Below are 1,153,433 nucleotides of genomic sequence, written 5' to 3'. Positions count from 1 at the left end.
TTCTCATAACAGATGTGGCTAAAAGATCCCATTATAGAAAGCAATATAATTTTGGTGTAACAGTGACGTTAACCTTTGCTCCAAAGGCAACAAATTCTGCCTCAGGAAATGGTGATGCTGAATTTACCTAGGACCTAGCTGCTCAGTGATACAGATTCAACTAGGTATTAAATTAAAGCCTATTTTGTCTGTTAAAGCAACCTTAAGAGACATCCAGTTTATCTTATAAACTTTACTTGACTCAAAACTGCTTATTATATTTTAAATTAATTTTATCTTTCACTTCGTCTTTAAGCTGAATTTCACAAATCTATAAATTCCCAAGGGATTCACTAATTATTTCACTTGTATATTACACAAAAATGTATTGGAATCTATTTACTAAAGAATTTTTTTGGTGGCTCTTATTAATGCTCTTCTTTCCCCATACATTTAAAACTGTGTGTTAAATAAACCTTTTGATTCTCATCAATCTTCTTTTTTTAGCTGTATTTGCTAGACCTCAGGATGGTTTTCTCTGTCTTGATAGAGGGAAATAGATATAGACAGATATATATCGGTTTCATGAAACTGAAAGGTATTTAATTATAGATATGCACCAATCAACTTTACAGGTACCTACTTCTCATTCCAACTATAAATGGTAGCAAGTAGAAGATAATAGTAAACAGAGCACTAGACCCAGATGGGGAAACTAGAATTCAAGTTCAGAAATTTCCGTGATACTTTACTTGGTTGCCACAGAGAGAAGCTAAGCATGAGCAGAATGGAATAGAAATTAAAATGGGGCTTAGTAGAAAGTAAGAGGTAAAGGCAGTGAGGGGTGGTCAGAGAGCTAGGAAGACAAGCCATAAAGCCAAGGATCACAGTATTTTGAAGGAGGCTGAAGAAGAGGAAGACTGTTAAAAGACCACTGGACAGCTTCAAGCTCCTGGCCCTACTAGGACATTTCTGGTTGCCTTTGAGTTCATTTTCAATTGAGTGGAAACAACCAAATTCTGATTGAAAGGCTTTAAAGAGTAGTTGGGGTGATCAGGAAATGAGATCCGGTGAGTGTCGGTGGTGAGGGAAAAAGTTAGAGCATTGCTTTGAGGGGACAACCAAGTCAAAGTTTGTTTTTTGTTTTTGTTTTTGTTTTTGTTTTAGTTATGGGAAGATATCTAAGATTATTAGGGAAAGGGTCAGATGTAGAGACTGAGAGACCAAAGAGTAGAAAGAAAAGGAGGATTGGGGTGCCTGGGTGGCTCAGTCGGTTAAGCGTCCGACTTCCACTCAGGTCGTGATCTCGCGGTCCATGAGTTCGAGCCCCGTGCTGGGCTCTGTGCTGACCGCTCAGAGCCTGGAGCCTGTTTCAGATTCTGTGTCTCCCTCTCTCTCTCTTCCCCTCCCCCATTCATGCTCTGTCTCTCTCTGTCTCAAAAATAAATAAACGTTAAAAAAAAATTAAAAAAAAAAAAAAAGAAAAAGAAAAGGAGGATTGAGGCCAAGAAAAGGAGAAGGAGAAGTTTGGGGACTATGGAATCCAGAGTGAACATGTATACTTGAAGAGAGAAGAAACATCATTGTCAGAGAGGTGGGAAGAAGCAATGGGGAGCAAACGTGTATGGTTTAAAATGGGAGGGGACTGACTAATTTCACTTAGCATAATAGTGGAATTAGTCAGTCAGAGAAAGACAAAAATCATATGACTTCACTCATATGAGGATTTTAAGAGACAAAACAGATGAACATAAGGGAAGGGAAACAAAAATAATATCAAAACAGGGAGGAGGACCAAACAGAAGAGACTCATAAATATGGAGAACAAACTGAGGGTTGTTAGAGGGGTTGTGGGAGAGGGGGATGGGCTAAATGGGTAAGGGGCATTAAGGAATCTACTCCTGAAATCATTGTTGCACTAGATGCTAACTAATTTGGATGTAAATTTTAAAAAATAAAAAATAAAATTAAAAAAACCATAAAACCAAGAGAAGAACTAATAAAAAAAAATAAAATGGGAGGGGAAAGGAAAGGAATGTGTGAAATAAAAGGATTGTGTAAAGTTTAAATGGTCAAACATTAGTCATTAAGATAGTATTCTCACTAAAGGGTTGATGGTATTGGAAAACGCTTTGGCAGAAAAGAAACAAAATGTGTGCACAGCAGAATATGATCAGTATCAATTTGATCAATATCAATTTGATAGAAAGAAAGAAATACAGAGAGAAAGGGAGGAATAGAAGAAAGAAGGAAGAAGGGAAGGAGGGAGGAAAGGAAGAAAGGGAGGAAGGAGAGACCGAAGAGAGCTTGCACTTCATAGACAGAAGGCTGGAAGGAGAAAATGGGAAATGGAATGGAAGCATCTCAGCTACCAGGGACCCTTGTGAACACACCTGATTTAGAAGTGACAGTGACTGTAGAAACTCTTCAATTCTGTCAGAGATGTTTTGGGGGATGGTGAGTTCTTCTATTTCTGCTAGCTTAGGTTAAGGTAGGGTAGTATTCCTGTAGAACTGAGAAGAGTCCCAGGAGGTTAGTGTTTGTGGAAGATATGCCTTAAGGATTAGATGAATTAATAGTTTGATTTAACTCAAGACAAATGAAACAAAGATACAGAAAGGAGGTGGGGAAAGATGTATTTGTCTTCAAGAGATTGTTGCTCAAATTATCCAGTACCAAAAGCATAAACTAAAATATAGTATAGCAACTCTTCCTTCCTTCCTTCCTTCCTTCCTTTCTTTCTTCTTTCTTTCTTTCTTTCTTTCTTTCTTTCTTTCTTGTTTCTTTCTTTTATTCCTCTTTATTTCTTTCTTTCCTTCTTCCTTTCTTTTTTTCCTTCCTTCCTTCCTTCCTTCCTTTCTCTCTCCCTCCCTCCCTTCCTTTTTCTTTCTCTCTTTCTTTCTTTCTTCTCTCGTTCTTTCCCTTTCTTTCCTTCCTTCCTTCCTCCCTTCCTTCCTTCCTTCCTTCCTTCCTTCCTTCCTTCTTTTCCTTCCTTCCTTCCTTCCTTCCTCTTTCTCTCTCCCTCCCTCCCTTCCTTTTTCTTTCTTTCTTTCTTTCTTTCTTTCTTTCTTTCTTTCCTCTCTTAATTTCTTTCTTTCTCTTTCTTTCTTTCCTTCCTCCCTTCCTTCCTTCCTTCCATCTTTCCTTCCTTCCTTCCTTCTCTCTGTCCCTCCCTCTCTCCTTGCTTGCTTGCTTGCTTTCTAGCAGTTCACCCTTTATTACTGTTAGGCCTGGGTCGCTTGGAGCTGGTGTACTTGGTGACAGCCTTGGCACCCTCACATACGCATGCTTGGCCAGCTCCTCAGGCGGCAGCAGATGCACAGCCAGCTGGACTCCTGTGGTGTCAGTGTGGTTGGGCCTGAGTGCTAGGCCAGCCCGGCGGCCTCAGCAGCCAGCCACTCCATAGGGAGGAGGCTAAATTCAGAGGTAAGTGAATTTTCAAAGGGGTTGAAAACTCCTAACGTGAAAGTAGAAGCAACTTTATAAACTAAGCCTCACATCCCACAGGAATCTGAGACTCCTAAAAACCTGGGTGATTTTATTTCCACTTAGTGGAACTTGACGAACTCCAAGGAGATCTTCAGTCTTCAAATTCTCTCCTTCCTCATCGTTTGATTTTCAGATATTCAGAATTTTGACATTTAAAACAGATTTCCTGGGGACACCTAGGGGGCTTAGTTGGTTAAGCGTCTGACTCTTGGTTTTGGCTCATGTCATGACCTCACAGTTCATGAGTTCGAGCCTCGCATGGCGGCGGGAGGGGGGGGGTGCTCTGTGTTGACAGCCTGCTTGGGATTCTCTCTCTCCCTCTCTCTCTCTCTCTGTCGGAATAAATAAACCTAAAAAAATAAAACAGATTTCCCTTGTTTAGATATTTTCCATTAAAAATTAGCAGAACTTCTAGGTAACATTGGTGGATCCAATGGGCAGATATATTATTAACAGCTTTTGCCCATAGGAACAAAAAGACCAGAAGAGAAGGTGACAGAAACAAAATTCTAGAAGCTGGGAAGTAGATGGACACGTGGTCATCAACTCCGCAAGCCACAGAAAGCTCCAAGCTAAGCTGGCGGGGGCTAGAGCCCAGAAGCCAGTTCACTTGTGCTGCAAAAACCTCAGAAAGTGCAGGAATTGGATACATCTGGTCACTCTACACCTGAGGTTCATGTGAGGCTGGAACCAGAGGACTGTAGCTGTGTGCAGAAGAAAAACTGAGATTTCTGTCTCTGAGAGTCCAAGCAACGTATACAGAAAGGTTTAGGAATAAAGATAAGTCACCCAAGGAAGTTTCTGCATACTGGATTTCCAAATAGATTTGACTTTTGATAAAATTCAGAAAAACTGTTGTTTCAGATCTTTGGAAGTTTGCACGCATACCCATAACACACGCAAACCCAGCGCGGTCCCCACCCCTCCCCACCTTTATATATTGGCAGCTCTCATTATAAAACAGGAGCTAAAGTTTCTAGCTTGAGTCATCCCTCAAAATAGGCAGCTGCCCTCTTCTACCAGCTGATATTTCATATTAAATTGTCCCCCAGATATTTCATCAAAATGGCTTGCAGAATACACCCTACATTTACCTCATGTTCCTTTTGTGGCTCATTGTCAATCTGCACAATGGGGAAGTCTGGGCGGCAGCTGCAAATTTTCTGGTTTTCAATACACACAGCGTATTTGTCAGCAATTACATCTCAGTCTTTCTGCACTTGTATTCTCAGTTCAGAGTAGCGACGGCAAATTAATTATTACAATGATCAGGACTGTGCCCTCCCTTCCCTCTAAAGCGCACTGAAGCCCGTCCAGCTCACGGATGATTCTGTCTACCAAGAAGCAGAGATGGAGAAACTATAGCTTCCATGTTTTAAAATTCATTGCGACTTCTAAAATGTTTCCCTAAAGATAGAATTATTTTATCCTTAATTCCGAGATAAATTTGCTGCACATGCTTATTGGCCTTGAACAGTGCTTTTCCATTTTTTCAATAGGATACTTTTAGTGGTAGAGAAAAGATACTACTCATCCTTGGAAGGCTGGGGACAGAGCATAAGCTCATGGAAAGGGTGAGAAAAATTTTTGTTAATCCAAATTTGTAATTTAAAGATATACTGGGTTTTTTTAAAAAATATTTTTAATGTTTTATTTATTTGTGCGAGACAGAGAGAAAGAGAGAGAGAACAAACGGGGGAGGGGCAGAGAGAGAAGGAGACACAGAATCCGAAGCAGGCTCCAGGCTCTGAGCTGTCAGCACAGAGCCCGATGCGGGGCTTGAACTCACGAACCGTGAGATCAAGACCTGAGCTGAAGTTGGACGTTTAACCTACCGAACCACTCAGGAGCCACAAAGATATACTAGTTTTATGTTCCCATCAAAGAGATAATTTTTATATATCATCATAACACTGTCTAAGGAGGGGGAATCAGGTTGCAAAATCTTGTGTGAAGTTTACGTTGTGAATTTGAGAATACCCTGGCACATCCTCTCATATCCCTGTGCTCTGTGCTTTCCGGATTTGAAAAGCAAGAAAGATTCCTCACAAGGAACCATGACTCCAGTTGTCTCTAATCCCATTAAAGTTTCCCTTTTCCTTTTATCCTCTTGAGAAGTTAGGGTTTTTTTTTTCTGAATTTGGTAGATATTGAAGATTTTCTTAGAAATTCTTCTTGATGACTATGTGTCATTTTATATTCCAATGACCTTTTAAATTTCAGAATTCCAATTAACTATTTGAAGTATGTAAGTATATATTTACCATAGTTCTTAGGTATGTATGCTTGAAAGTCAGGTGATTTGGGTTTGAAACCTGGCTTCTTTATTTTTTTGACAAGTGAATTTGAGCTTCTTAACTGCGCTATTCCTTAGTTTACTCACCTATAAAATAGAGGTGAATGTAATAACTACCTTCTGGGGTTATTATAAAAATTACATGAAATACTATAAGTGAGATGCTTAGAATAGTACCTGGAAATAGCACAAATTATCAAGATTGTTAGCTGTCTTTTAGATAAGAAAATTGAGGCCAGAAGGGGAGAAGTTCTTTCAACAAAAAATTTTTTTAATGTTTGTTTATTTTTGAGAGGGAGACAGAGGGGTGGTGCAGAGAGAAAGGGAGACACAGAATCTGAAGCAGGCCCCAGGCTCTGAGCTGTCAGCACAGAGCCCGATGTGGGGCTTGAACCCACGGACCATGAGATCGTGACCTGAGCTGAAGTTAACCGACTAAGCCACCCAGGAGCCCCTAGAAGGGGAGAAGTTCTAATTACAATAAAGCTTTTAGTAATTTCCAAAAATTACAACCATACATATTTAGAACTCTCCCATTAAGATATAGTGACTATTAGAAGTGCCTGGGTGGCTCAGTCGGTTAAGCGTCTGACTTTGGCTCAAGTCATGATCTTGTGGTCTGTGAATTCGAACCCCAGGTTGGGTTTTGTGCTGACAGCTCAGAGCCTGGATCCTGCTTGGGATTCTGTGTCTCCTTCTCTCTCTGGCCCTCCCCTGCTCGTGGTCTGTCTCTGTCTCTCTCTGTCTCAAAACAACAACAACAACAACAACAACAACAACATTATGGCACGAAACAGACACTCAGATCAATGGAACAGAATAGAGAACCCAGAAATGGACCCACAAACGTATGGCCAACTTTGACAAAGCAGGAAAGAATATCCAATGGAATAAAGTCTCTTCAGCAAGTGGTGCTGGGAAAACTGGACAGCGACACGCAGAAGAATGAACCTGGACCACTTTCTTAAACCAGACACAAAAATAAACTCAAAATGGATGAAAGACCTAGATGTAAGACAGGAAGCCATCAAAATCTTCAAGGAGAAAAATAAACATTAAAAAAAAAGAGTGACTATTAAAAAAAAGGAGGGGGTCACCTGGGTGTCTCAGTTGGTTAAACGTCGGACTCTTGGTTTTGGCCAGGTCATGTTCTCATGGTTCATGAGTTCAAGCCCCACAACGGGCCCAGCACTGACAGAGCCTACTTGGGATTCTCTCTCTCCTCCTCTCTCTGCCCATCCCTCCCCCCTCAAATAAATAAATAAACTTACAAAAACCCCAAAGAAATAGTGACTATTTTTCTCCAGATGGCCACCAATTCTGCAAAATGTTGGCATATCTTTCTATGCACCGTTCTCAACAAAAAGCCAAAACAATAGGCTATTGTGGTCATCTTGATAATGAACTCTGAGAGAGAGAACACAACATATATAATACATATATTTATTCACTCAATTTCTCCTTCACTCATTCCACACACGTGCACTGAGTACCTGCAGTGGTTGTTCACATAAACTGAATGCCCCTGAAGGTTCACACCTGTGTCCATTTTACTACAAGCAACGTGGTAACCCCTAATCCCGAGTTCGGCTTTCTGTTTCTATATTTGGGTCCAGGTATAAGAGCTAAGGGTTCAAATTGCAACACTGTCCTGAATGGTTTGAGTCATGCTTTGCAGGCTTAGCTGGACCCTTTCTACTGCTGGAAAAGGTTTCTCTGGGAGTCTGTTGTATCGCCTATAGCAACTTCTCTAAACTTGCCTTTGTTTGTTTGTTTCCAAACCCCTCAATTCCACCACTATGCCTCTCACTTCTTGTCAGTCACCTACAGAGATGTTAAGAAATTCAAGGTTATTCACAGAAAACTGCCTCAGGTCTTTCCTGTCCTTCTCAAAACTCCTGTCTAGGAACACCTCCCCTCTTCCTTCTCTCAGAGAAGCAGATACCCGTCTTTGCAAGGCTCATCCTTTCCCCTAAGTTGTTGATCCTATTCAAGTTCTGTGCTTTATCAATTCCTGTTACTCTCTCCTTCTCACTTGTTCCTTTCTTGGCAGGATCTAAGCAGCACCTTCTTCCCATTTCCAGTGGATCACTAACCCCCATTGTCATCAGCATGTCGTGTCAGCACTTCTGTCTTCCAACCTAATCATGTGTTTTCCACCAAATGATCTAACATCTGCAAGTAAAAGGTATGAGAATTATTTTCAAAACAGAGTTAGCTCAGAATTTCACTGTACATTACAAGGAAATAATTTAACCTATTTACTCATAATTAGATTCAGCTGCATGTAGATTTAGTATATTACGAGTAAAATAAAATGGGCTGCAAAATAATCTCAGAAAATCACACATTTTAAAAAAATTTTGTAAAGTTTACTTGTTCTGAGGGGGAGGAGGGGCAGAGAGAGAGAGAGAGAGAGAGAGAGAATCCTGCACTGACAGTGCAGAGCATGATGTGGAACTCTAACTCACCAACCCGTGAGATCATGATCCAATGCTTAACCAACTGAGTCACCCACACCCCTCAGAAAATCACAGTGTTTTAACAACGTAGTCCACATGGAAAATAAGGACTAGCTTATAAAGTTTTCATGTTAATGTATTTACTGTGTACCTTTCTGGGATTTGCATGTACTGGACATTCATGTAAAGAAACCATCTCTGTCCTTTAAGAGTTGACCTTCAAAGGATGTTATCTGCTCCTCAACAGGCCAGTGAACCATCATGGAAAATGTACAAGAAATGAGGTTGTATTATGAGCTTATGTTATCATCTTCCAATACTTTTAGGCAGGAAGATAATAGGTATTAGATTCTCCAACACTTCAGCCTGGAAAAAAAAAAAAAAACCAAAACTGGTATACAGATGCTGAAGTTACCTGCTTTTAAATATTTATGTAACGAAATCTCAAGGGGATGCTAGATGACTCATTAAGATTTATTTGTTTCACTTAAGTTGTGATGATTAGATTTCTGAGTCTCTGACCAGCAACTACAGATCCATAGTTCTCTCTTTCTATTTCATTACTCACTGATAATTGTATTTTGTGCTGCTTTGGAATTCATCTCATAAAATGCTATATGTCCTCACATTGTGCTGTGTTCCTGTTGTCTGCTCCTTCATGATGTAGAAAAATAAAGGTTCATAGGAAAAAAAACCATCTGCTCTTTCTTTAGGACCATTTAAAATCAACTGACATTTGAGAATGAAGCAAAGAGAGAAAATGGTCATGTTTTAATAAAACTGTATCTAGAAAACTTTGCTCTTAAATGACAAAATCCTTTATAATATAAAGGTTTAGAAATAACTCTTGCTTTCTAAATAGTTTATTTACAATAAATAAATTTAGAAGTCAGCTAAAAGCAAGTTTTGAATTTGAGAAAACTTTTTTTTGTATGTATTTATTAAAAAAAAATACAACAGCTTTTTTCCATAACCAGACATGAAGAGGTCACCAAAGCCGACCTGGCTCTGGTCTGGGCAGCGTGGAGCGCCCGAACTGCCATTATCGACCTCTCCTGTTGACAGTCAAGCCACTGGAGACAGTAGCCTGTGTCTATAGTGCCTTCTCCATCACAGCCACGCACTCCTTAATCCACTGTAGTTTGGCTCCTGACCAAGAACATTTACAGAAGCTTTTCTCTAAGACCAAGAATTGCTTCCGTGTTGCCAAATCCAGCGAGCGCAGTTTTGTTATAATTTTATTTGACTCGCAGCATCATTGACACCCTTCTCTTCTTCTGTGTTTTGAAACTCACTCTCGGCTTTTGAGATTCCATCCTCCTGGTTTTTTTCTTTTGTTGTTGCTGCTCCTGCCAGTCACCTGCTTGGCTCCTTTCTTTGACTCGGTGCTCAGCATGTTGGGACTCTGGAACAAACTTTCTTGGATATGACTTGACTCCAGCTGTGAATAGAGGAATGAACAAGTGAACAAACAAATTAAACCATCCACTAATTGTTTTGATTTTGGACCACCAAGGGAGACCCTCTGTACCTACAAAATGACTCTCCCCCCAACCTACCAAACGACGCCTGAAATACACTGAGTGGGAAACAAAGTTTTGCAGGCTGATTTGACACATAAAAGGAACTTGGAGTCAGGAAGCTTGGGCAGGCACTGTGTAGAGTGTGACCTTGGTCAGTTCACTTAACCTCCTCAAGTTTTTTTATCACTATTGTTAATAATAATAACTGTAATAACTTACAGAGTTATGATAGGCATTTGCGATACAGGGTTGTATAAAAATCACGTTTAAGTCATAATGCCCAAAACTTGGGTGTAAGGGTATAATTGTTCCTGGGCAGGTAATAAATACACTGACCACAATTCACTCTAAAATACAAATAAAGTTTCTGTCTGTTAAGGTCCTGGACCTTAGAACAGTGCACGTTATCAGTCAATTGCCATCCAATACAGGTAACCTGTAGAACTACTCTGAGTCATTTTCTGGGTCTTCCCTGTCTGTTCCTGATTTGATTTCACTCTTTCTCCAACACAGAGAGAACTCTAGTGCCTGTGTTACTCAGTCCCACCACGTTCCCAGTCTATCTTGGCTTCATCGTGTACTCCTCTGAATCCCAGAACTGCCTTTGATGAGAATTCTTTGCCTTGTCCTTGGTTTCTCAGATGAGGAATAATTCTGACCATTTTTGTTCATGTCCATGCACTTCGACTCTGACAGCGATAGAACTGAAGCATTAAGGATGAGGCATTCAAACACCTGGAATGAAAGGGAAGCCCAAATGATATGGCGTGTGCCTGAAGCATAGAATTCACTATGTGCAGAGGAGTGAAGTGTGATGCTCTTGCTGAAATATGAAAAAGGTCAGGCTCACACTTCGCTTCAGGTTTACTTTTCGATTCTTCTTTTCTGTTTTCCTTTGGAGGAGTCCTATTCTTGTCTCTTGAATTCTGAAAGAGTAAAGGAAATTCTTGTAGATTCTGAAGTGTAGGGTCAGCTGAGAGTTTGGAAGAGAATTTGCCGGGTGGGAAGGAAGTCGCACAGAGCAGAAAGAGACGAAGCACTGAACATAAACTCCTTCCCTGAGAATTTATCTGAAGGTCAGCTCTACTTTAAAGACCTTCTTTAATCTCTCTGATACACCTGCACACACCTGGGCACTAAATTTTTTTTAACAGAAGTGAAATCTTAACTCTTTCAGATGGATGTCATCACATGGAAATGACTATAAGAAGGATATTTTGGTGCCCAGTTTGTGAGCTTAAAACTTCCATGAAACTTAAATAATTTCTTGACTAATTACATACTTATGATTATGCCCTCATCAAATATGGGGAATCCCTTCAGGTTATCCAGTACAATTATAAAAGTTCTATTTAATAAATGACTAATGGGAGATAACAGTATAATTTTTAATTATATCACTAGAAAGGATAGAAACTTTATCACTAGAAAGGATACTTGCTTAAAATCACTGCTTAACTGTACTAAGGAGATACAGCCTGAAAACCATGCTAGGGCAAAAAACTATGTGATTAATTCTTCCTTAGAACAATTTAAATTAAAAAAAAGTTACTCAACATCTAAGACATGCAAAAAAATGTGCAATCAATGGAATTTATACCCACAATTCAACAAACTTAGAAAATAAAATCTTTTATTTATATTTCTGAAGTCAGTGCTAATAATATAATATATATTATATATATAATATTTATTAATATTTCTGGGTAACAGTACATCACTCTGTCACCAAATATAACCACTGTCCTGAATTTGTTTTTCATTCCTTTGCATTTAATATTTAAATATGTATCATTACCAATATATGGTATTATTTCCCTGTTTTTAACTGTATATAAATGTTTTATACTGTGTGTATTTTTGGAAACTATTCTCTTACTCAACATTATGTTGGAGTCATTGATGCATACAGGCACACATAGCTCTAGTTAATTTATGAGAACATACATGTATACTGTAAACCCAATTGTACTGTATATGTGCATTTGTTCGATCATCAACAATTCATCGAAACATTGCACTGTTTGAGGTGCTGGGGATATAACACCTAGCTTTTATAAACTTTACATTCTATTTGGAAAAGTCAGTAACGAATAGAATAAACAAGGAAATACATGGTGTATTAGATGGAGGTAGCAATATGAAGAAAAAGCCGGAGGGGGAAAGAAATGGCAGAGAAGTGGACTGCCATTTTAAATAGGAATGCAAGGTCACTTAGATGGTGACGGTTGAGTAAAGATCCGAAAGAGGTGAGGAAACAAGTCATGTACATGTCTGTAGGAAGAATGTTATGGACAGAAGAAGCAGAAAGTATAAATATCCTGAGGCAAGGGCATAGCAGGTGTATTCCTGTAACAGTAAAAAGGTTTGGTGGCTGGAATAACATTGGGACAATTGGTAGCTAGTTCATTTATCTCTGCTTTAACCTTTATGATTTCCTTCCTCTGCTTACTTTGGGTTTAGTTTGCTCTGTTTTTAATTTCTTAAGATGCAAGTTTAGGTTGTCGATTTGAGATTTTTCTTCTTTTTGACATAGGTATTTACTTCTATAAATTTTCCTCTAGCACTGCACTTACTACATCCCAGAAGTTTTGGTATATTGTTTTTGTGTTTTCATTCAACTCAAAGTATTTACTAATTTCTTTTGTGATTTCAGTTTGACCCATTGTTATTCAGGAACCTGTTGCTTCATTTACATTTGTCTCTAAATTTCCTAGATTTCACTCGGTTACTGATTTCTTTGTGATTGCATTTCCTTATGAAAAGAAAATACATGCTGTTTGATTTCAATCTTTATAGATTTATTAAAACTTTTTAACTGGCCTGCCATATCATCTATCCTGGAAGATATTTCATGTGCTTTTATAGAATGTGTTTTCTGCTATGGGTGAGTGGAATTTTCTATGAACATCTGTTAGGTTTCGTTGGCTTATAGTCTCATTCAAGTCTGTACTTTGTGGTCGACCTTCTATCTAGATGTTCTACCCATTATTGAAAGTAGGATATCGAAATTTCCAACTATTTTGTTTTGTTACCTATTTCTTATTTCAGTTCTGCCAGTTTTGCTTCATACTATCTCTTCCTTTTGATAAGAGCCTTTGCTCCATTTAATTTAATTACTGATATGAGAATTTGTCTGTTATCTGGCTATTTTCTATATCTCTTAATTAGTAGCCTATTGCTGTTAAAACAAATGGCCACAAACTTTGGTGGCTTAAAATAATGCAAATTTATTATCCTGTGGTTTGTGGATCAGAAACATGAAATGGGTGTCACTGGGCTAAAATCAAGGGGTTGACAGACCTTCATTTGTTCTGGGGGCTCCAGAGAAGAATCCATTCCTTGCCTTTTTCCATCTTGTCTAGGTTTTTCATGTTTTTTGGCTCATGGCCTCAGTCTCTCTTCAAAGCCAGCAATGACCATCTGAGTCCTTGTCACATCAAATCACTCTGACTTCTGTTACTGTCGTCATATACACTTTCCTGATTCTTCTACTTCTTTCTTCCAACTTTCAAGGACCCTTGTGATTATATTTGGCTCACCGGATAGGATAATTTTCTTATTTAAAGGTCACCTGATTACCAACCTTAATTCCACTTGGAATCATAATTTCTCCATACCTTATGTTACAGAACATACTCAAAGACCGTGGGCCTTAAGACATGGACATCTTTAGGGGGACATTATTCTGCCTACCACAGTGTCTAAAACTTTTTTCTTCCTCTATTCCTTCATTATCTTATCTTTTGTATTTAATAGATAAGATATTCTCTAGTATATCATTTTACTCTCTGTATAATTCTTTTCATTATATTTTAAAGTTTATTTTCTTAGTGTTTGCCCTGGAGATCACAATGAACATTTTAATATATAGTAGTCTGGCTCAGATTAATACTAAATAAATTTCATTGTCTTCATGCTATTATTGTTGTACAAATTACACCTTATCCATTATAAGCATATCAACATACTTTTATGATCACTTTATGCACTCTTTTATTTTTATTTATTTATTTTTAATATAATTTATTATATTAAATAATGTAATATTATTTATAATATTTTAATGTATAATATAATATAATATAATATAATATAATATAATATAATAATATATATTGGGGGTAGATTACTGTGATTCATTGCTTGTAGACCATACCCAGTGCTCATCCCAACAAGTGCCCTCCTCAATGCCCGTCACCCATTTTCCGCTCTCCAACCACCCCCCACCCCCCATCAACCCTCAGTTTTTTCTCCAGATTTAAGAGTCTCTTATGATTTGGCTCCCTCCCTCTCTGTTTGTAACTATTATTTTTCCCTTCCCTTCCCTCATGGTCTTCTGTTAAGTTTCTCAAGTTCCACATGAGTGAAAACATATATCTGTCTTTGTCTGACTGACTTATTTCACTTAGCATAATACCCTCCAGTTCTATCCACGTTCCTGCAAATGGCAGGATTTCATTTTTCTCATTGCCAGGTAGTATTCCATTGCATATATAAACCACATATTCCTTATCTGATCATCAGTTGATGGACATTTCCATAATCTGGTTATTGTTGAAAGTGATGCTATAAACACTAGGGTACTTGTGCCCCTATGAATCAGCACTCCTGTATCCTTTGGATAAATTCCTAGCAGTGCTATTGCTGGGTCGTACAGTAGTTCTATTTTTAATTTTTTGAGAAACCTCCACACTGTTTTCCAGAGCAGCTGTACCAGTTTGCATTCCCATCAACAGTGCACTGTCTTTTAAAAACATTTTTTTAAACCTTTTTTTTTAACGTTTATTTACTTTTGACAGAGAGAGAGAGAGAGAGACAGAGCATGAGCAGGGGAGGGGCAGAGAGAGAGGGAGACACAGAATCTGAAACAGGCTCCAGGCTCTGAGCTCTCAGCACAGAGCCCAACGCGGGGCTCGAACTCACAAACCGTGAGATCATGACCTGAGCCGAAGTCGGTTGCTCAACCGACTGAGCCACCCAGGTGCCCCTAAAAATTTTTTTTAATGTTTATTTATTTTTGAGAGAGAGAGAGAGAGACAGAGTGTGAGTGGGGGAAGGGCAGAGAGAGAGAAAGGGAGACACAGAATCAGAAGCACGCTCCTGTGCTGACAGCTCAGAGCCTGATGTGGGGCTCAAACTCAAGAACCTTAAGATCATGACCTGACCTGAAGTCAGATGCTTAACTGACTGAGCCACCTAGGTGCCCCAGTGCACTGTCTTTTAAATTAGAAGAGATACAAAGAAAAACACATGCTTACTTTCATTTATATTTTCCTCTATGGTTACCTTTACCTTTATTACTTTATATGGATTTGATTTATTATCTCATGCCCTTTCATGTTACCTCAGTGATTCCCATTAGTATTTCTTGTAAGGCAGGTCTGCTGCTAACAAATTACCCACTTCTGTTTGTCTGTGTATGCCCAATTTCTCTTTCAGTATCGAAGTTATTTCACTGCCTGTGGCCTTCCTGTCTTCTGCTGAAAAATCAGCTGTTAATTTTTTTTTTTTTTTTACGTTTATTTATTTTGAGAGAGTGAGGGGTAGGGACAGAGAGCGAGAGAGAATCCCAAGCACTGACAATGTGAAGCCTGATGTGGGGCTTGAACCCACAAACTATGGGACAATGCCCTGAGCCGAGATCAAGAGTCAGATGCTTAACCGACTGAGCCACCCAGGCTTCCCAATCAGCTGTTAATCTTATTGAGGATCTCTTGTACATGACAAATGTTTAGATGTTTATCTCTGAGTTATTTGGAATTTGTTCAGCTTTTTACATGTGTAGATTAATCTTTTTTCATTGTATCTGGACAGCTTTGAGCCATTCTATCTTGAAATATGCTTTCTGCCCCTTCTTCCTTTTCCTCTGGTATTCTTATGTGCATGTTGCTCTATTTGCTTATGTTCCACAGATCTCTGATGCTTCGTTCATTTTTCCTCCTTTATTCTTCACATCACTACTGAATAATTTCGACTGACCTCTATTGAAGTTTGCTGATTTCTTCTGCCAGCTCAGATCTGCTGCTGAGAGCCTCTGGTGAATTTCTTATTTAAATACTTTTTAAATCCAAAATTTCTACCCTTTTTTTTTTTTTTTTTTTTTTTTTTTTTTTTTTTTTTTTTACCGTTTCTGTCTCTTTGTTGATATTCTCTGTTTGGTGAGACAGTAATTTCATACCTCCTTCAGTTATTTAGACATGGTTTACTTCACATCTTCGGACATATTTATAGTAGCTAATTAAAGACATTGCCTAGTAAATCCATTGTCTGGTCTTCATTAGGGACAGTTTCTAAAGACAGCTTTTCTTCTTTGTATATGGGCGATATGTTTCTGTTTCTCTGCATGTCTCTATCTTTTTTTTTTTTTTTTTGGTTAAAACTGGTTATTTAAAATAATATAATGTGGCAACTCCAAAAATCAGATTTCTTCCCTACCCAAGGTTTGTTTTTTGTTTTTTTTTTAATTTTTTTTTTAACGTTTATTTATTTTTGAGACAGAGACAGAGCATGAACGGGGGAGGGGCAGAGAGAGAGGGAGACACAGAACCGGAAGCTGGCTCCAGGCTCCGAGCTGTCAGCCCAGAGCCCGACGCAGGGCTCGAACTCACGAACCGTGAGATCGTGACAACAGCCGAAGTCTGACGCTTAACCGACTGAGCCACCCAGGTGCCCCCCCAAGGTTTGTTTTTGATGTCTGGTTAGTAACTTTTCTTTTTTTAAATTAATTTTGTTAATAGTTTTCTTTTTCTTTTTTTTCTTTTTTTTCTTTTCTTTTCTTTCTTTCTTATTTTTTTTTTTTTTTTTTTTGAGAGAGAGAGAGAGAGAGAGACAGAGCATGAGCAGGGGAGGGGCAGACAGAGGGAGACACAGAATCTGAAGCAGCTCCAGGTTCCAAGCTGTCAGCACAGAGCTCAACGCGGGGCTCAAACCCATAGACCGTGAGATCATGACCTGAGCCAAAGTCAGATGCTTAACCGACTGTGCCACCCAGGCGCCCCAGTTTAATAACTTTTCTAATGAATTCTGTAAAGTATGTATTCTTTGCCACTTGTGGTCACTGAAACCTCTGTTGACTTAACCTAGTGGTCAGTTAATGATTACACAGAGATTTCTTTAAATGCTAGAACCAGCAAGTCTCCCAGGATTTACCAAGGGGTTCTGTGTGTTTGTGCTGGGCATGTCTTTATTCCTAAGGCAGCTTACTCTACCCCAGCCTCCAATTCCTGCTTGGGGAGAGCCTCAAGGAGATGAATTTTTCTCTGAGTCTGTGCATAGCCTTGACATGCATGTGACTTATAAATTCCCAGAAATCTTTGAGGATTTTCAAAACACTCTATAAATATTCACTTCTTTCCAGTGTTTCCTTTTAAGTTATTTGGCCACCTTTTTTTTGTCCCAACTCTTGGGACCACCTCCGACTGTTGTAATATTAAGCAATTGCTACCGATTGTCTTGGAAAATGGGCAAAGTGGGAAAAACTGTTCACACTGGCTGAGCTCTGAATCAGGCCGAATAAAAACAAACCCTACAAGTAGGTGGTTCTTAAGAACTGCCAGACAGTCAAATATTGGTGATTCTCCAGGGACGGGCCCTGAAAAGAACTTCAAACCTGTTCTGTTTGTTCTAGTGGCTGCTAAGCTGTTCATTTTTACTGCAATTTTTAAAAAGAAATATGCTAATTTTAATTGTGACTTGTGACTATTGTATTTGTTTTGAAATGTTTAATAATACCACCCCATGTTTTACTTACAAAACTTCAGTCCACCTTTTGCTACAAACCTCATTGGAGACTATCAAGTATATATATGTTTTGTATGAGATTTACTGTTTATTCATATGAATCAATAAGGAAGCAAAGCCACCTTCCCCCTACCTATCTCCCACAGACACACCTTTCCAGTTTTAAAGTGTATTTTATAAAAGCTCTTTATATATTTTCTCCTGGAAAAGAGATCCATATCCAGTTAACCCACCAATAGGTTTTCAGGGCTATTGCAGAACTTGGGGGGGGGGGGGGGTGGGAAGGTATGAAACTGGATGAGAGCAAGTTAAAAAGCCCCAAAGTTCACTACTCTTACTAAGATTCAGCCACTTTTTGAATAAATACGCAGACTCTTGCAAGCCTTGGGTGAATTTTCAAAGTTCTGAAAGTGTTGATTTTTAACACTTTTGGCCAATGTTCTCATTGTTTTTATGGAGAAACAGATTTTCAGAGGTCCTTACCTTGCCATTCTGGAAGCCAAAACTTGGCCCATGTAAAAAAATTTTTGCTTTCTTGTTTTTGAGTTGTAAGTGGTCTTCCCATGTTCCAACACAAGCCCAGTGTCTGATATATGCATTTCATACATTTTGTCCCAGTCTGTATTTTGCTATTTTACTAATCATGTTCTTCCATGAGCAAAAATCTTAACATTGATGTAGTCCAAGTTATCTTTGGTTAATTTTCTGTTATGATTCTGGCTTTAGGGGGGTGGTGTTATCTAAGAAAACTTTTGCTACTCCAAGTTTGCCAGGATTTTCTCCTGTTTCTTTTTTGAATTTTTTTTTAGTTTTTTTTTTTTTATTTTTTTTATTTTACATTTAAGCTCATCATCCATTTCACGTTAATTTTTGTGCATTATGTTAAGGTAAGGATTTATGTTTTATTTCTTTCTGTATGGGTATCTCCTTTTTTGTTTTACAAAAAAATTGACCGTTAAGATACGTGCAGAATCACTACAAATGAGAACAAATTTCTGCTTCTTTCGTATCCTTAAAGGTATTAAATAGATTCCTTCCCCACCTAGTCACTTTTATTTCACCCTGAAGAGTGCCATATTCAATATGGCAAATGTCCTTTATCTCCCTGACCACACTGCAGTCTGTTACCTCTGCTGACATCACTGTCATTACTCTTCGGAGATTACAGGACTGCCCACATGTTCACATTTGTAGAACTTTATAATAAAATTCTGTGAGCCATGGTTATCATTCATAGCGCATAACTGTGATCTTACTGTCTTAATTTGCTTGTTTAGGACCTACTAGTATAAAAATACTTTTGGTTGTACCTGATGTCAGCCCGAATTTAGATGATTGCATTCATTATAAGTGCCCTCTGCTGCACAAAATGTGTAAATGTCAAAAGTGAAAAAAACATATATGGAAATGGATAGTAACTTTATTTCTCTCTACCTTCCACTCCCCCTTCCCAGCCCAAAGGAGAAAAAAAATCCATTCCACTCTTTCTGAATTTGTCAGGTCAACCTGAATTATATAGGACTAAAATGCCTATTTGTGAATGATGGTTGGCCACCCTCCCCAAGTTCATTAACATCTATCGTATTTAACAATGAACACTTCTTTGACTCTGGTCTCCCTTCCAGGCTATGCAAGATATTTCTAATTTCAAAAACATATTCTGACAAAGCATAAAATTAGAATTTTCTAAAATTAAAGTAATAAAATGTGAAAGAAACTCCGCGGGTCAGAATATATGAAGAGGGGCACCTGGGTGGCTCAGTCTAAGTGTCTGACTCTTGATCTTGGCTTAGATCATGATCTCACAGTTTGTGGGATGGAGTCCCGCATTGGGCTCTGTGCTGACAGAGCAGAGTCTGTTTGGGATTCTCTCTCCCTCTCTTTCTGCGCCCCTCCCCCGACTCATGCTCTCTCACTCTCTGTCTCTCCCTCAAAATAAATAAACATTTAAAAAAAAAGAACGTATGAAGAAAAACTTTGTTAGATATAATATGTTGGAGATAAAGTGACATGGCAAATAAAAAAAATATATGTGGTATAAACTTACAAACCAAATAATCAACCACTGAGTTGAAACACCTTTCTCAGCTTTTAAAATATTCCTTAATAGATAGAAGGGAATGAACAGATGAAAGCTAAGAAAAGTCAAGGCAGATGGAATATAGACTTGTAAAGACAGAACACTGAAGAATTTATACCATGGCAACGTTTGTCTTTTTTTTTTTTTTTTTTTTTTTACACAGAATAATCTGGAGGTAAAGAAGCATTAAAGCAAAAATATAATAGTGAATCGTAGAGAGAAACTTCAAGACTGACATAAGAGGGCTAAACCCAAGGCTCAGATGGATTCCTCAGGCAAGAATTGGAGCTGTCTGAAATAAAAGCAGAAGGGGTGAAGAGTTTTGCAGGAAAGGCTGAGAGTAGGCTGGCCAGTTTCCTTGATGTACTCTTGCCTCTGGTCAAAGAACAACTGGAAGGGAAAAACATTTTCTATATCTAAAAGTAAGGCGTTCTTATAATAGTCTACTTTCATTCTTCTACCCTGGGAAGTTCTTTCATTTGCCAAACACGGTATTTCTCCCTGTTGGGATCTTAACTGCCATTGGGATAACATGATAAAAATGTTCCTGCAGGCGATTCTTTTGAAGCAAAACAAAACCAAACTAAAGCAAAATAAGGGTCGTATATTTCCACGGGTACATGTTTACTTTGCTTTTACTTTTAGGTCCTGTATTATCCACGCCAGCTGTGTTTTAATAGCCAAGATCGCACTTACTTGTAATGCAACATATAACTTCACTGAGGGCGAAAGGTTGCTTTTACGTGTATCAGTCTGGGAAGAGAGACAGTGAGAGCTGTATTGACTCATGATGCTTCCTGAAGTTACTAGAACAGGGCAAGAAAGATTCACTTAGGAATCTGCAGCGCCATGTTTCTTCTGTAACTTACAAATAGAGGTGATTTATTATTTTTTTAACTGTTAAAAAAGAAAATTCAACTGAGAAAATTTTAAGATTTTATTGGTTTTATTTATTCAATGATTCATAAGTCAGGCAGTATCCCATCTAGCAGATAGAAAGGAGCTCCGGGAACTGCAGGAAATGAAAGACTTCTATAGGCAGAAGGGAGCAGGAAGACAGAAGTCATAGTAGGTAAAAATTGGTTATTGTAAGGTTACTGTCTGTTAGAGGATGGCAGGGGTACATTGGTAGTTAAGTGGATTACCTACCTAATCAGTGCTGATCACAGGATTCCTGATTGACTGATGTAAGGTTCCATTTCTGGGAGAGCAGAAAATCTGTCTTGGCTTGGTGATGTGGAGCTTAGAGTAAGCAACTCCATTTGGGGTCTGTTGTCTTGTTGTTTACAAATGCATAAGATTAGGTACACAGAGGAAATTTCTTTTGTAACCCAGAAATGAGCTGGAGCCCTCTTGTCTCTCTAATATCTTCAGATCTCCTTTGGGACTTCAAGGTATTATCCACAATAGCTAGAAGCTTACCCTCTCTTCTGTGCCAGACTCCTTGACTCATATATACTGGTTTGTTTTGTTAATAGCAGCCCAGACATAGGTCTTAGTCTCTTCACATTTTTCCATAAGAAATCAGCACATGGCCTTTTGTGAGACTGATATTCCTCACTGAAGGGAGGACAGGAATGGGTCATCTTTGAATGTATGACTTTCATTGTCTCATTGAGTCTCTCTCCCCTTTGGCCCTTTTGTGCCTGCTTCTCTCCCTCTCAGATTGGCCATTTCTCCTTCGGTGACCACAGATTTTTCCTTCTCCTTAGCCCTCTCCAGTTTCTACTCAAATTTGCACGGTCAGATCCATCAGCCATTTCTCTTCATAGAACCCACGCCACCTAAAAGACATTTGTGTTATTCATGGTGAAAGCATTCCAGCAAGACCCTTAGACACGAAAGCATATTCAATGGAATTCTGAAAATATGAGAATAGATAAATCTGGAAACCAGCCTCAGTCAGCACTATTGGCCTCAGCATTTTACCAGTTGTTGGATAAGTGGATATTTATAAGATCATCCGTATGTTTAAGCTACTATATTCCAATACTTTTTTAAATTGAGGTATAATCGAGATATAACATTATATTAGTTTCAGGTGTGCAACATAATGATTTGATATTTGTATTGCAAAAGGATCACCATATTAAGTTCAGTTAACATACGTCACCATACATAGTCACAAAGTTTTTTGTCTTGTGATGAAAATTTTTAAGATCTACTCTCTTAGCAACTCTCAAATATGCAATGCAGTATCATTAACTGTAGTCGCCATGGTGTACCTTATATCCCCATGACTTATTTCTTAGGTAAGTGTAAATTTGTACCTTTTGACTCCATTTTTCAGTTCACATCCCACCCCCTGCTTCTGGAAACCACCAGTCTGTTCTTTGTATCTATGAGCTTGGTTTGGTGTTTTTGTTGCTAATGTTTTATTTTGTTTTTTAGGTTTTATATATATATATATATATATATATACATATATATATATATATATATATATATATATATATATATATGAGATCATACTGTGTTTGTCATTCTCTGTCTGATTCATTTCACTTAGCATAATACCCTCAAGATCCATCCCTGTTGTCACAAATGGCAAGATTTCATTTTTTCCCATGATTGAATTAGCTAGTATATGTACCACAATTTCTTCTTCCATTCATCCACTGGTGGACACTTACACTACCTCCGTGTCTTGGCTACAGTGAATAATGCTGCAGTGAACATGTGGGTGATTATATCTGTTTGAATTAGTGTTTTCATTTTCTTTGGATAAATACCAGAAGTGGAATTGCTGGATCATATGGTATTTCCATTCTTAGTTTTTGAGAAGATGCCATGTTGTTTTCCATGCATCAATTTACATTCTCACCAACAGTGTACAAAGGTTCCCTTTTCTCCACATCCTCACCAACATCTGTTATTTCTTGTCTTTTGATAATAACCATTCTAACAGATATGAGGTGATATCTCATTGTGATTAGATTCACCTTTTCCTGATGATTTGTAGCGTTGAACATCTTTTCATGTACCGTGGCCATCTATATGACTTCTTTGGAAAATGTCTTTTCTGGTCCTCTGCCCACTTTTTAATTGGATTTTTGTTTTTTTACTATTGAGTTGTAAGAGTTCTTATATGTTTTAGATATTAGCCCCTTATCAAGATACATGATTTGTAAATATTTTCTCCCATTCGGTAGACTGCCTTTTCATTTTGTTGGCGGTTTCCTTTGTGCAGAAGCTTTCTAGTTGGATGTAGTCCCACTTGTTCACTTTTACTCCTGCCTCCAACACATTTTGGGGTAATTAAACAGCCTCTGTATCCTTCTCTAAGAATTCTACTCTCTCCTGCCCCAAGAAGAAGATTGTAACAGGCACCAGACGTAAGCCTTGAGTCAAAGTCAGGTTTATATGTCTTACCACTGATCTTCTAACACCAGGTACAATTCTATCCAAATGTCCACTATTTAATATGTCAGCTGAACAACAGTAGTGCAAACAAGGTAAGGATGTTCTGTTTGAAAACTTTTTTTCATAATTTATAGCATTGAACCAGAAAATCTTGTTCCTTCTGCTTGTCTCAAATACTTCATATTTATAATGTATGTCATGACTCGTAGGAAAGAATTCTCTTGAAATAAATGAACCTATATTAAAATGAGTAAGTGGGACCTACCTAAAACTTAGAGAAAAATCTTCATCTTACAATCGAGCAATTCAAGGCAAGTTTGTGTCAGATCACTTAGAAGTTGGATAAATCCTGCCTAGGTAACTCCAGTTGTCGTGGTCAAGAATGTACCTGAGGTTTACCATGCTAAATTTAGAAATGCAGACTCAAACTTTTCCAGAATTTCCAATAATCTTGTTTCTACTCCACAGTCATAGGTTTTTGCCTTTGAAATAGTCCCTTAATATAGGATGTGAAGACTATATCTTTCACAGTATCTACTCCCTTTTACAGATCTCATTTTTTTTTTTGTAACCAGGTGTTTTTTCTATCAAATTATTTTTAAATCTGTCTTCCTAGATACATGATTAAATTCTCAACCTCTTCTAGTAGAATAGATTTTAGACACTGAAGTATATAACTCAATTGTGCAACTCAGAATTGACCTCTGGGTTTTGTATGTCTCCAGTACAATTATTTAAACTACTTGACATTAAAATATGAAAGCATTCTGTCATTTTTGAGCAATTTCCTGAATAATTTCCAATTTCCAAGCCATTTGTACACAGGAAACTGCTGATTAACAAAGGTTGCACCCAATGAAGTCAGGAGCCTTTCATCTAATTATGAACATTTCTTATTATCATCAATTAAGTCTGCTGTGACCCTGGAACAACTTTTCGTATTTGAAAGCAAACTATGGAAAGACACTAATGGGGACCAAAAGCATCACCAACCTGCCCACTCAACTAATAGTCAAGATCCCTATCAAAATCTCTGCTGCAGAGATCTCTGGAGAGACATGTGTTTGAAGTATTACCCATCTAATAACATATATAAGACTATACTTTGAGATTAAATGATAAAAAGCATTATAAATACTAGTTATGGGATGAATAAGTTATGGGGAAGGGGTGTACAGCATAGGGAACATAGTTAATGGTATTGTAATAGTGTTGTATGGTGACAGATGGTAGCTACACTTGTGAACATAGCATCACTGTATTGCACACGCGAAACTAATGTAACCGTGTGTCAACTGTACTTGGATTAAAAAATTTAAACAAATATTAAGTCTTTAAAAAGTATCTACAAAACTTTTGACTCAAACAGATGAAAATGTGAGATTACAAGTCCTGAAGGTAACGAGTTAATAGATATATTTTCTCTCATAATGGAGTACCGTCCAATATCAGTGATACTGATTCAGGATAAAATATTAATTTCTTACGGATCATTTTAGGGAGGCTGACCCAGTTCCATTTCTCTATTTTAAATTTTATTCTGTATTTACTATATGAGCGATAACATCACTGTGGGACTTGTATAGAATTTCCACATTTAATTCCTTTGTATTCTTTTCTTTTTGAGCTCACTTAAACTCTCAAGTGTCTGGGTTTTGGGTATGTTACTGAGCATGTTATTTCCTTGACTTTTATCAATAGCTTTTCCTATGACGTGTCTTCCTCCAAGGTCACTTCTGAAGTTCGTTCAAATCTCTTGCTCTTTTGTTACTGTCTATTGCCAATGTAATCATCTTGCAAAATGGGGACACTGGGTTGCATTTGTTTTACATAGTTCTAAATTCCTCTCCTGGGTCACCCTGTCAATGTTTGAATGCAGTTTAGGGAGCGTTCCCTCTTTCTCATTGGCATCTTTAAGTATTCAGCCTCCTGGCCTTCCCTTTTGAATTTTGCCACATCCAACAAATATCTTCAGGCCGGAGCAGTGCTTCCAAGCCATATTGGAGCCCTAAGCAAAAGGAAAAAGATGTGTCCCTATCTACATTTAACAGAATAGCCTTATATTTGAACCAAATGGAAAAGTTAATAAATAATAGCTCTACAATTTAATAAAATTTGACTATATAAATTTCTGTGTTGCCTGATATTTTTTTTTTCTTTCACCATTGTCAACCCTCAGACTCCCTGGCCCTAGGTTGAGACACTTCCCACTGAGCAATAATGCTGTATGTAAAACAATCTGAACTTATTTAAAATTTCAATATCTTACTTATCAGATTTTTTCATTAATTTTAATTTTTTAAAAATACTACATTAGGGGCGCCTGGATGGCTCAGTCAGTTAAGCGTCCGACTCTTGATTTCAGCTCAGGTCATGATCTCACAGTTCGTGGGTTCGAGCCCCAAGTCAGGCTCTTCATTGACAGTGTGAAGCCTGCTTGAGATTCTCTCTCCCTCTTTCTCTGCCCCTCCCCTGCTCGTGCTGTCTCTTTCTCTCAAAATAAATAAACTTTAAAAAAAGGTTAAAAAAACACTGCATTAAAATATTATTTATCTTGATTAGTGAGATTTGTGGCACTCTCTTAAATGTTGTGCCCAGCTAAGTGTGTCGCTGACCATACCCTAATCTTTGTTCTAAGCTTGAAATTTTCTTCAAAATAATCTCTGAGCATTCAGCATGGTACATGCCTTTAATCTTTCCCTTTGAGGGAAGAAAACACATATTTCTTTCCCTGACATTTCAATGGGTTCAGCTCCTTGACCATCATTACTCTTTGGAGAAGTTGGAGGTGGGAAAGGAGGAAAAGGTATATCACCTGGTACATCAACCAAATTACTTATCTGTGGTCCCAACATTTTCCTCCCTTTCTGGCCTCTCTCCCTGAGTCTCCTTAGATACTCAACTGCATCTAACCTGGACAGTGAATGTTGAGTTCCAGGATTCCATTCCAGACCTCTTCTCCCTTCCCACTCCCCGCCCTTACTCTGACTCACTAGCCTTTTTACACCTTTGTCTCAGCTTTCTGGACCTCCTTTCTCCTCAGGACGTTATGTAGCCATCTGCTGTCCTCTCATTGCAGCCATGCCCTTTCAAGTTCTCATCCTTTGGGACTAGGAGAACAATACAACTTGGGGCACCTGGGTGGCTCAGTCGGTTGAGAGTCTGACTCTTGGTTTTAACTCAAGGTCATGATTTCATGGTTGGTGAGCTCAAGCCCCACATCAGGCTCACTGCTATCAATGCAGAGCCAGCTTCCAATCCTCTGTCCCTTTTTCTCTGCCCCTCCCCCACTTGTGCTCTCCCAAAAATAAATATTTTTTTAAAAAGAGAGCAATGAAACTTAACATTATCAATTTTTGTATACATTTAATCAGAATACTATCCTGCTTTCAGAGAGGTCCAGATCATGAGCTTACTTTCCTATTTTTTTAAAAAAAGCAGGGGGAGGGGCTGTTAGTATCAATTTTATAACTTGAAGTCAGAACTTGATTACCGAGTAAGAGCAGAGGACAATTTCTGAATGGCTGTTTCTAAACACTATTTTTTCCCCCTGAATCAAATGAGTCTCGAAAAACAGACTTTCCCCTGAGTCTATAAAGAGGTTTAGTACTCCTACACCAGACTAATCCTGTAGACTCTACACATTATTTATTGTAAATATATTTACACCCCTTCCATCATTTTAATACACATATGATGTGTTATTTGCTTCACATTTTTAATTTTGTATAATTTAAAAGCATTTTATTTTACAACATAATTGCTGAAGTGAATTATTATTACCCATAATTTTGAGTACATTGTGCAATTTAAAAATTATTCACAGCTCAGGATCGGATGTAAATAATTTTCACTACTGTTTTTTCTTCCAGTATATTAGCTGTGTTAATAATCAGCTGGACAAACCTGTTAAGTGACTGAAGTTTCTGGGTTTGTTTGGTTTTTGTTTTTGTTTTTGTTTTTGTTGTTTAGTTTCCCCACTACAACAATGAGGACATGATTAACATCCACCTCACGGGCTACTGAGGGATCCAGTGAGTCAACATGTGCCAAGTGCCCAGAACACTGCCTGTTACACAGAAGTGCCCAACCCAGCAAGTGTTAACCACCATCATTATCATTATTAATATGTATGGGGTTCTTTCGTGTCAAAGTTCGTTGGTCTTTTCTTGTCTAAATTGTTTCTCGTGTTGAATAAATTGTACTGTTTTGAATTCAAAACAGATCTCAATTATCGTATTAATCTTTCTGCCTTGTGAAATGAATTAATAAAAAGACATGTCATAACTTACCAAAAAATAGCGTTTCTCTTACTTTTTTATTGAAGACCAGGATTTTCTGGAGTACATAGAGTCCCAAATGTGATGAGTTTGTATTATTAGAGAATAGAGATAAGAAGTACAGGGTTTAGGGTGTTCTTTTTATTATAACGTCTTTTTTAGGTGGAATAGATAGGAACTACTGATTAACAGTCAAAATATGCATTTAGAAGGAGATAGGACACAAAATTCTAGAGTTCTGAGTATGTCTTTTCTGACTATGAAAAGCCATTTTATAGTCCTTGAAATTTGGAGGTTGGACAAGATAATTTTTGCTTTAGAAGTCTGGACAAGAATGAAACTTAACCTTGGAAAAACTACATTCAACAGAATTTCATTTACCTAATTATGGAAATTTAGAGCATGAAGGAATCTTAAAAATTGCTTGGTTTTACACCTACCTTGTGTTTGAGTGGCAGTGAGATCACACACAAGCATACAGTAGTTAAGGTAGATGTTGGTCGTAACAACTGTGAGCCTCAGCATATCTAACACTTCTTTTTTTTTTAATGTTTATTTTTGAGAGAAAGAGAGTATGAGTGAGTGAGGGGCAGAGAGAGAGAGAGGGAGACACAGAATCTGAAGCAGGCTTCAGGCTCTGAGCTATCAGCACAGAGCCTGAAGCAGGGCTTGAACTCACAAACGGTGAGATCATGACCTGAGCTGAAGTCGAACGCTTAACCGAGTGAGCCACCCAGTTGCCTCTGTAAAACTTGACTTCTATATCATCTGTGGGGTTGAAATTCTTAAATTCACCAACAGTGTAATTTTGTTTCTAATTTCCCATCTAAAAGTCTGTGTCTTCTGTTATATAATGCAAGTGCCTTAGTGGAACACATTATTTCAGTAAAATGTTGACATTCTGTATATTTATCTTATCTTAATATTTCCTTGGATGAAACGTTTATTGTTAAGAGAATGAGTTCTTAAGTTTAAAATGGAAGAATAACTTCCAACCTTTTTCACAAAGAAATGTCTACATTTGGAAGAATTATTATAAGGAATTCTCTCCATTATATCTACAAATCAAGGATAGAGGATATTTTAGTCACCACAATAACAAAGACAACTACTGTTTATTAAGAGCTTCTGGTATGCCCATGGCAGAAAAGAACAGCTTGCACGAGAGTGAGACCAGGTGTCTACGGAATCATAACGGGACCAGAGTTGCCTCCCTACCACCAATATGTGGTGAGATTAGATCAACTTGAAGATTCCTTAGCCTCCAACAAGAGCCAAACTGAAAAGCTCTAAGCCCTCTTGTTTATTGCTTCTACCATCTGAAGTTCAGACAAAAGCTACTACATTGACCAATCCTTGTTGATGTGACTATCTACCTTAGTTCCTTTTTGCTTCGGAAGACACCTGTTAGCCTCTTCTTGACTTCCTTATTTTTTACTGCCTGGACAACCTCTTATTATTTTTCCCATGGCCTTTTTGCTACTATGTTCTCTTCTCAGCCCAGACTTCTTTTCTTTATTTGAAGCCAGAATTAATCTACTTTTAGGGGGAGAGATTCTTGACATGGAATTAGCAATGAATTTTTGGATATGACACCAAAAGCACAGACAACAAAGAAAAACAGACAAGTGGGACTATATCAAACTAACAAGCTCTTGCACAGCAAAGGAAGTAATCAATAGAATGAAAAGGCAGCCCATGGAATGGGAGAAAACACTTGCAAGTAATATATCTGATAAGGGGTTAATTTCTAAAATATAACCACTCATTCTGAAACCCCACACGTACACACAAACACCACAGAAAAACCTAAAAAAAAACCAAAAAACGCACACACACACACACAAAAACTCTTGAGATTATAGTGATCAAAATATTCTCTTATATTTTCCTCATATAAACAACACTGTAGGTTAGGAGATCATATCTAAAATTAAATCAAAGTATTCTTACATCCAGAGATATATATTTAATTTATTAGAGAGCATTTTAAGCTGACGTCAAGCATTGTAATATAATTTTCTTGATGGGGGAAGTATAATATGACAAACAAAACACTTGAGAATGTTTAGGTATCCTCTCAAATATATTAACATGATAAGATAAAATTTTAGTCCTCAAACTGGAACAGAGCAGTTAAGGTAGCAGGCACTGGCTGATAATCAGCTAAGGCTTGCTAATTAAATTGTACTGCAGCAGATAACAAAGCAGCTGATGATGCCCAGCATATTCCATGATTGTCTCAAATTGCTGTTACTTTTGAAACAGAGCAGTAGCTTTCCACTTGAGTATTTTCCAGACCAAAAAGAACTGTTTGTATAGGCGCATACGCTTACAGGTGTTTGGTGGCTATTTCTAAGTATTTTTCAATCAAGGTTTTAATACACACAACAAGCTTTGATGGTTTCCCCCCTCCCCCCCCCCCCCGTGAATTGGCATTGTCAAGTACACAATCACAAGATTAAAGTCAGAAACCTGAAAAATCCTGTCTCCACCAGGAATACAGAGGTGTGCCTCACTTATTCACCTATTGTCACATACCTTGGGGTTTTAGAATATGGTGCTAATAGTGAGTTTTAACTCTCAAGAGGTAGCTGCACTGTAAACCAGTATCAAACAAACATGTTTTCCACTCTAAAGAACTCACTGAATACGGAATGTGCTGCCTTAAGAAGGCTCTTTTCAACACTAGAGGTATTCCACTATACTCTAGATAACAGTAGCATACTGTAGATAGAGGTATTCCGTCTATACGCTAGATGTAACTGTGATGTCGAATTGGAGTTTCAAGCCCTAGGTGATGGTGAAACATGTTTTGGCTGACTTATCAGTCCCATTGGTGAGAACCTAGTCACCGAACACAGAAACTGTAAGTCTAATCGATCTGTCTGGGCTATGCTGGCAATATTCAGTATAAACAATGACATCTCTGTTTTTCTCAAAACTCTTTCCAAGAAGGCAGAAAATCAGTCATATGAAGTCATTGATAAAGTGAAAAATGACCTCAGATTTGTATAACACTCCTATCTTCAATTCTAGATCACCTGAACAGTAGCAAACCAACTCATTAGGAAGAATTTATCTAACATGCACCATGTGGTAGATTATTTTGTGAAGCAGAAGATCCGGGTTTATTTTATACTTTGTTTTAGCTGATGGTGGAACTTATGGAATGATTGTCTCGCTTATTATATCCTTTTATGTCACCATAGACTTCACCTCAAGATGCTTATCACAATTACAAATCTCACATTTTAAGAAACTGTTTGATTCATGGCTGAATCCCTCAGCCAGACTGAAGTCCATGAGAACAGGAGCATTGCTAGGTATCACTGTGTGTTGTATACCCAGCATTTAGCACAGATCCAGGCACAGCTCAAATATTTGCTGAATACGTGACTGAATAAATTAAAGTTTTCCAGACCTCAGTTTCTCTGTATGTATAATAGAGAGAGAGTTGTGGACTTCTGTTTCATGGGATCTAGCCTTCAGAAACTTAACTATTTGGAAACAGAAGACACATGTATGAAACTAGAGAAGAAAGAACAGCCTTTCTCAAGTGTTCTCTTGTGGGTTATTGGGTTCAGAAAATAAATAAATATGTCTGCAACTTGGATAACAGAAAGGATTTAGGAAGACATTTCTAGGTTAATGGTAGAGAAATGACAAAAGCAAAGACACAGGCAAAAATGAAGACGGGATGCTCAGGAGAATGTGCAGATATTTTCCATATCTGCATGTTTGTATGATTAAGATCTCAACTTATCCTATTAATATTTGTTACACTATATAATTAAATGATGGAACAAATGTCATAGCCCAGATCTTTGTGGCTTGGCTTCATCAGAATTATTTAATTGTATTTGTTGGCTCCTGGAAGTTCAGATTACAAACATCACATCCCAAATCTTGGGGAGATCAAATGACAATGCAGTACTCCCTGAAGAAAATAATGGCCATCGCCATCATGCTGTGTGGAGGCAGGTTATAATAATAGAGATGTTTGCCTTCTTTCAAAGATAAAGGGGAAAACTTCAAGTGCTTTAAGCCTGAAAAGCAGGGAGATAGTAACAGTTTATAATAGTCTCTGAAATGACCAGAAAGAGAATTCCAATTGCCTGAATGATTGGAAGTGAGACTTGAAGTCAGAAAATTCAAAGGCTCTTTACAAAGCCATGCCCCTCACATTTATTTAAAGATGTATGTGATCAGAGGCACACAATTGTACAAGTCCAGCAGCCTTTTTGCTTATCCAAGAGAATATACAGCCGCCTGGCACAATGCTTTTGATTAATACCACTGAAATCAGAAAGGAGAAACCCAGGTGAGGATAAAGGCAACTAAATGCACACACAAGTACAAACAACTCCATGAAGAGTGTAGAATGAGGACTACTTCTTATTTTTAGGTAATTTTTTTAAAAAGAAAGTCAACAACAACAACAAATAAAAAATAAAAAAAAAATAGAAGAAAGCTAACAAAGTATTTTCAACAAGTAAAAGCCCATGTGTACGTTCCATAGTTTTGACTGGTGGTACAAGGCACATTGAAGAATAAAATTTAAACTAAGATTGATTAGCAGGAAAAGTACGTTTTAGTGAATCTTGGTTTATCTTTCACTGTTGGGTGTAAGGAACTAGTTTTCACATTGGACGAGACTTCAAGTTGTGAAAACCTCAAAACCTCTATTTCTAAATCTCCTGTATTACAATATTCCCCAAATCTATCTTTTTGTTTCTCATATATGCTTGAACACTAAGTTAAAATGTGTCTGCAAATCACCCCTTCAATATTAGTAGGATAAAGCAGAATAGCTCTTAGTGCTCTGGGTCTACAGAGAAGGGGAAGTTATGATTCCTAGCCGTGAGAGAATTCACAGAAAGCTGTGGGAACGACAGAAGGTAGCTAGTAGAGTAGAGCAGTGTTGCATTGATGAGTGTACGTTGAGGATTATAGCAGTTAGAGGAGAATGATCCCTGGGGTCCCTCCATGAGGCCCTCTGGTTTAATGTGGACTTTGTAGAATGACCAGAATTATTAGGGTTGCAGAAATGGGGGATGGAAAAGACAGCGTAAGAAAGGTGTGGATGTTCGTTTGGGTTACCAGAGAGTAGGACAGTCTGGTTAGAACCGGAGATGCATGGGGACGGGGAAGGGGAGGCAAGATTGATTTTTTAAAATTAAGATCATGAATAAAATGAAGGAGCAAACACCGTTATAATTTAAAGCCTTCTTCAATATTACAGATACCCTTTTTTCCTAAGTGTTAAGTTTCCCTATGATCTCTAACGTTGTGGGGACCAATGATTTACAGTCGTGGATCGCCTTAAATTCAATGATTTATCTGATTTTGGAAGATGCAGCCTAATCGTAGAGTCTTGCCTAGAGTTCAGAAGGGAATTCTGAGAACAGTGTTCTTAGTAGTAAGCCTTCATCTCCAGTGGGAAAATCGTGTTTGTATATAAGTATCATTTTTAGTATCTGCAAATGTCATGCAGACCTTTTGTTTTTACTTCTGTCACCTGCACATAGTGCATATTTAGTTAGAATCCCCTCCAACTTTGAAAGATTTATTTACCCTAGTGCAAAAATATCCTTAGTTGCGATATGGGTTGTATAGACTCATCAAATACATTCCTCTCGCCTAATGTTAAGATATGGTAAGGCAGTGGGTTAGCAATTCTTTACATGCTTTTAAGGCTGATGAAGAAATGAATGGATAAATAAAGCAATTACCCATAATTTCACATTAGGATATGCCTATTCCTCTTTCTGTTTATTCCCATTTTGATTTATCTACGTGCATCTATAATACACGTACAATTTGCCAGTTTGTTCTTTCACCATATGACACCATATGATAAATATTTTCCCATAATTCTATAGTTTTAAAAATAGCTATCATATTTTTAAGTGCTTCTTTTAAACTTCCTCAATAATTTTGAAGCACTGATTGTACTGTTTTCACTCATTTTTGCTTTCATAATGCTTAATTCAATTCCTAATATTTTTTCAATGCTACAATTACGTATTTATATTTTATTTTTTAGGTTACTTTCAATTCTCTTCTAAAGAAGATAAGGTGTGATCTCAAAGCTATATGTCTTCTCATAGTTTATTAATTAAATCCCAGAATCTGAAACCCCAATTATTTTATTCTTTCATTTAAATTATTAAAAATTTAAAAAAAATTTAAATTTGAGAGAGAGAGTGCATGAATATGATAGGAAGGTGGGTAGAGGCAGAGAGAGAGAGAGAGAGAGAGAGAGAGAATATATCTCAGGCTGAGCATGAAGCCCAACTCAGGACTCAATCCCATAGCCCTGGAAACATGATCTGAGATGAAATCAAGAGTCAGATGCTTAACCAACTGAGCCACCCAGGTGCCTCTGTTTTTATTCTTAAACAAGCTTTGGTTTATTTAGACTAATCACCAGCACCTCTTATCCTTGTAGGACCCTTATTTTATTAAGCAATAACCACGCACTTCAGTGACTTTGTTCTATAATGAGGACATGGTTCCAGTGGTCATCAAAGGTATTGGTTTTTCCCCCTGATCCATAATATAATTGGAGAGTTTACATATTATTTAGGTTTGGGGTTCTGGATTACACCAATCTGTGTATTTTAGAAAAAGAATTCTTGGGTGAGTAGTTGTCTGAGATCTTGCAGTTCGAGAATACCTACCTACTGCTTTCACATACAAATGACACATGGCTGAGTGTTTTAGTTAAGATCTGTTTCCTTTCAGATACCAGACCATGAACCAACATTGATATCTGTGATGAGGTTCAAAAGCGTCCTAATTTTAATGGTCTGGAAAGTACATTTTCTTTGCATAAAGATTTGAAGAATTTTTTAAAAATCTTTCAAGTGTGAACATTTCACCAGATTATGTATATGTGCTGACTTACAATTGATTTTGCTTGCAATGTCAGAAACACTTTGAATAGCCAACAATATTTTTTAGTTTGCATACTGACTATAAAATCTTTTTCATATTCTGTTTTCTTCCATGATAATTCCTACAATTTGCATGTTGGCTTTCTACATTTTATCTTCTACACCTGCCATTTTTTCTGTCTTGTTCTTTTCACCAATTATTTTTTTCCCTATTTGGTCTTAGCTTTTCTTTTTACCATTTTCTTTCTCTTTGGTGGAATTGATTCCTCTACATACCACTTCCAATGGAAATCTTACTTGCTCTTTTGCAAAATTAATTGCAATTTCTTTTCATAGCTGTTTTATTGTCCTGAAAATACATCATATTTTTGCTCTAAAATACTGCATCTTGTATATTGGACCTATTTCTAGAGTGAATATTAGCTCCAGGATTTTTCTTCCTTCTTTCTTTCCTTTTTCCCCAGAATTTTCACATTGATCCAGAACATTTATTCCTGCCTTATTCTTGTTTCATTTATAAATCTGCTTAATTCTTAGAGGAAAAGGCAACATGGGCCCTTGCTTCAAAAGTCTCTTTCTTCGACCAGTTAACAACAGAATGCACTTCCATCCCATCCTCTAGGTTCCTTGTTAGGCTCAGAGTTGTTAGTGACATTTTTAGAGTATGAATTAATGACACGATTGTAATGGAGAAAGAAGTTGAAAAACATATTTCTTGAATTCAAAATTGAGGAACACAGAGATTTACCTTCCATCATTATTATCACAAAGTGCTTCTCCAAGATCTTATATTGGAAAAGACTAAATGGGTGCTTGTGACCAGCTTAACCACGTAGGACTTCCAGATTCAGGAAGGAGATAACTTTGGATTCAAGAACTGTTTCTAATGAATTTAAAATTTTTTTATTATTTACACATGCTATAACTTTACATAACTGTGATTATACACATTCAGAGAAATGGCCATAAGCTTTTTCTTTTCTCCCTTTTTACTTGGCTTCCTCCACCTTGTCTCTTTTCTTATCCCACCAACTTCACACAGCTAAGTCATATTCACAACCTAGAACATATCAATTCATACTTTCTCCATGTTTTCTTTTTTAAATTGGGATGAATGGGGCATCTGAGTGGCTCAGTCAGTTGAGCGTCTGACTCTTGATTTCAGGTCAGATCATGATCTTAGGGTTGGAAGATCGAGCCCTGCTTTGGGCTCCATGCTAAGCCTGGAGCCTGCTTGAGATTCTCTCTCTCCTCTCTATACCTCTGCCTCCTCCCCCACTTTCTCTTTCTCTCTCTCTCAAAAAAAAATTAAATAAATAAAAGTGGGATGATATTTTACACATTTATCTGCATCATTACACACTCAGCAACTCCAATGGCAACCTATCTAAGTGGCATGATTTATGCTTTTTAATGGGTGCATAATATAAAGAGTATATAATGCTTCATGGCATGGGTATACCATCATTTACCCAGTTTTATTCCCTTATTGATGTGTTTTACCATCTGAGCATTTTTATGCTGGTATTTTGACTTCTGTGGGATAGATTTCCAAGTGGACTTTTGGATCAAAGGACAAAGTATTTTTTTTTTAATTTTTTTTAACGTTTATTTATTTTTGAGAGAGACAGAGACAGAATGCGAGTGGGTTGGGACAGAGAGAGAGGGAGACGAATCTGAAACAGGCTCCAGGCTCTGAGCTGTCAGCACAGAGCCCGACACGGGGCTCGAACTCACGAGCTGCGAGATCATTACCTGAGCTGAAGTTGGACACTCAACCGACTGAACCACCCAGGCGCCCCTAAGGGACAAAGTATTTTTAATTGAATAGATGATTGCATATTACTGTCTTAAAAGACATTATATATCATGTAACAGTAATGTATTAGAATACTCTTTCTCTGATCCCTGTCAGCCATAAGGTTCTTGTAAAGTTTTCTTAATTGTCTAACCAATAGAAAATATATCTTACTAATATTGCATTTCTGTGACTTTTAGTTCGAGTATTTCTTCAAGTTTATTAGACATTGGATTTGGTCTTTGAAGAATTGTCAGTTACCCTTTTCTCCACTGGGGTTTTTATTTGTTAATGCCTACATTATACTTTAGATAAAAATCTTCTGTCTTTTGAATTAAAAATTGTTTTAACAGTTAATTGTTAACTAGTTGTAGCTAGTTAATTATTTATCTAGTTGTAGCTAGATAAACACAGTTGTAGCAACTGTGACTCATAATTCATTTTCTGTCTGCACATCATCGCCTGTATTCTAATGGGGCTTATTAACAAGATGATCCTCAAACTTTTATTCATTCTAATCTCCTTCCAGAACACTCTGATTTTTTATCCTGTTAATTCTTTCCAATAATACACAGCCCTAATTTACTAAAAATGAATGGGGAATAGATAAAAAACAACTTAGTGATATTGAAAGAAATAATCCATTCCAACCTAAGTTCTGGATTGTATTTTCAAGAGCCACCACCTGGGTGGCTCAGTTGGTTAAGCATCTGACTCTTGATATCAGCTCAGGCTGTGATCTTGAGGCGGTGGGATCAAGCCCCACTTTGGGCTCCACACTGAGTATGGAGCCTGCTTGGGATTTGCTCTCTCTGTCTCTCTTTCTCTCTCTCTCCCCTCCCCTAAGCATGCATGTGCATGCATACTCTTCCTCTCTCAAAAATAAATTTTTTTTTAAAAAGAGTTCCTTTCTTTTTAAAAAAGAGATAATATTTTTGTTTAGCAAACATAAAATAATTTTGTTTTCTGGGGTGCCTGGGTGGCTCAGTAGGTTAAGCCTCTGACTCTTGATTTCTGCTCAAGTCATGATCTCATGGTTCATGGGATCAAGCCCGCGTCAGGCTCTGCACTGACAATGAGGAGTCTGCTTGGATTTCTTGCTCTTTCTCTCTCACTGCCTCTTTCCCACTTGTACTCTCTGTCTCTCTCTCTCTCTCAAAATAAATAAATGAGCATTTTTTAAAAATAGTTTTGTTTTCCATAAGGAAAAATCTGAATAACTTTTAAGTGTGAGCTCTATCTTGAAAATCATCTTAGATTCCATTGAGGTTGGGAAAATTAGTATTTGTTCAATCTTTTGACCTCGTAGCTGGTGTGGTGTTCTGTGCTTCTATACCATTTATCATTTGATCCTTACACCATCACCATGAAGGTGTTATTAACATGATTTCATGGTAGAGAAAATGGAGGCTCAGAATAACTTGCCAAGATTACACGGCTAATAAATATGTGAGCTGGGATTCTATCCAATTCTGTCCTCACCTCTGTAGCCTCCCTGTGTAAGTTTAACAGAACAAAGAGTTGAATCTCAGAATGGAGGACCAGAACTGAAAGAGCTACATACAAATAGTTCTGACAATTGCCCACCTACCTGCTCTGATGGTTTCAAACATAAAAAAGAAAATTAATGTACAGGGCCCCTTTTTTATTTCGTTGAAATCCATCAAACAAATAACAGATGAAATTTATAATAACAGAATATAGGGCCTATCTTTCATCTTATAATGAGAGAAGGTGAAGCCATCAGTTTGGTGGCCTGGATTTCCATGAATTTATTAAAACATTCCACTGAATGTGATAATGTTAAAGTATCCCCTCTAATGACTCATATCACTAGCAGGGAGAAGTCCCTGGAAAAGGGACTTGGTCCCATGCTGGTCCATGAACTGCTTTTTACACACTGACTGCAAGTTAATTACATGATATAACAGTACAGTTTTAGAAATTTTACAAAAATTTGAGAGGACACTCCTATATTTGTTGAATCTAATAAAAAATACGGGAGTGTATTTTGGATTTTTTTTTTAGTTTATCTTTAAGAGCACCTGGCTGGTTTGGTCAGTTGCGCGTCTGACTCTTGATTTCAGCTCAGGTTGTGATCTCACACTTTGTGAGATTGAGCCCTGTGTCGGGTTCTGCGCTGGCAGCATGGAGCCTGCTTGGGATTCCCTCTCTCCTTCTCCTTCTGCTCCTCCCCCGCTTGTGCACTCTCAATCTCTCTCTCTCAAAATAAATAAACATTTTTAAAAAATTATCTTTAGAAAAACACCTGGTCCATACCTGTTACATGGTAAATAATAATCGCATCTTTAGTATAATATTTATTAATATTTTATATTACAGAAGTATGGTGAGTGATAGATAAGGAAAAAAATATGTGGCCTTGTATTAGAAGAAGCTCTGGTTTAGAGCTTTGCCTACTGGTAAACTTCACTCCTGAAAGAGATCTTGGCTCTATCATTTCAACACAAGATCTCCTCCCCAGTTGCTAAGGCAAGAAAGAGAAAAAATTCCACCTTCCATGTGTTTTTATTTCATTAGATATTCTGTTTTATATATATACATATATTTATATTTACATATATTTATATTTATATATGTGTGTATATATATATATATATATATATATATATAGTGTTGTGTCATGGGGGTCTGAAAGATAGATAGGTATATTTGTTATAAATCTCATCTTTAGAATGTAATGTCTATGAGTAACTTGGTTATTTTGTTTACTGATTTGTCCCCAGACCCTAAAACAGTGTCTCACACATAGCACTCTGAATTTGTAAATTAATTATCTTTCTAATTTTACTTTTTACTTAGCCTTATGATTCTAAGATCTATTCATGTTATTATTTTTGTATTAGCTTATTAGTTCTGGCTGTATTGTTTTCATTGTACTCATATATCATATTTACTTCTCCATTCCCCTGGATACATAGATGACCACTAACTCCTTCATGCTGCGGGCATTGTGCCTACGAACACTCCCATGGGTTATATCTCTGTCTGAACCTTGGTTGTAAAGTGTATGAATACTTGATTTTATTCAAGTCTTCAGATTGTTATTCAAAGTGGTTGTACCAGTTCGCTCCTCATAAAAGCGCCTGACTGTTGTCAATTCCCAATGTCCTTGATAGCGTCTGACAGGTGTAAAATGTGAACTCAGTGTTATTTGAATTGTTCTTCAGCCACTTTCCCATGAAATATCCTGACATATTCTTGTTGACTCTTAGGAGCACTTTTTTATTCCTAGTATTATTTTCTCTTGATTTTACACATTGCAAAAATTTTCTATCTTTCTGTATCCTTGGCTTCTGTTTACTTTAAATTTCTGCTTGCCAATAACTTCTACTTACACATGGGTTTTTGTTTGTTTGTTTGTTTTCTTAATCATGACTTCTACTGTCACAGTATCTGGGTTTGTCCTTTCTCTGTGTCTTCAGCCAAAAAACCCCTCAATATCCAACTGGATTAGTCAATCATTGTCATTCTGTTGAGCAAAGCTCTCATGTTGCTTCACCTCAAAGGCTGTTGGTCTAGCTTATAATTGGGATTTGGATTATATAATATTTCATGGAAAATCAGTTATGAGACTAAGGTGGCAGGATTGGATTGTTCCAATATGGCATGTTATGTAGAAGAGAAATGGACGTGCACATCCTTTAGGAAGGGATGGTGAACATGACAGACATTCTGAAACTTGGGATTTCAGTACTAAGCCTCTTGCAGTTAATGAAAACTCTTAGCAAAATGGGTAACAATGTCCGGTTTGTGTTTTCTTTTAGTTGTTATTTTAAGTTTATGTGAATTGATTTACTATTTGTTTTATTTTTATATCGATTTTTTAATCTTTTTGGCAATTATTTTTCTGTACAGTATGAGGTAGGGATTGAAAAGTAATTTATTAAATACTCCACCTACTGATTTGAAGTGCCACCTCCATTACGTATTTAATTTGTGTATAGTTGGCTATTTGAACTCTGTTCAATCAGTCCTTCTCTTTTGTTATCAGTACCACACCATTTTAAGTCCTGCTGCCATGATATGTTTCCATTATTCTCTTGAAAAATTTTGGATATGTAAGAATTTTTACAAAAATAATAGTATTTTAAGATACCAGTTTTACTGTGTGTCGGAAAGCACCTTTATTTCATCTAGGAATCAGTTTGTAAAGCCATTGTGCAATTTACTTGTAAACAAGAGTCAAATATGGATATTTGTTTTTATTTTTGTTTTTATTTATTTTTTTAATTTTTTTATTTTTTTAATATGAAATTTATTGTCAAATTGGTTTCCATACAACACCCAGTGCTCATCCCAACAGGTGCCCTCCTCAATACCCATCACCCACCCTCCCCTCCCTCCCACCCTCATCAACCCTCAGTTTGTTCTCAGCTTTTAACAGTCTCTAATGCTTTGGCTCCCTCCCTCTCTAACCTTTTTTTTTTCCTTCCCTTCCCCCATGGTCTTCTGTAAGTGAAATAAGTCATAAAAAGACAGATACCGTATGTTTTCACTCTTATCCTGAGAAACTTAACAAATACGGATATTTGTTTTTAAAGTGAATCTAATATAAAAGTCAAATTTTAATTTAAAAGACTTTTATGGGATTCTGTGAAACTTTTCTTCATGAAGTGTTATTTAACAAGTAATCTATCCTTGCAATTAAATAGCAACAGAGAGAGATAATGAATCTAGACATGATTTGGGCGAACTATTGGTAATAATGGCATGAAAAGGCTGATACCATCCATCTCTTTGCTGAGAGATCTGCTTAGTGTCTATGCCTGGCTAGCATACAGCTCTCACCAATTAATGGCAGTGTTTCTTATCTGAGTTCATTTAAAAGCACTTTTAAGAGTCCAGACAATGAGAAGTCGATAGCCTTAGATGCTATCTCTGTGGTACATAGGCATGAGTCACACTGGATGATTTCACTCTAAAAAGGCAAGGACACCAGAGTGTAAGTGGCCTAGAACCCCAAATATTTGCCATTTTGATTCGTTCATAATAATGCAACTATTACTCATCTTTCTTCTGGGTACTTAGGGTACGTTGTTGGGTTTGAAGCGAATGCAGGATATACAAGTGGAAAGGTCAGGTAGGACATTAAATGTACGGACCCGAATCTCTACAGAAAGGTAAAGACCAAAGAACTACATTTGGAAATCCTGGAGTCGATGACATCAACCAGAGAGAGTATATAAAACTAAAATAGAAGAGTACAAGATGAAACTCTAAGGAAAACCAAAATTTAAGGGGTAGTTAGTAGGTAATAAAGTAAACTACGGAAGTTTTAAGGGAGAGAAAGGTATGAAATCAAGAGAAAGGAATGCCTATCTTCAAACACAAAGAGGTTTCATTGAAAAGAATCCATTGGATTTTAAAATTAGTTGGTCATCTGTGAACTTATTCCACAAGACATCTCAGTGTGGGGTTGTGAAGATAGCCAGCTTGAAGAGGGTAGAAGAGTGAATGGAAAAATGAGGAAATGAAGAAAATATTGCTTTGCATTGGGGTGGAGGGAGGTAAAGGATACAAAATATAGTTCGGTGTGAGGCGGATGTGGAGACAAGAAGTGTTTTTTAAGAGAAACAGTCTTGAAGAAGCTTACATAAACACAGTCAGATAGAGAACAGGGAGAACATGTGTTAATAATCCAAGGAATAACATACGGATGCTTCTGAGGAAATGGAAAGCAAGGTGAGCATCAGCACAGATAGATTTAACTATGAACAGGAAGAATGTCCTGCTGTGCGCGATTATTGTGGCATTAAACATCTTCAGTGGGAAGGGATGGAAGTTGAGGACATTTTCCTATGAAATATGAGGTAAAATTGCCTGCTGAGAAAACAAAAGTAGAGGTAAGATGAATGGCTTGCTGATGGTTATGTAGCTATGACTCGTCATTGAGGACTATGTGAAAGGGGCTGGAAAGTTATTCAGTTTGAGCCTACGGTTGGAAACCATGATATTGCATGTTCACAGTCTCAGTGTGCTGCCCCGTCATTTTCACCAGTGTGAGCGTGGAAGCAGGGCCAGGACAACAGGTCCAGAGATGGAGGTCTGTACCACAAAGTAAGAAGGAATTCAGGAACATGACTTTCTTGATCAGAGAATGTCTACGTGATTCAATACAGGTCCAGCTGAGGGGGAAAAGTACAGAATAGGAACAGGTTTGAAAACCACAGGGTAACAGAGAAAGTGATAGTGAATGTGTATGGAATTGGCGTCAAGGAGAAATGGAAGGATGAGAAGTTTGCACTAAGAACTCCAGAGCCTGGAGACTGCTTCGGATTCTGTGTCTCCCTCTCTCTCTGCCCCATCCCCTGCTCATGCTCTGTCTCTCACTGTCTCTCAAAAATAAATAATGTTAAAAAAAATTTTTTTTAAATAAATAAATTTTCAGAAGGTGTACAGACTTAGGTGATACCATGATAGGGCCTGTAAGAGACTAAGTTTATTGGACATATAAATGTTTGTAGTTGTCAAGAAACTTAAGTCCTATTTCTCTTTCTAACAGCTTAGTTATTCTACATATTTCATTAGCTCTGGCACTGAAAGAAATAAAGAAGAAAACTAAAATGACTGGCTAAAAATTTTTAAGATGTTTCAAGTACATTGAGGAGCTGAAAAAAAGAGACAGAAATCTTGAAAGGCCAAAACTTAAGTGAATTAGACAAGTCAGAGGGGTGAGTGGAACAGCTCTTAAATGGAAGAAAGCTCTTGCCTTGAGGACATTTGGGATCCTGGATTAACATGAACTTTGGATATGGTGGTTTTGGGGACAGAAAGGTCAGGAGATAAAGCCCAAAGACCACTAAAACTTGTGAAACTATGAGGATAATCAGAAAAATAAAAATAAATGATTGAACTCTGAATACTACATCTATTATGTAAAGATGAACAAGAAATAGACCCACTGTAGAGAAGGAATCTGAAGGAACACAAGTGGTTTCTCAATCCTGGGTGTGATAGGAAGTGATGTCAACTCTCATGGAGGCTTGCCACATGAAGCCACAGCATAGGGGGGATCCAAACATATAAAGTGGTCCCCACTGGGAGACCTGGGTGGCTCAGTCTATTAAGCATCTGACTCTTGATTTTGGCTCAGGTTATGATCTCATGGTTCTAGAGATCGAGCCCCACGTAGGGCTCTGCACTGATAGCACAGAGCCTGCTTGGGATTCTCTCTCTCCTTCTCTCTCTCTGCCCCTCCCCTGCTCACACATAACCCACCCTTACTGTCCCAATAAGTCAGCCAAAAGCAAATGCAAATGCCCTCAGAATGAACCCTAAATCATTCCAAGCTTAACTTTCTCACACATGAAATTCCAATAGATAAAATCTCAAAGAAAAAAACCAAAGGCAAATCACAAGGCAATATGAGTGAGAATCTGTAGAAATAAAAGACTGAAGAATAAGCTTTCAAATATTGTTTCTTCTGATCAAGAACATAATATAGAAAAGTTCAATATATTTTATATTTCTTTTTTAAAATGTTGATTTATTTATTTTTAAATGTTTATTGATTTCTGAAAGACAGAGAGACAGAGCAGGAGCAGAGGAGGGACACAGAAAGAGGGAGACACAAAATCTGAAACAGACTCTAGGCTCTGAGCTGTCAGCACAGAGCCAGACATGGGGCTCAAACTCATGAACTGGGAGATCATGACCTGAGCAGAAGTCAGAGGCTTAACTGACTGAGCCACCCAGGCACCCCTATTTATTTACTTTTGAGAGAGAGAGAGAAAAAAAAAATGGAGAGAGAAGACAGACAGAGCACGAGCATTTGAGCAAGGGAGGGACAGAGAGGGAGGGAGAGAGAGAATCCCAAGCAGGCTCCTCACTGTCAATGCAGAGCCCCATGTGGGTTCATGAACTGAGAGATCATGACCTGAACCAAAACCAAGAGTCAGACGCTTAACTGACTGAGCCACCCAGCACCCCTAATATATTTTTAAAAACAAAAGGAGAGAGGGGAGCAAGAGAGAAACAAAAAGATTCTACAAAGGCAAAGAATAGATTATCTTCAAAGGAATAACAACAAATCAATGGATGATTTCTTAACAGAACAGCACAAGCCAGATGACAGAGAAAGAAGTGCCAAACTCCAAAACTTTACTCAGTTAGTACTTCCAGGTTTCACACAATCTTTTAAGCTTTTGAAATGCTTAGAAAAATCTAGTGAAATGTATAATGTGTTGATTCAGTGTTCATGGTTATGATGTAAGCTTTTTATTAATAAAAAAGTTAAAACCAATCTTCAATATCATAAATCTAATTCAGTGGCAGCAGCTCTAAGAACAATGAGAAATTCAGTTTTTCTTGGCTGTAATGAAATTTTGAGTTTGTGCGACGAACCAATGTACGATGTTTTCCTCTAATGAATTAAAATTATGATTTTTCAGCTGTACTCTCTGCAAGAGCCAAGTTAGCCTCTACTTGAGCCTATTCTCCTTGTTGTTTTCTTATATTCATGATTGATTACCTAATTCAGGGATTCCTTTATTTTCCCTTTATTTTTTTCCAGAAACATATCAAACCGTGACCTCCTCTTTGATCTGGTTTTACCAAGTATGGCTTTGTTCTCAGGTTTCAAAAAAGCTAGATTATTCAAAGAAATAAGCAGCAAAGTATTCAGCACTCCTTTGTTTCAAACTTTTAGCTTTATACCCTGACAGTTCAGATTCATGGCAAACATTTCCGCTATAATAATGTGTCTGTTTCCAGGCTGTTAGAGTGGACCCATAATCCTTTCTCCAATTCCCACACCTGTCTAGTAGGTACTAGGAGCTCAACAGTAGAAGGGGTCTAGAATTATTTTTGCTCCCTGTGACTCAATCAGAAAGTACAGAAGGATAAGGATAGGTTCATTTATGATTACATAACTTGTGCAATTTTCATTGGGGAAATTATGCAACATAAGCATTAAAAAGTATTAAGACAGTGGTGAATACATGCATTCAGGAAAGATTCTCTAGATTCTGCTAGCAAGTTAAGATGCAATATTTTGTAAATTCTAAATTTAACAGTAATTTCCATTGCATGTATGTTCAATTTAACCTAAAGAGGTTAGAAAATAGTAGAAACTGATTTTTTAAAATTCCATTATGGCTTAAAAAATAATTTCAAATATTCTTAGTGAATGGAAAAAGTTAAAAGTGGTAATCTTTTAATGATTGGGCAATAAATGACTCTACTTACAAGTAAACAAGAAAAAATATTACTTGTCTTACTTCATGAGAATTAAATGTTATGTCATATTGAACTTCATAATTATCTTGCCTATCATCCATATTTTTAATTTTATAATTCTCTTAATATTATACCAGAGTTTTCCAAGTCACTGCAGTCTTTAATCTTGTGACTTTACATATTATTCAACCTAGTAAATCTATAGTATTTTGATTGTTACAGTTTATCATTGTAAATACTATGGATTTCTTTGTGAATTTGACATTTTACTCTTCTTGCTTCTTTAAAGTAAATTCCCAGGTGTGGTATTGCTGAGCCAAGGGGCATGGACAAAATTTCTTTTATTTCCAAATTGTGCTCAAGAATGTAACCACAGCAGAGTAGAAACACATGGGCTAGGGAAGGGTGAGGCTGGGTCCCAGGGAGGAGGAAGAAAAGTGTTCCTCAGGTTAGGATACACTGGGAAGGGGATAAGAAAGAAAGAAAGCCATGCACACGAAGTATAAAGAGAGACAGAACTCTTTGCCGTTTTGCATTGGGTTAGCTACAAACTTTCTTTCTCCAGGATATTAATTAGTTCATAACTAGCATTCATACCAGAAATAAAACTAGGATCACAGGACTTTTGGTAGAAAGAAATGATGAACTTTGAGTTGAAAGAACTGGGCAATGATCAAAGAAATTTACAAAGCTATGGGACATTCAGGAAGCAAAGTAGATGTATAATGCCTAAGCACTGACTGATAAATTCTTACTAAAATATATAGCAAAATAAAAACACATCAGGTAATAGGTTGTAATTAGGAAGAAGGAAAAAATAGGAAGTTTTATTGAAGGTGAGGCCATTCAATTGAAATCCCAAGCCCTAGGGAAACATTCTAAAAAAAGCAACATTTCTGTCCAGGGTGATGGAGCTGATAGGCGTGTGCTCTTAAGTTTTTCCTAAGGAGGCTAGGCTTGTCAGCTGATTATCAGCAGGAAGCATCAAGGTAAGGAGAGCCATCTAGTAGATTTAAAATAAAAAATTTGAGGCTTCTTCACACAATCAGAGCGCTTATGGAAATTGCCGTGTGGAATTTTCAAAGAGGATCATGAGGGAATTCGTTTGATTTAAGACCCAGGGAGTATGAAGTATGAGTACCAAAGATGCGTTGTCATTGTGCTTGAGATGAGATGTAGGCTCATGGAAGCTGGCGAGTCTCAGAGTAGAGAACATAAAGGGCTTACAAAACCTTTCCTCTGTGTTCACTCATCTTGAAAAGAGTAAAAGGTCTCTAGACAAAAGAAATGAACCAAAAGGAAGTTAGGGACTCAAAATCTGCATCAAGAAATCGTCAGCAATAGAACATGACAGAGGAGAGAGGACTCTCCATTTTTTACTAGATAATGATGATTTTAATAGCTACTACTTACTGAACACTTATCCCCGTGTTGCATGATCATAACCTCTCCTTCATTTAGGTCTGTGATTAAGCATCTTTTTTTTTTTTCAGAAACCAGGAAACCAAGATTCACAGGTATTGGTTAATATAAGATCACATAGTTATTAAGTGACAACAGAGGGATTTGAGCTCAGACCGTTTTGCTCTAACGAGTCCATTCACGACTCCTATGAAATAATGAAATTTCTAAGAAAAAAAATACATTCCATGCAGCATGTAGAGATTTATAATAATTATTAGAAAGTCAGGAACCCTTGATCATGGAAAGAGCAGATATCATCATCGTTTACCTACTTCTGACAGGATAATAAACGTAGCACGGCTTCAGAACGATGTTCTATTACAGATCAATTGGGAGCGAATTATTGCTTTAGGACATTTCAGAATAGATGACCTCTCCAGTCCCTTCGAATTAGAAGATTCTAGAATTCTAACATCTTTAAGACTTAAGACTCACTGGCTTAGGGACAAAATCGTTTTCTGATTCATTGCAACCCTTTCACTGTTTGGCAAATGTAGGCTCATATTGAAGAATATTCAAGGAAAATAAGGAAAAAGCATTTGGAGGAATAGTTTGAGAGACTTTATTTATGATGACATTATGAATTAGGGATTTTAGTGGTATATTTTTAGTATGTATATTTGTATGAATAAGGAGTGATTTAGGTGGTGTGGCCCCTTTAGGCTCCTTCTGTCCCCAGGCTTCCATGGGATTTTCAATAAAATAGCTGTGACTCTAACTCTATTACTTGTTAATAGCAAAGAAGCATTTAGCAAATAGTGTAAAGAACGGAATGCAGGATTTACAGGAAAGAGAACTCAATTCCTGCTCCAGTTCTGTTGTTAACTGACTCTGTGACCATGGACAAGTCTGAATTTTCATTGATCTCAGTCTCCATATCTCAAGAATGGGCTAAATAATGTTATTTTCCTTTTAGCGCTAATGTTAATCTATTATTTTATTTTATTTTATTTTATTTTATTTTATTTTATTTTATTTATACACGAGAGAATAGAGGGTGAGCAAGAGGGGCAGAGAGGCAGAGGGAGAGGGAGACGGAATCTTAAGTGGTCTCCATGGCCAGCGCTGAGCCCATCTTGGAGCTCCATCCCACAATCATGCTTGGAGCTTAGTCCCACAGTCATGCGGTCATGATCCGAACAGAGTCAGAGGGTTAACCAACTGAGCCACCTAGGCACCCTAGTTAATCCATTTTTAAAAAATCGATTCACGGGCCACCTGGGTGGCTCAGATGGTTGAGTGTCCCACTTCAGCTCAGGTCATGATCTCCCGGTTCATGAGTTCAAGCTCCACATCAGGCTCACTGATGTCAGCATGGAGCCCGCTTCAGATCCTCTGTTCCCCTCTTTCTGCCCCTCCCTTGCTGGTGCTTTCTCAAAAATAAACATTAAAACAATAATAATGAAAATTGACTCATTTTGCTAGACAGCGAACTAGATATAGTAGGGTGTGTTATGATTAATAAGATATTGTTTCTGCCTCAGCTTAAATTCAAGAACAAGGATGCCCAAAAGAGAGTAAGAACTAATAATTTTAGAAGCATGAAAAGGACATGGGATAATAGTGTGCTGGACCTAAGGAAGGAGGAGGTTTGAGAAAGTATTATTCAGTAACATTTACCAGAGAGTGGTCAAGTAGAGCAGGGATGGATTTTCAGTAATGGATTTAGATTAGATTTCACTTTCCGGCTGTCCCTGAACAGTTAGTCTATGCAAGGACTGTGCATAGGAGCAAAAGCAGTACTGAAAAGAGTCAAAGAAGAAATATGCTCAAAGGAAACAGGAGAGAAGGTAGAGATGATTCATCACAGGAAGTTAGTCATGGGAAGGAGAGAGGAGGATAAAATTGCTTTAAGGAGGAGTTTGGGTTTCTTAACTAATTTTATCATTTTACATAATATGTCAGTGGTCCTCTTCTCTTTTGAGATTGTTACTGATTTTTCCTAATGGCTTAATTAAAATCATTTCTGTTTTTAGCTAGAGTGTTACAGCTGATCCTTGAACAGCACAGGTTTGAACTGCTTGGGTCCATTTACACATGAATTTTTCCTGTGAATACAGTACACTATTGTAAGTGTATATTCTCTTTCTTATGATTTCCTTAGTAACTCTTTCTTTTATCTAGCTTACTTTATTGTGAGAATATAGTATTTAATACATGTAACATACAAAACAGGTGTTGATTGACTGTTTAGGTTATCAGTAAGGCTTCCAGTCAACAGAAGGAAGCTATGTATGCAGGATCAGAGCCCCTAACACCTGCATTGTTCAAGGAGCAACTACACAAACGCAGAGAATTGTAGCAATTTCCAAAATTACTTTTTAAAGAAAATGTCTGTTTATTTTTGAGAAAGAGAGAGTGAGTGTGAGTGGGGAATGGGCAGAGCAAGGGGGAGAAAAGATTCAAAGTGGGCTCTGTGCTGACAGCAGAGAGCCCAACTTGGAACTTGAACTCACAAACCACAAGATCATGACCTGAGCCAAAGTCTGCCACTCAACCGGCTGAGCCACCCAGGCACCTCCCAAATGACTTTTTAATGGAAATACGCTAATGAATAAGACAATATTGGGGGAACAGAGCCCTAGTAAAACTGCTCATGAGCCTGACACTACCCACAATTATTCATTCCCTTAACTTCCTTATTTGCATTTCTACATTTGAACCTGTTTCTCAAGTCACATATCAATATGTTAATAACTTTATATTGAGAATTTCCTCTGTGCTAAGGATTATACCAGCACGTGAGAGGCCAGGAAGCAAGTAGATGGAAGTATGGAAGTTCAAGCTGCTATTGTCTATCTTAAAAAACACACCAAAAGAAAGACTGCAGAACTTAGGAATTTAAAACATGTAGAACCACAGTGTTCTATAGAAAACATATTACTTGTCCATTAACAGATTTAATTAGCTACAAGAGTTCAGAAAGAAAATACCAAGAATTAAGTGACAACTTGGTCCTTGATAGGAAGGAGAGCAGGATAAGTGGACTTTCTCTGAGGATTAAACACATGTGGATCCAAAACAGAGTAATCCAAAGAAGAGCATTGTGCTTGCACGAATGACAATGGTGCCTTTTGGCATAGGGCATATGTGGTGCAGGCTACTGACTTGGCAGACCTTTCTCTTTAAATTCAAACATCACAGGTAGCACCTTCTGGGGAGAATGCTCCTCTTAGCTGAGGGTAGCGAATTTGTTTCTTTTCTCTCACTGAGCAGGGGAAATCCAGTGCGTTTCTTCTGCCCATTAGGGAGCATATTCCCAGCTGAGTGGGCAAAGGTAAACTCCTTAAAGATCATCATGTTTCTCAAAGTTATTTCACATTTCCTACCCTTAGATCCTTAAGAAAGAAAAACATATACCATGCATTCTTTAAACCAAATTTCTTAATGTAATTTACCAAGTTACATTAGCAAATAAGTGACATGTACCAAATTTGTTTGTGTTCTGTTCTGGGTTTTGACATTTAGATGTATAGGTCCAAGATGTTAGTCTTAGGTTGTTGCATAGGTGGGGTGACAGGTTAGTTTTGTGTCAGGCTTGAGGAATGTCATGTAGGAAGGCTAGCTTCCTAAGACCCTATAAGCCCAGAACGAATGATAAATATAAATGTTTATCCTTTTTGAATCCTCTAGAGAACTGAAGGAATACAAACAGAAGATTTGCTGTCATTTTTGAATCATCTAAGCTCAAAAGCCAAACAATGCCTCTTTATCTTGAGAATTCTTTTGAATATGGACCCATTTGGCACCCACAAAGTCACCATCTTGACTCATGCATCATACTTCCTAGACAAGGGAAAGAAATCTTAGTTTAGGAAAATATTTCTTTCTTGCCAGCTGGAACAATTTCTTGTGGGAAGGGACTAAATGTTGTGTTAGAAATCCCATCTGGATTCCCTCTTGATTAAACAAACACTACTCTCAAACAGGACCCAGGTTCAAAACTCTGAGAAAATCTCAGAGGTGAGATTCTCTGGGCCAGGGGATGGTAAACGGACTAAGAATTCAACATTTTCCACAAGGCAAGCTGTCTCCCACAATAACAAGGAGTTGCAAGACCACGGATACTATCAAAATGCAACAGACATGGGGCGCCTGGGTGGTGCAGTCGGTTAAGCGTCCGACTTCAGCCAGGTCACGATCTTGCGGTCCGTGAGTTCGAGCCCCGCGTCAGGCTCTGGGCTGATGGCTCGGAGCCTGGAGCCTGTTTCCGATTCTGTGTCTCCCTCTCTCTCTGCCTCTCCCCCGTTCATGCTCTGTCTCTCTCTGTCCCAAAAATAAATAAAAAACGTTGAAAAAAAAATAAAAAAAAAAAAAACAAAATGCAACAGACAATCTCAGAAAGTTATCAGGAAATATTGTGTGGCTCTCTGAATATGTCTAATTCTGAATGGAAATCTGAAAGAATTTGGGCCCTTTCAAAGCTAGCTGTTTGTGAAATGAGTCTGAGAGTCTTTACCTTGACCTCACTTCTTTACTAGTTCAACCTCCATGTCTAAAAAAAATCAAATGAAAAACAAAACTCAAAGCTCAGAAACTGTCCCCACACTCCACACTCATTTCCAGCTGCCATCCTGTGTCTTTGACCATGTCATTCACACCCAACCATTTTGAAAGATCAGTTTGCCCTCACAGTGCTTGGTTTGTGCTCATGGCATGAACACTTTCGAGCAAAACAGTGGCTTATTCCTCTCATCACCTAACTTTAGTCTACATTTTAAAACCTACTATGAATCCTTAAAAATATTTCTTCTTTGGGGCACGTGGGTGGTTCAGTCAGTTAGCATCCGATTCTTCATCTTGGCTCAGGTCATGGTCTCACTGTTTGGGAGATTGAGCCCTGCATTGGGGCTCTGCACTGGCAGTGTGGATTCTCTCTCTCTCTCTCAAAATAAATAAATAAGCTTACAATAATATTTCTCCCCTAGTGAGCAGTGTTATATGCCAAGTTGTATTCATAGGGAAGGCATGTTTAAGGTCAAAGATTAAATGATGATATGAGTTAAGACTTGTTTCTTTAAAACAACAAAAATTCCTCTATTTGGGGAATATTAATTTTTTTGCCTTTATTTTTTGCTATGAATCAGAAGAAGAGCCACACAAAGGGTCATGGTTATGGCCCTGTATTTCTGACTTAGATGGAGCCAGGAAATAGCATTCATCTGTGAAAGAAGTCCGTTACTGCCAAATTAGTTCACTGACATTTGAAACAAGGATGGAGAATTTAAAATGGTTAACCTAACACATTATAAACAGAATACTTGGAACTGAATAGCAGGAACTGTATTGTGTTGGCTCAGAAAAGTCTGAATTGGGAGAAGATTAAATTTTGAGGTCACAGAACATGGAATCATTTTTTCATGCAAGTTTCCAAATGTGATTGTGTCTGAAAGCCCCTCACTTTCAACCCAATGCGCTTTCCCACATTTCCGTAATTGATCATGAGAATCACAGCTTGGACTTATCTTTCTAACTTATCCATTCCAGAATACTTTACTAGAAAAATATATCTTCAGTGGGTTTCTTGGGGAAAAAGTATACAAATATATGATCTACATATATAATATTTATACACATAAAACGATTTACAGTTTTTTTGAACATTTAACTTACACAAATTCAATTTTACTTGTTCTCTCTTTTGGGCAATTAAAATACTATAGAATACATTCCACGTATGTACTCCATGTTTTGGTAAATATTGTACATTGATAAATCCATTTTTAGGCATAGGTGTGTATTATATGTAAATATAATGAATCATGTGTAAAGTACATTATGGGCATATTAAGGGATTTTTTTAAGAGGAATTTTGACGTAATCCTATTTTGAGCTTATTTTCTACCTTTAAGAAATAATCTTTAAGTCAGCTATAACCCTACTGCAAGTGTACCCTTGCAAATGGTTTATACAGTTTCTACTTCACAGCTACATTTATAAGAGAGTTTACTCTTTACTTCTGTGTATTCCATTTTCTATTCTACATATAAGTGAGAACACGCATTATTTTCTTTCTGTGTCTGACTTATCTCACTTAGCATAATGTCCTCCCGGCACATATCTGTTATCACAAAAGGCAAAATCTCCCTTTTTAAGGCTGAATAGTATTTCACTGTATATACGTACACCACAGTTTTCTTATTCATTTATCATAGACTTAGGTTGAAAGTCTTCCTTTAAGAAGTCAGCATCACTGGAAAAGAAATGCTCTTCATTTTACAGGAAGAGAATGTTAATGTTGAGAGTAGAGAGGGAGGTAGAGGGCTGTGGAATCTCTTATAAAGGATCCATTAGCGGAATATTAACATCAACTTTATTATATGTTTATTTTAGCCATTAGTCAATGACTGACAATGAGATAAACACGTGCAACACATTGACTAAATATTTGCGTTTATTATTCTTTTCTGCATAAACACCACTTACCCCATTTTATCCATCCTGAGTATTCCTGTGATGAAATTTCAATTGATGACTCTTTGATCTTTGAAATATAGAAAAGATTGCCTTGAATTCTACGGCACCCTAATGTATGCCTTTTAAAAGTCCAAAGTTCCCCCCCAAATTTCTGTGAATTCTTACTAGAGTGTGAGTTGATAATGGGTAGAATATACGTATACCTCTGGCTTCAAACATCTGCCCTAGTCAAATTAATTCAGGTTTAGATGTTTGGTTTCTATTTGAGCAACATGCTGAATCAAAAATGAAATTTATCATACAAATCCTATCTGTGATACCCCCCCAAACTTTTGCCCAGACATTTGGAAATAGAACAGACATAGTAATTTGGTAGAGGAGGACAGAGGAAGGCACAGGGTTACAGAACAACATGAGTGCTAGTCACTCGGTTCTCAAGTCCTTCAATTGTGCAGCTTGGATGTGCCTTCTGCTTGTTGTTCTCTAAGCAGTGCCCAAGTTCACGGCTCTTTGCTCTCTTTTCTATGGCTCTTTTCGTCGTTGTCATTTATTCCCTCTCTCAACGTATAAACAAAACAAAACAAAAGAAGAACAAAAACAAACCCTCCAAAATCTGAATCACTCAGTTACAAAACTGGCTATTATTTCTTATGTTGCCTTGACCCCTGATGGTACCTACATCCTGGAGGTCTGAACTTTTACCAAAGCTGTTTAAGGCATTCGTCTCTACAAAGAATGTCACTGCCCTGAAAAGAATCCGTATGCCAAATTAAGGTTGTAAAATTTTTGCCAGTAAATACTTCTCTCCCCTGCTCTGTCTTATATAGATCAACTCTGGATAACATGAGAGTTTTCCAAATTAAGATGGTTAACAGAATTTTCTCAGGTCTTTTAAAAAATTTTTTTTATGTTTTATTTATTTTTGAGAGCAAGAGAGACAGAGCACGAGCAGGAGAGGGGCTGAGAGAGAGGGAGACACAGAATCTGAAATCAGGTCCAGGTTCTGATCTGTCAACACAGAGCCTGACGCGGGGCTTGAACTCACAGACTGTGAGATCATGACCTGAGCCAAAGTCAGACGTTTAACCGACTGAGCTACCCAGGTGCCCCATCTCAGATCTTTTAGTTTGTAAATAAATGGATTGTTAATAAGAGTCAGTTCCAAATATTACCTTCAGATGTGTGACTGTTGTTTTCATTTGAATTTAACAATATATAGGGAATGGTAATCATATATGAAGAATTGGCTAAAAAGTAAAATATCTCACTTCACATCCCTCACAAATAGTATATTCACAGGATTTATTCAGTGTAGATGGTCAATATTTACCAAACCTATTTTCAGTTATGACTACCTCAAGGGCAGATACAGTTCCTTGTATTCATATTATTTTCTCATATTCCATGACTATTCTTTAAACTGGACTAGAGGATCCTGCTACATCACAGTTTGAAAGACAGCATTTGTACAGATAAACCTACAGGAAATTGCCTCATCCAGGTACACAAGAAATGATATTTTCATGTGCCTGTTTTATCATCATCGAGAAGCACTCAGATGTACCTGCTCATATTTTTCTGTTCAGGGACAACACAGAAGCTTTGCTGATGACTGAAGAGAAACCAAAGAGGGTGAGAGCAAACAATTAGAATGGATCAAGGCTATGGAGAGGAGCAATGAAAAGAGAGTGTGGCTATGAAAAATAAGACACGAAAGAAATGATTGAAAACACAGGCACAATTAAAAGAGTGTATAAATTTAAGAACATAAAAACATTTGCTGTATGAGTAGTGTTTAAAAGCACAATTTGGGGGGGAAGGTGGCTTCGATTTCCCTTCTGACCCCAGCAGTTATAAGCAGGGTGACTGGGGGCAGCTTAACTTACTTCTCAGTGGCTCAGTTTCTTCATCTGCAAAATGGAGGCAATAATAAGACCTCCCTTATAGATGAAATAAGCAATGCGAATGAAGTGTTAAGCAAGAATTGGGAACCAGGGAGAATTCAAAAATATTATTATTATTCTGGTTCCAATAACAAAAATATAGCCAGATTATATAATTATGCAAGTTATAAAGTATGGCTTTATTTTGTTTTGTGTTTATCCAGAAGAATACCATTAGCCACACAGGTAAACAGTGGTGTCACATAGGTCTCTCACAGACTATAAAACAGGCACCATTGTTGTGCGAATGAAGTAGCTCCTGATGCGAAACTTTTTTTAAGTCAGAAAGACACTATGATCCACAGAACATCACACCGAAAGGAACTTGCACAATCATAGCAGAGACGATGATAATTGCCTTGCCGGACCTAAATTCCCTCATAAGTTAGTCTGCTTCATTTACATCTTAGGAGAGAACTTTTCTCTGAAAATCTGCCTTCTAGCTCCTGCCAATATGTGAAGTGAGACTCGGTGGCTCTGTTAGTGTATGAACTCTTTCCTCCTTGTGTAGACCCCCCTGCCCCCCGACTTCCCAGTAGGGTCATGTGGATCCTTAACCTGGGTTTTCTCTCTGGTGGCCATGAGAAGTCAGGGCAGATCCAGAGTATGGCAAACATTGACTGCCTTGTGAAATGTCTCATTTGAGATTTCTGCATGGCTTTCAATGAAAGCTCCTTCGGAGGGGGGCGGTAATCAGGAGAGTCAAGGTCCTCAGGAACAACATTGTCGTAAGTCTCAGATCCCACTTTCCTGTCAGGGCAGGGCTTTGGCTTGGGAGAATTGTCTAGGTTCAGAATTCAGTCTTCTTTGAAAAATCTGTCATTCATCCAATTAGAACAAGTGTCTGGTCTCAGCTCTGTTGGCCTCCCATCTGCAGGACATCACTGTTTCTGTCCATGCAGCTAAGGAGGCTCCCAACCACTCATACTTTGTTTTAAATTGGGGGTCAGTATACCTGAGCCTGCCCTCTTCAACACATCAATGGCACTTTTTAGAGCCATTCAATTCTGTAGTCTTGAAATTCCCTTGAAATTCTCAAATGCTAAAGACTTTTTACCAGCTAGTGCACCTTCGCCCATCTCTGTCCTGCCAAAGTTCACCACAAGTGAAAGTATTAGCAATCCCTCTGCTGTAGTATGCTGGTGCTATCGAAAGCCTGCTTTCCACCAGGAATGGCGCCCTGATTGCCATCTGGCCAGTGATTGGTCGACATCTAGAATTCCATTCTTAGAGTCTGCTTCTCAGGTCCTCTTCTAATACCAACTCCCTTAGGTAGACATTCCTCAGATCAAATCCTGAGAGAAAGATTCTTGCATGAGTGATCTGTTGAGGAGTGCTCCAGAAGGGGAGTAAGGGAAGCAGAACAGTAAGAAAGTAAACAAGGCGGTCATCTTGGCTGGAAATGGGACTCAGGCTATCCATTCCAATGAGGAGCTATAAATCAGGAATGATACCCCAGAGTTGGTTCCCTCTTTTTTTTTTAATTAATTAATTAATTAATTTATTTATTTATTTTGAGAGGGAGAGAGAGAGAGAGGCAGAGAGAGAAGAAGCAAGAATCCCAAGCAGGCTCCACACTGTCAGCAAGGAGCCTGATGCAGGGCTTGAACTCATGAACCATGAGATCATGACCTGAGCCAAAGTCAAAAGTTGGACATTTAACCAACTGATCCACCCAGGCACCCAAGACTTGGTTCCCTCTTAACACAAAGGAGCTGATTTTTTGTCTTCTTGGATCAGTCAGTCATTAACCTCTAGCAGTTTTCTGAGAGTAGGGAGCAATGGCCTGGTAGAAGAGGAAGTGCCCATTCAGCAGTGGCGGGGTGGGGGATGGGGAGATGAGTAATTGTACTGGTGAAGGTGATCTGGGTGGACCCCAACAACATTGCATCGAACAGATTCCATGAGGTCAACCTGACACTATTCCACTCTTCACTGATGTCCCCCCTCATTCGTAACTCCTCTACCCTTAGAGTTCATTCTTCACAGGGAATTTAAATTTGTGCATTTTTTTATATGTACATCAATAATTATATATATGATAATTTGTCTCTCCAACTCTATTTCTTGGCATTTGAAGGATAAGAGTTGGGTAACAGGTTGGATTTTTCTCACAGTTTAAGTCACAGTGTTGAGCCCTTGGTTGAAACATAATGAACACTGGGTGATTAAGAGGAGTTGACAAAGAATCTATGGTATATAATTAACTATCGGGGCACCTGGGTGGCTCAGCCGGGTAAGCGTCCGACTTTGGCTCAGGTCATGATCTCACGGTTCGTGGTTCTAGCCCCGCGTCAGGCTCTGTGCTGACAGCTCAGAGCCTGGAGCCTGCTTGGGATTCTGTGTCTCCCTCTCTCTCTGCCCCTCCCCCTCTCATGCTCTGTCTCTCTGTCTCTCAAGAATGAATAAGCATTAAAAAAATAATATAATTAATGCTGTATTTCTTCTAAGCTTACAGTAAATACTATACTGATTAGAGACCACTGGATGAAGTAGAAATAAATTGTATCAAGCTGTCTATTTCTCACCAGCACCCCAGCAGATTCCCTTCGGCTTCTTAGGACGAGAGATACAAAAGAGCAATCTTCATATTTGTTCAACTTACTACAAACAATAAACTTTAAAATAAAGCATTTATTTTATTTTTTAAATTTATTTATTTTGAGAGAGAGAGAGTGTGTGTGAGCAGGGAAGGGGCAGAGAGAAAGGGAGAGAAAGAATCCCAAGTAGGCTCCACGCCATCAGCACAGAGGTCAACACAGGGCTCCATCCCATGAACCATGAAATCGTGAGCTGAGCCAAAATCAAGAGTTGGACACTTAACCAACTGAGCCACTCAGGTCCCTCTAAAACTTTTACTTTAATTAAAAATTTTATGCATTTTATAAATAAAATGAAACCTCATCAAAAATAAAAAAAGAAATTGAAAATTAAAAATCAACGGAAAATTTAAAAATTCAATGGAGAATCAATAAGAAAATATGAATGAATAATGGAAACTATATTGGTAAGGATCAATATTTTATACAGAAGTTAAAATATTTGAACAAGAGACACAGGAAACTATCTACTATGCTTCATTAGGCAAACTGTAAGAGAAAAAGAGTAAGAGATTTTATACTTTTAAAAATCTAAAAACATAGGGACACCTGGGTGGCTCAGTTGGTTAAGCATCTATCTGACTCTTGGTTTTGGCTCAGGCCGTGTGATCTCAAGGTTTGTGCGTTCAAGCCCCACATTGGGCTCCACAGCGTCAGTGTGGAGCCTGCTTGGGATTCTCTCTCTCCCTCTCTCTCTGCCCCTCCCCCACTCACCCTTTCTGTCTCTCAAAATAAAAAAATAAGCTTCAAAAATTTTTTTTAAATAAATAAAAAATAAAAATCTAAAAACATTGTGTGTTTTATAATTGCTTGTATTTGATTAAGACAACAGCCATAGATTTTCTTTCCAGTGGTGAACAAAAGATAAGAAAGTAATCAGAAGTAGTAACTATATTTTTAAACAAAGCAAATAGAAATTGGTGATGATCCAAATACATAAGGCAATTGAGAGAAAGAATAATAATGTTCCAGAAGACTCTTGTAATTGTCACACCTGTAAACTAGAAGGAAAGGGCGTTATTCAATTTCATAAAAGGGAAAAATTCTAAATACAATCAAGTAATTTGCAAGTGTTTCCCACCTGACCTTTTAAACAGTTAAATATTTTAGACATTGAGGCAAACCTTCAATGAGACGCAAATGCATTATTCAAGTGAGCAGGTGTTTATTTCTGCAGAGTTGTTTCAAAACCTCTCAGTGTAGAATAAAAGGAAACATGTTTAGCTCACAAAGAACAGTTTTAATCACCCTATCATGATGTCACCACGCAAATAAAGTTTTGTTCAGTTACTGTCTTTCCACGGTCCAGCTCCCATGGACTTCTGTCCATGGGTAACTGATAACTTCAGTTATCCAGACAAATTTATGGGAAAATAGGAAGCGCTATTCAATTTAAGCACCTGAGCCAGCACAACTCAAACCCACGTAGCAAAACTGCACTATCAGCGAAGAGTTTCATGCCATGTTGCCAAAGAACACAGCTTAGCTTCAGCATATGAAGATCCCAGGAGGTCAGAACCAGCTGGGACACATGAGGAGTGTAGCTGAACAGCCGAGGTCAGCTTCAGTGGCAGTGACCACACTTCAGTGTGCTCATCATGCCCCAAGGCACTATTATAAACTCGAGAAGACTGAATAAGGAGCACATCAGAAATATTTTTCAGGGTTTGCATGAAAATGTTGGTGGCAAGACTCTGCACATAATCCTGGGATACAAAGATTTCACAAATAGAGACTATATCAATTAGGAATTTTCTTTGGAAACTACAGAAAGCACCTCTGGTGATTCAACAGTAAAGAAACTTATTAGAGCAACGGCAATGGGGAGCAGGGTGCAGGGCGTGGGGAGGGGGATGGGCTCCTCACAGATTCAAAGGCAAAGTAGGAGAACTGGGCAGGATCCGGTATAGCTATGGGTACCTACAGACAGACTTGCCTACATGAACTTCAGCGCTACCTTCAGTCCCGTTTTCACTCTGTTAGTGGCATCAATTCCAGGAAGAACAACTGATTAGTCTAGTTTCCCTCACGTGCACAGTCTGGCTAGGAGAAAGCCAAGTACCTTGTTTGGCAGATTGTATTTAACAGGACATTAAATAGATGATTCAATGGGGCAAAGACACTTCTCCTGAAAGGAAATTGGGGTGTTGTTCTAGTATTAGACATTTCAGGGTGGAGGGAGGATGGTAGAACCACTGTTTATTTAACTGTTAGTACACTTAAATTTGCATGAGGGGGCGCTGGGGTGGCTCAGCCAGTTAAGCAACTGACTCTTGATTTCTGCTCAGGTCATGATCTCATGGTTCCTGAGTTCGAGCCCCATCCCTGGCTCTGTGCTGACAGCATGGAGCCTGCTTGAGATTCTCTCTCCCTCCCTCTCAGATTCTCCTGTGTGCTCTCTCTTTCTCAAAAATAAATAAATAACCTTTAAAAAATTGTCATGAAACACTAATGTAAAAGTACAAAGACTAGACCTCAAAATGACCAATGTGTTGGGAAATGAGGTCAGTGTCTGGGAAAGAGAGGTGAAGCTGGGAACAATAGGTTGTAGGTGGAGAGCAAAAAAACAGAACTAGAAACTAGTTTTGTTCAAGCTTGAAAATAAAAAAAAAGTGATATCTTTGAAGACAGGGACCATTTTTTATTCATATTTATTTTCACAGTTTAGTCTCTCCCAATTACGTAATAGATAGGTGTTCTACAAAGGTGTGCTGAATTAATGACTAAGTGGATAAATATATGAGCAAATGGGTGGGTGGTTGAAGAAGTTGAAAATAGATGGATAAATAATGCTAATTTGGTGAAATCTAACAATCTTCCAATAGAAATAGAGGATACTAATAGAAATATATGGGAACTAGGCTAGTTTGTCCCTGTTGGAGAAGAGATCCAATAATTAAGTGGGGCCATTAGATTAGGTACAAGGCATCTCATGATCCATATCTAAATTCTTAAGATGTCTTCTAAAAATTAAAGAGTCCAATTTTCTTTGGTTTTGTGTACTCAGAGAACAGTCAGTCAGCTTCACACAACTAGTGTTACTGAGGGATCATGACTACAATGAAATGGCTTTGGAAAATGACCCAAAACATGCCAAAATTATTTCATCTTCTAAAATCATCTACAGTAGATGCCTACCCATTTTGTTTGTTGTTTCCCCCCAGAAGGCTTTCTAGAGTGATAGCTAGAATAATACCATAAAAACATTCAAAGTACATCTGAGCTCTGACAGGAAATGGCAAACAATACATTGATCCAACTCATTCACTGACATCTTGGTGAAATTGTCACAGCTCAGCAAAGATCATTCTTATATTTTAAAAGTTGAACTCAGCTTAGGTCATCATCTCACAGTTCGTGGAATCGAGCTCCATGTTGGGCTCTGCACTGACAGTGAAATCTTCTTTGAAGATTGTCTATTTCAGGAAAGGAAAAGAGAAAGACTCTGATAATGTAATCCTATGTGATCAAAATCTTTGGCGTGAGATTATACCATTTTGAGTCTTATAGCAAAGTTTTGCTTGTTAAAACTTTCTAAAAACATGTAGGCACTTCTGCCTTCCCCTGAGCTTATGGCTTTTAATGTGACATTTTCAGACAGACCAACAAGAAGTTTGGTATGTTTTCCATTATAACACACAGAATAGTTTTTAGTATTTAGTTGTAAGTACATCTTTCATTGTTCTGCAGGAAATTGTCACATCTGACCACCAATAAGTCTAATGAGAATATCATGAGTATAGATGAAGAACATAATTAATAATAATGATAATAATTTAAAAAAACCCTGATATTATTGCATGCTCATTATAGGCCAGGAGCTGTGCCCTGAGACTCAACAAAGTCCTCGCATTTCTCAACAAAGAACCCTATTTCTTCCAAGGCATCAGTCTGCCATCTAGAAAAGGTGACCTTGAAAAATTCCTTGAAATATTTTTATTTCTTTGAACTATTGCACGCTCTGTTTTAGCACATGCTATGGGTCCCATGTATACCTTCTTAAGAACTTCACAGTGCTTTTGATGAATATAACTTGAAACTATCTTCCTCACCTAAAATAACTGGTTAGGCCTAACATGTTAGTGAGTATCCGTAGTCCGACTTGTAGGTTTTTCAGAAAGCCCAAGATTATGTAGATGCCACAGGACTGAGAAGGTGCCTCTGAGCCAAAGTGGAATGGGGAGATACAGGAGAATATCTGGTCGTTGCTCTTACGCAGAAGGGCCCCCCTCTGCGTGTGAACTTTGCAGTGTATGTGATCATGGTTCAGCCACTTAACACTGACATGACTCTCTATCTGGCTATAGGACGTGTGAGATCAAGACCCAAAACATCAGTGAGTTATCTTGGAGAGGTGGTGGAAGAGAAAAGTGAGTGGAATCATCTCCTGCTGCTCGAGAGTCAGAGAAGTTGGTTCTAGACAAGGACACTCCAGACTGTGCCAACGTGTGGGAGATAAAGCCACATGTTTACATGAGACAGTCTTCTCTGGCTCATGTGCTTACCTCTCTCTCTCTCTCTCTCTCTCTCTCTCTTTTTAAGTTTATTTATTTATTTATAAACTTTATAAATTTAAAAACTTTATATTTATAAATTGAGAGAGAGAGCATGTGCGTGTAAGCAGGGGAGGGGCAGAGACAGAGGGAGAGAGGGAGAGAATTCCCAAGCAGACTCCACACAGTCATTGCAGAGCCTGACATGGGGCTCGATCCCATGAACCAGAGGTCATGACCTGAGCTGAGATCGAGTCTGATGCTTAACAGACTGAGCCACCCAGGCACCCCCTGGCCTCTCTTTAACCATCTTAAGTGACAACCCTTAACAGGCTCTCAAGGCCTCTAGCTCACTTCCTCAGTGCTGTGATTCCTCTGGCAACGTCTGCTGCAGCCACTCTGGTCTTTTTCATTTTTCTCTATTTTCCATTCTTTTTCCACCCACATTCTCAGAGCCTTTCCACTGGCTCACAACTCACCTTACAAATTTCCCTCCTTTATTTACTTCCTATATGTCCTTCCAATCTCAGCTCAAATGCCACTTCCTGAAGGAATTCTTCCCCGCCACTCAAACTATGTCAGGTTACCCTGTTACAGATTCTCAGACCACGATAGGTCTTTAATAATGACACTTGCCTTATTTGTAATTTCTATTTATGTACTTGGTCATTTATCTTCTGTTTTCTCATTGTGTCACAAACCCACATTCTCCATTCTATTCCCAGGGCCCAATGCCTGGCATGGGGTAGGTACAGGAGGAAAATTTGTGGGGTACATGAATGATTCATTGTACATCTGTCAGAGAAGCAAAGAGAAATGAAGTTACATGGGAGCCTCATATGAACTCAGCCAGACTCAATTTTAGACATTTCCTCCTGACTAGATGCTCCTGAACTCCCTTTTTAACAGACTTCTTACCTAGAAATTTTGCCATTGGATTCTTTCTCTGCCCCTTTGAAATGCACACACATCTTTTCCCAGCCTCTTGCCGGATTTATAACCCGGGAATGTCTTTAACAAGGCCTGGAGAGCCATCCCTTGAAATCTAATCATGGAAGGAGATAGTGCCTCTGTCTACCAGTGTCAGTGGGAAAGTAGGAGCCTAAACACAGATGGCCTAATCACATTGATCAGTCTGTTCCTAATGTTCTAGTCTTTCTCCACTAGCTCACCTCAGCACTTAAAAACCTTCCTGCCTTTTGTTTCAGCAGAGTTCAGTCTCTCTTCCTTATTGCAATAGTCTTGAATAAAGTCTCCCTTGCCTGTTTAACTTCCTGGGCAATTTTTCTTTGACATGATGCAACTGAGAATTGTCTTGTCAATTCTTGTCAATATATGCCAGAGGGTAGTTGTTAGCTTTGCAGACCAAAAGTTGTGTGCTCCCTAACCTCTGTAGCCTTTCCATGACCAGAGCTGAGAAGTTGGCCAAATTACCTTCCAACTCCCTTAAACAAGACAGGTTTTCAACTTTTAGGATTCCGTAAGGGATAGCTCCACCTGTAGAAAGAAAAACAGAAGACTAATCCATTAAATTTATACCTACAATACGATTTTCTGCTGTTTTTTCATGTTCTCTTCCCTTAAATTCTCTTGGGTGTAGTTGCATCACACTACCTGTGGCATCTCGTTGTTGTCCAATGGCTTTACATTGTTTTGGAGTTTCAGCACTTATAACTAATTCCACTGAAAGGCTTAATTACATCAGCCGATCACGTAGTTCACGCCACTTAATTAAATGTTAAATTGCTGATCAGAAGTCTTCACTGGAGCACATTTTCAAAATGGCTTGGCAAGCAGGGCCGATCTGATGTTTGACTCATCCTTTGGAGGTATCTGGGTACTAAAAAAAAAAGGCCTTTTAAAAATAGGAAGCCAAGTCAGCCAAGGGAGAGGCAAGTGTGGTGGGTGATCTGCATAGAGAAATTTGCTAACATTTGTGTTTCTGTCCTCCCATTCTTTCTCTTCCTTTCTTCCTTCTTTTCTTTCACAAATATTTACTGAATGAATATGTACCAGACATTTTTCTACTCCTTGAAGATACAGTAGTGAACAAAACAGATTGGGGAAGGAAAAAAAAAAAAAACCTTATTTTTTTAATGTAATCATAGAGATTACATTCTAATGTAACATTTCCACTTCGTTTTCTTTCATTATTTCTAAAATCAGATTTCAGAGATACAATCAGGCTTTGGTGGAGCTGACAACTCAAAATCTTAGTTCCAGAGCGATTAAAAACAAATGGCTTCTGTATGTCGTTTCAGTGCTGGGCCTGAGGCATTCTATTAAATTTCCCCAGAGATAACGCATTCATCATCTCTTGTAAAGGCATGTGTCTCTGACTCTCACAGATGAATTCAGAGACCATTTTGAAGAACAAGAGAATGCTTAAAATCATGAGGCTTTTTTAGAGAGAGAGAGAGAGGGTGCAAGTGAGTCAGGGGCAGAGGGAGAGAGAGAGAATCCCAGAGAGAGAGAGAGAGAGAGACGCCAGACTCACCCAAAGTATGGCTCTTGCTCACCCAAAGCTGGGCACAAGCTTACCCAACACGTGGCTCAAACTCATGAACCGTGAGATCATGACCTGGGTCAAAGTCAGATGCTTAACTGACTGAGCCACCCAGGTTCCCCAAATCATGAGATTTTAATAATTCAAAACTTAGCTCTACTACACCTTGCTGTATGATGCAGGGGAGACAACTAACAGCATGCCCCTAGTAGGGTGGCCCTGGGCAGCCTGCAGGCTCTAGACACTAGGGCTGGGGGCTGAAAAACAGTAAAGCGGGGGAGCTAACATCACATTGTTTCATAATTTGAATTGTGGTCTCAGCTTGATATATGCTGTCCACTGAAAAGAAAGTGAGCCATCTCAAGAGCATTCTGTTTTCTTATCTTCTTAGGCTCTGTAGGATATCTTAATTGCACATGAATTACATTAAACCTTCCTCCATGCAAGTCAGCTAAAATCACCTACATTCCTGGCACTGAATTGTTGTGTTGAGAACATAGTAATTGTTCACTAACATAGAGAGCGCATTAGAAATTTTAGTGAGTTCGTTGCTAGTCATGAATATGATTAACCAATTCCATGAGCATTTGAGAGTATAATTAGCTATGATCTGCAATATTTATGTTCCTTTTAGGCATAATTATGTTTCCCTATGTGAGTAATTTTATATCCCATACATCTACAAAGAACCAAAGATATTCAAATATGTTTATACTTATTTTCATTCAAAATATCTATATTCATTCTTAAATTTGTTAAGATCCAAAGGAGGATTATAGGAAACTAGTCACAGAACAAAAATGTTAAGTATAATTCTTTAAAAATGACATTAGCTTTGGGGCGCCTGGATAGCTCAGCGGTTAAGCATCCAACTTCAGCTCAGGTCATGATCTCACAGTTTGTGAGTTCAAGCCCTGCATTGGGCTCTGTGCTGACAGCTCAGAGCCTGCAGCCTGCTTCGGATTCTGTGTCTCCCTCTCTCTCTCTCCCTCCCCTGCTCACACTCGATCTTTCTCAAAAGTAAACATTAAAAAAAAAAATCTTTAATGACATTAGCTTTAAATGTTACATGATCATTTTATAAACAATCACTCTAAAAATATACACATATGCGAGTTTACATAAAGTATGAAAATAATAACTTTACTATATCTAGTTATTACTGTTATTAATCCACTAATTTGCTAATTAGTTAAAAATACTTTAAACAATATATTAATTTAGCTACTAAGCACTGTGCATTCACATTCACAAAGAAACAATCTCTTTTCCACAAACATGGAAAAGATAACATAATGCATATGTAACCAGAAAAGTAGATTAAGCTATACAAAGATCCTAAGCAAGTTAAGTTAAAAAGTATATGCATTTTAGGTTTGTCTTTCCAATTTGAGAATATTACAAACAATGCTGCAAAAAACATTCTTATATATACGGGTGGACATGTAGAAGAGTTTCTTTTTTATGGTCTTTCTCTGACCAGGGGCTATAGTACAAAGTTGAATAGAAGCAATGGTTTTGAGCATCTCAGACATGTTCTTAATTTTAAAGAGGATGTTTCTAATGTTTTCCCACTGAATATCATGTATTGTAGGTTTTGAGTATACAGCTTTTACTCAGTTATATATTTTTATTGTGCTAATTTTTTTTTTACCAAAAATGGTATTGATTATGAGCATTTATTATCATACAGTTTTAGTGCTGAATGGCATTTTTTTTTGTTAATATTTAACACTGCTGCATTCTTGGGATAAATATGACATAATCTATTTGTTTTATCTTATTAAACACAGATGAATTTGTTATAGAGGCAGTTTGTTAGGTTCTGACGAGATGCCTGATGGCCAGTAAACAGGAAGTCAAGACCAGCTGTGAAGAAGTCAGAGACCTGTCATGGCAGTACTCAAAAACAAAGCCACCAGAAGCTAGATCAAACCAGATCGGTCCAAGATGGCGGATGCCATGACAGACTCTTGACCAAATAAAGAAGAAAAAGTTTGAAACCCTCCTTCCAAGACATCCTGCCTCAAGTAATGAATATTCCACCCCTTAGTTAACAACTCTCAACAAAAGATAGAAACCCAAACACCCAGGTACGCAGCTCTCTCTCTCTTGAGCTTGCCTGCTCTCACATCTCAAGAGTGTCCTTTGCTTTTATAAGCTTTCCTGTTGTGTTCCTTATCTGCTGTGTTGTGTCTGTCCTTTAATTCTTTCCTGTGATGAGACCAAGAGCCTTTGGCAACATCTTTGGGATGGGGTAAATCAAGGCCTCAGGACCCAGGTGTCCCCAATTCACCCAGCAACAAATTTGGCTTTCTAATATTTTGTTTGGGATTTTGCATCTATGTTCATGAGTGACATTGGCCTATACTGTTATTTTTTCCATGTGTTTTAATCTAGTTTTGTTATCAAAAGTTGTGACTTTATAGAATGAGTTGAATAGTGGATCTTTTTTGAATTCTCTGGAAATTGATTTAAGATTGGACTGAGGATTCTAGGGAAGATGGCGGCATAGGAGGATGCTGGGCTCACCGCGCTTCCTGCTGATCACTTAGATTCCACCTATACCTGCCTAAATAACCCAGAAAACTTCCAGAAGACTAGCAGACGGAGTCTCCAGAGCCAAGCGCAGACAAGAGGCCCACGGAAGAGGGTAGGAAGGGCGGAGAGGCGGTGCATGCTCCACAGACTGGCAGGAGGGAGACAGGGCAGAGGGGCGGCCCGCCGGCCAAGCAGAGCCCCCGAGTCTGGCTGGCAAAAGCGGAGGGGCCGGACGGAGTGTGTTCCGACAGCAAGAGGGACTTGACATCTGGAAGGTTATAAGCTAACAGCTCAGCTCCGAGAACGGGAGGGCTGGAGGAAAACGGGAGAGAGAGTTGTTGAGCCTCAGACAACAGACCTCAGCTTGGCGGGGAACAAAGGTGCTCGCCAGGGCCATCTCCCTCACCCATCCCCCAGCCAAAATCCCAAAGGGAACCGGTTCCTGCCAGGGAACTTGCTTGCACCGCACAAACACCCAACGCTACGCTTCTGCAGATCCATCCCTCTGGCAGGTCTGACTCCCTCCCGGTGCTGCAGGGCCCCTCCCAAAGCGGATCTCCGAAGGAAAAGCGAGCTGAGCCTGCCCCTCCCGCCCCTGTGCACTTTGCCGATCCATCCCAGCTAATATGCCAGATCCCCAGCACCACAAGCCTGGCAGTGTGCAAGTAGCCAGATGGGCCACGCCACCCCACAGCGAATCCCGTCCCTAGGAGAGGGGAAGAGAAGGTACACACCAGTCTGACCGTGGCCCCAGCAGTGGGCTGGGGGCAGACATCGGGTCTGACTGCGGCCCCGCCCACCAACTCCAGTTATTCAAGACAGCACAGGGGAAGTGCCCTGCAGGTCCGCACCACCCCAGGGACTATCCAAAATGACCAAACAGAAGAATTCCCCTCAATGGAATCTCCAGGAAATAACACAAGCTAATGAATTGATCAAAAAGGATTTAAACAACATAACAGAAAGTGAATTTAGAATAATAGTCATAAAATTAATCGCTGGGCTTGAAAACAGTATAGAGGACAGCAGAGAATCTATTGCTACAGAGTTCAAGGGACTAAGAAATAGTCAGGAGGAGTTAAAAAACGTTATAAATGAGATGCAAAATAAAATGGAAACGACCATGGCTCGGATGAAGAGGGAGAGGAGAGAATAGGTGAACTAGAAGATAAAGTTATGGAAAAAGAGGAAGCTGAGAAAAAGAGAGATAAAAAAATCCAGGAGTATGAGGGGAAAATTAGAGAACTAAGTGATGCACTAAAGAGAAATAATATACGCATAATTGGTATCCCCGAGGAGGAAGAGAGAGGGAAAGGTGCTGAAGGGGTACTTGAAGAAATAATAGCTGAGAACTTCCCTGAACTGGGAAAGAAAAAAGGCATTGAAATCCAAGAGGCACAGTGAACTCCCTTCAGACGTAACTTGAATCGATCTTCTGCATGACATATAGTGAAACTGGCAAAATACAAGGATAAAGAGAAAATTCTGAAAGCAGCGAGGGATAAATGTGCCCTAACATATAAGGGGAGACCTATAAGACTCGTGACTGATCTCTCTTCTGAAACTTGGCAGGCCAGAAAGGATTGGCAGGAGATCTTCAATGTGATGAACAGAAAAATACAGAACAGAACAGAACAGAAAAAAGCCGAGAATCCTTTATCCAGCAAGTCTGTCATTTAGAATAGAAGGACCGATAAAGGTCTTCCCAAACAAACAAACAAACACTGAAGGAATTTGTCACCACTAAACCAGCCCTACAAGAGATCCTAAGGGGGATCCTGTGAGACAAAGTACCAGAGGCATCGCTACAAGCATGAAACCTACGGACATCACAATGACTCTAAACCCATATCTTTCTATAATAACAATGAATGTAAGTGGATTAAATGCGCCAACCAAAAGACATAGGGTATCAGAATGGATAAAAAAAACAAGACCCATCTATTTGCTGTCTACAACAGACTCATTTTAGACCTGAGGACACCTTCAGATTGAGAGTGAGGGGATGGAGAACTATTTATCATGCTACTGGAAGTCAAAAGAAAGCTGGAGTAGCCATACTTATATCAGACAAACTAGACTTTAAATTAAAGGCTGTAACAAGAGATGAAGAAGGGCATTATATAATAATTACAGGGTCTATCCATCAGGAAGAGCTAACAATTATAAATGTCTATGCGCTGAATACAGGAACCCCCAAATATATAAAACAATTACTCATAAACATAAGCAACCTTATTGATAAGAATGTGGTAACTGCAGGGGACTTTAACACCCCACTTACAGAAATGGATAGATCATCTAGACACACGGTCAATAAAGAAACAAGGGCCCTGAATGATACATTGGATCAGATGGACTTGACAGATATATTTAGAACTCTGCATCCCAAAGCAACAGAATATACTTTCTTCTCGAGTGCGCATGGAACATTCTCCAAGATAAATCACATACTGGGTCACAAAACAGCCCTTCATAAGTATACAAGAATTGAAATCATACCATGCATACTTTCAGACCACAATGCTATGAAGCTTGAAATCAACCACAGGAAAAAGTCTGGAAAACCTCCAAAAGCATGGAGGTTAAAGAACACCCTACTAAAGAATGAGTGGGTCAACCAGGCAATTAGAGAAGAAATTAAAAAATATATGGAAACAAATGAAAATGAAACTACAAGAATCCAAACGCTTTGGGATGCAGCGAAGGCAGTCCTGAGAGGAAAATACATTGCAATCCAGGCCTATCTCAAGAAACAAGAAAATCCCAAATACAAAATCTAACAGCACACCTAAAGGAAATAGAAGCAGAACAGCAAAGGCAGCCTAAACCCAGCAGAAGAAGAGAAATAATAAAGATCAGAGCAGAAATAAACAATATAGAATCTAAAAAAACTGTAGAGCAGATCAACAAAACCAAGAGTTGGTTTTTTGAAAAAATAAACAAAATTGATAAACCTCTAGCCAGGCTTCTCAAAAAGAAAAGGGAGATGACCCAAATAGATAAAATCATGAATGAAAATGGAATTATTACAACCAATCCCTCAGAGATACAAACAATTATCAGGGAATACTATGAAAAATTATATGCCAACTAACTGGACAACCTGGAAGAAATGGACCAATTCCTAAACATCCACACGCTTCCAAAACTCAATCAGGAGGAAATAGAAAGCTTAAACAGACCCATAACCAGCGAAGAAATTGAATCAGTTATCAAAAATCTCCCAACAAATAAGAGTCCAGGACCAGATGGCTTCCCAGGGGAGTTCTACCAGACGTTTAAAGCAGAGATAATACCTATCCTTCTCAAGCTATTCCAAGAAATAGAAAGGGAAGGAAAACTTCCAGACTCATTCTATGAAGCCAGTATTACTTTGATTCCTAAACCAGACAGAGACCCAGTAAAAAAAGAGAACTACAGGCCAATATCCCTGATGAATATGGATGCAAAAATTCTCAATAAGATACTAGCAAATCGAATTCAACAGCATATAAAAAGAATTATTCACCATGATCAAGTGGGATTCATTCCTGGGATGCAGGGTTGGTTCAACATTCGCAAATCAATCAATGTGATACATCACATTAATGAAAGAAAAGATAAGAACCACATGATCCTGTCAATCGATGCAGAAAAGGCATTTCACAAAATTCAGCAACTTTCTTAATAAAAACCCTTGAGAAAGTCGGGATAGAAGGAACATACTTAAAGATCATAAAAGCCATTTATGAAAAGCCCACAGCTAACATCATCCTCAATGGGAAAAAACTGAGAGCTTTCCCCTGAGATCAGGAACACGACAGGGATGTCCACTCTCACCGCTGTTGTTTAACATAGTGTTGGAAGTTCTAGCATCAGCAATCAGACAACAAAGGGAAATCAAAGGCATCAAAATTGGCAAAGATGAAGTCAAGCGTTCACTTTTTGCAGATGACATGATACTCTACATGGAAAATCCTATAGACTCCACCAAAAGTCTGCTAGAACTGATACATGAATTCAGCAAAGTCGCAGGATACAAAATCAATGTACAGAAATCAGTTGCATTCTTATACACTAATAATGAAGCAACAGAAAGACAAATAAAGATTATGATCCCATTCACAATTGCACCAAGAAGCATAAAATACCTAGGAATAAATCTAACCAAAGATGTAAAAGATCTGTATGCTGAAAACTATAGAAAGCTTATGAAGGAAATTGAAGAAGACATAAAGAAATGGAAAAACATTCCGTGCTCATGGATTGGAAGAATAAATATTGTCAAAATGTCAATACTACCCAAAGCTATCTGCACATTCAATGCAATCCCAATCAAAATTGCACCAGCATTCTTCTCGAAACTAGAACAAGCAATCCTAAAATTCATATGGAACCACAAAAGGCCCCGAATAGCCTTTTGAAGAAGAAGACCAAAGCAGGAGGCATCACAATCCCAGACTTTAGCCTCTACTACAAAGCTGTCATCATCAAGACGGCATGGTATTGGCACAAAAACAGACACATAGACCAATGGAATAGAATAGAAACCCCAGAACTAGACCCACAAACGTATGGCCAACTAATCTTTGACAAAGCAGAAAAGAACATCCAATGGAAAAAAGACAGTCTCTTTAACAAATGGTGCTGGGAGAACTGGACAGCAACATGCAGAAGGTTGAAACTAGACCACTTTCTCACATCATTCACAAAAATAAACTCAAAATGGATAAAGGACCTGAATGTGAGACAGGAAACCATCAAAACCCTAGAGGAGAAAGCAGGAAAAGGCCTCTCTGACTTCAGCCGTAGTAATCTCTTACTCGACACATCCCCAAAGGCAAGGGAATTAAAAGCAAAAATGAACTACTGGGACCTTATGAAGATAAAAAGCTTCTGCACAGAAAAGGAAACAACCAACAAAACTAAAAGGCAACCAACGGAATGGGAAAAGATATTTGCAAATGACATATCGGACAAAGGGCTAGTATCCAAAATCTATAAAGAGCTCACCAAACTCCACACCCGAAAAACAAATAACCCAGTGAAGAAATGGGCAGAAAACATGAATAGACACTTCTCTAAAGAAGACATCCGGATGGCCAACAGGCACATGAAAAGATGCTCAACGTCGCTCCTCATCAGGGAAACACAAATCAAAACCACACTCAGATATCACCTCATGCCAGTCAGAGTGGCCAAAATGAAGAAATCAGGAGACTATAGATGCTGGAGAGGATGTGGAGAAACGGGAACCCTCTTGCACTGTTGGTGGGAATGCAAATTGGTGCAGCCGCTCTGGAAAACAGTGTGGAGGTTCCTCAAAAAATTAAAAATAGACCTACCCTATGACCCAGCAGTAGCACTGCTAGGAATTTACCCAAGGGATACAGGAGTACTGATGCATAGGGGCACTTGTACCCCAATGTTTCTAGCAGCACTCTCAACAATAGCCAAATTATGGAAAGAGCCTAAATGTCCATCAACTGATGAATGGATAAAGAAATTGTGGTTTATATACACAATGGAGTACTACATGGCAATGAGAAAGAATGAAATATGGCCCTTTGTAGCAACGTGGATGGAACTGGAGAGTGTTATGCTAAGTGAAATAAGCCATACAGAGAAGGACAGGTACCATATATTTTCACTCTTATGTGGATCCTGAGAAACTTAACAGAAACCCATGGGGGAGGGGAAGGAAAAAAAAAAAAAGAGGTTAGAGTGGAAGAGAGCCAAAGCATAAGAGACTCTTAAAAACTGAGAACAAACTGAGGGTTGATGGGGGTTGGGGAGGAGGGGAGGGTGGGTGATGGGTATTGAGGAGGGCACCTGTTGGGATGAGCACTGGGTGTTGTATGGAAACCAATTTGACAATAAATTTCATATATTATAAAAAAAAAGATTGGACTGAATGATAGAATGCAAATATCCAAGACACTGGGTCTGGAATTTTCTTTGTGAAATTATTTTTGTCTTAGTCATCTGGGGCTGCCATAGCAAATACCACAGAGTCGGTAGCATAAACAGCAGAAATTTATTTTCTCATAGTTCTGAAGTCTAGAAGAGCAAGATCAAGGTGCCAGCATGGTCAGATTCTGGTGAGTGCACTTTTCCCAGCTTGTACACAATCTTCTTGCTGTCCTTACGTGACAGGGAAAAAAAAGAGTAATCTCTTCTGTATCTTTTCTTATCAGGGCACTAATCTCATCATCATGGTCCCACCCTCATAACCTCATCTAACACTAATTACCTCCCAAAGGCTCCATCTCCAAATATTCTCACAATGGGGTATATTGCTTCAACATATGAATGGGGTGGGGCCAGGGAACATTCAGTCCACCACAATGTTAAAAATGATTTTAATTGCCTTAATAGATATAAGGTTATTTACTCTTTTATTCCTACTTGGATATATTTTGGTCAGTTATATTTTTTCCAGGAATTTGTCCATTGTGGGTATAATTTCAAATTTATTGGCATAGAAACTGCTCATATTTTCAATATATCTTAGCATATTTTTAATCACTTTCTTATGTGCAATTAGTTTCCCATTTGCATGCCTAATATCTTGTAATATGACTTGCACTCTATGTCTTCTTTTCTGGATTAGTATGGCCAGAGATTTAAAAAAATTTTCATGAATACTTTCAAATAACAAGAAGGGTTATACAGAGTTTTGTAGACCTTCTCTGTATATTTCTTTATTTTCTACTTCACTGATTTCTGCACTTGCCTTTATTTTTTTCTAATATCTAATATCTTTGTTCTAAAGGTATCTTTCAAATATTATGAATAAAAAATTAAAGATTTTTTTGAGATATTAATAAGTAAATATTTCCATCTTTTTTTTTTCTACTTTCAGACTAATTTAGAAGAGAATAAAAAGACAATGAATCTCTTCTGGGTATATACCTGTATCAGTTGTTAAGTTATTTCCTGTATCTCCAAAACCAGTGTTCATTGCTTTGCGTGAGATACTGGGTTAGTGGATACTGGAAGGAACACCACAGGCAGAAAGGATTTTTTCCGTGGGTGTGGTATGCCTTCTTTCCTTTTGCCCGCGCAGTGCTAGGCTAGCCTGTGGGACATCCAGTGGAGCTCACCCTTAGCTAGTTTCAGCAACACCCCCATGGGCATTTCCCAGCTTTCCCTATGGGTGACTTCCCAGCATTCCCTGTGGGAATTTCCCAGCATTCCCTGTGGGTGATTTTCCAGCATCCCCTGTGACTGACTTTTCAGTGGGTCTTGCAAGGATGCAGCCAACTTCCCAGAGAGTTCATTGTCCTCTCAGATTCTTAATACATTTCATAGGCACTCCAGCTCAGGTTTTTCTCCCTGTCAAAACCCCAGGAGGAGGCCTCTACCTTCCCAGTCCTGGTCCTCATTTCCCTGCCTGTCTGCTTCAGCCTGCAGATTATAAAGCAGCTCAGGTCAGGGGCAGCTCAGCTAACTTCTCCAGCATCCATTGAGTTGTAATCACATCCCCTTCCTAGGGCTCTGAATCTCCGTCTCAGGGCGGGGCCCTCTTCCAAGTTTATGCCTACCTTGAGCAGTCTCCTTCACCATTAAATATTTTTTTAGAGTTCTCTTATCCCCTCTTAGTAGATAATCTATAGTCTATATTTTTATAGTAAATATTGAAACTTTGTCTTAAATCTTTGTATCAAACTTTCCCTATTTAAATTACTGTGTTAGTTCTGTCTTCCAACTGGAACTTGACTGATTCAACACCTCCCTCACACAAACACACACACACACACACACACACACACACATACACACACATAAAATACATGCAAGACATATATAAGCCTTTATAGCATCACTAGACTATACTAGACAAAAAAAGGAAACTACTGAAATACTTATCAACAATAGAATGATAAGTTAACTGTAGTATATTTATACAGAATATATTAGTGTTTTGTTGCCGTGTAACAAATTACCACAAGCTCAGCCACTTAATACAATACACAGTTATGATTACATATTTTCTGTGGGTCAGGAGTCTGGGCACAGTGTAACTCAGTCCCTTTCCCATGGCCTCACAGACTGTAATCAAGCTTTGTCAAAACTGCCTTCTCATCTAGAGGCTCAATTAGGGATGAATCTGCTTCTAAGTATATTTGTTTGTTGACAGAATTCGTTTTCTTGGGGCTGTGTGACTGAGGCATCCGGCCTCTTACTGTCAGCCTGCAGCTCCTGCTACGTGGCCTCTCCATACGAGGTTCACAATGTGCCATTTACTTCTTCAAGGCAAGCAGGAGACTCTCACTCCAGTCAGCCAAGATGGCATCTTACACAAGCATGATTATGGAAGTGACGTTATACCACTTTGACATTCCCTTGTTTAAAAGCAAGTCACGGGTCTGCCCTCACTCAAGGGGAAGGGATTTTACAAAGGCATGACTCATCGTGGGTCTTTGGAGGGTGTGTCTGTTACACAGTGGAATGCTTTACGGCAACGGCAATTAGCAAACTACATCTACTGAAATAACATGGATGAACAAAAATAATACTGAATGAAAGAAACCAGATATGGAAGAGTATATACTGTGAAATTCCATTTGTATCAATTTCAGAAACTGGCAAAACTAATTTATGTTGTCAAGAATTAGCACAGGTTATCCTTGGGGCTACTGGGGTGCTGGTAACCTCCCGTTTCTCTATCTCAGTGCTGCTATTTGGGTGCATGCACTTGGTGAAAATGCAGAGGTTGTACAGTTATGACTTGTGTATTTCTCTATTTATATCTTACTTCAGTATGAAAGGCGGGAAAAAAATGGTATGTAACCTCCTTCCTCTGCCAGTCCGTTCAAAGTTGGTGTTGTCCAAAGTTAAATTGTCACATTTTCACTTTCACTGTCTGAGTCTTCCCGTGGTAGCTTGTGGGTTTTCATAGTGGGTTTCATGTCTCCTTCTTATAAATTGATGAATCCAAAATGTGTGTCTTTAGCCCAGTTACCTCTTCTGAGCTGCTACATATTTCTACATGAATATCCTGTACACTTCAAGTTCAACCTCTTTATCACTTGAATCACAATCTTTCCCTTCAAACCTTTCTCCTTATCCTATATTTGATGTACAAGCCTGACCTCACCACTGGTAGAAATCTGTAACTGATATGGCACAGCAGGCAAAAATAAGGGCTCTGGAGTTAACTGGGCTGCTTACAGATTCTCTTCCAAGTGATGTGCTCTTATGCCAGTTACGTAATCTCTGTAGGTCCCTATTTTTCTTTTTCATTTTCTGGGTTGGACATAATACGTACTTTTAAGGTTTTAACACTTACCTGAGAAAAGTGTATGTAGAGCACTTAGCAGCGTGCCTTGAACCTGGTAATGATTCAGCACATGATATTTATTATTAGACAACTTGTCCCTATTTCCTTCCTCCCCCTCTATGCGTTCTTAACCAAGTTATGTCAGTTCTGTCATTTTTTATATATTTAAAATTTACGTCTTACCTATTTCTACAGTAACTACCTTCACTCAGGTTTTTACCTTTTCTTATCTTTTTTTATTTTAACTTGTTTTATTTTTTATTTTTTTTAATTTACATCCAAATTACTTAGCATATAGTGCAACAATGATTTCAGGAGTAGATTTCTTAGTGCCCCTTGACCATTTAGCTCATCCCTCCTCCCCCAACCCCTCACATAACCCTCAGTTTGTTCTCCATATTTATGGGTCTCTTATGCTTTGTCCCCCTCCCTGTTTTTATATATATTTTTTCCCTTCCCTTATGTTCATCTGTTTTGTCTCCTCATATGAGTGAAGTCATATGATTTTTGTCTTTCTCTGACTAATTTCACTTAGCACAATACCCTCCAGTTCCATCCACGTAGTTGCAAATGGCAAGATTTCATTCTTTTGGATTGTCAAGTAATACTCCATTGCATATATGTACCATTTCTTCTTTATCCATTCATCCATTGATGGACATTTGGGCTCTTTCCATACTTTAGTTATTGTTGATAGTGCTGCTATAAACATAGGGATGCTTCTTATCTTTATTAAACTTGAATTTAATTATGAAAAATATCAAACCCAAATTGGGGGATATTCTATGAAAATGATTTTCCTCCTCTTAAAAATGTCAAGGTCAAGAAGGACAAAGAAAAATCAAGGAACTATTTCATGGTCCTAGGTTGAATCTTTGGCCTGGAGGTTGGTGAGAATACCTCTAAAGACCTTTACTGGGACAATTGACGACATTTTAAATATAGGTTATGGACGAAATAATAAGATTGCATAATACTTAGTTTTTTTTAATTTTGATAATTGTTCTATACTTATGTGAGAGAATATCCTTAATCCTGGGAAATATATGCTGACATATTTAATGGTAAAGAAGCATGCTTTCAAATAGCAAATAAGGCGAGTATAAATAGTGAATCTGAGTGGAGTATATATGGGAGTTTCTTGTACTATTCTTTTAACTTTCTATAATTTGGAAATCTATATAAGTTCTTGACTTAATATTGTTTCTTCCATGTGATCCCTTTCTATATTGAATTGTTTATTCCGATCCAATTTTCACTTGGAAAAAAGAAATTCCTTGAGTGGTTTTCTTAATGGCCCCATATAGATTTTGTGTATATTCATAGGTGAATATTTAGTTGGCTAAATGTGTGATTCTATTCTAACTCTTTTTTTCATTCCTAATTCTCTAGGTGTTGTTTTCCATGAATTGTTATGGGGAAGTCCGAGGCTAGTTTGAGCGTTTATGTATTTTGGGAGAGAGAACACACGCCCAAACACGTGAACAGGGGAGGGGCAGACAGAGGAGAGAGAGCATCCCAAGCAGGTTACGTGCCATCCGCACAGAGCCTAATACAAGACTCGATCTCACAAACTGTGAGATCATGACCTGAGCTGAAATCAAGAGTCAGATGCTTAACCGACTGAGCCACACAGACACTCCTTCATGTAATTCTATATTCATGAATAGCCTCAGAGAACAGGGACAGGTAGGAAGACTGTGTAGCAGCTGTGAAAATCCAGTTATCGCCACCCTTTCCCCAAATCCTTTTAATTTTTTTAATTTGTGCTCTTAGTGGATCACATGTTTTGTGTTTTTGTTGTTTTGTGGTATTTTTGAAGACCGTTAAGTGTCTGAGAAGATCGACAAAGACGCCGTTTTTACAGTAGTGGTATCAGCAGACGTGCAGTTCTAAACTCACATGATAACAAAGTTAATTAATTCCTACTTTATTTTATTTTAATAGGGAATTTGGAGGTTGGTAGGGCCCTGGTCCACTCTGTTGCTGGTGAGAACACTGGGTTTTGACTACAGGAAAGCGTCTGCATACTTTTAATGTCCTACTTATCACATGTGTCCCATAAAATTTCATTTTAACTTTGGCTGTGGTAACAATTTCTGAATTAAAATGAGCTCATTATAGTGAGATAGAGCAGGATTAACTCACATTGAATAATCCAAAATTCCCAAACAATTCTCTGTGCTCGGAATCGTGGTTAGAATTTGAGACTGGACTCCTTCTGATTTGAACTGAATTATATATTATTATGATAATTATAGTAATATGTGTTATTATTACATTTTATACATGAACTACTTTCACTGATAGATTCCTTTTCCCAAAATCCTATTCGGCGACTTCCTTGTCAGCATTTCTGGCATAACAAGTGAAGACAGCTAAAGAAATGTGGGAAACTAAGCATGGACCAGAGATCCATTTGGGTGAACTCTTGTAGCGATGTTTCAGGGAAAAATAAAGGCTGAGAGTCAATATTCTTTGTGTGTTAGTTAAACTGCAGCCTGGAAGAGCTATTTCTGTCTCTGAATTGATCTGCGGGTCGGAACAGTAAGCAACTGATCTTTGCAGCTTGGCGCTGAGCAGGAATGAATTGTTGACCAAGGTTGAGGCAGGCTCTTGAGGCCATTCAACCCCCTTCAGAGCGGAGGTGCTGGCCCTGCACTAGCGGATGGACCAGAGAAAGGTCACTGTGCCTAAGGAGACCAAATACAATCCCTGACTCCGGCAGCTCCGGGGCTGCCGAATGGCCCTGGGGAAGGAGCCCTGATGCAAACAGGCTCCCGATTTAATACTCTTAGTGTTTGATTCCTGGAAAAGTTAATCTCGCTTCTTGGCCTGCCTGTAGCGGTAGATGTACAGTCCAGTGCCTAAACATTAATTTCAATATCCTGAAGCTAAAGCTATTCTTGTGCATTCTGGGCAGTGAGACTTATGTCCTCACCACGCCTCATTCAGGGGGGAAAGCTGGCCTGCTTTTTCTTGTAGTAATCCAAAACTTTAAGGAGGCAAAAATAAATTAGGCACAAAAATGGCATCAACCACGGCTCCCGTGCTCAAATTATATGCGGGCACTTAGGTTGCTCTGATGTGAAGTTCATTGTGGTTCTGTAAGGGCTCTGCCTCTCAGTTCTATTCTGATATTTGATTTTAATAGTGCTGGACCCACACTTCATTGTCAAACTCAAGAATGAGTTCCTGGGTCCCAACGAGGATATATAGAGACATCAGAAGTTATAGAAAAGGGAAACCCCTAGGGCGTCCATCTTTACCTTCCCAAGCCATTTAATTTCATGGGCGAGCACTTTTTCAGCACCGAGAGACCTAAAGAACACTTGGATGTGTTACGTGTTAGTCACTGGTCTCTTTAGAGTCGTGTTTTCCTTCTCACAGCGTAGCCTGCAAGGAAGAGTCACCGGTTAGCCATTTTGCTTATTCCAAACACACAGCGACTAATGACACTGATTTTCTAGTTTATTCAAGCTAACATGTAGAAGGCATTGGTCACCTGGGTATTATCCCAGAAACAGTCTTTTCTATTTAGCCCCTGCTGTTAGTACCCCGCTGAGAGCCATCAGCACACAGAACAAATACACTATTTCTGCTTATTGTTTCTCCTAACACATCTTTTATCATAGATGCTTATGCATTCCTTCCCAAAAGAAAGTGTGAACCTTGGCAAAAACTCAAATTTACCTTTTCACCTAGAATTCCCTGAATTCAAATGATCTGTGTAATATTATTTCAATACAAATTAGTCATTAGTATTGAGTTTCCTAGTTGCAAATAACTTGGCAGTTATGTCCCATCGTTTAGTAAATGCAATTCAATTTGGGAAATGAAATACTCACCTATTTCATTTTAAAAATCATTATATACCTGTATCACAACGTTTTAAAATAACATTACTACACTAGCCTCTACGTTGAACTCGATGTTTGCTATCGCCTCCGATTTACCATGTGCCTTTGCTTTGCAAGTATATTTTCAGGCCAACACCTCTCTAAGCAGGTGCGTAAAAAGAGCTAAAACCTTAAAATGGGAATTTTCTCAGTTCCAGTCCATTAGTCTTATCTTTACTACCTGCACACAATTTTAAATTTACCCTTCCATGATAAATTCTCTTTTTCTGAAATATACCTGCTGCTCCAAACTTTTGTCTCATTAATCTCTACTCAAGCTTGCAAGAATATGGCTAAAGTTTCTTCACCTCTGTAAGTATCAAGGTGAGGAGAAAATTCCTTGGAGTAAACGTTAAAAGTAATGGCATACAAAAAAAAAGGCCTGTACAAAAAAACATGCTCTTCTTATTCATATTCTTTTACTTATATGTATATATATATATACATGTATAACATATTCTATACATTTTTGCATGTATGATACATTGTATAGTAAAAGGGAATTCAGTGGGAAAAAAAAAGAGAATGATGGCATTAAATTACTATGCCCTAGCAGTAAATTCCAATCTTACATGCAATGGCAACTTCCAACTCAAAGATTCTGGGTTTTTTTTTTAACCAAAAAGGTAAATAAAATTGTAAATTACAAAATCTATCTTTGAAAGAGTCACTTCGGGTACCTGGGTGGCTCAGCTGGTTAAGCATCTGACTTCGTCTCAGGTCATAATCTCATGGTTCATGAGTTCAAGTCCTGAATGGGGTGAGCTCGAGTGTTGCTTCGGGTGAGCCCTGCTTCTCTTTCTCACTCTCCCTCTCTCTTTCTCTCCCTCTCTCTCCCCACCCTCCCTCACTTGCACCCTCTTTCTCAAAAAAGTTAAAAAAATAAAAGTGTCACCTGTGGGCCTAAGGCCTAATCCAAAAATAATCTAAGAGACAAAGAGAAATCTTGGGAGACCTGTGTGCATTTTGGAACAAATGAGGTTAACATGGGGTGAGGCAAGGGGCTGAGCAAGATGCCCAAGTGAATGAACCCACAACTCTATAGAGAACAGAAGAGCAAGACGGAAAGAAACAAAATTATGAAACCAGGGCGAGTTTCCAAGGAAGAGAAAAGGAAAGAGCACAATTGTGAGGGGGGAAAAATGAGAAAAGTTAACGTGTGAAAGGAGATACATCTTGCAAGAAACTTGCAATTACATAAGGCAAAAGAGAAGGACCAAGGAAATGTGGTCCTTGTAATAGGGAGGAAAGCTGTTAACAGACGTTGTGAAAAAGCAGATGCTTTTAATGTGTCTTTCCCTCTCTCTTTCAAACAATTACAGCTGCTATCGGTTAACCAGAGAGGGTACCATCTGAGTTCGGAATACCAAGCAAGAATAGGCAGATAAATAATTAGAGTATGTTTTTCTCAAATCTAGATCTACTAAAACATGTCCCTGCAAGGGATTCTCAGGAATTCGTAGATATGATTATAGAATTCTTAGCCTCTGTCTTTGAGATATCCTGCCGAATAGAGTTCCTGTTTCAAAAACCCAGAAAGAGTGTGTATATGTGTTAGTATAACTATTAATATAGTTATATTAATTGTAATCTATAGAGATTTTTATATTAAAACTTACAGAAGAAAAGATGTAACTTTGCTTGCTAGATTGGATAGATTCACTTTAATTTGTATGGAGTTGTTAGGAAACAAAACATCTGGAATTTATCCACCCCCCCCCCTGCCCCCGGAAGTAGTAAATATAAACATGCTTAAGATGTCTAGAAACATGGTTAAGAGTTCTTTTGACGTATTCATAACTCATTATTGGGGGGAATTTGATGCTGTCACAAAAGCGTGTGGCCCTAAATTGACAAATTCAACAAACTAGACATTCTGGGATAGTTCATATGGTACACAGTGTGCATTCACCGATAAATCGATGAGGCTCGTAGTCAGATCTCACAATATACAAAAGGTAAGAAAGACTTTTCTGATATTTATTTGATTTTTCCCCCATCCCTTTCCTCCATTTTCTTTTCCTGAAATTCCCACTTATTAGATGCAAGACTTCACATATTGATTATCCATGACTAATTTTTTTCATTTTGAAATTTATCTCTAATATTTTAGGCACTTTTCTTGATTTTGACATACCACTCTTCTGTTAAATTTTGTTTTAATTCTTCTATCTCTTAGATTTTATCTTTTTTTCTCTGACATTTCTTCTTCATCTATCTATCTATCTATCTATGAACTTTGGTCTTTCCTTCTTCAAGTTTTCCTAGCTGTCTAGAGATCTTTGGTTTTTCACTCCTATTCAGCATTTGTAATAACACCTGCCACCATTAATTTAAGATCTACTTGAATAAATTATTAAAGATAGAAAGGGAGGAAACACAAGAGGAGAAGCTAGAAACTCTGACTGGGATCACTGTATGTGGATGATGTTAATTGAAGGCTGGCTTCTTTCGAGGTTGAGCAGGGAGGGAGCCCAATGTAACTCAGATGAGCTCAAATGAAAGAAAACTTAACTCGGGGGCATCAACTCCCACACGAGCCATCCTAGTTCTCCCCATGAAGGTTTTTTTTTTTTCTTCCATTTCTTTCAAGAATAACTCTCTAATTTTTATCCCTGGAGCTTCCAGAGACATCAGCATTCTCTACCAAGCATGGGAAGGCAACAATCCTGTATATAAACCTATTTATGTCCCTCTATTCAGCTCTTCCAGAATCTTGCCCTCAGTTGTAGTGTTGTCAAATTCCTGACAACTATTAATCTTTGGTATTCAGGAAAGATCAATCAGCACTGGCCGAGATTCTCAGGAATTTCTGAAATTATAGGTTGTTTTGTATTTTTCCTAACAATTATTTACATATTTCTGAAACAATGATGAATAATCATAATAAAGGTGGTGATTTTTCTGTGGTTAGATCATACCAAAAGTTTCAGAGATCTTCTATAACAAAAAATAACATAATAATGAATGCATAGTTTGTTATTATTTTATACTGGTACATTGTGACAAAATTATATATTTCAGTAACATGTAAAACATTTTTATTCCTGATATAAATATTTGGTAATGAGAATCACTCAGAGATGTGAACTCCATGTATTAGCATTTCCTGTTCTTGCTTTTGGCTTCACATCAGTGGTATCATGGGCTGAATTATGTCCTTCTAAAATTCACATATTGAAGTACTAACTCCCCAGTACCACAGAATGTGACCATATTTGGAGATAGGACCTTTAAGGAGGAAAATAAGTTAAAATGAGATCATTAGGGAGGGCCCTAATCTCATATGTCCTAATCCCATATGTGTCCTTATAAGAAGAGGAAATTTGGACACAGATGTGTGTGTATACAGAGGGAAGGCCACCTGAAGACATAGAGAGAAAATGGCCATCTACAAGCTAAGGAAAGAAGCCTCAAAAGGAACCACCCTGCTGAAACCTTGATCTTAGACAGTCTAGCCCTCAGAACTGTGAGACATTGAAGTTCTGTTGTTTAAACCAGCCAGTCTAGGGGCACCTAGGTGGCTCAGTCAGTTGAGCATCCAACTTCGGCTCAGGTCATGATCTCATAGCTCATGAGTTCGAGCCCCATGTCGGGCTCTGTGCTGACAGCTCAGAGCCTGGAGCCTGCTTTGGATTCTGTGTCTCCCTCTCTCTCTGCCCCTAACCCACTCGTATTCTGTCTCTGTCTCTCTCAAAAATAAATAAACATTAAAACCAGTCAGTCTATGCATTTTGTTATGGCAGCCCTAGCTAACTAACACAAGTGAATTCCTTCAAACAAGGAACATTTCTGTGTAGATTATTAAACTCTAATTCTCGCATTCCCAATTTTTCAACTAATTTTTCTTGAGATTCAGCATTTGCCGAAACATACAAGTTTTCCCAAAAATGCCAGGAAGAAATTTCAACATGAAAACAAAGGTTACTGTACTTGTCAAAACGCAAGGACATCTGAGCTCGTCTGTAGGGTAAATCATCAGCTGCAGACTGTCCACATCGGTTCAGTATTGAGGATCCCATAGTTTTTCCATGGATCCACTCTTAAATACACTGCCCATCTTCTCCCCAAAATATACAGCTATCTCTAGACCACTCATGGCTCCTTTTTACTTATCTTTGTTATATGAACTAATATTTCTTAACTCTTTCCATTAGGTGAATGGTATTTTGGGAGTAAGGAGAGACACATTCATGGGCTCAGTCTACCATTTTGGATCTGAAAAATTCTGGAAATACTATGTCATTTTTTTGGTAGATTTTGTACATGTCAACTGAAAGCAAAGGAAGAAATAAGTATTTTTTTCCAGGTCTATAAAGAATGATTTCTTAAAATAAATTTTTTTAATGTTTATTCATTTTTGAGAGACAGAGACAGAACACGAGCGGGAGAGGTTCAGAGAGAGATAGGGAGACACAGAATCCAAAGCAGGCTCCAGGTTCTGAGCTGTCAGCATGGAATCTGATGTGGGGCTCAAACTCACCAACCATGAGATCATGACCTGAGCCGAAGTCAGACGCTTACCCGACTGAGCCACCCAGGTGCCCCAAGAATGATTTCTAATATAATTTTAGGTGACATCAATCTTAACCTCATTATGAACTCAGGTGTACATGAATATGACTCTATTTTTTATAACTGAAATTAATTTGTATCAAGCAGTTATTATGTTTATTATTTTAAAATCGCAATTTGTTATCATCTGAGTCACTTCAAGATTACCTCAGCAAATTCAGGTTTTACACTGGCTTTTCCCTTGTGATGATACTATAAATCCAAAGAAAATTTTAATTTCAGTGGTTCTTATATCAACTTTCCCTAAAGCAATGGATGCCAGACTCAAGTTCTATTGTAATTGGAGGACGGTTGTATTCGTAACCTATTGCTGATGTAACAAGTTACCACAAGCCTCCTGGCTTATGATTTCATAGTTCTGGATCTCAAAAATCCAAAAATTGGCCTGATGGGGCTAATCTCAACATATTAGCAGGGCTGTATCTCTTCTAGAAGCTGTAGGCAAGAACTTTTTCCTTGCCTTTGCCAGCTTCCAGAAACCTCTTGCATTCTCTGATTCCTGATCTACTTCAAGTAGTGACATCTCTCCAATCTCTGCTTTATTATCATATCCCCTTCTCTGACTCTAACTGATTTCTACTTCATTCTTTTAGGGACCCTTGTGTTTACACTGGGATGCTTGAATAATCCAGGATAATCTTCCTACTTTAAAATCTTGAAATTAATCATATCGGCAAAGTCTCTTTTGCCATGTAAAGTAACATATTCGTAGGTTTCAGAGATTAAGAGATGGACATCTTCAGGGACAATTATTCTGCCTAGCACAATGAAGTGGCAAATTTAACCTGTGGTGTATAAAATACTAACAGCAGTTAATATTTCAAGAATTTATTCTACTACAGAGTAAACCAAAAATAACTTTCATATTGCAGGTGCCTTAAGATGTAATGCAATTGCAAAGGAATAATGTATTGCTAATTGTGCATTACATATTTAATTTGTAAATGTAAGCCAGGATAAAAATGAAAGTTTCTCTTTTTCCAAGTCAGTCACAAGCATCAAAGCCACAGAAAGGACCTCACTCAATGCCCAAAGCACTAAGATGAATGAATTAAAGCAAGTCCTCTTAATTTTTTTTTTAATGTTTACTTATTCTTGAGAGAGAGAGAGAACACAAGTGGGGAGGGGCAGAGAGAGAGGGAACACAGAATCTGAAGCAGACTCCAGGCTCCGAGCTGTCAGCACAGAGCCCAATGTGGGGCTCAAACTCACAAACCATGAGATCATGACATGATCCAAAGTCAGACACTTAACCTACTGAGGCACCCAGACAACCCAAAACAAGTCCTTTTGAATTCAAGTCATATGGAAATCAAGAGTCAACTTATTTAGACATTATCATTTTAGAGATTGTTGCTAAAAAAGCTATTTGTATTGTTTCAGGCCGAATAGGCTGATGTGTTAAATGGTAGGCATTTTTAATTATTTGAAACATCTCAAAACATAAACCCCTAAGAGATTTCTGGTCTACGGAACTCTCTAGTCTGCAATGACAAAGAATATGCAGGGAACAAAGAGAGAACAAGTTGGAGGGAGGGAACAAATGGGAAGTGAGAATATTACAAGGAGGAAATAGCACAGGCTACTGAGAAGGGGACCTGCAATCACAAAGTCTTTGTGACCCTTTGCAACTTCTGCCCAATTCTGGATCAGAGATGGAGTTCTGAAGAGACAGATGGGATGGAGGAGGGAAAGGAGGGGCAAGAGCAATGTTCATGGTCAAGGTCCATCTTAGACACCATGAAAGAGAATGTGATTAAGAACTCTATTCCCTTCTCTGCCACTAAATAATTATGCCACCTTGGGAAAATCACTTAGTCTTCGGGGACTTGGGGACTGCATGGAACTTTTCTACATGAGCTTCCAGGGTCCTGGCTTTTGCTATCTACTTTATATGTCTGCTTCCTCATCTGAAAAGTGGGTTGAAGAACAGTACATACCTCATGTATTTGATATGATTTAACGATATAAAGTGCCTAGGAAAGTACCTGCTCTGTAATAAGTTTTGGCTATTACTATAATTCCTTTCATTTCTCATTACCACTGAGGCAGTCTAAATCCTTACTGTCTCACCTTTGGATGACTTCAGCAGTGCACACACCATGCTCCCTATTTACAGGGTCTCCTCCACATGACTCCAACCAGCACGACTACCAACAGAGAAATTTGTTTTTAATAAAACTTCTTTTTTAACATTTATTTATTTTTGGAAGACAGAGCACAAGCAGGGGAGGGGCAGAAAGAAAGACACACACAGAATCTGAAGCAGGCTCCAGGCTCTGAGCTGTCAGCACAGAGCCCGACACGGGGCTCAAACCCATGAACTGTGAGATCATGACTTGAGCTGAAGTCAGACGCTCAACTGACTGAGCCACCCAGGCGCCCAAGCATAGCAATTCTTAAAGATCAATCAATGAACCCACTAAAATTCCAAGCACAAACAAGATTCAGGGACTGCTCTGAAAGCACAAAAATGAATATGTGCATATTTCTGGGGAAAGCCGCTTAGTTTTCATTAAAGTTTCACAATAATAAAAAAATAATCTCAGACTACTTAAATTGACCCATGTTTCTGAATCACCCCATTTATCACTGAGTTGTTCAGATTAGAAAAGAACTTTTCCTAGTTCGTTTACTTACCCACGCACCTACTACACTATTTCTTCCTTTTTTAACTTTTCTCACATCCCCAACATCTCCTGACTTATCTCTACTTTTAGCCATTTCCAGAGAAAACGGATGTAATCAAGATGCATTTCATCAGCTTCTACAGTAACAGCACCCCAACTGGTTGGTCTTAAGGGTTCACTTGCTTCAAATGTTTGCACTCACTGCTTGCTGACCTGAGTCCCTTGGTCGGTAGCAGAACTAACCTACTTTCCTTAAGACTTGCAGACCACAGACCTTGAGGAGTGAAGGACCAAACTTTCCCAGAAGATAAGACCTGACCCCATTTAAAAACAGCTGCCAATGCTGCCAGCAATTCTGTTCAGGGTCATGTCAACATACAAGTAACCGCCTGGACACCTGCTTCTCCTGCATGTAGCCCCCCTCCCTTTTCCTATACCTTCCCCTTTAAAACCTTTCAACTTTGCCTGGCCAGGGAAGATGGTCATTGGGACATTAGACCACCATCTGTCAGGGTGCTGACTTCCTGAATAAAGCAAACCTTCCTTTCTGCCCTCACTTGTCTCTCAAGTATTGATTTTTGAGTGGTGAGCAGCTGAACCTGAGTTTGGAACCGGTAACACTACCACCCATCCATCCATTCATCCACCTTTGACCCAAACACTCTGTCTGTTGAACAGTTCTGTGTCATGCAAATGTCAAGCCCACCGCTGGTATATCATTCATTTGCGCTTCTTCTTAAGGATATCACTCAAGCAAAAGCTTTACCTACAGCATCACCAGATTTCCCGTTCTTACATCTTTTCCTTCAGCATGCAAACACAGTTTTGATATTTCTCCCACATGAAAACAAATTACTTCATCTCTCTTTTCCCACCAGATCCCTTCCCTCTTCTTTGTTCTCTTATGCAGGAAAACACCTCAAAGAATCATCAGCATTCATAGTACAGGCGCTCCCTTCCTCATTCTCTTGGACCCATTCCAACCCAGCTTTTGTCCACATTGCTCCACCAATAATATTATTGTGATGGTTACTGATAACAGTCAATTCTGGTCATGGTTTCTCATCTGATTCAAAATAAAATCAGAATTTTGCTATGACCCGGGATGTCCTATGTGGCTTGGTTCCTCATAACTTCTCTGACTTCTCTCTTACATTATATCTTGGTCATTTTCACCATTTAAGCCAAATTAGCCTCTTCTCTGCCTAAAATGTTAGGTAAGTCCCACCTGAGGGCTTCTGCATCTCAAATTCCCTTTGTCTAGAATGTTCTTCCCATAGAGACTCATAGCTGATTTTGTTGTTTCTTTCAGGGCTCTTCCTCAAATTCACCTTCTTGTGAGGTCTCCTATAGAAACTTCATCTAAAATTTCAACCCTCTTTTCCAATACTTCCTATCCTCCTTCCCTGCATATTTTTTTTCCCCTTAGCACTTAGCACTTTCTACCACAATGTGTATTTTATTTAACTAGGTTGTTTATTATATGTTTTCCTCCATCGAATGTAAGTTCTATGTGGGCAGGAATTGGTGTCTGTTTTGTTCACTGTTATATCATCAGTAAATGAATGCTGTTTTATATAGCAGCACAAATAAAACTGTTAATGATGCCTTCTTCCTTGAAAGACTTTCTTTACTTGTTTTCCAGATTTTCTTTCCTATTTTTCTCCTCTTTTCCTAGCTTCTCCTTTCAGTTTTTATCCCCTTTGTTCCTCAACATCCCAACCCATTGATGTTGGAGTGCATCAGAGTTAGAGTTGAAAATTGTATGCTCCCCGCTCCTAAATTCATCTGTTGGAGTCCTAACCCCCAGTACTTCAGAGTGTGACCTTATTTGGAGACAGGGTTTTTACAGAGGTAACCAGGTTTAAATGAGGTCATTAACATGGGCTCTAATCCAATATGACCCATGTCCTTATAAAAAGGGGAACTTTGGAGATACAGACACACAGGGACAACACCACCTGAGGACAGAGATCTGGGCGATGCTTCTATAAACCAACGATTGCCAGCAAAACACCAGATGCCAGGGAGAGACATAGATCAGATTCTCCCTCACAGTGTTCAGAAGGAACCAACCACACTGACGCCTTGGATTCAGACTTTTGCCTCCAGAACTATGAGACAATAAATTTCTGTTGTTTATTCCCCAGTCAGTGGCACCTTGTTATGGCAGCCCAAGTAAATTGATACACCCAGGGGTTGTGTGTTGAGCTTCCTTTTTAGCTACATTTAGTCCCTTGGTGATCTCATGGCTTGTACCTTTAAATCTCATCTCTAGAGGTGCCTGGGTGCTTCGGTCCGTTGAGTGTCTGACTTGGGGTCAGGTCATAATCTCACAGTTTGGGAGTTTGAGCCCCATGTCAGGCTCTGTGCTGACAGTTCAGAACCTGGAGACCCGCTTTGAATTCTGTCTCCCTCTCTCTCTCTGCCCCTCCCCCACTTATGCTCTGTCTCTCTCTGTCTCTCAAAAATAAATAAAACGTTAAAAAAATTTTGATTCTCACCTCTACACTGAAGACTTCCAACTGTTGACCTGCAGCCCCAAATCTCCTCAGAACCTGTCACTTACTTAACTTGTCCAAAGCTAAACCCCTCCTCCCCTGGAACCGCCTCCCCCTCCCCAAGTCTTTTTCGACTTAGTTAATAGCCACATTCTTCTTCAAGTTGCTCAGGTGACTTACCTTAGAATTATTCTGGACTTTTCCATATCTTCAAACTATCCGCAAAAAATTTGACTCTACTTTTGAGACACATGCAGACTCCACTTCTCACCACCTGTACTGTGTGGACCTGGCCAGCACCATCATCATTCACTTGATTTATAGCTAGAGGCTCCTCGCTCCTCTCCCTGCTCCCACCTGCAGCACCCCCTCACCCTATTGCCAACACAGCAGCCAGAATCGTTATGTTGAAATGCAGTTCAGATACTGTCACACCACTGTCTGAAACTCTGCCACATCTCCCCAATTCACTGCTAAGTCCTTATGGTGGCCTGTGTTACCAAGGACTAGATAGCCTCCCTGACCTCATCTCCTGCTCTGCCTCATCCAGCTCACCTGCTCTGCCCACACTGGCTTCCTTGCTGTCCAAGTATGCCAGGATTTTCCCCTCACTTGCTCCTGCCCAAAACATTCATCCCTCAGATATCTAAATTGCACATCAGTGTCATTCAATAATTATTTTGTGAAGGAATAGGGACTACATTGCAAAGACTTACATTAATAAGGTAAAATTAAAACTCTGCAGATTCATATTCGAATTGCACTGCAATTACACCCCCATTTGATGTTGGTTTTTTAAAATTTGTTCTGAGAGAGAAGGAGAGAGACAGAGCATGAGCTGGGGAGGGGCAGAGAGAGAGGGAAACACAGAACCCGAAGCAGGCTCCAGGCTCTGAGCTGTCAGCACGGAGCCCAACGCGGGGTTCCAACTCATGAACCTCAAGATCATGACCTAGGCCTAAGTCAGACACTCAACCGACTGAGCCTCCCAGGAGTTCTTGATCTTTTTTTTTAATATCTATTTATTTTTAAGAGGGGGGAAGGGGCAGCGAGAGATGGGAACAGAGGATCTGAAGTGGGGTCTGTGGTGATAGCAGAGAGCCCAATGCTGGGCTTGAACTCATGAACCGTGAGATCATGACCTGATCCCAAGCTGGACACTCAACTGACTGAGCCACCCAGGTACCCCTATCCCCATTTGATCTTTATAAGCACCCCTACCCCCATTTGATCTTTATAAGCTTCTTATGTGCAAATAACATCTAGAAGTTTTCAGTTTTCATGGCAGTGCTTTGCATAGAACTTTGCATAGAAAATTCACTTAACAAATATTTGATGATTCATGAAATCAGGTATGAACAAAAGATATAGTTAGTCCAATTCACTTCAATTTGTGTAATTTCCTTTGCATTCACCAGTAGTTCTAGATTAGTTTCTCCTTATAGAGCCATTTGTTTTAATTGTAGTAAATGAACCTGAGCAAAATTTTGCCTTGTGATGATGGTTCCTCATTAATGGTTAGGGTCTATCAACTCTCACTTTCTTTATCATTTCTGTAAGTCTTTTTGATAAGAATTTAAGATCCACAGTTTGAGACTAAAAAAAAAAATCCCCACATAAGTCTATTCTTTCCTTGTTTTATATTACTAGAACCCCAGTTTTTAGTTGGGCACATGCCTATCCAGAAAAAAAATAAAACATTTTCTAACCTGTTTTCCAAATGACTCTGACCATAAAACTATGTTCTAGTCAATGGGATATTAGCACAAAATATCAGTTAAAAGAGAGCCTGCATGTGCTCTTTGCCCCTTCCCCTTTTTTTCTATGCTCTTTCTTCCATCCTACTACTTAATGCAGATATGATGGCTGGAACTCTAGCTGCAATTTTGGATCACGAGGAGAGATTTAGATTTCTGAGGGCTTCATGGAGCAGAACCATCTTACTAACCCTTGACATTTTACTTCTGGCCTTAAATGAGAAAGAAATTTCTCTCATATTTAAGTCACTGTTGTTTTAGAACTCACACAAAATCAAACATAGTCCTACCTCAAACATCACAAAACCTATCTAGCGCCTGGAACTTGAGAGCTAAAATGAGGTTACTGATGTATCATTTAACAAAATCAAAACAATAGAAAGTGTCTGCAATGATAATCAAAGTTCTTTATTTTCTCTATTAATTTCCTATATTTTGGAAAAATAGCTGTGTCTCCAAATGTACTTTCACTGAAGGAAGCTGATGACCAAAGCATTATTTGAGTAATTATGGGGAAAAAATTTATTACCGAAAAAACAAATGTTCCATTCAGTTTACATTTTACACATACTTAACACAAGCAGGAAGGAAAGGTCCAATGTCAGAAATAGAGACCATTCTCTTTCACTGAAACACCACTGCAGAAAAGAGCCTTCATCAATTAGAGATCTGAATTTGAGAGATTTTGAATCTCATTCAAAATAAACGTTGCCTAAAAATGCAAAAACGCATACCATTTTCTGAAAGTCTGTTTTGAAGAATGCCTTTTTATCTTTGTGGTTGGCTTTCTCTTAGACATTTTGCAGTTTATTTAACTCAGCATTCTAGCTGCTTAACATTCAAATTTAGACACACTGATTATGTGCTCCACGCTTCTGAATAGTTAAGTATGCTCTATAAATAAACACATCATTTGTGTTCTATTACTACACTCCCCCAAAGCTCCACATAATTGGAATTAACCTAGTATTTACTTATCACTAAATATATTTTTGTTAGAAAGGATACACAGCATATGAAATTACAGGATTTTCATGAATTAAAGACAAATTTTAGAACTCTCAAATAATATTTACAGTGTAAACATCACAGTTATTACATCAGGATGAAGCAAATCACAACATTCACGACACTATATATTTTATTTGGTTTTGATACTGAAGTTGTGTTCTTGAATTACTTATGTAGAACTCAAAATATAATCACTTCGCCTATCGTTTTCCTTCACGAGTTCTGAAAAAGAAAGAATTGGTGTTTTAAGCGTAAAAATATTTTTATTTACAGCTTCTTAGTTTCACTCACTCATCCACTCATTTGATAACATCTGTACCCCTGTGTCCCTTGAGAACAGCTTGTTATGACAGGAAATCATGGTCTGGGATATCAGGAAGGTATCTTCCAAAGGACTGATTGTCAGAAAGGGAATTAAAATGTGAAGAGGCACTTTAATTAGTCATTATAATTACCCATTTGTAATTTTCGCAAATGGTTGGCATGCAGGATTTCCCATTAAAAGGGTTTGTCCAAAGTTACCCATTCAGAAAAGTAAAGAAGGGAGGATGGAATCTCATATGTGATCTTACAAAAGACGGAAGGATTAATCCTCCTTTAGAGTTCAGTGCCCGTTGTATTTCTTGATTAAATGAAATAGCTTCTTCTTGTAAACTTTTTTTTTTTCAAGAAGCTCTATGTAATTTTTCTTCTTTGAGCAAAGGGACTTGTTTCTCTGATGTGATAAGGCACGGGCGTGTGCAAGACCCTCAGCATACGTCTCTCTTGTGGACAAAAAGTAACCAATGGGGCAGATGTCTTCAGAGACACTAGCCCCCCCTTGATCACTCTCACAAAAACCTGAGCCATGCTCCAGGAACTTCAGCAAGACCAAGGATTGCCCTCAGTCTGAGCGTGGGGCTAGTTGAGTCTCCTCGAGCCACTCAGTGGTTGTAGTCCAGCCTATCTTTAGGTTTCACAAATACAATGTTATAGTGAGACAGCAGCTCCCATTCATTTTACATGTTATCCTGGGGGTTCCATATTAACCCACAAAGCCAAACTATATTCACTCTGCAGCCCTTTAGGGAAAAAGTTTACCAACCTCTGATACACTGATGATATGAAATTCCTTTAAGCACTTGCCCAATATTTTTATGAGCGAATGTAAGCCTGAATGTAACTCAGGAAGGAATTACGTCTTGTATCCACATGTGCATAAAAGCAACTGGGATAACAAGCTTATCACTTAACAGCAAAGGGAAAAGCCTGCATATGTTTTCTCTTTTCAAAAACTATTTTACCATAAATACTATGAGATCAAAGCACCTACACTCACTCAATAGGTGCAAGAAGCTAAATTTAACCTTGCGGCATGAAGCTTGGTATGGTTCAAGAAATACAATTAGAACCAGAGTGCCTTGGTGTTTTCATAATAATGAACCATGCTGTCATTTGGTGGTATTTTTCTGCACCTAAATTAAATGCCGTGCTAACAATCGTGGGGCTAAACCTTAAATTAATAAAAGCAGTGTGGCTCAAGTCTCAAAAAGAAAGCCAGTTTTTCTCATTATGTGAGTCAGATTCCTCTGTTTGATATCTCAACAAGAAGGAGAGGAATAAGTCTGAGTAAACGAGGGGTACCATGCAGGTGGCAAACTGTTTGCCCATTGTGAGCTCTCTCCTTTTTTCTATCAGAGTACTGCATGAATCATTTTAAGTGTTTACTGGGCTGGGGTCCACTTCGGATAGAAGTGTCCTTTTCCATGAGGTCTCATTGTGAGAACTCTGAGATGTTTTTTACTAAGTGATTCTTCCCTATTCCAGTAATTAGATGTTTGCTATAAGAATAAAACAAGAATGGACAGAATATACCCACCACTGGGAAGCTGTCAACAGCTTTCTTCCAAGGGCTTTTCCATTATTTTTCTAGCTCTTCGGGAAAGTCAGGTGATTCTCCCTCACTGCTGCAGATAGAAAAAGAACATCGTATATGTTAAAGGCCTTAGATGAGCAAGCTTCCAAAGAAATGATGATGTGTGACTTACGCTGTTCTCTGTGCTCTGGAAAGTGCACTGAGGGCTAGCCAATTATCTTTGAGGTTCGTTATTACATATGAATTTTTCCTGAATCGTAAGGTATCTCAAATTATTTGTACAGAATTATAATAGTGGTGGGCAAAGGCATTCATCTTGTCTGATCTTGCCCAAGCAAGATTGCCCTTAATACTGACCATTGAAACAAAAATAATTAGAAAAAAAAAAAGAGAGCACCCCACTTCCTACTTATTATAATCCAATATTTGCACTCCATTAGAGAGACATAAGTCTTACAGAATCTTAGAATACAGCAGTACTCGTGGTTTGATTTGGTAAAATAAAGATACTGAGTATGTATATGAAGGGAGTCACATATGGTACCAAACTGCTAATTGCACTTTACATGTTTAAAAAGCTTAAACTTCTGATAAAGTTCCCAGATTTAGAGTAGATGTCTCTACAGTCATTACTTTTAACCCTGGACACACAGTAGAATCAAGTGGGGAGCTCCTAGAAACAAAAACAAACAAACAAACAAACAACAAAACAAACAAAAACAAAGCACCAATGCCTAGAGCCATGCCTCATACCTCTAGAGGCACTAATTACCTGACAATTGGTTTTGGGTAAGGCCCACACATCAGTATTTTAAAAATTCTCCAAGGTAGTCAAATGTCAGCCAAGGTTGAGAATTACTGTTTCACAGAGTATAGAGAGTGAGATAGAGAAATAAGTCTTCATATGTAGCTTCTATTTTTGAACTCATTTATAATTTCTCATTTTAGCAAGTTCTCTGTTTCTTTACCTCCTCTTCCCATTGAGAATGGAGTTCAAGTACTTCTTTACAGCCATTTGTTTTCGAAGGCGGGTATAGTTGTCGGTGAAGACTGCATCAGAGTGGCGCTTGATTGGCCCCTGGTCTTCTGTGATGCTATTGCTGAAGAATGCAGGGGAAAAGAAAGCAAGGGATTTTAACAAGAAATAATAAATGTGCCAAAGTTCCAAATTTCTTGGAATAATTTGGATAAAATTAGATAAAAAAGAATTCTAATGCCCAACTTCTTTTCTATCACAAAAAGACTAAGAGAAAAATACATCTAAGCCCAAGGATAGGATAGGGGAGCAAGGAATAATCCAACATATTTTGGCATTTACTGGGAGCCTTCATACACATTGTATATCGGCTGAGCAAATAATTAACATAAAAAGATGGAGGGATAGTTGATGTTGTGTTCTGCCATTGGGAGGAATATTTCTTTAAAAGTTAATTCTTTAGAAGCTTTGCCACCCTGAATAGTGCCATCTAAATATTCAACAATTGGCCATTTAAAGAAAGAAACTTCATATGCTTGGTTTGATCAGGAATTAAAAAAACAAATACTATAGTAAACATTAAAATTTGCTTCAGTGTATGTCTTATTTTTTTACTGTGTCTAGTTCAATTTGATTGCAGATTGATAAATGATTGCCACTTAAGAAAAATAAGTGTGTCTGTAGCCAATGAGTAGGATATCACTAAAAACCTATGTCCCTAATCCATGGGCATGGTATATTTTATATAAGAATATAATTTTGGGGGTGCCTGGGTGGCTCCGTCATTAAGCTTCCAACTCTTGATTTCGGCTCAGATCGTGATGTCATGGTTTGTGAGACTGAGCCTGCATTGAGCTCTGCACCGACAACACTGAGCCAGCTTGGGATTCTCTGTCTCCTCTCTCTGTCCCTCCCCCACTCAGGCTCACACACTCTCTCTCAAAACAAATAAATAAACATTAAACATAATATAGATTATTTTTCAACCAAATTGTACATCATCAGAGTTATCAATTTTGAGCGAAGTAAATAAATTGCTAACAGTGAAAAAATAACTTGCAGATTAAATAATTATAAGGTGTTTGATAAAGATAATAAATTCTCTTTACCCAACCCGTTTTCCAATAAGGGATTCAAGGTATTTTTTGGCAGAAAGTTGACCCAAGAGTCTACTAAAGTCACTGGTGAACACTCCATCAGCATGTCTGGCATTCCTAAAATAAAGAAGAACAGGCATTATTTTGTAAATGTTTTTCTAAGATATTATTTTGCCTCATTAAACAAGAAAGAAACTTCTCAGCTTCTTTGAAATCTTCTCATGCAAACTTCCAAAAGAAGGCTTCCTGACAACCTAATGAGGTATTTTCTTGTCACTTACATTAAGATATACTCCAAATTGTAGCTCACACTTTGAAAAATTAAAGAAATTAAATTTTTAGAAGTATATCTCAATATTAAGTAATGCTTCCTGGTAGAGTCTATAAAACTAATTCTTCTTCAACAAATATTGATGAGAAAAATAATATATTTAAGTTAGTTTCTGTGTATTTATGGTGCTTTGTTTCTTCTACCTTGAATAAAGATATATACAAGAGGAAACAATCTTGATTTTTAGCAAAAACTTTATTATACTTTTTGCTATTTCTTCTGTTAAAACATTTGGAAACAAAACAATCTCTTAAGATAAAGAGGCCCTTGGGGACTATCAATCATCTTTCCCATCCAAATCAGGAACTTTTATGTTTTGTCTTCAGTATAGAGCTACTCTGTCTATACTTGAATGCTCTTCTAGACAAAGGGTTCTGTGTAAGTGAATGATTTATTGGTCCTGGCTTTTTACAATTTCTCTATATGAAAATCATGTACAGTTGCTAGAACTGCAATAAATCAGGCTGCATGAAGCCACAGCACATGGAAACCTGTAGTGTGCTGTAGAAATAGCTTCATGGTGACACAAAATGTAAAGCATTTATATTTCAAATATATATATATATATTTTTTTCCAAAAACATATTTTCTAAAATAAAACTCAATAAACACAAACTCACCTGGACACGTCGTAATAGGGTGTGTCATTTTCAGCTAATGCATTTTGCAAGATGTCAGTGTCTACTTTTAAAGAAACCTGTTCAGGTTCATTTGCTCCTTCAAGTGGTATTCTGTCATCTAACCTATTAGGGAAAAATATGGTAGAAGTGTAATATATTCCTTTCACAGAATATCGTGCTTATGGTTTTATAATCATTGGGAATAAGATACTCAGTATTCTTGAGCAGTATTACCCATTCACAATATATGGATAGCATAGTTAGACTTACTGACTTCTATGGTTTAGAGTATAAATAGTGAAATTTTTGATTATCCCATAAAACAGATGCCATACAACTTTTACAAGCATAAGAGTTACTTAGTTCAATCGTGTTAGTGCATTAAGTAAAGTATACTTCATTAGGAATATCTTCACTTTGCAAAGTTATTCACAGGTGGAAAAATTTTGTACAAAATAGAAACTTCAAAAAATTTCAAATATTCAATATGAAAACTAGGAACAATTCATGTATTTATTGGTGTTTAGCATCATTTGTCAAACATTTTTCACTAGGTGAATATTAACTGCTTTTCCTTCTCTAGGTTTCTAAGATCTTTTTCAAAGATTCACCTTAGTGTGATAAATTTCTCTATATTAATCAAGTACAAAGAATCTCTCCATCTCTGAATAGTAACTCAAATTCAATACATTTTGTGAGGGCTTCTTATTTCTAGTATTATGTATTAATACAATTTTAGTGAGGAATGTACAATGCTTTACTGAATGACTAAGAATAATCATGCCTATACATGGACTGTGACTATATATTTTAATGCATGCACACTTTGAACACCTGCACACTATTAAAATTATAAATGTGTATTTTTTCATGGTTGGAGTAAACCTCCAAGGAGTATGTCAGCTCCTGGGGACTTATGTATCTTCTGGTGATGTAGTAGTTGGGGGAAGTAACAAGAAGTCTCCTTTGCATGAAACCTAGCAATCAATGCAAACTTCAGCATTCTTGTGATTGTGTGTTGTGATACATAACATAACAATTCAGATAGAATCATTCTATTTAGTTATCAGAGCAACATAAGATCTGGCTTTAAGCAGTTTTCACAAACACTAATAGCTAAGAGATAATTCACTCTATTGAGTATAATTCTACCTTGAAAAAAGAATAAGAAATGGGAAAATGAGCAAAGAAATGATGATTTTGCCTGTAGATATAGTGGTGCTTATAAAGTGGAAGGAAAAAATCAAACTAATGTAGTTTTTATTTAGTGTTTACTTCTTTAACATAAATTTATTTCAGATAAAGCTTTAAATAAGAGTTATGTTATAATTTATGAATTTGAAAAATGAAATATAACATAGAGAACAGTAAAACTAAGGATTTATGGTTGAAACAAGATACATTAAAATTCACTAACTGGTAGATTAGTTATTCCACAATTTATAATATTGATAAATTGAATCTGGCTAGATAGGTAGGTCTGTCCAGCATGATTGTTCACAGCAATATGTTTCACTAATTAGCTACTAACCTTAAGGTTATTTACTGATTGATCTTGAAAAGGAACTTCAATGAAGCAGGCAACTAAACATCTATTTTTTTCCATCAGAAACTGAACTGAGATGACAGAGGATAAAATCTTATTACTTATCTAAAACCAGTTTTGAATTGAAAGAAAGTCAAATCCTTCTTCCTCCTTGTTTGGAAAGGTGATCCACCCTAAGCTTAAAACTAGCCATTGACACTGTCTCTCATGCCCCGAGAGTGGATTCCAAGATGCAGAACAGTCATGTTGACCTGATGTTGAAAAAACTTGCTTAACACACCAACCAAAAGATTTAAACAAATGATACATAACCTAAAAAATTGAGTTGTCCAAAATAACATGTAGGAAATTCCCATACAGATGAAGAAGGAATGTTCAACTGCATGCATTGAAGGAATACTTACCTCAGAGAAGAGGGTGCTCCAAAAAGAGGCCACGCCAACATTTGTGAGAAGAGCATGCTGACCAGCATTAGCAGCACAAGGAGCTGGGACTTACTTCTGGTTTCCATCTTTGTACCTTGAAAGGGAGAGAATCACATCAGCTTTTCCAACCAAAGATATCTCAAAGTAATTCTGAGTGTCTAGCAGTAATTTATGAAGGCTCCTGCAGAGTTTGGAAAAAGTAATTTTTATCTGGTAAAAGGAGTTAAACTGCAATATAATAACTTTTTAAGTCAAAAAGATTTTGTTTTGGTGGCAGGTGTTTGAATAAAAATTGGAATCCTTTTCAACTGCTGCCTATCACTTACCAGGCACATAGTGGGGCTGAGTGTATGTGGAATGCCATACTTTTATAGTGCTGGAAGTATCCATACAGCAGAGTTGTAGCACCCATGTTTAGTATCTTTTCTAACTAAGGAAACAGTTTAAGTTTCTAATGTCTAATTAATATAACACTGGAGTATCATCTATTTAATAATGCCTGTGTCTATACATGTATGTATAGACATCTATATATACATCTATATATAATATCAGTGTAAATGTTATACATGAATTTCTTTTTCCTCTTGTAGATATTATTAAAAACTTATTTCCTTATGCCTGGGTTCGAACAACTTAAAAATTAATACCAAAAATTATTAAACCACATATTATCATTGAAATAATTTTTGCCATAAAAGGAAAAAGATACTAAAATTAAGGTTTGTGCTTTTATACAGCTAACCCACTTACATGTTTCATTTCTAAAGTTTCTAGATAGAAATTTAGGAATTTTGGCTTTGTTTGTCTTGTCTATAAAAATCGCAGAATTTAGACTTAAAGAGGAAAATAAATGCTTCCTTGATTCACATAACTAACATATGAAATAGAACAACACTAAAAAAAAAGAAGTTGAAAATCTAAAACAAATGTACCCACTGAACCCTTCAGTCAAAAATGTATATACAAGCAAAAAAATACTTTAATTCATTTTTAAAAAGACAGCATTGAGTAAAAGTATACAGTAATCCAGGCAAAATATCTTCCAACTAAAAGAATTTAAAAAATCCACTGATATATAAGAAGTTGAAGCGTTTCTATCTACACTTACCAGGTGACTTAAAAAACTTGTCTTTTGTTTTTTTAAAGGAGGAACACTATAAAATTCTTTTCAAGGGAAAGAAATATTCAATATACCCTGAGAAAAGTTTGAAAGCAGGAGGAGGGAAAAAAAGAAAAAGAAAGGTAAAGTTTTCACTCACCTTGCCAAGTAGTGTTCCTTGGGAGCTTTCTATAATCGAAGGAGATTCTTGGAGCTGTCTTAGGTGCTGAAGTCCTCCGAGGCCGAGAAAGTTTCCACCAGTTCTCTGCTCTCAGAGCTGAACCAGAACTTGGTACTGGTTGGCTATTATTGCAGGCAACTGCCTTTCACTCCACTCTGACCAGCATTTCAAAGCCCATCATTTTATAGGGCTTACACTTAGGGCTGAGCAATCACAAAGCTCTCTGAAAGACGTCACAGTAGTACTCCCACAGGATGAATAGGGCTTGTGTTCTTATTAAATTGTCATTACGTCTGATTTATATAAATTTATAGTGAGTAACTTCAAGATGTAAGATATAAAGAGGAAATTTACTTTTCTTTATGTGAACAACAAAAAAAGGTACCAAGCTTAATATGAAATGTTTTAATCTTTGATTAGTAGTAATGAAATAAGAAAAATGGTTAGTGTTATAGCCAGGGCCACTGGGGTTCCTTCAGAAAACAAGAGTTTCATGTGTAGAAACAAATGCAGAAAAAAAACAAATACTTATGTTAATTTTGTCTACAAATTCATAATTCCCCTTTATTATTAAATATCAGTTCTAAAGCCTTTAAAATTTTTTATGCTATTCACATAGATCCCGATTTAGTCTTTCTTGAGATCTATCCTAATTTTAAAAGCATCTAGAAATAATTTTCCATTTTTCTATTATTACATTTCCTTTGTGTTGAAACTAATCCCAAGATAAAAGTTTCTGAAAGACTCTAAAATAGTGCCATATGCACACTGTTGTCAAAAGTAGTCGTAGTACTGCTATTTTCCATTTGTACAAAATATCACAATTCCAATGCACTTTCACATACATGATCTCAAATAATCCAAAAAATAAGCTATCAGGCAGTATATATATATATCTCAATTTTCCTTCTTTCATAAAGGAAGACATTTTCATCATTTGTATAATAAGTCTTTGCACCATATAGAATTATTTTGTTTCTGCCCTTCATCCCTAAATACACAGCCACACCAGCTTTTTGAACATTTCCAACTTAGTCAACTGGCAGGTTTCAGAGAACTAGTTGGAAAGCATCTGTGGAGTACTTTGATAAATTCTTCATTTCTGTTTGCGGGGCTTTAATTCAAATTAGACTATCATACATTCAATCAGAGTTTCAGGTAAAAATACAGCCACATGAACAACTTCATGGACAACAAAGTAAAATACATCTTTCGCATAATTTTCTTTTAAATTTCCAGTGTGTGTATTCTTTTACATTTTTGTTCCTAAGTTCCTCAAGGGAGAAAGACTCTGAAGCCCCCTTTCTTTCTTCTGCTTTAAAAATTTAGTATCTACAGCTTAATTCAAAGCCAGACTGATCCAATAGAGAATATCCTGCTATGCTTAATCATATTTTCTAATCCAGTTACAAGAAAAATTAAATGAATTACATTTCAAAATGTCTGGAAATTTGTTTCCCAGTTGACAGCTCTGACTTAAGCCAGAGTTCCTGGGGCTTAATTCCAGGAAATCTTTTTTTACCTGATTATTACAAACTAGAGGTTGAAACGGTTCTCATGTGGAATGTTTTATCCTTAGCTCTTCGTCACTCAATTCTCAGTGAAGCAGCTTTATTTAAGAACAGAAACAGCAAAGTAAGTTGATTGAAAGTAACAGAAAAACTAATGCTGAACGATAAGCAGAAAAATTTAAATGAAAAAAGACATAAAAGTTGATTATTATTTGGTCTAGGGAAGCATTTAGCATTCACAAAGAGTAACTACATTAGCTTTTTCCAGTGGCAAAAACAGTTTCTCCCATTATGATAATAAAACACAAAAGTAAGAGAAATAATTCAATTTTATTACTTCTGGATAAAGATAAACCAAATCAAAGGACCACATTTTTTCCCTATGAATGTAAACTAGAAAGCATAACTGAATTTCATAATGGGATCATAGCACCATCTGCAGGTTTAAGGTCCTAATTCACAGGTTTTGGTTTTTTTGGTGTTTTTTAAAAAATGTGTTTCTTATCTTTTCTTTCAAGGAAATGAATGCAAATCAGAGGCCCTTTAATTAAATTATGGATGCTTACAGAAAAATAAACATAAAATAATACTGTAGCTGAATTTATCCTGAACATTTTACGAAAAAAACTCAGTAAATACAAAAATACAACAGGAATTTATTCTTTTAATCTGCTTTTTCCCTACTTTAACATATCTTTCCATAACTTTCCAACATATTTAATGAAACTTATTTCCTACCTTAAGGCTTTTCAATGAAGTGATGTTTATAAGAACTGTCATTCATTCATACAGTTAGAACAAATCTCCAAGATTCTCCCTTTACAAATAGGTAAACTGACATCACTCAGGTGGTTAATAACAAATATAGAATTGAAAGATAGCTCTTTGGATCTTGATAATAGCTTTCTTTCTGTTAAGAACTGGTGATTTTCTATAACGGTTGTTACCACCATTATCAATGCTAACGCATCATAGAAGGAAAATAAAAACATATAAAAATATTGGCATCCCTCTCTCCTTTTTTCATCAACAGGACCAAGAGTAGAGAAAGAAAACTGGCATCCCAAACTAAAATATACTAAACGTCGAGAAGTCAGATGGAAGGAATTTTCAAGCTCAGGAGATAGGCAGAAATCCAGATTCACTCTTTTTTCTGTAGTGCAAAGAGCTACTAGAGAGTCCTTATTGCTGCCGTGGATGATATGCCCATTGTGTCCCCTTTGGCCTCTTGGTGTGACAGCTTTGTTTTCCTAACTCACCCCAATCCACACCCAGCCTGAGACCTGGCCATCCTGCCTGGGTAATTCTAAGGGGTTATGTCAAGATGAGAAGTCTGTAAACCACTTGTTATGAGCCACATATGGCTTATCCCTATGATTTGTACATCTCTCAAACTAAAAATGATGTTTGCATGTTTAAAAGGCTGGAAAAATTTTTTTAAAAATATTTTGTGACAGGCGAAACATATTTGAAAAAAATATATGAAATTTAAATCTCAGTGTCCATAAATAAAGTTTTATTGGAACATAGAAATGCTCATCACATATGCATCATCAATGGCTGCTCTTGTGCTGCAATGGTCAAGTTGAATGGTTGTGACAAAATCAACATAGACCAAAACACCTAAAATGTTTACTAGTTGGCCCTTCACAGAAAAGCTTTGTCAATGTCAGGTCTGGAGTCTCCTGTCTGAGGAATTAAGAAGTCATGTTTGTTTTAATATCCTTAAGTCCTCTAGCTATCTTTTTAAAAAATTTTTTTTCTAGTATTTATTTAATTTTGAGAGACAGAGACAGAGCATGAGCAGGAGAGGGGCAGAGAGAAAGGGAGACACAGAATTTGGAAGCAGGCTCCAGGCTCCAAGCTGTCAGCAATGTGCCGGACGCAGGGCTCAAACTCACCAATTGCGAGATCATGACCTGAGCTGAAGTCAGATGCTTAACCGACCAAGCCACCCAGGTGCCCCAGTCCTCTAGCTTTCAACTGGGAAATACATACATATATACACTTTTAACATATACTATGTATAACATACATATAATATGTATATATTGTGTGTAATATATATTTATGCATGTTTAATATACATTATACACACCTGTATAATTTTCATATTAAAAGTATTTGTATACATACACCTGTATATAATATTTGTGTTATATATTAAAAGTATATAAGTACATATATACTTAAAAAATTTTTTTAATGTTTATTTATTTCTGAGACAGAGAGAGACAGAGCATGAGTGGGGGAGGGGCAGAGAGAGAGAGGGGGGCACAGAATCCGAAGCAGGCTCCAGGCTCTGAGCTGTCAGCATAGCTGAGACAGCTGGGGCTCGAACTGACAGACTGCGAGATCATGACCTGAGCCGAAGCCGGACGCTCAACCGACTGAGCCACCCAGGCGCCCCAGTACATATATACTTTAAATATTATATACAATTGTTTACAATTTTGTAATTTGTAAAATGTATTTTCTATATTCTTTCTAAGAATATATATACTTTAAAAAAATTTTTTTAATGTGTATTCATTTTTTGAGAGACAGAGAGAGACAGAGCACAAGCAGGGTAGGGTCAGAAAGAGGGAGACACAGAATCTAAAGCAGGCTCCAGGCTCTGAGCTGCCAGCACACAGCCCGACGCCAGGCTCAAACTCACGAACCGCAAGATCATGACCTAAGCCAAAGTCAGACGCTTAACCGACTGGGTCACCCAGGCACCCCAGAGTATATATACTTTTAATCCCTTTAACTTAGAAAATTTGGGTTTACTTCCATGGTTCTTATATTTTCATATCAATGATTTAATGGGGAAGAAAATTAAGATGGAAGTAAATTTTCCCTTTAAAGCTACTACTACAATTCATTCTGGAGTCAAAAAATGTGTTACTAAATATTAAGCAGTTGGACACTTAATTATTTAAATGATAAGCAGAGGACAACTTTTCTTTGAACTCTACAATGCCATCACCTATCCCACTTACTGATGCCAAGAATTTTATAGAAAATCATTCCTGTATTTCAGAATGTTCTTGTTTTAACCAAGACACGTGTAGTAAAAGTAATGTATTAAATGCTATGAGCCATTTATAGCTTACTTTAGGGTTGTGTTTATGAAATAATTTTTTGAAAGTAAATTTTGGAGGAAAGCTGTAGAAAAATCAAAAAAAACCCACAGTATTCTAAGTTAAGAATATTTACAAATAAAGTATTAAAGATTTAAGAACAAATCTATCTGCTTCCCATTGTCATATGTCCTGCATGTACTCCCCCATAGAACATTCCATGTAACCAACTCGCTGACGCTCTCAACTTGGGGATCAGAATATGTGAGGTCCACAAGGAGAGGGAGAAATTTACAGTGGAAGAAATGAAAAACAACAGTGTCCAGCTCCTGGCTCTTAAATAACAATGAAGTCTGGATGTTGGAATGAAAGAATCAACAAAAATATTTACTGAATGAGTTCTCATGTCCCCTTCATCACTATATCCATCCTCCCCAAAGAGGAAAAAGCCTCTGAGATGGGGAGAAGAGATTATTCAAGATGGAGAGGAAATTTTTGCCCGTAGGTTGGTGAGAGTTTATGGTAGATTTGAAGGAATGGGTAACAGAACCCTGTCCTATTAAAGACAGGGGACTAAATAGTAGAAACTAACTTGGCTTCTTTTCTTATCTGATTGCTACAGCAAACCATGGAGAAGCACTCTTTGCAATGGTATCAGAAGAAGCTGATAAACCTAGAGGACAAAAAAACCCCCACCATGCCCTGCTTGGTAAAACCCTAAATGCTGTCAAGGGGTAAAGAGTGGAAAGGCCCACCAGTCTACCAAGGCCAGATTATATCCAGGGATAAACAAACATCTGAGCAGATGACAGTATGGCACAGAGCATCTCCCAAGGGCCAAAAAGCAGCTTCCCAGATTTCATGTTGTTATATACACTCTCAGAAACTTAGATGCTACTCTGAGAAAAAAGAAAAGTAGAGCAAATCCTGAATTGGCAGAATTTTAAATCTTAGTAATTTCTTGGTAAATACAATAATTGTTTATACATTGTACATTGTCTGTGGAATGGGAGATCAAAATAGAGGAAATATTTTAAAACTAAATTTTTTTGTATGTCCTACTATGTGGTCTGTGAAAATCTATTCTTGCTATTGCTTTACAAATGACCTTGAGTTTTATATGATCATGATCTGCATAGGAGGAGCCTGTCCAGAACCTTGTATCCTACTTAGTATCAAAATCACTTTATAAAAGACTGTGAGACAGGCCATTGACCCATCTTAGAATAACAAGGCGTGCCCTTGAGTCTTCCCCCTACCCCCTTGTCCCCTTGGTCATTCAAGTTGATCTCCAGCTTCAACTCTGTTTCCCTCCTTAGGCTTCCCCATCTTATTCTTTGGCTTTCAAGCTCTCACCCTCTTTCTTTCATTTTGCCTCAATCCTTCTATGACCTTCTAGTACACCCGAGTTTTGACTTGCTGTCAGGACAGATCTGATCCCACGGGCTGCAAACCCAGATGCTCCTCTCTGTTGGATACTCTCCAATTGCCCCTTTGGATCTTCTATTTGTTCTTCTCCACACTGCTTTTCATTCCCTAGAGGCTGACCTCCAGATGCATCCATGCCATGGGGTCTCTGGTTAAGCCAAAAGAAGGCACTAGTAGGAAATTAAAAGGACAGAAGATTAAAGGAAAGAGAACTCTGAATATTTACTCCCCATAGACCACGGTTTGGTAGAGGCTACATTCCTCCACCAAGACCAACATTTTGTAGGTATTCCCTCAACTGCAACCCTACAGGTGCCAACAGCTTCCTGGTGAGGCTAGTCCATGAGTCCTTTGCCACTTCATTGGTTCTTAACATCTTTATTAAACTCACTTCCATTCACCTTTGGAGAGAGCCATTTGTGTCCTGTCCTGTGCACTCCTACTTCTGCACCAGAACCTCACACTTCTAAGAATAACTGGACACATTTCATTTCAGGATTCAATAGTTTTAGAAGTTCTGCTCATTTTTAAAGTTGTAGTATTTTTAATTCAAGTTGGGAGAACTCTTAGAATAATTAATGTGGAAGCTTAGAGGAATGTCACTGTCACCCTGAGCAGGTCTGTCAGATTGGTGAACAGTTGGTTTTTGAAGACTGTGGCTGAAACACAAATAAACTAGAAGCCCATTCAGACCCTTGATGCTACTCAAGCCCCTCGAAGAAAAGAGGCTGGATCCATTGTGAGTCCTTGTGGGGAGGAAAGGTCAATGTGCTGCCAGAAGCTAAACATCAAACCCTGATGGGGATCTTTTCCGGGAATAAGTAGCAGAATGGCCCTGGGGAAGGAGATCTGAAGCAAACATGGCCTGCCACCTCTCCAGGATCCTGGCGCCTCATCTTCAGGAAAGAAAACCTCACTGTCTAGGAAGCAGGAGCTCTGGCTATTTGATAAATTTGTTGCTGTTGTTTTGTTTTTTTCTTTCTTAATCATCACTCTAATATCCTGTATTTGTAGTGATTTCACTGTACTTTCCAGTCTAGGAAACTGATGTTCTATCTGACTCATGAAACCATAATTTTCAGTGACAAGAATTTAAGATAATTTAGTCCTGCTCCTTTGTTTTGAGAAATTGTAACAATTCTATGTCCCAAAGAGGCAAGTGACTTCAAATGCCTAGCAAAGCTGGGATTAGGACCCTTTCTTTTCTCTCTCCAAATTCACTGACTTTTCACTGGACTGTGAAGCCAGCAGATTAGCAACCCGTAGAATAGAGAATGGGTTGTTATGAGCCAAAGTGAGAGGGAAGAGAAGGGAAGACACCATGACTACCTTTGCTGCTGTGAATAATGTGGGTTTACCAGAGACACTTGACAGCATTGATGATATCAACAGATAGTTAACATCCAGTGATTTTCATTTGTTTGGAAAGAGTTCTCCCCCAAAATAATAACCAAAGGAAACTGTGTTGAGTGAAATCACAACAGGGAATGGCTTCCTGGGTCCACACTAGTCTCTTTGTGGCTCCAAGGTCTCTAGATTACCTCAAAGAAACACCAGGCACAGAAAGAGAAAGCCCATCCCTGCCAGTTTTTCTGTCAAAATAGTTCTGAGCTTAAATATTAGATAGAAAAAGCATGTAGTGTTTCTTATTCTTCTTCACAGTAAGAAGAGTTGTCCTAGGCATTTTTCTTGAAAAGGGAATAAGAATTAGACACTTTTAAAGTTTTCTGTGTTTCTAGGCACAGATCTCAAAGAACTGACAATTGTACTTATATGTATATATGTGGGAGCTCTCATCATTTGAGGAGGGGGGAAAAGTCCAATGTGAGAATCCAGGTTCTCTGGAAACAAAACTGAGGAACCGCTGAAGAAGGCTGGGTCTCCATTCTCCCTCTCCTATGCTACTGCCTTAGTCTCCAGTGTGGCCCTACTGCCTCCAGCCTTCCTTTTAAACCCTTCTTTACAAGGTTGCCAAAGTGATCTTTACAAAACATATCTCTGATCATATCTTTCCCCTGTCTAAGCTTTTCTATGGGTTTCCCATTGTTCTCAAAGTATTGACCCAGCAGAGGCATGCAAGCCTGGTACATGCTACTCTCAATGTCTTCTTGCTGAGCCCACCCAATCCGGCCATATTCTCAAGCCATGCTGAACAACCTTCAGTTCTTCAGAACTATCATATTCTCTGTTGCCTCTACTACTCACATGTACCATTTTCTCCCTCAGAAATATCCAATCCAATCTCCCCTCCTTCAGGTCTCAGTTTATAGGACACTTTTCCAGAAAGATCTCAAACCACTCTTCCATTAAATCTGGGCCAGGTGCTCTGCTTTGGGGTTCCCATTAATTCTGTATTTCCCCACAATATAACACTGAGTGCACTGTGTTATTGTAGAGTATTACATTTCATACACCCTGAGACAATTTTAACACATGCAAGCACAGAGCCTGACACATAATAAGTGCTCAGTCGCTATTTTAGATAAGTAGATGAGATTGAAGTTGTGTTCATTTCAACTTTATTTGGTTTGGATTTCAAATATCTTTATTTTTATTATTTTTTGGTTCTCTTGGCCCAATGTCCAATATTTCTTTCCCATCCTCAAATTCAACCTAGTCTTCAGTACAGGATGTTATTTTTTCCCTGATATTACCAATTTTATCTTTTTAAAAAATTCTCAGCCATATCTATTATTTCTCTGGGGCTAAGTCTCACTAAATAACAAATAGGTTGCATTTTAATCTTGAAAAGAAATACTAGGTTTTAGCAGGTTTATGACTAATCGTTGATTAGTATACTGGTGAGTATTTCAACTTGGATAAACATTGACCCAAGCCAGTAAAATTCTTATAAAAATAATATATTTTCATGGGGCACCTGAGTGGCTCAGTCAGTTAAGTGTCCGACTTCAGCTCAGGTCATGATCTTGTAGTTCATGAGTGTGAGCCCTGCATCAGGTTCTGTGCTGACAGCTCAGAGCCTGGAGCCTGCTTCAAATTCTGTGTCTCCCTCTCTCTCTGCCCCTCCCCTGTTCACACTCTGTTTCTCTCTCCCTTAAAATAAGTAAACATTAAAAAGAAGTTTTTTTAAGAATAACATATTTTCACAAAAGAAAAGGGAATGTTTTTCTAAAAAGTGAATGATTCATCATTCTTTTAGAGTGTCTTTCCTCACCCAGCTAGACTTGCTTTTGTAGCACCTAATCTGTATTTTTCTTTCATAGTATTTTCCACACTGCACTCAAATGGCTATTAATTTAACTATGTCTCTACTGAAACAGAGTTCTATGCATCATTATATCCCTAACACCTGATACATTATAAGTTTCCCCCAAATGCTTACTGATCAGAAAGAACTTAATAATTTAAATGGGAAAAATGGAAAGGTGTTTCTAATTTAAAAAATTTAATTACATCTGGCATTATTTAATCTTAATTTTGCATCTCTTCTGCTTCTAAGGCTGAAGAAAAACGAAAAAAAAAAAAACCCAGAAATTCTCTTCTATAAAAGAATTCCAATTATTGTTTTTAATTTATAAAACCTCTAGAGTTGCATTCATTGGATTTATAGAACAAGTTGTTTGCAGACTAGTGTTCCAAAGAACTAGCTCTTCAGCTATGTGGTTGTACTGAAACTACTTCAAGAGTTGGGAAACTATCACCCATGACCAAGTCCAGCCTGCCACCTGTTTTGTATGTCCTACAAGACAAGAATGGTCCAAACGCTTTAAATGGTTGACAAAGTCAAAAGACAAATAATATTTTGCGACACATGACAATGAAACGAAATTCAAGTTGTAGTGTCTGCACACAAAGTTTTATTGAAGCAGAGCCATACCCATTTGTTTAAATATTGTCTATGCCTGCTTTTGTGCTACAATGGCAGAGTGGAGTCATTATGGCAGAAATTGCGTGGCCCACAAAGGTGCAAATATTTACTACAGGCCATTTACAGAAAAAAAACTTGTCAGTCTTGGCTCTGTATCAACCAAAAGCTTTTTAACATCCATTAATTTTTCTTCTTCTTAGTGGAAATCTTGAAGTTAGTTACTCCTGTACTACATTTATGGAAATTGTCTCATGGACAACAACTGTGAAATACTCCTTTCTGGCTTTACTAAAATGTTCATGCACTCCATGTTTGAGGCATTCAAAGAAAGGCCAAGCTATCTTTTTCTAAAAGGTGAGCGAATAAATAAAATGAAAAGCATATTTATTGCTAGACAAACCTGATACAATAGTAGATAAACTGTTGCTTTTAGGGGCACCTGGGTGGCTCAGTCAGTTAAGCATCCAACTTTGGCTCAGGTCATGATCTTGCAGTTTGTGAGTTCAAGCCCCGAATCAGGCTCTGTGCTGACAGCTCAGAGCCTGGAGCCTGCTTCAGATTCTGTGTCCCAGTCTCTCTCTACCCCTCTCCTGCTCGTACTCTTTCTCTCTTTCTCTTCTCAAAAATGAATAAATTTCAAAAAATTTTTTAAAAAAGTAACCTGTTCCTTTTAACCATGGAAGAAAAGTAGTACTTTCATTTTCTATTTTATTTAAGAACATAAAGTTGAAAGCACCAAATACTCTCAGCTTTCAAGAAAAAGAAACTGAAAATACAGATATTGCATAAGTAATTATAAGGCGGATTGACCTAAGTGTATTATGAGAACTGGAACAAGTATTTCTGTGCAAGTTATAGTGACACTGAGATTTATTGAGACCGTAGAACACCTTAAAAAATAGTAAAAGAGGGAAATAGGGAAGAATATTCTAGGTTTAACAAAGAATATTTGAGAAGGCCTGGAGGTATGGCATAAATAAGAAATTGATAAATTTTCTTACGCTAAAAGAGAGAAAAGCCTGTAAGTAGAGATATGATATGAGTGGATATTTGTTTCTAAAAGATCAGTCTGGCCGCTGCATGGAGTACAGGTTAAATACAGACTGCATAAAGACCAACCAATCAGTCTGAGAAAGACTGGAATTCAAGTTTTAAAAAGAATATTAAAGCAGATTTGTTTCTCAGAATGAAGAGATCTTTCATAGATGCTTCAATTCACGGACTGTGAGAAAAATGTAAGCAAACTTAATGTTGCCTCACAGTACATAGTAGGAATAAAAGTGGAGACATTTTGGTCACAAAGAGAATTAAGTTCCAGGCTCTTTAGTTTTGGTAGAAAAGAAATAGTAATTGTGCAGTGTTGAGTGGGTGGGCATACTGTCAGTACCCATTGTTCCTCAGAAAATTGGGTCTCTTGTCTGGTAAACAGGACATTTTTTAGGATGCACAACAGAATCTGCATAGGCTTAGTGTGCCTTTTTAAAGGCCCAAATGGGTAAAGTCCTTACTCTTTTCTCAGGTAGAAGGACTTGCAGCAGTTGGGGAGTTAACTGATTTGAAGATGATTGGACATTAAGTCATTATACTGGCCAGATATTCAATGTCTGGAGTACCCTGTCCAAGAACAGCTCACCAGTTCTCTGAAGGCAGCAATCTAACATGTCAGTACATGCTTATAATTCATAGCCATGGTACTGGTGCCTAAATCTGAATTGTTCTTCAGTCAAACTATAGTAGCAGCCTTTATAGCTAATGGTTGTACGATCTGAGTATTCAATAATCATATAAAACAATGAAAGAATATTTCAAGACAACAGTTTTGGATGGTAATGAGAATGTGTAGATGAAAGTTGCTTAAAAGGGCATAGACCCCCAGGTGGGTTTTTCCCAGCAAAATCCTATTAAAGCAACTACTTAAGAGGTGGTGCAAGTGAAAATACAGTAGTGGTTTGGCTTAAACTAGTAGCAGTGGATGGGTTGCTTAGTGACTCTGGAAATGGGGGATGTGAGAGGGAAGACTAAGAGGTTTCTTAGATTTCTAGCTTGAAATAAGTAGGTGTTGATAGGCTTGATAGAAGAGGAAATAGGGAAGAAGACTCAACTAGTGATCGGTACAATTAGATGAGGATAATGATTATAAAGTAAGGCCCAGATGTTCAATTTAAGGAGCTATAAATCCCCTAATGAGGTGATGGAGGGGCATATAACTTAGGAATTCAAAAGAAATGTAGAAGTAAGAAATATGTCAGGTTCATCAACTTGACTAAGGTAAAAGAAACCAAAGGGCTAGGTTGGATTGCCTAAGGACAAAGTGTAGAAGAGAGACAAGAAAGATCAGAACATGCTTTACCACTAGGCATAGGACAAGTGAAAAGAAGGCTATTGGTGGCCCAGGATAAAGCCAAGAATAGGGGTTGTAAATGGAAGGACTGTTTTCAAGGTGATCAGCAGTAGTGAATCTTCCTGAGGGTAATTGAAGTTTTACATAAAACTGTTTACCATGGTGTCCTCAACAAAAGTGAACTTGGGGAGATGGGAAGAGACAAATCTTGGGATTTGTTGGGATGTCAGAAGAGAGTAAAAGAAGCCAGAAACTCTACTGAAAATTCTGGCTTTCAAAAGGGAGGAGGAGGACAGCATAGTAATTGAAAAGAAGAGGCTTTTCACCATGAAGGAGCTTCCATATATTTTAGTGATGATGGAAAGGAACCAGTGGAAAGCAGGATGTTGAAGATGTGAGACAGGGTAGGCTAATTGATAGCTCTGGGTTTCTGAGAAGTCATTACGGCCTATTTACTCCATGGAACCCGCAGAAAAGGAAAAAAGGTCTGATGTAGATGTGAGAATGTTTTGGTAGGAAGTTGAGCAAATTACATTTGGTGGCTCCTATGGAAAATAGAAGGTGAGATCTTAATCTGAGAACTGGCAGAGGTATAATATTTTTAATGATGAAAGATAATTTTGTGAGACAGAGGGTTGAAAATATGCATTAAAAATTTAAGATAATTAGAAATACACAGTGGAATATATAGGAAATGTTGAGAATCCCAATGATCAGGATTTTAATCATTTGTCCTTTGGTGGAAAATGAGAAATCCAGCAAGGGGAACAGATGTTAAAGGGATGATGATTCATTCATTCTGTGTTGGAGAGGTTGTATCAGCCATCTCAATGCAGATATTTAGAAAGCAGTAGCTCATAAGGGTCTATAGTCTAGGATAAGAATCTGGGCTGGAGATATGGATTTGAGAATCACCAGCAATGATATAATAGCTGAAATCAAGTGAGTAGCTGAGCTTTCCCAGGAAGAAAGAGCAGAGTGAGAACAGGTCTAGAATAGACTTTTCAAGGGAATAACAATGTTTAAGGCATAGACAGAAGAAAAATACCCAAATAAGATTGAGAAAGAATAGCACAAAAGTAGGAGAACAGCAGAATAGTCCTAAGGAAGCAAAGGGGAGAGATTAAGGTGGGGAGAATGGCCAATCAGATCTCTGGAGCATTGGAAAGGTAGGGCCTGAAGAGTTCCCTGGATCGGACAAACATGAAGTGTCGTTGGCAAGAGTCATTTCAGTGGGGCTGAAGGGGCAGAAGTCAGACTACAATAGCTTCTGGGTGATGAAATTGAAAGTGGAGAAATTGAAAAAAGAAGGCTTTCCAGAAGTTTGATTTTGTCATGAAGGAGACACATATGACATTACTTCAAGAGAAATTAAAATAAAGAGGTTTTTGTTTTTTTTTTTAAATAGAAGAAAACCTGAGCATTTTTAACAGCTATTTCTAAAGGGGGAAAGGAATGTCATTTTATTTCTATAAAATTTCAGTTAGCTCTCGGAGTTCTTATTTCTGCTGATAACAGAGTCCAAATTTGCTGTTGTAAGTTCACAGATACTTCTTAGATAAATAAAGACATTTTAGATCAAGATTTAGTCACCTCCAGGGTTCAGACCCTTCCACTGCCTGTTTCTCCCCTTTTTTTTCTGGAGGTGGTCTAAGCTCCTGGGGGTCACCAGGAAGGTGGGGAGTTGTGTGTCAGCTGTCCTCTGTCCACTGAAGGCAGCTAGTGCATCCCTCTTGGCAAGCCTGGAGGCTTCCTAGACCAAGGAGGAATACTGACCTAATGTGGTTAATGCACAGAGTCAGGTCCCCAGAAGAAATATTTATCTGTTATGACATCTAGTATGGTCTAAGCCAACTTAGAGGCACCTGGGTAGCTCAGTCGGTTAAGCACCTGACTCTTGATTTCGGCTCAGGTCATGATCTCACAGTTCGTGAGATCGAGCCCCAAATTGGGCTCTGCACAGTGCAAAGCCTGCTTGGGATTTTCTCTCTCGCTCTCTCTTTGCCCTTCCCCCACTCATGCTGTCTTCTCTCTCTCTCAAAACAAATAAACATAAAAAAAAAAGACAACTTGAAGAGAACTTATGACAAATTTGCCATAAAGAATTACAATTAGCCAATGAAAACAAAATTATAATTTGTTCTTGTATGATAGTAATTCTGCCAAAAATTATAAAGAATCAACTGTTTTTTCTATTACTTATTTCTACTCAATATGAGTTAGTGAAAAATACCAACCAATAAACAGTCTACATTTACATTAGTCCACATTAGTCTACAATAAGATATTAATGGATCTTATCTTAACATTTTTAATGCTATAAACCACTGAGAAGCACTATTTAAAGATTTTTGATTTGGGGGCCTCTGGGTGTCTCAGTTGGTTAAGCATCCAACTTCGGCTCACATCATGATCTCACAGTTGGTGGGTTTGAGCCCCACATCGGGCTCTGTGCTGAAAGATCAGAGCCTGGAACCTGCTTCAGATTCTGTCTCCTTCTCTCTCTGCCCCTCCTCTGCTCACGCTCTGTCTCTGTCTCTCTCTCTCTCTCTCTCAAAAATAAACGTAAAAAGATAATAAAAATAAATAAATAAAAATAAAGAATTTTGATTTCTAGTATAGCTGCTCATTAATAAGATATGTTAATTAAATTGGGGAAGATGTGGGAAAAATAGGAGAAAACTATATTGCAAAGATAGAACTAAAAAAAAAAGAAAACTAAATTAAAGCAAGAACAGAAGAAAATTAACAAAAACAGAAAATTGAATGAAACTAATAGCAAATAAGACTATGGAAGGGGTAGAAGTTTATATGAAATTGGCACAGATTCCAGATATATCTTTGCCTTTTCTGACAACTGGACCTCAGCCAGCTCTACTGTCCACGGATTTACAGACTGCTCAGTCTACCAAAACTGGATCCCGTGAGAATCAAGAGGTTCCTTTACAGCAATGGAGGTGCAACAATGGCACATATCTATGGGACACACTTCCACAATTACATGTTGCTCCTCCCAGAAGCTGCTGGCCAATAGATATAATACTTGAGCTCAGAAACTAAGGAATAAAAGTAAGAATAATCTTGCTCATCACCATCATCCATTATTCTCAGTGACCCACTTAAAGAATTTGTGGTTCCCATTTCTGCAAATCTGGGCTTATGAGTTTATTTTGGTATTGAGTACATAGAGGGAACAGGTTTCCACCTAGGAGCACGGCAAGAGTCCCATTCAGTTTTAGGTTATGCTATCTTTTAGTGCTCTTTTTCCATCATGTATATTAAATGGACAAATACAGGAGTCACAGCCTGAGGAGAGAATGGTGGCCAGAGACTCAGACATCTCACAGGTAAGAGTCTGTTTCATCCCGCCCCGTAGGTGTGCTGTCGAGTTGATCGATAGTCAAGAATGAGGGGAATCTAGAATGAGTAGTACAGTAGTCCTCCATTATACATGGTTTTGCCTTCCATGGTTTCAGTTACCTGCAATCAACAGCGGTCTGGAAGCAGATGATCCTTTTTCTGGCGTAGCGTCCGAAGGTCAATAGTAACCTAGTGCTATGTCACGGTGCCTACGTCATCTACCTCACTTCATTTCATCATGTCAGCATTGTATCATCTCACACCATCACAGGAAGAAGGGTGAGTGCAGTAGAATAAGATAAATTGAGAGACCGAGACCACATAACTTTCATTACAGTATGTTGTTATAATTGCTCTATTTTATTATTAGTTACTATTGTTAATCTCTTACTGTGCTTAATTTATAAATTAAACTTTATCATTAGTATGCATGTATAGGAATAAACACAGCATGTATAGGGTTTGGTACTAGGCACTGTTTCAGACATCCACTGGGGGTCTTGGAATGTATCTGTGTGAACAAGGGGGGACTCCTATAGTGGTGACTATGAATTTCAGTCTCAATTGTGAGTTACATACAGACCAGGTGCAACAGCAGGGGCTATGTTTTGTTCCATTATCCTTTTACAATTTTCCTGAGAAGAAAGAATTATCAGTAACATGCTCCCACACACAGATAATTATTATGATGATATTGATGTATACTTTTGAAGAGCTTCTTCCTGAATGTGTTATATAAAAAGCTCTTACAGGGTATACATCAATATCACAATGATAATCATCTGTGTGTGGGAGCATGTTACTGATAACTCTTTCTTTTCATCTACTTTTCTAAATTTTAATGCACCTGCATTTAATATGTACTATTTTTAGGGAGTACGTGAAATTGTAAAGAGGTACCCAAAAATAATTGAGTGGTACAAATACATTTCAAAGATAAATCTTTTGAGTGATGTTTCTATTCTTTCTTAAAACCAAAGGAGAAAAAAACAATTCTTGGGATATAGTGAGGAGAGATGCTCTTTCAAAGATTTTGATAGATGAAAAGTTAGAAATTGGAGGCTCTAATAAATTGTAGCTTCTTCCAAGAAATAGCAGATTTCAAATGTATTAGGATTACTGTGTCTTTACAAAAATCCCCAAGTGTCAATTCACCCATAAAGTATGATTTAAAGTGTAGAGAATCAAGATAATTCCAGAACTTAAAACCTTCCAAACTGGGGTTTTTTAAGCTGAAAGTTTTCTTTAGAACAAGCAGACATATTAGATATCAAAGTTTCTTGGTCACTTTGTCCTCTGAAACAGCTTGAAGTTAATGTACTAAACTAGGGACAAATTACTTAACTTGGGCTTCAGATTTGTTATACTAACTACACCCTTTTCCATTCCTATCCCCTATCCATTTTCACAGCGAGTAAAAAATGGCCAAGGTCTTTCTAAAACTTTCCTTTTAGCTTTGTTAACTTACGTGGCATCAGATAATAGCTGACAGACATGAAGAAGCCATATGCTTTATGAAGTCAAATGAGAAAAATATATCTTAGCTGTTCCTCAACAGTTTTAATTTTGAATATTTTCTCTCATTCTTAGAAACTATTTGAAGGACCTAGAAATAGCTTGAAAAATAGCTAATAAATGAAAGACAGGATATATAATTATAATAAATCAAATAAGATCGTCACTGAATATGGAAAATCATAAACTAGAGAAAAGTGAAATGTATTCACAAAAGCTACACCAATGGAGGCCACATTAAATAGTCTAAAACTGGTGCCTCTGAGTTGCAAGATAATCACCTGCTTGCTTGTGTCCTCTGAGGAAGGTGGGGGTGAAGGTGAAGGTGGACTTGTGACTAATCTGAATGGAAAGATCTAGAAAAGGGAAGACATTTTTTTGAAGTGCCCTTACAACCTTAACCTATAAAGACCTTTCAAAATTAACTTTTGCATCCCTAAAACCATTCTTCTTAAGAATGTGCTTATGATTAAAGGAAAAATAGATCTATAAATCAGATATGACTAAATAGACTTTCATTTTTATATAAAATATTAGCTTTTCGAACATAAAGAACATTTATCCTTTTGTTCTTACTTCCTCGTAAGATACCTCAATTCTAGAAAATTACTTCCTCTGAGAGAAGTCCTCTCAGAGGAGCAGAGTAATTTATTAATATAAAAACTAATTTGCACTTACTTCAAATTTTTACTTATTTTTAAGATTTACATCATTAAAAAAAGATTTACATCATTTTGTAAGTTAGAACTATTTTATTCCTTTGTGCTTACTTTTCAAGTTTAGGCATCTCTTTATGTATTCTGTCTACTTTTGAGTATTTTAGACTTTTTTGCCTGATTGCCTAGATTCCGTCTGGCTCAACAGTAAGAAAAGAAATAAATTTCCAAGCACTTATCAGAAAACATGTACATTCTGAAATTTTCTTCCAGTTATCAGTTATTCTGTTATCAGTTATCAGTTATCAGTTATTCCAGTCTTCCAGTTATTCTGAAAGTTATCATTTTTTTATAAAGGAAATAATAATTATAGCATTTCAGAATGTCTTTATTTCTTCAATTTTCTTTTTCTTTCCCTAAGGAAGGCATGAATTCTAAAAGGAAAAGAACTTGAAAGATGTAACATTTGAAGTGAAATAAAAATCGCAAAGGATGTCATATGCTCATTTGAATACACATGCATTTAAAACTTGTATCTGTTTAAAAATATCAAATTTAGGGGCATCTGGGTGGCTCAGTAGATCAAGCATCCTACTCCTGATTTTGGCTCAGGTCATGATCTCTTAAGCAGGAGCCTGCTTAAGATTCTTTTTCTCCTTCTCCCACTGCCCCTCCCCTGCATGTATGCTCCCTCTCCCTATCCCTCTACCCCCACAAAAAATCAAATTTAAAATGGAAAGACGCTGGAAAAATACTTGAAATATGGCCAAAAGCTAATAGTTTCCTAAACCAAAGCATTCATACAAAACGGTAATGAAATACAAAGTGCCTAAAAGAAAAGTAAGTAAACAATATGAATAGACAATTCACACATAGAAAAACTAAGATGGTTAATAAATACCGAAAAATATTCTACCCTGTATTTATGAAAAATGAAAGACTTTAATTGAAATAAGAGAAACTCATCTTTCAAAGAGTCTAGGTTTTTTGGGGTTTTTTTTTGTCTTATTCTTTATTCCCCATTTATTCTTTGCCTGCAATGAGGTACATCAATCTATATCAAAACTGTTAAAAATATTCATGATTCATTTCTACCTCTAGAAAACCATTCTAAGAAAGTAACGAAATAATCTTAAAAGCAAAAATTATTATTGCACAATAATTTTTATTTATGTTTTTATTTGTTTATTTTATGTTTTATTTTATGTTTTATTTTTAATAGTGAAAATCAGGGGCAGCTGGGTGTCTCAGTCGGTTGAGCGTCCGACTTCGGCTCAGGTCATGATCTCACGGTTTGTGAATTCAAGCCCCGCATCGGTCTCTGTGCTGACAGCTCAGAGCCTGAAGCTGCTTCGGATTCTGTGTCTCCCTCTGTCTCTGCTCCTCCCCTGCTCACACTGTCTCTCTCTCAAAAATAAATAAAGATTAAAAAACTTTTTTTTTAAATAGTGAAAACAAGTACACCATTATAAACTCTTTCAATAATTAACTATCCAATTAATGCAATATTATGTAGTCATTAGTATTCTGTTTAAGGAGTCTATCTAGCAACAAAGAAAGCCACTTCTAATGTTAGGTGGAAATTGCAAAGATAATTTTATTACCTTGTGAGAAATACCTTATGTGTAGGAAACAGCAATGCTGAAAGTGACTTCCTCCCCCCTACAAATGTTAAAAGGAGCTGTATTTTTGGAGGAAGCCATTGATAATGCTTTCTCTTTTTCTTGTTTTTCTCAATTTTTCAAATTTTTGTTAATGAATTTAAGTTGCTTTTAATTGAAATGTCTTTTTCCCCCAAAACATCAGAAAAAAATTAAATTGTGTCTGACATGTGATAGAATATGGTTTGTTTTCTATGGAGACAAGTTTAAAAACAAACTAAGTTTTGTTCTGACATCTGAATCTCATCTTTTTTCTCTCACCATTAAAATGGTAGTATTCCACACATTAGTGGGAAATCCTAAACACCTAATATAGTAGCTGAGTTTGTCAACCAACTTGGGTTTGTTCTTTTTTTTTTTAGGTTTTTTTTTTTTTTATGTTTACTCATTTTTGAAAGAGAGAGACAGCACAAGCAGGGGTGGGGCAGAGAGAGAGGGGGACACAGAATCTGAAGCAGGGTCCAGGGTCTGAGCTGTCAGCACAGAGCCTGACGCGGGGCTGGAACTCACGGACCTCAAGATCATGACCTGAGCTGAAGTCTGACCCTCAACCAACTGAGCCACCCAGGTGCCCGCTGGGTTTGTTCTTTTTAAGCACATACTATGTAGTAGCAAACAAAGTCTTAAGGCTTGATTTGCATAATTTCCGTTGACCTAAATAATCCTATGAGGTAATGTTTTCTCCATCTTCAGAAGCTGGAAAAGGCGGTATAGAGAAGTTAATTAATTGGCACAATATTATCCCACTAATGAGTAGAGGAGCCAGTATATGAAAGGTAGGAAGTTTATTAATAACTGGTGAAACTTTGAAGACTTCTAATGAAAACCTAGAAACCTGTCTAGGAATTTTCAAATGTTAATCGGAAAGAAAAAAAAATCACAATGTTAAGGAGAGAATAATAAAAAATGTATAATTCCATTACAATATGACTTCATTTTTTTCCCATTTCCTTTACCCGTTTATAATTTTTATTGTTAAAATTATAATAGATGTTAGATGTATATTTATAAATTAGTATTTGCTATCTTTTCTGGACACTTAGCCAAACGTTCTTCATGATTTTATAGAATCACTATGGTTCCTTATAATATTTTTAAAGTATTCCATTGTGTTGAGACAACTTTCTTTATCCCCCTTAATAGGAGACCTCTCGGGTTCCCTCACACTCTGATGTTTTCTTATATTTGATTATAAATAAAGACAGACTGAATTTCTCCATGAATATAGCTTTTTGCTTTCCCTAAGTAGTTTTATTGGGATGAATTCCTTGTAGTAGGAATTGCTGTGTTAACTTGTATAAGCAATCATGAAGCTGGCTAGAGAGATTTGAGAGGAGGATAAATCATTTAAGTGGACTCTCTTAATTATGTACAAATGCAGCCATCCTTCCAATGCTTAAACAGTAGCTGTGTAAGAGAAGACATCCGGATATTACATTAGCTGTTGTGAAACCCTAAACAAAATGTTCACTATACGAATGGTCTTGACAGAGCAGTTAACTTCCAGGAGAAAATAACAGGGATTTTTTTTTTTATGTTTCCTTGCTCTTTAATGACTGAATAGTATTTTGCGTGAAATAGATGCCTTGTTTCTTTATTAAATCCCTTTACAGACAGTGCAAAAGTAACATTCTTTTATTAGCAAATAATGTAATTGTACTATTGCGCATGGAGGGAGGCTAGCTTAGTGGCTAAGGCATACATTGTGGATGGATTGAATGCAAGCTCTACCATTTACATATGTATAAATTCACATACACACGTTTACGTACATATATATGCTTAATATATATTTTTTAATATATAATATATAGTTAGGAAATCTTAATTCATACGTAAATTCAATAACACAAAAGACATACACAAGATGTATAATAAATTTTTATATTACCTTTTATATTATCTACCTAAGACCTTAAGAAACTTAGGACCTGACTCCTTATTGCCAGAAAGAAAACTTTTAACTCATTTATAGCTAACAATCATATTCAGCAAGGTATCTTATTCAGTTACAGAGGAATACATTTTGCAAGCAATTTATATTAGTATGTTGTTCCAGGAAATTGTTTTGCTCAAAGCCAGACAGCCTAACGGTGATTTATTCAGCTTTTCTTTGGTAATGTTCAAAATAAGCCTTTGGTTACACCTGCTTTTAAAATACTCATGTTAAACTTATTAGCACACTATATGAAGTTATTTTTTTAATTTTGTTTGAAATACACCCCAAATGATTTTCCGTAAAAATCTTTATCTTACCTAAAGAATATACTCTGGGCTCATCTCTAAGCATACATGAAGTAGATTTCTCTATCAATTAGCCCTAAGTCAGTACCTCAACTATCATGACAAGAAGCCAAGTCTGCCCTGGAGAGCTGACTCAGAGCATACATTTTCTTTCTTTAGGGAACGTACAGAATATTTTTCATTCTGAGAAGTGGGTAGAGAGCATAATCTTAAAACTCATTATCATATATATTTTCAAAAAGCTCATTAAAAAAAAGATATTCATAACAGATGAGCAGTCTCTTTGTTTCTGTGAATCAGTGGTTCTCAATTTTTTCTGAAGCAAATAACCTTCTGATAAAAGATACAAACCCTGGGGCACCCGGGTGGCTCAGTCGGTTGAGCGTCCAACTTTGGCTCAGGTCATGGTCTTGGGGTTCTGGGCTCCAGCCCTGCAGCAGGCTCTGTGCGGACAGCTCAGAGTCTGGAGCCTGCTTCAGATTCTGTGTCTCCTTCTCCTTCTGCCCCTCCCCTGCTCGTGCTCTGTCTCTCTCAAAAATAAATAAACATTTAAAAAAAATTTTTAATGAAGAAATTAAAAAAAATACAAACCCTGTCAGAAAACTGCATCCATGTTCATAAATGCCCACTAATGTACACAATTTACAGGATTCCTAGATCTCTTCCTTCAAAGTTTATGTGTCAACTCCCTTTGGGTTCTAGAAACCGGTTAATAAGGTTTGTTCAAGGTATTTCCAAAATCTCTTCGCAGTACCATTGAAGTGCTGATTACCTTGAAGATACTGTGGCATGTACCCCAATACCCGAATTTTCACAGATTTTTTTTTTGGTCAATATGACAAATGCCTAAATTAAGACACATCTCCATAAACCTCCTTGCTTTAGCTATCCTAAGGCTGTTGTTTAGGGTTTTGCTCATTACATGATACAGGATCCTCTTTAGGATAAACTTCAAATGAATGATCATTAGGACTTAAAATTAGAAATTATTTTGCTTCGCTTGGATGAACGCTTTCTCTTTATTTTAAGAGCACTTCAAATAAGATCATTGTTCGTGTTCTTTTTTTTTTAATGTTTTTATTTGTTTTTGAGAGAGAGAGAGACATAGAGGCAGAGGCAGAGCACGAGCAGGGAAGGAGCAGAAAGAGAGGGAAACACAGAATCCAAGGCAGCTCCGGGGCTCTGAGTTGTCAGCACAGAGTACAACACGGAGCTGGAACTCACAAACCATGAGATTATGACCTGAGCCGAAGTCAGAGGCTTAACTGACTGAGCCACCCAAGTGCCCCTCATGTTCCTGTTTAAAAGTTTACAGCTACTGTGCTGACAGCATGGAGCCTGCCTGGGATTCTCTCTCTCCCTCTGTCTTCCCCTCCCCCACTTGCTCTTTTCTCTTTCAAAATAAATAAACTTAAAAAAAAAAAAAAAACAAAAAACCTTACAGCTAGAAAGTTAAGAGCCAATTCTGTGGCCCCCAGCCAAGCTAGGTTTGGAATGTAAGACTGTTTTTTTTTATTTTTTTAACACGAACCTAATTACTGGCTCTACTTTATTTCTCCTTAGCTTTATCATCTGTTTCTTTTTTTTATTTTTTATTTTTTTAGTCTTTATTTATTTTTGAGAGAGACAGAGCACAAGTGGGGGAGAGGCAGCTAGAGAGGGAGGCACAGAATCTGAAGCAGACTCCAGGTTCTGAACTGTCAGCACAGAGCCAGATGCCGGGCTTGAACTCACAAACCGCAAGATCGTGACCTGAGCTGAAGTTGGACACCCAACCAAATGAGCCACCCAGGCACCCCATCATCATTTCTTATTGACATTTTCTTGTTTAGAAGTCCTTTCATGAATGTTATGTAACAATGCAAAGAGGGAAGACATAAAAGATAGAAAAAAGAAGGAAAACAAAGGTTTTTTTACCTGTTATTTTTTTTATATTTCAGTTCTTTCAAAGCAAGCAATTAATTAAATATTTAATTCTGTTTATAGTTTAATGTTTTATAAGAAACTTTAGAAAATTTAGAAAAGGGGTACCTTGATGGCTCAGTGGGGTAAGCGTCCACCGTGGGCTAAGGTCATGATCTCACATGTAAGTTCGAGTTTGTGAGTTCGAGCCCCATGTCAGGCTCTGTGCTGACAGCTCAGAGCCTGGAGCCTGCTTTGGATTCTGCGTCTCCCTCTCTCTCTGCCCCTCCCCGACTCGTGCTCTCTCTCTCTCTCTCTCTCTCTCAAAAATAAATAAACATTAACAAATTTTAAAGAAAGAAAATTTAAAACAAAATAGAAACAAGTAATCATTCTTTTGACAATCGATATGTTCAGTGCTTGTTGCTAAATCTCAACGGCCAAAACTTTATTTTCTTTGTTTAACTGCAAAACATTTTAAACATCTTTATTATTAAAACTTCCAAGGGGCACCTGGGTGGCTCAGTTGGTTGAGCGTCCGACTTCGGCTCAGGTCATGATCTCACAGTTCGTGGGTTCGAGCCCCGCATCGGGCTCTGTGCTGACAGCTCAGAGCCTGGAGCCTGCTTCCGATTCTGTGCCTCCCTCTCTCTCTGCCCCTCCCCCACTCACACTCTGTCTTCTCTCCTTCAAAAATAAATAAACATAAAAAAAAAAAAAAAAAACTTCCAAACATACAGAGAGTTAAGAAAATGGTGTCATGAACATTCACATCACCCAGATTTCAAAATTGTTAATATTATGCTGTATCGCTTCTTTTCCTTTTTTTCTGCTAAAGTAGTTTAGAGTAGGTAACAATTACAATATCTCACCTCTATAGATGTTAATGTGTCTCTGAAAAGTGAGGACATGTCTCTACATAATCACATAGCACTCTTCCTACCTAACAAATGTCATAATAATCTCCCAATAGCACTGGATACCTAGTCTGCATTCAAATTTCCCAGTTCTCCTCCTCCCAAAAATATCTCTTACAACTGCCAAACTTCTTAGCCTCAGAAGGGGTGAAGTAAGCATACTCAAAGTTCCTCTTCCGCTGTGTTTAGCTATTTCCTTTACTTCTAAACACCAGTGCACGTGGATCCCACTAACTGGCTAGTAAAAATGTAATGATGGAACAATCTTGTTGTGATTCCATTCAGCAGCAAGAGTTTACTCTAGACTATTTCAGTCATTAATAAAAATTACTCTCTAGGAAAATTTCAACTTTCAATATTATTATAAAATAAGGTATCATTTAATATAAAATAATCAAAGATTCTGTTAATTAAAATCAATATGCATTGATTTTTAATATAAGCTCACCGTATTAAAAAGCTTATTTATTTACAATATATATCTTTGAAATATAAAAAGCTTTTCTTCCGATTCTTTCAGTAACGCTAAATATTGTCGCCCTGTTAACATTTGATTATACTCTCTGTCTCCCTTAAAAAAAAAAAAAAAACTGGATTCAATACTAATAATTTACACCAGTCCTTGTATATTCCACCATTGAACATAGTCTAGTTCTTTTATGTGCTTAAGAATTATTGGCATAAATTTCTTTTTAAAAATTTTCTTTTGGTAGCATTACCTCATCATAAGCATTGCCTAATTTTATAAAGCATCTGTAGATCAGGGATCTGGCATATGTTGTTTTATTTTTAAAAACAAACTTCCAGTAAATGTAGTTTTCAGTTTACACTTATGAAGTCAAAATGTCAAGATGACTCAAAAACAATACATTAAATTACAAATGAACTTTACAGATTTGATTTGGTAAAGATAGCACAAGACTCAATGAGACCCTGTGTCTAAGATATGCCTGAGTGAGCAATCAGAGATCATTCAGGAAGATAACGTCAAAGGCCAGGCCCACATCACTTATGCAAATACCTTAGGGCGAAATTAATCTAATAGAATGAAACATGTTCTTCAAAAAAAAAAAAAAAGTCAAAGCATGTGGGAAATGTTACTGAAGTGTCTCCTCTAATGAAAATTTCAGTGAGGAATAAACTGGGGAAATGCATGCCTTTTGGGATATGGCAGAGGACAAATCAGTCCCTACACAGGTCCCATTATTTATTTCTACCTAGAGAAAATACCACTGAAGACTGGATTTCTCTGTGGCCAGGTGAATGGAAGTGTCTAAACACAAAGATTAAAATTTCCTCAAGCAATATATTTTATCTTGACGTTTATCGCACATGAGCATCTCCTCATTCCAAGACCTTTCAGGAAGGTAAAGAACAATAAATTCTACACCATCCAGAAGACATAGATTTAATAAAGTTGCAGATTTATTCTGGAGCATTGGAGGACTGAAAGCCTTGCCTTATATGGTGCAGATTTTGAAATTGATACATTGACATGGCAGTCTATTGGTCATCAGTAGGCATCCTACATTTTGTTCCCATTTACAAGAGATTCATTGTTGAAGAAAGATATGCCAGTAAAATCTATCAACTCCTTAGAGAGGGTGGTCTTCGTTCCCACCTACTATTTTATATCGTAAGAAAAGCAAACCCAGGAGAAATCACTACAGTATTCTGGTGAAGGAGTGGTGGGATCGAGTTCTCATTTTTAGGACCTATGCACTTTATGTCAGTAGACTTTCCTAGCAAGATTGTCTAAATACCAACATGTCAGTAAGCAGAAACACTTCTGGAGTGATAAAGGCCTCTGAAATTTTACTCCTTCATAAAACCAATGAGAATTCAGGCAAAAAATGAGACTTTTCCAGTACTCTGGAAATTAACTAAAGGCTTGAAGCAACCCAAGGAGCAGCTGTTCAAGCAAAACAACTGAATCTCGGTACGAACGGTGGGCTAGGTGGCATTTTAACTTGCTTCTTCCCAGCCTGTTCTTTCCGGCTCCGTGGCGGTGTCGTCAGCAGCCCTGCAACCACAGTGTCTGTAAAAAACAACCTATCGGTCAGTGGGGAAGTCAAAACGGGTCTTGTCCCAGTAAAAAATAGAGCTGGACGGCAGAGTGGTAAATCCAGGCATTGGGAAACAGGCAGCGCGGTGAGTTTGATTCCTTAAAGAAGGAAAATAAAGGAGGATAGCCCTACAATCAAATCTGGGGAGAGGACACATTCCAGCATAGGGAGAGGGATCCCAACCAGAGCATACTGGTCTAGGGACTTGAGGAGAGTGCAGAGTTCAGGGGGCTGAGGTAGCTACAAGTTGCTACACAGTCATTGCACAGCAGGAAACAACCGGCTTAACAAACCCTTTCTGACTTCGGGGTGTATAAAAATCATAAAATGTATGTCAACTAACTTGGATTTAAATTAAAAAAAAAAAAAAGAAACATTACACACTGATAAAATTGATTTCATAAAAACTAAGACCTTGTGTTCTTCAAAATACACATTGAAAAAATGAAAAGGCAAGCCACAGTTGGGAGAAAACATTTGCCAACACATGCATCTGATACGGGACTTTTACCTAGATTACACGAAGACCACTAAAATCTCTATAATAAGAAGACAACACAGTTTTTTAAAAGTGGCAAAGTATTTGCGAAGATGCTTCGCAAAAGAAAGAACATAAATAGCTAATAAACACCATGAAAGCCGCTCAGAGTCTTTAGCCTCAGAAAAATGTAAATGAAAACTGTGACAACACCGTACATCTACTAGAATCAATGACATTTTTAAAAACACAGAAAATAGCAAGCATTCACGAGGATGTCGAATAAAGGACAGCCCAGACAGCTCAGAGCCTGAAGCCTGCTTCAGATTCTGTGTCTCCCTCTCTCTCTGCCTCTTCCCCGCTTGCGGTCTGTCTCTCTCTGTCTCTAAAAATAAATAAATGTTCAAATAATAAATAAATAAATAAATAAATAAATAAATAAATAAATAAATGAATGAAATGGTGCAGCCACTTTGGAAGGAATTTTGCGGTGTCTTAAACACAGGCTTACCGTGCAATCCAGCAATGCTCTTCCCCAGTATTTTCCCAAGGAAGCTCACGACATAGGTCTTGTAATAGTTTCCTATGGCTGCTGTAACGAGTGGCCCCAGGCACGGTGGCTTGCTACAACAGGAATGTACTCTCTCACAGAGAGGGGGCTGAAAATCCAGCATCTTTCTAGTAGGCTAAAAACCAGGTGCTGGCCCGGCTGCTCCTCTTTCAAAGCCCTAGGGAAGAATGTGTTCCTTGTGTCTTCCAGGTTCTGGGGGCTGCTACCATTCCTTGGCTTGTGGCAGTATTACTTCCGGTTTTAAGGCCAGCATCTTCACGACTCTCTCCTCTGTCTGCACATCACCTTCTCCTCCCTGTGTGTCAGAACTCCCTCCACCTCCCTTATAAGGGCACTCGTGATGGCATTTGAGAGCCCACTGAGATAATTCAGGATAATCTCCCCCCCCCCCTCAAAATCTTTAATTTAGTCACAGCTGAAAAAGCCCTGTCTCCAAATAAGGTAGCATTTATAGGTTCTAAGGATTAGGATACTTTGGGAGGCCAATGTTCAGATTACTACAGGTCCATACAAAAATTTGTACACAAACATTCATAGAAATCTTATACGTAATAATCGAAAACAGGGAATAAAATGCCCAAAAAGTTAACAAATAAATAAATTATAATATAGGCATTCAATGGGCTATTATTCAGCTATAAAAAGAAATGAATTAGGGAGCCTGGGTGGCTCAGTCGGTTAAGCGTCTGACTTCAGCTTAGGTCGTGATCTCACGCTTCATGAGTTCAAGCCCCGCGTCAGGCTCTGTGCTGTCAGCTCAGAGCCTGGAGCCTGTTTCAGATTCAGTGTCTCCCTCTCTCTCTGTCCCTTCCCTGCTTGCGCTCTGTCTCTCTCTGTCTCTCAAAATAAACAAAAACTTCAAAAAAATTTTTTTTAAATAAAAAAAATGAAATGAATTAGCGAAACATGCAACATCATGGATGAATCTCAAAGTACTTTTTTTGAGTGAAAGAAACCAGCCTCAAAATAGTACATAGTGTGGGATCCCATTTGCACAAAACTCCAGGACAAATAAAACTAATCTATAATGACAGGAAGCCCCATGTTTGCTTGGGGCTTGAGGTAGAAAATGGGAATTGATCACGAGGGAGTATCAGAGAGCATGTTGTGATGATGGAAGGATATATATACTGGTTATGGTGATGATACCATGGGTGTGTACATATGTCAAAACTGATCACACTTCAAATGCTATGCATCTTATTGTATAGGAATTAAATCTCAGTGAAGTTTATTTCAATTATGGACTTTAATAGGATTTGTTCATTTTAAAAATTAAACTTCTTCGGGTGCCTGGGTGGTTCAGCCTTGATTTCAGCTCAGGTCATGATCTCACAGTTCGTGATATCGAGGCTGGCTGGCGTTGGATTCTGCACTGGCAGTATGGAACCTGCTTGGAATTGTCTCTCTCCCCCTCTCCCTGTCCCTTCCTCACTCTCTCTCTTGCTCTCTCTCTCTCTCTTAAATAAACTTTAAAAAAAAGTTAAACAAAATTTTTAAAAACTTTAAAAAATATAAAAATTAAACTTCAGAATGGAAAACAAAATCCTATATGTTCCCATCCAAATTCGCTTAGAGAAGTTATTTTTTAATATGTGTTTCTTTCTTTCTTTTCTTAATGTTTATCTAATTATTAGAGAGACAGAGACAGAATGTGAGTGGGTTAGGGGCAGAGAGAGAGGGAGACACAGAATCCAAAGCAGGCTCCAGACTCCAAGCTATCAGCACATAGCCAGCCCTATGAGGGGCTCGAACTCATGAGCTGGGAGATCGTGACCTGAGCCGAAGTCGGATGCTCAACCGACTGAGCCACTCAGGTGCCCCATAGTATGTGTTTATTTCTTATTTCATGTTAATGTTTACATTTCTTAGCCATGTTTAATTTATTTTAATTTACTTTTTTAATCTTTTTAATGTTTATTTATTTTTGAGGGACAGAGCATGAGCAGGGAAGGGGCAGAGAGGGTGACACAGAATTAGAAGCAGGCTCCAGGTTCTGAGCTGTCGGCACAGAGCCTGACGCTGGACTCGAGCCCACAAACCATGAGATCATGAACTGAGCCCAAGTCAAAAGCTTAACTGACTGAGCCACCCAGGTGTCCGGAATTTATTTTTAGATGAATGAGAAAGATTTTTTCTTTGGCCATCCAGTTTCCCCCAAAACATTTATAAAATCATTTTTTTTTTCACTTATTAGAAATTCCACCCTATCACAAGTAATTTTTCACATAATACCTGGCTTCTACTTCTGTACTGTTATTCTGTTCAGTTGATCTGTACACAATTTTTCTTTGATTTTGTTTGCATGGTATTTTAATTATTATTTTAACCCCAAGAATGCTTTGATATCTGGTAGGCTAAGTCCTTTGTCACTATTCTCCTTTCCCAGAATTTTAATGACTTTGTTTCTTACCTTTTATTTCCACATGACTTTCTATTTTCATCTAAATTAAAAGACAAACACAAAAACAAAAACAACACAAAACATAAGTCACCAAGATGGGATTCTGACTAAAACAATGCTGAATGTAAAAATTAAGTTACATAGAAAACCTCTTAAAATATTGTGGCCTCTTATGCATACAGAAGGCATGTCCTGCACATAATATTCAAATATTCTTTTACATCGTCCACTATGCTTACAGTTTGTTTTTATAAAGACATTTCTGGTGCCTTGCTACCTAAGACAGAAAATGACTTATATCCTTATTGGGATTACGTTCCTTAATATTGTCAAGTAAGACGTTTTATCCTAGTCTCATGTTTCATCTTGAGTTTGACTTTTTCTCATACTGATAATAGCTATAGTCTAATATACATTTGCCTACCCTTTTACATTCAACTTTCCTGAAACACTTCATTTTGGGCAAGATTTACAACTGACAGTTGGATTTTTTGATCCAACTGAAGCCTGTTACTTTGTGTGTGTTTATCTCATTTGTATTTAGTTTTGTAAACAATGCAATTGATTTGATATTCTGACATCTTAATGCTTTCACTTTTTACTTTGAATTATTATTTCCTTTGTATTCTACCATTTTCTACATAATCTGTTCTTTCTCAACATGCCAATTTTCCTAAGCTAGATATTCCATACTTAATTTTACTAGCAGTTGCTGATATAATTTCTCATTTTATGCTTATACCCCGATTTCTCAATGTATGCTTCAAAAATAAAGCAGTATATATTAAATACTTATTTAGTTAGAATATTTTTGGCAAAATACTGTAATCTAAATCAATTTCTTTTGTATAAAAATGGGAATTTGCTGGAAAGTTTTTGTGGTACCTGGTGAAATTTTAGAAAGATTTAATTGCTCATGTCATAGGAAGGAGAGGGATCTATGCAACCAGGCTTCAGGAACTACCAGAACTGAGAATTTCAAAGCGATTGGCACTTTTATTTTATTCTGCTTCTCTCTGTGAATCAGTTGAATTTCTTCCTTACCATATGACAGAAGAGAGCTTTTATTTATTTATTTATTTATTTATTTATTTATTTATTTATTTTAAAGTTTATTCATTTATTTTGAGAAAGAGAGCACAAGCATGTATGTGCCCACAGGGAAGGGGAAGGGGGGGCGGTGCAGAGAGAGACATGGGGCTTGATCCAACCAACCGTGAGATCATGACCTGAGCTGAGATCAAGAGTCTGACACTTAGCAGACTGAACCACCCAGACGCCCCGACAGAAAAGAACTTTTGAATTTTACTTCTTACAGTTTTAGCCATCTGAGAGATATTGGCCCATCTCTCTCAGGATCCTCCCCCACAAAATCCTTTGGAAAGGGCCAGTGGATTTACTTGATCAGATACGTTCTCCTAGAGCAATCATTGAGGTGATATTTGATGCAGTGTTCCCGCCATAATCATGTGAGTAGATTAGTCAGAGAGAATGTGGTTTTCATATATATTCCATAGTCCAGCCATCCAGACATGGACTATAGTTATGTTTTTAATGTTTATTTATTTATTTTGAGAGAGACAGAGAGTGCGTGCGCATGAGCAGGACAGGAGCAGAGAGAGAGGGGAGAAAGAATCCCAAGCAGGCTCAGATCTCTGTCAGCACGGAGCCTGATATGGGGCTCGATCTCACGAACCAGGAGATCATGACCTGAGCGGAAATCAAGAGTCAGATGCTTAACCGACTGAGCCACTCAGGTGCCCTGAGAATGTCATTTTCAGAACAGTAGGGGTTTTGTTGGCAAAATGCTGTGTCCTATACATTCATGCTGTGAAAAGTAAGGAAAGTATCCCTCTTTTGCTCCCATCCCCCAGTAGCTAATTAATTTTGGAAATTTTTGGCTTTACTTTTTCCCCTAATGTGTGATTGACATTCTTTTTTACATTATTTATTTTTTTTTAATTTTTTTTTAACGTTTTTTTATTTTTTTATTTTTGAGACAGAGAGAGACAGAGCATGAACGGGGGAGGGGCAGAGAGAGAGGGAGACACTCACTACTTTTTCCCCTAATGTGTGATTGACATTCTTTTTTACATTATTTTTTTTTTTTAATTTTTTTTAACGTTTTTTTTTTTTTTTTTTTTTTTTTTGAGACAGAGAGAGACAGAGCATGAACGGGAGAGGGGCAGAGAGAATCGGAAACAGGCTCCAGGCTCTGAGCCATCTGCCCAGAGCCTGACGCGGGGCTCGAACTCACGGACCGTGAGATCATGACCTGAGCCGAAGTCGGACGCTTAACCGACTGAGCCACCCAGGCGCCCCTTTTTTACATTATTTAAAAAAAAAAAAAAAAGCTGCATAACTTGTAGAGACAAGCAAACATAAGAGAGGGAGGGAAAAACATTCTGGAAAACAGTATGGAGGTTCCTCAAAAAAGTTAAAAATAGAACTACCCTATGACCCAGCAATTGCACTACTAGGTATTTATCCAAAGGATACAAGAGTGCTAATTCTAAGGGATACATGCACCCCAATGTTTATAGCAGCACTATAGACAGTAGCCGAAGTATGGAAAGAGCCCAAATGTCCATCGATTGATGAATGGATAAAGAGGATGTGGTATATATGTACAATGGAATATTAAAATATTACTCGGCAATCAAAAAAAAATGAATGTTGCCGTTTGCAACAATGTGGATGGAACTAGAGTGTATTATGCTAAGTGAAATAAGTCAGTCAGAGAAACACAAATATGTGATTTCACTCATATGTGGAATTTAAGATACAAAACAGATGAATATAAGAGAAGGGAAGCAGAAATAATACAAAAACAGGGAGGGGGACAAACCGTGAGAGACTCTTAAATACAGAGAACAAACTGAGGGTTGCTGGCGGGGTGCTGGGCAGGGGGATGGGCTACATGGGCGAGGGGCATTAAGGAGGACACTTGGGATGATCACTGGGTGTTATGTGTAAATGATGAATAACTAAATTCTATCCCTGAAATCATTATCACACTATATATTAACTAACTTGGATTTAAATTTTTTAAAAATTTAATTAATTTTTTTTTAAAAAAGAGAAAGAGGGAAAGAGACCTGGTATTTGAATCCATGATTGCAGCTTGTTTCATTTGCCTCTAAAGCCTGGCTTCTTCCCTGTGGGGGCTTCCCTGAGATACTACTATAATCAACTCCTACAATCATATTTGATTGGCTGGCTCAAATGAATTATTGTTGAGAACTAATATAGGGAATGTTCTATCCAGATCTGCTATGTGCCCATAGTGTGGTGATAGAATCTCTTGTGTTCCTTACTTCTTTACTTGGGGCCCTTTGATCTTTTGCTGAGCACCCAAGATGGAGAACAGAATAGGTTCTGAATGAATATTTAACATGCCTTGTGGATAAAGCAGGGGGGAAGTCTGCAGTCTGAGATTTGACTCTACACTTTCTCCCTCATTTATAACATTTCCCTCAACTGTGGTCGTTTCTATCACATTGGGAGGATCTCCTGCCTTGTGTGGTAGAAATACCTTGGATTGAACTTAGTTCACTGCCTCATGTTTAGCCAGATGCTTTCGTGATAAGACATTCATATTGGAGGAAGATCCTTTAACTTCTTGAAACTTATCATATGTACATATGTGTGTGTACATTTTTGCTCTAAGACTATATGATGCATTCCTGAAAAATCCCAGGTTCTATAAAACTAAGCACTACAAATAATATTGCTTATAGACAAGATAAGTTTAGGGGCAAGCCACTCCAAAACCTAAAAGACCTGTGGAAGTTTGTAACTAGAGCGCTAGCAAAAGCAATAACAATCCTAATAATATTACTATGGCAGTTGAATGTCTAAACAGTATTTGTACCTAGCATCAGAGTAAGTCAATCTATCATAACTTGAAGCCTAAAGCAGAAGCTTCTTCATTCATAACATAGTCTTGGAGGACATTTAATTCTCTATTTTCATATACATTAAAGATCTGATCCAGGAGATAGTTGTCTTCATAAACCATTGTTTCAATATAGGAGAAACAGTTTTGCAACTTCTTCATCTATAATCACAGCATTATGGAACATAATGGAACATATGGAACATATGGAAAATCCAGTGCTTTGTGATGCCAATAAGTCAGCCACTACTTGCACTAAAATCAGACACTTCTGCAGATTTTTACTGTTTTTCTTGTGATTTTTAGATGTTGATAGAGGTCTTTTTTTTCTTAATTTAAGAATGTTTCTTCCTGATCGCTTCAAAACATGAATATGCTGGGGAAAATCCCAAATGATCTCATAAGACTTTCTACTGATATTATTCCACCTACCAATCGCATATGAGGTTCATCACATCAAAGTAGCAGAAGGAACTTTACAAATATATTTCTCTGCGGGTACAAAGAGTTTATCTTGAGACTTCAACAGTCTCTGATGGAAAACCTGCTTAGAGGAAGAAACAAACAAACAAATAAACAAACACCCCCCTGTTGGACAGAGTAATTATCTTGAGCTTTGTCAAATCAGTTGATTGGTTGCTGTTTGGAGCAAGGAGTGGTTAACTTTTCCCACCACACACTTACGGTCTCCAGCCTGTGTCTCTTCACATTGGGTATTCACATTGCCTGGTAGAGTTTCTTCCATTTACCTGATTCTCTAAATATCACATTGTATCCCTGAGCTGGAAAGTGCATGTTATTCTTGGTGTCCCTTGTCAATCTCATCAGAAGTTTATTGATTGTTGCTATTCTTTGTGGATTGTTTGGTTTCCTTTTTCATTTTATTTTTTTAATGTTTGTTTGTTTGTTTATGTATGTATGTATGTATGTATGTATGTATGTATGTATTGAGAGAGAAAGAGAGAGAGAGTGAATGGGGAAGGGGCAGAGAGAGAGAATTCCAAGCAGGCTCCAAGTTGTCAGCACAGAGGGGCTTGAACTCACAAAACGTGAGATCATGACCTGAGCTGAAACCAAGAGTCAATCACTTAACTGACTGAGCCATCCAGGCCCCCCTCCCACCCTTCTCACTCCCTGTTCTCTGTGGGTTCTTAAAAGGAGTTTTTAGTTTTCCTTACTTTCAGCATAAACGGAGTTTTGTTTTCTATTCAGGATTTTTTATTTTCATTTTCAGCTGTGAATTTCCTCATTTCCCACTGATCATATGAGTGCTTTACGTAAACATCATTAACTCATTGGCACGCATTTTATCAATATGGCCTCTCAATTTGCTCTTTACTTTGGAATAAACATCGAACTCTGAACACCTTTACCTTGGGATTCCCATGACCATTTGGCCGTTTGGCTTCTGGTTACTTACTAGCCACCAGCCCTAGCTTCTCCTCCCCTAACTGAAGCCAATAACACAAAATAAGTTTCAGCATTCCCACTGCCTACCATTTGCTCTGCTAAGGTTTATCGACAAGCCTGGCTTTTTTCCAGTAAAGACCCTCTTTAATCATGGAGTGTCTGGCATTCTGGAAATCCCACAATTCATGAACATACCCATTTCTGCAGCTGGTTTTGAGTAGTCTCAAAGTGAAGGCTATAAGCAGCAAGGCCTTCTGGCTGCCGTGGTGCATACTAGCCCTGGAGTTCTACCTCCTGGTCAGCTGTGTTGGCACTAGGATCTAGTTTTTCCACAACATACCTTGCAAGAGCCACCATGTATGACAGTGTACTTAAATGGCTGCTTTCTAAGAGAGATCAGACACCTGTTCTTCCTGCACCCCTTGGATTCACTCTAGAGCTATAAGACTCAAAGCTCTTCGGTAACTATAATGTCTGAACCACCAGAGTCAGAAATGGTAACCATTTATCACCTCAAAACTTGAACTATTTACTTTCCAAATCGGGTGAGGCAAATGTCTTATGTCTGTCTACATTATCTCAGCACACCTAGGGTATATGAGACTCTGGTTAATATTTTTTGTAGGGCCCTATTCTATTAAAAAAAATTGACTTAAAATGTTTTACAGGAACCCCCTCTACTTTTCCCCCTCTGCTCGCCCCATTCATGAATCACTTAATAAAGCCGATTAGAAAAATATGACAAATAAAATGTTTTACAAAATTCACGGGCGCATGTGAAGCATAGAGATCTTTCCATAAATATTTAATGTGTTCAGAAATAACACTTAAATAGTGTTATAAAATCAAATAATGTATAAAAATTCAAAGCACATAAAAATTCTTCATTCTGAGTTAGTTACCCCAAATTAGCATGTTAGTCCCATTCTGGTTATCTATCGAATTTTGATTCTACAACAGAAACAGGCCCCATTCAGCAAAAGTGGTGTGGTTGCCTAGACTGCCTCCTTGAACTGGGACCCAGCCATAACAAGGCAGAAAAACCCAAAGATAAAAGCTGTAAAACTCCCGGGACATCTGGTCAACCCCACACATAGTATAAAGGATCAAAGAGCACCCCAGAAAGAAGAAACAGGGGACAAGACCCACCTGGGTTCTGATCCAGGCTTAAGACACCTTATCCAAATAGCATTGCCAGTAATGGCCCATACAACACACTGACTTGTGACTTGGAAAATTTCAAGAAAGTAATCCAAAGTGTGGAGTCTTGTGAGACATACAGCCCCCGAGCAGTGATCCACCTGCCTGGGCCAGGGCAGAATTATCCCAGTAAAGACAGGCTAAGAGTCTATTTCTCATCACCGACTCCTTGAACTGGTTTGGGGGTTAATTTCTTTCAAGTATTGGAATCATAAATATAAATATGTAACCTTAAGTAATGGGGGTTTATTAAAAGGCTGCTGCTGTGTTTTTGCCCCAGGCCTTTGCTATTCATGTAGCTCCTTCCCCTTAGAGGTCGTGCTGCAGGGAATTCTCCCTCGCTCTCCCTTCATCTCAACCTTGTTAGCCAAAGCAGGAAAGATCTAATTTGGTCAGTTACCATCTGCTCTGAGATACTCTGGTTCAGTCGTGCATGGTCAGTATAACAAGACTGGTCTCCCTAAATGCCCCCTGCCATCTTTCTCAAAGGAAATTGTGTACCTAGCAGACACTATGAGATTTCATGATCTGTCCAGTGCAAGACTCTTGATACATTTTACCAGACTGTAGTCCCAATTTACCTTGCCACCAGAAATGTGTGAGAGCATTACTCTCTCAGCACATTTGTCAACAGTGAAGGGATTTCATTCTTTTATAAATGATCATCTAAGGTGGTAGACAAAAATGCTAGAATATTGTTAACATACAACAGAAGTCCACGAGGGAGGGGAAGAAATAAAAAAGGTTAGAGTGGGAGAGAGCCAAAGCATTAGAGACTCTTAAAAACTGAGAACAAACTGAGGGTTGATGGGGGGTGGGAGGGCGGGGAGGGTGGGTGATGGGTATTGAGCAGGGCACCTGTTGGGATGAGCCCTGGGTGTTGTATGGAAACCAATTTGACAATAAATTTCATATTTAAAAAAATAAAATAAAATAAAATAAAATAAAATAAAATAAAATCTGTACCTCTGGGTGGATACAGAAAAAAAACAAAAACAAAGCAAAAACAAAAACAAATGCAATTTCTTAGCTGTAATATTGTCTATTTCACCATATACTTGTTAATTAACTAAATTTTCTCTTTGATAAATAATCGCTTTTGGTCCTTTACTCCTTTATCAACTTAGAATGGAATGTTTTCCATGTCTATTTGTATGAACAAACCATAACCTAGAGATACTGGCCATCTGTTTGCTATGTTTATGGTGAGTCTCTACTCCTCCTCCTTGCTTTTAAATTTTGGCTAAGTTTATCTCTTGATGAACATAATTTCAGAATTTTTCAAATAATCAAACTTATTAATATTTTCCTTTGTAATTTATTCCACCCCTTTGGCTCTTAAAAAGTGTTCCTTTTCTGGTCATGGATTTGCTAAACATTTTAAGTTCCTCTCATTTTAATATTGATTTTATTTAAAATGTTTGTTTAAACTCATGCATACAGAGAACACTTTGGTGGTTGCCAGAAGTGGGGGTGGTGAAATGGGTGGTGGTCAAAAGATACAAACTTCCAGTCACAAAATACATAATTTCCAGGGATGTAATGTGCAGCATGGTGACTGTAGTTAATAATAATGAATTGTATATTTAAAAATTACAGGAGAGTAGATGTTGAAAACTTTCATCATAAGAAAAAGAATTTGTAACTATACGCGGTAATGGATGCTCACGGCACTTGTGGTGATCATTTTGCAATATATACTTATATTGAATCATTATGTTTTCACCTAATATAATGTTACATATCAACTATATCTCAGGAAAAAAAGCTTATTCTCTACAATTTTAATTAAGTAATTCTGGAATTATTTGTTTAGTGAAGTAAGAATCTAAATTAATATTTTTGGGGGGGCACCTGGGTGGCTTGGTCGGTTGAGCCACTGACTTTGGCTCAGGTCATGATCTCGTGGTTTGTGAGTTTGAGCCCTGTGTCGGGCTCTGTGCTGACAGCTCAGAGCCTGGACCCTGCTTCGGAATCTGTGTCTCCCTCTCTCTCTGCCCTCCCCTGCTCATGCTCTGTCTCTCTCTGTCTCAAAAATAAATAAAACGTTTAAAAAAATTTTTTAATTAATTTTTTTTAAAAAGTACTCATTTTACATCTGCGTTATTAATTAAAACACCTTGTTCCATCTTTTATGATGTAACCTTTTTTTGTTACCCATTTCTATATAAAATAAAGTTTGTTTCTCAAGAATAGATAAAGAATGGCCTAGACTGAATTAGAATACCAAAGTAAATGTGAGATAGTCACAGGTCACTCAATAAACAAACTGTGAACCAAAATTGACATCAGTTTAATTTTATTGCATAATCAACTAAACATTTCAAATTAAACAGATACAACTTAAAAAGTCTCTAGTTTTTGCTTAAATTTCACATTTCATAAATTGCACAATATTTATAAGATACTCATTTTGATTGTTTCATAATTGAGGAAAGAGGAGGCAACAATTCTGCCAGATGGTTAAATTCACCGCGGGATTTCTGCTCCCATTTTCCTAATTTGAAAGCTATAAAGCGATTTTTATCCCAGTATAAATTCTAGATAAAAGCCATACACTTTGTTTACTTCTCATGTGAAACATTAAGGATGACCTGGAAGTAAACGATAGCTTTGTTACTAAGTTAATGCTCTCCTGAAATCTTAACTGGCTACATGACAATTGCCAGATTTGTTAAAAACCAACTTATAACAAATTGGTTATCCTGTGAGAATTTTTTCTTAATACCTTTCTTCCTCTTCTCTTCCCTTCTTCCTAACTGCTTTTTTGCCTCCCTCCTTTCCTTGCCTTTCTTTTTCTTTCTTTCTTTTTCTTTCTTTCTTTCTTTCTTTCTTTCTTTCTTTCTTTCTTTCTTTCTTTCTTTCTTTCTTGTTGGTATATTACATTAGACAGCATCAATCTATAGACCTCATTAAGAATAACTGTCCTTGAGGAACAATGGAAAATAAATGCTAAACAAAAATAAAAAACAGAATGCCGTACAGAATCTCTTACTATGTAAAAATTATGATGTTCTCGAAACATACTCAGACACTATTAGCTGTGAGCACTGCACTGCAGAAGCTAAAATAAGAGTACATTTTTCTTCATGAAAAATCCCAGTGTTCAGAGAAACAAACAGCAACATAAGCTAAATAGTCACTATATCAGAAATGAACTATAGGCCTTTTGAATAATACTCCAGTGAACTTGTGTCCTTACATGAAGAGGGACAGCCGTAAGCATCTGGCCACTGAAGCTCTCTGGTGCCCATATGTGGGAATGTACCTTGTTTCAAGAGGGTGGCCCTCTGTGGAAGTGGACTCCTTAAATAAGTGTCTGCACCAAAGACCATGTGACATGGTTTAATCATTGTACAAAGACTCTTCATAGAATGTGAGGTTGAAATTCGTAGAAAATCAAACAAGGGATGATATCTGATGAGTCGATCCAGGAAGGAGCAATCTTCATGGTTGTCGCAATGATAGACTTCCTCCCTACTGACCCCCATTTGTCTGCGAACTCACAAGAGATGGTCCCTAGATAAAGTGCTTTCCCCAATGGCTAACTTTATATCTAAGAAATAAAATATATCCAAGGAAAAATGTAAGCTTGGTGTTATTAAAGTTTGTTTTTTAGGTCAAAGAATTGGGTTTGCTGGTATTGCTTGTCTAACAACATAACTATAACAGTGAAGGAGAGTTAGATGATCTTAGTAAACCCAAGGATTTTGCCTCAATGATGTAGGTAACTATTCTTGGGGAAGGCACCAAAAGAGGCTGGGGTGGGGGGAAAATAAGTGTCAAAATTGAAGTGTCCTATAACGCCCACAGAGTTTCTCTTCCTTTGCTTGGTTCCCACACTTGTCATAAATGAGTGCCATCAAGGAACTTTAAAATCTCTGTTCTGTCACTTTTGTGCTCATATAATCCATTAAAAATCCAAGACTATAAAATGATTCATGTCATTCTGAGGAAGGTAAAATTAAAATTCTTTAGGATAGATTTTTTTTTTAAAGTGACATAGTGATTTTTCCCCCTTTATAGTCACATTGGACAGTGAATGAGGATTGTAAACCACAAATATCTAAAGTTTTAATTTTAGTCTAAAATATTTATATACTGTATCACAGCCGAGTCTCAGATAAGAACCACTGTCTTTAATAACCTTCAGGTTGAGTTAAAAAAAAACAAACATAAATATATACCTTTTTGGAAAACATTACTATTCTGTGAGACAAAAGGAAAAAGTGTATTCAAAGAAAATGTGTTTTACATTTTCTGCCTTGAATTATAGTGCATGAACATAATTCAACTTGGAAACTCATCAGCTGTTTGGGCCATGCCCTCAAAATTCCATTTAGCCTGTCTGTAATTTTCTTTCGGGAAAAGCCAAGAAAGGGAAGAAACAAATTAAAAACAAAAGCACCCTCTTCAGGAATCTGGGAATGCTTTTATAATTGAGTCATAGGCAGGTGGGGGCGGTGTGGAAAAGCCCACTCGAAGACTGTTGTTGGACCAGTGGAAATCCGGGCGGCTCAGACTGTGCGAAGTGCTGACGGTGTGAACCGAGCTGGAGGAAGGGAGAGTCACCAGCTGACTGTCAGTTTCCACCGGAAGTGGTGGACTTTGCAGGAAGGGATGGAAAGTTGAAGCCCTGAAGCTTGATTTTCTTGGAAAGGAATTTGCCTGCTCCAGGGAAGCTTGTCGCTGGAAAGTGAGGCTGGCCAGGCTGAGGTTGCTTCGCCGTTCGCAGCCACTGTGGCGGTAAAATCCAGTTCTGTTGAGGCCATGGTTGTAAGACCTAGACCGCCGGCTTGAACTCCACTGCGAGATGGGGGCACTGGCTCTTCTTCGAGACAAACAGACACACAGAGCCCAAATAAACCCTCCGATTACGAGCACAATTGTAATGGACACTGAGAAGGACGTGATAACATCCTCTGAAACAAACAAACAAAATCAAATAGGTAATTTCATTTGCAAATGGGTGTTCAACTAAAACCACAGGACAGAGCACCAACAGTAACTATGGGTACATGATTAATTGAAAGCGATTTTGAATTAGGGAAATAAAAGACAGCACTAGGTCCATATATGAATGTCAGCTGATATGCTTCTATTTTTTAAAGCAAAAGGATCTAAAGCAACATTTTTAGCTGTAGCATTACACCTTGCTGATGCTCTTTTATCACCTGTAATAAATGAGAATAGTCTTTTTGTTTTTTTAAAGGTGATTCTTCAGTTCATAAATGTTTATAAGCTTGCAAATATAGTCCTAAGATTATTTCCTCTTGGGCTGCGGCAGTAATAACGTTCCAGAAATTGATAAAGGATTTTGTAGTCAAATTGACTTTGCCTTTTCCTGCCTCTGCTTTCATCAACCCCAGCGATGTCTCCCACCTGCAGGTTTCATGACATCGCACTTCCTGTGGTCATTTTGTAACAGGAAGTGCTGAGCTAGAGCCATCTGGTGGGCTGACTGATTTATGTTCTATTTCCTGAACTCCTGGATTGTAACCTGTATGTCTGACTCATTGATGACATGACCCATGCAGACTACTGTGCTCTTTCTTGGACCATCATTTCCAGTCCATGCTGCTGTCATGCCCTCACTGTGATAATGACAGTTTTGTCCCCTGGATCCATAGAATCTCTGCTATACACCAGTATCCTTCCATTCACAGAACTTGTATTTGTTCAGATTTCCTGTTCAGGGGGTAGGGGAGTTGGTTTTCCCCAAATGGAAATTCTATCTTAATGCTTTTTCTTGTGAACTAAAAACCCCTTTTATTTATTTATTTTTTTTTTAATTTTTTTTCAACGTTTTTTATTATTTATTTTTGGGACAGAGAGAGATAGAGCATGAACGGGGGAGGGGCAGAGAGAGAGGGAGACACAGAACCGGAAGCAGGCTTCAGGCTCTGAGCCATCAGTCCAGAGCCCGACGTGGGGCTCGAACTCACGGACCGTGAGATCGTGACCTGGCTGAAGTCGGACGCTTAACCGACTGCGCCACCCAGGCGCCCCTAAAAACCCCTTTTAGAAGAAAACTGGGGAGCAGAGCCCCTGCTTTGAATGTAAAGACATTCTGCACATCAGAAGACTTCCCATGTCTTATCACCAGCCTTGGAAGACCCCACCACATTTCCCCATGATCTAACCCACAAGTCATGCTGATTTTCTCACTATCCCAGAGTCTGTCTTTTTCTCTCAATCTCTGTGCTTTCCCACGTATTTTTCCTTATATCTGGACACAACTTTTAAATTTCTGCCTGAAAAACCTGTTCTTCAAGATCCATTTCAAGTATCACTTTTTGGTTTCATCAACAAACATTAGTTACTGTTTCATGAACAAAAATTAGTTACCGTGAAGTAAAGAGGTATCTTATCTCATTGCTTATCTAGGGATTCTGTACTGAGAGGGCCATGGACTGGAAATTAGCTCAGTGAGGTTTTGAGATTGTGAAAAAACAAAACAAACAAATAAACAGAGAGGCTGCATATGCTTTGAAGTTCCTCCCTTTGAGAGGTAGAATCTACTTCCCTGCCCTTGAAGCTGGGCTGGCTTCACAGCCTGCTTTTACCAATGGGATGCAATGGAGATCAAGTTGTGCAAAATGCAGCCTAAACTCCAAGAGGCCTTTCAGCTTCCACCCCAGCTGTTGTCAGAAGCCCTGTAATTGCCAGCGCCCGACAAACCCAGGCTTGCCTACTGGATGATGAGAGACACATTGGGCCAGTTACTCCATTGCTACGGCCAAGACACGGCTACCTCCAAACACATGAATGGGGTCTTCCTAGATCATTCAGGTGTTAGTCAGCCTAACAACTAAGTGTGACACATGAGAGAAGACCAGCAGAAAATCTATCTAGCTGACTGATCCCCATCCAAACTACTAACCCACAGAATTGTGAGCTGAATAGATGATATTTTTAAGCTGCTGTTGTAGCAGGATTCTCGCACAGAGAGTCGTGACACCGAGGCCTTTTAATTTCCAGAAAGCAACTTTATTCCTGTGGGCACCGCTCATTTGGGTTCGTACCCGAAAGAACTGAGCACTGAACGTCACGTGGCATAGCTTTTTTAATGCATTTTCTATTTCTTTGTCTCCCATATATGGTAACACACACAAACATGTAGTCTGATTAAGTGGTCTCAGTTTACGAGGTCATGAGGGATGTTGTCACACAGGTGCATAGCCAGGTTATCTTGAAGTTTTGTGGGTTGTTTTGTTCTGGGTCTCTCCTTTTCTCTCTCTCTCTCTCTCTCTCTCTCTCTCTCTTTTCCTCTTTAGGGAGGGGACCCTACCACACTATGTTTTGGGGTAGATTGTTATACAGCAAAAGCTAACTGATTCAAGATTCCCAACTCAGCTTTATCTTTAGCATATTGTATGATTTTTAGGAAATTTGTTTGGACTCATTTATTATGTTTTCTTTATTTTTTATTTTTTGACATTTATTTATTTATTTTTGAGAGACAGAGCGTGAGCAGGAGAGGGCCAGAGCGAGAGGGAGACACAGAATCTGAAGCAAGCTCTAGGCTCCAAGCTGTCAGCACAGAGCCCAGTGTGGGGCTCGAAATCATGAACCGTGAGATCATGACCTGAGCCGAAGTCAGACGCTTAACCGACTGAGCCACCCAGGCACCCCTCATTTTATTATGTTTTAAATGAAGAAGTTAGATTTTATGGTTATCAAGGTTCTTTTCAGGTTATTGTTGCAATCTATGATAATATATAGAAAATATATAATGCAGAAAGAGCAAAACAAACCAATGCTGATAAATACATAAGACTACTCGTTGTTCCTTAATCTTAAGATATAGAAGCAATTGGCGTCCTTCTACCTTATGTTCACATTTATCTCCTGTGTCAAGACTATGTATGTTTTGTTCTACTTTCACAGTTACCTCCACAAATGCTTAGATCAAAATCCTCCAAAACAGTCGCTTAAATCAAATCTAAACAATAAATTCTTTGTAATAGGAAGAGGACTCTAAATGAGAAGATGATTTAGAACAGCTCTGCTGGACCAAGTATTGTTCTCCCAAAATGTCTCATAAAAATAATATTGACTCATAGCCTTAAAATTCAATCTCTTGCGACAGAGATTTTAGAAAATTAGGCTTTATCTGGAAACAGCAAATAAATAATAAATACAGTCAGAAAATAAAATCAGACTCATTGGCTATCTAGTAAAATTCAAAATTCACTTGTAACTGTCAGTGCCCCCAAATATTGGGAACCTAAAAAAGAAGTTATAGGAATTCTGGGCTGCCAAGGCAATGATAGCTGTGTAAATCAGAATGTCCCAGAATTTCTTCCAAAAAAACAATAGAAAACAAGATGCACAAATAAAATGATACAAAACCCACGCCTTCAGCATAATTAGAAGACGAAGAACATCCAAACTTCAATTACCAAGAAAGTAAACTGATAAAACAGATATCAATACCTTCTCTCCCATGCTTCTATCTCAAGTCTTCATGGAGAAAAAGGACGGTTCCAGAAAAAGTGTAAAAATAATGAAAAGGTATTCTGTTTCATAAGCACACCCGACTATAGTAAAGGGATTTACAAGTGCATGCAAGAATGTGAAAAGGCAGGGGTGCCTGGGTGGCTCTGTCAGTTGAGGGTCCGACTTCAGCTCAGGTCATGATCTCGCAGTTTGTGAGTTCGAGCCCCGCATTAGGCTCTGTGCTGACAGCTCAGAGCCTGGAGCCTGCTTCGCATTCTGTGTCTCCCCCTCTCTCTGGCCCTTCGCTGCTCATGCTCAGTGTCTCTCTGTCTCTCAATAATAAATAAATATTAAAAAAAAAAAGAAAGAAAGAAAAAAAAAGAATGTGAAAAGACAGCCTTGGAAAGTAATCCTTCCCTTAGGAAGAAGAGGGTAAAGTGTGCAGTCAAAAGATCTCATCTTGTAAGATTCTATTTACAGGAAGTGTCCAGAAGAGGGGTAGGGAAACTATGGTGAGAACAAGCAGATAAGTGATTGCCTACTGCTGGTGGGTGGGGTGGGAGGGAACGGGAGGGAATACTAATGGCCATGGGTTTCTTTTTGAAGGCCAGAGTGTTCTCATATGAGATGGTGGCAATGGTCACACAACTCTGTGACTATAACAAAACCATTTATTGTACCCTTTAATGGGTGAATCCTATGGTATGTGAATTATCTCAATAAAGGTGTTAAAAAGAGAAATGACAGAGAAAGAGAGGTGCTTTTTGGAAACCACACAATGAAAAAGAAAAGAGGGAAGAGTGAGGGGAAAATTTTAGAGTCCTTCAAGACAAAAAATGAAATAAAATAAAAAACAAAGGACACATAATTCCTCCCCACCTCTGTCCTCTAAAAGTCAACCAGTAAAAACACCATACACCATACGTTGCTACACTGAGGAAAGGAGGAATTTACAATGACTCCCGGGATTCTGGCATGGGCAGGCAAGGGTAGATATTAGCATCATTCATCCAAACCAAGAAGAAATGTAAGATTGTGGAAGATGCTGAACTTGAGTGCTCCTGAGATACTCATTTGGAATCAGAGTTAAATAAATATGGAGCTTAAAGAGGAGCAGAATTAGGAATCTTTATAGTACAGGAGACTTGTAGCCATCATGGAAAGCACTTACACTAAAAGCAAGAGTGTGTTTAGAAGTGAGTTGAGAATAGATTTCCAGGAAAATCACAACTTAACAGGTGGCAGAAGTAAACAAAGAAACAAAGAAGGACTAATTTGGGAGGCCTGATCAGACAAAAAATATACTAGCACTGATTCTAAGTAACAATTTTAGATGGAAGTGATTACCAGCTACTTGCCCCAGAGACATTTATCTATTCATTTATTTAACATGTAAAACACCCACTAGATACCAAGCAGGGCTAAATTTATAGGCAAGAGTGAAGAAAACAAAATGTTAGCCCTGGTGGAGTTTACATGCTATAAGACTTCAATGAAGGTAAGAAAATGTCCTCTAAGCCTGCAATAAGGGAGCCGTTGGCCACTTTGCCTAGAGCAGATTGAGGTCAGATGATGAAGGATTATGAGGGCATCTCTAAAAAGTTCAATCTCTCTACTGTGGGCAGAGAGAGCCTTGAACAAAGTGACCTAATAGGAAGGATAGAATACAGAGCTAACCATGATAAATGAGACAGACCAAGGCCCAGAGAAGGGAAGATAGTTGAAACAGGTCTGAACATTCCTGCCATGATCCAGATACCCGATAATAATAATGACTTAATGTGGGAAGTAACCATAAGAATAGGAAAGAAAACACTTAGTCACAAGAGACCCAAAGTCAAAAGAACCTAAAAATTATTCCAAAGGATTACACCGTCTAAAACACTAGAAATAAGACATGGGGGGAGTGGGGCTACAAACTGAGGTTTAGAGGTTCTTGCTCCTAAGATCTCGATTATGATGTTATTTTCTAGCAGTGATTTAATAATTGGATTAAATCATAATGTTTTAGAAAAATTTCAGTATCTTCTTACTTCGTGAGATTTATATGCCTTTACTATTTTATGTAAGTTTACGAGACAATAGATTTGCTCAAATTTTTATTGTTTCATAATCATTAACACTAAAGTTCCTTTAAGTTTTGGCTGCATAAATTCTGTACCTCACTGAAAATGTGTTTTTTGCTGTTGTTGTTGGGTTTTATTTATTTATTTTTTTGGCTTGTTTGTTTGTTTAATTTTAGAGAGAGAGAGCAGGCACGAGTGGGGGAGAAGGGCAGAGGGAGAGAGAGAATTTCTACACTGTGCAGAGCCTGACACAGGGCTCAGTCTCACAACCCCGGGATCATGACCCAAGCAGAAATCAAAGAGTCTGACACTCAACTGACTGAGTGACCCAGGCACCCCTCACTGAAAATTTGCTCTAGAAAATAAAGAAAAATCACGAGCTACTCAAATACTCGATAGAACTAAGTCTTTTGCCTTCTTCTCAAATAAGTAGGTCTCTGAGTCCAGGCAGTTTACTCAGTTTGGTACTTTGGCTTAAAAAAAACCTAATTTTACCTATTTCAGTGAATTTTTGTCAATCTTGTTTTTTGTGAGATGTATTACATATAATTTGAATAATTCATTATTAAATGTTATTAAGTGATCAGTCATCCCTAGAAGAGTTTCTTTATAGAATAGTTTATACCCTGGAGAATCCATGAGTTAATTACGATGAGAAACACATTAATCAAAGAATCTGGACAAAATTACTCAGAAAGGCTATCTTCCTATTTAGAACAATGAATGAAAGATATACCAAGGTTCATCTAGATGTTGTACTTTTGAATAGGAGAATAAAGCATTAGGTAGAGATCTAGTAGGTAAACTATTAGCTCCTTGAAGTTCTATTATTCCACCCCAGAAAGTTTTCATTAAACCTTTAGGTAATTTTGGGGCACCTGGGTGGCTCAGTCGCTTGGTCATCTGACTCTTGATTTCGACTCAGGTCTTGATTCCATGGTTGTGAGATCGAGGCCAGCATCAGGCTCTGCACTGAGCATGGAACTTGCTTAAGATTCTCTCTCTTCTCCCCCTCTCTCTCTGCCCCTCCCCTGCTTATACTCTCTCTCTCTCTGTGTGTCAAAATAAATCAACATGAAAAAAAACTTGGGGAGCCTGGGTGGCTCAGTCAGTTAAGTATCCGACTTCGGCTCAGGTCATGATCTCACGGTCCGTGAGTTCGAGCCCCGTGTTGGGCTCTGTGCTGACAGCTCAGAGCCTGGAGCCTGTTTCAGATTCTGTGTCTCCCTCTCTCTCTGACCCTCCCCTGCTCATGCTTTGTCTCTCTCTGTCTCAAAAATAAACATTAAAAAAAATTTAAAAAATACTTTAGGTAATTTCGATATTTGGAGGAATATAATTTATAAAACAAGCAATCTTATTTTTATTTCATTATTTTGTTAAACACTATAGTATGTTTCTATGTAATTAATTTAATTTATAGGTCTCAGGCACTGTTTTGCATGTATCATACCACTTAATTCTCAAGCAAACCCATAAGGGGAATACTTTATTTCTTAGGTGTGTTGTAAGAAAATATTAATCTAAAACGTAAGTGAAGAACTTAAAATGCATAAAAAATGTACCAATTTAATACCAGATTTGATAGCCTGTTACAAAAAGAAATACTTGGGAAAATTGTGTTAAGGCAATATTATGCATTCTATAGATAACATTCTCCTGAATCAACAGTTTCTACTGGAGAATTTGAAATATTAACAACTTCAGGGGTACCTGGGTGGCTCAGTCGGTTAAGCATCCAATTTTGGCTCAGATCATGATCTTGTGGTTCACGAGTTCAAGCCCCACATCGGGCTCTGTGCTGATAGCTCAGAGCCTGGAGCCTGCCTGAGATTCTATGTCTCCCTCTCTCTCTGCCCCTCCCCTGCTTGTACTCTGTCTCTCTCTCTCAAAGCTAAGTAAAACATTAAAAAAATTTTTTAATTAAAAAAAAGAAATATTAACTTCAGATATAGAATTATAGATAAGGGGTTTCAGCTAAAACTAACTCTTAAAAATGCCTTGGTTCAGAATCCTCATTTTAATGATACTGAAACAGAGTCTAAGTTTTATGTGGTAGAACTAACACTTGATTTGTTTTGATGATTGAATACTGACAGCTAGCATTGGTCAGGGACTATTGCTTTCACTCATAAATGGAATAAAATGAGAAGACAAATATTCAAGTTTGCAGAGTATATGCCCCTGTTTTTCTGTAAACCAATGTTACCACTATGGTCTGATCGAGGATTCTAAATATCTCAGGCTATAAGCAGATATAATAGATGATATTAAAGAGATATATTCACTTCACTTCAACTAAATGGGGATAAAACTAGAATCTTTAAAGAGAAAATAGATTTAGTTACCCCATAAAGGCCTTTAAGGGTTATAGGAGTTCCTATAGATGGTCTCAGTGTTTGTATCCTTTGAGCCTCTCTATTGCTGTCTCTTATGACAAATAAAATGTTCTCAGTGGTTTATCTTTATTGAAAAACAGCATAAGGTTTGGGGCGCCTAAGTGGCTCAGCTGGGTAAGCATCAGACTTCGGCTCAGGTCATGATCTCACGGTTCATGAGTTTGAGCCCTGCATCAGGCTCTGTGATGACAGCTCTGAGTCTGGAGCCTGCTTCAGATTCTGTGTCTCCCTCTGTATCTCTGTCTCTCTCTCTCAAAAATAACTAAAAACATTTAAAAAAGAGAAAAATAGCATAAGGTTTAATTTCAAGAAAAAAGTTAGATACTTTTCAAATGTACAATCAAGGGAAAATAATGTCTTGTCTCTGAAATTGATGGAGAAAATTAGCAAAGGCAACCAAAATACGCAGAGTAAGAAATATATTTATGTGCCAGATGACTAATTTCCAAAATATACTATTCTGATATAAGAAAACAAGGGTAATATCCAAACTCTAGCAGACCAGTGTTATAGAATATATTCATTCATCAAAATTTTCTTAAATGAAAAATTTCAGTTTGTGAATAAAAGCATTTTTTGTGGCACTAAAACTAAATATTATAATATTTATGATGTTATAATATTAAATATCATATTTAACACTGTAGATGTACCATCTATGCCTGAAATTTAGGGAAATGGCAGGCAGTATAGGTAATAATAACTCAAAATATCTTATTACTATTATAAATAGAAGACTGTATAGGGTTATAGAGATATCTGAAAAGATTAAATGATAAATTTTAAATGTACATGAGAATCATGAGAATAATATATATACATTAGTAATAAACCAGTTACATTTTGAATGAATATAAATTAAGATAAGATGGAGCAGAAGTTATAAAAATGACAGAAAAAAATCATGCTGCTTTTATATGGATTTGCTTAATTTTTGTTGTTCACTTGAGTGCACATACCATGAAAATGGCTTCCTAACCCGTGAAGTTAGTCAAATATTCATATTAGAAATTACCGTGCTAATTCTTAGTACTTTTTTTTAACGTGTATTTATTATTGAGAGACAGAGAGAAACAAAGCATAAGCAGGGGAGGGGCAGAGAGAGAGAGAGGGAGACACAGAATCCAAAGCAGGCTCCAGGCTCTGAGCTGTCAGCACAGAGCCCCACCCGGGGCTCGAACTCACAAACCATGAGATCATGACCTGAGCCGAAAGCTTAACCGACTGAGCCACCCAGGGGCCCCAATCGTACTAATTCCTATGCTGCTACCATACTTGCAGAATTTTTTTAATAACTATGAACTATAATAATGACGTAAGAATGTCTAAGACTTGCTGAACTATATGGTAAAAAGCTTATCTATCTTCTTTTTTTTTAATTTTTTAGTGTTTATTTTTGAGAGAAAGAGAGTGAGAACAAGCAAGGGAGGGGCAGAGAGAGAGGGAGATGCAGAATCCGAAACAGGCTCCAGGCTCTGAGCTGTCAGCACAGAGCCCAATGTGGGGCTCAAACTCACAAACCACAAGATCATGACCTGAGCTGAAGTCGGACACAACTGACTGAGCCACCCAGGCTCCCCTTATCTATCTTCTTAAGCTCCCTTACATCCAAACTGCATAAACAGTGTAAAAATCCAGAAGAGCAATAAGAAAGAAATGTCAAGTCATATTTTTGAATTTTTTATTCAAGTTTAATTAACACACAATGTTCTATTAGTTTCAGGTGTACAAAATAATGATTCAACAATTCCAAACATTTCTCAGTCCTCATCAGGATCAATGTACTCTTAATCCCCTTTATCTGTTCAAGCCATAATTTTAGTATAGCCTGTTCCAGAATGGTCTTCCATAGGAATTTTTTTTTAATTCAACTGTAGTTAATGATTTTTCTGAACCAAACTGGAATACAGAAAACATATAATGAAAACAGCATCTCTTGGCCATGTAGCTTTAAATTTTCATATATGTAATTCCATTCTGGCAGATTTTTGATAACAAATTCTGGAAGTCTTTTTTTTTAAATGTACTATTAAAACAATATACCCAAAAAATACACACATATTGGCACAGATACTCCTTTTTGAAGGACAATTTACCTTCTTGTTTATCAATAATCTTAAGATCTCCCTTTGAAGGTAAAAGGTACACATTCTAACCTCAGTAAGGTAAAAATACAAATTAGATATCCTTATCCTGATTTTGTAATGTATATCTATACAACTAGCAAGGGGCTGGTATATAAGTCTTCAGTGAATAATAACTATTTCTACTAATGGTTGTATGACTTACTCAAGTCATTTGGTACTTGCTGACCTATAAATAATGGCCAGTATAGTATCTTTCAATTCTAAGATTCTAATATTGAATCTGGTTTTCAGTACATCAATGCTTCAGTCTGTCCGTTAGTATTAAAATTTAGTAGAGGTCACCATCTAGTGGCTTTGAGTTGAACTGTTCCAAATCTGAAAAGTGATTTTATCAGTGTCAACAGAAAGGAACATTGATCAATTCACAATACCCTTTGCAATTTTAAGAATCAGAAGCCCAGCTAATGCCAAATAAAGCTCTTCTGTTCTTGGTACCTTAGAGTATACAGGAGGATGGTTCATGCAATAAGAAGAATTTGACAAAAATATTTTGAGAGAATAATAGGGCACAGACAACTTGATTAATCATAATAAAATAAACAAAGTGTTGGTATTTTCTATGTGTAGCTTATCTTCCAGAAAATCCTATATGTTTTTTTCCCACAATATATGCAGAATTCAACTTCTATCTACTCTGTTGCCTCCCTAGTCCAACATGACCACCACCTCTGACCCTATCATTCCCACCATTCCCTAACCCTCTATTCCAATACAGTAGCCAAAGTGAACCTTTGAAAATAGAAGTCAAATCACACTATTCTGTTCTAAACCCTCCACTTCTCCCAGAGCAAAAGAAAACTCCTAAAAATGTTCTTAAAGTTCCAAATTGACCTGTTCCCAATTATCTTTGCTCATTTTTACCCTTCCTCTGTCTTAGCTCCATCCACACTACCCTCTTTGCTGTTCCTTCAACATACTGGATATGCTCCTGACTCAGAACCTTGCACTGGTTGTAACCTATTTCTGAAATTCTTTCCCCAGGTATCTCCATGGCTAACTTCAGGTCTTCATTCATATGTCACCTTCTTATATAGACTTAACCTGATTACCCTATTTAAAATTTCATCTTAATAATAAAATAAAATAAAATAAAATAAAATAAAATAAAATGAAAATAGATCTAACCCCAACTAATTCCAGAAGAAAAATTAATCCTTTCTAGAAAAAGGTAAACTTACTTAGAGTCTAAAATTGTTTCTACAATGCTTCAGCCATTACTAAGCATAAATAACAAATTACAAAGCATTCCAAGAGACAAGACCAAATGAACAAAAACCAAGAGAACGGCTATATCATAGAAAAATAACCATAAATTATCAAGATATTACAGTTATCAAACACAATTATTAAAATAACCATGAATTCATATGTTAAAGAAAACACATAACAAGTTGAACAATTTCAAGAAAGAATGGGACTTATAAAAATATTTGAATAAAAATATCTGATGAAAATTAGAAAATATTTTAAGAGTTATATTAAAAATATGAAATATCAAAACACATGATATGCACATAAAGCTGTGCTTAGAAGAAAATGTGTACCTTTGGAGGCATAAATTTAAAAAGTAGAAAGGCTGGGGTGCCTATATGGCTCAGTCGGTTAAGTATCTGATTCGATTGCTGCTCAGGTCATGAAATCATGGTTTTGTGAGTTTGAGCTCCATGTGGGGCTTTGCAGTGACTGTGCAAAGCCTGCTTGAGATTCTCTCTCTTTTTCTCTCTGCCCATTTCCCACTGGTGCTGTCTTTGTCTCTCTCAAAATAAATTTAAAAACTTAAAAAATTAAAAAAATAAAAAGAAGAAAGGCTGAAAAATCAATTATATAATCTTCCATATCAAAAAGCTAGCAAAAAAAAAAAACTAAATCAAACACAAGTAAAATGGAATAATACAGTAAATAATAAGAGAAATAAATAAGTAAGAGAAATAAATAAGAGAAAGCAGAATGTAAAGACATAGAAAAAAGAAAAGAAACAAAGAGGGAGAATTATCAAAGCCTAATAAAAAGTGGTTTCCATGAAAAAAAATCTAATAAAAAATTGATTAACTGCTGATAAGAATGACCAAATGGGAAGAAGGGAAGAAAGAAGAAAAAGAGAGAGAGAGAATTACCAATATCAGAAATTAACAAGATGGCATTAGAACAGATTATATAGCCAGGTTCATTTGGTTAAGCATCCGACTTAAGCTCAGGTCATGATCTCACAGTTTGTGGGTTTTAGCCCTGCATCAGGCTCTGTGCTGACAGCTCAGAGACTGGACTGCTTCGGATTCTGTGTCTCCCTTTCCCTCTGCTCCTCCCCCCGCCCTCTCTCTCTCTCTTTCTCTCTCTCTCTCCCAAAAATAAAGAAACATTAAAAAAAATTAAAAAGAAGGAAGCCTCAAATAGCAGGCAGTAGGTGAATTTCCTAGTTTGAAAAACTTCTAGCCCGAGGACAGTTTCCAGTCTGAATTATGTGGGCAGGTAAAACACCAACTGAACATCTGCAGTATTTCCAATCTGGAGAAATACAGGACAGAGGTTTTGGCAACCAGAGCTGTTTGAGTATGAGAGAGAAATTTTAGAAAAGAGAATACCAGAGAGAAGGGTCTCAAAATTTTATGGATAAACATATCCTGTAACTGTGCCCAACTCCAGAACCACACTGCATGTTTCATTTTGAATCACTAGAGAAAATAAAGAAATTAACTGAACCAAACTGAGCCTGAACTGCTTGTTAAAGGACAGGCTTTATAGGTTTTTGTGGTTTGAGTTCCTACTATGTTATTTTCCCATGAAAACAAATGAGAAAAAAAAGTAGTCTTCAGGGTAATATAGCCAAATCCAAAAGCCCATTCTAAATGTTAAAGATACAATATGAAATTACTTGACATATGAAGAAACAGGAAAATGTGACCCATTCTCAGGAGAAAAGGTAGTCAACAAAGGCATAGCCTGGAGGCATCACAATCCTGGACTTCAAACTATATTACGAAGGTGTAATCATCAAGACAGTATGGTACTGGCACAAGAACAGACACTCAGATCAATGGAACGGAATACAGCACCCAGAAATGGACCCACAAACGTATGGCCAGCTAATCTTTGACAACCAGGAATGAATATCCAATGGAATAAAGACAGTCTCTTCAGCAAGTGGTGCTGGGAAAACTGGACAGCAACATGCAGAAAAATGAACCTGGACCACTTTCTTACACCATCCACAAAAATAAACTCAAAATGGATGAAAGGCCTAAACATAAGACTGGAAACCATCAAAATCCTTGAGGAGAAAGTAGGCAAAAACCTCTTTGAACTTGACTGCAGCAACTTCTTACTCAACATGTCTCAGGAAACAAGGGAAACAAAAGCAAAATTGAATTATTGGGACCTCATCAAAATAAAAACTTCTGCACAGCAAAGGAAACAATCAACAAAACTAAAAGGCAGCTGATGGAATGGGAGAAAATGTTTGCAAATGACATATTAGATAAAGGGTTAGTATCCAAAATCTATAAAGAACTTCTCAAACTCAACACCCAAAAAACAAATAATCCAGTGAAGAAATGGGCAAAAGACATGATTAGACACTTCTCCAAAGAAGACACCCAGATGGCCAATCGACACATGAAAAAATGCTCAACATCACTCATCATCAGGGAAATACAAATCAAAACCACAATGAGATACCACCTCACACCTGTTAGAATGGCTAACATTAACAACTCAGGCAACGACAGATGTTGGTGAGGATGCGGAGAAAGAGGATCTCTTTTGCACTGCTGGTGGGAATGCAAGCTGGTGCAGCCACTCTGGAAAACAGTATGGAGGTTCCTCAAAAACTAAAAATAGAGCTACCCTATGACCCAGCAATTGCACTACTAGGCATTTATCCATGGGATTCAGATGTGCTGTTTTGAAGGGACACATGCACCCCCATGTTTATAGCAGCACTATCAACAATAGCCAAAGTATGGAAAGAGCCCAAATGTCCATCGATGGATGAATGGATAAAGATGTATATATATATACAATGGAGTATTACTAGGCAATCAAAAAGAATGAAATTTTGCCATTTGCAACTACATGGATGGAACTAGAGGGTATTATGCTAAGCAAAATTAGAAAAAGTCAGAGTGGCTAAAATGAACAAATCAGGAGACTATAGATGCTGGAGAGGATGTGGAAAAATGGGAACCCTCTTGCACTGTTGGAAATGCAAACTGGTGTAGCCACTCTGGAAAACAGTGTGGAGGTTCCTCAAAAAATTAAAAATAGATCTACCCTATGACCCAGCAATAGCACTGCTAGGAACTTACCCAAGTGATACAGAAGTGCTGATGCTTAGGGGCACTTGTACCCCAATGTTTATAGCAACACTTTCAACAATAGCCAAATTATGGAAAGAGCCTAAATGTCCAACAACTGATGAATGGATAAAGAAATTGTGGTTTATATACACAATGGAATACTACGTGGCAATGAGAAAGAATGAAATATAGCCTTTTGTAGCAACATGGATGGAATTGGAGAGTGTTATGCTAAGTGAAATAAGTCATACAGAGAAAGACAGATACCATATGGTTTCACTCTTATGTGGATCCTGAGAAACTTAACAGAAGACCATGGGGGAGGGGAAGGGGAAAAAAAAAAGTGAGAAAGAGAGGGAGCCAAACCATAAGAGACTTAAAAACTGAGAACAAACTGAGGGTTGATGGTGGGTGTGAGGGAGGGGAGGGTGGGTGATGGGCATTGAGGCACCTGTTGGGATGAGCACTGGGTGTTGCATGGAAACCAATTTGACAATAAATTTCATATTAAAAATAAATAAATAAATACTACAATATAAAAAAAAGAAAAAGACAAATATCATATGACTTCACTCATGTGAGGACTTTAAGGTACAATACAGATGAACATAAAGGAAGGGAAGCAAAAATAATATAAAAACAGGGAGGGAGACAAAACATAAGAGACTCTTAAATATAGACAACAAACTGAGGGCTGCTGGAGGGGATGGGGGTGAAGGGATGGCTAAATGGGAAAAGGGGTATTAAGGAAGACACTTGTTGGGATGAGCCCTGGATGTTATACGTAGGGGATGAATTACTGGATTCTACTCCTGAAATCATTATTGCACTATATGCTAACTAACTTGGGTATAAATTAAAAAATAAAAATAAATAATAATAAACAAACGACATAGCCTAAAATGCCCAGATGTTGGAATTAGCACACAAAAATTTTAAAGCAACTTGTATATTTATGTTCAATGATGTGAAGGACAGTGTTCATAAAGAATGAAAAGTCGGAGGAGTGCCTGAGTGGCCCAGACAGTTAAGCTGCTAATTTCGGCTCAGGTCACGATCTCACTGCCCATGAGTTTGAGCCCCCCATGGGGCTCTGTGCTGACAACTCAGAGCCTGGAGCCTGCTTCGGATTCTGTGTCTCCCTCTATCTCTGCCCCTCCCCTGCCCACTCTGCCTTTCTCTCTCTCTCTCAAAAATAAACATTAAAAAAACCTCTTTTTTAAAAAAAGAGTGAAAAGTGAGAAATATCAACAGAAAATACAAATTCTAAGAAAGAACCAAATGGAACTAAAAAGAACATCAAAACTAAAAAACAAAAAAATCACTCAATGAGTCTAACATTACACTTAAGATGACAATGAAAAGATTCAATAAACTTAGAAATAGGTTAATAGACGGGGCACCTGGGTGGCTCAGTTGGTTAAGCGGTCGACTTCGGCTCAGGTCATGATCTCACGGTTCATGGGTTCAAGCCCCGCATGGGCTCTGTGCTGACAGCTCAGAGCCTGGAGCCCGTTTCGGATTCTGTGTCTCCCTCTCTCTCTGCCCCTCCCCTGTTCACACTGTCTCTCTCTGTCTCTCAAAAATAAATAAATGTAAAAAAAAAAATTAAAAAAAAAAAGAAATAGGTTAATAGAAATTATCCATCTTGAAAAAGAGAAGAGCCTCAGGGAACTATGGAACAATTTACAAATATTTAATATAATGGAGCTAAAAACTAATTGAAGAAATAAGACTGAAAATTTTCAAACTTAATGAAAGAAATGAGTTTACAGATTCAAGAGTCTTGAAATATCAAGCAGGAAATATGTAAAGAACTGTACACAGGCACATCATAATCAAACAGCTGGAGATCAAAGGTAAACTGGCAGCAGCCAAATTAAAAATTAAAATGACATAATTACATTCAGAAAAACAATTATTTGAACAACTACTAATCCCCAATTGGATACCATCATATTTCAAAGCAACAAAAAAATCAATCAAACTATATTTTCTATATCTTGAAAATTATCTGTTAAGAATAATGGAGAAATAAATAATCTTCCAGGTTTAGAGAAAAACTCATGACTAGCAGAACTACATTAAAAGCTTTGCTAACATGGATGGAACTGGAGAGTGTTATGCTAAGTGAAATAAGCCATACAGAGAAAGACAGATACCATGTGGTTTCACTCCTATGTGGATCCTGAGAAACTTAACAGAAACCCATGGGGGAGGGGAAGGAAAAAAAAAAAAAAAGAGGTTAGAGTGGAAGAGAGCCAAAGCATAAGACTCTTAAAAACTGAGAACAGAGGGTTGATGGGGGGTGGGAGGGGAGGGAGGGTGGGTGATGGGTATTAAGGAGGGCACCTGTTGGGATGAGCCCTGGGTGTTGTATGGAAACCAATTTGACAATAAACTTCATATATTGAAAAAAAAAAAAAATCTCAAATGAAAAAAATAAAAATAAAAAAAATAAAAGCTTTGCTAAAGGAAACCCTTAGATTGAGGGGGAATGATATCAGCTAAAAGACTTAGAGCTTCAGGAAGAAATAAAGAACATCAGAAATAGTATCAGTATAAATATAAAAGACTATTTTCTTTTAATTTCTTTAAAATAAGCACAAACACAGTAGATAGGTGATACCTAGATACACAGATTAGACTTAAAAGTTTTTAAATCTGCTCAGCAAAAGACACTTTAGAAAATAAATAAGCAAGCCACAGACAGGTAGCAAACATTTACAAGCCACATTACAGGTAATAAACATTACCTGGATGGTGTGTTGGTTAAGCTTCGGATTCTTTTTTTTTTTTTTTATATTTCTGTATTTTGAGAGGCAGAGAGAGACAGAGCATGAGTGGGGGAGGGGGCAGAAAGAGAGGGAGACACAGAATCTGAAGCAGGCTCCAGGCTCTGAGCTGTCAGCACAGAGCCTGACGCAGGGCTTGAACTCACGAGCTGTGAGATCATGAGCTGTGAGATCATGAGCTGTGAGATCATGACCCGAGCCTAAGTCGGACACTTAACTGACTGAGCCACCCAGGTGCCCCAAGCTTTGGATTCTTGATTTCAGCTTCATCTTTCAAGCCCCACATAGGGCTCTATCTGCTTCAGATTTTCTCTCTCTTCCTCTTTCTCTGCCCCACCTCCCTCTCTCTCCAAAATAAATAAATAAACTTAAAAAAAAAAAAAAAAAACTTTGCAAATATATATCTGACAACTGACTGACACCAGAATATATAAAGGACTTTTATAATCAATAATAAAAAGACAGAAGAAGGGGAAGGGGAAGGGGAAGGGGAAGGGGAAGGAGAAGGAGAAGGAGAAGGAGAAGGAGAAGGAGGAGAAAGATAAAGAAAATAAAAATGCGCCAAAGAAATGAACAGATTCTTCTTCAAAATATATATTCAAATTCCCATAAGCACAAGAGAAGATGTTCAATGTCACAATCAGCAAATTTTTGTCTTTAAAGGCCCAGGGAGCAAATATTTTGGGCTTTTCAGGTCATAAGTTATTGAAACTACTCAACTCTATTATTGTAGCACAAAACATCATAAACACACAATTGTCCCAATAAAACTTTATTTATAAAAACAAGTCATGCATCATATTTAGCCAGTAAGCCATACTTTGTCAACCTCTGCTCACCATCATCAGGCATCAGGAAGATACAAACTAAAACCACAATAAGATAAAACTAAATACTGACCAGAAAGGCTACAATATAAAGGGTTGAAAATAAAAAAAGAGCTGTTGGAAAAGATCTGAAGCAACTGGAGCCCTCATATATTTTTGCAAAAAGTAAATTGCATAACCACTTTGGAAAAAGGCCTGACAATTTTTTTATAAAATCAAACCTACACTAAAGCTATGACCAGCTCTTCCACTTCTAGGAAGTTACGAAGAATAATGAAAACATGTATCAACAAAAGAGTCTTACAAGAATATCTGTTACAGCTCTATTCTTATAGCCAAAAGAGTAGATCCTATATTATTTCATTTATCAGAAGTTCTAGAACAGGCAAAGCTAATCTGTTCTAGAAAAGAAAATCAAAATAATGGTTTCTTCTGGGGATGTTGCAGACAGGAACTGACTGGGATGTGGAATTAGGGAACTTTTTAGGTTTGTGATAATATTTAATATCTATGATTGAAGACAGAGTGATTCAGATGTGTACATGTTTGTAAAAATTCAGCAAATGTTCAGTTTCAATCTGTGCACTTCATTATTATTTATTTTACACATTCCATTGTAGGTAAATTTGACTTTAAAGGAAAAAAACATAAAAAAATATTGAATTCTGATTAATGAGATACATGCTGAAGTAATTAGGAAGAAGTATACTGACATCTTCAGCCTACGTTGAAATGGAAGTGAATAGGGGCACCTGGGTGGCTCAGCTCGGTAAGTGGTCGACTTCAGCTCAGGTCATGATCTCGCAGTCTGTGAGTTCGAACCCCGCATCGGGCTCTGTGCTGGCAGCTCAGAGCCTGGAGACTACTTCAGATTCTATGTCTCCCTCTCTCTCTGCCCCTCCCCTGCTCACGCTCTGTCTCTGTCTCTCAAAAATAAGAAACATTAAAAACAAAAAAAAGAAAGAAATGCAAGTGAATAGGTAGGTGAATAAAATAACTATTGTAAGAACCTAAATGATAGGGGCACTAGGGTGGCTCAGTTGGTTGAGCATCTGACTTCAGCCAGGTCATGATGTCACCCTTTGTGAGTTCCAGCCCCGCGTCGGTCTCTGTGCTGACAGCTCAGAGCCTGGAGCCTGCTTCAGATTCTGTGTCTCCCTCTCTCTGCCCCTCCTGACTCATGCTCTGTCTCTCTCTCTCTCTCTCTCTCTCTCAAAAAATGAAAAAAACATTAAAAAAATAATTTAGAAAAAACGTAAATGATAGAACCTAAGGGGTATGTGTATGGGTATTCACTGTAAGCATCCTTTGATGTTTCTCTATATTTGAATATTTTTATAATAAAATGTTGGAAAAACATATGAGAGAGTATCCCAAACAACTTTAAGGCAATATATATGGAAATTTAATTTAAGTGGGAAAAGTTTTAGAAAACACAAACTTCCATAACTCATAGAAGAAAACGCTTCCTAACTTGTTTTATGAGACCAGCCTAACACTAGTACCAAAGCCCGACAAGACTATCGCAAGAAAAGACTATTATAGGCAAATTTCTCTCTTGAATGTAGATACAGGAGTTCTAAGGTCAGGGACCTATTAAACAGTGCAGCCTTCTAGGCTCATGCTTACTGAATCATAATCTCTGATCATGGAGCCCAGTGAGAGATGCATTTTCAAATTTATTTATATAATTCAGATGCAGCTGCTTTAAAGACAACAATTTGTAAACACTTGTTTTTCAAGATTTCTGGGTAACTGAGATAAGGGAAATAATTGGTAGGCCATTAATGTGCAATGATGCACACGTGTCCAATGATGGACACATGTTTAATTTGTTTTACAAATACAAATTAAAGACGCATTTGAAATATAATAACATTGGCTTGCTTTTTAGGAGGAGGGAATATAGAGGACATCATTGGGGTTTGTGTTCAATAAACTCTGTCTCCAGTTTCTCTGAGAACATCCTGCTCCTATCTACAGAGAGTAGACCTGTAACATTTAATTTAATGTATTAAATGTAGACATATTTCTACAGGAAATAGAACTTTCAGCTATTAACCAAGGTTTTCTCCCCTTGACACTTGACTACCCAATAAATCAGTTCACAACCCTTCATCTCTTCAATTACTTTGGAGAGGATTCGTACGGTTAGCAAGCATGCATAGAAAAAGAAAAAGTTGATCCTTGGAATTTCTAATTGGATTATCAAATATGTAGAATGGATGAAAACCAAATAGGTAAAAACCTTGAAAAACAGTTGCTTTACTGCAATCACTAGATATTTTGAGAGAGATAAGAGTGTTCTGTTTGTTTGCTGGAATTTCAAAATGCTAAGAGTCTAAAGGGCTCAAAAACATACCTTTTTACTCTAAGAACAGTATTGGGAAAAATGAACCATAGTCTACGAGTCATGTCCTTGTCAATGTGGGTTGCCATACAAAATACTATAGCCTGTATGGCTTAAACAACAGGCCTTTATTTCTTAGTTCTTTGAGCTAGAAAGTCCAAGATCAAGGTGTCAGCATGATCAGGGTCTGGTGAAAGCTTCATAGCTTGCAGGTGACCTATTTCTCGCTGTGACCTCACTTGACCTTTTCTCAGCGCATGCTCACAGAGAGTGAGAGAGAGAGCAATCTCTCTTCCTTTTCTTACCAGGCCATTAAACCTTCCATGTAGCCCCCACCCTCCTGACCTAGTATGTGACTAGTAAGGGACTAGAAGGGATCATCACTCCATCTCTGCTCATGATGAGTTATAGATTGATTTAGGGAATCCCAGAGAAACTGGTATCCATTCTCAGCTTCCTGGGGTCCAAATGCGGTCCAAATGGGGTTTTCCCTCTGAGAAACCCTGGGTGCCTGACAGGCACAGTAGAAATGGGGATGGTAGACATTGGTACATCTGGGCTTAGGGCACTTGATAAACAGCTTAACCGCAAGAGACTTTCACAACCCTCGGATTATGGGAGAGCATTCAATATTGTTCTATACCACTGAGATAGATGGAAAAGTCCCTGAATAAAAGGCAGCAGTAGACTAGAGGGGACATAAAAAAAAAGGAGAAACCATGCCATTAACAAAATTTGCATAGACCACATGAGCCGGATTCTACAGTAAGAGCCCTCAGCAGTGGAAGCAAGGGAGGAAAGGGCAATGCCCTAAAAACAGATGAGAAATAGTTATTGGTAGATATCAGCAGAGACCAGAACATGAGATCAAGAATCAAAGGCCCTCTCCTTCCAATACCCCTAATAGTCTCTAATGCCCCCACCTGAGGCCCTTTCCAACCTTAGGGAAAGGTCCTACGAAAGAGGAAAACAGGAAGATCTAAAGTCACAAGATTGAACATTATTATGTTAAATCAGGTCAAATTTTTACACTGAAAGTACACAAAACTTCAAAAATATCTGCCATGGGGCACCTGGGTGGCTCAGTCGGTTAAGCGTCCGACTTCGGCTCAGGTCATGATCTCGCAGCTCGTGAGTTCGAGCCCCGCGTCAGGCTCTATGCTGACAGCTCAGAGCCTGGGGCCTGTTTCAGATTCTGTGTCTCCCTCTCTCTCTCTGACCCTCCCCCATTCATCCTCTGTCTCTCTCTGTCTCAAAAGTAAATAAACGTTAAAAAAAAAAAATTAAAAAAAAATAAAAATAAAAATATCTGCTTCAAGACATTCACCTCTACAGATGTGGTTTGTGTGCTTTTGCTTCTGCATATATGTTGGTAGCATTTCTCCTGAACTCCCTGAAATTGTCCAACTACGCCTTGCTTATATCACTAACACCTAACCCATTGACTAATACATAATGGGTGGCCAGTCAATGCTTCCGAGTAAACTAATAAACTGATAGGTGAATGAATGAGTGAGTTAATAAGTTAATGTGGGGAAAATGATGATTAACATGTCCTTCCTAGGATTATCTCCTTCTGTGAATCTTCTCCGACTTATAGGAACGGATAAAGCATCATTTTTTTTTTTTTCTCTAAGAAAGATTTTGGGACCATTTTTGCCATTTAAAAAAATTGTATATGTTTACTTATTTACAAGACAGAGAGAGACAGAGAGAGCAAGTGGGAGAGGGGCAGAGAGAGAGGGAGAGAGAGAATCCCAAGTTTAAGGATACGTGTCTACTGTTTCATGGAGGCAGGATGCCGCAAATTTTACAGGTTCTGGTTCCTGCTGCTTTGGTGGGGAATGTTCCCAGAGAAGAAAAATGCATTAAAGAAAGCAAAAGAGAGAAATACAGGTGGCCTTCAGCTGTGTTGTTGGCCTCAAACCAATTTTTTTGCTTCCTCTTGCACTAATGACTGTAATGCTTGTACAACATTAATAAGTCCTAGTGGGTGATTACTATGAAAATGCAAGCTATTATTATTGGTAACAACCTGGTATCATTATCTTATTTTTCAGCATTCATTAAAGTAACCCCCCAAAAACTGATATTTGGAAAACAACTTTCCATACATCTTAACTGCGTTAAGTTCGAGAAATTTATGTAGTTCAATGCGCAAGTTTTCCTTTTCTCAGCAATTCCATCTTTATTCTCTAAACTCAAAATTGGACACAATAGAAAATGCATGGTAATGTACTTGATAAGATTTTCAAAATAATATTTTTGCGGAATCAGTGATCAAAATAGATACCAATTTAGATATAAAAAAGAAATAAAATTTAAAAGGTCTACATTTATATGTTAGGAAATTTCTACATTTACTATATTTATGTTTAGATTTTTACATTTTACACTTAGTATTTTTTACCCCAGAAGAAATAATGTGATCTTTCATATATTTCCCCCAAATCATCAAACACTATATCTGCTCAACATGGTTGCATTGGTTTTGGTAATGCTTATCAATGTAACACTCCCCTTCCTGGTTTTCATTATTTCCATCTATTTTCCATTGCATTCACCTACTAAGACAAAAAAAAAAAAAAAAAAAAAAAAACCTAGGAACTATCTTTGAAACAGTAAGTTTGAATTCCTTCTCAAGCACAAATAACACACAAAAAAATCAGTGTTTTTTGGATTGGTAAATAGACTTCAATTAAGCATTGTCTTATTAATTCAGGTTTATTTTATGATTATTACCCATGTTTTAGTCAGTGGCTAGTGATTCCTTTCACTTAAGTAAACCTGAAATTTAACTTCAAATGGTCTGAAAAAAAAAAATAGATCTGGCTTTCACAGATTAATTTTTGTAGTAAGAGCTACTTTACTTTTAATAATTTGTATAGTTAATTTTGTAATGATGAATTTGGTGTAAACAAATTCTAGCTATTTTTCAGTGTGTGTTTAATGCATTCACTTTTCTTATAAATGAAGACAGCAAGCAGTATTGTAACAAATATATATAATTAAGACTCCCACAGTTTTAAGGCTTATTGGCTGTTGGGTTTTCCAAGAATTACTTATTACCAAAGCCATTCTTAACAGTATGCAAACATAATTTACTTTCTTCTTATTTTTTAATGATTATGTTAGGGTGTTCACTAATAACCCTCCTTTCCAGGCCTGAAGCAAACATAAAGGGGTTGATGGTAAAAAAGAAAAAAAAAAAAAAAAAGAATTATTTCCCTTCATGCACATTTTTGTGATGCCGGACAGCTAGGTGCTAGGTGAGGTTGTTAGGGACAGTCAGTATTGCTGTTCCGTTTCACTGATAGCTCCCAAAGCATCCCCACAAATCACAAAAGAGAGTATGAAATAACTCTCTGAGGGAATTAAAAATCTGTTCTAGACAAAAAATAAGGCTATTGATCTCTTCATAAACTCCATTGATTCCTTTAAATTTTTCTTCTGAATTTAACTGAAATAGTCCCCCTTATTTTTAAAATATCCCTGAATCCAAGAATACTCGTCAATTTACATCTTAATCCATGTTCCTTAGCATTTTCCTTCTTTAGCCTTGAACAGCTGGTAATTTTGACCTCAGCTCTACTCCATTACTGATATTTAACCAGTAGCTGTGCCTGAACTCAGCCAAAAAGTACTTTTGTATTGTTTCTTTTTTCCTCTGTGATAGGCTTCCTTTTAATGTTATATGTAATGTTATTTCAAGTGAACTTTTTTTATTATAGTTTTTTCTTCCTTTAATTTCACAATAAGATTCCTTATTTTATCTATGACATCACAGTCCTTAAGTATAGATTTTGTTGTTTTGATTTCCTTTGGAAAATAAAGAGTATGACATTGACAATGAAAAAATAACCTCTTCAGCAATTCTTGATTTCATTAAATAAAACATATACTTTATAACCTTAAGACAAATAAAACTTATTTTTCCAACAAAATCCACATTATCGTATTCTAAACAGCAATTATTTCCATCTTTTCTTTTTTCACATTTTTATTCTCATTATTTTCTAATTATATTTTGTAACACCAAACAAAATCTATACTTGTTGCCCAGATTCTTCTTGAGTGTCTCCAAAACCCACCTTAAACACATTATATGAATATATTTATTATAATAAACTTATGAAAAGTTAAGTAACCAGTTTATGGTAAACAAACTAACTCAGAGATGTTCACTCAATAAATTATGCAGGACCTTTTCTGCATCCTAATTTTAAATTAAAAACAGTTAAAGAAAATATCTTACCCCAAAAGTTTTCTGGCCATGGACTCCCTAAACTTGTTGTGTTATTAGCCATAATATCCACAAGAAATAGAAGAGACAGAAAAAAAAAAAAGAAAAGCCAGTATGTTCGAAAGAAGCACTTTGATTCTATGTGGTTCAGCAAGAGAAAAATAATTTTCACACAACCCCTCATATACTTGGGTTTGCATAAAAGGAAACAAGTGTATCATGTTTCCTGCTTTTATACTCAAATTAGCAACTGTTTTTCTTATCTCGGAACTCCACATGGTTCCTGAGACACGAAACAATTTCCTTCTCGTCATTTCCTCAGCTAAATTACCAAGCTTCTTCCTCTCTGGCTGCTTTTGGGCTGAGAGGCTCCATTTCTTCTTTCTCCAGCTCCTACCAACATATATAGGAAGATTCCAAAATCTAAGCTGTAGCACTTTGGGTTAAATTTCTATAGGACAGAGAAAGAGACTACTTTCCAACATTTCACAATTAGATTTATTCAGCAAATTGGGGGAGGGGGGTTGTCCACCCCACCCTTTGGAAATTCATACTCCATTCAAGTACAATTAATTTTATAAATCTCATTTATTAAAATTCGTAACCTGTCTCTTTCTCCATTTGGCATATTAATTTTGAAAAGTTATCTGCTTCCTTTCATAAATAGCTACCTAAAATGTAACTTACATTTAATTTGTATTACTCTTGAATTGGTACTTACGTATGAATAGGATGATTTCCACACAGGAGGAGCCTGTTTAAAACCAAGCAAGAGAAACATACATGCAAACACGGAATTACAGCAGAAAGATAAGCGCTATAACGAAGAGTACAATGATCACAGTAGTTGTTTTCATGGAGACGTCTAAGAACTCTGTGGGAAAGTATGAACATAATTTTACCAAGAGGAGAGAGTAAGAAGGCAGAAAGGACGATATAAACAGAGAAGAATCATCACAATTCACACAGGGGATATCGTGGGTGTGACTATAGGAAAGAGTTATATGAAATTTTTCAGGAGATGTAGGTAAGTTAAAATTTTAAGAGTCTTTATTAGTTTTAGCTTTATTTGCTTATTATTATTTTAATTATTATTATTATTTTTGAGAGAGAGGGCGCAAGTGAGCGAGGGGGCAAAGAGAGGAGAAGCAGGGCTCCTGTTCACCCAATGTGGGGCTCCAGCTCATGAACCATGGGAGCCTACGCCCTATACTTAATGACTGAGCCACCCAAGCACCCTTAGCTTTATTAGTTTAGACTAGTTCCTCTAGCACTGGGGAACCTTTGGAAGTAAAAGTCAAAGTGCCAGAATGCACTTAACTGCCCTAAACCCCGTTCAGACCTGGTTTCCTCAATCTTTGATTAAATCAGCCATTAACTCTTGCATTCACCCTAATTGTCATTAGACTGTGATTCTTAATGGAGCAGTACTCATCTTTCCAAGGTTTGTCATAGATTTCTGAATAGTTCTAGGAACATCTGGGGAAAAAATAACATTAAGTTTACCCCATATTAATTTTTGTTGCTTCTGCTCATTTTCTTAATTTTGATAGATTTACATTAAGTATAAGTTTACTGGAAGTTAGAATATAGACACTCTAAAGGAGAATAATAGAATGTCATAGAAAATTTAGAGATTTCACTGAGCAAATGTGAAGACTCATCTCTATAATATTCTTGCTATGGTTTATTCCCATATAAGTTATTATTATTGAGTAAATAAAATAGCCATTTTTGCTGAAGAAAAGAGAAAGGACTCACATTTTAATAGTTACCTTTACTTTTCGATATTTTTTGGCAAAATTTAAAAATAGAAAATTAAAAGACCATCTGATATTGGAAAATCTATAATACAGTGAAAGTACACTGAAATACTTCTAAATTCTTATAAAAACCGAGTGGGATTTTTCCATTATTATATGTATTTTTAAATACACATTTTGTGTTAATATGGCCTGTCTGACTCAATAAATATTAATTTCAAAAATGGATAAATTTTTTTAAATTTTTTTTTTAAAAATGGATAAATTTTTATAGAGTCACATGGAGCACATGTGCCCTAAAACAACAAACCCAGTGAGTGGAACAGATGAGTTGGGGTTTGTTGAAACTGCCTTCTGTGTAAGACGCGGAGCTCGCTCCATTTCGGGGCAGGGATGTAGTCTGAGACTTCCTTTCATTGTTTCATGTTTAATCACCTAGATTTTTTCCTCCTAAGTTTTCACTTTTGCAGATGGTCAGAACCCGGTCAAAACTCTGAAGAAAACTTGATTTCTAGCAGTTTATGACCTAAGCGTATATATATATTTTTTTCTGTTAACAGCTTATTGGTAGCATGAGTTCTTATCTGTGCATGTAATTTGCTTGGTAAGGATTTGTACTTTTCCTTGGCAGAGTTCCATATAACTGAGTATCTATGTCTATGGGATTTTTGAGTCCCGTGGCTTGTAATGCCAAAACAGGCAGTTGATTTTTGTCTTTACAACAATGTTAGGTCTGCTTTTCTACTGTTCATTATTTCACAGGTTGGGTCTTTAGATCTATCTGCATTCTCCAGGAGTCATAGAATACACTGGAAGTTTGTTCTTCGGTAAGCTAGGCATGGGACTTACTTCCCCCATTCGGGTCTGCTCAGGTCACTTCCTTACCAGGCATTCATTAGCCACCTTGCTTCTTTTGCTTCAAACGTCCCCACTCTAACCACTGTCTCCTGCATCCTCATTTCCTTCAGAACACTTATCACTCCCTGATTATCTGCTATACATTCTTTTGCTTTTTTTTTTTTGGTCTCTTCCAGCAGAAGTTGAGTTCCATGGGAACAGGAACTTTATTGATTTGCTCATCTCTGTTTCTCCTGTGGCTAATAGAGTGTTCTTAATAAGAGTTATTGATGTTACTAAATAACACAACAAGCTCTTAATAATAGGCTCTTAATAAATATTTATCCAATAAAGGAAAGGATTCCAAGGAATCTGAAGATGAAAGTATTTTAGACATTCCAAGTCAGGTTAATAAAAAATGTCATTTGCACTTAAAAGCAAAAGTTAACAACCTCTATTAATAGGCATTTCAATATTTTAAAAATTTGACATGCAACTTGATACAGAATCAAATGACACAAAGGACATTGTCACACTTAAGAGAAGATATTGTATTTGACTTTAAACTTTCATTTTTAGCTTCATCTTTTAAAATTATGCTGTGTTTTGTCTTCCCTGTATTAAATTGATCCAAACAATTTTGTTAAATGGAGAAAAGTGTCAGAACATACAAGAACTACCCACAAAAAATGAATATTTAAATCTAGTTGAAAAACATATCCAGTTTTTAAAAAGTCACTTGGAGGGTAAGTTAAAATGTAAACATGCTATTTTAACATATCTATGCCTTTTTTATTTCTTGTTTACATGGAATAAAGTTGGTCTTCTTTCTCCTTTCTCCTTAAACTCATTTCCTCTTGGAGGGTGATGACAAAACAGAGAAAGACAAAGTAGTAGAGATCAGGTCAGGTGTGTGAACATCTCACTGCTGGGGCTTAGGGTTTTACAAACTGCAGGGTAAATAAAGATGATTTTCTGGGACTGGGGGAGGGGGGTATTTTTTTCTAAGTAGATATGTCTTCCTGAATGTCTGAGTGTTGCTATGGTTGGTGATAATGGGAGAGAGGTGGGGAGCTGACAGACATGAACAGTGAGAAGCTAGAGCCACAGGGTGGGAGCCTGGAGTTGATGTCCAGGTTAGGATGCTGTCAGCCCCTTGCTGATCAATACAATACAAACCAGAGAAGAAAAAGGAATTGTCCTGTAAAAGATTTGCTCACCTTGCCTCCACTCAGGGAAATGGGAGGAGGAAACTAGGCACCTCTGAGAATTCCTCATGAAAATCCTGTGCCGAGGATCAGAAAACATCACACTGGAAATTTACATTATTTAGGTGTATTAGCAATAACCTACATGCTTAGAGAAACAAACTTGCTAAAGGAACAGGCTTTAAACCAAGAATGCCCAGAGATAGTTGTAAGAAACAAGGGCTTACAAAACATAAGGAGACAAAGATCAAAAAGCCCATCTCCACAAAGATGCCCACACCCTGGTCCCTGATGGAATGTTACATCATGTGGCAATGTAAGTAAGGGAGATTATCTTGGATTAATTGAGTGGGCCCGATGCAGTCACATAAGATCTTAAAACCAACTTGTTCTGCCCGGAGTCGGAGAAATGTGGTGGAAGACACACAACATGAGAGATGCAACCAAGACTAAGTCAGAGAGACCCCAGTTTGAGCAAGATTAACATGCCTTTGTTGCCTCTGAGATGTGGGGACCATGTCCGAGGACCAGTGGAGGCTTCTAGAAGCCAAGGGTAGCCCTTGGCCAGCTGAAAGCCAGCAAGGAAATGGGGAACTCAGTCCTATGCAACTGCAAGGAACTGAATTTAGCAGCCAATGACCTGTACGAGCTCAGAGAGGGTTCTCCCCCAGAGCCTCAAACAAGGGAAGTAGCCCTGCTAAGGTTTTGGTTTCAGTTGGACGAGGTCTGGGACAGAGAAATTAGCTAAACCACACGGTGGCTGGACTTCCAGCCCACGGAAGTAGATTATTTCCAAAGGAATGAACTCCTCTGAAAGGTGACCTGTAATGGTAACAGTGGAAACCAGGAGAAATAATATCTTCAATGTGCTGAGATAAAAAAATCACCTGTCTACTTAGGCATCTGAGTATTAATGAACCTATCCTTTGTTCATTTATGTTTTTAAGTTTAATTATTTATTTTGAGAGGGAGAGCACGTGCACCAGAGAGTGTGTGCATGGGGGAAGGGCAGATAGAGAATTCCAAGCAGGCTCCACATTCTCAGTATGAACTCATGAACCATGAGACCATGACCTGAGCCGAGATCAGGAGTCAGACACTTAACTGACTGAGCCACCCAGGTGCCCCATTTAATGAGTCTATGTTTTAAAGATAAAAGTGAAATATGCTTTTAGGAAAATAAAAATTGAACGATTTTGTTATCCTAAATTAATTACTATAGAATTTTGTTCAGAAAGAAGGAAAATTATTCTTGATAGAAAATTTGATGAAACCCCCAAACCCTGATAAATATGCAAATAAATCCAAATGTTTATGAGAATTATAATAATAAATTCTAAATTGTTAGAGTAAAAAAAAATCAAAACAGGACTAAAAGCCTATAGGAGAATACAGATTATAAGTAAAAGGTTCAAAAGAGCAAAAGCATTCAAGTGTCTTAATTCTTCACTGATAGGATAAAGATATTGATGATGAATTATAGTCTGAAGAAAATAATGGAACTTCCTTAACCTGAAATATAGTATGCATTAAAAGCATTCAGCAGATATTGGGGCGCCTGGGTGGCTCAGTCGGTAAAGCGTCCAACTTCAGCACAGGTCAAGATCTCCCAGTCCGTGGGTTCGAGCCCCACGTCGGGCTCTGGGCTGATGGTTCAGTGCCTGGAGCCTGCTTCTGATTCTGTGTCTCCCTCTCTCTCTGCCCCTCCCCCGTTCATGCTCTGTCTCTCTCTGTCTCAAAAATAAACATTAAAAAAAATTTTTTAAAGCATTCAGCAGATATCATAATCATCAAAGAAATATTAAATATTCCCTTTGTAATTTTTTGTAAATATTTCCTCTAGAAACAAGACAAATTTGACCACCATGACTATTTCTAGTCAACATCAGACTGAACGATCTTGGTAGTACAATAATAAAAATAAATAAGTATACAATATAAAAGGATTAGAAAGATAAAAATAAAAGGATAATTTGTTGTAGATTATATGATTGTCTACATTACCACAAAATAAAATGTATAAAAGAAAGAAGTCATTATTAGCAACAAAATAAACAAACAAGAAAAATACAACAAAAATGTGTAAGATTTATATGGAAAATGATTATATTTTATTGAAGGACATGAAAGAAAACTTGTTTTTTAATATTTTTTTGTTTTGAGACAGAGGGAGAGAGCAAGCGAGCATGAACGGTGGAGGGGCAGAGAGAGAGAATTCTAAGCAGGCTCTGGCTCTGTGCTGTCAGTCCAGAGCCCGACGCAGGGCTTGATCCCATGAACCATGAGATCATGACCTGAGCCGAAATCAAGAGTCAGTTGGTCAACTGACTGAGCCACCAGGCGCCCCCATGAAAGAACACTTTGTATAATATGTTCATAGATGGGAACATTCAGCACTGAAAAGATATCAGTTCTCCTCAACCTACAAATTTCTTTTAATTCCTAAAAAAAAAAAAAAAAAAAAAAAATTACCATCTTAATTCAAGAAATTTGGCAAGTTGATTCTAAAATATATACAGAGGATCAAAGGGTCCAAAATGGCCAAGGCACTTAAGAAAGAAAGCTAGGTTAGGGGACTTATAGATATCGTGACTTATTATACTGCTATGGTATTCAGTACAGTGTGGTTTTGATTCAGGGGTAGAGGAGCAGATCAGAGATGCAGAACAGAGAATCCAGAAATGGATCCAGGATAAATGGAAGTTTGATACACACCAGACCAACAAGTGGTAGAACCTAAATCTGTGTAGAAAGATGATCTGTTCAAAAAACCACATGGTTGTACAACTGAGCATCCAAGGCGGGGGGTGAGGGGGGTGGGGGTGGGGGGGAAATGGATTCGTAATTTGTGCCATACAAAAATAAGAGTTCCAGATAGGTACCTTTAGAAATCAAAATAAGGAAGAAGCTGATAACAAAAACACACCAAAAACACAGACCTAAAAGAAAAGATTGAATAAGCTGATGATATTAGAATGAAGAACTGGTGTCCCTCAAGGAACTTCAGAAAGAAAAGTATAATACAAGCCACAAACTGGTATAGAAATTTAATTGACTTCGTATATTGATTTTACATCCAGCAAACTTTTGTCAGGCTCTTATTATTTCTAATAACTAGTCAATAGATTCTTCGGAATTTTGCATATAGACAATTACTCCATCTGCAAATAACTACAGTTTTATTTTGATGTTTCCAAAGACACTGTAGTATATAATGAAATGTCATATGTCAGGCGCAAGACGTGATAACTCACCCTTTAGTTTGGAAGCCATAGGTGACTGTGTGGGAGAATTGAGGCAATTCCTACCATAATAATTCCTACCCACTACGGCATTACATACAGGTTGCATCCTCAGAGGTCCTTGACTGTGCTTTACTTGATAGACTTTGGGCCTAAAACTAAGTCAAGTCTGGAAACTAGAGGAGGGATCATGATTTTTCAGTGACAGATATCAACCAAGAGCTTTTACTATTAAACTATAAGAAGCAATGAGAGCAGTAATTTTATAGAATGAAACACCAAACTACCAAAAATCAGCAGTTTCCTTATATGTCATAAATAACCAATGAAAATGTAGTAGAATGCAGTCATCTTCATGAAAAAAAAAAAACCTATAAAAGAACACACTAGGATATAATTGTACAATAGCTTATCTTAAAGAAATTATAAAACTGAGTTTGTTCATTGAAGAAAAAATAAATACTGGAAATAAACATCATGCTCTTGGAATAGGAAGACCATATAATATAAAGATATCAGTTATTTCTAATATTCTATGCAATACCGAAGATTGATGTACAATATCTATTTTGAAATATCTTATTAATAAGATTTATTTTATTGGATTTTATTAGCTGGTCCTAAAATTTTCGTGGAAGTGTAAACGTGCAAGAGGTATAAATGAATATATATTTAGACAAATAAGGACTCATTTCATAGATATATATCCATAGTTCACTGCAGCATAGGTCATGATCACAAAATGCAATATTTTTGTGGAAAAGCTTTGAATTAGCAAAAAAGTTGGTAACAGCCTAAAAGTCCTTAATAAGATCAATTAAACATTTTCATACTATGGAATACTATGCATTCACTTACCAAATTTAGATAAATGTATGTGAAATGAAATAAAACAATCTCTAAGAGATATAATTAGAGAAAAAAATCAAGCTGCAAAACAAGGGTAGTAATATTTCATTTTGGTTAACAAAACAGGACTAGATATAAATACGTATAATATATACGTAATTTACCTGAAATGCATAGAAGAAAGAATCACATGTTGGCAATGGTTAAGCTTTGGAGAGAAATGGATACAGAGCAGGACATAAAGAGGACTTTTACTTTGCTCTATATTTAACATTTTTACAAATAGATTTTAATGTGCGGATTGCATAATTATCTTCAAAGGGAAACTGTGATGTACTAGTTAAGAAGGTTTAATTGCTTGTTGTCTCTCCGATAAATATTCTCTTCTTACCTCAGAAAAAGAATTTTTAACTCTCACCTAGTGACCCCGCTAAATCCTACTAACCAGGGGTGTGCAGGCAATTAAGGGCTGACCAATTAGATGCGAACGGAAGTGAAAAGGGCCGCTTCCGGCCCCTGCCTTAGAGTCAGGTATAAATGTCATCTCTCTCTCTTTCTCTCCATTTTCCTTTCTTCTTGCTGGAAAGCAGATGATGTGCAAGTTGCTGGAGCAGCCACCTTGGATCAGGAGATGAAAACCACAATCAAGAATGGTAGAACCAGGGGCCGAGCCTCCAATTCAGCTCAGTTCATGATCTTGGGGTTTGTGAGTTCGAGCCCCACATGGGGCATGCTGCTGTCAGCTCCCAGCCCACTTTGGACCCTCTGTCTCCCTCTCCCTCTGCCCCTCTCCTGCTTGTGCTATCAAAAAAATAAATAAATAAACTTTTAAAAAATATTTTTAAAAAAGCTTGCCCTTTGTGACATGGATGCATCTTGAGGGCCTTATGCTAACTGAAATAAGTCAGACAGAGGAAGACAAATTCTGCATGATCTCAGTTATATGTGGAAAGAAGAAAAAGAAAGAAAGAAAGAAAGAAAGAAAGAAAGAAAGAAAGAAAGAGAGAGAAAGAAAGAAAGAAGGAAGGAAGGAAGGAAGAAAGAAAGAAAGAAAGAAAGAAAGAAAGAAAGAAAGAAACCAAGCTCTAGATACAGAGAACAGATTGGTGGTTAAAGTCATGGGGATATAATATATAGTATGGTGACTATAGCTAGTAATACCATATTGCTTATTTGAAAGTTGCTAAGAAAGATTTTAAAAGTTCGCATCACACACACACAAATTTGTAACTATGCATGGTGACAGATGTTAGCTAGACTTATTGTGGTGATCATTCTGCAATATGTACAAATACTGAATCATTATTTTGTACACTTGACACTAATATGAAGTTATGTGTCAATTATATCTCAATTAAAAAAAAAAAGAATGGTAGAGTCCCCAAAAAGGACCCGAGTCCCTGATAATTGTAGCTACCATAAATTGCCTACTAGCATTTTTCCTTTGCAACGTATTCAAATCTATTTATGCCTGTCACATTCAGAACCAACCCAAATGTGCCTGAACAATTCAGTACTTTGGAGAAGACGGTGACATTTTGCTGATTTTATGTCACTCATGAGAATAATTCCCTTTGGTTGATACAACCATAGTTTAGAGTAAGGGTCCTAAAACTTTAACATTTTAATAAGAAAATTAATTTAGCATGGCATGGCTTGTTATTATTGCAATAATCCAGGATCCTAAAATGATCAGTGTTAATTCTTGAGTATCTATCGCCCTGTCCCCGAACCTCTCGCCCACCAAATCGTTCATTCAAAAACCCATTCTAAAATCTATTAGGGTTTTTGGCAAATATTTATCATAAATTTTAGGAACCAATTTTGTTCCTTTTAAAATTAAAAGCCTTTCCTATTCTCCATGATTTTCTAAACCCACATTTGATAAATTAATATTCAAACTCCCATTACACTAGAATCCAAATTGCCCAAACCTGGAGATTTTACTTATTTAAAAGTATATGTTAATTTACAATCTTTTTAGTGACCAATGACTTCAATTCTTTCTTTGCAATTCTTGGTTCCTTCTTTCAATCTAAATATTGTCATCCCTAACTGAAAAGAAAGAAGTAATGTCATTTTTCATTTTGATCTTCGGGCTCTAATCATAATTTTAAAAACCATGTATATGGCTGATGGTAATACATTTGCAAATTTCATTTTGTGCTTTTTACATTCCTACAAATATATATTATGTTCCCATATAATCTTTTTTGTCTTGCACATTTCTCTTAAAATACATATTTCAGAGCCACTTGTACTACAAATGATTTTTCCTACCACTTTTTTCACATATTGCCTTTTTCTTGACTCAACTGCAGCTCTATAAAACCATTTCTCATCTATTTCTGAATTCCACTGCAATTTTAGTCAAGTGTAAAATTCTATAATTTATTATTTTCTAAATGCCTCCTGATATTTAGTTTTTTCCCTTTGATCATGATGCATGGTATTTACGTCCCTCATATTTTAAAATCTTATACCATCTCTGTGGACAAAACATAGGTACTTAATAACTATTATATTTACCTAGAATACTCAATGACCGATATATGACTTATTAATTAACTATTTATTCATTAGATGTCAGTTAACCTAGTAAAATCAATATTTGTATTTTACTATTATGCATTATCATAGACATAACAATATATTTCATGCATATTTAATAATGCATGATAAATGTTGGTGATTTTTTGTGTATTGATTATTTCCTTATTGACTATTTGAAGGCTTCTGAGCGAGATATTAAAGCAAACTGTGAAAATGTCTTGAATTGATAATAAACTCATCAAATATAATTTTATTTCATAATTTACTATATATGCTCATACTTCCATAAATGGAATCTATCAGCTAAGAATTGCTAATTTTTTTAAATTTTTTTATCTAAAAAAATTTCTTTAATGTTTATTTTTGAAAGAGAGACAGAGCATGAGTAGGGAGGAGCAGAGAGAGAGGGAGAACAGAATTCAAAGCAGGCTCCAGGCTCTGAGCTGTCAGCACAAAGCCTGATGTGGGACTCAAGCTCAGGGACCCCGAGATCATGACGTGAACCGATGTCAGACATTAAACTGACTGAGCCATCCAGGCGCCCTGAAGAATTGCTTATCTGACTTGTTTATATGACCTGTTTCTCTAGGTAATTGCACACTTGTCACAGGGTAAGAACCAATAAAATAATGGGTTGGCCTGATCATTCTAGGAATGTCCTTGTATTTTATTGCTTTTTGAGGGGGGAGGGGAAGGGGTGGAGTCCTTAGGTACAGAGGATTGTGTTGGCCATACTCTTCCATTTCAACACTGTTTCATCATCTGTCTGTGCCTCCTAACTTTTGTGTTTATTTGCACTTCTGTTATTTGTTATTTATTTTATTTATTTACTCCTGTCATATTCCTTCACCACTCTCCTATTTCCCTCCCCCCGATGACAACTGTTCCAGTGGGTTACCCAGCCATCATTTATTTAGACGTATCCTGGTAAAACACACAGTATTTAAATACATATATTTTTAACAAAAAGGGTTGCGCTGTAGACCTCATTCTATTTCTTTTGTTTTCGCATATAACACATTTTTTAAGTCCTATCCATTTTGCTGTGTGAACATCTGGTCTGTTGTCAGCAGTATATGCATTATAGTGCTCTGTGGGGAGTTACCCCTTTTTACTTATTCATAAGAAACACATTTTAAAGGTCTCTCTCATAGACACACACTAGGTCACATTTACAGTAATTTGTTTTTTGATTAGTATTATTATTATTGCTTTAATTAATTAATTAATTAATTATTTTGAAAGAGACAGAGACAACATGAGAGGGGGAGGGGCAGAGAGAGAGAGAGAGAGAGAGAGAGAGAGAGAGAGAATCCCAAGCAGGCTCCTCACTGTCAATGCAGAACCCGATGCGGGGCTTGAACCCACGAACCTCCAGATTATGACTTGAGCTGAAACAAAAAGTTGGACACTTACAACTGACTGAGCCACCCAGGTGCCCCTAATTACTTACTATTTTGAATTGAATTTTATTAAGTCCAAGTTCCTAGAACCTAAATGTGTTTCTGTTATTTTCTTAATTGGGTTGCACTCATAGTTGTTTATTTCCTCATGTATATGTTAATTTTGTGTGTGTGAGTTTATATTTGGCAGAAGATAATATATGGGAATCTTGAGAGGTAGGATTAAGGGTGCTTTCTTCTAGAACATATTTGGGATTTTTTTTGTTTGTTTTGGGAGTTTTGTTTGTTTGTTTTGCTGGTCAGTGGGGACACTTTCAGCCTGGGACCACTAGAATTATTATAGTGTGAGGTTTCCCTTGAGGTACTATACATTTCAATCCCATACATACATGAGGGCAGTCAGTGATTACAAATGCTCTGAAGAAACAATTATGTCTCTTGAAATGTGAGAGCTTTGGCAAGGCAGACATTTTTTCCTCTTAACTCTCTTTGCCCAAGGGCAGATTTCTTTTATATCTAATGCTTTCACTAAAATGTAATCCTTTTAAGAGTTGTAGTTTTAAGCAAAGGTTTCAGGCTTATCTCCTCCTGCAAAGTGGGCCTTAGGCCTAGTTTTCTAGAACTCCTCAGATTCCAAATCCCAAACTGGGAATTCCTGGTTTCAGCATCCGTTCCCAGACAACCCTAACTTTGAATTTTGCCTCCTTCTCCAGTCACAATTCCATGATGTTTGTCAAGTTTGTGGTTGCTGCTTGTTTTTGTTTTTGCCTTTGGACATGGCTCTTACTTTCCAGAGAGCTCGGAGACTCATTTAAAAATATTGATTTTATTTTTTTCCTAAGAGAAATGTCTATCGATTTGGAGAAGTAAGGGAGTGCAAACAGTGTGTGTGAGGAGAGATGAACATAATTTCACTTCAAAAAACTTCTTTGTAGAATGGAAAACAGATTGAGGGGGGAAGCTGAGAAAAATAGGTAAATTAAGAGGCTATCTCACCAATCTAGGAAGAGTATTATGGTAGCTTATTCTAAAGTACTGGAAATAGGGCTGTAAAAAGCACTAAATTCAAAAGCTGTTGGGAGATAAAAATGGAAAATTGGGTGGGGTTAAACAGGTTTCCTGGCACGTGTAAGTGACAGGGAAACAGGAATGAAGGTAGATTAGTGGGAAGGATCAGGGTTTAATTCTGGGTAAATTGACTTTGAGATGTCTCTGAGATATTCAAGTAGAGATTTCAGTTAGGCAACTGGGTACAGGGCCTGGGTTTCTGAAGAGAAGTTGGTGGCGGACATAATCATGTATGAGCCTTTTTCGTTTCGTGTTTCCGTTGGTCATTGAAGGGATGGATGTTGATGGGTTCATCTTTTGAAGCATACAGAGGGAAAAAAGATGAGATTAGGATCAAAATTTAAGAAGCTTTAGTATTTAACATCTAGGTAAATGAAGATGAGGCTAAAAGAGCGGATAAAATTGGTGGCAAAAGAGAGAAAACCAGAAGGGTATACTGTTCTGAAAGCTAAGAAGAAAGTGTATTTTCAAAAGAAAGGGATCACAGTATAGTAAGAGTGTTATTTCTGTCTAAATTGAGGGGTAAGTTTACCAAAGGTTTTTGGGAAACAACCTTTGGTTTGCTTGAGAGGGAGAGAAGGAGAGAGAGAAACAGAGCATGTGCATGCAAGCAGAGAAGAGGGCAGAGGAAGAGAGAGAATCTCAAGTAGCCTCCAAGCTCAGTATAGAGCCTGACATGGGGCTCATCCCACGACCCTGGGATCATGACCTGAGCCAAAACCAGGAGTCAGATGCCCAACCTGATGAGGTTCTTGAGCAAATACCTAAGAAAGAATTCTTGAGACATGTTTGGTGCAAAAAGGTGATTTTATTAAAGCACAGGGACAGAACCCGTGGACAGAAAGAGCTGAACTGGGGTTGTGAGGAGTGACTGATTATATATTTTTAAGTTTATGGAGGGAGGAGGATAGAGATAAAGTAAGTTTCTAAGGAATTTGGAAGCAAGGCTTTCAGGACCTTGAAGGACTAGCTGCTGCTAAGATAAGGTTACTTTAATCTTTAATAAAACAAAACATTAAGGCAGTAAGGCAGCCGTGAGTTCCTTGAGGAAGGTCATGCTCTGCATGTTTTAAATGTCTATCAGTGGACTGCAGGCTGTAAGGAGATTTAATTTCAGCTACATTTTTCTTGCCTTTGTTTCCTTCATCAAACTGTGCCACCGAGGCACCCATGAGCCTACATTTGTGACAAAATTGCAAAGAAATAAGCACACACACACACACACACCTGAATGCATGTAAAACTGGAGAAATCTACATAAGATCAATGGATGTATCAATGTCAGTATCCTGGTTGTGATGCTGTATTATAGTTTTGCCAGATGTTCCACTGGGAAATACCAGATAAAGTGTACAGGAGATTCGTCTAAGGGAATGAATAGGAAAGAAGACACAGAAGGAGGTCTCTAGGAATGGAGTCTCTCTGCCTCGACAAACTCCAGAGACTATTGGAACCTGAAAACGCCTAGTTTGCATAAACGTACAAGAGAAGTGGGAATAACAACACGGAGAGATTAATGATAAGTACGTACTTGTGCAGCACACTGCCCACTTTGCTCCGTAAGGGTTAAATTGTAGTGTAGGGCTAACCTGTAGCCTTAAGAAATATCAGCTAGGTTTTAACACTGTAGATTAAGAGATAACAGCCTTGTCCTATCAATCAAGGGAACAAAAGTTCAAGGAAAATCAACTGGATTAGTGTTTGATTGGATTGGGGCAAGGGCATGTCTGAACCGTTTCCACCCCCATCTGGGAACTATTTCTTTGTTCTGTTCCCAGGTGATGTGGTTGGCTCTAAAAACTCTGTACCCCGGCTGTTCGAGACCGCACTCTGGTCAAGAGTGTTGGTCGTGATCGGTTGGCCTTGCCTCTCGTTGCAATAAACTTTGCTGTGACTGTCACTGGTGCCCGTAGCATTCTGTTTCGGGAGTCGTGTGGATGCAAGATAACCACTTTCTGTTTGGTGCTGCCCCATTGGAATTGTTTTCTGCTCAAATAAACTCTTACAATTTTTAATTCTTTGTATTTTAGAGAAAGAGAGAGAAAATAAGTGTGAGCAGGAGGGAAAGGGGCAGAGGGAGAGAGAGAATTCCAAGCAGGCTCTACGCTGTCAGCACAGAGCCTACATGGGGCTCGATCCCATGATCCTGAGATCCTGACCTGAACTGAAATCAAGAGTCAGCCATTTAACCGACTGAGCTACCCAAGCACCCCTAAACTCTTATGCTTTAAAAAAAATTTTTTTTAATGTTTATTTTGGGGATACAGAGAGACAGAGTGGGGGAGGGGCAGAGAGAGGAGGAGACACAGAATCTGAGGCAGGCTCCAGGCTCTGAGCGGTGGCACAGAGCCTCACGTGGGGCCTGAACTCACAAAGCACAGGGTCATGACCTGGGCCGAAGTCAGACGCTCAACTGAGCCATCCACGCGCCCCAAACACTTGTACTTTTTGATATGCCTTAGTTTGTGTGTGTATGAGGGTTTTGTTTAGGGGTTTGTTGTTCTTAGCAAATTTAAGAAGGAAAGAGCAAATGGCGAGGAGGGCTGAAGATTGGGGGGGGTGGGGTGAGGTGTGGTGCATTAGTGATAAAGGCACTGCACACTGGAGACTTTTCTTCTCAGCAAATCACCTCCCTCTCTGTCTGCCCCTCCTGCCCTCATGCAGGTTTTCACCTGGCCGCAAAACACTCCATAGTCTCAGGTTCCACTGAGACGCAGTCAGAACATCACCTTCTGGTCTTGTCTGCCGTGACAGCAAGGCAATTGTTAACAATTAGAACCAGGAAGCTCTTTTCTGCTCTCAAATAATTGGAGCATTGAAAATGACTACAAAAGTCAGGAGGAAAGCATTCTTCTCTGATTTTCCCCTTCCAAAATCTCCTCCTCTCAGGCCCCAGGCCCTGGACCAGACTTTCTTATCAACATTCAGGCACTAAAAATGTCATTTTGTGACCTTGACCAACTCTTTTAACTACATTGATCTTTTTTCCTCGCCTTTATAATGCAGCTCAAGGACTTAACCTAAAGCCAGTGTACCATTTGCCTGCAAAGCTTATTTTACATGATAATCAGTTGTCCAGTGCTAAAAAGATCTTACAAGATAACACTCCTGTGGGAAACAGGAGAGCTTCATTTTTATCTTTCCAATCATTTCTAATTTGTTAGATAAGAAATGGTATTCCCTCTTAAATATAACAGTTTGGTTATAATTAGAATTTGCATTCTTTCCACAATATGTTTTCCAATAACCCATACTTTTTTTATTAATTTCCTGATTATATTCCTATCCCCCTTACTGAGCAAGTTCCTTCATGTTCCTCTGTGTGCCTTGCCCATCATGCACTGCGAGCATTCTACCCCCTTGGTTGCTTGCCCGTTGATTTCCTTCTTCCGTTCCTCCCACACCTTCCTATCTTTCTCTCTCTGAACTTACTTAGTATTTTTTTTAATGTAGTGAGAGGATAATACCCCACAGAGCTGAGAAGTTATTTTTTTAAGTTTATTTATTTGTTTTGAGAGAGAGAGAGAGAGGAACACAGAGAGAGAACCCCAAGCAGGAGCTGCAGTGTCAGCACAGAGCCCAGTGTGAGGCTCGAACTAATGAACAGAACTGTGAAATCAGGACCTGAGCCAAAAACAAAAGTCAGGTGCTTAACTGACTGAGCCACCCAGGTGCCCCAGTTGAGAAGTGATGTAATGAATGGACTCCTGTAAAGTATTTAGATCCTGAGATCAATATATGGTAACTATCATTATGCCTGACCTATTATTAATGTCTTATAAATAACAACTTGGACTAGAAAATCTCTAAGAGGTGTGCCAGCTATTATTTTAATCTAATTTAATGGTGATTATTTCATAATTTTAATGAGTTCTTACATTATAATGAGCTCTCATTTTTTTTTCCTTTTTTTTTTTTTTTTTTTTTTTTTGAGCACTGGGTGTTGTATGGAATCTCATTTTTTTTTTTTTTAATGGCAGGTTATTAACCTGAGAAGATAATGTAATAACGTTAAAATGATGCAGTGGTGGTGGCCTTCCACAAGGACGAAACTGGTTTTATTAAGTGCCCAAATACTCATTTTAGTAGAAACTGTGGTTATATAAAGTAACTCTAAAATTAAATGACTAAAAGAAACAGAAAAGACAAACAGCAAAACAAAGGTAGAAAATATTTTTCAGTGAATATTAAATCTTGGATATATTTATTGTCATTGTGACAGTGGCATGCTTTTATAATTTTGAATAATTTAAAATAAATTTTACCTTGAAGAAATATACCTAACCAATAAAAGGAGAAAGATAGTCTGTACTCTCCTATAGGTGGAAAAAAAAAAATCTTATCACACCTGCCGGTCTTGGTGGCGTTCATGAATCATGGCAGGCTATGGCTAAGCATTCAAATACATTGTCCAGATAGAAAATATTCTCAGTAGTATTCTCTACCCAATGTACTTGTTGGTTACAAATAAAATGTTGTCTAAGAATAAAAGAAAACAAAACAAACAAAAACAAAAACAAATAAAATGCTGTCTAAGATTGAGAATGGTGTTATTATATTAAGAGAAATATAATGTTGTAAATAACTAATTTTTTTCCTCCAACTTTTTCTTCCATCAGCCTCTTTCCCTGTCTCTTAAGGCCATTAAAAATTTGAAAACAAAAAGCAAGCTAGCACTGTAGTGGTTGTTTTTAAGTTTTATTAAAGGCTCATTTCCTCTTACTTGGTTCACACCCTAAGAGAAGAATTCCTTGGGAGGAGACAGCTGAGCAATGTCCTTGAAAATCTTTGTATAATCAGTAGAATTGTATTCCCCTAGGAGTGATTCTTTTCTTTTCTTTTTTTTTTTTTTTTTTTTTTATCATGCACAGTTTACTTTAGCGGATAACAAATGCCCATACAGCCAAAGTTATCAATGTCCAAATACTTTTATCTTGCAATTGAAATTGTTTTACACACTCTAAAGTACAAATGTTTGCTTCATACAACTGTTTTATTATTATCGTAACCTGAATTTGCCCTTATCAAAATTTTATTTTATCATACATAGGCAATAGATACACTCCTCAAAAGATAATTATAATATCTTTTTAATACAACATGTGAGTTCATGACTTAAAGAAACCTCTAGAGGAGTATTTTTGGTAAAGTCATGATTCATTTTATACTATAAAAAATCAAGCAATGAGTCGTATTTTAGAAACAAGGTAGATATCTATTATATGAGTTCATATTATATATTTACAAATTTTTAAGTTTTTATTTATTTTAAATCTATTTAACTGTATGTTTTAGCTTGTTAAACAAATATATTTTGTGAATAATACCTTTTTTAAAGCATACATGAGGGGTGCCTGTGTGGCTCAGTCAATTGAGCGTCCGACTTTGACTCAGGCCATGATTTCACAGCTCGTGGGTTCAAGACCACATCAGGCTCTGTGCTGACAGAGCCTGATTCTGTGTCTCCCTCTCTCTCTCTGCCCCTCCCCTGCTCATGCTCTGTCTCTCTCTGTCTGTCTCTCAAAAATAAATAAACATTAAAACATATTTTTAAAAAAGCATACATGAAAAGCAGCTTATCCCAAATTCATTTTGAGTTTTTAAAAATGTTTTGGTACGTAAATTATATGACACAGAGATGCTACCCTATAATGTAGAGGATATAGCTTCAGCTTTTTTGCACCATAATCACTGAATGCATGAGAATAGAGCATACATACAAGAAATGAAGTTGTGCCACGTTGAAAAGAAACTGTGAATTAGTGGTGTTAAAGGAAAACCTTTACATTACACATTAAAGTTAATTAAGTCCCAATTAAGAAGAAAAGTGTTAAGTTTTTAACATTCATTGAAAAGAAGCTAAGCAAGAGCAAAGATGTGTGATACCATAATGTTTTTATTAGAAAATAACATTTAAGAGTAGTATCCAGTAACACAGTTACCAAAATTATAATCAAGAATGCAAATTACTTTTTTTGCCTTTCTCACATGATTTCAAAGTGGCCAAACAGAACAGAGGATCTAAGAGTGGGCAAAGGATGCTGAAACACTGGTATAATAGGAAACAATTGCAAGAAAGTTTGTATATTCTATAGTCACTCTTTTCAAAACGGTAGCCAGTTTTGGCCATTTAAAATTAACTAAGGTAACATTACATTAGAGGTTGAATTTGTCAGTCACACCAGCCACATTTCATGTGTTCAATACCTGCATGGAGGCTGGGGGCTGCCATATTGGGCACCAAAGGTACAATTTCCATCACCATGGAAAGCTTTATTGGATAGTAGTGTCCTATAATTGCCAGATTTGGAAAAGGCATCCATGAAAATGTGGATTATTTTCAAATAGCCCCAGGGCTATTCAGATTTTATAAAGCAGTGATGACATAGTAGTGTTACGGAACTTGATCTGGAGCACCTGGCAGAAGAACCAAGTGGCACTTGGAGATCGTGGAAGGCAGAAGGTCTATTTCTGGCGGGCTCAGAGGAGATCACTCTCCAGAGGTGGAGCCAGATCTGCGCCACCAGAGCTTAGGCAGAGGGGACAATTTATAGTCTGTTACTTCCGCATTCCTAGTAATTTGGCACCTGAGGCAAGCGGGGTAGGAATGAGAACCTGGAAGGGGAGTCTTCGGGAGGGGACTGGAATTACCCTATCATGAATTTTTCCCTATCGGTAGAAATAAGCACCTATAGTATTAAAAGGTAATATAGTCTTATGAGAAGAACACAAAATTTGGCCTCAGATAATTCTGGATTCAAATATCACCTCTGGTAAATGACCTTAGACCCATTGCTTTTAGTTTCTAAGTCTTTATCTTTTTATTTCCAAAATAGGATAACATCATGCTTACATCATAAGAAGTTTATAAGTATTAGAAAATTATGTATGGAAAGTGCTTCCTATAGTGGCTGACACATAGTAGGTGTTCAACTATGGTAGTTATTATTTTTATTTAAAAATGTTAAAAGAACAATGCAGCTGATCGTACACAAAAATTATACTTTTTCAGTAAAATGTGAGTTTCTTTGCTAGGAAACGTTTTTTCATAAAGCCTCAGTTAATTTCAGAAGTTTTACACCAAAAAATATTTGTGATCACAGTAATCACAGGACAGGGAGGAAATGACCAAGCCAAGACAGGAAGATACATAACCTCAAAGAAATCAGTGAGTCTGGAGGAGGATAGTGAAAGAATAAACTGGTATGAAAGGAAAAGTAAGCGATGATAAAAGAAGGGTGCATATATCCAGGGGCTGAAAGGAGAAAGCTAATCTCACATGAAGTGTCTCCCAGAAATATACCAGGAATAAGTATGAAGCATAATGACATAATCAAATAAGGAAAGAAAAGTCACTTCTCACTTATAAGACTGTGAGGAAAGAGTTTTTCTATAAAACTATTTGTCCTGTGCCAGAGAAGCAAATGTGTCTCAACGATTCAACAGAAAAAAAGGTGGCAAAACTGCTAAAGAACATCTACTCCTGGGGTGCTTTATAACTTTAAACAAGTCGCTCAAAATTGCTGTGCCACTGTTTGTGATACACAGATTGCATAGGTTGGACCACATGATGCTTAATCCCTCCAGATTCAGTAAGCAAAATTTACAGTAGGTCATTTGGTTCTGAAACCAAAATTTGCATTCTCTGAGACCATTCATCAGAAAGAGGCATTCCAAAAAAAGGCATATGGCCCAATTTCTGGTGGCACATATGTTACAGATAACCCAAATGTCACTATGGCCAAACCATATTCTCCATAGTAGAGAATAAAGGAATCAAAAAGACAAAATTTCAGAGCTGGCAAGGGATCTCCGGTGTTGTCTGTATATTCCATGGAGAAAGCATCCAGTGTCTGAAATTAACGTGAACACTTGGAAAGACAGGATGTGTGGAAGAGGAAGAAACTCACCTCTGTCACAGAAGACTGGGGCTTTTTAATGCCCACTAGTAGTAGGAATATATTGAATGAAACGAGAAACAAGGTGAAGAACTTAGGAAACTGTTGAGGTGGCCCAGAGGCCTCAGAGTCAGGAATCAATTTCCATTTGATTCTGAAAAATGAAGTCAAGACTATATAAAGACAGTAACAAAACCTTTTATTAGTATTCAACATCTATACACTGACCACCCACGTGTGCCATGCATAAGTAGTGGTAGGTACTCGGAATGCCATGATGAACAAAACAATTACAATCCCAGCCCTTTGAAACTTAAAAACCATCCATGTCTAAAATTAGGGCATTTCATTTGTCACAATGTACACAGTCAGTTTAATAAACACATATATTTGTGCCGATAAAAGCATTAGTTTAGAAAAGTCAGCCTCCTTAAGGGTCTATTGTTAAACCTCATCCACCATGTGATGAAGCACTGGGAGGGGTTGATGAAACTGACCAGAAGAAGTTGATGAAACTGACCAGAAGATGGCAATACAGAACTCCTCTCTCTCTGCTGTCCAAACTACTGTGGCCAAAAAAACCACATTGCTTGTATCTAGCCTACAACACCCCCGTTACAAGTGCAAATCATACTTTTCATTTTAGTCATTTGCATTAGGCATGCTATGTGTATTTTGATCACCAGACAGTATAGGCATTGTCAGATTTATACTTTTTTATTGATAATCAGCTAGCTTAAAACTGCAATGTTATAGGGGTGCCTGGGTAGCTTGGGCGTATCTAACTTTGGCTCAGATCATGATCTCACATTTTGGGAGTTCAAGCCCCACATCGGACTCACTGTTATCAGCACAGAGCCCACTTCTAATCCTCTGTCCTCTTCTCTCTCTGCCCCTCCCCCACTCATACTGCCTCCCTCAAAAATAAACATTTTTTTTAAAAAGTGCAATGCCATAAAAATCTCAGTTCTCAAGGCCCATAGGAAGACATCTTTTGCAGTTACTTAACCTCTTCATCCTTTACCCATTTTCAAAAAGGTGCAGAGCAAGATTTATGAGCATAAGGTAGAATTCTCCTATCGAAATTAGTTGCTTATTTTTTGAATTAGAATTCTTGCCTTGAAATGCAGTTATTTGCTTGTTGTATTATACAAATTTTCCAGTATATTTTATGTTTCCTGAAAAAAGTTCTGGTTTTGGCCTTCATTAGTTATGCAAAATAAGTTTACCTCTCCAACTGAAATTCAACATAAAAATATTTCAAAGTTGCTTGCTCTACTTTTTTGAATGGGACCAGCTAAATATTCAGCTGCTCAATTTTTTAATCAGCTGGGTTTACTTGATAATAGATATAACACTGGTAATTTAAAATTATGAATTGGTCAGTCTCATTCATAAAAATGTGGGAGTATCTTGCTCTCTATCTAAGCAGCATAAGTACTACTCACTACTCTAGAAATCTAAAAGTAATTGGAAAATAAGGATTCATATTTAATTCCAGATGGTGCTATGGTTGCTTAAAGTTAAACCTCTGATAAAAAGAAAGACATAATAAAAACTGTAGATGTTTGCTTTTTGCAGAAGTGAAAAATACACTATAGCTCTTAGTATATAGGTCAAACAGGCTGTTTGTCAAAGATCAATGTGCTAATGATCAAGTTTAGGAAAAGGACCAAATAGTCAAGGAGAACCATTGTATTCTTTCTAAATTCATCACTAAAATATATAAAAAGACTAAAAAAGAAAATTTAAATTTCAGTAATACTGAAATTTAAGCAACTTCCAAAATCTAGGAGGAATTTTATTAGCTATAAAGGTGATAGAACTGGGTAGGAAATGGAATCAGTGATAAGCCATGTTCTGCTACACAAAGAATAGAAAGAAAATTTATTCTCCCCTCTACTAGCTGAAGCTCTCCTTTTGTGATGAATCCAGAAACCCAGACATGCATTGATAATGGGAGTAATAATAATAATGGCAAGAAAATTTTACAGGTTTGAAAAAAACTAGGTAGATCAAAAGTGCATATTTTTTACAATTGCAATCCAGAGGTCCTGATTTTTAATAATGTATATATATTTGGATCATTAAGACTAATATTCCATATCAGGGTGCCTGGGTGGCTCAGTCTGTTGAGCATCCAACTTAGGCTCAGGTTATGGTCTCATGGCTTATGAGTTCAAGCCCCACATCAGCTTTGTGCTGACAGCTCAGAACTTGGAGCCCACTTTGGATTCTGTATCTCTCTCTCTCTCTCTCTCTCTCTCTCTGCCCCTCCCCTTCTTGCATTCTGTCTCCCACTCTTAAAACTAAACATTAAAATTTTTTTTAAAAAAAGACTAATATTCCATATCTTTGAGGTCTGTCCACACCACCTCTAATCAGCAAAAATCCATGAATTTTATGGTTTTCCCTCCTAAAAATATTTCTAGAAATCCTTTAAAACATTTTCAATTATAGGGGCACCTGGCTGGCTCAGTCAGTTAAGCTTTGGCTCAGTTCATGATCTCATGGTTCATGGGTTCAAGCCCTACGCCGGGCTATGTGCTGACAGCTCAGAGCCTGGAGCCTCCTTCAGATTCTGTATGTCCCTCTCTCTCTGCCCATCTCCCACTCATACTCTGTCTTTCCCTCTCTCAAAAATAAAATAAACATTAAGAAAAAAACATTTTCAGTTATAATCTGAATTCATAAATCATGGTGACTTTGATGAGCAGTCTCTATCAATCTTTATATAGGAGCTAATAATTCAAGTAATATACATTTATAAAATATCTAAGCATAAACACTAAGAAAAAGAATACGATTAAATAATATTGATTTGAGTAGGAAAAGTAGGGGAAGAAAGAAAGAGGAAGAACAATAAATATGCATTGCTAATATTTAAGAGTCAGTAAATACCATCTAAATATATAGAACATGCAGAGACACTAAACTGAATTAGAAGCAGGTACTGGTATAAAGACAACCACTAAAATAAAAATATGAAGGTATCAAATTAGCAATTAATTACACATACATGAAAAATAAAAGAAAACCAAGCTGTATAATGAAATATATTAACACATACACAGAGAAACAAGGAGCATAACAAACTATGATGACAGAGTTAACACTAAACGTGTCTATCATATTGGGAAACACAAATGGACTAAACTCACCCATTAAGAAAAGACTTTCTGATTGTATCTCAAAGCAGACTCAACTCTCTGCTATGTACACGAAATACATCTATGGTACGATGACTCTTAAAGTTTGAAATATTTTTACTAAGATCTAAAAATACCAAACAACAAGCACAAAAATAATAGGTCACATTCTCAATATCAGATGGAGTATGTTAAAAGCAAAAAAAAAGAGAGAGAGAGAGAAAGCATTTATATTGTTTAATTTTTTTAAAAGAGAAAGCATTTAAAAAAGCATTAAACCACTTAAAAATTATAGAGAATAAGTGCACACTAATAACTGTGGATATTTATCAACTATCATAGCATACAAATTCATTTATCAACATGTGAACTATAGGACATCCATCCAAAATTTGTTTCCAATGTCAAGACTGATGATACCCTTCCCCCCAACGCCCCGCTGACATACCAAGAAGGTATGAAAGTTTTATCACTTAAAAAGTGAGCTTTTCTAGGTAGAGCAAAGTTTCCCAGGCGTGTCTAAAAAAAGTCAGAACAGACAGGACACAGGTTTGGGGGTTTCAGTGTGGCCAGAGATGGAGTGGAACCAAGGTGAGGGCTCCCTGGAGGCAGGAGTTGATGCGGTTTCAACTTCCCACCAGAACCAAAGGAGGGAGCACGGGCTTTCTTATCAGCTTGTCCAGATTCAAGCAGAAGGAGGAGAGGTAACACACACCAAAATGTATGCAGTCAGCCTCTTTAGTGTAGTATTAAAGAACTGAACAGCTAAACCGAGCATCAAGGAATTATAAAAATGGCAACTTCAGGAAACAGCTACCACTTCTGAAGCTGGAGAAACGAAAGCAAGAAGTTGGAATTATGAAACTTAGATGCTTCCAAGAAAGGGTCCGTGGAGGGGCCCTGGGGTGGCTCAGTCAGTTGGGCATCGGACTTCAGCTCAGGTCATGATCTCACGGCTCGTGGGTTTGAGCCCCATGTCGGGCTCTGTGCGCCTGCTTCGGAGTCTGTGTCTCCCTCTCTCTCTCTGCCCCTCCCCTGCTCACACTCTGTCTCTATCTCAAAAATAAATAAACATTAAAAAAGAAAGAAAGAAAAAAGAAGGGCTCCGTGGAGCTGAAACTCTGAGTAGGGGTGTCTGCTTGACTGGTGCTGCTATCTCTCACCTTGGAGAAAGGCCATAGGGATAGTACCAGGACCTCCAAAAGAGCCAGTAGGAATCGTTAGGTTTCGGCACCCTCGAATTTCTCTATTCTGGTCACACCTTCCGGAGAGGGACAGGGCTTACTATTGGGACAGCAAGAGGAAGTTGCAGCGGCTTCCACTTGATTCCTTCTACCATAATGTCCCTCCCTCCGCAGATCAGAGAGCTGGGTCCTGCCAGCTGTGCCACTTGCATATTCCAATTATGCATTCCATAAATGGGGAACTAGCCACAAGATGAATCAAGGCGCCACTGTGATTCAAACTTGGGACAAAGCTCCATCTCTCATCTGACCATGACCCTCACTCTGAAAGGTGGAACAAAACAGCATTTCGAATTCTTAGACACGAACATCAGTTTAGAGCTATGTGCCTGATAATTCTTGGAAAGCCAGAATATTTCCTTCTTTCCCTGTACATAGGCACTCTGGCGAATGACTCGGGGGGAATTTTACAATATAATCTTGTGTCAGTTGTGCAGAATCCTTCCTTAGAAGAAGAGTCTGATCTCCCCTCCGTAAGAGACTCTGAGCATTGCAATCGCCTCCTAGGAAACCAGATTTAGAAATACTTTTTTCTGCCATTTGGATCTAAAACATGTAAGTAGGCTGTCAATCTATTTTAGTCCGAAGGACACTGTGATCAAATAGCTTCCACCAAAGATCCCTTCAGGACAAAATGTGCTGAAACTTTGAAACCTGGTATCTATTAGGGTAAATGTGTCCACCTTGTCTTTGGTGATTAGGAGCTGCCCCAGCCTCTGCCCCTCCGCCGTCTCCAGTGAAATGAATGAGCCCACCTCTCACCATCATATTCAGTGGACAGAGAACAGCCGTCACAGAGCTTTTCAAGGTTGCTCCTGTTCCCCTCACCAAGGTGTTTCTCAATGCCTTAGTGAAGGTCCTCTTATATAACTGGGACATTCAGGCAGCTCAACCTCATTAAATGTAAGTCACCACTGAATCTAAATTTTTGTCGACCAACTAAATGTTTAGAGAAAAGTGGGTTACAGAGTTAATACCTTAATGTTTAAGAACCTTTCCAAAAACAATAACATGCTTTCTTTAAAACATCACCAGAAGGTCATCTAGATTGCTACCTGCAGCAAAATATTAAAAAAAATTTTTTTTAATGTTTCTTTATTTTTGACAGAGAGAGAGACAGAGCATTAGCAGGGGAAGGGCAGAGAGAGAGGGAGACACAGAATCCGAAACAGGCTCCAGGCTCTGAGCTGTCAGCACAGAGCCTGACGCGAGGCTCGAACTCATAGACCGTGAGATCATGACCTGAGCCGAAGTTGGACGCCCAACCAACTGAGCCACCCAGGCACCCCCACAGCAAAATATTTTAAAGATCTTATTTGTCCCCTTCTTTTTTTAATATGTTGAATTCAAAGAGTAAATATTATACTTTCCTCACACATAATTACCTTCAATAAACAACAACAAAAACACAGGCACTATCAGGGATACAGGCTCTTATGTTGCCTAAGAGGTCCCAGATTACAAATCTGAGAAGAGAATAGTACACCTGAAACTTAAATAGCTTATTAACTCGCAAGCCTATGTCAGTCCGTGACAGAGCAAGTGGAAAGAAATAATAAGGTATATTAGTCTTCTAGGGCTAATGTAACAAATTGCCACTAACTAGGTGGCTTGAAACACGAAGAATTACTTCATTCTCTCAAAGTTCTGGGGGCCAAAAGTCCAAAATCTAGCTATCAGCTGTGTTAGTTTCTTCTGAGATCTCTAGGGGAGAATCTATTTCATGCTTTTATCCCAGCTTCTGGTAGCTGCCAGCAATCTGGCGTTTTGGGCTTATAGACACATTACTTCAATCTCTGCCTCCATCTTGAATTCCCTTCTTCTCTGTATCTCTATAAGGATACTAGCCAGTGGACTTAGGGCCCATGGATAATCCAGGATGATCTCATCTTCACCTCCTAAACTGTTACATCTGCAAAAACTCTTTCTTTTTCCCCCAAAAAGGTCACATTCATAGGTATAAATGACATATTTTGGAGGGGGTTGAGGACCACCATTCAACCACTACATGAGAAAAGTAGAATTCTGTATTACGTGGCGGGGGGGGGGGGGGTAAGGAACCCAATCAGTTAAAATAAGCAGAAGTACAATGAGCAATATTCCTTTTTTAAAAAATGTAATCATGCTAGTTCCAGTTGTGTTTTGGGGATGTAATCTCACTGCAACCCATTTCTTCTGCTAATTATAACTAAAACTTTTGGTAAAATACCTGCCCGCCTCCAGCCAAAGCAACTACCTAAGGGCTATGAAAAATACTGACCAGAGAAGTACGAAACAGAGAGAAACAAATAGAAAACAACAAAATGGCAGACTTAAATCCAACTATATAACTACATTAAATGGTAAGGTTCTAAACAAACACTGCCAATCTATGTCATTCAGAATTTCCCAGCAGTCACAGTAAACAAATAAAAAGAAACCCTTATCATGAAATATTGTAATTTCAACATGCAATCAATAATATAATTTATATATAATATATAATAATATAAGTTATATATTATATAATATATAAATTATATATATTATACATAACATAATTTATATTTCTAATACACAAAATATTAATGACATATATCACATTCTTTTTTGGTACTATCTTTGAAATCTAGTATGTATTTTGCACTTAAAGTATGTATCAGGTCAGATGAGGCTTAATAGCTCAATAGCTATGCGTAGCCAGTAGCTACTGTATTGGACAACAGAGCTCTGAACATACCAACTAAAATTGACATCCACAGAGTAGATTAAAAAAAAAAAAAAAAGACCTTATCGGTCTTTAAAAATACTTGCACCAGAATAATCATGGCAGCTTTATTTGTAATTGCTCAAACTGGAAGCAACCCAAACGTCTATCAACTGGCAAATGGATAAACAAGTTGTGATGTGTTCATGCAGCTCAGCAATAAAAAGGAACAAACTATTGATATAAACAACAATGTGAATGAATCTCCAAATCACTATGCTGTGTGAAAGAAGCCAGGCAACAGATGATATGTATCATATGATTCAACTTCTATCAAATTCTAGAAAATGCAAACTAATTCTTAATGATTAAAAGTAGAACAGTGGTTGCCAAGAGAGGGAAGAGTGGATTACCAAGGGGCACAGGAGGAATTGTTTGGAAGTTATGGAACTATTTGTTTACCGTGATTGTTGTGAAGGTTTGACATATGGGTATGTCAAAGTAAACACTATAAATCCGTGAAATCTATCACATTTCATTTAGACTCTAATGAAGTTTTTGAAAAATTAATAAGTAAGAAATGAAACTAGAAATAAACAACACGCCAGACATCAAAATACCCGGCCACCTGGCAATTTTTATACTTTTATTTTTATTTTTATTTTTAAAAAAATTTTTTTTAACGTTTATTTATTTTTGAGACAGAGAGAGACAGAGCATGAACGGGGGAGGGGCAGAGAGAGAGGGACACACAGAATCGGAAGCAGGCTCCAGGCTCTGAGCCATCAGCCCAGAGCCCGACGCGGGGCTCGAACTCACGGACCGCGAGATCGTGACCCGGGCTGAAGTCGGACGCTCAATCGACTGAGCCACCCAGGCGCCCCAATTTTTATACTCTTTTAAACAATGATTCTGCCAAAAACAAATGTACAGGGCATTTGGAGAAACCTAAAGAACAATTAGATAATAATTATTACAATAATAACAATAATTCTTAAAAAAAATTTTTTTTTAATGTTTACTTCTTTTTGACAGAGGGAGAGAGAGACAGAGCATGAGCAGGAGAGGGGCAGGGAGAGAGGGAGAAACAGAATCCAAAGCAGGATCCTGGCTCTGAGCTGTCAGCACAGAGCCCGATGTGGGGCTCGAACTCACAGATTGCAAGATCATGACCTGAGCCAAAGTCAGATGCTCAACCGACTGAGCCACCCAGGCGCCCCAATATTAACAATAATTCTTATGGAAATGATGACTACTGCCGGATGCTGCATACTCTGAACATTGAAAACTAAGAGGAAAGAAAAATGTTTATCCTGTCTTTCATAAACAGACTATCTCTGGGTAACCCCAGCTGAGGAAGCAAAGCTGTTCTTACAGAATATTTCCAAGTACTCAACATAGAAGAAATGATAGAGTTTTTTTTTTTAATCACCATTTTGCAACACCTAATGAAATAGTTAAGCACAGGTTATCACTGAGTAGACTCGTGGAAACACAGGTTAAAAGGGAACATTACAATAAAGGTATTGGACTGTCATCACCAGAGCCCCCTAAGCAATTTTAGCATCGTGAAAAGAACAACCGAACACACGCCTCCTAGTATGAGCCAATGTCAAGCTCTCCATAGCGCTAAGCATTCCTAACAAGAAAGTGTGTCTGGGGCATCTGGGTGGCTCAGTCCAGTTAAGCATCTGACTCTGCTCAGGTGTTGATCTTTCCTGAGATTCAACCCAGCATCAGACTCTGCGCTGACAACACAGAGCCTGCTTGGGATTCTCTCTCCCTCTCTCTCTGCCTCTCCTCTGTTTTTGTCTCAAAAGAAAAAAGAAAAAAGAAAGCGTGCCTGGATTTAATAAAAAATGTTAGAATGAACTCCCATTTATATGAAGTATGACATCATGAAAAAACAAAGAGATAAATCTAGAATGTCAGATGTCATGTAAGACAATTGGCTCCATTTCAGTAAGAAATCAATGGCAGGAGAAATAAGGGGGGAGGGGGAGGACAATTGCTTTAGGTATAAATATGCTTAAGAGATTTAGCAATTAAAGGCCAAGTGTGGACCATGTTTGAATCCTGAGTTCAAAAGAAAGAAAGAAACAAAGAAACAAAGAAACAGAGAAAGAAAGAAGGAGAGGAAGAAAGAATACTGTAAGAAATAATTTGGGGTACAATTGTGAGCATTTAAGTATAGATGGATATATTGAATATTAGGTGCCTCAAAGTGCTATTATTGATTTTGTCACTGACAATGTACTACAGTTATGTAAGAAAATGTCATTTTTTTAAAAGACATGTATACTAAAGTATGTAATTATGAAATAACTTGGCATCTAAGATTTTCCATAAAATACTTCATCAAAAGAAAAATAATGTTTAAAATATTGGATAAAGCAAATATAGCAAAATCTTAAAAATTGATAAGATAGATGTGTATAAAACTAGGTGAAGCATTCTGTCTACTTCTGGATTTGTTTAAAGTTTTTTCCATGTGAAATGTAGAAAGTTGCAAATAATATCTTGTCAATATAACAGAAAAAAAGTATCTAGTTCAAGACAGCAAACAGCTCACTCATTTGTCTTCCATCCATCCACACTGACCCTGTATGAAATAAAAGAATAAAAAGAACAAAACAAGCACAAAAAAAGGATGACTGCAAAATGAGACAGATAATAGGAGAGAGTATCTTTAGTATAGGAGAGACTGTAACAGATTTCTGGAAGACCGAAGGATGTGTGTTAATGGATGAAACCAACAAAGAAAACCAGAGCAGAAATACCCTATGTGGTTTCTACAGAGCAAACGAGATACCCTATAGGGATTCCTGCCCCAAGTCAGGAAGGTAAGCAGAGTAGGGAAGAGAACTAGTGCTGGAAAGAGGAGGTTAATTGATGATCTATATGTACAACAAAGACACTTCTTTGCTTCTTTGCCATCTCACTGAGCTCATGTAGATAGCCCACTGAGGGTCATTGTCCCAGTTTGCCTAGGACTGGAGGGAGGAGCGGGGGAAGGGAGGAGAAACAAATGTTATGACTCTTCCTAAAGAATTTTAATGAGCCTTTCGGAGGAAGCTATGGTTTCTAGTGTCAATGTTGGTGCCCAAGAACAAAGTTCTCCTCAAACAGGTAATTGAGTAACCTGGAACTGGACAATCACTCGAAGTAATGGCTGTTCAGTGACACACAGCCCATGCTTCCTCACGGAGAGCTCTCAGTAAAAATTACCATTCAGGAAAAAGAGTAGCAAGAATAAAGACATTTATATTCAACGGAAAGGAAACCCACACCACGTCTTCGGTCTCTTTTCTTCAATGTAAAGAATTTCCAGCTGTTTGAGAATGAATTTCCAGCTATATGAGGATTGGCAGTTTAAAGTAGAAGAACCAACATAAGTACATAAATAAGCAAAAACTGTGCTCAGAGGTGACCAAGATAATTCAGAAGGCCAGATTAATATTTGGAGAGAGGTTTAAGAAGTTATTGTGTCTATAAATAAAACCAGAAGAGCATGAAAAGCAAAATGGAAGAAAGAACGCTTAAAGGTTAAAATTATGATTGCTGAAATAAAAAATTAAAGACCAAAAATAGCGTCAGATAATCTTGCAGAATGTCTGTTAAAGAGAATTTAAAAAAAGAAAAAGAAAAAGAGCAGAAGAGACACAGAAGCCAAGCAAGCAGAAGATCTAATATTCAATAAATATTCTCCCAGAAAAAGGGAACAAAGATAATGTAGATGTGTAAGTGTTCAGTAAAAAGGTAGAATAGAATGTCTCAGTAATAAGAAAGATGCAATTAATTAAAAAAAATAAAATGTATTAAATAAATACATTATCCTATTGAAATTCCAAAAGATTGAAGAAAAAAGAAAAGATTTTAAACGTTATTTGAAAGAGGAAACAACACCCACAAAGAACAGAGACTCAAACTAAGACTGGAGCTTTATTAGATTCCTCCTTTATGTTACCAAAATTTTTAAGACAATTTATTTCAAAATTTCATGGAAAAATTACATTAAGAGAAATGTTTTAGGTGTGTTGGGCAGAAACATAATGCAGTTGCCAAAGTGGGGATTCATAGCCTCTTAATTAGTTTTCAAATCTAAACCACTTTGTTAACTCTGAGTCTTTAGACTGAGAGTCTATAAAGGGTTTCTTTGAAGAAGGGCCTTATACGTATAGTTGGCCATAAGTAAAAACTGTGAATCATTCCCTGAAATTTCTCCAGAGAACCTGAGGCTATTTACTCCCCAGATTACTGGAGAAAGTTGAATAGCCAGTCCTTTCAGAAGAGATTTGATTCTGTCCTGAATCTGGGGACCCCAAAACACTTGATCCCATAGTCAGAGCAGGGACTTATGGAGTCAGTGACAGTCTTGTCTATGTCTATCTTCGAGGGCATGATAGATATACAGGAGTTTGCTCTACTTCTGTATATATTTATGAGCTTTCCTAATAACATATTTAAATATTATCCCAAAGTTCCAAAATGTCCAGTGGAAACAGATATAATTAGCATTTGGTAGAATCTCAAACTCATTCCCTGATACATGGAATGAAGTCCATTTTGGAAGAAAAGGAAGACTGGAAAGTGCTAGAATTGAATGGCTCCCACATCCTCACACTCTCCTCCAAGATAGTGAACAGTAGGAATGCCACGTACCTGGAGAATTGTCAAGATTAGTGCCACCATTAAAGACTTGCGAGGTGCAAGGCTAGTGATTCCTACCATATCCTCATCTAACAAATCTGATTTAGCTGAGCAAAAGCCAGATGGGTTACACAGAGTGGCAGTAGGTTATCACGACTTTAATCAAGTAGCAAAACTAATCACTGCTGCATTTCCAGATGTGGTATCTGCTGGAGCAAATAAAAACAGCCCTTGATATGAAGGTACTGGCTTGGCAATTTTTCCCATCTCATCAGTGAGGGAAGAGTAGAAGCAATTTGCATTTATATCGTACAGGCCAGAGTATACTTTTAATGGATCTTATCCATTCTTCTGCTATCATAATATGCAACTCAAGGGGACATTCGGAATACCACATTGATCCATTACATTGATGACATTATTCTAATTGGACCTGGTGAGAAGGAAGTAGCCAGCACCTTAAATTCCTTAGTAACACCTATTAATTAGCCTGAGATGGGAGATAAACGTTACTGTAAGCTCTGCGTCCTGCCTCACTGGTTAAGTTTCTATGGGTCCAGTGATATGAGGCACATCAGAATCTCTCTTCCAGAGTAAGAGACATGTTGCACAGCCCAATATGGAGCAAGGAGAGTAATATGTGCTGAGCCTTAGATTTTAGAGGTAATACACATCTCATTTGGTCAAGCTTCTCCAGCCCATTTACTTTATGTAACCTATAATGTTGCTTGTTTTGAGTAGGGCTCAGAGAAAAAGAAGATCTATGGCAAGTCCAGGCCATGACAGTTGCCCTGATCTGTGAGCTTTATGATGCAGTAGGTAGTAGAAGTATCCAGGGCTGACAGAGATGCTGTATGGAGTCTCTGAAAAGTCCCAGTAAGAGAATGATAGTGCAGACTCTTAGGGTTTGGGAGTAAGGTCATGCCTCCTTCTACCAACCACCATTCTTGATTGGAAAAGAATTTTCTTGGCTCTGATAGAAACTGAACATCACACCAGGGGACCAGATATATACAAGGTTGGATAGTGTCCCCCAAATCCGTGTCCTTCCTAGACTTCAGAATATGACTTTACTTGGAAATAGGGACATTGCAGATGTAATTAGTTAAGATGGGGTTATACTTGAGCATGGTGGATCTTTATCCAATATGACTGGTGCCCTTGTGAGTGGAGAAAAGACACAAAGACACACAGGGAGAAACACCATGTGACAGCAGAGGTAGAAGTTAGAATATGTGTTTACAAGCCAAGAAATGCCAAGGATTGTTGTCCACACCAGAAGCTAAGGAAAAGGCATAGAATAGATTCTTCCTTAGAGCTTTCAGAGAGAACATGGCCCTGCCAACACCTTGATTTGAAACTTCTTATCTCCAGACTCTGAGACAATACATTTCTGTTTTATTAGGCCACCTGGTTTGTGGGGGTTTTGTTACAGCAGCTCTAAGAAACTAATACTATAGACAAGCACACAATCTGTTACACACCTTGGATGCAACCATAAACCTGTGTGTGAATAGTAGCATGTCATGGTAAAATGGAAGTGTTATCTGTGAGATAGATCTGGCTCCAAGAGCTCTGGAGGGCACTATCAAATGCACGTGGCTCAGCGTCTCATTCCACCTGCTCCTATCGCTTTGCTGTCTTTTCCTTATCCCACACCTATGACGTCATGGGGAATTTTCTAACACGTTAAAGGAAAAACTTGGGCCTACTTCCAAGATCAATTGCTGATATGCCAGCACAGGTGAAAGGAGAAGCCACTGTACTTAAGCCCACTCAGGGGGGAAGGAAAATCCTCCCCGTCGGCAGACATTGGAGTGCTACATACATTTGCTTTGTGTGGAAGGAGAGATGGCCTGGGCTGTCGAACTACACTGATTTATGGACAAATGAATAGATTGGTCAGCTGGTGTGGAACTTGCAAAGAACCAAGTTAGACAACTGATGACTAGAGGGATGCCTGGGTGGCTCAGTTGATTAAGGGTCCAATTTCAGCTCAGGTCATGATCTCGCGGTCCATGAGTTTGAGCCCCATGTCGGGCTCTGTGTTGACAGCTCACATTCTCTGTGTGTGTATCTTTCTCTCTCAAAAAATAAATAAACATAAAAAAAAATGATGACAAGAAAATCTGGACAAGAGCCATGTAGATGAATTCTTTGGAAAACGAAGAAAGTGTGAAAGTATTTGTTTTCTACCAAATGCCTACCAGAGGGCATAGCTGGTGAAGGTTTTCAGTAGTCGAATAGACAAAATTGGTTTTCCTGTGGAGGTAGTGAGTCTCTTTCCCTTGCCTTGTGCTTGCTTAATGATCTATTCTATGTGCAAAGTGATCAGATGGCAGAAAAAGAGGCTATGCATGAAGGCAATAGCATGGGCTTCCCGCACTAAGGCCAGCCTGTTGACTACATCTGTTGAGTGCCCAATCTGCAAATGGCAACAGCCAACTCTGATATCTCTGATAAGTCTGACACGGCATCTGTGATTAGGGGGCACAATTTGTAGCAAAGAAAATTGATAATCACTTCATACCCATGAAATCCATTAACTTTCAATGTGCTTCATCACCCAAATGTAGCAGTCTTTTTTTTTTAATGTTTATTTATTTTTGAGAGAGAGAGAGAGAGAGAGTGTGTGTGTGTGAGCAGGGAAGGAGCAGAGAGGGAGGGAGACACAGAATCTGAAGCAGGCTCCAGGCTCTGAGCTGTCAGCAGAGAACCCAACGTGGCGCTCAAAGTCATGAACTGCGAAATCATGACCTGAGCCGGAGGCAGATGCTTTAACTGGCTGAGCCAGCCAGGCACCCCCCAGATGTAGTTGTCTTGATCAAACAGTGATATGAAATGCTAAAGTCCTAGTACCACATGAGCTGGGAGACAATATCCTGAGACTGAGGTATTGTCTTACAGAATGCAGTCTATGCCTTAAACCAGAGATCAACAGATGCTACATTCTCCCCTATAGCATAGCCATGGTGCACAGGTCTGGAAATTGAGGCAGCAATTCCCCTTACTATAATCTAATTTCCACTGAAAGAATTTCTGCTGAAAGTCTTTATAGCCTTAGATACTGTTGCTTTGAAACTCTTATGGCCTGGAAAAAGAAAGTGTCTACCAGGTTGTGATACAATGAACTGGAAACTGATTACTGGCCATTGTGGGCTCCTCATGCTTCTGTAAAAAAGGGGTGAAGAAAAGGGTTTCTCCAACTGAGCATTATAATTGTCCCAATTCCAGAGGGCATTTGGGTTTCTATTATTCAATGGGATGTGATGAGCTATAATTGGAACCTAGGAGGGGATTTACTGGAATCCTTTAATGCACACTCACCCAGTAGTCCTAAATTGAGTCCTTCAGCTGGACAAGACAAGCCCATCAAGTACTCAGATTCTTCAGGAATGAGGGTTTGGGTCACCTTCCCGAGAAAAACCCATCCAGCTAAGGTGCTGGCAGAGGAAAAGGACTTAGGTCTCATGGCTGTAGCAGCTATGTTACCAAAGTTTCTTCCCCTACTTTTGCCCCCCAGGTACTTTTTACGAAGAACACAAGTCTAGCTAACACGTAGGTTTCAGAAGAGTCTGACTGGATTGACATCACCTCACACTCAATATGGTAGCTGGTGGGATACCTGATTCATTTGTCCACATTGAGAGGAGATTTAGACTCTTGGGCAGGGAAATCTGGCTGTTGAGGCTGTGAAAGTCTCATAAAAAATAAACAAACAGGGGCACCTGGATGGCTCAGTCGGTTAAGCAGCCGACTTCGGCTCAGGTCATGATCTCGCGTTCCGTGAGTTCGAGCCCCGCGTCGGGCTCTGTGCTGACCGCTCAGAGCCTGGAGCCTGTTTCAGATTCTGTGTCTCCCTCTCTCTGACCCTCCCCCGTTCATGCTCTGTCTCTCTCTGTCTCAAAAATAAAATAAACATTAAAAAAAATTTAAAAAATAAAAAAATAAAAAAAAATAAACAAACAACAACAAAAAAACAAGCTAACAGGGGGCTCCTGGGTGGCTCAGTCAGTTAAGCCTCTGACTTAACTGCTCCAGCCCTGCATTGGGCTCTGTGCTGCCAGGTCAGATCCTGCCTCCCTCTCTCTGCCCCTCCCCCATTCATGCTCGCTCTCTCTCTCTCTCTCTCTCTCTCTCTGTCAAAAATAAATAAACATTAAAATTTTTTTTTAAAAAAAGCTAACAAAATATCAAGGAAATTGTTGATTCCTGAGAAACCAGGGAATTGTATGGGGAATGATGAGTAGTCACAGAGTAATCTATGACTCAACTGTATACTCCATTCATCTGGTCATAGTAATATAAATACTGGATATTTACCAAACTAGAATTCAGATTATACGCCATTACGAACATGGAAGACAGGAAGTGTATGTGAATATAAGAGAGGTGAAAACCTCTCTAAGATAGAGTTAAATGCTCACATTTTCCATGGTGAGAAGTCAACAGATAATGCCCCAGTATCCAAATCAGGAAGCATGTTATTTAAAGATATGAAGGTAAATACAAATCACACATACCTGTAAGTATTCCAATTTGATGCCTTTGGGGAGAGAGAATAACAGGAAGTAATACTTCTGAGGATTTGAGTTTTCTTTTCATTTTGCTTTAAAGGACACAGGACACTAAGCAGGAAATAAAGGTATCTTCAGACTGTAAGCTGATTTGGGTGATTCCCCTCACACTCAATCGAATCAAACATCCTGGAAAAAAAACACATGCAGTTGGAACAACAATGAGTTTCAAAGTAATCCTTTGGCTTTTACTCTTTACCAATGTTTGACCCAGCAAATTTTCAAGTTAGTCCAACTGTATTCATTTTCATGTTTCTTTCCTAATTTGCTAAGTGCTAATGGGCCTAGATTTTGGTATAACAATAGAAAAAGAAGTTAAAATTAATTGTAAGATTTATTATCAATGTTAATTTCTCATTGTAAACCCCTATCAAATAAACACACAGGTGGTTGGATTGGTTTAGATGTGAAGTTGGGACTTACTTACTAATTTTTATCTTTAGTTCCTGACGAACACTAGGTAAACAAATAAGTATTTTTGTATGTCTACTGTGATAAGGATTTTCAGGATATAATGAGAAAGTATTTTTACCAATGTCCAACAGGTTTTAAATTTATTGTGGTTTTGTTGTATTTGTTTGGAGGTCTGGATCTCATCTCTAACTCTATTGGCATGACATTTTCCCTTAAAATTACCTACAGATGTTCCCATTTCATCAAATTCAAATAGCAAAGTCAACAGAATATCTCATCTGTCCTTTTTTATTTAAAAGAAACTGTAATAGTTTATGGGGCGCCTGGCTGGGTCAGTCAGTTAAGCATCCGACTTCAGTTCAGGTCATGATCTCACGGTTCGTGAGTTCAAGTCCCTAGTCGGGCTCTGGCTGACAGCTCAGAGCCTGGAGCCCGCTTCGGATTCTGTGTCTCCCTCACTCTCTCTGTCCCTCCCCCGCTTGTGCTCTCTCTCTCTCTCTCTCTCAAAAGTAAATAAACATTAAAAAAATTTTTTTAATTTAAAAAAAATGTAAAAGAAACTACAATAGTTTCAAAACTTGTCTGATCCAAATCTGCATTGTCAGTGTTCAGCTCTTATGTGGGCCAAAGAAGGTATGGTTGTCCTCTTTAAAACTGGCTGGATGTCCTCATCACCTGAGTTTATTTAAAATACAAATGTCAATACCTTATCTAAGGCCTGAAGAATCAAAATGTAGGAGGTTGGGGGCCAAGAAAATGTATTTTTAGCAATAAATAAATTAAGATAGAAATTGTATTATTCGAGTGTATTTTTCTAAGTTTTGTGATTTACGTAATAGCAATGATTTTAAATACTATATACTCACTTTGGGGAACTGAATTCCAAAAACTATACGGTTTGTAAAGTAGTGCTTTTTTAAAATTTCTGTTATGTTTCCCTCCTTCAAAATAAATTGCCTTTAAAATAATCCCTTTATGGGGTGCCTGGGTGGCTCAGTAAGTTCAGCATCCAACCCTTGATTTTGGCTCAGGTCATGATCTCATGGTTCATGAGATTGAGCCACATGTTGGGCTCTGTGCACTGACCTGGAAGCCTGCTTGGGATTCTCTCTCTCCCCCTCTTTCTGCCCCTCCCCCACTTGCACTCTCTCTGTCTCTCAAAATAAAAATATATAGAGAAGTAAAAACAAAAGCTTTAAAATGATCTCTACACATGCACATCATCAAGTAATAACTCAGACATGGTGATTCTCGAGGGCAGTAATTAGACCCCATGAGAAAGGGCACCAGAAATGAGCGTGGAAGAAGTTAACCAAGAAAAACAGACAAACAGCAAACAAATGAAGTAATCAAAGCAAATCACTGCAATGCCTGAAAATATAGGAAGAGGGACAGAGCAGGGCACAGTGGAAGTGACACGAAAGATTTGTTTCCTGGAATTGTATTGCAAAAGATTAACCTAGTGGAGAATGTCAGACTTTCTGCTGCAGCTGCAAATTGGAGGAGACGGGAGGCAGAGAAAGAAACAGGAGTGGTGCTGGTATCCAGAGAAAATGAAGGAAGGACAAAGTGAAAGAAACAACCACATGTAGAAAAAGGCCTTCTTTTTGTTAAAGGACAATATTATTCTGCTTGTCACTCAGGTTCAAGACTTCTGATTTATTGATTCTTCTCTCTCAGCCTCTATATTCAATCAGTTGCTTAGTAATTGTGCCTTTTCTCTATGAAATGTCTTTTTTTTAAGTTTATTGATTTATTCTGAGAGAGAGAGAGAGAGCACACACGAGCAGGGGAAGGGCAGAGAGAGAGAGGGAAAGAGAGAATCCCAAGCAGGCTCCATATTGTCAGCATGGAGCCCAACACGGGGCTTGAGCCCACAAACCATGAGATCATGACCTGAGCTGAAGTCAAGAGTCAGACAATTAAGTGACTGAGCCACCCAGATTCCCCTGAAATGTCTCTCTTATCCATCTTTTCCTTGTCACTACCAGCACCTTAGTGCAGGTCTCAATTTCCTCCTACCTAGACTCTTAGAACAATATTCTTGCCTTTGATTTCATATCCCTCTGTTATGGGCTAAAATGTGCCTCCTCAAAACTCGTATGTTGAAGCCCTAACTCACATGACTCATGTCATTTTGGAAATAGGATGTTTCAAGAGTAAATTAATGTTATATGAGGTCATAGGGGGGTGGGTCCCTAATCCAGTATGATTGGTGGTGTCCTTATAAGAAGATGAGGAGATACCAGAGATGTGTGTGTGTGTGTGTGAAGACACAGTGAGAAGGTGGCTGTCTGAAAGCTGAGGAGAGAGGCCTCAGCAGAAACCAGTCTCGATCTGGAGACTTCCAGCCTCCAGAATTATGAGAAAATACATCTCTGTTGTTTAAACCACCCAGTCTGTGGTGTTCTGTTATGGCGGCCTTAGATGACTAATATGCCTTCACGGTGAAGGTGGCAAAAAACTTTTTAAAATGTGACACCTATGGTTACTCTCCTTCCTGCAAATTGTTAATCACTCCCTATAGAGATGTCTTACTCTGGTCTCTAGGGGCATTCTTCCCGGGTTTACCTTATGCCATTCCCGTGTTTCAAAAAGCAGGTCTCCTCACCATTTCTACACATCCCAAATAATGTCTCATTTCCATGTCTTGTACAGTCTGTGCTTCTCTATCTGGGAAGGCACACCTTTTCTCCAACCCCAGTAACAGTCAGGAACAGCAGGAATCTTGTCTGAAGAAGTCCTAGGGAGCAACCTCCAGTATAGTGACCAGACTCAACGCTTCATCAGAAAGTCATTGGAACAGCCCCTTAAGCTACAGAGGCTACAGAAGACCCAAGTAGATAAAAACACCTTCTATATTTTATTATTGACATTCAGGTCCTGTTAGCACTTGAGTCTTTGACAGAGATAGCCTCTGGGTGCATTATTTCAGGGTCTTAGCTTGCCTGGCTTCCAGTCATATGAACTGCTCTACTCCTCAGTTGAGTTTTGCCTCCATCTCTAAGACCAGCTCTGGCTTAAGAGACGTTATTCTGACTCTCCAGAATATCTTGGTGATGTGTTAGTGCCTTGACTCTCTCTAACTAGATCCCACTCTGAACCAATAAGTTGCTGCCTTCTTCCACAATGATCAAATTACTGCCCAATATGAAAGCCCATTAGAATCCATATTATGATCCATGCTCCTAGGTATCCCTGATGCCTCTCTGTCTAGATCTGTGCTGATCATCTGTCATAGATCTGCCAATCATTTTTTCTCAGTCACTCTGGCACCACCTTGATTCACTTCGGATCTCATTCTGAGTTGAGAAACATTATTCTATCCATCTTGATTGGCCCAGAATTTCACTTGCTACTTAGACCTGTTAGAACTGAAATGATGTTTTCATGGAATCCTTTGGAAACACTCTGCCAGTCTTAATGTGTCTATCTCTCATGTGTCAATAAATCCTATAATCTCTCACTTACAGATATATTCACAGCATCTGCTCTGTCATCACCATAGTCCAATCCACTCACAATCTTTTCTCACTGGTGTTACTACAATGGGCTCCTAATTAGTCTTCCTGCTTCTGCCTTTGATAATTCAGGCTACGATCAACGTATTAGCCAGGATTTTCTTAAAATTCAAGTTACATCGTACCATTCTTGTGCTCAGGACTCTCCAGTGGATTTCCACATCATCGAGATTAGCACCAAAGTCCCTGCAATGATCTCCCAAGACTAATGGATCTGTCTTTCACTACTAGCTGCTATTTCTCTGACCTCATCTTCTATGACTATCCCCATCACTCATTGAGCTCTAGCCATGACAACTTCCTTCCTATTCCTCAAATAGAACAGGGAGCTTTCAACCTCAGGGCCTTTTCATTTTCTCTTTTCTTTCCCCCACAATATTTTCTCCAGATATCCCTATTGCTTCCTCATTTACTTCCTTCGCTATTTTTCTCAAAAGTTACAGTCTCAGTGCTGTTTTCTCTGGCCACATTACTTAATATTTCAAACATTTACTGGACATATTTTTGTCTTTTCTCTGCTTTATTTTTTTCTCCTTAGCAGCTATCATTGTTCAATGTAGTATATATTTGTATGTGTATCATTTATTGTCTGCTTTCCTTTATAGAAGATAAACGTCATGTATGCAAGAACGTTTTCTGTTTTGTTCACAGCTCTAATTAATGCAAAGAATATTGCATGGCATGTACATAGTAGGTACCCAGTAAACATTGAATGAATGGATGAATGAATGAATGAATGAATGTTATGAGACTTAACTCTGCATATCTGCCTGGATTTTGAGTCCTGCCTTTTCTGTTCTAGCCTATCATTCCATACTTGTGTCCATGACATATGAAGGCTGGAGGGGAATCTGAGGACCTAAATGTGCAGTGCAATGCGTTGGTGATCTGAATCACTCTAAACTAGCTCTAGGTGGAAATGGAAAAATAGTTCACTGGCTCTACAACCAAAACAGCTGTCACTCTGGTAGTCACCCTCGGACACATTGCAGCTCTGTGACTGGAGAGGCAAAATCAATTTTTTATATCCATTCAAAGACTTGTTGGTTTTCAGGTTTATCTTAGAACATAGCGGAATCCCAAAACTGTGCTCAAAAACATTCGACAGGGAAAATACTTTGGAGTTTAACATATCCTAGTATCAAGAAATTCTCCTTCTAGTTAATCTAAATATTTTGCGCTAATATAGTAAAGCATAGTTATTTTATGCTCAAGAAAGAAAATAGGAGATCTCTGTCATCCACATGATAATCTTATATGTGAAAAATTGTTTTGTCTGGGAAGTATTCCTAGAAGTTAAACACTTTGTCCCACCAAATAGCTATTATTCATTCTGTCCGTAGTTCTTTTTTTTTTTTTTTAATTTTTTTTTTTTTAACGTTTATTCACTTTTTTGAGACAGAGAGAGACAGAGCATGAACAGGGGAGGGTCAGAGAGAGGGAGACACAGAATCTGAAACAGGCTCCAGGCTCTGAGCTGTCAGCACAGAGCCTGACACAGGGCTTGAACTCACGGACCGCGAGATCATGACCTGAGCCGAAGTCGGCTGCTTAACCGACTGAGCCACCCAGGCGCCCCTGTCTGTAGTTCTTAATACAGGTGATGACAATAAATATGGTTAATTAAGATAAATAGTTGGTTCATGCTACTAGTCTTAGGTAAGAAAACACTCATACACATATAGTGATATGTGTATGATAATGATATGATATGATATGATAAGTATTTTTCAGAGGCTTTGTCTGCCTTTGGAACACAAGTGGCTGCCTTAAATATCTTAAGAGTCCTTAGTAATATTAGTGAGCAAAATACTTCTGGTCTGTAGGAAACATTGACTGTCTGCTCAGGATTTATCACCCCTCCCCCACCTTCCTCACAGCACCGAAATTTTGATTCAGTTACTGTACAGAGTACATGTCATTTACCTTCCCAGCTCTGTTCTCTGCCCTCTGCCCTGGAAGGCTGACCAGCATGGACCACATCAACGGGGCTCTGGCATCTTCAGGTTTCTGGTTTGGTTGGAACAATGACGAGCTACAGTAAAAACAGCAGAAAACAAGAATATAAGATTCTTACTTTCACGAGCTCCCTCCCAACCTCCTATGAAATGATCTGTGTTCCTAAATGGGTCACATCTCTTTTTAACATGCTATCCTCCACAGGACTCCTCTTTCAGGTTCTAGTAATCTCTCTGTCCTCTTTTCCCTTTGGGTCTGAGATTGGTGGTCGTTCTGCTGTTGCTTTCTCCAAGTTCCTGTGATATGCCTTATAATTCGAGTATACCCCATCCACACCTTTGTAATTTGGCCCTTTGAGTAAAACAAAAACAATAGCAAATATATCTCACCTCAAAATATCCTAATTTAGTATGTATGATTTCTTTAAAAAATTTGTTTATGTTTTTATTTTATTTTTGAGAGAGAGAGAGAGAGGAGTGAGAGTGTGAGCAGGGGAGGGATAGAGAGAGAGGGAGACACAGAACTTGAAACAGGCTTCAGGCTGTGAGCTGTCAGCACAGAGCCCGATGTGGGGCTCAAACCCACGAACCGTGAGAACATGACCTGAGCTGAAGTTGGATGCTTAACTGACTGAGCAACCCAGGCACCCCTAGTATGTATGATTTCTGATTCCTTTGGAATGCTGACAAATACAGACATCTATAACTTGTTCATGTTAGCTCCTTGCTTTGGGAAAATATTGTGTCAAGTAAAATGCCAGGGATGGGTCCTGATTGGTTAAAACCAATGAGAACATTTAATTCCTCTTGGCTTGGTTGGAAGGACAGTATTAGGCACATAACCTAAGATGATTCAATTGGAATAAATATTATAAACTTTGCCTGGAACTTTTGGACACAAGTACTTTCTTTCCCAATGGGTAAGCCAAGAAGTATGTAGCCTATTATTTGTTAGCTGTCCTACAACTATAGGGCAATCAGCCTTACAATGAAGCCAACATGTGGGCAGGATAATAGAAAGTAGAAGATTGAAACCAAATCCTTGACTGAAACTTTCAGTGAATCCGGAAATCTATTTTTTCAGACTTTCATGAGCTAATAAATCTTCCGTATTGTTTTTGCCAATTTCAGCTGACTTTTCTGTAGCTTGCATCATAATAAGTCTATGAGTCTAAACTAACACATGTTCCCACAGAAACTTGATTCTGATGACTTCTCACAAATTTTCCAGCTGCAAATAGGTATGGGTAGTGAAATAAACCAGGAAGAAGAAATTGACAAGTAAGGATCTCTTTTCTTTTCTGGGGGCTCCTTGAAGTATTTCCAAGTAACCAATAAAACTGTGTGTACCAGTGAGTTTATTCAGCCACTCTGGGACACTCTTTGTAGGAATCCAATTAAGAAGTTCTTCAATCCACATATCCTTTCCCAAATGCAAACTCATCTACAACCTGATATCATTACTGGCACAATTATCTTGTAAACAAAAGCTCAGTTCAGAACAGTATTTAGGAAAATCATTACACACAAGTGAGGCAGAATGGTGGTGGCCAATGACATTAATTTTTAAAGTATCCAGAAACTGTTAAGGTCCTTTGAAAAAGATAGAAACAAGGACAGAGAAAAGGTAGAAGATATTAATATATGATGAAGAACAGACTCCAATATACCTAGACTGTGACACAAACTCAAAGGAAATATGAAAAGAGCACAAAATATCAGAAGTGAATTTATTAGGAGAGTTCAGAGATCAGAAGCCATTTCAGACCAAAAAAGATATATCTAAATAAAGCAAAAGTACAGTAACAGAAGAAATGCTTTAGAGTAGTTACAAATTTGTGAACCAGTAAGAAAAGATAGAATTAAGAGTTGAAAAGAAAGAAAAACATTGGTTTTTACCTCTTTCCATCATGAAACATAGAGATTATCCTGTGCTGGTGACCCATCGACGATCCAGCTGTTCTGGAGACTTGGGTAACCCATTTCCACTGGGTTTGATTATAACACATCAGGTATAATTGTTTAATTGATGATTTGTGGAAATCCATAAGGGATAGTAAGATTGGTACATTATCCATTTATCTACTCAACAAATACTTATTTAGTACCTTTTATGTATCTGTTTTAAACGCTGAGAATATAAGAGTTAAGAAACACAAAACTATCTGCCCTCATGAAGCTTTCATCCTAAGGGTAGACAGAAAATAAACTAGATAAGTAAGTAAATACATATACAATGTTGGTGCCCAGTGCTGGAGAAAGAAAAATGGAGAAGAAGTCTAGAAATGTCATTGCAGAGAGGAGGGTATTTAAGAATTTAATATAGGGCATCCAAGAAAGGCTTAGAAGAAAGTGACATTTGGTAAAAGACCTAAAAAAAAACTTAAGGGATAAGCCCTGTGAATAATTTTCAGAGTTGTATTTCTTGGCAGAAGGGATATTATATGCAAAGGTCCCAAAGCAGGTGCTGTCTGGTTCTTCAGGAGCACTGAGGAGCTCATGTGGCCTGCGGTACAGTGACTGAGCAAAGAGTGGTATTTGAGACTAGATAACTAATGGGGAAGTAGGAGCAAATCATGTAGCCCTCACAGATCATAAAATAACTTGAGTCTTCCCTCTAAGTTAAATGGAATACTATTGAAGGGTTTTGAGCAAAGGGCGACAGCACCTGATTTATGCTGTAATAAGATGCAATTGGCTGTCATATTAAGAATATACCGGTGGGTAGCTCAGTCAGTTAAGCATTGGACTGTTGATTATTGGCTCAGGTCATGAGCTCACAGTTTGTGAGATCGAGTCCCGAGACGGGCTCCACACTGACAGCGAGGAGGCTGCTTGGGATTCTATCTCTCCCTTTCTCTCTCTGTCCCTCCCCCACTCGTGCTTGCTCTCTCTCACTCTCACTCTCTCTCTCTTTCTCAAAAATAAATAAAAATAAACTTGAGAATGTGCTAAAAAAATTGTCAAGAGATGATTATTTATGGTGGCAGGTGTAGAGCTAATCAGTAATGGATTTTAGATATTTTTTTGGTAATCCAGGGAAAAATTTTAAGAATATTGCAGGGAGCCTGGGTGGCTCAGTCGGTTGAGCGTCGACTTCTGCTCAGGTCATGATCTCACGGTTCATGGGTTTGAGCCCCGCGCGGGGCTCTGTGCTAACAGCTCGGAGCCTGGAGCCTGCTTTGGATTCTGTGTCTCCCTCTCTCTGTGTTCCTCCCCTGCTCTCACTCTGTCTCTCTCTCTCAAAAATAAATAAAAATTTAAAAAATTAAAAAAAAAGAATATTGCATAGAACTCTCATATAATTGTTTGCATTTTGTCCCATTTACTTTCTCCAAATCTATCTTTCATCACATTATTTCTTTTTTTTTTAATGTTTATTTTTGAGAGAGAGAGAGAGAGAGAGAGAAAGAGAGAGAGGGAGTGCAAGCAGGGGAATGGCAGAGAAAGGAGACAAGGAATCTGAAGCAGACTCCAGGCTCTGAGCTGTCAGCATGGGGCCTGATGAGGGGCTCGAACACATGAACTGGGAGATGATGACCTGAGCCGAAGTTGGACACTTAACTGACTGAACCACCCAGGTGTCCCTCGTCACATTTTTTTCTGGATCACTTGACAGTATGTTGGGTACACCATGTCCTACTACTAGTAAATATTGCAGAGGTTGGTTCTGAAGAACCATGGATAGTTCTATAGATATATATGTTTAGGATGGAATCAACACGATTTCCTGATTGACCAAAGGTGAGAAATGGAAAAAAGAATTGTTAAGTGTGACACCAAAGCTTTAGCTTGAGCCACTGAGAGGATGGAGTTATCACTGACTAATGTGAGAAAGGAAGAATCAAGAGCAAGTCTGGAAAAGAAGATTACAAATTGTGGGCATATTTTATTTGGGATACCTTTTAAACTTCCCAGTGGAGATCCCGGGTAGATGATTGGATATTCAAGTCTGGAGTTCAGGAATGAGGTCCGGGCTAGAGACCTAAATTTAGGAACTCATAGTAGCTACGTGATACTTAACAGTATGAAATTGCTTAAGACCCCCTAGGAGCTGGGGTAGCTGGAAGACAGAAAAGTTCCAAAGATGGAGCTCTTGGTCCTTCAAAGTCCAGAGGTGGGGGTGGGGGGGATGACAAGGAAGTAGCAAAGGATCCCAAGAAGGAGTAGCCAGAAGAAGCAATAAGATGAAGGCAATGTGTGGTGGGTTTAGAAGGTAAGTGAGGAAAACATTTTAAGGAGTAGAGAGGAGACAACTCTTGTCAAATGGTTCTGATAGGCCAAGATAGGAACAGACCATTTAATTTAGCAAAGAAGAACTAGATAAGTGGGTGCTGTGAGTTCAAGAACAAGGGGACAAGAGAAATGCTAGCAGAATATAGACAACTCTTTCAGAGTTGACTTAAAATAGGGGTGGTATTTAGAGTTCAGGCCATGATCAAGGTGTTGTTGTTGTTGTTGTTGTTGTTGTTGTTTTGTAATATGAGATAAGTAGCAGCATATTTACATGTTTATGGTAATCAACTAAGAAGATAAAATAAATTAATGGTTCTGAGAAGAGAAAATATCAAGAGAGGAGTTCATTAGTAGCAATAAAAGACAAGTTTGCATATTATTCGCAGCACTGATGCAGATAGTGCAGACCGTGGTGGGAGCCTCTCAAAATTCTCTTTTGATTACTTAAAATGTTCAAGGGAAAGAGGAAGAAAAGTTAGCAGTTGAAAATTTAGATGCGGGGAAAGATGTTGGAAGTTTGAGGAAACAGGAAAAAGTATGAAATTTGCATAGGGAAGTGGAGAGGTGTACTGGTTAGAGAAACAGAGTATTCTGGGGCATTTGATTTAGTGATCGTGAATACAAAAGTCCAGTCAGGATGATGGAGTTTTTCTCCAGCCACGTTCAGCAGTGTGAGTGTAGGCGCTGAGTAGGCAGAGTTGAATTTAACAAGGTATGTGGTTTAGCCAAGTGAGTAGAGCAAAGTGAGAGGAAAAGTAGTTGAGGATAAATGCAAGGAGGTGAATACAAGGATTAAACATGGAATTTAGACCAGTTTAAGAGCAATAAACATAAAAGGGACGATGGGCAATGAAAAACAATGGTGGGATCCACATATAATATCGTTTATGCACTGTATATACCTTAGAGTACCCCTTTCAGGTGTGTGCCATTAATATCTGGAATTGTATATTTATTCTAATAATTTTCTGAAGACGGCACTCAAATGTCTTGTTTTATGAAAGCATGGTTTATTATAGCAGTTTCCAAAAGATTCATGTGAAATATCTTGAAGACTCACTAATTCTAAGACATCATAGGGGCTAGTAGTGGCCCCACCAGTGGATATGAGGTCCTGCTTGATTAAGGGATTATTGGAATTGGGGCACTGGAGGGTGTGGGCTGGAAACAAAAGAAGTGGTCAGAAAGTGGGGTGTTAACAGCTGAGATTATCATTACGGGATAGTTGTCATTATTGATAACGACAAGGTCAAAATTATGATCCTGGGAGTGGATGGCTAACGTAAGGGAAGCACAACAGTGATCTAAGAAGAACAGCTTCTGAAGGAACCATTGGGAGAAAGTGACAAGAAAATCACATTTGGGAATTAATGTTCTTATCTTAAAATGTATCAGTAAGCTAAAGGTTTTATATTTTTTAAAAAAATTGTCTTAAAATCCTAACTTTTAGAATTCTAGAACAATATTAAATATGAGTTAAAATAGATTCAATGTCTTAAGCAGCAATTTTTCTGAGTTTTGATCGAAATAAATGTTTGCATTCTCCTGTTTACTCCAAGTCTGTGGCTGTATTGAATACTGTTTTGTTGGCAAACAGCCTTCATTCACAATCTGTTCTATGTTCAGGGGCTGGAAGTTTGGGAATTACATTTCCCAGGATCCCTTTCCTTGGGGAGGATGGATGAAATTTGCATTCTGCCAGTGATCTCACGTGAGATCTGAAAGCAAAGGGGACACACAACAATTCCCCCTCCAACCTGGACGGCAATTAGTTCCACAGCGGCTGGTGGAATGCCAAGCTCCACCACCAGGAGGAGCCTCAGAGCAGGGGCATTGTGATACTGCTGGCCATTTGCGGCAGTATCTTGACCTCTAGGTGGCAGCAGCAAGTTGCTGAGTTCTGGGCTGCCCCTGCAGGGGTGTCATCTGACATTAGTCATGCTAATGGTGACTTCTCAAGCTTTACCAACAACTTCTGAGCCCCTAAATCCCTGTGTCAAATCCTCACGTTTTGATTTTTCTTTAACGAATCCTGATCGGCACAATATTTCACACCAAGACTGTTCCAGACCTACAAAGATGGGAATCTCATGTTGGTTAGTTGATCTGGTTGGGTTTGCATACAGTGATGATCTCTTTCCAATGTAAAATAGAATTCTGAGGAGACAGGGCATGCAGTGGCTAACTTACTTAAAGTATCACGTATTGATGCCTCAAGTTAAGGGCCTATTGAAGTCAAGAATTCAGGAACCCAAGTTGGCTACTGCTGTGCAATAGAAAAGAGAATAGAGGACTATGGAGTATGTCAGCTACTTTTTTTTTTTTTTCCAACGTTTTTTATTTATTTTTGGGACAGAGAGAGACAGAGCATGAACGGGGGAGGGGCAGAGAGAGAGGGAGACACAGAATCGGAAACAGGCTCCAGGCTCCGAGCCATCAGCCCAGAGCCTGACGCGGGGCTCGAACTCACAGACCGCGAGATCGTGACCTGGCTGAAGTCGGACGCTTAACCGACTGTGCCACCAGGCGCCCCTATGTCAGCTACTTTTGATTACAATCGAGACCATAGAGAAAGAAAATGACAAGCCCAAGAACTTCACAACCTTGGATCAAGGCATGGCCAGAGACCCATAAGGCTTCTAAAGGACCCTTATTCTTGTAGCCACATTGTTGGTACAACCAAAAATCAGACCTAAGGTTTGTTGTTGCAGGCTGCAACTTTATAATGCAAGATGAATTCGGAGCCTTGCTAGGTCTCTTACGTGAAAACCAGGGCTTTTATTGTGAAAAGTGGGCTATGTGAATTGGGAAAGAACCATTTTGGAGGATTTGGGTGAACTTAGTACTTCAAACCCCAAATCCTTCTGAGGCTTCCTTGCCAGCTGAAGTGAGCCCTTCCTCCCTGGTCTGTCCTTCATCCCTTGTTAGAAAACTCCACAAGCAGAAATTACCTAGTAAGGGCCTGCCAATCTCTTAAGACCCAACCAGACCATTACTGACTGCCTCGAGACCTTGACTGTAACAAGTCCCTTGACTTTTGAAAAGTAAGAAAGCTGTTTGGTTTAGAGTTTTCTCGTTTGTACACAGAAGTGTGTTTTAAAGAGACTTCAGACTAAGGGAGGGAGGTGGAAGGGAAAATCCAGTTTTGAGTTGCATATGTTCTCATACCATAAAGATACACTTCTTGTAAGGCCCTCTGCTGATCCTTTTGACAAATAAACGACATATTTTAATTATGGCAAGTATTAGCACACTTACATAAAAGAGAAATGATAGAAACGTAAATGATTATTTTCAGATTTCATATGGGTACCAGAACTCTAAATTTACAAATACACAGACACAGTGATGCAGCCACTGGGGTAAAGCTGAACTGAACCCAGTCTGTGAGTTTTTGCCATTCTCTGGCACATCCTACTAATGGAGAGAAGGGATATTGGGGGTCTAGCTGCCAAGCTGCATGAGAATGGGACTCCATGTAAACTGAAAGAGTATGAAAAGAAGACAGATGAGGAGGACAGGCCTTGGCCTTGGTGGAAGAGGAAATTGGAGATTGCTACCCTGGCAACTGTTTCTTGGCCTGTGATGGTCCTGTGATTATATTTTTCTGCCCTTAGGAACTGGTATCCTAAAGCAATCAGCCTGTTGCAAAGTGAAGTAGACACTGTTTTCCCTTTATTTGACAACCTCAGAAGCATCTGGAATAGTAGTAATAACTATAATAATGATGGATTGTAATTATATTGCATATCCTGACCACATGCCAGGCACTGAAGTGAGAAGTGCTTTCCAGGTATCAGCTCATTTAGTCCCTGCAATAGCCCTATGAATGAGATATACTGTTATAATCCCACTTGCGGGTTTGTAAAATCTGAACTTGAGAGAGGTTAAATTACTAGCTACACATCACATTGGTAGCTAATGATGGAGCTGGGATCCAAACCCAGGCCTTTCTTGCCCCCAAACCCAAGACTTTAACCCCTATTCTATTCTGATTTCCTTTGGCCACACATGGCCTTACGTCCCATATATTTTAGCTATTAAACTCCCCTCAAACCCACCACCATTCTTCTAATAATGAATGCCATGATCTTCCTAAAGGGTCACTGTAGCAGCTTTCTAACTCATCTACCTGTACTCATTTTGGCTCCAATGCCCAACCCGTTTTCATATTACAGCCAATGGGAAAATTTCAAAACATGAATCTGATCATGTTGCACCACCCTACTGAAAATGCTTTAATGGCTCCACGTAAAGACTCATCAATGCAGGCTGCTCTTTCAGGGCTGCACGGTGTGTCCATTCCTTTGGAACCTCCTGGGGCCCATTGTTCCCGAAGCTCCTCCCCCTGCCTTGCTGTCTCTTCTGCAGCTACACTGGTCTTCCTCAGTTCTCCAAATGCACTGTGTCCTTTTCTTCCACGGAGCCTTTCCAAGAGCTCTTTCCTTTGGCATGCGTTTGCACACCACACCCCACCCCTTTTTCGCCTAGTTAATACCCCTTCTTCTGCCCATCACTTCCTACCAGTCTTTCTGATCATTAAACTAAGTTAATTTAATCCCTTAATTAAACTATTCTCCGAAGGCTCTCGTAACACTTGCCTTTTCTTCAAGGTTGGGGTTTTATAGTTATTCGCGTGGTTCTTTGATGAATGTCTATATTCCTGATCATGTTGCCTCCATGAAGGCAGGAACCAGGAAGTAGCCACAGTACTTAGGACAACATTTGGCATTTGATAAGCAGTTAAGCCAAAGTTGTTGAATAATGGGGCTACAGCAAACCTCTACAGGGGGATACGAGAAAGACGAGACTTTCCAAAAGTCTATAATGTGCTTGGCCCTTGTGTGGAGGATGAAGATCAGCTGAGAGTGGAAGGTCAGCTCATCAGGCAACCAGTGCCGGCCAGATGGCCCCAGATTCTCACCGCCTGAGCCTAGGAAGAGAGTAGCTAGCTCTCATCAAGGAGTTTCAGTTGGTGGGAGCAATGTTTGTCTCACAACTTACTTCTCAATTGGGTCAACCTAAAGAGGCAACTGCTTAATCCCTAAGAGACTCTTAAAAGAGAACAAACGGAGGGTTGCTGGAGGGGAGGTGGGTTGGGGGATGGGTCGAATGAGTGATGGACATTAAGGAAGGCACTTGTTGAGATGAGCTCCGGGCGTTATATGGAAGTGATACATCACTAAATTCTACTCCTTAAGTCTTTATTACACTATATGCTAACTAACTTGGATTTAAATACAATTAAAAATAAAAAAAAAGGAAGCAATTGCTTAACACACTGAGCAGTGAGTATGTAAAATACCTTCTTATCCTGTCTTCAACAGGCTTCAGGGTGAATTGGTTCGATAAAGGTAGAGACTGAGAGGAGAACCGAGTCTGATCCTTTCCTCGTGAGTGGTAGGCCTGGAAGTTGGATCTAAGTCTGGTGACCACACAGGAAGAGGCTGTTATCTGGAATGACTGGGCTGTGATGGGTTATCTCCATGATGAGTTCTGGGACGATGGTCACCCTGAGGTAGAGGCAGGGTATACACTGAGAGTGATTCACCCAAACAGCACCCTCTCCAGACCCAACTTTCCTGGTGTAAGGAATTCCACCATTAGAAATTCTCTGGTCTCTAAAAAAATGTAAATACAAGGAAAAACAGCACATCAGATCAGATTCCTTTCAGATATTGTGGTTTTGATGGGGTCTGGAAGAAGAAGGAATTTCAAGAAAATACACAGCTAAATCGTGGAGTGTTGGTGGCAAGTGAGCAAAAGGTAGGAAGCAACGAGAAACTTCATCAACTTAGGACAGTCCCTGAATTTAGCAAATTTAGAGAATAGGAAACTGTTTTGTTTGGATTAAAAATCTGAGGGATAATTATTATTATTAAAAATTTTTTAATGTTTATTTATTTTCGAGAGAGAGAGAGAGAGCGCGTGAGCGAGCACGAGTGGGGGAGGGGCAGAGAGGGAGGGAGACACAGAATCTGAAGGCTCTGGGCTGTCAGCACAGAGCCCACATGGGGCTAAAACCCACAAACCTTGAGATCATGACCCGAGCCAAAGTGGAACACTTAACCAACTGAGCCACCCAGGCACCCCCGAGGGATAATTGTTATTTTTAAGATTCTTGCAACATAGTTTTCATTATTTGAGTTGCCATAATCCTGTTGGACTTGGGTTTTGTTGTCGGTGGAGGGAGACTGTGTTTGACTTTGCTTGGAGACCATAAAACCACAACAAAATAGATTCTCCTGGATGCTACCTAGGCAACACCAGGACCTCCTCTACACCGTGAGAGGGACTTGTGATGACAGACACACGGCTCCACAACGAACGGCATGGATACAGTGCGTCTGAAGAAACTGAAGGTGGTTCTTCAGAATCATCTTAATGAGTAACCAAGAATATAAGAATTTAAGGTGTCAAGTGCCTTCTCAGGAAATCCAAGCTTTATAAACAACAGCAAAAGCCTCTAGTCTGACCAGTCTCCCTAAAATTATTTGCTACTGTTCTGACAGCCAGAAAAGTCAGCTGTTATGATCTTTGTGAAAGTTGATTTAAAAGGAGCCTGCTAAATGTCCTCGTTGAACTGCATCACTTCCTTCCTGGGACCATCAGGGAACCTCCCCAGCCTTTCAAGACAGGTTCTGCTTAGAAAGGTCAACCGGGCAGTGGGAACCCTAGGCAAAAGTTAGCGGTTAGGGCAGCGCATCTCCTTTTCGGAGCTCTCGGCCATTCCTTCTCCTCCTCTCCCCCCCGGGAGGTGGACCCCGTGGAAAGATTCGCCGAGAGGGTGGGTCACAGCTCGGGTTTGCAGCTGCGGAGAAGCGCCGGAGGCCGTGCATCTCCGGGAGGTAGGGGAAGCCTGTGAGAGAGCCTCCAGGCCCCCGCCCCCGGCTCTTCCAGCCACCGGCTCTTCCAGGGACGCGGGGCGCGGGGCTGGGGAGGGGTGTGGCGGCGCCAGGGTAGCAAACGCAACGTGCCAGGGGCGCTGAACCCCCTCCCCCCCTACCCCCCCGCCCCCGGGCCGACCTTCCCCTCCGAAAGGAGCACTCGTACGGGGGGCGGGAAGGGGGGGGGAGTGGGGGGAGGCCTAAAACCCCAGGGTGCATCCGAGGGGAGGACCCGACTGCAGAGGGAGGGCAGAGTCGCCGAGCAGCTGGGCGCAGGAGTGAGCGCGCGTGCGAGCGGCCCGGGTGGGGGGGAGCGCGGCTGCGGATCTGCCGCGGGCGGGAGCCGGCCGGCGTGTTGTGCACTCTGTAACCCGGGCGGCCCGGCTCCCTGCAGCCCCGCCGCGGCGCCCGAGCTCCCGGGGCCCGCCGCTGGCCGCGCGCTCGCCTCGCTGCCGGGAACCTGGACGAGCCCGGGAGAGCGAAGGTAAAAGGAAAGAGGAGGAGAGATGGAGGGCAGGGGAGAGGGAGAGGGGAGAGAAAGCGAGCGGGCGAGCGAGCGAGCGAGCGCGCTGATGTGGGTGCTCGCCGAACAAATTGCAGAGGCAATTGTGAGCAAGTTTGTACTTGCATGCCGGGGTTGTGCGTGCTTCACGGGAGGGAGAGGGCGGCGATGGTGGCGGCGGTGCTGGTGTGCGTACGTGTGTGACACTCAGGGATGAGGAGATAAGGAGGTGGAGAGCGTCCTCCCTGCTTCTGGTACGTAGATATCCCTATTAATATCCCCCGCTCGCGTTGTCATTTCCGCTTGTGGCACTTCTCTTGGGCTCCAGTGATGCAGAAGCAAAAGGCAGCCACCCTCTTGTTGTGCCGGTCGGTACTGTTGCTACTATCAGATGGGAGATGCAGGGCGTTGGGCAAATTCTAGGAGCCTCCCTTCCTCCACCCTCGACTATTTTAGGAAGGGCTGAGGGGGGCGGGAGGGGGGGGGAGGGGAAATAGGTAGCCCCGGCCGAGGGCTGGAAGACCTCGCAGAGGCCGGGCTTCAGACAGTCACCTTGCAATTGCTTCCAGGCAGAGCCTACGCTAGAGGGCAAGATAACTTTCATCTCCTCCCCGGAAAGACACATTTCAGAAATTTTGCATTGCTGCCCGAGGAGTTCGGTGAAATGGTGGTTCACAGGGCGGCAGGTGCATGGCGAAAGGGCAGGAAAGTAGTGCAGAGTAAAGCAGCTGTCGGCCGCCAAGCAAAGAAAGCCCGGTGGGAACCGCGGTGAGGTGTGCCGCCTGGGGTGCCAAGAGCTTGGAGGCTGCAAGTTCAGGCCCAGCCCAGGGAGAAACACCGGCTGTGAAACCGCTGTTAGCATCCTGGAATGTTCTTTCTCAGCTTTGCAGCTTGGGGTGGGAAACCTGTCTGTATCTGAAATTCATCTGTGAACGTTAAGAAAGTTCTAAACGAATTATTTTTCTCTTTTTGAGTGTAGTTTTGTCTTCATCTGAGATCCGCTTTACGAAAGGAAGTATTTGTAGACAAAAGCCAGACTTATGCAAGAGACAAATGTAGTAATTTTCAGTTAAGCAACAGTTATTAATATGACCCACATCTGCATAAAATGCTGATTTAATTAGTCGTGAGGATTGTTTTTTAAGAGGCCTGCTGTTCCCCATGATGAAAAAGATTAATAGTATGGGTAAAAAGTTCCTAATATTGCCAGAACATTGTAATAAAACACATAGCTATTTTTTTTTTTCTTGTGTTTTTGAGTCTGTTCCTTACTTGGTGGCAAATTGAGAACAAAATGTACCAGATCAATGCTAATTTAATATGTTTCATGCTGAAGATAAAGGCACATCTTCAGACTGACTCAGATAATAATATTGCTAGCCTTTGAAAATATTTGCTCAGCTATTACATTATAGACTCATTGTTATCTTTCTTGACTAATGATTTTTCACAAACTGGTTTGTTTCTGTTCTCACTGTCCCCACATACAAATTCTTGTCCCTGGATTCTTTCTTGCAAGGGAGCTGAGGTTGGGAAAAGGTAGTTTACCATTCAGGATTTTTCAAGACTTGCTTGTCTTAAATGTGGAGGGCACCACACTGGGACCTGCTCTCTGAAAGTAGGCAGCACACATAGCTTCTTGGAAATGACAGGCGGTGTAAATTGAACAGGATGTAGGAAGCCCATGACTGGGCCAAGTTGCTGGCGTTTTCTCAGCTCTAGATACTGCAGCCACACCCCGTGGCCTGACCTTGAGAATCACACAGGGCCCAAGACTCCCCTGTGAGGGAATCGTGTTTCTCCCCCTCTCCACTGTCTTAGGCGTCCTTCCTTGTGATGTAATCCAACCAGAACCAGTGTTTGGCAAGAAGTGCAACATATACTCTAGCAAAGTATGGGAGGAAGGTAGTAGATATCTTTGGGCCTGATTTATACTGCAACCTTCCCCCAAAAAGTTGAATCATGACACGTCATATTTGTCATACTGATCCGCTCTGTACTTAGTCTTTTGGTTACCTGTTTCCATGTTTGTTCTTCCAGAGAAAGGACCGATTCTTATTTGTTACCCTGTACATTTCATAGTAGTGAATAATTAACAGTACTATTCACTGGTAGCCCATACACATACATTAGTAATATATCTGTATTAACTCCAGATGTCCCTTTTCTCCCTACTGCTTAGCCATCTTAGTGTTTATTAATTAGTACCATTGCTAAAGGATGAATAGAGAAAAACAATAATTAACTTTAAAATTAGACACTTACATGACTCACTCCAGCAAAGGACTTAGAAGGGGTGGATGTGTATTTATTAGCTTTTTTATTTTTGCTTAATAGTGAATTTTAGTAGGGGCTCTATTCTTATACATATTTAGATGTCTACTTCAGTAATATTTATATTTCATACGGCTGTGACCCTGTTTGTGTCTTATGGTCTCAGTGCATCTTTCTCAGTGAGAAATGAACCACATCATCTCTGGTGGTTGCAGGGTTTGGAATTTTCTGTTATCGTTTCCTAGTACCTAAAATTGTAGTTGCATTGCTTTAAGATGTGTTCTTAGGGCCTAGCAGTGTTCCTCCTAATGTTTTTCCTAACGCGTTTTTTTTTTAGGAGCACAAACAAAAAACTGCCTTAGCCGCGAGTTGTCCATTCTGCTTAGAGACTAGAGAAGTCCAGGTTTGATGATTCACTCCTGTGCTTTTTTCACGGGGGCTGGTGTTAGAAGAGTGTGGTTCAGATAGGAGAATCCCAAATAGCAGACGGTGTAAATTCCCACTGCATTCTGCACAATAATTGCAGCAGATGGTTATCGATTGGGTATTCAGTTTGCTCGAACAGTTCCCTGGATTTCTCCATGAGAGAACTCACCCTGCTTTGTTGTCATATTATCGATTTCATCTCCCCCTCTGATGCGGAAGCTCTACGAGGGGCTTATCTGTCTTGTTTACTGCTATTTACTCGGTACCATTGTCCTTTACAAATAGTTTCTCAATACCCTTTTGCTGTATGAAATGTACTGGGCTCTTACTTCTCTGCCTGGAGTGGTGGATGGCTTTAGCTACAGACGGATCTTCTCCTGGAAGGATTTGGAGACGGTGCCGGGACTGCTAATTCATACACAACCCATCAATGTCTACCTGATTCTCTCTTTCCATCCCAGTACTGGTCCCCCTCACTGCCCACGATATCCTGCACCTATTAAAAACTCTTAATTTCCCTGGGAATAGTGAGCTCGTTGGTGCTGCTGGACCTTCCTCTGCCCACAACCTCAACTGCCCACAATCGCTCAGTTCCAGGCGTGAATTTCAAGCTTTTGTGACCTCTGACCAGCTATTTTAGTGGTCACTTGTGCTGCCATTGGTTTTGGACCTGGGGAGCATGCTTGAGGGCACCTCTCCACTTCTCATATTGCAGGTAGAGAAACTGAGGCCAGGGGAAGGAAAATGGAAACCAGTTATTTGCTGGACCTCTGCTACATGCCAAACAGTCTGCTAAGCATATTACATATTTATCTTTTTAAATTTATGCAGGATAAAATTAAACCAATAATTTAGCATAAAATGACTTCATTTTACAGATGAAGCCACAAGTGCTCAGAAAAGTTTACTTTTCTTCAGGTCGCATGGATGGAGTTAAGACTCTGCCCCAGATCTTTCTTAGTCCATAGTGTGTGGATGTCGTGGTACCATACTCCCTGTGGTAGGTCGTTACTGGGGACTTCCAGCTCACACTCAGTCAGCTAGGTGGAACAAAGCTAAGCCTAGACTCATATCTTCTGACCCCCAGTTTCCTTTTATTTTCTTTTTATTTTATTTGTTTGATTAATTAGAAATTTCTTATATATTCCCCTGAAAGTATCAGTAAACAGCAAGACTATCAGAATTTCACAAAGGAGGAAATGCACATATGATGAAAACAAAATATTTTATCTTCTGTCTGAAAAAGGAAGGATATTGCATTTACTCCTTTTGCAGTGAGGAGGGAGGGGTTTTCTGTAAAACAAAAATGTCTGTTGAGGGCCTGGGATGTTCTCAGGGATCCATTTGGCATCGATGGTGAGATGTCAAAGTGAGAACAGTTATAGACTCTACCCTTGCAGAATGTTCACAGTCTACTTAGAGTGTGAGACTAACAGTGGTGGTGAATATAAGAGAAATTATACTTATAATAACATGGGTTGTTAGTGCTCAGTGTGTACAGGAACATTTAAGGATGGCTTCAAGCAGGGTGGGGGGCCTGGGCCAGGTATTTAGTGATCCTTGGGATCTGCTCAGCTAACAGTGCCCCACACAAGGGCGAAGTTGTTAGCGCAAGCATATGAGTGCATGAGGTGAAGATATTGGAAGTAAGATCTGCACAGCCCCTCTGGCTGCTGAGCTCAGTTGATGGTATCACGACCCACGCAGTCTCAAGGCAGAATCCTGAGAGTTATCCGAGACACTTTGACAACCCCATTGCCCATTTCCTATCTCCCCTCCCTACACATTTGCCTCCTAGAGATTTTTCAGATCTTACCCTGTACTCACTGTCTTATTTTAGTCTGTCATCATCTTGACTCCTGAGATACTTTCCTTAGGGATCTTTCTGAATCTTTCAGTCTTGTCTCCTTCAAATATACCCTTAAAAACTGTACCTAGAATAATCTCAATTATACTTGGGCACTTGTAGCTTAAAATCCAGTGGTTTCCTATTGCCTCCCACAGAGAATCAGGACGAAGCTTCTGAGCATAGCACACAGGGCCCTCAACCGTCTGGTGCTACCTCCTTCTCCAGCCTCAGCTCCAGAATGTCACCTGGGAGAGTCCTTCGTGATCGAACTCTTGGTGCTTCCCACATAGAATCATCTGTTTCTTGTGTCCATGACTTTGCTCAAGTTATTCACTCCACCTGGCATGTGTCTTTCATATTTTTTTCCTGATTAGCTCATTTACCAAGATTCAGTTCAGGGGTGAGCTCCCTCCCAGGACACTTTTCCAGAACCTTCCGATTGGCTTAGCGCCCACCCTTTGTATTTTCCATCTCTGTATTTGGACTTGCCCGTGGTATTGTTATATTGTTTTTTTTTTTTTTTTAATATGTTGTATCTCCCACTATGTTCTAAGCTCCTCAAAAAATAGAAACTATGTCATGTTCATCTTGGTACCCCCAGCCTTGACCTCTGAGACTCAGAATGGATTTGTTATACTATAGAAGTAAGACTGAATACGTAACCTGAATTTAGACATAAGTACAGAAATTCTGAGTTTAACATGGCCTTCAAAAGATAAATATATCATATATATATATGTATATATATATCTCAAGTATTTGTATCAAGTACATATATATACATTTATATACATTTATATGTATATATATGTACATATATATTTATATGTATAAAAGAGAGGGAGAGGAGAGTTGGAGATTAATCTATTATATAACATAAATGTGAACGAGAAGAGGGTAGAAACATGGTGATCTGTAATGCAGTGACTTACAGAAATCCTTTTTAATTCCGTAATTCTTGATTGATGGTGGGAGTCATGACTTTTATGAACTCCAGTGCTGATCAGAAGCTGCCTTGGGATAACTGAATTAACATGAATTTCTTCCTTCATCTCTACTTAGTATATATGTAGTTTTCTAGCCAGCTAGAGAAAGTTATATTCTTACATTTGGGGAAGTTCACTTTCTAACAGTTTAAAGGACCCATTTGTAATATCCTCAAGGCACTTCCCACTGCTTACTAGTCTTCAAACTATGGTAGCTTTTGCCTGTGGGCAAGTGGAATATTTTCCCCCAGGAGACGAGGGCTGCTAATAGGCACATAATTCCAGCAAGGCTAAAGGCCTTGATGCATGCCAGGCCAGCCATAAACAATTATTTCTCCTCTGAGGATCCCTTGGAAAGCCACACGTTGAAAGGTACCTCTCTAGCCCAGAAGCTGCCAAGTTTTGGGTCCTCCTTCTACTAAATACCCTTTCAAGTAGCCAAGAAAAGTCTGCCTGTGTCTTCTTACCAGTTAAGGCTACTTCACTGCACCATCTCACCCTAACTTGTTAAGTGACCAAGTACATTCTTCTCGCTCCATTATACCTTTCGGATGCTTTTTCCATAGGGCAGCAGCAATATGCAATGTTTTGCATCCTTTTTGAGATAGTGTTCTAAAACAGGTGTTATCAGCTTTGCATTCATGCATTCTAACCAGATACCCATGCATGCTAATATTAATAATGCCATCTTAAAATTAGTCGTAATTTATAATATACTCTATCACACAGCCCCTGTCTCATAAATCATACTGTTTGAATGACCACACATTCAGGTTATAATACAGTTGTTGATAGCACTCATCGATTCCTCTTGGTTTCTTTCTTTTTCCTTCTGGCAGGTGGCCCGTCCCACATGGATGTGCTTTCCCTACAGGTGTGTCTATACCATCCTTCCCTGCCCCCGGCCCGTTCTTTTTCTTCACCTTCCTCTTCATAATGCACAGGTGTGCATTAATGCCTTGGTGTGCGGCCCCTTGGTTAAGTTTCTGTCTCTGGGTGCATGTTCAACCTCCGCTCCTTTCTTCATTATTTATCCTACTTCTGGCGAAACCTTCTCTTCACCTAACCTTAGGGTTAGGAAATCCTTCTTCAAACTAAATGTCTCAATGTCAGGATTTCAACTACTCTCTTAACCTTTCTGTCTCCTTGCCCAGTCCAGGATGATGAATTAAACTTGACCAAAGCTGAGAATTCAGGATGGGGTTAGAAAGAAAATGGCCTTTCTGCTCAAGCCACCCCTAACCCTAGCCTTACAACCTGTTTTGGAGTCTTTCTGTATGGGAAAGAAAGAAGCTAAATCAAATCCGTGTTGACGTCTGAAAACAGAATATTTGAAACTCACATTTTTAGAATGAAATACTTTTCCATTTATACTGTTTTAACTTATCAAATAGTTATTAGAAGCTAAGATTTTTTTAAAGTTTTTATTTTTAAATTTTGATCCCAGTGTAGTTAACATACAGTGTTGTATGGGTTTCAGGTATAAAATACAGTTATTGAACAATTCTGTACATTACTTAGTGCCCATCTAGGAGCTAAGATTTAATCTCATTCCTGGAAATTGTACAAATGAAACAGCAAAATATATGCACAAAGCAGGCTGAAATAGCGTATATAAGAGAACTATGTCTGCATTAGTGTGATTAAGAAATAAGATTCAGTATTGGGCTTCATAGTACATTCACTTTCATAGATCAATGGAGAAAGATTATAGTTTAAAGGGAAAACATGGGATACGTGAACATTTCCTTTTTAGCAACCAACTTTATTATGTGTATCTCATGTATGTATTTATTTTGTCAAATATAAGAATTCCTAGCATTTGCATAGTGCTTTGTAAATATTTTACCTGGCAATGAATGATCTATTCGAATTGAATACAGATGGTTTTCTTTTTAGCACCAGGATGACGTATGTAGTTTTTGTTTTTTTTTTAATATGGTACCTTTTCTATTTGTTTTTCAGATTCCTGAGTTCATTTAAGAGAACAGTCTTAAAATAAAAGAAAGAAAAGAAGTGGTTCAGTCTTGGAAGTGGCATCTCCTTGCCAGCTGCTGCAAGCGCTAGGGATTCGTTTACGACCGAACACATCCAGAAAGCTCCGGTATGTTTTCGTGAGTGATATGGTGCTACATCGCCCTGGGACAAGAGTGTCTGCTGTTGGTTTCCTGCTGGGGGAGACAGCATGGCTGCCTCCAGGACCTCACGGTCTCCCCGGGACATCGCCAATGTGATGCAAAGGTTGCAAGGTAAGGGTCAGAAATGTCAGGGTTTGTTCTGTATTTTTTAAGTACACTTTAAATACCAACTTAACTCAGGATCTTTTCAATTTGCTTGCACTTTTATTCAATTTTATGAAACTACAGCAAGGGATCACAAAATGACGTCTCTCATGCTCGCGTTTTCAGACTAGTCATGCTGTTTGAAGATGCTATCTTTTTCACGTAGAAAAGAGACAAAGACCAACCTCTTTGTTTGGTTTTATGTCTGCATTAGTGTGATCTTTAGTGGTTATTCAGTGTCTAGCTGGGAATTCAGTTATCGCCAAACTGCCCTTCAGTCACCGATGACAATACAGTGCCGTGACAGTGCACGAGGGTATCATGACGACGGTGACAAAAAATTGTACGCTGTGGTCAGATAAGTCAACTAATAGTTTAAATATCCCAACTAGGAAGCCCTCAGAGATCTAGAAAGTCTTTTAGCAAAATGAGGGGCAAAGAGGTGCAGAGGGTTTAAGACGTGACGGGATTAATGGCGAGTGGCAGTGTGTGGACTAGAACCACCTTCCTCCCCACTGTTCTTTCTCTAATAGCCAACTTTTCTAGAAGACGATTCGCAGTGAAATGTTATAGCAGCTTATGGATTAATTTGTAATTGTGAATTACACATGCATTGAAACATGTGTATTCTTTAAAGCATAAAAATAATCATCTTAGAAGACTATGAAAATATTGCTTCCTTGTCACAGTCCTAATGCTACCTCTCCCCAACTTGAAACGGATATAAAAATATTCAAATTTTATAGGGTTTTTTTTTTCCTGGTATTTGTCAGGAGCGCCTAAAGTAATGTTACAGGTTGGCTTTTTGCTCTTTGAGTATCTCCAGCAAGCAAGCGATTGCTGTGGTTTTCCACCGCGACCATCGTAATAATCTCTTACAATCCCACCTTCCTCACTTATAGTGTATTTGATGTGCATAGCAGTCATTTCCAGGTGAGCCCTCTTGACTTTCAGATACAGGTGAAACTCTGGACATTCGTGGCCCAGGGCGTGCTCTCAGCTACAGAAAGGCACGAGCTTAGTGGAGCTGTGCGTTTCTCCATGTCAGACCGGAGGCCACCACTGTCCCTGACACCCCTGCAATCACAAGGCTCCCATGCGTGTTGATTGTCCTGGACTGGTTTTTGATGCTTCAGTGCCAGTGGCACTTATTTCAAGCTTATTGCTGGAAGATCTCATCGTCACACCAGAAAGAGCTTGGTTAAATAAAAGAACAGATCCTTGCTGAATATGTGGGCATAGACCTCCTCCATAGGCCAAAAACAAACAAACAAACAAACAAACCCTGATTATGTCTACACAATGCTAAGGATCTCCAGTTTAAATTGTACATCTTTTTTAGGGTAGATGGAATACTGAACTTAGAGTTCCATTTTTCTGTCTGTGTCTGTCTTTGTTGTTTCCTGGGCACAAATTCCTGAGCCATGTTGTGCCTCAGTGACCTCATTTACAAAAAGATGGAAAGGAAACCAGAGGTCCCTTACAAAAGATAAGGAAGATAATTAGGTAATAAAGCAGATTTTCCTTTGAGTTTATTAAATACGAAAATTCCCTGGATCATATATATATATATCTACATATGTATGTATGTGTATATATATATGTATATGTACATATATACACACATATATATATACATATATATGTACATATATATGTGTGTGTGTATATATATACACATATATGTATATACACACACACAGTAAAGGGAAATTGTACAGGGTAATTTGATAAAGATTAAGAATCAGATTATGATTGTACAAAGTGTTTACTTTTTATTCTTATTTTGCTTTGAAATTTTTTTAGTAAGGTAGTGGTTAGGTTAAGAGGGGAGGGAAGAGTACTGTGCCTCAGTCTCTTATTATTTCTGTAGTGTATAGATATATGGTTTTTCCTGAGAAGTGTGTGGAGTAGGGGAAGGACTGGAGCCCCTCGCTCCCACCCCACTCCTGGCTTGTCCCAGTGGCTGTCCCATTTTAACATCTGTGCATTTTGAGCCCGCCCCCCCGTAAAATGCGGACTGCTCACACTCTGGATTGTTTCAAGCTCAGCAAGATGATGACAAAAAGTGCTTTAAAAACTCTACTCTCATCTAATGAGCTGTTCAAATAGCCATGGAAGAAAATTGGATGAAGAGGCATAGGCTTGATAATTTGTTGCAAATTTTTCTAGCCATGCAGATTTGGGAAGGAATGTTAGTAGTTTTATATATCCTGTGCTGTATAAAACTAGTAATTTTATTACATAATAAAGTGACTATACTCACTGTATTAATTACTTTTTCCTTTCTAGTAAAAGGAAGAATTATAACATGTGATAAGGGTATCTGACAAACTCAGAACAATAAACCTTCTACCATTCGACAGTAGACAAAATTCCTGAGCACTAGATATTTATCATTAGTTTTTAGTATCAATTATATATATACATATATATATACATATAGTTTTTAGCATCAATTATATATATACATGTATACAGATATATATACATGTGTATACACGTATATATCTACACATCAATTATATATACATATATGCATCAATTATATATATACACGTGTATATATATATGCGTATTATATATGTATATATATATAATTGATGCTAAAAACTAATGATAAATATCTAATGCTCAGGAATTTTGTCTACTGTATATATACATACATATATATACACACACACATACACACACACACACACACACACACACACGTTATTAATGGCAGCAAAATGAAAGGTCTGTACTCCCACAAGGTGCAGTGGACCTAGCCTACAGCAGTGGAAACAGAATGTAACAGAAGGTGATAGGGTGGATATATCTGTTAGCATATTGATCTGCTGGGTTACTTGTGCTGAATTAGCTGGCAAGGTTTGTGTCTCCACTGCATCTCAGTTCTCATTGTGCATCCTGCTGATGCTTTGAGCCCAAACAAGAGTCAACCTCCCCAGACAGAGGAGAGCTATTTTCTGTCAAGGGTACTTAGTGTCTGTTCTTACCTGCTGGAACCTCCAAACCAGTGACCATGGTGCTAATTAACGGAGGGCTAGCATTATTGTCCAGATAATGAAGACAAATGAGAGAATATATTTGAGGAAAAATAAATCTGTTAACTTAAAATAGAACCAGAGTTGCTATTTTCAAAGTTCAAATCCATGAGGACATTTTTCTAGAATCCCCCTTTTTTTTTCTTAGATAATCCAAGGAACTGTGTTATTTTTCCCCCTCTTGAGTTTTATTGTCTTATTGGATCTGTGTATAACTAATAAAAATCATGTAGCTTTGCATAATGGCAACTTGGCTTTGCTCACTTGCTTATTTAGTTTATAACCATAATTGTTGACTGTTTTTCTGCTTTTAATTTTTATTTCTAGTGCTAGGAAATTGAAACACATACACAGATTGCTACATAATTTAGCTGCTACTGTAGTAGTTCAATATTTCACCTTTGCCAATATTTGTGCTTGTTTGAGCATAATGTTTTAGGCTGGGATCCTGAATTATGGATGAGCAGACAGACTGCAATGCAGACTTTCGTTTGCTCCTGAGAATAATGAAGGTTTCTGTAACTTCCATCAGTTTAAATATAACCTTAAAAGCAAATACAAGACAATAGTATGATACAAGAATATTAAAATTTTAAAAGCACATTGTTAATATAGATCTTTTCGGCTCTTTAACGGCTAAGGGGTTCCATTTCACAGGTGGCTTATGGAGTCATTTCAGTTGTTAGTCACATCTAAAAAAAGATACATGTCTGAACTCTTAAGATTATAAATTTCTTTGAGACAATGACAATATCTTTGTAAATGTCATCATGCTGCTACATAACATTAGCTTAAAAAAGATTTGTTGAACGGCTTTTATCAAATACATTTTTTTTTTCATTTGAAGATAGTCTATCAAAGTTTAAGGAGTTTTAAATGGACATATCAGTGTTTGTTACTGTAAGCCGGGGCAGCATCAGTGTAAACTTATAAAATGAGTGGTAAATGCCAGAGAAGATTCAAAATGTGCATGCGAAGGTGTTGTATGGAGATTACTTTGATAAAAAAGGAGGATTACTGATTGCAAGGTCGAGTTTTTATTTTTAAACCTGTGAATAAATTCAAGGCGAAAGAAATGAGAAAAGGGATAAATACGTATTCTTGGAGACGTACCTATGAAATTTGCTAACTGTTCAGTAAAACCTAATCATGCCTCCCTCTAAAATGGCTTTTATGGTTAAACTCTTTTTGGGTTAAATATGACATTCCCTGTAAATCTATTATACTGTAAAATAAAACCTCAGCTAACAAAAAAGTTAACTGAAAAGTAGAATCAGGGGCACCTGGGTGGCTCAGTCAGTTGGGTGTCTGACTTCAGCTCAGGTCATGATCTCACAGCTCATGAGTTCGAGCCCCACATTGGGCTCTGTGCTGACAGCTCAGAGCCTGGAGCCTGCTTCAGATTCTGTGTCTTCCTTGCTCTCTGCCCCTTCCGGACTTACACTCTTTCTCTCTCTGTCAAAAATAAATAATACATAAAATGAAATGAAATGAAATAATAAAATAAGATAGTAGAATCAACATTAATAAATAAATGGCATAATTTCCTTTAGTGTAACATTAAATAAACATCGGAGAAGGAAAGGTTTGTCATTTATGAGGATTCTCATTTTTTTACAGTGCCTTGAGAGATTAACTTCTAAATTTTATTACTCTGACTTAATGACTCTTCTTATATTGCCAAAAATCCATTTATTGTATTTAGGATGAAATTCTCTATTTGGTTTAATCTCTTTCTCCCTGCAACGAATGTTGTGTGCTACTATCTCAAATTTAAATACTAAGCAAAATGCAGCACAAAACAGTGATCATTTATTTATGTTTTGGAACATCATGGTTAAATAAATCTTTAATGAATAAATGGATAAATCACAATCCCTAAATTAACGAATTGAAGATGAAATTAGTCAAGACATAATGTAAAAGCAAAGGAAGAAACCAGTTAAATGGAATCCCACTGTATTTGCCCCCTTCAAAATATTTTTTTTATCTGAATTTTATTTTTAATCAAACTTGGGTTATGATCATAAAATCATGTTAAGGACACACATCCAGCCGAACCAGTGCCTATGCTCAGCTCTCAGATGCATGTGTTGTTTTTTTTTTTAACTTTCATGCTTTAAAGATATTTTTCCTTCCTAACGGTATATTACATGTTCATATTACTTTTAAATGCAATAAAGTGTATACATTATACATTCATATAATGAATGCCCTGTCCTCCAAACCTGTCTGTTTGCAGAGTTGTTTTACCTATCCTGGGTTATGGAGAAGGTACCTGAAGGCCTTCAGGATCTTCAAAGGCCTGCAAAAATATTGGCTCTCAAATAGAAAAAGAAAACTGCTAAATCAAAATTCACAGAGGTTTAATTCTCTCTCTGCCTCTCTGTCTCTCTCTCAAAAATAAATAAATAAACTTAAAAAAATTAATAGAGGTTTACAAATGTATAATCATTTCAACTAGTCAAATGTAAATCAAATCAATTCAAAAATTATATACGGGTTAATATATTTAAATATGCAGTTTGGGTACTCTATATTGCTGTTGATATAGTATGTGGCTGGCCTCTAGGCCTAAGAGCAATTGAGGCCTACAAATAAAACATAAAGCATTCCTACACATCGCTTTCAAATTAATTCCTTTTAATATACCACTTAATTTTGTCACTCCCGTGATGAAAATCTTCCTTGACCTCTTGACCTCCTTATTAAATCCCAACTTCTTGGCTTGGCTTCCTTATTCAAATTGCGTCTTAACTGCCCAGCATTTGTCTCCTCTTGCTCCCCTACCTAGCCCTAGATATCTACCAAATGCCACTATTTGCAATGCTTTCAAGATGCCCTGACTCTTCTGTGATCTTCTAGGGAGCTTTTGGGAATGAACTCTCTTGGCTCCTCCTAAAACCCGACTTATCTTCAAGGCTCAACTTAAATTCAGCCTCCTCCATGAAGTCTCTGTTGCTGATAAAATCAGAAATTCTGTCTAAAGCCCTTTAGCACTTTGTAGCACTATAATAGGAATTATCTAGTATTGCTTTGCGTTATGTTATGTGCGTGTGGCTAATCCAACCACTCAGAATATAAACACATTGAAGTCAAAAATTGGGTCAATTTCACATCAGTGCCCTACAGATTGACTAGGCAGTGCATTTCATAATGTGGATTCTTCATAAGTATTTGTTGAGTGAATACAATATAAATATGTAATATCATACTGATTTTCAGTGGTGGAAGCAGGGTGACCCAGAAGGAGGTAATTTGGGTAAATCACCAAGAGAGATTAGAGTAGCTTGGACTAGATGCTAAACAGTGGAGGGGGAGAAAAGTGGTAAAAATCTAGATTTATTTTGAAAGTAAAGCTGAAATAATTTTCTGATGGATTGAATGTGGTGTATGAGAGAGAGGAAAGAAAGTTGGCCCCCTCATTTTTCATTTTGAAATGAGATAAGACAAAAGACTATTGGGAACAGGGTTGAGGAAACTCAAGAGCTTTTTTTGGATGTGTTCCATTTTAGAAGGCTGGTGGATAGCCCAAAAAGTGGCTGAGTGTATATGACTGCAGACATCAAGGGAGAGGACACAGCTGGAGAAAGTATTTGGAGATCCTGAGCGCACAGACAGTATTTAAAACTGTGGGGTTGATTGACACCACCTGGAGAACAAGGACACATAGGGAACATAGGTTTGAAAAATCATCCACCATTGGTCGATGAGGTGGTGAAGGAATGAGGAGGGTCTCATATATGAGATTGAGAAGCTGCAGCCTATGGGGTATGAAAAAGAAGAAGGAAGATCTGGAAGCCAAGAGAAGAAAGAATTCAAGGAGGGAGTGATCAATTATGTTAATGCTGTTAACATTCTTTTTATGTTCATGCTTCCAAATGTTTATAGTATATAAAAAGATTATGTGTTTATATATGTAAATATCAGGCCTGAGTGAGCCAAGTACATGTGCATATAGTTTCAAATTCATTTCTGGAAGAATAAAAGAATAGCCCTGTGCATTCCCCATAAAGAGTTGCAAGATTCTTGGAAGTTAATTGGATAAGAGCAATTCCTTAAGAATTTATTAAGTGTAATTCTGTACTTCATGTAGAGCCCAGTCAAAAATGCATCTTAAGAATAAAATGCCTCTCACTCTGGCTCTAACAAGTCCTGCATTCTTATGGAGCCGATGGTCCTCATGAGAACAGTGCTCCCACTAATGCCCTTTTGTGTGTGACTGTCGCATCTCAGTGCCTTCCTTCCTTGTGCACCTCCTGCCCTCCAAAATCTCCGCTTGCACTCCTTGACATCATTTTTCTAGGTTCTTTCCACATAACAAAATTAATAGCATTCCTCTTGTGTTTTGGAGAAAATCTTCATGGAGTCAGTGTCATGTATTTTCATTGCTTTGGTCATTGTTTAATTAGTTCCTCTAGGGCGTAGTTTCTTGAAAAGAAAAGAGAAGGTATGACACTGTAAGTGTTTGGGTTATCCGAAAGATGGGGAGGACTCTGGGATTTCCTCCCAGAAATCTGGGAGGTACCCTTCCCAAGACTGGATGGTACCCTTCCCAAAAGGACTTGAATTTGGGAAAACTGCATTTGCATTGAGGAAAACTCACTGTGCTGGTGGCTATTTAACCCTGCTTGTGTTGGATCAGAATGGGTTCTTGGGGTAACCTCTTGCAGAAGGAGGAAGACCACACTGGTGCCCATGAACTTTAGTTCCATTAATGTGTAATTTAGGGTAATAGATACCTATAAAGGGGAAAAACATACCGGACTTTAAATTTCATGTGATAAATTTCTCCTGTATCTTTTAAAAATGTTTATTTATTTATTTTGAAAGAGAGAGAGAGAGCAGGGAAGGGTCAGAGAGAGAGAGAGAGAGAGAGAGAGAGAGAGAGAGAGAGAGAATCCTAAGTGCAGAGCCTGACTTGGGGCCCAATGCAGGATCAGTTTCAAGAACTGTAAGATCTTGACCTGATCCAAGACCTGATCCCAAACCAAGAGTCAGATGCTTAATTGACCAAGCCATCCATGTGCCCCTATCTCCTATATCTTAAGAGCCTTACAAAAATAGTTCATATTCTGAGCAGTTATTTTTCTCTTTTATTTTCTTTCTAATTGGGGCTGATGAGAATATTGACAGATTCTTTACATGGTATTCGCGCCTAAATACAAAGCTCCTGATCTTTGTATGACATCCTACAATTTAATCAAGCAGTCATTACTCAGGTGTTCAGGTAATCATGTACTCATTTGGACAGTTAAGAAGTTATGGTATAAGAATATATTCAGCTTTGTCATAATGTTGAGAATAGGCAAATCATAAGTTTTTTATTTGTCTGTAGTCAAATGAATGGAAATATCTGGAAAAAGGAGAAATTGGCAACTGCCTAAAATGGGGTCTGGGCCAAATGATTTATGTAAGATTTTAAATTCCTTATATTGAAGTTTGCTTCAGTATTTTTAAAATGGTTTCTATGGTAACTTGTGTTCTTTTTTTTTTTTTTTTCATTATTCACAATGACCTCTTGCATAAAAAAAAAAACAAAACAATTCCTTCCTCTACCGATATTAATCTTTCATGTTTAGTAAACACTGGTCTCCACCCATGTTTAAAACAAATTATTTACCTTGAATTACACAATAGTTCTCCATTCTTTCAGTTTCTTTCTCTTCAAGTGTCACCAACATTAGTCACATGGCATTTTGATCCCTTTTATCTGTTTATTCTTTATTATACTATTGACTTGTTTACTAATTTGGGAAGAAGTTTCAGATTTCCAGGACTTATCTTGTGTTTTTGTTGTTGCTGCTATTATTATTTTATGAGCCACAGTGTTCCTTTTGCTGAGAATTACGCTAGTTATATATTCATGGCCTACATTTCCAGGTCCTTTGCTTTTCTCAGACTTCTTGTAGATTGTATCGTTTTATTCAACTGTGGTTGATATGAGCATTCATTGCCTCAGTATTGAACAGGAAATGTAGACTTCTTAGCCAGAAGCCTGGGCATTAAACTAGACTGCACCCTTGACATTGTAACAAGAGAGATCTTTCTAATACAACTCTGATTGTGGCCTTTTCCCTGTTTAAAAGCCTACAATGACTCATCATAAACTTCCAAATAAATTCGTCACACAAAAAGGATCTTCATCCTCTGGCTCCTTTTCATCTTCCAATCTTTGTTTGGGATTATCTTCCACAGATTAAATTGTGGCGTTCAGTCCTCTGAAGCGCTTCTAGTTTTGTTCAGGCAAACTTCTCTCTCATTGCCATGTCTTTTCACGTCCTCCACTGCACCCCCTCTCCCTTTCCTTTCACTTACCTGGGCTTCTACTCGGGCTGCAAGACTTAGTTCAGACATTGTCTCCTCAGTGAAGCCCATCCCAATACCACCAGCCAAAATGAAAGGACTCCTTCTTTGGACTCTGAACATGCTTCCGTTCAAGTATCGATTACAGCAGTCTATGATGGTTTCTTTCTTTCTGTGTCCCATTTGAATATTAGAACCTTGAGGGGAGAGGCTTCTATCTTACGCAACTTTGGATATCCAGTACTGAGCACACTAACTTAACACTTAGTAGATACTCAGTTCTTTCAAGTGTACATTCCCGCATTTAACTAGTATGTTTTGAGCATTTACTGTGTCCAAGTCCTCTGACTACAGATGTGAACATGTACAGAGTTCCTGTCCTCCTGGGGCTGTAGTCTCCTGGAGTGACGTGATGATTAATGAAAATTCTATAAACTTGCGATAGGTATCATGATAGTAAGTACGTGTTTGATGAATAAATTTAATTTCCACAAAAACATGCAGTTGGAATTAAGTAAATTGACCGTGGTAGCACACTATTTAATGGTCTAAATTATTTTCATGTTATCTTTTACTCTGCCTGGGTTGAAAACCCTTAGTTTTTTGGTTTGTTTTTGTTTTTACGTATGTAGTGTCGTTATTTAGATAGGAAAGGGACTTATAGTTCATAATTTGATGTTCTTATTTTGTAAATGAAGTAACAGAATTCTAGAGCAGTGAAGTGATAAGCAAAGGTCCTAAGTAGGTATTTGAGGAACTCCCATCTCTGACAGAATTGAGGGATAACTCGATATTCATACGAGGTTATTCTTTTGCACAGTTGCTAATGATCACTGGATCGTGATGGGTAGGAGGCAAGACTGGCTATGTGATTTTGCTATTTGGCCCCGAGTAAAATAGAACTGTGGCCCCTTTGTTCAACGGTTATTAAGAACAACTAATATGCAGCAGGGCATTAAGCCATGTGTGGAGCCCATCTTAGTGCAGAGCCCTGTGTGATAGTCAAGTCCCACACCCATGAGGCTGGTATGGATGGAGGAGACTTTGGAACACGTGAGACCCTGAAGACTTTAGGGCCATCATGAACGAGAAATTAAGAAGTGGGAAAGGAGGCAAAACATCAGAGAGCCGTTAGCTATTTCAAAATAGTACCTGGGAACAATCGTGTCTAAAAGGCAGGAAAGAAGAGGAGGGCTCGCTCATCCTCAGCTCAGCGCAAGGCTAGTCCTCAGGCATTACTGGTATTCTTAGTCACCTGCTCTCTGGATTAACACACTGGGGCCCAGGAAGCCTTCCTGTCACTTGCAACCTTATCTTTCTAGGTTCACAGTAACTTCCCACCAAAATGAATCCATGGTCTTCTAGTGAATTGAATTTGCCCATACGTTTCATCAAAGGAAAGATCATTTTGAATACTAATTATTTTAATATCCAGTTTTCTACCAAAAACATTTAGGTCATACTAAATAGTTATGATAAGAAACTAGCAATTATTTTTCTTATTTCTGGGCATATACTCATGCCAATTATATCCCTTTAATTTCTCTGTCCTTATCATTAGTAACATGCAGTCATATTTGTAAGAAATGTGATATATGGCATACAAAAAGTTTTGTTGGAAATGTTTTGTTTTGATTGCATTTTATTCAGTGAAGTTGTGAAAAATCCTTAAAGAGTGCGTTGCTCTTGTGTTTACAAGTCAAAAGGTTGAAAATATTTAGTTTGTGAAAGCATTGCCAAGTTCATGGGTCTCATACAAGATATTAGAGTCTTAAAGAGTTAGATATTTTGAGATCATTTTCCATTTGAATGTTATGATACTTCTTTTTTTATCTATATTTATTTTTGAGAGAGAGACAGAGTAAGTGGAGTAGGGAAAGAGAGAGAGGGGGACAGAAGATCCAAAGCTGAGCTGTCAGCACAGAGCCTGATGCAGGGTCCAATGCAGGAGCCGTGAGATCATGACCTGAGCTGAAGTCAGATGCTTAATGGACTGAGCCACCCAGGCACCCATGACACTTCTCTATTTATATAATTTTGGTAGGTAGACACCTATGTATACTTAATGAATTTAATAAATGAATATAAAGTGCCTTTACATCTGACTAGAACATGTATATACAAATAGCACTCTTTAACACTTTCTGTTTGGTTTTACTGTATCTGTTTTCTGTGAAATACATGCATCTCATCTCTATGACAGATGGCTCCTTTTCAAAATAATATCTTTCACCAGCACAATAATAGATAAAGAAGGAGTGTTATTTCTGATATATTTTAAATCTTTTCATATTTTCATCTTTCAATACTTTATACTTTTAAAACGAATAGTTTTATGACAATATTGAGTCTTTTTCTTTTGAATTTTTAAAAAAATTTTTAATGTTATTTATTTTTGAGAGAGAGAGAGAGAGAGAGTGAGCAGGGCAGGGGCAGAGAGAGAGGGAGACACAGAATCCAAAGCAGGCTCCAGGCTCTGAGCTGTCAGCACAGAGCCTGACACGGCACTCGAACTCACAGACTGTGAGATCATGACCTGAGCTGAAATTGGATGCTTAACCGACTGAGCCGCCCAGGTGCCCCAACAATATTGAGTCTTAAAGATATTTTTATGAGTTTAATATAATGACAGCAGTGGTCACATGAAACTTCATTACTGTCTATAAATATTTGGACGATGGCTAGTTATAGTAAAAATCTAACAGTGGCTATTTAACTATTACCCATAAAAAGATCTGCATTTTTTAGGTTTCCTAAGCGATACGTAATAGTTGAAATCTAAGTGTTCTGGAAGACTTATAGAATCTCACAATGTTTGAGGGAAAAATCTTAAATGATCAAGTTGTCTAATTCTGATTTTAAAAATAAGTGTTTGAGATTCCTAAAGATTAAATGACTTAGGCAAAGTCATGCATTTAGTTGAGGCAAAATAGTACTAGAACCTAGGTTCTCTGATTCTCTCCAGAATTATGAAGTTTTGTGGCATTTTCCCCTCATGATAAAATTATATGGTTCATTACTAAGCATTGCCTTTTTAGCTTGGTTATGAGTTGAAAAGCAAGATTGGTATTTAGCGTATGCTTACTTTATATAACGTTATATGCTTTGTATTTACCTCTAATTAGAGCACTTAATTACGAATAATTGGAGCTGTTCAGAGCTGTAGCCAATATCTTTCAACTTGGCAAAACATGGTAAATATTCACTAAATATTTGTTGAATGGATGTCAGGTTAGTAAATTCAGAGGGTAAAAGAGAGAGATGAGGGGGGAGGAGGGAGAGAGGGAAAGAGAAAGAGAGAGAGGGATCTTTAGCTCATCACTTCATTTTTCAACTGTGCTTCAGTGGGTGTTGCAAAGATTTCTCTGTCGGTACAACTGACTTGCTATAGTCACTGAGCTGATAAATATCAATTACTAGACTATAAAATACAGTGCTGTTCTCAAGGATGCGGTTTCTTCTGAAAATATTGTCACATGCTCGGTTAATTTATTTGCATGTGTGTGACCCTTTGTCGTGCTCTGAATGCAGGAATGAGCGACAGTTCAGTAGATATTCCATTCCTACAGCAAATGTGAATTGAACACCTCCTGTGCTCCAGATACTGTGTTAAACATCAGAGATCTGACTCTGAAACTGACAGTGGTGTCCTGCCCCTTCAGGAACTTCAAAGCTAGCGACTAGGTTGTAGCCGAGTTTGAAGAGTTTTGCAATGAGTCACTCTTGCACAGGGGGCGGAGGACCCTCAGGGAATTGGTTGAGATCTTTCCTTCGCTAGCGTCAGGCGGTCCCAGGAGCCTCCCCAGCTACTGCTGTGCTTGTCCTCCGGCTTGGGCACTGGCCCTTCCTCATGTTAATTCGCATGCCAGGTTTTAGGAACTAGGCCACGTTCTGACAGAACTGCCAATGAGCTCCCCTTCTTGCCACACTCCAGATGGGCCGTTGGGTTATGGACAACAAACTGTGGCTCCTTCTCTCTAAGCACTGCCAGGCCACAGACTGTGAAGATGGTGGGTTAAAGGATGCTCACTTCCTTCCCCGTGGTGCATCCATAATGTTAACCTATTCTTCATTATACGACGGAGAGTTGGCTGTTGTTCCGGGTCCAAGAAATTTAGGAATAGTGATTATTAATTATTACTTTCCCGAGCTTCCTGTTCTAATTTTGGTTAGGGGAAGGTATGGACTAGTTGACTAGCACACTCTGCCCATTTCATTTAAAACCAAGCACTACTCTAATAAACACACATACACATAGTTCCAAGAATAATTAAAAAAAAAAAGAAAACAAACCTTTTTGAATTCGTAAAAGCCCCAAGACTTAATCGCAACTATAAAAATGTCTTCGAACATCTGCCTTTAGAAAAGTAAAATTGTTCTTACGTTCCAAACTATAAAGAGAGCCTTTCTGCCCAGAAAGCTCTGTATGGTTTCAACTCAGAATTGGTTCTAACTGGCTGAGTTACTGATGCCTCAAAAAATGGGGTTTTAAGAGAGAAATAAGGAATCAGACTTAAGTGCAGACCACTGGACTGAAGTGCTGTAATGCATTTCTTCTCGGCATACTTGCTTTACAACCAGCTACACATTAATGTGAGCTTTTATGTGTTTGATAAAGAAAACAATTTCCTGTTATCCAGAATAGCTTCTAATGTGGGTCAGATTATTGATGCAGAACGTTAGACACCCCCTTTTCGTTTCAAGGACAATCGGTGCTTTGAAGTACCAAGTGGCCTTTGTTTCTAGTTTGAGGAAGGAGACACGAGTCCAATTCTTCATTGCTAGTTAGCTGCTTAATAATTTAACATAGAAAATGTGATGCCTAGAAAATATTTTGTCATTCCTTTTTTTTAGCCACGTAGGCTAAAAGCAATGACTCCAAATGGAAAGCTAGTAAGATTTCTGTAGTTAAGCAAACATACATATTCTTCATACAGTATAGTGGTTGTTTTTAGCATTCTGTCAGTGAGATTAACTAAAAAATGTATTAGAGAGGTTTCTGAATTGTTTTCCAAAATTTAAATAGCTTGATTTTCCCAAATTATACAAATAACTGTTTATTAAAGTTCATCCAACATAGAAAAGTATAAAGAATGAAGTGATAGTCTTTCCAGTATCACTACATAGATAGATAGATAGATAGATAGATAGATAATAGAGAGAAAGAAAGGAAGAAAGAAAGAAGGGAGGGAGGAAGGAAAGAAGGACGGAAGGAAAGAAGGAAGAAGAAAGAGAGGGAGGGAGGGAGGGAGGGAGGGAGGAAGGAAGGAAGGAAGGGAAGAAGGAAGAAAGGATTTTGGTGGACATTTCCCCCCACCCCACTATCAATGTACTCACATTCAAATGAGGGGAAGGTCTTTTACTGTGAATGCTGTTTTATTCTCTATGGGGTTTTTAATGGGGCAATGTATTGCGCACATCTTCACACATCAGTAATCTACAGTGACATCGAATGGCTAAAGAATATTCTGTTTTAGATAAGCACTGCTGTTGGTTTAACCAATCTTCTGCTCTGTCTAGCTTTTCAGTATTTTAGGTAAGACTGCTAATCCTTTAAAACAGGATGCTTTTCCTTCTGCATTGAATTTTATTTTAAGAAACAGTGAATATGAGGTAGTTTATGACTTTTAAGAATCAGCTTATGGGGCGCCCGGGTGGCTCAGTTGGTTAAACGTCTGACTCTTGGTTTCGGCTCAGGTCATGATCTCATGGTTCATGAGTTCATGCCTCGGGCTCTGTGCTGTCAGCGTGGAGCCTGCTTGGGATTCTTTCTCCCTGTCTCTCTGCCCCTCCCCCACTTGCACTTTCCCTCTCTCCCAAAATAAATAACAAGCTTAAAAAAAAAATCAGGTTTATAATAATTTTAATGAACAAGTTCCCTCCCCACCCTGAAAATGAGATTGTGAAAGTCTAATAATCATTATCAGTGACTTAGAAGTTTGAATATAAGTTAGGATAAATTTTCGATTCCTTGTGGGGCATTTTTCCAATGAAGTCCCCACACTTTTTTCCCCAGAAACGGTCACACTACCTAACCTGAAAGCGTAGCTCTGGCGTCTGCACCCACTCAAAATGGGAACGTTTCTGTCAGGAGCTGACGCTTCCTTTCCTTTGATCAGACCGATTCCCATGGAGCTAAGGGCAGAGCCGTCAGCAGCATTTCATTTAAAAATGACACAAACACTGGTGCAAAATAACACCACCTGTGTTGTTCTGAAGCTGAATTTAGTCCTTCCGTGCAGAACGAACACTGAAATCAAGGATGCTGGCCCAAACAAGTCTCCAACTCCGATGTGATAGGCAGGTCAGCTAACTGTCTGAGCTCTCAGTTTCATGCTGGGAGTGGGAGTGAGAAGTTGTGGGAAGTCATGAAAATACTAGGCGCCAAGATGCTAAGGTTTTGCCTCATGTTCCTGGCAACAGTTGTTTCACCTGCAGAATAGTTGCTTTGGTCTGAAGTACACGGATCCTCTCCCCTCTGGCCCTGCTGTGGCCGCCCCTGCGTTCTGACCTCTCTCACGTTTACTTCTTTTTTGTCCCTTAGCTTATGATTAATGGTCACCAAGGAGGCGACTCTCCCTCCAAGTTAGCGCTCATAGTAGGACTCGGTCCTCCCTCCCTTCCGTCTCTCCAAATAGTAACTATTTAAAGCTCGACAGGTATGAACAAAAACAAACAAACAAACAAACAGCTCTGGGTCTGGTTTCAGATCATGAGGAATCTTTATTTATATCCAACTTGTTCCAGATAGGATTGAAAGATAACAAAAATGCATACAACCAGATGCAGTTTGTTTTTAAATGAGGAAGTGAGCAACTTGGGCCCGTGGAAAGTACTAATTAACATTGCCTTCATTCTTGGCTTAACACAGACGTGTCCAGATTTTTCTAAAGCTGAGAGTTGAGGTGGTGGAGGAATGGAAGGGGAAGAAGATCCACTCAGTATCTTATTTCCAAGTTCCTTACTGCTGACTTTGACATCAATCTAAGGCGCATAAGCACTGACCAGAAGGAGTGGGAATCGAGGGGTAAGACAACCCCAGACAAACTGAAAGTGGCCAGAGAGCCCTGGAGATGAATCTCCAAAGTACGAGTAGCTTTTTGCACACAGCATGTGACTGATTATAAAGGGGATGGTATGGCATGAGTAAGGAACAGATAACCCATCACGCATACATGCTCATTTTTGACACGTTCTCACATTGCCCAGTGCTTAGATTTCATTCTGTAAACCATTTCTGCCAGTGCTGTTTACATTCCATTCTTACTGGAACTATTGCTAAGTCTAGTGACTCTCAAATCACTCGAGGTCATGATCTGTAATCTTTTCTATGGGTGTCCAAGGTGCCCCTCTGCTCGTGGCTTGCATTTCATCTTTACTCCGTAGCAGTTCAGCAGGAAGGACTGTATCTCCAGGTTCTTTGTCCTTTGGGAAAGGAAAGCATTTACATCCTTCTCCTGCTGCGGTTTTCTGACCTAGTTGAGGCTGTTGTCTTTTATTTGCTTCTGTTGCCCCTACCAGAGATCTCAATGGCATTGGTTATCAAAATTCCACCTCAACCCATTGCTCCCTTTTCTGTGGTTTGTCTAAGATTAAGGATGATTAAGGATGGATACCCACTTAGGAGAACCTCAGTTTCTTCAATTAAGTTAACCCTGTGCCCAGCTAGGTCTACTGTTCTTGGTCGTGACAGCTGGCACAACAGTTATCCGTAAATTCTGTCTTGATAATCAGCACATGCTTGTCTTCCTTCTGTTTGAGACATTTAACTCCCTATTGAACTTCGTTCCTGTTTTTGGTATAAGTGAATGCTCCCTAGCTTGGTGTAAATCATTAGAAGATACCTTGTATGTTAAATGAACAGTTGAAGGAACAAGGCTTCCTCACCTTGGACAGTTTCAGATAACCTCAGGCCAATGATGACCCTCTTATTCACAATTTCTCTTTGGTGTCTTAGATTTGGGAGGTGAACATATCCTCCCCAATTATTTGATTTTCGGCTTGCAACTGTAAGGCCACATAAATACATGGGAAGATTCATAGTACAGTTTCTATTAAGAGGGAAACTATGTGTTCATACCTTCCCTGGGTGGTGCGTTCCTTAGTGAATTATCATTTTGATACTTTACCATGGCTATATTTAAGTAAGAGCTTTCAATGTCATGGTGTGTCAATTCATATTCAGAATTTCTGAACACTTTACAGATTACATTTTTTTTCCTTTTTGAAATAAAGAGCCATCTAGAGAGAAAAACTTTCCTCCATTGATTCCAACTCCTTCCCCTCTCAATTTCAAGGAGAAATTTAGACTGCTAGAAGGCAAAACCAAGAAGAGGGAAGCAATCGTAAGAGATAGAGCTAAAAGATTGTCATCAGTTCAAAGAAAAACACAGAGGCAAACTTTCAGCAGATTCATTTGCTGCTGCTGCTTCTTCTTCTTCTTCTTCTTCTTCTTCTTCTTTTTTGAACTATTTGTCAGCACTTTTCCCACAGAGGAGAAAAGACCAGAAAAGTTACCTGATCACGTCTGATTCGAAACTTCTGCATCCCATTCTCCATACAAGATAAAGGAGATGCTAAAAAGAGATTTTCGTTTGTTTTTGGTTTCTTATTAGGAAACATTTTTATTTTACCCAATTATTCCCATTTACTAGCCATTTAAATAAAAAATATTGCTTCGATGGTACATTTTGTATTCTTATGTCTTAAAGAAAGCTATGCAAAGGTGAGATTTGTTTGGACTATCAGTTCCTTCTCACATGGGTGGTAGCAGCTGTTCCTTGTTGCCTCTCGCCATCTGTTGTTTTGTTTTGTCACCTCTGCTAAGGTTGATAGGGAAAAATCTATTACAAGATGGCCGACAGGACTGATAGGGGATCTCCAGTCCCTGCCTGAAGACGCCCCTCCTGGGTTCTTCTTCCCACCCTGCTTGCCGCTGGCACCAAATTACTACTAATGAGGAATGGGGAAGTTAGAGACTATAAATTGTCCCCTCTGCTTATGCTTGAGGCTCAGGCCTCTGGAGAGCGATCTCCTCGGAGCCCACCAGTGTAAAATAAACCTCCTGCCTTCCGAGATCTCCGAATGTCGCCTGGTTCTTCCACGGGCTGATCCAGACCAGTTTCCACAACAAGGTTTTCACCACAACACGTCTATCCTCTTGCTGTTAAACTGTTCATCTTTGTTGCTATATGTGAAGTCTCAGGGCTTGTCAACTGCTGCTCCATTTAATATACTGGGCAGTCCTAGGTAATATTACTTGCCTGAGTTTGCCTTTGCTGCTACTAAAGGAGAGACATTTCAAATAAGTAACGGAATCTTCTCAAGCCCACATTATTTTGGGATTCAACCCAACTAATACTTTCCATTATCCTATTGGTTCTTATGTCTGTACTTACTTTATCTTCCACTTTTTACCTACTGGTTATTGTTCCGTGTATTTAGCACTCATCTGTTGACCTGTAATACCTTATTAGAGTGCCAAATACGCGACTGAATGCTTGCTGTTGCTTTCTGGGGATAAGCAGACAATAGAAGACATGGTGATAAATAAAAATAATAACCCTAGATACACTTACTTGACTCAAATGAACCTGACCAATGGATTTTAATTCTTACCGCAGACAAGCAGTAGAAATTCAGTTATGTAAATTATCAATATGGTGATCAATAGTTTGGAGATTGTCACCAAAGGAATTGACCAAGCCTCATGTAACTATTTGCACTTTATTCCTCCTTTCTGCAAATTCAGAGGAAAAACACTGATGTATCTGGTTGCCGTAAATGGTGTCCAGAGTACTAATGCCAAGATGCATGTCTGTCTGATGTTGAAAGATAAATTTACCTCCATATGCTTAAAGGGAAAACATCATGTTGTTCAAAACTCAAAAGTCTGTTGGTTTACTAAAATATCTAGAATCTTCCAGCACAGTGCATTTAAATGAGATCCACCATTTCACATTCAATTTAATAAAATTCCTTGTCTTACTCCTTTAGGAACCCAAGGTATTTTTAGTTCTTTGATCTGAAAGTGTCACCTGTGTAGAACTGCGCTGTATGTCAAGAGAGGGAAGTTCTGGAAAGCCTGTGGGTGTGTGATAACCTAAGGGCATCAGATAAGTAGATCCAAATAAGATTGCAAAAACAAAACAAAACCAAAAAAACCCAAATCCCCAAAAACCCATTCTTCCTCTGTATTCCAAGCACTTAGTACAGCAACCCACAGTGGTTTTCCTTGGCAGGCGTACAGAGCATTTATCAGTCTAAAATTTATGACCGTTCGAGAGACTCACAAGGGTGTGGACTTACAGCTTTAAATACATTCAGAATGATGTTTTTTGTCCCCTAGGAATTTTCATTATTGAAATTATCAAACAGTAAACTTTCCTAGATTGGGTCACTTATTTATTTATCTTCTATGAAGCTTGAAAATCAAACCCGTATGTTCTCTTTTTATTTTTTGAATATCGTGGAAGACTCAGAAGAGGCCTCTGATCTCTTACAAAAGACTATGACATCACTTGAAATAACTAATTATTCTGCTGCTCTCTGTGACACAGATGAACAGCAGCAAAACATGTGGGTTAACAGAGAACAGCTACATGAGCAATAGCACTGTTAATTATCTTGTAAAACCTCTTGTTGGTCAGTGTCTTACCTGTCAGATATGGATCAGTTATTGAATGTATACGTATATATTACTGCTGCTTGGTCTACCTGATTCTCTTTCTGTGTAAAGAGCAGATTTACCCAGAGTCTTAAAAACTGTCATTAGCTCTCAACAGTGGTGAGTCATTGATTGTCCCTTCCTCTTGTGCTCTACAAAGAGTAAGCTTTCTTTTAACCATACACATTCAGAGTATAACATGTCCGCACGATGCTGTTCTGAAAATGCTGAGCCAGAAACCATGTTTATTTTGGGGAGACACTGCTAAGAGACCATTGAGTTGGTGAAAAATTGACCACAGTGATTTAATTAACTAAGTTATTTAAAGAAGAATAATCTTAAAATTTCCATGTGTACATTCAGTTCCTGAATCTGAGCTCCAAGCCTGAGCTTCATCCTGGAAGGTGTGTGATAGCCTAAGGCTAGGAAATATTTTCTGTCTCTTGTTTTGTTTGATTATAATAAAAGGACAGTGCATTTGTTACCACTTCGTGAACCCAGTGCTTCTACTGAGTTGGAGCTCATGGATGAAGTCTCAGTCTCAGGAAAAGCAAGACAAAACAAAAAAACATGCATATAAAAGAATCATCTCCATATAAAGTGTAAATGATACTCAATACCATAGTTGCCATTGGCACTATGAAAGAAAAAGGAGAAAAACTTTCCATTTAACTGCAAATTATATTACATATTCCAGCATGTATTTTACGTTTTTTCCCTTCCGAATATATTCATAATAATTACAACAAAAGAAAGAATTCCTCGCATGTGGCTAGTTTCTCATTAGACACCAACTCTACGATTGGATAATAGTTGATGTGGCCCCTGGAGCTTATGCACACTTACTCTGACCACAACAGCTGTCTGAGCTGCTGAGTTAAATCTGGCTTAACAGGTATTTATCTTGAACTTGCTAAACCATATTAATTTATAAGATAGAAAATTTGAGGGAAGGGAGGAAGATACTTAGTTTAATTATTGTAGCATTCATGTCTGTGTATTTGATGTTTAAAGATAAATTTGCCTGCATATGCTTAATGGGAAAACATGCTGCTCAAAACTCAAATGTCTGTTTCTTCATTAAAATATATGGAACTCTCCAGAACAGTGCATGCAAATGAAATGCACCATTTTACATTCAATTTAAGAAAAAATCATCCAGGGGCACCTGGGTGGCTCTGTCGGTTAAGCATCCGCCTTCAGCTCAGGTCATGATCTCACCGTCTGTGAGATCGAGCCCCGCGTCGGGCTCTGTGCTGACAGCTCAGAGCCTGGAGCCTGCTTCCGATTCTGTGTCTCCCTCTCTCTGCTTCTCTCTCTCTCTCAAAAATAAATAAACATTAAAATTTTTTTTAAAATCATGCTTCTTGTACACTTTCCTTTTCAGCCTATATATAACACTTACCTTGAGTATAACTACACAGTTAATTCCAGGCACCATATGTAGTGGAAGGCTTAAAGAAATAATAGTGAGGGGCGCCTGGGTGGCTCAGTCGGTTAAGCGGGTCATGATCTCGAGGTCTGTGAGTTCTAGCCCTGCGTCAGGCTCTGTGCTGACCACTCAGAGCCTGGAGCCTGTTTCGGATTCTGTGTCTCCCTCTCTCTCTGACCCTCCCCCATTCATGCTCTCTCTCTCTCTCTGTCTCAAAAATAAATAAACGTTAAAAAAAAAATTAAACAAAAAAGAAATAATAATGAAGGAGAATCAAGTTAAAACTATATATAACATTTTTAAAATAAGAAAATAATCAAAAAATATCTCTTCATGCAAAATTGGCCTTTAGGTATATATCAACAATTATTTGTTTTTGTTTTTTACTGAAGTGTAATTGACATATGACATTATATCAGTTTCGGGTATACAACGTAAACGATTTGATATTTATATATATTGTGAAATGATCACCACAGTATGCCTAGTTAATATCTATCACTATACAGAGTTACAGAATTTTTTTCTTGTGATGAGAACTTTTAAGATCTACTCTTTTAGCAACTTTCAAATATACAATGCAGTATTATTAACTGTAGTCACCATGCAATACATTATATTCCCAGGACTTATTTATTTTATAATTGGCAGTGTACCTTTTGACTCCTGTTGGCTCACTGCCCAACCCTTGTCTCTGACAACCACCAGTCTGTTCTCTGTATCTGTGAGCTTGTTTTGGTTTTTGGGATTTTTAGATTTCACATGTAAGTGAAATCATGTGGTATTTGTCTTTCCTTCTCTGACCTATTTCACTTAGTGTAACGTGCTCAAGTTTCATCCATGCTGTTGCAAATGACAAGATGTCATTCTTTTTTATGGCTGCATAATATTCCATAATATTTATACCACATTTTCATTATCCATTCATCTGGTTTTGGTTTTGTTTTTTTTTAAATTTTTAATGTTTATTTATTTTTGAGAAACAGAGAGAGACAGCACATGAGTGGGGGAGGAGCAGAGAAAGAGGGAGACAGAATCCGAAGCAGGCTCCAGGCTCTGAGCTATCAGACTTGGGGCTTGAACTCACAAACCGTGAGATCATGACCTGAGCTGAAGTCGGATGCTTAACCGACTAAGCCACCCAGGAGCCCTCATTATCCATTCATCTGTTGATTGGTATTTCAGTTGTTTCTGTATCTTGGCTATTGTAAAAAAAAAAAAAAAAAAAAAAAAAAAATCAATAATAAATTCTTCTTTATGGAAGACCCAGATCAGAGGATTTTTTGTTTTGTTTTGTTTTTTTTGTTTTTGTTTTTGTTTTTTTAAGTCCTCCTTTTGCTCCAGGTGCACCCTTTTGGAAGAGAAGCCCAAGGAACACTGAAAAAGCCCGTTGGGCCCGCCTTAGCTCTTTACTTGTGTTGGCCATGATTAGGCCAGCCAGCTCAGCCCCTCATCTCATTGCAAGGTGCATATATATAAGCCAAACTCCCCAGTGAGTTGCTCAGGCTATAAAATCTTTAAAGCATAAAAGCCTAGAATTTCAGAACTGGATGGGACTGTCGAGATCACGGACCCAACAGCAGCATCTTACAGGTGAAACAAAGCTTAAGCTTTGTCAAAACCTAACCTTTGGGTGAGCTCCTGCTATTACACCCCCTTTGTAAAGTTTCCAAAGTTCCCACTGGGGGCAAATACAGAGCCAAGTACATTTTTCTGCAACAGCTCTGTTAACAGATTTCTGTTCTAGTGATTCCAGCTTCAGGAAAGAATATACAGTTTCTGGCAAGACAGTTTGGAATAGCTTGGGCAGCATTTTTAAGTATGATGATAAAAAGAGATCAGTGATTGCTCGTTTATTCACTCGATCAGTATTTAATAAATGTCTACAATGCTACTGGAGATGAGCTTGTCAGCGAAGGCTTGTGTAAGGGTTAACATTTGATCAGAGACTTGAATAAGAAGGATGGGTCCTTGAAATGCAGAACATTCCAGGCTACGTAAACAGCAAACATCAAGCTTTGTGGAACAAGTTTTGCCAGTATATTTGGAGGCATGGAGCTAAGTCTTGTGCTCTAGAAATGTTCATGTTGAGATGTTATGAGATATCCAGTGGCAACATTGAAAATGCTGTTTCATCAAACAGACTGCAGCTCAGGGGGGAATTCAAGACTGGGGATAGATGTTTGTGATTTAGGGGCATAAAGATGACATTTATCTGGAGGAGATCTCCTGAAGGAAAACTGCCAGCAGAGAAAGAAGGGATCATTGCTCATTTGGTCCTCCGCAGTATTTGTAGTTTAACGAAAGGACAGGAGATAAGAGTGGAAACAAGAAAGGAAGGCAAGAAAACACAACAAAACAGGAGAGACGACTTGGAATCCATGTCAATAGAATTTCAAGCATCAGAGTGTAACCAGCAATGCTAGTGTGCTGAGAGGTCATGTAATCTGCTATCTGTGAATTCAGCTTAGGGTTTGGTAGGTGTAGATGTGGCACTGGTAAGAATGTTTTCATGACACTACTGAGGACGAAAGTCTGACTGGAGTAGGCTCAAGAGAGACTGGGAAGTAAGGAAATCTGGGTTGGTGTATTAGAAATTCCTTGGAGCTTTTTCAGTGCAAGAGAGTAGGGAAATTTGGTAACTGGAAGGAGACATGACATCATGTCATGGGAGGTATTTACTTAATGAACGGATTTTAGTTATTTTTAGAATAGATTTATTGCACGATTCAAGAATTTAAAATAATGACTCTGGTTTGTATAACTGAGTCCCATGCATCACCAAACACAAGCTTCTCGAAGATGTCCTAGATATATTTATTGATATCAAGTTTAATATAAACCTTACAGACAGTATAGTCTGATCTCTTCTCAGATCAGCAACTCTGTCAGTAAGGCAACGCATTCCATCTTTGGATAGACTGAGCAGTCAAAACCAAGTTCTCCGTGTGTACCCAGCAGAAATGTCTTCTTATAACTTCATGTGGGTGCCCTGGTGATCCCAACAGGCCACACAAACCTTGTCTAGCTCTTACTGCATGCACATGAGGTCCTGGTCTTTTTGGTATTTCTTTTTTCCAGGTCGATGCTTCCATTCTCCCTGTCCACTCCTTGTATAATATTCACATCCCTTTTCCAATCTGACAGCAGTTCATTTCCAGTGGCCTCCGTCCCCCATAAAACACTATTAACAGCAGATTTCCTGTGTGGACTTCAGCTCCGGAAAATGACTCCCTTATTCAGCCCCTTATGCCTCTCCAGAATCCAAGTGAATAGCAGTTGAGCAGAATGCAAAAAAAAGAGCGTATTTTCCTGGTCCAAAATATTGCTAAAAGAAGTTAATGATAAGGAGAGTTTGGTGCATGGGAAGAGTCCCTGTTGTCTTCTGACCTGAGTGAGGAAAGAATACTTGTTTGTGGAGTCTCAATTTATGTATATGCTGAGAACACATCTAGGCACTCTGCTTAGTGGTGTCCTACATTTTCTCAGTGCTCTAAGCAGGTTTGTCTATCCCTGTTTAGTAAATGAGAAAATAAAGTCCCAGAGACTCTAAATAAATTGTCGAAAGCAACATTATTTGTAAGTGGCCCCTTTGACATTAAAACCAAAGTCTGTTTGACCTCAGAGGTTTCTTTTAGGCATGACCTGGGTACTTCTCAATGTACTCAGATCCCAGGAGCTCCTTGGAAGCTCCTTGAGCTCCTTGCTCTTTGAAGATGGTTCTTGAAGAAGTATCATTTCTTTTTTTTTTTTTTAATTTTTTTTTTTAACGTTTATTTATTTTTGAGACAGAGAGAGACAGAGCATGAACGGGGGAGGGGCAGAGAGAGAGGGAGACACAGAACCGGAAGCAGGCTCCAGGCTCTGAGCCATCAGCCCAGAGCCCGACGCGGGGCTCGAACCCACGGACTGCGAGATCTTGACCTGAGCCGAAGTCAGACGCCCAACCAACTGAGCCACCCAGGCGCCCCAAGAAGTGTCATTTCTTAATACATTTCACCATATGATACTTTCCATTATAGTGTGATTTTCATTGTACTATACTCTTCAGATGTTTTATTTTATAAAATATTTTATTATATTGTATTCTTCTATTGAGTATCTTCTCTGGTCTGGTACTATTCAAGGCTTGTTAGAAGATGCTAAGCTGGGAAAAACTCAATTCCTGTCCTTAAGAAGTTGATAGTTCTGTAGAAAAGATAATATAAATACACAAATAATTACCTAAGGTGAAATATGATGTGTGATCAGGCAGAGAGTCACTAATAAATTCTCTGGTCTCTGGATCTATGCATGGAATTGGGAGAACATGATCAACTGGAAGTTCTTGACATTCTTGACATGAGAAAGTTAAAATGTCAGATGAATGTGAAAGCATGAGTGAGTAAGATTGTTCACAGGAAGAAAAATTATGCATCTTGTGAACAGCTTAAACAACGGGGTGGAGGTAGGAAAGCCTAGGAAAACTCAGAGGACAGTTTGTGATTTAGTTCGGCCGGGGGAGAGGGTGCCTATGGGAGAGATCAATGGCAGACCAGTGAGGAAAGCCAGGAGCATATTGACCACGGTATGACTTTTCTTTTGCACCTGGCAACAAGGAAGCCATTCAGGATTTATTTTTTAAGAAAAGTAACAATTTTGCTACATGTAGGAGGCTAATTTGGGACGGGGGGGTTGGTTCTGTTTTGGTCGTTAAGAGAAATTATATTTGTAATTATTTTAAGAGTAATTGTTTTTGCCTGTTTGATACTGTGCAGAAACCATTTAACATGGAAGAACAGGTAATATGCTACAACCTATTCAAAGTAAGACATATTGGGAATTGATGGATTTTCCCCATGAATTACTTAATTTATAAGCTTTTTTCCCATATGAGACGTTGTTTTATATCTTCAGGTGATTAATTTATCAGATGAACACAATTAGCAAAGTTATTGGTAATAAGAAATAAGTGAAATGTGGGGCGCCTGGGTGGGTCAGTCGGTTAAGTGTCCGACTTCGGCTCAGGTCACGATCTCGCAGTATGTGAGTTCGAGCCCCGCGTCGGGCTCTGTGCTGACAGCTCAGAGCCTGGAGCCTGTTTCAGATTCTGTGTCTCCCTCTCTCTCTGACCCTCCCCCGTTCGTGCTCTGTCTCTCTCTGTCTCAAAAATAAATAAACGTTAAAAAAAAATAATAAATAAAAAAAAAGAAATAAGTGAAATTTTAGAGGAATTAGTTCTAATTCCCCTCTTAAGCAAAGTATGGTTTTTATATATCAAGACTATGAGTTTAAATAAACAAACAGACTGGTGAAATGTGAAAGACTGTGTATAAGAAAAAATAATCGATTCAACTAAGATTTGCTAAGTTATGATTTCATTTTGAGTTAATATTACAAGTGAATAAATGTAATTCATGTTTAGTTTACGAAGCTCACACTAGGTTCTACTGGTCCTTTGCTGTCCCCCTGATGTCCCTCAGGATTAATGATTCTTGCTTGACTCAAAGCTGTCAAATATTAATGCTGATATAAATTGATGGATAAAATGTGCACTGCGGACTGAGACAAAAAGTCCCCCTTCGGTTCTATTTTTGTACTTTTCAGATGGTAATTTATGCCTTGCACCTCTATCTATTTAGACCCATTTATTACCCAAACTCATTTTTTTGATTGATTTTCTGGTAAGAGGATGACATTTTTTTCACATTAATGGGTTTTTATTTAAAGCTCATGGAAACTAAATATTTAAAAGAAACTAGATTTATATTAAATTTCCTAGTACCGAATGGCTTTCTGAGATTACTAGTAGTCTTTCCTAGATAACCAGAACTATTAATAGAATATTTCTTTATCACATGTTTCTTCAATAATCCCATGCTAACAAATAGCTAACAAATCTTTTGTAAAAGGAAGGATTGAAATACAAGCATTTAAAATGCTGGGTTTTCCCCGTTTTGCTTTTGCAGTCTACTAGCTGAGTAACTCTCCTCCTGTGTAGCTGCAGAGGGGTGAGCCAGCTGTCTCAGAAAGTGCTGTTAAGTGCTGGGTGCCCTCCCAAGGACCTCGCAGGGTGAATCTTTCCAGGACAGTGGTCCCCGCAGGCCTATGTGGATGCAGAATAGGGAGGGGGAAAAAGTCAGCTAGGAAGCTTCTAAAAACCTGTGCATTATCTCCTCCTGTCCCCCGGAACTACCAGGGGAGGGAGGGTGGGCATGTGTGTTTCAAAAGAGCTTTGATAAGTCTGATATAACTAACCTACTTCTCCCTCCTCCCCAGTCACTAGCATCCATGATGTAGGTGTAGCCAGGCCTTCTGAGAGGATTCTTTTTCCTTCTCCAAGTTTAATCTTGGCCTTCTTGTCTTAAAACCAAGTCAGCCACTGGCAAGGGGTGTCACTGGCTTGCCAATTTGTATCTACTCAGGAGCTGAAACCATAAGAGAATCTGGAGAATAGTTCCTGCCTTTCTATAGGGTACCGTATCACTGATCGTTTCAATCTTAGAATATTTTACGTGCTGCAAATTGTCAACTGTATGTTAATGACCTATTTAACACAGGACAGTGTAAGACTCTTCTAGGCATAGATTATGTAATAAACTCTTTGCCCTTTTTGCCTAGCGCAGAGCCTCAACTTTGCAGTTTTTGAACAGTTTCTGTGGTTCTTGTTGTCGACATTGATCTTGTTTTAGTCCCTACTGTCTGCCTTAGCCCTCCATCTAATTTGAGGCATCTGTATCCGATGAGGTAGGTGGAGGGTCAGTGTTGGAAAATCTTGAAGGCCAGCTGCACTGTTTAAGTCTATAGGTTCTTTGAATAAAGGAAAAATGAAACATTTTAAAAATTTGTGGCCTCTATGTCTAAGAGAGGTGGCCAGTAAAATTTTGGCATCATTATTCCTAAACAGAACAGCATATACAAGCCCAAGGTAGGAGTTTGCCTCTTTTATTCAGAGTGCCTATCCACCTGACTTTATATTGATGTACTATTATCATAATTATAATTTATGATAGTTGAATTCCATATCATAAAAGGAATTCACTCCAGACAACAGGTCTGACCTAACACACATTACTAATGACAACCCGAGTATTTTAGCATTGAGTGAGAGAGGTGTTCTAACCCCCCGTAGCAGTATTGCCACAGAGATTTTGTATGAGAGGATGTGGGAAGGAAAAAGAGAAGACACTAAATAAGAGGAACTTGCTAAAGAGATGAAGTTCCCTTTTTACTCCTTTCTTCCTGAGCAGCCCTTAAAAGCAGCACACCTTTTTCATTATTCTATAGGCATCCTCTACTTTTCTGGTACTCATTATTTTGTGTGATTGAATTGGATTTGCTCCAATCCTGGTCTTTCTAAAATTTCTTCTTTTCAGCGATATTTATCACAGTGAACATTTGGAACAACTTGAATGCCTACAAGTAGGAGACTGTTCAGACAATTAATACAGCCATACCCTGGGACAATGGACAGCCTTTAGAGCAATGGTGTAGGGGTTCTGGTAGTAGATTGGGAGAAAGGGTGTTTTTATTTTATATGTCTCCCTGAGATTTATCAAAAACAATGAAAAAGAATGAAAAAATGGTGAGAAAAAAAGTGTTCTCTAGTGATGAAATTTGAAGTGGGGTTTGTGAGCGAACGGCTAAGAAGGAATTCTTGAGACGTTTTGGTGCGATGAGGTTTTATTATAGCACTTCTCCAAAGCTCAAAGAGAGCTCAAAGAGAACTCTATATTTAGTTTTTCCCCATGATTATGTTCATTTAGAAAAATATGCATCAGGTAATATACAGAAAAAAAATCTACAAAAGAGTTACAAGACAACATTGATTCTATCAGACATTGGGATATATTTAACAACCACAGTAATTTAGATAGATACGTCCTTGGAGCAGAATATGCAGTCTGAAATAAGCCCATAGACGTAGGAGATGAATATTCACAAAATCATTTGGAGACAATTGGATGACCGTGGGAACGGGCAGGGAAGCAGCTGACTTATTACCACATGTCCTCACGTCTCACACAGGCATAATTACACATATTCTTTCTCTCTCTCTCTCTCTCTCTCTCTCTCTCTCTCTCTCTCACACACACACACACACACACACACACACACACACACAGTTTCAACTGGACCAAGAATTAAATATGTTTGTTTGAAGTTGATATTTTGTAAGCTAACACCACTTGATTATTATTGATTTTACATGGTTTAAAGTGTATTTCATTTATTTATTTAATTTTGAAAAAGATTTATTTATTTTTGAGAGATAGAGAGAGACAGAGCATGGGGCGGGGTGGGCAGAGAGAGAATCCAAAGCAGGCTCCAGGCTCTGAGCTGTCAAGCACAGAGCCCCATGTGGAGCTCGAGTCCACGAACCCTGAGATCATGACCTGAGCCAAAGTCAGACACTTAACTGACTGAGAAACTCAGGCGCCCTGGTTTAAAGCATATTTTAAAACATAAAACCACAAAATTAAAGAAATTATAGAGGTTATTTTTTTCTCCTTTATAACCTGGTAGTGGGGAAATCCTTTGGGCTTGTCAAAAACCCAGAATTAAAAAGGGATTGAATTATACATTTGTAGATATGAAAACATCAATGAGACAAAATGTATATATAAAAACTAAATAAAAGACAAATGAAAAATTAGAGACAAATGGGTGTCACATATATGACACAAGCTATATCATTTTTTTAACGTTTATTTATTTATTTTTGAGACAGAGAGAGACAGAGCATGAATGGGGGAGGGTCAGAGAGAGGGAGACACAGAATCTGAAACAGGCTCCAGGCTCTGAGCAGTCAGCACAGAGCCCGACACGGGGCTCGAACTCACGGACCGCGAGATCATGACCTGAGCCGAAGTCGGACGCTTAACTGACTGAGCCACCCAGGTGCCCCAAGCTATATCATTTTGTAATAGACAAAGATCTTTATAAATCAGTAAGAAAGAAAATCAAACAGTAGAAAATGGGCAAAGGGTATAAGAAAACACGTGTATGTAGGCAGCATTCCTCGAAGTGAAGGTGCATGCAAATGTCCAGTCAGTTGTTTTTATCCCATGGATCTATTTGCACTTGTATGCAAAATTAGATTACAAAGTTATTGATTGCAGCCTTTTGGTAGACACATATATATGTTTTAAACCTAAAATCATCCTAAGCTTCCCTATAGGGAACACTTCACAGATAGTAAAATGCATCCATACGATGAAATACTATGCATCTATTTAAAAAAGTGAGGAAGCTTTATATGCAGTGCAATATGAAGATGTGAAGGATATATATACTTCATTCTTAAAGTAGTCTCTGCATATGTAAGAATGTGTGAGCATATATAAATATTAACTCATTACGTTAAACATTACAGTAAAAATGTAAGGATAACCAAGAGGCTCTTTTAACATTTAGATACATTTATCAAGCTAAATCAAGTAGAAAGAAGATAAAATATAATATGACCCTATTTGTGGTCTCAGTTTTCTTCTCTCTCTCTCACTTGCTCATCAAATTTATTAACACTGTGTCAGGCACTATTAAGTGCTTTACACGGATTCTCTTGTTCAAACCTCATGACAACCTTAAAGAAAGCTTTTGTTGTTATTGCTGTTGTTTGTTATCATTTGTCCCCATTTTAGCCAATGAGGATATTGAGGCATAGCGTTTCGGACTTTGCCAGAGATCACAGAGCTAGCGAATGCCACAGCCAGGAGTCGAAGCCAGGCAGTCTGGGCTTCAAGAGACCTTATGCTCATAACCTTTGGGCAGTGAGGTCGTCCTGTACATAAATGCATGGACATACGTCACACAGATTCACATGTAAAAAGTGTTTGGAAGAACGTAGCGTGATAGTCTCTGGATGGGATAGTGTAAGTAATTCTTTTAACTTCTCATTTTTCTATATATTTTGTTCCACAACACGTGCATCTTCAGCATGACATTTTCAGTAGGGTGGTTTGATTTAAACCATACTTCCGTGTGTAAAGTGTACCTCCTGTGGCCATTACGCAGTTTTACTGTGCTGCTAGAGTTTTGTCTTTTAAATCAGGCATTTCAAATCCCTCTATTGTATACTGTAAAAAACTGATGCAGCCGGGCCTTCCTTGTCCTCTAGCGGTGAATTCTAGTATGTTACCTGGCAGCTCGTTATGGTATTTTAGGTTTATACTTTACACGAAGAAAGTGATCAGATCAATGCCTTCTTATGTTGGCATTCCCACATGCCTTTTATCAGTCTCTGTTTTCTTGGGGAAAAACTGCACGAAACACAACTGTCTCCCTCTTAAGGGTGTCTGGGAATGTTTTTGTTGCTTGCTTCAGGCTGAGTTTTATCCTTACTAAGTGTTTAGACAGTCCATGCCAAGTGCAGTTTCCTTAATTTACATTTCTGCCTATACTTCGGCTTTTCTCGTTGCTCACCATTCCTGATTTTCTAAAAATACTAATTTTAACTTTGAGACTCAGTGGAATAGAAACATTTTGATTTGTTTCACGTTCATACTGCTTTCCAAGGCCTGATGATGGACCCATCTTGGTTCATCACTGTCAAAATTATGTTTATTGGCAGACATTTCTCTGTGTTGTGATTTTCTGTGATGATGTATAGAATGTTGTTAGAGGTGGCGAAATTTCATCATTTAGAAGTCTTATGCCCTGGGGCACCTGGGTGGCTCAGTCAGTTAAGCATCTGACTTTGGCTCAGGTCATGATCTCAGTTTGTGAGTTTGAGCCCTGCGTCGGGCTCTGTGCTGATGGCTCGGAGCCTGGAGCCTGCTTCGGATTTTATGTCTCCCTCTCTCTCTACCCCTCCCCTGCTTGTGCGTGCTCTCTCTCTCTCTCTCTCTCTCTCAAAAATAAAATAAACATTTAAAAAAAAAAGAACTTATATTTCCAAGTTTTCTGGACTGTTTTACAGATGAACTCCTTCCTGACTGTTTCCTGGGCATTACTCATAGCCAGGGTGCTCCTGGTTCTTGCTCATATAACTCGTATCCAGAGATCTTCAAAACTTCTAATCTTAGAGGAAGTATTGTAGGAATTCCGTAGCATGTGATTTTTTTTTTTTATTTTTCCAGTGGAATTATTATGTAGTTATTTTTAGATGAATTTTTGAACTTTAGATTGGCACGAAGATAGAAGCTGTGTTTTTGCTTGTCGTGGAATATGTAAAGCTACTTTTCACCTACTTCAAGCCACTTTGTATTCCAAAAGCTTATACTGATTCCGTAGCAGGCACCTAAAGGTATGCCTGTGTGGTTGTAGCTTGAGTCGTATATTTGGCTACACATCATGGGTAATACTAACTCAGTGTTTGAGACAAAATCATTTTGCGTCACAGGGCTACAACGAAGTGTTGTTTTATTTGTTTGTTTGTGTATTTGGTTGGTTGGTTGGTTGGTTGTGGGAATGAATAGCTGGCCAGAGCCATACGTCCGTACAAATGTCATGTGTTTATTTTTTTAAAGCTTTTATGAATTCTTATATAATTATATTACGTTTTTGTTTTATACCCCAGGAGGAACTAGAAGGGAATCATAAATAGTACCCCACTGGTTGACAAAAATATACAAATTTCCCCCTACCCACAGTTTTGCTTTCTGCACTTTCAGTTACCCGTGGTCAACCACGGTCCAGAAACAGATGGTCCACCTTCTGACAGGTGTCAGAGGCTCAGTAGCAGCCTAAAGCTTTATCACACTGCTTTTGTCATTCACTTGACCTCATCTCATCACGAAGGCATTTTATCATCTCACATTGTCCGAAGAAGAGTACAGACGGTACAGTAAGATATTGTCAGAGAGACACCACACTCCTGTAACTTTTACTACAATATATTGTGATTCTTGTTGTATTCTGTTATTATTATTATTAATCTTTTATGGAGCCTAACTTATAAATTAAGCTTTATCATGGGTATGTGTGTATAGGAAAAAACATAGTTAAATAAGGTTTTTTTTATATATAGTTTCAGACATCCACTGGGGGTCATGCAAGGTGGATAAGGGGGAAGTACTGTAGATGTTCTACTCCAGTCCCAAGGAAAAGTTTTAACTAAATACAAAATAACTAAATAGAGAGAAAACAGACAGTTTACTTAGGTAATTTGTATCAATCTTTGAAGATCAGTTTTTAGCAGGTGAGAGAAGCTTAAATAGGAAAATAAATAAGTAACATGGATCTTTATAAAATGCCAGTACATCATTATTATTTTGTTTCAGAAATTCCTGTATGTGTAAGCCATACTTCTATGCTTTTCCTCCTGCCTTTTCTGTCTCCCTAGTGTTAGAGGGGTACCACAGGGTCATGGTTAAGAATTCAGGCTTTGGGGCCACCCTACCAGAGTGTGATTCTGTCCTTTGCTACTTAGTTGCACAACTTTGGATGACTTAGCCAACCTCTCTTTACCTTTGTTTGGCCATGTAAGGCACGTGTGTTATGTTAAGGGTAGACTTCTTGATTTGTTATGAGGATTAAATGCTTATCCGTGTCAGGTACCCGGAACTCGTAAGCACTGTGTTCAATCAATGTTGGCTACTGCATTACACGGACACAAGTAAATTCAGCTGTATCCATTGAACACTCAATGGTTGGAAAAAAGAGGATGGAAATTTGTCCAGATGTTTCTGCATTTTCCCTTGGCCCTAGAGCATGTTAGAGAAGAATTGACAGGGGAGCCCAAAGCTGACTCTTCCCTCAGTTGGTCTTGACACCCACCTGCCTCCCAGGGCAGGCACCTCACCTCTCTAAGTATAGTTCTAGGCTTAAAGATCAGATTTTCACGTGAGGTGGCTAACACAGGCTAAGTGCATCAGTCTATGAAATTGCCTTCATGTGACCGTTTTGACCTACAAAATTGGCGGTTTCGTATGGTTCAACCTAATAAGTTATTGAGTGCTCGGCTGGAAAATTCTTGGGTTTTATTTGTCTTGCTTTAGAATTTAATTACTAAGAAAGATAAGATACTATGTATGTTTTTCCTCACTACTTCTCCCCCACCCACCCCCCCTGGCTGCCCAGGGAGTATGTTTTATGTTTTTCTCCTTTGTTGGGTGGTAATGTCTATTTTTGAGGCAATTCTGAGTGGTGGGAATGTGTTTTTGACAATCCCTACCTCTAATCCATCTCTCCTTTCTGCTCTGCCTCAGGGCTCATGCATTGCCTAACCCACCCACATCTGCTCTCGGGAAAACACCAAGTAAATTCAGTCATGCAGAAGAACAAATGGCAAATAAGGCTGGTGTCCTCCTGCAAAAGTTGTGTAGATCTCAGTAGCCATCATCCTCTTTAAGGAGGGCATGATTCACAAACTATGGACTGAAAGGCTCTACTGAGTCAGTAGAAGTTTTCATGGAGCTGGAGGCTGGCAGTGGGGATTTGTGCGGTACGAGACAGGAGAGTTCCTGAAACCTGTAAAATCATATATAGCCCATTTCCCAGTCCCAGTTTCTGGAGGTAGGGAGTTCCGTTTCTCCTCTTTTTTTTTTTGGGGGGGGGGGCATAAAAACTTTAAGACCACATGTTGGGATTGTTGTAATAAAATAGATACCATTTATAGATTTGTTATTGTCTTATACAATCCTCACAATATCCTTAGGCCGCTGGTAGACACTGTTACGATCACCATTTTAGGGTGAGGAAATGGAGATTTAGAGCAGTGAGGTAACCTACTCAAGGCCACTAAACTAGTAATGGAAATGTCACACTAAGTGCACAACTATGGATCGGGGGGTGGGGGGGTGGGGGGGTGAGAAAGAGAATGTTGACTGTGATGGTCTTTCAGGCCGCTTGCCTCTGAGAGTCCTTGATTTGGGGTTGTGACCCATGAGGCCAGTGTGTTCCAGAAGACCTGGCTTATGGTGGTTCTTTAATGAGGGTCATTATTTAGAATCTGAGTGGAGATAATTAATAATATATTTTAATGTATTCTCTTTTACTGAAAAATAACTTGTTTTAAATGTTTATTAAAAAAATTTTTTTTTAATGTTTATTTATTTTTGAGACAGAGAGAGACAGAGCATGAGCAGGGAAGGGGCAGAGAGAGAGGGAGACACAGAATCCGAGGCAGGCTCCAGGCTCTGAGCTGTCAGCACAGAGCCTGACATGGGGCTGGAACTCACGAACTGTGAGATCATGACCTGAACCGAAGTTGGACGCTTAACCGACTGAGCCACCCATGCGCCCCTAAATGTTTATTTTTGAGAGAGGGAGAGCATGTGCAAGCAGGGGAGGGGCAGAGAGAGGGGGACAGAGGACCTGAAGCGGACCCTGCACTGACAGCAATGAACCCAATGTGGGGCTTGAACTCATGAACTGTGACATCATGATCTGAGCGAAATCGGACGCTCAACCTACTGAGCCACCCAGGCGCCCCTGAAAAATAACTTTTAGTTTGGTAAATATATTACCAGGGAACAGCTTATTTATTGTTCTTTATCAATAATGATAAAATGTATGATAAGATTTGTAACACTTCAAAAGCCCTCGACTCTAATAAAAGTATTTATTTACTTATACTAGCACTCCGTGATTTTGTCCATGTTTATGACCAAATGCTGAATATAATAATTTGATAGAAAACAATTTAAAATACTGAATGATTGCAACCATCCACCAAGTACTTAGAAACTAAGAAACAAAACTTTATTGCAGAATTAGGAATATCAGCAAATGTTGAAAAGGCCATGGGATAAGTGGCCGGTAGTATTTGGAGTGCAAGAAGCTGATATAACACAGTTGTGCTAAAATGAAAAGTACAAACTTTGTGTTTGAGACTATTAATAAATAATAATGAGTCATTTATTTTGTCAAAAAAAGAAGTATATTGTCTAGAAATTAATAAATAAAAGCCAGTTTCTTAGCGTACTGCAACACTAAATTATATTTTGCGCTGTATTATTTGTGAATCGAGATAGCCATTTACATTTCAAAAGCCCTTTGAAACTAGACATTTATAGAATACATTATCACAAGGTGATAGAACATGATTTGTTTCTGAGTTTCCTGCTGAGATTACTTTATATTTACAGCTGTCCAGGACTGCCATAAATTATGTTTGATCTTTTTTTCAAGTTAACTCTGCGTGTGTGTGTGTGTGTCTGTGTGTGTGTGCGTGTGTAACACTTATCTGTAAGCACTTTTATGCAGCGAAAGGGGAAGAAAATTGTCATTATTACTGCAAGGAAAGGCGTCCTACTTAGTAGTACTCTGCATAGTACGAGAACTACTGTGGACGTGTTTAAGACAAGGTGCTACTGATTATGAGAGGAGAGAAGGCGAACTTCCGGGTATGACGATATCACGGGAGAGCTTGCTTCTGAACTAGGTGCTAAGGAGGAGAATTTTCCCAGAAGCAAAGAGGAGGTACCCAAGGTGGCAGGGCCAAGCTGCATAAAGATGGGACAGAGGCAGCTGGAGGGGGGAGGAACCGAGGCTGGGTGTATGAAGTGCGGAGAGGGTCGAGTCTGGCAGAAGCAAGCTGCGGTGCAGTACAAGTTGCTATGTGGGTTATTGGTGACATGACTAGAAAGTAGGTTGAGGCCAGATTGGAAAAAGTTTGGAGTCCTGGGATCTGGAATAAGAACCCTGCCAGGCAGTGGTAACCCATTTTAAGGTGGCAAGGGAATGATGTTATCAGAGTTACGCTCTGAAAAATCAGTCTAATGTTAGTGAGTAGTATGAATCAGGTAGCAGAGAGACTGGAGTCTGGGGAGGCCAGACAGACGTGTCAGAATCGAGTCTTCACAAAAATTCCAAGCCCAGGTCCCACCAGTAGTGATTCTGATTCAGTAAGTCTGGAGGGGCCCAGGGGTCTGCAATATGAACAGGGTCTCCAAGTGATTAGACCGGTGGGGTGCTGTGTACCCTTTAAGAAACATCAAGGAAGGGGCACGTGTGTGGCTCAGTAAGTTGACCACCAGCCTTCGTCTCAGGTCATGATCTCTTGGTTTGGTTTGTGAGTTCGAGCCCCATGTTAGAAACTATGCTGTTAGCACAGAGTCCGTTTCAGATCCTCTCTCCTCTCTTTGCCCCTCCCCAGCTTGCTGTCTCTCTCTAAAAAACAAATACACTTAAAAAAAAAGAAAGAAAGAAACATCAAGGAAGAGTTGAGAGGTACTTGAATTAAAACTGGAATGGGAGAAGCCTGAGGGTGGAAGGAATGACAAGGATCAGCAGTGACGGTGACTGTGATGTGAAGTTGAGAATTGGTGCAAGAGAGAGGCTTACCTCCGAAGACAACTGTATTTATGGGGTGATTGCCTACCCAGAAGTCCCTGCTAGACAAGGGCAAGTGACCCGAGAGAGCCAGGCAGAAGCCTTTTTGCCTTTGAGACCTAGCCTCAGAAGTCACACACCATCTCTCTGACCCATCCTACTTGACTCTCCTACGGTGCCCAAATCCCAACCAGTTTCAAGAGAAAGGAAGACAGTCTCTATCCCCTCATGGCGCAGGTAGCGGTGAGCTTCTGAAAGAGCATGTAGGACCAGAAATGGTGTTGTTGTCTTCTTCAGAAAATATGGTTTAAAAAAGCAAATCCCTTATGTTGCAAAACGTAAACCAATGGAGCCTACTTAGGGGAAAGCAGCTGGTTAAGTATTATCATACCCGTGGATTTACATTGCATGGTTATAGACATTATGAAATCCAGTCTGTTCGGAAACAAACTGGAATATTAAATTAATATCTGTTTCCAAAGACTTAATGGATTTTTAGGTGGATGACTTAGAAATAAGATGTGGCTCTCACTGTTAAAAAATGTTAATGAAAGGAACATAGAAGTGGCAATGATATAGAATATTATTAGATGAATTCATGGAAGAGATATATGCACAGTACTTAGAGACCAAAATTCTTAATTATGAAGGTTAGCAGGAAGGCAAGGTTGTCACTGTCACAGGGTTAACTAGCCTACAAGCACCCGAAGTCAGGAAACTTGGAATCAAAGTCAGGGCATTAGAATTAAAGAATATGAAATTTTTCATCTGATGAGTTTAACACAATAACAATAGTTTGCTATTGTTTGGGGGCTGAAGACAGGCAAGAAGTGTTTCTGCTATCTAGATTTGCATATTTAATAGAAAGAAGGACACTTTACAAATACACACACATACACAGACACACACATACACGCCCACACCCACACACTGTGTCACATTATAGTTTATACAGGGAAGGGAAATGCAGGAAGTAAAGATGTGGTTCTTGTCCCAAGCACTGTTTGTTTCTGGTGTTTACTTCCTAAGAGAGCCCTAGTAGATGCTAGAAGTCTTCTTGTAAGTAGGTAAAATTTCGTGTAATAAATAAGTAAATTATTTTATTGCCATATTGCTTGCAAAGCTAAAACCGAAACAAAACAAAACAAAACAAAACAAAACAAACACACACACACACAAACCTCCACGTAAGTCTGTAATAACGGGGAGATGTGAAACCAGTATTGTAGCTTTTCACTCTAAATCTGATCTGAACAATGACCATAATGATTAGAAACATTTCAGTGTTAGAAACGTTTTTGATTTCAAATACCACAACTATGTCAGTTGCAGATTCAGTTTGTTTTTATGGCTCTTAGCGAATTTTCTTTACGAACCGCAGGATACACAGCCTTTTGCAAAGCGTGTGGTGGTTTGTCCATATTTCTGCCTGCAAACAAGGCTCTTGCTCAGCTGGGTGACTTCTCTAACGCCCTACATTAATTTTAGGTCCTAAAAAAATTCTATTACTAAACCATTTGCAACTATTACTAAACTATAGGTAGAGAATAAAAAAATAAAAAAATAAACACTTAATAAGCCCCATCACTGTGAGTAGCTTGATTTAATTTGAAGAAAAGACAAGAACATCTCTTTTTAATGTATGAACAATTATTATTGTCTTACAATTAAAAGCTGGCATTTTATGTGTTCCTCCATTTTGTTTTTAAAAGCCTTGCGTAAAATGATCAGTGTGAAACAGTTTTGCTTTGGCTCACAATCTGTTTTCCATAGATCTTTTGTTAATGCTCATTCATTAAGTGAAATTGTATCTCCATTTCCTCTGCTTGCTTTGAGGGTTATTTACTCTTCTTTAATCTAATGGGACTACATGAGATTAGATTTGGGAAGCACAAAGGAAGAAACTGGATTTTTCCACTATTTTTTTGACAGCTAGATTTGGGAGAACGTCAAATAATCTCTGTACTTTCTCTAGCCGATTTTAATAGGAAGGTCAAAAATCTGGCTATCAATTCTTACACCTGCTGTGGCCCCAAGTCTCTTGCCAAGGTTTGCCAAGCCCTTTGGTCCATGTGTCACTGTCTCACTTGGAAATACCCGTGTCTTTTGGGGTGAGTCACCATTTCATAGTCATGCTTCTTTAGCTACGTCTGACAAATTTGAAATAACAATACCAAATACCTAATAATGTATACCTTTGAAGTTATTTTGATGGAAAAAGGACGAAGTTTAGAGACGGGAACACACCAAGTTGCAAATGATTAATCATAAAGAACCCTGAGTATAATGTACTCTCAGACACGGATTTATCAAAACAAAAAAATAGCACCATACAGGAGAGTGTTGTAGAGTTGGTATAGCAGGACTCAAAAATCAAGGCTAAATATGTCCTAGCATTTCTGCCTTAAATGCCTCCTAATCAGTTATTCCCAGTCTGTACTTGGGAGCTGTGGCACAGTAATATTTTGCTTGCTCTGGACCACTTGAGAATCTGCTTATGCATAACAATTGTTATTTCTTTTGGATATATCCTATCGCTACAGAATGGGAATACATACCAGTAACTGCCTGAAGCAAGCAGCTAATGCGGATTGGATTAGATTTACCATTTGTTAGCAAAGATGGGTTGGTACCTATTAAAAAAGAAAAGAAATCTCAATAGGAGCCATTTAATGGAAAGGCATGCACAGGCATGTTTGCTGGGTAGTCAAGGTCCACTCTGTCTTTGTTAGCAGATTATGCAACAGTTGTTTCCCAGAACGCTACTAATAATGCTGCAAGAATGACAAAAGAAACTTTGTTAACCTAAATATTTTTCAAGAGAGGTATGCACATCAAGTTGCTAAAAGGGAAGGTAACAATAATAATAATAATACGATGTAACACAGAGTAAGTGCCTATTATGTTCCAGGCCCAGTGCTGTATGTTTTATATATATGATGCTCTTTAACTCCCCAGCAGCCCTATGAGGTAGCTGTCAGTTTCTCCATTTTAGACGAAAGGAAACTGATGTTCAGATAGGTTAAGACACTTGCTCAATGTCATACAGCTTGTAAGGGGCAGCAAACTTAGGTCGTTCTGACTTCCAAGATCATGTTTATTCTCATGACAGCACACTCTTAAAACAGAAAAACATCTTAGATGATTACTGAGCTGTGTTGAGTGCAATATCACTGCTCTCTTGAATGTGGTCAGCAATTAACATAATTACAGTATCATACAGATATTCTATGGATCTGAAGCACTGGTTTTTAAACCTTAGTTTAGGTGCGCCTGGATGGCTCAAGTTGGTTGAGCATCCGACTTTTTGTTTTTAATCTATTCTTTAAAAAAAAAAAAAAAAGTTTGTCTTTGAGAAAGAGCGGGGGAGGGGCAGAGAGAGATACAGGATGCGAAGCAGGTTCCAGGCTCCAAGGTGTCAGCACAGAGCCCCGTGGCCCGATGTGGGGCCTGAACTCATGAACCACAAGATCATGACCTGAGATGAAGTCAGATGCTTAGCCAACTGAGCCACCCAGGTGTACTGAGCATCTGACCCTTGATTTAGGCTCAGGTTGTGATCCCAGCATCATGGGATCAAACATGGAGCCTGCTTGGGATTGGCTGTCTCTCCTTCTGCCCCTCTCTGCCGCTCACTGTCTTTCTGTAAAATAAAAAAATAAAATAAACCTTAGTTTGGGTACAATTACCATGAGGAGTGTGTCCAAAGAAGACTTCTAAGCCTTGTCTGAGATTCTCATTCAGAAGATCTGCTGCAGAACCCAGGAATCTATACCTCCAACAAGCACCACATTCTGATGCCATTGGTCCATGAATAGCATTTGTCGATAAAAACCTAAAGAAATGTAATTCAGCCCAAAGCATCACAAAAAAGCTTCTTTTAAAATTGTCCTGCTCATAAATAAATAAATAAATAAGTAAAATTGTTCTGCTCAACGTAGTATTGCATTAGGAAAAACCTTATCAAGTGGGTCTTCTTGAAATAGTCCTTCTTGAAATGTCCTTCTTGAGGACGTTTGTTGCGTTCCCAAAATGGGGCCAGAAATAACCCATCAACTGGTTATACCACCAAGTGTTTTCAGGGATATAATTTATTCCTCAGATAAATTAGGAACTCTTACATTTAAGATTTTGATATGCTCACTCATATTTTTCTTACAAGAGCATGATGCCAAGGATTATTCTCTTAGAATACTTCCATGGTGGCTTAAAAGCACCCAAAGCCACAGGGAAACAAAATAAAACAACAGAACAAACAAACAAAATCCAGCCCAAGCCCTGTCCTAGAAAGACTTGACAGGTGGATCCCAGAGTAGTGCACTGAATGGTGTCTGCTTGAAGGAACTGAAAGCATTCGTGTTCCTGATAAAACCAGAAGTTGGCCTATGCATCATTTTGATTACCCAAAATACCTTAAATAATTGCTTATGAATGTAGTTAAAGAGCACGCCTTCAGGTGATGGCCAGCATATCCACTCAAGAAGCGACTTTGTGGCTGTGAAACAACTCTAATGCGTATACTCTTCACCTGTCAGACTCACCCCCTTCTCTGCCCTCAAAGGTTCATTTAGTCCAATTAATGAGGGGAGATTTGGACTGGTGACCAGACTGTTCAAGATAAATCAACTAACCAAGACCTGAAGAAAGTCCAGAAGGCAGCGAGAGTGAGGGAGGAGGAGAGGCATCCCAACTCTTTCTGTCCAACCTAAGCAATTAGCAGTCAGAAAAGGAAGGACAGGTATAAAAACAAAGAGGAGGTGACAATGCAGAATTGAGACTTTGCTATACACGGGGATAGGCACATGTCTTAGACGACTCTTCAAGAGTCTCCTGCAAATATATGTGTGTATATATTTCCACATAGTAGGTCTTGTCTCTCCTCTTCATTCTTAACCCTGGTTTGAGGTTTAAATTGTAATTACAAAATGGTATCAGTGTCCATTTTCACAGGTTGGAATGAGGAAATTCTTGCATGCCTGGGTCTTGTCATTTGTTTTTGAGAATTATATCTGATAAAGAGATAACGCGGATCTTGGATGACTGTTGCTAATGTTTTTGTCTTTTTTTTTTTTTTAAGTTAAAATATATTCTGTGGTTCCAACAGGTGAAACAGGGCTTCAGTGATAGTCTGCTTTTGCAAATGAACCCATTCTCTTTCTTCATCATAGAAGTTTTCGTTCTGAGATAAATGTCATTTTAGGATAGGTCGATGCTATTATCACAATTTGTTTGATCATCAGATTTTTTTTAAAGAAATGATTGACCTCATTCTCGAACATCTATATTAGAGTGCCCAGGTCATGCACTTTTATATAGGGAAATTTTGAGCACATTCGTCCAGGGAAAGTTACGACTTATGAGAGTCCCAAGGTTACATGCTTAGCATTTCTTGAGGATGAGTTTTCTGAAAGCTCCTTGAACATCTATTTCCATATTCACAATTGGAGAATGACAATGTGGAGCCATCTAAGGGAAGGACAGTTGTGAGAAATGGAATTCAATCTACTTTTTAAACCTTTTCTCTCCAGCTTTTCTCTATAGGGATTTAAACCACCTCCAAGTGTCTCGCCCTTGGAAACATACTCCTTTTTCTTTCTTCACTTCTTAATTTTCACTGCCTGGGGCTATTCAGCAAGGCTACCTCTAATTAGAACAGCTGACAGTGAGATGTGAATGACAAAAGACTTAACCTTCCGGGTAGGTGTTTACAATCCTGAAATGGTTATTAGACCAAAGGCGACTCCCTGCCTCAGAATTTGTGGCTGAGATATATATTTTTTTATTCTGGTGTCCTTTCCCTGCCTACCCTAGTAAGCCAAATGACCAGGAAAATAGAACAACACACGTCAAAACACCAATGAACAAAATTCGTGGGATCTGTTTTATTTTATAGGTTTGGGGCTTTCCGTGACTTCATTTTCTTTACTTCTCTTCTGTCACCTTCTAAGAGACTCTTCATCCCCTAGCAGCAAGTGAGTCACCTTTAGGGAAAGAGGTTTTCTGTAGCTAATCTTTCCACCTATAGAGAAAAGAGCTTCTGGGTATCTGATGGTTAGAAGCATGATTTCTGACTTCTTGTTGCTAACTGCTTTTTTGACATGGGGCAGGTCACAGATTCCAACAATCCTACAGTTCCTAACCTGTAGAAAGTGCTCTGATTCTGGAATTCTGCTATCCTCTGAGTTCCTTTATTCTGTTTATTTGTTTTGAAGCCCTTCCGATCTGAATAATTTCTCCATGAGGCATATGAAGTGAACAGTTGGGCAAAAGCAAGACGTCTACAACTCAAGGCAGTTGTTCTAACAGCTAACTAGATTGTTACCCATTTTGAATGTGTATAATTCATGGACTTCACCTGTAACGCGAGCGACAACTGAACATTAATTCACGAAACTGGCAAAAATATGAAAATATTTTGTAGAAACTTCAGTTTACACAGATTGTAGTAAAAATTACCTCGGTTGTTATAGCCATGACAGTAAAATGCTAAGTATTATGTGATGATAATAGCAATATCACCCAGACATTAAAGAATGTCATGAAAGATCTAGACATCCTATTTTTAAAAATATCGATTTCTGCTCACCTTCTAAAATGCTTAAGGCAAAAGGCCAGTCCAGGATTGTGGCTTGGAAGCTGCCCTCCTCATCTGCCTCAGTCAGGAAGTGACTGGAAAGAATTTTGTCAGTGTACCTACAAATGTGGTAATCTCTTCTCAAGGGCATCGTGAACATTTGTGATGATGCACAAACTACCATTAAGTTTTTAAAAACCATTAAAAATAATAAGTTAGTTGCACACAGCAAGTAAGCAATTTAAAAGTTGAGCCACATGTTAGTCTTTAAATTATTTGAGAAAATAAAATGCTGATATTCTTTCTACCATAGAAAATGCCCCTTCAGTCATAGTAATTGGTCCAGTACAAATACAGCTATCATTAGACAGTCTTGTTTCTAAGACCAGTTTCCCTTCTTTCCTCCTCGTGGGCACTTTAGTCACAGATTTGCAAACAAGTTAAATGGCACTGTTTTCACGAAAAGGTAATATGCATGCTCCTTTTTTTTCTTTTTTGGTTAGGGTATATATATATATGTGTGTGTGTATATACGTATATACACACACACATATATATATGTGTATATACGTATACACACACACACACACATATATATGTGTGTGTATACATATATATGTATATGTGTGTGTGTGTATATATATGTGTGTGTATATACATTCTCCCCTTCATCCTGCAGCTATTATGAAATGCCTCTAAAGGACTGTTCTTATGTGATTCAGTGTGCAATGGGTTCATGTACACACATAAATGCTGCATTTTTTAAGGAATCTCTTGGATCTTTTTTGTTTCTACACATTATGTTTTTCTTTCTTCTCTTGATTTTCTTTCCTTGAATACTCAGATTCAACAGAAGTGCCAGTTCTCAGCTAGAGCTCATTGCCAAGGCTGTTGTTTAAAAAGCAAGTCTAGTCATGAGTACTTTGTTTGCTGTTCTTAAGCAATCTCAAGACAAAAACAAAAACAAAACAAAACAAAAATAGCCTTAACCTCTTGGGTTAAGAGGAGCCTCAGAACTGAACACATTATAAGGTAAAACTTATGGGTTAAATTCATTGAAACTAAGTCACTGAGAGAAATTGTATTCCTGCAGTTTACAGATTCCAAAATCTCTGTATTCCTACCTGGGTCAAAAAAGAACAGATTAAGGGGCACCTGGGTGACTCAGTGGGTTAAATGTCTGACATAGGCTCAGGCCATGATCTCACAGTTCATGAGTTCGAGCCCCTCATTGAGTTCTGTGCTGACAGCTCAGAGCCTGGAGCCTGCTTCAGATTCTGTGTCTCCCTCTCTCTCTGCCCCTTCCCCACTTGCATTCCCTCTCTCTTTCTCTCTCTCTCTCTCAAAAATAAATAAACATTAAAAAAAGAAGACCAGATTAACAATCAGATTAAAGAGGTGGTTTGATTTCTGAGTCAGTCCCTTCCTTCTAGTTTTTCAACCAAAGGCATGAATCACCCTGTTTCCATCTCTTCTTGAGACTGGGCACAGGGGTGCCACACAAATCCTTCCAGATTGGGCCTGGGGTTACGGCACAGTGTCCTGGGCAGATGCTCACCTACTGACAGTCTCCATTCTGCTGTGGGTATGAGTTTGGCTTTTTCCTTGTCAGTGATGTAGGTAACAAAGAAAAGCTTTCTTGGCGTGGTCCTAGGGTCTGAACCTTCCTAGATAGCACTTTGTGAATTTGTAGGAGGAAACGAATCTCATCATGTCAGTTGCCTCTGATGGTGGGAACAATTATTAGACAGGAAGTCTGACTTCATGGTGGTAGCAGGTGGAGGACCACCCATCCTATAATTGTTAAGGGAAAGGGCAGGAAGAACCCAGCACCATTTCTTGTGCTGTGAGGAGAGACTAAAGATTCAAGATGGCCTCAATGAGTCTTGCCCCTAATGATGACAAGGCTGGGCCTCACCAAAAAGTTTAAGTTGACCACTTTGCTCTTCAACAACCTCTGTTTTTTGTGGGCCTCAGTGACTTCCCCATCTGCCTGATCCTAAAGGCACAGGGAACTCCCTCGTTACTCTGTTCCCATGAAAGAAGCTGAATATTATACGCAGAGATGGGAGAGCACATATTTGGAATGCGATAGAAGAAACTTTGTATGGGAAGATATTCAAAAGAATATTTGGAAAGCACAACAAAAGGTATTACAATGTTTGGACAATCAGATATCTACACAACGTAGGGAAAGTGTTAAGAATTTAAATTTTATGTTATCTTACTTAGTCTTGAGCAAGAATGTTTAAAAGAAAATACAACATTGTGTTTTTCATTTATTTTGTTGTGACTTCGTGATGATTTAGTTATTATTAACAACGAAATAATTGAAGAATTTGGCGGAGCTGTCAGACAGGGTCTAGACAATACTGAAATAATTACTAGACTTGCGCTTTTTGTTCTTAAATGAAGTCGGCACTGCGTTGTAAATCAGGTGAGCGACCGATGATAGACCGAAACCACTGAGATCACATCTTAATGGTAGGCTAAGATCATATTTGGATCACTTGTAAATTAATAAAGGGTTATTTATTGTATCAAAGTATGGCCTCAAGCCACATTTCCACAGCTACTTTATTAGCATAGAAAATCAACCAAACACATCTTTGCCATCAAAGAGAGGAGTTTTATATTCCCAAATTGTTTCAGATAGCACAAGAATTCACACTCCCAGGGTTTTCTCCACAAAGATCCCTGAATTACTTACGTGTGTGGCCCTCCATCGTCAGAGTACTTGCAATGCCGACTGTGTATATTCTTTTTTCTTTCTCTATATTCATCTCGTTTGTAAAGCTGTTGGCTTCCCTAGTTTTCTGTTACAGATCGACAAACTGACTTGTCATTTTTAATCACGTAATTACTGATTATCGCGAAACAACTTTCAAATAGAAAATAATTTGTCTTTTATTTCCATTTACCAACAGAGCTAAACTACATACTGAGCACCCTCTTGTGTGCTTTCCAGATGTTAACTCCTGTTACCCTCCTAACAACCATATGTGGTGTGCGTCATTATCATCCCCACTTTACAGATGAGGCAACTGAAAGATGGAGCGTGTGGGTAATTTGCCCAAGAGGTGGAGCTGGAGCTTAAACCAGGCCCTTGGGATGCATGCCTTTAACCACAATGTTACAGAGTTTATACAGTGTGTGATCCACACGGGGATCCCCGTACTTGTCGATTGTGCCTGAGAGGCACCAGTCTGGTTAAAACAGATTAGTGATCTGATTCTGTATGTCTCGGCTGGGCCTGGGTAATAATCTACATTTGTTCCAAGTTCCCTGGTGATGCTGGTCCAGACACTTTGAGAATCACCTGAGCTGTCATAATATTGAGGTTATGGGAAATAAATAGCTAATTTATCCATGCTGTTTTGTTTTCATGGTAATAATTGAAAATAGGAGCTTTGCGGGGTGCGTGGGTGGCTCAGTTGGTTAAGCGTCTGACTTGGGCTCAGGTCACGATCTCGCGGTTTGTGAGTTCGAGCCCCGCGTTGGGCTCTGTGCGGACAGCGCAGAGCCTGGGGCCCGTTTTGGATTCTGTGTCTCCCTCTCTCTCTCTGCCCTCTCTCCCTTTCTCGTGCTCTGTCTCTCTCTCTCTCAAATGAATGAACATTAAAAAAAAAATTAAAAAGAAAAAAAGAAAATAGGAGCTATTTGTGGCTCAGACTCTCTCTTTTAATTACTCCTGGATTTTATGCCTGTCTCATTGTTTTAATATCCATTTTTTTACTGAAATAACTTCAAACCTTATTTTACGTATTTTAAAAGCCATTTTGTGAGTTGCCTGCTCATATCTTTGTTTAACAACGTAATATATCTTAAGGTTTTTCTCATTGATTTTATTTGAAATTCTAACTCTTTATTATATTTTTGCAAATATGTTAACCATATAGTCTTCATGTTTAATTATGTTTAAAATTTGTCAAGTGCGTAGTTTTTATTTTTATGCAATGAAATATAGTCCTCCTCTGTTATTTTTAGGCCTAAATTGTCTTCAGTAAACATAGATACTGACTTTATTTTCAAGTACTTGTTATAGTTACTTTATTTTAATTCCTTAAACCATTTGGAATTTATTTTGGTGTGCAGTGAGGCTCTAAATTGATTTTTCTTTCTTTTTTTAAAAGTTTATTTATTTATTTTGAGAAAGAGAGAGAGAAAGAGAGAGAACCAGTGGGGGAGGGGCAGAGAGAGATGGAGACAGAGGATTCAAAGCAGCACAGAGCCCAATGTGGGGCTTGAACTCATGAACTGTGAGATCACGACCTGAGCCAAAGTTGGATTCTTAACCAACTGAGACACCCAGGCGCCCCTAAGTTGATTTTTCTTTCTTAATTTGCCTACTAGTTTTGCCTAAGCCATTCACTAAATACTCTTTCTCATTTTTGTTCGGATAGACTGGGGTTTCTTTCTGGACTATGTTTTCCATTCCATTCTGCAGTTCTCTCCTTCTCTGTTATCAAACTGCCTCAACTCACTTAGTCTTGTGTTGTATTGGAATATTTGGTGGGTTGAGCCCTTTGCTCCCCCTATCATTATGTTTCTTTTATGTAATGAAGATTATCTTCATAAAGGAGTCAGAGCTCTCCTTTTTTAAAGAAAGCATATAAGAAACTGTTTTTGACAACTTAGTAAAGATCACTATTTTCTTGGATTTTTCAGAAAAATCTGTAAATTCAAAGTTACCCTTATAATGACTCTGGCATTGGGACGGCAGCCGAGTTTTAGACTAAAGACATCATGACGAAAGAAAAAACATTATTTTATTCTTCCCTGTTGCCTTGGCTTCAGAGAATGATAGAAGGAGTCAGTGTCTCCAAAGAATGGAGACAAAGAATTTAATAGAAGCATCAGAATAATCTATTATATATATACTTCACTATAGGCTTGCAGAACAATCCACGGAGAGAGACCTTTCTAAAGAAAATTTAAAGAAATTAAAAATTAAAGAAAAATATGAGTTACGGAGGTGAGGAAAACAAAAGGACATACAATTTTTATGTTGTTGTGAGAAAGGAAAATACGTTTCATTGTTCAAGTGTTGGGCGTGATTTGGTTCACGTTGAAAATAGTATGTAGGACACCAACGGATATTTTACAGGCCACAAAAGAACCTGAGTCTGTAGATTGGTTTTCTGCCCCCGCAATTATACCCTTAAATGATGAGAGTCAGTCTTACAACTGCTGTTGTTTGTGAGAGTAATACCTGAGTCAGGCCAAGCTCCCCGTGGAGTATTCCTGTGAAGACGCCTCGTTGGAAGCAAACCTGGGGTTTCTCTTCCTGCCTCATGTCCGTTTGGCGGCCTCATTCCTGATGATTCCACTAGGCCTTATCCTAGAGTACCATGCATTTGAGACTTACTGCCAAAAGTGCTATTTTAACCATGCTTTTAGTATAATTTGAAAGGTGGTGGATCAGACTAGAATTGCCTCTAAATATACAATGCACTGCTCTTGCGTCTATCTTCCTGTGTTCCCTTTGCACCTCCTTCCTATCACGCTTCTTTGCTGTTGCTATTTTCTAAGCCAGATTTTTTTTTTCCCTTTATGTTGGTATTGTCTCTTCCTGAAAGGAAACAATATTGCCCTTGACAAACCCAAAAATAAAAGAGAAGGTCGTGCTGGTTCCTCTAGCTTGAGAAGAGAGAGCATGTTATTTGTAAACAAGCCAGCATCTTCGTCCCGCCCAAAGTCCTGCCTTCTTCACCTTCGTCTCTTTATCTCAATGACATGAGATGCTTCGCTCTGGGTTCCCAAGGCACCAAACTTTGGGAGCAATATAATAAAAACGAGGCTACTGTATTTGCTTCTTCCCCTGAAACACACAGACTGATGTATTGCTGTAGGGGGAAAGTATTCCTGAGGGATGTGAAGAGACTACGTTTACAAAGAGGCTAGGTTTAGGCTCTGCGTCTTCCTTTTTTCTCCTTGTTCACCTGTACTCATCCCCTCCAAAATTATCAATATACCCAATCAGTACTTTGCACATATTTTGTGTGTAGTAAATATTAAAAAAAAATTTAATGTTTATTTTTGAGAGAGAGAGAGAGTGTGAGAGAGAGAGCACAAGTGGGGAAGGGCAGAGAGAGAGAGGGGGACACAGAATCCAAAGCAGACTCCAGGCTCTCTGAGCTGTGGGCACAGAGCCTGATGTGGGGCTCGAACCCACGGACCAACTGTGCCAAGTCAGTTGCTTGACGTACTCAGTTGACCTGAGCCAACGTCAGATGTCAGATGCTTAACCTACTGAGCCACCCAGGCATCCCTGTAGTAAATCATTTTTAAAAGCTAGTTAAGAAATTTGGTCCTCCTTGAAGACTACAAACCCTCTTTAACCTAACGTTTCATTCCCACATTTCCTTGCCCTTAGTGATTAATAGCTGCTTAGCAAATAGAAATAAGGCTTACATGAGAAATTCAAAAAAATAAGACAGCTTATTTGTAAATCCATGTAAATCATTTCTGTCTTACTTGTTTGCTTCTGTGTTTCTTAGAAATAATGCCCTTTTTTTAGAGGTGGTTTTTAAAATTTCTTTCAGTAAGGGAAGTATCCGAATAAGTGGAGATTCTAAAGTGATACAAAGTTGAGTAACCTTTGACTCTGGGTCTTGAGTGAATGCAAGTGAGAATTTCAAGAATAATAAGGGTGAAGACTCAATGTGGAATACATAGTCCTCACCCAATAAAGGATGAAAAAAAACCCAGTGCTGCGGTGCCTTGATGGCTCAGTTGGTTAAGCATCTGACTCTTGATTTCTGCTCAGGTCATGATCTTATGGGTTGTGAGTTCGAGCCCCGCCTTGGGCTCTGCACTGACAGCATGGGGAGCCTGCTTCGATTCTCTCTCCCTCTCTCTCTGCCCTTCCTTGCTCCCCTCTCTCTGTCTCTAAAAAAAAAAAAAATTAAAGAAAAATCTTAAAAAGAAAACCAAAACATGCCAGTAAACACAAATAAATACCGTTAAGTCCATACCTTGCACTGACTTTCCATTACAGCAAATGCCATACTGGAAGACAAACCCTTATGGGGGAGTGGTGAGCCCTGATCTCAAGGCTGTACGATTACTTTATTCCCAGTAATTAAATAACTTGGTCACTAGCCCCAACCATGTCAAGATAAATTAAATCTAATGGCTCAGATTTGTTCCGTAAATATATGCTGGAGTGTTTTAAACTTCACACCGAGCTCTGATTCTTAGTGTTTGGAACATGTAAATAGATAGCAAGTTTCTCCTGGCTTACAGAAATTTCTTAGTTTTCTTGCCTCTGTTAAATGCATATTGTAGTAAATAAAATCAAAGAAAGCAATGGTCGGTTCTTTTTGCTTAACACAAGCTGTTGCTATCATATTTAAATTAATGAGTAAAAATGAATAGGACAAAAACTAACATTTATTGATGAATAAATACTATGTGTTAAGCTTTGGACAAAACATTTAGGTAGAGTATCTCATTTAACCTTTACAGTGATTTGTGGTACTTGTATGTCTCCCTTTTACAAACGGGCCAACTGAGGCATAAAATGGCTGAGTCACCTTTTAAAAATCTTCTGGTAAACGCGAATGCTGGGGATTGCAAGTTAGGTCTGTTGTGCTCCCAGGGCCAAAAATGTACTCCTGATGGAATTAATTATTCCATCCTGCCTCTACTGAAGAGTAGTTTTATTGTTGTTTTCTGTAAATCATGGTAATAGCTATCATTCTTTATAAACACGCTTTGTAAACAAATTTGGTATTACAATGAACAGTCCTTACTCTAACTGGGATAGAAAAATGAAAAACATTTCATTACTAATATTGTTGTAGCATTGTTTTAACAGGCTTTACTATGGCTACAACTGATTTCTATTTTACCTTGAAATCCCAGGTCAAGAAATTATTGTATTCTAGCTTGGAGAGACCCACAAATCTGTAAACATTTCTTGCTTGGGAATCTAATCTTGAATTGTGTTAGGAAGCATAAAATGGAACTTTTAAAATACTCTTTATAGATTCTTGCACCTATATTTGTCTTCCATAACTGATATTGTATATGCTTAAATAATGTAAAAACTCTCTAATATTGTTTATAAATGTAAATATATATATGTAAATACATATACACAAACTATTTATATATATGATTATATATATATAAACACTCACACATAGAGCAGTGTGACTACCTTGGTAACTTGTTATAATGTATATTTCTAATGCGGTAGTTACAATTTTTAACTTGTGTGTCACAGTATTAGCTATTTGGATAGAATTCCAGCAGGTTCAAAGAGCAAACTAAAAATAAGTAAGATTATATCTTGTACGAAAACAAATATGAGAAATTAAATGTCATTGTAATATTTGTCTACAAAGGATTCATTTAGTTTCTTTCTCCCAAGTTCCAAAATTATAACTTTATATATATATCAAAGGTTATAATTTGGGACTTTTAATAATTTGAATGATTTATTTTCGACCAAAAAGAAAAAAACCCTTATAAGCTTTTGGGATTTTAACATAGTGAGAATGCCTGAATTCCTAAGTATAGACAAAGAAGGTGTTATTTTTTTCCCCTGAAAAAAAGCTTCTGAAGCACTTTTTATAAATCAATAGAAAAATTGTCTTTGTAGAAATGCTGGCATTGGAGAGTGGTGCATTTGGTCAGTAAGCAGGGGGTAAGGCTAAAGAATGAGAGAATAATATGCTTTTATAGAGGCGTTGCTATAGGGATATTTTAGGGAGAATGTTGCTAGCCGAGCTGGAAGTTCCCTTGGTGAAAGCTGTGTTTGATTTAGAAACTGATTGAATTAGAACAAATTCCAAAAGTAACTATAATTGGCGGGACATGATAAAACCAAACTTCAAGACTCCTGGTGCGATAAAAGGTACTTTTGTTATTATCTGTGTGTTTGTGTGTGTGTGTGTGTGTGTGTGTGTGTGTGTGTGTGTGTGTATACTTTTTCTTTTAATATAATTCCAGTTTGACTCCCTGGTACAAAAACTTTGAGATTGTATAAATAGACTTTAAAACAACTCTAAGTTTAAATTGTTTTCTTCCTATTTTATCTGAACTAAGCACTAATGAAAGTGGAATGAATAGTTCTGATTTATGTTCATGATTTCGGAAAACCTAAACAAATATTTACATTGTAAGCCTGAACAGTGAAAATTTATGAGGAATGCTAAGATACGATAAAAGCTGAATTTTAGCATAGAAATTTAGGTGATTGATATATAGGTATTTTAAAGAAATGGTTTCTAAAACTTAAGACATCAGTGCATCAGTGTCTACCATTTATAACAAAACTGAGTATCTTCCTCAGACTAATGAACAAAAATACTCTTGAAACCTGAATCTGGTCAAGAATTCATCACAGTCTGTTAGTGACTCAACTTTTTCTTTTTTTTTTTTTTTTACTTCCAGTATTGTTGCTTTTAAAATCTAATTTTTAAAGTACATTGACTTATTTCATATCTTGATCTGAATGTAATGAAATTATTTCATCTTCTCTTTTATTGTTTTCAGACTCCTATAAAATGTGATGATGACTCAGAATGTCACCACCTTACCACTGTGTTTAGCTAGAAGATGGTACCCAGATGCATTTTAGTTTGCTGCTGGGGTCACGCCAACTCTTTTTACATTTTTTTTCAGTGATTAGACCTCCAACCATAATTATGTAGCCGAGACATTTTTCTTACTAAGAAACAAAGGTAGATACACTAGGAAGTCTTACGCTCATGTTTGGGTACATGGAATATAGTGAGAGCAACAAGTTTGCTCTTGACATAGCTGATTGGTGTTTGGAATCTAGTATTTGGTTATATATAATAACACCAAAATCGTATATTTTGTGTACACTTATTAAACTGTGTTTCCTTGATTTAAATCTTTACATCATACAAGTAACTTTTAACTAATTCTGGTTGTTCCGAGTTTCGATGAAATAATTCAGTTGAAATAATGTATTTATACTAATTTAAAATACTTAGAGGTAGGGTGGATAAAGTGAACAGAAAACTTCTTCCGTTTTCCTCAAGGATAGAATTAAAACAGCCATATAGAAGCACCTGGGTGACTCGGTCGGTTATGCGTCAGACCCTTGATTTCAGCTCGGGTCATGATCTCACAGTTTGGTATGTGAGTCTGAGCCCTGTGTTGGGCTCTGTGCTGACAGTGTGGAGCCTGGTTGAGATTCTCCCTCTTCCTCGCTCTGTGCCCCTCCGCCGCTCTCTCTCTCTTTCGAAACAAATAAACTTAAAAAAAGCCCAGCCATATAACAACCATATAATATAATATATTGTAATTAATATAACTAATATAATATAATATATATATTAATGTCATCTATATTATAGTATACATTATTATGTTATATATTTATTTTTTAGTTTTTAATAATTTTTTGACTGTTTTTATTTATTTTTGAGAGAAAGAGAGAGTCAACACTAGCTGGTAAGGGGCAGAGAGTCGGAGACACAGAATTCAAAGCAGGCTCCAGGCTCTGAGCTGTCAGCACAGAGCCCAACGCGGGGCCCGAACTCACGAACCACAAGATCATGACCTGAGCTGAAGTCGGACGCTCAACCGACTGAGCCACCCAAGCACCCCTGTATTATATATTTATACTATATTATGTATTAAGCATGATATATAACTTATATCATATATAATGTTTTATATATTACAAATTCTTTCCTTAAGGATATAATTTAAATGATTGTATTAAAATTATAACAGCTTCTTTTTAAATTGGGAGAGTCTTTATTCTGCTTGTCACCTCTTCCTAAGATTTCTCATCACAACTGCTTTCTTACTTCACTTTCCACCTGTGCATATATGGAAGTCAAGTCTTTCTTTTTTCTAGATGTCTTAAAGTCAGGTACCTTCAGGTGATCTGAGAAGCAGCTGGTCTAAGAAAATGGAGAGTAATAGGTCTGTGGAAAACTAGGAAATGTTAAGTCTCACCCCGAAACACTCAAGTTGAAACATTTTCTTAGAACACTGCTGGTGAAAGAAAGCACATTTTGGGCCCACGTCCTGCCTACGGGCGGGCCAGTATCTGACGCTCCCTGTTTCTTATTTGCATAAGCTCCTGGCTGGGGCCCTTGAGGAGCTGCTGAGAACAGCATCAAGCATCACCTGCAGGGGAAAGAATCTGACAAGATGGATGGTAATATGGAGGCAGAACTAGACAGTGGTTGCTAGAGTTCTCTGGTTGGAGAAGCAGAAAGGGACCTCCTGGAGGAAAGCCCAGAGGGCAGAAAGGCAGAACCCAGCTTGGCTGGTTGGATTGAGATAGCATGTGAATTCGTGACAAAGCGTTCAGACTGGTGGGACTAAAGCATCTGGACGATTTGGAGACTGTGTGTAATTGACTATCTCATCGGAGGTGGGACCTCGCCGTTTCTTTGAATTATAGGCTCTTTGCGGTGGATGTAGCACAAGCTGTAGGGTGCAGCACAGGTCCTGCCCTTCTGTCTTAGGGCCCTCATTTCCCCAGCTACCCTGAGCGTTGCTTGCTGGAGGTTGACAGCTGAGCCCCTCCCCAGGATGTGTCCTCAGCCCAAGGGATCTGCCCCATCCAAGTTATGCTCCCTTCCCCAGGGAAGCCCATATCCAACGAGTGATCAATGCCTGGGTACAAAGTCCCGGCCCCTTACCTCAACTTAGGACTTCTCTGAAAGAGATCCCAGCTTCAGAGACCTAACTGCATCTCAGTTCAACATCTCCCTCTGCCCAATGCTGCTTCCTTCACACCCTTCAAAATGTTTCTGAAAGCACATGCCAAAAAACATCCTGCTGACAAGACTTCTTCTAGAGTGGGTTTCTCTGTTAGCCTGACCTGTGACACATGCTAATACCAAGGCAGATACAAATATAGAGATGGAGAATGAAGAGATGGAAACAGTTGGAGAACTGAAGACAGCAGGTCAAAGTGTCACTGGGGAGAAGTCCTTATAGCTTGTAGCTCAGGAAGATGGGGAAGCAAACAGAATTTAGCTCGTAGGTGCTCTATCTGTTGGTTAGATTCTAGCCAATTAGTTGCTCATACGGTGCAGGGGGATAAGGAGTCCCCCTGCACCATAGGAGTTGACAATTGAGTGTCAACTCATTTGCTGAGACAATTTATTTCTGAAAGTGGGTTGTTTAATCTGAGAGTTGGGGATAGTGTTGACGATCTCTAGGGTTTGGTAACAATCATATGGTATGAAATATTCTGGGAACCCCAATGGACAATGTGGATGTGAAAGTAGAGTGAAGGCACAGGCTTTGGATTGCTGCAGAACCATGCTTTTCCACTTGGTGTCTGTCTGTGTCACCGTAGGCAAGTTGATGAACCTTGATAACCCCGGGGTTTTGTTTTTGTTTTTAATTTAAGTTCAAGTTAGTTCACATAGCATGTAGTCTTGGTTTTGGGAATAAAACCCAATGATGCATCACTGACATATAACATCCAATGCTCATCCCACAAGTACCCTCCTTAATGCCCATCATCCATTTAACCCGACCCCCACCATTCTCCTCCCCTCTAGCAACCCTCAGTTTGTTCTCTGTCTCTCTTATGCTTTGCCTCCTTCTCTGTTTGTATCTTATTTTTCCTTCCTGTGTTCATCTGTTATGTTTCTCAAATCCACATGAGTGAAATCATTTGATATGTGTCTTTCTCTGACTGACTTATTTCACTTAGCTTATTACCCTCTAGCAGATGGCAAGATTTCATTCTTTTTTCATTGCCGAGTAGTTTTCCATTATTTACATACCACATCTTCTTTATCCATTCATCATCTGATGGACATTTGGGCTCTTTCCATAATTTGGCTATCGTTGATAGCGCTGCTTCTCTTCATAGAGATAGCCCTGGTTTTTTTACATATAAAATCCAAGTAGGGGGATATTTTCTCATAGGGTTGTTGCCAAGTTTAAGTTAGATAATATGGATCATGAAGGTACATAACATCATGCCTGCTGCATGATACCTTCTCAACAGATGATAGCTATCGTTACTATTTAAAAAATTAAAAAATGACACATTACTCTACAGATAAGCTTGAACACGTGAGGCAGTTCATTTGTGACACTGGCACTCAGCAGCTGTTGTCTCCCACGGAAGCCTCCGCAAATGGCCGAGTGGCCGCAGGTTCTATGCTCCAGTGACTTTTCATTTACGACGCAGGTCACTGCCGTCGCTCCAGTCCTGAAGCAGTCACAAATGGCACACCCTCTGGGGCTCTGTTTATGACTGGACACCAAATGCAGGTCTTCCGGGTGGCTCACTGAACGTGTCTACGATCCAGGGTTGGGTATGTTTGGGATTGGAATTTCCGGCGTCTCCTCCTCAAACTTTGTGATTCAGTCTTATGTTTCAGTTTTACTGTTTTCGGCTTTTCTTTTGATAATTCTGCCTCCATTTTAGATTCAGGAACTTCACTGTTAAGATTGTAGCCCTCTTTGCTTCTGACGGGGACATGCAGTATAAAATGGAAGATAAGTAAGATTGTGTCCAATTACTGTGTTGTTTGGATATTGATAAAAACAGTGAAGAGAGAGAAAAGGAAAATTTAGATCCCAAGGTGTGAATGAGAAATAATATTAGCAATGTTTTCAAATATAAAATCCCTAAATGTGGGATTGTAATCCTAAACCTGCTTAAGACAAAGGGCAGTATTTTGGTGAGAAAAAAACAAAAACAACTGAATTTTGAAGATCCTAGATAAGAAAAAGCCATATTTATTTGGAAACACTATATGTGTTTTAAAGCCTAGACTAAATATTGAATGTAAAATATGTGAACGCTGTAATCAACTACTCTCTCCCAGCCCCAAATAAAACACTGTATGTTGATTGGTTGAAATACTAGTGTTGAAGTCCAGTTTAATGTTAAAATAGAGTGGTTGTACGAAGAAGGTATTTTAAGACACTTTCCAGTACCTGCTTTCCTTCTGCTACTCTTGTGTTGCTAAGTACTTAAACCAGGAAAAGATTTCAAAGTTGTGGTAGTTTTCTTGCAAAGTCAGGAGTTGGGCCACTTTTTACAATTGGGAGCTACACGTGACAAGTTCGTCTAGGGTCAGCTTAAAACTTTTCCAAAGACTTCTATGCTAACTGGAAGTAATCCTTCATCAAGGGGATCAGCTGTCCTCTGACTTTTATTTCTTATGTGACTTTTATTTGTAATTTATTACAAAAAAAATTTAGATGTAGAAGCAGCATGTTCCCCTGAGCTCCAGTGCGAGCAAACAGTAGGGGTTGGCTTTCACTTTCTCTACGCTCAGGTTGCCTTTAATTTCATAACTGCGGTCTTTTTTTTTTTTTATCTGCTCACATCTTCCATGTCACTGTTTGTTGTTACTTTCTGCTGCACGTACAGAACCTGCAGCATCCTTCCTTCTGATTCCTGTTCTCCCTACTGCAGTAGGAGGGGCCACACCATACTCTCCGATGGCATCCAGAGCTGGTCAGAGCAGGACGCTAGCTCACAGGAGGGGCGCGATGGTATTCATTAAATGAATCAAACAATCAGCAAATAAATCTAGTGATAATTAGGTTAGACTAGGACACAGACTATCTAATTTCTGGCCATAGTTCTACAGATCTGTAGCCTTTATTCTAATTTATAGATTACTGGTATTTTTCTTAATTCTCACCATGCTTCATTTCCTTATTTACATCTCCGCTTAAAATACCTCCTGTGTCTACTAGGCCTGGTTCCTTGTGTGAATGGAATGAGAAGTAAACATAAAACATGAGTAAATCCAACTGTTTTAAGGATATAAGGTATTTTCATTAATTCACAGGTTATCATTTTCTTATCATTAAAAAAATTTTTTTTTAATGTCTGTTTTTGAGAGAGAGAGAGATAGAGTGCAAGCAGGAGAGGGGCAGAGAGAGAGAGGGAGACACAGAATCCAAAGCAGGCTCCAGGCTCTGAGCTGTCAGCACAGAACCCGCTGCAGGGCTCGAACTCATGAGAGGTGAGATCAGGACCTGAGGTAAAGTTGGGACGCTTAACCAACGGAGTCACCCAGGCACTCCTCTTATCAACGTTTATATCCACCAATCGTGGATATAAAAAAAAGTGCCAGAAAACAGTGGATATGGTGACAGAAAAAAACACAAAAGCTCTGTTGAAACTATTCAAATGTATTGTCTCTATTTAGAACTAGAAGATGTTGGAGGAGGCCCCTGGTATGCACTGCCATAGTGAACTCTCATTATATTTATCACTTTTCTTTATTATTGATTATAATCCTCTGCAGGACACATCTTTATCATTGTACTTTCGTATCATACACACAGCCCTTTATGCAAATGTCTAAGCTTTGTTTTCCTAGTCATAATCTTTTGAATTTGGGGAATATAATATGTTGGGAATACCACATGTTATGTATCACCTTCAATCAGAGCACCTTGGAGTCAGAGGCATTCATATTTCTGCAGAGAAAACTGTTAATTTTAACATTGGGTGGGATAAAGATTATAAATAGCCTCTTCTCAATTCAGGGGAGGTGTGTTTTTTTTCTCCCCACAAAATGATTTTATTAAAAATTTATGAAATTGAGGCCTAAAGGTTCAAGGCTGATATATCTGTTACATCCTCTCTCCCATATCTCCATCCACATGTGATTAAAATTCTTCCTGGAAAGAAAGCAGTTTCCCCGTTATTGTATTGGGAGAGACTGTGGATAACAGCCTGGCATATTAGCTGATCTATGTGTCCTTAGAAACCCAGCCATATTCAAGTACCCTGCCCCAAACAAATACATTAAAATTCTCTAAATTTTTAAATATTTTTTTTTTTATATTTGGCTGAGTGACATGCTATATACTTTTCCTGGTCTGACAGTGATAAAATGTTTATAATGAATGTTAAATGTTAAAATGTTATAATCTTATAAGTAAAAGGTTTAATGGTTAAAATTAAAATGCTATAATGAATGGTTCAGGCTATATTTTTAACTAACCAACTAAAGCCAATCAACTATTTTTGTTTTATTTTTTTAGAGTTCTGAAAAAAGTTTTTTTAAAGGGTTAGAATATAGTAAAATAAACCAAATACAATTTTAGGATATATATACCCTCTACCCACTCCCCCCCCCGACCCATTCTGCACCACATAAGACATGAATTTCCAGATTTGAATGACACTGTACTTTGCCACTTCTTAAATAGACGTATCTCAGTGTAAAGGATTTCGGCTTAAATATATATATAAACTGTGGGAATAACCCAATATGATAAGGACTTTTTGGAGTAGTTAATTGAACAATCATAATTCATTAAAATATATATATATATATGTGTACATATATATATATATATTCACTTAAAACACACACACACACACACACACACACACACACACACACATCTTCAAATATTCATACCAGTTTATTGCCATTGTCATCCATAGATGAAAAGGGCATAGTTTAGGTCACTGATTCTCAACTGAGGTGATTTTTCCCCCTTAAAATAATTGGCAATGTCTGGAGACGTTTTTAATTATCACAATTTGTTAGGGGGGAGTGGGGTGCCATAGGCATCTAATGGGTAGATGCCGGGGATCCTAACCATCCTATAATGTAGAGCACAGCCTCTCGTGGCAAAGTTTGATCTTGCTCAAAATGTCAGTAATGCTGAGGGATGAGAAACTCTCACTTAGGAGCTGAAATAATTATTTTTTTTCTCATCCTTTGTGCCTTAGATTCATAGTGAGATAGTACTAAATTTCATAGAAGTAACTTTAATGAAACAGGGCTTTCAGAATCTGGTCATTGGTTTTACATAAAAGAAATACAATTCCAATTCCAAAAATCTTAAGAGCAATATATCTTTCTTGACATTTGCTTTACAAAAATTGAAGCAATGATGAGAGCACTCAACAGAGGCAAAATGCCCTAAGAATCCTCTTTACTCCTCTTTTTCCTTAAGCCCACTCTTCTGGTAGCTGTTTTCCTTCTCCTCTCCTTTCCTTCTGTGTGTCCCTGGTTAATCTATGCTTAACCATGTGGAGAATAACTTTGCATGTCTTGTTCTTTGCCACTTTTTTCTCTTTTACTCATATGATAAGAACATCAAAGGCCTAGGAAGTGGACCCAACCAAGCAAGCCTAGACAGGTCTTCTACCTGTTGTAGAAGACAGAGTGACCCGGGGAGAAAAAGGAGGATTACTTGTGTGTCTATCATGCAAGTAAATGCCTTTGTTTTAGTTAGCTATTGCTGTGTAACAAATCACTCCAAACTTAAACTAATCATAATCCACTTTTCATAATCTGTGGGTTGTCACACTAGTTCACAGTTAAACATGGATGGTTTCCTAAGGATCATCTTACATATATCTAAGACAACGTGCCAGGCAGTGATTTAGTCTCTTGGGATATAATGATGGGGAAAGTACTTTCTTGACATGAAGAATGTCTGGGCGTGGGAGAGAGGAGGTGACAGATGCATCAACCTTGAATCTTCTGGTCTCAGTTTGCTGGCTTCATCTGGGATGAGTTCATCTGCAGGGTTGGCTGAACTAGCTCCAAGATGACCTCACCCATGTGTCTGGAAGTTGGTTCCGGCTATATCATAGGGCATCTCAGTTCTTCTACACATGGAATCTTGTCCTCCAATATAGACTTCTTTCCTTACATGGTGGTTTTAAGGCAGAAATCCAAGACAGCTAAAACAAACGGCAAGACTTCTTAGGCCTAGAATCAGATGAAGAAAGTCATTTTTGCTGTGTTATTGATCAAAGCAAAGTCAATACAAGATCAGATTCAAGGAGGGGGAAATCAATTCAACCCCTTGATGAGAGGAAAGACACAGTCACCTTGTAAAAGAGGATGCATATTGGAACCAGAGGATTTTATGTTCATAATTTAAAGTCTGTCCTCTGGTCACTATTATTTATATTCTTTCCACATTAGAATACATTCACCTCCTCTCAAGGCCTCGGAAATCTCATCCAATGATGTCAACAAACTTCAAATCCAGTGTCATGTGATCTGCATCTTGTCATTTGTCTGCATACAAATGAGGCTCAAGTATAATTCTTCAAGTATAATTCTTCTAAATCCCCAGGCCTATGAACTAAAAAGAGAAGCGACTGCACCCATTCATCCAAAATGCAATGATGAGAGAGGAGCCAGGGCCATTGCAGTAGATGCCTCTGTTCAAAGAAGGGAAGAAGGGAAAAGAGATAACAGTCATGGTCTGAAATAATTCTGAAATCCAGCCAGGCACGTGTGGCTAGTCCCTTTAATCCAGGGGCCAGTGACATTCCCTGTCTTTTTGATAAGAAGTGGTTCATGTTTATGGATGATTGCCTTCTTTTTAAAGAAAAAAATTTTTTAATTTAACTTTTTTTTTTTAGAGAGTAAGAGTATGAGTGGGGTAGAGGGGAGAGGAAGAGAGAGAGAATCTCAAGCAGGCTACATGCTTAGCGGGGAGCCTGAGGTGGGGCTCGATCCCATGACCCTGAGATCATGATTTGAGCCAAAATCAAGAGTCAGATGCTCATCTTACTGGGCCACCCAGGCGCCCCTGGCTGACTGTCTTCTTAGCCTTCTTCCTCATCATATTAAGTGTGGTTCCAAAGTCTTGTCTTCATTTTGAACTGTCCTGTCCCTTTAGTACAAGGTGGCGGTGTTTTTGCTTAGCAGATTTGTTGACTTCCTAAAAATCTGCTTGGAGTCATTCTGTGCCACCCAAACCCCAAATTTAAAAGTTTTTGGACCATAGGTAAAGGCTCTGTGGTCAGTGCCCTCAAGCTTCTTAGAAGCTGGTTTATCTAGTTGAGAAGGTCATGTAGGCACTACCTTAAATCTTTCTGGGTTCTTAACAATGCAGCTTCCGAGTGTCTGCCTCTTGATTTCAGCTCATGTCATGATCTCACTTTTCATGGGTTCGAGCCCCATGTAGGTGCGGAGGCTGCCTGGGATTCTCTCTCTCCCTCTCTGTCTCTGCCTCTCCCCAGCTGTGCATTCAAACTCTTTCTCTCTCAAAATAGATAAACGTCAAGAAAAACAAAAACAAACCAACAATGGGTCTTACAGTCACGCTCTTGACTTATTGTTATCCTAAAACCCTGTTTTACTTTGCAAATATTTTTCCAGGAAAGACTGGGAATGTCATACTTTCTAATCCAATGCAAATGAAAAAGGGCCTTCTTTACTTCATCTCTCTCTCTTCCAGTATCTCAGAAGAAGCCAGTTGATACTGTCAGCTTTCTGCAAGGAAATCTCTCTAGTCGAATGCACAAATTCAAGTTACTGCAGATGACAGAGTAGACAGTACATAAAATACACGTGGCTCTTCTGATCTCTGAGAGCAGAGTCTGCTGTCCTTTTCAGTGTCTGCTAATAGTTTCTTTCCAGCCTCCTCCCCACCTGGTCCCAAGGCCAACACCACATGTTTCAGATCTTTGTCAGAGCAGCACTAGATTCCCAGTAGCAGTTTCTGTTTCACTTAGTCTTTGCTAAACCACCACCAAAACTTAATGGCTTAAAGTAGTAACACATTATGGTTTCTCATGTTCCTGTGGGTGGGCTGGGTGTTTCCTGCGCTGACTATGCCTGAGCTCATTTGTAGAAATGCATTCCGCTGGAGCATTAGCAGGAATGGTAGGTCCACTGACTTGGATGGCTGCTAATGGTGCTAGCTTGCACTTGGGGTGCCTCGGTTCTCCTCAACATGACTTTTTCCCTCTAGGGTGCTACGGCAGCTTCCTTGTGTGGTGGTCTCAGGGCAGAGCTCTCTACGAGCCAAAATGGAGCCTTTTCAAGGCCCAGCCTCAGAAGTCCTATAAAATCATGTCAGCCATGTTATTTGGTCAAAGCAAGTCTCAAGGCCCATCTGGACTCAGGGGGTGTGGCATCCACTTTGTGTCCACAGGAGGAACAGCAAAATCACATTGCAAATGCTGTGATAATCCAAATGAGAGAAATTTGTGTAGATATTTTGTAATCAGCCATAGCCTGATTTTGTAAAATTTTTTTTTCATTTATCCGTTTAATTTACCAATGTAAACATTGGATAATTATAAACGTTATTTCATTATGTTGAAATAGTCAACATACCTTGGACCCTACCCCTGTATAACAACGTTAGTGATGATTTTAGCAACTGTAGATACACAACTGGGATCATATGATTCTGATCCCCAAACCAGTAATTTGGTTTCGACCATCTCATTGTGGCTGTTATTTAGTTAATAATGATTACATTGTTACTCTATGCTTTTGTTGTTTTTCTGTCTGTAGCCATGTCATCTGGTTGTGCAAAAAGTCCAATCTACTTTCTACTTTAAAATTTCTTTCCAACTTTTTACGGAGGTAAATTCTTCTGCAGAAGAATCCTTCTGCAGAAATAATGAAAAGCTTTATTAGGTATAATTAGGAAATTATAATTTAAAATTTTTGTTTTAAATTGGCATTTATATTTTCAGGTAATGAAAATCTGTAAGACGTTTATTTAAGTCATCATTGTCATTCATGCACCTAAAGAATAGAATGACAATCTGCAAAACACAAACAAGTTAATCATAGCCTATTGCAAGTTATCAATGTATCAATATATGATACATTAATATTTTTGTCAAAGATTGCAGTTTCAGACCTGACAACTTTATCTACTTATTTAAGCAGTTTTTCTTGTTGGTGTTTTCTTTTTTTTTTAATTTTTGTTTAACATTTATTTATTTTTGGGAGACAGAGCACAAGTGGGAGAGGGGCAGGGAGAGAGGGAGACACAGAATCTGAAGGAGGCTCCAGGCTCTGAGCTGTCAGCACAGAGCTGGATGTGAGGCTGAACCCACAAACTATGAGATCATGACCTCAGCCGAAATCGGGCACTTAACTGACTGAGCCACCCAGGCACCCCTTTTGTTGGTAATTTTATATTTAGATGATATTAAGGATAAATATACCCAGGAATTCACTATTTTGATCTTTATGATTGATCATGACTGATGAAAATAAACATCGTTATGTGAGTACCCATTTATGAAATGCTCTCTCTCTCAGAAATACGTTCTTATAGAAGATTTGTTACATACAAAGAACAAACTGAGGGTTGTTGGAGGGGAGGTAGGTGTGGGGGGGATGGGCTAAATGGGTGATGGTCGTTAAGGAGGGCACCTGATGGGATGAGCACTGGGTGCTACTCCTGAAACCAACACTACACTCTATGTTAACTAATTTGAATTTAAATAAATACATTAAAAAAATATTTGTTAAATACATTGAAATATGCCAATTTCAATTATGTTTAGTATTTTTATTTTTATTTTTTAAGTTTTAGTATTTTTAAAGTCACCATCTATTAGAAGGACATTGGCATATATTTAAACTTTTTAAAATTTAAGTAATGCTATTTAAAAGCTAATGACCATGGACCTCTGTCTCACAGTTTTACATATTATGTATGGTAAATTCATTATCTGTGGACTATATTTAATAAAAATACAACTAACATGTTTATAGGCAGCGACATTTTCATGATTGATTGCAAAGGCTCCACATAATCTAGGCTACTTTTTACTGTGGTCTCTTTGCTTGCACATACATGTGTAAGTCACTTCGGACAAACTACAGTTGTGCAAAATCAGCAAGTCACTGTTACTATGACTTACGACTCACCAGGAGGAAAACCGTTGACTATAGTCAGGTGTGATAGTTTGTTAATGGTCAGATTTAATCACTGTTGCCAAATAGGGCCTCATTTCTGCATGTGTCATGATCTTATCCTGAAATGGCAAAATACCTAAGAAATATATAACAGGACAAAGAAATCTAGAAATTGAATGTCAGATCCTGCTCCCTTTATCTTTCACTTGTTTCTAGAGAGCGAAAGTGCCTTGGAATGTCAGGATTATTTCTTATAACATCACCAGGGCCATGTTTGTATAATAGCCTTCCTACAGAGACCTCTCTTAAGACCTAGAAGCTTCCAACTCCTTAGGTCTCTCAGACCAACTGCCTTTGAAACAGAACCAGTGATGGAAACCTCCAAGGTGAAGCACTTAGTTTTCATACCTACTGGTTTGGTTTGTTTTTGTTTTTGTTTTTGTTTTTGTTTTCTTTTTACCTCACACAGTCTGGCCTTTAGGAAGGAATCAAGGTTCAAATTTAGAGAGGAGGAGAATTGGAGCTGCTTCTGCCCATACATGGATCAAAACTTGGCCTTAAATGGGAGGCTGTTACGGGTTCCTATCTGTGGGGCACCCACCTCCTACTCTTTCTGGCTTCTGAAGCCTCACCTCGCTTTTGAGCTGACACCACCGTCTTCTCTAGGCATTTCGTGATGCATTTGCAATGCACCAGAATCCTCATAATTCTCTCTCTGGAGCCTGCTACTTCTCTTCCCTTCCTTGGTGAGTGGCATCATTATCCAGTTGCTCATGATAAAAAAAAATATAGACAGCACCCTTAGCTCCTGTCCATTTCCAATTGTTGCCCTGCAGCCATCTCACTTACCTTGTTCATCCCTGTTAAAAGAATTCATCACTTTCAACATGCGTTCTGCTAGTATAATCCTAAATATCCTCCCTGCTCCCAGCCTCTTCTTCCTCCAAGTAAGCTTCTACACTGCCACTGGAGTATATATTTCTGTGTCTCAGGTCTCATACGATCATGTCTTTGTCCTGTCCAAAACCGTTCGTGGCTTCCCGTTGTTCAGAAGATGGAGACCAAACTCCGTGGCAAGTGATTCAAAGGCTTTAAGAACCTGATTGTTAGCTGTTTTCTAGGCTCACTTCCTTCTTTATCCTTCTCAAACCCTCTCTGCTTTATAATTCAGCCGTAACAGATTTTTACTGTCGCTTTAATACATCATGCCATGTTTTTAAGAGACTGCCGCTTTCTCCTAAAAAGCTCTCTACCTGCAAATTTCTACTTACCTGCTGATGTTCTATGTAACCTCCTTTTTTTAGCTTCTCTGACTCTTCCAGCCTGTGCCATTACCCTGTATGAGAACTAGTTACTCCTGTATTTATGTTCCCTCAACATTTTATATGTTCCTCCATTATAGTAGCTGACACATTGCTTTGAGCTATTATTTCCATATTTGTCTTTTCCATTTATTACTAGTTCCTTAGAATAGGGCATGTTTCTTAGTCTCTAGCACTTAACAAATGCATCCATTCATTTCTTTAGTAATTAAATCATCTACTATGCAATAATGAAGAAGACAGTGATGGATAAGTCAGATGTGGTCCATGCCATATAATCTGAAACTTAGATTCTAATGGTGGAAACAAATAGGTACCCAAAAGATGATGGTACCAATACTGATTTAGATGAGCACCAATACTGATAACAGCACCAATACTGATTTAGATGAGATATTCAGGAAATAAAATCCACAGCAGTTCCTTATGAGTTTGTTGGGTGGGGATGAGGGTAAGTAAAGACCCAAGGAGGACCTCACACTGACTGGTTTAAGAACTAGGTGGATTTTAGTTTGTATTAATAGATATTAAGGAATAAAACTCTAAAAAAAAATTTTTTTTTAGATTTATTTTTAAGAGAGAGAGACAGAGTGAAAGTAGGGGAGGGGCAGAGAGAGAGAGGGAGACACAATCTGAAGCAGGCTTCAGGCTCTGAACTCTCAGCACAGAGCCCAACGTGGGGCTTGAACCCACGAACCGTGAGATCATCACCTGAGCTGAAGTCAGCGGCTCAACCGACTGAGCCACCCAGGCGCCCCAGGGAATAGAACTTGTAAACAGGATTAACTTCTTGTTCTCTGTGATTCCTAGAACTGGAGAACTGAGTTTACACGTGTGACATAGAGTTCTCTGCATTTACAACTAGTATACATGTTCACCTAAATGTCTTAATGCATTACTCTTTTTACAGTTTTGTTGGAAATATTTAGCATGCATACATATGAACACTTGGTAAGACCCTATCATGTTGTTCTAAAAAGCAGAAGATAGAAAAGTCACTATAAGATTAACAATTAAATACATTTAAATAATAGTCTATTAAATATAACTACTTATACACAGGAAGAACTATAAACCAATGTTGTAGAGATTAGTTCAGTGCATCATCAACAGCTTTATAAAGAAGTGTTATTGTTCATAATGCTGTTTTAATGCAGTGTGGTAGACATTCACTTCATATTTCATAATACATCCACAATTTAAACATTTTATGCTGTTGTTATCAGATTTAACTACAAAATCCTGGACTAAATTATTTAGATTTTTATATCAAAAATGAGTATTTGCTGACATGATGAAGTTTTAGGAATTTTTCTTTATTTGGGGAATATCGTAAGTAAAATCAGAAAACATTTACTTAGAATTCAGTTGGCTGTGTCTGAAAATATAAAAAGTAGATTGCTAGAACCCAGTAAACTGCTTTTGCAGCTATAATATAAAAGGAAACATGTAAAGAATTTGACACTTACATATATACAATGAATGCTACAAAAAAAAAAAACAAACCAACAACCATAATTTGGGCTTTCTAAAAAAAGACCTTTTTTGCCAAAGTCTAAATATAAACTCAGAGATTTACCATCAGATGAAACTGGTACAATAGCAGTATTGTTCCGTTAAAGGTGAGAGTAGTAAAAATATAACAACTTAAAATCAGGAAGTAATGTCAATAGTTTATTACATAAATTTCTAACTCATACACTAACACTGTGCTCATTTAAGATTTTAAAACACTGACATCTTGTAACATTAATAGAATTGTGTATAATCTCAAATTGAGTTTAAAAATTTATATACACTGTAACTGTAGTCTATTTTAAACCTAGAATTGGATTTTATATATTATGGATAAAGTCCTGAATTCTGTCAAATCCGGTTTGATTAATTAAGATTATTCTGCTGCTGCATGACTTTATTCATAGAAGCTAAAGATTTTAAGGTCAAACTCAAATTGGTTTAACTATGAATTTATCATTTTAATCTGATGAATATTTGATATGACTAATATGGTAATTCCCATGCTATCCTTGGGCAGTAGTATGATGGTGTAAGAACCTGACTGTGGAGACTAAAGCTTGGCTCTGCCTCTGGGTGGCTTTGGTAAAAAGGCTTAACGTCTACGTGCCTTGGTTCTCTTGTAAAATGGCATTTGTAACAGTTCTTGCTTGAAGACTTGTTACAAGAAGTAAATGAGTTAATATGGACGTATTACATATGGTATGTAATAATTTATTATTAAATAATTAAAATATAATGGGATCATTAGAGAGAGAGGAAATATCAGTACCTGGGTACACATGACACTAATACAATACTGTATGTTAATTATACTGGAATTAAAATTAAAAAAAAAAAGAGAGAGAATACTTCTGAAGAATAAACAATACCGTGACTTTGCCAAGAATATTTCTTAGGGAAAGGAAATGTTAATAATTTTGATGAAAGGATGATTACATATATGTAGATTCATCCAGAGTATTTCCTTGCTGAGTCATTGCAAACCGACCAATTAATAATTACTTTGATTCACTGGGGAAATAACACTACTAGAAATAATTAAAAGCATTTGGAACCAGAAGATGAATTTGCATTATCACTTCCCATACTGCGTATAAGAAGATGTTAAGGGGGCGCCTGGGTGGCTCAGTTGGTTGAGCGTCCGACTTCGGCTCAGGTCACGATCTCGTGGTCCGTGAGTTTGAGCCCCACTTCGGGCTCTGGGCTGATGGCTCAGAGCCTGGAGCCTGCTTCTGATTCTGTGTCTCCCTCTCTCTCTGACCCTCCCCCATTCATGCTCTGTCTCTCTCTGTCTCAAAAATAAATAAACGTTAAAAAAAAATTAAGAAAAAAGATGTTAAGACATTATGACTTATATTATCTTAGAGCACAGAATTTATATATTTTAGGTGACAGCAAGCTGCTTTGGTGCTAATTGTTTCACTTAGCATTTGCCAAATCTATCACATTTTTGATAAAATAAATTATTTTTCATTTGTTTCCTTTATACCCTTCCTTGGTCAAAAGTAAATACATGTTGAAGTGATATTTTTAAAATTTGAACTAGAGCATGTCAGTTTAGTATTTTAAAACTTATTTTCTATAGTTTCCAGTAAATTCTGTTTTTTGCTCTACATTTAGTTGTCACCTAATCCTTAATATAATAGGCCATTCATATCATGAAAGGCCTAAAAATAAATATTTTTGTCAGAGTCAGATGTATCAGATACTCAAATGAAGACATGTAATACAAAAAATAATAAAGCAAATAAAATTATTAGAATTAAGCTTTCAGCAAAGTTTGACAGGACCTTGTCAGGGAGTGATACAGTTAATTCCATTACATTTTTCTTTTTCTGAGAACTCAGAGTGGCTGTATTTCCAGTTTGTTTTGTAGTTAAATTTGAGATTTTATCTGGGTTTTCCAAAAAGATATGGAAAGAAATATTTTTATTTTTTAATGTTTATTTATTTTTGAAAAAGAGACAGAGTGCAAGCGGGGGAGGGACAGAGAGAGAGGGAGACACAGAATCGGAAGCAGGCTCCAGGCTCCCAGCTGTCAGCACAGAGCCTGACGTGGGGCTTGAACTCACGAGCCATGAGATCATGACCTGCGCTAAAGTTGCATGCTTAACCCACTGAGCCACCTGGTGCCCCTGGACAGGAATTTCTCATCTTCTTTCAAATTCAGCCCTTTAAACATCCCATATAATTCTTAAGTTCTTTACAGAAAGAAAGAAAGAAAGAAAGAAAGAAAGAAAGAAAGAAAGAAAGAAAGAAAGAGAAAGAAAGAAAGAAAGAAAGAAAGAAAGAAAGAAAGAAAAAGAAAGAAAGGAGGGAGGGAGGGAGGGAGGGAGGGAGGAAGAAAATAAATATCAGTGCCTGGTACAGAAAAAGTATATGTATTATTATTTGTTTTTGTATGTACTTGAAAGTTTTAGAAGTGCATGCCTAAAGTACATTGAAGATAATGGTATTCTGCAAGTTCTTTGGATATATTCAAAATTTCTCCAAATTAAAATGTTACTAATTTTCTTCATTCCTTCATTGCACAGTATTTTTTTCTCATGTTTGTAGGCATTGGGAACAAAGTTACTGTCCTCATGGGGCTTATATTCACATGTTAGATGTTCTCACTTGAAGCCCAGAAGAGGTCAGCTCCAGCGATGTGGATCTGGGCACACCAGCCCTCAAAGGGCAAGGAATTGAAATGATGTCTTGTTCAACTGTGTTCCTCCCAACATCCGGTCTAGTGTTTTATAAACAGTTGACACTCGGTAGATGTTGTTGGAATGAATAGAATTCACCTTTTCTTAAAAAGGGGTTAAACTGGCCCCTCCCTCTCTGGCCTTCCTATCTTTATGCCTCTAATTAAAACCTTCTTGGACCCTACTTCTTTTTGCATCTGATGTGAATTTTCTCTTGGTTCATAAGAAATTACCACAAACTTAGCATTTTAAAACAGTTTTCTTTTATCATCCTCAAAATTGGTAAGTCAGGAGGCCATGCACAGCTTGGATGCGTTCTCTGCTCAGGGTCCCGCAAGTCGGCCAGCAAGCGGACAAGTCTGCCATGTCAGCTAGGTTGCATTTTTATCCAGAGGCTGAGATAGGGAAGAATGCACCTTTGAACTCATTCGGGTTGTTAGCAGAATTCATTTCCTTGTGGCTGTGTGACTGAGGTCCCAGCTGCTGGCTGACTTTTGGCTGGAGACCACCCTTCCCTAAAGGCGGCCTGCCCTTCCCTGTCACACGGCCCCCTCCATGGTCAGTTCACAACACGGCTATTTGCTTCCTCCAAGCCAAAAGGAGAATCACTCCAGTTGGCCAGGATGGAATCTAATACAGAGTCACGTGTCTATAGGTGTGACGGCCCGTTGCCTTTGCCATATTCTGTTGGTTAGAAACAAGTCACATGTACTGCCTGTAGTCTGCCTACACAAGGGTGTGAACCCCAAGGGGTGGGATCTTTGAGGGTCACCACAAGAGTGTTCACCACACTCCCCATCTGGTTAAGTCCCTGTAATGCCTCACATACACAGTTCTATCTTATGACATTACTGTAGAACCCTCGACTATGCACCTGCCCTCGCTTGCTGTTTCCACTTCTAGCTATTTCATGGCGGGGACAATGCCCTGTTGTTTTCTCTCTATCTCTTTGCACCTAACATAAAACTTGGCACTTGGTTGGTCTCAGTGAACTTTTTCAAACAGCTTTATTGGGGTATAATTGTATAGTGAACTGTCAATAAGTGAATGAAGGTTAACATCGGGCTAACATATTGAAAATTTTGAAGCATTTGCTAATAATGTTTAAAGGAATAGTCTAGGGGCGCTTGGGTGGCTTACTTGGTTGAGTGTTCGACTTCAGCTCAGGTCATGATCTCACGGTTGGTGAGTTTGAGCCCCATATTGGGCTCTGGGCTGACAGCTTAGAGGCTGGGGCCTACTTCGGTGTCTCCCTGCCTCTCTGCCCCTCCCCCACGTGTACTCTGTGTCTCTCCCTGGCAAAAATAAATAAAAATTTAAAAAAAAATTTTTTTACATAAATCGGAAATAGTCTACTTGGAGTTGTACTGTCCCTTCCTCCAAGACAACAATTGGCAAAATGGGTTAGAAAACAAAATAATATGATTATTTCTAGAGTTTGTAACTGAATGTTTTTTAGGATATGACTTCACGGTATACTGTGTTACCTAACTAGATTTATTTTTTTTCTTCTAGATGAGCAAGAGATAGTACAAAAACGTACTTTCACGAAATGGATCAACTCGCATCTGACCAAGGTAAAGGAAATTACCCAGAGTTCTATGTTTACTTGGTTGGAGCTGATAAATCACTGAATGCCAAGTGTAACAAAGGAATACTCTTGACGCTCTTGTCACTAATACTGATCAATGATATCGGCAGTTCTGTCAGCTTAACCGTTGCCTACATGTGGCATTTGCTGACGTTGCCTCTGAGAAGAAATGAATGGGCAGCTAGAGTCATGAGGTCAGTTCTTCATGTCAATGCTATGAATTCTGATGAAATGTTTTGTTCAGTTATTTCTTCTGTAATAATGTGTATGTCATATGAAAAGGAGAATTTGTGAGGTGCCTGGGTGGCTCAGTTGGGTAAGCGTCCGACTCTTGATTTCAGCTCATGTCGTGGTCTCACAGTTCGTGAGATTGAGCCCCATGTTTGAGTCTTTGCTGACAGCATGGAGCCTGCTTGGGATTCTCTCTCTCTCTCTCTCTCTCTCTCTCTCTCTCTCTCTCTGTCTCTCTGCACTCCCCCACTTGTGCTCTCTCCCTCTCTCCCTCAAATAAACATTTGAAAAAAAGGAGAATTTGTGCTGAATTTTGGTTTCTTTTTTTAATTAATTTATTTAAATTCAAGTTAGTTAGCATACACTGTAATATTGGTTTCAGGAGTATAACCCAGTGATTCATCGGTCGCATATAACACCCAGTGTTCATCCCAACAAGTTCCCTCCTTAATGCCCATCACCCATTCAGCCAATTTCTTTTGGAACAGAAAGAAGCAAGGAGTGGTCTGTCCTGAGCACAGAATTTAGTATGAGTAGATTATGACAGGATTTGGGTTCTCTTCTTAGGTGCCTTTAAAAAAAGGTTTTTTTTAATGTTTATTTATTTTTTTTAACTTTTCTTTTTTTTTTTTTTTTTTTTTTTTGAGACAGGGAGAGACAGAGCATGAACAGGGGAGGGTCAGAGAGAGGGAGACACAGAATCCGAAACAGGCTCCAGGCTCTGAGCTGTCAGCACAGAGCCCGATGGGGACTCGAACTCACAGACCGAGAGATCATGACCTGAGCTGAAGTCGGCTGCTTAACCGACTGAGCCACCCCGGAGCCCCAGTGTTTATTTATTTTTGAGAGAGAGGGGGTGGGTGGGCAGGGAGGAGCAGAGAGAGAAAGACACACACAGAGAATCAGAAGCAGGCTCGAGGCTCTAAGTTGTCAGCACAGAGCCCGATGCGGGGCTTAAACCCACAAACTGCGAGATCATGACCTAAGCTGAAACCGATGCTCAGCCTATTGAGCCACCCAGGCGCTCCTCTTCTTAGGTGCTTTGATAGCCAAGTAACCGTGGTGTCAGGACACTAAAAAGACTAATCACTCTGAGATTATCCATACCAACATGAGGTTGTATCAGATGACTATGTATTTGCACATTGTAATGACTTTGAACATAAATGCTACTATAAAACAAATTCCAATATGGCTATACTACAATAAAATTAGTCTCATAAATACGCAGTTGAAAAAAACATGTGAACCAAAAAAACATTGCATTTGTAAACGCAGACAATTGTCTGAATTCAGTTAATGGATCCTTTGCTGCGAGTGGTACCTCCCTACAGTGTTCCAGGCATAACCCCATGAGCAACTTTTGATCAGGGACTTCCCCAAAGCGTCTTTTACAGTTCAGAAGCAAACAAAGCATGGCGATTTATTGCGGTCCCATTGTACAAATTAACTGCTTACTGTGTGTCTAAGGTAGGCTTTGGAGAGAGGAAAACGTTGGTAAGACACTTACCCAGGCCTTGAGAGGTTCACAATCCGGTTATGACAGCAGACTAAACAATGTGTCTGGATTTGGTAAACTGGGATTGTATCTCCTTTCATTGCTTTCCAGAAGTCCCTTGATGAGAAGAGAATTCTCTGACATAGTGGTTGCCCCCGGAATCTGCCCTGTGAAAAGGCGGTAAATGCCTCCGGGGGCTCATTTTCTCTGGTCTTGGCTGGTGCCAGCCAGTCATTACTTTGCTACAGAATTGTCATCAATTGGGGAAGATTATTTTTTTTTTCCAAAATGAAAATAGAGTTATTGTTTTTCTTCACATTGTTAAGAAAGTTACATGCTAATTGTAATAGTAGTAACAACCCTCTTACACTGTAAAGAAAGTAGAAATCAGCTCAAATCTCACGATCTTCACCTTAAATCATCACCATCACGTTGATCACCGTTTTTCTACACCGTTTTTTTTTTTTTAGAGACAGGGAGAGACAGAGCATGAACAGGGGAGGGTCAGAGAGAGGGAGACACAGAATCCGAAACCGGCTCCAGGCTCTGAGCTGTCAGCACAGAGCCTAACGCGGGACTCGAACTCACAGACCGAGAGATGGACACTCACAATTTTACAAAAATGATTTGCAGGATACTGTTGTGTATGCCTCTGTTTCACTCAGCCCATATTTCCGTGTTAGTGGATACGGAGCTATGTAATAATTTTAATGGCTGAATAATATTTTATTAAAAATATAATTACTTATTATAAATCATAAATTAGCCTGTAGCCTATTGATGGTCATTTAAGTGGTTTTCGATTGTTTAATGTTATATACAGTACTACACTTAATGTCCTTGGGCATATGTCTTTGTACACATGTGTGATTTTTCTACTTAAGATACATTTTCAGAAGTGGGTCAATAGTCCTCAGGTATACATGTTTGCAGTTTTAATGTATACCAAGAGCATATACAAATGCCCATTTCCTTACACTATTAGCCTTCTTGGAGGTTAACAGTGTTTCCTAATCTAATTGGCAAAAATATTTATAAATGTTTATAATTATAAATTATAAGTTACAATTTATAATTAACTTTTTCAGATTTTTAAAAATAGGAGTTGAGGGACACTTGGGGGGCTCATTGATTAAGAGCCCGACTTTGGCTCAGGTCTTGATCTCACGGTTTGTGGGTTCGAGTCCCGCACTGGGCTCTGTGCTAACAGCTCAGAGTCTGGAACCTGCTTTGGATTCTGTGTCTCCCTCTCTCTCTGCCCCTCCCCGCTTGTCTCTCTCTCTCTCTCTCTCTCTCAAAATTAAATAAACATAAATTATTTTTGAATAGGAGTTGAATATCTTTGTGAAAGTTTTTCAAGTAGAATCCTTGGGATATACTCATCTATGTACTGAATACTTAAAAAGAGGGGAAATCCGAATGTATGCCATGGTGCACAGTATATGAAGGGCCTTTGTGAAGGGACTAAATGCCAAGAGCTTGTTTTCAAATATCATTGTTTTACCATTGCTCCAAGTTACTTTACATACTTACGTGATAACTGGTTATTGGACTAGGCTCTACCAATGTGCATTTTTTTTCCATTCTGTTTTCCAGCCCTGCTTTGTAAGCTCACCCCTGCAATTTCCCGTCTAAATATCTATAGCCCTACCTTTACTGGGTAGTGTCAGCCTTTCTCATTCATGAAGTCATTTCTGACCACAGGCGAAGCAGTGAGGCTGTCTGTCCCCTAGCAAACGCTCCAAGCGTGGTAGCCTTGCCCCTGCACCCCTCCTCCAGTGCCTCCCCCCTGCCTTCTCTGGTTTTCCTGCCTGTAGTGCAGAAGAGTGCAAAGTCTTAGCCCTTCTCCAGAACCTGTAGCATAGGTGGAGAAGTTTAGTATGTCTTAAAATTATTTTGAACTGTATACCTCGCCTTCCCAACACCGTGTAAAGTCTTTAAGGCATATGCTAATTCTCAGAATTTCTTTATAAATCTTAATAGCTCTAAGCACAGTGCTGCGTACCAGACAGAGGTGATTAATACACCAACAGCAAAGAGTCTATCTTTTCTTATTTTGTTAGAATCGTAAGGCTATCACCTGGGGAAAATGATTAATCTCTGGTATTGAGCCAAGTGTTTTACACAGGTTATTTTATTGCACACATCTTCATATACTTCGTAGTTGGTGCTGCTGAGATTTTAATCCAGACCTGAATCTAAAGTCCATGTGCTTTCCTGACTTTACACATTTTTACATCAATCGTATTGTTTTGAAAACCCCAGAAACTTATTACTTCCACAACTGCTCCATTATTATCTTATGTAATAGAGATTTTTTTGTTTGTTTTTTTCTCTTCTGAATTTTGATTTCTTTCTTTCCTGAGTCATCTTGAAAAAAGAAAACTGAAGTATAAGAAGGATACCTATACTTGCCATCCTGAATTTATTTATACCTCCATTGTAGTACCTTGCCAAACATAGCTAAAACACTCAAATTCATTTGAGAATATATTCCTTTCTGGACTCACTTATATTTGGAAAACATTTTGAAAATCAAATCTGACCCATGACCCTGCCTTGGCAGAGGTTTAGAGTATCTATGTATAGAGTCAATGTTTGTCTGCATTTGTCTTAGCAACTAACCACACGATTCCCAACTCATTCCTTTCTCTTTCCCATCCTTTGCCCACCTTTGTCCTTTTTTGAGTGTTCCACTTCCAGCCCTTTCTCATTCCCCCACCCACCTGTCTCCTGTCCCTGCACCATCTCTATCTTTCTGTCCTATCTCTTCCTCCGTTATACCTCCAAGCAGCCCCCTTACTGCCTCTATCTTAATTTCCCCATTCCTATCTTTATCCCCATTTCCATCTCTTTCTGTCTGGACCCTAAACCCTACAAAAACACATGCAACCTGCATATCTTGGGCTTCACAGTCTCTCTGAGGTCACCTTTACTTGTACACCCAAACTGAAATGGTAGCACACACTTCCCAATCCATTGCAATGGGCTCCCTTCTGAGAATGTTAATATCTCACTTGCAACAGAAAAGAAGGTCAACTTCATATCTTCGATCTGACCCCTGAATCAGGACATTGTGTCACTTTTCGAACTGCTGCATGGTAAGACTTGTTCCCCAAGCCATTCTGTGATGCCTGAGTGTGCTTGGTCCCATCACTCTAGCACCTTAGGGACGTGGAACCCAGGCACGCATGTGGACACACACGTACACGTACAACTGTGGTCAGCTAAGTTTTCGCAGAAGTTTTTGTTATGCTGAGAGTCTTATTATGTCTCTTGTGAAAGCAGCTTCTTGAGTTTTTGGTCCTTGGCTCCCCATCACCAATTAGCAACACCCAGGCTTTCAGTCACAGGGAAGGCCATACTCAGGCTACAAACATTTCTCACTAGAAAAAATAGCCCACAAATAAGCAACTTGACCTGTCTCAATGTCTTTTTTTTAATCCACCAGAGCTTTCTGAAGCACCCTTTCTCTCTTTCTTCTTGGTTATTAAATAATCAAGGTAGTGGCTTATACTACAACTAAGAGATAGTCTACTCCCAGCATGGAGACCTGAATTCTGTCGGCTTTCAAAGAACTGGGTCCCTTGTAGTTTGTTGGATCAGATTGAGTCTGGTTTGATGTGTTGTTTGTGTGTTTGCTTGTTTACTTTGTCCAACAAATACGCAACAAATGTAGACCCTGTGTTAGTCAGCTCGGGCTTTTATGACAAAATACTGTAGACTGGGGGGACTTAAAGAACAAACATTTATTCCTCATAGTTCTGAGCCTGAGAAGACCAAGATCATGTGCCAACAAGGTGAGAGTCCTCTTCCTGGCTGTGTCCTCAGCTGGCAGAGAGAGAGGGAACTCTGGTCTTTTTTCCTCTTCTCATAAGGACACTGGTCCCATCCTGGGGGCATCATCTCATGACCTCATACACATGTAATTCCTTCATAAAGGCCCCTCTTCCTCTACTATCACAGTAGAGGCTTCAACATGGATTTGGGGGACACTCAAACATTTAGTCCATAACAGGCCCCAAGTTCATTCTGAGGTCTGGCTTGAAGCACATGAGTATTTCTTCCAAATTTATAATAAAGGAATGGGAGCTCAGTCCTGGCATGATGACATGAACGAGCTTGTCTCCTCTTTCATTTCATTCATTTCAATCCCTGTAGTGCATAGCTCTGTGCTTTGGGTTCATTTCATATAATCGCAGAGCCAAACTACTTAAAAGAGTTAAAATGCATTTTATTCCTATGTTGTGTTTGTTCCCCCTACAATTTTCTGTTGAAATCTACCAATAAAGGTAAGAAAATGACCCAGGTTGAAAATACTTTTTGTGCTAGTAACCAAGATACTAGTCTTGTTTCACCTATTTATTATGGTACATAATGTGCCCAGTTATTTTATCTCTAAGAACAAGAAAGGAGAAAATTGCTAAGTTGGGAGGAAAAAAAAAGAGTTTCAACTTTTTCCTAGAATGCAAGTTGTAAATATCTTGCAGGATGTCAGTTGTCTGAGAGCATTTGCATAGTAGTCATGGGAATGTTTGTGGATTTGAACTGGAATGGTAGGGGCACCTGGGTGGCTCAGTCAGTTTAGCATCGGACTCTTGATTTCTGCTCTGGTAACGATCCTAAGGACCTGGAATTGAGCCCCACTTTGGGCTCTGTGCTGAATGTGGAGCTTGCTTAAGATTCTCTCTCTCTCTCTCTCTCTCTCTCTCTCCCCCCCCCCCATCTTCTGCCCCCTCCCCTCCTTGTGCTTTCTCTCTCGTTTTCAAAAATAAAAAATAGAAACAAACAAACAGGAACTGTAAACCATTTCATCCATTTGTAAAACAGGAACTGTAAACCATTTCCAATTTTTTGGAAATTGACCATTTCCAGAAATAGCTTTAATAATCAGTTGTGTCAGGTTTTAAGAGCTAGAATGTTGAATTGAGAAGTAGAAAAATCGATTCTTTTCTCCTAAGGTCATTCAATCTTTGGTGCATTAGGACATGTCCAAAAGATTTTTCATGGAGATGCATTTGGGGAAGGTTTTTAATGGGAGAATTTTAATTTTGTTCTTGGCTGCTTTGCCCAGTTGCAAATTAACAAACTATTTCCTTCTAATTAAATAAAATGATAAACTCGTTTACTGATGGCATTCCATTCTATTGTAACAGTTCTTTATAAATATTATGACAGCAGTGTGAAGAGAGAGGGTGCTTATAAGTCAGAGAGCAATCTGTTTTCAAATAAATACTTTTCTTTTTTGTTTTAATTTTTTTTTAAGTTTATTTATTTTTGACAGAGACAGAGTGCAAGCATGAGCTGGGGAGGTGCAGAGAGAGAGAGGGAGACACAGAATCTGAAGCAGGCTCCAGGCTCCAGGCTCCAAGCTGTCAGCACAGAGCCTGACGTGGGGCTTGAACTCACGAACTGTGAGATCATGACCTGGGCTGAAGTTGGACGCTTAACTGACTGAGCCACCCACGTGCCGCAAATAAATACTCTTCTTAAAACAAAAACCTTAGACAATAAATTTCATATATTGAAAAAAAAAAAAAAGAAAAACAAAAACTTTACTGAATCAGGGAAAAAAACCTCAAGAATCTTCTGTGTATGTGTGTTTTATGCCATTGTTAGTACACAGATGTAGATTATTCAAACTTGTGGATATAATTATCAGTTCATTTTTTTTTATGTTTGCTTTGTTTACAAATGGAAGTCTTTATGTTTCTACAATTATGCAAAACATTGCAAATCAGAAATTGTCAATATAATGTAATGTAACATTAACAAAAACTAGTGGGTTGCATTTATTTTATATCCCTGATAATTCCTTTTGAGAATGGGGTTTCATCAGACATGGACTTTATCATTTTCTTCCTTTTCAGAAAGATACCAGACTCTTTCTTTCTCCTTCCAAAGAAAGTATTTGTTTTTTACTTTTTAAATTAGCAATTAGCAATTACTCCATATTGATTTTGAGTAATGTTTTTTTTTAGTGTTTACTCATTTTTTGAGAAAGAGAGAGAGTGGGGGAGGGGCAGAGAGAGAGGGAGACACAAAATCCAAAACAGGCTCCAGGCTCTGAGCTGTCAGCACAGAGCCCAACGTGGGGCTTGAACTCACGATCTGCGAGATTGTCACCTGAGCCAAAGTCGGGCGCTTCACCGACTGAGCCACCTGGGCGCCCTGATTTTGAGCAATGTTTTTTTTTAAAGTTAAGTCCTGATTTAGTTCTAGCTTCTCATCACTCATTGCTAAAAATATTTCTAAGTTGCGGGCTACCATTTGTTGAACTTTTACCATGTGCCCGTCACTATGCCTTAGTGAATTTGTCTTTTATTTAGTCTTCACTACAAGAATCAAATATGAGTATTGTTTGCTACATCATACAGATTATGATGCCGAAGTTAAGAGTTAGTTAATAAATTCAAGGTCACATAAGTAGATGAAAAACCAGATTTTAACCACACACCTCTGAAGTTTGGGCATTAACCGTTGTGTTATATACTCTCATGCTTCAATTGTTTATTTAGCTCTTTATGCAGAAGATACTTTTTAAGCACCTGTCATACACCAGGGGTTGTGGGTAGAGTGGTGAACAGCCCAGTTGTACATGCCTTCCTGAAACTGATAGTGTCACAGAAGAAACAAACAATTACAGCAAAGCGTGTCTTGCTAAATGCTATGTGAGGGGAGGTGCCAGGGTATCAGGGAGCACCTGGCAAGCGTAAGCAGCGACACAGGAAACCTGAAGGAAGGCATCAAAGTAGGCTTTCAGAGACAGGAACATTTAAACTAGGGCCTGAGAAATGCCTTGGGATTGGATACGTGAAGGAACCAATGTTTTTAAAAGTTGAGAGGTGAGAAAGAGCACGGTCCAGTAAAGGAAATGGAAGAAGTTTAGAGTGCCTGAAAATATGGCTCCAGGAGTGGGTTGGCAACAGAGAAAACTAAGAATTGGTCAAAGGCCAGTCATTAGGAGAACTTGGACTGTGTTATGGGCAGTGGGAGACATTAAAGAATCTTAGCCAGGAAAATTAAATGATCGCTTTGTCTCTAAACACCTCGGTCTCTCTCTCTCTCTCTCTCGCTCTTTCTCTCTCTGTCATAAATTAGAGCAGGAGCAAGTGACATTAGAGGTGGAGTAGGAGAAACGTAGACACATTGAAAGGTATGTAGGAGTAGACTCAGTAATTAATCAGTATCTTGGAGAAGAAAGAGTCAAGAATGACATGTAGATTTCTGATACGAGCAAATGATTAAGATCATTCACATACATAGAGAATACAACGGGCTTGGGGGAAAGCTAGTAGTCCAGTTTTAGACAGAGAAATTACTCAGTAGAGATAAACCCATTGGATTTGGCAGTTAGGAAGTCATTGGCCACCATGGGGAGTAGCCATGCTGTAACAGAAATCAGACTGACAAATTGATGAGTAAATGAGAGGGAAGGATGTTAGGACACTGAATGTACATTACTTATTCGTGTGCTAGAGCATCAGCTAAAACAGAACATGGGGTTTGGTAAGAGCTGTCTTAATAAGGGGTAATTTTAAGGTGTGTCTACTAAGGGTATGATCAAGAACTAACAGGGAGGAAGAGGCTGCAAAAGAAGGGAAAGAAAGTCATTTCAGAGATACAGGATCTCAAGGAGGCAAGGTGGGAGAGAAAATCAAGAGCACAGGTGGAATCTGTAGGTTTGTACCAGAGGAGAGTCATCTCTCCTTCTCTGAAACCAGGGTGGAAATAGGAAGGGTGAGTGTGGATGTGCCTAAATTTGGTATCAACACGGAGAGGAAGACAGAGTTGAGGTAGACTTGAATTTGAGGAAATTCCTACCTAATGGCGGCCATGTTTTTTAGATCTAACAGGGTAGTCTCCATTTTCGAGCAAAGAATTTATGTTGGGATAAATGTTTTAAAAAGTGACCATTAAAAAGATGTTAGTTCTTTCTCATTTTAAAATTTATCTTGGGGCACCTGGGTGGCTCAGTCAGTTGAACGTCTGACTTTGGCTCAGGTCATGATGTCATGGTTCGTGAGTTTGAGCTAGCTACATTGGGCTCACTACTGTCAGCACAGAGCTTGCTTTGGATCCTCTGTCTCCTCTCTCTCTGCCCCTCTCCTGCTCTCTCTCTCTCTGTGTCTATCAAAAATAAATAAAACATTAAAACTAATTAAAAAATTTACTTATCATAGCAAATTCCTGAACTTTATGCAAGATCTATAGGCTGTGGTCATTATATAGTGCCACCTTGGCCCCCAAAGGAAACAACTTAAAGATGTGTTTTTCAGAAAACTTTTACAGGAAATTAGATTATTTGTTTTCATTTTTAAGCTTATTTTTTGACAGAGAGTGGGAGGAGGGGCAGAGAGGGAGAGAGAGAATCCTAGGCAGACCCTGTGCTGTCAGCACAGATACTGGGCCTCAAACCCACAAACTATGAGATCATGACCTGACCTGAAATCAAGAGTCAGACGCTTAACCAATTCAGCCACCCAAGTGTCCCAGGAAGTTAGGTTTTTAATTAGAAAAAGATAGTGTAAGTAATCTTGACATTACCACTGGTTTCAAAATTTTGTAGTTTCACGTTTTTTCTCATTTCATCAAATAGAATAGAATGCTCTATTTGTATTTCAATCTTCATGGTGTTTGTTGTAAATGAATATATGGTTTGGTACTAAATCCTTTGGGAAAAACAAATAGGTCTCAAATAGTTTAGTCTCATGGTTTAGTGTTCCTGTTTAGTGCATGTTCCAATATGCAAGGAACAGCCCTTTCTCCATCTGCCAGACCTATGGGGTTATTAAGAATAAGCACTAAGCATTTTATTTTGTTTATTTTTTTAAGTTTATTTATTTATTTTGAGAGAGAGAGAGAAAGAGAGCAGGGAAAGAGCAGACAGAGAGAGAGCGTGAATCAATCCCAAGCAGACTCTGAAAGCTGTCAGTGCAGACCCTGACATGGGACTTGATCCCAAGAACCATGAGATCATGACCTGAGCCAACATCAAGAGTTGGATATTTAACCGACCCAGGCACCCCAAGAATAGACACTAAACATTTTAACTACCGCCTTTTGGATGACCTCAGGCATGGTATGAGCATTTCCCCACTTTTTAGAAGAACTTAAAAAAGAGTATCATAAAACGTTATTTGGGTTCTGTATTCATTTGCTAAATTTACATAACAAAACGCCCCATACTGGGTGGCTTCAGATGGGGAATTTCCTGTCTCAGTGTTCTCAAGGTTAGACAGCCATGCTCCCTCTGACACCCTGGAGAGAATCCATCCTTGCATCTTCCTAGCTTCTGGTGGTGTCTGAAGTATCTGAGGGTCCTTGGCTTGCAGTTGCATCCGTCCAGACCCTGCCTCTGAGTCTGTCTGGGTCTGTGTCCAGATTTCCCCTTTATATAAGGATACTGGTCTTATTGGATAAGGTCCCATCCTGATGACTTTATTCTAAGCTGATTACCTCTCCAAAGACCCTGTTTCCAAAGAAGATCACATTCGGAAGTACTGAGGTTTATAACTTCCACGTATCTTGGCGAGAAAGGGTGCAATTCAACCCATAATACATTCCAGTAAGAGCACATTTTGTCTTAAAATATCACGTTAGATTCATAAACTCCTTGAAAAGGAACGCTTTTGACTTTCCATGTTTTCTTTTAATAGTCTATGCTAATGATGACTTTGACATCTTCAGAGTCCTAAAGTATCTCTTCTGTGGCTGCTAACTTCTTCAACCGTCTTTCCATCAACGGTGTTAAAAGATAATATAGAAACACTTTCATAATTGCATTTTATCTCCGTCTGTTTCCTTATACATCCTTTAGTGGGACCATTAATTGAACTAAGATTAGGACAAAAAGAAGCAAAGAGGAAAAGGAAAATGCAATAATTCCCCCTCTAAAATAATTCTTTAAATTTTTTAAATGTTTGTTTACTTTTGACAGAGAGAGAGAGAGAGAGAGAGAGAGAGAGAGAGAGAGAGAGAGAGCATGAGCGGGCGAGGGCAGAGAGAGAGGGAGACACAGAATCCGAAGCAGGCTCCAGGCTCCAGGCTCTGAGCTGTCAGCACAGAGCCCAATGTGGGGCTCGAACTCACAAACTGTGAGATCATGACTTAACCTGAAGTCAGACACTTAACCAACTGAGCCACTCAGGCTCCCCTAAAATAATTCTTTAGTTGTTTTCTAAAACTACTTTAATTTGATAATCCTAAGCATTTGTTATTTCCAAATATGTAACTAAAAGATTACAAAGGAAAACTGTCATTTCAAAATGAGTAGCCCTTTTAGAACTCCTGGGTGGCTCAGTGGGTTGAGCATGTGACTTCGGCTCAGGTCATGATCTCACAGTTGGTGAGTTCGAGCCCCGCATCGGGCTCTGTGCTGACAGCTCAGAGCCTGGAGCCTGCTTCGGATTCTGTGTCCCCCTTTCTCTCTGCCCCGCCCTTGCTTGTGCTCTGTCTCTCTCTTTCAAAAATGAATAAACATTAAAAAAAAAGAACATCCTTTGTTAATTCATTGGTAATAACATAGATATAGATCTAGCAACTTTTATGCAAGTGAATAAACATTTTGATAGTATTTGTCAAAGCTCCTTCTCTTAGGACTACACTCTATTTATTCATACATTTATTCATTAAATATTTTAACATGGTGTTTACCTACTCGGCAGTGTTCTAGGTACCAAGAATGTAGCAGTGAACAAAACTGAAGAAAAAAATCCTCGCATCATGGTGCTTATATCCTGATGCGGGAGATGGATAGTCAAGAAGACAAAGAGGCTGTTATGTTGAGAATAGAGTGAAGAGGGGCAAGGGTGCAAGGAAGGACGTACGTTAGGAGGCTGTCGAAGTTATCCAGGCAAGAGACTGGTGGCTTGGACCAAAGTAATCAGCAGCGAAGGTGGTGAGAAGTGGTTGGATTCTGGATGAGCTTTGAAAAGAAAGCCACCAAGATTTGTTGATGGAGCAGAGATGGTGTCTGAGCAAAGGAGAAGAGTAAACGATGACCCCAACTCTGCACCAAATAAAACATATAACTTGGGGAGCATGATTCTTTTATGCTGTGTAGTGGAAAGAATTTGATTACACATGTAAATTGTTAAGGGCAGAGTTTTCCAAGCAGATTTAAAGTTGGGCTGAGAAGTAGTCATTGCCTTTGGGATACGTATTTGGAAATAAATTAAGTAATTAAGGAAGTGGAAATGATTAGAACTATCTGTCAGAGGAAACAAAACAGAATGGGAGCTGTCTTCTCACCTTTGACAAGCAGAGGTGGAAAATAATCACAATAGTGTTTTTATGAAGGCGATGAAAGAGGAACAGATTACACACACAAGTTTTAAGTTACTTCACCTTGTTTCTGGAGATGTTGGAAACATCTAATTCGATTTTCCGAATAAGATGGTAAAACTTGTAGACATTGAATTAATTTGACGTGGCTACTGCCAGCAGTTATAATCACGGTTTGACTGCTCTGGTCCAAAGATACGGTGGCAGTTTTAGACATTTTAGTGTGGTTGGGCTCTTAGCCAATCTTTAGGGAGGTAACTCCCTCCACATCTGCCGGTCAACCCCTCTTCCCTTCCCACTCTCCTCTCTGTTCCTGTTGTTTAACTTGCTGCTCCCACCCATCAGATGACCATCAGAGAATGTGAACACTATAGACTGGTCCTGGGATGGGATTTTTCCCCATATACTGTCTTGCAGCCTGTGACATCGTTCCTTCCTGAAACGTATGTAAACCAGAGGTAGTGGTTTGTCTGGCTCTAGAAGTGACGGGTCATTCTCTATACAGAGATGTCAAGGGTGCACAGAGCACACCTTGCCAACCTCCCTTTGTCTTGAGACCTCTCTGCAGCCTGTGCAGAAGGCCATTTTCAGAGTATTTTAGGCCGTGATTATGTGTTCTTTTCAGCAAGCCTGACATAGCGCTCAGCAGTGTGTGTGTATCTCCATTGGAGTTGAGAGTAATCTGTGCCATGGGCTTTTACTTTAGGTCTTTTTTAGTTATTGGTATCGGTGGGTATCCAGCAATCACAAATTTTAATTTTTTTAAATGTTTATTTATTTGTGAGAGGGAGAGAGAGACCATATGAGTGGAGGAGGGGCAGAGAGAGAGAGAGAGGGAGGCATAGAATCTGAAAAAGGCTCCAGGCTGTAAGCTGTCAGCACAGAACCCGACTCAGGTCTCGAACTCATGAACCGGGAGATCATGACCTGAGCCAAAGTTGGACGCTTAACCAACTGAGCCACCCAGGTGCCCCTCAAATTTTAAACCTTAGGATGTGTATTAGTACTTTAAAATAAAATGCTAGAGCTTTTGTGTGTGTCATAAAATGTTTTGAGAGCTCTTTCCCCAAGAGGAAAAGCGTTCAAAGAATGCCCAGTTGTTGTGAGATTAAAAGTCATGATGGTAAATTAGGACACGGGTTGGTGCTGGCATGAAACAGGAGATTTTACCCTTTTATTTGCTCAAAGCTAAATCCTTCATGCCGTAAATCTCGTTGATCACTGTGTGATATTTGAGGCTAAGGCACTCTAAGATTCTAGCAGATTTGTAGATATCTGTTGATGAAATGATGATATGCTCGTAATGTTTTGAGGTAGATTTGTACTCTTCTCCATTTCTCAATGCAACCTAACACCCAATGCTGCTTTCACCTTATTTGACGTGCATATGATTGTACATATGATTGTGCATATGATTGCAAACTTAAAAGTGGTAAAAATATTTTTAGTGTGCTACCATTTTTGTTATTTTTGGATATAGGCATACAGTTGTCCATGTAAAGTGGCTCTATCTATCATCTATCTATCTATCTATCTATCTATCTATCTATCATCTGTCTATCATCTGTCTTTGTGTTTAATGGTTTATCAACAACATTCAGCTGTGTCTGCCTTCTTCATTTACCGATATCAATTGGTCAAAAGGTTACAAAACATTTTTTACATCAAATACAATTAGGTTCCCCTGAAAATGCACACTCTCAACAATAAAGCATAGATATATTTTCGGTCACTTATGTGGATCTTATCATGGAGTACAGTGGAAGGACACTGAACTGTAAATTGTTACAGTCAGAAAGTGTTTACAAAGTAATAGCAAAATAGACCCTCCTGTCAGTGTGCTTTATTTTGTTGCAAGTAAATGAACTTGATTTAAAATTATTTAACCAAGAAGTGAAATCGATTGAAAGGGTACATTCTGACCAGGCAGGAAAGGTTAGCTCAGGAGGCATGGGTTGTTCAAATTCTGTATATTCCAAATAAAGACCTGTCTTTGGGAATGGCCCTTGACCGGCTCTTGGGACATAAGCTCTGAGCATTTGGAATATTCTGCCGGAAGGGAGTGTTTTGTATGCCCAGAGTACACTTTGATGAGATCAATTTATCTTAACAATGTGTTTTATGGTGAACATGTACCTGGTTTTGCTGGGGAAACAGGGATAGGAGAAGGGCTGGATGGAATCTGAGTAGCTGAGGTCATTTATGAAAGCACTGTATGCCTAAGGGACAGGCGTCAAATAAAAACCTGAGCACTGGGGCTCGAGCATGCTTTTTTGTTTGGCAACACTTCACACATATCATCCCGTAGCATCCTGGGAAAAATTAGGCAACATCCCATAGCATCCTGGGAAAAATGAGGCCTGTTCCTATGTACTTACACTGTGAGAGAACAGGTCACTCATCTCTGGAAAGTCCTGTATCTTTTCTCCTGGACTCTGCTTCATGAGCCTTGTCCATTTGCTGATATTATTGTGTCCATTCACTGTAATAAATTGTGTCCATTCACTGTAATAAATTGTAACCATGAATATAATAGCTCTTTTGAGTCCTGTGGGCCCTTCTAGTGAGTCACAGAGCTGAGGATGGTCTTGAGGAACTTAACACACTGACTGACCCAATCTTTAGAAAGACAGAGGCAAGTGTTTCTTGGGCCTCAGCAGCAGGACCCGATAACAGTTGTATTTAGGTCATTGCCCGGTGACAACTTAACTCCAGCCATCTTCTGGATCCAAGCAGAGAAGGTGATGGGTGCAGCTCAGGTCAGTCATGTAACAAAAGACAGAGCATTAGCACAAACATGACCATTAAGGGATACGGTATGAATTAGGCCAACTTATTGTCTATGCCAATATGTGTTTATATACATAATGCTTCTGTTATTACTTTTTAGTCTTTCTTATATCCATTCACATTTAAAAGTGGTTTTCTGCCGACTTCGGCTCAGGTCATGATCTCACGGTCCGTGAGTTCGAGCCCCGCGTTGGGCTCTGTGCTGACAGCTCAGAGCCTGGAGCCCATTTCAGATTCTGTGTCTCCCTCTCTCTCTGCCCCTCCCCTGTTCATACTCTGTCTCTCTCTGTCTCAAAAATAAATAAACGTTAAAAAAAAGTTTTTTTAAAAGTAAATAAAAGTGGTTTTCTGTTAATATTTTGCTTCTAGTAGAGTGGCAGGCACTTTGCTAATTAGTTAATATTTTTCATACTGATATTAAATAAAAATCACATTTATAGGTTTATGTTTCATTCAGGAAATAGTTAAGTGAATACCTGCATTTTTATGGTGAACTTCCTATCTAACAGGTGGCTGAAATATAATCATGTACTAGGGGTGTGATCTAGGCCCATGGTTGAACCTCTCAGATTCAGATTCCTTCTTTGAAAGAGGAGGTGATTTCCCATAGGTGGTGGTGATGAATATTTCATGAGATAACATGTATAAGCCCTCAGCATAGTGCTTGACATATGGAGATGTTCAACAGTATATTATTCCTTCTTTCCTACCTTCTTTCCCCCCTTCATTCATATTTAAACACCTACTGAATTAGAATGTATAATCTCTAAGCCACAGAATCGTAATATCTAGTAAATATTCATGTATGTAATCTACAGTGTGACTACTTTGTCATACTTTGTGCATCAACATTTTTCATTTCATATATAATTTTTAAATGTGATTTAAAAGATTTCTTAAATTTTTATTTCATGCCAAATAGTTATATGATACCTTTTTTTCATTAAAATTATTCTCTTATTCCTTTTCCTCCAAGTAATATCATTGTTTCTAGGGTCATAAAATACACATGTGGTATAGCAAGCATGGTCATCCTTTCATGAATAAAAATATGAAAATAGATGGTAGATAGGGCTTAAAAATGTGTTGATGCTTATAGACTAGTAAAGTGACACAAGATATTCACACACACACACACACACACACACACACACACACACACACACACACAATGTTAGAGAATAGGATATTTTCCCCAGATAGAGAACTGGTCAGTAAAAATTATGTCAAGGAAACCTGTACTTTTACATTCCATAAAGATCAAGGATGAATTTGAATCTCATTACATGTCTTTAAAGGAGCTGCATAGCAAAATAAAGGAAGAGTAGAAGAAATAGAGAAAAAGTTCTGTGAAGTCTGTTTCAGTAATGAGTTAACTACCAAGGGTATTAGCCAGGCAGAGAGGCATGTGTATCTTCCCAGCGTTTCTAGGGACTTTTAGACCAGACAGTCCTCTTAGAGCTGGAAGTTAAGGTTTAAACCTAGTTTGAAGAGAGCTGATAGAAGGGAGAAACCACAGAAGTGAAGTACCTCTTTCTCGTTTTTGTTCTCTCCCATCTTTATCTTTCTCTCCCCTCGACACAGTTGGGAAGTTCCCTTCCTTGAACAACCTCAGATTCAGGATGAATATATTTTGGTTCCACTATAGAATATCTAAATGTGACGGACAAGGCCAAGGAGAATACAATTTTAAAAAATTCTGCCCCCCAATAAAAGCTTATTATGGTTTTACCTTAACCATAATTTAAAAATGATAATTGTGGTCTTGAAAAGTGCTTGATAGATTTCTGCCTGGTGCTTAAAACTGAAAATAAGTGGGCAATCAGAACAAAACTACATCATATCGATTTTTCATTAAGTCAGGCTCCAGTAAGTTACCTTCATTTCCAACTCTTTCTTTTGGCGGCCAGTACCGTGACCTGAATGCTGCCAGAGTAATCAGACTGGTGCTATAACTATTTATACATGTGACAGGAGAAACATTTTAGCTGAAAGGTTTTTTTGTATTATTATTAAAACACTGTCACAGAAAATAACTGTGATTTAGTGACAATGGTAAATGACTCCATTAGTTGGTCAGTTGCTATATGTAAATAATTCTTTGTGCAAAATAGGATACGAAAACTTGTCCAATAATTGCTAGAACATTTTTATTCTGGTGTAATTTTTGATAAGTGTTTTTGTTGATTGTGCACAATATTTACGTTATATGCAATTGGATAGAACTTGTAGAAGTATAAAGATCATTCTCTAGTATTATTTTGCCAGCTCTTTGCAGTAAGGCTGGCCAGAAGTTTATTTTTCTCCCTCTTTTACTAGTTGAGGCATTAAGTAAAAAATTGATTACATAATGCTTGGCCCTATAATCAGTGTGTTGAAAATATGATACCTGTGCATTACAAATTAAATTGATATAAAACATCTTTTTATTTTTTTAATTAAAACATTCTTAACATTGGGGCACCTGGGTGGCTCAGTCGGTTGAGCGTCCAACTTCGGCTCAGGTCATGATCTCATGGTTTGTGGGTTCGAGTCCCACATCAGGCTCTGTCCTGCCTGCTTGCTCAGAGCCTGGAGGCTGCTTCGGATTCTGTGTCTCCTTCTCTCTCTGCCCCTCCCCTGCTCATGCTCTGTCTCACTCTGTCTCTCAAAAATAAACAAATGTAAAAAAATTAAAAAAAAATTATTAACGTTTATTTTTGAGAGACACATTGAGAGAGACAGAGCATGAGCAGGGGAATGGAAGACAGAGAGGGAGGGAGACATAGAATGTGAAGCAGGGCCAGGCTCTGAGCTGTCAGCACAGAGTCTGAGTGGAGCTCAAACCCACAGAATGAGATCATGACCTGAGCCAAAGTCAGACGCTTAACCAACTGAGCCATCCAGGCGCCCCTGATATAAACATTTTTTAAACATTTTTATTTTAAGAAGAAATATTTTCTCCCAATTTCTATTTAGACTGTTAATAGCCACCAGACTACATCTCTTTATTTTGTGTAGGAAGACAATGGAGGAAAAATTTCCAGAACAACTCATATTTCCTATAAAAAGAGAAATTCTGCACTACGATCTTATTTATGGGTATCTCTAAGAATCCCAAAGATATTTGCAAACAAGCATCACATATCCCTGTTGAGTGTTACTCACTCACGATTTACATGTTTACTGCTGACTAGTGCTAAGCACTTTGCCTGGTATTAGGTATACAAAGATACATCCAGCTTCTTCCTTATCTTCAAGAAGACCCACTGTCTGAGTTCCTGGGGACACAGATTTGTAAATAACTAACTGTAATGCAACACGATCATCCTAACCTAAACAATGTACTTGGGGCCAAAGAAGTACTTAATTCCCGTCGGAAGACTGAAAAAGATTAAGTATAAGTAAGTATGAAAATTGAGCAGGAATTTGCTAAATGGAGAAAGAGGAAATTGACAATATTCTGAGTATCTACTCTTGAAATAAAAACCATCTACCATTCTTTATCATGCACAGACTGGAAACTTCATTCATTCCTTCAACAAATATTTAACACGTGCCTACAGTGAACAAAACATGGAGACACAAGATACTTCTGTGTCTCTGTTGTGTTGCAGTCTGATTGCCTAGAAAGCGAAGAATATTTTCTTTACCCATTATATATGTACCACATTTTAAGAGCCATTAATATGGGCATAGGACCCACAAAGATATTTTTTTAGAAAAGTACATTTATTCATTCATTCAGGCAGCCATTCAGCCAACGATACGAACATCGAGTGCCTGTCATGTACTCAACAGTGTTCAGAAGAGAACATTTACCTGGAAGGAAGGCTTCAAGAGTCCTATCTACCTGGACAAAATTTTGTAAAGAACAGAGGAGACAGGATTGAGCTTGGCGAGTGGCCACAGTCAGAAAGAAAGGCGGGAGAGAAGGAAAAGAGGCTTGTGCACCAGGCAGGCTGATCAAGGAGGTTTGGGGAAGAAAGATCAAGGAGAGTTTGGTACCAGCAGTCGACGCAGAGAGGCCGATGGGCTGAGTTGTTCAGTGGTCACTGCTTACCTGAAGATTACATCCAGGAGCATGTGTACGAGCAACCAGACGGGAGAGGAAGCATGAGGGACACCAGTGGAGATGCAAGAAGAGAAACATGAGAGGCAGAAGTGGGGTCAAGAAAAAATGTCCTTCAAAGTGGCAGAGACGAGTTTGTGTGTAAAGGTAGAATGGATGGATGGATGCGATTTTTTTGTATGTGTCAAATCTCTTGGAATTTTTATAATTTCAAGAAAATTCCCTGCTTTGTTTCATTTCCTTTATATATTTTCAGGATAACAATCTAAGAAAAACTTCATTTGCATTTGTTCACTGAATATATCACATATTTATTAACTTTCCCTCATTGTTACACTGTATTTACATGATTAGGATACAAATGCAGGTGCCTGCGTGGCTCAGTCAGTTAAGCATCCAACTTTGGCTCAGGTCATGATCTTGCGGTTCGTGGGTTCAAGCCCTGCGTCAAGCTCTATGCTGACAGCTCAGAGCCTGGAGCCTGCTTCAGATTCTGTGTCTCCCTCTCTCTGCCCCTCGCTCGTTCAAGCTCTCTCTATTAAAATTTTTTTTTTTTTAACGTTTATTTATTTTTGAGACAGAGAGAGACAGAGCATGAACGGGGGAGGGGCAGAGAGAGAGGGAGACACAGAATCGGAAACAGGCTCCAGGCTCTGAGCCGTCAGCCCAGAGCCCGACGCGGGGCTCGAACTCACGGACGGCGAGATCGTGACCTGAGCCGAAGTCGGACGCTTAACCGACTGAGCCACCCAGGCGCCCCTCTCTCTCTCTATTAAAAATAAATAAGCATTTAAAAAATTTTAAAAAGGATACAAATGGACATTATGAATGATAAATAGGTCTTATTTAATGATATACATATATATATATATATAGCTAATACAATAATTTTGATTCTTATCATACTGATTAGTTTTCAGTGTAGCTCACTCTATTCTGAATAATTTTATTTATATGCTTATAATATAAAATCATTATTACATTTTTCCTATATAAATTATAAGCAGTGTGAATAGTGGAATTTAAAGGAGAAAGCCTGAAAATGAAAACCTGTTATTTTTGAATGTGTATTTCACAGCATAAGAACAAAATGTTTTCAGCTGTTCATTTTATAAAGAGAGAAAATGCATTTAAAATTAGAATTGTGCCATTCAGAGACTGTAATTCATGCAGTCATAGGAGACATAGGAATGCTCCATATCAGTGGGTAAAGAAAAAAAGTCTCATTTCAATAAAATGTTTGGTGATTAAATATCTGTAAATAGAACTTTTTCTTTTTTAGAAAGAAAGACAATTGAAAGTCAGGAATATGGCATTAGGCTTTTCACATGGTTCAGTGAGAAGCAGAAAGCTGTAGAGCTTGAACCCAGGTGATAAATGGAAAATTCTTATTCTGTAGAATTCTGGGGACACCTGACCTCCACTAGCATCAGCGCTTCTCTGCTTTTGTCTGAGCCAAGATAGACCTTAATTAAAAGTTTGACTGGGGCCCCTGGGTGGCTCAGTCGGTTAAGCTTTCGGCTCAGGTCATGATCTCACGGCTTGTGGGTTTGAGCCCCGCGTCGGGCTCTGTGCTGACAGCTCGGAGCCTGGAGCCTGCTTCGGATTCTGTGTCTCCCTCTCTCTCTGCCCCTCCCCCACTCATGCTCTGTCTCTCTCTCTCTTTCAAAAATAAATAAACATTAAAAAAATTTTTTTTAAAGTTTGATGAACCCCAGTACATTGGGTATTTCAACGACCTTTATAAAAAATAAAAGACCCTCCATGAATTGAAAATGGGCTTTGACTTACTTTTCCAGCAGTGGTGGATCTGCACTGATCAGCCTATGATCTGTGCCCATGATCCTCTGGGTTCAGTGACGCATCGTGAGAGAAGCTGTGCTACATTTGTCAGGTGGAGACACAGAACATGGCCAGCTAACCCACTGGAGACTAAATCTGCAACCTTGCTTGTGCTCACGGTGCTCCAGCAGCTGGCCACTGACCTAAGGCTATTAGTGTGGCTAGAATGGGCCTCGGAAGTGTTGGGCTTGGGAAAGCCCGGGTTCCGTGCTCACCCACAGTGAAGTGTGGAGGTTGGTCCAGTGTCTCTGGCCATCTCCTCTTCCCTGCTTAGGCCCTGTGTTAATGTCTCGCTTATCTTTCATGTTGATAGTGACTTCTTTTCCTTTCCTTATTCCCTACCATTGGAGTCTTAAAAATTCCTTTCTAGAAAGAAGCTGGTAGGTATATGAAAGTCCAAGCATGAAGTCTCCTCAGGTTTTCAGGGCAGATGGGTGGCCCCATCCGTTAAGAGTGGGATTCTTCAGCTCAGGTCATGATCTCATGGCTGGTGAGATTGGTTGGTGAGATCGAGCTCCAAATGGGGCTCTGCTGCAAATGCGGAGCCTGCTTGGGATTCTCTCTCTCTCTCTCTCTCTCTGTCTCTGCCCTACCCCCTCCCCCGTCTTTTATTCCTCTCAAAGTAAATAAACATTCAAAAAAGTCTCCTGAGGTTTGAGTATGTTTATTTCCAAAAGGTTGTTTTTCTCCTCATAATTGGCCATTGCCACTCATATCCAAAACAAAGAATTTAGGGTATTTAGAAACTGTTCCTCCAGATTTCACCATAATGAGTAGCAAAGGTATGTCAGAGAGAGAAGATGCACTTTTTGCATTTATTCATTTTTTTATCTTCTAGCGGAAACCCCCACTGGTGGTAGATGATCTTTTTGAAGACATGAAAGATGGCGTTAAGCTGCTTGCTCTTCTGGAGGTCCTGTCCGGGCAGAAACTGGTAAGGATTTTTCCTGTGACCAGATTGTCAAACTGTTCCCTTTTGGGATTCGGAGGTTGTGGGGTTGGGAGTGTAAAAGGCGATGTCCTATAAAAGTGGGTAACACACTGGGAATACTAGTGTGTTAGTGTTCCACAACCCCCGAATATATCAGTCACTTCCGGGAGCAGGGAACACCTTTCCTTTCTAGTTCCCACACACATTTAGTGGATTTAAAACTCTATATGTAGTAGTAGCAACCTTAGAAGGAAGAGTAAAGAACTTCATCAGTAATCTATCATGCTTAACTACTGCATCTTATGCAATATCTATCCAGGAAAATTACTTTCAGATTAACATTGACCTCACTTCCAGAGTTTGCTTTCCATTTGGAAAGGAATGTTGGTCCATAACTGTGTATTATTTATATACTTGTTTGTTGAAAATTAAGTTTGAGATCAGCATGACATTTTTCATACACTTGTGGACAGCCTCCATCATCAGTCATTTGTCACAGGAACGGCACCTTCAGAATCATTTGCTTTTTTCTTGGGCAGTGGAACCAGCAAAGTGAAAAACACATTGATAGTGAGCTACAGAATATACTTTTCTATGTTACTTAATAATAAAGTATAGACAGTCCCCAACTTACAGTGGTTTGACTTAACGACTTTTTGACTTTACAATGTTGTGAAAGTAATAGGCATTCACTAAAAACCATACTTGGAATTTTGAATTTGGATCTTTTCCTGCGCTAACAATGCACAGGATGATCCTCTTGTGATGCCGGGCAGGGGCAAGGAGGCACCACTCCCAGTGAGCCATGCGGTCATGAGGGTAAAGAACTGGTACACTTAACAACCGTTCTATACCCACATAGCCATTCTATTTTTCACTTTCAGTACAGTACTGAATAAATTACATGAAATATTAAACACTCCATTATAAGATTGGCTTTGAGTTAGAGAATTTTGCCCAACTGCAGGCTAATGTCAGTGATCTGAGCACGTTTAAGGTGAGCTAGGCCAAGCTGTGATGTTCAGTAGTGTAGGTGTATTAAATGCAATTTTGATTTGCAGTTTTTCCAACTTATAATGAGTTTATCGGGATATAACCCCATTGTTAGTCGAGAAAGATCTGCATTTTTTTTTCCTGGCTTACGTTTTGTTATATGAGAGTAGTAGAGAGGTAAGTAGTGTGTGCAAAGATAAACTACTTATAAATGATGTTTATCATAATTACGAAAAGACACTCAGGAAATTACCTTCAAAATATCGTATGACGTGCTAGAACACAGTGGCCTAAATTGGGAGCACTTATTTGTTCTTTGTCTATTGCTTCTTGACAACAGCTACACAGCCATGAAACTTGGATAAGTGAGTTTTTAAATGTGTATTTGCCTAAACATAAATTTCCAGTTAATTTTGTGTGGAATGCTCAAAATAGGGTTGTTTGTTGAAAAACTACAAACTGATAATAATTTTGTGTAAATCATCTCTCTAACTTGATTCATATGGTAGCGGATGCTTCTGGTGCCCTTGTGCTATCTCAGCTCACCTCCAGCTTCAAATGACTTCACACAGTGGGGGACATTGCCTACACCCTCTAGTAGCATCTTGCCTCAAACACTGGTAGCTTGCCTCCAGGTCTCCACCCTCATAGCTTTGGTCAAAAGCACAAGTTGCTTAAAGCAGCCTTGAAGTGTAGAAGAGTTAATGGTCCCGAAGGTCCTTCAACCAATGGAGATGGGAGTCCATGAATAAATGCTGCAGTCTGGCATTGGGAAGGCAGACAATTCTGTGACATATTTACACATGTCTCATGGAGTGCTTGAGTCCCCAGTAGGATTGAGGCCCAGTTGCTCACAGTGGAAACCCTCAATAGCATTTTTCTTCTTCCCTGTCTCACACTCCATGCACCCCCCTCACTCTTGCTACCTGGGATCACCTCCACAGTAAACTACATCATCCAAGTCCTGTCTCAGGTTCTACTTTGGGGGAAATCAAACAAAACATATATGAAAAGCCAATTTGAAATATGCATGAGCTAAATAAACTAGATTAGCATTCAGATGTCAAGTCACATCATTGACTTGAGATATATACTCCCTTGATTGCCAGATATAATTGGGCATCTTTTTATTTCCTCCTGAATTAAGCTGTTTACTAAAAGGTTAAAGGAATCTTCATTCCAATTCAGTTGGGTATTCAGGAGGTATATCATTCTGTGTCAATATAATTTTGCCAGTATACTTGACCAACAGGGTACAGAAAGCTTGATGGGCATTTAATTGCCAAGCTAAATAACTCTAGAAAAAGTATATATTTTGACATAAGAGTCCTATTTCTGTTCAAGTACCCTACTCATTCAGACATAAATTATAAGACCTTGAAGCTAGAAGAGATTTCAAAAAGAATCTCAGCTTTCTCACTTAGCAGAGAAGAACTGAGACATACAAGGTAGTTTCCAGTTTAACCTTTATTATTTACTTGTATTGAGCCCTCCAAGATTCTGAATTATGTAAAATGAAATTGCTCTTAGATTATAAATAATCCTTGGAAATGGTTATTTAAATTTTGTATATGTATACATTATAATTCAGGACCATGTTAAAATGAAAAGCATGAATTAAAAAGGAATGAGTATCCCAGGAATTCTTGTAGAGCTTTCAAAGGGAGAAAGTGGGTAAGAGCATTTCCATCAAGAGTTCTAACACTATTCAGAAATCCTAAAATATCTCATAGGTAGAACTCTGTTAACAACAGTGTGCTTTATGTCAGAGTTCACATAGCCTGGGACTCTGACTCTGACCATGATCATCAGGGAAATGTGGCCAAATGGCTTAGTATCCCTGCCTTGTCTGCATCTCAGGGTGAGGGTGGAATCTCAGTATCTAGTCTCCTTGAATAACCTATTATGACTCCCTTGAGAAAACTATGATTTTATTTAAGGACTTAGAGTATCTTTAACTTTTAAATTACTATTCCTAGATTTCTCTACATTCTTTGATTATTTGTGGAACATTTTCTCTTTATTTATTTTTTTTTAATTTTTTTTTTTTAATGTTTATTTTTGAGACAGAGAGAGACAGAGCATGAACGGGGGTGGGGCAGAGAGAGAGGGGGACACAGAATCGGAAGCAGGCTCCAGGCTCTGAGCCATCAGCCCAGAGCCTGACGCGGGGCTCGAACTCACGAACCGTGAGATCGTGACCTGAGCTGAAGTCGGACGCTCAACCGACTGAGCCACCCAGGCACCCCTGAACATTTTCTCTTTAAATGTATCCGTGACTATGTATCTGTAATCACACATAAATATAGGGACACTAAATTTAATTTCACACTTAGGATTATTTTTAAGAATGTGAGGAATTGCAATTGAAAAATTGGAAATAATAGAAGCAACATAAAGAGTTTAAGGACTGCCAAGAAACTTATTTCTTATCCATTTTGTTAACTCTGTTTTTTTAAATTCCTTAATACTTTGCATTCAGGAGAAGCCTAATAATTCACTTAAAAGTGCACAATAATAGAAAACAAAACACTAAGTCAAAACACACGCAACCCCATGCTCATTGCAGCATGATTTACAATAGCCAATATATGGAAATTACTTGAGTGTCTATCAATGGATGAATGGATAAAGAAGATGTTATATATATATATATATATATATATATATATATATATACACACACATACACACACACACACACATACACACACACACACACATACACACACACACACACACACACACACACACATATGGAATGCTATGCAGCCATGAAAAATGAACTCTTGTCATTTGCAATGACATGGATAGACGTTAAGGATATTATACTAAATGAGATAAGACAGAAGAAGACAAATATTCTATGGTTTTATTTATTTGTAGATTCTAAAAGTAAAACAAATAACAAAACAAAACTCAGAGATACGAAGAACAGATTGGCAGTTGCCAGATGGGAGGGGAGTTGGAGTTGGCCAAATGGGTGAAGGGGATCAAGAGGTACAAACTTCTATTTATAGAATAAATAAGTCATGGAGGTGTACTGTACAGCATGGTGACTATAGTTGCTAATATTTTATTATATATTTAAAAGTTGCTAAGAGAGTAGATCTTGGAAGTTGTCATCATAAAAAAATTCAATGTATGGTAACTAGACTTATTGTGCTGGTCATTTTGCAAAGTATACAAATACTGAATCATTAATCTGTATACGTGAAGCTAATATAATGTCATATGTTATTATGCTTAAGTAAAGTATTTAAAAAGAAAATAGATCTGTAAAAAAAAAAAGTGTACAGTGGGCACTCTTAGGAAATCTGGAGCATCAAAGAGCCCTGAATGTTCACCAGGTGACTTTATTAGCCATAGATCATATATTTAGAATAGAACTCAAGTCTGCAACTGGGCTTGGCATTATCCACTGAATATCCATCCAGCTAACATTTCTGGAGTTCTGTTATGGATAAGACACTACCTTCTACCCTCTAAGGAAAACAAAGATGAATGAGACATGGCCAGTGCCTTTTATGAGTTCGAGGCCTACTATGATCATGATATTAGGGCAGATTAAATTGTGTAAAAATAGATGCCAACTGGAGAGGGACAATACAATAGATATTTATATCTTGCTCATTTTGCTAGGGGACATCCAACAAGAAAAGTAGACACATGGTGTTTTCTCCACCAGATATCAAGTCTTACAGTAAAGTTATATAACTTCAGATAGTGTGGTATTGATACAAGGATGGACATACTGACAAATGCAATAGAGTCCAGAAACAGACCAAGGCATTGCTGCATTGGATGATATTAAAATTAAAAATGTTTTAAAATAAAAACCTTTAAAGAAAGTGACAAAAGAAGTTAAAAATGGGTAGAATATATTCACAATACATGTAGTAAAAAGATTACGAAAGATTATGACAAGAATATATAAAGTACATCTTCAAAATAGAAACAGTACAAACTACAGGGAAACCTGAGTGAGAGATGTGAAAGGGCATTTTACAAAAGAAACATTGTCAAAGAACAGAGGAAGAGAAGTTCTATCATTGTTGATCAGGAGATGCAAATGAAGACCACAGTGAAAGACCATGTTACGTACATTTAACTGAAAGAATTTTTTTTTCAATATCTGTCAACATGAAGCGTTAGACAAGATATGCACCCATAGGATTATTCTTATTGTTGACAAGAATGGAAAGAAGCGCAAACGCTTTGGAAAAGTTTGGCCTTACTTCAGAAGTTCAAAGTCGCATGCCCTCTGACCCAGCAATTTCACTCTTAGGTTTACAACCAAGAAAAACTCTTTATACTTGTACCAAAGATAGGGTGTACAAAAATGATCTATCAGCACAGGTCACAATAGAAATAATCTGGAAATAACCAAGATTCACATCAAAAGGAGTGCAGAAAAGATGGCCAAGAGCTGTCAAAGTGAATGAAATACAGTGACAGCAGCAACATGGATGAGTCTTAGCAATATAATATTATGTGGGAAAGTGAGCCTCAAAAGATTAATATGATCCCTTTATATAAAGTTAAAAACTAAAATAGATAATTTTTTCATGAATGCATGCAAAGGAAATGAATCTATATAAGAAGGAAAACATTGAACTGGATTTTTTTTTTAAATTTTTTTTAATGTTTATTTATTTTTGAGACAGAGAGAGACAGAGCATGAACGGGGGAGGGTCAGAGAGAGAGGGAGACACAGAATCGGAAGCAGGCTCCAGGCTCTGAGATGTCAGCACAGAGCCCGACGCGGGGCTCGAACTCAACGAACCGTGAGATCATGACCTGAGCCGAAGTCGGAGGCTTAACCGACTAAGCCACCCAGGCACCCCTGAACTGGATTTTATGATAGTTGTCTTGGGTATAGGAAGGCAGGAGGATAGAATGGATGGTGGTCGTATTAGGGGAATGGCTTTCATACTTCATTTCCAGGCCCTGGCTTTGTCTTAGCTGGTAGGCTAATAGGTGCTTTTTGCATTATAGAAGATAACTCATTAAATGACCAAGTGGGCCATGCATGGACCATTATGCACGACAAGGGTTCCCAAATAAAGGATGAATAAAAAGTAAAAAAAAAAAAATTACATTTTCTATTTAAATATTTGTTTAAAATCATATCATAAAAACCATTACCGGGGCGCCTGGGTGGCTCAGTCGGTTGAGCATCCGACTTCGGCTCAGGTCATGACCTCGCGGTCTGTGAGTTTGAGCCCCGTGTCGGGCTCTGTGCTGATAGCTCAGAGCCTGGAGCCTGCTTTAGATTCTGTCTCTCTCTCTCTCTCTCTCTCTCTGCCTCTTCCCCACTCATGCTCTGTCTCTCTCTCTCTGTCAAAAATAAATAAAAATTAAAAAAAAATTTTTTTTAAAAACCATTACCTGATACACTATTAATTGGAATTTAAAAGATAGGCAGTTTAGCAATCCTAAAATTCATATGGAACCACAAAAGGCCCCAAATAGCCAAAGTAATTTTGAAGAAGAAGACCAAAGCAGGAGGCATCACAACCCCAGACTTTAGCCTCTACTACAAAGCTGTCATCATCAAGACAGCATGGTATTGGCACAAAAACAGACACATAGACCAATGGAATAGAATAGAAACCCCAGAACTAGACCCACAAACGTATGGTCAACTAATCTTTGACAAAGCAGAAAAGAACATCCAATGGAAAAAAGACAGTCTCTTTAACAAATGGTGCTGGGAGAACTGGACAGCAACATGCAGAAGGTTGAAACTAGACCACTTTCTCACACCATTCACAAAAATAAACTCAAAATGGATAAAGGACCTGAATGTGAGACAGGAAACCATCAAAACCCTAGAGGAGAAAGCAGGAAAAGACCTCTCTGACCTCAGCCGTAGCAATCTCTTACTCGACACATCCCCAAAGGCAAGGGAATTAAAAGCAAAAATGAATTACTGGGACCTTATGAAGATAAAAAGCTTCTGCACAGCAAAGGAAACAATCAACAAAACTAAAAGGCAACCAACGGAATGGGAAAAGATATTTGCAAATGACATATCGGACAAAGGGCTAGTATCCAAAATCTATAAAGAGCTCACCAAACTCCACACCCGAAAGACAAATAACCCAGTGAAGAAATGGGCAGAAAACATGAATAGACACTTCTCTAAAGAAGACATCCGGATGGCCAACAGGCACATGAAAAGATGCTCAACGTCGCTCCTTATCAGGGAAATACAAATCAAAAACCACACTCAGATATCACCTCACGCCAGTCAGAGTGGCCAAAATGAACAAATCAGGAGACTATAGATGCTGGAGAGGATGTGGAGAAACGGGAACCCTCTTGCACTGTTGGTAGGAATGCAAATTGGTGCAGCCACTCTGGAAAACAGTATGGAGGTTCCTCAGAAAATTAAAAATAGACCTACCCTATGACCCAGCAATAGCACTGCTAGGAATTTACCCAAGGGATACAGGAGTACTGATGCATAGGGGCACTTGTACCCCAATGTTTATAGCAGCACTCTCAACAATAGCCAAATTATGGAAAGAGCCTAAATGTCCACCAACTGATGAATGGATAAAGAAATTGTGGTTTATATACACAATGGAGTACTACATGGCAATGAGAAAGAACGAAATATGGCCCTTTGTAGCCACGTGGATGGAACTGGAGAGTGTGATGCTAAGTGAAATAAGCCATACAGAGAAAGACAGATACCATATGTTTTCACTCTTATGTGGATCCTGAGAAACTTAACAGAAACCCATGGGGGAGGGGAAGGAAAAAAAAAAAAAAAAAGAGGTTAGAGTGGGAGAGAGCCAAAGCCTAAGAGACTGTTAAAAACTGAGAACAAACTGAGGGTTGATGGGGGGTGGGAGGGAGGGGAGGGTGGGTGATGGGTATTGAGGAGGGCACCTTTTGGGATGAGCACTGGGTGTTGTATGGAAACCAATTTGACAATAAATTTCATATATTGAAAAAAAAAGACAAAAAAAAAAAAGATAGGCAGTTTTGAGTTTTAATGAGAAATTATGTAGAGTTTTGGTGTCATAGAGAAGGGACCAGGTTACCAGCTATGCAACCATGGAAAAATTACTTCACCACAGTTATCCATTTATTTCCTGCAAATGTAAAAGTCTAATTATATCTACTTAGTTGACATTACTTTGAGTTTTAAAATTAACATTGCGGCACATAGAAAGCACATAATGCATTTCGGTAGTGTAAACACAGGTAAGTTAGAGTATCCTTGTACCGGACATGCTAGCATGTGAATACCATTTTCATTGTTGCAATCCTACTTTTTAACCTTGGCCCATGCGTGCCATGTATTTTGGTCATTCAAACCAAGAAATGTTACTAATACTCTCAATAATCTCTCATGTTAGTATGACTGCAAAAGGAAATGGTGTGTGACCAAGAGCACTTTTTTTTTTAAGAGTTCTTTTTTTTAAGGAGTTTTGAGTTTACAACAAAATTGGAGGAAAGTACAGATTTCCCGTATATCTCCTGCTCCCACACAGGCACCAAGAGCACTTTTCATATAAATGTTTCCTAATTTATAGGAGTGATAGTCTCAATAGGCAACATGGGAGTCTTGTGAATTTCTGCTCTTGGCATACAGAGATGTGAAAGGGAAGTGTATGAACTACACTTCCAAGCACTCCAAGCACTGTGGGGTAATGCTCCTTTGTGTATCTATTAACCCTATAGAAATTGAATAATGTTGTTCTTGAATATTCTTCAAGTATACTTTTAATCCATTTACATAGATTTTATAATTACCTTTTTTAATGTGTGCATTTTTATTTATTCCTGTTCTTCCCTGTTTATAGCCTTGTGAACAAGGACGCCGTATGAAGCGAATCCATGCTGTGGCTAATATTGGCACAGCACTGAAGTTCCTTGAAGGAAGGAAGGTAAGAGAGAGACAAAACACTTAAAGAAGAGGTGTGGGCATACTGATGTTTTTCAACACTGGCTGTGCGGTAAAAGCATTACATGTAAATTATACAGCTAGAGATGCAATATTATTGTAACATAATTTTAGATTTACAACCAAGTGGCAAAAAATGGCACAGAGATTTCATGTCTGTACTTCAGCCAGCGTTCTCTACTGTGAAGAACTTTTATACATACTGCATGTATGTATATATAGGACAATTATTAAAAATAGAATTTTAAATTGGTGTGATACTACTAATTAAAGCATAAACATTAGGCTAATTTCATCAATTTCTTTTCCCACTGATGTCTTACTTCTATTCAGGATCCGATCCAGTGATACACTTAGCATGTAACTGCTGTGACTCTTGGTCTCTTCCACTCTATGACATTGTCTTTCCTTGTCCTTCATGATCTTAATAATAAGTCCTGGTCAGTTATTTTGTAGAAGGTCTGTCATTTTGGATTTGTTTGATGTTTTCTCAAGATTAGATTGAGGTTATGCATTTTTGGCAAGAATTCCAAGGATGTGATATTGTACTCTTCTCAGTTCATCATGTTAGTGGATATAGGATTCTGATAGGTCTTACGGCTGGTGATGTTACTCTCCTTCACTTGGGTAAGGCTGTTTGCTATGTTTTTTATGATAAAGTTACTATTCTTCCTTTGTAACTGAAAAATAATAGGGCAGATCATTGAGATTATGCTAATATTCTACTTCTCCTCAAACTTTGCTCACTGATTTTAGCATTGATTGCCTTCAGTAATTATTTCTTTGATGTTTGTCTAATTGTGATTAGACAATCCTTTCACATGTGTCAACTGGAATTGTTTTGTAAGAAAAGGATGTCCTTTCTCCCTGCCCCCTATTTATTTTATTCAGTTATTTACTTTGGCATGAGTTTGTTTTATTTAATAGGTACAATCCCGTGCTGTGATTATTATTAGTTATTATTTTGATTTTTGTTTTTTTATTTTTTTATAATTTATTTTTTTAAATTTACATCTAAGTTAGTTAACATATACTGCAACAATGATCTCAGGAGTAGATTCCTTAATGCCCCTTACCTGTTTAGCCCATCACCCCTCCCACAACTCCTCCAGCAACCCTCTGTTTGTTCTCTATATTTAAGAGTCTCTTATGTTTTGTCCCCCTCCCTGTTTTTATATTATTTTTGCTTCCCTCTCTTATGTTCATCTGATTTGTATCTTGAAGTCCTCATATGAGTGAAGTCATATGATATTTGTCTTTCTCTGACTAATTTCGCTTAGCATAATACCCTCTAGTTCCACATAGTTGCAAATGGCAAGATTTCATTCTTTCTGATTGCCGAGTAATACTCCATTGTATCTATATACCACATCTTCTTTATCCATTCATCCGTCGATGGACATTTGGGCTCTTTCTATACTTTGGTTATTGTCGATAGTGCTGCTAAAAACATTGGGGTGCGTGTGCATATAGGATATCATGTCATCTGCGAAGAGTAAAAGTTTGACCTCCTCCTGGCTGATTTGAATGCCCTTTTTTTTTTTTTTTTTTTGTGGATGCCTGCTATTCTTTCGGGTTGTCTGATTGCTGAGGCTAAGATTTCCAATACTATGTTGAATAACAGTGGCAAGAGTGGACATCCCTGTCTTATTCCTGACCTTAGGGGGGAAAGCTCTCATTTTTTTCCCATTGAGGATGATATTAGAGGTGGGTGTTTCATATATGGCTTTTATGATCTCTAGGTATGATCCTTCTATCCCTACTTTCTTGAGGGTTTTTATCAACAAAGGATGCTGTATTTTGTCAAATGCTTTCTCTGCATTTATTGAGATCATATGGTTCTTGTCCTTTCTTTTATTGATGTGATGAATCACATTGATTATTCTGCAGATATTGAACCAGCCTTGCATCCTAGGTATAAATCTCACTTGGTCGTAGTGAATAATTTTTTTAATGTATTGTTGGATCTAGTTGACTAGTATCTTGTTGAGGACTTTTTCGTCCATGTTCATCAGGGAAATTGGTCTGTCTCCTTTTTAGTAGGTCTTTGGTTTTGGAATCAAGGTAATGCTGGCTTCCTAGAAAGAGTTTGGAAGTTTTCCTTCCATTTCTATTTTTTGGAACAGCTATAAGAGAATAGGTGTTAACTCTTTTTTAAATGTTTGGTGGAATTCCCCTGGAAAACCATCTGGCCCTGGACTCTTGGTTTTTGGGAGATTTTTGATTACTAATTCGATTTCTTCACTGATTATGGGTCTGTTAAAATTTTCTATTTATTTCTGTTTCAGTTTTGGTAGTTTATATGTTTCTAGGAATTTGTCCATTTCTTCCAGATTGCCCATTTTATTGGTGTATAATTGCTCATAATATTCTCTTATTATTGTTTGTATTTCTGTTGTGTTGGTTGTGATCTCTCCTCTTTCACTCTCGATTTTCTTTATTTGGGTCCTTTCCTTTTTCTTCTTGATCAAACTGGCTAGGGGTTTGTCAATTTTGTTAATTCTTTCAAAGAACTAGCTCCTGGTTTCATTGATCTGTTCTACTGGTTTTTTTTTGTTTGTTTGTTTGTTTTTGTTTTTTTTGGTTTCAATAGCATTGATTTCTGATCTGGTCTTTATTATTTCCTGTTTTCTGCTGGTTTGGGGTTTTATTTGCTGTTCTTTTTCCAGCTCTTTAAGGTGTCAGTTTAGGTTGTGTATCTGAGACCTTTCTTCCTTCTTTAGGAAGGCCTGGATTGCTATTTACTTCCCTCTTATGAAAGCCTTTGCTGTGTCACAGAGGCTTTGGGCTGTGGTGTTATCATTTTCATTGGCTTCCATGTACTTTTTAATTTCCTCTTTAACTTCTTGGTTAGCCCATTCATTCTTCAGTAGTGTAGTCTTTGGTCTCCAAATATATGTTACCTTTCCACATTTTTTTCTTGTGGTTGATTTTTAGTTTCATAGCGTTGTGGTCTGAAAATATGCACGGTATGGTCTTGATCTTTTTGTACTTGTTGAGGGCTGGTTGTGTCCCAGAAGTGATCTATTCTGAAGAACGTTCCATGTACCCTGGAGAAGAATGTGTATTCCACTGGTTTAGTATCAAATATTCTGAATATATCTGTTAAATTCATCCAGTCCAGTGTGTCATTCAAAGCCATAGTTTCCTTGTTGATTTTCTGTTTAGATGATCTGTCCATTGTTGTAAGTGGGGTGTTGAAGTCCCCTACTATTATGGTATTATAATCAGTGAGTTTCTTTATGTTTGTGATTAATTGACTTATGTATTTGGATATTCTCATATTTGGAGCATCAATGTTTACAATTTTTAGGTCTTCTTGGTGGATAAACCCATTAATTATGATATAATGCCTTTCTTCATCTCTTGTTACAGTCTTTATTTTAAAGTCTAAATTGTCTGATAGAAGTATGGTTACTCTGGCTTTCTTTTGTCAGCCATTAGCATGATAGATGGTTCTCCATCCCCTTAGTTTCAATCTGCAAGTGTCTTTAGGTCTAAAGTGGGTCTCTTGTAAACAGCATATAGATAGATCTTATTTTCTTATCCATTCTGTTACTGTATCTATGTCTTTTGATTGCAGCGTTTAGTCCAATGACATTTAGAGTGAGTACTGAATGATATGAATTTATTGCCATTATGTTTCCTGTAGAGTTGGAGTTTCTGGTGATGTTCTCTGGTCCTTTATAGTCTTTGTTGCTTTTGGTCTTTTTTTTTTTTTCTCCCCTCAGAGTGTCTCCCTTAAAATGTCTAGCAGGGCTGGTTTAGTGGTCATGAACTCCTGTAATTTTTGTTTGTTTGGGAAACTTTTTATCTCTTCTTTTATTTTTGAATGACAGCATTGCTGGATAAAGAATTCTTGGCTGCATATTTTTTTGATTCAGCACATTGAATATATCCTGCCACTCTTTTCTGGCCTTCCAAGTTTCTGTGGATAGTTCTGCTGAGAACCTGATCTCTCTTCCCTGGTAGGATAAGGACTTTTTTCCCTTACTGCTTTCATGATTCTTTCCTTGACTGAGTATTTTGTGAATTTGACTATGATATGCCTTGTTAATGGTCTGTTTTTGTTGAATCTAAGAGGAATTTTCTGTGCTTCCTGGATTTTGATGTCTTTGTCTTTCCCCAGGTTAGGAAAGTTTTCCTCTATGATTTGCTCACATAAACCTTCTACCCCTTTTTCTGTCTCTTCATCTTTTGAGACCCCTATGATTCTGATATTTTTCCTTCTTAATGAGTAACTGAGTTCTCTAATTCTTAAATCGTGCTTTTTTGCTTTAATTTCCCTCCATTTTTCTGCTTCATTTTTCTCCATAAGTTTGTCCTCTATATTGCTGAGTGGCTTCTCTGCTTCATCCATCATTGCTGGAGTGGCAACCATTCGAGATTGCAGCTCATTTATAGTAGTTTTTATTTCATCCTGACTAGCTTTTACTTCCTTTATCTCTGCAGAAAGAGATTCTATTCTATTTTCAACCCCAGAGAGTTTTCTTATTTTTGCGATTCTAAATTCTGCTTCAGACATGTTGCTTATATCTGTGTTAAGTTTCTGGCTGTTATTTCTTCTTGTTCTTTATTTTAGGGTGAATTCCTTCATTTTTATCATTTTGAAGGAAGAAATTAATGAGTTAAGAAAATAAAATTAAAAAAATTAAAAACAACACAAAAAATAAAATAAAGGATGCTAGATCCTAGGTGTGTTTTGGTCTTGTTGAAAGGAGCTTGATGTATTATAGTAAAGTTGGAAAGATAAGAAAAGAAAAAAAAGGAGATAAAAAAGAAAGGAAAAAAAGAAGAAAATGCTTGAAAATTTGAAAAAAACGAATACAATAAAATAGAACAAAATGAAATGATGGAAGCAAAATAGAATTTGAAAAATTTACAAAAAAGTAAAAAAATAGAAAAAATTAAGGAAAAATATTTTTAATAAAAATAGAAAATAAAAATAATTTTTTCTCTTTCTGTATTCAAGAATAAGAAAAGAAAAGAAAAAAATTGGATAGATGTACCAGTGAACAGACTGAAATACGATTGAAATTACATTGGTTTCCCCTAGAAGTCAAACTATGAAGCACTTTATAGTCCATAAACTAAGCAGGTGGAGAGACTTTTGTTCCTGACGAGAGAAGTTGGCCCAGTTGGGTGGGGCTTAGTGTAATGACTCCGTTCTCCACTGGATGGTGCTGCTTAGCTTACTGGGGTGGATTGCTGTGGCACATGTAGTCATGTATGCCCATGCGTGGTAGGAGTGAAAATGGCTTCACCTGGCTAGCCAGTTTTTGGTATCAGAACTCTGTGCGCTCCCTTACTGGCAATCAAGCCCCCCTCCTTTGCCTTTGGCTTCTGTCCTCTCCCCTCTTTTATACTGTCTGTGACCAAGGTGTCAGGCTGCCAGGCGGCACCTCCCTCCTGAGTTTTATCTCAGATGTGGCTGTGTTTCCCAACCCCTCACTTCTGTGGGACTACAACTTTGACCTGTTCTGACCCCCTGGGGGGGGTCTCACTGAGCAATGGCTGGGTGCCTGCCCACCCCCTGGAATGTTCGCAGAACTATGCTGCTGCTGATGTCCAGAGACTGCGGCTGAGTTCCAGCCTGCCCCAGAAAAAGTTCACACGATCATGTACTGGCAGCGTTTTAGGGATTATGGAAAATACAACATACAACTAGCACCAGGCATCCCCCTTAACATCCTTGTTCCAACACCAGTGAATGTGGTTGTTCTCCAGGGTTCACTGGGACCTTTGCCTGTGGAGTGGCCACATATCCTCTACCAAATGTCCTCCCAGCAGGGGAACCGTGTCTCCCTGTGTGGCCCATGGACCCCTCGTACCTCTCTCTCTGCTCCTGGAGATTCACCCTTCCCATCAGAACACTGTCAGGTGTTGAGTTGTGGAGTTTCATACTCTGTGCTCCCCCTGTTTATAGAGTCTTAATGGAATTTAAATGCTTTACTTTCTCTTTTTTCCCCTTTTTGTTCAGTCCCTTGTGTACTCTTTGTTTTCTCTCCAGCTGCTTTCTGGGGGGAGGGGAATGCTTTCCCGTACTCTCCCCCTGTCTTCATCCTCTCTTCGCAAGCAAAAACACCTCTCTGCCCTTGCGTCAAGTTCACCTCCCCTGGTCCTACCCCCCCGTGCTGTGTACCTGCTGAGTTCTGTGGTTCGGGTTGTGCAGATTGTTGTGTTAATCCTCTAATCAGTTTTCTAGGTGTGCAAGACGGTTTCGTGTTGATCTGTGGTGTAGGCTGGTTTACCTCCCCACGCCGTGCACCTGGCGAGTTCTGTGCAGACTGTTGTGTTAATCCTCTAATCAGTTTTCTAGTTGTGCAAGATGGTTTTGTGTTGATCTCTGGTGTAGGCTGAATTATGTCACTCTGCCCAAATTCATATATTGTATTATTGTTATTATTATTATTCTCAAATTGTTCCAGCTTTGGCCTTTAAGAGTTCCTTCATGCTGCTGCCATACTCTTTTGATATGGCTTCATCCTTTTTTAAGCATTTCCTTATTTTCTGAAACTACAGAGTTTCCATATTTACCTTATATTTTCCCTGCCCCAGTTCTGGAAGCAACCACTTCCCTAAGCAGCCTTTTTTCCTTTTATTAGTGAGTGGCATTTGCATGCTAGGTGTGCACTGAAAGTTGCTACTGAAGTTTCATTGCCCTTAGGTTCTCTCAACAGGCAGATCTAGAAAATATCAATGTCTACTAACCCAGGTATACACATACATCTGTCTTTCTCTCTTTCTCTCTCTCTCTCTCTCTCTTTCTCCTGTGTGTGTGTGTAAACCATTAGTTTAAATGGATACTTCTGATTCCAGTCTAAAACCACAAGGTCAGTTACAGCCTTCGATGCTTATTTATTTCTGTTTTCTCTGAAAATAAGAAACCTGGTTTTCATCTACAATGCATTCACCTGTTTTTCAGTCCTAGTACAGACATGAAATAGTTTAATAATTGCTCACCACACCCCTGTGAGAAACGGATTTATTAACTGGAGAACAGTGTGGTGTAGAGTTCTTTTTGTCTTTAGTATTACAGCATTCAGTCAAAGGACTGTTTTCAAAATTCACTTAGGTTACTTCTGTTCTTCTTCATTCCCTTCAGTGTGATGATATTATGCATTTGTAATAAAGTTAGGTCATCAAATCATATTCGGTTTGAAATAACACTCCCTCCTGCCCTGTACACACATCCTAGTTGACTTTATTATTATTTTTTATCTGGGGAACTAGACATTACCATGATTCTAAGAGTAAAAGTTACACTTAGAGAAGGCACCCCCTCTTTATCTCTACTGTTACATTCTCATTCCTCTTCCTTCCATTCCCTATCTCCTCTTAGGTAACCAAGCTCTCTAGCTTCTGATTTATTCTGCCTACATTTCTTTTGCACCAATGGGCAGATGTATTTTCATACACCATCTTTTTTTTTTACGTGAAGGGTAACATCTTACAAAACACTCTTGCGCTCTGGTTTTTCATGTAACACTATATCCTGGAAATCATTCAAATCAGTTCATGGAGATTTTCCTCACTCATGTTCACAGCTGCATCGTATTCCAATAGCTGGAGGTGCCAGAGTTTATTCAACTACTCTCTTATGAATGGGAATTTGGGTTGTTTCTAGTATTTTGCAACCAAAACGATGCAATTAATGACTATGCATAGTACTTTCCTATTATTGGAAGTGTATTTTCAAGTGTGATTGCTGGGTCAAAAAGTAAGTGTATATGTAGCTTTCTTAGGTATTGCCATAGTTTCTTCCAAACGGGTTGCAAGAACCCTTTTAGATTTAGCCTTTTCCTAACTTGTGGGAATTCAGGTGTCTGTGTTTGGAAATACCAAAAACAGGTTTATAAATAGATATCCAGATACTCCTGGGAAATAGAATGATTCAACTATTTCCTTCTAAGTCTGTATGCACTAAATTAATTTATTTACTGCATGAATGCATATTTGAATACTTTCTGTATGACAGAAATATTCTGAAAAATACAAAAATACTTGATTCTATTCAGTGAATAATTTGTATTTTGGTCAGGTGGTAGTGAGATGAAACAATATAAAGTCTGGTCAGTTGTGCAAACTCCCATGCCGAAGAGAGATACTGGACGTTAAGATGGCAGAGAAAAACAATATTAGGTCTTTTTAATTTAATGTTTATTTATTTTTGAAAGAGAGAGAGAGTGACAAAGTGCAAGTAGGGAGGGGCAGAGAGAGAGAGGGAGACACAGAATCTGAAGCAGGCTCCAGGTTCTGAGCTGTCAGCACAGAGCCCGACACAGGGCTCAAACCCATGAACCGCAAGATCATGACCTGAGCTGAAATTGGATGCGTAACTGACTGAGCCACCCAGGTGCCCTAGCAATATTAGCTTCTTACAGAATATTACTCATTGTTTCCAGATCACTCTAATATCACTATTAATGGGGTGTTTCTCTTCCTTCAGCTTCCTCTATGACTTTTTTATAGAAAGCTGAAAAAGCCATGTTGAATAAGATATTTATAGTTTTCCATGTTATTCAGTCTCCCATTTTACCTATATAACAATAGTGTCATGCTTTATTCCGAGGTATTCTTTGTGACTATAAAAACAAAATTCCCCTTATTAATGTCTTGGAGAAAATTTAAGGACTATAAAGGCGTTGTTTGCAAAGAGGACCAAAGAGCCTTCTTTTCGCAGAACACTTGTTTTACACAAGATCATTTTCACAGAACAACCCTAAGTAATAAAAAATTGACTGTGAGCAGGAATGAGTTTTTTTAAGGCTCTTTGATGCCCACTTTCTTACTATTTATTTATTTATTTATTTATTTTTATAATTTAAGAACTTGCATTTCAAATGTATTTTCAGGCATTTGTCTTTGACCTTTGGACTTACCTTGGCCTCTGTTTCGGTTTTTTTTTTCTTTAAATAATAGAATGTTAATCTAGTCCTTCTTGATTTAAGGAATAATGAGGGCACTCCTCAAGTTTTCCTGGAGAAAACTCTACCATTGTGTTTATTTTCAATTTGTTTACAGGGCATTTGAAAAAAGCCTACTTTAGTACCTGATAGGGACCAGGTAACTGTGACTCTAATGAATAGATCCAACACCATTTCCCCCAGATTCTTTCTCCAATGAGGTGTCAAGTGGGTCCATCTGAACAGTACCACAAGGAGCCAACCACGGACCATCTTTCCCAAAACTTCCCTGAGTGCAGACAAGCAACATGAATTCCAATTCCTATGAAGTTGGATAGGTGATGTAAAAGACGAAGTGAGTTAGAGGTTGCCTATGGAAACAGGAGAACCCAGCAGCGCTGTGCCCTGTCTGCAAGACGGAAGCCAACATTCAGTTTGTTTTTTTTTTTTTTTTTTTTTTTTTTTAATCCATTCATTCTTTGTTTTTTAATTTACACCCAAATTAGTTAGCATATAGTGCAACAATGATTTCAGGAGTAGATTCCAATGAGTCATCCCCTATATATAACACCCAGTGATTATCCCAACAAGTGTCTTTCTTAATGCCCCTTGCCAATTCAGCCCATCCCCGCACCAACAACCCCTCCAAACCCTCTTTTTTCTCTATATTAAATAGTCTCTTATGTTTTGTCCCCCTCCCTGTTTTTATATTAGTTTTGCTTCCCTTCCCTTATGTTCATCTGTTTTGTATCTTAAATTCCACATAAAAGTGAAATCATATGATATTTGTCTTTCTCTGACTGACTAATTTCACTTAGCGTAATACCCTCTAGTTCCAAGCACGTTGTGGCAAATGGCAAGATTTCGTTCCTTTTGATTGCTGAGTAATATTCATATATATATATATATATATATATATAGGTACATGCATACATATTACATCTTCTTTATCCAGTAATCTATCAGTGGACATTTCTGTTTTTTCCTTATTTTGACTATTGCCAATAGCACTGCTATAAACATTGGGGTGCATGTGCCCCTTCAAAACAGCACACTTATATCCCTTGGATATATACCTAGTAGTGCAATTGATGGGTTGTGGGGTAGTTCTATTTTTAGTTTTTTGAGGAACCTCCATACTGTTTTCCAGAGTAGATACACCAGTTTGCATGCCCACCAACAGTGAAAAGGGTTCCTCTTTCTCCACATCCTTTCCAACATTTTTCTTTGCCTGAATTGTTAATTTCAGCCATTCTGACTCGTGTGAGGTGATATCTCATTGAGGTTTTGATTTGTATTTCCATTATGATGAGTGATGTTGAGCATTTTTTCATGTGTCTTCTAGCCATCTGGATGTCTTCTTTGGAAAAGTGGACATTCATGTCTTTTGCTCATTTCTTCACTGGATTATTTGTTTTTTAAGTGTTGAGCTTGATAAGTTCTTTGAAGATTTTGGATACTAATGCTTTATCTGATATATCATCCACAAATATCTTCTCCCATTCCATCAGTTGCCTTTTAGTTGTGCTGATTGTTTCCTTTGCTGTGCAGAAGCTTCTTATCTTGATGAGGTCCTAATGGTTAATTTTTGCTTTTGTTTCGCTTGCCTTCAGAGACATGAGCCAACATTCAGTTTGAACTGTAGTTGCGTCAGTGAAATCAAGCACGGTGATCCCAGATCTTCCAACTGAACAAGAAAAGTCAGTGATCTGGGTTTTTATTGAAGTTTAATTATTTATTTGTTATTTATTAAGTGATTCGGGTAGTTGGCTACCTGCATCACTGATTAGAATGGCTCACCCCCCACCACACTGTAGAAGGCAACTAGCATAAAGTGTCAATGCATCTATTTGTTAGGTTTTCCAGTATATCAAGAAACACTAGTAATCTGGAGTTTCAACTGAAAATTTTTTTTGAAATTTATTCCTGAATAATTTGAATATTTTTTGGAAACATCTGTGGGCCTTGTTTCAGTATGCTATGGCTACCATTGTACTACCAGAGAGTGGATGGCTTAAGTAACAGAAATTTATTTTTTCACAGTTTTGGGGACTAGAGGCTTAAGATCAAGGTACCAGCAGAGTTGGTCTCTTCATTTCTTTCTGCTGACAGATAGACACTTATAGACAGATAGACACAGATAGACACTGTGTCCTCACATGGCTTTTTTCTCTCAGTGGGTGTGGAAAGAGCTCTAGTGTCTTCTGCTCTTCTCATAAGGACACCAGCCCTATTGGATTAGGGCCCACTCTTACTGCTTCATTTAACCTTAATTACCTCCTTAAGGCCCTGTCTCTAAATGCAGTCACATTGGGGTTTAGGGCCTCAACATGTGAATTTGGGGGGAACACAAATTCAGTCCACATGGGCCTCTGGCTTGCAAAATCAAACTTCCTGAGATTACATGGGCCAAGTGCCATTGTCTAGTATGGGATTCTCAAACACTGACGTACATCAGAATCAACAAAACCTAGAAGTTTTGTTAAAGCAGATTCCTGGGCAGCATTCTCACAGCCTCTGAGCCAACAGGTTGAAGGTGAGGTCCATCATTGTGATTTCATTCTCTTTCTGGTTTCTAGGAATTCTTTAGTCTCTTCAGGTATCTCTCTATTGTCCATCCCACTCTCCTGTGCTATTAAGAATTTAATAGGTTAAGTTTAGTAGGATTTTGCAAGGGAAGGGAAGTGAAGGAAAACAAACAAACAAGCAAACAAACATGAACAAAAAACCTGTGCTCCACAAGCCCATTATGGAACATACAGTTTTTAAGAGAGAAAATAATTATTGAAAACGTTTTTCTTTTATTATTATTGTTTTTTAACATTTATTTATTTTTGAGAGACAAAGAAAGACAGAGCACAAGTGGGGGAGATGGGTAGAGATAGAGGGAGGCACAGAATCTAAAGCAGGCTCCAGGCACTGAGCTGTCAGCACAGAGCCCAATGTGGGGCTTGACCCATGAACCATGAGATCATGACCTGTGAGCTGAGGTTGGCTGCTTAACGCACTGAGCCACCCAGGCGCCCCTGAAAACCTTTTTTTCTTTAGAAGTTGAGTGAGTTATCTTTAGGTTCTATCGTAAGTAGAATATGTTAAGTTCATGGTACAAGAAAACCTTTTTTTTCTTTAGAAGTTGAGTGAGTTATCTTTAGGTTCTATCGTAAGTACAATATGTTAAGTTCATGGTACAATTGGAGCTGGATTGAGGTAAGAAATTCAACTTACCATTTTTAAAAAGAGTGGTATATAAAGAAAGAGAAATAATCTGCCCTTTATGGAATACATTAACCTTATGGTTATTAGCATGTATTATATATCTGTGCCCTGTGGATACTAAAATGGAGGTGGAGAAAATTCTAGAGTAGCTGTAGACAAGAGTAATCAAAATGATTATGGACATTGCAATAGGGTTCTGTCACAAAATTAAAAAATGTGATGTTCTTTATTTTCCACAAACATGTATTATATGTCTTATGCTGTGCTAGGTTTAAAAGAAGTAGACACATAAGTTTGCAATTTATGCACGTTCTCAATTTTTTTTTGTGTCTTCAAACCTGATGAATGAATTTTACCCCCGAGACAAAATCCCTTAGGTATATTTCAAGTGATTTACAGTGGTTTTCATGCTAGCATCGTGCTAGTCCTCTGATACATAACTAGTACATTTAAACTAATTAAAGTATTTTTGCATCTGATAATTTTTTTAAAGTAAACCATTTACAAACTTCTGAACTTTATTATTAAATCTGGTCTAAGAATTATTGAGCTAGAAATCTAAGAAGTACTTTATTATTTTTTTTTCTAATTTGTTTAGGGATTATGGAAAGGACAATGAGCAGTTGTTAATTGTGTTCTACCGAGATTGGCTGAGACAGACTTTACCATACAGTTCATTTTGCTGAGATTTGGGAAATAACATTTTTAATAGTTGGGAAAGTATTGAAATAAATAATTGTGGACAACTGTAAACAGGTTAACATCTATCTTGAACGCTTTACGGGTACCAGTGCCGAAAAGTAAGGAACTGAACCCTAACAGTCTCTTCTACTTTATTATTTCTTGGCTTTCCTGTATCTTTAAAATATATTCCCAATCATGCTCTAAATTTGCTATCTACATTTTTATTCCCTTTGAGCAAATAACTCTGATTTTGAAAAATTCTGTATGTATGTATATCATCTTCTTCCTTTTTTTTTCATGTCAGTCCATGTACAGAGGATCACCGGTTAGTACAAATTTTAGAATTTTTAACTCCTGGCTTTTATAGGTGAAAGAGAACATAAATTTCATGCTATTTGGTAACAAATTTCAAAGTAAGTGCATTTTTTTTAAACTACTGATTACAGTTTCTTTTAAGTTCCAGTCAACTTCTGGATGTAAAAAATAACCCCCACCTTTTTTTTTTTTTCCCTGTCTGGTATTTTGTTGGTAATTCCTTGCATGATGTCATATGTTTTCAACTTTAAAGAAATTTTTGATATTCACTCCATAGTCGTTTTTCTTGTGTGCACCTAATGAATGCTCCTGAGATTTCCACTGAAACCATGTGCTTGTCTGTTTCGATGGCTCACCCTACTTACTCTTGTGTACCATTACATAGGCATGACCAGATTGTACTGATGTCTAATAAAGTGCTAATTATTGCATAATTAGGTGGTCTATAATCTTCTGGTATGTTAACAAGTAGAGTTTTTCTTTTTGAACAGATTAAACTAGTCAACATTAACTCCACCGATATAGCAGATGGCCGGCCATCAATAGTTCTTGGATTGATGTGGACCATTATTCTGTATTTCCAGGTATTGAACTATAGCTCCCTTTGTGGTTGATATAATGTCATGGATGGAGGTAGCGGTGGAAATTTTAATAATACTCTCCTTTTCCCTACCTTGGAGATTGATCCTTATGTTAGAAGAAATGTGACCTTCACATGTACCTTTTGTTGTTGTTAGCAGAAGAATTTCCTCTTCCCTGCAAAGGTGTCATATGTGTCATATATGGAACTCCTCTAAAACACTGTGGCATAGGTACTCAGTCTGAAAAGTGAGCAGGGCACAATGGAGATGAAATATTGGTGTATTAAAGAGCTTAGGAACATTTCTGCTCTCTGGAAAGGACCAGTTTTATGCTCCTATTAGACAGTAAGGGGAGAAATTAACTCCCCATTCCATCTAGAATAAGTTTTCTAGCCATTGGGTTGGTTTTAAAACAAGTAGACTTGATTTTTTAGAGCAGTTTTAGGTTCACAGCCAAAGTGAGCAAAAACTACAGAGATTTCTCACCATATACCTTGTGTTCCACACATGAGTAGCTTCTCCCGTAACCAACATCCTCCACGGAGTGATATTTGTTACAATTAACGAACCTGTATTGACTCATCATTATCCTTCAAAGTTCATTGTTTACATTATGGTTCACTTGGGCGGTGTACATCTCTGAGTTTGGATAACCATTAGGTTTTGTTTTAGTCATGCATTCATGTATGTAACTAGCAGTCGTGACTGTGTATAGAGTAGTCTTAGATGCAGTGGGAAGTACCGTGAAGAGTACCATGTCAGTCATGCCCTGAAGAGCTTGCGTTGTCAATGATGTCGAGAGGGCGAGTTTAAGTCACTTTCAGTTGGAAAAGTTAAACATCCAAGGAAATGACAAGACAGTTCTTATATTTTTGGCCACCGTTAATTCACAAACAGATTGAGGAGCTGACCAGCAACCTGCCGCAGCTGCAGTCCCTGCCTGGCAGCACATCCTCTGTGGACAGCACGGTCAGCGCGGAGACCGCCAGCCCCCCGAGTAAGCGGAAGGTGGCCACCAAGATCCAAGGAAATGCTAAGAAGGCTTTATTAAAGTGGGTTCAGTACACAGTAGCCAAGTAAGTGCCACGAGCTTGTTTAAATTGGAAACCCTTGAATAATTTAAGTTACCGGTTTATTGCCGAGTGCACTTTCCAATATTGCAGAATTTGAAGAGACATTTGAGTGAAGGGTTTACTTCCGGACATTGCATTCTTTCCTTGCATTAAAATATCAACAGAAACCATCATTAATACTCTAGGAAAGTGCTGTCATCAAACGAATTCCTTCATTATTCATGTGATTGAGCCCAATTAATTGTTTTTTAACAACTACACTTTGATAATGTGAGGGCTAATCTATTTAGGTTATTGTTTGGACTGTTTTTTTTTTTTTTTATGTCTATTACTTTTGAGAGAGAGAGCATGAGAGCGAGTGGAGAGGGCAGAGAGAGAGAAAGAGTCCCAAGCAGACCCTGTGCTGTCAGCACAGAGCCCGATATGGGGCTCAAACCATGAGATCATGCATGACCTGTCCGAAACCAAGACTCAGATGCTTAATCGACTGAGCCACCCACTTGCCCCTGGACGTCCTGCTTTTATTAAATAATCTTTACGCAAATACAGTAGAGGTTTAAATGTGATCATTTCTTCATAAGACTGTTAGGTTCTATTTGATAATAATGTGAACTCAGGTCCACATTCTGAAGTAATTGTATTCGTTGTTGTTTCCCAAAACTTTCTAGCAATTTTATCTTTAAATTTTTTTCCGTGGGTCTCCTCTTTTATGTGGAATATAGATTCCTTTGTCAACTTCAGCTTATAGACTGTGGATTTGCTTCTGGGCATAATGAGTTTATATGTGTACATTCATGTGATAATGCTGCACAGAATATTAGTACTTTCAAGGAGTATCTCTTCATAGCAATTTCAATAGCATTTTCAATTGAGCAGACCAAAGTTTTGTGGTCTGATGTGGTCAGTGATAAGATTTCTTCACAAAGAAGTTCTGCTTTTGTATGATTTTCCTAAATGACATGTCAAATTAACTCTCTTTCTGTTTTGTTTTTTGTGTACCTAATTCTAATCTGAATCTTATTCCCTACTTCTGAAAAATAGTTTTAAACAAGCACTTATCATTATAAAATATTGAAGCACTAAGCATAGGGAGTTCTATTTTTAAAGCGGTTGAAGAGCAAAAATAAAAATTAAATATAGAGAAGATGTAATTAGTGTTACTATTTTACACAGTTTGGTTTCACTTTTAAAGTGTGTTGGTGGTTGTCTAATTTGGGATATATTTTTATGATTCAACTTGTACTCAAAAATTTTTTTGAAAGCAAAGCTTTGTGGCTTTTTAGAATCTGTAGTAGAAATGGAATTTTAAAAACCTGCCCACAGTGCTGGTATATTGTTTGCATTTCATTTACAGTGGCAATTACTGATCTCCTCTGCAGCTAATTGGGCAGAGAGAAGACATGTGCTGGGTAGGAAGAGACAAGTGACCACATGCTAGGACACTTGTCATGATGCTATTGCAATAAAACTTTGTAATAATGTCAATGTGATAGTCTCTTGCCCATTGCTTCCCACAACATTAAACTAATCAAAAATAAATTGGTTTCTCTTAATATTATAGTTGTTTGAAGTAAACTGAAATTGAATGCTGTTGGAGTTTTTCTGCATTGGTTTTGTTCTACGTATGGTGTTTTAGCTTCCAGAGATGTGCGGGGATCTAATAATAACTAAAAGTCATTCCTGCAACTTGTATATTTGTAACATCAGTGGAAGTGGTATTTTCCTTATCTGTATAAATGTTCAGATTTATGGATCCCAGGATTTCCCACCCATCAACGTATCAGTGAGATCCATTTATTTTACAGCTGCATAAAGTGTAGAGATTTGGGGAGATGACTTCTCTAACATAAAAATTTTGTGATGAACCCATGATTCCATTATGCCTACCAAATTGTTGATAATTTTTCTAAAAGCTATTTTTTTACATTATCCTAGTATGTATTTTTCAAGTATTTTTTTAACCAGATATGGGTAAAAGACTTTAGAATCTATACCCCTTTCAGTATATGACATGTTTTTAAAATGATAATCTGTGAGACTCTGTGGTCTGAATGTTTATCAGTCTTAGAAGAGTGTAGATGATAAGAAAGGGCAAGACATCCAGTAAACACCAGACATTGTCAAAACTGTATTCATTGTTTTCATATAAAATTTTAAACTATGTGAGAAACAAATAAAAAAACCCTTTTAGTAAGGCAACATAATCCATCCTTCTCTCTCTCGCGCTCTCTCTCTCTCTCTCTTTTTTTATTTTACCAATGTACTATCCTGTATACTCTCTCAGACATGAAAGCATTAAACTACAGCATATCTGATATTTGCATACCTTATTTTGAGGGGTCTAGGAAGAACAATGGTATTTTAAGACAAAATTTAGTGAGATAATGAAACAAATGAAGATAGGTACATCCAGATCCATTGAAAATGACTTGAGGTAAATACATATTAGAAGTCAGAAATGCCTATAAACTGGATATACTTCATCATTTCTTTAAGTGATGTGTCCAAGTCTAAGTTTGTATCACTTCTGTAAGCGACATACCTAAGTCTTCCTAGATTTTGTATTTGAGATTCTTAAATGAAAGGTTTGGACTAAAACTTAAAACTTTTTAGAAATATCACCTACTGTTTTGATGTAATACAACACATAGGTGTACGTGTGGGGGGGGGGTGTATGTCTTCAACACATTATAGAAAAATAAAATGTACTGAAACTTCTAAAATTATTCCAATGTAGTAATATTTAGGGAAATATTTTATACATTTCTTTTTGAAAATATTTAAAACAATAAACAGGTTGAAGAAAATCAGAAAATATCTAATACATGGTGAATATTTGTTAGCTAATTATTACTTACACCACCTTGTTTTGTTAAGAAATAATTTGAGGTGGCTGTGAAAACAAAAACATCTTTTTGTTATTATTCTTTAATTTTTTAAAACTATTTATTTATTCCTGAGAGATAGAGAGAGAGACAGAGCACGAGCAAGGGAGGGGCAGAGAGAGAGGGACACACAGAATCTGAAGCAGGCTCCAGGATCTGAACTGTCACAGAGACTCGAACTCATGGGTCTCGAACTCACGAACCGTGAGATCATGACCTGAGCTGAAGTTGGATGCTTAACTGACTCAGCCACCCAGGTGCCCCCAAAAACATCTTTAAATGAGAAAATGTGAAAAAAGAAAATGTAGATGGAAAAATAAGATGAAGCTGGAGGCAAATGTACAAAAAAAGAGCTAACAAGAACACGCTGTCCCACTTGGGTGGGGATCTGCCCGTGTGCCAGACATTGGCTGAAAATATTATATGCATACTACCAGAGATGGAAACTCTGAAAGAACTAAGGGAAGATGCAAGGTTACTTTATAACTACGGAAATCTTACAAAATTGTTTTGAAAATATACATTTATGAAGTCAGTGATGAGATCCAGTGATGCTATTTTTAGCATGTTGTATGCAGACAGAATGTACGTTGGTAAAACAGGATTTCAAGTGAAACTTAAGTTGGCAGAGATTTACCTTGTTGTATTAATCAATGTATCAATCGTATATAAAGTATTTATTTTTATGAAAGTGTATTTTATGCAAGCTGAATGTACATTGGTAATACAGGGTTTAAAATGACTTTTTAGTTTGCAGAGATAAAACTTAAGGGCATTTATCGGGGCGCCTGGGTGGCTTAGTCGGTTGGACATCCAACTTCAGCTCAGGTCATGGTCTCACGGTTTGTGAGTTCAAGCCCTGCGTTGGGCTCTGTGCTGAGAGCTCTGAGCCTGGAGCCTGCTTCAGGTTCTGTGTCTCCACCTCTCTCTGCCCCTCCCATACTCATGCTCTGTCTCTCTCCGTCTCTCAATAATAAATAAACGTTAAAAAAAAATTAAGGGCATTTATCAACTTGGTATATTAGTGTTACCAGCCAAATATATCTGACAGCTCATGGAAATTTTGAGACTATAGTAAAAAAAAAAAAAAAAAAAAAAAAAAAAGATGTTACCTCTGCTTCATTTAGAAACAGCTATAATGAGACTAATGTTTTAAAAAGAGACTGCCAGGATATTTATCCATTGAATGTCACCTAATTAATTGGTCACCTTTAAAGGCTCTAGACTTAACCAAGGGATGTTGCTTAAAGACATCTTTGCAGCTTCCTTTTTGGAGCTGCCTTTGTATATAGTTGACAAGTTACAGATAGAAAAACAAAATTCATTGTGATTTATCACTTTTATTTTCAACAACAAAATATTACTACCAACTGGAATGATTCTTAATTATCACAATTGGCTTCAAATTAATCATATCCACCACAAAAGAACAAAGATTTGCTACCAGGGCATTGTCCTCAAGACAATTCCAAAAACAGAGTTTACAAAACAATTTGATCAGGAATTGCCTGGGTGGCTCAGTAGGTTAAGCGACCGACTTCAATTCAGGTCTTGATCTCATGGTTTGTGAGATCAAGCCCCACATCTGGCTCTGTGTTGACAGCCCAGAGCTAGTTTTGGATCCTCTGTCTCCCTCTCTCTCTGCCCCTCCCTGCTCTCTCTCTCTCTCCCCCAAGAAACAACCAACCGAACAAACAAACAAACAGTTTGTTCAAATAATTTGACAATGTGTAAATGGAAACTTGTCTGGACTCATGTGGAGTATAGGCTCCTGTGTGATTGATTTACAGATAGGATCACATCCATTTGCATTTGTTCATTCTAATGAATTGCATACAATTCAGCCATATTATCTTGGTATGTTAATACCTGTGCATGCACAACACATTGATATTTATCACTGTCATTAGAATTGTGCTAGATATGGGGTGCCTGGGTGGCTCAGTTGGTTAAGCATCTGACTTTGGCTCAGGTCATGATATCATGGTTCGTGAGTTTGAGCCCCGCATCGGGCTCTGTGCTGACAGCTCAGAGCCTGGAGCCTGTTTTGGATTCTGTGTCTCCGCCTCTCTCTCTCTGCTCCTCCCTGGCTCACACTGTCTCTCTCTCAAAAATAAATAAACACTTAAAAAATTAATAAAAAAAAGAATTGTGCTAGATACTTCAAAAATATACAATGATAAATTACTATCAGTTTTGGTGTTTCATAATTTTCTCTTTTTTATTTTACCAGACATGTTTTCTCTGAATTAGTTTCCTTTAAAAAATGTGCTTTAAATTGGACATCACAATTACTGAAACATCTAATATAGAAAACTCTTGCCATCTTGTTACCCTCTAACAATTTTGTTTTGCCTCATTTTTTTCAAGCAGCTGGTATAGCTAACTGCACATCAGACACTGTTGAGGATTAGATTTTGCATTAGTCCTTGAGGAAAGTGCATATTACCTATTCCGATTCAGAATGTGACATTTTATTTTATTTTATTTTATTTTATTTTATTTTATTTTATTATTTTATTTTTTATCACATTAAGGCAGACGGGAATAGACGTAAAGGACTTCGGGCGGAGTTGGAGAAGTGGAGTTGCCTTTCATTCGGTCATCCATGCCATTCGACCAGAACTAGTGGACTTGGAGAAAGTGAAAGGCAGATCTAACCGGGAAAACCTGGAGGAGGCTTTCACTATTGCTGAATCAGAACTAGGAATTCCAAGACTACTGGATCCTGAAGGCAAGTTGAATAATTGTTGGTTCTTGTGTACACACATCAACTCGGCAGGTTTCTGTTTCTTAACGGCAGAAATTCCAGATGATTTATGAGACCTTAGTAGAGGCCAGAAATTTTTAGAAAAGCAGTAAGAAATAGTACCTTCCTGCACTAATTTTCTTTTGGAAAAATATTCGCCGTGATATATGGGAGCAAAATAACAGCTCTGCTGCTCCAAACAGCACTTTGGCATTGCTGGTGTCAGCCAGGTGACGTGCACCTACTCAATATAGTAAAGGGTAGAATGAAAGCTTTAGAAGTGTGTGGATATTAGGGGGAAGAAGAGAATCCAGGATAAAAGAATTACTCTACTTATATAACAAAGAATCTGGAAGACATAAGAGATTAATAACCTAATATCATATCTTTAAAATGTCAGCCTTAGAAACTTGGAAATGTTGATAATCATCCAGTGTTCTGGTATCAATGGGGAAAACCACACCAATGGTCAACTGCTATTTTTCATTAGAATTATCTGGCACCTTTTTGGTAAGGCTGTGAATTTTAAGACATTATGGGAATGGATTCAACTCCTTCAAGCCTTCAAGAGACAATTTTGATGACTTTAATAAACTTTAGTAAACTGTATATATTGTTTGTCATATTGAAATAAACGGGGTAAAAGTGAATTTTCCAAATGCTGCAGACAATTTCTTATTTCGGTTGGCAGTTATGAATATTTCTATTAATGATGCAGAAAAGTCAATACAATGAAAGCAAGTTATTTTTAAAGATGAGGTATCAGAGTAAGCATGATTACCTCTAAAACAGGATCTAAGTGGGACACTTGTGCCTGCAAGGTTACAGATACCTACAAAGCCCTGTTTGACTTCCCGTGAGATGAAAGCAACGTGGAGATCCCTTGCCACTTTGGGAACCTGCAGGGGGCCCCCCCACATTCACTAGGATAGCCAACAGCTTTCCACCTTGTTCTGCACCACACACACACACACACACACACACACACACACACACACACACACAAACACAAACCAGTAGTATCCAATATACTGTTCAGCTCAAGGAGAAAGCCACATACATTGAGCCCTCAATTTTTCCCAGAGTAGGCCAGGAGGAAGGTGTAAATGGTTTTTTCATACCCACTCGACCAGAGAAGCTTAATGTTTTTTCTTTGATGATAGAAACCGAAGTTGCCCAGATGCAGGGCTAGCCCAGATAGAAGGTGATCTTTTGTTTTCCTAATGCAAACTACCCCCTCAAAAAGTTATTGAGCTTAAACTTTTTTAATTGAAAAAGTTAAAAGTATAAAAATTAATTAATTTTTGAAAAGACATTTAAAAAAAGTCATTTAGCCCACTTGAATGTATAAACTTTTAGGAATACAGATGAAATAGACCAAACTCTATTATAACAATTATTTTATGATTTCGTTTCATGTATACTTAAATGCACTTATTGTATTAAATCATGTGGTAAATGATTTTTTTTTCACTTTTACATCTCATGAAAGTTCTTCTCGTTTTTCACATGTGTCTTCCACATCAGTGATCTTGTTGTTTCTGCAATCACCTTGGAGTCCTCCAGCACATTCCAGAATACATTATCACTGTTTCCTCTGAAGCCTTTGGAGTTGCAGCACTTTTTAAACTGGCACTGATAGTCCCTAGAAATTCTATCTCCCATCACAAGAAACATTACAAAATATTAGGGCAGTTTATATTTTGGTTTTTATGGCTTTTGTTTGGTTATATTTTTTGCTTTGTGGGTATTTGTAATCTCCAAATGTAATCACCTTCTCATTGCCTTTAAAAGAGATAGTTAAAAGATGATTGAAAACATTCAACACTTTTATGTATACAGTCTTACCCCCAGTCTAAGCTACTGATTAAATTTGTATAAATACCTTTGCTTGATCTTTACTGGTTTTATTACACTTAAAAATATCTTTTCAGGCTCTGTGTTTCCCTCAGAGTACTTGACTATTCAAAGTATAGTAATTTAGAGAGAATCAAGCATAAGGGAGAGGCTATCCAGGGAACTGAACATAAGGCATCTCCCTCTTTGCTAAAATAAAACTTGTGGGGGCAAGACAGAGCTTATCTATATTTGGCCAGATACAGTATACAGGCTCTATAGTCACATCATTTACCTGTAAGTGCTTTTTACTCCCCACTTGCCCCTGTTCTGAAATTTACATATTATTTATATTTTATTAATGACACAGAACATCTGAATAATCATATAGGATCTCAGATTTCTGATGAATTAATGTTGAGATTATTTAAATTAAACATGAATTACTTTCCTAAAATTTCTTAGTTAAAATGTGTCATGTTTCTGAGTCATAATATTCCCATCATGTATCATCCAAACTAAATTGGTTTCCCCTCCCTCACCATCTTGAAATACTAATTCTATTTTTCTTCTGCACGGAGGGCACTCTCTTTTGGCATATTAGCTAGATTTCAATATTGTTAGATTAGCACTATAAATAATGCTAACTAATCTATCCACATTTGGTTTGGCTGTTCCAGATGTTGATGTGGATAAACCAGATGAGAAGTCTATTATGACCTATGTAGCCCAGTTTCTGAAGCATTACCCTGACATCCACAACACAGGCACTGATGGGCAAGAGAATGATGTAAGTACTTTTTTTCTTTGAGCACTGATAGCACACTCAGTGATAGTGACCCAGATGTTTAAGCATGCTGCTTTCTAAAAATTAAATTTAAATGCATTTTTTATTTTATTTTATTTTATTTTGTTTTGTTTTATTTTATTTTATTTTATTTTATTTTATTATTTTATTTTGGAATACATTTCAAAAGGAGAGCAACTGAGTAAAGAATAGATACCAGCAATTGGGGAAGAGGTTACCGGGAAAGATTTTGCTGGTGGGTATGTTGGATATGTCAGAGAGCATCAATGATAAATGCTTAGACGTGTAACACTGATGAATTAAAATTGAGGAAAGATAGCCATGTTGGGAAATTCATTTAGTAATCTGAGGATGAAGCAATTTTATATCTATGTCATTTGTGCTTCTAGAACTTGAGTCCCCATATTCTGTTCAATCTGAGAAAATCTAATTTTGACTTTTAGATTTATTATATAAGTCACTAGTCACAACAAACATATGGAAGTAAGGCAAACTTGTAAAAGTTCTAATTATTCACTGTGATTAGATTTTTTCAAGCTCTCAATAGTTTGAATAACATTTATATTTTTTATACTGCTCAAATGACATATGTTCATTGTCATAAAAAAGAAAAAAAGTGAATAAAGGAAAAAGAAAATTATTTGTACTTGATCTTCTAGAGAGACCCTGTCCTAGAGAAAAAAATTAATATGTGGTGTCAGTTACCAACATTTTTATATGTATGTAGATGCATAGAATATTTTAACAAAAATGAGAATTATAGTATACATACAATTTTATCATTTTCTTTTTCTGTCAACATTATAAAAAAATTTCTTCTTATGCCATTCTCTCCAGGACATCATCTAGATGTACAATAATTTATCTAATCTTCATTGTTGAAAATTTCTGAATTTTGCCATTATAAAAAATATGTTTATGAACAATTTTATAATAAAACATTGCTTTATGATTCTTTCTTAAAAGTGGAATTTCTAAGCTAAAGGGAATGTAGGTTTTTACTGCTTTTTGAAATGATTTTGTCAAATTTTCCTGTGGAAACTTTGTCCCATTTTACACTTCAGCCAGCACACCAGCATGCCTATTTTCCCAGACTTTAATAATCAATATTACCATTCTTCTCATTTTTTTAAGTATTACCATTTTTTTAATTATAGTGAGGTAGATTTACTACTGAATTTGAAATTAAATGTAAGATAAAATGACAACAGGGAGAGAAATAAGTGGAATTTTCAAGATGCGTTAAAAAGCTACCTGTCTGATTTCACTGCTCAGGTCTCAACAAGAGTTTTCAAAGCAGTTTGAGATTATCCTGAAGAGAAACCAGAAAAACATTTAATACGTTTTCTAAATAGAAACAAGTCTAAGGTAGCAAAAGCCAAGGGCTCATAACCCAAAGTGTTCAACCAGGAGAAGGTATTACACTAATAGAGATCTGTGGCTTCATAAAAAATTAAGCAGAACAATGGTAACTGGCATTTCCTAGGTTGCTTGGTTGAAATTAATCTGGCTTTTGATATAACTATGTTAGGTATTTAAAAGCTTATCATTTCAGGAAACCTGTTTTGTTCTTTGACAGGATTCAGGCACACATGTTGACCACTAGAGTAACTTATCTGTAGTGAGCAAAGTAAATGTTTCTAAGAAGACCCATGGGAGGCAAAAGCCGACTTTCTACACAAATCCTAGCATGGACTGACGCATGTGCTTTGGAGTCATTTGGGGCTTTCTGGGTTTTGAGAGTATAATCGAGTGTGGTTGTTGCTCTATCAGAAAGCATATTAGAGTTAACCCCCTACAGCAATGAGAAAATCAGCTTTTCATCTGATTTTCGTATCAAAAGTTTTTGTATTACCCAATTGGATTTATTTCTGATCAGGTTTCTGAGTCTGTACTGTTTTAATTTCTGTGACATTAATCATCGCTCCAGATGAGTAAACTCTGTGACTGGCAGCGTTGGAGAAACAAAAGGATGTGCTTTTGTTAATGCTCATGAGCAAGAATTTAATGCCAAAACGCTTCAAGATTTGAAAGACACACATTCCTGACATAAGCCTGCTAATATGCTTTACTCAAGAGGCTTTATTATTAAGAGATTAATTTCATTGTCTGGAAAATAAGTTCTGATTGTTCTTTTCAAGTTTTCTCTATCCCTTCCTAAAAAGAGAATGCATATGATTCTTCAGGGTTATTTCAAAAATTAATTTTGAGGAAAATATATCCTAAACTTTGCTCCTTTTTTAATGTGGCATTTGTAATGGGAAATCTAAACATGAAGATTTTCAAAAAGAAAAAAAGAATTTTATGTTTTTCATGATGTAGGGCTTCTCTTTGCTCGATGCAGCTAAACGGCCACCTAATTCTATCTAGTACAAACTTTTTAATTTTATTTATTTATATTTAATTATTTTATAGATTCTACACATTACAGCTATTGATGCCATTACCTCAAAATACTTGGTATTTGTCTAACCAAGTCTTGGGAAATAGTTCTTTTAATTCATTTTTATTTTGTTTTATTTTTTAAGTTTATTTATTTATTTTGAGAGAGAGAGCATGAGCAGGGGAGGGGCAGACAGAGAGAGAGGGAGAAAGTGAATTCAGGCACAAGCCAGCTTCCTGCTGCCAGCAGGAAGCCCAACACAGGGCTCGATCCCACGAACTGAACCGTGAGATCATGACCTGAGCTGAAATCAAGAGTTAGATGATAACCAACTGAGCCACCCAGACAGTCCTCTTTTAATTCTCTTTTAAAAAGCTTGGCATCGGCTCAGGTCATGATCTCACAGTTCATGGGTACAAGCCCTGCATCGGGCTCTGTGCTGACAGCTCAGAGCCGGAAGCCTGCTTCAGATTCTGTGTCTCCTCACTTTATGGCTCTCCTCCACTCATGCTCTGTCTCTCTGTCTCAAAAATAGATACATTTAAAAAAATGTTTAATTGAAAAAAAAAAAGCTTGGCATCAGTGTGTCTCCAGGCTTCCATTTTTTGGTATATTTGATTGCTGTATCTTTTTCATGAGTTTATTTAAAGTGTGTACTTTATAGATCTATTTTATTTTATTTTATTTTTTATGTATAATTTATTGTTAAATTGGTTTCCATACAACACCCAGTGCTCATACCAACAGGTGCCCTCCTCAGTGCCCATCACCCACTTTCCCCTCTCCCCCACCCCCCATCAACCCTCAGTTTGTTCTCAGTATTCAAGAGTCTCTTATGGTTTGCCTCCTTACCTCTCTGTAACTTTTTTTCCCCCCTTCCCCTCCCCCGGGTCTTCTGTTAAGTTTCTCAGGGTCCACATAGGAGTGAAAACATATGGTATCTGTCTTTCTCTGCCTGACTTATTTCACTTAGCATAACACTTTCCAGTTCCATCCACGTTGCTACAAATGGTCAGATTTCATTCTTTCTCATTGCCAAGTAGTATTCCATTGTATATATTAAACCACATCTTCTTTATCCATTCATCAGTTGATGGACATTTGGGCTCTTTCCATAATTTGGCTGTTGTTGAAAGTGCTGCTATAAACATTAGGGTACAAGTGCCCCTATGCATCAGCAGTCCTGTATCCTTTGGGTGAATTCCTAGCAGTGCTATTGCTGGGTCATAGGGTAGATCTATTTTTAATTTTTTGAGGAACCTCCACACTGTTTTCCAGAGCAGCTGCACCACTTTGCATTCCTGCCAATAGTGCAAGAGGGTTCCTGTTTCTCCACATCCTCTCCAGCATCTATAGTCTCCTGATTTGTTCATTTTGGCCACTCTGACCGACATGAGGTGGTATATCAGTGCGGTTTTGATTTGAGTTTCCCTGATGAGGAGTGACGTTGAGTATCTTTTCATGTGCCTGTTGGCCATCTGGATGTCTTCTTTGGAAAAGTGTCTATTCACGTCTTCTGCCCATATCTTCACTGGATTATTTGTTTTTCGGGTGTGGAGTTTGGTGAGTTCTTTATAGATTTTGGATACTAGCCCTTTATCCGATATGTCATTTGGAAATATCTTTTCCCATTCCGTCGGTTGCCTTTTAGTTTTGTTGATTGTTTCCTTTGCAGTGTAGAAGCTTTTTATCTTGATGAGGTCTTAATAGTTCATTTTTGCTTTTAATTCCCTTGCCTTTGGAGATGTGTTGAGGAAGAAATTGCTGTGGCTGAGGTCAGAGAGGTTTTCTCCTGCTTTCTCTTCTAGGGTTTTGATGGGTTCCTGTCTCACATTCAGGTCTTTCATCCATTTTGAATTTATTTTTGTGAATGGTATAAGAAAGTGGTCCAGTTTCATTCTTCTGCATGTTGCTTTCCAGTTCTCCCAGCAACATTTGTTAAAGAGACTGTCTTTTATCCGTTGGATATTCTTTCCTGCTTTGTCAAAGATTAGTTGGCCATACATTTGTGGGTCCAGTTCTGGAGTTTCTATTCTATTCCATTCACAATTGCACCAAGAATCATAAAATACCTAGGAATAAACCTAACCAAAGATGTAAAAGATCTGTATGCTGAAAACTATAGAAAGCTTATGAAGGAAATTGAAGAAGATACAAAGAAATGGAAAAACATTCCATGCTCATGGATTGGAAGAATAAATATTGTTAAAATGTCAATACTACCCATAGCAATCTACACATTCAATGCAATCCCAATCAAAATTGCACCAGCATTCTTCTCGAAGCTAGAATAAGCAATCCTAAAATTTGTGTGGAACCACAAAGACCCTGAATAGCCAAAGTAGTATTGAAGAAGAAAACCAAAGCGGGAGACCTCAAAATACCAGACTTTAGCCTCTACTACAAAGCTGTAATCATCAAGACAGTATGGTACTGGCGCAAAAACAGGCATATAGATCAATTTTAAATCTAATTTTCTTAATGGAAGTAGACATTGCTATGCCTTTCTTACTCCAACCAATAAAACTGATAAACTTTTTCTCTAAAGGTCTTCCTTGAATACTTAGCACTCAGTGTATTTATAGAGAAGAGAAATGAATTAATATACCTCTTTTTTGTATAGTTCACCATTTAAATCGTTAATATTTTAACATGTAAACATTTATAAAATGTAAACATTGCCAAAAATTAAAACAAAACATCAAATACTAGAATACTAACTTGCCTTATTATATCTGAGCATTTTGATGCTTTCAAAAGTTATGACAATCTCTTAAAGTAACTATACCCATAAAATTATCATCTGTTTGTTTATGGATAGATGCCTCTCCGTTGATTTTTTTCTTCTTTCCTATATAATCTTTTGTCCTTGATTTATATTATTTTTCTGTATGTTATCTTGTTTTCATATTGTTAGGAAATACTTCCAGGTTTTCCATCTTTTGCAAATTCTATCCAAAATTTTAAGGTAAGATGTAAATAATCTTGAATTAGTGACCTCTTTCAAACGTCCTGCATTCCATAGCTTACTAGCCATTCCTTTGCATGTATTTGCTTTTATATACACGTTTCTTTTAATACATTAATTCTGTTATTTCCTTTTCTTTCTAATAGAACAAATAACCTACGTAAATGTTATGAAATGTTAGTTGTAGCCTGAGCCACTCCTATGGACTTTCCCACTAATCTTTAATTTTAAGATGGCATCAATTAATTTCTTCTTAATAACACTTAACAGCACTAATGAAAGGAAAAATTTACAATAACAACATTTGGCTTCTTTGTATGTGACATGCAAAATAAAAACAAAGCTAAAGATTTATTTTTATATTTTAAAATATTAAGTAGGAAATAATTACTTGAAAAAGGTAAGTACTCAGTTAGCTTGTATCCTGAGGTTTATTACGTCTCTTCTGCTCAGTATGTGGCCACATAGTTTAGTAAAGTTCATGACACATGGTAGTGCTCAGGACTACTTGTGGGATTAATGACTGTGAGGTCTGTCCCAATTCTAAGTTATCCTATTTGTTTTCCATTTTTCTTATATTCCATCTAGGGCTGAGGTTAAAGATCTATCAATAAAATATAATGATGCCAACATTCAAATAACAAATTAAAAGTAACTAATTGTATATCAAATGTTAAAGTAATTTCTATTTCATGCCCCATGAATTGTGAGTTGATGTACATTAAACATACTGCAGAACATATAAGAGTGCCTGCGTGTATATTTGAGTGAAAAAGAGAGAAAGAGAAAGTGAAGGAAAGAGAAACAGTCATGAGAATGCTGGCATGAGTTCCAGGCAGGAATGTTGCCTGGAATTTAGGTGGTCTTCTCTAGACAAATAGACCTCCATGTCTTTGAATGCTGGTAAGGTTACCAGTCGAAGAAAAGCCGCTAGACTAAATGAGCTCTGGAAATCTAAATATTGTTTGTATTTCAGTTTCCTCTTAAGAGGAGAATGTTGAGTGTGTAAATAGCTCCATCCTTCTTACCTTATTGCAATTTGCTTGACACTGGCCCACCAGTAGAAAAGTCATTTACTAGATGAACCCTAATGAAGTTAACTTAACATAATCCTTTCTCTAAGGTGACTGTGAAAAAATTTCAGTTGGTGAGAAACAGGTCATTGGAGGCTCACAGTGAGAGGTCCATGTCATTTCGATGATCCCCCTCGTAGCGGTCACGTTGGCCTCTGGTATCTTGGAGGTAGACCAAGAGCATTTTGTTCTTCTGAGCTCATAAGAATATGCCATTTGTGCTTTTATGGGTGTGATAGTCAACCAGTCACCTGGTAATAAACCATGCGTTTTGGTCATGTTTATCTGTTCATTCAAAAGAGCCGTCTTGGGAAGAACTAAAACTTTAGAGCTTTGGGCTCCTGTTCATTTCTTTCTCTACTGACCTATATTACCAATCATTTACTCTACCATTGTATATTGAGTGAGACTGGGGGCTAGACACAATGTTAGGCTAGAGAAAAATAAGATAAATAAGGGGTTCGTACCATGGATGGAGGGGAAGAGACAAGTGGACGATAAAAAAATAGTGTTTTTCTAGTGAATATTTGAGCTCAGGTTGTTACAGGATCAGAGAAGTATTCTCAAAATGTGGTCACTAGACCAGCAACATTAGATTCACCTGGAAATTTCTTAGAAACGCAGATTCTCAGCCTCCACCCCAGACAAACCAAGCCAAGGAAGACCGAGGGTGGTGCCCAGCAATCTATTTTCAGAAGTCCTGCAGGTGATTGTCACGCATGCTGATGTGTGAGAACCGCTGGCACAGAAGAGGGATCCAACAAGACTTCTGGGTCAGAAAAATCTTTCTAGAGAGGTTGTGTCTGAGCTGAGCTCTGAGGAAGGCATTATTCAGAGCAAAATGTTTCAAGCAGGACAGGATTGCTTTTCAAGACTGGAAAGCGAGAGAAGGTGTGGGTCACGACAGCAGTGTGTGCCAATCTCTGTGCTGCGTGTGCCGCACAGGTTTTCTCGAATTCTCCCCCAAACTGGGGAAGCGGTGTGTGATATCTACTCAGATGATGGTACAGCGCTAGAGAGGATTTAAAAAACATTGTGTCCAAAGTCACAGAGGTGGCACATGTCAGAACCAGAATTCGCAACCAGGTTGACCTGCCTCCATGGCCAACACTCTGTCTACTTTGCCACTTCACCTGTCATCAGCCGTTTCATCTGTGTCACAGGGCTGTGACCAGGTGAGCTCCTGTAGTTGGAAGCTATTTGTAAGTGTCAAGAACCATGTTAAATATGTTTTTGATTAATTTGGCATTCTTACCAGATAAGAAGTCTTGATGAAAAATTAGGATATTTTCACTAAATCAATAATAGAATGGCTTGCTATTATTTGTGGAAAAAATTATATAAGATCTCTATTTTTTTTTCATTTTTGGGATGTGAGTGGTAGCCTGGATACATTCATTCAGCAAATATTTTGGTAAATATTTATAGGTGCTGTGTTGCCAGGGTCTAGTAATACCATATTGAACAAAATAAATATTTTCTGACATCATGAAGCTTATGTTATAATCCTGAATAGCATTTTTAAATAATACTAGTCCACAATGTTACTGTGGCTGTCATTTCTTGGATTCAGCCAAAATTAGTCTCATCCGGAATAGTCTTCTGGGCTATGAATGACCTTGGATTAAGAGCACCCCCAGGCCTATGTGTTCAGTCCTCTCCAGCCATTGCTCTTCCTGAGTACTTTTGTAGTTACGGCATTTCCTCTTGAGCACATTCTCTTAATTAAATTAGTGTTTCTTGAGAAAGTAATGGAGGTAGATAATTTCAATATTCAGCAAGATAATTAAGCTATTTTTTCTAGATTTAACTTTTGCCTCTTATTTCCCAAAATAAGTGAGGGAGAGGAGAGAGAAAAACTTTCAGAGACAATTGGAACTTACTAAATATTTGGGGCATTTTAGAATCAGCCAGGTATTAATCAGCAATTAAATAAATGTACAGTCATTGATGATAATGTAATGTCTGCTGGTTTCTAGAGAGAAGACGGGCTAATTTTGAAGGAAACAAAAGTCTGGATAGAACAATTTGAAAGAGATTTGACAAGGGCACAGATGACGGAATCAAATTTACAGGATAAATATCAGGTAATGTATGAAGAAGTGATTTCAGTTTCTTAAAAGCTTTTTAATCCATGTTCAGTCTTTCTAATGATATTAGTGAGAAAAAAATCTTTAAAGAAATAGTATGTATTATCTTAAGTTTGCATGCAATTGTAATAATTGTCTGGTAAGCATCTAACTTTGGCTCAGGTCATGATTTTGTAGTTCGTGGATTCAAGCCCTCCATCAGGCTCTGTGCTGACAGTTTAGGGCCTGGAGCCTGCTTTGGATTCTGTGTCTCCCTCTCTCTCTGCCCCTCCCCCACTCACACTCTGTCTCTCTCTCTCTCTCTCTCTCTCGAAAATAAATAAAAAATAATAATAATTGTATTTCTGGGTAAATAAGTAGTTTTAAAAAATATAATACATTTATATATTGTAATATGATTGCCCTTGTAGAAATAATTAGCACCTCCATCACATTGCATAAGTATTTCTTTTTTGTGGTTGGGATAGTTACATTCCAGTCTCTTAGCAAGTCTGATGACTATAATACAATATTGTTGTCTATGTTCACTATACTGTGCTTTTAGATCTCTAGGATTTATTTACTACTCATCAGAAGTTTGTGTACTTAAATAATATCTGTCTTATCCCCCACCTTCACCCCCCATCCCTTGGAAACCACCATTTTAATTTGTCTTTATGAGTTTGGCTTTTTGAAATATCACATGGAGGTAATATTGTATATTATTTGTCTTTTTCTGTCTGCCTTATCTCACTTAGCGTAATGTGTTGTCACAAATAGGAGGATGTCCTTTCTATGATATTTAGAAATATAGACATCTCTCCCTCTCTCCCTCCCTCTCCCCCCATATCTCTATCTCTATCTCTATCTCTATCTCTATCTCTATCTCTATCTCTACCTATACCTATATCTATCTTTATCTATATCTTTATCTATATCTATATCTATATATCTATCTTTATATCTTTATCTATATCTTTATATCTATATCTATATCTATATCTATATCTATATCTATATCTGTATCTATACCTATGTCTATGTCTATATCTATATCTATCTCTGTCTTTCTCTGTCTCTCTCTATATATATGTATATATCTCATATCTCCTTTATCATTCATCCATTAATGGGCACTCAGGTTGCTTCCATATCTTGGCTATTGTGAATAATACTGCAATAAACATGGCAGTGCAGATACCTCTTCAGTATCCTGTTTTCGTTTTTTGGGTGTATCCCGGAGGTGGCGTTAGTAGGTCTAGGTTGTGTGTGTCCACCCTCCCTGTATGTAGAGCTCCGAGGAGGCTTCATGGCTTAGAACTCAGAGTCTTAGAGATGACCCAAAACACAAACATCTAGTTGTTGTTTTTCTACAACTCATGATCTGGCAGATGTCACATAACAAAAAATCCCACCAAAAAATGAATTCAGCGCCGCATTGAAAACTACTATAGAATAAGCCGAATTTAATAAAGGCTTGCAACATGAATATTTGGAGCGAGCCCATTAATGGGATCAGTTTCCATTGTGACCTGCCTGGTTCGACACTGTTGTACTCACACTGAGTCCAGGGCTGTTGCTGCTGCTGTTATTCTGCCCACCCCCCATCTCCTTATACTGCCAGTACTTGGATTTCGGCTTCCAATTTTCACTGTTAAGACACAGAGTCTTACAACCGGTTTTCCCCACTAAATTGTAATTCACTGTATGCGGCATGAACATTTTCCTATTTAAAACAGCATCGCATTTTAGTGGCCAAACTATAATATATCCTAGTCTATATTTCAGTTGGTTTTGCTACATAAAAAGGGGCAATGATATGAGACTCAACATGGCAGATGATAAAAGATATAGCCATTGGCATTAGTGTGTGATTTTATATAACACATAAATTCTTCCTGACTTTAGGTAGATAATTGCGTCGATATTATATTATTTGAACATAGCAAAGCAGTATGTATGTGTTTATATGTATGTACATTTTTTGCTTTGAAAGCTAGTGTAATCTTTTTTGCCCAAAAATACAATTTTCTGGATGAGTCTCATTAAAAAATGATGAAACCTGTAAAGTGAGAATAGAAATACAACAACAGAGTAAATCTACTTATTAGACTAGTGTGTGTTTTAGCTTAGGCATAAATTATAAAAAATCAATTCCAAATTATGAAGTTACCTGTTGTACAGATGTTATTTTATAAAAGGAAAACAAAAGATTAGAAAAGCACAAAATAGAAACACTCCCTTCAGACCAAAGATGAAGGGCTGTTTCTTAAAAAAGGGTTAGAGAGCTTGTGAAATCTGAATATAGGGGACATTTTCGTCTGTGTGTTTCTTACATAATCAGCATTTTGTTTCTACTTACCATAACAGTGTATTTTCCATTTTTTTCATTCTGTGGAATAAAATTGAAATTCTGTCAAGTAAAATTAAAGATCAGTTTTATGTTTTGGTATTTTTAAATTACGTGAAGTTGGAGGAAACGGAAGATAAAAGTGGTAAAATAGTTACTCACCGTCTCCCCCCAGTGTTCTTCATGTGAACTTACATGTTTGTTTACTCGGATTCTTTCAGATGTGTTACCTGCTAGATTCTGTAGGGCCATTCTTACGTTCTTTAACATAATTACACATTTTAGTGGCATGTTCAATTCATATTTGGACGTGGAATTTTATTCCAGGATGTGCTATTTTAATGTAAAATGCGGAACTTTTATTAAAATCACTACTTTTTTAGATTAGCATTTGACTTATGGTTAAATCTACATATTACAAATTTATGTTATACACACTACGATAAAAGAAATGACACGATAATTAATATTTTAATGCCATAAAGTTAAAGCAAAATATTATTATATAAATGAGGTCCCCTATGTAAAACTCTTTAGATAGCCTTACTGAAACACAAATTTAGATGTCTTCAAATTAGTAGTACTTTGATGTATATAATTTGTATCTCTAAGTTATTTGGTTTGTTATTTAACTGTTATTTACTTTGAAGTAAAGCAACTATTTTGATTATTAACATAGGTTTATATTCCTGTTTTCTACGATTTCTTGATGAGCATGGGCTTGTACATAGATTATTTAACTAGAAATGAGAAATCTTAGGTTTTACTCCTGCCTCCACTACTTGTTCTTGCCAAGTTACCTCTGGGCTTCCTATGGTAATAATAATAGGGCATGTCGATGTTGTAGGGTGATGGAGAAAGCCAGACGAGATGATGTGCAAAGAGCAGTTAGCCTGGGGCCAGGCTCATCATCAGGGCTTGATGAATGGCAGTGCTATCAGTATCACGACTTGTCATCATTATTATCAACAACGTATATTGAGTGTTATCCAAATATGAAGGATTGTTATTTAGGAAATGTGGTTTCCTTTGCTTTTGCTGTTTTTGACTCGTGTCCATGTCGTTTCTGTTTTTCCTCTTCTAGTCATTTAAGCACTTCAGAGTTCAATATGAAATAAAAAGGAAACAGATCGAGCATTTAATACAACCAATACATAGAGACGGTAAATTGTCACTTGACCAAGCATTGGTAAAGCAGTCCTGGGATAGAGTGTCCTCCAGGGTAAGTTCTCTCGTGATTAATTTTACTAAGGCTTATGTAATTTAGTCAAGAACATTTTCCATCGTGTTTTCTAAACAGTGATATGTCATCTGGTCCTTCTGCCTCTAGCTGAGGAGGGAAAGACTTAGCCATGGGAGTTTTCCTTTAAGTTAGTGGAAGTACTGAACTTGGTTGAGCAACTCTTCTGCTTTGTCTGCCCTACACGTAGTTTCTTTTTTCTGTTTTTATTTTTTGTAAGATTTTTAAAAAATTTTTTATTTGTTTTTGACAGAGAGAGAGAGAGAGACAGAGCATGAGCGGGGGAGGGGCAGAGAGAGAGGGAGACACAGAATCCGAAACAGGCTCCAGGCTCCGAGCTCTCAGCCCAGAGCCTGACGCGGGGCTCGAACTCACGAACTGTGAGATCATGACCTGAGCCGAAGTCGGATGCTCAGCCGACTGAGCCACCCAGGCGCCCCAAACACGTAGTTTCACGTAGTAGATGATGGCTTGAAATCCTGCAAGACCACCTGGGTTACTGCTCACTTTACACAACTAAATTCTGGGTTGTTTAGAAAAGGTGACTCTCCCAAGAATGGAGCCTCAATAACTTCTCTAAAGTCTATAGCTAGGTTTCATCAATAGTTAGTAATCTTTGTATATGGACATTTAGTTTTACATGCTTTAATTTAAGCAAATCTTCTTCTTTTTTTTAAAATTTTTTTTTTTAACGTTTATTTATTTTTGAGACAGAGAGAGACAGAGCATGAACAAGGGAGGGGCAGAGAGAGAGGGAGACACAGAATCTGAAACAGGCTCCAGGCTCTGAGCTGTCAGCACAGAGCCCAACGTGGGGCTCGAACTCACGGACCCGTGAGATCATGACCTGAGCCGAAGTCAGACGCTTAACCGACCGAGCCACCCAGGTGCCCCTAATTTAAGCAAATCTTCTAATCTGGTCTTTCATGAACCTGAAGAAAAACTGCTCAGTAAATTTCATGTTAATATTTTGCAAACTTAAAGACCAAGATTTCAACCTTGGTCACTGAAACTTCTATCACTGTTGAGAATATTTGTCTTGAACTTCTATTTACTTCATTTTTACAATCTAATCTTTTCCCCACAAACTCTACCAGAGAATAGGTTAGTTCCCAAGCCCCTCAGCCTATCCCATCTGGTATTCCGGTAAGTTAGGAAACAGTGCTTAAGACTGGATAAAGTGGAAGGGCACCTGGGTGGCTCAGTCAGCTGAGCGTCTGACTTTGGCTCAGGTCATGATCTCATAGTTCGTGAGATCGAACACCACATTGGGCTCGGTGCTGACAGCCTGTCGGCACAGAGCCTGCTGTGGATCCTCTGTCCCCTCCTCTTCTTGCACTCTCCTCCCCACCCCCCCACCCCCCAAAAGAATTGGATAAAGGGGAAGAAATGAAGAAATGGCTAGGGAATTGTAGTTTCATAGAAAGAATCCTGAATGTTCCTTTCCCCCCAGAGATATCTAGATGACCCTGATTTTTCTGCACCTGTTCCCCTGTGTGAGATTTTAAAGGATACACAACAGTGTACCCAGTGTATAACAACCACGTCCTGGAGCACGTCAGCAAACCCAGTCCTTTCCCTTTCAGCAAAGGCCAAATGGAAAAATCAGTGGGGGCTTTGTGCTACTCCTATAGGTAGAAAATTGTTTAAGCTCCCAATAATACCCTTCCGTGTCTAAGGTGTATTTTGTTTCCTTAAAATTTGCTTGTAACTCTAATTTCCTCCTCATTCTCAAAGTACCGCATTCGGAACACAGATATTTTCTTACTTGATAGTTATTAAAGTAACACAAGATGATTAAGTTAAATCCTTATGTGGGCTTTAAAAGTCATTTGAGGGAATTTAAGGAATTGTCCTCTGAGAGACATTGTTTTTCCACTTTTGTATTTCAGCTCTTTGACTGGCATATACAGCTTGATAAATCTCTCCCTGCACCTCTGGGCACCATAGGTGCCTGGTTATACAGAGCGGAGGTGGCCCTGAGAGAGGAAATAACCATTCAGCAGGTGCATGAGGAAACGGCCAACACAATACAACGGAAACGCGAGCAACACAAGGTAAGAGTTCTGGTGGGGAGACCTTCCTGCACAGCAGTCCTAGTGTTGTCTGAAGACTTGGCTGTTTAGAGCTTCCACTGACGCGCGTCTCCCAAGTGTCCATTCACATAGGTTCTGAGATGTCGCACTTCCGTCTTCCTTGCTTGCTAACGACAGTTCCAGTAGATTTATTTTCTGAAGAATTTTCTGGGTGGTTATCTTTGTTATTGCCGTTGCTATATGTTATTTTTTGAAAGGTAAGCCCACAGACACATTTATGTAATAATGTGGTTGGCCGTTGGTTCTAGACCTCATTCCTGTCTCCGTTCTCAAAGGAAGGCAAGCCAAGTTACCACGTTTTTATGTCCTTTGCTATGAGGGGGCAGGGGGTCAAGGGAGAGTGGGGATTTTAGGAAGTGGTGGGATTAGGCGTTGATGACTTTTATGTGCGACTTTTTTAGTGTACTGCAGAGTCAGCTGTGCTTAGTATAAATTCTAACATATTCCTCTTTGGGTTTTGTGGGACCTAACTAAAAATGCTGTTTTTCACTAACATCATATTAACTCAGTCCTGTGTTTCGTGCAATTGAGTTTGTGTACCTCATTTACTGTCATCGTAGGGATTACTGTATATGTGGAAACCAGACAAGGGGAGGTGACCAAATATGGGCAATCTGTGGCTCACGTATATTTTCTGCCAAGATAGGAATATTTTTTTACTGCTTCAAGGAAATAGACTGTTCTATGTTCTAAACTAGACTGTAAGGCAAATTCATGACAGATTTGGTTTCAGGCCCCTCTGGGACCTTATCTTTGAAACTAGAAATGTAGAGGTACAGAGGTGCCAGGGAGTTTCAGCTCCTGGCCCTCTCGGCTTGACTCACTCACCCCAGATCTGGCCACCAAACAAGATGGACGCAACAAGATTTTGTGTTCCTGCATGATCGGTCAGGGTCCTTTCTGCATTTATTCTTGGCCCTTCTTCCGGGCCAAGTATTTCAGTATTTCCAGATGCTTTAAGTTTTGCTGTTGATCTCTTAGCCTCTCCCCTTCTCACCACCACCACCATACACAAAACACACAGAAAACTCCCTAGAATCTGCTTCTCTGGTAAGCATGACTTTGGCGTCTGCTCCATCGCTGGAGATACACGCACATAAAATCCAGGCCTGCTAGTCTATACTGTCTCTGAAGATAGAGGATAAGAGATCAAGTCCCAAGATTTTTCTCTGGGACTGAATCAGGTTAAGTCTTCTTAGAAGCAGAAAAACCTGGGCTATGTCCTTGTTGAGATTCCCAGTATATTAAAAATAGGGGGACATGCTGAGACAGGATTACACAACAATACTGCTTCAACAGATTAGCAATTCGTTGTAACTACCACCTAATGCGTCATGTAACAGTTGAAATAATGTGTAACTGAGGTGACTAATTCATACAAAAGAAGCTACCTTAGGGTTTAAAATCAGATGTAGAATGGGTATGGATTGTGGGTTAGATGTGCTAATTCTGTGAGTACATGCCGAGGGCCTACTGTGTGCCAGTTTTATGTACAAGGTGCCTCCAATCTAGAAGTTTGAGACACAGCATGTGTTTGTTGTTTGCATAATATACTTAGGTCTGATTTAAATGCTCCACCACAGAGAAAATGTCCAAGCACATTGGCTGTGCTATTTACCAGTTGATAAGACTTAGCAGACATGTTAATTCACTGCACACTCTAGGCTGCAGCAACACCTGCTGAACGTTGAGTTTTAAGTTGGATGCACACACGCTGTCCATGTGTCTCAGTGATTATATGAACTGAGGCCCCTCATGACTCTCCTGGCTCCTTTGAGAGATAGAGACCCTGTGCCAACCATCAACTGTGCAGCTGGAACCACCTTTTTTACCAGAGTGTAACGAACAACCATAAATGCCAAAATGAAATGGAGTAGGGAAAGGAAAGGGGTAAGAGCTGGAGAAGATGCTTATCTGAGACTAAAAATCAGAAAGGACTGAAGAGAAGGTCAGGGAATGCAATGAAGAGACAACAGGAAGCAAGCAGAGGCAAGTAAGGGCTAGGACTAGGTCAAGGCAAATCTCCAGAATGATCTGTTTACTGAGGTAGGGACTTTTACTAGGTCTGGGCACAGGTACTGAGAGTAGTAGAGTCATAAAACAATGTCATTGTTAATTATAAAATCAATTCTCATTTATTTAAGATATATTTATTAGGTACCTATAATAAGATAAGCTTTGATGATGTAAGCAGTTTGAATCATTGTTGAGATAACTAAAATTCTAGTCTTCTTCAGTAGAAGAATCAGCCCATCAACTTGGTATCACTACTTTGTGCTGGAATATTGGGCTGGCTTGGAAATGCAGTTCCCACTATATTAAGAATAGGGGGAAATCTTGAGACAGGGTTACACAAATAATGGAAAAAAGCACAATATAGGACTCATTAATACATAAGCAAGAATGTTTGAGAATATTGTCTACTTATCCCAGTCTAAAAGTAACTATGGCTTTGCCATGAAAACTTAGATAGGCTATCAAGATCTCAAATTTTTGGTTTTCTGCATGGTTCACATCTTTAAAAAAAAAAACATACCACATGACGATTGTCTGTTAATACATAATCAGTGTTTGAAAACGTGATTCAGATAATTTTTAATTTTTTTTGGCAAAGGGGTTATTTTACAAATGGTTCTACCAAAGTTTTTTTTTTTTTTTTTAACTTAACTTACATGTAGGTAGGATCATATTATTCCGAAAAGCAAGATACACCTTTACTAGCTTTTCTATTTTCCAGATACCTTAATGCGTAGTTATCTAGAAAGATGACAAAAATAGTCATAGTTAACTATAATTGAGTATTCAGCTATGTTTCTGTCTTAAGTACTTTATTTTGCTAAGCAGTTGACATGCAGGATGTGAGACAACTATTATTATTATCTTCACTTTGTCAATGAATAAACTTGAGGCAGACGGAATTTAAGTGCTTTGCCCAAGGTCACATAGCTGGTAGTCCAGATTGTTTTAAACTCTAAACTTAACTATGCCCGCAAAACTATTGCATGTAATACATGTAGAGTAATTAAACTTACTAGTTATTTTTTTAGTAGTAGAGCCTTGGCAAAGTAAGGCTTTTCGTCTTAAGGAATTATGCAAATAGCCATCAAACTCTACCACCTACTACCCATCCGTGTTGCGGTTATCAATCCTACATAGGTCACTTCCCCTCCTTTTTTGAAGATTTAATTTCCTGCATGGCAATGCATGCCATAATTCTTAAAAACTTCAGTAACCCATAGATGATTCTGCCAAAAACCTGGCCTCTTAGTTTCTTGATCTCCTGTCTTTCAGTGATCCCATCCTTCCCTCTATGCCCCTGATGGGCATAAAGCATGGTCTAGAACTTGTCATCACCAGTAACTGAAACTCCTTCAATGTCTTCTTTAAGCATGTATCTCACTGTCCAATCAAACTTGCCCTGGCTCCAAAACGCACGGACTCCGTGCTCTTTAATCCTTTGATTTTACTGAGTCTCACCCTCTTCAAGGCATCCGTTCCTTTTGTACTCTATTTAAATTCAGTGCCGAATCCGCAAAGGTCACTCCTTTGTACATACGCTAATTGTCTTGACCAGGTTTCCTTCGTCCTGTTGTCCTGATTAAAACATAACCCCGATTGAAGCCAACTCTCTGCCTAGTCCCTGCCCACGCACATGCCGCTGAGTGTGCCTGCAGAAAAACACACCCCCAGGCACGATGACTAACCCAAGTGGGTCCTGACTGCTGCCTGGCACTCCAAAGGCATTTCCCGATTCCATTGCCTCTTTATTTCAGGGACAACTATTCCATACCTTGTCCCTTCAAATCTTCCACACCTCCTCCCAAATCCTTACTCTCAGCTGGTGACACTGCTTCCTATTTCTCTGAGAAAATAGAAACAATCAAAAAAGAATTTCCGCTAGCTCCCACGACCACATCAACCCACCTACAAGCATCTGTGCCTGAATACCCAGTCTTCACTTCTGTTACTAGGGATGAACCATCTGTGCTCTGATCTAAGACCAGCCCCTCCACATGTGTAGTGTATGAGAGCCCATCCTCCCTGCTCTTCTCCAGTAAACAATTCCTCTAGTTCTTGCCTTTTTAGTTTTTTTTCTCTTTCTGCTGGATTTTTCCCACCGACATAAAGTATATGCTGTTAATCCTCTCCTCTTAGAGATTATTTAAAAAATAAATAAAATTTAAAAAATAAAAATTGTCTTTCTTCCTCCTACTCTTGCTTCCAGCTACTGTCCATTTTTCCTCCTTCCTTTTTCAGTGAAGCTCTTTGAAAGAGTTATCATGCTCATTTTGGTTTCAGAACTGTCTTTTCCAATTCTTTCTAGAACCCATTTGGATCAAGGTTTCTCTTGCCATGCTATTCATGTCAGGTTCATGAGAGTTCTCCTTATTCCTCGCTTAATGGTCAATTCTCAGTCCTCGTCCTACCTCACCTATTAAAAGGATTTCACATAGTTATTTCTGAATCCTTGAAACACTTTCTTCATTTGGTTTCCTCATTTTCTTTCTGCTCCTCTTGCTGTGCCTTTCTAATCTTTCCCGGTCTTTCCACAAATATTTATTGTGCGCTCTCTGTGTGCAAAGTGGTGTTCTAGGCATTTGTGATACAGCCAGAAGAAAAACAGACCAAAATTCCTACACTCATATAACTTGCCTTCTAATGGGGGGAGGCATATAAGAAATAATAAACATAAATAACTAATAAGTAAAATTTATCTTCAGTTAGAAAGTAAAAGGACAGAGAATATTAGGGGTGTTGCAATTTTAACGAGGGTTGTCAGTGAAACTTCACTGAAAAGATGATGTCAAACAGGCAAGCACATCCCCACCTCAACCCCTTTGCCCTTGCCATTGTCTTTTATGTTCTCTTTTCCTTGGCCTGAAACATCTTCCCACTGATCAGTCTCTCAGTATGTTCTTCCTTGTCTCCTTTTTTCCTTTACTGAAATGTCACCTATTAGTCAACACTTTCTTGGCCACCCCTTTGAAATCGCAACTCCTTTTCCCTCTTCTCTATTTGATTTTTCTCTTTAGTATTTATCTGCATCTCAGCTGCTCTTTTAATTCTGTATCTCAGTTAGTGCTTGGTTTTCTATACTGTAATGTGAACTCTGTAAGGGCAAGAATTATTGTTTGTTTTTTCACAGTTGTATTCCCAGCCCCTGAAAATGATTAGAAATATTCAGGCTTTCAGAATTTTAACTGGGTCAATAACACCAATTTATACTTACTGGGAAATTGTCCATTTGACTATGTTTTCAAAATTATTGCCATAAAATTATTCAAAATAGTTGAAGATATATTTTTTTGGTAATCTTTTCTGTGCCTGTAGTTAAGCTCCTATTTTTCCCCAATATTGTTTCTTTGTATCTTCCTTCTTTCCTTAATTGCACTTTTGACACTGTTGATTTTCTTTGTTGGAATCTAACCATCTTTTTTCATCAACTTTCTTACCCAAAGAAAGATGACATCACTCTGTCTTGTGTGAGAAAAGCCTGGCTTAGTAACAGAGGGTAGAAGCCAGGGAACCAGTCGCAGTAATCCGGGTAGAGTGGCCTGAACCGGGATGGTAGTTCTAGAGATGACGAAAAATGGTCAGATTCTGAATATTTTTTTAATGTTTATTTATCTTTGAGAGAGACAGAGTGAGCAGGGGAGGGGCAGAAAGAGAGGTAGACAGAGGATCTGAAGCGGGCTCTGTGCCGACAGCAGAGAGACCTATGCGGGGCTCAAACTCACGAACCATGAGATGGTGCCCTGAGCCAGTGTTGGATGCTTAACCGACTAAACCACCCAGGTACCCCTGAATATTTTTAAGGCAGAGCAATTTGCAGCATTAGATATTTATTGTGAAGAAAGGAGAGTCATATTTGACACTATGATTTTTCAACTGAGCAATTGGAGAATGGAATTTCCATCAGTTGAGATGGAGAGACAGTGAAGCAGGTTTGGGGAAAAAGATCAACAGGTTAGTTTGGGGCATGCTAAGTATGAGATTTCTTCACATCCAGGTGGACATGTAGAGTAGGCAGTAAGAGATAAGAGACAGGAGCTCAAGACACAGGTAGAGGCTGGAGATAACTGTTCAGAATCATTGGCATATTGAAGGATGTTGAAAGCTTTGAGACTAAAGATATTAAATAAGGCAGTATAGACAGAAAAAAACTGTCAAGAGCGGAGACCTAAGGGAATCTAATATCCAGAGATCAAAGAGTAGAAGATGAACCAGCAGAAGAGTATGAGAAAGAGCAAATGGTGAGGTGGGAGGGAATCCAGCTCCTGTGTTGTCTTAGAAGCTAAGGAAAGCAACGTATCAATGTTAGGGCATTTTCAATAACATGGCTACAGCTATGCTTTTAAAATGCAAGTTTATTCATTTCACCCCTCTCAAAACTTCCCTCTAGCTTCTGCCTACTTAAAATAAGCATTCCAAAATTCTTACAAAGGCCTGTGAGGTCCACAGATTCACAGCCCTTTTCCTCTCCTCCCTTCTCCCCTGTCCCCCACCCCTACTATGCTAGTACTTCTTTTGTTCCATCTCAGTGACTGAGAGAGGTGCACTGATTGCTCCCACAGCTGCATAGATTTGTCAGTTTCTCCCTATAGTCCCATCAGTTTTTACTCAATGCATTTTGAAGCTTTCTCTTAGGCATGTTCAGAATTAACACAGACACTAGTAAATTGGAAGTTTCATCCTTAAGCAATTAATGATATAATGATTTTTATTCTCAAATCTAGTTTGTCTGATATTGTTACACTCATACCAGTTTTCTTTTGTTAGTATTTGAGGGTTCTGGCTCATTAGGATTCTGAGTTTTATTGTTACCACCTTATCCGAGTTCCAAGACTCAACTTCTGCAGTCATGGTATAGATTTTTGCCCCAAACAATCAGCTTTTCCCATTGGTTTTTGCTAGGTCTGTGATCCAGTTTGGGGTCATAATTTTTAAAATTAATTAATTATTTATTTTGAGAGAAAGAGGGAAAGAGAGAATCTCAGGCAAGCTCTATGTCCAGTGCAGAGTCCTATACAGGGCTTGATCTCACGACTATGAGATCATGACCTGAGCCAGTTTCAATAGTCAGATGCTTAAGTGACTGAGCCACCCAGGCGCCTCAGTTTTGGGTCATATTTTAACAGGAGTGGGAGACCTAAGAGATTTTCCTTACTTCCTGCAAGCGCACCAGTGAATTAAAGTCACAGACTGTGCTCAGCATCTAGCTGGTTTTTAGTGAGATGACTTTTCAGAGATCCCAGTGACATCATGCCCACTATAGTTTCTTTATCATATTTTTAAAAATGTTTTTGTTTGTTTTGATACCTTGTCATGATATTTTCAGTTAACTAGATACTGACTATACTAAGGAAGACTTCTTAGAAGGCAACTGGACATATGGGTATTCCAATATAGTCAGAGACCCCTACTTACACATTAACATATAGTCACATAGAATAAATCGGAGCTGGGCGTGGTGATGGGTCTAAATTTGCTCTGCACTCACTTGAGTGGGTCTCAGTGAAGATCATAAGCCATAGAAATGTGCCAGGAGGTTATAAAGGAGGAAAAGAGTGACTGCAATACTCATAGCCATTAGTTGCTCTAAGACAGTCTTCTGTCCCCTGTGATCAGCTCCTGCGCAGAATGCCCTCCCTCTGGGCTTGAGAAACTTGTGAATATCTGAGCAGTTACCTACAATTCCAAGCAGATCAATATATTATAATAACAAAATTTACCAGGATAGAAATAGTTTTCCCTTGGATTTTTCTACAATGCAAAAGCTAATGTCCCTCAAATTAAAAGGCACAAACACATATGACCTTTATGTGAACAAATACATATGACTTTAACATTTTAATTTATATATGAGTGCCTTCATTTTTTCCCCCTTCCATCAAATGTCTCTCTTACTTGTGGCTTTATGTTTTTTATTACTTCTATTTTGTCCAATTAATCCACAAAATCTTCATGTGGGTTAAACTAAATGCTAATTTTAATGTATTATCCTGATGGGCTAATGGGTCTTACTATTCATTGAGTGACAAACTGCTGTGTGTTTATTCTGTTATTGAGAAACAAACTAAACTCTAGAGAATATGGCATGAAGCATCTTTCATCTCTCTTTGCTTCTATATGAGAAATTGGCTGGGAATTGTGAAACACCTGTGAAGTCTTTATATGAATAAGCCTACCGACAATGAAAAACTCAGAAAACAAATAGAAATAAAATACTAAAATTTGTGTAGTTCTATACAGCCTATAAAGAATATTTATAAACATCACATTTGATCTTTCCAGTCTGATTTCTATAGGACATTCCCTGTGCTTGTTTGAAATCTTCTAACCATAAGAATATTTAATAATATCGTGATATATGACTTACTTTAGATGGCAAGCAAATTTCACTTTATAATAGTCTGCATGTGTTAGAAGTAAAATAAAAATAGTGATATATATGTATATATATATATATATTTATATATAAAACCATTAAAGGGTTAAACTAGTTGTGCTTAGTGTTAAGCTTCTAAAAACTAAGGGTTAAACTAGTCTTGCTTAGTTTTAAGCTTCTAAAAACCAGTTTATTCAAAATCAAGGAAAGAGAAAAATCCTAACACATCATTGTTTATAGCAGCAACTACATTTTCCTTTGGACCATGTGCCTTTAAAATGTCTGAATACATTGCTCTGCAACTGTCGTGTGTGTTTAAAAGATGCCATAATTATTAGGTACAGCTCTAGCACAGGTCTTAGGGATAAGCACCAGGGCTCCTGTACAAGGTAAAAAGCCTATGAAAGGCACCAAGCCACATCTGGATGGAGCAGCACGATCAAATTGTTGAGTACATTGACTCATCGGTACAAGCTGAAAATTATGCTTCTTAGCCTCCTGTGAACATGTTTTCTCATTTTTTTATTTTTTTTTTAAATCGTGTCTTAGGATCTGCTTCAAAACACAGATGCCCACAAAAGAGCATTCCATGAAATCTACCGGACCAGATCTGTTAACGGGATCCCAGTACCACCTGATCAATTAGAGGACATGGCCGAGAGGTAAGAGAATGGCTGGTTTGAAATGAAGTGTCTTTTTTTAAAAACCCGGTGGATGTTTCTTCCATTTCTTTTCTTTTCAATGAATTGACTGTTGGTTTTTTTTAAACAGAGGTGCTTACATTTAGTACATAAAAATTGAGCTCCCATAACATATGCTAAGAATGCTAACATCCTAATATGTTATCATTTGCAGAGAGTAAACCTGAATATCCCCACAGCCTGGAAATCACAGAAATGGTTTCTTCAGAGGCTGTATTTTTATTCAGCACCGTGAGGAACATTATGTAATATTGCAAAAACAGCTTATAAAAGAAACAGATGAGAGTTGTCTTGGCAGAGGAAAGAACTAAATTAAATACTTCAATCAATCACGATTTGCCTTTAAATCCAGAGCTAGAAAAGGAATCAGAGCTCCTGATAGTGATTGATCAGCCAGAGTTTAGAAGACTTTGTGCTTGTATTATATTTAGCACTGACGTGTAACAGGTTAAATAAGCACTGCTCTGTTACTATTAGTTACTTACATTCTGTAAATTCTCGGTGTTTTATTTCTAGGTTTCATTTTGTTTCCTCCACATCAGAGCTACACTTAATGAAAATGGAATTTCTAGAATTAAAGTACCGTCTGCTCTCACTGCTGGTTCTTGCAGAGTCAAAGCTGAAATCTTGGATCATCAAGTATGGGAGGAGAGAGTCCGTGGAGCTCCTTCTGCAGAACTACATCGTAAGTCTCTCTGGTGCTTTGACAAAGAAATCAGAGGACACGTGGATTTAGCATTTAATACCTATCGGTTGCTTTGACGTTGTAGTTTTTATCTTGAATTTAAACATGAAGGTACCAGTATGTTAAATGGGTTTGATAGAAGTTAGTAAGCTTTTCATGGTAACCTGAAATATACACTTAATATTCTTTGGAAATACAGAAAGACTTAGCTTCAAGAATCATACCGAACCATTGTGACTGGCTTTATTGCTTAAAAAAAAAAAAAAAGAAGTTTTTGCATTGCATACCCATGACTTTGATTGTGAGCTCACTATTGAAACTGAATTAGAATACTTAAAGATCATCCTCATGTCTCTAAGAAAGAATCATTAGTAGTTCAGAAAATTCTGTTATCCAAAAGGGGACTGTCTAGTTTTTAGATTATTAGGTCCAGCACGTCTCTGAGTTTCATTGCTTCTTGTGTGCATTCAGGAAAAGTAAAATTCTGTCTGTGAATCTCTGTACCAATTTAATTTTTAAAGACTATCTTATATTTTGGGCTGTCAGTATAAATAATTCTATATTTACATGGAATAGTAGCCTTGCATTAATGAAGAAATTAGGTTGTTCTATCAGTTTTCACTACATGTAATTAGAGAGTTATTTATTAAAGGTAATTTATTTCTGTTAGCTAAACATACCCCCTCCAAATTTATTAGCAATACAAACTTGTTTTCAAAGTTCATATTCATAAGGCATCTCAGTCCTGTACTTCACCACTTGTGTTTAATCACAAATTCAAACTGATAAATTAATAAGTTTAAAATACAAATCCATTTCTAACCTGACTAGTGAGCTTTGTAACTGGAATGATTGAATGTTGATTAAAACCATATCTTTGCTGAAGCATTCTAGAACCAGAATGTATTTTGCTATATTTTGATTATATTTTTAAAGTGATTACTGAACAAGATGCATTTGGAAAATAAATAGGTTCACAGTAAAATCTTCTTGTAGGTTTACTATAATTGTCTTGGAAACATTTGTCAAAAAATGTGAAATCTGTTATATGGTATGTTTCCCTTATTCATATTTAATTGTTATGGAAAGTCATGAAAAATCTTATTTTTTAATTTCAAGCAATTACGTTAGTCTTTTAAATATTAAATTACAGACATGCATTTATATTTTTGGATTTAGTCATGTCAAATGATACACTCTGAGCTCAGTAGGTAATTATGCAGATCTGTCTTTGTTCTAGCTATTTAAGGACAGCCAATCAGACTGAAATGCTTAATGGGGCTGTTCCACCAGGTTAATGTTCTAATACAATGATGTTAGTAATTCTCTTTGAACTTCTCAGATAAAAGATATGTAAGTAGAGAGTTGTTATAATGATACAACTTTCATAAATATTAATTAAAGAAAAACAGTACTTCTGTTTTCTCCATGAAGAGAAGTTCACTAAGCTGCTAGATTTAAACTGCTACACAACTTAAAATAATTGGCAAACTTGATCATTATGCTACACATGTGACATTTTTATGACCATTTCTGCATATTCTTATTCCGTAGTGAAAAATACCTATTTATGGCTAACCCGTCTTTTCTGAAAAGGACCTTAAAGTATTTTTTTGTTTAATAGTTTTAATAACTGGGATGTTGTGTGTTGTCCATGAGCCCAGTGTCCTCCATGTGTAATCTTCTAACCCAGTGACAACCCCAGTGGCATTTTCACATGGTTTCACTGAGGGAATCAAGCCTTTCAATCCTCAACCCACATGTTTTAGGTGGCACAGTTGGTAAGAAGTAGAATCAGGATTTGAAGTCACATCTTCCCGAACCAAAAGCCATGCTTAAGTACTGAACTTTTTACTAATCTAACAAAATTGGCTGTGAAAAGTTTTTTTTTTTGAACTTAAAAGACCAAATAATTAACATGATCTCCTGTAGCTTAGTGAACTAAGGAGTATAGCTCATGTAAATATTAGTTCCATTTAATGTTAGCTCATACCTGACAATGTTTTACACTAATATACTATAGCCTGATAGTGAGAGTTGTTATTATTTATGTTATAGGCAGCATGGTATTGGGGCAGGGGGTGGTGAGGTAGGAGAGATTGTTACATGATATTAATAGATAAAATAATTCATGTTACTAAATGGATGTTACATGGGAATGTGTTGAATCATGGTTCAGCTACTTACTACCCATGTGACTTTATAAATAACTTAATTTCTAGGAGACTTAGTTTTTCCCAAATTTTTAGTAATAATAATAATAATAATAATAATAATAATAGGATAATAGGGGCTTTTGTAAGAAACAAAGATGGACACATATTGTTTTCCTTTCATCTCACACCCCTTAGAGCTTCTCTTATCCCTTTGGAATTTGTGAGAAAATAATTTTCTTTAGAACGGACCATTTCAAAGAGTAAAGACTTTCAAACAAAATAATAAAATCAAGTTCTTAAATCCAGTCCTTCCCTTGGTTTCTAAAAAAATTTATTGTAATGAGCCATATGCTGCTACATCATCTAATAACCAAAGTAATATGCAGGATGTAAAGGTTCCATAATTATCTCTTCCTTAGTTTGAATTCTCAATTCATCTTATTCATATGCAAAAAAATACATCATTTTTTAAAGGGTTAGAGAATCAAAAAATGTGCTTCCTACTTACCTCTTGTACTAGGTGCTCAGGTATGCAGCTGTTGTGAGCTAAAGAAATTCTTGGAAAATATTTCATGAATGCTTGTTAATTAAATCTAGGCCACATCCTATTCATAAGAGATTACCTACTGTAATATAAGTCAGGAGATAATTGTTTTGGTTTTTGCTGTCAGAATTGTTCTTGACATGGCCATGTTTGTTAACACATGCTTCAATTTTACTATGGAAGAAAGAAGGATCATTCTTTTTCATAAAAGAAGAACTCTTAGAATTGTGGCTTATATGAATGCAACATAAGTAATGTGAATTTTTTTTATTATTTGTAATTATTTTATCAGTGTAAGTAGGTGATTCTGTTAAAACCTCTTCTCAAAGATGATTTTTAAAATATTAAATTACCTGGTTCAGCTCCATTCAAGTGAAATCAATAAGTGAAACTTACTTATTATCTCTACATTGATCTTCCACTAAGTAGAAGAGTAGAAGTTTAGTATCTTCCACTAATACTTTGAATTTAGTGGGATAAAGAGGTATCTTAATTTTCTTGAAGTGCTATCAACAATAACATGGCTTATGTGTTGAACTTGATATCCAAAAAGTAAGCCTTATTGTGAAAGAAATAAATTAATCCCATTATTATTTTAAGTATACTTTTGTGTTTACATCCTTCTGAGAGACTGTCCAGATAGCTCTTGGTGAAAAGGAGATTTAGCAGTCCTCCTACCAAAATGATATTAATAGATAAAATAATTCATGTTACTAAATGGATTTACTCTGTATGTGCTCTCGTGTTCATTCTTAATTAATTTGTAAACAACTCTAGCAAAGCATATTTAATTAAGTCTTTCTGTCCAGACAGGTGCAATTTCCCATTCTTCTGACACTTAGAACAATTGTTTTTCCATTTAGCTTCTTGAAATTTGAGCCAAAAATAAATGGAGACTATTTTTTAAACATTGCCAAATATATTTATCTCTTCAGTGGTCTACAGTGTCTTACAAATTAGTTGTAACTTTCTTTTTCTGATCAAATTATGGTATGTTCATTTGGTTAAATTATGCTAAATTTAAGTTACAGTAAGTTACTCTTCCCCTAGTTGGAGAACAGGGAAGGTTAATGAAGTAGAACAAAAGGCTGAAAAATTAATTAGCCAGACAACTATTGTTTTACTTCATTCTCAGACAAAAATAATACAGCCTATTAAGTTACTGAAGTAAATATTCATCATGGAATCCTTCATTCCAAGTAACTCAGAGCTTTCTCTATTCACTCTATTCCTGAAGAATAATTAATGCATAAATAAAACATTTTATAAGCATAAAATGCTATGCAATGTGTTATGTATGTAATGCTTTTAAGTATTATCCTGCTATATGATAAACATTTACCAATGAAATTGAGGGATGTCTGTGAAATTTTTTATGAAGTTTTAGATCTGCACTCAAACATTTTGCATCTCCATATTAAGCATTCATCGGCATATTACACTGGACTTCAGCTGGTTTTTAAAGGCTAATTTGCATTTTATAATACACTAATCAAGTATTTTAGAGGATTCAAATCAGAGGAACTAGTTATACTTAAAAGAAATTAAAGAGCCTTTGGTGATATGTTAACTATAATTGCATTATTTTTTGGCTTTATAATAGCAGGACCAATCTTTGAAACAGGAGCTATTTCATATTTCCTGGAGTTAACAATAACATTTACCTACGGATTTCTTGTGCGCTCTAAATTTTACAGTGTCAGTTTGTAAATTACTATTACTCTAGTAATAGTAACAGTAATAGTAATATGTAATATGTAAATTACATACAGGTATAGATACATCTTATCTGTAATTTAAAAAAAAATTAATGTTTACTTATTTTTGAGAGACAGAGCAGGAGGGAGGGCCAGAGAGAGAGAGAGACACAGAATCTGAAGCAGGCTCCAGGCTCTGAACTGTCAGCACAGAGCCCAACACATGGCTTGAACTCACGAGCCATGAGATCTTGACCTGAGCCAAAGTTGGATGCTCAACCAACTGAGCCACCCAGGCACCCCAGTAATTTTTGTAATTGTAGATGAGATATGTGATTATTTAAAATTTTTCTCCTAGTAAACATTTTTGTACTTTCTGTTTTGAGGAAAGTGTGCACTGTGCCATTTATTTATAATCTAAGTTCCTCAGAGCCATCTTTCACTAGAATTAATGTTCAAAGAGCCACACAATCCCACAGCTAAAACACAGTTGGATACTAAAATGTTCTTCCAGATTTAGTGCTTTCTAAATGTTAGCCCCAGGTTGTCTGGAGAAACTTCAGTCTGTTCTAAAAACAAACCCTTGGGTGGAGAAGAAATAGAGTATTTTCTCAATAGTGCTGAGTTAGAATAAAAGTGTGGAATCCGTTTATATTCTCAGAATAATCAGGTTATTTTATGGCAGTTGATTTAATTTGATATATTTTTTTAAAAGGTTGAGGTTGGTAAATTTGGGCAAAATATCCATATATCTATCCTGAAGAAACTGACTTCAGTATTTCTACATATGCCTAGAATTTGCCATCTTCTAACCATTACCCCTTTCTAGTCTTTTATAGAAAATAGCAAGTTCTTTGAACAATATGAAGTGACATACCAGATCTTGAAACAGACAGCTGAGATGTACGTCAAAGCTGATGGTTCAGGTAAAAAACACTAACAGAATTTGTTGCCATGTTGAACGCAGTAGAATTTAGAACCTACAGGTTTCTGTGTGATCACATCATTTTTTGTTTTTTCCCCGAAGGATCTTTTTATGACCAGGCCATTGGCCTGGAGAACACATATTGGATTCACATATTGGATTCAGTCCCCTTGAGTTTGTGCAATGCCTGTCTAACCTATGTAATAATGGTGTGTGTGTGTGTGTGTGTGTGTGTGTGCGCGCGCACGTGTGGTCTTCTGAGAAGGGGCAAAATAAGTGTTCAGTGTCTAAACTGTGATTTTCTAACCTATTTGCAGTTCTGCGGATTAAGTGAAAAAAACAGTAACTTGAGTATCATTATCAAGTAAATGAAAACTTAAGTTACTGTGGATACACAAATTGTAACTAACATATGTTGGCTTCATTTTGTAAATATATCTGTCATATTGAATCGAAAATGAACTGTAGCATTTGTGATCAATACTATATATGTGAGCATCTCTTTGAGTACATACAAAATGTGAACAAATATATATGTCATTTATTGCATCCCACTTATCAAAAATTTTAAATATATTATCACCTTTAATCTTTGTAAACAGCTGTGAATATGGTATAACACATCCCCAGCATTTGCTGAATAAAATCCTAACATTTCATCTGTTAACTTCATAATCTGAAGAAGAATTATAAGTGCAAACCAGTATATAGACCATAGAAAAAAGGTTTGGTAGATTTCGAATAAAAAAGTAAAGATTCTATTTTGGTTGATCTGTTTTAGTGGAAGAAGCCGAGAATGTGATGAAATTCATGAATGAAACCACAGCCCAGTGGAGGAACCTCTCAGTAGAGGTCAGGAGCGTGCGAAGCATGCTGGAAGAAGTCATCGCTAACTGGGATCGATATGGCAATACTGTGGCTAGTCTTCAGGCCTGGCTGGAGGATGCTGAGAAAATGCTAAATCAATCAGAGCATGCCAAAAAGGTAATGTCGCTTCCTACAAAAGAAACTGACAACGGTGAGCCCAGTGTGGGGTTCAAACTCACCAAAAGAAATGAGTCTTTCACAGCATAGTTCTCTAGAGAGTGTTATATCTTTGCAAGTCTGACTCAAGAATCTTGACTTGCCTGAAAAACTGTGCCTTCAGGTTAGTAAATTCCTTTAGGCCAAGAAATGCATTGCTTTATAGAAGTTATATTAAAACAGTTCCCTATCGGATCAGTTCAGTGTTTTGCTTTTGTGTTCAGAAGAGGAGGAACCGATGGCTGGACACCCAAACCCAGTGGGCAACAGAGGTCGCTATACTCACTATAAAGTCTATACTTGAAAGGCTCTGACCTCTGTGGTCAGAAATCCTCTGTGGATTTCCTAATTGAAGAGAGGATAACATAATACTGACTCTGTATAATGACACATGCCAGTTGAACATCTGGGCCATCACGTTTTTGTCTCTTTGGATATTCTTTTTTGCATTTTATCAACCCTCAGTCAAAGGTCTTATTCCGGGCAAGAATGATCTTTTTCCTTCGATTCCAGGTGTGTATGTGTGTGTTCAAGAGTTAATGTTTTGCTTTAATGTCACTTACATTAAAATATCACATAAAATGGATTTATTATGTACTTCTTAATGGGAATCTGGCATTTCTCCCATGAAAAATCAATTTATAAGTAAAAGATATTAAAATGCCAGGCTCCCATTAAAAAAGTATAGTAAATACATTAGAATTAGTGCTTACTGTCCAAGATCAGTTCTTGTGTGATTGCGTTTTGCGAGTAGATGCATTGTTTTTAAATGTTTACCACTCTGTGTTTCACACAGATGAAAAATTCTTGTGTAGCTGAGGATGACAAGAATTGTATACCCATACAGATTTTGGCTTTTCTGATTAGACTGACAGTGCCCTAGTAGATGTCATATGTGTTAATTTCATCCAAGGGAATATAACCACCAGAAACAGAAGTGTTCTCATCTATTTATGTGGGAAGTCCTCCCACACATGGTTTTATAAAATAGGTTTTGAATTCTCTTTGGTATTCTTGGTTTATACTGTGGTATATGTGTATAAGTATGTACAAGCACACATGTATTAACTTGAAATCAGCAGAAGACTGCTTCATTGTCAGAGGAGTAACTTTAAACGAATAAAAAAGGATGTTACTGTATTCAGTGTTCCTGGCCCAGATATTTAATTCAAAAATTGTTTTCAATGGTTTATATCCATGATTGTTAATTATCTTCATGCACGATATTCAGATTTTAAAATCAAAGGTAATAGGTCAAAGGTTTATTTATAATCTACAAAGAAAACTATACATTAGTCTAAAATGTTGTACCTTTTATATGACTCTGGCACTGGTGTTTACCAGCCTGAAGACTGTACAAGTCCTTTACACAACAAAAATTCGTTTTTTTATCTGTAAAATAGAAATGACAGAAAATGGTCATTATGTGTTTGTTTGTTTGTTTGTTTTTGTCTTCAGCAAAAGATATGGCCAAGCCGTTCTTATAAAACGACACTCAGCATTTCTAGCTCCTATTTTTCAACCTCTCTATTGAAAATTGCATTTGGAAAAAGAACTAAGATTTACCTTAAAATTTGCACAAGTTTAGAACAAAGATATTTCACATAGTCTGGTTACTTCCATATCATTTGTTGAGTTTTGGTTTGTGGCTTACAGTAATGTGCATCGTTTATTGTTTAGGATTTTTTTCGAAACTTGCCTCACTGGATACAGCAGCACGCTGCCATGAATGATGCTGGCAATTTTCTAATTGAAACATGTGATGAAATGGTTTCCCGAGATCTTAAACAACAATTGCTATTGCTCAATGGACGGTGGAGGGAGTTGTTTATGGAAGTCAAGCAAGTATGTCTTTCAAATCTATGTATGCTTAGAACATGCATGTGTTACGAACATGCTGATAAACAGTCCGTTTAGAGGCTGTTTTATTGTTGCAGCATGGACTTATTTAGGCAGAGTGCAGATGTGTTTGGAACTGTTATATTTATTTTGGGTCCTTTATTCTTTCCCACTTACACATTACAGAAATGTATACTTTGGTTAAGGATTGTATTGACATATGGGGCCTCATGTTTGAAATCATAATTCTTCACTTCTGTGCTAGTTTTTTTTTTTTTTTCACAGTAATTGGACTTCCTTCAAGTATATCTAAAATAAGAATCAGAAATCAGTCTTTCTTACCATATAACAATTCTAGAAAGTATGTAAATGTGAGGGTTACAGGCTCCCAGGGGTCGGGCTTAACTGATTTTCCGTGTTGTGCTTCTCCCTTTCCTTAACAGTATGCTCGGGCTGATGAGATGGACAGAATGAAGAAGGAGTACGCAGACTGTATTACTGTCCTGTCTGATTTTGCAACTGAAGCCCATAAGAAACTCTCTGAACCCTTAGAAGTCTCTTTTATTAATGTCAAGTTATTAATTCAAGACTTGGAGGTGAGGGGGTTTCTGGACAACAAAGTGAAAACGTGTTCTGTTGTGAAACGAAAGATCATTCATGTTACTCAGATGGTTGCAAAGTTTTCCTGTCTCCTTGGCACCCTTTTGACATGTGTGCATATCCTGATTTGCACCTCAGAATTAAAGATTGCATTTAAATAAAAAAATTTATTTGAATTTTTTAATGCTCTATTTTTTTAAAGGTTAATTTATTTGAGAGGGAGAGAGAAAGTGAGTGAGCATGAGGAGGGAGGGGCTGAGAGAGAGAGGGACAGAAGGTTCAAAGCCGGCTCAGCGCTGACAACTGTGAGCCCAGTGTGGGGTTCAAACTCACCAACTGTGAGCTCATGACCTGAGCCGAAGTCGGAAGCTCAACTGACTGAGCCACCCAGGCACCCCTCTGTTTGAATTTTTTAAAGATATGTTTTGACCATACAGTAACTTCAAAATAGGGTTTTTTTTTGTTTTTTTTTTTTAATTCAGAGATTTTTTTTTTTACAACCAAATTACAAAGGACTAGGAGAAAACAGGAAACATCTACATCTAACACTTCTACATAAACGCCTCTACTCTAACAAATTTATTAAATGAATTGTGCTATTTGCATATTTTGAGGACCTTGCAGCTCTCAAAAATGAAGTAGTAGAAGAATACGTAATGACATGGAAAGCTTTTCTAATATACTATTGGGAAAAGCAAAAAAACAATATCCCATTTTTTTGTGTAAATATAAAAAAATGGGTGTAAGCACACAGAGGGGGAAATGTTCATGATATAGTGATGCATGTTAGCTCTGGTTAGCACTGAGTGAGAAGCCTGGATGTAACTTCAGTTTTCTTTTTCTTATTATCTCTAATTCATAAATTATCTACAATGACCGTGTGTTGCTTTTTTTAAGATAAGGTAAGTTGTATAATTGTTAAGGTCAGAGGAATTGCCCCAAATTAACATGCATTTACTTGATTTATGATGTTTACATACTACATTCACACATATATTTTGGAAGTGTAAACTTGATGCTTACTTAAGGATTTATGGTTGCTTTTAAAGGAAAGCTTTTATCTATTTTTATTTTATTTTATTTTTTTAACGTTTATTTATTTTTGAGACAGAGAGAGAGAGAGAGAGCATGAACGGGGGAGGGGCAGAGAGAGAGAGAGAGACAGAATCGGAAGCAGGCTCCAGGCTCTGAGCCATCAGCCCAGAGCCCGACGCGGGGCTCGAACCCACGGACCGTGAGATCGTGACCTGAGCTGAAGTCGGAGGCTTAACCGACTGAGCCACCCAGGCGCCCCGTATTTTTAATATGATCTTACCAATATATAACATATTAGCAAAGAAGGAAAGCAATAACTGGAATCTCCAAAAGTTTCTTACAAGTATAGGATTTCATACAGTACATATTGATTTTTGTTCAGCCTTCTGCAGAATTCTGAAATTAAAAGGAAATGTACGTTGTGGTAATGTAGCTGTTTCAATGGCTCCTGCAGGACATTGAGCAGCGGGTGCCTGTAATGGATGCCCAGTACAAGATGATTACCAAGACCGCGCACCTCATTACCAAGGAGAGCTCCCAAGAAGAAGCCAATGAGATGTTTGCAACCATGTCTGGGCTCAAAGAACAGCTAACCAAGGTGGGAAAATATGTTAATGCCAGGGGCCAACACTGCCTTCCGCGTGCCTATACCTCCTCCGGCCAACACACTCATGGGCAAAGTCTTTACCTGTTAAGAGATCATCCTTTTGTTGGTTATTGGGATTCTTGATTTAGTAACTTTGCCATTTAGGAACTTGGTCATGAAGTTTAAAAAATTAAACTATGGAGCTGATGTCAGGTAATTCCTCTGTTAATTTGGAAGTACTAGGAGGTTTATTTTCGTAAAATCGATCGGTCTCTTCTGGAGAAATAAGGGGTCAGTGAAATGTCATCCAACAAAGGGGGGAGATAAGGAAAGGGAAGGAAGAGGAAGAGATCATACATTTAAATGAGAAAGAGTTCCAAAATGTACTTTTTATTGAGGTTTATTTGACTGTTCTAAGAGTATTTATGCTATTTTCTGTGTGAATAGCCCGGAACGTGGAAATTCTGCTCTCTTCAGCTCACGGAGCTCACCTTAGACCTAAGACACATACACTTGTGCCACCTGTGTACAGGGAACCGAGTGAACACTAAACACCAGCCATAAGACTTTTCTGTTCCATTGGGGGATTTTCCTTAAGAGCTTTGGAAGTTCCATTGGGATTTCTTATCTACCTGAAGTTGAGTTTTATGCAGATGGTATTGTTTGCATTTCAGTAATTAATTTTTAATAGAAGGAAGGAGGTAGTATAAATGAAGAGGAAAATGTTGTGATGAAGAATTGAGAAACAGAGGAAAAGACAGCAGAAAAACCTGTAATTTAGGAGAGAACAAGCAGAAGGAGAATAACCCACATGAAGTCAGTAGTGGGCAATTAATGAAAAGAGGAATAAATGAGATAAGTGGAAAAAGGAAGAATCATGGTATTGAAAAAAAGAGAACACTTCATTTGCCAAACTGACATATATTAGAATGTTAATTTGTAATTCTTTTTATTTTTAACATTCAAGTTAAATGTCATCTGTAAATATTGGGTACAATTCAAAGTCAACGTTACTGATTTGATAACCTTCAAACAGCTTTCAGAGCCATATCTTGGGCTTGCACATCTTAGCCGACGCCAACCAAGTTTAATGATTTAAGGTGACCTGTGAGAAAGCAGATTCCACCTTTGAGCACATCTAAGTCATTCTGCTTTTTTAAGCTACTGCTTCAGTTGTAGGATCTTAGTAAGTTTTCAGCTGTATCTAGGAAAGATTTATAAAGCACACTGACTTTTAATTTATTTTTATTTATTTTGATGTTTATTTACTTATTCTGAGAGAGAGAGACAGAGAGAGAGAGAGAGAACGTGAGCAAGGGAGAGAGAGAATCCCAAGTAGGCTCTGTGCTGTCAGTGCAAAGCCCAACATGGGGCTCTGTCTTATAAACCGTGATATCGTGACCTGAGCCAAAATCAAGAGTCAGATACTTAACCAACTGAGCCACCTAGGCACCCAGAAACCAACTGATTTTTATACGTGTTAGCAGACTCTCTTTTGTTCAGAATCATTTTAGAAAAACCTTGTTGCAGTAGATTGGTAGCTTTCTTTTGGTGAGTTTACCCTTTAGGCAGTGTGTCCGAGAGCATGAGAATATTCATAATTTAAGAAAAAAGAGAATGGTCTATTAACAAGTATTCCATTTCCTTTCGTTGGTTCCCAAAAGTATGAATAATATTTTGGGAGCAATTCTAAGTAAAATGAGTGGGGACAGGAAGTTCTTGAGAACTACTTGATCCTGCATTCCAACATGAAGGTGTTAAGACAGAAACTTTATGGATCTCTTGATCTCCAGGAACGTATGGCCTCATCGTGAAGATCAAGCTGATATTAATACAAGTGTAGGGGCACCTGGGTGTCTCAGTGGTTGAGGGTCCGACTCTTGATTTTGGCTCAGGTCATGATCCCAGGGTCATGGGATGGAACCCCGTGTTGGGCTCTGCGCTGAGCATTGAGCTTGCTTGGGATTCTCTCTCCCCTGCTTGCACGCTCTCTTTCTCTCTTTAAAAAAAAAAAGGGCAATACAAGGGTATAAAGTAACAGCATTTTTTAAAAGACAAGTGACAGATGAGGCTGGGTCAGTTCAGACTAGGGAGACATCCCCTGGCTTGGGAACCTTTGTAAATAAACTGGTACATGACTTGTGCGCTTGGGGTGAGATGATTGGCAGAGGGTCGTGACACATATTTCTGGGGGAGGTAGGGAAGCACAAGGCCTGTCTGGGAAGAATGAGTCAGCAAAGTTACAGGTCTGTCCGGAGTTTAGGGTTCAAGTTGTAGAGACCTTGAAAATAAAGTTGGAAAGTCAGTCTAGATAACGTAATTCGTAACGATCTCAGGTCAGGTTTTGAGGCCGAAATGAAGATCAGTTACACAGTTTATGAGGGAGAATTCGATGCCATCTGGCTCACTAACAGCCTCGTTTAGATGGGAGGGTGCCATCCAGATGGACACTTTAGATGAATCTTCCTGGGAAAATTCTGTGGCATTTATTTGTCTCAGTGATTGAGTAGTATTGTGTTTTTATATCCAAATGTAACAGTACAAAGGAAATATCATTAAATAAGAGTCTTTGGAGATCTGCAAGCACCGAATGACAGCTTCGCTGAAGAAAATGTTCTCAGAGGTGTGAACAGTGCCCTGAGCTTGTGGTACTTAGCAGCGTTTGACGGAATTTTTGTTTTTGTCTTTTCAAAGGTCAAAGAATGTTGCCCTCCACTCCTTTATGAGTCTCAGCAGCTGTTGATCCCATTGGAAGAACTGGAAAAGCAGATGACGTTCTTTTATGACTCGCTTGCGAAAATCCATGAAATTATGGCAGTTCTCGAGCGTGAAGCACAATCCAGTGCCCTTTTTAAACAGAAACATCAGGTAAGGAAAAGTCCCCGTGAGGAGACATGGTTATTTTTAAAGCGTGTGTAATGGGACTGAGGTGGTGCCCACAGTGGCAGGAATTCAGTTAGGACAGGAGACATTTTTCTAGAGTAGCGCTGGCAACTCAAAACAAAAATACACATCTTGTCCAAAGATGAAAACCCTGTCCACTAAAGATAAAATAAAATGTATCTATCTATGTAAATTTACATAGAGATAAAATTTTTATAACCAAATTAAAAATTTTATGTATTTAGATATATATAAAAGTAAACAGCTGCATTCTATTTCTACCCGGTGTCTATAATCTATGTCTTTTTTAAATCTTTTTTTTTTAATGCTCATTTATTTTTGAGAGAGGGCGACAGAATATAAGAAGGGAAGAGACAGAGAGAGAGGGAGACACAGAATCCGAAGCAGGTTCCAGGCGCTGAGCTTTCAGCCCAGAGCCTGATGCAGGGCTCGAACTCACAAACTGTGAGATCATGACCTGAGCTGAAATAGGACGCTTAACCAACTGAGGCACCCAGGTGTCCCTATAATCTGTGTCTTAAGAGATCTTTTCTTTGCCTCTGAGATTATACAATCATAAAGTTCTGGGAATGTGTTTGGAATGATAATTATTTTTCTTTGTCTCAGTTTTAGTAAGCAGATCTCTCTGCAGAACAGCTTCCCTCTCTTGAAGTTAATTGACTTGTTTAGGTGGTTTATTACAAATGACCCCATCCATCAGAGGAGGGTGAAACTTCACGGGCAAAAGGTTTGCCACTGCCTTCATTGAAAAAGATTCCTGGAAGGAAGGCAGCATCACTTAGTAGAAAGAGCCAAGAGTATCTGAAGTGTCATATAGATATTCGGATCATAGATCTGATGTAACAAATTACAAAGCCTTGATTAGCTTTTATGCTTAAAATGCAGGTAATAATACCTAGTTGAGAGCTTATTGTGAAGATTACATTAGATATTCTATAATGTACTTAGCACACAGTGGCACATAATACGTACTCTATAACTAGTTATTATTATTATTATTATTATTATTATTGATAATAGAGCCATGATGATTATACCACCAAACCCTGTTCTAGTGGGCTCTCATCCTATTGGGTAAAGATTGTCTCTCACTTTGAGTCAGGTTGCCGTGTCTCATATTCTCAAATCACTATACATTGCCATCAAGGAATCCTTCCACAATTAAAATAACATTTGATAGTTTAGTAATAATAATACTAATAATATTTAATAATATCTTTGTTAACATATGTTACCCTCTGACCTCCTAAATCTTCAAAAGGAAAAAGTGTGTCCTTATTCCATTTTGCCAAAACAAAACAAAACCCTTGGTCTTAATATTTGCATCTGGATTCCCAAAACCGGTATCCAAATGAGCAGTTTGAAATACTTTTCCAAAGCAGTTGAGGATGTCAAAATGCAAATAGTGTGGTGGCTTCAAGTCAAAAAGTGACTGTTGGCCTTTGACTGGGCTAATTTCCATGCATCTGTCAACTGTAGAAACCACTATGATGCCAGGTTACGAAGCAGAGGTGGAAAGCCCTGGGTCACCATGGCTTCTCATCCGGTGACTGTGTGACACCTACATGTTCTCCCACACCCACCAGGCTGTTGCCTTTTGTGGTTAGGGTCTGGGGTCCCTCGTTTTGTTAATGAAAGGTTGACTGACAGCTTGCGAACCTTAGGAATTCAAATGTGCCTTTTGGGATACACAAATGATATATAATTTGCTGCAGCTCTTTCAGTAAAGTATAATGTGCATGGGTGTTAAATTTATTTAGTCAGATTAAAACCTAGTATGTAGATTAATTTTGTGATTGTTCTCTCAGTAAACCAAAGGCCTATGAGTTGGATGGACAAAGCAGGCACTAGAGAAATAACAACTTTGATGCCCTTTCATTTTCTTAATGGTAATAGCACAGGCATGAAATATATAAAAAAAATCTCGAAAAGCTCAATGTGACATTTAAATGCCTTATATAAAAAGCACTGACTTCGGTGATTGCTTCAAATTGAGCTCTTCTGAAAAGAAACACTTCTCTGTACTTTTGATTTTACTTATAGCTGACTAAAAGCCTAAAAGCTATATAATGTTGTTCTTATTGTTTTGTAATGGTTCCTCTCTTTCCTTCTTTTTCTCACTGTTTTAAATACTATTGTTGTGGGTTTCCTTTCCCTGTAGGAACTGTCAGCTTGTCAAGAGAGCTGTAAGAAAACCATGACGCAAATTGAGAAAGGCAGTCAAAATGTTCAAAAGTTCGTGACCTTGAGCAGTGTGTTAAAGCATTTTGATCAGACGAAGCTGCACAGGCAGATTGCAGATGCCCATGGTGCTTTCCAGGTAAGCTCTCTCTGTGCTATAGAGACACGAGCCAGGGAAAAATACAAGGAATGAGGACATCTAACCATCACGTGTCATGCTTCCACTCTTGCTAAATGTCTTGCCTACTGAGGTTTGGAACCAATCATTTTACTTGTTTTCTTAATATTCATCAATGTTAAAAAGGAGTTGATTACTCTCATAATGAAATGTATTCCTTCCAAGTGTTTTTTTTTTTTTTAAGAAACAATACTCTTTAACAAAATGATGCTTTCAGTAATCTGGAAGCAGCATCACATTATGATTATTTTTTAAATCAAGAATATGGTGAAGAAAATTGGAGACTGGAAGAAACATGTGGAAACCAATAGTCGCTTGATGAAGAAATTTGAAGAGTCTCGAGCAGAGTTGGAGAAGGTGCTACGGATCGCTCAGGAGGGCCTGGAGGAAAAGGGGAACCCAGAAGACCTCCTGAAGAAACATACAGTGAGTTTATCCTTCATGGGGCACTTGAGCTGAGGACACGGACAAGTGGTCTTGGGTGAAAAGTAAAAAGTGTGCTCCGATCTAATACTGAGTGTTTGAGGAGAACAGGGAAGAAGAGGTGAGTTAGGGAGGCAGAAACATTTTAGGTTATGAGATCTAAAGAAAAGGGCAGCAGCAAAAAGAACTTCAAGGGCAACTGATGAGCAGCATTATAATTGGCCATTCCTAAGTCCCTGAGGGAGTAGAGAGTTATAGGATATAGAATTCAGGCTCTCCAAATGACTATTCATTGTTAGGTGAGAAATGTTTATGTAACCAACATAACTGTTTTTAAGAGACAATTTTAGGTGGATGGCTAAGTCTCTGTGCTCATTTCATATGGAAGTATGAACACCACATGCCTTGAAGTTTGGTAGCTGATCCACAGCTTGTCCTATCGTGAAGCCATCTTCCTGTTAATCATACTCATTTAAATCATTTCAGTATTAAAAATGTTAGTGATCAACGCCAAGTGGAGATGATGGCCCCTCTGAGAACATATACTTTGAGTTATTTCATCCCTGAAATTCCAGTGGATATTTGTATGAACCACACTACCGCATGATGACTGCAATATATTTGTGACGCGGCTGACTGTGATGTCGGTGACCAGCCAGCATCTCCTTCAGTTTAGACGCGTGGTGCCGTGTGGCACTTTCTGGTTTGAACCACTGTTGTTTCAAAATATCTCCGCGGACGTACTCCTGAGTCTGTGTGAGACTTGGTCATGCGTCGATGTGCACACGTGTTGTATTTATCTGCATGGTGTGCCATATATTTATGCATGCACTGGGTGCTTAAGCAAAGGGCACTTATTTTCTCACAGTTTGGGTTTGGTGAGGACTCTCTTCCTGGCTTGTAGATGGTCATTGTCACTTTCTTCTCGTAAGACGGAGATAAATAGGGAGCAAGATCTTTGATGTCTCTTCTTATAAGGGCACTAATTCCATCATGAGGGACCCACCCTCATGACCTCATCTCATCACCCCGTAGGCCTCATCTCCAAATTTCATTACACTGGGGGTTAGGGATTCAACACAGGAATTTGGCAGACGTCGGTGGGCACAGTTCTGTCCGTAGCCTGTGGGGTCGTGTGTTTTCGCCTGGATGTGGATGGAAATGGCTCATAATGAACCAGCAGGGCCTGAAACACATTGCAGCTAGGGTGTGAGGAATTGCAAGGCTAAACACTAGTTTCTGTTCTGCTCTTCTGACTTTACCAGAGAGGAATGAAAACTCTATTATAGGGAATCAAGGTGTTCGGCCCCTTGGCCTTCCAGAATATTCTACCAAATTTGAAAACTGCAAAGGTATTTCTTTCTAAAAAATGAAAAGTACTAGTTGAATTTCAGATGTGGTGGCTTCTGACTCATAACTATAGATAATTATAGTTCATTCCTTAAAAAAAAAATCATAGTTGCCAGGAAGGTTTAAAGAGGGCACTGGCTGGCTAACGGGCTCATTTTGAGGCGTGACTGCCTGACTGTATGGTGTGTAGATGCTGCCTTTTATTCTGTCTGACACTCGTAACCACTTCCCCCTCCACGCCAGGAATTTTTCAGTCAGCTGGATCAGAGAGTGCTCAATGCTTTCCTGAAAGCTTGCGACGAGCTCACTGACATCCTCCCTGAACAGGAACAGCAGGGCCTGCAGGAAGCTGTTAGGAAGCTCCATAAACAGTGGAAGGTGAGTCAGGACATAATGGACGCACGGACATAAGTACGTATCATGCATGATGGGACAGAGCATGAGGGGATTAAGGTTTGATTGTAAGAGAAATGTAGAAAGTCATGGAAGGTCACCATAGTTACTTCTCCCACTGAAAAAACTGAACTTGAATAAACCATGATAAAGTATGAGAAAATTTTGTTTTTCTCATTTTTTTAGTAGCATCAATTTTATCATATTACTTAAGAGCACTCTTTTTCTTTTCCTGCGTAGGTTTGGGGATAGGAATGGCAAGGGCATTTAACTTACTCAGCAACATCAGTAAACCCACTTAAATAAATTATGTTAGAGATGCTATAATAACATTTTGCTGTTTTCAAGGATTTTACCATCTGGTTTAGATTGTTATGACCTCAGAAATGTAAATATGAACATTTATTAGTTAAGGACTCAGCAATGAACATAGCATGATCCATTTCCCCAAAGAGCTTCGAGTCCAGTGGGGAAGATAATTAGTTGCAGATAATGAAAGTACAATATATACTAAGTCCCCAAAAGTGTAAGTAATACATATGAAAGCTTTTGTAGAGAGAAGTGGGCCTACTTGGGGAGTGGAAAGGAGTGAATCAAGTAACTAGTTTTGAGCTAGGATTTTACAGAAGAAGCAGGGGTCTGGGGTACATGGGAGGGAGGAGTAACAGGAACTGGAAGAGAGAGAGAGAGCAGGAGAGAAAGCACAGAAGTTGGGGATGTAGGGATCCACTTGGCGTGTCTAACCTGAGTGCCCCACACTGGACTCATCACATGGAAGTCGATTTCAGAATCGAAGGCTGTCTTCCCCAGCCTGGAGAAAACCTACTCTAGCAACAGGTTGACCACTGCTATCACGAGGTCACAGGGAGTGGCGAACTTCATGTGTGTTATATGAAGAAGTCACGGGGTCTGAAAGATAGGCAACCAAAACACTTTCCATCAGGTTTTGTGAATCTCTGGATTTTTTTTTTTTCTCCATCTCAGTAACATAGGCTATAAAATCAGCTCTGTGCATAGGAAAAACTCAGTTAAGGACAAAATTTTTTACTTGCTAAATTTGAAAATTAAAAAATCCTTAAACCCAAGTTTTCTAATACGTCTTTAAAACTTAAAATATCATAAATGTATTATAGAATAGAGATTCTAAATGAAAGCTGTATTTCTTTTATACACACACACATTCACAACATTAAGCTCTCTAGGATATAATCTGGTCTAGTCTTTCCATAGCCCCAGATCATCTTTCTCATCAGTTATCTTAGTATTTTATTTTAAAAGTAACCTTTTAAATACCATAGGATAGGGTTACCTGGGCGGCTCAGTCAGTTAAGTGTCCGACTTCACCTCAGGTCATGATCTCAAGGTCCGTGGGTTCAAGCCCTGCGTCAGGTTCTGTGCTGACAGCTCAGAGCCTGGAGCCTGCTTCAGATCCTGTGTCCCCCTCTCTCTGTGCCCCTCCCCTGCTTGTGCTCTGTCTCTCAAAAATAAATAAACATTAAAAAAATTTATAAATACCATAGGATACAAGTTAGCTAAAACTAATAATTGTAAGCCTGAAGGTAATCATATAGCTTATTCTTATGTCAGAAAGAACATAAAACATTTCATGTTGCTTGCGTGCTAGATGCCCTGTTTACTTGAGGAATGCTCTAAGGAAAGAGACATGGCAGGTAGTCACAGGTGTGACTGTGGGCTGTTTCACCCTCGCACTTTTATTAATAAAAGTTTTCTTATCTTCGCCTTTTGTGTAGTGAGTGTAATATAGGTTCTTCCTATCTCACAGGGTCATTGACAGAATTAAAAAAGACATATGCTGGGGAGAGGGTATATGGACTCAGGGCATGATTTAAATTTAGATTCAAATCTAGCTTTTCTACTTACCCCTGAGCCTCAGTGGTCGACCTGTAAAATAGAAATATTAATATTGTGTGAGGCTGTTGTAAAAGTTAAATAGAATAATCCCTGTGAAACATGTGCCCCCCAGGCAGAAGATATTCATTGCGGTCCCAATACTTACTTGGAAGTGTACAAAGCACAACGGCAGGTGCAGACGATAGTGATTAAATCACATCGGACCCCAAGGGAATATTTTATGGTTTTTGCCACTTCAGTTGAAAATGTGTGTAATCAGAAATGGTATCATATTTTAAAAATATTCCTATGGGATGTAGGACCTTCAAGGAGAAGCCCCATATCATTTGCTTCATCTGAAGATTGATGTGGAGAAGAATAGATTCCTAGCTTCTGTAGAAGAATGCAGAACTGAGCTGGATCGAGAGATCACGCTGGTGCCCCAGGAAGGCAGTGAAAAGATTATTAAGGAGCACAGGGTACGTCTCACACACCCCATGCGCGGGCACGCCAAGTCACATTGTCACCTAAAGGATACAGCCGGTACTTTGGTTTGGGTCTGAAAACACGAAATAGCTTAATTACTTTATACAGGTAGACTAAATGGGAATCTTCTATGAAAATAGGAAAGTACTGTGTGGATCCTCACAGGGATTATATAAACGTTTATTGCTCATTAGATTTTCTTCAGTGACAAAGGTCCTCATCATCTTTGTGAGAAAAGGTTACAGCTTATTGAAGAACTGTGTCTGAAACTCCCCGTCCGGGACCCAGTAAGGAACACACCTGAAACCTGTCACGTGACTCTCAAAGAGCTCAGAGCTGCCATTGACACCACCTACATGAAGCTCGTGGAAGACCAGGACAAGTGGAAGGACTACACTAGAAGGTAGTTGTGGAACTCTTTCTGGAGGCGGATCTGACCTGTCCTAATACTGTTGATTCCTAGATCATTGCAAAACAAGTAATGATGCGTGTTTTGTCTTCAGCAATAAAGAAAATCAAATCGTGCGATCTTGCCCAGGCTCTTATATAAAAATGCTTCATTTAATAAAAATGGGTGTCAGTCAGAAACAGAGTGAAGCACTTTATTTGTGAGTGACCCAGACGTTATCTCTCTGAAGCGAATTTGCAGTTCCTTGCTCCCCGGTTCCCTCATAGTACTAGAGGGGGGCCTCTGCCTCTGGGTTTCTGTCTCCATCTGCTGGAGACAGAAGAGGCCAGACCTCAGGTGCTTCCTTCCTCCACGTGCTCAGGCGCTGGGACACATTGTTTTCCTTAGCTGAACTCCATCTACTCTGCCTTCTCTTTCCTCCTATGTGAAAAGTGCCCAGAGGCACCCCTGCCCCAAGCTTCATGGTAAAGGAACAGTTCCTAGAAAAGTTGTTACTTGACTTGCTAATCAGTTGATGGTTCAACTTCCATGAATAAAGTCAAAAGAGAAAATGTATTTTAACCACTGGGATATTTTCTCCCTTTAATAAGAAGATACTTGTGTTATTTCAGAATATCTGAGTTCTCATCTTGGATATCTGCAAAGGAGACACAATTGAAAGGGTTTAAGAATGAGCCCATCGATACCGCCAACCATGGAGAGATTAAACATGCCGTAGAGGTTAGTTCTGGGCCATATTTTGTGACTGGAAAATTTTCACTAATAAGAAAATTAATGCTAGACAAATGATATATTTTTTTTCTTTCTGTAAAAAAATTAAGTTCTCAAAAACTGTCTTAAAAAGAAGTCTCCTCATGTTACTGTAGAGAAGAAGTATGGAGGATTTTCTATTGAATTGTTGTTAGCTTTGAGACTTAGTCATACTCAGGGGTACCTCTAATACATCTTTAGCTAATGGGAAATCTTGAGAGGAAAATTGCATGCGTGGGCACATAACACAGCAGAGATTTAAGAATTGTCGCGGAAAAACAAGAACGCTATAGGTTTTTATACATTTTCAGCCATTCAAAAGGCAGCTCACAGAATGAGGGAATTGGGCAAGGTCTCTAAGCATCATTTCCCATGTCACCTTCAGTCTGGATCGGATCAGCTCTGTGAGCGTGGGTACAGCCTGATAAACGGAGCCAGCGGACAGAACCTCAAGCCTGAACCCAGTTCGCATCCTGTGAATGACGACAGCAACCTCCTCCTTCTTAGCATGGCCTATTCTGTCTTATGGGCACACGCCATTGTGAAAATCCTTATCTTTCAGCATTTTGAGCTCATGCAATCACACAATAGCTGTTAATGAGAACGTGTTTCCTTTCTATTCCTATCTTCTGAGGTCCATGTTTTTCTAGTAAATTTATAATCCCTGTAAATGCTAGAGATCCTCAATAATGTCATGCTCTACCTATAGGAAGATATCTATATTTGTCATTGGTTGCTGTTATATAGTACCAAAAAAAAAAATTCACATCTTAGAATGAAGAGATCACTTGGTTGTGGAACTAGTCATTTTCTGTTTGCGTGAATGTGCCCTGGAAGGTCCTCTGTAGCAGCACCTTGGGTTTCCTCATGCACCCGGAGCGTGTGTAGGAGGGAGAGGCTTCCCAGATCATCCCTCCCACGGTTCCCAGACCTTACAAGGGCTGAGGCTCCAGAATATTTCTGGCCTTGTCCTGGCCAGTAAACCCTCCCTTCCTGGATTAGAGCTGTGCTCCTATTTGCACATCCTACTATCTGGAGAACTGACTTCAATAAAGTCACAAAAATGAGGCATAAAATCTAAGTCAGTTAAGTTAAAATCAATTTTTAGGGCATCCATAATAATATTCAACAACTAAACTCTTCAAACAAAAAGAAATCAGCTCATTAAAAAAAGGGCTCTTTCAACCTTTTTTTTTCTTTTTCTAAAAATATCATATTCCTTCCAGAAAATATCCATATTTCCTATCCAGAAAATAAGATAATATATAATTTCCAATTTTGATATCACATATTTTTCTATAGTACTTTTAGAAGCATTTTTATTTGTGATCAAAGGAATATCTATAGATATATGACCATCTAGTTATGAACTAAGCATCTAGTTAGCTTTTTGTTATGAGAGGTTCGATTTTACATATCAGGTTTTGACATTGGGAAAGTTTTTTGGTTTTTGTTTTTTGTTTTCCTAGCACTTAGGGACTTTCCTTAAAGATGTAAACGAAAAGTGAAATCAGCAGGCACTCTACTGATGAACAAATGCCTGGCTCTCCTACCTCCACCGTATGAACTTTCTTAGGCTGAGTCCTTTCTTGATTCACAATGTATTTTGCTCATCAAAACTGTTCTTTCATTCCAGGAGATCAGAAATGGTGTTACCACAAAGGGCGAGACTCTCAACTGGCTGAAATCCAGGCTTAAAATTTTAATTGAAGTTTCTTCTGAGAATGAAGCCCAAAAGCAAGGAGATGAGTTGGCAAAATTATCTAGTTCTTTCAAGGCTCTCATAGCTTTGCTGTCAGAGGTATACCATTTACTCATACTCTAAATAGACAGTTCTGGGTGAGAAATCTGGAAGGCTTTTTTACTTTGGGTTGTGGTTTAAGAAGTAATTATATAAAGAAAATATAGTTGAAACACAGTAGTGAAGATACTTATTCATATGAAGATTGGTGGGGAAGATGTTTGAATTACGGTTGGTGTCATTCTTGGATATGTTAATTCAGAATAATAACCTGTATCTAAGGTATAAAGCTTATCAGATCCACACTTTTTACTCTTACTAAAAGCATTGGTTCATGGTCAGTTGAAGCTATATTATAGAGGTTAGGTACACAGGCTTGGGAGTTCAACAAACCCAAGGTTAGAATTTAACTCTGATAGTCTGCTTCCTATGTAATCTTGACCTTGTCATTTAACATTTCTGGGCCTTGATTTTCTTTCTTATAAAACCTACTAGTGCCGGGGCGCCTGGGTGGCCCAGTCGGTTAAGCATCTGACTTCGGCTCAGGTCATGATCTCGCGGTCCGTGTGTTCGAGCCCCACATCAGGCTCTGTGCTGACAGCTCAGAGCCTGGAGCCTGTTTCTGATTCTGTGTCTCCCTCTCTCTCTGACCCTCCCCCGTTCATGCTGTCTCTCCCTGTCTCAAAAATAAATAAACGTTAAAAAAAAATAAAAAAAATAAAAAATAAAACCTACTAGTGCCTATACTATATTATAGCACCTATACTAAGTGCCCGATGGTAAATGCTTAATAACCGATAGTTGATAATAATAAAATATTCAATTTTAACAGACCAGTAAAATCTATTTTATGCAAGACCTACTCATTTGAAATAACTTTTTTTTTAATGTTTATTTGAGAGAGAGCAACAGAGAGACAGAGCGTGAATGGAGGAGGGGCACAGAGAGGGGGAGACACAGAATTTGAAGCAGGCTCCAGGCTCTGAGCTATCAGCACAGAGGCTGATGCAGGTCTCAAATTCACAGACTGCAAGATCATGACCTGAGCTGAAGTCAATGCTCAACCGACTGAGCCACCCAGGCGTCCCAAGAGCTACTCATTTTAAACTTCTTATTAATACGTTTCAGTGTTTATATTCCTCTGTGGATTAAAATACACAAACTTATCTCCTTCATTTCTGGTAGGGCCCTTTCTACCCTCAGCAAGAACATTTTCACTGACCAGATTGCCATGCAAGTCTAATGAGTTTGTGCACGCGAAGATAATGTAAGAATGGAAAGTTGAATAGACTGTTACTATTATTTCTTAAAGTCATTTATAAACTTGCATGGAAAAATGATCATCTGGATGACTTAAAGTTCCCTGATTCTAAAGATTTGGAATTCTCTGTAGATGTCCTTAATCTAACAGTTTGATCAACTAACCTTTTATATTTTCAATGCATGTAGATCTGTTTGAGACTCTAGCAGTGAATTTTTGTAAGCTCAAAATACTCTGAACTGCATGTGATTTTAGTTTTACGTGAAAATTTTGATATTATGTGTCAGTTTTCTTAAGAATTTTTGACTAATTGAAAATAGTGATAGCATTAGTCAAATTTTGGAACATGAGTTATTTCAATCCTTTTGATAACCATCTTTCATGGCAATAGTCTAGTTGGTGCCACTGCCATACTTTAAGTAAAATTCTGACATCATTCTTCTCTATTCTTTCTTTGATAAAGAAGCTGGTAAGGGCAAAAATAATGGTTACAGTTTTAAAAAATAAATATATGTGCCAGTGATCTTTGATCCAAGACCTAACAAATAGTTTTAGTTACATCGATAGATGAGTTTATATTTTGTTCCACCCACCCACACACACATAAAACACTTTGGCAGCCTTTAAAATTAGAAATTATCAGTCTCCCTAACACTTTACCAAACCCATTTATTTACTGTATCCTCTAAGTACTCTCATGACATTGCCCATGGGACTTGTAGCAAAAATCTATCTCTAACAAATAGACACATTAATTCTTTGCACACTCATCTACCTTAAACTTCTGCATAGCTTATATTCATACCTTTATATGTTACTTCATCACTAGTAAAAGCAAAGAAAGAATAATGGAAAACATTCATGTTGTTCATGTAAAGATTTATATTAAAAGATGGATTTGACACATTCAGTGCATCCTGTGATTATCAATCCATTTAGCATTTAAATTATTGTTGAACACGAAGTGTTTGCAATTGTCCAGTGTAAGGCAAAAAAAGGCTGTGGGTAGATTGACAATATGTAATGGTGAATCACTTCTTTCCACAAGAGCTGTGATTTACTGAGATCTGAAGTTTGTGGTTTTCATGGGTCTTATTGCTTTGTTTGAAAAATAGCACACTCAGGTTACCTGGGCCAAACTCAGAGCAGAAGCAGGTCAAAGAAAAAGGTAAATTAGAGAAAGAGAAACTGAAAGCTTCTGTGGAACACAAATGGTACACAACGTGAAAATCTTAGTGAAGCTGGGGAACGACTGGCTTGGAAAAGAAAAGATGCTGGTGACACGGAACTAGAGGAAGCAGAAATTAGACAGAAGAGAAAGCTTAAAATTTAGGAAAAAGAATTCACTACATAGCCACTAAATTAGAAATTACGTTATGGTTATGTAAAAATACTGGAAGTACATTTTCAATAAATACTCTATTCTTTTCATTCCCCCCCTCCCAAACTTTTTCTGTAATTACTTTGAATAGGGTGGACTCAACTTTCTTATAATGCACTTTTATAACTTATAATTGGATTTCAGTCATGGGATTGTAATTAAAGGGATCCAGGAGATAATAGATACAATATACCCACTTTTGTTATCCTGCCTCAATTGCCAGGTTGAGTGGGCACAGAGCCCACCTCAAATGAGGCTTGCAATTCACATAAATGTCAGTTTACTAATAACTAAATAAACCTCAAAAGTATATGAAAGAATAAAAGTTAGAGATCTGTGTATATATTTTAAGTTCTTGAGATAGACTTTACATGTATTCTTAAAATCTTTAAGATTACATGGGCATCATATGAGTTACAATTTTTCATGAAAATCTAGGTTGAAAAGATGTTAAGCAACTTTGGGGACTGTGTCCAGTACAAAGAAATAGTCAAAAGTTCCCTTGGAGAGTTGATTTCTGACTCTAAAGAAGTCCAGGAGCAAGCTGAGAAGATCTTGGACACTGAAAATCTGTTTGAAGCACAGCAGTTACTTCTTCATCACCAGGTAGGACGCGCTTTATCCAAGGCACTTATGTGAAGTTCATTAGTCACTGACAGAGCCAGAGAGATCAAGGGAAATGTACGTCCACAGGATGAGGGCAAAGGGAAGGGGGTGCAGGAAGGAATCCACTTGAATGGTTAAATGAAACAAAACAAAAACTTGGTACCTCTGTTCTCTGTTCAGTATCAGCCATTTCAGAAGAGCCTGCAAGATAAATTCCTAGCCCAAGTGATTGCATGATATCAAAAAGTTCAAGGAATATTATAGAGAGAAAGTTAGTTGAGTGAGTTATGAAAACCTTCATAAAACTTGCTCACTTGTCCTTTTCGTAACAGAGAAGGAAAGCATAGAGATAAAGTGCTTCATATTTAAGATCACTATTCTTTGTCATAAGGTTCAAATCCTGCTCTTCAATTTACAACTTTGAATACATCTCCGTTTGGAAATTATAAAGCACATGAAGTACCAGACTTTTCAGAATAGTATCCTCTTATGAAGGATTAGAACTGGAAGTAAAGAAATTCTGGTACATGTATTGATAATAAACAATTTGAGCCAACTTACTTGCCAAACTCCATATAAGTAGAAGAATGATTCAAATCAAATATTTTAATAACAAAATTCTGGCTAACTTAACGTATAGCAAAATGTTAGCTAATTTTATATATGATAATATATAAACATGGAAGTTGCATTAAGAGTGTATGCATTAAGAGTGTGTATATACATATATATATATATGTATATACACATATGTACATGTAAAACTGCAGTCTCTAGGCTTTATAGATTTATTTAATAATTATAAAAAGGCTGTGAGCACAAGAAAACATAATGCTTGGTATTACACTAGTCTCAATCATTGTAAAAGTTGTGTTTGAGTGTCAATTTAAGTCAGAGAAATGTGAGATTACAGATATTTACATTAATATTTTAAAACTGTTCACATTTCTTGGATCACATGCTTGGGTATATGCCTTTGTTTACTCTGTGAAAATTCATAAGCTATGGATTTGAGGTTTGTACATTATACTTCAATAAAAAGTTTATTTTAAAACATAGCTTTCCTGAAATATCTCGGCAGGTTTATCAATCTGAATATACCCCAGAGTTAAATGTCTTAATATCAGCATTTTTACAGCATGAATGACTTAAAAAAATTAGAGTTGAGACTTTGTGATTTGGGGCAAAAAATAATTCTTTAAGGAGAATCAGGTCAAATGAATAGTTTCACCAAATTCCTTCCGGAGGAAAGGGCCCGCCTTCTACACAAAATGTGAAATGTTTAAATTTGTCCGCAGTTAAAACACCCAAGACCAAATTAATTGTATTGTTTATCTTTAAAAACACAAAATATTTACAAATAATGTCCATTTTGATCAACATAGAGTCCCCATTGCCATTTTAACTGTTCAAGTTCACTTTTGAGATACAGTTTGGCCCCACGCTGCCGAGAGGTTTTACCTTTCTGTACCTCTGCTAGAGTGCTGGTGTTTATGTCCCTGCTTAGCCGCTCAGAGAGTAACATTTATCCCCATCTGTTGAACAAATGCTTCCAGCAAAAGACAAAGAGGATTTCTGCGAAGAAGAGAGACGTGCAGCAGCAGATAGCACAGGCTCAGCAGGGAGGAGGTGGGATGCCCGGCCAAGTCCGGGACGAGCTGCGGAAGCTGGAGAGCACCCTGGACAGCATGGAGCACAGCAGAGAGAAGCAGGAACGCCGCATCCAGGTAGGAGACCGGTAGTCTAGGACGGTGTTAACTTCCGGGTCACAGGTGATGTCTCCTTCTAGTGGGAGCAAACGTTTGTTCCCGCCTCTGATGTTCCAGCGCCGTGTTAAGTTTTTAACCTGAGTTATCTCTCTTAATCGTCACATTAACCTTATTAGATGGGTATTAGAATTAGCACATTTTGCCCACATGGAAGCTCAAAAAGAAAGGGATTGAGGACTTTCACAAAAGTCACAGAGCCGCGATCAGTAACAAAGCCAGAATTTTAATCCACACTTGTCCGAATCCAGGAATTAACACTGGATCGTTTCACTTTTCTGTGCAGTCCAGCAGCCATATGTTTATGCTTTGTTGTGATCTTGACACTTTTAAAAAGTTTCTGAAGAGTTGCTGTCTGCTCATTCACTACCCCACTCCCCTCCCTTCTCTTTCTCTCTATTATTTTTCTTTTTTTGAAAGAGACTGGGAGGCTCTCTTTTCCATTATCCCTTATCTACATTTTGAGCAATATCCTTAGATTCATAGGACTTTACAGCTGGTAGAAAACTCAGGGTGCTAGTCTACACATCCGATTTTTGTAGGTGAATTGAAACTCACAGTGAAATTCTTATAGGAGACATTAAGATCATCTTTGTTCAGCATAACCGCATGAAATATGAAGAGAGTTAACTGGAAGTTGACAGCCTAACAAATGAATGGAAATGTGAACAGTATTTTGTGACATGCTTTGATAATCCATAACATATGTTTATTTTTTTCAAATTTAGGTCACATTAAGAAAGTGGGAGAGATTTGAAACAAACAAAGAGACGGTGGTCAGATACCTTTTTCAAACAGGTTCCAGCCATGAGCGCTTTTTGAGTTTTAGCAGTTTGGAAAGTTTATCTTCAGAATTGGAACAGACAAAGGTATATCAATATGACTATGCGATCCCATGGTACTCATTATTCAGAAGAAAAGCTGTGTTTCTATTCCTTATTACTATTAATTATTATAATTATTCATGTAATCCGTACTTATTGTTGACCTTCCACTCTTCAACACACTGGTCAAGTTGCTTTGGGGAATGAAAACATAAGATTTAAACATCAAGAACTAAGAGAAAGTTTTCACTGAAATGGGAAATGGGTCGTTCCCTCACAGGTGGATGCATTTAGAAAAAATCTCTCTGAAGGCAATAATATTTGTAACTGAAACTTGAAGGGCAAGTAAGACATAGAAAAGCAAAGCGTGGGACTGCAAATAAGCATTCTTCTAATGGGAAATGGCAGAAATATAACAGTGTATGGAAATTTGGTTTTAAAGCAGAAAGGCACAAGTACAATTGTAATGGAAAGTTGACCACATCACAAAGACACGTGAAGGGCTAAAGCATTACTTACTAGGCAACATGGAGCCCTTAAAGGTTTTTAAGAAAGAGAGCCACGTGATCAGAGCCGTACTTTAGGGAGATGCATTTTTAAGCGTTTTTAAGAAAATTGAAAGGGTGTAAGACTGGTGTCATGAGATCCAATTAGAAAGTTATTGCGTGTGCGTATTAACATGGACATGAGTTAGGGTAATGGAGATGGCAGTGGTAACGGATGCAAGAGACAGAGAGTAAAGGAAAAGGTGAGGATCCCCAAGGTTCTGAACCTAACAGACGCAATGAGAGTGAGACGGGAACTTGAAGGAGTAGCTGTCAGTTGAGGAAGATGACTGACACAGTTTAGGACAGACTGAGGTTGAGGCTCCAGTGGGACATCCAACAGAGAATATTTAGTGGGTGTGCTTCATGAGATCAAGCCTATAAGCTCAAATACCTTAGATGCTCAGAGTAGACCAATAAATTGTAGGAAGCATTTAGAGAGTTGTACGGGCTCTTTCGGTCTTTTTGCACATGTTTTGGGTTAATGGAATGACTGAGTTAGTAAAGAAATGTGTTAGCCAATGTATAAGAAAGAAGACTCATGTTCATTGGTTAATAACAAGTAATCCCTGTGCTTCTTTTCTCTTACCAGAAAGGGCTTCTGTGTCTCTCATACTGCCAATTTTGTATTATTTCCTGTATCATTAACTCACTGAGGAGTTTAAAGTCTTATGAGCCACAGATTTTTTCAATTCTGTATTATTTTCATCAGCCATTTAAAGAGAACATCGCTTTTAATTTTAATTTTTAATTTTAATTATTTTATGTATTAAAACTATATCCGGTATCTTTTATAAATACAAACAGATTTTGGGGGTTAATTATCATGGAGGTGTTTTGCCCAGATTCCATCCAGCACTTCTGATACCCTGTGGCTCTAATCCCTTTGAATTTGTGTATCAGCGGTAGATGAAACAAGTGTAACCTTTTTAGTGTTATTATTAAAATTTTCCTTAGCCAGTAACGGTTTGGGATTGATTTAATAATGTGAGTTAACATTTACTGAATGTATGCACATGCTTGTCTAATCACTTGATGTTTATCATCTTTAATCTACAAAACAGTCCTGAGAAATAGGTATCATTTTGAGTCCTGTTGGATAAATGAGGAAATACAAGGAACAAAGGTGTTAATGATTTTGTCCAAGATCTCAGGATTACTAACTGGTAACGTTGGGAATCAAACCTCAGAGGTCTGAGTCCAGAGAATAAACCTTTAGCCACTAGATTTTTCATTGAAAAACCGAGCTACTTTACTGTCGATATGTGCTGTTACACAAACACGTCATCTAGAATAATTGTCCTCCACGTCTTTGCTCACTTGACATTGTTAATACAGCCTTCATTCCAGTCGTAGCCCTTGAGTGGTTGTGCTAAAGACCTTGAGTGCTTTCTGTCCACCAGCATGTGGTAGGGAGTTCACAGCAATACCATGTTTATTCTTCACAGCAAGGCTTTACTGATGAGGAAATGAAAATTCAGAGTTCTGTGACTCAAGATCGCATGGCTAGTGAAGGATAGAGCGTGGTTTCAACTCCAGACCTGACTGACTCCAGAGTCTGTCCTTTCCTGCTGTTTCCTACTGCCACTCATATGTTTTCTTCTTAGGACTTAGAGATAAAGCCTTATAACATTATTCTATTTTGGCTTAATTTGGTTTCAGTCAACATCGTTCTGTCCTTTGGATTCCTCCTCTGCATTGTTCTTTCCCAATGCGTAGCTCCTACAGAAGGCTCTTAGATGGAGAGCATGTAAGCATTTGCAAACATAATTCCACTTTCTCCATGATTTTTCCTGGGCTCTGGGAATCACCAGGAGGGGGAGGGATACTATTTTACAGTTCTGATTCTGTTCATGGGATTCTGAGAGATTATGATGGAATTCCCAGTCTTCACAAATGAATCTACCATGACTGTAAGTTCATGTATAACCACAGTAGATGCTTATAACCACAGAATTTAATGTGACATTAGCGAATACCAATTTTTAGGATATTATAAGTCTCTCTGCCATAAAAAGGAAGTTGTACTTACCCATTTTTATTGTCTCAAATCGCTGGGTATCTCTCTGAAGGAATGCTGATATTTCTATGAGGACTTGAAGCCTTTCAAGCATGAAGATACAATAGTATTATGTAGTAACTATCCTACATGGCATTATGTAATAATTCTAGAAGGATCTCCGTGGGAAGAGGTCGCTATCAGAAGTCTTACCTTTGAACATTATTTACATCAGATTTCTTCATTACCTATTTTGGAGGAGGGGAGTTTATGATCAAAATGAAAACCTCCTGTGAGCTTCTCTTACATGAGAAGAAATGAGACATTAGTTTTTTCACACGAGATTTTTTTCACACAAGATTATCTCTGGGATTAGCTTTGCTATTCAGTTTTCAATACATGTACCTGACAGAATTCAGGTAACAGCTCAAATTTACCAGTGCCTCAACCATATTAAATTAATTTTTGAATTGAAGTGGTTTGCTGTTAATGAAAATCAGTGTGTTAATTTTTAAACCATGTGCCACACACTTCAAAATGAAATTGCTAATAAAATGCTAACAGTAATTTGACAAGAAAACCATTACTATCTGAATTTTATATGAAAGCCTGAAAAATAATTCACCAAAGTCAAACAACTAGTAATTAGCAAATCCAGAGTTCTACTCCAGGTTTGACTGGCTCAGAACTTACCTTCTTTTCATCGCATAGTGTATGGGTATGTAGTCAATAAGATTTAACAGCATTAAGATCAGATTATCTCTCTTTTCAGGGAATTAGTTAACAAAATGTTTCTTTATGGGAAAGTATCAGTGATACACCATATTGACTCAAACAGTCTTCAGTTAAATAAATAAGTATTTATATTAATTGGCCTAGAACTCTCTTATCTCTAAGGCTGAAAAAATCAGTCACTATTGATCATTGCCTGAACGGAGCCCATAATACACTAACATATTTGTGGGTAAGTTAGTTATTATAATGCAGCTTAAATTCTAAGCAATAAACCCAAACCAGGAAACAATGGAAAACATTCTTGTGAGAATTGTTGGATAATTATGAAGGTAGATATCTGACTGTGTATATAAAATGAAAATAATTTAGTGAAGTGTCTATTCTGGCCATGATGAAAATAAGTCGGGTCTTATTGCTAAGAATATTATATTCTAATAGTCATACATGTATGAATCCATCTATCCATCCATCTATTCTGGTAGAGATTCTGCAAGAATGTGCAGTTTATTTGAGGGTAGAATTTAATAGCAGATGCCTTCCTAACAATTATATTATCTTTTACTAGGAGTTTTCTAAACGAACAGAAGGTATTGCAGTCCAGGCTGAGAATCTTGTGAAGGAAGCTTCCGAGATACCACTTGGGCCCAAGAATAAGCAGCTGCTTCAACAGCAGGCCAAGACAATCAAAGAGCAAGTCAAAAAATTAGAAGACACACTTGAAGAAGAGTATGTGCTTGACAAGTCCTAAACTTTCTTCTCTGAGATAAAGTTTCATACAGCCTTTCCTGTATATTGTATTCAAAACATTCTTTTAAAATCTCAAAGTGTCTGTGTATTTCAGCATGTTTTGAGGAAGCAACTCACAGTTCAAAAGGAAGTGTCACCAAGACAGAAAACCATCATCTATATAGTAGAGCAGAAAAAGTATGAGGGATGTGGTTTTGGCATTGCAAACTGATCTTGTTCATGAGAAAGCCATATCTATTAAATTCTGTGGCCTTCGTACAATCTCAAAAAAAGCACCAGTATTTCAGATAATTTTTTTACTGCATTATTCTGCTGTCACCAGTGAGGAAGAAGAAGAGACACTTTTGTTGTGTAAATGCTAGGCTTAACTATAGATAACACAGACCAAGTGTCTCCATCTCCAAGAAGTTTCCAGAGCTTGTTTACAATGCCTCAATATTTGAATTGTCACTGATTGATATACTATTTCCAAAACTCAACTTCAAAAATTTATTTTACTTTTAAACATTTAATATTGCCTATGGTATGCTATTATGTACAAAATAAACACACAAAAAATCTGGAGGGGGAAAAATGTGTGAAGATACGGCCAACGTTCCTCAAAATAATATGGCTGCATATTTTTATTCAAAGTTCTTTACTGGCAGATCACCAACACCTATTATTCTTAAGATAGAGGACATAATTTCTAAGGTGAATTTTAATATGTGAAACTTGTTTTGAATACTAGTAACACCTTGAAATTAACATTGTACATCTGCCTAAACTTTAAAATTTGTTAAATAGTCTAAAGGAAATTAGGACTTAAAACTTTGAGAACTTTATTTTAAATATTATCCACCAAGTTATGGAAAAAATGAAACTTAGAGTTTGTTAGAAAAGAAGCTACTTTTATTAGAAATGCCCATTTGAATCTGTCTCATATGACAACTTGCAACATAACTTAGTTTGCATTACCTGTACTGATGAGAGCATTAGGCACATCCAGGGTATACATTTGAGACTGCAATATTATTTAATTTGACATTCAATGATGCCATTGCATTCTTCTTGATGTCTTCAAGTGCCTTTTGGTAAACAGGGAAATTCTTTCAGTTTTTTTTTTAACCCAAGGACTTATCCGTTTAATGATATACTGTTAGTTTCTTAGTCTTTTTTCTAAACTAAAAGCCATAATCACATGATTATATACGCATAGCTAATACAAACTGAATATCTATAGTTGAAATTTTGTTCACTAGATTTATAAGAAATAAAGCCCAAATTTTCTAAAAGCAGTTAGGGTGCTCATGTACAAGAATGTATAAGAGTCTTTTGGAATCAAGACTGTACAAACATCTAAGAATAGCTACAAATCATTATAGATTATAAATTGCAGGTTTAACTCTAATGATAAAACAGTTCCTGCAAGGCAGCATGGGATTCAGATTAAAAGCTCTATCTTGATTCATAAAGATGCATTTTATAAAGATCTTTGAGTGTAGAGCATCCCTGCAGATCTCTGCTCTAAGAGCAAAAGGAGCTTGTCCACAAAATCCAGACTGCTAAAAGGCTCTGTGCAGTGGAATCTATGTGGGCGGCTTATTGAAAGTCCTGGCAGCTACTGGTCATGTGTAGAGTTTACCTAGATTATACCTGGATTCAAACCCCTTTGGACCCAGCAATATTTTGTTCGAAGCACAGTTCCTTTCATAACATAGTGTAGATACTACCTCGTTAAATGCTCATTCTCAGAGGAGATAGATAGGAAGACATGAGGACTCAGTACTCGGATCGAATGTGCATTTTTTTCCTGTTCCAATGGTTTCAACTTGGACATGGTCACAAGTGTCTTCACTCTCTTTTCATCTGGTAATTTAAAGGAAACTGTATTGTTGTTTTCTATTAAAATACTGCATTTTCTTTACTTAATTTGGTTAATTTTAGTATTAAAACCATGGAAATGGTGAAAAACAAGTGGGATCATTTTGGCAATAATTTTGAGACCCTGTCCGTCTGGATAACTGAGAAAGAAAAAGAACTCAATGCCTTGGAAACTTCATCATCTGCCATGGACATGCAAATCAACCAGATTAAGGTGACCTGATCACACGTTATGTTTATAATCCATGTCTAGCTTTTAAGAACTCCTTTCTTACATTTCATCAAATGCTAGTTGGCCCCACGACAAATCTCTCATTACTATGTGACTCTATTAAAATTCAATTCACGCAAAATGATGAGCTAAGAGGTCTTGATTGATACTGGGCAACACTTTATAGTTGGAATTATGTATTACTATTTTCTGACTTATGCATTCAAAGTCAGCATTGTGTGCAATATCATTAAAATGTTTTTATGGTTACATTATTCTTTTCCTTGATTTTGAATTAACCCCACTGGAGTGTTCTGTTGATTCACTTATACAACATGAAATGTATTCATCATTTACAACTATACTTTGTAAGTATTGTTCCAAATGTCTAGCTCAAGTATTAGTGGCAATTACCCTCCCAAACCACAAGGAGGAGAAATGACTTTCTGTAGGTGAAACAATCAGACTCTACTGCTCTAATGCTTTCATGTATGAAGGCCTTTGGGCACAAACTGAGATGCCCTGATACTTTAGCTCTCCCAGCTCTAAAATAACCATGTGCATAGACTGTCATTATTCACTTCATTCAAATAGTTTAAGAAGAAAAGGACTGAAACACGTGAATTCTCTGTCTTTTATACATTTTTTACACGACACACTTACAAAATGCAGCCACTTCTTTTTCTATCTAGTCTCATGTTTTTGGAAGGGGAAAACCCACTGCCATTTCATTCAATTAAAAATAGTAATATAAATACCAAGGTATTTCACAGTGTGGCTCAGAACAAGTGATTCCTGTGTGCGCTGCGGAAGGGCGCGATGGTGCTTAGCTAAGCTTACATTACCGTGCAGATTATCCTGGTTTATCACACATCTTTTGCACTCAAGGCTATGTGGAATCTCGTGTACGGAATCTGTTAATGTCTTGTGTGGTATACTAGGGAAAATAGATGCCAATCCACTAAGAAGTATTCATGAAATATGTTTAATCTCTAACGCTGTTTTTAAAAGTTATCATTTAACCCTTTCACTACATCCTAAGAAAACAAAGAATAGCACATTTAAATAGTTTTATCAAAAATTTTCTTTCAAAAATTTTTGACATACCCTTTTTAATTTGTTTATTCTTGCCATAATTCATTTTACTGTTATTTCAACCTTAATTCATTTCCAGGACTTCCGAACTATATCAATGATCAAATGTCATCACCTCTTTACTCTTTGGGAAATAAAATGATTACACATTTTATTTTTAAATATATAAACGTTCAATTGTAGATTTCCATGTCATTAGATTAAAAAGACATTTTAATATTCCAATATGGTATTTTGGAAACTGTCTAAAATGTATCAAATGAATATGAATAATAGAAAAAAGTTTTTGCTAGAAATAAGCAAAGATGGTGTGGAATACATTAGTATTGTGGATTTAGGCTAATAGGTTCACTTTCTGTTTCCAAACCAAAGATGATCTAGGAAATATTAGAAATAAGGTAACACTTGTCATAGCATTTCACTTGAAAACAACCTTAGGGTTAAACTTTATGAAGTATTTGCATTGTCACAAGGATATTTATCTAGAAGCCCACTTTTATGTTTCATTACATGCTACTCTAAATTGACTGATTTTCCTATTCTTAGTTGATAATTTACAAAAGATACACTGGGTCCATCTTCCATCTACCCTTTTTGGATTAGAATCCAACAGTATGATTCCATAGTTTGCATTTATGAATTTGTTGGTGACACGTATTACTCTAAAATCTAAGAACTTCGGTCTTAATGAAGATTGCTTCACTGAGACACCCAAAACCCTTTTTGGCACCTAGGGGACGTAAATACATATTTGTTGAATTTATGAGTAATTTTTCTGCAACATCACCTTGAAAAACAGCAAAACAAAGAAAGGTTGTGTTCATGTTCAAATAACAAATCTCTATTAGAGATACCGCTGTAGTTATGCATATGAAAAATAAAAATAAATAAGTGATGAGCACCTGGCACTAATCTGATGTAAATTATTCCTGATTGTCTCATCTAGGCAAGTTATTTCTGACTGTTGTCTCACGTAGACATAAGTCACACAGTTGTTTTTTTTTTCCCTAGGGTAGTTGTATTCTCCATTTAACTTACTTGAAACTGAGACTTGTCTGAAGTTTTGGCTTTATTTGATTGGAAGATTTGGCTCTTTTTCTCAGAGGAATCATGTTCATTCTCTTACGCATAAATAAGCCTCTATGTATATGATAGACATATCTCCTTCCCGCACCCACATCCTTAGTGGCCATCGGTGCTTTTCACGTGTTAGCGAATACATAAAGGATCGTCCCGCTCCAAATGGGAATTCTAGTCTAGGTGCTTCACTGTAGAGGCCACAGCTAATGGGTAAAGCAGTGGTTCAGAGTGGAGCCCGCATCAGTAGGAGCAGCAGCGCCTGGGTATTTGTAAGAAATGCAAAGTCTAGGCCTCACCTTAGACCTGCTGAGTCTGAGTCCCTGTGGATGGGGGCCAGGTGATCCTAATGTATTCCAAATTTGGAAACCACTGGCGTAAAGACTAGATGATAAATTTGAAAAGGCTGGCTTTAGGTAAGAGTGGAATCAGAAAAGCTTCTGCCTTGGGAAAATATGAAATACTCAACCAAGTTAGAGGGAAATTGAGTGAATGTCAATACTAGCATTTCTATGAGTTATTGGAACACAGTGCTCCCCAGATCCACTGGTTACAAGGCATAGCTCACAGGATAAGCGGGAATTCTCTGTACCTTTAGAGAGACTTCTAGTTTTCAGTAAGACATGAACTACAAAAATAAAAAAAAGTGAAATACAGGGACATCTCTCTGCTCACTTCACTGCAGCAGGAGTAGGTATTTCCCTTTATTCTCTATGCAGTGAGCATGACCGCCATCAGTTTGTATTTTTCAGACACTCTACACATCTCTCCTCCCCAAATAAGGTCAGGAAACATGATGTTTGTTCATAGTTGCTCTCTAATAGCCCAAGTATGTTGAAATGTCAGCTAAGAAAATCTCTCCTAATTTTCTCTCTGTGCAGATAATCTGTTATTTCAGGAAGACAAGCTTGCTCAGCCTACATTGTCATTTTCCTTGTTTTAAATATTAGGTCATAATTCAGGAAATAGAAAGCAAGATCGGCTGCATAACAGAGCTAGAAGAAGCAGCTCAGTCTTTCGCTCAGTTTGTCACCACTGGAGAATCTGCTCGCATCAAAGCCAAGTTGACACAAATAAGAAGGTACTGGGAAGAACTCCGAGAGCATGCGCAGTGTTTGGAAGGAACAATCCTGGGACATTTATCTCAGCAGCAAAAGTTTGAAGAGAATCTGAGAAAGGTAAGAATGGGTCTGTGCGTGCCAAAGTTACTATTGCCTATTGCATTTATAATGAAATGCAATACATAGTCCCGAAAGAGTAGACTAAGGGAAGATACAATTTGCCAATCATTTACCAAGTTGTCAATGATGACCAACTTTTTAAATATTCACGGGGTTCGTTTGTTGAGGTAATATAAAAATATCATTATACATTGTGTTCAGATTAGGCATTAAGGCTTATCTATTCCTTTCAAACAGTGGGACACATCAATTTTAGATTTTTTTAAAAAATATATCTATATATAGTATCATTATATTGAAAGTTATCCAAAAAGATAGGCATGCTGCTTCCTCAATAACTTTTTCTTCTTTGACATGCATTTTCCCCACCATTATTTTTGTATTTCACTAATGTTTTAGATCCAGAAGTCTGTCTCTGAATTTGAAGATAAACTTGCTGATCCAATTAAAATATGTTCTTCAGCCACAGAAACATACAAAATTCTCCAAGAACATATGGTAAGAGGAATCTGATAATTCCTGCTTGAAAACATAGTAAATATTTTTATGGCAGTTAAAATTGAAAGGATTTTTATGTTACTTGAGGAACGATACAGATCAAACATACTTCACGTAACACAGGAAATATAAGTACGCAAGTAAATCTTTATTAAAAAATTCATATGAAAGGAGTATTCATTTACAATGTATTTCTTTCTCATAATTAAGACATGTAACTTTTTCTGATTATAGCTTTAGTAAATTCCGTTACTTCTTGCAGGCATTATAAAAAATTAAATGTGCATAAAAACTGCATGTGCATAGAAGATTTTAGATTCTAACTCACTACACCCAGATGTGCAAAGAATATGTTCTCACTAATCTTTCACTGATGACTAGTGTTTTTGGTCTGGTGCCTGAACTAGTAACTACTGTGAGGTGTTCTGCAAAGTAACAGACAGATGCCTTTGGTAAAATTTAGGGGAAGGAGCAGAGGGGGAGAATCAGGCATGAAAAAAAGCTAAAAAGAAATATGCTACTTAATATATATATACACACGTTGTCCCTATATATGTGCATGGATGACACACGTTGTCCCTATATACGTGCATGGATGCACACATATAATGTGCCTAGGGCAGGGGCTACAGTGACAGAAAGCAAACAGTTGACAAAGGAATACCTGCAAAGGGGAGTGGAATTTATATCATTTGAATACTTAAAATAAGAATGCATTTTTTTAGGGCACCTGGGTGGCTCAGTTGGTTAAGCAGCCGGCTCTTGGTTTCAGCTCAGGTCATGATCTCACGGTTTTCGAGTTCAAGCCCCCCGTCAGACTCTGTGCTGACAGCATGGAGCCTGCCTAGAATTGTCTCTCTCCCTCTCTGTCTCTGCCCCTCCGCCGTTCACACTCTGTCTTTCTCTGTCTCTCAATAAATAAATAAACATTATAAAAAATAGTTAACTAAGTCAATAACTGAGTACCAGAGACGATAATATTCTATTTTTTCTAACATTTAGATTTCTTAAAGCAGATTATTTTTTTTCTCTGTCATCATTTATGATCTGTGCAATGAGGATATTGAAAGAACACAACTCTAAAGATTCTTAGGAAGATTAAATGCGTTTATATGAAATGTACATAACACCGAGGCACCATTATTATCACTCCTGTTAGCAAACATGTCAGCTATATCACTCCCCATATATTTTTGATAGAGATGATTGCATGTTACATATAGTTCTTACAAATTAAACAGAGCGTGTTTTAAAATATGTATTTGGCATAAAATGAATAATAATTTTCACAAATTATCTGCATCGTTAAGGGAAAGTTGAAATTATTCAGATATACAGCAATAAATTCTTATTTGGGGAAAAACCTTTCCATTTTCATTTTTGACTTATATATGCATGAAGTAACTCTCTCACTGACGATGTCTTGCTGAAGATCATGGACAGAGTCATTTTTATTCCATTACTGGTTATCATGACTTAGGGAAAATTTGGGGTGGTGACGGGTCTCAAAGAAAGACGTAAGCCTCATTTCTTGATGTTGTGCTTCCTTTGCTGTCCTTTTGCCTCATGTCAGGACCTCTGCCAGGCCCTGGAGGCACTGAACAGTGCAGTGACCACAGTCTCAGCCAGCGCCCAGAAGGTGGCTAACAGAGGCACCTCCTCCGTTCAAGAGGCCGCGGCCCTGCAGCAGAGGTACGAGGAGACACGGAGTCGGGCCAAGGAGAGGCAGGCTGTGCTGGAGAACCTGCTGGCCCACTGGCAGAGGTGAGCCACTTTCCTTCCCGAGTTGGCAGCATGGATTTCAACTGCCACTCGTAGGTAGGAAATTCCGGACCAGCTGTTGGGAAACAGTCATCCCAGTGGTAAAACACATCAACTCATGTGTCTAATATGGGAACATCTTGGTCTTTGTTAGATGATGAAGATCCCTGAGAGTGGAGAGGATATATATGTACCTTCGTATTACACAGATAGAAACGTGTGTACAAATACCTATATGAACGTGAAGGGAATGGGCTTTTTATTCTTCTTTTGCCTTCATATCTAGGAATAATGTAACTGACATTGTATTATTTGTAATGGTTAGTGTTGGACCCTGCAACTTTGGAAACGTTGAGTTTTCCGGCATGATAATCTTGGATTAATTCGTTTCTCACCTCTGCTTTCTTTAGGCTAGAGAAAGAATTGTCAACCTTTTTAACCTGGTTAGAGCGGTGTGAGGCAATAGCCAGTTCTCCAGAAATGGACATTTCTGCAGACAGAGTCAAAGTAGAGAGTGAACTTCAATCAATACAGGCAAGTTTATGTTCACATTTTCTCCTTCCTTGACTTTGAGGGTTTCCCACACTCTTGGTCCTGCTGCCTTTCTGTTTTATTGTACACTGACATTGTTCATTAATCGCCCAAAGGGTCGCTCCTCAGAAGGAGAAAGTCAGTCCCAGTGACTGTTTCCTGCCCTGAGGTTAGAGAGCAATCATCAGTCCACAATGAAAAACAAGTTCTTATTTTTTTAAAAATATACCATAAGGTGTTCTAAGAAGGGAAGTCACAGCTCTTTTTCTTAAAAATGACACAAAGCTATCTGGCCATAAAACTATTCCTACACATCTCTACACAGAACGTAAGTGCTATGTGGGTTAGGGGACCAGGAGGGGGCTGAAGGCTCCGAGATCCTTGCATCTGGGCACAGTATCTGCCAAACTGCCTCACACTGTGCTCTGAACCTTCCTTGTACATCCACACAGTCTGGCTGTGTGTGTTTTGTCCTGCTCAGCCTAGGTCCCAGTTCTGCTTTATGATCTTTCCTGCCATCCACAGGCTATGTACTCCTTCCTCTGAAACCTGTAGCACGTTTCCTCGTATCACACACATTGGCCTCATTCAGGAGGGGAGAAAGCATGGTGACAGGCATCTGCTATGTGCCACGCTACATTATAATCCCACTCAACGCCATGTTACGAGTGTTTATCTTCCATCTCGTATTAGATGGGAACCACAATTTTTATGCACCCCTCACAGCACCTCAGAGATTCGTCGCCTGATTAAAAATAAGTCATTCTGTGGCATGAAAACAAAATGAAGAGCCTTAAAGTTTCCCAGTTTGGGAAATATAGTCTCTAAAGGAAGAGGGAGACCATGTTCCTGGTACCCAGAATTCCATCTCTATTATTGTTAGAAATGCATTGTTTCTCTTTAGCAATAGCTTTTCTTTGATTCGCTTGACCTCCTCCGTTTCTTCATCTTGAAAGCAATTCTGCAGAAAGAAAGTTGCCTAACTCAATAGAACTCAGACTTCGGAAAACGAATTCAGGTCTTAGTAGCATTTTAAATGTTTCATTAAAGGTTAAGCAAATTCATTCTCAATCGGGTAATAAAAACTCTCTTTAGGCCTGGTCCCAATGACTTCTGTTTTGCAAAGCCTTTGGACAACAACCACCTGTGTCACATGGTCCTTCTTCGTTGATCATGCTGGGATGAGATCTACAATGTTTTCTGTTTCTTTCAGGCACTGCAAAACGAACTTGTATCCCAGGCCTCAGTCTATAGCAACCTTTTGCAATTGAAGGAATCACTATTTTCAGTGGCCTCCAAAGATGATGTGAAAATGATGAAACTACATTTGGAGCAGTTGGATGAGAGATGGAGAGATTTGCCACAGATAATTAGCAAAAGGTTGGGTTTTCTAAAAAAAAAAAAATAAATTATATCATTCTTTTTTTTAAAATGGTTAGCATATAAGGTAAGAAAACAGAGTTTTGTTTGCTTTTACTTAACCAAGCTATTCAGATAAGTATAGATGGGGGAAAAATTACTTTATCATTTAAAAAATAAAAGTGCTCCAACAAAGGAAATAATCAACAAAACTAAAAGACAACCTACTGAATGGGAGAAGATATTTGCAAATGACATACCCAATAAAGGGTTAGTATACAAAATATATAAAGAACTTACAAACAAAATATATCAATATGTAAAGAACTTAATAAGAACCGATACAACTCAACATCCAAAAAACAAATAATCCAATTAAAAATGGGCAGATGACATGAACAGACGTTTCTCCAAAGACGTGGAGGTGGCCAACAGATACACGAAAAGATGCTAACATCACTTATCATCAGAGAAATGCAAATCAAAACCACAATGAGACTATCACATGACATCTGTCAGAATGACTAAAATCCAAAACACAAGTGTTGACGAGGATGTGGAGAAAAAGAAACCCTCATGCACTGTTGTGGAAATGCAAACTGGTGCAGTCACTGTGGAAAACAGCATGGAGGTTCCTCGAAAAAATTAAAAATAGAATTACCATGTGATCTAGTAATTCCACTATTGAGTATTTACCCAAAGAATACAAAAACACATTTGAAAAGATATATGCATCCCTATGTTTTTACAGCAGCATTATTTACAACAGCCAAATTATGGAAGCAGCCCAAGTGTCCACTGATAGATGAATAGACAAAGAAGACGTGGTATGTATACAATGGAATATTACTCAGCCACGAAAAAGAATGAAATCTTACCATTTGCAACAACATGGATGGATCTAGACAGTATATGCTAAGCAAAATAAGTCAGTCAGAGAAAGACAAATACCATATGACTTCACTTATATGTGGCATTTAAGAAACAAAACAAATGAGCAAAGAAAAAAAAAGAGACAAAGTTAAGAAACAGATTCTTAATTATAGAGAACAAACTGATGGTTACCAGAGGGGAGGTGCGTGGGGGAATGGGTGAAATAAGTGAAGGGGATTAAGAACACTTATTGTGATGAGCATTGGATAATGTATAGAGTTGTTGACTCACTATATTGTACACCTGAAACTAATATAACCCTGTATGTTAACTATAGTGGAATTAAAATTTTAGTTTATTTATTTATTTATTTATTTAAATGTTTTATTATTTATTTTTGAGAGAGAGTGTGAGAGTGCTAATGAGGGAGGGGCAGAGAGAGAGGGAGACAAACGATCCAAAGGGATTAGCACAGAGCCCGATGTGGGGCTCAAACTCACAAACCGTGAGATTGTGACTGAGTCCAAATTAAGAGTCAGATGCTTAAGGGACTGAGCCACCAAGGTGCCCCTGGAATTAAAATTTTTAAAAAAGAAAGAAAAGAACCTCAAAGTGCTCAAAAATCAGCATTTCTGATGAGTCTCAGTCCAAAATTTCAGTCTTACATTTAGGGCAAATGATCAAACTGGTTGCAATATATCGAAACAGAAAGGATTGCTCATGTTTGTATTGTTTTTGCCCAAGCTGTTTGTGTACAGGAAAAAAAATGGTAATTAGAATTTTGCCTCACATGGTATTCCTCCACTGAGGCAGTCGCAGTGTGGTGCAGGGCTGTATCAGATGAGGTCAGAGAAGTTGACTATGTGGGTCCCTCATAGACCACAATTTTGGTTTTGGAGTTCACCTTCCTAGGTGCTATAGGAAATTGCCTCCATGTTTAAGCTTGGCAGATAATGTTCTGATTACATTAAAACCATTCCTGGCTGTTACCTACAGAGTGAATTGTAGGGTCTTGATTTGTCATTGTATGTATGACCACATCACTTTTGCCCTTGTTTAAACTTACTGCAAAAATGTGTCATTGTCTTTTTCTGTTCATCTGCGGGACGTTTTAACTTTTAACACCTTTCTCTACATAGGATTAATTTTCTTCAGTCTGTGGTCTCTGAACACCAGCAATTTGATGAACTGCTGCTTTCCTTTTCTGTCTGGATTAAGCTATTTCTCAGTGAATTACAAACTACTTCGGAGATAAGCATAACAGACCATCAGGCAGCATTTGCTAGGCACAAGGTAAAGTGCATTCTTTTAAGATCAAAGAATTTATTCATAAAAGAGAGTCCTTGAATTATAAAGAAAAGCAATTTTTTTTTAAATATCCAACCATTTGACAGCAAGTTAACCTTGCATTCATATGCAAATGTTTTAATAATTGAGCATATGGGTCCAGGCAATGTGTTATGCAGATCAATTAAGCAGATAAAACCACCTCAGATAAAATAGGCAATCACGTTAAGACACTGTTACTTCAAAAAATGATTTCTAGGGTAAAGGGACAAGAATGTTCCTTTTTAAACTTCTTGGTTTGTTTTATTCCAATGTTGAAAACAAATGTTGCAGGATTTTTTACCTTAAGACCCAGGGTTCCTTGTCTCGCTGCTTTGAAGAATGAAGAGGTAGACACAGAATAAAATGAGCAGCAGGCACAAGCTTATTAGAGTTTAAGATCAGAAAGCAAGAATAGTATGAAAGCTCTCTTTGCAGACAAGGGGCATTCAAAAGTGAACGGCCGAGACTAGGGGCACCTGAGTGGCTCAGTTGGTTGAACGTCCGACTTCTTTCCCTATCATACTAATAGTGAATTCCAATGCTTTAATGATACAGTTTTTCTGAATTACTCTTTAGGTTGAAAGTTATTTAAAATTCACGATTTATTTTCCTTATTTATAAATTATGTGTAATATCTATCCTGGCATAAAAAAATATTTAAAAAATCAGATATTGATCAAGTATTGGGGTAGTTGGAGATAAGCTACATAATAAACTTATAACAATATTTAATGATAAAACATTTAATATTTATTGAGTGCTCACTTTGTGCCAGCTCTGCTAATTGGATTTCCCCAGAGGAATAGTACTTGGTCATATCGTTATGACCTCAAGTAGTTTTATCACTTAGAGCAAGTGCCCACTGAAGTTGGGCTCCTACCCTAGAAAGCAACAGGGAGATGGGGGCACTATCTTCCTTCATGATTATATTTCAAAAGTGTTACCAAACTGAAAAGAGTTCATTTGCCATCATGCAACAGAAAACCAAATACCATAGCACTGGGCTTTTGCAGAGGGAAAGATTTATTGCCAAGCACAGAGATAAGAGGCTGGCTCAGATTTGTCTCCCCAGAGGGTTGGGGTTGGGTGCATTTAAGGATAAGGAGTTAAGATGGATATAGGGGAAAAGGGAGGTATTCTCCTTTCTGAGCTGTGCATTCAGGAATTGTGTCTTTCATGGGACACATGTTCATTAGATGGCGGTATGAGCATGACCAGCTGGGGGAGATCGAGGGGTATATATCATCATAGAGGTTACTCTATATCACTTTTGGTCCCTTCTGCACAACTGCAAGGATTCTTCCCAGCTTGCTCTAGTCTTTGCTCATCTGTGGTCACTCAGCTTCTACAACAAAACAAGCTCATAAATCAGTCACATCAACCAGAGTTTCCTTAGGGTAAAACCATCAAGCATTTGTTAACTCAGTGTGTTGGTTTGGAAAGGACGTCTCCCATGTTCCTGAGAAACGTTCTTGGGTTGTAACTGTACAGAAACTTTTAAAAAGATTTGTATCTCAAAAGGGCAGAGAATGAATTTGTAAATTCTCCTAAGTCAAGGCTCAAAGAAGCTTTCTAAAGTGTAATAGTCAAGCTGAGGAGAATATTAAGGCCATTGTGGTCAAAATTAAGATAGTAATTTCTCTTTAATGGGAGCCATGCTGAGATTGTCAGCAATGCTCTAAGAGATTTCAAACATGATTTATTGTGAGCAAGTCAGATTTCCTATACAATAGTCTCATGGAGTTCATATTCATTTCTGTAAAGGAGGGAGCTAAAACCTTATATTTTCATCTGCTTCACCCAGTGCCTCTAACGAGAGGCTAATCTATTCCTATTATTCTTTCCTACAACTCTGTTAGAATTAGCTTTAGTGTGTGTGTGTGTGTGTGTGTGTGTGTGTGTGTGTGTGTTAAAATTTTCAGACTACAATATATTTTATATATAGCATATATATAGTATTGTTATTTTATATATATATATATATATATATACATATATATATATGTATATATATATATATGAGAGAGAGAGGGAGAGAATTGTTAAAAAACAAAAAATTAACTGAGTAAATCTGAAGATCTAACTGGCTTTATTAAATAATTTGTGAATCAGGCAGTATCCCATCCAGCAAATAGGAAGGAGCTCAGAGGGGTTGTACAAAATGGAAGGTTTCCCCAGGAAGGAGAGTGGGACAAGGAAGTTCTTAGCAAAAGAAAAGAAAAGATCCTTTCAGGCAAGGTCACTTTCCCTTAGGGGTTGAGCTGGGGTCTTATCTTGTAGATGACCTCATCTTCCTTGGGTGTGGGAGGGGGGAGGAGAGGCCCCTTGTGACAGATTACTTCATGGCCAGAAAACTCCTGACTGACAAGTTAACACTATATTTCTGGAGGAGTCTGAAACTGCAGTTGGGTTAAGTATGAAGAGCCAGTTTGGTGACATGACCTACCATAAGTGACTCCATTATGGGCCGGTGATTTGTTTTTTGACTATGAATATAAAATAGTATTATATATACTATAATATAGTATTTACATATTATATATACTAGAACTATGTACATACATATATATTTTAAATCTTCCAAATTATGCATATATATGTATGTATTTATATAAAATTTCCTTTTACTATTTCTGTGCATGATGACAGTCTTTTCCACGGAACAAATTAGTTTCAAATCAGAGTTGTGTTTCACGTGAAACATATAAACGAGAAAATGGGAAATTTTAACAACGTCTCTGAAAGATTCGCTATAGATGGCCTTTAAATCCTACACCATCCGTTGCATTTAAAATGTATCTTTGTTAATTGTTTTTTTTTAAGTTTATATATTTATTTTTGAGAGAGAGACAGCACACGCAGGGTAGGAGCAGAGAGAGGGAGAGAGAGAATCCCCAGCGGGCTCCGTGCTGATAAGCACAGAGCCTGAGGCCGGGCTCGAACTCACAAACTGTGAGATTGTGACCTGAGCCGAAATCAAGAGTGGGATGCTAAACGCCTGAGCCACCCAGGCGCCCCCATTTAAAATGTATGTTGAGGGGCGCCTGGGTGGCTCAGTCGGTTGAGCGCCGACTTCGGCTCAGGTCACGATCTCGCGGTCCGTGAGTTCGAGCCCCGCATCGGGCCCCTGTGCTGACAGCTCAGAGCCCGGAGCCTGTTTCAATTCTGTGTCTCCCTCTCTCTGACCCTCCCCCATTCATGCTCTGTCTCTCTCTGTCTCAAAAATAAAATAAAACGTTAAAAAAAAAAAATGTATGTTGACACCACAAATCCTGAATATGTCCGTGTCATTAGCCACAGGGTATCTGAGCCACCAATACCCCTCTCTTCCCTTCCAGGACCACGAAGCGGAAGCAGAGAGCAAAATGGGAGACTTGCAGAGTCTGCGGGATCACCTGGCGAAGCTGGGGGCTCTGGGTCGAGCTGAGGACCTCCACCTCCTGCAGGGCAAGGCTGAGGACTGCTTCCAGCTGTTTGAGGAGGCCAGCCAGGTGGTGGGAAGGCGGCAGCTTGCCCTGTCCCAGTTGGCTGAATTCCTACAGTGCCACGCCTCTCTGTCAGGGGTTCTCCACCGGCTGAGGCACACGGTGGAAACCACCGACAGTATGAATAAGAAACAGACTGATTTATTAAAAAAGGACCTAAATCGTGCGATTCAAGATGCCAAAACATTAGAATCTACGGCCGTCAGTCTTGACGGCATTCTCGCCAAAGCCCAATACCATCTTAAAAGTGGAAGTTCCGAGCAAAGGACTTCCTGCAGAAGCACAGCTGATCACCTCTGTTTTGAGTTAGAGAGGATCCAGAACCTTCTGGGAACTAAGCAGAGTGAAGCAGATGCCCTGGCAGTGTTGAAAAAAGCATTCCAAGACCAGAAAGAGGAGTTGCTGAAAAGCATCGAGGACATCGAAGAAAGGACGGACAAAGAGAGGCTGAAAGAGCCTACGCGTCAAGCTCTTCAGCAGAGGTAGGAAGAAACCGCCGGGGCCAGCTGTGCGGTCTATTCTTTCTTTGCTCTAGAATTAACTCTCGTGCAACACTTTAACAGGATCGTATTTAGCAACTTCTTTTAATATTCTGAGGGTAAAATTAATGACTAATTTGTACTTAAGAAGTACTAAAATTTAGGGGCGCCTGGGTGGTGCAGTCGGTTAGGCATCCGAGTTCGGTTCAGGGCTTGTGCTCTATGCTGACAGCTCAGAGCCTGGAGCCTGTTTTGGATTTTGTGCCTCCCTCTCTCTCTGCCTGCCCCTCTCCCCACTGGCACTCTGTCTCCCTCTCTCTCAAAAATAAATAAACATTTAAAAAGAATTAAAAAAAAAGAAGTACTAAAATTTCTTTGGTTCCCTTAAGGATTTTCCTAAGGGCTGTGTCTGTGTAAGCCACTCTAAGATCTTATTTATAACAGACTATACAGATTATGTTATCTATTTTTATTTTTTTATTCACAAAATTTTTTTTTATTTATTATTTTTGAGAGAGCAGGGAGGGAGCAGAGAGACAGCAGGGGGTAGAGGATGCAAAGCAGACTGTGCTGAGAGCAGAGCCCAAAGCAGGGCTTGAACTCACAAACCGTGAGATCATAACTTGGGTCGAGGCCAGACACTTAACCGACTGAGCCACCCAGGCGCCCCATGTTATCTATTTTTAAACAACGTTTAGCTGTGAGGAGAAAGGCCTCGTCTGCTGTAGTACAAATGAAGGCAGAGGATTCGAGTCGCTCTGTAGTCCTGGTGGTAAAAATCTGAGGGAATTCTTCCTGGTGGCAGTCAGCCCCTCAAAAAGACTGGAGCAAGCTCATTAGCTGAGAGTGAGGGGCAGGATATTGGCGGAAAGAAAATGGTATAAAGCGGTTCTTCAGTAGGACATGGAAATGATGTCTCTGGAAGCTTGGTAAGGTTGGAGATTTGCATTCCTTCACTTAAAGTGAAACCAGTCAGCTTGGCAGAGCAGTTTTCACCAACTACTTTTGACTGTTTGCTCAGAGGTATGGAGAAGGCAGAGAAGTGGGCTTAAGCTAAGGTGGGGTTTTGTCAGGTGAGTTTAATAGAGAACCGAAGGGATCAGGGGTATTTTTCTACCGTAATTTTGAAAGTCATTTTTTCCTCTAATACTATAACCTTCATCTCAATCTTATCTCTTCTTCTTCTTTTTTTAATGTTTACTCATTTACTTTCAGAGAGAGAGAGAGCAAGACAGCATGAGCAGGGGAGGGGCAGAGAGAGAGAGGGAGAGAGAGAATCCCAAGCTGGCTTCTCGCTGTTAGTACAGAGCCTGACGTGGGGCTTGATCTCATAAACTGTGAGATCATGACCTGAGCCGAAATCAGGAGTCAGAGGCTTAACCGACTGAGCCACCCAGGTGCCCTCATGTTATTGTTCCTTCTTAAAAGTTTTTTTTTTTTTTTTTTTTTTTTTAACATTTATTCATTTTTGAGAGAGACAGAGACAGAGCATGAGTGGGGAAGGGGCAGAGAGAGAGGGAGACACAGAATCCAAAGCAGGATCCCGGCCCTGAGCTGTCAGCACAGAGCCCGACGTGGGGCTCAAACCCACGAACTGTGAGATCATGACCTGAGCCAAAGTCAGCCGCTTAACCGACTGAGCCACCCACGTGCCCCTTATTTTTCCTTCTTAATAGACCTTTTTCCCCACTTATGTTCTCAGGGTCATTTCTCTTCCACTTTTTTCAGGGGGCAGAGAAACATCTGAAATGTGTTCATACCAAGGTGTCCATAATCGATAAGGATTGTGTCGATCTCGCCAAGACCATTGTGATGTGCTTCCTTTTAACTGGAATCAAGCATTTAGCAAAAGCTTACAGTTAGATAATAATGCTCTTGAGGCTAACACGCCTTGTGAGCAATAAGCTGACTAGTGTAACAACAAACTTACAAAAAGGAATACAATTTGAGATGGAATAATAGCCTCCAGAGGAAAGACAACATGAGGAGCCAAGTACAGCAAAAGAACAAAGAGCTCACCCAGGGAGTCAGCAATCGGGTTGGTGCTGCAGGGCAGAATGGCTCTCCCTGGCCTAATTAGGTTACACAGACAGGCGATCCTAAAATTGTTGGAGAAGAAGGCCAGGATTGGGCTCAAGAGCCATGTCAATACCGCTAACACTGAACTCACCAAAATCACACAGATATTATAGAAAATGTTGCACTGAATTGACGGGTTTATTAAGCTCCAACCATACTTCCGCTTCACTGTGCAACCTTGGGCAAATCCCCTGTCTTCTTGTAAGGTGCAGATAATGATAATGCCTGCTCTTAACCACTTCATTTGGGGAATTAAATGGAATGGTGCACGTGCACTCACTTTATCAACTTTGCAGCGCTGCACCAAAATGCAAGAATCTATGAGTCCATGGCTGCCTCTACGTGGCCACATTTTACAAGTGCTCAAAGAGTAATATATTAGGGACAAAAAATAAAGCTATTTTTATTTGAAATGAAACAACTGTTTTCTTAAATATTATTATTTTACATGAATTGGACCTCAGGGCACAGAAGGACTTTTTACCAAAGACCTTATGGTAAGGACTCACCTACTTTACCTACAAGTCCAGCCCTAGTCTTTCAAGTCTTATACTGTGAAAGCAAAATAGAAAGAGAATACAGACTTAATAGAAAGTTGATGATGAATAGCGAAAATGACTTTAAATGTTTCCTAAGGTAAAGTATGAATTCTGCAAATTTAAGTTTAAAAGGCATCATTCTCAGTTGAGGTACCTTAATTTAATTGCTGTGTTAAAAGTTTTTCTGGATATCTGGGGCTCCTTGGAGGCTCAGTCTGTTAAGCGTCCAACTTCAGCTCAGGTCATGATCTCATGCCTTGTGGGCTTGAGCCCCGCGTCGGGCTCTGTGCTGACAGCTCAGAGCCTGGAGCCTGCTTCGGATTTCTGTGTCTCCCTCTCTTTGCCCCTCCCCGACTTGCGTGCACACGCACGCAGTGTCTCTCTCTCTCTCTCAAAAATAAACATTAAAAAATTTAAAAAAAAAAGTTTTTCCAGATAGCTATAGGTGTGCTTTATGGAGAAGAAATATTCTTACCTTTAATAAGTTAATAATATAATAACATTTTGATTCACAGGCTGAGAGTCTTTAATCAGTTAGAGGATGAATTGAATTCTCATGAGCATGAACTATGTTGGTTGAAAGACAAAGCTAAACAAATTGCTCAGAAAGATGTGGCCTTTGCATCTGAGGTCGACAGGGAGATAAACCGCTTAGAGGTCACCTGGGATGATACCAAAAAACTAATTCATGAAAAGTAAGTAAAAATCCTCTCAGTTGTTGTTTTTAACTTTATATTTTGTGGCATTGGGCTGTTGTCTGTTGATTTGCGTTGGTGTGATCAAGTTGAGTATCTTTTGCCACCTTAGGTATTCTGTGTCTCTCATACGTTAAAAATTTAGTCCTACAAAACTTTATTGAGGAAGATGTCTTGAAATAACAATGGTAGGTGAAATGTAGCGCTTAAAAGCAGGAGTTGTCAACAATTACAAAGGGCTACTGTGAGAGTCTTAACCTCTGATTTTCTTTTTTTGTTTTGTTTTCCTTGTTTATAATTAAAGTATGATATACGTTTAATAAATTTCATCCTGTTAAGTGTATGCCCTTGTATGAGTTTAACACACATTCAGTTTATGATTACACACATACTGTGTAAGTATTACTACGATCAACTCTTGTGTAATCATTCCACCACCTGAAAAAAATACTCCTGTGTCTCATTGTGATCAACCCATCCCCCATGTCTAGTCCCTGGCAGCTGTTGATCAGTTTTATGTCTCTGTAGTATTATTTTTCTCAGAATCACATACAAATGGATTCTTTCCAGTTTGGATGATTGTAAATAAAGCATCTGTAAACATTCATAGTCAATTGGGTGCATGTGCCTAAGTTTTTACTGCACTTGGGTAAATACCTTCTTTTGCTTAGCATAATGTACATTGTTATTTGTATTAATAACATCTATTCTTTTTTTAGCTGAATAATATTCGATTTAATAGGTGTACCACAGCTTATTCATTCACCAGTTGATGGATATTTGGACTCTTTCCAGTTTAATGACTATCAAAAAGCATCTATAAGCATTCATGTTCAATTTTTTTTATGTACATAAGTTTTTTTGTTGTATATTATAGATTATTAACGTAAGCTTTTAGAAAGTTAACTGTGTTGTAAAATTTTATTCCATATTATTGAATATTCTCTTAAACTGTGATTTGTTAGAGATTGCACAGTATTCACTTATAAGAATATATTAGAGTTTATTCAATTAATAGCCTATTTTGGGGGTGCCTGGGTGGCTCAGTCGGTTAGGCATCCAACTTTGGCCCAGGTCATGATCTCACAATTTGTGAGTTAGAGCCCTGCATCAGGCTCTGTGCTGATGGCTCAGAGCCTGGAGCCTGCTTCGGATTCTGTGTCTCCCTCTCTCTCTGCCCCTCTCTAGCTCATGCTCTCTCTCTCTCTCTGTGTGTCAAAAATAAATAAGCTTAGGGGTGCCTGGGTGGCGCAGTCGGTTAAGCGTCCGACTTCGGCCAGGTCACGATCTCGCGGTCCGTGAGTTCGAGCCCCGCGTCAGGCTCTGGGCTGATGGCTCGGAGCCTGGAGCCTGTTTCTGATTCTGTGTCTCCCTCTCTCTCTGCCCCTCCCCCGTTCATGCTCTGTCTCTCTCTGTCCCAAAAATAAATTAAAAAAAAACATTGAAAAAAAAATAAATAAGCTTAAAAAAATTAATAGCCTATTTTTAACATTTGGGTTATTTCTATTTTTTTCTCCTATTATAAATAATGATGTAAAGAATATAATTTTACCTCAATCGTAGTGTACATCTTTTTCTTTGGAAAAATTCCTACATGTAGAATTGCCTGCTCAGAGACATTTTATACTTATAAACAAAAACTATCTTCTTATTTTCACAATTTTAAGAGGATTCACATTCAATGAAAATTTATGTCATTGAAATGGAAAACAACATCCTCATGTGTATTTTACTTATTAAGCAGTGTTATTTTGTTTTTTGGTGTGGGGGTTTTGTTTTGTTTTGTTTTGTTTGCTTCCTCTTAATACATACCGCTATGATGCAATTAAACAACAAAAAAAATTAAAAAAAAAAAACAAAGATTGTTGGTATCTACATAAGTTTTAGTTGTCAAGAACATATTTTTTCTTGTCATTGAGGTCACATATTTGTTTTAATGACTGTGTGCATTCTTCATTCACTGAAACAATTTGGCCATTAGAGTTGAGTTGGCTTGATCAGCACTCTTTTGACCTCAATGGGTAGAAATATGGTTTCCTCTTGATTCCAGCAGCCATCTATGAATACATTTGTGTGGTTACATAATCAAATCCAATCATAGAGAATCTTTCCCTTTCATACATCATAATAAGTGATATCTTTTCTTTAATTATTATAGCCAGGGTCAATGCTGTGGACTTATTGACTTAATGAGAGACTATCAGAACCTGAAGTCAGTTGTTTCTAAAGTCCTAGAAAATGCCAACAATGTGCTTGCAACCAGAACTACTATAAAAGATCAGGAGGATCTTAAATGGGCTTTATCCAAGGTAATAATTCAAAATCTATTTATCTTAGGGGTGCTTGGGTGGCTCAGTCGGTTAAGTGTCCGGCTCTTGATCTTAGCTCAGGTCATGTTCTTGGGGTTTGTGAGTTCGAGCCCTGCATTGACTCTGCTGGCAGTGCAGAGCCTGCTTGGGACACACTCTCTCTCTCTCTCTCTCTCTCTCTGTCTCTCTCCCCATCTCAGACTCTGCCCCTCCTCCACTCTCTCTCTCTCCAAGTAAATAAACTTAAAAAAAAAAGATATCTATATAAGTTTTTTAAAAATGCAGTAGGTCTTATTTTCACTTATAATGAATTCTCTACAAAACTCTTGTCAGTACATATAGAGGTAGAACATTCATGCTGACAAACTCAACTTGTTTTGTTTTGTTTTAGGAATACTGATATCCTAGTATTCTAGCCATTCAAAAAGATATATAGTTCATTCATATCACTGGTTTCCGCATAAGGTCAAACCATGAAATAAATTTCTCAGAGGCAAATGGTTTTGAACACCTGACTTATCGCTGATTATTTTATTAATTAAAGAAACATTTATGTCCACAGCATGAAAGTGTCAAGAATGAAATGTGTAATAAACAGAAAGAATTGGATAACTTTACAAGTAAAGGAAAACAGTTATTATCTGAGCTGAAAAAAATTCACAGTGGTGATTTCAACCTCGTGAAAACAGACATGGAGAGCACTGTGGACAGATGGCTGGATGTAAGATAATCACCTGGATTGTATGAACAGTTTAAATATTCATATTTGTCTATCATATTAGGGGGTAAAGGATTATTCGGGGATGTGAATCTCATCTTTAGCTTTTTTTTTTTTTTTAATTTTTTTTTCAACGTTTTTAATTTATTTTTGGGACAGAGAGAGACAGAGCATGAACGGGGGAGGGGCAGAGAGAGAGGGAGACACAGAATCGGAAACAGGCTCCAGGCTCCGAGCCATCAGCCCAGAGCCCGACGCGGGGCTGGAACTCACGGACCGCGAGATCGTGACCTGGCTGAAGTCGGACGCTTAACCGACTGCGCCACCCAGGCGCCCCTCATCTTTAGCTTTTAATGCTACAGACAAAATGACATTTTTAAGAAAAACAATATTCACATAAAGTTTAGAATTAGTAAAAAAAAGGTTATTTGATTTATTTTGTTAATATTCAGTGGCAGTTTTCTAGAATTTAACTTGGTAGCTTCAATCACAACAAATTTATAACTCTAAATGGTTTTTTTCCCCTCAAAACTCTGAGATTATGGATAAAAATTGAAGAATAATTTATAAATGTCCTACAGAATATTAAACTATAATGTATAATCACTTAGAGTACTAAGACTATATTTGCATTGTATAAATCAGACTTGTAGTTTACATCCTTGGGTATTTGTTCTTGCTCTGTCATTTACTAGTTGTGTGACCAGTGAACAACTTGATCTCTCTGGAACTCTACATCTCAATCCATACATGTTTTACGTTAACTTCCAGCTCAAAAATCCTGTGATTCTGTTGCCTTTCTGTTAACCTACAGTGCATTACTATTGATTAAATTACTTAAACTATATTACTAAAGTTAGATATTGATAATTGTGTACTATAATCAAATAATTAGAGAACTGCAGCAAACCTTACTTGCCTCCACTTTAAAAAAAACAAAACAGGGACGCCTGGGTGGCTCAGTCGGTTAAGCATCCGACTTTGGCTCAGGTCATGATCTCACGGTTCGTGAGTTCGGGCCCCGCATCAGGCTCTGTGCTGACAGCTCAGAGCCTGGAGCCCGTTTCAGATTCTGTGTCTCCCTCTCTCTCTGCCCCTCCCCTGTTCATGCTCTGTCTCTCTGTCTCAAAAATAAATAAACGTTAAAAAAATTTAAAAAAATAAAATAAAAACAAAACAAAACAAAACATCCTTGGTGTGCCTGGGTGGCTCAGTCAGTTAAGCATCTGACTGGATTTCGGCTCAGGTCATGATCTCACAGATCCTGAGTTCGAGCCCCACATTGGGCTCTGTACTGGCAGTGCAGAACCTGCTTGTGATTTTCTCTCTCTCTGCCCCTCCCCTGCTCTCTCTCTCTCTCTCTCTCTCAAAATGAATAAACTTAAAAAAAAACAAACATGCCTAGGGCACCTGGGTGGCTCAGTCAGTTAAGTGTCAGACTTCATCTCAGGTCGTGATCTCACGGTTTGTGAGTTTGAGCCCCGTGTCGGGCTCTGTGCTGACAACTTAGAGCCTGGAGGCTCTCTCTTTCAAAAATAAATAGACATTAAAAAAATGTTAAAAAACATTCTTACTGCAGGAAGAGTATTAAGCAATAGTGCTTTACTTTAGACAAAGTTGGTTGTACAAATTTGGTTGTTGTCCTACATATTTATTTATTCTATAAATATGTTCATGTCTAATTTATGTCCACTTTTATACTTCAGCATTACAAATAAAAGTGCTTATTGTGTTCCTTTCAAAAATAAGTATAATACTGCCCTAGATGGACCCTTATCCTAGAGAATGTTATATTATAATTGACTCCAATAATCCTGTTCTTAGTTTCCCAACTTACAAATGAAAATCAAATGTCTCAGAAATTCAGTCAACTCTCCCAATGACAGAAACAATTTATGTAATAGTTAGCATTTATTTGAGTCAAGTGCACGAATTCCCTTATAATAATTTTTGTAAAACTTTGTTTTTCATTGAGAATATAGTTTTTGATTGAGGAAGCATTGACATTATTTAGCAATTTGGTGAGGCAAGGAGCATCTTAAAGCCTCAGACTAATAGTGACATGGCTTCTGTTTTCTATCCCAGGTATCAGAGAAAATTGAGGAAAACATGGATAGGCTGAGGGCAAGCCTGACCATTTGGGGTGATGTACTTTCAAGTAAAGACGAGATCGACGGATGGTCAAACAATTCTGTTCCACAGTTGGCCGAAAGCATCAGTAACCTGAATAATAGCGTCAGAGCAGAAGAATTCCTTAAAGAATTTGAGGTAAATTGACCACATCTACATACGTGAGCCTGTGAGCTCATTGACCAGAATACAAGAAAAATGTGTCCTTTTTTAAAAGTTCGTTCTTTCTTTCAGAGACGCATATGAATGTTACAAAAGTCGTAACTATCTTTTGCTATTTACTAGAGACTTGAATAGGCAACGGATAAGACTTTTTTTTCTTTTTTTTATTACTTCTTAGTTGGGCCTCTAAACTTAAAATATTGGTAGAAAAGTAAAAGCCCATAAAATCTATGTTTTTTCCCATTTTTCCATTCATTTCAGACTATGGCACCTTCCTACTGGAAAACCAAATTGAAGGCGTTTGTAATTTAGTCGTATTTAGATTTTTTTTTCATTCAAACAAGATGTTTACTGAGTACTTACCATGTGCTGAACACTTAGCGTAGATGCTGGGTTCTTCTACTTCCCCTCTAGAAACAGAAGAAAACTGGAGATGGGAGTGTGACAGGCTTCCCCAGAAAGTGGCCTTTTAAAAAGCTCTAGTCACCAATTTATTTTAAACTTTTTATTTCCATTCTTGCATTCATTTACTTATTCACTCATCAAATTCTTTTTTTTTTTTCTTAATGTTTATTTTTGAGAGAGAGAGACAGACTACAAGCAGGGGAGGGGCAGAGAGAGAGAGAGGGAGTTACAGAATCCAAAGCAGGCTCCAGGCTCCGAGCTGCCAGCACACAGCCCAACGCGGGGCTCGAACTCACAAATTGCAAGATCATGACCTGAGCCGAAGTCTGATGCTCAACTGACGGAGCCACCCAGGTGTCCCCAGATTCTTAACAAGCATGTCAGGCACTCTTTTAGGCACTGAGAATAAACAGTAAAACAGACAAAGCCCCTATCCTCATGGCATTTACATTATTTACATAACAGTATGTATGTGAAATGTGCAGTAGTAATTAGGTAGAGATGAACAATGAAGCAAAGTCAGAGGAAATAGTGACAAAAGATAACTTGTTTCATAAAGCCTATAGCCAACTCCTCCCCATGAGGGCAGACTGGTATTCACCATTGCATGCCTGGGTGTTGGTACTGTGCCTGGCACACAGATGGAACATGACAGATAGATGATGAATGACTGCAGTCTGAAAAAACGTAGGTGAATCAACTGTATATCTAGGCTATCTAGCCTTGACGCAAAGAGCTTTCTGGAGAGTTTTAAATCAAACACCTATTTCTAAGGGCAAACAGAAGTAGAGGAAATTAGCCCAACTTCAAGGGCAGTCAGGAGAGGGATACTACAGTCTCTTAAGATGTTATCTTTGACGTTAAATGAACATTACGGCTCAAACAGTAGTGTATGCCTGAAGAGGGCTTGTACCAGCTCTTAAAAAAATTATGAAAATTTAAAGAACTTCGCAGGCCAGGGTTAAACATAACCATCACTGAAAATTAAATTGTAGATAAATTTATAGTTAATAGAATATATATTAAATTTATTATATAAATTTATAAATATATAATTATATATTTATATATTTATATATATAATATATTTATATTATATATATAAATACAAATATATATACATTTATTTATTTATATATATATTTATTTTTATATATTATAATATATAAATACATATATATATGGATCCCTGTTTTATATATTATATATTTTATATATTTTATATATTATAATTATATTTTTATAATTATATATTATATATTATATTTTATTATAATGTATATATTATATTTATTATATTATATTATATTTTTATAATTATATATTATATATTATTATATATTATATTATATTATATTATATTTTTATAATTATATATTATATATTATAATATATAAATATATATATATGGATCCCTGTTATACCTGCTTGGGGGACATGTGGTAGGATGGTGTACTGTGGGGCAATGCTTCCAACCCCACGTGCGGTGACATCGTGTTGTAGCTCAAAATGGGGGTGAATTTTGCAAGTCGGGGTCTTCTTCTTTTGGAGAGCCAATTATGTAACTGGCACACAGTACGTCCTACTACTGACCTCCGGGATGCAGGAAGCCAGCGGACATCAGCCCCACGTTCAGCGTGTCCGGCTTCAGTCACTCACAGAAGTGGGTTTTTATGTTATTGGCTGTGTGGTATGGCAACGAATAAAATCAGTCAAGTGGGCTCAGCCCAGTGCCTCATAGTGAGTTGCTGCTGCAATTCAGGAGAGAAAGTGAGTAAGTGACTAGGTGTGATCTTTTAATTGTTCAGCCTGCTCCTGGAGGAAGCCGGTGGGCCTGACAATTAGTTCATCATGTCTTACTGGGTAAGCAGATTGCTTTCTGGGTAATTACTTTCTGGACTGAAAGTTTGTTAGTGTCCACCGAACACCAAAACATCATATTTAAGTTGAGAGGGGTCCTTTATCAAAAGTTCCTTTGTGGCTCCAAATAAATAGTTACGTTTACAAGCATCTAATTTGTTCAGTGATGATTCTTGACCCATTTTTTTTTCTTTTTTTGTGTGTGTTAGTGTGGGTGCAAATAAATTAAAAATAAAAAGGCAAAATATAAAAAAAGGCTTTTATTTAAAAACACTTTAAAATTTTATTTGAATGTTTCTTATGTATTACATATAGTTCACAGTTAATTAGGCACTCCCAATGTGTATGTGCTTTGAGATCCTTCCTCAAAGGAATTTCTCTGCCGTGGTAGCCAGTGATATTAATGCTAATGAATAAATGACAGTTATTGAAAATCCCCAGTGACTCAAGACTTTTTAGTTAGTGTTTAATTTTTTCCAGGAGCTTTTTTTTTTTCCAATAAAAGGGGACGGGGAGAAAGTTCTGCATATTCCCTCACACTGGAAGTGAAAGTTAATGATGGCATTTTTTCCACATTCGTAAATAATGATAGACTCAGAAAATGAAACAGAGATTTTTTTTTTTTTAACCCTGGCTTGAAGTTAGGACATCATGTCAGAGTTAACTCTTGAAATTATTAAATGCTGAATGTAATATGTCAATGTTTGGACGAGTTATGCTTTTCGTCTTTGTCTTTTATTTTGGCAGTCTGAAGTTAAAAACAAAGCGTTGAGATTGGAAGAACTTCATTGCAAAGTTAATGATCTTAAAGAATTAACTAAAAATCCAGAAACACCACCAGACCTTCAGGTAAGTATTCAGTCAGGTTTGTAATAACTACCGTATACTAGACTCAACCTCAAATATAATCTCTAATATAATCGATATGTAATACAGTAACAATAAATTTTATATGTCATATATATACAATATATATATTCTCATTATTATCATCATAATTCCAAGAAAACACACGGCTCTTACCATATATGGGGGTTAAAACATTAACATCTTTAGAATTCCTTGTGCTAGTATTAATAACACATTTCTGATACACATATTATATTTGTGTTGGAAGTGATTAGCACCCTTTTCCTTACTAAATTTTAGGAGTAGTATCATCCAGCTTGCCTCATGGACCATTTTACGTCTGGACAGGAGCAGAAACCACATTTATGAATGTGGATATTCTTCTGATTCAGTTACCCAGTCGTTGGGTTAGGAGACATTGCCATCGCAAACCTCATCTCAGGGCTCCGCGTTCGGCACAGATCCACAGGGAGCACGAGGCAGGCCGGGGTTGACCAGGAAGTCTGAGCTACTTCAGTGAGGGAGCTGTAAGAACAAGTAGCATGGGGGGGGGGGGGTGTCTCTCTTGGCAGCCAGCACCACAGGCTCCAGGCTAAGTGTTCCACTGCCTTACTTTAACCTATGCATTTGTTTCTGCCCTCAGGGATTTCCTCTACATTTTCCTCCTTCCTGTTGTGCCTTTGTCCTTTGCTTACTGCCTCTTGCTAACCCGTCTGTTATGCTTGACTGTACTTACGCTCTGACCTGAGACTGCGTGTCCATCACTTAGCATCACGGGTGGATGATCTACATGTACCAGAATGTTAGAAGTGTCACCTGAGGCAACAAGAGGGAAAGGGTGCTAATAGAAAAGTGAAAAGGAGTGCTTATGCATGTTGCCTGTGTCAAGGATATAAATGGGCCTCAGGTGGACTTTTGCAGAGTTAAGATGGAGGCAGGGCCTTGGGAGAGAGCTACCGTTGTCCTCTGCTTTCTCACCATCACCCCCCCATCTCAAGGAAGAGGGATCGGGACACCTGTTCCTTACCTTAAAATAAAGGGAAGAGTTTCAGTGGTGTCATCTAGAGAGCATGACATGTGCCCCTGCAGTTGGTGGATGTCGGGTCTACTATCTCATTCCTCCGAGAGACCTTAAGGGTGAGAGAGAGGCTAGCCAACTGCTGATGTGTTTGCCCAAGGAGAAGTGATTATTTTGAGTGGCCTGCATCTCAGAATCATCTGTTGTGTGAATGCCAGAGTGTGACCTCTGGCCTAGAAGTGAGTTATCAGAGGAAAGGAAAGGACAAAGCATCAGTGCTTGCGTATCTCAGGTTATCTGGGAAGGCTTTCTAGGGAGGAACAGGCCTCAGCAGCAAGGTAAAGAGATGCCCGCAGGCTGTGGAAGGAGAAAGAGCCAGAGAAGAGTGCATTGCTTGTATCGAGGCAATGTCAGTGGGAGGTCCCAGCACTGAGGGGAGTCTCAGAAAACCCCACAGAGGAAGGCCTGTGGCAGGAGAGAATGCTAAATGTCACCTGGCCTAGGAGCACAGATGCCAGCTCACAATAGTTGTCAAAACTTTCAGAGCCCTTCCCCCACCTCCTGCTTGCCTGCACCTGCAGGGTCAGAAGCTATAGAAAATGGGGAAATAGAAGAAGACACCTTTCTTCAGATGGGCTTCCTATTTGTAGCAGATCTAGGGTAGGGATAAGATAAAAGCTCTAACTTCAAGTTCAATTTGGATTATGAAATGGGCCTAGATGTTTTCATTGTGGAATTGAAAGCATTTTGCAATTTATCATGATTAGAAGTCCTTTTATGATCTGTATGTAGGACCAGAGGAGTCAGGGGCCCTCCTGAAATAAGTCCTTCAGGAGAAGAGAACTAGCTTCACTGAATGCTTTCAAGTGGGAGACAAAACCAAAATTGCTTTATGATAAAATTCTGAAGTGGTGTTTGTTCAGAGTCGTGGTTACATCAGGACATACACGTGTGAGTGTTCCTGGAGAAGAATTCAGAACCGGGTTTTAGTCACAAACTTGGTAACCCTGTGTAGGTTTAGCTCTGCTTTTGAAACGTGACCTTCCGTTTTCCTTGGGCCCTCTGTCAAAACTGCCCCTTTAACATCCACTGTCAACCGTAAATCTGTACTGTTTCCATTTTCCCATCACTTAACATGTTTGACCCCTTGCACCCACTGGTTTTCCTTCTTAGAAAAGTTGAATTAGCCTCCATGGTTAGGTTGATGTGTTTTTGACAGTTAAGCTGCACACGAACAGAATTGCTACCGAATGAGTGTCCTGGTCGCCACAGATTTTAATGAAATCCTACTTTCTGTTTAGTTTATAGAAGCAGACTTACGGCAGAAACTGGAGCATGCCAAAGAAATTACCGAAGAAGCAAAAGGAACCTTGAAAGAGTTCACCACTCAGAGTACACAGGTGGAGAAATTTATCAATGATATAACAAGCTGGCTCACAAGAGTAGAAGAAGCGTTGATGAACTGTGCTCAGACGGAGACATGGGAAGGACTGAAAAAAGTAAAGGTAGGTAATAACCTATCATGAAGCATTTATACTTCCAATGGTCATATTGGTTCTCCTATTTTGTGGTGACTGGAATAAAAATAAAGACTCTGCTCTCAATTACCTATATTAACAGCAGGCCGACTAACTCACTGGATACAGCAAAGTAAGTTAACAGGTAGAGAAATGAATGCAGGTAGTAGGAAATTGAAGATAAATAATCTAAAAGCAGAAAGCATGCTTTACTTACTGTAGGGCCTGCTCATAAGCTATGCTTGCCAATGTGTTTCTTTAGTAAAAGAGTAGCACCTGTAGAAGACCTGTTCAAATTTCCATGAATTTTTCAAATTTGAATGCAGAGTAGGTTTTCATTACTTAATTATTTTTGTTGGTCAGTATGACTGCTTTTATCTAGAGAAGGATATATTAAAAAAAAAAAAAAACAGCAAAAACAAAAAACCAACAGTCGAGAGAACATTCTACTCCCATGTCATCTGTCCATAGAGATAATATTACTGATCAACTGTCTGTAAAGCTTGTGAGTTGAGTTGACTGTTTCACATATGTGATCTGTTCTCTTTAATGTATTTTCTTACTGTACTTAAGACTAAAGAGATGTATTTTAAAATTAACTACTGGTACTTTTCGTGTGGCCTGTGAGCCTAAAACAAAGCCCTAGTAGTCCCCCGAAGAATGTGAACTTAGGGGGTGACTCCATTAATAGTTTCTAACCAACTGACTAAACCCAAGATCATGGGCTGGAATCCCTAAGAACCTAATTCAATTTGCTTGGAATCCTAGACCATAATCCAAATGCTACTACCTCTCAACCGCTGTTTGTACTTGTTCCCAAAGAGAACTGGGCAAAATTCTGAAAGAGTCAACACAGATCTATTACAAATACTGAAAAAAAAAATCCCACAAAAATGCGTACGTTACTGAGTGTATTTCAACAGCATCAGTTTCCCAAAAAAAGTACCGTAGTGGGATAGATGGAATATTTCCCTTGAATGTGATGAATATCCTTCATGGCATTTGTTTATCCTGTAGGAAATACAAAAGGAACTTCAAAGTCAGCAAAGCAACATCAGCTCCACCCAAGAAAATCTCAATAGCTTGTGCCGCAAGTACCATTCCATTGAGCTGGAGAGCTTGGGCAGTGCTATGACTGGGCTGATAAAGAACCACGAAGCTGTGAGCCAGTTGTGCTCCAAAACACAGGCCAGCCTTCAGGATTTTCTGGAGAAGCACTTCAATGGTGAGCTCTGACAAGCCTTTGCATGAGTAGTTTGTTTATAAGAAAGAATCCAAACCAAATGCTGCCTAGAAACTGCCAGCAATAGTTGGAAAAAGCTTTCCAGCAGAATATCATTTTAAATTCATTTGTATGTCCAGATTTGAGCACTGAAAGTGTTGTGCTTGGGCTGTAGCCATAATTCTTCCTCTTTCTCCTCAAGAAAGTAGGGATCCACCATTTTCAGGATTCTGAAATTCATCTGGATTTTCTACATATAGCTCATTTGGGTGGAAAATTACTTCCACTGCTATGATGAAGTAACACAGTAAACTTGGATATTGGGCCATGAAACAGTGGTGGCCATGTAATTCGGGAAATTGCCGGTCAGAGGTCCCTGACTCGACTTCCCACCCAGCTGGGAAAGTGCAATTTGCACTTATGAAGATGTGAAATGGCTCTAACTCAGCTGGGTGGAGAGAGGACACGGTTCCTTCCTTTGCCATAAAAATGGCTTCAACACCCCTAGAGCCTTTGTCCCTTTGCTCTCTTACGTATTCAGACAATTATTTATCTTCCTTTACCAAAAGAAAGACACAATGGGAAATCGGATATCTTAGGAATACAAATTTCTTTTCTGTCTTTTCTCTGAGGCAATTTCTCGATTCTGCCATGAACAGTCATAGTTATGGAACATGCTATCGTATATTCTACATGATTATTATTTTCTTTCTGGAATATTCTGTAAGGCAAGATGCAATGAGCTGAAGGCCAGCATTAATTCATTATGGTAATCCACGAAGCTCATTCAGTGTTTTGGATGTATTTCTCATTTTCATTACTTTCAAAAGAGTCTATGCAGGAATTCCAAGAGTGGTTTTCTGGAATAAAGGCAGCGACGAAAAAATCATCGGATAGAACTGGCGATAGCAAGGTTCTAGAGGCAAAGCTCCATGATCTCCAGGTATGAAAGCCTTTTTCTTCTTCTCTAAACTGTACTCACATGCCTTCAGGTCAGACCTAAATCATCTCTTTCCCCAGATCTTCTGAACGTTTCTTCTTCTTTAACAGAATTAGATTTCTTGAGTCATAAAGAGATAGACAATATGAAAAGTTGAGAAAATAAATCAGAGCTACAGAATTTTTGATCCCATTTTTCTCTCTTTTAGCCTATTGACTATTCTTTGGAATTCATTCAAAACTAAACCTAGTTTTAATTTTTATAGCAGTAAAAATATAAGTAATTGTATCTATACCATATCACTATGTGGAGGAGTTTATTTATTTATTTTTAAGTTTATTTTTGAGAGAGAGAGAGAGAGAACGCACACATGAGCATGAGCAGGTGAGGGGCAGAGAGAGAGAGAGAGAGAGAGAGAGAGAGCATCCCAAGCAGGCTCTGCACTGTCAGCATGAAACCCGGCATGGGGCTCGAACTCACCAACTGTGAGATCATGACCTGAGCTGAAAGAAACAGTCAGACGCTTAACTGAACCACTCAGGCACCCCTATTGTGGAGGAGTTTTAAAATGAAGACATGGTTTGTGTTTTTCAGTAACCTACAGTCTAAATTTTGATCTAGGACAAACTAAAAGCAATAGGTATTACAGGTTTTACAGGTTTTACTGACTACGAAAAATATATGAATTCAAGAAGGAGAAAGCCATTGTGTGGTAGAGTTCAGAAGTGACTGACTCAAATTGAGTTTTCGACAAGTTTTTTAAATGGCTGATAGGAGCAAAGCAAGTATCAGTTAAGCAAGTATCAGTTAAGTATCATTTAAAAATATATTTTTTGGTGGGAGGGACACCTGAGTGGCTCTGTCAGTGAAGCATCTGACTTCGGCTTAGGTCATGATTTCATGGTTTGTGGGTTCGAGCCCCGCGTCGGGCTCTGTGCTGACAGCTTGGAGCCTGGAGCCTGCTTCGGATTCTGTGTCTCCCACTCTATGCCATTCTAGCGCTCATGCTCTGCTCTTTCTCTCTCTCTCTCTCTCTCTCAAAAATATATAGACATAAATTTTTTTAAATTAAAAACAATATTTTTTAAATTAATGAGGAACATGAGAATTTTGTGGCCTCATTGGCCACAAATGAGGTGAGGACAGTTACGTAGATAACTTATGAGAAGTCATAGTAGGAAGATCATTATAATAAAGGAAGTTGGCTTTCCAGGAGGCGTGGTAAATTTAAATGTGGAATTGTCTCCTTTAAGCTTGAGATGCAGTGGAACACCACAAAGAAACGTCTGAGTGGCCATCGCAAATGCCACCCAGGAGCACGGGGGAGAAGCAGGGCTGGCTCAGCATTTCTGCTGTGTTCTTCTGCTCTGCTGAAGCCACGCTCATGCATATGATCTCTCAAGCGGAGGTGCATACCAAGAAGAGAGGGGACCCGCAGGGAGGACTTTGTGTGCAGATCAGAAGAGGGGGAGGGGTGCAGGCAGCCTACCAGTTAGAGGACATCACACTATAACACGTGAAGAAGTACAGCCTGGGCTGGGCCGGGACAATGAGAACGCGGAGAGGCTGAGAGCAAGACCTTGATGAGAACGGCCTCCTTTACAGCGTGGTATTGTCCACAGTTTAGTCCTCAGTGGTTCCAGTGGCTGGCTGGCATCATCCTCGATTATGAGCCTTCATTCTATCTAGTTGTACATTCTCACTCCGACCTTATTTTTTTTTTTAATATGAAATTTCTTGTCAAATTGGTTTCCATACAACACCCAGTGCTCATCTCAACAGGTGCCTTCCTCAATGCCCACCACCCACTTTCCCCTCTTCACCGCCCCCCCCCCCCCATCAACCCTCAGTTTATTCTCAGTTTTTAAGAGTCTCTTATGGTTTGGCTCCCTCCCTCTCTCACTTTTTTTTTCCCTTCCCCTCCCCCGTGGTCTTCTGTTAAGTTTCTCAGGATTCCCATAAGAGTGGAAACATATGGTATCTGTCTTTCTCTGTGTGACTTATTTCACTTAGCATCACACTCTCCAGTTCCATCCATGTGGCTACAAAAGGCCATATTTCATTCTTTCTCATTGCCAAGTAGTATTCCATTGTGTGTATAAACCACAATTCCTTTATCCATTCATCAGTTGATGGACATTTAGGCTCTTTCCATAGTTTGGCTATTGTTGAAAGTGCTGCTATAAACATTGGGGTACAAGTGCCCCTATGCATCAGCACTCCTGTATCCCTTGGGTAAATTCCTAGCAGTCCTGTTGCTGGGTCATAGGGTAAATCTATTTTTAATTTTTTGAGGAACCTCCACACTGTTTTCCGGAGCAGCTGCACCAGTTTGCATTCCCACCAACAGTGCAAGAGGGTTCCCGTTTCTCCACATCCTCTCCAGCATCTCTAGTCTCCTGATTTGTTCATTTTCGCCACTCTGACTGGCGTGAGGTGATATCTCAGTGTGGTTTTGATTTGTATTTCCCTGATAAAGATCTCACTCCAGCCTTATTAAAGACTTTCTGACTCTGGGTTCTGGGTTCTGTTTTTCTTCTCTTGCTCTGCTATCTGAACTAAGAATTGCAGCCAATGCTCCCATGCTTGAGGGTCTCTGAATAATAGCAAAATATATTGTATTACCTTTATTTCTTGAAACAGAACATTTTGGACTCAATCAGTGATGGGCAGAGCAAGCTTGATGCTGTGACTCAAGAAGGACAAACTTTGTACGCACATTTGTCTAAACAAATTGTCAGTAGCATTCAGGAGCAAGTTACAAAGGCTAATGAAGAATTTCAAGCATTTCTGAAACAATGCCTTAAAGACAAGCAGGCTCTTCAAGACTGTGCTTTAGAACTTGGGAGGTAGGTTGTTTTGATAAGTGTGTATTTCATCACACACAGAATATGTTTCCAAAGACTTTGAGAAACCTTAAATACAGGTTCACACTAGAACAGTAATTAATTGCTTGGACTCTGATCGTTTTGTTTGGCTTTATTTTCTATACAGAAAAATTAAGGAATTATGCATAAATGCATGTATTTTTTGTCTATTTGGTTAACTCAAAATATTAGCTTTGGCACCCAGGTTTTAGATTATCCAAGTCTTTTCTTTGTGTCCACCTCTGTTGGGTTGGAGTGACGGCAAAAAACACCTGTCATATTCCTATGAATCAAGATTCCAATCAGGAAGCAATGTTAACAGAGGTGAATATAAAATGAGAAGAAAAAAAAAACTAGGGGGAAAAGGATGTCAGTATCATCAAAATGCCTTTCTAGTCACAGAGTAAATTGCTTCACTCTTGCCAGGTTTCTTAGAGAACTTACATTCTTTGCAAAAGTTAGAGCCCTTGTGCTCTTGGATCATATTTAAATCATCATAAGATACACAGAGATAACTTTCCCTTCTTGTCCTAGGGCTTCTACTGCCCTACTCAATCCATTGGAGTCCCAAGTAGTAAGACACAAAGTTAAGTGCATATTGACATAGGAATGTAATCTTGCTAATAATTACCAACTGATTACCAGGAAATCAATTTGACAAGATGGGGTGACTCTGCTTAGATCTCAAGACACGTGTCCACTATTTGTCATTTTGTTACTGAAATAAATGATAATTTGGATGGGCGTGTTGATGAGTTTTCTTCCATACTTGAAAATTCATGAGATTTTAATTACCATCAACATTGTGACCTCAGCTATTTGAATTTATTTATTTTAATGAGTACAGAAGGATTTCTACAAAGAATTTTCTTTTCTGTAGCTTTGAGGATCAGCACAGAAAACTGAACTTATGGATCCACGAAATGGATGAAAGGTTAAGTACGGAAAACTTTGGAGAGAGTAAACAGCACATTCCTGAGAAGAAGAATGAAGTCCATAAAGTTGAAATGTTTCTGGGAGAACTATTGGCTGTGAGGTATGGTGCAGAAATGGAATAGGTCCTTGCTGTACTAACAAGCTGTTACTTCTCTGGTTGGTTGGCTCTTTGCTTTGGTTGTTCATTGGTTGGTTGCTTGGTCAATTGGTTGGTTGGTGATGGTGGTTGTATCTGTTTCTATCCCTAAATGTCTAGGAGACAGATGATTGTGTGGTGTTCTCTATGGCAAAGTGGTATTCTGGAGAGGGCACAGCGATAGAGGTGAGGGGCTATCTGCATCCTAGGTCCACCTCCTTTTGCTCAATAAATTGGACGGGCCACTCACTTCCTGTATTTCTTGATTTTGCCTTTCAGCATTTTGCTGCTAGTAGTACCATACTTTATTTTTAGAGGTTATGATAAGGATAGCAGGTCATAATAAAGGGTACTCTTCATTTATAAAAATAATGCTATAGACCCCAGTTTCCATACATTCTTCACATACTTGAGCAGCCAGTTTTATTTCCAATCCGTACCCATCCTCGTAACATTCTTAGTAATGCAAAAGCTATGGTCATTAAGTCTGACTGTCCTGGAGGTCCCTCTTCTCCATTGCGGTATTTGTCTCTCCGTCGTCTCTTGGCTGAGCAAACATTTCTGGCTCCTTTCCCAGGCAAAGTTCTCTGGCCTGTGCTTTTGACTTCACCAGCTTCAGGGCTTTGCTCACTGAATTCACGATCCACCCTGGCATGTTCAGTTGCTTTGTTGGTACTTGGAGTGCAGGTTGACCCCAAGGTTCTTTTTTTTTTCCTTTTTTAAAATTTAATTTGTGTTTTTAATTTACATCCAAATTAGTTAGCATATAGTGCAACAGTGACTTTAGGAGTAGATTCCTTAACGCCCCTTTCCCATTTAGCCCATCCCCCCCTCCCACAACCCCTCCAGCAACCCTCTGTTTGTTCTCCATATTTAAGAGTCTTTTATGTTTTGTCCCCCTCCCTGTTTTTATATCACTTCCTTTCCCTTATGTTCATCTGTTTTGTCCCTTAAAACCCTCGTACGAGTGAAGTCATATGATATTTGTCTTTCTCTGACTAATTTCGCTTAGCATAATACCCTCTAGTTCTATCCACGTAGTTGCAAATGGTTGACTCAAACCTCTTAACTATCCTCTTAATGAGCAGATGTACTCATCTGTGAAGCAGCAGAGGCTAACATCCAGCCTGCTTAATCAGACAAATCAGCAACAGTGATCAATTCAGTAAAAAATGTCTAATTCCAATCACATTCATTCCTTCTTTCTGCTGAGTCTTCTTTTTGGTCAAACTTGCCTAAAAAACAAACATGCAAACAAATACACAGACATAACCCATAGTGACAGCTGCTATTGGTGTGCTAGTTTGATGACTATTATAAAATTTTCCTGGAATGCTTTGGTCCCTGTGAGCCCTTTGGTCTCTGTGAGCCCTTACCACGGAGTAAATTCTTCATTGAATCTATACACACCAACCCCCAATAGTGAGTTCCTCAAGGTCAGGGACCTTTAGGTCGTTATCATTGTTATAGTCCCAATGGCTGGTATAGTACCAGAAAAAAAAAAGAAAATATTTGCTGATTTAATAGAAGAACAGTATCATTCTAACTATATGGCTTTCTGAAAATTACACTACACTTTGCTTTTTATTTATTTTTTTTTAATTTTTTTAACGTTATTATTTTATTTTTGAGACAAAGAGAGACAGCATGAACAGGGGAGGGTCAGCGAGAGGGAGACGCAGAATCTGAAACAGGCTCCAAGCTGTCAGCACAGAGCCCGACGCGGGGCTCGAACTCACAGACCGCAAGATCGTGACCTGAGCCAAAGTCGGCCGCTCAACCGACTGAGCCACCCAGGCGCCCCTTTATTTGCTTTTTAAATCTTGACTCCTGTCTAGATACAATGTAACATGACCACACCTACTTCTCTCTTTCTTCCAAACTGTTAAAATGACTTTACATATTCTTCTTGAGCTGGTATTCTCTGGTGTTCCAGGACCAGAGGCTAAGAATCCTTAAGTGTGTTTGCCCCCAGGCTCTTTGTAACTGGCTGCTTCTCCGGATAATCCTAACGTAGTCTGCTGCCCCCAGGTTCTCCAGCTGGGTCACCTGACTTCTCCCTTGCTGGCCACTTGACCCTCCCCATCCTCTGGATTGTTTTCATCATAATATTACACTCAACTATCTGGAGGGGATGCCTTTTTTTTTTTCAAAGTGCCCCAGATTTGAGATTTATTGAACTTCTATCATCCATTAAGGAATTCTTGTAGCAACAAGTGATATCCGTCGTCTTGAATTATTTAACTAACTTTGTTGCTTAAGCCAACTTCTTGTCTTACCAGATTATAAGAAATGTAATTTAGAGTAGATATAATGTTGTACAAATCATATATCACAGAGGTCCACAGGATGCTCAGAAAAAAAAATGACAGACCTTGTAGGAGATAAAGTTTGTATTCTTTTCTCAGTACTCACAAGAGTTTGTGTTCACACATCTGCACTCTCCCTTTTGGTATCCTGGAAAATTTTTGATAGACATACGATCAGAATTCAGAACTCTGTAGAACAAGGTAAAGCCCACCCTCCCACTAAGAGTACACTTTCCCTTGACATAATTAACATAAATCCAAACTGAGATGAGCCAAGTACCCAGGATACAACAAGAAAACCCATCAGCACTCATATAATGGCCTTTTGAAAGAAACTGGTTTTTTGCACGTTATCTTTTGCACTGGGTCCTGGGGATATGGGATGAATGCAATAACCCTGGCTTCTGCAGGGTGAAAGCCTGAGGACTGAGACGGACAGGGTGCATGAGGTCATAGAACGGGACAGAAACAGAATGGATATGGAGGAGGAGCCCTGTACTCTCCTCCCTCCCTGGGGTCAGTGTGATGCTGCCTGTGGAGGTGATGCCTGCGCTGGCATTTGAAAGGCCAACTAGGAAGGAAGCAGAGGAGAGTAGAAGGGTTTTCACAAAGGAGGAATCCTCGTGTATGCACCAAAAAGCAGAGGGTCTGGGGACAACTCAGGAGTAGAGCATGAAGTCAGAACAGAGAAATGTTAGCGATGAGGCTGGAAAGGCAGTCCTGGGCCATTTTCTGATGTGAATTCCTTAAAATATAGGGTGGGATCTATGCACAGCATAGATGGATTGAAATCCCCGGATGTATATTGAGTGCATTCAGAGAAATCATAGGGGATGCAGGTAGCCAGCCCTGTGAAGGTCCCCAGCATCTTCGTTTTCTTTAAAGGCATGTTAGCCGTGAGCTCTTGTCTGGCTACTTCTCCAGGATTGACTATCTGTTGCACTCCCGGATGTCAGAATTCAACTTTTTTTTTTTTTTTTTTCTGTTTTCTTTAGAGAGTCTCTGGATAAGCTTTCCCAGAGAGGGCAGCTTCTCAGCGAAGAGGGCCACGGGGCTGGAAAAGAAGGACGCCTGTGCTCCCAGCTCCTCACCAACTACCAGAGCTTACTCAGAACGACCAAAGAGAAACTCCGGAACTGCCAGCTGGCCCTGCAGGAGCACGAAGCCCTGGAGGAAGCTGTGCAGAGTATGTGGTCCTGGGTGAAGGACATTCAAGACAGACTGGCCTGTGCGGAGAGCACCGTTGGAAGCAAAGACACCTTGGAAAAGCGGCTGTTACAAATACAGGTAAGCGGAGAACAGCTGCCAGACACGGACAACTTCTAAAGACCAATTTGCTTAGATTCACAAATATCTGAGCTGGGTCCTAATTGTTCCGTGAGCCTCTCAGTGAAGATCATGTGGGCAAAACAGAGAAATTGGAGAAAGGGATACGGAGGGATCACGCTTCCCCTTCAATAGCTTCAAAATAATTTTTAATTTCATTTAGTAAGTATTCAGCAGATGTTATGGGATACTGATTCTACTCCAAGCACTATGCAAGTCATTGGGGAAATGGAGACAAAGATTGGTGCTTCCTTTCCAGTTCACAGTCTAGTGGGAGAGACTAACCTGTAAATAGTTACCTGCAATAGCCCATGGAGACAGGGGCCATGACCAAAGCAAACAAGTGTGTCCCCCAACCCAGCCTGCAGTCAAATGAAGGGGACCTTGAAAGATGGGAGTTAGCCAGGCAGTGATGGGAGGGGTCTGTTAGGTTTCTGACAAGTGTGTCTTCATTTTTAAAATAATTTTTTACTTTGAAACTAACATTCAGTAAATGTACGCTTCTAGGTTAGTGGTCCAGAGTTTTCCAAGAATTGAAATTGGAGTTAATCCTTGACTCCAAGACTCCTGATATCTGATGTTTAAATAATTAAATATCTGGGGCGCCTGGGTGGCTCAGTGGGTTGAGCGTCCGACTTCGGCTCAGGTCATGATCTTGCGGTTCATGAGTTCGAGCCCCGCGTCGGGCTCTGTGCTGACAGCTCAGAGCCTGGAGCCTGCTTCCAATTTTTCCCTCTCTCTCTCTGCCCCCTCCCCCCACTCGTGCTCTGTCTGTCTCTGTCTCAAAAATAAATAAACATGAAAAAAAATTAAATAAAGCATCATTTTGCACTAGGGTCCAGGGTTTCTTGTTGTGTTTTCATTTTAAAGTGAGTAAGGTTTCTCATGGGAAACATAACTGTTTTTAAAAATATGAGAAGGTAGGGGCGCCTGGGTGGCTCAGTCGGTTAAGCATCCGACTTCAGCTCAGGTCACGATCTCACGGTCCGTGAGTTTGAGCCCCGCGTCCGGCTCTGTGCTGACAGCTCGGAGCCTGGAGCCTGTTTCAGATTCTGTGTCTCCCTCTCTCTCTGCCCCTCCCCCATTCATGCTCTGTCTCTCTCTGTCTCAAAAATAAATAAAAACGTTAAAAAATTTTTTTTAAATATGAGAAGGTTCTAATATTCCTACTGACAGGAATTCACTGTTCCTTCATAGGACATTCTCCTGATGAAAGGGGAAGGAGAAGTTAAGTTGAATATGGCCATTGGCAAAGGGGAACAGGCCTTGAGAAGTAGCAACAAACAAGGTCAAAAGGTGATCCAGACTCAGCTACAGAACCTTAAAGATGTGTGGGCTGATATCATGAGCTCCTCCCTCCGTGCTCAGAGGTACAGAGCCTATTTTTAGTGTTTATTTTCCTAAATAAAACCTTGTGGCTTAGTAAATGATGGAACAATGCTGAGAGTATCCTGTGGTAGAGTTACCAAGCATATTATTTTAGCTAGTTATATGCATACTTCTCTTTGCCTAGATTATACTTTCTGTAATGACAAAGACAATTTTGTTTGTTTGCTTGTTTTGTGCATGTGTGCATGTGTGTGTGTGTGTGTGTGTGCGTGTGTAATATTTACATCTCCCATAATATCTCTCATGGAATCTTGCACACAACGTGGGCTCAGTAAGATCCCTCCTTTCAATTCATCAAAGCAAGGGTGTATGGTCTTTAATAACTTTAATAATGTTTCCCTTTTTAGAGGAACATACAGGGAATTAATTTGTTAGCAACTGTTCAGCTTAATGTTTATCTTTTTCTTAATCAGAAGTAATGTCACCCACAATGGGGCTGTGGAAATGTGTGTAGGCTTTTAGATTGTCCCAGTGATGGGCGCATCCCTGGCATTTAGTGACTAAGGCCAGGAGAGCTTATGTCCTGCGGTGCGTGGGGACGTTCTCCCACACCCAAGGATCCTCCCACCTGGGATTCCGTAGAGAAGACAGCAACGGACTAGGACCAAGTAGAGAAGATACTGATTGTTACACCTGGTGTTGTTGCAGTTAAATTTATGAGTGGAGAGTGTCACCTTCCTTTCTTTTCCACGTATCCGCAGATCATCTGGCTGGCTGGTGGGACCAATGACCTTCAGTCAGAATTCTACTAAATTACATTCCAGCAGGCATATTCTGAAAGCTGTATATACTTTTAGGTCATGGGGGAAGTGTGTGCTTAATAATAAATAAATGAATAGCGTAAGAAACAGATGAATAAAAGATTAAAGCTCATCACAAAACAAAACATAACACAACACTGCAGTTATCCACTCCAGTGCAAACGGTGAACCATGGTTATAACTATATTTTAGAGACCTTGTTTTGTTTTGTTTTCTTTAAATACAGAGCATAGGTGGTGACTCCCAAGGCCAGCAGGACTTTGAATCCCAGGAATAACTTATAGTGGTCCACAAAGAAAGAAATCAGATCCCCTGGTTCTATTATTCTAGAATGAGGACTGCTGGAGCGTGAACCAAACCTCCCAGTGCTTGGCAATAGGCTGGCTCCATAAAAGGGAATATGAATGTGGGTGAATGTTTTTCGGATGTTGGAATAAAATGTTAAATACAAGAAGCAGATTCAAATCCTTGATTCTGCTTTTTTTCAGTAAGAAATTAAATTTGACAACCGCATATTAAGCAGTAGCAGCGCTCCAATTATCGAGCTAAAATAACGAAAGGAAACAAAGTAGTTTTTGCTCTTTAAGTGCTCAGAGGATAGGGTGGGATGCATTCTAAAACGCTCCGACTCAGATTGTGTTACTAAGACACTGTGGGCTTGTAGGATAAGGCAGGGCCTGGGGGTGCTTCTGGAGAGATGAGATTGATTTGGACTTTCTAGAAAATTCTTTAAGGAAAGGATAGCACTTCAAAGTACCTATGTTGAGGTTTCTGTTGGTGCGAAAGGAGCAATTTGAGGGGATGCTGGAAGTACATTTACCGCAGATAGAACTCCAGGATCATAGGCTTATATGCAAGGGGTGCTTGCATTGGTCACTAAGATGAGTTTAGAGTAGTCTGTAAAGCTAAATAATGGCATTAACAGATTTTTTAAATCTGTTTTTAAAAAATGCCAGTCTGGAGAGCCTTTTATTTGACAGTCTGGAGAGCTATTTACTTGACTATTACTTATATGACTTATATGACTATGTTTCTTATAAATATATTAAGCCCTTTTGTCCTTTACACATTCAACTCAGGAGCACTAAGCACTGTCCATTTTTTAAATGAAAATCAATCTAATAATATTATGTACTTAGAATACCTTAAATTTTGAATTCTAGTCAAGAAATAGTTATCAACTGTTTTTTAATAAGGTAAACTGGGTTCAAGAAAATTAAGAATTGGTATATATTAAATAAAATGTAATTGGTGCCCCAGTACTGATGTTTTAACAACAAAATACATAATTTTGCTTACTTAGGTCCATTAGCATTCGGAAGACAAATCTAGATGCCTGTATGACCGTAACATCTTACTTCAAATTCAACATAGATCTCTTTTCATTTGAGGAAACTATTGTGGGTCAGAGAAGCAGTGTTTTCATCACAGAATAGCCTTCAGTAAAACAGCTTACATGGATGCAATGCCCTCCTACTAAGCTTTCAGTAGGCATGTCAAGATAACTTATTTTTGTGATGTGTGACATTAATTCTAGCACTTTGGAGTCTGTGATTAGCAAATGGAACGACTATCTAGAGTGGAAAAACCAGTTGGAGCAGTGGATGGAATTCGTAGATCAAAAAGTGGAGCATCCCCTACAACCACAGCCAGGTCTGAAGGAGAAGTTTTCCCTCCTGGACCACTTCCAGTCCATCGTGTCCGAGGCAGAAGATCATGCCGGAACCCTGCACCGTCTCGCCTCGAAATCCAGGGAGCTCTACCAGAAGACTGAGGATGAATCTTTCAAGGAAACAGCTCAAGAGGAACTGAAAACACAGTTTAATGATATAATCACTGTTTCCAAGGTTAGTATTTTACATTGGAGAAAAAACTTCAAGGGTTCAGGTAAAGAATATACTCCAGGTTGAATTATAGGGGATCTGGCTGCCCTAAAGCTATTTGTATATTTAGTGAACGGTTATTGCATAAAGATCATTACTCGCCTATGGATCCCCGTGAATCCTTCTCTTTCTGCAGTCTTGGGATTATTTTTATTCTTTGTTTTTCACCGTTGTCCACTTGGGATATTAGTCCATTTGTTTTCTTTGTTAAGATTGAGCCTCAAATGTCAGTATTTGCAGTTCTTTTTCTTTTGTTGGCCATTTGTATCTGTTGTATTAAATGCGAGTCTGTTTACCTCCTAGATTTCAGTCGTGTACAACGTATGTTGTGCATTTCTCATTGTAGTATAAACTGCCTTTTCCTATTCTTACTCTCCAGATATAGGCTCCTTTATGTAAAAACAGGCTTGTTTTCAGTTCTCTCTGATGCTTTACTTTCCCCCATGAATTTCTTTTGTGTATTTGTGACAATGTTAAAGAAAATTAGGGAAAGATTTTTTTTTCCTTTCTTCGTTTTCCTTTGGGGAATTCTCTTTGTATTATTAACACTACAATTTTTAACATATGTGTTAGTTTATCTTAATTTTTATTTTGCTAATGGTTTAGCTCTATGACTCTGAGGTGAAAAAGACCTAAATTTGAACTCTGCCTTTGACCCTCTTTTGGATGTGTGACTTTGGGCATGTTACTTAACCTCTGTGACCTTTGTTAAGTGCTCTTTCCTACGATATAGTGATAAGAGTATCTGTATGACAGGAATGTTGACAGGACTAAATGAGCAGATACATTTAAAGTGCTGAGCAGAATACTGTCCACAGTAATTACACTGGAATAAGACTCTAATAACACACTAATAATATACTGTATTGTTGCCTAAATAATAGTTATAATAATTATTAAATGGGTTAGTAGCGAGGGATGTTAGTGAACGTTCATTCCTCATAGATTTTTGTTCTAACCTAAAGTAAACTTAAAGGAAAATGGTTGCTTCCTTAAAGTCTTTCAGTCTAACTAAGATTTGATGTCTTCATTCTAAGATATTAAACAGAAAGTTCAATAATAGGAATGAAATCATTAAGACACCTGTTCTTTTGTCTGACTCATATTCTCAAAAAATGCCCAGTGTTAAAGTATCGTTTTCTTTGTGCACTAGGAGAAAATGAGGAAAGTGGAAGAGATTGTGAAAGACCATCTGATGTATTTAGATGCAGTCCAGGAATTCACGGATTGGCTCCATTCAGCGAAGGAAGAACTTCACCGCTGGTCAGATATGTCGGGAGATTCATCAGCCACCCAGAAGAAATTGTCTAAAATTAAGGTCAGAAAGCGCACAGATATTATAACTTCATTGTTTCATTGGTTCTTGAGTATGCCATCCCTATGATGAAGGTTCTATGGGTGAGATTGTTAGTTAAAACGTGTCCTGTTTTCTATTTGTTGACGTTTATTACCTTGCACCTCACAAATTATAAACAGAAGCAAAAAGGATAAAAGGAATTCAAGACACTTTACACTTGTGAGCAGAAATGGAACATTGTCTGTGTATACTCCCATATGCAAATTTGCTCATGGGAGACTATGAAATATTAGCCAGCTTGGAGGGCTGATGGAACCAGATACTATTTTCTAGCACAGTGATGAAAAGGCTTATAACATAACTTAGTTAAGTGAATTTGAATAATAACTTGGAAATGTCATCCTAGATGTTTTCATCTGCTTTTCTAGCCAACGGTACAACAACATAATGGAAGGCAGTGCTTTAAAGAACATTAAAATTCTCACCTAGTTTATTCCCTTACAAGGGAGCTGGACAAGTGTATTTCTAGTTATGTGAATATTTAATTGCAGTAATTGCCCCCCCCCATGGAAAAAAATAGATTTGAATCTAAAAATTAAGCAATGATAGGGGCAGCTGGGTGGCTCAGTCAGTTGGGCAACCATCTTCAACTCAGGTCATGATCTCATGGTTCATGGGTTCGAGCCCCGCGTCAGGCTCTGTGCTGACAGCTCAGAACCTGGAGGCTGCTTCGGATTCTATGTCTGTCTCTCTCTGCCCCTCCCCCACTTGTGCTCTGTCTCTCTCTGTCTCTCAAATATAAATGAACATTAATTTTTTTTTTAAATTAAGCAATGATGAAACCCTAAATGGTTTAGTCGTGGATGAGGAAATGTTGGGAATAAATAGTGTAATTATTGTAGGAATTTAAGATTCACATTGTGTTCTGATCCCTGAACATCAGAATATAAAAGTCCTGTAAATAATAGTTGATGACAACAATAATAACTACATTTTGACAATTTATTTATTTATTTATTCATTTTTAATGTGTATTTTTTATTTTTGAGAAAGAGAGAGAGAGAGAGAGCACAAGCAGGGGAGGAGCAGCAAGAGGGGGAGACAGAGAACCTGAAGCAGGCTCCAGGCTCTGAGCTGTCAGCACAGAGCCTGATGTGGGGCTCAAACTCACAAACTGAGAGATCATGACCTGAGCCGAAGTCGGACGCTTAACAAACTGAGCCACCCAGGCGCCCTGAGAATTTATTTTTAAGTGCTTAGAAAGTATGATTTAAATCTTACAGTGACCATGTAGGTTTAAAAGGAGATAATCACACAAAGCACCTTTTGAAATTCTTATAATCTGTGGGATTCTTTAAAATGCTTCTTTGATACATTTCTCACTAATATTTTAATTTATTCATCCATCCATTTATCCACTCATTCAACCAAGGTTGTACATTCCCTCAAGAAACCTGCAGTGTAGTAGGGAACAATGATGCATAAACTGATGTTTATAAAATAGTACATCAGATGTAATGTGAGTTCACTCTACTTCTAGCTTAGGCTCTGGAATCAGATGCCAAGGCTGCATTCTGCCTCTATTGATTTTCTAGCTGTGTTGGGCAAATCACTTGATGTCTGTCCTCAAGCTTCAACGTCTTAATGGTAAATTAATAACAATAGTCCCTCGATCACCTAGTGGTTTTGAGGACTTAATTAGATCATGCAGATAGACCATGCACACGGCATACACTCAATAAGAAAATTCAACAGATTTAGTCAATGAGGCCTTTAACTGGCTAGAGAATGAAAGTGGGGGAAAAGTCAAGAGTGATGGTCTAGACTTTATGCTCTTCCAAACATATGGGAAATGTAGGAGGAGGAGCTGGCAGGAAGAAATTGGAATTTGGGAAGGAGAAAGTCAAGCCTGGCAGAGGGTGACACTCTGAGGTCCAGGTCAGTCCAGACTGGAGGCTGGTGTGTGGGTGGGCGGGGAAGGACCTTGGAGGAAATGAGCACCTCCTCTGACCTTCAGCATCATCTCCTCCCACACTCAAGAGTAACCGCCAAGAAGGGACAACCTCAAAGCCAAATATGTGTGTATAAGGGATATATTGCATATGATATTTTTAAATAGTTAAACCCAAAACAAGGAAATACATATACAAGTCATTTCAAAACACTTTAAAGTGATGACATTCTTGTTCAAAATCCGGATGGGTGGAATTAGTGGTTGCAAATATTGAAATGTCCCATTTTCTTGCCTAGGAAAACTGAGATAATGCATTAGAGAATGTTTTGGGAAAAACTGATTTTTGACTACTGGTACCGTTTTAACTCCAAATTTGAAATCACCCAAAAAGGCAAATTATTAAGTATTTAAATCTAATAATTAGACATAGCTCTTTTTTAAAAGCTACATATATATTTTTTTCCCCAAATCACTACTTACTATATGCACTGATAAACAAGGAAGGCTTTTAGAAACCTCCTGCCAAGAAAAGGGTGGGTATGTATATTAAATGCTAACTGTGTAAAGATTCATGTGATTGCCCTTTGGACTATGATATAACTAGATACTTTTAAATTATCTATACTAAAATTTGGCTCTTGTATATAAGTGCAAGAAGGTATATTTATTTTAAGCGAATCTAATGAAATATGAACTGAATTATATAGGTTCGTTAAGACAGTTTGTATTTAACAGAACCTATTAAGGATGCTTCATACTTAACACTGCTATTTTTCTACACTTATTAATTCGTAATTGATTTTCCTCTTGAAGTTTTTTCCCTAATAATCATCTTTTCCTTTGATTTAAGCCAGAAGTCATAATTTTGTATTAATACTAACAAAAACTTTAGCAACGGGTATATAAATGTATAAACAGCAGATGATGAGGGCGCCTGTGTGGCTCAGCCAGTTGAGTGTCTGGCTTTGGCTCAGGTCGTGATCTCACGGTTTGTGGGTTCAAGTCGCATGTCAGGCTTTGTGCTGACAACACGGAGCCTGCTTCAGATTCTGTCTCCTCTCTCTCTCTCAAAAATAAATAAACACAAAAAATTAAAAAAAAACCCCACCAGATGATGAATGAAGTCAGAGATTTTAAGACTCTATTCTCAGAAATGCCGCTATTTTACCTAATTTGTAACGCACATTTTAATTTTATCTTGTCCTTTAGAGTATTTGTGTACTTTCAGCCTAAAAGTTATGCCTCCGTTGTTAAACTTATGGTGAGTTTCTTAAAAGTAAAAATGATAGCAATAAATGAACCCAGTCTAAAAGTTACTTTGCACTCTTGGCTACGCATGTCTGTGAAATATTCGTTGTAGTTACTATGAAAATGTTTATTTAAGGTACCGCAGTATTTGACGTTGAGGAGGGCTCATTCTGTGGTTGTGTCGGCTTAGCGTTGAGTCCTGGTGGCACAGAACTGACCTAAGCCGCTATCTTACCAGAAGGGGATGGAAACGGGGGACAGACCGCGAGCGGAGCAGGGCTGCCGCTCTGTGCCAGTCCCTGCTCACTTGTCTGTCACCGTAAGGAGAAAGAGCACATTTACACATTTATTGGAGAAACACACCACAGGCGAAAGTTTATATCCCTTTGCGCCAAGACAATTTCACATATTCAGACAAGGCCTGATGTCAGGGGCCCTGTTCAGTCTGTTCCAGGATGCTGCGCATTCCCTGGCTTCTTTTGCCTGAAACCTCAGCGCTCACGAGGACAACTCTCTGCTCTCGCAACTCAGGGGTGGGCGGATGAATTGATTCCGGTCCCCGCTCTGTACACGCTTGTAAACTCGCGGCCCGAGTGACTCACGGCCTCCTCGGTTGCCACGGCGATGTTCCATTACAGGAGCTGACGGATTCCAGAGGGATCGGGGCAAGCCGCCTAAGCAGAGTGGAGTTGCTGGCTCCCGCAGTGAGACAGAACACGAGTGCCAGTGGGTGTGAGCTTGTGGATGCCGAGATGCAGGCCCTGCGTGCCGACTGGAAGCAGTGGGAAGACAGCGTCCTCCAGACGCAGACCAGCTTGGAGAACCTGGTTAGCCGGATGGCCCTTTCGGAGCAGGAGTTCTCCGGCCAGGTGGTTCAGCTGGAGCAGGCCCTGGAAGAGTTCGGTGCCCTCCTGACAACCTGCGCTCAGCAGCTAGCTCTCCTGGAGAGCAAGAACACAGACAAGGAGATCGTGGAATGCTGGCGGAAAGGACAAGTAAGTTGGCTTCCTGTTTTCTCCTGGTGGTTGTGCTAACACTTTTGTTTGGTTCTCCTTGTGGCCAGAAAGAAATGCTAGCTAACTAAAAACATGCCACATTCAGACTTGGAGACGTATTTACCCAACTGTCTTCACAGATCTGATCGGTTTCCTTCTCTCAGAAGTCAGGCTGTTGTAAAACTACAGATATAGGAGGGAAGGAGTTGTTAGTTCTCATAGGAAATGTTCACGGTCAGTGCAGACATTTTACTTTCATTCTTATGGTGTAAGAGTTTGTAATATCGTGTTCAGCCATTCAGCCTGAAAACTAGCCTGTGGGTAGAGGCATAAATAGACGGAGAGTCATAGCTGGTGTTCTGCCAGTGAATTATTTCCAACAATTAAACGATTGAAGCTATAGCTTAAAAGAAGCATTCAGTAATCTCCTAAAGCACAACTATTAGTTTGCACCCTGATTAGCTCTCCTCGGGGTGGTTTTGACAGCTGGGCTTGAATTAACCCGTCAACATAACTCCTGTGTCATGCTCGCTGGGTTGTCTCCCAGGTCTTTTCTTTTGCTTTTGTAACTAATGGCAGCTCTTTCAGACCATGAATGTCACAAAGCCTAAAAGGGATAGTAAAGAAAGAGCAGAAGCTTGAAACCCTTTCTTCTACTCTTAAATGGTATCTCAAAAGACTGTTGATATTTGTAGTTTTGTAATGCTCGGAACCATGGATATCCTTAAAAGGAAGTTTCAGTGAAGTTAACTTCTCTGTTTCTATTTATGTTATAATCATTTCAAAATAGCTTCAGCCAGTAAGAAAGTCATGTAGTATTTCCAACATTGTCTTGTTCTAAATCAAGTATTTCAGACAAATATAGCACACTACAAAATAAAACTTTATTCTTATCTCTTTATGATATTTTATTTATAATGTTTCTACCTTCTGGTTGTTTTTTCCCTGATGCCTGTCCTGTCCTTTACATATAAGCACCAGAATAGAGTATAGAAAGCAATTCTGTAAAACAGAGACAAGTTAGTTGGTAATAATAGTTCCAGGTAGTGAGTATTATTCACTCTGTTATAAAAGAAATCCGTTATAATATTTTTATTCTCTTCTGTTTCTCTTCCCTTCCCTACCATTAATATGAGTGAAATTTTTAAAAAGAAAGTTTTGGTGGTACTTAAATTATATTACTCTTCTGAGCTGTCTTTTTTTACATTGACACTATTAGTGAAAATAAGTGAGGCCTATAGAAAATCCACGTGATGATGCAAAAGTAAATGTGGGTTTTCAGTTTTACTAACAATTCAACGATGACAGCCCTCTGCTTACTGCTTCTAGGTTTGGTTCCACGGTTCATGCTTTTGATGACAATAGTACGTTACCTCTCCAGGCTCAGCTTTTCTCTTATTTTTATTACTAGTATAGGAAGAAATGGTAATCATGCAATGGGATAGAAGTGTTAGCTACTGCTAAGGGAGCAATCATTTTACAACATATAAATGTATCAAATCGGCACGTTGTACACCTTAAATTTGTGACAATGTTATATATGTTATATGTTAATTATATCTCAGTAGTGCTGGTAAAAAATGAAAAAGTAATTTTTAAATGGAGATAATACTTCTATTACAATGCATACATAGGAAAATGTTACAAAATAATGCATTAGTTAGGATTCTTAACAACATTGTTCTGCTCTTAGGGAGCAATCATAATAATCATCATAATAATAATTGTTGACAATCATAATAATGATCACAGACCTTCATAAGTGTTTACTTTCTCTTTTGCAATTAAGTGATGATACCCAAGAAATATTTTAAAATATAAAAATGGATCATCATCTATAAATTATATACAATCATGTTGCAAAAAGCTTATTTGCTGTTTGCGAATTTCATATTTCTTAATATCCATTGGGTTATTCGTGTTTGAAATTTAGCAAATTTCTTAACTTTCATAACTTCTAAGGAAAAAAATGCATGCCAGGACTTAATTGAAACAGAAATACATAACCTGATGTTTATATAATGAAGGACTCTACTAAGATGCTTTAATCTGTGATGAAGTTATGGGAATTTGTTCAGTATAAAATTTTGGCCAAAGCTTTTCACTTTTGATATCAACTACTTTATAAGTAACTAATTCGAATCTTTATTTTTCTTTCTTTTTCTTTTTTTTTTTTGCGTTTTTGGTATGTAAGTTTCTATAGTTACTACTAAGTTCTCCCTTAAATAAGGGATACAATATGGTATAAAATAGTAGTTACTACTATAGCATTGGAGTTTCAGAGAGAAACTTTCTAGGTATCATAAATCTTGTAAATAAGAGTATGGTAGACTCCTCTGGCCCAGACGCTAAGATAAATAAATAATTTTAAAACCAAGAGAACACCATCCCTCCTCTCAGAATCACAGTCTAAGTAGAAAGGCCAATGGGTTCAAAGCCAATGGAATGCTCGATTGTGATGAGCTGACAAGGTGTTGTGTGTCTTCAAGTGAGAAGTCCCTACCAATAGGTGGGAAGGAGGGCAGAGAGTCCTTAAAGTAGTTGTCATTTGAGCTGAGTCTTGAGGTTTGTTACAGGTGACATGGAGAAACAGTCCGAAGACCCAAAATTAGTGAGGGACAAGAAAACACAGGAGAGAAAACTGGAGAACAGGATTCAAATCGAGAGGACATTATGCCATGCCAGAAAGAAATGAAGGATGTGTAATGGAGACTGAGTCAGATACAGAGAGAAAGAAGTAACTGAAAGAGAGTTAAGACACATAGACTGGACTTGGTTGTCTCCTGTCTCCTGGCAGGGCCAAGATGTAGCTTAGTTTTCTGATTTAGATCAGCGGGAGGAAGGCGGGGCCATTTACTAAGATGAGGAATGAAACACAGACTTGGGTTGTTGACAGGTGTGGTTTTCTGACAAATCTAGGCCATGTCTCGATAAATATCTGAGAATACTGACAGTAACACCAACAGCTATCTGAGTAATTACTCATCTTCTTGACACTCCTCCTTCCCCCTTAATGAATTATTTTTTTAAGTCTTTTCTTTTTATTTTATTTTTTTATGTTTCACTTATTTTTGAGAGAGAGAGAGAGAGACAGAGTGTGAGCAGGGGAGGAGCAGAGAGAGGGGGAGACACAGAATCCAAAGCAGGTTCCAGGCTCTGAGCTGTCAGCACAGAGCCTGATGCGGGGCTTGAACTCATTAACTATGAGGTCATAACCTGAGATGAAGTCAGGCGCTCAACTGACTGAGCCACCCAGATGCCCCAATTTTTTTTTTTTTTTTTTTTTACTGTGGCAATACCATTATTTGTATGGTCCCATTTAAATATTTGGGCATCATTTACAGGTTAGGCATTCATCAGTGTGCCAGGAATTGTGCTAAGTGCCTGACACTTGTGATCTCATTTGCTCCTTGTGGCAAACCCATAAGAGCCCCTGTGTAACTCCAGGGATCATGGCCTTGATTTTAGAGATGTACTTGTCAAGTCTCAAGACTTTGTTTTGGGTTAGAGAGTCACAGTGCTGTGATTATTCAGGTGCCTCTCTCATCTGTTAAATTGTGAGCTCTTCAAGTACAAGAATCATCTCTTCAGTCATTTTGGGGGTCCTAAAATCCAGAAAATTGATTGTCACATAGCAGGCATTTATCAAATATTTGATGACTGAATATGAAATGAATGAATTACTAGGTAAATCGGATAGGTGGGGTATAAGACATTTTTAATGTGAAAGTTAACTGTACATATTACATAAAATCAATTGTTACATATATTTTTTAATCCAAAATAAGTATTTCTTTGCTTTGAAATGATTTCTCTTGGGACACCTGAGTGTCTTGGGATGCTCTTCATTTCGGCTCAGGTCATGATCTCACACTTCGTGAGACTGAGCCCCACATCGGGCTCCATGCTGTCAGCATGGAGCCTGCTTGGGATTCTCTCTCTCCTTCTCTCTCTCTGCCCCTTCCCTGTTCACGTGCCCTCTCTCTTTCTCAAAATAAATAAACATTTTTAAGAAGAGAAATGATTTCTCTTTACCTTTAAACAATATACATGTCTCCAATGGCATAGTCAGACCGTTACGAAGCAATTGAGGTTATTTCCTCTTTTCTTTTTCTTGTCCCACTTTGAATTATTTGACAACTTGATCATTTGATTACTTGGCAACATTTGATGCTGGAATGCCTATCCATGCCTAGAGAAGGATGGAAATAAGCCAAGTGCTCTTGCCTGGCACAAGGAATCTGGAAAATAGGATGTATTTCTTTACTGAATCTATTATGTTGATTCTTCCCTCATAATAATTTATAATATGACTTACGCACGTATAGTGTGAGGATGTGGAAACTACCCAATTTAAGTGCTTGCTTCTCTGTCTTGTTATTTTCTAATAGGAGATACTGGATGCCCTACAAAAAGCAGAGCCTAAAACAGAAGATCTTAAGTCTCAGTTGAATGAACTTTGTCGATTTTCCAGAGACCTGAGTACATACAGTGGAAAAGTTTCTGGCTTGATAAAAGAATATAATTGGTGAGCATGGACCTTATTGTAGTCAAAATATTTTTATACAAAGAAGTAGTCGGAGTTTGTTTAAGGCATGATAAATTAATCATTAACTACATTACTAAATTTGCATATTCTAAGAATTGCTGATTCTACCAAACTTTATTTTAATCCATTTTTATCATTTTTTTTCCTTTCTTTAAACATTTCAAATCGTGGTTTTAGTCTTTGTTTGCAAGCATCCAAGGGCTGTCAGACTAGAGAACAGATTTTACAGCAACGGTTTCAAAGAGCCTTCAAAGATTTCCAGCAGTGGCTGGTTAATGCAAAAATCACTACGGCCAAATGTTTTGATATACCTCAAAATATTAGTGAAGTTTCAACCAGTCTTCAGAAAATACAGGTAAGAGTGCCAAATATCAATGCTAATCACCGTGCTTAAGTGGATTAATAAGGTGCCTCTAGATCTTTTTATAAGCCCATTAAAAATTGTGTTCAGGAAACTCAAATTTCATATACATCCTTGCTTGAAACACTTCATTGTCTATGTAAAGAGAAACTAGTTCATTCACCCAAATGCATCCTGTATTTACACATGAATAGAGATGTAGACGCTAATAAAAGTTCTTTATATGTGACAAGCATTGTTCCTGAGCATGCTAAGATTTTTCTCACTTAATTTTCACAGGAACCATATGAAGTACATGAGAGTATTATTCCCAATGTATAGAGAGCGTACATTATTCCAGATGCATAGAGGTCCTGGTAATTTAATGTATGCAATAAAAATGGTTTATTTCATCTCTGTGCTTTTATCGAGAAATAAGTAGAAAGTCAATGTATTTTAAAGCACAGAGCATTGCATTAGGCCTAATCTTAGCATTTTTCTTGGTAGGAATTTTTGTCAGAAAGTGAAAATGGACAGCACAAGCTAAACGTGATGGTGTCTAAAGGAGAACTTTTGAGTACTCTGTTGCCCAAAGAGAAAGCAGATGGAATCCAGGCCAAAGTTGCCACTGCAAAAGAAGATTGGAAAAAATTTCATTCAAATCTGCACCAGAAGGAATCTGCACTAGAGGTATAATAGGCGACCACATGGATGGCTTCTCTGTAGTTTGTCGTTGTAGTCATTGTCAGTTAAAACCACACCTTCATTATATCCAAATACAGTGCCAATGATTTTTGGTCATTCCTCTCTGAATATTAATAGATAACCAGATAACTGTAGGAAACAGCTCAGTTTTAGAAGTGGGAGCCTCACCAAGGAATTCAATAGCTCCTTGCCTGGTAGGGGCTGTTATAGGCTTGCACTGTCCCACCAGGAACTGTTGGTTTTTACTTTTAAAGAATATCACTTAATCATTCATGTGAAATCCCTCAAGTCTGGAAGTTGTTCAAGGAGAATGAACAGAAATACCCATGTAAGACTACAAAAGGCTATGGATGGTAAGGTATATTATAACTAATGTGGATATCAAGCGGTAGGTTTTTAGGAGTTAAGTGTGCAAAGATCCAATGGTTATGCAATTTTCTTTTATTCGGAAACAACGTGAGTTGAATTTATTAGAATCATAACACAATTACTGCCACAATGCAATTGATTTTTTTTCTTGTGAGATCGCCTGTTTTGTATACCAACTCTTCTCTTAGAGGAAAATTCAGAGGCATGGAGAGTGATTTTTTCCCTTTAAACCAATACTTCCTGGCAGAAGAGAACCTTTATTTGATTTGATCATAATTAATGCAGGGTGGGAAAAAATAATAATAGAGAATATTGGGAAAGAGAAAAAGTGTGTTCCCTCAGTTATTCCCTAGCCCGACACTATTGTAATTCTTCTTTGTTTTTTTTAATATAGTTTTTTTTTAATGTTTATTTATTTTTGAGAGAGAGAGAAAGTGTGTGCATGCACACATGCATGGGCTGGGGAGAGGGGGAGGTGGGGGACAGAGGATCTGAAGGGAGCTCTACGATGACAGCAAGAGCTCAAACTCAGGACCATGATATCATGGCCTGAGCCGAAGTCAAACACTCAACCAACTGAGCCACCCAGGCGCCTCTATAATTCTTCTTTCTAATGGTGGCTATTCCTTCACGGCAGGTATCTTCCATTTTATAGAGAGGGATAACCATTGTGCAGTGCCTAGAAATTTACTCATAACCTTACAGAGATCCTTAGTGCGATGTGGCCTGAGCTCTGAAGCGTCTATTGTTGAAGGTAGTATATCTAGCCTTGATTACATGATTGCCTAGTTCAAGAGCTGCTCAGCCAGGAGGAGATGAGTAGGTGAGGAATAAGCTCTTTTGGCTTCCTTATCTTCCTTCCCTTTTTTCTCCCTCCCTACCTTCCTACCTTCCTTTCTTCCTTACTTCCTTCCCTGTTTCCTTCATTTATATTAGGAATACAATAGAAACAATATATACCAGCCACTATTTTAGGAATACGAAAGGGCTAGTCTTTTCCCTCTGCTCAGGGAGTTTACTTTCTAGAGAGAGAAACAATATGTAAAGAGATGATTGCAATATAACATAGATACATTCAGGATATGGCCGTCACTCAAAGAAGGATGCAACTAACTCCACTTGGAGAAATCAAGAAACGTTACCAGAGAGGTGACATTTTAACTGAACCCTGAAGGCAAGACATTCTTTGAATTTGCCAAGGCTGATGTGCATTTCAGGTAGAAGGAGCTGAATGTACAGGGCCAGCGTGTTGTGAGTGTTAGCAGGGGAGGACTTTGGGAAGTTTGACATCCACATGGGGTTTTGTGAGGAACAACAAAGATAAGAGTGGAGATGAGGATTAGGGCAAGATAGGAAGTGTCTTGTGTACTAAGCAATTTGATCTTGACTCTTAACCAGGGTTTTTATCTGAACCCCTGAAGAGCATTTATGTTCTCAGTTTTCCCAAGGATGTAACATAACCCGTACCATTTTAGATGCATAAGAAAATTACATAGTAATTACATAATTACATAGAATGGATTCTTTAGGACACTAGGGCTCAATTCTTTCTAAAAATCCTAGCTGAAAAGGTTGAGTGAGGAACCTGCTGGTCTTTAAGCTGGAAATAAACATGTCAACTCTGACCACAGTGTAGACAAGAGTGGGGAAGCCGGAAGACCAGGGAAAGCTTCTCATAATGGTCAAGATGAGAGAGCTGAGGGCCTGAGTTAAGGAAATGAGAACGGACAGAGAATTTATATTTAAGGTAAAACACAACAGGGTTTGGTAGCTACTTCAATGAGGGAACATGGCGAAGAAGGGTAAGTTAAGTTTGAGTCTAATTTCTAGTTTGGAAGATGGTATGAATGGCGATGCTATTATCTGAGACATGAAAATGGTAGAAAAAGTAGTTCTGGAGGGGGTAGCAAAAATTAAGTTAAATAGGCCTGTGAAATATTCAGCAGGTAATGCCAAGAAAGTAGCAGCAAATATGAATACCAAGTCCCAACAGAGAGGATGGAGCTGCGGTAGGAATGATAGTGACCATTTACCAGTGCAGGCACTATGGAAACACTTCCCGTGTGTCAGTGCATTTAATCCTCATAACCGTTATCTGAAGTAGGAACTCGCTTATTTATGTTGTGTGGATGAGGAAATTATGGCAAAAGGTGATTAAATAATCTGCCAAGTTCTCACTGCGAGGAGGTGACGAGATTCAAACCCAGGCACTCTGACTTAAAGTGTTGCATAAATACAGTTCCATAAATAGGGGGTTTTAGGAGTTTGTAGGTGGTCATTGAAACCATAGAAGAAATAATGGAAAACACATGCAGGAGGAACATTTATTTATTTAAAATGTTCGTTTCCTTGTTTTTGGGAGAGAGAGTGAGCACAAGTGGGGGAGGGGCAGAGAGGGAGGGAGACACAGAACCTGAAACAGGGTCCAGGCTCTGAGCTGGCAGCACGGAGCCCGATGTGGGGCTCAGACTCACGAACTGTGAGATCGTGACCTGAACCGAAGTTGGACACCTAACCGACTGAGCCCCTCAGGCACCTGAAACCATATGCTATTTCTTATCCCATCATTGATCAAACTCGACAAAATATTTGTTAATATTTACTTATATTTCTATGGGGCCCTCCCTTCACAGAGCTTGTAAGCTGGTTGTGGAGACAAGGCATGCCTGCATGACAATCCATAAAGTACATATTGACTGGTATAAGCAACAAATGTGATAGAAGTTGAGAAGTGGGTATGAACTCTGAGATGGATTGGATAATGACGCAAAAACTCCTTTTTGAAAAATTTGAGACTAAAAAGCTCTAAAAAGATGGTCAACATTTATACAGATGCTAAGGTGAAAGATAGAATGTTCTATACATCAGGACCGGGGTAGGAGGGAAGAAGGACTAGGGGGTCAGACTGTGTTGGGCCTTGAATGCTAAGTGCTAAGTAAGACTTTGGACTTGCTATTCATTTTTTTTTTTTATCCCTAATGTGATCTAAAATCTGGTAGAATCTAAAGATCCAAATGAAGGACTTTGAAGTGAGCGCTGAGCCTGTCCAGGACTGGCTGAGTAAAACTGAGAAGTTGGTGCAGGAAAGCAGCAATCGCCTGTACGATCTGCCAGCAAAGAGGAGGGAACAGCAGAAGCTCCAGGTAATGAGACCATGTGCCCTTCCGGCCACGTCTTTACCCCTGTCCTCTGCACAACCTTGCATTCAGGCGCACCCTGGAATTAGGTCATGCTCTCTGGAGATGCAGCGTACCCTTTCCCTATTTCTGGCGGATTTTATGTTTTCTGGCTTTCCTCGGAGGTGTGATCTGTTTCCGTCCTGTAGTCTGTCCCGTGTGTAGCCTGGAAATTGTAAAGCTTTCAGGGCGCACCAATTGCATGCCATGTTTATTTCCACGTTCTTTGGGCCAAAGCTCCGTCCGCGGTGTGCTCTCCCCCAGCCTCTTAATAGTAACTTGCTTGTGCTTTTCAGTCTGTCCTTGAGGAAATAAACTGCTACGAGCCTCAGCTCAACAGGCTAAGAGAGAAAGCTCAGCAGCTGTGGGAAGGACAAGCTGCCAGCAAGAGCTTTATGCACAGAGTGTCGCAGCTGTCTTCTCAGTATCTAGCTCTAAGCAATCTAACAAAGGTAACGCCTGCCATGTGCTGTGTGTGCGTGTGGTACCGGGGCCACCCGTCTGTGCAGGGTGTCCGCTGGGTCAGGGATAAGGCGTGTGAGTGTCTTTCCCAGCCTCCCAATTCAAGTCACGCGTTCGCGCAGTAGATCTTCGTGTGATTGACGAGAGCTAGGGAGGCTTCAGAGATTGAAGAGATTTTCCAAGCTCTATTATTGCACAAGATCGTCTCCTCAACACTGAAATGGTATGTTTCCCAGGGCTTTTATCTTGAAGACTCAAAGTGGGAACGTAAGGCAAAATTCAGTTTGGGGCCTAAACAATCTTAGGTTAAATTGTTAGAAAAACAGGAATTCAAAGCAGTTTAAATTTTAGTAGACTACATTATAAGGAGTTTGGATCATTTTTTTTTTTAATTCGTCTGAATTCTTTATGTTATTAATGGTTCTCAAGGACGTGTTGGTGGAGAGTTTCATTTCGGATTCTAGAGCAGAGCTCAAAATTGGCAATGATCCGTATAACTGATTAAATACCTTTTCTAACAGTTTAATGTCAATGGGATACCGCTATGACCTAATTTAGAACATTCAGCAGGTGTCATGCAGGCCCGTCTCGAACTTGTGAGCTCAGGTCTGCGTTGAGCTTTATGTGGCTTTAACATTTGTTCCCTGTATTTTCTCTTTTGCATTTCAGATCTTAGAGTGTAGGGAACCTACTGTAATATGGCTTCATCTATTTTAGTGTGGACTTATTTCTGGTCTGCTAATTTGGGTCCTCAATAAAGCATCACTGACACAGTTATAACTAGTAGGGGTCTTGTAGTAAATAGTCTATGTTTACACCCATTTTTTTCTATGAATAAGTTACTTTTTTGTCTTTAGAAAATCTGGCATATATCTGAAATTAGAATGAATTAAGGGCATCTTTATATTCCTTGCATTTATTTAGATAGCAAAAATCAATAGATACTTGAATGCTTTAAGAGCTATAACCATAAAAAAAGAGCTGTAAACATAGTCAAAATCTTCACTGTGTTGGATATAACCTTTAGTTAATCACTAAAATCATATCCACGGTCCCAATTTTTGAAACGTCGAGCTATTGCAAAATCTCAGACAGTTGTCTTTTTGACCTGGTCACAATGTAGGTCATACGGGTACGGGGTATCCATTGAGCCAAATGTAGTATGGGAAAGCTAGAAAGTACCGTGATTCATCTCCCACACAAGGCGTTAGGAAGCGATTTTGCCGATTCCGGAAAGACGTCACAGTTGTCATGAAGAAGAGTAGTGACTAAAGTGAGGGCAGTCAATTGTAATTGTTCTGCTTTGGGCCCAGGTATTCCGGTCACAAAGGTATTTCCCGCATCTCAGGTTAATACAGACTTGTGTCATATTTGTGCAGCATATGGACCCGTGGCTGATTGCAAATACTTGAAACCAATGGTTAGCTTTACAGTTTGAGTGTCTGTAGGTTGTAAGGTGGAATGGACCGCTGGAAAACGATTCCTGTCATTTCCAGGAGAAAGTGTCAAGATTGGATAGAATTGTCGCAGAACACAATCAGTTCTCCCTCGGGATTAAAGAGCTACAAGACTGGATGACAGATGCGGTTCACATGCTGGACTCTTACTGCCACCCAATATCCGACAAAAGCGTGCTGGACAGCAGGATGCTCAAGCTTGAGGTGTGCATCTTTAGAGAAGTGTCTCTAATCTACAGAATTTGTCTTTCTCAGAATTTCTCAAGTCTCCATCTGTTTGGTGTGATTATGTCCCACTGTCTCCACAAGCAGTCCAGGAATGCTCCGTGGGTGTGACCCTGTATGCAGAGGGGTGGCCTTGCCTAAGCATCCCTGAATCATTTGGCCCCAGACATATTCACTTCTAAGTGCTTTACAAAAATTAAACAAAAATAGCAACCAAATGTGGTTCCTTCTCGGATATAGTTAAGAGGCGAGTTTCCAATTACATCATAGGACATTTATTCTTCGAAAATATTTCGATGAAACTTTTTTAGAGCAAGCCACTTCCCATTTTGGTCAACTCACTTGTCTGCCTGTATCGTTCAGTCAGTTCTTCTCCCATCCCGGGATTTTAGTTTTATTTCACATTTGTGATAAAGATAATAATCCGCAGTCATTCACCTTCCATTCATAAACTGGGTGTCTTATAGGACATTGGCTCTCTGTCTTGATACCAAGGATTCAAAAATGAATAAAATATGGTTATTGTCTTCAAGGATTTCATTGTCCGAGGCTGGAGGCTGAAGCAGAGAAGACAATTATAGCAGATTGGGATGTATTTGTGGTGTTACAGGCACACAGAAGAGTGGAACAGGCAGGAGGGATTTGGTTGAGAACTGGAGTAGATTTCTCAGGAAGTCTCCTATCTAAACCGAGATTTGAGACTGTACCAGCCTAAGCAAAAGCCAAAGAAAACAAATAGCATTGTGTGAGAGAAATTGCTAGCAGTTCCTTCTTGCTGTGGCAAAAACTGACAGCCATGAGGAGCTGAAGCTGAACCTGTAGAGGTTGTCGGGGTCCGGATTAAGGAGAGGGATGAAACTTTGCCTTTTAAGTGATAACGCCAGTTTTATCCCTTTGAATTCAAACTTCTATTTGTATAGAAAAAGAATAGTGCCGTGAAGACCTCGAAATATGTAGATTAATATATACTGTGAATTAATCTACTTCTTTGGGCTTGTTGTGCTAGAGACCTTAACATTATAAAGCCCTTTATCCTGTGACCTTTGAAAATCCATGAATTCTATTGTAGTCTATTTTTCTCTTGTTGAAAACCAGTAAAACAAAATTTCAGTGGAAAGAAGGGATTATTCAGAGAAGAATCAAGCCCTAAGAAGCTGAGGCCACTTGGGGACCAGCAGGTGACTGGCGATTGGTTGCTGACACTCAGCAGCAAGTGACTCTCCCACCTGCCCCCCTCTCAGCCTGAGAGGTTCATGGCTCAACCTGATTGCATCTCGTTCTCCCATTCAGGATCTCTGAAACATTTAAAGCCACAAATGCTAAACGTGCAAATGACAAAGGGCTTCTGTAATTTGCTCTTCTAGGCCCTGTTATCAGTGAAACAGGAAAAAGAGATCCAGATGAAAATGATAGTGACCAGAGGGGAATCTGTCCTGCAGAATACCTCTCCGGAAGGCTGGCCTGCTATTCAGCAGCAGCTGCAGAGTGTGAAGGACATGTGGGCTTCCCTTCTGTCTGCGGCCATTCGTTGCAAAAGGTAAGGGGAACCACAGCGAACTATCATAGCGCCAAGCCGTTACCAAAAGATCAACAGAACAGCACGGTACCCCGCCATTCCTGGGGTTTTCTTGCCCTTCCTCTTTTCCTTCCCTCTGTCCCTCCTTTTGTTCCTTCCTTCCTTCTTTCCTTCCTTCCTCTCTCTTTTCCTCCCTTCTTTCCTCTCTCCCTTCTTTCCTTCCTCTCTCCCTTCCTCCCTTCCTCTCTCCCTTCCTTCCTCTCTCCCTTCCTTTCTTTCTTCTTTTCTTCTTTCTTTCCTCTCCTTTTTCTTATTAGAACAAAAGAAACTTGTAAGTACAATATTGCGTTTAGGTTGGCCTGCAATACCATACCTACATTTTAATATAACTACATATTTCTTTTTATTATTGTTCACTGCTTAACAAGATAAAAGATAAATAAATGTGTCATCATGTAAAGATATATTATTTATAATTTTTAAACATTTATTTATGAGAGAGAGAGAGTTTATTTATCTATCTATCTATCTATCTATCTATCTTTGCGTGGCAGAGAGAGAGGGGGACAGAAGTCCTGAAACAGGCTCTGCACTGACAGCAGAGAGTCTGACTCGGGGCTCAAAGTCACAAACGTGAGATGATGATCTGAGCCGAAGTCAGAGGCTCGAGGCTCAGTCAACAGAGCCACACAGGGGCCTCTAAAGATACGTTATTTAAAGCAAGTAGTTGATTTGGGAGGTAACCCCAGGAAACACCAGGAGGGGATGGGAGAGAGAGATGAGAAGGGAAGAGCAGCTGATAAAGGGGATATTCTCAAGGCGGTTCCCGCAAGGAGCGCAGTGAACGCAGTGAACGCAGTTCCCGCAGTGAGCACAGGGGACAGCCGGAACTTGATCCACTGGGCAGTGCCGGGAGCCAGCACAGAACAAGTGGCTCAGAGCCACCCACTGAGGACAGAACTAGAATGTTTGTAAACAAACTTCCATGAGTCAGGAGGGCAGTTGAGGGCTACTCCCAGGGGGGCAACAATCCCAGGCACTTCTCACCTACATTGCCCTCCAGCTGAGTGAGCTCCAACGACCAGAGAATGTCCTCCCGCCCAGGAGGAGGTGACGCTGGTCCTCAGGGGGCAGCACGCTTGCCGTGGTGTGGTCGGAGGGTAAATACGGGTGGAGTTCCGAGTGTCTGCTACAAAATAACCCAAAGCGTGGTAGTTAAATTAGGCACAAATGATTAATGGCGTTGAAAACATAACATCAGTAATTGAGAGAAGGAGTGCTTAATTTACCTGTAAGAGAAATAATCAGATTAGACCAGTTCAGAAAACGTTACCCTATTTTTCCATTGTGATTTTCTGATTTTTATTTTTTAATTTTTTTTTAATGTTCATCCATTTTTGAGACAGAGAGAGACAGAGCACGAATGGGGGAGGGTCAGAGAGAGAGGGAGACACAGAATCCAAAGCAGGCTCCAGGCTCCCAGCTGTCAGCACAGAGCCTGACGCGGGCCTCAAACTCACGTGAGATCATGACCTGAGCCGAAGTCAGACGCTCAACCGACTGAGCCACCCAGGCGCCCCTGATTTTTATTTTTATATTCTTTTATTTTATTTATTTTGACAGAGAGAGAGAGAGAGAGAGAGAGAGAGAGAACGCATGAGTCGGGGAGGGACAAAGAGAGGGAGAGAGACAGAATCCCAAGCAGGCTCTGCACTGTCAGTGCAGAGCTAAACAAGGGGCTCGAACTCATGAACTGTGAGATCATCGGCCTGAGCCAAAATCAGGAGTCAGATGCTTAACTGACTGAGCCTGCCAGGCACCCCATGATTTTCTGATTTTTAAATCTCATGCAAGATAGTTACTGTGCTTTTTCTTATTTGCTTCTTCCTTCCTTCTTTTATTAATTCCTTTTTTTTCTCTCCTCTGGATGTCCTGCTCAACTAGACGGAGTTAAGTATTGGTCCTCTTCCTCCCTAGAGTCTTGACTCCGGAAAAGCTTCCCACAAGGGATCTCTCCCAGTTTGGCCCTCAAGCCTCTCCCAGGGTCTCACATGACCTGCTTACTGATTCCAAGTTTTACGCCCAGTCCCACTTTTCCACCTATCAGCCTGGACTTAACTGTCCCTTGCTTCCTGAGGTTATGCTTTCCAGGGACCCAGACTCAGATTTGATCAGCCCTTGCCTTTCCGCCCATCCCGAGCCAGCTCCTGCCTGTCCTGATCTGTGGGCTCCCTGCTGGTCGGGTGGACAGAGCAGAGCAGATAGAGATCGGGCAGATTGGATTTATGTGGCTTCTCAATGGAGATTGTTGTCCTTTCGAATACCTTTCAGTCAACTTGAAGGAGCTCTGTCTAAGTGGACAAGTTATCAGGATGATGTTCGACAGTTTTCCAGTTGGATGGACAGTGTGGAAGCGAGCCTAAATGAATCTGAAAGGCAGTATGCAGAACTGCGGGAGAAAACAGCCTCTCTGGGAAAAGCCAAGGTGGGAGCTGGATTTCAGACTCCGTTTGTCCTCCAACAGGCGTTTTCAGAATGCCTTAGTTACGTAAAAATATGATTAGCTGCATGCTAGCACTGTATACATAGGTAAACTGTATTTGGGGCTTTACTATAATTTCTAATGGTTTCTTAAACCAGACTTTTGTTTGTGGCTATTTTACTAGTGAGTGAAAATTTTCTCTTCCAGGAAAACTTCAGATATCCATGTTTCATGATACATTTAAAATTTGGCAACTTGCAATATCTTAATATCTTTAGCCTGCTCATCATTAGGAAGTAAAAATGATTTCTTCTTATCACATCTTTTGTATTTCTACTGTCATACATTTTTCTGATGCTTATATTAGTGAGATGCTACATATTTTTTAGATGGATAGACAGAAGATAGATATTGGGGATATGTTCTTAAACCTTTTTGTGTTATTCATTTATTTATTTTATTAAAAAAATTTTTTTAATGTTTATTTTTCAGAGAGACAGAGACAGATTGTGAGTGGGTTAGGGGCAGAGAGAGAGGGAGACACAGAATCTGAAGCAGGCTCCAGGCTCTGAGCCGTCAGCACAGAGCCCAAAGTGGGGCTCGAACTCATGAGCTGTGAGATCATGACCTGAGCTGAAGTCAGACGCTTAACCGACTGAGCCACCCAGGCGCCCCTATTCACTTATTTATTTTTAAATGTTTACTTATTTACTTTTGAGAGAGAGAGAGCGAGAGAGAGCGCGAGAGAGAGAGTGCGTGCATACCAGCGGGGAGGAGCAGAGAGATAAGGAGAAACAGAATCCAAAGTAGGCATAGGCTCTGAGCCGTCAGTGCAGAGCCCAATGTGGGGCTTGAACCCAAAGCCGTGAGGTCGTGACCTGAGCCACAGTCGGTTGCTCAGCCGACCGAGCCACCCAGGCTCCCCAAATCTTTTTATTAATAGTGGTATTCAGACATAACATTTTGGAGCCCTTTGATTTATATCCTTATCCCAGGGCATGTTTATTGGATGACCTGTTCCACCTCAACCTTATCTATGTCCTAAGCAGTACTTCTTACTTCTACCCCCAAATCCTTCACATCCTGATATTCTCAGTCTCAGTTCATTTGTGTCACCCCTTGCTGAGTATCTTAAACCGGAAACTTCATCATCCCCAGCTCCTGCTTCCTCACCCCACTTTGAAAGAGCCATTCGATCCTGCTGGTTTTCTCCCAGAAGTGTCTCCTGACCACAGTCTCTCCTTCTTTTCCTCAATTGCCACAGACTCCTAATTGCTCCTTTTGTCTCTTGTCTCCATCTCCTGTTACCTTCAGACAAAGGTGAATGTCTCACTTTCCTGCCCGGGAGCCCCATTGTCCCATTGTCTGTAGTCTCTGACCGATCTTCCTCATCTGCTTTGTAAGAATTTTAATAATCTCCTTCGTCACCCTCATTTCCTTTGCTCCCCCACCCTCCTTGCACCCATGGACTTCTACTTCCTGAAAAGGCCACATTAGACGGAAGAGATTCCATGCCTCTGCAGGAACGATCTAGCTCGGCCTCAGCCACCAGCAACCTTCCACTCCACTTTCTGAATTAACACAAGTTGTTTTGTTGTGATACCTTCACCACCCTAAGCTTACTTAGTTCTCCTATCCTCTGTTGTTCATATCTTTTTATCACTGGTACGAAGTATATGATTATATCCCGCTCTCCCTCAGTGGCTAAAGGTGCTTAATATTTCTTTACATCCTATGCATTGGGCGCTCTGGCTGACACAGAGCAAATGCTTAATAAAAGTCATCTGAATGACTAAATGGCCTGTGTGATTTATGCCAGATCAGTTAACATTTTAGAGTCTCATTTATGCATCTGAAAATTAATATAATCATAATTATCTACCTCATAATATTATTCTAATGATTTATTGGCTAATTAAATTATTCACTTATTCAATAAATATTTATTGAGAATTTGCTGCACCCTGGCATTGTGCTCGATTCTGGGTAAATACAACAGAGAAGCACTGCGTTCTGGTGGGAACGCGTACACCCACCCGAGTGCATGAATAAATACACAGTTAGAACTGATGATGAGCATGTGAAAAAAAAGTGGCACGCTGTGAAAGAGTCATCTGCACGGAGCTAACGTGGATTGTTTGGAGTGGAAGGAGGGACAGAAAAGTCCTCTCTGAAACAGTAGGCTTGTAGACTATGCCAGAAGGAATGTAGTGCAGAGAAATCAGTCTGGGGAGGAGGTGGGACAAGAGCAGTCCAGGTAGAATAATCAGCACATCCTCAGGCCCTGAGAGGGGAGAGAATCTGGCTCGACAGAGGAACTAAAAGAAAGGCCACATGTTGCCGGAACAGAGGATAAACAGGGTGAGTGCTGTTACGTGAGCTGGTAGAGGAGCAGGGACCCATCCACACATTGCCACGTGGGCTAGCCTGATGGTTTGCGCTTGATCCTGACAGCAGCGGGAAGATAGTCGAAGATTTAAGCTAAGGAGTGACAGGACTCCATTTATAGGCTTAAAATCTTCCATCACTCAGGCTGCGGTGTGGAGTGTGAAAAAGGAATGGAGCAAGAATTGGTGGCGGGGAATTTGCCCAGCGGGATATTGCACGAGTCCAGTAAAAGATTGTAGCAGCATGGGCTAGAGTATTTGCAGGAGACTTGAGGACAAATGTCAGGGTATAACGTGGAGACAGAACTAACAGGATCTCCTCATAGATGGCATGACCGAGCAGGGAGAAAGGGTGACTTCCAGTGGTCTGAGATGGCCATCTGGGTGGGATGTGGTGGCATTTACTATCTGAGAGAAGACTGAAGGAGAAGGGGATTTGGGGGTTGGTGGGGCCTGGGAAGGTATGGGAATGGAGTGCAGATCAGGAGACGAATCAAGTTTAAGATGCCAAAGTCAATTGGAATCAATATCTCAGAGCGAGTTCTGAGCCAGATATCAAATATACTTACACACACGCTTTATACACACGTATAGACGGATGGATCTATCGAGGTACCTGTCTGTAGATAGAAAACCTGAGGTCACTTGTCAACAACACAGTTAAATTGTCTTAATTTCAGCAGTGTTACTGATGTGTCGGTATACTTGGTAACTCTTTCTTTTCCTTTAAATGTTCTCTAGTTACTAAGTGAAGAAGTGCTGAGTTACAGCAGCTTGCTGGAGGCCATTGAACTCAAAGGGGCTGGCATGACAGAGCACTATGTCACCCAGTTAGAGTTCCAGGATCTTCAGGAGCGATACAGAGAAATCACGGAGAGGGCCAAGGTATTGCTACCCGTGTTCCACGCAGGTGCACTGAAATAGGAGGGTTTAGACCTATGCCTCCTTAAAGACTCCTTTACTTTCTGGAATGATGCTTTGTGAAAGCACAAAGAACAAATGAATGTTAGTACTTTGAACACTGGCAGAAACAAAAACCGTCATCTGGTGTTAGTACATGAAAGTTACAGAAGGAAAATGATTCTCGATAAAAATTCCCAGCAATTAGCCAATTTAAGAAAAAATTTGGATAGCATCACAATGAAGATGTGTAAGTGTTTTCATATGTCTGGTGATGAGAGTTTTCTGAAGCAGTAAATAATCACCAGTAATATTTATCGTTCTGCATTTAGGTGTCACAAAGAAAATAATAACTTTCAAGCACATCTTACTTCATTAGACAAAGAACATGGAAAACTAAATCCACACAAGTCCCAATCCTCACTTAAGGCACAATATAAGAATTTCAGTTTTCTTCATTAGCAAAAGTGTCTTCTTATGACAAGTAAGATTCATTCATTGTTTGGCAAACCCATGTAACATTTCATAAGGAATTCGGAGATCGATAGTTAATTCCACTAAATAATCCTCAAGACCCCTTTTCATCCTGATATTATGTGTTTGTATTTTTTACTTAAAGCTAAAGTTTCATTCTTCTAGGAAATCGTATGCCAGTGATTTAATAATCATGTCTTCCTGAAATTCCAAAAGTGAATTCTTTTCACATACTACGTCAACACTGCATGCGGTAATGTATTCCTATCTTAACCATCTTAAATGCTCATCACAGGAAGCAGTAACCAAGTCGGAAAAACTAGTTCGCCTGCACCAAGAGTATCAGAGAGACCTCAAGGCATTTGAAGTTTGGCTGGGGCAAGAACAAGAAAAGCTTGACCGGTATTCAGTTCTTGAAGGTGATGCTCACACTCATGAGACAACGTTGCGGGATCTTCAGGTAAAGTCTACTTCATCTTACAGGAATTTTCATCCTGAATATGGAATTATTATTTTAAGCAATGGGAAGTTAATAGGACCTTGAATCCTGTAAAGAGCTGATAGCCATTAAGGGAGATCCTGAGTTACAGCATTCTGGGATCTCAGTCGTATATGCTATTTGAGATCCTCAGGTGGACAATTTAGACAGAGCAGGACTGGGACTTGAGGAATCTGGTCAGCTACTAAGGTGGCCGCTGTCGGCAATGGCTAATGGTCTAGTTGATGGTGTTGACTGACCCACCTGCCTGTTGCTCCCTAAAGGATGAATTGTAACTGGAGCCTAGCAGCAGGAGTCAGTAGAACATGACATTCCTCAAAGTCAAACTGATGGCACCATCTAGTTTCAGCCGAAAGCTCCCACACTGCTGAACGAGAATTAGCTCAGGCAGGCAGGCTGCAATGCAGGGCAAGATGAAAGACCTAGTGGGGAAAGTGGCCCTAACTCATTTACTCATTTACTCGGTCAGCATCTATTGAATACCTAATGCTGTGCAGATGCTTTCCTAGCTACTGCACATAAAGATGATTAAAATATGATTCCTGCCCTCAAGGAACTTGCACTTTAGTGAGGAATAATGAATCATGAAATGAAAAATGAACAACGTCATCAAGAATAGACTGGTTCAAGGCATCTTACAGGAACATCAAAGAGAGCCCCCCAATTTTACCTAGAGAGATAGGGAGGGGTTCGGAGGTGGCCCTAGAAGGGACCACGAGGCACACAGAGTAGAGAATGGAGAAAGGCCGGTGAGACAAATCCATGTGCCGCCAGCTGTGTGTTGGGATTTATTGACATGGTATCAGCCCTGATGGCTTTCAGCTCTGGAACCCTGAACCGGTTCCAGATTGGGCAAGAGGTACCTGTAGCTTGCACAAAGGGAAAACAACAGGGTCTCGGAGGTTATCACTGGCATGTAAAATTTCTGGCTATTTCACTTAAGTCCTGGGGAGTGTATAATGGCAGGAGCACAAGTCTGAGATTAGAAAGTTTGGACTCTAATCCTTGGTGTGGGACCTCACACTGGATGACTTGGGGCAAGAGAGAACCTCTCCCATTCAGGGTCCCCCACAGAGCTGTCCGAAGGAAGGGTTAAATGAGACGGGAGCAAAACTCATTTAAATGATGCTCCATTCATGAAATACCTATGAGGGAGACGTTAAAAGGGTCCTAATTTCATTAGCTTATTTAAGGATCTAATCGATTCTCTTTCAAAATAATAAGGACTCTGGTCTGCCACGTGTAGCCGTTGTCATTTCCTCTAGTAGGGTTGGCTTTGTTTTTGCTAAATGACCCCTCTCAGCACTTCACTTCAAATTCTTGGCAAGCACACACCAAGCTCTCTAGCCTTCTGTTTGGGACCTGGGACAAATAAGTCACTTGTCACCAGCAGATGTTTCTCTTGTTCTGTTTGGAGGAAAATGTTTCACTTGAGTCAGTGGTAGCGCGGCCTGAACTGGGTACCTCTTGTCTCTCCACATGTTGGTTTTTACGTTGTCTTATTTTGAGTTGCCACTTAAGAAGGAGAAGAGATGTTAGTGGTGGAAATAGCTGATGGAGAACCGTGATATTTCATCTGCATGGCAGAACTTCCTCAGCGTCCTGAGGTCCTACAGTACGCATGGTGGTGTGGCCAGCTGTCTGGGCCACATTTACAAGTTACTTTCTATAAACTGAAGGCTTCATATGGGTCATCGCACATATGGATTTGTAAAATATTGAACCGTATTTTTCCTTCAGAATAAATACTTGAAACATGGGACATATAAGAATTTACCCAACATAGTGATGATTCGTATGATAAAGAAAACTGTTATAAAATATGGAAAAAGTGATATAGTGGGAGGATTAATAAATTTAGGGCAAGGACCAGTAAGCTACAACCTATGGCCGTGATACTTACATTTTAAACATTTAATTGTAAATACATTTACAATTTAAATTTAAAGTTTTATTGGAACACAGCCTTACCCATTCACTTATGTATCATTTATGGATACTTTTGTGCTGCAGTGGCAGAGGTAAGTAGTTACAGCAGAGACTGTATGGCCTGCAAAGCCTAAATGTTTACTATTGTGTTCTTTATAAAAAAAAAAAAAAAAAAAAAAGTTTGCCAATCCTGAATTAAGAGAAAGTATTATACAAAGTTAAGTTTTTTAAAAAACTATGAATTTTGGAATAAAATTTCTGTTGGTGGACATTTTGATTAGTATTTCACCATATATCTTGTTCTTTTCCACTTATAAAACATTCACATTACAACATTCTTAGAGTGGCATCATAGCTAAGAAAAAAAGCATCCATTTGTTTGAACCATATGACATGGCTATCTTTGTGGATTAAAAAGATGGTCAGCGCAATTTCAAATGGCTTGAACTTATATTGAAGATTTAAAAAATACTACTGTATTTTAACTAAAAATGTTGGTACTTCTAACATTCTTAATGTGATTTCACTGGGTTCCTTTCAATTTTAGATGATCAGATCAAGTAACGGTATAGATTCCTTATACATTAGATATACAAGTATATAACATTCTTTTGCCAACCTCCTTAAGGAGATGACTTTTTCTTTCTATAAAAAGTACTGTTTGCTCTTTAAGGCTTCGTTCATACCAAATTTGTAGGGTAAATCTTTGGGGCTTATGCTCTGGTGGAAGAAAAGGTATTTTGTACCTGCGAGCAGCTACTACGGGGCAGTTATGAAGATCGGCCTCCCGGGTTTGTATGCCCTGTACTCTCCAGGTCCAACTTCTCTTGACCATCACGTTCCCTAGAACAGCTCTGGCAAAGGATCTCTCCTAGCAAAACAAAGGGTCCATGGTTCCTTTCTCAGCCACAGTATAGACTGACCCCATGAATGTCAAAGCAAGAAGCCTTAGGCCTTTTTGTAGTTTATGAGCCATAAGAAGATTTGGTTATTCTTTTAAATAAAACCCCTTTAATCCCAGGTATTTTTGCCTGAAAGCTGAAAAGCCAAATTTCAGAAACCTTCTAAGACGGTGAAGACAAATGTTGGAGTATACGTGTGTGTAAATTTGTGTGTTTGTGCATTAGGATTATTTTACTGGAAATACTTCTGAGTCTTCTGACTTGAGAAATGATGTTCAGTGTTAGGTGCACATTTCTTGTAAGATCGAGAATAAAATAAGGATTTTCTAATGTGAAGTTCAAGCTGGCACTGTTGACTTGGGTGAGACATGATAACTTGTGCAGGTGTAAAATATGAATGAGGTGTGACAGCCACACGTTTCCCCCACAGGAGCTACAGGTGCACTGCGCCGAGGGGCAGGTGCTGTTGAATTCGGTGCTACACACCAGGGAGGAAGTGATCCCATCCGGCATCCCTCAGACAGAAGACCGGGCTTTAGAATCCCTCCGGCAGGACTGGCAGGCTTACCAGCAGAGACTGTCTGAGACCCGGACTCAGTTCAACAATGTGGTCAACAAACTGAGTCTGATGGAACAAAAGTATCAGCAGGTAGACGAGTGGCTCAAAACACTGGAGGACAAAGTGAGTCTCAGGACTGGACGTCAGTCTAACCGGGCAGCCAAGGAGATACAGTTACATCAGATGAAGGTACAAAGTCTATCAGTTCTTGGTCTTTGTCAAAGTAGCAATGACCTTGCATAGTGTGTTTCTTTAAAATATTCAGTAACTTTTGTCCAAGGTTTAAATTTTGCAAAACCTCTTTCTGCTTACAAAAATGGATTACTTTATGGAACATTTTTCTAACAGCAAATACTCAATAGAATCCTAAATTAGTCTTTAATAAAATATAATTTAATGAAATAGTTTGTATTTTCTTCCCATACCCTATTACCTTGCTTCGTCAAGATATATGAATGATTTATGAAATGAATCATTTAAGTTTATGGCTATGATTTGAAATTGCTCTAATGTAGTGCATTGAAATAATACTTGATAATTAGTTTTATTCTAACTTTTATGCAAATTCAGTAGGCATGATCAAAATAATACTTAGGCCTTTGGAATTTCTTATCGTTATTCATCCAGTTTAAAATTTATCTGAGTACAACAGAAGACATAAAAATATATGTGACTCTGTCTTTTTTAAAAAAACGTTTCGAGCCAGTCTAATACATAAAGTATTCAAACTCATAAAGGGTATGGTTTTTATCGTGTTATTATAATACAATTTTTCATGAAGGTTATATATGACACATTTTCAAAATTATATCTCAGAGTAAATATATTCTAAACATACACTAAAATCATTTTATATATTAATGATGATTTTATATATTTTTTTCTTATACTGAAGTGTAATATATACAGAAAAGTGCCCAAATAAGAAGGGTATAGTTTTTATATCATTTTTCATAAGGGACATATAGTATATTTTCAAAGTTGTGTCGCAGAATAAATATATTCTGAACATACACTGACATCATTTCCTATTATGAAGATACATACATTTGTCTTACACCCTAATGCCTAAGATTGACCCGGTTCCTGCAACATTTACATCGTTTCAGAAGTGGCACGAGGAAGTCATCGCGTACAAAGATGAAGTTGAGGATGTGGGCGCCAGAGCTCAGGAGATGCTGGACGAGAACCATGTGAGCAGCAGCATGGGCTGTCAGGCCACCCAGCTCACTTCCAGATACCAGGCCCTTCTTCTCCAAGTGCTGGTGAGTGCATCACCAGCTGCTCACGACCGGCCAGCACATTTCACAAGCAGAAATCTTCTCCCTTCCTTCAACTTCTGGTGAAGACACACATTTATCAAGAAAGGCCCTGGTACAGGTCTCTAATTTCCTGTCCAATTCTGTTTTTCCTTTTAAAGGAACAGATACAATTCCTGGAGGAAGAGATCCAGAGTTTGGAGGAATCAGAATTATCCCTAAGTTCCTATTCTGATTGGTACAGCTCCACTCATAAAAACTTCAAGAACGTGGCCACCAAAATTGACAGAGTAGATAAAGCGACGATGGGGAAAAAAATGAAGACGTTGGAGGTAGGCGGGCATACGTTGGACTTGTCTCCCAACCTCTGTTCTTGCACCCTGTTGGCCCTTTCCCCTGCACAGGTGTTGGGAGCATGTGTGCTCATCCTGTTCCCCAGGAGGAGTGATGGTCTGTGGCTCACTCTTCCCTCCAAATATTATGTTGTAATCTCTGTAAGGCCAAAAGTTGGCTTTCGTTGATTTGTGATGTGATTTTAGCTGAATGACTCAGACTTTGTTGCTCAGGTCTGAATTCCAGTTTGACGCTTAATTAAAAAAAAAATTATCTCAAATTCATGGCACCACGTATTAACAAAAGAGTTTTCACTCAGATCTTTAGGAATACTACTGAGGATGAGAAGAAGGTCAGGTTTTTGTTTTTGTTGCTGTTGCTTTAAGTCTCTGATTTGGAAATAATATATTGTTCAAGACTTGTTAAAACCTATATTGAAGTAAGGAAAAGAGGACTCTGATTCCTGGCCGGTCACATCAGGTTGCAAAACTTCAACAGTGTATTTTAAGGGGAAACTCGAGAATGGAACTTGAAAGCCTTTTCTTTAAAAGGAAAGAAATAATACTAACTCTCTATTTGCTTCCTGCTCCCTCTCTTCCTCAGGGTTTGCTAAAAGACATGGAGAAAGGCCACAGTTTGCTGAAATCAGCCCGAGAGAAAGGAGAGAGGGCTCTTAAATACTTGGAGGATGGCGAGGCAGAGATGTTAAGGAAAGACATCCATGAGCATGTGGAGCAGTTGAAGGAACTGACCAGCACCGTCCGGAAAGAGCACATGACTCTGGAAAAAGGCCTTCTCTTAGCAAAGGAGTTCTCGGATAAATATAAAGCACTAACTCAGTGGATATCAGAATACCAAGAAATTCTACACACTCCTGAAGAACCCAAAATGGAATTATATGAGAAAAAAGCTCAGCTATCTAAATACAAGGTAGGATGTCGTTCCTCATTGACAAATGCTCGGGGAGGTCACGCCTGTAGGACTGGGTGGAGGAACATGATTCCTGGTGTGTGTCACCCTTCGTGGGTGCTGGAAAATGTCCTTAACATGTGTGTTCTACTGGCGGTGAGTGATGTAGATTTATTTGGCTAGATGTGCTGCATCAGGCTTAGTCCTCCATTCGGGAATCATACCTGCTTGATACTCAGATTGCATCAGTAAATGGCGATCTTTTCTGATAGTCTGATTCAGGTATATGGGTACCCGAGATAAATCTTCCTAGCATCAGGATCTCATACCTATGAATTTTATCTCTTTTGTGTGGAGTCTTTCCTTCACGTTGTGGTACCCAATGCCTATAAGCTGATCTGTGGTAAGTTGAGAATGAGATACCACATTTGTAAGAAAATAAGTTCTAATTAACCACCGGTAGCTTCACATTTTAGAAATTAATTTTTGAAAGAATAAGTGGTGATATGGATACAGCTATACATGACATATAGATAGACATAGGTATTTCACCTGCTCAAATGTTGAAACAGTTCATTGAGGCTTATATGTAGAATAATATGTGTGGAATACATTTGACCCAACTTATTTGGCAACAGTTTTTAAGAGTTACAGCGTGGTGGCTTGCCTCACAGCTTTTCCTTTCCGAAGCGTTTCTTCCTCCAGCCATATGTCTATTCCCGTCCTGGGTTTTTCTGCCAAGGGTAACAGTGTGCCTTTGAAAATGCCACCTAAGCATCACAACCGGTTTTCCTCCCTCCCCCTCACTGAGCTCTTGATATATTTAAATAGCACGTTTAGCCTGTTACAGCAATGTCGTTGCTGGAATCCGTCCCTCTAACTTCACATCTAGCTCAAGCTGCAGTTAATTGCATGAATTCAAAGTCAAATGATAACACCTCGCTGCCTTTTGTATTGAGTTTTTTTTCCTCCAGTGGAAGAAATGAGGTGGAAAACAGAAATATGAACTATGTTAAATTTAGCCAAGGGTACATCTTTTCCATACATCCCTCTCCACATGTGTATGGCTATGTGATGTGTTACTTTTATTCTGTATTTTAAAACTTTATTAATCATAAAGATTATTCTCTAATGTTTCACACTTATTGATTTATAAAACTACCTATGAGATCTTTATTTGAGGTAGATAGTCTCACACACGGCACAGACATATGTATATATTTACTTTGATCACATAGATGAGCTGGCTTTTTTTTTTTTTTTCCTTTGTCATTCAAGTCACTTCAACAAATGGTGCTGTCCCATGAACCATCAATAAAATCAGTGAGAGAGAAAGGTGAAGCTCTCTTGGAGTTGGTGCAGGATGTCACTTTAAAGGACAAAATGGATAAACTTCAAAGTGATTACCAGGACCTCTGTGGTGCGGGAAAGGTAAGGTGAAACCAGAAATTCACTAAAAATGTGACTGGGGCGCCTGGGTGGCTCAGTCAGTTAAGCGTCCAACTTCAGCTCAGGTCATGATTTCGCGGTTCGTGAGTTTGAGCCCCACGTCAGGCTCTGTGCTGACAGCTGGGAACCTGGAGCCTGCTTTGGATTCTGTGTCTCCCTCTCTCTCTGCCTCTCCCCTGCTCGTGCTCTCTCTCTCTCTCTCTCTCTCTCTCTGTCTCTCAAAAATAAATAAACATTTAAAAAACTTTTTTTAAAATAAGTAAAAATGTGCTTATTTGCCAAAAAGGAGTTTTGACTTTATTTCTCAGAATATTAAGGGCTCGTATGAGTCAGGCTTTTTCCTTTTATCCAGATAGGGATTTATTTTATTTATTTTTAAAGTTCATTTATTTATTTTGGGGGTGAATAAGGGCAGAAAGAGAGAGAAAGAGAGAATCCCAAGCAGGCTCCGCCCTGTCAGCTCAGAGCCCGACTCAGGGCTTGATCCCAGAAACCGTAGATCATGACCTGAGCTGAAATCAAGAATCAGACACTCAACTGACTCAGACACTCAGGTGCCCCTCAGATGGATATTTTAAGTTGTGTGATGATTCTTTGTGTTTTTTCTGCTCCTAGTAATTTTTTGAAATACGTAACTGTACTTACCGTATGAGTTGCACTGGGTTTTAAAAAATATAAGGCAGTCATGAGTAGATTTTTGCCTTGAAGTTCATCTCTAATGTGTGCCTGGCTTTACAGGAGCACGTCTGCAGTCTTGAGACGAAAGTCAAAGATCATGAAGATTATAACAGTGAGCTCCAAGAAGTAGAAAAGTGGCTGCTGCAGATGTCAGGCAGACTGGTGGCGCCTGACCTCATGGAGACAAGCAGTCTAGAGACAATTACCCAGCAACTGGCTCACCACAAGGTACGCCTGTCTCTAACGTGCTGAAGAATGCAGGGTGGCTTTAACAGCTGTGCTCTTGTGTGTGTGTGTGTGTGTGTGTGTGTGTGTGTGTGTGTGTTTGTGAGAGAGAGAGAGCGTGAGCACACATCTCTGGATCATAACAACTGTACTTCTGAGTTTCAAGAACATCTGATAACTGAGAACAGTGGAATTCAATATTTAAGTGAAGCGACAACAGTTCAATCCTGGCTTTCAACTTCTAGACACATCGTGGTGTTTTTCCCAGCTAATAGTTTCCCCCCAGCCCCCCAAAGAATTTAATCTTTCTAAAGTAATTTATCGAAGGAAGATATTAGCTTTATTTTAGAAAAGTGTGGCCAAAGATAGGGTACAGGAATAGTAATCATAAGGTGTCTGGATCCTGGCCAGACTCTGTTCTTCCTAGCCAGGGGAACTTAAACTCTCTGAGACTCCTCCTTTTGCTGTTCTCTAAAGGGCAAAAAAGATACCAGCCCCATCACGGAGCTGTTGCGGTGTCATGGTCGTTACAGGAGATGATGTACACGAAAGCATTTTGTAAACCACAAAGCACGGTTACTGATATGCACTGTTCTGATCTTTATTATTATGTATTGGTAGTAATTATATGTGCCAGATGACAGATGTCATGCAGTCACAATTTTATGGAGCAACTTTGGTGACCTTAATGGGACACTGAATTTTAGTCATGATGTGCTCAATATCTAGTGTGTCTTAAGAAAGCCAGTTAACCTCTTCAGGCTGCAGGATGCCTTATGTTGAGGAGGAAATTTTATGTAGCAAATAAGAATAGAAAAGCAAGTACACAATATATTCTACTAGGCACCGAGGAAATGCCCTCAATAACCTCATGGTGCAGTGGTTCTATAACAACTCAAAGACAAACGGTTCTTTTCGATATGGTGTGTATGCGATAACCATTAACCCAGCACCAGTTCAGGACATGGTGGACTGTGGGCTGCTGAGATCCCATTAGAGTTTCTCTTAAGTATATCGACGTGTCAACCCAGGAAACCTGGTGTTGGAATGTGCCACTTGTCGCTAGTATTGTATCGCCGTAAGGAAGTTAAAACCTGATTTGAAAAAGTTGGTTCCCCCTCTGTAAGGGATCTGTGAAAATGCTCACTGGAGACCACGTATGGGGATGGGGGTGTGTACAAGCTGGAGTCAGGCAGAGTGGGGTCCAGAGCCCGGGGCCCTGCCATTTACTGATGATATGGCTTGGAGCATGTTTTATAACCTCTCTGTGCTTCGATCTCCTTAGCTGTAAAATGATGATGATAATATACACTTATTAGGGATATATACAGTTCCTAGACTGTACCAGGTACTTAATAAATGGTGCATGGTAAATATTATTTTTATTACTATAAATACTATGTAATGTAAGTTAGGTATTATATAACTATAAATTACTAATAAGGCAGTCAATTATTATATCGTAGATATTATATTATTAATTAGATATTAGTAAATTAGATTAAGTAGTAATTGGGTTGTTTTAGATGTAAATTATACCAGAGTTATAATTTATAGAGCTGCAAAATGTATGGACGCCCATTTTGCTGATAATAATACCATGGAACAGATATCTCTGTAACTGTATAGCTGAGGTCATCCATGAATTCACTCTCGTCTTAACGGTTGCTGCATCATCCCTATATAACTTAATCTATTAAACTCATTACCTCTCCCCACGAGAGTATCGTTAAAAACAGATTTTTTGTTTGTTTGTGAATCTGGTTAGTAAGGCAACATGCAAAAGTCTTTCAAAAACATCATTAAACAGTGAAATGATTGATTTTAAACTTTTTTGATAAATTGGTTATTTAAAAACTAAAGGTGAAATTATGAGAACTCTGTATTTTTTTCCATTTTTGCAGGCAATGATGGAAGAAATTGCAGGTTTTGAAGACCGTTTGAACAACCTTAAAAGTAAAGGCGACAATTTGATCAGCCAGTGTGCAGACCACCTTCAAGCAAAACTAAAACAAAATGTGTACGCTCACCTGCAGGGCACTAAGGACAGTTACTCAGCTGTCTGCAGTACAGCTCAGAGGGTGAGTACCCCTAGAATATTCTAGAATGACAATGAATTAAAGAGGAAGTCTGTATAATCTAGAGCTTTTAAAAAATAACGTTGATCTTCAGTCTTCAGGATAACTTTGTTGCATTTCCAGATAGGAAATAGGACGATAGGTTTCATAGCCTCTGTGTGGACACACAATCACATATCACACATTTGATCGATGTGAAGATACTCAGTTTTCCCAATCCCTTTATTTCATAGATTGATTGTGAAAATTTTTAAAAATTTTGTTTTCTTTTGATTTGCACACTATCAATACTTATAATTTGCCATTTATTCTCTAACACCAAAGTAAGTTTATTCTGTACTTTTCACAATAATTGTTTTCTGTTTAACTCTATGCCACCTAGGTTCTACTCCAATTCAACATTTTTATGAAATCATCTAGAACTTGGATAGGGGAGGGGGGCCTGGGTGGCTCAGTCGGTTAAGCGTCCAACTTCGGCTCAGGTCATGATCTCACAGTTCGTGAGTTCGAGCCCCGCGTCAGGCTCTGTGCTGACAGCTGAGAGCCTGGAACCTGTTTTGGATTCTGTGTGTCCCCCTCTCTCTCTCTCTGCCCCTCCCTGGCTCACACTGTCTCTCAAAAATAAACATTAAAAAAAAGAAAGAAATTGGATAGGGGTGCCTGTGTGGCTAAGTTGGTTAAGCATTTGACTCTTGACGTTGGCTCAGGTCATGGTCTCATGGTTGTGGGATCAAGCCCCACATTGGGATCCTCACTGAGCATGGAGCCTGCTTGGGATTCTCTTTCTCCCTCTCTCTCTGCCCCTCCCCCACTCATTCTGTCTCTCTCCCTCTGTCTCTGTCTCTTCCCTGCTCTCTCTCTCACAAAAATAAATAAATAAACTTAAAAAAAAGAAATTGGATAAAGGAGTTAGTATCAAATTTGAGACATAACTTAATGGGTGTTCTTTTTTTTTTAATTTTTTTTTTAACGTTTATTTATTTTTGAGACAGAGAGAGACAGAGCATGAACGGGGGAGGGTCAGAGAGAGAGGGAGACACAGAATCCGAAACAGGCTCCAGGCTCTGAGTGGTCAGCACAGAGCCCGACGTGAAGCTCCAACCCACGGACTGTGAGATCATGACCTGAGCCAAAGTCGGACACTTAACTGACTGAGCCACCCAGGCGCCCCTTAATGGGTGTTTTTAATGGAATGCTTAATGTTATAGAAATAGTCTAAGATGGATAAGAATCACTCTTCTAACAAAAATTAGTTAAAATCAATGAATTGCTTTTTATCATTTCAGAATTTTTAAGTGGCATGGAAAAACGTCCATTATTTCTGTTAGTGGGCTAGCCAGTAAAAACTGGAGGTGTACACGTGACATGGGAAGAATGCTCTGTCTTCATCATGATTAAAAAAAGATGCTAGGTGATGTTAGTTGACTCACTGGACTTGAAAAATTCACATTCAAAAAATTAAGAAAGGAGTGGCTAGGACTCAGTTGGTTAAGCATCCAACTCGTGATTTTGACTCAGGTCATGACCTCAGGGTCCTGAGATTAAGCCCGCATCAGGCTCTGTGCTGAGCCTCAGGAGTCTGCTTAGAATTCTCTCCCTCTCTCTCTCTGTCTCTCTCGGTCTCTCTCTCCCTCTGGCCCTCTCCCCTGCACACCAGAAAGTTCCATGCTGTTTTATTTCATTTCACTCCCTTTTTCCCTCTATGTCATCATCTGCAATTATTTGTTAGATTTACTTAATCCTTCAGTAGAGATTTTTTTTGAACACTGATTTTGTAGCACGCATTTTCTACACATTAAGGATATTGTTTAATTGAAAAAAAAACTGGTAAATTTTCAAAGACAAACACATAATTTTAAAATAAATTTTTAAAAACTGATGAAATTCCAAGAACATAATCAGAACCTTATAATTAATGTGTGTAAAATGATAAAGAAAACTAAACACCTTATCTCTTTTTAGTTCTGCTAGAATAAGAATAAATAAGAGACAGTTCCAATATCAGATGAAAATGGTGAATTTAACAGATGACAGAGAAAAGCAGAATTCATTGTTTCTCGTGTGTTAAAAGAAGAAAAGCCATGCTAACTTCATTTCCTTCTTTTTTCTTTTCTTTCTTCTTTGTTTTTAATAGAATAGTTTGTTCAGGAAAACATTATAGGTATATTTCACCTTGATTCCAAGGAGACACGTAATAGTTTCTTAGTATGTCATTATGGATAAAATGGAAATTGGTTGGCTGGTTGAGGATTAATGAATTGAATAGACATACTAGAAGATGTTTGGATTACTATGGATAATTGTTGTCCTGAAATACAACTAAAATGAAATGACGGCATCCAACTTTCCCATTCCCTATGTTACAGTTTAGTTCCAATTTGACCATATTCTTAAAGCAGAAGTATTTGAGTTAGAGAAATACTGGTTGCCTCTTCATGATGCGGTGTTTTATTTTTACGTTTAGTTTCTAGCTTAAACAAAACATACAATATTTATTCGATGGCGGTGGTGGGAGGGACTGCAAAAGCTCTGATTTATGTTTGACAATTGACTTCAAAGGTTTCACGAATTCTACCCATTTCTACTGTTACATTAATTAGCCCTGCCCACATTCTCTTCCTCTACTCAAGATATTATAACATGCAGGTTGAGAAGTGATAAATTAAAGATGGCCATTGAGCTTTGCCATATTTTGGAACATAAGCAGACTCCTTAGATGTGCATATGGCACTGGGGAGTCCTGTGGATAAAATCCATGTAAATGGCCTGGTCAGTGTCTTTCATTTGAGTCCGGTGATCTTTATAGAGATCAACAGAGATTTCCTGAACATCCTAATAACCGTCCCATGATTGTTTCGTCTCAGGTGTACCAGAGTTTGGAACATGAACTTCAGAAGCATGTTAGCCGACAAGACACTCTACAGCAATGCCAGGCCTGGCTCTCTGCAGTCCAACCAGATTTAAAGCCAACCCAGCACCCACCTCTGAGCAGAGCAGAAGCCGTGAAGCAGGTAGTAGAGTCCTGAAAGTTTATGTAATACTGTGATTCACTCATTCAGTGAAATTGTGTTAAGTATTTACTATGTACCAAGTTGTGCTGACTCCTGAGGGCATAAAAGTATAAATAAAATCTGAGCTTCACTGAAAGAGCACAGGCAGTATAACTGAGGCATCAACTTTAATAACTACTCAGTATTACCATGGGTAACCATGGGTAAGTCACTTAATTTTTCTGAGCCCCAGGGTCCTCGTATGTAGTGATGATTGCAAGTATATTTACTTCTGAAGGTTTTGAAGAAATTCACGTGTCATACTGCAATGTACATGATTTGTAAACAGAAAGGAGGGGTGATTTTTTTCCCCACGGGATATTTGGCCATGTCTGGAGACAGTTTTGGTTGTCTCCACGGGGAGTGTTGGGGATGCTGTTGGGACCCACCAGGGAGACTGCTGAGCCCTGTGCTGAACAGGGCAGCCCCCACAGCAAAGATTCACTTGGCTTCAAATGTCAATAGTTCTGAGGTTGAAAAGGCATAGAGGCATAAATCCAACAAATTAGGATGTAGGGTCCACTCCCCTGTGAGGTCTTCCATGGTCTCCCCCCCACCCCCCACCCCCACCTCTTTGATCTTTGCTCCTACTGGGTCACTCCACACCAGTCTCAGGGCTTTGCATTTGCTGTGGATTCATCACCTGCAATGTTCTTTCCCCAGGGCATTACTGGCTCCCTCCCTGAACCAATTCCATTCCTCAGAGAGCTCTTGGAGGTATACTCCCCAAAGGAACAGCACCTCTTCATCCTACTTCCCTACTTTTACTCTGCTACATGTGTTTATCGCTACCAAACATCGCATTGCATGTTCATTTGTTTACGTATTATCTGTCTCTCTCATAAGAACATAAGCTTCATGGAAACAAGGGTTGTGTTTTGGGTACTGCAAACACAGTGTCTAACACAGAGCTTGCATAGACTCTGAGTCTCTTCACAGAAACACATCTCTCTGTGTTTCTGTGTATAGATTAAAGATCCACCCGGAGAGGCCTTCCTTAGGGCTATGGAAAGGGAAGACCACTGCAGGAAGTTTATGCAGAGGAAAAAAGCCCAGCCATCTTCATTTTTACTAAACTGGAATGAAGCTTACAAATGCACGATGACCTTTTCTTTCTGTCTCCAGAATGTGAAGAAGCAGGCTAGAGTAGGCTACTGATTCTTCCTCTGAAATGGAAGACAAGCTAGAATGTGAGCAGAGAATCTGGAAAGATGGTAGAAGTTTCTTGGGTGTTCTCTTTCCCAGACCATAATTACGTTGAGAAGCAGCCGCTGGGCAGATGGATCCCTGCCAGTGTGTTTTGAATTCCTTCCTGCGAATCACTAGTATGCATCATTTATAACAAGGGTGAAAATACTGAGCATAGCAAGGTTATTTTTGGAATGTCAACAAGATACTACAAATGGTACAAATATTTGCTCTGTAAACATGGCATGTTTCTCTTTCACTCTGACAAGTTTGGGGTTGTTTCCAGGTCAAACACTACAGAGCTTTGCAGGAACAGGCAAGGACTTACTTAGATCTCCTCTGCTCCACATGTGACTTGTCAAGCTCTTCGGTGAAAACCACAGCAAAAGACATCCAAGAAACAGAGCAAATGGTAAAATGTTTAAAAATCACATTGTATTGGTCTGTTTTATTATATTCTCTTGCTTCAATGTTAGAAGTCAAAGAAAATATTTCCTTGGGTTATTCTTTCTGTTGGATTCTACAGCCATTATAATAAGTAGATATTTGAATTTCAACTAAATCACAGAAAGTAAGCACAAGGATACCGATGCCACTGAATTGGAACATTTAGTTGCATTGAACCACTCATCATTAGAGCCTCTTTCCGCTCTTTTCTCAATTGCCATTCTCTCTTCTTTTCTGATTTTTCCACTCCTTTTTGTTTTTCTTTTCTTTTTTTCCAACCTTTTCTTTAGATAATACTAAATATGAAAAGGATCCCTGATCCTTGCTTTATATTATGGATAGGAAAGAACATGCCATCTGTCCAGGCCCTTCTAATCCATCCACGGTGACTGAGGGTGGTGTTGAGAAGGATTCTGAAGCTGTGTCTGGGCTCATGTTGTGAGAACAACACGTTGTGAGAAGTCAGCAGTACTTGTCCGCAGCAGGTGCCAGCACAGAAACATGTTGTGAGAAGTCAGCTGTACTTGTCCGCAGCAGGTGCCAGCACGGAAGCTGTGTGTTCGCCAATGATGCCTTAAACGTGTTAAGGCCACACGCTTGGGTTTAAAACAAAAAAACTTTAAAAAGAGTCAGGTTTGATATTTAATTGACTAAATATTCACAGAATAGAAAAAGGATATAAAGGAAAAAAGTATGGGAGAAATTAAATAATTAATAATGTAGATATTAAAATCATTAGAATCGTGTGTGTTTTTTTTTAACTTTTATATTGTCAAAACAAATCTCTCCTTAAATCCCTATGAAAGATGATAAAATTCACATATCTTCTTAAAGACATTATTTACTGAGGAGCGCCTGGGTGGCTCAGTCGGTTAAGCGTCTGACTTTGGCTCAGGTCCTGATCTCACAGTTCGTGGGTTCGAGCCCCGCATCAGGCTCTGTGCTGACAGCTCAAAGCCTGGAGCCAGCTTCAGATTCTGTGTCTCTCTCTCTCTCTGCCCCTCCCCCACTCATGTTCTCTCTCTCTCTCTCTCTCTCTCTCTCTCAATCTCAAAGATAAATAAATGTTGAAAAAAATTCAAAAAAAAGAAATTATTTACTGAAATAAATTATACAGTTTCAAAAGTCAGTGAAGGCAATCTAAAAATACATCCAACACTTACTTGGTGTCTTGTAAGTATCAAGAAATGCACAATCAAGAGCAATATCAGTCTTTTCTAGTTAACCCCAAGACCGAGTTCATGAGTCAGTCAAGCAGATATGTCTACTGAAATGCCCAATGTAAAAAAACAGCTTTGACCTAATACGTTGTTAAAACTTCCAGAGCTTTACAACTAATTGAAATCATATGGCATAAGTCTTAGACATTTAAAGTCTTCAGAAAATCTTAATATAAAACCTACTTTTCTTGCCTCTGTGTTCTCTCAAGATTGAGCAAAGGCTTGTCCAGGCCCAGAACTTAACTCAGGGCTGGGGAGAGATCAAGCACATGAAGGCTGAACTTTGGATTTACCTCCAAGATGCTGACCAGCAACTACAGAACATGAAGAAGAGGCACTCAGAACTGGAGTTAAACATTGCACAGAACATGGTTTCCCAAGTGAAGGTAGGAATTCATGGGGTCCAGGGGAGATAAAGGCGACTATGACCTATGACCGGCTTATGTCAGTCACTCCTTCAACATTAGTATAGCTATTTAAGGAAGGAGATAGAATCAGAATAACCTTGATTCGAAGCCAGGAAAGGACAGACGAGAAAGTAAATATTTAAATATATTCTCAGGGCTACAGTTAGCTACTTGGATTGAAGGACGTTCACTAGGTAGTTCGTTTCTGAACAAAACAGCTGCGGTTTAGCCGAAAGAGCCAGAAGACTCTGCCACTAAACAAACGTGAAGCCTTATTATTTACTAGCCTTTCGCCACAATATTGCTAAAACTGTAGGATTGTAAATGTATCAATTAATTAAATGTATCTAACCTATAAAATATGTATTAATATATGATTAATGTGAAATATAATATAAATAGGATTTATATTATAGTTTAAATATAATAGAAAATCATTTAAAGTATATTAACTTGATTAGAAGTTGTACCAGATTTTTGACAAACTTCAAGATTTATTTTTGTCTGTGATAGTGAGCCATTTATATTTTCTACTGGAACATTGTTTGCATATGCAGAAAAAAAAGAATAGAGATACATTTTTTTCTCAAAAAATTTTTAGAAAACTAGGGCTGCACTTAAAGATGAAATACTACCTTTTTTCCCTTAATGACTGCAGTATTGTTTCAGTTTTTCTTTATACTTCTCAAAATAACATAGCAAAGGAAAATACCACAGTTACCCTTTGATTCGTACATACTTGAAAATATTCATAAAGAGCTACGATTTTTAGATTTCCTCTTTGTCCTTCATGACCCCTTCATTCTACCTTCTCCAGCTACTTGAAGTGTGTGAAAATATTATGTCTCTGTCTCACTCTGTGTTTACTGGGGGCATGGGAGGCTTATTACATCTAATCTATTTTGTTGTTGTTATCCTTCAGGATTTTGTTAAGAAGCTACAATGTAAGCAGGCATCAGTGACCGCGATTACAGAAAGGGTGAATAAGTTAACCAAGAAGCAGGAGTCTCCTGAACACAAGGAAATAAGCCATTTAAATGACCAGTGGTTAGATCTGTGCCTTCAGGCTAATAATCTGTGCTTGCAAAGGGAAGAAGATCTTCAGAGAACAAGAGATTACCATGACCGTATGAATGTTGTTGAAGAGTTCTTAGAAAAATTCACTACAGAATGGGATAACTTAGCCAGGTAACAGCATTTCTCCAACGGCTCACCAAAACGCTAAGCCGGAAATGTCCTCCTTTTTATAAAAATCAAAAATGTCTTACAATTTAAACATCCTATTGTCTGTCGTTGTAAATACTGATGAAACATTATTAAGAACCTCATGTTGTCCTGTAGATACAGAGTCATGGTTTTCCTCACTCGGTGTTAAACGTAACCAGTGAGTAAAAGGAAGATGTTTGAAAAAAAGCACCATTTTCTGCCATGACCTGAAGAGACATTCCAAAGACTGTTACACGGTGACTTCAAAGAATATCCCAAGAATATGTCTAGTTTTGTTTAATTATCAGCTATGAGACTATCATCAATTCATGAAATGAATCCTTCTTGAATCTCTGTATTCCATAGGTTTCTTATCATTTCCGTAAAGTGTTACATACTATATAATTCAGTCAAGTTTCCTTGTACTTTTGGAATTCTAGAAATTAGTGAACAATCCAAATTCAATCAGTGTGTGTCCTTTGTGATTTTGTAGCAATCGAACCCCTCTTACCTTGTTTGAAAAGGATTTCCTTCTTCCCTACATATACTGGGTCATCATATATAAACTTCTGATCACTGTAATTGTTAAAATCCACACTTCTTCTGCCTAGATTTATTAATTTGTACCAATTAAAACTGAAAACATTATTCTAAAAATTTTTTTAACGTTATTTTTTTTTGAGAGAGAGTGAAAACAGAGCACAAGCGGGAGAGGAGCAGAGAGAGAGCGAGACACAGAATCCGAAGCAGGCTCTAGGCTCTGGGCTGTCAGCACAGAACCTGACACAGGGCTCGAACTCACGAACTGCGAGATCATGACCTGAGCCAAAGTCAGACGCTTAACCGACTGAGCTACCCAGGCGCCCCTAAAAACAGTATTCTAGATATAAATTATAGTGCTTTTTCTGGAAGGAGGTACACTATTTTCTGATTTGTTTACCTTTCCTTGATGCTCAGCATTCTACAAGTCTTTGAGACAAATCCAGCCAGTATCAGTAAAAACCCTTATTTTGGGTTTATAATAGGCTCCTCTATCTGGTTGACACAGGTACCTCAGACTTCCTAAGTCCCAAACACAACTCATCATACTACGTCCCAGCCCTGTTCTTTATGCTTCAGAACTCATTGTTTAGTAATTGAAAGAGACTTATAAGATTTCTTTTATCACATGTGTTTTGTAGTCAAAGGGTTGAGAGTCCTTTACATTTCACACTTACTTTTAAAGATTCCTGATGACAAGCAAACAATACCTAAGTACATAGATGAGTAGCTATTAGAGTTATTGGTTATATCTTACAGATTAAACTATCTAGTGCTTTATTGTTGGAGCTTCTTCTCATAGGAGAGCATATAATTCATGAATGACTTATTCATTTCTTTCAAGAATGCAGTAGATTGGTGTGCTTGGGTGGCTCAGTTAAGTGTCTGACTCTTGATTTTGGCTCAGGTCATGAGATTAAGCCCCGTGTTGGGGCTCAACATGGAGCCTGCTTAGGATTCTCTCTCTCCCATTCTCTCTCCCTCTCCCCTGTTCATTCTCTCTCTCTCTCTCTCCCTCTCTCTCTCTCTCTCTGTCAAAAAAATGCAGATCAGTGCTAGTCAATATTTAGTGTTTACACAAATCATCCGGGGATGTTGTTAATATGCAGATCATGTTCAACTGATAAGACCCAGAGGTAGAAGCTAAAAGTTCAGGTCAGATGTGATGGGAGGGCAGTATTAGCCTGAAGAAGAAGCACAGAGAAGTATCTAGGCAACTTGTTTTGGTGCAGCTTTTGATATAGAAATATATGAGACATTGGATCAGATGGACTTGACAGATATATTTAGAACTCTGCATCCCAAAGCACCAGAGTATACTTTCTTCTCGAGTGCACATGGAACATTCTCCAGGGTAGATCACATACTGGGTCACAAAACAGCCCTTCATAAGTATAAAAGAATTGAGATCATACCATGCACACTTTCAGACCACAATGCTATGAAACTTGAAATCAACCACAGGAAAAAGTCTGGAAAACCTCCAAAAGCATGGAGGTTAAAGAACATCCTACTAAAGAATGAATGGGTCAACCAGGCAATTAGAGAAGAAGTTAAAAAAATATATGGAAACAAATGAAAATGAAAATACAACAATCCAAACGCTTTGGGATGCAGCGAAGGCAGTCCCGAGAAGAAATATATGGGTCTTATATTCCATAATAATCACAGAACCTCTTCAATAAACCGTGAACTGAGCTGCTGTAAGCTAAGAACACCCACTTAAAGAAAATGTTGAAGTGTAATTTAACATGGTAGGAACGACCATAGATATTCGCTGGAACTAATTTGTCTTTGTATCTTTCAATGTACTGACAGGTCCGATGCAGAGAGTACAGCCGTCCACCTAGAAGCTTTGAAAAAGTTAGCGCTCGCACTGCAGGAGAGAAAGCAGGCTGTGGAGGATCTGAAAGATCAAAAGCAAAAAATGATAGAACATCTGAATTTAGATGACAAAGAATTAGTCAAAGAGCAGACAAGTCACCTCGAACAACGCTGGTTTCAGCTTGAGGACCTCGTTAAAAGGAAACTCCAAGCATCAGTCACCAACCTGGAGGAGTTAAATGTGGTGCGGTCCAGGTTTCAGGAGCTAATGGAGTGGGCAGAAGAACAGCAGCCCAACATCGCTGAGGCCCTTAAGCAGAGCCCCCCACCCGATACAGCCCAGAACCTCCTCATGGACCACCTCGCCATCTGCAGTGAACTGGAGGCCAAACAGATGCTCCTGAAATTGCTCATAAAGGACGCTGACAGGGTGATGGCTGACCTGGGCCTAAATGAGCGGCAGATCATCCAGAAAGCCCTTTCTGATGCACAGAGACATGTGAATTGCCTCAGCGACTTAGTGGGCCAGAGACGAAAGTACTTAAACAAGGCCTTGTCCGAGAAAACCCAGTTCCTCATGGCGGTGTTCCAGGCAACCAGCCAAATTCAACAACATGAGCGGAAGATAATGTTCCGTGAACACGTCTGCCTGTTACCGGATGATGTGAGCAAACAAGTCAAAACATGCAAGAGTGCGCAAGCCAGCCTCAAGACGTACCAAAACGAGGTCACTGGACTTTGGGCTCAGGGTCGTGAATTAATGAAAGGAGCCACAGAGCAGGAAAAGAGTGAAGTACTGGGTAAGCTTCAGGAATTACAGAGTGTCTATGACGCCGTTTTACAAAAGTGTAGCCATCGGCTCCAAGAACTAGAGAAAAGTTTGGTTTCTAGGAAACATTTTAAGGAAGATTTTGATAAAGCCTGTCACTGGCTAAAACAAGCAGATATTATTACATTTCCTGAAATCAACCTAATGAATGAGAGCGCTGAGCTGCACGCCCAACTGGCCAAATACCAACACATTCTTGAACAATCTCCAGAATATGAAAATCTCCTACTTACGCTGCAGAGAACTGGGCAGGCCATATTGCCATCGCTGAATGAAGTCGATCATTCCTACCTCAATGAAAAGCTAAATGCTCTTCCCCTGCAATTTAATGTAATCGTTGCCTTGGCTAAAGACAAGTTCTATAAAGTCCAAGAAACAATTCTTGCTCGGAAAGAGTACGCTTCCTTGATCGAGTTGACAACCCAGTCTCTGAGTGAACTTGAGGACCAGTTCTTAAAGATGAGCAAAGTCCCCACTGACCTGAGAGTTGAAGAGGCCGTGTCTCTTCAGGAAGGCTGCCGAGCCCTGTTGGGAGAGGTGGCTCGCCTCGGGGAAGCGGTGGATGAGCTGAACCAAAAGAAAGAAAGTTTTAGAAGTACAGGACAGCCTTGGCAGCCAGACAAGATGCTGCACCTCGTCACCTTGTACCACAGGCTGAAGCGACAAACGGAACAAAGGGTTAGCTTACTGGAAGACACCTCCAGTGCCTATCAAGAGCATGAGAAGATGTGCCACCAGCTAGAAAAACAACTGCAGGCTGTGAAAACGGAACAGTCCAAAGTGAATGAGGAGACGCTTCCCGCAGAGGAGAAGCTCAAAATCTATCACTCGCTGGCGGGAAGCCTTCAGGATTCAGGAATCGTGCTAAAACGAGTGACCGTGCATCTTGAAGATCTGGTTCCACACCTTGACCCCTTGGCTTATGAGAAAGCCAAGCAGCAGATCCAGTCCTGGCAAGAGGAGTTAAAAGTCTTGACTTCTGCCATTGGCGCAACGGTGACCGAGTGTGAGAGCCGCATGGTGCAGAGCATAGACTTCCAGACAGAGCTGAGCCGCTCCCTGGACTGGCTGAGGAGCGTGAAGGCAGAGCTAAGTGGGCCGGTGTGCCTGGACCTGAGCCTCCAGGACATCCAGGAGGAGATCAGAAAGACCCAGATTCATCAGGAAGAGGTCCAGTCCAGCCTGAGAATCATGAATGCCCTGAGTAACAAGGAGAAGGAGAAATTCACGAAAGCCAAAGAGCTCCTTTCTGCAGATTTTCAGCACACTCTTGCTGAGCTCTCAGAGCTGGACGGAGACGTTCAGGAAGCTTTACGCACCAGACAGGTTGGTTTACTAGGGCCTTCTCGTCCTGTTTTCCGCTCTGCTTATTTGTAAACAGTTGTGAGAAATTTCTTGGTTTTTATTTTGGGTTAAAATCGCTTCGTTCCGGAGTTCTTTTTCGATACTATAGTGAGTCATCTTCAACCTGACTTTTAAAAAGGTCCTGATTGTTTAGGTGCCTGGTATTAATCTCACAGGATTCCACATTGACTTTTCCTTAGTTATAACACATACCTCAGTTGTCTCTCACCTTTAGAAGAGACAATACAAGATAGCACTAATATAATCATATTAATATAATAATATGATCACGTATGAGTACGCTCATACTAAAATTAATTAATTAGAAATGAATAAGTAGAGATGCCTTTGTTAAACAATCTGAAGCCTGGTATTTCTAAGATTAGCGCTGGAGGCATTATGGAGAGCATGCAGTCCTGACCCCCTGCCGAGCCACGTTTCTTGTGGGGTGTCTCACCAATCGCCTCATCTCTTCACCCTTTCCTCCTCTGCTCTTCCTTCCCTGCAGCACAGCAAAAGCAAGCCTCGAAGGTTCGTCATGACTTTATTTGGGGATAACAAAGAAATGGGAGTATGCACAGAACTTCTCAGTTTGACCTCCCAGTTGCCCCTTGTTCTGGGGCCCGCAAATTCTATGTGTTCAAAAATAAGAAATATAAGAGCTCCCAGACTATTCTGTTCTGACTTATCCTTGGGACCTTTTTTTTTTTTTTTTTTCTCTCCCACATTTGTCCTCAGCCCCTGATTCTATGGGATTTCAGCCAGCCATTTAAGTAAAAGATGATTTTCTTTAGGATAACATAATAGCTAAAACTTTAGGGTAAAGCACACCTGAGTTTTAATCTCAGTTACTTGATCTTGGGCAAATTACTTACATCCCTTAAATCTCAGTTTCCGCTCCGGGGAAGAGGGATAATAATATTTCCCTCTTGGACTTCTATTCTCTGCGTAGGGCCTGGTGTAGACAGAAATAGCCCGCAGGGAATCTTAGCTATCACGTAACTTTATTTTCCACATACATTAAGGTTAACACTAAATAGATTTTTTTTTTTAATTTTAACATTTGGGTAAAATCTTACTAAACGTCATCAGCTAAAGTTCTGACTTCTCAAACTATAGTCTATTTAGTGTATTTTTTCCCTTTCATGTTGATTCAAGGTCATTGTTAATTTTATTTTATTTTTTTAAATTTCCCTATAGCTATAGCTATAGAGCATTTAACCTAGAGTGAAGAATCAGGACAGAAGTTACCTGGAGTTTTCATTCTCGAGAAACATCTGTTCTATAAGCTTGCATCTGTTGATCTGATGATTTCTGAACCAAAATCTTGAATCTGTTAAGGTGATCTTGTGATTGATAGTCTTAATTGATTATCTTGGCCCATTAACTAAAGGTTTTGGTTCCAGGGGCATTTCTAATCTCCACCATTGATTCTTTGCTTGTCCATACACATTCTTTCCTTATTAAGTGCCAATCTTGTATGTACTTTCTGTGTCTGCTTGTACAATGATGGCTTGTCTTGTCCAGTCACAGCTGGCTGGTTACAATGTTTCCTTTCCTTCTGGATTTGAATGGATTTCATTTTATGGGGTCCGCTTTCCATTCTTAAACTTTTCTGTTTCAGTCTCTATTCAAGACTTATGGGCCACTATTTTACTTCCAGAAATTGCTATTTAGTGTGGTGAACGCTAGTTTGGACATTTGGTGTTATTATACTTCCTTCTCCCCACCCCCATTTTTATTGAAGGTTAACTGACAAATAAAACTGTAAGATATTTAAAGTATATAATGTAATGGTTTGAGATATGTAAACATTGTATAAAAATTTCCCCCATTGAGTGACTTAGTATATCCCGCACCTCACATTTTTGTTTTGGTGAGAACATTTAATTCCTAATGTCTTAGCAAATTTCAATGAACAATAGTGTTGTCCACTGTAGTCATCATGTTACACATTAGATCCTCAGACCTCATTGAACTTAAAACTAAAAATGTGCACCATCTTACCAACGTCCCCTATTTTTTTCCATCCCCCAAACCCCTGGCAACTACTTGTCTGCTTAATTTCTGTGATTTCAGCTTTTTTTTTTTTTTTTTTTTCCTTTAGATTCCACATGTCAGCGAGACCATGTGGTATTTGTTTCTCTTCCGTCTGGCTTATTTTGCTTAGCATTATACCTCCCAGGTTCATCCATGTTTTCTCAAATGACAGGATTTCCTTGTTTTTTAAATAATGTTCATAATACATGTTTTCTTTTCTTTTTTGTAGTTGAAGTATGGTCGATACACATTACATTAGTTTCAGGTATACAACATGGTAATTTGACAAGACTATATATCATGCTATGCTCACCATGAATGTAGTTACCCTCCGTCAGCATTCAACACTATTACAACACCACTGGCTATATTCCCTAAGCTTTTTACCTTTCATCCCCACGACTTACTCATTCCATAACTGAGAGCTTGTACCTTGCACTCTCCTTCACTCGTTTTGCCCATCCCCCCTGCCCACCTCTCTGGCGACCATCAGTTTATTTCTCTGTATTTAGGGGTGTGTTTCTGCTTTTTGTTTGTTTTTTCATTTGTTTTGGTTTTTGATTCTACATATAAGTGAAATCATATGGTATTTGTCTTTGGCTTATTTCACTTAGTATAATACCCTCTAGCTCCATCCATGTGGTCGCAAATGGCAACATCTCCTTTTGTTTTTACGGCTGGGTAGTATTCCATTGTGTATATATACCACAGCTTCCTTATCCATTCATCTGCTGATAGATGAATTTATCATCTATGGGTAGCTTCCATATCTTGGCTGCTGTAAATACTGCTGCTATAAACATAGGAGTGCATATATCTCTTGAGTCAGTGTTTTCATTTTCTCTGGGTTAATATTCAGTAGTGGAATTACTGGATTGTATGGCATTTCTATTTTTAACTTTTTGAGGAACTTCCACACTGTTTTCCGCAGTGGCTGCACCAGTATACATTCCCACCAACAGCGCATGAAGGTTCCTCTTTTTCTAAGTCCTTGGTAACACTTGCTATTTCTTGTCTTTTTGATGCTAGTCATTCTGACAAGTGTAAGGTGATATCTCATTGTGGTTTTCATTTGCAGTTCCCTGAAGATTAGTGATGTTGATCATCTTTTCATGTGTCTATTGGTCATCTGGATGTTTTCTTTGGAAATATGTCTATTCAGGTCCTCTGCCCATTTTAACTGGATTATTTGTGTGTGTGTTGGTGTTGAGTTGTTTAAGTTTTTAAAATATATTTTGGCTATTAGCCCCTAGTTGGATATATCACCTATGAATATCTTCCATTCAGTAGGTTGCCTTTGTGTTTTGTTGATCGTTTCCTTTGTTTTGTAAAAGCTTTTTATTTTGGTGCAGTCCCAACAGCATATTTTTGTTTTTGTTTCCTTTGCCTGAGGAGACATATCTAGAAAAATGTTGCCAAAGCCAATGTCAAAGAAATTACTGCCTATATTTTCTTCTTGGAGTTATATGGTTTTAGGTCTCACACCCAGGTCTCTAATCCATTTTTAGTTTATTTTTGTGTATCACATTTTCTATAGCCATTCATTAGTGAATGAACACTTAGGTTGTTTCCCTACCTTGCCTAGTGAAAAATGCTTCTCTCGACATGGGAGTACAGATATCTTTTTGAGATAATGATTTCATTTCCTTTGGATAAACACCCGGAAGTGGGATTGCTAGATTATATGGTGGTTCTATTTGTAGTTTCTTTAGGAACTTCCAAACTGCTTTCCATAGTGGTTGTTATTATACTTCCAGCCAAGTGAGGTATTATCTCACTTTGGTGAATATTCAATCTGTCACATCTTTCAAAGCATATATATTTTTACAAGAGAGAGAAGTTTCAGATATAGTCAAGATACCACTAATACATTTCTTTTTTTGTTAACGTTTTTTTAATTTTATTTTTGAGACGGAGAGAGACAGAGCATGAACGGGGGAGGGTCAGAGAGAGAGGGAGACACAGAATCTGAAACAGGCTCCAGGCTCTGACGGTCAGCACAGAGCCCGACGCGGGGCTCGAACTCACGGACCGGGAGACCATGACCTGAGCCGAAGTCGGACGCTTAACCGACTGAGCCACCCAGGTGCCCCAGTAAATTTCTATTCCACTTCTGGCCTTGTTTATTTATTTTAACTGCCATAATAAAATCTTAATAAGAATAGCAGAAGGAAAAAAAAAAGATAATAATGAATCGCAGCCACCCCCTCCCCCCTCACAAAATCCACCAACGTATCAATTCATTTGTACACATATATCCACTTGACTGAGGACTGGAAAAGAAATGGAAAAAATTAAACTATTTATGGCAAATACATTGCAATTAAGAGTTGACTGTGTTTGCAATTACTGTCTTTCAGGCTGCCTTGACCCAAATATATAGCCAATGTCAGAGGTACTATCAAGTATTTCAAGCAGCGAACGACTGGCTTGAGGATGCTCATGAAATGTTACAACTGGCAGGCAATGGCCTAGATGTGGAGAGCGTAGAGGAAAATCTCAAAAGCCACGTGGAATTTTTTAGTACAGAAGATCAGTTCCATAGTAATCTGGAGGAGCTCCAGCACCTGGTAGCCAGCCTGGACCCACTCATCAAGCCAACTGGAAAAGAGCACCTAGCACAGAAAATGGCTTCCCTGGAAGAGAAGAGCCAGAGGATAATACAGGACTCACATGCCCAATTAGATCTCTTGCAGAGGTATTAGAGTTGTTTTAGTCTTTATATTTCAGTGAAATGAAGTTTCACATGGAAAAGAATATACCAGTGATGTCCATTAGCACCTAAATTCCTTCTTCTTAAGTGTCATTAGACACACTGACATCAGAGCTCTGCATAGAAATGTGCGAGTTTATGTTGCTTACTGGCTTTTGTCTGACTTTTTTTCAAGATGTGCAGATCAATGGCAGAATTATCAGAAAGCAAGGGAAGAGGTTATTGAATTGATGAATGAGGCAGAAAAGAAATTGTCTGAGTTTTCTTTACTGAAGACTTCTTCCAGTCATGAAGCAGAAGAAAAGTTGTCAGAACACAAGGTTAGTATTGTTGTTTGAAATGTCCTTTCGTTGTAACTGTAATTATCATTGTCATATGAGACTTTCAGAAACAGGTCAATAAATTTTCATTTCCACCTGGATGCATTTAAATATGAGAAGAATGTTAAATATGAAAAGGATTCATTTAGCCACATTCCATAGCTTTTTGAACTTAGTTAAATGCTATCACCTTTTAAGGATTCCTGTTGAAATGCATAGCTAGGTTTATAAAAAGACCTTCAGAGAAATTTGCTTCTGATAAGATGTGACACATAATAAATTTCTGTAAATACATTTTGGTAATAATATAGATAAATTCAAATAACATTCAGACATTAATAACTGAGTCTCACTCCTATATCACAGCAGTATCAGGTGGAATATAATATACTTAAATATCAAATTCAGTTCACTTATACTTTTGCTGCCTTCTGAAATTGGGAGAATGTTATGTCAAGTAGCAAATAAACTTTTCTTTTTAACAAATAAATAAAATATTTTAATATATCAATTTTTAATAAAGACACAAATTCACCTTACCTCTTTAAAGAATTCAAGCCTAGGGGCGCCTGGGTGGCGCAGTCGGTTAAGCCTCCGACTTCAGCTCAAGTCATGATCTCGCGGTCCGTGAGTTCGAGCCCCGTGTCGGGCTCTGGGCTGATGACTCAGAGTCTGGAGCCTGCTTCCGATTCTGTGTCTCCCTCTCTCTCTCTGCCCCTCCCCCATTCATGCTCTGTCTCTCTCTGTCTCAAAAATAAATAAACGTTCAAAAAAAATTTTTTTTTAAATAATAAAGAATTCAAGCCTAAGTCAATTAGAACTTAAGTGTAAAAGTAAGAGTTACCAGAGGAAAATAACTATATGTGAGAACATTTCCTTTTGCAGGTAATTTGGGGATTTGCTTTTGAAAAATCAATCTCTGCTCATAATGTCTCTTATCGTCTCCCTACCTCAGGCTTTAGCATCGGTAGTTAACTCCTTCCATGAGAAAGTTGTGGCCCTTGAGGACAAAACTTCACAACTGGAAAAAACCGGAAATGATGCAAGCAAAGCAGCCATAAGCAGGTCAATGACGACCGTCTGGCAGCGCTGGACCCGTCTCCGTGCTGTGGCTCAGGACCAGGAGAAGATACTGCAAGATGCAGTAGATGAGTGGACGAGCTTTAACAATAAGGTAACTTCCATGACTGAGGGGTTCAAATAGTTGTTTCCTTACTGACGACGACGTAGTTTGAAAAGCAGCATTTTGTCCTTTTTTTGAAATTGGCTTTATGAAAAGCAACAAGCCTTTCTTTTTTTAAGTCTCTGTTTTAGTGCCATGAAAACCAAATTATGAAACAAAATACATCATGCAATGTGCAATTTAATTCTAAGTTGAGGTCTGATTATTATAACGAGAAAACCAAGCAGTTAAATTTTGAAAGGAATGTAAGTCCAGTTGCCCCCATTTGCTACGCTTTTAATGAAATCTTCTTTCCTGGCCCTGAAAAAGCATAAAATACTTTGTCTTTGTCATGAAAATGAGCAAGAATTTAACTCATGTCCCAAATCTTATATTTAATTCCTTTTGTGTTTTAAAGTAGGTTTCAGTGTTTTTAACTACATCTTCCTTAATGACTCGGGGCACATATTCATGCTAACAGAAATATTGGAAAGTTTTTCTTTTCTCTGTTTCGTTAAAAAAAAGCAAAACAACTTTTCTGTTATGCAGTCTCTGATCACCCTATTATTTTGAGATTAAATTTTAAAACCCAGAATAAGAGGTGGTCTTCCTTTCCATGTTAAGGGGATTGTTCACATTTGGTCCCTGAAATTTAGAGTTTATACCATCATCTTTAAGTGCTTCCGTGCCCTAGTGGCAAATATGGCATTTATTGGAATTGGTCTGTCTTTTCAGTTTAGTTTTGAGCTTAATAGTGTATGCGTCTGTCATCAGGTTAAAAAAGCCACTGAAACGACTGATCAGCTGCAAGGTAAACTGCCGGGAGGTTCAGCAGAGAAAGCCTCAAAAGCAGAGCTCTTAACGCTTCTTGACCATCATGACGCGCTCGTTCTGGAACTGGAACAGCAGCAGTTGGCTTTAGGCGTGCTGCGACAGCAAGCGCTGGGCATGCTTCAGGACGGAGCCCCGCAGCCTCCTGGAGAAGAGCCACCCACTGTCCAGGAGATCACGGCAATGCAAGACCGGTGCCTGAAGTAACTATACACCTGCTCTCCTTCTCTCTTACGAAACTTGGCCATGACCCAAAGGGATGAGTGTGGTATTAGAGTCTGGGGATGCTCCATCATGCCGCCTGAGAACCGTGGAGAACTATTCCCGTCATCCCTGCTTTTCACCTTGCTTAACTCTTTAGTCATTTATCTGACAAATATATACTAGTAGGATTTAGAAACATAGTGATGAGCTGTACAGATTCAGTATCTACCTTCATGCAGTTTGCACTCAAACAGCAGAGACAGACAACTACAGAGGCATTTAGGTAGAGCATGGAAAGAGTGGTAAGGGCAAGCTACCCTAGGAGAGGAATCAAGGGAGGCTTCCTGTCAGGAGGAGTACTTACACGGAAGACTGAGCACACTAGAACTAGTGAAGTGGGAGGAGGGTTTTGCAAACAGGGGAATAGTATGTGAGAAAGCTTGGAAGTGAGCGTGTCACTTTGAAGGAGCTGTTGGGTGATGGGACAATGCATGAGAAATGAAGCTTGAAAGGTAAACAGTCGAGAGCTATCAAGAACTGCATTTTGATCAGGCTTGGTAACTCATTGGCTAAGTTGGAGGACAGGGAGATCAGAGCAAGGAGAATACCAAAGTCCAGATAAATAATAGCTATTTACCAATAGTGAACTTAGTGGAAAGAGAAAGTTAATCTGAATGATGCATAATCAGCCTGATTCACTGTTGAGCCAGAGAAGAAATGTCAATAGATAATTTTATCCTATATTAACTAACGTTACTCATTCATAGCCTATATTCACCTCTTGTACTTACAAATGAATTCAGGGTAATCTGATTTCACTTATTTAACTTTTTAGCCAAGCTTATGTCAATTCAAAAGGATGTTGAACATTATTAATTGCCTAATTTCCAAAGCTTCATACTTTATTTAAAGACTGGCCTCTAATAGCCAGAAACGTCCCAATTACACCATTACTTTTAAATGCTGATGATTCTGCACCATTTGAGTAGATTTCCAAAGAGGGTATAAAGAGTCAAACAGTCTCCAGTTGACTTTAGATAGGAAAATTCATTGCATTGTAGTGGCCTGGGAGTGTGTCACCTCTCACCTTTCTAGGGATACATCATTCACTTCACATGACATCTAATCTTCTGTTGTATTTGAACTAAAATTAAGCGTTACTGAATGTTATCTCACAACTTGAGGATGTGTCTTTACATGCAAAAAAGATATGAAGCTTTACTTTTTTTTTATGTCTGCTTTTGATAATATGATGTCATGGATTAGGGATTTCCTTTCATTTCAAATCCACTTCTGGTTTCTCCCTTTAATGTTTCCAAAGCATGCAGGAGAAAGTGAAGAATACTGGAAAAGTAGTAAAGCAAGAACTAAAGGAGCGAGAAGTTGTGGAGACCCAAATCAATTCTGTGAAATCTTGGGTTCAGGAAACAAAGGAATATTTGGGGAATCCAACAATAGAAATAGATGCTCAACTTGAAGAACTTCAGGTATAAAACTCTCCTCATTCCCTATACCCATCATTTAAAAATACTGTCCTGATTTTAATGAGATATATTTATGCTGAAAAAAAAATGTTTATTTATTTATTTTGAGAGAGAGAGAGAGAGAGAGAGAGAGAGAGTGCACGTAAGCACATGAGCCAGGGAGGGGCAACCAGAGAGGGAAAGAGAGAGAATCCAAAGCAGACTTTGTGCCATCAACACAGAACTTGATGTAGGGCTCAGTTTCATCAACCTTGAGAGCCTGACTTGAGCCAAAATCAAGAGTTGGATGCTTAACCAACTGAGCCACCCATGTACCCCAAGAGAGTTGCTTATATTCAATGAGTATTGAATTAAAACTTTTCATAACTGCACTATATATAAGGCTTTTAGTATTATCTCAAGGCACTTTCTTTTGTTCCGTAAAAAGGGGACATGCTTCTCCCTAGAGACTAAAGAATAGTTTGATTTTTTTTTTAAAGATGTTTCTCTAATTCCACACTTCATATATTGTTGAAAAATACACAGTCTTGTCTCTGTACCCAGAAAAATGAATTTCCTCATCAGGCTTCCAGAAGTTTCTTACTTTGATCTTTTCTTTAGCTTCTCCTAACAGAAGCCACAAATCACCGACAGAGCATTGAGAAAATGGCTGAAGAGCAGAAGAATAAGTACCTGGGTCTTTATTCCATATTACCTTCTGAACTCTCCCTTCAGTTAGCTGAGGTGGCACTGGACCTAGGAACTATCCATGATCAGGTACACGTACGGTCACAGAAGCGTGCCTTTCCATTCTTCTGTAGTTCTTGATTTTCACAACCAGGTCTCCATGTCTTCGTAATCACGTCTTCCGTATAAAACAACAATATTAAATTAGGGTTCTTCTGTGGTGGCAAGAAGCACGTCGGATGATCACAGTTGTGAACAATAATGTTATACGATAAAAATAACTTACCTAGTTCACCTTTTTCTTAAAAAAAAAGACACAATTCTTTAAAACAAATATATTTCAAGTACTCAACAAAAATTCTTGACTACCCAGGATCTGCTGGGTACACTTCTAGCTTTATTTTGGGTTCAGCAAGATGTAAGTTAAGTAGGTGAAGATAGTTGGAGAAAGGGAAAATCAAAGTAATAAATAAATAAATAAGTAAGTAAGTAAGTAAGTAAGGTGGAGCCAGGGAAGAAGTTACTACCCAAAATGCATGTTGGTGGATCCTATAATGTCACTAGAGGAAGGCCCATCAAATAAACTCTAGCTTTTAAATAACCAAAGAAAGGTGTGACACATAATCTAATCCATGTCTATGAATTTTAAAACAAATAGTTTTTTCTTTTTTTTTTTTTTTTTTAGACAAAGAGATACATAGTCATTCATAGGACTGAGATCAGAGGGACATTTCTATCATAGATCCCCAAAAGAGGGCACACTTTTACATAGTGAAAATGGCTTTGGGTACATCTGTATGGAAACATAATGGTTTTTTAGGACCTCCTCGGTGACATAACGCCACAGTTAAGGAAAAAGCAGTCAATAGAGGACAGAGAGAAGGTATCCCACCAATTCTAAAATGCTACACGAAATGCAAAGTAGTATTCCCTCGCAGCAAATTATAAAATTCATACAGGTGCACAACATCTTTTGGACCCTCTAATGTATAAACCAAAGTGTTTTTAAAAATTTCATGAAAACTCAATGCCCCTGCATCTAAATGTCTAAATAAACTAAAATGTTATTTTCTATTTTAAGTATTTAATTGGCCTGCTTGGTTTTTCTTCTTAGACATTGGAAGGTCTACTGGGAAGGATGACTTCGCAAGTTGAGATTTTTAAGAAAAAGTTCAAATTTAAGTTTTCTTTCTCGCTGGATAAATTTTCTCTATATTAGAGTTATCCTCATGCATTTCATTTACATTGGCACTCAACTCAAAATAATCAAGTCCAAAAAAAGTATTATTTTAATGGTGTGTTTCCTCTATACTCAAGTGATTTTTTTAAAGCCTTCGCTTATATAAAGAAAATGTTACTTTACCATTTTCTCTCAAGCATTTCATTATAGGCAGAAATATCAATGTTATCAGATCATTAGAAACTTGTAAACATTAACTGTTCCTTTTTCACCTTTCTATTGGATATGCTTAACACTGTTTTGATATATTATTGGGATGTACTTGGGAAGTTGGGAAAAGAGTTAGCAGATCACCAACATCTACTTATAAAAAAGGTGCTTGGAAACAAATCCAGGTGCTTCTAATTATCTGGAAGGGTTTTCCATTTTATGGAGACAGAGGCCTAAAAGAATTCGTGTTCTGAAGTTAGTAAATGGAGAAGCTGAGATTCAAGCTCTGCCGTGTACACTTCTATCTAAAATGAGTATTCTGTAAACATTGATGTGTAGCTCACTATACATGCAACGCTTGTTCCTTTGCTGAAACAGCAGCAGTAAGGGGTGGTGAAGAGCAAGGCTGCAGGAAAGCCATGAGAGCCAGTAACGGCATGTGGCTCGTCTGACAAAGTGCATCAATGCCAAAGTGGCGTTAACCAACTCAAGAGTCTCTTGTCAACATCTTAAGATTGAGGTTTTTAATAGCAATTATGCAGTTTTAATCATGGTTGGTTTTGTTGTTCTCACTGATTGTTTAGATCCAGGACAAAGTAAGAGAAGTTGAACAGAGCAAGGCCATGAGCCAGGAATTCAGCCGGCAAATTCAGAAGATAGCCAAAGATCTCACAACTATCCTCAGTAAGCTGAGAGCAAAGACAGATAATTTACAACAAGCTAAGATCGACCAAAAGGTAAGGAAGGAGAAGTGGAAATATAAGAGGTGCTACTGAATGAATTCCATATATTTTGGAGTTAGTTTATTTTGGGGATATAGACAGAGAAAAAAAAAAAAACTTTCTTGATTAGCAAGCTTCAGTAAAACCAGATAGTAAAGCATATATGTGCTATTATACAGATAATAGCATAGATAACTTACATCATATACCTCATCATTCCAATGGAGCTGTATTAATAAATGCACATGCAGGGAAGAGGGAAGAGTGTCAAAAGACCAAATAATTATTGGGGAATATAAATATATAAATTCCAAAATAAAGGATGACCTTGGTGGTGCTCTCACTCTGCTGATGAGTTAAGTGACTAATCCTTTCGGGGTGGGGCAGAAGGAAACATTAGCCTTCTCACTCAGCCTCATAGGAAATAAACACCAGCATAACAAAACCTCCTGTCTGCTCTGCCTTCCTTTTTTTTTTTATTTAATTTTTTATTTTTTTAATTTACATCTGCTCTGCCTTTCTAACTGAAGAAACAGAAATGACTTGATCATGTAGAAATATTCTTTATAATACTTGGCATTTACAAAAAACATTTAAAATGTCACCCTTTGATCTTGGAAAAGCTGAAGAAATTTCTTTTCTGTAGTCTAATGTTCTTTTATTTGGATTACCATCTAGGTGCTAGGAGAGGAATTAGATGGCTGTAATTTAAAATTAATGGAACTAGATGCAGCAGTACAGAAATTCTCGGAACAGAATGGCCAACTGGGTAAACCACTGGCCAAGAAGGTAGGAAAACTGATGGAACTACACCAGCAGACCATTAGACAGGCTGAGAATCGGCTCTCCAAGCTCAGTCAGGTATGTCTTCCAGGCCAGGAATCAAAATCCTCTAAGGTAGAAATTAAGTGTTTGCTTTTTCTTTTGAAAAATAAAAAGATAATATTGACAATGATGAGGGTGGTTTAAGGGTAGATTATTACATACCACACCTGTTTAGTATCCTAAGATTTACATGGAAACTTGCCTTTGTTTTATATCAAACCATATGAGAAGTTCATTGACAATGGTGGTCATATAGACGAACTTTTGGAATGAATGTTTTGTAAACTAGAAAAGCACTTTGTGAAATAAATACTCATCCATTAACATGTTTTATAAAATCAGTTTGGGGTGTATTCAACTATCTTAAAGTTATAGATATATGTGTGTGTGTATATATATATATGTGTATATATATATGTATACATATATGTTTATATATGTATATGAAATAAAATACATAGTGCATGTAAATAATATATATAAAGATATAAGACATAGATATATCTATATGTAGATAGATAAGTTCAGGTCACACATTCATCATAATTATTGACTGTAGACTCACCTTTACAAATTAATTATATATTTTTTCTGTAATCAGGGACAAGTTAAATCAAGATTGGCAACTAATGAATTACAGTACAGAAATCTGGCATGCTATAATCCCCCCACCACCTCCTTCATCAGTGGAGGTGGAATAAATATGGAAGGAGGGATAGAGAGGCACTAGATAGATGACCAAGGGATAAGAACAGAGCATATTTTTAAAAGAAAGATTATTCAAGCATATTAAGAACTTGAATTTTATCCTAAAGTCACTGGGAAGCCCTTGATAGATTTTCAACAAGGAGATGATTGTTTGTGATACCTTTAAATATCACAGATGTTATAACAATCAACCCCTAGGATTATTGTATCTAAAGAGAAATAGAAGACTAATTTCTAGCTCACAAAGCAGAGTTTACATATGTTATCTAAATGTTAATGATTTTTTCAGGCAGCATCACATTTAGAAGAATACACTGAAATGCTTGAATTCATTTTGAAGTGGATTGAGAAAGCCAAAGTCTTGGTTCATGGAAAGATTGCATGGAATTCTGCCAACCAACTTCGAGAACAATACATTTTCCATCAGGTAACTTTGGGAAAAATCGTTTTCAAAGAGTGACTAAGAGAGCAATTTGATTTAACTGGCTGGCCTGACAGAAAATGTTGAGGGCCATGACATAAAATTATTGTAGGTGCCAGATAAAAAGAAAGCTAAGGTAGCCCTGATGGCTTGTCCAATGGTTTGAAAGAAAGTGGCTACCCATAAGATTTCATAAGACTGTATAAATAATAGATACCCTGTATCTCCCCTAGACTTTTTTTTTAATAGGTAATGTTAACTCAGTTTTCCCCTAGACTTTTCTTTCTCCAAGACCCAAAAGAATCACCTTTGTACAGGTCTCTCTTTTTTTGCAGCTTCTTTGAAACAATCATACGTAGGGATGTGGTGGGAAATTCTTCCCCATGAAGAGATATGACGTGTGGAAAGATTATAGGCTCCAGACTCAGACTGATCTGAAAACCAAGCTCTGCTATTTAGGGCTATGCAATTTGGAGCAAACTACTCTGCTTCCCTGAATTCAGTCTTCTCATCAGTAAGATAGAGATGTAAATGATATTTATATTGCAGAATTATCGTGAAGATTAAATGGTTTAACATATGTGCAAATATCAAGCACACAACCTGCCACGTGGGTTCCTCATTCTTCTCAGCATTCTGCCTGGTCTCAGTTGTCTGATTTTCCACAGGAAGTAGGGGTCAGCTGGGAAAGAGCAAAGAATCCATATCACATGGTGGCTGTGTTACTTCATTTCCTGAAGTTTTCTTCTGGTCACATCATCCAGGAAATTATTTCACCCTTTTATTATCTTAAACTTGAATTAGATACAAACATCTAGTAGCCCAGTTAGTTTATGGTACAATACAGAATGATTTGTACTTAGGTTGCATGGATATCCTCAAGTATTTTAGATCTCTCTCTTTTATTCTGATTTATGCATACTCCTTATTTTTAATGTTTATTATTTATGGGGGGGGGGGGTGGAGAGAGCATGCATGAGCAAGCGGGAGAGGAGCAGAGAGAGAGAGGGGAACAGAGGATCTGAAGCAGACTGTGCGCTGGCAACAAGTTGCCCAATGTGAGGCTTGAACTCACGAACTGTGAGATCATGACCTGAGCTGAAGTTGGGCGCTTAACCCACTGAGCCACCCAGGGGCCCCAGTATACTCCTATCTATACTCCTATCCCCTTTTCCATTCCTGTATGCAGGGTTCTAGATCAAAGCCTTATTTTCTCCTCCTTGGAATGTGTTAACAGATGCTAATCAGTTTCCCTGTGTACATAATCTTTCTTCTCATCAATCTTTATACTCTTCTGGAATCTTTAGTAAACCACTCCCGTCTTCTGCCTGAGGATATGCTTATATATTAACTGACAAGACTCAAGATGCAATTGGTTGTAAACAATGAAAAATATTCAACCTCATTAGAAATCTAGAAATGAAAATTTAAAAGAGAGAGAGAACACTTTAACCATCAAGTTAACCCCATTTAAAGATTATGTAAAGTTCATATTTAAAGAAGTGAGAGCTCTCAAACACTGATGGCTGCTTGTTAAAATCTTTTTGAAAAACAACTGGCAAAATGTATCATGAACATCAAAACATTACTACTCCATAATCCAAAATGTAGAAAATATGCAGTATTAATAACTATAGTAGAATTTTAAAGCAAACCTAAAGGTCAAGGTCACTTTTCTGAATGAATTTTTAGATATAATAGAGTATAATGTAGTCTCTAAAATGACCATTAAGGGGTTTTTTTTTGTTTTTGTTTTTGTTTTTAAATAGGTCTTGCATTCACTTACTGTTTCAGAAAATATTTATAGAATGCTTTCCAAAGCTAGGAATTTCGTTAGGCCTTCAGAAAACAAAGAATATTCCCTGTCCTTGCCCCCAGGGAGTTGATAACGGAGACAAAAGATAGATCTAGACAATTGCCAACAGTGTGATAAGTGCAGGAAATGAGGGTTCGAGGTGTTGATGGAGCCCACAGGGGGGTGCTCTGTCCACACTGCCCAGAGTCTAGGGGAAGCTTAAGGAGGCCTTCTTAGGAAAAGGTAATTAACAGGCTGCCTACTTGGTTGAAATGCATTTTAAACAAAAATACATGTGGACATCCCAATAGTAAGAGTGAGGGGTGCTCTGTTCCGTGCAGTGGAGGGCGTAGTACGGGGAAGATGTGTGGACGAAAGCTGGAAAGAGGCATGAGAGAGAAGAATAGAGAGTGAAGAAAAGTATTGAAAGGCCTGTGAAGAACTTGGGCTTTACCCTATAGTCACTGTGAAGCCTCTGACAGATATTCTGTAGGCAAGCAACAAATCCCGGCTTGTATTTTTAAAAAGATGAGTTAGCAGCCTGTGGAAAACAGACTGAGGAAGGTAAGACAGGATGGAAGGCAGTGGCAGTGGTATGCTAGAGAGTGACAAGGACTCTTTAGAGGTTGAGAGAAGAGAGAATCAGGGGCTAATACTGAGCTAGAGTTATAGACTCTGGAGAGGAGACTCTTGGATGTGGGTGGAAGAGAGGGAGCAGCCAAGGAGGGCTCCTAGGTGTTTTGACTTGGGCAGTTGGGCAGATTGAGTGCATTGGGGACACAGGACAGACACCACACATCCCACAGACGCTCAGGAGAGAACTCAGTCTGTAGATACTCTTTTGAGAGTTCTCCCGTGCCCGCCTTAGGTAAAGCTCCCAAAGGTTAGCCAGAAGCAGTACACAGAGAGAACAGAGGTGTTCCTAGTGTCGGGTGGAAAAGAAAGATGGAAAATTATAGTATATTATGATCTCAATTATCCAAATATATACCCAAATGTAACAGCAGTTATCTCTTAAAGTCACCTCTGCCATATTGTGGAATATTTGATTTTCTTCTTTAGATTTTCAGTATTTCCTTTCCTTGTGAGGGAAAAACTGTACTGTATTTTGAAATTAAAGATCTGTTGTTCAAGGATAATATCCCAGCTTCCATTTCTCTTCTTTACACATCACACATCCCGGGAACTGAGCATTTTGTGCTCATTCACCTCTGTGCCTTTGCTTATGCTGTTCCGCCTCCCAAGCCTCCTGCAAGTAATATTCCGTCATCTCTAGTCTTTCTTCTCTGTCATTCTGCTCATATAATGCACATTATGTGGTTAACAATCCATGTGTATTATTAGTCCCACTAGAGGATACTATCCAGAATGACCAGGGCTGTGTTTTATTCCTCTTGCTAATCTCAAGTAGCTTCTACCCTCTTCGTTTCATTTAAAGGAACTGTTCAAAAGTTTTTTTTTTGTTTGTTTGTAATGCTCTTCTGTTTTCATTTCTTAGATCGATAAGTGTCTTAGATCTTAGACATAGAATATGAGAGCTAGAAAGCATCTCTTGAGTAAATAGGACGAAAAGTAAGCTCAACATCCTGACAAGAAGGCCTAATGTGTCAGAGCACAGATATCCCTGAGATACTCGTGTCCTGACCCTCATCAGGGAGCAGCTTGGGGTGGTTGACAGAGCACGAGCCTGTCCAACGCTTAACAACATGTGGCCTCAGTAAATGGTTGGCAGTTCCTAAACTTTGATTTCTTTTTCTGTGAAATGAGGAGAAGCGTAGGTGGGGAGTAGGCACAGGGCTGGGAAGGTTAGATACAAGAAGACACATGGAACCCACACGGTGTGCATGGGCACTGAGACCTGGCACTCCCTCCTAGTCTCCTGGCTTACACCACACCAGATTGGTTACCTGTACGCCTCTGCCTCCCTGTCAATGTCATGACTATTGGCAATTCCCTCTAGACCATGCTGGAAGAATCTGAAGAAATCCCCAGCAATCTGGAAGCAATGATTGAGAAATTACAGTGCCTTGCTAGCATCTACTGCACAGAAAAAATGTCTCAGCAAGTGGCAGACCTGGGACGGGAGTCTGAGGAGCTACGGCAGACGATCAGAATTCGTTTGCAGAATCTCCAAGATGCTGCCAAGGTAAAACTAATAATAACAATAGCTTAAATTAGAAAGTCTATCATTTAAAAAAAATGGTGGGTCCATAGTGGAGATGTAGTACTCGCCTCTGATGTGCCTTCTTGACTGTGAGGTTATTCTTCTCCCATGACTTTGAGCTAACAGTGCTTCTATATTGACATTCATATTGCTTTTACTCTGTAGGATATGACAAAATTTGAAACTGAGCTAAAAAACTTACAAGTTGCTTTGGAGCAAGCCCAGACAACCCTGACTTCCCCAGAAGTCGGACGTCTTAGTCTCAAGGAACAACTTTCGCATCGACAGGTAAGCAAGAATAATCCAGAGGAAGTGAGTGGGGAATCTATCTATCTATCTATCTATCTATCTATCTATCTATCTTTAAAAAGAAGATAGTGAGGGAAAAATGACTTCTAAACTCAGCTATAGTCTCAGGACTCTACACGTTACTTAAAGAAAATCTCCTTGGAAAATGTTTATAATGTATGCCAGAGCTATAATTTAGTAAATGTCTCTTGCTTATGAAAGAAGCTATTCAGATAGAAACATTTTAAATTTTTTGCGCCATATAAAATGTGAACCCGTACTTTCAGCATCTGCTATCTGAGATGGAGTCACTCAAGCCAAAGGTCCACGCCGTGCAGATCTGCCAGAGTGCCCTCCGGATCCCCGACGATGTGGTCGCCAGCCTGCCGCTCTGCCATTGTGCCTTGCACCTGCAGGCAGAGGCCAGCCGATTGCAGCACACGGCTATCCAGCAGTGCAACATCATGCAGGCACGTGGGGCTGTGCCCGCCAGCGTCCCTCGCAGTCCCCGCGCCCACAGAGCCACAGCGAATGAGTCATGGGCTGCTTTTCTTAGCGTTGTGTGGGCTCAGCCATCAAAACACACCCAGAGTGTTAAATTTGACAGATTGTTGTGGTTATATAAAATAAGGAGATGAAATGCTGTCATTTGGATCACCCGCAAGAGCCCGGGGAAAGCTCTATAAAAAACATCCTTTGGTGACAGCTATCTTGTAGCAGTATATTTTAGTAAAGAATGACTTATACAAGTTAATTTTATATTCAGTTATATATTTTTATCTCTTATTATTCATCGGAGAATCCTCTAACACCTTGTAAAAAGCCTTTACTGCTAGTATAGATTGCAGATTTTTTTTTTCATATTTCAGCTTATTGATGCAGTAAAGGCATTTTCTTGCCTGAAAAGCAAACCCCCGTGTAACTCTCAGCCTCTTCAGCCAATAAGAGAAGAGTCATTTACGAGGAAGGAATGATGCTACCCACCTCCTATGCCCTTTCAACTAATATTTCACCTGCCTTATCCAAAAGTTGCCTACATAGGTTCTCATTAAATAGCTAAGGGTTTACTTGGTCAACTATTCTTGTACCTTGGATTACCTTGTAATTTGTTACATAGTAAATTCCTGAGGCTAGAAGTCATGCTTCCTTCATTTTTTAATCTCCCACCCCAGCATTTAGTCAAGTGCCTCACATATAGATTTAGTATTTCTTAGGTGGAAAAAGGAAGTAATCACGTTTTTCATACCGCTTCCCACCCTGACGTTGTTCTGACTATGACATTGCCATTTTCAGCATAATTTGAATAGGGAAAAGAGAGAGGATCTAGCCACTTAGCTGCTTTGAGTCCATCCATAATCCTGGCGAACTATTTTAGAGACAAGGCTTTGAAAGATCTGCATAAAGTTGAGGACTCTCATCATCCAGGGACTTGACCCATCCTTTCTTTATTCCCTAGATGCCCAGGTAAATACCACCTAACGCCATAGACAGCAGTACAGAATGGCCCACAGTGATTGATATAGAAAGATAACTGTGCGTCTTTTTTTCTTTCAAAGGAGGCCGTGGTACAGTATGAACAATATGAGCAAGAAATGCAGCACCTCCAGGAGCTTATAGAAGGAGCTCACAGAGAGATTGAGGACACACCCGTGGCCACCAGCAACATCCAGGAGCTGCAAGCCCAGATTTCTCGGCATGAGGTGAGACAGGAAGGCAGGCAAGACACTGGCTTGGTGAGAAAATGTGATTGGTTTCTAGTGAATCAGAGAGAAAAGTTTTCCCTGGCCCGCACACAGTGTGCTTCGTTCTCAGGTAGCCCCTTTGACGGTCTTTGCATCTTGAGGGCTGTTTTTGTGGATCGTTTCCAAGACCCAGGAGCATGAGTCTTCCCCTCGATGCCAAAATTCTTTACGTGTTACTGATGACATATCTCACCTGGGATCCACCGTCTCCTGCACCCAAAATTCTCACGGTTAACACACCAAACACAGTCCACTCTGTCTTATAAAACCTGTTAGAAACAGTAGTTCCTAAGACTTTGCTGCTTTGATCACCCTCTTTAAACAGAAGAGGTATTTCATATTAAAATCGAAATCATTTGCGGGGCGCCTGGGTGGCTCAGTCAGTTGGGCGACTGACTTCGGCTCAGGTCACGATCTCGCGGTCCGTGAGTTCGAGCCCCGCGTCGGGCTCTGGGCTGATGGCTCAGAGCCTGGAGCCTGCTTCCGATTCTGTGTCTCCCTCTCTCTCTGCCCCTCCCCCGTTCATGCTCTGTCTCTGTCTCAAAAATAAATAAAAACATTAAAAAAAATCGAAATCATTTGCACTTTCAAATATAGGTTATTTCAGTTCCTACCACCAAAATCAGAGTGTAGTCCTTTTTTTTTTTTTTTTTTTTTTTTTTGCTGATTCCCGGATTGTGTCTGTTAGCATCTTCCCCATTTTCAAAAAAGCCTTCTTTCTTGTATTCATGACTTCATTATGACCTGAGGACTTGGACACCCCTTGTACAGACTTGGTCTCAGAGATCAGAGACCTTGACTGTTTGGGCCCATTGATTCTTAGCAGTGAATGTCCTTCTCTGACCTGTCAATTCCTATATGAGTTATTTCCTCTTTCCCTTGGGGACTGGCTCATAGCATCATGAATTGGGGTAAGCAACAGGATGAGAGTATCTTAATTTCTCTGTGCCAAGGGTAGATATTTAGTTTATTCTTTATCGGCTCTATTTTAACTTTGTTGTCATAAGAGCAACAAACTATTTTTTCCAAACTAAGTATCATAGTGAGTTTCTCAGAAGATTCAATTGTTGCCTTTGAAGAATAAAATATCCCAGTCTCCAAATGCAGTTCTTTAATTTTTTGACATGTCAAGTGCATCAATAACTTACACTTATATGTGATTTACAAAATAATGTAAATAAATATCACACCTACATTTACTTCTACACTATAGATAACATCTTCGTTAACTATTGATTTCTTATGCCATTGGCTACATGAAAATATGTTACCCAAATATTTGAGACCACTGTTTATATAATTCATACATTAGAGTATATATTATAAATTAATTTTGATACTATTTTTAATCTCATTTTATACGATCCAGAATTTTTTTGTAATAGCTTTTCTATCATAGTACAGAAAGTATATATTTTTAAAATCTTATCTGAAAGAACATTATTATCATTACTATAGTGTTTTTTGGGGGAGGGCTTTTTTAAAAACAATTTACAAAGTTGTTACATTATCTTTTATCACAACTCTGTGAGGTAAGGATTTTTTTTAATCAGCTCCATTTTACTGATAAGAAAACAGAAACTGTTTTATTAAAAAAATTTTTTTAATGTTTATTTATTTTTGAGAGAGAGAGACAGAGTGAGAGTGGGGAGAGGGGCAGAGAGACAGGGAGACACAGAATCCGAAGCAGGCTCCAGTCTGTGAGCTGTCAGCACAGAGCCCGATGCGGGGCTCGAACTCACAGGCTGCGAGATCATGACCTGAGTGGAAGTCAGACGCTTAACTGACTGAGCCACCCAGGCGCCCCAAAACTGATGTTTTTAAGTGACTTCTGAGGCTCCCAAATCTGTGCCTCCAAATTCCATAGTTTTTCCAGTGCAGCAGAAACTATTTGGACTATGTTATTGCACAGAAGAGAAGAATAATGGTCCAGGAAGATACATGACTTGTCCAAGGTCACATATTTGGCTCTCAGTACATTCAGCTGAAGACCATCCTCCAGGCTCCTGTTCAGTGATCTGTTAATTTTGTCACATTTTCTCTTTCCAGTTCTAAACATGAGTGTAGACATTCGCAAGTTTTGTCATGTGACTTAGAATACATTATCATAATAATGGCATAGTCATGTGAGAGTCTCATTGTATGTATAAAACAAACACAGGAAGGAAAGTGCTGAGTGGAGAAAGCCTGATTTATGATAACGTAAAAATTTGGAAGCCTGCTTTTTCCTGTATTTTCTTTTTTTTTTATGTTTTATTTATTTTTGAGAGTAAGAGAGACAGAGCACAAGCAGGGAGGGGCAGAGAGAGAGAGAGGAAGACACAGAATCCAAAGCAGGCTCCAGGCTCCGAGCTGTCAGCACAGAGCCCGATGTGGGGCTCGAACTCACAGACTGAGAGATCGTGACATGAGCCGAAGTCAGATGCTTAACTGACTGAACTGCCCAGGCGCCCCAGCTTTTTCCTTTTTTTTCAATCTCCTTTTAATGGAATTTCAATTTTGAGGTGAATCTAGTATCTAGAAGACTAGCTGTAATTCATAAAATTACTTGATAATATATTCACTTCTAAAGAATTCACATTAAAATTTTTTTAATGTTTATTTATTTTTGAGAGAGAGAGAGAGACAGAGGGAGAATGCATAAGCTGGGGGGGGGAGTAGAGAGAGAGGGAGACACAGAACCGGAAGCAGGCTCCAGGCTCTGAGGTGTCAGCACAGAGCCCAATGTGGGGCTTGAACTCATGAGCTGTGAGATCGTGACCTGCCCTAAGTTGGATGCTTAACCAACTGAGCCACCCAGACACCCTTTTTCTGTAATTTTTTAAATGCTGCATTTGATTTGAGAAATTTATCCTGCCACTTTTAAATCATAGGAGAGAATACTCGGGCCTCTTCTTTTTTTTTATCTTATATACAAGGCCTTCTCCTGAGGGCGGGAGACTGGTCACAGAAGGCAGCTTTCCTCAGAACAGCCACTTTACCTGATGGGAATCCATCTATTTATGTTCATCCTTGGTAATCGTTTTCAGAAATATCCAGCAAAAGTTAAAAATACATATGCCTCCTGAGAACAGTGAACACACGAACCCATTAGGGCTCCATTTTAATTTAGTAGCTTTAACCACCCGCTAGCTATTACCATTTAGACAGGTTTTATTATTACAGAAGAAAGTCTAAAGAGCTATTTCTCCAAGGGGGTCATATGAGATGACTACAGAATGCCGCCTAATCAAAATCTTTTGAAGTGAAGACCAGAATTGGATTGTTAACAAACAACCCAATTAAGTTTTATACACAAGAAAGTTACAACTGCAGTTTAGGAGATGGATGTTTGCTGCCAGCATGGGCACGCCTTTGCAGGGTACAGCAGTAGGGGACCATGACCTTCCACGTAGGCAGAAAAGGTGAAGGACTGAAACTAACTCTACTTCGCAAAGATTCTTCAAATCTACCCCAGTGGGGCAAGCCATTATAAGAAGGTTTAGTGATTTTTCCTATGAAAACATAGAGTTCAAGGAGTCCATTAAGCTGGTAGATGCCTTCTATATGTGCATGTTAACTAATTATAATAGAGTAACCACAAATTAGGCACTAGGCCAGATGTAGCAAATAGCTGTTTAATCACTATTTTAAAAAAGCCCTCTTAGGTTTAATTAAGTACCTGCAACTCTAAAAGGTAAAAAGTGATCATTTCTACTTTCTAAATTCTTACTTTAAGGGCATCTGGGTGGCTCAGTTGGTTAAGGGTCCGAGTCTTGATTTTGGCTCAGGTCAAGATCTCATGGTTCATGGGGATCGAGCCCCATGTAGGGCTCTGAGCTGAAAGCATGGAGGCTGCTTGGGATTCTCTCTCTCCCTCTCTCTTTTCCCCTCCTCCCTCTCTCTCTAAATAAACTTAAAAAATAAATAAATAAGTCCTTCCTTTAAATCCTCTTGTGCTGTAGTAGAAGTCAAGAAGACGGGCTGCTGGCTGAGTTCTGCTGGATCATTTTCCCTTCCACTTAGTCAGTTTTGGCTGGGACGGGAGAAACAAAATGACAGTAACAAAATGATATATATGTGTGTCTGCACAGTGTGGAGTCCTACACAGGGCTCAATCCCCCCACCATGAGATCATGACCAGAGCCAAGACCAAGAGTTGGACCCTTAACCAACTGAGCCACCCAGGTGCCCCTGTTGTCATTTTGTTTCTGAACTTCCAAGTTCAAAGCTCTAGTTTGAATGTCAATGTGTTTAAGATGATACTATTTGTATACTTACATATACATGCATAGTATGTATATGTGCATGTATGTATATAGGTATATACACACTCTTGTTTCAAAGAAATTGACATTTAATGTTTTTTGTTGCAAAATACGTTATGTACAAACACTCAATGACAGCTTTTCAGGCAAAGGAGCCAAATAAAAGGAACAGAAAAAATGGAATGGTTTGGTACTTTAGGATTAAGGTTTTGGAATATACATCTTTATTTTTGATGAACACATATGCATCTTTTAAATAAGAAAGTATAAACTTAACATTTTAGAGCCACCTTTTTAGATTATTATTTTTTATTTAGTATTTTAGATCTTTAAGACGATTTTTAATTTTTAAAATTAAACAGTTTTTACAATTTTTTCAACCGCAAATGAACTTAAATTTGAACTGAGCTTCAAGTTCAAAGCTCTAATTTGAAACATTAGAAACACGCAAGGCGCGAGGGGAAAAATGTGATGAATGTACAAAACTATATTTGGGGAATAATCTGCATAAATAATTAGGGTCCCCTGTGCGCTAATTAGCTGCTGTACAAAAAAAGACTCCATGGGCCACGGGAATTGACATGCAGTTTACTTTTGTGACACCGTCTGTAACAGATGACTGCTCTATCTGATACACAGTATGGTCAGAGCTGAGCATTGCATTTTTTGTAGTTTTAGTCATCACATGACCTAATTTCCGTGGCATGAACCATCTGGCAGTTTCAGATTGTTTAGGCATTTTAAAGAAAGTTGCCAGTTCTTCAGGTTACATAAGTTCCGGCTTGCACCCGGAGCCTCTCCCGGGCTTAGGAGCCGGGACGCCGGGCACTCCTTCCCGGCCCGCGCGCAGCCGCTCTTCCGGCCCCGCCGCGCCGCGGTCGGTCGGGCTGCGGGTGCGCTGCCGGCAGCCCCCTGCGCTCGCACGTCCACATCCTGCCTCTCCGCCGCGGCCCTGCCGCCGGCTGCCGCAGCTCTGTGATTTCATTGGCCAGCGCTGGAGGAAGATGAACGCCACTAGTTCTGTTTCCTTTTGATGCTGCTCTGACACACAGTGGCTGGGGGGGGGAAATGTTTCCCCAGGAGCTGGCTCAGAAAATCAAGGGCTACCAGGAGCAGATCGCCTCTTTGAACTCCAAGTGCAAGATGCTGACGATGAAAGCCAAGCATGCCACCATGCTGCTGACGGTGACGGAGGTGGAGGGACTGGCGGAGGGGACGGAGGACCTGGACCGGGAGCTCCTCCCCGCGACCTCGGCCCACCCCTCTGTGGTCATGGTAAGTAAGGGTCAAGGCCGGGTTTGATGGGAGCCGGCGCGCTGCGCTCCCTTCTGACTGCCCCCCCCTGGCTAGCGGTTCTAGGTTCCCTCTCCGTGGCTTAACTTAGGGATCGGTGCTGGGTCTTGCAGATCAGACCTGAGGAACAGTCTCAACTCTCTGACTACATTTGGGCCAAGGCCAGTTTTTGATGCCTATACCCTAAACAGTGACAGTTAAAATGAAGCTGTTGGCTTGAGGCGGCTGAATTATTTAATATGCGTAAGGTTGGCCCTGCATTTGTTTATAATTCAGCAATCACACTGAAAGGCTCTGAGCTTCAAAAAAAAAAAAAAAATTCCTTTGCACAGTTTTGTAGATTTCTGGGAGATAGGAGAATCATGCCACACAAATTTTTTTGTGTATGTTTTCCAAGCTAAAACACTGGCCAGCTAGATATGTTTGTGTATTCTGTTATACAAATGTTTAATAAAATATAGAAGAAAAGCTGTTATTAGAAAAATAAGAAAATAGAAAATCCAAAGTGTAGCTTTGGATTAAAATAAATAGGTTCCATTAATTGCTGTTCTGCAACATTATTTCCTTATCACTTTGTATCTAAAAATGCATTAGTTGTTTTGGGAATGACAGTGTTTTCCAGTGCTGCATATTTTCCACACATATGTGCTATGCCTCAGATAGTGTATGTACCTGGACTCTTTTGGCAAACTATTACTTTGGGTACAGTTATGTCCCTAGGACATTTGGAATCCGAGATGTCCACAAAAGACTCAAGTTTTATTTTGAGTAGACCCTTCTCTCCCTTGTATGATCCACAATTCTACTACTTATTTATAAAGACACAAACATCAAAGAAAGGAAAACACTGAATCAACAACAAAAGTCTTTAATGTGATAGGCACCCTCTTTCCCTGTTTGTTTTACAAATGGTCCCTAAAGTCTTATTAACTTGAAGGCAAAACTTTTAAGTACTAATGCAGAATTCGTATGTAGATTTGGGTCTCAGTATTTCTAACTCTTGTTATATCCTTACCTTTGTTTTGACCTGTGCCTGACTAGGTCTTTTGTTAACATAGCTAACTGATGTTCTGTTCGTGTCCTTTGGGCTATGTTTTATGTGATAGATGACTGCGGGTCGCTGTCACACTTTGCTGTCACCTGTCACAGAGGAGTCTGGGGAGGAGGGAACCAACAGTGAAATTTCCTCTCCACCTGCCTGTCGCTCCCCTTCACCTGTGGCTAATACAGATGCTTCTGTTAACCAGGTACCACGATTTAGCATTCCTCTAGCTGGGATTTCTGGATGGATGCAGGACTCCATTCCCTGTTCTTAATAGATTGTGGGTATGAATCTTAGACTTTGAGGGACACACCATTAGGTGTGAAATTGCACAAACTGTGATTGTCATGTGATAACCACTACGGGCTCAGCCCACCGGTTCCTCTTCTGGGCTTCCAGCAGTGACATGAGCAAAAATTAGGTCACAGAAATTATAGCTGGAGAAGGCCATGTTATAAGGCATTATGGCTGGAGTTCTAACAGCTATCTAATAGGAGTACTGCATCCGAACAGAGAAAGAAATGTTTATGTCACCATTGTAAAATAACATGATCTCTTTGTATTGTAACATTCATAGAGCGTGGTTTTGACACTGATAAGCTCAGATTTTGAAGATGAAAACCTTCTACTCTTTCTTTATTTACTGTCAACCAATTTAAGGGGGATGGCCCGGTGTATATATTGGAATGTCTAAGTAGACTTGTGTTTTTTATCTATTTTTCAATAACGTTAAATTTTGTTTCCTATAAAGTGGAGATAATACCTTGTTATGTGGTGCTTTTTAGCATACATTATGTTAGATTCAGATTGTGCTAAGTTAAATATGTTAAAGAGTTTTCATCAAAAATATTATGTAGAGATAAAAAATATGCGTTTACAACAGCCAAAGATTTTTAATGCACGTTAAGTACTAGTTTCTTTTTTTTTTCCTTTAACCAAAATAGTTTAGTTTTTTTTTTAATTTTTATTTATTATTTTTAAGAGAGAGAGAGAGAGCACAAGCAGTGGAGGGGTGGGGGCGGTGGGGGGGAAACAGAGGCTCTGAAGTAGGCTCTGCGCTGACAGCAGCAGCTTGATGTGGGGCTCGAACCACAAGCCGTGTGATCGTGACCTGAGCCGAAGTCTGACCTTTAACCAACTGAGCCACCCAGGCGCCCCTAGCCAAAATAGTCTTTATGGGGCGCCTGGGTGGCTCAGTCGGTTAAGCATCCGACTTCAGCTCAGGTCACGATCTCGCGGTCCGTAAGTTCGAGCCCCGCGTCGGGCTCTGGGCTGATGGCTCAGAGTCTGGAGCCTGCTTCCGATTCTGTGTCTCCCTCTCTCTCTGCCCCTCCCCTGTTCATGCTTTGTCTCTCTCTGTCCCAAAAATAAATAAACGTTAAAAAAAAAAAAAGTTTGATGATATTACTGTGAAATTATGTAAGTGTTCAAAGAAGTGGAAATTTGTTATTAAGGAAGAAGCGTTAAACAGAACAAATGTTCTATAAGCTATATTACAAATCAGTTACAATTATTTTTATTTTAAAACAGAGCATTCAAAATAGTATTTCTGTGATTAAAAAAAAAACACAAAAAACCTCCTTCCCCTAAAATAGGAGTATAAAATTGATGAATGTTTTAGGTAAAACAATTCTCTTGGCAAAACTGTACGTAGCTCTAGGAAGTTATGAATTTATTCATTCATCAGACACATTTTGAGTACCTGCCTGGCATGAAATGTTTTCTGGGTTCCAGACAGGTAATAAAGGAGAAGACAACAGTGGCCCCTGCCATCAAGGACCTCATAATTTAGAAAGGTGGATGTGGGATGACTAATAACAAAAGTGATGAGAAGAGACTAAAAACAAAACAAAACAAAACAACAAAAAAGAGAAGTTCAGCGTACCCTGGGGGAAACTTTTCTTCAGATTCTGAGTTTAAAATATGTATTACTCATTCTTTGATGTTGTGTTCTTCCCTGTGGTCACAGATGTTATTAGAATCAGAGAAACTTGGCTATAGTCAGCTATTGTATAGGAAAAAACTATCCTATATAATAAACTTAATGTTCTTAAATTTTTCAAATGGAACAATAAACCGAGGCCTTAAGATTAACACTGTGGGGAGAATATCCCTGGTCTAAGATTGTAAGCCTCCACGATACTTCTTGTAAAGTGTCTCTCAATGTACGTATAAAAATGCCTCGTGAATGATAAAATACACAAATGTTTTCATATTATGGTTACTTCAGCTGTCAAACTCAGTCAAATCCTAAAATTATGAGTGAGATCTTTCTTTGTTTTAAATAGATTTTGACACCCCTCCGCCATCAAGGGAAAGCATCAATTAAATCACATTGTGAACGTACTTATACGTGATACTGAAGATTAGCCAAAAAAATGCCCTTACTCAGAGGAGGCCCTTAAAAAGCAAATGTGCTATGCTTTGTGTTCAAGCAGATCAACCCCTTCATTAAGGCCACGTGTTATTCTTGTACAATAATATAAGTCAGAGGAAAATGAACAAGCACTGCAACCTGGCCGGGGATGTGCTGGATTTGCAAAATTTTCTCTTGTAGTTGAGGAGGACGTTTAGAATCCTCATAAATTGCACTTTTCAGACTCAACATACTGTATAGAATGTGTGCAGCTGTTTTAGGGGGCAGCCAAATATAACTGCCGTATAAAATTGCAGCTGTTAAAGGAAGGTTTTGTGCTGGCTGCTTCTGTAAGTAGATCTCCATTATATAACGGAGTGATTCCCCCCAACCCCGTCCACCCCCCCACCCCTGCACAGTCAGTGGGTTCTGTCTCTCTGACAGTAGCTATTAGCTCAATGTGGTAACAGTGTAGCTTACTGGAGAGTGGAAATAACCAGGCAACCCCAGGATTTGCTGCAGGCTTCTTGATGCTATTAGAAGCAAAGCAAGAGGCGAGCTCCTTGGCAGAGTTGACAGAAGCCAAGGTTTGTACCTGGTAGAGCGCCAGGCTCCAGGTTGGAAGCTCGGCATGAGTCCCGTCTCTTCTGCCTGTAAGCTGACTGTACCTGCAACGTCCTTTAGCGGCCTCATTTGTAACAGCGAGCAGTGCTACTTAATTCACAAACTTTTAAAAAGTAAATGTGATGTGAAGCATGAAAATACTCTTTAACCTGGACAATGTAAATGAAATAGTAACTGAAGCTTTCCAAATTCATTTTGTTAGGAATCCACTGGATAATAACTCTCATATCTTAAGTACAAAGCAATAAGAAACATCTTTCTGAGGATGATTCTTTGCTATGCCAGTTAAGGCCTCCATTTTGTAATTATAGGATTGTTTTATTTTATTGAATATATGTGGCCCTCAAATATTCAATTCAATATTTGAATATATGTAGTCCTCAAACTATTCATCTACAAAAGGCGATACTTTTTCAGATGCTTTTAAGAAACCAGGAATTCTCATTCCTGTGTAATAAGCCTGAGCAACACACATACATACCACACTCGCACACACACACACACACACACACACACACACACACATTCTCCCTCTCTCTCTCTCTCACACACACACACACACACACACACCTACAAAAGAACCAGAAAAAAATATTTTTTTGTAACAAATGTATTTTATTCTGGCTCTTTTGGGGGGCTTCCTTATTTATAAAAGAGTATTTAATTTAAAGATTGTACATTTAAAGCAACTTTTTGCTTTTCCTTGTGGACCCAGTAATACTATTACCTTTCTTGAGGTGCTTGAGTGGCTCAGTCATTTGAATATCTGACTCCTGATTTTGGCTCAGGTCATGATCTCATGGTCATGAGATCCAGTCCGGCATCAGGGTCCATGTTGGGCTCCTGGGCTCCTTGCTGGGTGCGAAGTCTGCTTATGATTCTCTCTCACTCTCCCTCCTCTCTCTTCCTTTCTGCCCCTTGCCTCTCTCTCCCTCTGCCCCTGCTCACTCAAACAAAAAAGTACCTTCTGTGTATATAAAGTTTACAAAAGTGCTTTTATATGTATGATGCATTATAGATATATATGCCTGCCTGTTATTTGCCAAACAGCCTAAGACCTGCTCAGAGTCAGAGACAAAAGGCACTTCTCCGGTCTTAACTGAGCTCACAGTTGGAGTGAGTAATCACAATAGAATGGGACAATGGCCAGGACGGGGAGAAACATTGCATGGTGAGGACAGATTTGGAGTGTGCCCCTGAACCTGGAGTTCAGGATGGGTCAGAGGGGGCACCCTGTAGCTTTAGGAAAGGAGTGCAAGTTAAGCAGTTGGTGTGCACTAGAGTGAGGTGACGTTTTTCAGGCAAGAAGGAAAGACATATGGAAAGGTGTGGTGGCAGGAAGGAGGATGGCCCATCAAGACAACTGCAAATAGTGTTAGTATAATTAGAGAACCAGTTTCGGAGGAGGAGGGAGAAGGGGAGAAAAGAAACTGAGAGGGCTGAAGGAAACACATCATGAAGAACCACACACACACACACACACACACACACACACACACACATTGAACTTTATCCAGAAGCTAACAGTTAACCACAGAGGGAATTTAACTAGAAGCTATGTACAGAAGTAAGTCTGAGAACAGATCATCCTGGATCAGTGTGGACAGTAGAATAGAGATGGACAGATTCAGACCCAGAGAAGCTAGTGAGAGACAGAAGTTGCACACTCTGATGCCTGGCCAGGGCTGTGATGTCAACGGCCGGGGAATGAAAAGGACCCGAACAGCACCTCTGTTCATAAACCAGGCAGCCTGTCCCCTGTTAGAACTTCCATAGTCCTGTGGACAGAGTCCAGTCTTATGTACCTTCTGGTTTGCAAAAGGAGCTATGAATCTGGATTCTTATTAAACCTCTCTACTTCGATGACATTTTCAACAGTATCATACACTGCATAAACCGAACTAAATGTGTGCAAGCCAGAGGCAGCCTGCAGGCTACGAGTTTGCAACCTGGGAATTGGGCAGTTGTTGTTCTAATGAGAACTTGAAGCAGTGCTGGGGCAAGGGTATGTGTCAATAGAATTCATCCTAAATAACCTGTGGATGGGAAGGGAGAGAAGAGATAGAGAATAAATCCCACTATCAGAGCTTCTGCCTAGAAGTTCCATTTATTGAAAGATGGATAGAACATGATTTTTTTTTTTTTTTTGTAAATTTGTTATTTCTCATCCTGGATGTTTTTGTTTTGTTTTGTTTTATTTGTCTGTTTTTGTTTTTGGAAATGTTGAGTTTGAAATGTAAAAATGAAGATGTGAGTGCAGAGCTTATAAATAACTGAGGGAAATACACAAGTGAAAGCTTGAATGACTGGAGCTTGCAGGAGAACAGATTACAGGGACAGTGTTTCCAAAAGGGGACAGTCAGAGGTGTTGAATGCTATCGAGAGGTCAGGCAGAAGAAGGGCTGAAAATAATCATTTTATTTTACAGAAAAGAGTCATCAGGGTCAAAGTACAGCTGGGTATTTAGAAGTGGATTGGGGGTGAGAAAGTGAACATTATCAAATGTAAACTACCATTTTCAGAAGCTGGATTATCATGTGAAAGGGAGAAAAGGAAGGAACGGCAATCACAACTATGTGTTTGTGTGTGATGACCCATCACTTTGTGATTTGTGGACTTTTCTACCATGTGACATCCCGTAAGAAAAATACCGAAAAAGAGTATGTGTTTTTAGACTGAAAAGATTTGCCTCTGTTTATATGCTGAGGAGAAAATCAATAGAGATGGAGAGGATAGTAATGCACCAAGGTCCTTGAAAAAGTGAAAGTGGATGGGATTCTGGGAGTAGGTGGGAGGGTTATCGTTCAGCCAGGAAACTGGCAAGTATGAGATAAAGGGGAGTCTGAGCGTAGACAGATTTTTGGAAATTTGAGGAGTTTCAGGGGTATCTCCTCGATGGCTTCAGCTGTGTGTTTGTGTGTGTGTGGGGGGGTGTGTATATGCTCATGAGCATGTACACCCATGCGCTCTGGAAAGTAAAGTTGGATCGAGTCCTGCCTGGGATTTTCCAGGTGAGTAACGCAGAGTTTAAAGGGGCAAAGAAGGCAGAGGTGTTGGCAAGAGGAGAGTTTAAGTAACTTTAGACATAGCTGGAAGTGCACATGGGGTGAGCCTATTCAGTGATGACAGGCTATCATGTTCAAGGGTGCGGAGGACTGAAGTGGGGTTAAAGTAGGTGAGGGTGAATGGATAGAGCTTAGCAAAGACTTGAGAAGAGCAAAGTCATCTACCCAGGATGGTGACAGGATCAGGAACGAGGAGGAACCAGTCTCCATGTTCCAGTGTCTTCAGTAAAGGTTGGGGACTTACCTAGAAGGGTCAACAACAAAATAAGTACCAGGTCTCATGGCCACTCAAATATGACTTCATTTAATCCTCAGAACTCCCCAGTGTTACACACATGAGGGAACCGATGCACGAGATGTGAGTGACTTTCTCGTTATACAGCTACTTAGTAGAATTTCAACTGGAATCTCAGCTCTGACTCCTCCGGTGTCAGACTCCTGTCTGAACCCCTTTTACCCACAATCCTGCTTCTGTCCTCATACACACCCCCAAACACCAGCCCTTTCCTGTTCTTATTTTGGTTTCTCCAGTGTCTGGGTCCTTCTTGAAGACTTTTTACCAAGACCTTATCCATAAGACCTTACCTTATCGATAAGGCTCAGGTATTTTCCATTCAGATACATTATTATCTCCAACAGTACAACTGCAAAAGTAGTGAACTTTTTTTAATGTTTGTTTATTTATTTAATTTTTTATTTTTAAAATTTTATTTAAATCCAAGTTAGTTAACATAGAGTATAATAGTGATTTCAGGAGCAGAATTTAGTGATTCATCACTTACATGTAACACTCAGTGCTCATCCCAACAAGTGTCAGAGAGAGAGAGAGAGAGAGAGAGTGCGCAAGCTCATGGGCATATGCACACACGTACACACAAATGGGGGAGGGGCAGAGAGCGAGGGAGAGAGAATCCCAAGCAGACTCCACACTCCCAGTGCAGAGCCTAGTGCGGGGCTCAGTCTCACAAACAGTGAGATCAGGACCTGAGCTGAAATCAAGAGTCGGAGGTTTAACCGACTGAGCCACCCAGGTGCCCCAAAAGTAGTGAACTTTGTAATAGAAATTCCCAGAATATAAACATTACTCCCCAATCCAATTTCTATTAATACACACAAATATGCATAGAAACAATTGAAAACACACGATTATATGTCTTGATGTAGGAGAGTCCGTTATTAATACTATAAAATATGTAATGTTACTTACAACCCAAGAAATAATAAAAAATTCAAAAGGTTTGTTTTTCATCATTCCCTTTGATTATTTCCAGTGTACTTCCAGGAAGTGATGAGAAGGAATCGTTTTTATTATTTCTTTCTTAGAGTAGTTTTAACTTCTGATTACATTTTCCTTTATTTAATATTAAAAGAAGTTAATTCCTGTGAGTGATGAACTCACAGATACGGAAGATCTGGCTGTGTCTCAAAAATGACTTAATATTATTTAAATCAAGTACTTTTTAAAAGCATGCAGCACTTTAATCAATACATTAAAAAACAACATTTTAGGAGATAATTTAGATTCTCTTTTTTTTGCCTTATTAGTTCGTCTTTTAAATATGTGCACCACTCTAATCTTTTGTATTTCTGTTTTACCAAATATAAACTAAGAATGGGTTTGGCAACTTGAAATATTTGTTCATTTTTTTTTTTTTTATAGAAGCCAAAATTCAGAAGCAACTGTAGTGTGCTTTGGCACAATCTTTGTCTTCTCGTCACAAGAATTACACAAACCTCGATAGTTTATAGCCCCTGTTATAGCCCCTATAATAGTTTATAGTTTAGGTGAATCCCAAACCCTTCCTCCACAAGGCAAACAATACAGCGCACGTTAACCTAAATTTGTCTTCTTCTTGAACCCAACACCGGGCTTTGCACCCACAGGACATTGCTTATTACCAAGCCTTATCTGCTGAGAGGTTGCAGACAGATGCTGCCAGGATCCACCCTAGCACGTTGCCATCGCCGGAGTTCTATGAACTAGGATTGGAGCCATCTGCTACCGCTAAGCTGGATGATTTGCAGCGTTCTTGGGAAACCCTAAAGAATGTGGTAAGTAAGTCTCCGAAACGTGGAATTGTTTAACTCCGTCCACCGCACACGGGATTACTTGAGCGACTGTCTTACGAAACCCGCGCCCGGAGTTAACACACTCCGTGCACAGAGTCGGATACCGTCTGTTGGGCCACAGACGTCAGGATGTCGCATGAGGAAAGAAGTGTAGTAACCTAGAAGATAAGAGGCTAGGAGACATTTGGTAATATCCTTTTCTTCTTTAGATCAGTGAAAAGCAGCGCACTCTCTATGAAGCTTTGGAAAGGCAGCAGAAGTACCAGGACTCCCTCCAGTCCATCTCCACAAAAATGGAGGCCATCGAGATGAAACTCAGTGAGAGTCTGGAGCACGGCAGGGGTCCAGAGAGCCAGATGGCGGAGCATCAGGTACAACTAGCGGTGACTTCGGTTTCCCGCAGGGTTAGGTGGTGCCACTCTGGTGACTGGTTGGCTCAGCATGTGTTTGGGAGAGGAGACTGACTTTTTTGGGTTGCATTAGATCAGTGCTTACAGAGTAAACAAGATTCCACATGGTGGTTGTTTCCACCACTTCTTCAGGGAGGGATCCAGGAAGGAAAGACGGAAATGCAGACCTTGAATTGAAGCAAAGAAAGCCGCATGCCCGACGGGGCTTCTTCACGGTTATCACACCAAGTGCCTTTCCTAATAGTTGCCACGTTGCGCTGTTGCCGTTGTCAACTGTTGTGGGGATAAAATGTACTTTCATCTACCTCCTCCGGTTACTGTTGTCTTAAGACACTTAGCCAGTGTGGGCCTAGCACCTTTCCGTGATCACTTCAGAGAATAGCTCTCAGACTTAAGTGGGCAGAGAAGCAGTTGCAGAACAGGCCTTCAGAGTCATAATCTTATGGTTGTACCTGACTTGAATCGTTTTTTAAAATGTTACGCAAACAGGCAAATCTTTGGCTTGACGTGAGAAACAGAGATGATTCCACTAACCTAATTCAGAAAGATGTTAAAAATACATCAGTTTAAAATGCACGCCAGGGGCACCTGCATGGCTCAGTTGGTTAAGCCTCCGACTTTGGCTCAGGTCATGATCTCACAGTTCGTGAGTTCGAGCCCCGCATTGGGCTCTGTGCTGAGAGCTCAGAGCCTGGAGCCTGCTTCAGATCCTGTGTCTCCCTCTCTCTCTGCCCCTCCCCGCCTTGCGCTGTCTCTCTCTCTCAAAAATAAATAAACATTAAAAAAATTTTTTTAAATCTATGCTAAGAAAATGCATATATTAAAATCCAGTTAATTCTTTAGCAGTATGATCAAGTGTACTGTTAATGCACAATCGGGTATAACTGAGAGCCAGGGCTACTGAGGTGTTCATTGAAATATTCAGTCACCACGATATGGGGAAATACTACCTGCCCTCCCCCTCGCCCCCCTGCCAGAATGGAGGAGCATGTACTAACCCTCTAAAAAGGCAGAGGAAAACAAAGGTATTTTTAGATGTAAATTAAGTGCTGTGAAGCATGATGTGATATGTGTATCTGTCAAGGACTTGGGAAATTTATTAGCAGGCATGAAACTCTGCACTTTTTTTTCCCTTGAATCCAGGAAAACCTTGGAATATATTGGTTGCTCGTATATGTAGTCTAAGATAAAATTGCATTCTTTTACATATGTTAAGAATATATGTGGTGTTCTTGCAATATAACCCAAAAATGAGCATATTTTATCTGGAGACCGTATATTGAGAAATAGTGGCTTCAGGTTTTTGACACTTCTGTAACTTCTTAAGATAGAGATCAAAGCGTGTAGCACCCGTCTTTAGGCCTTATTTTTGTAAAACTACCTTCTGTGGGGCTTTCTGCTCTCCCAAAGTCATCCATAGTCAGTCTGGTTTGGGGAAGGTGCTGTACAAACATAGAGTTAGGGTCAGTCTTTGTTTACCTGGACTAAACCAATCATGAGGACAGTCCAGGGACTTAGGTGACTATTACAATGCAATTTTCTTTCAAGCACCATGGTCCTCTTTAACTGATACTCCAGTTATCAACTTGTCAACTGCTGCCGCCTTACTGTCAGCTGAAAAAGTTGCCTGTGTAGAACCAGTGTGCCCCCTGGGGTTCTGTCTGCTCAGCTGCCCCTCCGCCCCAGCCCCATGCTTCACTATGCCGTAAGGGGCAGGATAAGTGATCTCCATTTGATTATAGTTTCCTCTAAAACTTCAAAAGGAATTGAGCATAAATTACCCAAAGCCTACTGTAGTGTGAATTTCAGTATCACACTGTCAGGCCATCACGAGCAGGTGTTCCAGGAGAGGGTTTACATAGTTTAATTCTCTCTACTTTTGGGTTATCTCGGCCTTTGTTCAAGGTGCATGATTCTAGTGTCCCAGGTGACTGACCGCAGCCCCCGAGACCTTTCACTGGGTCCCCCAGGATTCAGGAACGCATGAAAACAGGATCATGGTGGTCTGCCCTGACATTCCAGGGTTCCTAATTGAAAACAGAAATTAGCTCCCAACCACCACCCTGCCTCTCGGGCGTTGGGATGAAAACGTGCATAAACTGAATGTAGAGCAAAATTAGTATTTTCAAGGGATTTAATGGAGAAAACACAACATTGCACATTAATGCTAAGTAAGTATTAACTATTAGAATGAATGTGTGACTTTTCTTGTAATTAAGGCCAGCCGCATGAATTTCTGTCTCTTTCTAAGCTGGGAGTGGTCATGTGAACAATTCTAGCAGCGAGGAGATGTAGCTACTTTCGTGATTATTACCCATCATGGGAACTTACCATATTAATGCTCTGCTGAGAGGCAAAGAAAGTATGAATTATGTATTGCTTTTCATATCACCCCAAATCTAGAATTTTCCATCTGACCTACTTTTGCCATCTGTACCTCAGTTCTACAAATTCTGGGACAGAGCTGCCCACGTGAAAAGCTAACAGTATCTCAAAGTCTAAATTGGTTCTTTGCTTCTGGAATGGTATTTTAAAAATTCCAAGAAGTGTTGTAGAATTACTATTTCTAAGTTCCAACTGAATGTGGGTGAGGCAGTCCAGTATACTTTTTATATTTTCTAAAAATTAATAGAAACCCTTCAGTTGTTATTTCTTTCCCAACATTCTCTTGAAAGTTTTAATGTTTCTTTAAGGAGCTGACCTAATACCTACATTTTTCCTCTACTTACTTGTCTAAACCTACTGAATTTGGGTAGAGTGCTGTGCCTTTCCTGTTACCTTCTCTAAATTGTATGGGGGATCTAATTTTAACACATTAATGCAGGGGAACCTGGGTGGCTCAGTTGGATGAGCGTTCCACTTTGGCTCAGGTCATGATCTCACCATTTGTGAGTTTGAGACCTGAGTCGGGCTCTGTGCTGACAGCTCACAGCCTGGAGCCAGCTTCAGATTCTCTCTTCTGCCTCTCTCTGCCCCTCCCCTGCTCGCTCTCGCTCTCCTTGTCTCTGGCTCTCCCTCTCTCTCAAAAATAAACATTAAAAAAATTTTTTTAAGACAGTAATGCAGTTCATAAGCTGACTTGTGGCTGTTCTAAGTGATAAGCCCCCTGTGATAGGGACCTTCATGGTCATGGGCAGCTAATGCTTTGTGGGCATGTGTTGTCTCTGCCACATGAAGCTCAGTGATGGATAGTAGGCAGAGCTCTGAGGTAAATTTGTTTCTATTTTTGCTTTTTCATTATATATGACAAGTCAAAGTTTGAAACCGGCTGTGCTGATGTTAATAGTTCTGAAAGTCACAATGAAATTCACATTTACCTTTGGTGTTAAGCCAAACATGAACTCCATGTTGTCCCCAGAGTGAGTCATTTTAGAGAAGCCTAAGGTACTTTTGTAAACCACAGAAGTGTGGTACATATACCCTCTTTGTAAACACAAGTCAGAAACCCAAAGGTGTGTGTTTCTTCTCCTCCTTAGTTTTGAGTCAGATGTTGTAAGGAGACAGCTGGCCACCAGCTGAGACAGTTATAGGGGTGAAGACATTTGATTGTTGGATCTTTTTGTTTAAATTGACATGATACTCCACTCACATAAAATTAACCACTTTAAACTGTACAATCAGTGGCATTTATTTTTTTTAATTTTTTAAATTGTATTTATTTTTTTATTTTTTTAATGTTTATTTTTGAGAGAGAGAGAGACAGAGAGAGAGCTTGGGCGAGCATGGGGGGGGGGTAGAGAGAGAGAGAGGGAGACACAAAATGTGAAGCAGCCTCCAGGCTCTTAAGCTGTCAGCATGGAGCCTGACTCAGGGCTCAAACCTGTACCATGAGACCATTACCTGAAGTCTGACCCTTAACTATCTGAGCCCCCCGCCGCCCCCCGCCGGCATCCCTCAGTGGCATTTAATACTTTCACTATCTTATACAATTACCCCCTCTATCTGGTTTCAAAACATTTTACATCAGAAAAAAGTCCCGCCCCCAGTAGGCTTGGCTCCTGGATCTTGAAGTTTAAAACTATAGTTACCTTCCAAAACCATCCTTGAGAGCAAAAAACTCTCCCTTGAGAGTAAACTGAAGCATGAATAGAGAGTCTTGACTCTAAGAGGATGAAAACCCACAGTTTTAGAATTCTTAATTCCTTTATTCCTTACTGCAGAACATTCAGAGGGCTGTTGCAGACCATTGTGAGCCTGAAAAAGAAGCTAGTGACTTCCCTGTATACTGGATTGGTCAAATCCACTGAGAGTAAATGAGATGGCTTTTTTCTTCCTGGTTGCTTCGTGATTGAGATACCTGTTTGATCGATCATGAATTAGAATTAAGTCAACTAGATGTGCTGAGCACCTAGTATGCATGCAGCTAAAAAGGACAGACTTTCTCATTAATATGTGATTAAAAAGTGCGCTTTAGGGGTGAAGGGAATTACCAACACGTTGTAGAAAAACACAATGGGATTGTGGGTTATAGATAAAGGTAAAATTTCCTTTTATCTACAGATGGAGACAAAAGGAAATTCTATGGGGTCTTTCGGGAAGCACAGATTTTAAAAGTTCAGACTGACAACAGGAGTGGGTGGAAGGCGCTATAAATATAAACACATGTGAAGAAAGGTGCAGAGGAGACAATGAGAATGAACATGGTTTAAGATAGTGAGGGGCTCTCCTTCCTTGCACAGAGGATCAGTGCAAAAAAAGACATGATGGGGTCAGTCTAGTTATGGACAAGCCTTTAAAAGAGGCCATATAAGGGGCACCTGGATGGCTCAGTCAGTTAAGCACCTGACTGTTGGTTTCAGCTCAGGTCATGATCTCACAGGTTTGTGGGTTCGAGCCCCACGTCAGGGTCTGCACTGGCAATATGGAGACTGCTTGGGATTCTCTATCCTCTCTCTCTGCTCCTTCCCCACTCGCACTGTCTCTGTCTCTCTCAAAGTAAATAAACTTAAAAAAAAAACAGAGACCAAATAATATGAATTTTGTATATTTGGCAGTAATCAAAATATGATTATGAAGTAGTGGAAAGTAAATGCCTGGAGAAAAAGCGTTTTTAATATATAACAAAGTCAGTCTTTAAATTCATTACAATCTCATTAAAATATTCCAGTAAGGTCTTTGGTGGAGATTGATAAGCTAATTCTAAAATATATTACAAATGTATAAGAGTCAAAAATAGCCAAGACCATCTTGAGGAAAATGAGTAAGGTTGAAGAATGTATCCTCCCAGAGAGTGAGACTTATAGAGCGGTAGTAATTATGATAGTGTGGTGTTGCCACAGACAGCCAGCTGGGTCAGTGGAACAGAATTAGAAGTCGTAGGCACACCGACACATACAGACGCTTGGTTTATGTCCAATATTATACTGCAAAACAATGGATTAAAAATACTATTTTCAGTAAGTTAGGCAGGATCAATTGATATTAATAAGAAAAAAAAAGAATTTTGACCCCTATCTATGGCTGAACACAAAAATTAAGTTTAAGGGTATTGTAGATCTAAATGTGAAGGTTAAAAAAAAAAAAGTTTTGCAACAGAGTTTCTCAAACTATCTGTACTAAATAACCTTATTTAATTTTTAAAATTTCTGACCCATCACAGACCAATATTTTAGAAAATAAAATGCTGCTAGGACATGTCAATGTCCAGTTGCTTTACAAGTTTCTTGACACCTACAATATCTCTATCTTGTCATGAATCGGTAAACATTTTGCATAGACTGATACTATTTTATAGGCCACACCTTGAATACCATTTTTCTAGAAGGTAACTTGGGAAAATATATTCATGACTTTGGGATAGGCAAAGATCTCTTAAATTGGACACCAAAACCTAACCCTGAGTTTTCCAGTGAAGGAAAATACTGATATTATTAGACTGTAATAAATTTAAGAATTTCATTTTATCAAAAGGCACCAGTAAGGAAGTCATTCCCATTAAGGGACAGCCATGTCACAAAGTGGGAGCAGATATTTGCAATACACAGAACCAAAAGGAACGCAGGCACTCCTATCCAAAATATATAAACAACTTTACACATCAGTAAGAAAAGGAAAGACTCCAGTGGGCAAAAGATTTTTAGCAGGCAATCACAAAAGAGGATAGCCAGATGGCTAAAAAGCATAGGAAAAGTGCTGAATCTCGGGGCACCTGGGTGGCTCAGTTGTTTGGCCATTTGACTTCAGCTCAGGTCATGATCTCGCACTCAGAGTTCGAGCCCCATGTCCGGCTCTGTGCTGACAGCCCAGAACCTGGAGCCTGCTTCAGATTCTGTGTCTCCCTCTATCTCGACCCCCTACCCTGCTCACGCTCTGTCTCTCTCTCAAAAATAAATAAACATTAAAAAAACATTTAAAAAAAAGTGCTCAATCTCATTAGTCATCAGGGAAATGCAAATTAAAATTACAGTGAGGTACTACCATGAACCCACTAGAAAGGCTTCACCGGAAAGGATCCACAAACCAGGTGAGAGTGGAATGCTACGCAATGATAAAAATGATCATCATCAACATGCGTACCTTTCACAACCATGACAGGGAGGGAAAGAAGCCAGACAGGAAAGTACTTCAGGTATGATTCCATTTTTACAGAGCTCAAAAAGAGGCCAAAGTAACCTATGATGTTTACAGGTAACACTGTGGTGATCTTTGGCAAGGAGGGAGGTAGTAACAGGGAGGAGATCAGAAGAGACTGTAGAGTCCTGGGAATGTTCTGTTTCTCGATCTGAGTGTCAGGAGTGGGTATGTGCAGTTTGTGAAAATTTATAGAGCTCTACACTTAGGGTCTGTGCACTTTTCTAGATATATAGAATGACTTCAATATAGTTGTTTATTAAAAAAAATCAACTGTATATGATGACACTTAATATTAGGAGAAGAGAAGGGGTTTTTGTTATTTCGTTTTAAAATATTTATTGAGAGCCCACGGTCAGGAGGCACCGGGCTTGCACTGAAGCCTACGGTCCTGTGGCAGAGCTGTGAAATATGTAAGTGCAGGTACCTCGGAAACTATGAAATATCAGTAAATATAAAGCCTGTGTTTCTTTACTTGACATCCCGGTGGCCCCTCCTGTGGTAGGACCTGTTTTTTCTAACACGGCATTCAAATCCTACGTAAGAATTTCTCCCGTCAAGATTCCAGTTAAAGAACGAGTCATAACATACCAAAAAAAAATGAGAAATAAAAACCATGTATATAATTGTGATGGATATGAATAAAGAAATTAGCGTGGTATTTGCCAGAAAGAGCTGGAGGTCCTGGACTGAGGGCAAAAGGCAGGAATGTAACGAGGGAGAAGGGGGTGTGGTACAATGGCAGAAAGTGGTGAGACATACAGGTAAGATAGGAGTTTGGCCCTTATCTTACGGGCAATAAGCCACTAAGTATTTAAAAGCAGGAAAGTGAGAGCTTTTTAAAAGCTCACCCCAGTTGCTTTGTGCAGAGTGGACTGGAGAGACCAGGTAAGCCTGTAAGCAGGTAGGCCAACCAGGAGACCATTAGAGCCATTCAGTTAAGAGAGTTGGCTCTGACTTGGGCTGGGGCAGAGGAGACACATCGGATCCATAGTGCAGGACTTGGTGTGAGATTGGATATGGTGAGGGAAGGAGAGGAGGTGTGAGGCGTGACTCCTAGGTCTTGAACTTGAACAGTGAGAGGGTGTTAGCTTTCAGTGAGGTGAGGAAGACAGAGGAGGAAGCAGGTTTTACACGTAATATGCTGGAGATACCCATGAAATGTGTGTGTTGAGTATAAACCCTAAAATTTAGGACAGATACTTGGGTTAGGAACATGACCCTGGGAGCTTTCAGGGTTAGAAAACATTTGGAGCCTCAGGAATGGGCACCCCCCCACCCCCCCAGCCCCGGGAGAGACTGCGAGGAGAGAAAAGAGGGACCTGGAAGTTAGCTGAGAAACTTCAGGTTTTAGAGCCGGGAAGAGCAGGCAAACGTGAGGAGAGGGTGAGAACATAGAAACAGGTGACCGATCGCCCTGGTCTTGTGTAATGTGAGCTTTGGGTTAAAGCGCAGTGTTGTTGCTCAGACTTGGGGGAAATCTGGAGTGGGAAAAATCGTGTTGAGGAAGAAAGTAATGAATTTGGCTTTCAATATAGAGTCATAGACTCAGACTCACACTGAGCAAGCTCCCCTCCCGGACTGCAGATGAGCCCAGTGAAAGCCAGAAGGATTGACGAACTCGTTCAAATTCATTTACGTTAGTGACACAATGGTTTTGAAACCGGAAACTGCCTGGCATTCATTCCAGTCCTTTCATTTCGGAACCTGTTTGCTGGTTAAAGGACTTCCATGTGAATTATCTTCATTAATCTCAACCGATGTGAGACTCAGCTAGTGACACGATGCCTCAGTCCAAAAAAGTACATACAGGAGTGTGATTCCACAGTCTTCTCCACAGGCACTGATGGATGAGATTCTCATGCTTCAAGAGGAGATCAGTGAGCTCCAGTCGTCTCTGGCGGAGGAGCTGGTGTCCCAGTCTCCCGAGTCCGACCCCGCGGAACAGCTGGCCTTGCAGTCCACACTCACCGTCTTAGCCGAGCGGATGTCCACCATCAAGATGATGGCGTCAGGGAAGCGACAGCTTTTGGAGGTAACAACCCTGAAGGTGCCGCTCGCGTCCAAATTAACTCTTCAAGTTGTGTTGCCAAGCATGCGGGTTTTTTACGTGATCTACATTTTTATAGTTTCCCACTCAGAAGAAGCTGGTATTGTGTGTGTCTCAAGGAGGGTCTCATGAATAGAGCACTGAGTGGACAGCCATGAATGTGTCTTTTCACCACTTTCTGACTCATTTCAGCATGAAAAATTGAGAATGCGTAAAGGAAAACTTGGTAGACATGAGCCTTGTGAAGAGTAATTGTAAAAGGTTTGCATAAGGGTTTGCTATGTTTGAATAAAAAGCATTTTCTGAGTAGTATTACTAATACCCTGAAGAATAAATCCTTAGTCATTCTTAGCCAATTCGAGCGCGTTAGTTCATGAAAATAGTTTTGCAATTCTGGTTCTCGTGTTACTTCAACATTATTTAATAGATAAATTTTGGTAACAATAACATGGGTTAAAAAATAAGTTATTTTGCTTTTTCTTTGTTCCCTTGTAATTCCTGGTCCTAAACATACATGATGTTCATGTTGTGGCTCCTATAAATTAGATTAGACAAGAGACCTCTTTAAGGACATTTAGAGTGTCTCTCTCCTTGTATCTTCAGGGTCAAATAGCTTCTCTGGCACATAATCAGTTCTCGTTAAATGGACTTAACATTATGTTTTCTTGTTAAATGGACTTAACATTATGTTTTTTATCTGCTGGTTATGCCGTAATTCAGTAGAACACAGACCTGTTGTTGGAGTGTATAGGCTCTTTCCAGTTTTACCTATTATAAGATTCATCAAATCATATATTTGTATATTTTTTGTTTGGGAGACATTTAAAATCAATGTGTCAGCCTTATTTAATCTCCGTTTTCAACTATTCAATAAAAATTTTAATTTAAAAAATAACAACAGGGGGCGCCTGGGTGGCTTGGTCGGTTAAGCATTCGACTTTGACTCAGGTCATGATCTCGTGATTCGTGAGTTCGAGCCCCACGTCGGGCTTAGTGCTGACAGCTCGAAGCCTGGAGCATGGTTCCAGATTCTGTGTCTCCCTCTCTTTCTGCCCCTCCCCTACTCATGCTCTGTCTCTCTGTGTCTCTCAAAAATAAATAAATGTTAAAAAAAAAATGTGGAACAGACCAAAAACTCTTGTAAAAAAAAATAACAACAGTAGTAAGTCATTAAGGAACTAATTTTTAAAATAAGGTGTTTGGAGTACTTACCTTAAGAATTCCTTTTTTAACTCATTAATATTCTCCCTCATCACTCTAGGAAATCTGTGTGGAGTTTTAAAATGAAGTGATTGGCTTGGATTTTTTTTTCTTAAATATAAATTATTTGCCATCAGTGAGAAAACCCAGAGATGTAACCAAAAAATTTGAATTTCTGTCTTCACTCAAGAAACTTGTCCCCTGAAACACCCCCCCCCCCTTCCTGTAGGGGGTGACTTGCTTTAAGCTGTGTGCTGGTGCCCTGACCATGCTTGCCACTGTCCCCACCACTCCTTACAGTTCCCCAGACACTGTGGTAACGTATCTATTGCCGTTTACCGCCTTATGCCATTGTTTTGTTCTAATGCTTGGTCCGTTTCCATTATTCGTGTTATTTGCCCAGCCCTGTAGGTATATTACATAAGACACCTAACCTTAATCTTACCTGAACCTTTAGGCGCACATGAGAATCGTCGGAAAAGCTTTATCAAAATACTAATCCTGAGACTCACTTCCAGAAATTCTCATTTATTGCTCTGGGATGTGGCCTAAGCATGTTTGTTTTGTTTTGTTTTGTTTTGTTTTGTTTTGCGTTTTTAAGTTTCACACGGGATTCTGATGAGCAACTGGGGCGAAGAACCTGGTTCTATTGTGTTGAACCCTAACGACTGTACCTCTCGGTGATCTATGTCACATTCTATTTAATTCATTAGGAGAAGTTAAATGATCAGCTTGAGGAACAGAGACAGGAGCAGGCCCTGCAGAGGTACCGCTGTGAAGCCGACGAGCTGGACCACTGGCTCCTGAGCACCAAGGCCACTCTGGACACCGCACTGGGTACAGCCCAGGAGCCTATGGACATGGAAGCCCAGCTCGTGGATTGCCAGGTACAAAAATGGTCTGGAGGAGATACTCCAACAGCACCAAGTACTTTGTTTAAGCACAGAAAACGTAATAGGAAAAAGACTTGGTATGGATGTGTGATTTTTTTTCACAATCCATATCTTTTGTATGTTTAGAGTAGAAAAACAATACCTTATAAAAGCTTAAATGAAATCCAAAATTGGACTTAGTCTTTTGAAAAATTTTGCCCGTAGTATCTACTGTTTAGAAAATTTTCAGCTTCGGGGCACCCAGGTGGCTCAGTGGGTTAAGCTTCTGACTGGCTCAGGTCATGATCTGGTGGTTTGTGAGTTCCAGCCCTGCATTAGGCTCTGTGCTGACAGCTCAGAGCCTGGAGCCTCCTTCAGATTCTGTGTCTCCTGTCTCTGTCCCTTCACATCTCTCTGTCTCAAAAATAAGTAAAACATTAAAAAAAGTTTAACTTCAGCTTCCTAAAGGACATTTTTTTTAAAGACCATAAATACCCAAAATACTTATGGTATCTATATTTAGTGGCTAGTAAAGAATACAAGCCCAATGAAAAGAATTAGTATCAGCCAATCAGACTGTGGATCAACACAGCAAGGGTGTTCCTAGGTGCTCTACTGCAATTTTGGTTCTAATTCTGATATATTACTTGGACAACAGTATGCGTGACTTGATATTTCTCCTAATTGCAATCAGAAAATATGCAAACATTGTTAGTGAACACTATCTTTTTTTCTTAATGTGTAGCACGCTACTTTGATCATTCCTTTAGTGATTTGGGATTTACTGTGATATTGATCATTAGAACTTGGATTTTTATATTTTTCAGGCAACTTATCTATGTGTATTCAAAGCATTGTTATTCTCTGCCTTGATGACAGAGAATAGAGGACCACATGTAAATGTTTTCTATTCTTTAGATCATCTTTTCTAAAGTTTCCTTGCTGAAAAGAAACATCCATTTTTAGCACTCCCTTCTAGTGCTTAAAATTAGCACATGTACTAACTAGCATTCCAAAATTATGTTTTACCATTACTCCCACCTCTCCCTTTTGGATGTCTCTATTTTTATAGCTGTGTGTAAAGTCCACAATTCAGTTAATATATTTCAGGATACTTATGAAGTATTCAAATGGTATTTTGACGACATTTTTAGAAACCAGAAGTAAATGGAACCACACAAGTACCCAACAGTTCCTCACTCAGTTAAAATCTGGTGTTTAAGCCAGTTGTGTAATTACAACTGTGGCTATTACTAGGGTCACATTATGACTTTTGGGACCCTCGGCACTTTGCTTCTGTGGGCTCTGCCTCTATAAAAGTGCTAAATATTTTATTTTTATAACTGCCTTGGTACAAAGACTAATATGAGCCAGGGTGGATTCATTGTTACATATTCATTATTTTATTCATTTTTCTCTTCTGATTTTAAAAGAAATTAAAATTAAGATTTTTATTGGGCCTCTAAAAGTATCATGAGCCCTCAGCATTGTGGTAAGTCGGCCTAATGGAAAAGTCTGTCCTTCATAGAATTATATTAGTTTCTCAAAAATAATCTTTAGGAAATCATCCTTTAAACCCCATTTCATTAAACATTTCACACTTCCACTTAGTTCTAGTTATTTGGTTCAAGCCTATATTCTTAAAAGGTGGTGGCAGTTTTTCTGATTTTGCATAAGGAAATAAAATATCTTTCCTCATTAATAAATTATTTACTTGCATATAAATTAGAGAGTTAAGGAATATAAGAACAGAATGATTTGTGTAGAAAATAAAATGGCTGTTACTGGTTTAGCTTTGATGTTTTTATTTTGTTCTTGTTTTAGTTTTATTTTATTTCCATTCAAATTTTATTCTTTGGGTTTTTTTTTTTTAATGTAATTTATTGTCAAATTGGCTAACATACAATGTGCAGAGTATGCTCTTGGTCTTTGGGATAGATTCTCATGGTTCATCACTTACATACAACACCCAGCGCTCATCCCAACAAGTGCCCTCCTCGATGCCCATCATCCATTTTCCAAAGACGGAGGGAAGCAAACCGTAGGAAACTTTTAAATACAGAGAACAAACGGGGGATTGACGGTGGCTGTGGGAGAGGGCAAAATGGGTGATAGTTTTTGTTTTAAATCTTACCTTGGAGGAAGGGAGACTATTTTATTTTGCTCCTTCTTGGGATTTAGCTTCTATTTGAGAAGAAAAGGCAAGCCCTCGAGAGTAGTCACAGAAAGTGAAAGTAAAATTCTTACGAAAACTTTTAGAAATGTAAGCTTAAAAATACATTATATACAAAACACATTGAAAACCAAGAAATAAAAGCCAATCTGAAAAGGAAACAGAAAAAAAAAAACACAAAGAAGCAATGTCTTAAAAGAGAGAATCATCTTTAAACTGACAAGAAAGTGTTGATCATATGATGTCTTTACTGCTAATAGTCATAAGCGTCACAGTCTTACACTAAAATAATAACATAGTTATAATAATGGGATAACACGAAGGAATGGTCTTTTCTCCTTATCCATGCTTTCCTGGTACTTTTCCAATATGTTTTCCACTATATAGTATCTAATCTTAAAGGAGAGAACTATTAGGAAGCTCAAGGAATCTTTAAAAATCTGTAACTACTCTTCAGGTCTGTCAGAAAAGTAGGAAAACACCATGAAGTCCTCTTCTTTTGGTGACAGGAAGTGTGATGTTTATCTTTGAGAAACGACGTTTGCAGCGGCTGGCGGGATGCGTGAATTCCATCCATATTTCTGTCGTTCCAGAACATGCTCGTGGAAATCGAGCAGAAGGTGGTGGCCCTATCGGAGCTGTCGGTCCACAATGACAACCTGCTGCTGGAGGGCAAGGCCCACACCAAGGAGGAGGCAGAGCAGCTGGCCGTGAAGCTGAGAAGCCTCAAGGGCAGCCTCCTGGAGCTGCAGAGAGCCCTACATGACAAGCAGCTCCTCATGCAGGTGAGGGCTCCAGCCACCCACAGTAGGACAGGGCCACGGCACCTCCCAGTCCTGGCTCACTGCTGCCCGCCTTCCCCAGCCTGGGGTCCATCAAGGGAGAGCTGGGGAATGATGCATACTTAGGTACACTTCCACTTTCCACCAACTGTGGCATAGGTTTTCCAATAGGTTTTGTAAGGACTGTTTGAATCTGTAGACCTGAAGATTGCAGGATAGGAAAACAAAAGAAAATGAAAACAAATACCCAAATTTAGCAGCTATGCTATTTAAAAAAATTTGTTTTTAAATGTTTGTTTATTTTTGAGAGAGAGAGAGAGTGTGTGTGAGCAGGGGAGGGGCAGAGAGAGAGGGAGACACAGAATCTGAAGCAGGCTTCAGGCTCTGAGCTGTCAGCACAGAGCCCGACGTGGGGCTCGAACTCACGAACTGCAAAATCAGGACCTGGACTGAAGTCGGACGCTTAACCGACTGAGCCATCCAGGTGCCCCACAACTACACTTTTTTAAAAAGTATTTAAACATAGGTCATAGATTAAGATATTTAATAACATTTTTTCCATGTTTCTTTCATTCTCCTACATTCTACTTTTCAGAAATACTCAGACTTTTTAATTTAGGGCTCATACCTCTAACATTGTCATATATTCCAGGTGAATTAAACATTTTTACTCTCATGTAGTGACCTTATTGTTCCCTAATAGTGATTTTCATTTTATATCACTGGAGCTTTTGGGGGGTAATATTTGCCTAGTATATCCTTTAACTTTCCTTTGATCTCACCTTGCAGCGTCCTTAGGTTTTAGATTTGCTTCGTAAGAAAACATTTGGCTATACTTTGTTGGTTTTAAGCATTTATCTAATCAGAAAATCTCTGACTTTTCAAGGACAGGGTTAGTTCATTTAAATTTACTGTGATTACTGATATGTGTAGACTTCTATCAGCTTGCTTTTTGGTTTTGGTTTTTGTTCTCCTCTTTCTATTCTTTTTTTCTTCTTTTCAACCTTTAAGTGGTTGAATAATTTTCCCCCCAATATCTACTCTTTACCACCCATACCTAAAAATTCTTTTTTTTCTTTTTAATGTTTATGTATTTTATTTTTGAGAGAAAATGCATGCACATTTGAGAACGGGAGGGGCAGAGACAGAGGTAGAGAAAGAATCCCAAGCAGGCTCTGCTGTGCCAGCATGGAACCCAATCTGTGAGATCATGACCTGAGCCAAAATCCAGAGTCACATGCTTAACCAACTGAGCGACTCAGAATCCCTAAGTTTAAGTTATTCTTAACTAAAATACTATGTTTTTGGATTGTAACACAAGGATACAAAATGTGAGAAAATGATTCCAGGTTTACCTGGAATACAATAAATGTGAAAATAACCATAATATTCCAAAACTGAAGAGTTAGGAGCAGCTAATTTAATCTTACCATATATCAAAGTACGATATTACAATAATTAGAATAGTTTGACATCAGCCCCATAAATAGATGAACAAAAAATATTACAGAATAAATATTCCAAAAAGAGACCCCAGTATTTAAGGAAAATTGATTATGGTAAAGGTAACATTTCAGATCAGTGGATAAAATAATAAGAAAGCAATAGGTGAACCACTTGAAATATGATAAAATCGATGTTTTATCCCATTCTTTACAGGAAGAAAAAAAAAAAGCATCACAGAGGTACCAAGTATTTAAGCCTGAAAAGTTCTGGATATATGGGTATTTAAAAAAAAAAAAAAATCTTAGGATGGGAAGGATCTTTGCCAGTATGCCCCAAACCCGGAATTTTAGTTTCTGTAGGACCAAAATGAAAAATGAAACAGTTCTGTATGACCAGAAAAATGGAACTAAATGAAAAGACACAGACAAATAGAGAAGAAACTGTATAAATCACATGACAAAGAATTAATTCCCTTAATTTCTACAAATCTTTTGTAAATCAGTAAGAAGAGGTCACAGAATAGAAATATGGGCAAAAGTAGGAAGGGACCATTCAAATGAGGAGAAATACAAATGGCCAATGAACTAATGAAAATATATTTGGTTAAACATTGGTTAAATAAATGCAAACAAAGACGAAATACAGCTTTTCACCTTAAATTTACATACTTAAAAATGTACATGCGGGGCCCCTGGATGGCTCAGTCAGTTGAGCATTGGACTCTTGGTTTGGGCTCAGGTCATGATCCAAGGGTCGTGGGATTGAGCCCTGCATTGAGCCCAGGGTCTGGCTCTGTGCTGAGCCTAGAGCTTCCTTAAGATTCTCTCTCTCTCTCTCTCTCTCTCTCTCTCTCTCTCTCTCTCTCCCCCTCTCCCCCTCTCCCCCTCTCCCCCTTTCTCCCCCTCTGCCCCTCTCGCCCTGCTAGCATGCTCGCTCTCTCTCTCTCTCTCTCTCTCTCTCTCAAAAATAAATAAATAAATAAAACCAAAATGTGCAATCTGACTTTATAGATTAAAGCAAAAAAAGTAAAGCATTAAAAATATTCAAATTAGGGAGTAGGGAATATGCAAATTTCAAAAAATTAATTAAAAACTAAAAATATTAAAATTGAACAGAATGAGAATGCTTTTCTAACTGTAAAAGTTTATAGTAATATGCTTGGTTTTATTAAAAAGTATTACTGATCTAATACATAATGCTTTTTTTTCCCCCCCTAATGGTGGTATATAAATGAACTTGACTTCTAAAGGAACCAAATCAGAGGGAGAGACTTCAAGGTTTCACATCTGGTAATAGTTATTATTTAGAAGGCTGTGATTGTGCCCTACCCCTAGAGGCAGGGAGGAAGGGAAGGGACAACCTGATACGCAGGTGGCACAGGTCAGGATTAAAAGGGGGTTGTCGGGGTGGGGGTGGGAGGATAAGGGCACAAATTCCAGGGCCTCAGGGCCTGGGAAGGGAATATAAATGAGCAAAGCAGGCCTGGTCAGGGGCTTGGCAAGCTGGTCTCATGTCAGAGAAGCAGCAGTTACTGAGCTCCAACTATTGTCGTATAAGAGTTTACAAGCAGCATTGCTAGACCTTCCAGACAAGGGACATTTGGATTTATATCTAAAACATCTCCACTCAATTTTAAAACTTAGTGCCAAAAAGAAGTCGGACTAAGTTCTTAGACCATCACTTTGGGGCTATTCTTTCAGTCTTCCCATCCTGGTATACCACCAGCAGTCAAACAGGCGACCTAGGGCAAGATGCTTGAACTTGGCCTCAACCTTTCTGACAGATCAGTTTTCTTACAAATCAGTTTCTCATCTGTAAAATAGGGATCTTAATAGTGTATTCAGGGGCTCCTAGGTGGCTCAGTCGATTAAGCACCTGACTTCAGCTCAGGTCATGATCTCGCAGTTTGTGGGTTCGAGCCCCGCGTCGGGCTCTGTGCTGACAGCTCAGACCTGGAGCCTCCTTCGGATTCTGTGTCTCCCTCCCTCTCTGCCCTCCCCTGTTCACTCTCTGTCTCCCTCTCTCTCTCTCAAAAATAAATAAACATTAAAAATTTTTTTATCATATTCAGCTTTTAAAATTCTGAGGATTTTAATGCAAGTAAGGCTCACAGTAAGTGCTCAAATAGCAGTGACTATAATAATTAACAACAACCACATCCTTTGGGAGGAAAGGAACTCCTGACATGCTGAAAAGTTAAGTTTGAGATGGCGCAGGGCAGGGCTGAGCTCCCTGAAAGCCTGGGTACTCACACCCAGCAGATCCTTCCCATGGCCACGGGGATTCTTCATACTGAGTAAGATCCTGTCTTTGCCCACGAGTGGAAGGATTTGCTGAGGATACTGCTATAAAAAGTATAAATACTGGAAAATGTGGTAGCGTTTCACTGAATTGAAACTGATTATTGTTTGTTTTTAAGTATCTATGAATTCCCTCATCTTTAGTCTAATGAGTTTCCAGCATAGAAAATACTGATTTTCCTTTTTTTACAATTAGAGCCATTTGAAGAGATTATTTTTCCAACTGTAGGAATAACAGGAGCCCTGTTTACATTATTATTACCATGAGAAGGATCATTTGCCTTCAAAATTCAGAGTCGATCTGAAATTAACGAATGTTGATTGGGGAAAAAAAATCTTCCATTGAACGTAGATGTCGGTGAGGTTGTACCCTCCACTCGGGGTTTGCGTGATTCAAGATGGCTGGAGTTGTGTGCCCATAAGCACACCATTTCTCAGTGCCACTTGCCTACAAAATGGTCATATCTGTCATGACCATATTTTTAACTAATTGGACTTCTGTATGTATCAAAGAATAACCAGTCCCTTTAGTTCCCCACCTACCCCAAATAGGTTCCTTCTCTTTGTGAAGGGACATAGACGTAAGGGCATGTAATGCTGTCTCCTAAATTACGTGGTATCTTTCCTCATAAAAAGTTTAAGTTATTTTCAACATTATCAGCTTTTGAAGGAGCAGAAAGTTTACCCAATATAAATAATGAAATGCTTTATAAAGAAATGTTTTATTTAATGTTTAGCATTTCCAATCCTCACTAATCTTCTAAAGAATGTTCCTGGCAAAAGTGATTACTTTTCTAGTATTTCCAAATTAAACAGCTTATGTAGCCCCACCCTAGGGGAACTCTGGTGACAGGCTGCCTTACTTCCTATTTCCTAAGTAGGAGAGATGACGGGTTATCAAACCTTCTAGCACATAATTATCATTATTCTGTTCCTTCTGTCAGTGCCTTCTCATCCCAAGGGGAAAGGGAATGAAATTTGAACTGTATTCTTAATCATTTTTTGTTTCCTGTGGTCCAAGTCTTATGTTTCAAAATGACTGAATCAGTCAAAGAAAAATTTACTAGCTGAAAAACGGAACCAAACCACATAGAAAATACATCCTAACATCTGCTTTTGATGCTTCTTAATTTTTGTTTCTCTAAAGCTGTGGATTCAATTAGTGAAATACGACTCCTCTTAGATTTTAAATCTTAGATTCTGAATATGTGTCTGTGCATGTAAAAGTAGTTAAGCTGTTCTTAAGCTCTAACATTTCAGTTGTCATTTTTCCAAGCAGAAATTTGGTGTGAGCAATTGGAAAAAAAAAAAAAAAAATCTCTCAGTTGGACAAGAGTAACCTGCGTAGAAGGGTGAGGTGGTGCCCCTAAAGAACTCACTACATGAGTCTCCAGGCTGGACTTTGAAAACAAACCTTTGCTAAAGAGCAAAGCAGAGGTGAAGTGAGTGCGTCCCACAAGAGTCAGCAGATCGTGGCCATGACCACTGTTTTGTCAGCTGGGACAGGTCTCACTGGGGACAGCTTTCAGCCTGGTACACTGACTTCCTTGGGGTCATTCTCTGCAGGTCCCTCTTGACCTGCTATTTCATCCTTACCAGAAGAGCCAGGATCTTGCAGAGTTTATGTTGGGTATATGGTGCATTCTCAGATGGGAGAGAATCTGTTTCATGCAGAAATTTACGGGCTTCAGTGCTGAAGAGTGCCCATGCACCCCATACCTCCCACCTTCAGGAAAATCACTGTTTATCTGTACGAGGCATTCCTGGGGGAGTGGGATATATACTAAACTGAGTGTCACTGGTCTCCCATTCTGAAGGTCCTGTGAAATGCAAATTGCATACTTTAGACCAATGGCATCCCCACTGTTCTGTATGAGCCATAGTCTCTTGCTGGGAAGACGGATCATCTTAAAGGAAAGGAAGTTAGCTGTGAGCTAAGGTGGCTCAGAATCTGGGAGAAGATTATAATATCACCTGTGGGGTTCACAGTTTCTGTGCATTCACTGTACTTCAAGAAGCGATACCAACATTGCAAAGTTCATGATCTCTACGTTATCTCAAACACTTTGCAATTTAGTCGTAAAATTCTAATGAAGAAGACAGAACGGTAAACAACTCCATGTATTTCCCTGAAGATTTAGTGTAGAATTCTGAAAATAAGAGGAAGAGAAGGGTCTTTGTGAGAAGTCACGTTGGATGACTGGAGCGGCCAGGTGCCATTCTTTGGTCAGATTTGATAGTGAAGATCCCAAGGTCTGGAGCCGGAGGGCAGGACTGCGCCTCTGTGGAAGCCACCTATAAACTGTCTTTCTCTGCCCTCACACTCCAGCCACACTGGCCCCTTCACTGGCTTGCTGTCTTTGAGATGCCAGATTTCTTTCCCCTCATGGTCTTTGCTCCCGCTGTTCCCTCTGCCTGGAGGGCCCTCCACCTCACCTAGGTCTTTGCCAGGCAGGCGGTTTCTCATCATTCAGGGCTCAGTGCAGTTGTCTCTTCTCCAGGTGTTTTCCCTGACCAGCCTAGGAAACCTTCCCCTTCACATTCTTTCTCCGCCGCCCCCCCCCCACCCCGCCGCCACCCTTTTTTGTATGTTTATTTATTTATTTGGAGAGAGACAGAGACAGTGCAAGTGGGGGAGGGGCAGAGAGTGAGGGGGAGAGAGAGAGAGAGAGAGAGAGAGAGAGAGAGAGAGAGAGAAATCCCAAGAAGACTCTGTGCTGTCAGTGCAGAGCCTGACGCGGGGCTCAAACTCATGAACTATGAGATCATGACCTGAGCTGAAACCAAGAGTTGGACGCTTAACCGACAGAGCCACCCAGACTTTCCAGTTTCACGTTCTTTGCAGCTCTTAACTTACCTTGTTTGTTTATTGTCTGTCTCCCCAGCAGGGCCCTTGTCTGGCTTCTTGGCAGAATATGCCTAGAACAGTGGCTGACACACAGCACATGCTTATGTAATAAGTAGTTAGTGAATGAGTTATATGAAGATTGTGTAATTTATCCTCTGACATATACATACATGTGAGGAGAAAGGCTCTCGTTCTGAACTGATGCCATCCTGGTAACGCACTATTAGAGGGCCTTTCAAAGTCCATCAGAATAATCAAGCAGGAAAGATGAACTCTTGCCTAGGTAATGAGTAATTACTCCTGTCTTTCTCCTTTAGCCAAACATTATCCAAGCCACCAGTGGCACCAGATGACAGTGGGGTCTGGTCTGGGTGGTGACAGTAGAGGAAGTGAGATCTAGAGTTATATTCTCATGGAAAACATCCTGGAATATCTGGCGACCACATCAGTCAGCTAAAAAGCCTAGCCTCTGAGTAGACAGTTTCCCCCTCAAATATTTGAGTATAATCATCTATTTATTGTTCTCCTTTCTGCAAATACCATAAATCCAATGGGTTTTGTGTTACCTTTTTTTTTTTTTTTCCATTGTGGTTTCATGTCCGAATGGATCTACTTGGGTATCATTATACAGACCACACTAAAGTAGCATTTACTCCATTTGGTTAAGGTTTTTCTGTGGGGAGTATGACTCTTGAATTCTGCCTCATTAAAAGCAGGGAACAGCCCAAGAGAAGGAGGAGAGCCACGCCGACCTCACCGCCAGTCAGAGCCCCGGTGTCCAGGAATGGCTGGCCCAAGCACGGACTGCATGGGCCCACCAGCGACAGAGCAGTCTCCAGCAACAAAAAGTAAAGCATTTCTGACCTCTCTGCCAAGCAGACACCTTGAGAGAAATGTTTTAGATGGACAAGTTACTTCTGGACTAAACACAAAGCCCCCCTTTATCTTCTCTTTGGACAGAAACGAGGCCTGGCTAACTGTTTCAGCGTACTTTCTTATGAGCACTAGAGTGGTTGGTCCTTTTCTTTAAGAAAAGCTTGTGCTCAGGTTTACAAATCGCGTGACTCAATGATAATCTGCCTTATGAAGGTTACCTACCCTATTTTCACCTTTGCCCTAATTTGAGCCTATCTTAGGAAGGCCGTTGAGAATTGGCTGAGTTACATGTTTTTTAAAACTCTATTAAAACCGCAATTTATTTTTCACTTTTATGTAGATACCATCACAAAATAGGATTGCAAATTATTGGATAGTGAAACAAACAAGCTTTGTTGAGTAAGAATGATTTCTCATTGATACCTTCTCATTGCTATGCTATGGGGCATAGCAAAATCTTTTATTTTCTCAAACAGAAAAGACATTTTTTCATAAGTAGTAAAAAAGCAAAACAAATCTATTGATTGTTCAATTTATCAAGGAAGTGGGGATTTCAAGGATTTGTCTCAGTCAGAATAGGCAGTATTGTGCACCACTTGAGGGCGCCATTGTCCAGCAGAATTTTTTTTTCCTTTTTTTCTTTTTTTTTCCCCCACGGAATTCCCCCCCCCCCCCCCCCCCCCCCCCCCCCCGCCACAGGATTTTTCGGATATCTTTTATCAAAGTCAGAGAAAGGTATAGAGTATTTTGGAGGCATGTTTGTGCATTTATCTAAACCACACCTTTTATGCAACGTCCAAACTTGTAAACTTAACTACAGGAGTTGTCTGAGAATTTTCGAGACATAGAACCATGATTATAGGGAACAATCACAAAGTACCTAATGTTTTCATTTCTCCTTTTCCTTGAGCAGGAGTTGGAACAGGAATTAGCAGAGCAGAAGAGCCTCCTGCGGTCAGTAGCCAGTCGTGGAGAGGAAATTCTCACCCAACACTCAGTTGCAGAGACCTCTGCTGGCATTGGGTATGTTTCAAAACACTTTCTCCCAACTTGCCCTGATTGGAAGAAATGTAAACGTCTCACTCAAAACTTTATTTTAAGCATCTGCGAAAATTTAGGCATTTTGTTTTCACTTTATGATATTAAATTTACTTGCATTTAGAACCTTTGCTGTGCAGCGTGAGTGTAGCTAGTAATTATGATGGCTGATGGCCGACTTGTTTACCCTCTTTCCAGGATGCTGAGCATGTCTATCCAAAGAAGATGCTTATGATTTTATTTTTTATTATTTATTTATTTATTTAAAGTTTGTTGATTTGAGAGAGCATGAGCAGGGGAGGGGCAGAAGGATAGAGGGAGATAGAGAATCCTAAGCAGGTTCAGCACTGAGCCAGGGGCTTTATCTGACAAATGCAAGATCGTGATCTGAGCCAAAATCAACAGTCAGATGCCTAACCAACTGAGCTACCCAGGCACCCTAAGTTAATTTTTTAGAATCAAATAAGAAATGCATTCTAAAATCAGGTCCAGTGTGTTTCCAACTCAACGATTATAACCAACTGCAAAAGTGTTTTCTGTAAAAGAACTTGTCTATCCCAGCATCACTCTGAAAAATACATGCATGTATGTGCCTTCTAAATGTCTTGATTTTTCTTGATGATGTGTGTCTATAACTTCTACATGGAAAGTCATTGAGTTTTGAGAACTGGTTTGGAATGTGAGACTGAAAGTCTCATACACAGAAAAGCGTTAAAAGAAAAATTAAGGAAGTTGGAGAATTTTCAACTTGAAGATGCTGGTTTAAAAGGCAGGAAGGAAAAGGAACCACAAGCAGAGTTGAAATCTCCCTGCGTTTTGAGTCAGGTCTGGGTTTTACACCAGCTCTACAGATGTTACTGTGGAAAAGTAACTCAACTCTGAACTTCAGTTTGCTCATCTCTAGGATTAGAGTGATAATCGACCACCTCCATTTTAGAAGGGTTACGAAAGCAGTAGATACAACTGAGAGAATATGTATGGAAAGTTTAAAATCCAAAACATTAAAAGTAAGTTTCAGTGAAACCTCTGTGTTCACGTATTATAAAGGTTATGATTAAGTAGTATCCTTTGACAACCATAATGTGGCAACTAGCTTTAACTCCACTGACTCCAGTGTTGTTGTTTCTGAACATTTATTTGGAGGAAATAACCTAAAGGAGGGAAATACATATTATGGAGATGACTTTTGAAATATTATTTATAATACCAAATAATAGAAAAGATGGAAATACCTACCAGTATAAAAAAGCCTAGGAAAAATTTTATGCATATGTAATCTTAACAAAAAATTATATAACAATACCAGAAAATTTGTATGTGATTCTAAGTTAAAATATGTTATAAAATTGTATGTATAGTACATGTGTGGGCAAAAAATAGACTATAGAATGTAGATTATCAAAACCAACTTTGGAGGGGCACCTGGGTGGCTCAGTTGGTTAAGCATCCAACTTGGGTTCAGGTCATGATCTCACAATTTGTGAGTTCGAGTCCCTCATTGCACTTTGCGCCGATAGTATGGAGCCCCTTTGGGATTCTCTCTCTCCCCCTCTGGCTCTGCCCCTCCCCCACTCTCAAGCTTTCTCTCTCTCAAAACAAACAAACAAACAAACAAACAAAAAAACCCAACTGACTTTGGAGAGGATAGAATTGGAGATTTTTCTTTTTTTTTTTTTTTTTTTTTTTGCAGTTTAGTCAACGCTCATGTAATGTTACTGACATATAACATCAGTGTTGACTATATGTATATATGTGTATATTTACACGTGCAAATGATAGAAACCAAACTACAAGGCAATTGCAATAGACATTATGACAAAATATATAGGAATTAGTATGTCATTCGAGAAAAGAAAAATGAAACAAAAAGTAAAAATATTGATAAAACTAATATATATCAATTTAAAAGAGTACAAATGGAAACTATTATGACATCGATAGTCAGGAATTCCATTAAAATACCCTTGAAACTGTAAAAATTGTGTTAAAATAATAAAGGAGTTTTAAAAATCTTGATTGTTTATCATGCTTAAAAATGCTGATGAAGCCATAAATACGTGTGACTGTATAAATCCAAAAGGAGAAATGCTGTTCCTTCCATGCTGACTCTAAGTCAAGACTTGCCTTCACTTTTCATTTTCTATTCTGTTTCCAATTCTTCTAAAACATTTATTCATCTTTCATAATTTTCTGAATATTTTTGCCAAATCATATTTTTACAAAGAACCCATTCACACATAGCCTCCTCATCATATGAACAGTCACAAAAAGCAGAAGTAGGAATCTTCTGTAACTTTCTTGCCATGATATTTTTCTTTCCTTGGCCTTTAGCTTTGGAAAGGGCCCAAGTGAAAGACAAACAACTATAAATTCCTGTCTCAAATACAAAAATATTTTAAAGAGAAATTTGCAGGGCAATACTGCTTTATACACAAGATGCACTTTACAGACTGATTATAAATTTTTAAAGTTTTATACAAAATCTTTCGAAACGTCAGTCTGTTTGATTACAGTTCAGCCATGCGCTTCAAGCCTCTGGGTAAATAAGCCAAACAAACAAACAAACAAATGTAAATTAAGCAATACCCAGAAACCAAAAAAATATATATGTATTTTTTAAAAGAGCAAAATAACATTGCTAGGGAAAATAAAACTTGTATTCAGACTTTAACTTATTAGCTGATTTCTAAGACTATCATATATGAATTGGTTTATGTAAGAAAACCCCAATGGGAGGGGCATGGCTTGCTTCATGGGTACAAATTTAATATGTAAAGAATAAGTACGACGTGATATACAGAAGCATTGATGGAGGGGCCTTCTAAGATAAGGAAACTCAATTGGATATTAATATAAATATCAAAGGGAAAGAATATTTTTCAGGGGAAATGAAAGGCTTTGTTCTAATCAAAGACAGATTTGCTGGTGGCACTTTATATGTGTCAATGATTAAGTAAAACAATATAAAAATTTACTATCCCCTGGTTTTGTACTAAATTATTATGCAAATATAAATGAATTAAAAATGATGCATTACAGGCCATTACAAAAGACATCACAATAAAGAAATCCAATTTCGTAAGAAATTTAAAACTTGCTTTTTGTTTAAAAAGCATTTTTAAAAAACACACAGAGAAGTCCAGAGACTAATATGATAAACAAAATTAGATATACCAACTTGATTTTAGCACGTTTTCACTTAATATTACTTTTTAAAATCAATCCATGCTGATACATATAGATCTAGCATATAGATCTAGTTCTTTCATTTTAACTGCTTAATAGTATTTTATCTTGTGAAAATAGTTTGTTCACCCATTTTTTTATTGATGGGCATTTACCTTCCTGCTACTTTTTTTTTTTTTTTTTTTTGCTGTTATTAGTGTTGTTGAACTTAACCTTCCTGTGTGTCTCTAAGTGCACAGGTGGGGGAGATTCTCTATTGTATTCTAGAAGTAGAACATCCTCATTATAGCCTTATAGATAACTTTAAAAATTTTTTTTAATTTATTTATTATTGAGAGAGAGAGAGACAGAGCATGAGCATGAGAGGGACAGAGGAGGGGGAGACACAGAATCTGAAGCAGGCTCCAGGCTCCGAGCTGTTAGCACAGAGCCAAACATGGGGCTCGAACCCACAAACCGCGAGATCGTGACCTGGGCCGAAGTCAGACGCTTAACTGACTGAGCCACCCAAGCGCCCCAAGATAACTTTTAAAGGCTTACTTCAACAGACTTACCGAAAGAAACTATTGTATTCATTACTTATTCTGACAAGAGTAGACTTTGGGGTAGTGTATAGTATTATCCTGCCAATGAACTTGTTATTATTATTATTTTTTTTTTTTTACTTAAGCAAAAGTTCTGTCAAAATATTAACTACTATCTAGCATGTCTTTCAGATGACATGGTTCTAGTTAGGTCTTTAAAACTCCTGACAAATGAGGATCTACTGGAACTTGGGTCCCCCAGACTGTAATCATTAGGTCCCATTTATTGAGTGGCTATTATGTTTGAGGTAGGGTCATAGGCATTATGCCTGTCTTCTCTAAATGTAATTCTCATATTTTTGCAAGATAGATACTTTCTTCATTGTAAAGAGGGGATAATTGAGGCTCCGGGGAGTGAAGCAGATTACTCAAAACCACAAATCTAATGTGCTGGAGCAGAGATTCCCACCCAGATCTGTCGCACCCCCAAAGCCGATGTCCTTCTCTGATGCCACCTGCTGCCTGTCATTAAAGATGATACTTCAGTGCCTTCCTTCCACCCTCTGTACTTCTATTCCGTGTCCTGAAACCTTGTTTGGAGCATTTTCTTTGGACACAGGATAAAAACTCTCAATAGACTAAGCAACATTTTTAGAGTTTTTAGATTACTTTGCAGGCTGTTTGTTAAAGGACAGTAGTCTAATTGTATGTACCCTTTCACATTCTAAAAGTTACAGTTATTTTTTTTTCTTTAATACTGAGCTGTTTTCAATGAATTGTTGGGTTATTATTGTGCTCATAGTTCAGTTAATATGAGAATATATTTATTTGTCTCAAGTTTTCTATTTAACTGATATTTTTAAAGGGTAAGCTAATGACTACAATAATCTAGTTCCAATTTTAGAGGCCAGATTTAGTATATACAATAAGTTTCCTAGAGCTTAATGCCTTTTTGCACACATTGTAAACTTAGATTATTTATTCTTCTAATAGCGAAAAACCTGATGTGTTATCCCAGGAGTTGGGGATGGAAGGGGAGAAATCAGCCTCTGAAGACCAGATGAGAATGAAATGGGAAAGCCTACATCAAGAATTTAGTACCAAGCAGAAACTACTACAGAATGTTCTGGAACAGGAACAAGAGCAAGTGGTATCCCAACGTTTTGCTTTTATATGTTAACCAATACAAAAGATGGATAGCTTATGCAAATAGAATATAACTGTGCAGTAATCTATGCATTATCAATTCTAAAATGAGATGTAAGTTATTCATATTTTTCTTAACAAGCATATTTCACATTTCCCTAAATAATTATGTATTTATATGTGGACATTTATTTGATTTCTAGATACTATTTTTCTCAGAGATGATTAATAGCTGATGACTCATTAGAATAAACCATTAAATTTTTAGCACTTCCCCCTTTTTTTTCACGACCTTGAGAATTAGGGTTGCAAATCAAGGATACATACATCTAGGACAAGAGAAACTCAACACAGTTGGTTATTTTCTGGAAGTAAATGGTCAAGTTATCTTATTTTCCATTGCTGTCCCCACTATTTAATAGTGTCAGAAGATCTTAATGAGAAGCATATTGGTACCTCAGTGGATCCAAGAGGAAGGAGAAGCCAGTGGTCAGCTAGAATGGTCACTGATCCATCTGTAGGCTTGTTCCCAAGATGGGTAGATACTGTGTAATGTTGGACTTGGTTTCACCATGCAAGGCACATCCAGTGGAATTGAATACAGCTACAGAAGGTTCCAGGTAGATGATAGCTATTCGTTCACTATAAGCAGAGCCAGAGAATAGTTCAGAGTCAGAGGAATCCACCCTGGAGAGAGCTAGTACATAAGGTGGGAACCCAGGCAGGCCTGCAATATTTACCACAGCTATGGCGCAGGATTTTGAAGCCAGAAGCCTAATCCTGGGTCCTTGGCCAGCAATGCTCATCTGGGCCATTCTTTGATGCCAGTATTATCACAATAAAGTCTAGGTCCTTTACTGTGGATCTGAGGAGGCTGCTGTTTGCACTCCTCCGACTAGGACTAGCTTCAGGGCTGGGAGAGACTGAACCCAGAAGTGAAAGGGTGTCAGTAACTGCAGGGCATCTGGGGAAGGAAAGGCAGGGGCTGACAGAGCAGGCACGATAAAGCAGGGACAGCTTGTCAGGATTACCTGAGATACAGTAATATTCAGGATACAGCCTGAAGATCACAGTGTGTCCCCTTATCTGTGGGGAACCATGTGTTAGTGTTCCATAGCCATTCCTGTCTACCTCATTTCACAAACCCTTATGGCATGCCACCCTTTCTTACTCCTCTACTCTGGCCAGGAGCCTTCTTTGTCACTGTCCACAGGAATAGTCACCAACACCAGCCCTGGGGAACATAAAGCATTCCATTTGTGGAGGTAGTTATCGCAGAATCATCTTCTCCCCTGACAAGTGGTGCCTCATACCTTTTGCATTGACCTCCTACCTGCTTAAATTAATCCTTCTTCACATCCTTGATCAAATATTTCTGACACTTACAGCCTGAATTCTTGATTCCTGACGTAGCTTTCCTGGAATTGACTTCTGTCTCTCCTTCATGTTAGAGTATTTCCCCATGCCTTTGACCATATGGGATATTTATAGTCTTTTCTGACTATCCTAAGTCAGACAAATCTAAGGCATTTGTAGGCATATTCATGTTTCCTTACTATTTTCCATTCATTAAATGCCCAACCCCTGGAATCTACCTATTGTCCATCCAGCCTAAAGCATCTGTGTGATTCATCCAACACTGCAGACTTCCTGGGTGTCTCCTCCATTACCCACTCTTACCTCAGAGACCTACTTTTTCTGTCCATTCCTTGGTCACCCCAGCATCTTCCATGTAAGGCTATCGGAAAGGCCCTGCCTGCTGCCACCAACATGCCCACGTGATTCCTGGACAGTTAGAAGTTTCCGTTCAGGTTCATATCTCATTGCCCTTTGGAATTGGAAAAGGAAAGCATTGAGTGTACTTTATTTTATAGCATTTTTGGCATTCGAGTGCTTTCTTTCTATAATTACTGGTCATTTGTCCTAAGTGCCTCCTGGGTGGTTTTCTTCTCTTTGGTGTGAAGAGGAAAAAGGTGAGGAAGAAGCAGTTTGAGAGCTTCCAACAAGAAAGGGGATGATCATTTAGTGAGTATATTTGGTGTATTAAGTGTTATTACTAGCAACACTCCGGTGAGGTTGACCTTATCTCCACTTTGTGGATCTGTAAACTAAGGCTTGAAGAGATTAGATGATTTCTCAGGGTCTCGCGGCTGAAAAGAGGCAGAGCTGGGATTTGAATGCAGGTCTGTCCAACTCCGAGTCCCTCCCCCATTCCTAGGAACCTGTAACCCAACCAAGGAAATAGTTTATACATTTCTGAGAAATTAGGCAACCGTGGTAGGCTCCATAAGCAGGAATTAAAAAGGAAGCCAAAGTAAAAAAAAAAAAAGTAGAAAGCCATTGTAGTAGGTGTGGAATTTAAGGTGATAGATTTTAAAGGGTTTGTGGTGGATGTTCTAGCTACAGCAGGAAATGAGTTGGGCATGTTTAGAGGATAATGAGTAACCAGCCTGAAAGGCAAGGTGAGAATGAGACATTCTATAAATTATGGGAGCGGGGTTTGTTTGGAAACATTATTCAAAAGTTTGAGTAGTAAGCAGTATCATGTCCTTGTCAGGGAGACACTGTGTGTGCCTGTAAGAGTTTAGGAGAGATGAAGTGAATAGGCATCAGCCTAGGTCTGGTATCTAGGAGGGATGATTTCATCATGAGTAGTTTGAAACCAAGAAGACCGGTTGAGAGGAAGGCTGTGATAGATTTCAGGCATTTTTCCCACTAGTTTTGTTGCTGTTGTTTGTGTGTGTGTGTGTGTGTGTTGTCCATCAGTGGAAATGTTACCGTTAATTTGGTCACCATGTGTTAGAAGACATGGTATGTTGAAGAAGTCCTATTTCTCTAGAAGAGGTTTCTATAAGGACGGTTTTTCCAGCATCTGCTTCAATGTGCAATTCTAAATGACGAAACCCGAACATAGTACGTGGGCCCTTGAATAAGTGCCCCTGTTTACCTACAGCTCTACAGCAGGCCAAATCGGCTCCTGTCTGGCGTGCCACTGTACAAAGGGGATGGGCAGACCCAAGACAGATCTGCAGTGACGTCTTTACTGGATGGATTGAACCAGGCGTTCGAGGAGGTCTCGTCCCAGGTAGGGCTACACTGTTGGTCTGTTCATGCATCTTGGTCTCCGTGAGGTTGGCCCACCTTGGGGCATGAACGGCAGAGACCCTACACTAGTGATTAGCCCTGAAAGGCAGAGCCGCTGCACCATGGCATCTCATCCTGGTATTTTTCTTTGATGCCTCAGACACTGTGATTCATTCCGTGTCCCCCTCTTTTTTCAGGGCGGGGGACAAAGAGGCAGAACATTCACTTGGAACAGAAGTTATATGATGGGGTCTCCGCTACCTCTACATGGTTGGATGATGTGGAGGAACGCTTATTTGTTGCCACAGCACTTTTACCAGAAGAAACCGAAGCTTGCCTCTTCAACCAAGAGGTACGTTTGGCAGCTGGGGTCTGTGAGTATGTGATATTACAAAGCACTTGAAGTTTTGGTATTGGATAAAGCAGTTCTGGTAAAGTACAAATCAGGCTTATTTCCAAGCAGCATAACGCAGAAGAGAACTGCCTAATGTAAAAAGCTCCCAGAGGTATTCATGAGTTGCATGTTCATTCTTTATCTTGTGTATGTAGCAGGAGGAAAATAGTGGAGGACTCTTTGTAAAAAACTTGTTGTGTATCACAGATTTTCTGCATATGAAACACAGGCTAAAAAATAGTGTATGAGTTTCTAAATAGCCCTTTACAAATCTCATTTTTCACCAAAGACATATTATTATTAGCTAATGATGTAAAGTTTCTGAGAAAAATCTCTCCAACAGCAACTTGCCTAATATTTATAGATGTGAAAGTGATTCATCTTGCCTTTGATAGAATTATTGCTGAATAGTAAGGGAGATGTATATAGTGGGCTTTCTGTGAGGAAATGACTTGGTTTGTGTATCAATTCTGGGATGTAAACATTGAAATATGCTTTCTCTTTTATCAACCCTAGACTCTTGCCAAAGATATTAAGGAAATGTCTGAAGAAATGGATAAGAACAAGAACTTGTTTTCCCAAGCATTTCCAGAGAATGGTGATAACCGAGATGTTATTGAGGACACTTTGGGTTGTCTTTTGGGCCGGTTATCCTTGTTAGACTCAGTAGTGAATCAGCGATGTCATCAGATGAAGGAAAGACTTCAGCAAATACTAAATTTCCAGGTAAGACATTATCAAGAGACACTTGACCATTCTCCAGCTATATTTGATAATAAGCAGGATGTCTTAATGAGGTATGGTATAAACCTTTTTTTTCCCCCGCAAATGTACCCTGAAGAGCAGGAACATTACAGAAAAACAAGGGAATAGAACCCTAAGATTAGAACACTAAGAGTTTTATGTTCCTAGAAATGGAGGGTTGAGAAGACCAGCCAACCAAACTAAGGGCTGAAAGGGACTTTATATTCAACCAATAAGTCATACGACTATAGTTATAACTTCCAAATGATAATAGTGAAGTGTAAAAACATATGACCAAAGAAACATCAGGAAGTGCCACAGTACAGAACCCCAGACTCCAGTGCGTAGGAGCCATTGAAAGTGACCATGGCCTAGTTACTTCTACCTGTGTTAAAAATGTACAGTGACTTCCCAATCCTAACTCTGGAGACTTCGTGCCTTTCAGCCCTAGACTAGAGTTCTGATGCCAGCTGAGTAATTGTCTGCTTATGAAACTTTTCCTTTGACTGTAAACTTCAGCAAATGCAAAAAGCCACTGATAAACTTTGAGTTGATTTTAATGCCTAATAAAAAGCATTCTTCAGGAATACTTAAGTTTTAATTGAGTTTTATTTTCAACAAACATACAAGATTTATAAAATAGATGCATGTAATTAGGGCCAAGTGTTTGGTACAAATTTTGATTTGTAAAAAATTACTGTTAAAATGTCCAGAGTAGCATCAGACAAGAAACAGGGAGTTTTCTAGACATTCATCTAGAGGGACAAATTATCATTGCTTTCCAGCAGTTTGTATTCTTAAAAACTACAAAGTAAAATTATCAGAAAAAATTGTGTACCGTTTTGTTATTCACACAAAAAATTCACACATATTATTGTCTTCAATCTTTACAACATACCTATTAGCTAAGCATTGTTCTAATATTCATTTGCAAAGTTAGAAGAGAAAAATTAAGGGTAGTCTCTAAAACCAACCATCTTGGGTTCAGATTCTGGCTTTGTTACCTACCGCTCTACATACCCTTAGCTGCCTTAGTGTCCTCAGCTATTAAGTCACACCCATAGTAATTGTCTCTTGGGATTTTGTGAGTATAAAGTTAGTTAAAATGTGTAAAATACTTTGAACAGTGTCTGAAACATAGTAAGCACTCAGTAGGTTTTATTATTGTTGTTAATAGTAGTATTCATTATAACACATGTAGAATCTGAAACCAATATAAAGGTTCACTTACTTCTCCAAGACTATTCAACCACCAAAGGAGCACCTGGGTGGCTCAGTCGGTTAAGCATCCGACTTTGGCTCTTTCCATGATCTCATGGTTTGTGAGTTCGAGCGCCGCGTCAGGCTCTGTGCTGACAGCTCTGAGCCTAGAGCCTGCTTCAGATTCTGCATCTCCTTCTCTCTCTGCCCTTCCCCAACTCTCTCTCTCTCTCTCTCTCTCTCTCTTTGTGTTTCTCTCAGAAGTAAATAAACATTAAAAAAATTTAAAAAAAATAAAAACTAGAGCCAAGAGTTGACTCAAAGAATATTTTTATGTTTTATATTGTTAGGGTGCCAACAAGGGATATGGAGAATAGTATTCCTATTCAAGATCTATTTTGAAGGCAGAATCAGTAAGGGTGCATTTGTGTGTGGTTTAGATATGGAGCATGTGAAAAAAGGGCACTGAGAGGCTCAGGTTGGCAGGTCTGGGTGGATAGCAGTGCCATAGACCAATGGGCAAGGCTGCGTCACTGGCTGGACATAGATGGGCTATAGAATTAAGATACTCAGGTGAAGAATCACAGTACACATTTGGCTACCAAGTCTGTGGCTTAGAGGAATGGCCTGGACTAGATATGTGTGTAGGTTATGTTGGGTAGTACGTAGAGAGGAAAGCATATTCCACTTGAAATCAGAAAAGTTGGGGTTGATTATTTGGGTATTTTGTTTTGGATGTGAGATCTGATTGCATGTTCAGGTATACTCCATCTGTCTAAAATCAGCAAAATTGTTGGGCAGCTTATGGAATCTTGTTTCATTACTCTAAAATTCACCTTGCCCAAAATAATACACTGAGTTTCAACAGCATTCTGGTCTATCAGCCATGAGCGAGGGGGTTTGAAAGTACAAATGTGTGTATCACTCGGAAGCATATTTCCCTTTTCAAATTACATTTGCTATGATAGCGTGTTTAGTACTTTAAAATTTTTATTGGTAATTATAGCCAGTCAGAGTAAAATATGAACTAAGCATGAACACTCTGGAACTGATTTTCCGTAGAGAACCAAGAGGAGAACATGTAATCATGAAATTCTCTTTAAATCATGTTCTCTATTTTTCTCCTGCCAACAAGTTTCTACTTGTTGGTGGCCAGCTCATGAACAACAACTGACATTTCAAAATGTTTGTGTTCCAATTTAATGGAAAGAAATAGTTCCAGGGCTAGTGTAATTAAAGGTCAAGTCACAAACCATTGTGTTTTACTTTGCACCAAGCACCTGGTATATTGTCAGTGCTCAGAAGTTAATGGAATGATATGCCTTTGTTTTCCATTTAACTTTTGAGTATTAGCTTTTGCCAGAATGTGAACATTATCCTATACTCACGGACAGTCTGGAAGTACGTGTTGATGTAATGCAAATGTATCTTATCTCCATGGAATCACAACAAGTCAGTTACCGACTGGTCTGTTAAAAAAAGTTTTTGCCTATAGACTTAACCCCAAATAAATTTAGTGGACATTTTTATAATTGAGTATTTTAAGTTATTTAAAAACTGAAAAAATGAAAGAATTCTTTATAAATGGGTGAGGCAGCACATAAAACTCAAAACCTTCTGTATACCTGTTTGTCAAAAAGCAAGAGTCCTGCCTCTTTATGTCCTATAAGCAATGCCAATGACTGTATAATAAAGCTTGTGATGTCTGATATGTGTGCAATGTAGACCTACCTTAACTGTCCTGCTGTGTTCCACGTGTAGTAACAAAAAATGGTTACAGTGTTTGGATTTTCATTTTTAAGAAAATGTCAGCATTCATATGGTTATTAATACCTCCTAAAGTCTTTTATTTAGTAATTTTTAAATCAGTCATATTATCTGCCTTACTGTCTTCTTGACTGGCTCCTGCCAGTAATTAGTGAGGCCTCCAGAAATGTGAACTCAGTTTTCCATTACCTTGAGTAGAATAAAATTAAGGCAGAAAATATGCTATTAAATGTGTAAACATGATGTACAGGAAATATATCCACAATCTTCGTTTCTTTCTTTTTTTTAAGTATTTATTTGGGTACTCTCCATACCCAATGTGGGATTCAAACTCACGATTCTGAGATCAAGTCGCATGGTCTTCCAACTGAACCAGCAGGTGCCCCCACAATCTTCGTTTCTAACTCATGATATATTATTTACACTTATCTACTCATTTAGAAGAGCTGCGTTAATGTTCTAAATATATGTAGCTAGTAAAGACTTTTTCTTTTGAATCTGTTCAAATGAATGGAAAACATCTTTTCCTAGGCATACAAACAGATAAATATGTCATCGTTCTAATGGCCCACATGGCCTCCCCCTGAGCACAGTTAAATAATACAAACAATGCTATAATTCATAAGCAGAAACCTTGTTTCTGGCATCATTTTTTCGGGGCTGTTATAACAGTCTCCTAGTGAATCCACAACTAGGTTTGCAGACTGGTTTGGGTTTTGGTGAGTGACAATTATTCCCTCTTAGGATCTAATGCTTTTCTCCAATGTTCGTGTTCAGTGTAATTTTTTTTTTCTTTTTTCTTTTTTAAAATTTTACTGCATAATTCACTCACTGTTTTGTTTTCTAGCCTTGAATTTTGTGTTACAAGGCTGGCACACATCCTGAAAGATGTTTTTTCTTTCTTGGTGTGATTATCCTTCTTGTAGATGGTCAGATTTTTGCATCTTGGCGATGCGTCCTCGTATATGTATCGTCGGCTCCCGGTGAAGGGGACGTGATGAGTCTAACCTCATCCTCTGCCAAACAGCCAGCCCATCATATATGTTTGCTGACCAATAAGAAACAGAAGCTTATTTGCTGACATTTCAGGGAGAAAAACTAGAAATTGTATCATTCCAAGTTTGTTCCAATTCATTATTCCCTGTAGAACTGAGCACCAAAGTTGTGATCGTTATCTTTCTTTTCGTATAACGCAACATAAATATATTTGGACTTTCAAGTGAGTAATCTTTATGAACAAAAGCCTTTGCTAAGGTCTTTTTGTGTTGTCTTTTCATATGTCTTTGGTCATCGTGGATAAGATTTATTTTCTACATTTCTGGGTGGCTTTTTATAAGCTTGTGCAAATTCTCTGAAAATAGGAGAAAAAAGGAAGTGAGAGAGTGAATGAGGGGAGAGGGGGAAAAAGGAATTATAGTATTCTTAAGAATCACATTTTTTCCCAAATAAGGGTAACACCTATAGGCAGTTTTAGTAAATAGAAGTCTTTAGTGTGATATTTCCACTACAGTGTTTAAATGTGCACCTTTATTTCAAACATGTCGAGAAGATTAGGGTGACTAGTATTGCCTTTTATTTGCATACCCAATTTCCATTTGTGTTGTGTTGGAAACGGTAAATTCTTTAAAAGCCCATTTAACACTTTAAGATAAATTGTCACCAGTTCTTTTTCCTTCCCACAGGACAGTATTGTTTCTTTTGGGCATTAAATTCCTACACCTGTATGTTATTTCTAAGAATGCGTGTAATATTTACAACCGTTTCGGATTCCCTGTTAGACATGTTAATTCTCCCTATTTACTTTCCTCTTTAGAATGATCTGAAGGTGCTGTGTACATCACTGGCCGACAGCAAATACATCATTCTGCAGAAACTGGCAAATGTGTTTGAACAGCCCGTGGCAGAGCAAATTGAGGTACTTACACAGAAGAGTGAATGCAGAGAGGAAATCTGATTTACTAAGACATTTCAAATATTGTATGAAAGATTAATGGCTCATGACAGCATTTTTGTTGGTCATACATTTTGTCTTTAAGTGCTGGGTTTGAGTGACTGGCCAGGTTCCGTGGAATCTGTCCCTCGCTTCTGTATGGAACTAGGGAATAGGAGATGGCTAGAGGTGTCAGTGACAGATGCTGACCCGAAGAAGTTTGCCACCTAACACTGAGATTAGACATGAGCCTCAAAGACCTAGGACAGAAAGTCAAACTGTCCTGGGGCGATTCCAATGAAGCACTAATGGACATTCAGAAGAAGGGCAGATTGCCTCCAGCAGGGTAGGATCGGGGGAATTTTGTAAAGGAAAATTTGAACCAGACTGAGAAGTTTGGGCACACAGAGACTGGGAAGAAAGATGTCCAAGTAAAGACGACAGCAAGAACAAAGGCATAAATGTTAGACAATTCAGAGCGCTTCTGGAGAAAAGCAAGGAATCCTATTTAGCTGACTTTATGATGAATGAAAACAACGGAGGGGAAATAAGTTTGGATGAGTACATTTGTGGCAGCTTGTAGATTCTTTAGCATGTCAGAATATTTGGACTTTCTTCACTTTTCTCTGAACTTTATTGATTGCATATCTCATTAGTTAAAAAGATCAGCACATACCACAAGTATTTGTGTGTTTACTTATTTATGAGTTATAAGCAGGTACTGTGTTAGAAAGCACACACAAAAATGAAAATTCGAGAGAATACGGTTGAATATAAATGAAAGACCTAGCGTTTCACCCTCACAAATCATCTCATACACTTTTTTGGGTACTTGCACTCACCTTGGAGACCACTGGCAGTGGAGAGTCACTGGGGATGTTTGAAGGTGAAAGTGAATGTCAAGGCCAGATCCTGCTCCTGGATGGTGGACAGGACATTGCCAGGTCAGGAAGCAAGATACACCTCAAGAGGCTTCACTGAGCTGCACTGATGAGAAGGAAGGAGAATTCTAACTAGTGTGATGTCACTGAAAACAAGGAGGAGAAAAGAAATGGAAAGGATGTTTTGTATAGTATCTCCCATTTCATAAGCTAAATAATTTGAAAAGTGTGTGTTTTAATGGAATTTCTTAACCTAACTTCAGTAGACCTCTAAGGGTTCTATGAGTAGACTACAGAGAATTATTTGTGATACAGATGCCCTGAAATATTTCTCTAGATAGAAAGCTAGATCTATCTGTCCATCCATGGGAGACTTCACCTAAAATAATTTGCAAAACTATATGTGAATGTCCATTTTTCTCGATCATAATTTCATCTGTTTTTTAAATCCCTCATTTTCCCCAAATTAAAAAGCATTCTTCTGTGTCCTATCTTCTACCTAAAAGGAACTTTTTAAAATTTATACTTTTTTAAAATTTTTTGGCTTTTAATATACCTGATTCCAAAAAAAAAAAAAAAGATTTCAGCAACTATAGTGATGGTTTTCCTTGAATTTCTTTTTTTTTTTTAATGTTTATTTTATTTTTGAGAAAAAGAGATACAGAGCGCAAGCAGGGGAGGAGCAGAGAGAGAGGGAGACACAGAATCTGAAGCAGGTTCCAAGTTCTGAGCAGTCAGCACAGACCCCAACGTGGGGTTCAAACTCACAAACTGTGAGATCATGACCTGAGGCGAAGTCGGTCGCTCAACTGACTGAGCCACCCAGGCGCCCCAATTTTCCTTGAATTTCTAATGTGAAATATAGGATATGTCTGATCACAAGTAACATTTTTTACTAATTATTGACCAATATCACTAAAGTGAATTCCACAGATAAAAATAAATAACTATACCATTTTTTTGAATAAGGGGAAAGCTGAATAAGGGGGAAAATGTGCTAATTCCATCCTACCCTCGGTTAAAAAGGTAATAATAGCAGGAGGCATGAGAGTGACACCTCTCGGTATATTCATCTTTTGAGCCATGTCATTCTGATCTTGAACAGACATGTCCCCATAAGCCTGACTTCCAGGGACCTCCCTTTACCATTATTCTGAGAATTTCCGTCACTTCTCCCTCTGTTGGATCTTTTCTTTTCTGAGTCTCAAGTCTGTCTTTATTGTATGGCTTCCTTGTTTTGTTAGTACATATCCTTACTAAGAAAGGATGCATACTACATTTTTTGATAGTTTGCATATCTGAAAATATTATTATACTATGTTCACACTTTACTGATAGCTTGGCTCACTATAAAATTCTTGCTTGGAAATCACTTTTCTATAGAGTTTTGAGGCTTTTGCCTCATTGTTTTCTAGCTTCTGGTGTTGGCTTGAGGAACTTAAAATTGTTCTGATTCCCAAAGATGTCACGGTGGCGCTCCTGGGAAAGGGTCTGTTTTATCCACTGGGCTGGGCATTCCGTAGGCTGTTTTGATTTAACAGCTTTCCTCTTTCCGTCTGGAAAGTTGTCTAATGATTGATTTAATATTTTTTATTTCTCCATTTGATCTGTCTCCCTTTCTGAAACTCTTTTTATGCAGATGTTGGATATTCTGGTCCAGTCTTTTAATTTTTTTTGTTGTTGTTGTTGTTAAGAGATATTTTGCTCTATATTTTGGAAGACTTCCTAGATTTCAACTCTATACTTTTCTATGGGAGTTTTGTATTTCTGCTCTCATGTGTTTAATTTTCCCTGAGCTCATTTTGGTCTCTGAACAATCCTTTATTCTGTTCTTTTTCTAATAGATGCATTATCTTTTGTAGCCTCTCTGGATAGATTATGATTTTTTGGCTCAAGTTTTATTTTTCCTGTATGGTCTGTCTCCCTCCAGCCTGCTTTTATTTGTTTGTTTACTTTAGTCTCCATCTTTTGTGTTAGAGGCTTCTGAGATTATGGAAATCTTTGTTGTCTCTTCACATTTAGGATGGAGAACTAAACAGCTGACAGAGAACTTTGTGTATGGATGTGGCTTGACAGTTTTGAGAGTTACTGAATTGTGTGGGCTATTTATTGGAAAATCCAGGCTGCAGTACTCTAGAAGATGCCAGTGCTCCCCATGTAGCTTTCTGTGGGCATTCAGTCATGTATCTCTCTGTTTTCCATCAAGTACTCAAATCTGCAACTGGTTCCCCCTCATTCCAGAGACTATCTGTTCCACCTTCTCTAGAAAATGAACTCCCTATCTTTCTCTGGGAAGGAAAGGGGCAGTGTGGATTGAGAAAGGGGCTCTGGGAACATAATTGCTCTTTAAGCAGCTTTTTTTTACCCGCCCTCTTTGTTTGGCTCCCCATCCTACCCACCCGGAGTTCTGGAGACTCCTGTTGCTGTAAGCCTGGTGATGTAGATCTCCTGTGAGTTTAGGATTCGTCTTTCTCAGATTTCTTGCTTTAAAAAAAAAAATTAATGTTTATTTCCTTTTGAGAGAGAGAGATACAGAGTGTGAGCAGAGGGAGGGGCAGAGAGAGATAGATGAGAGGGAGGCACAGAATCAGAAGCAGGCTTCAGGCTCCAAGCTGTCAGCACAGAGCCCGACACGGGGCTCGAACCCACGAGTCATGAGGTCATGACCTGAGCCAAAGTCCAACACTTAACCGACTGAGCCACCCAGGCGCCCCACACTTTCTCGGATTTCTTAAGTCAGTTATCATGTATCCTGAATTCCAGCTTTCAAAATTTTGCTGGTACTGTCTTCTTTCCTGTTTCTTTATCCTTGTAGATTTGGGTGGGTGGGGGGAGGTGGGTAAACAAAATATTTGCTGTTTGTAGAGGGGATTCAGGAAAGAGAAAGCAAGATGCATATGTTTCATCTGCCATCTGGAGTCCATGTTCTTTTCACCCTTCAGGGCAACTGATGTTGTGTTTCTTGCAAAGGTCTACTTAGCCTGCTCCAGGATCCAGTGCTGTCCCCCTTCTCCAAACTCCTCTAACGGGGATGAGTTACCGCGAGTTGAGTACCTGATTGGATTCACCCTTGTTTTGTTTTGCTCTGTTTACTCTGGCTTCCTAACCAGACTGTAAGCTCCTTGAAGGCCTGGGTGAGAGCGTGTTCCACTTCTACAGACCTCACACTGGGAAGAGAAGGCTTAGCACCAGGGGCCACTGTAATAGCTGTTGATTGCTTGCTTTTCCACTAAGCAGAGACCACGCTGACATATTGTCCTTTTGCCTTGCTGAATCTCTCTCCAAGGATGCTTAAACTGCATTTCAGGAGATCAGAACCTGTTCCCCTAGAAAATCTCGGGCAAACACCTTTGCTAACCATGTCCTAAGGCAGGCTTCTCTTTTAGGTGTTGCTGTTCACAAATTCCCTTATTTGTTTAAGCAAGCCATTGTTCTCCCAACCCTTCACATGAAGTCCCTCCTGCCTCCTTACCTGTAAGTCAGCTGACTGTGGTGTAACAAAGGGCCTCCTTCTGTTTTCTGCATACTAGATGGCCATGGTTTTATGCTGTATTGAAAGGAGTCTTTTTGTAGGCATTGAAAAAGTTTGATGTGAAGGCAAGAACAAATAGATACAATAATCACATTGTGCGTGGGGAGTTGTGGGAGTTCTAATGAAATTTCTTAAATCTTGCATAGGCAATACAACAGGCTGAAGATGGGCTAAAGGAATTGGATGCAGAAATCATTGAATTAAAAAAGCGTGGTGACAAGTTGCAGATTGAGCAGCCTTCCATGCAGGAACTGTCCAAACTTCAGGTATGGTTTTCTACTAATAGCATTCAGCTTCGATGATACATCCTAACTGGACATCAAGAAAAAAATTATTTTGTTTATTTTCTTGGTTTCTCTCCATAAAATTCATGTCATTTCATTCCTAATCTTTGTCCTAAATATGGTGAAAGTTTCAGAAAATAGGAAATTTTCTGAAACTTTCACCGTATTTAATGCAATGAAATAAATTGTATTCTCATACTTCCAAGATTCTTTTTCTGATATTTGCTTTATTATTATTCCAATGGCTAAGCATTGTGGTATAGGGTAGTTGTGGCATATTATTTTCTACGCTAGAAAATATAAGAATTATAAATCCTACCTAGAAAAGTTAAAAGAGGGATATTTACCCTGTATTATAGTCTACCTGAGAAAACTGTTTTAAAAGCAAAAAATGCTCAAACTAAGACTTCTTAGAAAGTAATTCTTCTCAGGTGTTCAAAACTATAGTTAATCTTTCATACATGTTTGAATGGGAGAAAGACAGCGTTTCAATTCCAGAACAACAACAAAAATTAAACTAGAATGTAGTTGAGATCTCAGCAGAGTTCCCAGCTTCCTCCTGGAATAGGAAATGATTTGGGCTTAATTGGCTTTCTTAGATTAGGCAAAAATCCGACCCCCGGGGGTGGTCGGGAGAACCTGGGATATTAGACCGGCAAACTTGAGCATCTGATGGGCAACGGAGTTAAATTACATTAAGAAAAAGTGATACACACATGTTAACTTTTCTCCGCATGCTTGTTACAGAGCTGTTGGGGATTAATAGCATTAACTCCAGCACAGGGTCACAAGTTCTTCCTTTTTTGAAAATAAAATAGCTCTTATTTTAAAAAGAACATTTTTATTTTAACTGTCTCATCCCATTATCTCACTTTTCATAATGTCACTAGCCCACAGCCCCCACTTTGCACTCAGACGGTTTTCCAACAGTGCTTAAATGTCAGGTGTAAGAGTCAAACGTCATAGTTGTAAATAGGCATTAAAGTTGAACTTTTCCAGATTGAACCGTTTTGGCCCGCGAAACCTTAATATGATACGTTAATCGGGTCCATATGGTTCAAATAAATTTTGTGTTTGGGGTATCATCATCTCCTAAAATGTCTTTCCAGTTTAAATAGTTATTTACTCCACCACATTTGGCAAAAACATTGCCTTTTTAAGTCCTAAAGTCCTTTTGCTCACATTAACCTCCTCTGTTTCCCTAGCTCTTTATTTAGGGAATAGTCCAAAATCTGATTATTCTGTAGCAGACAAAATATGAAAGACGCTACAGTCAATGACTCTAACACTATGTAAATGTTAAGAACATTACAAAAAATTAGAATTACGTTTACATGTCCCTCAGCCACACAAACAACTTTTCAACATTTCAACCCCACGTCGCACCATAAACTCCTGACATCCTGAGAAGAGAGCTGTCGAATCTGCCTCCTTTTGAAGGAAGTTTTCAAAGAGGCTCATGAGAAAGGCAGGCAGAGCCTTTCATACAGGGCATCACCATCAATCAGATACCTGAAGGAGTATTTTTGGTTGGGTTGTGGTCTTGGGAGGGAGTATGCTTTTCAGAGAAGGGCCAGCACATGACCTGAGAGTGAGTATCACGGTCTCTGTTTCATAGGACATGTATGATGAACTAATGATGACCATTGGCTCCTGGCGGAGTAGTCTGAACCAGAATCTCGCCCTCAAGAGTCAGTACGAAAGGGCCCTGCAAGATCTGGCTGACCTGCTGGAGACTGGACAGGAGAAGATGGCGGGTGACCAGAAAATCATTGTGTCTTCCAAGGAGGAAATTCAACAACTGCTTGGCAAACATAAGGTAAAAAGGGACAGAGAGAGAGAGAGAGAGAGAGCGGGGGGGGGGGGGGGGGGGGGGGAGTGAGGTAGGGGGTATATAGTTGCAAAAGCATGTTCTCAATCACTGTTATATATATATATATATATATATATATATATATATATATATATAGTAAAATAGTAAAACCTATTATTGTCAATCTTTTATGAGTTCTTCTTTGCATAAATTACTCTTTAAAATTAAGCAACAAATGTATGTTCAAACCCATGGGCATTCAGTAGCCCAGGAAAATTATAGAGGATAGGTTTCTATAATTTTGTGAGTTAAAAAGAATACCAACGTTCCTAGTAATTTTAATTATCACTTCCTCACTAGTATTAGCCAGGCTTTCTCCTATCATAAATTACAACCAGTGGGAAACTTGGGGACTTTCTTCGAAGTGCCCAGCTTCCTTCTTAATTCTGCTTTTGTCCTCTGTGTCTTTTATGCCCATTTATTCCTCTAGTGCTAGGTGTTTCCTCTGCCTTCTGTTGCCCTGGACAAAGGCTCCTTCTCTGTGCCCTGGGAATGCAGAGCTGCCCACTCGGCTGTGGGATGGGGTTTCTGTCTCTTATGTGTATCACTCAGTTCCTCTGGCCCTTAAGCACATGCTCCTCTGGTTGCTGTAGGCCTCCAGAGTTTATTCTTGGGGACATGAGTCCTCTTACTACATGATCAAACCTGGGGGGCCTGAGATTGCCATGTTCCATGGCCAAGCTCAGGTTAGACACTATTCCTTAATAAAGGAATGCCTGTTTAATGTGCACACAACAAATAACTCTTGCATTATTAAAATGATTACAGAAAGAAGAGTTTGCCAGGCCAGAAACCCAAACTCTCAGACTGTAGGAATGTCATATGCGTGGAAACTTTGAAAATCCCGTTGGATTAGAGATAGTTAACATTATGCTAGTTAACATGTAGCTCTTAACATGTGGTGTCTTATAAAGGTAAATTTTGGGGGGGAGGGGGAATTGCACTTCTTGCTATTTTTCCCAGGGAGTTTTGTCCAAAACTTTGTGATTTATTAAAGCCTTATCATTTGGCTTTGAAAACATCGCTTTAAAGTTCACAGCTGGTTTTCCTCAAATCTTTGACAACAGCAATAAAGTATCATGCTGAGTTATTCCAGAGAGGAAGCTAGGATCAATGAGCATAAATAACAGAGACGTAGGCTCAATAGGTAAAGAACTCTAGAAGGATTTGGTCGCATGGAACAGATAACTCTCCTGGCCATGGGAAGACCATCCAAGGCCATTAGCAGGAGATTGGGTTGTAAAAGGAATATCAGTTTTTGGTGCATGTTGGGCTAAATGACCTCCAAGTTCTCCTCCCACTTGAAGAGTCTATGATTTAATAGTTGTCAGTGAAAAATGAAGATACTGGCTTCTGTTGACCAGACATTTTCTGAGGGAGAGCTCTATAGTGAACATGTTCTACATAGACTGGGTGGTTCAGGGTCCTCACGCACAAAATGGGAACTAAAACTACCTACCTCATAGAATTGTCACAAGGTTAACTGAGTTGGTCAGTAAAGCGTTGGTAGAGTTTTAGCATATAGTACACACTAAATATTGTTATCAACTCCCAGCCCTTCAGCCCTAACCACAGTGGAGGGAACAGGAAATGGGATGAGCTCTGTCTCCCTCCTCTGGGGCCTGTTACACATAAAAAATTAACATTTAAAAATACATTTGTAGGACTGTGCAGGGCCTACCATTCTGTCGTGTGTAAGTATAATAAAAGGGAAATTTAAAACCGTGTAACAGCAATCCGTACATGTCAGGCTGTGCTTGGCAGTGAGTATTGGAGCACAACAAATGCTCTGGGAATTCGGAAGAGTAGAGTTCAAGCCCAACCGTAAAGGAAGGAAAGTCATGAATGTGTCAAGTGAGGACATCTTGGGAAGTATGGCATATACACAGAGGCCAAAGAGGGGAGACTGGTTGCCAATGTGTCTGAGGGACAAGGGAGGCCAATTTGTGTGGTGGAGTTAATGAGAGTCTTCCAGATCGTATACAGGGATGAGGCATTTGGAGAGCAGAGGAGTTTTATCAACAGCTGGTCACATCTGAAGGGCTCTGTTTGCGGGGACAGAGTATCTACAGCACATCACATGTCAGTGCACTTGAGGGGAGGGATGAGAGGCCAATTAAGAGACTGGAGTTCCCGTCTCTGCGGGAAGCCGTGAGTGCCTACGTGAGGCAGGGGCTTGCAGAGGTGGGAAGGTAATGCTCACATATTGCCTGAGTTCCGTCAGCTTTTACGTGTGAAGCAGCTTTTATTGTAAGGTGGTATATGAATGAGTCACTGACCTCTTTCTACCTGACAAATTGCAGGAATACTTTCAAGGCCTGGAATCTCATATGATCCTGACGGAGACACTCTTCAGAAAGATAATCAACTTTGCGGTCCTACAAGAAACGCAGTTCCACACAGAACTGATGACACAGGCTTCAGCTGTACTGAAACGGGCTCACAAGAGGGGTGTGGAGTTGGAGTACATTCTAGAGGTGAGACTCCTGATGTAACACCTTTCCTACAGCAGACCCAACTGCAAAGCACACCCTTAATGGAAGATGTATTTATTCGTGCAATTCACCTCAGAATTGGAACTCCCAATTCTCGGAGTCCCTCCGACTCAGTCTCGTGTTCTGTCTTGTTTCCCTTGTATTTCCTATTTATGTTTGGAAAAGGCTGTGCCATGCCGTGAGTCAGCTAGATTCATCGAATACTGACTTTGGACAGGGCGTGACGGTATTTGGGGTTTTGACAGTGAGACTAAAGAGTGGCCGATCTTTGCTATCCATTATTGAAAAAGACTTCGCATGATTTTTAAGAAGACTTCCCAGTTTCAAATAAAATAAAAATGAGAATTTAGGAGCGAGTGGTTTGGGATTTCTCCTTAGTAGAATGTCTATGCTATATATTTATATTTATTAAATGTTTGTGGTAGCTTTTTTTGTCTGTTTGTGAATGTAACATATTTACTTTGCTTTACTACATGAAGTAAACACACCCTGCCCTTTTGCTGAAATCATGCCCTCATCATTACTGTGGTAAAGAATGAAACCACGCATATCAGATGCCTGATACGTTCCAGATGCACTATGTACATTATCATTTCATCCTCACGATGGACAAGATAGTTGTTATTATCCCCATTTTTTTAATGTTATAAATTAAACATTTTTAATGTTATACATGTTATAAATTAAACTTCTCTGAGGGTCAGAGAAGTTTAGTAACTTGCCCACGCTCATACTGCTGGTTGGTTATAGACACCCAAGCGTGTTTGCAATGCTTTTCAGGGTCGCCATCTGATTACTTGCTTCAAAGCCATCTTTTGCTTCCCAAAGCAAACCAAACACAAACATCTCCAACTAACTATGTATTTTTTATTTTTTAATTTGTTTTGAGTGAGAGAGAGAGAGAGAGAAAGAGCAGAAGAGGGGCAAAGAGAGAGGAAGAGAGAGAATCCCAAGCATCAGCTCAGAGCCTGACACAGGGCTTGAACTTGAACTCATGAACCACGAGATCATGACCTGAGCCAAAAATCAAGAGTGGGGTGCCTAACCGACTTGAGCCACTCAGGCGCCCTTCCAACATAACTTTGAAGTGAATCTGTTGAATGCGTACTTTGCACAAAAAGAAGATCGTGGTTCTTTAATGAGGATTTTTTAAAAATGTTTATTTATTTTTGAGAGAGAGAGAGAGAGAGAGAGAGAGAGAGTATGAGTGGGGAAGGGGCAGAGAGAGAGGGAGACACAGAATCCGAAGCAGGCTCCAGGCTCTGAGCCGTCAGCACAGAGCCCGACGCGGGGCTCGAACTCACGGACCGCGAGATCATGACCTGAACTGGAGTCGGACGCTCAACTGAATGAGCCACCTGGGTGCCCCATAATAAGAATTTTTTTAGCTTACAGACTGATACTGTGTTTCTAGACATGGTCTCATCTGGATGAAGACCACCAGGCGCTCAGCAAACAGCTGGAGGTGGTGGAAAGTAGCATCCCAAGTGTGGGATTGGTGGAGGAGAGCGAGGAGAGGCTCATCGACCGGATAACACTCTACCAGGTCAGCGTCCAATGGCATCTCAGTGTGACAAGTTGCCACATTTCCTTTTGAAACTTCCCTGTGGTTTTAACTGAATCTAAACAAACTTGCAGTCAAATATTGTATTAAGTACTTTTACTTTTATTTCAAGCTATTAACATTGTTGAAAGCAGATAGGTTTTAAGTATTTGTTTTATAATAGGAACATAAGATCTTTTTTCTTTTTTTTTTTTTTTTTTTTCCTGTTTATTTACTTTTGATAGAGAGGCTGAGTGTGAGCAGGGGAGGGGCAGAGAGAGAAAGGGAGACAGAGAATTCGAAGCGGGCTCCAGGCTCTGAGCTGTCAGCACAGAGCCCGATGCGGGGCTCAAGCCCACGAACCGCAAGATCCTGACTTGAGCCAAAGTCGGCCATGTGACCAACTGAGCCACACAGGCACCCTCTTTTTTTTTCTTTATTTAACGTGAGATCTCTTTTTGAAAATTCAACTGAGCATTTTCTGTGGTACGTGTTGGTGTCACACTATTCTTAATTACAGCTTGATAGTTTTAAGTGTACCTGAAGTTACTACAGAAAAAAAAAAAAAGAAAAAAGAAGGACATCTATACTTAAATATATGTGAGCCATCTCAATGTTTCTTGGGTGCAAACGGTTGAATTCTGACTAATAGGGAACAGAACATTACGAGCACCAGAGAAACTATAATTCTTGAAGAGAAAAAAAAATGCATCATCCAAAGTTTTAACCTGGTATTTTCAATCAATTTTAGCATTTGAAATCCAGGCTTCATGAATACCAGCCCAAATTATATCAGGTGTTAGATGATGGGAAACGACTGCTCATATCCATTAGCTGCTCAGATCTAGAAAGCCAGCTCAATCAACTGGGAGAACAGTGGTTGGATAATACCAACAAAGTGTCGAAGGAACTTCACAGATTGGAAACAGTACTGAAACACTGGACCAGGTAATACAATGGCTGTTACTCATAATTTTAGATTAGCGCTGCGGGCTCTTTCTAACACTACTGGGTATGGGCTTAAAGAAGATAAGGTCCCCCTAGGCACTTATCTTGTAATTTGGAAAATAAAGGCGAAAACAAAGCCTTCCCTCCCTTAGATTCTTGGACAATTGTATAAACACGCAAGCAGAAGTGGGCAGGGAAGCAGGTCCCCAATGCCCCTTACCTTTGAGCTCTGGTCCTCCCTTGCCTATTGGCTGTACATGGGTGTTCACAGGAAAACCTTAGAAGGGGACATAGAAGGAAAGTATGTTCGAGAAAGTAAGGGCAATGGGAAGTATTCAGGAGAAGTGGAGGGTTGATTTTACGTCATGAAATACTCTATTTCTATGCCACCTTTACTTCTAAGAACTTTTAATAATAGTCATCTAACATTTTCTAAATATTCTCATTGTGAATGAGTAGGAGAAAGATACATACTTTTTTTGCATTCAGCTTCGAAATGGGAAAGCTGAAGCTTGCTTAATGTTTAAATTTGAAGGGAATTTGAGAGTGTCCCATGCAGGGCATTATTCTCCCAGACCTGTTGTATCTCTTGTTTTAAAATTGGCCTTGCTGAATAACATGGGTTAGCAGAAAGGAGGTATCAGAGGTTTACTTGATAGATGCATTAATATAATTACAGATATCAAAGCGAATCTGCAGAACTTATTCACTGGTTACAGTCTGCAAAAGACAGGCTAGAATTTTGGACTCAACAATCTGTGACAGTCCCACAAGAACTGGAAATGGTCCGTGATCATCTAAATGCTTTCCTGGTAAGCCTAAGAATCTAAAACATTTGATTCAATTTTATATACTTAGTAAGCCAAGCTGAAGAGAATTTGTCAATGTTAACTATGTGTGGTCAATAATTATGCAAAATACTAGGGTTCAACATTGCCTCATTAAAGTAATTTTCAAGGAATGGCTTCATTGTTGGCTTTCATTCAAGGCAATGGTATACTTTTTTTTTTTTTTTTTTTTTGATCCTCTGGAGTGCTTAGCATAACTCCTCTTCAAGACATATAGAAAAATTGTTTATGTAGTAAATGGTTCTCTTTTCTTAAATTAAAGGTCTAACTATTTAATCCTGATTTGAACATTGCTGCTTCTTTTAGGAGTTTTCCAAAGAAGTGGATGCGAAATCTTCCCTGAAATCATCTGTTCTGAGCATCGGAAATCAGCTTCTTCGATTAAAGAAAGTGGACACGGCTTCCCTACGTTCAGAACTGTCACACATTGATAGCCAGTGGACTGATCTGCTGACAAATATTCCGACTGTACAGGAAAAGCTCCACCAGGTATAGAAATAATCATAGGTTTAATTCATAACCATTGACTTAAACAGTAGTCAATGGAAAGAGTGCTAATCTGCTTTTGCTTTCAAATGGAGATCTGATCTGTCATGGACAGTTTGCCTTTTCTCTCTTCCATTGTTCTGCACACTAAAGGTGAGCTGTTCTACAAAGCCATACCTACAAATGTCATTTCTTCCAAGGACAACTTCTTTAGTGTGTGTGTGTGTGTGTGTGTGTGTGTGTGTGTGTGTGTGTAGTTGCAGTAGAAACTTCATCTGGCCTTGTTTAAACTTTCTTTTTAAAATGTGGGTCGCTCTACTTCCCTCATAAAGTGAATAGTTACAAGAATTCAATCACAATGTATTTTCAAGACTTATAATCTCGCCCATAATAGAGCAACTGGCATTCAATAAATTTAAGTACTTCCCTTCTCTGGAAATATACCTCCCTTCCCTGGATCCCAGACAGTGTATATTTACCTCTCTTTGATATTCATCACTCTACCAGGTATGATAGCTGTGTTTAATGTTTGGGTCTTATCCCTCCTAGTCAACAACTATATATTTCCAGGAGGGGCAGGAAATATCTCACATTCATCTCTGTATCTTTCTGCACCACATAGAAGTCCATAAATATTTTAAATGATTGCCCTTGTTCCTCCAAATCATTGCAATAAGTAACTGCAAAAATGTATGTTAGATTAAGTAAGATTCATAAATCTAACCATATTTTAGTTAAAGAGTAAGGAAATTGGCCATGCTCTTAGGAATAAATATTAGAGTGCCAAAAATCTAGAAAATGATAGTTTGTAATGTGGTATTTTTCTTTCTTCCTTTAACATTCCTGAGTCATAATACACAGAAATTTTTACAAGATAATTAATAAAATACATCTGTTGAATGTTTTGTAGTTAGGTTTTTTTTTAACTCATAAAACTAGCTATAAAATAAGAATAATATTTCCTTCTTGCTGGTATTTTGATTAATTAGTTAGTGTTTATACAATGTTTGTAGTATTGGATGTCAAGTGAACATAAGATGCCTATTATTGTTCATTGTTTGCCTGATGTTTAATTTCAAGCTTGTAATAAGGTTAAGATCCAAAAATGTCATTAAGAAGTGTTATCTCTTTTGGCACGTCAATAAATATTAACGTAGGGTTGTGGGGTTGGCAGAAAGTTGGTTTGAATTTTAACCCTCGTGCCTTCGCTCTGTCTCTTACTGGGGCAGCTCCAGATGGATAAGCTGCCGTCCCGCCATGCCATTTCTGAACTGACGACTTGGATTTCTCTAATGGAAAATGTTATTCAAAAGGATGAAGAGAATATAAAAAATTCGATAGGTTACAAGGCCATTCATGAATACCTTCAGAAATACAAGGTAGTGGATTTTTTTTTCTTTTAACTTTTCATATTTTAGGACTAGTTCATTCAAAAGAACTCAAAACTCAACTTATGCACATCAGATTTTGGAGTGGATGTTTCATACATAGTGACCAGATAAGGGTACAAGGGTAAAAAAAAACTGCCTCCCTAGTTGTAGACATAGAAAAGCTGTCCGGTGTTAGGAATAATTTTTAAAATTTTTTTTCAATGTTTATTTATTCTGAGAGAGAGACAGAGAGGGCAAGCCAGCAGGGGGAAGGCAGAGAGAGAGGGAGACAGGATCCTAAGCAGGCTCCACTCTGTCAGTGCACAGCTCGATGCGGGGCTCGAACCCATGAATTGCAAGATCATGACCTGAGCGGAAATCAAGAGTCGGTTGGTTAATCAACTGAGCCATCCAGGTGCCCCAGGAATAATTTTGAATAAGATTTTGTGTCATTTAAAAAATAATAAAAATAAATGCTATAATTTATGAGTATGTTATAGTGAGGTTAGACAATTTATCCAATTCTACATACATCGTCTACCTAAAATGTATACATATATTTATATTCAATATATTAATAAATTCAAAATTTTATAAATTTTTATATATTCAAGTCAGTAATTTATACTTTTATAAATTCAGTATGTTCACATATTATATGTATATATTGAATTTCTGATAATAACGAGTTATATAATTATAAGCAGATTGTGTCATTTGGACTAAATGACAGAAATGATAAGATTAAAGTTGTTTAAGGCTTTCCAATTCCTGATAAAATACAAGACATTTATGTGCATAACCTTGTTTCTTTATTTCCTCCCTTCCCTTTTCAGGGTTTTAAGATAGATATTAACTGTAAACAGTTGACAGTTGATTTTGTGAATCAGTCCGTGCTACAAATCAGCAGTCAGGATGTGGAAAGTAAACGCAGTGACAAGACTGATTTTGCTGAGCAACTTGGAGCCATGAATAAAAGTTGGCAAATCCTGCAGGGCCTAGTGACTGAGAAGGTAAGCCACGTGGCCCCTGCTGTCCAACATGCCAAGACCAGGGACGGTCTGCAAAGAAAACTCAGTTCACAAGCAGTATAGCTTCACACAGCACACAAACGTTTCTGAAGGGGACACCACTGAATCCCATTGCGCTAAATATTCTTTACTCTCGTTCATGATTTTCTCTTATTCGTCTTCTACTCTTCACCCATTGTACGTTGTTTTACTTTTTTTTTTTTTTAATTTTTTTTTTTTTAACGTTTATTTATTTTTGAGACAGAGAGAGAACAGAGCACGAACGGGGGAGGGTCAGAGAGAGAGGGAGACACAGAATCGGAAGCAGGCTCCAGGCTCTGAGCTGTCAGCACAGAGCCCGACGCGGGGCTCGAACTCACGGACCGTGAGATCATGACCTGAGCCGAAGTCGGACGCTTAACCGACCAAGCCACCCAGGCGCCCCTGTTTTACTTTTTTAAAGATGCCCCTTAACTTCTTTTGCCTTTCCAAGTTGACTTTACTTAATTACCAATACTAGTCACCGACTTATACTTTATAAGATTTGCTTTTTAATCCTCTATACAATAAGCTGTATCTTACAAGCTCTTAATAGAGGGAGTAGTGGCTTGAGTAATTGGAGGAAATGGTGGCTTCAGTGCCAGTGATTTGATTTTAAAATAAAATTGCAAACTTCGTTTTGTTATGTGTGTTCAGATCCAGCTGTTGGAAGGCTTATTGGAATCTTGGTCAGAATATGAAAATAATGTGCAAAGTCTGAAAACTTGGTATGAAACCCAGGAAAACAAACTAAAACAACAGCATCGAATTGGAGATCAGGCTTCAGTTCAAAGCGCCATGAAAGACTGTCAGGTACGTTGCCCGGGGGGCTGACATGCATTTGTCATAGTTTCGTGGCAGGTGCCAAAGGAGTTTTCTGGACCTGGGAGCTGAGAGTTAAATACTGAAAAAAGGTGTATTTGGTAATGAATTTCTCTGATTATGTGAGTTTATGAGGTTTTTTTTTTTAACTATTATGTTTTTCACCTATTTAAAATAATTTGAAATTATGAGAATCTTGAGACATGCTCTGAGGTAGACACAGTGCTACTAACTCCCACATGCTGCTCATCAGATTTAATAATTAAACATTTTGACATATTTTCCTGAATTACTCCTTTTCTTAAATATTTTATAGTGAATCCCAGACATCATGTCATTTTATTCCTGCATGCTACAACACACATCTCTAAGAAGTTGACATTTTCATATATAAACATAACATCCTTATCACCACAAAAACTTTGACAATAATCCCTTAATGCTATTCAATGCTCAGCTCATAACACCATCTCTACAATTTTCTTTAAAACGTCTTTTTTTTTTTTCCAGTTAATTTGTTCACATAGGGATACAACAATGTCCACATGCTACATTTGTTATTAGATCTCTTAAGCCTCCTCAGTATTTGTTAATAAAACTAACTTGTTGCAGAATCTGTAGACTGGTCCCACGTTCAGGATTAGCCTGTGGACTTCCTTTAAAGATGTCCTCTGTATCCCCTGTATTTCCCATAAATGGACGTTAGCGCTAGAGGCTTGACTGAGTTCTGTTTTCAACTCTAAGGAGCAGAGTTCTCCTCAGACAACAGCGTTACTTTCTCCCACGTCCTCTGGGAAGCTCCAGCAGCATCCGCTCATTCTACCCTTAATGGTGAGAGTCTCTCCTGCAAGTGGAGTGAACATGCTCTAAATGGTTTCCAGTGACTTAGGAACACTTAATATTTGCTCAGGTATTCTTGTTTATGCAAAAGAAATGTGAGTTATTGCAGGTAATGCTGTAATAAAATTTTGAAATAATTCAGTGATTTCTCATACACGGAGCAGCTGTGATGGTTCTCTGTAGTGTTTCCCAAGAACAGCCGAAGACTCCACTATAAGATAATTCTACAGGAACGCACCTTTCCCCAAATCTTGTTTTTATATTGTAGACTCCAAAAAGAAAGGCCTTTCATAACAATCTTCCTTCCAACTGGCAATTTTTTCGGGGGGCAGATGTAAAGAAAGATCTATTTAAACTCTCAGTCAAAGCTTTTCCATTTAGAAACGGAAGAGCAGATACCTTTGTGCTGGGCTGACACGCTCATGGATTGTAATTTCCAGCGTGCTTAAATACGGCAGAACCAACATATAGAGAAATACCCTGAAATTAAAAATATGCTTCTCATCAGAAGAGGGGTGTATAACAGACTGAAGACCAAAATTATGCCTCACCTAGCCTCATAGCATTTCCAGGTTTCCAGGGGCCAGTAGTGTTTCTAATTTCGGCCATCAATTTTTGTATATCAAAATACGCCAAAAAATCCAGAATTTCACAATTTTACTTTGAGGGATGAGAAGTCTGACCTCTTAAGCTCCCGAGTGTTTCCATTAAAATGAAAAGATAATTAGCAAAATTAGTGCTTCTTTGTTCTGTCATTGTGATAAACTTTACTGTTAGAAGTGAAATAGTACGTTAACTTTTCCTTTTTAAAAAAATTCATCTTTAATTTTTATTTATTTTTCAGAAGGAAAGAGCATGAGTTGGGGAGGGGCAGAGGGAGAGGGAGACGCAGAATCCGAAGCAGGCTTCAGGCTTTGAGCTATCAGCATAGAGCCTGACACAGGGCTTGAACTCATAAACCATGAGATCATGACTTGAACGAAAGTTGGGCGCTTAAGTGACTGAGCCACCCAGGTGCCCCTAGCTTTTCCTTTTTACTTCTTTCTCTCCTACTTTTTTTTTTAAGTTTTTTTTTTTTTAACATTTATTTATTTTTCAGACAGAGACAGAGCATGAACAGGGGAGGGACAGAGAGTAGGTAGACACAGAATCTGAAACAGGCTCCAGGCTCTGAGCTGTCAGCACAGAGCCAGACGTGGGGCTCAAACTCAGGAATGGCAAGATCATGACCTGAGCTGAAGTCAGATGCTTAACTGATTGAGCCACCCAGGCACCCCTTTAAAAAAATTTTTTTTAATGTTTATTTATTTTTGAGAGAGACAGAGACAGAGCACAGGCGGAGGAGGAGCAGAGAGCTCCTCATTCTTTTTCATCTCATTAATGTACTTTTTGCCTGCCATTTTCCATTTTGCTTTTTTTTCATGACCGTACCTTTTATTTAACAGAGATGTTACTACCAGAAAATGAAGCGGAGGTTTGGCCAAGTTTTACTCCTTTCCGGACCCAAATTTGAGTCTCTCCCGGAAGGTCACACAAGGCAGTGTCAGGAGGGAAAGCTTGAAATGTGGTTTAAAGAACTTCACACCAATGCCAATTAGTGATTTCAAATTTAGTCATTTTTTTTTTTTTTTGAAACAAAGAACAGAATGAAAGTAACCCACGCAGTTATTTTGGGGCATCACGTATAAATCACCACAGCCTAACGGCAGGTTCTATTTGGCAGTACCATAAACCTTGATAAAAATTTATTGTCATTTTTGAGAAATTGTTCCTCTGGACCAAAGTGTGATGTTCAAGCCAGCAGACTTAAATCGGTGACTGGATTCAACCTTTATTTTGTTTAGAACATCTTGAATACTTTCCCACTCTTTCAGAGGTGATTTATTCATTTAAACCAACATAAAAAATGATACTTATGAATTAACTCAAGTTAAGAATGATTTATTATAGCAAAAAAATGTTAGGTTTGGCTTTTTTCGTCAGTGATCAGAAACAGAATCATCTTTTAATTATTATTGAAAGGAAAGGAAAACACACTTTCGTTTTGCACAAAATATATATTTCAGTCCTGTTTCCTTCCTGGATTTTGCTTTTATGCCAACATAAATGTGCAGGGCATTTTAGGGATGTGTTTTGAAGCAATGGGTCATTCATTTAATATTGCTCACTAAAAAAAGTTAACATCTATGGGTAAATAAGGATAAATTTATTTCCAATGGTTGGATTTTAGAATCCTATTAGAGACATTATGGTTAATCTTTTAAAGAAGTAGAGAAATCCTTAAATAGTGAAATTGTGTTTTCTATACTGCATAGAGGACCTATAACCCTAGTAATCATTATATTCATTCTCTGGTTAATTATCAAAGCTGTCAAAATATTGACAGAATTATGAAGTGGAAATGAAAGAACAATATTAAAAACGAAAATGATCTCTTCAGGCTACTAATTGCATGAATTTCTAATTACTACATCAAGAAAAAAATAGCTTTATGATAATTAAGGAGAGAAAAATAAATAAATTGGTACTGACTCATGGCTGATTACCAAATAGTTGACTATAATAATACTATCCTATGTGAGCCAAGTTTTTAACAGCTTTAAAAGACATTCCATATATTCATTATATATATTTCATATATATTATTTTAGAATTTTCTTCACTTTAACCTCCATGGCTACATACCTACGTATCTAGTTCTTTTTTTTTTTTTCAATGTTTATTAATTTTTGAGAGACAGAGACAGAGTGCAAGTGGGTGAGTGTCAAAGAGAAAGGGAGACACAGAATTCGAAGCAGGCTCCAGGCTCTGAGCTGTCAGCACAGAGCCCGTCGCGGGGCTGGAACTCATAACCGTGAGATCATGACCTGAGCCAAAGTCGGAGGCTTAACTGACTGGGCCCAGGATTCCATTCTACTGCATGTCAGCCTAGGACTGTGTAACTTTTCCAACACCAGGATATATGATTTTAAGAACATAAATCATGTTATTATTTTTCACATATATTTCTTTCCTTCTGACTCCTTAAAAAAACTTACCTGGTGCTATGCCTTTATCTAGTAGGTAATCAAATTTTGCTTTTTAAAAGTTATGCTAATTTATCTTGGAATAAAAGGACTATTTTAAAAATTTAATGTAGGAACGAGTAATGCTGTGTGAAAATGCTCTCCTGAAAATGACAAATTTTTTGTATCAATAAAAAATTGCGAGGATATGAGACTGTAATGGCTCAATTTCAGTGGACTGCAGAGTTCCGTAATAGAACAATTTAAAGTGACTGTTTTTAATCTCTCAGGATCTAGAAGATTTGATTAGAGCAAAAGAAAAAGAAGTAGAGAAAATGGAGCAGAATGGACTTGCTTTGATTCAGAACAAGAAAGAAGAAGTCTCTGGTGTTGTCATGAGCACGCTGCGGGAGCTCAAGCAAACCTGGGCAAATTTGGACCACATGGTAATAACTGCTTGCAGAGACCTGACGTTAAGACCACGTTTGCCACCTCATGTCCACATGTGTCATGGGTTTTGGTTCTCCTGAAGTAGCTGAGTAGTTACAGAATATCAACCTTATCTCTTTGTACTAAGTCTACTTTATCAATCTCCCTTAAAAAAAAAAAAAGTCTAGCTTTGGATATTTCCTATAACAGACATTATCATGAACATTACTCTCTTAATAGTCTCATCCATTCCCATGTCCATAGATACCACCTAGGTACAGACAGTTCTCAAATGTGTCTCCCCACCCTGGATTTCTTTCCTAAACTCTAGACAGAGAGAGAGAGAGAGATGCAACTTATAGACACCTCCTCTTACAGGACCAGTAGACATCTCAAACTTCCATGCCGAAGCCAACTCCCAACTCTTGCCCCACAAACCTATGCTTTCTGCCATCTCATTGATTGATGGCTCTGCCCGGTTGCTTAGACAGAAGACTGTGTGGTCATTCTTCACTCTTCTCTTTCTCTCATTCCCCATGTCTGGTCCCTCAGCAATTTTGTCAGCCTTCTTTTCAGAAGAGATCTAGAATCCAGCCTCTCCCCCATCTCTGTAGCCCGCACCTCGGTCTAAGTCAACATCATTGCTGGCTTTGGTTATTTCCATGGCCTCCATGCCAGAGAGGTCCTATTAAATGGAAGCCAGATAACACTAGTCATCTGCTTAGAACCCCTCAATAGCTTCTTGCCTAGTTCAGAATGAGGCCAAAACTTGGCCCCATGACCTGGGCTCCCATAGTCCCTTTGACCTGGCCTCTGCTGCTGTCCCACAGGTTCCTATTGCTTTTGATCTCTCCTTACTCTTGAACTCCAATGGCCCGTTCCACACCCAGGGACTCTGCATTGACTGTTCCCTCCATCTGGAACACCCTCTCCCAGTATCCTCATGGGCTACTCCCTCTCCTCAAATTTCTTGTTCAAGTTCATCATCTCAGTGAGGGCTTTCCTGTCTACTTTGTTTTAAATGACAGCTTCCACATCCCTATCTCACCCTCCCTGACTCTCTTCTCTGCTTTGCTTTTATCTATATTATTTTTCAATTTCTAACTGAGGATACAGCCCACTTGTTTAAATTTCTCTCACTAAAATGTAAGCTCTATGAAGACATTTGATAAATACATGCCGAATGGAGTGCTGAATCCTCCAATAATAAAGACATGTAACAACAGATACTGCTCTGCACACACCTGTGTGAGTATTCACCATCCATACTTTGCAGAGATGCGGGCTAAGGCACAAGCAGGTTAGGTGACTGGGACCCTTGGAGCACAGCAAACAGCTCCTTACAGTCTATGTACTTGTCCAGGTGCAGCCTTCGAGTCTGTCCTTACCTTGTCTTTAACCCAGTTTTAAATCTATTTTATTTTATTTTATTTTATTTTACTTTATTTTATTTTATTTTATGCATTTTTATAAACAATTACAAATCTGGGAAATAATTTACTCTATGAATTAAGTGATTCTTTCACAGAAACATCTTTTCATGAAAAACCAACAAAAATGATACAAAAACTAAACAGACTGTTTAAAAATTCTGATTAATCTCCTGGCTTTGTTTTCATGTCCACCCCTGACTTTCTGGGTGAAGTCCGCCCCCTCTCTGGTCCGTACCTCTGGGCTTTATACCATTTGTGAGGCAGCACTTTTGTAACCCTTTGGCCTATTCGATAGTTTGGTTGGTTTCAGCATTTTTCTTTTATGCTAAGAACAAAATCGGAGAAAGCAGGGACAAATTAATTTATATGATCTCTTTTCTTAATTATGGCCATACTTACTCCTTATTCAAAACATTACATTTAGAGGATTAAGGGTGACATCCAGGAAGTCCAAAGTAGATATCTTTATAAATGATACAGATCAAACTAAGAACTTACATTTTCTATTGCAGATAAGTCTAGGGAAAGAATGTTCTTAGATGTTTTGTCTTAAGATAGGAATTTGAGGGTTTGTGTGCATGTGTGTGTGTGTGAGAGAGAGAGAGAGAGAGAGAAGAGAGCATGCATACGTGTGATGGAAGGAAGGAGGGAAGGAGGGAGGGAGGAAGGGAGGGAGGGAGGGAAGGAAGGAAGGAAGGAAGGAAGGAAAGAAGGAAGGAAGGAAGGGGATAAATAGATATTTTTTATTTCATTTCTTGGGACCAGACTGCGTAGATTCAAATCTAGAACTCTCATATTCTGATAGTATGATCTCAGGTGATTTTCATAACCTGAGGTGTCTCAGGTTTTTTATCTATAAGATGGAGATAATAATTACAGCCACCTCATAAGGTTATTATAAGGATTGAATGAGTTCATACATTTAAAACACTCATTTAATATATTTCCTAAACTGTGGTATTAAATATATTGACCTTTTATCACTTTTATATTATATAGATATATAGAATGTATATTATGTGTATTACATACAAAGGTCCTATATTACCTTTTTAAGCATTTAAATTTAGACTGAGTAGTCAAAAGTATAAAAGACATAAATTTCAATATTGCTACATATTTTCAAATCTTTTTTTTCTAGTTTACTTATAATGCCTGAAACCCTGATGAAGTTCTTAGATACTAATGTTGCTTCCATCAATTCAATATATATTCTATCATTTTTTTTGTTGTTGTTTATTTATTTTTGAGAGAGAGAGACATACAGAGCACAAGCTAGGAGGGGCAGAGAGAGAGGGAGACACCGAATCCAAAGCAGGCTCCAGGCTCCGAGCTGTCAGCACAGAGTCCGATGTGGGGCTCGAACTCGCAGACTGTGAGATCATGACCTGAGCTGAAGTCAGACCCTTAACCGACTGAGCCACCCAGGCGCCCCTCCATCATTTTGAATATTATGCAATTATAAGAAGTTTCTGTCTCTTTCAATAGGTTGGGCAGTTCAAGATACTGTTGAAGTCCGTGTTTGACCAATGGAACAATCACAAGGAGGCCTTTGATGAGATAAACAGTTACCTCATGGAGGCCAGATATTCTCTTTCCCGCTTCCGCCTGCTGACTGGTTCTTTAGAAGCTGTACAAGTTCAGGTAGACAATCTTCAGGTAAGGAATGAATTTAACCCATCTTTAATATTCTCTTTAGTTTGATAAAATTAAAAAAAGCAAATGTGAACATCATCCTGGGATATTGCTATATATTGTTTACATTTAATTATTTTTAAATATTTAAAATTATCTTAACCCGCTTTATTTTCAACTTAATTAAACTTGCCTGTGGATAACACATTTCTGGATTAGTTGGTATATAACCATATGATTTAAAAAATTCTATTACATAAATACCCATGTGAATATATTTTATAGAATGATTTTACCTTCAAGCCAGCCTCCCTGACCCATTGTCGCTGCCTTGTGTCTTCCCTTTCTCTCTTTATCCTGCTTCTCCCAACATACTCTAAGGGATTAAAAAGAAAACAAAGAGAAAGATAGCAAAGTGGTAAATTTGTAAACTATTAAGTTGTTTTCCTTTCGTTCAGCATAGTATCAGTGGTCTGTCTGATGTGTACACGTAAGCCTCTTTTTCTAGCACTTACTGCTTGGTTTCCTGTGTGCCTGTCATCACTGTACTCATATAGAATGACATCGCTGCTGTTTGACCCTACAGAGCACTCTCTCTTACCTCAGGCCACTGCCTTCAAATCAGCTATCACTCTTACTCCCCTGTGCACTGGGCATTGACCGGGGGCACTCTCACCTGTGGCCACTCTTTCTCCCTGGCTAACTCCTGCAGACTACGGGATGGGCAGGACAGGCCCTCCGGGGAGGGGATGCCAGCAGGAGCCCAGCATGTACCCTCCTTACATTAGTTCGTTTCCCTGCTTGGCAATGAAAGTTCATATGCTGCTGACCTCATACGCCGACTCTCTGAAGGGAATGCTTTTTCTTGTGGATGGGATAAGAGGGAGGGAGGATAAAACATACATATATAATTTCTGTAAACCTTAAATAGTTGTTGCAGATACTGAGAATCATTAAAACGTGCTTTGAGAATAGTAAGTTTGAAAACATATTTTCTAGCTTTGTGGCAATTAGAAGTACTTTTTAGTGTAGCCTACTTCACCTAGAGAGTTTTACTAAGAACTGAGTCTGTCACCTCAGTAATATTTCCGGGGGAACGTCTTCCTTCAAGATGCTTCACTGGTCCTTGGTAGAAGACTGTGCCAAGTCTATAATCTGCCTAGTAAATATTCCTCGCAAGGAAGAACACCCAGATATAGAACTTATAAATGGTACCAGAAACATCATGACTTCTTAAGGTCTAATTATTGGGAGTTTCTGGTAGAACACCTGTAGGTATGTAATACAAGGGAGACGTGGGTTTTGACTTTGAACAGCAAAGAGAACCAGTGTGACAGATGGCATGGCTTCCTACCAGTTGACGGACAGGGACACTCATGCGAGCTTTTCCAGCAGAATTCCAGATGCCACTGTAAGAAGGTTTAGTTGCTAGGAATCCCTTCTTACACCCATAAGAGCAAAATCATTAAAAGAAGAGATGATTATCTAATGAAAACTTATAAAGCATTGGAACAAAGTCATGGTTTATGTATGTTTATGTACACATTTATGAAAACAGCTCTAAATTACTTTTAAACTCGATTATTAGAATTTGCATCCTGTCACGTCATCTGTGGCACTTTTTTTTTCCCCCCCTTGGGAAGAATCTTCAAGATGATCTGGAAAAACAGGAAAAGAACTTACAGAATTTTGGTTCCATCACCAACCAACTGTTAAAAGAATGTCACCCACCTGTGACAGAAACTCTTACCACCACATTAAAAGATGTCAATATGAGGTATGGAACATGCTAATTTTACACTGTTATGCATTATTTTACATTACAGCCTCATTATAAATAATGATACAGCTAAAACTTGCTGGCATTTTGAAATTGAGCTTTAAAGACTCTATTCATGTTTTGATTTTCACAAATGAGTTTAAGGTAAGAAAATGCAGTGAAGAGGCATCGAAAGAAATGAGAGCTGCTATATATCCCAAGATTGACCTCATTCCTACTATCTACCCCTGAAATATGAGTGAGCCATATTACATGATAAAATTATGTCAGATTGAGACGAGACATCCCTGCATTATTTCCATATTCACGTGAAGCAGGGTCATGAAAAATAATATAGTAAATAACGGCATTTGTTGAGAGGTGTTAATCTGCCCATGAGTGTTGGCTGTTGTTTCCAGATGGAATAACTTGCTGGAAGAGATTGCTAAGCAGCTGTGCTCCAGCAAGGCACTCCTTCAACTTTGGCAAAGATACAAGGACTACTCCAAACAGTGTGCTTCTACGGTTCAGCAGCAGGAGGATGGAGCCAGTGAGCTCCTGAAGGCAGCCACTAACAAGGACATTGCCGATGACGAAGCCGCGACGTGGATTCAGGATTGCAACGTATGTTTAGGAACGCTGGCGCTTTCCCACCACGCGGGTCTTAGACATCTCGAGTTTAGCAGGGCTCGGGCTGATTGTGGGTAAGCTTCTGGTATGTCTCAGTATGTGGGACAGCTATCCAAATATTGTTTGTAAGTATCAGCGAGGCTCCTAGGTTTTCAGAACACAGTTGCACGTGTATCAGATTTAAGAGGCCCCTCCCACTGTTTCGTGTTTAGAGAGGAGTTGTTTTCCCATTTTTTCCTAATGGCATCCCATCCATGTGAAGATTTGGGCTGTTTTTACAGATTTGATCAATTTGAGAAATGACCACATGGGGAATAATGTTGTATCTTTTAAAAATCTGTGAAAAGTATTATCTATATCTTATGTAAGCATTAACATCATTATTTCTTCTAAGAATTTAATAGTAGAAAGAAGTCTTTCTCTCCTGACTTACTGGAATACTTCTTTTTAATAAAGTATTTCTCTTTTTTACTGAAGTTGCCAATAACCTACTTTAGGTTTTCAGGAACAGTTCTCTTGTTTCACTCATTCCATGCTTCTTACTCTTCGTCCTTATTTGTCTTTATTTTAATGAACTTGTTTCAAAAACCTTCTTGTAAACTTTCCCAAATCGATGTATTAGAATTAGGCAAGTTGTAAAAAGCACATAAATAAAATTTCAACCTATCCTAATACCTTCACATAAATACTGAATAAATTACCTTAGAGCCAAAGTTTAATATTTACAGTAAAGGTAATGTAATGCTTTTCTCCCCGACTTCCACATTTTATCTTTATAAGATTCGTGATTTTTTTTAAAGTTTTTTAATGTTTATTTTTGAGAGAGAGAGAGACAGAGACAGAGAGCACAAGCAGGGGAGGGACAGAGAGAGAGAGAAGGAGATACAGAATCGGAAGCAGGCTCCGACGCGGGGCTCGAACTCACAAGCCTTCGAGACATGAGATCATGACCTGAGCCGAAGCCAGCTGCTTAACTGACTGAGCCACTCAGGTGCCCCAAGATATGTCATTTTAAAGTTTCAGTCCTCCTGAGTTGATATACACATACCTGTTTTAGAGGGCAATGCTCCAAACTATTTCTCTGAATTTGTTAAAAATCTATGTCAAAGTCAGAGGTGCCCCCCCCCCCCTTTCTTGCCTCCCTTTCACAAGAGTCCGTGTATAGGCATAGCAAGCTTTGCTCTTTCCACTGTGTCTGGTGGGTCAAGAACCAGTCATTTGTCATCTCTTAGTGGTAGAAGGAAACTAGAAACAGGGAATTTCCATCGGCTTAAATTTTGAGCATATGAGTGTCCCACAAAGAAATGGAGGCAAGAGAAACTATGGCAAAGAATGAAGATACAGTCTTCTTTTTATACTGCTTGACTCTGCTCACCAGAGCCATTGCTGGGGTTCTATGCCCCACTAAAACAGGAGGGCCCATTGTAACCACTATAATGCGACCACGCATACAGAAGATGCTGTTGACAAACTCATCCCTTGTGTGTATAATATTAATTAGAAAAAGGCAAAATGTAGCACTGTGGGTTTTTTTAACTTTCTTTTTTTAATTTTTTTTAACATGAAATTTATTGTCAAATTGGTTTCCACACAACACAAACTCATCCCTTGTGTGTATAATATTAAGTAGAAAAAGGCAAAATGTAGCACTGTGTTTTTTTTAACTTTATTTTTTTATTATTTTTTTAACATGAAATTTATTGTCAAATTGGTTTCCACACAACACAAACTCATCCCTTGTGTGTATAATATTAAGTAGAAAAAGGCAAAATGTAGCACTGTGTTTTTTTTAACTTTATTTTTTTATTATTTTTTTAATGTGAAATTTATTGTCAAATTGGTTTCCACACAACACCCAGTGTAGCACTGTGTTGTTGATTTGATATCAACTACAGGAAAAGATAGGAAAAACTTCCCAAATGTTTCATTATTGGCTCTACTTGTAGTCGTGTTTCTTCTTGTTTATGTATGTTTCTCTGCAGTTCCCCTGATGTCCTACAATGAACCTATGTGATTTTTATTATAAGAATAGCACATTTATCTCTAAAAATGTTAGCACCCATCTGGTTTTAAACATCAGATTTAATGCTTGATCATTTTTCTGCAGATGAAGGTGATTTAGTGTAATAAATCGACAAAGTAAGAACTGAGTGCCTCTAGACGTGTGGACCTTTGCTGATTATCAGTTTAAGGAGTACCCTTAACATGTTGTTGCATAATGGCATGTTTTCATCGTCTATAGGATCTCCTCAAAGGCCTGGGGACAGTGAAGGATTCCCTTTTTGTTCTCCGTGAGCTGGGAGAGCAGCTCAAGCAACAAGTGGATGTTTCAGCAGCATCAACCATTCAATCCGATCAGCTGTCCTTGAGTCAACGCTTATGTGCCCTAGAACAGGCTCTCTGCAAGCAGCAGACCATGTTACAGGTGTGTTATAAATCGGGCGTTCTATAACATCTGAGCCTCAACACAGGAAAAGAAAATTTTTCCATCGTTGAGACCTTGCCTCTTTCAAGAGCAAAGAATTAAAAAGTAGACAAACTTGGAAGTTCCAGTGCGGACAAGGGAAGGTGGGCATCTTGCACTGTCCTTTCCAGTGTAATTTTGCCCCTGAACCAATGCCTCCTTCTAGAGCACTGAGTAAAATGTGTTCAACTAAAAAACACTAAGTGGCTTTAATATTGACATTCATGTTTATATAGCAAGTTTTTGCCAAGAATCAGAATATATTTCTGTTTGGAAGTATATTTTATAAATAACTTTAGTTCATTCATAAATGGTACATAGGAATAATTCTGTTTTCAAAAAATTACGTTAATAAAGAGAAGAAAGTTTAAATCATATAGCCTTGTTTCTTTAGGAAAGGCATCTTGAGGGTGGCACTTTGACACAACGATATGAAAAGTAATTTCAATGCCCACTTACCCTTTAACTAGATTTCTAAATATCAATTTTCTTTTGTGGGAAAAAAAGGCTGGAGTTCTTGACTATGAAACCTTTACCAAGAGTTTAGAAGCTTTGGAGGCCTGGATAGTAGAAGCGGAAGAAATATTGCAAGGGCAGGACCCTGGCCACTCTTCTGACCTCTCGACCATCCAGCAAAGGATGGAAGAACTTAAGGTAAGTGCTTTCAAATCCTAGCCCCAGATCTTCTATCTTTTGTCCCCAAAATCTTAAGGAATACTCACAACTCCTAAGATAGGCCTACTTTTTATTTTGAGCTTCCAAAGAAACCCTTGCCAGCTCTGTTTTCCTGGAGTGAGCACGCACTGATTTCACAGACTGCGGTGGGAGCCTGGCCAGGAGCAGCCCCAGGACCCCAACTCAGTGCTGCTTCTCACTTCTTCCCATGCCCAGTGGGCAACCTCCTCCTTCATAGCCCACGGAACCTCCATCCCCGTCTCTACCTTCCTCTCCTACACAAGCCCCCTGTCTCTCAGATACTGGCAACAGCCTCCGTGACTCTCCTTGCAGCCACTCCTCCCCCTCCAGCCCACAGCGGCCAGAATGATCTTCTTCTAAAAGGTTTTACTTAATTATGAACTATTTTAAACAGTCAGTAAATAAAATAACACCATAGACATGCCAAGTTCGTTGTCTTTTTCCTCTGCTTAAAACCCTCCGCGGGTCCCCACTGCTCTCCCAGGGTGAAGACCGGTGTGGATTATCAGGCCCAGGGTACCTGGCTTGCACCTTCTTTAGGGCCTCATCCATCTCAGCATCCATCACAGTGCTTCTGTGGAAACACACTATGTTCCCCTTTCTGGAATTCCTTTTTTTGCCCCACCAACTCCCTTCCCACCAAAAGGAATTAACTTTCGGTCATTTTGTTCAATGTCACTCTCTTAAGAAAGTTTTTCTTTTGTTCATGGTCAGGGTCCCCAGGGACACACTTCCAAAGTACACTATTTTTTTTTCTTAAATTTTTTTTCATACCAGTTAATTATGTTCATGTGATCAGGTGACTACTGTTGTGGAATAGTATTGTGACTCTATTATTAGAAGAGTATCTTACAGTCTGTAAGCCCCATGAGAAGGACCATGGCATGTGAGTTTTGTTCATGTGATATCTGTCCATGGAAATTCTGCCATTTGGTTGTTAAGCTTTTGGCTTCAACACTTGGGAAGATTTATTCTGTCTGCAGGGTAATGAGCCTATTTCAGAGCATGAAAAGAGAAAACACACAGCCAAAGGTGTCCTGACATTTCCTTCCTCCTGTAGCTGGTTTCCTAGATGGGGTTATAGATGCCCACACGAAAAACAGAAAAGACAGCCTTGTCCTATGTTTGAGATCTGAAAGCCTAGATGGCATTGTCAGCTGAGTCTCACCAACTTTGGGATTGGGGCCAAGGACCTAAAACTGAAGCTGTGAAATAATGTGTGGTGGCTTCCAAACTTGAATGGGATCGTGTTCCATCTAGCAAGAGGTCCACAGCTCCTGTTACCCAGACCTGCCACCTGCTAGCAGGGGGGCCTTGCACAATTTACTTATAGATTCTCAGCATCTTGTCTCCCATCCTGAAATCGGAATAGTAGTGGTACTTACCTTATGGTATTGTTTTGCAAATGAGTTATTACCTGTAAAGCTCTTATAATAATACTTGGTTTATAATAAGTGCTTGAGGAATGGTAGCTATTACTATTATAGTTGTTGCTATTATAAATATTATTATTGGTGTTAGATAATAATGGAGCAGAATAGCACAGATACACGGAATATACAGGGTAAGAAATAAGCCTTTTCAGTCATCAGCATAATTTCCATCCTTCATCAGTTACCAAGAATTACTTATGAGTAAATAGACCAAGTAAATAATACACATAAACTACCTACATGTTCAGTGAAACCAAGTAAGTAGCTGTAAAAGCGATTGCAGTAGAAGCACTGGAAACTGATTAGGAGATGTAGCTCTTTTTTATCTGCAGCTCTGGAGATTACAAGTAAGTGGCCTAGAAATGCATAGGAGCCCAAAGACTGGCTTCTTCCAGAAATCTGAAGTCCACTGTGCAGCGTGAAAGAACTCTGCCTTTTCTTACCATAGTGCTAAACTGGCTTTTAAATCTTGCTTTCAGGGACAGATGTTAAAATTCAGCAGCATGGCCCCAGATTTAGACCGTCTAAATGAGCTTGGATATAGGCTACCCCTGAATGATAAAGAAATCAAAAGGATGCAAAATCTGAACCGGCACTGGTCTCTGATCTCCTCTCAGACAACAGAGAGATTCAGGTAGAGTAACCAAGAGATGTTTTGGCCACTCTGATAGATCAGTAGAAATGAGTGCATGGCTTGTGTACATTTATAAGTTCCGAGTCTTTCCAGTGATACTTACAAAATTTGAACTGGAAGTGGCAGATTCAGTGAAATGGTTGCCCATGCCTAAGGTACTAAAAATTGTTGGGACAAAAAAATTTTAAAAAGAAAACTCATATAAGAATTATCAAAGATACATACATAATTTTATCATTCTTAAAACTTACCACTTTAAACTTTTATTCTTTTCTTTTTTTTTAATTTTACTACCTGAGGTGAAAACTTTGTGGTGGTCAATTTAGAAGTAGAGGCAGAGGATATTCATTTAATCTAGTTTTATATGCTAACAATATAAGAACAAAAACATAATCATATTCTTTTTCCTTTGGTCTGTCAGTAAGTTGCAGTCGTTTTTGCTACAACATCAGACTTTCTTGGAAAAATGTGAAACATGGATGGAATTCCTGGTTCAAACGGAACAAAAGTTAGCAGTAGAGATTTCTGGCAATTATCAGCATCTTTTGGAGCAGCAGAGAGCACATGAGGTAGGTTATGCCAGTGGGTTTTCGGGTAATAACAATGCCATGTGGAGGAGTTCAAACACTGTATCTTGTGTTGATAGCTCTTAAGCTTGGAGTTTTCCCATCTTAATTGCAAAAGTGTGGTCCAGTACTTTGCTTCCATAGTTGGCTTTAAAAATGTGTCAGGCGTCAATATCCTGTGATGTATACTGCCGGAATTGTGGTAAAAGTCTCCTTATGGGGGGGGAGGGGTGGGGAGAGGGATCAGGGGTGTGTGTGGAAGGAATGCAGAAAGACAATTTTTGAATTGAGTTACATACTACATTAATATTGCCAAGGCTAGTTGATTAAGAAATTATGCCTTGATCACGAGTCTTTGATAAATGAAAATTGTGTGTTCTGTAAAAAGCATTTCCGTACCAGATATCTCCAAGTGTACCTCTTGGTCAAGACTCATTATAATTATTTCTTAAGAAACACTGAAGAGAGAACTGTGTGCGAAAAGCAAATTAATTAATTTGCTATTAGTCTCGGTTTCCTGGTATAACTAAATTGTCCCATGTACTTATGAAATATACGCAAATGGAGAGAGAGATAGGATTTACTTAAAGGCAGAGAAAAGCTTAATGCAGAGCTTAAAAGAGAGTGAAACTAGGGGCATCTGGGTGGCTCAGTCAGTTGAGCACTGGACTCTTGATTTCACCTCAGGTCATGATCTCACAATCGTGAGATCAAGCCCTGCATTGAGCTCCACATTCAGTGTGGAACCTGCTTAAGATTCTCTCTCTCTCTCTCTCTCTCTCTCTCTCTCTCTCTCTCTCTCTCCCTCTCTCTCTCCCTCTGCCTATCTCCCCAGTTTGTGTGCTCTTGCTCTCTCTCTCTCACAAAAAAAAAGAATAAAACTAATTTTAAAGCATTTTCCTTAAATTTTAAAAATAGAGAATTTAAAAATGTAGAGGGTATTTTTAAGTCCATTTTTATCAAGGTGACTTAGAATGGAATAAAAGAAAATGAATCAAAACTAAAGTCAGCTATCACTTTATATCCACTACGATGACTATGATGAAAAAGACAGCATGTGTTGATGAGGGTGTACAGAAATTGGAATCCTCATGCTACTGGTGGGGATGTAAAATGGTGAAGCAGCTTTGGAAAACAGTTGGACAGTTTCTGAAAATATTAAACAGAGTTACCATATGACTCATATATAATAATTCTACTCTTAACTTTATACCCAAGAGAAATGAAAATATGTGTCCAGAAAAATTTGTGCAAGAATATCGTCCATATCAGTGTTATTTATAGTAACCCACAAGTGGGAACAACTTAAATATCCATCAGCTGATGAATGAATAAGTAAAATGTGTGGAATACTATTCAGCAATCAAAAGGAATGTGGTGATGATACATACTTCACATGGTCAACATTGAAAACATTATGCTAAGTGGAAAGAAGCCAGTCACAAAAGACAGGCAGGATGCTATTTACATGAAATATCCAGAGTAGGCAAATGCATAGACACAGAAAATGTTAGTGATTACCTAGTGCTCATGGACTGGGAAGAAATGGGGAGTGATTGCTGAGTGTGGAGTTCTTTTCAGGGTAATGGTCTAAAGAAAATAGTCTAAAATTGATTGTCGTGGTGTGTGCCCAACTCTGGGAGCATAATTAAAGTCCTGAAATTATAGACTCTAAGTAGGTGAATTGTTAAGGCATGTGAATTATTATCTCAATAAAACTGTGATAAGAGATAAAACTATCTCTTAACTGTGGAAATAATTTGACAAACTTTCTGTTGAATTTTTTTAGCGAAAAAATTTTATTAACCAAATTAAGTTAAAAAACAGTGACTTAAAAAAATGCGAGGTTTTAAAGTCTTTTCAACTTTCTAAAAGATCTTAAGCTATTCCCTATCTGAAAAAAAAACAGAATACTAATTATGTGTTGACACTTAATGTTATTAGGTGATTTTGAAAGAAGTGAAACATAATTCTACCTTTAGTCACTTAGTTTTACTAAACAAAAATGAAACTTTAAGTATATCTTAATTGGTTGTTTAAAAATATATTATTTCGGGGTGCCTGGGTGGCTCAGTCGGTTGAGTGTCCAACTTGGACTCAGGTCACGATCTCGCTGCTTGTGAGTTCAAGCCCCGCGTCAGGCTCTGTGCTGACAGCTCAGGGCCTGGAGCCTGCTTCAGATTCTGTGTCTCCCTCTCTCTCTTTGCCTGTACCCCACTTGCACTCCGTCTCTCTCTCAAAAATAAACACTAAAAAAAATTTTTTAATGCATTATTTCTATACTGCAGGATTTTACACATATCCTGATTCAACTGGAAACATTTTTCAAAGCTTTGCTAAAACCAGAATTTTTGGAAAGTTACCAGAAAACTGGTCACTGAAATTGGGAACTCTAAAGTATGTTTTTCTGTTTTTCAAATAATAGTTGTTTCAAGCAGAGATGTTCAGTCGTCAGCAGATTTTGCACTCGATCATTATTGATGGGCAGCGTCTTCTAGAACAAGGTCAAGTTGATGACAGGTAGGATCCCTGATATATTATTATGAAGAAAGTTTCCAGTGAATTAGTTATTTTCTCTTTAATGAGCAGATTAGAGGGCATGTATCTAATCTTCCTAAGGCAATTGTGCTGCAATGGAGCCTCAGTAATTGAAGGAGAGGCTTGTCTGAATCTCGGAAATGAGTGAGTATTGAGTCTTCTTTAAGAACTGCTATTATATTATATAAAGGACAGAGAGTAATTGGAAATCACCTAGCCAACCTTCTCCAGACCTCTGCAGGAGACTGGAATTAATGAATAGATCAGAACAAATTGTATCGATGATGTATCAATGGTTTATAAACAGATGCTTCTAATATTCTCATACAGCTACAGAAATTGTATCCTCAAGGGAGCATAGAGATCACTAGATCATCTCTCTTACTTATAGATGAAAACTTGAGGTCCAGAAATGTGAACTGATGTGACCAAGGTCACTCAGCTAAGTAGCTGGTTTTTAGTCAGGACCAGACAGCTTTCCCATAGCATGGTAATTCCAGGTTTGAAAATGGTTGGCTGCCTTAAGGCAGCAGACACACAAACTGAAATCCTGCTTCCTCTTCATTTACTTAGCAGATTGCCTCTTTATTAAAAATGAAGAGGCAAAATCTAGCTCATCTTTCGACTTCTGGTATATGAATTGACCATTTCATACTGTGTTTACATTTCCTGGGAACAATAGCTAGTCTATTGCATCGACTTTATGTGGTGATATTGGAGTATAACTGCATTTATTACATAAAATCATCTCTCCCATATTAAGGCCCAGTAACCGTGATTAGAATTAACTTAGTGTTTTTTTCAAAAATGAAAAAACAAAAACAAACAAAACAGAACATAAATCATTGTTTTTATTGAAAGGTTTTTTTTTTTTTTTAATGTTTTGGAAGCAATTTCAGTTTTGAGTGGATATTTCTTTGGAGGTAACATGGAACATTTTCATGGTCATGCTATGGAACAACAAAATATGATAACGTATTTACTCTTTTCTAAAAAATTATGTATTTAAATTCAAGTTAGTTAACATACAGTGTAGTATTAGATTCAGGAGGACAACCCAGTGACTCATCACAACCCAGCAATTGAAAACTACTAGGTAATTATCCAAAGGATACAAAAATGCTGAATCCATATTTATTCTGTTCAAAGTGAGCCAGACTTAAACATGGGCTTTACTGAGAATTTAAGGCCTTCAAAATAAAACAAATTCAAATTCAATTAGCTTATTCTTGCTTTAGCCTCCCTTGATCAACTCTATGACAGTATTATAAAAGTTTAAGTGAGGAAGTAAAACAAAATTTAAAAATCATGTACAAGCCAACATCTATTCAATTGTAAATGTTAACAGTTAAGGAGAAACACCAAAAAGAAGAAAATGGGAGGGTTGAACCAAGGATAATTCTCAAAGTTGAAAGGAAAAAAAAAAATTCGGATTAGAGCGCGAAAGCCCCAGATTAGGAATGTATTGTGTTTTAAAAGTTCATTTCTAAATTTCGTGTTGAGAGTTCAAGTTCAGCCACAGGGACAGTGTCATGTGGTAAGTACTTCCTCACATTGGCAGGAAGCTCAGGACTGTTGAGGACAAGGGCTCCAAAGACATGGTGGATGGTGGCCTGAGGGGGAAAGTACTGTGCAGGGTACTTTTCATGTTGCAGGACGTTCTCAAGTCCTGCAGTTAAATGTTTTCGGAGATGATGGATGCTTGTAACTTCTGGGGGAGTTTCATGAACCTAATTCATCACATTTGATTCTACTGCAATTAGATTATTAATATCAGAATTTCCTTTCAGAAGCAAGAAGCACCAATAATACATTTGGTTTACAAAACCAAGGTGTATAGTGGGCCTAGATAATGAGAGGTGTCAAGAAAGTAGGGGTCCAGAACAGTAAGTCAAGCTCAGATTGGAAGCCACCCTCAAGAGGAGAAAATAGTATATGGAAGGGAAGAAAAGGAAAACTTACGTGATAGAGAAAAAACAAGTGATGTTACACTTTAGTATTCAAAGGTGAATAATGCTCTAATCTACAGAGAAATTCATTCTATTTGATAGGACAAACGAATTGTAGAACCACAAATTAACACTTCGTAGAGAACTACCAACCCCCTTTTTAAGGTTGAAAACACAGATGTAGGAAGGACAAACTAAAAGGTCTGAGATTATTTAGCCTGAAGTTAAGAACACTTACATAAAACTTACTCTCTTTAAGTATATGGACAACCTTCATACAGACAATGATAACTAGATAGTTTGCATTTTTCTAAGAACAAAATGAAGTAGGCTTAACATGTAGAGGGGACGATCTAGATTCATATGTAGAATAATTTGCTAAAGATTAGGGCTGTTTACTGTAAGAGAATACAGAGAGTTTCCAAGGACAGTTTTAAAGAAACATTTTTAAATAACATGGTTTTATTTAAGTGGCTTATGATTCTGGCTGAAATAACCCCGTGTTGTTCATCCAAAGTGGCTTATAATTCTGGCTGAAAACTGAAGTGTATAAATAAGTTTTGGTCCTCATTTTCTCCCCGCTGTAGCACGAACAAGATGTCGCCTCCTGCTGCATACACTTCTTAGGGTTTGGGCACATTCCCGTGGTGTCACTACCCAATGCTCCCCACCTCTTGTGTACTCAGGGAGAGAATAGATGACAGTGACTTTACAGATATGCCTTTAACCTGTGCTGAGACATGAAAATACTCAATGTTTGCCAAAACCAATAGTTTGACTGCTATAAATTTTAAAAATGACTTGAAATAGACCCAGTAACAGATCCTGGAATGATATTTGAAAACCTCTGCCCTAACTCACTTCTCAGGGCTTAGGGTCACCAAGCATATGCACATTGTGTGTAGGCATGTCTGATTATGAAAATGTACCCAGGGTAACACAGTTTCCTCCCTATGTAATTGTTTCCGCACCAGGGATGAATTCAACCTGAAACTGACCCTTCTCAGCAATCAGTGGCAGGGAGTGATTCGCAGGGCCCAGCAAAGGAGGGGCATCATCGACAGCCAAATTCGCCAGTGGAGGCGGTACAGGGAGATGGCAGAAAAGCTTCGTAAATGGTTGGTTGAAGTGTCCTATCTTCCCGTGAGTGCTCTCGGAAGTGTCCCAATACCACTGCAGCAGGCAAGGACCCTCTTTGACGAAGTGCAGGTAAGGTGCAAAACACACGGTCTTTAAACCTCTTCTGTGTTTCCACTGCACGCTTTACCCTCGCCTCAGTTCTTCGCAAGGATTCTGGAGTGACACTGGAATGAGGACAATCATTGTTCCCGAGTGTCAACAGTAACACACAATACGATTGCATTACAAAGCCCGTGTATGGTGACGACACTCTGTCTGGTCGGGCCCAGCTGCTTACAGACCCTCTCCACTTTCCACACCAGTGCCTCCCAGCAGCTCACTAATCCCCAGCATGGAGGCAAAGGCAGTGGCCGGGAAAGGAACACCGCATTGATTATACTCACGAGCAACGTAAATGTGTAACTTAAGCATTCCGGAAAAGATAAAAGTCTAGGTCCTGTCTCAGCTTTTTGTCCATTCCTGGCTTGGCTCCGTACTTCCATCTATCTGGGAACTGGGGACTCCAGCCCCTTAGACAGATACGTGCTAGTGCTCTTATCAGTGCTTCCCAGTATGTTTTATGGTCTCCTTTTGCTTTGGCGGTCACTGCTCTCTGCTTTCTTTCTCCTCGCTTCTCTGGGAGACCTCATCCACACATGTGTCTGCCTGCTACCAGCAGAGAAGGGCCAGCGTGGTATCTTCTAGTCCCATCTACCTCCTGAGCTTTCAACTTATATATTCAGATTATATATGTGTGCATACAGACCTAGTGTGCACCATGGGTTCCAGCTTCCAGCAGGGCCTGTGATCTCAGGACCAGCCATTCTCCAGCAGTCCATTTCCCACATCCCCAGCTCAAGGAAATGTCTGGCAGCGGCTAACGCTTCTATCACTTGGACCCTGGGAGGTGCTCTAGAGCTATATTCTTTTCCTCTCCCTTCCTATATCTAATATATTCCCACTGCCACTGCCTTAGCCGTGCTCATGATAGATGATAGCTTTCTTCTTCTTCTTCTTCTTCTTCTTCTTCTTCTTCTTCTTCTTCTTCTTCTTTTTTTAATGTTTATTTATTTTTGAGAGAGAGACAGACAGAGCGTGAATGGGGGAGAGGCAGAGAGCGAGAGCGAGATACAGAATCTGAAGGAGGCTCCACGCTCTGAGCTGTCAGCACAGAGCCAGATGCGGGGCTTGAACTCACAAGATCATTACCTAGGCCGAAGTTGGACGCTCAACTGACTGAGCCACCCAGGTGCCCCGTAGACGACAGCTTTCTAACCTGTTAGTATATCCAATATATGCCCACCTGCCATTCTGTCTTCTACCCTCCTGCAAAGTGTTGTAATCCAAACACATCACTTCCTTGCTTAATATTCCCCTGTGAATCTCGGTCACTTTCACTATTAAAAAAAAAAAATGCCTTTGCAAGTGTGGTCTTGTGTCCTCTTCTGCCGCTCTGTCACACGCATACTGCATTCCCCCTGAAAACTGCATCCAGGATCCTGAATTCATCATCTTTATCTCAATGGCAAATTTTCCCATCTTCATTTCTCTGTGTGGAAGGATTCCTCTGACTGACTCCTGGCCCTCCTCACACCGGGTCCTTCTTAATCTAGTCGTGTTCCTATGTCTCTAAGACTCATGAAGCCTTTTCCCTTCGAGGAAGCCTGTCTTGCATCCACATGGGTTAGATATTTGAGCACTGGTCTTTCTTGGAATCGGTTGTTTGTATCAAACAAGTGTCCTAAATGTTTTCGGCAGAAGAAATAAAAAGACCACAATAAAACTTAAAATATGTAGGAGTGGGTTCCCTACGCATCAGTCTCATGGGGCAGTTTTCATATTGCATTGTGACTGCATTTAATTTGGGGACAGAAACTAAGCCTCCCCCTGTCGAATCCTCACTCGTGTGTATACATTGCTTCATTCGTGCCCAGAGTACGCGCTCAGTAATGTTTGTTGTATCGAGGGGGCGTGCTATGTATGAAAACCCGTAGAGTCGTTTAAAAATCCTTGGAATAGGGATATGGTGAAGAAAAGAATGAGAAAGTAAAAAGCAACGGTTCCTTTCAGTTCAAAGAAAAAGTGTTCCTGCGACAACAAGGCAGCTACATCCTAACAGTGGAGGCTGGCAAGCAGCTTCTGCTCTCGGCCGACAGTGGAGCTGAGGCCGCCTTGCAGGCGGAACTCGCTGAAATCCAAGAGAAATGGAGATCGGCCAGTGTGCGTCTGGAGGAACAGAAGAAAAAGCTGGCCTTCCTGCTGAAAGTAAGTTCATCTCCTTCCTCCTAGAGACCTGATGCAGTTTAAGGAGCCACACAGGTGGTTGCGCTGCTTCGTTCTGTTGTTAGCTTTCGAATCAAATGATGCGAAGATTAACTCACACCCTGCAGGTTTTTGATACCCTCTGTCTTATTTAAGACTTTGTCCTGTCTTGCACGAGCTGGAGAGGTTTCCTAGTTTTCAGCAATGTGTCTTGCAGAAAAATCCCCCCACTAAGTAGTTTTAAGTCTAATAAGTCTGTCCAAGTGATGAATTCTGATTAATGGTCCGTGCTAAGCCAAGAACCGTGTGATGACTTTATAAATCCAAACAGGAATGCAAGGAGTAGATTCCACTCCCTGATCTGAGACTCTAAAGTGGTTTTTAAGATCGATATCTCTTATTTTATAGCAAGAAAAACCTATCCAAGAAGATACTCTTGATTTCATTTTCACTTATCCAAGCACGTTGCTACGAGATAAAATTCGGGAGGTATATTAAGCCTTTCGTTGGATACAGAGAGCATACTGATCACACTGCAAGTTCAGGGAGATGTAGATTTATCCAGACCCCCCACAATCCAGTTTTCTCCCCCCTCACTTGACAATACTATATATAAAACATGATGATACATGCATTGGAAAAAGAGCATGGTCTCTACTCAGATAAATCCAAGTTAAAAGCATAATAAACCAAGTAACCTGGTTAACTCAACCTGTCTAAGCCTCAGTTTCCTCCTCTATAGCGTGGGTATGATAACCCCTCCTGCACATGGCATCGTGAGGATTTAATGATATAATGAAGGTGAAACAGGCGGCACGATACCTACACATTTGGGCATTCAGTAAATGATGGTAATTGTCATTGTTGGTATTATTATCATATCAAAAAGTGAACAGAGCTAAGGAGTCAAGTTTTGTATATGTTGATAATCACCAACACTTTAACAAAATTATCTATTGAGTTTGGCCTGCCACTTTTTTGGATCACAGGTAATAACCAAAGGGAATGGAACACGTTTTGCTTTTATAATACTTAAAGTATGCACACCCATTGGGTTTATTCTGTTGGATTTTATTTAATAATATATTACCTTCTGTGTAGGAAACACTCCATCAAAAATACCACTGAACGTTTGATAAAGAACTTTTATTTGCGCACAGCGCAATTCATCAGTAATACAATACGCCTGATTCTTTTTTCTTCTTTTTTGCTTTCAGGAAAGGATTAAAAACATTGTAACTCATTCTGTAGAGATCATGTTAATCCTATATTTTTCTTTATTTGCAATGTGATTTTTGGACGCACCCCCGAGAATTTAATAAGGCGAAATGGCTGAGTCACTGCATTCACTTTTCTCGCCAGTCTGTCTGTTGGCGTGTAAGATGTCCATCCGCTTTGATAGATGATCACAGACCATGCCATCTTGCTAGTCCCTTGTAATTCATGTAGCAAAAAGACGGGGTTATAGCTTCAGAATCCAAGCCATCCTTGGAAAGGGGAATCCTTATTCTTGTTAAAGTTGATTTTATTTTATTTTTTAGTTTATTTTGTTAAGTTGATTTTTATTTTAAATCAGACATGAGGACCTAATTGCCTAAGAAGAAATTTATGCAGCTAAATTCTAAAGTTAATGTCATTTTCTTTATCTTAGTGTATCTTCATACCACAGCTATGGTGCTTACCTGTGTTTAGCTCTTGATTTAATGCTCTGAGTAAATATGCCAGGAATACAGTGATTATATAATTCTATGGCCTATATGTTCACATGCTTTCCTGTTGCCTCTTAGTTTTATTATGGAAAATAGGAAACTGGCCTTTTCTCGTTTAGATCAATGAACATTTATCGATGGCATGTGGATAGGTTTCAGACTGTGAAGAGTTCATGGAGAATGCTGCTGAATTTAGTAAGAAGATCTCACTATGCTGAGCATTAATGAACTCATTGTAGCCTGGGAATACTGAGATACTTCAACAGGGGGGAATTGGAACAGATCTGTCCAAGACTGACAGTTTGTGGTTTTTTTGTTTGTTTTTGTTTGTTTGTTTCTGGTAAATGGAAAGAGAGAATGTGGTTATGCACTCTAGGAAGTTCCCTGGAGGAATTTAAAAGTGCAGTGAGAATCTTGGGCCAAATGCTCAGTCTGGTTAGAAACCAAAAGACCTTTTGGGTAGGGAGGTGCTTTAGTCAGCACTTCTTACAGAAGACAGGTGCGCTCATAGCACCTATGGGCTGCTGCACTAAAAGTAAAGTGTCAGGAGAGGAGATAGAAAGAGCCCAGATGAGAAAAGACTGGTGACAAAGGAAGAGATAATGTGAGGGAAAAGGCACCATGCTCACTACCGAAAGCATTTCTAGTTGTCTTTCTTGGGAGTTCAGTAGTTTAAGTTGTGGGGAGTGGCCACTGGACGTGGGGGTGGAGGTGGGGTACCAGAAAGGGGTGGGGGGGAGACAGGAATGGGAGGTAGCAGGCAAAATTAAGGAGATCTATTTAGATAAATTTAATTTGAACTGTCTCTGAGACACCAGATAGGACTTAATTTGTAGATATGGTCCATTATGGTTCCTTTAATAATTTTTTTCTTTTACTTTTTTTTTAATAAAGAAAGAAATACATGTGTCTGAAAAAAATGCAGGTAATAATATAAGTATGTAGAGTAAAAAATGAAATTTCCTCTATACTGCCACCAGAGGTATCCACTGTTACCAGTTTGGTGTGTAACCATCTGAAATATAACCACATAATGTATATTCTTTGTCACTCTGTAGAGATCTACCGATCTACCCCTCTGTATACCACCAGCCTCTATCTACCACTCACCTTGGCGATATTCTTCTTCAGAGCACTCATTAGTGTTTGGCATACTAGTTGTATATTTTTAACATTTTGCCTTATCTCTCTTCTTCCATTTGCTGATTGTTTCCCATTTTATGTGTTATATACTCAACCCTTTGTGACATGTTTCAGCAGGATCAAGATAGAGCCCACCAAGTGCCAGCCTTTTGTAGTTGTGTATTTCTAGTTCTGTAACAATTCAAATTTATGTGCCTCATACTAGTCATATAATGAATTGAATCAGAGTCAAGGTTATATTATTTTTACATTTCATCTCACTTTTCTTATTCAAACACATTTCATCCTGAAAGAGATTCCATATTCTCTTTTTTATCTCTTATAGAGCATTTGAGGTAGTGTAGACACATCGTAGATGGGGCTAGGAAAGGGGCAAAATAGTACAATTATACTCTTAACCTCTGCGGATTGATTCAGATCCAGATAACATTTTTGAGTCCCCGTAATATTCTGGGCATTGTATTTGGTGCATTCACACCCATTACTTCCTCCAACCCTCCAACAGTCATTGAGTCTGTATGCCCATTGTCATAGGGAAAAGTGAGGCATAGCATAAATGTAGAACTCCCGCTGTTCTGATGCTGCCTACGTGAAAATGGATGTGGACTCCCCTTCGCGTTATTCACCAGGGTATCTTTGTTGTTTCTCTGGGATTCAGGAGAGTGTTTGGCCTTCATTCCAGTTTCCTACAAAGAAAAAACACCATGAACTTTCTTTCTCCTCCCATTCTAGGACTGGGAAAAATGTGAGAATGGTATAGCTGATTCTCTGGAGAAGCTACGAACTTTCAAAAAGAAGCTGTCTCCACCCCTGCCAGATCACCACGAAGAGCTCCATGCAGAGCAGATGCGTTGCAAGGTGAATTACTGGACTGACGTTTTAGCCATCACTTACCTGTCTGCTTCTGCTGTAATGTTGCCCCTGAAAGCCTAATTCTGTCAAACTGCTGTAGCTGTCTACATGTAGATGCACGTTCCTAGGATATTGCGTTGGGGCAGGCAACTCTGGTGAAACTTGGTTGTTGATTTATTGCAGCTGATGAAATTATAGGCTAGTTCATGGATTATCTTGAGAAAGCAAATGACAATGGAAAACACAGCATTAAAAGATATTTAAAAGCTGGATCGAGGGCAATAAACACAGTCTTTTTAAAGCATCTACACTGGGGAGTTGTTGCAGCAGAATAGTCTAGTTTACGGAAAGAAGAACGAGGCTTGGCAGCCTGGGAATTGGCCGTTGGAGGAACACCCTGTCCTCCAGACTCTTCCATAAGGAAAATGGGATCTCTAAGTAGCTGATTTCAGTCAGAGCATGGAGAGACACGGTCATTCAGTTACTCTCAGGGCCCTGACTACCTAAAGAGTAAGGTCAACCTGTCAAGTCACAGTTGGAAACAAATCAGGAGCTGATACAGACCCCTCCCTGCATCATGAACTCATGGAGACCAAAATGACCTAGTGGCTGTAGGATTTGTTCTGTCCATGCCCATCTAGTCAGCTGAAGTCTTTGGATGGCAGTTCTCTGCCGAACGATGTGCAGATCCAGTAAAAACTGTCTTTGCAAATGCTCTTTCTCCCCCAAATAATGCATGTCTTTGCATTCCCCAGTCATTTGCAAATTACTGCTCTAGAGTAATGCTGTTTAAAACTTCACACGTACTTAAATGATTTGGATTTTAAGCAGAAGTTCTCTGCTTCACTCTAAGAAGTCATAAGCATTAAAGAAAGGTTGATTTTTTAAAAAGTCTTAAAATCATGATGTCAGAATTTTCCACCAGTATTAAAATTTAAGGATATTCTTTGAAACTTGAAAGAGGCAGGTTTAGGAAAAATAAGAGATAATATACATTAATTACATCATGGATGGCAAATAAGGAAAATATTATCTTGAGATGTAAATTCAGAAATACGCCAAGATTAAAGCGTTTGTCAGTTTATAAGAAGTGATTAAAGAAAATTTTGATAAACAAACGAGCATCAGTTGGGCTCCTCCGATGTGCCAGTGATTATGCCAATATTATCTCAGTTGGCATAAACACAAGCTTACAAGTACAATCTGTTATTTCTGTTTTATAGATGTGAAACCTGAGCCTTCTAGAAGTTTAATAATGTCTCAAAGTGAGTCAGTATCAGGGCTGCCTGAATCCAGAGGCTGTATTTTTACTACATGGACTCATCTAACGGAGTCCGTGGGTCTGAAACAGTTGGTTTTTGGTGGTGGTGGTGTTTCTTTTATAATCCTTACACCGTGGGTTATATCTGATGTTTGGGTTAGGGCCTAGAAATTGGAATTAAAAGGGGAAAAATCTTTACATTGGTTTAACAGTTTAATGTCTGCAAATATAAGCAGAAATACTGTATATTTAATCCACCTGGATGGTTTGGTCTTTCAGCCAAATACTGTTACCATGGGACCTCGTCTCCTAAAATACAACAGTTACAAACATACCCTGCTATTAAGTTCAGAGATTAAAAGGATGCATTTTGGTCCAGCTCTCTGCTACTCTTCCCCAAAGCACCCTTTGCAGCAAAACAAAGCAATTACCTGGAAAATTCAGACTAAAATCTTGTTTGTCTAAATTGCCTGAGAAGTTAGCCTCAAACAGGACTGTTAATTGCCTTTGCTTTTGGAAACTTGTCTCCTGTGTGAAGAGACAAAAAGATAGGGGAAAAGCCACGTGAAATACTCGATTTATACACAAAATTGGCTGGAATCTAAAAGCATCAACAGCTGGCAAAAAGCAGGTTATACAAATTGCAAAGCTGGTCATCGGTTCAAAGCATGCAAAAACCAACGTCAGCTCATCCAAATAGTATTTTATGGATTTGTTCTTAAATCATTCCCCAAAAGGACAGAGTAGATAATTTTCTTCAGTAACTTGAAGAAATCTGTGTTCCTAGAGGAAATGTATTTCCGTTATTTTCAATTGAGTAATAATAGCAATGGATCTTTTCAGCAACTGTGTTAAGTCTCTATCACAGACTGTAGCAACTTCATAGTGTTTGAAGGTGAAAGTTAACCTAGGAGTTTGTTTGTTTGAAAATATTTTGTTAACATGATCAGTAACTCAGGACAAAAATAAAGGCTAGATCAGCCGTTTATGAAATCAGTTTAAAAGTAAAGAAGATCATGCAGTGATGAAACTTCAGCTTAGAAAAGATGTGCCAAAATGATCAATTAAATGGCAAATAGATCATAGGAAGATTCTGTAAGCAACTGGGGGTTTTGTCAGTAGAACTTGGCCAAGTATCAGATTACATCAGAGCAAATAAAGTAGATACCAAGTGAGATGTTCAAATAGAATGGGATGGAAAGATCATTGTACCAAGAGGGGATTCCTAATACACCTCAGAAATTGATGATAGATATCCATGGGTATTCACGTTTTTGGGGGGGGGGGTTGTTGCTTTTTTCTTTAATCTAGGAGTTGGAAAATGCAGCTGGGAACTGGACAGATGACTTGGCTCAGTTGGCTCTGCTGAAGGACACCCTCTGTGCCTACATCAGCGCCGATGATATCTCCATCCTGAACGAACGCATGGAGCTTCTGCAGAGACAGTGGGAAGAACTGTGCCACCAGGTAGGATGAAGTCTAGACTCCGCGTTAGCTCGGTAAGGTGGAAAACTGGAAGATGGCTTGGAGCGTCAAATGGCTTGACCCACGTTTGGACCCATCCCATAACTCAGAGTAGACACAGAGGAAGAACTCTGGTTTTTGTGAGCATATTTCAGATTAAGTCAATTAAATCTTAATATTATATTTGAAATGCATCCAAACTGGATTCTCTCGCTGTCCCTTCCACTGGCCAGCAAAACAGTGTAAGAGGAAAACCAGTTTTTTGGTTCACGGATGGGGTCTTGCTAGGTGGATACTGGTGGTCTTTTTCTACTTTAACATGTGAAAAAGCTTTGTTTTATTTGCAACTTCGGCTAAAACTGTGGGGGTGGTTTTGTGTTTGGAATTGTCATGGCTTATTGATTTACCAGAGTTGTTTCCTCGTAATTCATGTGTTTGGCATTTTTAGTCATACCTGATTCGTACCTTCTTAATAGCTTAAAAGAGATCCCAGATTGGATTTTGATTTTGAAATGAGAGGGAAAGATTGGCGGAAAGGCAATGAGAAGGCATCCAAAGTAAAGAGGAATGACATAGATCAAAGGCCCACAAGTGAAGAACAGACTCTGACCGAGGGCCTTGAGACCAGACCCTCTGGGAAGCTGGGAGTGTGTTTATAGTGTCCCTTCCTTCACCTGACTGCTCTGCTTGGCACATAATAGGCTGTGATGCATGGTTGATAATTTGTTAAATGGGCCTGTCACATGAATTATTGTGAATTTCACAAGCTATGGCAGATGCTCCTACAATCAAGTTTACAACAGAGTGGAGAGGAGAATGAGTCCAGAAGAACTTGTACAGTGAAGAAGAAAACTGGTATAAACAAGTTAAAACAATGTATAATGATGTAAGCAAACTAAGGGCAGTTTGGGTTGCAGGGAATAAAGGAAACGCTCGTTGCAGCAGATAAATCTCGAGCTGAGTGCAGGGAGATGGGGAGCAGAGGGGACAGATTGGTGTGGAGGGAGCAAGCAGATGGGTTGCACGAGGTCATAGCTTGAATAAAGGTACAGGTGTGGAGTAGACAGAGGACCTGGCTGGGGAGAGGCAAGTGTTGGATGGATGAGGAAGGCGCTTTTGAGAAAGGTCTCGGTGCCTACCCAGTTTCAGGCCAACTGTGCTATGCTAGAGACCTCTTCTCTGCCATCCTCCCCACTTTTTCTGACTTTAGAGGTGCTTATCTTCGTGCTTCAGGAAACATTAAGCAAAGTTTAAGAGGCTCAGAGCCTCCTAATTCATTTGACAGCAACAAGAAATTTGTTGTTAGGTAAATTTCTCTGTATGTTTAGATTAAAACTGAGATACTTTTCAGACCATGAGCCAAAGAGAAACCCTGGAGCACATTTTGTAAATGTGTGAATAATTTCCTATGAATATATACTTTTAAAAGGCAGGAATGTAAGAGATGATGTTGAGTTCAAAATTAATTTAGCCATTTTTTATGGAGCTTCATAGTCTTAGTGAACACAATGAGAAACTTACATGGAGCGTAATAATACTAATCACAATAGTATATACCTCTTTGAATTATTCAAGCCCAAATCAATACATTAATATCCAGTAAATTATCATATAATTTTCTAATGTAAGGACTTTATCATGGCATATCATGTAAGTGAAAGATAATTTGGTGGGTACAAATAATGGAAAATGATCACAGCAATGTTCAATTACTTTTACGAGCCTTATTCATTTGTTTTTCTTAAGATTGAGAAAACTCCAGCACTACTTGCTGACTCAACACTTTTCAGCGTATCTGTGAAGTTAATTTTACTGTATCTGTTTCTCTGGCTAATTGATGTCTACAGAGCCTTCAGAGAGATAACACTTGAGATATTGGCTTCCATTCCTTTTCCAAACCTGCCATGAACTGCCCTACCCCAAGATCTTGCTCAGATCATTCTTCCTGCCTAGACTGACCATTCCTTCTCTTCTAATTTTAACCTTTTTTCAAACTCCATAACCCCTGTGATGCCATTGTTTGAGATCCTCAGGCGTCAGTATTTTTCTGTTCCTCTGAACTCCCATTTCTGTTTTGTCCAAACCATCATGTGACAGTGAGTTGTTCCTCTCTTCTTCCTCCCTTTCTTTCTTTCTTTCTTTCTTCTTCTTCTTCTTCTTCTTGTTCTTCTTCTTCTTCTTCTAAATGTTTGTGGCTTTATTTCAAGACTATGAGGCCCTTGGGTCACCTGAGTGGCTCAGTCAATTAAACATCTGACTTCAGCTCAGGTCATGATCTCACAGTTCATGAGTTCAAGCCCCATGTTGGGATCTGTGCTGACAGCTCAGAGCCTGGAGCCTGCTTCAGGTTCTGTGTCTCCCTCTCTCTCTGTTCTTCCCCCGCTCATTCTCTCTCTCTCAAAAATAAATAAACATTAAAAATTTTTTTTAAAAAGACTATATGAGACCCTTAAGAATTAAGACCATTTCTTTTTATCTCCAGTGCCTAGAACAGCTCAGTGTTCATAGGTACTATTAATTAAGACAAGACTTTAGGGTATTTGTTTTATGTCATAATTCTTATGTTCTTCTAAATGTAAAATAATGGCAAGGTCTCCGAATATTTTGAAAGTTAAGAAGATTATGATTGTGCAATATTTTTTGATTTAGGAAAACTGGTACTGGGTAAAAATGCTATGAGACACAAAGGGCATAAACTTCTAGTTATGAGATGAATGAGTTCTGGGGCTCTAACGTACAGCATGGTAACTATAGTTAACAAGACTGTATTATATACGTGAAAGTTGCTAAGAGAATAGATTTTTTAATTTATTAATTAATCAATTTAAAATTTTATTTATTTTTTAAAGTTTATTTTGAGAGGGAGCACATGCGCACACTTGAGTGGGGAGGGGCACACAGAGAGGGAGAGAGAAGCCCAAACCAGCCAGTGTTATCAACGGGGAGCCGGAAGAGGGATTTGAGATCATGAGATCATGACCTGAGCTGAAACCAAGAGTCAGGAGCTTAACCGACTGAGCCACCCAGGCGCCCCAAATTTTTATTTATTTTTCAAATTCCAATATCCGTAGCATACAATGTTATATTAGCTTCAGGTATGCATATAGTGGTTCAACACATTACTCAGTGCTTGTCAACATAAGTGTACCTTTAATCCCCTTCACCTATTTCACCCGTCCCCTACCTGCCTCCCCTCTAGCAGCCACCAGTGTGTTCTCTATATTTAAGAGTCTTTTGTTTGTTTGTCTCTTTTTTAATTTGTTCATTTGTTTTGTTTCTTAAATTTCACGAGTGAAATCATATGGCGTCTGTCTTTCTCTGACTTATTTCACGTAGTAGTACAGCCTCTAGATCTATCCATGTTGTTGCAATCGTCAAGATTTCATTCTTTCTTATGGCTGAGTAATACCTTAAATGCTCTGACAGCATACACAAAAATAGGAATCATGTGAGATGATGGATGTGTTAAGTAATCTTGAGGTAATCGTTTCGCCATGTCAATGTATATCACAGCACCACATTGAACACCTTAAACTTACACACTGTTGTAATTCAATTATATCTCAATAAAGCTGAAAAAAGAGAAAAGGGGACAAAAATTTATATGTTTACAATTGCTCACCAGACTTAGATATATCTAGGCAATAGTCTGTTTGGAAATACAGTTTGAAGGCTGCTGTTATCATATAATGTGCCCTGAAGAGATTAATACCTTGCACCTGTGAGTGGACCAAGTCAAAAAAGAGGAAGCAGATTGACTACATCGTGCTTCTAGAAACTTTCTAAATTGAATGTCTTCAGGCATGAAGGTAAAGCATACTGATCTGACGTTACTTCAATCTAAAAAGAATTAGTTAAACCAGTGAGATTTTAGGCATGGGTAGTCATACAGAGGTGTCAGGATATAACTGTAAGTAGGAATATAAATTAGTTACTAGTCCTTGAGTGAGTTTCCGGAGTACTTCTGTCAAGTATGAAACCACAAAAGGAAATGAGCTTGGGGCTGTGTCTCATTTTAAAAGTTAAAAACTTCAGTTAAACATGGCATTATCCCACCGTTAAAGAGCAAGTCGTGTGTCCGTATTCCAATGGAAGCAGTTGATGAGAAGGCAGGAGTGATTGGGGCTGCCGGTGAGAGTGAGGAAGACACACTGTAAGTAAATGTTTCAGGGGAGGGTCGATAGTACAAAAGTAAACTGTTTATAAACAGACTCCCCAAATGGTCTGTTGTGCCCGTGTACAGCCTTAGCTTATCTTTGTCCTGATTCCTGTTTTGCTTCGTAGATCTGTGTGTAATTCTAGTTGAGACATAAATATATCACCATTGTCATTGCTTGGTGTTTTTCAAATTGTCATGGTAAAAATATTCGAAGTAGAAAAGGATGTATTTCCTGTTCAGCTGCCTCAGGCTCTGGAGGTTTTAGCTGGTTCTTGCCAGCTGTTGGCAATGCAGTGCGTGTGTATACCCTTGAGAAAACATAAATATGTGCTAAGCTGATCACGAATTCGAGGGTTTCGGCTGAACCCAAAGACAGAGAGGGTAATGTTCACTTATCATATAGCCTGAATATCAGTGTTACAAACCAAAAGGACAATGCCGTCTCCATTTTGAATGTAAGTCTTTTGAAACGCTTTTGGTGGCACTTTGCAACCACTGCCTGTGGTCTACCTGTTTCTTTCCTCTGTTGCTTTAGCATAAGCAAATGAAAACAGTGCTTTCATGGTGTGTAAGAAACCCGAGAGCTTCTTAGTGGTCTTACTGAATACATGGGGGTCAAGGAGAAAAAAAATACTAAAAATTCAAATGATACCCTGTAGTAGTAGCAGCAGCAGTCGTATATTAAAGGCCAGCTTTCATTAGATCGTTAGTATGTACCAGTGGCCTTCTTAAATCATTTTCTTGTTCGTATTCTATTATGATCCTGCTGTATTCCAGGACACGTATCAATGCTTGGCACGTAGTAGACACTTGTTTACTGCAAACAATAAACACTTGCTTAATGAAATTTGGAACAGACGAAAATTCATTTATGATGAAGGAAGTGAGGCTTAGAGATGACAAGTGACCTTGCCCTGGTCATATCCTTAGTAAGGGATAGAGACTGGGTTTTTGAATCTCAGCTGCCTCTGGATATTTGATCGTAATGTTATATTGCAGCCTGTATCAAAGACTCCAACTTTGCTGGCTCTATCTCATACAGACTATAAGCAACTGCCTCAACTTTGTCTAACCTTCTCTTTTCTTATCTTTGGAATGGGGGTAATAAAACCTACCTCTCAAAATCGTCTGTGATGTGGTGATCTTCCTTGCAGATGTTGAGAAAAGCCCTGGAATTCATCCTTGCTCGTGGCCAAGATTTGGGGGAAAAGAAAAGGAGGAGCTACACGTAGCAAGACCTATTAATCTTAAGTCTGAAGGGCAGGGGTTTTTGCCCTTTTCTTAGAAAACAGTTGCTTTTGGAGGTCCCAATTACAAAAATATAGTTTCAGTTTGGACATCACTTAAAACAGAATTTTAATGACCAGCCACACTCTTGACTCTGATGCTCTGTGAATGAGAAGGAAAAGTTCTTCACCAGAAAATTCCAAATCTTAGCATTCCAGCAGAAGATCGGAATACACTCTGCTGTCAGAGTTTGAGAGGGAAGGGATGCTGGAAGGATCATGCGCTTAGCTGAATTTTAGCTCCAAAAATTTTTAACCTGCCTTTTCTTAGCCTTTTCCATTCCTGCCAGTGAATTTACCCTAAGTAAATTCATTTCTCTTTGGCTGTTCTGTATTTTTCTGCCTCAAAGAAAACAATGATAAACTGACTTGTACTATTGGGGAAACACTCAAGGGATTCATCAGTGTCACCCTACCCAGAGAAACTTTTGTTTTAAAAGCTCATAATTAATTCAAAAGACTGAATTTGTGAAGACTGACATTTCATAAACTATGTGAGGTTATGGGGCCCACTGTCTAAGCAGTTCACTCTGACTAGGCCCAGCCCTAGCATAGGGAACCTGGTCTCAAAGCCTAATTGTTTTCTTAGGTGTAGAATCATAGACATTTTGGGTTTTGTGGGACCTTGACTCATTAACACAGCCAACTACAGGCAGAATTGCTAACTAGAAGTATATAGCACCTTAGAAACTATTTTTATTTTGATTTTTTAAAAGGAAATTGGTTTGAAGTGTATCACAAAGTGAAATGGGTTGATGGATAAGGAATATATGTATTAAAGCAAAATGGAACAAAATGTTAACAATTTGGGAGTTAACAATAGGGAACATGTTATGAGTGCTTGCCATTACAACTCTTTCCACTTTTCTGTATGCCTCATGTTTTTCATAATAAAATGTTAGTGAAAAAAAAGAAAATTGAGAGGTAGGTGCGTAATGTAATGGGATGACTGATAGAATGTCGAGCGTTATCAGCATGAGTGCGTAGAACATCCATAAAGAAGGATCATCTCATTGCCACTCAAATGACGTGATATTTTGGTAACAGGTAGTTTAGCCAACTAAAAATATTCCTTACGATCTTAACCAGCCCTGCAAAAACAAGACTATTATGATGTCAGAAAATTTTTAAATTCTGGAAGGGATCACTCTAGACCCACAGATAAGGAATGGGCTCCTTGTGTTTCTAATGCAGAAAGGGCTGTTACAACAGCCCCATTCAAAAATGGACAAGGATTTGACTAAATAGTTCCCTAAAGAAGATACACAAATGGCCAAGAAATGTGAAGAGATGCTCAACATCATTAGCCATCAGAGAAACACAGATCCACATCGCAGTGAGATACCACTTCACGTCCACTAGGATGACCAAAATCAAAAAGGCAGATAATAACAGGTGTCGGTGAGGATGTAGAGAAATGAGCCCCCTGTTGCTGGCGGGAACGTACGCTGGCACAGCCACTTAGGCAGGCCATCTGTAGCGCCACCGTGTAACCTGGCAATTCCACTCCTAGGTATATAGCCCTAAGGCCACTAAACGTGTGTCCCCACACACACTTGGACACAAGTGTACAACAGCAGTATTACAGTAGCCAAGAAGCAGAAACAACCCAAACATCCATCAGCAGTTGAGTTGGTAAATAAAACGTTGTCTGTCCACACGATGGAATATCTTCAGTAGCTAAAAGGAGTGAAGCACTGACCCATGGTACAACATAGATGAACTTTAAAAACATGCTAAGCAAAATTGTATGGTACGTGAATTAAATCTCAATGACGCCGTAATGCAAAAGAAATAGAGAAGGAAAAGACACAAAGGTTAATAAACAAGACAGAAAGCAGGAGGGAAGTAAGAGAACTTGTCCAAAGTAAAAGGATTGGCATAGAGCTGAGCCACAAGGGACCCGTCCTCCACTTCTGACCTCTTGCCACTGTGTCATCTGTTCCAATCTCTCCAGATACCTGAGATTCAGTTCTTGCTTCCTTTTTTCTTTCCTCCCTTCTTTTCTTCCATTTCCCTTTTCTTCCTTATTCTTTCCTTTCCTTTTCCCTTCTTTTATCCTTCTTTCCGTTTTTCTTCTCTCCTTTCCTTCCTTCATCTCCTATCCTTTCCTCTCTTTCTTCTTTCTACTTTCTCTTTCAATGAAAGTACATTAATGATGGTGTAGAATCTCTACAGGGAACCAATCACAGTGTGGGGCTGGGTTGTTCAGAACCTTTAATGAGTGAATGTGCATGCGTCTAACTCTTCAGGAGGCAAGTACAGGGTTGGATCCCCACCCTCCCCCCTCCCCTGGCATTTAGCAGCGGGTCCTTGTTGTGAAAAGTGAAAACTTGCTGGGGATTCCCTCCTGGCACCGTGTCCCAGGGAACAGTGACCTAAAGAGATGCACAGCTAGTGCTTATTCCAGTCCACCCAACTGACTTTATTGGCTTTTTTCCTCAGGGTACAAGTTCTGCTCTCATTATCCCTTTACATTTTCTCCCATTGAAATTTTTCAGCTCTCCTTAAGGCGGCAGCAAGTGAGTGAGAGATTGAATGAATGGGCTGTCTTCAGTGAAAAGAACAAGGAGCTTTGCGAATGGCTGACCCAGATGGAAAGCAAAGTTTCTCAAAATGGAGACATTCTCATTGAAGAAATGATAGAGAAACTCAAGAAGGTACAGGATGCATGGCTACATATGTTTTCACTCTTCGTGACGCTTAGGCATACTTTTAGTAGGTATAAAAAGATGGTCTTACTCATTATGAAATTACTTTCCTGTAAAAGGAACACTATATTTTAAACGTTTGATCTTTTTAATATGAAATAAACTTGCATGGAAAGGCCTCTTTTACATACAAAATATATGGAGGTGATGAAGTTAATTATCTGCTGGTAGACAAATGTTCGGTATTTTTTGGCTTTAGCTACCTGTTCAGAAGGAATCATTTATGTATATTGCTTTTGTGGTTTTGTTTTTGTTTTTAAAGAGGTAAAATCACTTGAGAGAAACCAAAAGAAAAAATTCTTAGGATTAGTTAGACTGGCATTTTCTCTATAAAACATAATTCAGAGACAGTTACAAGAATGAAGACTTCCTGAGAATTTTGCTTCATATTATTTTCAAGTTGTGTATAACTCGCATTATTTTATACATTCATGTGACATGGATGTTTTTCATGTCAGTGTAGGCTGATCGAATTTACTAGCATTGAAAAATGTTTTTGATGAGATCGGTGGTGCTTTTACATTATTTTTGGACAATGAACCATTTTTACTTTTGTTTAGTTTATGTTCCTTGTTAGCACATATCACTGCCAGGTTTACAGTGTACTTTCCCTACGTACTTGTTTCTTATCCCTGTACAATGAAAGCCCCACTGGATTATAAGCTTTGCCGGAAGTGTCTTTGTCTATTTTGTTCATTGCTGCATCTCCTGACCCTGAGCAATGCCTGCCTTCTCATAAGTCCTCAGTCACTATTGAATAAGTGAATTATAGCCTCGTTTGTCCTAAAATAAATGTAAATAGTAGGAAAAGATATCTTTCAGCATGCATACACATAAAGAGAAAAAAAAACTCTAATGTGTCAGCATGCGATATTAATAACCTTATAGGCCTCCACTTAAGATAGAAAATTCTGGGGGCTCCTGGGTGGCTCAGTGGGTCAAGTGTCCGACTTCAGCTCAGGTCATGATCTCATGGTTCGTGGGTTCGAGCCTCGTGTCAGGCTCTGTGCTGACAGCTCAGAGCCTGGAGCCTGCTTCGGATTCTGTGTCTTCCTCTCTCTCTGCCCCTCCCTCGCTCTCTCTGTCTCTCTCTTTCTCTCTCTCTCAAAAATAAATAAACATTAAAAATTAAAATATATATATATATATATAATTCTAGCAATAAACATTTGTATATTTGATATTGTAAACCTTTAAAATGTAGACTAAGATAATACAGATTTCATTTTACTATCTGCCCATACCTTTGCCCTTTGATAGTTTCTGGATACCAGATAATGCTCTACTAAGCATGATTAATGTCTTATAGGTATTATGGTGAAGTTTGCCATAGAATAAATTTTGGTTAAGTGTGTATCTATACTCTCATTGATTTTCTTCATGAAATTTAAGGTAGCATATTTTGGGGGTGTGGAAAAAAACTATCTCTTGAACAAAATACAATGACAATTTAAAATTTAGAAAAACGTTAGTTTTTCACATAATTTTGTTATACTATCTGGCACAATTCAGAAATGATCTTTAAAATATTAACTATACTATTCTTATATAAAATGAGTTAAGGGATATAAAAAGAAGTCTTTATGAGCTTTCCTCTTGTGGTGTCAGTCATCTAGTGTTTTGGTCATAGAATCCCACTGTATTGAAGTAACATAAAATGCAGGACAGGTGCGTTGGGGTTGCTGGGCCTAAAGAGAGCGCTCAACACTGAGATAGAATAAAATTGCACTGGCTTCTCCCATTTCTTTGGAGTCTTCTTGCTTCAGTAACTGACTTGAGGGGATAACCTTATTGCCACACTAACTTTAGATCAAGAGAAAGTTAAAATATCCATGGCCCTATAATACCTATCTTTGTGTATTATTTTGCTGAGATAATATTTGCTGCATGACAGGAGTTTAGCCCAAAATTGAAAACGGTGATTCTAAAGATTGGCTCATGTCACTGTGGCACGAGTAAGAGGATCATTGGTCAGGCAGTGAGAGTTGGAGAGGACAGGAGATGTCCATTCATCATCACTTCAACCATACCATTCAGTGGACTTTCTCTCGCATATGGAGCCAGTGTTTCCTTATCCAATACAATTTTTAAGAGGAGTGAGTGCAGACACTGGGTGAATGAAGAAGGTTGGAGACCCACTGATCCTCTAAGACTAATGGTTATCATTCTTGTGAGTTAATTTGCCATGATTTATGTGTTGTAAAGTATTGACATGATATAGAGGATAGCTCTATTAAATGAAGGTATTAATTCTTAAAATAATCTGCACAAATAATTGACAGAAGCACATATATGCTTTTACATATATATACATATATGTCAGTTATACATATATAATTGCACAGACACACACACACACACACACACACATCTTCTAAGCCTCTTAGCAACTATTTGTATGAGGATTGATTCTAAATATAACACCAGGTTGGTGATTACAACAATAAGATATAATTTCCCAGCATTAAAATCTTTCAAGTTTTGTCTTTTATATCTATGTATATACTGTTAACTGCTTTTTAAATGCCCATTTTATGTAAAAAAAAAAAAGCATCTCCATCCTCTTTAAGACCATCTCTATGAAAATTCAATCGAGAGTCTATGTACATACGGAAAATAATAGGTTTAATTCTTGTGTACATGGACTGTAATGTACTTGTGTACATTAATTCTTGTGTACATGGACTGATAATCACATAGTATTCTTCCTGCCCAAACTATTTCCAAGCAGTGGAAAACTGTAATTATCATGTTTCTAGTAGAGCCAGCCTGAATGCATTAAGACAATGATTTCTGACCTCTGTGATTGCTATTTATTATGCAGGATTATCAAGAGGAAATTGCTGTTGCCCAAGAGAACAAAATACAGCTCCAGCAAATGGGAGAACGACTTGCTCGAGCCAGCCATGAAAGCAAAGCCTCTGAGATTGAATACAAGCTTGGAAAGGTCAATGACCGGTGGCAGCATCTCCTGGATCTCATGGCAGCCAGGTACAAAGGATTCTGGTCAATAGGACACATGTATGCAGAATTTTAAAGCATTTGGTCCACCTTTCATTACAGTGAATCTTCCTCTGTGTTCTTTCTCCCCACCGTTTTTAGGCTTTTCTCATAAATGTCACTTTCATGAACTTTGAAATTCTCCTTCGTATGTAATAAATTCAGTGGTGTTGCCACTTAGCTTCAAGTCATATCAAAACAAAACCCATTCTCAAAAGGAAAATTCTGTATTTCAGAGCTTCATGGGTATTTAACCTTCTATGAGGAAGGAAGTAAAACTGCTGGCTAGTATCCATGGAGGGTATTTTTGTCTGCAATAGGAAAAAAAAAAAATATATATATATATATATATAAATTTATATATGTACATATGTGTGTAAATATTTATATTTGTATAAATTTATATTTATATAAATTATATATTTATATATGTACATATATGTATATATACTTATATACATGTATATATACACTTATATATGTACATATATATGCTTATATATGCTTATATATATGTACTTATATATGCTTATATACACACACACACATTCCTACTATATTTCCAATTAGCAAAATGTGGGAATAAAGCTAATTATTGCCACTCTGCTTAGCTGTAGAAATAATCTGCTGCATTATTATAATATTGTGTTAGGTTTAATAACTGTAATTGTCTGCCTTGTATCTGGGAGGAATATTCAGTTGCTGCTGGAGAAGGGCAGGGTGAAGAAAAGAGATAAAAGTAAAGAAATTAAAATATATAAGGGTCTTTATTAATAATATAAAAGTCTGGTATAATTAATGAGGCACTGGGCTATTTGTTATAAAGGGAATGACTAAAGTAAATGCTTTATTTGAGGTGAACTTGGCTTCATGTTGGATGCAGGTTCCATGAGGGCAGGCATCTCTGACCATTCTGTCCACTGTATGTCATGACCAAGAACAGTGCCTCAATTTGGGCTCAATAAATATTTAAATGAATGAATACTTGAATATTTAAATGGGTATTTTTTATGGCAGTTAGGAGATTTAGAATATTACAAATGCTTCTGATTCACAGACATCTTGGATGTAACCAACAATACACTTTTTAAAATCTGGGTTCTTTTCCTTAGCCATGCTGCATGAATTTGGACCTGAAATAGTGCCTTTTGAATACTGTGTGCCCACAAGAATTGCATATGGTCATGGCAATTCCATATGTTGATTTTGGAAATAACTAGCATATTTTTTTCCACAGAGGGAGTTATCCAAGAGAAGCTAATTTACAAAGATGAGATTATAATTTATGCTAGCAACAATGAAACAAAAATGGAATCAATGTTGATCAGTTTTCAAAATGTTTAACAACAGCACTGTGATGGCTAACATTTATTGAACCCTTAATTTGTGCAGCGACCATGCTATAGGCTTCATACGTGTCTTCTCATGTTTTGTTCACCGCACCCTTTGAGCTGGGCATTATTATTGTACCCATTTTCCTGATACAGAGGCTGAGGCTCAGGCTTGTCCATGGCCCCTCACATGCTAAGTGGCCTAGCCTGCACTCTCTGATTCTACACCCCATGCTCTGGAGACTATATTATGCTGTCTGCCAAACTTATGACTTCCTTGTCCCTGCTCTAAAGAATGCAATTAAAAGGAAATTAGACTCTGTTATTTATTTCAACAATCTAGTTTCCCAATCCTTTGTAAAGTGCTGACATCAGCCCTGAGACATTTCGAGGCTACAAAGACAGAGGTTCCTTTCCTTGAGAAGTTCATGGTGGGCACAGAGACATGCAAAAAGAAATCCAGTAAAGTGATGAGCTAAATGCCCGGGTAAAGGTACTACAAAGAAATGGAAATGTACGGTTCAGCTCACCTACTCCAAGTATTCCAGCGTATGTAGGTTTTAGAACCCCACTGCTATGTTTAGCCTCACTTCTCAGTCCGTGATAACCAAATCTTATTTCAGAAGGACAAACTGAAGCTCTTTATTCTATAAATACCCTTCTTAGGGAAGCCGCCCAGTTGGTAAACATCCCTGGATTTTTTTGGTCAGATTATGACTCATGGGTTAGCTTACATTGCCATGTAATCCAGTTAAACTAGTTAATGTTCTTTTCTCATCTTTAGTGGCTCAGTGGTGTGGAATATGGGGGATACACTATGTTAAAGATGTTTTAGATGGAATCTAATATAAGTTAATCATAAGCAGCTAGTTTAGTGTATGAGCTAAATTTACATTACATCAAATGAGGTAGATGGTTTCTCCTCAAAGTCATGTTTATGTATAACTTTTCTGTTGTTCAAGTGAGGATTTTCTAGGTGTTATTTATTTTTCCAAAGATACACTAGTAAACTTGAATCAATCAAATATTTATAAAATATACGTGCTTTATACTACAGTCACTAAAACACTCATATGTTTCTACGGTTATAGAGTCTTACCATACACAGATGCAGTTCCTACAGGAGATTCTGTCGATATGCTGTCCATTTCTTTTTGCCTTCTTCTGATGTGTACCAGCTGATGTGCTCACCGTTCATTTGCTCTAGAGTTTAGTGCCACACTGGGTTCATAGTCTCCTTGAAGCCTCTCCTAAATGACACTTGGCCGTCACATTTACTTTCCATTTCCTTGTTTATCAGAGCCTCGGGAGGACACAGACCAGCTGACCGTTCCCCACACCCATCTTCAACTATGACCTACCAGCTCAAATATCAAGTTTCTATGGTTCAGTCTCATTCACCACTCTTCCCTCTTCCAACTTTGTTTTCCTTCCACACTGATTCATTAATGCAGAACACAACTTAGTTGAGCCTTTTGATATTTCTGTGCTGTTTTGGTGTTCTTGTGGGAATGGAGAGGTTGTTGCTGAAGATTATATTTTCAGGTGCATAGCTTTCCTGCTAACAGAAACAGGAAAAAGAAAAGAAAGAAGATGCACTGCTAATAAACCTGTTGCATGCAAATAGAATGTATAACTTTGAGTCAACTTCCTATCACTAGTGGATTAGCTTAAACCATTCTGTCTAACACAAAATAAATGTGTTTTGCATTGAATTTTTAAACTGTCACTAAGAGTTGTCAGCTTTTTAGGGCAACAAAATTTGCTTAGTTATTTTTAGGTCTTAGGGGATAATGCTCTAGTATCCTGACCATAGTTTCTAGACCTGCTCAGTTTAATGTAGCAGTCACTAGCGACCCGTGGGTCTTTAAGTTAACTTAAATGGGATATAATCAAGCTGTGGTTTAATTTTAATTATAGTCAGTTGTGCTAGTCATATTTCCAAGGCCCATTTGCCATATGAAGATAATGGCTGCCTTATTGGGAACTGCAGATACAGAACATTTTCTTCATCCCAGAAAGTTCAGTTGCTCAACACCAGCCATGACAATTGGCCAAAGCATTTCTGAGCCCTTGGCTTTCATTAAGAGTCAACATAAGAGGGGCACCTGAGCGGCTCAGTCACTTGAGCATCCGACTGTTGATTTTGGCTCACGTCATGATCTCATGGTTCGTGGGATCAAGCCCCACGTGGGATCGTGGGATCAAGCCCCTCCGTACTGACAGCGTGGAGCCTCCTTGGGATTCTCTCTCCTTCTCTCTCTGTCCCTCCCCCTCTCACATGCTCTTTCAAAATAAGCAAATAAACTTTAAGAAAAAAGAGTCAGCACAAGAAACAGTCATTGATGTAATTTCTTTAAAACTGTCTGCTGGGATTCTGCCTCTCATTTTGTCAGTGAACTCTGTGAAAAAACCCACATAGCAGTTGTTCTAGAGTTCAGCACTAACAGGAAATCTGTTTCTTAGCATTAGTTGTTCAGTGCTTTTTATAAGAGACAGTGTATTATTGAACTTTCCCCATTTTGGTATCTAGGAAGGTCAGACTTGATTGTGTGCTCTGTTGTAATGATGTTTGTTGTTTGTTTTTTGTTTTTTTTTTTTTCATTAAATCTACTCTCTAATATAAGGATATTGCTCTTCCCTCTATCAAACCTAAATCCCCATCACCAAAACCAAAGCACACTTTAGTTATTTGGCTCTTTTTTTCTTTTCAATAACATCTTCATTGAGATCTAACTCACGTAGCATACAACTCATCTATCACAAGTATACAGTTTAGTGATTTTTTTAGCACATTTAGAGACCTCTGCATCCATCATCACGGTTAATTTTAAAACATTTTCATCACCCCCAAATAAAAGCCTTAATCACCTTCTTCCCCTCTACCCTCCCTCCTTCCGTGGCCCCAGCAACCACTAAGTCACTTTCTGCCTCCACAGGTTTACCTGTTCTGGACAGTTCATATACATGGAATCATGCAATCTGTGGTCCTTGGTCACTGGTTGCTTATAAGTTTGCTTGGCAAACTTTTGCACAAGACTATCTAGTAAATATTTTTAGCTTTGAGGGCCAAACGGTCCCTGCCGAAACCCCTCTGCCATATCATAAAAGCAGCCTTACGCAGTGTGGAAACCGAAAAATAGAGCTGGGTTCCAATAACATTTTATTACCCAAACAGGTGTCGAGCCATAGTTTGCCGACACCAGCTCTAGGGGTGTAAAAATGAAAAGAACGTGGTGCCTACCCAAGTAAGAGTATAAAGCAGGTATACATGACTCCTCACCACAGGCCTTCCTTCCATCTTCCCGCCCGCTCTCTTACCCCCATCTGGCCTGGCCGCTCCTGATTGTTCTTCATGTTCTTCCTGTTCTTTGGATTAGGTGAGATTCTTCTTACCCTGTCAGCACGCTTTCTGTACTGCGCTTAACAGAATTTCCCTCTACTATAATCAGTATCTCGTGTGATCAGTTGTTTGCAATTCCTTTTCTCTCCTAAGATGTAAGTGTGTCCATAGCAAAGCCGGAACCTAATATAGTTCTTTGCACATAATGGTCACTCCAGTAATTGTTCAGTATCTCTAGTCTAAGACATAGTATGGCAAGTGCCATATATGCAGATAGGAATAAAGCAGAGCATGGGCTTAAGGCCTCCACTGCTTGAAATGTTTCTGCTTCAGCTACGCTGAAATGTTAGGCAAGTTACTTATCTTCTGACTACCTCAATTACCACATGTGTAAAAATGTATTCGGAGCATCGCATGAGACAGTACCTTAGCACTGCCAAGTGCTCAGGGAACGACGCTTTCTCAGCCCAGAGGGAGTTTAGAGGCTGTGTAGGTAAAACGCACACGCAGTGCAGGGAAGGCTTGGTCAAGTTGCGGCAGCTGCCCCCAGAAGGGATTTGGAGTTCCACCCACACTCGAGGAAAAAGAAAACTTGATTCTTGGAATCTGTGGCTGGCTTTATCTCAAGGTGGCCAATTTGGAAAACTCTGGCCAGGATCAGGAATGTATGGAGGCAGCAAGCACGGATACAATGCAGAACTAATCAAGAGGCCCGAGTCTAGTCCGCCTCGTTCTGCCTGTGTGACCCAGGGCTCGCTGCAGAAGCTTTCTGAGCCCTAGACTCCTCATCTTCAAAATATTCATAAGAATAACTGCCATAGCTCCAAAGAGGCAATGCTGGAGAAGGACCGTGAATACTATAAAATGCCACATATGCCAGTCTTGTTCTTTTAGATAGCTACAGAGTATTCCATAATATAACATAACATAATATAATATAATATAATATAATATAATATAATATAATATACTGTGTATAATATATAATATATATAATAATATATATAATATATAATATACTATGGTTTATCCAATATTTTCCCCACTGATGGGCATTGATATTGTTATCATTTTTTGCTAAGACGGTAATCGTGTCTTTAAAGCCTTGCTTTATATTTCATTTGTTGGCACAAATATATTGTCCTAATGATAATGAGCATGGGGAAAAAATTTTAACCCATGAGGAGAACTAAATAAGGTAAAAAGGAATTGAACTAGGAAAATAACGGCAGTAAAAGTTTTCAAAGATCTCAAGTTTTCAGGAATGTTAGTCATAATCAAGAAAAAATAAATTTCCCTAGTGTTACGGAATCATGGCCTACATATCTCTTTAACCAAAGCTTAGATGTTTCTATTCCTGATTGTTAAAAATAATAAATTATAGGAGTGATTGTTTTATAAAGAAATCACAGTAAGATATCTTTATTTTTAAAAAATTTTTATGAATATAATATATTGTCAAATTGGTTTACATACAACACCCAGTGCTCATCCCAACAAGTGCCTTCCTCAATGCCCATCACCCATTTTATCTTTAAATAGCAGGACTTGAAAAGTAATTTTATTAAAACTAAGTCGTCTGGACTGTATTTCTTATGTAAAATATAAGCTTGCTTCTTTTAAAAATAAAATGTTTCTGTTTTAAAAGCAATTATCTCACATAACCAGAACCAAATGCTTTCTTTTATTTTGCAGTTCCTCATATAGGCCTTTTAAAAAGAACTTAGAAAATGTTCATTATTATTTTTGTATTTATATGTGTGTGTATATATACCTTGATCCAAAAAGGTTTTAAAGCAGCCAGCATTCACCACATTTTTTTAAATTCCCAGTAATTAATAATTTGAGAGGCTATTTTCTTTAAAAGCTTAAATTATGAAATTACTATAGATTCAGTGCAGAAAATTTGAAACTCTTGAAATCCACAAAATAAATTTATCTGAATCCCACCAAGCCAATGAACGGATGCTTTTTTTTTTATTACCTTAAAATGAAAATGTTATTTGTGTCGCTGTACATCATTATTTTTAAAAGGACAAAGGTTTTGAATATTAGGGGAAGAATACTATTTCTTCAGGTGCTCTTTTGCTTCAACAGTCTATTCAAAAGTGAAGACCAACTCCTTTTCTACTGAGTATCTTTTCCATCCCACCTTCCCAAACAACCCCTAAAACTCCTACTTACACCATTTAGCTCGCATTTCAAACAGCAGACAAAAAGAAGTTGCTCTTTTTTGCTACTACAATGGGCCGCGCTTGTGGAGGTTTTGTTTGTTTGCATTTGGGCGATCTATCTTTTTCGAATATCCTTTCCAACTTAGCAAACAGCCCACAAGAAGAGTTGACTGTTCTTCCAGAATGGCAGTGTCTGCAGGCCAGCCTTATTTTTGATATCCTTCTTTCTTTAGAAAGCCTCCCCCTCCTTTGCAGATTACACTGAGCCTTTTCCCCTTCTTACACTCGTGGCCTACATTCCAGGAGATCAGGCCTGGCACATGTTAATGAATGTAGGTTTTATTTAGAAACATGACCACTTGTCACTGCTCAGTGTCATATTATCAGGCAGAGACCTACCAACATTTGTTTAGAGTGAGCATTTTCATACTTCCATACGCAGACAAGGGGAAGCTTTCATCCCCACGCAGGATTTAGCCTTTTGCTCTGCAGACCTAACTTTTGCAAGTTGGAAGCTTCATGGTGGTGGCGGAAGATCTGTGTGCCCTGAGGATGGCAGAGGACGGCTGTGTGGACTCAGATCTCCCAGAATGTAACTGCGATGTCACAAGGCAGGCATCTCCTTGAGTTTCTTCCATTGTGCATAGCTTTCGTGTTACGTGGGGTTCGTAGGATAGATGCTGGATCTTTAATCCATAATTGCTTTTGCCAGTGTTAAGTGGAGATGATTTGGTGTTAGGAGCTCGTTGGCCGTGGACTCCCAAGAGTTATTTGTCGGTTTGTTTTCTTGTTCCCCCTACTGGGCATGTGGAGCCGGAGGGAAAGGTTAATGAACTTGGTTATGGCTTGGTATTCCAGTTGTCTCTGGACTGTATGCGTCATACGAGGGGTATGGCCGAGGCAGAGAGGCTGAGACACAGGAAAGAGATTCAGAAGGAGACCCAGTAAGATGATCCAGTTGGTCTATCATCTGCTATTTAAAGGATGGGCTCCTGATGAAACTGAAATTCAGTCTTAGCCAGTTCCCAGCTTTGTGGCTGAAAGCTTTCCCTTTATTAAATAAAGATCTCATATTGCAGGGGCCCAGAGGGTTTTGTGTATGAGAAAAGCCATTTCTGTATAGGCTTGCCAGTAAGTTTTGGTCACTGACCAGTATAAAGGTTTTAAAACATACGCCAAATGGAAAAATGTATGTCGAAAATAGTAATTCTGTGTATTATGCAAATATTTATTTCATGATATTTTTCTGTTAGAATAATGTTATATCAGGAATTTTAGCTTCATTAAAAAAATACTATTCTTGTACCATAACGTCCTCCAAATAAATTCCTATTAACGACTAGGATTTACTAATGGTGCTTTTGGTTCTATTATATTTAGAATATGAAATTTTGTTTTTGCTTTTGTTGATGGATCTACTAAACTAGGATGAAGGAAGATAGTGATAAATACATACATGTAACGTGTATATGTGTATATAGATATTCGTGCAACAGTGTTCAGACGCTGGACGACTGGTTTTCGTAGTAGAACCCTTCTGAAAAAGGGTGAAGTCCTGTGAGGCACGCTGGACTGTGCAAAGAGACCCATCAGCTGCAGGGATTTACAGATTTACAAGACTTTTGCTAAACAACTTACCCAGACTTGTGACATTGGCAAACATCCATTTTGAATTATAATCCTGGATGCTACCAAAAGGAATGTTGCTCAAACTTCTTACAGTGATAGATGAATAGAAATATTGTGACACTTTACCCAAGGATTTCCTTTAAAGAAATAATGGAAAAAAGATGGGACATTTCTTAACAAAGAATGACTCATGTCCTGCAAATACCGCGTTTCGTAAGGTCAAGGAAGATGTATGGGGGCTTTACTACCCACTTCCTCTCAGCTCACATCTGCTCCCCCCAACACACACACAATGCATTTTGCTGTTTGTAGTCAAATGCATGTTTTAAAAAATGAGAAAGCAAAACTACTTAAATGCTCACCCCCATTGACTTCACTAAGATTTACACATTCATTTGAAAGAGGAACCTGTCCCTAATGGACTAGATGAACAAGCATTTCCATGTCACGATGCCCCTGACATATTGCACACTAACTGCTCTATGGGAACTCATTCAATATTATACAAGATTACTAATCTTGTAAATTTTTTGACTAGTGTAGACAATATCTGGGGGAACAGTATTTACTCACGTTCTTTTGTGCCTTAGATCTTTTGATAATTTTGGTAAATGAATTTTGAACCAAGGGGATGAATGAATTTTAGTACTTGACAGACCATTCGCAAACGTTGGACTTAGAGGGAAGATTTAAGTATGCGTTTAATATCAATGAAATTAAAAATAAACTGTGCTAACTCAATAAAAGTCTTTTACTTAGGTAGAATACTAATTATTAACGCTTATCAGGCATTTAAGTAGTGCCCAACTTTGTGCCAAGCACTGAGTTTAGTACGGCAGGGGAAGGGGAAACCCCAAAGTAGAAATTCACAGTTCCAGCTTTCCAAGGAACTTAACGTGGGGAGAGGAACTTGTGTATAAATAATACCAGGGAGTTAAAATAAGGGAAAGAAGGAAGCAAGCACTGAATGAGGTGTTCTTCCAGTCTCCAACTCCACACGAAACCCTGATGATATTATGAGGTTGCTATAAAGCATGTGTCCCAAAGCATGGGCCGCGTTCAGCTACCAAATCTGAAGACAGGAAGCTGGTCAGGTGGGAGAGGTTCCCGAAAGGACTTTCTTCCAGAGATAAAACTGGGACAGACATCTCAGTGCAGTCTCCTTGTGTTTATTGACTGTAGACTGTCCTCTCAACCTGGACCACGGAAGCAGGATGGCCAGGGCCGTGTTAAATTCCAAGCCCGTGCCATGGCCATTGGTAACGTGCACCTACAGCTTTGTATCCAGTAGCTATTCTAAAACTGTTATTCACTGGCTGACAGTCAAGTGAGTTTTGTCTTATATGTGAGAAAATGTGAGTAGGTTGTATGTAAACATTCTTGGAATTATTATTGAAGGTCAATACCTTGGACTTCCCTGGGGACAGCGTACAATTTGTATTTACAAAAATGACTAGAGAAGTCTTAGCTTGAATAGAATTATGAGTCATGATAAACAGAGAGAAACACATGTTTTCTGTTTCCTATCAATAGAATGTATTGTGGCGTATGAACATAATTTTTAAATACATATTTTTTCCACGCAATGTAGGTAAGATTCCTACATTTTTTTCCATGCATACATATTTTTTCCATGCAATGTAGGTAATGTACCTAACAGTACCTTTACAAACTGAAAATGTTTTTCAAATATAGGTATTGTAATAATTAATGAAATACAGGTATTATTATTAATAATTGGCCATAGTGAAAATCCTTTTAAAAGCATTTGTGTGACAAAGAGAAAAGTGATTACATCATGACTAGATTTTTATTTGAGAGAGAAACATTGGCTTGTAAACATTCTATTTATAATGGAAGTGGTGATACCAGTTTTAAGTAATTAAAAATAAAGAAAAATGCTGGGGCGCCTGGGCGGCTCAGTCGGTTGACCATCTGACTTCGGCTCAGGTCATGATCTCGGGGTTCATGAGTTCAAGCCCTGCATCAGGCTCTGTGCTGACAGCTCGGAGCCTGGAGCCTGCTTCAGATTCTGTGTCTCCCTCTCTCTCTGCTCCTCCCCCACTCGCACTCTATTTCTCAAAAATAAATAAACACTAAAAAACAATTTAAAGAGGAAGGAAGAAGGAAAGAAGGAAAATGCTGCAAAGACTTTGGTTATAAGACATTTTCTTCAGAGCATGGCTCTTGACCAGAGCAGCTTCTCAGAGTCCTCCAAGGAGGAGTTTGGAGGAGGTGGGAAGAGAGTTGGCCGGTGGCCTCTGTGCTTTGAAAGCACCCCTAAGTGATCCTGGAACAGCCCCTCGCTTGAGAAGCCCCTCTCTGCTGTCTGAGAGTAACAGAGCCGAGAAATACTTGATGTCTCGGGGTGCAAGTCCTCCGTCTCTGAGAACATTCTTTATCGATTCCTGCCTTGGAATATGTCACATCCCTGGAGTTCTGCAAAGTCCTGTTGCCGATACCTCTTCAGTTGAGCCAAGTTGGCACCTCGGACGTTGATGTATTTTGCTCATCTGCATTCGTCTATGTTATAAGCAGCGGCAATAAGGTGACCCCGTTTCCTGAGCTTCGGGGAGCACTCGTGGCCTGAAAGCAGAAGTGAATTTTATTTTTTTTAATGTTTATTTATTTATTTATGAGAGGGGTGGGGCAGAGCGAGAGGGAGAGAGAACATCCGAAGTAGACTCCGCACTGTCGGTGCAGAGCCCGACGCAGGACTCACACCCACAGACTGGGAGATCGTGACCTGAGCCGAACTCGAGAGTTGGATGTTTGACCGACTGAGTCACGCAGGCGCCCCAGCAGTGACTTTCAAATATGGGCTGAACGTGAAATCACTGACCGTGTGCTTTTCACTCCCGTCTACCTTTTTCTTTAGAGCAATCTGGATACTCAGCCGTGTCAGGCCCGCACCAGGGTCTCGTTAATGGATTTTTGCTGCTAGCTATTACTTGATAATAATAGAGCTGAGAAATATTGCCTGTGGCCCTCCCAAACTCCTGCTTACAGCCTGACTCAGTAGGAAAACACCTTCAAAAGTACCCCTGCCCTTGTGTCCTTGACCATCTACTCTGCATCCTTGTGCCATCAACTGCTTTCATCTGTCATTTCTCTCCTCCTTTTTCCTTCGGTCATTGGCTTCTTTCTCACAAGTTCCTTATTCTCTGCTTAAAAACATTCCAGAGTTATTCCAAATATTAAACTGCATTAAACAAAACAAACAAATCAATGTTTCCTTGCAGCCAGATCGTTCTACAGGTTTCATACCATATTTACTCACCTTTACTGCCTGGTTAAAAAAAAAAAATTACCAATACTCCTTTACCATAACTGTATTTCTTAAGCCAAATGCATTGTGTTTAGGTCTTTTTAGGTCTCATTATACTATCCTGCTGTCCATTTGACAGAGGATAGCATCGGTCCCCGAACTTTAGTGTATCTGAGACTCCCCTGGAGTGCTTGTGAAAAGTGCCAGTTCCCCGGCCACACCCCCAGAGGTTCTAATTCGGTAGAAGTGGATTGGAATCTAGCCAGGAGTCTGCATTTATCCATTTATCTGAGGCCGACCAAGTGAATCTAATCAAGGGGGCATTCAGATCACTAACCAACACTTCTTTTTAAAATTTTGTTATTGAATATATGTGACATGTACCATTGTGTAAATTTAAGGTGTAGCATGTGTTACTTTGATACGTTGATCTATGATAGTGTGGTTGCCCCTGTAGCAATAGTTATCACAATTCATAATTATTGCACAATTACTGTTGTCTTTGCTCCTTTACTGTGCATTAGATCTGTACAGCTCATTTACTGCTTGTTGTAAGTTTGCACCCTCAAGCAACATCAGTCTTACCCCCGCCCCACCACTACCACTCTTTCTTGGAGTTTTTCCTGCCTTTGGTTTCATGCCCCACTTTTCCTCGGTCACCTTCTTCCTTTATGAATTTTTTTTTCTTTTTTATATCTCTGATTCTTCCTTCATGAGCCAGCCTTTTACAATTCATTCTCTTCATCCATTCCCTTTCAGGGTGAAATACATCCTTTCGTTGGGCCTCGCTCTGTGCCAATAATACCTAAAGCAACCCTGGCATAAACCCTGACCTTTCCTCGACACCTGTGAACTACACTTCTATGCATGTCTACCCGACCCGCAGACTCGTCATATTGCAAACTTCCTGCACCGTTAACCCCGTGAACTTGTTCCTCAGCCATTCCCTCGGAGACGGCAGCATCCATATAATCACATCATTTTTAACTCCTTCTGCCTCCCGTCATGGCAGTTCATGAATTTAGCAATCCCCGCCCCACCCCTGTCCCTGGCTCCCCAAGTGCAGGCTTTTGATGTAGCTGCTTGGGTTATTCTGTTTACTTCCAGAATGGTCTTCCATACGAGCCTCACTTCAAACTCACATACTCAAAATCAGAACTGATCCTGTCATTCCTGGGCTAATACGTCTTGGCCACGTTCCTGCTTATCTTCAAAGTTCGCACAAAGCCAGTATGGTGTCACAGCAGGCCTTTTATAATCTTAGCCTATCCATCCGTCTTGCTTCAGCACAACTACATCTCTCTTCGGCTTCTCTTCCCACCACCCCCACCCCCCAGCCCCCACCCCCCCAGCATTATGGCACTCTGCCTCCCATATCTCTGATTTTCTTTCCTGTGTTTCCTAGGCCAGAAATCTTCTGCTTGGCTAGTATCCAGCTGTCAAGATGCAGCTCAAATGTTATTTCTTCAGCAAAGTCTCAGCTCCTCAATGGCTGGGATGAACCTTCAGTCATCACTGTATTTCTGTCGCCTAGCTCCATGGCTACCTAGCATCATAGATGTTTGTAGAAAGAATACAGACCTGAACCAATGGAGGCTGAACGAGCGAATGAATGATTACTGAAGACGGCCAGGCAGAATTGATCCCTCCCTATTTATTAGCCAGGGACTTGGTTCATTAGTTTAGTTCTTCTCACACTGTGTTATGTTTCACTGTTGACATGTCCAGCTTTCCAGTCAGATCGTGCATTTCATAGGAAAATAATCAAGTCTTATTTATTTTGTCTTCCCAGCATCTTACACATAGGATGTCCACACAGGATTGTTAGATAAGTGGCGATCTTAAGCAAACTGGTTTTTACTTCTTCCTGGAAAGGATGGGAAAACATTTTTTAAAAACATACTGTGTAGAAAATACTGCATTGAACTAGGCTTTGCAGGCGAAGACTAGATGGTGGTCGGCCCTGGATCTGCCCTCTGCTGCTTGTAGCCCAAAGGGTCCTCGGTTACCTTTAACGAGATCTGGCATTAAGTGCACGTGATCGCTCACTGATCATTCGTCTTAAGTGTGCTTTCTTCTTTTAGCTGAGTTTGCCACAAGGGTGCGGGAATAAATCCCACCAGGGCTGGAGTAGTCAGAACCATGAGTGTGTTATCTGTTTTGGTGCCTACCAATTGGAAATGTTCATTTTTTGCTCCCAGGTATTCTTCAATTAGTATAAATTACATAATTTGTGGAAATAACAATTTTGGTGGCCACCATAGTAACCTGTTACTATAGCTATGTTGAACATCATCATAGCTGACATTTATTGAATGTTTCCCATATACCCTGCATCATTCAACTCATTCAGATCTCACACATACTCTTCCTTTACCTTCATTTTATAGAGATGAGGAAATGGAGACCCAGGGAGGGTGTACAACTGCCCAAAGTCACAGCCAGTAAGTGGCTGAGCTGAGCTGGACTTTGACTTTAGGCAACTTGGCTTTAGACTGAGTGCTCACTTTTGCTCACAAGGGAAACTTGAGTGGGGCCTCTCACTGAAGGTGAAGTCTCTCCTCTGCCCACAGGGTAAAGAAGCTGAAGGAGACCCTGGTGGCCGTACAGCAGCTGGATAAGAACATGAGCAGCCTGAGGACGTGGCTGGCTCACATCGAGTCAGAGCTGGCCAAGCCCATAGTCTATGATTCCTGTGACTCGGATGAAATACAGAAAAAGCTTACTGAGCAGCAGGTAAAACTTAAATCAACTAAAGGAAGTAAGTAGGCTCTTGAACATCTGTGCTCCTGGCCAGGGTACAGAGGTGGATGTGAGACGGTGAATGAATCGAGAAGGAAAATCAGGAGGAAGCTAGACAGAGGAGCTGCTGAGAAAGGGGAGGGAGGCTTGGGCATGGCAGGTGTTTGGGGCAAATAGGTCCCACGTCACCAAGGAGTTAAGTCTTAAGAAGCTATGCTATCTTAGGGGTTAATGTCATCGGTCCACGAAGAAGACATCCTAAACTGCTTGGGTTGCAGTGATGTCTCCATAACAGAGCAGGCAGTTTTGTTTATTTCTGTGTAGGTCACTAGCCCACCACTACATGCATAGAAGGGAGCTTTTTTTTCTGCATTTGGTGTTTGAATACAGATTACAGTGCATTCTTAGAGTTTTTAGAGTCTAAAACAATGGTTTTGCAAGGAGTGTTCCATGGCCTACAGAACACACGCTGTAATTTTACCGTAATGTGTGCATCAAAGGTGGTACATCACACTGGCCTACAATACACCATCCGCCAGAGTAAAAAAGAGTGACCATGAAAAGTGAAAAATGCCCGCATAAAGGATTTTTCCCTCCTACTCCCCTTCGTTGTTCTTAATAAGCACAGCAGACTCCAGTTGTTGGTAGAAAAGACCAAAAATCCCCCATAAGAAATATTGCTACTCCATGCCTTTAGATTGTCCTCGAACATTCTGTCCACGCTCTGGTTACTTCCATTACATTTAGGCCATTATAGCCAAGTTGCTTAATTTAAAAATACTACAAAATATAAACAGACCCATTTATCAAATCTTACAAAATAGTCTGTGTGCTTACTTTATTTCATGAACTATTTAAAGCAGTGCAACTAGGTATTAAAACATAGGTTTTAGATAGTGGGAATAGTTTAATATTTAAATCAACATTTATTTTTTAAAAAAATGTTAGCAGGACATTTTCCCATTTTTGTAAGATTAAAGCGCTTGATGGATTCTCTTGTGTTTGAAATTCTGATAATTGAGCTGATAGCGGTTTGGGTTGGCCTCCAGCTCCCTGAATACTCCTGGAGAACATGGTAATGATCTCTACAAGTGAGAACTGGTTAAAAACAGTTACAATTCTAATAGCCAGTATTGTAATTTAGCAAATGTAAGAAAACCTAAGCTGTATCTAAGTAAATATGGCAAATCGATCATATACATTTATAGCCTTACCCACTTCTAAACCCCAGTAAAATGAACGTAAAGGGAAAAGAAGGTCAAAACCCACAATGGCAAAGAGACGAGGAAAGAAGATGGTAAAGATGACAGACGCCCATTAGAATTTTGGAAGACCACAGTGGATAGATGAATAGTTACTGCTGTCAGCAGGATGGAGGATGGAGAAAGCTGATTCATGCCATGGAAATACAAGAAGACTGGGTGGCCTGGGTGGCTCAGTCGGCTCAGCGTCTGACTTTGGCTCAGGTCATGATCTCACGGTCTGTGAGTTCGAGCCCCGCGTCGGGCTCTGTGCTGATGGCTCAGAGCCTGGAGCCTGCTTCCGATTCTGTGTCTCCCTCTCTCTCTGCCCCTCCCCCACTCATGCTGTGTCTCCCTGTCAAAAATAAATAAACATTAAAAAAACTTAAAAACAACAACAAAAAAAAAGAAATGCAAGAAGACTCATGAAGTGCAGACAGCAAGTCTATAGGACTTTAAAATGGAAAATTGCTTGAAAATTTGAATAAGGAGCGGTTTGACTGGCAGATTCCTCTAATCCTAGGCAACTTCTGCCTGTTGACTCCAATAGAAAGCCCAAGGATCCTCCTTGGAGAGGGCAGCCCAGAGGGACTTTGGGTTTGGGGCTACGGGGCACCATTGAGGCTGGAGCCACTATATGAAAAATAGATTAAATGAAATACTCTGCACCTGACGATACGACGCCCACTGCCCCAGCTCCCACCATGTTACTAGGTTTATATCACAGGTTTATATCACAGCCAGGCTTAGTGAAAGAATTTTAAAATCCAATTTAGTTATTCCATAATAGTCCCCCACAAAAAATTAAAAAGGAAGAGATTATCAAATTAGTAATGTAAAAAAGTTTCCCAAACTGAAAAGCTTATAGGGTGGACCCTTGAACAGCAAGGGTTTGCCCTGCATGGCTCCACTTATATGTGGATTTTTTATGCAATAAAATATGTAGTACTACAGATGTATTTTCCCTTCCTTATGATTTTCTTTTTTCTAGCTTGCTTTATTGTAAGAATACAGCATATGATACATATAAAATGCAAAATATTTGTTATTTGACTGTGTTTTTGGTAAGGCTTTTAGTCAACAGTTGGCTATTAGTAGTCAAGTTTGGGGGGAGTCAAATGTTATACACAGATTTTCAGCTGGTGGGGAGTTGGTGCCATCAAGCTCCGCTTTGTTCACGGATCAGCTGCACTTCTAGAGCATAAACTTACAAATGCCCAGGAAAATTAAAAACAAAGCAAAACCATTATAAAATTTCAGAACATGGCCGACAAAGGGGGGAAGATCTTTATGGTTTCCAAGATGAAAAAATCTGATCCTCCAAAACAATGCTGGAAGCTAAAAGACAGTGACACGGTGCCTCCAGAAAGCTGAGAAAATTATTTATAATTTAGAATACTGCACCTGCCATTTAATATATAAAATATTTACCTCCTATGCATATATTCTCAGGAAGCTAATGAAAGATGTCACATATACTAAAAAACGAGAAGAAAAATAATATAAAACCTGAGAGAGAAGAAAATTCCCAGGACGGATAGTGAAGGAACATCCCAGATGCCAGCTGCCCTGAAGCCTGGAGAATCCCTGTTCACATTGGAGTAGGGAGTTGGCTCCTCTGGGATGGATGTCTACTAGGAGTAAGACAGTTGAACTAGATAACCTAATGGGCTTAACCATAATGGAAGGAGTTGTATTAATTCCATAAGAGAAAGGATGGAGGCTAGGAATGTTCATGTTTTAAAGAGAGGAGAGAGCTACTGATTCCATAAATGCTATATATATATATATATATATATATATATATATATATATGAAAAGAAATATAACCGTAGTATAGGCTGTTGCTCAGACGTGAAAAATATTAAGTAATCATGTTAAATAACCACGGTATTGCTCTAGCTAGAAGATGTGCTCAAACAGTAACTGGAGCCCTGGGAGTCAGGTTGAAGTTGATTCCGTCTCTACTGTAGAAGCATAGATAATGTCGAAATTTTAAAAATCAAGAAATAGCAACATAAACTTGTTACTTAGAAATACAGAAATTAAAACAGGAAGACAGAGCTCCAAGAGATGGAAATGGTTATTTCTGGAAAATGAGAATCAGGAGTGAAAAGGGAACTAATTCACTAGAAGCTTGGCAGTAGTTTCTGACTTTTTAATATATTAATATATGTTCATATTGCCTTTTAATTAAATTTTAAGTTAAAGTTGAAAAAAAAAAAAAAAGGAAACAACTATATGCCAATGGTTAGAAGTAAAGACTCCCTGGGTTCAAATCTGGGCTTCACCTCTTTGCTGCATAGCCCAGGGCAGTGTAATGAACTATTTAATCCTCAGATTCCTTATATATAGAATGCTGATCACCAGAGTGCATGGTTCACAGTGTTATTATAAAAATTAATATGAAAATCATTTAGCACAGCACCTAGAACAAAGTGGGTGCTTAGTAAATTTTACTTCAATTCTATCACATTCACTACAGTTTCTTTTGTGGCAAATGTTAACCACGATTCTGTAAAAAATTAAAGCATTTGTGATCCATGTTGTAAAAGGCAGATAAGTAGTAATCTGTCTCCAAAGGGGAAAATTCCCTTGAATATTTAAAAAGAGATTAAACTGATAAGAAATGCATGTTCTTCTGTTCCCCTCTGTGGGGTTTCTATATGTTTCTCTTGCCGGTGTACTTAATTATTACATACTTAATTGGGCAGAAATATATGTGGACTTGAGATGGGTTCAGAGAACATTTTGTCAGATTTCTCTGTGTTATGGATGAATAAGGATAAATTCAGAAACGCTGTATGTCAATTCAGGACCACTATCAATGAAGGTTAAAGCTGAAACTAAACTCTTTATCTGTATTAGAGCATTTAATCATAATTATAACACCCCTCAAGCTTATTTCATATATTGATTTTAACAGAAACTTTTGAGCAGATGCACAAGGGGTCTTTTCTCTGATATTTACTGTGGCAATCTGGTTGAGCTCCTGGATGTAAATTTCACAAAACTGTGCAGCCCCACCCATGACTGGGTCCTCTGGAATTTTTAACTCAATTGTCTATATTGGGCCTCCAGCAATCTGTCAGTTACAGTTCTGGTTTTCATATCCTGGCCCTTGTTTCCACAATGGTCTCCCCATGAGTGTCTGCTCCAGGGTAGAGGAGTCACATCGTCTATATGGCTATAGAGGTTATTTCTGACTTAAGCTTCCCTCACGAAAAGGCCAGCAAGCAACTATCTATAAACAAGGCACCACTGTAAAATTCCCAAAACCCAACCATGAGGATAAAGCACCCACTCGGACCCCAGAGACCAGAAGGACCACATTAAAAGGGTAAGAGGAGTGACCACACTCTGACCACATTGTCCTTCATGGCTGGCACAGAGCTGCACTGAGAGGGCACCTCATGGCCAAGATGGGCATCTGGCTTCCCTGGCTCCCGCACCCTTCTCAGGAAGCCCACTTGGATCTCATCTCATAAGGATCACTAAGGGATCTTGTATAGCTTGACTATTGGGGATGAGTTAGTGAGTGAGAAGGGGGCTGAGGCTTATAGCAGCCAGCACTCACGTCTTGGCAGACTGCATTCCTGTTTGCAGCTGCACCCAAGCAGAGATCCCAGCCTGTGTCTCTGCCCATCAGCAGGCCCAGCCAGTGGCCCTGTCTGACCTGGGAGTTCACTTGGCCGTTTTGCCTGATTTGGGTCCCCAGACAATGGGCCATACTGACTTTGAGGCCTTGGAAACCATCTGACCTGGGTAGGGAAGCCAATTCCTAGCTCCGCCCAACAGCTGAGCATAGCCTTCATCCTTCCCCACCAGGAAGCCTGGCCAGAGAACCCAGGCAGCCACGGAATCCATCCAATAGCCCTGCTTGAGCAGGGAGCCAAGCCAGGAGCCCTACCCAACTGCTGAGCATAGCTTCTGGCCCTGCATCATCAGGGAGTCTGGACAGTGACCTTGGACAACCTCAGAGCTCAACCTACAGCCTTGCCCAGCCACAGAGCCCAGCCTACAACCTTACCCAGCCATAGAGCCCAGACGGTAACCCTACTCAGCAGTGGAATCCAACCTATGGCCTTGTCTGATTGCTGAACATAGCATGCAACCTTATTCAAGCAGGGAGCCTAGCCGTGACTCCAGCCAACCACCAAGCATAGCCTGTGACCCCACATGACAAGAAAGCCTGGACAGTGACCCAGCTCAACCACGGAGCGTAGTCTCTAGCCCCACACACTTTGTGATGCAGCTGAATGTCCATCTTTATCAGAGAGCCCAGCCAGTAACTTTGCCCAATAGGGTAACACAGCCAGTGGCCCACCTGATGACAAAGCCAAGACTATCACCTCACCTAATTCCAGGGCATAGCCTACAGCCCTGCCTATGGCTCCACCTGAACACAGAGTCCAGCCGGTAGCACCATGTGGTCTGATAGCATGGCCTGATATCCCACTTAACCAGGAGTGATTGTGGAGCCCGGCCTGTAGTCGTACCTAATCACAGAGTCCAACCAGGCACTGCCTTGTTAGGGAGCACAGTCTGTGACCTCACCCAACTAGCGATGATCGCAGAGCCTCGCCAGCAAAACAAGTCTCAACAAATTCAAGAAAATGTAAATTATATAAAGTGTCTTTTCCAACTACAGTGATGTGAAACTGGAAATCGAGAATAGGAAGAAAGCTAGAAAATTCACAAATCCACGGAAATTAAACAGCACACTTCTTCTTCTGATCAAAAAAGAAAACGAGGAAAATTAAAAAATATCTTGAGATAAACAAAAAAGGAAACACACAACATACCATAACTTATGGAGTCCAACAAAAGCAATTCTAAGGGAAGTTTATAGTGATAAATGCTTATATGAAGGAAAAAATCTCAAATAAGTAACTGTACCTCAAGGAACTAAAAAGGAACAAACTAAACCCAAAATTGGCAGAAGGAAGGAAATAAGAAAGATTAGAGCAGAAATAAATGAAATAGAGAATAGGAAAACAGCATAAAAGATTAAAAAAACGGAGCTGGTTCTTTGAAATGATAAACAAAATTGAAATACCTTTAGCTAGACTAGCCAAAAAAAGCAAAGACAGAGAACCCAAATAAGTAAAAACTATAAATGAAAATGGAGACATTACAAGAAATACAAAGGATCATGAGAGAAATGGGTAAATGCCTGGAAACATGCAACTTGCCAAGACTGAATTAGGGAGAAATAGAAAATATAAACAGACCCATAATGAGTAAGGAGGCAGAAATCAGTAATCAAAACCCTCCCAACAAAGAAAAGTCCAGGACCAGATGATTTCACAGGTGAAATCTACCAAACATTAAAGCCATGTCTTCTTACTCTTAAAAAAAATTGAGGAGAAAGGCACACTCTGAAATTCATTTTATAAGGCCAGCATTACCTTGATACCAAAGCCAGATAAGGACACTATAAGAGAAGAAAACTATAGGCCAATATCCATAATAAATACAGGTGCAGAAATTCTCAGCAGAGTACTGGCAAACCAAATTCAACAGCACATTAAAAGGATCATACACCATGATTTAGTTGGATTCATCCCTGGGATGCAAGAGTGGTTCAGCATATGCATATAAAAATAAATGTGATACTTTACATTACTAGAATGAAATATAAAAATAGTATTACCTCAATAGATGCAGAAAAAGCATTTCACAAAATTCAAATGATAAAAATTCTCAACAAAGTGGGTATATAAAGGAAATGTACATCAACATAATAAAGGCTATATGATTAGCCCACAGCTAACATCATACTCAGTGGTAAAAGGTTGAAAGCTTCTCCTCTAAGATCAGAAACAAGACAGGGGTGCCCACTTTCACCAGGCCCGTTCACCATAGTACTCACAATCCTAGCCAGAGTAATCAGACAAGAAAAAAAATAAAAGGCATCTAAATCAGACAGGGTGATATGAAATTTTCTTTGTTTGTAGATGACATAATCTTACATATAGAACATCTTAAACACTCTACCAAAAAACTGTTAGAACTAATAAATTCAGTAAAGTTGCAGGATACAAATTTAACATACAAAAATCAGTGGCATTTCTTTTTTTAAGTTTATGTATTTATTTTGAGAGAGAGAGAGAGAACAGGGGAGAGGCAGAGAGAGAGAGGGAAAGAGAGAATCCCAAGCAGGCCCCACACCATCAGCTCAGAGCCTGATGAGAGGCTCAATCTCATGAACCATGAGATCATGACCTGAGCTGAAATCAAGAGTCAGATGCTCAACTGACTGAGCCACCTAGGCACCCCAGTTGCATTTCTGTACACTAATAATAAACTACCTGGAAAAAAAGAAAACAATTCCTTTATAATTGCATCAAAAACAATGAAATACTTGGGAATAAATCTAACCAAGGAACTGAAAGATCTCTACACTGAAAACTATTAAGACACCGATGAAAGACATTAAAGAAGACACAAATAAATGGAAAGATACCCCATGTGCATAGATTGGAAGAATTAATATTGTTAAAATGAGCATACAGCCAAAGCTATCTATTGATTCAATACAACCCCAATCAAGATTTCAATGGCACTTTTTACAGATATAGACAAAATAATTCTAAAATGTATATGGAATCACAAAAGATCCCAAATAGCCAAAGCAATCCTGAGAAAGAACAAAGCTGGAGGTATCACACTTATTTATTTCAAACTATGTTATAAAGGTATAATAATCAAAACTGTATGATACTGGCATGAGAACAGACACATAGACCAATAGAACAGAATTGAGAGCCCAAAAATACACCCATGCATATATGGTCAACTAATGTTTGACAAGGGAGCCAAGAATATCCAATGGGGAAAGGATAGTCTCTTCAAAACATAATCTTGGAAAAACTGGACATTCACGTGCCAAAGAGTAAAGTGGACCCCTATTTTATACCACTTACAAAAATTAACTCAAAATAATGTATTAAAGACTTACATGGAAGACCTGAAACCATAAAACTCCTAGAAGAAAACACAGGGGAAAATCTTGTTGACGTTGATTTTGGAGATGATTTTTTAGATATGGCACCAAAAGTACAACCAAAAAATAAATAAATAAACAAACAATTTGGACTAAATGAAGCTAAAAAGCTTCTGCAAAGCAAAAGTAATGATCAACCAAATGAAAAAGCAACCTCTGCAATCAGAGAGAATATTTGCAAACCACATGTCTGAGAAGGATAATATCCAGAATATATAAGGAACTCCTACAACTCAATAGCAAAAACAAAAACAAAACAAAACAAAAATAATCCAGTTTTACAAATGGGCAACAGACACAAGTAGGCATTTTTCCAAAGAAGATATTAAAATTACCAACAGGTACATGAAAATGTTCAACATCATTAATCATCATGGAAATGCAAATCAAAACCACAAAGAGATACCACCTCACACTTGTTAGAATGGCTATTATCAAAAAACCAAGAGATAAAGATGTGGAGAGAGCAGAGCCCTAGTGCACTATTGGTGAGAATGTAGGTCAGTATCATCACTATGGAAAACATTATGGAGGTTCCTAAAAAAATTACAAATAGAGCTACCATATGATCCAGAAATTCCACTTCTGGGTAGATTTTGGAAAGAAATGAAATCACTATCTTAAAAAGGTATCTCCACCCACCACATTCATTGAAGCATTATTTGCAACAGTGAATACATGAAAACAGTCTAAGTACCCATAATTTGATAAATGGATAAAGAAAATGTGGTATATATGCAAAGTGGAATATTATTCAGTCATAAAAAAGGAGATACTGCCATTTCCAACAACGTGGATGAAGCTTAAAGTCATCATACTAAATGAAATAAGTCTGACAGAGAAAGACAAATTCTGTATGATCTCACTAATATGTGGACTCTAAAAAAAATTGAACTCATAGAAACAGAGAGTAGATTAGTGGTTGCCAAGACGGGGGTGATGGTGAGGGAAATGGATGAAGGTTGTCAAAGGGTACAAACCTGTAGTTATAAGATGAATCCGTTCTGTAAATGTAATGTTCAGCATGATGACTATAGTTAACAATACTGTGTTGCAGTATTGCAACTTTCAGTTGTGTTGCAACTGAAAGTTGCTGAGAGAGTAGATCTTAAAAGTTCTCAACACACACACACACACACACACACACACACACACACACATACATACACACACTGTAACTATGTGAGGTCATAGATGTTAGTTAAACTTATTGTGGTAATCATTTCACAATATATACATACATCAAATCATCACATCATGCATCTTAAGCTTACACAACGTTATATGTCTGTTATATCTCAATAAAACTGGAAAGTACTTTTTTGAGTACTGGGGGGAAGTTAAATCAAGTGCCATAACTTTTAAAATGCATTGATTATGTTGATGTACCTAACACTACTTACAAATGTATATCCTTCTACAAAAGGCACTTTAACACCTAAAATTTACTTGGTGATCTCATTCACAGATGTCTCTGTCTTCATCTTTGAGTAAATATTGAGTTCAATTTTATATTTTTTAGACCAGCAGTTCTTGTGATGATTTCCCCATAACTGAAAGTGATAATGTAAAAGATCTGAGAGGACTGTTAGTGAAATAGAAATATTTTTTATAGAATCTGTCTTCTGTCTAGTTCATAAAATCTCCAAATATTAATCAAAGGTACCGTTACTGCATTTGACAGTAAGCTAATATTTGCATAGAAGACCTAGTAACGGCGTGTTAAAGAGAAAAATAGGAGGAAGAATATACACACAAAAATATAAATCTCAGCTACTTGAATAAGTTGAGGAATTCTCATTAGAACAAGAATAAAGTTAGGAAAAACCCAAGAATAGTTTTAAAGACAAGGAAAACACAGTAAGGACCTTGATGAATAGGGCAAGCAAAATTACCAGTAGCCCGCTTTTAATAATGAAATACTTTGAGCAAATTGAGTTAAAAGCTTAATAGAAGGGGCGCCTGGGTGGCTTAGTCGGTTGGGCGTCTGACTTCGGCTCAGGTCATGATCTCGCCGTTCGTGAGTTCGAGCCCCACATCAGGCTCTGTGGTGACAGCTCAGAGCCTGGAGCCTGCTTCAGATTCTCTGTCTCCCTCTCTCTCTGCCCCTCCCCCACTCACACTCAGTCTCCCTCTCTCAAAAATAAATTAAAACGTTTAAAATTTTTTTAAAGCTCAATAGAAAAAGTAACATACATTTTGCATTTACATTTTATGCAGTTAACATGAAGACTCTACGTGGCGATATACTGGGGAAATTCAGTGCCTTGATTATCATCGTCATCTTTCTATTTCTGCCCTACCCCCTGAGGAAGCTGTTGATGTTATGATGTCATACATGATAAGAGAACCTAGATCTTTTAAATCATGTTACTTTTAGTGATGGTGGAATTAGCTGTTTTAAGCAGTTTGCAGATCTTTGGAGGTGAAATCCCATTTCTTAAGTGGCAGTATTTAATAAGAGCATATGTATTCCTTTGATTGGTTGATCGATATATTGGAATGGAAGTGGTAATCTGTCTGGGACAAGATTTACTTTTCAATCACTGAAGAAGCTAGTTTTACTCTTAATGTAATTAATGTAGTTTATTTCATTCGTTCCATTTATATTTTGGCATTGCTTACCTAGCCAGAATTTTCCTAGATTCGTTTTCTCATATTTTTGAGGTTGCCGTATTTTGTAAATGAAGTTGAAGAAACCTCATGCAAGGAAATAAGGTGTTTGTCAGGGTTTTGCCTAACCATCTATCAGTCAGTGAATACTGCCGCATCTCCTCGCATCTGTAGCCGAGTACTTGAATCAAGCATGGCTCCTTCCCCACAGGAGCTTCAGAGAGACATCGAGAAACACAGCACAGGTGTGGCGTCTGTCCTCAACCTGTGTGAGGTCCTGCTGCACGACTGTGACGCCTGTGCCACAGATGCGGAGTGTGACTCCATCCAGCAGGCTACGCGAAACCTGGACCGGCGGTGGAGGAATATCTGTGCCATGTCCATGGAGAGGAGGCTCAGGTAAGCTGGGAGGTTCAAGGAGCTGCGGCAGAGGAAGGACCAAAAAGAGAAAAAAGTGACCACCCAGAGTATCCATTGCTTACCACTTCCTTTTGTTTGCAATGTCCAAAAATAGCACTGGTTTCCCCAACTTGCCGTCTTCTTCATTTAGTTGGAAAACAAGTAGGTATACAGGTATTACAGTAGTCTCCCCCCACCTTGTCCCCCATTTCTCTTTCCATGGTTTCAGTTACCTACGGTTGAGCGGGAGCCAGAAGCAGAAGATCTCACCTTCTGATGTACAGTCAGAAGGTCAATAGCAGCCTAACGCTAGTCCCAACACCTAGGTCATTCCATTAACTTCATCCGTCATCACATCATCACAGGAAGGGTGAATGCAGTACGATAAGATATTTTGAGAGACAGAGACGACATTCACATAACTTTTATTACAGTAGATTGTTATGACTGTTCATTTTATCATTGGTTACTGTGGTTAATCTCTTACCGTGCCTAATTTTTAAATTAAACTTGATCATATGTGTGTCGAGAATAAAACAAAGGACATTTAGGATTTGGTGCTGTCCACAGTTTCAGGCATGTACTGGGAGTCTTGGAGCATATCCCACACGGATAAGGGGGCACTACTGTATGTGAATATACCAAGCCAAACTATGCCTGACCTAATAGTTTAGATATAATTCAAAAAAATAAAAATATGCCCTTGCTGAACAAGTATGTTATTACAGAATTGGAAGTGTGAAAAATAATATTATTTTTATTAAAAATGAAATAATAAAACAAAGAGCTTATCTTTGAAAAAAAAAACCTTTGAAATTCAAGGCAGTAAAAGGTAGTGTTGGGTTAGAAAATTACCATAACGATTTACAGTAACACGTATTCTTCTGTACTGTTCAGAGAACTCTTGAAAAGTTAATATTTGCCTTGCTGTCATTGGTTAATTTTGATGAGGGTGAGTTTGATTTTGGACTTAAATGCGTTTTCAGACCTTAGTTTGATTTCAGTGGAATCTTGGCCGTGTGTTTTCCCTGTAAACATGGTGTTGTACTTCTGAACTCCCTTGCACATATATAGCACAGGTCACTTTATGTGCTTGTAATACACAATTTTACTAATTCCAAATCCAAAGCTGCAGGATGGGTACAAAAAAAAAAAAAAAAAAAAAAACACCAAAACACACAGCTGTTTCATTTTAGCTCCAACAGTTGTCTCTTTTTCACTCTGGTCAGATTTGGCTGAAGGCACAGTTATTGTTTGGCACAACGGATGGTTGTTTGGGCTCTCTTAGCCCTGCCGCAGGCATCAAACATGGTTCTGGAGCATAAACAGTCCCCAAACAATCAGATTCTGTTTTTTCATTATCTGTCTCAGAATTGAAGAGACGTGGCGATTGTGGCAGAAGTTTCTGGACGATTATTCTCGTTTTGAAGATTGGCTCAAGATTTCAGAAAGGACAGCTGCCTTCCCCAGCTCTTCCGGGGTGCTCTATACAGTTGCCAAGGAAGAACTAAAGAAATTTGAGGTGATTTTTAATTCCACATATTTCATCCTTATTTTGCAATGAGCATAGCCAGCTAGTCGTTGGCGTCTCAAGACATAAACTAACTGTTGGCCCACACATTATTTGTTCGAACAACTGGGTGTTGATGACTTTGTGGTCATCTTTATTACTGCCTCATAAGTAGGCAATGAAGGGGGGAAATGAGGTTTTTAGTTAAGAATATCAACAATTACAAATGAAGTCACAATGATAAGAAATTCTATTACAAAACACAAATCATGATTCCCCAAAAAAGATCTTGGCATTTTTTTATTTCATAATTCTTCACTATCAACCACCTAAGATAAGAATATGATGTTGTTTCATACTATCAAAATCTCTCTTCATATATTTTCTTGACTTTTGTTTTACCTAATTAGAGAATAGGTATATATATTTTTATTTAAAAAAAAAAATTTTTAATGTTTATTTATTTTTGAGAGAGAGAGAGAGAGAGAGAGCGAGGACGAGCAGGGGAGGGGCAGAGAGAGAGGGAGACACAGAATCTGAAGCAGGTTCCAGGCTCTGAGCTGTCAGCACAGAGCCCGACGTGGGGCTCGAGCTCACAAATTGTGAGATCATGACCTGAGCCAAAGTCGGATGCCTAACCGACTGAGCCACCCAGGCGCCCAGGTATATATATTTTTAAATCGTGGATAAAGTAGAGTTGGCTCCAGAATTAAGTAAGATAATTATAAGCCATTTCTAATGACAAATGAAGTGCAGTGCCATTTTTGAGTCACTAAGACGTTTCAATTACATAGAGACAAAAATAGCAGACAATATAGTCATATTCATGAAGGAAATGTTCACTAACTGACCGCAGTATCTGGCCTGTTTGTGTGATCTCCAGTCTCCTGTATCCCTGTGGGATGGTGATACCCCAACACCTGCCTCTCATTTTCACGGAGGAACCGACATAACCTAAAGTTCACCATGTTTCAATTTGAAGTTTCTTTTTCCATCAGTTCCACTGATAGGCAGATATGTGCTCCTAGATACTGACAGCAAAGTTCTGGTGCATGAATCTTACAAAAGTCATTCTTGGTTGCTAATTCTGCCTCAGGCTTCTTGAGATGTTTAAAAATAAGACTACAGGGGCGCCTGGGTGGCTCAGTCGGTTGAGCGTCTGACTTGGGCTCTCTTCTGCCAGCACAGAGCCTGCTTTGGATCCTCTGTCCCTCTCTCTCTCTGCCCCTGCCCCACTCATGCTCTCTCTCTCTCTCTCTCTCTCTCTCTCAAAAATAAGATCATGATGATAAAAAAAAATAAGACCAAATCCAGCTGAATTCATTTTTACCTTGTAATGTCAGTTTACCTGGCTTTTTTTGAGGCCAGTTAGAGTAAGTATGAAGTTTGGTTTTTGTGCTTGTGGGGTTTGTAATCAAAGAGTCATAGATGAGCAGCTATATCTGAATCTATAAAAATGCTCAAATACTATGTAAAATAAATAAGAGTTATCCTGATGTCTGAATATTGATTCATGTGTCACTCTGCCACTGAATTCCAGGAAAATAATTTCGTATCTAAAATGTTTTCCCTTTGAAAACTTCTAGTGCAAAACCACAGTGAGCTATACAGTAGAGTTGAGGTCCTCCCGGTGTGAGCCAGTGCTAGGGAGGTATCCATGTAATCCCATCTTATTATGCTGTGTTTCATAAAGGTTAAAACCTCCTCTAATTGGCTTATACTACTAAGCAGATTATGTACAGTCCTTTCTGATGCTATTTTAGACGCTCAGATTTTATGGCAAAAGTTAGCCATATGGTTAGCTTCTATAATAAATGATTTTATCATTTATCTTTTAGTTAATGTTCTTAAGAGACAGAAATAAACTAAAGAAAAAAACAAAACAAAACAAAATTTGAGGGCAGTCTTTGCCTGTTCAAATGCATGCAGATTTGGGATGGACCTGGCTACCTACCCGTGGTGCCTGTCGTCACGCCAATGGGAAAACATATTCTGTGACTCCCAATAATGGCAAAAGCTGAACTCTCCTTACCGCTTCCTTTTCTGGAGAAATCATTTAAATTGTTTTGTAGAATAGGAGATTAGCTTTCCTAAGATGAAGTCTCTTAAAGCAACTCTCCAAAGGAAAGCCATATCTGAGGCACAGATGTGCTAGAAAGTAAACAGTGTGACGAGCCAAAGGAAGAAGAATTCGGCAATTTAGAGGAGTTCAGACCACTTCATCGTACAATTTTCTGCCTATCGTTGAGGTAAACATCACTAATAAATCATACACATGAGTTTGAAAACAAAGCTTCATTTTATGTTGGCCAAATGATTCTTAATGGTAGAACTATGTTGTACTGCAGAGAGCAAGAAGAAAGAAGAAAGAGTTTACCTTTAGAAACTTGAAACTATTACATAGGGTAACCTCAAAAATAAATAGACACAAGAGGTCTACATTTTAATCATTTAAAAACTATTTTTTAATATTTTTATTTTTGAGAGGGAGACAGAGTGACTGGGAGAGGGGGCAGAGAGAGAGAGAGGGAGACACAGAATCGGAAGCAGGCTCCAGGCTCTGAGCTGTCAGCACAGAGCCCGACGTGGGGCTCGAACTCACAAGCTGTGAGATCATGACCTGAGCCTAAGTTGGATGCCTAACCGACTGAGCCATCCAGGCGCCCCTAAAAACTAACTTTTAATCATTAAAAGTGATAGTGTGGTTATGAAATTTGTCCAAGATATGTGAACTGTACCAAGAATGAAGGATGATTGATAAAACATGGTAGAAATAAATGATTGTAAAAATAAATAAATAAAGAGACATTACAGCATATGGTGGTGCATAAGCTCTAAAATGTTTTATAAAAAAATGAATAATTCATGGGAACAACAAAAAATAAATAGGGCATGTTCCAAACTTTTCTCTCAGGTTACGTGAATTTTACTATACTGTTTTTCTTAAAAGTTAATAACAGCTTGCATTTAGAAACCTTCTGCAAAGAAGTGTTTTTAGTTTTTTTAATGGACATCAGAATTGAGGCAGTTTCTGGATCTTTAGGAGATTGCATCTTTAGCAAATAAAGAGAAATTTCTGTTACAGACATCTTTGCTCAGTATTGACATCAGAAATTTTTGAAACTTTCAGCGCACATAAATATTTGTGTAATTAGTATGTTTCATGGGAAAGTTTTTTCAAGCTGCTCATCATTTAAAAAACTATAATATATGAACATATGTATATCATACATGTATATGTATTTGTATATATCCATACATAGTTATTAATATTTACTAATTCCTTTCATATTTTTGTTTGATCTACTTCCTTCCTTTAAGCCACACTGGTCATATTACTCTGCTTATTAATAAGGGGAAGTAAACCCTCATTAGAAATTGCCGTTTTGGGGACACCTGGGTGGCTCAGTCAGATGAGTGTCTGACTTCGGCTCAGGTCACGATCTTATGGTCTGTGGGTTCGAGCCTCACATCAGGCTCTGTGCCAATGGCTCAGAGCCTGGAGCCTGCTTTGGATTCTACATCTACCTCCCTCTCTGCCCCTCCCCCTCTCACACACACACTCTCTCTCTGTCTCAAAAATAAACATCAAAAAATTTTTTTAAAAAAAGATGAAATTATCCTTTCCCTGCCCCTGCAGTATGAGGCCATATGGAGTGAGAGCTCTTCGCCAATGCCCTCTCTGACATGCTTCTGTACGGTCTTAGGCTTTCCAGCGACAGGTGCACGAGAGCCTGACCCAGCTGGAGCTGATCAACAAGCAGTACCGTCGCCTGGCCAGAGAGAACCGCACCGATTCTGCCTGTAGCCTAAAGCAGATGGTTCACGAAGGCAACCAGAGATGGGACAACCTGCAGAAGCGCGTCACCTCCATCTTGCGCAGACTCAAGGTCTGTATCATGCCTTCTCTGTCTCTTAGAGGCCCAGAGGACAGGATTGAGCCACGTGAACACATTAAGACATAACCTCAGTGATTTTGTAAGATCGGGACGGGAAGAGTGGTATCCAGAGTCAATTGAAATGGTAAACGATCGCAGAGTTCTCACTGCTGAGAGAAAATGAGTTTCCAGAAGAACATCGGAACTGGTGGTGCCATCTCCATGTGAGCATGTGGTCTTTAATTTTTATTGTTTCCTTTTGACACCCAGCATTTCATCGGCCAGCGTGAGGAGTTTGAGACTGCGCGGGACAGCATTCTGGTGTGGCTGACAGAAATGGATCTGCAGCTCACTAATATTGAGCATTTTTCTGAGTGTGATGTTCAAGCTAAAATAAAGCAACTCAAGGTAATGTAGTCGTGATTTCTCAAATTGCGAAGAAGGTCTGAAGAGGAAGGGATTTGTAGATCCTTTTGTGAAGAAAAGGCTACTGGGGAAAAGGAGCATGGTAACAAGTTCTGTGATTCTTCCAGAGTCTAAAAAGAAAAGATTCAACTACGTCTTGGTAGAAATTTCCTGTTGAAGGTTTAAAATACTGATTTGTTTGTGAGATGATTTGGAAGTCAGTGGAGGAAGGGGAGGGTGTGAAGAGACAGGTTGGGCACACTATCAGGGCTCACTATTTTATGACGTTTTCATCCTAAGAATCTATGATTAAGATTATTATTATTGGAACTAAAAATTAATGGGCAACATGATGATTCTTCAAAAACAATCTGTCTCGAGAAGAAAATTTCACGACCTGCCTTGCATAATACTCAAGTTGTTAAAACACTCTTCTCTTGGGGGCTCCTTATTCCTAAGGTATATCACTCCTATTTAAATTTTTAACTAGCCACTGCGTTTGAACTGTGTTGTGAAACGTGTCAGATATGCTTACAAAAAGTAACTTGGCATCTAAGGATGTGGACCATGTGGAATGAAATCCACATGAGAAAGTTGTATCGCTTTGGAGCATGGAGGTCAAACAAACTATTTGAAGGTGCTAGAAGCAAAGTGCTAGAAACAAAAACAACAGCCAACAGACAAGATTCCTAACACCCTGGCAATGAAGTTGATAATTAAAAGTATATACGTTAATGGTAGCTGTCTCTGGGTAATGTTCTTTTTTCATTTGTAATATATTTAGTATTTTCTGAATTTTTTGTCAATCAAGAATGATTTTTTTAAAAAGAGTCCTTGACTGTGTTCTTCACAAAAGGATCTACAAATCCCTTCCTCTTCAGACCTTGTGTTTGACATATGATCAGGAAATCCAAAATTAAAATATTTGCTATAACTATCTAAAATGTTAAAGTTATTTCAGTGGCACCGTACTGCTTACCATTGCTTTTCGTTAGGGATAACCAGTGCTATCAACTTTATGATGGGTTTGAATGTTTTTTCCTGTGATTCTCTACCCACACTGTCCTTGGTGGTAAATTTTATTAGCCAAAGGCGCCTTTCTGGTCGTGGAATTCTGACGAGTCCATTTCTGACTCCTGTTCTGATTTAAAATTTTTATGTTTGACTTCAGAAAGTAATATTCCCTTGGCTTGTCACCGTATATGACAAATTCAATATCCCCCTGCATGGTTTTCCTAAATGCATATCTTATAATTATTTCATGTCACTGTGAACAATAGAAAATTACATGAGATTTATGCTCCCTAGGCCTTCCAGCAGGAAATCTCACTGAACCACAATAAGATTGAGCAGATAATTTCCCAAGGAGAACAGCTTATAGAGAAGAGTGAGCCCTTGGATGCAGCGGTCATTGAGGAGGAACTGGATGAACTCCGACGTTACTGTCAGGAGGTTTTCGGGCGCGTGGAAAGATACCATAAGAAACTGATTCGCCTGCCTGTATGTAATTTTTTTTCATTATCCCTAAACTGAAAGGAAATTAGTTACGTGGAGTTAGGTAGTATTGTACAGCGGGTAAAAGGCCAGACTCTGGAGCTAGAATGCCTGGGTTCCAGTCTGATCTCTGACACATGTTAGCTACATAACCTTGGACAGATCACTTCACGTCTCTTGCCTTGGTGTCCTCACATATAATGCAGTTTACTAATACTACCTACTTGGAGACAGGATTCCTTTGGACATGATACGAGTTCGTATATGTGTAAAAAACTTAGAGAATACCTGGCACGTATCTTCTATGGAAGATAAAGCAGCTGCTAGAAGAATCAGGAGATGAAAGTGAGCCGTGTAAACAGGTGCTCTGTTCATGAAGTTGTTTAGCTGAATTTTTTTTCTCTTCCATTTTCCTAACCGCTACCATGATCGTATCACAAGATGTTATTATTACAGTATTCAGAATATTCTGTGATAAAATGCATTTTGCATTTGGGATGTAAGGTAAAAGGACCAGCCAAAGTCCTATTAGTAATTTCCTTTTGTTCCTGAAATGGGCCGTTGTGTGTCTCTTATGTTGCAGGTACAAGGCTGCCTTTATTTACATCATCTTACTTGATCTTATATCAATTATTTGAAGTAGCCTCCAATATTATTTAATATTAAATAAGTAAACAGTAATAAAAGTGGAGCTTTGGTAGGTTAACTTACGAGACATTTTGAATAGTGATCAGAAGGTTCTTATGTATTCGATGATGGGAAGTTACAAATTACCCCCGCTGAGGTAGATAAGCTTGAACCCCGAGACCTGATGAGGTGAGAGACAGAACAAGAAGTGGTAAGGGCGTCATCTGGCCGCGGCGGTAATGGAATCGGCTTGGCTGCATTTCTAGCTCCCCGATGATGAGCATGACCTCTCTGACCGGGAGCTGGAGCTGGATGACTGTGCAGCTCTCTCGGACCTCCACTGGCGGGACACCTCTGCAGACAGCGTGCTTTCCCCCCAGCCTTCTTCCAACCCCTCCCTCTCACTCGCCCAGCCCCTGCGGAGCGAGCGGTCGGGACGAGACACCCCTGCCAGCGTGGACTCAATTCCCCTGGAGTGGGACCATGATTATGACCTCAGTCGGGACCTGGAGTCTGCCGTGTCCAGAACTCTGCCCTCTGAGGATGAAGAGGTTGGAGACGATAAAGACTTCTACCTCAGGGGAGCTGTTGGCTTATCAGGTAGGAAAGAGCTCTTCCTATAGGCCAACTCAAAAGAAAATGAAAAAGACTGAATACTGCATTAGGAATGTATAAGCTAAGCGGAATCATCTTCTTCCTTCTTCTGTTAAAGCCAATTGCACAAAATAGAATAATTGGATATTAATGTGCTTATCAGATACAGAACTTGGCATGACCATTGATTTATCCCCCATACACTTCCATTCTTACCATGTGGCAGACACTTTATAAGTATTGGGGGATACATGGTCCCTTTTGTCCTCAAAGAGCTTACACTCTAATGTGGAACACAAACAGATAAGAAATGGCTGTGTGAATTGTTGGTGCTAGGGCAGTAATGTACATGTGGTTGTACAGAAGCACAGCCAAGGGGTGACTAATCAGAGCTTTGAGAAAAGACTCTTGAGCTGAGACCAGAAAGGTAAACGGCGGTGAGATAGACACAGTGAAGTTCAGAGAAAGAAAGGAGAGGGTGCCCGCCCAAGCTTTATGATCAGCCACAGTGCTTTTGGTCACCAGAAGTTTGCCCAGAATGACAAGGCTGTAGGTTGGGAGACACAGAGCGGACAAAGAGGAGGTAGAAAGGCAAACAGGGGCCTGGTCATAAAGCGACCTACTCACCATGGAAGGGAGTTCTCTCCTGAAGGCACTGGAAAGCCACTGTCGGTCTCTAAGGAGGAAGTGATATGATCAGATACATATTGTCACAGAGTTTGTCTCAATACTGTATGGAAGGGAGAACATTAGAGAAGAGCTCAGCTGGAAACATTTTACGATCGAGGAGAGAAATGATAGTGGCCTGAAGCAAAGAGTAGCACTGGGGATGGAGAGAAGAAGAGGGAAGTGAGAAATCATGAGAAGTCCCTAAGCGATGATCGATTGAATTGGGATTGAGGAGAATTTCGGACTTGGGCATCTTGGTGAAAGATGCAGGGAGCCCTAGGCCCTGAGGACCAAAAGAGGGAGAGAATGTTATGGGTGTCTGTGGGTCAAGGGAGGGCAGGGCAGTGAGAAAGGGGGAGGTGATGGGTCAGCTGTGCACACCCTGAATCCGGGATACTGTAGAATATACAAATGGAATCCCCAGCAGTAGATGCATAGGTCTGAAGTTCTAGAAGTGGAAATGCAGGTTAGGTGGCCATCCACATATAAATGGTGATTGTCCCTGAAGGAATGGAGGAAATCACCCAGGAAGAGTGCATAAAGCAAAACAAGAAAGACAGAACCCCAAGAAACACACAGAGGGAAGGGAAGGACAGAGAAAGAGGGACATGGTAAGGAAAGTAAAAATAGAATAAATAATCAGAGGCCAGTTCATAGCAGTTGTAAATGCATTTCACGCATTTTCCAAAAGGCTGTCTCTGCTTGACTCTGATGGTTCACATTTGGATTCCCAAGGGTATGATCCTGTCTGAAAAGAAAATGATTTCCCTCGTTTCTATTTCGTCTTTACAGTATAGCCTACTAGGCATTTCTCATCTACAGCAGTGTGGTCTAGTACGTAGCCACCAGCCACATGTGACGATCAAGCCCTGAAATGTGACCGTGCAAAATTGGGATTTGCTGTGTCAAATGTACTTACAGGAATCCATAAATTGCAAAGACGTGGCACAGAGAAAGAATGTAAAATATTAGTAATATTTATGTTGATTACATGTTACATAATTCAGATACACTGGTTTAGTAAAGTAAAGCCTTAAAATTATTTTCATCTGTTTCTTGTTACTTTTTTTAATGTGGTTCTTTAAATGAACCTTTAAAATTACATACATGGGCTCGCTCTATTTCTATGGGACAGCGCTGCTCTAGAATCTGACCATCTCGGTTGAAATCCCAGTTCTGCCGATTATCAGCCACTGAAACTTGGATAAGTAACTTAATTCCTCTGGACCTCAGCTTTCTTATCAATAAAAGGGGAATGAGACTTCCATGCTCCCTGTAGGGGTTTCTTCGAAAATAAACGAATGCTCAGAACAGTGCTTGGCTCATAAAACATTCTTAATGTGAGCTCTTATGGTTTATTTCAGGAAGCCTTTGGTGAACATGCTCACATGCCTCTGTATATTCGAGAGCTGTCCGTCTAGAATGACTAACTTCCTTTTCTTTCCCCAGGAGAGTTATTTTCCTGCCACCAGGAATCTAGCTGTCAACTTAGACTGTGCTCTTTTTGCAGATGTAATGATCCCTGAAAGTCCTGAGGCCTATGTAAAACTCACAGAAAGTGCAATCAGAAATACCTCTGGTAGGCAAGCCTCCCTCTGAGCCTAAGCCAGCCTCCCTCCCTCACCTGTAACAAGCCTCCTCTCTGAGCACATCTGCTGAACCTCTCACAGCTCTGTGGCACCAGCATGTTAAGGGACCACCTTCTTCTCTTACTGCTGCAGTAGAAGCAAACAGACAAAAAAAAAACCCAGATATCCTGTGGCTCAACACCAAGAATAAGATTTCAGTAATCAAGTTTCAGTAAAATAACTTCTCAGTTTGTTCAATGAGAATGAGTCTCATTAGGTATAGACCTATGATGCCCATGAACAGCAGAACATCGAGTTGGAAGTACTCAGCCTCCGTGCCCGATGCCCTGCTTAACTGTAGCAGTTCAGTTGGTGACTTCCAGGGCTTGTAGACTCACGTCTGCCTCGGCAGTCGGGGCTCAGGGCTCCTGTCCCAAGTCCACCACCTGCGTATGTGGTCTCAGGCCTGCCGTTCATCCTCCTGATCTCAAGGGCCACGTAGAAGACAAGGGGCGAGACCAGATGTTTGGCTCTAAACACAAATTATAATTGAGTTTAATAAGTCTTAACCTTGTACAATAAAGGAAAATGGAACCAGTTTTGGTTAATGTTGCGCTAGACAAACTATGGTTCGGGGTAAGCGATTTCGAGGAAGGTGGAGAGAATAGGGTTCAGGCACAATGATATGATATGGAATTGCAGACTTATTAGTTTACACTTACGTGTTTGAAGAAAAGCTAAAGGACAGAAGGCAAAGTAGCATTACCCAAACAGTGACTTCCTGCGTGACTCCCAGTGAGAGACCTCTTCCAGGTGTATTTAGAAGACCTTTTTTTCAAAAAACAAATTAATAAAGCTTACTAATACATGTTCTGCTTTCACCCTGTGTTAGCTTCACTGTGACAATCAATGTTCTCGTTCAGTCCAAAAATTATAATACACACACACACACACACACACACACACACACACACACTAACTTTTCAAAAAGGTGTTACATTGAAAGGCAATGAGCCAGGAGTTCCAGACTATGACTAAGAGCATGCTTAGATACAAGTGCTAAAATCTCAGCTTTCTCCTGGTTTTGCTTTGAGGTTTAAACAAAAGCAAGCCAGTGGTAGTTTGGTATCTCCACGCATCTCTAACCTGAGTTGGTCTTTTCCTGGTTAACGTAAAGTCCTGCTTTAAATGAACGGTGCAGCCATCTGGGACTGTCTTCTACTGAGCACCGTCTTCTACTGAGATGCAGAAAGAAAACAGGATTGTATCTTTTCCTGTGTGTTAAGTGCCTGCAGAGAGAGCACGAGAGATCGTTGTCTCCTGGTTTTGGAGGAGCAAAAGGTTTTTAGGAGAGGCTTGCCACAGCTACAGCATGTAGATTTCCAGGGAACCAGCTGGAAGAGGAGCAGACACACGGGCTGCTAGAACCCAGTGCAGAGTCCTTTTGCAGCATCTGGTCGGCTGGGACTCTGTAGCCAAGTGCATTCATTGATTGGTCTGGTCACTTGAACTTCTAACTCACCAGCACGTTAGTACTAAATTTGCTTGGTAATTATCCACACTTACGCCATTTCTATACCACCTTAGCTGAAGTAATTTCTCAGGCTTCTCAATGAATGTCAGGGGTATAAAGATTCTTGTGCTTCACACTGCAGGAGCCCCCAGTGCCTTAGAGTCACAGATCCGACAACTAGACAAAGCCTTGGATGAGAGCCGTTTTCAGATGCAGCAAACTGAAAACATCATCCGCAGCAAAACCCCCACCGGACCAGAGCTAGACTCCAGCTACAGAGGCTATGTGAGTACCCTGACCCTTGCGATCCCAACACGTACCTGGAAATGACAGTTGTGTGACAAAGAACGGTCCGTCTGTGGCGCAGGGCTTTCTGAGCTCTCTAAGCACCATGCCACCCTTGAACTCACGGGCTTGGGGGTACAAAACGAAGCCCCGCTGTGTTACCTTTTGAGTAAAACTGGTCTGTTCTCAGACCCACTGAACTACTACAATGACCAGCCTGTTCCTTTACCCGCAGACCTCAGTGAGATCCATTTAACTGAAAGCAACAAAATGCTTTGGCTCCCAAAAGTGATTGGCATTTTTCCAAATTCAGCTAATACTTTTTGGGCCAAGGTTACCCTTGGAGCAGCAGATTTAGCTAATAGATTACTAACACGGAGATTTTATTTAGTTCTTCTCTGGGGTTTATTGATTCACTTACTGGCCTTGGGAATGTTTTTTATCCTCCGTTGTCAGTATGCTCATTTTGGAGAAAACAAATCTGACTGACAAGAAGGATTTGGGGAAAGGATGGCAACAGATTGTATATATTACTAAGTTCTGTTCTCCAAGTTCCCACCTAGTAAAGTATATATTAACTTTATTTGCTCTGCTCAACTTACCAACCAACTTTTTCCCAGACAACTACCCATTTTCCTGTATACACTTGAGCAAGAGAATGTAAACGTAAGTCTCTTCCCTGGCTTATTCCATCTTTTCACACCCAAAAGATTGCCAAGTAAAAGGAAAGAAAAATTAATTTCCCTAAGTCTTGAAAACTCAACTTTTTGAAACCAAGGAAGAAAACTGGTCCTGTATTTTTGGTGATATTAATGTCTTCACAATTATAGAAGAGTAATCAATCCTGACTTTAATTCCTGTCCAGTTTGTCCTGTTAAACCTGTTTCTATTATGGTGGAACCTCTTTTTTTTTTAATAAGGTTTTGGGGAGCCTGGGTGGGGCTGTCAATTAAGTGGCCAACTCTTGATCACGGCTCAGGTCATGATCTCACGGTTTGTGAGTTCGAGCCCCACATCAGGCTCTGCGTCGATGGCAAGGAGCCTGCTTGGATTCTGTCTCTCCTTGTCTCTGCCCCTCGCCCACTTGTGCTCTCTATCCAAATAAACTTTAAAAAACATATTTTTAAATATAATAAGTTTTCATGGTGACCATGCTGACATCACTAAGATTATACTCAACCTCAATCAAAAATAGTCCAAGTAAGCAAGGTGATTTGTTAAAGGCTTTGAAACGTGACCTTATGGTTGGTATAGGAGGAGTGCTTTGAATACTGTGCATGACATTAAATGTGGAGTTACCCTTTGATGTTAGAGTTGACTCCCTTAACACCTATTAAACATTGCTTCAGTTTTCTTATGAACAGCTGGCTTTAATAGTACTTTCTGCTTTTAAGTATTTTAATTATTTAATGCAAAAAAATGTTCCTTTGAGATTTGTGGTAACATTATTGTTCCCACATTTCAATTTAAGAAAGAAGAAGCAACTTGCCAAAAATTATACATTGTGTTGCCAGCTGAGAGCTCCGAGTTTTAAATCCCAGATTGCTTTTTCGTCTGTTTTGATTCAGAAATTTGAAAGAGATTTTGAGGGATTCTCATGCAAAAGGAAGTATGCAAACTGTATCTTCAAGGCATTGCCTTGTGTGTATATGACTATGTCCTATGTTTAAGGAGCATGTTTTTGAACTTGACTTTTTTTTTTTTAAGCAGATTTTTTTTTCCCCACACACAACAGTGAAACACAACCACTGTCCTTTTTAAGGAACTAGAAAGATATTTTCCCTAGAAGTTCTTGCCGTCGTGGGAATCTGAGAATTCCGTGACGGGGCCTGTTTGCTTTGTCTTAACAGATGAAACTACTGGGTGAGTGCAGCGGCAGCATAGACTCCGTGAGGAGACTGGAACACAAACTGAAGGAGGAAGAAGAGAACTTTCCAGGCTTTGTTAACCTGAACAGTACGGAAACCCAAACAGCTGGTGAGTGAGTGGTGCTCAGTTGAAGAAAATGAAATAAAAGAACCTGAAGCATCTGTGTTACACTGTGCTGATCTCATTCCACACTGTTCTGTCTAGAGAACTTTCCTCCGTGTTACCGTGATCTCCTGACAGGATAGAGGGGTCAACAGAATCACAGTGTTTTCTTCCACATTACATTTATTTTATTTTATTGTTTTGTTTATTTTTATTCCTGAGACAGTGAGAGAGAGAGAGAGAGAGAGAGAGCAGGGGAGGGGCAGAGAGAGGGAGACAGAGGATCCTAAGCGGACTCTGTGCTGACAGCAGAGAGCCTCATCCCGGGCTCGAACTCATGAACCATGAGATCATGGCCTGAGACAAAGTTAGATGCTTAACTGACTGAGCCACCCAGGCACCCCACACGTCCCATTTATTTTAATGCTCTGTCCCTAACATCTCTTGTCTGCCATTTTTTATGTATGCTCTCCCAGTTCTCCTGCAGAAAGAAACCAACTGAATGTTATCTTTGTGCACATTACCACTTATTACTTCCTAAAACTCTTTATGGTATTAAATCCTATGTAGTTTTTTTTTACCACGTTACGGTTAAAAATGCAGATGGGGGCGCCTGGGTGGCTCAGTTGGTTAAGCTTCTGACTTCAGCTCAGGTCATGATCTCACAGTCCGTGAGTTCAAGCCCCATGTCAGGCTTTGTGCTGATGGCTCAGAGCCTGGAGCCTGCTTTGGATTCTGTGTCTCCTTCTCTCTGTGCCCCTCCCCTGCTCATGCTCTGTCTCTCTCTGTCTCAAAAATAAATAAAAATATTTTAAAAATTTTTAAAAAATGCAGATAGGATAAACACAGCCACTATACTGGGGTTTTTTTGTTTTTATTTTTTATTTTTTTATTTTTTGTTTTTTTGGGGTTTTTTTGTTTTGTGTTTTTGTTTTTGTTTTTGTTTTTTTTTTTGCTTTTTTTTACAGCTGACAACAACAGAAGTCCCTGTGAAAATTACTTTTCTTTCTGTTGCTGTTTAAAGTTAGCCACCAGTGTATGTTTAAAGCCTTTCCCACACATTCTGCCCGGAGAAAGACAACTCCCTATCCTGTGTGTGTCGTGTCCCGCCAGGTGTGATCGACCGATGGGAACTCATCCAGGCGCAGGCCCTGAGCAAGGAGCTGAGGATGAAGCAGAACCTCCAGAAGTGGCAGCAGTTCAACTCTGACCTGAACAACATCTGGACGTGGCTGGGGGAGACGGAGGAGGAGCTGGAGCGGCTGCAGCACCTGGAGCTCAGCACCGACATCCAGGCGATCGAGCTCCAAATCAAAAAGCTCAAGGTAGCTCCCCTTGGCCTCTCCCAGCGCGGCCAGCCAGAAAGCTGCCACGTGGGACGCCGGGTCCGATGAAGCCACTAGCTCTGGCTGGTCTGCTGTCACCTAGCAGCAGGGGAGCTGTGAACAGAAATGAGCAGGGATGCTCTCCTCTCCCCCAGCATCCCAAGTCAGTATTTATAGAGACGGTTTGGAAGGGCAGAGAGATGCACCACGTTGCAGAACTAGCCCCCCCCCCCATAAATAACCATGTATGATCTAATGACTTGGTTCCTAAGAGATGACCAATTAAAAGTTCACGAAACATCCAGGTACCTCTGGGACCTATTTAACCTCTTTCAAAGGAAATACGGAAACGACCAGGTTCCTGCAGGTCTATCTCTAGAGCTAGAATGGTTTCCTCTCCAAGATCATATCTTTGTGAGTTTGCAGAGACCTATTGAAATTGTTCGGCATTCTGGAATCAGCAGAACATCTGAAACAGATTATAGTGATGGCAGAAGGAATTTTCAGTGTAACGAATAAAACAAAACGAAACCATGGGAGTAATTACAGTAAGACACCTGGCACGGGCATTTGATTTTGGCCTGGACGGGTGCAGTGCCCACGGTAATGTTCTTTAGCTCTGTCTCTAGGTCTTAATGGTCCTCCTTAGCAGAGCTCTTGAAATGCATTAATATGTGGGGACTTTTGCAAGAATACTGTGGATTGAGAGCTTAGTTTCGTTTTAATAGCTCCTTCAGTCCTTTCGTTTTGTTTGGAGAACATCAAGATGTGCTCTTCCTTAGAATGGAGTTACCCAGGCTCTCTAGGCTCAACGATTAAGCGTGCTGCCTTTGTGTCTCACTGGTTTCATGGACGTTATTTCTTTCGGGGCGACGTTTTTGTGGCTTATTTCGGTTGTTGTTTGGTTTAAGTTGTCAAACAGAAAAGTTTGTTGTTCAAATGTCTTCATATAGAACAGCTGCTGCACTAGCCCCATCAGTTTCTGGATGAAGCATCAGATGGGAGATGTGATTTACATTATCTGGATTATAAAATGCATTTTTCTCTAGAGGACTTAAATTATTTTAGTTCCTCTCTGGGAAAGTGTAAGGCAGTGTGCACTATGACCAAACTCCTTAAAAAGCTGATGAAGCAAATGTTGGCCAGAGTCGGAGACCTGAGTGAGATTAGGGTGGAGAAGTGAGACCTTGAAAGTCAGCTTGTGTGATAAGAAAGAGCCACCCTCTGCCTTCCCAGTCCTTCCTATCTGTTTACTGAGGATGAATCCGTGGAATAACCAAGTATCTTTCCACAATATCTCTTGATCTTATAATATCTCTGTGGCTGAATCTATATTACTGCATTTTAAAAATCTATTGAAAAATAAAGTTAAGACAAGCTGGAGACGTAACAGAAATGTTGAGGACTTCTAAGAAAATGTAGCTGGCGTAGATGTGATTTGCTGACCCTAACTAGTCTGAGGATGTTTAAACAGTACCCAGATACTGAATTATTAATGCATAATCATGTGCTGCATGAGTTCTTAGAATAGTTGTAGATTTGTGGGAAATGCGTAAAGCAAAAGCCAGTTGCCTAGTTTTCTGTGATCTCAAACTAAATTGGTTAGCTGTGGAAATACCCAGTCCATTCTCTTTGCCATCACAGGAATGTGGCTTGTGACATAGGCAGGGTTCTCACCCTGTGGGCCACTATCTGTGCCTTTCGAGTCACAACAGCTGGAGGCTAGGGCCTGAGAATCTGCTTTCTTAGCAAGTTTCCTATTTTATCCTTCTGCACACAACTGTGACTACCACTGGTCTAGTGAAATGGGATTCTCACGCTAGAATATTCCCTGCTGTTGAACTCCTGTGATGTGAGTCGAGTTAATCATTCCCCTTAGTTCATTGCACAGGGTCATTGATGCTTCCTGCAAAGTTACTCTTCATTTTGCTTATTTTACCTTTTTCCTACGCTGTTTTTTAATCTCCATTCCCGAAACCTATGGCAACCATTCGTAAATACTTCGCGAGTATTCTTACTAAATTCTTGGTTCATTTATGCATGAAAAACATGGATTTGTGTGTGTGCACATGCATTTTAAATCACATGAATGCTAGTTTACAACACACATTGTTCTGTTTCTGACTCTTTCACTCTACCCCGTATTTTAAGATACATTCAAGTTGTCGAAAGGACATCTAATCCATTTCCTCTGTCGTCCTCAGTGATGTGCACCACTCTATCCTATCTAGCTATTGTGTTAAGGCCGGTTTTAATTAATGGATCTCTTAATTTGAGTGAAGCATTTCCTGAGGACTTAAAATAAGTTTTACTTGTTTTTATTGCCATATTCTTTGCTTGTTCTCCTTTCTCTTTTTAGGAGCTCCAGAAGGCTGTGGACCACCGCAAAGCCATCATCCTCTCCATCAACCTGTGCAGCCCCGAGTTCACCCAGACTGGCAGTGAGAAAAGCCAGGATCTGCAAGATCGCCTGTCCCAGATGAACGGACGCTGGGACCGCGTGTGCTCGTTGCTGGACGAGTGGCGGGGCCTGCTCCAGGATGCACTGATGCAGTGTCAGGTTCGTGGGGCTTTGGGCGGATTATGCTCCAGAGTCCGTCATTTCCAGCGTGGCTGAGTCTGTGATTTGATTTATCAAGGTCACTTACAGGGATGCAATTACTTCCCAAAGTCACGATTCGAATAAGAGAACTTTGTGCCCAAACTATTCATTATACTGGAGAATTCGTACATCTGAACAGGAGTTCAAGCAGCTGGACCCCATCTTTTACCCAGCTAACAAGATTATTCCCACAAGTTTATCTCAGCCCCAACTCATTCATTCATTCATTCGTTCATTCATTCAACAGATATTTACTGAGCACATCGGCAGACATTTCCTGAACGTGAAAGTGAGCATTACAAATATTTACTTACCCCTTCTGCCACAATTATTTGATGAGTTCCCACTCTGTGACAGATATTGTGCAGAGCGGTCAGGATACAGCACTGTCTCTACTTTTGTTGGAGAAGACAAACAATAAAAATGCAAATAAATGCTTAATCAAGATGCTTACAGGTGTGGGTGATAAGAGTAACTGAGAAAAGCCACTTTGGGAAAGAGGTAAGGAAATGTCTGAGTCTTGGAGCTGACACAGAAGGGATATTGCCATGAAAGAGACAGAGCCAATGGGATGTCCCAGAAGCAGGAAAGGGCTTAGTGTCTTTGAGGTCAGAAAAGAGGCCAGTGTGATCAAAATGTAGTCAGAGAGGCAGGGAGTGATAAGAAAGATTAGGGACATGGTCAGCAGCCAGATCATGCAGGACCTTGTAGGTCCTGGCCAGGAGTATTTTGCATTCTGAGCACAACATAAGCCTTCTTTCCAGGTTTGTATGTGCCCCAAGAAAACCTTGAAAGCAGGTACCCAAGCTGTTGTTTCCCCCTGCTCCCCCGCCTAGTCCAGTGCCGTCCACACAGAAGATCTTCAGTAACTATACATTGAATGAATGAATGAACAAATGGATGAATGAGGAATATAAGGGACTGGATCAAGGCCTTACAAGAGGGGGAGGTTTGAATACAGAGAAGAGAGGGGAACAGAGCTGCTTCCTTCCAAACTGTGCAGTAACCCTAGAAATTGAGTATTTGATGCCAGTTTTTCCTTATGTCTAAATCTCCCTCACATAATAGACTAGATGCTTTTGGTGAGAATGTGAACTTAGATCATTACAACAGCGCCAGTGCCTTCCTCAGAAAGGAGTCGTGTGTAAGATCTTAAATCCAATGTGCCTTTGCCAGTGGTAGCAATTGTTAAGAATGGAAATTTAAGCTGCGAGGGAAAGAACAATATATTAAGATGGTTTTATACTCCATGTTTTTCCCCCCCATAGGATTTCCATGAAATGAGTCATGGTTTGCTTCTTATGCTGGAGAACATCGACAGAAGGAAAAATGAAATTGTCCCTATTGATTCTAACCAGGATGCAGAGACACTTCAGGACCATCACAAGCAGCTTATGGTAAGATATGTGGCCTCCTGCAGCCTCTGGTTATTTTTAGCAGCGATCCATGTCATTTACAGAAAAAGAATGTAGGTGATTATATATAATACACATATATAAATATATAAAATATATATAATATATATGCATAACATATGTTATGCATATATATTATATATGTATATTTACCCTTTGCATACCAGTCTCCAGCTTCCTCTTTTTTATTCATCATGGTTTCCAATTTACATGAGGCAAACATGCCCATAGGAGATGACATCCACCGTCTTTAGAATCTGCTTCTAAAGTCATTGCTCAATTGCAAATTGGTGCAGCCGCTCTGGAAAGCAGTGTGGAGGTTCCTCAGAAAATTAAAAATAGACCTACCCTATGACCCAGCAATAGCACTGCTAGGAATTTACCCAAGGGATACAGGAGTACTGATGCATAGGGGCACTTGTACCCCAATGTCTATAGCAGCACTCTCAACAATAGCCAAATTATGGAAAGAGCCTAAATGTCCATCAACTGATGAATGGATAAAGAAATTGTGGTTTATATACACAATGGAATACTACGTGGCAATGAGAAAGAATGAAATATGGCCTTTTGTAGCAACGTGGATGGAACTGGAGAGTGTGATGCTAAGTGAAATAAGCCATACAGAGAAAGACAGATACCATATGGTTTCACTCTTATGTGGATCCTGAGAAGCTTAACAGAAACCCATGGGGGAGGGGAAGGAAAAAAAAAAAAGAGGTTAGAGTGGGAGAGAGCCAAAGCATAAGAGACTCTTAAAAACTGAGAACAAACTGAGGGTTGATGGGGGGGGTGGGAGGGAGGGGAGGGTGGGTGATGGGTATTGAGGAGGGCACCTTTTGGGATGAGCACTGGGTGTTGTATGGAAACCAATTTGACAATAAATTTCATATACTGGAAAAAATAAAAAATAAATAAAAAAATAAAGTCATTGCTCAATTGCAGAGATCTTAGAAGTTCTTCATCTTAGTAGATTGTTTTTATTAAAAGAGATCTTTGGCAAGTTATACTTATTTTTAATTTAAACTGTATTTGTTACATCCACGTATGAAGTAAAAGTATATTGGGTGGCTTAAATTTTATTTTTATGGACATTGAAACTATTAAAATAGAAAAAGATGCTTAAGACTTCTTAGAGGAAATTAAGGGTACCAGATTTAACAGTATCCTTGTCACCAAGTTTTGTGAAAACTAAGACAAGGGAAATATTAAAAGTTATTTTCATTACCTGACAAAAAGAAACCATACCAGTTCTCAAGGAGAAAGGAACTTATTCTAGCACTGAATTCAAAAGGAAATTTGCAGAATCTCTATGTAGATTCTTATACAAAGGACTTTGGACAATATAATGCAAGTGTACTTAAGGGACTTTATAGAAGACAAAGAAGTATATTTAAGTTCCATTAGGAGAAAATGATTTGCATTTCGTAGCTTTCTGTATTTTTAAAATGTTATTTCCGAACATTTAGTACTCACTAACCTAACCAACAGAATTGGTAGCTTTCAATTTAGTACCGCAAATGTCTTAGAAACCAAGAGGAAATAGCTATGCAGTGGCATTTTTACTGACTTTTGACCTGAGACATTAGTTGTAAATGATGAATTACTCATATTTCCTTTAAAAAAAAAAAACCCTGAACAAATCCAGAGTATACTTAGACATGTGTATAAAATATTACATTACTAAAAATATTTGTGGGGCACCTGGGTGGCTGGGTTGGTTAAGCGTCCGGCTCTTGGTTTTGGCTCAGGTCATGATCTCACAGTTAATGAATTCAAGCCCCGCATTGGGCTCTCTGTCTCTGCTTGGGACTCTCTCTCTCTCTTCTCTCTGGCCCTCCCCTGCTCTCTTTCTCTCTCTCTCAAAATAAATAAACTGAAAAAAAAATTTTTTAATATTTGCTATATTTATATGTTAATATTTCACTGTTTAAAAGAATATCTTATGTCTCATTTGCATGATACTTTCTATTTTAGGCATTTTCACATTTATTCACCAAGTTGAACCTTCCAATATACTTACTGTGGACCAGGCAGGAAATGGTATTATCATTTTACCGAATGGGAACACTTGAGATTGGAAAGGTTCAGGGGCCTTATAGACTGTTTTTGGCAGAGGCAGGGTTAGAACCTAGACCCCTTATTCCCGAATCCATGGGCTGCTTCATTCTTCCTCGTGTAAGCACAGCATTCAGATACTCAGGTATAATTGTCCACTAGGTTAAACTGATATCATCCCGCCCTTTGGGAATTTCCCCCACTTACCAGAAATTCTTCGTAAAATATTTCTTATCGTATGCATAGCAAATAAGGCATGAGCTATTGGAATCCCAACTCAAAGTGGCCTCACTGCAAGACATGTCTTGCCAACTACTGGTGAATGCTGAAGGCACAGACTGTTTAGAAGCCAAAGAAAAAGTCCATGTGATTGGAAATCGGCTCAAACTTCTCTTGAAGGAGGTCAGCCGACACATCAAGGAGCTGGAGAAGTTATTAGACATGTCAAGCAGTCAGCAGGTAAGCTCTAAGCAGGCATCATCGTGTAGCGTTTCTTACCAAAGAAGCATCATCTTCATCCATTTTTAGAAGGACTTTGAATGTGGTACTTGTCGGAATAGAGTGCCCACTCTCAATCACTGCTCTTACAAGTCCTGTGTCAAAATGAAAGAAAGCGACTCAAACTTTTGTGATAGGACACTGCTTTTGATTCTGTTACATCAAAAAGACCTCTTGTGATTGTTACTGCTAACCCTTCACCATCACTATTGTGGCATTGTATTTCACCTTGTTGGTTTAAGAATGCACTTGTTTTCAGTAACACAGCTGTGGCAGATCATAACCAGTCATTGCATGCGAGTTTTGTGTTTGAACCGTAGAAGGCATGAATTCTCCTGACAGCAGTTAACTCATGGAAAATGTCCTCTGCTCATTTACCTTTTATATATATTTTTTTCTTAAATCTACTACCTCGTGGTAGTATTATGGGTTTTGAGAAATTCATATGTAGATCCAGAGAGGCTGGGTAAGACTTCAGACATTCAACTCTGAGATCCTGTTACAAACACACAGTCACCCTGCCCTTGTCTAAGCATGCAAAAGCACATGCTACTCTGAATAACAGAGGAGTGCTAGAAATACTACAAAAGCGGGCTCCCGGATGAGTATCTTTTGCTTCTAACTCAAATGAATTGCTTTCTCTCTGGCCTGAGAGGCCCCTAGCTGAAAGACAAGATTCCTTCCCCTCCTTCACTTCCACTCGTCCACATCCACGCGGCTGAGAAACAGTAAAGCTACAAGCAACATAGTAGTAGCAAAACTATACCTATATTTTCCAGCCAGACCAACTTTACAAGCAGGAAAGCCTAATCCCCTAGAAGATTAGGTTCTGTTCTTGTAGTTGTCTGATTCTGTTTTCCCCAAGGAGTGGTTTGGTTTTTGTGGAGGGTGGGTGGGGACGGGCTGGGAAATGCATCGTGTATCACCAGGCCATCACAGCTTTGGAACACAGAGCCATTAAAAGAAACTGTTTCCTATGTAGGATTTGTCTTCCTGGTCTTCTGCGGATGAACTGGACACCTCGGGATCTGTGAGTCCTACGTCAGGAAGAAGCACCCCGAACAGACAAAGAACGGTAACTTTCCACTAGTCGTTTTCACTTGGCCCGTGGGAGGGAACACCGGGGAGTGAGAGTGTCTGTACCTACCACAGGGACCACAGGCTCCCCCCGGGAAAGCAGGAGTCCCCGTACGGAAGAGGGTTATCACAGTAACACAGAGAAGAGTTGTTTCCTCAGCCAGGCCGCGGGCCCTCCCCACACGCACTCGGGAATGGAAAAGAGCAGTTCTGGTTTTCAAAAAAAAGTAGGGCTCAACGTGTGGTTGGTACAGGGAGACAAATTACTTCTCTTGCTCCGAGGGCCATCGCTACAATGGTGTTCCCTTGTTCCTTTGGTGGCTCCTCCCTTCAAACTACCACCACCATAGTCCACCTAAAAAAGTAGGTTCCGTGTAAAGGGGCGCCTCAGCCAGAAGCAGACAAAACTGTGAGTGTCTCATGAGACCATTGAATTTATGAGACAAGCGGAGGTTCTGTTGACTCGCAAGCAAAGAGACTCCTGAAGGTGGTTCTCCAGGTGTTTGTTGACTGTGCTGCCCCCCAAGAGGCAACAGCTCAAGAAGACTCACCCACAAAGCCTTTCAGGGGCTGCCTCACTGGCATTCTGTGAGGACAAAAAGACGAATCTGGCCCCTGCTCCCCTCTATACTTTGATTTCTCTGTGTAATTAGAAGCTTGTTCTGTTTTGTTATTTATTTATTGATTTTTGTCTGGCTTTATGATTACAGTCATTTTTATTCCATCCCATTTTCCTTAGTTTTTAGAAATGTTGATTTCATTTGTACTTTTTTTGTTACAAACACTTAAGTTCTATGCTGATAAATGTTATTATCTTATTTAGGATTGTTTTTTACTACATTCGCTAGTTTCCTATAGATCCTAGTTTAAGAATGTGAAGGAATACTGGCTTTTCGAGTCAAATTTTAGCCCTTACTTAACCGATCAGGTCTTCTTCCCTCTACAAAGAACAGTCTCCTATCGCCATTGTTATTTTTTAGCTGCCAAGGATTTTAATACGAATTCAGTGTTCTAGAAGATGACAAAATATGGCGTGGCATGGCATATGGAACTTTATATTTATTGTAAGTAAATACAGAGAGATCCTTGGCTTGTGTAGAGTCGTTTGTGTTTCTACCATGCGAAGTGGGGGAAGATATACCCACTGTGGTGGGGACTCCTGAGCCACAATTCATGTTTATTCAGTGACTAATGATAGAGATGTGAATCTGTTTCACTTCTTCAACAGAAGAAAAGCCAGTTTCCTGACTTCATGGGTACTGATCATTTCATTTGATTTGTTTTTCTTTTGCTGCACTTTTAGTTTAATTTTTTTTTCAGTAGCTTGTCTTTATTTGCCTGGACTGAACATTCTTCTTTCTTTACCCCTGTTCATTGCAAACAGCCACGAGGCAAATGTAGTCTCTCACAGCCTGGACCCTCTGTCAACAGTCCACATAGCAGGTACCTTATTCTCCTGGTTTCCACACTGTTCTAGAACTCCAAGAGGATGATGAAAATTGTCCATGATTTAGGTAGGCCTCTATCTGGTCTTCCTCAGGGTAGTCGAGGAATTACTTGTTTCGTCCCACACCCTTTCTCTACTAAATTGGGAAAGACTTTTCTAAGTGCAAAGTATAAGTAAAGCTCAGAGCACAAAGCATTTGGATCCCGCCAAAATTTTATCTAACTATACGTAGGCCATCTGGTACTTTTCATCAAATTGTATTCTGCGTGCGCTTAAGGATTCCATGCGATGGATGGCACAGCCACCGTTCAATTCATGGCAGACTTTCATCATCCTCTTTATTTCTAGATTTTACAATAAGACAGGTAATAGATCAATGAATTATTTACCATTCACAGAACCCACAGATCTGAATAAAATATACTAACATCCCCAGCTTTTTATTTTATTTTCATGTTTTATCCAGATTGTGGGTTTTGAATTCTCAAAATGGCAAGTCCTAACTTGGTATTATTTAAAACTTATAAGCACCTTCTCTCTTCTGCTTATCCTAAAACGTCTCTTCTGCCAGCACACTCAGTCACTCACCTTCCTGACACTTGGCAAGCTCTTTCACGCTGGAAACAAGGGCAGTCAGTGCCCCTGCCCGGGAACGTCCAGAGAGCCTACTCACAGCTGCCACTCCGCGCTTTACATCTGGCTTCCAACAGTCCGTTGTTTCCGCACTTAGCGGTGCTTTGCCTTCTTCGTTGTTGGTGTGATGTCTGTGCTCTCCTGCCCTTTCACTAATCAGTTCATATTCCCTGAGACAACTTTTTAAAAAATGAAAACACTGTCTTTGGAGCTGATTTTTCATTCCAGTCCCAAGCAGTTCACTGCTAAAGTAGTTTGCCCCTCTGGAAACTTCTCACCACCGAGCTGGAATCGAAATTCTTGAAAGGAGGGTGAGGGGTAAGGAAGTGTAGAACTGTAAACAACCCCCGAGTAATAGTTTTAGTTTTCCAGCTGTGTGCTGAAGAGACTGGATATTTTATTCGGTCATTCCTACTCAGCCGAAGCAATGCAGAACGTACTTTGATGTGCTTTCTGGTTTTAAGTCTCCCTTGACTGTACTTTTTCTTTTTTTCATTCCCTTCGGTTTGGTTTGGAGACAGTTTTGGGGGGGGGGGGGCGGGGTTTGTCCATAATGAAATACCAATAATGAAATACGAATGGAGAAAAACTCACAAGGGTTTTTGAAGCTAATGATGGACTTCTACCAGTGCCCTGATGTTGTCTTAGTCCCCTACAAGAAAAGCCTATCATATACTATAGCCAGATCATTGTTTTGTCCATCTCTTCTCCACAAAATGCTGAGGTGCCATGAACAGAGATGGGGACTGTCCCCATAGCAGTCCTTCTAGGATACCAGAGATGAATTCTTTGGCTGACGTACATGATGGTGATGAGAAGGGGAAAGCTCTTATATTATTCTGCGACACCAATAGCAACCGCCTTTTGGTTTCCCGATACCTCATCAGTCTGCTCCCCCAATTCTTTCAGACAGTCGCACAGGTCTTCTGAAAATGTCAAAGGCATCGTTTCTTAGGGCAGCAAGTGTTTCAACACGTCTCCTAACAGGGCTTTGCAGCTGGGACAGCCACATTCTCGCTGTGATATCCACAAGGCGCCTTTCAGCTCTGCTCTGTCCAGCGCTGTTTATTAACATCTTTCTGAGCACACGGCACAGTATTTACTTTGCTACTTAGAGGGTCTGGAATACAAGTGATCTACACCCGAATGGCAGACGTCATCAAACACCTTGGCAGACAGGCTGTGGTTGAACATTCTTGGACTTCTTGACTTTTTGGCACTTCTGCTTGGGTGCATCCAACCCCGACAATGGAATGCAGAGTCTGCCGGGAAAGAATTAACTTCACTCATAATCCAGGTTGTCACGGTGTTCCTTTACATTGACACTTGAGTGTACCTTGTGTTTGATCTTGCACTGGTCCAGCAAATTTGAAAGGCTATGGCAGAAGCACAAAGTTTAGAACGTTGACCCCAGCAATCTACAATAGAAAATTTTAGACACGTGCTCTTCCTAAGAGACGAAAGAGGTGGAGGTGGAAGAAAGTGGGTATCAGTTTGAAGGAAGGGGTTCTTATATTATTTTTGTTGTTTAAGGGCTGATGTGAACGCAGTCGCTTATCTGCTCTATATGGTTTCAGTTTGATTTTATGGCCACTGTTCTATGTCCTCTTACATAATATTCTAAGCCCACATATAGATTGATGCCATTATTTACTGTCCACCTACTATGTTTAGACCCTGGGCTTATAAAAGTAATATCGTATGGCTCCTGCCATTAAAAGACCTGCAATGTCTCAGAATCTACAGATTCCCTAAATCAATTACAAGGAGCTCCTTAAGACTCCTTAAAAATTACAAACAGTTGAAAAATATCATGAGTATATTCACAGTACCTATTCATAATTTTTTAGATTAGAGAGATTTAAGAAGTAATGCTTACGACGGTCCAGCCGGACTTTTTTCCTACTTTTGACTTAAAATTGTCTAACTCGATCACCAGTAAGTCCTCAAAACTCTACTGTGGATTATTTGAAGTTGACAAATAGAAAGATTTAACTCCAAATTCCAGAAAGACAAAGGAATAATTGCTCTGTAGTCTGGATACAGGGAAGTGATGACCTCATTCCAAAACCTAACCAAAAATTCTAACATGCAAAACTTCCTTGGACACCTTTGGTCTCTAGCACCTTCTGCACAGAGGACCCAGATGGAATGAGAAGTCATTCCATGAGTCAGTTTCTTATGGAATTTTTCTTCAAGTCTTTTCTGTCAGGCTGCTCCCTGGGGACCCGCTTACTCATAGCCTTCAAAGAGCCTCCCTTCTAGGACAGGCTGGCACCAAAGCTGAGGCCAGTTATGGGACAAGGCTCCAATATGTTTTTCTTTTCTAATAGTTTGAGGTATGCATTCCCAGTGTTTCCCAGGAACAAGTCAGCCTCTTTGGCAAATGCGTCACATCTTTGAAGGCACTACTAATGAATCAGGACTATTTTCCTGGGAGAAAAGGCAGAGTACAGCTGATTCCCAATGGTAGGAGTTAGCACACCTTTGCTTCAATAGGATGATAAGATAATAATGATAAATTGTGACATTTATTTAGCACTTAAAGTGTCCTGAGCACCATGCGAAGCACTGAATATGCATTACCTCATTTAACCCTTACCACACCCCCAGGGCATGGCTATATTCCCAATTGTACAGACAAGGACACTGAGGGTTAGAGGCATGGAGATTTAAGATTTGAACCAGGTCTCCCTGACTCTGGATCCTAGCTCATGAATCACTTCACTCTGCCAAAGGGCTGTTGGTGGGTGGGATTTTTTACACAGCCAGTTCCCAGGCTTGGACTACCACAGCCTGCCTTAAACTGCTTCAGACGAGCCAGTTCGAACAATAAAAAATATTACTATTTTTTTTTTTTGAGAAGACGGAAATCCTAAATTGATTCTGGAAATTTGTCTTCTGTGCCACATATGCAGGGAACAAAGACTGTTCACACAAGAGCAGGCAGCAAGATCAGACACAACCTGGGTATCTCCTCAAAATAAATTCCTACTACTATACTGGCAGTGTTAACTAACAAGTAACAAAATGAATTGAGAGTTTCTTTTCGCTTGCCTTTCAATAATTTATGCCCACAAGTAATTCATTTTGTTCTCCTTGATCGTGTAAACTCTTTGAGATGAGTCATCCTTTGTACCCGCTGTCAGGACTCTTACATGCCTTGCTCATACTTTTCTTTTGTGCGGTGTGTGGTTCTATACAGCTTCCTCGCACAACTATACGCATTTTGGGAAAGAGATGAAAGCAACTCCTGGACAAGTCTTTACCCCAAAATTTGAATGAGTGAGAAAACTTATAAAATAAATATTTACTTGCAGAGAATAAGCACACTTTGGCTGGACAGAAACACCTCCATCGATTAAGTTCCTTGGATAAGTTTACACATTTCATTTTTTCCTCCTCTATGAACACAGTTTCAGCTGGCATCCATTGGTGTAGTAAGGCCATTGGAGAACGACGAGTGACCAGTGAGTTGTCTTTGTTCTTTCCCTTGTCAAATTTCCCAAGACTTTTGATGCAGGTGGTCTTAGGTCAATAGATAAATATTAAAAGTGCCCCCTGGTACCATTATCCTGTTGGTATCAGAAGCTGTAGCTCAGGCTCGTCCTAAGAAGAGGCAACATTGGGCATGTTGACACCCTGGTAGTTGCCCCCAGTGGGTGGCAGTTTTTCTCAGTAGATAACGTGGACATTTCCAGGAGCAGTCAGCTGCACAGAAGCTTACTAATCACTGTGTGTTCTCTTTGTCCCTATCTCGGCCCATTACGTCTCCCTAGGTTAGCATTTTCAACATTTGAAGGCACACACTAATTACATTTTAATAAGGAATGCTCTGATGCTGTTAAATGTGCCATGTCCTTCAACAGAGCCCATATTCCAAAGATGATGACCTTTCTAGTTTTTCTCAGGAGTGGACTTGTCATTGGGCAGCCCTTGTTTTGATCTTGATCTTTGGCTTCATTGCTAAAAGAAGATAATAATTGACAAACAGAGGCTATTCACCTCTGTCAGCAAAATTGCATTATCAATTACACGCATAAATGTGTCCATAACTGATGTTCTTAAATGTCTTCTAAAGAAAAAGCCTCGGTTGGAAATCTCCTCACTTTATTTAAATGTTGAATAATGAGGAAATGTGGAGCTGTCTTCTGTCCTCCTGTTGTAACTCATCCAGTGACAGGTGGCAAGTGTTGTTTGTCAGGGCGTATTTTCAGGTCAAGGGAAAGATACATTGAAGGAAAATTCAATCCAGAGTTCGTAGGTAGCTGTCTCATTCTTCTCACGACACTTTAAGGCAAACCATTGAATTCATATACTGTCACAGCCAAAATGATTTTAAGATATTAATGCACCCTTGTCTTTGCAAATGAGAAACATGAAGACCAGAGAGACTAAATTACTTGCCCAAGGTTGCACAATTGCCTCAAACAAAATGCCCTCATGTCCATAGACTGACTTGATCTGTGGGGCTTGATGATTAGAGGCATTTTTTTTAACATTTTATTTATTTTTGAGACAGGGAGAGACAGAGCATGAACGGGGGAGGGCCAGAGAGAGAGGGAGACACAGAATCTGAAACAGGCTCCAGGCTCTGAGCTGTCAGCACAGAGCCCGACGCGGGGCTCGAACTCACGGGCCGCGAGATCATGACCTGAGCCAAAGTCGGCCGCTTAACTGACTGAGCCACCCAGGCACCCCTGAGGCATTTGTTTTAGACACGAGGAAATCACTCACTTCCAAATATTGTAAGATACAAGTATCGTCTCCTTTGCTTCTACACGTGAGATACCTGTGACATAAATGTGACCTGGACAACTTTCATTCGTGTCACCAAACAACAGAATGTTGCAGAGAATGTGGTTGCCGAGCAGGGACGTGAGAACCCTGCCTTCCTGCTAGAGCTCTTCATTTAATTGTGTGATTTGTGGCCGGTGATTTACCCTACCCATAGAGGCCAAGTTTGGGGAGTTAAAAATCTCAGGGTGGAAATCTCAGTTCTGCCACTTGCTAGCTGTATAACCTTGAGCCAGTTACCTCCTCTCTCTGAGTCTCCTTTCCATCATCTATAAAATGTAGATAACAAGCACACGGAGGAGGACTATAATGGATATTAAGTGAGAGAATAGGATAAATGCTTAGTGTGTTGCCCAGCGATTAGAAGAGTAAATGTTAACTCTCCTTAGCCACTTATCTACAAAGTTAGAAGGTGGATTAGATATTCTCTAAGGCTTTATTTCACCATGAATATTTTATAATTATGTAGCTTGAGAAGTTTCTATTTTTTCCTTCCATTAATAGCTATGTGGCATACTTCATTTATGCTCTACTATATTTTCACAAAATGTACAACCTTTCCTATTCAGTTCATTAGGAATAACTCATTGGTCTTAGCATGAGGGCAGTTAATCAGTTTGACCACTAGATGGTGGTTAAACTCTTACGGTCTCTCAGTTGGTAGATTATTTATACTGACCAATTATTAGAAGACGTAAAATGTATAAAATATGGAACTTCCAAGTTGGAAGGCCATCTAACCTAATTTGAAGGGTTTGAAGAAGTTGGCACGTAGAGGTGAAATGAGTTGTTCAAGGTCACACAGCCATTAGTTTTCGACTTTGGAAAAGAATACAGTCCCAGTTTGGGCCAATGATTTGTTTTTTCATTACACTGCAAGAACTGTACCAGAAACACAGTATGGTATGTGGCTGCTTGGGGCTTCTGCAGGACTAAGCTGTTCGTCTCACATCTGTCTTTGATGGTGTCATAAGAAAGCTCTGAGTACTCCCTCTGTTCCTTTTTTTAGGGGGATTATGTCTGCTTTTTATCTTAACAGTCATTTTCTTTGGGATACCCCTTATCCCCCACTTATATGAATGTGATGTTTTCAGACATTAATGGCTAACGGGATAGGGCTAGAAACACAATGTTTTCTTACGAGAAAAATGTACAGAGTAACCAATATAGTTTTTCCACCTTCATATGTCTCCAGTGGCCTCACATTCAGTGTCCTTACTCTTAGTGATATCATAACCATTAGGGAACTCATACTAGGTATGGAGGAATGTGTCTCATTGGTACATAAATTCTTTCTGCTCCTGCAGTGTTTTGTGTGTGCGTGCATGCATGTGTGTTATGTGTGTATGTACAAATGCCTCTTGTAAATAACATTTCCTTCTATGACTTTTCCACTACTAACCAAACAAGACATCAACAGATGATCACAAAGAGAAAACAGTGCATCCTATAGCCAGGACTTATTTCCATATTCAATATTTTGCCGTCTTTCTTGATTCATACCTAATCTCTAATGCACTATATAAAGGGAGATGGAAAAATGGAAGTAGATAGGCAAACTTGGAACTTTGAGTCTAGAAGGAGCCTTCAAGAAGACAATCTGTTCTGCTCAGAAAATGGTGTCCATTTCCCGAAGTCCCAGAGCCAGTGATAGACGGGATCGGCCTAGAATCCATGGCGTTCCACATCAGTGTCCTGTAGACCGACTCTGCTGTCGCCTTGTTCCTACAGCTTTGGAACCCACTTGGGTCAGGGCCAGATGCTGATTCAGTGCAAGATGAAACCAGGGTATACTCTTAGATTATTTAAACTTGATGGGTCTCTGCAAGATGGCCGTGGATGTTCTTATCCTTGCTGCATGGATTTCGGCACATCCAGGATGGCTAGATGGGATACTTTGTATGATTCTGACAGCAACTAATTTTGCCTAATGGTGCTACTGATACTGTGAAACCAAAAATGTCCCACATCAAACATCCACATTTGAATTATCCTGGATCTACTTAATCTATGCTGGTAGAATGTGTATAGGGCAGTTATCTTTGTTGACGGGAAATGTTTCACCAAATTAAGGGGTGGAATTTGAAGCCAATGAGCTGCCTTTAGTTGACTGACTAAATGTTTATTTTCCATCAGGGAAGTTTCCAAAACACTCTTCATGTGGTGGTGGGAGATCCCCTACCGCAGAAGGCTGCCAGCTAATTGACGGGTTGGGTTGTGTTTGGCATGGTCCTCTAGCTTCCAGGAAGGTGAGGAAGCAAAATGCAGCATCCATCCAGCGTTTGAGATATTTGAGTTGTTCATGTTGATTCTCCTCTCAGGTCCATAAAAGGTGGCTGCGATTCCTCCCTTTCTGAGCCTCGGCCAGCTCGGTCCGGCCGGGCCTTCTTACTCAGAGTCCTCCGCGCGGCCCTTCCACTCCAGCTTCTCCTGTTGCTCCTCATCGGGCTCGCCTGCCTCGTACCAATGTCAGAGGAAGACTATAGTTGTGCCCTCTCCAACAACTTTGCCCGGTCATTCCACCCCATGCTCAGATACACAAACGGCCCTCCTCCACTCTGAACCAGGGCGATGCCAGCCGCATGTAGAGGACTTGGCCAAAAGCAATCCTACGCTAACCCAAAGAGGACCTGCATCTTGGCGAATGCCCTGGGTGTGGCAGCGTTAGCCCTCCTCTGTAGCCTCTGTGTGCAAATCATGGCTTCGGAGGGGGATGGTAAATAATGACAGGAGGAGAGCAGACACGACAGGTTGGGAAGAAATTTTCTTTGAAACTCTGAGCCTCAGCACTAAAGAGATTAAGGACCTCCATTGTTCTCTGGACGCATGAGTTCTGGGCCACTGGCCCATTCTATGCATCCCCAAGGACTTCAGTAGACTGTCCGGGCACCTTTCCCACGGTGCTGCTCCATCCATTTGGTAAAGGACTCTTCCAGAATGCCATGTTGGCATCGAACAATCTACCAACCAATCAGTGCTGCAGAGATTTTAGAACCTTGTAACATACAATTTTTAAGAGCTTATATGGCACCTTTCTTTTTACCTTGTTTTCCTTTGGGGCATGATGTTCTAACCTTTGCTTTAGAAGCACAAGCTGTAAATCTAAAAGGCACTTTTTTAAAGGTATAAAGAAAAACTGGATGTAATAAATAAGATCATGGAAGGCTTTATGTGAAAAAAAGTTGAATGTTATAGTTAAAAAAAAGATATTTATGTATGTACAGTTTGCTAAAGCCGAGTTTTGTTTGTATTGATTTCTTTGCATTTATTATAGATACTATAAAATATTTTGTCTGTGCTTTTTTTCTTCCCCTTAAACAAATGACTCTAAATTTACCTATTAAGCAGACCCTTATCAGAATGTAACCTAAATGATCGTTTTTGCAGAATGAGTGAAACTGAAACATAAGTATATGTTAAGAGGATGATTACAGGTAGTGCACATTTAGACATAAAGGATTCTGGATGCTTCCTTTCACCCTCCTTTCCCATAGCTAGTGGTATCTCCTGACCTCTCACTCCCCAACACCTTTCACAGCCCCCTTTCTTCTCTATTCCCTTTGCCCAGTTGGAAGAAATCCCATTTAATCTCCTGACTGAGACCCTGTCTCCACTCCATCCTAAGGATCCACAATAGCCATGTGGATTTTCCTAAAGCATTCTTGTTCATGTCCCTACTGTATCCAAAACCTATTGCTTTTCGTTGTCTACCAGAAGAAATACGGTTTTCATTCATCATTCAATTCCACATACAGTAAGATTTTACTCTGCCCTTCTGATCTTGCCAAACCTTGGCCCTCGTGGAATTGTTTGGTGCCCATGGTGTTTTAATCCATCCTTTGATAATTGGAAGAGGAAGGTTTATGTAAAGCCCAGGTCTCCGGCTCCTCCTGAAAATGGAAAGCTCCGATGTATTAGGTGCATTTTCCTGCGTGACAATAATTGCCGGGGTGATGTGGTTTCTGTCCCCTGAAGAACAGGAAGAGACCGCTTCTACATTCGCTCTTCTACCCTCTCAACTCCTGTCACCACTTGCACCGGTCTAACCCCTGTAGGTATTTCGTTTACAAATCCTGCTCACTGTGGACAATTTCAACAAAGCGGAGGTACTCCAAATTGCCTGAAACCGCCTGCTGCGGTTCCCATGATATCTGTAGCCTGAATGCCATCTCAGCTCGGGTTCCTGAGGTTTACTAGTTTTCCCAATTCCTGGGATCACTGCGGACCTTCTCATCCTATCCCTGGGGGTACCACCTGGGAGCTTGCCTGGGGTGAGTGTAGCTCTACTGACTGTTGAAAAGCACCGCCTTGTACTCTTACCTCCACAGTTTTCTTCTCACTGCTCCATGTCTCCTCTCTCCCAAGACTCCCCTCACAAGCCACCGTCAGGAAGACTTTCCTGATCGCTGTTGGACTATCTTTAAGACTTCCTTCTACTGACCTTTCCTCACGTGGCTGTTCTGCTTTCTACTGTCAGGTTATTCCTGTCTCATTCCCCATGAAACCCCACTCAGGGATCAGATCGGAGTTGCGTTGTTCTTTTTTAAGGAAGAGAAACCTGTGCTGAAGCCTCCCATCTTCCTGCTTCTGGAAAGGCGGTGAGCAGTGGCTGAGTTCGGAGCTGCGGGCAGCCTCACCTGAGATTGGGCCTCGGTCCTCCCTCGCCTCCCTGCCACTCCTGCTCCGAAATCCAAGAAGTGGTGGGCCGGCCTCAGGAGCAGTCCAGCCCTTCCAGACACATACGTTGCCCCTGTTAGGGAAATCGCCACACAAGGAGGCATTAGTGATGGAAAACACCCAGCATCACGAGACTGCAGAGCCGTCCCTTCTCCCCATTATGATTCACTGACTCACTAGGCATCTCCCATCACTGAAGACAAGTGTTCCATGTGGCTGAGAAAAAAGTTCGGTTTTAAGAAAAATCTTGAGTGTCCTCTTTTTGTGCCTTTCTAAAAACCACCGTGACACACACAGGGTTGCATGACTCGTGTTCCTATTAAACTTTAGAAGACTCAGACAATCCAGCATCGGAACAGAACAGAGTGGAAAGTTCCGGCGAATGTAAGCATTGAAGAAGCCACGAGGTCATGGCTTCCCCCGGGTGGTGATATGACTGGTCTAGTGAGGACCACGCCAGCCACAGTCGGGTACCTCTGCCTGGAGCCCTCACTCCTACCTACCTTGTGAGGAAGAGGACGCCGGACAGCATTAGGAGCACCCTTACCTGTGCCCCCCGCTATCCTGTTAACAGAGACAGAGAACATGTTCAGCAAAGGCTTCGCGGACAAGATGAGGCTTTTAAAAGAATGTACAGGGGGTTGAAGGGCCCTCATTCCTGGAGTAAGGACTGTCAGGAGCCCTGCTGTGGCCTGGAGGTAGCGGGTGATCCTGGGTATAGTGAGTGAGGAAGAGAGGCCATCAGCTGACCAGGAATATAGAGTTAATTACATTTGGATCATGAGATTTGCACAAGCAAACCGAAAATGTTAGAAATGGTGAGGAAAAAGAAAGTCCAGAACTAACATGGAGAAATGAAGGTTTGGAAAAATAAAAGCAGTGACTTAACAGGAAACCCAGGGAAGAGTGAAAGCTTTTCTGGAAAACTGCCCCTGGGGAGCAGGAATGTTGCTGCCTGGAAAATGGGGTGGCAGCCGCTTCCCTTGTTTTTGTAAGAAGAGAGAAGAGATACCTTCAAAAGGCTTGGGTGAGAAATTCAGCAAGCTGAGGTCTGAGATTTCCTGTACAAAAAGGAAAAGATCTTCCTGTAAAAAAAAAAAAGACTGATTTACAGCCTATTCCCTGGGGCCAGTTATTAAGAAACTAAAGCTACAGAATTTTGACAAGCCACAGAAGAGACCGTAAAGCAAAAAAAAAGGTGAGGCGAGTTGATGTATGAAAACTGATCACGGCCAGAAACACAGGGTCTCCAGGAGCTGGTGTGGATGGGCCCAAGACCAGTCCTAATAATTGGGATCTCTGCCCCCGCCCCCACCCCCAGCATCACCCACTAGTCCAGCATCACCAGATGTGTCCTCGGGGAACTGTGTGGCAATGTGAGTCTCAGAGCATGTGCTGCATACGTTCCAAAACTCCAGGCAGAGGAACATCCCCTCATATCATGGTGTTTATCAAATGTTCACAACGGTGTATGACCTGCCTCAGACCTCAGGAGGCCAGTCTCAGCCAGGACCCCGTCACTTCTTGTTTAATTACCCATTGAGGCAACCCTTACAGTGCATCTGACATACAGAAGAACCTGTACTTTTCTCTACCAGTTATATCCTGAAACTTGGGGTGAGCGCAAATAAGGAGACTAGAAGGGAACCTGGTAGAAATGATATCTGTCTTAGGGGAGAAGAAGGAGATTAAGTCTGTTAGATCCGTCTTAATTTTCTGTCAACAAATGTCTTCTCCCTTTAACTTCTTTGTCACCTGATTTCTGTTGCAGTGGGGTGCGTTTCTGAAGAGCCTGAATGTTAGTCTGTGGAAACGGAGACAGGTGCAGTGATGTACGAGCCTGAAGGCCATTTCCACTTCGTCACGTGCAGCACCAAGTTCAGGCGATGCGAAGGGGCGTTTCACCAGGAGTGGTCATTTACATTTTAGATTTAATAACACGCTGTGATACTAGACTGGTTGTCAGACCTAAATTAATCCAGAGACGATGAAACTTAAAAGGAATGGCTTTTATTTTTCAGTTCCTGGCTTCTCACTCACCTCTCGCCCAGAGTTTAAAATATCTGCCAGGAATCCATCCGGGAATGCCACAGGGGATCCTGAAACTTGGGAAGAATCCTCCTTCAGAGGAGCAAGTGGAAGAACTGGGTGAGTGGGAGGCACTTGCTGGCCCTGAGCGGGACGTTGGGCAAAGGCAGGCGCTGGAAGAATTCGTTTGAACTGTGTTGAGGAAGGAGCATCTTGCAAGGCTAGAGAAGTCAGACAGTTGAGAATTTCTAACAAAAACAAGGCAGGGTGCGTGACACCATGGCACACACTGAACAACGAGGGACATTTCAGCTGGGGAGCTGAGGAAGCCGGTTGGGATGTGGACATCATCTTTCCAAAATATGAAGCCCCCACAAATAAGTCAGCCTTGCAATTTTGTTTTTAACCTGTTTTTAACCTGTGACCTGATACGGGAGCAGGAACTGACTTTGAAAACCACGATTATCAGAAGAAGGTCCTTGGTCGGCTGTGCCACACCTTGACTGCGTCGATGCCACGGGTCTCTCTGCTGAATGGTAGTTTCAGGACCTCACAGGTGCACCTTCCAAGCCCAGGTCCAAATCCTGCTGGGCACATCCTTGAGGCATTCGCTGGGCTCAGAAGGTAAAGCTGCCGAGCGGACGACACCATGGACAGTTCCAAGCAGTCACCCGACAGGGCTTACCTCCTGTCCCCGCCACACCCCTCTGTGGAATTTACAGGGATGCCTTCCGCTACAAACCAGCCTGCCCAGGCCAGTGGGCTCCAAGTGCGGCTCGGATCCACAGCATCAGTGCCGCCTGGGAACTTGCTAGCGAGGCACCACTTTGGGCTCTAGGCCACCATCTGCCCCAGATATCTCCATCTTGGGACCGGTCAACGCTCCCTCGCTGGCCACGTGGCAAGTGTCGTAAGCGATTGATTTCCACATCCTCCCTCACAGACGTGTGATGCTGCATCATCAAATGATAGGTATCCATATAAATCTGGAGTTTTGTTCTGGACTGTATCCTATGCTATTGATCTATCTTTCCGTTGCTGTCTTAATTATAGCAGTATATAGCAAAACTGATTTCAAAGATCATGTATATATGATATCTATAAATATCTGTATATAATCCAGATATAAATGTAATAATTATAAATGTAATAATATATATAAATGTAATATATATAATATAGATATATGGTAAATAAATAGTATAAATATGACTCTTAATATACGATTACCATACCAGCATAGTGTGTCACATACTTTGTTACAAGTTTTAATACATCTTAGGACAAACCCCATTTCTTTCTCTTTTTTAATTAATTAATTTTTTTTTCCAAGAGAGAGTGGGAGCAAGCAGGAGAAGGGCAAAGGGAGAGAGAGAACCCCAAGCAGGAGGGTCCCGCCAACGCAGGGCTCAGTCCCACAACCATGAGATCATGACCTGAGCTGAAATCCAGAGTCAGATGCTTAACTGACTGAGCCACCCAGGCCCCTCTCTTTCTGTTTTTCATATGTGTCTATTTTAAAGGCTAATTTTTGGCTATTAATCTGGCTAATAGCCAAATTGTTTTAAAAAAAATCAACCATTTGAATTCCAAAAGTCTCTCTTGTTTTCTTTTTTTTTGTTTAATGTTTTATTTATTTATTTATTTATTTATTTATTTATTTATTCTAGAGAGGGCAGAGCAAGCAAGGGTGGGGCAGAGAGAGCGGGAGAGAGAATCCCAAGCAGGCTTTGCACTATCAGCACAGAGCCCAATGTGAGGCTCCCTCACAAACCATGAGATCATGACTTGAGTTGAAATCAGAGTCAGAGGCTTACTTGACTGAGCCATCCAGGTGCCCGTCTCTTGTTTTCTAAAGAAAAATGAACATTTTCTGATCTCCTTCTCACTCATCTCCCAATTTGAGGTTACTTTTTTTTTTTTTTAAGTTTATCCGCTTAGAGAGAGATGGAGAGAGCACAAGTCGGAGAGAGGCAGAGAGAGAGAGCAGGAGAGAGAAACCCAAGCAGGCTTTGCACCATCAGCGCAAAGCCCGATGTGAGGCTCAAATTCATGAACCGTGAGATCATGATCTGAGCTGAAGTCAGACACTTAACCGACTGAGCCACCCAGGCGCCCTTGATGTTACCTTTCTCTGCTTTTCTCATTTCTTTATTCAAATGGTGTAGACATACTGTCTTTACAAATTAGCTTTAGGTTTATTGTTCTGTGACTTGCGTTTTTAACAGTATTCCACAGACGTCAGTACATGTGTGCTCACTTCAGTGGACATCTCAGTATCTTCCTTTAACGGTTGTTTCCTTCCAGGTTTTTGCTGTCAATGCCACAGGAAGCATGCGTGCGTGTATTTGCACGCAAATCCTTGTGTAGCACTGCTGTCTTTTCCCTAGGGTGCATTATTCTAGGTATAATTACTGAATCAGAAAGTTATGTACATTCTACATTTTAATCAATTTGCCAGATTATTTTCTGAAAAGCTGTAGTGATTTACAATCTTCCCCCACAGTGAGGGAGAGAACCCTTTCCTCAGAACCGTCCCCCTAAATCCAGAGCAACGATTTCCAAATTATGGGAATTATTCCCAAGTTATTCATGTCCAAATTCTGCACATGAGTATCTCTCAGGGAACTGACAAAAATGTAGAACCCCACGCCTCACGTTAAAGCGATTAAATCATGGCTTCTGAGGATCAGTATTTGTTTGAAGCTTTCTGGTGATTCCCGTGTGTTAGGTAAGTTTGGAAGGGCTGGACAAGATGTTATCATTTTTCTAAAATATTGCCCAACTGAGGGCAATAGTACTCAGTGTTTTTAAATTTTACATTTCTGGGGTACCTGGGTGGCTCAGTTAAGCATCTGTCTCTTGATTTCAGCTCAGGTCATTATCTCACAGTTTGTGAGATCAAGCTCTGAGTTGGGCTCTGCACTGACAGTGCAGGAGCCTCCTTGGGATTCTCTCTCCCTCTCTCTGCCCTTCCTCCACTCTCTCTCCCTCAAAAATGAATATTTTTTAAAAATTTTTTGAATAAATAAAATCTGCATTTCTATGACCCACTTATATGATACTTCCATCTGTATTACCTCTGTGTTTTATTTATGTCTGTTGTAGTCTCTATTTTTCTTTTTTTTTTTCTTAACTTTTTTTGTATATTTTCCGAGGAACACTTTGTATATTAGAAAAATTAACCCTGTATATCATTTGTCTTGATTTTATGTAGCTCCTTTCGTCACACAGAAAGTTTTCATTTTTACGTCATCAAATCTGACAGGTTCTTTTTCCTTTATAGAATCTGGATAGTCTATATATTTTTAAACTGTTTTTAATATTTTTTTTTTAATTTTTTTTTAACGTTTATTTATTTTTGAGACAGAGAGAGACAGAGCATGAACAGGGGAGGGGCAGAGAGAGAGGGAGACACAGAATCTGAAACAGGCTCCAGGCTCTGAGCAGTCAGCACAGAGCCTGACGCGGGACTCGAACTCACGGATCGTGAGATCATGACCTGAGCCGAAGTCGGACGCTTAACGGACCGAGCCACCCAGGCGCCCCAATATTTATTTATTTTTGAGAGGGAGGGAGAAAGCAGGAGTGGGAGAGGGGCAGAGAGAGAGGGACACACAGAATTCAAAGCAGGCCTTCGGCTGTGAGCTGTCAGCACAGAACCCGATGCGGGGCTTGTACCCATGAACCGAAAGATCATGACCTGAGCCGAAGTCAGACGCCTAACCAACTGAGCCACCCAGGTGCCCCTGGATAGTCTATATTAAGTCCTTTTCCCCTCCAAGATTATGAAAATAATTTCTTGTATTTTCTTCTAGTAAGTTTATAACCTATCTGGAGACATTTTTTGTAGTTGCTGTGATGTAATACACTACTTTGTCAATTTCCAAATAAATAGACAATTGTTCCAATGCCTATAAGGAACAAAAGGAGACGCCTCCTCTTATCACTAGCTTTTAGCAACCTAAAAGTCAGTATGGGGCTTGTTGAATAATTACAGTGATGAAACTATTTTTTAAATGAGACTATATTGAGGAAGATGTTAAAGTTTTTTAAAAAGATATGGAATAGTTTCTATAATACGCTCCCGTTTTTATAGAAATAAAATCCATTAATTGCATAAGGCAAGGAAAAAATTTAGAAAGACATATGAAATTCAAGGCTTAACATTGTGAATAGAATCATCAGGGGAAGAAATAATTTTAAACACATTATTTAAATCGTGACAAAGAGCATGATTTGTTTTTGAGATCCTAATTACTGTAATAATAATGATAATTTTTAAATGAAAGAAAATGGTACTTCGGTTCTTGCATGAGAGACATTCGATTTTCTTTTTAACTGAAGAAAAAAACAATTTTGGTATGCTCAAAATAGGCGGTGAGGGGCCACTTATTAAAAGTGGCATCTGAATGGCTGACCCCGCTCTGGGTGGTCATCCTGAATTTATTGTTGGTTCCAGTTCCAGCGTGTAAGAGCAAAAGTGGGCAAGCCCCCGTTTTCAGACAAGGAGGCTCCCTGACCAGGGTATTGGGTGAGTCCTGGAGAAGAGCTTTCCTGAGAGAGATGTCCGCCCAATGAGACTCGTTTGTTCGAGAAAAACCTCAGCTTCCTAAGCTATCACCTCCTCCAGAAATCACTGCTTGCAAGTGAGCTCAGGCCTGATCCCCGGAAGTGGGGGGGGCGGGGCGGGGACAGCCCCTCAGAAGGCCCCAGGAGCCACTGATTCACCTGCTGGACTTTGTCCTTTCTCCTCCTCATCAACAGCCTCCTTTAATATTCTGCCTCCTCAAGACGGGCTTTGGGTGGGGCTCAGCCCCTCTCCTCCACCATCTTCACGGAGTCTGCTGATCAGAACGACAGGGGAGTGAAGGACCTGGAAGTTTATAAAGTCCTTTTTGTCCAAGTCTTACTAAGGAAGCTCCACCTACAGCAGAGACTCCGGAGGCAAAGTACCTGTGCTCAGCCCTGTAGCTGGGCCACTTCCTGGCTGTGCAACGTGAGCAAGTGACTTAACCTTTCTGTGCTTCAGTTTCCTCCTGAGGCATAATAATAGTCCCTGCTGCAGAAGTGTGTTCTGTGCGTGCTGTCTGGTGCGTGGCAAGTACTGAGGGACAGTAATGCTGCCCAGTTGATGATTGTTTCCTCTAGTTTCTAGTTGATTTCAGAAATAGCGATGGGGAAGGGTTTGCAGATCTTCTCCCTCTTGTTTTTAAGCTTTTCTGGGAGGAAAAAGGCTCATAGAATTTTGAAAGCCCTATCAGAAGCTGTGGAATGAGCCAGAGGGAATAGAGGTCCCTCTCCTGATGTGTGCGTTTCCAGGTCCTCCCGCTGCCCTTTCCAGGTGGGATTCCCTCAGGAATCACCTCCCCGGACTCTTGCTGTCTTCTTAGCTGGGTGGGGAGGAGGGGACTTGAGGCCTAATATGCCTGACAAAGGTCACAAAGTATAGAATAAGACGAAGGTCCGCGAACTGCAGCCTGTGGCTTATGTTTGCAGGCCTTTGACGTAAGAATGGGTTTCGTATTTTTAAAGGGTTGTAAAACAAAACGGGTCAAAAATGTTTACAGGCCACATTAAGCGAGGTGCATACTCTCTGGCCCTTTAGAGAAAAAGTTTGATGGCCCACAAGACAGAGTGGCCTAAGACCAACACCGCTGGTGGAATTGCTGCCCTCAGCATGACCCTGGGGCCGTTGGGACTGCCTCGTCTTGCTAGGACTTCTCAGAATGACATCCCCACTGGGGTGGCTCCACACTAGATCAACCCTCTCATACCCCAATCTGGCTGCCATTTGGGGTTCCTCCCTTGAAAACACTTTTGTGGCTTCCCTGAAGAATTCTTTTTACCCCCAATTGTTTTTGTTGGATTTTGTTGGGGGTGGGGTGGGGCCAGGGCCATAATGTCGTCTTTGGGATGGAAATGGCATCTCTTCTCCTGGGTAAGAGGCACAGAAGTTTCTACAAATCTTCTAGGCTCTCTGAGATCATGTTGTTCATGTCCTAGTCGGAGCACCTGCCAGGTCAGTGGTCCTCATTCTTCCCTCTGTGAGTGCTGACGTCGGGAGGGCAAGTGTTCTGGCCCCCGTACAGAGTGACTTTCTCAGGGCTGGGGACGTCCCACTGGCAGAGAGAGTGCACAAGGGGCTTCCGGAGCTCAGCAGGAAAGGGAGGATTGGGACCAGGATGGTGACATCATTTGGCAGGTGATGAACCTAAAATATCCTAAAGGATATTTGACTGGAAATGGAACACAGGAAATTTGAGAGGGCACCTGTTCTATCTTTCTGCCTCTGTGCAAGCATAGAAATTAAATAAAAAATCTCCATATTGCCTTAACTCTTTGATGTTGTCTTTCCATTGTGTTGTTTGTTTTTTTTTTTATCGTTTGTTATTGAGAGACAGACACAGAGTGTGAGCAGGGGAGGGGCAGAGAGAGAGGGAAACATAGAATCCGAAGCAGGCTCCAGGCTCTGAGCACAGAACCTGACACGGGGCTCGAACTCACAAACCATGAGATCATGACCTGAGCCGAAGCCGGACACCTAACCGACTGAGCCACCCCGGCACCCCTCCCCCCGCCCCGATTATTTTTTTAAACACAGTTCAAACTTAGCAGCCTCTTCCCGTAGTAAAAAGCCTGGAGCCACCTGGGGTTCTGTTGTTTTGGGGTTCAGGTCTTTGTACTTCTTGGACCCGGGCTCCCGTGATCCTCAGCTAGAAGCAGTCGGTACCAACATGGCCAAGTGATGAAAACAAGTTTCTCCATCCAAACCTCCTGTTTTTTTCTCATAAATCTACTCATGCTTTTCCTTATATGCATTTTTTTTTTTTTGCATTCAAGAATGGATTTGATTGTAAGGATAGTTAAGGGGTGTTTTTAAACATTTAATAATACATTCAAACATAAGCGAATGGGTCACTTGCTCTGATTTGTACTCCACTCTTAGTGAAGCAGGTATCAGTTCATTTCGGCACCTTTGGCCCTTCCCTTCCTTTTGAAGGATGTGCTCGCGCGTGCAGTGGAGCCCCAGAAACCCAGCTGCACCTGGCGTCCTCGGGGGCCTGGGGTGACACACACATCAGTTCCCGTTGATAGTCACAGGATTCCCTGCTGTGACCGCACCTTCTTCTTTTTCCTGCCTCCCCTCCAGCCTGTGACCCGGGCCCTGGGTATTCACACATGTTCTTTCTGCTTGTAAATGTGGAAAAACTCAAGAGTCTTTACAGCTTAACCTCTGTTGAGCCTGGGGCGAACCTCAAGAATTCAATCAGCCCATAAAAATGTTTACCAGCTCACAAACCTTTCATTGGCCTTTCCCACAATTATTGATTTCCCCACGAGAAAGGCATCTGATGACATGTTGAGTGCTGTAGAAAGCCCAGCAGTGCACAGAGTCTGGAAAGTCACCCAGAGCACTATCTCGTGCCTTCTGAGTAGCTCTTGGCGGTGTCCCGAATTGGCCACTTTGGAGCCCTTTCCTCTGCTCCTAGCTGGCCGGGCCACTGAGCTTTTCCCGCCATTTCAAAATCACTCCTGAAAATGTTTCCCTGAATGCTTCCTTGCTTCAGTTTGCTGTTTTTCCCTTTTACTTTCGTCTAGTTAGGATGAAAGCTTCCATTTTGTCAGTTCTGCACACACCCCGGAGGCCTTGGCTGTGCGCTGTGGCCTCGCTCCTGGGCTATGAGAGAGGAGCTGGTCTTAGGCCAAAGGGAGTGAGCCCAGCCCGGGGGCAGTCGCCTCTGAAGGCGCCATTGCTACTAGGGTGCCGCTGCCTCAGACTTCAAGGTCTCGGGTCATCAGCTGGAAATAGAGCTCCTTGTGGTGCCAAAGGTACAGAGGAAAATCACTCCGCAGCTCACCTGCCGCTCCTGGCAGAAACCGGGGGCAGGGAGGGTGCCTGGGACAACCTCAGAAACCAAAGGCCTGGCCCTGAGTGCCAGGGATGCTAGCAAAAGAAGCGCTTCTCAAGCTTTCCTAGCCAAGGGGCACCCGCCAGAGAGAGAGGGGGACACAGTTTTTTTCAGAACTCGGACATAGCGTCAGGCTTTCTGTCCGAAATGCCACATTTCTTTAAAGGGTCACATTCTGCCTTAAACGTTCATGTGAATTTTTCTACCTCTAAAAGGTCGAACTTGTTTAAATACAAAATTAGCACTTTTATCTGGTTTTGATTGAAATGTCCTACGTACTACGTGGCTGTAACCCCCAAGAAGCGCAAGCCCCAGTTTTTGAAGTGGGCATCTTTTTTCCAGTCGGGAGAACTGATCAAGTGGCCACCATTCAGGAGGTTTCTGATTCTGGGAGCCTCACTTAACTCTGTCGATCCTTCGTTTCCTCTCCTGCAAAGTAAGGACCCTAATATATCTACCCTCATCTCACAGCTGTAAAGGTTACCTGGAAAAAAATTTGTAAAAAGTGTCTATCTTGAACAAACATCTCTCCCCTGGACTTACCACTACTCTTTCGGTGGTAGCTATAAATATTGCAATTTAAAGCAACCATGAATGTGAACATAAAACTAGCTTTTTTATTTTTCTCTTGTTTTTTAAATTTTTTTAATGTTTATTTATTTTTGAGAGACAGAGAGAGCGCAAATGGGGGAAGGGCAGAGAGCAGGAGACACAGAATCCAAAGCAGGCTCCAGGATCTGAGCTGTCAGCACAGAGCCCAACCCCAATGCGGGGCTCAAACCCACAAACCGTGTGACCATGACCTGAGCTAAGTCAGTTCTTAAGTGACTGAGACACCCAGGCTCCCCATAAAACTAGCTTCTTAAAAAAAATGTTTATTTCTTTTTTAGAGAGAGCGTGAGCATGAGTGGGGGCGGGGCAGAGAGAGGGGGAGAGAGGTAATCGCAACCAAGCTCCAAGGTGTCAGCGAGGAGCCTGACATAGGGCTCAATCTCGCAAATTGCAAGATCGTGACCTGAGCCGAAACCAAGAGTCGGACGCTTAACCGACTGAGCCACCCAGGCGCCCCAAGGAGAAATCTTGAGAGCACCAAGGAAAAGGTGACTCATCAGATACTGGTGAGAATCAGAAGGATTGAAAGAGTAGAAGCCAGGAGTGGGGTGATGCCTTCAAAGTGCTCAGAACAAAACTGTCAACGAAGAATTCTATATTCAGAAAAATCACCCTTCAAAAATGAAGGTGAAATAAATACATAACAAGATGAACAAAGAGCATTCACGACTGGTAGACTTGCCCTGCAAGAAACACTGTAGGAATTCCTTCAGGCTGAAGGAAAATGACACCAGACAGTAACTCAAATCCACAGGAAGAAATGAAGAGCATCGAAAATGGTAAATATATAGATTGATATAAAAAAAGTCTGTAAGTATATTGTTTTCCCACTTCTTGTATTTAAGTTGTATAAGCCAACAAGAATAACATTTTATTGTTGGGTTTATGCCACATATAGATAGGACACTTATGACAATAATACTATAAAGCACAAGGGAAAGAACAGGGCTATATTGGAGCAAAGATATTTTATTTTATCAGATTTATGTTAGTATGAATCTGAAAAGACTGTGACAGATTAGGAGGCACACTGGAAGAGCAATCGCTAAGAAAATTTAAAAATAGTAAAAAAAAAATAACCAAAAATCTAGACTGGTACCCTAAAGATATTTATTTAAACAACAAAAAAAGAGGAGGGGCCAGTAAGGAGGAACACAGGAATGAAAGAGACAGGAGACATGTACAAAACAATAACAACATGGCAAATGTCAATCCAAACCTGTCAGATTCCATTAAATGTAAATGCTCACAGAGGGTAGTAACAAAACAATAGTGCTAGCCAATACCTACAACAACTTACTACCTGTAGGTCATGTAGGAGGCACTTTAGATATTTCTCGCTTTTAATCTTCATGATAGCACTATAGGGTATTATTCTTATTTCCATCTTATTTGTCTATTTATTTATTATTTTAGTATTATTATTTTAAAAAATATAATGTATTGTCAAGTTGGCTGGCATAGAGTGTATACAGTGTGCTCTTGGTTTCGGGAGTAGATTCCCATGATTCATCACTTACATACAACACCCAGTACTCATGCCAACCAGTGCCCTCCTCAGTGCCCATCACCCATCTTCCCTTCTCCCTCACCCCCCCCATCAATCCTCAGTTTGTTCTCTGTATTTAAGAGTCTCTCATGGTTTGCCTCCCTCTGTGTTTGAAACTACTTTTTCCCCTTCCCCTCCCCCATGGTCTTCTGTTTAGTTTCTCAAATTCCACATATAGTGAAAACATGTGGTACCTTTCTCTGATTTATTTCACTTAGCATAATACCCTCCAGTTCCATCCATGTTGCAAACGGCAAGATTTCAGTCTTTCTCATTGCCAGGTAGTATTCCATTGTATTTATAAACCACATCTTCTTTATCCATTCATCAGTTGAGGGGCATTTGGCTTCTTTTCATAATTTTGCTCTTGCCGATAGCACTGATAGAAACTTTGGGGTACATGTGCCCCTGTGAATCAGCACTCCTGTATCCTTTGGATAAATTCCTAGTGGTGCTATTGCTGGGTCATAGGGTAGCTCTATTTTTAATTTTTTGAGGAACCTCCACACTGTTTTCCAGTGCGGCTGCACCAGTTTGCATTCCCACCAACAGTGCAAGAGGGTTCCTGTTTCTCCATATACTCACCAACATCTGTTGTTTCCTGAGCCGTCCATTTTAGACATGAGGAAACAAGGAGAATTGGGTTCAAATAACTTGCCCAGGGATGATAGAACTAGAATACAAAAGAGCTTCTTGAGTATCAAAAAGACTCAACGATGTGAATAACGTAAAGTCCCTCTAATGAAGAAGTGAGTGCAGACATGTGGGAGGAGAGGCCTCAGGGGAGGGAGAAGCTGTGCCAGCCACTGTGCTTAAGTGCTTTCCATGAGTTACCCCATCTGGTCTTCACAGCCACACTTCAAGGCAGGTGACATTGTTCTTTCTCTCTCTTTACAGGAGAAGAAACTGAGGCACTGTGCAATTACTTGGCACCAGTTCACACCATAAATGGGAGAATGAGTCTTCCAACTGAGTAACCTAGCTGTAGAGCCTGTACTATTGTATCATGTTGCCCCTTAGTAAGTCACACTATTTCCCCCCAACTCATCCATTAAATTACAGAGAAAAGGGAAAAAAAAGGAGCCTGCAGGTAGCTCTAAAAAAGGAGGGGAGTCCTAAAATGGAAACCAGAGGTGGGATGGGGTGGGGATGCACTGGTCATTCCTGTCTTACCGTCATGATGGGGAGAGGGTTTTGAGCAAATTATGTAAGTTTCGGATTGTTCATTCACACTCTTTCATTCACAAGTAGCCACTCTCAAGATTCTTTCTTCCCCCTCACAGGGGATGTGATAGGGTTAGCTATTAGAAAACAACCAGTATTTCAAGAAGCACCTCATAGAATCCTCCCAACTACCCTGTGAATTAGATGTCACTATCACGTTTTGTTGATGAGGAAGTGGAGGCTCTGAAAAACTCATTGCCAATGATCATAAACCTCATATGTGGTGGACCCAAGCAGTGAGGCCAGTCTGCCTGCCTCCAGTGTCCACACACCTCCTCCTAGGCCTGGCGAGAGGGATCCTGGCATCAGACTGATCTTTAAGAGTCACTGTGTTCTTCAGATGCATTCCATCACCTTGATTTGAGGCAGTCGGTGGTGAGCCGTTAGCAAGAAGGGAGTTTACATAAAACAAGCCTGTTGTCATTTGTTTAATTTTTTATTTGAACATCAAACAGATTGAGAAAATTGTTTACAGGTGCTTGAGCATCCCACTGGACTCCTTACTTTTTAAAGGTGCAAAAGAGGTTTACAATTGTGTTTCATTAAACAAAGCAAAGCTGCAACAAAACAGAATCACATCGATAATAGTGTGCATCAGCGAAAAGGCATATTAAACCGTGAGACACAATTTGGCATTTCAGCCTTTTCCCATAAAACAAGAGCTCTACATTGAAGAATATGTTGTGTACAAAAAGCATTGTTTATAAGCTGTGAGAGAACATAAACTGGCATAATGTCACTTATGAATTCAAGTCTCTATGACCAATGACCTCTCTGTAAATGCAAAGGGGTCCACATTTCAGGCACCTGCTCATGGGGCTGAATGTTGTTTCCAGGGTACACAGCTCTGTACAAAGACACTGAAGATGGATATGGAACATGGCAGCATTTACATATTTAAAAAGTTCAGGCACATTTGGATGCAAAAAAAAAAAAAAAGAATAGAAATTTTTCTTCAATCTCTGAAAGACAGTGCAAAATTGAAGTGCCATAACAGAGGCAGCGATTACTTAGAAAACAGTTTTGAACGACTTAGAAAGAGGCCACACTCACTTTAATCCAGATGAAAAGGAAATGCAGTTAGAGGAATCACACTAATGAAAAGATGAATATTTGGGACCAACCACAGTTTAAGTCATTTGCTCCAGTTGAGAGTAAGTTTTCAGGGAGTTCACCTGGGAAGAGTGCAGTGTAGTCTGGACCATCCTCCCAAGCCTTGTACTGAAAAGAATCATGGTTGCCTCATAAACTACTATACAACTCTATTTGCCTTCCAAATAACTAGTTTCCCAAAGCAGATTTGCCTGTGAATATTAGACATTACTACGGTCCTAGTGACCATTCCCGGCATCCACAGGCCATCTCAGAGTAGGAAAGTATGAATAGGAAGGGATTTGGAATTGGTTTCTAAACCGAAGGCCTAAATCAGTGGCCATTTCAATGTATAAGATTTTCATGCGAGAACACCTTAATGTGATCAAGAGTAAATTATCGGTAAGTCCCTTATTTGTTCAGCCCCCAGAAAGCATGGGATATGGCATGGTTAGACGGCCTTGCAAGATTAACAGGAAAATCTAACCAATGACTGAACTTCCTTAGGGACTGGATTTTGCGACCTACGTAGGGTCTTCTCTTTGGATGAACTAGCCTCTCTGATTGTTGCATGACAGCATTAAGGAATCATTACCATAGTAAACTGCAAGCCTGGAGCTTGGCAATGGCCAAAAGAACCATAGACCGCTAGCAGTTCCTTAGACTTAGACCTTAGACCGTGGATGACGCTTCTTCTTCCATAGAATTCCAGCTGCCATTTTAGAAATGGCTGTCATTTGTAGTTTACAGGACACGAGTGGAATACAGAACCCCGGTGCATACCCCAGGTGCCAGTATCGATCTGCCTCAAAATACTTTCAAGGCTTTTATTACTGTATTTTCCACTCTCCAAATTCCTGACCCTAGTTCCCCACCCTACCCTAACCCCAGGTTGATCATGTCTTTCAAAACTTAAATTGCCTCCGAGTGTGGAGGGGGTGGGGAAGACAACATGTTCCCTACCCCCAACAGCAGTATCAGCTGCAAAGTGTCAGCTGTCCATTAGTGGCACTTCAAATAAGAATAAGAAGAGATTTCTAAAATTATTTGAGATTCCTGGGCTAACACTCCAACCATCTGGTGTTCTCTGCCCATTTCAAATGTAGTAGTATCTTAACATGAATACAAACACATTAGATGAATAATGTAAAACCCTCCACTTTATTATTGTTTGGATTTAGCTGGTATTACATCATCTATAGTACTAGAATTTTTTTGTCTGTTTTTATTTTTTTAAAAGAAAATCTAAGTATAAACATTAAAAAGAACCCACTGACCCATAGGTACTGTCCAAAAATATTACTACTGATATTTTGGTAAAGCAAAATTAGCTGCCCTGAATAATTTTCCTTTGCAGGCATAATCTCTGCTACATAAGATTGTCTATCATTCAATATCCAACAATAGGCATCTGGATTAGTGCTATTTTGTCTACTGTGGATACAAAAGTTGATATGAAATGTGATCTTCATTTAAATGAATAATCACCAGGCCTTAGGCATCAACGACCGCATACATGACAAGGTAGCTCTACAAAAAAAACTAAATATTTTTCGTGGGTTTTGCATGTTAACCCAGTCAAATTAAATCCAGAACGGAATTACTACATTCAATTGTCTGATAAACAAGCATTGTAATTTCAAAAACAAAATATATTATACTACATAAGGTGCTTCTTAAACAAAAACAAAAGAATTATGTTCTAAACATATCCTTACTGCAGATACACAAAATTGCCCCTAAATTCGGATGCACATAAAATGAAAAAAAACTTAACTTTTTTTTTTTTTGGCCCTCCCAGGTTCCCAGTCCTTTGGTGATCGCTTACTAAGTAATCAAAAATGAATGAAATCCACCTTTTGAAACAGGCATCCCAAGAGATGCCCTCGAAGCTTGGCTGTGTTGTTGGCTAACACATCACCTCTCAATGGGGTTCAAATCATAGAAACTGAAGTCACTGGAGGAAACCAGACTTACTTTTTGGCTGAGAAGAAGAGATGACCCATAGTTGGCTCTGGAGATGCAAAGGCCTGGGGAAGACTGCCCTGTGGCCCCAGCGAGCCTTTCTGGTTTAGCCTATAGGTCAACGGACTCCTATGGCCCAACTTTAGACACGCGTGCTTGGCTTATGAAGTTGGATGAAATGAGCTTTGGGGGAAGTTTTTTCCCCAAGGCCAAACCCTGGTTGTTGGATGAGCTCTAGACAACCAAGAACACACGTAGGCTGACCAGGTCCCCGGCAACCCCAGTAGGGTGTCTCTGATCCCGGCCCTCTGGCCCCGTCACCCCAAAGTGTGCTGGGAAAACCTCAGGAATGTGGCTTTCTACTGCTGCTGCTGCCAGCCAGGGTGGCAAGGACAGAAGGGCTTCCCACGGATCCCAGGGCAGCCCCACAGTGCACATGGGGCCTGCCAGGGGCTCTCGGGGGTACCTGTGGCCTGTGCACGTCCACCATGAGCCTCTCAGGTTTATCTGGTTTCTGCCCTCCTGTTCTCCAAGACTTACAATAATCATGCACATTTACTATTTACCCCAGTTCCCCAGGGCTAAAAGTGTCACCAGGGTGTCCACTCTTTTGAACCGTTCTTGGCCATATGCTGGGCACTACAAGCGACTAATTCACCTTCCGTGTGAAGTCACACACCAGGGAGATCCAAGTAGAGCGCCCTCTGCTGGCAAGTGTGAGACCACACCAGAACAGGTCCTGAAGCGGATTTACTGCAAGTCCTGAGGGGAGAGGGCTTTCTCTCATCAAATGAAAACAAAACAAAACAAAACAACAAAACAAAACAAACAAAACACAAGAATTTATCCCTCAAAGGGAAACTGGTATATGTAGAGGTGACTTAATTGGGATCAACTTGCTGTTGATGGGTCCATGGGAAGCGAGAATTAACTGGAACCCATGACCTGTGTGTACATAGTGTTCTCAAAAACCAGTGGAGGAGCATTCAGCAAATCTGAAGGTGCAGTGTATTAAGTTGACAAAGTTTTGACAGTTAGGGGACCTTCCTTCTCTGTGGGCATCTTGTATTCCTATAGGGCAAATGAATAGACAATCACTGAACATTCTGCCTACAGCCATGCAACAGAGCAAAAGCTTTAAGGTATTACTTTAATAAAACGAGCCGTTACTATAGGAATACAAGATGATGCCATAATGAACCCTTGACCTAGCTTTCTCCAAGTCAGCAATTAAAGGAACCACTGCCACGCCGTTCCTGTGGCTTTTTCTTAGAGCCAGTGAACGCTTCACAGAGATGAAATGTCCACTCTCCAGGCCTGGGTCTCAACGAGTAGCTTAAATGCACAGTCACCTGAGTCCCAGCTCATAGACTGAGTTCAGTCATGAAAAGTTACAGAATCCTCATGCTTAGCAATGTAGCAAAGGGGGCAAAGAGAGCCATTACAAAGAATTTAGCCCTGGAATCCCTTTGGCTGCTCCCAAAAGAAGGCGTGCCACTAAGAACTGAGCAAGCAGACGGATGGCCACTCATATTAGGAAGCCACGATGGCGGATGCATGCCGGAGTGCGCGTAGAACTCTGCTATCGTGATGCATGACGTGGGTAACATGCTGCAGGGATTCTCAGGACCTTGGGGGAGCCTGGGAGCTCTCAGACTGTGGTGGGGAAAGCCCCCGCCTCCTCGGTGATGTAATATGCTTGCAAGGAATGTGCTGAAGTTGAGCCCGTGGTGGCCAGCTGGCTCTGGTTCATCTCCTCCATGGGTGCGCCCCCCCGGTTGGCTGGGGCGTGCAGGCGGTGGGCGTCCAGCATCTCCAACAGCAGGTCGTAGAGAGGCACTACGTTTTTGCACTTCATGTTGTACAGGTGCTCCATGCCTTTGTTACTGCGGGTGGGAAGACACAAAGGGGACCGCTTTAGAGCGTCGCAAGCTCGAGGCCTGCCGAGACTCCAAGGAAGGGGAAACTAGGGAAACTCCAAAGACACCGGCATGCCGATCTTTGTCCCTGTTGAAAGAGCCATTCCAGGATTTGTTATGCGGGCGACTTCCTTCCACTGACTCAAATGAGGTTCTGTTCCCCGCTATTGCATCTAACAAGAGAATGGAGACGATCCAGTCACTCTAGTCATGTAGGAGGGAGGTTTTTAAATGTGTAGAACAGTTCAAGAACTTCCCTTGTTTAAAATGTTCCAGCTCTTTGCCATTTTGTAGGAATACGCTCTAAATTTCTTTCCATGCTCTGCAAGGTCTAACTGATGTGCTTCCATCTACCTCTCCTAGCTCCCCCGGCCTCTCTCCCCTAGCTCATGCTCTTTACTTCTGCTGAGCTTTCTAAGAAAGAGCTTGAAGAAACTGAGCTCTTTACTCCCAGACTCAGGTATCTGCCCTTTCTGTCCCCTCTGCCTGGATGCTCTTCCCCTAAATCTTTTTTTTAACATTTATTTTTGAGAGAGAGAGCACGCGTGAGCGGCAGAGGGGCAGAGAGGGAAGGAGACACAGAATCCGAAGCAGGCTCCAGGCTCTGAGCTGTCAGCACAGAGCCCGACGTGGGGCTTGAACCCACGAACCATGAGATCATAACCTGAGCTGAAGCTGGATGCTTAACCGACTGAGCCACCCAGGTGCCCCTCTTCCCCAAATCTTCAGACGCCACCTCCCTTGGAAGTCCTTTTGCTGCCACAGTGGCTGTGACCTCAGGGCCTACAGCTTTAGCCGCTCTCTTTCACCTACTCTGTTTTCCTCCCAGCACTATGACAACCTGAAATTGCTCTCTGTACATATGCATGCTTATTCCTTCCCCCAGGCATGTGTGCCCACATAAACACACACACACACACACACACACACACACACATACACACACACACACAGGGCAGGCTCCTCGAGGGGCAGTAATTTGCCCATTCTGCAGGCCTGGAACAGTGCCAAGAATGTGGTAAATGCTCAGAAAATATGGGGCAAATGGATACAGGGAAATGTAGGCAAATGGCATTTCTCCTTTTAACCGCTGTCCCCCCACCCCGCCAGCTACAATTCTGCTCTTTCTCCCACCACGCCACCCATGGAAAAAACACAGAACAACCATTTAGGGAGCTTGAAATTGTTTAGAAAGAATGATGTATCATGAGTAGGCAGGACCAAATACCCTAGAAAATATTGGCATTTTTAGTAGGGGAAAAGTCGCATGAGCTGGAGACATGCCAGAAAAACACAGCATCAAACTATTTAGGTCTTACAACACCACAACCTAATTACACATCTAAGTGTGTGTGTATGTGTGTGTTTTTTTAATTTAAAAATGCTGTTAATGCTAAATGCCCACTGGATCTCACACTGTCTTGCTTTTGCAACCTAATGAATCATTTATAGTCACATGAAATCTGGGTGTTAAGTTCTCTGAGTAACAACATATGGCTGGGGCCAACTTTAATAAAACAGAGCTAGATTGGCTGCAATAAGGCACCAAAAACATTAGTGTGTGTGTGTGTGCCCAAGTGAGCGAGAGAGAAAATGCTCAAATCTAGTAGATTAGCAGCTTCTCTCCAGCTTTTGCACAATTGAGACAAACTCTTCAGAGCTCTCTCACCGCTGCTGCCCTCTATATAGGCCAACGAAAGTACTAAAGCCTATAAATTTAGTGCAGACATATTTGGGTATTCGCTAATCAGGCTTGCTAATGCTGAAAAGCAGTTGACAGATTTGAAGACTCAGCAATTCCTACCGAAGAATAAAAACCTTCATCTGTAATACATGGTTTCTATGACATCTTTGAAATTCCCAGCCCAGAGTAAATGTTAACACACTTCTTCTAAGGGAAGGTTCCTCTCTCAGCCAGGTAATGTGGTAGAGGGTTGTTACTCTGACGCACTCCTGCTTCCCTCTTTGTAATATTCATAAAAATAAATGGGAAAGGATTAGAAACGTGTGGGCTGAATGCAATCTTGCCTCTTGATGCTTAATCTTGAGGTTTGAAAGCCCCTTACAAATTAAGCCAACCCCTCAGACACCATGCCCTTCCCTCATAGCCACTAAGAGAAGAAATTACATTTTCGTTCCGAGGGTCTGGGTGTAAGCCCAAGGTCATATAGACGTCATCATGCATGGCTCTCTGATCTCTCATTTCTAGGGCCCTTCTGGAGTAAAGAATATACCAACTGCTTATTTCTTCCCTGCAGCCAGAGTTCTGTTCATGGGAATAGTATCCATTAAGCATCTAGCCAGCCACATGACGTGACCATTTGAAATAGAAATGAAGCCACTTTGTCCTTTTGGCACAGAGAGGCTCTTACTTCCTCTGCTGATACCCTTCCTTAACCCCTACACAAAATATTTATCGAGTAGTTACTATGTGCCAAGCCCTATGCTAGGAGGTATTGGGTACACAGATTATGCATGATGGATTGTGACAACTGCCTCAAAGGGTTTACAGTCTAACTGGGGCAGAGAGAAAACAAGACGTGAAATAACGATCAGGAAGAATAGGGTATAAATCCCAGCTGGGTTAAGGGTCAGGAGATGCCTCCTGAAAAGAATATCTCAGCCATGATGGATTAGCTTACTGTTCTGAAATACTCCCTCCCTGTGCCCATGCTCCTGATCTTGACTTGAAGCCTCATCAAGTGATGTGTTGGCCAACAGAATGTTGTAGCTATCACTTAACTAAAAGATCAAAATGCACTTGCCCTTATAGGCTTGCTTTCCTGTACCTCTGCCATTGCCGTGAGAACGATATGTCCCAGCTAACCTGTGGGGACAGGAGGATAAAGGACACACGGAGCAGTCACCTGGCCAGCCTGCAGCTTGCAGCGGAGTCCGCCGGCTGTGCCCGGCCCGCGTCAGCTGTCCCACAGGCGGGAGGGAACCCAGCGGGGATGGACAGAGCTGCCAGCCGATGTGTAACCTGGAGTTGGCCACCCGTGACTCAGAGGACAAAGGTGCCTGGCCAGAGCTCGGACTACCAGGAAGTTCAGTAGGAAGTTAAGTAACCGCTGGAGCACAGCAGTTGGAGTCCTGGGAAGCTGGAACAGCCGGAGTCCTAGGAAGTTAAGTAACCGCTGGAGCCCAGAAGTTGTACAAGCAAAATAAAGGAACTTACACTTGTATCTAAAGCGATGGGAAGCTGAGGGTTTTAAATAAAGGAATGAGGTGATCAGATGTGGTATTAGGACGGCCGCTGTGGCTCTGGGTGGAGAATGGGTTAGGAAGGGTCAAGACTGAAGGCAGGGAGGTATGTTTGGTGGCCTCTGCAGAAATCCAAAAGGAAATGATGGTGGCTTGGATGAGGGTAACAGCCGTGAGGGGTGACAAGAAGGGATCTGAGAGGAATGGAAGAACCAATGGTGATTCTCTGTGCGCTGGAGGGACCGAGATTCTCTCAGGATTTCTTTTTTCCTCTCTTTTTAAAAAAAAACATTTCTTTAATGTTTCTTTTTGAGAGTGAGAGAGCATGAGCTGGGGAGCGGCAGGGAGAGAGGGGGACAGAGGATCCAAAGCAGGCTCTGTGCTGACAGCAGAGAGTCTGATGTGGGGCTCGAACTCACGAACCGTGAGATGATGACCTGAGCCAGAGTCGGACGCTTAACCGACTAAGCCACCTGGGTGCCCCCGGGTTTCCAACTGTAAATAGGGGGAGCGTGATGCAGGAACCGTAATGGACGTGCCGGGTGCCTTCAGAGGACAGCTGTGTTCACGCACTCGCCTTGAGTGGTGAGATAAAACGAATGATCAAACATTGCCATCCTCCCTCTGCCCGCACACCACACGCTCCTCCCCCCATCAGACCTTGTGCAGGCTTCAAACTGGGTGCAAATATCACCTCCTCTATGAAGCCTCTCTGACACCTGCCCCACGCCCTAGACAGATTTCCTTCTTCCCTCCTCCGTCGTCCCATAGCGTTTCTGCTTATTACGTCCTGGGAACTGTTCCGAGGGCGCTATCTGTATTCAGGCGTCAGCCCTTCCCGGCCCAGCGGTAGCACGTTTGAGGGCTTGTGTTCGTTACGGGGCTCCCGGGGGGGACCCAAGGATGCCTCACCTCATGTGCCTGATGTGGGACAGGATGAGGAGGAGCTGGGCCAGACGCCGGTGCTGCTGCTGCAGAGTCAGGCCCGCTTTGGCCATCAGGTGGATCAAGGTGTCTGTGATCTTGTCCAAGACACGATGGATATGGTCCTTCTCTTCCAGAGACTTCAGGGTGCTGGACAGAAATGTGTACACTCCTGAATGCGCAGAGAGAGAGTGAGACAGAGAAACTCCAAGACGACGAGGTCTAGGAGACTGGCAGCATGTGCGGGATGTAAAACCCAGCCAGCGCCAGTGCCCCCCGCCCCCACCGCCCCCAGCACAGCAGGGCAGAAGTCTGGGACCCGTTCCATCTGAGCAACGGCACGAAATTCCTACTCAGGATACACGTCTGAGAACACCGAGAAACCTATCAGGCCTCCCGCGTGTGCGCCAATTTCTGGGACTTGTCAACACGATCCCCAGGAAAGGCACTGTTAGCCTCGGGGTTGTAATGGTTATACCAGCCGCTCCTTCTCTGGCCCGTCTGACATCAACATAAACTATCCCACTAACGCTGACGACAAACCCCTGAGAGAGGCGTTATTATTCCTCTCCCATGAAGAAAACAAAGGGCAGAGAGATGCATGAACCTGCTAAGAAAACTTAGGACAAAGCAGAGCCGGGAAGGAAGCCCAATGCACTGACTCCACATGTGATCATTATCATGTGACATTCTTGTGAGATGCACAGACAGCAAGAATGACTTGTGAAGTGACTGACAGGTAATTTTCCCAGGTAGGATCTACCTTGCTGTTATGTTTCAGATGAGGCTTAGGCCCTTCCTACTTTTCCTCCTCAACTGAAAGGTTTATGGCGGGTGGGCGCAGAGGACCACGGGAACTGTTGTTTTTCACTGGGAGGCGTGTTTTGTTTTGTTTTGTTTTGTTTTTTTCCCTCTTGCCTTTCTTCTGGAAACAGATCCTACTCCCTGGGCCACAGGTAGACTCAGGACTGAAATGAGACAATCAGGGGATGCCTGGGTGGCTCAGTCAGTTGGGCATCTGACTTCAGCTCAGGTCATGATGTCACAGTTTGTGAGTTTGAGCCCCGCATTGGGCTCCCTGCTGTCAGCACAGAGCCTGCTTCAGATCCTCAGTCTCCCTCTCTCTCTGACCCTCTCGGGCTCATTCTCTCTCTCTCGCTCTCTCAAAAATAAATAAACATTAAAAAAAAAAAAAAAAGAAATGAGACAATCAGGCCACTCTATTCTTTGGGACAGTATTAGTCCTGAGCTAGACAGTCAGAGCTTTTTCTGGAGTTGTATATGGACATTGTGAAACAGAAACTCTTTCCTCTAGATTGCTGAGCTTGGAGGGTGAGAATAGTGACTCTCAGGTGTGGCACCTTCCCTGCTCATGGAGCTCCCACGTGCAGAATGGAGCTGAGCAACAGAATGCAGAAGTAATAGTTATATGAGGGGCACGGGGGAAATCCTGGTTCAGGCACAAGGTCCTATTCTTACATTGTTTTCTTTTGACCTTATAACTTCTATAGTATCCTTTCTAACACATGAATCCATAAATTCCCTTTTAAAAACTTCTTTTAACATTTATTTATTTTTGAGAGACAGAGCACGAGCAGGGGAGGGGCGGAGAGAGGGAGACACAGAATCGGAAGCAGGCTCCGGGCTCTGAGGTGTCAGCACAGAGCCCGATGCAGGGCTCGTACCCACGAACCGTGAGATCATGACCTGAGCCAAAGTCAGACGCTCAACCAACTGAGCCACCCAGGCGCCCTATAAATTCCCTTTTTTGTTCAAGACAGTGTGAGCTGGTTTCTGTCACCTGTAACAAAAAGAATCCTGATCATCTGAGTTGGGAACTCAGCCCAAGGACCAGAGGAAGGTGAGTGATAAAGAGGCGGCAAGTATTCAGAGCAAGAGGAGGGCAGGATGGGTCAATCCTGTCGTAGGACCACAAAGATGGATTTTCTATCAAGTAAACACTCCAGAAACAAACTCCATTCCGCCGAATCATACCGTCCTACGGAGAGCAGATGATGCTGTATTTTTCTCCAGGTGATGCATTATGTATTTAGCAACATCTCTTTCCGTCTTATTTCTTCTCAGCCCACTGGCCCCCTCATAAAGAGATTTCTTCTCCTCCCCATCCTCTCCCCATCCTCACTGGTACCTTCAAGCTAAGTCCCCTACGTTTATTAATGTCTGACTTTGTACTGCTACAATTCTTTCCTTTAGCAGACTGTGATGTGATGACAGTTACTGCCCACACCGCAACCCGGAGGTCGGCGATGGGGAAAATACCTATGCAGTGGAACTCATAGTAAACAGTGGTAATTGCCCAGAATGGAAAATGGCTAAGCTTTAGAACAAATACAACAACAACAACAAAACCAGGATGGTCGGGATCTTGGCTTACATGCAGTTGAATACAATAATGTAGCTTTTCGTACCCCAGAGGCACTTGGATCCAAAGCAAATAGACCACAGAATGAGTAAGCAATAGACAGGCAGTGAAATAAGGAAGAAATTGCCGGATTCCTTCACTTAACGTTCCATGTGAACTGTTGACAGAGAAAGAACGTGTCCGTTAGGAATTGGGCAACTGTCCAGTGGCCTCGGGGTTGGCCTGGAAGTGATGGATGGCAGGAGGGTTGTGCACCAGTGGGTTAGGGTGAGGGGCACCTCCGAGCGGCCCCCCGCGCTGCCTCGCACTTCCCTCTCTGTTACCACACACATTCTAGCCTCCCGTCTCCCAGAGGCCCTGCATCTGGCTGTATGTCCTGGGAACCTGCCCAGGCCACAGAGCTGAGTTAATCCAACTTGGATGATGCGTTTTCTACCAATTTCCTTTTTTGTCACCACCCGGGATGCTGGCCTCATTCACCAATAATCCTGTTCTGGTTCAAGAGAACCACAGAATCGAGGAGCAACCTGCTTCAAGGTGACATCCAGCCACACGGTTCTTCCTTGTGCACCCAGGGGTAGAATTTCGGACTCTTTCTGCTTGAATCTCAGACACCTTGAGAGCCAGCCTCACATCACGCTCTTCCCAGAGAAAGAACCGTGGCCCTCAGACTGCAGGGTGGGAAGTTTTCTCCGGGGCTACTGATCGCCCATCTTCCTTCAGGTGCCTGCACACATCGATTCTTTCCTTTAGCAGACTTTCATTAGGGGCCTACTGTGTGCATGCACTATGTTACTTAATAGGGATTCCAAGTCCTATTTTAAGTGTTAATGGCTTTTTAAATGATTTATTTATTATTTTTTGAGAGAGAGAGAGAGAGAGAGCACAAGTGGGGAGGGGCAGAGAGAGAGAGGGAGACACAGAATCCGAAGCAGCCTCCAGGTTCTGAGCTGTCAGCACAGAGCCCGATGTGCGGCTCGAACTCATGAATGGTGAGATCATGACCCGAGCCGAAGTCAGTCGCTTAACTGATGCAGCCACCCAGGCGCCCCAAGCGTTAATGTTTTACGTGCAGATATTGCCTGTGGAGAAAGAATTTTCTTAACACCGACTCGAGATGCAGTCCATTCGCAGAACAAGCCTGTTTTTCTAGTCCTGTTTTGGCACGGATACAGCTTATCATTTCATCCTTGTCAGCAGATGCTTCCTAGCTGTGTAAATATACTCAGAAATAAAAATACAGTCCTGTTGAAATGCCAATAATTGACAACAGCAGCCATCATCCTTTTGGGCTTTTCTGGCAAAATGTGGTCCATGTTTGTTGCCTGCTGCCCCTAAGGGGGTGTTTGAAAGAAACAACAGAAATTCAAATTCCCAGAATGCTTCAGGTGCTCCGGCGAATGCAAAACCAGGCTGCTGGTAATTTCCATATCCCAGGTGGTCCCCGCCACCCTGGATGGCTGCACCACTGTGCCCAACAGCACAGAGCCAGTGATCAGACAGTGAGAGCCTTCAGAAATATTCTTGCACCAAGGCAGGTTTTGCAACTCCCAGAGCTGCTCCAAATCCCAAAGATGGAAAAAACCAATCTGTGTGTCATCATCCAGTCTTGAAGTGTTATTAGCAAATCTGAGCTTCTCCATATTCTGAATCTTGGCCAACACCAGGAGATGTAGGAAGAGTCTGTGGAGAAATCTGGTGGTAGAAAAGAATGGGGAGCGAGACCACAAGGACACCCCCATATATAAGAGATCTCAATTCAATCTTTCTCACACTCTCTTGCTCTCACCGACTCTGAATTTCACTCTCTCCTCTGATTCTGCTTGGATGCTCTCCCTCTGCCTTCTTCCTTTTTTCTCTTCACCCCACAGGAACCTCTCCTTACCCCCATCACTTTTCCAGATAATAGAGACTTCTGGAAGCTGGAGGAATGCAGGCATGGACCCTGCAGGGCATATATGTGTGTGGTCGTGCCCAGAAGGGAGCATAGCACAACCAACCATTGGCCTCCACTGGTGGGCACATCTAATTGTTCTAAACAAATGAAGAATGCTGAGGCCATGGTTTACCAGATGCTTAAGGCCAAATTCTTCAAGCAAGGACACATGTTTTCTTTTCCAAAAGGAAGAATGTGACACTGGACCCTGGGAGAATCCTTCAGCCTATGGTAGTTTGACCAAATTAAAAAAAAAAAAAAAAAAAAAAACACAACTCAAAGGGAAAAATTAGCAAAGAAAACCCCTCAAGTCCACGACTATAAGTAGTCTGGGCCAGCAAGCTGCCACTCTCCTTGCAGGGACTTCTCTTTTTATCCTGTTCACCCAGTGATTAATCCGCAGGTCAGCCTTTAGGGGTTTTAACTGTAAAACAAGTAATGGGCATGTCTGCTCAGAAGGGCCTTTGAGACTGACAGTTTGATGAACGCTCCATTTGTTTTGTGCTCCTGCCGAGACTGCTGGTCTCCTAGGGGATAGTACTGCCCCTTGTGGAGTGTTGGGACAGTTTGTGGTTGCTACAGCCACTTAGTGGGAGAGACCTGTCGGATGTCCTACAAAGTGTCAGACAGTCCCAAATAATGAAGGGTTTTTTTTCTTAAATATATTAACGAATCAATCCTACTACAAACAATTTTTTAATATTTATTTATTTATTTTGAGAGAAAGAGGGAGAGCTTGAGTGGGGAAGGGGGGGGAGAGAGAGAGAGAGAGAGAGAGAGAGAGAATCCCAAGCAGGTTCCATACTGTCAGCACAGAGCCCAACAAGGGGATCGATCTCATGGTTCATGAGATCATGACCTAAGCTAAAATCAAGAGTTGGACACTTAACCAACTGAGCCACCCAGAAACCCCTACAAATAAAAATTTTGCAGTGAAAAGTTCTGAAAAGCTTCTACAAAGGCTGTACAAAAAAAGGTCCAGTATTCAGTTTGGCTATAGAAAGGGAAGCTTAAATGGAATACCTTTTCTCAAAATTAGTAAGTAATTTATTCACTTTATGCAGCCAATTGAATGTATTACATAAGCTGTCCAACTATACACGTTTTTAGTGCAGGTATACAGGTGCCACAAAAGCAACACAACTGGTTGCAATATATAGAACAAGACTTAAGATTCTTCTAAACAAAATTAGAATCAACTATTACGAAACAGTAGACATTAATGAAATACTGTGTTATTGCTCCTATGTGTTTTTAAATAATTTTTTGGCATACTAAGAAACACACTTTGTGAAAAGTACATATTAAAATTATTTTGGAGTTCTTGTCTTTCTGTCTTGGACTAACATTGTCCCACAGACTTTTTGATCACCTCTTGTATGTATTACTGTTTATTTTTCCAATTCATTATCTCTTTTCCACTGCTTAGCCAAGGGATATGATCTCCAAGGTCTTTTTAAGTTCTATACACTGAATATCTGGAATTTGTGAGCTTTTAAGATAGGATTTTTGTTCATATAAGAGACTTATTTCATATCTAAGGACATAACACAGATGGAAAGAGAAGGGATGAAAAAAGATATTCCATGCCAACAGACAGGAAAAGAAGGTGGGTGTAGCTGTACTTATATCAGAAAATATAGATTTTAGAATAAAAACTTTAAGAAAAGACAGGACATTACATAATAATAAAAATATTGATCCAACAAGAGAATATAATACTTGTAAATATATATGCACCCAAAATAGGAGGTCCTAAATATATAAAGTAAATGTTAACAGACATAAGGAAGCAATACAATAATAGCAGGGGACTTTAACACCTCACTTACATCAATGGATATATCATCCAGACAGAAAATCAATAAGGAAACACCAGCCTTAAATGATATATTAGACCAGATGGTCATAATGGATATACAACATAGCATTCCATCCAAAAGCAGCAGAATACACATTCTTCTCAAGTGCACATGGAACATTCTCCATGACAGATCACTTTATAGGCCACAAAACAAGTCTCAGTAAACTTAAAGAAGACAAAGCATGTTTTCTGACCACAATGGTATAAAGCTAGAAACAAAGTACAAGAAAAAAACTGGAAAAATCACAAATACATGGAGATTAAACAACATGCTACTAAAGAACCAATGCATCAGTGAAGAAATAAAATATCTTGAGACAAATGAAAATGGAAATACAATGATTCAAAATCTATGGGATGCAACAAAAGCAGTTCTAAGAGACAAGTTCATAGCAATACAGGCCTACCTCAAGAAACAAGAAAAATCTCAAATAAGCAATCTAACTTCACACCTAAACGAACTAGAAAAAAAGAACCAATGAAGCCTAATGTTAGTAAAAAGGAAATAAATAATTAAGATGAGGGGCACCTGGGTGGCTCAGTCAGTTAAACAGCTGACTTTGGCTCAGGTCATGATCTCACAGTTCGTGGGTTTGAGCCCTGCATCAGGCTCTGTGCTGACAGCTCAGAGCCTGGAGCCTGCTTTGGATTCTGTGCCTCCCTCTCTCTGTCCCTCCCCCACTCATGCTCTGTCTCTGTCTCCTCCCTTTCAGAAATAAATAACCATTTAAAAAAAAGAAATAATTAAGATCAGAGCAGAAATAAATAAAAACTGAAGCAAATAATAAAAAAGAGCGATGAAACTAAGAGCTGGTTCTTTAAAGATAAACAAAATTGACAAACTATCTAGATTCATCAAGAAAAAAGAGAGAGAGAGCACAAATAAATACATTCAGAAATGAAAGACAAGTTATAACTGATATCGCAGAAATACAAAGGATCATAAGAGACTGCTATGAATAATTATGTGCCAAAAAATTGGACAATCTAGAAAAAAAATAAATTCTTAGAAGCATACAACCTCCCAAGATTGAATCATGAACAAACAAAATCTGAACAGAGATCATATGCTAGAGATTCAGTGATATTTATCAATTTAGTATAATTTTTAGTGAAATCTACTAGAAGTTCTAGAAGGTAAAAACGTGGTGTCAATACATTCAAGCTGACTCAAAGGACAAATCCTTTAATGATTTCAGATGGTGAAACTGACGAACTGATTCAACTGACCTGAGAAGAAATCTTAAATGTACACTTTTTAAGAAAATAATTTAAGTGGCAGCCATGTGTCTCAGTTTTTTATTGAAGTATAATTGACATACAATATTGTATTAGTTTCAGATGTACAACATAGTAATTTGATACTTACATTTATTACGAAATGATCACTTCAGCAAGTCTCATCGCCATCTGTCGCCACACAAAGTTCTTACAATATTATTGGCTATATGCCCTGTCTGGATGTTACATCCCTATATCTTATTTATCTTATAACTGGGAGATTGTACCTTTTAATTTCCTTCACCTATTTCGTCCATCTCCCCACCTCTTCCCCTCTGGCAATCACCAGTTTGTTTTCTGTATCTAGGGCTCTGTTTCTGTTCTACTTTGTTTCTTCATTTGTTTTGCTTTTTAGATTACACATATAAGTGAAACCCTTTGGTATTTTTTTTTTCTCTGACTCCTTCCACTTACCATAATACCGTCTAGGTCTATCCATGCATGTTGTTGCAAATGGTAAGATCTCATTACTCTTTATCGCAGAGTAACATTCTATTGTATGTCTATACCACATCCTCTTTATCCATTCATCTATAGATGGACACTTGGGTCGCTTCAATATCTTGGCTGTTGTAAACAATGCTGCGATGAATGTAGGAGTGTATGTATCTTTTTGAGTTAACATTTTCATTTCCTTTGAATTCTTCGAATTCCAGCAATCCTCCAAAAAGAATTGCTTTTGGAGGATTGCTGGAACATACGGTAGTTTTATTTTTAATTTTTGAAGGAAACTTCATACTATTTTCCGCAGTGGCCGCACCAATTTACATCTCCACCAACAGTGCACGAGATTTCTTTTCTCCACTTCCTCTCCAGAACTTGTTATTTCTTGTCTTTCTGATAATAGGCATTCTGACAGGTGTGAGGTGGTAACTCACTGTGGTTTTAATTTGCATTTCCAAGACGATTCATGATGTTGAGCACCTATTCATGTGTCCGTCGGCCATCTGGGTGTCTTCTTTGGAAAAAAGTCTATTCAGGTCCTTCTCCCATTTTTTGAAATTGGATTGTTTGGCTTTTGCTATATATTTCGTGTATCTTGGATATGAACTCCTAATAAGGGGGACACTTTATTTGCAAATGTGTTCTCCCATTCAGTAGGATGTCTTTTCATTTTTTCGATGGTTTCCTTCATTGTGCAAGGGCTTTTAATTTAACGTAGTCCCATTTGTTTGTTTTATTTATTTTTTTGAGTTTATTTATTTTGACAGAGAGACAGAGAGTGCAAGGAGGCGAGAGGCAGAGAGAGAGGGAGAGAGAATCCCAAGCAGGCTCCACACCATCAGTGCGGAGCCCAATGCAGAGCTTGAACTCACACACCATGATCTGATGACCTGAGCTGAAACTGAGTCGGATGCTTACCCCACTGAGTGACCCAAGTGCCCCCTTCCATTTGTTTATATTTGCTTTTGTTGTCCCTTACTGAGGAGACAGATCAAAAAAAAAATAATGCTAAGACCAATGTCAAGGAGCTTACTGCCTATGGTTTCTTCTAGGAGTATTATGGTTTCAGGTCTTACATTTAAGTTTTCGATCTATTTTAAGTTTATTTTGTATAGGCTATAATAAAGTGATTCGGTTTCACTCTGTTGCCTGTAGCTTTTATATATGAAATTGCAGTTGTCGGGGTGAGGGGTGCTGGGCAAGATGGGTGAACGGGAGGAGATACATGCTTCCAGTTATGGAATGAATAGGTCACAGGAATAAAAGGCACAGCATGAGGAACGTAGTCAATGATACTCCAATAGTGACATGTGAGGTCAGATGGTACCTACACTTGTGATGAACACATCACAATGTCCAAACCTGTTGATCATTACCCTGTATACCTGAAGCTAATGTCACATTGTGCCGGGGCACCTGGATGGCTCAGTCGGTTGTGTATCTGACTCTTGATTTCAGCTCAGGTCATAATCTGGCACTTCATGAGTTCAAGCCCCACATCGGGCCCTGTGCTGACAGCTCAGAGCCTGGAGCCTGCTTCAGAATCTGTGTCTTCCTGTCCCTCTGCCCGTTCCCCACTCGTGCTCTGTCTCTCTCTCTCTCTCAAAAATAAATAAACATTTAAAAAAAAGTCACATTGTGTGTCAACTATACCCGAATTAAAAAAAATTCCAGTTAAAAATTTTTGTAATAAATAATATTCTAGCCTTATACCTTTTAGGATAAATTCATTATGGATCTATGTTTTGCTTAAAAGCCTTATTTAGGTTAGTTGTATCAGTAATATAGAAGGAAGCAGCCAGGGTTCTGATTCTCCAATCCCTCAAACAGTCAATTACGAGGTTTCTGAGGTCAAGAAGATGTTCTGGAGGGACATTAAAAAAATTTTTTTTGTTAATATTTATTTATTTTTGAGAGAGAGACAGAATGAGGAGGGGCAGAGAGAGAGAGAGAGAGAGAGAGATGCAGAATTTAAAGGTGGCTCAGGCTCTGAACTGTCAGCACAGAGGCTGACATAGGGCTCGAACCCACGAACCGTAACTGAAGTCAGTTGTTTAACTGACTGAGCTACCCAGGAGCCCCTGAAGGGCCATTTGATGGAAAATGTGCAGCCCATCTATCACACAGGAATCTATTCACAAGGTTCCATGCAGAATTCCTAGTCCCAAGGAGCTGGCCTGGCCTTGAGGGTTTCATTTTTTCCCCAGGGAAGGTAGGCCAAAATAGTCGGCATAAATTCATTTCCCTGGACCTTTCCTTTTCTTGCTTGGCATTTTAAGGGCAATGGAGCAACAACACAGAGCAGGAAACAGCTCTTACACATTGGAGCAGACTGTATTTTCCAATGTGACCACTACAACATCTCCTATCCAACATGCTGCTCAACAACATGATCCTGACACTCTTCCCACAGAGGTGTCCAATCTATGCCCTCCTTTGAGTCTGGGTGGACCCATGACTTGCTTGTAATTAAAAAAAAGGGGGAGGGCTGGAAGTGATGCCGTGTGGCTTCTAAGGGGCTATCCTATCAGGCCATGCAGCTTTTGCCTTGTCAGCTGGGACAGCTGCTTCTGGAGCCCTTGCCACCTTCTAAGAGGTACGCTGCACCAGGCTGTGTGGGAGTTACGGGAGAAACCATAGGTACGCATTTTAGTCAACAGCTCCAGTTGATGTCCTAGCCAGCAGCCAGCATCAATTGCTACCGTGTGAATAAAGGCACACATCAAGATGACCACGCCTACAATTACCAAATTATCCCAACATTATGAGGCTCCCCATCTGAGGCGCTAGACATTGTGGAAAAGAGACAAGATGTTCATTCTGTACCCTATACAAATTCATGGCCAAGAGAATCCAAGCTTTTTTTTTTAACTTGTTATGTTTTGGGGGTAATTTATTACACAGTAGCAGTAGGCATAATATAGCTGGATATCTGCACAAAACACTTTGAAGGGAAAATGATAGGCAGATTAGAGATTGGGCTCCTGTTCTGGTGTACCTGAATACTCTCTACTCCACATTATAAACCCTATTGCCTATCAATGCCTTAATCCAGCCCTTGACCTTCATCCTTGGTACAACTGGTAAGGGTTTTAACTCATCCTGTCAGATACTGTGTGCAGTTAACAACTTTCATTGGAAGCTATTACACCTGGCCACTGTCCAGCTGATCCATCTCAAAACATATGGATCTTCCCCTAACTGGCAACCCAAACTATCTGCATCTGGTCTCTCACCAGAGTATAAAACACTCTGAATTCTTGGTTGAACAATCCTTACCCAGTCCCAATTGTGAGAAATAGACTTTGTAGAGATTTGCCCGAAGGAGAGTGTTTTATGTTATACAACTGGTCTATTTGCTTTTATTTTTATTAAAAGTCTATGAACCTTATAATGGAATGTGTTCTCCTCTGTGCTTTGGCCAAGTGAAGGAGATTTAGAGCCAAATTTGTGGCCCATTCCTAAGAGCTGTACAGATGTACTTCTGTGCACTAATTAGGTTCCTGGATTTATTACTTTATTCACTTTATTTTCCTTTTTTACAGATTTTGTCAATTATTGGTCTACTCCCTTTGCATTACATAAAACTTAGTAAGCCATTTCAAATTCTCTGTGGAATAGGCAATATGTGAATAAAAAAATGAAAAAGATATCCCCCCATCTTCTGCCAAATCAATAAACAGTGTTAGTGTGAATGCAAATGTTTACAAAACATCATTAAACATTCATCTGAGTGACTTAGCTTCAAATCCAGGAAAAAAAGTGACATGTGATCTAAGAATATATAATAAGCTGAAATGCATGTGAGCTCATCATCCTGAATTGAACAGCACAACTGTTCAAAACCCTGTGATGTTCAGCACTGGTTGCTAACAGATGAAGGTTGCACATTCTTGGTTCTGACTTGTATGTTTATCTCCAGAGTCACAAAATTTCAGATATACTTTTCCCCTTTTACCTAGATATAAAAGTGAAATGGCTGATAGTTCCCTCTGGTTACTTCGGAAGAGATAATTAGTTTCAAAAATTACTGTTTTGAAGAGACAAGTGGGCATCTAAATGGCACATATTCCTTAGGGTTATCAGTTTCTCCATTTCAAGTGAACACTACAGTAGATGAAAATTATATCAAAAAAGTGCCACATGACCATGACAGGTTTATCTCATTTTTCCTTGAGAAAGGTTATATTACATTGCAAAAAGGAGACATAGAATTCCAGAACTATAGATTTAAAAAGGGCCTACGTTCATCTAATTCAGTAGTTTTCAAACTATTTTGAGGATCAAAACCCCTGAAAACTGTGAACCTCTTATAAAAACTTCATATATAAACTGGGTGTAGTAAAACTTTGGAAGCAGAAGAAATAAAGGTGTGGGGCTGGATCTCACTCACTCAGCTTCTCCTCCTTCACCAGAGTCTCCTTCTGGAACACAAGTCTTCAAACAGAAGAACATTTAAAAACCAACAATCTAAAAAGTGAGAAGGCAAGCCATACTGGGAGAAAATATTTACAAAAGACATATCTGATGAGGAAGGATTCTTATGCAAAATATACAAAGAACTCTTAAAAGTCAACATAAGAAAATGAACAACCCAATTAAAAAATGGGCCACAAAATTAGAAGAATTATACTTAAATTTGTATGGAACCACAGAAGACCTGGAATAGCCAAAGCAATCATAAGAAAGAAGAACAAAGTTGGAGGTATCACAATCCCAGATTTCAAAATATACTACAAAACTGTAGTAATCAAAACAGAACAGTACTGGCACAAAAATAGACACACAGATTAATGGAACAGAATAGAGATCCCAGAAATAAACCCACATTTATATAGTCAATTAATCTATGACAAAGGAGGCAAGAATATACAATGGGGAAAAGACAGTCTCTTTAGTAAACGGTGTTGGGAAAACTGGATGGCTACATGCAGAAGAATGACACTGGAACACCAACACCATACACAAAAATAAACTCAAAATGGACTAGAGACCTAAATGTGAGAACTAAACCATAAAAATCCTTGAAGAGAGAGAGCACAGGCAGTAATTTCTCTAATATCAGACATAGCAACATTTTTTTAGATCTGTCTGTTAAGACAAGGGAAATAAAAGCAAAAATAAATTATTGGGACTGTATCAAACTAAAAAGCTTTTGCACAGCAAAGGAAACCATCAAGAAAACAAAAAGATAACCTACTGAATGGGAGAAGATTTTTGCAAATGACATATACAATAAGGGGTTAATATCCAAAATATATTAAGAGATTAGACAACTCAACAGACACACATGCAAACAAACAACCTGACTAAAAATGGGCAGAAAACTGGCACAGATCTTTTGCCAAAGAAAACATACAGATGGCCAACAGATTCGTGAAAAGATGCTCAACATCACTAATCATTAGAGAATGCAAATCAAAACCCTAATGAGACATCTCTTCACAATTGTCAGTATGGGTAAAAATTAAGAAGACAAGAAGCAACAAGTATTGATGAGAATGTGGACAAAAAGGAACCCTCACGGGAATGTAAACTGGTGCAGCTACTGTGGAAAACAGTATGGAGGTTCCTCAAAAAATTAAAAATTGAAATACCATATGATCCAATTATTCCACTATTGGGTATTTACCCAGGGAAAACACAAACTCAAAAAGATATATGCACCCCTATGTTTGTTGAAGCATTATTTATAATAGCCAAGATATGGAAGCAACTTAAGTGTCCACCAACAGACAAATGAATAAGAAAATGTGGAATATTGCACAGCCATCAAAAGGAGATCCTGCCTTTTGAGACAAAAATGGATAGACCTAGAGGGTATTAAGTGAAACAAGTCCAACTAAGAGAGACAAATTCCATATGATTCCATTCAAAATCAAATCTTAAAAAATGAATACACAAACAAAAAGCAGAATCGGACCTATAAACATGGAGCAAAACTGATGGTTGCCAAAAGGGAAGAAGTTTAGGAGGTTGGGCTAAATGGGTGAAGGAGAGAGGGAGATAGAGGCTTCCCATTATGGAACGAGAAAGTCACAGGAATAAAAAGCAGAGCATAAGGAATTCAGTGATACTGTAACAGTGATGTAATGGGACAGATGATAGCTGTATTTGTGGTGAACATGGCATAATGTAAGAACTTGTCAAATCACTAAGTTGTACACCTGAAACTAACATAACCTTTGTGTATCAACTATACTCAAAAAATAGGCAAAAGACCTGAATAGACACCTCATTAAAGAAAAAATATACAGATGACAAATAAGCATATGAAAAGATGCTAGGGGCGCCTGGGTAGCTCAGTCGGTTATGCATCCGACTTCAGCTCAGGTCATGATCTCATGGCTCGTGGGTTTGAGCTCCTCATTGGGCTCTCTGTTGACAGCTCAGAGCCTGGAGCCTGCTTCAGATTCTATGCCTCCCTCTCTCTCTGCCCCTCTCATTCTGTCTGTCTCTCTCTCAAAAATAAATAAACATTAAAAAAAATTTTTTTCATGAAAAGATGCTCCACATGATGTGTCATTAAGGAACTGCCTATTAGAACAAGACACCTCTTAGAGAGCCCAAAATCTGGAACACTGACAACACCAAATGCTGGCAAGGATATAGGAAAACGGGAACTCTAGAAGGAATGAAAAATGGCAGAGCCTCTTTGGAAGACAGTTTGTCAGATGCTTACAAAACCAAATACACCCTTACCATAAGATCCAGTAATCATGCTCTTTGGTATTTACCCAAATGAGTTGAAAATCTATGTCCATGCAAAAACCTGCCGGGGGGATATGTACAGCACTGTTATTCATAATTTCTCAAACTTGGAAGCAATCAAAATGCCTTACAGTAGGTGAATGGATACATCAACTATAGTACATCCAGACAATACAATCTTATTGAGCACTAAAAAGAAATGAGCTATCAAGCTATCAAAAGATGTGGAGGAATCTTAAACACATATTACTAAGTGAAAGAGGCCAATATAGAAAGACTCTATGCTGTATGATTCCAACTACATGACATTCTAAGAAAAGGAGAAGTATGGAGAGAGCAAAAAAAGATCAGTGGTTTTCAAGGCAGGGATGGGGAAGACGTATGGGCAGAACACAGGATTTTTAGAGCAGTGAAACCACGCTGTCTGTTACTATAATGGTGGATATGTGCCATTTTCCATGTGCCAAAACCCACAGGACGTACAATACCAAGTGTGACTAATGTAAACTGTGGACTTTGGGTGATAATGGTGTGTAATACAGGTTCATCAATGGTACATCAAACGTTCTGGTGAAGGATTTTGATAGTAGGTGTTAGTGTGGGAAGAGGAGAAATCTCTGTACCTCTCACTCAGTTTTGCTCTAAACCGCTCTATCAGCCAAAGCATAAGAGACTGTTAAAAACTGAGAACAAACTGAGGGTTGATGGGGGGTGGGAGGGAGGGCAGGGTGGGAGGGAGGGCAGGGTGGGTGATGGGTATTGAGGAGGGCACCTTTTGGGATGAGCACTGGGTGTTGTATGGAAACCAATTTGACAGTAAATTTCATATATTAAAAAAAAAAAAAAGAGAAAAAAAAATAAAATAAAAGAGCTTGTAGGGGTACAAGTGAAAAAAATAAAATAAAAAAAAATAAAAAAAAAAAATAAACCGCTCTATCATGTACAACTGCTCAAAAAAATAAAGTCTATTAAAAATAAACAAAAATAAAAGTTTTTAATGTAAGAAACTCCCAAACCTGCTCCACTTCAGTTACTTTTAATCATTGGGAAACAGGCTCCAAGAGGTTAGGGAACCAGGCTAGTAGATGCTAGAAAGAGCTGAGAGGGGTTTTAGGCAGGGCAGCTAGGCTGGGCTTCCCTGGGATCACCCTGTCAGTCAGAGCTGGAGCCAGAACCCAAATATCCTTCACACCCAGTCCACTGCTCAGAAGCTACACAAAGAGTTTCTTAACTGCAAGGTTTGTGAAAAACTATAAATGATTGCCAAAGGACTCACCTCCAGAGATATTTGAAAAAAACTAATCATTTTCCTGGAATGACTTAGGAGCAATCCAGCTTTTCAGAACTGTGCAGGACAGTGTGGAGAAAGGAAGGAACACTGTGCACACAGACATCTTCTAAGAGTCTCTTTAATTAAGAACTTTCAACAAACCGTTGACAATGATTACTTTTGTGTGGCGGAATTATGATTCCTTAGGAGATTATTTTTCTTGGTGGTTTTTCTGTATTTTCCAAGTTCCCTGTGTTGGGCATGTATGATTTTCATAATTTGGTGGAGAAAAATGTTATTAAAAATACAAAATCAAAGCCCCTTTCATTTCTATTATTTCATGAGCTTTGTCAATGCCTGGACTGATGAGAGAGAAACACAGCTGGTGAATGGAAATCCCAAGGAATAAGGAGCTTGCTGTAGGGATATTACTTATGACTCTTTTCATAATATTTTTATCATCCCTAAGGCTGTTCCCATTTCTGAAACTCTTCAAGGCTTGCTATTTTGACAAGAAGTAAAACTAACAAATTTGCCACTAAAGCTTCTGAGTTTATTTATTTATTTTTGAGAGAGAGAGACAGCAAGCAGGGGAGGGGCAGAGAGAGAGAGGGAGACAGAATCCCAAGCAGGCTCCATGCTGTCAGCGCAGAGCCCAGTACGGGGCTCGAACCCACAAACAGTGAGATCGTGACCTGAGCCAAAACAAAGAGTGGGACACTTAACTGACTGAACCACCCAGGTGCCCCCTGAGAATAATTTTCGTAGTGGGAAATACTTCTGACATATCATCAATAACCCGAACTACATGTCTAAGTGCAAAAAAGATCAGCTTCAAGGATTAGCTTTTTGTCCCCAGAGGACTTGTAAGTTGGAATGCAAAGAAAGCGCAGCATTAAGGTTTTGCTAGAAGGTCCTGAGTGTTGGCTTTCACTGAATGTGAAGGTTATGTTACCTCGCTCAAAGAGTAACGTTTGCTATACTAAGGGAAAGGGCAGATACTTCACCTGTCAAGATGAAAATGAATTTTCCATTCCAGGGTTAATTCATCATTGCTGTTGATGCCAATTTGAAAGAGTAAAGAAACTGCTCCTGCCAGTCCCTTCCTGACACACATGCGTAGCCATCCTCAGGGTTGACTATTGTTCTGAGCTGGACCAGGTTTCCCAGCATCTGTCTGCTTCCAGTTGTGAGAATCTGGAGACTAGCCTGTACTTGGGGCATCCTTGGGGCATCAACAGCATTGGACAGGGCACTCTTGAACCAGCAGCCAATGAATAGCCTGTCTGGAACAGTAGTGGGTTCACATGGTAAGCTGCCTCTTCTACACTCATTATGGGCTAGGAAAGGTATGCCAATCTCACAAAGGCCCAGAATCCAGAGCAAACGAAACCACTGGAGGAACCAGGTTTCTTTCCCTAGACGAGTTTTGAAGGGAGGGACACTTCCAGCCATTCAACCTCGTGTCTTTCTTTTTATAAATACCACTTTTAAAAAAATCAGTGGAAGGGACCAAGGGCAGAAGGTGAGACCAAAAATGCCAGCTCTTTGTGCACCCTGACAGTTTGGAAGAAGAGTAGTTCCCCAGCACAATGTCTGTATAAGTCACAAACCTGAAACTTAACACAACAGGCATCTATACAGACAACACAATAAACAAAATTCTCTATGTGATAATTAGCTTCAAAAGGAGTGAACTTGGGAGGTTCATAACATGATGCTTATAATATGACCTATGTAGAAATTGCTGACTATGAGTCTTTCACAAAAGAGGGCAGTAGCTGGGCAGGAGGAAGCTATCTGCTCTCTCCAACTGGCCAGCGGTCTGCACTCACCTCTGTCTCTCACGTTGCATGATAAGGTTACATTCATGTAAAAGTGTAATTTGATAAAGCCTTCTGGAACAGTAGGTAACATGTATCAAGAGCCATAAGAATTTTTATGGCCTTTTACGAGCGACTCTACTTCTACAAACATCCAAAACCATAAGCAAATGTAGGCAAAAGACGTAATGAAAGAATGCAAAGCAAGCATAATTTATAACACCAAAAAAGAGAAAGCACTTAAATGTTTAACAGCATCAGGTTGTGGAATTAATGATGTTATATCCTCATGCATGATTACGCAGCCATTTAAAATCTTATTTTTAAAGAAAGTACATGAGTATAATACTAATTAAAATGCGTAAATACAAATATGGTTATATCCACAGTATGTCAAGGAAAGAAAATACTACCTCACACAAATGGAGTGTCGGTCTAAGTGGCATTGTTTTAAGAGCGAACTCATATTAGCAGGTAGGTGCTATTATGATCTCCATTTCATGGACCAGGAAACAGAAGCACAAAGGGTGTAAGCAGTACCTGTCCATAGTCGTACAACTAGGACGTATGAGAAAGGGGATCTGAACATGGAACCAGAGTCTCCTGCTCTTACCCTTTCCACTATATTGCAATGAGGTACATCGCAATGTCCGGATGGTTGGTTGGCTTTGGGTTGTTGTTGATTTCCTTAGTAATGTATTTGGTATTCTTAAGTGACCTCAACTGAACATAAAGTTTTATAATCACAACTTTCTTTTTTAAAATATAAATTCTCTTTTTATATCTGTCTCTGTCTTTAGACCATGAGGACTTTGAGGTAGGAACTGCCTTAGTAATCACTGCTATTACTATCATTATTGGTATGACCACTGAGTCACCGTGATGGAACAGTCCTTAGGTGCCAGGGAGCAGTCCACGTGCCTCACTTCGTGGAAACCACAGGGTAAAAACTACTACAGATAAGGCAACTAAAGGCAACTGTGTATTTCCAGCACTTAGCACATGCCTGGAAAGTAGTGAATACTCAGTAAATGGTAGTTAAGCTAACAAATAATAGCTTATAACAGCCATGGATATCATTTGGTTCCATGGGGGTACTGATGTCTTTCTTATATGCCAGAAGAAAACTCAAACCCAAAAAGTAGATGTAAAGTAAAAACTCAGAGAAAATAGGCCTGAGGGTCTGAATCTACCTCAACATACAGAAGTAGCCACACGCCCTCTCGGGGAAAGTGCTGGAGGAAGCTAAAGGAATGCTGTGCTCAGGGGCCCCATGGGAAGGGGGATGGGAAGACAGAAACTTGCAGCAGGAAGTCTGTTTCCCCATCTTTCTTTCACCAACAGAGAAGGAGTATGGAGCCACAAGGCCACGAGTGGAAGGCTAGACCAGAAGTGGGTCTTCCAACCAAGTGCAGGGATGTTTGGTTTAGACTAAAACTTTACAGGACAGTTCGACATTCCATTGAAATGTTTCAGGAAGCATACACATTCTATCATGGCTTTTACTTATTCAATGAGCATCTTGTGGGGAAAGATAAACCCATTAAAAACAATATTTTATTTTACTTGTGAGCTCGAGATATTAGTGGGATTTTATTGTCATTTTTCTCATGGTTTTCTTCAGTTGAAGTGTCAAAACACTTTTAAACTAGAGGCCGGGCATGAAGGTGAAAGGAGGGCACCTAAGGCCCTTCCAAATATAGGCCCTGAGTGTACTTCTAGTCCTTTGATTAGAACAGGGAGATCTTGACACCAACATCTTGGTAGGATATTTGATTGCCTAATAGTTTCCCTTTGGAAAAAAAAAAAGACTATACTAGTAATGATGATATGATGTTTATATTTTTAAGCTATCTTGCTCTGTCATAACAAACACATAAGTTTGGCAGAACTGTTTATTTTTTCTTTTTACTGGTTGAGGAAACAAACGACGAGAAGTCCAGTGACTTGATATCCTCACTGCTAGATGAATGGTGAGGCCATTGCCCCTTGTCTTGCTTCTGACTCCAGCTAAGTCCTGCTCCTCCTCGAGATTTAGCTGACCTATCAGTTCCCATGCAGGGATCCTCCTGTCACATGCTTATCTACATCACAGCCCTATGTCATGATGTTGAAATAATGAGTCTATTATCTGTGGCCCCAGCTCTGACTCACTTTTATGTACAGTTCTGAGCACGAGCGGCTGCCTCCTCACTCTGCAGAATGGTTAGTTTCATGATACACTAGAGGACTCTTCTAATGTAGCTGAAATGTCATCATCTATACCAGTAGTTTTCAAACGAGGTTTCACATATTCCTGAGAATTAAAAATTTATTCTTCAAGGTCTTTAAATTGTCTTATAATTTTAGGATTTTGTGCTTTCATTGTAAGGATATCTAAGAAATACCATTAAGACATTAATATCAGAATGTTCTGAATCACTTACATCAATGGTTCTCAAACCTGATGAGACTGAAGTCTTGGTGGGGAGCTTTACACAGTACTAACACTCATGAACCTGAATTATATTTGAATCAACTACATCAGACTCCCTGGTTGAAGCATAGGGACGTTTTTTAAAAGATCCCCAGATGATTGAAATGTGTGAAGCACTGACACTCACCAAACTAGATAATCCATGTAATTTTTGTTTCCTGAGTAACACAGTTTCCATCAGTACACTTGCCTCAAATCCAACAGTTATATTTTAAGTATCTCAGATAAATAAAATACAGAACGGAAGCAAACAAAATACATAACCAACGTGTTCTTGCCAAAGCCAGATGATGTCACAGCATGCTGCACACAAGCAGAGGTTTTGTGATCATTCTGAACACAGGAAAGAGGTGGGGGAATGCAGTCATCACAAGAGTGCTTGGTAGACCAGCAGACCAGAGGTCTACCCCAAGCATGTTATAAACAGCAACTCAATTGCTGCAAAAAACATTATCATCGCTTTGTCTTTTAGTTTGTATTTCATTTGTGAGTTTATTTTGGTTTTGTACTTATATGAGAGCTATAAAGGAAGTTTATACTTGGTTGTCCATTTAAATAATAAATATGATTATTCATATTTCAGCAGCATTATAATACAAAGAACAAGAACATTTTGCATCAGTATTAGGGGAGTCTGTGGCATTTTTTCCTTTTAAGTGGGTCAGCCTTAAGAATACTGATTTCTGGACCCTGGAGTAGGTGGGTCCAACGGGTGGTTGAATCAGGGACCCAGAAGATGGCTTCCCCCTTTGTTGGGGCTCTTGTGAGCATAAAATGATAAGCAGCTGTCCCTCCCCGAGGTTCTGAATATAATGTAAAACTGTTCCTCGTATTGGAACACTGCAAGGATTTCCAGTCTCCCAACAGCTGCTGCATTTTGACTCATCCCATAAAGGCATATTGGGACTCCCCCAACCAAGTCTTTCCCAGGCTACAAGAAGTTGGCTGGCTTCCTCAGTTCCACAGAAGCTCTGAGACGTGTCTGTAACATGATACAGGACCCAATCCACCTGGTCTGGGATCTAAGGCTGTCCATTCACAAGAAGGATATTTTGGTCATGAGAACACAATTTTTTAACCCCAAATGGCAGGGGTGAAATCCCACCTCAGAATTTCCAGCCAGGAATTTATGTGTTATCTATCTGCTAAGAAGAACACAGAGATTCCTCTCATAGAGAAGCAGCTTATCAAAGGGCGTCCTTCATCCCCTAAGTGACAGAGTTGCTTGTCTAGAATGCCAGGCCTCTCTAATGACAAAGTCCACGCCACACCAAGGAAATCAGTGGAGACACAAGTCTTGTTTCAAGCCGCACCAGAAGTTAGTAGCAAGGAAAGGCTCTAAGAGTTGAGTAGACTGCCTATAGAATCTAGTCAGCCAGGGAGAAGGAGTTGATGAGCCACTTAATTATGAAGTGGCATTTATCTCAAAATCATAGCAATAGGAAGGCTCCCTGGAGAAGAAGCTTGGCATTACAAAGAACTCAAGAGATAATATAATTAAATCTTCTCCACTGTGACAACAACAGCATAGCATAGCTGACAATGTGTCCATTCGCAATCTCAAAGGCCTGTGCCTGTCAGAAACCTTCAACTGTTGAGAATTAATGATCCTCATTGTTTATAGCCAATATGTTTTTAAAATGTTCTTTCCTCTAAATATAGGGACTCTGAGTCATTGTCTTATTTCCCACTTAAAAATACAACTGCTCTAAATAATTGTTTAATAATTAACAGTGTAAAGAATTCAGCTCTAGACAGAGCATATATTCCTTGTGATGAGAGCTGGTTATAATTGGTCATGAAGTAAATGCTCGTCTGCCCAGAGCGTGGCCTCTGGTGAACACATATGAAGCAAATGGATGCCATAGCTTCAGCGTCGGAGGTTCCATTGAGGCACCAAGAGGACAACACTCACTATATTAACAAAGCAGAACTAGATGACAGACAAGAGAGCGCATCGTTTTTACGTTTATGCTTAAAGTATCCATGCCAATTCAATACTCCATATCCCTTTTTTCTCTAAATGAACACCAGGGTACACACTTTAGAAATGTGGCCATAATTCTTTCTGGTATTTTGTTTTCCTTTTCACCCTGCATTGCTGCTATTTGCTTTTCTGTTTTTTGTTTCTTACCTTTACTCTTCTTTATTACTCCACCAGTGGAAAGGGAAATGGTGTCTGAAGACAGTTTTGATGAGACGATAACCAGTAATACAATATTTCCGTAGCATAAGACATTTCAGGAGGGGCACAGGGGACAGGGGAGCTGGAGTCTGGGGGTCTGATGGGTGGATAAAGTGACCAGGGCGTGAGGTGTGTGACAGTGTTTGGAATTACTGGGGAATATAAAGAACTGTGGTCTGTAACAGGTTCAGAAAAGGGGAATCAAGAATTATTAAGTTGAATGCTGAAGGCCAAACCAAAGATTTATTGTATATTTGTACATATTGGGCTTTGACTTGTGAATTTCTCTGAGTCTTGAAAAACACCCACTAAAAGGGTAGTGATCCAAACGGGAGTGGACTCTGAAGAGTTTGTGGGACTCACATGTGGCGGGGGGGAGGGGCATGAGAAGAAACACAGTGAACAGATGAATGAGCTCGCTGTGATTTGTCGGTGGCTCACCGCAGAGTTTTCATTAAGGTCAGCCAGTATTTAGGTTCAATTAACAATCAGTTATCATCCATGAGATCAATCTTGCTCTAAAATTTCTCTCAATACAATTAAACAGTACAATTAACCAACTGTCAGGGGAACAGTCTCAGTCTCTATTGTTATTATCACCCTTGAGTCCTTGCATACTTTTTAAGCCTAGCGAGAAACCTTTAAACTAAAGCACTTTATTATATTGAAAAAAAGGCATGGGCTGGCTCCTTTTGAGCCAGAGATTCCCAAGTGATGATGGCAGCTGTCACTGATGGAAGTCTACTGTGTTCCAAAAACTGCATTAGACATTGTATATATAGTTTCCCTCTTAGCTCACAGTAGCCCAAGGAAATGGACATTATTTTTCCCATTTAATAGTTTGATATTATCTGGATCTGAAAAGGATGATATATTTCATAATAGTAGAACCAGCATGTGACAGATGGGAACGTTCCACAACGCCCTGGTCATGTCCAGCCAATAAGCATCTATTAAAGCAATAGACAGTATAACACCTGTTAACAGTTCACAGGTTAGAGACTGTGAAGAATGTAAAAAAAGTACAAATAGTTTATAGGGAAATCAGGATATACATGCATGAAGAACCAATCTAAGTTAAATTTAAAAACTGAAAGAAAAAAATAAGCCAAAAACCTATGACATTCATTTTTGTGTATTTGGCACAAAGTGTCTGCATTATTGAACAAATGAATGAAATCAGTCAACCATTGACCAACTGCTAGGTTGTATGGTGCTGGCTCAATGAACTAAGTCTAGCGAAGGAAAGCTCATTATGGACTTGGGTGGTAGCAAGATTTCCTGAATGAGATGAGGTCTGAGCTGGGCCTGGAAGAATTAAAAACACTGGAATTATCAAGAAGGACTGAAGCCCCACCGGGTAGGGGGAATACAGGAAACAGGCACAGATGACCCCTTCCCTGTCCAGGGTCCCCTTCTGCAGCACCAGCCCCGCCTCCCGCCACTGTTCCCTCTCAGCCTTTTTGCCTGAGCTCATCTGCTCCGCTTCCTTGTTTGAGTTCTGTTCCAGCTAGTTCTCAGAATGCCTTGAAGCTGGCATTGATTTTGCAAAGGCATCTCTGGATCAACCAGGAACGCCTCTGGCCTTTAGTGGAGAGTGGAAAGATAGTGTTTGTCCTATGGATGATTCTAGGCTTTTGTAAGCAAGGTAATAAATTATTCTTAAATCACGATGAGTATCTCCCATTCCCAAACAGCTGTGAAGGGGGCTTCCCATGGGAATTCTGGCATTTGGGAGACCCTCCTGAGTCTTGCTGAAAGTCATTCCTAGCAGGCCATGGAACAACTTTTCAACTACCCTCGTGCCTCTGCCCCAAAGTCAAGGCCAATGTAAAACACACCCTCTCAGACTTTGGTGACAGGGGCTCAACACAGAACCCGAGGTTCCCCCCACACACTGAGGTCTTGTTTCCCAGGAATCTGAAAAGCATCTTCCTACTCAGGTTTCCTGAATCCTGTCCAGCTTCTGTCAAGAGATTCCTGGAACGAACGTCACTTTGTTCTTTGTCTCATGACAAGTGAAGAACTGCCCTGCATCGGAGTCATGAATTGGTTCAGTTTTTCAAAAGCTCCATACCTCCAATTGTGGACTAAGATTGTTAGGACTGTGGTAACCCTCACATGACTGACTGCTTTTTCACTCTGAAAAATCTCCCAGTACCCTATCATTGTGCTAAAGTCGTATCCTCTTTGATTCTGTTTTTCAGGAACAATATGAGACACTTGGAGCTGTGCTCAGCAGCAGAAACTGCTTTTCCAAACATAGCTCACTTCAGGAGTAAAAAGAGTGGTTTCCCTTTTTTACGGGTTGGGAGACAGCTTCTGTTTTGTTACTGCTCGCGAGCCAGCAGTGCCGTCCTCGATAGAAAAGACGCGTTGCCGCGCCGATGTCTCAAGAGAAAGACAGCTGTAAACCCTGTCAAAATATAGTGCTTCGTGTTTCCAAAATAGTGTTCCAACCCATCAGTGCAAGGAAGCTCACAGAAGATCCTGAGAAATAAGTAGAAGAACCAGGATGGAGTAGGAAAGTTCACCCAGTGGGAGGAGAGTCAGGTGGAGGGGCCAATCCTGCAGTGGGAAATATGTTTTGAGATTCTGGGGCCAGTCTTTAACAAAAGACTTTCTTGTGAGGGCTGACGAGTTTTCTCCTCTGGGATTTAAAACACCTGGGTCTACGAATCCAACATTTTCATAGCAAAAGTCTTGCCTTTTTTATATATATATAATATTAAAAAAAAAAAAACCCCGTCATAGGAACAGAACGGTAATGTAGGAAGAGGCTACACAGATTTGAAGGAAATATTTTTGGGTACTGAGATCAGAGCATTTACTTGTGTTGGTTATAGAACTCTGGCTAATTTTCACTTCCTGTCTGGAGTATTATTTCCTAGTAAAAGTGTGGAGGGGGGTGGGGCGGGGGAAGTCCCAGGCCTTGATAGGCCTGTTTCCCCCGAAGTTTCCAGATTGCCCACATGGAAGCGTCAGTGTGTGCCAGCCCTCCACTGAAGAAGGAGCAGGTTCAAGACCTGGCGCTGTGCAGACGAGTGGCACTGCTCCCAGAACTGTCGTCCAATAAAGAGCCATTGTGGGATCTGACCCCTTCGACGCGCTGGACAAATGACTCAAATGAAAAGCACAATGCATGTGAGTGGAACCAGAAACTTGAATGGAGTGGTAATCACTTCCTTAGTGTGCATCACATCATTGTTCATGTTACTTCATTCTGTAATTCAGTCCTTGCCTCGTGGAGTAGTACAGATTTCCATTCACAGGTTGATAAGTGGGAATGATTACTGTGGTAACCATTAAGCGACACAGGGATACAGGTGACTAGCGCTGGTGGGGAAGGGGAGTGGAAAATGGCTAGGGGAGGTGCAAAGGGGTTAGCGTTCATCAGAGAGACACAAAACATCTACATATGTGATCGATACAAACTGCTGTTCAGCTATTGGGAAATTGGAGACTGCATCTGGATCCAAATCAGGCCTAGGGATTAAAAATAGCTATGGTTTCTATGTGAGAATGAGGTCAGAGGCATCAACAGAACCAGGCATAGGGGTAAAGGTCCAGGCTAAAACTGTGCGGCTGACACCCAGCTGTTGAGCTTTGGGTCCTACAGACTGGATATCTAGTGCTTAAATCCAAATACTGAGGGCCAGAAGGAACAGGGTGCTAAGCCATACTTTCCATCTGGGTGACCTGGAGAATCTCTTTACACAACAGCCAACCTTACTGCGAACGAAAACAAAACAAACCAGAAATCCCCTACCCAGATGCTGCTCTCAGCTAAGTTTTGTCAAATGAATCAGTAGGAGGACACAGTTGACTTGGACACCAACAGACCCAATGAGAACTGCTTTTCAGCTGGACCACCTTACCATACTCCACACGCCTCAGTTTTAGGAGCAGGTGTTTCTATCTCTGAGCCAGTTATATTTGTCACCTAATCAGTTTTGACCAGAAACACGGTCAATCTCAAATAAGCCTCTTTCCTTCTTGGATCCTTACTGATATTGGTCACTTGGTCCACTTCTTTTCTGACACATATAGCTATCGACAGATATATCTATACACCAGTTCCATTTTAATAAAAACATCCACCCGAAAATATGAATAGAAATAATAGAATAAAAACATCCCCAGTATCTGTAAAAGGATGCAAACATTTCAACGAAAAGTCCATTTGATTCAACGTCCAATTTTTGTTCTTCATTCATCGGATTTGACCAGGACAGGCTCCACCTCCCTAAGTGGTCTACAATGACAACAGGTTATTTTAAATGTGCGTCAGTTGTTTCTTTCAAATTATATTATGCCTTGGTAACAGGCAGCCTGTATCTGGCGGAAAATACAAGTAAATCTTTCTTCCAGTAACCCAGCATTAAATTCCCCCATGTTATCAACTAACCAGAATTAAGCAAAATGATGGATTTGAGACACACGAACTCCTCTCCCTGGAGATTCATCATGCGAAATCGAGATGACGTAGCCAGCAACATGTCAAAGATCTCCACCATCCCCTCTACACATTTTCCCTGGTTCCTATGAAGACACAGAAAATAAAAAGAAAAAAAAAAGTATTAAAGCACAGATAAACTTTCAGATCCATGAGAAGGTTCACATTCAAGAAAAATCTACTGGCTCCAAATCTGTCACAAAAAACTGCAGCCCCTTCTCTTCATGGAGCATGAACATTCATTTGAATTCTAGAAGGCAAAACCAACAAAAAAAGGTTTTCCATCAATGAAACATTTCATTTCAAATTCTTAGAAGAGACATACTGTTCAATTCCAAAATATGCCATGTTAAATACAGAGTTCTTCAAAGAGAACACAGGCAGTAACTTTTCTGACGTCGGCCATGGCAACTGGTTTTCTAGATAGGTCCCCTGAGGCAAGAAAAACAAAAGCAAAAATAAACTACTGGGACTACATCAAAATAAAAAGCTTCTGCACAGCAAAGGAAACAATCAGCAGAACTAAAGGACAACCTGCTGAATGGGCGAAGATATTTGCAAATGACATATCCAATAAATATAAAGAACTTATAAAATTCAACAACCAAAAAATGAATACAATTAAAAAATGGGTAGAAGACATGAACAGACATTTCTCCAAAGACATACAGATGACCTACAGACCTGAGAAGATACTAAATAAACATCACTCATCCTCATAGAAATGCAAATCAAAACTACAAGATATCACCTCACACCCATCAGCATAGCTAAAACAAACAACACAAGACACAATAGATGTTGGTGAGGATGTATAGAAGAAGGAACACTCATGCACTGTTGATGGGACTGCAAACTGGTGCAGCCTCTGTGGGAGCAGTATGGGGGTTCCTCAGTAAGTTAAAAATAGGCCTACCCTGAGATCTAACAATTACGCTTTTGGGCATTTACCCAAAGAATTCAAAAGCACTAATTCAAAGGGCTATTTGCACCCCTATTTTTATAGCAGCATTACTTACAGTAGCCAAGATATAGAAGCAGACCAAGCGTCCATCAACTGATGAATGGATAAAGAAAGGGTACATATAAACAATGGACTATTATTCAGCCATGAAAAAGAACGGAATCTAGCCATTTGCAGCAACATGCATGAAGTGACATGAATTATACTGACATTCCCTCAGTATAATGCTGAGTGAAATAAGTCAGTCAGAGAAAGACAAGTACCATGTGATTTCACACACACGTGGAATTTCAGAAACAAAACAAATAAGCAAAGGGAAAAAAAAGAGACAAACCAAGAAACGGACTCATAACCATAGTGAACAGATGGTTTCCAGAGGGGAGGTGGGTGAGGGGGACGGGTAAAATAGGTGATGGGGATTTAGGAGTGCACTGTCACGATGAGCACTGGGTGACGTACACAAGTGTTGAATCACTATATCATATACCTGAAACTAATGTAACACGCTGCTGACTAATTGGAACTTAAAAAGAATTAAAAAATAGTTCTTCAACCTATGGGTAACCAAAAATGACTAAGATTCGGGTAAATGATTTTTCTAAGTGTTTATTGATTTGCTACTGTATTATAGGCATTGTGCTAGTTACGGGAATAAAAGGAGGGCCTCTGCTCTCAATATGCTCATAACCTTAAAATAATATAGTCGGGTCTAACAGCTTGTATAAAGTGCTTTTGAAATACAGGAGAAAGTATAGCTGGGAACTGTGGCTGGATGAGAACCATTTATGTTGCCAGGTAAGGATTAGCCTAGTAGGTGGCATTTGAATTGATAGTTTAAGAAATGTAGGCTTTTCCTCAACAGGAGTGTGAAACATCACTGGAAGAGAGTCTTAAACATAGAAAGGACGAGCAGAGTGAAGGAACACAGACCAGTGTGCTAGAGGTATGAAAGAGCTAAGAGATTAATCTGGGGAAGCAGGAAAAGGTCAGGTGACCAAGGATGTCCTACATTATAAGAAATTTAGGCTTTTTCCCTGTACAACAGAGCCTTGGCATGGAGGGTTTAACATTAGTAGTTGCAACTATTAATTGAGCAAACCTGAAGGTTTGTAATATGTAATATTTAAAAAAGAAAGTATCTTTTTTATACGGTTGATGCAGAAATTAAATGAGATCGTACATATGACAGGAATCTGCACACGTTTTTGTTCACAAGCTGGATTTGGGGCATGTTGTCTTTGAGGGGGACAAGAAGAATTTAAAATATCCTACGCTGGGGCACCTGGGTGGCTCAGTGAGTTAAGCGTCCAATTCTTGATTTCGGCTCAGGTCACGATCTCATGGTTCATGAGATCAAGCCCCACTTCCGGTTCTGTGCTGACTGCACAGAGCCTGCTTGGGAGTCTCTCTCTCTCTCTCTCTCTCTCTCTTTCTCTCTCTCTCTTTCTCTCTCCCCTGCTTGTGAGCACTCTCTTTCTCTTTTTCTCAAAACAAACATTTGAAAAAATAAAATAAAGTATCCTATGCATATGTAAACATATATTTGTGAAAAAATAATAATATATAACATGAACAGTAAGCACATTGTCCACCACCTTGTTGTATTTTTTATTAATGTGTTTTGGAGTTCTTCATCACCTGTTTTTAACAGCTGCATAACTGTTTTTAACAGCATATGTTTTGGGGCACCTGGGTGGCTCAGTCAGTTAAGCGGCCGACTTTGGCTCCGGTCACGATCTCGTGGTCCGTGAGTTCAAGCCCCGCGTCGGGCTTGTGCTGACGGCTCAGAGCCTGGAGCCTGTTTCAGATTCTGTGTCTCCCTCTCTCTGGCCCTCCCCCGTTCATGCTCTGTCTCTCTGTCTCAAAAATAAATAAACATTAAAAAAAATTTTTATAACAGTATATGTTTTTCACTGAACAAAGCGCTTTTTTTTTTTTTTTACCACTTCTTTGTTGGTTGACATTTCATTTGACTTCAAGTATTTTGCTGTTACAAACATTTCATGCAAAAACTATTCTTATGTTTGTCTTCAGACACAGGTACAAACAGCTATAGAAAAATTTCTAGAAGTAGAATTGTTAGATCAGAGGACTCATGAATTTTTAATATTGATAAATAGTTCAAACATTGCTTCCAAAAAGTGTGTACCAACAGGCTTTTGCTAGAAGAATATATCAGTTTAAACTCCTTTTCTGGGAGGTCTGCTCTTATCCTTTCCTGATATTTTTCTGTTAGGTTATTAGTCATTTTCACATAGATTCTTATGTGCCCTTTATATATTATAGTAATTAGCCTTTTGTTCTGTGTATGTTCAATCCTTTTCTAATGGTGTGTCATGGTTTTCTTTTGTTTTATTTTTTCTGGTGTTTTCTTCTGCAAAATATTTAATTATTACATAATTGACTTACCAACCTTGTTTAGAAAAGGTCTTGCTTGAAAATGTCATTTCCCTTCCAATAACATATAAAAAATTATCTTATGTTTCCTTCTAGTACAGCTCCATGTTTTTATGTTTAAGTCTTTCATCATCTGGGATTTATTTTTTGCAACAACCATACTTAAATATAGTCACATGTCGTATCATTCACTCATGTGAAGGTGCACCTCGGTGGCACAATTAAGCATCCAACCTTGGCTTAGGTCATGATCTCACAGTGCATGAGTTGGAGGTCGACGTTGGGCTCTGTGCTGACAGCTCAGAGCCTGGTCAAGCTGACTTTGGATTCGGTCTCCCTTTCTCTCTCTATCCCTATCCCACTTGTGCTCTCGCTTCCTCAAAAATAAATTAATAAACATTAAAAAAAAATAAAGTATACAACTCAATCGATTTTATTATATTCACAGAGCTGTGAATTGCTTAGGATTTACTTTGTGTAAGACATGAGACAAAGACTCAGCTTAGTATTTGTCCCAGGCAACTAGTTAGTTTTAACACCATTTATGTGACAAACCATCTCTTTATATATGAGTTGAATATGTTAGGCACTTTCAATAAATGCATTTACTTTTTACAACTGCCCTCTAAGGTTATTGTTTTTGCCATTGTCCAAATGAGGGAATTGGGACTCAAAACTGTTAAGTCAAACCATACTACCAACCACCAGAAGGAAGGATTCCAACAGTATTTTCTTTGTCTTTCTTTCTTGCTCTACTTTAATTCATTCAAAAAGATTTACCGAGGGCCCATTACACATCAGGCCTTGTGTTAGACACTTGGGTACAGAGAAGGAAGACATGGATCTTGTTCATAAAGGTGTCCCAGGGACAGGGACAAGGGACAAGACAGACAAGGTGAAAGACCATGGAATACATTCCCCCAGAAAAGGTAGAGAAAGAAAGTCTTACGACGAATGGCAGCCCCCCCCCCCCAGGTTAACCCCACCAATACTGAAGAAATGGCCATAGCCTTCTCCAATAAAGGTAAGTGGGGTCTTATGTAAAGTGTATATCATGGTATGTGGTACATCGTAGCAGTTGTATTTAACTATTACGATCATATATGCAGATAAATATAGCCACAGATGTTAAGGGAGAGGTTGGCCTTTTTAACTCAAGTATCCAGAAAACAATGACCACAGTGCATGTTGGTTTTACTGCCATATCCGGCTTCGTGGAAGCTCTACCGAAGCAGAGGGGAATCTCTGTGTTGCTAAACAGGGGGATGAGATAGTGGTCACAACCAAAGGGTGACTTGGCCTTAAGGAGGGACAGCACACTAGAAGGGAGTTTTTCTTGTCCTGTAGTCAAAAAAAAATTTTTTTATAAGCAGCACATTTTCTTTCTAGTGAAAAAATAAACAAGGATAGGGGAAAATGTTCGGAGGATGAAGCTTTAAAAATAACAACTCACAGCCAAAATAGAGAAATGTTCCTTTCTCAGTATAAAGTCTCTGTTTACTTAACAGACTGCACGCCGGCAGGGGAGGAACTCTCAGTGTGGGAGGGAGCCTGTGCTCACCTGCTGTGAGCAAAAGTTCAGTGCAGAAACTGAGAAAGTGGAGCCCCAGCAGTTCTCTTTCTTCTGGACCCTTCTCAACAGTCTCCCACATTTTCCCCGCACGATGCTCGTTCTTATCCCCTCCGGCAAGAGTGGACCCCTCTCAGCCTCTTCTTACCGGATATCCTGTCAATTCTAACCAGCAGTTCTCACCTGCCCAGGTCCGCTGCTTGCTCTGCACATACCATAGGAACCATAGCCGGAGCCCCAGCAAGGACACAGACCCACAGCTGTCAATTCCTTTCTCGTTCTGTGTGTGTGTGTGTGTGTGTGTGTGTGTGTGTGTGTGTGTTCCTATAGAGGATGTGGAGGGAGCAGACATTAAGCATAAAGCATTGAAACATTATGATAAGAAGACCCTGGGGCTGACCTTCCATGCAAACAAAAGTGCTTCTTAACTTTGAGGGCTCCTGGGGGGATATGCAATCCAGTGAAGCTGCAATTTTCTAAGCAGTGCTGTAAGAGTCTTGAAGAACTCGAAGCTGATGCCTCTATAAGAATAAACTCACTGTCCTTTCAATGGGAAAAACTCGCTTGTTTGAAACACTTCAGCGATTCTGCTCTTTGTGTAATAAATTAAAAATATGTGCTTTGATGGCCCTGAAGATGTTTCTGGTATATCACTAGAACGTTGTCCTCTTGGAGATAACTGCCTGGTTGTGTGGCATGCATGAATCTCCATGAGCATTGCTGGCACAGGTAAAAAGGCTGGTGACGTGAGCTAGTGAGCTGATGATGTGTCCCTCTCAGATCAGGTACAAACCTAGGTGGACTTTAAAGGTTAGACAGACACCTGTTGTCTGCCGAACACAAAGGAACCCTTTATTGCCCACTGAAGTCATTACATGCTGGGGTCAGGGCTTCATTTTCCAAGTCCTGCTGAAATACTGTCTACTAACCTTAAGGAGCCAATCAGACTAGAGCATTTAACTCAATTTCAGAGGGGACAGATGAATCAATAGCACCAGAAATCGGTGATTATAAGAGTCTGGAGGTAAAGTTGCCACAATAAGAGAAAATTAGGCTAAATCCATGAGCTGCTCGTGAGACAATGGGTATAAGGTACATAGGGTATAAGGACCAATGTTTATTTTTAAAGGAAACACAACATCAGTCATAAATCAGAAGCAGTTTACCAAGCAGACCAACCCATGACCCCCACTGTGAGATGTGACAGCTGTGACAATGAACTCCTCCACCCATGACATCAATCCCTGTTCAGAGCACCTCAGAATCCCCTTGTGGGGAAACCTTGTTCTGTACTTTACCGTCTTTAGATGTGGTCCATCTGCACTTAAGTAGTGGGAGAAGGAACTTGAAAGAACATTTGCTTACGGTATGTCCCGGAAGTTTATCCTTTATAGAAATGAAAGCCTATTTCCACACACAAAACAAAGAATCCTAATGCATGTAGGCAGATCAAACCTGCACTTGTATATCAGACAAAAGGTTAGTATCCAAAATCTATAAAGAACTTACCAAACTCAACACCTGAGAAACAAATAATCCAGTGAAGAAATGGGCAGAAGACATGAATAGAAAATTTTCCAAAGAAGACATCCAGATGGCCAACAAGCACATGAAAAGATGTTCAACGTCGCTCCTCATCAAGGAAATACAAATCAAAACCACCATGAGATACCACCTCACACCGGTCAGAGTGGCTAAAATGAACAACTCAGGAAACAACAGATGTTGGTGAGGATGTGGAGAAACGGGAACCCTCTTATACTGTTGGTGGGAATGCAAACTGGTGCAGCCACTCTGGAAAAATTAAAAATAGAATTACCCTATGACCCAGCAATAACACTACTAGGAATTCATCCAAATGATACAGGTGTACTGACTCATAGGGGCACATGTACCCCAATGTTTATAGCAGCACTCTCAACAATAGCCAAATTATGGAAAGAGTCCAAACGTCCATCAACTGATGAATGGATAAAGATGTGGTATAAAGGTATATATACAATGGAATACTAGTTGGCAGCGAAAAAGAATAAAATCTTGCCATTTGCAACAACGTGGAGGGAACTGAAGGGTATTATGCTAAGTGAAATAAGTCAGTCTGAGAAAGATATCATATGTTTTCAGTCATATGTAAAATTTGAGAAACTTAACAGAAGACCATGGGAGAAGGGAAGGGGAAAAAATAGTTTCAAAGAGAGAGTGAGGAAAGCCTTAAGAGATGCTTAAATACAGAGAACAAACTGAGGGTTGATGGGGGGGGAGGGGGAAATAGGCAATGGGCATTGAGGAGGGCACTTGTTGGGATGAGCACTGGGTGTTGTACATAAGCGATGAATCATGGGAATCTACTCCCAAAGCCAAGAGCACAGTGTATACACTATATGTTAGCTAGATTGACAATAAATTATACTTGAACATATTAAAAACAATAAATTAATCTTACAAAATGTAGTTACCTCATAGCCTCTCTTTGTATGAGAAGACACTGATGGAAAAAGAAAACCAGGGAGATCAACATAAGACACTTAATTAAGTTGTCCTGCAAACAAAGTGCAATATGAGTAGAAAAAGATTACAAATTAAGGTGCTGTTGAAAATCAATAGTAGTAGGTTTTGTTGTATTTAAAGAGTTTCTATATCTTTGATGCCACAAAATGTCTCAGCATATGCTCTGAAATGCCATGACTCCATAAATATTTGTATGATCAAGAGGTTTACATACACAACTCTTTGGCATGTGGAACAAAATGAAGACAGAAAATTATAAGCGATATATCTTGAAAGATGCAAAATGTGAATGGCTGTATCTCACAGATTATTACTTGAGATGAAGGTGGTTAAGACTTTGGTGTCTGACTGCCAGGGTTCAAATCCTGGTGCATCTGTTTACCAATTATGTGACGTTGAACTGATTACATAAGCTGTGTGCCTGAATGAGCATATAGACAGACTCACCCACATTGGACGTAAGTTAAACAAGAAATAAGTACTCTATTGAGATGTGGTAGCTGTTTGATCCAGCAGGTTTGTCCGTGGATCCTTCCCATAGAAGGATGGGAACTTTCAGGATCCTTCCCATAGAAGCCTTCCCTCATTCTGCCCAGTAGGATTTCACAACTGCTATGAAAGAGTGATACTGACTATTCCCCCTTCCCTTTTTTCTCAGTGGGAGCTTTAACTGCTGTTACTTTGCCCTTACTCCAAACACTGGATATTAAGTGTATTTGTGGGGTGAGGCTGCCAAACTAGGAGTCGCATCCATGCTTGATGGAGTGGACTGCACATCACTGAGAAATCTTTCAGCTGATGGACTTAGGGTGGGTACAGCGATAGCTACAACGTTGAACCATTTCCCTAGGGGAAGAGCAGTGTGTCTTCTATGGGTGGGAGAAATGGATATGTGCTAACCAGAAGTGAAGACTGACAAAGACTGATGTATTCACCAAAATGCATTTCCTTTTCTCCTGCATTTCCCCCTAGACAACATTTCCCAGCCTCCCTTGTACTTAAGAGTGGCCGTGTGCCTGGATTCTGCCCAATGAAAAGTGCGTGGAAATAACGTACATCACTTCTGTGATGAAAGAGTGAAAAATCAGGTGTGCCTTTCCTAGTCCTTCTCCTCAGTCTACTGTCCAAATGAAGAGCATCTCCAGGACCCAAGTAGAATCAAAAGTTGGAAGGATTCTGGTCTCTGAATGAGAAGATCACCTATCAAGATGCCTACACTGGACTTGAGTAAGAAATAAACTTTTGTGTGTTGAACAGCTGAAATTTTAGGGATATCTGTGGCAACTGCTAGCCTGAACCCCATGATAGAGAATAGATGCAGGAGTCTGATTACTCCTGCCCCAGCACACTCTTGACACACTGACACACAAGCACATTTAGAATACAAAAATATACTTACCTTCTGTAGACATGGCTACTGACTGATCAAAGGGATATAAGAAATATATTCTACGGCACCTTGCTTTATAGATTCTAATCACTTCCAACTGACATGATTAGGAAAGATGTCAATGAGTCTATGGCATTTGATGTAGGTCTCCAAGGATAGATTGAGTAGGAGGAAGAAAATCGCAGGCAGATTAACTGGAATCAATAAAATTTGACAGGCGGGAGTAATGGCAGAGTCACGAGGAATCCAGCTGGTAGAGTTTGGTGTTTATAAGGAGAGAAACTTAGAAAGAGAGCTTAGTCAGCATGTGGTACGCCTAACAAAAGGCTTAGGACATAATATATAAGAAAAGATCATGGAAGGCTTATCAGTGAGTGACATGATCACGATGCTTTGGTATATTTAATTTGGCGTCAGTGTGCAGAGGAGAGTGAGGGAGAGAGGGGAGTCTGGAAAGAGACTGCAGGCATGAGGAAGGAAGAGAAGGCAAAAGACTGTGACCATGGTTACAAAGATAAACAATAGATAGTTTGGAAGTCTTCCGTAAGGAACAATCAACAGACTTGGTGAATGATCCACAGAGTTGGGCAAAGAAAGGAAGAATTTAAAAACACCTTTGAGACTATATACCAGGATGACTGGAAAGATGATGGAAGAAATAGAAAAAATCGGAGGGCCTGGGTGGCTCAGTCAGTTGGGCATCCAACTTTTGATTTCAGCTCAGGTCATGATCTCACAGTTCGTGATCAGGCCCCATGTGGGGCTCCATGCTGGGTATGGAACCTGCTTACGATTCTCTCTCCCTCCCCCTCTGCTTCCCCACACATTCACACTCTCCTTCTCTCAGGAAGAAAGAAAGAAAAGAAAGAAAGAAAGAAAGAAAGAAAGAAAGAAAGAAAGAAAGAGGAAGGAATAGAAAAAATTGAAGAAATAAAGAAAACTAGAGGATTTATCATATGCCAGTAGAAGAAAAAAATCCTTTAAAAATTATTGAATTTAAAATTTCACAGGACTATCTACTAGACATGACACCCAGGAAACTGTTTGTCTAGAATTTGAGAAAGAGGCCAGAATTAAATGTATGAAGTTGGACTAGTTTTTTCTACTTCCTACAGTGGGCATCTTTTCAAATTGGCACATCAAAATACAGCTCACCTTTGAAAATGTTTTTAAACATTCATTTATTTTTGAGAGAGAGCGTGATCAGGAGAGAGGCAGAGAGAGAGGGAGATACAGATTCTGAAGCAGGTTCCAGGCTCTAGGTTGTCAGTACAGAGCCTGATGAGGGCCTTGAACTCATGAACTGTGAAAGCATGACCTGAGCTGAAGTCAAATGCTTAACTGACTGAGCAACCCAGGTGCCCCTCACCTTTTAAATGAATATCTAGTATTTTACTGTATTTATATTTATTTAAGTGTTCCCCTATTGATGGGCATTTATATTGTTTTCCATTTGGGGCTACAACAAACAATGTGCAATTATCATGCTTGCACACATATTTTCCACACTTGCAAAAGTGTACAGAAAAATTCTTACACATATAATAGCAGAGCCAAGGAGTAAAAACATGTAAAACTTTAATAAGTATTGCCTAAATGCCTTCCAAAATAGTTGTACTAATTTACACTGCCCCAAACAGAGCATGAAAAATGTCTGGAAACAGATTTTGGAGGTATTTGAATACAGACGGTTAAAACTGGGAAAAGGTGTGAGCCCATTAAGAAAAGCAGAGAAAGAGACAGAGACAGACTGACAGTGAAACAGAGAGACAGACAGACAGAGAGAAAAAACAGGCAGAGGGAGGAAACTGGAGAGCAACAGCATCTCTGTCATGGAACCAAAGTGGAACCAGTCAAAAGGAGGAGTGGTCAGAGAAGTGGCAGAACAGGAGAGGCCACGATGCTGAAAGTTAGAAGGTCACCAGGAAAAGGTGTAGACTGGGATGGACTACAGAGAGGGACTGAGAGGGAGGGAAGGAGAGAGACATGGAAAAATCAATGAGTGCAGACTCGATATCATCATAGAAGGTATGCCTTTTTCTAACTGAAGAATAAAAGAAGAAAGCGTGTGAAAAGGGAGAAATTCTGCATTTACTGTTAGAAATAGTATCACTTCAAATTATTTAGTAAATAGGAAGTGATATTATTTGCAGAAAATGTGGGAAGGTAGATTGAGGCTGGAGACGTGAGGACACGAGAGGAAACCGTAAACGGTGTTAGGGCCCTGGGATTGGATAAGACTTAAGCATGCCCTTGGATTTCTGGCCCTTGTCCAGTCTTCTCAAGTCGTTTCTTACTGCCTACCTTGCAATTCTCACTGCACAAAACTTCTGAACAGACGATCCACAGCATTTGCTCGTGATGTTTGGATTATCATCCCCATCCTCCCCTTCCTGCTCTTGGATATCCCTTTCTCACCTTTCAAGACTCAGATAGGTATCTCCTCTTCCAGGAAGAGAAAGTCTACCATTCTCTACTGTGTTATATACTCTTCCTCTGTGCTCTGAGAGTATAGTTTATATCAGTGGTCAGCAAATGCTTTCTGTATAAGACCAGAGGGTAGATAATTTAGACTTTATGGGCAATACAGTCTCTTTTTACACTGACTCAACACTTTATGGTGAAAGCAGCCACAGACAATATGTAACCAATATGCATGACTGTGTCCCAATAAAACTTTATTTACAAAAATAATAGCAGACTGGATTTGGCTTATAGGCCATGCTTTGTTCATGTCTGCTGTATACATTGTCCTGTATTCCATGAATTTATTGGGCACCAATGATGTGCCCGTGTCGGGTGGCGAGAATGTAATGATGAGCAAGATAGGAATGTACCTGCCTCAAAAGAACTTACAATCTACTTAGGAGGCAGATAGTTAAAAAGAAAAAGAAAAAAAGGAATAATTTGATACAGTTGTGATTCGTGGCATGAAGGAGGAAGAAAACTAGTGTTCGGGGAAGGAAGAACAGGGAGCCCTATGTGGGACAGAAGTCTGAGTGGCTACAGGGCGTCCTAAGAGATCTCAGAGACCTGAAGCTCAGAAAAACCTCTGAGTCTAGAGATTCAGCTCTGGGGGCTGCCACTGGAGAGTGTCTGAGAGCAGAGAGGAGCAGACACCATGATGGGGAATACTGCCTGAAAGGAAGACGAGTCTGCGGGAGACACACGAGAGGACCAGTGCGGAAGATGGAAGAGAACCAGGGAGGAAGATGCGAAGAAGTACCGAACAATCTCTACATACTGGGTCAAGGAAGACACGCATGGGTTTGGGCCAGATCAAGATGGTATCCTGGCCTTTTCTAGCAGTGCTGAGTAGCCTGGGGCTGAAAGGGAAATAAGTAGATGGTGGATAGGCACTGAAGTAAGCAAACTGACTCTTTAAGGATGGAGAAAAGTTGAGGGGACAGAGATTCTAGAGGGTAGTTTGCAGTGACTGATTATGGGGCTTAAGATGGACCAGGAGGAAAATAAAATCACAAAACTGTTTGTAATCAAGAATAGGAGGTGTTAAGTATCAAAGACAAAGAATAGGTCCAGTAGGAAGAAGGGATAGTGGAAGCAGGAGCTACAGAGACTATATCCTGGAGAGTGAGCTTCCAATTTAAGACGTTGCTGGTGGTAACGTTTCCAGTGAGTGGCATATACGAAAGGAGAGAAGAAACCGAATAGCTGGAATGTAGGACCTTAAGAACACTGAGACCAATGCTCCTGTCAGTATAACAAAGCACAGTATTAAGGAGCTGATTAAGAATTGACAAAAGATCTGTTTTAAAAAATTTCTCAGGGCTGGGGCACCTGGGTGGCTCAGTTAGTTAAGTGTCCAGCTCTTGATTTCGGCTCAGGTCACGATCTCACAGTTTGTGAGTTCGATCCCCGCATCAGGCTCTGTGCTGATGGTGCCAATAGTGTGGAGCCTGCTTGCGATTCTCTCTCTCTCTCTCTCTCTCTCTCTCTCTCTCTCTCTCTCTCTCCCTCTCCCCCCCCCCTTTTCTCCATGTGCTCTCTCTCTCTCAAAATAAATAAACTTTAAAAATATCTTTAAAAAAAATCTCCCAGGACTCATTTGTTTCTGACTCTTCGAAGACCTCCCAAGTGTAAGGTCTTTTCCTTGTAAGACTACTCCAAACAAATGCAGTGATCTGAAGGCTCCCAGAATAGGCACCACAAATTCTCTAAGAGGAAAGCTTATTTCTCTCATGCCCAGCCTTCCCTCTGCCCACCTGTCAACATGTAAACCTCGTGGTGTTTGGCCAAATTCTGTGCTTTATATGTTAGTGTCCTTTATCACATGCCATATTTCAAGGCAAATGAGCTAAAACATGATAATAACTAGCAAAAGATGCCATTCCTTTCAAGAAGGGTACTGTTTAGGCAGAGAATTATAGGGGGATAAAATGGAACAAAAACCAATAAGGCAAATCTTAAGAATATGGCCAGAAGACCATCCTCTTAGAGTTATTCTGAAAAATGGAGCTAAACACCATGTTGTCTGACTCATAGAAGGATTGGATTTCAAGGGGAAATGGATTTTGGTCCATTTCCTTGAGAAGAGTTGCTATGAGACTGAGAGCCAGCATTCTCTTCACTGAGTGTTTGAGGGATAAATGCACAGAGCAATTTAGCAGCATTTCAGAAATGTAAAGTTCTCAGAAGCCACATTCCAAGTGAAGCAGATCTTGCTGAAGAAGTTGGGATGTGTGAGTCTAAAAAGAACGTTTTGAGCCCTCTGCTTCTCTTAGCTTAAATCCATATATGGCTTTGTTGCTGTTGCTGTTTTCATTTTAAACATAACCAAACAACACTGGTGCCCAGGAAATGGACTTCCAATGAGAGGAGGGAAAAGCCAAAAAGATTCTTTCAGCATAAAGAAGGCCAGGCTTGTTGAAATCAAAGAAAGGGGTGAGTATTTCTCTCAGGCAGTGTCCTTGGGAGATTTTTACCTCAAGGTAAAAAATGATGACTTATGTATGGAAGAGGCTGCTATAGTTACGAGACCACCCACACTCCATACCCAATCCCTTCCAGAATGAAGGCCCTACCCATGTCCCCTACTCATGCCCCAACACAGGACCTGGGGGACTCTCATTCCCTCCTCCTCTCTTTTTATATCTGTCTCCAGGGGTGGGCTCCAGCTTTGCAAAATTTGTTGTGAGCCTCCCTTTCAAACCTGGTGCCAGGGTACAGATAATTGATACACCTATTACTCACCCAGAAGGATTCAGACTCTTTTTTATCATGCCAGTGCAAATGGTTGCCATGAAAATTACACAGGAAACATTAGCTTGACCCCCCCCGAGAGACGTGTCCAGATATTAGCTTCTGACACTTAGTCACCTCACGTCCATTTACCTTTATTAAGCTATCTGTCATACAGGAGTAAGACTCTAAGTAACTCTTTGCTATTTACTTTTCCCACATCAGGAGGCCAATAGGCAAAACAGTTTTTAAGCCAAGAGATATTTTCTAATAAATAGAACACACCCTAACATGTTCTCTTTTCCTATACTCTTGGGTGCTAAAGTGGCGAGAAAGGAGGTTAGAGTTGGTGATCACAGAGGCTTCTGTCAGAATGTGAAAAACACACTTCTAGGTTTGAATGATTTGTCAAAGGAAGATGGAATTCTATATTTTTAGATAATGATCCACTCAAGTTTGCTTGTTCAGTGTATACAGTTTAAAAGCTAAAGCAGGTCCCCAGAGGAAAATACTCCAATGGCTGTGTCTACTCCAACACCCAGCTGAAAAGAGATTCAATCAATCTTTTAAGATACCTATAATCAAGTACATAAAACATAAAGAAGAATGCCTCGGTTATTCATTTTTCATTCAGATGTTTTGGAATTATACAAACAAGCAAATAGGTAGTTTTTCTCCACTGTACTTAGAGGAGCAGATTCTGCTAATGGGAGTGAAGGTAAATGAGCGAACAGAGAGAGCGCCAGCATGCTTGGATGTGAGAACAGCATTTCTACTTTTGATAAGCCATTCATTGTTTCTCCATAAAGAAAATACAATCAACACCTCATGTCTTCATTAACTCCCTTTTAGTTGTGCGCTATTTTTGTTTGAGTCCATTGTATATGTCAGTCTGTGCTAGACCCTAAAAATTCAAAGATCAATTTTATTCATAAATATTTATGGAGTCAGAATCTACTTTACTGTTGTAGGCACTGAGTTGTGTTGGGGGTATAACAATGAGCACAACATTGCCCTACTGCAGTATCTAGTTTAGTAAGGTAGACAGATATGAAACACACACACACACAACAACAGAATAAAATAAAACTATTAACTGCAACAAGTTCCAAGAAGGAAGAGTATGGGGTCTAATGAGAGTATAACAAGGGAAGTATGATAGGTAAGGGGAATGTGGGTGTCAGTGAAGGCCTCTTTGAGGACATGACATTTAATCTGGAATTCAAAGAACTAGGAGTTAGACGGGACAAAAACTGGCAAGAGTGTACCAAAGAGAGAGACTTGTGTTTAGGTTTTAGAAGCAAGAAAATGCTTGATGAGCTTGAGAAACTAAGAGTAGGTCGACATCCTGAAACTCTGGAACTCGGTGGTCCCAGGCACACCCTGGGTGAGACTGAAGAAGCAAATACAAAAACTGGGCCACAGGCTTTGCTCAGCAAGGTGGTCTTTATCCCCAGGCCAAAAGAGGCCACAGCACTTTCATGAGAATTCCTGAAAGAATTTAAGAGAAGGGTGACCAAAGATGAGACTCACAGGGGGAATATTCCCTCAAGTCTCTACAGCAAGAAGAAAACAAAATTCATATTTCTTAACCTGGTCATCCCAGTTGCAAAAGTTCTCGTGCACACAAAAACCAAACAAAATACACCACAGTCAGTCATGGCCATTGAAGTGCCTGAAGAAAACACAATTCTTTTCTTTCCCTCTTTTTTTTTATTTTTGATATGAAACCTTCATCTATTCTCTATCCTTTAAGACAAATGGCACATATCTGCTACAGAGTGTTGGAATTCCAATAACTAAAACAATGGCCTGTAATTCTCACAGGGATTCTAGTTATTCATCCATTTGGGATTTATCCCAAGCACTATGCAAGTTAGTCTAAGTCCCTAACTTGCCTGAAGCTTCCACTCGAGTGGTGGAATCAGATAACAGATAAATATAGACAAAATAATCTTGGATTGTGATAAGTGCTTTCAGGAATTAAAACAGGGAATGGCAGGTGAATTGGTAGAGGGCCACCTTATGTAGCTTAGACGGGTCCTTGAGGAGGTCACAGGGAACTGAGGCCTGAGATGTTTTGAGGCAAAATCCAGACTCCATTTTCAGAAGAGAAATGTTTCGTGTTTTTCATTAGGATAAGAAATAGAACAAGGTAGTTATTTTAATGGTTGTTTTCAAGGTTAGGAAAGTTCTGGCTTTGAAATCCAATTAAGACCAACAAACGCATGCCCTTTTGCCAAACAATCCAAGAAATTTGAATTTATAAAGTAGAATCAGAAGTGACCTGAGCACCACTTTCCTCTTGGAATCTTAGCCTTTTCATACTAAAATTATAACTGCCACCATGAAGAGAATAACAGCTTCCCCTAAAAGCCAGTGAAACAAACGAGGCCCATGAATAGAGTTAACCAAAGCTACCAGGACTTTTCAGCTCACATTTGAAACAATCCTGCCTAGTGAATGCATCTTTCTTTAATGTTTACCGTTCTTTGGGAGTGCTTTTGTTCCCTTCATCAATTTCTTTTATTATCAACACTCTTTGCGTCGAGTAAACCATACAATTTCCACTTTCTAATAACTTCATGTAATGTTTCCAAATCTAAGTTTGAATCAAAGGAAAATTTGGACATAAACGTATCTATTTCAAGAAGGGCAAGTGATACCAAAAGCTGCTTCCAGCGTGGTGAAGGCAGTGGATATGTATCTGCCGAGTTATCGGCAGCTGTTTCTCGTAGCTCTTGCATTTAGGTGCTCAGAGAAGTGGATTTTTACATTTTTCTCCGGGTTTTGCTAAAATCGGAGAAAGGTAGCCACCGTGCACCGGGCTGCAATTGGTAGCATCATGTAACCAGTGCTGTACCAGGAAAGGCGGATCTGTGTGCTCGGCCCCCCTCCGTCAGTAAATGGCTGTGCAAATCACAGCCCCTTTCTGCGATTCCATTTGGGCAAATGTGGGCAAATCGCTTCCCCTTTCTGCAATTCCATTTCTTCATCTGTAAGCAAGGAGGCCGGAACCCATCAATGGCATTCAAACCATTCTTAAAAGTGGTATCCTTATTAAATAAAATATGCAACTCTCCAATTATAAAACGGAATAAAGCGCCTCTGCTTTGGGAGAACTGTGAGCATGTCCCAGAGACCCACTCCTACCTTCCTCCAAGGCCACCTCTTAGCCATCTCCTTGGAAAGACCCACGGAAGACCAGTTTGAAGAGGACCACCCTAAGTCTTAAAAGCTATTTCAGTTCTTAAATAATGATGCAGTGACTTTGTAAGTACAAATAAGGTAAGTCCCCAAAATAACACCTCAGAATCAACGTTACCTAGACTTACTAACATCTGCAAAGAAGGTAGAAGCATTTACTCACTCTCTTTCATTACTTAGCTCCACTTTTGGTGACGAAACTTCTTAAGATACGGTTACTCTTTTCTCGGCACCAACGGAATCTCACAGATTAGGCCATGATGCAATTTAGCTCCCCTCTCAATCCAAACAATAGGAACAGAGTCACAATATCTCTTCTCGCCGTGTGCTAACAAGCACGGTCTAAGCACTTGACATCCACTCATCGAATCCTTATCAAATTCCATGAAAAGGATACTATGATCACAGAAAAAGAAATTGAAGCATGGAAAAGTCAAGTGACTGCCCCAAGTCACAGGTAGTTAATAGCCAATCTGCAGTCTGGCTCCAGAGCCTGGGCTCTCAGACATCACACACCACGGCCCCTCCACCACCATCCAGCTGAGCTCGCGTCCGTGTGCCTTCACTCTCTCTTGTCCCCTCTCCCGGGCTGAACCCTCCTTCTCTCCGGGACCCTCGTCACACTCGCATCTGCGGATCTGAACACGAGGGTGGAGCACCGTGGCCTGGTTGATCTCCACGCTACCGCTGTGCTGAGACTTTAAAGATTCCTACAACTCTCTTCTCAACAGGTTCCAAAGTGGGATGAATGATCAAGTGCGTCGTGCCTGTCCTGGGACTGGGACATGGAAGCTCGGCCCCAGATTCATAGATTGAAGACTCCACAGCCCTTCTTCCTGCACCCTGGGAGTGAACCATACATTTGCCCACGGTAAATAACCCTATGCTCTGCCATCTACTACGCCCTGTGCCACTTTTCCCAAAATTAGGCCTGGACTATGTGTGCACCTACAGACACACCGCTTCTTCCCCTCATTTGGTATTTGTCTACTTTTTATGGACACATGAAGCCTTATATAGTCATGTAATGTCCTTTTCCCCTCAATAGATTATAGACATTCGGAGGACAGGGTTGTATTTTATTTACCTCTATATTCCTAATGCGTAGGAAAATATTGATGTTAATAATCAGCACCACTTATTTATGGTACAGTGAGAAAGCAATGGAATTGGAGCAAGGAGTCTTGATTCCTGCCACTAACTAGCCTTGCGATCGTAAGCAGATACCTTAACAGCTGTAAATCATATTTTCCCGAAGGGAAGATGAACATTATAATGTCTATCTTGATATCCTCAAAGAGCTGTCCTAAGGATAAGTGAGAGAATGTGTGGGAGAGCACATTATAAAGCATGATCATGTCACATAATGTAGAATCATCATCACACTGAAGACTTACCCTTTTTTTCTAGAAGGGTTGATGCTGAGGCCTTTTTTAAGCTATGCGATCTAACAGAGGGAAAGGTCATGAATGCTTATTAGAAACTGAAATGAAAATTAAGGAAATTTCACTGAGTTTCATTAACAGCAAGGCTCAACATCATCTATGTGACTTCAAAGGCCATATGAACCTGTTCTACTCTGAGCAGAGTCATATATACTGACATTTTCAGGAAAGAAATGAAGACGATCTATGTGTCATTTATGGGTAAATGTGTCTTTCTCATCATCCTTACCATAAAGGGCAACATTTTGGCCTTCGGTTTGTTGTTCATTTGTTTTTATGATATCTCCCTCTCTTTCATTTTCTCTTTCCCCTTATTAAATATTTCCAAAGCTTCAGGCCACAGTACACGCAGAAATTATATCTTTAGTCTAGCAGAATAACACTAAACTGGGCCAATGCCATTACTCTAAGTTACCAGAAACTTCTTTAAGAAACTAAAGTAGGGACTGAAGTATAATCCTATCATCTCATCAGTGGTTGGCACTATAGCGTTTGTTCTGGAAACAAGTGGTAAACAAAACTTGAGCCCATCCTTGGGCTTTTAGAAAAACATTTTTATCCTTTTTCCCCTACCCAATGTATTCCCAAGGACTCCATGCTGCACTCTGACCTCCCAGGCCTCAAGGATGGCTAAAATTGATTCTGAACCAAGGTAAACAGGGTTCCTCCCAAGGGCTTGGAGAGCTCCAGTCTGCAGAAAGCTAATGAAGCCCTTGAACTAGCATGCTTCTCTTCTACCCACACTTTATTGAAATGCTTTTGAGTCTTATTGTGTTGTAATTACATACTATAGAAAACTCAACCAACATCTATTTCAAGGATTGGGCCCATGACTCTTACTAAACCATTTCAATTCCATTTTCCTGAGCATACAATCTCTAAATGCATCTGTGAGGGCCCTCCACATGTATTTTCATTTCACATTTCAGAAAACTTAAAATGATGCAGGTTCCTGACTTTGCTGATGATGGATGTAAAGAGAATGATGCTGTGGGCTGTTCAGATTGTTCTCTTTCTTTACTATAGTTTCAGTGTAATATTTGATTCACACAAAAGAATTTTAACAATATATATGTTTTGTAAAGCATAATAAAAAATGAATAGCCATTTATCTACAACCTACCTTCTTTTTATTTTCTTTATAAACTCTGTTAGTTGTAGAGGGATCAATTTTATCAATATTTCTTTCACAGCTAGTAATTTTTGCCTCATTTTTCCAGACATAATTTCCAACCCTGAGATAGACATTTTCTTACATTTTCTTATAAAAATTCTACCTTTGTCTCTCAGTTAAGTCCTTCATTCATCTGGAATTATTTTTTTCACATGTTATGAATGAGGATCAGATTTGTTTATTTATTTTTCTATATAGGTACCCAGTTGTTCCAGGACCATTACTGAAATTGTTCTTCTTTTCCCTTAAAATCTCAATGTTCTCTCTCTCATAGGTCAGTTGTTCATAAATGTCAGTTTCTGAGCTCTCTTTCCTATTCCATCAGCCAATGTGCTTATTTCTATGCCATACCACATTGTCTTAAATATAATAGCCTTATGACGTTGTAGCTTAGTTATTAGAGGTTTTTTACCCAACTTCCCCACTTTAATTTCAGCCTTCAAAAGCATTTAGGCTAACTTGGTCTTTGACTTTTACCACATATATTTTACAATAAACCCAGAATTATGATTGGAAATACACTGAAGTTATAGATCAATTTGTGGTGAACTGATACATTTTCAATAATGAAACTTCCTAGCCATAAACATAGTATAGCTTTCTTTTTAATGCTTTATATTCTCAATGTCTTTTTTTTTTTTTTTTTTTAATTTTTTTTTTCAACGTTTTTTATTTATTTTTGGGACAGAGAGAGACAGAGCATGAACGGGGGAGGGGCAGAGAGAGAGGGAGACACAGAATCGGAAACAGGCTCCAGGCTCCGAGCCATCAGCCCAGAGCCTGACGCGGGGCTCGAACTCACGGACCGCGAGATCGTGACCTGGCTGAAGTCGGACGCTTAACCGACTGCGCCACCCAGGCGCCCCAATATTCTCAATGTCTTTTAATAGAGGTACCTAATTGTCTCTAAAGAGCTCCTGCCATTTCGTTATTAAATTCATTCCAAAATACATTATAGTTTTTATTACTACTATAAAAAGGATATATAATTTATAAATTAAAGTATTCTAAATATATATGTATAAGTATGTAATATTTAATTATATATGTATAATACATTATGTATATATTTTAATTTTGTGCTTGTTGCTAATGTAAAGAAATAGATTTGTATGTTGATTAACTGGACCTTATAAACATTCTTCTGGAATTGAATATCAGAAAGATAACAAGGCAAGTTCCTATCTAAGACTGTTTTAAACTGGATGTATCAAGTCTGTCTAAATTGCTCATGGTAAAAAACAAACACCTGGGATTTTTTATTTTATGGGATGCAGCTGCTACAAATGGAACCTAATCTCATTGGCTTTTTTTCTTCATGACTAACAAAATACAGAAACTGAGTAGCATGGGCCATCTTTAGCTTGGATCCTTTGCTAGGTGTTAGTAAAAACCTGGTGTGTTGAGACCTATGATTCACTGGGGTCTGTGACAATTCAGCTCTTGGAGGTACTGCTATCCACAGAATAAATGAAAACTGTAGCTTTATATTTCAGAATTAAAAATACTGAAGACAATGCTAAAAGCTTTGAGTAGTTGCACATATTATAAACAGAAAATATAGAAATGATATGGTCAGGCAACAGAAACAAATAAAACACGAACTGAGACATTTTAGAAGTAAATCTGACAATCGAGGGAAAACATTCAGAAATAGCCTAGATCAGACAGGACATAACAGCAAATAGGCTGTATGGGCAGCATGATGTGGGGGACAAAGGATGCAAAGATAAAGAGTGAAGGAAAAGAGTAAAAGGATTTAACAGAAAGTCACAAATAGGAACTAGGGGTAAAAAGTATCCTTTGTGTGTTTAAATGGGCCCCTAAAGAAGTAAACCAAAACAATGTAGCTAAACCATTATTTAAAACTATAAATTAAGAAAGTCAAGGAGTAAAAGAAGATTTCAATCTATGTATTCAAAAGCCACACCAGGTACCCAGGAAAATTGACTGGAAATGGTCAGCAAAGATATACGTAGCTTCATAAGATTACTAAAAATTTAAGTCCATGGGGGAAAAAACTGTAGCATTCAGACAGCATCCAAATCACTAATAAGGAAAAGAAAACCAGACTGCCATCCAACTTCTTGCCAGCAACATTTCACACTAGAAAACAATGGAGCAATCATTAAAAAATACTTGAGGAAAAATGTGAGCCAAAGACTTTATATATAGCCAAACTTTCCACATAAAGGACACAGAAAAACAATTATAAGCATTTTAAAACTAAAAAAAGTGTCCTCTTGAACCTTTCCTGATAAATGAGGCCCCAGACAACCAAAACGGAAAGATTAGAAAACCTTCAGCATATGGTCTGAGAGTGGTCATGAAATATGTTAATGATAGAGTTAACGCTAAAAATTGGGGTTAGGTGTTACAAAAAAAAGCATCTAAGTATCATAAATTCTAACAGTGTATAAAACTACAAATGATGAAAAGAAGATGAAAAGGGAAGAGTCATAGGCATTATTAGCTAATAATTACCTCATAGGTATTAGGTGAATAAGTTGATAATATCTGTAAAGCTTAAGTATATGTAACACTACAAAGTTTAACACTAAAATAATCCTAGCGGCTAAAAACTTGGACCATGGTTGAGGATGTTAAATTGCTAGCTAATTTCACTACTGCTCAATGTAGCAAATAAACAGTTTCTAAAGGAAGAACTGACTAAATATATACAAATCTAACAACCAAAAACAAAAATGCAAAAGACCTAACAACAAAAGAAAATAGACAAAAATAGCAAAGAGACCTTTAAATATGTGGGAAACATAAAATAACAGAACTCAGAATTTGAATCAAATATAGAGGTTGTATCAATAAATATATGTTGGCTTTACTCATGTATTAAAAATATTCCCAGCTTGACTGTTAAAGTAAAATCCAATTATTATGAAGTAAAATCCAATCTAATTTACTATTAAAGTAAAATCCAACTTATATAGACTATATAAAATAGAGACCTAAAGCAAAGATAGGTATTAAAAATCAAGAATGAAAATAATATATTAAGTAAGTGAAAATAAAAAGACCCCAGGGTCATGATCTTGATATTAGATGGTAAAATTCAATCCAGAGAAAAGAGCAAATGAATAAAAAACTTTGCAACACAAAAATCTATACTGGGCAATAAAGATAAAGCAAATATAAGTATCTGTAAGATAAAAGGTCATGGATTCTCATTAAGTAGAAATGATGAATAAGATAAATGATGGATAAGAAATAAACATAGGCAGGCAGATACTTTACGTTCTACCTTAATAAGAGTACATGGACTTTCGTAACAAGTGTATATGGAACACTGTGTATATGAAAAACTGAAATTACATTAGGTTACAAACAAAAACTTTAATAAGTTCCAAGAATAACTGAAATAATATAAGCAGTACTCTTTGATTCCAAAGCAAAACAAATGTTTATTAATAACAAACAAAAACAAAAATTACCCTTTAAGCCTGGAAATTAAACTGTTTATTAAACAACTCTTGAATGAAAGGGAAAATAAAATGTGAAATTGCTGAATTTTTAGAAAATAAGGGTAATAAAAGCAAGATAGAATCTATGGGGGAAAAAAGAATCTATGGGACATAACTAAAGCAGACGTTTGAGAAAACTCTTTGCATTGACTATATTATGAAATGAAAATAAACAATCTTAAAATCAATTCAAAAAGTGAGAGAAAGAATTACAAAGTTAACTGACTAAAGCAAAAGGAAGGTCTCAATAAAGCTAACAATATAATGATGAGTTAGAAAGTAGAAAACTGGCAGAACTAATAAAAGAAAATTTTAAGCTAGTCTTTTAGGGAAGAGAACTGACAAAATAGAGAAACCACTAGCTGACCTAAGTTTTCTAAAAGAAGGATACAGACACAAAATAAATTCCAAGGTGGAAGTAACCATCAAGCCACAGAAAAAAATTTAAAAATCATTAGAAACTACTTTGTCCAGTTCAATGCAATAGATTTGAAAAACTCAATAAAATGAATAACTTTATCAGATTTATTCACCAAAACTGACTCCAGAAGAGATAAAAAGTCAAAAGATACGAATTACTACAGAAGAATTCGTTTCCAGAAAGCCACTGGGTCCAGAAGATCTTGAAAGGGAATTCTATCAAAATTTGAAGTTTTAAAGATCAAGTAATCCCAATGCTACTGAAACTTTTCAGAGCACAGAAAAGAAAATTTCCAAACCAGTTTTGTGAGGCATGTGTAACACAGATAACAAAAAACTTATAAAGACTACACAAAGAGACAATTTTATACCAAATTTTCTTATGAATTTTAAAGCAAAAACAATAACCTTCATTCCTAACAAAAACACCTAATACCATAGAAATCCATAGAAACTCTTGGAATGTGATTATATAGGAATGAGGAGACTGGTGCCTACTTTGCTATTTTTACGATGTATTAGAGGTATTACTCAATACAGCTAGATAAGAAAAAAACACCTCAATGCTTAGGGATAGAAAGGAAGAGATAAAACAATCTCTAATCTCTACTCATTCACCGATGGTATGATTACATATTAAGAAAGCCTATTGAAATTAATGGAAAAACTCCTCTAAACAGTTAGTGAATTCAGTAGTAGTCTACAGAAATAATATGTAAATATCAGGTATCTACAGATGTGCAAACAATATGTATATTTATTTATATTAATATTATATATATATAATAGTGAGGCATAATCTCAAAAATATGTGCAAAATATATATAAGGATACATGAAAACACTTCTGGAAAGATACATGAATATAATCTGAACACATGAGAGGCATACCTGTTCTTAGAAAGATTCAACCTCACAAAGACATCAATACTCCTTAAGCCTATTTATATTTAACATGATCCTAATAAAATTACCAAAAGTTTTTCTTTTGGAGTGCCACAAGTTAATGCTAAAGATCACCTGTAAGAAACCAGGGAGAATCAATCACCTGTAACCCCCTGAAAAATCAGCAGGCAGCATTGGAAATACAGCCTGACCAGGATTAAAACCCAATCTGGAGCTACCATAAATAAAGCTCTGTGATATTGATTCATAAGTAGATAAACCATAGAAGATACGTAAAATTTCATAAAAGGACTTATAAGTTTATGGAGAAATCAAGCATGTGATTAAGGATGCATCTCAAATCACTTGAAAAAATAATTGACATTTTATAAATGGTGTTGGCAATACTGAAAAGTTATTTGGCAAAATATATAAAAATCAATCTTAATCACACTGTATATCAAGATAAATTCAAAATGGATAGACCCAAGACATAAGAGTAAAAAGTACTAAAAGCAAGCAGAAATATATAATTATAACAGAATATAATTATAAGCAGAATATAATTTTGACTTCAGGGCAAGGAAACCCTTCCAATAAGGTAAAAGATTAATGTACTTTTGTTATAAAACTTAACTTACAAAAGCTTTTTGCATGGCAAAATCCTCCATAAACACTTTAAAGGCAAATAAGAAACTGAGAAAAGATGTTGGCAATTTATACTGAGAAAAGCTAGTCTGTCTCTCACATACACACAGCTCCTAAAAATCAAGGAAAAAACAAGCTGGTACAAAAATAGCCAAAAATGTGGATACACAGTTCACAGAAGAATAGATGAAAAGGCCTTTAAACATAAATAAGATGCTTAACTTTATTCAAAAATAAAAGGAAATGTAATTAAGACCATTCTGAGATACTTCTTACCTATCAGATTGGCAAAAATCCAAAAGTTTGACAACATATTCTGTTGGAGAGGCTGTGGAGAGACAAGGCCTCTTTTTAAAAAAAAAAAATTTTTTTTTTAACGTTTATTATTTTTGAGACAGAGAGAGACAGAGCATGAACAGGGGAGGGTCACAGAGAGAGGGAGACACAGAATCCGAAACAGGCTCCAGGCTCTGAGCTGTCAGCACAGAGCCCGACGCGGGGCTCGAACCCACAGACCATGAGATCATGACCTGAGCCGAAGTCGGATGCTTAACTGACTGAGCCACCCAGGCGCCCCAAGACAAGGCCTCTTATACATGGTTGGTGGGAAAGCACAATGACACAGTTCCATAGGCAGTAAGTAAAATTTCAAATATCTAACAAAATTAGGTATGCATGTACCTTTTTTATCATTTATTTTATTTTATTTCATCCTAAGTGTACTCTTTGAATTCTATCCCCAATTTCCCCCATCCCCTCACACACCACTTGTCTGGCAACCATCAGTTTGTTCTCTATAATTGCTTGTTTCTTGGTTTGTCTCTATCTCCCTTTTTTTTTTTCCTTTGCTCATTTGTTTCTTAAATTCTGCATATGAGGGAGATCTTAATGATATTTATCTTTTCTGACTTATTTTGCTTAGCATTGTACATTCTAGCTCTATCCATGTTGTTGCAAATGGCAAGATTTCATTCTTTTTAATGTATGAATAATATTCATATATATACATATAAAACATCACACCTTCTTTATCCATTCATCTATCGATGGACACTTGGGATGCTTCCATAGTTTGGCTATTGTACATAATGCTGCAATAAACATAGGTGTGCAAGTATCCTTTGAATTAGTGTTCTTGCATTTTGGGGGTAAATACCCAATACTGTGATTCCTGGATCATAGGGTAGTTCTATTTTTTTTTTTTTTTTTTTTTTGAGGAATGTCCATACTGCTTTCTACAATGGCTGTGCAAATTTGCATTCCCACCAACAGTGTAAGAGGGTTCCCCCTTTTCTACATCCTTGCCAACACTTGTTGTTTCTTGTGTTGTTAATTTTAGCCATCCTGACAGGTGTGAGATTATATCTCATTGCAGTTTTGATCTGCACTTCCTTGATGATAAGTGATGTGTTTACATGTATCTTTTGACCCAGTAACCCCACTTCTAGGAATCTATCACAAGGACAGACCGAGAAAAGTACAAAATGACTTATTCACAAAGTTATCTACTGTGGCCTTTTATTGGTGTTGTCTATAGTATAAGTATGGGAAGAACCTACCTGCTCATCAATAAGGGATTCCACACAATGGAATATAAAACAATCATGGATAGGAATAAGTTCTTTATACACATACATGTCATAACTTCCAAAGCAATATGCAGAATATTATAAATAATAATTACTTTCGTGTATGGGGTGGGGATACGAATATATAGCTTCAAAGGTGCTCATTTTCTAATTTTATCAGCTGAAAAGGCCTAGAAGTAATGGCAACTCAAAAACAGTAAATAAACCAAATGCCAAGATTGAGTTCTAGATACCAGTTTCTCTGAAACAAATGAGTGCTCCTTGTAGATAGAGTTGGCTCCAGCTCTGGGAAAAAAATTTACAAGACGAGATTGGGACATGTTTAAGGAGGCATCAGAGATGAATGATTTATGCCAAAATGACACAAAAGTCACATGAAGGAACTCTATTAGCCACAGACGGGACAATTGAAGCACCAAAGAAGGATAATAAGTCGATTGATACACATTGAATAAACAATACCCTACCAACTCATAATGCCACTAAAAAATTCTCATGGGACATCACTGGAAGGAGCTAGGACAGCAGTTCCCTTGATGCGGCTGCTGCTGGGTGCCACAGCTCCATGACTTTTTACCACCAAAAATTTCAAAAAGCTAGTTTATATTTCCTTTCTCTAATTTTTCCTGCCCATCTTCTCTTATATACATTATACTTTCATTGAACACACTGATACTCCGGTTGTTGTTGTTTTCCCACCTTTTTTACTAAAAATGTCCTCTTTAGGGGACAACTGTGATCCCTAATTAGCACATGCTTAGTCCCTTCCTCTTGGTCCTGTGCACCTCTCTGTGGTATTTGGCAAAATCACCACCTTTTTTTTTTTTTTTAAAGTCATCCCTCCCTTGGAATCAGAGACCGAACTTCTGCTTCTCAAACTCTGCCTTAGCCCCAGGCTGGCAGGCTGGGATTTGTTTCTACTTACAACTCCTAAAGGTCAGACTTTTAAGAGGTCTTCCCTCAGCCCTTCGGACACCTTCTTCTCCACCATCTTGCCTGCTTATCACATTCATTCCACGCTTTTAACTATGGAGATGACTCAAATCTTTTATATCCATCTTTCTTCTGACTTCCACCTTCCACCTTCTGACTTTCATCCCTGTACCTTGAACTCGACATGAATAAGGAAGAACACATCAGATTTCTCTAATACCTACTCTTTCCCCTGTCTTCCTAACTCCTATCCATAGTGCTGCCATCCCTTCAACGGCCAAGACCACAGATCTTGAAATCTTCTTCATCTCAGTGCTCCATGCTATACCCACACTGGAGTAACGAGGGTTTGCTCAGGCTCTGCTCTCCTCAGAGGCTCAGGTGGATTCAGCCGTGGCCTCAACTGCTTGTCCTGACCAAACCCAGAGGATGTAGGAAAAGCCCTTCTCCACTCAGGAGTATGGAGTAAGTAACCGTTCCTTACCATCATAACATGTTTCTTGCATCTTGTTTTCCAATGATAAAGTCATGATGGATCTTAGAATCAGTGGCAATGAAAAGTGAAAAATCATGTAAACAGGTTAAGAAACTGATTCTCTACTGTGGTATAAAACCAAAGAAAATACTAATGGTATTTTTTTTACATCTCTTTTCCATTTGATAAAATGAAAATACAGATTAAATAACAAATAGGAATATTTAATGAGTTAAATTGACTCTAGAAGCATCAGAACAGAAACTTTAACCTTATTCTTTGTAATAAGAGCCCACAAGGAGAAGTCAATAATACAGAAGAAGAAGAAGAAGAAGAAGAAGAAGAAGAAGAAGAAGAGAAAGAGGAAGAGGATCAGGAGGAGGAAGATGAGGAAGATGAGGAGAGTGAGAAGGGGAGGAGAATGGAATGGAATGAGAGATCACAAGGTCATGTAACCATGGCACTATTAATAAAGACAATTTTAACTCTTAACAGGACATGGAAACAAACATAGTGACTTCATTTACCCTGAAGCCAAACCTTGATGCACTCATAGAATTAAGAGATGTCATCAATAGGAAAATATCCAAACAGTACTAATACCTTGACATAAGTAATATTTCAAAGGTGTGTAATCTGTGATCATTGACCTTGATGAACCTTTGCCAAAACCTCCTGCTGCCCTCCTGCCAGCTCCAAAAGAACCAACATAGGGAAAGATTCTACGTCACAGAATATTGTAGGCAAGATAAATGTGTAGTAAGTACATTCATGCTAGCGTGGGAATGTCAAGAGTGAATCAGTATATAAATGCAAGTGTAACCAAGGATTAATTTTTACTTGGAATCCATAATCATTAGAAACTGATGGAGGGAAATACACTAGACATGAATAAATTGGGGTGTGGTGGGGCCCGCTTACATCTTGTTTTTGCTTGCATTCGTTTGTATACTAATATTATTCTACCACTAGATAGCACATTGCCTGAGGACCAGTCTGCTGCTTATACATCTCTTTTTCTCATATCTTCCAGTATCATGCAGACCCCTGGAGACACGGTGGTACTCAATAAGTATCTATGAGTTGACTTACACTGAATCCTAACTAACACAGACTTGAAGTTGGCCATCTTCCTTTATCATTGGATTTTTTAATGGGACTCATTAAAATGAATAAGAATCTTTCCAATGCCAACTATGGAGAGGTATCTGTGATTAACGCAGATCTGAACAGGATTGCTTGATTATTCTTGTGTAGCATGTATGATTTAAATAATATTAAGACATTTTAAAATTAAACTTTTAATTTAGAGTGTCTGACTCTTGATTTCTGCTCAAATATTTGATTATATTTTAAGGCAGTTAAGGTGATGTTTAATTGTTAATAACAAACGGCAAATACAAAAATAATGGGACATGTAAAAATGTAAGAAGTCAAATTAACCTCCTACACAGGATTAATTCTTTGGTTGGAATTATGCTTTTCCCTCTGGGGCAATTTTATATTGAGTGGATTTTATATTGAGTGCATCCTTACTGTTTACAGGCTTATTCCTCTTGGGAAGTTAAAAACTTGTGGCCTAGCAAGGTTTATAATATAGTACTACTTAATTGTTTTTGTTTTTAAGGAGAAACCTTGGCTTGAATGTTTAGGGGTTTTTTTTTACCTTTTTCTTTTTTTTTTAAATTTTTTTAATGTTTATTTATTTTTGAAGGAGAGAGAGACAGTGTGAGTGGGGGAGGGGCAGAGAGAGAGAGAGAGAGAGAGAGAGAGAGAGGCACAGAATCTGAAGCAGGCTCCAGGCTCTGAGCTGTCAGCACAGAGCCCAATGCGGGGCTAGAACTCACAAACCGTGAGATCATGACCTGAACCGAAGTCGGACGCTCAACCAACTGAGCCACCCAGGTGCCCCTTTACCTTTTTCAATAGAACTCCTACAAATGCTTTCATGACTTGATGGTCAAAGTGACTTTTCCTGAAATTACAATGTGTGTGTGTGTGTGTGTGTGTGTGTGTGTGTGTGTGTAATATCTTTCCTGAGATATAATTTGCGTATCATATATATAATTAGCCCATTTACAGTGTATAATGCAATTGATTTTTAGTCTAATAAATTCTTTGATTCATTTTCAATCACAGGTAAGCAGTAATAACAGCACTTTGGCTAATTTCTCCATTTTGTTTGGCCTCAACATTTCTCCTGTACAGTTTACAGTTTCATATTCCCAGGATTTTTCAGAATGCTAAATGCAAGACTTTTACAAATCAGTCAATTGGCATCTGCTATTGAGTAATGAAGGGCTCAGAACTGGACAGGACCAATGGATTCAGCGTCAGAACATAAACCCTTTTCCCTATATTCTCATACCATTAATGAGATATACTACAGAAGACAGTCCAGTGCAATACTGTACTGATTAAAGAAGCTCGATAAATGTTGGCTCCCTTTCTTTTCTCTTTTATCCAATTCTATAAAGTAGAGTGAAAGAGGGTTATGAGCACATTTCTTGAGATACAAATGAGGCACACAGGCATGCAAACCAAAGCATACCTGGAGAGCTATGGAGGGAATCCAGCAAAGCTACCCGAGCAACTCAAAGGATCTCCTGCCCAAGACTGACTTTTCTGGTGGGTGGATCACTCGTTCCCCATGCACTGCACCTGCTTCCCCAGCTACTACAATGCCCCCACCCCCTCCATGTGGCACACATTTTTCAGAGAGGAGAAAGCTGAAAAGGGAATATATAGGGAGGTCCTTCTCATCATACCCAAGAAACCTTTGGACAGATTACATTCTGAATTCATCAACTTATTTCAGAACTTTATTTTTTTACTCTGCCAAGTAAAAAATCTGCAAAGAACTTACATTGAGCTTTGGGCACTTAAGGGGCTCAGTCGGTTGAGTGTCTGACTCTCGATTTCTGCTCAGGTCATGATCCTGGGTTGTGGGATTGAGTCCCATGTTGGACTCAACACTGTGTGGAGCCTGCTTAGGATTCTCTCTCTCTCTCTCTCTCTCTCTCTCTCTCTCTCTGTCTCTGTCTCTCTCTCCCTCCCTCCCTCCCTCTACCCCTGTCCCCCTCTCATGCTCTCTCTCTCTCTCTAAAAATAAAAATAATTTACATCAAGCCTTACACACACACACAAAGAGGCTAATTTTTCTAAAAAGCCAATATAAGTGTTGCTGGAAGCATTGTTTTATTCGCATGTTTTTATTTACATGTTTTTTTCTGAAATATTTACAGTAAACAGGCTAAAATGAGAATGTTCTTGTTTCTAGAAAAGACTTTTTCTTTTCCATTTCAAATGAACGTATCATCTGGAAACAGTCTGCTATTTAGTAGAAGAGGCCAAATGTTCTCTGGTGCAGCAACCTGTTTTCCTCTGAAGGAACTTATTCCTATCCCATGCCTACAAGTAGAAGTTTCCGCTGTTCAATACTGTTTCCTACAGGCAAAGCCTTCTGATGCGGGAGCGAGGTAAAGAGCTAGATCAACAACCCTCTGGCCAGACGCTTGGTGAAGGGAATATTCTGCTGGTCCAATTAAGCTCTCCTTCTTAAATGCATGGATAGTTGTTTCTCTGAGAGTGAACGGGACTCAAAACTTGAGTGCTTTGGCTTCACTGAGAAATCCGCAAATATTTCTCAGAACTTGTTAGCACTGATGGCGCCAGGGAAGCAGAATTAGACTGTCCCTTGGAAACCAGATAGTCTTACTGAACACGCAATTTACATTGTTTCCTCTAACACTACGTCTGCCTTCCAGCGATAGTAAACTTCGCTCTTGCAAGAACAAAGAGACCCCACCAGAAATGATCTATGTTGAACACTTTTGCTTCTGTTTTCCGTCTATATTTTTCCAATGCCAGCACTCAAGCAGGACTAAACGAAGAGACGCATTCCTAGTTGACACAGAGGACATATTTTGTGTCTTCTGGTGCCAAAACACACCAGAGGGTTAGGTGCTAGAATGGAAAATAGTTCTCTCCATTTCCTGATGACTTTCGCAGGCATTCTTATTATCTTTTAACTTTCCTCTCGTAAAACACCCCCCCCCCCGCACACACACACACACGCAGCACGAGAAATTACTGGGTTCTTTATTTATGCCTTATAATAACCTTTATTTCTTGGTTTTCGCAGGCAGAGACAACTGCGTTAAGTGCTTGGAACTCACTGCTGCGGGACACAGGGAAGAACTGGAAACTGTGGGAAGGCTAAGCGCGCCAGGGGTAAAATTAGCCTTCAAGCATATGACTACCAGGAAAGCTCAGAACTACCAGAATCAAGATATCATGGGTTGTCATCAGGGAGTAAATCAAGCAATAACTCTTTTTAAATAGATGCAAGATAGGAAATATGTCCTCTGTTCACAAATGTGGGATGGCAACCCAGCAGGTTTTTATACTCCTGTAATCGCTAAACCCCCATTTGCCAGTACTAACATCTGAGTAATTACAAGGAAAGACTGGAGTAAATTTTATCCTCCTGATGGCCTTGCAAAGCACAAGGTTTGAGAGAACGGGACCTCATCGCAATCAATCACAGATAAACCCTGTCTCTGGTTAACAATGGGTGACTGGACTGTGCGGGACTTCTGGCTTTCCCTTTTCCCTGTTTGTATGCAGACGTAAACAGCCTACGGAGGCGGCTGGCTTTTCCCAGGTAGTGTCACAGAGCCCGAGCAAACACTGAAAGGAGGAAGCTAAGACTCGTTTTGTGCTTACCCGCTGTCAAACAGCTCTGAAATTTAGGGACTTCCTCATTTTGTCACAAAAAAATGTTTGCTGTGTGCACCACGATGGGAAAAGAGCAATGGGGAGATCGGAGTGATGTATACTAATCAGAGAGGTGAATGTTATCAAAAGGGTTAGGAGCCTGCAGGTAAAAATATACACTGTGTTCTCAGCTGTCACTCAAAACCATCTTGCAGATGTATGAAACATCAAATGGGCTCCTCATCACATATTTTTTACTGTGATGCACAGATCAATGTCATCAGAGGAAGCCATCACTCCAACACACAGGCTAATTTAATAATACTGAAACTTCATAATATTTAGGTGCATGTTAATTAGAAAAGTGTAGAAAATTTCATAGCGTATATCATATTTTATTTTTTATATTTTATATTATTTATATAATTTACATTTATTTATATACTCTTCTAATTACCAAGATGTGCCTGAGTGTATTTAAATGCATTAAGATCTTGAGTTTACTGGATAGCGGCTCTAGTTAGGGGAAAAAATGACAATAAGCTTATCCCCATTTGGAATTTAGAAGTCCCAGAACAGGTTGATGGAATATAAGCAGAAGCGTAAGCGTATTTAGTAATTTTACAAAAGCCTTTCAAAATAGATGGATATTAATTTCTGTGCAGTCTTTAGGGGACAAAGCCAGGAACTGATAAGTAGTAATGAATGAGAAGTGAGTGAGTTTGATGATAAGAACAGCTGAAATGAGCATCAGAAGATGTAGATTCTACGGGCTGCCATGAGCCTCCCGGGTGACCTCAGCCATTGCGGTTAACAGACACTTCGCTGGGAATCACAGAAGACTCTGTACGTTGGAGGGAATGAGAAGGTGAACAAACTCTGGTTCTTCTGCCCACAAGAGGCGTATGAGCTGGTGAGGAAGAGAAGACACACAATCACAACATACACGTGGCAGACCAGAACTAAGAACAGACCACACAGAGGGAGAACTGAGACCAAGGAAAGGCCCCCTTCACCTACAGAGGGAAGAGTGTGAAGGAGAATTTAATGGAAAGTACCATCCGAAATGAGCCATAACAAACAAATGTTTGACAAGGAATCCTGAAGGTGGACGATTCTGAAGATTTCACTTCAGAAAAATGTGAAGAAAAACTGCAAGAAAAGCCTTGAAGGGTGAGGCTAAATTCAGCACCCAGGTGTTTTTAGCCTGGACAAGAGCTCACCAAAGTCACCGAATCCTCAGAACTGCCTTTTGGACTCATGCTCCCTGCCCTTCCTCATTTACAGCATTTGACTGGCGTTATAGAAGTTTGTGTTGAAAGAGTCATAATAAGAGAGCCATAGTTATCAAGATAAGAAGTCTAGACCATTTCTTCTGTGGAACAGGAAGAGCCAATTAAAGCTGAGTCAGAAGGCATCAGGATCATAGCTGTGCCTTAGAAAGAAATCTGGGGTGGCAATGTGGGGAACAGAATGAAGGAAAGAGGGGTAGTGGTCAAGAGAGGGAAATGGTAGTGGAAAAACAATAATCTGAGGAAGGGACAATGAGAACCTGTGCAGAGGTCACACAGGCACAGAGGGATCGAGACCAAGGGGAGGTATGGATTTCAGAAACAATGCAGAAATGACTTGATAGCTGGATAACCTGGTGGGTGGGAGGAGTAGAATCCATGATTAATGTAAACTTTATGGCTTCAGTGTCCAGGTGAATGTTGATGCCGCAAATATAGAGAATAAAGAAAAGGAACAAAATGGATAAGGGAGATAATATATTCAAGTGAGGGACATGGTAAGTCTGAAGAGCTTACAGGGCACTGAAGGAGAAAAGTCTAGAAGAGTCGTTCTCAACCAGGGTCAATTTTGCACCTTCCCTCCTGCCACCCACGGGGCACGTTTAGAAATGTCTACAGACACTTTGGGTTTTAACATTGGGGAAGAGGGGCATCACAAGCCTCTAGTAGGTAGGGTATGGGGTGCTGCTAAGCACCCTAAAATGTCCAGGACAGCCCCGACAAGGAAGAATGAACCCCCTAAAAATGCCAGTAATGCAAAAGTTGAGAAATCCTGGTCCACAGGAAGTGAAAGCTTCAAATCTGGAGTTGAAGGAAGTAGGAACGGAGGGAGATGAGAACTTTCGCGCAGTAAGCATGCACTTTCTGCAGCAAAAGACTTGAGAGAAGATTAACCACAATGAGAGTGCATGGAAAAGAAAGAGAAGCAGGTGGCTGACAAAATCCTAGGCAATGCCATCACCTAATTAACTGAGTTCTTTGGGGTGAGGTGATGTCAAAAACACTTTCATATTCATTTTTTTTAAGGAAACCCTACCCTGAACTCACAACCCCAAGATCAAGAGTCGCATGCTATACTGAGTAAGCCAGGCAGGCACCCTCAAACCCTTTTATATTTAAAACACAGCGTCATGGGGCGCTCCGGTGGCTCAGTCGGTTAAACGTCATGATCTCACAGTCCATGAATTCGAGCCCTGCGTCAGGCTCCGTGCTGACAGCTCAAAGCCTGGGGCCTGCTTCAGATTCTGTGTCTTCCTCTCTCTCTCTGTCTCTCTCTCTGTCTCTCTGTCTCTCTCTCTCTCTCTCTGTTCCTCCCCTGTTCATGCTCTGTCTCTGTCTCTCAAAAATAATAAATAAATGTTAAAAATATTTAATAAATAAAATGCAATATCCTGATGCCTGTTTTCATCAAGAAGATAGATAGGAATGAAATGGGGGATCATGGAGCAGATCAGTTATGAACATCCCAAAAAATTCAGCATTGAAGATCCATCCCAGTCTGTAGCAGGGAAACAATGTATGTGGTCTGCCAATTTGTTATAACTTAGTCCCATAACCACATGACTGTACACAAGAAAGTTAAGAAGAGAATTGGAGGAGGAGGAGGAAGGCAGGGGGAAGAGGAGGAAGAGACGGATGAAAAGAAAAGAAAGAAAAAAGAAACAAAGGAAAACAAAGAAAAGGGGTGGCAAGGGGAAAATGGCAAGATAAGAGAAACAAGGGGAAGGAAGGGAGGGGAAGGAGAAGGGTAGAGACAACGCTAAGAGACTGACAGGATACGGAGTAAATGCAGGTCTACCCCGGTCCACAATAATTCTGTGAAACTGTAAAATGGGAATACATTCCACCTATAGCAAAATCTGCTTCTTGAACAGGGTAATCACTATTTTTCAAAAGATACATAGCGCAAAATGACAGAAGAGTAACCAACACTCGTACAATTCTCCAGGACTTCAATAAATTGTGCTGCAACTCTGCTCCAGAAGGCTGAATGAGGGTAGGGAAGCCTCGAGCGGGACAGGCGATGGGGAGGTGGTGTCAATGCTCCAAAGCAAAGGAATGTGGAAGGATGCATCACAGGCAACCCTGGAGTGCTGACCAGAGACAAAGGAAGTCTGCAAGAAACAGAAGATGGTCCTTTCCCATTCAAACCGTTATGTGGCCCGCATATACAGGTAGGCTTGGAAACCAACCAAAGGAGACATCACTGGCCATGAAAGAGGACGAAGCACATGAACACAGGAGAGAGGTGGTATGAGTGTTGAGCCAGATACACCTTTAATTCCAATCTTGGCTCCACCATTAGCTAGTTTGATGCTGTTTGCAAGTAGCAGAATGGCTCTGAAACTTAGCTCCTTTCTGGTAAGCTTCCCGAGCGTGCTGTCATGATCAAATGGCATCGCGTATGTAAAGCACTGAAATTGGAGTTAGACATTATTCTACAGCAGCTACCACTGATGGAGGGACTCCCCTTCCATCAGTGGTAGCTGCTGTAGAATAATGTCTAACTCCAATTTCTCTAAGCAATGACAAAAAAACAGACCAATAGGACCCACGTTCTAAGTCAACCCAAAATAGAACATGTTAAATAAGGTAACACATTTGAAAACTGAAATCTTCGCTTTTGAAAACGAGCAAGTAACTTTTATAAATTCACAGCAGTGAGAGTGGCCTTTGGAATGCTGGTCAAATTTCCTCTTTTAAGTGATTGAAAACTCAGAAGGAAATGAAAGGTTATTGTAGTTTGGATGTATGTGGGCCAAAAGAAACTTTAATTAAAAGGAGGCTATTTATTTCAATTTTTTAAATGTATGTAACACGAGATTAAGGTGGAGTTAGAAAATTCTAATTCATAATGAAGTTATATAGATGTGCGTATGTACACACACATACTTATGTGTATATACATACATACATTTTATATGTATATGTATGCACACAAATTATATATGTACGTATTAGAAACAACAGAGCTCCTCTGAGGATGCTATTACTGATGTGTAGCATCATCTAAAAGATGTTAGCCTAGAGATATCTAGCAGAAAGTTGTCCTTAGCTTTCTGTGAACCTGACTAGGCTACATCTCCCAAATTCATCCCTTTGTAAAGAAAACATATTGGATAAAGTTCTCGAGTGCTTCGTGGAATACTGAATAAAAGAGCTTCAGGAATAAAGGATGTGCTTCCCCCAAGCTCCATCCAGGCCACTTACCTGTCCAGGAGCAAGTTGGGAGCAAATAGGAGCTTCCCTGGATGCTCCATGGAGCGCCAGACAAGTCCAATCATCAGGATCTCTAGCCAGGCACATTCCAGAAGGTGAACCTGATCGTGGAGGCTCAAATCAACAAAGCCTAGAACAAGACAAGGAAAACCCTGCTGACTTAAACTGAAAAGTCATTATTAGTGAAATGAGAAAATCAAGGATTTGAGCTCGTGAGGTCTATTTTCTAGTAGTATGACATGTAATGGAAGCACACTTGATAGGAAAGTCAAGGTTTTTTTCGAACCTAGTATATCAATGAACTCTAATGTAACATTAACTTTCTTAGTGCCTTAGCGTCACATCTATAGACATGTACTACCTTGTACAACCCTCTTAGCTTTCTATAAAGTTCTGTACTTAAATAAAACTGATATCTTAGACATCTTTTTTTCACTTAGACATTTCTAATAGCCCTATGTGATTACTGCATTTCATTTCTGACTCAGTTGAAGATATTTAGGTACAAGAAATTTAAACAACTTGCCTAAACCAAACAGGCATTGGAACACAGGCAGGACCAAAATCACTACATTTCTATTTCTTTGCTTCACTACTAAGCCATGCTCTTTTCTTTTTTTTTTAACACCATGTAAAAGGAAGACTAATGAAATAGCGTGTGTAAATAAATAACGTGAGGGAGAATGAGTCAGAGGAATAAAGGTGACATTATAATTACTTCTGGTAATAAATACTAATGTGCCCTTGTTTTCTAAAGGCTTTAATGGGAGATTAAAGCTTTTCCTAATCATCACTGACAATAATGGTGGATGCCTAATGATAACACCAACAACAACAAAGAGGAGGAGGGGGAGAAGGGGAAAAGGGGGAGGAGGAGGAGGAGGAAGAGAAAGAGAAGGAGGAAAAGGAGAAGGAGCAGGACGAGGAGGAGGAGGAGGAGGAGGAGGAGGGAGAGGAGGAGAAGAAAAAGAAGACCAATTTATTGTGCCATGACTATGGTTTTGAAGCCATGCTAACTATTTCCTGAATAATTTTTTAAATCTTTATTAATACAATAACTCTAAGAGGTAGAATGCCTCTGATGGGAATGCCCTTTTACAGATAAGAAAGCAGATGTTCAGAGAGCTTATATCTTTGTTAAGATCAGAGATGGGACTATAATCTCCAGAAGCTGTGCCCTTGATTACAACTGATACTACCTCTTATGAGCTGCAATTAATTATAGAATTTGGATCAAATAATTAAATAAACTCAACCACACAAATCAAGATCCACCAGAGTGACAGGCATTAAATGAACAAAATGACCATAAATCTTGCTGCCTCCCAAACCAGCTCCCAGACCTCTTGCCCTGAGGTATCACATCAGGCTATTTCCTTCCTCTCTCCCTCTGCCTTCATCCCTTTGTTCTCACTCATCCATGAGACTGGCTCTAGAAACCCCTTTTCTGGTGTCCTCTTATTTATTTTTTCTCACTATTATTACACTGTTGTTAGTTATATATTGTTATGTTTATTAAACAGCCAAAACATAAGTTTATTTACGTAAGCAGTCAAGGATGGATGGTTTGCCAACTGGATGTTTTCTCTTGGGTGTCTTGGAGCGATCACAGGATCAGCATTAAACAAGTAGCTCATTTCTGATGCATGGAAGAACCACCCTTACCGCTAAATAGGTGACAATCCACAGAGAGAAACCCCAACTAGAGAAAGACCTCAGAGTCTATGCCTCCTCCGAGCCATCGTTCCATAATCAAGCCTCACCAATTCTATCTTTGAAGTAACACTAAAATTCTTCCTCTCTTTTCTATATTTCCAATGTTACTATTTTAATTTAATTCCTAAGAGTCTCTCACCTTTCTGTCTGACTTTTGTAACTTAACATAAGTTATTTTGAGACTTACCCATGGTCTTGCATGTATGACTAGTTGATTCTTTTTATTGCTGAGTAGTATTCCATCGTATGGATATACATGATAAATAAAAATACAATGTACGTATCCTTTCATTGGACTTTTGGGTTGTTTCCAGCTTGGGGTTATTACAAATAAAGCTTTTATGAGTAGTCTATGTACTACTTTCTTGTATGAACATAGGCTTTCATTCTTCTTGGGTAAAGATTTAAGAGTACAATGGCTGGATCATACAGATCTACAGGTATATGTTTCACTTTCTAAGAAATTGTCAAACTGTCCATTTTCGCTTCCAATCAGCAACAGATAAGAACACAGTTGTTCCATATCCCCCCTCATACTTGGTATAGTCAGTCTTCTTAATCATAGACACTCTAGTAGATGTACAGAAGTATCATAGTGGCTCTGTGGCTGTAATTTGCATTTCCCTAATAACTAACGATGTTGAGCATCTTTTCATGTGCTTCTAGTAGATCATTACCATACATGATATTCATGGTAATTATGCATATATCTGTAAATCCTGCTAGACTGTGTATTCATTAGGAGAACCAGATGCATGATCCTATCAAATTCTGCTTTTTAACGTCCAAATTTATTGCACCTTTTCCAACATCAATCAACCATGCCACGGCCCACAACAGGGTAGACTTTACCAGAGCAGGTGTCTTCCCATTGGAAAGAGTGGGTTTCAGCACTCTTACAGCAGGGCCTGCAACTGGAGAGAAAGTGGGTAGCTTTGTTCATTACACAAACAAAGAACAAAACTAAAAGATGAAAAAACAGTGTGTTTCAGAAAAAAAAACTTCTGAAAAGAAAAAGGAACAGGTATGTCTACAACCTGCAGCCATATACCCCCGGAGTGCACTGGGTCAAAATGGGCTACCTTAGTTCTGGAAGAAACACAGCCTGAGGTGACGGGAAATGTTTCTTTTTCTCAGTACCCAAAGTCTGATGGGATAAACCGACTCCAGTGGGCAGTACTTAAAAGGAAAGCTCTCAAGGAAGTTTTAATTCCCTAAGATTTTACCCCAATCTTTTGGGTGAAGCCTCATAATAGCAATGCAAATGACACTGTAAATTAAACTCACTTTCAGAAATGTTGACATTCGAAAGTGATGTCATTTTTCATGACATTCACTGTTTTATATGGGGAAAAATACAACCATGTGATAATGTCACCCATGATGACACCTACACCACATTATCCGGTAACCTCCACAAACCTCAAAAAATCCCACAGGATGAGATTTGGGAGTATCTTGGGAGAGAACTGCAGCTGGCCACAAAACCATTCGATTTTGGAAAACCAGAGGAGTGTTCTCTGGTAGCAACCTTACATATTAAGCTGAATCATACTTTTTAATTCTCACTTCAAAAATTCAGTGCTACTTAAGTCTGACAGTTTTAGTGGTCTTTTGGGAACCTCAGAAGCTCACCATAGCCATTTGTACCACACAAGTCTGGCGATTATGAAATCTGTCTGAAGTATGCCTGTTAGTAATAGTTTTCAGTCCAAGCTCAGCAGAACTGCTGGGGCCTTCTCTTGAGATGATGCAGACCTCTCAAAAAGAAACAGTCTATTTAATTATCTTTCCCAGCTGTGCATATTGCCCGTGGACAAGGGTTATTGTATCTCTTGCACAGTATCCTCTGCAAGTTCCTGGGGCAGGGGCGGGGGTGAGGGTGCAGAGAAGCCTATCAATCGACCTTCTCGATGAACGTGAAGGCTACTGAAGACTGTCCATTAAAGACTCTCAATTCATAACCAATGGAGAAAAATAATGTACTCAATCCCAAACAAAATTATATTGTCTATGCATAGACATCAAGTTTCAACCCTCGGTTATTTTCCGTATAAACAAGAAGGATGATCTAATGTGCCATTTTAGGTGGATCTGCTATAAAAATCTAGAGGCATTCAACAAAGCCTTCCTTGAGCACCTGAAAGTGATGGAAGTATGAAGATGGAAGGGAGCAGCATCTATGCGATATGAATAGAGGCATCAGTGACAGGTCTTAGGACAGGTGACACGGTGAGAGATGATTCACCCCCCATCACTTGGGGACTTCCATCTTAGTGACAGTGGGCAGTGACAAGGCGCCCTGGGCCTGTGAATTCCACGCGACTGCAACAGAAAGCATAGCTAAAAAGTAATAACAATGGATTGCTGAGACCAAAGGAAATCAGATGCAAGGAAATCTCATTTTATAAATTAAATTTTTTTCATGTTTACTTATTTATTTTTGAGAGAGAGAGAGTGCACAAGCAGGGGAGAGGCAGAGAGAGAGGGAGACAGAGAATCTCAAGCAGGCTCTGCACTGTCAGCCAGGAGCCCAAAGCAAGGCTCAAACTCATGAACCATGAGATCATGACCTGAGCCGAGACCAAGAGTCAGACGCTTAACCAACCAAGGCACCTGGGAGCTCCTATAAAATAAAATTAAGAAAAAGAAGCAAACATGGGTCTGTTTCTCTAGCCTGCATTCACAGGCCTAGTAATAAAGTATCTGGAGATTGGGTTATACTGGAAACAGACAGAAATGCCTCAACTCCTACTTTCCACCCACTATGTGGACAGGGACCTAACGAAGTTGAGGGAGGTCTCTTTTATGAAGAAATAGCCTCCCTGTCCATACAACAAGTCCATTATCTCCAGCTTCATCACCACGTAAAGACATTCCTGCCTAACTAAGAAAGATTTTTAAACTTTCAAGATTTTTAAGGAGCTCATGACATGTCCTCCTCCTTCCCTTGGGCCTCATGAGATCCTAAACCCTCTTCCCCACTCTGCTGGGAACTGCTGGGCAAGTTACTTAATTTGCCTTGACACACAGGAGATCTTCACCCTCCCTTACGGGGTATGACAAGGCTCTTAGAAATCACGTTGAAAAGTGTGCTGAGATCCTTAGGCAAAATGACTGATATAATATGAATGCTTGTAAAGTTCCTCACTGCGGTGGAGTAAAAGGTAAATCACAGTGGCTCTTCAGTACAGGCATGAGAAAAAATAAGCACTACAGTAATTATATTTCCTATTTCCATGGGATAAATCTATAGAGATGCAAAGTGAGGTAGAAACCCTGTGGAAGAAAAAAGGCAACTTCTCCATGGCTGCATTACCTACAAAACCAGAAGCCAGGTGGTTGGTTCCCTTAGTAAATCCACTGGAAAAAAATAGTTTCCTGACCTTCAGAAAAAATGAATCATGTTCTCAGTCATATGATGACCCCAATGTTCTCCAAAATGTCACTTATGAAATTGCCTATTGTATTTTTTTTGTATTGCTTTAACTCAATGGAAAAAGATTTAAATAATTCATCTTTTCCTCTGGATGCCAAAGATTCAGTGAAGAAGAAGAAGAGGAAGAAGAAGAAGAAGAAGAAGAAGAAGAAGAAGAAGAAGAAGAAAGAGGAGAAGGAGGAGGAGGAGGAAGAAGAAGAAGAAAGAGAAGGAGGAGCCGAAGAGGAGGAGGATAAGGAGAGGAAGTAGAAGGAGGGGGAGGGGGGTGGAGGGAGGGGGGAGAGGGAGAGGGAGAGGGAGGAGGAGAAGAACGGGACATGAGACTGTAGCATAAAGACAGCTACAAGCTCAACAAAATTTGGGATTTCTGGGAGAAAGCCTATAGAACAGATAATACCACAAGAACCTAGATCCCAGTTCAAATGCTAAGCAGTCTTCATGCCCTCCATTTTGTAATTTTTTCTCTTTTTCTCCAGAAAATGGAAACTTGATGCCATACTATGGACATGTACCTCCATGGTATGACCTCCAGCCTCCAAATCAAATTTTGGATTCTCTTTTTATGCAGTCTCATTATAGAGAGACCCATTAAAACTGTCATTCCCATTCTATGACCCTTTAAGCTGTATCCAGTAACACACAAGCACTGAAAAATTGTTTTTTAGGAAACGAGCATAACCCACTTAAATACTGTCATGCACCACTCCTACTAAATTTATGCCACTGTGACAAAGTAAAATAAATGGCAATAGGTTATCATCATTTAGAAATACTGAATCACAACGCAAGAGCATGGGTCTCCCCACCCCCCCCCCCCCAGCAAGCCCTACATCACCACATTTGTGTGTATTCCAGCTTTCCTCCGCTATAATAAAGACAAGTGTGCATAGGCCACCTTCTAGCACAATTCCACTTATCCGATCAGTGGAGTAGCATGCAATCACCATACCAATAGACATCCACCTTGCCAACACCAAGCTGACACTTTCTTGAGGCCACAACAGCTCTTGATCCTCAGGCATGATTATGGGGTATTTCCAAGTCACCTCCCAACGTGGAACTTTTGACTGGAAGGTATACTCCCTACCCCATCCTCCCAACAGAATGAGGAGGAGAGAAGTAATGAAAAGAGTATGAGTCGAAAAGTCAAGTGGACCTGGCTTGAAATTCGTCTGTGGCTCACGGCCAGTTACTTAAGATCTCTGAAAGTTCTTGCCATCTGTAAAATGCAGATGGACCGACCTACCACTCTGGGTTATTGTAGAAATTAAAGAGTTGGCAGATGTCCCAGAGTAGTGGAGCTGCTACTCAGTGAATATTCGTTCCCCTTCCTATTCATCCCAACAGGCCTGAACTTTTTCCCAACAGAAGGGAACATGACTTATGCAAAGCACCAATATTAAAATATTTTAGATTTAGAGCTTCAAGCTTAAATCGGGCACTGTGTGTTTGCCCTAAGTCATGTTGTTTTCTGTTTATATTTTTCTTTTTATTTATATACAAAAATAACCTAATAAAAAGGATAAAAGGCTTCCTGGACATCAAACAGCTCTTACAAAACAACATTTTCATGATTTAAAAGTGGAGGGAACAAGAGCATGTGGATTGTATTTCTCTTAAAGTACATATGTGAAAAAATGCAAGAAGAAAGCACGTTTGGGGTTTTATTACGCACAAAGCATTTCAAGATGTTTAGCAAATCCGGAACGCAGCTGTATTTGTACACCCCCAATATAAATGGTCAATGGTTTTCTACTGAACTCGGAAGACATGCACACTGTGTTTGCTGCTCCTTATTTGCCTTGAGAGAGAATGAAACTTGCCCTGTGGTGGCTATACCCGCCTTGGGAAATAAAGCAGTCTTGGGGCCACACTAAGCAATAAAAACCAGTGGTACATGAAGAACTGAATGTGACAAATATTGTAAAAATATGTCACATTTAGCATAATGGACAGCCAATGAGGGCAGAGACTGGAAAATTCAGGGCAGAGTTTTAAAAGTAAACACAAGTGGTGCTGTTTACAATCAATGGTGTAGATCTCGAATGCCCCTTATTAAGATAAGCATATGTTGAAAACTACAGATGATGAGGTCATGATATCTATATCAATCCACAAACTTTCCAATCTTGACCTCTACAGCCTGACAAGGGCACCATGTTTTGACACAATATAATGAAGACATTTTTTACATCATTACCAATTCAACTGATGTTGGGCTTTGACTACCATCTCCCACACTACATTTAAGGAACTGCACTCCTTATAACACTCCCTTTGAAAAATTATTAGGCTTACCCATGGAAGTGTATTCAGATTCCAAAATTTTCTAGCCATTTTTTTTCCCTGCTCTCCATGCTTCTAGGTGTGTATTTGTGTGTGTGATATATTGCAGCTATATTTTACCTACCTACAAATATTTGATTATTTTTGAACATCAACACATAGGATATGAAAAGGTAAAAAGGCAATTATAGAACTTCTCTGATTAGAAAGAAAAGTAGAGCTATATTGAAAAGCACCTTAGTGTCTTAAGGTTTAGGATTATGTATTGTCACGCATGTAAAATAATTACAATACAAAGAAGGAAATTATTCTTGACCTTAAATAGGAACCTCATAAAATATTTCCCTTAACCTTTATTTAGCAATTTCATTGATAAGACACTTGAAATGGCCAGATACATATTTCCTTATTTTTCTGAGGCTGGATATATCTTAATTGTGATCCTAGCAAGTATACACTGTGAAATGGTGAATAATTTCTGTTTAAACCTTATGTTCTCGTTTTTGAATATGTCATTGCATCTTTGGTAAAGGGGTGCATGAAGCTATTGGATTGTATCCCTCATGCATTCATTTACTTGGAAAATTTCTCTCTAAAGTTAATAATAGGAAAAGGATTTTCTCCCCTAAAGGACTGATGCGTTTGTTTTGCTGGTAACTAAGAACAACAGAACTTACTACAAACTGCACGAAGCCCTACTGTCAGGAATCCCAGATATTAACACAGTATTCAAAGGCAATAACAATTTTACCTGTTCTCTGGGAAAATTACTGTCTTACTCCTACTTTTTCTGACCTTGCTTTTGACTGTACTATTGAATTATAAGGCCCTTCATATCAGGCTTTGCCAAATGGATAGAGGAATAAATCATTAAAAAATATATGCTTGTTTTCACACAGACATAATGATCCCTCCCCCTTTTTTTCTCCATTTAATAGTAAACACGTTATGTGATGACAGATGAGGAAGTGGTTTGTGAGGAGAAGAGAATTAATCTCCCAACTATATCTGACTCCAAAAAGAAAAATAAGTCAAAACTTTCAGATATAAGATCAGACGTGGGGATCAAAAAGAAATGTCCCTCACAGAAAACAAAGCAGATGGCGACTCTACCTTGTTACCAACCCCCATCTGTATTACACTCAGAGCCTTAGTTTATGAAGAGATGGTTGTCATGACAATAAGCATTTGAGAAGAGTTCTGGAGAATCTGATGGATTTAAGAGTGTCTCCTAGCTTCCCAATTTTTGAAACACACACAAAAAAAACCCATCCCCCCCCCCCCCATCCACCAAATAGGCAATTCTATTACTTCTTGTCTTGGCTATAATTATTCTCTCTTGCCAGTATACATTTTTGTATTCTCTCATGTCAAAATCCTCCTTGGAAGGACAGGAAAGCTCTTTACTCTGATACAGTACAGCTTGAAGGTAAACTAGTCTTTTATTTTTATTCAGCAAGGGCAACTGTATTAACTACAGCTTAATTTTTTTTTTCCCCCTTACAAGCTCAGAAAAAAAATCAATTTCGGCTTAAATGGAAAGGGGGGGAGGGAAAGTAAAAGAAATTACTTTCCAGTTTCTGAGAGTAGATTGCAAACTAAAGAAGGAAAAAAATTAATAAACTATAAAGTAAAGTACTTAAGCCTGTCCTTTGACGTGCTCAGCAAAAGCACAGGAAGGCCAGCACTGAGGAGCGGTGCTGGGTTCGCTCATAAAGAGCATGGACTGGCTATGTTTGAAAAGTCAACAAGCACTTGTACCTTGGAACATACATTTTTTTCCTGTCTACCTAGAAGCAGACCTACAGAAGCATTTCAAATCCTATTGTCATCAGTCTGAGTTTTCCGGATAACTATGCTCCCGGGAAACACTACAAATGTCAACACAAAGACGGAGAGGGAAGGAGTCAATTCTTTTTAAGCAAGTCCCTCAAACAAATGGACAATGATGATTCCCTCCTACCTCCACCCTGCCTAAGCCCCTCAACGAAACCCAAACTGATGATTATCTTACAGTTTTAAGGACTGTATTCTGACATTCACACACACACACACACACACACACACACACACAAGCACTTGCTAGAGGAATACCTGTTATTGCCAATGACCCAGAGACGTCTATTTCTGGAATGAATTAGGAGCACAAAATAGGCTATTCTCTCATTGTTACACTTAAATTCAGAATGTTAAAATCAGAGTCTTACAAGGCAAAAACTCCAAAAAGTAACACAAATGCTGAGTATCAAGTCACAGAACAATACTGCCTCTGAGAAACTGGAGGCCAAGGTACAGGACCTCATATGAAGGCAGCCCCCAGTCTGAGGTCAGTGAGGACCTGAGAGTCTCACAAACATACGGGGCATATATTTAGAAAAGTTTGCTTCTGGGGCACCTGGGTGGCTCAGTTAAGCATCCGACTTCAGCTCAGGCCATGATTTCTCGGTTTGTGGATTCGAGCCCCACGTCAAGCTCTGTGCTGACAGCTCAGAGCCTGGAGCCTGCTTCGGATTCTGTGTCTCCCTCTCTCCCTGACCCTCCCCGACTTGTCCACTCTCTCTCTCTCTCTCTCAAAAATAAATTTTTTAAGTTAAAAAAATTTTTTAAATAGAAAAAAGTTTGCTTCCTCCCTTCCAGTCTCCCCAAAGCTTCCTACGTCTCACATTCTTTCCATTAACCTGCATAAATTTCGGCCCCAGAGAGAACAAAAAATAAAGGAGATAATATAAAAACAGGGAGGGGGACAAAACAGAAGAGACCATAAATATGGAGAAAAAACTGAGGGTTATGGGGGGGGTTGTGGGGGGGTGGGATAAATGGGTAAGGGGCGCTAAGGAATCTACTCCCAAAATCATTGTTGCACTATAAGCTAACTAATTTGGATGTAAATTAAAAAAATAAAATAAAACATAAAATAAAGAAAGAAAGAAAGAAAGAAAGAAAGAAAGAAAGAAAGAAAGTTTTTTCAGCCTCTTCCATCCCAGATCTGAAGTCAGTCAACACTGACCTTATTCACACCATTGTAGAGAAAGACCATAAAGAAATTAGAAAGTCAGAGACTATTTTCCTTTAAGTCATGGTAAACCCTTTTTATAAGCACAGCAGATCTGGCCAGACAATTAAATAACCATGCTAAAAATAAAGTGGGTAGCTAGGAGAACCTATAAGAGAGATTTTCTAAATGCTAATTACTTTCAAAGCAAGAACTATTTCATTTCTTATTAGTTCAACATGGCCCTTGGTGTGGCACTTGGTCTCATTAATAGCATTGACTTCCCAAGGATTTTAACAGGAACTACAACTCTATTTCCTAATAAAAATAAATAGTAACTGTATTAGTCTGGTAGTGCTGCTATAACAAGATACCACAAACCAGGTAGCTTAGTAAGAAACAGAAATCAGGGAACAACAGTCCTGGAAGCCAGGAGTCTGAAATCAGAGTGCCATCAGGGCCACGCTTTCTCCAAAGATACTAAGGGAGAATCCATTCTGTGCCCTTCCCTTAGCTTCTGGTGTTGCTGACAATCCTTGGCATTCCTTGGCTTATAGATGTGTTATTCGAATCTCTGCCTCCATCATCATATGATGTTCTCTGCGTGTCTTTGTATCTCTTCTCTTTTTACAAGGATACCGGTGATACTGGGTTAGGGCCCACGCTAATTGAGTATGACCTCGTTTTAACTTGATCTCAAAATACTTTCAATAGTAAGAATTCAGAAATGAGCTCTTAATCATTCCCACCTGGGGTGATGCAACACTTCTACTTTCTCATACTAGGGGATGAGCTTCAGCAGATCACCTATGTTCCTCTTCTCTAATCCAAAAGGAGTTCTGAGGGGAGATGGGTTCTCAGCTCCAAAAAGCGTCCCGCGCCTGGAGGTCTGAGCTGGCGTCCTCCCTTCCCACTGGCCTTGTGAAGGTGCACTGAAGTGGCAAATGCAGCCTTGCCTTAGCGACAATGTCACCTCATGTCTCCCAGCAGACCTTGCACCAGCTTCCTCTTTGGTGGGGGCAGGGAGAGGGGGAAGCCGAATGTGGCTGAGCTGTCCTGAGGGGTGCCACCCTTGAGATGGCCATACCCTCCCCTACGGGAAATGAGCAGAGCCACTGGGACAATTTTTTCTCACAAAGCCGGCAAGCAAGGTGACAGCCTGGAATAAAATTTGAGGAAAATAAAACTCAAAATTACTTTGTGTATTTCGTGTTTTGGGACCTAAAAAGAATGCTGAACAGAATTATTTTTTTGCTTCTTAAACAGAAGTTTTCTATATTTTTATAAATAAAAATTGAAGAGAATATCCATAATTTTGGATTAGTCAGATTTCTAATCTATATTACTGTCATAAAACCAAAGGGAAGAATTTTATCTACTATCTATATCTGTCTATCTTTCTATCATCTATCTACCTATCATTTATCTATCTATCTATCTATCTATCTGGCCTTTCTCTTCTACCACCTATGAAGCAGTTAGGAAACTCTCCAGGGAACAATGGCCTAAAATTCCTGAGCACACTATCAATAGCTCTTAGTGTTGTGCTCAGCTTCTCAAATCAGCTTCCAATCCAGAAAGAGGAATTAAGCCAGAATTGGAGATGGGCATGGAGGTGGTTCTTTTGGTTCATAGAAATTGTGCTTATCAGTATGAACCTGTCTTACATTTAGCAGTGAAAATAAACCCTGTCGTCAAGATCATAAAGTATCTTGTTCTAAGTATTTCAGACCGCAGATAAGAAAATCTTAAGATCACTAACAAACCAAAACAATACCCTTCCCAAACCAACAACACATATATCAACTTAGAAGCAAGGTTTATGAATAGTTAGCAAAGCAGAGTAGATATCTTTTCTTGGATACAAGGACATACAGATGCCATCACTGAAATGACATATATTCTCATTCTCTCTCATGATGACAAGAATAGTGAAGGTCCGAGAAGAGAATGGGCTTAATCCAGGAAGTCACTGAGTGGGTTCCGGTTTCCTCAGACAATGCTAGAGGGAAGAAAAGCATGAGCAGAATTACCACTTTCCTGGAAGACCTAATTATGTAAAGAGAAAAATTCTGTTGGCTACCTCCTTAGAGTTTCATGTTCCTCAATAGGATTTTTAACATTTCAAACGTAGAATGAGATGGTATGAAGATGTGTGTGTGTGTGATGGGAGGGTTGATGGGCTTTGCTGAGACCACATTTGCCACTTACTAGGTATGTGACCTTGGGTGAATTATTTCATCGCTGGTGCCTAGCACAGTGCCTCTCTTGATGCGTGCTCCGTGAATATTTTGTGAATGAATGAATTATTCTGGACTTCACAGTTACTTCATCTACCAATGGGAATGATAACAATATCCCTGCAGTACATTATGATGACAACTAAAAAGTATACAAAGAACCTATCATATTGCCTGGAAAATTCTGGGAGCCTACAAATAAATGATACCTGCACTGCCTTAGTTCCTTCTTGTCTTTTTTTAAAAGATTTTATTTTTTTTAAGGATTTTTTAAATAATCTCTATGTCCAATGTAGGGCTTGAACTCACAACCCTGAGATCAAGAGTTGCATGCTTTATAAACTTAGCCACTTACATGCCCCACTTTAGTTCCTTTTTAATAATAAAAGTGCCAAATATTATGCACATGATGAATTTTCCTCCCATACCCTGACCATGAGTTTCACCATCTACAATGCAGAGCTTCAAATACAGTTATGACAGAGTTCTCAAATATCTTTGTTCAATTTGGAAGTCTTTTCTCAGAGTAAGATTCTAAAAGCATGAAGTAAAATATTTAAAGTTCACAAACTGAAATCCAGTTTTTTTAAAAAACTCGGTGTTTCCATGGATGCCAAGTTAAGAACTCCTCACTGGGGAAGGACAGAAGTCAATGACTTCACTGGTGATCAAGGGCTGCTAGTATTTTCATGCACATCACATTACAAGGACCCCCTTGCCCTTTCCCCCACTTTTCTTGGAATGCTCTCATAAAACTATTGAAAAGCAAAAAGAATATTACTATTTGGAATACTGTCTGGACAAGAAGATCTGGGGGGGGGGGGTGGGTAAGGTTGTAATACAGACCAAGTAAAACAACTGCTATTTAAGAGCATACACAGGAGTTGGCCTTACTGACTCACTTTCAATGACTCACTTCATAAGCTATTAAAGGAAATTATTAATATCCTTACTTAACTGAAGAATGTCTGTGGAAATTCATCAGGATTCGAAGACTGAAGGTAAATGGCAAGTCTTAAGGCGATTATTCATTTAATGACTTATAAAATGACTTTGCCATATCAAAAAACCCATTTTATTTCTTTTAAGAGATAGCAAAATCTGTTAATAAGTAGTTATACATGAAATGGACAGGTAAAACCTCAAAAATACATACTTCTCATCTTTGATGTCTCTCGTAAATATTAGTCAGATGTGTGAGGTTTTCTCTGGTGCCTGAACATAAATGGCCAGCTGAGGACTGGCCATGAGGACCAGAACACCCACCATGTCATTAGCTTCGACAAGACCATTATGAGGGGTGGTCATAATGGATAAAGAACTGTCTACCCAGTCCACATTGAATAACTTCCATGTATTCTGTCCAAGGCATCTTAGATACTAATAAAGGTCAAATTTTAGGACTAGAAATTGATAGCAAAGCCAGATCATCTCAAAGGCATACAGCTGTGTGAAAGGACTGTGCTTCGGATAGAATGAGAATGTGAAGAATACCTAAATTTCTGAATGGGAGCTGACAGAAAGAAAACAGATCTTACTCATAAATACATGGAGAATCCTAGATCACATGGGAATTGATTATATTTGTTTACTCAAACCAAGAAGATCGTCTCTATCTGGAGTCTGCAAGATGGTGCATTATTAATGACATGCTTTCAGAAAAGTGTAATTCGTTGGTTGTTTGAAAAAATTTTCTGATTCTTTTTCTCAGCTTTCTCAGTCCTAGAAGATACCACCCCTCCAGGTATGACTTACTGGTCATCTCTAATTGTGGACTTACTAAAGAGGAAGATGTAGACTCATTCATCTTCGCTTTCCCCAAAGCACAACTGTGCTTTTCAGAAAACATATTTGAAAAGATTCTGAGTGAACCTTTAGCAGGGAGCTAAAAAAGAATAGAGGAAAAGAAACAAACTCAGGCTGACTTTATTGGCAACTATAACATCCTGATGGTAGAATCTCCTAGGCTGGGCCTCATTACCTTTGTATGTAAATGGCATTTTTACCTAAACATTTAATATCCTCCCCAAATATGGATACTTCGGAGAAATAACAAAGGTAAAGAGACAAAGAAAAGTCCCAGCTATGTTGAAAAATGTAAAAGAAATAGAGTGAAAGTAAATAATTTTCCTAACAACAAAATCCTAACAAGTAGCGAGAAGGGTTGGGAATACCTTCATCACTTTTGGAAGACTTCAAGTACACTTCCAAGTGCTCTTTCGGGATGATGGCATCTCTAAAGCTCCTCCATTCCCTTTTATTCTCCTTCTCTTATTTGCATGGTTTTCTCTCCTGCTACCCTGTCATCCAATGGAGTTTCGGCAAAGTGAACATGATTTAAATTTTGAACTCTAACAAAAACTTCAAATCACTTTTGCCCTACTAAAAGCACAGTCAATGTCAAGAAAGAGCCAGAAAGTGGCACAATGATTGGTTGAAAAATAACTCAGATTCCTGGATACATCTGCTTCCAGCAATGAGAACTACTCGCACATTACTTCTCAGGGCATAGTTTTCTCCTGACACGTTAGTATTAAGAGTTGTAATGGGCAATACTTGTCCTCCTGAAGTGCTTACAGGTATAATATTAACCTTTCAGGAAACTATGTGTCTTCTGTCTCATATAGCCATCCTGGGACTGAGACTGAAAAAAAACATTCTTTTAAAATTTAAGTGTAAAAAAAATTCTAAATTTCCTCAGGCTGCTACAAAAAGAAATTATGTAAGTTGAGCACGAGGGTTTGTGTGCAGTTATCTAATGTTTAATTTCTATGTCTTGAATGATCTACCACAGATCCTTTCAACTTAGTAGTCGATTGGTAGATTGTATGTTAATTGAATAGATGAAACAATAAATAAGAAAATTCAGAATCCAGATACATATCAATACTGATTTCCCTGAAAGACTGATTAAATCTAGTCCTACCAACTAGATTTGGGCAAAACAATAAACAAAGAGATGTTTTTTTGCATTATATTTTTGTTTTACTTTGCCATTTTGATTTTATTTGGGCCAAGACTAGGAAGAGTATTTATGTAAGGAGACACAATATCTGCTTGTGAAAGGTTCCTATTGCCCCATTTTGCTAGCTGTGATCAAATACAAGAATGACACCTCTGGATGGGCTGGAAACCCTCTTGTCATCAAAGCTCCTTTGTCCTTAAATAGATGGTGAATGGCTCCCTACCTATTTGAAATGACCCAAAAGATCAGCTTCTCTGTACTTCACTGTGAGTGCGACTCTTAGGGATTTGCTCAAGCCAACTAATACACGTAACAAAAAATTCCACCCTTCAAATATTTATTGAAAGCCTATTACATTTGAGGCACTGTGTTAGGGACTGAAAGTAGTGTTCACTAATTTATTTTGCACGTTGTATATGGACCCCAAAATTCCAATTCTGCCTTCTATATATATGCTTATCACTCCATTGCTTAGAAGCAAATGATATATAAAGAGCTATATATCATCTCATACTACAAAATGAAAATAAGGACTACAAGACTCAGCACCCAATCCAGAGGCATAAGGTATACGTTTAAAGAGTTTTGGAGAAGAGGAAAGTCAATGGAGGAGACAGGTGTACTAATGGAGAGGGGTTTGGTGCATCCCATCAGACACAATGGAAATGGAAATGAAAATATAATGACATAAATGAAAACAGCAGGGTAGAAAAGATGTGCATTTTTGTGGGCAAAGATGAAAGCACAGACTTCTATTGGGTCATGAGCATAACACATCTAGATGATAAGGAGGTGACTACCCTGACTAAATCACTGAGAAGAGAAAATATTTGCCTAGATGGTTGTGCACTCAAATTGAGGAGAGTCTCAATGCCTTGCTGCAAAGGTTGAATGAGATTCTATAGGAACCACTGTGACAACCACAGCTGGCAGTTGTGAAGTCACTGTCTTTTCTAGGAAAATACTGCTGGGTATTTTCATTGGGTGTGTTTTGTTTTAATTTCAAGGTTTTATTTAAATTTAAATTCCAGTTATTAGCATGTGTCCCATCACCCATTGCATTAATCCCACCACCCATTGAATCATCCTCCCACCCACCTCCCCTCCAGCAACCCTCAGTTTGTTCTATATAGTTAAGAGTCTGGTTTATGGTTTGCCTCTCTACTTTTTACCCCCTATGTTCTTCTGTTTCATTTCATCTGTTCATTTCTTAAATTCCACATATGAGTGAAATAATATGGTATTTGTCTTTCTCTAACAACTTACTTTGCTTAGCACAAAATTATCTAGCTACATCCATGTCATGCAAATGGCAAGATATAATTCTTTTTCATGGATGAGTAATATTTTGCTGTACATATACCACATTGTCTTTATCCAGTCATCGGTCAATGAGCATTTGGGCTCTTTCCATAATTTGGCTATTGATAATGCTGCTGTAAACATCAACGTGCATGTGTCCCTTTGAATCAGTATTTTTGTATCCTTTGGGTAAATACCTAGTACTGTAATTGCTCAGTTCTATTTTTAACTTTTTGAGGAACCCCCATACTGTTCTCCAGAGTGACTGTACAAGTTTGCATTCCAACCAACAGGATAAAAGGGTTCCCTTTCTCCACAACCTCACCAACATCTGTGGATTTCTGTGCTGTTAATTTTACCCATTCTGACAGGTGGGAGGTGGTATCTCATCATGGTTTTGACTTGCATTTCCCTGATGATGAATGATGTTACGCATCTTTTCATGTGCGTGTTACCTGTCTGGATGTCGTCTTTGGGAAAATGGCTATTTATGTCTTCTTCCCATTTCTTAACTGGATTATTTGTTTTTTGACTGTTGAATTTGATAAGTTCTTTATAGATTTTGGATACTAACCCTTTATCAGATACATATTTACAAATATCTTCTCCCATTGCATAAGCTGTCTTTTAGTTTTGTTGATCATTTCTTTCACTGTGCAGCTTTTTATTTTGATGAAGTCCCAATAGTTCAATTTGCTTTTGTTTCCCTTGCCTCCAGAGACACGTCTAGTAAGAAGTTGCTACAGCTGAGATCAAAGAGGTTGCTGCCTATGTTCTCCTCTAGAATTCTGATGGTTTCCTGTCTCATATTTAGGTCTTGCATCAATTTTGAATTTATTTTTGTGTATGGAGTAATAAAGTGGTCCAGTTTCATTCTTCTGCATTTTGCTGTCCAGTTTTCCCAACACCATTTGTCTTTTTTCCATCAGGTAGCCTTTCTTCCTTTCTTGATTAGTTGAAAATATGGTTGTGGGTCCATTTCTGGGTTTTCTATTCTGTTCCATTAATCTATGTGTCTGTTTTTGTGACAGTACCATACTGTCTTGATCACTACAGCTTTGTAATATAACTTGAAGTCTGGAACTGTGATGCCTGAAGCTTTGCTTTTCTGTTTCAAGGTTGCCTTGGTTATTCGGGGTCTTTTGTGGTTCCATACAAATTTTAGGATTATTTGTTCTAGCTCTGTGAAAAATTCTGGTGGTATTTTGACAGGGCTGCATTAACTGTAGATTGTTTTGGGTAGTATAGACATTTTAACAATATTTGTTTGTCCAATCCATGAGCATGGGATGTTTTCCCATTTCTTTGTGTCATCTTCAATTTCTTTCCTGAGTGTTCTAAAAAGTTTTTAGAGTACAGATCCTTTACTTCTTTGGTTAGGTTTTACTCCTAGATGTCTTATGGGTATTGGTGCCATTATAAAAGGGACTGATTCCTTGATTTCTCTTTATGCTGCTTCATTATTTGTGTATAGAGATGTAATAGATTTCTGTTCATTGCCTTTGTATCCCGTGACTTTATTGAATTTGTGTATCAGTTCTAGCAATTTTTTGGTCGAGTTTTTGGGTTTTCCACATAGAGTATCATGTCATCTGCGAAGAGTGAAAGTTTGACTTCCTCCTTGTTGATTTGGATGCTCTTTATTTCTTTTGTTGCCTGATTGCTGAGGCTAGGACTTCCAACACTACATTGAATAAGTGATGAGAGTAGACATCCCTGTCATGTTCCTGACCTTACAGGGAAAGCTTTCAGTTTTTCCCCTTTGAGGATGATATTAGCTGTGGGTCTTTCATATATGGCCTTTATGATATTGAGGTATGTTCCCTCTATCCCTACATTATTGAGGGTTTTTTTTTTATCAAGAATGGATGCTGTACTTTGTCAAATGCTTTTTCTGCATCTATTGAGAGGATCATATTGTTCTTATCCTTTCTTTTACTAATGTGGTATACATTAGCGTCCAGTAATAAGTCCCACTTCATCCTGGTGAATGATCCTTTTAATGTATTGTTGGATTCAATTTGCTAGTATTTTGTTGAAAATTTTCACATCCATGATCATCAAAGATATTGGCCTGTAATTCTTGTATTGTGGGGTCTTTGTCTGGTTTTGGAATCAAGGTAATGCTGGCCTCATAGAATGAATTTGGAAGCTTTCCTTCCATTTCTATTTTTTGGAAGAGTTTGAGAAGTATTAACTCTTCTTTAAATGTTTGGTAGAATTCTCCTGGGAAGCCATCTGGCCCTGGACTTTTGTTCCTTGGAAGATTTTTGATTACAGATTCAATTTCTTTGCTGGTTATCAGTCTGTTCAAGTTTTCTATTTCTTCCTGTTTAAGTGTTGGTAGTTTATATGTTTCTAGGAATTTATCCATTTCTTCCAGACTGCCCAATTTGTTGGCATGTAATTTTTCATAATTATATTAATATAATTATATTAAATATATATAAATATAATATAAAATTATGTTTCATAATTGTGTTTCTGTGGTGTTGGTAGTGATCTCTCCTCTCTCATTTGTGATTTTGTTTACTCGGGTACTTTCCCTTTTCTTTTTGATGAGTCTGACTAGAGGTTTATCAATTTTGTTAATTCTTTCAAAGAACTGGCTCCTTGTTTCACTGATCTGTTCTACTGGTTTTTTTGTTCCTATATAATTTATTTCTGCTCTAATTTTTATTATTTCCCTTTCTCTGCTGGCTTTACACTTCATTTGTTGTTCTTTTTCTAGCTCCTTTAGGTATAAGATAGGTTGCATATTTGAGATTTTTCTTGCTTCTTGAGTAGGCCTATATTGCTATACACTTCCCTCTCAATGACCACTTTTGTTGCATCCCAAAGGCTTTGGACCTTCATGTTTTCATTATCATTTGTTTCAATGAATCTTTTTTATTTCTTCTTTAATTTCCTGGTTGACCCATTCATTCTTTAATAGGATGTTCTTTAACCTCCATGTATTTGTGGTCTTTCCAAATTTTTTCTTGTGGTTGAATTCAAGTTTCATATCATGTGCTTGAAAAATATGCATGATATTATCTCAATCTTTTTATACTTGTTGAGGCCTGATTTGTGACCCAATGTGTGATCTATTCTGGAGAATGTCCCATGTGCACTTGAAAAGAATGCGTATTCTGCTCTTTTAGGATGAAATGTTCTGAATATATCTGTTAAGTCCAGCTGGTCCAGTTCTTCATTCAAAGCCAATGTTTCCTTGCTGATTTTCTGCTTAGATGATGTGCTGATTGTTGTAAGTGGGGTGTTAAAGTTTCCTACTATTATTGTATTATTATCAATGAGTTACTTTATGTTTGTTATTGTTTTATATATTTGGATGTTTCAAGTTGGGGGCATAAATATTTATAACTGTTAGATCTTCCTGTGGGCTACACCTCTTTATATGATATAGTGCCCTTCTTCATCTCTTGTTACAGTCTTTGGTTTAAAATCTAGTTTGTCTGGAGCCGCTTGGGTGGCTTGGTCAGTTAAGCGTCAGACTCTGGCTCAGGACATGATCTCATGACTCGAGAGTTCAAGCCGTATGTCGGGCTCTGTACAGACAGCTCAGAGCCCAGAGCTGACTTCAGATTCTGTGTCTCCCTCTCTCTCTGCCCCTCCCCCACTTGCACTCTGTCTCTCTCTCTCTCTCTCAAAAATAAACACTAAAAAAATAATTTAAAAAATTTATATCTAGTTTGTCTGATATAAATATGACTACTCTGGCTTCTTTTGACATCCATTAGCATGATAAATGGTTCTCCATCCCCTCACTTTCAATCCGCAGGTGTAATTAGGTCTAAAATGAGTCTCTTGTAGGCAGCATATAGATAGGTCTTGATTTTTTTTTATTCATTCTGACACCCAAATTCTTTTGATTGGAGCATTTAGTCCATTTACATTCAGAGTGATTATTGCTAGATATGAATTCAGTGCCATTATATTACCTGTAAAGTTGGTATTTCTGTAGACTTTCTCTCTTCCTCTGTACCCTTTGTCACTTTTGGTTTTTCTCTCCCATCAAAGAGTCCCCTTTAATATTTCTTGCAGGGCTGGTTTAGTAGCCACACACTCCTTTAGTTTTTGTTTGTCTGGGAAACTCTTTATTTCTCCTTCTATTCTGAATGACAACCTTGCTGGATAGCGTATTCTCAGATGCATATTTTTCCCATTCAGCACGTTGAATATATTACGCCATTCCTCTCCAGCCTGCCAAGTTTCTGTGGAGAGATCTGCTGCTATTTTTCTGCCCTTATAAGTTAGGGGCTTCTTTTTTATTGCTGCTTCCAGAATTTTTTACCTCTATATTTTACAAATTTAACTACAATATGTCTTGGTGTTGGTTTGCTTTTGTGAATTTTGATGGGAGTTCTCTGTGCCTCCCAGATTTGGATGTCTGTTTCCTTCTCCAGATTAGGGAAGATTTCAGCTATAATTTTCTCCAATAAACCTTATGCCCCTTTTTCTCTCTCCTCTTCTTCTTGGACTCCTGTGATACGACTATTATTACATTTTATGGAGTCATTGAGGTCTGTAAGTCTACATTCATGACTCAATATTTTTATTTCCGTCTTCTTTTCAGCTTCATTATTCTCCATAATTTTATCTTCCATATCACTTATCCATTTCTCTGCTTCTTCCATCCTTGTAGTCATTACATGCAGTTGGTTTTGCGTCTCAGTTATAGCATTTTTTATTTTGGCTGACTAGGTTTTAGGTCTTGTATCTCTGCAAAAAGGGGCTCCCTGTTGTCTTATATGCTTTTCTCAAGCCTACCTAGTATCCTTATGATTGTTGCTTTAAGTTCTGGATCAAGCATATCACTTATATCTGTTTCAATTAGATCCCTGGCCTTGACCTTTCCTTGTTCTTTCTTTGGTGATGAATTCCTCCATCATGGCATTTTGTCTAGGTCTCTATCTTCTTCTGTTTGTTAGTAAAGCCTATTATGTTTCTTGCTCCTGAGCATAATGGCTTTATAAAGTAGAGGTCATATACTGTCCAGGGCCTGGTGCTTCAGGAATTGTTTCTGGTGTATGCTATGTGTACTCTGCTGCTGTGTTTTGGCTGCTCTTTCCCTCAGGTCAGTTCTCTGCAAAGTTTCTCCTTCCCTGCAGTGGGGAGTGTTTGGACCTTGGCCAGAGTGTGGCAAGTTTTAACTGGACATGTTCTGTCTGATCTGCTTGTTAAAAGAGACCTCATGCTATTTCCACTGGAGCTGTAACTTTTCAGAAACCTGTGGTAGATGTGGTGCATGCATGGGGTTTGCGTCTTCTGGGGGAGGGGCACACTTGCCTGAAAAAAGCAGCACCATCAGAGTGCAGGAGGTTGGAACTTGGTATAAGTGGTTTAGGCCCCCACCATTCATGCTGTGCTGCTTATTGAAGTTGGTTTATGCTGCATGGGTGGGGAGAGAAATGGCACCAGGGCCATCCCTCATACCAGAAAAGGGAGTCTGTGGCTGAACACCGGGAAGCCCTCTTAAAAGAGCAAAAAACCTCCTCTGTGTGTCCCAGTCATCCCTCAGATTCCTACCTTCACCCTGACTGTGTCTGGGCCACCTGCCAACCCAGCAGTGCCGTGCACCTCTGTTCTGTCCCAGGCAGGCCGGCTGAGTTTTAAAACTCCAAACTTCAGGGATTTGGCACGGTGGAGACCCACGCTGGTCCTCTGGGGGAGGGTCTCACTGTGCTGGGACCGATGCTGGTTTGTCCAAGAAGGACAGTTGCATCAAAGTACAAGGGGGTATATTTTGGAGTAAAGAGCAGCAAGAGCCAGTGTCCAGGTTAGCCGTCCTCCGCAGGTGTCTCTGTCCCTACGTCCTGGAGATCCTCAGATCACACTGTCTGCTACTGGGCTATCTTCCCTTCTCCACAGGAGCACTGCAGCACCCACAAGGCTCCACACCAGCCACACTGAGCACTGGGTGTTATATGTAAGGGATGAATCATTAAATTCTATTCCTGAAACTAATATTCCACTACATGTTAACTAAATGGAATTTAAATAAAAAATTGAAGCAAACAAAAAGATTAAAACATAAAAAATAAATAAAAAGCCCCTGCCCCATAAGGTTACCATAATAAGTAAATGAACCAATAAATAAATATGAAGTTTTAGAACAGCTTCATTATGGTTCAAGGTGACAGAGCCAGTTTTGTGTAAAAGAATTTTTGCCTCTAGGATAACCTAAACTCTTGTCATTCATGTGAAATAAATGAAATAAAGTAACAATAATACTGATATTGAATTTTTGAAGATTTGACCAAAGAATGTATAACTGGAAAACAGAAATTAAGAACACAGCGTGTTGAGAATTATAATGCTGAACTTTAAATTATTCTCATCAAATACTAAATATACATTTTTAAGTCATAAGCTTACTTTAAGCATCATTTCCTATATGAAATTTTTTCTTAAATATGATTTCATGCCCTAGAAGAATTGTGTACAATTCTCTTTTATATCTCTTGCATACTTTCTGGCACATAGTGCTCAATAAATTTTCAGTGGATGGATGGGTAGATTAAGGAAGAAAAGCAAACAGTTAGGCAGACCAGGAAGGCTGAGCCAGTCGCTCTCCCAGAATGAAATGCTTATAAAGAGGAAGACATTTGGTGTGAACCATATCACACAGAACATCTAAATTCAGACTAAATACTCTCAGACTTTTTCCCCTAATCAGACTGCCTCTGTGACCTCGGGCAACTTATTCAATATTTCTGTGTCTCAGTTTGTCCATTTGTAAAAATTGTGATAATAATAGTGACTACCTCATATGGTTTTGGAAAGACTAAATAAATTGTTACATATGAAGCATTTACAATAATATCTGTCAACTGGCATTCTAGAAGTTTTTAACTATTGCCATTATTACTTTGCAGTATAAAAATTCAAGAGAGATCTAGTATCAAATTTCTAATATTCCTTCATCTAGAAAGAAAAACTAGTACCAAATTAAGTGACAGTGTGGTCTAATGTAAGGCAAGGTTGCACATCCTAGCTTCTCTATTAGGTAGCTGTGTGGCTTTACTCCAACCACTCAATCTTTCTAAACCTCGATTTCCTTAACTGTGCAATGGGGATAATAACACCCACTCTACTTTCTGCTATATTGTTGAAAGGTTCCATTGAGATACTAGATAATAATGCAAGTTGTAAATTTCTAAATTCTGTGTACACCAGGAATCAGAGCAGGAAATGGAGTCAAAGCCAGAAAACTAAAGAAGAGAGTTCTCAACAAGGACCTGGGAGCTGGAGCTGGTCCCAGGAGCTCAGGAATAAATCATGCATCCTTCTCTTGGCTTATTTCCCTGTGGAATTAATTTTGTAACAGTCAGGAAGCTATGACTTGTGAGAAAGGGTAGGTTCTGTTCACTTGGTCTGCGCTAGATCTGACCCAGAGGAGAGAAGATAATATTAGATCAACACATCTTGTTCCATACCTTGCTGACTATACACAAGGTGTTAAATGTCCTTTTGGATAACATGACAGTAGCACTTTGCAGTTGAGTGTGGTTTTGTTATCTCAGTGGAGTTCAAGATGGTTCTCGCACTTTCAGATGGGTAGCTGCCCAGGACAATATATATATATATATATATATATATATATATATATATATATATATATATATATATATATATATAGTGTGTGTGTATGTATGCTTATATATACATAGTATGTATGTATATGTATATGTATACACACACACACCTTAGATTACAGAAGGACCAGATTATCTAATTTGTAAATTAACTGCCTAAAAATGCATTAACTCATTTTTATCATGGAATACTGTTCACTTCACTAAAAGTTCCTTTTCCTCTTCATAATTTCATTTTTAAAAAGTGTGAGTAAGGAGGGGCGCCTGGGGGGGCTCAGTCAGTGAAACATCCGACTTCAGCTCGGGTCATGATCTCATGGTTTGTGAGTTCGAGCCCCACGTAGGGTTCTGTGCTGACAGCTCAGAGCCTGGAGGCTGCTTTGGATTCTGTGTCTCCTCCTCTCTCCGCCCCTCCCATGCTCATGCTCTCTCTCTCTCTGTCTCTCAATGATAAATACATTTTTTTATACAAAAAAAATTTTTTTAAGTGTAAGGAGAAATTATTTTCCCTCATACCAACATTTTGCAATGCAAGCAAAATTACTAAAATTAGTAAACTAAGTATGCTTAATTGCACAACACAATGTGCTCTCAGGTGGACACTACAAATAGTAAACAACATATAGTATATCAGACATGTTTACAAAAAACCAGACACTCCCTATTATTTCAGGCTCTACTCCCTTTTTAATCTGCTTCTCTTCTCTACCATTGTGGTAAAGAGCCAGGTAAATAACTAACACACTGGGATGAGGAAGTGTCCCTCCCATAAGCCACAAGAGTTATCATTCTTAAAATAGGAATAAGCATACTCAGGAAAACTTAAGACATTTACCTCCTCAAAACTTTTCAGTGGCCCATGACCTCTTACTGAATAAAATTCAAACTCTTGAGGAAACTCAATGCCTTCCCATTTCTGCCCTGCCTACCTCATCAACCTTATCTCCCCCAATCTTCGAACTCTAAACTACAATGTCCTTGTCCCCGGAAAACCCTCTTGTGTATGACAAGCTATTTATTTTTGCTCTTCTACTTCCATCCAAAAAACATTTTTTACCTTTCATGTGCTGGGCACTACAAAAAATATCGAGATCTAAAAATTCTTTTATTTTTTTTAGAGAGAAAGAGTGCAAGTTGGTAAGAGGAGCAGAGACAGAGAGAGAGGGGGGGAAAGAGAGAGAGAAAGACTCTTAAGCAGGATCCACACTCAGCATGGAGCCTGATACAGGCCTCAATCCCACGACCCTGGGATCATGACCTAAGCCAAAATCCAGAGTCAGAAACTCACCCAACTGAGCCACCCAGGAACCCCAAGAAAGGGCTAAAAATGAGTAAGACAACATAGATAAACCCTGAAAACATGCCAAGTGAAACAAGCGAGGCACAAAAGGATAACTATTGCATGATTTACCTATACAAAGTACCTAGAATCGTCAAATTCATAGAAACAGAAAGTATATTAGAGATTACTAGGAACTGTGAGGAGAGGGAGACAGTGGGAAGCTATCGTTTAATGGGCTCAGAGTTTGTCTGGGATGAAGAAAAGTTCTGGAAATGGAGAGTGGCTGCACAACGATATGAATGTACTTAATACCAGTGAATTGTACACCTACAGTGGCGGAAATACTAAATTGAATGTTTATTTACATTTTATCACAACAAAAAATAAGCATAACAAAAAATGAATAAGACACAATCTTTGCCGTCAAAGAGCTCACTGTGTAGCTGGGCGACCAGACAACCATAAAGCAAAATGGTAGAAGCAGTAATAGAAGTATGTATCACACTTCACGGAAAAGCTCCCCTGGATGAGGTGATTGCCTGTTCACGTCAGCCTCAGAGGATTAAAAAGCAAACAAACTAGGAGTTTGAAGATGTTTAGAATGAGAAGGTGGAGGGGACGAGGCGAATGGGAAGAACAGCAGAGAGAGCACAGTTGTGCAATGGGGCGGCCTGAAGGAAGAGAAGGCTCTAGGTCTGTGTGGGGCACGTTAAGCACTCTAGTGCCACAGAAGGCAAGAAGCAGCACAAGAGGTACTTTTCTTTGTAGTATCATATCCGCCACATTGTCCTTTGCCTATCTGCCCCTGGCCCTTCGTCCCATCTAGACAAATCTGATATACCCTTCAAACACCTCTTCAGGGCCAGTTTTCCTGTGAAATTTTCTCTTTCCAACATAATTCATGATTATCTTCCCTTTCTCTAAAATCTCGTAACATTTTTTCTACCACTTGTTTTGTTCCTAATCATACATTCTTTTGGGGTCTTACATTCCCTCAACAGTACGGTGAGCCCCTTGAGGTCAGAAACCATGTATTGTTTTGTTCCCCACAGCACCTAGCAGGTGAGAGCCAAAAGTTATTTCTAATAAATGTTCTTGGAGTTGAATTCACCTGTCTTCTAAGAAATAAAAATGAAACTCAAACACAAAGTCTACAGAGGAAATGCTTCCTCCTGAGAAGTAATTCATATATGGATACAGCGATTCAAGAACACCAGCCTGCACTAAACAGTGATTCGAGTTCTCCACATATCAGAGTTATGCAAAAGTCAGTCATTATTTTCTCTGTCATCACAGAAAATCAGGAGTAACAGATCCTAAGAAATTCATATACCATCAGTACGGAGCTAACGTAAAATGGGCGTTTTGTTTAGCATTCTCTTTTAAAACACCATACTCCTAAGGGAACATCATAGGCAAAAATTCAGTGCATTGGTACAAGTATGGAATTGGATTTAGAAGATGTGGTTGTGGAAGATCATAAGGGAGGGGGTAAAGTGCTTTGTTCACCACTAAGCAGTAGTGTGTTAAAATATAGAGAACAGCAATGCAAGCTGGTGCAGGCACTCTGGAAAACAGTATGGACATTCCTCAGAAAACTAAAAATAGAACTACCCTACGACCCAGCAATTGCACTACTAGGTGTTTTTCCAAGGGATACAGGTGTGCTGTTTCGAAGGGCCACAGGCACCCCAATGATTATAGCAGCACTATCGACAATAGCCAAAGTATGGAAAGAGCCCAAATGTCCATTGATGGATGAATGGATAAAGAGGATGTGGTATATATACACAATGGAGTATTACTCGCCAATCAAAAAGAGTGAAATCTTGCCATTTGCAACTATATGGATGGAACTGGAGGGTATTATGCTAAGTGACATTAGTCAGTCAGAGAAAGACAAATATCATAGGACCTCACTCATATGAAGACTTTAAGATACAAAACAGATGAACATAGGGGAAGGAAAGCAAAAATAATATAAAAACAGGGAGGGGGACAAAGCAGAAGAGACTCATAAATGTGAAGAACAGAGGGTTACTTGAGGAGTTGTGGGAGGGGGGATGGGCTAAATGGGTAAGGGGCAGTAAAGAATTTACTCCTGAGATCATTGTTGCACTGTATGCTAACTAACTTGGGTGTAAATTAAATATATATGTATATACACACACATACATATATATACATACATATACACACACATATATATATAAAATAATATAAAATAAAATAAATAAAATATAGAGGAAAAGAAAAGAATGACGTCTTTATTTAAAATTTTGACATTTTGTTCATCATAAATGTTTGCATTATTTTTTATTTTTTTATATTGTATTAAAATGCTCTTTGTCTTCAGTATCAGTTTTTTGACTCCTCCTTAAATTTTGTGCCGGAGGCGAGTGCCTCCCCAACCTCACCCCAGCCCTGGCCTATAATGAAGGCAAATAAGGGCACCCACAAAATTTTCATACTGTACACATTCTCATCAGTAATACAACTATAACACTTACCTACCTCATCCCACCACACCCCACATGTAAATAACACACTTGAACACTGAGGCAAGGAAAACTGGACCAAGAGAATTAACTTACTATGTCTAATGCCTGAGGGCAAGCAAGTGCTTGCCAATTAAAGCTTATACTTGTTTCCCTGTTTAACATGGCATAAGGCCCGTATCTGGATGGGAAAGCTCCTTCCAAAGATCCACTGATGACATTGTATATAGATGATGTTCATTGTCAAAGATGGATTCCCTGATGGTAAGTCCTGTAGCATAACATCCCACTAGTATGGAGACAGACTGAAATGCAGTCCAGTCGCAGTGAGCACATATATATGCTTATGCTGAGGAACATACTTCACTTGTTTAGTACTTCATGGTATGATATTTATAGATTCAGGGGTATTCTATTTCATATTATATCAACCTCATGAGGTAGGAATTAGTATCTCCCCTCTTCACGATGAAGAAGCTAAGCATGAAGAAGATTAAATTACTTATGCAAAATGATGTAAGCAACCGGGTGTTGGATTCAGGTTTCAGGGTCAGTGTTGTTTCCTCTACAGTTGTCTCGAAGTATCCAAGTATGGTAAGCTAATGTAGGACAACATTTAAAGTAGGAGAAAAAATTAGGATTTCTGAATATTTGTTAAAATTGTCTGAGATTTCAGCAGGAGTAGAGATTACTTTGTAGACACAAGGATAATCCAAACACAGCATACGTCTATAAGAAATGATGTGGCTTATTTAATAAAGAAAGGCATCCCCAGTTCTGAGATAAGGAAGCAGAAACAGAAATAATACGTGCAAACAGTAGCTCCCCAGTGCTCAAATTATACGACTCAGAGTAGACGGCAGGTACTGGAGCCAGACTGTCTACTCAAGCACAGCTAGGATATCATAACAGGTAAAAATCACTTCGCATTAAAAAGAAAATCCACAGTTATACACATAGGTCACGTAACTGTTGATTTTAGCCTAGCTTTAAGTGCCAAAACGGCTCACCTAGTTTGATATTTCTAGTATTTGGGTTCTCATAGCAAATCCTACCTAGATATGTTCACTTGGGTTTGAATAGCCTTGCTAGATTTCTACAAAGAGCCTCTGATTTCACCTTCACTCATATTTCTCAGAAGGTGGGAGACTCTCATGACTGACGGGAAGTAGCTTTATTAAAAAACATCCAAGAGGAAAACAGACATACAGATTAGATTTTAGGAAAACCTTCCTGCAGCTAGGAGGATTATGAGATACCAAGAAACAAAGATGGCAGAAAAAGTCTCCTTTACTGAATATTGGAAAGAGTAAACAATTATGGTGTTAAAAATAATCTTAAGAATCTTTCTAGATGTACCAGACTGTCCTTGTCTGTGTTTTTCTTTTGTTTCATTTTGTTTTTCAGTTTATCTGTTTCTTCTTTAATTTTTCCTAATCTTAAGGGTGAGCTGGTAAAGACAAAGCAACAGGCAAAATCTACACTAAGTCACCTGAAGAGAAATGTGCATATTTGGGAATTTACTTGATTTTACTAGGGATTCGGAATGCGAAATAAGCAATATACTGAGGACTCTGTGAGGGCCTTAGCTAGCAGCGGAAAGGAGTCATCTGAATCTAAATCATCTTCTATTTGTCTAGGGAACAGCTCTAACATCCCAGATAGGTGACAGAACAGCAACCACTCCCACAACTGCCCCAGGTTCTCAAGTAAATGAGCCCAAGACAGGAATGAATTTGGTGCAATTTTGGTTGACAGTTGAAATGCCAGCAAGCAAATGACTAGTAGACCCCAGACACGACAGAGAACTCTCAGTATGGGCCATGTCATCTTTGCCAGTCACGAGCGATAATAAACAAAACAAAACAAACAGCTTTTCTTTCACTGGAAATACATAAGCAAAGGAAAGTTGCTGATACCTCAAAAAAAAAAAAAAAAGCTCTTATTCACAAGGAAATCTTGAAGGTGACAAGCTACAAATCTGAGCTACAGAAGCAACAGCATTGTGGCACACCCAACACCACACCCACAGCCACCTCTCTGAAAAATGGGACCATGAATGATATTCAGACTTTAAGCTACTTGAACTCAGGACTATACCTATCTGCCTGAAGCCCCAACACCTAGCCCACGCACCTGACATAACGTGCATTCAGTAAGTTAGTGTTAAATAATTAAGAGTCTACTGTTGCTACTCCCCGTGCTTTCAAGAGATCCAATTGGAAACTCTTCCCTCTTCCTCTCTACTTGGTACATTCCTACTGGGTTTCCATTATCCACTTCACTAATTCCTTTCTTAATTCACCAGAGCTCTCTGTTCGTGCCTCTATCATTGCATTTATCATACCAAGTTGTCATCTTTGAGCTGGACTAGCCAGCATGAGGGCTACCAGCCGCCTATGGTTGTTGAGCACTGGAAACGTGGTTAGTGAAATGAAACTAAAGAAGAGAATTTCAAATTTTATTTGATTTTTTTTTTAACATTTATTTTTGAGACAGAGAGAGACAGAGCATGAACGGGGGAGGGGCAGAGAGAGAGGGAGACACAGAATCGGAAGCAGGCTCCAGGCTCTGAGCCATCAGCCCAGAGCCTGATGCGGGGCTCGAACCCACGGACCGCGAGATCGTGACCTGAGCTGAAGTCGGACGCTTAACCGACTGAGCCACCCAGGCGCCCCTAATTTTATTTGATTTTAATGCACTTAAATTTCAGAACTGATACTCAGTTCAGTCATCTAAACACTTTAATGTTTATTTGGCAAAACTTAAGTATGTGAATCTACTTTTTCAACCCTAAAATTTATGAAATTAAATGCAGATCAAATATTATTCTCAATGAATATTTAACATCCAAACTGAGATGCTGTAAGTGTAAAATAAAAATTTCAAAAACTTAGTACAAAACAAAAAGTTCAAAATAGCTGATGAATAATATCTTATACTGACTACATGTTGAAATGCTAATATTTTGTATATATTGCATTAAATAAAATACATCATTAAAGGTAATTTCACTTAAAGCCCCAAAGAGATATCACCTCACACCTGTCAGATTGGCTACCATCAAAAAGACAAACTAACAAATGTTGGCAAAGGTGTAGAGAAAAGGGAACCCTTGTACATTCTTCTGTTGGTGGGAATATAAATTGGTGAAGCCACTATGGAAGACAGCATGAAAATTCCTCAAAAAATTAAAAATAGAACTGCCATATAATCCAGCAATCCCACTTCTGGGTACTTATCCAAAGAAAATGAAAACATCAATTCAAAGAGATATATACACCCCTTTGTTCACTGAAGCATTATCTACAATAGCCAATATATGAAGGCAACCTAAGTGTCTACATCGATAAATGAATGGATAAAGATGTGGTGTATATACACAATGGAGTATTACTCAACCATAAAAAAGGAGAGCTTGTCATTTTGACAACATGAATGGACCTGAGGGGCATTGTGCTAACTGAAATAAGTCCGAGAAAGACAAATACCATATAATTTCACTCACATGTGGAATCTAAGAAACAAAACAAGTGAAAAAACAAAACAAAACAGAAACAGACGCATAGATTCGGGAAACAAACTATTCGGTTACCAGAGGAAGGATAGAGAAATTTAAAAAAATTAATTATACCTATTTCTTTTTACAATTTTAATGTGGCCAATAGAAAACTTTAAGTTACACATGTGGCCTGAATTATATTTCTATTGGACAAGCCCTGTTCTAGACATTCTGTGAACACTTCCTCATGATATTCAACGTGATAAGCACTTTATATGTTAAATCTGTTTCACCAGTAAGGAAACAGGCTGCTAATGAAAAGTCATTTAACGTGCCCAAGAGCACAGTTAACCAGGTCTCCTTGGCTTTGGGATCCCCGATCTCACCTCCTCTTTCGCTGGTATCCGTGTTGTTGGCCTCCAATTAGACTGTCAGCTCCTCTAGCGCACAGACCCTGCCTTAATCATATTTGTGTCTTCACCAAATTGCATATGGCAGACAGCCAATGAATTTTTATTGAGTTAGACATAGAGTGAATAAATTAAATGGAATTATCTATGTAAATGTATTTGTGACATATATTAAAAAACTTATATGATATTAAAGTCAAGTTTAACACAGAGGATGAAAACACATCTGGTTTATCTAGAAACACTGCAGAACTCCTTAGTATGGTGTTCACATTTTACTGAAAACATAGGATTCTTTGGAGAAAAACATACTCATTATGAACATGAAGAGTGTAGCCTACACCTGAAGCTAATACAACATTGTGTGTCAACAATACTCAAATAAAAAAAAAATTTTTTTTGAAAACGTTTAGCCTAAATGACAGATAGGCTGCTGAGAAACCAGGTGGATGGAAGAACAATGTCTACCAAGGACATAAGAAATATTAAAAGATTGCAGACATCTGAATTTTCAGTCAATACAGTTGAAATTGCTCAAGCTAAAGCAGAAATAACTTTATGTGAACAGTTAGGCTAATCATATTCTTAGGTTTATATTTCACAACAGACTTTTTTTTTAAATTTTTTTAACGTTTATTTATTTTTGAGACAGAGACAGAGCATGAACAGGGGAGGGGCAGAGAGAGACGGAGACAGAGAATCTGAAACAGGCTTCAGGCTCTGAGCGGTCAGCACAGAGCCCGACGCGGGGCTCGAACTCACGGACCGTGAGATCATGACCTGAGCCGAAGTCGGTCGCTTAACCGACTGAGCCACCCAGGCGCCCCCACAACAGACTTTTTAATAGACATTCTACACATAGTTCACAAGGTCAGTTCTATTGGCCTTGATCTGTCACTAAGGAATACTTACGCTTAAACGTGGATTTGTTTTACAAGGAAAAAACTCAGGTTCCGTAAGAAGAAGGAGAATAGGTTGGAGGGAAGATGGCGGCGTAGGAGGACGCTGGGCTCACCGCGCGTCCTGCCGATCACTTAGATTCCACCTACACCTGCCTAAAGAACCCAGAAAACCACCAGAGGATTAGCAGAACGGAGTCTCCGGAGCCAAGCGCAGACGAGAGGCCCACGGAAGAGGGTAGGAAGGGCAGCGAGGCGGAGGCGGTGCGCGCTCCACGGACTGGCGGGAGGGAGCCGGGGCGGAGGGGCGGCTCGCCGGCCAAGCAGAGCCCCCGAGTCTGGCTGGCAAAAGCGGAGGGGCCGGACGGACTGTGTTCCGACAGCCAGCGCGACTTAGCGTCTGGGAGGTCAGAAGTTAACAGCTCTGCTCGGAAAGCGGGAAGGCTGGAGGACAAAGGGAGGGAGAGCTGCTGAGCCCCCGGACGGCAGAGCTCAGCTTGGCAGGGAACAAAGGCGCCAGCGCCATCTCCCCCGCCCATCCCCCAGCCAAAATCCCAAAGGGAACCAGTTCCTGCCAGGGAACTTGCTCGCGCAGCGCAAACACCCAACTCTGTGCTCCTGTGGAGCCAAACCTCCGGCAGCGGATCTGACTCCCTCCCGCTGCCACAGGGCTCCTCCTGAAGTGGATCACCTAAGGAGAAGCGAGCTAAGCCTGCCCCTGCCGCCCCCGTGCACCTTGCCTACCCACCCCAGCTAATAGGCCAGATCCCCAGCACCACAAGCCTGGCAGTGTGCAAGTAGCCCAGACGGGACACGCCACCCCACAGTGAATCCCGCCCCTAGGAGAGGGGAAGAGAAGGCACACACCAGTCTGACTGTGGCCCCAGCAGTGGGCTGGGGGCAGACATCGGGTCGGACTGCGGCCCCGCCCACCAACTCCAGTTATACACCACAGCACAGGGGAAGTGCCCTGCAGGTCCCCACCACTCCAGGGACTATCCAAAATGACCAAACGGAAGAATTCCCCTCAGAAGAATCTCCAGGAAATAACAACAGCTAATGAACTGATCAAAAAGGATTTAAATAATATAACAGAAAGTGAATTTAGAATAATAGTCATAAAATTAATCGCTGGGCTTGAAAACAGTATAGAGGACAGCAGAGAATCTCTTGCCACAGAGATCAAGGGACTAAGGAACAGTCACGAGGAGCTGAAAAGCGCTTTAAACGAAATGCAAAACAAAATGGAAACGACGACAGCTCGGATTGAAGAGGCAGAGGAGAGAATAGGTGAACTAGAAGATAAAGTTATGGAAAAAGAGGAAGCTGAGAGAAAGGGAGATAAAAAAATCCAGGAGTATGAGGGGAAAATTAGAGAACTAAGTGATACACTAAAAAGAAATAATATACGCATAATTGGTATCCCAGAGGAGGAAGAGAGAGGGAAAGGTGCTGAAGGGGTACTTGAAGAAATTATAGCTGAGAACTTCCCTGAACTGGGGAAGGAAAAAGGCATTGAAATCCAAGAGGCACAGAGAACTCCCTTCAGACGTAACTTGAATCGATCTTCTGCACGACATATCATAGTGAAACTGGCAAAATACAAGGATAAAGAGAAAATTCTGAAAGCAGCAAGGGATAAACGTGCCCTCACATATAAACGTGCCACACATGAGACCTATAAGACTCATGACTGATCTCTCCTTTGAAACTTGGCAGGCCAGAAAGGCTTGGCACGATATCTACAGTGTGCTAAACAGAAAAAATATGCAGCCGAGCATCCTTTATCCAGCAAGTCTGTCATTTAGAATAGAAGGAGAGATAAAGGTCTTCCCAAACAAACAAAAACTGAAGGAATTCATCACCACGAAACCAGCCCTACAAGAGATCCTAAGGGGGATCCTGTGAGACAAAGTACCAGAGACATCGCTACAAGCATAAAACATACAGACATCACAATGACTCTAAACCCGTATCTTTCTATAATAACACTGAATGTAAATGGATTAAATGCGCCAACCAAAAGACATAGGGTATCAGAATGGATAAAGAAGAAGGAGAATATAGAAACTTTACTCTTGATCCTTCCCTTAGATCAAAAGTTTCTGGAATACTATTTTCCTTATTGTCATTTACTTATCTAAGAACAAATTCAATTCAATCCACAAAAATCAGTCAAATGCTTGCTGGGTGCCAGTTACCGTGCTAGGTGCTGGTTATTAAAAAGTGAATAAGACCATGAATAAGAAACTCCTCCAGATCACTAGGTTTATCATTGCTTTCCCTTCTTACCCACTACTGGAAATTAGTCATTACTTTGGGAATGGCAATACAGGAAAAAAATAAAACAAGTTTGTAAAGAAGCAAGACAAGAAAAAATACTTCTAAACCGTAAAATGCAAGTAGAGAGTGAACAGGAAGACTAGCTCCGCTGTTCAACTACAAATAGAAACTGCTCAGAACATTCTGTGCAGGACATGAGAAACGAAGCATAACCCTAGAGTAATGGTCTGGTCATTCTTTCTAATCATTAAAAAATAAAATTAGTCTCCTACAAAGACACCTGCAGCCATTTTAAAATTTCAGATGGCTCCAGTTTTCAAGGCTCATCTATCTGAATTTCTTTGGGGCAAGATAGCTTAGGCATATTGGATATTACAAACCACTGGCCTGATTCTGTCTTTAATGGCTACCCCAAGGAGAAAGGATCTTAAGAGTAGTTAACTGAGCCAATTAGTTACCTATTTTTCATTACCTATCTAGATAAGTATTTTAGAATATTTAGACAAAAATAGTTTGTCTTTTATTTAAGAAAAAAAAAAACACATTCATTCTTTCATTGCTTCTCCCTCTCCTCAAAGTCAAAAAATTGTCCTTGAACAGATGCCAGGCACTGAAAATTACTCAAAGCATTATAGTGACACATCAAAGAAAGAAGAAACCAGGAAATTAATTGCAACAATTTCTTTTGAACACTCTAATAAGTGCTTTAACTGGTGTGTAGGAGTGTCAAAATCCAAGACTGCAAAAGGGGAGGACTTGAGAGGAAGAATACAAATTGGAATGTAACTGACCATTTGAATTTATTTTCTTGTCTAGTGAAATTAGCAAACGATGTGTTCCAAGAAAACCCATCACTTACCAACCAACTAAAGGCTATTTTTTCTTAAGATCCCTTTCCAAAATGTGACAAATCAAAGTGTGTTGTATGACTCTTTCAAGTCCAGACATGCACATATTGAATAAAATGGCTGTCACAAAAAAAAATTATGTACAATTGACTAGGCAATACCATTATACAATTTGGGAAATCCACCCTTCTGGTTATTTTTAAGGTTCTTATACAATCCCCTGTATAACACAATAAAATATTTCTCATTGAAAAACCAATAGCAAAGATTATGCCTGGTGAGATCGCAGCACTAAACACTCATTAACTTCTAATTCCACGTGCAATTGGCATGTGGAAGGCAAATGTATCCAAGATTTATGTTCCATTTTCTAGACAAAAGCCAGATTAATCAAGAAAACCAACACTACAAACAGTCATGAAGAAAAGGAATATTTATCCTGGTTAAAGCAAATTATTTTCAAGAATTTTAGAAGAACTACAGGTAACTAATTTTTCATTCTCAATCATGTTTATCTATTCGTTAGAGCAAGTTCCACACTCTACTTTCCTAATGTGAGTCACCATACGTTATGGAAAGTAAATTGAAATATGATTTTCTATGATTTTATTTTTATAGAAATAGTTTTATAACATTAAGGTAAGAAGTAGGAAACTGAGTTATGATTATGAGCCTATTATTTACTTTATTGAGCTTTTTAAACATGTCAAGACACTAATAAAGTCATAAAGGACATAACCTGGTATGTTTAATATCCACTTTCTTCTAAAATCATCTTAAATTAAATAGACAAGCTCAATCCTCCAAAATAACTTTGGTCTCTGCCTGTTCCAGGAGATGGAATTTTACTGCAAAGATTGCGTTTATAATGATTATGGGTTGAATGATGTTCCTCTCAAATCGATATTTGAAAGTCCTGACCCCCAGCACCTCAGAATATGAATGCATGTGGAGATAGGGCCTGTAAAGGGATGATTAAGTTGAAATGAGGCCATTAGAGTGAACCCTAATCCCCTAATATGGTGTCCCTATTAGAGGAAATATAGAGACACGGGAGACATCAAAGGTGCAAGGTTCATAGAGTCCCTCAAGTCTCATCATCCCCTTTTCAACTTCTACACTATTATTGTCCCATGTTTTAGATCTGCTCAATTATTTAATCCTTAAACTAGACACTGCTTGATTAGTCAAACCTTATTTTATTTATTCACATATATCTCAATCTTTTACTCATCATTCCTCCTCGCATAATCAAACAGTCTTTCCAGAAACTTATTTCTTTGACCTAAAATATATCTTCCAAAATTTCCTTTAGTGATTGCTGTTTCCATCTGATAGTGTCAGATCACTTTCATCCTGGAAAGACAAGTTTACTATGTACACAATTCTAAGTTTAGTTAATATGTTTTCTCAGGTATCTAAAATATCATCTCACCAGCTTCTCACTTTTCATCATGACTATTGAGAAAACAATCATCTAATTGCGACTTTCTTTGAAGGTAATCTGTCTTTTTTGTCGGGCTGTATTTAAAATAAGCTTTACGTCTTTGATGCTAGGATGCATTTTGCTGTGGACTGCTTTTCACTTTTTCTGCTGGCAAATGGTAGGATTCTAAAACCTGAGCACTGGTGTCTTTCAACATTTCTGGATGATTCTCAGCCACTATGTTTTTTTGAATATTGTGTTTTTCCTTTCTCTTTACCACCTCCTCTTTAACCTCGATCAGAATTTATTACACCTTCATAGTCCTCCATATCTCGTAAACTGAATTTCATACTTGCCATGTATGTATTTCCCTAAGCTTTATTCCTGATCAACTGTCTGGATATGTTTTTCAGTTCACTAAATTTCTTCTGCTCTATCCATTCTACTGTGTAACCCATCTAATGATCTTTTTTTCACTAGAATTATTATACTTTTTTATTTCCAGATGCTCTACTTGGTTCTGTTTTCAAATTTGTTTCATCATTTTTTTACAGCTTCTTACTACTTGCTGAACCATTCAATTCCCTTTTTGCTTCTTAAACACATCTAACATACATCTTTTGTGTCATGTGTCTAAATCTCCAGTATCTGAAGTTTCTGCATCTGATTCAGCTGTCTCTCTTTTTTCCTGCTATTTTGCTGATGATAGTTTGTTTTTGGAAAGGGTGACTGGTGATTTCTGACTGTGGATGGATACCCTTTGAAACTTTCTTATTGGTAAACTTTTGAAGCCCAAACTGAAATCACATTACCCAGTGAGGATTTGTATTTCCTTTTCCCCATGCCATACAGACACTATCAACCTGGGTCCACATTAAAGTATAAAGTCTGGCTGTGTTTTCTGTTAAACTACATGATAACCTCACTCCTAGCTGCAAGCAGACATGAGGGACAACGTGTGGTTAGCATTTTATAAGAGAGATATTTTCCCTTCCTCTATGCAGTACCCAGGTTGGATCAGAAAAGTTTGGTTACTGTTCCATACAGAAAGTCAACTTCTCATTCATTCTAACACTGAGGGTATAGTTTTTAGAGCCCCGGATTTATGTAGGAATCTCCGACTGGACTACGGGTAGGTCAAAGTGGAAAACTGAAGCCATCAGTTTTCATGAATATCTCCAGTCTCTCATTGCCCAGGATTCCTGCTTTCATTTTCTTCTTCTATACTCTTTAATGTCGTACTCTCTAGCCAGCTCAGTGATGCCTTTTGAAAGATATTATTTAACATGTAATCTGGCAATTATAGTTGCTTTCAATGGATTATCCAGGGTATATAGTCAACATACTACCAACAAAGAAAGTCTCTAAATAAATTCTTAAGGACTTCAAAGAGCCTCAATTCAAAATTTCCTTACTATTTTGAGTGGTATATTTCATTTTTAACTATATATTTATATAGTTATCTATGTTTTATACATAGATACATATAAACAGTTTAAAGTTTCTGTGAGTACTAAAAGGGGAAGAACTGTCAAAACTTTATACTGTTAAAAGAGTACCCAAGTGAAGGGGAGAACAATGCAAAAAGGTTAAATATTTAAGATATTAGATGAGGATGGCTAATATAAAAATAACTTACTTTCTGTCAATGGTTAAAATTGTGCTTTTAAAATTTTACTAGTTCTATGCTATAGGAATAGGAAATAAAAACTGAATGTAAGAGAGTTATTACTTTTATGCTATTTCTCAGTTAACCCAAACCAAGACATAATGAAACATCACAAAAAAATACTGTTCCCATGAGATACTTCACTGTACTTTCCAGAGAAGTAGCACCTATCAATCCAAATACGTCCTAAAAGTATCAGTAACAAGGAGAGAGATGGAATCAGTAACCAAAAACCTTCCAACACACCAGATGGCTTCATTGATGAACTCCACCAAAAGTCTAAAAAAGAATTAACACTAATCCTTCTCGAACTCTTCCAAAAAACTGAAGAGAAGGGAATGCTTCCAAACTCATATTGTGAGGCCAGCATTCCCCTGATACTAAAGCCAGATGAGGAAAAAAGAAAACTATAAGTCAATATCCCTGATGAATATACATGCAAAAAATTTCAATAAAATACTAGCAAAGTGAATCTGACAAACCATTAAAAGGATCACACACCATGACCAAGTGGGATTTAGCTTTGGGATACATGGCTGGTTCATCATGTACAAATCAACAAATGTAATAAATACACCACAGTAACAGAATGAAAGATAAAACCACATGATCATCTCAATAGATGCATAAAAAACATTTCACAAAATTCAACATTTCATGATAAAAACTCTCCACAAATTGGGTATAGAAGGAGCATACCTCAACACAACAAAGACCATATATGGAAATCCTACAGCTAACGTAATACTCAACAGTGAAAAGTTGAAAGCGTTTCTTCTAACATTGGGAACAAGACAGGGGTGCCCACTCTCACCAATCCTATGCAACATAATAGTGGCAGTCCTAGCCAGAGCAATCAGGCAAGAAAAAGAAATAAAAGGCATCCAAATCAAAAAAGAAGAAGTAAAATTGTCTCTATTAGCAGATGACATGATATAATATAGAAAACTCTAAAGATTCCACCAAAAAACTATTCGAGCCAATAAATGAATTCAGAAAAATTGTGGTATACAAAATCATGATACAAAACCAATTGCATTTCTATAAAGCAACAACAAACTGTCCAATAAAGAAAACAATCTAATCTATAATAGTGTCAAAAAAACAAAATGCCTAGGAATAAATTTAACCAAGGAGCTGAAAGATCTCTATACTGAAAACTATAAGACACTGATGAAAGAAATAGAAGAGAGAAATAAATGGGGAGATATCCCACGTTCATGCAATGAAAGAATTATTATTGTTAAAATGCACATACTACCTAAAACCATATGCAGATTCAACAGATTCCATACCAAGGTTCCAATGGCATTTTTTACAGAAATAGAAAAAAAAAAATCCTAAAATTTGTATGAAACCACAAAAGACCCTGAATAGCCCAAGCAATCCTCAGAAAGAAGAACAAAGTTGGAGGCATCACACTTTCTGAGTTCAAACTATATTACAAATCTATAATAATCAAAACAGTATTCCTTTCGCATAAAAATAGTCATATAGACTAACGGAACAAAATTGAAAGTTCCAAAATAAACACACACTTATACAGTTAATTGATGTTCAATAAGGGAGTGAAGAATACTCGGTGGGGAAAAGGACAGTCTCTTCAATTAATGGTGCTGGGAAAACCAGAAATCCATATGCAAAAAAATGAAATTGGATCCCTATCTTACACCACTCATAAAAGCTAACTTGAAATGGATTAAAAACCATGTATATATGTTACATATACACATGTATGTATGTATATACATATGTGTGTGTATTGAACTCCTAGAAACAGAAAATAGAATGGTGATTATCAGGGGAGTGGAGGAAATGAGAGATATTGGTCAAAACATACCACCTTTCAGGGGCGTCTGGGTGGCTCAGTTGTTAAGCATCAGACTCGTGATTTCAGCTCAGGTCATGATCTCACTGTTCACGAGAGAGTCCCACATTGGGCTCTGTGCTGACAGCACAGAGCCTGCTCGGGACCTCAATCTCTCTCTTTCTCTCTCTGCCCCTCCCCTGTTGATACTCACACTCTCTCAAAATAAATAAACATTTTTAAAAAACATACCATCTTTCAGTTATAATATGAATACATTATGGGCATCTAATGTACAGCATGGTGACCATAGGTAACAATACTGTATTATATATTTGAAACTTGCTAAAAGAATAGATCTTAAATGTTCTTACCCACCCCCCCCAAACACACAAAGGTAATTATCTAAGGTGATGGAGGTGTTAACTAACCTTATTGTGGTAATCATTTCCCAATATATACATACATCAAATGATCATGTTGTACACCTTAAACTTAGACAATGTTATGTGTCAATTATATCTCAATAAAACTGGGAGAAAAAGAATAAATAACCCAATTTTTAAAAATGGGTAGCTTTTATAATTTTCCAAAGTTACGTAAAAGGAGAGAATTTTCATTCCCACAAACATCATCTAGGATAGTTCCATAATTTTACATCTCAAATTACTGTCTTTTATTTTTCTGTTCAACTGTTTACTTGAAAAGACAAATCTTTAGCTATGTTGTCAGAGTCACTGTTAGAGTTATTATGCACGTGTAATACAAACAGTGTAGAAAACACAAAATGGAAGTTAAAATCTCCTAATTCTACTCCTCAGAGATATCATATTTGATCATGTCAATTTTTAGTTTTGCTGGTTATTCACACTGCAACAAATTACTTATTTTCAAAAAAGGCACATATCCTGAATGTTTACCAAAAGCCTGAACTGTGTACAAAATAATGTAGCATATTGTGTTACTTTTACTAAGAGAAATTGTCCCATCATACCTCATAGAATCACTTTACTGAAATTTTTAGCAGAGTTTTAAAATGTTGATATATAATGCAAAAGTTGTTTTTTAGTACATAACACAACCATGAACATCTTCACTGCAATCATCACTAAACATACATTAAAATATTTACATAAGTTCATATGAATAACTTTTATGCCTTGTAAAATATGAAAAAGCTTTTAAGTTGATGTGGTGCTACAACGTTTAAAGAAATAAATTTGCTTTTAAGACCAGCTTAATCAGAATTCAGGAAGATTATGTTATGCCATAAATGTATAAATGTTAGGAGAAACAAAAAAATCTGAAAATGGATACATTCAAATGTAATGTCCCCAGCTTATTATTCTGGGATCCTTATGAAAGCATTCATTAACATTGTCTTCTTTTAATTTTCAACCGCATAGTTGAACTCAATCCTCCAACTTTCCAATCATCGAATGATCCTCCAACTTTATGGTTATTAAAACCGAGGATTCAAATAGGGGTGGTGGGGTGGTAGAAACGTATGTAGGTATGGTGGAAAACAAGCGGTTGATTAAATCAAGCCACTGAAAATGTTAAGTGTCTGACTTAGCATTTTTTTTAACTCTCCTTCCCCACCTAAATGTAACTAGCATATGGACTACTATTTGTGTTTCAACTGACCCAAATTATTGAACTCAGCCAAAATCTCACATAAGCGAAACAGAATCTCTGAACGTTATGCGAAAATAGTTGTGACACCATCCAATAATAGTCGATCACACTTCTATAGGTTGCCTTCTTCTTTCATGCAGAGGGTAACCTACAGAAGTGAGATACAAGAAATGCGCCATAGGAATCCTGCCTGTTGCGGCATCTGGGTAGCTCAGTCAGCTAGGCAACCAGCTCTTGGTTTGGGCTCAGGTCAAGATCTCCTGCTTTGTGGCACTGAGCCCCACGTTGGGCTCCACACTGACAGCATGGAGCCTGCTTGGGATTCTCTCTCTTCAACTCTCTCAGCCCCTCCCCAATGTCCTCTTTCTCTCTCTCTTTCTCTCAAAATAAGTAAATAAACTTTAGGAAAAAAAGTTGAAAAACAAAGGATTCCTGCCTGAGTTTCCAGTCTGCTAGTCTGCCCTATAGATTTCGGATCTGCCAGCACTCACAATCACATGACCAATTCCTTAGAAAGAGATAGATAGATAGATAGATAGATACCCTATGGGTTCCTTTCTCTAGATAATCCTGACTAATACCAAATAGATACAGACTTTTGTTATCTAAAGAGGTAATAAAAGAGAGCTAAATTAAAAATAAAGGAGGAGGGGGAACCTGGGTGGCTCAGTTGGTTAAGTGTGCCACTTGATTTCGGCTCAGGTCATGATCTCACAGTTCATGGGATTGAGCCCTGTGTTGAGGTCTGAGATGACAGCATGGAGCCTGCTTGGGATTCTCTCTCTCCCTCTCTCTCTGCCCCTCCCCTGCTTGCACACGCGCACACACACACTCTCTCTCTCTCTCTGAAAATAAACAATTAACAAATAAAAATAAATAAGGGAGGCATTTACTAAGCACAATATCGTAAAGGAACTGCCTGTGTGGAAAAGGAGCAGCATTCAAGAACATCTCCATCCTTTTTCTTTCCTTTAAGATGGGAGATGTGCACCATGGACCCCTGTTAGTTTGTTGCCAACATCTGGCCAGAGGCTGTGTGCAGGGGATGGATGAGATTGGGGAGTGGGGGCCTCAAAACCATACCAGCCAAGCTGACCCTTAACAAGACTTGGTTAAACTAGGATAACACGTTTGAACTCTAGAAAAACCTAACTATGCTTTCTCTGACCTTTAGGCTCACCTCTACCCACCCCATGTCCATCCAGGTCAAGTGATCTAGGAAACACCCTTTTAAAAATGTTCAATCTTGCTCGGCAGAGCCAAGGATAAAAAGAATGAATGGGACACCTTTTCTTCACAGCAGAGATGTATCTGGATGTAGCACAATAAGCACCTAGGAAAGGTGAGTACTGTAGGGCAGAGAGAGACCAAGGAGGAAGGGAGTGAGGATGGCTTTAGGTGTCGACACGCTTACAAATCTTAGCGTTTCAAGAATTTCACTGCTGTCCTGAAGTTTTTATTTCACGTGGAAAACAAGACTAAGAATATCCAAGTGACGGACTAAAAACAAGTGTACAGTGTTTACAGTTTGTAAAGCACATTCATGTATCCTTTTATCTCTAAGCAATCTCTAAGGTTGGTAAGCCCAGTTGTATAATTATTCCCCTATTATTTGTGGGGAAACTGAGGCTCAGTGCCAGTATAATTTACCATAGGATGGAGTTGGGAAGTGAACCCAAATTACTGATCATAAGTCCCCCGCTTTTCCCTCTCAGTTCAGTATCATTATTATAAGTATTGTTGCTCATGGATCCTGCAATTAGACCACCCGTATCGATTTATCAGTGACATGTGAACTCTCGCAGACTATTTAAGCTCTCTGAGACTCAGTTCTCTCAGCTTAAATGGAGATAATAATAGTGCTTGCTTTACAAATCATATAAAGCATGTAAAGTGCTTAGCAAAGTGCCTGACATGTAGCAAACACTCAGTGTTAGCCATTATTACCTCAATTATTAAATTAGATGGCTGTGTCATCAACCTAGTTATTTCCTGCCCAGTAAGTTTCAGAAAAATATAGAAAACACAGAATCAAACACAGTGACATCTAATAAGCACAGCACATTTTGTCTTTGCTTTAAATCAGGAGTCAGGAAACTACAGCCCAGGCTGACTCTTCATTTTTTCAATAAAATTTTATTTGAACACAACCACACCCATTCATTTACATATTGTCTGTGGCTGCTTTCAGATCTGTGGCAGTTGAGTAGGTATGACAGAGACTGAATGGCCCACAAAGTCTAAATTATATACAACCTGGCCCTTTACAGAAAAAGTTTGCCCATCTCTGCTTTAAATCGATGATGAAAATGGAAAGAAGACAAAACTAACAACCTTTCTAGACATCTGACAAGAGGCAAAGGGAATTACAGAAACAGAGAGTCTATGAGCCATGTGTGAATCAAGAAAGTCAGGGAACTGTGTTGTTCCAGTCCTGTCTCTATTCAAGAAACATTCACTGGGTGTACATAGGATGCAAAACTTCACTTTCTACGAAGATGCACTCATTGGCCCTCCTATAGAATTCTGTTTTGTTTCCAAAAGCATCTGGGAAGTTATGGCACCTCACACAATGACTGTCTTAACACCTGCCTCCAACATAGTGGAGGAGGAAAGGAGGCCAGGGAGCATGTGAGGTTGGTCTTAGGAACACAGTAGGCACTTGGGAAACTATAACCCTGACCATGTAGCAATAGCTTTGTGTATCCTAAGCATTGAATATGGGAAACCACTCGAGGGAATTCCCTGGGACTCCCTAAAACCAAGATCGTCTACCTTTGTTGACTTTGCAGTGTGGTAAGCCAGATTACAAAAATGGGAGTAGGCTGAAAATCCAGTTGTATTCTTTAGCTTGCTTACAACTCAGGAACGAATAAACCAGAATACACTTGTGAACACAGAACACAGTGGTGCTACTATTTTCGACCAGCTATGTAGTCTTACAAAATATTTAATTTCTCTAACCCTGGTTCCTCTTCAGTAAAATGAAAATAAATACCTACTTAACTCACAGAGTTACCATAAGGACTAAATGAGCTAATCTTATGGTGTTATTAACATCTGTTTTTCCAAGCAGGCTGTCAGCTACATTTAAAATTTAGCTACCAACATCCTCCACCAGATTAGAATCTCTACTATCCAGGACATAAATGATGCCAATATAATACAAATCCAGCCAACAAGAATCTGTTAATTATCTCTGGCATATAAGGTACTATGCTAAGCACTACATGGAGTTCAAAAATGAATGAAAATTTGGAAGACCAAGTTGGAAAGAAATATGGCATATCTACAAAAAATTCTGGTATAGTTGAACCATAATATAATAAAAATGAAAACAGCTAGGAGCACCTGGGTGGCTCAGTCAATTGAGCGTCCAACTTCAGCTCAGGTCATGATCTCATAGCTAGTGAGTTTGAGCCCCACGTCAGGCTCTGTGCTGACAGCTCAGAGCCTGGAGCCTGCTTTGGATTCTGTGTCTCCCTCTCTCTCTCTGCCCCTAACCCACTCGCATTCTGTCTCTGTCTCTCTCAAACATAGATAAACATTAAAAAAATTTTTTTTAATGGAAACAGCTAGATGGAACCAGATTTTTATTGGGAAAAGGGGAGGACTGTCATAGAAAAAGTAGCATTTAAACTTGCCGTGGAGGATTTTGAAAAGCACTATAGGGGAAGAAAATAGAGTGGAGAAACACACAGGAAAAAGAAAACAGTGAGTTTAGCAGAACAGGAAGTCAATCCGTTGGGCAGGAGCTCAGAGTGTGAGGAGAACAAAAGGCACTGGTACCCGAAGACAAGAGGCTGGCTGCCAGGCCAAGGAGCAGAGACTTCAGTTCTTTTAAGTGCAGAGTTTCCTGGTCAGTCACTCAGTGCTTCCCCATATTCTGTCACAGATAATAAATTGTGAATAATTCCTCTTAAAATATAAATTAAAGGAAATCCAAGGCAATTTTTGTCATAACATTTCTTTCACTAACTTGGATCTTCGTTCCGGAGTGGAAGAGAAAGAGGACGACTTCCCAGAAGTACCAGGGCTGTCTGTGACTGCCCCATCACCAGGCTTATTTATCTTCAGGAGGTCCAGAAAGAAGCCTTGAAGGGATTTGCTTCCTGAGAACTTCTTGTCTGTTTGCATGAAATTTGGGTATGTTCTTGGGAAGGCTTTCCACTTCTAAGTGTCCTTGGCCATGCATGTCATGACAGAAAGACTCAGAGATTCCAGAGGCCGCGGTGGAGGAGGTATAGGGAGGGGACAGTGGTAAAAACTAAGTTTCTTTGACCTACAGTTTCTGCTAACTATATATCACAATCCTTCACTAACCTTATTTACTGAATGCCGGTCACTGTGATGAGCAGGTAAAGGACCGAGTGGTAATCAAACAGAAAATTATCCAATCTAGGTCATCATCAGAGCCATTCACTGACTGGAAGGGCCCCTCTGGAGACACAGGGTACAGATGACAGGAAGGAGAAGCAACGAGAAGGCTGAAGCCCAGTAGAGAGACTAGCACTAGAGTCCAGGACTACAAAACACAAGTGTCACTAGAAAGCAGATGACCCCTAGGCAGGACAACGAATAAATTCACTTAAAGTTGGGGAAAACGTTTAGCTATGTTTCAAAAGGAAGGTCGAGCAGGGAGGGAAAGTACCACCAACAAATAAACATTTGAACAGGATTGGGGGTGAGGGGAGGGACAATGAATTCAGCTGAATTTCACGGAGTTCCAGAATCCTGAAATAACAAAATATTTCAGGGGTTTATGGCTCACATTGGGCACAGGCTAAGCAAGTCAACTGAAGCTGCCCCCACAGCTGTTTGAGGGAGTTGTCTGCTGCAAGAGAGGAGGTAAATGGGAGGGAAAGTCATTTCTTTCTGACTCAATACTTCACTCCTATTGTTGACATGGCTGGCTCCTGCACAGATTTCTACCACAGCCAATGGCATTGCAAATGTAGAAATTACTGCCTGTGTCTGGTGGATAGTTAGATAGGAGGAAACATGGAAAACTGCAGTGTGTGTGTGTGTGTGTGTGTGTGTGTGTGTGTGCGCGCGCGCGCGCGCGCACATGGGCACTCACACAAATTCAGGGGCTCATGCCTGTTATATATCTGAATGGCTCATCTTGTATACTGAGTGGCTCATCTGAATGGCTCATTCTCTGAATGTTTGAGAAAAACATCTCAAAACATTTTGGAATACAGAGCTTCATTTTGTGCTCTGCTCCTTCCTTGCACATGAAAATAAAGGCTGATTTTTGATAGACTCTGAACCCAAACACTAGTAATCTACAACAATAAAGTTTGGGAGTCTGCAAAAACATAAAATCTTATTTAAAATAAATCAGAGGGATGGGCCGCCTGGGTGGCTCAGTCGGTTGGGCGTCCGACTTCGGCTCAGGTCATGATCTCGCGGTCCGTGAGTTTGAGCCCCATGTCGGGCCCTGTGCTGACGGCTCAGAGCCTGGAGCCTGTTTCAGATTCTGTGTCTCCCTCTCTCTCTGACCTTCCCCCATTCATGCTCTGTCTCTCTCTGTCTCAAAAATGAATAAACGTTAAAAAACATTAAAAATAAATAAATAAATAAATCAGAGGGGCTTCTGATTCAGGGAAAGGGACAGGGCATACCTAGGTTGCCTCCCTTCTCTCCTGAGGTTGGACTAGCACAGAAATCAGAGCAGAGGAAACCTAACACACCAGAGGTAACTGGGTTCTTTCTGGAAGCTGGAAATACACAAATGCAAGGCACCCTGAAGCAATTATTAGAGTAGTTCATAAAAGAACTGAATTTCAGAAAAGCTTAGAAAACTATGTCCTCCCCCCCCCACCCACCCAATAAACCTGGTCCTTTAAACGTGCACCCAAAGCCTTAGCTCTGTGTGTTAAAAACGTGGGTGGCCTGAATGAAGAAGGTTCCTGTCAGGGGTTTTGATGCCAGAGAGAGACCAAGAAACCCTACATCTTAACTATAGACTGAAAGAAGAAAAAATAAATCAAGAAGGCAGCTCTGACCACAATCATGCACAGAGGAAGTCTTCTCTAACTTGACATTGTTCCAACCCACCTTTCTGCTTGCTCTCTCCCATCAGCCTAGAGGTATGCTGGCAGGAGGAAATGCTCCATCCACTGACCCAGAACTAGATCAGTTCACCCAGTGTGGGAAGAGGCATGTCAGGGAAACAGATTCCCACAGCCACAGTGAAATCTATGACCAGCTACTGTACCAACCTTGACTCTAACTAATAAATGTGAGCACTACAAACAGACCTTTTGGCTGTTTAAAGAAAACCAAGAGCAAGAAAGAACGAACGTAAGATGAACAAACAGAATTAATGAGCCATAAAAAAATAAATTAGCGTTCTGGGAATACAAGAATACTTTTACAATTCTTTTCTCCATCCTCAGATCTACAACACGTTACTGTATCCATAAAACAGGAGAAGACTTCAGTGAAAAGGGAGTATGGTGGGACTGGATTCTTTGTTCTTCACAATCCTTATTTTCCTGACCTCGTTCTAAATAAGGGAAAGCAAAGCAAGATGAACAAGGCAGATCTGAGTGATGAAAGCAACATGAAACAGAGATTGGTTGATCCCACGCAAAGAGTGATAGCAAAATAAAAGTTGGAACTTAGGGATGATGGTGGAGGCAGAGTAGAAGATATAGTAAGGATGTTGAGGGAAGTAATAATTCTGGGCTTTGAGGGGACCTGAGGACAGAAACAAAATGATTGTGCCATCACGTGCTGCACTCCAAGTGTACTCTTAATCAGCTACAGATAAGAGTGAGTTGTTCCTAAGCACTGTGGGATGTAAACGTAGGGTTTCAGGGAAAAGTAGAATGCAAATAACACATTCCTAAAAATGAAAAATATGGTTACCAAAGTTGAAAATTTTAAATGCAAAGATAGATTTAATAATAAAATTGACATGACTAAAGATCTCATCGATGGTGTCCTAAAGTGAAAAGTATTCTAAACGTAGTGTAAAAAGAAAACAGAGATGGGAAACTATAAGACAATCTCAAAGACATGAAAGATAGTGATAGGAAATCCAGTATCTATCAAAAACCCTTTCAAGAAGGAAAGAATATACACAATAAAGGCGAAGAGGAAAACCAAAACATAGTAGAAGAAAATTTTGCCGAGCTGAAGAAGACTTCAACTGAAAGGCTTATTGAAGACCTACAGGATTAAACAAAATGTCTCACATCTGGGGACATGATAAAGAAGTTCCATCATTCGGAGGATAAGTTAACAGTTTCCAAGAAGAAACTGATTCCTCAAAGAAGTAAGACTCAGACTGATGATACCAGCATTTCTCAGGGCACTTAGCTGGTTCTGTCAGTTGAGCATCCGACTCTTGATTTCATCTTGGGTCATGATCTCACAGTTTGTGAGTTTCAAGCCCCATGTTGGCTCCATGCTTACGGTGCAGAGCCTGCTTGGGATTCTGTCTCTCTCCCTCTCTCTCTCTCTCTGCCCCTCCCCTGCTCACTTATGCATTCTCTTTCTCTCTCAAAAATAAATAAACCTTTTTAAATAAATTAAAAAAAAATTAAAACATCATTTGCAATTGCACCAAAAGAATAAAATACCTAGGAATAAACATAGCCAAGAGGTGAAAGACTTATACTCCAAAAACTATTAAACACTAATGGAAGAAACTGAAGATGACACAAAGAAATGGAAAGATATTCCAGGCTCATGGGTTGGAAGAATTAATATTGTTAAAATGTTCATACTACCCAAAGCAATCTATAGATTCAATGCAGTCCTTCTCAAAACACCAACAGCATTTTTCACATAACAAACCAATACTAAAATTTGTATGGAACCACAAAAGACTAGCCACAGTAATCTTTAAATTTTTTTTAATCTTTATTTATTTTTGAGAGAGAGAGAGAGAGAGATAGCATGTGAACAGGGGAGGAGCAGAGAGAGAGGGAGACACAGAATCTGAAGCAGGCTCCAGGCTCTGAGCTGTCAGCACAGAGCCTGACGCGGGGCTCAAACTCACAAACTGTGAGATCATGACCTGAGCTGAAGATCAACTGACTGAGCCACCCAGGCGCCCCATAGCCAAAGTAATCTTGAGAAAAGAACAAAGCTGGAGGTATCACAATCCCAGATCTTAAGATTTATTACAAAGTTGTAGAAATCAAAACAATATGGTACTGATACAAAAATAAACACATAGATCAATGGAACAGAATAGAGAACGCGGAGATAAACCCACACTTATATGGTCAATTAATCTATGACAAAGGAGACAAGAACATACAATGGGGAAAAGATAGTCTCTTCCGTAAATGGTGTTGGAAAAAATAAACAGCTACATCTAAAAGATAGAAACTGGACCACTCTCTAACACCATACACAAAATTAAACTTAAAATGGATTAAGGTCCTAAATGTAAGACCTGAAACCATAAAAATCCTAGAAGAGAACATAGGCAGTAATTTCTCTGACATCAGCCATAGCAGCATTTTTCTAGGTATGTCTCCTAAGACCAGGGAAACAAAAGCAAAAATAAATTATTGGAACTACACCAAAAGAAAATATTCTTGCATGGAAAAAGAAACCATCAATAAAATGAAAAGACAACATACTGAATGGGAGAGATATTTGCAAATTATATATCCAATCAGGGGTTAGTATCCAAAATATACAAAGAACGTACACAACTCAACACCAAAAACACAAACAATCTGATTTTTAAAAAATGGGCAAAGCACTACTAGGTATTAATTCAAAGGATACAAAAATACTGATTCAAAGGGGCACATGCACTCCAATGTTTATAGCAGCTCTATCAATAATAGCCAACTTATGGAAGGAGCCCAAATGTCCATCAACTGATGAATGGATAAAGAGGATATAGTATATATATACAATGGAATACCACTCAGCAATCAAAAAGAATGAAACCTTGACATTTGCAACAACATGGATGGAACTAGAGTGTATTATGCTAGGTGAAATATGTCAGTCAGAGAAAGACAAATTATATGATTTCACTCATATGTGGAATTTAAGAAACAAAAAAGATGAACATAGGGGAAGGGAAGGAAAAAGAAGATAAAAACAGAGAGGGAGACAAACTATAAGAGACTCTTAAATACAGAGAACAAAATGAGGATTGTTAGAGGGGAGGTGGGGGGTACGGACTAAATGGGTGATGAGCTTTAAGGAGGGCCCTTGTTGGGATGAATACTGGGTGTTATATGTAAGTGATAAATCACTGGGTTCTACTCCTGAAACTAATACTACACTGTATGTTAACTACCTTGAATTTAAATAAATAAATTTTAAAAATGGGCAGAGGACCTGAAGAGACCTGTTTCCAAATAAGACATAGAGATGGCCAACAGACACATGAAAAGATGCTCAACATCACTCATTATCAGGGCAATACAAATAAAAAGCACAATGATATACCCCCTTACACCTGTTAGAACAGCTAAAATCAAAATGACAAGAAACAAATGTTGGAAAGGATGTGGGGAAAAAGGAACCCTCATGCACTGTTAGTGGGAATGTAAATTAGTATAGCCACTGTGGAAAACATTATGGAGGTTCCTTACAAAATTAAAAATAGAAATACCGTATGATCCAATAATTCCATTTAGGTATTTACTCAAAAAAAAATGAAAACAGAAACTCAAAAAGATACATGCACCCCTATGTTTACTGCAGCATTATTTACAATATCCAAGATAAGAAAGTAACCCAAAAGTCCACTGATAGATAAATAAAGATATATATAATAGAATATTACACAGCCATAAAAATGGTTGAGATCCTGTCATTTGAGACAAGATGGATGGAACTAAAAGGTATTCTGCTAAGTAAAATAAATCAGACTGAGAAAGATAAATACCATATGATTCCACTCATAAGCGGAATCTAAAAAAAAAAAAAAAAAAAAAAAAAAACCCAAACGGATAAAAAAACAAAAAGCAGAATCAAACCTATAAATACAGAGACTAAACTGATGGCTGCCAGAGGGGAAGGGGCAAGGGATGGGCAAAGTGGGTGAAGGGGAAAGAGAGATACAGCCTTCCAGTTATGGAATCAGTAATTCGTGAGAATAAAAGACATAGCATAATGTAGTCGTAAACATTGTAATGACGATGTAATGGGACAGATGGCAGTTACACTTGTGCCGAACATAGAATAACGTATAAACCTGTCAAATAACTAAGTTGTACACCTGAATCTAATGTAATATTGTGTGTTAACTATTCTCAAATAAAAAATAAAAAATATAAAATAATAAAAAAAATTGTTAAGGGCTCCAAGAGTGATACAAAATAAATGACCTCTATGCTTAGCAAATTCTTCTTTCCCTTGTGCAAACACAGTAACTAATATCCACAGGATAATGTTGTGAATGTCAGTGATGGAATCATTTCTTGTGTAAACCATGAACATATTTTAGAACTACAACATAGTACTCAGAAATCATGACAATCTTGAAGGGAGTGGTTTGGAGAAGCAAAACAACATATCCTTTGCTTCTTAACTTACAAACTTCTTTATCATTTAGGTTTTTTTAGTAAGTCTGTATATATCACATAACTAAGAAAGTAGTCATGATCAAGAACATGATCAATATGTTACTCCTAAACAAAGAAAGTTTTCCACATCACTATAAAAAGGTCTACAACAGCGTATCATTTAATTATTAGGTTAACTTTAATATAGTGCTAGGCAAAGCAACATCTATCTCTGAATGGATAGCACCAACTGCACACTACAAGAGCCTTAACAATTTCATAATCAATGAGTCATCCAGTTTATTATAGGAAAAAAACCAATCTGTATCTGTAAAGCAGTTACCGTCTTTGCAGATTATTTACATACTTCTTGCCCTACGACCTAAAATTCTTATCCTGTGTTGACACCCTAGGGTTCAATGTGTTAGGGATTGACAAAGAATGTATCTAGTTCATTTCACATTGCTTTCCAGAAGAGCCATAAATGACTGGAAGATCCTGTCTTCTTCAAGGTAAACAATATATCTCCCTTCTACTCAAGAGTATCATCAAGAGATCACCATGAAACTATCTAGAGGGACTACCAAACACCACAAAAATCAAAATTTAGGGGCCTATGTGAAAAGGCAGTGCAGTATGTTGATTTCAATTTTTCTTCTTGAACAAGAGTAATTATTATAAAATTTATTCCCAGTATTATACAAATTGGCTGGTGAGGAGAAAGGTAGCTGGAACAGAATTAGTGACAAATCAGCTAAAAATGCCTCACAGAGACCTTGACCAAATAATCACAGTACGTTATTCTAAAAATCACTCATAACGAGTTATTCTAAAAAAAACACTCAAGACAAAGGATTCTCTCGTTGACTCTGACAAATATCAGAATTTTCTACAGATTCTATTTACTTATACCGATTTAGGTCATTGGCTACTGTGCCATATGGTAGAAACTTAAACTTATAGCTTAAACTATAAATGGTATGGAAATGACTTTATTTATACACAGAAGAGCAAAAGGTAAAAAGAAAATTTTTATCAGCCAATTGTTATACAAATGGAAATCTGGTTAATTAAGTTCTTTATACCACTTAAGGGATCATAAAAACAGCAATATACTGATATGCCAGTCTTACAAGTTGGGTCTAAAAGAAATTTTATAATATTTTCTACAATATTTTGAGAAATGCAGCAATAATGGCTCAGCTAGATAGTTTCTCAAGTATAATTGAAGGTCAGTGTTCATTTGGAAGCATCAGTTTGCATTTTTTTTTATTTTAATGGAAATTTCTTCACATTATTGTAAAGAATCCTGTATGGAACAGAGAATTGAATAATTCACTCTGCCAATGAAAAATATTACCAGGTAGAGGTACTTCCGGCCTGTGATACTGTACTTTGAGCTTGTAGCACTTTTTAAACTTAGAAACAAAAGGATTTGGAATCCCTATGGCCAGTGGGCCCTACTGTGCCTCCAGTCATGAGAGAGCTCCTCCAGCAGAAAGCAGCAGATAGGCAGCCAGAGAGAAGTGCTTCTAATGGGGAGAAAATTACATTTTTTTTGTATTGAGAAAGTGTCTAAAAGTCAGCTTCTAAAATAGTTTTATCGTTTTAGGGATGACACAAAGCATAGAGGTAGAAACGAGAGAAGCGAGGTAATTGCCCCTCAGAATCTCAAAATGGCTTAGAGGGATAAAGTACCACATAGGAATTGGCTAAGATACCAGAGGAATTGGAGGACAATCTGTACCTCGGTTAAACGAACAGGCCCACATCCTACCCATCAACATCAGCCTTCACATTTTACTTCCTGCTCCCTAGCCCCCATATACAACTACAGATACTGTAGTTTTATTTTCTAGCAAAAATAATTAAGGAGTTTCATACTTAAGGATAACAAGTGGGGTGAGGGCGGTAGAGGTCCAAGGACAGCAAACCAGCAAATTGATGAGTCTGCATTCTGAAGGTGGGACTTAATTCCCTCCTCACTTGCACTTCCATGAGGTAACTCCACAGGCAACTAGGCTTTTACTCCCTGAAAAGGACAGGAAAATCAGAGATCTGGAGAACCTAGTCAGTCCCAGAAAAGCTTTGTTGTGAAACCCACTATTCCAAAACTCAGCTCAAGCCACACTGAGAGTCTCCAATCAGCATTTCTAGTTCCTCGTGGTTACAACTGAATGGATGGTAAAATATTTGTGATAAGCTTCCAAAAACAAGAGCAAAAGAAAAGAAAAGGAAGGAAGGAATGGAGAGACAGAGGGAGATTAGGGAAAAGAGTTAATTCAGGTAGCAGAAGACAGGTGCTTTTAAAACACCTATAACTAACCTAACTAATATCCTCTGGGAGATTAAAAAGGACACTGTAACAGCGAGCCAAAATCCACACCAAGGAAAATGTATAAATTATTCATTTTACATTTTTTAAAAGAAACCTTTAGATGACAAAGAATATCTCTTAGAAATTAAAAATAGGCCAGAAATTACTTTTTAAAATTCACTGTGAGAGTTGGAAGGTAAAGTTAAAGAAATCTAAAAAAGTAGCCTTTATCACACCCACCCACCCCTGCCAAAAAAAACCACCCCAAAACCTGAAAGGATCCTCTGAGTATGTGGCCAGCACAATGAATGAAAAAGAATACATAATCATGAAACTTCAGAACACTAGAGATAAAAGGGCCAAAAGGCTTGGGTGAGGGAGAGGACTGTGGTAAAAGAATCAGTAATAATACTAGTAACAGATTACTCAGTAGCAATAAGGAGAATTAGAAAACAGTGGATAAATGGCTTCAAAAGAATACTGGAAAATTCCATACCCAAACTATTATTTTCCTAGAAAAGTAAGAAAGAAAACATTTTCAGACATGGAAGAAGTTTAAAAATGTAGCTAACATGGGCCCTGTCTTAGGAAGTTCCTCAGGAATTTATCCCATAAAGTGAGACAAGAAAATAAGCCATTTGAAGGGGACATAGGATCACAATTAGAGCAGAAAGATGGAAGATTTTTGTCAGGTATTACTGCAGGGGTAAAAAGTGTAACTTTGTATTTGAGCATGTGAAAAATATTATTGATTAGCAGATCACATAAATGTTGAAGTATGTGAGAAAAAAATCAGAGTTTAAAAACTGGGCAAGGGAGCACATGACACCGTTGTTAACCAAGAAATAATGAAATGTTTGAAGAGAAAGAAAAGTGTAGCTATAATTCCCTACGTGGCTCAGCAATGGGCACTATTTACATATCACAGTAACGATTTAGTCAATAATTGTGATATACTTATATTGGAGGAGAGGAAGAAAGAGAAAATTGTGTTGAGTGGGGAGGAGCTAAATTATGTTGTGAGTAAAGAGTTAATGGGTCTTAAATTGATAAAAAGGTCAAGAAATGTCTGCATACCACAAACCCTATATAACTGCAGCTCAGCTTCTGATACCAGGGAAAGGGCAAGAAAACTGGAAACTTGTTTCTGAAGTGCGAACACGAGAGAATAGTTATCTATCATAAAACTTAGTATGGCACTAGACTTTCATCACTAAGGATATCTATTGTCTCAACACTTACAACAACCCTAGGAAATGTATACTGGAATAGAGGACAAAAGGCTCGAGAGATTGATTTACCCAAGGTGAATCACCTGATTAGTAGAAAAATGAGATTTTCAACTGAAGTCTGACTCATGAGTCCAAACGCTTTCCCAGTGCCCAACCAGCGTCAAACAGGCTGCTTCAGACTACCTCTGAAAGGACTCTACTGTATAAATGACATCAGTAGGTGAAAGCTTTGCCCAAAGTTTCTCTCCAAATCTGTAAACCACTGGACCAGTTCCATGTCAGGAGTTTTCTCCAACCCTGTTTCCTCCATCCATGGAACACGGTGATGGCACAGTTCATCAGTAGCACAGCTACACAGGAAAATCACCTACGCTCATCTCTTTTCTCCCCATTTATCGGTAGAAAAAGATCTCTGCGCCTCTTGTCTTATAGAAAATCAAAAATTACAATGTGGCTCCATCTACAGCAGTCACTTAAAAACCATGTCTTTTGCTTTCTAGTAACAGCCCCTGTGGTCTGGAAGAGTCCCTAGGATAAACCGTGCTGGTTTGATTTAGTGAAGAAGACAATAAACTCACATTAGTATTTGCTTTTGAGCATGTGTGCAGCAGAAGTTTCGTTTATAAGAAATCTCAAGTGCCTAACCTCATTTACTGGACTATTTCAGGGCTTCTGGCATTTAGATGCTCTTTGCTTTTTCTTTTGTTTGTCCATTTGTTTTCATTTGTCTCCCACCCCTTGCTTTCGGTTTGTAAAGAAAGAAAACTCAATGACAATTTCATTCCTTGCCCGATAGCTACAGAAGCTTCATTTGTACTACAAATGTGTTAGTCAACTAGAAGCCCTACATCACACCCGAGGATACGTGCCAAAGGCTGTGGTCACATCAAGGCAGGCAGGAAGGTAGCAGATCAGAAAACCCGTTTGGGGGAGCTCCAGTGGTCTTTGCAGGGAACACAGAGCGCAACTAATATGGGCATAGGTAACCCACTTCAGTTTCAAGCAACCACAGAAATTCTCCTCAGTCTCCTAAAGGGCTTCAGGATAAAGCTACACAGAATGTAGGTCTTTCAAACACATCTCGGAGCAGATTTCCAAGCATCCATGAGGAACCCTACTTCAGAGACTCCCTGAACCAGCAGAACTCCTCAAAGACGCAAGAGGTTCTTGACCTGAATTATAAGGGACAAGCAGCATGCTTATGGATCCTACTCCCTCTCTTATAAAACTGCCATCCTGATTAAATGCAACTCTCCACCAACTACTCATGTAGCTGAACTGACTGAAGAGAACACGCTCCTCAACCTCTCACACCTTTCCTTTCACCCCCACTCAGCTGATGACGTTCCTCTCAAATCCCTAAGACTTGAGGCAATCAGAGAAGCCCCACAGGACCATGCCTGCCCACCTATGGACCCTGCACCTAAACTCTGCCCTCCTGCCCACCCTGCTACCAGAAAACAATCTCTTCACTAGTGCACTAGGTTCTACCCTCCTTCTCCTCTGTGATTCTTCCCCTTCCCCCCTTTGCAAGGGTTGTTTGTACTTCATGTTTTCAATTCCTTTCCTCTCAATCTCTTATGAACTCACTCCAATTAGACCTTCGCCCTGACAGACCCATCAAAACTGCTCTTGCCAAGATCATCAACGACCTCCAAGTTGCTAATTCCAATGCCCAGTTATCAATTATCAGTGTTCTTGATGTAAGAGCAACATTTGACACAACTGATCACTTTTGCTTCCTGTACTTTCTTCATTGTCTTTCAAGATGCCACAGGGAGAGGGGGTCCATCTCAATCTCCTATGTCGGGTCCTCTTCTCTCTGACTTTGGTCTTTGGTCTTTCTCTCTCTCTCTCTCTCTCTCTTTTTAACTTTGATAAAATCATAAATCTAGGCAACTAGTGGTGACTAAAACTATTAGAAAAAGGTTCATAGAAAACTTGATAATGGATAAATTGTTAACACTTGATTAATCTTAACATCACTAAAAATGGTATTTCCAGATCTTATTGCCTCCTGATGCAACTCAATAGTTTTCTTACCAATAATATTAAACCGGACTCTAATTAAGCCTTAAGAACTAATGTTAGCAGGTAATAAAGACAATAATGTTAAGAGGTAATAAAGGAGGAGATTATAAGAGATTATGCTAAATGCTGTCATAAAGATTCAATTGGCCAACTCCCAAACTGTAGAATATTTTACAGGAAATATGTTCTATTTCTTCAGCAAATAAATTTTTTTCAGTAAGAAAAAAAAAAAGGAAGGTCATGCCAAACAAATGCACTGTTTGGACTCTGGACCCTGACTGAAACAAACCAACTATAAACAGACATTTTTGAGGTGAGCGGTGGGGAAAACAAGGAACATAATCTTACAAAATTATTACTTATTTTACTGTCAAATATTGTCATGTATGGGGCTGTATTTTTATTTTTATTTTTTCTAAATTTTTATTTAATTCTAGCTAGTTAATATACAGTGCACTACTGGTTTCAGGAGAATTCAGTGATTCATCAATTGCATACAACACCCAGTGCTCATCACAACAAGTGCCCTCCTTAATATTCATCACCCATCTCACCCGTCTCCTAACAACCTCCTCCATCAACACTCAGTTTGTTCTATATCATTAAGAATCTCTCATGGTTTGTTTCCCTCTCTCTTTTCCCCCCTGCCATATGTTCATCTGTTTTTTTTTTCTTCAGTTCCACATCTGAGTGAAATCATGTTGTATTTGTCTTTCTCTGACTGACTTATTTGGCTTAGCATAATATTGTCTAGCTCTGTCCTCATTGTTGCAAATGGCAACATGTCATTCTTTTTGATGGCTGAGTAATATTCCTGTGTGTGTGTGTGTGTGTGTGTGTGTGTGTGTGTGTGTGTTACACACATACACCACATCTTCTTTATCCATTCATCAGCTGAGGAACATTTGGTCTCTCTCCATACTTGGCTATTGTTGATAATGTTGCTATAAATATCAGGGTGTATGTATCCCTCTGAATCTGTATTTTTGTACCCTTTGGGTAAATACCTAGTAGTGCAATTGCTGGATCATAGGGCAGTTCTATTTTAACTTTCTGAGGAACCTCCATCCTGTTTTCCAGAGTGGCTGCACCAGTTTGCATTCCCACCAGCAGAGTAGGAGGGTTCCTGTTTCTCTACACCCTTGTGCTGTTTCTTGTCTTGTTAATTTTAGATACTCTGACAGGCATGAGGTGGTATCTCATGATGGTTTTGATTTGTATTTCCCTGACGATGAGTGATGTTGAGCATCTTTCATGTGTCTGTTAGCCATCTGGATGTCTTCTTGGAAAAACTGTCTATTCATGTCTTCTGCCCATTTCTTCACTGGATTATTTGTTTTTGGGGTGTTGAGTTTAATAAGTTCTTTATAGATTTTGGATACTAACCCTTTATTAGATATTTCATTTGCAAATATCTTCCCCCATTCCATAGGCTGTCTTTTAGTTTTGGTCATTGTTTCCTCCGCTGTGAAGAAGCTTTTTATTCTGATGAAGTGCCAATAGTTAATTTTTGCTTTTTTTCCCCCTTGCCTCCAGAGACATGTCTAATAAGAGTTGTTACGGCCAAGGTCAAAGAGGTTGCTCCCTGTATTCTCCCCTAGGATTTTGATGGCTTCCTGTCACGTTTAGGTCTTTCATCCATTTTGAATTTATTTTTGTGTATGGTATAAGAAAATGATCCAATTTCATTCTTCTGCATGTCACTGTCCAGTTTTTCCAACACCATTTGTTGAATAGACTGTCTTTTTTCCACTGGATATTCTTTCCTGCTTTGTCAAAGATTAGTTGACCATATAGTTGTGAGTCCATTTCTGGGTTTTCTATTCTGTTCCGTTGATCTATGTGCTTGTTGTTGTGCCAGTACCATAATATCTTGATGACTACAGCTATATAATATAGCTTGAAATCTGGAACCATGATGCATCCAGTTTTGTTTTTCTTTTCCAGGGTTGCTTTGGCTATTCGGGGTCTTTTGTGTAAGGCTATATTTTTAAAAGTCCTTCTCTGGTAAGGGTATACACTGAGGTATTAATATTTATGGGTGCAAAAATATAATGTCTCAAGTTTTCTTTTTAAAAACTCACACATTCACACACAAATGTGTTGGAGGGAATTACATATCATTCTCTTCATTTTTTTCATATGTATGAAAAATTCTAGATGCCAAGAAAAAGTGGCATAATCTAACAATATAGTAGATATATAATGAAAAAGAAATATGAAAACTCTAGTTTCCTTCCCTTTTCTCTTTATACACACTCTCTTGGTGATTTCATTCATTACATCTCTGCTGAGGACTCGTGACATTATATCAAGTCCAGACCCACTCCCCAATCCCAGATGTCACTACCTGGATGGTCTGAAAACATCTCAAACTCCACATAGCCAAAACTGAACGGATTTCCCCCCAAGAAAACTTCATTTACTTGTAGACTTTCCTATATCAATTGTTGACACTCCACTTTCTAAGTATTCAGGTGAAAATAACTGGACTCATCCCTGATGCTGTTCTCACACTCAGTACCCAGTCCATCAGCAAATGCTTGTCAGCTCTACGTTAAGACATATCAAGATATAACCATTCCTCACTGCTGCTCGATCACCACCCTTGTCAGAGTCACCATCAACCTCTGTTTTTCACCAAGTTACTATAATGGTCTCCTAACTGCTCTTCCTGCTTCAACCCCTGGCTTCCTTTGAGTCCCTTCTCAACCCAGCAAGCCAAGGTGAACTTGGCGTGAACTTGACTTGAAACATAAGGCATATCTTGCCTCTTAAAATCCTGCATGAGTTCCCATATGCCTCAGAATAAAAGCCTAAATCTTAGTTGCCACCTGCACTCATGATCTCCTCTCCATTCACCTCTCTGACCACATTTTCTTCCACTCTTAACTCCTGCCTTCCTCTGTTCTACTCAAGCTGGTCTCCTAGAATATTCTAGAGCTGTTCTTTCAGGACTCTGCACTTTCTGGGCCCTTTGCCTGGAATGCTGCTGCCCCTGGATGGCTCTCTCATTTCCTCCTTGAAGGGTTACTCAAATGCTGTTACCAAGAGGCTAACTCTATCCTGCTTCTCCCCTAATTCCAGCATTCCTGCTCCCTTGTCTCTAGCTCTTGTTTTCCTTTGTCCATAGTACCTGTCTCTTCCAAATATAGATAATGAACTTGTTCATAGTGTTTGCTTTTTTGTCTTCACCACCTAGAATGTAAGCACCAGGGAGGCACGGCTGGATGTATCCCAGAACAGATCAGTGCTGGGCTCCTAGGATGCTCAACAAAAATCGCTAAACGATCAAAGCAATCAGTGAATCAGTAACTTCCATTTCCAACCATACTATGGACTCATTAGGGCAGGGTTTATACCACTGTTTTAAGTGCAGAGACTCCATCTGAACCTCAGAAAAGTCCAAGGGCAATGTCCGCAACACACACACATAAGTTAATGTCCTTCCAGTAAGAGTTGATGGAAAAAAAGCATAATAACCAAAAAAAGACTAAGATCGATAATGCACAGACTAAATCTGTATTTTTTCCTTGCTCCATGAGTCCAGGAAATGAATTTGTATTCATAAAATATCATCATGCCGTGTCATCAAATATTTAATAGGCACCTATGTGCCAGGTACTGTTCCAGAAACTAAAGATAGTGACAGTCTGCCCTCAGTGACAGTCTGCCCTCAGAGAACTTACAGTCTACTGCCTCCATCAGTTTGTAAACATTTGGAAACATAGTTCATACATATGTAAGAAGCATTATTGTGCTCATACCTAGTAGTGGATCTCTTATATTAATGCATTCTCATCAGGGCCATTATCATCTCTGAGGGACAAACCTTAGTTTTGGGGGATCAAAAAAATCTTACATATTACAATGGTTTTTGGTCTTCTAAAGCCCAAGTATGTAACAAAACCTTATTTCTTAGTATTCAATCGTTCCACCAGATTAAATTAGATTTTTCAACTTAGGGAGTCCGTTCAAAAAGATTGAGATACACGGTGATGATGTGTCAAGTCCCCTGGGCTCATGGATCTCAGATGCACCACCCCTGCCCCATCCCAGCTTTGCAACCTCTGAGGGCTGTAGGTCCCTCAAAAGTTAGCTGGTGGCTAGATAGGAGCCACCCACAGCACAACACCACCACGGGACACAACATGGACACATGGGAATATAGAGACTGAGAAAGGTAAGATTAGGAGAGAGGGAGACACAAGGAAAGAGGCTGTGATTCTTTAGCCTAAGAAACTTTTTTTTAGAGAAAGACCCATGAGAAAAATCAGTATTTGAGTTTGTTCGTGAGTAGAGAAAGATGTGTGCCGCACCAGTGATTTCTAACAATTGCGAGTTTATGCTTTTTCACAGATGACTAAGTGATCTCTCACTAAGGTTGATTAATGGAATGATTCAAACAAAGATAGAAGAAACAAGCCAACCTCTACATCTAAAAAGGTGAGGGTTGAAGAGGGGGAATTTCCTGCTAAACATTTCATTTCCAAAATGCCAGTTCATACACTGGGGTGTGTACATATTTACACAATTAGGTAAGTGATTGTGAAGTCCCTGAATGATGCCGGACCTGGCCCCACAAGCCCTTTCCCTTCCCACTCTCCTCCACTCCAAACCACTCTCCTCTCTAATGGCAGCACCCTTGCAGATGCATGGAACTTCTCTCTTTAACCACACACACACACACACACACACACATACACACACAGAAACTCTGTTCCTTCCAATGGAAGTACTAGGATACTACCTCAAATTTATCATATTTTAATCCCAAATAGGAGAAAAAGCAGCAGCGTGGCAAAAACCTCAGGCCATTGAAGCTGTTAGCTCTCCACTCCACTGACGCTGGGTTCTGGGACTCAAGGTATCGGTGCTTTCTGAAAACCAGTATGTGATATTCGTTCACCACTTACGCTCAGAACACATCTTCTCACATACAGAAAATTTTCTTTCAATATAAGAACTGCTCTCAGAGTCAAATGTGAGTGTGGGTAATTTGAACCATTGCATACATTTAACAGAATATTCACACAGTACAACCGCAAGCGTACAGAATCTCGATGGTCAAATAGTTCAGCCAGAATTTTTCACAAGATGATAAAGTGATAACTGATGCTCGAGATGACCAACTGTAACATCCCGAAATATTCCGAGTTACAAAATGCAATGGCATCAAGCAATGGCCTTGTGGGCACACGGTGAAGAACCAGACTAACCAGTGCCCTGCCACTTCTGAATTCATGCCACATTCGGGAAAGGTACTTATCTTTTGATTTATTTATTTATTTATTTTGAGAGAGAGAGAGAGAGAGAGAGTGCAGGAGGGGCAGAGAGAGAGGGAAAGAGAGAGCATCCCAAGCAGGCTCCGCACCGTCAGCGCAGAACCCAATGCAGGGCTCGAACTCACCAACTGTGAGAGCATGACCTGAGCAGAAACGGAGGCAGATGTTTAACTGACTGAGCCACCCAGGCACCCCCGCTATGTATCATTTTGATGTCTCTGTTTCTTTACCTGCAAAATGGCCACAACGATAGTACCTAACTCATTAGGATGTTGTGAAGATATTTCACATGATGCTTGACAATATACTCAATAGCTGGCAGCTTTTTTTTTTTTTTCCAATATGGCTTTCATGTGAGTTTGATTTTCTGGTGTTCTGAATCTTTCTTTCTTTTTTTTTTTAAATGTTTTATTTGCTTTTGAGAGAGAGAGAGAGAGAGAGAACGCTAGGGAGGGGCACAGAGAGAGGGAGACACAGAATCTGAAGCAGGCTCCAGGATCTGAGCTGTCAGGACAGAGCCTAACGTGGGACTTGAACTCGTGAACCGCAATATCATGACCTGAGCCGAAGTCAGACGCTGAACTGACTGAGCCACCCAGGCGCCCCTGAATCTTTCTTAAAATGACCTATGATACATGTTGACAGTAAGTCAGAATACTTATTAAAGAGGACATCCAACATTCAAAGTATGGTTTGAAGCTTACTGTTGTGGAGAGACTGCTATTTGCCCACCAAATATGCACTCAACTCTTATTATTCTGAATTGACCTCAGATTTTATTCCATGTATAATGCACACAGCTTAAAGACTGTATTTCCCAGTGTGCTTTGCTGCTGGATGAAGCCTAACTTCTGACCAATGGGATATAAGAGGAAGTGCTAAGAGTTCCCAGAAGTCTCCTTAAAGGAACCTGCTGCAGCAAAGTGTGTCCCTAACTGACGTTCTCCTCCTCCAACTTTCCAGCAGCCTGTAATGCAGCTGTGACTGCCGAAGCTCCCGTAGCCCATGGGACCAGGAGATGACCTTGAAAATGGAAGCCTTAAGCTAGGATAGGGAATAAAAAGTCAGAAGGAGCGTGGGTCATTTTGACTGCAGAGCTGCTGTGCTACTGGTAAAGGAGTCCAGATTTATTTTATGTGAGAGAAAAATAAACTTTGTCTTGTTTAACCCATTATTATTTTGGTGTTTTCTGTCATAGGGGGTTGATTCTAATCCTAAAACAGTTATACTTGAAATAGGATTTCTACAGCATATACTATTTCTTACCCTTATAGTCTTTCCTATTTCAGTTTAATATTTGCATGTATAAATACTTTAAGCTTATAGGGTAGCTTAAAGCTTCCAAATGTAGGCAAAATCTCGAGTTATATTAACTCAGAAAATTGGCAGGAGCTGATATACCTCAGGAATGTTTTTTCCTTAATTGTAACACCATTTGTTTCTATAAAAACAAGACAAAACAAAAACAGAGAAACAATAATCAAATCTCAATTAATTTTGGTGAGTGGCAACAAGACTGCTTGAAAAAGAATAAGAGCATGAGGACAGATTTAATAACACAAGTAAAAAGAAATACATGTGCTGAATGTTAAAAAAATACATTCAGAAAAACTAGTTTCTAGCCTAGTTTTCAAAATGCCAGGCTATCTCATAATTTTATTGAATAGTTACAAAACAGTCTTAAGAATTTGACTCAAAATAAATTATATCAAACAACTACAAACGAATAACTACAGCATTAGCTAGTATTTATTAAATACTTAACCGTGGGCCAGGGTTATCCAAAGACAGAGGTCATGTTATATAGACCCTCTTGACGATGTCTATGTTATATGGCAGGATAGGGGAGAAAAGAAGGTATTTTTTAAAAAATGGAATAATGTTAAAATGGTACAACTCTTTTATTTTTTTAAGTTTATTTATTTACTGTGAGATAGAGAGCTAGGGAGGGGCAGAGAGAGAGTGAGAGACAGAATCCCTAGCAGGCTCCCGGTTCCACACTGAGCCTAACACGGGGCTCAATCCCATGACCTGAGCCTAAATCAAGAGTCAGACACTTAATCAACTGAGCTACCGAGGCGTCCCAAAATGGTACAACTCTTTAAATTTATGCCATCGCTTTTTATCCTACTCTAAGAGCTTCACACAGGAAATTGTTCTAGAATTGAAACTGTTTCCCTAATAATTAACTCTATTATTAACTTCTCTGTGCCTCAGCTTTTCATGCATACAATAAGGAAAATAAAAGCAATAAAAACTGAGTTAATGCAGGTAAAATGCTTAGAACAGTACCTGCCATAATTAGCTACCATTTGTAACAGGTAAATTACAAAACTCATCTCAGCGCGCCTGGGTGGCTCAGTCGGTTAAGCGTCCGACCCCAGCTTAGGTCATGAATTCACGGCTCCTGGGTTCGAGCCCCGTGGCGGGCTCTGTGCTGACAGCTCAGAGCCTGGAGCCTGCTTCGGATCCTGTGCCTCTGTCTCTCTCTGCCCCTCCCCTGTTTGTGCTCTCTCTCTAAATCTGTCTCTCTCTCTCTCTCAAAAATAAACACTAGAGGGTTCCGGAAGATGGCGGCGTAGGAGGACGCGAGGCTCACAGCGCGTCCTGCCGATCACTTAGATTCCACCTACACCTGCCTAAAGAACACAGAAAACCGCCAGAGGATTAGCAGAAGGGAGTCTCCGGAGTCAAGCACAGACCAGAGGCCCACGGAAGAGGGTAGGAAGGGCGGCGAGGCGGTGCGCGCTCCACGGACTGGCGGGAGGGAGCCGGGGCGGAGGGGCGGCTCGCCGGCCAAGCAGAGCCCCCGAGTCTGGCTGGCAAAAGCGGAGGGGCCGGACGGACTGTGTTCCGACAGCAAGCGCGACTTAGCATCTGGGAGGTCATAAGTTAACAGCTCTGCTCGGAAAGCGGGAAGGCTGGAGGACAAAGGGAGGGAGAGCTGCTGAGCCCCCGGACGGCAGAGCTCAGCTTGGCGGGGAACAAAGGCGCCAGCGCCATCTCCCCCGCCCATCCCCCAGCCAAAATCCCAAAGGGAACCAGTTCCTGCCAGGGAACTTGCTCGCTCCGCGCAAACACCCAACTCTGTGCTTCTGCGGAGCCAAACCTCCGGCAGCGGATCTGACTCCCTCCCGCTGCCACAGGGCTCCTCCTGAAGTGGATCACCTAAGGAGAAGCGAGCTAAGCCTGCCCCTGCCGCCCCCGTGCACCTTGCCTACCCACCCCAGCTAATACGCCAGATCCCCAGCAACACAAGCCTGGCAGTGTGCAAGTAGCCCAGACGGGACACGCCACCCCACAGTGAATCCCACCCCTAGGAGAGGGGAAGAGAAGGCACACACCAGTCTGACTGTGGCCCCAGCAGTGGGCTGGGGGCAGACATCGGGTCGGACTGCGGCCCCGCCCACTAACTCCAGGTATACACCACAGCACAGGGGAAGTGCACTGCAGGTCCTCACCACGCCAGGGACTCTCCAAAATGACCAAACGGAAGAATTCCCCTCAGAAGAATCTCCAGGAAATAACAACAGCTAATGACCTGATCAAAAAGGATTTAAATAATATAACAGAAAGTGAATTTAGAATAATAGTCATAAAATTAATCGCTGGGCTTGAAAACAGTATACAGGACAGCAGAGAATCTCTTGCCACAAAGATCGAGGGACTAAGGAACAGTCACGAGGAGTTGAAAAACGCTTTAAACGAATTGCAAAACAAAATGGAATCCACGATGGCTCGGCTTGAAGAGGCAGAGGAGAGAATAGGTGAACTAGAAGATAAAGTTATGGAGAAAGAGGAAGCTGAAAGAAAGAGAGATAAAAAAATCCAGGAGTATGAGGGGAAAATTAGAGAACTAAGTGATACACTAAAAAAAAATAATATACGCATAATTGGTATCCCAGAGGAGGAAGAGAGAGGGAAGGGTGCTGAAGGGGTACTTGAACAAATTATAGCTGAGAACTTCCCTGAACTGGGGAAGGAAAAAGGCATTGAAATCCAAGAGGCACAGAGAACTCCCTTCAGACGTAACTTGAATCGATCTTCTGCACGACATATCATAGTGAAACTGGCAAAATACAAGGACAAAGAGAAAATTCTGAAAGCAGCAAGGGATAAACGTGCCCTCACATATAAAGGGAGACCTATAAGACTCGTGACTGATCTCTCCTTTGAAACTTGGCAGGCCAGAAAGGCTTGGCACGATATCTACAGTGTGCTAAACAGGAAAAATATGCAGCCGAGAATCCTTTATCCAGCAAGTCTGTCATTTAGAATAGAAGGAGAGATAAAGGTCTTCCCAAACAAACAAAAACTGAAGGAATTTGTCACCACGAAACCAGCCCTACAAGAGATCCTAAGGGGGATCCTGTGAGACAAAGTACCAGAGACATCACTACAAGCATAAAACATACAGACATCACAATGACTCTAAACCCGTATCTTTCTATAATAACACTGAATGTAAATGGATTAAATGCGCCAACTAAAAGACAGAGGGTATCAGAATGGATAAAAAAACAAGACCCATCTATTTGCTGTCTACAAGAGACTCATTTTAGACCTGAGGACACCTTTAGATTGAGAGTGAGGGGATGGAGAACTATTTATCAAAAATAAACACTAAAAAACAAAACAAAAAACACCACAGCCGTGCTTCTACTTTTTCATATGTAAACTGGTCAAACCATAACACAGCTCCCATTCCTCACATGGAAGTTCCTGGAAGCAGGAATTTTACCAGTTTTGTTCCTTTGTACATCCTTACACATAAAGCAATACCTAGCACATGCAAAGAACTCATTAAATTGCTGTCAACTGAATAAAACTGGTTTTGTGCTCTTATTACAAAAGACTCTCTAGAAGCCTAAGGCATGCCTGTTTCGATTGCATCATCCCACCCCCCTTCACTGGTTCATAAATTTACCTTCTTGCGCTGTGCTTATATTCTTATCTAAAAGTCAGATTTAAAGTTTTGGATCAGAAAAATTATCTCTGAATTTAGGACCATTTTTATGTATTATTATTTTTTGCAATGTGATGCCTGTCTCCTTTTCATATATCTTAAAGTATTATACCTCCTTTTATTATTATGGGAAAGTAGACATAACATAAAGGTTACTATTTAACCATGTTTAAAGTGTACAATTCAGGGGCGTCTGGGTGGCTCAGTCGGTTAAGCCTCCGACTTCGGCTCAGGTCATGATCTCGCGGTATGTGAGTTTGAGCCCCGCGTCGGGCTCTGTGCTGACAGCTCAGAGCCTGGAGCCTGCTTCCGATTCTGTGTCTCCCTCTTTCTCTGCCCCTCCCCCGTTCATGCTCTGTCTCTCTCTGTCTCAAAAATAAATAAACGTTAATTAAAAAAAAAATAAAAAAATAAAGTGTACAATTCAGTGCCATTAACATTCACATTAGGCAACCATCATTACTATCCAGCTCCAGAATATACTTCCTTTTTTTTTTAATTTTTTTTAACGTTTTATTTATTTTTGAGACAGGGAGAGACAGAGCATGAACAGGGAAGGGTCAGAGAGAGGGAGACACAGAATCCGAAACAGGCTCCAGGCTCTGAGCTGTCAGCACAGAGCCCGACGCGGGGCTCGAACTCACCGACCGTGAGATCATGACCTGAGCTGAAGCCGGATGCTCAACCGACTGAGCCACCCAGGCGCCCCCAGAATATACTTCCTTTTTAAAACTATGGCTCCTCGTATATATTCTTAAGTTCCTCTTATTAACAATAGTTAAGACAAATCAGAAATTGGCTAACTAGGCCAATAATAACCATCTTCCAATTTTTACAATCACTTCGGCAACAAATAGTCCCTCAAAATGGTCTGCTATTTGTTAGGCGAGAAGATGAAAGATATTTAAAAGTTAAGTCTTTCTGATCTCATGAGATTGGGAGTCATGTGTTTTGACACACATGTATCAGACCCTAATTGACTAGTCGATTATACATCTATCTGTAAACCTTTTAAGTTTGAAGTCCTTCACAATCTAGGTAGAGTCTTCTAATCCTACAGACCCTATATAATGACAGCTTTGTTCTGGATCACAGTGTGGGGAATTTTAAGATCTACTCAGGAAAGCCCAATATACTTTTCTTTTTCAGTTTAGATCTCTGAATTGTGCACAGTAATACAGAAAAAAAAAAAAAAACCCAAATGTGTTTATATCCTATTTCTGCCTTATTGATACAAGAAGAGAAACACTGCCAGACACAACTTGAATGCCTGCCTTGGAAAATATTCTTCCACTGCTCAAGGTCTTGGATGAGAATGAGTTCTAAAATTCATAGCATTTATCTGCTGGTTTCCAAATATGCATTTCAAATGCCCTAAGCAAATCGAGGCAAACATCTTGACCAGGTAGAAAGAACCAATGTCATTGCGTGACATGCTCTTCTATGAAGAGACACTTTTAATATCCTCCAGAGAAGGAAAATGCCCACCACTTTATTAGATTTCGTGTTTATGAAATGGCCACACAATAAACACACACTATACTACAAAGAGAATCTTTCATTTCCTCTAGAGAAGGGCACTGCCACCATTTTAAATTTCACCTTTACTTAGCAATCACACTTCCAATTGTTTGTGGCATTGTGTCAGGGGCTTTGTAAGGTGCAACTAACGGATAAATCCTAGCCCAAATGGACAAGGTCACTTGTTTTCTTACTACATCATGAAGAACCTGCCTCAAGAATTGTTTTCCTTAATTTTTTAACGTTTACTTTTGAGAGACGGAGAGAGACAGAGATGGAGTGCAAGTGGGGGAGAGGCAGAGAGAGAAGGAGACACAGAATCCAAAGCAGGCTCCCAGCTCTAGGCTGTCAGCACAGAGACAAACATGGGGCTGGAACCCACGGACTGTCACGAGATCATGACCTGAGCCGAAGTCAGAGGCTTAACCAACTGAGCCACTCAGGCTCTCCAGCCCCAAGAATTTTTAAACAGAACTTATATTTCAACACATGAGGTGATTTACTTACAAGGGAGAATGTTCCTAAGAGAAGTACCCATTCAAAGTTCAGCAAATTGCATGGAACAGATTAGTAACCAAGGCAACAGAACTGAAATCCTAAGATTCCATGGAACTAGGGGTTCCAAACCAGGAACAGTTAATTCTATAATTCATCCTTTTGACGAAGATGAACTGAACACCAATCAGCTTATCAACTCAAGTGACTTTAAAAATTAAACGCAAACAGCCCCAAGGTTGTGTCTACTTTATGGTTAATGTTAAAATACCACAGGCAAGAAAAGGACTTCACCACTGCAGTTTTTCTAATTTTCCACCCTCTGTGTGACTGCAGGGATATAGAGCAGGCATCTATTTACCTAATGACTATTACCTTTCAGCTATGAATCACCTTAAGAGAACTGTTATACTGTCTTCTCTAGGAAATAAGGTATTTGATTAAGAGAAAAGGACCGCGTAGCTATGTTCTACCAGTCAAATACGAACACTTTCCAAACTGTTTCAATGTTTAACCACTCGCTAGAAGCAGTGAATTTATTTTCACATTAGCAAGAAAAATGCTTAACACAGGAGTATTTGAGAGCTAAGCAGTGGGGTGAGGAGAGAACAGTAATAATTGGGCCAAAAATAAACAGTCTTTCTGGACAACAGTCTAATATAAAGACTACAGTATAAACCTATTAAAGTTCTCTGCTTCCTGCAAAAGAAAACAATAACATAGTGGTGATATGAAACAAATTTCAAATCTACTTATGGAGCCTTCTCTAGAAGTCATTGGTGAGATAGAAAGGTATATGGGGCGGGGGGGAGGAAGGTGAATTCTTTTAATTCCACTCCACTACTGAGAATGCTTCCAAGGTTCCCGTTTTTTTTTTTTTATGGCTCCACGTGACTTAGATCTCATTAGGGCCAACGCTGGTTTTCTCCCCCTTTTGCAGAACGCTGGTTTTCTCCCCCTTTTGCAGTTCTCTGGTCTCCAACTCCCTAAAGTAAACTAACATCTTACATCACTGAGGGGTACCCTCCACCGGATAGCAAGGAAGTTGAAACTTTAGCTTAGGATACACAAAGGCTAAACCTACAGGGGGTCTAAAACAACTACTGTCAGCAGTAAACAGACTCCATAAATCGAGATATAGAATTGGTTATGCCACAAGTTCAAGTGTAGCCACTCCAGAAAGTCAGGCACATGTACCCTGGAGAAGCCACACAGTTTCAGCATCGTTCTGAGAATGAAGCTATACACAGCCAGGCCAAATGCTCATCGTGTTAAGAAATCTCAATTTGTGAAGAGTCATAGTCCAAGAAAAGAAGAACTTTTGTTTTGTCAAAGGAATGCTCACTTCACATGATTTTCTACAGTAGGCTTTATTTAAATGAAAGGCACACTACAGTTAAAATATGATTCATCTAATATAAACTCATTTTTCACATATACAACTTTTAAAAATAAGTTCATGGCCTAAGCAAGTCAAACTCAGATTGTAGAAATACTTTTCCCTTGACAAATTCCCCTAGACAAAAATAGATACCCAGCCAATAAAAACTATCCATCTTTCCATTTAAAAGAAGAAATCCAACCATGGTGTAAATGAATCATCCAGCAATAAATCTACTATTAGTGAAATTAGACTATGGTTTAAGAGCTGCTACTGTGTTTTACACCCCAGCTGATTTAGTTCAGCAATATACATCTGAGAAGACACTGTGGACCATGGACTGGTTGTCCTGCCACAGCAAACTCAATCCATGATTATGTTGGTTAAAGTCATTTGAAGTTTCAGAAAGTAAGTAGAAGTTGAGTTGTCCCTTTGCGGCGGTAGGGAATGAGCACAGAATTGAAATAGAGTGAGGGAGATGCAGAGATTCAAGCAAAAAAATGAAATGAATGCATTTTGTGAAGGGGAGAATGGCCAGCAGAGAATGGGGCCAGGAGATCATGCTGGAAAGTAGAGCTCAAATAAGATGGGAGAGTGCCAGTTGGTGAACAGCTTTTCTACTATTAAAAACAAAGAAAAAAAAAAGGCTAACCTATGGTCAGGTGCCTTGAGGCACAAGTTGAATTTTAGGCTTCAAGAGACACTATCATTTATCTGTTAAAGCCATACTAAGTTAGACAATCAAGTCCACTGCCGAATTTTTAACTGAATGGTTGTCTCCCCCCACAAAATTCGTTATCAACCCAGAACCTGCGAATGTGATTTTATTTGAAAATAGGGTCTTTATAGATGTAAACAAGATGAGGTCATACTGTATTAGGGTGGACCCTAACTCTAACATAACTGGTGTCCTTATAAGAGGAAAATTTGGACACAAACACAGAGGGAGAACATCATAAGACAACAGAGGCAGAGACTAGAGAAATGCATCTGCAGGCCACAAATTCAAGGATAGACAGCAGCCTCTAGAAGCTAGCTAGAAAGAGGCATGGAAGGATCCTCCCACAAAGCCTTCAGAGAGAGCATAGCCCTGTTGATGACCTTGATTTTAGACAACCAGCCTCCAGCACCGTAAATTTCTCTTGTTTTAAGCCATGCAGTTTGTGAAATATTGTTATGGCAGCCGTAGGAAACTAATGCAAGGAGTGAAGCATTCTGAAATGATGATTCACAGAAATTATTCTGGCAGTGATGAATGGAAGGGAGGAGAAGCTGAAACCAAAAAGACCAGTTAGAAGGACATTATAGTAATTCAGTCTTAGAAAACAAGAAGGATGTGGGCCAGGCTAGCAACAGAACAGGAAAAAAAGCCAAACTCTAGAGATGTCGAAGATGAAGAACTGATGGTACACGGTGAAGACGAGCCAGACACAAAGATGATTCCAAACTCAGACCCAGAAGAGTGGAGCCTCTGGCAGAAATGGAAAGGCACAGGAGAAACAAATGAGTTTGCTATAAAGCGGACAAAAGGCAAATGGCAAGTTTCAGATAGATATGTTAGTGGAGACATGACATTTAACCGGTATTCTGTGGGCACCAAAAGAGTGGAACTGAATATTTAGGTGTCAGGACCTACAGAAAGAATTCTGGAAATCATAAATCTCAAAGTTAACAGGTGAAGCTCTGAATGGGGTAACCTTTCAAGTTGGTTATAAGCAGCATTGGCACCTAGAGCAGAGTCCTAGAATATTGGGAGACACCTACAACAGATGGGAAAAGAGAGAAGGAAAGCCTGGTATATCCTTCTTCTCTCCTGGGAACAATCTTTCTGTCCTATGAATATTGAATGGTAACTCACCCAATCACCTCTTATCGGCACTGGGTTTTTCTAAATGTATGAAGTCTCATGAACTTTGCCTCTACTTCTAAGATTAATGCCTCTACGTCTATTATTCCATTAATGGAAATATATGAGCACAGGACAGACTCATTTATATTCAGTTATTATAAGTGAAGCAAAAATATACAACTTATGATCAAATGGCTTATTTTCCTTTTCCCTTTTCAAAATTGGAAAAAATAACCAAACATGTAAACCAATATCTGTTTACTCTACTTTAAAAGTTCTAGGGACGCCTGGGTGGTTCAGTCAGTTAAGCATCTGACTCTTGATTTTGGCTCAGGTCAAGATCTCATGGTTGAGGAGTTTAAGCCCCGCATCAGGCTCTGCACTGGCAGCATGGAGCAATCTTGTGATTCTCTCTCTCTCTCTCTCTCTCTCTCTCTCTTTATCCCCCCTCCCTCTCTCCCTCTCTCTCACTCTCAAATTAAATAAATAAACATTTAAAAAAATAAAAGCTCTAAAAAATAGTAAACTTGGAAGGTCAACTGTAAAGGAAGTCTTAAAAATACTTCTGTAGGAAGCTGTTCAAGAAATGGAATTGAAACACCTGTGCAGCCATCTGTATAAAAACAATTTTGGAGCCACACCTCACAGTGTATACTGAAATGAATTCAAATGGATCAAAGATAGGAATATAAAAAGGGGAAACTATTAAAGTACGAGATTAAAACATTCTGCGGGTTAAAATTTTCTTAAAGGTATTTGCCAGGTAGATTCATGGAACTGTTAAAATTCTAAATCAACTTCAAAGCCAGAAGTTCAGTGAACCACTTGGGCGGGCAAAAGAGAGTAAATGATTAGCCAGGCCTACACCAGGTGAGCCAAACATTCCTCTTTAAATCAAAAGCTCCTTATTTCTGTTGCCTCAAAATTACAGGCACCCTTTCTTTTTAATACAATGTATAATAGTTTCCTAGGGCTGGCGTACAAGGTACAAAAAAGAGGTGTCTTAAAACGACAGAAATGTATTGCCTCACAGTCACAGAGGCTAGAGGTCAGAGACGAAGGTATCGGTAAGACCAGACTCTCTCTGAAGGCTCTAGGGGAGGACCCTTCCAGACCTCTTCTAGCTTCTGGTGTTTATCGGCATCTTTGTCATTCCTTGGCTTGGAGATGCATTGATCCAGTCACATGGCCATTCTTCTTCCTGTGTGCTTTATATCATCTTCCCTCTGTGCGTGTCTATCTCTACATCCAACTTTCTCCTTTTTATAAGGACTGGGGCCCACCCCAATGACTTCATTTGAACTTGGAAGACCCTCATTGCAAATAAGATCACATTCTGAAGTACCAAGTGTTAGAATTACAGCATATCTTTTGGGGGGAACACAATTCAACTCATTTCAACATACTTTAATAGTAATATATCTAAATAGTCACAAAAACCTGGCATTCTAGAAGTAGCAGAGCCACAGGCCAACACTTCCTACAAGGTGGCTTGAGGACACCCAGCACCACACATCACCCAGCTCAAGATAAACATTCAGATTCTGAGGCCCTGACTCAGGCCCTGACTTACTTTTTTTTTAATTTGAGGGAGACAGAGTAAGCACATGCAAGAGCAGGAGAGAGAGGCAGAGGTAGGCAGAGAAAGAGAGAGAGAGAGAGAGAGAGAGAGAGAGAGAGAATCCCAAGCAGGCTCCGTGCTCAATGTGGAACCCAACGTGAAGCCCAATGTGGGGCTCAATCCCACAACCCTGGGATCATGACCTGAACCAAAATCAAGCGTGGGACGCCCAAGTGACTGAGCCACCCAGGAGCTCCCCAGAAAGGGATTTTAAAGGCTTAAAGCATCTGGGCTAACAAGCATCAATGGGGCATCAAAGTTTCACGTGAAAGACAAATCTAGTAAGCAGCTGCTGTCCTTGGGCTTCAACCAGAGCTCCCACAGGAGTAGTGAAAAGCTGTGCTGGGCTGACTTAGAAGTGGAACACTCCAAAGGAAGCCCTGCATTGCCAGCCCAGAGGGGCTGCCACCATTCATGCTAGGGTAATTCCAACCCAGTCCTGAGGCTCTTCTTTATAGAATGGTTGCAAAACCTAAACTGCAAATGTTACTCTTAAACATATGCATTTGTCACCTCTCCAGGATGTCACCCACACTTGCATGTCATGTTATTGTTCATTACCATGCTATGCCAAAATGGGCTGGAACGCTATGACAGCCTGAGAGCAGAGTCTACTGGGCTGATCACAGGTTGGGTATCAGAGTACTAGATAGGAAAGCCAAGTCCCTGGAATCCACAAGAACCTCCCATAATAGAATGTGTTCCTTGAAGATGCTCCCAGTTCCCACAGTGAGGTATTGTGCCCTCTCCTTGCCCTCTTGTCCCTACCCATTCTAAGTTTTCAGTTACATACCCTACGTGAAACTAACTCGCTGCTGGCCAACTGATGCCTGTTAAAGTCCTCAGAACTCAAGCTCTGTACAGTCCTCTGAATATTGATCCCTTACAAAAGAGAGCCTGGAAATGAATCTCACTAAGGCAGATGCTACAGAGATATTAGAACGTCAGGGAGATTCTGAAGAGAGGCAAAAGAGAATAATAGCACAGCTCTAAATATCCTTCTTCTTTATGGAAAAATTGTGTTCTAACAGGGCTCAGAGATTTCTTAAAGTCAGAATTTTCAAAAAAACACCCTTTATTCATTCATTTATTCATCCATTCAATAAGCATTTCCTGTGCTTCATTGCTGATTTGAATGATGAGGATGAGTGTTAGAGTCAGGGAAGCTAACTCTTGGATTCCTGGTGAACACAGGAGCAGAAGAAACCTTGAGCCCTGTAATGGCAAAGACAGCCACACACCATCAGAGACAACACAAGAAGCTTCTGAGAAACCTGGGCTTGTAGCTGGTGGGAGGCATGTCCAAAAAAAAGTGTATCCTTTCTCCCCAGGGGTAAAACTGAGCAAGAATTCAAAGAAAAGTGGTGGGGAGTTGGGGCCCAGAAATAACTGGGGACTCATTTAGCATTGAGAAGCCAGGGACTGGGACAGGAAAGGGGAAGGAGAAAGGTTGCCTATATTGCCACCAAAAGAATGAGGAAGTGGTTAAGGTAGCATGTTTCCCATGAAACTGAGCTTGACTGTCATTTTCCCTTGATTTTTCTTCCTGGGCCAGCAGCTTTAGCACACCTTCCCAGATTTGTGCCCAGCGGTCAGTGAGACTGTCAGGCTTCTGGTTATCAGTTTTTAAAAGACAATAATAAGCTGAGGACTAGATGTTTATCTAAATATTCATTAAATAGATAGAACTAGAACTTGGAAGTATGAAATTGCCCTTGAGATATTTATAATGACAGTGAATTTTGGAAAAGGTGTAATTTTTAATAAATCAAAGTAACAGTTACGTGATGCAATTCAAGCTTCCAGGGGAAAAAAAAATCAAATGTACTTCACTAGCATCGAAACTAAGAATCAGCCAGGCAATGATGCAGTTGAGTGTGATCTAGATATTAAAAACGTAACAACTTCACATTTTTGCCTTTTTTGACCTTCAGATAAACAATGTTATACTTGTTAACAAGTTTTCACCATGTATAGGATAATAGTAAATTAAGATTTAATAATCTAACCCTTTTAAAATTAAATCTCTACCCATGGATAGATTATATAAAGTGATTTTGTAAAGATTAACAAATTTCAGAATGAACAATAAAGAGAAAAGCCTTTTCTACAGCGAGATATCAAAAAACAGATATGTAACATGTGTTATAAAAAAGCATCCCTTGTCAGAGCTGAGCAGGTAGGTTTTATCATTCTTGCTGCAGTTGTTTTTAAAGTGTAAATGGAAAAAGATTAATTTCTTGATGTAAACTTTTGCTAGGTCTAATACAGATACTCTACAGATTGAAACCTACCAAAACTACATGATGCATTTTATCATAATGCTCTTCGTATCTTGAGTCTAAGTAAAGAAATGTATTATCAAGTCAAAAAATATGCTCCAAATGCTAAGGAAAAGGAAAATTTAAGCTCAAATCACCAACATCTGAAAATTCTGACAATATTCTATTAGTAAAAAAAAAATTCTCAAACTACTAACATAGACAAATGAACTGATTATTTTTATTAAAATTCATCATGCAAAATGAAGTCAATTTGGGGGGGGGGGGGGAGTTTTCCAAGATGGAGACATAGGAGATTCCTGAATTCACATGCTCCCATAGACATACCAAATCTCTAGCTACACAATTTCTTCTGAAAGACATCCAGAAACTAGCTGAATGATTCCTACACAGTGGGGAAATGAAAAAATACTTACATCAATATACACCCCTGGTACAATGACACACAATCAAGAGGGAACTCAAAACTCTCAGTTTCTCTCTGAGGAGCAAAGATTTGGACCCAATATATAGCACTCCAGTTTTTAAAACTTTCACCTAAGGGGAGAGCCACCGAAACAGGCAGTGAAATACATGAGAAATATAAGACTATAGAAAACAAAGAAACTTCTTAATGGGCTCACAAGATTACTGTCCATCTTCCCAAGTTTCATCACAGAAGTGAACATCTCCCAGTCTTTGTCTGATAGAGATCTATTTGCATATTTTAAGACCTGCTACCTGTGGGCCAGGTTCTAATTTAGTGTCATCTAGAGACTAACTATGATCCTCCTCAGAGGCTGGGGAAACCCTGTGGCCTGCTCCAAAAATCACCTATCTCTCTCTAAAAGGAGCTTGTACATACATCTGGCATCCCAACTTTTTTGGCTGCCATCCAGGGAACTCATCCTTTGATCACCTGGTTCTATTGATCAGAAGAGCTTGTGTTTGCCAATCCCATAGACCTATAGCAAACAATTCCTAAGGCACTATCTCCGAGGCACAGCACAGAGGGAGCAAACAGACACTCTCATATCCCAGTATTTCCCTGAAAGAGATATATTTGTATCCTTTAAAAGCTGTTACCTGAGGATCCAGCTACCAATCAGCCTGAATCTAGGTGTTCAGCAAGATCCTCCCCTTTGGGATATTGACAGGACTTGGCATACCTTCAACTCTTGGGAACCACTGAGAAGAAAGAAGGCTGCCTAGGCAATCATAATAGTTTGAGAGACAACCAAGAGCTCAGGATAGGATGAACAATAAAGTTTGTCTCCTACTCCATCAAGACTAGGAAAGGGGGCTATTTTATCTAATGCACAGGAACCAACACAGAATCAAGTAAAATGAAGAAACAGAGGAATAGGTTCCAAACAAAAGAAATGAGATAAAATTACAGAAACAGACTAGCAAAGTGGAAGTAAGTGCTTTACCTAATAAAGAGTCTAAAATAATGATCACGAAGATGCTCACCAGAGTGAGGAGAACAATACATGAACAAAGTGGGAATTTCAACAAAGAGACAGGAAATATGAGAAAATACCAAACAAAGGGGCACCTGGGTGGCTCAGTTGGTTAAGTGTCTGACACTTGATATTGGCTCAAGTCATGATCTCACAGTTGTGAGATCGAGCCCGCACTGGGCTCCACACTGAGAGTGGGGCCTGCTTAGGATTCTCTCTGTCCTTCTCCCTCCCTCTCTCTGTCCCTCTCTCTCACACACATGTGCTCTCTCTCTCTCTCTCTCTCAAAATAAATAAATTTTTTAAAAAAGAAAATACCAAACAAAAATCACAGAACTAAAGAGTACAATAATTGCACTGAAAAATTTAATGGAGGGGTTCAACATCAGACTAGATCAAGCTGAAGAAAGGATCAACAAACTCAGACAGAAGACAGAAATTCATCCAATCAGAGAAATGAAAAGGAAAAAGAAAAAGAATGAAAAAGAGTAATGATAGTTTGAGTAACTTATAGGACAACATCAAGAAAACCAGCATTCACATTATAAGGGGTCTCAGGAGAAAAAAGAATGAAAGGGACAGAAAGCTCATTCAAAGAAATCATGGCTGCAAACTTCCCTAATCTGGGGAAAGAAAGAGACATCCAGATCCAGGAAGCCCAAAGAGCTGTAACAAAGATGAACCCAAAGAAACCCACACCAAGACACATTAAAATTAAAGTATCAACAGTTAAAGACAGGAAGACAATCTTAAAAGCAGTAAAAGAAAAACAACTTGTTACACAAGGCTATCACCAAGTAAGGACATCAGTAGGTGACACTATCAGCACATTTTATAGCAAAAACTTTACAGATCAAAAGAGTGTCATAATATACTCAAGTGCTGAAAGAAAAAACCATCAACCAAGAATACTCTACCCAGCAAAGTTGTCCTTCAGAATTTTGAGGGAGAGGTCAAGAGTTTATCAGAAACAAAAGCTGAAGGAGTTCATCACCACTAGCCCAGCCTTACAAGAAATGTCAAAGGTACTTTTTCATGCTACAATAAAAGGATCCCAATTAGTAATAGGAAAACATATTAAAGTATATGGGGTGCCTGGGTGCCTCATTCGGTTAAGCATCTGACTTTGGCTCAGGTCATGATCTCACGGTTCATGAGTTCAAGCCCCACATCAGGCTTTGCTCTGACAGTGCACAGTCTGCTTGGGATTCTCTCTCCCTCTCTCTTCCCCTTCTCCACTTGTGTGCATGCTCTCTCTCTCTCTCTGAGTGAATAAACTTAAAAAAAAAAGAAAGCATAAATTTCAATAGTAAGGCAAATATAGAGTTAAATTCAAAATACTCTAAAGTTATGGTGATGGATAAATCATTTATAAATCCAGTAGGAAGGTTAAAAGACAAAAGTAATAAAAATAATTGGGGCACCTGAGCAGTTCAGTCAGTTAAGTGCCTGACTCTTGGTTTCAGGTCTGGTCATAATCCCAGGGTCATGAGACTGAGCCTGCATTGGGCTCCATGTTTGAGGTGGAGTCTGCTTAAGATTCTCTCTCTCCCTCTCCTTCATCCTCTCATGTTATCTCTCTCTCTCCCTCAAAGAAGAATAATTATAATTATAATAGTTTGTAATGGATACACAAGGTAAAAAGATGTAAATTATGACATCAAACATAAAACATGGGGGGAGAGCAAAAATTAGAACTTTAAAATATGTTCAAACTTAACTGGTCAAAAATCACCAATATATGTTATAAATATAAGTTGTTACATGTAAGCATAATGGTAGCTACAAAGCAAATGCCTATAGTAGATAAACAAAAGATAATGAGAAAGAAATCTAAGAAAACCACTGTGAAAGTCATCAAACCACAAAGGAAGAAAGCAAGAAAAGAAAAAAAAAAGAGGAACTACAAAACAACCAGAAAACAATTAACAAAATGGCAACAAGTACACACCTATAAATAATTCTTTAAATTAACTAAATCCTCCAATCGAAAGACATGGAGAGATTGAATGAATAATAATAAAAAAAAAAAGACCCAACTATATGCTGCCTACAACAGACTCACATCAGGTTTAAGGACACAAACTGACTGAAAGTGAAAGGATAGAAAAATATACTCCATGCAAATGGAAAGCAAAGAAAGAAGGCATAGTTATACAAGATAAAATTCAAGAATTTAATTAAAGACTGTAATGAGACAAAAAATCATTATATAATGATACAGAGGTCAATCTGACAAGAGGGTAAAGCACTGCTTTCTTTTTTTAATATTTATTTATTTATTTATTTATTTATTTATTTATTTATTTATTTTGAGAGAAAGAGTATGAGTGGGGAAAGGGGCAAAGAGAGTGAGAGACTCCCAAGCAGGCTCCGTGCTGTCAGTGCAGAGCCCAATGTGGGGCTCGATCTCACGAACTGTGAGATCATGACCTAAGCTGAAGTCAAGAGTTGGATCCTAAACCAAGTGAGCCACCCAGGTTCCCTGAAGGTAAAGCATTTGTAAATATTTATGCCCCCAACAATAGGGCACCTAAATACATAAAACAAACATTTAACAGACCTTAAAAGAGAAATAGACAGCAATACAAGAATAATAGAGGACTTCAATACCCCATTTTCAACAATGGATAGACCATCCAGACAAAAAAATCAGTAACAAAACATTGAGCTTAACACACTAGACTTAATGTGAATGATAGTTCATCGTCATGGATTGGAAAAAATAATACTATTAAAATGTCTATACTACCCAAACCAACAATATACAGATCCACCGTAATCTCTATCAAAATTCCAGTTAGATTTTTCACAGAAATAGAAAAAGAAATCCTAAAATTCCTATGGAAACATGAAGACCCTGAATAGTCAAAACAATTGTAATAAAGAAGAACAAAGCTGGAGGCATAAGCATCACACTTCCTTATTTTAGACTATATTACAAAGCTATAGTAATCAAAAGAGTATGGGATTAACATAAAAACACTGACACAGAACAATGCTACAGAATAGAAAACCCAGAAATAAACCCAAGCATATATGGTCAATTGATTTATAACAAAAGAACTAAGAATATAAAATGAGGAAAAGCTAGTCTCTTCAATAAAAGGTGATGGGAAACTGGATAGCCACATACACAAAAATGAAACTGGATCACTATCTTACACCATACACAAAAATCAATTCAAAATGGATAAAGGACTTGAAAGTAATACCTGCAACCATAGAACTCGTAGAAGAAAACAAAGAAAGAGCTCCCTGACACCAATCTTGGCAATGCTTTTTTTTTGGGGGGGGGGGATTTGACACCAGTCAGCTTTTGATTTACAACAGCTGTATTTTAATAGTACACACACACACACACACACACACACACACACAATTTCATCTCTGCCTTTATAATTCCTTTTTGTTTTTTAACCATCAAGTAATAAGATATAGTTTGGTCCAAGAGTTTGAAATCATTCAGGTCTTTTAAACTAATATGATCAAGTGGTTTTGCTATACATCTCATTATTATAAATTTGTTTAGTTCTGGGTTTAACAATGGGATAGCTAAACATGGATATATTTTCTTTCCCTTGATTTATGTCTCCATTTCATTCCGAAATTTGGAAGATTATTGCCATGAATTCTTCATTTACTGATGATGTATTTGAACTTCATTCCAGCTATTTCACATGCCCTTCAAGTATTATAAAAATGTCATGATGGAAATCTACTGATAAGTATGAAAAAATATATACTTGAGTTCAACAGTGCTCTGGAATTAATAGTGACAAGACTTCAAGAGGGAAAATATATGCTTATAGGACAATAAAACTTAACAGCAACCGAGAGTTGGCTCTCAGGTATATGGCTATTATTTGTTTCTTGTTTTTTCTCTTCTCCCAAAGTATTCTTTAAAAAGGCAATAACAAATATAAAGAAAAAAGTTATTACCACATTACACTTAGATTCTATTAATTGTTTATCATAGATCTGCTTCACATGAGGATGCTAAGCTAGGTTGGTGCTCAATAAAACTCTTAATTTCAAAGATGGCCAAGACTTTTTATTTGCCAGTTGGACTGACCCTAAAAATCTAAATATGCCTGTCAATCCCCACGTTTCCATTTAACGCAATCTCTACCACCTACATGGATGCCCTCTATCAAGTTGGGATCAAACATTGCTGCCTCCTTATTCAAAGAGGTTGCCAACTTATTCAAAGTTTACATGTTAATGGATGCAAATACACAAAATCGTCTCTAAGGTCAGACATTTGTCCACTTGGTCTACAATCGGTGAACTTTGCAATACAAATACAAAGCTCCACGTTTATTTAGTTTAATAAAAAAAATCCCACGCTTCATAGGTAACAATTAATTTCTCATATTAAAAGAAACCAAATGAGACGATCTCTGCCTAAAACCACTACTCATTTGATCTACAAGCCCAGAAAAAAGATGTAACTTCCTCTTGCCTTGGTTCATCTATGTTAGCTCCTGAATGGATATGTTGGGGCATGGAGGAGGTCATTTTCTAGTCTTGTTTCCATAATAACTAGAATTCTTCTCCCTGAACAACAAGAGCAACAGTCAAGTTTTACAGGAACACCAGTTCTGAGAGAATCAACTGAAGGACTAAGTGTCACTTCAGCCAGTGTATCTTTCTACCAGCTCCTCTCAGGGAAGCGAACCTATTTTATTTTTCTTTTGTATTACCTTTCTCCTAAAATATTAAGAATAGACAGTGGAGTACATAATTGGCATTCAGTCAAGACACCCATTATTATCTCTTTAGCCCACAAACATCTTAAAAGTTCTTAAAAGGTAAAACTGTTTATGAATAACTGAGGTATGTTGAACAAAAGTCATCAATATTACAAATTTGTAGTACCTGGATCACTTTATGTTAAACATTTCTGACAGCGTGAAGACATAATATTACATGCATTTATTATGTCGTGTCCATCCCAGAATTTTTAGTTAAATATAAATAATGTCAGGTTAAAGACTTTAATCTTCTAGATTTTGATTTTAAAACATTGCTTCCTAACTTCCAGGAGAATTACAGTATGTTGATAGTGAAAATTAACAAATTGGATGTAACCTTGAAACCAGTCAGATAGCAAGCTGTGGTGTCCCACCACTCCTCCCATGACAGCTCGACCAGTTGGTGAGCAGTTTCAACTCCTAAAGTAAGTGTTGAGCTTAGTGTTCTTACCTGGCACCCTCTTTGCCCAGTTGATCATGTGAACCAGCTCCCTGTCAGCAAGGTTGGTCAGCAAGCCCATCATCGAAGCCTCACTGAAGGGTCTGGAAGGATCGTAGTCGGAATAGATTATGGGGGGCTCAGCCTCCAACAAGGCACTGACCATCTGATCGGCTGTCAGGGACAAGGCTGGGCTGTTCTTCTTAGTATGCTTAATCAAGAGAGGGCTTGGCCAAAGGTTGGAAGCCCTCACATCTCCGGAAGACCCCACTTCATTCCTGCCCTCCCCCTCATCTCTCTGGCGCTTGTGTTTCAACATTCTTCCTCCTCTTCGGTCTTTCCGTATTCCTGAGAACACAGAAAAAAAAAATACCCAGTTTATTTTTTTCTCATGTAAACTTTCACACTAAAACCAACTTCCATGCTAATAGCCTTTATTTTATTTACATAGATATTTTGAGGCACAAATTTGCTAGTAGGTGTTCAACAAGCAGCTGCCTAAGAGGAAAAAAAAAAGCTTTGATTTGTAGCATTGTCCAATTCCATGGTGTAAATACTCCCACCATGGCAAATTTCAAGCTACTTGTCTGAACTGGAGCGGCTTACAAGACTCCTGAAGAGTTAACAGTAGAATTTTGTGAGCCAACACAAGTTGAATCTGACAAACTGTGTGTGTGTGTGTGTGTGTGTGTGTGTGTGTGTGTGTAACAGATACTACAAAAAGAACAAAATCATAATGATTATTCTTGAAATACAGCTTACCATCAAAGACAGCTTCTGCTATGAATATTCTTTTAACAGTAAATTTAAAAGGCACTGAGAAAAGCACTTTGTAACCATCCTATTGTCCAAGTAGGTCTCTTACTGGAAGACACCGAAGGGGAGTGACGTATCTGAAATGTATCTGACAGCCTCAGGATCCCACAGGTCCTCAGCGAGTCTTTGACTGCTGCTAAGCTGCACCTGATCACCTCAGTACTTCGCCTAAGACCTTCAAGTAGTTTAATTGGTTCTTAGATTTTCACAAATGTATTTCTCTTCCCCTAATAGAAAAGCTTTAAAATAGCTGAAAAGAATTTTCCCCCAAAGGTTTACCCAGCTGTGGTTCTCACTAACTAAATTATAAACAGAAGCAGAATCCAGTCTCTTGCAATGATTCTTTGTGGTCCCATCTCGGCATCTTAACCTGGAAAAGGCCATGCTGTGGCACTGAAATGTATCAGCAGAAACAAATACCTTACAAAGACAAAAATTAACACAAGCTTCTGTAGTTTCAAAACTGGTCATATCAAAAGAAATGTTCATCTCTCCAAAATAAGCTGGACAGCAACATTTTTTAGGTTTGTATGAAAAAAATAATTTTGGTAAAAAGCTAATACAATTATTTTTAATATTAAATACATGAGCAGCACACACTCTTTATAATATATTACCTTTTCTCTCATAACAAATGAATAACTAATATCAGAAACTTGTTCTATTCTGTTCTAATTTGTCAAGGAATTTGGACAAATATGTGGCTGTGAATTTTTTATGTGTAACTTTTTAAAATTTTTTTCATAAGTATTTTTAAGTGTTTATTTTTGAGACAGAGGAGAGACAGAGAGAGAGTGAGTGGGGTAGGAGCAGAGAGAGAGGAAGACAGAGAATCCGAAGCAGGATCCAGGCTCCGAGCTGTCAGCACAGAGCCCAATGTGGAGCTCAAACCCATGAACCGTAAGATCATGACCTGAGCCAAAGTCGGACGCTTAACCGACTGAGCTACCCAGGAGCCCCTTATGTGTAACTTTTATTCTTATAGGTCTAGATTATATACATTAGACAACGCCCTCAAAATATAATGAAGTCACAGACCCTTCCTATTTGCTCAGTATTAAAATAAGCATTTCTCAGAACTCTTGTAATAAGTAATAAAAATAAAGATTATTATCACTAATACACACTCAGTACTTACTCACCATGTATCTTAAGCACTTTATATACACTTTACATGAAAGCACTTTACAATTAATTTAACCCTCACCATAATCTCGTAAGGTTAATATTGGGAAACATCTATGTAGAAAGGTTCATGAACTTGTCCGAGACCATTCTCAACCAAGTATGATTCGAGATCCTGGCCCTAAAATGAAGAAGTTTCTCCAGTTAACAGTTTTAGAATTTTACCAATTATCAACAAAGTTGACAAATTTATGAATATCCAGAAGTAAAATAAGCTGGAGGAGACCAGTTGTATTTGACCAGCCATTGTCCTTAGGCCTTTCAACCAGTTCATTGCCAGATATGCTCATGAGATAAGAGTCTCTAGATTAAGAAAGATGATTCACTCTACTCTCAGGTCATCAGTGCATACCCGGAGTTATCACACCCATGGCTGAATACTGCATATATAAGCAAAATAATCTAAAAATTATTTAGATTGGAGTAACTAGGATGGTGGGGAGGTGTGAAATCTCGTCACACAGAGGTCAACTGAGGAACGAAGAGTGGTTAGTGTAGAGAAAAGAAGATTTAGAGGAAACATGAGTGCCCTCCTATAAAGATGGTGTTATAGTCTGAAAGCTTGTGTCCCCTGAAATTCATGTGTTGAAATCAAAGTGGTGGTACTTGGAGGTGGGGCCTTTGGTAGGTAGTTATGTCATGGGAGTACAGTCCCATGGATGGCCTCATAAGAGGCCAGGGAGCTAGTGGATGAATGGCCTCATAAGAGGCCAGGGAGCTAGTATGAGCTTGCTCTCTCTACTATGTGAGGATACGAGATATCTGTGAGTTATCTGCAAGCCAGGAGGCAGACTCTATTCAGACACCAGATCTGCGGCCCCTTGATCTTGGACTTCCCAAACTCCAGAACTTTGAAAAACAAATGTTTGTTGTTTAAGCCATGAAGTCTTTGTCATTTCTGTTATAGCAGCCCACACTACCTGGGAGATGGGTTTGATTTGCTCTTCTGTGTTTCTTCTGTAACACCGAAGAGATATGTGGAAACTGTTAAGCAGAGTTCAAAATAAGGAGGCAGTTGGCAATAGTCAAATCAGACAAAAAAGGTAGAATCTGCTGCCATAGGAAATGCTACATTGGATCACTAGAAGGTTCCAATAATAGCTAGCTGAAGACTTAAAAAAAAATTTTAATGTTTATTTATTTTTGAGAAACAGAGAGACAGAGTGTGAGCAGGGGAAAGGCAGAGAGAGAGGGAGACACTGAATCTGAAGCAAGCTCCAGACTCTGAGCTGTTAGCGCAAAGCCCAACACGGTGCTCCAACTCACGAACTGTGAGATCGTGACCTGATCCAAAGTCGGATACTTAACCAACTGAACTACCTAGGTGTCCCTAGTGAAGACTTTATGGAAATGTTACTGAAGGGATTAATTATTGAGTGAGCATTTGCACTAGGTGACCTTCAATATACCTTCTCAAGACCATATGACTCCATTTGGAATGAAAGACCAGTAGCCTTGGAATGAAAAATGGGGGGTGGGGGGAGAAATCGAAAGCAAAAATTCCTTTAGAATCACGTTTTTCGGGAAATTTTGAGGTCAGAATTTTGAAGGGATGAATTCTGATTGGTGTTTTACCTACTCTGGGTGGGCACTGGGGTAAAAATACTGCATTGTTTTTCAGTCATTAGTATATTATTTGAATATTTTTTATTTCTCTATAACTTTAGAAGGAGATTGGGAATGTGAATAGCTCTTAAAGGAAATCTACAACAGCAAAGAAAATTTTTTAATATCAGATCTATGTGGAAAGATAAAAGCAAGGGATCTGACTAACGGAAAAAAATGGTTAAAGATGATACTGTTTTTCCTTAGATGAAATCAGGAGTTATCTGATCACAACTACACATAAGCATTTTACTTTTTAAAGTCTATGCTTTCTATTATAAATATAATTTATTTTTTAAAGATTTCAAAAGTAAAGACAACTAGATAGAAAGTTAACAAAACAAAACATAGTATTACTACCCACTTTAAAAGGCCCTAGCAGTCTTAATACTGATATAGGATTTCCAGAAAAAGGCTTTTAGACTCAATTCAGGTACTAATAGCAGCAGTTATCAAATTTATCAAAGCCTTTATTCATTTGGTAAAAAAAAAAAATTGTTCACTATTTATAAGGTATATTCACAGATGATACAGTGATAAACAAAGACAGATTATGTTACCCTCCAGCTTGGAAGCAGAAAGACATCAATTTAGAGTATTCATTGGATGAATGAATGAATGAATGAACTTCCCAAAACACAATGGAAGGGAGGAGGTGAATGAAAGAGGAGGAGACAAAGAAAGCTTCTGTAAGGGAGGGAGTTACATTTAAGCCAACTCATGAAATTTCCTTTCTCGGAGAAATTTAGGCGTAGTCTACTCAGAGTGAGTTGAGTCTCACAAACACATGATCTAGGATGTTGAACCCAAGACAAAAATGGCCCCGGGTTTGGCATGTAGAACAATAAGACACAACTGGAGAGATCAAAGAGAGAGTTGAATATTTATGAAATCATCAAATAGTCAAATAGGGAACGATGGATTCAATTAGCACTAACAAATATTTTCTCTAATGTACCCCTAAGTGCACTATATTAAATGCCAAAGTCCCTACAAAATGTACAAATAGAACAAAAATAGAAAATTGTGCCTATTATGTGGCCAACTACATGTGGTAGGATCCTAAGGCACAGCTCAATGAGGAAGGCATCTTTTTCCACTTATAAGTAGTAATTGTCACATTACCAGTGACATACCAATGTCATTTACCAGTGACAATATTACACAAATATTTTATAGTACTTCAAAAAAATCAAACTGGAATTGAGTGGAAGAAGGTAAAAAAAATGACCCAAATCCTACTTCTATTTTAACCTAGGTTAAATAAGAATTGCAGGTCAGAACCAATGATTACAGGCTGTGTTGCTATGGCACAGGCAGCCAGTTCTTAATTATATACAGTGATGGGGCATAGGAGTGGCATGCATAATTGAAATCCAAAGTAAAATTAAAACCTCTATGCTCCCCACCAAGACATTTTCCAGAATTATTTGGAGAGCAGCAACCTAGATTGATATGTATTTTACTTAAACTGGCTTCCCTCTGTCGAACTCATTTTAACTATCAGTGAAAAAGACCAAAAGAACAAAAATAAGTTCACAAAGCAGAGGGATAAAAACGATTAGCTTCGATCATGTAAATATTAAACAGGTTGGCTCTTAACAGTCAAGACATTTATCTTGTGCATTATCTTATACAACAAATAGCATTTTAGCTTGTAATGCCATATAAACAAGATGTAGTGTCATTCAGTACACAAACGTGTCCTTTTCCAGAATGACCGAGTAAAATATTCAGCAGTACAGTACAAATGTCCTGCAATGGATATACTAGTATACACAAATTAGCCTTCAGGTTGTGGAACTGATTAGACAATACTTATATCAAAGCAAATTTCTCTACAATCCCTTTTTAAAATGTTAAACTTACAATAATTCAAGGATTACCCACTGGTTTCATATAAGGGATCAAGAAAATCAATGATCTCTCCATCAAGCAAGCCTACCATGAACTGTGAAATGCCACCAGTTTGAATTTTATCCCCTGGGGTTAAGCCTTCTCTAAAATGCTTGTCACACTGTTGTAAGGATTTAGAAAGGCTGGGTATAGAACTTCCACTTAGCAGCACTCAAAGTGAATTTGAGTTATTCTAATCCACTAGGAAGTGTTAACTTAAGGGAACTTGTTAAATTAAGGAACACAGGCAACTGGAATGGGAATAAAAGGGAGAAAGAAGGTGCATGGGGCTCTCTCTAGGTTAAGGTGAGCAGTAAGGAATCTCTTCCAAGGCTGCCTGGGATTGGAGAGGTTGCAAGGCAGCTCAGGGGCTCAGTTCTGCAAGGAGAAAGGGTCTGAAGACATATCAGTTGCTTAAACAATTATATTCTGGCCCTAAAATAAAAACCTCTGTCCTAATGTATCACACTAGATAGTCTGAAAGATCACTTCTAATTACTTCGGAGTTCTATTTAATCATTCTTTCTTTTTCATTCTTTAAATTCTTTGGCTTGACCATTACATCACAAGAAAAATTAATATGTTATCTGACTACTCACTAAAGAATTCATTAGATTGTTTGCTTCAGGTGCATTCTCCTTTTAAATTTTTCTTTTCCCTAAATGATCTTTTTTCTTAACACCCTGTGCCTCTACAAAAAGCTAGTATAACTTTAGTAATTTTTGCATTTCCCTAAGACTACTTTAATGTATCATTAAATATTTCAAACATTTGCATAATCACTTCTCTTTTGTTTCTCAATAATTTCACATTATTCATGAGATATTAAAAAGCCAGACAAAGAAACACACTAAAAGCTTTTTAATTCAATATGTTGAGGAAAACAGAAGTGCTAATTAGTTAAGAATTAAATAAAGGTAAGAGCTAATAAACTCGCTCCAGAGGAATTCCCCTGCATCAGTTCTAATGCTTTATCTTCAAATACTAGAAATGAATCCTATAAAGTAGGAGCTGTTACAGTCTCCCATCTAACAGAAGAAATTAGCTTACAGTAACTAGCATGCCATAGGTCACACCAAGAGCACCTCAGAGATTTGCACTTAAGTAAATTATGTAATTGTAAATTATTATCAATATTGTCATAGTCTCTCAGTGTACAAAGTCAAGGGACTATGAGTTATCCCATTCTTTTAGAGCTGCTTAATGTTCTTTCCCCCGCTTCTTTCACATCCAACAAAACACTACCACCTAGCATTCCCTCATGTATTTCTTCCTTGAGTCTCTTCCTTTCTGTCTTCACTGCCACCATCTGAGCTCAAACTCCTATCCCTTCTTGCCCAAATCAATGCAGCAGCTCCTAATTCGTTTCCTTGCCTACCTCAATCTCCCTTCTAATCCAATTAACTGGTAATTGATTAATCTCCATTACACCCTCATTTCATCCTGTTACTGTCTGTCTAAATCCTTCAAAGACTTCCTTAGCTTACAACAGTTTAACTATGTGCTAAAGACTTAGCAGTTCTGGGGAAGTATCAGAGGTGATGTGGTTGGGACTTCTGGTCACCCCATTCTTCTCATTTGTCTAAAGAAGCTATGTGAGTGTGTGTGTGTGTGTGTGTGTGTATGTTGCGTTAGGATTAGAAGAATAATTTATGTCTAAGAGGGTTTACTGTTTTATTTTACATTTAAAAAGCCACTGACCTACTGAATAAAATCAAACATTGCACCAAGACTCGTGAATTTCCACAAATAATCCCAAAGTACTTTTTAAGTCTATTTTTACAATTTCCCTCCACAAACCTTCATTTTTATGAAACAGGGCTGGACCTGTACCACTTTTTATAATACTTTCCAACATCACCATCTTTGCTCTTTCCACTCTCTTATACTGGCCTCCAAAACCCAAGTAAGACCTCATTTCATCTGGGAACAACCAAGATGTCCTTCATAAATGAAGGAATAAACAAAACAGTAGTACATCCATACACCTGAATAATATCCAATGATTAAAAGAAATAAGCTATCAAACCACGAAAAGATAGGGATGAAACTTAAGTGCATGTTGCTAAGTAGCCAGTCTGAAAAAGTTATATACTATATATGTTTCCAATTATAGGGCATTCTAGAAAAGACAAAACTATAAAGATACTAAACAGATCAGAGGTTGCCAGGGGTTGAAGATAGGAGGGAGAGGTCAAATGGGTGAAGCACAGGAGATTTTACAAGGTAGAGAAATTACTCTATGTTACAGTAATAAAAACTATTTTACAGTAGTATGTTATCGCAATGATGAATATAAGACCTTAAATATTTTCCAAAACTATAAAACTTTATAGGGCAAAGAATAAGCCTAATATCTGCAAATGTTTAAAATCATTTAGGAAAGCAGAGGATTCTGGGATGAAATGAAGAATGTTACAAAAGAATCCAAATATACGGAACAATTTCACTGAAGGAGATAAAGAAATAAGGTTCTAACTTAAGTAATTCATAAAGAGTGGAATCTGTAAGACTAAAAAGGAACTGGACACAAACACTGTTCTCCAGTTGATGGATTGCTAACAATTGTGAAACCACTATATAGTATAATGGAATTAAATGATTAAGTAAATGAATGGCAGATGGGGGAGCCATGTTTCACACTATTGGAGGAGAAAGCAATAGATTTCTAAGAGGGGGCTAGAATAATCCATGCTATAACGGTTACAGTTGGAGACACCAGTATATATTCATGTTTACCTTAACATAGATATAGATGGTTATATATAAAAATGTTATAGATATGCATATATGGATGGGCTAATATGCACACATATATCTCCTTGCATAGTCAGCTTAGAGGACCTACAGGTAACAATATCCCAGTAACAGCAAGTATATCTACTACCCAGATCTTGGTTTACAATGAGAGAACCATCATTCCATTAAAAAAATGGCTGATTCTAGGGCTGAGGCAAGAAAACACACTAAGAAGAGTCTGAACCATCTTGTAGTGACAGAAAGCAAGAAAGTGCTCCACAACAAAATCCTGCAATGATATGTGTACATCAAAGAAAAACACTAGCCAACTGAAAGAGCTGCCCATGTCAAACCTGGAACAATATGAGCAGCAAAATAAATACAACAGTGTGAGATTATGCCCCAAAATATAAACATCCATGAGTCTAAACTTATTTAAAAAATGACTGAATAAATAAATTAATGGGAAAAAAACCTGGCAATCCCAAATAATTTAGGTAAATACTCCACCCTTGAGGCAGAGGAGCATAACTCCCCACTCCTTAAGTATGAGTTCACATAGTGACTTCCTTCCAAAAAGGACTGTATGGAAAGGGAAAAGAAGAGTAACTTAACAGTACAGACACCTGACAAATCCTGCCTCAAGTCAGGTGACCAAGGTTAACATCAACAGCAATAACTCATATTGGTAGTATAACCCTTGATATGATGCGATGACAATGCCAGTTTACCACTGTGCCTCCCTCCTAAAAAACACATTCTCCCTAGTCTAACCATGAGAAAATATAAGACAAATCCAAATTGAGAGACATTCTACAAAATATCTGACCAGAAATCCTCAAGACATATAATGTAAGATACTACCAGTAGAGGAAACTGGGTATGGGGTACTCACGAACTCTCTGTACTATCTTGGCAATAATTCTGTAAATCTAAAACTAACCTAAAATAAGAAGTTTATTTTTAAAATCAAGAACAAAATAGTGATCAAGAAATTCTTTTAGCTAATATGAAAATAAATTTTATGGTGTCCCTTCATTGTTTGGAATAACTAGTCAATAACTGGTCACTGCCTTTCATGCTGCTATGTTGAAGGAGACTTTCTGAATCATCCTACCTGAGAATCTGAGGCAAAATATAATTCCAGAGGCACCTGGCTGGCTCAGTCGGTTAAGTGTCTGATTCTTGATTTCAGTTCAGGTCATGATCTCATGACCTGTGAGATCCCCATGTTGGGATCTGTGCTGACAGCACGAAGCCTGCTTGGAATTCTCTCTCTCCTCTCTCTGCCTCTCCCCCTCTCACTTGCACATGCACGTGCTCTCTCTCACTCTCTCTCTCTCTCTCAAAATAAATAAATAAACATTATATATATATATATATACATATTACATATATATAATTATAGATTTATAGAATTTATAGAATCTTTATAGAAGATTCTTTATAGAAAATTTACAGATTTATAGAATCTTCATAGAAGATTATAGAATTATATATACATATATAATTCTATGTTATATTTATATATATTTATTTACTTATATTTATATATTTTTTATGTAATATATATAGAATCCTATAATATTATTATATATTCTATAATATATATAATTTCATATATATATATAAAATTCTATAATCTTCCAAGACTGAATCATGAAAAAAGAAAATCTGCATAGACTGATTACAAGCAAGGAGATTGAATCAGTAATCAAAACGGATCAAAAACTCCCAAAAAACAAAAGTCCAGAACCAAATGGTTTCACTAATAAATTCTACCAAACGTTCAAAGACTTCATACCTACCTTTCTCAAAATCTTCCAAAAAGAGGAAAGAATGCTTCCAAACTCGTTTTATAAGTCCAGCATAATGCTGCTACCAAACCCAAACAAGGCTACTACAAAGAAAGACAATTACAGGCCAATATCCCTAATGAACAGAAATGCAAAAATCCTCAACAAAATATTAGTAAATTAGTAAAACAGACACCTAGATCAATGTAACAGGATAGAGAGTTCAGAAATAAACCCCACACTTATATAGTCAATTAATTTATGACAAAGGAACCAAGAATAAACAATGGGGAAGATAGTCTCATCAATATATAGTGACTGGAAAACTGGACAGCCACATGTAAAAGAAGGAAATTAGACCACTAACTTATACCACACATAAAAATGAACACAAAATGGGTTAATGGCTTGAATGTAATGCTTGGAACCATAAAATTCCTAGAAGAAAACATAGGCAGTATGCTCCCTGACATTGGCAAAGTGTCTATATGCTCATACTATACTGTTTTCATCATTATTATAGCTTTGTAGTATAGTTTGAAATCAAGAGTGTGATATCTCCAGCTTTGTTCTTTCTCAAGAGCAGTTCAGCTATTAAGCATCTTTTTGTGGTTGAGCACGAATTTTAGAATTATTTGTTCTAGTTATGTGAAAAATGCCATTGGGATTTTGATAGGGATTGCACTGAAAGTCTAAATTGCTATGGGTGGTATGGACATTTTCGCAATATTAATTCTTACAATTCATGAGCATGGAACATTTTCCATTTCTCTGTATCTTCTCCAGTTTCTTTGATCAGTGTCTTGTCGTTTTCACTGTACAGGTCTTTCACCTCCTTGGTTAAATTTATTCCTAGGAATTTTATTCTTTTTTATTTAATCCCATTTAATTGTAAATGGGATTGTTTTCTTAATTTTTCTCTCTCTCTCTTTTTCAAATGTTTGTTCATTTTGAGAAAAAGAGAATTCCAACTCCCTCTCTCTCTCTCTCCCTCTCAAAATAAATAAACATTAAAAAACCCATTAACTATATAATGTTGTGCACATGAAACTTATATAATGTTATATGCCAATTGTACTTCAGTTATATATATAATTCTATAATAATGATTGCATTGTCTTTGGAGAAGACCATAAAGTTGGTCAAGAGGAAAAGTTAAGGCTATCAGAAACAAGAGCCATAAATGGAAACTACAAAGATTCAACCTTTGCTTCTTAAAAAGTTTTCATCTCCATCTTCAGGATGCAGAATAAGCTTTGTAATTGGACACATACATTTAACCTTGTTATGTCTTTTTATCTTTTCCTAAAATATAAGGATAGAGGGAGACAGAGATGGATAGAAAGACAGAGAAACAGAAGTGAAGATAGAGGTAGAGAGGGAGAGAAAGAGAGGTCTAGAAGGTTCTTCCTCTTTCATGTACTCTCTCCTTTCCCTTGTCTATTTGACTTTTACTTATCTCTCTGAATCCAGAGAAATGTCCCTTCCTCAAGGAAATTCTCTCTGATCCTCTATACTAAACAATCAACTAAATGCTGTGTTCATAGTGCCCAATGCTTCTTCATAGCACTGACCAAAATTACAACTAAAATATCAATTTACACTTTAATATTTAAATGACTATGTAATCCCAACCTGATTACAAGGATGGAGTCAACATATTCAATATGGAGTCAAAATTTTGTAACCTCTAAATCTAACACAATTCTGTAGTGGACCTCAACATTTATTGTACGTATGAATTCAGTATGCTTATCATTTTCAGAGCTAACATCCTCTTCTAAGACCACTACAATAACTACTGCAATAAAATTGGCTACCAGATATTCAACAACATGATTCCAAAAACTACAAGTGTTTAAGATATATATATAATACATACTTAATATATATTAATATATATTAAATATATTAAATGGATTTATATTTATGTTTTATATTATTTAAATATATTAAATAAATAAATAAAATAATAAATATAATATATTAAATAAATATAATATTTAGTATATTTAAATAATTCAAATATTTAAAATTTAATGTTTTAATTTAAAATTAATAAATTTTAATGTTATTAATAAAATATTAATATTTAATATTATTTATTAATGTTTACTATTATTAATAAATTAATAAATACTTCAATATTTAATTTTAATATTTAAAATTTAATAAATAACATTTAAAATATTTAAATATATAAAAATATGTATATAAATATATAAATATATATATAACCCGACTTTATTGGACACTAGATTTCTCTTTAAATGGAAAAGAAAAACTAAGTGCTGCTGAGTCTCAGAAATGTACATCACGTTTTAATTTTTAACACTGAGCATAACACAAGTCAAAATTATAAGCTTCTCTAATTAAAGAAGTAAAACCATCACAACAGAATATCAAAGACTACTCAGTCACAAACCACGTGAGAGCAGAGACTACATCTGTCTTGTTTACTATTAGACATAATTACCTCTTAGACTTCAATAGATAAGCTAGCTGAGCACATAAATTAGTCTTGGTATAACCCAAAATCACACCAAATATATTAATAACACAAATTGAAGATATTAAAAACATCTTGGCTACCATCAGTTGTTGAAATTTTATTATGGCAGCCTCCAAATAGGTCTTTCTGATAAGGCAATTCACTGTACATAATCAATTTAAAGTATGAGAACTCTTAAATTGCTAAATAAAAGAAGTAAGCTAGAACCGGAGTTTCTGCATCTCTCCTGATCCAGCTCTGTAACCTAATTGGCCTGTAATCTAATTTATGGTTTGATCCCTTTGTCCCCTCCTCACATTGTTAAGTTCTGTTTTCAGAATCTTCTACAACTTTGGAGTAATCTATTAATAGTGGGGAGAAAGTTGTGTACATGATGTAAGTAGGATTGGTTCATTAATTCAGTGGTCTCTAAAGGTAGTTAATTACCAACTTTTCCATGATGCCACTATCACAACCACCAGTTAACTTCAATCGTCCCCTGTACTGTTTACCAACTTTGTCCTTCTCCCAGCCCAGCAGCTTATCTACGATCTTCTCAATAAATGGCTGTATTCATGAGGAGCCACACTATCCCATGATGTCATCCGCCAGCATCCAAATTCACATAAACTGGCAAGCTCTCTTAACACTAGGGTCCATTGTGAATTTATTGTCCTTGATGAGTCTACTTGGATACCGATGAGCCGTGGTTCCTCCTGATGGTGCAAAGGGCACATCTCCCCCTTTCCTCCTGATCTAGAACTCCGGTCACACCTGCTCTAATTGTTCCACTTGCACAGGAGTAACCAGGGCTCACCATGGTGGCCCATCGCGTTACCCAAAGCCAGTCTGGGCTCTCTATCATCCCAGGCCCCAGAGCGAGTTTCCTCTTTACTGTGACAATAAGAGCTCAGCAATGATGGAAGGGAGCAGCTGCAGCACTAAAACTGAAGAAAACTTAATTCACATGCCGTCAGCCCTGCCCGGTCATGCCTGTTCCAGCCCAGAGCGTGTGCCCACAAGTTTACAACAACCCAGGTCTCTGCCCTGTTGAGCTAGACTTCTCCGACCCAAGAGCACTTGACAAACACAAACTGCAAAATAACACAGCGATTCTTCTTGGCAATTAGCAGGTATTTATGTTTGCAATCAGGAAAGTAAAAACCGGATGTGTTATTGTGTATAAAATTAATTTTTCTGTAAAGCAACCTCATAGAGTATTCATCTCCCTCTTTGCCAAATCATATCGGAAAATTATAACTGACTTTGACAATATTTATTTCAAATTTAATTTTTAAAAAGATGGCATGGCTCCTCTCCTGGATTGTTGCTGCACTTAAAAAAATAATAATAATAAAAGTCCCTGGTAAAAGCTGAAGCAACCGAAGAGGTAGCCCTCATATAAGAATGCCTTGTTTTGGAATTCTCCCAAAAGTCTGGGTAGGGAGTGCCAAGACTGGAAAATCAATCACAGGTCACCACACCTTTAACTGCATGTCAAATCATGTCGCCTCATCCCAGCAAAGAAACTAAGATTCAAGGCCCAAATCAGGCAAAGGGTGTGTAACAACCACATGTGTTCCCAATGACATCCCTTTTTCTTAATTCTTTTAATGTTTTTTCATTTTTGAGAGAGAGAGAGAGAGAGAGAGAGTGATCAGGGGAGGGGCAGAGAGAGAGGGAGACACAGAACTCGAAGCAGGCTCCAGGCTCTGTGCTGTCAGTGCAGAACCCATCATGGGGTTCCAACTCACGAACCCCGAGATCGTGACCCGAGCCAAAGTCGAATGCTTAACCAACTGAGCCACCCAGATGCTCCTCGATGACATCCATTTTGACCTAAAAGTGTAACGTTCACTTTTAAAACTACTGTGCACTTTAGTAAAAAGCCTACTAATAAAGCCTTGTTTCTAGGGACAGCTGTAGCAGGCTGTTCTATAAGAATCTGATTTATTAATAACAAAATTTATGGGGTGAGGAGAAAAGCAATACATATTTTTCTTGCCTGGCTTCATTCCCCTGTAATATCTTAGCGATGAGTCTCCCGCTGGCAGGCATTCTGTAGCCAGGAGGAATAAATAAGACACCAAGGTTCAGCCTGTGAAGTTCTCTCTCTTTTCTCCCATTCCTTAGCTGTTCCGCAACTCAGACCTGCAGTTTTCCTTCTCTGACTTGTAAAAGAAACAGTTTGTCTCCCCACTTCTCCATGGGTCTCTTCATGTCATGATAATCTGTGCAGTTAGATACAAATAAAGTCCCTGTTGTCTTTAATTTGGTCATGGATCAGTCTTCCTAGCCTTGTTTGAGTCACCAACACCAAATTACATTCTCTTGGACAAGAAGTGCCGGCCAGTGGGACAGCTTCAAACAATAATCCTACAACTGGATCACAAACTAGTTCACCCATAGCTGATGACTTAACAAGAGCATGTCAGATTTCTTGAAGCTTAAAGGGGGTTATTCCTTTCTCTAAAGTTTCACTTGTGAACTCTGTCACCTTAAGTAAGAGACCTCTGATATGGTCTACAGTCCTGAGGCTCAGGGTTGGACAAATTAAAGGCTCAATAAATAACCTGTTAAATGATGAATCCCTGTCATATCCTAGTGGCTAAGAGAAATACCTCTGGCTCCTTCCCTAAAATATTGATCTGAACAACTACCAATACTAGAAAGATGATGAATTGACAATTATCAACAGCCTTAATGATCACAAAGTTCTACCACCCTTATTTTCCCCCCACTCCTCTATCGTTTTAGTAGAGAGCTAAGCAAAAGGAAATACCTCATTCTTATCACTGATATATCAAGAACAATTCTTTCTTACACGCTTATGGCAAAAAGTCCTCTATCGCCCTAAGCCAGAATATTTTTTTTCTCTGAAACATGCCTAGATTTAAAAGCTTCTTAATAATAAGGACTGCGCCTAGTGCTTTGTATTTCCCACTAGTCTTAACTCTGCATTTGTACATAAATTAGCTTTCTTAAGTAATGATCAATGAATGTTTTATGCACTAAACTGAACCCGTGACTTTCAAAGACAACATTCCACTGTGGGCAGGGGGACCCCAGGGCCAGCCTCTCCTCTACAGAATCTCCATGTTCCTTTTCTCAGGCTATATTTCAGTCTTAGTGACCCCTCATTCAATCCAAAGTAGCCAATTCATTATACTGTGATTTATTCCTGAATATCAGCTATCTCGCCCCATGGCTGATTTGAATTCCATTATTCACTCTCACAATTTCTTAATCGCTTTTCCAAAAAATTAATGCATCTCGATGCAGGCAGTATGTCCACATCTGTTTACTTTACCAAATACCAACTGGATCCTCTGCTTGCAACTGGCAGAGCTGAAACTGTATTGAAAATATCTTACACAGCTTGTTTATCAAATGTTAAATGCTAAATATATGCTGCTCCAGAATACTTGTCCTTCAGTGGGAAGACACTTAGCAACCTGACATAACTACCGGTTTCCTATAAAACCTAGATATTACTGCTGGAGACACAGGAAGAGAGAGAAAGAAAAAAAAAAGCCTTTAGTCAAAATGCAAACGCAGATATTAATGATGCCTACAATAGTTAGGGTAGCAGAAGAAATTCCAAAATAGGCTGGCCAGAAGAACCCTCTTAAACCCAAGTAAGACACATGTGTAACCTTAAAAAAAAAAAAAATCTGTGAAAACAGTTTAGGGCGTAGGTAAGCCATCAGGCATGGTTAAGAATCAGTCAAACTTAGAGTGAGGTCCATTTCATCATTTGATTCTTTGAAGTTCTAATTATTCGGAAAAGATAATTAAGTGGCTACCTGGCCTTGTACTTACTGCACCGGTATCCATTTCTAAAGGCCATTCATTGTGCCCACATTTGGTAGAAGTCAGAAGTTTTGATAAAAGATAAAGGATCAAAAATCAGAGTGAATGCTGCAGCCCAAATGAAAAATAAAATGCTCCTACTGTTGTAATTTCCAGAGAAAACTTCTTAGACCTTATTCATAACTCACGAATTTATAGATAATTAGTATAAGTTCCAAAGGAAGATATAGGTGGAAAATTAATAAGCAGATTTCAAGGTTTCTTGGTAATGAAAAGGCTTCCCTAGGAGCATACCTTCCTTTCCGGAAAGAACATGAGCACCTCTGCCCTTTTTCACGAAGCTAAGCGTGACATACATAATCAACTTCATCAAATTTTTTGATTGCCGACAACTGGTAAATGTACCCACCCTGTAAGCTTATTATATTTTTGGAAATGGTTATGGTATATAAAGTATATCTCTATTGCGGCTACAGGTCTCCAATAAACAATGTGAAAATACACTGTTTAAATTGGCAGGGCCTTGATTCAAGTAAGAAAGAAGCTATAGAGTTGGATACATAGACTTTTAGGTTTAGTCATAAGGTCACCTCAATGTCTCGGACCTCAAGCCTTCCAGAAAAGGCTTGTGTAATCGCTAAGTCAATGAAAACCACCCAAATGGTCTATCTAGGGGGAAACGCAGAAGAGTCTGTCACGCAGGTGACAGACTTGCTTTGCGACTGAATTAGAAAGACTTTTAAAGCTACAAAGAATATTTAATTGAGATTGAATCAGATGGGCTAATCAACTTCATACTTTCTTTAGAGCTGATACCCAAGTTTTAGTTGGTAAATGAAGCGAAACGCAGCTTAGCCACCCATGTAGCACATTCGTGTAATAATGATTTCTTTTAAAGTGTTCTCTTGTTAAAAAATGATTTTTAAAAATGTTCTTTTATTAAAATGGTTATATCCAGTCTAAAGTTCATCTACCCAGAATTTAAAGCAGAAGTGTCCACACTTCTCTAAAGAAGACATCCAGATGGCCAACAGGCACATGAAAAGATGCTCAACATCACTCCTCATCAGGGAAATACAAATCAAAACCACACTGAGATATCACCTCACGCCAGTCAGAGTGGCCAAAATGAACAAATCAGGGGACTATAGATGCTGGAGAGGATGTGGAGAAACGGGAACCCTCTTGCACTGTTGGTGGGAATGCAAACTGGTGCAGCCGCTCTAGAAAACAGTGTGGAGGTTCCTCAAAAAATTAAAAATCGATCTACCCTACAACCCAGCAGTAGCATTCGTAGGAATTTACCCAAGGGATACAGGAGTGCTGATGCATACGGGCACTTGTACCCCGATGTTTATAGCAGTACTTTCAACAATAGCCAAATTATGGAAAGAGCCTAAATGTCCATCAACTGATGAATGGATAAAGAAATTGTGGTTTATATACACAATGGAATACTATGTGGCAATGAGAAAGAATGAAATACGGCCTTTTGTAGCAACGTGGATGGAACTGGAGAGTGTGATGCTAAGTGAAATAAGTCACACAGAGTAAGACAGATACCATATGTTTTCACTCTTATGTGGATCCTGAGAAACTTAACAGAAGACCATGGGGGAGGGGAAGGGGGGAAAAAAAGTTAGGGAGGGAGCCAAACCATAAGAGACTCTTAAAAACTGAGAATAAACTGAGGGTTGAGGGGGGGTGGGAGGGAGGGGAAAGCAGGTGATGGGTATTGAGGAGGGCACCTGTTGGGATGAGCACTGGGTGTTGTATGGAAACCAATTTGACAAGAAATTTCATATTAAAAAAATAAATAAATAAAGCAGAAGGGTCCATTTTTTGGAAGGGACAGAATTATCATCAGGGAAGCCTTTGCACGATGTTCTGTGGGGGGTGCTTTACACATCACTTAGTTGAAACACCTGAGATATTAGCCCCCATTTTATAAGTGAAAGGCTCAGGGAAATAACAATGGCTTAGCCCAAAGGCGCACAACTAGGGACTGACAAAACGTTAAACTCAAGACGGCCAGTCCCAGAATTCATGCGCTTCTCCCTGCTCTGCCATCCCTGATACTCATATGATTTGTCACGTTTCTAATAAAATGGTGACTTCCCTTATAGACTCGTTGACCCAGTGTGCGACATAAGCAGATTCTCATTATCATTTCTTAATATTATATTCATTATAAGCTATTTCATTTCAGACTCACTGCACACAATGTAGTAACCTGAACATGCTAGAAAATTCTTTCACAGTAAATGATGATTTTTGATGCCTTTAGAAGTTATATATTCAACATGATTAAGCATGATGGAAAGCTAGTTTCAATCAGTAAGCGAATGGGTTTTAAATATGGCCATACACAGATGATGAAATCACAAAAGGACCGAAGGGTGTTTTTTTTTTTTTTTTTAATGAAAAAGTAGACACAAGTACAAAGGATAATCTAAGAAACTCAAGGAAATTGTGAGCCCTGAATTGCAGAGAATGGAGCAGAGTATAAAGTTCCTTACAGTAGCAGAAGAAAAAGAAGAAAATTGGCTTGCTGAAAATGACGAGAGAATTGGAGACAGGGATAAGGAAATGACAGTTATTTTTCCCATGATTTTAAAGTGAAGGAATAGAACACAGAGCTCCTGAAACTAAAGATTTTATTTTTCAGGAAGAAAGCACATAAAAACCACACACAGGAGAGGAAAGAAAAATGTAAGTTTTGATGAAATGTCCTGAATAGAAACAGGAAGAATCGGGGACGGGGGTAGAGGGAGTTTCTAAAGATGCTACTTTGAAAATTACCAGATGATCACAACTTTTTAAAAGGAATCACTTTGTAACTAAGGGCCTGATTGTCACAAGAATTTTCTGGTAATTTGGTGATGCTTTTAATTTTTAGTTCAGTAGGTAAAAAGAAGATCTAATTTAATATGTTATTCTTCATAATATTACAATTTCACAAAATCTGAAATATCACACTGGAAAAGACTCAGCCTTCTTTGGGAGAACAAAATGAAATCTGATAGATGAACTGCAGTGGGGAAGAAAGACCATATTGATTACCAGGTCGTATCAGAATAAGTTGTTCTACTTAATCTTCGTAGGTATTCTAATAGAATAAACTTCCTCGAGTTACTAATCTGGATATCATGAGCTAACAATTACAATTACTGAATACAATAACTAGCTTATCTGCCAAAGATATTAGTTAAACTGTCATTTGAATAATTCTTCTTTGTACCAGTGAATGTCATTATTTGAAATAGGGTGAAACTTAACAGAATGAACTTCTTAAAAATGAAGCGTGTGCATCTATAAAAGCTTAATTATAATTACACAGTCAATTGTGATCGTTTTCAATAGTTCTTGGCAGAGACAAATGACTATAATGAGTTCCATTAATGGACTGATGTGTTCTGTGTATATGCCAGGGAGGGACTTAATGAAAGTGTCCGAAATAGGAAGAGGGCATATGAAAGGAAATACCAGGTAAAGGTGAAAATCTGCACCGTGCTGTGAGTAGAACCATCATATAATGAATGAAATTTCAAGTTATTCGAGAAAGTGATTTTCAAATTTACATACCAAAAGTCAGTGTGTAAATCCTCGGCTGGTAAAATGGCTACTTCTGGCTTTTAGCTTCCTAATAAGTGAAAATGATATTAAGCTTGATATTCTCTCACTCCTAATGTTCCTGTTATCATAAGACTCTGCAGGAGTGGGAAACGAGGATATTTACACCGACGTATTATGAGAGCATGAGATATGTCCCTCCCTGGAATACACAAATGTCATGGTGCCGGGCAATGACTGACACCATAGTTTCCTTCGGTAGGATTAGAAACCTTGTGACTACTTTTTCACCAGCTGTTTACCTCTTCCATAAAACAATATAGATTTCAGAAGGGATAACCTCCATGAATCAATTGTCTTTAAAGGGCACACATAACAAAAAACAAGTCAGGGATTGAGGGAACTGTGGCCACACTCTTAACACAGGAGCAAGGTAGGCTAAGCAAATTATCAAATTATATCAATCTTTATCAAATTAAATCAATCTTTCACTCCATTAGCCAAAATTCATTTCAACCGAATTTACAAAATGAGGATTCACAAACTAAGTACCACATGTAATGTAAGATACAGCATCTACCAACCAGACAGAATGCTTTGGGTTTCTGTTAATGGGACCCTCCGTCCTTCACTTCTCCAATTTGATGTCTCCCAATTGTTAGCATGGCTCAATAGAATTCTCTGGTGATGGAAATGTTCTGTATGTAGCTGGGTTGTACAATAAAGTAGGCAGCCACTAGCCACGTGTAGCTAGTGAACATTTGAATGAGGCTCACGTAACTGAGTTGCATCGATGACGTTATTTAATTTTAATTGATTTAAGTTGAAATGGTCACAAGAGGCGAGTGGCCACCTACTGGGCCATGCAGTGGACCAATGTGTAACTGATGATGCTCAACAGTGCTCAGGGGTAACAAATGGCAGCCATCTCAGTGGGGCTCAACTCCAGATGCACATTAGAATCATCTGGGGAGGGGCGCCTGGGTGGTTCAGTCAGTTAAGCATCCGACTTTAGCTCAGGTCATGATCTCATGGTTTATGAGTTCGAGCCCCACATTGGGCTCTATGCTAACAGCTCAGAGCCTGGAGCTTGCTTTGGATTCCGTGTTTCCCACTTGCTCTGCCCCTCCCCCTGCTCACACTCTCACTCTGTCTCTCAAAAATAAATAAACGTTTAAAAAAAAAACCTTAAAAAAAAAAGAATCATCTGGGGAATATTGAAAATAATTCTGGGACCCTGCCTCAAGCTACTGATTTGGAGAAGGGTAATGGAAGCAGGATTGCCATCTCTACATCAGAACAATAAATGAGTCTAACTAAGTAAGGAAGATGCACCCAGGACTCCAGTTTCTGGAATTGTATTCAATTTACATTACTGTGGATGCGGCTGTGAGCAGGAGGGAGGCTCGTCCAGAATGAGAGCAGGTTACAAAGTGAGACAGCAGAGTTTCAAGGCTTCTGATTGATTTTCAGAGAGAGTTAGTGGGAGCTATAAGGATTTAGGACAAGGAAATATAAGAAAGATACAGACATGGGAAGAAACAGGAAAACTCACTGAGTAAAAAACAAAGCAAGATCCATTTGGGTTTTGCCCTGCTCTATTTTTGTAACCATTAATTTATTACTCTCTGTATAGGGTTTGCGGCTACCACTCACTCTAGCATCTAGATCTGCTCTGTCCAATCCAGCAGGTACTAGCCACATGTTGCTGTTTAAATTCAAATTTAACTGAAGTTGAATTGAAAAGTTCCTCACCCTAGCAACATGTCAGGTGCCCAATAGCCCCATATGGCTAGTGGATACAAAAACGGGTGAGGGCCATCAAGAGGTAAGAACTTTCAGTTATAAAATAAATAAATCACAGGGATAAAAAGTGTAGCATAGAGAATGTAGTCCGTAATATTGTAATAATTTTGTACAATGGCAGAGGTTAACTACATTAATCACGGTGAGCGCTGAGTAATGCGTGTCATTGTTGAATCACCATGATGTACACCTGAAATGAATATAATAGTACATGTCAACTATACTTCAATATGGAAATAAATAACAAAATAAGGTTGGCTTTCAAGTTACTTTTGGCCAAGGCACCACATGCTGTAGAAAAAAGTATGGAATTTCTAGCTGGACAAACACGGAGTTCAAATCTTCAGTCTACTGCCAACTAATAGTCAAATTACTCAAACTCTCTGAGACTGAGCTTGGTCATTGATAAAATTATTTTAAAAATCTACTGCACTTGGGGGCGCCTGGGTGGCTTGGTCGGTTAAGCGTCCGACTTCGGCTCAGGTCATGATCTCACGGTCCGTGAGTTCAAGCCTCACGTCGGGCTCTGTGCTGACAGCTCAGAGCCTGGAGCCTGTTTCAGATTCTGTGTCTCCATCTCTCTCTGCTCCTCCCCTGTTCATGCTCTGTCTCTCTCTGTCTCAAAAATAAATAAACATTAAAAAAAAAATTTAAAAATCTACTGCACTTGACGGTTGCACAGCCATGGGAATGTGCTCGATACCACAGAATTGTACACTTCAAAGTGGTTGAAACTGTGAATTGTCATGTATCTTACACCACAATTAAAAAACTCTGCTGCAAAATAAATGGACAGAACAGAACATTTCTATTATTCTAAATTTCCAACAGAAATTCTATTAAGCAATGCTACATGAAATATGTGGTATGTCCTTCCGGAACCGTCAGAAGTGACAAAGATGTTGCTGCCAGCGGAATATCGTCTCCGCCTAGTTTTTGCAATAACGATAACTGGTCACCACACCTTCTCTACCCCCTCTCTTATCGTCCGTGTTTCCATGTTCATAGCATCTTCCTGCTGGATTGGCTTGTGGTCTCCACCTCCAGTTCATTCCCTCCCTGTCCAAAAGCCAGCCAATGCAGAGAAAGACAATATGTCAGCATTCCTACCTGTCCGTCTGGTGAAGCGTATAATTAAATCATGCTCCCAGACAGAGACAGCAAACAGTCCACATCCACACCCAAGACCTGGGCAAAAGCTGCCTTCCATCATCAAAAACACAAACATGACCAATAAGCATATTAACACCCCGAACACCAGGGATCTGATACTGATATCTCAACATTATGATGATGCGTTGAGTGAACTCATTCAATGATATTTCTGAGCTCACCTAAACATCTCCCACTCCTCACCCACACCACTCCCTAACAGCTCAGTTGGCCCAGAGGCTATGCTTCGCCCAAGCTTTTCGGCCCCAAACCCAGTGGTAGCTAGGGAACTGCTTATGGCACTTGCCCACATGCCTTCCAGAAATGGTCTCCATTCCCAGAACCCTTGCCTGCTGGTGGGTGTCCTGCCCCTGTAGACAGATATCCCGACACTGGCTTATACAGTGACTCCATCTGCAAACCTTCCTAGTAGCTGAACCCGGTCTTTTCTTTGCTATACCCATCGAATGCAGTGCCTTGGACTGACACTGACTTCGTGAAGCTCATGTAACTTTTCTCTTCTTCCCCTGTTCTCTGGCCCAAGGTACAAGAAGGCCTCTCATCCAGACTCCGTTGGCCCTCTTCCTTGGTCCCATAACTAGTTTCAAGTTGGAGAATTCCTAAATTATGACAAAATTCACTAAAATTCTCACACCTCTTTGCCCCACAGCAAATGGCTAGCACATACCCCAGGGATTCTGTGCCAATGTGATGAGGCTTTTGCTTTGACTTTCAGTGCCCTATATGGAATAGAACCCATGACCTTGGTGTCATTCGCACCAAGCTCTCACAGGCTGAGCTAACACTCTTCTAAGTTTCAAGAGAAGTTTAAGGTCACAGAGATTGGGTTGCCCTTTTCCATTTTATTCTCTGAAGATAAGGTGAATTACCTTGATTGCAGAAGTTGCCCAAATAAAAATATTTCAACTTGGTGATTTTTTGGAACAGTGTGTACTCTGAGTAGATGTGGGGCAAGCAATCAGAATAAGCTACCAGGTATCAGTGACAAAATCCCTCTGAAGAGAGACCTGATGACAGTGGGGTGTCTTGCTGAGAAAAAAAAATTACTTTAAACATAAAACCATCCAACTCTTCACCAGTCATTGCCTTAAGAAAACACATTCACATAAAAGAATGGGGCATAAGTCATTGTTTCAAAACAATTTTTTTCTCGATTGTTCAGAAAGCTTTCATTGTTCGTGAAAGCTCTTTGTTCCTCACTTAGCTTTGTCCCACTTGCCTTCAAGAGGGATTGAAAACATGCTGATAAGGAATGGAGGAGTTAATTTATTTGTCCACAGCTTCATGAAGTATCGCCACCAGTCATTGGTGCTTTAGTTTTAAGCAAGGAGGGGGCAAGGTATGCAGTTAGTGGCTTTCATGTGTCCTTGCCATTTGCAATGACAGCTGCCTTCCATCATCAAAAACACAAATATGACCAACAAGCATCTTATTAATACCCCAAACACCAGAGATTTGATACTGATATATCAACATTATGGTGATGAGTTGAATGAACTCGTTCCATGGTATTTCTGAGCTCAGCTAAAATATAATTAAGTACCAAATGAGGAAGAAAATATTTACAGTTGTGAAATTTATCAGCTAGATACAATAATAAGAATGTACACAGTTGTTACAGCAAGATAGCTGGTCAATCTCACTCCCAAAAGAGCAGAAGAGACATAAAAAGAAAAAGAATTACCATGAATAAAATTTCTTAAAAATGGAGAGATGTTTTCCCACTAAATCTACATAAGAATATCAAAGCTTTTTTTTTATTTTATCCATAAATAATTCATGCACACTGTTGAAAATACAAAATATGCAGAGAAATAAAAAGTGGAAAATAAAAACCATACATAATTCCCTTACCTAGGACTAACTGCTGCTACCCCTTTCTTGTCTATACTTCCAGAATCATTTATGCATTCATTTATTCACTATTTTCTTTATTGCTCAGTACAAACCTATATAAATTAAAAGGCTTAAATACTATTTGTAATTCACTTTCCTCATTTTGGCAACATACATCAAAAGTGTATACATTTTGACTCAGCAATTCAAGTTCTAGAAATGAATCCTAAATAAATTATTACTGTGGTGTCCCAAGATTTAACAAGAAAGCTGTCCATAGTCTTGTTTAAAATCATGACAGTTAGGGGCGCCTGGGTGGCTCAGTTGGTTAAGCATCTGACTCTTGATTTCAGCTCAGGTCATGATCTCATGATCATGATCTCAGGTCATGATCTCATGGTGAGATCGAGCCCCATGTTGGGCTCTGTGCTGACAGTGCAGAGCCTGCTTAGGATTCTCTCTCCCTCTTTCTCTGCCCCTCCCCAGCGCTAAATAAATAAATAAATACATACATCAAATAAATAAATAAATAAATAAATAAATAAATAAATAAATAAACATTTTTTTAAAATCTTGAAAATTAGGTGCTTGCCTCAGCAGCACATATACTAAAATAAGAAAGAAAATCATGAAAGTTAGAAGCAATATAAATACCAATAATTTAAAAAAATAGTTAAATAAAGTATGCTATGTCTATACCGGAATAGTAATACAGCCACCCTAAAAATCTCGTTTTGAAGAATATTGAATAGCATGCAAATACATTGAAACAAATAGGCAATATAACCCCAAATTTATAATTTTTTTAAGAAATATATGACATATCTGCAATAAGATAATAGAATTTTTTGAAAGGTATGTCTTAAACCTATCAATAAAATGAGATACGTAGGAATATTTTTTTTAGTATGGAAGGGCTTTTGGAGGAAATTTTACAATATTACTGAAGGCCATTTAAAAAACCCAAAATTAATAGCTTTATAATGTCAATGGCTGGGAAGACTAAATATCACAAAGATGTCAATAGTCCCTAAATTAATTTATAAATTCAATGCAATTTCATTAAAAGTTAATTTAAAAATTCCACTGGAAGCAAAAATAGCCATGAATAGCCAAAATAATTTTGAAGAAGAACAAAGTCCTTTCTAAGAAGGATTATAAAGTCAAAGTAATTACAAAGTTATGGAAATTGAAACTGGTTTTAGTGAAGGCATAAACAAATAGAGGGGAAAAAAACAGCAAAGAGAGCTCAGAATCAGATTCTCATACACAGGAACTTCATAGATAATGGAGATACTTTATAGATCAATGAGAAAAGAATATTATTTAATTAATAGCTCTGAAATAATCTGGTTATCCAGATGGAAAAAAAATTTATATCCCTACCTCATATCATAAACAAAATTCTCTTTCAGCTGGAATAAGTAACAAAATGTGACAAAAATACTTGAATAGTTTTAAAACAGAACATAGATAAATAACTGTATAGTGTTCAGACAGGGAAGGATTTATTAAACAGAATTCAAAGCACAAACTATAAAGAAACAGTATGATAAATTTCATACCTTAAAAATTAAAATTAAAATTCTATGAAATAGATGGCACAATAAACAAAACAAAAACAAGCTACATACTAGGTGAATACATTTGCAAGACACAAAATAAATAAAAAATTAGAATCCAGAATATACAAAGAACTCTGAAGAATCGATAAGAAAAGACAACCCAGTGTTTCTGTACATTTTCCTTGCTGGCATTTTGTTGCTATTGTATTCGGACATTAAAATTCAGAGCTGTTTATAGGTGTCAATTTAAGGGACTTTTTTTAAAAATCTAGTTCATTATTTTTAACATTGCCTAATCCAATTTCACTTAATTTTAAAAATATTTATGAGTCCTAGATAAAATTCACTTTCAATTTATTTTTAATGGTTTTTTAATGATTTTTAATGATTTTTTAAAGATTTTTAATGATAATTTTTAAAAATTATGTATTTTTTATTTCCTTTACTGGATTTTCAACTGTTTCTTTCTTAAATCATTATTAATCTTAACTGATACAGTTTCTTAAAAAACAGCCATCTTAAACAAAATGTGCTTCAATTTCCTCACTTGACTAAGTGAATTCTGTCATTCAAGGGCAGGATACAGAGTTCATTGTTTGGGTTTATTCTCAAACTGTTTCACCATCTGTGTAAAAAGCTTTTTAAATGTCTTATAGGTCTCAATCTCCTGTAATTCTTTTAAAAATGGCATCTAATGTAATCATTTATTTTACCTTCTAACGTCAACTTGTTAATTAATCTGTTACCCTTTAAAATGTCTTACATCTGTCTTCCACCATCTTTTCAGATGTGTGTGTGGGACCTAACAGTGAGGCACGATTTAAATTTTCACAAAATCTTTAAAGTCATTCAATTTTACACTGTATAAGTCTTCAGCTAGTATCTTTCTGCTTTCATATAGAAAAGTTAGCCTGCCTATAAGCTACGCTCGTGGTGCTCAGGAACCTTTCTTGAGTTCTGTATTTCTTCTTTAAATCCTTAGATGCCGCAGATACGGAGAAGTAAACTCTTGGAACAGTTTCACATCTTGCCTCGAACACAAAAGTTTCTCTGTTTTTTTTTTTTTTTGATGGGACAGCAGTCTGGTTTTGAGGATTATGCCCCAAACCAAGTCTTTAGCTACAAGGAATATTTTATTTAATATGCCTTGATGTCTTTTCCTATATCGTCCAATTATTTGAAGTTCAAACCTGTTTTTTCCTATCATTAGGTCCACCTGTTCTGCCTGAATTATCAGCATTTCTTTGTGTGGCTCAGTTATGCGCACCCACTTTGCATTTCACGTCCTCCTCTGTTCTTACTGCTTCTAGCATCCTGAGCACATTCTGAGCACAATTCCCTTGTTAGTCCTTACTTCCTTTGTTCCCCTTCTGTCTTTCAAAGTAGCATCATTTCATCCACCGCCCCTCCAGATGCTGTCTCATGGCTGTGCCCTAGGTGGCTTTCCTCTAGCCAACTCTGCCTTTTCCTATTTCAGCATTCATTAATTGGACCCGAGTGCTTTGTTGGAGTATTTTCTTTTTTAAATATTCTCAGTATTTTTAAAATTTATCTTGCTAGGGTTTGTTCTGCTATTTGTTTTGTTTAGTTTTGTTCTCTGTCCTTGTATCAGACATTTCCTTATGAATATATAACAGATATGGATGGGAATTTTTTCTGACCCATTGCCACTACTATAAGCCAGAAAGCCACATTTCCTTGGGGGTAAAAAAAAAAATTCTATGTGAAGTGAATCAATTCCACATGTACAACATTTAATTTGGGGAAGGACCCCACTGAATACCGGGGGAATCGCGGCATTGGAGCAAATATGGTTATTCCAAAATCAGTTATTAAAAATTATTGAAACTATTTTTTTAAAAAAACTTTCATGTAATAAATTAAAACCATATTGAGAGAGGGAGAATCAAAATGTGTGTGAATACACTAGAAAAAATTGAGCTAATATCTGCTTGCAAGAAATAGTATCTGGAAAATGCATGATGGAACAGCCACACCGCAACTAATATTTTATGGGAAACCCCACATACAGCATAACAGGCATATTTTGAATCCTCTACAAAACAATACAATAAACATAAGAATTAGGCTAAAAGGGAAAGACAGAAGTTGACATTCACTAATAAAGACGCTCTACCTAGAACTTCTCAAAACAAATACCTATAAAGAGTTTCAGCCATCAACAAACCAGTTTAGCTTTTCTGTGGTTCTGAATATTATTAATGTAATTCAATGATATGGAAATTTTATTTTAACTTAATAGTTCTGGAAATGGATTTTTTATTCTCTTAAAATGAGCTTTTTTTTGGTGCGCCCAGGTGGCTCGGTCGGTTAAGTGTCCGACTCTTGGTTTCAGCTGAGGTCATGATCTTGTGATTTCCTGGGTTCAAGCCCCACATCAGGCTCTGTGCTGGCAGCGTGGAGCCTGCTTGGGATTCTCTCTCCCTCTCTCTCTGCCCCTCCCTCAATTGGGCTGTCTCTGTCTCTCTCAAAATAAATAAACCAAAAAAAAGAGCTTTTCTTTGACTACATGTATAATTTTATTTATTCTTTATGATAGTTGTATTACTTGGCGTTATTACTTTTCATGTTCAAAACTGCATAATAAGTTTTCCACCAGTCTATGCATATGCAAGAAGAGAGGAGGATGAGAGAGAAAGAGAGAGGCGGGGGGGGGGGGGGGGTAATTATAGTAGTGGTGTGAATTTCGTCATGCTTATATGATCTGAAGAACAGACTTAGTCCAAGGGAATTCTTCAGCTAAACCCTAAAATAAGCCACCTCTTCTCCTTTTTTCTGTTTTCATTAAACTCACCATCAGTAACAAATATTCACAAAAACATCACTGCGCAGAGAATAAAACAAGCAAATGACTGTCCTGATAGAAATTAAAAATCTCACTGGAAAGATAGGAGATGAACATATTTTTAAAATACAATGCCAAGTTGTTAGCTTGGCTCAACTACTGGCATTCAGAAGGTGCAGCAAGTGTTCAGTAAATAAAGATAGATTATTTGCAGCACCAGGCAGTTGGCTGGATGCTGGTGGAATAGCACAAAGGTCCAGAAGATGACTGGCAGGGCACTCTGCCACTCAAGAGGCCAGGCAGCAGAGAAGACTTGGTGACAATGTTGACCCTAGAGCTAGGTGGTTGGCATCTCTATGGGTAAGTAAAGCAAAGTCTGTGCACCATCAACTCTACCAATGAGAGAAAATGAGCAGTCAGATAAATAAGCTAGAAGTCAAAAATCAAAGCTTCTGTGTAGATGGGGTCATGTCAAAGCCGAGAAATGTAGGTGAGGCAGAGGACAGATGTTGCAGTGTATGCTGAAATCAACAGAGCTGAGGTCAAGCAGGAGTCAAGTGCCAAGACGGTGGAAACTGCTCTCTTGCAGTTGTAATTGACTCCACGCCAATGTGTCCGTCTTGTCTTCAGGCTGTCAGGGATCAAAAAGTTCACTGCCTGAATTAACACAGGGGCTCTAACAGCAGCCCAACTGACCCTCTGATTAGCACAGAGAAAAAATACTATTAAGTATTCAGAGGAAAAAGGAGATGATTTCCAAGGAGTCCTAAATGAGTTAAAGAGATGGACTTTGGTAAACAGGAAAATTTATTACTAATAAATAAAGTATTAATAACCAACTTGAGATTGAAGGGAGGCATAAAGGGACAAGGTACGTTCTGTGGTCAATGAGCGGCCAAAAGTTTCTTAGGAAACCTGGTTGCTGCAGCCAAAAATGTCTTAGGAGAGTAGGAAAGAAGCATGAAAAAATAGGTGAGATTTAGCGGGTGGAGAAGTTTGAATGCCAGGGTAGGCAACAGGCAAATTGTACATTCCTTAGGGCTGGACACTACATCCTACATATTACTGATTACTTTGAACTACATGCTTAATAACTAATTACTTAATAATTCTTGATGGACTGAGATGATGATGATAATCTAGTGGAATTGCATTTTATTTGGACATTAGATTAGGTACATACGGCAAAAATTGTGTGTGCTCTTTATTACCTGTTGTGAGCAACTTTCTGGTTGGATAAAAGCCAAATACAATACTGAAAGCTATACCTTCATTCCTGCACAACCTTATTAGCAATTATTATTATCCTCATTTGACAAAATAAAGGACCTGGGGTTCCGAGGGCTTAAGTATCTTGCTCAAGATCACACATCTCCAGACAGATTTCAAAAGCTGAAGACCAAAATGCTACACCATATATGAATTATAATGCCTAACATCTGCCAGTTCATAATTATCAAAAGATAACTTATGCATTCGATTCTCAGAATAGCCTGATGGGGTAATTGGTGTTTTCACAGAAGCATGTCTTCTATGAGACTGAGACCCACAAAGAAAAAGAAATAAATCTAGGGTGGGCAGGATGTAACTTGGCAATACGACATATTTCCAGGAACATCAGCCAGAACTTGAAAGTAAATACAATGGGCCAGCTAGCACACTTGAGCTTGCTCGATTCCTGGGTGCATTAACATCAGTAGGGTCCAAACTCGTGGGTGAGCTAAGACGGCAGGAATTTTTAGGCCCACTCCAATCCTAGGCCTCTTGAGGGGATGTTAATGGTTTCTTTCCACCTTTAGATGAACTGGACTTTGTGGTCAGGGACCACATTTTACCCTTGTGTCTCCAAGACCTTCACATAGTAAATGCTCAGTAAAGGTTATCTGTAAATGATTTAGGCTAAGAAGTTTGGATTGACCTGGCATTTGTTATGTAAAACGTTCTAAATAAAACTGCCTAAAAGTTATTAAAAATAAATGCAATCATAGCCAGTCTTTTAAAGTAAGCTTCTAAAGATATAAACACCTAAGTATAATTCTGTGTGCTTCTCGCCAACTTTTATTTGCTCAAGTCAAGTTTAAACTAAACCGCATGTTGCCTCGAGGTGTAACCAGACTTTTCTTTATACACAACTCCACACTTTACCTTAGGGTCTCTCAGGGCTGGCAAAGATGTCGCAGAAGTCTGACCACAGGTGTGTTGGTTCACACTTACCGGATACGTTTTCAAGCAAACATCACCAGACTACCTTGTGTGATACTTCATCAGGAACTTCTCAGAAGTCACCATCTAGCCTTTTCCTTTGTCCCACGAGGCAGAAACTAGAAAGTTTCACCGGTTCTTGGGACTCACATCTTAGGCATAACTATTACATCTCTAATAGAGCGTACTTATATTGAAGACCTATCCCAACAAACTTAGTTCTTGAATTCTTTCATTTATGTGGCTATATAATTGGTAGTGACATCATAGCCACATTGTATAGTTCGACCATCACGATGGCAGCAACACACAGATTTTTGTGACACTCCCCACTCAGGAGAGATTCTCTTTCTATACTCATTACTGAAGAGAATACCTCTGGCCATTCCAACAGGTTTTTCCTATCGCTATTTGCTCTGCAAATTTAGTTTGAAATATGAATATGATGGCTGCTGAGGTCGTTCCTCATATCCAGAAATGCATATACACTATCTTTGCCTTTCGATTCTGACCTCTTCAGTATTAATCTGAACTTAGATTGTACATCATAAAATTTAAGATTTGAAAGATACTTTAGAGACCACTGAGTCCTGAGCTCATTAATTTTTCAAAACTGAGAACTGAGTCCAGAAAAATGAAGTGATCTGTCCAAGGGTCCTCAGAAGAACCAGCTCACACACTTGATCCTTAGCCAGGCCTCCTTCTACCTAGCACAGTTGCCCTTTTTTATATAAAAAGGAAAACAAAGAGACTTTGCAACAAATATTGAAATTGTTATTGGAAAATACTGGAAACCTGTGGCCTGAAGGAGAAAATGTCCTTTTTAAAATTGCATTAAATATTAAGCAATATTAAGTAATTAAATATTAAGTAACTCTTTAAAGAATATCCATCACCATATAAATTTATTACGGTACATTAGCTGTGCAACTAAGCCAAATGTGTTGATTAACGTTCTTGTTGAAAAGTAGTATTTTGTGTCCACAGCAATCGTTCCTAAGTCATAACTGTGGTCTATCTGATGTTAATATTTTACTTTTGCATGTGTGTATCTTGCACAATGATCTAAATAGCTATAGTTCAGCAAGGTAGTGCGGTGCAATGAAAAGAGCACTGAACTAGGAGTCATGAGTCTTGACCTCTTGTCTGAGCAGTTAACTAGCTGCGTGAGTTGGACACGAACAATAAGCTGAAAACCAAGGAAAAACAAACAAGCTGGGGCTAGGTGACTTTAGTTCTTCTCAGCTCTAAGCACCATTCATTATCCTCATCACCATCACTGAAACTAAAAGTAAACACATGAAAATTCGTGAAGTCTTTGCTTTATAGAATTTAAGAGCAGCAATTCATTCATACAATTTGCTGTCCCCCAAATTCTACGTTTTATAAGTTCTATCCTCAAGAAAGGCTCTCTACATCATTCCAAGGCCAATTTACTTTTGCAAGAGCAAGTTATAGGAACAAGAGAGAGCCGTCCTGAAATTTCTGCCTGGCCTCAAAAGCCTGTCAGCATTCCCTCTAACTTTCCAGGTCATTCTTAGAAAAGTAAATAAAGATCCCTCTTGCCATCCTGTAAGAACTAAACTGACCTCTAAATAAGCAACCAAATTACTTCAGGATAAAAAAAAATTAAAATGGCATTCTAACTACAACTTAAATAAAAATGAAATAGGATTGTCGATGAAGTCTTTGGTCGATTTTATAACAGGCAGGAAACTCCTACCGAAATATTAAATAGCCTTACCTTTAACTGCTTTTTAAACCGCATTCGAGACCAGTTGTCGCATTCACGTGCAGACCCTAAGCCCACATCTGAATAAATTAGTGGAATCTCGCCTATCTGAAACGAGCCCATACACTTCCAGGAGTACTGGCTCACATCTGCTGCAGGGTTTTTCTCCCTCATGGTGTCCACTCGTCCTGGATCTAAGGGAGGCATGAAAATGGAATACCTGTTGCTTGCAGCGCTCCAACATAAGCCGTCAGGAACGTGACATGCACGATTCCCACACTGAGTGAGGAAGGGGAAATAAACCCAGTGGTCACCCCCCGCCCCCCGCCACGTCTGAGGTTTTAGGACGCTATAATTATTTTTCAGTCCAAAATCTGAAAAGGTCATATGTCTGGTTGTGATGAATTACAAACATGGCCCTAATTTTTCAACCCCCGCAAGCCTTAAGGACTCAGCCATTTGACTTGTTTTGGCCTATTGGGTATGAGCAGATAATGCAAGCAAAGGCTTGAAACAGGCTTGTGATGTGGGGATGTTCTCCTTTGGGCCTCTGTCATCACCATGAGGATATGCCTGCACGAGCCTGCCCGGGGAGGAGAGACATGCCAAGCAAAACTGAGTTCATCCCAGCCACTGGAGCCAAAAGAGCCAGACATATGAGTGCGCCCAGCAGTTGCCCAGTGGACCTCCCCGTCATGTAATAGATGCTTGTTGTGTTTGCCATTGAGATTTTGAGGCGAGGTTCTGTGATACAGTAGAAGCTAACTACTATACTGCAGGTTTTAGGTTCCCAGCAGATAGTTTCCCTTAACTAAAAAAAAAAAAAAAAAACAACAAAAAACAAAAAAACCTCCATCTTTCAATCTATTCAGAGTTCTACAGTGATCATGTACTTTCAGTTCATTCATTCATTCTAGTAATTCATGCATATGCTACAGCTATTTATTGGCTGCCTAGTATATGCAGTCACTGATCGATGTGCTTGTAATATACCAGTAGACCAAATACACCAATGTGTTTTATTTGTTCGTTAACACCCGTCCGGAGCTTACTTTCTAGTAAGAGAGACAGACATCAAACAATAAACATAATCTAAAATTAATCTTATGGTATATTACAAGGTGGAAATACAATGGAAAAACAAAGGACTGGAGTAGGCTGGGGGCGTCGGGAGGTAAGACGACTGCAGAATGTGCGGGCAAGTAAACTGTTCTACTAAATAGAATGGTCAGGGCATGCCTCACTGACAAAATGATAATGGAGCAAAGAACTGGGGGGAGGTGAAGGAGTTCTGCACACAGGTCTCCAGGGGAATGGCATTCCAGGGAAAGGGAAGAGTCAGAGTAAATGGTCCAAAATAGAGTGTGTCTGGTGTTAAGGGTGGCCCCAGAGCTCAAGTAGAATGAGCAAGAGACACAGTGACAGGAACAGAGGTGAAAGAGGCAAACGTAGGGAGGAAGTAGATGACAAGGGACTTCAGGCCACTATAATGACATCGGCTGAGTGAACAGAAACCCGTGCAAGGTTTTGAGAAGAGAAGTGGTCTGATTTGATTTCCACTTATAATGTGTCTGCAGGGGGAACAGACCATAGGGAAGCAAGGGAAAAAGCAGGTAGTGCTTCAGCGATAAAGTAGGAGAAAGACGATGGTGGTTTAGACCAGTATGACAACAATAAAAGTGGTGAGAAATGGTCAGATTCTGAGAGTATCTGAAGGTAAAGCCACTGTAGCTTCCTGAATGTGAGGTATGAGGAAAAGAGAAGAGTCAAGGTGACCCAAATGTTTTGGCATAAGCCATTCAAAAGATGAAGTTATTAGCTAAGACGGGAAAGATTGAAGATAAAGCACATTCGAGGGGATATATAGGGGATTCGAGTTTGACCAAAAGGAGTTGGGAGATGTTTATTAGATACCCAAATGAGGAAGTCACATGAGCAGTTGCATTTAGGGTTGGAAGTATAAATTGAGGAGTCGTCAGCATATAAATGGTATTTTTTTTCTTTTTTTAAACTGTACTTAAATCCAAGTCAGTTAACATCTAGTGTAATAATGGTTTCAGGAGTAGAATTCAGTAATTCATCACTGACATATAACACTCAGTGCTCATCCCGACAAGTGCCCTCCTTAAAGCCCTGGGACTAGGGTGAGTCCTAGTCCAAACTAGGAGTCCAAACTAGTCCAAACTCCAAAAAGGAGTTGAGACAGAGAACAGAAGAGGTCCCTGAACTAAATAAACCCTGGGCCACTCCAACATTAAGAGGTCAGAAAAGATGATGAGAAACACACAAAGACCTAAAAACGAGTGACCACTGGGGTAGGAAGAAAACTAAAAGAGTATATGGTTCTGGAAGCCAAGTCAAGGAAGTAGATGAAGGAGGAGAGGATTATCTACTGTGTCAAAAGCTGCTAACTCGTCAAGATGAGTACTGAGAACTGTGTGTTGGATCTAGAAACGTGAAAGTCGTTGGTAACCCTGACAAAAGCAGTCTGGGTTGGTGTAGTCAGTAGGGCATCCATCTTCAAAGTGAGCTGATCCCACCATACTCTGCCAAATCTGTAAGGAAGCTGTTCTGTCTCCATCAAGAGATCTGAAGGCAGCATGGTTCTTACAGGCGTGGCAGTGCTGGGCTACCTGCCATCACATTTCACCCAACTGAACTAAATAGCCACAGATGCTGACCTGCCTCCACCCCTATTAGGCAGCTGAGAGCACAATGTATCAGGACATCGCTTCATTTTTACCAGTGTTTGGATAGAACGACTTGTCATCTCATTTTCCCCATTCATGCTAAACTAATGGATTCCAATGTTGTCATTACCCACCTCCTCTTTTCTCTAAATTCAGAGTTAGTCCGGCCACACTCCACATCCCCTACTACTGCCATTGCTTCCACCACTGCTAGAGCAGAAAGAGGCAGCTATTCATAAGTTAGCTATGAACTTGGCAGGCCCAATGACCTTAGCTCCCCAGGTCAACAGATCCCTGAAGTCTTAGTATCACCATGTTCTCTAGAAGAATAGAACAAGGTGGGTTCTTTTACTCTGGATTTCTTCTGTCTGGAGTGTGTGCATGTGTTTGCGTACCTTAACTTAGTGATATGCCACCCATAGTTTTAGTCAATTATTTTTCATGTTAAATGTGAGTGGCAGCATGGAGTACTTACTGTAAACAGGTGTGCAGGAAAAAAGAAAGAACTCTGAATCTAGAATTCTAGGCTCAATTCTTCTGCTAGGTAGTTCCGAGACTTTGATCAAGTCACTTAATCTTTCTAGCCTCAGGTTTCTTACCTAGAAGATGAAGGAGTTAGATTAGATCCATGGTTTGCAAAACTGTGTTTTGTTCACGCCCTGGGGTTCCTAGAAGGTCTCTCAGGAACACCAGACTGAGGGAAGAGAGTCTATGCCAAATCAGCTTTCATCTGTCTTATAGACTGAGAATGCTACGGCTGGTAGAAGCATTTGATTGCTTTAAATGTTGCAAAGCACTGAATTTGTAATCTTTAAGGTCCTATATAGATTCAAGGACTTAATTCAGTATATGGCTTTGTCTGTAAATGAAAAATGATCATATGGGGTAAATCTTGAATAAATTAAATATCCATGATATGCCTTAGTAAAATAATATTTTAATAGCATAAAGGTACTTAAAGTATAAATATATAGGTGCTTAAATATGTATCTGTTGCTTAAAACGTGCAGAATCTCTTTGGTCAAGAGCAGCTAGCTTTTCTTTAACATTTTTCTTAAATCAGACCCGAAACAGGAAGCCCTAACCCTGCCTTCTGTAAAATCCTCAATTCACATGCTGTTACAATTCTCACCAGGATTACTGGACAATCCCAAGAAAGAACCTCACGTTTACATTCTCAATTCATTGATTTGGTTCTACCATCATTCATATTAATAATCGGTCAATAACTCTTGGTAAAAGATAGCCAATGTAGGATTAAGGGAAACCTAATTTCCTGGAGTGGGAGCTTATCCCTTCAAGACAACGAATTATAGTAACTCATGATGATAAATATTAACCTGAGGCAACAAGGAAATATTTTATTTTCCAATTCTTCATTGGGCTTTTGAGTTATTTTGGACATATAACAGGTGTCTCCCCATCTATATTATTAGTATCTTTTCACTTCTAAATTGTAACAACTTATTTAATTTATTTATCGTCTTGGAATAGTTCTCAAAATCAAACTATAACATCGTTATCAAAATAAAGAAAGACTAGTCAATATTACTTTATTTCAAATTTCTTCTTTTTTTTTTAAGTACAGCTGACACACAATGTTACATTGATTTCAGGTGCACAACAAAGTGATGTGACAAGTTCAGACATTATGCTACACTCACCACAAATATACCTACCATCTGTCACCATACATCCGTATTAAAATATCACTGACTCTATTCCCTATGCTGTGCCTTTTATTCCGTGACCTATTCATTCCAAAACTGAAAGCCTGTATCTCCCACTCCCCTTCAAATCTCTTTGTAAGATGTTACAGGGAAACAACCAGAATCGGCAGTGCATGTCTACCAATTAACTTCCTCCATCAATTAATTTCTGTGTGCCAATTTCCTCTTTTCCTTTTTCAATGTGAAAAATGAAAACCTTGCCACCAACACATTTTGAGTCTATTGTGAGAAAAGAATTTTAACGGGTTTGTGTAATAAATCTCTGACATCACCAAAGGAAAAACACAACAAATCTCACTCCACATGAAGCTCTATCCAATGTGTGACTCCAAAACAAAAAAAACAAAAAAAAAGAAAAGGCAGATGTGGCTGAGCCAGGTTTTTATTCCCCGCAAAGGAATTAGATATTTATTTCCCATGACAAGTGATGAAACTGCCATTCTCTTTTTTCCAACAACAACAAAAGAGAAAGAGAGAGAGAGAGAGAGAGAGAGAAGAAAAGATATAATAGCTAACACTTGTGTGGTACTTTAAATTTATAAAGTACTTTCATATGTTATGAATTGCAATTTTTGTAACAAACTTGTTAAGTAGAAATTATTTTTATTTTACATCTGAGGATAATGAAGCTCATCAAAGTGACTATACCAGGATTGCTCAGCAAGTCTGAAGAGCAGCAGTACTTAGACCACGAAATCCATCTCTGAAGCCTCCCCTCTTTCCACAAAACACACTAGAATAGCAGATTCTTTGATAACAATTGTACCCCTTGGGAGTCAGATGGTCTGAGTAATATGCTGGGTCGGACTAAACCAGGAGAGGTTGGCTAAAGCTTTGAACTTCCACCGACCATTCTCATCTTCAGCTTCCAACCCATTCTCAACTTGTCTTCTGGCTTTTTTGCCACTTCATATGCAAATGTCCTATTCGTACCAAAAAGACAGGACACTGGTGGAAGGGACTGGGTCTTATTTATGTTTGCTGTCTCCATAATAGCTCACGCGTAAGAAACTCTAGCTGTATGTAAGTGATGAATCACTGAATTCTACTCCTGAAACCAATATTGCACTGCATGCTAACTAAAATTTAAATTGAAAAAAAAAATTTTCAAGAAGCTCTCAACAAGTAACTATTTAAGTGAATTGAGTCATCCATCTTGAACACTTATTCTGTGACTTGCTATGTCCTAGCTCAGTAAACAGGACAGAGAGAGAGTCCCTGCCATCATGGAGTTTATGGCCGGCTGTTGAATAGCTAACAATAATTACAGTAACTAGAGAAGAGCTATTTGCTATCAAAGTTGAACACCGGGAACTAACCCAGCGTGAGGCAACAGGGAAGTCCTCCCTGAAGAAAAGACATTTAATCTGCCTTCTGAGGTTGAAGGGGAGGGGCACAGGTGAGGAGGAAAATGCAACTGGAGGCAGAGAGACTAGCATGTGCGCAAAGATAGGAAAATGCATCCCCTAAAGCACATCTTAAATCCTGCATCTTGGGACATCTGGGTGGCTCAGTAGGTTAAGCATCCGATTTCAGCTCAGGTCACGGTCTTCCAGTTTGTGAGTTCGAACCCCGCATCGGGCTCTGCGCTGACAACTCAGAGCCTGGAGCCTGCTTCAGATTCTGTGTCTCCTTCTCTCTCTCTCTGTCCCTCCCCCACTTGCGCTCTTTCTCTGTCTGTCAAAAGTAAATAAATAAACATTTAAAAAATTTTTTCAATCCTGCACATTACTGAACTACCTTGGCTCAGAACCAAATCTAATAATGATGTCGGGATTTTCAGGGTAAAGTAGGCATCGTAAGGAATTCAAATAATTTCCTCATGTCGATAAATCATGTACTCTTTCAGATCTTTAGAACATTTCAGTAAATTTTTTCAGTCTTGCTAAAAAAATAGGGGGTAGGTGTAGGGTTCTCTCTCTTTTATCTGAAACTAATTATTTTATGTCATATGTAGAAATTCAATATTCTAATTGGTGTCAAATCTGGTTAAGAAGCTGGATTCTTATGAAACCAGTAGGAAATGTTGTAAAAATTTATTTAGTCACAGCTGTTTTTACAAGTAATTTCAAATTTTATAGTTATAATTGCACTTCCAGTTGTAAATTAAGTCTTCAGTAGGATTTGGGGAGTTGTTATACAAGGTGTCATGAGGTTATGTGTGTGGCATTCCATGTTGTGGAAAATACAATAAATTACATTGCTATAAAGGTAAACACTTTACACATATAATTAAAGGGGAATGTTTGCACAGCCTATAATTTTACAACTTTAAAGCTTGGCGTAAAACTTACATATGTATACAAACTGCCAGAAAGATACATGTTTTTATTATATGTACACAGATACTGAATAACCACTGAGAAATCCCTCTGAGATATTAAGTACTGAATTTTGTTTCCCATCCCCCCTCAAGTTTATGTTGAAGCCCCAACCCCAGTACCTTAGAATGTGACTGTATTTGGACACAGAGTCTTTAAAGAGATAATAAAGATTAAATAGGGTCATATAGATAGGTCTAATCCAATAGGCTGGTGTCCTTATAAGAAGAAGGGAAAACACCAGGGACGTGTGAATACAGAGAAAAGGCCATGAGAGGACACAGTGGGAAGGTGGCCATCTTCAAGCCAAGGAGAAAACCCTCAGATGAGACTAAACCTCTGACACCCTCACCCTGGCCTTCTCAGCCTCCAGAACTGTGAGAAAATACATTTCTGTTGTTTAAGCCATCAGGACTATAGTATTTTTTTTTTTTTAACGTTTATTTATTTTTGAGACAGAGAGAGACAGAGCATGAACAGGGGAGGGTCAGAGAGAGGGAGACACAGAATCTGAAACAGGCTTCAGGCTCCGAGCTGTCAGCACAGAGCCCGACGCGGGGCTCAAACTCACGGACCGCGAGATCATGACCTGAGCCGAAGTCGGACGCTTAACCAACTGAGACACCCAGGCGCCCCAGGTCTATAGTATTTTGATAGAGCAGCTGTTACAGATCAGATATAAATAATATCATATATATAAATAATATATATATTTAAAATGACATATATTTATAAATATATATTATTTCCCACAAAAATTCATATGTTGAAGTCACAACCTGCAATGCGACTGTATTTGAAATAAGGCCTTTATGGAAGTACTCAAAGATTAAATAAGGCCATAAAGGTGGGGTCCTAACCCAGTAGGACGGACACCCTTATAAGAAGAGAGACAATACCACAGAATGCTTCCCCCATGTCTGTGCCCACAGAGAAAAGGACACAGTGAGAAGGCAACTATCAGAAAGCCTGGGAGAGAGGTCTTATCAGAAACTGAATTTTCCAGCACCTTCTTCTTGGACTTTTAGCCTCCAGAATTGTGAGAAAATTAATTTTGTTGTTTAAACCGCCCCCCCCCTCCCACCCCCTGGCTATAGACTTTGTTAAGGCAGGCCAACCAAACTAATACAGCAGCAAACTAACACAGATACAGATTTCGGTCATAAATACACATGTACGAGTAGATACACGCACATGCAGACTAGCGAGGTGCGGTCAGATTATCTAGAGTTGGATCTGAAGACGGTGGGAAGACTTTTATTATGTCTTTGCATATTAAGATTTTTGTCAGACTACAAATGAGTATACGTAATTTATGTTTATGCAGCCAGACCGTATCTGGATATAAATTAGGAAAGACAGAATTGTTTTTATGAAGTGGGGTCAATGCATGGGTACCCTCAAAGGAAAACATGCTTTGGAAATATTCACAAATTGATTACTGCAGCTTTCAGAGAGAAAGGAAGAGGGTGGGCTTAATCTACCTGACGTTGTCAAGAAAGCACATTAAATTTGGACTCTGCCGGTTCAAATTAAACTTTTTACATGTAGATGTTGTATTCCTGTCACTTATCAAGTTACCTTAAGAAGCTTTTTATTAAGCCTGACTAATTCTCTAACAGTACAAAGAAAGATGAGTTCCTTAAATATTTAATCCATTTGTGACTCAAAGTGTCACTTTCAGAATGTGGCTGTTAAATTCTTAGAATTAAAACTGCTTTGTCAGACATTCAAGACATACAGTCACAGCTCATACAATGCATAAATTCAACATTTCATCTGTTCATCAAGATACTTTATTCCGAATGCTGTATTTAAAATCCCAACCTGGCAGCCTTGTTTGTGACCATGGAACTCAGGAATCTTTGACGGTAAGATTCCTACCCACCAAGTTCTTGGTCTTTCTCCTGCTTCCCCCTTCATCCAAGTGTTAATGACCTAAAGGTTAGCCACCCTCTATCTGCACAATCTCTATTCTTTTTCACTGTAACTCTGTTCTCCTTAACCCATCCCGAATCTTGTCTCCTTCAGAAAGCTTTTCCCCTATGACAGCAGGCAACCACATCATAGGCCCCTCTCCCCCTTTGTATCCTCCTAAAACACTGAATACGCCATGACTTTAATTACACATTTTTTATTTGTTCTCTCTCAGTACCTTGAAGGCTACCCAAGACTAGCATCTGTGTTCCTCAAGACTGGATCCCCAAGAAGACAAGATCAATCAGGCAACCACATCAATGGAGCACCTTATACCCCCAAAACCAGACACTGGATTCCCATAAAACAAAACTGGAAGACTGGATACAAGAGGGGACAGAAAACCACAAACACACACACACACACACACACACACACACACACAGCCATTGCCACAAAGACACAAGCACACAGGCACAAATCCTGAGTGCCACATGATTTGTTAGCGCTCAGGGTTCATTCCTGAGGTGCTGCTCCCAGTACCATGCCAGGGGCTAAGGTTATAGCAGTTGCTGGTTGAGTCAATTTCTGAAGGAGAAAGCTATCTTTTGATTGAAACTTAAATTCCCCAAGGGATGTTAAGAGATTGGAAGATTACACACTAGCTATTTAGCTTTCACATTTACAAGTCTCAGTTTAGGGAAGACCTATTCTCAGACACCGTTTTCTAACGTTAGCAATGTAAACAATCACTGGAAAATACTTCTAGCATAATTCCCTGAGCAGGCTTCCTTTCCTTCCACCACCACCTCCCACACCCCTCTGACTTAAAATATAAGTATTTACATGTAAAACGTAAAACACAAAATGGCATTTTAGAATCTCCAGTTCCAGTCACTTTCTATTTTTTTTACAAAAAAAAAAAAAAGCATGTCATAAAAAAGACTTCTGTTGCAATGAAAAATAGAACTAGGAAACAACTAATTAGAAGGGAAAACACTCCACTGCCACGGTTGTTGGGACAGAAACAGCCAGGGGCGCCTGCGTGACATAGCCAGTTAGGCATCCGACTCTTATCTTGGGGCGGGTCCTGATCTCATGGTTCGTTGAGTTCGAGCCCCCCATGGGGACGTGCGCTGATAGCGTGGAGCCTGCTTGGGCTTCTATCTCTCTTTCTTTCTGCTCCTCCCCGCCTTGTGCTCAGTCTCTAAGTAAATAAATACACATTTAAACTTTTTTAAGAAAAGAAAAGAAAAGACAAGACAAGACAATACACAGCCAGCGCTGGGCGGCAGGCATGCACACCCCCGGCAGGCAAGCACCCGGGCTGGCAGCTACCTACCGCCTTTCATCATGCCTACTTCATAGCACTTCCGGAGCCGGCAGGCCTGACAACTCTTCCTCCTGTTCTTATCGATCGTGCACTGGTTGGTAGCTGGACACATGTAGTCATTATGTCCTAGTAAGAGCAAGAGAACAGAATTCACATTATTTCAGGAAACAGAGCCAGTCAGAATCGACAGGGAAGCTGCCTGTTTTCCTATCACTCACTTGTGTTGCGACTTCGCATGCCATCCTTTCCCTGCCCTTCTCAAAGTGTGGGAAAAAAACTCCCCGAGCCTTGATTTTTGTCTCAGCCAATCACTTCCGGAGTTCTTTGGGCAAAAGTCACCTTCAGTTCATACAGTTGATATTTGGAGGCACGAGGTTTTATGTACACTCACACACTCTCTCAACAAAGGCTTTTCTTTTTTTTGGACTCAGGCCACTAGCTAAAATCGTCGAAATAAAACTGTTGGAACTTTCAGACAGTTTCAAAGTGGCCTTTCTTACGGTCTAATTGAACAAATCTTTAGGTAGGTTTTCAAATGCAGCCTGGAACGCCTAAATTCCAGTCCAGGGTGCTGAGCTGGGGTGGCGGCCAAGTTCAGTCCTTAAGTTGATAAGTTAGTCCGTCACTTACAGGCTGGAGGACGCTGAGTGTATTAGTTAACATCTCTAGGTCTCACTTACCCCTCTCTCCCCTAGAGAAAGTAATGGCGCCCACTATGTGGCATTTTTCTAAGAATTAAATGTGAGACTACATGTCAAGGGTTTACCAGTGCCCTGGATGTGGTAAGCACTCAATAAATACTGTTGCTGTTACCGTTTATTAATCCTCTTTCTTTATTAATCCTCTTTCTTTTCCCTCTTGTTGACTGACTCCCTATTGCTCAACTGCTTCTCATTCACGTTCATCACGTGTGACTCTGTCCCACAAGAAAGGGCTCCCGTGACCTCACATCACTCTCAAACTTCCATCTTACATCCTACCCCTTCTTAGTTCAACTCCTCAGAGACATCTGCACACCTGAGGTCTGCTTTGTCCTCACCTCTCCTGCATGGCTCAACCCACGCCTCTTTTCTCCCTTAGCTGTCCCACAAAAGCTGCTTAAATCCTGATATCACCAATGACTCTTATTACTGAATTCAACAGGTATTTCAGCCCACATCATACTTGACCTATCAGAAGCACCTGACAATTCCTCCCTTCCTCCTGAAGCATGCTTTTCCCTTGGCTTCCATAAAACGAAACATTCCCGTGTCCTTCCTACCCCTCAGGACATGGCTTTCCAGTGTTATTTGCAGATGCACTCCAACCAACATTAAGCTAATCTGCACGGGGCTCAATGTCAGGCCCTTCTTATGACTCCAAATTCTCACAGGAGAATCTATTCCACGGCTACAGCTTCCCTTATCATAAATGCAGATGACTCACAGATTTATACGCAGCCCAACTCTTCTCTGAGTTCTCGGGACATACAGCCAATTGCCCACAAGAAGTTTCTGCTCTAAGATTCAGAGGTCACGTCCATGTCTTTATCCCTCCAAAGCAGTCTGGTTTATACTGTGCAGAACATTAAACTCCACAAATTAATAAATATTGCCATGGTTTTATGAAGAAGTCCATGTATAGAAGTCTAAATTCTTACACCCGAATTTAGACTATGGAGATGATGTGTACTATTTTAAAATGTTTCCCATTCTCAAAGAAAAAAATGAGGAAATATCACACCCTGTAATTCAGATCATCTGTGTCTCCACTTTCTCATTCACTAAAGGCAAGACGCAACGTGCAGGGACATATTGTGTGGGTTTTTTGTAAGTTTATTTATTTATATTGAGAGAGAGTGGGGGAGGAACAGACAGAGAGGGAGAGAGAGAATCCCACGCTATCAGCATGAAGCTGAGCCGGGGCTCCAGGAAGCAGGAGATCATGACCTGAGCACAAATGAAGAGTCTAATTAATGCTTAGCCAACTGAGCCACCCAGGCGTCCCTGCAGTGAAATGTTTTAACTACAGAACTCTTTGTTCTTTATTCAGTTGAAGGGTCAATCTCAAGTAGAATAGGGTGGGTGGGGCTTTAACAAGAAACGCTGGTCTCATAAAACTTGGTGCTTCATCTTTAGATATACATTATAAAAATTGCTACGTGCACAGGCTTCAGATAAAATTAACATGTACATTCTTCTTTTGTATATAGGAACCAGCAAACTAGACAGAACAATTGTAAACTGACAACTTTAGTAGGAGACCACACACTGCCTCAAACATCCCGGTTAGAATTGCCTTCATTAACCGGGACAAACTGAGGAAATAATAGAACCAGAAATGAAATTTACCTAAACAAGCAAAAGGTGCAGATTTCTGATACCTCAAGGAAACTTTCAGTGTTTGGTCTCCTATGATGTTTATGCAGTACACACTTTAACACCAAAAAAATGAGGTTACATTTAAGCCTCAGAAGAAAACAGCCGATGATCATTCAAACCAAGAATTAACTTTGATTCGCTTTCCTCCCAAAAAGGGTTGTTTTGCAAGCCAGAAGACAGGAGAGCTGAATGGGGTCAGAGGCCAATTGGCTGAATGTTGTATTTGCATTGGTCATCCATTGTAGATGTGTATCTTTATAGAACCAAGTGAAATTCCTGAACTGACATGTTTAACAGATAAAAGACACTAGATTTGTGCAATTGAATTCATCCCTTAACAAGAAAAGAAGTAGGTGCAGAGCAGAATCAGGTTTGTAATACAAGCCTCTGGGGACAAAATGGATTTTCTCCTGCCCCCAACTACGTTAAAATTTAGAATTGGTAAATTGGCAACAAGAAAAAAAAAACAAAAATGAAGAGGTAACATATTTGATATATACAATTAAAACAAACTCTTCTGAACCAAACACCATTAACAACTATTTGCACGTCTTCAACTTACATCAGAGAAGGAAAACCACAAGGTAGTTTTTTGTTCCCTGAGGATAACTTGGTAAAGGTATGTAATTAAAGCAATCGATTTTAGTTTCTTTAAGAAGAAACTTCATTTTACATGTTATTATTTGCTCTTATGAAAACAATGCCTATGAAAATCCTATTGAAGGAGAGCTAATTAAAAAAAAAAAAAAAAAGACTGAGGACCCTAAAGAGCTCCCTGTACCTGTGACCAGATGAGCCCCAAGGTGCCTTTCCCACAGGCCTGGATGAAGCACAAAAAGCCAAAGCCAAGATGTTAGGCTCAGGTGAAGTTTTGGAGAAATTATCACTATTTTGTTGCCCATCAAAAAAATAAAGATAAAGCCTTTGCACTAATGTGGGGTCTGAATAGTTATAAGTGGAGAGAAGCGGAGATGAATGAACCCTAAGCAGAAAGCTAGAGGAGCGAAAGGAGAGTCGTCCGGGAGCAGGAGCCACCAGGCCGACCTAGGCCAGCAGATGAGCTCCTGGGCCAGCAGATGAGCAGATGGCTCCTGGGCCAGCAGATGAGCTCAGATACAGCTTTTTCTCACACTTCTCTGGGATTCTTCCTCTCGACTTTTTGTTTTTCCTTTCCTTCTTGTTTTTCTCTCCGTCAGTAGCAGCTGTTTCTGCATCGTTACCACCACATAGAAAGACTCCATTTGCCAGTTACAAAAATAAGCAATGACCCATCGTCAGAGATTCAAAAGAAACATAAAACAGACCAAATTAAAACAAGAAAGTGACGAGGTACTGTTGGTGGACTGTAAACTGGTGCGGCCATTGCAGAAAACAATATGGTGGCTCCTCAAGAAATCACAAATAGAAACACCACATGATCCAGCAGTTCCACTACTGGGCATTTACCCAAAGGAAACGAAATCATTAGAGATATATGTACTACCACGTTCATAGAGGCATTATTAATAATCACCAAGGTACGGAAACAATCTTAAGTGTTCACTGACAGATAAATGAACAAAGAAAACGTGGTCTTTATATAAATATATTGGGGTATTATTCACCCTTAAAAAATAAAGAAATCCCATCATTTGGGACAACATGGATAAACCTGGAGGGGATTATGTTAAGTGAAATAAGCCATACAGAGAAAGACAAATACTGCATGGTGTCACTTGTGCGGAGTCTTGAGAAGAATAAGGTCTGAGGATCTGATGTAGAACATGGTGACCACAGTTGATAACAATGTATTGTTATCAGTGAAATTTGCTCAAAAAGTAGAACTCACATTCTCACTACACACACACACACACACACACACACACAAGGTAAATAGGTAATGGATGTGTTAACTCAGTGGAAGGAATCTTTTCACAAGGTATATCAAATCATCACAATGAACACTTTAAACATCTCATAATTTTGTCACTTAGGTTTCAATGAAGCAAAACAAAATAAAATAAAACAAAAAACCCAAGCAGTAGCCTGAGGGGAATTTAACATTGTCTATCTTTCCTTTCGCCACACAGCATATTTTCCCCTCAGCATATTCTGGCAGACATCTCCGACCAAATCTCTTTGCTGAGCTTCCCACCCATACACCTACCTGCCCACAGTCCACGGAGACTTGATTTTCTCACAGTCTCGTCAAAATGAATGTGTCCCAAACACAACTGTCAGTCATCTTTCCTCATCAATGTCTTCCTATCTGCCACCACACCACACAGCCTGAGACGTGGTGTTACTCAAGATTCTCTACCCTCCTCCTCACTCACATGCGTGCACACACTAATCAGATCGATTATTTTTAAGTTCCTTTTCAAAGCAAAAGCCATTTTTCCTGGGCCCACCATCCCTACCATAGCTCATACCATCTCCAGTACCCATTATTGCAACAGCCCACTAAGCCACCCCCCGCCTCCCACCTTCCCCTGCCAACCATTGCCCCCTGTGTTGCCAGGTGGTTCTTCTAAAATCATACACTGCCATGGCGCTACCCTGCTTTAATATGCTGGTGCTTCTCAAAGCTCTAAGGATAAAATCAAAATGCCTTATAACAGCTTACCAAGCCGTTCCTGATCAACCTCCTTTCCTGCCTTATCTCTTACCAGTCTCTAAGTTCTAAGCATGTCCTCCCGTTCAACCCTGCTCCTTTTGAGCCCCAGGACTTTGCACACACTGTTCCTTCTTGTGGAAACAGACTTTCCCTACTCTTGGCTCAAGTGACTCCCACTAATCTTTCAGGTGTGTCAATCGAGACGTCAATTCCTCTGGGATTCCTTTCTGCCCCTCCAGTGATGCCTAGCTTTTATCCTGTCACAGTCCTTACTATATTGGACTTTAACTGTTTGTCACAATCCCCAGGTCACTTTAAGTTTGACAAGGGATAAACTATACCTGTCTCATTTATCACCATTAATCCTGTGCCCAGCACATTCTCAGGCACACAGTGGAGCTCAGCAAGTATTTGTTATCTGGACAAAATAAAAAGTTGCCAAAGCTCTGTGTTGCCTCCCCCGACCCAATCCCATCTGGAGCACAGGCCTCCCAAGCGGGGCAGGTTGGAGTTCTATGAAAGAAGTAATGCCTGAGAAGTCAATGGTCCCAAATAAAGAGATGGCCGCCACACCTCAGGACCCCAAAACTCAGGTCCACAAGGGCAAGACGTGGTCCTAAGAGAACTCGTTGTAGACACGAGAGTTCCAAAGAATTTTTAATAAAAATCAGTATTGATTTTCAGTAGAAAATGAAGGATTAAAAACATTCAAGGTAATGCCAAGGGAAAAAAAAACCAAGCTATGCATTAATCATCTCTGAGTGGTAGAGTGGGCAAGGCAGAGAGAAGATGTAAAAAAGCTTGACGTAGCTTTGCCAAATTCTTAGGGCTAGAGAAGGAGGAATGGGAGGAGAAGGAGGTCAAAGATTCTGGTGGCTTGTGCCAGGATGTCTCAAAAGTTATTCTTAACATTAATCAAAAAAGAGGATCTGATCAGGGAGTGGGGTGGGAAGAAGAGATGTGGAAAAATTTTAAACATGTGATATTTGAGATTTCAGTAGCACACCAACAAGCAAAACTACCCAACAAACTATTATAAGTGTAGTCCCAAAGCTTGGGAGGCATGTCAAAATGAAGTTGGAGATCCCATGATCCAGAAATTCCATTTCTGTATATGCCCAAAAGAACTCAAAGCACAGACTCAAACAGATATTTGCACACCCATGGTCACAGTAGCATTATTCACAACTCAAATGTCCACTGGCAGATAAATGGATAAAAAAATAGGGTATATACATACGACGGAATTTTATTCAGTCTTAAAAAGAAATAAAATTTGGATACATGCTACAACACAGATGAACCTTAAAGACATGCTGAGTGAAATAAGCCAGACCCAAAGGACATATATTGTATGATTCCAACTAAATGTAAAGTACCTACACTAGTGAAATTCATAGAGACAGAAACTTGAACAAAAGGTATCAGAAGTTATAGGAAGGGGGAAATGGGGACTTTATTGTGCAATGAGTACAGAGTTTCCACTTGGGATGACGAAAAAGCTCTGGAGATGGACAGTGGTGATAGTTACACAACAATGTGAACAACTAAATACCATTGAACTGTACAATTGAAAACGATTAAAATGGGAAATTTCATGTTATGTATGTTTTATCACAAAAAATGAAGTTGGATGCATAGGAAGCATCTCCATGAGGCAGGGCGGGAAAAGAAATCAAAGATGTGCATGTTAAGTCGGCCTGTTCAGATTTTCCTCTTTAAAAAATGCCCTTGAGCCCAAGGACTAGCCAGCAGTATTGGCCATATGGTCCGCTTAGACCTGGCACCACGCCAGGTGACTTTAGCCCTTTATCTCATCTAAACATCAAAACTGACAAGTCAGGTCATTGTAACTCCCATGTTATAGAAGCAGAAACTGAGACCCCAAGAGATTAACTAACTTGTTCAAGGTCACTCAGCTACTACAGGCAGGGCCATGATCAAAGCCTCTTACTCCAGGAACACCACCATAGGGCTGATGACATGGAAAGAACTCGATACCTATCTAGCCAGATGTCTAAATACTGTCACACTTTAGACTATTATCAAAACATTTTTCCCTAACATAATTACAATATCATATCACTAAGAGGGCATTTCAGAAGGAGCAATGAAATTATTTCCAGGACCTGTGATTCCTAAGACTCCCAAAGTTAAAGATATGAGAGATTGATCCCATGAAATATATTCATCAGTAGATAATGGCATATACTATCAAAATCTCCCTGGAAAACCTTTCAGCACATCCCAGCATAAATAGAGAGAGAGCAGAAGGCAAGGTATTGAGGAAATAAATAAGAAATTTACTTTCTGTAAAATAACAACTGCAGTATTATGTTTGGAAATAAATTTTGACTCAGATATTAAAGTGAATATTCTCTGATTTATAGCCAGTGCAACCAGCCAAACAAAATGAAACAGACTTTGGCTGTCTCAGTGAACACATTCCTAAAAATCCAGTGAGGACATTCAATGTGCCATGATTTGAACTATTTCACAACCACATCTGTATGTAATGGCATGCAAATAAAAACGCCATGCCTTAATAATGCAGCCCAAATTATATTTTTACAGCTAGTCAATTCTGTGTCTTACCAGTGACAACAGCCACCTTCAAAGGGAAGCTTGCCTTTATTTTTTAAGTGAAGTAAAAACATTATGTGCATCGAAGGATATTTTTAAAAGAAAAAATATTTAAAGGAATTCTAGGAAAGATGATTGTCCTGGAAAGTTTCTTTTTCTAAATGAAAATGAAGAGGAAATCCGTTCTTCACCCTTGTCAGACCCCAGTCTGCTAAAAATTTTAGCCGGGGCAATGACATGATCCCTCTCCTTGTCCAGCCTTGCTTACCATCTACGAGACCACAATTGTTTTAAGCACCTGGCACAGGACCAAACCAACAGCTGCAATAAAGGAAAACATAATGAAATCAGTGACCACCATCTCATTGTAACACACCAGAGACAATGAACCAGTTCCAATAATGTTTCTTAAGGCTCAACAAGTAAGTGCAGTTCCACAGCCCAAAAAAGGACTTTCTGAAATTGCTCCTTCTGGGACAATAGATAAGCATCACACCGAAGGGAGTGCTGTGACAACCAGTGTGACTAGTTCAATGCCAGGCAGCATTCAGCTCACCTCCAGACCCCTCTCCTTCGCTCTGTTCCATTGTTTCCAGAGAGTTTCCCAAGCTTTCGTCCTACTTGGAGTCATTTAAAGTCCAAACACTGGTGTCCAAGAGCAGTAGGAACTATTTCAAAATGTTCTTGTGCAAAGCTGAGGACGCGAGTAAGAGGGAAATGGGTTGGCGATCAGAGCGAGAGGGCACAACCTCAGAGACCCTGAGCACCATTGTGCTTACTGCCCTGGATTTCTGGAACCACTAAGAAGCTCACTGGCCCACCCTCCCGCTCCTGGGCAGGTCACTGCAGTGCTTTAGGTGAGAAGGGAAAGTGGGGGGGGCTTACAAAGATCTGATGTGGTGTGGACTATGAATGTCCCTTAAGCTTCTGGCCACCTAACCACTAAATAAGGGGTTTCGTCTGTCTTCAGGAGCCCTCCAGAATGAAGTCCCTAGTAAAGTTCCTCCAAGGCATCCTGATCAAAGTCATGAAAGAAGAGGCAGGAGCTTCTGTTTCAATGGTCAAAATATTCCTCAAGCACATTTTAACATGAGCTCAGTTATTCCCTTTCTATCTTTAAGTCCACTTCAAAAATGAGGAAATAAGCCAGAAGATCGCCTGTCAGATTTAGAAATAATGACTAGTATACACTCTCAGCTTCAATAACAATTTCTCCCAACAAGCAGAAATAAATGGGTTCATTCATTGTCTTGCCAATGAACCTTCACACGATGGTTGTTTGCGTAAGACATCTGTGCATAAAGACAACTGTTTTGTATTTACTTGTACTTATTCACGTGGTAAACTTAACCCAGAGTAGCACAGATAACCTCACGTGTTTTCTAGGCCTCGTGGTTGGGGATAGCTTCTCCCACACGTGCTGCATGCAGTAGCCCAGCGGCCCAGAGAAGAGCCGGATGAATGTTACACGCTCAGTGAACAAATATGTGGGAATATGTTAAATCCACACGTCCTGGGTATCCAGACAGCTCAAGTCTACGGTGGCTAGATGGCCCTATGAGGAGAATTCTCCCAGAAGAGCCAGTTTTCTCATTTCCCAAGAAGAGAAGAGCTTTCTCATTTCCCAAGCGTGTTCGGGTTTCTCCGTCTATATGCTTGTCCACACCCCCACTCCCCATTCCAGCTAATGAAAACAAGAGAGCCTGGAAAAATCTAGTCTCCTCCTCCACCCAACCCCAAGAACCAGCCTCCAGAAAGAAGATGGCCTGAGTGTCCTGAACAAGCTAAGTTGCTGGATTCTTGGCCCCAGGTTCTCACCTCTAAAAGGAAAGGGAAGAAGAACCCATTCTGGTTCTAAACTTTGATCGTTCTCTCTTTTCTCACCTTCCTCGGGGATATACTTCCTTTTCATCTGGCTTCTTAGGGTTCAAGTTTGGTGATTTTTTTTTTTTTTTTTTTTTTTACTGCTTAAGGTTTTTGTCTCCATTTGTGGTTACTGCACTAAATGGAAGGAATAACAGGCATATATGGAGAACGTCACAGGGCTCAGAGCACTGGACTTGTGTATGTGAGTCTAGGCGCGTATGTGTCACGGGATCCCAGGTGAACCAGGCAATCCCTCCTGATTATTTGACACCTTCCTTAGTGGCTGCTATGAGGCCCTGACAGATAATATATGCAAACATTTGATTCACCATTAAAGTTGTACCAACAGAATGTATTAATTACTATGGACTAAAATACAGCCATTTGAAAAAATGAGACCTATACTTACTGATAATGGAGAAACTTCCGACATGTATTATTCAGTGAGAAAAGCTATTCACAGAATAATGTGTAGAGTATAATGCTACTTATATAACCAAAACATGTGTGCATGCGCGCGTGTGTGTGTGTGTGTGCGCACAATTTTTGGATGAAACTATTAATAGTGTTTACCTATCAAGAAAGGAAGAAGCACAGATTTGGGTATAGGACCAGAGGCAGGCCTTAACTTTCCGTCATGTACCACATTGTACTGTTTAACATTTAACATGTGTATTTCTAGGGGTTTTTTTAATAATAATAAAAGTGTTTTGAAAATTTCTAACCAAAACCTGGCATTAACAATCTTCATTCCTTTTCTGGTTCCACCACCCATCCAGGGGTTATTTCTCCCTACTTTGCAGCCCACAGACTAAGTAATAAACTTAACCACCAGAACCTTGTTGAGCAAGGGAAAACTACCACGCTTCTTTTATAAAGAATAGGAAAAGGGCTAAGTGGGAGCTGTGTTTTTTGATCTGCAGATACCCCAGCAAAGAACAGGTAGCAGACATCCAACCACAGACAGAGGCTCCGGTCTGTTTCTGCTCCTGTCACAAAGCCATCCTGAGAATCTGCGACTCTCCTCCTGCCCCAGCTGGGCCTGGCTCCCCTTGTTTTGCGCTGACCCAAACCTTTATCCCTGAGGGACCTAGGTCTCCTCTCCATATAGAGGGGGGAAGTCATCAGTAACCTTTCTCCTTTGCCAGGTAGGATACAAGGAGGCACACAGGGCATCCCGGGTTCTACCAATGCACGGTAATAGCCCCATTCCCCTTGGCAGGCAGGACTGACCCCAGCCAACTCTGTATCCCCCTCGTCTTGCCTTTAAACCCAGAGAGGCAAGGAGCCAGCTATAGCGCACTCCTCACGTCCAGTGTCCCATTTAAAAGGATTCCACCCTTGAGGGAGTTAATAGAACACAATGGGTTCTGTACTTCCAACTAGTTGGGTTCAATACTGGTTTTATTTCTTAAGTAGCCCCACTTTCCTCACCTATAAAATGCGAGCAATTGTAGAGCTGGCTTCCTAGAATTTTGTGGAAGATTAAATGAGATGATGCATATAAAACCCATAACGAAGAGCCTGGTGCAGGACGAGTACTCCCTAAACGTTAGTATCATTATTATTATAATGATACTAAATCTCTAGATTGGCAAAGCTCTAATTTGTAGGGACAGTGCCTGAACAACAATACCCTCAAATCAATCTGTAATAACCTATCATTTTCTTAGTAGCTAAATAATCCTTTTTTTACCCGGAACTAATTCTCTTCACATCATATAACTTGCTAGGTTACATTTATGCAGTCAAGTGTAAATCATCCAAAACAGTTCGTCATATCAAAAAAATTCACTCCAGTCAGCATAAGGCTAACTATCAGAGCTGGAAACTATTCTAGTGCTTGAAAAAGCAAGCAAAACTGTAAGAAAAATAGCCATGTATTTGAGCTCCTTAAAATACATTCAAACACCTTTTTAAGCAACCAAGAATTACAGTCTAACTGTCCAGGAATGCAGGGAAGTCATAACATGCCTCTTCGAGAAAAGCTAAACTACACTAAGAACTCACTTTCTAGGCTTTAAAGAGAATGTGGCTGTCTCTCCTGTCCAAGAAGATAAAGGACAAAAGCCTTCTGTAGCCAGAAGTAAGCCCCAAACTCTTAAGCCAATCTGTACTCTGATTTCTGATTCAAGGTACCTGAATTACCCTCCTTGCTTACAAATAAGAACAGGGAAGAGAGACTATATTTACTTAACAGAATATATTTCAAGAGGTGTTAAATTTGGTATAATTACCTTTTTGAAATCTACTCTCTTTTTACTGATTAATAATTTGGTGTCACTCCAAATTCCCATTTTGAAGTGGCAATTATAAAGGTTATTATGAAGTTGTTTTTTCTTCTCATTTAGTAAAAAATTCTAGGCTAGTTTGGAAGCAGAGCTTTGGAAAATGCTCTCTTTGGGAAGGCTTCCATAGAAAGAGATTATATTCTCCGGTGTCACTATCAAAGACACGGCAAGGTTTAAAACAGGCTATTTAGACTCACCCAACCATAAGATAAAGTCCATCCCAATAATCTATACATCCAGTGCGTTTTTACCTCTAATTCTATACAATGCAACTCAAACACTGTATTTGTTCTTTTTTAAGGATATTTTAAGGGAAGACTAGATAAAAATTTTCACAAAAAGAAGTATTGTAACAGAAAAAAAAATTCATTCAGTCAAGGAATTTTGAGTCTCCACTGTATGCAAGAAGACACATATAGATTTCCACCCCTTCCCATCCAAAAGTAGAACATTCCTATGAAACTTTTCCATAAGACTATATGGCATACAGAGTCTCTACTACTTTCCAAAAGTTTCCATTGAAGCCATATCGCTTTTACGAAAGATCTATATTAGTATCTGCTTTTGCTAACTGAAAATAATCTAAAGAGGATTTTCTCTTTTACAATAAAAGCTATTACTAATTAGGTCTTTCATAAAAGAGAAGTGGCCTAACAGGAACTTTTAGAAAACAAAGTACACTTGTGCTTGATATTTTAAGACACCTAAGGATGGATACACTGTTTGTGCTCTCCAAAGCTTGACATTCTTAAAATAAAGAAGCATAGGTGGGGTGCCTGGGTGGCTCAGTCGATTGAGCATCTGACTTCAGCTCAGGTCATGGTCTTACAGTTCATGAGTTCTAACCCCTCATCAGGCTCTGTGCTGACAGCTCAGAGCCTGGAGCCTGCTTCAGATTCTGTGTCTCCCTCTCTCTCTCTGCCCCTCCCCTGCTCATCCTCTTTCTCTGTCTCTCTCTCCCCACCCCCCTCTCAAAAATAAATAAACACTAAAAAAAAAATTTTTAAGAGCATAGGTAAGAGGTAGACATCCAAAGAGAAATTTTCAAATCTATGACTCTCTTTCTTTGGTTTTGAGGTGGAAATGTTAACTAATTTTCAGGTGCTGGCTATGAGAAAGAAATTTATGTTTAAGAAGTACGATAACAAGTGATTTAGAAGCAAAATAATGAAATGTTAAGGTATTTGCTCTGCTTAGCTTCAGATCAAAAGATATCCTAGGGGAAACTGACAGAGCCAGTTGGAGGTAATAATGATGATGACTCTTGGGGTGCCTAAGTGGTTCAGTTGGTTAAGTGTCCCACTCTTGATTTCAGCTCAGGTCATGATCTCACGGTTCGTGGATTCGAGCCCTGTGTAGGGCTCTGCGCTGACAGCGTGGAACCTGCTTGGGATTCTCTCTCCTCCTCTCTCTCTCTCTCTGCCCCTCCCCCCTCTCAAAATAAATCAACATTTTTAAAACATGATGGTGAGGACTCTTTACAGATTAAGCATAATCTCTAACCACTGCCTCCGTCCAGCAAGGTAGAAATCACTGTGTCATTTATCATCAAGGAGATGGAGGTTCGGAGACATCAGGTAAAAACCAGGGGTGTCTGGCTCGTGATGCTATCCTTTTCTCTGGAAAAGGTGTGTCCCTGACCAGAGATGAGCCAATCAGAGCCCTTCCACTCCCTATTATCTACTAACTGGAAAAGGGTCACAGGATGTGAGGCTTGGCAGCTGCCTCCAGCCCTGCTTCCCTCCTTAGGGAAAACGGAAGTTGGTGGAGGGCACAAAGCTGGCACACAGTGGAGCAGAGGCGAGGCTGGAGTCCTGACAGGCTCACGGTCACGGAGGTCTGGCTGTATCCCTGCCACAATTGCTGGTAACCAAAACGTATTCTTTGGTTATCAAAGAATATCAAATATTCTTCCACCAAAACGTATTCTTTGACCCCCACCCCCAAGCTGTTTGAATTTAATTTGGTCACTTAAAATGAGGAGATCTACCTAATGCATGAAATAATTTTGCTAAGACTTCATAGCTGATAAACCATAATAATGATGACTAATATTTTTACGGCAATTTATAATTGTACAGCAAAGTCTCATGTGATAATCATTTTTATTAGCTTTCCTTTATAAATTGTGACAAACTAGGACCCAGATTAAAAATGTGAAAATACACGGAGGTAAAGAATCGTCCTACTAGGGGCGTCTGGGTGGCTCAGTCAGTTGAGCATCTGACTCTTGATTTTGACTCAGGTTATGATCTCAAGGTCATGGGATGGAGCCCCACGTCAGGCTCTGCACTGAGCATTGAGCCTGCTTGGGATTCTCCCTCTCTCTCCCTCTGCCCCTCTCCCCTGCTCATGCTCTCTCTAAAATAAATAAAGTAAACTAAACTAAACTAAAATAAAATAAAATAAAACAGCCATGCTATTTTGTATGTCATGAAAGTCGAAAAACATAGGTGAAAGAAGGAAAAAGTAAGACTTAATGAAGAGCAAGCCCTATTTTTCTGACCCCTTCTGAATTTACTGCCATATCACCGGGTACAAAACAGCCCCACAGTGACTGCTCCTGTAGGATTTTCTTGGAAGAATGCTCCCACAGCCTGACTCACTCGCCTTTTTATAACAGTTCACTCCACTTAATTGGTAATGGAAACAAAGCAGATTTTGAAGAAAGGAACAAATCTGCACTAAGTCTTGCAGAAATAAATCAATCTCACCCGTTATTTCTTGGTAAATGATTCGGTCTTTAATTTCCATTCCTTTCGCTTTAAATATACTATTAAGTACTTAAACGACGGCATACCACCAACCATAAATCACAGCAATCCCTAATTCAGTTATAGTTTTAAGCAAAAGGGCGGTCCTAAATGGGACAGAGGCCAGGTGTGAGTGATCTTGTTTCTACTTAAAATACAGAGCTAAACTCCTTTGGGGGGGGAGGGGGGAGAGTGAAGCAATTGAAAGTAATATGTCAATTCACAGATAGGATACTAAAAACAAACAGGAATGGGTCAAGAAGCAGGGTGGAGGGCCAGGACCCATCTCAAATTCAACTCCCAGGCTTATTGCTCAGTCATCAAAATGCATCATTAAAAAAAAAAAAAACAAAAAACCTCAAGGGGCACCTGGGTGGCTCAGTTGGGTAAGCAGCTGACTTCGGCTCAGAGCATGATCTCGCGGTCTGTGAGTTCGAGGCCCGCATCAGGCTCTGTGCTGGCAGCTCAGAGCCTGGAGCCTGCCTCCAATTCTGTGTCTTCCCCTCTTTCTGCCCGCTCGCACTCTTTCTCTCTCTCTCAAAATAAATAAACATTGAAAAAAACCTTTTTTTTAATTCAAGCATCCTCGACCCACCATCTCAGTATTATCCCCCTCTTCTCCCTCAAAATCCAGTCTGTTGTGATCCATTGCCAGGTCTACTTCCGAATCGGCTGCTGCCTCTCCTCCAGCACAGCAGCCCCCCCCCGCCCCGGCCCCGAGAAGCAGGACCCCCATCAGCTGCCAGGCTGCACATCCCACACTCCTCTACTGCCCCCAGTCACATCCAACTTTCTTTACCTCTCACCTTGCCTATGTCATTGGTTCCTTGGCTCTGACCGCTTTCACCGTGCACCAGCAGACTATGCAAGAGAAAAGGGGGCTAATCTAATAGCAGCAGGAGTATTTTATTTTTTTTTTTATTTTTTTTTTTTTAAATTTTTTTTTTCAACGTTTTTATTTATTTTTGGGACAGAGAGAGACAGAGCATGAACGGGGGAGGGGCAGAGAGAGAGGGAGACACAGAATCGGAAGCAGGTTCCAGGTTCTGAGCCATCAGCCCAGAGCCCGACTCGGGGCTCGAACTCACGGACCGCGAGATCGTGACCTGGCTGAAGTCGGACGCTTAACCGACTGCGCCACCCAGGCGCCCCAAGGAGTATTTTAAAAGAGCTGCCTTCTCAAGGAGGTGAAAATGAAGAGCTTTAAAAGAGAATGGCCTCAAAAACTAAACTTAATTTGGATAAAGAAGCTCCAGCATTATGAGAGTCAAGTGAGAAAATTTAATATCTCTAAAAAAGAAAATCACTAAGACATTCTGGATATTGCTCAGAGTTAAGGCAACAAAATATTCTCTCTGCCCCGAGGCAAAAAGAAACAGCTTCTCCTCGGGGCATATTAGTGCAGAGAAGGCCCTCTACATTTGCACTACTGACCCTGAACTGGGGTAGCCAGGAGCGGATGCAAAGCTCAGAACTTCCTGGGACTTCAGATAATTTATCCCAAAAAACAGAGGGTCAGCTCCTTGTCACTGGGGAGTTTTCTATTGCAAAGTCTCCTTGAAGGTATAGAGTTATTATTATTTTTTTTTGTAACAAAGAAACAAAACAGAATCATTATAGTGATTAGTCCACCGCAAAGATAACAGGCTTTGAAAGCAAATTGCTTTGCTTTCAATTTTTCCAGCTACTTCAAGGTGACTCTCTTTTTTTTTAATTTTTTTTTAATGTTTATTTCTTTTTGAGACAGAGACAGAGCATGAGCAGGGAAGGGGCAGAAAGAGAAGGAGACACAGAATCCGAAGCAGGCTCCAGGCTCTGAGCTCTGAGCACAGAGCCGGACGCGGGGCTCGAACTCAAAAACCGCGAGATCGTGACCTGAGCCGAAGCCGGGTGTTTAACCGACTGAGCCAGCCAGGCTCCCCCGGGTGACTTTTTTTTAATCCAACTACTTTCAGAATAAAAAATATACAAAATTTCTAAATGAAGAAGTGGGAGCAGAATGAATTGGTAGGGTTCATTTCATCAGTTGTTCCCCATGCCACTGGCATGGAGTTAATGGCAAAGGGCAGACTATTAAGGTAAGGAGCAAGCGCTGTCCCCAGACTGATTTAACATATGTCGTCCATTCAAATGTGTGTGGGCTTTATGGCAAACAGACGATGCAAATGCATTGGAAAGCCCCACTCCTTGTGTGAAAGCTTGTCAAAATGCCTTTTCTCCATTAGGGAACGCTGAGGAACAGTATAACCACTGTCGTGTGCAAGTCTTCAAATTTATCCCCTTTCAAAGTGTTCCTTGTTCTTGAAAGGCCTTGGCAGTGCTCTTCTAATGCATACATAGTCTAGCGCCTTAAACACAAAGCTAAGATACCAAGGGATAAAAGCCACATTCCAACTCGAAACTTGATGAATTTCAATGGCTGTACTGCCACATTCAAATCAAAGGGGGAAAAACTCTTACTAATCCTAATTCTCTTGAATGACTACATTTTAAGACTTTGAGGACATCCTTTGGAAATACAAGGAAGCCTTTCAAAGGTAGTAGGACTTGAGAAATATGAAAAGGAAGTTAAGAGCCCCTACCCCTGGGCTCTTGCAATTGCCATTCCTCATTTCAGGAAGGTTTTTCTGTTACTGTGCAACTGCAATCAACAAGTGATCACGCCCACCCCCGCCCAGAGGCTGGGTCCTGCTCTCCGGGATGTATGGTTAGAGGACACAGTCACTGTTTGGCTGCATGACTCCAATATTTCATCCTTGCTGGTCAGGCCAGCTGCTGCAAAGACCTAGATCCCTGTTGTTATCATGGACACAAGTCCTTTCTTTCTCTTCCTCTGTCATAGCTTCTCAACAATCCAGAAGAAATGATATTTTGTTGACCTCGGCTACCTAATGTCCACCTGATGCAATTTCACTTGGGGTCATGAATGATAAAATGAAAGCTGCACTTCAGTGCAAACTTGTCCTCTTGCAAACAAAGAATAAAGACATATTGAAAATAAAGTATGAAGACTTGTAGGATACATAACGATCTCTCTCTACTAAGGAAATCAGTTCATCAATTGCAACATGGATTTTTTTTCTAAAGTTTATTTATTTTTGAGAGAGACAGAGACAGAACGCAAGTGGGTTGGGGCAGAGAGAGAGGGAGGCACAGAATCCGAAGGGGGCTCCAGGCTCTGAGATGTCAGCACAGAGCCCGACGTGGGGCTCGAACTCACGAACCGCGAGATTATGACCTGAGCCGAAGTCGGACGCTCAACCGCCTGAGCCACCCAGGCGCCCCGCAGCATGGATTTTTCACATAGTATTTTTATTAAGTAAAGAGGCTTATTGTAGAAAAAAATAGATAAGCAAAAAAAATAAATAAAATTTAGCTATAATCCTTTCACTCAGAGAGTCACAGTTAATATTCTATAGTACATATCTCCAAAGTTTGGACATACTTCTTTCTCTCTCTCTCTCTCTCTCTCTCTCTCTCTCTCTATATATATATATATATATATATATGTGAATATGCCTATTTATGTATGTACCTATGTGCGTATACATGTGTATGTATTCACACACAAAAAAAAGTGTTTACAAGAAACCTTTCGCTCAAGCTCTTTCTCTTGTCTTGTATTCAGAAAAAGTGGCCACCTAAGAAGTATTTTATGAGCAAAGAATGGTCCATAAGACTTTTAACAGTACTTGTATCTTTAGGAAAAGTGGATTCAAACTCAGGTATTGTGACTCTGATGGCCTTAATTGGTTCAGTAAGTAGATGTGAGAAAAAGAGCAAGAAAAAAGGAAGAGGGTCCCTCAGCCCCAAACCCAAGCCAGCATGCACTTTGCTCCTCCTGTCCTTCCCCTGGATTTACAAAACTTCAGGGAGGAACACTGGCAGAACAGGCAGCAGAATGGGAAAAAGCCCATTTTGGGGATCTAGGTTTATATACTTCTGTCATCTCATGTGTTCACACCAACTGCTAAGATAAATTACTGTAGAAAGGATGGAAGGAGGGGAAATGAAGTCTTTCAAACATCCTATACACAATTGATAAAAACTAACCAAACCATTTTCTTCCTTCTCCAAGGTCAGGTTTACTGCCATGCTTTTAAACATTGAAGGATGTATCTAAGTTTATCACCTACTAATGGTTCACATTATGGGAACGTTTATGTCAAATTCTTGAAAGCAAAAGTCTCTGGCCATTTTCATAGATATCTCATAAAGCTAAAACCACGAAAAATATCAAGAAAGTTGCAAACATAAAAATTATGAAGTCGGGGGCACCTGAGTGGCTCAGCTGGTTGAACATCTGACTATTGATTTCAGCTCAGGTCACGGTCCCAGAGTCGTGGGATCAAGCCCTGCTTCGGGCTCCACACTGAGCCTGGAGCCTGCTTAAGATTCTCTTTCTCTCCCTCTCTCTCTCTCTCTCTCTCTCTCTCTCAAAATAAATAAACTTAAAAAACAATTATGAAGTCTATGTTGAGCATCCTAAATACATCTTAGCTTGGGAAAAACTGTTTTCTTCCACATCAAATATCAAATGTATTTATCTCCAGAAGAGCTGCGTTATTATTACTACAGAGGAACATCTTTAGATATTTATTAACATCACTCATGTCAAACTTCAAAAATAAGCTGAAATAAAACATTACTCACATGCTGGAAATGAGTAAAGTATTATCAACTTCTAGACACAGCTAATAATAGGGATGCAGATATACACGTGGAATTATGTTTTTAAAACACATTACACATAGTGGGACGCCTGGGTGGCTCAGCTGGCTGAGCGTCCTACTTCAGCTCAGGTTCTTATCTCACGGTTCGCGGGTTTGAGCCTCACGTCAGGCTTTGTGCTCACGGCTGGGAGCCTGGAGCCTGCTTCAGATTCTGTGTGTGTGTCTCTCTCTGTCCCTCTCCTGCTCACACTCTGTCTCTCTCTCAAAAATAAACAAACATTTAAAAAAAAAAAAACATTTTTAATAGGTTACAAATAGCAAAACACCCATGCTCTTCTAAAACACTACGTAACACTCTACAGCATTGAAGGTACAAAAGGGAGAATCCAATCACAGCAAATCATGGCACGCTTACAACGAGGCAGAATTCCCTGCCTGGTCCTCAGGACTGATACCACTTTCTTCTTTTTATTTATTTATTTATTTATTTATTTATTTATTTATTTATTTTAACGTTTTTATTTATTTTTGAGAGAGAGTGAGCGTGCGCGCACACAAGTGGGGGAGGGGCAGAGAGAGACACACAGAATCAGACAAACGTTCCAGGCTCTGAGCTGTCAGCACAGAGCCCGACGCGGGGCTCAAACTCGTGAACTGTCAGATCATGACCCGAGCTGAAGTCGGTGGCTTAACCGACTGAGCCACTCAGGCGCCCTGGGACAGATACCACTTTAAACACCATCTCCTCCACAACGTCTTCGAGTTTGCTCCAGAGCAGGGTCTGCTCCCTCCTCTCAACTCATAACATTATCTTCCGAAATACTCTTCTGTCCCTGTATCCTATTTTGAGACGTCTCTGGCAGTGCAGAGTTGAGCTCTTCTGTGGTGTAATATATGTTTCACAACCTTTCCCTTTGTGTACAAGCTGAATCCTTCCCAGGATTTCAGGGTCTCTGGCTTAAATGTTTTTGCACTTGTGAGGAACGCGAGCAGGGAGGTCTGTGGGTGCGTACACGTGTGCTGGGAAGAGTACGGGAAGGAAAAACAAGGACTGAGTCAAGTAAAAGAGAGACCACCGTCCTTAGAAGGTCAGGCGGTGAAAAGGGAAGAGAAAGACATGTGCCAGAAACCACGGGTGAAGACACACCAATCCCACGAGGGTCTGGTGAAGCCATATTGCAAATTAACTTAATAAACACAGAAAAAATATATAAATAAATAAACACAGAAGCCAGTGCAAGGGATTGTGCACGGGGTAGAGGGCAGACAGGGCTGCTCTGCAGTGGGAAGGCGTACTTGGAGTGACTGGCATCTTAGCAATCAAAACCAAAACCAAACCAAACAAAACGAGGCACCTGGGGGCTCAACAGGTTCAGCGTCTGACTCCTGATTTCAGCTCAAGTCATGATCTGCCGGTTCATGAGGTCAAGTCCTGCGTCAGGCTCTCTCCCTCCCTCTCTCTGCCCCTCCCCAGCTCATAAGCACACATACTCTCAAAATAAATAAACACAAACTTAAAAAAAAATAAAAATAAAAGAGAAGACCATTGTTATGGTGACAATAAGGTACCACCATGGCCCTGGTTAATACAAGTGGCAAATGCACTTTTACATAATTTTCAAGTGAATCCCCTTATTAGTAACTTGAACATGTCAAAGGAACAAAACAATCATGAATTTCTATTATCTTACAAACCGTAATTTATTTTCTCTGGTGTATAAGGAAAACATTGTGCACTTAATGAGATACACTAAAGTGGTGTAGCCATTCTTCCAGGGCATTGTGTTTAGATTTCAATTACCAAAAAATTCATATTTATAAATGTAATCTAGCCACCCATTCACTCCATATTTCCTAATACGTGACACATGATTCTGAAACTGCCAAATGAATCAGATAAAAATGATGCTCATTTGGATAAAATTTTAAATCTGTATACTCTTTCTCAAAGAAAACAGAATACTACCTATTGTAGAGAGACATTATAGTTAATAATTAATAACAATTGAATTATTTTCCTCTTGTTTTAATTTTTTAATTTATTTTTGATAAAGAGAGACAGAGTGTGAGCATGGAGGGGCAGAGACAGAGATGGAAACGCAGAATCGGAAGCAGGCTGCAGGCTCTGACCTATCAGCACAGAGCCTAATGCGGGGCTCGAACTGGTGAACCAAGAGATAATGACCTGAGCTGAAGTCAGCCGCTTAACCGACTGAGCCACCCAGGCTCCCCGACAATTAAATTGTTTTCTTCTTTGATCCTTTATGTCTTAGCAACTGAAGACGTGAAATCTCTTTCTACCAGCGAAAGGAAGATGAAAATGTGGGGAGAAATAAGAGGTATATTTTCCCCACTCTATTCTCTCTCAAGGAAAGCAGTTCTTCCCTTCAAAAATATCAAATCTGCTCCATAATTTGCACATGAGCAGAGAATTAACATAACAGCAAGAAAAAGTTTTACCAAGTAAATGATAGATTCATGGAATAGATTCTTCTTGAATGTTATTTTTCCGTCAAAAGGCAGGCTATACGTTAAAAAAATGTTTAAAAAAAAAAAAAAAAAAAAAAAAGGCAGGCTATAGTATAACCTGTATATACAGACCTGAAATAGTAAAGTAGAATATATTGTTCAGAAATGAGCAGCCTACACTCAAAGTATACTTTTCTCTGAGCATCAGGAAAACAGGCCATGCTCTTTAAAAGGATAGAGCATTTTAAAGGTATTGACAGCAGCTTTCTATGAAGGAAAGAAATTCGGGCAGGATTGGGCCATGGGCCACCATTGGTAGGTTTTATAAGAACAATATGAGCACATAATTTTGAGGGGTAGTTGTTGCCCTCTGAAAATGTGCCAATTAAAGGCTATGTATAATTTTGCGTGAAATTATTGCCACTCATAAGTAAGGCTTTCTACTGGCATTGTTGATATGCTTAACCACTATATACGGGCACAAAGTCTACCACTTTAATGGAAATCGTCGATGCCATCACCAGGACAGAACCACTTAGTAGGGAAATTGGAAATTTAATTTCAATCAGATGAACAAAAAATGAAGAGGAACGCTTGAAGCGGTAACATAAAAAACACCAGCGATTAAAAACATTTGGAACCTTTGCTTACCCTTCAAAGGCATTTGTTGCCATGGTTTTTAAAGACCTCTGAAAGCTTCAGCTGTGTCCACAAGAGCTGCCAAGAAATAGGGGCTCTATACTGATTGTATTTGTCAAATGCTTTTTGTCTTAATTATCTCCAAGGTAAAGATTACTGGGCCAAAGGGAAAAAAAAGGACGAGCCACTATCATTTCACAGGTAAAAAAGACTATGATTTTGCTCTTCTGAGCCCTTCCTCCAATGCATGCGTGCGGGTGAGAACACACATCTAATTTCATACGATGGCAATCAAGACTAGCAAGTACCTAAAAGTGGTAATGAGAATGACATTCTTACATGGAAAGAAGTTCTGGGGTTTGAATCTCGGGGCGGGGCCTTTCTTTTCGTCTGATGAGAACCAGGAGCCAAACATTTAGCAAATTTACCAATACCTGGGGGTCAGGCCTTTCTTTCATAAAGTTTCATTAAAATGTTTTCATTTGAAAATTACATAATACTCGTATGTGTACACGGTGAAATTCTTCTGCCCTTCAGCCTCACGTGACTACAACACAGAGAGTAAAAATGAGAAGTGGAAATAATGGAAGGATTAGGCAAGCTCTGGGTTAGAAAGGATGTCTGTGGACTCCCACAGTATAAATAATTGGGGGGAAAAAACCTGCTTTTTATTTGAAAATCATAAAAATGCTTATATTTGTTCCTGCCGTCTACTATTTGTACAGCTTAATGTGATGGAGCCAGCATGTTCTTTTTTAAATTGTAAGCTCCTGGAGAGCAGCATTTGGCCCTCTTGGGCTAATTTGTGATTTTCCTCTTTAGAAGGGCCTCAAACATACACTTTTAATAATAAGAGTGTTTCTTTCAAGGTTTTGGTAAGATGCAGGGAACTCATAATACATTATTATGAGAATCAAGAGGAAGTTTCTGGAGTTACTTCTCCATTATTAATAATGGGCAGCCCTCAGGAAGCAGTTAAACCATTCTTTTCACTAAGTTTCTTTAAAATTAATTGAGGAAATTGATTCAAATCCCCACCCCTGGATCGTCTGCAGAGTGCTGATTCACTTTCTGCATCTGCTGGGTAATTCTGCCTGGACACCCAGCTATCATGTCAAATTCAGTATGTCTGGAATTGAACTCACCCCAACCCCTCTCTAATTGGCCTTTCTCTTGCTCTTCTCAGCTCAGGTGGTGACACCATTATTCTTCCTCTGTGTCTGATACTTTTTAACCCCCTCCTCTCCCAGACATCCCATGCTGAATCATCTTAAAGCAATGTAGATTCTTTCATTATAATATCTTTCAGTCTACTTCTTTTTTGCCCCATTTCACAAATTCCCAAAAGACAAGATTTTTAGCCTTTCTAAGCTATTGGAATACCAGCCAACGTAGTCATCATGTTTCCACTTTCTCCCTCTGCGGTCTTCTCCTATATGCCTCTGGCAGGTTAATCCTAATTAAAATGTGTTTTGTCCTATCTTTCTTATTATTGAAAAAAAAACGCAATGGTTTTGTGTTACCTAAAGCCCACACACTGATTCTAACCTCGTTTCATACTTTTGTTTATTCACTGAATGGCTCCTATAAAACAAAGACTTGGGGAGCCTGGGTGGCTCAGTTGGTTGAGATTCTGACTCTTGATTTCAGCTCAGGTCACGATCCCAGGGTCATGGGATTGAGCCCCATGTTGGGCTCCATACTAAGCATGGAGCCTTCGTAAGATCTTTCTCTCGTGCACATGCTAAAATAATAATAATAATAATAATAATAATAATAATAATAATAAAGATTAAGCCTTGATCTGGGCCTTACCTGTGAGATGCTCACATTCCGTAACAGAAAGACACATCTACACAAATACTCACAGTCCCAGACAATGGGAACAAGGTAACACAGAAGGCCACAGGGGAGAACTTCTGCATTAACCGCAGAAAAGGTTTGATCACAGTAACTTTTGACTAGAATAGAAAGAAACTTTACTGTTAAGTTTGGAAAGAAATTCCCAGCAAAGAAATGGAATGCTCATATTTGAGTAACAACAAGTCAAAAGTAGAAACAGTGATTTGGAAATTCTTGAATGGTTGCCTAAGGATTATTCTATGGGCCAGGAAAGTCATTAAAGCATTCTTTATATACAAGGTATTGACATGATTAGTGATTTTCTCTAAGAACATTAGTAGAAGGGCAGTGTGCACAATGGCTTGGAAGAAGGAAAAACAAATGAACCCAATGGTTTAGGTGAAGGAGAAGGCAAAAGGAAAAATCAAATGACTGCAGTGATCCTGGAGAAAGTTAGCGGGAATTGGATGAAGTTAGGGGGAATGAGAGACGTGGTCTCAACAGACTACACAACAGTTCGGCTGGGAAACCTCAGGGGCGGTGCTGCACAGTGAGCAGGCAAAGACACTGACTGCAAGGGCTGAAGTATGGGTACCTGAGGGTACAATCGGGAAACAGACACAAACAGCAGTCCTGGGGAGGAGTGGCTGGTGTCCAATGATGACACTTGAGGAGTCGCTACATGAAGCAAGGTGGAGGCAGGAGCTAGCTGTGGGAGATATTTGCATAGTTGTGGCACTTAGGGGCTTAAATATTGTTTCCCTAGGGCTTCCGTAACAAAACACAAGTGAGTACCTTAAAACAACATGAAGTATTGTCCCGCAGTTCTGGAGGCTAAAAATCTGAAGTCAAGTTGTCAGCGAGGTAACATGAAGTGGTAGCATAGCTAATGGTGTACCGATAGACTTGGGATTCCACTGCACACACTCTCTGAATGTTGTGGATAACACCACTGCCTTGCCTCTTCGTAGCTTCTGGCTTTTGCCAGCAATCTTTGGTGTTCTTCGGCATGTAGACACATCACTCCAATCTCTCTCTCCATCGGCTCATGGCATCCTCCTCCCTGTCTCTGTATCCAAACGTCCCTCTTCTTCTTATAAGGGCACTAGTCCTATTCAATTAAGGGCCAATATGACTTCAACTAATTATATCTGCAAAGACCTTATTTCCTAATAACGTCACATCCTCAGGCACTGGGGGCTAGAACTTCAACATGGCTTTTGGGGGAGCACAACTAAACCCATAGCAGATATGCCTGCGACCATCTAGGAAACTGGGTGGAGAAAAAAAAGGATGGGAAAATGAAAGGAAAACAGATTACAGATGCTGGGGAGTGCCTACTTCCAAAAAGCTGTAAAGGAGGGATGCCTGGGTGGCTCAGTCGGTTGAGCATTTGACTCTTGGTTTTGGCTCAGGTCACATCTCACAGGTTTGTGGGACGGAGCCTCACGCGGGGCTCTCTGCTGACAATGCAAAGCCTGCTTGGGATTCTCTCTCCCCCCACCCTCTGCCCCTTCCCACTGTTCTCTCTCCCTCTCCAAACAAACAAATAAACAAACATTTTTTAAAAGGCCGAAGAGAAAACAAAAAGAGGTAGAAAGAGAACAGTAAGACCCTGTTCTCTCAAGACTTATTTACTCAGTTTCCACTGAGCTTTTCTTGGCTTATGCTACTTCACATTTCTGGAATTATTTTCCAGACTTCTTGTTGTCTATGAAAATCCTTCATTTCTTTTTAGACATATATTGAATACACCATTTGCATTAATGCTTCTCTTACTGGCCACACCGAATGAAATTTCCTCCTTCTCTGACGTCCTATAGCAGTCTTTATCTACCATTCTTTTGACCTCTTGTCACAGTCTATTTTTTTTATTTTTTAAAATGTTTATTTATTTTTGAAGGAGAGAGACAGAGCATGAGCTAGGGAGGGGCAGAGAGAGACAGAGGGAGACACAGAATCCAAAGTGGGCTCCAGGCTCTGAGCTGTCAGCACAGAGCCCGATGTGGGGCTCGAACTCATAAGCAGTGAGATCATGACCTGAGCTGAAGTCAGACGCCCAACCGACGGAGCCATCCAGGTGCCCCTTGTCATAGTCTATTTAACAGAGATGTGCCCAACACTACCAGAGGCACTGGTACAACAGCAACTCACAGGGCAGACCAGATCTGAAACCAGCTTTCACTGAGCTTACTTACATTCAAGTTTGGGTGGGAACATGGGGAAGCAGCACCTGGTACAGACAATCATCAACCAAATGTATAAATAAAAGAACTTCATTAAGGGTTTAAGGCCCTTAAAGTAAAAATAAGGGTAATGGAGTAAACATTAAAAAAAAAAAAAACTAGGGGCAAACATTTGTAGGGTTACTTTGGCTAAGGTAATCAGGGAAGATTTCTCGGAGAAAGCGATCTTGGGCAGAGATCCAAATGACAAGAAAGCAACAGAGTAAAGGTCCAGATGTTGCACGCAAAGGGGAAAACATGCTGAGGTCCTGAGGAAGGAACACGGTTGGTGTGCTGGAGGAAGAGAAAGAAGGCCACTGTGGCTGGACTGCAGTGAATGGGGAGGAGGGGGGCGGAAATAAGCAGGACTAAGGGAGTGAAGAGTATTTTAAGCCATAGAAGGGAATCTGGACTTCAAGAGCAGTGAGTTTTAAGACCACATGACCTGATTAATATATTTAAAAGATTTCACCTGCTGTTACATGGAAACTAGATGGTAGAGGGGCAAGTGTGAAATATGAAGATCAAAGATTTAGTATTTTTGTGTGCATATACTGCCAGACCTCAACTTTGAGCCATATCTCTGAAAGGATTCCAGAGATAAAATAGTTACATAATGAGAGAGCAGCCTCCATTTATCCCCCATCCTCTGGACTTTTCCCAGGCATGGGTACATATGTCAAGCCGGAAGGTAGCCAGAAATAGGAAACTAAACATAAAAACTAATACAGCGTGGGTGAACAAGGGTGAGTCCCTAGGCATGAAAGAACTAAGTTCTCTTTTAATACAGCTCTACAAAGTAGATGGACCCAACTAAGTGGACTGAAGGTCTTCAGAAAGTCTCTGCTTATCCTCAGCTGCTGTTGAAGGAGCTATCCAGGGTGCTGGAATGTCTCACCACCCCCTCCCAACCTCCCCCACCCCCCGCCCCCACCAGTGCTTTCTAAGGCCTGATAGATAAAGCTTCTCAGTTATCCTTGTTGGACCCAAGACCCCACTGTCTTGAACCACAACCAGACTCCACCCTGGTATCACCCTGATGTCCTTAGGATCTTAGCTCACCTTTAATCCAACACCTGCCTGGACCATGTCTGTTTGATCTAATGGTCATCATCTTCTATATACACATTAGCGAGATAACATGAAGTGGTAGCATAGCTAATGGTGTACAGATAGACTTGGGATTCCACTGTACCTCATGACCATTTGAAATGATAGTGTCAGGGAAGAAGTGAGTTCAGGGGAGTCCTTTTTCCTCAAAACAATACTCAAAAGTAGTACCTGGCTGTTGAACCAATCATCACATCTGCTTATATAACTCATCCAAAGTCTCTGCTTACAATACATCTTAAGAAACACTGATTCTCCACCTGCAATGATTAACAAGTTCCATATAATACTCCATTTACCCCTTCCTTAAATAGTGTCTTTGACTTTTCTTTAAAAAAAAAAAAAAAAAGCAGTATGTTTAACTGAAGGCCATTACTCAATTTCTTGAGTAATCAAGTTTATACACTAAGTAGTGGATGAAAATTTGTATGCTTTCAAATCAAACACTTTACCTCTTCAACGAAAACACTTAGAGCACTAGAGCAATCTGATGGATACTCATTTCTAGCTCTTTTCTTAAGTAACAAGAAAAACAGGGACAGCTACAGCATCTTCAGAAGTTTCTACCTGCATGTCAGACCCTTCACTGTCCTTAAATAGGTTTGAGGGGCAGTGTGACTTATAAAGAGCCAAAGAAGTTCAGTAAAACTTTTTAGTTGCAAGTCATCAAGACTATCATGAGAAAATGGGACAAGAAATCACTAAACGTGCTCTTGTATTCCCTCTTATATGAACAAACAAATCAAATACATAGAAATGCTACTCAAGTAAAAAGGAAATAAACTACTTGGTTTCTACATAACCTAAGAATATATACATGGTTCAAGAACGTCTTTGTTTAATCTAAGGGTCAATTTTATTAATAACTATTCACAGAACTCCCCAAACTCCATTTCACCTCCTGGTCTTTGCTCATATGCTCATTCCTGTAAGTGAACACCCATCCCATCTTTCTTCATTTTGCTCACTTGCCTCATCCTCCAGACATAATTTTAAATCAAGAAACATCCTCAGAGCCTGACTCACACCCACCAGCACTGAGACAAGTTTGGACTCTTGTAACACCCTGCACTCACCCTCATCTTGGCGCTTTTCACACTGTAATTTGGTTGCCAATTTATTTGTCCAACACTCCCATTACTTTCTAAGGTCTATGAGAATAAGGACCATGTCTTTCCTATAATGGTGTCTCCAGGGCCTTGTACAGTGTTGTGCTTAGTAAAGGTAATCAACAAATAAATGAATAAATAAATTTAATCATTTTAAGGTCCTCCCTATCTCTAAAAGTCAATATCTCTGCTTCAAATCTATGCTTCTTCCAGAATATTGAAGTGGATTCAATATTCATCTCACTTAATAGAACTCATTTAAGTGATTTCATACCATGAAGTTTTTGAAGCCAGGTAGAAATTGTACTTTATACAATTTATACATAGTACAATTTTATATAGTATAATTTATATTACAATGAAATCCTACTATTTAGTCTGTGTCTACAAGATGTAAGTGAGACATGTATTTTAACCATCAAAAAGCAAGCAGAATTTTTTTTAATATTTGAACTTAAGATAAAGCCATACCAATAAAACATTTATTTTTATTAGCTCACATTTCCTTCACTACTTTTTTACAAGTGTATCTTCCTCTTTTCTGTGTTTTTTGTTCTGATGCCTTAATGCTTACAGACAATACTAACTTTGATGTGAACTTATATAGTTCACTTTTCAAAGCGGAACAAAAGGATGAAAATAATTTGTGAGAATGTTGCTATTATTCCTTGAAGAAAGGTCATTTCTATCTTTAATCTTAATAATTTGATTTTTATAACTAAAACGTCTCTTTTCTTATATTCGTCTATTATTTTCCTTATCTTTATCATATAATAGCACTTTACCTATACTGACTTACTTTAATCATATCATAAAACAAGTACCTTTGCCTCCCCAAATAAATTTCCCAAATAAACTCCAAATCTTGTAGGATTATGGATTATGTTTTACACATATTTTGATTTCCCTCAGAACAACTAGCACAGGTACAAAGTAAGTTTTTAGTAAACATGAATAGTCAAAACTTCAGACTTAGAAACAATCTATTCCCTTTCCATACATTAAATCAAGGGTCAGCAAATTATGGCTCACAGGTCATTTCTGGTCAGTTCTGGTCTGTTTTTGTATACAAAGTTTTATTGGTGCACACCTATTTATTTATATATTGTCTATGGCCCCTTACAGGCCACAATGTCAGAGTTGAGTAGCTGCAACAAAGTCTATATGCAAAGCCTAAAATAGTTACTCTCTGACCTTTTACAAAAAAAAAAATTTACTGAACGCTGCTCTAAATCGTTTTTACAGATGAGAGAACTCAGTTTCAGATAAGTGACTTGTCCAAATTTGTAGTTGAACCTGTTCACTAAACCTACCCCTGTCAGATGATTTGTCAACACCAAATTAAATGTTTGATGAAAATAATGCTAGTTTAGAATTTACAAAAGCAAATAAACATTAATATCACAATTGAAGATGACTGTCGAAAGACCTTTATGGGCTTATGCTAACCAAAACCAAAACAGAAATAACATTTTTCTAAATTAAGATAGTATCGCTGGGGCGCCAGGGTGGCTAGGTCAGTTGGGCATCCTACTTTAGCTCGGGTCACAATCTTGCAGTCTGTGAGTTCGAGCCCCGCATTGGGCTGTGCTGACAGCACGGAGCCTGGAGCCTGCTTCTGATCCTCTCTCTCTCTCTCTCTCTCAAAAATAAACATTAAAATTTCTAAAAATATAGTATCAGTTGGTAAAATTAAATAATCTATGTTGCTTGAACACATAGATATAGGTATACGTGTGTGTGTGTGTGTGTGTGTGTATTTATTTATAGATATCTTTGTGTGGATACATATATATATATGTAATATATATATATATAAACAAAAATTCACTATCAGAGAATATCATTAATTTTATTAAGAAATCCAACAAAAAAAGTCCAAGTACTACAGAAGACTTCTAAAAGATGTTGAAAATAATAACTGTCAAAAAACTGCTTTTCAAATGGACCAAGACAAAGTTAATTCAGCTAACCTAAACTCCTATCAGATTGCTATTCCTGTCAGACAAAGGAAATTTAGCATAGATATTTTCAGTAGTAAAAATGAATGGTATTCCCCCCAGGGCATACTCTAAAATACAATAATATAGACACTCTCGGAGTAGAAATAAATTGTAGCTGGCAGTATAAAGGAGAAGCTGTACTTGATAAACCATATACAAGAAAAGGATCAAGCAGACAGGTGAATGAAATGTAACAAGTAAATACTTAATAACTGCTTATACACATAATATGCCCCCCTACTACAAGTCACAGCTATTGTGTCTTCTCATTTTAGCAAAAGGTCATTTCATCCACTGAGACAACAAAGAGATGGAAGAAAAGCGAGAGAAGAACAAGTTAAATTAGAACTGGTCCGGAGCAAAGATCAGAACAGAAGACATGTCTGGACACAGCCAAGGCGGCAAGGTAATCATGTACAGACAATTAACATTACACAGTATCCTATAAGCTTAGTTGCCTACAACACACGAATATCCACCTGCCCTTCCCTCATCAGGGCACAAACATATCAATACCCAGCTACTGGAGTCCTCTTCCCGTAGGGTTGCTCAAGACTGCTTGGATCTTGCCAAATGGAGGAAGCGTAATTACTCAGCCACCACTGTCCCGGTCTTTGTCAACTCTTTCTCCTGAGAACTTTTTTTTCACTATCTTTCTACCAGAGATACTGGTGGACCTACTAGGTATTAGCGTTCTTCGACAAATGGCTGCTCTTATGCCTTCCTTCTTCAGTGGCTTCCCCCCTTAGGATTAAAAGTGGAATAGGTCGCTTTTAACACACTATTACCTTGAATACTTCTCTTGAAGAAGGCCTTACAGCCCTCACAGGACCATACTCCATAATGGTAGCCTGAGGCATAGTCATTGCATACTGCACAGTAGCGGGTCTCCTTGGCAGACTCCATGGCCATGCTTCCCTTATCACCAGTACTGGCCAATCTCTCTCTGCCACTCTGGCGCCGATTATCTGAATTTGGCCTGGAAAAAAAAAATAGGAAAAAATAAAAAACAGTGAATCTATTAACATTAGCAAAGCAAAACATGTACCCTCTTCCAAAGAATAAGAGGCTTGGGGGATGCAGAAGATCCACTTTATTCTGACATTTTGAAATAATGAATCATAATGTAAGCTAATCTTTCATTACCTCTTGCCAGCTGTTGCAGCAAAAGGTGTTTGCCTATTACATTAACCTTGACGGGAAATTGTTTATTGCAAACTTGCTTAAAAAATGGACTGCCTACACCAGAATATATTATCTAGAAAATGACAAAATGAAATTAAGTGGTTTCTAATAGATTTATTCATTTTTTTCAGGGATTCAAAATTAATGCAGAACCATTAGAGACCAATGCTCATTCTAATTCTAGACACACTAAGAAGCCTTAGGAAATAGAGACAAAGTATAAAGCAGCTGGGGCATTTGAAACTCGAATGAACTGACGAACAACTCTGAACATGTATAGAAAGATAGCAATTCACATTTTCATGTCATTGTTACCATGTAACCCTTGCTATCAATTTTTACAACTTGACTCTAATTTAAGGATGCCATTCGATATTCAATACTCCTTTTTAAGAATGTGTAGAATAAGGGGCGCCTGGGTGGCTCAGTAGGTTTAACATCTGACTTCGGCTCAGGTCATGATCTCATGCTTCATGGGTTTGAGCCCCACATCCAGCTCTATGCTGACAGCTCAGAGCCTGGAGCCTGCTTCAGATTCTGTGTCTCCCTCTCTCTCTGCCCTTCCCCCACTCACACTCTGTCTCTGTCTCTCAACAATAAATAAAACATTTTTTAAAAAAAAGAATATGTAGAATGAGAAGAGCAGAAGAACACAGACAATTACTCCAACCTATAAAAATTTCATAGAGGAAACATAACCTCAGAAAGAAATGTGAGAATGGACAGTCAGTTCTGGAAGAACCAAGGAAACGGAGAAGTAAAAAGTTTTAAAGAAGTAGAAAGCTTTCAGAAGGTAGATGGATTAATAGTGCCAAATGGGGCAGAGAAATCCAATAAAGCAAGGACTGATGAAATGAAGTGAGAGTCGACAAAGAGGAACCTCAGCAAGGAGTTTGAGAGGAAGAGTACAGCACGAGCCAAAAGCCAGTGGTAGAAACGTGAATGGAGTATGAGGAAATCAAAATGAGAGAAGGCCATTCCTTTGAAACTCTGGATGAGAGTGAGCAGAGACAGAGATGGGGTGATCACTGAAGAATATAGGGATTAGGAGGATTTTTATTGGCCAACAGGGCGGAGAAGTAGGGGGAATCCATACTTCCGTGTCTCTCAAAGACGTGTAGAAGCCAAAGGACTTTGAACACCAGAGCCTGGGAGGAAAAGAGACTGAATCTACTAGGAAGAAAATGAAAAAGCTCGAAAAAAGATAGGTGGGTAACTGCGAACTGGGGGAGATAAAAAAAGGCCCCGTGGGCACAGAGGGGAGGGACCCCCTTCTGCGGAGAGACAAAGGGAAGAGAAAGAGCAGGTAGGGAAGTGCAGGACCGTAGCTGGACAGGAGAAAGACCTCGGATTGAGACTGAGAGGCATCTGATTCTAACTGCGGGGCTTTCTCTGGACTGGGGCGGGCTCCCTATTCGCACATCTGGGGAGGAGGGGCGCCAGCCCTGGGCACCGTGGTAGGTCAGGGCTCAGTCCTCAGCGGGAGAAAGTGGTTCCCTCCCTGAAGGGCTGCGCGATAGCACAGAACCTGCCTTTGTCCGCCACCCTGCGCGCAAGTGGCTGGGCCGAGGGCTCAGTCTGCAGGAGGAAAAGGCGGCCGTTTTCCTGGAGTGCCGTGGGAAAAGACAAAGCCTGGTGCGTCTGCCACCCGGGGGGCTCCCGGGGAGGGCAGCGGCTCAGTCCACAGTAGGAGAAGGCAGTCCTCCCTGAAGCGTGGGGAGCACAGACAAAACCGGCCGAGACCACATATCAGGCACGGAGAGGTGCTTCCCCAGCGCCAGAGCGCGCGGAGCGGGACTTTGAATCCTAGCCAAGCGCAGGGTCAGGGGAGTTGGCGGAGCAAGGAAGAACCGCCCCGTCTGCGCCCGCCGAGTGAGGACGACTCAAACTGAGTCCACCGGGTGGGCTCCGTGGAGAAGACACTGAGGGATCACCATCCCCCGCCCCCAACCAAGGCAGGGCCTCAGGGATCACTCCCCCGCCCATAGTGGAGGTGGGTCCACATTACGCCAAACCACGCCCCCTTGTGCTGGGTAACTGCGTAGCCACCAGATCGGAACAGACCTTGCAGACAGCTACTCCCCACAAGTGATGCAGTTGCCTGGATTAACTCTAGGTCAACTCTATATAAATATATTCTACTCCCCCTTTCTCCTCCTTATCTCTTCCCTCCCCTAGGCTGGTTACTCTGGTTATTGGTCTCTCTAAACAGACATATTTAATCCATTGTCTTGATACATGCTCTACACCTCCTTCTTTACACTCCTTTCTGTCTGGAATAATCAAGCCATAGAGTTTCTCTGCCTGGGTAACTTTATCTTCGTTTCATTTTCCCCGCCTCCATCTTTATTTCCCTTTCTCTCTCTCTGGATTAAGGCTTTTAGTCTCTCTGCCTAAATCAATGTTTATTTTTTCTACCCCCCTCCATGCATTTCTCTCCTTGTATGTGCTCATTCATCAGCACTGCCTCCACCCTCTTTACTTGTAGTTGGTGTTTTTGGGTTTTTCATTTCTAGTCTTTAGTTTTTTGTTTGTGTTTATTTGTTTGTGTTATTCGTGTGTTTGCGTGTTTTTGTCTCCTGTTTGTCTGTTTTCCTTTACGGGGCTACTCCAAGGAACAAATCAAAGCACCCCTGGTGGAGGGTCCAAAATATCACTATGAGTAGGATAATAAAATAACCAAAGTCACAACAACAGAGAGCAAGTAACGATCTCTGAAAACACACCTCCTGAAGGGCCAGGCTCTGGACAGTGTATGACCCTCTTTCAATATAGCAGTGCTCACAGGTGCAGAGCCCACAAACTTTTAAAACGCATAAGGGACAGAAAACTAGACAAAATGACGAAACAGAAGAATTCTCCTCAAAAGAAATTCCAGGAAGTAGTGACAGCTAGCGAATTGATCAAAACCGATTTCAGCAACATAACAGAAGAAGAATTTAGAATAATAGTCATAAAATTAATCGCCGGGCTTGAAAAAAGCACAGAGGATAGCAGAGAATCTATTGCTACAGAGGTCAAGGGACTAAAAAATAGTCTTGATGAATTTAAAAATGCTATAAATGAGGTGCAAAATAGATGGAGGTGGCCACTGCACAGATTGAAGAGACAGAGGAGAGAATAGGTGAATTAGAAGATAAAATTATGGAGAAAAAGGAAGGTGAGAAAAAGATTTAAAAAATCCAGGAGTACGAGGGGAGAATTAGAGAACTAAGTGATGGAATCAAACAGAACAATATCTGTATCATAGGAATTCCAGAAGAAGAAGAGAGAGAGAAAGGGGCTGAAGGTGTACTTGAACAAATCATAGCTGAGAACTTCTCTAATCTGGGGAAGGAAACAGGCATTGAAATCCAAGAGGCACAGAGAACTCCCTTTAGACATAACTTGAATCGATCTTCTGCATGACATATCATAGTAAAACTGGCAGAATGCAAGGATAAAGAGAGAATTCTGAAAGCAGCTAAAAATAAATGGGCCTTAACGTACAAAGGTAGACACATAAGGGTAGTAGCAGACCTATCTACTGAAACTTGGCAGGCCAGAAAGGAATGGCAGGAAATCTTCAATGTGATAAACAGAAAAAATATGCAGCCAAGAATCCTTTACCTAAAAGTCCGTCATTCAGAATAGAAGGAGAGATAAAGGTTTTCCCAAACAAACAAAAACTGAAGGAATTCATCATCACTAAACCACCCCTACAAGAGATTCTAAGGGGCACTCTGTGACTAAAATGTTACAAGGACCACAAAGGACCAGAGACACCACTACAAGCATGAAAACTACAGTTATCACAATGACTCTAAACACATATCTTTCAATAATAACACTGAATGTAAATTGACTACATGCTCCAATCAAAAGCCATAGGGTATCAGAATGGATAAAAAAAAAAAAAAAAAAAAAACAAGACCCATCTATTTGCTGTCTATAAGAGACTCATTTCAGACCTGAGGACACCTTCAGATTGAAAGTGAGGGGATGGAGAACTGTCTATCACGCTATTGGAAGTCAAAAGAAAGCTGGAGTAGCCATACTTATATCAGACAAACTAGACTTTAAATTAAAGGCTGTAACAAGAGGTGAAGAAGGGCATTATATAATAATTACAGGATCTATCCATCAGGAAGAGCTAACAATTATAAATATCTATGCATCAAATTCGGAAGCCCCCAAAATATGTAAAACAATTCATCACAAACATAAGCAACCTTATTGACAAGAATGTGGTAATTGCAAGAGACTTTAATACTCCACTTACAATAATGGATAGAACATCTAGACAGAGAATAAATAAAGAAACAAGGGCCCTGAATGATATATTGGGTCAGATGGACTTCACAGATATATTTAGAACTCTGCATCCCAAAGCAACAGAATATAATTTCTTCTCGAGTGCACACGGAACACTCTGCAAGATAGATCACATACTTGGTCACAAACAGCCCTTCATAAGTATAAAAGAATTGAGATCATACCATGCACACTTTCAGACCACAATGCTATGAAACTTGAAATCAACCACAGGAAAGAGTCTGGAAAACCTCCAAAAGCATGGAGGTTAAAGAACACCCTACTAAAGAATGAATCGGCCAACCAGGCAATTAGAGAAGAAATTTAAAAAATAAATGGAAGCAAATGAAAATGAAAATACAACAATTCAAATGCTTTGGGATACAGCGAAGGCAGTCCTGAGAGAAAAATATATTGCGATCCAGGCCTATCTCAAGAAACAAGAAAAATCCCAAATACAAAATCTAACAGCACACCTAAAGGAAACAGAAGCAGAACAGCAAAGATACCCCAAACCCAGCAGAAGAAGAGAAATAATAAAGATCAGAGAAGAAATAAATAATATAGAATCTAAAAAAAAACAGTAGAGAAGATCAATGAAACCAAGAGTTGGTTTTTTGAAAAAATAAACAAAATTGATAACCCTCTAGCCAGGCTTCTCAAAAAGAAAAGGGAGATGACCCAAACAGGTAAAATGATGAATGAAAATGGAATTATTACAACCAATCCCTCAGAAATACAAGCAATTATCAGGGAATACTATGAAAAATTATATGCCAACAAACTGGACAACCTGGAAGAAATGGAGAAATTCCTAAGCACCCACACACTTCCAAAACTCAAACAGGAAGAAATAGAAAATTTTAACAGACCCATAACCAGTGAAGAAATTGAACCAGTTATCAAAAATCTCCCAACAAATAAGAGTCCAGGACCAGAAGACTTCCCTGGGGAATTCTACCAGACATTTAAGGCAGAAATAATACCTATCCTTCTCTATCCTTCTCAAGCTGTTCCAAAAAATAGAAAGGGAAGGAAAACTTACAGACTCATTCTATGAAGCCAGCATTACTTTGATTCCCAAACGAGACAGAGACCCAGCAAAAAAAGAGAACTGCAAGCCAATATCCCTGATGAATATGGGTGCAAAAATTCTCAACAAGATACTAGCAAATCAAATTCAACAGCATATGAAAAGAATTATTCACCATGATCGAGTGGAACTCATTCCTGGGATGCAGGGCTGGTTCAATATTCGTGAATCAATCAATGTGATACATCACATTAATAAAAGAAAAGATAAGAACCATATGATCCTGTCAATCGATGCAGAAAAAGCATTTGGCAAAATTCAGCATCCTTTCTTAATAAAAACCCTCGAGAAAGTCGGGATAGAAGGAACATACTTAAACATCATAAAAGCCATTTATGAAAAGCCCACAGCTAGTATCATCCTCAATGGGGAAAAACTGAGAGCTTTCTCCCTGAGATCAGGAACACGACAGGGATGTCCACTCTCACCGCTGTTGTTTAACATAGTGTTGGAAGTTCTAGCATCAGCAATCAGACCACAAAAGGAAATCAAAGGCATCAAAATTGGCAAAGATGAAGTTAAGCTTTCACTTTTTGCAGATGACGTGATATTATACATGGAAAACCCAACAGACTCCACCAAAAGTCTGCTAGAACTAATATATGAATTCAGCAAAGTCTCAGGATACAAAATCGATGTGCAGAAATCAGTTGCATTCTTATACACTAATAATGAAGCAACAGAAAGACAAAGAAACTGATCCCATTCACAATTGCACCAAGAAGCACAAAATACCTAGGAATAAACCTAACCAAAGATGTAAAAGAACTGTATGCTGAAAACTATAGAAAGCTTATGAAGGAAATGGAAGAAGATATAAAGAAATGGAAAAACATTCCGTGCTCATGGACTGGAAGAATAAATATTGTTAAAATGTCAATACTACCCAAAGCAATCTACACATTCAATGCAATCCCAATCAAAATTCCACCAGCATTCTTCTCAAAGCAGGAACAAGCAATCCTAAAATGTGTATGGAACCACAAAAGACCCTGAATAGCCAAAGTAATATTGAAGAAGAAGACCAAAGCAGGAGGTATCACAATCCCAGACTTTAGCCTCTACCAGAAAGCTGTAATCATCAAGACAGCATGGTATTGGCACAAAAACAGACACATAGACCAATGGAATAGAATAGAGACTCCAGAATGGACCCACAAAAGTATGGCCAACTAATCTTTGACAAAGCAGAGAAGAATATCAAATGGAAAAAGACAGTCTCTTTAACAAATGGTGCTGGGAGAACTGAACAGCAACATGCAGAAGAATGAAACTAGACCACTTACTTACACCATTCACAAAGATAAACTCAAAATGGATGAAGGACCTGAATGTGAGACAGGAAACCATCAAAACCCTAGAGGAGAAAGCAGGAAAAAACCTGTCTGACCTCAGCTGTAGCAATTTCTTTCTTGACACATCTCCAAAGGCAAGAGAATTAAGCAAAAATGAACTATTGGGACCTCATGAAGATAAAAATCTTCTGCACTGCAAAGGAAACAACCAACAAAACTAAAAGGCAATCGACAGAATGGGAAAAGATATTCTGCAAATGACATATCAGACAAAGGGCTAGTATCCAAAATCTATAAAGAACTCACCAAACTCCACACCCGAAAAACAAATAATCTAGTGAAGAAATGGGCAGAAGACATGAATAGACACTTTTCTAAAGAAGACATCCAGATGGCCAACAGGCACATGAAAAGATGCTCAACATCGCTCCTCATCAGGGAAATACAAATCAAAACCACACTCAGATATCACCTCACGCCAGTCAGAGTGGGTCAAATGAACAAATCAGTAGACTATAGATACTGGAGAGGATGTGGAGAAATGGGAACCCTCTTGCACTGTTGGTGGGAATGCAAACTGGTGCAGCCACTCTGGAAAACAGTGTGGAGTTTCCTCAAAAAATTAAAAATAGATCTACCCTATGACCCAGCAATAGCACTGCTAGGAATTCACCCAAGGGATACAGGAATGCTGATGCATAGGGGCACTTGTACCCCAATGTTTATAGCAGCACTTTCAACAACAGCCAAATTATGGAAAGAGCCTAAATGTCCATCAATGGATGAATGGATAAAGAAGATGTGGTTTATATATACAATGGACTACTACTTGGCAATGAGAAATAATGAAATATGGCCTTTGTAGCAATGTGGATGGAGCTGGAGAGTGTTATGCTAAGTGAAAAAGTCAGGCAGAGAAAGACAGATACCATATGTTTTCACTCATATGTGGATCCTGAGAAACTCAACAGAAGATCAGGGAGGAGGGGAAGGCAAAAAAAAAAAAAAAAAAAAGTTACAGAGAGGGAAGGAGGCAAAACATAAGAGACTCTTACATACTGAGAACAAACTGAGGGTTGAGAGGGGGTGGGGGGGAGGGGAAAGTGGGTGATGGGCATTGAGGGGGGCACCTGTAGGGATGAGCACCGGGTGTTGTATGGAAACCAATTTGACAATAAATTTCATATAAAAAAATAAATTAAAAAAAAGAATATAGGGATTAAAAAGGATTTTCAGAATGGAAGAAGCTTGAGGAAGCTTCATCTAGACTGAAGGGTAATAGGTAGTGGAAAGGGAATAGCTCGGGGTACAGAGAAGGGAAAAACAACAAGGTCAAGGGAAGTACAGCAGTTGGGATTAATGATACAGAAGGAACAGCCTCGACAAAGACACCTTGAAGAAGACAGGGAGAAAAGAAGTAAGAAAAGGGGCAGATGAGACAAAGTTTGCATCTCTCATTTAACCCGGTATAGGATCAGAACTTACATCAATCCAGGATTTACTAGGCATGTGCAATTGAATAAAGCCTGTGTAAGAGAATCAAGGGTATATGGTCAGAGCCCAGCACAGTGCCTGCTATGTACTTGGCACTCAGTAATACATTGAAAGGAATTCATAGAATGTTTCAGTGTATAGGAAAAAAGAAAGGTAGAAACATAGTGAAAGGATAGATGGAGTGAAGGCTCCTATAAGATATATGAAAGAAAGAAAGAAAGAAAGAAAGAAAGAAAGAAAGAAAGAAAGAAAGAAAGAAAAGAAAGGAGAGGAAAAGAAAAGAAAAGAAAAGAAAAGAAAAGAAAAGAAAAGAAAAGAAAAGAAGGGAAGGGAAGGGAAAGGAAAAGGAGAGAAGAGAAGAGAAGAGAAAAAAGAAAAGAGAAAAGAAACCTAGTATGAAATAAAGTGAATTGAAGATAAGTTTCCATGTTCTCTGATTAAAGAAACCCATGCTTCCTGCTTCCATTCCCCACCCAAAGAACCAGACCACACTGACTTTTTCACTGGTCCTCCCCTTCACAAGCCCTGTCTTCCCTTTTAGCTCAAATTGTATTACCCTTCCTTGACCTGATCACTCATTAATACTGTCCATAGTTTCATGGCAGTGCCTCTCAAACAACACTTGCCATAATACTCACAAAATACCGGCTCCTCATGTTGAGTGAGTTTGACTTGGCCTATTTTTTCCATTCGAAATGACAAAGCTCTTAGTTTGACAGCCTCAAATGGAAGTTCTTTATTTTTTAATATCTTTAGAGAGCACTGGCTTGCAGTTTTCAATTCTAGTTCATATTCTTTTGCCCATCTCCTTCCATTTCATCATGATGCTGTTGAACTCCCCCCCACACACACCCCCAATCAACCTCAAACCTTTGTACTGTTTGTTTACTAACATCTTATGCATGATTCAAGTCAGTCGGAGGCAGCTGTGAATATTTAACTACAGAAGCTTAGTGCCTTTGGGGGGCAGTGTGGTTGGCAAGAATGACACTGACAGATTCAGTGCCTTATAAATCTTCAGTCTTGCAGCCTCAATCCCTAGCTCAGTGCCCAGCACACAGCAGGCACGCCATATATGTTTGTGGAATGAATGAAGGAAGGAAGGAGTGAATATAAGCATGTGCAGAAGTTCAAAGTACCAAGCACCCTCCACCCATCCCTGTATAATAAAATACTGCAAACTTAAAAACTGTGGTAGGATAAATATAACATAAAATTGGCCATCTAATTTTTTACTGTAGAGTTCAGTCATGTTTAGTTATTCACCCTGGTGTGGAACCAATCTCCAGAATTTTTCCATCTCACAAAACTGAAACTCCAACCCATTAAACGACTCCCATTTCCTCCTCCCCCCAGGCCCTGACAACCACCATTCTGCTTTTTTTTTTTTTAAGTTTATTTATTTATTTTGAGACACAGAGAGGGAGAGCACATGCACGCAGAAAGAGAGGAAGACAGAATCCCAAGCAGGCTCCAAGCTGCGAGCCTGGAGCCTGATGTGAGGCTCAATCCCACGAACTGTAAGATCATGACCTGAGTCAAAATCAAGAGTCGGACACTTAACCAACTGAGCCACCCAGATGCCCCAACTACTTTCAGTCTTGCACTTGACTGTTCTAGATAATTCATATAAGTGGATTCATACAGCAGTTATCTTATTGTAAATGGTTTATTTCACTTAGCATAATGTCCTCAAGGTTCATCCATGTCGCAGTATGTGTCACAATTTCCTTTCTGTTTTAGGCTGAACAATATTCCATTGTTATGTATATACTATATTTTTTTATCCATTCATCCACCAATGCATATCTGGACTGCCTCCATATTTTAAATAATGCTGCTATGAACATGGATATTCAAATATCTCTGTGAAAGCCTGTTCTCAATTTTTTTGGATATACACTACTATTTTACTTTCCCACCAACAATGCACAAGCGTTCCAATTTCCCATAATCCTTCCCAACATTTGTGGGGTTTTCTTCCTGTTTTGTTTTGTTTAATAGTAGACATCCGAATGGGTGTGAGGTGATCACTGCATTTTAAGGTCACCTCTCTTACCAACCACTCCTAACTCCACCCTGGATAACTTATGCCTGTTCAGAACTCAATAGCAGATTTTTCTTTACTTCTCTTCTGCTACCTGCAATATTCTTACTCTCTGAGTTGTACATTCAGTGTGTCCCCATTGCTGCTACGTTCCTTGTGTCTTATTCACCTTTGGAACCCTGATTGTTTATAGCATAAGACTGTTTATAGCATAAGTGCCTCCTCATACAGAATAGAGACTCAATAAATATTGGTATCAAATGAATTAATCAATGACTGAATCAATAAAGTGATCATTTTCAAAACATAAATGGAATATGCAAATGTTTTTTAAAGTAATGGTAAAAAAGGTAATAGCAAGAGCTCATTTCCCCAGATCTAGCAGAGAGGTATGCAGTCAGCAAAATGCCTTTCATCTACACTTTGAGATGTCCCCGGAATACTGAAAATCCACTGCAGACATAGGGCATAAAACTAGAAGGCCTCCAAACATAAGACAGGAAATTACACAGCTATATTTTCTCTCCATAAAGGCACTTTTTTATCCAACTTGGAAATTCATGTATGTAACACTATCAGTTATCATTTGGCCCAGCCCTGCTCTACGAATGCTCCTAAACTGGGCTGTCATGAAAAATATAATCCAGATCCACCTAAAAGGCAAGTGAGATGTTCTCATAGGCTGCAAAGTCATGTGGTGCCTTGAAATATGTTCTGGTTTTCTTGAGTATCCATTAGGCAAAGGTAATTCAGCCCTACTGCCTCCAGACAGAGATCTGTGTCCCCAGAATGCAGACTAACTTGGCCTAATCATCTGCAGTGGAAAGGAACAGAGTGGGAGGCATCTGTGCCTGGATTCAGACCAAGCCACAACAGGAGGCCAGGCACCAACCTGAGAAGAGGCTTTAGAAACCCTAACGCAGCCCTTATCTCTTTACTCTACGTGAAGATTTAACTAATTCTTTAGCCAGATCTCTAAAGCATCTCTCTCTCTCTGTAAAATTCTTATCCCTTTCTCACTGAATTGTCACCAACCTTCTATAGTTTCTCATCTTGGGCACTTTCTCATAAGACTCGGGTAAGCAGTTGACTAGTTTGCCAAGTTAGATGTTCTTCAGCCTTACGGGTATGTTTAAAGATTCTCTGAAAGCAAGACAGAAACTTCAGTGAAAAATGGAGGGATGTTTTGTCAGTAACTTAACACACAGCAACTCTGAGGCACCCAAGTGCTAAAGAATAGAGTGATGGCAGAGAAAAGAAAGGCAGAAGCATGAGAGATCAAATAATAAGAGGCAACACACTGCACCTCCAGGAACTGAAAACTCAACTGACTAGATTCAGTTCCAATTTCGTTACATCCATTGACTACTAAATATTTCCCAATGGATGCCCCACCGATATTACATATTCAATACGATTAAGAGAAAAAGTCTGAAGGCATTCATATTGGGTCCAGAGAGTGGGCTCTCTTGGACCAAGTAAGAATGGAGCATAATAAAAAGCATTTATCCAGAAGATTTTCATGAATCAAAGGAAAAGTTTAAAGCTCAATGTCATCAAAAACTGTTGGTTTTCCAACCATAAGTCATGGTACCAGCCACCCAAAAGCATTATTCCCCTGCTGAGTCAAGCATTTTTAAAACTTTTTACAGCTTGGTTTCTAGAAGAAATGTTTTTGCAAAGTTAAATTAAAAGAACCAACAGAGGGGCACCTGGGTGGCTCAGTCGGTTGAGTGACTGACTTCGGCTCAGGTCATGGTCTCACGGTTTGTGAGTCGGAGCCCTGGTCAGGCTCTGTGCGGACAGCTCAGAGCCTGGAGCCTGCTTCTGATTCTGTGTCTCCCTCTCTCTCTCTCTGCCCCTCCCCCACTTATGCTCTGTCTCTCTCTGTCTCAGAAATAAACATTAAAAAAAGTAAAAAAGAACCAACACAGATACCCATTCCCTAGAGATGTGGGATAATTAAGTGCCAGTGGGATAAACTCATGAGGCTCAAATCCCCATATCAAGTTCCCAAAGTTATGTGCACTCATAGTGCCTTACAGTTTTCTTGATGGCACTTACCACAATTTCCAATCCTACATTTGAGTGGTTATTGACAAATATATGCTCCCCCTAATGAACAGTAAATTCCATGAAGGCAGGGATCATGTCTCATTTGCTCCCAATTTTAACTGACACATATTAGGTCCTTAATAAACATTTTGCTAAATGTACCTCTTCCATCTAATCCATCACCAAATTGTGTCAGTTATTTCTCCAAAACACTATGCCCATTCTCCTTTGAATTCCTTGTTTTCATCATTCTTGCTTAAAAAATAAATAACCCTACATCTGAATTATTAAAAGCAGTCTCCTGCCTCCCACAAGTCCTCAAACTCATCCTGCCAGCCGCTGTCAAAATAATGGTCACAAAATACAACTTTTATCTTTCAATAACTTCTCATTACATAGATCGTGGGTCATTACTTTTTTTTTTTTTTTTTTTTTTTTTTTTTGCCGGGGGAGGGTAATCAGGGACCTATTTGACAATACAATGAAGACTCTGAAACTGTCTTTTCTAAAAGCCACATATAAACAAACCCTCAAACTTCTGCCTATAATTCTAGAGAAATTATAAACCTGGAAAAGAATACTTAAAAATCATCAACATACAGAACTAAGCCCAAATTCTTGAATTCCCTGCTCCAACCAGTATTGGTCTCTCTGTAGGTCCCTAAGCAAACTTTGATCAACTCCACCTCTGAAAGATTGTTCACACAACATTCCCCACAGTCTCTGCTTCCCATCACCCATACACATCTCATCTGTCATAGAAAACCAGGCTTTAACTCCCCTATCGTCCATAACTTTTATGAGTATTCCAACTCACGCTGGTTCAACTTTGAACTTCTACAGCACTTAAAGTCTTCACCACTTCTCTTGACACTTATAATCTCTCTGACAACTACTCTACTTCTATTTCCTTTGCAATATTTTCTTCCTCTACCAGGCTCCTAAATGACAATGTTCCTCGGGTTCCTGCCCTCAGCCCTCTGTCATCCTTCGCTGCCATTTTCTCTTTGTGGGAATCTTAGCTATGTGTGTGGCCACACCCAACTGCCATCCCATATCCCTCTCCTGGACTTCAGATGTCAATTACACACTTTGCAGCTCCTCTTGAATGACCCGAAGAAACCTCAAACTTAATGTGCACAAAATTAAACTCAGTATCTTTTCCGAAAAGCCTGCTTCTATTCCTGCATTCCCATTTTGGCCCAATGGTTCTAGGATCCAACCAAGGCATTCAAGCATACCACTCCCTCCACCTGGCCCCAGAATAATTCCTATTTATCCTGCAGCCACAGCTCGAACTTAATTTCCTCCAGGGAGTTTTGTTGACTTTCAGGACCTAGGTTACACGCACCCTGGACTCTCCATAGTGGAGTAGCCATCTTTTCACTCCCTGTGATACTGTGATTTATAACAAGAAATACATATTTGGTCTTTGTCCTGCTTCTTGCACAGAGTTTCTAAAACCCTTGGAAATTCCTAAGTGATGAGAGCAACAAAGGTGTCTTTTGTATGTTAATGAGGTGACTTTTGGACCCCACTTAAGGATGAGGGCTGTTGCCAGGGAAACCATCTTGAATAGAGGGTTGGAACTTTCAGTCCCCTGCCACCCATCCACCACCCACAGGGAAAGGAGGGAGCTGGAGGTTGAATCAATCACCACTGGTTGATGATTTAATCAACTATGCTTATGTAATAAACCCTCCATAAAAACCCAAAAGGACCTGGTTCAGAGAGCTTCCCGGTTGGTGGCCATATGGAGTTGCTGAGAAAAGGGCGCACCTGGAGAGGGCATGGACACTTCACGTCCTTTCCCCGTGCCTTACCCTAAGCATCTCTTCTGCCTAGCTACTCCTGACTTCTATCCCTTTATAATAAACTGGTGATCTAGTAAGTAAAATGTTTCTCTGACTTCTGTGAGCCACTCTCCATATTAATCAAACCCAACAAGGGGTTTGTTGGAACCTCTGATTTATAGCTAGTTAGTCAGGTAACAACCTGGGCTTGTGATTGGCATCTGAAGTAGGGACCATCTTATAGGACTGAGCCCTTAACCTGTAGGGTCTGATGCCATCTCCAGGTAGGAAGTGTCAGAATTGAGTTAAATGCTTGGTGGTATGTTACACACACACACACACACACACACACACACACACACACACACACACAAGTCAAAGTCACACTCCCCCGTTTAAAACCCTTGGCAGCTTCTCACCACATCAAGGAAAGAATTCAAAAACTCAGCACGATCAGTGTCCTGCCTGTCACTCCAACCAGGACTCCTCACACTCCTTCCCTGAACCCCGAGTTCCAAGAGCTGAGTCATGGCTGCTCCCAGAAACACCGAGCACCTCCATGCCTCTGAGTCCTCCCTGACTTGCTCCCGACTCCATGCAGTTCGTCACCTTATCAAATGCCTTTTCTGACCTGCTAAAGTAGCCTTTGTATTATTTCCACCCTCTTATACCCATTTCTTTATTCCTTATAGCACTAATTACCGCCTACCATACCAAATTTTAACTTATTATGTGTCTTCCCCACTGAAATGTAAGCTTCATTCCCCAGCACCTTGAAGAGAGGCTAGTATAGAAACAATGGTTGGAAAAGTGCATAAATAAATGTTGATGCTATGAATCAGCATCTTGTTATGCTCTATTTAATTATCTATCTTACCCCATGCACCATAACCTACACTACGGCAGGGACCGTGGTCACCTTACCTACTATGCCACCCAGCTTATGCTTAGCAGCCTGACACACGGTAAAGTGATTAATCAGTATTTGCCATCTGGATGAATGTATGGACATGGTGAAAATATTCCGAACTCCACACCTACACACTCCCATGTCGCAAACCTGTCCTCCACACTACAGCAAGAGTGATGGCTCTACCCTGAAAAATGGACCCCTATTTGAAATCCTTCATGAATCCTCAACATCTATGATACACCTTCTTAGTCTTCTTTGGATGGTGGGCCCCAAGAAAATACCCTACTTACAGAAACACAGATTTTGCTTATAATCTTATGGTACTCATTGGCCTCTGAAGTCCATGAAAGGTCTCCCCAAAAGACGTCCGGCCAAAACCTCCCAGCCTACAGGAGAAATGCAGACTCCATAGCACAGCCATTGTGACCTTGTCACTGTCCCATCTCCAGCCCTATCCCCTCTGTGATAGTTAATTTTATGTGTTACCTTTCTCTGACCAAGCTAGTATATCTCTGGACTTTTGCCTTCTATCTTGGCCAAAAGGCAAAATCTCCTGAGTGAAAATGCCCACTCAGGTAGCAGCCACTGAATTTCTAAATAGAATCAACATGTGCTCCTAGAATATCACATATATAACTATTCTGGAATGGCCATCATCATCGTATGTGTTCACTGTGAATCTCCAGGAAAGAGATCCTATTACAGTCACCTTCACTTCCCAGTTTCCAGCAAAGTACTGACAAATAGTATGCATTTGATAGTCAGTTAGGGACTGGGTAAAATTATATGTCCCAAACTATGTGTCTTGCTTCTCCACTAGGTTTTTAAAAGGTTTTTAAAAGTATGGAAACTATATATTGTTTTACTTTTTTTTAATATTTTTTTTTTTTTGAGAGAGAGAGAGAGCTCAAGTGGGGGAGGAGAGAGAGGGAGACACAGAATCTGAAGCAGGCTTCAGGCTCTGAGCTGTCAGCACACAGCCCCATGGTGGGCCTCGAACTCACAAACCTCAAGATCATGACCCGAGCTGAAGTCAGATGCTTAACCAACTGAGCCGCCCAGGGACCTGTGGAAACTGTATTTTAAATATTTTTTATCATCACCAAAACATCTGGTATGGTATCTTGCACAAAGAATGTATCTAATAAATACTTACTGAATAAATTAATTAACAAAGAATTAAGAACAACTTTGTAAGAGGTGTAGTTGAATCTGTTACAATGATAGAATGCTGTATCAAGATGAGAAGCCAATTTTTGACGCCTGTGTGTGTACCAACACACATAGCATCTGAGAGTGGGTTCTTGTGTACTTCTCTCTGCTTTAAATATAAATATGAATATGAATGAGCATACATTACTCGTGGTTTGTGCCTAAGATCAGAATTTACCTGTAGGTATTTCCACTATCTATGAAAATTTGGATTTTAATATAATCTCTACTTATTTTCCATGGCAGTAAATAAATATTCTTTTAAAAAATGGACAAGTTGGGGCGCCTGGGTGGCTCAGTCGGTTAAGCGTCCGACTTCGGCTCAGGTCACGATCTCGCGGTCCGCGAGTTCGAGCCCCGCGTCGGGCTCTGGGCTGATGGCTCAGAGCCTGGAGCCTGCTTCCGATTCTGTGTCTCCCTCTCTCTCTGCCCCTCCCCCGTTCATGTCTGTCTCTCTCTGTCTCAAAAATAAATAAACGTTAAAAAAAAAAAATTAAAAAAAAAAAAAATGGACAAGTTGATCTAAAATGCTCAACATTGTAGAGTCTGGAAAGGAAAAATCCTCAGTCTTATTTTTAGAAAAGCTCAAGTTAACGGAGTCCTGGGCTAGGTTTGGGTAACCCATTAAGCCATGTCATAGGTATTTTCTGGGCAAGTGTTTTAAGCAATTTGGAAGTATTTTAAGCAAGCTACAAATTATTTTCTGGATGACAAAAATAGGTCCAAAAGTTGGACTTTTGGAAATCAAAGACTCTAGTCCCTTGACGCTGTTCCTCTGAAAACTTCACCTCTTGCCTCATGTTATTCATTTAATGAGTGTAATTTTTGTTTGTATTTATTGTGTCTTCTAGTTAATAATCAGAGAGGGCTGATATTCTTCCCTACAAGCTAAAAAAAGAAAACTTCTTCCAAAAAATGACTGGTGATACATATAGTTCAATGCAGCTCCAGGAAATGAGTGAGGGAGAGAGTTGTAGCTGCCATCTCAGCTTCTGTCCCAAGCTCAAACCACACCCTGGATTCTGGAAGACCAGCACAACCTTACTCATTAGAGCAAGATAAGAGGAGCCTGGGGAAAAGGCAAGCAAAGTTTCACACTACAGCGATGGCTGTGGCCGCACTACTTTTAGTGCCTTACGTGTAATGAATTACCTTAGCCCTCCAACTACCACAAGCAGTACCATTATAACTGCAGTTGTTTTAGGAATGAGGTGACCAAGGTACAGAGAGATCAGGTAACTCAGCAAAGTCATATACAGTCAGGCAACAGTGGAGTCAAAAAATCAGGCAGCCTGATCCCAGAGCCTGGACTCCCACCAGAGAATGGAATCCTTGGCAACTCCACCCAAAGGCAGCAAGAGCCAAGGACAGAATGTGTCACATGCTCTGGGAACAAAATCATTACCTCAGATATCATCCCTAATCTCATAAGTAATAATCCCATTTGAAATTGCCCACAATTATGTATTACAATGCCAATAATCCTTTTTTAAGGGAAAAAAGTTAATTCAATTTCTAGTAAAAGGTTGAGAATTCCATTGAGTTCCATGAAAACAGAGTTAATGGAGCTGATAGCCATACAAGAGAATAGTGTGGTGAAAGTTTGAATATTTCCTTAACATATGATTACAGAAAATACTTATTTTAACTCATAAACAAATGAAAAACGATGTGTTGTTAATGTTTCATATATAAGAGTTCTGAAATTCTTTATGCACAAAGAACATTAACATTTCACCATTCAAAATGTAAGGCTCTCTCTAAAATGTCAAGAGGTTTTCCCACTCACTTAAGAAAAATATCTTCACCCCCAAATACAAGCAAGTGTTGATTTTCCACACTAATAGGAAACAAGAATAGCCTGGCAAAAAGTTCCCCTAAAGCCCCCATTTAGTCAATATCTTTTTATCTGTTCTCTGTTACTAATGTGTAACCAAATGACCTGATTTGAGTTTCCTCACCTCTCCTTTTTCTATTCACACCAACCTGTTGCAAGTGCTAATGAACGGTGAGGACACCAAGCCCAAAGTGAGATGCAAGAAACAAGGATAACACAAAGGAGGGAAGTCAAGAGAGAGCTGTGGTTTGACACCACACCTTCTAGAAACAAGTCTGATTTCCAGCCTAATTTCCACAGAAAATGTGACATATGTTACGATAACAATTACCTACGCATACACAGTAATACTATTCATTCATTCATTCAACAGCTTTGCAGAAGCATCTATTTAATGCCAACCAGGGAGTGTACTAGGACAAAGGACAGCTACAAAAGGAGGAGGGGAGAGAGGAGGAGCACGAAGAGAGGGAAACAGAAGGAAGATGAGAATAGCCTCTGCCCTTGGAAAGCAGATCAAGCAAGGAAACAGACTTGGGCCTCTGGAAAAAGGCCCTAAAAGCCCAGAACTCCAAATACCAAAAACAGTCCTGTCCAACACTGGCCTCTGGTCGCCTTTGGAGTGGGATCCATAAATCATTCCATTTATGATTCTATCCAAGAGATAGGAACAATATGTCATCACATAAAAAGTCCGCACAAACAGGTCCAGAGTTGCAAATGGAAATTTTTACGTACAAAAATCATTTGAGGAATCTGCATGTCATTAAAGATCACATTGAGACAAATATAATACACTTCAGGATAATAAGGGAGTGTTAAACAAGAAAACCACAGGCCCGAAATGGCATCACTTAGGTTAAAGCCTCGAGTCTGTAAACCAGGGCTTAAATGTCTGACCTAACTGCATCTTCAACCTCTCCGAAACCTAAGTCCTAACCTATCAAGGGATTTTCTGATAAGCACCAATTAGGTACTCTGTCTCAAAGATGAGGTAATCTGCATCACAAGACCCCCTGCATGCCCCTCAAGAGGAGATCTTACCTGAAACAATCCCTCCTTTTCTTTGCTTATAACTCTTGCCCCACCCTCCTTCCTAGAAAACCTTTCATTTCGTACATCTGGGGAGCATCCCTCTCTTTGCTAGAAGAGATACATACAGCCTGATTCACGAACCATTTAATAAAGCCAACTTAATCTTCAAATATACTCGGTTGAATTTTGTTTTTTAACAAGAGGCAGAGTACTGTGGTAGAAAAGTTCTAGACTGAGTCAGAATTCCTGGGTTCTAGACAAAAGGCTGCCAATCACAGCTGCATGGCTGAAGCAGGTCACCCAGCCTCTCTGGTTTCAGCTGCTTCTCTGGAAAATAAGAAACCCCAACTACGTTTTCTAAATTCCTTTCCAGCTCTCTGATTGTATGACCGTGATTCTGCCCTGCGCCTCTGACCAACATCCATCTGTAGCCAACTAGAATTTCTTCAATGGATCCCATGAATGCACAAACCACTTAACAAAACTCTTTCCCAAGAGTCATCAAATGTGTACAGAAGAGTTGGGCAGAGGGGGTAGCACCGCATTTCGGTCTGCTCACACTCCCTCCTGTGATGGATCAAAGATGATGAACACCTACCCCATCACAGGGAGCTGTCAGTGTTGGCCATCGTGTTTCGAACCGCTACCATGATTTACCCAGAAAGAAGTCACTTCTCTAGTATGGAGACATGAGAAATAGGAGGAAAAAGAAAAAACTGGAGGGGAAGAACAACAAGAAATGCAGAGACAAATAAAAGAGGGAAAACAGCTCTGTATATTTAACATTTTCTTAGTTCATTAAACTCCATCAACAATGCTTAAAGTGGGAACCCGAATAGAAAAAAACTCAGCTGAGATATCAAAGGCAGCATAATCCATCTGCTGTGGCCCTGCCCGGACTAGCAGGCATTTCTGGAAAGAGTTCCAAAGCAAATGAATGATTCTGGAATGAGAGACAATTTAGATATGGTTTAACATGAACAGAGGTTCTTTTGCACAGAATGACTTCATCAAATTCTTAACCATAATCAGTGAGCAGGGTTGTAACCCTGCTGGAAAGGTACTAAGGGCTCTCTTCGATGTGGAAGTGAAAACTGAATCTTCAGGATTACTCTTCTTTGATTTTCCAATCCACCCCAAAAGGAAGCAAGCTGAAAGAGCCACCCATCCATCCTTTTGCTGATTTCTAAGAAGATACAGTAGATCACTCATGATGTAACAATGACCACGGCTGTATAACAATGACCATGGTTGTATCATCCAGAGACACCAGGAACCTGTGAGATGCACATAGACCCACACACCATACAGATCTCGTGGCAAAAGAAGACCGGGTTGCGGTGTGTGTGTGATATGCATTTTCAGGGACCATATGTTTCAGGGAGTTCTGATATGCTATTATTATCTCTTTGACTAAGGGTAACATATGCAAGGTGCTCTCTGGAAGCCTCATACGTTTTTGCCATAAACATCTTTGCCACAAGCATTTCCACCACATAACTCATTCCCCATAAGGACATAATGAAACATGAAAAGTGAGTAACAAGTTAAAAAGACTTTATTGCAAATACAAAATATTTGAGCACACTCAAAATGTATAGTGCAGATTTATACCAACACTGTGCAAATAACTGATTTTACTTTGTGGACTATACCTAAGCACTTGTCTTTAAAGTCTTTTGAAGACTTTTTTTTTTTTTTTGCTTGTTGATTCATCTCCTCATTGCACTTTTTTTTTTTTTTTTTTTTTTTGCTAAAATTCCCTCCTTCGTTAAGAGAGACATCAGTTTCCCAACACAAAGATGCATCTTTGTATAACGTTGTGAAAGCCTTCTGCACTACTATTCATTTTTGGCTTATGTCACATGTTCATTAAGATATTCCAAAACGCTACAGGAAACGTGTGTTCAAAATTCTGCACCACTATATAGACCATAATGAGGTCTGAAATTTATGTAATAAAAAATGAGAGCACTGTGTCAACAGAGACAGGAAACCAGACTGTCGAACAAACCAAACTATCAACCCCTTATTTTTTTTTTTCTTGTATCTTTTATGGCAAAACTGCTTCACAGCCGATTATGCACTGAAAATGTTTGCAGCCAAAATGCTTGCAGCAAAGATGCTTACAGTGAAAGTACTTAGAACCTTCTGGAACACCTCGGTCTCTTTCTCCAGACTCACCACCTGTTGCTCCTTTGCCCACCTTCCAGCAACAAATATGTGCCAATTACTTCCCCACCTGCCATACCTTTGCTCCCGTCACACCTTTGCTCACATTGTTTCCTACCAAGAATACCCTTACCCAGCCTGGTGAGCCTAAAGAAATCCTAACAGTATCCAGACTCAGCCTCTCCATTCTGCTACTTCTGTACATCATGCCCACATCTTCCCAGCCCTCCCTAACACTGCATGGCAATAAATGGTTACACAGGTTGTGTGCCTGTTAGACTATGAAATCCCTGTGAGCAACATCCAATATATAGGAGGCAGCCAATAAATCTTTTGAATAGACTTAAATGGAATCCAACTCAGTGAATTATATTCGACTGGTTTCACGATATCCACAAAATAACTAGAAATACCTTAAGAGGTGAGCAAATCGGGCCTGATTATGTGTTCAAGTGCCTGCCCAAACTTCCCACAGACAAGAACAGATCACAGAGCAAAAGAAATATCAAGTTTGGAAAAGTCGCTTCCGGTTTGCCAGGAACTGGCAGTTTGACCTGAGAATAAATTCCTCATCGTGTAAGCTACTATGCCACTTCTCCTCATTTGAAAATAGGAATAACACTATTTTCCGTAGCTGAAGAATTAATGGCATTGGATAATGTTTGCGAAAAAAAAAAACCTAAAAATCCTGAAGCCAGATACTGGTGTTAATCTATAAACCTATTTTAAAGTAAGCATACAGTAGTCTTACAATAAGTGTACAAGAGTGAAGGGTATTTTAAGTACTATGCAAACCTTGACCCTTCTTTCACATGCTGTATGAAAACTATCAGAAAACCTCATCTGCTCCACCTTCAAAACACCTGCCAGTTCAAATTCTTGACATTTCAAGAAATAGTGTTAATTTTTAAAAATCAATTCGGGTGGTTGTGTTTTTTAAAGAGTCATTATCTTTTAGAAATGCATACAGAAATATTTACAAATAAAATATAACTGTCAAAACTGGGTATTGAGTACATGAAGGACCGTTATATTATTCCATTCCTGTAAGTATTTGAAAACGTGCAAAATAAAAAGATCAGTTATTCCTCTTTCCAAACCCTCTCTTGGCTCCCCAGCTCATTGAGGAAAAGCCAGAATCCTGACAATGGCCTACAGAGACTCTACTCACTCTGACCCCCAGAGTCCTCTCGTAATCACCTCCAGCTTCTTATTGTACTCCAATCATCCCGGCCTCTCCAATTTTTACACACCAGGCATGCTCCTGCCTCAGGGCCTTTTCACTGCTGTGATCTCAGCTTGAAATGCTTTTCACTGGGATATCCTTTTGGTACCATTCCCTTCCCTATTTCAAATCTTTGCTTCAGTGTCACCTTCACAATGGAACCTTTACTGGTTTGTCCGATTTCTTTACCGGTCTATTCTCAGTGCCTAGAACAGTGCCTGACATACAGTAGTTGGTCAATAAATACTTGTTGAATGAACAAATGAATGAATGAATGAGCAAACTGGGTTAGCCATCCAGTGAACCTAGGTGGAGGTTTCACAACATCATCACAGTGAAGTTAGAGCCTGTCAGCAGGCCGCATTGATGACTTTAAACCAGATGCCAAACAGTGATTTCGATGGTCCAATGTGGTGCCCAGGAAGTGAGCAAAGTACATACAGTGATGTTTTCCAGAGCCTGAGACTGAAGTAGTCAGAACACCCACCAGATCCCTGAGCCGATCCCAAACTCCACCAAGAACTGGCCACCACCATCAACTACCTGATCAACCCGGTGGAAACCTGGGCCCACAGCCATCCCACACCTTCCAGAACATCATGACATTCTTGAAAACCAAACTCAGGCATTACAGACAGGTCGGCAAAGTCCTGCCCTGTTGTCTCGACACCATGGAGGCCACCATGTGAAGTTTGAACCGCTGAACACCCCCCCCACCCCCGTCCCCCATACATCCAGCTGAGAAGAAGGTCAGGGCTGGGGTTCTGGAGTCACAACAACCCTCTAGAACGGATATGCTTGATAAATTTGCCCAGGATTGAACAGAATTTGTTTTTAAAAGGCTTGGTTCATTTGTATAATTACGAAACCAAAAAAATGTTGTAGACTGGAGTTATAGGATTTGAGAGAAATTTTCAAATGATTTTTTTTAAACAATCTGACCTTGGAAATGGAATTACTAAATGCCGTGAAATGAGGATGGGGTGGGGGGAGAAACAGCTGCTCTTTCACTCCTTGGAAACATCAGGGCCTCAGGCTTCCCAGCACGGGCTGGCATGTTATAGCCTCTGCATCTGTAGTTTCCTCTTGTTTCTGGACAGCAGCCTCTAGTGTTTCCTGCAATTAATAGACAGTATCCTCCGGTGGTTTTATCTAGACAGCAGAGTCAGAAGCAACCTGAAATGTCTGGGGATAAGGACTCAGCTTTTCAGTCTCTACCCCATTTACTCCACCTTTGTACAAGACTTGGCCTTGGTCAGAGGAGAATCAACATTACATTATCTTTATTGCCCTTGTAAGTGGTATTTATAACTTTTTGTATTTACCTCTGAAGAACTCTTCCTGAATCTTCTGCTATAGTCCTGCAAGGTATAAGCCTGCTCCGAAGCCAAAAACAAACAACCAAACAAGCCAACCTTTGATTCACTACCTTCCCATCCCCAGTACTCTGCCCAAGCCCGGCTCACGTCCAGTCGGGACGAAACCACTCAGCTGTTAGTCAGTGGCCTCAGCTGCCACCAGTCAAAGCCACGAGTTTCCTAAGCAGCTGAGAACACTGGAGAAAACCCTTCTAGCCTTGCTCAACTCTTACCTCCAAGCTATGTCTTGGGGTATGACTCTGGGGGTTCTTCGTGGTCCTTGGGTTGGGAGGGAGCAAAAGGAAATATTTCCAAGGACTTGGGAAATTCTCACTCATATTCCATTCCCTGTGGTCTCACTCAAAAGACTTCAGGGACTTCCCCCCCCCACCCCACCCCCCACCCCCAGAAAACGACACACATACGGCTATCTGAACTACACTCGGAAGATTATTGGAGGATTTCTTATACCACTGACTCCAGTGCACCTCCTTTTTCACCCCACAGCCTGGACTTTTTTGCAACCTCCCTCAAGGGAGATCCCCACGCCACATGTCTTCCCCATAAGCCCCCACCCAGTCTTCCAAGCCACGATGTCCAAGCACAAGCTCTCTATCCACTCTACCACCCCCACGTGCTGCAACCCAAGGAGTGGAAGAGGGGAAACGCAAATCTATTTAACATGTTGCCTAGATAGGAGTGGTGCTTTCTCCTTCCAAATCTTTCACACTCGAGAAGAGAGCACTTCAGAGAATACTCTTTCTACACTATTTTCTGAAATCTAATAATGACACAAAAATATAAGAGAATTCCCCCAAGACAACCAAGAAAAGTGTTGTTTCTATAGCACTCGCTTCATGCCTCAACAAAAGCTACTAATTAGTAGTTCTGGCCACAGGGTCTCTTTTAACCAGGCCCTACTTGTTGATTTTCTCCTCGTGCAAAATTGTAATCTTGTAATATTAGCGTTGTAATGTGTGCCCTTGTATTTTCATCTATCTTGTCAGGGGATACAATGAATACCTATGTCATTCTGTGTTTACTCTAAACCCTATGTCCTTAATTACAATTAATGACAATGGCGAAAATAAGTGTGCAAATTCTGTGTCAGCCTGCCTCCTTTCCTGTTAGGGAAAAGACAGGCAGGTATCTGTGTACTTGCTAGAAGGGGAAGCCATAAAAAATAACCTTCAGGCTTCAAAAATGAAACACAGTAAACAGTAAGGCAACACCGTTATGCCTGCCAGATTTAACCAATAAAAATTCAAGATGCCCTGTTAAATTGAATTTCAGATAAACAATAAAGAATTTTCTAGTATAATGTTGCATAGGACATGGTTATGCCTAAAACTTTTTGTTATTTATCTGAGACTAAAAATTACCAGCACATCCGATATTTTGTTTGGCAATCTCAAATACAATGCTTTTCAGAGAAGACAACAGAGATCCAAAAATCCGGCAGAAATTATAGAGTTGAGTTCAGGACAGTGGGGAAGGTTAATCATAACAGGCTTAACCATGCTTTTCTCATCAAGAGACAAAAGCCGATTTTAGACAAAATTAGGCAAGCTAAAGGTGCATTAGGTCTTGGGCCAATGGGATATCACATTAAATTAACATTCACCCATTTACTAAAATTACCTAGGAAGTTAAAAGACTAATGTACCTTCTGATTCACACAGCTTAGGTCATTCACAGGTAAGTACTATCTAGCAAAGTCCCGTGAGGCTTGGGGCTTTAATTGATCTTTCTCACTTTCCGTCCTCCTGCTGCTGCTCTCCCTTGCGTAGATCCAATTAGAAAGTTTTAGCCTGGACTCTGAGAAGATTAAAATAATCATCTTCCGAGGAGAAATATTGACTTAGAAAAAGTCGCCACTGACCTAATCATCATTTCTGTGTGTCACATCACCTGTTCATAAGGAGCCACCAGAACATAGATCTCAGGGCATATGCCTCTCAAAATATCACTGCGGTAGCTGTGTTTTCAACTTCTTAGTGGAAATCATTTTGCTGAGAGCATATTGATGGCACTTTCACAACCGGAAGTAAATACATTTTGGTCTACAATTTTTCACGAAACAGAAAAGAAGTAAGAAGGGCAACCTGAAAAGTCTATATAGTAAGTTCTATCCCCTCAAATTATTTTTCTTTCATACATACAAATGCCACAAAATGTTAACAAAAATAGATTTAATTTCTACATGATTCTCTTTACACTGTTGTGAATTACAAGATTAATATCTCCTTTTTATACATTTTACCTGACGAGTCTAACCGTTACAGGGCTGTTAAAATTGATTAACAGTTCAGTAACATTAAAAGAATTGAGAGTGAAAAAAAATCGATAGTTTTGTTTAATTATAAATCCTGCCTTGATAAATATAAATTTCTATAGAATAAATGGTGTCAAATGATCTTAGGTTAGTACAGTTATAATCCATCGGCCACACATGCCCTTCTTTAACACATTTATCAGGAACATGAATTATACTTAGGACATATGGTTCCATCAGTTGCCATTCTTATTAAACTTACATTTCATTTCCTGGAGCAATATTAAACTACAAAGGGAAACATTTAATAGTAAACAGTATATAACCAACATCGGGCTTATTAATTACCTGCAAAGAAGACGCATGTTTTTCAATACAGGACCACATTTTTAAAAAAATTATATTGTAACCTGGTTGCTGGGTCAAGCACAGACTGGGCTATTTCTTTTTTAATTTTGCCAATACTAAGGTGAAATATCTATTATGAAATAATGCAAGTTCCATTTTCACATTTGTAATTGTGAAATAAAAATAGTGCCCAACTGCCTTAGAAATCTGAAAAGAGTCAATATAAGTCTCTAGAGAAATCTAGTCATTCCTGTTAAGTCCTGAACAAAGAAAAAAGAAAACAAGAAAGGCACTCTTCAATCACTAAGTAAATAAGATACACTTATTAGAACCGAGAGGACATGATCTAAATGTAAGGACAGGTAGTAAGTTTCTACTAGGGTCTTAAAACCAAAGTGCCAAACCAAGGGGCACCTGGTGGCTCAGTTAGTTAAGCGTCCAGATCTCAGTTCAAGTCATGATCTCGGGGTCCTGAGTTCAAGCCCTATGTTGGGCTCCACACTAGATGTGAAGCCTACTTAAAAAACAAAACAAGCAAACAAACAAAAAACACTGAAGTGGCAAACCAGGATCATAAATTCTCCCTCGGACCATATGCCAATTAAACAGATGGCCTGTCCAGACAGGCAGGGCTGGAACACTCACTCACTTTTACCATCATTACAGTTCTGCAGCGATCACTATCAGGCATTCCTCCATTCCACTCTGCTTAAGCTTCCACTCTCCATGCTAGCACCACAACAATGTCCTCAGTGAATGGAGGCTGGTCACACCTCCATGTGTCAAGTATGAAGTCACTGGCTAGAGGCAACATGGGTTCTCTGACCCCACTAGCAACATGGGCTGGTTCTCTGCCCACACTGATATTTTGGGGGAGCCCCTTCACCTCTCTAGATTTTAATCACTTTGCTTGGAAAATAAAGAGGTAGGAATACATCATGCGTAAGGTCCCTCCTAGGTTTAAAATACTGTAATTTCATGAATTTTTCTGTGTAAAGAGAGGATTGAACCAAATGAATGCTATATTCCTGTCCAGATTTAAAATTCTTTGGTGAGTTTCACATACAGAGAAAAGCATTAGATTCCTATCAGGAATTCTGTGTAGGATTTTGTTCAATGGCTCCTTCTGATACTAGAAAGGAAAACCATCCCCCTACTTAAGGGAAAAAATGTTGAAACATGCTTTTAGCAAATATCATAAAAACATTCATTTCCCATAAAACTAAAAGAAGCAACCTGGAGACATAACCTAAGATTAAAGCATTGTCACAACCAACTATAAAAATATTGCAAAGAATTAACAAACCAACTGCCAAGTAAATCAGTCAGCGACAGAAGACACCCTATCAATTTTTCTGCGTATACTCTAGTGGGTAAAACTTGAGCTCCAAAGTCCAGCTTTTAGACTTAGAGTCCCTGATCTTCCATGACTGAATTAGGACTGGCTGTGTGACTTGGGCAGGTGACCTCCCCTCTCTCGGTCTTAGTTTTGTTATCCGTAAACTAAGAATAATAACAGTACCAGCGTCTTGTGGTTGGTATAAGAATACCAACGCGATCTTCCATTTAAGGCTTTCAGCAAGGTCCCTGGTGCACTATGCTCAAAAGAAACCAGCAATGGCTATTATTCAAGTTATTGCTCTGATTCTTACCAACTTAGCTTTATTTGTTGAATTCAACAATTTGGCTCTGTAACTTACTGAGCAGTTATTCTGTCAAAGGAACTGGGCTGGAAACATAGGAAGGATCTGGCAGTAGGATCCAGCATCTCTATACGGCCTCGCCTGCCCTTCTCTGCCTGGCTAAATCCTCTTTCCAGTAAACCTTTTGGACCTCTGCATTCACAGATGGGGGCTGTCCATCGGGTGAAGGGCCCCTCCACAGTCTACTGGTCTCTTCTCTGTGACGATTCTTATTCCACTGTTTTTTTTTTAACGGTTTACACATTCATCAATCTCCCTCTTTCAGTCTATAAGCAACTTGACAACAGATTTGGCATCCAGTATCTACATGGAGGTCAGTACCTGATCAACATTTAATAAAGTTTGCCAGAAAAAAAAAAAGATTGCCGAGTGAATATATCCATTAATAAATAAATTCTATGACATTACTTTAACCTATAAAATTAATAAAATCCATAGACCAATTTAGCTACAGCCATAATGAAAGGCATTCTGTGTGGGAATTTCCATTGTAGAAGTACCAAAAAAATTTTTTAAAAAAGGTGCTACGTGCACCATGAACATCTGAGAGAATGCCAGGTGGAAAACCCAGCTGGTAGGGGCGACATTTGAGCTGAACCTTGACTCCTGGCCTAACAGAGATGAGACCAGACGAAAGAAAGGTACACACCAGAGATGGAAATAACTGTGAAGAGGTGGGAAGTGCCATTTAAACACGGTTTTGAACAGGAGCTTCGTGGATGAGAGGAGATCAGTCAGAATCAAATTACAAGGGCTTTGAATGGGGTGTGCACGTGTTCTGTGACGAGTGAGAAGCCACAGGAGGGTTTTGAGCAGAGGAAGGATCAAATCCAGTATATGCTTTGGGTAGTAAGCTGAGGTAGCAAATTGAAAAATCAGAGTGTGAAAGCTCGAAAGCTGAAAAGCCAATAGGGAACTTATGGCAGCGATAACGGAGAGCTGGCCGTGTGTGGAAAATGAGAGAATGACATGAGAAACGTCTGAGAAGAAACTTCTTGTCTGTGTGTTTTCAGATGTTATGAATGACTGGGACCGCGCCTCTGGGACCTACAGCTGTTGGACACAGAAACGCCAGAACAAGTGAACACTTCTCCAAGTTACCTGATAACTTCGCTGGCCATTTCCCAAGGTCAAACACAGACTTCTTAGAAAAGCAACTCTGGTTTCGTCGGTCACGGCTGCTGAGCACCAGAAGCAAAGAACGAGGAACCAGAAAGCCCCACACCGTGTGGGGCCTGGAACTGGCACAGCAAGTCAAGTCGTGTGGGCGCTCAAGGAGACTCCGGCTCTCGGCTAATCCAAGGAGCTGCACTGAAACACGTGCTGAGATTTCAAGGACTTGCTTTTAGCTGATGACTCTTGGCAGTCACATGAGGAAACGGCAGCCATGAGAACTGAACAGCGTGGGGAAGCCTCACCAAACTGTACCCTGGGCCTTCACGTCCAGCCAGAGCAGCTGGATACCACCCATTTCCCTTATTGATAAGCGAGTTTTCTCAAACGCAAAGGGGGGGGGGGGGTGGGGGGGCGGGGAGTGAAGGAAGGAAGCATTAAAAAGTGCACACATTCTGGGGCACCTGGGTGGCTCAGTCGGTTAAGCATCCAACTTCGGCTCACGTCATCATCTCGCAGTTTCTGGGTTCGAGCCCCCCGTGGGGCTCTGTGCCGACAGCTCAGAGCCTGGAGCCTGCTTCAGACTCTCTGTCTCCCTCTCTCTCTGCCCCTCCTCTGCTTATGCTCTGTCTCTCTCTCAAAAAATAAGTAACAAAACGTTAAAAAAATTTTTTAATTAAAAAAAAATTGCACACATTCTATCTGCAAAAACATTCTGCCAAATACTTCATGACAGAGTACACGAAGGGAGCTTTAAGTAAGTCCTCCACGTCAAAGCCTCCAGGGAACTTTCCACACATGCAACTGGAAATTTGGTGCAATGCATGAACTGTACTGATATTTAGGGGTTTCAGGTTGCATAAACCATGCTGGAGTCTCGTGTATGGCAACTCTCCGAAGAGTTAAAGCAAAGAGGACCCTGGCGGGGGTGGGGTTGGGAGCGGGGAGGCCTAAGGGTTTCAATTACTGTCAATTATCTAAACCCTCAACACAACCCTACATCACGAAGGCTCCCGGGCACAGGTGTGTGCGCGTTTCCTAATTTCATCACATCCTGCGGCAAAAGTCTACCGCCTCATATTCCTCAATTTCCCCGCTTTGCATCCGGTCAGCACCCAGCGCACCTGCCTACCTCAAATCTTATTTTGCAAAGACGATGAGTAGAAATAATTGTCACAGTCACTCTTCTCCCTCAGCACCTCTTTTTACCCTTTGCTTCTGAGACCCATGTGGCTGGATGAACCGAAGACTAGGAAATCGGGCAGACCTGGCTTTCGACGGTCCCCCACAGGGCCAACACGGCAAAACCACCGGGGTGATTCTGAAATCATCCTTGATTCCAACGTGCAACCACGGTTGAAAATCCACTTTCGCAGACGCGCTATAATGTTCACCTCCGTCCCTCTCCCTTCCCCGTGTTCCTGTTTTCCAAATCACAGACAAATGCCTTCCTTGCCCTCTGTACGCCATAGCCTCTCCACAAACTGCTCACCACATTCTCAACCACTTCCCTCTCTGGGACTGGTCCAGCCCACAGTGCCTAATGCCCCTCACTTTTTTTTATTGATATACTTATTTTTACTCATTTGGAGTTTATTACAATTGCTTTGTTTTGTTTTTCTAGAATACCACCTGGCATACACTAAGCATTCCAAGAAATATTAGCTTCCTGCTTCCTTTAGGTTGAAAGAATTTAGCTTCTAATCACAATAGGGTATTAAAGTTTGTCCCTTGAAGGCAAAATAAACAAACATAGGGAAGTCACAAACATTCCAGAGTCTTAAAGAGCCCTCATAGTCACCTGCTTCAGTGCAAAGCTGCCAACTGTCTTCTCAAGCAGTCATAAAAATAATTACTTGCTATGTGCCAGGCATGTTTTCAAACCTCTATGAACTTGTTTAATCCCCACAACAACCGAAAGAGATAGGTCCTATTTTGATTGGCATTTTACAAGCGAGTAAACTGAGGCACGCTTGAACCGGAGATTACAGCTAGGCAGGAGCCAAGCCAGAAACATAAGCTGCTGGCCTCCCAAATCTGTACTGAAATCACTCTACTGCATAGTAGCAAGTCTCATTATTTGCGGTAGTGGTGACTTTAAAGTTTCCATGAACAGTAAGTAAATCAGTGAATTCTAACCCACTGCTCCAAGGGGAAATATGGGATTAGGTTCTTGCAAGCCTCTGATCATAACATTCCCATCAACCAATTAATACATAGCCTCATTGGGGCGCCTGGGTGGCGCAGTTGGTTAAGCGTCCGACTTCAGCCAGGTCACGATCTCGCGGTCCGTGAGTTCGAGCCCCGCATCAGGCTCTGTCTGGGCTGATGGCTCGGAGCCTGGAGCCTGTTTCCGATTCTGTGTCTCCCTCTCTCTCTGCCCCTCCCCCGTTCATGCTCTGTCTCTCTCTGTCCCAAAAATAAATAAAAAACGTTGAAAAAAAAATTAAAAAAAAAAAATACATAGCCTCATTTCATGTGTGTTTCTGTTTAAAGATATCATATTTAACATGTATTGGTGATTCATTAACATTGAACTCACAGCCAACAGCACTATAACTCATGCTCAAAGTTTACCTAACACACTCATTTTCTCTACATCAGACACATCACAGCCTTCTTGCACTTAGGAACATTAGACAGCGCTCCAGCATTATGCTTGGGGGTCCTTTTAAACAGCAAAGTCACCCACAGAGAGCACAAAAATGCCAAAAAAAAAAAAAAAAAAAAAAGCATGGCACTGCATGGACACACACAGGACACTTGTTCACAGTAGGAGAGCTGACACAAGAAGGCAGCGTGTCGCCTTGTTTGACCTCAGCTGGGAACATGCATGTCAGATGACTCAAATTTTTCCCCACTCTGCACATGTCTGCGAATGCCCGAGAAAGTGCCATGAGTACTGATTTGGGGGTTATAAATAAATTTTAGCAAGTAGGCAAATTCGAAAATATGGAATCCCCGAATAAGGAGAATCAACTGTACTTGGAACATCCCTCGGACTCCTTTCTACTTTTATTCCTGAGGGAGAGGGATTCACAAACTCCCCGCACTCCTCCAATCACAGCTAAAGACCCCCTCCTGAATGGCCATTCTTCCAGTAAGGGACATGAACGAATCCGTGTAACTGATGTTTGCTGCCTACCAGCAGCCATCCACTCAGCTAAAAGCTTCTCAGGACTTCCACGTGCCACGCAAGTTGCTAAGAGCTGAGATGAATGCATTGAATAAGATACATCTCTGTTTGGACCAGTGCTCAGGGATTCCTCCTATTAGAAAGCAAACAGATTTCCAAAGGTCCCACGGGGTTTTCAGAGCGTTAAAGAAAATAATTTCTCCATGTAAGTAAATTGTATCTTGTACTCAGAAGGTACATCCTTTCTTTCTGAATTGCTCGAAATATTCTTGCAGAAATAAATGTAATCATTTGTAAGGTCTTCTAAAAAAAAAGGCAGAAAACGTAAAGTTAACAGAAGGGACCCTTAAAATCAATTACGTTTCTGGCAATGTCGTATTGCAAAAATTTCACAAAAGCAAAAAACAGACAAATAACAACAAAACAAAAAAAAAACACATCAATGAAAATACTTTAGTGATGTAAGTAAAATGAATCATGGATGCACCTGACTGTTCAAAAAGGAGTGTTTTTGTTGACAGAATGAAAAGTCCCAGTGAGCTTTAAATGACTTGTGTAAATTCACATGGACCTAGAACTTTGAGAGAGACAGCAGCCAAGGCTGCCCTTCAGTTATCTCCATACAAATACACATGCAGAAGACTGGCCCTCAGGCTCCCCCCATCCACATACCTACTGTGCGCTAACACTGATATGTGAACTGCTAGGAATACAAAAATGTGTTTTATTTCATCTGTGCCACTGATGAACTATACACATGAGACAAGGTAACCAAATGAATGAATAAATGAGTGAACTGTCAAAGCAATCCCACTTAAGTGAAAATTTCTTTCTGATTTTGTTTTGTTTTGTTTTTAATTTCTATCCTTAGAGACAAGAAAAAAAATTGTTTTTAAAGTTTTTACTGTAGTTAATGCTATTCTGGGTTATTCTTATAACACTGGCTTTCCCGTGCTAGGTAGGAACTCTATTGAGCCCCGCTCCAAATTTCATTAAAATAACAGATGAAACAGGTCAATAAAGAAATAAACCAGAATAGGTGGAAGAAAAAAAATCTGGGAATATGCAGAGGGAGCAACTAAAACAGAAAAAGAAAGAAGAAAGAAAGAAAGAAGAAAGAAAGAAAGAAAGAAAGAAAGAAGAAAGAAGAAAGAAAGAAAAGAAAGAAAGAAAGAAGGAAAGAAGGAAAGAAGAAAGAAAAGAAAACTAACTTGATAGGGGGAAAGAAGCCAAAAAGTTTAAAGAACATTAGAAAATAAAGCAAAGAAAGGAGAAACTATGAGAACGGATTACTTAAAAAATCAGCAGAAAACCGAGGAAGTATGCCAATGCAAAAATGACTATTTCTAACAGCATTTAGTTGCAGGGAAATTAAAAGAAAATTGTCTTTTACCTCCAGGATCTTAGGGGGAAAAAATCCCAAGTCTTTCTATGAGAAAAGTGAGTCAAGTTGCCAAGAAAACTGCCCAGGAAGTGGTGCCTGGCACACCCACATCGGCGGCTGGGGCCCTACACAAGCCGCTGTTTGGCAACTGGCAGAAGGAGCCCCCCAGCTGGAGGAGGATGCAGGCTGGGAATGGCAGCAGGGGGCTTTGGGACCAGACCCCTCTGGAGCTTCTGAGCCGGAGGTGAGAATCTGAGCGTTAAAATGCGGAGGCCATTCTCTCCCCCCTGAAACTGACAACACTTGGGGAACTGTCTAAAAGAAGAGCCCTGGGGCGCCTGGGTGGCTCACTCTTAAGCGCCCCACGGCTCAGGTCAGGATCTCACGGTTTGTGGGTTTGAGCCCCGCGGCGGGCTCTGTGCTGACAGCTCGGAGCCTGGAGCCTGCTTCGGATTCTGTGTCTCCCCCTCTCTCTGCCTCTCCCCTGCTCATGCTCTGTCTGTCTCTCTCTCTCTCAAAAATAAATAAACATTACCAAAAAATAAGGAATAAAAAAATAAAAAAGAAGAGCCCCATCCGAGTTTATCCAGGGCTTATTTGGAAATATCTAGTCCTGAACGTTTCTTAATGAGCTTTATTGGCTTTAAGTGAACTTCTATTTTTCCCAAGTCGTAATTCACAGAAAGTAGAAAATTACAAGACAAACTAGCCTACTATCTCATCAATGAGCACACAATTAAAATAGATGTTGCAGCAGACTAAGGACCCAATTCTGTCCCTCGAAAACGTGCAGAGGGAAAACCAAAAAAAAAAAAAAAAAATCCAGGCTTGTTTGGAGATTTCTTTTCAAATTTTCTGCATAGTAGTCATAAGTACTTATTAGATTTATGGTATTCATATAATTGATAATCTCATCATTGAAATATTGACTATTTACTTAAATTATAACCACCCCAAAATAAGTGAAGTACATTACAAGAACTGGATTTCAGCGTGGGATAAACCTCTCCAGGCTGTGAAACAGACATCTAGAATGCTGCCTACCCCAGCTAACACCAGAACTTCACTGCCACTGTCACTACGGTTCTCATTCTCACCACCCCCACTACCACCCGCAACATTCTCTCTTCAGCACAGCACCACATCACTTACAAGTGGCAGTCACACCGTTTCTTAATCGACCCAGCTTCTTGAAATTATTTACCTTCTTAAACTACATCCAATTTCGTCAGCTGGGACCAAAAGAGTTGTCTTTCTACCTGTCATATTCTTAATAGGGTCTAAACATATACATATAATTGGAAGTGTTGCTGATTAATGCAGAGCCTCCCTCGAAATTCCTAACAATATTCTCCGAGGTGCAAAACTCAGCAAGTATGGTTTCTTTCCTCATGAGATCAAGAATATCATAAAGGGGCTTCACCTCCAGCCCACCGAATTCTCCGGATTTCAGAGTGCAGCAGGAGCGTCGCGTTTTCGGGGTGGAGCAGGGAACAGCTCAAACACACCTTTTCAAAAAATGGCATTATCTGTCAATGCACTGGCAATGCTTAAAATATAAAATAAAACTACTTGATGGCTTTGACAGGCTGCCTCCTTTCTATGAAATCTCTCACACTTTCACTTTGGTCGGTCTGTGCTCAAGTGTCTGCGTTTTGGGGATTTATAAAGCATCTTTCTCTGGAGTATGCGCCTTGGTGCTAAACAGTTGTGGCCGTTCTATGCTTTCCTGCTTCAAAAAGCAAACAGCGTCTTGGAATGAAGCTAAATGACTAATTTGTCCTGTCCATTCAATGTATCCTGGAAAAGAGAGGAACACATTTAGCATGCGGTTCCTTGTGCCGGGTTCTTCTAAAGTTACATTAAAAATAATACTAATGTCGCAAGGAGTAGTCAGATGTATTAGTTTTGTGCTGAGTAGGTGTTTTAGAAAAAAAATATAATTATGATTCATGTCTTTCCTTGTGTAAAACTATTTTCACATAATCAGGGTTTTGACTTTTTAAAATGTATCTATAAACAAACGTTATTTATGAGAAGCCTGGCTGCAAACAAATATTGCGGATGGTGATAAAGATTTTATTTAAATTTGACTTCCACAGAAAAATGATCTCACATTACCATTAATTTATATTTGCAGTGAAACTCCTGACCACTTAAATTTGTCCTTTCCTACTATCTTTTAGCTTGCAAAAGCACCAGAATGAATATTACTGGGTGAAAGAAATAATACAATATCGAACTCTTGGATAGTTTATGCACTGCTTTCATATATATTATCCCACCTGACAAAATTATTAATATCTTATCATTAACAGAAAGTTTGCCATCTCGTATAGTTTTTCCTGATATGTATGTTTCCCGCCATTGTTTTCTTGCCCCCTGCCCCCTTCTTTTATAGTCTTAAAACAAGAGGAAACCAAAATGCTAAAGCGGGATCTTCCCAAATCCTGAATGCCACATCCGAAATATATGTATTCACAAAAGCAATCCAAGGATCCAAATTAACTGAGTGCGAGAAAGCAGATTAGAATAAGTGGCAATTATCTCTCAGAGGCTTTCTACCAAATAGGTACAAGCCACATGGAGTAGGTGAAAATGAAATGGGGATTCAAGATGTGATTCTGCTTTCAACCTAAAATCCACTCATTCTCGAGGCAGTATGTGGCGCCTTCAACTATTCTTAGACCAACGCAAAATGTCAGGTAAACAGTAGCAACTTAAATGAATAAAATGAGAGCAGATATAAAGGGTCCTAAAATATCACCTACATACAAGGAAAGAATTATTGGAAACTTGAAAATTAGCTCTTCAAATCTCTCCCTAGAAATGAGCTTTATTCGAAGTTGAGAAATAGTTTTAAATGATCACCAAAGTACATACTATTCACTCAAAATATGCACACAGCCAGCATACCAATTACTGGGCATTGACTCTGATGCAAAAAATCGGTGTGTTTGCTAAGTTTTGGGGAAGAAGCGGGGGCAATATTGAGCCTTTAAGAATATTGAGTAGTAAAACTGAAATGAATGCGGAGCACTAAATACTTAACCTGAATTTTTAAAAACAAGGTGGATATAATTACATTTCACCTTTAGTTTTATTCAAACCTCCTAGGTTGTTTGAACACTATAAAGAACCGAGGCTGAGATGACTCCCAGTTGCCTTCACTATGGAATTTCAGGTAAGACACATCTTGCAAAGTCACAGCTCTGCCTGTTTACAAATGTATTCCCTCTCAACAATTGGTTGGGACGCGTGACCATCTTTCTCACATTATTGTATGCCCAGGGCAGTTTTATCTATTACATTCCTCTATAGATCGATATGGCTGCATATTGTGGCCCCTAGAAGAAAGTAACCATAATATCTTCATGCTAAATGATGTGAACTTCACATAAATTCTCTGAACATCCCAGCGGGACATTCAGCGGGACAATCCACATGACAGCACCATTTTACAAATGGAAAAGTTAAGAATCAAAAACAGTAAAGCTTAATCTAACTGACCTGAAGACACCAGCTAACTTCTAGGGGGGAAATAAAATAAAGACGATTTAAATAGCTTTTTAGTTTGTGTAGCTAAAACAACCGACCACTTACCCGAATTTTTTGTCTCTACTGGTCATAACACGTTAGGCCACTAACTTTCAAACTTCCACAGCAAGAAATACGTTTTACATCATAGTCGGCTCATACAAGCATATATAATTAAAACAAATTTTCCAGAACAAAACCCACCCTTACTAAATATCATGCACTCTGATATCTTCTATGATATTCTTTTCTATTTTATTCCTTAAGAAAAAATGCTCTGGAATCACTAAACTGATTTCATGATCCCCTGGGTTATGACAAGCAGTTTCAAAACACTGCTTTCAACTCCCAAAACTTTGGAAACTACTGAAGACAAGAGACAGTTTCTACAAGAGCCTGGTCAATTCTTTGTACCCAGAGTTATTCAAACATGAAAACTGAGAGGGTAAAAATATTAAATAACATCTGTCCATTTGAAACAACACCTGCATGAAGTCGTCTCTTCTGCCCTGGTTCCTGAGAGGCAGCATTCAAACCAAGGATGTTATAGGAAATAAACTACAGAGAAAAAAATCATTCTGAAACGGAGTTTCCACATGGAATCCAATGTGTATGAATTTTTACTTCATTATTAAAGTTCCGTGTCATTTTTTTTTCACTATTCCAAACATATTTGAATATCATCCAATGCAAAAAGTTTAAGATGGGGCATATCATAGTGATATTATTTGTCACTGGGATGATGAACAATTCTGAATAAAATGTGGTCCCCTCTTTATGTGACCATGCTCACTTTGTAATTAGTAGCAAGGCAGTAAATAATCCACCAAGGAGCAGTCTCATTAGTGCCCATTGAATTCAGTAGGATTAATTTGCAATAAAAGAACTGAAAATTAAATGGAGAGGAAAATAGTTTCTGGAGTCCGCCAGAAGGTTATGGAATTCACATCATACCAGTGCCTTCCTTCACATTGAGGAGTTTAAAAGGTTGTGAGAATAAGACTTAATCGTTATATTTTGTTCTAACACTTTAAAAAAAAAAAAAAAAAGGAAGAGATTCTTTCTCTTTCCATTTTAACCCTGAATTAAAACAAGTAAAATTAATTCAAAATATGCCACCTTTTTAAAGTTTTGTTCATTCTTTGTCTTTTAAGTAATAATTCAGTCTGAACCTGTCTGGCTGTGGGATGCTCTGAAGTCCTTTGAGAAGGTTGAAGGATAGGGGGTATGTTCAGATACCCCAAGAGGATGCCCTTCCGTATCATCTGGGGCCAAACTGTGCCTTCCTCCTGTTTCTTCTGCTATGAATATCTCTGGAAATAGAACACTGAATAGAAAACAGTCTGCGGCTTGCATTGCACAAGGGTCCAGGTGAGGGCAGGAGGCCAGTCCAGGCACCAGTCTGCAGTCTGTGCCTAACTTAGTACCCAGCCATGTGGGCACCCTGAGGCCTTCCAAACCCACTCCAGAGTCTAACTGGCCTTGGATGGCTAGGGCACAGGTGTTCATCAGGGTCACCCACCTAAGCCCTTCCCAGGCCCATCAGAAAGAGAACAGAGAAACTGTCAAAGGGGAAGGGGAGAAGGGAGAAAAGTATAATCCTGGGGATGGGGGTGGGGGTGGGGGAGAATAAAGACACAAAACACTGGCCACTTAAGTCACAAATGTGTTACTGCATGTCTTGGAATGCTCACACGCTTCTACAGACTGAAAGGCACAGAACCCACCTGAGCCCGCACACCACTGGGGGGGAGGGGGGGGGGCATTCTCTGCCCGGTAGGCCGGAGATGTAACTTAGCTAGAAGAGTTATTTCAAAATGCTCTTTGATGCCACATGTTGTAAACTGACAAGACACCTATAAATCTTCGACTGTCAGAAGTCATACGCCAGCAATCTGCTCCAACACTGACCCAGCCAGATAACTCAGAAATCAGAAACTTGTTCAGACTCATTCAATTCTTCTATTGCTCATCTGAGGAGCGCAATTCAATCCAAAAGCCCTTGAATTTGGGATGGAGAGGAAAGGGGAGAAAGTAGGTGCTGGGAATTGCTTGCTAAAACAAACAAACAAAAATCATCGTCACCATAATAGTAGAGTGCATATTTCTAACCCGAAATTCTAGATGAAAGGAAATTTTGCGAGCACATTAAAAAATAATTGCAAATAACAGTAGTAATAAATTAAACTCGGAGCTCCGCTAACCCCAAACACCTCTAGCCTTAAATACCAAAGCAGGACATTGACTAGGGACTCCAAAAGCTTTGCTGGGGTTTTTGTTGTGGGTGTTTTGTTTTGTTTTGTTTTGTTTTGTTTTGTTTTTGCTTTGGGGTGTTTCCCCCAACAAATAACTGCCGCTTTATACGACTTTCCAAAATGAGTTAGGAAGCCCACGGGTTTTCGGAGCTGCCTCTTACGCAGATGGTAGGGGGTGGAGAACAGCATTTTCTTTAAGCTGCTGCCAAGCGAGAGAACTTGGCTCTCGAACCAAGATCTACCAACCACCGCCGCCCCCCGACCCGGGTCGGGCCGCGCGTCCCGCAGCCCCTGCGGCCGGGCTGCCCGGTTTCGGCCCCGCAGCCTGCGGCCTCCGGCGAGCTCCCGGCGGCGCGGCCCCCTTCCCTCCCTCCCGACCGCCGGGCGCGCGGCGGGCCACCCCGACGTGGCGCGGCGCGGCGCGGCGCGCGGCGCGGGTACCTGTAGAACGCGGGAGGACCGGCCTCGCGCACGGCGTAGCCGCTCGGCTCGTTCTCCAGGTAATAGGGCACCTGCTGGCCGTGGGGGTGCAGGAAGGGCGAGAGCTGCGGCGGCGGGTGCAGCAGCACCAGCGGGCTCGGAGACACGCTGTTGAGCGGCGGGAAGCCCCCCAGGCCGTTGGCGCCGAACGCCGCCGCCTCGGACCCGGAGCCATAGGCGAGGCCCGACTGGCCGTAGACCGGCGCGGAGGCGGCGGGCGCGGCGTTGAAGTCGTACGCGGCGCCCTCGGGATAGCTGTACACGGCGGGCTTGCTGCCGTCCACGTACACCTCGCCCAGGGGCCGCTCCAGGGGGATCTTGAGCTGCGGGCGGTTCAGGGTCTCCAGCTCGTTCCCTTGGATTTGATGCAGCAGGGCCATTCCAGACGCTTTGGTGTGGAGGGTCATGGTCATGGTCAGTGGCCGTGGGCAAGGCGCACACGGTCTCCCCGCGCGGCAGAGGGCTCAGCAGCCGACCGGCCACCTGGAAGAAGAGCACAGCCCGCGGTTAGAGGCGGCGCAGCGCATGTCCCACCGCGAAGCGAGCTCTGGCCCTGCCCCGGGAGCCGGCCCGTCCCGCGGAGCCCGGCGGCCAGACGCGAGCAAGTGCAGCCCGGCGCGAGCGCGCTCAGCCAACTCCCGGGCTTCGAGTCTCCAACTTTAAGTACCGGTCTCCCGCGCTCGTATGCATCACAAAGGTGCTGGAAGCCGGCCAGGGGCTGTTGCCTTGCACTGACATTGGTTTAAACATCACTCCGGGCAGCGACTCGTTTTGGAGCGATCCCAAAGAGCAGCTTCCCTGAACTTTACTTTACTTGTCGCTGCGGGTTGGAGGCTAAATTTCACTGCAGGAGGAGGACAGGGCGGGAGGGGGACGCAGCGGGATCTCCTAAAGGTGGCCCAGGGAAGACGAGGTTTAAAACAAACTCGCGAGCCTAATCCAGGGGCCGGCTTTCTGTCCGGTGCTGCCTTATGTGCCCCAAGCCAGACTTCGTTCTATCTCTGTTTGTCTCTCTTTCTGTTTGATTCACTCTCCTAGTTGGCTGGAAATATGTAGTGTGTACATAGAATGACCCTGGGGAGGGCCACTCTGTAACTGAGATATGGCAGATAGAATGGGGTGTGCGGTTGCATGTGCAGCCAGCCACAGACAGCTATATTTAGCAGCTGCAGGCACTGAGAGGAGACATCTGGGGGGGTGGGGGGTGGGGGGGGAAGGGGGACGGAGATTCAAAGGTGTACCTACAGGAAGAGCTGCACTCTGCCATCAGAAGCACAGTGCCAGACCTCAGTTTCCTCATCTGCAAAATTGCCCCAGAGTGGTCTTCTAGCCACGACCTTCTGAGATGCTCCCAGCCTGGCTTGCATGTTTGTGTTGGACCATGGTACTGTATGCTCCCATTATGAATTCTCATGTGAACGATGATTCACAAAAACCTTTGGTTAGGCACACATGGGTGTTCGTGTCTTCCACAGGTTATGCAACCAAAACTTCAGAAAGTTGCATATGAAATGGGACCTTTTCATACGAAATGTAACTTCAATTCATTAACCAACTCTCTGGCCACTATGTTACACTGGTGGTCTAACCAACAAATTTTGACCTGCAATACTACATTTGTGTTCTTTAGTCCTACAATTGGACCTTTTCCGTTCACTTCGGCTAGGCTATGCAGAATCAAATATTCAGATGAAAAAGAAAGAGAAAAAAAGTTTTTAACTGAATTAAAATCTAAGCATACACACACAAGCAACATATATATCTGTATACACCACACAAAAGATACGGGTAATATATTGTGCACCCACAATCCTCGGTAGTTTATACTTTGTGATAAACTTCCTTTGCCCCAGCCTAATAGACTCTGATACAACCACCTGATATGATCATCAATGCTTTGCTTTAACTGCTATTCCAAACAGCCAACAGAGTACCCAACAAAATGTTCGTGGCACAGATAAATGCCAAGGTTGCTGTTACTAAGAGTAGGTGGTTTTTGTTTTTGTTTTTGTTTTTAAATACTAATAAGTACACGTTTTACCTAGTTCTTACAAGAACAGACAGATGATTTTTGGACAATATGAAGATGTAGTGAGTTTAATATGAAGACAAAATTGAGCTTAGCATCAATAGCCATAGATTGTAGGCAAAGAAAGGGTTAAAAACACATTAGGTGAATCACAGATATGTCTCTTTATGGCCAGCAACCATTACTTTCCAAAGCAATTTTTTTACAGATGATTTCGTTTCCATAAATCACACTTCCAATTTTCAAATATCTTTTTTAAACACATGCAAAAGCACTTCATAGGGCTCTTAAAAATCAGTACCCACCCAATTATACATAAATTACACAAAGAATCCTACAAGTCCTGGAAGGAAAAGGAGATACACACAGAAACCAACTGAAAGCAGCAAATCCTCATCTCCCTGCTAGGATACAGACACTGGCCAGAAAGGTAAGTTGCTTTCTCAAAATGCTAAAGCTACAAAGAGAGAAATCAAAACAACCCTACCCTGCTGGATCAAGAGTGTCTTTCCAGAAATGTTCCATGGGCTTGTAGAAGTCAGGGGCTGAGACAGAGAATGAAGGGAGGAATGCGCTCGCGTGTGCGTGTAGCTCCGTGCGTGAGCGAGGCAGTGTGTGTGGATGTGTTTATGTGTGCAATGGCAGGGATTCAGGAGGCAGCCAGTAGGCAGGGCACTTCGCAGCCCCTCCCGGCAGGCACGGCAGCCCGAGCTGCTGCACCCAGCTGGATGGATGGCAGGGGGGAGTGAGGAGAAGCTTGCCGTCTGCTCCCTGAGAGCAGAGTGGCACAGCCAGGGTCAGCGTTATTGGGGAGAAGCAAAACCCGGGCGCCTTTTGCTCCTCATCCTTGGAGCCCGGAAAGCGCCCCAAGCTTTCTGCTGCCACCCTAAGCAAGAGGGAAAACAGGCTTGCTGTAAATCATAGGCTTATGGCTAAAATAGAATGCCAGTCAAAAGTGTATGGATATCAAGTTTACAAAATGTGACATGGGCGGTTTTTCCCGAAGAATGTAATTTAACAATAAAAGCCTTCTGGAATACGCTCGGATCAAATGCCTTGCTGGCCCCAGCCCCCACCCCAGCCTCTGAACAGACACACTATTGCCGTGTGCCTCTGATTGCACCAGGAATCCAGACTTTGGAATAAAGGTTTTGGCATTCTAGGGATGTGTTTCCAGCTGAAATGTAATACTCCTCCACCTCGTTAACCAAACCCACAAACCTTTCCACGAATAGCTCAGTTGACTGCTTTCTGTAAACATCCAAAAAAATAGACCTATATTATTAAAAGCCTGGGTATGAAGATAAGACAAAGGTGGGTATGGCTACTTGAAACTGATTTTAGGCTTTCTGGTTGCACGGGTATTGATTGTGGTGAGGGTCTGTCACTTCTCAGCGGTGCCCTGGATGGACCCGCCTGGTCCTCGACTTTTCTCTTGACCATGGTACTGACTCACAATAATAAGGTGCTCCCTTTTTGCCCTCACCCAAGGTCCCAGGACATGTGACACCCAGAGGAGCTTTTGTTGCCAGATGTTAGTCATGGCCTTGGGTATTAAATGACTCTAATCACAATGCCAGGAGTGGCCAGTCTCTGGCCCTGGGATCTCATGCAGTTACCAAGATATTATGAGTGGCTCTTGAGAGCAGTACAAAGAAGTAAAAAGTTGTATAAAAAAGAGTTAGAAAAATGTTAACGTTGTCACATCGCAAATATATGTGTCATGCTTTAACAGACCCAAAGTGTTACAACAGTGGGGCAGAGATGCTCTCCCTCCTCCACAATCAGCTGTAAAGACAAATATTGAAAAGACAGTTACCCCTTTGTAGGTGACAGTGGTGAATCCTAACTCCTCCTTAGGTCAACAGTGGCCACCCATGCCGTAGGCCAGTCCAAAATAAAACAAGAACGTGCAAGGAAGGAAGAAGAAGGGAAGGAAGGAAGGGAGAAAAGAAAGAAGGAAGAAAAAAGAGAAGGAGAGAGGGAGGGGAATCTGCAAATAATCATAGGCTTTGATTATTCTGAGACCAGCAATCAGGGTGAGTCCTCTAAAAGCAGTTTTCTTGAATGCTTTCTCTCCAGCATTCTCTTTCCTCTTCCTGGTCCATCTCCCAGGCTTGGGGACAGGGCCGGGGGAGGTCCGGCACCTTGCCAATTTTCTTTCAGTGTTTCTGGCAAACGAGCTCACAGTCCGGCTAGCTCCCAGCTCTCTCCTCTTCCCCCTCTCTCCACACTGTCACGCTGGACATGCTCACCCGCTGCCGTGACTTACAGGTACTTGTGGGTGAAGAAGGGCCACGTCTCTCTCCAACTCCACCACGGAGTGTACATCCAGACCCACTTTTCCAGCGTCTCCTGGGCATTGCTGGCTTGCTCAAAATGAGTCATCCTCCTCTCTCCCACAAACATGACGTTCCTCTCCACTCTGGCCTATGAACAGCATCACTGTCCCTCCTGTCGGTGAACGACGGTCTCTCAGCTTCCTGTGACAGCTGTCCCTCCCTCTCTTGTCTTCCACGTTGCTGAGCGTTCCAGACTTGCCGCCTCTCCCTGTCCCCCAATTCCATCATTCTCCTTCAGCCGCATTACCTGACCTGTTGGGAGAGCCTTCTAGCGACCGGCCTGTCTCTTCCTTCCCTCTACTTAGATTCTGCCGCCTTTTACTTCCTCGGTCCTTACTGCTTCAGGACCCATCTTCTCAGGACCCGGCTGTACCTTTACCCAGATCGTAGCTTCCCCCGGAGTTCAGGACTTTCTCCTGTATCTCCTCCAAAGTGTAGCCTGTGCTGCAGCCCAACAAAACCCTTATGCTCCGACACTCACAGCTTTCCTGACGACATTCTCTCTGCCCACGACCCCCGTTTGCTGCCTTGTCAGGGGAAAGCACGCTCTTCTTTAAGGCCCAGCCCAAATGCCACCACACCCATAATGTCTTCCTTGATTCCTTTTTTAAAAGGAATTTCCTCTCCATTGAACGCCAGTGGTATTCTCATGCATTTATTACATTCTTCCTTGAACGAATTATTTATATGTATGTTTAATCCCCTTGTCCTGCTGAAAAGCTCCTTGAGAACAGTCTGCAGAGAGAGTTATTTGGGAATGCGCTGCGTGCCTAGCACTGTGCCTGGTCATATCGGGTCATCACATACTGGCTAATTGATGAATCCAGATACTTACAAGAAAAAAGTAACAGCAAAGTTATCCACTAGCCATCTCTAAAAGCTAGCTTTCCATGTGACATTCTACCATTTTCAAGTGTTTTTGCTAAAAGATTATCTTTGTATCCTCATACCGACCACGGCCATAAAGTCAAAATTCAAATTCATACAGTCTTGAAGATGAAGCCTACAATTCTTAGCAGCATGACTCACAAGAGAGCTCTGAATTCTTAGTTCATAACCAGATAGTACTATGACTGAACATAGCTTCTTCTCCAGCTCCATTCAAAGCATTTTTGGGGGTTTTTTGTTTTTTTTTTTTTTTTTAATTTACATCCAAATTAGTTAGCATCTAGTGCAACAATGATTCCAGGAGTAGATTCCTTAGTGCCCCTGACCCATTTAGCCCATCCCCCCTCCCACAACCCCTCCAGCAACTCTCTGTTTGTTCTCCATATTTAAGAGTCTCTTATACTTTGTCCCCTTCCCTGTTTTTATATTATTTTTGCTTCCCTTCCCTTATGTTCATCTGTTCTGTCTCTTAAAGTTCTCATATGAGTGAAGTCATATGATTTTTGTCTTTCTCTGACTGACTAATTTCACTTAGCATAACACCCTCCAGTTCCATCCACATAGTGGCAAATGGCAAGATTTCATTCTTTCTGATTGCCGAGTAATACTCCCTTGTATCTATATACCACATCTTCTTTATCCATTCATCCATCGGTGGACAGTTGGGTAGTTTTGCTCATTTTAAAGAATTCAGCCTGTTTTAAGGGGTTTTAATTAGCTCGTAGACTTTTTTCAACTGACCTTTGATTTTTGTTTTATAAGGAAAAACTTATATGCAGGGAAATGCACATATCATCCATGTCCAGTTTAGACATGAGTTTAGAGAAATGGGTATGTCCTTAGTGAGGTCATGGAGTGTTTCTATCACGCCAGAAAGTCCCCTTCATGCCCCGCCCTAGTCAACTCCTAACCCCTGCAGGCAACCACTGTTCTCGTATCTATCACCATAGGTTTATTTTGCCTCCTGGCCCAGAATGTGACCTCTTACAAACTGGAGCACATATACCCTATTTCCAGCCAATGACACAGCCAGCCTGGTGCTGGGCAATGCAGTTCTGCCAAGGCATCCAAGTTCAGAGCTAGATTTCTCTCAGTCAGAAGCCTTTCCCTGGGGCTCAGCTCCTTCAAGGCCACAGAATTTTCCTAACACCCTATGCAGGGACCTTTTTAATTGTAACAAACTTTACATAAGCCTGCAAAGATTCAAGTTACTAAGAGGCCAAGTGGAATCCGTATTCTTTAACATGTTCTTAAACAGCCTTTTCTTCCATGCCATTCCAAAACCAAATTTTGTATTTAAAAAAAAATGACTTATAAGCCCAGAATCAAATCCAAGATCCTTAATCTCACAAATTCTGGGACTTCAGATGCCATTTCCTGGCTTCCTACCCAGGAGCTGATAGAGAGTTTGGATATTTGGTTGTCAGGCAGAGTAGCTACTCTTCATTATAAATCAGTGAATGATTCATATTTAATTCACCAGTTTAACAGAATTTAATAACTTTCACCTTACATTTTCCTGAAAAGATTTTTTAAACATTCTAGAATCTTTTTTAGATAATTTACTTATATCACATATGGCAGAAGACACATTAGAAAGTACTTTCACCGTAAGTGCCATGAATGATAAAAGAATTCCAATTATTCCAATGGTTATTACACTGTGTCCCTTTTCCTCCCTTTATCTGTTATGTATTTGAGGAATCTCATTGCCAGTTTGGGGTATTCTCTGTCAAGAGCAATATCCAGATTATAGCTAAAGTCACATTGATTTAAATAGTCCCATCTAACGTTGAGGAGGACCTTTGCACACATACATGCACACACATAGACACACACACAAATGTACACATGCCTAGTAATCAACCAAGTTGCAGCCAAATGAAAAAAAAAAAAAGAGAGAGAGATTTGTGCATTCTGAGCCTTTTCAGGTCTTTTTTCCCATTTTGTCACCTCACTCATCGGGCAAAGTGGCTCCTTCCCACTCCCTCTAAGTACCCAAGACCCCCATGCTAGCCAGTCTTCCTCCCTTCTCCCAACTTCTTCATTTATAATCACACTGTCTCAAGGAAGTGATGTATTTACGAGTTTGCCAAGGAATGACTCATTCATTCAGTTGACTCGGAAAAATATATTGATAATACAATGTTATGTCAATTATGTACCAATTTTTTTTAATGTTGACTAATTACTATTTACCAGGACCATTTCTAAGTGTTGGACACTACCCTAGTTAGCTCAGGCTGCCGTTACAAAATACCATAGGCTAAGTGGCTTAAAAACAGACATTTATTTTCTTACATTTCTGGGGGCTGGAAGTCTGAGATGAGAGTGACAGCAAGGTCAGATTCTAGTGAGGGCTCCCTGCCTGGCTTTCAGAAGGCTGCCTTTTCCCTGTGTCCTCACATAGCAGAGAAAGTGCTCTCTTCTTCTTACAAGGCCACAGTCCTATTAGATTAGGACTCTATAACCTCATTTAACCTTAATCACCCCCTACAGATTCTATTTCCAGACACAGTTAACCTTGGAGGTCAGGGCTTCAAGATATGAATTTTGGAGAGACAATTCTGTCCCTAGCAGTCACCCAAATATAAGCAAAAGGAATATCTCTGCCTTCACAACGCTTACCTGTAGGGGGTTAGTGTTTACTCCTATTTAATGACCTCTCTTACTCTGCCACTTTCAAGAACATCTCTGCCTCTGTCTGCCCTCAGGGATTGATATTCCTCCAGGTTCATCCCCTAGGCCCCCCTGCCTTCTCTGTACTTCTTCCATTGGATGATCTCAATCATTCCTAGGGTTTTAGGTTTCATCTTTACATTAAAGACTTAAAAATGGAACTCTCCATTCAAGATCTTTTGCTGGCTAGGAGAGCCAGCTAGTAGAGAGCCTACTAGACCTCATTTTTACTTGCATGTTCATTTATTCAATAAATATTTATTGAGCACCTACTATGGACTGGCCATTTGAAGCTCCACTTGTCCAAAATTAACTTTTCTTTTTCTCCAGACCAACTCTACTTCTGTCTCTTAGCTCAGCAAATGGCACTGCTGTTCACGAAACTGTGTAAACAAAAAAATCCAGCCTCAATCTTGCCCCTCTTTCTCACTCCCTAGGCTGGACCCATCACAAATCTGTCTTATTTCCACCTCCCTGACTGCTCTAAGTCTACTCTCTTTTCTGACCATCTTATGATGTTCAGGCCACTCTCTGCTCTCCAAGCCTGCCTCCAGGCTTTTCCTTTCACTGCCCATTCTTCACACTGCAGGAAGAGTAATCTTTCTCCACAGTAAGAGAACTCGAATTGTTATCCTCATTTCTCTAGGGTCCCCACCCACTCTCCTACAGATATTGTGCTCCTGCCATACTGAATTCCTTTCAAGTTTCTCTAACCCTCTGGCTCCTGTGTAAGTCCAAAAAGTCACATATGTGATTTACTCTCCCTGGAATCTTCTTCCCACCTTTTCATCAGACTTACTCCTAACCATCCTCCAAGTCTCCCTTGAGACATCCCAGCCACCAAGAGGAAGCCTTCCTTGATTTCCTAATGGGTGCTTCTCTTATACATGTCCATACCTCCCTAAACATCCTCAGTTATAGCCTTTATGCTGTTGGGATTTCCTGTATATTTTGTGGTATCCTCCCACTGACCTATAAATTCAAAAAAGGCATACAGAGGCTATCTTTTTCCAAGTCATAAGTCCATCGCTTAGTACAATGCCTGATGTGTAGTTGGCCCCTAATAAATATTGTTTAAAAAATGAATGCTTAAACCCCTCCCAGATATCACATTTGCATTGTTAACTGACTTTTCAATAACGAACACAAAAGGAATGAACGTAATGGCTAGGGTTTAGAACGAGAGTTAGGAGAAACTTTGGAAACAGATTCATATTTTCTAAACAAATCAGCTTTTTTTTTTTTTTTTTTTTTTGAGAGAGAGAGAGAGGGACAGAGAACAAGCAAGGAGGGGGCAGAGACAGAGAGGGAGACACAAAGTCTGAAGCAGGCTCCAGGCTCTGAGCTGTCAGCCCAGAGGCCAACTCAGGGCTCAAACCCATGAACCATGAGATCATGACCTGAGCTGAAGTCAGATACTTAACCAAATGAGCCCCCCAGGCGCCCCAACAAATAAGATTTCTTAACACATAACAGGCTATTAGAATCGACGGTCTCTTTATGGGTTATTGAGCCCAATCTCTTCATTGTATTTATAAGAAAACCGAGACCCAGAAAGACATAGGAGATTGCAGAAGGTCATATGGCTAGGGCATGGATTGGAAACTGGACCTTCAAATTGAGGGTTTCTACCCCACCTCAGCATAACCAAGTGGATAATGCATTCTTTCTTCTCTTCATGTGGGCCATGATTCACATAAATCAAATTAAGACATAAACTTGGTGGCTTGATGAGCTACACGTTCTCAAATCACTGGTAAAGAAATGGGGAGAAGGATTTGAGAACATAAGTTAAAAACATTGAAACAACTTGTGGTCAGATAAATAACTTACTTGCCTTATAAAACATGAAGAAATGAGTTATGCTTCTCGAATCCATTACTCCACAGAAGAGAGTCCATTTAGGTCTGACTCTTATGACCATAGAATTTGAATCAAACTTTCTAGCTAAAAACAGGCAAACAAATAAAAAACCAAACAAACAAAAAAAAACTTTAAATCCTTCTTCTACCAGTTAAATTGTACAAACTTGCAAACAATTATTCCTGTAACCAAAAAAAAAAAAAAAATTGCTTTACTTTATCTGATATATTTCAACTATCAAGAGGATACAGTTAGAATGACTTAAAGGAAAGACCCTTCCCATTACTCATCAAGAAAACCACTTAATGATCAAAACATACTAGCCTTCCTAAACCCATAGTCTCTTCAAAGAACTGGAAAGATTGTTAGAACTAACATTATAAACACTCAAAGATTTAGAAGAATTTGGTGGCAAACTTTTGGCCAGTTCTCAAGTAAAGACATCACTCAGTGACATTTGCCAACAGCTTTTTGCACTACAAATACAAAGAAACAGTAATTCAACAAACTTTTCTGCCAAATGCTATTAAGTGGCTAACTGTACAAACTGTAATTTCTCCCCTTTTCTCTACCCTGCCCTTCCCCTTAATTTTCAGTCCTTAATATATGTTTACTTCTTCCTTACCTGATGGTAAGCTTCTCTCTTCTTTGAAACCTTTGCCAGCCAGCCCTAATCAATGTAGGTCACCCCACTGAGATCCAGAATTCTAACGTAAAAAATGTCTGCCCAGCCAATGTGTTCTTTCTTACTTGTGTGTCCTCAACTCCCTCACCTTCCTTTTCAATGGCCCCAGTCATTGATATTCCTTCCTCAACACAACAGTCCCAGACCCAGGTATAAGTATTGGTGAGGTGTCCCAAGTTCAACCTGAACACCTCCCTCACCCTCCCAACTCCCCATCCTATCAAAACTCCAGGTTGCTCAAGGTCTTAATTTCAGTTTATAGAAACGCATCTGATTGTACTAATTTCCATCCTTACCTGACATACAGGTATTTGAATTTTAAAAAAGGAAACCTTATTAAACCAAGGAAATCTCTCCTTGTGGGAGTGCAGGAGCATGAAACTCCTGCTCCTGCATGAAAGTGCAGAGCAGAGTGTAGGGTCTGGGAGGAGGTATTCAGAAATGGCGTACTGTGCTTGTCTTTCTCCAGAGGTTTGAAAATTCGAAATGGAAATGAGTTATCTCAAACCACTCCTTGGTTAACCCTTGAGGTGCCACGATAAAGACATGCCCTTCCTCCTCACAGGGATAGTCTTTGTTCTTGCATAAGCAATTAATCATCTAATATGAACAATCACAGTCAGTTCCTAGGGGCCAAGTTAGGGCTTTCATAGGACATGCTCCATGGCAACAGTCCAATCAGAGAGAATGACCATTTTCCCAAACGAAAACCAAAGGTGAAACATTCCAAATACCTAATATTTACTTCCTTGCTTCTTTGTGATGCTGGGGACAGAGGAACATTCGAGCAATAAAGTCATGTTCTAGATGCTTGTGTCAAACGTCTCAAGTTTAAGTCTGACAATCCCCTTCCCATGGGCTTTTCTTCACGAAAAATGTGGTCTCAGACTCTTGGTGACACGATAATTTAGCTTTTTCACAGAGGGCATCAGAGCAATTAAACTAGAGTTTTGCTCATGAACCTAGACATACTGATTCTTGAAAATAAATGCTGCATTCATTCAAATGAATGTTTCCCAATTGACCCTAAACCACCCCTTACTATATCCTTAACATCCTTTTACATCTCTGCCCGCCAGGCAGAGTTATTGTTTTGGGTAATCTAGCATTTGCTGAGTGGCCAGGAGCACTCACAACCTCATACTCTTCACATGGTGTAAAGGAATTTCCATAGAAAGTCTGAGCCAGAACCTCCTGAGTCCCAGCCTGTACCACCTTGGGGCCTCATTCCCAGTGGCCGTGATGGAGTTTCATCACCTATCACCCCAATCTATATGTGGGGAGGAAAGACGTTGGCAAAGGAAACCAGATTGTCTCCACCTCTCTGTAAGCTGGTTTGGTGGTGAGGATTATTTCTGTTCACTCTGAGCTAGTGCAATATGAGCATGATCACCAATTTGGGGACTCTTCTTCAAATCGTCCCCAAAACATCCTTTCTCCTTTCTCTAGAGTTCATTTCTTTACTGATATCTCTAAACCTTGTCAGAGGCCACAGGTAAATCCGGATGGCTGTTAACTGAGTATCACATGCTTTATAGATATTACTTCACTTTAAGATTTTAAGTATATAGGGGCACCTGGGTGGCTCAGTCTGTTGAGCATCTGACTTCGGCTCAGGTCATGATCTCACGGCTCGTGAGTTCGAGCCCTGCATCGGGCTCTGTGCTGACAGCTCAGAGCCTGGAGCCTGCTTGGGATTCTGTGTTTTCCTCTCTCTCTGCCCCTCCCCTTCTCATGCTCTGTCTCTCTCTTTCAAAATAAATAAACGTTAAAAAAAAATTTTTTTAATAAAATAAAATTTTAAGTGTATAATGCAGTTTCTGTTTTAAACTGCCAAAGCTATTTTTAAAGACATCTTGAGATTTCCTCTCACTTGTGCCTGCCACTCACCAATTTCCCCCTTGGAGGCAAAGGATGTTAACAGTTTTTAAAAGTTTCCTTCCAGGGGTGTCTGGGTGGCTCAGTCGGTTAAGCATCCACCTACCGATTTTGGCTCAGGTCATGATCTCACGGCTGGTAAGATCGAGCCCTGCATCAGGCTCCGTGCTGATGGAGCCTGATGGAGTTTCTCTCTCCCTTTCTCTCTGCCCCTTCCCTGCTTACACACATGCTCTCCCTCAAAATACATAAACTTTTTAAAAAATAAATAAATAAAAAATAAAAGTTTCCCTCCTGAGATGGTTCATGCAAACAGAAAACACACCTTTACACACACACACACACTCTCTCTCTCTCTCTCTCTCTCTCTCTCTCTCCCCCACAGTCTTTTTTAAAAATCCAAACAGTAGCATATAGCCTGTTTTCTGTCATGTGTTTTGTTTTCTTTAATAATACATCTTGGATGGCTTTCTATTCTGTTACAGATACATCTTCCTCTTTTTTTATGAATGCATAGTATTCTACTGCATGGAAGAAACAATTTATTTTAACAGTTCTCCATCAATGGCCATTAGGTTTGTGCCCAGTCTTTTCCCATTATCAACAATGCTACAATCAGCCAATCCTCATGGATGTAAATACGTGCAATATCCATCTTAGCAGATGTTGCCAAAACACCCTCTACAGTGGCGGTATAATTTGTACCCCCACACCCTCACCAGTATGGTGGATCTTTGAACTTTTTGATCTTTCTCAAACTAGTATCTCCATGTAGTTTTTTCTTTAACGTTTATTTATTTTTGAGACAGAGAGAGACAGAGCATGAATGGGGGACGGTCAGAGAGAGAGGGAGACACAGAATCTGAAACAGGCTCCAGGCTCTGAGCGGTCAGCACAGAGCCTGACATGGGGCTCGAACGCACAGACCATGAGATCATGACCTGAGCCGAAGTCGGACGCCCAACCGACTGAGCCACCCAGGCGCCCCATCTCCATGTAGTTCTAACTTGCACTTTCTTACAATCAGTGAGACTGGGCATCTTTTCACATGTTTTAGTAGGAATACTAGCCCTACCACCTAGGGGTTGGGTGAATTTGAACAAATTAAAGTCTTTGCGATCTATAAAGTTGGGACGATCCTTACCTCAAAAGGTTGTTGCACAGATTAAATGCAATGATATAGGAAATGCACGTTCTACTTGTTAATTTTCACCATTATTTTTCCAGTAGTTACTAATTACTGGGGCCCCAGAAGCACAAGCTAATAATGCATTAAAGGTCACAGGAAGTGTGATAAAGGGGAGAGTTGTGTGGCCCAAAGGTTTTAGATGAAATAAAGAGCTGTTGTTGAAGGTTTGCTTACTACCATTCCAAAATGACAGTTGGTTTAACACAACATCATTGAAATTCAGTACAAATCAGGACTGTTTCCGTGAGGATAAAAAATAACCATGCATAGTGGCACCTTAGGTGTGGAGTAGAACATTAACACCAGAAGCAAGCTATGTAAACTTGAAAACAGAAACTCACTTATGAATCCAATGTGCTTTGGGAATGAATTGTTGAAATGCCAGCTTTGACTATTTTACAACGTTTTCAGACCCATTGCAAACCACCTTCTGTCGCTCCCACTGAGGCATTGTACAGCACAAGTAAACATCCATCAGCGGATTTTAAACCTCTGTAAATAAATGGTAGATTGTTGACAAAATTGTGGCTGTCGTCTCAGGAAAAAGACTGCAGCTTCCATAAAAATAAAAAGAACTATTCTGAGGCAGACTATCGATATCAGGTGTTAGATGCTTTGATATACAATTAAAATGCTTGAAACTCGGGGTACCTCGGTGGCTCATCGGTTAAGCATCTGACTTCGGCTCAGGTCATGAGCTCACAGCTCATGAGTTTGGGCCCTGTGCTGACAGCTCAGAGCCTGGAGCCTGCTTCAGATTCTGTGTTTCCCTCCCTCTCTGCCCCTACCCTGCTCATGCTTGTGCGCGCGCGCTCTCTCTCTCTCTCTCAAAAATAAATAAATATTTAAAGAAAATGTTAATAAAAAGTAAATAAAATGCTTGGAACTCAAATGGCAAATGTGTCTACAATCTAATTTAGAAACCCTCTATGTACAAAATTATCGGTAAAGTTGAAACCACAAATCACCCAAATTTTCTTAATCGTATCTTTTAGTCTTTCCATTTATATTGTATTAATAAATACAACCATTGGATTTGGAGACTGTGGGTTCCAAGAAGAGATAGGAAAACAATGATTGTGACCTTCAATGTATTTTCCATGGAAAGAAGAGGTTATATATTTATACAAAAATATTTATGTATTTTTCATTTTTTGCAAAAGAAGCCAAGTAATTGCTTTTATATTGGAAGGAAACTCTATTGTTACATATTTATAAGTTTTCTGATGCATAGCATAGACATCAAAGAAGTTTAATACTCAGCCTCCTTTCCATGGTTAAATATACTCTATTCCAAATTTTTAGAAATCCATTAAAAGAAAAGTAAATAGGCTATCATTAAAGATAGCATCCTTTTCCCCTAAGATTTTTTAAAATGTGTTTTTACAAGTACATAGATCTAAAATGAAGAATTTAACCAAGTTAGATTGAATCTTCCATGGGGAGTAGGTAAGCAACCTACTGTTACAGGATTTGTCACTTTGAACCACATATATCGTTGTAGTGTTGTGTTTCTTACAAGATTTTGAGATCCTGTTGGGTCTCTAGTACACTGCCTGGCACTTGTTCGTACCCAGTAAATACAGGGAAAGAGAATGAATGAATGAATGAATGAATGACATTACTCACATTTCTTTTTTAGCTTCATGTAGATAAAAGGTTTCTTTGACATTTTGCCTGTTGTTTTGAATCATATAGCATTTACCAGGGATTTATTACCATCTGAAATATTGAGCAATATCCATTCCTCAAGAAGTATAGGCTGAGAATACGTGTTCTGATCAGCAGATGTCCTGAAAGCCACACGTCTCCAAGTGTCTCAGCCACACCAAGATAAGCTGTCTGTGGTACGTACACTAAGTCTCCCCTGAAATTCTTAAGTCCCAGCTCAATCCACAGCGTGGGCTTCTCCTCCTAATGACCTCCCAGGAACAACATCGCCCAGTGGCCACAGGCTCACTACGTGGCTGACAAAGTCAAGAGGAATGAATAGAATGGATCTGAGGGCCCCTAACACCACACACTTAGCAACAGGCCAGCTAGCTCAGAGGTGCTCTAGTCACAACTAGATGCGATGGTTCTACCCAATCACCATGAACTCTTCATTATCAGTTAAGAGCACTTGCTGCTCATATAGGTATTTTGGGGAACTCTCATGATATCCGGCTTTATACAGTCTTTTATTTAGGCCCAGAAATTTCAATCATAAGGCTAATTTTCTAAGTAATATTATAAACTCCTTGGAGGTGGAGACTAAGTTCAGGAATCGGTTCAGGATGACGTGATGGAGACTCCTGGTGGTAGAAAGATTGGCCTCCTTATTTTAGTCTTTTTATTAACTGAATTAAGTGATTTGATGGTCAACAGGTTAAAAAAGCTGAACCATGTTGTTTTGGTCAAATATATATATATATATTTTTTTATATTTATATACAAACAGAATGTATATCTATATACACACAGAATGTTAAAATGGAACCATTTTGTCACAGCGTTGGGCTAAGGTCCCTAAACATTATATGCCACAATTCAAAGTGAAACCTAAGGCTGCCATGCAGTGTTGGGGGGGAGAAAAAGAAAAAGGTAGCAAGGGAGATTTCACTCTTTCCTCTCACACATCAAGGATATAAAAGGATCAGGAGTTGGGAAATTAGAGGATTTTCAGAGAAAGTAATTTGCTGTGTGTCCCCCTCCTCCTCAGACAGAAGACGTAGGACATGCCCACATTCATTCCAAGCCCTGGAAAAGGGGGTGCAACACAACACAGACTCGAAAAATGTCTTCCGAGAACTGGCAGACACAATGACCTCGTGGGTCTGATCCACTTGGAAATCTGAAGGACAAGACAACCTGGCCCCCTACTCTGTACACAAGCCAAGGGAAGACGGTCCTGTTGGGACTGGGCTCTGCCCACAAAGTTTGTGGAAGCGAAGCATCGAGCTGATGGCCACTGCTGGAGAGAACTAATGCAGGTTCGATGTGGATTCGGCCTACGAGGACAGCCTGAAAGGGGACAGGTGACCTCAACAGGAAGTGCTTCGTTGATACCTGAGACTGAGGAGGAACCATCCATAACCTGCCAGAGGCTATGATATTACCTGTGGAGGGAACCACAAGTGAAAGATCCCAGGAGCTGGGGTGGGGGACGTGTATCAAAAGCACCTGTCGAGCGCCTGGGTGGCTCAGTTGGTTAAGCGACTGACTTCAGCTCGGGTCATAATCTCGCGGTTTGTGAGTTCGAGCCCCGCGTCGGGCTCTGGGCTGACAGCTCAGAGCCTGGAGCCTGCTTCAGATTCTGTGTCTTCCCCCTCTCTCTACCCCTCCCCTGCTCATGCTCTGTGTCTCTCTGTCTCTCAATAATAAATAAATGTTAAAAAAAATTTTTTTAATTGAAAAAAAAAAGCACCTGTGAAGGAGCTCCTAACACCTGCCAGACCTAGAAAACATGACACCAGCTCACCACAGCATTTTCACCCCCCTTTTCTCTGCTCTGGACGCACCCATCCGAACCCTGCAGGGGTCAAACATTCAGCTGGCAAGATGCACAAAGAGAAATAAATGTGAAAGAAGGAAAAAGAGGCCAACTGCCCTCTCCCCTGCTTGTGCAGCAAGCTTGTTTGAGGCCTGAACTGGGAAAGGGGAAGAGATGTGACAGTAAATGAAACTCACACGGTTTGATATTTACATTGGACTGGTTGTATTAATTAGTGACTGGAGGTCCTTTATTACTTGGAAGTGACCAGAAAGTCTTGAGATTTGCTTTGCATTTCATCCAGGGAAACAGCTGGCCTCGCAGAACATATTTAAAGGCACAGTGAATACTCTCTTATATTCCATGAGACCCACTTTTCTGTGTAATGGTCACATTTACAGTCCTTCAAGGAATTCAAGCTTCTCACACCCCTTCCCCCTACTGCCTTCAAGAAATAGAACAGATAGATTCCATAACTGGTCACTGAGACCAACTGGGGTGAAATTGGCTAAGCCAAGGAAGTCAACACATCTGCTACTTCTTTTCAAGGACACACTGATGCCCAGCAGAATAAAATGTCTTGATAATTCTTCACTTGTCAAATTACAGATTTTTTAAATGAGGCAACAAGAGGCACTCCAAGAGGTTCCATTTATACCTTTGTAGAAAGAGGTTTACACCCTTGTATAAAGCCACATGCCTCCTTCAGCAACATTTGTATGGATGGATGCTTGTTAGTGCCGTTGTTTAAAAACACAAAACTGCGGGGGACAGGGGTCTGTGTTTTCATTAACCACTCCCTAAATCAAGTCCAGCAGGGGTGAAATGAAGAAAGGGTATATTCAGTTAACAGAGCACCAGGCCCCAGTGGCACGGCTGCTCTCCAGCACAGCACCCTGCCTGCAGCACGTCTGGAACTAGATCAAGGGCAGGAAAGGCAGCCTCTTGCTGCAGGACGGACAGGAGACTCAGGCACGCAGGGCTCGCAAAGAGCATCTGACTTTGTCCGTTGGTCCTGGCCCCGCCAGAGTCAGGAAAATTCTCTCAGGAAACAGACCACTACCAACCACCTCTGTAATAGCTGTTATCTAGAACAGCCTGTGACTTTAAAATCATATCAAAGTCAGGAGTACTGTGAGCATGCCGTGAGAACGAGCCAGGTAACCACAGGGTGTGAGGGCTAGACAGGATCTTAGGGGTCATCCAGCTAAACCGTTATAGTCTTCCCCACTGCCCATTCACACAGAGGGTGAGACTCACGGGGTGTAGACATCCCTCTTCCAATCTTGGGTTCTCTGCGACCCTTCCCGCGCCAAGATTCGTCTCCCACTAAAAGGACACTGATCTGGGAATAACCCTTTTGCACGAAGTGCATAGACATCATTTGACAACAGAGTTCTTGAATCCTACTGCCTTGGCAAGTCTCATTCCACAAGTCTGTGGTCACGGTACAGTCCAGAACTGTGTGTGTCCGTTACACCTTTTCTTTGCATAGACTGGGTACAGAGGCCCTCATGGGTTGAGTGACAACACAGAATCATGGTCTCATAGCTCGTTACAAATGGATGAAATCTGTGTTTAGTGTCACCTCCCAGTAAGCCCAGTGCTTACCTGCTGTGGCCATTTCTCTTTGCTTTGTCCTAGGATCTTTCAGTGCTTCCCTTTTGAGATTTTTACCCTCTCAACAAAATTCTCAGCTTCTCAGGGCACGTGCAATAGGGATTTTGAGGGAAATGATCACTCTGAGATGTTAAGGGGCCATCCCAGGATCAATTATATAATAAAGGGAGTGTATCCTTAAGCCACCATGGTTCTCAAAATATGGTCCAAAGCAACTGCATCAATATCATCTGGGAATTGGTACAAATGCAAATTCTCAAGATGACTCATTCTTTCCCTTCTTTACTTTCTTTCCATATCTCAGTTCAAATGTCATCTCTCCATGACCACGCCAACGAAAGTGCTCCCCCGTGCCCCTTCTTCATTCGCATCTCCATTGTCCTGTCATTATGATGTTTTCTTATTCATAGCCCGTGTCTATCTTGGTCACTACAATGGTTGGTTTGACGCGTTAACTTGGCTAGACTGTAGTACCCATTTAATCAAACACTAATCTAGGTGTTTCTATGAATGTTCTGTAGATACGGTTAACAATAACAATCAGCTGACTTTAAGTTGCCTCCCATATTGTGGGTGGGCCTCATCCTGTCAGTCGAAGGCCTTAATAGCAGAAACTGAGGTTTCCCAGAGAAGAAGAAATTCTACCTGAAGACTGCAGCGTAAACTCCTGCCTAAGTTTCCAGGTGGCAAACCTGTCCTACAAATTCCAGATTTGCCCGGCCACCACAATTGCAGGAACCAATTGATAGATATTACTGAAGCATGAACAGCATAAGTTTGAGGTGAGGGGCACTGATGTAGGAACTTTCTAAAAAGAGAAACTAATATATGCAAAAGCTTTTCGGTAGGGAAAATAGCACCTACCGAAAATTTTTTACCGATTTTTTTTTTAAAAAAAAATTCTTAAAGGAATCCTAAAAAGTTTCAGCAACTGGAAACCAATGAGGTAAGTGACGGTGAAAGGGGTTACTATGCCATGTAGCCTGAAGACCTTTAACCCAGGAGCAACAGACTGTCAACAGATTCAGAGAGAAATGAGAAAACTATATCTTATGACACTGAGCCACACATTTGCCTAACTCAGTCTTTTTTTAAGTTTATTTTTATTTATTTTGACAGAGAGAGAGAGATAGAAAGCAAGCAGGGCGAGGGGCAGAGACAGAGGAGACAGAGGGTGACAGAATCCCAAGCAGGGTCCATGCCGTCAGCACAGAGCCTAATGCAGGGCTCAAGCTCACGAACTGTGCGATCATGACCTGAGCCAAAGTCAAGAGTCAGACGCTTAACCAACTGAGCCACCCAGGCGCCCCTTGCCTAACTCAGTCTTGAAACCTTGTCACTTGTCCTCTGATCTTAGCACAACAGAAAATAAACACTAATTTTTAGATTACAAGCAATCAGAATTTTCTTCGATGGAATAATAGTATAAATGAGACCCATTGAAGAAAATAAAAAGCAGTTTCTCCTGTTACTGAAGTTGATACAGTTCTTTGATAGAGTGTTTTTATATTTTAAAATACATATGTTCTCCCAAAGCTGAACATTTTAAGCAACAAAACGAAGTAATATTAGATTATGACTCAAGAGTATAAAATAAATACCCATGAATCTATACTGATAACAATAAATGATTGAATAAATAAATGGGGGAGAACAGACAAATCTCCCAAATAGAAGAATTCCAAATAACTTCTGTACATACTTTATCCTTAAGGAGGGGGAGCATAACCCCCGACTCCTAACAGTGGGTTGTGCATACTGACTTTCTTCCAAAGAATACAGTATGGAAAGGGAGGAACCTTAACTGTAGAAAACTCACAATGCTACCTCAGCCAGATGGTCAAGGTCAACATCAATAGTCATAAATCATGTTGGTAGTATATACCTTTGATACTATGTAAGGAGAATGCCATATGGCCTCTGTCATCTTCCTCCCCAAAAAAAACCCATAATCCCTGTCTAAACATGAGAAAAACACCAGACAAATACCAACTGAAGTATATTCTACAAAATACCTGACCAGGACTCCTCAAAACTGTCAAGGTCATAAAAAATAAGGAAAGTCTGAGAAACTGTCACAGTCAAGAGACACAACAAAATATAATATGGCAGTCTAAATACTGGAATAGAAAGAGGACGTTAGGTAAAAAGTAAGGAAATTGTTATAAAGCATGTGCTTTCATTAATAATAGTGTATTAGGGGTGGCTCAGTCAGGTAAGCATCTGACTCTTGTGTTGGCTCAGGTCATGATCTCATGGTTCATGAGTTTGAGCCTTGCATGAGGTTCTGCACTGACAGCTCAGAGCCTGCTTGGGATTCTCTCTATCTAATCTTTCTCTCAAAATAAATAAATAAACTTAAAAATAATAATAATAATGTATTGTATTGGTTCCTCACTTGCAGTAAATATACAGTTCTAATGCATGATTTTACTAATTGGGGAAACTGGGTATATGGAACATATAGGAAACTGTACAATCGTCACAACTTTTCTATAAATCTAAAACTGTTATAAAATTAAAAGTTCCTTTAAATACACACACACATATATATCTTCTATGAAAACTGAAATTATTTTCTAAATGGCCACATGCCGAATTTCAGACACTGCTTCTTGTTAGAAGACTCTGGAATCAGTTCATTTGGGTTATTGTCCATCCACATGCTTATGAGGCTCCTGCAGCCACTAGAGGGTTTCCTCTGTCCGTCTGGCTCGGCACAGACCCATGGCATTTAAGAACCTGGCTCCTGGCGACATATTGCCCGTCCTTTTCCAGCCAGCAAGATAACTGGCGTGTCCCCAGCAGAGGGAGAGGTGGCCCTCAAGTATTTTATACTTTTGAGTTATTACTTCATTTTGTTGCTCAAAAGACCTGTCAGCCGTTGCCCTGCAAGAACTGGCAGATTGTCCCTTCCTCCAGGCACACACAGCAGAGGTGTTTGGTTTGGGGAGCAGATCAGAGCTGAACGACAGCCACTACTTGCCCCCACAGCCCGGCACAAGTTGTCACGGCCTCCGAGGAGGCAGGGTGTCTCGTCTGTAGGCTGCTGCTGGGTGACACAGAGGCCAAGGGGCTGGAGCGGTGAAGCCAGCCCGTGCCACAATGAAACTAACCTGAACAAACCCCTGGCTTCTAAACCTCAAGTGTCAGGTAAGGTAAGGTGAAATTTTATTTCACAATCTAGTAAGTGCAGGTAGGGTACTGGGAAGGGCAGGGACAAGGTAGAGGATAGAGGCGTATTTAGCATTTTAGTTGACTTTGATTTACCCTTAATGCTTTTCCACATTTGCTCTGAACTTAATTGCCCATTCATACACACTTCCCATGTTTATTTTTAATTTTTTGATGTTGATTTATTTTTGAGAGAGAGAGACAGAGTGCAAGCCAGGGAGGGGCAGAGAGAGAGGGAGACACAATCTGAAGCAGGCTCCAGGATCTGAACTGTCAACACAGAACCCAATATAGGGCTCGAACTCACAAATCGTGAGATCATGACCTGAGCCAAAGTCAGACGTTTACCTTACTGAGCCATCCAAGTGGTCCCACACTTCCTGTGTTTAAATGATTAGATTTCTGGAGGGGAGCTGTAACATCAGGGAAGCTTGACTTATAGAAGGTGGCCAGAACAACGGAGAGCGGAAAAATGGACACCCACTCCCACCACACATACACACACACACACACACACACACACACAAACTCAAACACACACAAACACACACACACACTTTCCAATTGGTGCACACATTTCTGGAGGGGAATATGGAAGTATTTATCAAGAGTCTTACACATAGGGGTGCCTGGGTGGCTCAGTTGGTTAAGCGTCCGACTTCAGCTCAGGTCACGATCTCACAGTCCGTGGGTTCGAGCCCCGCGTCGGGCTCTGGGCTGATGGCTCAGAGCCTGGAGCCTGCTTCTGATTCTGTGTCTCCCTCTCTCTCTGCCCCTCCCCAATTCATGCTCTGTCTCTCTCTGTCTCAAAAATAAATAAAGGTTAAAAAAAAATTTTTTTTAATTAAAAAAAAAATTAAAAAAATTAAAAAAAATAAAAGAGTCTTACACATATTTATACTTGCAAAATTATCTTAAAGAACTAACCTAAGATACACACTAATATAACAAAGACATGTTCATTGAAATGTCACTTACTAAACACTTGGAAGTAAACTAAAAACACAAACCTCTGCTAATGGAGAAATAACTAAATAAATCATGATCCATAAATAAATTCAATTATAACACTGAATTGTAATACTATTCTTAAAAATGAATTGTTCAAAAATAGGCTTGCCATCTCATATAAAGAAACCAGGCTATAAAAATGCATGATGTGTTTGCCTCTTTATAGTTTTTACTATTTTGTATACTTGTATTTCTGCATGAACATACATTGCTTTCATAAATAAAAAGAAAACAAGAACTGATAAATTTCTGTCTTTCTTTTATTTCTTAATATCCCAAGAAAGAAGGATGGAGAATCTGATTTGAGTGCTACTTCCCAGGGGTTGTTTGGATGACCTTTAGTCAAGAAAAATTTTAAGTCCTCATTTTTATTTTTTATTTTTTAAAGTAGGCTACATGCCCAGCATAAAGCCCAGTGTGGGGCTCGAACTCATGACTCCGAGATCAAGACCTGAGCTGAGATCTATAGTCAGAGGCATAACCCACTGAGCCACCAGGCACCCCATCCTCATTTTTTAAATGAAGGGTTTAAACCCAACAGTCCAAGCTCTGAACTTTTCATAATTCCATGATTTATATGACTGTAATAGACATTTCAATAGCTGGTTACAGTTAAATAATTTTGTCCAAATGTATCTCATCTTTTAGAATTTTAGTTATTATTTGTTCAGTACCACCTACCTCTGCTTCACACTCTTCTACAAAAAAAGCAGAGCTACAAGAAAATCAGTTATACCAGCTACTCTTAATAGCTTTGCTGTTTCCACTAAAAATTTAATTTGGAAAATACATCCTATCCTGAAAATGTATCTTTTTCACAGTACTTTTTTAACAAATATTTTCACCGTTTATTGGAAAGATATTTTATTCTGCTCCGCTAAATAAAAACTTAGTCATTCTGATCTGCCTGGTACATAGTTTGGGCGTGTAACAGCTAACAAATACCTGTTGCAAGTAAATGAAAACATAAAGAAAAGAATGGAAAGAGAGGAGAGCATGGGTAGCATGCAAGAAAAAGAACACTCTGGATGGGAATTAGTGTGTTAAGGTCCTAGTCTCAGTTTCTTTGTCCTTTACTAGCTGTGTGCCCTTAGATAAATCACTTCCTCTCTTGGAGTCTTGGTTTCCTCATCCATAAGATTAAGGCATCATATTAATTTTCAAGGATTCTTCATATAAAATTCTACCTTGAAAGAAGTTTGGAAAAGAAATGTATAGTTTTAAAAGAAAAAAAGGGAGGGGGGCACCTGGGTGGCTCAGTCAGTTAAGCATCCGACTTCAACTCAGGTCACGATCTCACGATTCGTGGGTTCGAGCCCCGCATCGGGCTCTGTGCTGACCGCTCAGGGCCTGGAGCCTGCTTCAGATTCTATGTCTCCCTCTCTGCCTGCCTTTCCCCCGCTCATGTTCTGTCTCTCTCTCTCAAAAATAAGCATTAAAAGATTTATTTTTAATAAATAAAAGAAAAAAAGATTTAGTTTTGCTAGTATCTGCATCCTACAACAATTTAGGAGCCACTTATACTTAATAACTCTGTTAGATTTTGATTAAAAAACATGTAAAATAAAGACACAATGTCTAGCTGGAAATTTCTACAGTATGATTATATAGACAAAGTAGCAAGAACAGTCTCAGGACTGTACAGAATTAGCAAGCTAATGGTGGGTCAATGCTTTGTCCCATGATTTTGTTATTAAATGCTCTCCTGGGGCTGTTGAGCAGACTGACCATTAATAACGCATGAAATCAGCCAATAACATTGAATCTGATCTTTGCCTGAATTCTGCCCACGGCTAGGCTTCACCTTTTTTGGAAGTACAGAGAAACTTGAAAGTCCAGCGGCTTTTGGTTGGCTACACCTTAGAATTGTAAGAAAAGCTTTTATATAAGCTTTTTTTTATATATATATATACACGTGGTGGCCATGCCATACGCAGGAAATCAGAACCTTGGGAGAGTTAGCTATAGGCAGTTTTTTAGAATCAGAGTGATTCTAATATGCTGCCAGTTGAGAACCACTTGGTGAAATATTGAAACATATGAGTAAATGTAAGAAGTGAGAAGTGTTCAAAAAAAAAAAAAAAAGGAAAGAAAAAAAGGACAGGCTTTTCTTAGCAATGTACAGGTGCACGGGTTGGGTTTGCTATTCTATACTCTGCACTGTACAAAAAATAAGAAAAAAATGGGTTTAACCATGAGAACTTGTGTGACAAAAAAGGAAGATTCAAAGGGACAGCTGTGTGCGATTTCCTGAGGAAAGTGGAAAGTTCTTTCAAAAATTAGGCCAAGAACTAATTGTGTCTTGGGTGGTTGAGAATCAAGATGTGGATTCCCTGGGTTTACACACTCTCCTGCACAATTCACTCCTTCACAGTCATCCATTTCTTTGGTGTTAACCATGCAGTCCTCCCGTTCACCTCTCATGATTCCTCATTCTTAACATTAACACCATTCTAGCCACAACCCCTGGCTCCTTCCATCATCAGCGTTTAACATTTGTGTCCAGTGAAATACCTAATTGCTACTTTCACCCCTTCTCCCCAGTTTCCACAGCCATCACCCTCACCCACGCCCTGATTTGAGACTGGGGAAAGAAAAAAACAAACCCAAACCTCAAAAGCAGACACGCCCTCCTCCGGCTTCTGATGTTCAAAGCTAGCTCCCGCACAAGCCTGGGTTAACCCTTCTCGGATGCCATTCCCATCCTCAAAAAACCATCCTGGAACTTTCTGCTCATCACATACAACCTACTCTCTACCTGCTAGCCCATCCCATCAACCCGATTGTTCACATCTCTCAATACTAACGTCTTTCTCCAACCAGTCCAGTCTGTAGCCAGTCCTCAGAGCACACGTTTCCCCTGCATCTGTGTAAGGGAGAACTCAGTGCTATTTCTCCTGTGACTAACAGCCACAGGTACCCAAGGCTCTACGCTTCCCTTTAGCTGCCAAACGACCCTGTCGGTCTGTTCACATGGACACAGAACAGACAGCCTCTGCTTTGGTATTTATCATAAAACTGTGGCAGGAACCACTGGCATTGACCCCAGAATTCCCTTCCACCCTGAATTGAATTCCTGGGACTGCATTTCCTAATATTTCAGTACTATGCTTTCTGCCTGTTTGTGCTGGCCTCTTTCAGCCGGGGTGTTCCCTATTTCCCCAAACTATTCTCTCCTCCTCCCCTGTGCTCTCCAGGCGGAATTCCAGCTAAGGTCTCGGATTCCTGCTGCCAGATCCACTCCGACCCAACTTCTTCCCTCAGACTTGCATAACCTGTTCTTTCCTGCCTCTGAAGTCCTGAACCTTCTTACTTGCGTGACTAAAATGGCCTATTTGGGGCACCTGGGTAGCTCAGTCAGCTAAGCACCCGACTTCGGCTTAGGTCATGATCTCACAATCTGTGAGTTCGGGCCCCGCGTCGGGGTCTGTGCTGACAGCTCGGAGCCTGGAGCCTGCTACGGATTCTGTGTCTCCCTCCCTCTGTCTCTGCCCCTCCCTGCTTACGCTCTTGCTCTCAAAAATAAATAAAACATAAAATTTGTTTAATTGCCTATCCATCCTTTATCTCTTCACTCTACCTCCCTTCTCGGATTTAAGGAACCTCACACACCCATTCCCATGGGAGCTGACTTTCTGACCACAACCCTTGCTGTCCAAGTCTTAAAAATCCAGCACATCTTCTGGCTAGACCAGACCCCGGGGCCTGGCTTCTTGGCCTGCCCAGGCCTGGGGCTCTCTGAGACCAAGCTCCAACAGGCCTTCAACACCCATCTCTCGCAGGAGATTTTGTTTCTCTTCGTCCACTGCTCTAAGTGGTAACCTTTGGGACTATGTTAACTTGCTAGAATTTATCTCCCTCAATAAGCCAGTCTGCTGTTTGGGGTACGTCTGCTCCACGTGACAGGTTGTTTTCCTTTTAACATCTTCCTGTGTCTCTGTACAAATTTCCCCCTTTTATAGGGACATCAGCCATATCAGATTAGGGCCCATCCTAATGACCTTACTTTAACTTCATCAGCTCTGTAAAGACCCTTATCTCCAAATAAGGTCACAGCCCTTAGACACTGTTGGTTAGGACAAGACATCTTTTTGGGAGGATGCCATTCAAACTGTAACAGAAAGATTTTTAAGAACCTGAAGGAAAAGGATGTTTAATAATCCAAGAAGCAATGGACTTGGGGTATAGTCAAATACAGACAAGAATATTCTAGGTGAGCTGGTAAAAGAGTGCTGGTATTAATGCTTTACAATTTGTCCACTTTCCTACCACTCAGAGCCTTGATCTTTGTAAACTCCCCGTCAAGCAGTCCTGTGGTATCGCCATACGTTATTGAGACTCTCCATCTGATAAGAATAGAAAGTTTTCAGTTGTTGAGTCGCAAATCTGGATTTTCCAGCTGACAAAATTCAATATGAAGGTGCCCACCAGCAGGGAGGTTACCATGAAGCAATCCTCACTCTACCCTGTAGTATCCCGGGCTGGATTGCTCTCAAAGCTCCTCCAAAGAGAATCTCTGCCATAAATCCCCTGAAAAATATATCCTGTCTGTTTGGTAAGTAATTGAAAGAACCTGCCACATATTTTGCTAACCTCTGCTTTAAAAATTAAAACCAAAAAGGGAACTGAGTCTAGCTGGCTTTTTTTTTTTTTTTTTGCATGTGTCCGTGAGCACACAACATACACCCATAGTACCATGATGCAAAAGTTATTAGCAACTATGTTCTAAAAAAGCTCAGAGGGATTCAGCTTGGTGCATAAATTCAAAGAGTCGCTCTTTCATGACATTGGGTACATGTCACAGTGCCCAGTACAGCTGAGACCCTATAGGTGCTTCACTTCCTATTGTTCCAAATCTCCCTTCCTGCTCCCGTTGGATAAACCAGCTACAGCAAAGCATGGTTTCCCATTGACTTTGGCAGTGGGCACTGCCCTGTTAAACACCCACGTTCCTTGATTTACCTTCAAAACCTGCATGCGGCAACAAAACCAAAATTTAGGCTGGAGGTGGGAAGGTTGGGCTGTTCATTTCGTTAGAAACATTTACCCTTCCTTTTCAAAGCAACCTGCTGAGAAAAGGAAGGGAGTTTTGACTTAGCAAAAGAAAATAATGGTCAAGCAATGCATCAACAAATTAATTATTTAAACATGTTCCATCCCAAGTAATTTCTTACTACCCATAGTTTTTGTCAGTTGTTTTTGTTTAGCTACAAAATAGCACTTGCTCATTTTTTAAAATTTGAACAATACAGAAGTGTACAAAGTAAAAAGTGTAACGTAAAAAGTAAAAATCTGTCCTCAAGGTCTGTAAGCTCATTCCCCAGAGGTAATCACCGTTCATAATTAAGCAAATATCTAAACATCTATGCTTAGATGTTACTTATATAGTTGCTTATTCAAAAAATAGAGTATATTTGGCATTTGCACTGTAACATGGGGTTTTTTTTTTCACTCCACAACGTATTATGAACTCTCTTCATGTCATTCCATGTTTCTTTTGAGAGACTACAATTTTATTTTTTGATCAACGGTGAAATAGAGACCAAAGGTGTAACTATGCGAACATGGACAGCCGGCCTGCCACAAGAAATTCCAGCTTTATTTCTCGTGCAGGACTAAATTCTCAACAGGTTATACTGGGAAAAGTGGAAACTTTAGAACAAAGCTGAGTGAACAGTATTTCCTGTGCCGTGGACAAAGGTGGGGGATTTCATTACTTCCAAGTGCCCAATTTTTCTACTAAGAGAGGATAAACGCTTTCAATTACATGAATTCCCATCAGGCAGACAACAATAGGCATGGACACAGTTCTATAGCTCTTGAGCAATAAAAAGTATATCACAGGATGGAGAACAGACAAAGGGAAACAGCTCTGCCTCCATAATAAGGTGTAGTGAGAATCGTTATCTGCAAAACGCTGCGGAAGCACATTAACTGAAAATTTTAAGCAAATAAGTTGTACACTATTTCTCCGTGACTTACAATACTTCTGTAGCAAATTCTAGTACAATCCATGCTGCTGGTACATATCTGGCATATCTTACCAGTTTAGGTGCTGCTGTCTTTGTATTTCTACTGGGTTTTTTTTTTCTCCTTCAAACTTTTTTCCCTCTGATTTGAACACTTACTTCCTTTTTTTTTTTTTTTTTTGTCAGAAACAACCGAAATAAACTAATCATCTCCAGATCTAATTTGAGGTACAGAGAGATTTCTAGAGTCTTCATCTCTCTAATCTTCTTTTTTCCCCATTATGAAAGAATCTTTGTAAAAAAAATAGACCCACTCAAATTTATAACAAAATTACATAAATAACTAATGAATTATGCCAAAAACACTTTTGTCTAAAATTCTAATATTGGCTTAATTCTTCTTTCCTTTGTATATACAGACCTAATCACATGACCATCACCTCTCGAAAAGCAGGGGCCAGTTTTAGAATTCTTCTTTGGATAGTTGAAATGTTAACCTTCTCTAGTTATTTTTATCAATTATCTTTAATTATAGTTATCTCAAATTAATTACTACAGTTAAATTATATATTAGTTACAGTTGTATATCAATCATATTTAATAACTGGAGGGTTATAAAAGTCAAAATTATGTCTGGCTTTGTTAGCAGTGACAATATTTTTAATGCTGCATAATAAATATTGCTAGAGTGTCTTACCCTAATTTAATAAATATTTATAGTGAAATCTCTTCCAAACAAAATAGTTTTTCCATTTTAACTGCATTAACATTCTCAGTGTAGCTCTCAGAAAACCATAGCAAGTATTATAAAATATTTTCTTATTTAGAAATGAAATATTAAGAGTGCCTAATGCTAATGTGACTTCACCTGAATCTACTACAAGGTCACATAATTTATATTCACAAGCCACTTGAGTTGGTTATTGAGGCAAAGAATTTCTTTCCTTCTTTTTTTTTTTTTTTTTTTGAAAGAGAGAGTGTGCCAGAGCCCATTTATGGTGAGTGGGGAGGGGCAGAAGGTGAGGGAGCTAGAGAATCTTAAGCAGGTTCCATGCTCAGTGCAGAGCCCGATGATATGGGGCTCTACCCCATGACCCTGGGATCATGACCTGAGCCAAAATCAAGAGTCAGATGCTCAGTTGACTGAGCCACCCGGGTGCCCCAAAGAATTTCTTTCTTAATTCAACCATCATTCCAGTGTCCCTACAGTGCACTATTCCATCCAGGCTGATATAACCTGAGTCCACTTATCCCCGTTCAGTGCTTTTCTGTATAACTCTTCCATAGAATGTCAGGCCATCATATTTTATTAAGATATTCCTTTCCTGATATTTATTTTTTCTTTTTTTTTAATATGAAATTTATTGTCAAATTGGTTTCCATACAACACCCAGGGCTCATTCCAACAGGTGCCCTCCTCAATGCCCATCACCCACCCTCCCCCCGCCTCCCACCCCCCACCAACCCTCAGTTTATTCTCAGTTTTTAAGAGTCTCTTGTGGTTTGGCTCCCTCCCTCTCTAACTTTTTTTCCCCCTTTCCCCCCTCCCATGGTCTTTTGTTAAGTTCCATACAACACCCAGGGCTCATTCCAACAGGTGCCCTCCTCAATGCCCATCACCCACCCTCCCCTCCCTCCCACCCCCCACCTACCCTCAGTTTATTCTCAGTTTTTAAGAGTCTCTTATGGTTTGGCTCCCTCCCTCTCTAACTTTTTTTTCCCCTTTCCCCCCTCCCATGGTCTTTTGTTAAGTTTCTCAGGATCCACATAAGAGTGAAAACATATGGTATCTGTCTTTTTCTGTATGACTTATTTCACTTAGCCTAACACTCTCCAGTTCCATCCACGTGGCTACAAAAGGCCATATTTCATTCTTTCTCATTGCCACGTAGTATTCCATTGTGTATATAAACCACAATTTTTTTATCCATTCATCAGGTGATGGACATCTAGGCTCTTTCCATAATTTGGCTGTTGTTGAAAGTGCTGCTATAAACATTGGGGTACAAGTGCCCCTATGCACCAGCATTCCTGTATCCCTTGGGTAAATTCCTAGCAGTGCTACTGCTGGGTCATAGGGTAGATCTATCTTTAATTTTTTGAGGAACCTCCACACTGTTTTCCAGAGTGGCTGCACCAGTTTGCATTCCCACCAACAGTTCAAGAGGGTTCCTATTTCTCCACATCCTCATCAGCATCTATAGTCTCCTGATTTGTTCATTTGAGCCACTTTGACAGGTGTGAGGTGGTATCTCATGGTGGTTTGGATTTCTATTTCCCTGATGAGGAATGATGTTGAGCATCTTTTCATGTGCCTGTTGGCCATCTGGATGTCTTCTTTAGAGAAGAGCCTATTCATGTGTTCTGCCCATTTCTTCACTGGATTATTTGTTTTTTGGGTGTGGAGTTTGGTGAGTTCTTTATAGATTTTGGATACTAGCCCTTTGTCCGATATGTCATTTGCAAATATCTTTTCCCATTCTATCGGTTGCCTTTTAGTTTTGTTGGTTGTTTTCTTTGCAGTGCAGAAGTTTTTATCTTCATGAGGTCCCAATAGTTCATCTTTGCTTTTAATTCCCTTGCCTTTGGAGATGTGTCAAGTAAGAAATTGCTGCGGCTGAAGTCAGAGAGGTTTTTTCCTGCTTTCTCCTCTGGAGTTTTGATGGTTTCCTGTCTCACATTCAGGAAAATTCAGCATTCTTTCTTAATAAAAACCCTCGAGAAAGTCGGGATAGAAGGAACATACTTAAACATCATAAAAGCCATTTATGAAAAGCCCACAGCTAATATCAACCTCAATGGGGAAAAACTGAGAGCTTTCCCCCTGAGATCAGAAACACGACAGGAATGTCCACTCTCACCATTGTTGTTTAACATAATGTTGGAAGTCCTAGCCTCCGCAATCAGACAACAAAATGAAATCAAAGGCATCAAAATTGGCAAAGAAGTCAAACTCAGTTTTCACAGATGACATGGTATTATACATGGAAAACCCTTTCCTGATATTTAAAGAAGTCTTAAAAAATCTTATTCTCTCTGAAGCTTATTGATGGATAGGAATATATACATAAATATTCAACTTTCTATTTGATATCTTCACATGAGCATTTTACAGAAATATTATTATGGATTGAATATTGGGCCCCCCCAAATTTATATGTTGAAGCTTCCCCCACCTCAGTGTCATGGTATTTGGAGTTGGGGCCTTTGGGAGGTAATTAGGATTAGACAAAGTCATAAGGGTAGTGCCCTCATCATGGGAGTAGTATTCATATCAGAGGAAGGGACACTCTTTCTCAGGGAGCATCCAAAAAAGAGGTCATATGAGGACAAAAGGAGATGATGGCTGTCTGCAAGCCAGGAAGAGGGTCTCACCAAGAACCAAAGCTGCCAAAACCATGATCATAGTCTCCCAGCCTCCAGAACCATGAGAAATAAATGTCTACCATTTAAGTCACCCAGTCTATGGTATTTTGTTATAGCAGCCCAAACTGACCAAAACAAACCTCAAGCTTGGTATGTCCCAAACTGAACACATAAGGTACTCTGCCTATCCCAATCTTTCCCTTTCAGTGTCCTCTATGTCACTACATTTGCTCACATTCAATTACTTTCAAAATGTAGAAATTCATTGTCCATTCAATCACTGAGTCTGTCAATGATAGAACCTAAATGTTTTAAGTCATTCTATGACTCATGATGTCAACTGCCATTTTGATAATCTATGGGAGAAACAAAATGGTATCTATACAACAGTGTTTGTTAAGATCCATGGACTAATAGGGCTATTAGGATAAGTGATGCTAAGTGAATCAACCTGTTGGCTCAGGCTATTTGAGATTGTCCATTTAAATGTTAGGGAAAGCCCAACCCAAACAAAGAGTTTAAGTCTGAGTAATCTACTGAGTTGTCCCTTCTGATAGCAATGAGCCACAGTTCAACGAGCTCTTTGCAAAATTTCTAGTTGAGAAACAATAAATTCATGGCATCAGTACCAAAGAAATATTCTTCTCTTCCATTTCCATAACAAGCTGGAATGTGTTGTTTGCCTGGCATTTATATCACAGTGCTGTAGTGTAAATTTAAGAAGTAAATACAACCCATTAAACATACCACTGAAAACAAATTAATTGGTCTACTAGACTATAAGCTTTGCAATATCTAAGACATTGTATCACTAGCAGTTAACGCCATGCATAGCCTGTAACATGAACTCAATAAATAATTGCTGAATGTATGCACAACTTCACTGTCCCCTCATTTTATTAGAATATTGTGATACAAAATCCAAAGGACCAGTCATAGTTCTACATTAAGATAAGAGTTTGAATCATGATTATTTCTAGCTATGCCATTATCGGCTATCGAAAAGTCAATGGGCATCGAAGACAACTTTGAATTTCCTGAATATTTTTTGCGAGCTGATAAATTCTGTGTCATATGACAAGTAGTGACAGTGTGTCCAAAACCTATGTGTTCCTTACAGCTGACACCACTACTTCCAACCACAAATCCGTTTCCTTTAGTTTAATGGAATCCCAATTTAAATCATGTTATCCTCCCCCACCAAACCCTCCCCAGCTTAGAGGGAAATCCTGCTTAATTTAAGCCGATCCATTGGTCCAAGGATGAGTACAACACTTGAATTGAACTAACCAGACTGAACAGAACAACCAATGCTTTGGGGAGGAGTTTTGTCTCTGCCCCCTTATTGATGTGAATAAGAAAACATATTATTCCAGAGGCGGGTGGCAGCAATTTTTTGACAGTGTGGTGATCCAGCCTCACAGTAAAGCAGATACATGGAGCAGAAAGCTGGAAAGAACCTGAGCCTTTGATAACACTGTTAAGCCAGTGAACCAACCAACTGTGGATCCACCCCACAGCTGGAGTCTCTGTTATGTGAGATAAATTTTCTAATTATCTCACCCAGTTTGGGTTTTCTGCTAAAATGCATACTAATAATTCCCTTACAAAGGATAGCTCGTTCAGAAGAGAGTTGATACAGGCTTTTGGGGGTAATGGTCAAAGTACTAATCAAAGTCTGTAATGTTACTGAGCAAAGAATTTCCCATTTAAAGATAAACTTGACCTTAGTTTTCATTTATACTGAAAGAACTATCCTGCAAGAGTAGTAAAGAAGGTAGAAATGGAAAGAAAGACACTTTTTCATTTTTTCCTTATTCGACAAATATTTATTTAAGCAGTTCCTGATTAGGTACTGTATCAACTATTTCATTTGATATCCGCAAAAACTCTATGAAGTAATTACCATTAATCACATTTTAGAAAAGGAAACAAGTTAAACAACCTAAGACCATGGAATCCCTAAGAACTAAGACCAGATCCTGGAACTAACTTCAAAACCCAACTACTTGTTGCCTTCCATAATTAGGTTTGGCAAAAACTGGTCTCATTCTCAAATTCAGTAAGCTGATGGTCAAAAATGGTTAGTGTTCATTTATATGGTGTGTGTACCCCACTGCAAACTGGGAATATTATATGGTAAGCCTACACACATACACACACACAATAACTAGCTAATCTGTCTTTGCAAATTCTTGCATATAGCAATCTTACTCCTGGAAATTTATCCTCAGAAAATAGTTCAGGGGCACCTGGGTGGCTCAGTTGGTTAGGCCTCTGACTCTTGATTTCAGCTCAGGTCATGATCTCACATTTCATGAGTTCAAGCCTTTCTTTCAGCTCTGCACTGACATCACAGAGCCTCCTTGGTATTCTCTCTCTCTCTCTCTCTCTCTCCCCTCTCACTGCCCTTCCCCTACTCAGGCTCTCTCTTTCTCTCAAAATAAATAAATTAAACTTTAAAAAAAAAAAGAAAAGAAAACAGTTCAATAGAAGGGAAAATATGTAGACGATCCTAGGAAGATAATTACCATATTTTCAATTGGAGGAAAGAATTTCATATTCTAACAATAATGGACTGCTTGAATGAATTCTGGCATAAAATTTAATAATAGGATATTACATATGTGGTACAAGTAATTATTAACACTATGTAGCAACACTGAAAATGATTTATAACTTAAAAAGCATAATGCAAATCATATGCCTTGTATTTAAAGCTACAAAGCGTAAATCCATATGAAAAGACTCCAGTGGAATCCACATACACACACACAAAATAAATCATTATTAAGATGGTGGAATTTTGGATGTTTAAAATTTTTTTCTTTAGTGCTGTTTATAGTTAGACTTAGTTTATTTTTATGAGGTGTACAATTCCAAATAGATTTTATTTGCTTTAAAAAATTTTTTTCACATAGATTTTAATCCTGGATTCACACCATTTTCTGGAAACTTTCTAAAGTTCCTAGTAATTAGTTAATTATATTAATTATGGAAATATAGCTCTCAGCAAAGAGACTCAAGTAAGGTTATATAGTTGACTAATTTTTATCAATAGAAATTTACATCTTTATAATTCCTCTAGAAATACTAATACCTGAGAAAAGGTATATTAAAACAGCCTACAGCATTGCATCAGAGAGATGAGCCCAAACTAGCCCACTGAGAGAGAGAGAGACAGACAGACAGAGACAGAGAGACAGAGACAGAGAGAGAGTAGGAGGGAGAATGCATGCACACACACACACAATAGACACATACATGTAACCAGAGTCAACACCAGGGATATTGAGGATCCGAATAAGTTTAATAGTAAATCATCACTTCTAAAGAGTGTAAAATGACTATACCGGTAGTTCCTTGGTAAGAGATGAAAGTAAATACTTCCTTAGATTCGCAGAAGATGCCATTCAATATTATAAGCTTCTGTTAATAAATGAGTTTGATCAGATCTTTTCTTCTGTGGTGCAAGAAGCCAATGCTTGAAAAGATGCCTTGGGGAAGTAAAGTTCCAAGTCCAGATTCCCCAGTGAAGTCTTAGCAAAGTCACTGACAATCTGACATTCAAATCCACCCAAACATATAAGCTGATAACAAAATAATAAAATGTTCCAGAATCTGTGGGATTGGTATGCAAATTCTTGGGCAATATCCATACAATAAAGCACTCCAAATTACTCTTTTTTTTTTTTTTTTTTTTTTTTTTTTTTTAAATTTTATTTTAACGTTTATTTATTTTTGAGACAGAGAGAGACAGAGCATGAACGGGGGGGGGGGGTCAGAGAGAGGGAGACACAGAATCTGAAACAGGCTCCAGGCTCTGAGCTGTCAGCACAGAGCCCGACGCGGGGCTCGAACTCACTGACCGCGAGATCATGACCTGAGCTGAGGTCAGCCGCCCAACCGACTGAGCCACCCAGGCGCCCCTCCAAATTACTCTTATCAGGAAAATAGATCAAAATATGGAGAACTTTGTTCTTTACAAATGGCTCAGAAACTCCTAGGCTTATACTCTGGTATAAATGGAATACCTGTGACCAACCCAGTTTATCACTCCCTCAGGGTCTGTGATAAAGAGGAAAGCACAAGGCACATAAAAGTTTGGAACATCCTCCTTGGTTTTATAAGAGTCAGGCTTAACCATATTTTTATTGTAAATTAATTTCAGGCTTTAAGGGAAAGCTTACAAAAATAAAACAAAATATTCCCATATATGTTTTACCTAGATTCTCTAAATGTTAATATTTTCTCACACTTACTTTATCATTCTGTGACCTACCTACTATCATTCTATCGTCTATCTATTCTTTTTTCCTGAGACCTTTGAGAGTCAGTGACCCACATCAGTGTGTATATCCAAAAAAGAAGTCATTTTCTTTTATTTAACCACAGTACTCTTTATCAAAATCCACAAATTCACATAGATAAATATTGTTTCCCAACCTGCAGGCATTATTCACATTTTGCCAATTGTCTTACTTACACCCATTTTCTGATTTGATATCCAATCCAGAGTCACCCTTGTATTATTGGCCATATGTTTTTAGCCTCTTTTAATCTGGAACAGTTCATGATCTTGACAATTTTGAAGGGTTCTAGCCAGCTATTCTCCAGAATGTTCCTCAGTTTAGGTTTCTCTGATGTTTCCTTATGACTAGATTCAAGGAATGCGTTTTGGGCAAGAACACCACACAAACGATGATGTTCTTCCTTCGTGGGTCATATCAGGAAGCACGATGTTAATTTGCCCCATTACTGGCGAACGTCACCTTTGATCACTTGAATAAGGTGGTGCCTGCTAGATACTTTCCTCTCTCTAAAGTTACTATTTTCCCTTCACAATTATTAGCAAGTATCTTGGGTGAAATTACTTGAGACTATAAAAATATCGTTTCTCATTGTGTCTTTCTTTACTGCTTTGAACATCCATTGATGATTCTTGTCTAAAATAATTATTGCTCCATGATCCCCACAGCCTATCCTCTTCCTGGTCTTGCCACTGAAAGACAGTTTCTGGCCCTTTTTCTCAGAGAGCCAGTACGGCTAGTTCTAGCCCATAAGTTATGAGCGTAAGTGGTCTATGCCCTTTTCTGCTTTGGCCTCCATTATCCCACAAGGCCTTTGCTTGTCGGTCAACTGCATGCATAAGATCTAGTAAAGGGCTCAAAGAAGCTAAGGTAATTGCAGAGTCACTAGAACCTTAGATCCATACCATACAAAGAATCCTACAAAATTGGATGGGGAAAATCTTTGTTTACATAAACCTTTAACTGGAATTTGTCATTTCCTTCATTTATGAACGTGGGCAACAATTATACTAGTGTTAGCAAAACATGGCTTTGTAATAGAAATCACGGATATTTTACATCATATTATACTTGATGCATATATCTTAATATATGCATTGACCTATTGCTAATTTGAAATTAGCTTTGAATTTTAGTGATTAGACCTGTCACTGTATCTTTTTTTTTTTCTTTTTCACATTTAGAAACATTTTTCTTAGAGGTGACCCACGGACATCACCAGATTGCTAGAGGGCTCTGAGACAGGATAAGTAAAGACAGAGAGAGCTGACTCCTGAGTCACCACTTGGTGGGGGGAACCACCAGGAAAGCAGATGGGGAATATCTGCATTAGAATTTGTGTGCAAAAGAGAAATAAGCCGCTGAGATTTATGATGTTGTTATTCATTCAGCAATCATCCTATTCCAACTAGTAGAAAGAATCAAGTCACTAACGTGCATGGGAAAATAGCTGAAACCATGAGATTGGGTGTGATAATTGAAGAAGAAAAAAAGGCAGAAGCCAAGTGTTGGACTTTGGACGATTGTTACACTTTGAGAACAAAAAAGACAAAAAAAAAAAAAAAAACTGTTAAGGAAGTGGAAAGAGAACTATCTAAACAGTAGAAAGACAACCAGAAATTTATGGTGCAAGAGATTATATAAATGACACCATATTTTAATTTCTCAATAAATTAAATTTGCTAAACCATAGGTATTGTACTTCTCTAAGTCCAAGATTCCTTATCTGTAAAAAATTGCTATTCAGATTAAAAGAGGAAATGTAAGCAAAATATATGCCTTAGCACAACTTCCTATGTGTACCTGTCACGAGAAAAGGTGTCTTTTTCTCCCCAAACTTTCCACTCTACCATTTCACAGAATATGTTCAAGTTTAAGACAAGAACTAAAGAGTACATTAAGAAAACCATAATTGTTTGAGTCAGAAGCATAGATATTAGACTTGTACTAGTTATAGTATGAAATTCAGTAGGACTTTATAAGCTATAAAACTAGAATAAGCAAAATCATGATTAGAATTCAAACAGAACCTTGACATTCTATTTGAGAAACCGACTAAGTGATAATTATGGGAAAGAGAGCCTGTGATTGTGAAACGTCAATCAAAGACAATCAAGAAAACACACCACAGTTTGCTGGGGTTTCCTGCCAGAGGGCTCTCAGGTGCTGTATATGCATCAGTCCTCAGGAAACCCACCTTGATTTTCTCCAACTTCTCTTGTTGATAGCTCATCCTAATCTCATGTTCCTTGATCACAAATGTGATGTTAAGGGCGCCTGGGTGGCGCAGTCGGTTAAGCGTCCGACTTGAGCCAGGTCACGATCTCGCGGTCCGTGAGTTCGAGCCCCGCATCAGGCTCTGGGCTGATGGCTCGGAGCCTGGAGCCTGTTTCCGATTCTGTGTCTCCCTCTCTCTCTGACCCTCCCTCGTTCATGCTCTGTCTCTCTCTGTCCCAAAAATAAATAAAAAACGTTAAAAAAAAAATTAAAAAAAAAAAACAAATGTGATGTTAAGGGGAAGGGAGAAGTGTTTTGAAACGTAAAAACATGAATCTTATGTAGATATGTATAACTTACACTTATATAATATGAAACCCTGCAAGCATTCTAAAGACTTCAATTCCAAAGCCACTGGAAAATGAAAAAACAAATAGATCAACATTGCCACAGTGTGTAAAACAAAATCTACCTCTCATCTACTTTGAAAAGTCTTATTAAGTGGCACTTGGAATCACCATTTCCAAAGTGTGGATCTGAACAAATAAAGCATTTTGATAAAAGTCCTTTAATTGCATCTTTTTCCCCTCTCACGGAGGGCTTCTTTTCTCTTACCTAAAATTTAGGAACATGCAATTTTCTAGATTAGAAGATCAGAGACTGTTTTCATAATCAACAGCCATCTGGACAGAATGACAACAGAACGGAAAAGATTCTAACCTACCAAAGAATTCTCCACAGAATTGACTCTTTCTATGAAAATGCTAGAATCTGAGAGACAAGTCCTACCAACTCCTCTCCTTTACACTTTCAGGTAGAAAGTGCTGCCATCTACAGGGAGCCTATGGAACTGATGCCCACAAAAAGGATAGCGTTTTGGGAGGTTTAAACTTTGTAATCAGTTAAAACATTAAAAATGGCAATAGCATGACAAAGAAGAGTAATAAAGTGTGCAATGAGTAATAAAATTAATCTTACTAAATGTATTCTACTCATTCGCTGTCCAGTACAGCAGCCACTAGCCATATGTGGCCAGTAAGCACCTGAAATGTGGCTAGTTTGACTGAGGAATGAGGGGTGTTTTTTTTAATTTTTTAAATTTTATTTCATTCAATTAGTTTAATTCATCTAAATTGTAAAACTGACACCGATTCAGTCATTGGAAAAGTCATTTAAGTATGTTTGTAACAACGTAGATATATGAATCCACTTTTTACCTGCTTATTTTAAGATACCTACATACAGATCAAATATTCCTAAGGAATACTTAACATCTGAATTGGGGTGTGCTATCAGTAAAAAATACACACCGAATTTCAAAGAGTTAGTACAAGAAACAAAGAATACAATATATCTCATTAGTGATTTTTACATTGATAATGCTTTGAAATTATGGTCCTTTGAGCATATTATGTTAAGTAAGATGTATGAAGATTGGTTTCATTGGTTTCTTTTTACTTTTTAATATGACTACTAGATAATATTAAATGATACATGTGAATCACATTATATTTCTATTGCACAACACTGTTCTAATTGATTTAAAGATTTTTTTAAAAAGAGGTAATATGTTAAGTGTCTACTGAATCACATGAAGTACTGTATATAAAAATGTTTTTAGGTCCTATCTGACCCCCAGGTTAATGAAAAGCATGCAGGAGACACTAGCACTTGTGTCAGTGAATAGACATAAGTTTTCGACAAAATGATCGAAAGCTGTCTTCAATGAACCTCACTGCTACTCATAAATACCTACAAATGGTAGGAAATTTGGATATTGATGAATATAATTACATAACCATCTTTGTCATGGTTAATGAACTGATAATGGAAACCACACATTTTTAAAGAAATTCCACTAACTTTGTTCCCATTCCATATTTTGCTCTGTTTCTTCTACCAACCTCCGGTATTCTGTCTCCAGGCTGTATATTTCAAGGACTGTACCCCCAACAATCTCCCACTGCCCTTCATTCTCACCAGCTCTGGGCACAGGCTGTTCTCTGTGAGCCCCCCACTCTTTGTCTTTCTCTGTGGAAGCAACCCTCCATTGTAAGAACAAGTCTTTCATCGAGAATGTCCTCTTCCCAGCTACAAAAATCACACCTTTCCCTCCCTCCTTTTCCATTTCCCAACTTTAACACACTCTTCTGTTACTCAGACAGAAAACAAAACCAAAACCAACAGGCCCATGATTCGGTGGGTGGATGCCCACATAAAGATAGGGTTTTCAACCATCAGTATTGAAAGTCTCATCATCAAGGAAACCAGGACAGATGGTCATCATCCTTGCTAATCTGACCTGTTGAGAGAGACAAAGCTTCACAAAGCAAGAGAGAGACAAGCGTCACAAAGTGAGAGAGAAACAAGTTTCACAGCTTGTGCTCCAGCCACACTCCACTGCCTTACTTCCCCGCAGTTACCAGCCTCTTTCCCTTTACCCACAGGGCTGCCTTTCTCCTCACCACCCCCTTAATTGGCCTGACTTATATTCATCTTTCAGGCATCATTTCCTCCCAGAATCCTTCACTCACTCACCCAGGCTACGGTAAGTGGTTAACTCCTAAATTTTTAAATTGTCCATTCCCCAAAGCTCCATCACCTGTGAGGTCCTTGGACTTAGAAATGGTGGTATTCATTTTTGTATTCTCATATAAGCTGAACTTGTGAATGAATGGACAAAGATTGATATGTCCTAGAAAAGGACCTGAGCTGTGGGTAATTTCTTTGGCCTTCTTCCAACTAACTCACCCCTCTTCTGCCGTAACAACCAACAATGAACTGTTTTCAAGCCTGGATGTCCGTTTCTCAACCTTGGAGAATCTTTCCCTTTACTTAGCTTCTCCAACACAGAAGATAATACCATTGCATCACTGACCCCTGACTGACACCATGCCACTCTCCCTCCGCTTCCAGGGGGCGGGGAGGGAGAGAGATACACCCCAAGATACATACACACACTAAAAAGCAACAGCAACAACAATCCCTCCCACAAAAACAAACGAACAAAAAGACAATTTCGCCTTTGCCTATTGGAATGGATCGATATGCATATTTCTTTCCACCATAAGAAGAGGAATCTTTCTACGCCCCTGAAGAATGCAGCAAGATGGAGAGAATGTGTAGACGTAATGAAAGAAGTATACCTAGAGGTTTCTGCATATGGAACAGTGGCAAGAGGTTCACAAGTGGTGTGTACTAAGAGAGGTACAAAAGATTAGACACAATCCTACTTTTCCAGGAGCTACAGAGGACATTATTTGGAAATTATATACATATGCTTTGTAAGGATTATAGAAAACATAGGAAAATACACTGCCTTTAGAAATACAGAGAAAAATTTAAACACACATTAAACATCCTAACATTAATTTGTATATATTTGGTATGTATTTTAAGCTTATACAGTTCAACATATTTTTAATTTACATGTCTTTCTACATAAATAACATTGAAATATACTCAAAGTGGTTTTGATTTCAAATATATTTTAAAACACTAGATTATTAATGGTCATTTTTGAGTGCTAAACACAAACAATAACTTTACCCATCTAATTCTCAAAATGCTACTAATTAGGTTCTATAATTATTCCCAATTTACAGAGAAATGTGTGGTACAGAGAAATGAGGAAGCTCACTCAATATCATAGAATTTGTGAATGGAAGAGCTGGGGTTTAAAGTCAGAGCAATCCTCTGGATGCAAAGAAAGATGCCTACAGTGTTCTCCAATAATAAAATGACAAATAAGCAAAACTAATTTGTAAAATGATCTGGCAAGTCCAAAGCAATTTTCAGCCATGCCATGTGGTTTTGCTACAGGCTGAACAACATGTGCCCCAATGGATGCTCCAAAGATAGATATGCACCTTAGTAAAGAAATGCTTCTTTTTCAAGGGGTAGACCGGGCATGAAAAATAGAACATAGGGTCTTCCTGATAAATTTATTTTCTTCTTCATTGAGGTTAGAATTATGGGCATTTTTGACCTGGAAGAGACCTTTGAAGTGGTTGTCAACCTTGACTATTCATTGGAAGCACAAAAAGAACTTTAAAGCTATGCAGACATGGGTAGTGCCCGTTGAGATTGTGATTTCATTGGTCTGGGGTACAGCCAGGCATGGGGATTTTTAAACTTCCTCAACGATTCTAATGTGCAGCAAGGAGAATCACTCACTGCTTAGTTTAGAGTAAACTAAGGATTCTCAAAGTGTGGTCTCCAGATTGCCAGCATCAGGAAACTTGTTAGAAATGCACATTATCAGACCCCATTCTAGATCCACTAAATCAGAAACTCTAAGGGTGGGGCCCAGAAATCAGTGTTTTAACACACCATTTAAGTGATTCTGAGACATACTTAAGTTTGAGAACCACTGAACTAGTTCAATCCTTTCATTTAGAGGTAACTGAAATCCAGATGTAAATAATTTGCTCAAGGTCACATGACTGGAGTCAGAACTAAAATGCTAATAATAATAGCTAACATTTATTGAGGGCTTACCATTAGCAAGTAGGTATACTATTTTGCATCGCCCTATTCATGTAATCACTGCAACAATCCAAAAGGGATGTGTACTATTATTATCCTATTTCACAGATGAGGAAACTAGGCACAGAAATTACTCAAGATCAAAGAGCTGAGGAATAGAATAGCAGAAGACAGATTTGAACATCTATCTTTCCAGTCAGGAATGCAATGGAAATATGCCACAGAGCCCATGAATCTTACTCTATCTAAGAAAGAACAGTGGCTGGAGTTTAATTTCCTATGCAAAGAGTTAGGAATATAAGTGAAAGAGATATTTTAAGGAAGTGTTTGCCTAAATTTTCATTTCCATGTCTAAATTTCCATTTCCATTCAATAGCTTCTATCATTCTATTTTTGTTTTTTTTTTTATTTAAAAATTTTTAAGTTTATTTATTTAAGAGAGAGAGAGAGAGAGTAGGGAAGGGGCAGAGAGAGAGGGAGAGAGAGAATACCAAGCAGGCTCCACGTTGTGAGCACAGAGCCTGATGCGAGGCTTGGACTCAGGATCCATGAGATCATGACCTGAGCTGAAACCAGGAGTTGGACGCTTAACCGACTAAGCCACCCGGGTGCCCCTAGCTTCTACTATTTTAAACTACTCCATGAGAATGGTTATTACTTTCGTTTTAAGATTATTTAATACATATCAAAAAAATATATACAATATATGTATAAATAAAAAGTAAAATTAAAATGAATACTTAAGTGATCACCACTCAGATATTGCTGGTTAATTCTTTATATTTTTGACTGACAGCTCTGAGCTCTGTGTGTCAAATAATTAGCCATGAGAAAAATGGTATAGGGAAAGGTACTAAGAAACATCTGAATAACACTGGCCCAGAGACTGTTCCTCAGTAATTGAACAGCATGTGAGTAGAACATTGCATATATATTGCATATATTTATTGCATATATATATATATATATATGTATATATACACACAGTGTATATATATCTTCTCAAAACTAATACCCTTAACCATTAACGTAAGAGATGTGTAGTGAAATATATTGATATGCAGAATATCACACATGTATGGCACATATATTTCCACCTAGATTTCCAATATTCCATAGCAAGAACTCAATCATAAAGAATAAAGAGTTTGTATCTTTTAAGAGGCTAGCAATTGAAATTTAAGGGATCCATTGATATTTTATGAGAATCTTAGCATAAAAACAGTGTCTACTAATTTGTCTAGTACTTTTCAAACAGCCTGCAGTTGCACAAAGAGCTTTCACTTAGTTATCACAACAGTCCCTGGTTTAGGTATGTGGAGGGAGTTTACTGTCATGGAGTCAGAAGAGGGGGTAGATTCTGGGAGGCAGCAACTAATCTAGAAGGACTCTAGGTCTCTCTTCTTGCAAAAGAGCATTTAGAAAGCAGGGCAGAGAAGCAGTAAGAAACCCATCCGGGAATTCTACATTTACCATAATAGATCCATTGTTATAACCAGGTATCTACTGGCACGCCAATATTTCTACTCTAAGATTTTTCCTTTAACAAAGATCCAAATAATGGTCATTAAAAATTTTTTTACAACCCATATTTCTTCATGAAAAGCGTATGACGTTTAACTACCTTGGGACCACGAACATTTTTCTAAAGCAAGGAAAAAAGCTATATTCTAATTCACTGCCCTTACTAACATCTATATTCAACTTTACAGATAGCATAAAAGAGTCACTTTGATTTTGGGAGAAATATCATCAGTGAAATACTAACTATATTATACTTCACCTGTTGCCCCTCTGTTTAAACCAATCTTGATATTCTGGCTACCTTCTCACGAAGAGAGAAAGTATTCATTGTTTTCCTGCCATAAATAGATCCCACACTCCTGAAAGTTGGAATATTTTGCAAGAACAAAAAAATATACCTCATCATTTCTAATTAAATGGTGTATATGCATAGAACAGATAGCTTTTTGTTGTTGTTTTTAAATTCAGGTAACAATCATATGGGGGTATTTCTGGATCCCCACTCATTTTAGTAGTGACTCATTTTACCGGTATACCCTCTGCACGGTGGGCAAGAACAATTAAAAAGCAGAATCCCAGTTCCTGCAAACAGAGATGACATTGATTAGGACAAAACAGAAGGTAACCAGACATAACATTTGAGTAATAGGTGAAGACTTTATGAAGGAACACTCAACCTGGAATTTATTTCTTCCACGCCAAAGCCAGAGTAGCTAAAATCCCCATTGCTGCAGGGAAGTTCAGAGGCAGATGTTGCTATGTACATAAAAGGGCTTAAAAGGACTGCACTTCCATAATGTGCATGGAACTGGATAGAAGTGGTAAAAAGAAATAGCCAGAACTATACTCCAAAGACGGTACAGTGAAGTCAGATCCTCAAGCAATTGCAAACAAATTGAATTTTCTCAGTGATTGGTACAGTAGCTCATATAGAAGGAAAAGCTCATTTGAGATGGATGAAATCCAAAAAGGAGATTGATTGAAGATGTTCAAGTTAGGTCATTAAAAGAAGAGGACCCAGATTTAAAAGACAGCAGGCAACTTCCCCTTAGCTACCTGGGGCTAAAACATTCACCAATCTTAATGAGAAAGGACTAGCATTAATACCAGGACCATGATGTTACTTGAACTGTGCATTAACTGTAATTAAGTGTGTGTGTGTGTGTGTGTGTGTGTGTGTGTGTGTGTAACAAGTGGCGCCTTGCAGGGGGGAAATATTCTTCACTTAGAAAAATAATTCAATGGCACATTGGGTTGTTGGTTTGGTTTGATTTGGATCAGGTTTTAATTTCTTTGTTCTGTTTTGTTTTTGTTCTGTTTTTTTAGTGCATAGAGTCAAGCAAGACCATAAGGAGAAAACAAAACAAAGAATGAACCGAAATATTTTACATAAGACGCCAATACCAAAAGCACTACTACTGAAGTTGGGCTTGCTCTCAAGACAGATATAAGGAGAAAAGTAGACAGGAGAGTTGAGGGCACCAGGGATGTTAGAGTCTGAGTTGGACAATGGATTTTTTTTAAGAAGAAGGATTTTAATATGCTGTTTCCAGATGCTTGTTTGTTGTGCTGTAAACTCTTCTTTGGTAGGGTCTGGCAGTAACTGCAAGGTCTTGTCTGAGTGGCCTGTGCAGAAATAAAAGAAACAGAATGAATTCCACCTCTGAATCTACTCAGTATGGAACATGAATGTGACCCACAGGAGGATAAAATGACCTGCATGCGGTTGATTCAAGAAGAAAGAGCTAGGGGCCAAAGATAGCCTGAAAGAAACAAGTCTCCTGGAAATGTGTGTATATTGAAGGGATAGGGAAATTGGTCCACACCAATCAAAGGTTGTGCAATCTTGCCTAGATTTCAGCTTGTAGTGACTCCTGCCAACAGCTTGTTCACACATCTGTGTGTGTACTTTAGTTAGAGCGCTTAATAAACTGTACATAGCTTAATCTGTAGCGTAGATTCAGACTCACTTGACTAAGACGTTACTAACTTTATAATGTTCAGATTTCCACCAGCCCTTTCCGGTTCTCATAAAGAAAGGTTCTAGAAGGATCCAACTTTCTGATACCATAGAAGAGAAGTGGCACTTCTGTAAGACTGACCCCTGAGCTTTCTTGAGTATGCCATCCCATTTAAAAACATCAAAAATATTTACAAAGTGGAGTCACAACATTGTGCCAAGTTTATCAGAAATGAAAAAGTGTCCCGAGATTTCCATTGTCTAGATTCTAGCTACCAACTTCAGCACTGCAAAATTCCACGGCATGGGACGGCAGGGCTCCACGTGCCCAGGAAATATCAAGGAAGCTTACATTTGTTGAGCATTTAAATACAATAAGAATCTAACATAAACACAGTTTTGAAAATATATGAGCAGTACCATGTTGTCTCATGCAATGGAAATCACAGGAAGATGCTGGTTTTATTTTTGGTTCTCTAGATTATATAGTAGGTCTCGAATATTTTGTTGTTTAGTTACTCCAAAGTATGTAATAATTTTTGTTTTTCTGGATGATTGGAAAAATAGAGAAAGGCTATTTTCAAAAATAACTTCATGTTATTTCTTCATTTTGAGAAATAGCTCCTTTGTGACTTAATGATCAGAACAGCTGACAGAGACTTGGGGAGACAGATTTAATGCCCAATTCTGCCAGCAATTCAGTGTAAGACCTTGGGCAAGTTACTGCCCATCTTTACTTTTCCTCTTCTGTAAAAATAAAGGATTGGGCTAGGTGTTCTCTAAAGTCCTCTGGAGCTCAAACATGCCACCATTTTATGATTCTAAATGCATCATCATTATTATTATTACTATCCTGTTGCCATATTATAGAACAACTTAGGGAGAACAAATTGAATGTTAAATAAATGCATAAAAAAGAACTGAAGAGATGGGCATATTTTAAGCCCCATTGATGAAAGGAGCCTAAGACATCTTATATATTTTGGTATATGTTTATTTATTTATTTTGAGAGAGTGAGCAGGGGTAGGAGCAGAGAGAGAATCCCAAGAAGGCTCAGCACTGTCAGCAGAGAGCCCGATGCGGGGCTCGAACTCAGGAACCATGAGATCATGACTTAAGCCAAAACCAAGAGTCAGACACTTAACCGACTGAGCCATCCAGGCGCCCCATTGGAAGCATCTATATTAATAAAAGTAGTTTGCTTCTTTGCATCTGTATTGATACCTCTATTAAGAAAAACAAACCAACCAGCCTGTAACTAACAAATTTGCACAAAATCCCTGCTAAATTTCCATCATGCAGGTGCCTCTAAAGAATGCTAAATGGCCAAGACATAAAACAAAAAAGAGTTCACGTGGCATGAACATTGAACTTCAAAACTCCTGGCGATTTTGGAGATTTTGCTTTATATTCCTAGGATTTTATAAACTGCCATATGGTTTATAAACTACCTCGTTTCAGAATACAGTTGAGGGTAACGACCACTCTACCTCGAGCCCTAGAAATGGCCTCTGTGTTTGAAAGCATACTTTAATAGGTTCCTCAAGGTCAGACCATTGCCTTATTACAGGAAATGGATGAAGTCATTACTGGCTTTCAGTTTGTCTAAAAAACTACCTGCTTTCCAGTTTAACAGACAACACTTCACTCTGTGTCTTTGCCTACATGGTTGTGGTACCTGTTCTCAGAACTGGAGCTTTCCTCTTCGTTCCAGCCGAACACGAAGAGACACATGGGAGAAGGCACAAACGAGGAAAGCATCCAAGTGACAACTTGTCTTTCTAGGGGGAAACAACAGCTAAATGAGTTCTCGGTAATGTTGAACACTCAAGAGCTCATGCTGTTAGAAGCAATAACTTGTGCAGTGTTCTGAAGGCAGGATCCCAAGTTCTAGGCCAGCTTCACCCCAGTCTGCTCTGACCAGAACACATTTCCTCCAGACTTTCAGGGTCTTGCTTTTGACCATTTGGGGTGCAACAAAGGAAGATGAGAAGGAAGGCAAGAGACAAGAGAGATGGAAACTTTTTAATATGTCCCTAAAAGCCTCTTTTATAGAGATGAGTAATAAAAAGATTGGGGCCAGCAAATATATTCAACCTTTCCACATTTTCTTTACACAGTTATAAAACTGAGAGTCTCATAAGGTCAGAATTAAAGTAATACAGCCTTGTTTTTGTATTTTAAATGGTTTTTAATGGAATGTTAAAATAGCCTCAGCATTAGTAAAAAGAGTGCTCGACAGCAGTTTTGATTTGACTCAGGCGTGGGTGATGGGACCCACCAAGTACGGAGGGGAGATTACTGTCATGTGATAACCCACCTTAATGCCGAGCATGGGTCCCTGAAACCCCTCTCCCACCACACATGCACGTCCCTTCTCATCCCATCAAGGAATGATACACTGTGTGGTCATCTCCTTTCTTTTGACTAATCATCATTTATTATTTTCAACACATTCATTATTTTCAAAAAGCATTAACTGAATGCTACTACTTGCCAGACACTGTTCTAAGTCCTAGGCATACGCCAATGGACAAAACAAAGAACCTACCCTCACAGAACTTATATTCTAACATAAAGAGACAGAAAAATAAGTAAAGCACACAGGAAGTTGGAAGGCGGCGACAAGAGAAAATTAAGGAAGAAAATGCAGTGTATGCAGGGTGGAGGGGAGAAGACGTAGAGGGTGGCCATTTTAAATAGGGTGGTCAGGGGAGAGCTCACCCCAGATAAAATATGAATAATGTCCTCAAGAAAAATGAAGGGGCAAGCTGTGTGTTTGTGAAAATAGCAAATGCACAAGTTCTGAATCAGAGGTATGTTCAGCATGTCCAAGGAACAGTGTGTGGAGGCCAGTGTGCCTGAGGCAGAATGAATACGAGTTAGCCGTAAGTCAAAAAGGTAAGATGCGTGGGGGACATTTTGGCTTTTCCCGGTGAAAGTGGAGGTCATGGGGAAGTTTTATACAGAGTCATGACGTCATGTGACTTCCATTTTAAAGGACCGAGCTGACTGTTTATGAGCAGGAAAGGCGGAAGCAGGGAAAGCAGTTACCTACAACACTCCAGGCAAGAAATAATGTAGCTAGGACCAGGGCGGTGGGGCTGGCAGTGGTACAAAGTGGTCAAATTCCAGATATGTTTTTATCATAAAGTCAACAGGATTCTCTGGCATTCAGATGGGTGGTATGGAAGCATTAAGAATTACTTTAGGGTTTTTGGCATGAGAGGTGGAAAAAAGATTTACCATAAATCAAGGTGGGATGTGTTGTGAGATGAGCAGGCTTAGAGGGGATATTAGGAATGTGTTTTCAGGCATGTTAAGTTTGAGAAATCCCTTAGACCTCCATGAAAAGATGTAAAGCAGGTGGTTGGATGGACAAGTCCAATCCAATGGGAAAGAGAGGGGTATATGGTATGTATGTGTGTATTTAATCAAAGTATAATCGACATACGGTGTTATATCAGTTTCAGGCTTACAATATAATGATTCAGCAATTCTATGCATTTCTCGGTGCTCCTCATGATAAGTATACTCTTAATCCCCCTCACCTATTTCACCCATCCCCCCACCCACCTCCCTTCTGGCAACCACCAGTTTATTCTCTGTATCTGAGTCTTTTTTCTCCCTTTTTTCTCCCTGTTTGTTCATTTGTTTTGTTTCTTAAAGTCTACATGTGAGTGAAATCATGTGCTATTTGCCTCTCTCAGTCTGACGTATTTCACTTAGCATTATACCCTCTACGCCCATCCCTGTTGCTGCAAATGGCAAGATTTCATTCTTTTTTATGGCTGGGTAGTTTTCCACTGTATACATACCACATCTTCTTTATGTATTCATCTACTGATGGGCACTTGGGTTGTTTCCATATCTTGGCTATTATAAATAATACTGCAATAATATGCAATGGGGTGCATATATTTTTCTAATTAGTGTTTTCTTTTTCTCTAGGTAAATACCCGGTAGCGGAATTACTGGATCATATGGTAGTTTTATTTTTAATTTTTTTTGAACGTCTATACTATCTCCCACAGTGGCTGCACCAACTCACATTCCTACCAACAGTGTACAAAGTTTCCTTTTTCTTTCCACATCTCCACCAATACTTATTTCTTGTGTTTTTTATTTTAGCCATTCTGACAGGTTTAAGGTGATATCTCATAGTGGTTTGATTTGCATTTTCCTGATGATGAGTGATGTTGAGCGTCTTTTCATGTGTCTGCATGTCCTCTTAGGAAAAATGTCTATTCAGTCCTCTGCCTATTTTTTTATTGAATTATTTGCTTTTTTTGCTGCTGAGTTGTATAAGTTCTTTATATATTTTGGATAGTAATCGTTTATTGGATATATCAATTGCAAATATCCTCTCCCATTCAGTAAGTTGCCTTTTTCTTTTGTTGATGCTTTCCTTTGCTAGGCAAAGATTTTAATTTTTGCATGGTCCCAATAGTTTAATTTTCTATGGCCCAATGTCAAAGAAGTTACTGTCTATGTTTTCTTCTAGGATTTTTATGGTTCTAGGTCTCACATTTAGGTCTTTAATCTACTTTGAGTTTATTTTTGTGTGTGGTGTAAGAAAGATAGGTAGTATTTAAAGCCATGACACCAGGTATGATTAATACTAAAATAAAATAAAATAAAATAAAATAAAATAAAATAAAATACAATAAAATAAAATACAATAAAATAAAATACAATAAAATAAGCTTAAGGACTGGATCCTGGGGAGCTCCAACTTTGAGAGACTGGGTAAATAAAATAATAACCAGCAGAGGAGACTGAGAAGGAGAGGAAAGAAAGCCAGGAGAGCACAGAGTATGTTGGAAACCGAGTGAAGGGGTGTCTCAAGATGAAGGGAGTGATCAACTGGGTCACATGTGGCTGACAGGTCAAATAAGATAAGGAGTGAAAACTGACATTGGGTTTAGCAGTTATCCCAAGTCAGGTCAATGAGAACTGACTGGGGCTAAAAATGGCTGCCAGCCTGAGCAAAAGAAACTGATCAAGATTTTGGCTAAATATTAGATCTCCGAGGGGAAACTTTATCGTATTCAGTTGCCCTTTATTTCATAAACATTAGTTTAGAAAAAGAGATAATTGTTTTTCTCTCCAATGACATACTTAACAGGAACACTTCTTAGCTAATAACAAAAGGTTTAACCTCATGGGAGGTACAGACACTTTCTGCTTTCTAGATTTAGGGAATTACAGGTGATTTTTCTTTATTAAAAATAAACTTTTCGCCTTTTTCAAATCATACCTGGAATGCCAAAATGTATATTTCTGTTGACTATCTTGCTGTAACTTTCTGTCTTCTATTTTCACTCTTTCCTGCTAATTCTGAAGACTTAATGTTTGTGTGAACATTTCAGATGTCTCCCCACCCCCCCGTCTCATCCCCTTGCAATCTCAGACTCCTCTCCAGTGACTCACTCTCCACTAACCCATCGATCTGATCTCATCATGAAGTTCTACTGGTTGCCACAGCAGCAGATTTGATTTCACTAACAGAGGTGACAGATTCTAAGAACGTACCAGCAAAAGGCAAAGTAAGCAACGGCAAATGTAGGTAGGGAAAAAAGAGAGAAGCAGGAGGAGGAGGACCTAATTGTGTGTTTCCATTATTTTCCACATAAACAGGATAAACCAGGAACCGCAGGATTTAGAAATTCCATGTGAATAAAGTTTAGCCAAACTTTTACCTACATAAATGCATATGCCCAATAAATACTACAGCAATAATCTATGCACTTCAACTGATGATCCTGGTTGGGGACCAGTCTATTCAAATTTAATAAAATAACCAATTTCAAGAATAACTTCATATTTGCATAATTTTTCCAAGCTGGTTTATGCATATAGAAATTGCAGAGTTCTCAGGGCACCCAGGTGGCTCAGTCACTTAAGCAAGTGACTGACTCTGGATTTTGGCTCTGGTCATGATCTCACGGTTCATGGGATTGAGCCCTGCGTCAGGCTCTGCACTGACAGTGCAGAGCCTTCCTTGGATTCTCTCTCTCTCTCTCTCTGCCCCTCCCATGCTCATGCTTTCTTTCTTTCTTTCACTCTCTCTCTCTCAAAATAAATAGATGAACTTAAAAAAAAATTGCTGAGTTCTTAAAAATTGGCAGTACAAACCAAAACACTGACAGTGTATAGGATCTTCACAATCTTAACTTTAAAGCACATCAATAGTTGAAGATGCCAATTACTATTCACTACATTACAGTGAATCTCAGTATATGATCAGCAAATAAAAGTTACTGTATGTTCTACATCAGATTTGATTCTTTTGGTGTTCTTGGCACTTTTAAAAGAATTATGACTGAGAATTTTTTTAAAGGTACAGTGGCAATGAATTATTTTCTCAGTCTATTAGTCTTACTAGAAACTTGTACCTTCAGAAAATGCTTAACTCAACAGATGTCTTTCTTCTACTGTATCTTTTAAAATAGAAAAAGCAGGAAAGTGCAAGGAAGGACATTATACTACCCAGAACTCTCAGAGATGCTTTCAGAGTGTAAACATTTTCAGGACAAAGGTATCAAATAATCAAGGAAAAATGCTGGAAAAAAAAACTTTAAAATAATAAATATTGAAAATAACATTTTAATAGTATACAGGAGTCCTTTCCATTACAGTGAATTTGAAATCTTGAAAAGAAGTTGAACATTTTTTCTATGTCTTCGAAATTTGGAACTGTTGTTTTTAGCATCCTGGTGAACGATTTTGCAGAAAATGATGGAAACATACACAAGGAACCAGTGTCCATATTGTAAATCTCTAAGAAAACAACGGCAATATTCATATGAAAATGGAATTCAAAATTTGGAAATAAACTGTGAGAAAACAGCATTTTTAAATAATACGGTTTTTAAATTGCCACTGACTAAACACTTCCCTCTATATTCTAAATCAATATTAACAATACATTTCAGAGTGTTTCCATTTGGCCATTGCTCATTTTCTTTATTCTCCCAGGGTATAAGATTTTTGCTATTTAACAACAACAACAAAAAAGGCTGCATTAAGATTCAGCCTCCAAAGAGGCTGAATGCCTAGTAACTGCAGGTGCATGGCACTTACTGCTAATTGGACGTGGCTGCTTTTAGCAAATCTGGTAGCTGCTAAAAGCTACTGGTGCTGTAGTGCTGCCTCACCAACCCCACAGGGCATACGTACCCCTCTCCTCTTCCAAAGTTACACATGCGCAAAACTTGCCTACCATAATGTAGAGCCAACTCTTTCGCTTAAATGCATAAAGACAGGGGCGCCTGGGTGGCTTGGTCGATAAGCGTCCGACTTTGGCTCAGGTCATGATCTCACGGTCCGTGAGTTCCAGCCCTGCGTCGGGCTCTGGGCTGACAGCTCAGAGCCTGGAGCCTGTTTCAGATTCTGTGTCTCCCTCTCTCTCTGCCCCTCCCCTGTTCATGCTCTGTCTCTCTCTGTCTCAAAAATAAATAAACGTTAAAAAAAATAATAAAATAAAATAAATAAATAAAAATAAATACATAAAGACAGAAATCTTAAAGAGCCACCTACAAGGTCACTATAAGAAACAGGGGATCTCCTATTGCACATTAAATATTCCCAATAAAATATTGCTTCAGTAGAGTTTCTTCCTATTATATGTTGTTTCAAGTCCCCTATCTGGTAGAGTGGGCTACAAAATGAATTGCATTCTTTTTTTTTTTAATTTTTTAATGTTTATTTATTTTTGAGAGAGAGAGAGAGAGAGAGACAGAGTGTGAGTGGGGTAGGGTAGAGAGAGAGGGAGTCACAGAATCTGAAGTAGGTTCCAGGCTCTGAGGTGTCTGCACAGAGCCCGATGCGGTGCTCAAACCCACGAAATGTGAGATCATGACCTGAGCCGAAGTTGGACAGTTAACCGATTGAGCCATGCAGGTACCCCAAAATGAATTGCATTCTTAATTATCTTCTCTCCAGTGTGCCATACCAACTGGCCAGTAGACTGTAGTTTGGGGAAAGATCATGCACTAAATTCTATCTGTATCTCATATCACCATTTGTCTTTATGTAGGATGTTTGTTCTGAGAAAACTAAAAACACTTTGTTTAAATTGGACCACATTTTACCAGCTAAGTAAAACTTACCATGTAAGTCTTCTAGTTTGAATATTACCTCTTTCCACTTTTTTTCTCTAAATTTGCAGCTTACATACAGAGAAAGACAGATACCATATGGTTTCACTCTTATGTGGATCCTGAGAAACTTACCAGAAACCCATGGGGGAGGGGAAGGAAAAAAAAGAAAAGAAAAAAAAAGAGGTTAGAGTGGGAGAGAGCCAAAGCATAAGAGACCCTTAAAAACTGAGAACAAATTGAGGGTTGATGGGGGGTGGGAGGGAGGGGAGGGTGGGTGATGGGTATTGAGGAGGGCACCTTTTCGGATGAGCACTGGGTGTTGTATGGAAAACAATTTGACAATAAATTTCATATATTGAAAACATAAAAAATAAATTAAAAAAAATTTGCAGCTTACGTACATTCTACCAATACTCTCCAACAATAATGCCAAAACACTTTCAAAGTCCAACAAAAATGTCCTTTGTACATCATCATTTCTATTCATATTCCAAGACTCTTTGTGTCTTATTGTTTGCATTAGATCCCTTCTAGGAGGGTAAGTGGAGTTATTGCAAGGAAGTTACTGAGGACAAGTGAAGAGAGAAAAATCCAGAAGTAGTAACTTGAACTCTCAAATGTCCAAGGAATGAATTTCCCAGCTGTACAACTATTGACCAAATACATGTAAATATTAGATCATCATATGCTCCCTCCTGTTTCATAGCTGGGACCCCACAGATCATGACCCACGGGGAATCTCAGTGGAGATCCTTCCCTAAAGAAGTTAATATTACCCATTTCCAGCAAATTTGTCCACAGTCATGACAACTCAGGGTCATCCAAGATTGAATCCATTAATGATGACGCCTGGAAGATTATCATGCTTCCTTAAAGATCTAAACGGTCTACCAAGTGCTGCTTTAAGTGTCTGAAGACTAAGACAAGACCATTCATACTATTTAGATTGCAGTTCCTTAAGACTGTCTGCTTTTACTGCGGTTCACATAAAAGCAATTTTGTTTTCTCTGTTTGGGTCAGTTTTCCAGGTTTCTCCTCATATAAATCTGGGTTCCTGGAACAAAAGCTTATAGAGACAGGATGAATAGTCTGAACTCTGACCTCTCCAGTTGAAAGAACATGATTTTTTTTTAATCAGAGTCATAAAATTAGACCTGATTTCCAGAACAAAGCTTGGCAATGACTTCTCCAATCCTGTATCTTCAGAAATTGTACATTTGATGCCCAAATACAAAACCCACCTGAAAGGTCTTGTTTTAGGGTTAGCATTCCAAAGGAAAAGACTACTACGACTTCAAGAAAATCAGAGGATTGTTTCTCACTCTCAAAACTTGGAAAACTTGACAAAATTATACTTGGTCACTTGAAAGAAAAGATTTTCATTGGAAACCTGAGAAATATTCTTCATCAGAGATATCCTTCTGCTGGTTCTAAAAGAAACATGGCAAAATATCCCTTTTAAAATACCTAGAAATAAGGCAATCCCTACCTAGAACACTAAACACTTTTTGCTCATCAGTGTCATTAGGGAGCATTGACCCAAATCTGGGAAGAAGGTGGGGAGAAGAAACCAAACAGCATTTCTCCTCCTCGCCCACTGTCCCACTAAATATGCTCTACAGATTACTAGCCATCAACTGTCCATCAAAGTCCTAACTGCCACAGCTTAGAATTACAAAATCATCAAACTACTCGATGACCAGGATTGGCTACATGGGTAACTGTGGCTCTCTGGAAAACTTTTGCTGTAGGAAAAATACACTCATAAATGCACACACACCCCAAAATTTAATCCCCAATAAAGGCGGATATAAAGAATCATAGCCATGTTTTTCATGGAGAGTTTTGAATATAGAAACCCATGATTCTGCATTTAAAAATGAGGCATGAAGAAATAGCCTTAGTAGGTATTAGTTGACATAACATAATCAAACGTATCTTAAAAAAAATTTTTTTAACATTTATTTATTTTTGAGACAGAGACAGAGCATGAATAGGGGAGGGTCAGAGAGAAGGAGACACAGAATCTGAAGTAGGCTCCAGGCTCTGAGCTGTCAGCACAGAGCCTGATGCGGGGCTCAAACTCACGGACTGCAAGATCATGACCTGAGCCAAAGTCGGCCGCTTAACCAACTGAGCCACCCAGACACCCCTAACAACCAAACATATCTTAAGGGTCGTTTCTGGATGGCACCAATTCATACCCATCTCTCCCTCCCTCATTCCTTTTATATTTAAGCATGCATTTCACAACCTGGCATTTTACATAAATCCTGTTACATAGCATTTGTTATATGATCCTGTGAATCACATTTATTATATCACCATAAGATTTTACATAGAATAATCTTGTTGATGAATCACGTGGGGTTTCTGTGACTTGTTATGCTATGAGACCACAAGCTCTGTGTCGACAAGGAACTGTTTAAGCACTGTATAAATCTGTTAGTTATAATTTGATTTGAAGTCAGGGGACTAGGCAATGTGGCACAAATGTTTTCCAACTAAAAGAATTAAAAATTAAAAATAAATGTGGTACATAGGGGTTAGATTTCAATTACGTGGGAAATTATATGTAAATAATCTTGAATACATGAAATATGACTCTAATTTTTAAATGCAGTTAATTTTTATTGTCCACAATGGAAGTAATTAAGGTAAAATAATAATAATTAGTCTTCTTCCATATTTTAAACAAAATGATTCTAATGCTTGGTTCAGAGTTTTCTGCAACATGGTTTTAAAGTCATGAGCTCATTACGACAGTGCTACTGGAGAGATATAAAACATAGTGTGTGCTAATACTCTTTTCTCCCAGAGCGTCAAAACATCACAGTGGCACAGTAGCTGCCCCTCTCTCTGCCTCCCAGACTGTGGAGCCTAGATCCAACCTCCCCTTCCTCCAGGTGAATATGGAGGCATGGGGTCACCCAGCTAGGGTTTGTTTTCCCAGCCTGCCTTGCAACCAGAAGTCGCTTGCCAGTGGATTTTGAGAAGCAGTGTGAACAACTTCTAAGTTTCTTGTTCAAAATAGCACACTGTCCATAACCATTCTTTCCTCTTTTCCACAAGCTTGTTTCATCCCTTCCCAAAAGCAATCCCCCAAGTATCTGGGGTCCTTTTTTTTAAAACAGTAGTTTAGCCTGTGGCCTAATAACACACAGCTTACATATAATTGTACCTGCCTCTGTTTCATATCTTTTAGGAGGACTGGCCTATATGTGTCTCCCTTAGTAGACCATATATTCCTTGGAAGCAATATGTGTTTCTCACCGTCCTTCCACTCTCTAGACTGAAAGTTCTGCCTGGCATATAGTAATAGCTGAATAAATGTCAACTGAATAGATAAACGGACCAGTACACTGTTTCATCTAGCATGGGTTTAACTAATTATTAAGGTAAATTTAGACTCTTCTCTATGCCTGAATTTATTTCAGAAATTTGAAAGCTTAACCATATTATCTGGGGTTCAACTTCAATATGTTTGGAAGGCTTAACTTCAAACTTTATAAAAATATACATTTAATTCACTATCGTAGGTCAAATTCACTTTTATTAAGCTATTTTTCACCTACCACATTGGCCACAGTGGGAAAATCTGATGGCGCTTAAGGTATATTTGATATGGTACTATGTAAAGTAATGCCTACTTTGGGGGATATTCCTTCATGCTTTATTTTTAACATAGAGTCATGGGTTTCAACTGTTGGAGAGACCATGGGCCGACAGGCACTCTCATCCCCTATGGGTAGGAACATGAAGCAGCATCATTTACTTTTTGTGAGTTTCTTCACGAATGTACTCAAAGACAACTGCACAAGGATGCTGAGGGGAGCATTACTGTAACAGCAAAATACTGGAAACAATGCAGACGTCCTTCAATAGAAAAGCTGTTTCTGTGAATTGTTTATATCCTCAAAAAGGAATACTCTGCTGACAGTAAGAACATTGAGGTAGATCAATACATTCTTCTACAGAAATTGCTCTAAAATAGATTATTAAGTGAAAAAGAATAATACAAAAGGGCATACTCCCGGATATGTTCTTTTCAAATGATATATCTAAGGATATATAGTATATGCACAGGCCACTTTGGAGGACTACAGAAAACATTACAACTCTGGGAGGTAGGCTGGACCTGGACAGTATTTTCTGTACTATTTACACTTTACTTTTACTCTATACCACTTTTTTAAATTTGAAACTAAGCATTTTCACCACTTCTTACCAGTTGCAATGGCTAAAATCAAAAAAGCAGACAATAACAAGTGTTGGCCAGGCTGTGGAGAAATTGGAACCCTCATACAGTGGGGACACAAAATTGCACAAGCTCCTCAAAATGCTAAGCATAGAGTTACCATATGAGTCAGCAATTCCGTTCCTAAGTATATATCCGGGAGAATCAAAACCACGTCCACACAAAAACCTGTACGCAAACACTCATAGCAGCACTAGTCAGAAGAGGCAAAAAGTGGAAACCCAAATGCCCATCAACTGATGAATGGAAAAACAAAACGGGGTCTATCCCTACAACAGAGTCATAACTTGGCAATAAAAAGCATAAAACCCTGGCACCTGCTACAACATGGATGACCCTGGAAAATATTATGTTAAGTGAAAAAGCCAGACACAGAAAGCCAGATATTATACTGTTCTCATTCATGTAAAATATGCAGAATAGGTCTCCATAGAAACATAAAGAAGTTGAAAATGTTCAGAAACTAGATTATGGTATTAGTTGCATAATACTGTGAATACACTAAAAACTCCTGAACTTCATATAGTTTAAATGGGTGAATTCTATGTTATATGCAACATATCTCAATAAGGCTGTTAAAAATGGTTTTTAAAGTACTATCACATACATTATCTCATTCAATCGTTATATTTGTCCTGAGGAAAAACGGCTGTGAAATGCAGATAAGATATGACAAAACACAGAAGAGAAAAACAGCAATTACTTTAAAATCAAAGAATGTCTATAGTCATGAAGAGTGGGCATTTCCTGCTCAGAAATATTTCTATAGTACACGAAAAAATTTACTAGGGGTTTGCCTCCCACAGCCCATCTGCCTATTTAGTGATTCATTCATTAAAGACTCTCACAATTACCCAGAAAATATTTGTGATGCACTCACTGAATCTCTAGGTGTTCCCTGTACATTCACAATCTAAGAGCTTTGGGGGTACAAAATGTTCAATCCATCATTCTTTCAAGTTACACACTACTAATTGACTAAAAGGAAAGGGATTTTAGAACTTCGGTTAGTCCAGATTTTTAGAGCCATTCAGAAAGAAGAAAATTCTATTTTTTGCAGATGATAACAACATTGATGCCCGGGATGATTCAAGGAATGTAGAACCATCTAAGAATTTGCGGCTGGTGCTAGAAAATCAATAGCAAAATCTTATATGGCACATCCTCCCTAATAGTCATCGTTCTAGAAAGTTACATATGCTAATTTATCTAAATGCCATAGCAACCCATTACTAACTGTAGTTTGCAGATGAGAACGTGAGGCTCTGAGTAGCTTGTCCAGTGTCTCACAGCTAACAAGTGGCAGAGACTGGATTGGTACCGAACACCGATTCTGGAATCCCTGCCCTTGATCTACTCTACCTGCTCCTTATTGAAATCCCAGTTTGACATGGAAAAGAGACAATGCATTATTTTTTCTCTAATAATATTTTTAATGAAAATAAAGCTTAAAATCAAATGCATATAGTCACCCTGATTTTACCTTCCATCTACCTTCGTCTTCCTCAATCGGATTCACTCATATTGCATATAGCACTTCACTTTCAACCACCATAGCAAATGTAATCATGGCCATGTTATCTGTGAGCTAGAAGGCTTGAATAAGTATCTGTGCTCTGTATTTTGATGGAAAATAAATTTGGAATATTAAAAAGTATACCTCTGAGGTTAAAGTACATAGGGTATGTTATAAAAACACAAAAATTACTGAAATCCCTTCTAGTTTTTACAGGAACAGTTTTAAATAATCATCCTCTTTAGGCACTATGTCTAAAAATGATTGAATCCTCACAATTCTACAGAGACGAAGGTAGACTTAAATAGACAAAATATTGAGACATTGGGGCTGCATACTTCTTTAAAAAGGAGAGAGAATGGAACTCATTGTTCTTTTTTCATTAAGATGAGATATTTGTCCATGAATTGCAAAATGTCTTCTTGGAGTAACATAGAGCTAGTCAATAGCCCAGTGGTAACAAAAGTAATTTATCTGCTTATATTTTAAGGTCTGAAGGTTTGGTTAACTTTAGCACTTGCACTGTTTGAAAAAGAAAGCATAGGCCGGTGGCATTCACATAGTAACTTGTCCATAGGTACCCTAATGAGGTATGTCTTAAAAGAAGCAAAATATAGAGATAAAATGTCTAAAAAACAATGAAAAGCCTAAATCAAGAAATAGGAGTCACTGGTTGAGAATCATTTGATTATTTGGTGAGTTTCAGAAATTGCTAACTGTGAGCCCAGAGAATCCAGAGGAAAATAGATTGCCTTCATTTTAATGATCCATAGAGTTGGTTCCAAATGTTCAACCTAAAGAAATAGAAAGCTATTTTCTTTGATAGTCATCTTGGTATATGCAATCCTTACAAATGTATAAAGGTGGAAAAGTGTGGTTTGACAGTTTCCTATAGGGAACATACCTCTTAAAGCTATAAAGACACTGGCGGCACACAGGTAACACTAGAGACAAAAACGTAACTTATTACGCTTCCTTTAAGATCAACTGGAGAATTAATGACTCTCCTTGCACAGCGTTGGTGGCATTATAAAATGATGTGACCACTATGTAAAACATGGAATTTCCTCAAAAAATTAAGACTATAACCATCATACGATCTAGCAATCCCATTGATTGCCTATATTCCCAGAAGCACTGAAATCAGCGTGTCGCTGAGGTAGCAGCACACTCTTGTTTATTGCAGCGTCATTCACAACAGCCAAGAGGTGGAAGCAACTTAGGTAAACACAGCTAAATGAATAGTGCATCCATGTGCACTCAGATATCCTCCTATCTCCCTTCTGTGTTCCCAATCAGCCCGTGAGGTCTGAAGGAAGGAAATCAGGACTTGCATGTCTTTGTATCTGTAGTACCCAACACAGTCATTCACACGTTCATTCAAAACTATTGGTTGAATCCTTCTACATCCTCAGTCCCATTTAGGTATAACAACGATCATTGTACAAAATATGCTTCTTCACCAAATGAATGCGTGGTGAATTTGATTATAATGATTCTGTTAAACTGGATTCAACACATTGTAATAAAAGCTTAAATAGCACTTATTATATGGCCTAAACTGTTCTCAACATCATTATAAGTTGCAAGAGAAAAAACTGAGGCACAGAGAAGTTAAGCCAGTTACCCAAGATTACACAGTTAAGGACTGGCGAGGCCAAGATAAGAACATCAGCAGGCTCGTTCCAGAGTCTGCACTCGTGACTTCTCTACTGTGTTTGTTCCACAGGAATACTCTGCTAAGCTTAAGGGAAAATGATATTAATAATACCCTGCACTTATCCTGTATGAGCTCAGGGGTTAGCAGGGAAGAGAGAGTTATAATCTGAAATGGTAAGTGCTGTAACACAGAAATAGCCAGAGAAGCACAGAGGAGGATTCAATTAATTTTATTTTAAAATACGCGGCTTCATGATGAGAAACATTTAAGGTCAGCCTTGGAGGAGAGGGAGAAACATAAAGGAGCCAGGAGGAAAGAGAGGAAGGAGAGAAGAAGAAGTAGGAAGAAGAGACAGGGGAGAAGAGAAGGAAATGGTGATGAGACTGGAAGGATTGCCACCGGGGATAGAAGAAGAATGGAAAATCAGCATCGTTGGGGACTGCTGGGGAGCAGCCGTGAGCACCAGACCCACGTCTCAGGCCCCAGTCAGAGGGGGAGCAATTTTCTCCCCAGTAGGAGCCCGGCTGCCAGTGGCAGGAACCCTACCGCTGACTCCATCAGCCCTGAGGAAGCCACAGGTGGTCATGGGGAGTAGAAATGGCGCAAAGCCTGCTGCTGAGGCATCGGTGGTCCTTGGGCCACACTCGCCCACCTGAAGAATGCAACATCTGCCCTGAAATTCTTTAAATAAAAGCCTAGGGTTTAAGGGGAAGAGGTCGAAATCTGAGGCATCGGTGGTCCTTGGGCCACACTCGCCCACCTGAAGAATGCAACATCTGCCCTGAAATTCTTTAAATAAAAGCCTAGGGTTTAAGGGGAAGAGGTCGAAATGCCAAACAAATGAATAAAGGGAAATTTTCAGAGTGAACCACATTCTGAATAATTGGCCATGAGATTCAAAGAAGTGTCAACCCAGACACAGACATGCATGCCAGAAACAAGTTCTTGAAATAGTCTTAATTAAAACATAAAGAGAGAGAGGGAGAGAGAAGGACAAAATACTTACCAAAAAAAAAAAAAAAAACGAAGGAAGCTCCAAGAAAATGTGGAAAATGTTTGTGGAGAATAACAAGAGAGGCTCAAGACAGAGGTGGAGGCCAAGGTGAGAGCCATTTTTTCAGCTACAGATTCCACAGTGGACTAAGGACCTGGCAAGCAGCTCGAATACCAGTCCATTCATAAGTAGCAGAAAAAGGCAAAGATCTTCAGAGAACCTTGGTTGCAACATGCATAGGAGATAGAAGGATTCTTGTGATAATATAGCCATAAATCTCAACTGATCGGTTAATCCTCAGTGACAAAACCATGTGTGGTCCTGATCTTAAGGAGTTCAGTGCTTTTCACACAGTAGATTCTCACTGAACATTTGTGGATGGAGAATGGACAAAAATGGATGGAAGGAGGGATGAAGGGAAAGAGGGAGAAAGGGAGGGAAGAGACAGCAATGAGGACCATACAGGAGATGATCGCGGGTAGATTGCTAAGAGATAAAACTAAAAGGTAAGAAGGAAAAAACTTCTGCTGAAGAAGTTGAAGTATGATGCCTATGTATTAGGAAAGAAGTTCAAAATCAACTCAGAGTTTGAACAACAAGGTGAATAAAACAATTTAATCAATGGCATGGCCTTATTTTGGAAATGGGATCAAAGAGGTTTGGAGTTACATCCCATAGGAACTTCTTGTCACTTGAGAGTAGATGGCCTTGAAATGTATTACACACAACATGCTAAAGACTTTTACATTCCTGACAACCACTGTTTTTTCACTTTGTTTGATAATATGCAGTCAAAACCGGACTTGGCATTCCCTCATGTTCATGAGAAGAAAGGAAGGAGGGAAGGAAGGAAGGAAGGAAGGAAGGAAGGAAGGAAGGAAGGAAGACAAGCTATACTGAACATAAACAGAAGATATCTGGTGTTAGTAAAATTCTAGAAAGAAAGCCATGCTGGGGCGCCTGGGTGGCTCAGTGGGTTGAGCGTCCGACTTCAGCTCAGGTCATGATCTCACCGTTTGCGAGTTCGAGCCCCACATCGGGTTCTGTGCTGATAGCTCAGAGCCTGGAACCTGCTTCAGATTCTGTGTCTCCCTCTCTCTCTGCCCCTCCCCTGCTCACTCTCTCTCTCTCTCACTCTCTCTCTCTCTCTCTCAAATATAAACATTAAAAATTAAAAAAAAAAAAAAAAAAAAAAAAGAAAAAGAAAGCCATGCCATGGTTTTAGACCTACATCTTCAGTATCTGGAATAATAAATAAAATCTGATTGGCTTCAGCTCAGGACTACAAAATATAACAACATCAACACCCACTACGTTAGATAACACCTCTACGCCAGGGACTTTGCTACATTGCTTTTCATGCCTTCGCTCATTTCGCCCTCACGGCAATTCTGTGAGGTAGGTACTAGTATTACTGTCCCTGTTTTAAAAGTTAGATATCTAACAATTACCAAGATTACCAAGCAGAAAGATTAAGAAAGCTGACCCTGAGTTACCTCGCTCAAGCCAAAATGGTCCCTCATCTTATGAATAAGATAAAGTATAAAATATTAAAAGACACTCAGGATAGAGAAAACTCTACCAATAGCTCACATTCCATGGCGTGAAACATGGCAGCAAGCATCCTGCTGCCTTCAGTCACTAGGCAACACCTGCTGAGTGCTGAAAGCAGGCCCAATATTCCAAGCGAACAGAAGCAGGAATGGAGGTAAACAAGGTCTCAACATTGTCCGCCTTTAGTGGACATATCACCACCACCAACTCCCAAGTCAATATAAAGCTAATCAGTCATTTCATCTTAACCAACTTCAATTCAAACTCAAGCCCACTATGACCACAGACATTGAATTTCAGTTTTATGCTCATTAGAAATAATTTTATAAATGAGGCATACATAAAATCAAACTAATCCATAAGAGACAAAAGCCTTCCAACTATAAGTTCTCATGGACTCATTGTAACTTATGATATTGCTTTTCTGGAATATGTGAAACTGGAAGGATGTCACTTAGAAACCATTTGAGAAATGTTATATTCAAAACTGTTGATTCTCACATCCATTATGATGGCTTCTATCAAAAACCCAGACAATACTGTAGCGCCTGGGTGGCTCAGTCGGTTAAGCGTCCGCCTTCGGCTCAGGTCATGATCTTGTGGTTCATGGGTTCGAGCCCTGCTGTGCTGACAGCTCAGAGCCCGGAGCCTGTTTCAGATTCTGTGTCTCCCTATCTCCCTGCCCCTCCCCTGCTCGCTCGCTCGTTCTCTCTCTCTCTCTCTCTCAAAAATAAATAAACATTAAAAAATTAAAAATTAGGGGCACCTGGGTGGTTCAGTTTGTTGGGTGTCTGACTTCAGCTCAGATTATGATCTCACAGCTCGTGAGTTCGAGCCCCGCGTCGGGCTCTGTGCTGACAGCTCAGAGCCTGGAGCCTGCTTAAGATTCTGTTTCCCTCTCTCTCTCTACCCCAGCTCCACTCATGCTCTGTCTCTCTCTGTCCCAAAAATAAATAAACATTTAAAAAAAATTTTTTTAATTAGAAAAACAGAAAATATCAAGTGTTGGCCAGCTTGTGAAGAAATCAAAATTCTAAGTGACTGTCGGTGAGATTGTAAGGTGGTACAACCACTGTGGAAGACAGTACGGAGATTCCTCCAAAACTTAAAAATAAAATTACCATGTGAACCAGTAATTCCATTTCTGTGTGTGTATCCAAAGGACTTTAAAGCAATGCCTCGAAGAGGTATTTGCACCACCATGTGCATAACAGCATTATTCACCCTAGCCAAGAGGTGGAAGCCACCCAAATATCCATCAACAGGTGACTGGATAAACTGGCGTGACATATACACATAATGGAATATCACGTGGCCTTAACATGAAGGAAATCCAGTCACGTGCCGCCCCTGAAAGGCATGATGCCAAATGAAATAAGCTAATCCCAAAATGACAGCTCCCATATGATTCCACTTATACAACATATCCAAAGTAGTCAAATCCATAAAAAAGAAAGTAGAATGCTGCTTGCCAGGCACTGAATGGAGAGGGAAAATGGTAAGCTATTTCATGAGTCTCAGTTTTGTGAGATGAAAAGTTCCAGGGATGTGTGGCACAACAACGTGCATGTGCTTAAAAATAGTGAACCGTATGCTTCAAAATGGCTAAGACATCAAAGGCACGCACACACATCACCGTAAGGTAAAGCTTCCATACTGTTTGGGGTTGTTTTTTGTTTTGTTTTGTTTTGTTTTGTTTTGCTTTGTTTTGTTTTGTAACATTGTCTTAGAGATTTTAAGGAATACATCTAAACTATGAATTGCTGGAGGTCAAGGAGGAATGAAAAAGGAAAAAAATATTTTTAAAAATTGAATGACTGTCCATAGAAGAGAAAACAAATCTGTTTTGTGTTTATTAGGAAGCCAAAGCTAGACAGAAGAGTCAAGGAGTTGGGTTAAGGTTTATTCAGTAAAAGGCTTTCGGGAAACCAGACCTGGCCAACAGAATGGGTTTTAAGTTAGTAAGCTGGTCACAGATTCATTCAAGCAAAGGAAGACCTGTATCTATCAGCATTTGTTATATGGGATTTTTCCCTGACCGGAAAGTTTTCGTCCATTAACTCTAAGATCTTTCTAGTCCAAATCCCATGATTCTATGTCAAAAGAATTCAAGTAAACAGAGACAGTGGTAACCTTTGATCATCCAGGAAAATCATTCACAAACCAAACCAAAAAGACTGACAGTTTTCGTTACATAAAAAATCTTCTCCATATCCACACCAAAACAAACCAAACAAAAACTACTACCACAAACAAGATTAAAAAGCCAGCAATGAAATACAAAATAAAATTTGCATTCATTTAACACAAATGGCCTGGTAACCTCATTGCACAACAGTTTTACAAATCACCGATGATAACAAAAAAAAATTAAATCCACAATTTTTAAAAAGACTCAAAAAACATTGACGGGAAATCACAAAAGAAGAACGCCCATAGCCAATGAATAAATGTTCATATTTGCAACCATTTCCTTCTAACGCAATGGTATGCAGATATTGGGGCACCTGGGTGGCTCAGTCGGCTAAGCGTCCAACTCTTGATTTAGGCTCAGGTCGTGATCTCACAGTCGTGGAATAGAGCCCCACATTGGGCTCCGCTCTGAGCGTGGAAACTGGTTAAGATTTTCTCTCTCCCTTTTTCTCAGCCCTTCCCCCACTCATGCATGCTCTCGCTCTCTCTCTCAAAATAAATAAACATTTTTTTTTAATTTTTTTTTAACGTGTATTTATTTTTGAGACAAAGAGAGACAGAGCATGAACAGGGGAGGGTCAGAGAGAAGGAGACACAGAATCGGAAACAGGCTCCAGGCTCCGAGCCATCAGCACAGAGCCGTCAGCACAGAGCCCGACGCGGGGCTCGAACTCACGGACCGCGAGATCATGACCTGAGCCGAAGTCGGCCGCCCAACCGACTGAGCCACCCAGGCGCCCCATAAATAAACATTTTTTTAAAAAATAGTATGCCGATATTAAAATAAGATAGTTCTTTCTTTACTGATACGTAATAATCTACAAGATATGTCGAGAAGTGAAAAAAGCAAGGAGCCAAACAAGATGTACAGCATGCTTCTGTTTGTGAAAGAAAAATAAGCACACGTGTGTGCACACATGCATGCACATGCGTAGACACACACGTGTTTGTTCACCTGCATCCTTGCATGTATATGAATAATTATTTTAGGAAGACCACTAGAAAAAATGGTAACATCCAGTGGTTGCCTTCTAAGAGTTACTGGTGGATGTCTGGGAAGCAGGTATCGGAGGTACATATAATTTTCACTGTATAAGATTTTGTTTCTTTAACATTTTGAACCATGTATACTTATTCAAGCATAAATAAATAAATAAATTTTTGTTAATTTTCGTAGCTCTTGCAAATCAAAAAGATGCACATTGAACTGAGAATTTTTTTTCTTTCATTCTGTCTTTTTAATAAAAATAGTAGGAAGAATAATAACCCAGAGGCATCCAGTATCCAGGCAAATAGGCACTCTTGTCCACAGCTAGCACTCATGTAACTTGAGACAATCCTTCTGGAGGACAACTGGCTAGATAAATGAAGGGCTTAAAGTGTGTACACCCTTGGGGCGCCTGGATGGCATCTGACTTTGGCTCAGGTCATGATCTTGCTGTTTGTGGGTTCAAGTCCTGCATCAGGCTCTGTGCTGACAGCTCAGAGCCTGAAGCCTGCTTCAGATTCTGTGTCTCCCTCTCTCTCTGCCCCTACCTCTCTCTCTGCCCCTTCCCCACTCATGCTCTCTCTCTCTCTCAAAAAATGAATAAACATTAAAAAAAATTTTTTTTAATGTGCATATCCTCTGCCTTGGCCTCAATCATTCAGATCCTAGGAATTTGTCTTTAGGAAATAACCAAACACGTGTCTGAAACTAAGGTGGCATGACATTTATTACAGATTTAGAAACAACATAAATGCCTTTTAATAAGAAATTTAATTTTGTAAATCATGTGCTTCTACATACAGTAGAGCTTTATGCAGCCAAAAATCATGGTGGAGAAGAATAATGGGACAAGACAAAGTACAAAACTCCAAAATGATATGTGCAAATGAACTATCATTTTATTTTGTAAAAGTTTATACACACACGAAAATTCAGAAAATGCAGGTAACTAAGTTCTCTTCCCCAGCTCTACTGAGATGTAATTGACATCTAACATTGTGTAAGTTGAAAGTGTACAATGGGATGATTTCATACAGGTATACGTAGCTGAGTTTTAATTGTTTCCTTTAACAGGTATTGTTGAATGATGGGGAGATGGGAAGTTTTTCTCTTACTTTCCCCATGTTCTTGCACTTCTCTGCATTAAATGCAGTACAATTGTTAGGAGGATGGGCTTAGAAGTCAGGCTGCTGGGATTCAAAAGCCTATGCTGCTACTTGCTACTTTGTGCAAGTTACACAACCCTTCTGTGCCTCCATTACTATACTTCACTTTCCCATCTATGAAATGGCGTAATAATACTTACTACCTCAAAGGGCTCCTGTGAGTTCAAGGGGTTAATAGAAGCATACCGCTTAGGAGAGTACCTAGAATATAGCATCTACTAGTGTTGCTGTTTCTTTTAGAATTAGGTGGGAAATCTTTCAAAAACTCAAGTTTATGATCTATGATACATTTCAACTTTTACTTTATATCATGTGGCTATGAATAAAAAAAAATGTGTAAGTTTTAGAGAACAATGAATGAAAAAATATATTTAATAGAGGAATCTTGCAGTGGAATGACTGCTATTAATTTGGCCTTTCAAATTCAAGAGGTTTAAAGAGCCTTTATATTATTCACGCCCTTAAACAACATCAAACAAACAAGCTGAGATGAGGCTTCTGCAATGGGATCTCCTAAGAGAGAACCTTCTCATTTGGACACCCAATCACAGATTCACAAGCAAGGTATGTTTTTCTATTTAACTGGTGGGAGAGCAGGCTAAAAAAACAAAAACAAAAACGAAATGCTCTAGGGATGTTCTATAAGTGAAAAGAAACAACAAAAAACTTTTACCAACCTGTGGGAGACCGTGATCAGGACAATCCTACTTAAATGAGAAATCTGTTGCTAGGATTCCAATGTCTCAAAAATCTGCAGGACAACAGGGGACTGATGAAGTAGGCTTGGCAAAAAGAATCACAGCCCATGAGGATCACGACAATACATTATGCTAAGAAACCCAGTTCAGGACCATGAAAAAACCTGCAGATGTTTCATTAGCTATCATCTATCTCCCAAATAACACAATCACGAAAGACAAGGCTTTTGTCTGGTGAAGGAATGGCCAAAGTATATAATTTGCTCACAGCCTGCTTTTTAAATGTTTTATTTTAGTCAAGGTTTAAATGGTCCAATGGCCCATTAGAGCCCGGAATTCATTTCGGCTTACACTTTCTTTGTTTCTTTTGGGGCTTGGCTTTGCCTCTGTATAGAAAGCAGCAAACTGCCCAAAAGTGCAACAACAATTCTTGAACCTTCTGGCCCAGGTTGTAAGGCCCCCACCCCAGGGGATCAGGAGTGATGAACTGGGTCAGGTGCCAGGAAGCAGCAAGCTGCAGTTCCTTTGAAGTTTTCCTAAATTAACCTTGTTATAGCAGCTGAGGTGGTCACAACTTGGCATTTGAAGGCATTGGGACCGTCTCCAAAGACAGCTCAAGGGGAAATGCCTTACGGTGACCCTTGGAATCTTAGCTGCCACTCTGGTCTTGGCAAATCATGAAGATGGAATTAACACTGGATTATGCCTACTTCTTTTTCTGCATCTCCCTTATACATAATAACCCCTCACAACCCCGTGCAAGCAGTCAGGCTTCTTACATGGCCAGCTGGCTGTCCAAGGAAGGCCAGGGAAATGCTTCACTATTTCAACACAAGTTTGTCTTTCCTAAAGTATCCCTATGCTCCAAAATAACTTCTCAGTTCTACAGCCATTTAAAATTCCCATTCCTGCACTGATAGAAGCTGGTGTGCTACGAGCAAAACAATCTGATTCAAAAGCTTCATGCTAAGTTGGAAATTAAGTAAACGGTCTCTGTTTTAAAATGGGAGGGATAACCCAATTATCCCAAATGAATATATAATAAACAGAATGTGTAGAAGAAAATAATTATGTAAGGGGGAGGCATCCAGCAGAGGACAGAGGTATCCTTGTGACTCCAAGAAAACCAGGATGAACATGCCATCACTTGGTGGAGACAGCTACACATGACCTGAGCATTCTAGAATATAATATGAAGAAGAAAGAAATCCTAACACATGGGAGAGCAAAACTTATCATGTCATTGTTTTGGGTTTTTTTTTCACCTACTCAGTTCCTTTTGTCTTAATTAATTTAGCATGTAATGGACAGTGGTTAAGGGAAAAGATTCAGAACCCAATGACAAGGGTCTCAAATTCCCATTCTACCACTTCCTAAATGCAAGGTCTTTGAACTATAAAATGGGGATAACGTGAGCCTCATTAAACAATTATTAGAATTAAATCTAACTATGTGAAGTGTGCCTGACACATGAATGTGCCTAAGATGTGGGAGATGATGATGATGATGACGATGACAGTGACGATGACAATAATTAACTGTCATAGGGCACCTGCTATGTGTAGTCCCAGGTGCTGGAAACGGCATATATGTCTCATCACAGGTAACATAAAATTAAGCAGAAGAGACAGACATGCACTGAGTATTTATACTATGTGATGGTGCCATACATTTGATTTGGGTTCAAGGTGCAGGACAATGTGATGGCCAATGCCATGGGTTCTTGAGTTGGACTGCCTGGTCCAAATCTTGGCTCCACTCCTTGAAGACCATGTTATTTGGAACAAGTCACTTAGTCTCTTAATGCCTCAGTTTCCTCAACTATAAAACGGGGATGTAAGAGAACTTATCTCATTGGGTTGTTACGAAGACTGAAAGAATCAGTACATGTAAAGTACCTAGAACAGTCCACAGGCTATGGCAAGTGCTCCACACCTGAATGTTACTTGTTATATACATCCCATATAATCACATATACACAGACAAAATCAAGGAAACCCTATATGGTAATCCTGAAAGTAAAAATTATTTTTAATTTTTATCAAAGAAATAACCATGGTTTCTTACTCATAACCAGAATGACTTCAATTAGCAAATACAAGCAAGTTCTTAGTGCTTTGGAATTCTATTGTCAAAACTATGAAATCTTGATCCTATTCCAACAGAAAAAAATCATACGCAATCTGTGACAACATATCCATTACTTTTTTAATTTAATGACTCATACTTTTTTTACAATATAAATTAACTGCCCTGATAAGGCTACTACCCTATGAACTTGAGCTGGCTATTTATGGAAGCAATTTTATAATTGAAATAAAAATGTAATCCTGGAAGAAAAGAAGCATAGCTTTATAAAATCTTATTTAAAAAGTTACTTATTATACCTTGAAGAAACTTACATTTTCAGATTTTATCTTTCTTAAAAAAAGAAAACTGTGAACAGACTTTCAGAGTAAACTGCAGCAGTGAATAACGGGGATGTAATATATAAGGTGGAGAGGGCAGTTCTGGGCATCTTCTGTCCCTCCTCATAATTCCACATACCCGGTTTGTTTCTTACCTTCCATTCACAGTGGGCCCATTTAATTATGACATGCAATTTCTTTTTCCGATTAGTGGGAAACAGAATTTCCTACTAATGTTGGTACCCGCTGCAGTCTATCAAGACATAACCAGAGATTTAACCTCTATCTGCTTCTTACAACTGCATAATGAAAGTGGCGATGTAGACACCTTCTTTTGTCTCCCTAATGAGGGAAGGAGGAGGATTATGAAGGTTAGTAGAACTCAAAGGCCCTGCAACTTAATCTCACTGTGATTCCCTGGCTATTATTCCATGAGGTCAGGATGAAATTTAATCAGTATTCCATTACAGGCAAGCCATGGCCGAGCCATGGGATTGGTGTAAACTCTTAGAGAATTTTATAGAAGTCTTGTACAAAAACTCATGCGGGGCGGGTTGGGGGAAGCTCCTGGGTGGCTCAGTCAGTTGCGTGTCGACCTCTTGATTTCAGCTCAGGTCATGATCTCATTGTTCATGGGTTGGAGCCCCACGTCAGACTCCATGCTGACTGTGTGGAGCCTGCTTGGGATTGTCTCTCTCCCTCTCTCTCTGCCCCTCTCCTGCTCACACAAACTCTCTCAAAATTAAAAATTAAAAAAAAAAACTTATGTGGGGAGCAAGCATTGGCAAGAAGTCACAGAGACCCGTGATGTCTCAAACCTCTTCCCATGTGGCTTCCCTGTGCTAGGCCTCCCCGCGGACCCTACAAGCAGCTGTTCCATTGTCCACACTGCTCTAGGTGCCTGGCCAGCCAAGCCCAATCCTTCTAAGGACTTAAATTGTAAAACCTTTTTTCAAAAACCACGTATGCACCCACGTTTCTGCCTGCTAACCAATTGCTTAGGAGCAGAGGAAAAAGGCACAAGGAACAAGTGTGGCCCTCACCCTTGGGTGACTCAGCAGGTGACTTTCTGGAGAAAAGAGGCAAGTAAAATGTCTTTTATGATTCTTTTTATACAAAGATTCTTCTCACTGCAGTTTGGCTAGACAGAGAAAATTGAATCTATTTAATTTAATGACCTATTAAAAATTGTGTGAGCATGGTCTCAGAGATAAAAGGACAAATCAGGATGAGCGTCTCACCAGGGAACACTTGTAGGGATGCCTGCAGTGCTATGCTTTATGCTTTTGACCATCACATCATCACATGTCCGTGAAACACAGGTAACCTAGTTCCTCTTGGTGATGTCAAGTCATTCAATATGAGATATTGCTTCCTCGAACCTAGTGGACCTGAGAGAACTCCAAACTGGAAGTGATTAATTGTGAAGAAGACACATATTTGTTTGTTAATGACTCATGCAGCAAGGCCAAAGCTAGATCAAAAAAAAAAAAAAAAAAAAAAAGGAAAGAACTTCCAAAAAGAAAGTAGTGGCAAAGTCAAACGAGACAGGTGAGACCCAGGTGTCTGTTGGCCATGGGACTTGAACAAGCAAAACCTGAGCCCCTCTGAGAAGGAGCAGCACTTAAAGATAGGTCAGTGGTAGAAAATGGAAGGCTGGCCCAGACCAAAAGAAGAAGGTTAGAGACAGCAGGACCTAGGAATGGGCCAGACCCAGGCAACAAGGCCAGGTTGGGAGTTCCCATCAAGAATCATGGGTACACAGAGTTTGAGATGAGGCAGGGGGAAGTACGCAGGATGCGGGGTAGAGCCAGAAGATGGTCACATCGGGGTTTTAAAGGCCACAGGAAGGGAAACCCCAGTGAGTGCACTAGGGACCCAGATGCCTGGCTCTGGCCTTAGGAAAAAGAAGAAGGGCAAGACAGGAGCCTCAGAAATTCTCAGATTGGTGTGTATAAAAACTGGACCTAGGAACAAGGCGGAGGCTTACAGCAGACACCAAGAAGGAATTAGCTACCGGGTGTAAGGTATAATTCAGAGCAAGGATAGCAACAAGATGCGTGTGATGCTGAGTCACAGAACGAATGACCCCAAACTCTCTTAATTCCCCTTTGACACTTTCAACCTTGACACCGATGACTCTGAACCTTGGACAAGTTACTTAACCTCTCTGATCCTCGGTTTCCCCATCTATAAATAGGTAATAGGACCTATCCCATAGACCTGGGGAGAAGCTTAAATAAGACAAGGTGGGCAAACCGTATCAGCATGGCATCTAGCACATGGCAGATCAAATATTCTTACTTTCCTTGACACTAGTAGTCTTTTCACCTTAGTCCCACTAAACTCTAAGTTTCTTAAAGATAAGTCCAAGCCTTATTCATTCCCCTGCGTATCTTGCCTAGTTCTGCCCCAATGCCAGGGACACATAGGCCCATATCTTCCATGGTTATCCAAGCGGCAGCAAATGGACAGTGAAAGGATCGTACAATGGTCGTGGAATATAAAAGTGATTGTCCATCCCGGAAGACCTAGCCTCGCCTTACTTGCTGGAAATCAAACAAATACACGCTTACGTCTGCATGCCTTTTTAGCATCGCCTTTCTGGAAAAGTCCTGTATTTTAGCACTGGGTGTATATGTCTCAAACTACATCTATGTCCATAAAAAGCCAGAACTCCAGAGTGGGGAAGCACTTTTTCTGTCTTTCTCTATGGGGTTTTCAAGGCAGGATCACACTGCCCCAGAGCACCAACAGCCATTTCTTGGGGGCTGGTAGGGGAGTAAGGGAGGTGCTTCTGGGATGAGGGATAAGTTTTTTATCTTAATTACAGAGATGCTTTTTTAAGTATAAATACATATGTCAAAACTTACCGAATTGTACAATTTCAATATGCACAGTTTATTGTGTGTCAATGATACCTCAATAAAGCTGTTTTAAAAATTTAAAGGTTGGAAGTCATCGAAAAGTCCAGATATTATAAATTAGTTTTGAAAATTATTCAGGGCTTTGGATCAAGTCAACACATCAAACAACTACTCAGTGTTTTCAGCCGATGAAAATTTTTCTGGTAAATACATTTAAAGATTTCTCAGTATTCAGTTGAACTTTCTATTTATAGACTGTCAGGTGAGATTTTTTTTCTAATCATAATAAACAATAATAGTAGCTGGAATTAAATCACTCACTATTGTCTGGAATGACCTATACACTTTAATGTGTTGTGCCATTTGGTCCTCAGTACAAACCTATGAGGGAAACAGAACATCATCCTGATTTACAGAGAAGAGCCCTTAGAACTAAGATCATAAGGGGCGCCTGGGTGGCTCAGTCGTTAGACGTCCGACTTCAGCCCAGATCACGATCTCGCGGTCCGTGAGTTCGAGCCCCGCATCGGGCTCTGGGCTGATGGCTCAGAGCCTGGAGCCTGCTTCTGATTCTGTGTCTCCCTCTCTCTCTCTGCCCCTCCCCTGTTCATGCTCTGTCTCTCTCTGTCTCAAAAATAAATAAATGTTAAAATAAATAAATAAAAATAAATAAATAAACGTTAAAAAAAAATTTTTAAAAAAAAGAACTAAGATCACAAACCAAGTAAGATGTAAAACTGGCATTTCGAACCAGCAATCCGAGTCCAGAACTTACGCTTTTAGTCACAAAGCTATGCTGCCTCCTGATTTGACCTTGAGGGAAATCCTTCTTCCACTGAAGACTGCTAATTGAGGGACTCTGTCTTCCCCTGTCCTAAGTCCTATTTTTTTCTGAGTTTGATTCGTCAACTTTCAGAAAAGAAAATATTTCACAGTCAAGTTGGATGTAGTTCAGAAAGGAAAAATTCATTTAAAAATCAACTAATGTAATTCATCATATTCCTCATATTAACAGAGTACAGGACAATATTCATATGATCACTCAATAGATACAGAAAAAACATTTGATAAAATTTATTTTAATTAATAAAATATTAATATTATAACAATAAATTAATTTGTTAATTAAATTTTATATTAACTTATGACCTTAAAATTAACTGTTACCCAACTGGTTAACTACTTTAACCTGATTTTTTTTAAGTATCTACAAACACCTGTAGATAAACATCATTCTTAATGATAAAATGTTAAAAGCTGTCCCTCTGAGATCAGAAATGAAAAAAGAATGCCCACCATCACCTTCTATTCACATTATTTTTAAAGGTCATAGTCTGTGCAATAAGGCAAGAAAAAAAGACTAAAGTTATAATGTCAGTAAAAAGAAAGTAAAACATCACTAGTCATACATGCTATGATTGAACACTTGGAAAATTCAGAAGAATCTATGGACAAAATTATTATAATTAATAAGCTAAATTAGCAAATTTGCTGGACAAAAGGACAATATGCAAAAATCTATTGTATTTCTATGTAGCATCAACAGAAATTAAAATATTTTTTAAAATATCTTTGACAATAACAAAGGTATCAACTCTCTAGGAACAATTGGAATAAAAGATTTGTAAGTCTTCTACCCAGAAAATTATTCAACTTGTAAAAAAATAAAGAGAAATTAAGTGAGGCTTAAAGAAATGGAGGGATATATCATGTTCATGGATTAGAAGACCCAATATTATAAATTCTTTTTCTGCCTAAGTGAGTCAAAGTTGGCTTGAGCTCATTACGTCCCAAGTACCCTGACTGGTCCAGAGGTTTTGAATTGACGGTGTCCCTCCCCCATACATCCAATTTCCTTCTCTCAATCAGATATGCCCTGTGATTTTCCACCTCTTCATTTTTACTCTTTTTCTTCTCTTTCTGCCCAAATCCACTCCTCAAACACAATTCCACTTTTTAATAAGTTCTTCCTTTTGCAACTCAATTTAACTTCCTTTCACTTGCCCTGAGTTCTATAATTTTTGACATATAGTCTTAATAATGTTTAAAAATTCTTATAGCATCTGCTATGTAAATATTTGTTATTCAACTTTTCACAACTCATACCCCCAACTCGAATGCTAACTCCAAGAAAAAAAATACTCAGACCTTATATTTCTTTGCTTCACTTTTGCATAATGCCTTCCACATAGGAATTACTCAATACACATGTACAACTGAGATTTGTTTTATATGCAATATGTGGCTACAATTACTGGATAAGAGCTAGACAACACATTGCTTCCAACACAAGTAGATGCAATAGCCCAATATCTTAGAAACCTAAGATTTATATGGCTTTTTCTCTATTAATTTGAACAGTATGACAAACAATCATCTTGGGAGCCTTACCAATTCCTAAGAATTTACCCAGAAAACTAAGAATTGGAGACTTTACCCAGAAACTCTATAGCCCCAAATCAAAGAACATAGCTGTAAAATTTCCTGGAAAAGCAAACAAAAACTCAAGACTCTATTAAATAAATTCTGTGTTCATGGAGTTTTACAATACTAGAGGGACACAATTAAACATACCACCCCCACATGACCTCAAAACACATGAATGGCTGTTCAGCAAACACAAAAGTTAAAGCCCCAATCAACAAAACTACTTAGAATGGACCAATTGCCCTAAGGGGAGAAAAACATGGATTTAATGAGTTGTCATGGAGAAGAGTCTGCAATTTCTTGATCTGAGGCCAGAGGTGGGAGAATTATAATAAATCTATGGCAGAAAAGCCCTCCATGGAATCACACATGAAATGAAAGTTCTTATCTTTCTAAATCCTTCACACTGAATATGAAATATGAGGCAAAATGCATAGAATCACAGCAAATGAGTTCCCGAATCTCATTTTGCTGACACTATAGGATAAAATACTTACACTCCAAGAACTTAGCTCTTAAAATGACTAAACAAAAGAATATTTCCTAGGTTACCTGATATTCCTAGAAGATGAATTATGAAAACAGATTCATACATTTGTTCTAGGTGTTATAATCTGTAATAAGTCTGGATTTAAATCTGCAAATGAGAAAGAGCAGGGACAGGGACCAGGATGGACCCAGGACAAACACTGTTGCTGCTAACACCAAGCAGATTTTTTCTGCCTCACAAACATCTGTCTGAAGGGTGGAGCGAGCTTAGCCGCAAACACTTGCAATCATTCCTTTTGGCAAATAGTAGCTCAAGGAAGATACAAGATGTTCTTCATCCTATATAGTTTCTCAAACAGAACTTAAGCGTGTGGGCGTGGGTGTCTATCTTTCGTTGCCAGTATTATCTGGTGATCCTTGGTTCTCCAAGAACATTTCTGTGTGTGAACCTCTAGAGTAATCAGGTGGGAACCTAGTCATCTCATTGAGAGACCATTAACTGTCAGTTTCTGAGGGTCCTCTCTCTTGGACTGGTTAGTTCTTTTTCTCAGACACCACTCCAACTCCTGCCTGGATGATCCAAGCCTTGCTGTATTGAGCAAGTATTGAGGTGGCAGGTGCTGGGGGGCCTCCAATTCAGCGTGACAGCCTTTACTCAATCTCTCTACTTTCAAGAAGACATTTACCACTTCCCACTGAACTATAGAGGATTCTGAAATCAGGAGGTATCTGTGGCTCTGGTTGTTCCTTTTAAAGATTTTCAGAAGCAGCTCGGTGGCTCAGTCGGTCGCACACCCAACTCTTGGTTTCAGCTGTCATGATCTCACGGTTCATGAGTTTGAGCCCCACATCAGGCTCCGTGCTGACAGGGCAGAGCCTGCTTGGGATTCTCTCTCTCCCTCTCTCACTGCCCTTCCCCTGCTTGCTCGCTCTCTCTCTCTCTCACTCCATCTCTCTCTCAAAGTAAAAAAACTTTAAAAGAAAAGACTTTCAACCAATTCTTCTATTTTCAGTTGCCTCCCAACCTTAGCCTTGGGAGGCAACCATTGCCTCTAAATGCCAAGCCTCTCTGGAGTTCCATAGCTTCATGGAATTGCTTTTCAATGGCTCTCCCTACCCCACGGGCCTCGGTTTCACCTGAACTGGTCTGCTTAGTTGGTCACCAGTCACCCATCAGCTTTCCACATTCTAGAATTTCACGGATCACTCCAGTATGCTGCCGTCTCCAACTCCAGTATATTTCTATCTCAGTAGTTCTGGGACGAGTCTGCTTTATTTTTTCTGGGGCTCCCTTCTAATTCTTTTCCCTACTGGTGAATTGAGAAAGGAAGAAAAATTTACAAAACAAAATTTAGCTAGAACTCTGAGGGAAGGTTAGCCACATAGCAGTCTGCTTGCCAATCAAGTTTTCACCTGAAAGTGAGCTTTATAAACAGTGTGAAAACAAATTTGAGAAAGTTTCCACTTAAACTTACTCAAAGCATTCCCTTTTGGACTCCCCAGTGAAAAGGCAGTGCACTGACCCTGGCTCTTCCCTGACCCCTCCACCCTCTCCCTTGCCGGGCTCCAAGCACACTGCCTCCTGGGAGGGATGCTTCTACCCCAAGGCATAGAGCACCGAGCCTTCCCTCTGCCAGGAAATTCCTTCCCCGAGTATCCAGTGCCTCACCTCACCTCATTCATGTCTCTGCTCAACCGCCCCCCTTCTGAGTGAGGTTTGCCTTAGCCGTCCAGCTCCATCCTCCCTCCACACTGGCACAGCGCTCCACCTTTCCGTGCTCTACCCTTGCTCTTTGCTGGAGCACCTGTCATCTACGGTAATGACCTCTGTCCCTGCTCGTTAAGCTTACTGTTTGCTGGAGTACGGACACCTCGGCTTGCAGATGAAGGCAGAGCTTGCTGAAAGAGAGGTCGCAGAGGGAGGGATGAAGAACCAGCAAGATGACTTCTTTTCTTCTTTCCCTGACTCTTCCTGATTCAGGCTGTTTCTGGGAATCCCAGAGATGGTGAGGAAGGGAACAAGAGGGGAGTAAAATACTAAGATGATAAAAAGAGGAAGAACTGCAAAGGACACTCATCCGAAAAGAGGCGGAAGGAAGTTTAAACCTTCTAGCAAAACGGTGAGCAGCATCCCACCCTCTTCAGCTCCTCGCTTCTCTTGCTGGAGTGGAAACTAACGGAAAGACATTTTTAAGGCCCAATAAAACAGCATGATTTAAACAAACACTACTAATTATCAGCAAGCACCAAGGACTTCCTTGGGGCACCATCACCTGTTTTGCAGTCATTTAGGTAGCAAAACCACTCCATCACCTCTGCATTCAGCCCCTTGGCAAGGACAGATGTGAATTTTTTTCTCCCAGTCCTCGTATAATTTTTCTCACTGGTATAATATTTCAATAATAGGTAGAAATGCAGAAATCCGTTGCGTGTTTAAAAAATGAGAAGCCTAAAAAAATACTCAATTCTTTGGTCACCCAAAATAACTTTTTAATTATTTTTGATTAGTTTTTAATTATTTTAAAATATTTTTAATTAGTTTACCAATCCGCCTAGAGTACTTATTCAGTGCTACTCTCTGTGCTAGATACTAAGATAACAAGATGTGACTCTTCATTGTAATTCCATGCAGTGTTTCTCATCCTTCGTATAAATAGATGAATCTCATGTTCCCCCTCCAGATAGAACCCTTGGGGCAGAATTGGCTTCCTTAGTACAACTTCTTATTACTGATACACGGAAGAAAATGTGTATCTTTCATATATTCTCACCAACCAACAAGATATTTTTATTCAATTCCAATTTCTTATTTCACATTAAGAAAACACTAGATTTTCTTTGTTTTCCAAATATAAAATATTAAAAATTTTTGTTAAAATGTTTTATAACACTCGTTCATTCATCAAATGTCCAGAGTGCTCCTAGATACCAGCTAAGTCCTAGGTTAAAATGGTGAATAATAAAGAAAATGTTGTCTTAAATTGCATACATAATATGAACAAAGATTTTCTCCCTATGTCCTACCACCTTTCCTCTTGAAAATCAAAGATCCAGGGAAATAACAGAAGTCCATGAGAAACTATTGTATATATAATTTTCCAAGACATGATTATTCCCATTTCATTTAAAAAATAAACTTTATTGGGGCACCTGGGTGGCTCAGTTGGTTTAAGCATCTGACTTCATCTTAGGTCATGATCTCACCGTTCCAGAGTTCGAGCCCCACGTTGGACTCTGTGTTGACAGCTCAGAGCCTGGAGCCTGTTTCAAATTCTGTGTCTCCCTCCCTCTTTCTGCCCCTCCCCTGCTCACACTCTGTCTCTCTCTCTCTCTCTCTCTCTCAAAAATAAAGAAACATTAAAAACATTTTTTAATAAATAAAATAAACTTTATTAACTTCCTACCATTATAAAAATAATACAAGATCACTATAGAAAAGTTGGAGAATACGGAAAGTGGAAGAAACAGAAATAAATCATTCATAATCATACCACCAGGGCCAGCTAATGTTAATGGTTTGATATATCTTCTTCCAGTTTTATTCCTCTTACTGGATTACTTTTACTCTAAACGGAAACATAACAAGAAAGATACAAGACCAATATGAAGAAGATGATTAACCCTATGGAAGAATCTAACACAAAGTCTAAACAACTGCAAAGACACAAAGCTGTCAAACCACTGAAAATTAGAACATACATGTAAGTTAATTACAATCATAAATCCAATATGCTTTCCTCTTATTTGATTTTTTAATAACATTTCTTTAGTTTTCATATGGAAGTCTAGATGTTGTAAACTAGACCAAAACTAGGAAGAAGAAGAAGGAGAGGCATCAACTTGACAAACATTATAATATACTCCACAGCTATTATAAGCAAAGCAATATGTCCAGGCCTGAAACTATAAAAATAGAACAGTGGACTAGAGAAAAGGATTTAAAAAACAGACACTAGTAGTATATGGAGAAATTTAACTTACTAGAGAAAAGATAGTTGATTAAATACATAATGCTTAAACAATTGGCTATCCATCTAGAAGACAATACAGCAGGACCCTCTACCTTTGCATAAAAGCAAATTCCAGATGGAAAAAAAATATTGAAATGTTCAAAAGAGAAAAAAATACTAATTAGAATTTAAATTAGAAGAAAATTTAAGAAAATAGATGGGAAGACCTTTTAATGTAAGTCAGGAAACCCAGATTTTGTAAAGGAAGAAAGAGAGATATGATATCACAAGACTCTTTTTTTTAATTTTGTGGCAGAAAATTACAAAAATAAAATCAAAGAACAAATTGTTGGCGGTAAAAGATACAGCAACTAACGTGACAAAAATAATCTATAATATTCAAAGAGATTTTACAAATGAATAAGGAAAAAGCAACTATATTAGGAAAAGTGGGCCAAGGATACTTACAGGTAATTAACAGATAAGGAAATCCAGAGGAACAACAATAATATGAACAGACACTCAATCTCATTGAAAGTTAAGAAAATTAAAATTAAATTAATAGGGCAAGTTACTCATCAGATTAGCAAAAATTATAAAGTGAACAAACAGAAGCCCTAGTGAAGATGTGAGGAAAATAATATTCTTCAACATTGCTGCTGGTGGGAATGTGACTTGCTATATTTTTAGAGAATAATATGGGAAAACCCATTAAAACTTAAAAATACACATACCCTTTGAACCAGCAATTCTATTTTTGGGAATTAAACCATAAAAATAAAACCACCAATAGCTAAGAATATGTGTCTACAAATATTTGTAGCGACAGCACTTTTTTACGTGTTGAAAACTTTTTTCACAACAGAATGCCTACTGATAGAAGAATACTTGAATAAATTGTAGCAAATTCGTACCTCACACAACTACTGAAAAGAAGAAAATAGATCTATCTTTTTCAGTCTCCAAGATGTATTTCAAAGTGAGAAAACCAAGATACAGAGTGATACACACACACACACACACACACACACACACACACACACAAATATACTATGTATATAACCTGATAGCACATTTTAAGATAAGTAAGGTCCGCTCCCCTGGATAGGGGTATATGTGTCTGTATCAGGTTGTGTGGGCACAGCGAAAGAGGTAGAGGACACACATCAAACAGTGTTCATTGATTTCTCTAAAGGTGTACAGGCAAGGCAAAAAGAAGGAAGGAGAAGGAAGAAAGACAAACGCTATAGCATAATAGAAACTATGCATAGTGCGATAACAAAAAAAAAGTACAAAAAATTCTATCCATTATATTAATGGAAATAATAACAGAATAAGTTCATGGACAAGGACCACAGGTGACCTGGCCCAAAATAGTGATTTCCAGATGGAATTGTAGATAATTTTTGCTTGGAAGCTTGAAAGAGGGTTTTTGCAATATAGTTATGTTTTAAAAGTAAAGAGAAGAACCCAAAACCAGCAGAAGACAGAAAATAACAAAGATTAGAGCAGAAATTAATGCTATCAAAACCAAAAAAAAAAAAAAAAACCAGTAGAACAGATTAAGGAAACCAGAAGCTGGTTCTTTGAAAGAATTAACAAAATTGATAAACCACTAGCCAGTTTGATCAAAAACAAAAAGGAAAGGACCCAAATAAAATCAAGACTGAAAGAGGAAAGTTCACAACCAACACAGCAGACATAAAAATAATAATAAGAGAATATTATGAGCAATTATATGCCAATAAAATGGGCAATCTGGAAGAAATGGACAAATTCCTAGAAACATATACACTACCAAAACTGAAACAGGAAGAAACAGAAAATTTGAACAGACCCATAACCAGGAAGGAAATCGAATTAGTAATCAAAAATCTGCCAAAAAACAAGAGTCCAGGGCCACATGGCTTTCCAGGGGAATTCTACCAAACATTTAAGGAAGAGTTAACACCTATTCTCTTGAAGCTGTTCCAAAAAATGGAAATGGAAGGAAAACTTCCAAACTCTTTCTATGAAGCCAGCATTACCTTGATTCCAAAACCAGACAGAGACCCCACTAAAAAGGAGAACTACAGACCAATTTCCCTGATGAACATGGATGCAAAAATCCTCAACCAGATATTAGCCAACCGGCTCCAACAATACATTAAAAAAATTACTCACTATGACCAAGTGGGATTTACACCTGGGATGCGGGGCTGGTTCACTATCCACAAAACAATTAACATGATTCATCACATCAATAAAAGAAAGGACAAGAACCATATGATCCTCTCAATAGATGCAGAGAAAGCATTTGACAAAATACAGCATCTTTTCTTGATAACAAACCCTCAAGAAAGTAGGGATAGAAGGAGCATACCTTGAGATCATAAAAGCTATATATGAATGACCCAATGCTAATATCATCCTCAATGGGGAAAAACTGAGAGCTTTCCCCCTAAGGTCAGGAACAAGACAGGGATGTCCACTCTCACCACTGTTATTCAACATAGTATTGGAAGTCTTAGCCTCAGCAATCAGACCACAAAGAAATAAAAGGCATCCAAATCAGCCAGGAGGAGGTCAAACTTTCACTCTTTGCAGAGGACATGATACTCTATATGGAAAACCCAAAAGATTCCACCAAAAAACTGCTAGAATTGATTCATGAATTCAGTAAAGTTGCAGGATATACAATCAACGCACAGAAATCGGTTGCGTTCCTATACACCAACAAGGAAGCGACAGAAAGAGAAATCAAGGAATCAATCCCATTTACAAGGGCACAAAAAAAACATAAAATACCTAGGAATATATCTCAACAAACAGGTGAAAAATCTATACACTGAGAACTATAGAAAGCTTATGAAAGAAATTGAAGAAGACACCAAAAACTGGAAAAAGATTCCATGCTCCTGGATAGGAAGAACAAATATTGTTAAAATGTTGATACTACCCAAAGCAATCTATCTACATATTCAATGTGATCCCTATCAAAATAACACCAGCATTCTTCACAGAGCTAGAACAAATAATCCTAAAATTTGTATGGAACCAGAAAAGACCCCAAATATCCAAAACAATCTTGAAAACAACAACAACAACAACAACAACAACAACAACAACAACAACAAGAGGCATCACAATCCCAGACTTCAAGCTATACCACAAAGCTGTAACCATCAAGACAGTACGGTACTGGCACAAGAACAGACACTCAGATCAATGGAACAGAATACAGAACCCAGAAATGGACCCACAAACGTATGGCCAACTAATCTTTGACAAAGCAGGAGAGAATATCCAATGGAATAAAGACAGTCTCTTCAGCAAGTGGTGCTGGGAAAACTGGACAGTGGCATGCAGAAGAATGAACCTGGACCACTTTCTTACACCAGACACAAAAAGAAACTCAAAATGGATGAAACACCTAAATGTAAGGCAGAAAGCCATCAAAATCCTTGAGGAGAAAGCAGGCAAAAACCTCTTTGATCTTGGCCACAGCAACTTCTTACTCAACACATCTCCAGAGGCAAGGGAAACAAAAGCAAAAATGAACTATTAGAACCTCATCAAAATAAAACCTTCTGCACAGAGAAGGAAATAATCAGCAAAACTAAAAGGCAACCAACAGAATAGGAGAAGATATTTGCAACTGACATATCAGATAAAGGGTTAGTATCCAAAATCTACAAAGAACTTATCAAACTCAACACTCAAAAAACAAATAATCCAGTGAAGAAATGGGCAAAAGACATGAATAGTCACTTCTCCAAAGAAGACATCCAGATGGCCAACTGACACATGAAAAAATGCTCCACATCACTCATCATCAGGGAAACACAAATCAAAACCACCATGAGATACCACCTCACACCTGTCAGAATGGAGAACATTAACAACTCAGGCAACAACAGATGTTGGTGAGGATGCGGAGAAAGAGGATCTCTTTTGCATTGTTGGTGGGAATGCAAGCTGGTGCAGCCACTCTGAAAAACAGGATGGAGGTTCCTCAAAAAACTAAAAATAGAACTACCCTACGACCCATAAAATTGCACTACTAGGCATTTGTCCACGGGATGCATGTGTGCTGTTTCGAAGGGACGCATGCACCCCCATGTTTATAGCAGCACTATCGACAATAGCCAAAGTATGGAAAGAGCCCAAATGTCCATCGATGAATGAATGCATAAAGAAGATATGGTATATATATATATATATATATATATATATATATATATACACACACATATATACATACACCCACACAATGGAGTATTACTCGGCAATCAAAAAGAATGAAATCTTGCCATTTGCAACTACGTGGATGGAACTGGACATTTGCAACTACGTGGATGGAACTGGAGGATATTATGCTAAGTGAAATTATTCAGTCAGAGAAAGACAAAAATCATATGACTTCACTCGTATGAGGACTTTAAGAGACAAAACAGATCAACATAAGGGAAGGGAAACAAAAAAAATATAAAAACAGGAAGGGGGACAAAACAGAAGAGACTCATAAATATGGAGAACAAACTGAGGGTAACTGGAGGGGTTGTGGGAGGGGGGATGGGCTAAATGGGTAAGGGGCACTAAGGAATCTACTCCTGAAATCATTGTTGCACTAGATGCTAACTAATTTGGATGTAAATTTTAAAAAATAAAAATAAAAATAAATTTTAAAGAATAAAAGTAGAAAGAAATAAGGAGGAAAGCATTGAGAAAAAAAAGAAAGAGAAGAAATCTGGCAATATTCCCTCAAGAACCTTGAAATTGACTTTGCCCTTGACACTGTATTTCTACTTTTAGGAATTATTATTTTTTTTTAACATTTATTTATTTTTGAGACAGAGAGAGACAGAGCATGAACGGGGGAGGGGCAGAGAGAGAGTGAGACACAGAATCAGAAGCAGGCTCCAGGCTCTGGGCCATCAGCCCAGAGCCTGACGCGGGGCTCGAACTCACGGACCGCAAGATCGTGACCTGAGCCGAAGTCAGGAGCTCAACCGACTGAGCCACCCAGGCGCCCCTAGGAATTATTTTTAAGGAAGTAAACAGATATGTGGATAACAATGCTTATTAAAACACCTAAGTAATTAAATTATGTTAAATGAATTCTATAAGATACATTATTTCAATTTGCAAAATACACACCTGTGTATATGTGTATACACAGGTGTATATTTTATACTATGTTATATATATATACTATGTAATATTAGTGAAAACCCAAGGTACACCAAAATTTCAATTTTTAAAATACATATTTTGTATATATATGTGTATTTTGCACATGGAAATTATGTTGTATTTTTAGTTTTGTTAACATTATATTGTAGAAATTTTTTTCATTTTACTTAATATGCATACATACATATTAAGGAAATGACTATAAGAAAACATACTAAAATATTATTAGTAATTATCTATGACTGGTTAGTATATAGGTGATCTCTCTCTACATCTTTATTCTTTTCCAAATTTGTTAAAATTACTATGAAGTCTACATTATGCAAAAGCACAGTAACTATTTCAAAATGGAAGCATAAGAGAGGTAATGGATTCATTTGAAAACAAAAATTGTTCAATTTTAAATGTTCAGAAGCATCATTTCCTCCAAGGCTCCTTCAACTTCAGAAAGCTGGGTGCCGGGGCTCTCATAATGCAAACCTGTGTCTACAGCACAGACAAAAGCTGAAGCACAGAATCCCCTAGACTGATAAATATCCCTTCTGTATCATACAAATCCTCAAGTTTCCAGGATGAATCTCTCAGGTAGTCAGGTGTCAGGGAGGCTACACGGACAGCCTTCCCATGCAAACCAGCAAAGCCGTTTTTTCTATTACCTCTACTGAACAACATTCATAATTTATTTCTTCAGATTTCCAGTTAGAGCAGATTTCTATAGTTTGGGCTGAGGTCTCAAAATTAAAAACACTTGCTCCATTTTCTCCCTTGGGTCTCCTCCTGGGTAGAAAGGGTTTCAGCTGAAACACAAGGCAAAGGCACTAATGTGCGAAGAGAAAAACAAGCCTGCAGTGAAGGGAGCTGGTGAAGTCTCATGGCACAGCAAGGACGACCAATGAGCTTTGTTCTTGTCCCAGAAAATCCTCCATGAGAGGATCCGACAAGCCAACAAGATAAACATGAACCCTATGAGCCATGCTTCTCTCCTCCCACCTTCCTTCCCACTCATCCCTTGGAAGGTCTTTTGCTTTGCGGTTGACGCAACAAGGATTCCCCACACTACATCTTGTTCCAGGAGGATTGAGGAAAGATCAACAGAAACATGAACAGATTTCTTCAAAACACACTGGCCAATCTCTCCTGTTAGCAAAGTAAGTGGAAAAAAATGTGTTCTGCATGTGTGAGTTGAGTAAAAGTCATAAAACCATTCTGAAAAGCTTTCTAATACTCAACTAGTAACAAAATACGACTTACGCTTTGAAGGGCATGTTTACATTAGTGCCAAAACAATGGCCTCATGCTGCAGTGGGAAGAAAATGTAGACGCGAATATGTGCATGCATGTCCCCAGTTGATTCTAGCTCCTGGTGTCTGGCTCTCTTTGGCATCATGGACCCCAAACTTCCAGATAACTAAGATTTTCACTTCTCATGAGAATGCATTGTTGTTGTATACATGTAGCTTCAGACTGGATAGAGAATTCTAGTCCATCTTATTTACTACGATGTGTCCGGTCAAGATGAGTAGAAAACTACTGCAATTAGCTGCGTGGCACTGTTCTGTAGACAGGCCAAGTGAACGAACAAAACTGAATCTGTTAGACTCAACCAACCATAATCTAAGTGTGTATTAGGGCTCCTATTAGCACACATCCAGACAAAGAAATTAATAAAAGACGCCTTTTCTCTTGACACCTAGCATAAAGGCGAGAATTACAATAAACGATACTGGAACATATTTACTGGGTTGCAATTTACCTAGAGACAAGAGTAGAGCCACAAGATAGAGTCAAAACTGGGAGAAATCACAGCAAAGAAGTACCAGTAAGAATGGAAATATAGCAGAGAGTAATCTGACCTAAATGGAGAGTGAAGAGAGCATAATGGTAGCTTCTTTATTAATACAGAGGAACACATATTGTCATATTGTATTCAGTTCTTGATGATTCGTGAGTGATTTACCAATTTTGTGGATTATCCTTCCCTCCACCAGTCTTTTTGCATCTGAGCCATCTCTTGCCATCTCTACGTCATACGTGTCCAAAATAATGTTTACCATTCATCTATGTCAAATTTGATTAGCAAAGCAAATATGACTGTTCTGGCTCTAGTTTACTGGTCAAAAAACCCCTCCGCCTCTCTAGTTTGAGATCGAATCTGGTGACACATTTTCATTAGGGAGAGAAGTCAGAATGGGAATTGAACTTGATAAATCAAGACATCCGTCAGCTAAACCTTGCCTGTTGTCTTTTTGCTAAGTAAAATTCATCCAGATATGATCAGTCAACTCTATTAAATGTCATTTATAGGCCAGAAAATGTACTCTTATGATAATGAAAAAGGAAAGTCACTGCCCATACCTTCTAAAGGCTTAGACTCAGAGTTTTTGACTTGAGTGGATGAATTCCAACCAGTAAAAAGAAAATCAGAAGAATTTGTCCCATGCAATGGAACACAAATACCATTTCACAGTGGAAATTTGAGCTCTTCATTCTAGAGGAGCTCAAGGCCAGAGACTTTTCCTCTTTATACTGCTTCTGTATGTCCTTCAGCAGCTAAGCTCTTTGCTTGCAAATATAACCTGAAAAAACCCAAATTTATAGTGGCCAAGATCTTGAATTTACTGTTCTAAGTTCAAACCTTATTATACCATTTATCAGATGGATGAACTTGAGTAAATTATTTGATTTCCCTAAGCCTGGGCTTGCTTCCCTAGAAAGTGGGTATAACAATATCTACTCCTAGAGATGTCGTAATGACTAAATAAGCTGTTCTCTGTAAGGCACAAAGCACCATGTATAGCAGAAAAATATGATCAGTAAATATACAGGTAGTATTACTGACCTTACATTAATTATTTGACTGAACTGACTGACTCCAGAAATGAGCAAAGTAGATCATAAGAGAAATAGAACTTAACAGAATTGATTTTTGTAGTTAGAGAGAGAAAGAAAAGAAGAGAAAAGAAAAGAAAGAAAGAGAGGGGAGAAAGGAAGGAAGGAGAAAGAAAGGAAGAAAGAATGCACGCACATATCAATGCCCACATGTGAGTACCACACTAACCTACTAACGTATATTTTATGTATTTTATTCTTTAGCCCTCAGATTCTTTCTACCTAGGACAACACTTAATATTAAGAGAGCCAATTATCTTTCAGAGTGGGAGAAACACTGATGTTATGTGCCGTTAATAAATGGAAAGGCAATAAAAATGGGGGGATATGCGTCTGGTGTTATTGCCTAAGTGACATAATTATTCAGAGAGACGCACGACGAGCCCCAGGTTCAATGGCGCCGGGAATCCCAACGGTTTCGTTCCAGACCTTTATCAAAGTCCCAGCAACGGCACAACCCCAGGCCACTCCAGAAAACTCTATTTTGAATGCAGAACCTTGAGGTGAGAAGAGAAACTGCAGACCACCCGGAGACTGACAAGTGTGTACAAGTACGCAAAATTAAGAAAGGAAGCAGAATATTGAAAGCTGTGGGGACCCAAACTCCCAGTGATTTGCACTCCTTCTACCGTCTTCAGCCCCACCGGGGTAGAGGACTTTTATTTGTTAAAAACCTTCCCTTCCTTCCTCTTTCTTCACTGTCTCCCTCCTTGCTCTCCAAACTAACCGTCTGCACTGAGCTGGCAAATAGCTACAGGCACTGTCTCCTTGGAAGCCGAACCTACAAACTACGGCAGTTCACCTTGCCGGCGGTTCTGCGATTCACATGAGAGTTCGTTCACAGCCGCTCAGACTCCGACTAGCAGGAATAAAACTATCAGTAGTCACAATTCCTAAGCCAGAGGAGGTTTTTGCGGTGCTGCTAGCAGCCTGCCGTCAGCCGTGCCTTTGCGGATGAGGCTGACAGTTCCGCGTGCCCAGAAACAGTCGTGCGTCCCCACCCTTGGAAGACCGGCCCGACCAGTCCCACTGCACTTTTGTGGACAGTGGTAAAGCCCGGAATTGGTGATGTTATTAAACATTTTGGTTAGTCACTAAGTAAAGTCTTTGCCTAGAAAACTTCATTTCCTGTACAGCAGGATAGACAAGGTCCAAACAAAAGTTTCCTGAAATAATTCATTAAAACCGGCCAGTTCTACAATGAGGAAGGTACCCCCTCCCCACGCCCGGAACAATACGGGCCTGTTCGGTCCTTAGTGAAATCAGGTGTAGGCCACTGGCATCTCCAGCTGATTGGCAGACAGACCTGTGTCCCACTCCCAGCCCTCCCTTGCAATTCAGGCAGGTTCCATAAAAATAAACCTTATGGTACTACTCCCTGACTCAGACTTCCTGTGCTTTTAGGCCATTTTGAAGGATGGCATGGTATTTACAAATAAGAGAGGCTTTCAATCTTTTATGTCACACACCCGGCACTGGGTTTGCAAATTGCTAAATTAACACACAGCCCCTCTAGTTGACTTCCAGACAATGCTGACAACTGATTCTCTCATTGTAATATATGCACGTCTTTTTAAGAGGTTTGCTTACGAGCTTAGAAATGTTCTGTGGAGGAAATGAGAAATGGACTTGAAAGTCAGTAAGTTATTCTTTTACGTTTAAATAAAAACCGATGTGATTACTTGGCGATCACAAATACAAGTGAAACGGTCACCTCTCCACCGAATAGGCTTTTTTTTCCTTATGAAACTGCCACTTGTCATTTTGAATAATTAAATTCAATAGAAATATCTCAATGACTGAGAATATAAGAGTCGTGTCTCTATTTTGGGGTGGGTAACTGAATATACAAAGTCTATATTCTGAAGATGTTCTATTTTAGGGTTAAGTTAGACACAATTTTGCTTCTTATTAGCACCGTACAACTGGCAAGAGAAGGAGGTTGTGCAATTCAAATCAGGAAATGTTTTCACTTACTGGCAGCTATGGCAGAGCTCTGAGAGAAAAAGAATTAAATAAAAGAGGTTTTTTTTTTCAGTTTGGGTCTTCTGTATGGTGAATGGACTATCGAATACTGTAGATAAATTTGTTAACCTTCCTGATGACAGGTAAGGAAACTTCACCCACACACTGTAGGCAAGGGATATTTTTAAATGGTGGTAGCTTATAGACTGTATCCTTCACTTCAACTCAAGAAACACACATGGAGTGTTCATAGACCCCAGTGTACTTATAATCACAGATTAGAAGTGTACTTATAATCACAGAAATTAAAGAAAAATCATTTTCCAAACTGAACAGCCAAATTAGATCTTATGCATTCGTGGAAGAAGTCAGGAGAGAGAAAGAGGAAACGAATATATCCACACATACCTCAGTGGTGATTCAAAATTCAGATTCATATCTACATCCTTTCTCGAAAAGAGCTGCGCTAAGATTAGGTATTACAGTCCTGGACAATATGCAGAAGTTTTTGTGCCTGAGTCTTTCTGGTTTTCTTCTCCATTTTGTTTTTAACTGGGAGTGAAAGGAGGCTATCGGTGGTTTCTGAAGATTTCCTTAGTTAAAGCTGGTTTGATTTCTCACTAAAGTGAAACAAGGTAGTTAAAGATCAGAGCGGTCTCACTCAACAATAGACACTAAAGAATTGATGTTTCACTTGTCCAGTTCAAATTCCTTGATCATAATCTTTGTTTTTAATGGTTGTGTTGAGAGAGAGAGAGCACACACGTGCCGGTGGGAGCTGGAGGAGGGGCAGAGAGAGAGAGAGAGAGGGGGAGAGAGAGAGAGAGAGAGAGAGAGAGAGAGAGAGAGAGAGAGAGAGAATCCCAAGCAGGCTCCACACTGTCAGCACAGAGCCCGATGTAGGGCTCGATCCCTCAAACCATGAGATCATGACCTGATCCAAATTCAAGAGTGGGGACACTTAGCCGACTGAGCCACCCAGGCACCTTGATCATATTCTTTTAAAAAGCTGAGCAGGGCATAAGCTTTTCACCATTGACGCCATTAGCAAGCATTTATAGAGAATGCATATACCACCATCGGCTATACCAACTCAGGTCCGTAAGATCACTTCCACTTCTGTAGATGGGTTTTGCCATTAGAGCAAAAAGTCTTGACCCACAGTATCTCAAGTATGTGTTCAGCAGCAGAGGCGCACCTGCTGTGGCTATGTGGTATGGGTTTACCACAGATTCAGCCGTTGCTATATAATGGGAAGAACGGTCACTGTGCAGAGCAAGTGAGGAATTTAGCAATGCCACTGAATACATTCTTTTACGCTTTTACTTATAAAACAGCTTTCTTAATCCTTACTTGCGAGTAAAATTCTTCCTAAATTTTTATCTTACTATAAGATATTCAAGTAGATTCCCTTGGAGTGCTTCAAAAATATTCCTTGGGCGATTTTCACTGTGCATTTCAAACATCAGACCTAGCTATTGATAAAAGGCCCTGGGTTATTTTTTGTTGTTTCTAAAATGCTATACAACAGTTTCAAATGTACAGGCTATGAGAGAGTGAAAAAAAATAGTTTTTTGACTTAACTTTGTTTTGCCATCTGAAATACTCACATGACTGTGCTTTTTCCTAATTCTAAGCATCAGTGAACCCAATCTATGAATATTTTCTCAACTAAAAAACAAAAAATGGAAAGTTTAACATTGAATTAAGGAGTCTTCAGGATTAACAGGTGTATAATGACAGATTTATAGGGGCCAATGGACTGATAAGTATATTTTTGGTCTAGAAAACATCTGCTCAGAATAAGTAGTTTATGATTTCCACATCAAATAAGAGGAAAAAAACACAGTAATCTAAGACTTTGGTAGTTTTTTTCTTAACCAAAAATAATGCAAATCCTGTTACAGGGCGCTTGTATGCTTCATTAATACGTTCTACTAAAATCAAGGAGATACAGAAATTGCCACATGAGGGAATGATAAAATAGGAGAATACCAGAGTTTTCAATGGGAAATTCATAAGCATATGCTTGGGGTGGGAGCTAATTAAATATAATAGTCAATTAATCTATAAAAGAAAATTTTTCTGCTTGTGAACCTACAGATAATACAGGCTTCTTCAGCCACCTCAACCCAGTAATCCAAAAATAGTAAAATGCAATCCCTGGAAATACTCCGAACTAGACATGTCACAGATAGTAAATACAGATACAGAGAGAATTTGCACAAACATGCAACAACCTTGGAAATGAACTCGTTTTTTTTTAACCCAGTCTTTTAGACTCGTTCTAAATAATTATATGAAGGAATTGGCTGTTATCCAGTGAATCTGAACAGTGGACACTGACCAAACTGTTTGACATTCTACCCCCATCCCTTCTATTTTCAGTCCACATTTTCCCTCCATGGTGACTTTCTGGTTGTGCGTTATCTGGTTTTGGCTGTCTCTACTGCCCACTCCAGATAATTGCTCAACTCTCCACTTGGCTTCTTGCTGGGTAGGCTTGACCTAAGAGAATGGAGGGAGAAAGAGCCAGCATTTTCCTTTGATCTCTTAGAACGCAGGATTCCATTATATAATCTACCATAAATCCTGGCAGTAGAGATTGACATCAACCTCCAAACTTGCCATAATATGACACTCCTCGTTGATTCATTATGTATTCTGACATTTCTTAATTAACATGAACTCAATACTTCAGTGTGTCAGTGATAAGACATTTTTCTTAGTTGCCTTCTCAATATTTTTAAGGATCGACTTGATTAATTTTTCTCTTCTGCAATCAAAGCCTCACATGCCAAATGTTCTAACTGGCTAACTGCCTCTAAGGTTTAAGCTCACAGATGTTTCTTTGTGGCCACAGAAAATACTACTCCTCTGAGAATAAGTCTGATAAATAAAATTGGCAATAAATTTAGAACTAAAGAGCTGGATAAGAAAATCAAGTGCAGCCCTCATTAGCTACACTTTTGTGATTCTACAAACTTGTCTAATGTACTCAATTCTCAAGTATGGATGGTAGTGGATTCTAGGAATCCCATCAACAAATTAAAGCCTTAAGCTATCCAAAACCCTCCTTCTATTTAACAGTATAAATCCCTCTCCCACTTAACATATTACCATGGCTGCTAACAAGTAGAAAATTGGCACATTTAAATCTCGTTTCTATTCCAAGTGCTGAGGGAGGAGTAAAATGGATAGAATCCAGATGGTGAGGAGAGAGTAAAGCAAGGGCCCTGCATAGTCTGCATGTGAAGAATTTGCAAACTGGCCCAAATGATTAATATTCAACATTAATATTATTTAGGCAACATGAATGCCACAAGCAGGAGACCTTTTGCTTTCTACTTTTTCCTTTCCTAGAAAACATTTTTCTAGGAGTCTTTGCCTTCACAAACTAGATATGAAGTGCCTCTTTGTTTGATTTATGAAGCCTAAATGACATGGAAGTATAGGCCAACAAACTAATATGAACAATATTCTTCATGCTGAATATTATGATGTCATCCTCTCCCTGAACTTCCGTGCTTGAAATTCAAAGCCCGGGCATTGCCCACCATGGAATATTCTCAGGAGGGTAATATCATCACTTGAGATTTATTGCAATTCAAATTAACTTATTTAGTGTGTTTGGCCTTTCTCCCCACCACCCTGCCCCATACCCCAGTAAGTCTTTGCCTTTTCTTTTAATTGGCATCCTTGCCTTTTATTATCCCTAGAAGAAAAGGAAAAGGAGGCAAATAGAAAACACAATCTGCCTGCTTCCCTCTATCCTCAAATCACTGGATTCAGCTCCCCCATTGTCATTAGCATAGAGCATTTTGGTCAGTTGCAAGAGAAATCACTATCTTCTTTTCCAACTAGAGTGCTAAATCAATGGAATGATGACATATCTTTCTTTTATTCTCAGTATAGATGCCTGTGGTTTGGATGGTACTTATGATGGAATCTCAACCCACTGTTCTAAATGGAGGTTGCTGAAAGCAAGAATTATAGAATCATAGGTATGACCACAGGAACCATACAGCTCTTCACATCCAATGCCTCATTCAACTGGTGAGAAAAGAGGCCTCAAAATTGTAAGATTTATTCAAGCAAAGCTGGTGGCATCACACTTCCTGATTTAAAAATATATTATGAAGCTACAATAATCAAAACAGTAAGGTATTGGCCAAGGCAGACATATAGACCAATGGAACAGAGTAGAGAGCCCAACATGAGTCCACATGTATATAGTCCATTGATCTTCAACAAGAGTGCCAAGAATACACAACAGGAAAAGGATAATCTCTTCAACAAATGTTGTTGGAAAAACGAGATATCCACATGTAAAAAATTACAATTTGATGTCCCTTACACTGCACACAAAAATCAACTCCAAATGAATTAGACTTAAAGGTAAGACCTGGAACTGTAAAACTCCTAGAAGAAAAGAGGACAAGCTTCATGACATTGGACTTGGCAACGATTTCATGTATATGACCAAAAGCACAGAAACAACAACAACAAAATTAAAATTTAAAAAACACAAGCGGGACTATACCAAACTAAAAAGTATCTGTGCAGCAAAAACAATCAACAGAGGGAAAAGACAACTACATAATGGGAGAAAATATTTGCAAACTATATATGTAATATGGGGTTATTTCCAAAATACATAAGGAACTGTGCAACTCAATAACAGAAAAACTAATAATCTGATTAAAAATAAGCTAAAGACTTGACTAGACATTTCTCCAAAGAAGACATACAAATGGTCATCTGGTGTATTAAAAAGTGCTCATCATCACTAATGATCAGGGAGATGCAAATCAAAACCACAGCAAGATATCATCTCATACCTGTCAAGATGGCTATCACCAAAAAAACAAAAGACAAGTATGAGTAAGGAAGAAATTGGAACCCTTGCACACTGTCTGTGAAAATGAAAAATGCTGCAGCCATGATGCACCATCTTCAAAAAATTAAAAATAGAGCCACCATACGATCCAGCAACCCTACTTCTGGGTATATATCCAAAAGAATTGAAATCAGGAAACTGAAGAGCTATTATCACTCCCCTGTTCCTTGCAGCCCTGTTCAAAATAGTCTGTTTGATACAAAAACAACCTAACTATCCATCAACAGATGAGCTGATCAAGAAAATGTGGTATATACACACAACGGAATACTATTTAGCCTTAAAAAAGAAGGGCATTCCACAATATGCAACAGCAATAGACCTTAAGGACAGCATGCTAAGTAAAAAAAGCCAGACACAGAAAAGCAAGTATTGCATTATTCCACTTATATAAAGTATCTAAAATCGTCAAATTCCTAAAATCAAAGATTGGCATGGTGGTTACCAAAGGCTAGAGGAGGAGGAAATAGGACTTAATAATCAACAGACATAAAGTTTCAGTTAAGTAAGATGAATAAGTTCTAGAGAGCTGCTGTACAACATTGGACCTATAGCCAACAATAATGTATTGTACACTTAAAATTTGTTAAGAGAATAGATCCCACATTGACTATTCTCACTACAATTAAATTTTTCTAAAGATTTGTTCAGTACCCAATATAAAGTACCTATTGAGTAACTAGAAACAAATTATAATAATCATAATCTAATCTTATAGAAATATGAACTATTTTCTTCTGAATCTATGTCTTGTCCAAATAAAATAATTTTGCTCTAACAGTATTCCAAGTTAACAGCATTTTACACATATATGAGGTGTGTAATTTTTCAAAGTTCCATCACTTAACCTGCATTGTATCACTAATGGGACCTTTGATAGGAGTTTATAATTACCATGCCCATTGTACAGTTGGGAAAATAGAGCACTGAGCATGCAAGTTGTTAACTAAGGTAACTCAGCACATTGGTGGCATAGTAATATATTTTGACCTCCACCCTTCTTTCTCTGCTGGTCACTTTTGGAACAAAATCTTCTTTACACCCAAAAACAAGCATGATTTCAAAAAGCACATCCTGAAAGATTTTTTAAGCTTTATTACACCTCTCTTGAACTATTCCAATCACCTCCAAATGGATGTATTCACTCTTCATCTGAAAATGTCAATCTACACAATATTTCCCTAAGATTACGTTTTTATCTCATCTCAGCCCTACCCAAAAATCTTTAATGTCTACACAATCAAGTCCAAAGGTGTGGTCCTAAATTATCTCACACAGCCTCCCAGCACGAATCTCACTTCTGTTTCGGAGGTTGGTGGATGATTCCCCAGCCCCTTTCTCCCCATGCCTTTGCGTATGTTCTTCCCTTTCCTTACATCTTCCTGCACAAACATTACACATCCTGAAAGCTCATGGACACATGTCTATATGAAACTTCCTGCACGAAGCCATCTTTAAGCACCTCCTGTCCATCTCACTTCTCTCCCCAGCCCGTCCTCCACCCCCCTCAACCAGAAATAATCTCCAGTCTCTGTGCTTTCACACATCTTGGTGCTTATCACTCTTAAAACACCCATCACATTCTACTGCACTGCGTTACTTCTGTAACATTACACTGTGTAGCACCCACTACACTTATTAGGTAATAGTCGTATATCATATTATGTGCCTTACTGACCGTAACTGACAGTCAATGTCAAAGCACATGTCAGGCCCTACTGAACACAGCAATTACGTCCCAAGCCTCTGGTGTATCCCGATGCGTTCCAAGGGACAGGAGTGCAAGCCTGAAAAAATAACCCATCTTTGTTGTAATATATACATATAATAGAATATCACTCAGCCATCACAAAGAATGAAATCTTATCTTTTGCAATGTTGTGGATGGAACTAGAATGTATTATGCTAAGTGAAATGAGTCAGTCAAAGAAAGACAAATGATTTCATATGTTTCATATTTCATAAGTCAGTCAAAGAAAGACCATATGATTTCACTCACATATGGAATTGAGGAAACAAAACAGATGAACATAGGGGGAGGAAAAAGAGAGAGAGAGAGAAAGGGAAGCAAACCAGAAAAGACTCTTAATTGTAGAGAACAAATGGAGGGTTGGGGTGCCTGGGTGGCTCAGTCAGTTAAGCGTCTGACTTCAGCTCAAGTTATGATCACACGGTTCATGGGTTCGAGCCCCGCATCAGGTTCCGCACTGACAGTGTGAAGCCTGCCTGAGATTCTCTCTCTCTCCCTCCCTCTCTCTCTTCCCCTCTACGATTCATGCATGCTGTCTCTCTAAAATAAATAAATAAACTTTCAAGTAAAAACTGAGTTGATGGAGGGGAGGTCGGTGGGGGAATGGGCTAAATGGGTGATGGGCATTAAGGATCGCACTTGTTTTGATGAGCACTGGGACTTATATGTAAGTGATGAATCACTGAATTATACTCCTAAAAACAATATTACACTGTATGTTAACTAACAAGAATTTAAATAAAAATTTGAAACAAACAAACAAACCCATCTTTGCACTTGAGTTTCTTTTGGTTTGTGTAGGAGCAGAGACTCTGGGACAGACCTTAATAAACTACAACAGGGCCCTTAAAATACTACTCCTTCCTTAAATAAAATCAGATAGAGAATTTAACAGTGTGTGTCAAGTTAAACTATACCGGATTCTGAATACCCCTAATCTCTAAATATCTTTTATAAACTCGAAGCAAGTAGGATTTTCAAAACTCCATATAAAAAATGGATATCTGCACTTTTCACATAGTTGTTTTTGTTTTGTTTTGTTTTGTTTTGTTTGAGAGAGACAGAAAGAGCACAAGCAGGGGAAAGGGGCAGAGGGAAAGAGAGAGAATCCCAAGCAGGCTCTAAGCTCAGCATGGAGCCCATCACAGGCTCGTCCCGCAACCCTGGGATCATGACCTGAGCCAAAACCAAGAGTCAGACCCTCAACTGACCGAGCCACCCAGGCGCCCCTGTCACATGGTTTTAAAGAGAAATATATTTAAGTGGATTATTATATATATTGTGATCATCTTTATCAGATACCTTTCTGTAAATCATTTTATGAAAATGAATCTTGACAAATGATTGGCTGTAGTAAATAAAAACGAGAATACAAAAGACAAATGTTTTCTGTGAGATAAACAAATTTTCTTTGGATTTCTTGGCGTCTTTATCAAAATTCTTTAAGGAAATAGCCCGATGCGATCATTTCTAGGAACCACAGAGGGAAGAAGGGTCTCAGAACTGCTGACCGCCTATTTGTAAAAGGGTTTCAAGGGCTTCCTCTGAACCAACCTAGGGGAAGAGGTTCATTTAGAAAGCTCAGCTAGCTGCTGGCCACGTGATAAGAGAAGAGTTTGGTGAGAACAGAGGAAAAAGAAATGCGAAAAGCCCAATGGCAACATACCATGGCCAGCAAAGGGCAGGAACCCTACACTGTTCGTCTTCCCCAGGATTGTCATTTTGTTGTGGCTTACCTCTTCCCCCTTGTGACTGGCAGTGCCCATAAAGGGCCTATCATCTTCCAGGCAGCAAAAAGGGGTTGTGCCTCATTTGTATCCATTCTTAGCAAGAAACCCCAAAGAACTGAGGGTTAGTGACAGCTACAAACAGGAGAGTAAAGTCAGATTAAGCTCCTGAAGGCTGGGCTTAGGAAAATGGAGCTCCGGGTGTATAACCAATACAAATCATTGTGGTTTTTACAACAGAAAGGTTAGGACAGCTTCTAGCCACTTGTCTTCTCGAAGAAGTCGGAGAGAATCTCGAAGACTCCAGGGAGGTCCCAGGAAGAGAATTACTGAGAGAAGTAACATGCTGGCTCTGTCTGCCTCTCTCCCTCCAAAACCCCACCCATCCTGCCCGCCACACTCACACACTTGGCCAGCCACACTTTCACCACCGTGCACACACTCAGTTCTTTAGGACAGAAGTTGACCCACCTCTCATGGCTTTTCATAGCACCACACCAAGGCTACTCTCATACACTTAGTGACAAGATTTTGCAGGTAACTAAGTAATAATGTTTGCGTTCCATAGAAAAACTTATCTTTTATAAAACTGAATATTTTACAAAGCTCTTACATGTATTATATATATATATATATATATAATTTAATCCTTACCAATAGCCATAAAGCTTCTATAGGTCAGATTTATTATTTATTTTTCTCCCTTTACAGATGAAGACACTGCAGCATAGAGAAATCTACCATTATCTCTTGCCAGCCCCAGATGTTCACCTTGCTTCACCAAGGCAAGGACCACACTGATCTAAACCTTCAGAAAATCGCATCAAGTCACGGCTGAGAGCATGAACTTTGCAAAAGGATAGGCTTATCTTCAAGTCTTAGGACTGTCATTTATAAAGCTTTCTAACGTTGGACACAGTACCCAACTTTGCAAAGCCTTACTTTGCTCACTTGTAAAATTGGAATCATAATACTGTTTACCATCTGGAGTTGTTATAAGGATTAAATGCAATAATACCTATAAAAAGTATTACGTGAAGACCTCCCTAAACCTCAGATGCTAATATAATTGCTATTACTACCGTCTCATGGGCACTAAGTATTTGTTACAGAGCTGTTGAGTGAGAGACTAACTCAGGTCTTGGGTGTTACACTGAATTAGAAGTTAGCATACAACTCTACGTGTGAACAGACTCAGGCCTTGTCCAACAAACAAGGAAAATGCTTCTTTTGACACATCAAAACGGATGTGAAGCATTTGCAACAAGTTTTTGACATACTTGTCTCAGCAAGAACTTGCCCATTTTCTTTGCTACTCTTCTCATCACAAAGGAAGGTAGCTGTCCCCACAGGCACAAAGGAAAGGAATAAGGGAGGGAGGGAGGGAGGGAGGGAGGGAGGGAGGGAGGGAGGGAGGGATGTTAGAGGCGTCTGTGTTTCTTCCAACACTTCGTGCTCATTACAAAAGCGGTGGCATTTCTATAGGTGCCACGCTTAGCTGACTGAATTGATTGCCCTCTTTTTTCAGATCAAGTTCCCGGCCACAATCAGATGAATACACATTCCTAACAGCTATGGTGTTGACCATGAGTTTGGTCATTTATTCTACCAACACTTATTATCAGGCACTGTACATGCCTGCAATAAAAATGACTCTGTCCTACATGAGTTTCTAACACCTGAAGACGACAAGTCATTTAATGAGTGGTTCAATCTCACTTATCCCATACAATTACATCCATAGCTACTTTCATTATCCCTACTTTGCAAGTGAGGCATTTGAGACCAGAGGCGAACCACACAGATTGGAGTGGGGGGGTGGGGCCCCGTATGGCTTGGACTCAGCCATCTCTTGTGGATTGGTGAATTGAACTACCTAATGTCCGAACCCTCACCAAAGAGTTACTGCTATGGAAGACCTAAGCAGAAGTATAAGCTTTCTGGCAAATGTTTTCATGGGTGAATAGACAATGTAAGCCTCTTCATCCTCTAACAAAGTCACATGCTTTCAGAGAAAAAAAAAATGTTATGCTCCTTAGAAAGAGCCATAAAACTCACTGATGTGCAAGGTTTTGCAATTGTGGTCCGTGGGAATGATTCAGAGGGAGTCTACTGGGGTGTCGCCCAAAAGGCAAACCCCCCACCATCCCCAAAAGCCACCTGTAAAGCACCTGCCTTAAAACATAGCACTGTAGGGAGCTTCACAGGGGATTAACAAGGGAGACACAGCCTTGATAAAGACAGGTGGGCAGGACCGCGTCTCAACCAACATCGATGAAACATATGTTAGGACTGTTTTACAATGTGGATGGTCTACTCCGAGCTGGTTACTCCCATTCGTGCCTATTTTTCTTTGTAGCCAAACTGCTACCATGGAGCACAACTATCCACTGTTCAAAGCAAACTGAAGCCCAACCACCGGGCCCTCAGCCCAAGCGGTTGCTCTGACCAACTGGGCTGAACGAACATGGACAGATACTCAAAGAACCCACAGATAACTGTGTAGCAGACACCCAGTGTGAATATTTATGTTTACAGGGGGCTAAGGAGAGTGTTGGCGGGGAGGTGGCGGTAGCTAGCTCTAAATCCACGGCTGAATGAAAAGTCAGAGTTAATCTACATGGAAGATAATTTTTTTTTTTACTGTCCTTGCAGCAAGTTTAAGACACATGAGCTTTATCCCTTTCCTTGAGTGTCATCAGCAATAAAACAAAACAAATATTTGCAAGGGCCTAAGAAAAATATCCTGCTGGTAAATGTGACCCTTATATTTATAATCAAAATTTTGCACTTTTTAAAGACAGGTTGTGTCTCTGATACCTACCTTATACTTATTCCGAGCTTCCTTGAAAACTTAACAAGCTCTGCAGCATTGCATCTAACCTCTGAAGTCTTATAGCCATGCGTGCCGAGGTCTCCATAGGATCGTAACAAAATGGGAGTAAATATTTGCTTTTGAGAAACACAAAGGAGTTGTATGGAGTAGAAATGGGCTCTGAACCCTTGGTCTCAGAAGTTCCCATCCAATTTCATTTCTTTTGGCGCTCTGAGCTTTTTAAGATAAAATTCAAAGACTTCTATCTCATATTCATAAGTTCATGCTCAACATTAAGATACATCATACATAACATTAATATATGCCACATCCAAAACCAGAGGACTTTCCCAGCAACATCATGTTAGGAGTTGCTCTGCAAGCCTGTTAGATCTGGCCCATAAAGCCAACAGAAATTTGAACAGGAATCAGTACGATGATCCCAAGTCTCGATAAAGCCCAACCCTTATTTAAAAAAAAGAAAAAAAATCACGTTGGCTTCTGTGAGCATGTCTGAAACCAGCTACCCTCTTGACAAAGCCTGAAACTTACAACTTAACGCACATTTCCTGAAACGTGTGGCATTCCTCTAACCAAAATGAAAGTATCCTGCCCTGTCTTTTGTGACTGCCACATCATTACTCAAGTAGCACGCTGCCATACGTGGGGGAGGAACTGATGCACACACCATCCCGCCGAAAACAAAAATGACCACTAGTTCTTTCACATGAGAGCAGACTGGGGCAGCAAGACTCAAATGAACTTGCCGAAAATCGCAGGGCAATTTAAAGGCGGGCTGTCTCGCTTTTGTATTGCTAGATTGCGTAGCTTTTCAGAAACCTTGGCTGCGACGGGAAACCAATAATGGCTTATTCAGATTGCTGACTTCAAGCTCAACGTAAATTACGCCACCAAAGTTTAAGAAAACAGGTAGCGTGTTCGTGCTAGCCTGTGATCAGCCCGATTAAGAACTTCTAAAAGTCCAGCCCTTTTCTACAATACAGTACTCAGAGCTAGGACTGGATCCAGTAAGTGTACGTTATCTGAGGCAGGCAGACAGCCTGAGAAAAGGGTAGCTGTGTTGCCCTCTGACTCAGCTGAATATTATTCCAAAAGTGAGTTTCCACTTTGTACCAAGTTTAGATTCAACATTTTAATGCCGTAGTCATGCTTGCCAGCAACTGCGCAAATATCCCTGGAGCATTAAGAAGGAAAAAATGAACATCTTTTAACATGAGAGGGAAGCTCTAAAGTTACATCACGCTTGTAAATAGTAGCACATATAGCAAGAAGAAAAAACTTACACTGAGGAAAAGAAATGGGAGTACCTACTCGAGGAGAAGAATGTCACTCAAAGACTGTCTTCTTATGCTACAGAATGGGCAAGAGAAAGGAACACTAACCTTTCAAGCCCGTTAAGAAGCTTCTGAGCATGGAGACTGCATTTTCAGTTTTGGTGAAATCCGTTCTGAAGCAGTAGACAGGAGGCTGTTATGACCATGAAATTAGGAAACGCAGCAACTCAAAAATAGAGAACCAGCACCACCATTTGACTAGGAGTGGAAACTCTCCCGTACAGAACAGAGGAGGGGGCGGTCTTCCTTTCTCCTCCACACAAGACCTGACCCTCACTTTCTTAGCACTTCAGGCAAGAGAGACGTTCAACAAAGGGTAAGTAATCTGTTAATCTGCCTGAATTTTTTTTTCAGTAATCCAGTTGATTTTTCTCTTCACTACTAATAAAGTTTGAAGTCTAGACGGGCATGTCGAGTTGGGGGAAAAAAAAAGAAAGCATTCATTCAGCACATAAATTTTGTTAATCCAAAATTAGTTACAGCTCAGCGCAGGAGTGAGGACATGTCTTCTGCGAGCATTTTTATAACTTTCCCATTCAGCCATTGGCTCAACAACCCACTGCATTCTTGTCACTGATTAATTAGGTTCCTGACTTCAGTAACCTGCAGGGACTCAGCTTCTCGCCAACTCTTAGGCCATTCCTTCTGTCATTTGATCTTTCCATAAACTGTCTGGCATTTCCCGCAGCCATTTAAGAGTTTGTGCGGTGTTTCATTTTGTTTACACGGAGATAAACATCCTGAAATAGAAAATGGGCTAAGAAGTATATTGAAGTTAAAGAAATAATGTTAAAATGGTAATAGCTTATAAAGCCGGCTGTGCTTCACATAGTATTTATTTTAAAGGATTTTTAAAAATATGTTAGATGTTTCTACTCTTCAAGGTCTTAGGAAGGTTAGGTTTTCTGGAAGTGAGAAATGGTAGAGGAGACGATGAAGGAGCCTATCTTGCCACTGGGCTTTCTAGAACCTCCAAGAGCAGGTTGACATCTGTAGGGCAGGGGATGCAGCTCTAATCTGTCTTAGGATAGAAAGAAAATCAAAATTCTCATAATCAACACTTTAAAACATTTTGAAATAAAGGATCTTAACTGTCTTCAGTCTCCTCTATACATGTGAGTTAACCCATAATATAATTTGAATATGCAAATCAATCTGAGATGAATTTCTCCAGAATATGTAGAGCAGAACATCTTAGCTAATATGTCCAGTATTTAATTTTGGTTTAAGAAACACAAATTTCAACAAGATCCACTTACAAAAAGAACAATCATGCGTACTAGTGCAACATCGGGGTTTTATTAGCTTTTAATTATTTTTATCAGGGTTTCTGGAGAAAGGTAAGTTCTTCAGTAAGATGTTTTGAACAGTTTAAATATTTTAAAAGCAAAATATCTTTGTCTAAGTTCATGAAATCCTTCAATTATTTTATTTGCCAGAATGGATGAACTATGCTTTCCAAATACCATTTAGCTACCTGTTAAAATCCAATGTACCCATCAATACAGAGAAGAAAATCACTTACAGCAACAGTTCTCAAAATAGGATAGCTGGTGGGTTCTAAACTGAAGGTTATAGATTACTTTCTTTTCATTGGAAAATATAAATGTAGACTGTAAAATTCCTATAAAATACAAATTAGATTAATTATCTTTAAAAGACCATGATTGGCATTTATTTGCATTCCAACATGTGCTTTCTCAAGTGGGGAAGAAAAAAGAGTAGCAAATGTCTCTGGACACATACAAGAAGTCACATACTGTTCTAAGCACTTTTACAACAACCCAGTGAGGTAAGTACTACCACAAACCCATCATACAGAGGAGGAAACCATAGGATGCCAAGATGTTAGAGCTGGAGTCAGCATTCAAACTCAGGACATAAGCACCCAAGTTTATCAGTGGATGGCTAAGAATAGTTTCTATAGATTGATATTGAAATGTTATTATGAATCATCTTAAAGTTTATCATTCTAAAAAGCTCACTAAAAAATTAAAATGTCGGCTTAGACTAACACTGTTTTAAAATATCCTGTGCTTTCTTATAGGAAAAAAAAAACCTCTCTTGAGGACAATTTTCTAATTAAATTAGATTACTAGATTAGACTGAATACTAGATTACTAGATTAGGCTGAATAATGAAAAAAACAAGTAAGAAGAAAAGAACAAGTAAAACAGTATAATACTATTCTAGAAATCTTTCCAGGTTCCAACCTTTTTTTAATACATTTTCTCATTCCAGAAGTAACCACTAACAGCCTGGTCTCCACAAGCAAAGTAAAGCAGAAAATTGATGCAATCTGTCTGGGTCATTCAAGCAAAATCCTGCTGTGATCCGGGTGATTCGGGTTAAAATAAAAATCAGGTTTTTTGATTTGGAGTGTGTGTTTTTGTCTAACAGCCCAGATGACAGCAGACTCAACTGGGACTCAGCTACATAGATAATGGCCCAAATTCTTCACTTGTCCTCATTAGCAAACATGTTTCCATTGGGCACTGCTCTAAACACTTATCTGAATTCCATCACAGTATAAAAGCAGCTTTGAACTTCTGGTTTTCCTCATGAAAAGCAACCAAAATTGAAACTCTGCTTGCCTTGAAACACCAGTTAGTACCTGAGTATCCACTCACTCGTCTTTCTAAGGTAAATTGCCCAGTCCTTCCCCCATCCTGTTTCTGAAACAACCAGCTCACATCCAGATGACCCTCAGCTCTCACCTCAGGTTACAGCTAAATGGGCCAGGGATAGGAAACTAACCAAGATAGGCAGTGACCAAGGACATGACCTACTGTGAAAAGATGAACTTGACCAATTGTATTCAAGCTCTCTGGAGTATGAATTTTGGAAACCTAGACTGAGCTAGTGAGGCACACGGGCAGGAAGAATGTTTTGGGGTAGACTGGAGACCACAGTAAGCAAAAGCCCTTAGCAAGTAAAGTTATGTGGGAACAGAGAAACCCAGGGTGTCAATATGAGCAAATATGGGGCACTGAGGCCCTGAGCACATGGCAGGGTCTGGCTATAGATGCATTGGTCACTAGTGAGATTGTGGACGTCATACAAATTCTCTGCTAACCCTTATCACCAGGCATCCAGGGGAGTCTCTGTTCCTTCCCATCAAGAGTGTAACTAAAACATTCATCCTGGACTGCAGGTGCCAGTTTTTGTAGCAGAAGGTGCAAAACCCAACAGTCCTGTGTGTAATGTACATACAGGTCCGGGATATTTGAAAACATATTAGTCATATGACAATGCCTGATGACTCTTTCTCCTGTCATTTAATCAACATCGATGCCCTGTAGTTGAAGTTGATAGGGATAAAGACAGTCTCTTCCAACAAATACATACATACATACATACATACATACATACATAAGAACTATCTTTCTTAAGATAACAAGTTCAAACAGAAGAAACTTATGGAGAAAAATCAACAAATTCAATGAAACTTTATACTTCATCTTTAGGAAGACTTAAAACCTGCCTTCCTAAATCACATGCCTCTTCTTTATATAGAAAAAGATATATATCAAGCCACAAACATCCCATGTGAAGAAATAACTATTGAAAAAAATTCTACTAGAAGGGGGCTTTCATATTTATCGAGGCGACAAAAGAAGTCACATCTGAGGAATACGATGATTTTAAATGGAAAAGCTATTCACTCTACTGAGCACAGAAAATAGCTCTCTGACCCTTCCTGCTCCCCAAAATATCCTGCCCCTTAGTTCTTCTTCTCCCCAAATACCAGTTTCTAGCCACCACCCGACTCAGTAGCCAGATAGATACACAAACTCTCATACTCCTCCTCAGAAGCAAAGTCTCAGCCAGGATTCAGAGAGTGGTAGCCCTTTCCAGTAGTTTATTTTCATCGACTACTAAAGCGTACTTCTAAGGAGAAAAGAGAACTCCACAAATTTCATCCAAGTTCAAGGAGCCAAGGCCAGAGAACAATGATTTTTAAGTACAGCACAGGATCGGTCACTAAGTTCATCAGCTGCCCAATCAGCACAAATGCCTGAATCATAGCAAAAGGGGAGATTGCCATTAAAAGCTGAAAAAGATCTCTGTAAGACATGGAGTGCAAAGGGAAGCCTCGATGCCTCAACTAGATAACAATTAGGAGTGAGGAATACTCCGCACTTGAGGATATGGCCAGCCACCTTAGCAGCAAGTGGGTCCTGCCCATGTTGGCTCCTCTAATGGGCACTGGCAGCAACAACCTTGGCCAACCCTGTGGCTTCCTCAGGCCTGCAGTGAGGCTCAGCACTCGTGACAAGTTCTCCAGCACCTGCTTACTCGCCAGGCACCACAAGGAGGAAGATTTTGAAAGGGCTGCAGATTGTAGAACCGTTGATGGAGAGCAAAGCGAGAAAAATAGTACTTCATTTTGTTGCTTTCTTCCTATTTTTGCCCCGGGCTGGCTTATCCTAGGGAACTGTGGATTGCAAGGACCTCAGACTCCACCTCCAAAGTATCTCCAGCCTCCGTCCCTTCTGTTGCCTTGTCCATATCGCACTACTTAAGCCTTCTTCAGCTCTTGGATGGACCGTGCAGGGGTGCTTGACTGGTCTCTCCCATTTCTAACCAATTGAACACACCTTCACCAGGTCACCCTCCTGACAAACGTAGTACAAACCACCCACCTCCTCCCTGCTAATCTGGGCCCAGCCTCCCCACCTCCAGTATCCTATGCCTTGGTCTCTAGTTTCTTTTGCCTCTTCCCTGTCCAGGTCAGTTATGATCCTACCACTTCATCCAGGTCCATCTCAAAGATCGCCTTCTCCATGCAGCCTTTCGTGATTGTTCAACATCGCCCTGTTCTCATCCACCTGAGTCCCCACAGCACATTGCTTACGCCTCTCCCTTCTGGCAACAAGTACTTAGGAAGCATCTCCTCTGCCAGACAAAGATGAACAGACCTGACCCGGAAGAGCTTGCATCTGGGAAGGGAGATCGATACTTCAACAGATGAATTGTATGACACCCTGGTAACTGATGCATCAGAACGGACATACTTTTACTGGACACTTGATAACACTCTCAGATAAATGGCAAATTCAGTCTAGCCCCAGTTATCTGTGTATCTCCCGCATCTCCTACCTCCAATGACGGCAGTGGATTAGGAATGCATCTCACCCCATCCAGATTCACGACGGTAATTCACACAGTGCCTGGAAGACAGATTCTTCTTTACATTCAAACAAATTTCAACCTGAATAGAACTTCAATAGAACAGAAAGACCTGTTCATCTCCAGTCCACATCACTCTGTCATCTCCAATGGCCGAGACACCTACCTTCACCGTGCTCTCTGAGCAACAGAATAGCAGAGCTTGACCATTTATGGGCGCTGAATAGCCCCAAGTACATCCCTGTCTGGGTTTGGAAAGCTTCCTCTGCAATGTCAAAATCTATACTGGAAACTATTTTTCCCCAAGCTCCAATACCTTCAAGGTTCTTAAAATAGGGACAAGGAGTAAAAGATAAAACGTAGGAATCAAGGAACCAAACTAGAGAATTACATCAGAGACAGGACACAACATAATTAATTGCACAGTTTGGGCATTAAGTTCAATGGGAAGATAATAGCATATAAAGAGCAAGTGTGAGGTCACCATAAATGTAAAGTATGCTTAAAATAGATAATAACAGAAACATAATTTCATGCCATTACTTGGCAAGTAATGTCTTTAACATCATTTTCCTCATAACTAAATTTTGGTTGATTACTGTACATTCATATATCTCTTTCATAAAGACATTCCAGCCTTTTCTGGTTTGCTAACTCCACTCTCTAAAGCAAAGATCCACGAAGGCCCTGAAACCGTATCCAATCTTTTGAACACATAAACACATCTGCATTTTGCTGAGAACACTCTGGAAACTTCATCTGATTCTTTAAGAAGCCCAAACAAGATTAAGAACTACTGAAGGAACAGGCTTATCATTGTAAATGGAATGTTTACTATGCTACCACATAATTGTTTCTGTGACATTTTAACACTGCCTAAATGATTCGTTTTCCTTTTGAAAATCAGTGCCCTTTACCAGATTAATAAAGTTTTACAACTTGTACTTTTCTCCTAAAACAAATTGGGACAGTCAGTTTCTCGTTTTTGAACATTTTCCTTGTAAAACTCCAAAGAGATCTTGATTTTCCAAACTTGAGGTCTCTCCAGCCGTGTCCACCTGTTATACAAAGCAGCTCCTAGAATTTAGAATGAGTAACACCCGGACATCACCCCCAAAGAGATCCAACTCTACCCTTTACGCCAGTAACGCTTAGTCTGTAAGGAAACGAAAGGTGTACCAGTGTGTTAAATGCATGTTTGACTTAGAATATTTTCAACCTAGGATGGGTTTATTGAGACATAAACCAGGTAAGTAGAGGAAGATCTGTGCCAAGTTATCAAGTAAACAGTTGTCCAGTGAAGGCAGGGCAGACGGCTGATACGGCTGTGTTTGTAACTCCGGATTTATTAAACTCTCTGTTTCCAGTGCCTTTTCTAGGGGGTTTTCTACCCTCCAGGGAGGTGTGTAAGGAGCAACAGGAGATTTCCGGCTGTGAACGGCCAGAGCTCGGTCCCAGCACATCGAGTGAGCCATCTTCCAGGCACCACAACCGCCACAGTGGGTCTTTGTGCGCTGCTCCTTGAGACATTTAAAAGGTGTTTTGGCAGAATCCACCCTCCAAGAAGGAGCCCTGAGGCAAGACCTGGCCCAGGCCCAGCTGCTGCGAGCCGCGGGCCACCACCAACCCAACAAAAGCAGCCAGATCCCTCAGAAGCGCTTAAACAGAGGAAGCAGCCTATCCGAAGAGTCGGTGTCCTATTTATCCAGGCAGAGAAAGGATATTCATTTCAACCAGCAAGGGAAATGTTAGATTATGTAACACTGAGGCTGAAGAGAATGAGGCTGGCTTGTTTCTTTTTCCTTTTTTTTTTTTTTTTTTTTTTTTCTTTTTTTACTGGAGAGAAGTGTTGTGAAATAGTCTAGGACAACCTCCAGTTTCCAGAGTCACTGCTGCCCTCAGAAGCTTCTGTGAGCCCCGGGCTCTGGGGTTAGTGTTAGAGCTAGAGGAAGCCACAAGACAAATGGCAGGCGCAGGGCCCTCCCCCGACCCCTACCGCGGTGTCCTCCCCCAGGAGACCCTGTCGAGGCCGTAAGGAGTTTGGCCACACACGGTTCATGCGGGTGTCAGAGCAACGACGTTCGGATGATCCTGAAGCACATTTTCCACCTTCTCAAGAATGCATCCTTAGAAAGAATCACGTTTCACGCGGTCTGCCGGGAGGAACCAATTGAAGTCTACCTAAAAAGTATTAAAATGGATGCTCAGGCGGGACTGGGGTTGACCAATATATCAAAAACTCCAGGAGATTGGTGGCTGGGTGGCTGGGTCGGTGGAGCGTCCCACTTCGGCTCAGGCCACGATCTCAGGGCTCGCGAGCTCGAGCCCCTCATCAGGCTTGCTGCTGTCCCTGCAGAGCCTGCTCCGGATCCTCTGTCCCCTACTCTCTGCCCCTCCCGTGCTTGCACACGCTCACCCTCTCTCTCAATAAACAAACAAACCAACAAACATGGAGAGGAGCAGCTGGTGAGGGAAAGGGGCGCTTGTTTAAGTAAGAAGTAAGAATACGAGTGCAAGCAGGGTCTCAGCCAGGGGTGGGTGCAGAGAGCCCGAGGCACATGGAGCTCAGTGCTACGAGTGAAGGCTCCGAGCCAGGACCCCAACGGGCTCAGGCGGTTGGCAGAGCTCCAGCGGGGACAGGACAGGTGAGGGGGTGGCACAACAGGCCCGGGAGCCTCAGGTCTCAGGCTGGTCTCAGGTCTCAGGTCTCAGTTCCTCCCAGAGACAAGGGCATACGGCCAAGACTGGGTCCACAGACGAGCAAGGCAAACCCAGTCACTTGGACGGGATTGTCGAGCTTATCCTGGACACCAGTTCATTTTTTTCATGTAGTAATTCTTTACTGAGTACCTGCAAAGTTCCAGGTGTTGGGGACATAGTAGCAAACAAAAGAGACAAAAATCCCTGACCCCGTGAAGTTGATATTCTAGTGCAGAAAGTGGAGGAATAAACAATAAGCAATAAATACAGTATACAGAGAAAGCCAAACGGGGACAAGGACAGAGGCGAAGTAAAGCCTGGAAGGAGACACGTACAAGGGCAAGGGTTGAACTTTTAAAAAAAAAAATTTTTTTTAATGTTTATTTACTTTTGAGAGAGAGAGAAAGAGAGACAGAGCGTGAGGGGGTTGGGACAGAGAGAGAGGGAGACACAGAATCTATCTGAAGCAGGGTCCAGGCTCCAAGCTGTCAGCACAGAGACCGACACAGGGCTCAAACCCGCAAACCCACAAGATCATGACCTGAGCCGAAGGCAGAAGCTTAACCGACTAAGCCACCCAGGCAAGGGTTGAACTTTTGAGGAGGGTGATCCGACAGGGCGACATGAGATGACATCGAACAAACACCTGAAGACAGTGAGGACGCAAGCAGCTGTCTGGGGGAGGAGCATTCTGGGCACGCGGCAGCCCCAAACAGCAGCCAGTGCCAAGATAGTATTGTCCTGGGCACACCCAGGAACAGGAAAGCAGTGAGAGTGGCTGAATTAACTCCACAAGGGAGAGGAAGGAGGGGAAGGGAGGGGAGGGGAAAAATGAAGGAGCACCAAGTTGGGTAGGACCTCTCAGGCCATCCAATGAGGGATAGACTTTTACTCAGAGTACAATGGAAAACCACTGGGGGCTTCTGAGCAGGACTGACATCATCTGACTCATGTTCTAGAAGTCTCGCTACCACGGATTAATATAGGGGCGCCTGTGTGGCTCAGCTGGCTCATCAGGCTCTTGGTTTCTGCTCAGGTCATGATCTCATGGTTCATGGGCTCAAGCCCCACGTCAGGCTCCATGCTCATAGCACAGGGCTTGCTTGGGATTCTCTTTCTCCCTCTCTCTCTGCCCCTCCCCCTCTTGCACTCTTGCTCTCTCTCAAATAAATAAACTTAAAAAAAAACTGATCAGTATAGACTGGAGTGTGGGTGGGGAGGTGGGAGAGGCAGGGATCAATGAGGAAGCCACGGCCACAATTCAGGTGACAACCGACGTTGCTCACATCAGGAGTTATGTTTTCAGTGTACTTGAAAGGTAGAGCCAACGTATTCACTTATATATGTGATGTTCCAGTAGTGAGAGAAAGAGGCGAGGGGAAGCGAGGCTCCCAGGATGCTGGCCTCCAGAATCTTGGCACGGAGCTATCATTTGCCAAGATAGGAAGACCCCAGCTGGTAAAGATCTGGGGGAAGACAGGGTTCCAGAGTCCAGTTTTAGGCAGGTTAAATCTGAGATGCCAATTTAGAAAGCAAAATGGATATGGCAGTCTGTCAACTGAAGGTCAAGGGAAAGGGATTGGATGGAAATATAAATTTGGAAGCCATCGGTATATATGGTATTTAAAACTTTGGCAACTATGATTCCAGATTGGTGGCCCTGAACGTGGGAATCACTTTTCTTCTGGTCAGCCTCTTAGAGACCCTGCCCTCCCTATTCTCAGGTTGTCTATGCCCCTGTGATCTGGCTTCGCTGGGGTTTGCTTGCCCCGCTCCTGGCTCTTACCTCCCACTTTACCCCAAACACATTTACCTTTTCTGAGTCCCATTCTCTCAGAGAGCTCTTCTTTGGGTATAACAGACTAACAGATAGAAACTAAATTAATGGGTCTAGATGTCTATAAATTGCCTTTCCAAGCTAACATGAGTTCTTTTAAACAGGGGACTTCTAGGCCACATCAAGGGAAGGAAGCAGTTCACCTTTGGGACGTGTGGCATCTTTTAAATTGCATGGGACAAGACAGACTGAAGGCGTTGCCTTTAATGTACAAAATATACATACAATCCACTTTCAAAAAACAGTCTTTCCATATTTGGATCAGGACCTTTATTTTTTAAGTAGACTTCACATGCCCAGCGCGGAGCCCAACGTGGGACTTTAACTCATGAACCTGAGATCGAGACCTCAGCTGAGACCAAGAGTCGAACACTTCACCGACTGAGCCACCCAGGTGCTCCTCCATTACAGTTTCAATAAAGGCCACCAACATTATTTGATGCATCATCTTCACCGTATCCTAAGTGCTCCAAGAGGTCAACTGAACTTTGGAAAGTTCACGAAGAGCCAGATAGCACAGGAGCAGTGCCGGAAGAGGAGGTCTGTTCAGAGCTAGGTAAAATCCACAAGTGTATGTTGGCCCAGACAGGTACCTGGTGCAAGGCGAAGACCTCCGGCCTGGAGACACTTCTGAGAGGTGGTTTTCTATTGGTCATCAGTAGTTCTCAATCCTGGCTGTCAACTGAGGAGTCTTTACAAATGTCTGTGCCTAGGGTGCCTCACTGACTCAGTCGTAAGCATCTGACTTTGGCTCAGGTCATGATCTCAAGTTCATGAGTGCGAGTCCCACATCGGGTGAAGCATGAGTCCCACTTTGCATGAGCCCTGCTTCTCTCTCTCTATCTCTCCCTTGCTCACTTGCACCCTCTCTCTCTCTCTCTAAAACACACACACACATACACACACACACACACACACACACACACAAATGTCTGTGCCTAAATCACACCCTAAGACATTCTGATTTCAGGGGAGAGACCTGAGCATCATTTTTTTAATCTCCAAGTGATTCTAATGTGCAGTGAGAGTTAAGAAGGACAGATCTTTCCTCTCCATTTCTATAAATCTGTCCTATTCAAGCCTATTCATGAACCTCACACACGTATAATCCAACCAGGCCACAACAGAGCCAGTTCCCCAATTTACCATTTCTATATGCTTACTCTTGCTTCTTTCATTACATTTGCCTTAACATTTTTAATTGTTTATTTGTTTTTGAAAGAGAAGGAGAGACAGCGTGCAAGTGGGGGAGGGGCAGAGAGAGAGGGAGACAGAGAATCCAAAGCAGGCTCCAGGCTCTGAGCCGTCAGCACAGAGCCTGAGGCGGGGCTCGAACTCAAGAGCCATGAGATCATGACCTGAGCTGAAGTCGGACGCTTAATCAACTGAGCCACCCAGGAGCCCCCATTTGCTTTAACATTTTACACTGATTTGTTAACAGGTTTAACATGGCTTAGAGTACCACTTGAGAGAATAAGTGAATGTTCATTTGTGAAAAAGAATAACTCCCAAGAAACAGTTGCAGCATCTGAGAAAATAAAACTAAAACAATACAATATTCCAAATTTACACCAAGCCCTCCTCCCTTTGGAAACCCTGCTGCAGAAATTACTGTGTGCACCCCATTCCCAGAGTGGTTCTGTTGTTGACAGTGTGGGTAAAGGAATAAACAAAACAAAACAAAAAAGCCGCGCTCATTTCAAGCCACCAAGAGACACAGGCCAAAAGAAAAATAAAATCAATCAACCTTTGCCAAGTGGAAAAGAACAAAACCAGCAGGGACTGAAGTTCTATATCCAGCTTTTAAAAGCATCTTTCAAACAATAGAGAACAAATACAGGGTAATAATTAAAAAGATTTACAAACAATGCGACAGAACAATGCAAAATGAGTCAATACCACTGGGCCTGTGTTTACCCTCGAAAGAAAAACTGGACACCCTGAACTTCATTAATGGAATGTTCTGTTTGCACAGTAACCCTCACTCAGAGAACCACTGGGCTGTCAATAACAGTCTCTATCTTACCTTAAGGAAAGTTTTTGGAAACATTGTCGGCAAGCATTTGAGTGTCCATTTTACAAAGAGAGAGATAAAGACAGGAAAAGGTTAACTACTCTGAGGGATAAGGTGGCAGCCAGGCCGTCTCTGGCACAGCTAAGAGTAAGTGCCTGTCTCTGTTTGTTGGTGTCTCACTACCCAGAAAATGCCCATCCATTCTCTCAAGTACAGTTTTACATCTACAGCCTAACCCAAATTCTCCTTCCTTCATAAGAACTGTCTTGTATTCTGCCTTTGTCTTTCTTTCTCCATGCTCGGCCTCCATTTCCAAATTGCCTTCCATGATTCCAACTCTGTTATAATTAGCTCTAAGGGACTATAGAAAACTCTTTTCACTGCTGGGATTTTGGTGACTATCTGTGTCTTGAGATAAGCAGCCATCTGCTAGGACTTGGTAGTGTTGTTTATTGGATGACGGATTCTCTAGTGAGGCAGCTTACTTGAGTGGTAAGGGGTAGATGGAGAGGGTACAGATAAGGCATCTCCAGAATGCCTTCCCACAAGGAATGCTAAATGCAGTGTGTGAGGATGCCAAAGCAGGGAAGGGCATGGTGCCCATGCGTTGGCCCTGTTAATTAGCACCATTTCTGAAGATAATTATGACAAGACCACACGGGGAGAGCATGATGTTTCAAGTGGAGTAGACCAGTAAGTAAACAGGAGTATTGGAGTGTATTTCCTGGGAGGTTGCGAGAAATCTTCTAAAAGATGGACAGGAGGATGCTGAGGGCTTCAGTTCTTTGGAGCAACCAGAAGGAAGAGCCCAGGCCGAATTGCATCACCACACCCTGATCACTACCAAATCATCCTGAGTTTTCTCAACTTGTTTCAATACTTGTTCATAAAATAAGAACTTTAATTACATTCTCAGCTCAAAGGAGATACAGGGTTGACACCTCCCATATCTCTATTCAGTAAGAACCACTGCCCTTGCAAGACCAAGCAGGACCAAGCAGGAGGACCCTGGCCACTCTGCAGGGAGGGCACTGGGAGAAATGCTCGAGAGGCAGGCTGCCTTCTTCCTGGTTCCTCCTGTCTACCCACCCATACTGGCCTTCCTGTTTCTCCTGCTCACTTTGCTTTTGCCACCCAGCTCTTGGACTTACATCAGTCCTACTTCAATCCTTGCTTCCCTTGCATTCTGATCTTTGTGATAGTTCTAACACTCTTGCTTTGCTCCCTTTCTCTCAAATACAGAGTCTTAGAACCTTGACTCTACTCCCTAACTCATTGCCACCTCCACCTGTACCCTGGGATCCCAGGGGAGGCAGCTCTCTGCTGCCCCCACCTGGTCCATGGCAGCATCCACAGATGGTAATCTGACAAACTAGCCCTTAAATCCAACGCAGCTTCACCTGATTTCTGGCAACAACTCGAGTGTTGCTAATTTTGTTTCACTGTAGCCTGACTTAATGTGTGGGTTCCAAAAAATTCTTCATTTTTAATAGCCAAGCTATGCTTGTGGGTAAGGAGTTATGCGAATGGGTAAATGAGCTACTTTAAGGAAAGCATTTTATTTTTTAAGGTAAGTGCAGAAGAACAGTGGTAGTGTGGCAAGCATTCTGAAAGGTCCAGCCTAAAATGACAGCTTTTTAAAAAGTCACTAGGACACACTATATAAATGTAGAGTTATTCCAAAAAGCAGCCATTTATGTAACATTAATTTATTTCTACGGGAACCCTCTTGCGCTGTTGGTGGGAATGCAAACTGGTGCAGCCGCTCTGGAAAACAGTCTGGAGGTTCCTCAAAAAATTAAAAATAGAACTACCCTATGATGCAGCAATAGCACAACTAGGAATTTACCCAAGGGATACAGGAGAGCTGATGCATAGGGGCACATGTACCCCAATGTTTATAGCAGCGCTTTCAACAATAGCCAAATTATGGAAAGAGCCCAAATGTCCATCAACTGATGAATGGATAAAGAAGATGTGGTTTATATATACAATGGAATACTACTTGGAAATGAGAAAGAATGAAATCATGCCTTTTGCAGCAACATGGATGGAATTGGAAGGTACTATGCTGAGTAAAATAAATCAGTAAGAGAAGGACAGATATTACATGTTTTCACTCATGTGGATCTTGAGAAACTTAACAGAAGTCCATGGGGGAAGAGAAGGAGAAAAAAATAGTTACAAACAGAGAGGGAGGGAGGCAAACCACAAGAGACTCGTAAATACAGAGAACAAACTGAGGGTGGATGGCAGGAGAGGGGAAAGTGGGTGATGGGCATCGAGGAGGGCACTTGTTGGGATGAGCACTGGGTGTTGTATGTAAGCCAATTTGACAATAAATTATATTTTTTTAAAAGTAGCAGAAGCAACCAATTAAAGTATCATTATAAGAGTTACAGAAGAAAAAATAATTTATTTCTTGCCTTCTATTCCAAATTTCCTAGAGTAGTAATAATAAAGGAGGTGGGAGGAAGAAAGCAGAGGGGGAAGAAACACTTGGTTTTTGAAGCAATTCAGAAACTTGTTACAATAAATTCCAGTACCTGAAGCCACTAACTTCATCATCAAAATATGATCATGAATTTGGGCACAAAGAATATGTTTAGAATTTTTCAAAATAAATATAGGTTTACCTGACAAAAGATCTGATAATAATTTAATAAAAGCTCAATAAAAAGAGGTAAACACTCTTCACATGAAAAGTAGGGTATATATACTTAACTAACCTTTAAAATTGAAGAAATCAAAGGTTCTATTCAAACTGTTTTGAAGGCAATGAAAAAGATGCTTCGGACCAAAATCTAGGGGTCACAAAAGAAACTGACTTAAATGAAGTTTTATATAAAATATAATATATACAATACATGTAATTATAATGATATCTATTTAGATAAGTATATAGATATATATTATGTATATGATATATAATAGTATAAAACAGTCTATAATACACATAATATATCATATAAATTATATAATATTACACATATAATTTTATATATGTTACATAGAATAATATATTACATTACGTGTTATATTGTGTATCATGATATATTACAGTAAAACCTTGGTTTGTGGGCATAATTCATTCTGGAAAGATGCTTATAATCCAAAGCGCTTGTATATCAAAGTGAATTTCAAGAACCATTGACTCAGTTGTGATCATGTGACATTTGGTGTTACATACCACTTGCATTGCAAGACATCGCTTGTTTATCAAATTAAAATTTATTAGAAATGTTTGCTTGTCTTGCAGAACACTCACAGAACAAGTTACTCACAATCCAAGGTTTTATTGTATATATAAAATAATTATATGTAATATAATATATATTTACATGTAATAGTATATGATTATAGATATAATTACACAGATATAGTTATATATATATATATATATTATATATATGTGTGTGTGTGGTTTAATAATCATTTTAAGAAATAGGAAATTAGCAAAGTAAATCCAAAAAATAGGAAAAATTAGAACCCAAAGCTAACAACATCTATTGAGAGGATCATGTGGTTTTTACCCTTTCTTTTATTAAGGCGATGTATACATTGGTTGATTTGTGGATACTGAACCAGCCCTGCAGCCCAGGAATAAATCTTACTTGACCATACTGAATAATCCTTTTAATGTATTGTTGGATTCGGTTTGCTAATATCTTGTTGAGAATTTTTGCAGTGAACAAATGGGCAAAAGACATGAACAGACACTTTTCAAAAGAAGACATCCAGATGACTAACAGACACATGAAAAGATGCTCAACATCACTCATCATCAGGGAAATACAAATCAAAACCACCATGAGATACCACCTCACACCTGTCCAAATGGCTAAAATTAACAACTCAGGCAACAACAGATGTTGGCAAGGATGTGGAAAAAAGGGGAACCCTTTTGCACTGCTGGTGGGAATGGAAACTGGTACAGCCACTCTGGAATACAGTACAGAGTTTCCTCAAAAAACTAAAAATAGAACTACCCTACAACCCAGCAATTGCACTACTAGGCATTTATCCATGGGATACAGGGGTGCTGTTTTGAAGGGACACATGCACCCCCATGTTTATAGCAGCACTATCAACAATAGCCAAAGTATGGAAAGAGCCCAAATGTCCACCGATGGATGAATGGATGAAGAAGATGTGGCATACACACACACACACACACACACACACACACACACACACACACACAATGGAGTATTACTTGGCAATCAAAAAGAATGAAATTTTGCCATTTGCAACTACGTGGATGGAACTGGACATTTGCAACTACGTGGATGGAACTGGAGGGTATTATGCTAAGTGAAATTATTCGGTCAGAGAAAGACAAAAATCATATGACTTCACTCATATGAAGACTTTAAGAGACAAAACAGATGAACATAAGGGAAGGGAAACAAAAATAATATAAAAACAGGGAAAGGGACAAAACAGAAGAGACTCATAAATATGGAGAACAAACTGAGGGTTGCTGGAGGGGTTGTGGGAGGGGGGATGGGCTAAATGGGTCAGGGGCACTAAGGAATCTACTCCTGAAATCACTGTTGCACTAGATGCTAACTAATTTGGATGTAAATTTTAAAAAATAAAAAATAAAATTAAAAAAAAAAGTAAAAATAGAAATACCCTGCAACCCAGCAATTGCACAACTAGGTATTTATCCAAAGGACACAAAAATGCTGATTCAAAGGGGCACATGCCCCCCAATGTTTATAGCAGCATTATCAACAATAGCCAAATTATGGAAAGAGCCCAATGTCCATCAACTAACATAAGGATAAGGATAAAGAAGATGTGGTGCACACACACACACACACACACACACACATATACAAACAATGGAATATTACTCAGTGATCAAAAAGAATGAAATCTTGCCATTTGCAACAATGCGGATGGAACTAGAGTGTATTACACTAAGCAAAATAATTCAGTCAGAGAAACATAAATATCATATGATTTCACTCACATGTGGAATTTAAGAAACAAAACATATGATCATAGGTGAAGGGAAAGAAAAAGAAGATAAAAAGAGAGAGGGAGGCAAACTATAAGAAACTCTTAATTACAGAGAACAAACTGAGGGTTGCTGGAGGGGTGTTGGGTTGGGATTGGGCTAAATGGGTGATGGGCATTAAGGAGGACACTTGTTGGGATAAGCACTGGGAGTTATATGTAAGTGATGAATCATCAAATTCTACTCCTGAAATCATTATTACACTATATGTTAACTAACTTGGATTTAAATAAAATTTAAAAATTAGAAAAAAAAAACAAAAAAAAATAGAATAATCTGAAAGCAGTTTCTTTGAAAAGGCCAATAAAATAAACTTAAAAACCCAACAGAGACAGAGGAACATGGTGGCATAGGAGGACGCTGGGCTCACCGCGTCCTGCTGATCACTTAGATTCCACCCACATCTGCCTAATTTACCCAGAAAACCACCAGAAGACTAGCAGAATGGACTCTCCAGAGCCAAGCATAGACGAGAGGCCCACAGAAGAGGGTAGGAAGGGCGGAGAGGCGGTGTGCGCTACACGGACTGGCAGGAGGGAACCAGCGTGGCGGAGGGGCAGCAAGCCCACCCTGCAAGGCAGAACCCCCGAGTCTGGCTTGCAAAAGTGGAGGGGCCGGAAGGAGTGTGTTGACAGCCAGTGGGACTTAACATCTGGAATGTTATAAGTCAACAGCTCTGCTTGGAGAGCGGGAGGGCTAAAGGACAACGGGAATGAGAGTTGTTGAGGCCCGGAGGACAGAGCTCAGCTTGGCAGGGAACAAAGGTGCTGGGAAGCGCCATCTCCCTCGCCCATCCCCCAGCCAAAATCCCAAAGGGAACCAGTTCCCGTCACAAACTTGCTTGCACTGCGCAAACACCCAACGTTGTGCTTCTGTGGATCCATCCTTCCGACGGGTCTGCCTGCCTCCCTCCTGGTGCCTCAGGGCCCCTACCGAAGCAGACCACTGAAGGCAAAGCGAGCTGAGCCTGCCCCTCCCGCCCCTGTGCACCTTGCAGATCCACCCCGGCTAATACCCCAGATCCCATCGAAGTAGTACCACAAGACTGGCAGTGTGCAAGTAGCCCAGACAGAGGCCACACCACTCCACAGTGAGTCCTGCCCCTGGGAGAGGGGAAGATAAGGTACACACCAGTCTGACTGTGGCCCCAGCGGTGGGCTGGGGGCAGACATTGGGTCTGACTGCGGCCCCGCCCACCAACGCAAGTCGCTCCAGAAAGCACAGGGGAAGAGCCCTGCAGTTCCACGCCACCCCAGGGACTATTCAAAATGATGAAACGGCAGAATTCTCCTCAAAAGAAACTCCAGGAAGTAGCGGCAGCTAACGAACTGATCAAAAACGATTTAAGCAATATAGCAGAAAATGAATTTAAAATAATAGTCATAAAACTAATCGCTGGGCTTGAAAAAAGTATAGAGGACAGAAGAGAATCTATTACTACAGAGATCAAGGGACTAAGAAATAGTCATGAGGAGCTAAAAAATGCTATAAATGAGTTGCAAAATAAAATGGAGGTGACCACAGTTCGGACTGAAGAGGCAGAGGAGAGAATAGGTGAATTAGAAGATAAAACTATGGAAAAAGAGGAAGCTGAGAAAAAGGGAGATAAAAAAATCCAGGAGTATGAGGGGAGAATTAGAGAACTAAGTGACATAATTAAACAATATAATATACGCATAACTGGGATTCCAGAGGAGGAAGAGAGAGGGAAAGGTGCTGAAGGTGTACTTGAAGAAATCATAGCTGAGAACTTCCCTGAACTGGGGAAGGAAAAAGGCATTGAAATCAAAGAGGCACAGAGAACTCCCTTCAGACGTAACTTGAATTGATCTTCTGCACAACATATCATAGTGAAACTGGCAAAATACAAGGATAAAGAGAGAATTCTGAAAGCAGCTAGGGATAAACATGCTCTAACATATAAAGGGAGACCAATAAGACTCGTGTTGGATCTGTCTACTGAAACTTGGCAGGCCAGAAAGGAATGGCAGGAAATCTTCAATGTGATGAACAGAAAAAATATGCAGCCAAGAATCCTTTATACAGCAAGTCTGTCATTTAGAATAGAAGGAGAGATAAAGGTCTTCCCCAAAAAACAAAAACTGAAGGAATTCATCACCACTAAACCAGCCCTACAAGAGATCCTAAGGAGGATCCTGTGAGACAAGGTACCAGAGACATCACTACAAGCATGAAACCTACAGACATCACAATGACTCTAAACTCATATCTTTCAATAATAACACTGAATGTAAATGGACTAAATGCTCCAACCAAAAGACATAGGGTATCAGAATGGATAAAAAAAAACAAGACCCATCTATTTTCTGTCTACAAGAGACTCATTTTAGACCTGAGGACACATTCAAATTGAAAGTGAGGGGATGGAGAACTATCTATCATACTACCGGAAGTCAAAAGAAAGCTGAAGTAGCCATACTTATATCAGACAAACTAGACTCTAAATTAAAGGCTGTAACAAGAGATGAAGAAGGGCATTATATAATAATTACACTGTCTATCCATCAGGAAGAGCTAACAATTACAAATGTCTATGCGCCGAATACGGGAGCCCCCAAATATATAAAACAATTAATCACAAACATAAGCAACCTTATTGATAAGAATGTGGTAATTGCAGGGAACTTTAATACTCCACTTACAACATTGGGTAGATCATCTAGACACAGGATCAATAAAGAAACAAGGGCCCTGAATGATACACTGGATCAGATGGACTTGACAGATATATTTAGAACTCTGCATCCCAAAACAACAGAATATACTTTCTTCTCGAGTGCACATGGAACCTTCTCCAAGATAGATCACATACTGGGTCACAAAGCAGCCCTTCATAAGTATACAAGAATTGAGATCATACCATGCATACTTTCAGACCACAATGCTATGAAGCTTGAAATCAACCACAGGAAAAAGTCTGGAAAACCTCCAAAAGCATGGAGGTTAAAGAACACCCTACTAAAGAATGAATCGGCCAACCAGGCAATTAGAGAAGAAATTTAAAAGTATATGGAAACAAATGAAAATGAAAATACAACAATTCAAATGCTTTGGGATGCAGCAAAGGCAGTCCTGAGAGGAAAATACATTGCAATCCAGACCTATCTCAAGAAACAAGAAAAATCCCAAATACAAAATCTAACAGCACACCTAAAGGAAATAGAAGCAGAACAGCAAAGATACCCCAAACCCAGCAGAAGAAGAGAGATAATAAAGATCAGAGCAGAAATAAACAATATGGAATAAAAAAACTGTAGAGCAGATCAATGAAACCAAGAGTTGGTTTTTGAAAAAATAAACAAAATTGACAAACCTCTAGCCTCTTTCTCAAAAAGAAAAGGGAGATGACCCAAATAGATAAAATCATGAATGAAAATGGAATTATTACAACCAATCCCTCAGAAATACAAGCAATTATCAGGGAATACTATGAAAAATTATATGCCAACAAACTGGACAACCTGGAAAATGGACAAATTCCTAAACCCACACACTTCCAAAACTCAAATAGGAAGAAACAGAAAGCTTGAAAAGATCCATAACCAGTGAAGATATTGAATCAGTTATCAAAAATCTCCCAACGAATAAGAGTCCTGGACCAGATGCTTCCCTGGGGAATTCTACCAGACATTTAAGGCAGAAATAATACCTATCCTTCCCTATCCTTCTCAAGCTGTTCCAAAAAATAGAAAGGGAAGGAAAACTTCTGGACTTATTCTATGAAGCCAGCATTACCTTGATTTCCAAACGAGACAGACACTCTACAAAAAAGGAGAATTACAGGCCAATATCCCTGATGAACATGGATGCAAAAATTCTCAACAAGATACTAGCAAATCAAATTCGATAACATATGAAAAGAATTATTCACCATGGTCAAGTGGGATTTGTTCCTGGGATGCAGGTCTGGTTCAATATTTGCAAATCAATCAATGTGATACATCACATTAATAAAAGAAAAGATAAGAACCATATGATCCTGTCAATCGATGCAGAAAAAGCATTTGACAAAATTCAGCATCCTTTCTTAATAAAAACGCTCGAGAAAGTCAGGATAGAAGGAACATACTTAAACATCATAAAAGCCATTTATGAAAAGCTCACAGCTAGTATCATCCTCAATGGGGAAAAACTGAGAGCTTTCTCCCTGAGATCAGGAACACGACAGGGATGTCCACTCTCACCGCTGTTGTTTAACATAGTGTTGGAAGTTCTAGCATCAGCAATCAGACCACAAAAGGAAATCAAAGGCATCAAAATTGGCAAAGATGAAGTTAAGCTTTCACTTTTGCAGATGACGTGATATTATACATGGAAAACCCGATAGACTCCACCAAAAGTCTGCTAGAACTGATACATGAATTCAGCAAAGTCATAGGATACAAAAATCAATGTACAAAAATCAGTTGCATTCTTATACACTAATAATGAAGCAACAGAAAGACAAATAAAGAAACTGATCCCATTCACAATTGCACCAAGAAGCATAAAATACCTAGGAATAAATCTAAGCAAAGATGTAGAAGAACTGTATGCTGAAAACTATAGAAAGCTTATGAAGGAAATGGAAGAAGATATAAAGAAATGGAAAAACATTCCGTGCTCATGGACTGGAAGAATAAATATTGTTAAAATGTCAATACTACCCAAAGCTATCTACACATTCAATGCAATCCCAATCAAAATTCCACCAGCATTCTTCTCAAAGTGGGAACAAGCAATCCTAAAATTTGTATGGAACACAAAAGGCCCCGAATAGCCAAAGTAATTTTGAAGAAGAAGACCAAAGCAAGAGGTATCACAATCCCAGACTTTAGCCTCTACTACAAAGCTGTAATCATCTAGACAGCATGGTATTGGCACAAAAACAGACACATAGACCAACGGAATAGAATAGAAACCCCAGAACTAGACCTACAAAAGTATGGCCAACTAATCTTTGACAAAGCAGGAAAGAATATCCAATGGAAAAAAGACAGTCTCTTTAACAAATGGTGCTGGGAGAACTGGAGAGCAACATGCAGAAGGATAAAACTAGACCACTTTCTTACACCATTCACAAAAACAAACTCAAAATGGATAAAGGACCTGAATGTGAGACAGGAAACCATAAAAACCCTAGAGGAGAAAGCAGGGGAAAAACTTCTCTGACCTCAGCAGCAGCAATTTCTTACTTGACACATCCCCAAAGGCAAGGGAATTAAAAGCAAAAATCAACTATCGGGACCTTATGAAGATAAAATCTTCTGCACAGCAAAGGAAACAATCAACAAAACTAAAAGGCAACCAATGGAATGGGAAAATATATTCGCAAATGACATATCGGATAAAAGTCTAGTATCCAAAATCTATAAAGAGCTCACCAAACTCCACACCCGAAAAACAAATAATCCAGTGAAGAAATGGGCAGAGAACATGAATAGACACTTCTGTAAAGAAGACATCCGGATGGCCAACAGGCACATGAAAAGATGCTCAACGTCACTCCTCATCAGGGAAATACAAATCAAAACCACACTCAGATATCAACTCATGCCAGTCAGAGTGGCCAAAATGAACAAATCAGGAGACTATAGATGCTGGAGAGGATGTGGAGAAAGGGGAACCCTCTTGCACTGTTGGTGGGAATGCAAACTGGTGCAGCCACTCTGGAAAACAGTCTGGAGGTTCCTCAAAAAATTAAAAATAGATCTACCCTATGACCCAGCAATAGCACTGCTAGGAATTTACCCAAGGGATACAGGAGTACTGATGCATAGGGGCACATGTACCCCAATGCTTATAGCAACACTCTCAACAATAACTAAATTATGGAAAGAGCCTTAATGTCCATCAACTGACAAATGGATAAAGAAATTGTGGTTTATATACACAATGGAATACTACGTGGCAATGAGAAAGAATGAAATATGGCCTTTTGTAGCAACGTGGATAGAACTGAAGAGTGTTAGGCTAAGTGAAATAAGTCATACAGAGAAGGACAGATTCCATATGTTTTCACTCCTTTGTGGATCCTGAGAAACTTAACAGAAGACCATGGGAGAGGGGAAGGAAAAAAAATGGTTAGAGAGGGAGGGAGCAAACATAAGACACTCTTAACATAAGAGACTCTTAAAAACTGAGAACTGAGGGTTTATGGGGGTGGGAGGAAGGGGTGGGTGGGTGATGGGTATTGAGGAGGGCACCTGTTGGGATGAGCACTGGGTGTTGTATGGAAACCAATTTGACAATAAATTTCATATTAAAAAAAACAACAGAAATAAAACAATGAAAATATCAAAACTAAGAGTGAAAAAAAACAGTCACACTTAAAAGAATTCCACATGCAAACATAAGGCGATCAAAAACCTACTGGCAAATCTCCCCAGAAAAATTTAAATTACTTAAATTGACCCAAGCAATTGTGGGAAAGGGGAGTAGATCGATTATCATAGAGCAGTCATGGGAAAGGTTATAGAGTGCTGTCCTTGCAAACAAGTCTATGACCTAATGGGATCGCAGCTGAGTCCTATGTAACACATAAAGGAAAGACTGATATGAGAAAACCTTCATTCCCTAAGTGCCCTGGTCAGGTTCTCCCTTGTCCAGGGGCAGAAGGTCTGGTGAGACTAGAGCCAGAAAACACCCCCTCTTCGTTTGCACATTTACTTTGTGGGTCCAAACCAACAATGAAGCTTGAAGCCAGGCCTGTGTGAGCAGCAGCCTTGGAAACCCTGCCCTGACCAGTGTTTGAAAAGTGCAGATAGTTGGTAGAGCAGAGTGGTTAATAAGACAGTACGTGCTGGAGTCAGGCCTGGGATTGGTTCCTGGCATTCCCACTGACGAGCTATTTAACCACTGTAAGCCTCAATTTTCTCAGCCATAAAATGGGAATAATCATGGCACCTACTTCGAGGTTTCCTGTGTTAATGAAATGAGCAAGAAATGCATGCATGCAAAGATTTACCAACATGTCAAACACATGGTAGATGCTCAAAAGTGTTAACCATCATTGTTACTTCAATTAGGCCAAGAAAACTACAAAAATAAAAGAGAGAACAAAAAGCAAAAAGAAAATAGCTATCATCAAGAGCAGGAACTTCTAACTCCTGCTCACCCATTTAGAACTGGGAGTTCCCAGTCCTCCTCTCCAAGAACTTTCTTCTCCACCTGCTGGGCACATAGCTGTCCCATAACTTTCTCTCCATGAATCACTCCATAACCTCTTGATTCCTTAAGATATTCTTCTGAGATCTATTCTGAGCTTGGAGCCTCAGTCTCACCCCCCTCTTTTCTACGTATTATTTTACTTCATGATTAGAGACAAAGAAAGGTAATATGGCTCCATTTCCTCAACTTCCTCTCTCTCTACTTCAAAAGATGTCCTCTTCACCTACACTTGCTTCCCATTTTTCTCATATATTAGAGAAATATTTATTCATTCATTTGACAAACACTTCGCTGTGTTTTCATCGTGTATAGAAGAAAGTCATCATGACAAAATGTAAGGGGTCCTTCCCCAGCAAAGCCCATACCCAGTGCAGACAGCAGACAATGAACCCATAAATAAATAAACAGGAAAACATCAAGTGGTGATAAACTCAATGTAGAGATGGAAAATGAGTAATGGGATAGGCACTGGATGGCTGCTCTGGATTGGATGCTTAGGAAAGGTCTTCACAAATTTAAAGAGAGAGCTAACCCAGACTTCAAGCTGTATTACAAAGCTATAATCATCAAGACAGTATGGTACTGGCACAAGAACAAACACTCAAATCAATGGAACAAAATACAGAACCCAGAAATGGACCCACAAACGTATGGCCAACTAATCTTTGACAAAGCAGGAAAGAATATCCAATGGAATAAAGACAGTCTCTTCAGCAAGTGGTGCTGGGAAAACTGGACAGCAACATGCAGAAAAATGAATCTGGACCACTTTCTCACACCATACACAAAAAGAAACTCAAAATGGATGAAAGACCTAACCGTAAGACAGGAAGCCATCAAAATCCTCAAGGAGAAAGCAGGCAAAAACCTCTTTGATCTTGGCCACAGCAACTTCTTACTCAACAACTCTTCAGAGGCAAGGAAAACAAAAGCAAAAATGAACTATTGGGACCTCATCAAAATAAAAAGCTTCTGCACAGTGAAGGAAACAATCAGCAAAACTAAAAGGCAACCAACAGAATGGGAGAAGATATTTGCAAATGACATATCAGATAAAGCGTTAGTATCCAAAATCTGTAAAGATTTATCAAACTCAACACCCAAAAAACAAATAATCCAGTGAAGAAATGGGCAAAAGACATGAATAGACACTTCTCCAAAGAAGACGTCCAGATGGCCAACCGACACATGAAAAAATGCTCCACATCACTCATCATCAGGGAAATACAAATCAAAACCACCATGAGATACCACCTCACATCAGTCAGAATGGCTGACATTAACAAATCAGGCAACGACAGATGTTGGCGAGGATGCAGAAAAAGAGGATCTTTTGTACTGATGGTAGGAATGCAAACTGGTGCAGCCACTCTGGAAAATAGGATGGAGGTTCCTCAAAAAATTAAAAAAAAGAACGACCCTATGACCTAGCAATTGCCTACTAGGTATTTATCCAAGAGATACAGGTGCACTTTCAAAGGGGCATATACACCCCCTTTATAGCATGGGGGTCCATGCTATAAATAGCAGCACTATCAACAATAGCCAAAGTATGGAAAGAGCCCAAATGTCCACTGATGGATGAATGGATAAAGAAGATGTGGTATATATATATATATATATATATATATATATATATATATATATATATATAATGGAGTATTACTCGCCAATCAAAAAGAATGAAATCTTGCCATTTGCAACTACATGGATGGAACTAGAGGGTATAATGCTAAACGAAACTGGTCAGTCGGAGAAAGACAAATATCATATGATTTTGCTCATATGAGGACTTTAAGATACAAAACAAATGAACACAGGGAAGAGAAGCAAAAATAATATAAAAACATGAAGGGGGACAAAACTTAAGAGACTCTTAAATATGGAGAACAAACAGAGGGTTACTGGAGGGGTTGTGGGGGGGATGGGCTAAATGGGTAGGGGCATTAAGGAACCTACCCCTGAAATCATTGTTGCACTATATGCTAACTAACTTGGATGTAAATTTTAAAAACAAATTAAAAAAATAATTAATAAATAACTAAAGAGAGAGAGAGAGAGAGCTAACGATAACAGAGCAGCCACCAAGTAAGGATTCGAAGGAAGGTTACTGTGCAGAAATAAATTAGCTGGAGCACTGAGACAGCTGAGAACAATCTCTGCAGGGCTGAGAAAATGCAAGAAATGTAAAAGGCAATACAGCTATCCCCTGTATCGGCGGGGATACTTTCCAAAACCCCCAGAAGATGCTGGAAACCACGCATATTACCAAACATTAAATAGTCTATCTTATACTTAAATTCCTATGGTAAAGTTTATAAAGTAAGAGATTAACAATGATCATTCATAGTGAAATAGAACAATTATAACAATATACCAAAATAAAAGTTCTGTGAATGTGGTCTCTCTCTCTCTCTCTCACCGTTATCTTATTGTACTGCACTCTCCTTTCTTCTTGCGAGGATACATGATAAAATGTCTACGATGTGACATGATGTCAGGAAATGACATAGGTGTTGTGACACAGCTATTGACCTGACACCTGGTCAGGAGGAGGGTCATCTGCTTCCGGATCAGACTGCAGTTGACCCAGGTAACTGAAACTGGAAAGGGAAACTGCCCCTAAGGGAGGTTCCTGCAGGGAGAACAAAGCAATTGTAGCCGGAAAGCACATAGGAGGCAATTCCTAGGGGGCTTCAGAGGCCCAGGTAAAGAGCCTAGATTTTATTCCAAATGCAAAGCAAAGCCATTTGTCGTCCCTCTGGGACTAGGTTTACCCCCACGTACTGACTCTAATTTACCTCCAGCAAACCCTCTTCTCTCGCTCCCATTTCTTCCCTCTCCCATGTGTCCTTCCCCTCAACTTTAAACATGCTTAAAGATCTCCCACGAATTAAAAGAAATAATGTTCCCTCAATTCTGCTACTCACTCCAACCAGTCCCATTTATACTTGTCTTCACTAAACTTTTTAACAAGCGTCCTAATGATGACAAACACAGACAGTGCTTATTACAGGCCAAGCTCTGTTTCGAAAGCTTTATGTTTATTAACTCATTTAAGCCTCACAATAACCCCATCAGGTGGTTACTATTGTTATCCCTATCTTACAGATAAAGAAACTGAGGCAAAAGTAGTTAAGAACTTGCCCAAGTTCACAGCTATCAAGTGGCAACCCAACATCCCAACCCAAACATCCTAGTGTGGAAGTCTTCCCTCTTAGTCCAGACTCGGTGCCCCGGGATTTGCCAAGTGTCCCTCCTCTCTCTGGAGTCAGACTTCTGTCTCAAGTTCCTCAAGCAATCTTCTCAGGGATGTCATGTTCCTCTTCTTCTCTACCTTTCTCAAGTCCTCTGTCAATTTCATATTGGCGAATACTTTCTCCATGGTAGGACTCACTCCTCCTGTGGTTCCTCTGCAGCCCACATTTAACCATTCTCCTTTCCCTCTCCACCAGCATGGCCCCATTTCCAGAAGTCGGCACCCCCACCCAGAGCTCAGTGTAATTGTTTCACACAGGTCCCATCTCAGCCCCAGCTTACCCACCACTGCTGTGAATCTGAGGCCCGGCTGCCGCCAACACCCTGCTCAGATATCTGCTCTGATCCCACACTTTCCACAGATCCAAGTCCAAATGACTTCAGCCTGGTCACAACCTGTCTTTCCAAACCAATTTGCCATGAGACAGCTTCATGTAGCCTGCTAGAGCCGAATGGAACTCTCACCATTCCCAGACATGCCAGGTGCTTTTCCACTGTCCTTGGTCTTCTCTCCACTTGGGATGCTACCTCCAATCTCTAAATACCCAAATCCTGCCATTCTCAAAGGCCAAGCTCAAATATCACTTCTTCTATGGCAGGAGTACCGTGGGGCAGGAAGTAACATTTCTTTCCTTTTGAATCCTTAGTACACAGGAAAACCAAGTGGGGAAGACTTGCAGAAAAGTGGAGTACCTATCTTATTCCAGTTAATATCTTCTTTGCTGTATTTTCAGTGTGCATATGCCTTTCTTCTCCATCCTTTCTTCATCATCCTTGAAGTCTGATTTATCTTTATCCCCTTAGCACCTTGCCCAAGAATACATTCAATAATATTTGCTCGCCAAATGACTATATACATACAGTAATAGATGTGTGTGGATATAATCCATTGCTCTCTCCTTTTCTGGATCATTCTCTCTTACCACTGTAGGATCAGGCTTGTCTTTGCAGTAAACTTGCCAAGGCTCATCAACATATCTTCACGTCCACGATAGATGTATGGACAACTTGGTCTTTCCATAGAAATGGCTCATTGCTCTCTTCCTCTCTCTCATAATGAGAACTGGTCCTACCCTTCATTCTGAACAACCCCCGCCCTGGCCCAGTCCAAGGTCCTGCCTGTATAAACAGTCTCCCAGGCAGTCACAGTTTGCATTATAAGATCTTCTGGGTCTTCACAGACAACATCCCTGTCTCCTTGGGTGCCATGTAGGTGCAAAGTCATAGTAGACTAGCGCTGGGCTAGGGCGTTTATGTATCAACCTGACCAAGTCCTTCATAGTGCAGATGAGGATCCTACAGCCCAGATACCTGAAATGACTAGCCCAAAGTCTAGCCCAAAGTGCTAGACTTTCAACAAATATTTAGTTATTTATTATGGACAGCCATTACTATACTAAGTGCTAGTGTCATCATGAAAAAAAAAAAAAAAGATGGACCCTTCATGACGTTGTCTAACAGGAAAGCTAACAAAAAGCAATTTCAATAAAATGTTGACAAGTGTTCTGATATACGAATCAGAGATTTCTATGAGAACATACAGCCTCCTTGAGAAAGAAAAGCATGTGGAAGTAAAGGGTGAGCAGAGACAAGTCAGCAAAAGGGAGGGGGGAAGGTTCTAGCTAGCTAGTGAGATGTGGGCCAGGTAGCAATTCCATGAACTTTTGTCTTCCACACAGTTTCTGACTCTAGTTCCATTTCCCACCCTCTAAATCTCTTCTACCTCTGAATTCCTATGACACTCCAACTACTCTTCCATCTTTTCCGCCTGTCTTCTACTCCCTTCCTCCTTTCCTGCCTTTCCCCCAGCCTGTCGCATCCAGCCTCCATGTATTCCCATGAGCACATTGCAATCCTTACACAAAGAGTTAAAGACACTTTGCTGAGTTGAGGTACACAGCGAGGAATAACGGAGCCTTCTTCCTCCAGCACGCGCAACGACCACTCCACAAACACCGCCAAACACGTGTCTCTTGCGGGGGGGAGAGGTGAAGACCTCATCAGACTGGGTGGGAATGGCCAAGTGAAGGTCAGCTTCACAGTGGACATGTTCTAGCCAAAGAAATAGATGTGTGAAGACCAGGAGTCCCAGCACTTTCAAGGAACTCAAAGATTATAGAGCTAGATTAGGTTGAAGACTGCAGTAGGCTTGGCAAGGCCAGCAGAGGTCGGATGCGGGAGACAAGTTGTCCAGGGGCAGTGTGTGCCTCTGTCATACTCATCCACTGGGAACGTGATTATTGCTTCCTCAGGAGAGCAGGAACATGCACTTTTCTCTACAGAAATAGTTGAGATTATTAACCCAAAAATACTCTCAACCAAAAAGCGTCAATAAAATAACAGTTAAAGGAAGAATGTGTCTCTCCCTCCACATCAGCTTTGTGGTTTCTTTATCTCACTTCTGAACCAGAGGGCCTGTATTTGGGATCATCTGGGCATGGGACTTTTTTTTTCTTTTTTTTAGTATCTCCAAACCTAAGATTTAATTTTTTTCGATGTAGCTATTCTTCCCCTCTACAACTTGAAATCAATTTCAGAATGCCAGTTGCTTAGGGCTGATACATTTCAACAATTTTCTATGAAAAGCCCAAAGAAAGACAGTGAAATTAGCCAATTTCTTCTGATCACTATAGTTGTGCTAATGGAATTCTTTTTCAATAATTTCTTAGTTTTTCAATGCAATTCTTTAGACTCTGACAAAGTAAAATATAATTTTTAAGTGATATGGGAAAAATATAGAAGGAAATAACTGTCCAAGAGATTTGGAGGAATTGAAATAAAATAACTAAAATGATCTGAGAAGTGAGATGGTGTAAAATTCTTGCCTCTTCCTCTTTGGAGTGATAATTTGAGATAATGTCTCCATATCCCTAAAAGAGAATGTGGATAAGAATGAAATCACTTCTTAATATGCCATTCTGCTTTTGGAAATGTGATAAAACATTTTATGTTAGTGGTCCGCGGTGATTTGGGAATCATTTATTTTTGAAGTAGGTGAAACCTTTTAAGTCTTGCCACTGGAAAAGGGAGGGAAGACGTATTTTTAAAAAGAAGGCATTTTAATAGCTGCACGGAATGGTGGAAAAACTAGAGCTGGCCTGCTGAGATGACGGTGGGGCTAGCCATCCCTGTCACTGTGACCAGCTGGCCGTCACCCCCTCCCCAGCCCCTTCACCTCCAACTACTGCGTCGATAAAAAGAAGGGGCACTAGATCAATATTTGATTGCCAAATATTTGATTGCCAAAAAAAAGCAAAGTTCACCCTGAATATAAAATAAACTGTCAATATTTACTCCCAGTAAGCTCGAGGCAGACTGAGAGAGGAGCGAGAAGAGGCAAGAGCTGCCATGAGTAAACCGCTGTGCTGACGGGAGCGGACCACTCAAACAGCAGGCAAACCCGGGGCCCCAACCATGGGGAGCTGCGCCTGCGCAGGTGGCTTCCGGCCACCTTCCGGCTCTGGAGTCCTGTGGCTTCTGGCTCTGGAGTCCTGTGCTTCCCAGTTCAGAACTCAGGATTTTCTAACCACATTGTCCGTTTAACACAAAATCTCTCTGAGGCCAGTTTAATGATGACGTTAACAGTGATTTATGTCATGAACGAAACTTCTAAAAAACAAGCCACTTAAAAAATCAGCGGACTGGAAGACGCTTGAGTTCATGTCCAGTTCCCTGCTACCCTGCTATGTCTCTGACCACCCCGCCCCCCATACACACACACACCTCGTTTTCTTGTTTAATAGAGGGGGCTCCCAGCCAGGAAAATGAGATCATGAGAGCAACTGTGCAGGACACAGCTGTGAGCAGGGAAGAACATTAATTCTGCTCCTTCTAAACTACCCCCACACACTCACACAAATGGAATTGTGGGTGTTCACAAAACTTGATTTGATTTTTATCACTGCTATTTCTGTTCATAATAACAATAGTAATGCTACAAAAAAACATTTTCAAGACTCCAAGTCTTTTAGCAGTTAGATTTGGCATGTTTTCTACCTAAAATTGTACCTATTTTCCAGTGGAAGGCAGTGATTTGGGAAATGCTTATTACTTTGTAAACTCAAACTCTTCGTAATAATAAAACAATCATGAGAGGTATCCCTTTTCTTCCTAAGACCATTTTAAAGACAATTCATAGTTTTCCTTTCCTATTTTCTTCTTAACTTAGAAATGAGAGAGTTTTGCTAGAGGTGTTTGAAAGAAAAGGTTGAAGGCAGAAAAAACTAGGCGTATCACATTCATCTTCAGTGATGCTCAGAACACCGATTGGTCTCTAATATGAAGAAAAGAAAAAAATTATACACAGGAGAGAGAAATTCAGCTTATTGTTTTCCAAACATTAAGAAAATGGTGCAATGTGGGTTGAGAAAAAGAATTTCACTGTTTTTGTCAGGCAGGTGCTGTGTTGTATGAACTTGTTTGGGTGTTCAGTCGTTGACCTTTATCAGATGGGCTGGAGAGCAAGGATTTGAGCAGGTCAGGCTGTCAAAGATAAATATGTGCCTGGCACTTTTCTGCCTAAAGAAACATTACCTTCTCATGTTATCTAAAGCTTTGTCCTTCTCATAACCTGATACATTTGTAATAGTTCCTTCTTGGTGATCATTTTCCAATAAGCTACTGGGTTTAATAGTAGATCATTTAGAAACCATGACGATATCAGTACTACTTAAGTTCTGTAAGTTGATTTACTTGAAACTATGGTAATGGTGTCCTTGTTTTCGCTCATACAGAAGACTGATCTTCTCCCAGTAATTGGTTAAAGCAGTGTTCACCTCATCTGGTGGTAATGTGAGTTTTCAGCGTGGCCTACAGTCTAAAATAAACACGGTCTTCTCCATGGGATCTATATTCCCTCCATTCTAAATCACCATTTTAATCTCCCGGTGGGGAGGAGGCGGGGGGTTGGGGGGGTTGACCTTTAAATTATGCTTACCTTTGCTCACCTATCAAGAGTGTGATGCGAATGGCATGGTATCAAAGAATCTAAACCAAAGGGAAGTGGGGAAACCGCTAAAACGCATTCGGGATGCTTCTCAGAGAGGACATCTCTAAAAATCAGTGTCTGAGGCAACCACCAACAAAGAGAAGTCCACACTAAACGAAAGGGTGTCAATGAAAATTTACATGCTCCGCATTCCCTTTTCATTCGTTTCACTTCTAGGTCGCCTATTCTTTCAGAGTCTTACTTCTTCACCATCTGGAAGAATTGGTGATTTGTTTTAGACCACAGTCATAAAGCACATACAGCCCAAACTTCTGTTATATTTTGCTCTTTTGTCATCTGTTCTTCTTCCCTAATTGTTCCACGTGGAAGGCTTTTTGTTCCCACAAGATTGCCATCCCCTTGAATATAAGACCATACTTTTTGAGGCCACTCTTAGCACCTCACACCGTTCCAGGGACACAGTGAAAGCTCTAACAGGAAATGAAAGGAACTGAACAAAGGAGAACAAACCTAATTTTCCTGTCAATGATTAATAACCCAAAGAAACTGCACTAATGCTTCAGTCATTATGTGCAGTTAATGTGAAAAAACTGGAAATCAAAGGCACCGACCCTTTGGAGGGAGCAGAGTGTAAGTCTGTATTAGTCCAGTTCTTACTGATCCTCCTGAGCCAAGAAAGTGCTGACATAGACTATTGTCCAGAACTCTCCGTCACAACAGAAGGGAAGGTCTTGAAATAAAAGTGACGAGTAGATAAATAGGAATGTATTTATTCTAATTTTGAAGTACCCAACCCATGTGATGAGCCACAGGCTCTTCATTAATTAACTAAAATTAATTTCTAAAGCAACTCCTTCCTGTAGTAGAGACACAATTTGGGCCCCATGTGTCCCAGACACCGTATAAAATGCTCTCGTTGTGTTGCAACATTGAATAAATTGAATTGTAATTGAATAAATCACCAAAAAGGAAACTGAAGCTCAAATAGGTGAGAGAATGTGCCCAAGAGCATGCAGTCTGGTTGCCTTGCCAGTAGACCAGCCCAAACTCTGTGTTTAATGGAGGAGAATCATGAGGTTCAGGTAGTTTGAGACTTGGCCGGTGTCGGTGAATTGGGGACTGAACCATTCCTAACACCAGGTTTCCTGACTCACACTTCAGGCATGCTTTCCATCACATAGAATAAACAATGACTTCATTTACTAGCTGCACAAAAGTTTAACAAGAATTTTCCAGAGAAGGATGGGAACACTCCACATTTTTTTCTCATAAACAAAAGTCTTTGTTTTCCAAATACATGCTAAAGACTTTTAAATCTATTCTTTGCAACTAATTTTGAACAGAAACTGAGAAGTGTTGCCATTGTTACTCATTTCTATTTCCTGTACCCTGAGTACCAAGGGCCGCTCCACTGAGGAGGGAGTAGAATTTCTCCAAGTACTGGCTTCTGTCGCCTCACTCACCTGCAGCCTTCTCTGTCTGCATTTCACCTCAGGACCCGTGGATTCGCTGATGCAGAAGCGAAAGATGAGCAGGCAGGGACAACTGGCAGCAGCATTCCTAAACAATATGGCACCAACTCCAAGCTCAGCTCAAGACTCAGACAGATCAGGGTTTGAAGTCTGGGTCTTTCACTTCCTAACTGTAGATTGGGGGCAAGTTATTTATCTGCTTCCTCCCTCTTCAAAGTCATGCTCCAGGGGTGCCTGAGTGGCTCAGTCCATGAAGCGCCCAACTCTTGGTTTCGGCTCAGGTCATGATCTCACAGTTCATAGGTTCAAGTCCCCCATTGGTCTCTGCCCTGACATTGTGGAGCCTGCTTGGAATTCTCTCGTTCCCTCTCTCTCTGCCCACCCCCCCTCACTCTCTATCTCTCTCTCTCTCAAAATAAATAAACATTTTTTAAAAAAAAAATTGTGCTTATCCCAAGGGTTGGTATGAGGATGAAATGAAACGATCGGTTCTCAAGAAGTGTTCACTATGACTATTATTTCCCAGAACTGGAGGTAAAGCAGTGTTGTTGCCCATAAACTGTATTCTAATGGTGAAAGCCATGGTATAACTTGGAGTTCTGTGACGAGTAGTAGGCAGAGCTAATAACTACCCTGTACACACCAGGAAGGCCATGTAGGTTGTTAAAATATCAAAATAAATCCACACCGGTTGTTGAAGAACCATGAACTCAAGCCCCTTTAGTGCCCTTTTGTGCCACCCCAGGCACAGGGCCGCCGTGGCCCCTCCCATCTAACTCCACCCAACCGCTAAAGGGTTAGCACCTGGCACCCTGCTAACAGGGTGGTCGATGGGTGGTGGGGGAGATACCCTGGACCCTGCTCATGGGCCACTGGCCACATCCCTGCTAGTTGGTTGGTACCTACACCCTACAGGCTGTGTCCATACCTATTTTGAATATTTATTTGTGTCTCAAGGAATATTTTGTGACATTCAGCAGTAACTTTAAGGACTAAAATGAAAGCCATGCCTATGGGACCAAAGTAAGCACCTTTGGAACCTTTGTGCTAATAGGAAAAAGCACTACTTCCTCCCAGTGGAAGCAACCCCACACCAGGAGACACACATTGGGGAGACACATTTTGGGGAGCCAGCTAGACTTTAGCCTGCACTTATCTTTCATCTGGAGACACTGTTGCAAGGCATGGTCTCATTATACAGCAGCTCTCCACTTGCCACCCCAATCCCCAGAATATATACTTCAAAACAGAAGCAACACTAAGCTGCAAAATCTTTATAAGAAAGTCCAACGAAGTTATGGTTTTTCCCATGATATCTACATGGGTGCTTTCTTTTTTAATCTCAAAAATTGAGCTAGTTTAATTAGTGTCTATTGCACCAATTCTTATAAAGTAATTCCACTATTGGTTCATTTTAATTTCACATTAGAATCACCTGGGAAGCTTTTGTACAAAATATCGATGCCTGGGCCCAAACCCAAATCAATTAAATCAGAATATTTGGGGGTGGAACCCGAGCATTAGTAGATATGTTAAAGCTCCCCAGGAGTATCTAATGTGCAGCCAAGATTTAAAACCACTGTCCTACAAACCGCTAGAAATAGCATTCAGAAATGAAGCAGAGTATTGGGGCTTACCAGTGTGTGTGTGTGTGTGTGTGTGTGTGTGTGTGTGTGTGTGTGTGTTCTATCCATCTCAGTTGTATTTATAAATATTTATTGTGAGTGAAATATACATACAAAAGATCCAAATTATATGTATGTTTTTTAACTTAAAACAGTAAAAAGATAACCCAAAATACGAAACTTATTGAGTCCACTCAGCTAAAGAACTGAAACATTTCCAAAATACGCAAAGCCTATTTTTTTGTTCCCCTATTTTGTTCCTCGCTGGCCAGGTAACCACTACCCAGAATTTTGCTTCTATCCTTTGCTTTTTTTCTTTATTTTTTTTCATAGATTTTGCATTTCTAAACAAAATATTGTTTACCTCTACCTGTTTTCAATTTTTTATAACTGATTTCCCACTGCATACATTCTCCTGTGCCTTACTAATTTTGTTCAAAATTATGTTCTGATGAATTTTATGTTTTTCATTTAATGCCCTCAACAACCCCATAAATGAGTTATTGTAGATAAGAAAACCCAGGCTTGAAAGGGCAAGTACTCTGACCAAAGCCCCACTCTAACAGTAGCAGAAATGGAGTCAGAACATAGATCTGTCCACCTCGAAGCTTGGCCATTGAACCATACAGTGGCTCATCATTGTACTGAACTTGCCACAAAATCATGAATAACAAAATTAAGAGTTAGAAACACAAAGAGTTAGAAACACAAACACAAATTATGCTATTTCACCATGTCTAAGCTATGCTATGTTCACTGAAATTGCCAGAGGAAGTCATAAAGTCCTGTGCAGAATTTTGGGAATTTTACATCTTCCCTTAGAACAGATGTGTTCATTTCACCTACAAGGCAAGTGTATAGGACTGATATCCATTCTGATTTCTTTGGAATTATTGAACTTTAAAGAGCTAAACTGATGGCGATATAGACATGTCTATTATAAGATGGATCTATTGTACAGTATAACCTTGGATCTGTGTTTCATAAGACAAGCAAAAATTTCTAATAACTTAATTTGATAAACCAGAAATGCATTGCAATACAAGTAGTGTGCAATGCTGAGCATCACATGATCACAACTGAACCAATGGTTCATCTCTCTCTCTCTCTCTCTCTCTCTCTCTCTCTGCCGGATTGTGGGTGATTGTCTGCCATGCTCAGATGTTGGGTCTCAGACAGAAATCAGTGATTTTTCAGAACATTGGGAGGTGCCCACAACTGGCTCTCGTGTATTTTATGTCACTTCAAAGCACTTATGGACAGTCCTTTGCTTTTCCATACAAGAGTAAGCTTAGGAATGCTTTGCCTCATTCTAGATCAGACTGCCTGCAGATATAGACCCTTTCCTCTGCTGCCTTAGTTCCAGTCATATTAAATATAGTATATGACAAGAGTTTATTAATACTGTACTGTAGTCAACATCCGTGCAAGTATATACAATGGTCCCTGTGCAGAAAAATATTCCATTGAGCCAACAGATAGCAGTGTTCTGTTAGTGATAGTGAAAATCATCCTACACAATAACCCTCTTCTCTCTTGTCTCTCTCACACCAACCACAAAGGTTTTCAAAGCTAAGTGCAGGTTAATTTGTTTATTTTTTATATTTTGTATTTTCTTTATTATTTTGTATTATATTACAGTATTGTAATCATTTTTATATGAATACTTTTGGGTTGTTGAATGAATCATCTGAGTTTCCATTATTTCTTATGGTGAAATTCGCTGTGATATATAAGTGTTTTGGATTACAAGCATGTTTCCAGAACAAATCATGCTCGCAAACCAAGGTTTTACTGTATATAGATAAATGCTAGCAATTCTCTTACCTTTTTACCATATTAGATAAGTTTTTCCCACAAGCAACTGTGAATAGTAATGTGTTACTTTAAAGGCAAATTATGCCTAATAATTCCTGTTTGTTTTCTATCTGTTGCCTCCTTAATTTGGTTTGATTATCAGCTATAATCTGCTATAAATTTCAGGAGTAAACATTATGACCTATGTATATATCATATACATTCTTTTCTATTCTTTTTTTTTAACTTAGTTGAGATTCATACTATAAACCTACAGACTGTTTTTCTTAAATAGAAGTTCTTGGTGAAGTTGGAGTGTTGGTCAAGACATTTGTTTTGATGAATTACTCCTATCAAGGTTCTAACCCCCAGATCTTGCCTACAGCTAGGGATTGGAGCCTTCTTTCACAGGCTGATTCACCGAGTCCTACAGATAAACCCAAATACCAATTTATTCCTTAGCCATGAGAAAAACTCAATGGTAAAAAGGTCTAGGACAATTGCATTGGGAAAACCCAATAGGAAACCTTATGAATGGAAGTTTGCAGGATCAACAATGGAACCAGAAAAAGGGGGAGTTGCTGGCTGATTCTATGTAGGAGAGGCTTGCCACTGGGACTGAAAGGGTCTGGGGTTCTGGTATCCCCATTTACTGGTCAATGTTTGGCTTAGCATTTCCTAGTTCATGTTCCTTAGGCTTCTCCGTGGTAAGCCCTGAGCTGGCTATCTTCAGGAAAGCTTTTGCTGGCTTGTCTATGCACATTTGAACTGGATTTAGATGCAGGCATGGCTGCTTTTCTAACTCTGTGATCTTAGTTAGACATAAGTGCTTTAAGCCTGGTTTCCTTATGTGTAAAGTGAAAATAATATTCCTTCCTTTCAGGATTATATGAGGATTAAATGAGACAATAATTTTAATGCACTTAGTACAGTGCCCATGACGTAGTAGGGGCTTACTATATGACATCTACTATTATTTTTAAAAACAATTTTTAAATAGAAGCATATATTATTTAAAATATCTAATATTGGCATCTAACTTCTTCATGGAAGGGAAAACGAAGCAATGTTATCTGCTCGTTGAAATGAACAACAGTCTTTAGAAGAGAGCTTTGTGGGGGGCACCTGGGTAGCTCAGTCGGTTAAGCGTCCGACTTTGGCTCAGGTCATGATCTCGAGGTTCATGAGTTTGAGCCCCATGTCAGGCTCTGTGCTGGCAGCTTGGAGCTTGGAGCCTACTTCGAATTCTGGCCCCTCTCTCTCTGCCCCTCCTCCTCCCTCTCTGTCTCTCAAAAATAAATAAACACTAAAAAATACATAGGGGCACCTGGGTGGCTCAGTCAGTTAAGCAACCGATTTAGGCTCAGGTCACGATCTCACAGTTCATGAGTCGAGCCCCGCGCTGGGCTCTGTGCTGACAGCTCAGAGCCTGGAGCCTGCTTCAGAGTCTGTGTCTCCCTCTCTCTCTGCCCCTCCCCTGCTCACACTCTGTCTCTCTCTCAAAATAACAAATAAACATTTAAAAAAATTGTTTTGATATAGAGCTTTGTTCAATACTGGGGGTTACCTATTTTTATTAAAGAAGGAATATTTGTGGGCACAAATTTAATCAAAGCAAAAACCAAAAGCACGGATTATGTCTGCATGTAAGGATTGTAAAATACTTCTTAAATTTAGAGTTCAGAAATGCAGAAAGGGAAAAAGCCTTCAGGGTCAAGAAGTGTTTCTGTGGGTCATTTCATCTACATCAAAGAGAATATTTAGAAAAACTAAAAAGGTCAAAGTAACCTGAACCCAAATTTTATTGACAAAAGCTTAAGTTAGCTTTACCATATGTCATCAAACCATAATCAGGACCATCAACAAATATTAACTGAGTGCCTACTGCACTCCAGACACAGCAGTGTGGGCCATATTTACGGTCAAATGATTTGGAGAATTACTAAGACCTAGACAATAAGGTATAGCTTAAATAATTACAATCTAATTTGGGGAGACAGGACAGAGCATAAAAATAAATCTGTAAAAAACTTTTATGGAAAAAAAACAGCTTGCAAAATTTTGCAATGTTTTTTAGAAGGTGCCTATATTACTGTAACATAGAAAAAATATTTTAAAACATAGATCTTAAGATAAGGGGAAGACTACACAATTCTCTATCACAAATTTTTTGTCAATAACCTCACAAAGATTTTAGATCGAATGATATGAAAATGCCAGTTTCAACCGTTTTTTTAAGCATGGGAATGAAATTTATATGGTTCAGCCTTTGTTTCAGTGAGTCATTTTTTTTAAGTCAAATAAGTATTGGTCTATGTTTAATACTTATAATCTATCTACTCTAAAGTCCTGCTTATTTCTTCTGGAGCCTTTTCAGATATGAGGGAAATTTGGGAAGAAAAAAAATTACTTAATGTTTAAACTCAGGGATTAAAAAACTAGCATCAAGAGTTAATCAGTGATGCAGAAAAATTTCACCCAACACATTTCATAAGGGACAAAAACTTAAATGCCCATGGGAGATCCACCCCAGTAAACCTTGTTAGTACAGTGATATTCTCTAACAATCAAATTTAAGAATAATATCCCCTCAAAAGAATTTGCTTTGCTTTGAAGATTATGCAGATTGTGAACACTTGTGGAATATAATTGCCATCCCAAATATATAACTTCACAATAGATAGTAAATTGTTTCAATGTCATATAACGGAAAAAGTTTTATTTTTAAAGGTTCGTATCTTTAGAAGTTGTCCAATTTGACTAATATCCCTTTTTTTCATGGTGCAGTGAATCTTAAAAGCCAAAACTCATCTACATCTTGTTACGTATTTTCAAAACAATTTTAAATTCCCACACAACATTAAGTTATTTACAACCATAAATCTAAAATCTGAGTTTTTAAGAATGACATGTGATAACCTTACCTGAATAAACAAAGAAAAATTAAAGCAAATAAACAAACAAAATGTAGATAAGATATTGACTTATTTAATATAGTTAAAGAGTTGCTTGGCTATCATCCCTCGATAATCTAAAAATTCTCCTACTGTGAAAGATTGTCATCATAATTTACGAGCTCTGAAAATCTAGGAGACACATATCAAGTCCTTGAAGACACCAACCACTATGCACACAATATATCCCACATTCATGGCTCAACATCATTTCATAAGAGACAAATGTTCTTTCACTTTATGTAATTTTAACACATATGTGAGGCACTGGTCTGATTACATCTTTTCCTAGCCATTGTAACGTTAGATTATCTGACGTAAATTTAATAACATAGAAAAAAAACCTAAAACTTACCTTCTTTGAGAGCTAGAGAATATAATTCGTAATCGAATGGATTGGCATCAGACTCTGAAGATATTTGAAGCTACATGTTCATTTATCTGACTGCTCAGAACCTTAGAACATACCAAAATAAGATCTATAAACCAAATGTTTTTTTTGGACAAAGCTAACGCTGTTTATTTAAGCATTGATAACTTGCCCGGGAGATTCATTTCTGCTTTGAGATAAATTTTGTTTACTAAAAGAGAGCACAGGACAACTATCTCAAAAAAACATCAGTAACTTTTTTTCCCAAAAGATGGCAAACATGCTATTCATAGGGAAGGGGTGTGCTAACTGCCACTGGAGTTCATGGTAGAGACACCACGAGCTAGTGACAAAAGTGGAGTTGCGAGAAGCAAATAGCTTTCATTCTGAGCCTCAGAGGTGAAAACCTGTACTGAGGAAAGAGGTGCTGCAAAATACTACTTAAAATGGACAATGGGTTAATATTCTTAATAGCTAAAGAGCTCTTTAAAATCTATTTTAAAAATAGAACATGTGAGGGGCGCCTGCGTGGCTCAGCCGGTGAAGCATCCAGCTTCAGCTCAGGTCATGATCTCATGTTTCGTGAGCTTGAGCCCTCCACATTTATGGTCTGATGTTGGGAAATAGGCACTTTGAAACACTACCAGTGGAAGCACAAGTTGTTACAGCCTTCCTAGAAAGAACTGACTTCAACTCAAAATCTCAACACACTGAAAGAAAGAAAAAGCTTTCCTATTGTCTCATCTACATTTCAGAATAATATAATTGAAGTATACTTCATTCATAAAAGCAAAAAAAATCCATTATATACATAGATAAAATCTCTAAAAATATATAATGTTACAGACTCAGAAACCTAATATTATAAATGTAACCATATTTCCAAAATTAGTTTCTAAATTGAGGAATAGACACATGAAAATAGCCTAAACATATATGAAAAGAAATAAGAAGAGGGTTACCCCACAAGTTATTGGCAAGCATTATTTGAAAACTAAGATTGATGCAGTGAAAGACAGTTCATTAATGAGACCAAATTACAAGTTGGGACCAAATGTGTCTACCCAAAATTCATATGTACCTCAGAATGTTGATTATTTGGGGAATAAACTCTTTGAATAGGTGATTGAATTAAAATGAGTCATTAGGGTGCACCCTAATCCAATAATGACTGGGGTCCTTATAGGAAGAGGAAATTGGGACATGTAAAAACTGGCAAGACCAGAATAATGCCTGTAGTTCATTTAACACTATTTTACCAACGGCAATTTCCTTACTATAATGATGTGCTATGGTTCTATGGGATATTAGCATTGAGGGAAGCCAGATAAATATTACAGGGGAACTCTCTGTACTGTTTTTATAACTTTTTTACAAAAAAAAAAAACTTATCTAAACTTATTCTAAAAGAAAAAAATTTTAGAAGTATACATTGTAATAGACCTTTGGGGAGGGCAGGGGGAGGCCTACTTAGTCGACCATCCCTTCTTTCTGAGATCATTTGATTTCCTTTTATTTTATTTTTTTTTAATTTTTTTTAACGTTTATTTATTTTTGAGACAGAGAGAGACAGAGCATGAACGGGGGAGGAGCAGAGAGAGAGGGAGACACAGAATCGGAAGCAGGCTCCAGGCTCTGGGCCATCAGCCCAGAGCCCGACGCGGGGCTCGAACTCACAGACCGTGGGATCGTGACCTGAGCTGAAGTCGGACACTCAACCGACTGAGCCACCCAGGTGCCCCTTGATTTCCTTTTAGAGAAAAATGGTATAAATATTCCCCCACTGCACACAGACCATGGGATTCTAAATAAAGGAGCTTTTATACTTCCAAGCCTAATGCATCTATATTGTCCATCACATATGACTTCAGCAAGAAAATTCCTCTCAGCTACAAAACAGATGAAGGGGAGGGAAGCAAAAATAATGTCTCAGGGAGGGGGACAAAACATAAGAGACTCTTAAATATGGAGAACAAACAGAGGGTTGTTGGAGGGGTTGTGGGATGGGGGATGGGCTAAATGGGTAAAGGGCATTAAGGAATGTCCTCCTGAAATCATTGTTGCACTATATGCTAACCAACTTGGATGTAAATTAAAAAATAAATAAATTTTATTGGGGCACCTGGGTGGCTCAGTTGGTTAAGTGTCCGACTTCGGCTCAGGTCATGATGTCACAGTTTGTGGGTTCTGGCCCCGTGTTGGGCTCTGTGCTGACAGCTCAGAGCCTGGAGCCTCCTTCAGATTCTGTGTCTCCTCTCTCTGCCCCTCCCTGACTTGTGCTCTGCCTCTGTCTCTCAAAAATAAATAAATGTAAAAAGTTTTTTTCTTAACAAATTAATTATTAATTTAAAAAAGAAAGAAAGAAAGAAAATTCCTCTCAGAGCCAAGTCCTAGGGACATGATCCAAGCCGGTCTAATCAGACTCTCCAAGGGCTTTTCAACTTGGTCAGTGATGCAACAAAGGAAAGACGGTCAGAGGTCATTCATTCCTAGGTGCCCACAAAGGGCTTGTTGCCCTGGTCTTCCAATGGCTTGTTACCCTGTGATCTACTGAGCATTTTTCCAGTATATTCCCTCTTGCTTGAGTTAGCAGAAGTGGGAAACAAAGAACTATAATTGAATAAATGGTGTCTTATCCAGGCTTATTTTAAATAAAGAGTTAAGGGAACTGGTCCTCCTGTGAGCTCCCTTCCATTTAAGGGACAGTTGGTCACAAAGTCTCATTTCTTTGAATGAAAACTTAAATTAAAATATTTTCATCTCTGTCAAAAATGAACAGCAGATCCTTATCATTTGCGTCTCTTGGGTCTCCAGACTGAGACTTTCACGAAGCAGTTTTGCCTGCCAGGTCAATTATTGGGTCAGACACCTGAAGATCTTGGTTTCACCTCAGGAAAATTCTCTATCAAAACTAAAAAACTTCAAGATTTCTGCACAATCCTCTGGCACTTTATTTAAGCAAAGGAAATCAATAAATTGATCGCAAGTAGGAAGACAGACTTTGGAATCCAACAGACCTGATCGGACACTGTCATCAATTACTGCGTACTGGTATTCAGAGCTTGGGCAACAGACCCGACCTCTTTGAGCTTCTGTTTCCTTCTTCAAAAACTAAAGGTAATATCATTTTCTTGTGGATTATTTGGAGTATTAAATAAGAGTTTCCAGGGACACCTGGCTGGCTCTACCTGATTGGTAGACCACATGACTTTTGATCTTAGGGTCATGAGCTCAAGTCCCACGTGGGGTGTAGGGATTACTCAAAAGAAAAAAAAATTTTTTTTAACAAATCAGTATATGCAGTTGGATCTATTTTCCCTTTTTAAAAAATTTTTAGGTTTATTTATTTATTTATTTATTTTTTGAGAGAGAGAGAGAGAGAGAGTGAGCACAAGTGGGGGAGGGGCAGGAGAGGGAGACACAGAATACGAAGCAGGCCCCAGGCTCCAAGCTGTCAGCACAGAGCCTGATGGGTGATTGAACTCATGAATTGTGAGATCATGACCAGAGTCAAAGTCAGACACTCAACCCACTGAACCACCCAGGTGCCCCTGGGTCCACATTTTGTTAGAACAACTACTTTTTACGCACCTACAACCATCTAGTTCAAAAATATCCTACTCCCATGTCAAATATCAGAATATAACTATCACTGGTACTGTAACTTGAACAATCTCTTTGGCTATGTGTGTAAAAAAAAAAAGTTTTATATTTGTATAAAAGTAATAGATACTAAAATCATCCCCTCGTCTAGTCATAAAATTGGGACAATTATATAGAAAATATTTCAGATTATGTTACCTAAAGGACATAATTATATGGTATATTATGTGACATATCCTTCTGAGCTATACCAGCTATCAAATCAGGCCAGAACAAAACCTGACTTCTTAGTGCTCCTCTGTTAGAGAAAAGATGGCCTCATAAAAAATTATGTCTCCATATTTTGTATTTTGTGATTTCAATAATATCCCACTTGGGGTAGGAAAAGCAAGATCATTCTAGCAAATGTATCATTGCAATAAAGTACGGCAATAAAAGAAGACATAGACCATAGAATAGCTGGCTCTCATCACAATTTCAATAATACAAGTAAGAGTCTGGAGTATTTATCAAAAGTTAATCTATCAATGGAGGCACAATTCAAGGTAGGCTCATAAAATGTTAGATTTGAATAAATATTAAGGATTATGACTATAGCCATCATCCCCCTCCTCCATTTTTAGATCAGGAATCTGAAGATCAGAGAGGTTCAGTTAACTTTGCAAGGTAACATAAATCCAGACCAGTAAAATGGTGGGAAGATTTCAAGATTTGGACTCTGGAATTTGAGTTGTGTCTCTGCCTTATGCCTCTTATACCACCTTTCATGTGTTGTTTAATAATCTAGATATAATCTGTAATAATTTATATTTTGGCACTTGGGGGAAAATAGTCCAACTGTTTTCTCATAGTAAAATGGTATAAAGATGAAAAACCACAAAAATATTCCTATATCTTAGGTTGTAGTGAGAATTAACCAAAATGCTCTTGTATTAAAAAGCACTTTATAATCTATAAATTTCCATGCAAATGTTGGTTGTTAGTAATAGGACGCTGAGTGATGGAAATATCTTACTGTTTTCTCAAACCATTGGATTCTGCTGAGAGTTCCAAAAATGCCAAGATTTTCTTATTCACCATTATTTCCAGGAAACCTATCACAGCGTGTGGCACACAGAAGGCAGTCAACAACTATCTGTTAAACTGGTGTGTTATTTTTGGAAATTATGTAGTCAGATTGAATAGAATATATCTTATTTCCATAGTTCACATTACTACATAATTCTCTGATGATTTTTCTTTTTGATCTCAGGGAAAATCTCTGTGTCCCCCAGAACAGGTTTTTCAGTTAGATTGGAGGGAAACAAGATTGTGGAATGAACTGCCTCCTCCCAACTGCATATCACAAAAACGAGGGGGGAAAAAGGTAAAGTCCAGTTCTACTTTTTTTTTTTTAATGTCCTTTGGGCTACATTCTGAGAAAATGCTTTGACCTGATTTTCTAGTTCACCAGCTTACCCCTCATCTGGTCTTGGATTCTGTTATTCTTCTCATCTATTGAAGTCTTTTGTTTCCCAACATCACATTTGTATTTTCTAAAGTCTTTATTTTTTCTCTCTTATGGACATGGTATCATTCACGTCTCCCTGAAGTGCTTAAAGATATGTGATAGAACTTATTGTAAAGTCTGGTTCTATTTGTTCTATTCACTCTGTTGATAGAGTTAGAAGCCTTTTTCTTTGTTGGTGATTTCTCCCCTAAACGTTTAGTGTTGGTTTCCTACTTTGAGCTTTGTCACTAGTTTGTCTGTGAAATGATTTATCTTTTTGTCAAAACCTCTTCTTAGAGACATCAGAGAGTGGAATATACTGCCATAGGTAAAGCCATTACTAGTTTGGTGCATGAAGCTCCCTGTTACTCTTAGGTGATGGCTGACTGCCAGGGGACTTCATGCCAGTCTGAGCCAAGCCTCCACATTCACAGTTTCTTCTGGAGGATAACAATTTTGTCATTTGCTACTTGACTGCTTCCTGCCTCTTCTTGGAGCTGTTTCTCAACCTAGTACCCTCTCCTGTGTCTTCTCAGTCACCCCTCTGATTAGGGACACATCTAGAGCCACTTCTGCCTTGCTAGCACTCTTCCCCTATACATGTCTTGGGCAGTATTTTCCTCCTATATGTTCATCTCAGAACATCTGTTTGGTATGTCTGGGCTTTCTCATAGCTCTTGGCCTACCAAGGTTGTCCCTTCTATTTCTAGCATGGCTATTGGTTAATTTTTTTAATTTCATTTTTAGGCCAGATCGAAAAATTCAAATATTTGAAAATGAGAGTGCCTGAAAGAGAGAAGAGAGAGAATGGAAGAGAGAAAACACTCAATGCAGTTGTAAAAAGAAATATTCCAGAACAAACAAACAAACAAAAAAAAAAAACCCTCAGACTAAAAGTGAATAAAAAATGAATCTCACTTCACATTACTGTAAAAATTTCAGTACACCAAATGCACAGAGAAAATCCTGATGTCTTTCAAAAAGAGAGAAAAAATAAAAACAGATCATCAACTAAGAAACAGAATCATATGGACATCGGACTTTTCTTTAGTAACTGTGAATGAAAGATGACAGTGAAGTAGACATTTCAAAGGTCAGAATACAAATATTTCTAAACCCAACCAAGGTGTAAGAGCAAATAAACACATTATCACACTCGTGGGGTCACAAAAATTCATGAGCCACAAACTATCACTTAAAGCATTACTGGAAGGGCACCTGGGTAGCTCAGTTGGTTAAGCGTCTGACTTCAGCTCAGGTCATGATCTCGAGGTTCATGGATTTGAGTCCCCCATTGGGCTCTGTGCTGACGGCTCAGAGCCTGGAACCTGCTTCGGATTCTGTGTCTCCCTCTCTCTCTGCCCGTCCCCCCCCCCCCATCTCCCTTTCAAAAAATAAACAAACATTAAGAAAAAATTTTAATAAAAATATAAAGCATTACTGGAGATGTTTTAAAGAAAAAAAATTAACCCAAGACAGAGATGTGAGAGCAAAAAGCAATGATGATGAGTATAATGAGAGATATAGACCAATGGAATAGAACTGAAAGTCCAGAAATAAACACACGCACTTATGGTCAGCTGATTTTGATAAAGGTACCAAAATAATTCAGTGAGGAAAAAAAAAGAGTCTTTTCAATGGGGCACCACTAGATAGTAACATACAAAAGAATGAAATTGGACAACTACCTTACCCAATATACAAAAAAATTAACCCAAAACAGATAAAATATCGAAATGTAAAACCTAAAATCATAAAACTCTAAAAATAAGTCAGAGGTGTAAATCTTCATGCCTTTGAGTATATTCTCTTAGATATGACATCAAAAGCAAACAATAAAATTAAAAATAATGATCATTTGGACTTCACCAAAATTAAAACCTTTGAATTCAAAGGATACTACAAAGAAAATGAAAACACAAAGAATGATAAAAAATATTTTCAAACCATACATCTGACAACAGATTTGTATCTAAAGAGCTACAACTCAATAATAAAAAGACATATAACCCAATTTTATAAATGGCTAAAGATCTGAACAGTATCTCTAAGGAAGCTATACACATGGCCAATGAGCACCTGAAATATGGCCAATATCACAAGTCTGTAGAGAAATTCAAATCAAAACCACAATGAGGTATTACTTCACACTCACGAAGGTAACTATAATCAACAAGATAGACAACCGCAGATATTGGAGACGATACGGAGAAGTTCCCTCATGCATTGCTGGTGGGAATGTAGGACAGTGCAGTGGCATTGGATGACCGTTTGGCAGTTTCTCAAAAAGATACACATAGAGTTATCATATGACCCAGCAATTCCATTCCTAGGTATATAAACAGGAGAAACGACAACAAATATCTACGCAAAAACTTGTGTAAAATGCTAGAGCAGCATTATTCACAATAACCAAAGAGTTAAAGTAATCCATATGTTCACCAACAAACAGATTTAAAATGTATCATACTGAGGAGGGACCAAGATGGTGGAACAGCATGGAAGGGTTTTTTTGCCTCTCTCATCCCTGAAATGCAGCCAGACCAACACTGAACCAACTTGCACACCTAGAAAACTGAACAGAGGATTAACACAACAATCTGCACAACCTGAACCACAAAACTCAGCGGGTACCCAGCACGGAGAGGTAAACTGGGGGAGAGAGAAACAGAGGAGGGCAGGGAACTGTTTTTCGCTTGTGGAGAGAGGACGGAGACTTGGGGGGAGTGTGGGGTGACTGGAGAGAAAGTGGAAAAGTGGAAACAGCCACAGGGACTGAACAAAATAGGGAGAAAGGAGGAAGGAGAGCTGTTTAAATTCCATTAAGACTCTATAAACAGAGGGAGAGTCTAAAACTCCGCAGCTCAATACCTGGCAGTGCTCCGGTGGGAAGGGCGAATCCCCAGGAGTGGAGAGGAGAGCGAGGTCCGAGGAGTCCACAGCCACATGGGGAGTGGCAGTTCCCCTGCTGGCAGGACATTTGGTAGAGGCTGTGCAGCCACCCCACAGGCAAAGATCCCAGTGGATCCCGGAGAACAACCACATTTGCTGGTGTTGGAACAAGAAAGTTAAGGGGGAGGCCTGGTGATAGATGTGTGTTGTGAATTTCCATAAACCCTGAAACGCTGCTGCTAAAAGATCACACGAACTTTTTCTGGGGTGGGCTGGCACCCAGCCACAGTCTCTGGGCACGAGCAGCAGCGCGGTCGCGCAAACGTTCCGGGCAGCAGGCCGGCACCCAGCCACTGCTCAGTAAAACCCTCTCCCAGAGGATCCGAGCTGGTCAAAGCCACGGTTCCTCAGGAGGGAGGGGTTGGAGGGAAGGGTCAACATGGCAGAGAAGTAGCAGGATCCGAAGTTCCTTGGTGTCTCAAACAAAGCCATGTTGAGGCCAAAGGACTTTGAACCCCAAGAGTCCAGGAGGAAAAGAGGCAGAGTTGCTTCCAGGGACCCACAGGACAACCTGACGGGCCATAGGTGGGGCGACTTCAGAGAGGCGGCTTCAGAGAGTTGACAGCCGGCCCACAGTGGAGGCGGGGCCTGTCTACACCAAGCCACACCCCTCCAGGCCTGGTAGCTGCGTTATCTACTGGAGTCGGATTGACACTGATGAACGAAGACAGCCCTTCCTCCAGACCAGCACTGTTGCATTGCCTGGTTTAACTCTCGGAACATTCTTATTATATAGATATATTCCTCCTTCCTTTTCTTCTTCTTATCTCTCCTCTAGTCTGGTTACTCTGGTTGTTGGTTTGTTTAAGCAGACATATGCAATCCATTCTCTTGATACATGTTCTACACCTCCTTCCTTATTTTCCTTTCTCTCTCTCTGGATTAAGCCATGTAGTTTTTCTGCCTGGCCAATTTCGATTTTTTCTTTTTCCCCTGCCCCCTGTCATTTCTCTCTTTGTATGGGATAAGGCCTCTTCCATGAGCACCGCCTCCACCCTGTTTTTTTACTTGTAGCTGGTGTTTCCTGGTTTTTGTTCCTGGGTTTTTTGGTTTATGTGTTTGCATGTTTTTATTTTCTATTTGTTTGTCTGTTTGTTTTCTTTTCCAGGGCTACTTCAATGAACAAATCAAAGCACAACTGGTGAAGGGTCCAAAACATCACCACAAGTAGGGAGATAAAGTAACCAGAGTCATAACAATAGAGAGCAAGTAACACTCTCCAAAAGACACCCTCTGAAGGGCCAGACCCTGGACAGTGTGTGACCCCTCTTTAATATAGCAGTGCTCACAGGAGCAGGACACACAACAAGCTTTTAAAACACATAAGGGACAGAAAACTAGCCAAAATGACAACACGGAAGAATTTTCCTCAAAAGAAATTCCAGGAAGAAATGACAGCGAAAGAATTGCTCAAAACATATATAAACAATATAACTGAATAAGAATTTAGAATAATAGTCATAAGATTAATTGCTGGGCTTGAAAAAAATCATAGAAGACAGCAGAGAATCTACTGCTGCAGAGATCAAGGAACCGAAAAATAGTCACGATGAATTGAAAAATGCTGTAAATGAGGTGCAAAATAAACTAGAGGTGGTGACAGTAAGGACTGAAGAGGCAGAAGGGAGAATAGGTGAAATAGAAGATAAAATTATGGAAAAAGAGGAAGCTGAGAAAAAGATAAAATTCTGGATCATGAGGGAAAAATTGGAGAACTAAGTGATTCAATGAAATGGAATGATATCCATATCATAGGAGTTCGAGAAAAAGAAGAGAGAGAGAAAGGGGCCAAAGGTGTACTTGAACAAATCATAGCTGAGAAATTCCCTGATCTGGGGAAGGAAACAGGCATTGAAATCCAACAGGCACAGAGAACTCCCTTCAGGCATAACTTGAGTCTATCTTCTGCACGACATATCACAGTGAAACTGGCTAAATACAAAGATAAAGAGAGAATTCTGAAAGCAGCTAGGGATAAATGGGCCTTAACCTACAAGGGTAGACACATAAGGGTAGTAAGAAACCTATTTACTGAAATTTGGCAGGCCAGAAAGTAGTGACAGGAAATTTTCAATGTGATGAACAGGAAATATATGCAGCCAAGAATCCTTTATCCAGCAAGCTTATCATTCAGAATAGAAGAAGAGATAAAGGTTTTCCCAAACAAACAAAAACTGAAGGAATTAACCAGTAAACCAGCCCTACAAGAGATCCTAAGGGGGATTCTGTCAGTGAAATGTTGCAAGGACCACAAAGGACCAGAGACATCACTACAAGCATGAAACCTATAGATAACACACTGACTCTAAACCCGTATCTTTCAATAATAACACTGAATGTAAATGGACTAAATGCTCCAATCAAAAGACATAGGGTATCAGAATGGATAAAAAAAAAAAAAAACAAAAAAACAAGATCCATCTATTTTTTGTCTACTAGAGACCCATTTTAGACCTGAGGACACCTTCAGATTGAAAGTGAGGAGATGGAGAACCATATATCATGCTACTGGAAGTCAAAAGGAAGCTGGAGTAGCCATACTTATATCAAACTAGATTTTAAACTAAAGGCTGTAACAAAGAAGGGCACTATATCATAATTATGGGGTCTATCCATCAAAAAGAGCTAACAATTATAAATGTCTATGCACCGGGAACAGCATGGAAGTTTTTTGTGTGTCTCATGTCCATGAAATACAGCCAGACCAACACTAAACCACCCTACACACCTATAAAACTGATTGGAGATTAACACAACAATCTGCACAACCTGAACCACAGAATTCAGCAGGTACATGGCGTGGAGAGGTGAACTTGGGGACAGAGAAGCCAGCGGTGGGCGAGGAACCACTTTTGCAGGCAGAGAGAGGACAGAGACTGGTGGGGGCGGGGGGAGGGGAGAATGCGGGAAAAGCACCCCTCCCCAAAAGCAGCTGGAGAGAAAGTGGAAAATTGGAAACAGCCGCAGGGACTAAACTAAAAAGGGAGAAAGGAGAAAGGAGAGGGTTTAAATTCCATTAAGACTGTAAACAAGGGAAGCACAAAGTCTGCAACTCTGCAGCTCGATACCTGGCGGTGCTCTGGTGGGAAGGGCGAATCCCCAGGAACAGAGTGGTGTCCGGGAGGTTCTCGGGCCACACAGGGAAAAGCAGCTCCACTGTTGGAAGCACATTTGGTGGAGACTGTTGAAGCCACCTGGTCCCAGCAGACCCCAGAAAACGGCCACATTGGCTGGTGCTGGAACAAGGTCGTTAAGGGTGAAGCCTGGTGCCAGATGCGTGTTGTGATTTTCCATAATCCCTGAAACGCTGCTGCTACACTATCTCGCGAACTTTTTCTGGGGTGGGCTGGCACCTGGCCACAGTCTCGGGGCACCGGCAGTAGCAGGGTCCAGCAGGCGCTCCTGGGTACAGCCAGCATTTGGCTATTGCTTGCTGACTCCCTCCCGCAGAGGGGTGGAAGGAGTCAAAGCCGCAGTCCTTCGGAAGTAAGGGGCCGGGGAAAACAGCCGCATCTGAGACAAAACTCGGGATAGAGGCAGCACCTGGGGCTTGGTCACAGACAGTGAAGAAATGGGGAGTGGAGGAAAGCTGAAAACAGAGAACAGGTGCACGATTGCTGATCGGGGAGAACGGAGTTCCAATACTAGAGACTGGGTAGCTGGGTGGCGCCATTTTCACCGCTCCCGTGCATGAGCATACGCACCTACGAGCACCGCAACAATCCACCCCAGTAGGCTAGCAGCGCCATCTAGTGGAGAACGGAGCCGTTACACTGAGCCCTGACCAACTGAGCCAACCTCGCTCTTCAAAACACAAGTCTCACCACCTACTTAGTTTATGGACTATAAAGCACTACATAGTCTGACTTCTAGGGGAAAATGAAGTAATTTCAGTCCTATTTCAATCTGTTAGTAGGTCCATCTATTCAATTGTCTTTCTTTTTTTTTCCTCTTTTACACTACTTTTCTTTTTCTTGAATACAGAAAGAGAAAAAATTCATTTTTATTTTTAATTTTTATTAAAAATACCTTTATTTCATTTTTTCTACTATATTCGTTAATTATGTGTAAATTTTTTCAAATTATATTTTACTCCAATCATCTCATTTTAGTCTACATCAGTGTATTCATTATCTCAAATTCTCACGATTTCCCTCCCCCCCCCCTTTTTTTTCTCTAATCTGTCAAACCACTTTCTTTCTTTTTTTTTTTTTAATTTTTTTTTTAACGTTTTATTTATTTTTGAGACAGAGAGAGACAGAGCATGAACAGGGGAGGGTCAGAGAGAGGGAGACACAGAATCTGAAACAGGCTCCAGGCTCTGAGCTGTCACCACAGAGCCCGACGCGGGGCTCGAACTCACAGACTGCGAGATCATGACCTGAGCCAAAGTCGGACGCTTAACCGACTGAGCCACCCAGGCGCCCCTGTCAAACCACTTTCAACACCCAGACCAAAACACACGTAGGATCTAGCATCATTTCTTCGATTTTTGTGTGTGTGTGGTTAATTTTTTAATTTTAATATTTTTTTAATTTTAATTTTTCTACCTCATTAATTCCTTTTCTCCCTTCAAAATGACAAAACGAAGGTATTCACCCCAAAAGAAAGAGCATGAAGAAATGACAACCAGGGATTTAACCAACACAGATACAAGGAAGATATCTGAACCAGAATTTAGAATCACGATAATAAGAATACTAGCTGGAGTCAAAAATAGATTAGAATCCCTTTCTGCAGAGATAAAAGGAGTAAAAAATAGAATGAAATTAAAAATGCTGTAACTGATCTGCAATCACGGATGGATGCAGTGGCAGCAAGGATGGATGAGGCAGAACAGAGAATCAGTGATATACAGGACAAACTTATAGAGAATAATGAAGCAGAAAAAGAGAGGGAGATTAAGGCAAAAGAGCAAGATTTAAGAATTAGAGAAATCAGTGACCCATTAAAAAGGAACAACATCAGAATCATAGGGGTCCCAGAAGAGGAAGAGAGAGAAATGGGGGTAGAAGGGTTATGTAAGTAAATCAGAATGGAAAAATTTCCTAACCTGGGGAAAGACACAGACATCAAAATTCAGGAAGCACAGAGGACCTCCATTAGACTGAACAAAAAACGACCATCAACAAGACATATCATAGTCAAATTCACAAAATACTCAGGCAAGGAGAGAATCATGAAAGCAGCAAGGGAAAAAAAGTCCCTAACCTACAAGGGAAGACAGATCAGGTTTGCAGCAGACCTGTCCACAGAAACTTGGCAGACAAGAAAGGAGTGGCAGGATATATTCAATGTACTGAATCAGAAAAATATGCAGCCAAGAATTCTTTATCCAGCAAGGCTGTCATTTAAAATAGAAGGAGAGATAAAAAAGTTTCCCAGACAAATGAAAATTAAAGGAGTTTGTGACCACTAAACCAGCCCAGCAAGGAATTTTAAGGGGGACTCTCTGAGGGGAGAAAAGATGAAAATAAATATATGTAAAGAGAGAAATAAATAAATAAATAAATACCAAAAGCAACAAAGATTAAAAAGGCCCAGAGAACATCTCCAGAAACTCCAACTCTACAAGCACCCTAATGGCAATAAATTCATTTCTTTCAGTACTCACTCTAAACCTCAATGGACTCAATGCTCCAATCAAAAGACATAGGGTAACAAAATGGATAAGAAAACAAGATCCATCTATATGCTGTTTACAAGAGACACATTTTAGACCTAAAGACACCTTCAGATTGAAAATAAGGGGATAGAGAACCATCTATCATGTTAATGGTCAACAAAAGAAAGCCAGAGTAGCCATACTTATATCAGATAATCTAGATGTTAAAATAAAGACTGTATCAAGAGATGCAGAAGGGCATTACATCATAATCAAGGGGTCTATCCACCAAGAAGCCCTAACAATTGTAAACATTTATGCATCAAACGTGGGAAAACCAAATATATAAATCAATTAATCACAAATATAAAGAAACTCATCAATAGTAATACCATAATAGTAGGGGACTTCAACACCCCACTCACAGCAATGGACAGATCATCTAATCAAAAAATCAACAAGGAAACAATGGCTTTGAATGACACACTGGACCAGATGGACTTAACAGATATATTCAGAACACTTCATCCTCAAGCAGCAGAATATACTTTCTTCCCCAGTGCACATGGAACGTTCTCCAGAATAGACCATATACTGGGATACAAATAAGCCCTAAGTACCAAAAGATTGAGATCCTACCATGCATATTTTCAGACCACAACAATATGAAACTCGAAATCAACCACAAGAAAAAAATTGGAAAGGTAACAAATACTTGGAGACTGAAGAATATGCTACTAAAGAATTAATGGGCTAACCAAGCAGTTAAAGAGGAAATTAAAAAGTATATGGAAGTCAATGAAAATGATAACACCACAACCCAAAACCTCTGGGACTCAGTAAAGGCGGTCATAAGAGGAAAGGTTATAGCAATCCAGCCCTTCCTAAAGAAGGAAGAAAGATCTCAGATACACAACATAACCTTACACCTTAAGGAGCTGGAAAAAGAACAGTGAATAAAACCCAAAACCAGCAGAAGACAGGAAATAATAAAGATTAGAGCAGAAATTAATACTATCAAAAACAAAACAAAACAAAACAAAAAACAAACATACAAACAAAAAAAAAACAAAAACAAAAAACAGTAGAACAGATTAAGGAAACCAGAAGCTGGTTCTTTGAAAGAATTAACAAAATTGATAAACCACTAGCCAGTTTATCAAAAAGAAAAAGTAAAGGACCCAAATAAATAAAATCAATAATGAAGGAGGAGAGTTCACAACCAACACAGCAGACATAAAAATAATAATAAGAGAATATTATGAGCAATTATATGCCAATAAAATGGGCAATCTGGAAGAAATGGACAAATTCCTAGAAACATATACACTACCAAAACTGAAACAGGAAGAAACAGAAAATTTGAACAGACCCATAACCAGGAAGGAAATCGAATTAGTAATCAAAAATCTGCCAAAAAACAAGAGTCCAGGGCCACATGGCCTTCCAGGGGAATTCTACCAAACATTTAAGGAAGAGTTAACACCTATTCTCTTGAAGCTGTTCCAAAAAATGGAAATGGAAGGAAAACTTCCAAACTCTTTCTATGAAGCCAGCATTACCTTGATTCCAAAACCAGACAGAGACCCCACTAAAAAGGAGAACTATAGACCAATTTCCCTGATGAACATGGATGCAAAAATCCTCAACCAGATATTAGCCAACCGGCTCCAACAACACATTAAAAAAATTACTCACTATGACCAAGTAGGATTTATACCTGGGATGCGGGACTGGTTCACTATCCACAAAACAATTAACGTAATTCATCACATCAATAAAAGAAAGGACAAGAACCATATGATCCTCTCAATAGATGCAGAGAAAGCATTTGACAAAATACAGCATCCTTTCTTGATACAAACCCTCAAGAAAGTAGGGATAAAAGGAGCATATCTCGAGACCATAAAACCATATATGAATGACCCAATGCTAATATCATCCTCAATGGGGAAAAACTGAGAGCTTTCCCCCTAAGATCAGGAACAAGACAGGGATGTCCACTCTCACCACTGTTATTCAACATAGTACTGAAAGTCTAGCCTCTGCAATCAGACAACACAAAGAAATAAAAGGCATCCAAATCAGCCAGGAGGAGGTCAAACTTTCACTCTTTGCAGACGACATGATACTCTATATGGAAAACCCAAAAGATTCCACCAAAATACTGCTAGAATTGATTCATGAATTCAGCAAAGTTGCAGGATATAAAATCAATGCACAGAAATCGCTTGCATTCCTATACACCAACAATGAAGCAACAGAAAGAGAAATCAAGGAGTCGATCCCATTTACAGTGGCACAAAAAAACATAAAATACCTAGAAATAAATCTAACCAAAGAGGTGAAAAATCTATACACTGAAAACTATAGAAAGCTTATGAAAGAAACTGAAGAAGACACCAAAAAATGGAAAAAGATTCCATGCTCCTGGATAGGAAGAACAAATATTGTTAAAGTGTCGATACTACCCAAAGCAATCTACATATTCAATGTGATCCCTATCAACATAGCACCAGCATTCTTCACAGAGCTAGAACAAATAATCCTAAAATTCATATGGAACCAGAAAAGACCCTGAATAGCCAAAACTATCTTAAAAAAAAAAAAAAAAAAAAGCAAGAGGCATCACAATCCCAGACCTCAAGCTATACCACAAAGCTGTAACCATCAAGACAGTATGGTACTGGCACAAGAACAGACACTCAGATCAATGGAACAGAATACAGAACCCAGAAATGGACCCACAAACATATGGCCAACTAATCTTTGACAAAGCAGGAGAGAATATCCAATGGAATAAAGACAGTCTCTTCAGCAAGTGGTGCTGGGAAAACTGGACAGTGGCATGCAGAAGAATGAACCTGGACCACTTTCTTACACCAGACACAAAAAGATACACAAAATGGATGAAAGACCTAACCGTAAGACAGGAAGCCATCAAAATCCTTGAGGAGAAAGCAGGCAAAAACCTCTTTGATCTTGGGTGCAGCAACTTCTTACTCAACACATCTCCAGAGGCAAGGGAAACAAAAGCAAAAATGAACTATTGGAACCCCATCAAAATAAAAAGCTTCTGCACAGCGAAGGAAACAATCAGCAAAACTAAAAGGCAACCAACAGAATGGGAGAAGGTATTTCCAAACAACATATCAGAGAAAGGGTTAGTAACCAAAATCTACAAAGAACTTCTCAAACTCAACACCCAAATAACAAATAATCCAGTGGAGAAATGGGCAAAAGACATGAATAGTCACTTCTCCAAAGAAGACATCCAGATGGCCAACCGACACACAAAAAAATGCTCCACATCACTCATCATCAGAGAAATACAAATCAAAACCACAATGAGAATACCACCTCACACCTGTCAGAATGGCTAACATTAACAACTCAGGCAACAACAGATGTTGGTGAGGATGCGGAGAAAGAGGATCTCTTTTGCATTGTTGGTGAGAATGCAAGCTGGTGCAGCCACTCTGGAAAACAGGATGGAGCTTCCTCAAAAAACTAAAAATAGAACTACCCTACGACCCAGCAATTGCACTACTAGGCATTTGTCCACGGGATACTGGTGTGCTGTTTCAAAGGGACACATGCACTCCGATGTTTATAGCAGCACTATCAACAATAGCCAAAGTATGGAAAAAGCGCAAATGTCCATCGATGGATGAATGGAAAAAGAAGAGGTGGTATATATATACAATGGAGTATTACTCAGCAATCAAAAAGAATGAAATCTTGCCATTTGCAACTATGTGGATGAAACTGGAGGGTATTATCCTAAGTGAAATTATTCAGACAGAGGTAGACAAAAATCATATGACTTCACTCATATGAGGACTTCAAGAGACAAAAGAGATGAACATAAGGGAAGGGAAACAAAAATAATATAAAAACAGGGAGGGGAACAAAACAGAAGAGACTCATAAATATGGAGAACAAACTGAAGGTTACTGGAGGGGTTGTGGGAGGGGAGATGGGCTGAATGGGTAAGGGGCACTAAGGAATCTACTCCTGAAATCATTGTTGCACTATATGCTAATTAATTTGGATATAAATCTAAAAAAATTTAAAAAAATAAGTTTAAAAAATTTAATGTGAAATTTAAAATATTAAAATATATATATATCAAATTTGGAAGCACCCAAATATATAAAACAATTAATCACAAACATAAGCAATCTAATTGGTGAGAATATGGTAACTGCAGGGGACTTTGATATTCCACTTACAACAATGGACAGATCATATAGACAGAAAATCAGTAAGAAACAATGGCCTTGAATCATACACTGGACCAGATGGACTTGACAGATATATTTAGAACTTTTCATCTTAAAACAGCAGAATGCACATTCTTCTCAAATGCACAGGGAACATTCTCCAAGATAGATCACATACTGGGTCACAAAACAGCCCTCAATAAACATAAAAGAATTGAGATCATACCATGCACACTTTCAGATCACAATGCTATGAAACTTGAAATCAACCACAAGAAAAAGTTTGGGAAACCTTCAAATGCATGGAGGTTAAAGAACATCCTACTAAGGAACAAATGGGTCAACTAGGCAATTAAAGAAGAAATTTAAAAATATATGGAAACAAAAGGAAAACACAACAATCCAAACCCTTTGGGATGCAGTGAAGGCAGTCCTAAGAGGAAAATACATTGCAATCCAGGCCTATCTCAAGAAACAAGAAAAATCCCAAATACAAAATTTAACAGCACACCTAAAGGAACTAGAAGCAGAACAACAAAGAAACCCCAAACCCAGCCGAAATAAAATAATAAAGATCAGAGCAGAAATAAACAATATAGAATCCAAAAAAACAGTAGAACATATCAATGAAACTAAGAGGTGGTTTTGTGAAAAAATAAACAAAATTGTTAAACCCCTAGCCAGACTTCTCAAAAAAGAAAAAAGAGAGGACCCCAATAAATAAAATCATGAATTAAAATGGATTTATCACAACCAATCATTCAGAAATACAAGCAATTATCAGTGAATACTATGAAAAATTATACACCAACAAACTGGACAACCTGGAAGAAATGGACAAATTCCCAGACACCCATACACTACCAAAACTCAAACAGGAAGAAATGGAAAATTTGAACAGACCCATAACTAGTGAAGAAATTGAATCAGTTACCAAAAATCTCCCAACAAATAAGAGTCCTGGACCAGATGCTTCCCTGGGGAATTCTACCAGACATTTAAGGCAGAGATAATACCTTATCCTTCTCTATCCTTCTTAAGCTGTTCCAAAAAATAGAAAGGGAAGGAAAACTTCTGGACTCATTCTGTGAAGCCAGCATTACCTTGATTTCCAAACCAGACAGAGACCCTACAAAAAAGGAGAATTACAGGCCAATATCCCTGATGAACATGGATGCAAAAATTCTCAACAAGATACTAGCAAATCAAATTCGACAGCATATGAAAAGAATTATTCACCACGATCAAGTGGCATTCATTCCTGGGATGCAAGGCTGGTTCGATATTTGCAAATCAATCAGTGTGATACATCACATTAATAAAAGAAAAGATAAGAACCATATGATCCTGTCAATCGATGCAGAAAAAGCATTTGACAAAATACAGCATCCTTTCTTAATAAAAGCCCTCAAGAAAGTCAGGATAGAAGGAACATACTTCAACGTCATAAAAGCCATATATGAAAAGCCCACAGCTAATATCATCCTCAATGGGGAAAAACTGAGAGCTTTTTCCCTGAGATCAGGAACACGACAGGGATGTCCACTCTCACCACTGTTGTTTAACATAGTGTTGGAAGTCCTAGCCTCAGCAATCAGACAACAAAATGAAATCAAAGACATCAAAATTGGCAAAGAAGAAGTCAAACTTTCACTTTTCGTGGATGACATGATACTCTACATGGAAAACCTGACAGACTCCACCAAAAGACTGCCAGAACTGATTTCAACAAAGTCGCAGGGTATGAAATCAACGTACAGAAATCAGTTGCATCTTTATACACCAATAATGAAGCAACAGAATTAAAGAAACTGAACCCAATTACAATTGCACCAAGAACCATAAAATACCTAGAAATAAACCTGACCAACAATGTAAAATATCTGTATGCTGAAAATTATAGAAATCTTATGAAGGAAATTGAAGAAGACACAAAGAAATGGAAAAACATTCCATCCTCATGGATAAGAAGAGGAAATACTGTTAAAATGTCAATACTACCCAAAGCAATCTACACATTCAATGCAATCCCAATCAAAATTGCACCGGCATTCTTCTCAAAGCTAGAACAAACAATTCTAAAATGTCTATGGAACGACAAAAGACCCCAAATAGACAAAGTGATATTGAAGAGCAAAACCAAAGCAGGAGGCATCACAATCCCAGACTTTAGCCTCTACTACAAAGCTGTAATCATCAAGACAGTATGGTACTGGCACAAAAACAGATACATAGACCAATGGAATAGAACAGAGAACCCAGAATTGGACCCACAAATGTATGGCCAACTAATCTTTGACAAAGTTGGAAAGAGCATCCAATGGAAAAAAGACAGTCTCTTTAGCAAAAGGTGCTGGGAGAACTGGACAGCAACATGCAGAAGAATGAAACTAGACCACTTTCTTACACCATACACAAAAATAAACTCAAAATGGATGAAAGACCTAAATGTGAGACAGGAAGCCATCAAAACCCTAGAGGAGAAAGCAGGCAACAACCTCTTTGACCTCAGCTTCAGCAATTTCTTGTCCAACACATCTACTAAGGCAAAGGAACTAAAAGAAAAAATGAACTATTGGGACCTCATCAAGATTAAAAGCTTCTGCACTGCAAAGGAAACAGTCAACAAAACTAAAAGGCAACCGGTGGAATGTGAGAAGAATTTGCAAATGACATATTGGATAAAGGGTTAGTATCCAAAATCTATAAAGAACTTACCAAACTCAACACCTGAAAAACAAATAATCCAGTGAAGAACTGGGCAGAAGACATGAATAGACACTTTTCCAAAGAAGACATTCAGATGGCCAGCAGACACATGAAAAGATGCTCAACATCACTCATCATCGGGGAAATACAAATCAAAGCCACCCTGAGATACCACCTCACACCAGTCAGAGTGGCTAAAATGAACAAATCAGGAAACTACACTTGCTGGTGAAGATGTGGAGAAACGGGAACCCTCCTGCACTGTTGGTGGGAATGCAAACTGGTGCAGTCATTCTGGAAAACAGTATGGAGGTTCCTCAAAAAAATTAAAAATAGAACTAGCCCATGACCCAGCAATAGCACTGCTAGGAATTTACCCAAGGGATACAGGAGCGCTGATGCAAGGGGCACATGTACCCCAATGTTTATAGCAGCGCTTTCAACAATAGCCAAATTATGAAAGGGTCCATAGGTCCAACTGATGAATGAATAAAGAAGATGTGGTTTATATATACAACGGAATACTACTTGGCTATGAGAAAGAATGAAATCTGGCCATTTGTAGCAATGTGGATGGAACAGGAAGGTATTATGCTGAGTGAAATAAGTCAGTCAGAGAAGGACAGCTATGTTTTCACTCATATGTGGATCTTGAGAAACTTAACAGAAGACCATGGGGGAAGAGAAGGGGGAAAAATAGTTACAAACAGAGAGGGAGGGAGGCAAACCACAAGAAACTATCAAATACAGAGAACAAACTGAAGGTGGACGGTGGGGCGGGGGGAGTGGGTGGGTAGAGGGAAATGGATTATGGGTATTGAGGAGGGCACTTATTGGGGTGAGCACTGGGTGTTGTATGTAAGCCAATTTGACAATAAATTATATTAAAAAATAAAATAAAATAAATAAAATGTATCATATTATCCATGCAATTGAATAATATTTGGCCATAAAAAGGAATGAAGTACTTATGCATGTTACAACACGGATGAACCTTAAAAATGTTATTCTAAGTGAAAGAAGCCGGTTATAAAAGACCACACATTATAATATCCCATTTATATGAATCATCCTGAATAGGCAAATATATAAAGACAAAAAATAGATTAGTGATGGCTTAGGGGGGCGGGGAAGTGAAAAGGAGAGAGGGAATGGGGTTTCTTTCAGAGGAGACAAAAATATTCTAAAATTAGATTGTGGTGTTGGTTGTACATACTGTGAATATGCTAAAAACATTGAATAATACATTTTAAATGGATAAGTTGGTAAACTGTATATTATATGAATTTTTCTCAATAATGCTGTTTTTTAAATAACTAGATACTTTATAGATAGTGTTATGAGCATCGGTATAGGTTGAAAAGGATAACAATAAGCTGTGAAGAGGGGAAAGCCAAGGGTGTCCCACTAAAACAGTATTCAGGGGAAAAGTCAGTGCCTTAAATGTATTCATTAGAAAACCAAAAAGTGGAAGGAAGGAAAGAAAGAAAGAAAAAGAAAGAAAGAGCGAGAGAAAGAAAGAAAGAAAGAAAGAAAAGAAAGAAAGAAAAGAAGGAAGGAAGGAAGGAAGGGGGGGAGGGAGGGAGAGCGGGGAAGGGATGGAGAGGGAAGGAAGAGGGAGAGAAAGAAAGAAAACCAAAAAGACTAAAAATAAATTAGGTAAACCTTCAATTCAAGAAGTTAAAGAACAATTGGGGCACCTGGGTGGCTCAGTAGGTTAAGCATCAGACTTCAGCTCAGGTCACGATCTCATGGTTCTTGGGTTTGGGCTCCAAGAAGGGCTGTGCTGACAGCTCAGAGCCTGGAGCCTGCTTCAGATTCTGTGACTCCCTCTCTCTTTGCCCCTCCCCCAGTCGTTCTCTCTCTTCCTCTCTCTCTCTCTCTCTCTCTCTCTCTCAAAAATAAATAAACATTAAAATTAAAAAAAAGAAATTAAAGAACAAAATACCTTCCCAAAAAAGGTAGAATAAATGAATAGAAATGCAGAAATCAATAAATCAACAAATAAAACCACACAGTTAATTTTTAAATTGCTAATCAGTAATACAGGTTTTTTTCTCTTTCTTTTCTTTGAAGAAGACGGTAAGATAGGCATCAGAATATGAAGAGGTGCTCTCTTAGGACTTGCTTATTTCCTATACTCTCACTGCAACGCTCTCCCCAAACCACCTCCTCACACAACGCACCCCTCTCCCAACCCTGCAAAAGCAGCATCCATCCTCTTCCACTACCATCTCCAATGACGTTCGTGGAAACCACCTCAGCCAGTGGAAAGTTCTCCGACATCACACCATCCCGAAGGCTGTGAAAGTGTACCGCCAAGAGGAGAGAGCAAAGACAGTCGGCAGGATGGCGGGGACCACTGATGAGCCCTCACTTTGAGCCCTCACTTTGAGACACCTCCGCTGAAGTTCTGAGGGCAGAACAACTGATATCAAGGTGATCTCTGGTATTGGCATAATGATGAACCAGCAGTTGCTGAATTTCACAAGGGGATCTTACAAAAAGCACATCAACGATTGCATAAAGTTAATCAAGACCAACTCAAGGAAACAAAGCCATACAGAGGACAACCTCTACAAGCAGAACTACAACAGGTAGAACTTACCTGTTCCGGACACCGTTTTAAGTTCTTTGCATGCATTCACTCATTTAATTGGCACAGTATGGCAATATAAATACTACGATTCTCTCCGTTTTACAAATAAGAATCTGGGGCAGAGCGTTTAGTTTATTTGCACGACGTCACAATGCTAGTAAATGGTAGAGCCAGGACTCCAATGCAAGCCTCTAGCTCCAGAATCAGAGCTCTTAGCCACTCTAAATAACCCTGGTAATTTAAAAAGCAACAACAGATATGAATCCAAATGGCAGTAGAACACTTTACTTCAGTAAATGATTTTATTTATGGAGAGTTTTAAAAAAGGAAAGTATCAGGGCACCTGGTTGGCTCAGTCATTTGAGCATCCAACTTTGGCTCAGGTCATGGTATCATGGCTGGTGGGTTCGAGCCCCACATCAGGCTCTGTGCTGACAGCTCAGAGCCTGGAGCCTGCTTCAGATTCTGTCTCCCTCTCTCTCTGCCTGTCCCCCTCACGCACTGTACCCCCCTCTCTCAAATACAAATAAAAACATGTAAAAAAAAAGAAAAATATCAACAAATTTGACCTATAAAATGTCATCATAATTGTTTATTGCTTTCTTTATCCACAGAAAATCAAGATTTAGACAATGAATTGATCACACCTTGAGTTCTATACATAAATTTTGATTTATAGTTGTTTGTAACAGAGGCTTTTTTAAAAAATTCATGTAGGTTATCCAAAATTAAACATCAGTTTTTAAAAAGTGGAATAAAAAATGCAGTATATATAGAGATTTTGAAAAGTAAGAGCACACTAGGTAAAAATTGGTAGCAAGAAAAGTGAAACAATGTAATATGGTTAAACTTCAAAAAAAAAGAATTATCAATTTTGATACCTGAGTAAATAAATTTAAACATACCAGTAATTATAGAATAAATTAGAAAGTTAGTCAAATTCTATCTCCTAAGAAAAGCACCGTGTCTGAATAGTGTTACAGACAAATTCTACAAAATTCTCAAGTAATGGGTACTGTAAATATAACCAATGGTCAGGAAATTACAGCATATGTTGGCCTGTCACCTGCTTTTTGTAAATAAAGTTTTATCAGTACACAGACATATGCAGTCATTTTGTACAAAGGCTATGGCTGCTTTACTGCTACAAAGGGAGAAGCCTGAAATACTTGCCATGTGACTCTTTCTAGAAAACTTTACCTAGAGGAAGGGAATCCAATGGTCAATAAACATATGTGCTGGCCATGAAAATGCACCACTCAGATCTTCTGCTGTGGGGGGCATAACTGATAGACATCCTGGCTGCTGTGGCCGAATCCATTGCTGTGTTCATACCGAGGCCACGATCCCCTTGAACTGCTTCAAACCAGTGACTAAGCAACTAGGCAGGGCTCCTAGGAACAGATTTCCTGCAAGGTACAGGCACAAGATTCCTCCGACAGGTGACTTCAGCTCAAGAGCTCCACATCAGCTTGGGTGAGGTGTTCTTAGAACCACAGTGTAGTCTGAGAGACTGCCTACCTCACCCACCTTCCCTCTTCTTCGCTCTCCTCCTCCACCTCTCTCTTTTGCGGGCCTAGACCTGCATTGTGGTCTGACTACCGCGTTTGCTCTCTCCTCCTTTCTCCTCCAAAGGATTTTCCCTAATAAACCTCTTGCACATCTGATCTAGCCTTGGTTTCTGCTTCTCAGAGGACCAGAACTAGCATAGCATGTAAAAATTCCTACCCCTCATTACTCCTGCATCAGGGAAATGCAAAATAAAACAACCAACACACTACTTTTCACTCACTCAGACTAGCAAAATTTTCTAAATTAGATCCTGTCAATTGTTGGTGACTGTGGAGAAATGGATTTTCTCATACTCTTCTGGAAGTAAACCGGTTCGGCCACGTAAGAAAGCAACTTGAGAAGTGAGAGCACATGTTAACCCAGCCATTCTGCATCTCCATAACTGTCCTAGAGAAATACTTGAAATATTTACAATAAGCATACATAAGGTGTTTCATTGCAACATTGTTGGTAATCATGAAAAACTGGGAATATCCAATGGTATGATTATACAAGTTATGAAATGTCTATGTAATGAGATACCCTGCAGGATACCATGAGAAGGGAGGTACATCTATATGTATTGAGAGATCTACAGCACATCCTATTAAGTGATAAAAGTAAGATGTAGAGTAATACATACTATGTAATACCATTTATGTTTACGATACACTAAAATCTCTCTCTCTCTCTCTCTCTCTCTCACACACACACACACACACACACACACACACACACACATTTGCAAACTGGTATCAGTGATCATATTTAGGTAGAGGAATAGAACCAGGGGTGGTAATGGAAATTTTACTTTACTTGATATTTTTCTAATCCTCACAAGAAGATTTTCATGGAAAAATATATGTGTTTTTTTTAATTCAAGTGATAGCAATTCTTCTTTCTCTCTATGGAGTGCTGGGCAATCCCTGAGACTTCATAAGCACTGCGTGTAATGGCATATATTACATATGCAGGGTCTAGAAACTCGTCCAAAGGTCAAGGTTGCAAAGAAATCACATTATCTAAGAGTTCTGTGTCTACTAATTCAACAGAAAAACACTGCATGGTTATCAAAGAAGAATCCCTAGAGCTCCTACTTCCAACAAACTTTATAAAAGAGCGCACTTATTCAAGATAAGTAGATAGGTGGATAGATAGACATGTAAAAGACAGATAAGAAGAAACACACATAGTCAATAATTATCTAGATAAATCAAAATATACATACACTATTGTTTGTAATTTGTAGTCCTTGTGACCCAGACTAAGCATCAGATAGAAAAACCTGACAGGTCAGGATCTGTAAGAACCGCTGGCTGTCATTCTTTGAATGTGGCAAATGCTTCTGTCCTTGAGACTCAAAGCTAGACAAAGTATGTTGTGAAGAATAAACCGGGAACCACAGAATGCTACCCAGACTGTATGCTGGTTCTTTTTCTATTTAAGCAGCCTTACTTTCATGAGACTCATTTACTGGAGATGAGATCATCTATTTATCTGCCCACAGTTCTCCATCTGCCCCTATTATCTCTCCAGTGAAACCTTTTAATACTACATGAGCGGGACATCAATTCCTAATAGCAGCAAGAGCACATATTTTGGCTTCCTCTGTAAAAACATCAATAACTCTAATAGTTAACTTCTTGTCACCCTCATCCCTCTCTTCCATATTAGGCCACAGAGTAAACTGTGGAGCAGGATTGAAAACCATGTAAGCAACAATGTTTTCTTAGTGATTGGGGTTTTATGACTGTTGATAGCAAACTAAGAGATCCTTGGTTGTTATGAATTGATCTGAACCCCAGGAGTTGGAAACTCAAGGTTCTGTAGGAGCCTTGTAGGGTCTATCAAGACTAGTGAGTCACTTCAGGCTGGCAGTGACTTCTAGGAGCGAAGTTGGCTCATAATCTTGTCCCTCTACCCACTCCCACCCTGCCTAGTCAGAATATGCCTGTGCCACTGGAATCCCAACACGCAGTGTCCTTGGCCTAAAGTCAACTACAGTATAGAGAAAGAATATCAGCAGAAAGATATGCTCACCCAGTATACCCTGTACCAAGGCAAGGTTCACTCATGCCTCCTAGCATTTTGTCCTATTCTAACTGTACCTTTGAATTCCTGTCCCTACCAGGGGTATGCCTGCCCCTGCCAGTGAGACTTGGCGTTCCTCCTTCAACTTGTGCAAACACAATTTTATTATTGCTAATGCATCAGTTAGTCTATTTTATTTATAACACAATAATGACCAACAACTGTTGAGCTCCTACCATAGACTAGGCACTTTCCACCAGTGTTCTTACATAACCCTCACAACCACCCCAAAAGACAGGCATTACTTTTGGTCCCACTTTACTGCTGAGGATAAGAAAGATAGTTTACCCAGGGGCGCCTCGGTGGCTAAGTCAGTTAAGCATTCGACTCTTGGTTTTGGCTCAGGTCATGATCTCATGGTTTCATGAGTTCGAGCCCTGTATCAGGCTCCGTGCTGACAATTCAGAGCCTGCTTGAGATTCTCTGTCTCCCTCTCTCTCTGCCCTTCCCCAACTCACACTGTCTCTGTCTCTCTCAAAATAAATAAATAGACTTAAAAAAAAAGGAAAGAAAGAAAGATACTTTACCCAAGAACAGCTTGAAAGTGGTGAATCAGAACTCAGAGTTGGATCTCTCTGATTTCAAAGTCCAAGCCCTTAACCACTATATAGTAGGGTCTCCAACTGTGTTAGTACCCCAGGCTGGTCATCAAATAACATTTAAGATTGTTTCTGACAGATCCAATTTCATAGAGACTACATAATTTTTTAAAAAAATTTTTTATGTTTGTTTATTCTTGAGAGAGGGAGACAGAGACAGAGTGCAAGCAGGGGAGGGGCAGGGAGAGAGGGAGACACAGAATCTGAAACAGGCTCCAGGCTCTGAGCTGTCAGCACCGAGCCCGACCTGGGGCTTGGACTCGAGAACAGCAAGACCATGAAGGTGAGGATATATAAAAATTCTTTGTGAGATGCAAAAACGTAGTTATGAAAATTATCAAAAAATAATCCAGTAAAGGCTGAGACACAGGGGAAATCTGTTGAGCAGAGGCAACTTGGGGGTATATTTCCATTGCTTTGCTTCTATCTCATTGGATTATGGTGTGTGTGTCCGTCTCCTCTGCCAGACTGTGAGCCCCTGATATATAATATCTTCCTGATAGTTGAATCTTTGCTGCATCTGTGATGAGACAGAGCAGACCTTCAATTCATCTTTCTGGAGTGAACAAATGTATGCATGAATGTATACTAATTTAAGACATTCTGTAGTCTCAGGGGTGCCTGGGTGGCTTAGTCAGTTAAGCGTCTGACTTTGGCTCAGGTCATGACCTCATGGTTTGTGAGTTCAAGCTCCGCATCGGGCTCTGTGCTGACAGCTCACAGCCTGAAGCCTGCTTCAGATTCTGTGTCTCCTGTCTCTGCTCCTCCCCAGCTCATGCTCTGTCTCTCTCTCAAAAATAAATAAGCATTTAAAAAAATTAAAAATGGGCAAAAGATCTGAACAGACACCTCACCGAAAAAAGATATACAGATGGCAAATAAATATACGAAAAGATGCCCCACGTAACATTTCAACTTGTGCAAAATTAGGGAATTATAAATCAAAACAACAATGAGATACCACCATACACCTATGAGAGTAACCAAAATCTGGAATACTAACAACACTAAATGCTGGCAAGATGCTGGCAAGGACGTGGAGTAGGAGGAGTTCATTCATTGCTGGTTGGGATACAAAATGGTACAGCTCCTTTGGACGACAGATTGGCAGTTTCTTACAAAACTACATATGCTCTCACCACATGA

The 1,153,433-nt window shown here is 39.4% G+C and overlaps 4 protein-coding genes and 3 long non-coding RNA genes across 12 annotated transcripts; 1 reads left to right on the top strand and 6 right to left on the bottom strand.

The window, feature by feature from the left end:
• Nucleotides 1-92,844: 92,844 nt before the first annotated feature.
• On the bottom strand, nt 92,845-101,041 carry LOC122219211 (vasoactive intestinal peptide). The gene is made up of 7 exons (XM_042937433.1): nt 100,834-101,041; nt 99,551-99,665; nt 97,601-97,723; nt 96,662-96,766; nt 95,545-95,676; nt 94,580-94,667; nt 92,845-92,943 (listed from the first exon to the last, which is right to left on the bottom strand). Exons 2-6 carry the CDS (start codon nt 99,655-99,657, stop codon nt 94,622-94,624), a joined length of 513 nt encoding a protein of 170 aa, XP_042793367.1. The 5' UTR covers nt 99,658-99,665; nt 100,834-101,041; the 3' UTR covers nt 92,845-92,943; nt 94,580-94,621.
• Nucleotides 101,042-140,201: 39,160 nt separating this feature from the next.
• On the bottom strand, nt 140,202-167,064 carry MYCT1 (MYC target 1). Its single transcript, XM_042940097.1, has 2 exons — nt 166,884-167,064; nt 140,202-142,232 (listed from the first exon to the last, which is right to left on the bottom strand). Exons 1-2 carry the CDS (start codon nt 167,053-167,055, stop codon nt 141,724-141,726), a joined length of 681 nt encoding a protein of 226 aa, XP_042796031.1. The 5' UTR covers nt 167,056-167,064; the 3' UTR covers nt 140,202-141,723.
• Nucleotides 167,065-203,949: 36,885 nt separating this feature from the next.
• LOC122220503 lies at nt 203,950-221,765 on the bottom strand. The gene is made up of 4 exons (XR_006202896.1): nt 221,639-221,765; nt 219,433-219,640; nt 209,860-209,968; nt 203,950-204,127 (listed from the first exon to the last, which is right to left on the bottom strand). It is a non-coding gene; the product is annotated as an uncharacterized LOC122220503 (long non-coding RNA).
• On the top strand, nt 220,754-692,649 carry SYNE1 (spectrin repeat containing nuclear envelope protein 1). 4 transcript variants are annotated; one of them, XM_042940094.1, is made up of 146 exons: nt 220,754-220,975; nt 229,017-229,300; nt 302,194-302,255; nt 324,806-324,901; nt 333,715-333,798; nt 347,428-347,520; nt 348,415-348,593; nt 354,013-354,209; nt 356,741-356,850; nt 362,169-362,219; nt 365,272-365,379; nt 368,796-368,933; nt 370,844-371,008; nt 379,986-380,098; nt 380,654-380,822; nt 386,049-386,145; nt 386,926-387,128; nt 388,848-389,012; nt 389,450-389,602; nt 391,096-391,239; nt 393,922-394,095; nt 396,293-396,451; nt 396,752-396,916; nt 398,507-398,641; nt 400,828-400,986; nt 401,188-401,396; nt 402,014-402,122; nt 403,789-403,953; nt 406,974-407,141; nt 408,698-408,868; nt 409,636-409,776; nt 413,576-413,736; nt 415,684-415,834; nt 418,954-419,181; nt 419,584-419,682; nt 421,256-421,446; nt 421,854-421,977; nt 423,188-423,354; nt 425,346-425,499; nt 428,874-429,502; nt 432,633-432,812; nt 434,971-435,121; nt 435,684-435,842; nt 437,925-438,107; nt 441,144-441,245; nt 443,565-443,768; nt 444,798-445,005; nt 445,833-445,945; nt 448,586-448,791; nt 449,690-449,845; nt 453,186-453,477; nt 454,714-454,886; nt 457,204-457,513; nt 458,703-458,867; nt 462,687-463,043; nt 467,435-467,571; nt 467,770-467,947; nt 468,440-468,622; nt 472,006-472,149; nt 472,479-472,634; nt 474,141-474,305; nt 475,691-475,863; nt 478,174-478,327; nt 481,453-481,596; nt 482,381-482,545; nt 485,846-486,163; nt 487,084-487,239; nt 487,395-487,565; nt 488,170-488,496; nt 489,754-489,906; nt 490,663-490,830; nt 492,732-492,908; nt 495,770-495,916; nt 497,430-497,555; nt 499,020-499,196; nt 500,140-500,405; nt 502,782-504,942; nt 509,361-509,698; nt 509,889-510,033; nt 510,989-511,207; nt 511,970-512,229; nt 513,552-513,717; nt 514,315-514,470; nt 516,355-516,507; nt 517,171-517,353; nt 518,315-518,452; nt 522,202-522,387; nt 522,571-522,693; nt 522,981-523,163; nt 524,250-524,393; nt 529,763-529,957; nt 531,082-531,222; nt 538,947-539,114; nt 539,342-539,503; nt 547,953-548,147; nt 550,076-550,249; nt 553,001-553,192; nt 560,500-560,631; nt 561,573-561,682; nt 566,401-566,557; nt 569,507-569,651; nt 569,835-569,989; nt 570,548-570,757; nt 575,556-575,657; nt 580,232-580,351; nt 581,988-582,188; nt 584,546-584,719; nt 586,152-586,283; nt 587,032-587,228; nt 587,908-588,040; nt 588,383-588,565; nt 589,792-589,941; nt 590,769-590,945; nt 591,639-591,794; nt 595,939-596,094; nt 598,999-599,169; nt 600,789-600,922; nt 601,324-601,528; nt 603,777-603,959; nt 604,506-604,652; nt 606,607-606,761; nt 607,183-607,330; nt 609,753-609,847; nt 612,789-613,023; nt 615,004-615,198; nt 618,780-618,905; nt 621,472-621,627; nt 629,571-629,729; nt 632,605-632,771; nt 647,099-647,261; nt 658,342-658,529; nt 659,901-660,051; nt 663,747-663,929; nt 664,188-664,325; nt 665,631-665,822; nt 666,710-667,043; nt 669,217-669,285; nt 670,930-671,072; nt 672,923-673,049; nt 674,157-674,368; nt 676,728-676,928; nt 678,239-678,367; nt 680,690-680,902; nt 681,924-682,016; nt 683,403-683,461; nt 691,217-692,649. In XM_042940094.1, exons 2-146 carry the CDS (start codon nt 229,237-229,239, stop codon nt 691,455-691,457), a joined length of 26,478 nt encoding a protein of 8,825 aa, XP_042796028.1. In that variant the 5' UTR covers nt 220,754-220,975; nt 229,017-229,236; the 3' UTR covers nt 691,458-692,649. The 4 variants fall into 4 exon arrangements, with proteins under 4 accessions (XP_042796028.1, XP_042796025.1, XP_042796027.1 ...); XM_042940091.1 differs by lacking the exons at nt 220,754-220,975; nt 229,017-229,300; nt 302,194-302,255; ... (98 more) ...; nt 669,217-669,285; nt 683,403-683,461 and having other exon boundaries at nt 569,907-569,989; nt 691,217-691,346; XM_042940093.1 differs by lacking the exons at nt 220,754-220,975; nt 229,017-229,300; nt 302,194-302,255; ... (122 more) ...; nt 618,780-618,905; nt 621,472-621,627 and adding an exon at nt 625,045-625,777.
• On the bottom strand, nt 354,227-400,022 carry LOC122220504. 3 transcript variants are annotated; one of them, XR_006202897.1, is made up of 4 exons: nt 386,097-386,176; nt 380,721-380,838; nt 367,724-367,753; nt 354,227-354,301 (listed from the first exon to the last, which is right to left on the bottom strand). It is a non-coding gene; the product is annotated as an uncharacterized LOC122220504 (long non-coding RNA). The 3 variants fall into 3 exon arrangements; XR_006202898.1 differs by lacking the exons at nt 354,227-354,301; nt 367,724-367,753 and adding an exon at nt 378,478-378,736; XR_006202899.1 differs by lacking the exons at nt 354,227-354,301; nt 367,724-367,753; nt 386,097-386,176 and adding exons at nt 388,479-388,559; nt 399,401-400,022.
• Nucleotides 669,622-670,778, bottom strand: LOC122220505. Its single transcript, XR_006202900.1, has 3 exons — nt 670,421-670,778; nt 670,041-670,102; nt 669,622-669,806 (listed from the first exon to the last, which is right to left on the bottom strand). It is a non-coding gene; the product is annotated as an uncharacterized LOC122220505 (long non-coding RNA).
• A 14,666-nt stretch (nt 692,650-707,315) lies between the features above and the next one.
• On the bottom strand, nt 707,316-1,148,157 carry ESR1 (estrogen receptor 1). The gene is made up of 11 exons (XM_042940090.1): nt 1,148,056-1,148,157; nt 1,098,970-1,099,044; nt 1,084,605-1,085,296; nt 980,004-980,525; nt 939,593-939,783; nt 908,295-908,411; nt 865,273-865,608; nt 780,335-780,473; nt 742,784-742,917; nt 715,991-716,174; nt 707,316-711,841 (listed from the first exon to the last, which is right to left on the bottom strand). The coding sequence occupies exons 4-11, from the start codon at nt 980,453-980,455 to the stop codon at nt 711,607-711,609; spliced, it is 1,788 nt and encodes a 595-aa protein (XP_042796024.1). The 5' UTR covers nt 980,456-980,525; nt 1,084,605-1,085,296; nt 1,098,970-1,099,044; nt 1,148,056-1,148,157; the 3' UTR covers nt 707,316-711,606.
• Nucleotides 1,148,158-1,153,433: the final 5,276 nt, after the last annotated feature.

The sequence above is a fragment of the Panthera leo genome, chromosome B2, assembly GCF_018350215.1.
Source record: "Panthera leo isolate Ple1 chromosome B2, P.leo_Ple1_pat1.1, whole genome shotgun sequence".
Lineage (NCBI taxonomy): Eukaryota > Metazoa > Chordata > Mammalia > Carnivora > Felidae > Panthera > Panthera leo.
The sequence above is the reverse complement of the archived record's forward strand: the minus strand, read 5'-3'. Positions and strand labels throughout refer to the sequence as shown.

Bases quoted from the DNA above. Each gene is read 5' to 3' on its own strand.
- ESR1 (XM_042940090.1), bottom strand. From the start codon at position 980,455: ATGACCATGACCCTCCACACCAAAGCGTCTGGAATGGCCCTGCTGCAT. The intron at 908,412-939,592 runs GTAATAGTGTGT...TGCTCTTACTAG, and splicing joins CTTCAAGAGAAGTATTCAAG to GACATAATGACTACATGTGT. The intron at 780,474-865,272 runs GTAAGAACACTA...GTCTTGTTCTAG, and splicing joins CTGGGCAAAGAGGGTGCCAG to GCTTTGTTGATTTGAGCCTC.
- MYCT1 (XM_042940097.1), bottom strand. From the start codon at position 167,055: ATGAGGGGTTGTGTGAAAATTATTTTTCTCTTGCTGAACCACATAGAA. The intron at 142,233-166,883 runs GTAAGATATTTT...TGTTTGTTTCAG, and splicing joins ATGGCCAGAAAACTTTTGGG to AGGATGTTATCACGTCCTTC.
- LOC122219211 (XM_042937433.1), bottom strand. From the start codon at position 99,657: ATGGAAACCAGAAGTAAGTCCCAGCTCCTTGTGCTGCTAATGCTGGTC. The intron at 97,724-99,550 runs GTAAGTATTCCT...TTTCCCTAATAG, and splicing joins GGAGCACCCTCTTCTCTGAG to GTTAGATGACAGAATACCAC. The intron at 95,677-96,661 runs GTAAAGAGAATT...TGCATTCTTCAG, and splicing joins CTTATTGGAAAACGGGTTGG to CAATAGCATCACAGAAGACC.
- SYNE1 (XM_042940094.1), top strand. From the start codon at position 229,237: ATGGCTGCCTCCAGGACCTCACGGTCTCCCCGGGACATCGCCAATGTG. The intron at 488,497-489,753 runs GTAGGATGTCGT...TTGTCATTCAAG, and splicing joins CTCAGCTATCTAAATACAAG to TCACTTCAACAAATGGTGCT. The intron at 647,262-658,341 runs GTAAAACTTAAA...CCTTCCCCACAG, and splicing joins AAAAGCTTACTGAGCAGCAG to GAGCTTCAGAGAGACATCGA.